We start from the raw sequence: 1153433 nt of genomic DNA, 5'->3' as shown, positions 1-1153433 counted from the left end.
TTTATCAAAAATAAGGTGACCATATGTGCATGGGTTTATCTCTGGGCTTTCTATCCTGTTCCATTGATTCATATTTCTGTTTTTGTGCCAGTACCATACTGTCTTGATTACTGTAGCTTTGTAGTATAGTCTGAAGTCAGGGAGCCTGTTTCCTCCAGCTCTATTATTCTTTCTCAAAACTGCTTTGGCTTTTCAGGTGTTTTGTATTTCCATACAAATTGTGAGATTTTTTGTTCTAGTTCTGTGAAAAATGTCATTGGTAGTTTGATAGGGATTGCATTGAATCTGTAGATTGCTTTGGGCAGTATAGTCATTTTCACAACATAGATTCTTCCAATCGAAGAACATGGTATATCTCTCCAGTTGTTTGTATCATCTTTAGTTTCTTTCATCAGTGTCGTATACTTTTCTGCATACAGGTCTTTTGTCTCCTTAGGAAGGTTTATTCCTGGATATCTTATTCTTTTTGTTGCAGTGCTAAATGGGAGTGTTTCCTTAATTTCTCTTTCAGATTTCTCATAATTAGTGTATAGGAATTCAGGAAATTTCTGTGCATTAATTTTGTATCCTGCTACTTTACCAAATTCATTGATTAGCTCTAGTAGTTTTCTGGTAGCATCTTTAGAATTCTCTATGTATAGTATCATGTCATCTGAAAACGGTGACAGCTTTACTTTTCTTTTTCCGATTTGGATTCCTTTTATTTCTTTTTCTTCTGATTGCTGTGGCTAAAACTTCCAAAACTATGTTGAATAATAACGGTGAGAATGGACAACCTTGTCTTGTTCCTGATCTTAGAGGAAACGGTTTCAGTTTTTCACCATTGAGAACAATGTTGCCTGTGGAATTGTCATATATGACCTTTATTATGTTGAGGTAAATTCCCTCTATGCCTACTTTCTCTAGGGTTCTTATCATAAATGGGTGTTGAATTTTGTCGAAAGCTTTTTCTGCATCTACTGAGATGATCACGTTTTTTCTTCTTCAATTTGTTAATATAGTGCATCACATTGATTGATTTGTGTATATTGAAGAATTCTTGCATCTTTGGGATAAACCCCACTTGATCATGGTGTATGATCCTTGTAGTGTGTTGTTGGATTCTCTTTGCTAGTATTTTGTTGAGGATTTTTGCATCTATGTTCATCGGTGATATTGGCCTGTAGTTTTCTTTCTTTTTGACATCTTGGTCTGGTTTTGATATCAGGTTGATGGTGGCCTTGTAGAATGAGTTTGGGAGTATTGCTCCTTCTGCTACATTTTAGAAGATTTTGAGAAGGATAGGTGTTAGCTCTTCACTAAATGTTTGATAGAATTCAACTGTGAAGCCATCTGGTGCTGGGCTTTTGTTTGTTGGAAGATTTTTCATCACAGTCTCAATTTCAGGACTTCTGATTGGTCTGTTTATATTTCCTATTTTGTCCTGGTTCAGTGATGGAACGTTGTACTTTTCTAAGAATTTGTTCATTTCTTCCAGGTTAACCATTTTATTGGCATATAGTTGCTTGTAGTAATCTCTCATGATCCTTAGCTTTCCTGTAGTGTCAGTAGTTCCTTCTACTTTTTCATTTCTAATTTAATTGATTTGAGTCTTCTCCCTTTTTCTCTTGATGAGTCTGGCTAATGGTTTATCAATTTTATTTATCTTCTCAAAGAACCAGCTTTTAGTTTTATTATCTTTGCTATTATTTCCTTCATTTGTTTTTCATTTATTTCTGATCTGATCTTTATTATTTCCTTCTGCTAACTTTGGGGGGTTTTTTGTTCATTTTTCTCTCATTGCTTAAGCTGTATGGTTAGATTGTTTATTTTAGATGTTTCTTGTTTCTTGAGGTGGGACTGTATTGCTATAAACTTCCCTCTTAGAACTGCTTTTGCTGCATCCCATAGGTTTCAGGTCATCGTGTTTTCATTGTCATTTGTTTCTAGGTTTTTTTTGATTTCCTCTTTTATTTCTTCACTGATCTCTTGGATATTTAGTAGTGTATTGTTTAGCCTCCAGTGTTTGTATTCTTAACATATTTTTTCCTGTAACTGATATCTAGTCTCATAGCATTGTGGTCAGAAAAGATACTTGATACAATTTCAATTTTCTTAAATTTACCCAGGCTTGATTTGTGACCCAAGATATGATGTATCCTGGAGTATGTTCCATGAGCACTTGAGAAGAAAGTGTATTCTGTTGTTTTTGGAAGGAATATCTTATAAATATCAATTAATTCCATCTTGTTTAATGGATCATTTAAAGCTTGTGTTTCCTTATTTATTTTCATTTTGGATGATCTGTCCATCGGTCAAAGTGGGGTGTTAAAGTACCCTACTGTGATTGCATTACTGTCGATTTCCCCTTTTACAGCTGTTAGCATTTGCCTTATGTATTGAGGTGCTCCTATGTTGTTTGCATAAATATTTACAATTGTTATATCTTTTTCTAGGATTGATCCCTTGATCATTATGTAGTGTCCTTCTTTGTCTCTTGTAGTAGTCTTTATTTTAAAGTCTATTTTGTCTGATATGAGTATTGCTACTCCAGGTGTCTTTTGATTTCCATTGGCATGTAATATCTTTTTCCATCCTCTCACTTTCAGTCTGTATGTGTCCCTAGGTCTGAAGTGTGTCTCTTGTAGACAGCATATATATGGGTTTTGTTTTTGTATCCATTCAGCCAGTCTATGTGTTTTGGTGGGAGCATTTAATCCATTTACATTTAAGGTAGTTATCGATATGTATGTTCCTATTACCATTTTCTTAATTGTTTTGGGTTTGTTATTGTAGGTCTTTTCCTTCCCTTGTGTTACTTGCCTAGAGAAGTTCCTTTAGCATTTGTTGTAAAGCTGGTTTGGTGGTGCTGAATTCTCTTAGCTTTTGCTTGTCTGTAAATGTTTTAATTTCTCCATCAAATCTGAATGAGATCCTTGCTGGGTATCGTAATCTTGGTTGTAGGGTTTTCCCTTTCATCTATTTAAATATGTTGTGCCACTCCATTCTGGCTTGCAGAGTTTCTGCTGAAAGATCAGCTGTTAACCTTATGGGGATTCCCTTGTATGTTATTTGTTGTTTTTCCCTTGCTGCTTTTAATATTTTTTTCTTTGTATTTAATTTTTGATAGTTCGATTAATATGTATCTTTGTGGTTTTCTCCTTGGATTTATGCTGTATGGGACTCTCTGAGCTTCCTGGACTTGATTCACTATTTCCTTTCCCATATTAGCCAAGTTTTCAACTATAATCTCTTCAAATATTTTCTCAGTCTGTTTCTTTTTCTCTTCTTCTGGGACCCCTATAATTCGAATGTTGGTGTGTTTAATGTTGTCCCAGAGGTCTCTGAGACTGTCCTCATTCTTTTCATTCATTTTCTTTATTCTGCTCTGTGGTAGTTATTTCCACTATTTTATCTTCCAGGTCACTTATCTGTTCTTTTGCCTCAGTTATTCTGCTATTGATTCCTTCTAGAGAATTTTTAATTTCATTTATTGTGTTGTTCATCATTGTTTGTTCACTCTTTAGTTCTTCTAGGTCCTTGTTAAATGTTTCTTGTATTTTCTCCATTCTATTTCCAAGATTTTGGATCATCTTTACTATCATTATTCTGAATTCTTTTTCAGATAAACTGCCTATTTCCTCTTCATTTGTTTGGTCTGGTGGGTTTTCACCTTTCTCCTTCATCTGCTGTGTGTTTCTCTGTCTTCTCATTTTGCTTAACTTACTGAGTTTGGGGTCTCCTTTTCACAGGCTGCAGGTTCATAGTTCCTGTTGTTTTGGGTGTCTGCCCCCAGTGGCTAAGGTTTGTTTAGTGGGTTGTACATGCTTCCTGGTGGAGGGGACTGGTGCCTGTGTTCTGGTGCATGAGGCTGGATCTTGTCTTTCTGGTGGGCAGGACTGCATCTGGTGGTGTGTTTTGGGGTATCAGTGATCTTACTATGATTTTGCACAGCCTCTCTGCTAATGGGTGGGGCTGTGTTCCTGTCTTGCTAGTTGTTTGGCATAGGGTGTCCAGTACTGTAGCTTGCTGGTTGTTGAGTGGAGTTGGGACTTAGCATTGAGGTGGAGAGCTTTTGCCATTTAATATTACGTGGAGCCAGGAGGTCTCTGGTGGACCAATGTCCTGAACTTGGCTTTCTCACCTCAGAGGCACAGGACTGACACCTGGCCAGATCACCAAGATCCTGTCAGCCACATGGCTCAAACGAAAAGGGAGAAAAAAAGAAAGAAAGAAAAAAATAAAGTAAAACAATATTAAGTTATTAAAATAAATCTTAAAAAAAATAAAAAGTAATAAAAGAAAGAAAGAAGAGAGCAACCAAACCACGAAACAAGTCCCTGAAGGGACTTCCTAGTGTGTGGAAATTTTTCCTCCTTCACAGCTCCCTCCCACTGGTGCAGGTCCCGTTCCTATTCTTTTGTCTCTGTTTTTTCTTTTGCCCTACCTAGGTACGTGGGGAGTTTCTTGCCTTTTGGGAAGTCTGAGGTCTTCTGCCAGTGTTCAGTAGGTGTTCTGTAGGAGTTGTTCCACTTTTAGATGTATTTCTGATGTATTTGTGGGGAGGAAGGTGATCTCCACGTCTTACTCCTCTGCCATCTTGAAGGTCTCTCTACAGGACTGGTTTTTCCACCACTTTATCCCGGAGGTAGAGAAATATTTCTTGTAGAAGGCCATCCCATTCAACATTCTTTTGCTGTTCGACAGTGCTCCAGGCCACCCCCCATTCATGCACAACTTTCATCCCAATGTCAAAGTAGTGTATCTGCCATCAAATACTACATCGCTCATCCAACCTATGGACCAGGGAATTATAGCAACTTTCAAGAAATATTATTTATGTCACACTTTTTGTCAAGCAGTAAAGGCATGTAACAAATCAGGAATAACCTTGTGACAATTTTGGAAGGGCTATAACATCTACAAGTCCATAAAAAACACAGACTTTGCTTGGCATGAGGTTACAGCTGTCACCATGAATGGGGTTTGCAAGAACCTTTGCCCGCAGTTTGTTCACAATTTTTGTGGATTTGAGAAGGTGAATGAGGAGTCCAAAGAAGTCTTCAGCAATTTAGTGACCCTCAGCGAGAAGCTGGAGCTAGATATGCAAGAGGACAACTTAACTGAACTCCTTGCTGTGAAACATGAGGAGCTTACTAATGAAGGCCTGATGGAATTGGAGGCCCAGAGAAAGGACGAAAAGAGACAAGAGGAAGAAGTAACCGAACTGAAGAGGTTCACGACACAGTAAATGGCAAGGGGATTTCTTTATTTGAGGAGGCACTATTAGTTTTCTGAGGCACAGGACCTGAACGAAGAACAGTACATGAAGGTTGCAACAGCCGTTCAGAATGCAATCTAGTGCTACTGTGTCATCTATGACGAGAAAAAAAGAACTCCTACCCAGATATCACTGGATCATTTTTTTCAAGAGGGTAGATAGAATTGAATCCAGCAAGGAACCAGAACCTGTGCCATCAATGTCAGGCGTGAGTGAGATTGCAGCTTGCCCTCTGCCTCCTATTGCTGACGATCCTTCAGCTCTACCATCTCCCACCTCCTCTACCTCCTCTAGTAGGTAACAGGCAAGTAACTCTTCTTGCCTGTTCACTTGATGCCAGCCCCTGTACACCAGCTGTTGTACTATACTATTGTACTTTTCAAGGTACTGCGCTGTAAGATTAAAAATGCTTTCTTTATTTTTTATGTATTATTTGTGTGAAAAGTATTATAAACCTATTACAGTACAGTACTATATAGCCGATTGTGATAGGTGGGTACCTAGGCTAACTTTGCTGGACTTACGAACAAATTGGACTTACAAACGCGCCCTTGGAATGGAACTCATTCGTATGTAGGGGACTTACTGTATGTGCACTGAATATCCAAGTTCATAAGATATATATTTCTGATTTGCTCACAAATATACAGAGTAGACTTGTATGTGCATTTGTATATGCATAGATATTTGATAACAATAGCTAATACTACCTCTCAATATCTTGTGAAATTAAAGCAAACCATCATTTGTATTTATAAAGGAGGCCCTCTCTCTTTTTCACAAAAACAAGGCTTTTAAAATAAAGGTGCAAAATTCTGTGAGGCAGGCGCCTGTTAATCACCTACTACATTGGTCATTTTAAGTGTACTTTCAACTGAGGAAGCTGACTGAGTGTTAGTGGGCTATTCTACAGGCTTAATCATCTATTTGCCCAAATCAAAAGGACTGTAGCTCTGGGGACTGTTGACCATATCTGGTCTCTTCCTCATTACCTAGCATTAATGAAGAGATATAAATTCAGAACATCTAATTTGGTCTAAAAGCCAAAAATGAAAGTTTACAAAAGTTAACTGGGGAAAAGGCTTTTGGGGCTGGGCCACAGGCATCCAGGAAGCTACTATGGCTAGTGTGGCCTGCCTTGTGTACCCCTGGCCCCATGCTCTGTGCTGGGTGGATTCAAAGCCGAACACTCCCTGCCATGTGGGCTGGCCCATGGATTTAACAACAGGTTGCCGAGGATGCTGAGCCTCTTCCCTGGCACCATGACTCTTCCTGGCTTAGCGTGGGGTGTCAACCAGGCAAAGTACATGAGTGTGAGGAAGTTCATAGTGCTGAGGTTCTTCTATGTGTGTCTCTGCAAGAAACCTTGTTCAAGGAGTTCAAGTTTGGGTAGCTTTAAGATGAAATACAAGAATCATAAACTGGCTTTGTTAAGCTGTCAAAAATAGCTATCACGTAGGTGGGCAGGAAGAAAGTAAATGAGACCATATTGAATGGTCCTTTCATGTCTCTTATCAATGAGATATCAACTGCCTGTGTTTAAACATATCTATGTTCTGAGTTTAAACAGTGGCTATTTCTCAAAGGTTTGGAGCTTTGGCAATGAGTCTCCTTTGGGGTCAGAGACTGTATTTAATTCACTATTATATCCCTAGAAGTTAGCAGAGTACCTAGCAAAGGTGTCCTGTAAATATTAAGGGAATAAAGCACTATAGGCTCAGTTTAGTGTATAAACATGCTTTAAGCACATTCTAACATTCTAGAGCCTGTTCCTTAAATTTATGTATATGATTCACTAAAGTTCTTTTACATGCTAACTGTTCAGCCAATGTTTTTATTATCATCTGCAGGAAAAAATTACAGTGTGTCAGCACTCCCCTCCCTACTCGTCAATAATCTCTTCTGCTTAGCTTGTACTTAGTACAATAATAAACACGTAGAAAAAAGCTTTTCTCCTGGGATAGCAGGATTAAAATATAAGTTACAGCTCTTGCCTAGCAGCTGTGCAGATTTCGGAAAGATGCTGTTAAAGAGGAAATAGCACAAACACAATGCTAGGTAGATCTGCTGTTCCTAGAGAAAAGTCTTTTTAGAAGCATTTTACAACAGTCCTTCCTCTCTCAAATCACAGTGACAAATAAATGTCAGTTCCCAGAGGGATCACGAAGACCTTAGAGTCAAGAAAACAGTCCGTGAGGTAACATGCAATACAGTATTTCTTCCGCCTTCGATCTCTGCGCCTTCTCATGGTAAAAATACACACAAGAAATGGTCAAGGACACAGCCATTTCACAGGTTTTCCATTTACACTGCCTTGGAAATTGCATAGTACTGATTTTTGCTCAAGACTCAGGTGCCTTGCTTTGGCCTAAATTCCTCTCAGGCCCATTTATCCACATCTATTAGGTTTTGAGCACAACTGGAAGGTATATCAGGGAATGGCAAAAAAACACTTTCAGTATATTCAAATCAAGTATATTTTATTTAATTAGATCCCTCTATCCATTCCATAAGAATGTTAGGAATACTCTCTTTCTAGTCTCAAACACACCTCTTAATCCGCTTATTCTCTGAAGGAACTAAGTTTACTACCAAAGAATAACTTGAGTCAATGATTCCCAGGGTTTTAAATTTCACAATACTGTAAAAATTAGAAAAAATAATCAGGGAAGCTACATAAATTATTGATTTATTTTTCTAGGTAAGCACATTAAAAATTTTCCAACAATTATCCCCATTTTACTATTTTTCAAAATGATATTTTAAACCCCCAAAAGTAAGAATAATATAATTTGAACATTCAAACAAGGAAAAAGTTAATTTAGAATTATCAAAACTTCCTACATTTTAATTTACTTAATTTGTTATGTTAGTAAATTTAACTCATGTTGAGACTCACTGGTGTAAACTGAAGTGAGAAGGCTTCCCTCACCAGTAGAGGACAAAAGCACATATCTAGGAAGACACTGGTGTGGGTAAACTATACTATTTCCCTGAAAATTTTGATGAAAAACATATTAGAATGAGAAACAAACATCAACCGGCCTGGACAATTGAGAATCGTTACAGAGCTGTGCCTTGTCTTTTCTGCTATTTTGTTTACCAGCATTTACACTGGTCTTTAAAACAAGCACAAACAGAGTGCCTATCTTACCCTGCATGTACTAATTGGACCCAGAAATACTCTCATGAAAGTATGTACACAAGATACTAATATTGGAAAACTAAACACCTCCCAGATCTGTTTCCAAGTTTAAAATGAGACTCTTATTTAGTAAATAAGCTTTTCAGCTCGTTAGTAGTTGCCCCAATTTCACATACCCTGTTGCATGTTAGAACACCGCATTCTTCACAAGATAGTTTCAGTGAAGCACACACTGAGATTGAGTAATCATGCTGATTTGATTTACTTCTGCAACTCCTGCATCAATCACGCCAAAAGGGTATAATTAGAAGGTAGATGTTCTTAAATGTTAAAAGCATAATCACTGCAAACCAGGTTGAGGAGCAGTGACTATCAAGGTTGAACAGCTTCTATCAAGCAGGCATTAGGGTAAATTCCCAAGATGCCAAACCATGAAGCAGACTTTTAGAAAGACCACAACCATTTACTTTCTATACTTCCTGAGAAAAGTTCAAAAGGCATAGGTCCCTAAAATGATATCACATTGTCTTCTGAGGTAAGTTACTCCTGGTCATAATAAATTTGTTTTCTCTATTGATACATTTGCTTACTTCAAATAAGCTAATCTGTGTTTGTTTCCAGTTTGTATTAGCCTTGATTTTTGAATAAAAAAAAAGCAAAAACCTTTTTGTGACACGGTTAGCTAGAGTTTTTCCTTTTCTTGAGGTCACTGGTTTTCCCCATTTTTATTCAAGAAGAAAATTTACTGGCTACGTTCTGTCAGCCACACTTTACAAATCAATCTCCAAGAATCTTCAGGAAAGTCCTGGCTCTACCTATAGAGCCCTCTACTAACCCAGTGCCATGAAGATGTAGGGTAAACTCTGTTTAACCATATCACGAGACTGTACAGTGGCCTAGGCTCACAGGGATCAGTAAAATGGAATACCATCACCCTGACCTTTACTTTCAGCTCCTATCTAAAGCCCATGAGAGGACTTCCAGCCAAGATGGGCAGAAAGTCAGCCCCCTGATGCAAACTTTCTGCTCCTAACATATAGCAACAATAGGAGAAATATACGAAGAAAAACCCCCAAGAAAGATACAGGCAGATTAAAATGCCTCTAAATTCTGCTTATAAAAGGCATTCAGAAATGCTGAAAGAAAAGGTATAGAAAAGTTCCATTGGGCAAACAGCTGCTATGGAAAAATAATAGGAGATAAAGTAGAATTTAAGGCAAAACTGATATTCTACCAAAGAGTTCTAACAAGTATGAATGTATTTGCTACAAGTAACAGAATCTCAATATAAATTGAATAAAAACTGATAGAATGATAAGGAGGAATTACTCAATCTACAATATCAGAATAGGATATTTTAACAGTCCTCTATCAGAAAAAAAAAATCCAAAACCTTGAACTACATAAAAATAAGAAGACATATACATATTTATCTTTAGAACAATACACCCAATAAACACAATATTTTTTTCCAGTTCATGTGTAAACTTTATAAAAAATGATCACATACTAGGCCACAAAGCAAGTCTCCAAAATGTCAAATAATTTATATAATAAAGACTACACTTCACAATGCAATTTAAATGAAAATCAATAATTAAAAGATAATTTATAAGCATATTTGAAAACCCAAAATACACTCCTAAATAACTCGTTGGTTAAAAAGGAAACTAAAATGAAAGAGAATGACAATAAACATCTCACTAAACATGGCAGCTGAAGTAGTATACAGAAAGAAATTACAGACTTCTTTCTAAGGACAAGGCTTTCATGAGATAGAATCAATGAAAAAAGAATTACAAAAATCCACAGATTCTAGGCGATTCTAGTTTTTGTTTTGTTTTAACCATTTTTTAAAAATTGAAGTATAGGTAATTTACAATGTTGTGTTAGTTTCAGGTGTGCAGCAAAGTGATTCAGTTATACATATGTATATATATATCTATATTGTTTTTCAGATTCTTTTCCATTATAGGTCATTACAATATATTGAATATAGTTCCCTGTGCTATACAGTAGGTCCTTGTTGGTTATCTATTTTATATATAGCAGCTTGTATATGTTAATACCAAACTCCTAATTTATGCCCCCCTCATTATCCCCTTTGGTAACCATAAGTTTGTTTTCTATATCCGTGAGTCTATTTCTGTTTTGTAAATAAGTTCATTTGTATCATTTTTTTTAGATTCTACATATAAGTGATATCATATGATATTCATCCTTCTCTATCTGACTTACTTCACTTAATATGATATCTCTAAGTCCATCCATGTTGCTGCAAATGGCCTTATTTCATTCTTTTTATGGCTGAGTAATATTCTTTATCCGTTCATCAGTTGATGAACATTTAGGTTGCTTCCATGTCTTGGCTAGGGTAAATAGTGCTGCTATGCTGCCCATCAATAAAAAGTCTACTAATAATAAATGCTAGAGAGGGTGTGAAGAAAAAGGAACCCTCCTAAACTGTTGGTAGGAATGTAAATTGGTGTAGACATATGGAGAACAGTATGGAAGTTCCTTAAAAAAAACTAAAAAATAGAGTTACCATATGATCCTGCAATCCCACTCCTGAGCATATATCCATCCAGAGAAAACTCTAATTCAAAATGATACATGCACCCCAATGTTTTAGCAACACTATTTACAAAAGAAGACTGTTAATGACAACTTTTGAACTCCTACACCATGTCCTATCAGACATTATTACATCCACTTTGTGGTGTTTCATTAAGCATTTATGTGTTGTACTTTTAGACCATAGCAGGTTTGATGGTTCCAAGGTTTATGCTTAAGGAGTCATTCATGAACACAGAAGTCAGATGGCATGAGGCTAAATTTCTGCTCTTCTAGTTTACTGACTAATGGCAAGATTTTAGCATATTAAGCCTCAGATTCTTCATCAAACAAAAATGTACATAGTAATAATATCTACCATGTAAATTCCTTATGATGTTAAATGATTTAAAACAGCTGAAGCATATTATTGGGTTGGCCAAAAGATTTGTTTGGGTTTTTCCATAATATGTTATGGAAAAACCCGAACAAATCTTTTGGCCAACACAATATAACACTGAACAAGTAGTAGGAGTTCAATAACTGTGAACTAGTATTTTGACATGTACAATACACACTTGGTTACTTGTTCCATCACTCCTACATGATTATATGCTCCTTGAAGAGAGAAATAATGCTTTGTTCATCTTTGACCAATGAAGAGCACATACTAGTGTCAACTACACAGTTGGTTCTAAGTATATTTGTTGTATTAATGAATGAAGTTTAGCTAAACTTATCCAGGCTACTTTGGTGTTAGATATCAAAATTATCTAGCAAAATAAAGCAATAAATATGAAGATATTGCTAGTGATTTGTAATTATGTTTGTTCTATATTTAATTACCACTCCTCATTGAGTATTGACACTCGAAATAGTTAAATCAGTTTTGCTCCATCAAGTCTGACATTTTCAAATATTCATTAAGAATCAAAACTCTTCAATAGGAAGATATTCTTATTGAGTGAGGGTGGAGTTGGAGCCTGGTTTGTTTTTCTAATTTTAGATATATGGTGGTGATGGAAAACATCCACTCACAGATGAGACACACAAAGACAAGGGTATAACTGTAAAGGGCACAGAATGCATAAAATGTGTTATTATATAGGAAAAAATACATTTATGTAAAGCAAGGTAAGATCTTTTGTATTTCAGAAGAAAAATTTAAATTCTATAATTTCCAGAATCTACTGTTTCTACAAAATTTGTTAAAATGCTAATTTCATCCCAATTGCAGCACATTTATTTTCTTTTAATCCATTAATTATATCTAGTAATGTTCTGCAGGGCTTTTTTTTTTCTTGTAGTCACTTACCTTTTATAAAATTTCATAATAACTTAATGTGAGATATGGTTGGCTGAGTCCAATAAAAGGCCACAATAGATAACTGGGGGTTAATTTACTTTGCTGCTAGTGAAAACACCTCTGGCATACTTTTCATAATGCTATTGTTTGGGCAGAATGAACATCTCTTTTCTTCTTTTACTAAGCAGATCTTCAAAGACTAGAATGCATCACTCAGGAATGAAAGTTTCTTCTGGAGATTGTTAAAAGGAAAGGAAAGGAAAGGAAAAGGAAAAGGAGAGGGGAGGGAAGGAGAAGAGGAGGAAGGCAGGAGGGCAATTTCAGTGTAAAAATCAGGTGTACTGACGTACTGGGAGTTGGGGTAAGAAACTAAATGGAATGACAATGTCTTTCCAACCCTTGGATTTAATATTTTTCAAATTGTTATGGCTTGAATTAAAAGTAAAAATCACACAAACACTCACACACACACACACACACACACACACACACACACACACACACACACAGAGAGATGACCTGAAATGAAAAACTAAATATAGCATTAGTTTCCATGACAGCACATCCCAAGAATGGGGATTCATCACTCACCATGCAATACAAATGTATCCAGGAATCTCATATGCATCAGTTTCAACCCTACCAAGCCTTCTTTCTATCTTCCTGAATCCTGACTTTTTAAATGCAGTAGTGTCAGTATCAGTTCTCAGTATGTTTAATTTAGTTCTCAGCGACTGCCTGTTGTGGACCCATTTTCCCCCTTGTAAGCAGTATACGCTTCTTCTTTATTGTTTACTCTTTATGCTACATGAGGTGAAAATAACTCATTATTTCTTGTTAGAAGTATAGAATGTACTCAGTGTTCTATGGAAACACCTCTTCAACAAGTGAATTAACTAATGAATATTTTGGAAAGGGGGAGGGGCTAGGATACATCTTTAGCTTAGGAGCTACACATGACAACTGGATTTTCAACTCTTCTTAACAATTATGACATCTCTCAGAAAAGCATTTATTTCACTTATAAAATTGCCCCAAGATTTTAATAGTGTGAGCATGTGTGGAAGGGAAAGATCTATATCCACCTCTTCTGAGGAAAATTTTCAAAGACATAAATTCCTCTATTCTGAAATATCACTACATCCAGATTTATCTATTCAACCCGTCTTTATCAAACCTTTGTGTCTCCCAAATGAAAAACATATACTTACATGCTACATATAAAGAGTCTCAGTCACCTGAGTGATCCAACCTGCCTCAATTATCTGCTTTTTGCCCCCCTAAGATCATTTTTTGGTTCCTTATAAATTATTTTCTCATACAAATTAATGCTGTACTATAAGATAGTAAAATAGGTGTAATATTATTAAATTAAATCCTTTTATGGAAAAAAAGAGAGAATAGAACAGTTAACATATTATAAAGACCTGAGAAAAGAAGCTATGGCGATCTGGAGGGTAAGGTGGGACCACTTGGACTCTTCTTGAGCTAAACTCCCTTTATTAATGGAATGGCAAATTTACTGTAAGAATCAAGTTCAAGCCCATACTTTTGGACAAAGGAAAAGGAAAAACAATTTTACACAAGTCCAATGTTTGCATGTAGAAATGGCTATTTTGATAACTAAATGCCATTTAATAGGGAAAAAAAGGAAGGAAAGACATGAAAATTGGGGAAAGAGCATTCACTGCTTAGAAAACCCTCCTATCAGATTTCCAATCTTTGGTTTCTAAAGAACACTCAGTGAGATTTCTTCACTGAGGGCTTGAACTCTTCTGAACAAATTCCCTTTTTGCTTCTTTTCTGAGAACATCTTTCTAGGCTGATTCATGAAATCCCTTTAAAAATCTCTCATGTAGACTAAAAGTAAGTTTACAAGGTTGCTGAATGTGAGGTCAACACACAAAAATCAACTGCATTTCCATATAGAAGTGGTAAAAAATTGGAAACCAAAATTTATATACATTATCATTTGCAATAAAAACAAATATGAAACACAAGTATAAATCTTAAAAACATGCACAGGGTCTATATTTAAAACCACAAAATGTTGAGGAAAGAAATCATCAAAGAAGACCTAAGTAAATGGAAAGGCATACCATGTTTAAGGACTAGAAATCTTAACACAGTAAAACATTAATTGTTTCCAGAATGATCTATAGATTTAATGCAATTCCTACCAAAATCTCAGCAGGATTTTATGTAGATATAGACAAGCTGATTCTAAAATGTGTATGGAAAAGCTAAGAAACAAGAATAATTAAAACAGTTTTTAAAAATAAGAACAAAGATGTAGAAATTGCACTATTCAATAGTAAGGCTTATTTTAAAGCAACAATAATCAAGGGAATGTAGTTTTGGTGAAGGAATAGACACATATCAATAGAATAGAATAATAGAGAGTCTAGGATTAGATCCACATAAATATGGCCATTTGATTTTGACAAAGGTATAAAACAATTCAATGGAGAAATAATCAGTTTTTCAACAAATGTTAGAACAACTGGTTATCTGTATGCAAAAATTGGACCTAGACCTAAACTTTATACATTATAGACAGACTAACTCAAAATGCACATAAATCTAAATGTGAAACCATAACACTCATAGACAAAAAATAGGAAAAAAATCTTCCTGACCTGTGATTAGGCAAAGAGTTCTTAAAAGTGACACCCAAAGCACAATCCATAAAAATGGAAGTTGATAAATTGGTCTTCATCACATTTAAAAACTGTTACTCTGCCAAAGATACTGCTGAGAGAATGAAGAGACAAGCTACAGACTGGGATAAAATACTTGCAAATTACGTAATTGACAAAGGACTTTTATCCAGAATATAAAGAATTTTCAAAATCCAACATTAAGAAAGCAAACAACCCAATTTAAAAATGGCAAATGACCAAAGAAGACATAAAGATGGCAATTAAGCACACAGAAAAGGATGCAACATCATTGGACATAAGGAGATGCAAATTAAAATTACAAGGTGTCTACACACTACATATTTATTAGAATGGCTAAAATAAAAGGTACACTGATAATACCAAGTGCTAGCAAGGATTCAGGACAACTGGAACTCTCATACATTGCTCATATATATTGGTATACCCACTCTAAAAAAGAGTTTGTCACTGAAAACATACACTTAGTGTATTACATAGCATTCCCACTCCTGGATGTTTACCTAGAAAAATAAAAACTACGTTCACACAAAAACCTGCACGTGATTGTTCATAGCAGCCTTATATGTAAAAGCCCAAACTAAATAACTCAAATGTCCTTGTATAAGAGAATGGATACAAAATGTAGTACATCTGTACAAGAGAATACTACTCACAATTAAAAGGAATGAACTACTGATACATGCAATAAAATGGATGAATCTCCAACACATTATTCTGAGTGAAGAAATCAGTTTCAAAAGATTATATACTGTTTGATTTTATTTATATAACATTCTAAAATAACAAAACTATACTGATGGAAATTAGTGGCTGCCAGAGATCATGGGTGGAGGTAGGTGTGATGACAAAGAAATAGGATTGGGGGCATTCTGGGGCGGTTGATGGAACTATTCTGTATCCTCCTTGTAGTGGTGACAGTGCAAATATATACATGTGTTAAAATTCACAACAATGTACACCAAAAAGGTCAATTTTACTGTACGATAAGTTGAAAAATAAAATTGAAAAGCCCTGCTTTTGACATTGCGAACTCAGAAAATGTTTCAGCAATGCCTGGATTTAACAATGTGCCCTATTATCCAAAATCTAAGTTTTAATCTGTAACTCAGGAGGGAGTCAGTTCCACTATACACCCTCAGAGAATGGGGGGAGTTCTCCAGCACCATGCCCCTGGCAGTTAGCAGTCACTCTAGCTACAGCTACTGTGCAAGATATTTTCTGGTATTACTTCATTCTCTTCTTGGGCAGCCCCTGCACCAGCAGTCACACTGGCTACACCAGTGATAACAGAAGAGAGGACTGCTACTATTGCCATTATCAAGACTGGAAGAAGAGAGAAGATGCCATTGTATAGACCATGATAACATTGCTTAAGGCAAGAGTTAGGGGAGGGTGTCCATGGTTGTAAGGTATTGGATTGGCCAAAAAGTTTGTTCAGGTTTTCCATGCTATTAGGCCAACTTAATGGTGTAAGTTAAGACAGAAGGAGGAAACAGGACCTTCCCTAGTTCTCACGTCTTCATAAAACCTTATATACACACAATCCTAACTGAGTTCTTCTAGTTTTTGCATCTTATGTTCTTTTCTTTCCTTTTGTATATATTCTGCATTCTACTGCTATAAAAAAAGAGACAAGTGAATAGCTAATATCAGAGATTAATTTTTTTTACATCTTTATTGGAGTATAATTGCTTTACAATAGTTTCTGCTTTATAACAAAGTGAATCAGTTATACATAGAGATTAATTTTTAAATAATTCCTAGGGATGTATCCTAGGCTTAGTATAGGCTCAGCACCACTTCTCAGAGCTTCCACATATGTAGTCCTGCATAATAATTTCTGGGTTGATCCTAGCAGCTTTTGTTTCTGTGTTTTAGTTTGGAAATTCCTAAACTATCTACAGATACAAATCAGATTAAATCATTTCAGGGATAGTGTTACTGCTAAGCGTACTGTATTAAATTCAAATTCATATATCAAAATGCTCAGTTAATCAGAATATTCATCTAACTGAAAGTAAGACCCACTAAAAATAAACAATCTTTTGCAAAATGAGCAAAGTCCACTAGTTCTAGACCATAAAGAATAGGCTATGAAGTCATCATTACCTTTTCAGCACATGATTGAAAAATATTTAATTGGTATTTATGAACCACAAAGAAGTAAGGCTGATAGTTGCAACTCTGAAAGTCCTACACTTAGTTTCATTCCTCAAAGGATATTTTTAAACCTTCTAGGAAAAAAGACTCAAATAGCTAGTGCTCCCAATGACCTAAATACAATTTATCATTCACATTTCCTAGAAGGTCCTACATAATGAATATTCTTTATATTTTATCTTCCCAAATATAATTGTCTTGACCCTTTGGACAGTGACTATGACTTTTTTAAAATATGATTTATTTTCCAGCATTTTGTGTGTAGAAAGTAATTATTAAATAATTGTTGAGTGAATTAATTAATGAAGGAATGAATGCAAGAACAAAGGACTGTGGGGGAAAAAAAGGAGTAAAACAATTCTATCCAGTTATGCCAATGAAGATGCTAATCACAGGTAGCATGCCACAGCACTAAGGGTGTGTACCCTGCACCTTTCTTCTGGGATGAATAGATGGGTCTGTGGTCACTAAGCCCTCTCACAGACCCATTATCTTGCACTGTACCCCGTTTCTCTGCCTAATTAAAGTATTGTTTCCAGAAGACATGACTAAGTCAAAGATGCTTCAAACCAGATGTGCGTGGCATGCGGAAACATTCTGGCCGGAGCAAACTGCCGTCTTCTCATCTGGGTGACATAAGCACTGGCCTGGGCTGTACCCAATTTTGACATCAGAAACTTGTCCATTTGTTCTATGCTGTTTACCCATTATACTCATTCAATTTTCCCACATACCTTTCCCAATTATCTACCAATTTAATCCATTTAGTCTATCTCTACCACAGTAAACATGTTCCCCTTTAGCATTTACTAGCACTTGGGGCTGGACTTTCAAGGGCCTCTAACAGGCCTTGTGATTCATTTATTTTTCCTCTTTCTGTTCAATTTTATACTTCTGACTCATCACTAAAGTGGATGCTGCTGCTACAGACAAATGCACCGGCAAGAACCTAACTACACAGTGGACCATTTAGTCCTGAAACTAAATGAAACAGAATAATGGCTGCAAAATTGATCTGGGCCATGGGGCAGAAGCTATGCTTAAACTTCATTCAGCATAGCACCTGCCACACAGCTGAGGCAGTGAAAATTCTATCATGATGAGATGCCCTAGGTCTGGGTGCCATTTGCTGTCTTTTCCATTATTGTTGATAATGACAGTGCTTGCAAATGGAACAACATTCCTCCTGCTGCAGATCAAAAGGATTTAGAAAAATATCCTATCATCTTATTTGAGAGACCAATAAAGTAATAATTCAATTTTCTCGGTTTTGCTGGGAACTTGGGCCGCTAATATTAATTATTATCTCTAGCCATTGGGCACCAGTGAAACTAGTACTTATAAATTAAAATAAAGTGCATTTGTCTATTTTTGTTTTGTAGGAGAATTAGCCCATTCTGACTTTCTGAAAGAAAAAAGTTTAGCTCACCTGACACCTGGGTACTTCAAAGCACCCCTAAGTTTCTCCTTCAACACTGACCATTTGGCATAAAGATCTGGAAGGCTAATTTGTCATCAGTTTACCTTTGCATCACCCATAATATCCCACATGCCATCTCTTTATTAGGAAGGCTTCTCTGTCTTCATATGTTTCTTTGCTCTTCATGAAAGCTACGTGCCAAGAAAAATACCTCAACATTACGAAAGAAAAGTACACGCACAACCCCAAGAACCATGAGGATGAATCAACAATTTCCCCCACTGGAATTAGAAAAACAGAAAAATATAACCACCTAGTTGGCAGTAGCCACATTAGCCTTCACAAGCTTGAGATTACTGAAAAATAGATCATGGCAAGGACGGCTGGTTTGCATTTTCCCCTTCTTCCTTACCTACAGAATCTGATCTTATTCAAGGAGGTGATATGCCCAGCTGAAAGTTTATATTTCCTAGTCTTTCTATAACTGGTCATGAATAGTGAAACGTAAGTGGAAGTAATTGGGTGGGGTTTCTGGGAAAGCTCTTTAAAGGGAGCTGATGCCCCAGGGGGTGTGCATATGTAGCCCTCTCCACCTCTACGAACCATTTCTTTCTGACTGGAACACAAACATGATGGACAGCAGCACTCTAGCAGTCATTTTGGACCATTTTAAAGATGAATATGAAGCACAAAGGATGATGAAGCAGAAAGAAGAGGAACCTGGGTTCCTGATAACTGTGGCCCTGATCTGCCAGCCCCAGACCTCCTACCTCTTATAGAAGAGAGAAAAGAAAACCTGTGTCTTTTTAATGTCACAGATTCCTGGGTTTTCCATTTAGGGGATTCTGCAAAGCCTAATACTAACTAACTGATCAAGTAATCATCTAAGTTGATGGAGTTCCATGTTCTTAACATTGGGTTAGTGCTTCCATTAATATAGCAGACATTCAAGAGGTTATACTTGGCCTCTTACTAAAATTTTAAGGAGATTAGACCGACAGCGAGCACAGTGAAGTGTCAACACTTCTGTCAGTAATACACATGAATTCACGTAGCACCCTATACTTCTGTTAGGATGCCACTTCCCATATGATTTTTCCTTCTTAGTAAGACTGGATTACTCTTGAAAGAGAAGCTGAGTCTAACTCATAAACTGAATAATCAGTAAGAATAATACAACTATGACACAACAATAATGATGGTAAATGAGTTCTCCTGGCCTTCTTCTTACCTCTTACAGGTAGAGATAATGCCAGCTTGGTCTACCCTGTGTCTTGCCCACTCCTTGCATGTAAGAAGCTTCTGCTTAACCATGGAAGTGCTTGGACTTATTTAATTAAACAAGGAGGCCATTAGACTGAGGGGGCTCTACTGCCATGGCTGCCTGCATAAGCAAATCAAAATCTAAGCCAGTAAATGTCTCAAGATTAAGAGACTGAAACCTAAGGACAACCAATCACAAAGAGCCAACTAGGCTTTAAGCTATAGCCAATCAATAATTTCCTTATTTTTCTTCCACCTTTTCTCTATAAAAGTCTTTCCCGGGCTTCCCTGGTGGTGCAGTGGTTGAGAGCCCGCCTGCCGATGCAGGGGACACGGGTTTGTGCCCTGGTCCGGGAAGATCCCACATGCCGCGGAGCGGCTGGGCCCGTGATCCATGGCCGCTGAGCCTGCGCGTCTGGAGCCTGTGCTCCGCAGCGGGAGAGGCCACAACAGTGAGAGGCCCGCGTACCGGGGGGAAAAAATAAAATAAAATAAAGTATTTCCCCAGCTCCTGTCCCCACAAGTACTTCTAACCACATTCAGTTTGGCGCTGTTCAATTTGAATCAATTTTCGCTCAAATAAACTCTTAAAATTTTAAATATGCCTTACTTTATATTTTAACAGACTTTTGCAACTTAGATTCAGGAAGAAATGGGAGAATAGGGGCTCCTTTAAGCAAGGGACACACAGTAGCAAAGGCTGAAGGAATATTTTCTTCTTAATATTCAATACCTTTTTTTAAAAGTTTAAGATCTACTTCTCTCAGTCATCTGGTAAGTGTATTTTAATCTTTTCAGAAACTGCCAGACTATTTGCCAAAGTGGCTATTCCATTTTATAGAACGAGCAGCGACGAATAAGAACTCCAGTTATTCCACATTCTCAGACACACCTGTTACTGTCAGCTTGTTTATTTTAGCCATTCTGATGATATAGAGTGGTATCTCACTGTGGTTTTAATTTACATTTTTCCGATGACTAACCATAGTATCTTGTCATGTCTAATTGGCCATTTGTAGATCTTCCTTTGTGAAATGTCTGTTCAAATTTTTGCTCATTTTTAATTGGTTCGCTTAACTATTAGGGAATTATGAGTTATTTTTATATTCTGGGTGCAAGTGCTTCATTCAAAAGTTCCACACGGTTCTTTATATATCTTCCATTCCTCTCTGCGTTATGTTTATGTTTTATTTTAAACTGTGGACTATTTAAAGTTTCTTTTAAAGTCTTTGTCTTCTAATGCCATCACCTCTCTCATTGCTGGGTCTATTTATCATGCCTGAATTTTCTCTTGGTTATTGGTTACATGTTTTTGCTTCTTTTGATCTCTGGCACTTTTTGATTAATGCTGCATTATGAATGCTATGTTGTTGTTTATCTAAATTGCATTGTCTTCCTTTAAAAAATGTTGCCTTTAATTTGTTAGGCAGTTAAATTGAAAGGATCAATTTGATACTTTTAAGGTTTGTTTCTAGGCTTTGTTAGGCCAGGTTTAATTTGGCCATATTTATGAAGTTTGACCTTTCAGGAGTCTCTATTGAATGCCTTAGGTGTCCACTGAGTCTCTTCATTCTGGCTGATTAAAACTAGAATGTCGCTCTTCCCAATATGACCTTGTCTGGCTTACAGCTCCTTGGTCATTCTTTGTCCTCCTAGAGTTTCACCCTGTATACACAGTTTGGTTTTATTTCAAAAACTCAAGAGCCACCCACCCATGAAAAGCCCTGAAGCTCTTTCTCTGAGAAGCTTCCCCTCTTCTGGTACTTTGCCCCACCACTTCTAGCTGCTTCTGTTTCCATGAACTCTGGTATCTGTCACCTCAATTTGGTGAAGCCACCAATACTTTCCTTGAGTTTCCTCTCTCCGGGCCAGGGTCCAGTGAACATCTACAGGCAGAAATTTGGGTCAGTCTAGGGCTCACCTTGTTTGCTTCTCTTCTCTCATGGGACACAATCTTGTCTGTCTATATTCTGATGCCTGAAACCTGTTGCTGTGTATTTCTTCCAAGTTCCTAGTTGTTTACAGTGGAAGGGAAAGTTCATTGCTAGCTGCTCTGCCATGACTGGAAGCACACTTATCCTAGACGAATATTTCTCTGTGTGGATGTGTAATGGAGGGTTATTGAGAAAAGGGATTGGAGTAACTGTGGTGTGTGAGGGCAGTAGATGCAAGAAAACAAAGAATTTGAAGGAGCTGATGAGTATATGCCCCTTTCAAGTAAAGGACTTTTATGGACTACACATTTGCCTGTGACATCCCTCTGGAACTGGCCATGTGAATCATGACTTTATAAGCATTATATATATTGGCAATATAAATGTAAGTGTAAAAGTAATGAGATACTGACTACAAATGCTTTAGAAGACCAAAAATGAGAGAAATGAATGGACTGGAAAAAACAGGGGTATTTGTTTAGAGATGGTTAGGCTTGAACTGAACCCTGAAAGAGTAATAGGATTGAGAATAAAAGTGAAAACAGGCTTCTGAAGAAAACTTCTCAAGTCTTCCAGCTGCCTCCAATAAAGAAAAGAATTACATATCCACCCAGTTTATGAGATTTCTGTTAAAGTCCTTTGAAACCAACAGTACAAATAGTTATCAATATCATTATTAATCCGTGTATGTGGGATGGAGGTCCGGCAGTGTTCCTCCCCAAATACTCAACAGCTGTTATCAGAATAACTCTGCTATGGAATCGAGGAGAATCCAACCTTCAAAGGCAGTGAGTGTCACATGTTTCCAACATAACCTTTACCCAATTATACTTTCCTGACCAGCCCAAGGGTGATGTTCAATGATACCACTTTATACTTAGATCTGCTATTTTAATAATAAGACACCAACAGGCTTAGCAGATGTTGCAATGAAGAAGTAAATACGTTCCAGGCAATAAATCTGCAAATAGACTTTCAGGATAGCACTAAAAAATGTGCTTCATTCTTTCCAATGTAATCACAACAAGTAATATTTTATGACTAATTACAGATATTATACAAATATTCATGATCTATTGAAAGCAGAATCTCCATGTGGTATGATTTGCAAAGACCCTACACATTTCATGCATTATTATATAATTGAGAGAACATTTCAGCATTGTGAATACTCTGTATTTCACATATCAGATGGTTATGTGACTTGGTGAAAAAAATCACTACCTATTCTGGTCACATCTGGGTTACGAATTGAATATCCTAGCTTGAGAATATCATTTTATACCTCTCTATGCCTGAGTTTCTCCATTTCTAAATTGAATAATTAGCTAAACTGCCAAACTACTTGGTGGAATGAAGAAAGTACAGAAAGTTCTTCTGACAAAGAAAATATTCTATTTACATTTAAAAAAATTATAATATAATATGGAATTATTGCTGCACAAATTTCCCCCTTGGATGCTAGAACAAAAAATTAAGGCTGAAGACAGAAGTAAATATGGCATTAAATTATTTCAATGCTTAAGATAAATCATCAATCATTCTCACTTTTATCCTTTCCTCTAACAAAATAAAATCTTATGGCTTATAAGATAGAAATAAAATTATGTAGAGAAACTGTATTTAGTGAGATAATTGAGTCTAATATTAAAGATCAGGATTATAAAAACACACAGCTAAAGAAAGATATTTATTGCAAAATTTTAAAAAAGATTCATTCTTTGGACCCAGAAAAATTTTGGACAAATGTTTTTCACATTTTTAGTTCACCAAATAACTACTATTTGGCTTTATTTCTTCATAGCGGTTAAGCCAATACATCTAATGAGACTATTTGCCTAATAGTTATAAGGTAAAGCTGTTATTAATTGGATATCAAAGAAAAGTTAACATGTTACATAATACTTTTAGTTTTTATTTTGAGCAATATCATCATTGTTTCCGTAGACCTCCTATGCAGTGGTGGCATATAATAGGTGCTCAAGAAATAGTGGATGAATAAATAAATGCATAGTAGTGGGAAATTCTTGTAAGATTAGTTATAGAAAAATAAGAAAATCCAAGAAATTTGTAACCCACATTGGCAAAACATATAACTTAGTAAAAATGTTATTTTCAGGTACTCCAACATAATCACGGTTTTAGCCCTAATATATAGTAATGTTCTTTGTCCCCAGCCACCAAAAACCAAAACAGGAAAGTAAGGCTTTCCTTTGTAGGGTTCAATTTAATTCACAAAATGAGGAAACAATTTATATAATGAGACCAAGGGTTCCAAGATTATTTTCTTTGTGGTCCTATAGGTAGTTACTGTATATACCATCCCGTATATCACACACCAACAATTTTCGGCAGAGCTAGTATGTGAAGTAACCTGCTTCTTCTTCTCCATACATTTTCATTATTCCCAGCCCTGAGCACTACTATTCTAAGGTATAGACAATCTGCTTGAGTATTCAGTTTCACATCTGTCCTTGAAACAATGCCTGAAAACAATCTAGATTAATCTTAAAACGTCTAAATAATCTTTAGCCTATATTGGCAAGGTGTATTCTCAGATCATACTGGAAATGTTTTCTCTGATGCCAAGTGGAACCATGAAGCAGCACTGGGCTCATCTACTTATGGGTTGGCATCCATTTAAAGAGAGGTTGGGGCAGTTACTCAGCTGCTTAGCTGTGTGCACTATCCTCTTTCATCACCACAAATCAGCCACTTCTCTTTGTGTTGTAGTCTCCATGGCGGCAAGATAGAATCAATAATAAGGAGTTCAGCATAAGAATTATTCACAATAAAGAAAAAAAATAGTCTACCAAGTGCTTTGAGCTCCTGGGAAACTGTGTAAACACAGTTCATCATTTGTATTCTTAGACCTTGTCCTTGTTGGAATCATGTGACTCCCAGCGCCATGTTCTTGTGCATTCTTTCCACATGGGTTGCTTTTTCTGTTTGATGTTTGGACATGCCAGTGCAAGGTTTCACAATTTCCACCCACACCTTTTTTTTGGTTTAAGAGAAAACTTTCCTATGCCCATAATCATGCATTTATTTTCCTTTTTAAAAAAGTGAGGTTCTTTCCTCTTCCGGGGACGGTATCTAGAGGCATTCAGGATGGTTCAGCGTTTGACATACCGTCGTAGGCTGTCCTACAATACAGCCTCTAACAAAACCAGGCTGTCCCGAACCCCTGGTAATAGAATTGTTTACCTTTATACCAAGAAAGTTGGGAAAGCACCAAAATCCGCATGTGGCGTGTGCCCAGGCCGACTTCGAGGAGTTCGTGCTGTGAGACCTAAAGTTCTTATGAGGTTGTCTAAAACGAAAAAACATGTTAGCCGGCCCTACGGTGGTTCCATGTGTGCTAAATGTGTCCGTGACAGGATCAAGCGCGCTTTCCTCATTGAGGAGCAGAAAATCGTTGTGAAAGTGTTGAAAGCACAAGCACAGAGTCAGAAAGCTAAATAGAAAAATAAAGCTTCTTTGAGTAATAAAAAAAAAAAAAAAAAAAAAAAGTGAGGTTCTTGGTTGTCGTTTCAATACTGTTAATTTGAAAGTCAGGAGACAACTTCCAGACACCGTGTGATTTTTAGATGGCATTTAATCACTGGTCTGGGTTCAGTGTCCATTACCATCAAAATGAAGATGGCAGACTATGCAATCTTGGGGCACGTTTCTCCAAATGTGGCCTATGGGTAAGACCATCTGCAACAGAAAACTTAGAGGGCTCAGTGAGAATGAAGTAGATACCATCGCAGGCCTCACTAAATAGAAATATTTAGTTTGAGACATTTTTAATATACACCTTTGCCACAGTTATCCATGATAAAGTTTGAGAGCCACAGCTCTAAGATCAGCAATTGATGACTTCCAGGATTCAGGGACTTCAAAGAAGAGATTCAAGCTTTGTCACTTTTCTTAACTAATAACTCTGAGGGAGACGTCCTTAGTGGGGCCAGCTCTGCCTTATACAACACTTTCCCTCTGAATATATTAGGTAGAGCCAGGGCAAGCATCCCTCTGCAGTGCAGTGTGGCACAGTGTAGGGAGGCATCCACGATGGCAAGTAGGGTCCCATCTACCAAACTCTAATCCTGAAGAAACAAGGCTTGGCTGTCTTCCTAGTCTATCCCTGTAATGGCTTTCCCCAGGTGCAGACTACAAGAAGCATAACAAGAATGTGTGGTCTCAGATAGACCCAAACCCCACCAACTGGAAGCTAATATACTTAATTATTAGGATACAGTGATTTGTTCTTACATCTTGGGAGTTTATAGAAGCATTTCTAATGGCAACTCAACACAAAGGTTTTTATTAAATCCCTGCTCTAAAGACCATCTGCTTTTTAACTTTTAAGCTTCAGGTAAAAAACTTCCAAAAATGTCTTTTTCTTCTGTCTTGAAAGAAGAATGCACCTTTAAGACACTTTTCAGTCTATCCAAGATATCAATACATAGTAAGAAGGGTAGAGTGTTAGAACATCAATTCCAATTCTATAGACAGGAAAAAGATTGCATGACTTGGTCAAAATCCTCATTCAGTAAGGCCAGAGAGAGCAGTTTCCACTAAATTTGACAAGGTATCTTTTCATTCCATTACAAACATATCATTCACATCTGTAAACAGTGGGGCTTTATACCTGTCAAAGAGTTTCTTTGACATTGTTCAAGAACTATATTAGGGATTTGAACCATATTTTATATATACACACACATATATATGTATATCACCTATGTCATATAATTTTATAGAATATTTCATCTCAATTTTTTACAACATTCATTAAAGACAAAAGAATTCTTATAATTTTCCCCAGAAGAAAAATGTTTCCCATCTAATGAAGAACAATTAAGAAAAAGGGCTGCATGACACATTCAGTCATATATAAAGTTAATGGAAAGTAACTACAGAGGAGCAGTATGAAGGAGTTCCACTGTAGTGATAGAACAGTTCTGTATCTTGGTTGTGGTAGTGGTTACACGAATCTATACATAGGATAAAATTTCTTAGAAGTACACACATACAAAATGCGTACTTGTTAAATACTGGTGAAATTTTGAATAAGACTTGAGGTCTACTTAACTGTATTATGCCAATATCAATGTCCTGATTTTGATAATGGACTAGAGTTATGTAAGATGTTACTGTAAGGCGGGTGGCAGGTGGAGGGTAGCTGAGTGAAGAGCACATGAGACCTCTCTGCATTATTTTTTGCAACTTCTTATGCATCTATAACTAGTTTAAAATAAAAAGTTAATGGAAAGGTTGAGAGCTCATCCCATTGTTTATTCCTCTTCAAATATACTGATGGCTGACGCTTTACCCACACACACATTATCTGTGCAAAATACAATTCATTTTATTTGAAAAATTCAATAGGGATTAGGGTCAGCTTCACTAATCACTCATCACCCGTTAAAATTCAAGCTAAATTCTACAGAACATAAGCAACCCAAAAGTGAAATTCAAGCAGGTGTGTTAGCTGACTTCTAAACACAGATTTCTCAGACTCTGAAAAACTGTCGAGAGATTTATTGCCCCGACCTCAGCCATTTGGTCACTTGAGGGAGTTGCCTCTCTTTTAACCCTTCTCTGTACACACTTGCTCTTTCTTCTCTACCATCTTCCTATCTCCTCTCACCTCTTTACTTGCTAAAAACAATCTAATTCTTCTTGGAAGTTCCTGGATTTTTCCCCAGAATTTGGATCTTGGACAGCCTTCACTGAGCACCATGGATGGTCTCAGGGATTTGAGACATAATTTCTTGTAAATTTGTCCTCCTATGCTCGCGGGAACTTGAGGAACACATGCCTGCTCTGTTCCCCCTCTTCTGAAATAACTGCAGAGAAACCGATTTGAGTTTTAATTGCTTAATCACTACTTAAGGATACTCCAGGAACCCCAGCTTTACACTCAGCCTACTACTGCCAGTGAACCCTGAACAAAACCAGAGCTGGTAACATGGAAGTGTTTGGGGGACAGGGAGTAGGCAAGGGATGTGAATGAGTGTTAAAAAGAATAAGGCATCAGTGGGAAAGAAGAAAGCCTGTATATTAAGAAAAGAAGATCTATTTCTCTTGGCCTCAGTGTCTTCATCTATAAAATGGGAGTTTTGACTAGAAAGCCCAATACTATAATATTCTGTTATTTGGACCACTCTAATAAATTAAGCAAATAATCCAAAAAGCAGAGAACATCACTTCTCCACATGTAGCTCATTTTGTAGATCAAAAATAAACATTTTCTTGTATTTTATCTTAGAGAATTCAAGTACAGGGAGCAAGGAGGGATTTCAGAAATAACTTTCTCCCTGGTTCTGTTCATAATTAAACTGTACTCATCAGATCATGTGTGATTCTATTCCTGTCCACAGTCTCCAATCTGTTTCCTAGAGCTTGTTCTGAGTGAGAATTGGAATAAAGAGAAATGGTCTGCTGCTCTCGGTCCTTCCTTGTGAACAATCCACACAGGGAATTGAAAGAAACATAAAAACCATACTGCAGGCTCCAGAACTGCCTTGTCCATTGAGCTGGGGAAAAAATGTTTTCCTATCTCAGTCTGCCTTTGCCCTGCAGGATTTATTGCCTGTGGAGGCCTCTGGATCACCCCAGCTTATATAAACAGGAAACACAATTCCAAGCAGAGAAGAAAAGGAAGAGAAAGCTGGAGCAAAGTAAGCACTGTAAGTACAATGCACAATGAAAAATTAGCATATTGCTAAATTTCCTTCCCTCAAGATTACACGCTTCTGGACTTCCAAAGAGCTTGAGATTGTATATAGTTGATGCAAATCAGGTGCCTCAGAGTCTCAGATAGGAAGTTCATAAGTCCAAAGTTAAACATGGTGGAGGTGCCCTGTTGCAGACACTAGAAACAAACTTTCAATCTGCCTGGGTCACATCCTCCCATGATAGGTAGGCCCTGTAAATACTGAAGTGTTGGGGAAATGGAAGTATCATCTGACACCAGCCAAAATGCATTTAGGAAGTGAGAAATGGAACAGAATTTAATGATATGGTAAATTGTGATACTGCTAGAGTTTGTACAGTAATTGTGCAGAAAGTCAAGCTAAGCTTCCATAGGGAAAAATTTCCAAAATAATAAAAACTTGTGGTTAAGTACGATATTATATCTCTCTATATGTACTGATACATTTTATATTTCTATATATAATGTATAACTAAAATTTTAATTTACATACTTTTAGTATTCTCAAACTTCAATCTATCTGCTGTTGTGAATAGATACATCAAAGGGTCATAAATCATACAGGTATTCTAATAGTGCGTTGGTGGCAAAAGCTACACAGATGTGGCCCTTTCACACTCTGGGGCTTCCTGTATACATTTATGAATAGTAGCAGTGACACACTATTGTCTTAAAATTGTGGGGTGGGTTTATTTTTCCTTTTTGGGATACAATTTAGGCTGGTCTCTGGAATTGATTTACTGAGTAGAAAATGTTATTTGTGAAAACTCTGATAAGTGGGGACAGGAGGTAGGGATGGCAGAGCGATAACAAATAAAAGAGAAGTAATTCCTACTTGAGGCGCCACAGTTTCGTAGTGGACAGAGAAATAAGCAGAATCTAAAGATATGTGCTTAAGGTGCTATGGGGCCTGACATGTTAGGCAAAGCTTAGGAAAAGCTGCCTGGAAAGAGTGATCTGAGTCACAGTGTAGGTTGGGCAGAGGAGCAGTTTATACCAGATCATAAAGTAAAGAGCATGGGACACCCTGAGGGAAACAGCCAGTGCATAATATTGCTATTTGAGTGATGATGCTACAAAGTGGGTAGTGTTCACATCATCATGGGCCTTGTGTGCCCAATTAAGAATTATGAATTTGATCCTGAAAGTTATAGGAGACATGAAAGGATTTTAAGCAAGGGAATAATGCGTTCAGCTATTCCTTTTAGAAAAATCATTCTTCCAATTATATGATGGATGAATTTAAGTGCCAGTGAGACCAGTTAAGAACTTGTTGCAGGGAAGTGATGAGAGCCTGAACTAAGACAATGACAAAAGAAATGGAAGAAAGAGCATGAAATTGTCAGATAATGAGGAAGCAGAGTCAACAGAACTTGGAGATGGACTAGATGCAGTGAGCAGAGAGAAAAGAGGGACTTGGGTGTTCCCAGGCTTAATGAGAAGATGGACAGTGGCATCAAACACAAATAATAAATACGAGAAGGATTTAGAGGGTGATGAGTTAGCTTAAGACATGTTTGATTGGGAGGTATCCATGGATCGTGCAAAAATGAATAATTTGTAGCAATCAGGGACTCCAATGAAGAAGTCTTAATTAGAGATGCAGCCTTGGAATCATCACAATGTCCATGATCAAAGCTATGAGTGAAGCTGAGATCACCAAAGGACAGGGTATAGTGTGAGGAAGCAGAGGAAAGACAATTTAACTCTGCAAAACACATTCATTAGAAGAGTGGATAAATGGGGGGAGGTATCCATAAAGGCATCTGAGAAGAAGCAGCAAGACACAGGATCAAAGTGTCATACAACCCAAGGCAGGATAGCATTAACAAGGAGGGAATAATCAACAGAGAAGATGGAGGCAACACTATGGAAGAGTTCCCATTAAATTCAACAACTTTGGTATATTGGCAAGAGTAATTTCAAAAGATAACAAAGAGAGGCAGTTTAGGTTGAAACTATGGAAGCCATGGAGAAACTTGTATACTGAGAGTGAAGATCATTAGAAATGAAATAACTGAAGATCTAAAAGAGAGAAGGGACCACTTATAGAGTTCACAGAATGAGTGTGCATTGGAGGGAGCTGGGGAGGATAGTCAGCAAAGGGGTTGAGAACACAGTTGAAGAGGTAGGTCCTGAACAAAGGAATGAATACCTCTTTCACTGAGTTAGTGATGAAGGAGAGGAGAGTTACAGAAGGTTGAGACATATATCCTTAGGATGGCTTCTATTTTCTCCCATGAAAAAAAAGGCAAGGTTATCAGTTGCCAGTGAGTAGGAAGGAGGTGAGATGAGGAAAAGGAGGCTAGGCTAGTATGAAGGTTTCATTCATTCAATGAACATTTACTCAATACTAATGTGCCAGTCAGGACCAGATACTGAATTCAAGTTGCTCGCAAGTGAATGGCAGGAGAAAAATCTAGAACAGTCACCAGAAGCAACCTAAGAAAGAGCTGGCTGGTTACAGACGGAAGGATCACCCCAACCAGACTGGAGACTGTGCAGTGCTAACAGCATCAATGTGAACACTTAAATGGGATGAGACTTTCTCTAGCAGTGCCAAGAAGTCTAAGTATAGGAGTAAAATGCAGATGCTCACATGGATCCAGAGCTGGAGACTGTGAGGAGAGTGTAGCAGAGAGAAAAAGGGAGAGTGTTGGTAGGAGAATTAGAGAGTGAGGTATTGGTAAGATGGGGAGATATTTAAATAGAGGAGGAAACAGCCCCTAAAATGCTAATAGACCTGGATACAACAGAGAAGTCAAAGCACTGAAGGTCTCAGTGAGCTTAAAGGGAAGGTTTGGGGAGGCAAAGAGATAAGATTGATGCATAAATAGGAGGTTTTTTCCAAAGCATGATATGGCAGCTATGAATTCAAAAGATATATTCTTCTGAAATGTGGCCATGGGAGTGAGTTGCTTCAGTTCCTTAGCCTCCAAATTTCTTAACCTCCTAATCGTCTCTGCCTCCACTTGAGCAACTCACTCCCATACATTTGGAGTAATAACTATATCCCAGGTTTCATCCTACTTTTACTAACCTTATTACTTTTCCTCACTTAATGTTTTTCTTGTGAGGCCTATTTTTATAAGATATCTCTACTCTGTTAAAAATGAGAAGGGGTATAAATACTAGGCATTTTAGTCTGTGATTAATTCAAGCTTTGCACATAGGACATAATTAAATACTCAGCTATTAGACACCTGAGAGAGAACACTTATTACCACAGAACTTTTAAGAACATTATTGATTCTGCAAGTCACATTTGTTGCCAGGTTTACATCTTGTATATATACTCTAATATTGATATTAAGATTTCATAGGCAGAGCTCAGGCTCCTAATTCCCATGAGCCTCACTATTAGAGTGACTGAAAAATTACTGTCCAAACCCAGGCACTTTTGAGAGTCATAAAAAGCACTACTAACAATTCTGCCATTACAATAAGTATATACCGAGACATGAAGATGTGGTACGTATGTGTGTATGTGTGTGTATACACACACACACACACACACACACACACACACACACACAATGGCATACTACTTAGCCATAGAAAAAACAAAATTTTGCCATTTACAGCAACATGGATGGACTTGGAGGGCATTATGCTAAGTGAAATAAGTCAGACAGAGAAAGATAAATACTGTATGTTATTGCTTATACGTGGAATCTAAAAAATACAATAAACTAGTGAATATAACATAAAAGAAGCTGACTCACAGATATAGAGAAAAAATTAGTCGTTACCAGTGGGGGGGCACTATAGGAGTGGGGAGTAGAAGGTCCAAACGACTGGGTGTAAGATAGCTCAAGGATGTATTGTACAAACAAGGAATAGAACCAATATTTTGTAATAGCTGTAAACGGAAAGGAAACTTTATAAATTATATAAGGATAAAAAATTTAAAAATAAATAAAATATGGAGTTAAGTTCAAAATTACCCTCATTCTTTAAGGAAAATCCTTAATTTTGTTATATTACTCTAGTCATTTTCTACATGAAAACAGCTTTGTATATGAGTTTGTTCAGTTCCAGAGATATTTGGAGTGGCCACCGGGCTCTGCTGACTTTTGACAAAGGATTATAGAGCTATCAGTCATGATGGGTAGGAACTTCCCAGTCAGTCAAACAACTGGTTAGCCCATTATGCTCATGGTGAAAACACCCAGGAGGATGGAAATGGGGGAGAGTGATGGAATTTAGACAGCAGTTCTGTTACCTTCGCTGTACCACTGAAATTTGTTTCATTTGATTACACTTATTCAATGTGAAAACAAGTCCCATGCATTTGAAATGCACAATGAAAAATATCACATGTACCCTGTGGACCAAATATGAATTGAAATCATTTGTGTTGGATCACGGTTCCATGTGAGCTGTCAGAGAATGATAATCATGGCCATTTTGGTAGATAAGCTTTTAAAAAGTTCTTAAAAGGAGATTTATCTTTTTTTTTTTTAGACAGTAAACGTTAGTAAACCCATGTCCACATCTCAGATGGCCCTTTGGTCTCAGGCCTGTCTTCTCACTGAAATGTCAGAGAGAAAAATGCAGGGCACAGTTCCAAGCAGATGAGAGTAAGGAAACAGAAGGAAATTTCTGATGGAAATATGGACTGACAATTTCCCAGCCTAGAGTGGAACCTCCAAGACCACCCACAAGGCAGGGTTTTTCCAACGAAAGAAGGGCCCACCCTGAATCTGAACATTTATGTTAAGTATCTAAAAATAACATCTAGGGGCTGAGTTATTTAAGCTTCCTACTCTGATAGATTCTTTTTCCAGATCATTATTAAGCAATGCATCCTTTAAGAGGAGATGGTTCCAGAGACTCTGAATGCTTTAGCTGTTTCTGACCATAACTGTGATCTCCCGTCACCTGGCAAGGCAGGTACCTCAAGGTTACAGTGGTCCAGGGGGGAGAAAACCTCTTACTCCAGCTGCAAGTTTTTAAAACTGAAGGGCATTCAGTCCCAGAGAGGTTCTGAGGGTGAGTCCAGTGCTAGGCCTCCAAGAGTGAAATAAAACCCCAGCTAAAGTCTGGAGCTGAAGCAGAGAGAAGGGCATTGAGAAGTACCACAGCAAAGCAAAGCACACAGGAGCCAGCCTGGAGAGATTCCGAAGAGGCTGGCCCTACTCACAGGTTCTTTTTATCTACTCCCAGCCCTCCTCCCCCTTGGACATCAGTTCACTTTGGCATCCCATCATAACCTGACAACCTTTTGGATGAGACATTATACCATACCCTACACAGTTCAGATTCCATCAGTTTGGTGTTGCTTCCCTTCATAAAGAATGGTCTAATTCTCTGTACACAGCTGAAAGTATAACATATCTTAGGCCAATATTTATATAATAAAAATTAAACTTCCAACAGAATGTATCAATGCTGATAAAAGAAGATGTGCTATCTTTATTTTATTTATTTATTTTTTATATTTTCTTGGCCGCACCGTGCAGCACGTGGGATCCTAGTTCCCCGATCTGCGCCCCTGGCATTGGAAGCGCAGAGTCTTAACCACTGGACCACCACGGAAGTTGCGCTATCTTTTTTTTAAAAGTACCGGTTCCTACATATGCAACTTGTGTGCATTAGTTTGTAACCTCCACAGCTAGCCTGTGAGGGAAATTCTGCTATTCAGTCCATTACACAGATAAGAAAAACTGAAAACAGATGAGTGAAAAAGTAAGTTAAGCAATTTGCTTAAAGACGTATGACTTATGACAAAGGTACAATTTAAACCAGGTACTTTTGACTTCAAAATCTTAAACCTTCTAAATTTACTAATGAAATTTCCAAAGGGGATCAATACAAAAACTTCTAATTGTACAGCACATGTAGGATAGATTAGTGATACAGAGGCGTCCACTGAACATCCTTCCACCTTATTTACACATTTCCAAAAATGGTCTAATCAACATGTGGTTAGTTTTAAGCACCCAAACCTTTTGCCATGACGTTTACCAGCAAGAAATTTTCAACCCTTTGTGCTTATGGTTTGTGGGTACGTTAATGCCCTCTATTCTAGGAGTATTCAGAGAAACAAAATAGATTTCAAATGTTTCTACATGGGAAAAGGATGGCATGGTACATTAAAAGAATGCAAAGTAATACAATGTTTTTTACATATGGTAGATAATGTGACAAAGCACTGGCTTATTCTCCCATGGTTTTACAAGTCATTTACTGAGCCTGTTCAGAATACGTGTAAATTACCAGAATTTTTGCAAAGAAAAACTCTTTTCTTTGTTAGTGTGTAAATAATCTCAGTAGGTATTTACTAAGGATAGAATGAAATGACATTAGGCAATTAATCAGAAAAACTCTCCTAATGTGGAACTTTTTTGCTATAATCAATCAAGTGGATAACTTGCCTTGAACTGAATCAATCTGAAATCATTAGTCGATGTGGCCTCAATAATTCTCTCACCTTCTTTCCCACTTAAAGATCCCATTGTTCTCCTCCAGGGCCACCAGACTCTATCCTAGTAGTCCCGTAAAACTCCGTATGAGAATTAAACATGATTTTCAAAATTTTATAGCACAAAAATCTGGCTTTTTAGAGTTATTACATTATAGACTGCAGCTACCCCACTGACAACATAAGCAGAGTGATCAACCAAAATCTTGGCTTTCCTTAAGCCCCAAGTGTTGAAATAAACAGAATGTTGAAACAGCACTGCTGTTTCACCACTCTACATTTATATCATCACATTTGGTACTCTCAGCTATCTCACACTAACTGCTATCCCAAACTGGAGATTTCTCCCTGTCTTCTACTTTCACCTTAGTGAGCGGGGGGGAATTTGATTGGGTCTCACTGGGATATAAAGTAAAAACAGTTTAATCATTTAAGAATCTATAATAAAAGAGAGTGGTAAATTCCAGCTTGTTCAAGAAAAAGAAATGTATTTAAGACAGGTTTACAAAGAACATTTCATCCTTCCTGAAAGAGCCGGGCTTAGTTAATGGCTTTGCCAGGAAAAGAAGCAAGGAAGAGAAACCTATGTCCCACAGGTTAAGACGGCACCCACTGTGGGAAGCTCTCAGCTTATTCAAAGGTGAGTTTTCCTCCAGGTGAGCAATATGCTTGAGGGCAGGATCTATAGTCTGAAAGAAATGTACTCAAATTCTGGCTTTACCTAGAGCATAACTTAAGCAAGTTACCTTATTTCCCTAATCAGAGCCCCAAATATGTAAATGAGGATGATAATAGTAATATCTATTGCACTAAGTTGTCCGCAGAATAAAGTGAGGTAACACATGTAGGTGTTTAATATGGTACCAGGCATGCAGTAAGCATTATTTATAAAGCATTATTACTTTATTATTATTTTCCACACAAAGCCCTAAGGCTAAGAAATGTTTCTAAAGCCTAGTAAATTTGGAATGCTTACAGGTAGAACTAATGGTAAGGCCATCCCAAGGTACTCAGACAAATGTATTTACATGTTATGTAAATACGGGGTTTTACTACTCTCTACCTGTCACATCTTCTCCAGTTCTTCCTATTACATCTTAATGAATTATGATGTTCTGTGAAACATATTTGCCAAAGTCTTTGCTTAAATGAGAAATTTCAAATCCTACCGTTTAACTTACATATCATGAGTAAAAAACGTATCTTCCACTTGTTGAAAAGTGAGCAGAGAAGAAATTCATGAATTTGAATAAAAATTTGAATACCTCATTACTGTCATGAATACTACAGAAGTTCTACAGAGCATGTGATAGAAAACAACATGGGACCATATCAAACATTTAGGGGATTTTTGATAGTTCAGACTGTAGCACTGGTGGGTCAAGAATCACTTAAATTTACCAGAACAGTCATGTCAAAAACACAGTTTCATTCATCACAGCCATATGCCGTATTGACTCTCCATTAATGGTTTGTGCTTACAAAGTTCAAATACTTGGCCATTTTCCATTTATGATGTGCAAGATGTTGAAGGTTATAAACACTCGAGCGGGAGATATTATTCTAGATGGTCTTGGTAAGGGGGAAGAGGACATAATTAGGAATAACATAATTAAGGGGAAGAAAGCCTTTAATCTGAGCAGAGCAAACAACTTTTCTAACTACACCAAAAACTAAGATGATATTATCCAAAGAAAAGTAAAGGAAACCAATGACACAAAATGATTTGATGAGGCCAAATGAAGAATTTCAATTCCTCAAACATCATTAATGCAATTTTCAGCAGAAAGCAAGAGCACTGTGAAATAAATAATAGCGTGTTTACTTTACCGTGAATGTGAAAGGAACAGAATAACCAAAAGGGAGCGTGTATATTTGAGATCATGTCTTTCATTGCAGGCTTGGAAACCTCAGTTAACATGACAGCCCACGAGGGAACCAGGGCAAGGGCCTGCAAGAATCTCAAATTTTCTCCTGCCCATTCTCTGGCTTGGGATAGTGAATACCTCAGCCAAATGAGACCGGGAAACCAGGAAGATCTTCTTCTAGAACTAATATTTTGGACGCAGAAATCATGAATCATTCCCAAACTGGCAGCAGAAGTGTGAAGAATTTGGAAAGGCACAAGGAGAGCCGAGAAGTCAGCACAGACACCTCGAAGAGAAGGGAACAGAGAAAGCTGAAGGACGGCCAGAGGACAGCCAGAAACCTATGGGGGAAGGGGAAGCCAGAATTGCTCTGAGAGAAAAGTGCAAGGCAAGGCATGATGAGAAGGAGTTCTTCCAAAGAGGTCAAGAGCAGACAGCCTGCCCTTATTTAAAAGAGAAAACTGTTTATTCTATCAAAATGGTAGAACTCTGATATTAGGTTCATCCCTCCCTCCCCATGTCCCCCAACCTCTATCTTCCCCAGATAAAGCTTGCTTGGTGCTGGAAGAAAAGAAGGTAGAATTAGAGTTGCTGACCTTCATTCTCAATGCTTTTGGACGTGCATAATTAAAACTCAGCAAATGAGGAAGAGGAGGGAGGACTTGGGATATGGGGACAGGGAGAATGTGAGGAAGAATACTGAATAAGAGAAAGAGATGGTCGGGAGCCTGGAGGAACTGTAAAGAGAAGGGGCAGATGAGAGTGAACTTCAAGAGTATAATGGGAAGGGGTCAGGTTGACCCGCTGAGCTTGAGGATCTTGGGACATTTCCAGACACAAAACATATGGATGAGGAAATAAACAATACCAATTCCTATGGCTAAAATGAAAAAGAGTTCTCCATTTCCTGTGAAAAACTGGAGTCTGCTCAAAACACTGGGGGTGATTGTATCTGGTTTTCTTGGCAAATGCTCTACTATAAAATGCTAGTACTAAATAATCTTGAAGTTTTAATTTGTAGGCTCAGTTAAGCTCCAGAAGAACTTGCCCTGTTTTAATTTTCGAATTCTAAATTCTTAAAGTTGGGGCTACGGAAGTCAACTAGGCCAGCTCTTATCGGCTTCATAGAAACCATGTCTCTCAATGAGCCAACACCTCCCATAGGAATCAGTTAAGCAATGTGGTCTAAGCTCCATGTATTTCCAATGGGGTGGTATCTCAAATGCTTGGCCAAGGTCTGGGATTGAGAAATGTGGATTTCATATCCCAGCTCTCTTGGCACGTTAATGAGCAATCACATGAAATCCTGAAACTCTCTTGACACTAATGATGACCTTTGCATTTATATAGCATTTGCAGGTTTGCCAAAAACCATTTTCATCAATGTTCTCATCTGATTCTCACTGTAGACACAAGAGGGATTATATTTCCTACTTTTCAGGTTCAAACACCAGCAGGACTCAAAGAATTTATGTGATCTGCCTAAAATCACACAATTAATAAGGTCTTCTAACACCAATTTACTTCTGCAAATGTACAAAAGCATTTACTAATTTTATTTCAAATCATTAAATTATATAGTACTTAAGAAACTTCTAATAAAATGGATAATTAAGAGTATGCTAATTCAAGCACAGTATGGGAAATTAATCTGATCAAATACATTTTGCTTCTCTCAGTTTGTGTATGTAAGTATTTGAAAATCTGTGAACCTACTGCATCTTATTACTTCACAAAAATTATGTTATTAATAAGCCATTATTTTAGGAAAAACAAGTTTCTGCAAGAAGTTTCTGCAGAAATCAAGGTATCCTGCATGTTAGAAAGGAATATATGTTCCATAAATCCAAATTAAAGCCTTATATTCCTTAATAGAAAAGACCCTTCCTGTTGAGAGATAGGTTGGTGTGATAGCTAAGCACATAGAATTTGGTATCAGTCTGCCCTAAATTTAAAACTTGGTTCCAACACGGAGTAGATGTCTGATGCTGAGCAAGTTACTTGATCTCCTGTGCCTCTGTTTTCTCATCTGTAAAATGGGAATAACATATTACTGACCCATTGAGATATTGTGAGAATGCAGTGGGTTAACATCTTTAAGGTGTTTAGAACCATGCCTGATACATAGTTAAGTCCTGTGTGTATGAGTTATTCCTACTTCTATCTGTCAAGGACTAATATGCTAGGCGCTCTGGGGTCTTATCCAATCTACAAAATAACTGTGAGATGGGTATTATTACACTGTCTAGAAGAGGGGGGAAAGAGCCTCAGAGAAGTCCAGGAACTAGCACCATGTCACAGAGAACATTTGGCTTTGAAGCCCCACGGGGCTTGATCTCAGCAACTCCGTAGGACTGGGGAAAACAGAAACTCTCCTCTTGGAGAGTGCACACAAGGTCTCGTGGGCACCAGGACCCAGGGAAAAAGTAGTGACTTCATAGAAGCCTGGACTAGACCTACCTGCTAGTCTTGCAGGGTCTCGGGGGAGGCAGGGAGCAGCTGTGGCTCACTATGGGGATAAGGACGCTGGAGGTAGAGGTATCGGAGAATATTCATGAAGAGACTTTTTTAAAATAAGCTTTCTTCTGTGTGACTAAAAATTGCACTTCTCCACCTATAGCCACTAAAAATGTGGTCACGTTCCACCCTGCCTCCAACTGAAAAAGGTGGTAGGAAATGTATGCATATAAAGTGTTCTTCAAGGTCCTCATATAAAAACTTTCAGGAACATCAATGTGGAATTAGGGTGTTTTGATATTTATCTGGCAAAGGGATTGTGCAACCAGCCATGTTTTTCCCTTCTGATCACCCTATTCCAGGAAAAAGATCTAAAGGAGCTTCTCTGAAATTTTACTTTGACAAAATTTCAAAAGTACCCTCTCTAAAATTGCTACTCAGCAGAAAGAAATCCCTAGTTTCAGTCCACTTGGGAGCTATAAACTCAGAAATCAGGAGAAAAAGCTTTGCTTACACTGTTTTGAGTTGGTTGGTGCAATTAAACAATTTCATTGGAATATTTCAGAGCTGCAGTTCTATAAATAAGAGCTGCAGAAAAATAAATAAGATGCCATGGTATTTATCCGTTCTCCAAGAATTTTAGACCCTCTGTCAGATTTTATACCCTCTGGGGAACAAATGTCCATTTTGGAGCTCCTTCCAATATCTTCTAAGAACAAAGTGTTTCCGGGACTAACTTCAAAGGGAATCATGTAATCAGGGCTTTTAATGCTTTATACCCAAAACATTTCAAATCAGTAGGTATCTTAAATCAGTTATTCCAACCAATATCATTAGCTAGGCAATGAAAGTGAAAATAATCCAGTTTTTTCGGGTCCGTTATTCTTCCTTTCACAAACTGGAAAAAATTATATTACTAACTGTGATTCTAACTATTGAGATTGGAGCCCTCAGAAGTATTCAATAAGATTTAAATTGTGTGTATTTTACATGGGCCAAAATGGGAGCAGTGCGGGGGAAGGGTTCTCTTGAGCTGAGTCCATTCAAGTTACTCACTTTAGCGTTTAATTAATGACCTGGTGACATGTTTTGAAAACAGCAATGTTTCTAAGTCCCTTAGCAATGTTAAGTCCAGGACTTCCTTCTCACTGCAGCCAAGGTTGAGCTTAACCTCCAGCTCCATGGATAATAAGGAAACAAGCTTTCTGTTATGGTAGCTAAAAAATGTATGTCCACCCCAGTGACTATGTCATGAAACAAAGAAACAAAATATAGGAAAGGTGGCATAGGAAGAGGGCTGAGACTGAATAACTAGGCAAGCTTATCTCAGCCACAATAAGCAGATTATTTGAAACCATTCTTGCAAGGCTTCTTACATCCCTCATAAGAGGGAATAAGTAGACATAAAAGAAGAGGCCCTGCAGAGGTACATTAACAGTGCCATGAAAACTAGAGAATATATATACATATATACACAGTACATTCACTTTTGTGTTCTAAGAACACAAGATGTCTAAAGTCATTTTCTTGAAAGCATGCCTAATCCATTTTTAACCTAAAAGAATACACTTTACATCAGAGAAATACAAAGTATGTGTTAAATTACAAATGTTCTTTGGTAACATGAGCTCCTAGCTGGTTGCAGTTTCCTCCTCCTTCCATCTATTATGTTGGTTTGAGTCAATGATGCTACTGTTGATTGACAGAAGGAAATACATCACTCAAAATCTTTTCCTCACAATCATTTTCCCACTTGGAAGGCATGTACATACACTGCCTACTGTACGTCTATTCTTTAAACTAACTGCAGCTCAAATGATCTCTATTTACAAAACTAGTATGTATATTCTCTACAACTCTTTTCCCTCCTCTTTTCTAACTCTTGCCTAATTACTTCAGCAAAATCTCTCATCTTCTCTTGGTTATATATGCAAACAACAAGTTCTTGTTGTTCTGGAGTTTGAAAAGTATAAAAACACAACTACTAGACAACTATATCAAATAAAAAGAAAGCCTTCAGATATTAAATGAAATTAGATATAATAAATATTTATCTCCAAAACCCTTAAAAGTACTCACAAATCTAAAATCATCCCCAAAGTTTCTATCTACTTCCTCATCCTCCTTTCCCTTAAGCACAACTATCTAAGAGTAAAATATAACAACTTTGACCTTCTCTTTTTACTAATATTGTAACAGCATTGCTCTTTTTATCTTATTTTATTGCAAATGAGCATATTTAGCTATTTCATGGCTTAACTAGATTACAGATTTGTCTGGAAATTTAACTACTCCTTATAAAAGTGTTCCTATGGAGAAATATGTTAGTATTCCGGATTCTTCAATTTCAAAATAATTGCCAAACAGAACCCATTCAAAAGATGCAAAATACAGACTTTTGAAGAATCTGACAGACTACACTATGTATTAAGGACTAGCAAAACTAGAAGCCCCCAAATGGGCTTGCTCTTTCATTCATTGTCATCAAGAGCTACAGTGAAAGGCAGGGTGGCATAGTGGTAAATAACGTGGGCTTTGGAGCCAGGTGGCCCAGGTCCAAACCTTACCTCTGCCACATACTAGTTGGGAAAACTTAAGCAAGTCACTTAGTCTTAGTGCCTAAGCTTCTTCATCCTTAAAGTAGGGATAATTATAATATCTATGTCATAGAGAAGCTACGAGACTTTAATAAATTAATTCATATAAAGTTCATAGAACAATTCTTGGCAGAGAGTGAAACTTCAATAAATGTTTGGGATGATTATCACGATTATTATTATATCAGACACCAGAATCTCCTCCTCTCTTGTATCTTCTTACCAAAACTCACATGGAAACGGACACACATCAGAAGAGACGTGATGACATCCTGCCATCGAAACGTGCGTTGTGCATGGTAATAGCTAAGTTGTGAGAAGGGGAGGCCTATAGAGTGGCTACTGCTATCACCCAGAGCTAATGAGGGCTTGAATTAGCCCAGCTGCAGTGGGAATAAAGATGGGTAAATAGGATCTAAAAATCAAAATGGGAATGTTACTATCTTTCTCACACTCATGCAAATACTTCAATCAATAATAAAAAAAAAAAAATATTTTTGGGTGACTAACTCTGCCGTGTTCCCAGAACTCTGCCTGCTTTCTAGAACCTTTAGGACTCAGCTTCAAAGGAATTTGGAGTATAGGATCCCTGAGGTCCCATGCAGTTCTTATGTAACACTACTTTTGACATGGCAAATATCAATATTACTGAAATATTTTCCTTAGCAAACATCAAGATGCCAGGGGCGAGATGGGGGTAGGCACTGACAGTCCCTGTAACATTTTATTTCTTCACAAATGAGAACGATCTGGAGCTAATAGGGTAAAATATTAACATTTATTAAAGATGGAAGATGGAAATACGGGTGTCAATTCATTTCCTGAATTGTCTGTATGTTTCAAATATTTGATAATTAAATTAATAACTTAAAAATGTAAACACAATCCAGAATGGGCAGACTCAACATGCAGTGAAGATGAATAAAAATACACCAATGTGTCTGATAAAATTTCTGTTTTAGTTTCTAGTTATTGACTTTCACTTGAAGGGACTGGATCTAGACAGACAGAAGCAGAAGTAAGGAGGCAGGTCAGGATGAGGTGGAGTGAGGTGAGGGAGTCTGTTGCTGTCACTGTCCATGGCATGGAATCCTGGTCAGACGGGGGCTGATGAGCTGTTCACTGAATGGTTGTAATGTCTTCCAAAATAAACCTCTTTATGTTCAGGCTCTATAATGCACCACTTAGATTTGGGTCCAAATAAGGACCTTACCTGTAATGCCTTCTGTCTAAAGGTCACCTGGTCTGAGAAATCTTCCTTCACTCCCCAGGCCTAGCTAGCTGCCTCCCCTCTGGGCTCATCATGCTACAACAGCATGACTAACACATGGAAGGTGTTGAGAAGGCTCCAATCATGCAACACTGGGGAGCTATTCAATATACTTTGCTTAAAGCATAGGGGTTTAAGAGTAAACCTGCCCTAGATCCTGATTCTTCCCTTTTGCCCTCCAGGATTAAGCTGTTAAAGAACCCCATCGCCTTATCTAATGAACATAAACATTCAGTGATGATTCACTGTCCTTTTTCCCTAGAATATTTTACTTTCCCCATGTTCTAGTTTAGGGATTATCAAACCTGGGAAGAGTGTCAGAATTCCTTGGGGAAAATTTTTAAATATATAGTTACAAGGCTCCATACCTGACCCACTGGATCAGAATCTCCTCCCTTGTGGCCTGGTATCTGTAGCTGAACTGCAAATCAAACCAAGGTTTCCCTGCTCCTACATGGGCATTCTTTTACAAATTGTTGCTCTACTGGTCATCCCCAAAGTTCGGAGCCATTACACCTGCCTAAAGTTAGACTTGTTTCTAAATCTCTACCCACAGTCCCAGCAAATATTTGATTAGGAAGAAGATGAGTCTATGTGGCAGGAAAGCATGGAGATAGCAGGCTGAGACCTCTGGTATGGGGAACAGAAAGTGAGGAACATACATTATCCAGAAGGCCTGGCTGTCTCTTGACTCATGTCTAGATTCTGCACAGATGGCTGAACATTGACGAGCAGAGAGGCAATAGTCAGCTGGTTATGAACCAGGGCTTTAGAGTCAGACTTTTCTGAGTTCAAATTCTAACTCTGCCACTTAGCAGGCACGTGACCTTGGGCAAGTTACTCATCCTCTGTTTCCTCCTCAAATGGAGACAACAATGGCACCTTGGCTCATAAGGTTGTTATGGGGATTAAATAAGTTAAAACCTTTAAAATTTTTAGAAAAATGTCTAGAATATAGGAAGTGCTCACTAAGAATCAGCCACTATTATCATCATCATTAACATTATTATTTGTCCTGCTATCTACTCCCTGGACTGGAGTAAAAACTGCAGGGAACTATCTTTCTTACAGATACACAAACCAAGTCATTCTGAATTCCATTCATCCTTTTGCTTCATGGTTTGTAATAACTTCTGTACTTTTAATAGGTGAAAATCCATCTATATCAGCAGTGATGAAACTGACTGAACAAATAAAACAAAGAGAGTACGCCTCAAAAGTCTAAAAGGATTTCATCAAGGTTGTACCAGGCTGTTCTTTCAACCACGTTAGGAAAAGTCACTATTTGCTTGGATTATGAGTTAAGAACACATCCTCCGGCACCAAGACTCTTCCTGTGTAATCCCAGCCAATGTTACCCTGGAAGCAGCAGTACCACTGTTTCCATTCATGGCCAATCATTTTGTAGGTGGACTAAAAACGGATTTATTTTAAAACACATTGCTGAACTTTAAAATATCTTTGGTTCTCAGAGTTGGACAAATAGAAGTAGAGTGGTGTTATATGCAGGGGAAAAAAATACAGTTACACTACAGAGTCACAAATGTCACAAAATCTCACTCTCACGTGTAATGTTGCTTATGTTAAAACTTTTTTTTCACATGTGCTGCTAAACTCCCTGAGGATACAGTGTCTAAAACCATTGCCACTACATCCTTTTACAGAGGAGAGAAGCAGAGAGACACCAGGGAAGGTACACAGCCAGAAAAGATACTGCAAGAGTATTTTAGAGGCATAAAGGGCCAGACTGCATCGGCTGGCCCAAACTTTTCAGTATCATGGGTGGGCAAACTGAAGCAGAGGGAGGAACCTGTGTCACTCAAGGTCACCTAGATGGCTGGGGGCAAGTATGGAACTGAGCTTTCAGTTGCCTGACTCTAGTCTAATCCTGTGCTCCATGGTGCTGGTTTATACAAAAGAAAGAGTGGTGAAATTACATTTTATATCTAGCATTTTAATTAAATATATATATTTTTTTCAAATTAAAGTAACTAAAAAGCAAGGAATGTTGCTTATAAACTCCCTTTTTGATTTATATTAGCTTTTTTTTTTGCAACCCAAGTCCTTAATAAAAAGGAAAAGAAGGAACACCATTTTAGTGAAGTATGTTGTATATATTCTATTCTAAAAGTGAAACACATGCATTTGAGCAAAATTAGACGATACCAGCCTAGAAACAACAACAATATCAAAATTAGCCTTAGACCCACCATCCAAATGCAATCACTCTTAATTGGTTGGTATATTTCCTTCCAGTTTTATTTCTCTGCCATGAGTTTTATATATTTGTAGCTAGATTGTATACATAATACTGAATTTTCATTTTCACTTAGTATAACATAAGCATTTTTTTCTGTTTTAAAAATGCATGCTCTGAGGAAAACTGGAAAATAGAAAAATAAAATTTATTTTCACTAAATTTAACAATTAAAATTAATATTAGTTTAAATTATTAAATACTATTTAATTCACCTATATCACACCACTGGAACATGATCTTTCCTATCATTGTTCAGTATAGTTTCCTGTCCCCTCCATTTTCCCTGCAGGAGCACCTACTCTGCTCTGCATAAATTCCAGGGAATTCTGAGGCTTTGGAGCCTCAGAATACATCATGTAAACAGAGGAGAGAAGAGGAATTAGCAAGAGAGGCTGACCTCATGAGCTCTTCATTGTGTCCTGCTCAAGGTCCACCCAGGTCTAAACTCTTCATTTAGGACTGTATCATTCTCATGTTCTGCTAAAGGAGATTCTGAGAGGATGATCCAAGGAGGGGCAGACAGTTAAAGGTGAGGCTCTGACCACCAGTGAGTAGTAAGTCTCAAAGAGAAAGCCTCCAAGGACTCTGGGACCAAGCTGGTGAAATCCAAAGTGGGAGATGGAAGAAAGAATAATGGGAAAAAAGAGAGAAAAACTAAGAAATAGAAAAGAAAAAAAAGCGATTGACAGAGAGAAACTGCTATTCCCTTCTTTTCTACCAGCTTTTCTGTAACCTAGACTCATAATAACATGACTGTCCAAAACACATGGTGAATCTGGTGATAAATTTTCTTCCCCGGATGTTCAGCTTAGCTCTCCATGTTATTTTCCTTTTGATTTATGACTTGACCTCTGCCCAGCACCCCTCAAATGGTGGAGAACTGTGATAACTTACTTCTCTTACTCATTCTCCTGCAGTTGGAACAAAAACCTGAGAGAGCCCATGGTTGAAACAACGGCATATTTATAGATATATTTGAGAGAAGCTTCTGAGGTTTCATATCCCTCAGTTTTTACAACGATGTTTTTACCTTCTTCCATAAAACAGGTTTTGAATTAAGGAAAGAACTGATTGGCCATAGTAGAATTTATTCAGTTAGGATTTGCACTATTGTCCTTGATATCTTTCCTACGGTGGAGTATACAATTTGTTTACTTTTCCAATGGGTGTTTGTGGACATAACTATTGAGTTTAGAGTTCTATATTTAAAATATTTCTCTATGCAAGAAAAGATACCAAAAAACAGGGGATTAGTAATTTACAACTATTAAAACAACAGTTCCTCAGTTATGTTTTCTAGTGTGACTTTAACAGATTTATAAGAACTTTTATAATTAGATCATTTATATAAAATAATTGCCCATGTGTTTAGTCTATATATTTCTAATATGATTGCCTTTATTTGTAAATGAGCTACCCAAGATACCATGAGAAGCAAAGGTAAGCTCATTCGGCTCCCTCATTCCACCTGGCAGCAGGCTACTCCACAGCTTCAAAGAGTAACCCCACCATCCTGAACTAGTATGAAAAGTATAAATTATTCTAAACTGGACAAGTGTCCAGTAACTTCCGCAGAATTCCTAATCTAGGTTTGGGCCAGGTCTCTCACCTTTTCTGAACACTTACAGGTTCATTCATGGCGCAGTCTGATGCTTGAAGAACAAGTAAACCTCTTCCCTCTAGCCTATCTTTAACCATTTCCTATCCCTCATACAAGCACCTATGCCAGTATTATACTGATAGAGCACATACACAGTTAAGTATCGATGTTCTGTCTTTGCAATACAACCCTGTGTGTGGACGCACATGTAAATAGATACATACTTCCAGTCAGGAAATAACTGCAACTGTACTGTCACATATCACTGGAAGGCTTCTTTGAAAATGAACAAAGAGAACAGAATCTAGTTGAGGGATCAATCACGGCCAAATATGTCAGGGTACAGACTTCATGACTTGGGTGCTTGTGAAGCACCAGACTGTACTGATGTATTTCCACCCACATAAAATGGGAAAAGAGCATAAAAAATCAGCCAAAAAAAGAGTAGGAATATAGTGGTTTTTGAAAATAAGTAAACCTATGTGGGAAAGAATATACACACATTTTCTTATATACAAGTAAACAAACATTAAAAAGTCAAAATGTCCCTTCAGCTTTGCTTGCCTCTTGTTCTACTTTGGATCTGTAGTGTTTTCTTATTTCTAAGGAATTATGCCTTTATTGACTCTAGCCTTCAATTCTTACATTTCCGATAGAAACATTAAACAACCCACCATACCCCCATTTTCCTATGTGGAAATGGCTTAAGTAGCAGATCAGACCGAGCAAAGAGGGTATCTACTAAATTTTCACACCAAATCTTCTTTCCAAGGTTGAATGAAAGAAAGAGAAGGCTCATTGAGCCAGGGCCAGAATGCCACAGAAGCATATTTTCTATTAAAGCGAGCTTGGCCAAGAGTCTATTCTTTCAGAGTTTCCAGGCAGATGCCAGCACACGGCCTAATCATTGGACTAGCAGCATAGCTGGTGCCTGGGCCCAAGACACCACCAGAGGAACCTGCCAATGTGCCTGAGATTCCATTAAAAACACATTCCCTCAGGTTAAGACACTGCCTATTCCTAGATAAACTCTTTACAAATTAATCCTCTTTTAAATTAAATTCCTAATGTTAGGAAGGATAATATACTAATATATTATTTATCCACAAGGGCTTTTTGTAAATACTGTCCTGGCTCTTTTCTATCCTGACTAGAAAAGCTTCCTGGGGTCTGTATTTGTTTCCACCTCTTAGCAGCTGTGTGAGTGTTCACAAATTACTTTATCTTTCTGAGCACTGTTGACTTCATCCATAAAATAAAATATTTACCTTCCCAGATTATTGTACAGTTTCATTCATTCATTTCAAAACATTTATTGAGAGTACCTCTGTGTCAGGTACTCTTCCAGGAACTGGGGACACAGCAGTGCACAAAACAGGTAATATCCACGCCCTCTTGTACCAGACAATGGTGTGTGTGTGTGTGATGCGGGGGCAGAGTTCAAGTAAATAGACAGATAGACAAACAGACAGACAGTTGCCTGGTGGTAAGTGCTATAGATAGTTCCATTTTTATATAAGGAGATTAGCAATTGCCCCCAGCTGGTAATGCAGATATTCGATGGAACAGTCGTTCTGGCAGAGGTCATAGCAGGTGCAAAGGCTCTGATGCAGGAATGTGATGCAGGAACTGTGAAGACACCAGGGTGGCTGGAGCAGAGCCAGTGAGGTAATGAGTGTCAGGGGATGAGGTCAGAGAGCCAGGAGGACTGAGGATCATGTAGGGCTTTCTGTTATGGATCTTCATCACAAAGGCTGTGTGTGGTGGATGATACACAATGATTCCACTAACTAGAAACTGGCAATGGTCTGTGACATAGGCTGGAAGGTTCTGTCAGTTTTACTAAAAACAAAACAAACAAAATGAGAAAGCATACTAGAGAGATTCAGAGGAGGAGTTTTTCTTAACAGTCAGTGAAACTGTACCAGAGAAGAACAAACCTGACTCCATATTGGATCTACATTTGTGCTCCTTTACCTGTGCCTTGTCTCCTCAATCGGTAAAATAATGTTGTCTATAGCCTGAAATATACATAAAAGCCCTTTCTTAAGGCTCTGGCTCCCAGGTTTGACCTTTAAAAGTATAATACTTTTCATTCATATAAAGATAAAAAGTTGCAGAACAGAAAATTTTGTCTTGTTGGAGGTTTACAGGAACTTGATGACCAGCCTGACAAGGATTATCACATACCCCCTGGGGTCTGGCTGGCACCAAGAAGTTTGTAACAACCAACTACTCTCCCTTCCCTTTTAGTACAAAAGAAGTCTGAATTCTAACACAGGTAAGATGGTTCTTTGGGACACTAGTCCACCGTCTTCCTGGTCTGCTGGCTTTCTGAATCAAGTCACTACACCATGTTCCACCACCTCATCTCTCCACTTACTGGGCTGTCATGAGGCAAGCAATACAAGCTTGGATTCAGTAACAACATGAGCAAACACTTACATGACATCTTCTTAGCCCTAAAAAAACAGATGCATCCTGAATTGCTCCTCAAGTAACCTTGTCATTACACCCTGGATATTGTGGGTTAGTCAGAAATGAAAAGTCCTAGTGGGGTGGTAGTTTTCAAAGCAAGGTGAGAAGGACTCCTCCCTGGGACAGCTTCTTGTCTGTCAGCGAGGATTTCTAGGTGGTCTACTGCACGCAGGGGGCTGGACCAAAGGACTCAAGTTATTTTCTGCTCTATCCCTATAGACAGGAAAAATAGCAAAATCCCCTGTAACCTAAATGACACATTTTGTCAGTTGGGCTTCACAGGTAGTTTCAAGTACAGTGACCTGGAAGAGAGATTCTCACCCATGATATTTTGGAAGTTCAAAGTTCTCAAGTGTTTTCAATACATGTCATATAACTCTCAAACCAAAATCATTTTTAACTCACTTTGTTTTTAATGTCAAAAAATATATGCACCATGCGGTTTTTTTAGGAGGTTGTGCGTTTGCATATGTGTGAATAGACTATGTGTCAATTCACACCCAGGTGTATGAGCATGTGTGCACACACACACATACACAGGAGTTGCTGAACATAGTAGTGGGCATTTCATCACCATCTGAGGCAGATTCTATATGGACCTACTAACATTTAAGCTTCAAGAAGCTTCCCTTGTGTAGATCCCTTCTAAGACCTTGAGTTGTCCTAGTAATCTGACCAACTGACCATATGTTTTAATAAAATCTGTAAAAGAAGATGTTGTTTCATTTTTCTACACAAAGAGGTGGTCCAATGTTGTGCAAGTTTTTGGCCTCACAAACCTGGATGTATCACTGAGTAGCATTAATAAGGTCAGTATATGGCTGGAAGGAGAGGAGCCAGGAAGAGGGAATGATATATATAGCATTTATTGAGTGCTTAATATGTCCTAGGCCCAGTGAAAGGTATTTTGTATAAAGTAAAGCTTCAACAGGATTCCAGAGCTTTGATTTCCTGCTTTGGAGACTGCCCTTCACTTCCTGGCTCAGTGTGAAGTCAGTTCAGCTGAATTGTGAGGGCCTACAAAGGCAGTTGGTCCACAGCTACCCCCATAGGGATGAATGTAATGGGAAAGAGAAGGGGCATGTTTATCCCTGCCTCAATTCTTCACTGTCTGTCACTTCTTTCCTTGTTTGATAATACTGCATTTTATTTATAATCACTCTGGTTTTAAAGTACTTTTTATCATATTTCATCTGACCCTTCAACCACCCTAGAAGTTAGGCAGGTGTTATTAAAGTCATTTTAAAGACCCAAAAACCTAAAATTTAGAGATGTTGGATAGTTTGGTGAAGGTCATAGGCAAATAACAGAATGATCACCAGTGAGCTTCCAATATTCCATCCCTTGAAGAAGTGTAAGAAGCAAATGGTAAACAGGCCAACCTTCCTCAACAAAATAACATTAGTTTCTAAATACAAAAAATGCCCCTGGGCCCATCCCAGGCTAAATGAGAGTCACACACAGCCACAGGAACTCAGAAGGAGCAAAACCACTAACACAATAATCTTCTCTCATGACTTTCATTGTGAGAGCATCCACAAACGAGCCCATCCATCTAACCCAAGGCCAACACCAAACACTGAACCCTTGAATCTCTGCCTCTAAAATAAATGCTTTGCCCTCAGGCTCCAGCACCGCATCCCCCAAATATTAGTCTTCTTAACTGTCTTCCACTAGCTTCCTCCTCTCCACCCCTCCCCACTGTCACTTTGATATTTCAACAAATTTGCCCTTTTAGGAACTCAGATCTCATTTTATTGCATGTGGAAACCATGAAAGTAGTTCTAACGTCAAAACAGAACGACTCATCGTTATCCAATGTTATTAAACTAGAGAAAGAAGTTGAATGTGAAGATGGCCAAAGAGGTGACCTTGCCCAAATTCCCCAGCTACAGGAAATTCTTCTCCCTTCCTGACTCAAATGAAAAGATTTTATAACTCAAAATGAGCCAATAGAATGGAAAAGTAAAGGTAACAGACATGGAAAATGATGTCCAGAGAACATGGCCACATTTCTCGAATAAGCAGGTTATAGTCATTGCTTCCATTTTTTCACCACTTGTATCTTGTTACCTCTTTGCAATCAGCTTCCCTCCTTACCATTCTACTGAAATGGCACACTTTAGAGTCTCCAACAGCCCCTTCGTGACAAGTCAAATTCCTTCTTTATTCATTCCTTGTTTTCTGCATTCTCTAGGTGGCCCTTTACTCTGTTAATGAAACCAAGCAGGGCCCTATGGGGCCTTCCCTGTGGGGCACACCCTTCCCCCATATCCTCTGCTTTAGCTCCTCTATGAAGTACCTATATAATAGTGTCTGATGCACATTCCCTGAGTTGTTTTACAGTTGCCAAAACCCCCACCGATGGAAGAGGTTAACTACTTGATGATCATATGCACATAGCCCTCAGTCCTTCTGGAGCCTGAGGATTGATAATGTTAACCCCTGTGACATTGCCCTGTTACCTCACCATCAACCAATCAAAGAACTGTGCATGAGCTGATAACATACCCTGAGACTCCCCTCCCTCACCTGGCCTTTAAAAATGCTTTCTGGGAGTTTGGGCTTTTTGAGCACTAGGTGTCCGGAACTCCTTACAGGGTGCCTTACAATAAACGCTGCACTTTCCTTCACTGCAACGAGGTGTCAGTAGATTGGCTTTACTGTGCATGGGCAAACAACCCGAGCTTGGTTCGGTAACATTAACTTCCCCTTCTTGAAACTCTCCATGCCTTTGGCCATTGGGGCATACCAGGGTTCAGGTTCTTCCCTGTTTCTCCACTTGCTACTTTTCTCTTGTGTTCTCTGGGTCTACCTACAGAACATCCTGCTAATCTCTGTCCCCAGGTCTGCTTTGCTATTTTTCCCATTCCCATTCCCACAATAAAAAGGATTCAAAACCTATGTGTTACCCTCTCAGTCTATCTGATAGCACTGGTTCCTACTTGCAAATATAAAGTGTTTTCAGAGTTTAGCTTAGAAAAGACTATGGAGGAAGGCAAGGGACACTGCATTTTCCTTGGGTTGAGACATTCATAATCTCATGCTGAATGAAGTTATCTAAGGAGTCAGAGACCTCTCTGCCAAAGTCTTGCCCAAGCTGGTAGCAAACAGTGAACCTTTTTACCTCCATCATTATAGGCCAGCTGCCAAGGATTCAAAGTTCATAGCACAAGGGCTACACACTTAATTTGATTCTCTAATAACGAGAATTTTGCTGATCAGTCGCAAGCTAAAATGATATATAATTAAAAGGATCTTTTGCCTGTAAGCACTCCGTGAGAATCAGCACGTTTGTCTAATAAAAGGGCAATGTAATTAAAGAAGTTCTGCATAATGGAATTAGGAACTCACAGAGGGATGCATTTGCCCACAGTGTCTCCTACTTAAACAAGGAATCCTCCAGAGCCTCTACCAGTCACATGCCCAGGGAAAAAAGCACTGGTCATTGACTAAAAGCTTGATTGATCTGATACAAATAGAGGTAAAATTCCTTGCTGTCCCAATAAAATAGTCATTGAATGTTAATATCACTTTAAGTTTTACAGGGCTCCTTGTAACTCAGTAATTCGACAAGTCACCTAATTGACTGCTGGCCATGTGTAGGCACTGTAGGAAATAGTTCCTCTGGACAAGAAATTGACAATCTAGTAGTATGACTAAATATGCATTTAAATAACTACAATATAAGTGGAAAATAAGTGATGTAAGAACTGTCCAGATAAAATACTACATGTTTAGCTTTTTTAATATCAGGATAGAGGGATTACCTTTTAAGTAGTATTTGATCCGTATTGCATATTCCAATTCATTCATTCAACAACTACTTATCACTTGCCCACAAGGTGTAAGGGTGTGGAGGGATACAGAGTGACAAGATACAGTGACCCAACCACTATGTAGCTCGGAGTCGCATAAGGAAAGCACACATTTTATATACATGTGTGTGTATATATATAATATATATGTATATGTAATTGCAATAACATATATATAATAATAATATATACATATGTAATTGCATATATAATATATATGTATATATAATATATATATAATATATATATGTGTATAATTGCAATAACACTGAGAATCACCAAAGTAATGTGCTGGGTCTTATAACTTGGCAATATCCAGGCAGTCTTGCCTCCTCCTCCCCACCCTCCATAAGATATATCCTTGTGCTTTCCATTTCCCAGTCAGGAAGCCCTAAAATGTGGTCATGGGATTGAAAATGTCCACCTATGGTACAAAAGATCCATTTATGAGTAACAGACAGTATTGCTGTTTTATCTCCCAAGAACCCCATTTCTGCTGAGAAATAAAATTAGGGCAGTCAAACATATGTTGGCTATTGAGCTGACCATGAATGTAGCCTGACTAAATACTAGGTAATGTTCCTCAATTAGACATGATAATCTTCACAAAAGCCAGATAAGCATATTATGTGTTTATACCAAATCCCTCAGCTTGTTGGTGAAAATGACCTTATGTTAGGCAGCTAAGACAACTCAGCTGGGACACAGATGCAAGACAGCAAGTGAAAAAAGAAGGTGACTCCTTTTATGCCACATAAGCAAAAGTACTCATATCCATCCTTGGTAATTCACTCACTACAGATGTAAAAAACTCATTAATGGATAGTTCTAAATATACTATGGCTCTGTGTAAAATGGAGGGTCCTTTATAAAATGCTCATGGTGTATTTTCTTAAAAAACAAAATAAAACAATTCTTATCTTTTTCTGAAAGCTAAATGAATTTTAAGAAGTTACAAGCTTATTTCATTTACTGATTTATTATTTTACTTGCTCGTGTACTCAGCACACACTTAGCATGGTGTACTAGACACTACACTTGGAATTAAAGACAAATTAAGTACAGCCCCTGCCCTCAAAGTGCCCACAGTCCAGTTATCAAAGTGCAGAAGAGGGAGCGATCAACACTCAAAGCTTAACCAGGGCTTTAACGGAGGTGGGTCTTAAAAGAATAACACAGCCATTATTCACAAAATGTGGCCATGGGCATCCCAGGCCAAGACAACAGTTGATGGGGAAAAGCCCAGAGGCTTAAGAGAGAGCAGTGAAGAAACTTTTATATTTAGAGCTTGGTTTAATTAAATATTAAGTTAATATTTAAATATTAATTTTTATCCCAAGAGAGTCCTGGAAGTATTTAAAATTCTTAGAAAACACATTGACTATGGACTTTAAGTGTTTCTCTCTAAATAAAACCCTCCTAGAAGTCCCATCTTCAATCTGAGCTTCAAGTTTTATGAAAGTGCTGTTTATTAAAAGCATGTCTTCTCCAGAAGGGAAGATAAACTAAGTCCTAAGAACAAATGTGGAGCAAAAGTCAGAGTATATTGAGTGCTTTAACAGTTACATAGTTACTTGAGCAAATGCACCAGGAATTGCCAACAAAACAGATATTTACATGAGGGCAAACAATATGAATCAGTTACTTTAACAGCCCAGCTTCACTGAGAGAGAGAGAGAACACTTTCACAGCCATGAAATAAAGACTAGTATTTTCCTCACCAGTTTTTCATTCCTACTTCCCAACGTTCCTGACAAGTATCATCTGATGGAATTTATATCATTCCACAGCTGAAGTCTACAGGGGTTAAGAATTTGACACAAATACATTAACTGAGGATAGCAGAGATGATGCTCGATTTCAGGCCCAGAGCTCAATCTACCATTCTACTTCCAAAATAATTCTGGACAACACTTTCAAAAATGAGCTATAAATCAGAAAGGAAATGAACTCTGAGTCACCTCATAACTGATCCAAAACACCTCAATTCAGAGTCACCACACCCTCCAACTTAGAGTGACCAAGGGCCAAGAAATCTCATAGATCTTTCATCTTTCATGCTGAAACAGTGAATTTCTGCTTGGAACTGAAGAGAATTTCCCCTCCCCTCTCTTTTCATCCCTCAAAATATAGGAAGTGCCCTTTCCTTCTGCTATACTCTCTGGGGAGAGAGTAAACTCTTCTTTTGTGCCCATTACTTTCTCATATTAATTTATTTTTTATTTTAATTGTACAGCTTGATAAATTTTGACAAATGTATAATTTGGTATGATCATTACCCCTGTCAAGATATAGAACATTTTCATCACCTAAGAACTTTTCCTAATGCCTTTCCCAGTCAATTCCTGTCTATCCCCAATAGAGGCAAGAACAGCACTGATTTCTATCTCCATAGAATAGTTTTGCCTGCACTAAAATTTCATAAAAATGTTATGTTATCCAATATGAACTTTTTTGTGTCTGGCTCCTTTCACGCAGCACGTTTTTGAGATTCATACATGTTATTGGGTGTATCGGTACTTTGTTCCTTTTCACTGCTGAGTAGTATTACATCACATGAACATACCACAATTATTTGTCCATTATCCTATTGATGGACATTTGGGTTATTTTCATTAATAGGTTGTTAATAATAAATCTGCCATATACATACCTTAAGAAATCTTTTTGGGAACAGCTGCTTTCATTCTTCTTGGATAAATACTAAAAAGGATCATAGATCAGGTATATGTTTAACTTTGTAAAAAAACAATTTTTGTTAACCTGCAAAACCTTTTTTCTTTGGAGTTTGTAATATTTCACCCTCCCACCAGTAATGAACTGTTGTTCCACAACCTCAGTAAAAGTTGTTGTAATCAGTCTTTTTCATTTTAGCCAATTTAGTAGGTATGTAGTGGTATCTCATTGTGATTTTACTCTGCATTCCTCTAATTGCATTGATCACTTTTTCATATTTATGTAGGCTATTAATAAATTTTCCTTTGTGAAGTGTCTGTTCAAGTCTTTTGCCCAATTTTCAATTGGGATATTTGTCTTTTTTATTAAGTCATAGGAATCCTTTATAGATTCTTAATACAAGAACTTGTCATATTTATGTTGTGCCTATGTTCTGCCAGCCTATTTATTTTTTATTGATATCTTCTGTTTATGATGTGAGATAGGAGTTTGGTTTCTCTATTTTTTTCCATAGAGGTATCTAATTGTTCTAGCACCATTTGTTGAGACCTTTCCTTTCTTCACTGAATTGCTTTGGAATATTTGTCAAAAATCAATTGTATACCTCTGAGTCTATCTCTGGACTCTGTTTTGTACCATTCGTCCATTTGCCTAACCCTGCTTCAGCCCACACTGTCTTATTTACTGTAGCTTTATGGTCCATTTTGAAATCCGGTAATGTAAGTTCTTCAACTTTGTTCTTTGTTCTATTCTAGATACTCTACTTCCCCTATAAACATTAGAATTAGCTTGTCAATTTCAACAACAACAACAACAAAAACCTGCTGGGATTTTTATTGGGATTGCATTGAATCTACACACCAATTTGAGGAAAGTTGACATTTTTAACAATATGGATGTTTTTATCCTATATTTTTGCTTTCTGTATCAAAGGTTATTTACCTCATTGTGATTATTGGGAATACCAAGCAGTCAAAGAAGAAAAGGAAGGAAAGATCATGCAGGGACTAAAATAAATAGTCTGTTAAAGGGATCAGCTTTATCATGGTCTGTGAAAATATATTCTATCCATATCCTTTTTTAAAAGCTTTGCAGTATAAAGCATTCTCAGCCCTCTTCTGTTTAGTCCCTTGATTCTACTTACCAGTTGTTCCGAACATTTTACAGCTTGGTTTCCATTGATTTCTTTAACTGTGCTCAGAAAATATGACCATAGAATGTTCTCATGCCATTGGGGTATTAAGAAGAAAGTATAAAAATGTTCCTACAAAAATAAAAACTGTGTCCTATAGTCGTGGCCAGATAGAAAGCATTTTTAAAAGAGAAATGAACAAACATCTTCTCTATTGTTTCTTCTTGATTAAACGGATGTGAAATAGGTAATATTCTTGGGATGGGTAATCTAAGTGAATGACGATGTATAACTGGCAGATTTCTCACAGTGGCTTGATTGGTCTGATGTCATCCATGCATAAGTGAGCAGGAGATACTTAAATTGGAAAAAAAAAAAAACTGCTGATGCAGGGAAGCATTTAATAGAGCAACATTGATGCACTGCGATGATAAGAAGAGGCAGGCCTCTAAAATTTCCAGAGTTCTGCAGCAGACATTTGTTGGCAGTGCAGATATTAGACAGCTGCATTTCCTTAAATTCTGTACTATATGGATGCATGAATACTAATCAAAACATAAATCGTCATAGCTTTATTAAGACAGATTATGAAGATTCTGAACGTAAAATCTGAACTTTCAGCAATTAAAAAGTGATAAAAAAAATTCTCTTCAGTAAGTCTAATAATCATGATATGAGAAGCTTATTCATTTGATCTAAAGCAGATACAAACTGCTTTAGAAGAAGCTTGAGGACTGCTCAGAACCAGGAGATGAAAGAGGAAAGACAATCAAGACTAGGATCAGTACCTGCCTTATCCCCTTCTAGATAAATTTTCAACTGTACCTTGTTGTGGAGAATTGGTATGAAATACCAATTATCATCACAGGTCATGGCAACGTCATCCTTCTAATTGACTGAGCCAAAAACCATGGAATCATCACTGACTCTTTTATCTTATATCCAATCCACCAGGAAATCCTGTTTGCTCTACCTTCAAATATACGAAGAATCTGAACAATTCTTACTACCACCACTGTTCCTATCCTACCCAAGCTACCACCATTTCTCAACTATATTACTGCAATAGTCTCCTAAGTGATCTTTCTGTTTCCAATCCTCACTTTCCTATAGTCTAGTTTCAACCCAATAGCCAGAGCAATCATTTTACAACGAAGATACACCTTGTCAGTAATTTGCTCAGAACTCTGACATGGCTCCTCATTTCACTGAAAAACAAACAAACATCAACAACCACAAAACACTAAAGGTCTTTATGTGGTCTACACATACTGGTGCAGAACCATCAGCAATAATCAGTCAATAATGCTACCATATGGTCCAGTAACCAGGTCCATATTTATGTACAAGGCAGAATAGACCACTTCCAACATCTAATGATATGACTTTATGGAGCCAGAAAGTCTCCCTCACTTAAAAACCCTCCTCTTGCTGATGAAAATTAGACATTCAAGCAAGGGGATCTTTATGTCTGACCTTATGACTTTGATCTTTGTTGAATAACAAATATATATTCAAGGGCAAAAATGTATGCTCTTAGAAATTATTTATATTTAAGAGTATATGCATTTCTCATACTCTTCTGGGCAGTAAATTTTGATAGAAAAATAACATGGGTGCTGCAATAGGAGAGAAAGAAATGGAATCAAATCTTACAGAATAAGGAGGCAGAAGTTACAGACGACAAACTTTAACTGCATAGTAATTTTACCAAGGGTCAAAACTGAAAGTAATTTACTAAAAATGTAATTTCCTTTTAAAAATTCACTATCAAAAATAATAGTACATGCTTGTTGCAGCGGTTCAAGTAATATAAAAATACATATAGAAAAGTCTCTACTGCTGTCTCTAATGCTATACCCAACACCATCAAGATACATTATTTTAACAGTTTAGTATATATTTATATTTAAAGTATACCTCTAATGCTGAGCTTAAATTTTTACAATCAGTTCCATTATAGTTTCCTTGGATTAAGCTTATTTTTCAAAAAATTATCTTAGGTTTCTCTAGAATATTTGAAGGTAATTATTTTATTAAAAAGAAAGAAAAGATAATCCAAATGTAAAAGAACTTTTATTACATCTCTCACTAAGTCTGGCAAACTAGCACATTAAGCAATTTTTTGCTTAAGTTTGAGATCTTTGTCAAAGGTCATGCATTCTTTCAGAAGAAGGAAATGAGATGCTATTTTCCCAGTGGAAAATTTACAGAATTACTTTCCTTGTTTTTTACACTGAAAATACATTTGGATAAATTAATAATTTCTCTGATTGAATCCCTATTCAGTGACAGTCTCTGTTCAGTGAACAGTGAGCACTCTCCATTAATTATCTTAAGTCCTCATAATAAGCAGAGAGGTTTATTCTGGTTTTACAGATCACACAGTTAAGGACTAGAAATTACTCAACGATTTTCCAAAATCCAGAAACAGAATATGTTCAAACTAGGGTTTCTCTGATTTATAGAGAGGTGTCTGCCTAATATTACATTCAATTCTGATTTTTTTTCAGTCTGGTCTTCAAACTTTCAAAAAATATGTTCTAGACTAAAATCTTTCATATTTTTTGCTAAAATAAATGGGAAATACATTTTTCTTTTGATAAAATATAATAATAACCAAAGTAACAAAGTATTACAATCAACTCAGGATAGTATAACTTTGTATATCCAAGCCCTAGTAAACCATACCTTTGGCTTCTCGGAACCATTTTAGAATACAGGAAAAGAAACAGAAATCAAGGGAGAACGTGCGTAGAGCCTGTTCTAAAACAAAGTCAGAAGGCAAAGTGCTAGACTGAGATGGAGTGGGAACTAAGCAGACAGATGTAGCTGAACCATATACAGAAATGGGAAAAAAAATCATCTCTCATTTATCCACCACAAGATGACAAATAACTCTTATCTCATGTGTGAATTCTATCTGATTGATAATAGCAGCCTGGAGTGAGGGCTGAAAGGGATTCTAAGGCTCTCCTGGAGCTCAGCCAGAACGTATTAGGAAGATTTTGACATGTCTAATTTGGGCATAAAATAGGGAATGGCAACATATATTCTATGTATCTGCTATCTCTAGGATAGGGGACAAAGAAGAGATGGGGACTCATAGTAACTAAGTACTTGGTTTGCATCAGGTGCTTCACACACATTCTGTAAATTTTCCTGGATCCAATGAGGTTAACATTATAATCTACATTTCACAGATGAGGAAAATCATCCTCTGAGTGAAATTTGAAGAAAGAGGGAAAAAAACAATCACTTTGTAATAGAGGGAAGGAAAGGCAATGTGCAAATGACCAGTCCTACAAAAAAGTTTATGAGCCAGCTATTGTCATCAGGAAGAACCTATGTACACTAATGTCTTCCTATTCCATTCCTTCTAGTGTTTCCAATGCTTCTTATATTTAAGTATCACAAATATTCAGCAGTCTGAATTGTCTCATTCTTCAAGATGTGCCATTATGCTAATTATAACCTCTTCATAAATGATGAATAATTTTTCCATTTGGAAATTATTTTAGAGTCTGAAAGAAACTTTATTTGAACTCTCTGATTACTACTCCTAGACCACAAAGAGATTATTTTAGAATGATCAAAAAGAAAACATGCTAGTCCAAGAGTACAGAAATTAACAGCAGTCTCAGCTACAGAGATACTTAGCTACTTACAACTTGGTCTGCATCTTGGATTAGTCATTGTCTTCCTCTGGGCCTTAGTTTTCCCATAGGGGGTTGGACCCCTCCCTCTAAGCTTAATGTTGACTCCCACATGCTGTGGTTTCTATAAGTTCAAATGCAACTCTTACTAGAAAGAGTCAGAGAGCCTTTACCATGAATAATAAATAATGTTGACTGGGAATAAAAAAATAAATCTTTTCTTTCTTTCTTTTTTCAAGTCACATAAGATATTTTTAAAATATATTGAGCATCTACTAGCCCACAGGCCCAGAGACTGGGTACTAACCAGTGGCTATAAGCAAAGCACTGTGTAGATGTGAGAGGAATTTAAAGTTGTTTCAAGTATAAATTTGCTCTGAACTTATGAATAATAAAGGTAAGTAACTAAAATATATAGCAGAAAGTTAAAAAGAATTATCAGAGTTACACGGATAAGTTTCTATGGAAGGTAAAAGGGGGGCATATTACCTCCTGTGGGACCATGGACGTGGTAAAAGAAGTCTTATGGATAGAGTCTTGTAAGCAGGCCTTCAAAGATAAGGAAGACTTGGCCACATACGGAAGAGTGTGAAGAGGAAGGTGATCCAGCAGATGGCCCACCATGAGCAAAGGCAAGGTGGTGGGCAAGTGCAAAACATAAACAGAGAAAAGTAAAACTTTCATCATGGCTGGGCTGAAAGGCCCCTACAAGAGAGTAGTGGTAACTAACAGTGGAAAATAGTAGGGAATCTGCAATGCCAAGCAAAGGAGTTAAAGACTTTATTTTCTAAATTAAATCTTTTTGAGCAGGAGAATAAAAATGTTTGCCATCTCTCAGATTAATCTGGTGAATAGAAGCAGAATGTAAGGTGAATTGGACTGAGAAGATCCTGGGGATGAGGTCAATTAAGAACTACTTCAGTACCCAACCAAGAACCAAAAGTGCCTGGATTAGCATTGTTACAGGAAGAGGAGAGGGAGAGGGTGAGACACATGCAAAAACTAGTAACAATTATAATAGCTCATATCTATTGGGTATTTACTGTGTACCCTGCACTGTTCTGAGAATAAGTAAATAACTCATTTAATCCTCATAGCAGGGCTATGAGGTAAGTTCTATTCTTTCACCTTTATAGATGCAGAAACTGAAGCACAGAAAGGTTCAAATTTGCCTATGGTCACTTATTAAGGGATTCAGCCTCTGGTTCCAGAACCCTGTTTCATAACCAATCTGGTATACTGCTTCCCTGAAGAATAAGAATGAAATAACATGGTCATTGATTGATGATGAGAGGCAAGGAAGAAGGAAAACTCAGAGCTGATGGAGAGATTCCAAGCCTGGTTGCCAGAAAGATGGAGAAGCAACTGTCAAAAGATGGAGGAAGAAAGAGGCAGGGCAGTTCTGGAAGAAAGAGTATGAGTTTAGGGCTTGTTACTTTCAAATGGAAGCCATGAATTAGGTATTGTTTGTAATAACAAACAAACAGAGGCAAGGAATTTGAGGGAGAGTTGAGGTCACTGACACTGCCTCACAGAGGTGAAAGTCGGTGCCATGACATTACCCAAGTGGGGAGTGCGATAGGTCAGGTCCTGATGGAACATTTAAATGGAAAAGAAGAGGAACTGAACATGAGAATGGGTTAGAAACCAACATTGCCCATAGACAAAGGGAAAAAGCCTGGAGACCACATGCTATGAAATCTAAAGAAAAAGTGGCTCCAGGAAAGAAAAAAGGAAGATGTCAATGCAATTAGGGAGAACAGATCAATGTGTGAAGCCACCTAGGAAAGCCCTTTCCAGTGAGTTTGATATTTCATAGTGATCTCAAAAAGGCAACCTCATTTCTACAGGGACTTAACCTACGATCAAGGACACGGAGAGAGTCTGATTCGTCATTGAATGTAACTCATTCTAAAAAGCAGAAATGCACAAATCATTACCTAGATTCTGATTCTTTCAGGGAGACACTGCTTGTACATAAAAAAGAAGTAGATAAATAAAATATGTAATAAGTAAAATAAACATTCCCAACTTACCTATAGCATTTGCTCAACTCTTCAAAAATACGTACATTACTGAATGATCAACTCTACCATCAAATGGTAATCCCATGACCTCACTAACTGAAACAGGCTGTGGACCTCTCAGCCCTGCCTGTCACTGCATGCACTCTTGGCTCCCCAGATGAAATATGTGTGAAATTCATTTTTGAATTTAGTAAGGGAAAAGAGTTCCCAACCCCAGCCCCATTGTGTGACAGCTAATTTTGCCACGGGAAGGTGTGTGGCTTTATGCCAGGTGAGCCAAGGGTGTGGACTCAATAACGGTCTCCTCCCCAGTTTCCCTGACCAGTTAAGCTGACTCAGCCCTAGTCCTCTCAGCTTTCGGCCGCAAGACCTGACTCAAGCTGAACCAGTGATTAGGAATGATGTATCCTCAGAGAAGGACGCAGGACTGGAGTCTATTTTAAAGGAATGTAGAACAATATTTACAACTCCAATTTTCCCTAATTCTCAGTGGTAATCCTAATATTTGCTAGAACAGGCAGTGACACCCCATAACAACCTATCCGCAGTCTGTATTTATGCGGCTACCACACCATTTTCTTTTCTGCTTATTTTATTGCTTTTTGTTTGGGTGTCAATAACAATGCTTAGGAAGACAATGACATAAGTGACATAAAATCCTGGAAGGAAGGAGAAATGCCAGTGATTAAAAGTCAAAGAGATTCATATTTAGAAGCCGAAACAACTGCCAGTCACATAATTCCAAAGAATGGGCCCTTGCTTTGGAGGCAGCCCACTTCACGTTCAGTGCTTCTATTCCCCTGCAGACCTCTTGTGATGGTCTTCTAGCTGGCAGAATTCAGTGCGGGGAAGAGCATAGTTACCATTTGACAAAACATATTTAATTTCCAGTGGGGAAAATTAACGGTCTTTACAACACTGCTCTTGATGTAAATATGTTGTATATTTAATACCAAACCATATACGAATTTGCTTTAAATTGGCCTAATAATAATTATTGCTTAAAGTTACTGGCAGTGAAACAGCTTCTGCTTTTTGAAAAGCTAATTTTGACAGCAGGTGCTTTTCATGCCACTGTAATTTTTCCTATAAAGATCATTATCACTTAATTGTAAATGGCGGCTGCTTTGAGGGTATTTCATGATGATGGTTTGATTGATTGATGGATCTCCAATTTCACTATGATACCTTCTCTAGTCTGTTGGATTTCCGAAAGGCATCATCAAAATTCGAAATACCAGTTTACACTGGTTCACTCTGTCACGAACTGTCAGCCATGAGGTAATGTGTTTTCTTTGTAAAACACAAAGACAATTATCTTTTCCTGGTCAAGAAATTTAAAAAATAAATAAAACACTTGTGTGTGGCTTAAAATAATGTTTCTTTAGCTTCTAACTCAACTAGATATGCTTTGAAGAAAACTAATTTAGATAAAGTGTTTTGTTTGAAGGACATTATTATATTTAGAGAGGAACAGGAGTTCTCTAGATTTTAAGAAACACATATGATGAAGGCAACGCATCTAAGACTTTTCATGTTTTAAAAAGTAATACCCATCTTCTTAGAAACCCAATTTTGTTATTTTCTCCAAACTGTATGATAAATGTAAAAGTGAGCCAATGTGGTTACTTATCCTTGAAACTCATGCAAACCTTAGGCCAAGATTCTGTAAATATGTATCAATCTACATTTGTTTTCCATCAGAGAGAGGGATGTTGAATACGTCAATCTCAGGGACACTCTGTCTTCTTTTGGAGCCTAATCCAACAGAGGAAGAACATATACAATTGCCTCTGTCCCAGTCCTACTTCTTTTCTAACTTCTTAAAGACATGCAGCTGCATGATCTAACAACACAATCTGGTTTTGTGCAAACCAAATGATAGAACCTACGTTAAATTCTTAGGAGAGTTACTGTCACGTACAAAGCATTAAAATATTATAGGATATTTTATGTTCATTATTAAAGAGCTGCACATTTTGACTGAGCTCCTTCTCAGGGTCAGGCACTCTACTGATTGACAGAATGAAATACAATCTCCCTCCTCTAAGGCTGACGTCAGCAGCCTGCAGCCTGCAGCAGCATGTTTTTGCTTGGCCTGCAACCCAAGAATCAATTTTATATTTTCAAAGGATTAAAAAGAAAAACAAATAATAATATGCAACAAAGACTTGTAAGATCCTTGAATTCTAAATTATTCAGTACCTGGCCCTTTAGAGAATAAATTTGCCAAGTGCTGCTCTGGAAGGTTCTCAGTCTAATGAGGGTGAATATTATTCTAGTGAATACTATGGTAAGAGTCCCACAAGGAACAGAAAGGTTCTGGTGAGGAAACACCAGGCTATTAATCGTGCCAGGGATAGTGGAGAGAACAACACAGAAGGCTTTACAGAAGAGATCATATATGAACCAGGATGTATGGACTTGCAGAGTAGGTAAGATCTCATCAGCCTGAAAAGGGAAAGAATTATGCACAAAAACATGATCAAAACACTAGGATGGTGTATTCAGAAATTGTGGCTAATTGAGTGTGGTTAATTATAGGGTGTCTATATGTGTAGAAGGTGGGGTGGGGAAAGGAAGAATTAACAGCAAAAAATGATTGCGGAAAGAGTTATAACGTGAAGGGCCTTAGATGCTCTACTAAAGGTTAGAACTTTGACTTGAAGGTAAAAAGTTATCACCAAAGGTTTTTAAGCAGGAGAATGACAAAAATTAGACCAGAGATTCAGAACAATAATTCATGCAATAGTTTACAAAATTAATTGTAAAGAAACTCTGGCTTTGGGCCCAGATGGAATAACAGGAACCAGATTTAACCTTCTGCCTGAAACAACTGAAAAAACTAGACAAGATATATGAAACAAGGTTTTCAGACATTGGCAACAAGTAGTGCCAAACACTGACTCTTGAGAAGGGGGAGAAATTAACTGAGCCCTATGATTTCCCAGATTCCTGTGTGGAGAGAGGTTTTTGGCTTCAGCATCGGAGGGGGAAAATATAGTCCATAATGAGTACAAAAAACAATCAACAGAAACAAAGTTAGAAGTGACAAAGATTAAAGAATTGGCACACAAGTACATTAAAATTTATAACTATATTCCAAATGTACAAATGTCAAAGTAATGTTTGAGCATGTTAAGTAGAGATTTAAAAGATATTTTTAAAACATCGAAATTGAACTCTAGAGACAAAACAAGATTAAGATGAAAAATAAACTGGATAGGATTAACAGAAGATTAGATACTACAGAAAAAGTATCAATGAACCTGAAACATAGTAATAGAAACTATCCAAAATAACAGAGAGAAAAAAAGCACCCCCATGCCCAAACTTAAGTGAGTATTAGTGAGCTGTGGAGAACTCCAAGCTTCCTAATATGCGTGCATTGAGTCCCTGAAGGAAAGAAAAAGAAGTTGTACAGAAAAAAATTTTTGAAGAAATAATGGACCAAATTCCCCAAAATGGATATAAACTATAAACTCACAGATTCAAGGAGATAAATGAACCCCAAGCATAAGAAACATGCATGTAATAACACCAAGGTTCACCACAGTCCGGTTGGTTAAACAACAGTGATAAACAGAAAATCACAAATGAAGTTGGGGTTGAGGGGAGACATTAAATACAGAGAAATAAAGATAACGACAACAGCAGGGTTTTTATTGGAGGTAATGTAAGGCAGAAGTCATTGAGAAACAACTTTAAAACACTAAAAGAGAGTGTTCTAATTTCATACTTTCACATGTACCTGTCCAGTTTTGCCACAAACACTTATTGAAGAGGCTGTCTTTTCACCACTGTATATTCTTGCCACCTTTATCAAAGATAAGGTGACCATATGTGTGTGGGTTTATCTCTGGGCTTTCTATCCTGTTCCATTGAGCTACCTTTCTGTTTTTGTGCCAGTACCATACTGTCTGGATTACTGTAGCTTTGTAGTATAGTCTGAAGTCAGGGAGCCTGATTCCTCCAGCTCCATTTTTCATTCTCAAGATTGCTTTGGCTATTTGGGATCTTTTGTGTTTCCATACAAATTGTGAAATGTTTCGTTCTAGTTCTGTGAAAAATGCCAGTGGTAGTTTGATAGGGATTGCATTGAATCTGTAGGTTGCTTTGGGTAGTAGAGTCATTTTCACAATGTTGATTCTTCCAATCCAAGAACATGGTATATCTCTCCATCTATTTGTATCATCTTTAATTTCTTTCATCAGTGTCTTATAATTTTCTGCATACAGGTCTTTTGTCTCCTTGGGTAGCTTTATTCCTAGATATTTTATTCTTTTTGTTGCAGTGGTAAATGGGAGTGTTTTGTTAATTTCACTTTCAGATTTTTCATCATTAGTGTAAAGGAATGCAAGAGATTTCTGTGCATTAATTTTGTATCCTGCTACTTTACCAAATTCATTGATTAGCTCTCGTAGTTTTCTGGTAGCATCTTTAGGATTCTTTATGTATAGTATCATGTCATCTGCAAACAGTGACAGCTTTACTTCTTTTCCAATTTGGATTCCTTTTATTTCTTTTTCTTCTCTGATTGCTGTGGCTAAAACTTCCAAAACTATGTTGAATAACAGAAAAGACAAACTGTCAACTTAGAATTTTATACCCAGATAAAATTTCTTTTCAAAACCAGATTAAATACAGACTTATTCATAACATAGAAAAGCTGAAGGATTCATAGACCTGTACTACAAAAAAAAAAAAAATTAAAAGGAGGTCCTTTGGGCAGAAGAAAAGTAATACCAGATGTAACTCTGGATCTACCAAAAGAATGAAGAGCACTAGAAATAATTTTTTTCAATTTTTAAAATGTATTTAGGGACTTCCCTGGTGGTGCAGTGGGTAAGAATTCTCCTGCCAATGCAGGGGACAAGGGTTCGAGCCCTGGTCTGGGAAGATTCCACATGCCACGGAGCAACTAAGCCCATGCACCACAACTACTGAGCCTACACTCTAGAGCCCATGAGCCACAACTACTGAGCCTGCATGCTGCAACTATGGAAGCCCACGAGCCTAGAGCCCATGCTCCACAACAAGAGAAGCCACCACAGAGAGAAGCCAGCACACTGCAATGAAGAGTAGTCCCAGCTAGCCACAACCAGAGAAAGCCTGCATGCACCAACAGAGACCCAATGCAGCCAAAAATAAAATAAATAAATTTACAAAAAAACCACCGTGTTTAAAAGAAAATTGACTAAGGCAAAAGCAATGACAATGTATTGTAGGCTTTATAACATACACAGAAATAAAATGTATAAAAACAATAGCAAATTAGAAATAGAGAATTCTTTGACCTGAATAAAGACAGCTATGCAAAACCTACAGCTAACATTGTATTTTTTTTTTTTAAAACATCTTTATTGGAGCATAATTGCTTTACAATGGTATGTTAGTTTCAGCTTCACAACAAAATGAATCAGTTATATATATACATATGTTCCCATATCTCTTCCCGCTTGCGTCACCCTCCCTCCCACCCTCCCTATCCCACCCCTCCAGGCGGTCACACAGCACCGAGCTGATCTCCCTGTGATATGCGGCTGCTTCCCACTAGCTATCTACCTTACGTTTGGTAGTGTATACATGTCCATGCCTCTTTATTGCTTTGTCACCGTTTACCCTTCCCCCTCCCCATAGCCTCAAGTCCATTCTCTAGTAAGTCTGTGTCTTTATTCCTGTTTCACCCCTAGGTTTTTCATGACATTTTTTTTTCTTAAATTCCATATATATGTGTTAGCATATGGTATTTGTCTCTCTCTTTCTGACTTACTTCACTCTGTATGACAGACTCTAGGTCTATCCACCTCATTACAAATAGCTCAATTTCATCTCTTTTTATGGCTGAGTAATACTCCATTGTATATATGTGCCACATCTTCTTTATCCATTCATCCGATGATGGACACTTAGGTTGTTTCCATCTCTGGGCTATTGTAAATAGAGCTGCAATGAACATTTTGGTACATGACTCTTTTTGAATTATGGTTTTCTCAGGGTATATGCCCAGTAGTGGGATTGCTGGGTCATATGGTAGTTCTATTTGTAGCTTTTTAAGGAACCTCCATACTGTTCTCCACAGTGGCTGTATCAATTTACATTCCCACCAACAGTGTAAGAGGGTTCCCTTTTCTCCACACCCTCTCCAGCATTTATTGTTTCTAGATTTTTTGATGATGGCCATTCTGACTGGTGTGAGATGGTATCTCATTGTAGTTTTGATTTGCATTTCTCTAATGATTAGTGATGTTGAGCATTCTTTCATGTGTTTGTTGGCACTCTGTATATCTTCTTTGGAGAAATGTCTATTTAGGTCTTCTGCCCATTTTTGGATTGGGTTGTTTGTTCTTTTGTTATTAAGCTGCATGAGCTGCTTATAAATTTTGGAGATTAAACCTTTGTCAGTTGCTTCATTTGCAAATATTTTCTCCCATTCTGAGGGTTGTCTTTTGGTCTTCTTTATGGTTTCCTTTGCTGCGCAAAAGCTTTTAAGTTTCATTAGGTCCCATTTGTTTACTTTTGTTTTTATTTCCATTTCTCTAGGAGGTGGGTCAAAAAGGATCTTGCTGTGATTTATGTCATAGAGTGTTCTGCCTGTGTTTTCCTCTAAGAGTTTGATAGTTTCTGGCCTTACCTTTAGGTCTTTAATCCATTTTGAGCTTATTTTTGTGTATGGTGTCAGGGAGTGTTCTGATCTCATACTTTTACATGTAGCTGTCCAGTTTTCCCAGCACCACTTATTGAATAGGCTGTCCTTTCTCCACTGTACATTTCTGCCTCCTTTGTCAAAGATAAGGTGACCATATGTGCGTGGGTTTATCTCTGGGGTTTCTATCCTGTTCCATTGATCTATATTTCTGTTTTTGTGCCAGTACCATACTGTCTTGATTACTGTAGCTTTGTAGTATAGTCTGAAGTCAGGAAGCCTGATTCCTCCAGCTCCATGTTTCGTTCTAAAAATTGCTTTGGCTATTCGGGGTCTTTTGTGTTTCCATACAAATTGTGAGATTTTTTGTTCTAGTTCTGTGAAAAATGCCAGTGGTAGTTTGATAGGGATTGCATTGAATCTGTAGATTGCTTTGGGTAGTAGAGTCATTTTCACAATGTTGATTCTTCCAATCCAAGAACATGGTATATCTCTCCATCTATTTGTATCATTTTTAATTTCTTTCATCAGTGTCTTATAATTTTCTGCATACAGGTCTTTTGTCTCCTTAGGTAGGTTTACTCCTAGGTATTTTATTCTTTTTGTTGCAATGGTAAATGGGAGTGTTTTCTTGATTTCACTTTCAGATTTTTCATCCTTAGTGTATAGGAATGCCAGAGATTTCTGTGCATTAATTTTGTATCCTGCTACTTTACCAAATTCATTGATTAGCTCTAGTAGTTTTCTGGTAGCATCTTTAGGGTTCTGTATGTATAGTATCATGTCATCTGCAAACAGTGACAGCTTTACTTCTTCTTTTCCGATTTGGATTCCTTTTATTTCCTTTTCTTCTCTGATTGCTGTGGCTAAAACTTCCAAAACTATGTTGAATAAGAGTGGTGAGAGTGGGCAACCTTGTCTTGTTCCTGATCTTAGTGGAAATGCTTTCAGTTTTTCACCATTGAGGACGATGTTGGCTGTGGGTTTGTCATATATGGCCTTTATTATGTTGAGGAAAGTTCCCTCTATGCCTACTTTCTGCAGGGTTTTTATCATAAATGGGTGTTGAATTTTGTCAAAAGCTTTCTCTGCATCTATTGAGATGATCATATGGTTTTTCTCCTTCAATTTGTTAATATGCTGTATCACGTTGATTGATTTGCGTATATTGAAGAATCCTTGCATTCCTGGAATAAACCCCACTTGATCATGGTGTATGATCCGTTTAATGTGCTGTTGGATTCTGTTTGCTAGTATTTTGTTGAGGATTTTTGCATCTATGTTCATCAGTGATACTGGCCTGTAGTTTTCTTTCTTTGTGACATCCTTGTCTGGTTTTGGTATCAGGGTGATGGTGGCCTCGTAGAATGAGTTGGGGAGTGTTCCTCCCTCTGCTATATTTTGGAAGAGTCTGAGAAGGATAGGTGATAGCTCTTCTCTAAATGTTTGATAGAATTCGCCTGTGAAGCCATCTGGTCCTGGGCTTTTGCTTGTTGGAAGATTTTTAATCACAGTTTCAATTTCAGTGCTTGTGATTGGTCTGTTCATATTTTCTATTTCTTCCTGATTCAGTCTTGGCAGGTTGTGCCTTTCTAAGAATTTGTCCATTTCTTCCAGGTTGTCCATTTTATTGGCATAGAGTTGCTTGTAGTAATCTCTCATGATCTTTTGTATTTCTGCAGTGTCAGTTGTTACTTCTCCTTTTTCATTTCTAATTCTATTGATTTGAGTCTTCTCCCTTTTTTTCTTGATGAGTCTGGCTAATGGTTTATCAATTTTGTTTATCCTTTCAAAGAACCAGCTTTTAGTTTTATTGATCTTTGCTATCATTTCCTTCATTTCTTTTTCATTTCTTTCTGATCTGATTTTTATGATTTCTTTCCTCCTGCTAACTTTGGGGTTTTTTTGTTCTTCTTTCTCTAATTGCTTTAGGTGCAAGGTTAGGTTGTTTATTCAAGATGTTTCCTGTTTCTTAAGGTAAGATTGTATTGCTATAAACTTCCCTCTTAGAGCTGTTTTTGCTGCATCCCATAGATTTTGAGTCGTCGTGTCTCCATTGTCATTTGTTTCTAGGTATTTTTTGATTTCCCCTTTGATTTCTTCAGTGATCACTTCGTTATTAAGTAGTGTATTGTTTAGCCTCCATGTGTTTGTATTTTTTACAGATCTTCTCCTGTGATTGACATCGAGTCTCATAGCGTTGTGGTCGGAAAAGATACTTGATACAATTTCAATTTTCTTAAATTTACCAAGGCTTGATTTGTGACCCAAGATATGATCTATCCTGGAGAATGTTCCATGAGCACTTGAGAAAAATGTGTATTCTGTTGTTTTTGGACGGAATGTCCTATAAATATCAATTAACTCCATTTCATTTAATGTATCATTTAAAGCTTGTGTTTCCTTATTTATTTTCATTTTGGATGATCTGTCCATTGGTGAAAGTGGGGTGTTAAAGTCCCCTACTATGAATGTGTTACTGTCGATTTCCTCTTTTATGGTTGTCAGTATTTGCCTTATGTATTGAGGTGCACCTATGTTGGCTGCATAAATATTTACAATTGTTATATCTTCCTCTTGGATCGATCCCTTGATCATTATGTAGTGTCCTTCTTTGTCTCTTCTAATAGTCTTTGTTTTAAAGTCTATTTTGTCTGATATGAGAATTGCTACTCCAGCTTTCTTTTGGTTTCCATTTGCATGAAATACCTTTTTCCATCCCCTTACTTTCAGTCTGTATGTGTCTCTAGGTCTGAAGTGGGTCTCTTGTAGACAGAAAATATATGGGTCTTGTTTTTGTATCCATTCAGCCAATCTGTGTCTTTTGGTGGGAGCATTTAGTCCATTTACATTTAAGGTAATTATCGATATGTGTGTTCCCATTCCCATTTTCTTAATTGTTTTGGGTTTGTTATTGTAGGTCTTTTCCTTCTTTTGTGTTTCTTGCCTAGAGAAGTTCCTTTAGCAGTTGTTGTAGAGCTGGTTTGGTGGTGCTGAACTCTCTCAGCTTTTGCTTGTCTCTAAAGGTTTTAATTTCTCCATAAAATCTGAATGAGATCCTTGCTGGGTAGAGTAATCTTGGTTGCAGGTTTTTCTCCTTCAACACTTTCAATATGTCCTGCCACTCCCTTCTGGCTTGCAGAGTTTCTGCTGAAAGATCAGATGTTAACCTTATGGGGTTTCCCTTGTGTCTTATTTGTTGTTTTTCCCTTGCTGCTTTTAATATGTTTTCTTTGTATTTAATTTTTGACAGTTTGATTAATATGTGTCTTGGCGTGTTTCTCCTTGGATTTATCCTGTATGGGACTCTCTGTGCTTCCTGGACTTGATTAACTATTTCCTTTCCCATATTAGGGAAGTTTTCAACTATAATCTCTTCAAATATTTTCTCAGTCCCTTTCTTTTTCTCTTCTTCTTCTGGAACCCCTATAATTCGAATGTTGGTACATTTAATGTTGTCCCAGAGGTCTTTGAGACTGTCCTCAGTTCTTTTCATTCTTTTTTCTTTATTCTGCTCTGCAGTAGTTATTTCCACTATTTTATCTTCCAGGTCACTTATCCGTTCTTCTGCCTCAGTTATTCTGCTATTGATCCCATCTAGAGTACTTTTAATTTCATTTATTGTGTTGTTCATCGTTGCTTGTTTCATCTCTAGTTCTTCTAGGTCCTTGTTAACTGATTCTTGCATTTTGTCCATTCTATTGTCCATTCTATCTCCAAGATTTCGGATCAACCTTACTATCATTATTCTGAATTCTTTTTCAGGTAGACTGCCTATTTCCTCTTCATTTGTTAGGTCTGATGGGTTTTTATCTTGCTCCTTCATCTGCGGTGTGTTTTTCTGTCTTTTCATTTTGCTTATCTTACTGTGTTTGGAGTCTCCTTTTTTGCAGGCTGAAGGTTCGTAGTTCCTGTTGTTTTTTGTGTCTGTCCCCAGTGGCGAAGGTTGGTTCAGTGGTTTGTGTAGGCTTCCTGGTGGAGGGTACTAGTGCCTGTGTTCTGGTGGATGAGGCTAGATCTTGTCTTTCTGGTGGGCAGGTCCACGTCTGGTGGTGTGTTTAGGGGTGTCTGTAGACTTATTATGATTTTGGGCCGCTTCTCTGCTAATGGGTGGGGTTGTGTTCCTGTCTTGCTAGTTGTTTGGCATAGGATGTCCAGCACTGTAGCTTGCTGGTCGTTGAGTGAAGCTGGGTGCTGGCGTTGAGATGGAGATCTCTCGGAAATTTTTGCTGTTTGATATTATGTGCAGCTGGGAGGTCTCTTGTGGATCAGTGTCCTGAAGTTGGCTCTCCCACCTCAGAGGCACAGCACTGACTCCTGGCTGCAGCACCAAGAGCCTTTCATCCACAGGGCTCCTTAATTTGGGATGATTCGTTGTCTATTCAGGTATTCCACAGATGCAGGGTATATCAAGTTGATTGTGGAGCTTTAATCCGCTGCTTCTGAGGCTGCTGGGAGAGATTTCCCTTTCTCTTCTTTGTTCTCACAGCTCCCAGGGGCTCAGCTTTGGATTTAGCCCCGCCTGTGCGTGTAGGTCTCCGGAGGGCGTCTGTTCTTTGCTCAGACAGGACGGGGTTAAAGGAGCCGCTGATTCGGAGGCTCTGGCTCACTCAGGCCCGGGGGTAGGGAGGGGCACGGAGTGTGGGGCGGGCCTGCTGCGGCAGAGGCCGGCGAGACGTTGCAGCCTGAGGCGCGCCTGTGCGTTCTCCCGGGGGAGTTGTCCCTGGATCCCGGGACCCTGGCAGTGGCGGGCTGCACAGGCTCCCCGGAAGGGCGTGTGGCTAGTGACCTGTGTTCGCACACAGGCCTCCCGGTGGCGGCAGCAGCGGCCCTAGCGTCTCATGTCTGTCTCTGGGCTCCGCACTTTTAGCCGCGGCTCGCGCCCGTCCCTGGAGCTCTCTCAAGCAGCGTTCTTAATCCCCTCTCCTCGTGCACCAGGAAACAAAGAGGGACGTAAAAGTCTCTTGCCTCTCCGGCAGTTCCAGACTTCTCCCCGGACTCTCTCCCGGCCAGCCGCGGTGCACTAACGCCCTGCAGGCTGTGTTCACGCCGCCAACCTCAGTCCTCTCCCGGCGCTCTGACAAAAGCCGGAGCCTCAGCTCCCAGTCCCGCCTGCCCCGGCGGGCGAGCAGACAAGCCTCTCGGCTGGCGAGTTCCGGTCGGCCCGATCCTCTGCGCTGGAATCTGTCCGCTTTGCCCTCCACACCCCTGTTGCTGTGCTCTCCTCCGCGGCTCCCAAGCTCCCCCACTCCGCCTCCCGAAGCCTCCACCCGCGAAGGGGCTTCCTAGTGTGTGGACACTTTTCCTCCTTCACAGCTCTCTCCCGCTGGTGCAGGACCCGTCCCTATCCTTTTGTCTCTGTTTAGTTTTTTCTTTTGCCCTACCCAGGTACGTGGGGGGTTTCTTGCCTTTTGGGAGGTCTGAGGTCTTCTGCCAGCGTTCAGTAGATGCTCTGTAGGAGTTGTTCCACGCGTAGATGTATTTCTGGTGTATCTGTGGGGAGGAACGTGATCTCCGCGTCTTACTCTTCCGCCATCTTCCCGGAAGTGCCTGTATTTTTTTTTTAACATCTTTATTGGAGTATAATTGCTTTACAATGGTGTGCTAACATTGAATTTAATAATCAAAGACTGGCATCAAGAACAAGGCAAAGATGTCCTTTCTCACCCCTTGTATTCAACACTGTGCTGGAACTTCTAGCAAAGGCAATAAAGCAAGATAAACAAAAGGCCCACTACTGGGCATATACCCAGAGAAAACTATAATCCAAAAAGACACATGCACCCCAATGTTCATTGCAGCACTATTTACAATAGCCAGGTCATGGAAGCAACCTAAATGTCCATCAACAGAAGAATCGATAAAGAAGATGTGGCACATATATACAATGGAATATTACTCAGCCATAAAAAGGAACGAAATTGGGTCATTTGTTGAGACGTGAATGAATCTAGAGACTGTCATACAGAGTGAAGTAAGTCAGAAAGAGAAAAAAAATATCGTATATTAACGCATATATGTGGAACCTAGAAAAATGGTACAGGTGAACCGGTTTGCAGGGCAGAAATAGAGACACATATGCAGAGATCAAACGTATGGACACCAAGGGGGGAAAGTGGTAGGGGGGTGGTGGGATGAGAGATTGGGATTGACATGTATACACTGATGTGTATAAAATGGATGACTAATAAGAACCTGCTGTATAAAAAAATAAATAAAATTCAAAAAAAAATCTGTGGTGGGGGAAAAGAAGGAACAAAAGGAATCCTAATTAAAAAGGAAGAAATAATTATGCAGAGTGAAAGAAGTTAGAAAAAGAGAGGACATTCCACTTATATCAAACTCTAGGAAATGTAAACATCTATAATAACAGAAAGGAGATCAATGACTGACTGGAAATATATTTACGTGGGGAGGGGAATGATGGGTAGATTACAGGGAAACACATGGAATGTTTTGAGGATGAATGTATGTTCATTATCTTTAAGCAGTGGTGGTTTCAAGAGTCCTCAAATTGTACTTTTTTTTTTTTTTTTTTTTTTTGTGGTACGCAGGCCTCTCACTACTGTGGCTTCTCCTGTTGCGGAGCACAGGCTCCGGACACGCAGGCTCAGTGGCCATGGCTCACGGGCCCAGCCGCTCCGCGGCATGTGGGATCTTCCCTGACCGGGGCACGAACCCATGTCCCCTGCATCAGCTGGTGGACTCTCAACCACTGCACCACCAGGGAAGCCCTGTGTATTTTAAATATGTGCATATATTGTCTGTCAATAATATCTCAGTAAATCTGATTAAAAAAATAATGACATTCATAATAATGAGATACAGAGGCAAGGATTTAACTAGGAGATAATGATAAAGACAAGTGGAGAAATGACTAAGATCAGAGCTAGAGAGGTGACTTTGGGAGGGAAGAGAATAAATGAATATGAGGTATCCTTCTGAGGTTGAATGGACAATTGAGTAACTTGGTGTATGGTGTAACTATCAACAGCATTAAGGAAGACAGAAGGAGCATCTGGTTTAAAGGCAAAGGTAATGATTTGAGTCCTAAACATGTCCTATGGGGGATCGAATTACAAACCGAAGAAACAGTTGCATATATAGTAGTACTTGGTTTCAGGAAAGAGGTCTTGGTTAGAGATATAGATTTGGGAATCATAAGCATATAGAGTAGAAAATTGAAGCCATGGGAGTGGGTGAGAATGCCCAAGGAGAGTCCTTAGGTTAAGAAAGAAGTGACAAAGTGGAGCCTTGGGGAGTACCAATATTAAGGGAAGAACAACAGGCTTTGTTCTCTGAGAGTCTCAGTCCTCTTTGTATTATCTTATACTCTAGTGTGAATTTATTAATCAGGTCAGATGAAAATAAACAGCATCTTCAGCAATGAGAGCTGCATGTCTCTCCAGGAACTAAGATGTTTGCTTACGATTTCAACTCAATCTTAGGTCAAATCAAAAACTGTTTCTTCAGGTTTTCAACTGCCATACAAAATACATCCCTAACTCTTCTCAGGGTACACATTGTACCTATATTTTTCTATGCTTGGTAAGAGACAGTAGAGAACTGGGATATGCAGGAATGAAAGAAAGACGAGAGTCTTAGAAGACAAGCTTCCTTATCCTGGCAAGTATATTTCTAATTCCCATCTCAGGTACTGAAATAAGATTTCAACAAATATGGAAAAAAATATTACGCTTCATTCTCCTTAAGATAAAGAAAAAGAAATTTCCACTCTAAACTCCTCCGTGATTACCAGGAAAAAACTAAAATGGGTTGAACTGAAAGGTGCTCTTTATTGACCAAGCAGATAGAGATTATTTCCCTTCACATAAAATACAAGCCTTGGACTACCACCACATCTTTCCCCTTCCCATCCCAACCTCAGCTGTTGTATGTGCTTAGGAAAGACAACACTGTTCACATACCCACCACCTCTAATGACAAAAGTTCATATTTTGATTTCCAAGAAAAACTTTCGAAGAGCCAAAGCCTCTTTATTCTTTGCTCAGTTCAATTAATACAAACCACTCAGCCCTTTACACATCAAAAATGAAATGTCCATAGCAGCACTATTTACAACTGCCAAGATATGGAAGCAACCTAAGTGCCCACCAACAGATGAATGGATAAAGATGTGGCACGCACACACACACACACACACACACAAAGGAATACTACTCAGTCATAAAAACGAACAAAATTTTGCCATTTGCCACAATGTAGATGGACTTGTAGATGGAGGGCATTATGCTAAGTGAAATAAGTCAGAGAAAGACAAATACTGTATGATATCACTTATATGTAGAATCTAAAAAATACAGCTAGTGGGGGACGAGGGGAAGATGGCAGAAGAGCAAGATGCGGAGACCACCTTCTTCCCCACGGATACACCAGAAATACATCTACACGTGGAACAATTACAGAACACCTACTGAACGCTGGCAGAAGACCTCAGACCTCCCAAAAGACAAGAACCCCCCCACGTACCTGGGTAGGGCAAAAGAATAAACAGAGACAAAAGAATAGGGACGGGACCTGCACCAGTGGGAGGGAGCCGTGAAGGAGGAAAGGTTTCCACACACTAGGAAGCCCCTTCATGGGCAGAGACTGCAGATGGCAGAGGGGGAAGTTTTGGAATCACGGAGGAGAGCACAACAACAGGGGTGCGGAGGGCAAAGCGGAGAGATTCCCGCAGAGAGGATCGGTGCCGACCAGCACTCACCAGCCTGAGAGGCTTGTGTGCTCACCTGCCGGGGTGAGCGGGGATGGGAGCTGAGCCTCGGGCTTTGGTCGGAGCTCCGGGAGAGGACGGGGGTAGGCAGCGTTAACAGAGCCTGCAGGGAGTTAGTGTGCCATGGCTAGCCGGGAGGGAGTCCGGGGAAAAGTCTGGACCTGCCGAAGAGGCAAGAGACTTTTTCTTCCCTCTTTGTTTCCTGGTGTTCGAGGAGAGGGTACTAAGAGCGCTGCTTAAAGGAGCTCCACAGATGGGTGCGAGCCGCGGCTAAAAGCGCAGAGACGGGCATGAGACGCTAAGGCTGCTGCTGCCGCCACCAAGAAGCCTGTGTGCAAGCACAGGTCACTATCCACACCCCCCTTCCGGGGAGCCTGTGCAGCCCGCCACTGCCCAGGTCCCGGGATCCAGGGACAACTTCCCCAGGAGAACGCACGGGCAGAGGCGGGGCCAAATCCAAAGCTGAGCCCCAGGAGCTGTGCGAACAAAGAAGACAGAGGGAAATCTCTCCCAGCAGCCTCAGAAGCAGCATATTAAAGCTCCACAATCAACGTGATGTACCCTGCCTGCATCTGTGGAATACATGAATAGACAATGAATCATCCCAAATTGAGGAGGTGGACTTTGAGAACAAGATTTATTGTTTTTTCCCCTTTTCCTCTTTTTGTGAGTGTGTATGTGTATGCTTCTGTGTGAGATTTTGTCTGTATAGCTTTGCTTCCACCATTTGTCCTAGGATTCTGTCTGCTTCTTTTTCTTTAAAAAATTTTTTTTTCTTCATAATTGTTTTTTATTTTAATAACTTTATTTTATTTTATCTTACTTTATTTTATCTACTTTCTTTTCTTTCTGTCTCTTTCTTTCTTCCATTCTTCCTCTCTCTCTCTCTCTCTTTCTCTCTTTCTTCTTTCCTTCCTTCTTCTTTTTCTCCCTTTTATTCTGAGCCATGTGGATGAAAGGCTCTTGTTGCTTCAGTCAGGAGTGACTGCTGTGCCTCTGAGGTGGGAGACCCAACTTCAGCACACGGGTTCACAAGACACCTCCCAGCACCACATAATATCAAACGGCAAAAATCTCCCAGAGATCTCGATCTCAGCACCAGCACCCAGCTTCACTCAACTATCAGCAAGCTATAGTGCTGGACATACTATGACAAGCAAGTAGCAAGACAGGAACATAACCCCACCAATTAGCACAGAGGCTGCCTGAAATCATAATAAGTCCACAGACACCCCAAAACACACCAACAGACGTGGACCTGCCCACCAGAAAGACAAGATCCAGCCTCATCCACCAGAACACAGGCACTAGTCCCCTCCACCAGGAAGCCTACACAAACCACTGAACCAACCTTAGCCACTGGGGACAGACACAAAAAACAACAGGAACTACGAACCTGCAGCGTGCAAAAAGAAGACCCCAAACACAGTAAGAAAAACAAAATGAGAAGAAAGAAAAACACACAGCAGATGAAGGAGCAAGATAAAAACCCACCAGACTTAACAAATGAAGAGGAAATAGGGAGTCTACCTGAAAAAGAATTCAGAATAATGATAGTAAAGATGATCCAAAATCTTGGAAATAGAATAGACAAAATGCAAGAAACATTTAACAAGGACCTAGAACAACTAGAGATGAAACAAGCAAAGATGAACAACATAATAAATGAAATTAAAAATACTCTAGAAGGGATCAATAGCAGAATAACTGAGGCAGAAGAACGGATAAGTGACCTGCAAGATAAAATAGTGGAAATAACTACCACAGAGCAGAATAAAGAAAAAAGAATGAAAAGAACTGAAGACAGTCTCAGAGACCTCTGGGACAACATTAAACACCAACATTCGAATTACAGGGGTTCCAGAAGAAGAAAAGAAAAAGAAAGGGACTGAGAAAATATTTGAAGAGATTATAGTTGAAAACTTCCCTAATATGGGAAAGGAAATAGTTAATCAAGTCCAGGAAGCACAGAGAGTCCCATACAGGATAAATCCAAGGAGAAACACGCCAAGACACATTAATCAAACTGTCAAATATTAAATACAAAGAAAACATATTAAAAGCAGCAAGGGAAAAACAACAAATAACACACAAGGAAATCCCCATAAGGTTAACAGCTGATCTTTCAGCAGAATCTCTGCAAGCCAGAAGGGACTGGTAGGACATATTTAAAGTGATGAAGGAGAAAAACCTACAACCAAGATTACTCTACCCAGCAAGGATCTCATTCAGATTTGATGGAGAAATTAAAACATTTACAGCAAGCAAAAGCTGAGAGACTTCAGCACCACCAAACCAGCTTTACAACAACTGCTAAAGGAACTTCTCTAGGCAAGAAACACAAGAGAAGGAAAAGACCTACAATAACGAACCCAAAACAATTAGGAAAATGGGAATAGGAACATACATATCGATAATTACCTTAAATGTAAATGGACTAAATGCTCCCACCAAAAGACACAGATTGGCTGAATGGATACAAAAACAAGACCCATATATATGCTGTCTACAAGAGACCCACTTCAGACCTAGAAACACATACAGACTGAGAGTAAGGGGATGGAAAAAGATATTTCATGCAAATGGAAACCAAAAGAAAGCTGGAGTAGCAATTCTCATATCAGACAAAATAGACTTTAAAATAAAGACTATTAGAAGAGACAAAGAAGAACACTACATAGTGATCAAGGGATCGATCCAAGAAGAAGATATAACAATTGTGAATATTTATGCACCCAACATAGGAACACCTCAATACATAAGGCGAATACTAACAGCCATAAAAGGGGAAATCAATAGTAACACATTCATAGTAGGGGACTTTAACACCTCACTTTCAACAATGGACAGATCATCCAAAATGAAAATAAATAAGGAAACTCAAGCTTTAAATGATACATTAAACAAGATGGACTTAATTGATATTTATAGGACATTCCATCCAAAAACAACAGAATACACATTGTTCTCAAGTGCTCATGGAACATTCTCCAGGATAGATCATATCTTGGGTCACAAATCAAGCCTTGGTAAATTTAAGAAAATTGAAATTATATCAAGTATCTTTTCCAACCACAACGATAAGAGACTAGATATCAATTACAGGACAAGATCTGTAAAAAATACAAACACATGGAGACTAAACAATACACTACTTAGTAACGAACTGATCACTGAAGAAATCAAAGAGGAAATTAAAAAATACCTAGAAACAAATGACAATGGAGACACAACGACCCAAAACCTATGGGATGCAGCAAAAACAGCTCTAAGAGGGAAGTTTATAGCAATACAATCGTACCTTAAAAAACAGGAAACATCTCGAATAAACAACCTAACCTTGCACCTAAAGCAATAAGAGAAAGAGGAACCAAAAAAACCCCAAAGTTAGCAGAAGGAAAGAAATCATAAAAATCAGATCAGAAAGAAATGAAAAAGAAATGAAGGAAACGATAGCAAAGATCAATAAAACTAAAAGCTGGTTCTTTGAGAAGGTAAACAAAATTGATAAACCATTAGCCTGACTCATCAAGAAAAAAAGGGAGAAGACTCACATCAATAGAATTAGAAATGAGAAAGGAGAAGTAACAACTGACACTGAAGAAATACAAAAGATCATGAGAGATTACTACAAGCAACTCTATGCCAATAAAATGGACAACCTGGAAGAAATGGACAAATTCTTAGAAATGCACAACCTGCCAAGACTGAATCAGGAAGAAATAGAAAATATGAACAGACCAATCACAAGCACTGAAATTGAAACTGTGATTAAAAATCTTCCAACAAACAAAAGCCCAGGACCAGATGGCTTCACAGGCGAATTCTATCAAACATTTAGAGAAGAGCTAACACCTATCCTTCTCAAAATCTTCCAAAATATAGCAGAGGGAGGAACACTCCCAAACTCATTCTACGAGGCCACCATCACCCTGATACCAAAACCAGACAAGGATGTCAAAAAGAAAGAAAACTACAGGCCAATATCCCTGATGAACATAGATGCAAAAATCCTCAACAAAATACTAGCAAACAGAATCCAACAGCACATTAAACGGATCATACACCATGATCAAGTGGGGTTTATTCCAGGAATGCAAGGATTCTTCAACATACGCAAATCAATCAACGTGATACACCATATTAACAAATTGAAGGAGAAAAACCATATGATCATCTCAATAGATGCAGAGAAAGCTTTCGACAAAATTCAACACCCATTTATGATAAAAACCCTGCAGAAAGTAGGCATAGAGGGAACTTTCCTCAACATAATAAAGGCCATATATGACAAACCCACAGCCAACATCATCCTCAATGGTGAAAAACTGAAAGCATTTCCACTAAGATCAGGAGCAAGACAAGGTTGCCCACTCTCACCACTCTTATTCAACATAGTTTTGGAAGTTTTAGCCACAGCAATCAGAGAAGAAAAAAAAATAAAAGGAATCCAAATCAGAAAAGAAGAAGTAAAGCTGTCACTGTTTGCAGATGACATGATACTATACATAGAGAATCCTAAAGATGCTACCAGAAAACTACTAGAGCTAATCAATGGATTTGGTAAAGTAGCAGGATACAAAATTAATGCACAGAAATCTCTACATTCCTATACACTAATGATGAAAAATCTGAAAGTGAAATCAAGAAAACACTCCCATTTACCACTGCAACAAAAAGAATAAAATATCTAGGAATAAACCTTCCTAAGGAGACAAAAGACCTGTATGAAGAAAATTATAAGACACTGATGAAAGAAATGAAAGATGATACAAATAGATGGAGAGATATACCATGTTCTTGGATTGGAAGAATCAACATTGTGAAAATGACTCTACTACCCAAAGCAACCTACAGATTCAATGCAATCCCTATCAAACTACCACTGGCATTTTTCACAGAACTAGAACAAAAAATTTCACAATTTGTATGGAAACACAAAAGACCCTGAATAGCCAAAGCAATCTTGAGAACGAAAAATGGAGCTGGAGGAATCACGCTCCCTGACTTCAGACTATAGTACAAAGCTACAGTAATCAAGACAGGATGGCACTGGCTCAAAAACAGAAATATAGATCAATGGAACAGGATAGAAAGCCCAGAGATAAACCCACACACATATGGTCACCTTATCTTTGATAAAGGAGGCAGGAATGTACAGTGGAGAAAGGACAGCCTCTTCAATAAGTGGTGCTGGGAAAACTGGACAGGTACATGTAAAAGTATGGGATTAGATCACTCCCTAACACCATACACAAAAATAAGCTCAAAATGGATTAAAGAGCTAAATGTAAGGCCAGAAACTATCAAACTCTTAGAGGAAAACATAGGCAGAACACTCTATGACATAAATCACAGCAAGATTCTTTTTGACCCACCTCCTAGAGAAATGGAAATAAAAACAAAAATAAACAAATGGGACCTAATGAAACTTCAAAGCTTTTGCACAGCAAAGGAAACCATAAACAAGACCAAAAGACAACCCTCAGAATGGGAGAAAATATTTGCAAATGAAGCAACTGACAGAGGATTAACCTCCAAAATTTAAAAGCAGCTCATGCAGCTCAATAACAAAAAAAGAAACAACCCAATCCAAAAATGGGCAGAAGATCTAAATAGACATTTCTCCAAAGAAGATATACAGACTGCCAACAAACACATGAAAGAATGCTCAACATCATTAATCATTAGAGAAATGTAAATCAAAACTACAATGGGATATCATCTCATACTGGTCAGAATGGCCATCATCAAAAAATCTAGAAACAATAAATGCTGGAGAGGGTGTGGAGAAAAGGGAACATTCTTGCACTTCTGGTGGGAATGTGAACTGGTACAGCCACTATGGAGAACAGTATGGAGGTTCCTTAAAAAACTACAAATAGAACTACCATATGACCCAGCAATCCCACTACTGGGCATATACCCTGAGAAAACCATAATTCAAAAAGAGTCATGTACCAAAATGTTCATTGCAGCTCTATTTACAATAGCCCGGAGATGGAAGCAACCTAAGTGTCCGTCAACGGATGAATGGATAAAGATGTGGCACATATATACAATGGAATATTACTCAACCATAAAAAGAAATGAAATTGAGCTATTTGTAACGAGGTGGATAGACCTAGAGTCTGTCATACAGAGTGAAGTAAGTCAGAAAGAGAAAGACAAATACCATATGCTAACACATATATATGGAATTTAAGGAAAAAAATGTCATGAAGAACCTAGGGGTAAGACAGGAATAAAGACACAGACCTACTAGAGAATGGACTTGAGGATATGGGGAGGGGGAAGGGTAAGCTGTGACAAAGCGAGAGAGTGGCATGGACATATATACACTACCAAACGTAAAATAGATAGCTAGTGGGAAGCAGCCACATAGCACAGGGAGATCAGCTCGGTGCTTCGTGACCACCTAGAGGGATGGGATAGGGAGGGTGGGAGGGAGGGAGATGCAAGAGGGAAGAGATATGGTAATATATGTATATGTATAACTGATTCACTTTGCTATAAAGCAGAAACTAAGACACCATTGTAAAGCAATTATAGTCCAATAAAGATGTAAAAATAAATAAATAAATAATACAACTAGTGAATATAACAAAAAAAAGAGGTAGACTTACAGATATAGAGAACAACCTCGTGGTTACCAATGGCGGGAGTGGGAGCAAATAAGTATGAGGGAGTAGAAGGTATAAACTGCTAGGCATAAGAGAGGCTACAAGGATGTATTGTATGACATGTGGAATATAGCCAATATTTTGTAATAACCGTAAATGGAGTATAACCTTTAAAAATTGTAAAAAAAAATATTTATTTTAAGAGTAAATTTGGACACAGAGCCACACGCACAAGAAGAATGAGATATGAAGATGAAGGCAGAGATCAGGGAACACCAAGGATTGCCAGCCTACTACCAGAAGCTAGGAGAGAGCCCTGGAACAGATCCCTCTCACAGCCCTCAGAGGAAACCAACACTGCTGACACCTTGATCTCAGACTCCCAGTCTCCAGGACTGTGAGACAACAAATTTCTGTTATTTAAGCCAACAAAGAAACAAACAAAAACAATTGGGGGCTTCCCTGGTGGCACAGTGGTTGAGAGTCCGCCTGCTGATGCAGGGGACGCGGGTTCGTGCCCCGGTCCGGGAAGATCCCACATGCCACGGAGCGACTGGGCCCGTGAGCCATGGCTGCTGAGCCTGTGCGTCCGGAGGCTGTGCTCCACGACGGGAGAGGCCACACCAGTGAGAGGCCCACGTACCGCAAAAAACAAACAAACAAATAAAAACAATTGGAACACAACATAAGGAGCTACAGCAGAAGCATCCTTTCTTGAATATCCTTACAAGCAAGGGAACATTTAGCCAGTAATTTTACTTTGAAAGAGAAAAAAGATTGTAAGCAGAGAAGGCTGTCTCTTGCTCTCTGACATTTAACTTGGTCCTCTTTCTTTTTTTCTACCTTCCATATGCAGGCCAAATTCGAACTCATTAAACTCTCAATTCATCAGGCTCCTGTGTAGATTTAAATATGGAGTCAGGTATTGGATAACACTTGAAGTTTTGTTTTTGTGTTTGTATTCTTGATTCACACCCTGGACTGCAAATTATACTCTCTATCAGGTCAACTTAGAAATCTGTTTCTACAGTGGATATAAGCAGAGTTGACAAGAAGAAAGCTTTAGATAAATAAAATAGAAAAAGAAATCCAAATTTCACTGCATGGATACAGACAGGACTCCCACTAGGACTTCCTTCCATCGGAAGATAAGCTAATGGTTCTTAAGGAATTCCTCCTGTGTTTGCTGTGGCTGGTCTTACAGTAACTGTTGACCGTCACAGTGTTCAGGTCACAGACAGAAGACATGGCATGGTAAAATCATCATCCTCAGAAAAGGATATGTTACTTGCTAACACAAGCAGATACCAATAGCATTTACTTTGTTTTTAATCATCTGAGATACACTGTGTCTGAGAAAAACAACTTAACTGATTATCTTGGTAACAAAGGTAGATGAAAAGAGCAGAACAAGGACAATTAAAGCCCTGGGTCCAGCCCTGAGTGCAGAAGGAATAAGTGAGTTAACCTCAAGTCTCTTAAAGATTTGTTGGTCAAGCTCTTAACTTAATATGTCCATCAGACCTTTCATTCAAGCAGGCTTTTTTGAATTTTGAAAGTTTCAATAGCTTTTCTTTCATTGTCTCTAGCATCAAGTTTTCTTTCTTATGTGTCGTCTTTCCTTACTTCTAGCCTTTTATCTACTTCAAAAGATCTAAAAGTACTTGGTTCTCCTACACAATAATCCTCAAAGAGATTCTGCACACAGTTTAGTTAAAAATACAATATGAAGGAGGAGAAATGTAATTGCTGAATAACTACTATTTTATATATGTTTATAAAATATTATTTGTATATTTACATGTATATATATTTCAACATGTAATCCAAAAGACTGGAAATACTCTAAAGACACAGCCCCTTGAGGAAATAAATGCTAATAACCCATAAAAAGTAAATAGAACATTCCTGGTGTACTCCAAAGTGGCCAGAAGAACTTAATTACAAACCTCATAGTTACATTATGAAGATATACACCAAGGGTAGAAACAAGAGCATCTTAGTCATGTTTCTCTCAGATTACCAATGGTCTCCTCTCTCATAGAAACATTTTTTCACTATTTCTGAATAGCATTTACATAAACTTTTTCAAATGCCCTGTGAAGCTCACAAGTCATACGACGGGGAATGGTAAAGATGTCATATTTAAATCTTTCCTGAGAAAAGGTAATAGGAGCAGCCACATCCAGAATGGTCAGCAGTCATCACAATACCATTCAAAGTGTACATCCAGCAAAACACACTCTACCTGGTTCCATGAGCAAGGCAGGTAACTTTTAACATAATAACATATACGATTCTCCATAAGACCTCATTTGCCCTAGAATAACTAACCTCCTACCAACTTAGAGTTCTGCTTACCTCTGATCAAGCCTAAGGTTTGAGTCATTAGAAACAAGAATAGATTAAACAACAAAGACAATGATACTGTTTCCAGAAGGCTTCTTTTGCAGTACAGATACTACTTAGGAACAGAGATGGGCCTTATCCTATAATCTAAGGTCAAGATTCTGAGGCTGCTTTTGGCCACAAGTGACAAAAAACCACAGATACAACTGCCTTAATCAATTGGAAAATTTATGGTCTCACATATAAAGAAGTACAAACATAGGGGAGATCTAGACACATATTGTGATATAATAAGAAATATATTTGGTCTTTGTCCCTAGTTCCTGACACAGAGCCCCTAAAACTCTGAGAATTTCCTGATTGATAGGAGTATCTGTTGCTGTTCATAAGAAGCCCCTTCCTATCACACTTGAGTTAATGAGGTGACTGATAGTGGGGCCCCTAGATAAGCTCATGATGGGGCTGGTCACCAGAAAGACCAAGTGGCTAGAGGGTTGGAAGTTTCAGCCCTAGCCACCAACCTCCAGAACAGGATGTGGGGCTGGACACCAAGCTCTATAAGAACTCTTGAATGATGAGATTTGATGAACTTTTGAGTTGGTGAATACAGCAACGGCCTGGAAGGGTGGTATGCCCAGAAGCGGAAGGAAGCTCTGTGAACCTCTCCTCCCATACCTTGACCTATGTTTCTCTACTACTTGTCTGTTCCTGAATTGTACCCTTTATAACCAACCCATAAAAGTAAGTAAATCACTTTCCAGAGTTCTGTTAGCCATTTTAGCAGATTATTGAACCTGAGGAGAGGGTTGTGGGAACCCCGATTTATAGCCATTTGGTCAAAGGCTTGCCCTTGCCACCTAAAGTAGAGGCAGTCCTGTGGTACTGAGCCTTTAACCTGTGGGGGGCGTCTGTGCTAAATCCCAGTAGTTTGTGTCAGAATTGCGCTGAATTGTAAGACGCCCAGCTGGCATCTGGGGCTTTGGAGAATTCCTTGGTTTCAGGAAAGACCCCCCACACATTTGGTATCAGCGGTGTTATGAGTAGAAACATATCATGATGCACACCAAGCTAGATTCTCCGTCAGGGCTTGGCAACTACAGCCCAAAGGCCAAATCTGCTCTGTGGCATTTTTTTTGTTGTTGCTTTTAAATAAAGCCATATTGGAATATAGCTTTGGGCATTCACGTATGTATTGTCAATAGCTGTTTCTGTTCTGCAACAGTAGAGGTGAGTACTTGTGGCAAAGATCATATGGCCATAAATCCTAAAATATTTATCATCTGGCCCTTTACATAAAGTGTTTCTGACCCTGCTCTACCTTTGTCTTCCTATAACTCTCTAGGCTCTGCTCTCTTCCATGTATTGACTCCATGCTCAAACCCTGACTCTTTGACCTGGGGGTCAAAAGGTAGATATTCCAGGTATCATATCCAAGTCTGACAATATTCTCAGACAGAAGGAAAGCCACAGTTTTCTTATATCTTTATTATGAACAAGAAAGCTTTTCCTGGAAGTCCACAGAATACTATTATTCATATGGTATTGCCCTAAAACATATCACAAGCCAATATCTGAATCAATCACTGGCAAGCAGACTAGAACTGCCACCATTGGATTAGACCAATGAGAATCCACTCTCTGGGACAGGGGATGGGTCAGCGTATGACTATAGAGAAGAGGGTGAATGTCTAAACTAAATCAGGACTCATTTAGGACAGAGGATGGCAAGGAGAATGAATGTTGGTTACTACCAAGGGGATGAGTAATAGGCAAAGTAAAGGAACTGAGCTTGATCTGGGTATCCACAGGGGAAAATACTAACACGAAAGATACAGGAGCACATGAAGAAGATTCCAGAGAGGAACTAGTGAGGGAACACATGCCACCCGTTTTGAGTTTTCTACAACTAGCCCTGCCAATATCCAAAGCAATAAATGCCTTATTGTTCGATGGCTCTACTATTAAAAAAAAAAAGTAAGTTATATATTTTGTTGAAGAAGGAAAGAAGAAAAAAACCAAGAATGCAGTTCTTCTGAGGAAAACTGTCTGGAGTAAGTCTGACACTTTGTGCTTAACAACTACGTGACACATATTTAATGCAGTCATCAATGCAGAGCCAAATGACTTCTGAAGACTATTGTTAGAAAAAGATTCATAAGGTATATGCTTCCCAACCACCACTGATCAACAAATAATTGTTACATACATTAAAACATGAAATTATAACAGCACAAACAATTAAGATATGTAGCTCATGCTTTCACTTCCACAGGAAGACTTTTCATCATTTTAGTATGGGAAAATAGTTTTTAAACATTTCCTATGTATAGCTCCTCTCTGATACGTGAGAGTACAAGACAAGTGGTTTAAGTCAGCGGTCCCCAACCTTTTTGGCACCAGGGACTGGTATCATGCAAGATAATTTTTCCACGGACCAGGAGTGGGGTGGGGGGTTGGTTACCGGATGAGTCAAACGCATTACATTTATTGTGCATTTCTTTCTATTATTATTACATTGTAATAGATAATGAAATAATTATACAACTCGCCATAATGCTGACAGGAAGCGGAGCTCAGGCGGTAATGCAAGCGATAGGGAGCAGCTATAAATACAGATGAAGCTTCACTCGCTCGCCTACCACTTACCTCGGGCTGTGCGGCCCGGCTCCTAACAGATCATGGACCGGTACCGGTCCCTGGCCCAGGGATTGGGGACTCCTGGTTTAAGTAAAGGCAAGTAGGAACAGACTGCAGTATATTCTTTCAGCTGAACAATTTTATGGGTTCTGACTTTCAATAACATGTACATTTCATACGCCCCACTGAGCACTCAAACATACATTGCTATATCTTATAAATGGTTTCACTAAATTACAAGTTTCATTACAAAATGTATCGCCTCACCGCCCCTTGCCCAGGATAGCTATTTTATTTCCTCCTGATAAACCTTGCCAATAATAGGTGCTCAGCATAAAGCACTCTACTTTTTTAGTAATCCACAGTTTTTAAAATATTTGCATTCAAAAATTTCATTTGTAAACTTGAACTTGAAAGTCGAGTCAACTTTTTCCCCTTAAAAGAAATGTGAAAAATAGTAGTTAGGTATCTAGAGTAGTCCATGAAAGATTATTTAACAAATAATGCAGCTAATACTGTTTACCTTTATAATGAAAAGCAGTAGAAAACCACACTAACAGAAGGCTGCAATGATTGCTTTAGGAGATCATGATTTCCAATCATAAAGCGTGCCTTGAAAAGTAAAAGTATTCAGTAGTCATCATGGCAGGGAGTATCTCCACAATTAAAAGCATTACAACTAGAAAACATTGACCCCAGCCCAAAATGCCACCCCATTTCACAGTCACTAGCGTCCAAAAACTTCTTTACCTGGTTTTTTGTGTGTCAGCACATGCTAAAAAATTACACCAACACACCAGCAGTTTTCTAAAAAACAGTGATACAGTGATACCAGTTTAGATAAACAATATTTTCATTTTGTTTGATTCATTTGCCACCAAAAAAAAAAAAAAAAAACTTCACATGCTGGCTGCATTGGAGAAAGGGAAAGATGGCATGGTGGGGAATGGAGCAAGATTCAGAACATCATACAATCCACCAATCAGTGAGGACAATATTTTTCAAAGTATTGGTACACCACTTAAAATATTCAAGTATAAATACTCGAGTTTACACTGGTCTTATTTCTAAAATCTTTTGTTAAAAGGAATTTCTCTAAAACTTAGGATCCAGCCCTATAACCATCCAAATAATTTTTCTCTTCTCTTTGCATAGATACCTATTACAGTTACAGAAATGGTTTTAATAGTCCATCCTGTGCCTCTGTTTAGCAACTCAAACCTAATTCTTAGAGTAAAATTCAAGTCATCATGCTTGCTGGCTCCCTACAGCTTGTTTTATAATTAGCATAATTAGTCAAAGGTAGCTAAGTGGGGAAATCATATCATTTGTTTCCCAGGAACATAACCTGGGATGCCTCACCAATGTTTTTCATTAATGGAGAGAGCAGAGATTGTGCAAATGATAAGCAATGTTTCTTCTGCAGGCCTATCTTTACCAAGTTATTCTTTCAACTGTATAAAAATATTTAATATTTATTAAGTGCCAAACGTGCTGCATATACACTGCATGTGATGAGAATCTGGCAATTCCAAAGTTATTTGGACAATCACTAAAATGAGGATAAAATAATATCTACAAAGTAATTATTATATTAAGTGAGAAAAATCTTAAAAGAGGAAGGTGACTAACACAAGTGGTCAGTAAAAATTACATGTATGTATACATGCATGCAGTAGGTTGGTGATAAACGTTTAACAACTAGCTGGGGAGAGGGCCGCCTGATTTGTAACATGTACTCATTTCCATGGTGTACATACTCTCTCATCACAGCTGATTTCAAGCTACCAACATGATTTCACTAACCAGGGAGCTTGGAAGAGATGGGCACAAACAGAGCACCATTGTGTTTATGTGGACATTAGGAAAAGAGAAAACAAAAACTAGAGTGAGTGAAAGAAAAAATGTCAGGGCTTCAAGTTTCCTAAGAAGTGTGGTATGAGAGAGATAACCTCTCAAATAAATGTAGGATAAGTCCTACGAGTGAAAAATAAAGGGATTAACGAGAGACTGTAACAGGGAGACCTGGTTAAAGAAAATTTTTTAAGTGGTGACTTTTAGGCTGATTACTAAAGAATTAGTAGGTATTGCCAGGCAAAGTTGGGGGATGGTGCTCCAGGAAATGGAATTCAAGGTCAATGAGATGGGGAAAGCCTGTTTCAAGAACTAGGAAGGGATTTTCCTGTGATATTCACTGTGGGAATCCGGTCGAGATCCCGGAACCACATAGGTGAATGCTGACAGCCAGAGCCTTTTCAGCTGTTTATGGGCCCTGGATCTGGCCTTGACTCCTGTCACTGGCCTGCCCTGCTGGGCTTAACTGCAGCTAGCTCCTCCAGCTGTGCACCTGCACCTGGCTGGCCTAACTCTCCTCACCAGCCTTCATTGTTGTGCAAACAACAGTGGTGAGACCTACAGCCACAGAAGTGCACACTGACAACTAGGGCTCCTGCAGCTGCAAGTCCACCTGGAGTTGGCCCCAGCCCTTGCTGCTGGCCCTGGCCCTCGCCACCATATGTATATCTGCAGCTGGCCCCTGCCACTACTCAGGCATCTGCTTTCCCTCTAAGATCAGGAACAGGAGAAGACAGCCCAATCTCAACACTCCTTTTCAATATAGTACTGGAAGTCCTAGCCAGAGCAATCAAAAACAGAATAAAAGGCTTCCAAATTGGAAAGGAAGATGTAAAATTGTGTCTGTTTGCTGATGATGTTGCATATAGAAAATTATAAAGATCCCCCAAAAATGTTAGAAATAATAAATTCAGTGACGTTTCAGGATACAAAATTAACATACAAAAATCAGTTGTTTCTATACACTAACAATGAACTATCTGAAAAAGAAATTTAAAAACCAATACTATTTACAACAGCATCAAAAACAATAAAATAATTAGGAATAAATTTAACCAAGAAAATGAATGATATATACAACAAATCTATAAGATATTGATGAAAGAAACTAAAGAAGACACAAATAAATGGAAAGTTATTCAGCGTTAACGGACAGGAGTTAGTATTGTTAAAATTGCCACACTACCCAAAGCCATCAATGCAGTCTCTATTAAAATTCCATTGACATTTTTTGCAGAAATACAAAAAACAATCGTAAAATTTGTATGGACCACAAAAGACCCCAAATAGTCAAAGCAATCTTGAAAAAGAAGAACAAAACTGGAGGCATCACATTTCCTGGTCTCAAACTGTATTATGAAGATATAGTATGGCACTGGCATAAAAACAGACACATAGATCAATGGAACAGAACTGAGAGCCCAGAAATAAACCCATGCATATATGATCAACTAATATTTGACAAGGGAGCCAAGAATACTCAATGGGGAAAAGATAGTCTCTTCAATAAATGGTGATGAGAAAATGGATATTCAACATGCAAAAGAATGAAATTGAACCACTATCTTACACCATTCACAAAAATAATCTCAAAACGGATTATGGACCTACACATAAGACCTGAAACCATAAAGCTCCTAGAAGAAAACATACAGGGAAAGCTCCTAGACGTTGGTATTGACAATGATTTTTTGGTTATGATACCAAAAGCACAAGCAGCAAAACCAAAAATCAACAAAAATCAATTTGCTCTGCTCAGCAAAAGAAACAATCAACAAAATGAAAAAGCAACTTAGGGAATGGTAGTAAATATCTGAAAACCATACAGCTGATAAGGTGTTAATATCCAAAATATATAAAGAACTCATACAACTCAATAGGAAAAAAAAATAATCTGATTAAAAATGGACAAAGGACATTTTTCCAGAGAAGACATACAGATGGTCAACAAGTACATGGAAAGGTACTCAACATCACTAATGATCAGGGAAATGCACAAAACCACAATGATGTATCACCTCACAGCTGTAAGAATGGCCATCCTCAAAAATACAAGACAAATGACTATTGTCATTATTTGCCATTAAATAAAATTATCTTTTAAATATTCACAAATGCTGGTGAGAATGTGGAGAAAAGGGAAACCTAATGCACTGCTGGTGGGAATGTAAATTTGTACAGCCACTATGGAAAACAGTATGTAGGTTTCTCAGTTAAAAATAGGACTATCATAAAACAGCAAACCCATTTCTGGGTATATAACCAATGGAAATTAAATCATTATCTCAAAAAGATATCTGCTCTCCAGTGTTCATTGCAGCATTATTTACAACAGCCAAGGCAAACTTAAGTATCCATAGACAGAAGAATGGATAAAGAAAATGTGAAAGATATATATCTCACTTTTATGTTTGTATATATACAATACATATTATTCAGCCATAAAAAAAGGAAATCCTACCATTTGTATCAACATGAATGGACCTTGAAGGCATTATGCTAAGTAAAGTAAGTCAAACAGAGGAAAACAAATACTGCACGATCTCATTTAAATGTGGAATCTTAAATCATTAAACTCATGGAAACAGAAAGTAGATTGAGAGTTACCCTGGGGCGGGGGGCGGGGTATATGGGGAGATGTTAGTCATAGGGTACAGACTTTCAGTTATAAGATGAATAAATCCCAGGGATTTATTTAATGTATAGCATGGTGACTATAGTTAACAATACTGTATCGTATACTTCAAAGCTGTTGTGAGGGAAGATCTTAAGTGTTCTAACTATAACAACCACCAAAAAAAATAATAATAATTACGTGATGTGAAGGATGTGTTAACTAACCTTATTGTGGTAAACATTTCACAATATATATAATTACCAAATCATCACACTGTACACCTTAAATGTACACATTATATGTCAATTATATCTCAAGTAAGCTGGGGGGAAACTTTAACAACAAAAGAAAAAGAACTTATTCTGAACAAAGAAGCAGCACAACATGAGGCCAGAGAAGTGGGCAGGGGTCAGATCACACACTTCCCTGTGCACCAGTCATGTTGAAGAGTTGGTGTTTTATTCTAAGTTTAACAAAAAGTCATTGCAAGCTTCAAATAAGGGAGTAAAATGCAATTTAAAGTGTAAAACATCAATCTGAATGCAGTACAGAAAAAGAACTGTAAGAGGACAAAAGTATGAAAGTTGAAGAGCTATTAGGAAGATGAAGAAAAATTAGGAAGCTCAACACAGGAACCTGTGAAAGTACTTGCAGGAGAAATGTGACTTTTAGTTGATACAGGATAGGGAAGGCAAAGATGGAGAGTTAGAGATTCAAAACACGCTGGAAGAAGGAGTCATAAAGATGTGCGAGTAGTGAAACAGATGCAGAAGTCAAAGATGACTTCTAGTTTCTAGCTCATACTAGTGGGTTGATAGAAGCACCATACACTGAGAGGAGAAAAACTGAGGAAGAGCATGTTTGGGAAAAAGACTGTTTGAGACCTCAATGGTACATCAGAGTGAATTGTAGAATATCCTTTCGAATATGTGATTCTGGTCTTCATGTGAGTTTGAGATTGAAATTTTGGCTTTGTCTGTATATAGCTGGAATTTAAACCCACAGATGAAGATGCCTAGAAGAAGAGGGTAGAGTAAGACCAGGAAAGAGCCCAGGACAATTACTGGCTGGTGAGGGAAAGAGACATCTTCAAAGGAACCTGAGAAAGAGCCACCAGAGGAGAAGGAAAAATTCAAAAGAACATCAGGTGTCATGAAAACCAAGAGAGAAAATTTTTCAAAGAGAGGGAGCAGTTAACCACTAAGAGGTCATATAAGATGAGTAAAATATGAGTCCACTGGATTTAGCAATTTGGGAAGTCATTGGTAATGTTAATGAAAATTATTTCTGGGGAGGGACTAAGGTAAAATCCAGGCATCAGTGGCTCAGGCAGAAAATGATTCTACCACATGATTCCTCTGATTTTGAATGTAAATTCATGCCACTACGTTGGTCTGGATTGCTTAAGGATTTACTCAGTTACATGATTCAAAGGCCCAAGTATGATATGCATTATGAAGACATAGGAATTCACCTTCTTGAAGCAAGCTGAAAATTTCACAAATTCTGCAGAGAAGAAGCAACTAAAAATTTCCACAGAGTGCAAAAGTAAATAATGAATGATTTTTGAAAACATGTCCTGTAGCCTTCTCAGGGCTCCTTTCACAATGGGAGATATGTGCATGTAAGAGTTCGATGGAGGAAAGAAGTCAGCTAAAAAATAAGATGGCATTGACTTCCCTGTCAAGTGCAGCAGTGCTAGAAAACACTGGATCTAAATTAGTGTAAGAAAGATACAGGGTTTCTTGTTTGCTAGTTTGGGGGTGGTGATGATGGGTTTTGATGTTTTGTTATTATTCTCATTATTTGCTATTAAATAAAATGATGTTTGAAACTAAGTCCATCTATAACTGTGGCATAGAAAAATGTACTGTTTTCATTTCGAAGCATAAGTGTCAAATTTCTAGGCAAACATTTTAAAAGAGACATGTGCTATATTCCCAAATTCTTCACATTGAAAAGAGAAAAGTTAAATAAATTGTGATTCTTTCCTCAGAGTAAATGATTTGAATTCTACCATGACTAAGAACCACGATTGGTCAACTTCAGGCATTCCTGCTCTGGTTTCTTTAAAAGACCATTTGGCAGACTGAACTATTTCTTCTTGAGTTTAAATATTTGCTTAAAATAGATATTTCATAAGTCTATTCTCTTTACAGCTGAATGTACAACTGTAAATTAAAAATCTTTAAGCAACTAGGAAGACAAAAGATTCTCTTACTAGATTTAAATGAATCTTTTTCAAATAAAAATTTGTATTAGCAGCCCAAAGGATACATTTTTTCACATTGTGAAGTACATGTAGAACCTACTTATACTACCATTATCAGGGAAATTTAGAGTTGAAATTTAGAAGTTGAGAAAAAACTTAGAGTCCCTCTTAGTCAACTAATAATCACAGAAGATGAACATATCTGCATAACATTTTTTAATGAAATCTACACAATGTTGAATTTCATATTTCTAACCAGTCACATATGACAAATATGAGAAATGACCTTTCGTCATTTTGGAAAAAAAACAGAATTTGAATGTTGCATTGTGGAAATTTCTCTTCTGGGAATATAACAGTTCTAAGGTATAGTCCCATCTTTAATGTACATATTAACCAGATGTGAAAAGAGAATAGATAAGTGAGTGGTGGCAAAAGGGAAGATAAGTCAAGCAATCTTTGCTACAATCCAGGCATGAGGGGAGTAGGGTTAAGTTCTGGGGTACTGGTGGTGGGAAATAACAAATGAGAAGCGGGGAAGGATGTAGAGTGAAAGAGCCAATGGGATAGTCCCAGGTGACTGCTACATATGTTAGGGATGGGAGGGAAAGGAAGACATAAAGGCACACTGAAGTTTTCAGCTGCAGTGAGAATAGGGGTGCATTGAAAGAAATATGGAAACCTAGAGTGGGACTTAAGAGAAAGTAGAGCATTCTCTTAAGCAGAGCTCAGTTTTAGAGGTACTGACTGAAGTAACGGTAGGACCACCACACTATCAGGAAGAGAGAGAAATGGGACTGGACCTCAGGAGAGAAGTCACGCTCACAGAAGCAGATTTGTAAGTCATCTACGTAAACGAGATGGTCGCATCAGAAATAGGTGAGCAGTGTGAGGGCAGGAATAAAGAGGAAGGAGAGCAAAGGTGTCCCCCTGATGCTCCTGAGGAAACCCTAATTTAATGGGCAGCAAGCGGAAGTCAGTTGGACATATGTACCCCTTGTCAAAGGAGTATAGTTTCACTTACTCTTTTCAATACAGATTAAAATATTTAAATCTCGAGACTCCTGGGAAGATGGCAGAAGAGTAAGACGCGGAGATCACCTTCCTCCCCACAGATACACCAGACATATATCTACACATGGAACAACTCCTACAGAACACCTACTGAACGCTGGCAGAAGACCTCAGACCTCCCAAAAGGCAAGAAACCCCCCACGTACCTGGGTAGGGCAAAAGAAAAAAGAATAAACAGAGACAAAAGGATAGGGACGGGGCCTGCACCAGTGGGAGGGAGCTGTGAAGGAGGAAAGGTTTCCACACACTAGAAGCCCCTTCACGGGCGGAGACTGTGGGTGGCGTAGCGGGGAGCTTCGGGGCCGCGGAGGAGAGCACAGCAACAGGGGTGCGGAGGGCAAAGCGGAGAGATTCCTGCACAGAGGATCGGTGCCGACTGGCACTCACCAGCCCGCGAGGCTTGTCTGCTCACCCACCGGGGCGGGCGGGGCTGGGAGCTGAGCCTCGGGCTTCGGTCGGAGCACCGGGAGAGGACTGGGGTTGGCGGCATGAACACAGCCTGAAGAGGTTAGTGCACCACGGCTAGCTAGGAGGGAGACTGGGGAAAAGTCTGGACCAGCCCAAGAGGCAAGAGACTTTTTCTTCCCTCTTTGTTTCCTGGTGCACGAGAAGAGGGGATTAAGAGCGCTGCCTAAAGGAGCTCCAGAGATGGGTGCAAGCCACGGCTAACAGCGCGGACCCCACAGACTGGCATGAGATGCTAAGGCTACTGCTGCCGCCACCAAGAAGCCTGTGTGCGAGCACAGGTCACTATCCACACCCCCCTTCCGGGGAGCCTGTGCAGCCCGCCACTGCCAGGGTCCCGGGATCCAGGGACAAATTCCCCGGGAGAACGCACGGCGTGCCTCAGGCTGGTGCAACGTCATGCTGGCCTCTGCCGCCGCAGGCTCGCCCCGCACCCACACCCCTCCCTCCCCCCGGCCTGAGTGAGCCAGACCCCTGAGTCAGCTGCTCCTTTAACCCCGTCCTGTCGGAGTGAAGAAGACACCCTCCAGCGACCTACACACGGAGGCAGGGCCAAATCCAAAGCTGAACCCCGAGAGCTGTGCGAACAAAGAAGAGAAAGGGAAATCTCTCCCAGCAGCCTCAGGAGCACTGGATTAAATCTCCACAATCAACTTGATGTACCCCGCATCGGTGGAATACATGAATAGACAACGAATCATCCCAAATTGAAGAGGTGCACTTTGAGAGCAAGATTTATTATTTATTCCCCTTTTCCTCTTTTTGTCAGTGTATATGTGTATGCTTCTGTGTGAGATTTTGTCTGTATAGCTTTCCTTTCACCATTTGTCCTAGAGTTCTAACCGTCCGTTTTTTCTTTTTTGTTTATTTTTTTAATATTAAAAAAATTTTTTTCTTAATAATTATTTTTCATTTTAATGACTTTATTTTATTTTATCTTACTTTATTTTATTTTATTTTACCATCTTTCTTTTTTTCTATCTTTCTACTTTTTCTCCCTTTTATTCTGAGCTGTGTGGATGAAAGGCTGTTGGTGCTGCAGCCTGGAGTCAGTGCTGTGCCTCTGAGGTAGGAGAGCCAACTTCAGGACACTGGTCCACAAGAGACCTCCCAACCCCACATAATATCAAACGGCAAAAATCTCCCAGAGATCTCCATCTCAACACCAGCACCCAGCTTCACTCAACGACCAGCAAGCTACAGTGCTGGACACCCTATGCCGAACAACTAGCAAGACAGGAACACAACCCCACCCATTACCAGAGAGGCTGCCTAAAATCATAACAAGTCCACAGACACCCCAAAACACACCACCAGATGTGGACCTACCCACCAGAAAGACAAGATCCAGCCTCATCCACCAGAACACAGGCACTAGTCCCCTCCACCAGGAAGCCTACACAACCCACTGAACCAACCTTAGCCACTGGGGACAGACATCAAAAACAATGGGAACTACGGACCTGCAGCCTGCAAAAAGGAGACCACAAACACAGTAAGATACGCAAAATGAGAAGAAAGAAAAACACTCAGCAGATGAAGGAGCAAGATAAAAACCCACCGGACCTAACAAATGAAGAGGAAATAGGCAGTCTACCTGAAAAAGAATTCAGAACAATGATAGTAAAGATGATCCAAAATCTTGAAAATAGAAGAGACAAAATGCAAGAAACATTTAACAAGGACCTAGAACAACTAGAGATGAAACAAGCAATGATGAACAACACAATAAATGAAATTAAAAATACTCTAGAAGGAATCAATAGCAGAATAACTGAGGCAGAAGAACGGATAAGTGACCTGGAAGATAAAATAGTGGAAATAACTACTGCAGAGCAGAATAAAGAAAAAAAGAATGAAAAGAACTGAGGACAGTCACAGAGACCTCTGGGACAACATTAAATGCACCAACATTTGAATTATAGGGGCTCCAAGAGAAGAGAAAAAGAAAGGGACTGAGAAGATATTTGAAGAGATTATAGTTGAAAACTTCCCTAATATGAGAAAGGAATAGTTAATCAAGTCCAGGAAAAACAGAGAGCCCCATACAGGATAAATCCAAGGAGAAACACGCCAAGACACATATTAATCAAACTGTCAAAAATTAAATACAAAGAAAACATATTAAAAGCAGCAAGGGAAAAACAACAAATAACACACAAGGAAATCCCCATAAGGTTAACAGCTGATCTTTCAGCAGACACTCTGCAAGCCAGAAGGGACTGGTAGGACATATTTAAAGTGATGAAGGAGAAAAACCTGCAACCAAGATTACTCTACACAGCAAGGATCTCATTCAGATTTCATGGAGAAATTAAAACCTTTATAGACAAGCAAAAGCTGAGAGTTCAGCACCACCAAACCAGCTTTACAACAACTGCTAAAAGAACTTCTCTAGGCAAGAAACACAAGAGAAGGAAAAGACCTACAATAACGAACCCAAAACAATTAAGAAAATGGGAATAGGAATATATATATCGATAATTACCTTAAATGTAAAAGGATTAAATGCTCCCACCAAAAGACACAGACTGGCTTAATGGATACTAAAACAAGACCCATATATATGTTGTCTACAAGGGACCCACTTCTCACCTAGAGACACATAGAGACTGAAAGTAAGGGGATGGAAAAAGATATTCCATACAAATGGAAAGCAAAAGAAAGCTGGAGTAGCAATTCTCATATCAGACAAAATCGACTTTAAAATAAAGATTATTAGAAGAGACAAAGAGGGACACAACATAATGATCAAGGGATCGATCCAGGAAGAAGATATAACAATTGTAAATATTTATGCACCCAACATAGGAGCACCTCAATACATAAGGCAAATACTAACAGCCATAAAAGGGGAAATCGACAGTAACACATTCATAGTAGGGGACTTTAACACCTCACTTTCAACAATGGACAGATCATCCAAAACGAAAACAAATAAGGAAACACGAGCTTTAAATGATACATTAAACAAGAGGGACTTAATTGATATTTAGAGGACATTCCATCCAAAAACAACAGAATACACATCGCTCTCAAGTGCTCATGGAACATTCTCCAGGATAGATCATATCTTGGGTCACAAATCAAGCCTTGGTAAATTTAAGAAAATTGAAATTGTATCAAGTATCTTTTCCGACCACAACACTATGAGACTAGATATCAATTACAGGAAAAGATCTGTAAAAAATACAAACACATGGAGGCTAAACAATACACTACTTAATAACGAAGTGATCACTGAAGAAATCAAAGAGGAAATTTAAAAATACCCAGAAACAAATGGAGACACAACGACCCAAAATCTATGGGATGCAGCAAAAGCAGTACTAAAAGGGAAGTTTATAGCAATACAATCCTACCTTAAGAAACAGGAAACATCTCGAATAAATAACCTAACCTTGCACCTAAAGCAATTAGAGAAAGAAGAACAAAAATCACCAAAGTTAGCAGAGGGAAAGAAATCATAAAGATCAATCTGAAATAAATGAAAAAGAAATGAAGGAAATGATAGCAAAGACAAATAAAATTAAAAGCTGGTTCTTTGAGAAGATAAACAAAAATGATAAACCATTAGCTAGACTCATCAAGTAAAAAAGGGAGAAGACTCACATTAATAGAATTAGAAATGAAAAAGGAGAAGTAACAACTGACACTGCAGAAATACAAAAGATCATGAGAGATTACTACAAGCAACTGTATGCCAATAAAATGGACACCCTGGAAGAAATGGACAAATTCTTAGAAACGCACAACCTGCCAAGACTGAATCAGGAAGAAACAGAAAATATGAACAGACCAATCACAAGCACTGAAATTGAAACTGTGATTAAAAATCTTCCAACAAACAAAAGCCCAGGACCAGGTGGCTTCACAGGCGAATTCTATCAAACATTTAGAGAAGAGCTAACACCTATCCTTCTCAAACTCTTCCAAAATATAGCAGAGGGAGGAACACTCCCAAACTCATTCTACGAGGCCACCATCACCTTGATACAAAAACCAGACAAGGATTTCACAAAGAAAGAAAACTACAGGCCAGTATCACTGATGAACATAGATGCAAAAATCCTCAACAAAATACTAGCAAACAGAATCCAACAGCACATTAAACGGATCATACACCATGATCAAGTGGGGTTTATCCCAGGAATGCAAGGATTCTTCAATATACGCAAATCAATCAACATGATACACCATATTAACAAATTGAAGGAGAAAAACCATATGATCATCTCAATAGATGCAGAGAAAGCTTTCGACAAAATTCAACACTCATTTATGATAAAAACCCTACGGAAAGTAGGCATAGAGGGAACTTTCCTCAACGTAATAAAGGCCATATATGACAAACCCACAGCCAACATCATACTCAATGGTGAAAAACTGAAAGCATTTCCACTAAGATCAGGAACAGACAAGGTTGCCCACTCTCACCACTCTTATTCAACATAGTTTTGGAAGTTTTAGCCACAGCAATCAGAGAAGAAAAGGAAATAAAAGGAATCCAAATTGGAAAAGAAGAAGTAAAGCTGTCACTGTTTGCAGATGACATGATACTATACATAGAGAATCCTAAAGATGTTACCAGAAAACTACTAGAGCTAATCAATGAATTTGGTAAAGTAGCAGGATACAAAATTAATGTACAGAAATCTCTGACAACCTTATACACTAGTGATGAAAAATCTGAAAGTGAAATTAAGAAAACACTCCCATTACCATTGCAACAAAAAGAATAAAATATCTAGGAATAAACCTACGTAAGGAGACAAAAGACCTGTATGAAGAAAATTATAAGACACTGATGAAAGAAATTAAAGATGATACAAATAGATGGAGAGATATACCATGTTCTTAGATTGTGAAAATGACTCTACTACCCAAAGCAATCTACAGATTCAATGCAATCCCTATCAAACTACCACTGGCATTTTCTTGGAACTAGAACAAAAAATTTCACAACTTGTATGGAAACACAAAAGACCCCGAATAGCCAAAGCAATCTTGAGAACGAAAAATGGAGCTGGAGGAATCACGCTCCCTGACTTCAGACTATACTACAAAGCTACAGTAATCAAGACAGTATGGTACTGGCACAAAAACAGAAAGATAGATCAGTGGAACAGGATAGAAAGCCCAGAGATAAACCCAGGCACATATGGTCACCTTATCTTTGATAAAGGAGGCAGGAATGTACAGTGGAGAAAGGACAGCCTCTTCAATAAGTGGTGCTGGGAAAACTGGACAGGTACATGTAAAAGTATGAGATTAGAACACTCCCTGACACCATACACAAAAATAAGCTCAAAATGGATTAAAGAGCTAAATGTAAGGCCAGAAACTATCAAACTCTTAGAGGAAAACATAGGCAGAACACTCTATGACATAAATCACAGCAAGATCCTTTTTGACCCACCTCCTAGAGAAATGGAAATAAAAACAAAAATAAACAAATGGGACCTAATGAAACTTCAAAGCTTTTGTACAGCAAAGGAAACCATAAACAAGACCAAAAGACAACCCTCAGAATGGGAGAGAATATTTGCAAATGAAGCAACTGACAAAGGATTAATATCTAAAATTTACAAGCAGCTCATGCAGCTCAATAACAAAAAAACAAACAACCCAATCCCAAAATGGGCAGAAGAACTAAATAGACATTTCTTCAAAGAAGATATACAGACTGCCAACAAACACATGAAAGAATGCTCAACATCATTAATCATTAGAGAAATGCAAATCAAAACTACAATGAGATATCATCTCACACCAGTCAGAATGGCCATCATCAGAAAATCTAGAAACAATAAATGCTGGAGAGAGTATGGAGAAAAGGGAACACTCTTGCACTGCTGGTGGGAATGTGAACTGGTACAGCCACTATGGAGAACAGTATGGAGGTTCCTTAAAAAACTACAAATAGAACTACCATATGACCCAGCAATCCCACTACTGGGCATATACCCTGAGAAAACCATAATTCAAAAGAGTCATGTACCAAAATGTTCATTGCAGCTCTATTTACAATAGCCAGGAGATGGAAACAACCTAAGTGTCCATCATCGGATGAATGGATAAAGAAGATGTGGCACATATATACAATGGAATATTACTCAGCCATAAAAAGAAATGAAATTGAGCTATTTGTAATGAGGTGGATGGACCTAGAGTCTGTCATACAGAGTGAAGTAAGTCAGAAAGAGAAAAACAAATACCTTATGTTAACACATATATGTGGAATTTAAGGAAAAAAATGTCATGAAGTACCTAGGGATAAGACAGGAATAAAGACACAGACTTACTAGAGAATGGACTTGAGAATATGGGGAGAGGGGAGGGTAAGCTGTGACAAAGTGAGAGAGTGGCATGGACATATATACACTACCAAACGTAAAATAGATAGCTAGTGGGAAGCAGCCACATAGCACAGGGAGATCCGCTCGGTGCTTTGTGACCACCTGGAGGGGTGGGATAGGGAGGGTGGGAGGGAGGGAGACGCAGGAGGGAGGAGATATGGGAACATATGTATAACTGATTCACTTTGTTATAAAGCAGAAACTACGACACCATTGTAAAGCAATTATACTCAAATAAAGATGTAAAAAAAAATTTAAATCTTATAACACTATATTACAAAGCAGCTACAAGCAGATTCTACTAGAACTTTAAAAATAAAGTAGAAAAAATGAAAATAACTGAGACAAATTTTATTTAATTGCAAAATAAAATTTGAAAGTAATATCAGTAAATAAAAAATTAATTTTTATAAAAACTTAAAGTTTTGAAATAAGTGGGGAAAACAGGGATCTTTTTTAAAGAGTTCTCACTGTCTTTTGCTTTCTATTATCCAGAATACAATTTGTTGAATCTGAATATGACACTCTCTATGCTGACCATTTTCTCTTTCTAGAAATATTAGTTTTCCCACTTAAGGAAACATTTAAGAGATTCTAAAATTAATTCCGTATTTTAAAAGGCTTACTAAGCAGTATGGCCTGGATGTGTGTGTGTGTGTGGGGTGTGTGTGTGTGTGTGTGTGTGTGTGTGTGTAAAGTACTTTAACCCCTTGAGACTGTTAGGTCAGCCACAGGAAAGACTGAGAATCATTCATGGGGTAATTTCCCATGTAGCTCACAGTGGGAGAAGCAGTAAGGGTAAAAGCCGCAGCCCTCCTCCCACCACTTTCCCTAACCTAAACTAGGTTTACTTTATCCTCAAGACTATCTATAATTAAAAGAACTAAAATTGAATAAATATATTGTTTTCCTTTTGCAAAGTGAAGACAGAAAATTCACCAGTTGTTAGCATTTCTTCTTCTGATTTCAAAAATAAAAAAAAATGTGATGCAGCAAAACAAAGGTAGAATGTTTACTAAAATGAGGTATAAAAAAAGTAGAATGAGTAAACTTAAATACAGCTGGCAACCTTGGATTACTTCTTCAAGGAGGTAGGATATATGCTCACAATGCCAGATAAGAGTTTATAGGCTATTTCTCTCCCATCATCTATCTAAATGCAAAATGTTCAAGTGCCCCATCCAAACAGATGTGCCAGGGCCTTCTGGGGCAGGCAAGTCCAGCGAGCTGGGAGAAAGGAAACTCAAACTGTTTGGAAGGAAGAAATGCAGATTAAAAAAAAAGAAAAAGAATTCTTTCTAGGTGGTTGAAATTTTCAGCATTTGCTGGCTGAGCCGTGGCACACTCAATCCCACTCTCTAGCGCTGTCCAGTTCCGGCTGCCTGCCACTGCTGGGAGTTATAGATATGTAACCTCAGGAGGTATTCTGTCATCTCCCCCTTGTTGGTCATTCATCCCAGCTAACTCACATTCACATGGTATAAATATAGGGGAAACAGAGCTGACGGTGAGTATTTCAGAGCACCCAAAATATACTGTGGGTGTCGTTTATCTTAACACAGAGCAAAAGCTGTATCTCTTAACAACTCATGTGGTGAGCTTATCAGTGTGCAAATGTCATCCCTCAAAGTAGCCCTCTCTGGGACCCCATTTAAAATTTCAGTCCTGATTGCTCTACTCTAGCTGTGCTCTCCCCTTCTCCCCTTCTTTCTCTCTCTCCCTCTATCTATCTACCTATCTACACAACACACATATGTATGTATTTACTAGCTTCTGTGTGGGTGTGCCTAGTGCCTCAACTAGAATGTGAGTTCTTTCTGTGAGTACAGGTATTTTGTCCATGTTGTTTACTGCTACACCCCCAAAACCTACAACCGTGTCTGTCATATAGAGGCACTAGTAGATATTTGTTAAATGAATGTATTATTTTAGATAACTAGATGTGTATATTTAGTTGATGGCCATAAATGAATATTCTATGAGCTGAAAGAAACCACGGTCTTCTTTTTTCTTACCAACTAACTGCTTGTTAGTTTGAAGATCCATGCTTTCTTGCTAAATAAAAAATTGCCAAACACGTATACAATTATGTCAAGATTCAAAATGTATAATAAAACTGTAGGTATTTTGGGGAGGGTTTTGGACAAAGTGATTATAGAAATAAGCTCAGGAGGCATCTGATTCTAAGTTCCCTGCAGAAGAATAAAAGGCATAACTTACATCTTCCAAATATACCCAATGTAGACATAAAACCTCTCAATCAGTGCTTTATAAATTGCCAACTTTAATAAACACAGCCAGTGACAGGCTCTGCTCAGTAAGAAGCAGAGAGTCACCCACCTTTAGATGTAGACCTCAGCTGAGATAGTGGTGATGACAGTGCTAGGAACTACAAAAATCACACCCATAATTGGCAGCTACTAGCATTTCCCCCCCTTCCCAACAATCTATTCCTATGAAGTTGCTCCTATTGGTAATAATTTAATGAAGCAATCTGTGAAAGGGACTTACAGCCATATCTCACACCTAGTAATTGCTCTAAAACTGTTAGATGTTACTTAGATTATCATTTTAAAGATGAGGAAATTCAGTTAAACAGCCATCCCCCAAATCACAGAGATGGTAAGTGGTAGAACTGGGATCTGAATCTAGAAATAAATTCTATCCTCAGAACTGAGCCCTTAGTCTGGACAATTCTGTCTCCCCCTGGCTCTGTGCCTCCATCCCTAATCTCATTCCTTTATGTTCCAAAACCTGCACCTGTATATAACTTAAAAGGCTAAGTCTGAATAATATAATCAGTAAATACTGTTAATCAAAATTACTTACTCAAAGAAAATTCAAATACTTCTGAATTCACTGATTTTGTAAGGTGAACATTAATTTCAAATGCTCATATATTGACACTTTTCATACTCACTGTCGCTGGTCACAGACCTGACTGGATCATTGAATGGAACTGTCATCAGTTCAACTGGAAGTGAGAAAAATCCATTTCTTCCATATCAGACAACCAGCTATGTTTTAATTGCATATGGTAAAGCGAGTAGTCTCAACCTAATACCATGAACACAACTCTGAAAAACTTTAAACCCAATTTCCATCACAAAAGTTCTTTCTTCTTATTGGATTTTATACAAATTACATTTTGTCTTCTACTGGGGAAAAAAAATGGGTTTCTAAATGAAATAATGTCATGTGCAAACAAAATACATGTTGTAAAATCACATGAGAATGATAATATTTATAAAAAGCTACCTATTTCAATTAGACAAGGGACCATTGGACAAGTCCATCCTCCAAATAAGTCGTAACATGAGTAAACCATGCTGGCAGTGCAGCATCTTAAGATGCAGGCTGTCTGGCCCACTGTCTGCCTAATCTGCTTTGCGAACAGCAGGAATTTGAGTTAAGCAGTGTTTCTGTCCTTTTCTATTTCCCTTATGGAATCTTCATATAATAGTAAAAAGATATAATAAATAATTCATTTATTTATACATTTCCTACCAAGTATTTTTCTCCCTAATCTACTTTAATGAACAGCTCTTCTAGAGAAAAGAAAGCTGACCATCTGGCAGACACAACCCAAATACTTATTTTAGTCAGAGTAATTGAATAGGAGGATGTGATGAGGAGAATGAGATTTTGCTGAACAGAGCTGATCCCAGTCAGCAATTCCTAGCTAATCAGTAGCTAATCCCACTTCGGCTGCATGAAACCTGAAGCTAGGAAAAACTCTAAGCTTCTTTCAAGCACCCAAGAGTCACCTTCTAGAAATAACGACTTCAGCTAAGAGGCAATCTAGGCTCTTTCGCACCTTCCACCCCTTCTGGGTATGTAAGTTTAGCCCAAGTTTGGCTTCCCATCCTGTGATCCCAGCCCTCTTTGCAATTCCCCAGTACTTACCCTGTATTTACCTTCAAGCAGCCTATCTCCCACATTCCTACAAACAACACTACTTTCTAACAGGCACCAATGATTTTTAAGTCTTATTTCTACAACAAGAGCATACATTCTTTGAGAACATTGGCTGCATTTAATTCTTGTAAATTTTAGAGCAAATGCGTCCTTGATTGACTTACATATACAGTTGACCCTTGAACAACGTGGGAGTTAAGGATGCTGACCCTTTGCACATTTGAACATCTACAGATAACTCACAGTCAGCCCTCCGAATACGCAATTCTTCCGTATCCATGGTTCTAACCATGTGGATCATGCAGTACTGTAGTATTTACTACTGAAAAAAAACTGTATAAGTGGACCCACGCAGTTCAAACCCACGTCGCTCAAAGGTCAACTGTAATTGTTTATATGGGGTATTTACTCTGAGCTAGCACCGTGCTGCAGAAATCAACTACCTGTTAAGGCATTTCTCTAGTCTGGTTTGAAAAAGTGTGTTAAATTTAATCTAGAATTGAGAAATTACTAAAATCTTCTCTCTCTCTTTTTTTAATAGGAAGAACTGATACAGAACTAAAAAACAACACTATTTCCTTCTTGTTTTTCATGATGAGGACCAAGTCCTGTTATCTATTTCCAGGCTTAAATCCTTGCTATTGAAAGTGTGTTCCGTGGATTGGTCCATGGCACTGACATCACCTTGGACCTTCTAAAAACTGCAGCAACAGAAGCTCCACTCCAGACCTAGTGAATCAAAACGTGTGGTTTAACAAGATCCACACGTGAATTATAAGCACATTAAATCTTAAGCACTGATTTAGTTTATAACTTTTTCTTTATAACACTATATTTTGTCTTTTGTTTCATCTGATTGAATTTTTAAAACTATTATGTACCTGATGTAACAAGTTAAACATAAAATTGTATGTGTAAAAAGTTAATAAATACTCCCATCCTAGCTACCTGTGATAATCAATGTTAAATGTTGATTGTGTATCCTACATCTTAGTCTACGTTCATATATACTCAAACAAAAAATACATGTGCACATAAGAGATAAGGTTTTTTTAAATTTTTGGGCTGCATCGCACAGCACGCAGGATCTTAGTTACCTGACAAGGGATCAAACCCGTGCCCCTTGCATTGGAAGAGTGGAGTCTTAACCACTGGACCACCAAGAAGTCCCAAGAGTTAAGTTCTGAGTGATGGAACAATCTTATTTCCAATTAGCTCCAGAATGTAGACATTAACACAAAGAGGCTGTTAACCCAAATCAACATCAGCTGACTACATCTGCCGAAGCCATCTCTCAGATTCCCTAGGTGCTAATGGGCATTTTCACAGTAATCTATGCACAATTGCCAATCTCCAAGCAGTAAAACAAAGATGAATAAAGTGAACAAACAGAATAAATCCTCAGGTTATGAAGGCCTAAGTCTTTGTATATGATATACTTCATATGATGGCATGTACATCATGTCGACAGAAAAAAATGTTTATGTTATCAAGTCAGCACAGTGTGGTATTTTCTTTCTCCATTTACAGTTGGGCAGCAGTGACAGTGGTGAAAATTATATGGCTTGATTCAGAGGACAAAAGACATTGGTAAGCACAAAAAAAATTTGCCCCTAAAGTCAAATGGCAATGTTACAAAGCCAGAAAATGGCTCTGTTATATATTCACAAGTTTTTTCTATGAAAACAGCACAGATTACTTAGGCATTTATCAGGTAGACTATATAAGTAAAAAGGAATAACTACTGCCAGATATTGTGCATGAAATAAAGTTATAGATTATCCTAGGACAACCGGTAGCTGAAATCATCAAAATAAGATAAAGCTGAAGAAAAATGAAGAATAATGTTAACATTAATGAAAGGCAGGGTATGAATCAAATTATGAACTCACCAACTCTACTGATAGATTTCTTCCTTAGTATGGGACAAGTCTAACTCTAGAGCCACTAACATACAGTTGTTACACTAGACACCCAAATTAGCTCATATAGCGTTTGTCCGTGGCCTGAAAATTGGTTGTACCTTTTTCTACAGATGGAAGTTTGAAGGGTCCATCTAGGGCCCCACCAAGGGGTGGGTCAATGAAGGGTCAAAAGCCCTTCCTGATGGAGCAGCTCTCTCTGATGACACAACCCCTGCCATAGGGCAAGAGTCTATCATCAGCAGGGGAGTCAGTCTTTTTAAGTTACCCTTGAGATCTCATTCCATAGCTTAGTTCTCCAAATATCCAAATCCTAATACTACAGAGTTTTCACCTTTGACCCAAGCCTTCTGGTCGTGTCTGCAAAAAAAAAGTGGAACAAAAAAAATCCTTAAGTTAATGAACAATGATTAGGTAAGCTCAAATGGTAATATAATACAAGACCATTAACCAAGTCCCAAAGCCCTGCAGTTAGTGGATACTCATCAGGGTCCAACCAGCCTGGATATCAAGAATCAAGAATCAAGAATCAGCTTTATTTCTCTTGTGAAACCTTCCTTGTGTATAATAGAACTCTATTACAGGAGAAGATGCAGTAAAACATAAGGAGGTTTGAAACATATTTCAAAAAGGGTAGTATTTAAAAAAATTTTTCCCCATGAGTTACGCTCCCAAGAACATCCAAAGGCCTGACTTCAAACAGGAAACACACACACACAGCTAGAAATCAGTACTACTGAACAAGAGCCAGCTATGTATCAGGCAACATGCTGAATGTTTTACCTCATGGAATCACTAAAACAACTCAGTATGTTGAAAATTATCACCATGTTACAGATAAGGAAATAGAGACTTAGAGAGATTAAATAGCTTCCAAGGGTCACACAACTATAGTAGCCACAGAGATGCCTTTCGATTGCTGGTTTTTCCGCTGCCAGAGCCCATGGTCTTTTACACTTATCAATAGATAAATACATTAACATATGGGGGGAATAAAGCACTGGATTTGGAGTTACAATATGTAAGTCTAAAAGCTGGCTCTGCCACCTGCTGCAGGCAAGTTACTTAATATCACTGAGTGGCAGGATCCTCATTTTAACATAGGCTGTTTTAAGAATTAAATAGGTTTACAAAGAAAATAGAGTGCCTGGTGTATAGTAAAACTTGACAAATAGTAAGTCCCTCAAAGTGATCTTCATCCTTGGCTATTCAGAAGCACTGTAGCTACTTATCCTTGACATATATTTTAAAGCTCTTGCTGCATGTTAGACAATGAACAAACAAGGGCCATCAAGGTCTAAATGATCTTGTTGAAAGAAAGATGACATCATCCATACTTATATTGAAAAACAGAGTTGGAGAAAATGCCTGTGGTGCTTTACCTTTCCCATTAATGTATGGCTTGAATCATAAATTGACAAAGCTTATTACCCTCCTAATATCAATCCAATTAATTCAAACAGAATTTGAAATTAACATACAGATTTCAATTCAGGGGCATTGTTACTTTTTAACTGGTGGTATACATCTAGGCTAATATTTATGAAACAGTACAAATCTTATTTAGCAAAAAGACTGCTTCTAAGCTGGGCGAGTGCAGGGCTCACTAAATCGCATCAACACAAAAGCCAAAAAAGGTTAATCCTGATTTAGCCGCCTAGACATTAAAAGCTGATCATCTGTTTCTGTCCTTTTATTCTACCCCACCTGCACAAATCCTCAAGGCTTTATCTAACTCTGCTCCAACGTGCTGGGTGTCAGGAGGGCCCCAAGCTGGTGACATAAAGGGAATTTACTGAGAACGTTCCACCACCATCTCCACCCTGCACACACGTGCCACTGCCAAGGGACTCATACATGGTGTTCAGAAACTCAGATGAGAAAATCACGTCTGTCCCAGCTTTGTATCATGTAGGGTCTTACAAGAGTCTATATATTCCTTATTTTTGTTTAAAAACAAGAGCAAGAAAGAGAAAACAATCAGATTTTTGCAGTATCAGGGGTTATAGGTTGGGGCTGGTACATCTGCAAACTGAGAATGTCCAGGAGCTGTGGTGCTCTAGGTGCCAACCCAAAAAGGTCCGAGAGTAGACAAGATGAGAAAAACTAAGAGTCAAGAGAATTCTGCAACTCAGTAGGTCTTTTGCTATCATCACACAAACAATCAAGAAAATAATAAGCAAGAAATAAACAGGAAATCACTGGGTCCAACACATGCTTTTTGCTGATTTAAAAAAAAAAAGTCCAAAAATGGGAAGGGAGGAACTCAAGTCTGTTTGATTAAATAAAAAACAAAAATCAAAGCAGGCCTTCCTCTGACCCAATCTCCTCCTCTAATTATTATTTCCCTGCTCTCTGCCTCATATTGGCTTTGTTCAAATCTTGCTTCTGGCTGCAGGTTCATGACCAGGTTATTTAAATGACCTGCACCTTATTTCCTCATCTGTAAAAAGAGGATACTAAGGCTCCATACCTCGTTGAACTGTTGTAAGGATTGACTGAATACCTGGAAAGAGTCCTAAACTTATGACAATGCTACGAGACCACGGCAAGTCTGGGTTTGCACGCATCTGCAAGACAAGAGTGACCGCTACACTTGTGAGGATGTCCCTGAGTGACGTGGAGTCACTGAGAAGCAGAGTTCTACAGTGGACACTTCACGTAAGGAGACGAGGTAGCATGTAGTCTTCTGAGGAGCATTTATAGACTTAAACTCAAGGTTTGGGACATAAAAATCTGAGCAAATGGAGCAGGTGGTGGTAGAAAATAAGGAGAAACAAAAGGGCCTTTGTGATGTGTCCACTCCCTGGGGAAGAAACTTAAGGTTGGGAGAACTGACAAAAGTTGTTGGGAGGGAAGGAGGAAGATGAAGGCCAGAAGGTAGCCCTCACCCAGCGTAAGTGACCAGGAACTCGGAGAGAAGGTAAGGATCACCACTGTGTTAAGTCAGGGCTTCTGAGAAGCAGAAACCAAGACATGATTAGATGAGTAGGGATTTACTGGAGGAAATGCCTGGGAAGGGAACAGGGAAGGGAGCCAGAGAAGGGCAGGGAGAACCTGGAGACTGTGATGCAGGTCTGAGTTCTGTGAAGGAGAGGGGCAAGGAAGGAGGTTGGGCAGGAAGAGTCCCAAACTGCAGTGCAGTTCCACCAAAGTCTTGGCCAGCCCAGTGGGATGTCCTCAAGCCGAAGTCGTCCATCAGAGACAAGGAAGGACCTGCTTTAGTCTCCCTCTGTGCCCAGTCATTGGCCAAGAGAAGCCTGTGGGAAGTGAGGCTCCAGTGGGAAATGGTGGTGGATCCAGGACAGTAGCTGGGGCCATAGGCCAATTATGCTCCTGCAGGAGAAGATCTGAGCGTGCACTTCATGGCCACCACACACTACTTGTGCTGCGCACGTTTTTTCTGTAAGCAGAGTTCGGAGCAGTTCCTCCATGGCTCCTGGTTGGCCTCTCTTACTGAAGGTGGTTAGTGGGTCTTAGGACCACTGCTTCTTATCCTTTCCCTACTCCACTGTCCATTCCAAATTCCCTCACGCCCTGCTATCACCTCAGCAGATCTTGGTGGCTTATCTGGTAGTAGGACCCACACTTCCATTCCTTTTGGGAAATCACACCTTTCTGCACCTGAGGTTGCTACACATATTCATTCTCAGCTCCATAGGGGTAGGGAGTGCCGGCAGATGGCAAAGTGGATCAGAAAGTTTCCACACACATTCCTCCACACCCCATTGTGCAAACGCAGCCCTATTGCCCCTGCTAGTCGGGATGAGTTACCCCTGACAGGATGGTAACTTTTCTTCTTGCCTGCTGGGCTCTGGACATGAGTTGTCCAAAGTGCTTTGGCAGTAGGGGTAACTTGGACTTCAACAGGACCTAACTGTGTCCTCTTCAACCCTGTGAGCACAGAATTTCAGGGAGAGGAAAATCTCGAGTAGGTCACTGGGAGTGAAGGTAAATGGAGCCACTCCTGATTCCATCTCTTATTTCCCAGACTTGTAGATTTTTCCTATTGGGAACACTGTGTCACAGAGACGTCTCTGATGTAATGCATATACTGCATCTTGAAGGATGGCACTCCATTCTTTCATAAACTTGCCTCTAAGCTAGTGTTTCAGGCTTGCCTTCAGATGGTCATTCCAGGGCTTTCCGAGGTCAGTTCCTTCTGGACGGTGGGCAGTGCAGTATGTGCTAAGATCGGTGGATCCATGGTCATGTCCCACTCCTGTGCTGCAAAGCCGGATCCCTGGTTGGATGCATGTCTGTGGATCAGGCATTCTGTGAGTCCCTGGATAGTGGTAGTGCTGAGATTCTGCAGACAGAAAAGGCAAGCACATATCCAGAGGAGGTATCTATCTCTGTGAGGATGAACCACTCGACCTTCTGGGACAGGCCCAGTGTAGCCACTATAGCACCAAGTGGGCAGTTGGACTCCTCAAGGAATACGCTATATCAGGGGCTCAGATCTGGCTCTCTTGCAGACAGGTAGGGCATTGTGAGGCAGCAGGGAATACATCTGAGTGGGGCACAGTTCATGGCCACCACTGTATCTACACTGCCCGAGGTACTGGGCAACCTTGAGCAAATCACATGGCCTCTCTGCACCTTAGTTTCCTTTTATGAATAGTAAGGGAGGTTGGGCTAAATGTTCTTTGAAATTTCTTCCATGACCAACACCATGAAATACTATGATATGAAGATAAGATATTAATGAACTGGGATGGGGATGTCCCTCTGATCCCTAAATCCATACACAGTAAGCCCTTCCTTGAATTGCCTGAATTACTATTTTTTTTAAACATCTTTATTGGAGTATAATTGCTTTACAATGGTGTATTAGTTTCTGCTTTATAACAAAGTGAATCAGTTATACATATACATATGTTCCCATATCTCTTCCCTCTTGCATCTCCTTCCCTCCCACCCTCCCTATCCAACCACTCTAGGCGGTCACAAAGCACTGAGCTGATCTCCCTGTGCTATGCGGCTGCTTCCCACTAGCTATCTATTTTACATTTGGTGGTGTATATATATGTCCGTGCCACTCTCTCACTTTGTCACAGCTTACCCCTCCCCCTCCCCATATCCTCAAGTCCATTCTCTAGTAGGTCTGTGTCTTTATTCCTGTCTTGCCCCTAGGTTCTTCATGACCATTTTTTATTCTTAGATTCCATATATATGTGTTAGCATACAGTATTTGTTTTTCTCTTTCTGACTTACTTCACTCTGTATGACAGACTCTAGGTCCATCCACCTCACTACAAATAACTCAATTTCGTTTCTTTTTATGGCTGAGTAATATTCCATTGTATACATGTGCCACATCTTCTTTATCCATTCATCTGTTTGTGGACACTTAGCATTTTTCACAGAACTAGAACAAAAAATTTCACAATTTGTATGGAAACACAAAAGACCCCAAATAGCCAAAGCAATCGTGAGAAAGAAAAATGGAGCTGGAGGAATCAGGCTCCCTGACTTCAGACTATACGACAAAGCTACAGTAATCAAGACAGTATGGTACTGGCACAAAAACAGAAAGATAGATCAATGGAACAGGATAGAAAGCCCAGAGGTAAACCCACGCACATATGGTCACCTTATCTTTGATAAAGGAGGCAAGAATATACAGTGGAGAAAAGACAGCCTCTTCAATAAGTGGTTGTGGGAAAACTGGACAGCTACATGTAAAAGTATGAAATAAGAACACTCCCTAACACCATACACAAAAATAAACTCAAAAAGGATTAAAGAACTAAATGTAAGGCCAGACACTATCAAACTCTTAGAGGAAAACATAGGCAGAACACTCTATGACATATATCACAGCAAGGTCCTTTTTGACACACCTCCTAGAGAAATGGAAATAAAAACAAAAATAAACAAATGGGACCTAATGAAACTTCAAAGCTTTTGCACAGCAAAGGAAACCATAAACAAGACCAAAAGACAACCCTCAGAATGGGAGAAAATATTTGCAAATGAAGCAACTGACAAAGGATTAATCTCCAAAATTTATAAGCAGCTCATGCAGCTCAATAACAAAAAAACAAACAACCCAGTCCAAAAATGGGCAGAAGACCTAAACAGACATTTCTCCAAAGAAGATATACAGATTGCCAACAAACACATGAAAGGATGCTCAACATCATTAATCATTAGAGAAATGCAAATCAAAACTACAATGAGATATCATCTCACACCGGTCAGAATGGCCATCATCAAAAAATCTAGAAACAGTAAATGGTGGAGCGGGTGTGGAGAAAAGGGAACCCTCTTGCACTGTTGGTGGGAATGTAAATTGATACAGCCACTATGGAGAACGGTATGGAGGTGCCTTAAAAAACTACAAATAGAACTACCATATGACCCAGCAATCCCACTACTGGGCATATACCCTGAGAAAACCAAAATTCAAAAAGAGTCATGTACCAAAATGTTCACTGCAGCTCTATTTACAATAGCCAGGACATGGAAGCAACCTAAGTGTCCATCAACAGTTGAATTACTATTTTCTGTAGAGAAATATATTGGCAGAAATTCACAACAATCTCAATTGTAAAATATTTGAGGTTTTGTTACTTTCAAGTACACTAGGCTAATGCTTAGTAAAGACCTTACTTTAATGAAAAGAAAACACCACGTGGTTTTTATTTTCATTTCACTAATTCGCACGTGAGTGGATTGTTAAAAACAAAAAAAAAGCAAAATAAAAACCCAACCCTGTCTCCTCCTCATTCCTCAAATTCACTACTCCATCAGGTCTGTAATCACCACCAGCAGGGCCCGTCATTTAAACCACTTAGGATTAGGGTATCACCAGGGTGACAGCTGTAACCACAGCAGTAAAAATCCAGATGTATTATCAAGACTGAGGTTTCAGGGCTTCAGCCAGTTATCTGTTTTCCTGCCTATTTTGTCCCTGCTTCTTCTCTTCCTGAGAAGTTCCTGGTTACTCTCATCCAGGCTGACCTTATACAAGTTACTTAACTTCTCTGTGAGCTTACTCAGTTTCTTCACCCATAAAATGGAGATCATTCCATCTACCTCACAATGCAGTTGTGAAGATTCAATGAGATAATGTACATAAAGTGGTTAGCCAAGATCTGGACTGTGGTTGCATACATGATCATTTTCATTATGACTTGATAATGTACTTGCCCCAGTCTGCTCTCACCCCGCACTCCCCTTGCCAATTGATAACCTCTGCACTATCTGGTAGGGTTTGGGTCTCCCCTCATCTTTCTCAGTTCTCAGAAGGAAGTTAATTTAAATTTCCCCTGTTCCCCTGTCCCAGACACTGTCGTTTCACATGTGTCTCAGCCTTAATAATTTTACAACACTCAGGACCCTGTGTCACCTTGAAACTTTCAAAATGTGGGAGCTTAAAAGGAGTCTGATTTCAAATATTTTAAATAGTTTCCCCTTCCTACACTCAGAAACACAGTCATCTTTTTGTTCATAATAACTGGCACAATCTGGGAAGGAAGATTTCATGTGCTCAACAAAGATATGCTAGAGCTCAGACTTGGTCCAAAGTACCAAGGTCTGATTTGGGAGCAATGTGCAACATGTGCTCAAAGCAAATAATTTGATGAAATGTATTGTCCCCCAAACAAGGTCACCACAAAATAAGTCCATCATTTTCCCTCTCCCAATTTAAAAGCACTCATTTTTCAATGGAAAGAGGCCACAAGTTTTGGATAATTCTGTTTACTAGTGTCTAGTTGCAGGCGATGGTTTTCAAACTTTCCCCCCATTCTCTTTTATTTGTGAGGCTGTCAGGTTTAATCATCCCAAAGACACAGACAAGGGAGCAGGCTCAGAGAAGACATGCCATTTGCCAGGGATCACAGAGGTGATGGAATAGCTCTAAATCCTTTCTTACTTGGACTATATTGGAGTCAGCAAACTCTTACTGAAAAGAGAAAGTAAATTTTTCAGGCTTTGTGGGCCACATTTGGCTTATGTTGCATATTCTTCTTTGTTATATTTTTACAACCCTTTAAGAATGTAAAAATCTTAGTTCACATGCTATATTAAAACAGGTGGTGAACTGATTTGGCCTACAGGCCATAGTTTGTCAACCTCTGTACTAGAACAATTTTATTGACGTATTATTTGCTTTTTATTTTACACCCTGTCCCATGAACCAGATAAAATTTTAAATGCTTTCAAGTTTTACACCAGTTTTTGTTTTTGTTTGGGGGAGACAGTAGTGTGCATTTGTTTGTTCAACAGCAATTGTAGGACTTTTGATTCTTTTTTCATGGTTAATTCTCCTCCCAAAGGTTTTAAAATTAAATTTAGAATTTATAGGTCTCTAAACTAAGTGATTTTTCTGCCAAAAAGAGCTAGATAATTTGACTATATTTCTATGAAGAGTAAAAAAATGTCAGTCTAAACCCTTTGATTTAAAAATATCTTATGTAGTCTAAACTTGCAAGGATTTTGCATGGTGTCTTTTATTTCTAAAAATTCCTGGATATAAAAGGAGGAGAAAATGGGACTTCTGAGCTTATTGGGCTAAACTTTACTACTTGTCAGCACTTTGAACTTAACCAGTGCATTTCAGAGTCTCTGAAAAATCCATCAACCCATATGAATAGCACACAAAGAAGTCAAAATGAATATAAGGAATTAAGTTCTTTCATCAACATTCACTTGTCTATTTAGTCCTCATAACTTTTTAAGGGGTTAAAGATCATTTGCCATGTTGACTCAGAAAAAGCAACCAGGAAATCAATACCATGTTAATAAATATAAGGGTCACCCCGGGTGAAAATAAATCATTCTTCAAATGTTATTGGCCTTAATCTGTTATGGGAATTGCTCTTCTTATGACCTAGAGTTATAGGAAATGTGGAGTTTCAGTAAGCCAGATGCTAAGGTGACCCTCTTCATAATCTATTCCATATGCTAATTGTTTCCCAAGCCCACTCATCTCTACAACCAGGTGGGTCAAAATCTTTTTGGCATAATGTTGACAAAAAACATATCCCATATGTTATGCATTACGAGATTGGCATCTACACGATAGAGACAGGGTCCATCCTTCTCCAACTTTCCCCAACCTTCCTTCGGGGAATTAGGGACTAGCTACAGCCAGAAGCTGGACACTGCATGTGCTCTATCAATTCCTGTGGGAGCATTTCTAAACCAAGCCCCAGTCGGTCTCTGCCTGCTCTATATAACCACGTTTCTTCTTCATGGGCCTCAGTGTCACCTTCCATCCTCTTTTGCATCTACGTACATCTCCTTAGTATTTTCCTCATTTCCCTTTAAATAAAATAATTACACTATGCGGCTTTTTCTGTGATGTTTTAAACTTGAATCTATCATATAATTCCATCCAATGACAATAACTAGATCCTATTTAAAAGAAATATATAACCCATCCATAATTCATATTTAAAAGAAAATGTATAATCCATATAGCATTTATCATCTATCATTTTCCCCACTGGTGAATCCTTCTTCAGTTGCTAGTTTTGGTCTCAGTTATAATAGTCTCCTCTTCAGCAATTTCACTGTCCAGGCAAAATCAAAAATGAATACCATAGAAATCAGTGGTTCTCAAACTTTTATGTGCAAGAGAATCAGAAGAACTAGTTAAAAATACAGATCACCAAGTCTCACCCACAGAGATTCTGATTCAATATGTCTGAGGTGGAGCCTGGAAAGCAAGCTTCCCAAGTGACTCTGATATAAATGGTTCATTGGACAGGTACCTAGTTTAACAGGTTAGGACTCTTTGGGAAATGTTCTGAAAATCATTGGGTAAAAGTTGGTCTCAGTTTGCTTAATGATGCCACAAGAGAAAAGTAATATACTAATAATTCATAAAATTACAGGTCTTACAGGTCAGTATATCCATCAGGGTTCTCCAGAGAAACAGACCATTCATATTTCATATGTGTGTGTGTGTGTGTGTGTGTGTGTGTGTAGTCTTGCCTATTTATATATATAAAGAGATTTAATTTAAGGAATTGCCTCAAGAGGTTGTGGAAGCTTGTCGTTTCCAAAATCTGTTGGGGGATTCTAGCAGGACGGAGACTCAAGAAAGAGTTGCAGTTCAAGTCCACAATAGTCTGCTCTAGAACCAGGAAGAGCTGATGTTACAGATGAAGGCTAAAGGCAGCCTGCTAGAGAACTCACTCTTGCTCAGGAAAGGTCATCCTTTTGTTCTATTCAACCCTTCAGCTGATCTGATGAGGCCCATCCACATTAGGGAGGGCAACCTGGTTGACTCAAAGTCCACCAATTTAAATGCCAAATCTCATCCATAAACATTCTCAGAGAAACATCCAGAATAATGTTTGGCCAAATATCTGGGCACTGAGGTCCAGCCAAGTTAATACAAAATTAAACATCACAGGGAATCCAGTACAAGGGGTTGAGATTTGGGAGTCATGGGTTATAATCCTATAACCCTCTGATTATAAGATTCATCCATTTTCCAGCTTTAGTGCCATCTCTAGGACATAACTTCTAACATAGAAGTCCCACCTTTAATAGGCAAACATACCTATTGACTGTAATGGTTTTGGGGCTGATCATACTCCTCCTCCTTCCCTCACCTGCTCTCTCTCACCAGGAGAGTGATAGCAAAGATTTCTAAATAATTCTTTGTGTCTAAGAATACTGTCAGTGACTTTGGGAACTTCTCCATTTAGGAATCAAAGGCCTCAACTTCTTTAGTATCAGGCTCTAACCAATTGCATAACCTGATTATAAAAAAAAAGACAGGGTTTAGAAACGGGTGTGAGGTTTTCTCATTACTTTAAATGTGTAGGCTGTAAGCTGAGGATTCAGGAGGCAGTTTTACTTTCTCTGATATTTCACCATTTATTCATTCAATCACTTAACCTTTGTTAAGCTACTACCCTGATCTAGGGTTTTGATGTGCTGGGCATGTTAATGTAGGTAAGACAGTCTCTAACCTCAAGTAGGTCAAAATACAATGAGAAACAAACATACATACAGCAAAAATAGTCATAACCATTTACTAAGGGTCTACTATATGATAGGAACCATGCTGTATATATTTTTTTAGACCTCACAAACTTGCTGAAGTGTAGTTAATCCCACTTTGAGAAAACTGAGTCTGAGTGGTTAAATAACTTGTCTAATCTCATAGCCAGTTTCTAAGAGACTGAGCTATAAGTCCATTACTGCATATTTCTGACTCCATAATCCACAACCTCACTCTGCTATAGAATTATCTCACAACAGACGCCCAATAATTGTCGTGCCATAGTCACCATGGCATGAAGAAAGAAACACAAGAATGACTGATTTGGAGAACATGACACTCAAACTGGCCCAAGTGAGCAAAATTTTGCCACACTGAAATGATAAGAAAGGGTAGTCTAAATAAACGCATCACCACACACACACAAAAATAGCATGGTAAAATAAAAGTGCCTATATTTAAGTATCAAGGGGTAGCCTGTTATAGCAGAATGTAGGGATATAAAAAATAAAAATTCAGGGCTTCCCTGGTGGCGCAGTGGTTGAGAGTCCGCCTGCCGATGCAGGGGACGCGGGTTTGTGCCCCGGTCCGGGAAGATCCCACATGCCGCGGGGCGGCTGGGCCCGTGAGCTATGGCCGCTGAGCCTGCGCGTCCGGGGCCTGTGCTCCGCAACGGGAGAGGCCACAGCAGTGAGAGGCCCGCGTACCGCAAAAAAATTAAAATAAAATTTCAGAGATGAGGCTCAGGATGTATAAAGTCTTAAATACTAACTTTTCCTTGTAGGTATGGGGTGTTTTAAATTCAGAGTTTGCTATCACCATGTGGATGGCTATCCTGTCATAACATCATAATACAAACAGCAGGAATTCAACTGTAGTTAATATTCAACTGAGCTATTAACCTTTTTTTCCATTCAAACAGTATTTACAAGGGAATAGAAAGCTCTTAATCTTAAAAAATATAATAACATTAAAATCAACCTTTTTTCATTAGTAACATGGTACTTCTAATTTTAAAAACATCAGGCTATCATAAAATGTTTAAAATAATACCTGTTTCAATGTAGGAAAATCTATCAAAAACAAGAGAAATTTACATTCACAAATTAAAGTGGTTTTTTTTCTTTTAGGGTTCTAATAATGAAAGCAGTTTTATTGTGTAGGTATTTTTTTATTGTAAGCTAAAAATAAGTTGGTTGAACAAAGGCAAATCCTTTCTTATTAGCCCTTCAGTCCTCACGCTCAGAGGACTCCTCATCTCCTCTGTCATCTTTGCCCTAAACAATATTGCTGACAATTCCATCACAAACACCAATAAGAAGTAGAAAGGCCAAAGGCCAGCTATTCAAACAAAGCCCTTCAACTTATTCTGTAGAGCTTTGATTTACTTTTGGGGTGCTAATTACAAATTCCAAACACATTCCAAATAATGGTTCACATCATTCACTTTGTGTTCTGTAATTATTTGACATTATATTTGATTTCAGTTTAATAACTGGCATTATAGAAACTCAGGCTTTAAGAGAAATGCCTGTATAACACATCATAAAATATTTCTAAAGCAAGGTTTAAAATAACTATCTCTATTCAATTCAAAAGCTTACTTGCTTCTCTTTAATCTTTAAGTCTTTAAGGTGAGAAACCATTAGTTCTTTTCCATCATTTGCTTAATTGAGATTCGAAACACCTAGACTTCTGGAGGTTAGAGTTCTACAGAACTCATTTATAGGTACACCCTTTGTCTCAACTTCCTTCATAACTATGATTTTAAAATTCTACCAGATGATTGATATATGTTTCCTTAATTGATTATCAGAGGAAGCATAGGTCATTGATATTTCCTTTCAAAAGATATATTCATAAACTAAAACTCTACTTTCTCAAGTCAATGCCAATCAAACTGGGTTCCAAGGACCTCCAAGGGAATATTGAGGAATTTTCTTTTGCTTTTAAAACGAACCTATATGGCCTAAACAGAAACACTGTTTTTTAAAGGTGATATCTAGCAAAATAAATGTCCTTGGTGTGCTGGGGGGCAATAAAGTGGAAAATGCATGCTCTGTGCAGATATTCCAAATTTTCCTGGTATTTACATGTACATTCTAATAATGAAACTTTTGCAAGGATAGAAGGAGGAGGATATCCAAATGCCAACACAAACAACTCTTTTCAAAGCCTACACAGTTTTAAGAAGCATTGCCTACAAAAGAAGTTACTCCACACCAGGGCATTAACAGTCTAAAAACTCTTACAAGTCAATTATATTACAAGTCAAAAACCAGAAGGACAAGCTCCAAGATATGGTCCACGTTCTTCATTTGCCCAGGAATTTTGCTGTATCAAACACTGATACACATAATTTAGCCATTACCTAGGGTTGAGAGGTGCATTTATTTTGTTTAGCATGGCATCAGACATCATCAGGTATTAGTGAGTAAACTGTATGCATGTGTCGCCACAGATATATACATGGATCTACAGGTTTAGAAACCAGGTGTGACATAAAACAAGTATATAGAGCTCTATTTGGATATGCAAATTGAATCAATAAAGGTTATTCACTCAACTGGAATTTTTTTTTCATAGAATGTTACAGGAGCTTGCCACTCTATGAGGTTCTTTCCTGAAAGAATTCAGCTCTGTCCAAATCTTGGTTCTGTGTGTTTCCTCTTCTCTCCAGCATAGAGCAAACTTACCACAGAATCATCACAAACTTTTCTGGGCCTCTCAAATTTTTGTGTGCGTGTGATTTTGTTCATGTGTACATTTTCTTTCTTCCAAAATGCTAAGAGATTCAGTTTGCTCTCTTGAAAGCCTGAATAAGTTCTTGGATTAAGTCACATCAAATTGCCAGGTCCAAGTGCTGGCTACAGCACGAGAACAAACACATCTGTGCTTGTGGAAAGTGTCCTGGGGGTTACTGGTCAGACCTGCTTTGGGTGTTGGCTTGGTTCCTCCCATAGCACCTTGAGAAAGGTCCATACTTCTTAGGGAAAAAAATCCTCTTCAAAACCATCTATTCTTGTAAGAGTTAGGCGTTTTACTTATATTCTGAAAATGACTGATTGGTTTACCTGTACTAAGGGTACTAAGGGTACAAAGCATAAAGCTAAAGCATTTGTCCATCCAAATCTTCCTTGAGCATCTGTGCTAAGTGATGAGAATAAACAGATGAAATGGATATCTTTTCTCTCCTCTAACTGCTAAGATCTACTGGAAGAGACAGATACATAAACAGATAATTAGACTAAGTGCTATAAGGATATGTGAATACAGTAATGTGAAACCCAAAGGAGGGGAGGATTTGTGTGTGTGTGTGTGGTTATTTTTCCCCATCACTGGCATCTCTTTCACGAAGCCTCACGAGTCGGCAGCCAAACAAAGAAGTTCTGAATATGCATCTGGAAGCATCACACAGGGCTGAGGGCTTCACTGTACTGGGATTGAATAAGGTGCCGATTATATAAGTACCATTACCCGCCTGTGTTGAGCTCTGACTATTTCTAGCACATTGCTAAGAACGAAGCCTTCTCAGTGGCAGTGTCAAGGAAACTGTTGGAGGTTGCCAGTCATTTTAGAGAAATGCCACAGAACACTCCGTGCCAGATGGCTACTGATGAAAGTGATGAAGGTTCATGCTTGGAAATGAAGTCCAACTCCATATTTGGTCCTTCTTTCCTTCTTCCTTTTTTGAATACATAAGAGAGCACAAACTCAGTCTTATTCTGCTCTTGCCACACAAAATCCCCATTATCCTTTCTTCTTTTAATAAGGTCCTGGAGAGATGGAGTCAAGTTAAATCCGCTTTATTCCCAAAGCCTCAGAGGCCCCAGAATCCTGTCTCTCCCTCAGCCAGGCCTTTTCTCTTTTACCTCTTCTTATTCACGACTGCCAGAAACGACTGTCAATGGAACCCACTCAGGGTCGGCCTGCCAGGGACTAAAGTTTCTGTGAGGTAGGTTTCTTCCATCTCAACACCTCATGGAAGGGGAAAAAAAGAAATGCCCCACTGGAAATGTTTTCTAATGGTTCTGCTTTGGGGAAGAAGTTCACCTTGTCTCTACTGAGGACATTCCCCACAACCAGAGCCCTGGCCACCTTGTCTTTCTCTGATCAGTGCATAACATTAGGAATAACCGTTTCTTCCTAACTTCTAATGTCTCACATGGAAGGGGCTCCACCAGAATAACAATCCTAGTCTATGTCCCCAACTTTTTTCATTCTACCCCAGGAAAGTGAAGTGGTAAAGGGAAAAATAAACTGAGCCTGCTTCTCCCCAAATCTTCCAAGTTGGGGGTCAAGTCACCACTGTTCCTCCATGCTGGGGCTTAGGTGGGTGACTCTGCTTGGTTGGGGCTCAGTATCAGTAGGCTGTCTTGCCTCGAGTCATACAACCACTGTCCAAACTAAAGTTTTATCATAGTAAAGGTGACATTTTGGTTCTTTATCTGTTTTTAGGTCCTCTAGAGAACTTCTGCAGGTGAGAGACAGTGATATGAATTCTAAGAAGACAGACTTCACTCTGAGTAGATTTTTAATGGACAAAAGCATTACGTTGCTTTCTGTTCCTCGGCTTGGAGGTAGAGGAGGGCTCACTAGGAGAAAGGGAAATGGCAACAGATTTCTCAGTCCATCTTGAGGGCTATATGAAAGCCCTGAGATAGGGCAGAACAAGTTAGGAAAACTACTTTTTGATGGCTTTAACTTGATTCTTGTCCTTTAGGGTAGGTAAAAAAAACATTCTGACATTCACATATTCTGGGCACATAACTGCCTTAGGTCTCTCCCTTCCTCCTACCTACCATGTTCTCACAGCTACATCTACAAAAATCCCTCCTAAAACTTTCTAAGAAGTGTTCTCTAGTCTCTCTCTTCTAATTTTCCACTGTGCTTGCTCTAATCACATTTGAATGAATGAAGGGTAATGGTTTTTTAAAAATGGAATATCCCTTGCTTGTCCATCTGTATTAAGAGAGATGGAACCTTCCCTGATCTCCTTTAGGGTTACTTTTTCTCTGCCACATTGAAATGTCTTGGGGACAACAGAAGCTCAAAAGCTCTTCATCCAATAGCTTAATAAATAGCGTGAAGATCAAAGCAGCTCAGAGATCAGCAACTTGATTTGCATCGCACTGGACTTCACTTTGCATTGCCTTAGACTTTGGGGTCAGCATAACACTTTGGGGTCTGTAACACTTAGGCTGGAAGTCTTTTCATTTGGGCCAGAGAGCCGGACCGCCCAGCCTGAGACCAGGTCTCCACCAACACGGGATGGTGAGGCAGAGGGCAGTGTTCCAGGCAATTTGGAAGAACAGAGACTGAGCTTGGCTAGAAAAGACCTGAGAAAAGCAATTTTGATGCCTGGATAATCGCCCCCGTTGCTTGCAAAGCATGCCAGTGGAAGCCTGTCCCAGGGGTTCCAAGCTTAGAAAGTAAAGTGATTGAAGCTCAATCCAGAATGGGGGTTAGTGAGGCAATTAAGCAGGAGAGCAAGTGGGGCCTTTGCCTGGAGCAACTTCTGTTCCATCAATTGAGAGAATTTACTTGCCCTGAAAGGAAGGTTATTTCAGCACCTGGCACCAGAATTCTCAACATATGAGCTATGCAGTCTCCTTTGATCTGCACTTACTAGTTCCTGGATTATCAGGCAGTAACCAAGGGAATAAACATGTTCTCCAGCTGCACTTGGCCTATGGGCTGTGATCAGCTCTGAAGGCTGCAGCTCCCACATGGTTAGCCTACTTTGTATATAGATTTACTCATCAGGTTTCTTTTCCAAACACCCAGTTGAACAGAATTCAGTCACCTCTAAGGTCAGCTTACATCTATACCTATGCTGTAGGTTACTTTCAGCTTATCACCTTTTCATTTCCTAGCCCTACAATGATGACTCCAGTGATACAATGCCATCCACAGAGATTCAGGTACTATTTTTTTTATTTCTTGAGAGAGAGGAACTTGTGTTCACTCAATCCTGCATTCAAATCTCAGTTCTGTGACTCAGAAAAGGAAACACTCACTTCTCAATTTCCTTACCTTCAAAAAAATAGCAAGATATAATCTCATAGATTTGTTATGAGGACCAAATGAAACATTTTATGCCAAGGATCAAAACAGTGACTGGCACACAGTAATTATAAAATAAGTGATCACTCCCTTCCTTAATCCTCTTCCCCAAGCAGGCCCTGGAGAGCTGTTCTAGACCAGCAGTTCCATTCCCATGGTGTGCTCGTGAGAGCTGATTGTTAAATTTTTAGGAGTTTGGTGAGCCAGTTGATATCATGCCAAGAGCTTGAAATTGGCCATGGTGGGAGTAGTCACATCAGAAAGATCAGCAGACACTTTAATCAGGCCTTCCACCCACCGACCCAGAGATCTGATTTATCAGCACACCACCAGTGGTTCTCCAGGTGCCAGTCCTGCAACACCAGCAGGAGGTCACCTGGAACCTCTTAAAAATGCAAATTAACCAATCACATCCCAGCCCTGATGAATCACAAATTCTGGGGGCGGGGCTCAGAAATCCATATTTAATTTTCTTAGTGAGAGTTGTGCCTGGCATGTTCAGTGACTAGCAGGGAAATAAATCAGTGTGGCTGGAGGAAGTGAGCCGGAGGGAGAGTAACAAGAGGGTATGGGGGGTGGTGGGAAGCAACTTGCAGGGAGCATTACAGACCACCATAAGCATTTTGACGTGTGTTGAAAGGGATAAGGAAACCACTGGAGGGGTTTGAGCAGAAGAACATAATGTCCTTAAATCTCATTTAGGAGGATTCCTCTGACTGCTGTGTTAGGAATAAATGGTGGGGAAAAGGGTGGTAAGAGAAGACAGTGGCTTGAACCAGGGGAACAGAGATACATGAGGTAAGAAGTGGCTGGCTTCCAGATATATTTTGGAGATAGAGCCAAGGGCATTTGTTGTTGATGGTTTAGATGTAGAGAGTGAGAGAGAGGAGTCAAGGATGACTCAAAAGTTCTTTAGCCTGATCAACTGGGAAGATGGATTTTCACTAAGATACAGAAAAGCTGGGCTGATGGAAGATAGAAGGCTGAGTTTAGGAAGTCTATTAGACATCAAGAGTAAGTGTCAAGGAGATCATTAGCCATAAATCTGGAGTTTGGGGAAGAGGTTGGGCTGAGGATTTAACTTTGGAAGTCATCACCTTCCAGGTGCTATTTGATGAGTTGGGATAATATAGTGAACGCACTTAAGAGAAAAGTAGGACCTGGCCGTGGAAGCTGTAGAGGTCTGGAAGAGGCAAAGGACACAGGGAAGGGGCCATCAATGAATATTAGTGCTACACAAGTTATGGAAGCACTCAGAGAGTTGAAAGAATACATTGCAAGTAGCTATACAACTTTAGCTGGTATAACATAGTCTTCATCCATGGCCTCCTAACTTAAGACACTGGACTCTGAAGGCAGTGTGAGCTACACGTGAAGGGTGACCCTACTAAGCCAGTCTGCTCTTTCTTCACCCCCTACCATTGATTGGGCTGGCTTCTCCCTAGGGAGGAGAAGAGTCGTTATCACAAGCTAATCACAGCTGGCAATAGGATCAGCAAGACCAGTCTGAAACTACATCTGTGTTTGTGAACGTTTTTGCTTTATCAAAAGGAACATGTAATTATCTTAAAAATATAATTTTCCATCTTTAACATAAGCTGGAACAGTCAAACCTCCTTAAGCCCAGAGCGCTTTTACAAGGACAGTTTATTCAATTACCTTTTCAAGCTTTTAAAAGTCTCTGACTCATTTGAGCAAGTGGGGGAAAAAGACAAAACATCAGTATCTTGCTGGAAAAATATTGTGGTTATTGGCACTGAAACAAAAATAACGCTATGATAAGGCCATTGTGTTCCCCAAATCAAGTGTACACCTCATCTTTTTCTTAAGAAATCTTCCTGCACTGGGGATTTCAGGAACCGTGAATGTTTACAACCTACATGATGTACCCTTGGACAAGTTCATCTCTCTGAACATTATTAGTTCCCTCCTGGGTAAAATGGGGATAGTAGTACCTATACAATAATATATGCGTGGGAAGCAACCAACACAATGCCTGATACTCAGTAACTCCCTTTCCACTGGCCTTAAAACAAACATGACACATGTAGCTGGAACAATCATTCCATATTGAAAAAACTGCTGCTGCTGTCTGTCTATCCCATACCTACCTCAGAGTCCCTCTCCAATCTCTACAGCAATACAAGATGTACTTGGGATCGTTTTGCCAAAGATGGGCACTCTGACTTTGTTCAGTTTATTTGTACAGAATATCAGGACACAGCCTCATCAAAGCAACTGTGAACAAAATGTGAAATGGCTTTTTAAAAAATTACAGTGATGTGCAAAACAGATATCACTGATCTACTCTGACCATGGCCTTCGACTTAACTGAAGCCCGTCTTCAAGAGAGAGGTTAGGGATGTCTATTTCCCACATTGAGTCTTTCTGAACTAAAAATTTAGTGCTTATTTTTGTAACCTACTCAAAACATATGGGTCAAAAGGCATCTTGCTATGGACACATGCTAATATCATTACACATTTATCCAAACCTATAAGATGTATAACACCAAGAGTGAACACTAATGTAAACCATGAATTTGGGTGATAAATGATGTGCCGGTGTTCATCAACTGTAACAAATGTACCACTCTGGTGGGGGAGGTTGATGATGGGCGAGACTATGCATGTATGGGGTATATGGGGGACCTCTGTAGCTTCCTCTTAATTTTGTTGAGAACCCAAAACTGCTTGAAAAAATAAAATCTATTTTAAAAATTTTAAAGCAAAACTAAATTATATTTAATAAACAAATTTTTAAAAAGTCATCCTGAAGTAGCACATACCCACCTTTGTGGTCAGTAGGGAGGCTCAGTGATATCCAAGGAAATAGTTCTCAAATACTGAGTCGAGTTTATGTAAACAGCCTTGCTCAAGGTAGAAAGCCATGGGATGGCCTCCTCAGGGCTGAGGGTCTGAGTAAGGGCTGGCTGAGCCTCCCCACCACAGGTAGGACTTGGTATGTGAATCACTTTAAATGCAGTTTCTCAAAGTAGTTATTTCTCCCATATATTAGACTTCCCCAAGGGAAACCTTTCATCTTACTTCATTCTGGATCCTTCTAGAAACTTTGTTAAAAATGAAAAAATATCATAGCAAGCAACAAGAAATAAGGCAATTACAGTCACTATCTTCTGGGAGAATGTATCCAAGGCAACCTGGATTCTACCAGCACTAAAGAAAATTCAGACAAGTTGTTTCTCAACTCCTCTCTTTCTTGAACCTCTCCTGACTTAATTTCTGTGACTAGTGTTCTCCTGCAGTCCCTCCCGCTTTTCTGACAGGCAAGTGAGTCCCCAGTGAGGTCCTCTGTCTCCACCTACCTCTGAAATGTGGAGATGCCTCCACTTTTCCCATGCTTCACATTCTTACTCTCAGGTTCCCCCTCCCAGACAGAGTCACCTGGGTTTCTCTCGGGTTGCTGGGGTTTCAGGAAATGGTGCTGGACCCAAAAAAGGGGAAGACCTGTTGTGGAAATTTGTATTGATAGTAAAGGGTAGAAGACTTGAATGGGGGAACCTTGCCTGAACTATAAGTGCAGAGAAAATTAAGAGCTAATTCTTTTTGTTGCACTGATTTCAGTTACTATTTATATGCTGAGGAATTCTCCAAATCTATATCTCTAGCATAATACCTCTCACAAGCTTCATAGCCTTATATCTCTACCTGGATATCTCACAGGGAACTCAAACTAAAAATGTCTAAAATCACAATATTCATCTTCTACCTTCAAACCTATTTCTCATTCCGTTTTCTAGACTTTTTGTGGGACCACCATCCATCTAGTTATCCAAGGCAGAAACCTATTTCCAATCTCTCTCACTCCCATTCCCCAAATCCAATCAGAAACCTTATAAATTCTCATTCCAAATGTTTTGTGGCTCCATCACACATCTCCACTGTTAAGTCAAGGCCTCAAGGAGTTCTAGAAGCTGCCCTGATCTGGCCCCAGGCTAGCCCTAGTGATTAAATCCAGAATACCTAGGTGTCTTGTAAGGAGCGCTCAAGAGACTCATCATCCTTCTAGCCACATACATTTCCTCCTTCCAGTAATTAGTTTTTACTCTTATAGTAAAGTCCTGGGCATTTTTAATTTTCTTTGGCATTTTATATTCTTCTAACCCTCCCAGTTTATCTTTTGTCATGTATTCAACTCTTAAGAATTCCAGAATTCAGGTCTTTGCTAGGCCAATAACATCATCATCTGTTAGCTGCAGCCTCATGACTATCATAAGTTGCAATGTAGAGGTTCCCAATGCCAAGAGCAGACACAGCCTTGGGCTCTCTGAGCCCTGGGAGGACGCCATCACAGACGACATATGCATAAAACTAGGGCAAATGCTGGAAAAAGTTATTAGACATTTTCTAATTCTACGAAGACTCTAGGAGTACAGTTCCTACTTGAGAAATAAGAAGGTAAACAATTTGGAGATAAGCAGAGGTTGGGAGAAAGGAAGGACACAGCACAGGGACATCTTCATCCCAATCAACAGAAAGAAAATCAGGAAAGGACTGTCAATTGTCATGAAGTTAAGGCATCATTTCATGGTATTGTCCCTCTGGCTAGGCAGCAGGGACAGACAGAGCTGCAAATAAGAAGACCATGACTGTTGTTTCAGCAAGTCTACAGTATAGAGGGAGATGAAAACAAGGAAACAAGCACTTATAAAGCAGTGTTATTAGAACTGTAATGAGTGTGATGGGGATAGTCTCTTACTAGCTACATGAAGAAATTTAGACTTTGTCATGTTTTGTGTCTTAGAAATATCACTGTTTGGTGGAGAGAATAGATTACAGTGGGAGAAAACTACAGGAAAGGTTATTTATTAAGAAGCTTATTGTAATAATTCAGATGAGAAATTATGGTGGTTTATACAAGAAGACTAGCAATGGGATGTAAATAAGTGATTGTGTTAAAAAAATATTTAGGAGTTAGAATCAATAAGACTTGATGGTTACATGTGAAGGTAGAGGATACAGAAATGAAGAACGACTCCAGGTGTCTGACACCGGCAATTTGTTGGGTGGGAACAGCATTCACTATGACCAGAAACTAGAGAGAAGAAGCAGGTTTGGGGAATGGGAACAGAGAAGAAGCATAAGCTGGGTTCCTGATACATTCCACATTTTTGCAGTGTATTCAGGAGGAAGTATGCAGTAGGCAATTAAGTATGGAGGTTAGAAAAGTGATCTGGACAGGAGGTAAAACTTAGAGTCAAGAGCATATAATAGTGAATGGAAGTAGATGGTATCTGCCACGGAGAGGGTGGGAGCTAAGACTCTGAGACTCCTGAACAGGACACAGGAACTGGTCCTTGTAGAGGAGACTAGAAGATGCCTACAGAGGGAAGGAGGAGCACTGTTGTGGCCTGGCAAGCAGGATCTTCTCAGAAGAACAATGCGCTGCTAAGTGAAGATGTTCAAAACACATTACATGAAAAGAGCACGTTGAAGAACAATATGTGTGGCATGACCTCCTTGTATTTTTTTCATATTGAATCTGAATTAAATATTTCTGGAAGGACATACAAGAGACTGTCAAAAAAGGTCCTTAAGAAAGTAAGGCTGGAGAGTCATAGAAAAGAAAAGGCGACTGTAAATTAACATTTAGTACCTCCAGTATTGAGGGAATATTTTACCTTGAGTGTGTATTATATTTTATATTTTTTCAGTTAATTTAAAAAGATGAGAGTGATCAACAGTATCAATGGTGCAGAGAAATAAAGTAAAATCAAAATGAAAAATATTCATTAGCTTTGCAACAAGGAGGTCATTAGTGAGTTGATGGAAGGCTTTTCAGGGGAGTGATGGGGCTGCATTTGTGGATGGTTGTTTTGAAATGGGAGATAAACAGGAGAAAATCTGTATAGATAACCCACTCTGGAAGATTGGTTATAAAGAGAAAGGAAAAGATAGGGCAATTACAGGAGGGGGCATAGAGTTCAGGAAGGGGATTTGTTTAATATGTTGAGTTTAGAATACTTTGACATCTTGATAGGACTCACCTCATTATTAAGGGGGGCGGGGACTTGAGATAGTCATCTCAGAGGGCTAGGAAGGGACGGGACTTGGAGAAAAGGGTTAGGAATTAACCTTGGACAGGAAGAGAGATACCGCTCTCACTGCTACAAAAAGAAAAAGTGAGAAGGAAAGAGTAAAGGCAATGCAGATAAGTCTGTAGGGTTGCTAGCAGTAACACTCACCAGTATCTCAGGCTTTTGAAATTTCCCTCAGTGCAATAAGAATGTAATCAAATTCCATGCTGCAGGCCTATAGCAGGGTAATTTAGAGTTTGAATATTGATATGTATGATAAAAACATATTATCTCTTTAATATCTTCACCATGCAAAGCAAGCACATGTTAATAAAAGATCTTATGTACAATTAGTGGTTTTGAAGGATTATCATTATTTATATCTGAATAAGTTGTATGAATTATAAGTTGTCTAATCATTCTTTATTTACACCCAAGAAGTCACGCAATGAACATGGGAACATTAATTTATTTTATGAGTGATGTTGTGAGTTTCTTGAGGGCAGAGTTTATGTCTTGTCTTTATGCCCTTGTGTTTAGCCAGGGCCCAGCACAGAGTCACTGCTCAATTAATGTTTAATGAATAAATAAGTGTAATTCTGGGAAAAAAGTTGCTGCTTTATTCTGACTGATATCACCAACAAAAAATTTTAATGTATATATGTACCTATATAAAAGGGCCATATAGATTTTATTCTTTACAGCCTAAAAAGGTGCTTTTTTTTTTTTTTTTTTTAGCAATTGCAAGGGTGCTCTCAGGAACGGAGAGGAGAGAAAGTGTTACAAAAGCTCTTAACAGTGCAGGCTCGCCTGTGTATATTTATTCCATATTGCTCACTCCAGCTTTGGTCATGACTTCAAAATGATAGCACGAGTTAATGCATTTTTCACACCTCAAAGAAAGGTTACACTCTTCATGCCAGCCTGCTGTGCACAATTATAAGAGAGAAACCACAGGGAGTAACCGGCTGCTAACGAGCGTCCTCCAGAACATCCGAGGATTTTCACCAACACATCCACTCACCCAAACTGCCCAGCACAAATTCAATCAGACCTTTCATTTAGAAATTACGATTCCAATGGCAGACTCTTCTGAAGGACCAGATCGTTCCAAGGGATTGCAGGGAGTGGAGCTTTGCATTATTTTTTTCTCCTCCTTGGCTACCATTAGAATTCATTACCATCTGAGGGCTATTTACCAGGCTATATAAAAGGAGTTAAATGTTGAGCTAACAGATTGGAAATACGTCCTCGTAACACGATTTGCTCTTCCCACTGGCACTCATAATGGAAGCCTAGAAAAAGGGCCAAGAATGTAAAACACATCACATCTACTTAGCCACATCCCTAGGTGAGTCTGCTCCAACAGGGTTAAGGCAGACTGACCAGAAAGCCATTAGCAATCTGCACTCTGATTTTACTCAATAGGAAGCCCTTTCAGAAGTACTAAATTTATTTTTTAAAGTAAATTGAAAGGCTGGCCTTCTACACAGAGCACTCCCCGTACAAACTGTAGAGACTGCTCATCACACACTAAGATGAGCGATGTTTGACTGAGGCCTCCCTTCTGATATACCTTGCTTCTTTCTGCTCTCATTCTCACTACATAAGCTAGAACTTTGACAAGCTAACCTCCAGCAAGTTTCTTTCTTCTGCCAGGCTCAAAAGATTTGAGAGGCAAAAAAAAGAGAGAGAGAGAGAAGGAAGAGAGTGGGACAACGCTGCAAGATTAAAGGACAAGCAGAAGATGGAGGTCTCCATGTGGGTGTATGTGACAGCCTTCTTCTGAGCAGTTTAAGGCGAAATCACACAAACTCAAGGGAAGACTCCAGAGTATATTCACGGCATAAGCATTCATCACCTTATAAAAGCAAAGAAGTAACCATCTGATAATCTGTCCCAACCTTTACGCTTCAACCTCTTCAGCTGCTAAATGGGAATAATGCATATATCTCAGGGAAGTCGTGAGGATTAAAGAGATTACATAGCAATGTGCCTAGAACAGATTGAGTACTTTGAAAGCACTCAATCCATTATGACCATAATTATGATTAAGCAGAGCAAGAATCTTACCTTTGGATGACAAGATAAACTGCCAAATGATCCCTGTTTCCTTGTTTCTTTCTGAGGTTGTATCTTGTTCTTTTGTTTGGAACATATTCCTGTTTCCTCATTTTGCTTGACTCTCTGTGTTGGTTTCTATATATTAGATGAAACAATCCACTCTCCCAGTCTTGAAGGAGAGCTTGTATAGGAAGTGAAACTTATCGTTCAGTCCTGCCCTAGCTGTTGGTTGTCTCTCAAACCTTTGTGAGTGTCCAAGCAGCCTATTTCATTTTTAATCTCTCCCAGTGGTTGACGGTGTGCCAAGACCTGTTGCTGGCCCAAGGCAGGGAGGGGGATCTCAGACAGCACCTAGATTCAGGCTGATTGGAAGCCAGACCCTCAGGAAGCAGGGTTTAAAATATGCGAATCTATACCATCCTGTGGGAATGCATGCGTAAGTCCCTCTGGCCAGGTGATCTGGAGGTGTCCCCAGGGTGAAAGGCACAAAACTCAGGGCTCCAGACAAGTGTATGAGCTCCTTTCTGGGTGATACCAGTGAGCTGGAGCCAGGCAGAGGGAGGGCGCAAAGATGGCATCCCCCTGCCTCCACTTCCGAGAGCCCCTCTGTGGGCCCCTAGGGGTGTGCCAGCCCAGAAGCCTGCCTTCCAGCCGAAGCTCCAGAACAAGCAATAGACCTCTTTCTTGGAAAGACTGTGGGCGACTCAGTCTGCCATCTGTGCAGTGCCCTGGGGGTGGTATGTTACCATCCCGGGGAACCCAGGAACGTAAGTCCCCTGCCTCCAGAGTCAGATCATCAAGGGGCATCCCCTGGGCAGCAGCTGCAGAAACCAGGCGCGAATGCTCCCCCGTGGGAGCTGCGGCTTTGTGGAGCGTGGCAGTGAGAGAATGTGAAGATGGTGCCCACCAAGTGTCTTTAAAAAAAAAAAAGTCTAGAATTTTTTTAAAAAATGGAGCCTACCGGGCTTCCCTGGTGGCGCAGTGGTTGAGAGTCCGCCTGCCGTTGCAGGGGGCACGGCTTCGTGCCCCGGTCCTGGAGGATCCCACATGCTGCCGCGGAGCAGCTGGGCCCGTGAGCCATGGCCGCTGGGCCTGCGCGTCCGGAGCCTGTGCTCCGCAACGCGAGAGGCCGCGGCAGTGAGAGGCCCGCGTACCGCAAAAAAAAAAAAAAAAAATGGAACCTACCGCTTTAGCGAGCATGAAAATGGCGTCCACCTGAGGCTTTAGGATCAGCAGGTGAAGCTCTTTGACAGAAAGTCCCGGTGATTTTCAAACAGCTGCTTCTGAACATGCCCTTGGCCGGTGAGTCTGAGCACCAGCCCTTCCGCAGTTCATTACAACACTTTGGGTCCGGAGGACACAAGCCCCGTTGGTTTTCAAAGCCAGGTGTTTTGGGGGCTTTCTCCCAGGTGAGGTCTTAAAAGCTGGGGCACCTGATGTGGGGTACGAGCCCTTAACTCCTTAGGGAGGAGTTCCAGGTTGTGAGTTCCCTGCCAGTGTGTTGCCATGCCAGGTGTGGGGTATATGGAAAGATTGTGTCTCAGCCTCTCCTTCCTTTTTCTTCCCGGTGGATGTGAAGGGGTTGCTCAGCTAGTTTTCAGATCTTTTTCAGAGGAAATGGTTCCATATGTAGCTGTAGATCCGAGGTGTCCACGGGAGAAGGTGACTAAAGGATCCTCCTATGTCACCATCTGGAAGCACCTTCTGCCAGATTATACTGACCCGTGAAGTACGAGGCCACTCACCACATCAACCTTCATTTTAGGAAAGATAAAATCCTTGGGCATTGATTCACAGCAGTTACCAAAGGGATCTTGCTGTTATTAAACATGGCAAATGACTGAATTACCCTCAAATGCACAGAGTGGAAGCACAGCTATAAAATGAGAGCGGGCATCCTCTGCCCCCTTTACAGGCTTCACCCCCAGAGCACAGGGGGAAGGTCTGTGCCCTGGGTGAGGCCACCCAGTGTAGCAGAAGCCATCCCGTGAGTGCCTCACCTCTATCCCCTCAGCACTAGCCAACCCAATGGCTTCCACCTGCATGCACCTATGGCTCTTTGCTGGTGGTTTTCTTTGGCCCACTGAGCTGGAAGGGGCAGTGGGCAGAGTACCAGGGAGTTAATATCTCCTGGAGCCAACCTCTACCAATAACTGGTGGAAGCTGGCAGATCACTGGCTCCTCGGGTGGGATAACCTGAGACATTTCTACACTGTCTCCAGAACTCCCCAGCAGATTGAGTCCCGGTTGCACACAGCGGTAACCTGTTCAATGAGGTCGGTTTCCTTCCCTTCTCTCACTTCTCCACTTTCCTACCAGTGTTTCCTGGACCACCTCCCATTTCCTTTTCTTCAAGGTCTCCTTCTAGAAACATCCAACCTAACACACCCAAAAGAGTCCTTCCTTTAGGCTCCCTGCAGTTCCTCATCACAGAGTTCCCATCCCCACCCCCATTCTATCACGGGCATTATAGCAATTGCCATTTCTGTTTGTGGATTTCTAATTTAGGGACATCCAATACAGCTCCCAAAACAGCTTTCACCCTGTGGGAAACTACACCAGCCAGCGTTTCTTGAGAGCTCAACTTGTACCAACCATCATAAGAATCAATTCTCATTTACTATCTCTAACCATCACAATAAAGACGGTATTATTATCCCCACTTAATAGATGTGGAAATCCAAGTTCAGGGAAGTTAACTCACTTGCCAAAGTCTAACAGCAAGTGAGCTGGAGAGCTGGGTTGGAACGCATGTCGGTTTAGCATCAATGACCATGAAGTTTAACTCCTTTTGCTCCCTGGAAGACCTGCTGAGGGGCAGTTCTGGAGTCTGTATATTTATAGGGTATGATTGGGTGACTAACATATTTGGACTTACTGGTACAGTTTAACACTTTTTCCTTCTTCTTTCCCATGAGCAACTTACAGTCTAGTCTGCTTTACCATAATCCTCAATCATTTTTCAACATGTAATTTAACAGCATGAGTGATATTGGTCCCCTCGCATCATTCTCCACTTTCTCCATTTGATAATAGAACCCTTTAGTTTTAACTGAACACTTGGCTACCATCTAGAGACTTCCTCCTCCAGTGTGTCTTGCAGCTATGATGCCAAAAGAGGTAGCCAAAAGGATGTGAGTGAAAGTGCTGAGGACAAGTTCCAGGACCTACCAGGTGGTGCTGTACTGCCACATCTTCCTTCTCCCTCCATTTGGGAGTGAATGCAGATGTCAGGGTAACGGAGGGTCGACACCGACCAGGGCACCACGCCTACAAGGTGGCAGGACAAGCTAGAAGGAGCCTGGGTCCCTCTGATCACTGACCAGCACATACCGCCATGGGAGAGACAAACTCTTACTAGTTTGAGCCACTGTTATTTGTTCTGCTCTGAAGCAGCCAAACCCAAATCCTAACTAATACAAAGAGAGAAAAGAGAAGGAAAAACGGAGAAGAAAGTCAGCAGGAAAATGGTGTAGGACTGTGGGGATAGGTGCTGAGGGAGGGAAGACCAGGAAGGAGAGCAAGGCTCAGAGGGGGCTGAGCTATATTTTATTTGTTTGCTTGTTTTACCATTTTCCAAAACATAAAGGAGGAAGAGAAAATCAAAGCCAGAGAAGAAAGGAAAAGCAACGACATTCTCTTTCATCCTGCCTCTCGGAGACTGCGGGTGGCAGGAAAACAGAGGGGGAGAGGAGTCCCCAGCTGTTAGCAGGGCCCATCTGAAGTTCAAACTCAACCCTCTGCTGAGGAGCAGAAGATGTCATCCACTCCGAAGCACAGGGGGTTCTCGAGATTAACTAGGTGTCCACAGGGGCCTTTGCACGGGCAGAGACCTCAAGACACTCTGGGTCTCCCACCCTGTAACAGAGCAAACCTTCTCACGTGAAGGGGTAGGGGGTACAGGTCAGTCACCAGGTTTTTACTTAACTCACAAGTATGCTAATCATGCAGTGCAAATGTGTGCAAATGTCCAGTCATCTTCTAAGAGGACACATGCTTTGAAACACTTATTTCCAGAGTCCACCCAATAGGACACCGTCAGTTACTGACACAAAAGCAAACGCAGCTACTCTGAATTAAGGGACACTTTAAAAATCACATGCTAATTATTCTCCCACGCAAGCCTTGTCGCAGCCGGCAGTTTTGTGAGTGAACCTCACTGCCTGCCTTTCGGGACTCGGCCAAGCCCCCATCCCACATGGGCCCCACACACAGCGTTGCTCAGAGTGGCTGCCAGGCCTCAGCAGCTCAACCACACTTCGCCAGGGCAGTGGTTGTGATGTGGCACTTTATAAGCAACACGCAGATCAACTGGGGAAGCAAACTTGCCACGGTCACTAAACAACAGTAAGTGAGAAAAAATGCAACAACAGCAGACAGTTTGAATCAGGCTATATCAAAAGTCAAAAGCCAGCAACCCTGGACGAATATGAATTAGGATGTGCAATCCAGGTTTCCCATCTCTTTAACTGTCACGAGTCAGTCTTGCGTTTAACACCCAGTAGCCTGAGAACCCATTCTGCAGAACTTCAAGAAGCCCAGTTTGGGGGAAATTTTCCTTCCTCAACTATTTCTGAACCTTTCTGGAGATACCTGCACATCACACAAGTTCGTCCTTTTCGTCACCCACCACCTCAATCTGCCTCCTGGCTCTCAGTGATTCAACTTATCACTTGCATGGATCATTACTCACCAGCTCACAACCAGCTGTCCGGGCTGTTGTCTTTTTCTCTGAACAACTACTCTCTGAGCTGAGTGTTAATGCCCTCAGGAATGGCTGAGACCAGGATATAATATCTAACAATAGACAGGCTTGGGGATACTCAAGGGAATAACCACACAGAAAGAAAATCTTAAACAGGCTAGTGGACATCACCCACACAAGGATCCACAGACCAGGGCAGTGCTTACGTGGTGGCCAGCTTGCGCCTCAGTGCTCCCAAGCCTGCCAAGGTGTTATGGGAGAAGGGAAGGAGATTATACTCTACTCTGACTAGACTTCAAGTAGTTCAGCACCACTGGCATCTCCACTGGAACATATCTTCCTCTTTGCCCTTGGTCACTGGTTGACCTAGAAAGGTCAACATCCCTCAGAGATGCGATTCTGGCTCAAGAAAGGTGGCTTCCGTATCATCAGGCAGGGCCTCTTGATTCCTCAGTGTCCTGAACCTGATTTGGGCTTTAGCTTGCATGAACCAAGTTACGGACGTGAGGAATCTACTTACGCCTCTAACTCAACAGGAACTGCCAACAGCTTAGAAAGAGCAGCTATCACTCCTGCCCCTCACTTTATTCTGATTGAGGTTTCAGAAATATTGGGGTTCCAGAAGGGTTGGATGAAACCATTGGAGAGCACTGAGAACATTCTAGTGCCCCCCGCCAGTATGAAATACAAATTGAAACCTACACCATCATATAAGTATAACGAAATCCCACCACATTCTCATTTTTCTCATCATGATGATTCTGGTACTTTTTCAAAACATTTTTTTAAATTCAAATACTTCCTCGAGATGCTCTCATTTTCTTTGGAATATTTCCCTGCTGGTGCCCCAAGGCCATTCAGCCTCCTGGGAAGCGCAGCACTGGGTCCAATGTCAGAACCCCCAATTACACGTGTAGAGCTTAGTCTCAGAGCCCCGCTAATGTCACAAGAGCCCCTGCCGAGATATCCACCAACCTTCTATAGTAAAAAAAAACGGTGTTTCCTCTCCATTGTCTTTCTACTGGAGTGTTCCTGAGAACAATGGGCTTTTGTACTCAGCACATAAGGTTGAGCTGTCCTCTAGATTATTTAGAATCAAAGGTATCCCCTCCCTTTCTTTTTCTCCTCTCTTTCCACTGGGGCTGAAACCTGAAGGTCAAAGGAAACCTCCAATGACTCATTTATTCACCAATGTTTGTTGAGCACCTGTAGAGGGCTGAATAGTGTCCCTCAAAAATTCATGTCTACACAGAACCTCAGAATGTATTTGGAAAGAGGGTCTTTGCGAATGTAATTAGTGAGGATGCAGTCATATTGGAGTATGAGAGACCCTAAAGCCAATGACTGATGCCCTTATAAGAAGGGGAGAGGACCCAGAGAGATCCAGCTGGGGAGGGAGGCCACGTGATAATGGAGGTAGGCTTTGGAGTGATGCAGCTACGAGCCAAGGAGCTAACTCCAAGGACTGCCAGCAACCACCAGAGGCCAGAAGACAGGCAGGGAACAAGCTGTGCCTTACTTAGAGCCTCCAGAAGGAACCAACACTGCTAACGCCTTGATTTCCAGCTTCTGGCCTCCTGAACTGGGAGAGAGTATGTTTCTGCTATTTGAAACCACCCAGGCTGTGGTAACTTAGAGCAGCCACAGGAAACATATAGCTCGTAATAGTTTCTCCTCACAGTGCCAAGCACTAAGGGTTTAGCAATGAGCATGACAACTAAGATCCCTGTTCTCACGTGGCGAAAATCCTAGTGGAGAAGACAAATAGGAAGCAACCAAATAAATAAATAGGGTTCTTTCAGAATGGATCAATTTCATGAAAAAACAAACCCGAGTTATGTGATAGAGCAGGACCAGGGTGGAAGGCAGGGCAATATTGCCTTTTAGAGCGGGCTATCTCTGGGACATCCACCCAGGGCGGACTCACTCTCCAGTCCAGCCAGGACACTCCGGGGAGTGTGCTCCCTTCCACTTCTGCATGCTCCTCTCAGCCCGACCACAGAGATCTGGCCTCTCCTCTCCTTTCTTCTGAACCCAACGCCTCGGAGTTCCATCAGCAGTTCTGCTTCTGACATAGCCTTCTGTTTTCATTCCACAGAAATTTTTCTTCCTTCACATGCTCCCGAGCTTGAACATGTACATAACTGACAAGAATTGTTTCTGTTCCCTGCATCCAGCCTGTACATAATGGATGTCAGTATATTTCCTCACCATACTAAGAGAGCAGATCCAATTTGACTTAATTACTGCTGGAGCTCTGTAAACAGCCACGAGTTACTGCCGAGCCCTGTGGTTTATGAAGAGAACACCACAAATGACAGGAAGCTGCAGGGAGAAAAATAGTCTGAGCTGACTTTGGCGTGTTCATTTCCGAGTACAGATACTTCCATTCATCAGTGGGGACATTTATGAAATCTGGGCTAAGATGATATTCTAGAAAGGAGCAACAGAGATCCAAAGTGTTGTAATTATGAGGCCATCTCTGAGCAGAAGCCCTGTGACTAGAATGCAAGCTGCTCCACGGGAACCAGAATCAGTCAGACACGGAGAACCTACCCACCTGAGGGTAGTTTCAGTGCTACCCGCCCCATCCCCCCCCATCCCCACCAAAGCGAGCCTGGCATTTGGGAATCAGCGAAGACCCAAAAGGAAACTCATTTAACCAGAACTTGACTTCTTAAGATTTCCACCCCACGAGAAGCTGCACCACCATCTGAAAGACTGAAAAATACACAATGGGCACAGAGGGGAAGAGCCAGAGAAAGGAAAGCAGACGCCTCCATTCTCCCCAGTGACACATGGGAGCCCTGAGCTGAAGCCTCGCGGCTCACAGAGAGGAGCAGACAAAGGCGGTACTAAGAGAGGGCCGTGCTCAAGTGTGCAAGTAGGGATCCTGTTAAAATGCAGGTTCTGGTTCCGTAGGTCTGGAACAAGGGCCTAGAATTCTGCAACCAGAACAAGCTCCCAGTGATTCCAACAGGCTGTCTAGAACCTAGGGAAGCAGCTGCAGCGTGAGGATGGACTGGGGAGGGAGTCCTCTTAGGAGGCTGTTGTGAGGCCCCAGGAGTCCAGGTAACAAGCAATGCTGCTCTGCTTCTCATCCAAATTTAGGCAAAGACAAACTCTGTTACATAATAGATGCAGTTTATCATCAACAAAAATCATTGATTAATTTAATTGCATACAGTAATTCCATGTGTTGAATTAAGACAATTTCAATAAGTAGTTTTTAAAAGATGATAAATCAGCGTCTTTCAAATCCATCTGCATGTTATAGTCATCTGGGGAGCCAACCCTCTGGTTAAAAATACCAGTACCCAGGCTCCAATCCAAGGCAACTGAATCAGGATCTCTTGCCCTAGTGTGTATACAGGCAGATGAGGGGAGGGAAGGAAGAGGTAAAGAGCCCTGAAGGGAGAAAAGAGAAGAATCCAAGACAAGAGGGACTGGAGAGAAAGATTAAATCCACACATTTCTTACTTCTATTCCCACTTCTTTCAATTTCACTTCTCTCTCCTCAGCAGTCTTCTAATCAAAGAATGTTGCACAGATCAGCAGTATCAGCATCAGCTGGGAGCTTATTAGAAACAGAATCCTAAGCCCCTCCCCAAACCTACTGAATCAGAATCTGTATTTTAAGAAGATCCCCAGGATGAATCAGAACTACAGCTTCAGGGTGCTAACTCTGGGGATGCAGACTAGGGTTACTAAAAGGCCTCACATATCCTGAGTTGTCTGCCCATATGGTTAGAATGTGCCCCAGACATGGGACACCACAATGATTTCGATAAGAAACGCTCAGCAGGGAGGCTTCCGGGAAGATGGCGGAAGAGTAAGATGCGGAGATCCCCTTCCTCCCCACAGATACACCAGAAATACATCTACACATGGAACAACTCCTACAGAACACCTACTGAATGCTGGCAGAAGACCTCAGACCTCCCAAAAGGCAAGAAACTCCCTATGTACCTGGGTAGGGCAAAAGAAAAAAGAAACAACAGAGACAAAAGAATAGGGACGGGACCCGCACCAGTGGGAGGGAGCTGTGAAGGAGGAAAGGTTACCACACACTAGGAAGCCCCTTCACGGGCGGAGACTGCGGGTGGCGGAGGGGGAAGCTTTGGAGCCGCGAAGGAGAGCACAGCCACAGGGGTGCGGAGGGCAAAGCGGGGAGATTCCGGCACAGAGGATCAGGGCTGACCGGCACTCACCAGTCCGAGAGGCTTGTCTGCTCACCCACCGGGGCGGGCAGGGGCTGAAGTTGAGGCTCGGGTTTCGGGCGGAGGCAGGGAGAGGACTGGGGTTGGCGGCGTGAACACAGCCTGAAGGGGCTAGTGCACCACAGTTAGCCGGGAGGGAGTCCGGGAAAAGTCTGGACCTGCCAAAGAGGCAAGACACGATTTCTTCCCTCTTTGTTTCCTGGTGCGCGAGGAGAGGGGATTAAGAGCGCTGCTTAAAGTAGTTCCAGAGACGGGCGCGAGCCGTGGCTAAAAGCACAGACCCCAGAGACGGGCATGAGACGCTAAGGCTGCTGCTGCCGCCACCAAGAAGCACGTGTGCGAGCACAGGTCACTATCCACACCCCGCTTCCGGGGAGCCTGTGCAGCCCGCCACTGCCAGGGTCCTGGGATCCAGGGACAACTTCCCCGGGAGAACGCACGGCGAGCCTCAGGCTGGTGCAACGTCACGGAGGCCTCTGCCGCCGCAGGCCCGCCCCGCACTCCATGCCCCTCCCTCCCCACAGCCTGAGTGAGCCAGAGCCCCTGAATCAGCGGCTCCTTTAACCCCGTCCTATCTGAGCGAAGAACAGACGCCCTCCTGTGACCTACATGCAGAGGCGGGGCCAAATCCAAAGTTAAGCCCCTGGGAGCTGTGAGAACAAAGAAGAGAAAGGGAAACCTCTCCCAGCAGGCTCAGAAGCAGCGGATTAAAGCTCCACAATCAACTTGATGTACTCTGCATCTTTGGAATACATGAATAGACAACAAATCATCCCAAATTAAGGAGGTGGACTTTCAGAGCAAGATTTATGATTTTTTCCCCTCTTCCTCTTTTTGTGAGTGTGTATGTGTATGCTTCTTGTGAGATTTTGTCTGTATAGCTTTGCTTCTACCATTTGTCCTAGGGTTCTATCAGTCCGTTTTGTTTTTTGTTAATTTTTTTTCTTAATAATTATTTTTATTTTAATAACTTTATTTTATTTTACTTTATCTTCTTTCTGTCTTTTTTTCTTCCTTCCCTCCTTCCTTCCTTCCTCCCTCCCTCCCTCCTTTCTTTCTTTCTTTTTCTTTCTTTCTTTCTTTTCTCTCTCCCTCTCTCTTTCTCTGTCTCTCTCTCTCTTTCTTTCTTCTACTAATTCTTTCTTTCTACTTTTTCTCCCTTTCATTCTGAGCCATGTGGATGAAAAGCTATTGGTGCTGCAGCCAGGAGTCAGGACTGTGCCTCTGAGGTGGGAGAGCCAACTTCAGGACACTGGTCCACAAGAGACCTCCCAACTCCACATAATATCAAATGGCAAAAATCTCCCAGAGATCTCCGTCTCAACACCAGGACCCAGCTTCACTCAACAACCAGTAAGCTACAGTGCTGGACACCCTATGCCAAACAACTAGCAAGACAGGAACACAACCCCACCCATTAGCAGAGAGGTTGCCTAAAATCATAACAAGTACATAGACACCCCAAAACACACCACCAGACGTGGACCTGCCCACCAGAAAGACAAGATCCAGCCTCATCCACCAGAACACAGGCACTAGTCCCCTCCACCAGGAAGCCTACACAACCCACTGAACCAACCTTAGCCACTGGGGACAGACACCAAAAACAACAGGAACTAAGAACCTGCAGCCTGCAAAAAGGAGACCCCAAACACAGTAAGATATGCAAAATGAGAAGACAGAAAAACACACAGCAGATGAAGGAGCAAGATAAAAACCCACCAGACCTAACAAACGAAGAGGAAATAGGGAGTCTACCTGAAAAAGAATTCAGAATAATGATAGTAAAGATGATCCAAAATCTTGGAAACAGAATAGACAAAATGCAAGAAACATTTAACAAGGGCCTAGAAGAACTAAACATGAAACAAACAACGAAGAACAACACAATAAATGAAATTAAAAATACTCTAGATGGGATCAATAGCAAAATAACTGAGGCAGAAGAATGGATAAGTGACCTGGAAGATAAAATAGTGGAAATAACTACTGCAGAGCAGAATAAAGAAAAAAAGAATGAAAAGAACTGAGGACAGTCTCAGAGACCTCTGGGACAACATTAAACACACCAACATTCGAATTATAGGCGTTTCAGAAGAAGAAGAGAAAAAGAAAGGGACTGAGAAAATATTTGAAGAGCTTATAGTTGAAAACTTCCCTAATATGGGAAAGGAAATAGTTAAGTCCAGGAAGCACAGAGAGTCCCATACAGGATAAATCCAAGGAGAAACACGCCAAGACACATATTAATCAAACTGTCAAAAATTAAATACAAAGAAAACATATTAAAAGCAGCAAGGGAAAAACAACAAATAACACACAAGGAAATCCCCATAAGGTTAACAGCTGATCTTTCAGCAGACACTCTGCAAGCCAGAAGGGACTGGTAGGACATATTTAAAGTGATGAAGGAGAAAAACCTACAACCAAGATTACTCTACCCAGCAAGGATCTCATTCAGATTTCATGGAGAAATTAAAACCTTTACAGACAAGCAAAAGCTGAGAGAGTTCAGCACCACCAAACCAGCTTTACAACAAATGCTAAAGGAACTTCTCTAGGCAAGAAACACAAGAGAAGGAAAAGACCTACAATAACGAACCCAAAACAATTAGGAAAATGGGAATAGGAACATACATATCGATAATTACCTTAAATGTAAATGGACTAAATGCTCCCACCAAAAGACACAGATTGGCTGAATGGATACTAAAACAAGACCCATATATATGCTGTCTACAAGAGACCCACTTCAGACCTAGAGACACATACAGACTGAGAGTAAGGGGATGGAAAAAGATATTTCATGCAAATGGAAAGCAAAAGAAAGCTGGAGTAGCAATTATCATTATCAGACAAAATAGACTTCAAAATAAAGACTATTAGAAGAGACAAAGAAGGACACTATATAATGATCAAGGGATTGACCCAAGAAGAAGATATAACAATTGTAAATATTTATGCACCCAACATAGGAGCACCTCAATACATAAGGCAAATACTAACAGCCATAAAAGGGGAAATCGACAGTAACACATTCATAGTAGGGGACTTTAACACCCCACTTTCACCAATGGATAGATCATCCAAAATGAAAATAAATAAGGAAACTCAAGCTTTAAATGATACATTAAACAAGATGGACTTAATTGATATTTATAGGACATTCCATCCAAAAACAACAGAATACACATTGTTCTCAAGTGCTCATGGAACATTCTCCAGGATAGATCATATCTTGGGTCACAAATCAAGCCTTGGTAAATTTAAGAAAATTGAAATTATATCAAGTATCTTTTCCAACCACAACGATAAGAGACTAGATATCAATTACAGGACAAGATCTGTAAAAAATACAAACACATGGAGGCTAAACAATACACTACTTAATAACGAAGTGATCACTGAAGAAATCAAAGAGGAAATCAATAAATACCTAGAAACAAATGACAATGGAGACACGACGACCCAAAATCTATGGGAAGCAGCAAAAGCAGTTCTAAGAGGAAAGTTTATAGCAATACAATCCTACCTTAAGAAATAGGAAACATCTCGAATAAACAACCTAACCTTGCACCTAAAGCAATTAGAGAAAGAAGAACAACAATACCCCAAAGTTAGCAGAAGGAAAGAAATCATAAAAATTAGATCAGAAATAAATGAAAAAGTAATGAAGGAAATGACAGCAAAGATCAATAAAACTAAAAGCTGGTTCTTTGAGAAGATAAAAAAAATTGATAAACCATTAGCCTGACTCATCAAGAAAAAAAGGGAGAAGACTCAAATCAATAGAATTAGAAATGAAAAAGGAGAAGTAAGAACTGACACTGCAGAAATACAGAAGATCATGAGAGATTACTACAAGCAACTCTATGCCAATAAAATGGACACCCTGGAAGAAATGGACAAATTCTTAGAAATGCACAACCTGCCAAGACTGAATCAGGAAGAAACAGAAAATATGAACAGACCAATCACAAGCACTGAAATTGAAACTGTGATTAAAAATCTTCCAACAAACAAAAGTCCAGGACCCGATGGCTTCACAGGCGAATTCTATCAAACATTTAGAGAAGAGCTAACACCTATCCTTCTCAAACTCTTCCAAAATATAGCAGAGGGAGGAACACTCCCAAACTCATTCTACGAGGCCACCATCACCCTGATACCAAAACCAGACAAGGATGTCACAAAGAAGGAAAACTACAGGCCAGTATCACTGATGAACATAGATGCAAAAATCCTCAACAAAATACTAGCAAACAGAATCCAACAGCACATTAAACGGATCATACACCATGATCAAGTGGGGTTTATTCCAGGAATGCAAGGATTCTTCAATACAGGCAAATCAATCAATGTGATACACCATATTAACAAACTGAAGGAGAAAAACCATATGATCATCTCAATAGATGCAGAGAAAGCTTTTGACAAAATTCAACACCCATTTATGATAAAAACCTTGCAGAAAGTAGGCATACAGGGAACTTACCTCAACATAATAAAGGTCATATATGACAAACCCACAGCCAACATCGTCCTCAATGGTGAAAAACTGAAAGCATTTCCACTAAGATCAGGAACAAGACAAGGTTGCCCACTCTCACCACTCTTATTCAACATAGTTTTGGAAGTTTTAGCCACAGCAATCAGAGAAGAAAAGGAAATAAAAGGAATCCAAATCAGAAAAGAAGAACCAAAGCTGTCACTGTTTGCAGAGGACATGATACTATACATAGAGAATCCTGAGATGCTACCAGAAAACTGCTAGAGCTAATCAATGAATTTGGTAAAGTAGCAGGATACAAAATTAATGCACAGAAATCTCTACATTCCTATACACTAATGATGAAAACTCTGAAAGTGAAATCAAGAAAACACTCCCATTTACCACTGCAACAAAAAGAATAAAATATCTAGGAATAAACCTAGCTAAGGAGACAAAAGACCTGTATGTAGAAAATTATAAGACACTGATGAAAGAAATTAAAGATGATACCAATAGATGGAGAGATATACCATGTTCTTGGATTGGAAGAATCAACATTGTGAAAATGACTCTACTACCCAAAGCAATCTACAGATTCAATGCAATCCCTATCAAACTCCCACTGGCATTTTCTTGGAACTAGAACAAAAAATTTCACAACTTGTATGGAAACACAAAAGACCCCGAATAGCCAAAGCAATCTTGAGAATGAAAAACGGAGCTGGATGAATCAGGCTCCCTGAGTTCAGACTATACGACAAAGCTACAGTAATCAAGACAGTATGGTACTGGCACAAAAACAGAAAGATAGATCAATGGAACAGGATAGAAAGCCCAGAGGTAAATCCATGCACATATGGTCACCTTATCTTTGATAAAGGAGGCAGGAATGTACAGTAGAGAAAGGACAGCCTCTTCAATAAGTGGTGCTGGGAAAACTGGACAGGTACATGTAAAAGTATGAGACTAGATCACTCCCTAACACTATACACAAAAATAAACTCAAAATGGATTAAAGACCTAAATATAAGGCCAGAAACTATCAAACTCTTAGAGGAAAACATAGGCAGAACACTCTATGACATAAATCACAGCAAGATCCTTTTTGACCCACCTCCTAGGGAAATGGAAATAAAAACAAAAATAAACAAATGGGACCTAATGAAACTTCAAAGCTTTTGCACAGCAAAGGAAACCATAAACAAGACCAAAGGCAACCCTCAGAATGGGAGAGAATATTTGCAAATGAAGCAACTGACAAAGGATTAATCTCCAAAATATACAAGCAGCTCATGCAGCTCAATAACAAAAAAGCAAACAACCCAAACCAAAAATGGGCAGAAGATCTAAATAGACATTTCTCCAAAGAAGATATACAGACTGCCAACAAACACATGAAAGAATGCTCAACATCACCAATCATTAGAGAAATGCAAATCAAAACTACAATGAGATATCATCTCACGCCAGTCAGAATGGCCATCATCAAAAAACCTACAAACAATAAATGCTGGAGACGGTGTGGAGAAAAGGGAACCCTCTTGCACTGTTGGTGGGAATGTAAATTGATACAGCCATTATGGAGAACAGTATGGCGGTTCCTTAAAAAACTAAAAATAGAACTACTATATGACCCAGCAATCCCACTACTGGGCATATACCATGAGAAAACCATAATTCAAAAAGAGTCATGTACCATAATGTTCATTGCAGCTCTATTTACAATAGCCAGGAGATGGAAACAACCTAAGTGTCCGTCATCGGATGAATGGATAAAGAAGATGTGGCACATATATACAATGGAATATTACTCAGCCATAAAAAGAAACAAAATTGAGCTATTTGTAATGAGGTGGATGGACCTAGAGTCTGTCATACAGAGTGAAGTAAGTGAGAAAGAGAGAGACAAATACCGTATGCTAACACATATATATGGAATTTAAGAAAAAAAATGTCATGAAGAACCTAGGGGTAAGACAGGAATAAAGACACAGACTTACTAGAGAATGGACTTGAGGATATGGGGAGGGGGAAGGGTAAGCTGTGACAAAGCAAGAGAGAGACATGGACATGTATATACTACCAAACGTGAGGTGATAGCTAGTGGGAAGCAGCTACATAGCACAGGGAGATCAGCTCAGTGCTTTGTGACCGCTTGGAGCGGTGGGATAGGGAGGGTGGGAGGGAGGGAGACACAAGAGGGAAGAGATATGGGAACATATGTATATGTATAACTGATTCACTCTGTTATAAAGCAGAAACTAACTCACCATTGTAAAGCAATTATACTCCAATAAAGATGTAAAAAAAAAAAAAGAAACGCTCAGCAGGATTTAAAAATGATTAATTTATTATGTAACTGATAGCCTCAAACTAAAATAATTAAATATATGCATTGCTGAGGGAAAAAAAAAAAAGAAGAAGATCCCCAGGTAATCAGTGGGCATGGTAAGTCTGAAAGCACCGCTCTACATAGACTTGAGCCCAAGCTTCCTGCGCCGACGTATGCTACGTACAAAGGCAGTCAGTAAGCTGCTCGGGCATTGCAAATGGGGTCAGTTGCTGCTTGTACCCTGTCAGGTGACTGTAGGAGAGGGTGCCTGCGAACGTGTAATTGATTTACAACATCATCTGGCTGTAACCCAGCAAAAGCCAAGTTGTCTCTTTCTCTGTATTGATATAATTACTGACATGAGGGGAAGCAGGTTCTTTCTTCAGATCAAGTAATCTTGTTATTTATCAGCCTGTGCTAGCTTCGCTTCTGATTAGCAATTTATTCTGGGTGGTTATTGACTGGCCCCACTTGGGTCTCCTTATTCATTCTGTTCCCACCAGCAACAATGATTTAGCTCTCAGGGTGATGGCAACATAGGTGCAGTTATATATATCTGCATTTTCTGTACATTTTCCTATTTTCTTGCTTGCAATAGATAGAATATTACTTAAGGACCACGATTGCTTTTTTAACTCCTCACAATACCTAGCAAAGCAGTACTTACTGAAAAATGTAATGGATGCGGCTGGGTGGTGCCAGGAACCATTCTTAACACTGTTGTTCTCAATTCTCCATCTCATGAGCCAGAAAAGAAACTGTTTTAAAGCCACCTTGGAACACCTGCACTTCGACAAAACTCACCACCTGCCTCTGTTCACTGACTCTGTGCTGTCAGTCATAAAAAGCAGATGCTGTCACCAGCTTAGAGGCTGCTTCCCGAGAGTTCATTTCAAAGTCATTTATTGGAACTTCGAGTGTATTATTCCCAAACAATTCCTTCAGTTCCCACTGTTGCCAGGCTGGACTTCAAGGGTGGGAAGACTTACTCTTACAATACTACTAATCAACAGCAACAATGTTAAATTAAGTCCAAATGGGTTTTTATTCAACTTGATGTTTGGTGCTTAAGGAATAGTTTGCATCAGAAGACAATTAGGAGGTAGGAACAGATAATATTACAGATTCTGACTTCTGTATATTTCTAAGACCTTTAAAGATGGATAGCATTAATTCTTCATAATAGTTTATTAAAACTTCTGATTCTCCTTTTTATTACAAAACATGTAGGTGTGCCTTCATTTTTACATTTATTTTCCACATGTATCACCATTCTGTGGCTCACAGGTGAACTCAGAAAAGAGAGAAAAAAGAAAGGAAAAAATAAAAGAGAGAAAGAAAAATGAAAGTGATCACAAGTTTAGCGAGCTTGCATACTAGAAGGAATTTAAATGGCTCAGTATACGAATGACTGTGTAAAGTAGATATAACTGAATAATTGAATCACTGAATTTTAGAACTGGAAGGGGCCACAGTCAGAATTACCACATTTTCCCTTAGGGCAGTGTTTTATAAAATGGGGGATTTGGGGGTGATTTTCCCCGTGGGGGGACATTGGGCAATGTCTGGAGACATTTTTGGTTTTCATACCTGGGGGAGAAGTACTACTGGCATCTAGTGGGTAAGGACCAGGGATGGTGTTTAACATCCTACAATGCACAAGGCAGCCCCTCACGACAGAAACTCAAAATGCGGCCCCAAATGTTGAGAGTACTGAGATTGAGAAACTGCCTAGGAGGAAAGGAGCAACAGGTAAGACGGCCGCGGGCTGGTTGACTAGCGAGAAGCATTTCAGGTTGTTCTATAGCAAGGTAGTGAGGTGGAGAACTGGAATGGCTGATCTGACAACCCAAGGCTTAATGCAGTTGAGAAGATGATACTGTCCATCAAATACTAAGAGTAAGACAAAGCAGAAAAAGAGCCAGTCGTTGGGAGAGTTATGAGTAGGGAAAAGCAAGGGGCAAAGAACAGATCAAGGAGGACAGTTCCAGATTAAGCACCCCTGATATTGTGGAAGTAGACAGGATAGCTTAAAAGAGTTGCCTTGGGCAAGTCAAAAAAGTCCCTCCTGTGGAATCTGACACCTGGGCTGAGCCTCAGGGTTGGTAGAAGCAGAGACTGGCCCAGCTTCTGTACAACAGTTCACTACTATGAACATGAGATGTCTGTAAGGAAGATCCCTGAAACTTGGAGGGCATCAGTATATAAAATGGTCTCTGACCTCCAGGAGCTAACAATCTCATTAAGATAAAATTTACATATATATGCTGATGGCTCCCCAATTTTTATCTCTAGCCAGACCTCCTCCCCTGGACTCCTAAATCATGTATCAAATGCCAATTCACCTTCTCGCCTTAAATATCCAATAGACATCTCAAATTAGCATGTCTAAAAATAAACTGTTAATAATCCCCCAAACCTGTACCTCTTACAGTTTTCCCCATCTCAGTTGCTCAAATAAAAACATTGGCATCATTCTTTATTCCCTCTTTCTCACACCAAATATACAATTAGTCAGCAAATTCTCTCAATGCTACCTTTAAAATATATCCAGATTGAAAACATTTTGTTAAGTGAAAGAAGCCATAACAAAGGACTACATATTGTTTGATTCCATTTATATGAAATGTGCAGAACAGGCAAATCTATAGAGACAGAACATGATTGGGGTTGCTTAGGGCTGAGGGGAGATTGAGGAATGATGGCTAAGGGGTGCAGGATTTCTTGTGGGAATGATGAAAATGTTCGAAAATGGATTGTGGTGATGGTTGCATCAATCTGTGACTGTACTAAAAGCCACTGAGTTGTACACTTTAAATGGGTGAACTGCATGGTATATCTCAATACACTGGTTATTAAGAAGTATACATATACACACAGATATAATTATATCTCTCTAGAATCCGCCCTCTTCTCACCATCTGCATCATGAACTCACTGTCCCGAGTCCCCATTGCCCCTCACCTGATTACTGCAGCATCTTCCTGACCTGACTGGCCGTTGGCTTCTCTTCCTGCTCTACCTGGACCCTTCTGCATAAGCACCATAGTGACCCTTCGAAAGCATAAGTCAGATCTTATCGTTCTTCTCAAACCCTTCTGGTAGCTCCCATCTCACTAGAGAGAAAGCCAAAGCACGCCCCACATGAACTGGCCCCCCTGGCACCCCAGCCTCCTCTTCCCTGACTCCCTCTCACTCAATGCTGTAACCACTAGCTTCCTCCCTGCTTCTCAAACACACCAGGTCTGCTCCCTCAGGGACTTTGAACTTGCTGTTTCCTATGCCTGTTCTCTCAGATCCAAGTGCCTTGTTCCCTCACCTCTAGCAATCTTTGCTCAAATATCACCTTTGCTGTAAGGGCTTTTTGATCATCCTATTTAAACCACAAACCCCCATCCCCTGCTCCAACACTCTGTAACCCTGTGTCCCGTTTTATTTTTCTCTGTAACACTTTTCACTATCTAACAGAGCGTGTATTTCACTTATTTCTTTTTATAGTCTGAGTTCCCCAAAATAGAAGCTTTGTGAGAGCAATAATTTTTGTCTGTGTGTTCACTGCTTTACCCTTAGCACCTAGAACACAGCCTAACATAGTAGATGCTTAATATAGTTTTGTTGAATGAATGAATGAAACAAAGAATAGTGTAAGACAGAATATAGCTAAGTGTTAAACTATATAAAATTGAAAATATATGCTATAGAAGTTTATGATGAAATCATTTCATGTCTCTGTTTTAAAACCTTGATGCCTTTTATGCTCTTTTAGGTATGTTCTATTATTTTCCAAAGCAATGATTAGTAAACACAGAAGAGGACTATATGGTCTTTAGAGAAGCACAACTGTAAAAAAAAATTCAGTAAGAATAATATACCTTTAATAATTTACAGTGTTAGGAGGGGCCAAAAAGGAGGACAAGTTCCTTCCAAACTAGACATCATTCTCTGGTTAACCTGTCTTCTGTGGATTTTGGCTTCACCCCAACAATGAAAAGGCAGTCCTTTTATAGGTACTTAAAAAAAAAAAAAAACAGAGATTATAAGAAAGAGGAGAGCTGAGGTGCCACGCATGGTTGGAAAAGAAAAGTGACCATTGAGAGCCAATAAGTCTCTTTGATTAGACTCTAACTACAGGGTCTGGCACCTGCTAGGGTTACTGGAAATCCTAGAGCTTCTCATCTTTCCCTCAAAGGGCTTTTGAATCAGATAAGTGATTGCAGATGAATTACAGAAAATATTCTAATAAACCTAGGAGAAAATCATGATTTGATTAAAGAATCAATAATGATTAGTGAATAACCATCTATTTGTACTTACTCATAAGCATTTCTCTCAGCCCTTCTCTAATATATATCTTATTTAAATAGACTTTAAAATAGAATGTACTTAGCACATTGAGTGTAAAACCATGCTGAGTTCTGTTGACTGTGCGCTGGGTTGATCCTAGAGCTGGGGGCATGCAGACCCCTAGTCCAGGAGCCACTATTTATACCTGGTGGCCTCATGTTACAACTGCATTCAAAGTACCCAGAGGAAAAGGGCAGTGACCTGTGGAAACCCACAGCTACAAAGGAGTAACAATATCATATTTCTGAAGAAGGGATTTGTGGAATCAAGGAAAACTTCATGGAAAGAGTAGAATTTCAGATAATAGAGTGTTGGATAGGTGAAGAAGAGTGAGAGTGAGATTTTGGTTGATAAAGGGGATTCTAGGTAGATGAAAGTAAAGACAAGCCCTCTATGATGACAGCAGAGAAGCCCCTCCACTCATGCCTCCCAAGGAATTTAAACTGTGTGTCCCAGGACTTCCCTGGTGGTGCAGTGGTTAAGAATCCACCTGCCAATGCAGGGGTCACGGGTTCAAGCCCTGGTCTGGGAAGATCTCACATGCTGTGCTGTGCATCACAACTACTGAGCCTGCACTCTAGAGACCGCAAGCCACAACTACTGAGCCCACGCACCACAACTACTGAAGCCCACACACCTAGAGCCTGTGCTCCGCAACAAGAGAAGCCACCGCAATGAGAAGCCTGTGCACCACAGTGAGGAGTAGTCCCCGCTCGCTGCAACTAGAGGAAGCCCACACGCAGCAATGAAGACCCAACACAGCCAAAAATAAAATAAATAAATAATAAAATAAATAAATTAAAAAAAAACTGTGTCCCAAGGGAAGTCCCCAGAGGCATAGGGCTAGACGTCATCTGGAGGGCATGGTATTCCAGAGTGCTGGAGTTGGGGAGCAGATTACGGCCAAGAGCCCCGAAATTTTCTCATATGCAACTTCGTGCATAAACAGGTCTGCTTCAAATATTTTCAGAGCCTAGGGCAAGAGTATAAATGGAGGTCCACATGCCATATATCTGAATTATCACTCACAGAGGTAAACTATTAAATATGTTCTAGTCTCCTACTTAACAGATACTCCTTTTCAACAACCTGGATGGCCAGATTCCAAAGCAGAATACTCAGAATTTGTACCAGAACATGACATCAGAGGATGGCATCTAGGGGAGAACCAACCCCAGCCTCTGACTTGAGGACTGCCCCCTTGTCTTCCCAAACCCAGCTCTATCCTGCACCTCTATCCACACATATGTAGACACCCAGGTTACATATCCAGACTCCATCCACAGCAGTCATTTGACCATCCTTCAGACCTAGAAGTTTCCACATCAGTGGCCCAGGATGCCTTCTGGAGACAGACCTGGAGAAGAGAACTATGGAGGGCCATTTGAGCAGAAAAGTCCAGGGTCCTGGGTACCAGGGGCATGGTCTTAAAGGAGTAGTGCAGGTTCTGGGGGTGGGGGGGGGGAGGTGGATATGGGGAAAACCTGCTTGGGAAAATGCCAGAGAGGATCTAAAGCATGTGGTCCTATTGTCTGTGTGATGCAGAAGTAACTGCCTCAGAAAAACTCTCACGTCTCCAAATGTGCCCAAGGAAACAGGTGGGAAAATCAAAATTTATACTTCTCCCAAACAAACAGCACTAGATATTTTACTGCTTCCGAAGATTTCCATGACACTGACATCTCAAAAAATCATTCAGGAGAGAGGAGACAGATCTTTATTACAGAAGAATTCCAACAACTATAAGTAGATATCCTCCCTCCAGAAACTGGAGCTTCAACCCCTCCTGCCTTGAGCATGGGCTGGACTTAGTGATTTGCATCTGAAGAATAGAGTTTAGGGTATAGAAAAGGAAAAATAAAAACTTTACAGTGGAGCAACCTGGCTAATGCTACCTTAGCCAAACGATCAGGGTTAACCTCATCAGTGAAAGGTCATGTTGATAACGTTACCCCCAATAACATGCATGTTAATAACGCATGTTCTCTGTGGTTTTCTTTCCAAAATCCCATAACCCCAGTCTAACCAATGAGAAAAACATCAGGGCTTCCCTGGTGGCACAGTGGTTGAGAGTCCGCCTGCCGATGCAGGGGACACGGGTTCGTGCCCCAGTCCGGGAAGATCCCACATGCCGCGGGGCGGCTGGGCCCGTGAGCCATGGCCGCTGAGCCTGCGCGTCTGGAGCCTGTGCTCCACAACGGGAGAGGCCACAACAGTGAGAGGCCCGCATACAGCAAAAAAAAAAAAAAAGAAGAAGAAAGAAAAAAAGAATCACAGAAGATCCAACATTCTGTCTCATTGTGGCCCACATTCACTCGATGGGGGCAACGGGATGGCATTTCCCAGGTCTGGAATGTTGATGTGGAGCCCTTTCTCATGAGATCTCAAAGATGCCAATTCTCACGGTCAAAGTCAGTCTGATCCCAGAGGAGCACGTAAGTGACAGCTCCTCGGAACATCAAGATGTGTCTGTAAGCATTCCAAAGAAAATAAATAAGGTTTGGAAGAAGAAGAAAAAGGGAAATTACTTGTGGCATGTTTACAATTTGGAACAGCATAAAATAGGAAATGAATGACATATATAAAACTCTGGTAATAAACTTAAGGAGGAATCCTAAAACCAACCACAGAGACAATAATGCTCTGGGATAGAACTTCAAGCTGTAAAACCTCCCTCTATCAAGCACACAGTAGGCGGTCCACAAATTTAACTCAAACGGAAATGAACTGTAAACATATGCCGTCACTTGCACCTACCGGTTATGGAGGGGACATTGGGAATTTGCATTAAACTTGACAGATGAAGTATCAAGAAAATGCTTAAGAAAAGCATTTGGTTTTCCATGGGCAAACAGCACAGGACCTAGATCTTGCCAGGTCCCATTCACTCAAACGTCCAGAAGAAAACGTGTTGTTTCATATACATAAATGTGTAGGATTTTATAGTGGAAAAAACAGAACTTCAAGTATTTTCTGTATTTTCTCATCAAAAATAATAATTTCTTTCCTAATTAATTTAGTTATCCTTCAATCAGCCCCACTAGGTTTTAGGGGAGCAAAATCATGTAACTGTACCATAACTGTTCCAATTAAAAAGAGGATGTCAGGAAATTCATCAGTACCTCTTTCAAAAGACACATTTCGCTCTCTCATTGGGATTCTTATTGTTGAGAAGTTGTTTTCAAAGTGATTAATTAATTATACAAAACTCTAGGCCTTACAAAATTTAGTAGCAACATCATTTACATTAGAAACATCATTTGCATTTACATAGATTTAGTTACTTTTGAATAGATGTTTCAACATCCATCTATGACTTAATTGTTAAGCCTTCCTTTGTCAGATCACCACAGCAAGAGAAAGAGATTTATGTGTATTGAGCATAGACTGTGTGCTATGAATTACATGTGCTATTTCATTCATTCCTCCCCCATCTCTGTGAAGCAGGTATTATACTTCTTTTACACACAAGGTAATCAGGTGTGTGAGGGCTTAAGTCCTAGGTAAGGCCACACTCCTGGAAGTGCTAGAAAATGGATGTGAAGCTAGCATTGTTTCCTATCAAAGTGAAAGATGTTGTCATACGCTCACACTGACCCTAGAAATACTTTGGAAGACAGAAGAGATAGAGTTGGGATCAATATCTGCTGTAAGCAAATTCTGAAGTAAAGCAAGGTTCTCTTCGTCTGGCCATGCTCTGATTGCTTGTTTTCCCTTCTTCCTTTCCTCCGCTCATCCGAACTTTCCTGTCTTGGAAATCATCCTTGCAGGTTTACAATCACTTCCGTTGCAATCAACAGAAATTCCAACTCAAAAAGGCTTGAAGAGCAGAGGAAAAATTTTAGATCAATTACTAGAAAATCCAGAAACAGGGCAGGTTTCAAACCGTCTCTATCCTAGGTTCTCACAGTGGGGCTGGGACCTATTTGGTCTCTCACTTCCTTTTTCCACACCTCAGAATTACCTCCATTCATACAGTGGCCTTCCCCAATATAGCTCCCAAGGAGAACCGCTTTCTCATTTGCATCCAAAGAGAGACATGTTAGAAATTGAGGTAAGAGAGTGACATGGCAACACAGAATAATACAGGAAGGCCCGAATTCCGCCTTGGCTTTAGTAAGCACTGCCCCCCATCCTCCTTACCACCGCCCCCGTCCCTCACCTCCAGCTTTGTGGTTTCCTGTGGGATGTGTATACATAGGACAAAGGGAACTGGGAAATAAAACCCCACCTTATCACTTGCCAGGTACACATTACCCAAAGCAGAGTTCCCTGGTAAATTTGACAAGAGTCCTTGATGAAGGCTTTTTAAGACTTCAGGATGGTCTTTCTTTTCCAAGTCACCAAGTTCAATGTAAGGAGAACGCCCCAATACTTAAATGTTTCTTTGCGAAGAAGAGAGAGATCCTACCTAGCTGAGAGCACGGTGACGGAAGAGGAAGAGAAAACAAATCCAGGGCCAATTTCTTGTTCGAAACATTATTCAGATGGAGGAAGCAGCACACAGCCATGCCCATGTGTGGGGCTTCTCCCACTAGAAAATGTGGCTCCATCAGTGTGTCCTGAAATCTGACCAAGTCATTTCGGTATTACTTCCTCTTAGAAAGGGAAATACATTGTCATTAGGGGTTGCCTCCAAGGCTCAGAAGATATTTCTTCCTATAAGGAACTTTCTAGCTTCTTAGGTGGGATGAGTGATGTTTTCCATGATACAGCTAGGACGGGAAAAGCAATCCAGGGACTAGCTGGGCACACTGCTTTGCATCACCATCCTGGGAAAATGCGACCTTAAGCAGCAGTCAACTCTACTTGACTTTTCCAAAGTGAAGTGACAAACTCCATATGGATTTGTGGTACAGAAATGTGTTGAAAAATGTCTGCAAGATAAGACATTGGTCTTATCTTGGTCCTCACACCCAAGTTTTTCAGCACTTAGAGACTATCACCTATTGGATAACTCTAGGCAAATCACTTTCCTTCCCTCTGCTTTAGTTTCCTCATTTGCACATTGGGAGAAGGCAGGGGTTGGCTAAACCTTCAGAGTTCTTCCAGAAGTCTCAAATATTGAAAAAAAAAAGGTATTTATATATAAATGTGGATTCTAGTGTTGTTTGCTCAGAAGTAACACTTATTTGTATACTATCTTGTTTTACAATAGATGTAAGGCTGTTATCATTTTTTAAGCTCAACAGAGAAGACACTGTGCCTTAAAAATGTATACAGCGCCTCGTGTTCAGAAGATCCCGGGTACTTTCAGTAACTGTACCAATGAGGGTGAAGTCACTCTCACTCAAGGGTCCAGTAAAGAAATAAGATCTCAGTCACCAACTCAGGTATGTAAACTATTCCTATACTGGTGTGAAATAATAGGCCCAAACAATAAAAGTAGGTTACAAAAATTCATGTATTTCAGTCTACAGAAATATTCTAATAATGTTATGCCCAGCTTAGCTTTCAGCTTACTATGTAGGTGAAAACGTTCCTTCTTACTAATTTTCTCTATCCTCAAAGAGGATATTGTTCTACTACTCCTCAGCAAAAGCTAAGTATTGAACATGTCCTTGATTCCAGTGCTTTTTTCTCCATTATTAGTACTTTTTAAAATAAGCCATGTGCTATAAGTGAAACAAGCATGAGATCAAAAGAACCAAGTTCAGGGTTCAATTCTTCTTCTTCATAGGTGTGTGACCTAAGCAAGTGACTTCTCTAATATAAAATAAAGAGAATGATTACATTTACCTTACAGGATTATTGTGAAAATCATTTCTACTTACTTATACTTTATGCTCTTTCAGAAAAGAGTTAAGACAGTCTCCATGAATATATTGATATAAGAATATAAGATGGCCCCCAAAATGGGACTAAGACAAGTAAAAACAAGACGGGATATAAAATGGAACTGGGGGGCTTCCCTGGTGGCGCAGTGGTTGAGAGTCCACCTGCCGATGCAGGGGACGCGGGTTCCTGCCCCGGTCCGGGAAGATCCCACATGCCGCGGAGCGGCTGGGCCCGTGAGCCATGGCCGCTGAGCCTGCGCGTCCGGAGCCTGTGCTCCGCAACGGGAGAGGCCACAACAGTGAGAGGCCCGCGTACCACAAAAAAAAAAAAAAAAAAAAAAAAAATGGAACGGGAATAAAATTTAAATAGTTCGTTACGTAAAGACCTAAATATTTGCTACAAGTAAGCCGTAAATTGGACAGCTGTGGACAGTGAGTGACATCATGGACAGAAGAGGGCCGAGGAAGGTCTCAAGTGCTACGTGATTGTTACTTGTTTTTGTGGGAAAAGTCCAGGCTTTGATATCATGCCAGTCTCAGTGTGACCACTGGCTCTGTGTGCTTCTTTTACAGCCTTTTAGGACCTCAAATTTTCTCATCTATACAATGAGGAGAATAAATCATACTTTGCAGGGTTGTGGAGCTATGAAGTGCCTTGTGTGTGGTGGCAGCCAGCATATGTCAGCTCCCTGCACCTTCTCCCCGCACCCCACTTCAACCTCTCCTTTCCACTTACTCCAGGTAGTAAACAGTCCTGTGAGAAATTTTTTGTAGTTCACTAACCCTCTGTTTACCATCATTTTATTTATAATAATTATTAACAGCAATACAATATCAGTATCTGCCTCAGAGGGTTGCATACATCCATATTTGATAGAAAACCGTTTCCTCTCAAGGTGTCGACAACAATAACAAAACAGCAAAGTACCTTTAAGAACTTGCCCTGCAACACACAGAGCCATTAATGTCACATGCAATATAGCAGATGATTTCTTGACAGAAGGTTAATTAGTTCTCTCCCATAGGATGGCATCACCATAATTAAACCAATAACAACAAGGAAAAAATACACCCCTGGGCAACCGAAGACATTCTGACAGTAATGAGAAATGGCAACAGGCACTGAGTACCAAGGCTATTTTCTAGTTGCTGTTGTTTAATCATCATTCTCACAAAAAGCCAGTCGTCCCATGCAAGATAACGTCTGTTCCTGAGAGAGTCTTGTTTAAAAAAGAAGGCAAGTATTTCAGCTTTATATTAGCTTTATACAATCTCTTGGTAAATGTAAGCAGGAAGCTCCAAATGGGGGTAAAAGCCTGTACCTGTGGTTACGTGGTACCATATATCATTTCCCCTGGTAATGACATGATTTATAGCATCTGCTCTGTGACCTAATTATAGCCAAATTCATGCATATTCTTGCTGGGGAGGGGAGGAGTAGAGGCTACCTGCATAGGCAGGTTTCCCTAAAGGAGGGTCCTAAATAAGACCCCTGCAGAGACTGCTGTTCTGAGGGCTCACTGACACCCACTGGCAGGGCTAGAGGGCGCATTTTTCTCTCCTCCATTCAGCCTTGCTGGACGTCCACAGTTTCCCTGTGACACCCTTCTCAAACCCCGGAGAGAGTCCAAGGAAGTGGTATTCAGCAGCTTGGACGCACTGGGATGCCCTTCACAAAGGTTTGAGGGGTTCCAAATTCAAAAGAAGAAAAGCAGTACCTTGTGTTCACACGTATCCCTACACCCCACCGCCTAAAGGTTGGGTATGTTGGGGATAATGCAGCCTCCCACCCCTGTACGTTCAAGACTTCAGTGGGCTGAGAGGTGACCATCAGTGTCCAGTCTGACCTTGGTTCAAACACACACCACCTTCAAGGCTCAGCTGAGCACCTGGGGGGCTCATGACTCAAAGCAACCAGGAAAAAGAGAACCAAACAAAGATGACTGCTAAGAATACGTAAAAACTGCTCCGAAAGCCTTCAGTCTGAATCCCAGAGCACTGTCTGTCTTCTAAGCCTTGTCTCTTGGCATGATATTGGAAGATCATGGGCATTAACAGTTCCTGGGACCTTTACTGTGATCCGCCAAGAGAAACTCCAGTGCAGAATATGCAGGATCAAATGAACAGTAGTACTTCTCAATCTAAAATTTGGCTCCATGGGAATTTGGATACCCTGGTTTTCTATCCAGGAGCACTTCTGCATCCTCTCTGTCCGTTTTCTGGGCTCAGCCTTCTTTTCAGGGTAGCCCATAAACCAATGTTTGCCAAGCAAATAAAGGAGTCTGCTCCAAGGAAGCAGGTATGCAGGTGTTTATTATTTCCTCAAAGATCTAGGACATTAGCAGACATAATCAATGTGCACTGTAATCAGGTATCCTCGGAATATATTTTCAGTGTCACTGAGAAGTCATAAGTTGATGCTACTTACTCCCAGATGGTTCCTAGCACGTGACAATCAAAAAAGTTCGCCTGCTTGGAAATAATTTATAAGAATCTTTATTGAGATGTGATTCAAGGCAAGGTGTCACAATACTTCTAAAAAGCTGCAGAGTTCTGCAGAAATTGAAACAACTTTAGCTAATTTTGGATAATTTATGAGAAATTTCGGTCCATATATCAAGACACATGAATTATTAAATTAAAACCTGATGAGGGACCAGAGACCTTCAAGACTGCGGAGGGGTAAGATATGGAGATCACCTTCCTCTCCACAAATACGTCAGAAATACATCTGCATGTGGAACAATGCCTATAGAACACCTACTAAACAGTGGCAGAAGACCTCAGACCTCCCAAAAGGCAAGAAACTCCCCATGCACCTGGGTAGGGCAAAAGAAAAAAAGAAAAAACAGAGACAAAAGAATAGGGACGGGACCTGCACCAGTGGGAGGGAGCCGTGAAGGAGGAAAAGTTTCTACACACTAGGAAGCCCCTTCACTGGTGCAGACCTGTGGGGGGGGGGGAAGCATCGGAGCCACAGAGGTGAGCACAGCAACAGGGGTGCAGAGGGCAAAGCAGAGAGATTCCCAAGCAGAGGATCAGTGCTGACCAGCCCTCACCAGCCCGAGAGGCTTGTCTGCTCACCCGCCAGGACGGGTGGGGGCTGGGAGCTGAGGCTCCGGATTCGGAGGTTGGATCCCAGGGAGAGGGCTGGGCTTGGCTGCGTGAACACAGCCTGAAGCAGGCTAGTGCGCCACAGCTGGCCGGGAGAGAGCCTGGGAAAAAGTCTGGACCTGCCTAAGAGGCAAGAGACCATTGTTTCAGGGTGCGCGAGGAGAGGGGATTCAGAGCACCGCCTAAACGAGCTCCAGAGACGGGCACGAGCCGCAGCTATCAGCGTGGACCCCAGAGACGGGCATGAAACACTAAGGCTGCTGCTGCAGCCACCAAGAAGCCTGTGTGCAAGCACAGGTCACTATCCCCACCTCCCCTCCTGGGAGCCTGTGCAGCCCGCCACTGCCAGGGTCCCGTGATCCAGGGACAACCTCCGTGGGAGAACGCAAGGCGCGCCTCAGGCTGTTGCAACATCACACTGGCCTCTGCCGCCGCAGGCTCACCCTGCATTCCGTACCCCTCCCTCCCCACGGCCTGCGTGAGCAAGAGTCCCCTAATCAGCTTCTCCTTTAACCCCGTCCTGTCTGAGAGAAGAACATACGCCCTCAGGCGACCTACACGCAGAGGCGGGGCCAAATCCAAAGCTGAACCCCAAGAGCTGTGTGAACAAAGAAGAGAAAGGGAAATCTCTCCCAGCAGCCTCAGGAGCAGTGGATTAAATCTCCACAATCAACTTGATGTATCTGTGGAATACCTGAATAGACAATGAATCATCCCAAAACTGAGGCAGTGGACTTTGGGAGCAACTGTAGACTTGAGGTTTGCTCTTTGCAACTGACTGGTTTCTGGTTTTATGTTAATCTTACTTTAGGATTTAGAGTTTATTATCAATGGTACATTTGTTTACTGATGTGGTTGCTCTCTTCCTTTCTTTTTTTATATATAGATATTTTTTTTTCCTTTTTCTCTTTTTGTGAGTGTGTATGTGTATGCTTCCTTGTGTGATTTTGTCTATGTAGCTTTGCTTTTACCATTTGTTCTAGGGTTCTGTCTGTCCATTTTTTGGGTTTTTTTTTTTTTTTTTTTAGTATAGTTTTTAGCACTTGTTATCATTGGTGGATTCGTTTTTTGGTTTGGTTGTTCTTTCTTTCTTCTTTCTTTTTTTTAATTAGTTTAAAATTTTTTATTTTAATAACTATTTCATTTTATTTTATTTTTGTCTTTCTTTCCTTCTTTCTTTCTCCCTTTTACTCTGAGCCGTGTCACTGACAGGGTCTAGGTGCTCCACCTGGGTGTCAGGCCGGTCCCTCTGAAGTGGGAGAGCCAAGTTCAGCACATGGGTCCACCAGAGACCTCCTGGCTCCACGTAATATCAAATGGCAAAAGCTCTCCCAGAGATCTCATCTCAATACTAAGACCCAGCTCCACTCAACGACCAGCAAGCTACAGTGCTGGACACCCTATGCCAAACAACTAGCAAGACAGGAACACAACCCCACCCATTAGCAGAGAGGCTGCCGAAAATCATAACAAGTCCACAGACACCCCAAAACACACCACCAGACATGGACCTGCCCACCAGAAAGACAAGATCCAACCTCATCCACCAGAACACAGGGACTAGTCCCCTCCACCAGGAAGCCTACACAACCCACTGAACCAACCTTAGCCACTGGGGATAGACACCAAAAACAATGGGAAAAATTAACCTGCAGCCTGCAAAAAGGAGATCCCCAAAACAGTAAGTTACGCAAAATGAGAAGACAGAGAAACACACAGCAGATGAAGGAGCAAGGCAAAAACCCAACAGACCAAACAAATGAAGAGGAAATAGGCAGTCTACCTGAAAAAGAATTCAGAGTAATGATAGTAAAGCTGATCCAAAATCTTGGAAAGAGAATGGAGAAAATACAAGAAACGTTTTACAAGGACCTAAAACTAAAGAGCAAACAAACAATGATGAACAACACAATAAATGAAATTAAAAATTCTCTAGAAGGAATCAGTAGCAGAATAACTGAGGCAGAAGAACATATAAGTGACCTGGAAGATAAAATAGTAGAAATAAGTACTGCAGAGCAGAATAAAGAAAAAAGAATGAAAAGAACTGAGGACAGTCTCAGAGACCTCTGGGACAACATTAAACGCACCAACATTCGAATTATAGGGGTCCCAGAAGAAGAAGAGAAAAAGAAAGGGACTAAGAAAATATTTGAAGACATTATAGTTGAAAACTTCCCTAATATGGAAAAGGAAATAGTCAATCAGGTCCAGGAAGCACAGAGAGTCCCATATAGCATAAATCCAAGGAGAAACAATGGCAAGGCACATAATAAACTATCAAAAATTAAACACAAAGAAAAAATATCAAAAGCAGCAAGGGAAAAACAACAAATAACACACAAGGGAACCCCCATAAGGTTAACAGCTGATCCTTAGCAGAATCTCTGCAAGCCAGAAGGGAGTGGCAGTACATATTTAAAGTGATGAAAGGGAAAAATCTACAACCAAGATTATTCTACCCAGCAAGGATCTCATTCAGATTTCATGGAGAAATTAAAACCTTTACAGACAAGCAAAAGCTAAGAGAATTCAGTACCACCAAACCAGCTTTACAACAAATGCTAAAGGAACTTCTCTAGGCAGGAAACACAAGAGAAGGAAAAGACCTACAATAACAAACCCAAAACAATTAAGAAAATGGTAACAGGAACATACATATCGATAATTACCTTAAATGTAAATGGATTAAATGCTCCCACCAAAAGACATAGACTGGCTGAATGGATACAAAAACAAGATGCATATATATGCTGTCTACAAGAGACCCACTTCAGACCTAGGGACACATACAGACTGAAAGTGAGGGGATGGAAAAAAATATTCCATGTAAATGGAAATCAAAAGAAAGCTGGAGTAGCAATTCTCATATCAGATAAAATAGACTTTAAAATAAAGACTATTACAAGAGACAAAGAAGGACACTACATAATGATCAAGGGATCAATGCAAGAAGAAGACAGAACAGTTGTAAATATTTATGAAAACAACATAGGAGCACCTCAATACATAATGCAAATGGTAAGAGCCATAAAAGGGGAAACCAACAGTAACACATTCATAGTAGGGGACTTTAACACCCCACTTTCACCAATGGACAGATCATCCAAAATGAAAATAAATAAGGAGACACAAGCTTTAAATGATACATTAAATAAGACGGATTTAATTGATATTTATAGGACATTCCATCCAAAAACGACAGAGTACACTTTCGTCTCAAGTGCTCATGGAACATTACCCAGGATAGATCATATCTGGGTCACAAATCAAGCCTTGGTAATTTAAGAAAACTGAAATTGTATCAAGTATCTTTTCCGACCACAATGCTATGAGACTAGAGAGCAATTACAGGAAAAAATCTGTAAAAAATACAAACACGTGGAGGCTAAACAATACACTACTAAATAACCAAGAGATCACTGAAGAAATCAAAGAGGAAATCAAAAAATACCTAGAAACTAATGACAATGAAAATACTACGACACAAAACCTATTGGATGCAGCAAAAGCAGTTCTTTTTTTTAATATAATTTTTAATTGACATATAAATCACATAACGTTATGTTAGTTTCAGGTGTACAACATAATGCTTATATATTTGTACATATTGGGATATGATCTTGATAATAAGTCTAGTAGTATATCCATCACCACATATAGTTACAATTTTTTTCTTATGAGGACTTTAAGATGTATTTTCTTATCAACATTCAAATATATAATCCAGTATTAACTGTAGTCACCATGCTGTACATTACATCCTCATGACACTCACTTTAGAACTGGAAGTCTGTAACTTTTGACTACCTTCACCCATTTTGCACACACCAACCCACCTCTGGCAACCACAAAACTGTTCTCTGCATCTCTGAACTTGTTTTTTGTATTTAAGATTCCACATATAAATGAAATCGTATGGTATTTTTTTTTTGTCTGATTTACTTCACTTAGCCTAATGCCCTCAAGGTCCATTCATGGTGCTGCAAATGGCAAGATTTTCTTCTTTTTTTGTGGCTGGATATATGTACATATCACATTTTCTTTATCCATTCATCCATCAATGAAGACTTACGTTGTTTGGCTATTGTAAATAATTCTGCAATGAACATTGGCTCACACAAATGTTTTCAAGTTAGTGTTTTCATTTCCTTCAGATAAATACCCAAAAGTGAAAGTGCTAAATCATACAGCATTTCTATTTTTAATTTTTGAGGAACCTCAATACTGTTTTCCATAGAAGCTGCACCAACTTACCTTCCCCCTAACTGCACACAATCTTTCACTTCTCTCCACATTCTCACCAACTCCTGTTACTTGTTGTCTTTTTTTTTTTTTTTAAGATTTTTTGATGTGGACCATTTTTTAGGGTCTTTGGAATTTGTTACAATATTGCTTCTGTTTTATGTTTTGGTTTTTTGGCCATGAGGCATGTGGGACCGTAGCTCCCTGATAGGGACTGAATAGCAATACAATCTAACCTGAAGAAAGAAGAAAAATCTCAAATAAACAACTACCCTTACACATAAAGCAATTAGAGAAAGAACAAAAAACCCCAAAGTTAGCAGAAGGAAAGAAATCATAAAGATCACAGCAGAAATAAATGAAAAACAAAAGAAGGAAACAATAGCAAAAATCAATAAAACTAAAAGTTGGTTGTTTGAGAAGATAAACAAAATTGATAAATCATTAGCCAGACTCAACAAGAAAAAAAGGGAGAAGACTCAAATCAATAGAAATAGAAATGAAAAAGGAGAAGTAACAACTGACACTGCAGAAATACAAAGGATCATGAGAGATTACTACAAGCAACTGTATGCCAAAACAATGGACAACCTGGAAGAAATGGACAAATTCTTAGAAAAGTACAACTTTCTGAAACTGAACCAGAAAGAAATAGAAAATATAAACAGACCAATCACAAGCACTAAAATTGAGACTGTGATTAAAAATCTTCCAACAAACAAAAGCCCAGGACAAGATGGCTTCACAGGTGAATTCTACCAAACATTTAGAGAAGAGCTACCACCTATCCTTCTCAAACTTCTCCAAAATATAGCAGAGGGAGGAAAACTCCCAAACTAATTCTATGAGGCCATCATCACCCTGATATCGAAATCAGACAAAGATGTCACAAGAAAAGAAAACTACAGGCCAATATTACTGATGAACATAGATGCAAAAATCCTCAACAAAATACTAGCAAACAGAATCCAGCAGCACATTAAAAGGATCATACACCATCATCAAGTGGGGTTTATCCCAGGAATGCAAGGATTCTTCAATATATGCAAATCAATCAATGTGATAAACCATATCAACAAACTGAAGGAGAAAAACCACATGATCATCTCAATAGATGCAGAGAAAGCTTTTGACAAAATTCAACACCCATTTATGATAAAAACCCTGCAGAAAGTAGGCATAGAGGGAACTAACCTCAACATAGTAAAAGCCATATATGACAAATCCACAACCAACATCATTCTCAATGGTCAAAAACTGAAACCATTCCCTCTAAGATCAGGAGCAAGACAAGGTTGTCCACTCCCACCACTATTATACAACATAGTTTTGGAAGTTTTAGCCACAGCAATCAGAGAAGAAAAAGAAATAAAAGGAATCCAAATCGGAAAAGAAGAATTAAAGCTGTCACTGTTTGCAGATGACATGACACTATACATAGAGAATCCTAAAGATGCTACCAGAAAACTACTAGAGCTAATCAATGAATTTGGTAAAGTAGCAGGATACAAAATTAATGCACAGAAATCTCTTGCATTCCTATACACTAATGATGAAAAATCTGAAAGAGAAATTAAGGACACACTCTCATTTACCACTGCAACAAAAAGAATAAAACACCTAGGAATAAACCTACATAGGGAGACAAACGATGTGTATGCAGAAAACTATAAGACACTGATGAAAGAAATGAAAGATGATACAAACAGATGGAGAGATATACCATGTTCTTGGATTGGAAGAATCAACATTGTGAAAATGACTCTACTACCCAAAGCAATCTACAGATTCAATGCAATCCCTATCAAACTACCAATGGCATTTTTCACAGAATTAGAACAAAGAATCTTAAAATTTGTTTGGAGACACAAAAGACCCCGAATAGCCAAAGCAATCTTGAGAAAGAAAAACGGAGCTGGAGGAATCAGGCTCCCTGACTTCAGACTATACTACAAAGCTACAGTAATCCAGACAATATGGTACTGGCACAAAAACAGAAATATAGATCAATGGAACAGGATAGAAAGCCCAGAGATAAACCCACGCACATATGGTCACTTTATTTTTGACAAAGGAGGCAAGAATATACAATGGAGAAAAGACAGCCACTTCAATAAGTGGTGTTGGGAAAACTGGACAGGTACATGTAAAAGAATGAAATTAGAACACTCCCTAATACCATACACAAAAATAAGCTCAAAATGGACTAAAAACCTAAATGTAAAGCCAGAACAGTATAAAACTCTTAGAGGAAAACACAGGCAGAACACTCTATGACATAAATCACAGCAAGATCCTTTTTGACCCACCTCCTAGAGAAATGGAAATAAAAACAAAATAAACAAATGGGACCTAATGAAACTTCAAAGCTTTTGCACAGCAAAGGAAACCATAAACAAGATGAAAAGACAACCCTCAGAATGGAAGAAAATACTAGTAAATGAAGCAACTGACAAAGGATTAATCTCCAAAATTTACAAGCAGCTCATACAGCTAAATATCAAAAAAAAAATAAAAAAATCCAAAAATGGGCAGAAGACCTAAATAGACATTTCTCCACAGAATATATACAGATTGTTCTTCCCTGGTGGTGCAGTGGTTGAGAGTCCGCCTGCCAATGCAGGGGACACGGGTTCGTGCCTCGGTCCGGGAAGATCCCACATGCCGCGGAGTGGCTAGGCCTGTGAGCTATGGCCACTGAGCCTGCACGTCCAGAGCCTGTGCTCCACAACGGGAGAAGCCACAACAGTGAGAGGTCCGTGTACCACAAAAAAAACAAAAACAAAACAAAACAAACGAAAAAAATATATATATATACAGACTGCCAACAAACACATGAAAGGATGCTCAACATCACTAATCATTAGAGAAATGCAAATCAAAACTACAATGAGGTATCACCTCACACCAATCAGAATGGCCATCATCAAAAAATCTGGAAACAATAAATGCTGGAGAGGGTGTGGAGAAAAGGGAACCCTCTTGCACTGTTGGTGGGAAATTAAACTGATACTGCCACTATGGAGAACAGTATGGAGGTTCCTTAAAAAACTAAAAATAGAACTACCATACGACCCAGCAATTCCACTACTGGGCATATACCCTGAGAAAACCATAATTCAAAAAGAGTCATGTACCAAAATGTTCATTGCAGCTCTATTTACAATAGCCAGGACATGGAAGCAACCTAAGTGTCCATCAACAGATGAATGGATAAAGAAGATGTGGCACATATATACAGTGGAATATTACTCAGCCATAAAAAGAAATGAAATTGAGTTATTTGTAGTGAGGTGGATAGACCTAGAGTCTGTCATACACAGTGAAGTAAGTCAGAAAGAGAAAAACAAATACCATATGTTAATACATATATATGGAATCTAAGGAAAAAAAGAAAATGTTATGAAGAACCTTGGGGTAAGACAGGAATAAAGACACAGACCTACTACAGCATGGACTTGAGGATACGGGGAGGGGGAAGCGTAAGCTGGGACCAAGTGAGAGAGTGACATGGACATATATACACTACCAAATGTAAAATAGATAGCTAGTGGGAAGCAGCCACATAGCACAGGGAGATCAGCTAGGTGTTTTGTGACCACCTAGAGGGGTGGGATATGGAGGTTGGGAGGGAGACGCAAGAGGGAGGAGATATGGGGATATATGTATATATATAGCTGATTCACTTTGTTATAAAGCAGAAACTAACACACCAGTGTAAAGCACTTATACTCCAATAGAGATGTTAAAAAATAAATAAGTAAATACCGTATAAGTTATGTGATAGAAATTCAGATATATCCAGTGAGCACCAGGAGCTTATAACCTAGGTGAAAAAGTGAATGATGTAAAAGAATAGCTTTAAGATGAAGGAGGATATGAAAAATGTCATTGGATACCAACGAAAAATAGATGGTAATCTTGTCCAGGCATAGAGAAACAGGAAATCAAACCAAACCTGGGGACTATTATTTCAACTCCAAATAATGTGAAACTCCTTCTACATACACAAAAACATAATTTTTTTATCCTTCATTGATTAGGTCCTAATCGATACGCATGTCAAATCAATTATTCATTTTGTGGCCTAATGTTATTATCTTCTCAAGTAGCCACAGCTCTAAATTCACCAAGATGATGAGGCCAGTTAAACAGATTATGAATGAGATGTTCTGGTGGCATCATAAACCCAGAAGGCAAACCAAGTCCTCAAGATGGAAAGCGTTTGATGTATTAGAATTTAATCTTGCTATCTTAAACAGATGGTGCTTCTGGGAGAAACGCCAAACACTCAAAATGGAAAGTTCATTGATTGAATCTAACCTCAAAGTTTAAAAATACATAACATCAAGACAAAACCCCTAGTTTGGGCCTAAACCAAAGAGCATTTAAAACTCAATTTAGTACTCAGTAAATATTTATTGGTGATTGACTGAAAGAATACAGTTGCCATTCATATCGTATGGTATTTTATCATTCAGCTTTTCCACAGCCATTTATTATTTACTCCCCAGAATAGTGGGGCACATATGAACTAAGACATTAAGATGGAAGGGTATGGATCCCAGTGCTCTTGACACAGGTGTATTTCACGTGCTGCTAAAAGCTGAATAATTGGACTGAATGTGTTTCAGTACACATGCTGAGCCCTCCCAACTTAAAACATCCATTTGTACTGACTTAAGCAAAATACTATCAAGGAAGTGTTAAATAATAAGTCTCCTTTCCTTTATTCTTCTACCTTCAGCATTCTCTCTTTTTACCTTGACAAAGGAATTCATTCATAACTAAGAATTTGATCAAGTGGTGTGGATGATTATAGACCTTGCACAGATCCCTTTTCACTAAGTTGGGATATAAAAATTAGATCACTTATCTTTAAATGTTCTAATTAAATGACTTCTAGCTCACTTACGTCTTCCCTTCCTGTGATAAGTCTGAGACCCCAAGAATGCTGGTTCAGCAGGGAATCACTGCGGAACTGACTGTTCCGGCTGTTTCCCAGAATGACCAGCTGCTCAACCCAGAAGTGCGGGGTTGGGGGGAGGGTTCTGAGATGCCTCTTCAGAAGGCCTCTTTGAAGGCATCCCACATGACTGAGCAGGAAGCTGCGGTCTGCTCTGTAACACACCCCCTTGTATTTCCTCTCCCTCTCTCCCTGCCTCGCATCTTTCCCCTCCACCCCACCCCCTGCCTTTTGCTTCCCTGGAATGATACCCTCTCCATAAAGCACAGCGAAGCATATAAGCTTTTCCCTCAAGCTATTTTCTAGTAAATCTGGGATAAGACTCTACCTCTGCTGATTAAACTGAAACATCTCAGGTTCCCAGCAAACGGAGAAAATCTGTGTCCATATATGTTATGTGCGGCTCTATTTACTCGACATCATTGTAGCCTGGGCTCCTAATGCTGCTGTAGTTAGAAGCAGTGTACTTTTACTACACACACATACACACACACACTCTCTCACTTTATCTCCAAGAAAACATCACACCTCCACCCCAGGGCCAGGGTAGCTAGGACAGAAGGGGCTTCAATCCTTAACTATACTGTGTCCAGGTACCCATTCCCCTCCATCCCCAACCCCATGACGTTGGTGCCTCCTTTGAGAGTAGACGAGAAAATATCTCCCTCTTCTCGTCTTGAAAGCCACCTTATTTCTTGCTTTAAAAGAATGGATTTTTTTTTTCAGAGAAAATTTCAGCTTACTATAAGAGGTTATGAGAACATCATGATCATTCAGAAGGCTGTTTCAGTGAGACCGCTTGTGTGGCTCTCTATTCCCCTGTGGGTCGCAAAAGGACATCACAAGGCTGACCATGACAAGAAGAATCCATTCTCCCCTCGTTATTGTTTAGCTAGGACAAGGCCTACAGGCAGATGTTTATTCAGCTACCTTCATTCACTGTATAGTTTGAATGGCAAATAAAGGACTTTCTCACAAAACCAGTTAGTCCCTTCTTCCCTTCCTGACATGTTGTTTTTAATTCCTGGCATTGAATTTCTTTCTTAATAACCCTCTGGATACATGTGAATCTCACCTGGATAAAACCGTTAAGGGGCAAGGCAGAGAGGAGAATGGTTTGATATTAGCTAGTCAATATACTTGCATAGATTAAGTGGCAGAAGGTCTGGTCCTAGTGCAATTGGAATTCATTCAACAACTTGTAGCCAGTGTACAGAGAGCCCTTACTACACGCCAGGCGTTGTGTCAGGTGCTAAGGGAAAAGAGAAGCAAAACTCCCTATCTCCATCCCGAAGAGACACACTGGAAAATGGTTGGGACTTGTTTTGTTTCCTTTGTTATCATCAATTTTATTATAAAACTTCACGGTTTACAATAAACAAATACTGAAAAAAATCCACATCTTCGTCCATCACTCCGAGTGCATTTTGGAGAGTCATATAGACATATAAATGCTTTTTTACACAAAATCATTATTCACAGAATATTTTTCAATAAATATTATGTCACACATATCATATCCCTGCATAAACCTAAATGTTAACATTTCAACAACTGTATATATGACAGTAATTTTTATTCTTCTTCCTGTTCCAATATACCTTATAAAGGTGATAACCTCCTACCAGTGACAATGACGTGTTAGAATAGTGGCCAAGGAGACCCCTCACTCCTATCCCCTATTCTGATCCTCACCAATATGTATATAACATTTCATGGTGCTGAGGAACTACAGTTTACTTAAACATTACTCTACTGATCATCATCTGAGTGACTGTTCTCTTTCGTATATATTAATTGGTACATTTCACTGCTGTGGACACTTTTTAATAAATCATTCTTTCTTTCCTTTGGGGGTATAGTCTTCAAAGTAAGTGTGTAACTTTTATTATACCATGCCAGGTCACTGCTCAGAAAGGCTAGAACAATAGAGAGCCACTAACAAACAATTAATGTGCCTGTGTGCCCTTAGCCCACTAGGCTGGATCAGTTACAGTTATTTCTTCTAACTCAAGTTGTTGTCATTTTCATTTTCTCAGTTATTTTCAAAGCTATGTATTTTATTCTACGTGATGTTTCACTTACTCTATTTTCTTCTATGTAAACCATCTGTTCAAATTCTTTGACACTTAGAAGTGAATTTTTATGTGAAACAGGAGGAGTTTCTAGAGAATTGGGGCAAAGACGGGCTTATGAGCTTTGACTGCCAGGGGTAGAGTCCTAATCATGGGGCCCAGATCCTGAGAGTTAGGAGATGGCATCAGGGGAATTCTATGCCAGGCCAGCCCTCCCTTCTACACAGAAAGCCAAAGACCTCCACCCAAGAAAGGGACGTTCCCCCAGTGTCTGTGCCAGTTCCCAAACCATAGATATAGCCAATCATTCTACAGGAGCTGAGATTTTCAAAGGCCTTTCCAACATGCCTCACAGCTCTCGAATTAATCTGACCACCCCCAGTTTACGAAGAAAGGAGCTGAGTCACAGAGGATTTGGCTGACTCACTTGGAGGGCCAGGAGGACCAGGCCCCATTAGTGGGAGAGCTGGAGGCAAGAGGCAAAGCTCCTGAATTCTTGTCCTGGGCTAGGGGAAAGAGGCCACTCTGCCTCTTTATTGTGTCCATCAAGGAACAGACAACCAATTGTGATTATCCCAATGCCCACAAAAGAGCAATTTGCTGCTTTGCCAATAGTGGGACCTGAATAAACTGGCTTTGTGCTGAGAGTCTGCTGAGCCCAGCTCTCTGCCCCAAGCCAAGAACAGCCCCAGCTTGCTCCCCAGCTGTATCATCTGCAGGCCAAATCCCTGGGGTGATGGGAAGACCTCTTGTACAGATACAGTTCGTTTGGGTATGAAAGAGGGAATCATTCCTTCCATTTTCTGCAAGAAGAAAATGAAAAGTGCATAATGCATAAAAGTCAAATTTTTTCTAAAAAGGTAAATTAATCCTAACTTCTGAGTTAGACATTCACATTCATTGACTCTCCAGAGGTTTAAAGACAGTATCAACACACTGGGTCAATTTAATTGATTCTCCCCTGACCCTCCACCGCTGCGCCAAGTTGCTTAACCAGCTTTTTGCCCAACATCCATGTAGGTTGTAGAACCACATTGCTGGTACCCAATGGACCAGATGTTTGGCAATGAATAAACATTTTCTGAAAAAGTCTGGGACTCCAAATACCAGTTTTTCAACGTTCTGACTTTTATATTTTGTATCACTTGGAAGTGACAGAAGAAGCAGACTTGTCTACTTCTAAATTAGCCCTTTCAGACTTCCCTAGCGGCGCAGTGGTTAAGAACCCGCCTGCCAATGTAGGGGACATGGGCTCGAGCCCTGATCCATGAAGATCCCAAATGTCGTGGAGCAACTAAGCCCGTGCACCACAACTACTGAGCCTGCACACCACAACTTCTGAGCCCACGTGCCACAACTACTGAAGCCCGTGTGCCCTAGAGCCTGTGCTCTGCAACAAGAGAAGCCACCACAACGAGAAGCCCATGCACCATAACTAGAGAAAGCCTGCACGCAGCAACGAAGACCAATGCAGCCAAAAGCTAATAAATAAATAAATAAATAAATAAGCTCTTTCCACCTCATTGCAAGGCAATTCAGATGCTCCTTAAAGAGCTAGTCTCTTCTCCCATATAAAACCACATGAGATTCTGTTGTCAGGGCTTTATTTCACTTTCTGGCTATTACTGAATAGGTATATCTATTTATTTTTTTTATTGTGGTAAAAGTCACATAAAATAAAACATACTATTTTAACCATGTTTAACTGTAAAGTTCAGTGGCACTAAGTACATTCACATTGTTGTGCAACTCTCACCATTGTCCATCTCCTGAATTTTTCACCTTCCTAAACTGAAACTCTGTCCCCTTTAAACATCCCCCCAACCTCTGGCCCCTGGCATCTACCAATGTACTTTCTGACTCTATGAATTTGACTATTCTAGGTACCTCGTATAAGCTGAATAGATATTTATTTTTTAAGGGATGATGGATCATGAAAAAGAAAACCAAGGTTTTATAAAACCAATGTTCATGCACCCCTTTGGAAATTCACTACCAAGTGTATAGAGTGGGAGTCTCAAGAATGGAGACATCTCTTTAAAAAGCCTTTCCTTCAAAGTGTTGTAATCATTCCAAGCAAATAAATAAAGCAGCACTCACTCCTGGATTCATCTGCAGCCAGAGACAGAGAACTATCAATACGAAGGCTGCCAGTGCTCCTTCGGTCCTAGGCCAGCTCTTCCTGTCTCCTATTTGCTGCCCTGTTCCTCAGAGGCAGACAGACTGCATTTGTTGCGGGCAAATCCCCAGACTTTACCTTGACAGTAATGCATTCCATGAGTTTCACTCTCCAGTCGTAGGGGAAATGCCTCTGTTTTGATTAGGCTCCCAACAAACCAGCTCTTGCCTGCAAACCCTGCCCAGAAGGGCAGGTACATGGGGGCAGCTTGCTTACTGTGAAACCAGGGGCTGCTCACATATGGCTTGGTCCTCTATTCCCTTTTGCTTCCACAGTCCCTAGCATACAAGGTCATGATTCAACCAGTAGTAACTTAGGACCTCGTGTACGAGGTTGTTTTAGGCTCAGGGGGATACAGGAATGAACGAAAAAGACAAGGTCCTTGCCTCAGAGCAGTTTCCTTTCTAGAAAGGGAAACAGAGAATAAACAATAATTTGTTTGAATATTAATAATAAATAGATGTGACCATTGCAAGCACTGTTAGCATCTTGGTGAAAATGAAATTGGGTGACATGACAGTGACTTGTGTTACTCTGGGTTTCAAGGGAGTCCTCTCTGGGGAGATGACAACTGAGCTCCTTGTGGCTGAGTGACAAAGGCAGAAGGAATAGAACATGCAAAGATCTTGGAGATAGAATGGGAAGAAGCATTTGTGGCCTAAGAAAAAGATCCATGGACTCCAAGCTCATCTCAGGCTGTTAGCCTAACCGGAATAGGGGCCGAGGAGACCAATTTACCACTGAGATACACAGCAGAGAGCCAACTGTGGCCCTGGAGGTCATCTCATCCAACCCCTTACTTTAAAGCTAGAGAACAAAGGCTCAGAAAGACAGAGTGATTTGCCCTAAGTCACATGGCTTCAGGTGTTGCAAGCTCAGGGTCAGGGTAGGGGGTATGAGGAGGTGGTGATATTCTAAGGTAGAATAGCCTTTCTAGAACCTCTAAATCACAGCAGACTACTCCACAACAGGGAAAGAAGACCCTGAATTCTCATCGGACCTGCTTAAAAATCGATCAGGATAGGCCAGGTGATGTTGCCATAACACGTAACTCCAAAATCTTAGTGACTTAAAAGCAACACAAGTTGTTATCATGGGTCAGCAGAAAGGGTCTCTTCATCATAGTCAAGTCAACATCCTGAGCATTCCCCAGAGGGAAGGGAGAGTTCTGGAGGGTGTTGCATAGGCAAAGAGATATTCCAACTCAGAGGTGATGACTGTCACTCTGCTCACAACTCATTTGCCAGGTCTACTCAAATGGTCCCTCCCAACCAACAGGCGGCTAGGATATGCAGCCTACACATGTACCCAGGAGAGAGAAGAGCTAGATATATTTGGCAAATTGTACTTTTATGACTCTACACCTTGTTCCTCTAAACTCTACAGGCTGCACCAGCAAATAGAAAAATCCTCCACAGGACCAAACAATAGGCCTTTCATTTTGCGTCCTAGAAAAGCTGAGGCACTACCAGGAATAAAGTAACCAGAGAATGTGATGAAGAGAGAAATACCCAACAAGTAATCACTGATTCTTACCATCAACAGTAGGAGAGAGGGGAGAGGAAGGTTAGCTGAGGAGGAAGAATGGCATGCTGAAAGCTGACAGTTGGGCTTCCCTGGTGGCACAGTGGTTAAAGAATTCGCCTGCCAATGCAGGGGACACGGGTTCAATCCTTGGCCCAGGAAGATCCCACATGCTGCAGAACAACTAAGCCCGTGCGCCACAACTACTGAGCCTGTGCTCTAGAGCCCATGAGCCAACTATTGAAGCCCGTGCACCTAGAGCACGTGCTCCACAAGAGAAGTCACCGCACCGCAATGAAGAGTAGCCCCTGTTCGCCCCAACTAGAGAAAGCCCACGCGCAGCAACGAAGACCCAACGCAGCCAAAAATAAATAAAATAAATAAATTTATTATTAAAAAAAAAAAAAGAAAGAAAGATGACGGTCAGCTCCCTGGGCAATCTGGGCTTTGGACGCTGGATCTAAGAGGTCCTATCCTATCAGGAATAGGAACCCTAAAGTATATCTTAATACCTAGTTAGTCGGAAGTCTTAATGTTATTTCAGAAGACAGCTTCAATGGTGAACTGGCTCCAGAAAGAGTCTTGGCTCTGACACAGAATCTGCTCATTTCAAACCTTGTAGAGCTGTTCTCTAAGGCCGTCTAAACAGGTAAACTCAGTCCTACATATCCCCTAGGACAGTGAATACCAAAATAAGACCCACCCACATGCTCAGACCAACTAGATCTTGCCTTCGAACCATGTGTATACAGATTTACTGCCTGCCTGGACTTCAGGCATCTGCAGCCCACCCAAAGTTTTCATCTGCTGCCTCGCCGGGCCTTAGTGAGCTCGTGCATCCTGGTGACTCTTGTACTATTGCTGCACCTGGCGTAAGACACAGAAAACCACCACCAACATACACACCCCCCCACACGCTCTCAAGTGAGAGCTCACCCTATCTAATCGAAACACAGTGTGAACACGGAGGAACAGAATTATCTTCTGTTCTCTTTTGCCCCAGCATAAACCATGGCAGGGGTTTAGTGCTCTGTTCCCAAAGGCCACAGTGAGAGATGAGTCTGAAAATTCAGTCAAAGGACTCCGCACTTCAAAGAAACCACACAATAGAGCTCTAGTCACATGAAGCCCAAGAATGCATTTGTTATTTTTAAATCTTCAAAATCTGCCTGCTTTTTCCACATACATCACTCTTTTAGAATTCTCTTTACCAAAGCCCCCGTGCCAAAAGGAGAAGCATTCCAAAATCACATAGACTTAATGGCTACAGAATTCTTCACCACTTTTCCATGGAAATTGTGCAAAAAGCTGGCTTTACAGCAGGATGTCAAAATGGCCTCAGCCTGCCGACCTCTCTGTATGAAACACTGGAATCCTTCTTAAGGAAATTCCATCCAATGACCTTTTTCAGCACATAATTAGAGTGTGAGGTTTCCTTAAGCCCTGTGCTAAGATGTTTCTGATATAAATCCAATGGCGATCTGAAATCTCCTGTGATTACTGGAGATTGCTGTGCCACTTCTCAGAGTTCAAAAGCCAAGCAGACAAATACCACTGGGCTTTGGGGACACACAGCACCGATGTGTTTGCCAAACTAAAATGCTTTCTCATTAGAACTACATGAAATCTGCAATTACTGGTCTGCTGAGGCTTTTGAGAGAATTCCTATACATATTCTTCACCTCACAATGAATCTTCAGGAGTTCACAGACACCCACCCCCCACCCCCCAGCCCCATCTGGCTCAACTTTGTCAAGGCTTGTTTTAAACATATTAAAATGTCACATCTGGGGGATAAACTTTTTCATGGGGCCGCACATATGGCCTTTACGAGGGACTTTTAATGCTGATTCATGAGCTGTCTCCTGTTTGAGTTGAGGTTCTGGTTCGGTTCGTAGCCAGTGGTTATCTCTCCCACCACCCCTCTCCTTTTCCCTCCCTCCACCTCGCCTCTTCATCATCACCTTCACCATTGGTACTTGGTCTGAACTTTCACCAGTTCCACAGCTGGGGAGGAAATTCTCCCTTATCATCTACTGTGCAGCTCACCTCCTCCACTGAGTCATCCAAGAGCATTGGTTTCACCAGCTGAGAAGTAATTTTTCAGGGGTGGTACGCCCTTCCTCCTGCAGGCAGCCAACCAACACTCTCTCTTTATAAGGTCAACCGCCCCCAAAATATCCCTATTCAGCGTCACCTTCCCAGGTTAGGCTGAGAAATGTGGAAGTGGGCAGGAATGGGTTACTGGTAATGACTATGAGGACATTATCACCATTGTGGTCGCGGCTAACATTTTTGAGGGCTTACTCTATGTCAGGCACTAACCTATTCCTCTTCCTATATCATCTCATTCAATCCTAAAATCAAATGCCTGAGGGGGCAACTCATTAGCTCATTTTAGAGTCTCAAGGAAAGTAAATAACTCGCTCAAGGCCTTGTGTCCACTTAGTGATAGAGCCAGGATAAATCTTGGACACTCTGACTCTGGAACTCATTCTCTTATCAGGAGTCTTTCTAAGTGATACACAGAAAAACACAAAAGGTTCCCCAGAAAAGGATGCTCTCATCACCTGTGACCTACCAATTTTCTGCTCTCTCCTTCTTTCCTGCTGAGGAACAAAAGAACCCATCCACCCTGCAGAAACGTACAGATCTTGGTGACGGAGAAGGCAGCCCAGCCTCATGCCCAGCACAGGCCTCACTTCCACTCACAGCCTGGTCATCTGCCAGGCTATGTGAAAAGGAGGCAGACACAGCCACAGCTTTCAAAGTCTTGGGCTCCTCTGGGACCTGCAGGGTCTCCATTTACATCTATATAATGGATGTAACTGAAGGAAAGACCAGCCAACGGTTCCGGTTAGACCAGGATGAAAACCAAAGTTTCCTCTCCGAGGCCAGCTCCACCTCAATTCCCACATGGCCACTAAATGGATCCAAGACCAAGTCCTCGCTCCAACACTGGCAGAGTGAAGATGTGTGATCTGGTGTTAGTAACCCGACCCCTCTGAGACAGTTCCATTGCAATGGGGCTGCTGTAGGCCTGCAATGAGCCTAGGGGTGGAGCCCGCTTCACAGGCCCAGCACGTTGCTTCTCTCTCTGGAGATCGGTGGTCTGCCCTCCCGTCCGGGCTTTAGTGAGTTACACTTAAGGATCTCCAAATCCCACAAGCTCCTCCACTCCTGACTGATCCTGATTCTGTGACCTCTGACTTTCTCTCTGCTCCCAGTTTTGTTTATAACCTCACCCCTGCCTGACCTCTACTTTGCCTCTCTCATTCCTGGCACTGTGTCCTCATTCCCTGATTGCCTCCTGCCCTTGGCTCAGCCTTGCCAGCCCCCCGTGTCGGTATGGGGCTCCTCTGGAGACAAGGGTAAGGACCACCAAGTATTTGAGGGGCCCACACATGGAAGGTCCAAGGCAAAATTACTAAGTAGGTGATCTGTTTCAACACGCCCACCAAATGTGCCTGGTCTGTTCCACTCCTGGTTTATCTCCTGGACAAATCCTGGTGCTGGTTCCTTCACTCTCAGACTCAGATTTTGAGTACTATTTTATGGCCCACATACCTGAGCACAAATTCTTGCTGAGCTACTCCAAACTCACTGCCATCCTGTCCTTTGGCCAGTTTTTGGCTTTATTCTCATTAGACCTCCACAGGACCTGCTCCCGCCAAGCAGAAGCACTGTCAGCCCCTGTACGGCCACTGACCTTCAGCAAGTTCCTTCATCTCTCAGGACGTCAGGTTCAACTACAAATTTCAGAGGCTCTCTAAATCCCTTTCCCTAAAATACTCAGCTTTCAGACATGAGAAAATGAAGGCTCATTTGACAGCAGCAGGGCCAGGCAGCCACAACATTTTTTTTAACTTTGGCGGGAGTTATTTTTGAGTCCACAGTACCTTTAAAAAAAACCTGCCACTTCATTTCATATAGCATCACCTTGACCTGTGCTTCGGGATGACTGTCTATCTCTGGTCCCTGGAGCAGCCCCTGCAGTGTGGAATAACAAGTGTCCTCACATCCCTCCAGACCATGCCAAAGGCTCATCAGGATCCGGAATGACGCAGCGATAAAAACTTATGAAAGCTAAAGTTGCTACAAGTGAGAGAACATTTATGAATGAGATTTTTCTCACTGTACTAACATCAGGAAGTGAATCATTCAACCTCCTACTCACCAGAAATTCCTCTCTTTAGATCTGCAGGATTCACCATCCAACAGCTTTTACATCCAGTTGGGGAACAGGAAAGCGGGTCCCCCTATGGTGGGTGTTAAAATATACAGGCTCTGGCAGCGTGAAGAACCTCCTGTTTCTTAAGAAGGATCTGAGACAGAGGAGAAAGTGCAGGGACACGACATGCAGGTTTTTATACACTGCCCTAGTGTATAAGTCAAACTCAATTTACAAATGATGACACAAATGCTAATATCCATTTCCATATAAAGCCACAAACCCCTTTTTTGTTTTTTAAGAGTTTATGCTGCTAACCACTACAGGCAAGAGGACAGGAACTGAGAAAAATAAAACATCATGAGGGGCTTCCCTGGTGGTGCAGTGGTTAAGAATCCACCTGCCAACGCAGGGGACACAAGTTCAAGCCCTGATCCGGGAAAAGCCCACATGCCACAGAGCAACTAAGCCTGTGGGCCACAATTACTGAGCCCATGTGCCACAACTACTGAAGCCCACACACCTAGAGCCCATACTCCACAAGAGAAGCCACTGCAATGAGAAGCCCGCGCACCACAACGAAGAGTAGCCCCCACTCGCTGCAACTAGAGAAAGCCTGCGTGCAGCAATGAAGACCCAACACAGCCAAAAGTAAATAAATAAAATAAATTTTTTAAAAAATCATGAAAGTTACAGATGCTTTAGGAACCTCCCAAGTCCTCTTTGTAAGAGTTACATGTATTCTTTGCTCAAAGGCAAATAGGTCTTGGCCCCCACCTAGCCACTTCCAGGAATTGCTTTCCTTCATGTTTTACTCTTCATTCCTGGCAGTGGACCTCAAAGGACACATGAACCCCCTAAAACAGTATCCACATCCTTGCATTTATGTTTGTATGTGCACTCCTTTAGGAAGGAAACTCGTAAATTTCATTAAACACCAAAGGATTTTGAAACTCAACCAAGGTCAAGGACACAATTTGAATAAGAGGTCCTCAACCATTTTTCAGGGCAAAGAAGTAGATCAAATGGAGCCCACATGGATGTCTCTAGATTCTATGGACTATTTACACCAGGAAGAACTTGAAACAGATGTCTGCAATTTGCATCCTCGATGCTCAATCAGGACCCTAACTATGTTATATTCAAATTATCTGGTTACAACTCAAAAAAAGTATTTATTGGACAACTACTGTGCCATGATTGTTCTAAGCATTAGTGATAGAATTGGCTTGCACCACTACAACTGTGTGGGCAGTTAAACTATTGAAGTTCTTCTGTACTGCCCCAGCCAATGTCCCCTCCATCTGGAAACCGTGGAGTTCTCCCAAATCCCTCAGCTAAAGGGTGAACACCTGGAAGTGCAGAGGGCCTCCAGGACCCTACTCAGCACTACAGTCAGTGTCCTTATAGATTGGTTGGTCCCAGGGTCATGGCATCTATTAACGTTTTGAGTACCACCCCTGGATATAATCCTGAGCAAAAATTAGACTGGTCCTTACCCACTTTTTGCTTACGGTCTGTATTAATCAGAGTAGTTAATAGAAGCTGCTCTGAGAAACAACCTCCAAATCTCAATTACTTAATACAACAAAATCTAGTTCTCACAGTCACATACAGGCTGGCAGTATACCTGTCAGGACCGAAGCTTTGACATGGATTACGTCACTTCCATGATATTCCACTGGCCAAAACCCAATCACATAGCCAATCTAACTGCAAGGAAAGCTAGGCCCTTCGCCACCTGTTAGAAGGGAAATTTAGTTACCATCTTGTTTCTCCTGAGGGCATTCTGCAAATAAATAGGAAAGAGGATTAAATTCTTTGAGGTCCTTGAAAAGGAGTATTCTATAAATTCAAACCTATGATTATATAAACCTACAATATCAGTAAGTGAACTAAATAGGCTATTTGATGCAAACTTGTTTTGCTAGATGAAAGATTTGTCTCCCAAGAAGGGATCATCTACAAATAATACCCACTGAGAATTGAAGTTGGAGGTTGGGTTTTGTTTTTTGGGTTGCTTGTTTTGTTTTTACTGATTTATGACCACATGAGCCTGAACATGAAAGTTTTAACCTGAGATCCAATACCTAAATATTTAGAAAGGTTTTATAGCAAATTGAGGATTAAACATCAATACATCATTTAAGAGAAAGCAGACGTCACTATTTTAAACCCAGGGCTGAGTTAGCGTAATCTCCTCTCTTTCTCCATACAGCATATCGAGCACCTGGACCACTTAGCACGTGTTCCAACAGCCTCCAGAATCTGGAAATATCCAAAAGCAATGCTGCTGCAGAAAGGAAATTAGGAGAGCTGATGCCATCCACCAGGAAATTGAGTATTTAGGATAATGTGCTTCTCCAGCTTAAAGAACTCTGTGAACTACGTCTTTCTCACTCTGTTAATGACAGGAAATGAATCATTCCCTGCTTCAGTAAGCCAGCGAGGTTCCATTTTCCAATGTTAGGGAGTTAGCCTGCAGCAGGCTTTCTCTCTCCTCAGGGCAGCACTGGAAAGGCCCCCTAACACTCAGAATTTCATAACAGGCCTGGACCAGATAGGGAAGGTTGGTACAACTCAGCACATGAGGAACACATGTCCACTGTGCTGGGAATTCAAAAATGTAGTGTCCCTTCCTTGTCATGCTCCACAGAACAGTAAACCATCAGAGATTTGTGCACGTGTGGTTTCTGTTTGCCCCTGTCCCTCTCCGCCCTGCACAGACAGAATGAGCTTAAATATACCAACATCAATAAAGATGCCTAGTAAAATGATAGCTTGCCAGCCTAAAATCCAGCACACAACATTACAATATTAAAAGTGGATTCTAATGAGTATGAGTCAACACATTTTGTAATCTGTCTCTTTCCCTGCAGCACCCCAAAGCACCCCTTTCACCAGGGAAGCCTGAGCACGTCTTAAATGTTTGGGAAGAAAAACATTAGGGAGCAATTAAAAGAAGGGAAAGATCATTGGTTAGCACCTAAATATGCTGAAGTCTCTTCTAAGTGCTCCATGGGGTTCATCTCATGTCATCTGAACAAATCAGGCCCAGGGTTGGTCCAGCCCTACACATTCATGATTTCTTTCCTCCCAGTGCCTTCTGCTTCTCAGAAGCAGCCCTCACCTGGTGTCACTGATTTTAAGCAGGGATACTTAATTACAGGCAAAAATGCAAACCCACAAAACAGGAAAGGGCATGGTCACCCCTGTATAGAGAAAGAACCTTGGCGGGATGACCTGGGAAAACAGGACTTCCTCATCCACAGCGAAAGCCTGTCCCCAAGCCAGTGCTCAGCACACATTTCGGATGGAACACTGCATCCTAAATGGGCAGTGTGGAGAGAAAAACAAGGAGGACAAGATGAAGGGCAGGTCTTCTAGGTGAGGAGAAACTGCACAAAAGCACACAATCATCCAGAACAAATGCAAAGGAACAGCAAACTGATTCTTCAATAGCACTGACTAGGAAAGAACAGTGGGCCAATTACATATAAACAGAGGGAAGGAGGGAGGGAGGGAGGAGAGAGGAGAGAAAGGGAACAGAGAGAAAGTGGAAGGGTAAGAAAGACCCCTAGGGCAGCTTATGCTTTACTTCGAGTGACAGGATCCTTATTCTTCTCTCCAAGGTATAAGCACTTTGATGGCTAAGCCTGAAGTTGAAAGTGGATTTTATTCTTTTCCTTTACACTAACTACCTGCCCCCACCCTCACCTGCATACACACACACAGAACAGAAAGTTTGGTAATTTTCAGCCTGAGGGTTTGAAATGCTCAGACTCCCTCGAACCACAGGTTCAAATTTTAGCAGAATACTTAGAGCCCTCCTCCTTCAATGGCTGATGATTTGGAGGTGGGGAGGGGGCTATTCACTTTCCTCTTCAAGGTCCAAGTCAATAAATTTCCAGTATGTACCAAGATTCTCTATTATTTATCAGGGTTGGTAGGACAAAGATGGGTGTGATATCACAAGGGTAAAAGAGGAAAGGATCTAAAGTGCACAATGGGGGAAACATTTTAGCAAATTAATAACTCAGATCTCTTATTACCCATCTTTGTGAGGAATAATCATCTGTTAACTTAGGCAGTATTAGATGAACATCTTGATTCCAAGGACCAGGAGAAGAATATGTTGATTAGAAATCAGTTCCAACTTAGAGACACCAGAAGCAAGAAAATCAAACATATTCATATTTGCTCCTGACCATTCATGATTTTAATCGAAGTGTTATATCTTTGGTAAAACAAATGATTAACTGTGACTGTAAGATGGAAACGGGTCATTGTTAGTGGTTCCAGAGCCCATTAGTGCTCCAGACCATTGGCTCCGGAACAAGACAGCCTGGGTTCTCTTCCTGCTTGATCACTGATTAAATGGTGTGATCTTTGGCAAGTTACTTAACCTCTCTGTGCTTCAGCATTCTTGTCTGTAAATTGGGGAAACAACAGTACCAAGATCATTGAGTTGTTGAAATAATTCAAAGAAATTACTTAATACATGTACAGCAATGAGGAACAAGGCCTGGCACAAAGTATAAACTTGAAACTTATAACTTTCATGATGTCGAACATACCTATAATGGGATAGAGCAGTGGTTTTTAAGGAAGAGAGAGGACAAAGGGGCACCATCATCTACCCCGTTGCTTAAGAGTGAGGGTCACTACCCAAAGTAAGAGTCAGGACAAGGGGTATGTGTTGCCTATGGAAATGGTATGAAGGTTTTAAAAAAAAGTTAACTGAAACATAGGCATTGGTTAGTTTAGTATTTAACCACAAATGTTCACCATATGTAGACATATAGCTGAAAGATGTTATTTCATTTTCAACAAAACTTACCTTGCAGGCCCTACTAGCTAAATGAGAGCTGCAAATATAAAGAAAACCATGATCCTCACAGTTTAGGGGCACACAGCCTAAAAAGAAAAGCTGTATTACAATGTAATGCTACAGCACTGTGTCAAGGCATGTACAAAGTGCTAAAGGGGCACAGAAGACGAAATTACTGATTCTCTCTGGGGAACTCAGGAGGAATATGTGTGCTGAGTTTCGAAAGATATACGTTAGTTCTTTACGGGGTAGAAAGTCCTCTAGGGACAAATTGGTTCAAGACTATGAAGAGCCTTATATGATATTCTGAAGAGAATGGATTTTATGCCGTACTAAACTCATCAAGAGATTACTCAGTGAAGTGGTGTGACGTGTGTCTGTGTTTCAGAAAGATACCTCCAGTGGCAGTGTGGAGGATGGGTCTGAGGCAGGAGAGAGACAGAAGAAGAAAAGGCAGACTACTGAAACAGCCGAAGCATGAAAGGATGAAAGCCTGAACCAGGACAGAGTCATTAAGGATGGAGAGCTGGAGACAGCTGGACAGGAGAAGTAGAAATAGCAGGACGTGTTATCCTGAGATGTTAGGAGTCAAAAGTCAAAATAATCCCAGGGACTCCATCTTGCACTATTGGCTGGATGGTGGTGTCCGATTCAAAAGACTGTAGAATAGAAACAAATGTCCTTATTTTGGCTTTGGTGGGCATGGGGCACATACAAAGGTATTGGGACATACTGAGTTTGAGAAGCCTCTAGGTGATTAAATGAAGGTGTCCATAGGTAGTTGAGATCAAGTCCTGGAGTTCAGGCAAAAGACAAAACACAGACCTAAACATCAGTGACATTCAGACTATCTTTAAAGACAGAGTCAAGGAGAGCATGTAAATTGAGGGGAAGGTCAAGGACGGAGTCCATGGGCACACAGAGGGAAGAGCAGCTGACTGAGCAGTCAGAGAGATAGGAATGTGGTTGGAGCCCCTGGTCGTGGAAGAACTCAGGTTTTAACTTTGGGACCTCCGGTGAAATTTCGACTCCCCAAGATTCTCTTTCTCACCACATACATCGATTAGGAGGGTGTTTGCCTCTGATCTCACGATGAACAGCTAAGTAAACATCTGTGAAGAATACAGAGCCTGGGAGCTGGCACTGGAAACATCACGGATGTATGATGGGGATACCACTTTCTGTCTCACTACCCTTTTGACAGCGTGGACTCTGGCACAAGACTACTCACGTTCTTTGTACGACCTGTCACTGCTGAAGGATTAGCCTTTTCACCTCTACTGTTTCTCGAGAGGCGCCACCCCACTTCTGGCTCTGTGCCAGATCACGCTGGCTCCACAGAGCATTCTCAGCATTCCACCATTGCTAAGTATGAGGCTTCAGTTGCTCCAGGAGCTCTTACAATCTCCTAAAAGAATCTTACTTCAAATGCACCCTCATGGTCTGAGTACTTGCAAGAGATGCAGGACAGCTATATATTTACCTGCTTTAGAGATGTGTGATCACTGGAGTCAAATGAACACGGATTATCATTTTATCTCTGCCCCTTGCTAGCCACAGGACATCACACACTTTACTTAAGCATTATGGTTGCCAGTTTCCTCATCTGAAAAATAGGGATGATCTTTTAATTGGATGCTATTGGGTACCAACCCTATATCCATTCTTCCTTCTTAACAAGACCCCAATTTTGCCAGGTGTCCACCTCTTCTCTTGCAGGCATGAGCTTTGGGGCAGCTAATCCCACCCTTAACTCCAGGAGTGGACTTGATTGATCCAAGAATAATTATATTCGCTTTTCCAATGACTGATTCAGAAACAGGCAAAATTCTGAACACTAAAGTGTAATAGGAAATCTGCAGCAGACATTTGGGGAAATTGTTCTCACTTTTAAGAGACAGCCAAGTGAAGAGATTATCTCACTCTGGACTTTGCTGTGTTTGGCTGGGATGTCTGAAACTACTGCCACCATCTTGCTTCTAGCTTGAGAATGAGGCCAATGTAGGGATGGCAGATGAGAGAGAAAGAATAAGCTTGCACTTGACATTTTCGATCACTGAATCAACCAACTCTGCAGACGGCTCTAATTCTGGACTTCCTGTCATGAGAGAGAATGAATTTTCTCATCGTTTAAGCTGGCTTGCTTTGGGATTTCAAATATTGTAATGGACAACGTAGTGGTATCCACTTCCTAGGACTATAGTGAAAATTAAATGAAACCTGTGAAGTGCTTGGAATGTAGGAAGTACTCAAGTAGCTATTGCTACTACTGTATTGCTCCATTACTTCCATTTCAACACACCTTCCACATCAGTTACTCTTTGCAGGAAAGTTTCACCTTGTATGGTTCACCTTGGGAAAATGTCACTTGGATTCTACATATTACTTTGTTCTATAGTCTTGCAGTTGGTGAACCATTATACCCATAAATTGAGTACTCCCCATATCATGAGTAATTGGGCTGAGTGCATTTCCTGAGTTATCTCATTGAATCCTTAGAATAATCCTGGGTCAAGTGCTCATTTTTAATACCCCATTTTGCAGATGATAAAACTATGTCTAGAGAAATGGACCTGAATCTAGGCTTATACCTCCAAGCCTAATATTACACTGCTTTGCTCTTGAATGCTGAAAAGATCTATTTCATAGACACCTGTGAAGGAACAGATGTCTCCTGCAGCTCAGCCATGTCTAAAATCTTTTGCAAACGGGTACTTCTGTCTGTGATGCTCCAGGTGGGGCCAGCCGAGGTACAGAGAATTGAAGCTACTTAGATTTAACAAAAGGGTCAAGAAAGCATTCTGCAAAAGGGTGAGGAGAAATGCAAATGTTGAGATGTATGTGACTGAGCTGTGCAGATTAAACTGAATGGTTAGCTCACTGGAAAGGAGCGCAAGCTCTGAGAACACTGTGAAGATCAGAGAAGGCCAGGGAGTAAGTTCCCTGTGTCAGACAAAAAACATACTTATTCTAATTTAGCCTAAATAGAGTTATCAATAATGAGCAGACATGTGGTCATTTCTAATCTAAAATATATGTTATACATGCAGTATGTGTGTAGTCATACAAAGACAACTGGAAAGAAACACAGCAATGTTTTGCAGAGATTTCTCTGGAAGGTGAAATGATGGATAATTTTATTTGTCTTCTTTGGGTTTGCTCCATATTTTCCAAATTCCCTAACCAAAATTATTATATATGTATTAATTATATAATTAGAAAAATAATTTCATATTTATGTGTGTATGTATGCACACTCACACATGTACACTTTATATTAACCATACTTAACCATACTTCTACTGGGTCAGCCCACAGAGCCAGGACGGGAGATGGCACCCTGGGAGCAGCAGAGGAGACAATGTGCTCTCAGACAACAGCTCCCCGGGGGCTCTTCACTCGGTCTGTGAGAGAGCTAGGAAGTGAGCGTGACCAACGAACTACTGCTCAGAGGGAGAAAAAGGAAGGATTCTCTGAAAATTCAATAGCGTTGGAAAGGGACAAAATAACGTTCAAGACACACATTGTTCTTGATGTTAGAAAATACCTAACCAGTGAATTCAGTCCTTTTCTTATGTTTAGGAACAGGGAAGTAAGGCAGGCGTGGAGGAAGGAAGGCAGGCAGGGAGGGAAGGAGAAAAAAAGACCACCACCAACAACAACAAAAAAGGCTTCTCTTCCTTAAAATCAGTGTCAGAGTGAAAAAAGAAATTACCTTAACAGCCAGCTCCAGAATTCTCTTTAGGAAACTGTTTCGTAATGAAAACATCTTAATAAGGTAGAGCACAAGGCTGTGAGAACAGGAATTAGCAGGAGACAAGGCTATAACAGCTATGACATGAACAATGTGGACTTTTAAGAAAAAGCGCATCCAATGTTGAACTGAGAATATATGTTTTTCTGAGAAGTGAAGACACAAATTCCCCTCTGAATCCCTCAGAGCCCTTGGTAAAACTTACTAAACATACACACAGGGGCCCAGAGAAACAGGGGTAGTTTTATGGAAATCAGATGGACTACATTCTACATTGGGGCTGACATGGGAGTAGAACCCAGGCAGCCAAGGATGAGACCCTCCATGGACTGAATTTATTTAGCATAAGTAGGAGCCCAAGTCCAGAAGTAACATCCACGGTAATCATTAGGCCCCAAGTCTTACTGTGTCTGGCACAGGTGAACTAATTTAATCATCACAACCACCCTGCGAAGCAGGAACCATTCTTATTTCTATGTTCGGCTGAGGAAGGTGAGGCACAAATGTTATGTCCTCCACAGCCCATGCTCCTAATCAAGACGCTGAACTGCCCCTCCCAAAAAAGGATACATCGTCCCCAAGAACTCACAAGATGCTGTTGGACTTTCCTCACATTTTTGGATGGTGGTGAGTTTCTTGTTTATTCATATCTGAAGTGGCAGGAGGGGCCCAACAGACGTTTGGGTCAAAGGGATATAACGCAATAATGCTTTGTAATCAGACACCCCAGTTTTGCTTTCTAACTTCTATCTCTGTGACCTTGGAAAAGTTATTTATCTTCTCTGACCTTCGATTTTCTCTTCAATAAAGTAGTGGGCTACTAAGAAGACCCACCTCATAAGATCATCTAAGTAATAAATCAACTGATTGAACCTGCAGCATGGAGCACAGGGCCCAGCACATAAGTGCCCAATAAATGGAGCCTTTTATTTGTTCTCTGCAGTTAAAATATATACTGATGCTGAGAATACAAGCTAACAGCTGGCAGCCAGCAAACCTGCTAAGGCTCTATCAGGTGCACCTTCTGTAAATGGAAAACATCTGGTTCACTTCATATAGGCCACTAGGGTTTCAGTCAAATAAAATAAATACAGGCCTGAAGAAAATTTAGGGAAAATATGCATTTAAAAGGTCATTTTAATGCATGATTGTGTGAACTAAATATTAAAATGGGAAATAAAATGTTCCTGCCACTGTCTGAATATACTGTGATTAGTTGTAATCTGCAATTGACACAATACTGTTTTTCCAAGGATTAAAGTTTCTCATTCCAAGTTCAACACATGTTGAAGTTTTGCTTTCTTTCTCCCACCAGGATTTTTATAGAGGAGCCTGAATTAAGATTAAATAAACATATAACAAACCCATATCACATTTTTAGTTGGAAAAAAAAAAATGAGAGCCTGAATCAGTCAACCCACCTCTCTCCTTCCAGCTGGGCCATAAATGTCAGTTGTTCTACTTAAACAGAAACAGAGGGCCTGTCTCATGTCTCTATGGGAGCCAAGTAAGATGAGAAACCAGAGAAAAGAGACGATTGTTTCAAAAACTGCAATGCTGGGTGTACTTGGAGTTCTCAAAAAGCAGTAATTGCTGAACATCAAATTTTGTGCTATCAAAGGGCTCCTGTTGAAAAGTTAAACCTCATCCCATCCCACAACAGGGCTTTGATGACGTGTGATGTGAACAGAAAAGTTTCTATACAATTTCTTTCTTAAAATGGTCTAGGGAAAATACCAAAGCTGGTAAAAGAGAATCACTTAGCGAAAGGGGGAATGATGAACTGTTCCAGCTTTCAAAAATCATTGAAATGCATCCCGCATAGTGAGCTGAGCTGTGGAGTCACGTGCATTCGTGCTGATATGCACCTGAAACACTAAGGATAACAAGTGTAAAACTGAATCCATAAATTTATATCCAGAAAATAATGTTCCTTTAAAAAATTGCGTATTTAATACGTCTTAAATGAAGAAGAGCTTTTGTTTTAAAAAGGAAGAAAGAAAGAAAAGAAATTCCATGATTTTCAGAATACTAAATGGCTTAGATTGAACTTTTTATCCTCTGGAAACAAAATCAGAGCGCTCATATGAGACATAAGAAGGTCTCACTCATGCTTTCCCAACTTGTCCAGAACAGATACAAGCTAACCTTTAACAGCAGTGCCCTAGCAACTTCTTTGTCAGCTTACTTCAGCCTGTGCCTTAGAATTGGACAATCTCAGGTGCCATTTCAAGGGAAGAGTTTTCCCACAATTGAAGGAAAATAAAGCTGCTAATGATGTCTGATAAACTCCTCACCCCAACACCCCCATGCCCCCTACTCCTATTAAGAAGCCAACGCTCTGTCTGTGACCGTCCCTTTGTCAGGCATCACACTGAGAAGGTCACACTCAGGACGGGAGACACAGTTCTCAGAATATTCCGTAATCCCCTGCTGGGGGAGGCAAAATCCTTGGAACAAGAAATCTAAAGGAACAAAAATCACGTTGAAAGTGTTTTGAAACAGTGAATTTTGTGTATGTCAAACAGAGGATCATTTGATTTCATTTTGTTTTATAAAATGCTTGTGGGCAGAATGGTCTGATGTGCCACTTCTGTGGGTGTTCCCAGCAAGTTCACCCAGTATGAAATTCTACCCCAGGAACTCTTCCCCTTCAAAAAGAACACATTGTCCATCTCTACCTCCTTTTGCGTGTGCAGAGGTTAATAATTCAGCAGCAGATGTTCCTTCACCAGAGGGAGAGGGTATCCTGAGGGTATGAAAAGATTCACCTGCCAAAGATCACTTCCCATCAAGCTTTTCAATTAGAATCAATTGTTTGAAGACAGGGATGGAATGTCAAATGGGTATATCTGGGTGGACGGCTGGGGCCAGGGTGAAAGGGACCCAGCTGCAAAGATGTAGAGTAGAAACCTGCTTGGGCTTCACAATGGGGCTGGCCAAGACCCTCAGGGGTGGGATGAATAGGCACGCTCAGGAACTGGGATGATTAGAGAACCTAAAGACTCATATTTCTTACTTCTGAATTATTTTTCTCCACAAAGCCCAACCAACACCTGGACACAAGAGTGGACCGGAGCATGTACCTGCAACTGTTCTCACGTTACAATGAAAACCTAATAGATTTAGGGAATCACAGCCCCGTCACAGAATACACCAGAACAACCTTAGAATCACAGATGTGTAACAGCATATTCAAAGACTGTTAGGATATTTAAGGATCCAGTTCAGGAGGTCTTAACATTTGGGAAGCCATGGACCACTTTAGGGAATATGACCAAAGTAATGAGCCTTCCCCAGAAAAATGCCCATTTGCACAAAGATATAACACACTGCCAACTATTTTGGAGGGTTCACAAGATCTCTAAGGCCCTCCGGATCATGAGTAAAAAACATCTAACCCAGCCACTTCTCGCTTTTCCTACCCCATTATAAAATGAGAAAGCAGGGGGCCCAATGGGTAAAATAACATCTCTAGTTTTGAAGAGCCGAAGTTGCAGCCGAGCCAAAGCTAGTTCCATTTCCCTCGACTCTTAAAGCAAAATTTTTTCCACTGCTTTGTAAATCATTTTAAGAATTTTTTATCCTTTTTGTTTATTTATATCTCAGTTCCAAGATACATAAAAATCAGTGTCTTCTGCTGCCACTCAACTCTAAAGGGGCCACGGGAAATGTAAAAGGTCTAGACAATTAAACAAGAGCATCCTTGTTTTATATGCAGATTGATTTTTTTTAAATTTTTCTGATTCTGGGAAAAGAACGTTCTGATTAGAGCTACCTAGATACTCTTAAAGTGAGTGTCCCATTTATCCCTGTCCGGCCCCTCTTGGGTGTGACCTTCCATACTCAAACCATCCACCACATGCCCTACTGGCTGGACATCTTTTTGAAGCAGTTTCATCTTATTCTCATAAGTGTTCAGCTGAGAACTCTGTCCCCTTTTCCCTCTCTCTATTCAGAACATGGGCTGTCGTTCTTTCCAAATCAATGGCAAATGTTCCAAGTTGTCATGGGGCCAAACTCCCCGCTTGCCCCGACTAATAAATCTTCTTGAAATCCAGGCCCGAAGTGTAAGCTATTTTATAGTGAAGGGCCTCTTTACACAATGAAGCAGGGATTTGGGTGGGCTCTCATAGAACTTCAGAGCACGTAATAATATATCTTATCACTTGGCTAGGGGTGCTAATTGAAAATTACTCTGGACCAATATTTTTTGGATCCCTTTCTTCCTTCACTCTGCAAGAGCAAGGACTAGTCCTTAGAGAGGCAAAGATTCTAGGAAAAAGTAGAACACCGGTTGCATAAAAAAATTTTTAACCAAGTATGTAGAATGCTAATCTTTCCAAGATTGGTCATTATCTGGGGCTGATATAGTCATTGCTTAATGGGAGAGGCAACATGGAACAAAAATGCAGGTCCTTGGGGCACTGGCTGGGCCCGTCCCAAGGAGGGGAGGCCCTGATGCCAGGTCAGATCATTCCAGGCCATCAAAGGTGACCATCCTAAGCCTTTGCTGTGACTTCCAAGCTATGTGTTTATTTCATCTGTCCTCTCCCCCCAAAGGCTTTTCACAGCCCAGAGGGTACACACAGCAAAGCCACCTTTGGGGGGCTCCTTAAGAACCATGTGTTAAACCACGAAGTCTGATTTGGCTTCCAAGGGTCATCTGAATGCAGGAAGCTGCAGGAAATGCACCTATCCTTACTACCCCAGAGCAGCCTGAAGCCCAGAACACTGGCTTCATCCCATTTCTCACATAGAAGAGCCGGCAGACATCTTGGTGCTGAACCATCACTGGGCATGGGGCAGAGCTGCCCCATGGCAGGGCCTCACGAGCGGAGAAGAGCTGGCCTGGTTCCCCTGCATGCACTCCCAATGGTGTATACTGGAATGGCTCCTAGAGGTGCTGGCCCTGACTTCGCTTTACAGAGCTCCCTCTAAGCTGGCTGCAACCTCACCAGGGAGAATCTCAAGATCTAATCCTCAATTTGCCAATAGCTCAACCTTCTTTAAGACCAAGCCCACCCCTCTCGGTTTCTCCAGCCTGCCTGGGTGACTGTATCCATCAATCCCACTAGACTCAAAGTCCTGGATCATCTATGCCCCTTCTCTTCCAGTGTGTTGATAGTATAAATTGTATGACCTACTCCCCTCAGGATCTTTCCTTTCCATTTTTAAGAGTCCATTTCTGGCAATTCCACTTCTGGATATATACCCAAAAGAACTGAAAGCAGGGACTAGAACACCCATGTTCATAGCAGCATTATTCACAAGAGCCAAAAGCTAGAGGCAGTCCCAGTTTGTCAACAGATGAATGGATAAACAAAATGTGATATATACCTACAATGGAGTATTATTTAGTTATAAAAATGAACGAGATCCTGACACATGCTACGGATGTGGATGGATATGGACGACCCCTGAAGACATTATGCTAAGTGAAATAAGCCAGTCGGAAAAGGACAAATATTGTATGCTTCCACTTATGTGAGTTACCTAGAGTATAAAAAGTCATAGAGATAAAAAGTAGAATGGTGGTCGTCAGGGGCTGGGAGGATGGGGAAGGGGGAGTTATTGTACAATATAATGGGTACGAAGTTTCAGTTTGGAAAGATGAAAAAGTTCTGGAGATGGATGGTGGTGTTGGTTGCAGAACATTGTAAATGTACTTAATGTCTTTGAATTATACACTTAAAAATGATTAAAAGGATAAACTTTATGTTATGTATATTTCACTACAATTATTTTTTTAATATTAAGAGTCTATATTTGGAAGCAAAATAAAACTAACAAAAATAAATCAAAGTGTCACCTCTTTGGAGCATACGTGCTGAATGCTCTGCTATTGAAATTGAAGAGAGAAGTCACTTCCTGGGCTTCCCTTCACGTTTTCACTCTTCTGTTGTGCCTCAGCAGCTGCCCTCAAGTTGCCAGTGGCTCTTGGAGGCCTGGGAGGCGTGACATGGCTCTGGGAGAGAGAGCATCCCTGCAGGCCCTGGAAGATGCCATCGTCCCCATGTGTTTCTGCTGAGATGATAAGTATTCACAGCGTGACATTCTGAGAAAGAATTACATAAATGCAGTTTTCCTCAGTACTATTTCTGGACCGTGTATGAGTCACTCTCTGCCTTCTGAAGTGCTTGCATTGCTAATGAAGCCTTTTGATGCACAATACAGCAAGAATCCTTCAAAATTCTATTGAGATGGAGAACAAAAAATCTGCTGTTTCATTCTTATGTTCATCCTGAAGGGTTAGAGACAACTTGATGGAAGAATCAAACACTTACTCACTAGGTGCTTTACCTACAAAGCCAACCACCTGGGAAGTACTAGCTCAATGTATCTAAAACCTCGCAGTAATATTTAATGCTTCCAAGAGCTTGTTGTGCCAGTAATGAGAAACAGAATGACACGCTCCTCAGAGGTAGGTGCAGCTCACGTTTTTGTGTAGAATTGAAAACTTGCATTGAGTATGACTAATGACATTTATAATGACCACCTTCATAACTGTTGTAAGTTTGAAGGACCTCAAGGTTGAAGGTCTCCTAAAACATCAATTCAAAAGACACCTTAGATAGACTAGGGCCCTAGGCGAAAAGCTTCTCATAGATGGACTGTTCACAGGACAGTCCATTACCGAAGGATTTGTGCAAATTAATACCTGCCTTCCTTTCTCTCTACCTCCCTGGCGGAATGAAATAAGCATGCATGTGCTTATTTGAAAAGTATTATATTGAAAAGTATAACTCATTACCCAAACACGAAGAATTCTATCAGCCCCCTTTGTAAAAATGAGGAAACAGAGACACACCAAGACATCAAAGAGTATGACACAAGGCAGCTTTTAGTGACTTAAAGACCTTCGCTTTTCCTCCACAACTCCTCTCACAATGTAAATCCCCAAAACTCAAGGGGCATCCACTTACTGACAGGGACTTAGACCCCTCAGTCTATTCAATGAAGGGACACAAGACCAAGGCAACCAGCCAAACAGAACTTCTTCCTCCTCCCCCTTCTACAAACGACCCATGTGGCAGGAGAGCTCCTTATTTGGAAGGGAGCAATGATCCCTTTTTGAAGGGGACTTTGACGTCTAGTGAACTCCCCTGACAATGGGCTGCTTCCACCTCGTATCCAGGTGGAGTTTTCTTATTCTTCCCTGTGGACAGTACTGTCACCAAACAGAACATCCTTTCAGAAGTCCTTTCTGCCACTGACACCTAACCTAGCCATCCCTCTCCCTCCCCCATTTCTGTTGACTTCTTAGACTATCAGAGAGAGCAAGTAATAGAGATGCAGTCCAGTCCCAGAGAAGTTTAGTGACTTGCCGAAGGTCACACAGCTAGTTAGTGACATACCTAGTTAGGAGCATAGTGTTTTTCTTCTCATCACTCTCTCATTTATCTCTAGCTCAGTGCCTGGCATACAGTTACCATTCAACCTATATCTGATACAATAAGTGAATGCTTTTCATATCTTCTATGGAACCAATCATTCTGTTTCTTGATGGGAGGTGGGACAGGGAACAGAAATACAAACCACCTTTATTATTATTCCTATGGCCAGCAGATAAGAGGACCAGGAACCTGGAGCTGAAGGATCTGACGGTGTAGTCAATCTTCTGAGTATTGAAGGTCACCTTTCCTGTCACCTGCACATCTAGATGTGGTCATGCTTTTGTGTAGCTTGTGAATGAGTCCCATGCCTTGCCCTTGGTCTTGTGTGGGAAATTATGAAATTGTGTGTGTGTGCATGTGTTGGGGAGAGATAGGGCAGAGGCCAAAACATAACGACTGCCTCTCACAGGTAGGGACAGCAGGTGGTGAGAAAGACCAGGGGTGCAGGCCTAGGGCTGCAGTTCCTGTGCCACCAGGTCCCTCTGCGGCAGTCCATGTTGCCGGAGGCATCCTGCCACATTTGCAGGTGAAAATGAAATTGAAGAAGAGCAAATTCTTACTTACTGCTATGAAAGCCCAAACCCCATCAATACTCCCTCCCTCCGGGCCCAGGAAAATTGTGTTGCCCTCCAGCACAGTGTTTCCCAGCCCTGAGGGAGGGCTCCACCTATGAGTGGAGCACAGAAAAGCTGCTTCCCTTGTGTTGAGAACGATCTTTACAACCATTAACAGTAAGGATAGCTCAGGGCAGGAATCTCTTTGGGGCCGCTGACTGCTCCCTGGCCGTCGGGCAGCTCTGCTCCACCTTGGGCTCTGCTTCGTGTCTGAACTTGACAGGCTGAGGGATAAGGACTTGGTTGCTTGCTGAAGTTTTGTATGTGGCTGGCAAAGCTTTTGAGCATTTTAGAGGCCATGTGCCATTTGAATGAAGAATGACACTGTGATTTTCAATCTAATTTACTATAAACTGTACTCCAAAATCCTTTCCAAACCTTAGTGCATTAAAAAGGATAAAAGTATTGCCTTCTGTCTTCCTTTGCCAAGGAAAATCAGGGAGGGGCCAGTGCTGGTGCAGTCCTATTCTTTGCCAAAAGGATGACAAAGTGTTGCAAGCTCATCTCCCAGCTCTTTTATAAGAACAGAATCAATGCAGACAAAGGGAAAAGGGGACCCTTTGTGACCCACTGTCACTTTTGTTATCCCTATATATTGACCTTTTATTTGAGGTCGGGGGTCTGAAATCCTCTGAGAAGAGGTAGTAAAATTAAAAGTACGGTAAAGTTTGTTCAGACCTAAAGAAAACAAAAAGTACGAGTTGTGGTTAAATTCTTACAAGGAATGTTATCCAAAGAGCTCATTATATTTTCAAGGTGGAGTCAAGCCTGACACAGAGATGTTCAAAAGTATTTCTTTCATTTAAAGCTTAACAAAAGCAATATATCACAGTAAAAATGAAAAGACATCTGAGGAAAGGTTTTCTCCTACTCAGAGAAATGGACAAGACAAAGCTTTTAAGTGGGCTCCACTGGGCACTCAGCCTGGCTGAAATAGCACCAGCAGAGCCTCCAATGGCCCCATCAGCATGTTGACATTCAGTGACTTTTCACACTTCAAAATCTAAGTGACAAGCTTATCTCATCGAAACTACTACCATCCTCAAAACCAAAAGATTCTCAGCACAGGTGGCTAAGAAGGAAGAAAATGTTTAAAAACCACAATGAACATGAGAAAAATGGAAGTCAAAATAAAAAGGATGTTTGAACTTGAATTCAGGTTGCACTGAGGGCTTTTCTATCATTCATTCATTCCTACATCAGGCTGCTAGGGGATTAAGGGCAGTGCCAGAGAGCGGATGAGAAAACCAAGGCTGAGGTACTGCAGGCCAGGTCTAGGGCTCCTGACCAAATGCCAGACCTTAAGGCTGGAAGGAGCACGAAAGCTGCCTCTTTTTCCAAATTCCAAGTAGCATCTGGAGATGCTCTAAGACAAGATTCAACAGCTACAGCCCTGGGCCAAATCCAGCCTGCTGCCTGTTTTAGTATGGCCTATAAGCTAAGAATGGTTTTTACATATTTAAATCAAAAGAAGAATATTTTACCACACGTAAAAATTACACGAAAATCAAAATGTTTCTGTGTCCATAAATAAAGTTTTACTGGAACATGGCCCCACTTTTTCCTTTACATGTTGTCTGTGGCTGAGTTTTAACTACAACAGCAGAGTTGAGTAGTTGCAACAGAGACCTTACGGCCCACAGAGTCTAAGATGTTTACTATCTGGCCCCTTACAGAAAAGTTGCCCATCTCTCTCTAAGATCACAGAGGGAAAGAGTAAACAACAGGGAACATTCTGTGTGCTTCTGCATTGGACCAGGAGGAAAGAGAGTTGTTTTCCCCATTAAAGATTCCTTCACCATGGAGGAGAACCTGGAGGCCAAGTTGCTCTTGGATGCTGAGGCCTGAGATAAGCAACCCTATCATGGGATTCTGACCCCTCTGGCTGTGCAGCCATTAAAGTAAATGATCTATGCATTTTCAGCTCCTGCACTCAAGTTGCTTGGGGCCCCCTGTTATCTTATGGTAAATAATAGACTGTAATCACACAAATGTGTAATTACATCAGCTAAACACTGAGGAGGGAAAAAGAGGCAAATGGGCCCCCAGTTTGTGGCACTGGGCTGTGTAACCTGTCAGACATTCCAAACTCATACCCAGGGGCAGAACTCTGGACTTGCCTTGTTGATAAAAGGATGTTCTCAAGATGAAAATTACTTGGATTGAAGGTTTTAATGCTGTCCTGTTCTTACAATGCTCAGACTGAGTGTCAAGCAATTCTGGATCTTGGGGTAGTTGGCATTTATCTATTGAGTGTCCCACAGAGCTTTGCACCCAAGCATGCAGTGCTTCCCAGAGCTCGGAGAATGTTGCCCTACTTGTGGGAGAGAAAGGGAAGACAATGTAGGACTGTTCGCCAACAACAAGTTTGATTCATCCCTTTGTGAAAATGAATCTAAAAAGCGGCTGCATCTGTGTGTGCTGTGGAGTCAGCACAGTTGGCACTGTTTACAGCCCCATTTGTTGTGGCTGCTTCATGTGCACAGATTTGGCGAGGGGAGAGATTTCCATATTAAAGTCATTCTCCTGAGCACTTGGTGGTTGGTTCTCCAGTTACACAGTTCTTTGCCTACCATGCTCCTGGACTTGACAGACCAGCCTGGAATAATTTGGGGATGCGGTAGCATATAGGGCAGCCAGTGCCTTGAGTCTGAGGATGAACAGGCATCTTGAGATGGAGGGAAAAGGCCAAAGAAGGATTCTGACACAGAGGACACATGCTGACATAGTTCGAACTTATAGCATGAATTTTTCCAACAAAAAGCATTCTAAAAATCCAATCTGCACCTTGGAAATCTGCTTGAATTCCAAATCCTAAAGAAAAAGAGTTCTGGAACTCTTTAGGAAGGAAGCAAGAGACAGAGGGAAGGAGGCAGGGAGGGAGGGAAGGGTGTGATGGGTTTTGATATGGCAAATTGGCTAGGGTAAACTATAAGGACAGAAGGGAGGGCAGCAGCCATCTTGCAGCAAACGCGTACCTTCTCCCAGTTATTCAATCGAACACTAATCTAGGCACCGCTATAAAGGGATTTTGCAGATCAAATTAAAGTCCTTAATCAATCGACTTAAAATAAAATTATGTTGGTAGGCCTAACTTAACCAGTGGATGCCCTTTAAAGAGGGTGTGGGCATTCCCTGCACCACACACCAATAGCATCTTGGTGTTCGGCTCCGCTCTCCCCTCACAGGCACTTCCATTCCTCCCTGCCTGCAACAGCTTCAGCCTATGCCTATGGGGTTCAGATTGCTCTTGATCTTCCCTCTTAGATCTGTCTGCCCATGGATTCCAGCTTCTACAATCATGTAAGCCAATTCCTTGTAATATCTACTGGTTCTGCTTCTCTGGTCGAACCTGACTCATACAGAGGACAAGTTAGTCTAGCCTTGCAAATCAGGACATGACACAGGCCCATGATGTTATAAGGTCCACCAGCAAAGTTGTTCTCGATTCTCTTCCACCCCCACCTAAGGGATGTGACAGTTTTATATCTAAACCATGGCTCAGTTGGGCCACGATTTGCGATAAGGGGGTTAGTAGGGGACTACAGCAGATACTCCAGTGTGTCATTCACAAAGCCTCCAGAAGGTTCTGCTACTCTCCTCCCATACCCAGGCTGAGAATCTCTGCAGCCAAGAACCTTTGTGAGGTGGGCAAGGGAATTTTGGGTTCTTTTCTTCCATTGATAATATGTTCACCCAAAGGTATATCCGGGTGGGAGAATGCTAGAACCTGGCAATGATTGAGCAGTCACACCACCAGATCTACATTCAACACAAGCTTTTCTCTGTTCTCCCCACTTCCAGCACCAGAGCAGGAATGATTCGGCCCAATCAGCACATTTTTTGTTAGTTTGCATACTCCTTTTCTACTCAGTAAATCATCAAGTAAGAAAACTTTTTTCCTGTATTTAGCCACCACTCCCACCTGGCCTTAGGGCAGAGTCAGAAGAGAGTACAGGTTTGCATGGCGGGAAAGGGGGCTTTGTGGCCTTCAACACTGGCCCATTCTGGGATGCTCAGGTTCCCTAGGGAAGGGTGCAGAGGGCCCCTCAGTGCTGGAAGAGGATAAAGGAAGGGGAGGGTGGGCAGGGACGGGAAAGAGCCCGATTTCTTTCAGCTTCCCCATCCAATTTCCAGACTCTTCACCCAGGAGACCTCAAAATCCAGGTGGGAGTCCTTGAGGCTAGAAACTCCTGTGTTTGATTTTATGTTTATGTCAGGCACAGACAGATCAACAGGCCCTTGGAAACACAACTAAGGAGGTTTCTGCTTGTTGTTTACCTCACAAATGACCAAGAAGAAGTTGACACACAAGCAGTATGTTTTTAATGATGCACTAATGTAAAATCTTATGTATGAGAAGACATGGTACACACGGTTCCTATCAAAATCAATTTACCCTGTGGTTTTGCATCAGAGCCAGCCGAGGCCCTCAGCTGAAGCGGGCATCATTGAGAAGAGCGTCTGTTCCTCCCTCAGTATCCCTGCTCGTGTGGACCTCGATGGGCTGCACTTGCTGCCCAACTCAGTAATATTGGAGAAGCAATATTTCCATGTTTTCCTTATGAAGACGCTTTCTTTTCTAAAGAAAAAGAAGATAATAGTTCTTGCTGAAGATAAAGGTTCTTTATCTTCAGCAAGAACTATTTCTGTTGGAATTAGACTATAGGATAATATCAATTCGGGAACAAACTTTTGGCTAAGACTGAAGATTCTCACTTGGCTGGATCAAGTTTTTGGAAAGTGAAAAAAACTTTAAAAAGAAAAAAGAAAGAAAACAATTCAGACAAGGCATTCCTTTGTGTTTAGCTGATTCAAAATCAACTTTATATCGAATGAGGAAAAAATAAAACTGATCATGTGAATACTATTTCTAAAAGGAGAGAGAATCTTTTTACCAATTAAAAATGCATTGGTAAACATATATTTAAACACACACACACACACACACACACACACACACACACCCCATGTTTCAGGCCTACCAAAAGCAAAAGAAGTAATACATTCACACAACTAGCCTTTTGCCTCTTTCAAAACTAATTAAAGTTATTAATTAAAGTTATTAAAGAATACTGTTAGCCTCAATGAGGTTTGTGAACTTTCCTGTAAAACAGGCTTTATGTCTGTGATTAATATATTTCTGAACCAAAAATTGAGACACAATGTCCGACACAGAATTTGCAGGGGGAGAGAGGATAGTTCCAGGAAATCCTAGACACATGGTTGCTATAATGACACCACATGTAGAATAGCACCAATTTTTAAAGTTCTTCAGTTATAAGAATTATATTCTATACATTCCTTACATCCCTCCTCCCCCAAGGGCCTAGAAGATTACTGGTCATGCAGCAGGGCTCAATATGCTTAGACTCTACTTTATGGTTTATAAAATACTTTTACCTTTTTTATTTCATTTAATCATCAAAAATACCTTGACATGAAACAAAGAAGCAATTATGACTGTACCCATTTTATTGAAAGTACTATTATAAGGACCTACTATATAAGCACAGGGAACTCTTCTCAATACTCTGTAATGACCTATATGGGAAAAGAATCTAAAAAGAGTGGATATATGTATATGTATAACTAATACATTTTGCTGTACAGCAGAAACTAATGCAACGTTGTAAATCAACTATAATAAAAAAATTTTTTAAAAAGGAAAGTACTATTAAATTCCCCATTCTGCTTTTATAGACAAAGGGGGAAAATGCCAAAGGTCATATAAACAGTAAATGGCAGAGCTGAGACTCATAAACACTCATTGATTAATGAACTGATTGATTCAAGGAACTGCTCTTTATTACCTGTGTAATTGGCAAAGACAAGAATAGAACTGAAGGCTTAGCTGATGTGGTTAGCTGTGCATTCCCACGTAGCTCTGCAATGAACATAATAAGCTCGAATATATCAAAATTAAAAGTTTCTGCAGCATAAAAGACAGTTGTAAAAATGAAAAGAAAAGCTGCATACTGTGAGAAAATATGCACAAAATGCATATGTGATAATGGACTGGTACCCAGAATACATAAAAAACTCTCAAACGTTAATAATGAGAAAACAAACAACCTTAATTAAAAATGGGCAAAAGATTTGAAGAAACACTTCCTCAAAGAAATATGGATGGCAAATAGGCACATAAAAAGACTCTCAAAACCATTAGTCATTAGGGAAATGTACATTAAAATCACACTGAGATACCACAATACACCAATTAGAATGTAAACAAACAAAAGAAACTGGCATTACCTAGGGTTGGTGAGAATGCAGAGCACCTGGAACTCTCATACACCGCCAGGGGGCATAAAAAGTGGTATACCCACTTAGGAAAACTCTTCAGCAATTTCTTAGAAAGTTAAACATACATTTCCCACACAACCCAGCAATACTCATTCCTAGGTATCTATCCAAGGAAATTAAAATTTATGTTCACGTAAAAAACTGTAAAAAATGTTTATAGCATCTTCAGTCATAATTGTCAAAAACTGGAAACAACCCAAGTAGGAGATAGATAAATTGCAGTACATCTATACATTGGAATACTACTCAGCAGTAAAAAGGAACAAACTACTGATACATGCAACAACATGGATGAATCTCAAAAATAGTATTTTAAGTGAAAGAAGTGAGATACAAAAGGATAAATACTGTATGATTCCACTTTTATGACACTGTTGAGAAGAAAAAGATCTGTAGGAGCGAAATCTGATCAGTGGTTTCCAGGGAGTATGGTGGAGGGACAGAATTAATTATAAAGGGGCATGAGGGAACTTTTTCTGGGGGTGGTGGAAATATTCTATAACTTTAGTTTGGTGCAGTTACATGACTGTATATGTTTTTCAAAACTTATAGAACTATACACTTAAAATGGGTGAATTTTATTGTATGTAGATGATACCTCAATAAACCTTACTTTTTAAAACAGTGAGAAAGAAAATAGACTTGCACCAAAAAAACAAACGAATATAAAGAAACCCAAGGGCTTCCCTGGTGGCGCAGTGGTTGAGAGTCTGCCTGCTGATGCAGGGGACACAGGTTCGTGCCCCGGTCCAGGAAGATCCCACATGCCACGGAGCGGCTGGGCCCGTGAGCCATGGCCGCTGAGCCTGTGTGTCTGGAGCCTGTGCTCCGCAATGGGAGAGGCCAAAACAGTGAGAGGTCCGCGTACAGCAAAAAAAAAAAAAAAAAGAAACCCAAAATACAAAGTCATATGAGATGACAAGTCAGCTTAATACTAGTTGATGTCTATAAGATACAAGGAAGGTATGTATGATTTGTATGATTTTAATCATATTTATATAATAAATTTTCATATATTTGGAAGAAAACCAACTGTGCTTAACTGGGTTGTCAACAAGAAAAATACTTATATAGATGCCAGAGAAGGCAATTTAGGATATAAACTATTCCCCATATATAGTGGGCTGAATGGAGGCCCCAAAAGATAAGTGCACATCCTAATCCTCGGAACCTATGAATGTTACCTTATATGGCAAAAGTATGAATATTACCTTACATGGCAGAAGGGGTCATTAAGTTAAGGATCTTGAGAGGAGGATTATTTGGGTCTGCCTTAAACACAATCCCATGTACCTTTATAAGGAGGGAACTGTGAGACACACAGAGGAGAAGGCCATGTGAAGATAGAGGCAGAGGTTAGAGTGATGCAGCCGCAAGCCCAAAACTGCTGGCAACCACCATAAGCTGGAAGAGGCAAGGAAGGGGTTCTCCCCTAGAGCCCCTAGAAGGAGCACAGCCCTGTCACCTTGATTTCACTCAGTGAAACTGATCTTCGACTCTGGCCTCCAGAATTACAAGAGAATAAATTTCTGTTGCTTCAAGTCACCAAGTTTACTGGTAAATTTGTTACAGCAGCTATAGGAAATGAATGTTTGTACATTATATGTATATGTTTGTATATATGTATACATATACATATATATGTATATACATATACATATAGGTATAATGTTTGTACATTATAATGATATGGCAATATAAGGACATGAGTATACATGCCTAATTCGACCACAGGAAGTAGGCCCTGTGTGAATTTTTCTTGGATTGTACTGACCAAGGTATCACGTTGCTTGGATTGTTTCCCCACCTCTCAACATCACACCTGGTGGTGGGCCTGCCCAGAGGAAGAAGCAGAACCACAGCCACTGCAGTAGAGGCTGCTCCTTACCGACCCAGTGGCCACTCTCCCTTCTCCCTTAGTAACAGGCACCTACACAGTTAGACTCTGCAATGCACTCAGCAGACAAGCTACATTTCCAAACATCCCTTTTAGATACAGGCGGCCAATGAGATTTAAGTAGAAGTTACTGGAGAAAGCTGCAGAGAAAGGTCTCCAAAAGAAGTTGATTCAAATGGGATGCAACTGACTTTACTCACCTCCTTTCCTTCTTCCTGCTGTCTACAAGGCAAAAGTGATGGGTAGAGCTCCAGCAGCCATCTCTTGACAGTGAGGTAACCTTGAACAGAGAAGGCATGCACTAAGAATAGAGTAGCAAGAAAGACAGAAGGAGCCTGGGTTCCTGAGGACCATGGAGCTGCTGTACTAGTTCTGAGCCGCTTGCTTCTGTTTCACATGAAAGGAAACACAAGAGGGCTTTATTTGGTTAAAGCCATTGTTATTTTGAGTCTCTATTAATAGAAGTCAAAAGCAATTCCTAACTGATTTCAGGATCTAATTAACTTTATTAAATAATACTGAAAAACTAGAAAGTTAAAAATGAAAAGTTGTGAATATCTGGATTTCTCCTCTGCTTTAGTTTTCTTGAGAACAAATGTGCTGATCTCATAGAAGATTCCTATTATTTTAATGCTAATCTTTGATTTTTTTCTTTTTCAGTTAAACTGAAAATGAATAGAAATGTACAAGTTAGTTATAAGTCACATCACTCTATGTCCTCAAAACTGCATGAAAAGAGTACCCAGCCCTGTTACTTATTCCAAATCAGGAAAAAGATACCTTAGCAGCCAAATTACCAATTCCCCCCATCTTCTTATATTAGTATCCAGTGTACCCAAAGAGCATCAAAACACTTCCTTACTAAAGTATGTAATTTTGCATTTTGTAGGGGCTGGCTAACTTATTTGGATTCTAAAGAATTCAGACAATTTTCTCCTGATCACTAAAAACACAATTAAATCTACAAAACAGGTATAAAGATGCAAATTCTAAAATCTTAAAAAAAAAAGTGAACTCTCAGATGAGGGGAATGAATAGGGACAACTGCTGAGTGAAGTGCTTAAAAGCAGATTTATAAAAGAATACCTAGAATAAATGATAAAAATGAGAATAAGAATAAAAGAACCTCCTGAGGTTATAAAATATAAGAGGACCAGCAGCCGGTGGGACTGACTGCCTGTGGCCCTGAACCTTCTCAGCCTCACTTCTGTTTACAAGAGCCCCATTCACACCACCTTACAAATCCTCCATTCACACCACCTCACAGGCTGTCCTGGGGGAGCAGTTTGGGGAAAGCAAGGAATATAAACAGAATGCATAATAAACAAGATCACAAGTCCTGCCAGGAACAGGACATAAGGCAAAACAGTTCGTCTACACTGGGCTCCTAATCTAATTTTACCCTCATTTGCGTTTCCTTCACCCCCATGTTTCCTAAAAGGGAGGTTTAAACCAGTTCAGGGGAAATCAAAACTGAGACGTTCTTGTTGGGTGCACTTCCTGTTGAAAGGAAGCCACTGTACACACACAGGGTGACACTCCAGGAAGCACTCTCCAGGGAGCCACCCTAAGGACACTTCCCAAACAACTGTAACCATAAATGTGTCTGTTCAGCTTATGCCACTGGGTAACAGAATTGAGAGGAATGGGGAGTCACTTCACCTACACTTTAATTTCTGCTGGGGAACATTATTATAGACATCTGAATGTGCCAAATCTGCTAGCAATCACACAGGGGTCCACTCAAACCACCATCTTTTCTTCCGTCTACCACAGCACACGTTCCAATACTGAAGTTAAACATGCCATTTTGGCTAATTCTACCATGATGGAGCAAGAGACTGAAAGTGAAATTGAAAGTTTAGTCAACAATTTACATGAAAGCAAGTTATGGGGGAGGGAGGTTGAGAAGACACATACAGACACATACAAACAGACAAACAGACACACACACACACACACACACACACACACACACACACGGGTTGAGTAACCAATGATTGATTGACTATATTCATTTGTTCCCCTTTGTGAATTCAGTGAAACGAGTTTATGGCAATAAACAAAGTATAAATCATGCATTTTAATTCTACAAATTTTAATTAATGTTTAAATGTATAACTTTATTCTAATTTGAGTCAGCTTACACTTACACATGTAATCAAATATTAAATTAACTTAATTATCAAAAAAAGATAATTAGAACAAACTGTTAAGAGACCATGGAGGAAGAGGCACTCTCATATTGCAGATGAGAGTATGAAATGTTACAATCCCTACAAAGGGGAATTTGGAATTCTAGATGAATTTACCATTTAGACCTGAAAAAATCCACTTCTAGGAATATATCTTGAAAATACACCTGCATCCATGAGAAACAGCATATGCATAAATGTATTAATTATCTATTGCTGCATCACAAATACACTTACCAATTGTCTCGGTTTGTCTAGGATTGTGGATTTTACTGAAGCTCATAACTTTCAGTGCTCAAACTAGAACAGCCCCAGGCAAACACAGACTGTTGGTCATTCTAATAACAAATTGTCCTAAAATTTAGAAAATATATTCAGTAAGCTTGACAGAGGTCTTGGAAATGATTTTTTTTTTCTGACACCAAAAGCAAAAACAAACAAGTGGAAGTACATCAAACTAAAAAGCTTCTGCACAGCAAAGGAAATCAACAAAATGAAAAGACAATATACTGAATAGGAGAAAATATTTGCAAATTATATCTCTGATAAGGGGTTAAAATTCAGAACATATAAGGAATTCATACAATGCAACAGCAAAAAAAAAAGCAAGCAATCTAATTTTTAAAATAGGCAGAAGATCCAAATAGATACTCTTCTGAAGAAGACATACAGATGACCAAGAGGTACATGAAAAGATGCTCAACCTCACTAATCATCAGGGAAATGCAAATCAAAACCACAATGAGATATCTTTCACCGCATACCTGTTAAAATGGCTATTATCAAAAGGACAAGAAATAACAAGTAGAAAAAAGGGAGGATGTAGAAAAAAGGGAAACCTTTTGTACTGTTCGTGGGATTATAAATTGGTACAGTCACTATGGAGATTCCTCAAAAAATTAACCTAGCAATTCCACTTCTGGGTATTTATCCTAAGAAACCAAAAGCACTAACTTGAAAAGATATATGCACCCCCATGTTCACTGCAGCATTATTTAAAATAGCCAAGATACAGGAAACAACCTAAATGTCCATCAGTGGATGAATGGGTAAAGAAAATGTGATACACACACACACACACACAGGAATATTATTCAGCATAAAAAAGAATAAATTTTTGATATTTGCAACAATATGGATGGACCTCAAGGGCATTATGCTATTTCTATCTGAAATAAGTCAGACAGAGAAAGACAAATACTATATGATCTCACTTACACATAGAATCTAAAAAACAAACAAAAACCAAGCTCATAGTTACAGAAAACAGTTTGGTGGTTGCCAGAGGTGGAAGACTGGGGGGAGGGGAGAAATGGGTGAAGGGGGCTAAAATATACAAACTTCCAGTTATAAAAATATGTGATGGGGCTTCCCTGGTGGCGCAGTGGTTGAGAGTCTAACTGCCAATGCAGGGGACACGGGTTTGTGCCCCGGTCCAGGAGGATCCCACATGTCTTGGAGCAGCTAGGCCCGTGAGCCACGGCCACTGAGCCTGCGCGCCCGGAGCCTGTGCTCCGCAACGGGAGAGGCCGCAGCAGTGAGAGGTCCGCGTACCGCAAAAAAAAAAAAAAAATTGTGATGGGGATGTAATGTTCAGCATGGTAACTATAGTCAATAATACTGTATTGCATATTTGAAAGTTGCCAAGAGAATAGTTCTCGTTACAAGAACAAAAATTGTAACTATGTGTGGTGATGGATATTAACTAGACTTATTGTGGTTATTATTTGGCAATGTATACAAATACCAAATCATTATGTTGTACACCGGAAACTAATATAACGTTATATGTGAATTATATTTCAATTCTGAAAAAGTTTAGGGCTTCCCTGGTGGCGCAGTGGTTGGGAGTCCATCTGCCGAAGCGGGGGACGAAGGTTCGTGCCCCAGTCTGGGAGGATCCCACGTGCCGCGGAGCGGCTGCGCCCTTGGGCCATGGCCGCTGAGCCTGCGCGTCTGGAGCCTGTGCTCCGCAACGGGAGAGGCCACAGCAGTGAGAGGCCCGCATACCAGGAAAAAAAAAATTGTTTAAAAAAATAGAACTTAAAATGCTAAAACTAGAACAGTCCCAGGCAAACCGGAACTGACTGTCATCCTAGTAACAAAATGCACTAAAATTTAGCAGCTTAAAACAATACACTTTATTTATCTCACAACTTCTGTGAGTCAGGAATCCAGGCAAGGCTCAGCTGAACTTGTGTTCACAGCCTCTGACAGGGCTGCGTTCAAGCGTCAAAGAGGGCTAGGGCCTCATCTGAAGGCTCAACCATGGGAGGATGTGTCCAAGCTTACTTACATGATTGTTGGCAGCACTCAGTTCCGTTGGGCTGTTGGAATGCAGGCTTCGGTTATTTGGTGGCTGCGGACGGGAGGTCACCCTTAGTTCCTTGCCATGTGGGCCTCTCCAACATAGCAACTTGCTTCATTAAAGCCAAAAGAGAGAATTTTCTAGCAAGGCAGAAGTCACATTTCTGGTAACCTAGTCACAGAAGTGATGGCCGTTCAATATTGCTGTCTTCTTTGGTTAGAGGTAAGTTATGCAAGGGGAGTGGCTTACACAATGCCAGGAGATAGGACTCACCTGGGGCCAGCAAAGACTGACCCTCGGCCTAGACACATCAGAACACATCTGTGTTCTATTTCAAATCCTCTCAACTCCCACGTGTTACTCGAGCTACCAGTGCAACAAAGCCCCAAGTCTTGATTAGCTTTACACAGGTGCAACCTGACAGTGCTTTGCTTCGAGCCTGTGCTGATGTCTGATACAGATCATAGTATTCTGAGGGGTAACAAAGATGGACAGAAGTACAGTGTTTCTTGAATTTTATTTAAAAGAAGGAAAAAAAAACTTAAGCGCTACAGAGCAGAAAGCTTAAGTTGGATGCTACAATGGAAAAATCATGGCCCTCCACCTGGGTTCCCAGGTAAGTTTGTTCATAGACTCAGAGCCCACTGATTGAAGGGGAGACTGGGTCTTCTCGAAGAAGAGCCCTGCAAGTCCATTACAAGTATAAACAATAAGCATTCCCTCAATCTTTCCCCAAAGTGACCTAGGGACACTTACCAGAATAACTGTGTACTGGAGAAAGGGAAATACAGAGTTGTTTCGACCTTACACTGCTACCAAGAAATCATAAATGCCATTTGCTACTATTTTTCTGGTTAGAGGAGAAAGTACAGAGGACAGGTAATAAATGAAATTCTCACCCTGCTCCATGTCATAGTGAAACCACTAGTTATTTCTCCAGTAATTGAGTTTATAATTGGGATAGGTAAACTTAGAAAATGGAAACCCGTGTTCACATTAGTTCCCTGAATTTTGAAGTTAGAGCCTTTATAGTAAGAACTGTCATGTAGAAGGCCAGTGTGATTTTTTTTTTTTTTTTTTTCCGGTACGCGGGCCTCTCACCGCTGCGGCCTCTCCCGTTGCAGAGCACAGGATCCGGACGCGCAGGCTCAGCGGCCATGGCTCACGGGCCCAGCCGCTCCACGGCATGTGGGATCTTCCCAGACCGGGGCACGAACCCATGTCCCCTGCATCGGCAGGCGGACTCTCAACCACTGTGCCACCAGGGAAGCCCCCCCAGTGTGATTTTTATAGTTCTAACAGCTTTGGGTGATAGGTATATGCAAAGCAAAATTAGATACCACCCATATTCTTCTCGGGCATCATTTGAGGGGGATTTAAAAGTCCTGAAGCCAGAATGTGCCCTATGGGTGTAATGTGAGGCACACTGGGCACCCTAAGTATGCCCTCCACCCACCAGTCTACTTTTGTAAAAGGTAATTACCCCTGAGGGGAGTAACAGATTAAAGGAAGTCAGCTATACCTTCTATATCACCCATCAGAGGATCTTCTTAGCCCCAACTAGACACTCACACGATAATCATAGGCCACAACTGATCTACTCAGAACAATGTAGGGCAGGACCACAGGTCACCAGCAGGTCAGCACCAGGGATCTGCATCAGGGAAAGTCTGTATATCAACCTGCACAGCCATTCAGCACTAGCTTCTGCTCAGATACAAGGGATTAGAGCCACACTGGGCAGGTGTGAGAGCTAACCTGGCTTAATATCCTCACTCCCCAAAGGAGCCAGTAACTCCTATAACAACTTCCTAGACAGGCTTTCATGCCTCCCAGGGGACACCCCATTATAAAAGTCACCACACCCAGGGAGGCCTAAAGAATGGTGTCCTGGGCTTCCCTGGTGGCGCAGTGGTTGAGAGTCCGCCTGCCGATGCAGGGGACACGGGTTCATGCCCCGGTTCGGGAAGATCCCACATGCCGCAGAGCAGCTAGGCCCGTAAGCCATGGCCGCTAAGCCTGCGCATCCAGAGCCTGTGCTCCACAACAGGAGAGGCTGCAGCAGTGAGAGGCCCGCGTACGGGGGAAAAAAAAAAAAAAAAGAATAGCGTCCTTAGCAGGAATGTATGGTCCTTGATAGCTCCTCCCAGCCCGAATACAACTGACCAGACAGGGGTTATTTTATTGCCAGCAATGTTGCTTGGAAATACAGTTTGCATTTTACCCTTAAGAGGTTGCCAGAATAACAGAGCTTTACAGTTACCCAAAGGTCAAGTCCTCATGCAGAAGAGAAAGGCTTATTTACCCTCAGCCACCCTGGGTAAAGAGCAGAGCCTACAGATCCTGCTCTTCTTTGGGAAGGAGCTACTAGAGCTGCAGGAGTGTTCTGGCATCTCTGGGGAGCTGCACGGAAAGACACAGGTGGAAGAAGGGGAATTCCTGAACCAGCTTTATCTCCTCCCTTTGTTTTTCTGAAACAAGCCCTACTTGAAGTATGAGGCTGACGTGTTTGTTTCAAATAGGGACGCTATGGTGGCAAAAACCCAGACAAATCTTAGGGCTTCATCTGACAACAGAGACTGAGGTGCTTGGAATTATTAAAGCAAAATGTTAACTTAATAGATGTCCTACAAACAGAAAATTCAGGAGATGGATGATGGTGAGAGTTGCACAACAATGTGAATGTACTTAGTGCCACCGAACTGTACAGTTAAATATGGTTAAAGTTTTTAAAAAATAAAAATAATACAAGCAGAACGTAAATGCCGCCCACTCTCCTCCACTGCACCCTTCAGATCAGGCAGGACAGTCTTACCCAGGGTCCAGAAAGTCCCCTGTTAGCTACCTATGAGGCTCGCCCTAGGGGGTTACTCAGAAGCAGCTCTCCTGAGCCCCGGAAAGCTATACTGCCTCCCAGGTAAGCCTGCAGGCCTTCAACACAGGTCCTGGGTTGGCAGGGACCCCTCACCTAAAAGCTTTCCTCTCCCAGGGCCCTGAGCCCTTAGGCCCCTTCAACTCTCTGCTCCCTTCCATAGGGCACACTCTTTCCCTCTCCTAGATTTTGTCATTTGGCTCCATTCCACGTCCCCTGGGATGGAGCTGAAGAGAGTTTAGGGTCCACATGGATGAAGGGGAGAATGAAGGTCAAGTGTTCATTTCCACAGTGATCAAACTGTTTTCCTAGCGAGTGGATGCCTCAGTAGCAATCTTCTGTTCTATTTTGCTGAAGGGATCTCTGATTCTTTTCTCCCCCTCTGAGTTATGTTAAGAACAGGTCTTCTTCTCTCCTCTTAGTTTGATGGGTACCATCCCCCAGGAGATGAAACGCAAGGAACTCATTCTGCATATAAATACTTCCAATTTTACAGAAGCCTGCCTTGTTTATTCCAGGAAACTGAATGTCCGTGGAAAATGGTTTGCCCTGAAAGACCTCACCTCTTCCCAAGGATGTGCGGCGGGCAAACTCTTAAGGGTCTGCCCTGTCCTCCTTATGGCCAAACTCTCCCCTTGCAGTTTGTGGACTGGCACCAGCCCAATGGAGAAAACTCGGTTCTTTTCTCCCTCAGCAAGTCCAATATGCTCCTTTAATGAGTCTAGTGGTGCTATGGTCAACTGTCCAGAGAGCCAAGAACAGGCTTGGTGGGGGCAGGGAGGGTGGGTGAGGACTGATGAGCCGGCATCTGTGAGTCAAGGTGAGCTATGCAATGATTCCTTAATGAATGTGTTTAAGGGGAGGAGATGAAATATTGGGCAGTCTGAGAGGACAGAGGGGGAGAACTAGGGAAAGAGAGCAGATGTTGTAAAAGATACTCTTTCATGTTTCCTGTGCACTAGAAATCTGCAGATGTATGTTGGCAGGGCTACACTCAGAGAACAGAGGGAGGCTGGAGTTTACACATCTGGAAATCATTTGGCAGGGGGCAGAGTTCAAACATTTTCTGCTTCAGCCGCTCGCAGACCTTCCTTGCTGCGCAGGCTGTGGCTGAGTGAGGGGCTGCCATTCAAAGACTCCCTCCGGCCTCACTCCAGGGGAAGCCCTACCTAAGCCGTGGGTTTGCCTCTGTATCGGTTCAGTCACGTAGAAAAGTTGAAAGGCTGACAAAGAGAGAGAACGGGATGGGGGAAGGACAGGAGCGAAGCAGAGAATTCACCACAACTGAGAGAAGGCTGGCTGGAAATCAAGAAACAAAATGTACTTGGACCAAATCCAGTGCATGAGTTAACTTGAGAGCAAAGAACACCATTCAGTGGAGGGGGGAAAAAAAAAGGCCTCCTCTGCTGCATAGTAACACCCAGGGATCATGCTCACACCACAGTTACTTTTCTCAGAAATCCCTGTACATTTTGCCTTCATTGATTTCAGGAATGCGGAGGGCCCTCTTGATCCTGAGGGAATTACTCCCTTTGGAAGGATTTATGGGGTTCTGCAAAGAGAGAGAGCAAGGTCTCTGAGGGCCCGGTCATCACCCCACTGACCCGCAGCCTCTGCTGCCACTGTGAGATGGGGTCCCTCCCAGAAGGGGGCAAGGTCAGCTCGGGTGTTTAGCTTCCCTCTGAGGGGAAGCATATCTTGGGTGAACTTGTGTCCTGGCTCAAAGTTCCTGCCATGCTCAACCGTGTAGACATATTGGCTGCAGCTGCTGGCAGGCTAGGCTTCGGGCTCCATGTGGCCTGTGCAGGAGGTGAACTCACAGGGAGTGTCTGGGGCTCACCCAGGCGGGTTAATATGGCCCAGGACCCCAGAAGGATCAGAGTCCACTTGGGGAGAGAACAGAGCACATGAAAAGATGAGTAACAAAATACAGCCAAATGGAATAAATGTCAAGTGTGAGAGAAAACATGCTCAGATGGATCTCCTCATAATCCCCATCCCCAAAACCTGTTTAACTTCCTGTCCCCTCTACCTTAATGGGTGTCTCTGCCATTCTGTGGTTGCCCAAGGAGAAATATTCATTTCTCCCCCTCAACTTATGTCCAATTTGGCCACAGGTCCCGTTGATCTCATACCTTCACATCTATTGAATGTCTGTCACCCTCAGCATCTCTAGCCTGAATCGCTGTAGCAGCCTCTGAATCAGTCTCCCTGCTGGACTCTCTTGAGTCCATTCTCTGAGTTATCTTCCTGAAAAGTAAATCTGAGGGTGTCATTGCTCTAAATGGTTCAATGGTTCTCCACAGCTTTCAGGATAAGCTCAACCTCCTAAGCATGACACACAAAATCTTCACCATCTGACTTTTGTCCACTTTCCGAACCTCATCTTCAGTGGTGCGCTGGTAAATGTTAACAACCAGGCCTCCAGACACACAGTGTGTCATCTTCTACAACACACTCCCCGTGAACAATGAACTTCTTCCAGCTTCCTGGCCACGCCCGAATCTCTCCCTCACCCGGGCCTCTGCACATCTTTCTCTCTCTGCCCAGAAAGACCTTCTTTCTGCCTCCCCCGCAACCAAGTTACCCTTCCAGACCCAGCTCCACCAGACAGTCAGCCCTTAGCAAGCACAGTGGCCACCAAATGCCGCCTTGTAATCGTGTGACGGCAGGGCTGCTGCTGTCGCCAGGCACCTTTGAGAAAAGGCATCATTTTTATCTTTGTATCCACACTGCCTGCCGTACTTCCTAGCACATGTGTAGGTTTTCAGTAATCACTGAATTAAAGAACAAACAGTGTTGGTTTTTGATTTACTACTTACATCCTACCCTCTTGTAAAAAGATTCAAGGTTGTGAGTGAGTGTTATAAGCCCTTCCACAGACACAGAGCTCTGGGAAGCACTGAAGTCAGAGTAGCCAGAGAAGACTTCTTGGAGTAGATTTGCCAAAATTAGCAAATTAAAATACAGGATGCCCAGTAAAATCTGAATTTTAGCTAAGCAATGATTTTTTTATTATAAGTATGTCCCATGCAATATGTGAGAAATACTTATAGTAAACAAGTATTCGTTTATCTGAAGAGCACATTGAACTGGGCACCCTGCATTTTATCTGGCAAGCCTATCTCTGAGGAGGCTGCACTTGAGCAAAAGCCTGATGGATGAGTCAGATTCAGAGAGGGCAAGAGAAGGGGGACTGGTTTCTCTCACTGGAGACTGGTGGGAGGGGCAATAAGCAAAGTGCACGGAGAATGGGACCTGCGAGGAATTTTCAGATTGGTCTTGTTAGAGCCCGAGGTTTGTGCTCACCGAGGATGAGAGGCCGAAAAGGAGGAGAACGTGGAAATGGAAATGGAAGTGATCAGAGAGAAGAGTACGGCCATCATTCAGACATTTGTTCGGTTTACAAGTCCTGAACTGGCCCAGAGGCGACTGGAAGAAAGGACAAGAAGAAAAGGCAGATTTCTAAATGTGTTGGAGGATGGGAAGGTGATCTAAGAAATCCACAAAGATTTAAGACTCAAGAGGAGAGGCCAGATTAGAAGGGGCAGGCAGAGGAGGACGAGCTTCATTTAGACCAAAAGACATTGATACGAAAGTAGGACCCTCCAAGGAGAAACGTACAGCCAAGTAGCAGGTGGGGTGCTAGGGCCCAGGCGTGACAGTGATCGTGGAGTGTCACTACATACGTGACAGGAATGGTTTGCAAGGGCCCTCAGTCACTTACATGGTCTACATACATGACAGAGGAATGGGACTATCCTCACACATATCCGAGGCAGTGTGACAGATCACTAACATGCTCATGTGTTCAATGACTCATCCTCATTCCAGGGATTCTCAAGAGTCCACCAGGCCACTGGGGAGATGTCTCACTCTTCCGTTTCTTGAAGGAACAATTGATGCAGTTCACTATAAGACATCCATAAGATGGAAAAGGGCATTTTCCCAGTAAGTTACCTATATGTATTGTAAAGTCCAAATTTAATATACTTCAAATATGTGCCTAATCGGAGCAAATTTGCTTATCTACGTGAAATTGGCAGAGGTACAGTCTGTGGATAGGAAAATACTTTGAAAATTATACTGCACTATACAAATTTAAGAATATTATTTATACAAACTGCATATCTAAGAGATGACTGAAAATAATCACCCAGATATCCAAAATTATGTTTGTGTATTGCCAGATGTCTGGCTATTTCAAGAAAATCGAAATCAGCCTTATGCCCCTTCACTCCCTATGCTCCTCTTGTCTTCCCTTTTTCATAGCACTTATCACTATCTATCATACCCTATAAGGAATACCTTATTTTGTGTTTTCCCTGACTACCCACAAGACTGTATGAGCCTTGAGGGCAAGAATTTAGATCTGTTTTGTTCGTGGTTATACCTCGTGCTCCAAGCAAAGCTTATTTCTGATTGAGTGAATTCACTTTAGTTTTCAAAGGGATGACTGAGCTTGCATAAATATATCTTGGTAGCTAGGAAATATCCTGAAAGACAAATATGAAGAAATCTCCAAATCACAATATCCATTGTCCTATAACTGGGCATCAAACGGTCATGCAGGCCCATTAGGAGACACTGACCATGTAAACTTGATTGTCCTAAAAATAAGACATGTGTAGGCCAAGGCCTGAGTTATTCCTGGTAGAGGACACTATAGGCATCTCAGGTGACCCGTGAGAGTTAATTTCCCTCCCTGAGTATGGACCTTGCTAAGCTCAACTGTTTGATAGCTCTTATGTCCCTAGAGGCCTCAGGTCCTCATCCCACCCCTGCTGAGGACTGACTCAACAGAGGCACCATGCAGACTGTGCTTTTCCCATCTTCCTAGGATATTGTGTTTGTCTCAAGCATGAGAGGCACATTTGAATTCCAATTCCAGAGCTCAGCATGTCTATTTGAGCCTATGGTTCTTTTTGCACAGTTCATTCCCCTGTTGTCTGTAGCAATCCTAATGGTCTTGGAGTGATGACTGGACACCGCCTTGCACATGGTGTTCCGCAGAGCAAATGCAAGAAAAAGGATCCCTGCTCAGCTTCCCAGCATGAACTGGCATCCCTGATGTAGGCAAACAAAAAAAATACACTGCAGCTAAGGCTCAGATGAGCCTTGAAAGGCATCCAGCTGCACTCCTAAACCCAGCCGGTATGTGTTCTGGTTAAATAATGGAACAGACTGGCAAGTCTCAGAGAACCCAGTGCTGAAGTCCAGAAGGTTGTCATATCTGTGTGTGCCTGGCCTTCCTGGGAGGCAGGAGGACAAGGGGGAGAAAGACTCAGCAGCAAGATGCTAAGGGAGATGGAGCTGTCCCAACTAAGAAAGACCCTACTAAATAGCTCAACCCTTCTTGGAGTCTAGTTTCAAGGAGATGGATAGAAATTAGCAGTGAGAGGTGGGCCACAAGGCCCAGAGGGCAAACTGGAGAAACCGAAAAAGTCACGGACGGTGGTGCCTGAATCCCAACAGGTCATTGTGAGGAAACCTCATGTACCTCTCACCACTCCCTCCATCTACTCCTCTGTCTCCTCTCATTGTGTCAATCACCTGGCCCCCCACAAAGAGCCAGAGAGGAGGCTCCCCTGCTGTCTCTTTCTACCTTGGGGGACTGTCTCCTGCAAGCCCTCCTCTTCCTCTGTAAAGCCACCCAGCTCCACAGAGCCTATCAACCCGCTCTCTTTTCCACTCCTGTCCTCAGTCGATTCATCACAGTGTTCCTCTGGCCTCCTAATTGCTGCCAGACATGAAGCTGATGGGTCGGCCTTTATAGACACTATTACTGCCAGATCCTCTTCCCTTCACTGTCTGCAAGCCTGTCTCTATTTAAGCCCTAATCCTTTTTGCCATTTTTGACCTAGTTCCCATTATTTTATATTTTTCCATATTAAGCTAAATAAGCCACTTGTCAGCCTGCATATATCTTATCGGATCCAGCTCTTCTTTTGTGACTTAAATGAATGCCTAATGGGAAAAAAATTGCACCGGCCAGTTCCAGGGATTTATTCACTTTCTTAACTTCCAGCTTAAAGGACTAGATGGAAAGTCCCTTTTAAAATGCTGGCTACCACCTAGAGGGGTGGAATAGGGAGGGTGGGAGGGAGACACAAGAGGAAGGAGATATGAGGATATATGTATGTGTGTAGCTGATTCACTTTGCTATAAAGCAGAAACTAGCACACCATTGTAAAGCAATTATACTCCAATAAAGATGTTAAATAAATAAATAAATAAATAAAAATGCTGGTGATATTCCTTAACTAGGCCAAGAGGGGCTGTAACTCATTACCATCCTACTTTCTGCAATCTTCAGATGGACGAATATGTTTAAATGTATCAAAAATATATAACAAGTGTGGACAAAGCACTCAAAACTGGGAGATCTACCCATTCCTGGATGAAAAACTGACAGCAGTTGATGAATGTGTTTCACAGATAAGGAGAAAGAAGAAGAAACTGAGCCAGAGGGAAAAAGGAGAGTGAGGAATCAGGAGTTCAACAACAGACACTCAGCTGAGGCATAATTAATCCTCCCTCCTCATCTTAAGCCCCAGATAACTGTATGTGTAACCGAACAAAAGCCAAAGAGGCACCACTTTCGAAAATATTGTTTCTTGAAACATGCATGACGTTACCAGGGGTCTGAACAAAGACACCGTTCGTGATAAAGAACCCACAGACTGGCACCCTCACCCTCTTCCTGACAAATTTTAGAAGGAATTACATGCACTGTGTTTGTACCACAAACTCTTCGCACCAAACCAAACTTTTCAAGGCTCTCCTTATTGCTTGAATATGCTCTATCTTGCTTGTCCATCACTTAGGGAAACATAAAGACTACTCAATGGTGTTTTCATGTGCTATTCTTAGTCTGTTTTTCTCCTCCAAAATCAAGTAGTTTCACAGCTAACCAGCTGAAACCGTAGAGCACGTGGAATTCTCAGGGATTATACCCAGAAATAGTCATGTCCAGGTGGTTTTATAATCTTGGCAAGGAGTGGTGACTGCCTTGCCCTGGCTGGTGGCAACCTGCATTGCAAAATACAGAGACGATGACAGGGACAGGTGAAAAATAAGAAATAAAATTTATTGGTTTTGACCCTCCAAGAAGAGGAGCTGATGCTTATTTTTTCAATTCTCATTGAATTGTAGAATCAATCTTTTCTATTTTGAAAGAGTAGTTTTCATTACTGATAAAATATCAACAGTAAAAAATAAAGAAATAACATTAACTCTGACAAATCACGTGCTCAACAAGGTCCTCCCTGTCCATTCAGTTTAAAGTAGACTCCGTCACTCTCCTATCATACCCTCCTGTTTTATTTTTCTAAAAACATTATCATGAAATGTTAACTTATCTGTGTAGTGTGTATCTTCGCCCCTCAATTTGTCTCCCCACATCCCCACCTTGAAGGCAACGTTTCAGAAGAGTCATAATTTCTGTCTTGAACATTACTGAATCTCTAAGGACTAGATGAGTACCTGACACAGAGCAGGTGCTCAATAAAAATCTGTGAAATGAATGAATAAATGAACAAACTCAGGCTTTGTGAGTCGTGGTGAACAGTTTGGTGCAAACAGCAGGCATTTTAGAACCAGGCAGACGTATGTTTGATTCTCAGTCTCAGTCCTTATTTAATTTGAGCCCTTGGGGAAAATACTCAAAGTCTTAGAATATTGCTTTCTTTAGTCATAAAAATGGGGTGATTAGTTACCACCTCGTAGGACTGGTTTGAGAATTAAATGAGAAAACATGCATAAAGCACTAGCATAATTTCTGGTACACAAAACTCAAGATATGTTAGCTCTTTGCCTACTCCTGAGCTTTTTTCACTCACCGACTAGTACCTTTACCTATGCTACAACTGGGGAGCTATGGAATTTAGTGCTCAGAGAGCCTCAATGTTAAACAAAATTTTCAAATTCGGTAAAACAAACAAACACACAAAACAAAGAAAGAAAGAAAGTGCTACCATCTGGCATGGGTCTTTGTTTCAATTAGTTTTCTGAAATTCAGAAGGAATACAGAGTTCAGCAAATTATTCCCTGCCCTAAATTGGAACATGGAGTCAAAGACAAGCACACTTGAACAAGTCAACAAAAAACTTAATTTTGCTACAAATCAACATGATTTGGGACTCTAATCTTAATGACACATTAGGGGAAAATACTCACTACTCAGATGTCACATAGCCCATTGGAATTATAAAAGGAGGCATTAAACATAATCCCCAATGGAGGATGCAAAATTCAAATAAATCGATGATCACGGTTTCCTAGAGCAAGTTCACTGAGTTTCCAAGAGCCTCCCAACATCAAGGGAGTACATAAATTATACAAGGCTATAAAGTCTGACACAGTAAAAGTGGTTCATTCTGAAAAAGGAAATGAATTCTTTAACCTTGACTAACAAAACACCACCACTGATTTTTCTATACTTTCCTTTGGAGTTTACAACGGAGAAGCCACTTCATTTTGTTTCTCTTTTATTTATATTTTGGGGGTTTAAGCACTTGGATACAAGTTTCCTAAATCTCAGGAAGGGTCACCAGAAGGGAAAACAATCCCAGTTTGTGGCACCCTCCGAATCGCGAGCAGCCCTACTTAGGATCAGGGTTCACTCTACTTGAAATACTACCTGGAAAGTAGTAGACACAAAATTACAGGTTATCTGCTATTACAAAGAGATTTGTATGAGCCTGTTGTTTTGTAGTTTTTATTTTGTTTTCAAACAAACATGCAGCATATGTTTTCCCAAGAGAAGAGCCAGCCAGCACCAGACAAGAGTACAAGCAAAGCTCAGGGACTCAGAACATGGACTTCGGAGCATACTACTGGGTTTGAATCCCTGTTCCACATCTTACTAGCTGTGAGACCTCAGGCAAGCTACTTTACCTTTCTGTGCTTCAGTGTTCTTGTCTGTAAAATGGAATGATAATGATAATAACAGTATCTACATTGTAGGGTTGTAATGAGGAAACAATGAGAATTTGTAAGGAACTCAATAAAGCTTGTTAAAGCCTTTATGTAAGTCAATCCTAACTCAAAGGAGATTTTCAGTGTTTTTGTTCTGTGAATGTGTGTCCTCAGTGGGAAGGGTAGGGATAACCACCCCACCTTTAGTGGGGTGATGAACAGGGACTCTCTTCACCTTTTCCCCCCTTGTCCCAGAAGGTGGAAGAGGTAAACATGAGTTGCCACACTTTTATTAAGTGAAAAACTGACAGAAGTGAAATGAATAACAAAGCCAATCCCATTCACCTTAAAAATCAAAGGAGGATGCAGCAATTGAACCCTAGTTCTTGGATTTCCAGGCCTCCCTGTCACCTTCTACAGGCATCATTATAAATCGTGATCTCTTCCCAGGGCACAGATCCTGAAGATAAGTATTGGCAAAGTAAGAATGTCAAAATCTCCACCTTCTGAGGGCCACCATGGAGTCAAAAGAAGTAAAATAAGACAACATCATTCTAATACTCCTGAGAATATAATGCTTCAGCATGAAAAGAACCCTTCAGATTCTTCAGTGTCAATCTGACTGTGCCCTGTTCCTTATCGCTCACTGCCTTGCTATGTCTTACCTTTGCCCACTAAGTACTGGGTGGTCTCTTTGAAATCTGAAAATAATTTTCAGTACACTCCATGAAAGCAGCCCATCTGCTAAGAGAAAATTTAAATGAAACTTCTGAATAGCTTTCTTTACCATGAGATGGGGATGGTTTTAAAACTAAAGTTTCTGAGGGGGAAGAGGAAGTGTAATTTGTGAACCCAACCTGGGTACCCACCAGAGAGGGCTGTTCACGGATTTTGGGCCAGTCCAGATGAGCTATGGATCTCCAGAACCCAGGGCAGACTCTCCTAACCAGAGGATAATTCTAGAAAGTGAGAACAGAGACAACATCACCCTACTCATCATTACTGTAATAATGAAGAACCATAATGACAATGGCAGGAGAAAGCAGAGAAAATAAAATGTTACAAGACAGAGAGGCAGTTAGGAAAACTGCATACCGATCATTTTTCTTCAGGACACACCACTGAGAAAAATTAAGTCTTTAACCTCTGATGGCTTCCTGTGGCGAAGCCATAGAAATCTAATTGAGAGACTCAGGTCCACAGAAATCTGCTGTCTGCTCCGGCTGCAGAATCATATTATGATAAGCCTTTGACTTGATTACTGTAAGAAACAACGAATTGTTGCTAAGACATCATTATGTAGACTGCACACCCAAACGATGCTTTTCTAATCTTTGTTCACTGGTCTCTCCCCCCATTATCTCTAGCAAACAGATGAAGGAGAAACCTCAGGGGGCACTGTATTCTGGGGGGGTTCCAAATGCATGTATTTCCACTGAAAAGACACAATTGAGTGGTGCATAAAAGACAGAAGGGCAATTACTTCTGGGATAGCACTGTAATATTACTGATATTACAATACACTTTCTATTTGTGGAGTTAGTAAAGATGTTGGAACCACAAAGCCTTCTCACAATTATGTGCTCGCTGCTCATTATATCTGCCCATTGCACATTCTGAGACAGTAGAAGTATATCTTCCCGTTTGCCCACAAAATTTAACTCCAATAGTATCTGCACAGAATAAACCCTAGCCAAGGGGTGGGGTCTCAGCACACTTTTATACTTTTTCTTTATCTGGCTACTAGCAGGTGTAAACAACTTGACAAGGCCTGTGGGCTTTCAGAGGAACAAGAGGTGCCTGAAATTTTGTCTCAAGTCTCCCTCCCTGTTCTCCATTAGAGTAACTTCATTCACTGTTGCCGTAAACCTCCACCTCTTCTTCATCCAGAAATCCCCATATGAAAAATGAGCTGCTCTGGCCTTCCCCAACTCTCCGAGAACACAAAGCACAGCCCTTGCCCTCCTGACCAAACAGAGCTTTTCTCAGAAGCATCACTTCCTGTTACAGTGATCTCTCTACAAGTCTGTCTCCCTGACTTGGCATTTGAAACCCTAGAGCCAAGCTTAGTTCCCAGCTCTTGGGAAATGTTCTCTGAATAAATGAATGGATGAAAAAATTAATCAACTAAAGATTGCAACTAAACAGTTAGGATGCCTAGGAACACAAGATGTTCACGCCTCCTAGGAGTACAATTCTCTCATTAAGTATGAAGTTGAGGTTGCAACTGCAAATAGAGTACCCCCAAAGTAGCACGATAATTTTTGATCAACCAAAAGTATCCAGTATTGGTTGTATTACCTTAATCTTCTATGACATGAAACCAATAAAGGGCAATACAGGTTAATTTACCATAAAGAGTAACAGTATGAGTAGATGTTATTTTCAGTGATGTTCTTGTTCTGCAAATGGGCAGTGGGTTCCTAGGTATTCATTATCCTATTAAAAATATTGAACCACACAGGTCTTAAACCCAAGATTGTGATCAATGATCAATTAAATTCTACACAGCTAGGGATTTAAAAAAAATAAAAAGAGCAAACCTTCCTGTAATGTATAATCCTCAATCTTTTATTATAACTATTTGTCTTTGTATAGCTCTTCAACTTAACTAGTACTCAGTGCTCTATCTTACTTAATGATTTAGATTTTTTGTCTAGAGCTTAAAAAAATCCTTTGTTAATACTGAAAATGGTAGATAGACAGTACTCAATATCCATAAGTGAGCTGAACAGTGATATGATTTTAAGCAGATGTTCTGTTTAGGGGACATTATGGACTCATGACCTATTTGAATCTACACAATAAACTATGTTAATATAAAAAGAAAGAAAACAAAGACAATAGGTTCTGCTACATTCAGGCACAAAGCTTAAAAGAAAGACTTGTGAAAAACCAATTCAGTCCTTATTTTCCCTCATTCATGAGCAGTGTCCTCTGCTGTCATAAAAGCTAATCCTGGTTAAAGTTCAATTCAGAGGACAGAACTGAATTAATTAATGTTCCAACAACAATAACAACAATAAAAAGAATAACAACTGAGCAATGACTTTCCACTTGTATAAGGCTTTGCTGTTTCCATGACATTAGAACCCATATTTGTTACCAACGCTAGGATTCACCCAGCACGCAGCCAGCGGAGCAGAGAGCCCAGTCTGAGCTGAATAAATAATCATTTGTGACGGTGACTGCGTTGACGAGACTATCCACAGCATTCTGCATCAATCGTTCAGGAGTTAGTATGAAATCTGATTATAAACACTTCATTTTATGGCTTGCTTAGTACTCACCTAGAGAGAGCAACATGATTAACAGGAATGATATTAGAATTTAAGCAGAGGGAGCATTTTACTATGTAAGGCTATAACGGTGCCTAAAACGAGTCAATTAGCTGCAGGTTGAGAACTCACCCTAAACACAAGAGGATATCCAATCATGAAGAAAATGCCATTTTGCTTTATGTTATCGGAAGGATCTCTGAGCTACCATTTAAACCGGGGCTATAAGAGACTATCACTCCTGAGGCCTTCATAACAATTGTTCTAAATTTGGATCTCATGGATGGCAACCTATCTGCAAGGACCTTAGAGGGAAATGCAATGTCACAGAATATGGGTTAAGGAAAGGGTTTTGCTGAGGAAAGTGGAGATCTGCACAGCTAGGCTCGGCAACAGTAGAGGAGGTGAGGCCACCCACTGTATCCATAGAGAGGGGGGCCAGGGCACCCTTCTGGACAAGCAGTGTGGCTTATGTCCCAGTAGAGGAACCCGAGCCCCTTTCTCTATGCCTTTGTTAAGGACATACAGGAGAAGGTGGCTTTGTTATAGGAAGGGCAGATAGACTCCTGCTGCTAAATGGGCTGGCTTTAGATGCTAGCTGTTTATCAGAATCGTCCAGGAAAGCCAGGCACCCAGCAACCAGAGATCTTGAGGCCCGTGAGGGATTGCAGGCCATCCTGCTAGGGAGAAAAGCCACCCATCATGTGAGAAGCTGAGCTTGGACACAACACCTCTCCCTGTCAGGGGGAAACCCCCAGGGCCAGCTGAATCACTGTCAAGGCAACACAGGGAGGGTACCTAAGATCATCCGCAGATATCTATTCCTTACATCACAATATGACCCATGAAAGTTTGCAAAAGACTATGACATGAAATCATGCTAACCTAAATTCTTTGCTTCCCTGTGTCTTGATGTGGCTTTATTAGAATGATCCTGTTCTAACTAATGCTCAACAAAGTATTCTGTGAAAAGAGGGCATCCCTTGCCAGGTTTCTTTCTTTTCTTAGAACTAACTGTACATATTTCTCTACCAAGCAATTATAAATCCTTTGCCTCCTTTTATTTTATAATTTATTACACTAGGACCAACGCTAGGAAAAAAAAAACAAACTGTGATGTAGATCACATTTGTCATCAGAGCTCCCCACCTGCACACTGCTGTCTCCCTCCCCAGGTACAAGGTCCTTGCATTGCCTACTTGGGCCTCAGCCTCAGGGCACTAACCTCCCAACCTGACCTGCTTTCACCAACAAGACTGCCCGCTTCGTGCCTGATTCTGTAACGATAAATGGTGACTTCATATACAGGTAAATTAACTCTATGAAATTGTTTCACTTTCTAGTGTGCAGTGAACTGAGTGGTGACGAATATTCTAAGCACTCAGGGAGGATATTTTCATGAGGGAAGGCTTCTTAGTTCCTTACTTTGTGTCTGTGGTCCTTCTGCACTTGGATTCAGCTTGGCTTGCTGCCACAGAGGAGGCTGGACTGTCACAGCTGATGAGTCCTCACATAACACACTTGAAGTCCTTTGGTTAAGTTCACATCAGCCTCTTGTCCCGATCTGGATCTTCCAGCTCCTCCAATTTACTTTTTACCATCATTTATTGTATGTGTCATTGCTGCAGACCACTTCATTCCTTTTATGGAATGAGGTTGTGTATAAATCAACTAGTGATAACTGTGCCCTTGGGCATTGCTCCCTAACAGTTAGTTTCTGGTGTATGTGAATCCAAAAATGAGGCCAGAGTCTCAAGTTCTTGTTGATGAGCTATTAAATACTTGGTTGACTAGGAATAATGTCAAAACAGTGTACTGAACTTGGAACCCAAAAATCTCAGTTTGATTCCTGACCCTGAGTTTCCTTATTTACCCTAAATTTCCCTTTCTCCTTTGTTGTTTTTCCATACTGAGGATGGGTGGGGCATAATAAAAAAAGAAAAGCAAAGGCATATTCCACAGGAAATCACCAAAGACTACATTCTTGGCAACCCTTTACTGCCAGGGACAAACTTTTTTTTAAGAAAAAAGGAAATATCATATTGAAAATAATTTATTAACTGATTAACTAGCATGACAAGATATGATTCTTAAGTCTCATTAACAAACCAACTGCTAGCCAACACTCCAAACCTCCTTTATGAAACCTTTTAATATTCCTTAAGCTAAGTTTCCGAAGGTCTAAAACAGATTGCTTGACCTTGAGCCCATATAAACAAAGTTCTCCCAAGTATCCCCCAAGCCCTCCGGTGAGGGCCTGATGGCTGGATATGCGACGGCACAGGAAGTTCAGCATGTGCTGCACGATGCATGCTGAGGAATGTCTGCAGCCTTGGAGAATCAAGCAGGTACCTGTCTGTGTTTCTTGTGATCTCAGGACCTGGGAACCAGACCAAGTCAAACCATGTTTCAACTGCAGCAAATCATTAGCAAAACAGGCAAATGGCAACGGTGCAATTGCAACAACAAGCAGGTGGCACTTTTACCAAAGATGTTATCCTAAAAACACAACTAATAGGCTAGAATGTAAACAGCACACCTTTCTCAGAAACAAAGAAGTCTTACAGCTGTCAGTGGATCCAAGTCTCCTGATTCACTTCTATACAGTGGGCATTCTATACAGTGGGCATTCTATACAGTGGGCATTTGAGGTCCCTTCATAATATGTAGAAGTGAACAACCGAGCAAAGAAACAAAGAAATAAATGGCACTCCTGTCAATGTTTCAGAACCACCAGAGGACACACCAAAAACTTCAACATAAACCCCAGGTCTTCTGCTTCCGTCAAAATGTTTCTTAGTTGCTCTTACTTCTATATTAATCAGCCTCCAGCTGGTTCAAGATTTGTCATCATAGAGTGAGATTCTTTCCTTTTTTTATGTAAAATTAGGAATTCAATTCCTTTGTGGTGCATCTTTTTAAAATCTATAATGATTTTTTCTTCTCAAATATTATGTCACATTCAATTTTGATAGCCATAGGACAAAGCAGATATTCTCTCATTTTTTTAAAAACATCAAAATATCTGAATATTTTAAGTATGACTGAGTGATGAACTGCCCTAAATAAATCTCTTAGATCCTTGATGTATTATGGGATTTAACAACAAAATCGAATATTCCACAAGTACAAAAGCACTATATGTGTCAGAAATAGCCCAGCTGCTCCAGAATAAGCTGGAGTGGATGACCAAAGCCCACCTGTCCCATTACACTCCCTCCACACACACCGTCACCACCCTCACACACAGTATTTCCCTACACACAACTTCCCAGATGGACACAGAGGCACCTCTGAAAAAGATAGGCTAAACACTACTACCCTAAATACAGTTCAATCATAAAGTCTAGTAAGATATATAGTTCTTTCAGATACTTCAAAACAATAAAAAGCATTTTTTAAATATTTCTATAGGCTTAAGATTCTAACAGCACATTGAGTATCTACTATATATCACCCTGTCCTTGGAGTTATATATTCTCATTAACATATTTTTCCCAAAGCAGGAACCAGTTGATTTCTATACGATGAACTGAACTTCCAGCTGGGTCAATGCCTCTGTAGTACGAATTATCTGGGAGATATCACAGCTACAATTTTCATGATCAACTTGCACTGTTTTCCCCAGCTATGGCAAAAATCCAGCAGTTTTTCCAGGCCTCCTGCTTTGTGGATGGTAGAAAATGTTATAGTTACACTGAGATAGAAGCTGATGAAAATTTATATAAAAGAAGCAAGAAAAAAAATGTGTGTGCCTGTGTGTGTGTATTACGATATCTACATACCTCACCTGGTTGTAGAGGAAACAGGCATTAGTACAGAGCAGGTCTCTTTCTTTCAAAGAGACCCATGTCATTTTCCCAGGTTTTATCCAAATACAAATTTCAAGACAACCTAGACCTTTTTCCCTTTCCCATGCTTGCACTGTTCTCCCATGAATAATTTCTGGGCTTACCTCCTGAGTCTGCCACACAGTGGCTTTGTGACAGTTGACAGGTTACTTAACTTCTTAGAGCCTCTCCTTGAAAATGAAGATATTAACATCATCTGTCAGAGAGTTGCTATGGTGATGAAATAAAGGAGCATCAATGTAAACTTCTGGGCGCTTCTACTCACTTACATTAGATAATTTGCCACTCCTGCCTTTCTTCAGGAGTAAGATTATCTGCACCGTTATATCAATACCCCACCTTCAGGGTACAAACTTGCAAAATATCAGCTTTTCATCTCTCTGTCCATCAGTAAATGGATGCCCTATGCACACACAGAACGCACAAACATGAAAACGTTCATTTTTAATGACAATGGTACCAGTACCAAGGGAGTTGCATAACAGACAACATGTTTTAAAGTAAGGAATTATTTTCCGAGTATTAATTTACCAATTTTCCACACACCAAGTTCCCAAAGCAGTCAAGAACATTTGAGACCCTGCAGGCTTCATGTTTCCCCTAATGGGGCACTAATTGTTTTCAAATAAATGCCCTTAGTGTGCAAGTTCTCCGTGTAGAATGAAAATGGATTAAGGAATGGTAAGCATAACCCATCATTCTGGTGTCTACAATGTCACACTTCAGAAGATTCCCAGAAATATCTGGTTGGGATTAAATATACTTAATATCCAATTAAATTATTTAATATTTGAACTATAAGAGTATCAACTATAAAACACCTCCCTCAAAAACAAACACAATTCTATCACTGCTTCCTATAACATTTACTCTTCCTAAAATGATTTTATCTTTAATACACACACACACACACACCCCACTCCTTTGATACAAAGTATTTTCTATGTGAAAGGCTCTTTAATTTTGTTTTCCTTCTTTATTTGCAACCTTTTTTAGGACTTTAAAATGAGGTGTTTTAACAGCGCCACCTTGTGGTGATGAGCCATTTCAAATTCATCCACCCACCATCACTTCTCTTCCCCCACCTTTTCTCGCTTGTGTTTTGTGAGCTGTTTTTTCATTTGTACTCATTTCATTCCTCAGCGTTAGTGTTACTGAGGATGATAAAGATTTCATCAAAACAAAGTAGGTCATTAAAGAAACTAACAAAAAAGCAATGGTGTGAGCAGAACAGTAGAACCCGTACACTTAAGAATATGCCTCTCTTCAGGGGAAAGAAGTGTAACTAAAAATCAACCAGAGATTTATTAAGAAGAATTTGCAAGCAGGTTTTAAAGGAAAAGCTAATCTGATTTAAAGCACTTGGGCTGGAGTTTTCCTTTCATCTCCACCACATTTTCTTCCCTGTTGCCAGTCTGAGAGCCAGGCAGTTCAGAACAGTAAGCAAATGTTTCCCAGAAACAAACAATGGAATATCAAAGCCATTTATATTCTTCTCACAGCAGCAGGAACCATAGCCAGGTGCTCAAGGAATTGGTTCTTTATGAAGAAATAATCAAATATTCCTTCCTTTCTTCCTTCCTCCTCATTTCTGCTTCCTCTCACATTAACTACCAGCATCCCTTTCCCCAGGGGCCAGAGTGCTACTTGGGGAACTAATAATAATGTACATTTTTTCCTAAATCGCTTCAGCTCCAAGGATTTAGACATTCATTAGGAGCTTATGCCCAGTAGCAGGTCTGACCAGTTGGTCATCAAAACAGGTAATGCATGTACTCTTTTGAGGATTAGATCATTAAATCCATTGGAAACATCATCCAGCCTTTAAAAGTCCTTGACTCTTTCAACTTTGAAAAAGACCATTACGTGGATTTGCATGGTGAAAAATGAGAGGGAAGGAGTGAAGACTTGAGAATGGTGACTGGAGAACAACTACTCATGAGTCTAAGAGCAAGAGCATCCAGGCTACTAAAAGACCTTCCCAAAAAAAAAAAAAAAAAAAAAAAGACCTTCCCTGTGCAGAGAGGCCCAAAGGGAAGGTGACCTCCTGATTTAAAGGTCAAACTCAGATACACACAGATATGTACACAAAGGCACACACATGAACACACACACACACACGTGCACACATATTAATACACACATACTGAAATAGTCATCCAGTTCATTGGCATAAGCATAGGGTTGAACCCAAGCTTTTTGCACTGACCTTCTTATTTTCTGTACATTTGTCTTAGAGGGCCTCAGACCTGGGACTCAAAAGTCAAGTTGTCAAGTTTTGTGGAAGATGAAATTGAGAGAAGACAATATTTGCCTATAGAAGATTTTGATTAACAGGAACAAAAGCTTAGCATAGGCAGATGATAAATGGGGTGAGGGATGAAACAGTGGGGGGAATGATATACCTGGCTGTGAGGAGAAAAGGATGACTGGAGCAGCCAAAGGAAGCTCTAAGGCCACAGAAATCACCAAAGCCCAGTGTATCATCCTGTGAGTATACAGTCCTGCAGGCCTGCCAAAACCAGACATGCATCCTCGCTGACCTTTCCAGGTCTGAGTGACTCCCAACCAGACTGAAGACTGTGACCAAGGAGTGAATTCCTTTTCCTTCCTGATGACCCTGCATTACTTTCCAGTAATTCTCCTGTGGTACAATTGTTTCTGTATCTGCACAGGAAGGGAATTTGTGATTCCTTCTGGAAACTGGAGTGCTGTGGGTGCCAGGCTCTCTCTTGGCTGCTGGCTCAGAGTCCGATTATACACAGACCTGGAAGGAAGCCCAATCATGTGTGGGTTGTGATGCAACAGCCTGGCTCACCAGCAGACTGGGTGGCGGCTTTAACTCTCTAGGACTCAGTAGCCTTTTGGTGACCATCAAGCAGAAATTGCCATGACTCCAATGGTGTAAAACAGGGGATAAATCACGCCTACCACTGGTGTCTGTAAATAAAGCTTCACTGGAACCCAGCCGTGCTCATTTATGGAACTATCCTCTATGGCTGCTTTCACCTAAAAGTGGCAGAGTGGAGCAGCTGTGACAGCAACCATTGGCCTGCAAAGCCTAAATTATTTACTATCTGGCCCTTTACAGAAAAAAATTGCCAACCTCTGATTTAAAAGAAGGATCATCAAGAGAAGGCAGTGTGGTATAACAGAAGGGCCATGAGAAGGGGGCTCCCAAGGCTTGGGTTCTAGCCCTGGTTCTGTTACTAACCATCTGAGTCTCCAGCTCTGAGTGACCGTGAATGTTTCTTCTAGCTGCAAAAGATAAAAAAAAATCTGTGATTTAAGTATTTGGTAATGCACAGGTTTCAAATGCCAATTTTACTGCCCAATACTTTCCATTTTCAAAAAATGTCATTTTTCTATTTGTAATCCAAGGATTATGATATTTAAAATCAACAGATTGGATTCCATACATTGTGTTTTAAAAAGAAACATACAAATATACATACATGCACACATGCGCACACACACACACACATAATCAGAGCAAGCCATCCAGCCCACTGGTATACATATAGGGTTTCACACCCAAGACCCTTGCACTGACCCTCTATGGGAAAGACATGTGTCTTCTAGGGCCTCAACACTTGCTCAGTGAAAGCTGCTGTGTCTAGGGCCTCGCCATCTGTAAAGCTATGATCAAAACATCACTATTCAGTTTCACCTAAGACACAGCTGTAGAATTATGGAGAACTATTCTTACAAAACTGAGCAATTGTCTGAGTCTGTCTCCTGACTGAAGGAATAAAAATGCCTGATTCACAAAACATTTCATATTCTGTAGTACATTTATATAGTGGATGTTATCCTATTTACTTGTATTCTGTACCATCTTTGTTTAGTGGTTACTTTTGAGACTTGCAAACAGTTTCCAAACATCTCTCAATCCGCGAAAAATACAGCATAGTGAAGCTGGTTTTAAATGAGGGCTTCTGGGCTTCCCTGGTGGCGCTGGGGCTGAGAGTCCACCTGCCGATGGAGGGGACACGGGTTCATGCCCCCGTCCGGGAGGATCCCACATGCCGCAGAGGGGCTGGGCCCATGAGCCATGGCCGCTGAGCCTGCGCGTCCGGAGCCTGTGCTCCGCAATGGGAGAGGCCACAACAGTGAGAGGCCTGCGTACCACAAAAAAATAAAAAATAAAAAAAATAATGAGGGCTTCTGTCTTAGTCTAGGTTCTCCCCAAAAGCAGAGCCTGAGACAAGACCATTTATTTTGGGAAGTGATTCTAAGGAACAGGAGTAGAGGACTGGGCAGATTTAAAGAGGGAAGGAGGGGAAGCTGAGCCAAGGACACTCCATTGAACTAGTAACTAGGATGGGCAATTGCAGCTCCACACCTCTGAGATGCTTTGAATTGCCTTGTAGAATGAGGCCCTGATGTCTTCCTGAATATTATGGGGTGGGGGGGAATATTTATCCCCCAACTCCCATCATTGCCCCAAGGGGTTTTAGTTCACTCCCACTTCCAGTGTGTGCGTCGGGCAGAATGGCTAACCTGGTCTCTGCAAGCAATAGCCTCAGGGAAGCCCCAGGTCAGAAAGCGAGAGTTATGTGGTACGATTGAGGCAAGGACCCGATGGGTCACAACTGCATAGAGTTGTCATAGCAATGGCTGGAGTCAAAAGGCAGGCAAAGAGGATATAAGGAAGGGCACAAGAAGTGTCCCAGACAGTGTGTAATGCTTAAGTTTTACTACCCCATTCTCCCAACACACCATCAATTAGGTTATTAGCATGATGACAGCACTCCTTCACCCAACATCAGATGAGCATCTGCCTCATGCTAGAACCATGGAAGAAAGAGATGAAGACTCTTGTCCTTGTGTTCAAGGAGAACTCCACTTTTAAAAAGGACACAATTCTGTAAATAAACCATGTTAATGCATTCTGATCAACACTATCAGTTAATATGTGAACACAGACAGATTATCCTACTCTGTTGGAAGGATAGCAATGAATGGAGGTCAATGTAAAAGAAGTCTTCAGAAAGAGGGTGATGCCTGAGACGTTTCAAAGAACCAATAGCAGTTTTCCAGGAAGTAAAGCAGGATAGAAGAATAAATCACCTATGAAAGTCATGGAAGTTGGACAAGTCAGAATGTGTGCAGGAAAATACAAGGATTTCAGAAAGGTTAAAATAGAGATAATGTGTGGGGAAATGGTCAACCACAAAGAGGGAGCAGAGTCCAAACCATGAAACACTGGATCCCATCCTAAGTACCTTGAGCTCCTTCTATTGACAATAAAGGAACATGGAAAGACTGTTAAAAAAAATAAAGGGCTTCCCTGGTGGCACAGTGGTTAAGAATCTGCCTGCCAATGCAGGGTACACAGGTTCGAGCCCTGGTGCGGGAAGATCCCACATGCCGTGGAGCAACTAAGCTAGTGCGCCACAACTACTGAGCCTGCGCTCTAGAGCCTGCAAGCCACAACTACTGAGCCTGCGTGCCACAAATACTGAGGCCCGCGCTCCTAGAGCCCGTGCTCTGCAACAAGAGAAGCCACCACAATGAGAAGCCTGCACACTGGAACGAAGAGTAGCCCTGCTCGCAATGAGAAAGCCCGCACACAGCAACGAAGACCAAACACAGCCAAAAATAAATAAATAAATAAATTTTTTCAATAAATAAATAAAATAAAGAAGGAAGTTATTCAATTTACTTTGAAGAACAACAACTCCGATAACATCATGGAAGGGAATTTATATCATCTCAAAGGAATTTCAGAAGTAAATTAAAGTGTGTATATCTAATGATCCCAAGATTAAAATAATTCAAGTCTGTCAAACATTTCAATTCACAGAATACACAATAACCTATTTTTCTGTAAATATACAGAACATTATAACTAAATTTAACACAAGACTAAATGAAAACCATTGCAAGGTTTCATCAGAGACTTTTATGAGATCGCAGGTCTGTTATTTATTATTTAGTGTTCACAGCACTTTACAATGCAGGCTTACAAATAACTGAAACCACTGGTCACTTCCCTAGCCCTTTACCTCTGTGAAGCAATGTGATAATTCAGAAAGACTATTGCCAGGACTCAGTCCAGAAGTGTAGATTATTCCCACCACATTGAGAAGAAAATCAGTCATTTAGGTTTTTTATTGAGACAATGAACAACGGGCATCCAATAAACAAAGTTGCTATTCTCAACTTAAATTTGCCAAAACAGTAATTCTAAGGCTCCTTACATGAATTTTTGTGCCAAATACCAGAGGCAGGGTCACGTCAATGGAGGAAGAAGGCAAAGATGTGACACTAAACATGGAAGGACAGACACAGTGACAAAAGAAAGACTTAAAGGAGCAACAAACTTGCTATGCCTGTTTCCACATTACCTAGAATGAGAGAGTACCCAATTTCTCCCTTTGCTAGACCATCCACAATAATTGATGTTGATTCTGGGTGGCTAGACATATGACCCATTTCTAGAGAGGCAATCCAGAGCCCCTCAGCTTGTGTTCAAGTCCCTCCCGGTCACGGAGCCAAGGCTGCCATCTATTTTGGAGTCATCGTCCACTTTGGCAGTCTGGTGAGACCTGGAGACCCCTTTCCTATTTCTATTTTCTAAATAATAATGAATTTAAATGTATAAAATAAAATTATATTGAAATATAATTACCAAACTATTACAGAACAAATTTTGTGATATACTAATGCATGTGCTCCTTTATCAGTACACTACACATCAAGATCTAATGGTGACTCTGATAACTAGCATAATTTCAATGACATTATGAGCATGAATGATATTTTGAAATATCTGCAACACTGTGAGATGATATGAAAATATCAGTAATTTCTATTGGTGACAAATGCATATGCTGCTAATACTGCTATGGTTTATTGCCTACTAATAATTGAAACATATGCTAAAGTTCAATTAGAGGTCAGTGAAACTAAAGATTTAATTCACGAATCCCTGGTTAAGCCTGCTAGCCACACTTCTGAAGGTGTGGCCTCCAAGTTTCAATCCACTTCCTGGGAAAAAGCAACTCCAATTTCAAGGAATTCCTCAGATCTCCATAAAATGGAAGGGGTAATTTTCAAATCAATTGATTAAAAACATAAATAATAACTAAAAGCTACCATGAATTTAGAGTTACTTAGAAATATTTGAATTTCATAAATCACAATCCCATCCACATGGATTAGACCTAGAACAGTGCCCATACAGCCATACGTGTAAGACCTTGTATTTATTCAGGCCACAAACAATGCACTAAGCATATAAGAATTTGAAAAGCTGCTTTTAACAGAAATGGTATCTGTTTAAAAACAGAATATAGGAAGGGGACTTTCATGATGGCAGAGGAGTAAGACGTGGCGATCACCTTCCTCCCCACAAATACGTCAGAAGTACATCTACATGTGGAACAACTCCTACAGAACACCTACTGAACACTGGCAAAAGACCTCACACTTCCCAAAAGGCAAGAAATTCCCTACATACCAGGGTAGGGCAAAAGAAAAAACAGAGACAAAAGAATAGGGATGGGACCTGCACCTCTGGGAGGGAGCCATAAAGGAGGAAAAGTTTCCACACACTAGGAAGCCCCTTCACTAGCAGAGACAGGGGTTGGGGGGGGGAAGCTTTGGAGCCATGGAAGAGATCACAGTAACAGGGGTGCAGAGGGCAAAAAGGAGAGATTCCCGCACAGAAGATTGGTGCCAACCAACACTCACCAGCCTGAGAGGTTTGTCTGCTCACCCACTGGGGCAGGCGGGGCTGGGAGCCGAAGCTCGGGCTACGGTGGTTAGATGCCAGGGAGAGGACTGGGGTTGACTGCGTGAACACAGCCTGAAGGGGACTAGAGCACTATAGCTAGCCGGGAGGGAGTCTGGGAAAAAGTCTGGAACTGCTTAAGAGTCAAGAGACCATTGTTTCCGGGTGCATGAGGAGAGGGGATTCAGGGCACCGCTTAAATGAGCTCCAGAGATGGGCGTGAGCCATGGTTATCAGCACAGACACCAGAGATGGGCATGAAATGCTAAGGCTGCTGCTATAGCCACCAACAATCTTATGTGCAAGCACAGGTCACTATCCACACCTCGACTCCCAGAAGCCTGTGCAGCCCACCACTGCAAGGGTCCCGTGATCAAGGGACAACTTCCCCAGAAAAACACACGATGCACCTCAGGCTGTTCCAAAGTCACGCCGACCTCTGCCACCTCAGCCTCGCCCCGCATTCTGTACCCTCCCTCTCCCTGGCCTGACTGAGCCAGAGCCCCCAAATGAGCCATTCCTTTAACGCTCTCCTGTCTGGGCAAAGAACAGATGCCAGAGGGCGACTGACATGCAGAGGCGGGGCCAAACCCAAAGCTGAACCCCAGGTGCTGTGTGAACAAAGAAGAGAAAGGGAAATTTCTCCCAACAGCCTCAGGAGCAGCAGATTAAATCTCCACAAACAACATGATGGACCCTGAATCTGTGGAATACCTGAATAGACAACGAATCATCCCAAAACTGAGGTGGTGGACTTTGGGAGCAATTGTAGAGCTGGGGTTTGCTTTCTGCATCTAATTTGTTTCCAGTTTTATATTTACCTTAGATTAGTATTTAGAGCTTATTACCACTGGTGGATTTGTTTATTGATTTGGTTGCTCTCTTCCTTTTATATATTTTTTTTCCTTTTTCCTTTTTGTGAGTGTGTATGTGTATGCTTCTTTGTGTGAATTTGTCTTTAAAGGTTTGCTTTTACCATTTGTCCTAGGGTACTGTCTGTCCATGTTTTTTTTAGTACAGTTTTTAGTGCTTCTTATGATAGGTGGATATGTTTATTGGTTTCGTTGCTTTTTTAAATTACTTTTTAAATTTTAATAATTTTTTTTAATAACTCATTATTTTTTTTCTTTCTTTCATTTATTTTCTTTTCTCCCTTTTCTTCTGAGCCATGTGGCTGACAGCGTCTTGGTGCTCCAGCCATGTGTCAGGCCTGAGCCTCTGAGGTGGGAGAGCCAAGTTCAGGACATTAGTCCACCAGAGACCTCCAAGCCCCTTCTAATATCAATCAGTGAGAGCTCTCCCAGAGATCTCCACCTCAACACTAAGACCCAGCTCCACTCAATGCCCAGGAAGCTACAGTGCTGGACACCCTATGCCAAAAAACTAGCAGGACAGGAACACAACCCCACCCATTAGCAGAGAGGTTGCCTAAAAGCATAATAGGGCTACAGACACCCCAAAACACACCACCGGACATGGTCCTGCCCACCAGAAAGACAAGATCCAGCCTCATTCACCAGAACACAGGCACCAGTCCCCTCCACCAGGAAACCTACACAACCCACTGAACCAACCTTACCCACTGGGGGAAGTCACCAAAAATAATGGGAACTATGAACCTGCAGCCTGTGAAAAGGAGACTCCAACACAGTAAGTTAAGCAAAATGAGAAGACAGAAAAATACACAGCAGATGAAGAAGCAAGGTAAAAACCTTCAGACCAAACTAATGAAGAGGAAATAGGCAGTCTACCTGAAAAAGAATTCAGAGTAATGATAGCAAAGATGATCCAAAATCATGGAAATAGAATGGAGAAAATACAAGAAATGTTTAACAAGGATGAGAAGAACTAAAGAGCAAACAAACAATGATCAGTAATGAACAACACAATAAATGAAATTGAAAATTCTCTAGAAGGAATCAATAACAGAATAACTGAGGCAGAAAACGGGTAAGTGACCTGGAAGATAAAATCGTGGAAATAACTGCTGCAGAGCAGAATAAAGAAAAAAGAATGAAAAGAATTGAAGACAGTCGCAGAGACCTCTGGGACAACATTAAACACACCAACATTCGAACTATAGAGGTCCCAGAAGAAGAAGAGAAAAAGAAAGGAACTGAGAAAATATTTGAAGAGATTACAGTTGAAAACTTCCCTAATATGAAAAAGGAAATAGTCAATCAAGTCCAGGAAGCACAGAGAGTCTCATACACGATACATCTAAAGAGAAACACACCAAGACACATATTAATCAAACTAACAAAAATTAAATAAAAAGAAAAATATTAAAAGCAGCAAGGGAAAAGCAACAAATAACATACAAGGGAATCCCCATAAGGTTAACAGCTGATCTTTCAGCTGAAACTCTGCAAGCCAGAGGGAGTGGGGGACAACCAACATTACTCTACCCAGCAAGAATCTCATTCAGACTCGACAGAGAAATTAAAGCTGTTACAGACAAGCAAAAGCTAAGAGAAGTCAGCACCACCAAACCAGCTTTACAACAGATGCTGAAGGAACTTCTCTAGGCAGCAAACACAAGAGAAGGAAAAGACCTACAAAACCAAACCCAAAACAAGAAAATGGTAATAGGAACATACATATCGATAATTACCTTAGGTAAATGGATTAAATGCTCCAACCAAAAGACAAGGACTAGCTGAATGGACACCAAAAAAAGACTTGTATATATGCTGTCTACAAGAGACCCACTTCAGACCTAGGGACACATACAGACTGAAAGTGAGGGGATGGAAAAAAATATTCCATGCAAATGGAAATCAAAAGAAACCTGGAGTAGCCAATTCTCATATCAGACAAAATAGACTTTAAAATAAAGACTATTACAAAAGTCAAAGAAGGACACTACATAATGATCAAGGGATCAATCCAAGAAGAAGATGTTAACAATTGCAAATATTTATGCACCCAACACAGGAGCACCTCAATACATAAGGCAAAGGCTAACAGCCATAAAAGGGGAAACCGACAGTACCACAATAGTAGTAGGGGACTTTAACACCCCACTTTCACCAATGGACAGAGCATCCAAAATGAAAATAAATAAGGAGACACAGGCTTTAAATGACACATTAAATAAGATGGACTTATTGATATTTATAGGACATTGCATCCAAAAACAACAGAACACACTTTCTTCTCAAGTGCTCATGGAACATTCTCCAGGATAGACCGTATCTTGGGTCACAAATCAAGCCTTGGTAAATTTAAGAAAACTGAAATCAAATCAAGTATCATTTCCAACCACAATGCTATAAGACTAGATGTCAATTACAGGAAAAAAAACTGTAAAACCTACAAACACATGGAGGCTAAACAATACATTACTAAATAACCACAATATCAGTGAAGAAATCAAAGACGAAATCAAAAAATAACTAGAAACAAATGACAATGAAAACACGACAACTCAAAACCTCTGGGATGCAGCAAACCAGTACTAAGAGGGAAGTTTATAGTAATACAATCCTACCTCAAGAAACAAGAAACATCTCAAATAAACAAGCTAACCTTACACCTAAGGCAATTAGAGAAGGAAAACAAAAAATCCCCAAAGTTAGCAGAAGGAAAGAAATCATAAAGATCAAATCAGAAATAAATGAAAAAGAAAGGAAGAAAACAATAGCAAAGATCAATAAAACTAAAAGCTGGTTTTCTGAGATGATAAACAGAATTGATAAACCATTAGCCAGACTCGTCAAGAAAAAAAGGGAGAAGACTCAAAACAACAAAATTAGAAATGAAAAAGGGGAAGTGACAACTGACACTGCAGAAATACAAAGGATCATGAGAGATTACTACAAGCAACTGTATGACAATAAAATGGACAACCTGGAAGAAATGGACAAATTCTTAGAAAAGCACAACCTTCCGAGACTGAACCAGGAAGAAATAGAAAATATAAACAGACCAATCACAAGCACTAAAATTGAGACTGTGATTAAAAATCTTCCACAAACAAAAGCCCAGGGCCAGGTGTCTTCACAGTCGAATTCGATCAAACATTTGAGAAGAGCTAACACCTATCCTTCTCAAACTCTTCCAAAATATAGCAGAGGGAGGAATACTCCCAAATTCATTCTACCAGGCCACCATCACCATCATACTGAAACCAGACAAAGATGTCACAAAGAAAGAAAACTACAGGCCAATATCACTGATGAACACAGATGCAAAAATCCTCAACAAAATACTAGCAAAGAGAATCCAACAGCACATTAAAAGGATCATACACCATGATCAAGTGGGGTTTATCCCAGACATGCAAAGATTCTTCAGTATACGCAAATCAATCGATGTGATACACCATATTAACAAACTGAAGAATAAAAAGCATATGATCATCTCAATAGATGCGGAAAAAGCTTTTAACAAAATTCAACATGCATCAATGATAAAAACTCTCCAGAAAGTAGGCACAGAGGGATCTTACTTCAACATAATAAAGGCCATATATGACAAACCCACAGGCAACATCATTCTCAATGGTGAAAAACTGAAACCATTTCCACTAAGATCAGGAACAAGACAAGGTTGCCCACTCTCACCACTATTATTCCACATAGTTTTGGAAGTTCTAGCCATAGCAATCAGAGAAGAAAAACAAATAAAAAGAATCCAAATTGAAAGAGAAGTAAAACTGTCACTGTTTGTAGATGACATGATACTATACATACAGAATCCTAAAGATGCTACCAGAATACTACTAGAGCTAACCAAGGAATCTGGTGAAGTAGCAGGATAAAAAGTTCATGCACAGAAATCTCTTACAATCCTATACACTAATGATGAAAACCTGAAAGAGAATTTAAGGAAACAATCCCATTTACCATTGCAACAAACAGAATAAAATACATAGGAATAAATCTACATAGGGAGACAAAAGACCTGTATGAAGAAAACTATGACACTAAGGAAAGAAATTAAAGATGATACAAACAGATGGAGAGGTATATACCATGTTCTTGGATTGGAAGAATCAACATTGTGAAAATGACTCTACTACCCAAAGCAATCTACAGATTCAGTGCAATCCCTATCAAACTACCAATGGCATTTTTCACAGAACTAGAATAAAAAATTTCAAAATTTGTATGGAAACACAAAAGACCCCAAATAGCCAAAACAATCTTGAGAAAGAATGGAGCTGGAGGAATCAGGCTCCAGGACTTCAGACTGTACTACAAAGCTACAGTAATCAAGACACTATGGTACCAGCACAAAAACAGAAATAGAGATCGAGGGAACAAAATAGAAAGCCCAGAGATAAATCCATGCACATATGGTCACCTTATCTTTGATAAAGGAGGAAAGAATATACAACGGAGAAAAGACAGCCTCTTTAATAAGTGGTGCAGGGAAAACTGGACAGCTACATGTAAAAGAATGAAATTAGAACACTCCCTAACACCATACACAAAAATAAGCTCAAAATGGATTAAAGACCTAAATGTAAGGGCAGACACTATAAAAGTCTTAGAGGAAAACATCAGCAGAACACTCTATGACATATACCAGAGCAAGATCTTTTTTGACCCAACTCCTACAGAAATGGAAGTAAAAACAAAAATAAATGGGACCTACTAAAACTTAAAAGCTTTGGCACAGCAAAGGAAACCATAAACAAGACAAAAAGACAACCCTCAGAATGGGAGACAATATTTGCAAATGAAGCAACGGACAAAGGATTAATCTCCAAAATATACAAGTAGCTCATGCAGCTCTATATCAAAAAACAAACAACCCAAACGAAAAAATGGGCAGAAGACCAAAATAGACATTTCTCCAAAGAAGATATACAGACTGCCAACAAACACATGAAAGGATGCTCAACATCACAAATCATTAGAGAAATGCAAATCATAACTACAATGAGGTATCACCTCACACCAGTCAGAATGGCCATCATCAAAACATCTACAAACTATAAATGCTGGAGAGTGTATGGAGAAAAGGGAACACTATTTCACTGTTGGTGGGAATGTAAATTGATACAGCTACTATGGAGAACAGTATGGAGGTTCCTTAAAAAAAAACAAAAATAGAACTACCATATGACCCAGCAACCCCACTACTGGGCATATACCCTGAGAAACAATTCAAAAACAGTCATGTACCACAATGTTCACTGCAACACTATTTTCAATAGCCAAGAAGCAACATAAGTGTCCATCGACAGATAAATGGATAAAGAAGATGTGGCACATATATACAATGAAATATTACTCAGCCATAAAGAGAAATAAAATTGAGTTATTTGTAGTGAGGTGGATGGACCTAGAGACTGTCATACAGAGTGAAGTAAGTCAGAAAGAGAAAAACAAATACTGTATGCTAACACATATATATGAAATCTAAAAAAAAAAAAATGGTTCTGAAGAACCTAGAGGCAGGACAGGAATAAAGATGCAGACATAGAAAATGGACTTGAGGACATGCGGAGGGGGAAGGAGGGTAAGCTGGGACAAAGTGAGAGAGTGGCATGGACATGTATACACTACCAAATGTAAAATAAGATAGCTAGTGGGAAGCAGTCACATAGCACAGGGAGATCAGCTCAGTGCTTTGTGACCACCTACAGGGGTGAGATAGGGAGGGTGGGAGGGAGACACAACAGGGAGGGGATATGGGGATATATGTATATATATAGCTGACTCACTTTGTTATATAGCAGAAACACACCATTGTAAAGCAATTTTACTCCAATAAAGATGTTAAACAAAATATAAATAAAAACGGAATATAATCCCAAGTGCAAGCCATAGACCTTGGTTTGTGTGACCTTGACCTTGAACAAATGAACTCAGTTTTCTCATCTGTAAAATGGGTATTAAAATTATGTTGATTTCAGGACTTTCCTGGTGGTCCAGTGGCTAAGACTCTGCACTCCCAATGCAGGGGGCCTGGTTTCAATCCCTAGTCATGGATATAGATCCCACATGCCACAACTAAAGATCCCACCTGCTGCAACTAAAGATCCCGTGTGCCACAACTAAGACCTGGAGCAGCCAAATAAATATTTTTTTAAAAAATTATATTACTCATAAAATTACTGTGAAAACTGAAATGAGCTAGTGTTTTTCTTTTTTTTTCATTTTTGAATTTTATTTTTTTACACAGCAGATTCATATTAATTATCCATCTTATACATATTACTGTATATATGTCAATCCCAATCTCCCAATTCATCACACCACCACCACCACCACCACCCGTCACTTTTGCCCTTGGTGTCCATATGTTTGTTATCTACATCTGTGTCTCTATTTCTCCCTTGCAAACTGGGTCATCTGTACCATTATTCTAGGTTCCACATATATGCGTTAATATACAATATTTGCTTGTATCTTTCTGACTTACTCTGTATGACAGTCTCTAGATCCATCCATGTCTCTACAAAGGACCCAATTTCGTTCCTTTTTATGGCTGAGTAATATTCAATTGTATGTCTTTCTGAATTATGGTTTTCTCTGGGTATATACCAGTAGTGAGATAGTGGGGTCATATGGTAATTCTATTTTTAGTTTTTTAAGGAACCTCCATACTGTTGTATCAATAGTGGCTGTATCAATTTATATTCCCACCAACAGTGCAAGAGGGTTCCCTTTTCTCCACACCTGCTCCAGCATTTGTTCTTTGTAGATTTTCAGATGATGCTCATTCTAAATGGTGTGAGGTGATACCTCACTGTAGTTTTGATATGCATTTCTCTAATAGTTAGTGATGCTGAGCAGCTTTTCATGTGCTTCTTGGCCTTCTGTATGTCTTCTTTGGAGAAATGTCTACTTAGGTCTTCTGCCCATTCTTTGATTGGGTTTTTTGCTCTTTTAATATTGAGCAGCATGAGCTGTTTATATATTTTGGAGATTAATCCTTTGTCCGTTGATTCGTTTGCAAATATCTTCTCCCATTCTGAGGGTTACCTTTTCATCTTGTTTATGGCTTCCTTTGCTGTGAAAAAGCTTTTAAGTTTCATTAGGTCCCATTTGTTTAGTTTTGTTTTTATTTCCATTACCCTAGGAGGTGGATCAAAAAAGATCTTGCTGTGATTTATGTCAGAGTGTTCTTTCTATGTTTTCCTGTAAGAGTTTTATAGTGTCCAGTCTTACATTTCGGTCACTAATCCATTTTGAGTTTATTTTTGTGTATGGTGTTAGGGAGTGTTCTAATTTCATTCCTTTATATGTAGCTGTCCAGTTTCCCCAGCACCACATATTGAAGAGACTTTCTTTTCTCCATTGTATATCCCTGCCTCCTTTGTCATAGATTAGTTGACCATAGGTGCGTGGGTTTATCTCTGGGCTTTCTATCCTGTTCCATTGATTTATATTTCTGTTTTTGTGCCAGTACCATATTATCTTGATTACTGTAGCTTTGTAATACAGTCTGAAGTCAGGGAGTCTGATTCCTCCAGCTCCGTTTTTTTCCCTCAAGACCGCTTTGGCTATTCGGGGTCTTTGGTGTCTCCAAACAAATTTTAAAATTTTTTGTTCTAGTTCTGTAAAAAATGCCATTGGTAATTTGGTAGGGATTGCATGAATCTGTAGATTGCTTTGGGTATTATAGTCATTTTCACAATGTGGATTCTTCCAATCCAAGAACATGGTATATCTCTCCATCCGTTTGTATCATTTTTAATTTCTTTCATCAGTGTCTTATAGTTTTCTGCATACAGGTCTTTTGTCTCCCTAGGTAGGTTTATTCCTAGGTATTTTATTCTTTTTGCTGCAATGGTAAATAGGAGTGTGTCCTTAATTTCTCTTTCAGATTTTTCATCATTAGCATATAGTAATGCGAGAGATTTCTGTGCATTAATTTTGTATCCTGCTACTTTACCAAATTCATTGATTAGCTCTAGTACCTTTCTGGTGGCACCTTTAGGATTCTCTATGTATAGTATCATGTCATCTGCAAACAGTGACAGTTTTACTTCTTTTCCAATTTGTATTCCTTTTATTTCTTTTTCTTCTGATTGCTGTGGCTAGGACTTCCAAAACTATGTTGCATCATAGTGGCAAGAGTGGACATCCTTGTCTTGTTCCTGGTCTTAGAGGAAATGCTTTCGGTTTTTCACCATTAAAGATGATGTTTGCTGTGGGTTTGTCGTATATGGCCTTTATTATGTTGAGGTAGGTTCCCTCTATGCCCACTTTCTGGAGAGCTTTTATCATAAATGGGTGTTGAATTTTGTCAAAAGCTTTTTCTGCATCTATTGAGATGATCATATGCTTTTTATTCTTCAATTCGTTAATATGGTGTATCACATTGATTGATTTGCGTATATTGAAAAATCCTTGCATCCCTGGGAAACATCCCACTTGATCATGGTGTATGATCCTTTTAATATGTTGGATTCTGTTTGCTAGTATTCTGTTGAGGATTTTTGCATCTATATTCATCAGTGATATCAGTCTGTAATTTTCCTTTTTGTACTATGTCTGGTTTTGCTGTGAGGGTGATGGTGGCCTCATAGAATGAGTTTGGGAGTGTTCCTTCCTCTGCAATTTTTTGGAAGTGTTCGAGGAGGATGGGGGTTAGCTCTTCCCTAAATGTTTGATAGAATTTACCTGTGAAACCATCTGGTCCTAGACTTTTGTTTGTTGAAAGATTTTTAATCACAGTTTCAATTTCATTATTTGTGGTTGGTCTGTTCATATTTTCTATTTCTTCTTGGTTCAGTCTTGAAAGGTTATACCTTTCTAAGAATTTGTGCATTTCTTCCAGGTTGACCATTTTATTGGCATAGAGTTGCCTGTAGTAGTCTCAGAGGATGTTGTGTATTTCTGCGGTGTCTGTTGTAACTTCTCCTTTTTCATTTCTAATTTTATTGATTTGAGTCCTCTCCCTCTTTTTCTTGATGAGTCTGGCTAATGGTTTATCAATTTTGTTTATCTTCTCAAAGAACCAGCTTTTAGTTTTATTGACCTTTGCTATTGTTTTCTTTGTTTCTATTTCATTTATTTCTGCTCTGACCTTTATGATTCCTTTCCTTCTACTAACTTTGGGTTTTGTTTGTTCTACTTTCTCTACTTCCTTTAGGTATAAGGTTAGATTGTTTATTTGAGATTTTTCTTGTTTCTTGAGGTAGGATTGTATTGCTATAACCTTCCTTCTTAGAACTGCTTTTGCTGCATCCCATATATTCTGGATAGTCGTGTTTTCATTGTCATTTGTCTCTAGGTATTTTTTGATTTCCCTTTGATTTCTTCAGTGGTCTCGTGGTTATTTAGTAACGTATTGTTTAGCCTCCATGTGTTTGTGTTTTTTACATTTTTTTCCCTGTAACTGATTTCTAATCTCATAGTGTTGTGGTCCGAAAAGATGCTTGATATGATTTCAATTTTCTTAAATTTACTGAGGCTTGCTTTGTGACCCAAGATGTGATCCTGGAAAATGTTCCGTGTGCACTTGAGAAGAAAGTGTAATCTGCTGTTTTCGGATGGAATGTCCTATAAATATCAATTAAATCTATCTGCTCTATTGTGTCATTTAAAGCTTGTGTTTCCTTATTAATTTTCTGTTTGGACGATCTGTCCATTGGTGTAAGTGAGGTGTTAAAAATCCCCCACTATTATTGTGTTACTGTTGATTTCCTCTTTTATAGCTGTTAGCAGTTGCCTTATGTATTGAGGTGCTCCTATGCTGGGTGCATATATAATTGTTACATCTTCTTCTTGGATTGATCCCTTGATCATTATGTAGTGTCCTTCCTTGTCTCTTTTAACATTCTTTATTTTAAAGTCTATTTTATCTGATATAAGTATTGCTACTCCAGCTTTCTTTTGATTTCCATTTGCATGGAATATCTTTTTCCATCCCCTCACTTTCAGTCTGTATGTGTCCCTAGGTCTGAAGTGGGTCTCTTGTAAACAGCATATATATGGGTCTTATTTCTGTATCCATTCAGCCAGCCTATGTCTTTTGGTTGGAGCATTTAATCCATTCACATTTAAGGTAATTATTGATATGTATGTTCCTATTACCATTTTCTTAATTGTTATGGGTTTGTTTTTGTAGGTCCTTTTCTTCTCTTGTGTTTCCCACTTAGAGAAGTTCCTTTAGCATTTGTTGTAGAGCTGGTTTGGTGGTGCTGAATTCTCTTAGCTTTTGCTTGTCTATAAAGCTTTTGATTTCTCCATTGAATCTGAATGAGATCTTTGCTGGGTAGAGTAATCTTGGTTGTAGGTTCTTCCCTTTCACAACTTTAAATATATCATGCCACTCCCTTCTGGCTTGTATGTTAACCTTATGGGAGTTCCCTTGTATGTTATTTGTTGTTTTTCCCTTGTTGCTTTCAATAATTTTTCTTTGGCTTTAATTTTTGTCAGTTTGATTACTTTGTGTCTCGGTGTGTTTCTCCTTGCGCTTATCGTGCCTGGGACTCTCTGCACTTCCTGGACTTGGGTGGCTATTTCCTTTCCCATGTTAGGGAAGTTTTCGACTATAATCTCTTCAAGTATTTTCTCGGGTCCTTTCTCTCTCTCTTCTCCTTCTGGCATCCCTATAAAGCGGACGTTGCTATGTTTAATGTTGTCCCAGAGGTCTCTTGGGCTGTCTTCATTTCTTTTCATTCTTTTTTCTTTATTCTGTTCCATGACAGTGAATTCCACCATTCTGTCTTCCAGGTCACTTATCCGTTCTTCTGCCTCAGTTATTCTGCTATTGATTCCTTCTAGTGTATTTTTCATTTCAGTTATTGTATTGTTCATCTCTGTTTATTTGTTCTTTAATTCTTCTAGGTCTTTGTTAAACATTTCTTGGATCTTCTCGATCTTTGCTTCCATTCTTTTTCTGAGGTCCTGGATTATCTTCACTATCATTATTCTGAATTCCTTTTCTGAAAGGTTGCCTATCTCCACTTCGTTTAGTTGTTTTTGTGGGGTTTTATCTTGTTCCTTCATCTGGTACATAGCCCTCTGCCTTTTCATCTTGTCTATCTTCCTGTGAATGTGGTTTTTGTTCCACAGGCTGCAGGACTGTAGTTCTTCTTGTTTCTGCTGTCTGCCCTCTGGTGGATGAGGCTACCTAAGAGGCTTCGGCAATTTTCCTAATGGGAGGGACTGGTGGTGGGTAGACCTGGCTGTTGCTCTGGTGGGCAGAGCTCAGTAAAACTTTAATCCTCTTGTCTGCTGATGGGTGAGGCTGGGTTCCCTCCCTGTTGGTTGTTTGGCCTGAGGCGACCCAACACTGGAGCCTACCTGGCTCTTCAGTGGGGCTAATGGCAGACTCTGGGAGGGCTCACGCCAAGAACTTCTGCTGCCAGTGTCCTTGTCCTCATGGTGAGCCACAGCTACCCTCCACCTCTGCAGAAGACCCGCTAACGCTAGCAGGTAGGTCTTGTTCAGCCTCCTATGGGGTCACTGCTCCTTCCCCTGGGTCCTGATGCACACCCTACTTTGTGTGTGCCCTCCAAGAGTGGAGTTTCTGTTTCCCCCAGTCCTGTTGAAGTCCTGCAATCAAATCCCGCTAGCCTTCAAAGCCTGATTCTCTAGGAATTCCTCCTCCCGTTGCCAGACCCCCAGGTTGGGAAGCCTGACGTGGGGCTCAGAACCTTCACTCCAGTGGGTGGACTTCTGTGGTATAAGTGTTCTCCAGTTTGTGAGTCACCCACCAGGCAGTTATGGGATTTGATTTTTTTGTGATTGCGCCCCTCCTACTGTCTCATTGTGGCTTCTCCTTTGTCTTAGGATGTGGGTTATCTTTTTTGGTGAGTTCCAGTATCTTTCTGTTGATGACTGTTCAGCAGTTAGTTGTGATTCCGGTGCTCTTGCAAGAAGGAGTGAGCACACATCCTTCTACGCCGCCATCTTGAACCAATCTCTCCAGTTCTTGTACTCTGGGATATAGTAGTATTTGTTCCCCAACTGGTCTGTGCCTATTTTCTCCTTCACTTCCTTTGACAGCACTCTCCACAAGACATGGAACAAATTCTGAGACCAACCCATGCCTTCCCACCAGCTCCAGCCGAGCTAGTGTTTTACTAAACAATGGGTTATAAGCCATTTAGCAGGATATAAAATGAGACACGAGACAACCAGCATTCTTTAAAGGAAACAGAATAAAATGGAAAGTAACAAAGTGTATCACAAATAGTAAATATAAGTGTTGTTTCGTGAAACTTTTTTTCTGAATATATATACGTATAACTTAGTCCTGCTTTACAACACTATTGTTTTTAACTATGAGTCAAATTTTTTAAAAATACTGAAATAAAACATGTGAAGTATATAGCAGAAGGCATGCCCCATAGCAAGCTATTGTTAGTGACAACAGGAAATCACTGGTACCCCAAGGTCTACAGTCACAAATTGGGGACCACTCCTGCAAAGACCTGGCTGGCTAGGAATGTAGTGGGCCATCATTTTCAATATATCCTCCAGAGAGACCAGAACAAGGCTTACCATAGAGAAAGGAGAAAATAAAAATATGCCTCTAGAAAATAGGATAGAGTTTTATTTAGCTCGCCTCAAGAGACAGCTTGAATACCATCTATGTTAATTGCTGGTCATTTGACTTCATACAAGTTATTTAATTTCTCTGGGCCTCAGCTCCCTAAAATAAAGATAATAATAGTAGCTGCCACATAGGTTTGTCACAAGAATTAAATTAGTTGAATTTTAAAAGTGCTCACTATGCCTGGCACATAGTAAGCGCTCAAAAATCATCAACTGTTGCTATAGTTGCTATTATTATTATTACTATACTGAGAATAGACCAAGCTACAAATAGTGACCATTTTTCTACTTCCTCCCTTAGTTTCAAATGATTTTTATCTCTTATTGTTATTCCTGCAGCAAAACAAAAGACTTTTTTTAAAACCAAATAAAAGACTGTGAACAACTTTTTCTTTAGGAAGTCCTTTATATATTACCACCTACATTCAACTTTTCTCTGAGCTCTAAGTTATTTTTAATAATAATAAAGGGTTATTTATTTTTTGTCTTGGGTGCCTGGCAGAGGTTGTATGTATATAAATGCTCACATCCTATCTGTATGCTGAAATTTCACCAGGAGATCCAAAGGTGCTAAGCCCAGCTTTCTGGATATGCTATTTCTTGCTTCCACGTGGAAAATACCATATGGAATTGATGTGATCCGTGAAAAGGGGAGTTGAACTTTCTAATATTCGCAGACATATTGGCCCCTGGATTAAATTTGAGATTTAATACACCGAAACCCAATCCCCTGACAGAGCCTGGCAACCACCAGACTGGAAATAGACTTTCTGGATGACCACTGAGTTTCTAAATCACATTAGCCTTTTGTCAAGTCACACAGCAGGTAAATAGTGGAATAATTTAGGTTCTCGACATCAGGGAAAAAGCACACACTCCAGCGAGGAATTAACCTCTCCAAGGTTAATTAACCTCTCCATTTCTTCTTTGCCTTCCTCTTGTCCTACAAGTGTCTCTTAAAATCATAAGGCATCTACCTACCATGCTTTGACTCATGGTCCTGTTCTATTGGGGCCTGCCAGCCCAACGGGGTTCGGATGCCACCCATCTGACATCCCACCTGAATCCCTATGCTCTGTGTCTCTTTTAAGTCTCCAGAGACAAACATTTCTGACCCAAAGTAAATAAACTGCCTAGGGCGCCAGGCAGAATCTCATGAGCATAAATAACAGCAACCAAAGGCAGAGCCAAAAGAAATGGACCGTAACGAGGGAATTTTTCCCAACATTTTAACATGAAATTTTCTAAGATGAAAGTTGATAGGCTAGTACAGCCAGTATCTACATACCCACCACCAAGATGGAACAGCTGTTCATATTCTGGCATTATGTATGTATGTACGTATGTATCCATTTGATCCTGCCTATGTGTGTGTAGGCAGAACCATGTGAAAGTAAGCTGCTGGTATCAGGACACTGCACCCCTAAGTAGTTCAGCATTCGTCTTCTCAGAATGAAGACATTCTCCTTTGTAACCTTAGTAGAATAACCACACCTAAGCAAATTAAGGGGAACTAATATCATCTAATGTTAGCCCACATTCCAATCACCCTCCTTATCCTAAGAATTAAAACATGGTGTTTGATTACTATAGCTCTTCAGGCCCTTTAAAATAGAGCAGTCCTCCTACCTCTTATTTCAATGGCACTGACTCCTGCATGTGTCTGGGCCAGTTGTCTATAAAATGTGCACTGGTAGGTTGTAATCGTGATCGGAAGAAGCAGGAGAGGAGAACGGGGCACAGCTCAGGGTAGCAGGGAGAATAAACTGGACTTTGCATCTCATTCAGAGTAGAGGACAATGGCTCCCCAGCCCGACACACCCCTGCCCTCACTCCACTTCTCCACCTCACAGACCTCACTGCAGCCACGCTGGCTTCCTTGCTGCTCCCCAACAAGCTAACAACACACCCAGCTCAACACGTTGGCTCTCTTTCCCTTCCTTGGAAGGCTCTTCTCCCCCATAGCCAAATGGGTGCCCCCATCCCACCCCGCCTCCCCCACCGCCTCCAGGTCTTCACTCACCCTATTTAAAATTGCAAACCACGCTCCCCACCTTACTGTGTCCTCACAGCATATTTCACCATCTAGCTTTTTATGCATTTTGTTTCTTTTGCTGACTGCTTCTCTCACCACCTGGAATATACGCTCCTCCAGAACAGGGTTTTCGTGTGATAGTGCTCATGGCTGTATTCCCAGCTCCTATATTAGTACCAGGCCCTGTTCAATCAACATATATTTATCAAGACCCTCTGCTATGCTCCAGACACTGGCAGAGCAGCAGGACATCAGATGTGCCCCTCAGAGTTGACACATGCCCTAGGTCAGCAGTGAGGCTACTGCTCAGCATTAAGAATGGCTCTCGGAAGCCAGGTGAGACCCTGGACCTGCCCAGGGCCATTCCCAAGCCTTGGCATTTGCTTGGAGCTAGAGCTGACCGTACAGCTCACTCCTGCTGTCCCACTGTCCCCCTCATGAATCCCACAGTTGCCTGTGCAGGTCTCTGACAATTCACCTGGGCCTGACAACTCCTCAGTGTGTCCACTACAAAGCTGCCCTTCCCTTCCCTCAGGACCACATCATCCCTCCAGTCACCCCCTCCCACCTGTCCTCCTCAAGGCCAACGCACTGACCTTTCTAAGAAGCAACTGTGGCCAAGCCACTACCGCAGCTCAAAATGTCACTGGCATCCTCCCCCACGTAGGAAAAACATCAGCACCTACTCTCACATACGCATAAGACCCTTCTTGACCAGACAGCCACCTTCCCCACCCCCTCTCCTGCCACTCCTCACTTCACACTTGACAACACTGAATTATTTTTAGAAGTTTCTGGAATAATCCAGGCTCCTCACGCCTTGCACTTATTTAACCTTCTTTCCAGCATGCACCTCGGCTCCTGCCCCATCACCTCCAGTTTGTGGTCCTGGGAAACTTCTATTCTTCCTGCCAGTTTCAACTCAAATGCTATCTCTCTGGGCACCTTTTCTGACTAGTAGGTGAACTTGGCCTCTCCCTTCTGTTATTCTTACACAGGGAATTTTGTCTAAAATGAAACTCACTTTAACAGTGCCACCTCACCATTATTTGTTTCTCTGTCTACCAGCTAGACATCAGCATGGTCCTGGGAGGCATGCCCTATGAAGGGGCAAGGGTCTTTCATCTTCCTATCCAAAGAGTCTTTGGCAAAATACTAGGTGTTTAATAAATTTGGACGACTTGGTCTAAGGAGCTATTTTGCCCTGGGCAGAGCTGTTTGTTGAGGGCCTTGAGGATCAGAATTAGTGACCCTCATCTTCCCCCATTCTGATTTTATGGCTCAGGCCTTGAGTTAATGGTAAACGTCCCCATTGTTTCGGTTTGCTGAAACATTATGTAAACCCAACGTCAGGCGGCTGTTTGACTGGCGACAAACAATTCTACATTCCAGAGCATGCTGACCTCGTGGCCAGTTTGTTTTGTTTGCTTTTCACTAACAAAGAGCCTCTCATTTAAACTTCTGAAAGTTAAACCACATTCTATGTTCCATCTTGTGCCCCCTCATACAAATGTCAGTGTGTGTGTGTGTGTGTATGTGTGTCTGTGTCTGTGTGTGTGTGTGTGTGTAAGACAGGGACAGAAATAGAGGGATACAGAGACAGAGAGAGATAAAGAAGCCATGGAGTTGGCTGGCTGCTATGCTTCAAACTAACTCTAATGCCCTGACCCAAAAGAGGACTGCATAATGCACAAGGGACTGGACACCAGGTCCAAAGGGTCATGGTGAGGTGCCACTAGCCTTAGCAGACCACCTGCTTCCAAAGTATTTTTTTTTAATTGGAGTATAATTGTTTTACAATGTTGTGCTAGTTTCTGCTGTACAACGAAGTGAATCAGCTATATATATACATATGTCCCCTCCCTTTTGGACCTCCCTCCCACCAGCCCCATCCCACCCATCTAGGTCATCACAGAGCACTGAGCTGAGCTCCCTGTGCTATACAGAAGGTTCCCACTAGCTGTCTGTTTTACACACGGTAGTGTATATATGTCAATCCTAATCTCCCAGTTCGTCCCACCCTCCCCTTCCTCCGCTCCCCCATGTCCACATGTCCACTCTCTACTTCTGTGTCTCTATTCCTGCCCTGCAAATAGGTTCATCTGTACAATTTTTCTAGATTCCACATATATGCGTTAACATGGACAACATCCTTGCCAATTCTCCACTCCATTTTATTTCCCTCTTAGAGACAGTATCTTTTTCACCCAACTGAGTTCAGACAATTATATGGGTCTAATGTTCTGGTCATGGTCAACACTCAGTAAACAGCAGCATTAAGAGTTCTACAAGGAGTTTAGGCTAATTTTCTACAACTAAGAATCTTCTATTTTGTGAATAAGCTTCTGTTGTTTCTACCCATGATATGTTGACATGGCTGCAATATCACTTAGTGTTATTACTGAAAATTTTTCAACCGTTATCTTTTCCCACTGAAGACCTTCATCCATGGTTCTGCGCAGGGTGGCAGTGCAGAAGGACACTTAGACTGCTAGAAGGCTCATGCTAAGAGTCTACAGTCTTCAGGCTGAAGGTGAAGACGCATCTCTTGCAGGGTCTAGAATCCTTCCCCCGACTGTTGACATTGTTTTAGTCTGTCTGGTTTGAACCGAAGCCAGCTGAATCTCCTCCAAGTTCCAGTCTTGGTCAGATCTCAGGAGACAGCCTGCCTGGTTGTTCAAAAAAGAATATCTGCCTGAATAGCCACCCCAACCTGGAGTCACAGCAGATCACTGATGCCCTGTGACCCCAGCAAGTGTCCCTATTCATGGTAGAGGGGAGGGCAACAACATTAAATCCTGCAATCTCCACATCTTAGGTTACTGAAGCCTGAATAAGAAGCCCTATGAGCAGACAGTGAGGCTTCAGGGCCAGTTTCCATCTTGCACAATCAGCCTCTCCTGCCAGGCATCTATGTCGTCTTCATTTTTTCCCCTCTTTGCTCACGGGCATCTCCTCTCAGGGCCTCAAAGCACTTTTGATTGTCCGCCACTATTTAGTAAGCATATAAAGCGCCTGACCATGATCAGTTCCCTGAAAAGATAGGAGAGAACTAGAAAAGAGGTCTCCACTCACAAGGAGCTTATAATCCAGAGATGGAGATAAAGATGAAAACATTAAAAATGGATATGGGAGTTCCCTCCCTGTTGGTTGTTTGGCCTGAGATGACCCAGCTGGAGCCTGCAGGCCCTTTGGTGGGGTTAATGATGGACTCCAGGAGTCACAACAAGGAGTACTAACCAGAACTTCTGTTGCAGGTGCCCTTGTCCCTGTGGTGAGCCACAGCCATCCCCTCCCTCTGCAGGAGACCCTCCAACACTAGCAGCCGTGTGGGTGACAGGGTCTTGGTGCTCTGGCTGGATGTCAGGGCTGAGTCTCGGAGGTGGGAGAGCCAAGTTCAGGACATTGGACCACCAGAGACCTCCCGGACCCACGTAATATCAATCAGCCAGAGCTTTCCCAGAGATCTCCAACTCAACGCTAAGACCTAGCTCCACTCAATGACCAGAAAGCTCCAGTGCTGGACATCCCATGCTAAACAACTAGCAAGACAGGAACACAACCCCACCCATTAGCAGAGAGGTTGCCTAAAATCATAGTAAGTTCACAGACACCCCAAAACACACCACTGGACATGGTCCTTCCCACGAGAAAGATAACATCCAACCTCATCCACCATAACACAGGCACCAGTCCCCTCCACCAGGAAGCCGACGCAACCCACTGAACCAACCTCACCCACTGGAGGCAGACACCAAAAATAACGGGAACTATGAACCTGCAGCCTGCGAAAAGAAGACTCCAAACACAGTAAGATAAGCAAAATGAGAAGATAGAGAAACACACAGCAGATGAAGGAGCAAGGCAAAAACCCAACAGACCAAACAAATGAACAGGAAATAGGCAGCCTACCTGAAAAAGAATTCAGAGTAATGATAGTAAAGATGACCCCAAATCTTGGAAATAGAATGGAGAAAATACAAGAAACGTTTAACAAGGACCTAGAAGAACTAAACAGCAAACAAACAATGATGAACAACACAATAAATGAAACTGAAAATTCTCTAGAAGGAATCAATAGCAGAATAACTGAGGCAGAAGAACGTATAAGTGACCTGGAATATAAAATAGTGGAAATAACTACTGCAGAGCAGAATAAAGAAAAAAGAATGAAAAGAAGAGAGGACAGTCTCAGAGACCTCTGGGACAACATTAAACACACCAACATTCAAATTATAGGGGTCCCAGAAGAAGAAGAGAAAAAGAAAGGGACTGAGAAAATATTTGAAGAGATTATAGTTGAAAACTTCCCTAATATGGGAAAGGAAATAGTCAATCAAGTCCAGGAAGCGCAGAGAGTCCCATTCAGGATAAATCCAAGGAGAAACATGCCAAGACACATATTAACCAAACTATCAAAAATTAAACACAAAGAAAACATATTAAAGGCAGCAAGGGAAAAGCAGCAAATAACATACAAGGGAATCCCCATAAGGTTAAAAGCTGATCTTTCACCAGAAACTCTACAGGTCAGAAGGGAGTGGTAAGATATACTTAAGAGTGATGAAAAGGAAAAACCTACAACCAAGATTACTGTACCCAGCAAGGGTCTCATTCAGATTAGATGGAGAAACTAAAAGCTTTACAGATAAGTGAAAGCTACCAGAATTCAGCACCACCATACCAGCTTTACAACAAATGCTAAAGGAACTTCTCTAGGCAGTAAACACAAGAGAAAGAAAAGACCTACAAAAACAAACCCAAAACAATTAAGAAAATGGTAATAGGAACATACATATCGATAATTACCTTAAATGTAAATGGATTAAATGCCCCGACCAAAAGACACAGACTGCTGAATGCATACAAAAATAAGACCCGTATATAAGCTGTCTACAAGAGACCCACTTCAGACCTAGGGACACATATAGACTGAAAGTAAGGGGATAGAAAATGATATTCCATGACAATGGAAATCAAAAGAAAGCTGGAGTAGCAGTACTCATATCAGATAAGATAGATAAGATAAGGTTGCCCACTCTCACCACTATTATTCAACATAGTTTTGGAAGTTTTAGTCACAGCAATCACAGAAGAAAAAGAAATAAAAGGAATCCAAATCAGAAAAGAAGAAGTAAAACTGTCACTGTTTGCAGATGACATGATACTATACAAAGAGAATCCTAAAGACACTACCAGAAAACTACTAGAGCTAATCAATGAATTTGGTAAAGTAGCAGGATACAAAAGTAATGCACAGAAATCTCTTGCATTCCTATACACTAATGACGAAAAATCTGGAAGAGAAATTAATGAAAAGCTGCTCAGCATCACTAATTATTAAAGCAATGCAAATCAAAACCACAATGAGGTATCACCTCACACCAGTTAGAATAGGCATCATCAGAAAATCTACAAACAACAAATGCTGGAGAGGGTGTAGAGAAAAAGGAACGCTCTTGCACTGTTGGTGGGAATGTAAATTGATACAGCCACCATGGAGAACAGTATGGAGGTTCCTTAAAGAACTAAAAATAGAACTACCATATGACCCAGCAATCCCACTACTGGGCATATACCCAGAGAAAACCATAATTCAAAAAGACACATGCACCCCAATGTTCATTGCAGCACTATTTAAATAGCCAGGACATGGAAGCAACCTATATGCCCATCGACAGACGAATGGATAAAGAAGATGTGGTACATACATACAATAGAATATTACTTAGCCATAAAAAGGAACGAAATTCGGTCATTTGTAGAAACGTGGATGGATCTAGAGATTGTCATACAGAGTGAAGTAAGTCAGAAAGAGAAAAACAAATATCATATATAAACACATATATGTGGAACCTAGAAAAATGGTACAGATGAACCAGTTTGCAGGGCTGAAATAGAGACACAGATGTAGATAACAAACGTATGGACACCAAGGGGGGAAAGTGGCAGGGCGGATTGTGGTGGTGTGATGAATTGGGAGATTGGGATTGACATGTATACAATGATGTGTATAAAAAGGATGACTAATAAGAACCTGCTGTATAAAAAATTAAATTAAATTAAATTTTAAAAAAAGAATATACAATGGAGAAAAGACAGCCTCTTTAATAAGTTGTGCTGGGAAAACTGGACAGCTACATGTAAAAGAATGAAATCAGAACAATTCCTAAGACCATACACAAAAATAAATTCAAAATGGATTAAAGACCTAAATGTAAGGCCAGACACTATCAAACTCTTAGAGGAAAACATAGGCAGAACACTCTATAACATAAATCACAGCAAGATCACTTTTGACCCACCTCCTAGAGAAATGGAAATAAAAACAAAAATAAACAAATGGGACCTAATGAAACATAAAAGCTTTTGCACAGCAAAGGAAACCATAAACAAGACGAAAAGACAACCCTCAGATTGGGAGAAAATATTTGCAAATGAAGCAATGACAAAGGATTAATCTCCAAAATTTACAAGCAGCTCATGCAGCTCAATATCAAAAAAACAAACAACCCAATCCAAAAATGGACCTAAATAGACATTTCTCCAAAGAAGACATACAGATGGCCAAGAGGCACATGAAAAGATGCTCAACATCACTAATCATTAGAGAAATGCAAATCGAAACCACAAATGAGGTATCACCTCACACCGGTCAGAATGGCCATCATAAAAAAATCTACAAACAATAAATGCTGGAGAGGATGTGGAGAAAAGGGAACCCTCTTGCACTGTTGGTGGGAATGTAAATTGATACAGCCACCATGGAGAACAATATGGAGGTTCCTTAAAAAACTAAAAATAGAGCTACCACATGACCCAGCAATCCCACTACTGGGCATATACCCTGAGTAAACCATAATTCAAGAACAGTCATGTACCACAATGTTCACTGCAGCACTATTAACAATAGTCAGGACATGGAAACAACCTAAGTGTCCATCGACAGATGAATGGTTAAAGAAGATGTGGCACATATATACAATGGGATATTACTCAGCCATAAAAAGGAACAAAACTGAGTTATTTGTAATGAAGTGTATGGACCTAGAGTCTGTCATACAGAGTGAAGTAAGTCAGAAAGAGAAAAACAAATACCGTATGCTAACGTTCATATATGGAATCTAAAAAAACGGCACTGATGAACCTAGGAAAAGGGCAGCAATAAAGACACAGATGTAGACAAAGGACGTGAGGACACAGGTGGGGAAGGGGAAGCTGGGACAAAGTGAGAGAGTAGTATTGACATATATACGCTACCAAATGTAAAATAGATAGCTAGTGGGAAGCAGCCGCATAGCACAGGGAGATCAGCTCGGTGCTTTGTGACCACCTAGAGGGGTGGGATAGGGAGGGTGGGAGAAAGATGCAAGAGGGAGGGGATATGGGGATATATGTATACATATCACTGACTCACTTTGTTGTACAGCAGAAACTAAGACAACATTGTAAAGCAGTTATACTCCAATAAAGATATTTTTTAAATTATTATAGTGTATACACATATTTGGAGCCTTTTGATCAATAAGTTTTTCTACAAATGCCTGAGATCATCTTCAGATTGTCATTTAAGACCTGTCCATGAAGGGGGCAGAGGTGGGGTGGGATATGATTCAGTACTTTAAATAATCTACTTTTAAGACATCTTAAAACACTACGGAATTGAATTATAGTGACTTCAAATATTTTTCATTTAATTACAGTCTTTTAAATTTACTGAAAAAATCCTCATCAAATTTACCATTTCAAATTTATGTTTAAATGTGCAAAAATATACACATTTTATTAACACAGGCTTTTCTCTTCTCTTTCTCTCCCTATTGCTATCTATTATCTATCTATATACATGCATGTGTGTGTGGGTGGGGGTGTGTGTGTGTGTGTGTGTGTGTGTGTGTGTGTTTCTCGTTTCTACCAGGAAAATGTAGAGAAAATTTTAATGCTGATCTCCAAACACTAATATAACTGAGATATCTGGTAATTAATATTACGAACAACTTAGTAAAGAGATAAGTGTGGTAGAAAGAGCTTAGGCACTGGAGAAAAGCATGAATTTAACCTGCTCCTTTCTCATTATACGGACTTGGAAAAGAATAATAATCCTTATCTCATAAGGTTTTTTATGGGAGAAAAGGATTAATGTACATAAAGTATCTAGCACAGTATTAAATATGCTGTTTTAAGCTGCCTTGTATACCTCTGGGAATTAGGTATAAATCATTAAAGTCCATGATAACTTAACTCTCTCTTTTTATAAGTTAATAAGCATTTATTAATTAACTGTATTATCTTCAATAATGAAATCACGCTTTCAAGCCTTATCTGGAAATGTGTGATAACCAGGACCCCTGCAAGTGGACAGTTTAATCAAAGTCAGGTAAGGTTTACTTAGCAATAGGCGGAGTTGTGTGTTTAATGGAGGCTCAGTTAGAAGGTATACATTCTGACAAAGGAACGGAGGGGAGATTGTGCATGAGGAGCACATGAGTGAGAAAGGAAGAACAGAAAAAAGCTGGAGACAAGAGAAATCAAATCCATCAACTGAAACAGAAACTCTGGAGTCCCACGCTGGAGTGACAGCGTGATCTAGTGGAATGCTCACAGGCTTGGCAATCAGCGGGTTCCAAATTCCTGGTCAGCCACTGGTAGCTGGGTGACCCTGGGCAAGGCATGTGACCTTTCGGAACCTCCACCTCATCGTGGCAAAATAGGTAAGATATTCCCTACCTGGCATGGAAGATTAGAGGTGATCTACATAGAACGCACGACACGATGCCTGTCCACAGAGACATCTAATTAATAACTCATTATTACCTCCTAGTTATCATCTGCTATTGTCATCGCCTAATGCCAGTGCTAAGCAGATCCGTAATATAACAAACTAAAACTAGTCAACTATCCAGCTAAAATAAGAGCAGATACTGATGAGCTAGAAAACAAACGACAGACAACAAACAAAAAATCTTTTTGTAGCACTAGCAAGATCAACCAAGAAAAAAAATAGAAGGAATAATAATGTATGAAAAAAATATATTTTGATGTGCCTACAAGGAATGAGGTTTTAGAAGACCTGGTAGCTAAATATCAAGAAACCAGAGTTCACCAGCTATACCTTAACACCTTCAGTAAATGCAGCCATGTTCCAGTGCAGAGTTGCCCAGGTAGAACCAGAAAGAAAGAAAGCTTGGCTAACGAACTAGAATTGCAGACGTCAGATCAAGAAATTCAGTATGTACCTGATGCAATATCACTGGATGATACCCCTTCTGTGGAGAAGATTAACATGCTGATTTGGGAAGTGGGATTCTGGCCCTTGGAAGGAGGAGGTGGAGTCAGGGAGGTTTTCTTTCTCCCAGAGTTCCCCGACGATGGCTCACAGTACAACAGTGATCAACAGTAGAAGGACAGTGCTTAGAGGCTGACCGCTCCAAAAAGACAAGGGAAATAGGTAAAATCACAACAACGGGGACCCACAACATTCCTTAAGAATTTCCTGCAAAATTTCAGTTCCTGCAGGGGCCAAAGAGTGGGATCATTTTAGGAAAGACACATCCTGCTTGTGGGTCCTGGATGCTAGATCCTGAACAGCAGCAGCAGCATCCCAAAACACATAGGAAAACAAAGAAGCAAAAACCATAAGCTCCAGAATCATTTAAAGTAGTAACACCATATCCTAAATCCTATAAAATAAGAATAAATATATTGTATGCACTGATTATACAAGGCCTCCCTGTGTTCTCTAAACAGCTCTACTGTGTAGCCTAAAAACGTATATTTTAGTTACAAGGAGCTTTAAACATGTAACTGACAATAATTGTCTTCCTGGAATTCAGAAGAGTCTTTGAGGCAATGCTACAAATGGCCTAGCTCTCCTAACAAAACTAAACAAGTACAAACTCCAACCCAAGAAGTCTGTGCTGCTGCCTTCTTATTCTCATCACATGCGTTAAATTAATTAAACAAGGAGGGCATTAGACCAAGGTGACTCAAATGCTCTAATGCAGCGCTAATGCTTGGCACCTACGTAAGCAAACCAAAATCTAAGCCTGTAAAGGCCTCAGGGTTAAGAAATCGAAACCTAAGTAGAACCAATCACAGACAGCCGACTAGGCTTTCCTGAATGTGGCAACGGCTTAAGCTACAGCCAATCGTATAATCTCCTTGCTTTGCTTCTAAGTCTTCTCTATGAAAGTCCTAACTACCTCTGGTTTGTCTCTGCCTGATTAGAATCCATATTTGCTCAGGGAAATGCTTAAACATTTTAATATGCGTCAGTTTATCTTTCAGCACATTGAAACTCAGTCCTAACTACCATCCTGGCTTATTGTCATGTTCTCTGACATTTAAGAGATCACCCACCTCACCCCCACTCTCACCCCGCCACAGTTTAAAATAAGGGAAGTAAGACTCAGGGAGGTTGAGGGACGGTCACAATCATAATGACGCTAGTGTTTATCCCTCCATGAATGCTAACCAAATTATTTTAATGACACCTAACTATTATATCCACGTAGGTTGCCAGCCCTCAGCACATATGAGTGACTAGTGTAACTCAGTTATGACTGATAGAAAAACTAAAATGAAAATTAAGGTGAGGTATCATGTTCAGTCACATGAGAAATCTATTATTTTGAAGGTTGCCACAAATGCACTGCAATTCGGATGTTCATATCAGACCAAAGACAATTTGGAGTGTTCTTAGTCACGTGAAGCTTATAGTGGCAGTCAGTCCTCCAAGCAATTCACACATCACAGAAATGCATTTTTAATCGTAATTTTATAGGGCTGTATTTTTAAAAGCAACTTTAAAGATATTTCATTGAAAGGAATATGTCACTAAAATGACTAAAATTCTGAAATCCAATCACAGCTTCCTTCACTTCCTCTCCTTCCCCACTCCCTCCAAGCCACCATCAGTCCACCCTCGATTCTGACCCCACTTGCCTGACATAAGCCTGCAAGAACCATCACTGCAACACCCTGCTGGCCTCCTAAGAAAAGCATTCTGGTCTCTCCCTTTGTCTCTCTGCCACAAATCTGCAAGTCCCTCCCTAAGTCTTGGTGGTCCTTTTGTTTGCCTTGAATAGACCTACTTTCACATCCACTATAATACCAGCAGCAAACTGATTCCATATTGCAGCCTAAATCCTACCCACATCCACAAGAAGGATTGGGCCATCCAAGCACCCATTACAGGTACCAATTTATCAGGAAGGTGCACTAAGCCAACACAGGAATGTCGGCAACTTGTTGCCGGTGAACTCAGCTGTCCACATGAAACTTTTCACATAACTGGCCAGACATAAGCCCACTCCTGGCTCCCACCAACATATATATTAAAGCATCCTGCAAGGCACAGCCTTTTCTCTCCGGTGCGCTTTAGCAAGTTAGATGGTTTGCCCACAGAGTCACAGATCTTGAGATCAGCTGATAGAACAGCTGAGGCCGGCACCAAGGGACCAATGACATGCTAAAACTGCAGGATGAAGATTGTAGTATTTATCAGTAACAAGTGGTTCACATTATTATTTCAGTTTGAAGCACTGACCCAAGACTTCCATGAAGTTGTCTGGTTCAGAAATAAAAAAAGAAACTCAAAAAAAAAGAGAGAGAGAGAGAGAACTAAAGAAAAATGAGATCTGTTTTGCTATCATGTAAGTCAGGAAAAGAAACTTTTAAATACATATTGAACTACACTTTGCTACTATTCAACAATTCATGTATTCAATATATGAATAGCACACTTCCCCTATACTTAGTAAATAGGAGTACTCATCACTACAGAAAATGTGATGTGTGAGACAATTTCAACTAAGTGTAAATGTTATGCTACATCTGGGTCTGTAACAAACCCCAATTTCTAAATATAAACATAGGCATGCAATTTTTTAAAGAGAAAATCAGCTTCTCTTTGTTATAAGAAAATGACTACTAGATAAATATTTAAGGAATACCACTTCAAGACTGCCAAACTATTGCCCTGCCCCGAGAATTACCCCACTGCCCCATAACATGCTGGTCTGGCCCTGACCTCAGCCCCATTTTATTAGCCCACCCACACATAACATGAATCCCAGCTCTTCTCCTGCAATCCCTCCTCTCCCCCGCAAATTATCCCCCTTGTTATTTCTGTCTGTGGCTTCTATTTCAAAGGCAGAGAGGTTCCTGTTCTTTCCAATCTTGCTTCTTACTCAGTTCCCACATATAATTTTGGTTTTATCAATCCCTTCCTCCCCCACCTCTTTAGCCTCCTCCTCTTTACTTCAATCCTTCCTCTTGGGTAACACCAAAGGGAGCACGAGGCTCCGTTACCCTAACACACTCATTCTTCTCCTCCCTGCTGCCCTGACTAACCATCCGTTCTCTTCTGCACGTCATCTCCAAACTTTCAAAGGAGCATTCTACTTCAAAGAGTAAGTGACCTCTATTTCCTCACCAGTTCCACATGCCTTAACCAAGTGCAAACACACTGACAGCAGAACTGCAACAAGGAGGCTGGGGGCAGCTGCGGCAACCTGGAGGGGTCAATCCCCCCCAACCTCTCACACTCCCTCCACTACACCGCCGACACAGGGCCTCCAGCCAACATCCAACCCAAGAGGAATGAGGGCTAGGGGTGGTTTGAAATTTGGGATTTTTATGTGAAATCTAACAATTTCTAAATATTAGCTATTAATCTGACTTTTTTAAACACTGAGGATGAAGTGAATTACCTTCTTATGGTTGGATTCAGCCTACAGCCCTGAAATTTGCAAACTATGCTTTAAATCTAAAAAGAGTTTTAAAAGTCATCAGTGACCACTTAGCTGCCATAACCAATAGCCTTTCTCACCTCATTTTTCTCACCTTTCCGTGTGTGGTGGCGCGTTTTATCACCAACTCCTGTGTTAAACTGCCGTAGCCAAGATTCTGTGACTCCATTCCTTCCTTACCGTTCTGTCGTCACCTCTTTCCTTAGCTTGTCTTGCTTGATCATTTTCTTTTTTCTCTTTCAAAACCCCTAATTGCAAAATCATCTAATATCTGGGATTCAACTATTCCCACTACAGAGCTCGCTCTCCCCGAAAAACTCCAGCTTCTCCCCTAAGCTCCAGTCTCAAACTTCTGTGTATAGGGTACAAGAACCCCCAAAATACCCCCTAATTCTCTTCCTTAGCACTGTTGCCACCAAATCCACTTATTCTATCCCTTTCCTTTTAGCCAACCAGCCTCAAAACTCCACCAACTGCTCCGTCACTCCTGACACCCAATCAGTCATCACTTCTCTTCTGTGCCCTTTGCAAAATCTGTCATGACTGTCTCCACCTTTTCTTTCTTCCTCCTTGACTCTCATTAGCTCTCAGCTGGAGGACTAATCCCAGAGCCTATAAATCCACCTCCCCGGCCCAGGTCCTTCATCTCTTCACCTCCACCCTGCTGCAAAATTCATCTTCCTGAAGGACTCAAGTCCTGGCATTCCTGTGCTCAGAACAATTAAACTGGTCCCTGTTGCTTACCCAGAATGGAACTCATCACCCTACCTGATATTTTCAGACTGCTCCTCCTGCATTTCTTTCAAACCCCGTGCATTTCAACCAAACTCACTCACCTGTTCTGCAAACACACCTCACCTTCTTTACTTAAGCCACTCTCCTGCATGAAATATCGTCCCTTCCTTCTACCAAAATCCTAAGTGGCAAGCAAAGTCCTTTTTATAAATGTTCGGACTGCCTCCTGACTAATGTAATCCTATTCTCTGAAACCCCATAACTCTGGATCTATTCCTCTGGTGGACTTAACACAGTGAAGCCTCCATTAAGAGCTCATGATTCGTGTGTTATCTCTGTAAGATGATGGGTTCCTTGGAGTGGCAAGTTTGGGGCCCCATTTGTCTTGGACCACTCACAATGCTAGCAGTGACTTCCATCTCCATATTTGAGGACCAGATGACTGGGCCAGTTTCCTGACTGCCTGCAACAGTAATAATAATCACAGTATAGGTTTTCACAGGCTGGGGTGGAGCCTAGCAGTATGAGAGAGTTGAGGACTGCCTGTCTTTCTGGCTGAGGCAAGTTTGGGATTAGAATGATATATAGTGGCATAGTGGGCCAGTTACAGGTGCAATCTCATATTTCTTACTTTAGCTTGACATTGGTTCCTGTCAAGTGAACTTTAACTGCTATTTCCAATTTTCCTTCCAGTTTGAGATTAGAACTGGTATTTAGTCACCAAGATAGCAAGCTCCTCTGTTGCAAACTAGATCTCCTCAAAGATCCCCCCTCCATCCTGTCCCCTGGTTCTCTATCCACTGTATTACCTTGGACTTGTCCTTCTCCAGGATTCAGCCCACAGCGCCTGATCCACAAAGTTGCCTTGGACTACAGGGTTTTCATTTCATTCTCCTAAAAAAATAAATGTAACATATTTTTATTGAAACATCCCACATGGCTAAAAGAATTCAAACAGAACAAAAGTGTACTATATGAAAAATCTCCCTCCCACATCATAGTTCCCCAGTTAAGGAGTCTCTCAGTCTCCTAAGGACAACCGCTAAACCATTTCTTTGGCTACTCTTCCAGAAGTTTTCCCTCACCTGCAAATATATATAACATATAATCACTTTTGTATAGGAACAAAAGAACACAACGCACACTAGTGTGCTACTTGGTTTTTGTTCTTAACAATATTCAGCAATTGTAAATATTCAGTAACTTGTAAATCTAAGTTAATACACAGAAAGCCCTTGGAAGAATACCTGGCCCACAGTCAATGCTCAATGACCCTTCACATGGAACCTAGCAGAGGACATTCCAAGATTCTAAAGTTCATACCTATTAGACCCTAGGAGCACACAAAAAAACACTGCAGTTCTCCTGCACGAGAGCTCAGAGGTGCTTCTTTCCACTCACATTCCAGAGACAGGCTCCTGCAGACTTGGCTGTCACCTCTCACACTGCCACCAGAGTTCGTCCTCTCAACCAAGACACACCCCCCTTCCTCTGATCCCACCAAGCTAAACAATCCATGCAACAATAAAGGCCTCATAATGGGTGTTGCTGCAACCCCTTTCAGAACACTGAGGAAAAGCCGCTTGTTGCCCTTTAATTTGATTACATGGCAACGAAAGATAAATTCACCCGTATACTATGCGCTGTGTGAAATCAGCACCCCCGGTTTTGCCCAAGCTGGCTCAGCCCCGCACCCCGTCACGGTGACATGGAGAGTCTCCGGCCTTCGGCTCCTGTCCCAAACCTCTCCTACCAAGCCCTCTGATTAGAGGAGAGCTCCCAGGAGGTGTAAATTAAGAAGTTAACCAGACCAGGGCACAGCTGCGGGTTGGAGCACCCTTGGGAGACCACCAGAGAAGTCTTTGCTCCCCTCGAAAGCAGTTTTCAGTTTAAAGCTCTGAAAAACTTCTCCCCACCCTCCCATCCCTGCCATTTTCGCCATTTTCAGTCCCCCCCCCCCCGCCCCGCGGAGGCCTGCAGGACTTCCCGTTGTTCGGTTCACACACCTGAGGAGCCTCTCACTTCCGCTGCTGCTTACAGCCAGCCTAGCCAGCATGCACCGCGGCAGACCGGGCACCACTCCCCCTGGGGGTGGGGGCTGGGGGAAGGGCAGGGCCGGAGCGTTTGGCTCTTGAGGTTTTTGGGGGTGTCTGTAGAATTTGGGAGAGCTTGCATTTAGTGAGAAGCTGGTGACCACTGCTCCTGAACAACGAGTTGAAAGTCCTTTTTTTTTTTTTTTTTGCGGTACGCCAGCCTCTCACCGCCGTGGCCTCTCCCGTTGCTGAGCACAGGCTCCGGACGCGCAGGCTCAGCGGCCATGGCTTAGGGGCCCAGCCGCTCCGCGGCATGTGGGATCTTCCCGGACCGGGGCACGAACCGGTATACCCTGCATCAGCAGGCGGACTCCCAACCACTGTGCCACCAGGGAAGCCCGAAAATCCTTTTAAATTCCATTCCCCCTAGAGACTTTTCTTTCCAAGTACACGCGGGTTTATGGGCTGGAGGACACAATGTGCACGCACAAACGGGGTCCCCCAGCAACTGAAAGTGGGGAGAAATGCCATCACAGTGGCACCCTGATTCTCATTAGGGGAAGAAACATGAGATGCTTGACCCTTTCATGTTACTTGCTGGAGGCTTATGTAGGGTGAGAGACGGGGTCAAAACAGGCCAGCTGTAGACAACTGTTTTGCCACTGACTTTGCAGACATTTCCCAAAGCCCTGTAGCACCCGATACCCGTACCGGCATAACTGCACACACACAGGGAGAGTGAGCCTTCTTTCATAACAGCTGCAGCTTCTTAACGGAATGGCCTTTCCACTGAACCTGTCATAGAGACTAGCCCAAAGCCCCTGTCAACAAGAATATTAAAAATTCAGGAAGAAGTTAACAGGGCACTGTTACTTAAAGTGGTACTTGGTCAGGCCACCCCGGCCAACAGAGATCCAGGGACTACTGAATGACCTCAAGTGTTTTGGAGCAGAACGAATAAGGAGAAACTTCTGTGAGCAAGAAAAATAACCAGGTCAACCTCCTAGAGCCCTGGGTGTGAACAAAAGGCTAGGGTCAGAAGGGTACCCCAAGCAGTGTGTCAAGGCTCAGACCAACCTCGAGAGGAACATCCAGGGATGCAGTGGGATTGTGTCACGGATGGAATGTGGGCTGCAGGCTGAGCACTGTGCTGAAGGCAAAGTGACAGAGTCCCTGCGCACGGGTGTGAGAGAAGAGCGGGGCGCACGTTTAGGGGAGGGATCAGACACTCTCCAGGGGAGGACGGATGACAACTCTGAGCAGCTGTCTGCAAAGTTCAGGACTGCAGAGCCGTTCCAGTGACTTTAGGGAATTAAGATGTTTGGGGCAGGAGTTCCAGACAAAACTATGAATTTAGTCTAGCTTCCAGTTGCTTCCAGACAAAAACCTGGGCGTCATTCTTGGCATCTCTCTCTCTCTCTCTCTCTCCCTCTCTCGCCCCCACCCCACGTCCAGTCTATCAAGGAATCCTATTGGCCCTATTTTCAAAATATATCTCAATTCCGCCCAGTTCTCAACACCTCTGCTGCTATTACCCTGGTCCAATCTATACCATCTCTCACCTCAATTACTGAAATAACTTCTCCAGGGTTCTTATTTCCACCTTTGCTCCCCTGCAGTCCACACAGCAGCCAGAGGGATACAATGAAAATGTGAGTCAGATGGTGTCCCTTCTCTGCTGGAAACCCTCCAATGGCTCCCCATCTTACTCAGAGGAAAAGCCAAATCCTTCCACTGTCTTACAAGGTCCTGCACAGACTGGCCCCATGGTCCCTTGGTCCTCATCTCCTCCTGCTCTCAGCCTCACTCTCTCACTCCGGCCGTACTGGCGTCCTCATCCTCCTTCAACTGACCATGTCCACTCCTGCCTCAGGGACTTCCTCAACTATACTTCCCTCGGCCTGGGAAGCTCCTTCCCAGGATATATTCATGACTCACCCCTCAGCTCATTCATTCTTTTCTCAAATATGAAATTCTCAGGAAGATCTACCCCATCCAAAATTACAAGTGCATCCCCTTTGAACTGCTCTATTATTTTCATATCATTTATCACTTTCTAATGTGATATATAAGCACTATATATAGAATGCACTTATTATACATTGTCCTTCCTCACACTAAAATGCAAAGTTCCATGAGAGCAAGGAGTTTTATGTAGTTTGTCAGTTGGTGGATTTTTTGAGGCTACTAGAACGTCTGGCTTACAGATGGCTCTCAATACACATAGTTTAAATGAATAAGTAAAGTAATTTAGGGTTGAAGCCATCGAATGGCCCCTTCACCAGACTAGTAGCTCCTCTATGGCAGGAAAGGTACCATCCATCCATTCATACGTGTGATACCTATTTATTGAGCACCTAACCTATACAAAGCACTTTGCTGGGGTCTAAAATATAATGGCGAAAAAAACATAGACGGTCCTACCTTCAAGGAGCTTACAACTTAGTGACTGGAGACAGATAACCCTGCAAATAAGGGTTATTCAACAATAACCCTGCAAATAAGGAGATAATTACAATTGACATAAGTGTACTATTAAAATAATCCAGGAAAGACATTCTGTTTTGAGTTAGGTTGGTAGCAGAGGAAATGGAAAGAGCTGAACTGATTCGAGATTACTTAGAAGATGGAAAATACAGGCGTTGTCAATGGATCAGATGGGGTTGGGGAGAATTTTATGACAAAGGTGAGTCCTGAATTTCTGGTTTAAGAAACTGGGTGGATTAAAGTGCCCTTTGCATGGGTTAGCGTAGGAGGCTTGATAACGGACCCTCAAAAGATATCCATGTCCTCAACTCTGGAACCTGTGAATGCTACCTTATCTGGAAAAAGAGTATTTACAGATATGATTAATTTAAGGGTCTTGAGAATGAGACATTATTCTGGATTAACTGGATGGGCCCTAAATACAATCTTCCTTATAAGAGGGAAGCAAAGGGAGATTTAAACACACACATACAAGAAGGCAATGTGAAAATGGAACAAAAAGAGATTTAAAGATGCTGCCCTTGAAAATTGGAGTGATGTGGCCACAAGCCAAGTCTGATAATTAATTTTCTGTGTCACCTTGACTTGGCCACGGGATGTCCAGACATTTGGTCGAACATCATTCTGGGTGTGTTTGTCAGGGTGTTTCCTGATGAGATTTTGTTTGACTCAGTAGACTGAGTAAAGCAGGTTGTCCTCCCTAATGTGGGTGGGCCTCATCCAATAAATTGGAGACCTGAATAGAACAAAAAGTCTGAGAAAGAGGAAACTTCTCCTGCCTAATTGCTTGAATCAAGACAGTCCTCTTCTCCTGCCCTCAGACTGGAATTTACAGCACGGACCCTCCTGAGTCTCTAGCTTGACGACTGCAGATCTTCTCACCCTCCATAGTTACATGAGCCAGTTCCTTATAATAAAACTATACATACACACACACAAACACACACACACTACTGGTTCTGTTTTTCTGGGAAACCCTCACTAATACACCAAGAAATGTTGGCAACCACCGGAAACTGGAAGAATCAAGGAACAGATTTATCCCTGAAGCCCCCAGAGAAAGTGTAGTCCTGCTGACATCCTGATTCAGCCCAGAGGAACTAATTTTAGATTTCTGGCCTCCAGACTGGGAGTATAAGTGTGTGCTGTTTTAAGCCAATCCATTTGTAGTAATTCATTACAGAAGTCGCAGGAAACTAATGCAACGGGAAGCAGTGTAAGTGGATCATCTAAGGGTAGGGAGACATCAAGATTCAGTTTGGAATATGGGATCTGAGATGCCTGTCACACACCTAATGGAGAAGCAGACCAAAAAGGGATTTGGATATGCAGGTAGGAGACTGATGGAATGGTCTGAGCAAGCATTATCAGCCCCACGGTCCCAGAGCCTGGAAAGCACGAGAAGCAGAGTGAAAAGGAAAGATGGCCGAGCACCATGTCCTGAGGAACTCTCAACATTGAGAGGACAGGTAGAAAGGTAGCCTGAAAGAGAAACAGGAGAACATGGGGTCTTTGAGGCCAAGAGATATGAATGTTTTTGAATGACAAGAGTGATCAATTCTGGAACAGAACCCAGTCTGGAGTAGATTGAAGATTGAATGGTTGATGGGAAAGCAGAGAGAGCCTGTGTGGGCAACTTATTCTTGAATTTTGTTTGACTTGGAACGTACATAAAGAGAGCGGATAGTTGCTATGGACAATGGATCCAGGGAGGATTTTTCATTCTTATGTTCAGATAAAAGAGTTTCAGGCATTGCGTATGACTTGGATATGACCCAACAGAATGGAAACAAATAGAAATTCAAGTGAGGGTGAGGTTGCCTGCTGAAGCCTAAGAAGGGGAGCATACAGAGATCAGGTCTCAATCCTGGCTGTAGTTTAGGTGTCCCTGAAGGCATTTTAAAAATTCCGATTCCCAGCCTGCACTCAAGACCAAAGACATCAGATTTTCTGAGTTGGGAGCCAGACATCAGTCACTGTTAAAGCTTCCCAGGTGATTCCAATGAGTGGTCCGTGGGATTCAGAGCACATCTGGAAGGAGTGGCATAGGGTCCAAGGAGAATCAGGTGCAGGTGCAAGTAAGTTTGGAGGTTTGGTGGGTGTAAGTTAGAGACTTCCCAACTTCACCTTCATACTTCCAAAATTCAAGACAAGGTCAAGTGCTAAGCATGTGCTGAGTGTATAAATGAATAAGGAGAAGACTGAGAGCTGAAGAGAAAACGACATTGTTCATACTGAGAGTGGAAAGGGGAAGATGCCTCAACTGGAAAAATGTGGGAAGAGTGTGGAAAGAGCTGTGAATTTATAGCTATACCTTCCATCCATTCATTCAACTGGCATTCATCAGACAGACACCAAACCAAGCTGTGGGGATAAAACATAAGCAAGACATTGTCCCCAACCTCACAGCTTTCACAATTCAATGGAGGAAAGGGACATACAAGGAAACAGAACATTCAAGAGCTGTAATAGAATCAAGCACAAGGGATAGTGGGAACTTAGACCTTTGTAGGGACAGAAGTCACCTCCTCCCATAAGTACTTGGCACGTGCTCTTGAGACATATTCATTGTGCTCCAAGCACCTTATCGTCCTGAGGAAACAGAGGAGGAAATGACAGCTCAGCTCTTATTCTGCAGGTATGACTAAAGCAGCCCTAAAACTGTAATGACATGTCAGCTGGTCAGTGCCACATGGGGTCTCTAAGCAGGAGAAAGTCTCAGCCGTCAGGCAGGGTGGTGGCAATGCTGAGGTCAACATGGGATGTTCTACATCAGGGGTCCCCAACCCCCGGGGACGAAGACCACTACCGGCCCTCAGCCTGTTAGGAACGGGGGCCGCACAGCAGGAGGTGAGCGGTAGACGAGCGAGGGAAGCTTCATCTGCCGCTCCCCATGGCTCTCATTACCTCCTGAACCATCCCTCCTCCCCCGCTATTCCCCCTCCCCCGTCCATGGAAAAATGGTCTTCCACGAAACTGGTCCCTGGTCCCAAAAAGGATGGGGACCACTGTTCTACATGGTAATCTTCCAGGTGACATTCAGAAAGTGGTCACTAGGTGGCAGGGTTAACATTTGCAAGATAGCTGCCAGTAGCAGTCACTACTAGCTGGATACTCGCTGGAAACGTTGTTTGTTTCCATCCCGAAGGGAAAGTGGAGCCAAGTCCTAGGGACATAGGATGATTGGGTAGAGTTTCTCGAATTTCACGCAGAGCTCCCTCCATATGCAATCCCTCGCTTCTAAAGCTGGACCCCTCTCTGCCTTAGGGACACGGGCCTCAGTACACACCCGGCCCTAAGAAGCAGTTGCAGAGTGGGGTTTGCAGTGGGGAGGAGGACAGGCTGCAAAGTTTTCTTCAAAACACTGGGGGAAACAAGTGGCTCTGATGGGTTTTTTCCCTTCTTCAGATTTCCCTGTCACCGTCTTTCTCCTGTTTTATCTGGTGCCAGGCTCCCTAGGTTCAAGCCCTACCTCAGCCACAGAGCCAAATGACCTTGAGCAATTTACTTAGCTTCCTTGTGTTTCTTTACCCAGAAATGACAGAGTGTAGTCATAAAGATAGTGAGTTAAAATCTCTAACTTACTTAGAACAGTACCTGACAATAAACAGTAGGCACTATGTACTAAATATTATTATTATTTTCTCAATGAAAAAAGAAAGAACTTTTTTCTAAATGCCTTATGAAGACGGTAAATAGTTGGCACTCTAAGTTGTAATTTAAAAACAGAAACAACTTCGAATCCCAATTTTTCAGATGAAAGTATAAAGAAAAAAGTGACAACACAACAAAAGGTACATCTATTCTGGAATGGTGAACCACGGTCAGGTTCTTTTCCTGGTAGAATTCTAGACTGGAAATGGGCCACCTCCTGCCAGGGAAGCATCTAACCCTCCAGGTATCCAGCTTCCCACTCCCTTCCCTACAGAAAAAACAAAGCCTGAGACCCCAGTGTCAGCAGGTGCTTTACAACCTGTCCTAGGTCTTGATTGTGGTGGTGGTTCTCTCATTCCCCATATGAGCACGAAATTCTGGCCTCACAGCCAGCAGCCTCTCCAGATACTCCAAAACTGCATTGCCCCACCAAGGCTATACACTTTTTTTCCCTGAAAAAACAAACAAACAAACACAGCTTGGGATAGCTCAATTTCAACCTTGGTTATGACCTTATCAACTCATACAAAGCAAAGATTTTTGTCATTTGTTTAGTTTCTATTTGTGACTTGAATAGTGACTGTGCGTGTGTTTAAAAGCTACAAGTCAGCCTCATTTTTCACAGCAGATAGACATGTAGTTAAATTTTGAAAAATCTGGTCATAAAAACTGCACGAGATTTGGTTACAGGAATTCTACGATACAGTGTAGTCACAAACTGAGTTCTTTGATAAAATAAATGCTTGTATTTTATCAATCCTGCAATTTAAAATTTTTTAAATAAATTTATTTATTTTATTTTTGGCTGCGTTGGGTCTTCGTTGCTGCGTGCGGGCTCCCCCCCAGTTGCGGCGAGCAGGGGCCGCTCTTCGCCACAGTGCGCGGGCCTTCCATTGCAGTGGCCTCTCCCGCTGCGGAGCATGGGCTCCAGGGGTGCAGGCTTCAGCAGCTGCGGCCCGCGGGCTCCAGAGCGCAGGCCCAGCAGTTGTGGCGCACGGGCCCAGCCGCTCCGTGGCATGTGGGATCCCCCCGGACCAGGACTTGAACCCGTGTCCCCCACACTGGCAGGCGGACTCCCAACCACTGTGCCACCAGGGAAGCCCCTTAAATTTTTATGCTTGATTTGTTTAAAGCAAATTCAACTCTATTTAGAAAGTAGAAAGTTTTAGAATTTCTTCTTTCTTCTTTTTTTTTGTTTGTTTATTAATAACAGACTACAACAGGAATAGACTGTGTTCCAAAGAGGAAGACTATGCTAGAATTGAAGCTACAATCTTATAATTTTCCCATACTTCGCCACTGCTGATTGCCACTGTCTCTCCATGTAGAGACTTTTTCTCTTAACTTGATGTTAATTTATGGAGAGTCTTATCACAATATATGTTTATTCACAATACAATGGATTTTTCTCTCTCTTGTTGAAAATCCCAAGATGCCCCAGTGCTTGGCTTCCTGTTGTCTTCCCCCAAAGACTCCACATATTTGCATCTCACATGAAAAAAAAAAAAAAAAGGCCAAAACTGGATTGGTACCATCTCAGAGGTGAACTGCCTACTGGGTTGGTCAATGTCAGGGCTGTGGGCTATGACACACCCCAGGTGTTTAGGACTTCCCACTCCATGACTTACCTTCAACCAGGCACATCCCATCGACCAGGCTCCACTGACCACTGGGTCCCAGTCCCAGAAGTGAAGGTAGCTCAGAGCTAAGATCTCCAACCATCCCGGCTGCTGACCCAATAGGCACCTGGGCAACCCCACAAGGACTTGGAATAACTGGCACCCACAAAACAAAGTTCTAAGAGGAAAGAACAAATGCATGCTGCCTGGGCCCTCCAGAGACCAAGAAACACGATGATCCTACAGAAAACAAGTTTTGACAAGTAAGGGACAAAGGGGGGTGGGTAGGATGATGAACGGCCATTGCTAAAGATGAGGTTCAAAAATAAAATATGAAAATCAGAAGGAAGAAATGTTAGAGAGAGACACACAATTGAAGCAAGAACCAAATGCTAACCAAACAGTGCGCCCTGACAAGAAAAAGATTTTCAGAAAGGAAATGCAATAGAAGTGAAATGGGAGATAGACAAGGAAAGAAACGCAGCCTATAACAAAGACAAGGAAAAGAAAGAAGAGGCCTCTTCCTGAGCACAGAGGCCAGGGAGATTATAAGGTATGGACCAGCTCTCCAGCTACCTCCATCTGAACAGATATATTCCTACCACTGGGGTTGGTTTGGTTTGGTTTTTAAGTCAGAAACAATAGTAACTTGGTAAACACTTATAGACACAATTTTTTCATGATTATTAAATTAAAAACTCTCAAATGTCAATTGCTCCGGACTAGCAAATCTTCCCTCCAAACCCCCAAACCTTCAATATGTTCCAACTACGCAGGAGCTAAAAGAGAAGTATTAGGAGTAGGTTTTATTACTGCCATTTACGGGCATTGGGACTTCAGGAGTTTACCTGGGGCAAATAGCACCTCTGTCAGGGGGAGGTAGAGGGAGAAGAGTTTGGTTCCAGCTGTACAAAATTCTGTGGCTTATTGGAGGACCTTCTCTGCTTTAAAACAGACAGAAGCTGGTGTGTGAAATTCAAGCCATCTCTAGAAATGTGTTTAGAAAACGTGTTCTGATGTTGCCACATTATAAAGGCCCTGTGTGCAGAATCTTAACCTTTTTCTTCTAATTCCTCAGCTCTTCCCCAAACCCCTTCGTCCTCCACCCAGGGATGGTTCAAGAACCCCTGTGACTTGAGACACCCTCCGTCACAGGAGGAAGCAGCAACACTAAGCACAGATTGGGTATGCAAACCCAGTGAACCACCTTAATTATCTTCTTTGTATGCACAAATATTTCCTCTCATCCCTACTTAACAATCAGCGGTCGTGATGGACTCTAATTACAACGATAAATTGGGCCTCGGACAGCCACCTCCTGCTCCATCATTAAAGGGGATATTTACCGGGGCCTTTGCAGTCAATCCATCTCCTCAGTACTGGAAAGACACCACGGCTCACAGTGGTCACCGGTTCCGAGCAGGGAAGCACTCAGTGGCCCCAGCAGCAGCTCATAGCCATGGATTCTGCACAATTAAGAAAACACATCTGCATGAAATGAGGAGTGGACCAGGGGCCTGGGGACCAAGTCAGCATGTCCTTGGCATTTACTAAGTCCAGATGTCTTTATCTTCTGGGCAGGAAGTCAGAGTCTGTCCAGATGGCATCTTGATTGCTTTCGGCTCAGCTGATTAAATTTCTAAGGCTGACATCTCTTCCAAATACCCTCTCCATTCTATGAAAATGTGGTTGTCAAATAGTGCCAGGAAGAGTCATCTGAAGGTGGCAGACTGAGGGGGCCCAATTGAGAACCTGAGTGCCTGGGACATAGAGCCAGGCAAATTTCCTGCCACATGTCTGGGACTTTGGGATTCTTTCTGCTACAAGCAAGGGAATTTCTGGAGAGGCAGTGCTGAGGGGCGAGATCGTGGCTGGATCAGAGATCCAGTTAGGAGTCCTGGCTCCTCCACTTTCTGACCTGTGACCTTGTGCATATTCCTAAGCCACTCTGGCCTCAGTTTACTCACCTATAAATCTGGGGTAACAAAAGGAATCACTTCAACAAGCTGTTCTGAAGATTTATGAGATCATGCACATCAAGTGCTTATAAGAGAACCAGGCACATGGTAAGGGTTCCCTGCATACATTTTATTAGTACATGTGGCCCTCTGTATCCACAGGTTCTGCATCGACAGATTCAACCAACCATGGATAGAAAATATTTGAGGAAAAAATTCTAGAAAGTTCCAAAAAGCAAAACTTGAATTTGTCACAAACTAGCAGTTATTTACACAGTATTGTATTAGGTATTATAAGTAATTTAGAGATGATTTAAAGTATACGGGAGGATGTGTGTAGATTCTCTGCAAACACTATGCCATTTTATATGAGACTTGAGCATCTGTGGATGTTGGTATCCATTGGGGTCCTGGAATCAATGCCCCACAGACACTTGGGATGACTGAAGTCTTGTTAATTTTTGTTCCTGGCTTTACTTTGCCTTCTGAAGAGGTGCTCCTTAAAAACACAAACCTGCATGAGGGCAAGGGACCAGCCTGGTCACTTGTACATGCTTTATACCAGAAATAATAAATAATTCTTTATAGTCCTTTATGGGTTACCTTTCTTTCACAAGCACTCTTGAGAGGTAAGCAAGGCAGACGGTATTTCTCTTTTACTGAAGTTGAGGCTCTAAGAGGGTAATGACTTGTCCAAAGTCACATCGGTAGCTGTGTCTGAAGATAGAAACCCATAAAGGCTGTTGAACTCCTATCTGCTACAGATCCTACTCATACAAGGAAGTCAGTGTTGCAAATGGAGCAGAGGAATGAACATGCTCCCCTCCGACCACCACCATCCCACCCCCAACAAACACTTCTGGTCATGCCAACGGGACACGCGGAGCATCACCAGGATGAAGAAAGGAGGCCATGGTGATATTTACAGAAATTGCTGCCTACCTCTGCTACTTTAGAAACTCCTTTCCTCCTATGCTTCACTCTAAAGGGCTGTGGGAACTTAAACTAATACTATGCTCACAGGAAGAAGCCTGACAAGAGACAGGATGTGGAAAATGTTTCAGAAGGCCTAAAAGTCAATGGCTTAATAATAATGTGAATAATCTCAGCTCTTAGGACGTTAGACTCACGTTAATCGTTTACATTCTTAAAGGAAAAAAGATGGCAGGGTTGGATTAGGTTATTTTAAAGCTTATTTTTAGCTTTAAAATTTTTGATGTTAATGGACCACTATTAGGACCCCTTTATTTCAGAGTGGAGAGTTTACCTGAGAATCCCAATTCCCAGTCCTGTGCCCCCATATCTCACTGCCTGTTAATATCATTAACTTAAAGCTTGAGAGAAAAGCCCTAAGGATGCTTTTAAAATTTCTGCCTTTATAAAATACACCAGGTGAAAGAGAAGTTAGTAGATGGCACTTACCGTATGGTTAATTAGAAGTTAAAGCTGGGGCTTCCCTGGTGGCGCAGTGGTTGAGAGCCCGCCTGCCGATGCAGGGGACATGGGTTCGTGCCCCGCTCCGGGAAGATCCCACATGCCGCGGAGCGGCTGGGCCCGTGAGCCATGGCCGCTGAGCCTGCGCGTGCGGAGCCGCGGAGCCTGTGCTCCGCAACGGGAGAGGCCATAGCAGTGAGAGGCCCACGTACCACAAAAAAAAAAAAAAAAAAAAAAAAGGAAATTAAAGCTGGACAAATATTCCATTTTTTAAAATAAATTTATTTATTTATTTTTGACTATGTTGGGTCTTCGTTGCTGTGCGCGGGCTTTCTCTAGTTGAGGCGAGCGGGGGCTACTCTTCGTTGCGGTGCACGGGCTTCTCATTACGGTGGCTTCTCTTGTTGCGGAGCACGGGCTCTAGGCGCACGGGCTTCAGTAGTTGTGGCACTCGGGCTCAGCAGTTGTGGCTCGCGAGCTCTAGAGCACAGGCTCAGTAGTTGTGGTGCGCAGGCTTAGTTGCTCCATGGCATGTGGGATCTTCCCAGATCAGGGCTCAAACCAGTGTCTCCTGCATTGGCAGGCGGATTCTTAACCACTGTGCCACCAGGGAAGCCCCAAATATTCTATTATGTTATGCATATTTCCAGAACCATTTATGTGTAACTGGATGACCACGGAATAGTGAAACCTAGTTTTGGGGAAATGTCCCAAATCAGAGAGATTTTAAATTGTTATAACATGGGCCCCAGGGAATGGATATTTCCAGTATCGATCATCTCGGGAAGAGGGTAAATCCTGGGGCAGGAAATTCAAGGAAGAACCCCCCCGTTTCCCTGGGTACAAAGCCAAGAAGGCTTGGACTCTGAGATGTGAAAAGGGCCGTAGTATTTTTGTGATGGAGAGGAGCTGGTGATGCCATGGGAAGACACTCTATCTGCTTTGATGGTGGTGGTGGCAGCAGTGCCATCAATCACAGGGCAGAGAAAGAGCCGGTTCTGGAGCAGCAGGATAAAGGCTGGCATCTTGAAGCCGTCAACACAACTCAGTTTGAACTCAAGCATGACATGAGAAGAACCATGTCCCCTCTCCAGGTGGCAGAGGCCCGTTAGCATCGCTTGCTCTGTCTAGCCTGGGGACCTCACAAGAGACATCAGCTGCAAGGCAGCAGTTACACAGCACAGTAAGCAGGCTTGAGGGCTCTGTTTACGTGTGCCCACAAGGTAGCACACCCTCAGATAGAAGTGGGGACAACTTCTGGCCTTTATGGCTCTGAACCTTGTGTCATAATAATTTGGTAAAGTAAATAAACAAATATGGAGAAATATAACGATAAAGAGTAAAACTGACCGTAAAATGCATTTGAATATTCAAGTTAAAGTAGCATTTTAGATGCAAGTAGATTTAATCGTCTGGAGTCAGTGGGGAAAGCAGGCGTGACCCAAAAAGCAGAACAAAAACTAAATGTACAAGAAGAAAAAAAAAAAAAGGACAGTTTAATACCAACTCGTGCCCATAAGCTACAACAGATATTAAACATCTAGTTCTTTGCTAAAGTTGGATCACAAAAGCATATTTTGGTTTGCACACCCTTGGAAGAAAACAAACTAGCTGTTGGGTCATTGCTAAGCAAAGGCATAAAGAGCCAGACAAGGTATCCAAGGACCTCACATCGCTCCCCAGGCTATAATCGCCTTGAAACACAGGAAAGTGAGTTCACAGGTCTCCCAGACATGAACTTGGGGTTTCTATGGAGTCACCCATGGGTGACAGCTGACACTAGGGATGAACTGCATGGAAACCTGGTGCAAAACAAGACAGAATACAGCAACAACAAAGAATGGTTTGGGGTTTGTATGTAAATATGTAATATAAGGGTACCTGAACTTAATAAAAACTTCTGGGGTCCACAGATCTGTTGTTTCCCCACTGACATGGGTACCAGTCTGTAGAAATAAATGAGTCACCGGTGCCTTTTCTCATCTTCTCCTTTCCCTCTCTGTATCTCTGCAAGACCTAGTCCTTGTAACAGGTAACAGCAGTCCATCCCTAAATGGCACTGTGAATGAATTAAGATTGCAGCAGTCATGATATGATGCCCATAGCTCCAGCCAAACCTCTCTATTTTTTATATTTGTGGAAGGGGTAAGACCACCTCCATTAGTAAAGAAAGAGCGATTGTCAACAAAGAGCCAATGTAACTCTATTTTATTGGCTCAAGCCAATGACTGTTAGATAAGTAAAATGGAAATCATTGTTTTGAAATAGAATAATGGGATTTTTAATCTTTTTTTTATTTTTTATTTTTTTGCGGTACACGGGCCTCTCACTGTTGTGGCCTCTCCCGTTGCGGAGCACAGGCTCTGGACGCGCAGGCTCAGCGGCCATGGCTCACGGGCCCAGCCGCTCCGCGGCACGTGGGATCTTCCCGGACCGGGGCACGAACCCGTGTCCCCTGCATCGGCAGACGGACTCTCAACCACTGCGCCACCAGGGAAGCCCCAATAATGGGATTTTTAGATGAAGTGCCTTATAAATAGTTCAATTACATCATTTTGCAGATGAGGAAATTTCACAGCCACACACAACTAGTTAATGGCAAAGCTAGGAACAGAATTCAACTCAGTCAGTGCCTTTCTTGGGAGATTTGGAAAATATTCAGATAAAGAGACTGTCTGGGACTACAATGCATGAACTTGTGACACAGCTGAAGGAACTAGAGATTTTTAACCTAGAAAGGGGATAGTTCAGGTACATAATAACCATTTTCAAATACCTTAAGGACTGTCAAGTAGTAAAAGGTCTTGAACTTGTCCTGCTGGCCTGAGGAAACAAGGACAATTGTGGGGAAGTTAGAGAAGACTTTAGCAGTTCACCATAATATAAAACCTTTTAAATGGTCAAAATTTGCCAAAATAATTCATTGGGAGATAGTAAGCTTTCTGTCACCTGAGGCAGTTCAGGAAAGACTGGAAGATAATGTAGTGTGTATGTTTTGTCCATGGAAATGGGTGGGGTAAGAGGTGTGGAGGAGAAAATTCAGGCATGAAAATCATTGGGATGGGGTGACCTTTAAGAGTATGTGATTCTTAACAACCTGGAATCAAATAAGGGTTTCATTCTTGCCTCCAAACTCAACAACGTATCTTCGCATCTGTTTGCAATAGTTTAAATTTTAATCTATTTCATATTTCAGGGTACTATGCCCTGAATATTTGATTTGAATGCTGTGGCAGAAGGTCACTCATATTCATTTATTTTCGTTTACTCTTATACACTTGCAGTGAGTCTTTTGAATCCATTATGCAAACATATGCAAATAATATGCAGATAGTGTATCGTCAGAAAAATGACAAAATCTTATGGCCTTAACTGAGCCATCAAACCTGTGTTTAAGAGGGAAAGTAATATGCCTTTTGAATGTCTCTGGGGCAGGAGACAATTTCCTGAGAGTGATATTTACATGACGTTGGAATTGGTTACTCAGAGGAGTCTTTGCCTCACATTCTTCACATTTATGTAGGACTTTGAGGTTAAGAAAGTATTTTCACGTAAATGATCCCATTGGATCCTCATAATTACCCTGCAATGTTGGCAAAACAGGAATTGGAATTCTTGTTTTATTATTCAGGTGGGAAATAGACTCAGAAAAGTCAAATGACTTGCCCAGGTTTGCTCTGTTGGTAAATGATGGGTCTGAGGCTTCAAAGTAGATCTCTTTTCAGTTCAAGAACTCTTCCATGACACTGTGATGCGTGTCTTCTTCAAAGCAAGGTGGTTGCCATCAGTCTGGGTTTGCTTGGACGGCGTTTCGCCAAAAGCATCTTTGAAGGTGTTTTGTTGATGAGGATGGCGTTTTAAGGGTGACCAGAAAAGTCTAATTATTTGTAGTAGCCCTAGCACAGTGCCAACTACGTAGTTTCTCTAACCACCCCCTGCTTTTTCGCATCTGCTTTGAAATCCCCAGATGAAGAACTTTCTTCACACCGTACACTCTTCAGCTTTTTCAGGAGGCAAAATCCTTTCTTAAACTATCAGGAGTAATAGCACAGTCTCTGCAGTGAGACTGTCTGGATCTGAAGCCCTAGTCTACCACCTTCTACTTGTGTGGTCTCGGAGAGGTCATTTATTCCTCTAAGCATCAGTTTCTACATCTATAAAATGGGGGAAATAATAGCACCTCTTTGATAGAGTATATGATAAGGAGATATCTATAAAACAAAAGAAAACCTACTTAGACACGTAATATGTGCTCAATAAATGGTAGCTACTCTAATTATCATATGATAATTGTAACACAGTAGTTGTAACACAGTAGTGGTAGTAGTATTATTCTCTCAAGGTATTGTGACCTCTGATGCTACGAATTGGCTCTTGGAAATGGAATGGGAGGACAGTAACACCAAATATCTCCTATATGTCAAAGGACTGGAGAACAGACAGTGTCTGAGGTAGCCAAATTCAGCCCAGTGAGGAATACATGAACTTTAACTTTCTTTAGTCACTACCATATCTTGCATCATAATGAGGGTAGTTGCAATCCTGTTTTGAAGGTATTTCTAAGAAAAAATAGAGCCAAGGCTGGCACCCTTAACTCTTCTCTCTCTTAGTCAGACTGCTCTGTATATGGAAGTGGCCTCTACTTCCCTGGGTCACCTTGGGAGGGAATAAGAGGGGATTCCACTCCAGCCGCTTTAGCAGGCCTGAATCACGGGGTCAAGGGATGGATTTGTCCTCCTCCTGTACCAAGACTAGAAGTGGGTACTGTGAAGGTGGCCAAGGCAGCAGCTCCACTCCCTTTCTGGGATGACCCTGCTCCCTCTTGCCCTAGTTCCCAGCTCCAGCAGGTGCCACTGCAGGGTACTTTCCCTCTGCCCCCCACAGAGTGCTCTGCCCTTCCAGCGTGCCCCAGCACCTCTCCTGGTCACTCACCTAGGCCAGCTAACAAGGTGGCCTCCTCCGTGAGGACAGACTTCTGCTCCCACAACCTCTCCGATGGAAAGGGACCAGAAGCTGTTGGAGCTGGCCAAACCGTTGAAGCTCGCCTAGGGTCACTAGGAACCATGACCCCGAGAGTCCATGTGACCAGCGAAAAGGAACTGCGCAACTGATTCATGTTGGCCAGGAAATGCACTGGGCCATTCTGAGGCTGGGTGCTCAGCTATTTTGGGCAAGAATGGGTACTATGCAGAAAGGACTTCCCCTTTTTTGCAGCAAAAATCCACCAGCTGCTGAGCCGTCAACAGCATTTCTTGTTCTCAGATTACCCTTCTGAGCACTCTCTGGCTGCCAGATTATCGAGGCCATCATAGCTTGATTCGATTTCACAGCTCCAGGCATTAGCTAACCCTACCAAGCTGGGTTGCCTCGGTCCTGTGATGGCTCCCCGTGTCGGCTGCTTCCTGTTGGCGGTGCTGATTTCTGCCAGCTGTAAAGTCGCCACCTCCTCAGATCCAATGTGCACTGAGGTGAGTCCAAACTATTTGTCTTTGTCCAGATTAAACCACCTGGAAATGTTGAGATTCAGCGTGCAGTCCTATCTGAGCCTTAAAAGGGCAACGAGGTGTGCAGGAGTTTTTCTTTACAGTGAAAAAGGAACCAAAAAGCTCAGGCGGGGAGATGATCTCAAAGGTTCATAGTAGGAAGAAGTGAGGGTTGTTTTCCTCTGCAAACAATTTCCCCCAAATAATCCCAGTTGGGACATAAGATGTCAACAGGGTCCCAGTGCAAAGAGCAGACCTCCAAACCTGCTCCCTAGCATGAAGGAGCGTTTGTCCAACCTCCCAGCACATGGCCACTTCCCCAAAGAGTCCTGCTTCAGAAAAGTGAGATAAAGTAGAAGTGGTAGGAGAGGAAGCTTTTGATTTAACAGTTTGGACCTTTTTCAGGTGAAATTCACTCCAGCTTGCCCACTCCTTCCTCTTGTCTTCCTTTCCTCATTCATTCTTCCTCTTCAGTTTCAGCAAAATTAACACATACTGTATATATGTTCATGTGACCACCATGAATTTATCAGGCCCTATCCTGAAAACAAGGGTTTGGTTTTGTTTTGAGTTCAGTACATTTTTATTGAAGTAAAATATACATACAGAAAAGCTCACCAGTCCTAAGTGTAGAGCTCAATGAGTTCTCACCAAGTGAACACATCCATGTGAGCAGCACACAGATCAAGAAACAGAACTTTCTCAGCACCTCAGAAGCCCTCTCCTGTCTCCTCCCGGTCACTAGCCCCCAAGACCATCCAGTACTCTCACTTATATCACCAAAAATTGACTTTGCCTCTTCTTGAATTTTGTGTACGTGAGACCATACAGTGTGTACCCTTCTGTGTCTGGCTGCTTCCACGCAATATCAAACACGTGATAGTTATATATGATGTTGTGTGCGGCCATCATGTGCTCCATTAATCACTGAATGGTATTCTGTTTTATTAGTGAAACTATTTATGTATACATTCTACTGTTAGTGGACATTTGCATTGTTTTCCATTTTTTGCCTATTATGAATGTTGCTGCTTTGGATATTCTTACCTAGGTCTTTAGTCAACAAAGATTTATTAGGTGTATAATAGGGAGTAGATGTATTTGGTCGTAGGGCACACATATGTTTAACTTCAGTAAATATTGCCAAACAGTTTTTCGATGGGTTGGTACCCATTTATTCTCACCAGCAATGGCTATGAGTTCTGACTGCCCTACAGCCTCACTGACATTTGCTATTGTTTGTTTAAGAACATTAGCTCTTCTGATGGATAGCGGTATTTCACTGGGATTTTTAATTTTCCTGATAAATAATTAAATTGAGTATATTTATGTATCCGTGTGTGTGTGTGTGTGTGTGTAAGTGCCTATTTCAAGTCTTTGGCCCATTTTCTCTTACGTTGTCTGTATTTTGTTTTTGTAGTGGTTCTTCATGTATCCTGGATACAGGTTCTTTATCACATTACAAATATATTCTCCCACTCTGTGGCTTGCCTTTTCACTCTCTTGACATTTTTTGATGAACAGAAACCTTTTATTGTAATATTGCTTGATTTATCATTGTTCCTTTGTTTATTTTCAGTGCATATCTGTTCTGTTTAAGAAATTTTTGCCGGGACTTCCCTGGTGGCGCAGTGGTTGGGGGTCCGCCTGCCAATGCAGGGGATGCGGGTTCGATCCCTGGTCCGGGAGGGTCCCACATGCCGGGGAGCAGCTGGGCCCTCGTGCCGCAGCTACTGAGCCTGTGCTCTAGAGCCCGCGAGCCACAACTACTGAGCCCACGCGCGGCAACTGATGGGGCCCACCCGCCTGGAGCCCATGCTCCGCAACGGGAGAGACCACAGCAGTGAGAGGCCCACACACAGCAGCGGAGACTCAGCGCAGCCTAAATAAATAGATAGATAGACAGATGACAGATAGATAGATAAATAACTTAAAAATAAAAAGAAGTTTTTGCCAGCGCAAGGCCATGGAGATATTATCTTATGCTTTCTTCTGGAAGTTTTATCATTTGGTATTTATTTCTAAGTTTCACATGTACATTTACAGGCCATCTGGAATTGCTTTTTGCCTATGATGTGAGGTAAGAGTCAGGATGAATTTTTTAATAAAACTTTTTGTTTGAAAAAAATGTCAAACCTTGACAAATTCTAAAATCTTCTAAAAATATTATAACGAACACTTGTAAATACTCCACACAGAACCTTCCATGATTAAATGCTGTGTGTGTATTCATGTAGGTGTGTTATCATAAGTAACAAAATGAGATCTATGACCAGGTTTTTGGAGGCTGACCAATATGCAGAGAGTAGCTGGAATTCAGTGTTCTGTGATTCGGACTCAGGTAACATTTTAGATGTGCTCTTGAATAATTGCTTGGGAGTGTAGGCATGCCTCCTCATTTCAAATGGGCTCACCTTGACTATTCTGTCCCCTTAAAACCACGGTAGGAGACAGTCTTTTGGGTCTAGGTATGGGGAGAGTGTTTAAGTAGAGCTCTATTTTAAGAGAACTCCAAGTTCATGGATACAAGGGCTTCCCAATAGCTCTAGACGATGACAATGATGTTTTGATGATCCAGGGAAATGCTAACTTTTCTTGTGAGAGTGACGTACATTATTACCTCATTAATCCTCAGAGTTGGTCTGCCAACAGGGGTTATTAACCTCGATCTACAGCTGGGCAAAAAAGGAGGCTCAGAGAACACAGCTTGGTAGTTGAGAGCTGGAATTTGAACCTGGGCAGTCTGCCACAAGACACACAGAAAAAGAACCACTTATAATTGGAGTGCCCCTTGCCTGGAGGAGTTAGACTGACAACAAAGTTTTAGGGCTGTGACCTCTGGGGAGTGTTTTGTTTTATTTTCAGAGTCATTATTACTCTGTGATTTGGCTCAGTCAAATTGCTATCTCTGGAGAGAGGAGTGGTCACCGAGGGAGGGCTGGGGTTCAGTGTCCCAGACTCCTCGTGCCCGGCGGAGCTGGCTTCTGTGGGTACCAAGTGCAGAGGAGACATCCCAACAAGTGGGATTAGCACTTGCGTGAAACTCAGAGAATTTGAAATCAGAAAATGATCTCAGCCCTTGTGAGGAGAGAAAATATTGTGGAATGGCAGGGGGTTAGAGATGCAGCAGAAAGAAGCAAAATAAGATCCTGATTGAAAAAATGCAAATGAATACCTGGAGGGAAAAGGGATTGCAGACAAAGATGTAGCACTTGGGAGTCCTGCTCTGTGTAAAGGCACAGCTCTGAGGCGGAGCTGGAGATGAAGTGACCGGCACAGGTCCCAGTGCAAATGCCCATGACATGGATTAGGGACGGGCATGGGGCAGTCGTCCTGAATACCAGCTGGCTTTGTCTCAGCCCTGCTGGCTGCCTAAGTTCACATCCAGAAGGGTCCTCTCTGCGATGGAATGGCCAAAGCAGAAGAATGAGAAAGTGACTTTGGAAACTGACCCTAGACTGAGGTCTAGTGATGAAGTCTGGGTCTATAAGAAGTGGTCATGTGGGGCTCAGAGAAACCACAGGAGCTGCAAAAGCGGTGGTGGGTGTCTGCCTAGAAAAGCAACTGAACCCGTGGTCCTCACAGCTGGCCCAGCCCTGGGCAAAATGGCAGTGGCCACACAGTCAGGACCCAGCAATCCTCCTTTACACCCTGTCCTTTCCTGCTCCGTTGTATTATCATTCTGCTGCCCGGGAATCCTGTGCTATGCTATCAGAACTCACCCCTAGAAAGTTTTGCTGTGAAAACTGACAGTGAATAAGATACAATCTCACCGATGTAGTTCTATGAACAATGTATAACCTGAATCAAATCACGAGGAAACATACAAACCCCAAAGGAGTAACATTCTGCAAACTATGAGCCTGGATTCTTAAAAAAAATTAATCAATGCCAGGAGAGACCAGGAAAGGCTGAAGAATCATTTCAGATTACAGGAGACAAAAGAGACACGGAAATGAGATGCAGTGATTGTACGGGAGTGTGGCTGTGAAAGCCGTGGCACAAGAGCCCAGAACAGTCTCTGAAATGTGTTTGGTTTTCAAATTTTCTTACGAGCTGCAGTTCTTGTCATTTGCGTCTTTTTTTAGGAATCAAGGGCAGATAGTTCATTGCAGTTTATGTAACTAGAGATTATTGAGTGTTACGACCCTGGCTCGTGGTGGTGGACTTCTCAGTACTCCCGGGAAGTGTCATGCACTGGTTCTTGGGTTTTCACTGGGTTGAAACTGAGCTATTCCTTTCCATTTGCTAGGCGCTCCCTCAGGCCACTGGCTCAGGAGAGCTAGTACTCCATTCCAACTTTGGGAATCACATTAATGCAGTGAAGTGCTTAGTAAAGCATACAATTTCGTTTTCACGGGCACATTATATTCTGGAAAAGGAGGGAATTGCCAATGTCGAGTCTTTTGCTAACGGACCAGAATAGAGTGAGATGAATTGAGAAAATGCCCCCTTTGTCCACGTATATATGACATCAGCTATGCCAGTGGACACCAGAAAAGAAAAATGTCTCCTCAAAGCTAATCCAGACCTTAGCAGCTGCACATACATCTTCTCTCTAGGTCTTCCATGTTCAGGGGGACCAAAGAGGGGTCTAGCAGCATGTGTTTTCCCCCACCAGTCAATCAAATATGTTTTAAATGCAAAGTGTGCATTTCAAGGGCATTATGTAGATTTGTGGCAGTGCCTGAAGGGCTTTGGTTCCACGAAACAATTATGGATTACAAGAAAATATAAATGTGGCAATTTCATCAGTGACTTTCTTAATACTGTCACAATAGAGAAGGAAACCAGTGATCTCCTGTAAATGAGCATGCTCACTGTACCTACAAAAAAGTGCCCAACTAATCAGAAGTTGGAGTGAATAAAGGAAAAAGCAGTTAAATTAGCAACACCTCTAAAATGTCACACTTCAGAACAAAGGCGGATGTGTGCCATCTTCTGTTTCTAACTAAGCAGACCTGTTTGCAACTCAGGATGAGGACAGCTGCTGATTTAGACTTTCATGGGGCAGGTCTTTCCCAGTCCAGGGCAGTCTCAGTGGGGCATCTAGTGAGACCCCTGTGTGGCACAGAGAAAGCAGGGCCTGAAAGGTTGGATGAAATCACATGGAGCCTGAGATGAGCTGAGAGATGGCCTATGGTTCTGGGATGTCTTTCTTCTTTGTATCCCCAAGTGTACTTTTCTTGGAGATCATTTCTTTCCTTCCCTGGAGCCTCCCCATGCAAAATATACCCCAACAGACCTTCATACCTGCCCCACGATCCTTTACCCTAAGGCATCATCCAGATAAATTATGAGCCCACAATTCTATAGGCTTCTAACTAACCCCTTCCCACTGTTACCTAGTTAGTCCAAGATCTATAACTTGAGTTTGCACTTCTAGCAAGCAGTAAACAACAGACGTCAGAACACTTGACTCTCCTGGGGACCCAGAATGAGGAAGTCCTGTGAATTTATGTGCAGGACTGTGCCCAAATGTTAGGTCTGGTATCAGCAGCCTACAGTTCCAGAGATTTAAAACTCAGTCATTCTTCAAGATTACAAGACCTATGACCTAAGATCTGTGCCATGCTGCTAGTTCTTTTTAAAAGAGGTTGTAGGGCTTCCCTGGTGGCGCAGTGGTTGAGAGTCCACCTGCCAATGCAGGGGACACGGGTTCGTGCCCCGGTCCGGGAAGATCCCACATGTCGTGGAGTGGCTGGGCCTGTGAACCATGGCCGCTGAGCCTGCACGTCCAGAGCCTGTGCTCCGCAACGGGAGAGGCCACAACAGTGAGAGGCCCTCGTACAGCAAAAAAAAAAAAAAAAAAAAAAAAAAAAAAGAGGTAAAAGCGGTTGTATTAAGAAAATGTCTAAATATGTACAAAAGCACTTAGTTACAGGGAACCTTGCGTGTATCACTCCACATTCAACAACCATCAACGTTTTGCCTACTGATTTCCGCTACCCACTCCTTCCTTTCTTGCCAAAGTATTTTAAAGCAAATCCCAAGCATCATGTCATTTTGCCTCTAAATCCTTCAAAATGCAACTCAAAATAAGAACATTTCTCCTACACAACGGCAAGGTCATTATTATTAACAAAATTCACAGTTCCTTAGTATTCTCTAATATCCTGTCCTCATTCAAAGTTCCCTGATAAAATGTCTTTTCCCAAATGCTTTATTTGAATCAGCATCTAAAGAAGGGCTACTCTATGTCATATGATCCAGAAATCCCACTCCTGGGCATATATACAGACAAAACTATAATTTGAAAAGACACCTGCACTCCAATATTCATTGCAGCACTATTTACAATAGCCAAGACATGGAAGCAACATAAATGTCCATCAACAGATGAATAGATAAAGAAGATGTAGTACATATATATATATAATGGAATACTACTCAGCCATAAAAAAGAATGAAATAATTCCATTTGCAGTAACATGGATGGACCCTAGAGATTATCATACTAAGTAGGTCTTAAAGAAGAAGATGAATACCATTGATTTCACTTATACATGGAATCTAGAATACAGCACAAATGAACTTATTTACAAAACAGAAACAGACTCACAGACATAGAGAACAGACTTGTGGTTGCCAAGCGAGTAGCGGTGAGGGAGGATTAGAGTGGGAGTTTGAGATTAGCTGATGCAAACTATTTTATATAAAACAGATAAACAACAAGGTCCTACTGTATAGCACAGGGAACTATATTCAATACCCTGTGATAAAACATAATGGAAAAGAATATGAAAAAGAATTTATATATATACACACATACATATATGTATAACTGAATCACTTTGATGTACACCAGAAACTAACATGACATTGTAAGTCAAGTATACTTCAATAAAATATTTAGAAAAGAAGGGCTATTCTATTATCTTTTGGTCATGTCTCTGAAGTAGCTTTTGTATCTGTCTCTTTTTATAAGAGCAGCCTCCTCTCTCATCTCACTCCCTTGCTCTCCACTTCCGCCAAACATCATTCACATGTTGATAAAACGAAGTCAGTCATGCTCTGGAATGCTCCACCTTCTGCCTTTGGCTGACTGCTACCTTGTGGTGCTGTTTACCTGAAATCCCCCAAATCACGTATAGACTGAAAGTTAGGCCTAAAGCCTTGATTGGATTTAAGGTTAAATTTTTTTGGCAATACTTCATAGGTGGTGCTGTGTACTTCATACTGCATCACATCACAAAGAATGTAATATCTGATCGTATTCTTTTGTCGAAGCTAATCTAGAGTTGATTTGTTTGTTTCAAAGTGAAAGGAAACACTGCCATGCATCCAAAATCAAAACTATAAAATTGCGCTCAGGGAAGCCTTGTTTTCATCCCCGCTCCTCCATCTGGTTCCTTCCTTTCCCTTAAATATAACCAGTTTGCGGTTTTTCCCCATGGTTTCTTCTTGTAAATGTAGGAAAATACACACATACCTTCCTTACACAAAAGGTAGCATACTGTATGCTATATACAATATACAATATATACTAATAGACGTTCTGCACCTTGCTTTTTTCACCTTACAATAAACCTGTATATCACTCCATTATCAGTTTATGGAGATCATGCTTATCGTTTTTTCAGCTACATTTTTTCAGCTACGTTTTTTCAGTTCCATTCAGTGAATATACCATATTTTGTTCAAGCGGTCCTATGTGGATGGATAATCTGATTATTGCCAATATTTTGCTATTGTAAAAAAATACTAAAATGAATAATGTTATGCATAAGTCGTTTTGTGTTTTTCCAAGTATTATATTTGGTGAAGATTCCTAGAAGTAAGACTGCTGCTCAAAGGATAAAACATGTAATTCTGCTAGATAGTCAACCATATACCATATACTGTCTGAGATTAATTTACATTGTTTCTCTCATCAGAAAGAAGCCAACAAGACATATAACTGTGAAAATTTAGGTCTCAGAGAGATTCCTGACACTCTACCAAATACAACAGAATTTTTGGAATTCGGCTTTAACTTCTTGCCTGCAATTCAAAATATAACCTTCAGCAGACTCATAAATCTTATCTTCTTGGATTTGACCAGGTACGTATCTGAGTTCTTTGCATGTGCTTGATGTTCTACTTAGGTCAAAACACAACTTGCATTCAAATTGTTTCCACGACCTTCTTTTGGGGCACAGGGACAACATGCTTATTCTGCATGTTTACCCTTTCCCATGAAATATTTTTATACAGGTTAAATATAATTTAAATAAGCACCAATCAATGGAGAGGAAAGTGGCTTGTTCTCAAACTAGATTGTGTCAGCAGTGCTGTTTATGAAGTTCTAAGGAATATCAATAACAAAACTGAAAATAAATCTTCTACTAAATCAGATGCCACATCATAGTATATTTTAACATAGTTGACTATTAATGGGTGTGACATTTTAAGAAAAAAATTAGAGGAGAAATACATGCCATCTACTAATTTTTTCCTGAAAGTTGGTAAAAAAGAGTTCCATTATTTGGTTTCAGAGGCAGAATTAGGATTCTAAATGCTGAACCAGTGCTTGTGAACCAGCAGGCAGAAGTATCATAAGAAAATAAGGGAAGAGAGTGAAAGGGAAATGCAGCTGGGGTGTGTGTGTGTGTGTGTGTGTGTGTGTGTGTGTGTGTGTGTGTGTGTGTGTGTGTGTGTGTGTGTGTAATGGGGGAAAGGGCTCCATATGTGGATGAGGTCTGCACCCCTTGCAGCAGCTCTACTTATTCTACTTTGGTCCTTCAACTTAAGCTTCTACGGAGCAGGAGAGTATTCACATACATAGAACTGTACGTTCACATCTGCATAACAACCACTGGGAGGTAGGTATGGTACATACTGCCATCCCACTTGTGTTAGATGGGAAAACAGAGGTTCAAGGAGATTTTATGAGCTTGCTTAAGGTCACACGGGAAGGAAACTGGGACTCTGCTCTCCTGACTCCCAGTCCAGAGTCCCCCAAATAACCCTAGGCTACCTCCCAGCTAAGACTCCGTTAGATACAATTGAGAGAAAGCCTTGCCCTTTCAGATCTTTCTGTTACCTACCTAGTGTTGCCACAAAGAAATTTACTTTCCCTCTCCTTTATCATTTCTCATTTTCAGATGAGATGAGTTTGACCACATTTTTAAGAAGTGTTGGGCCAGGATAGCTTTTGTAGCTGAAGGACTTTTAGTTTCCTCTACTGCTATTTTGAAAAAGTGATAAAAATAGGACCTCATACTTTCTAAAACCTCCTCCTCTGCTCCCCTCCCCACCTGTTATCTGGCTACACATGAGGCACTGTTTTTATTACTTAACACAGTCGTGGTGTCCTTAGCTTTACCAACTTGCTTTCTATCCCCTTTTCTCATTCTTCTGTCTTGCTTTTCAGATCTTCCTCTCTGGAATCATTTTCCTTTCTCCTAAAGCACCTCCTTAGACATTTCTTTAGTGAGTGTCTGTTAGCAATCAACTCCCTCAGTTTTTGTTTTTCTGAAGATATCTTTATTTCACTCGGATTCTTGAAAGATAGCATTTTCTGGCGTATGATTCTAGGTGGACAGTTGTTTTTTTCTTGGCCCTTTGAGGCTATCATTCCAGTCTCCCACTGTTGCTGTTGGGAGGTCATCTATCTATCTAGTTATTTTTCGCATGTTGGCAATCTGTCTTTTCTTCTCTGGACATTTCCAATAGCTTCGCTTTGTCCTTGGAATTCTGTAATATCACAGTGATGTACTGTGCAGATCGTCAGGCTCCTTGAATCTGAGATTGGTGTCTTTCATCAATTCTAAAATATTCTAGCCACTATCAATTTGAACTCCGGTTTGCCCCCATTCACTCCTGTATCTCCTTTGGATCTCTGGTGAGACTTATACTGCATCCTCTTATCTGTCCTTTATATATCTTAATCTCTCTCTCTCTTGTTTTCCAACTCTTTGTTTTTTGGACTACATTCTAGGTAATTTTCTCATATTTACTCCTAGTCCATTAATATCCTCTTCAACTGTGTTTAATCTCCTGTATAAACTATCCATTGGCTTATAATTTCAATTATTAACTTCTCCCATTTCAATAAGTTTCACTGATTTTTCATTTTACAAATATATGAGATCAGTTTTAATATTTTTTCCTTCATCATACTTTTGGTTCTTGGTGTTACCTTTAAACATATCAAACGTATGTTTGACGAAAGCATATTTATTATATGTTCTGATAATATTCAGTACATATCAGCTATGTAATATATTCTTTATATATCATATATATATACATATATATGATATATATATACATACACATTATCCGATATATCTGATAACTCTGGCATCTGCTACCTTTTAAAATCTGATTCTGTAGAACTTTTTTTTTTGGCTGACTTAAGCTAATGTGTTTTCCTTATGTGTTTATTGAATTTTATTTTGAGCTCACTTATCATGTGGAACTTTGTGTAAATCTTTGTTTAAAATGTTTTCCTGGAACTAGATAATACCAATGAATTACTAATATTTTCATGTGTGACAATGGCATCATGGCTATGGAAAATAAGCCTTTTTTTTGGAGATGCATACTGAAATATGTATGGACACCTAGGATTTGACATAAAATAATTTAGGAGAGAGAAGTAGGTATAGATGAAGCAAAGAAGCAGATGTGGCAAAAATGTGAGAATTGTTGCATTTGTGTGAAAGATATATGGAAGTTCATCGTACTATTCTCTTTACTTTTATGTAAATTTGAAAGTTCTTCTTATAAAAAATTCAGTAAGTACATGACTCCAGAAAAGGTTTCTCTTTACTTCTGCTAGTTACCTAAAGTCACTACCATCCTGCAACTGCTTTAAGCTAAATTTTCCACTTGGGTTTCTTTGGGGAAGTCCACAGAGGTAGCATAAATTCAGGCTACAGTTCTCATAGGTGGAAGCTGCTGGTTAAAGGATCTCAGAGGAGACTTTTCTTGTTGTTCTTGTTGTTGTTGTTCTACCCAGAGCCAAGGCCAAGACAAAAGCATATCCTTAAAGTCTCCCTCTGTGAGTTTTCTTTTTTAAGTTCACCCACTGAAAGGATCCTTTGAGGGTCTTGGTAGTTTGCAGGTTTTGATAAGACCTCCTATCCTGTCCCCAAGTTTGTCTCCTGACACTGGTCCATGTGGCTCATTCACACCCAGGCTCTAGGCCACTAGGGATTGGCAAATATTGACAGATATGACAAAACTTGCTCCAGAACTCCCTTGGTTCTATGGATTCAAGCTTCCCTTTGACAATGCATTTCTAAGTAATTCCCTTACTGACCTTCAGGGGAGCTGTGTGTGTGTGTGTGTGTGTATAATCCAGTATTTTTAGGTGTACTATCAGGATGGGTCTCTGAACCTCTAGTGTTCCATATTTCTATGGGGCATTTTCATATATACCATTTGAATCACAACCATTCTACAAAGTAATCATCGTTGCTATAATTTAGAGAAGAAAAAACTGAGGTTGAAAAAAGTTGTGACTTGCCCAGGATGACACAGATTCATACTTTACATAGCATATGTTATATATTATGTAGTATGTAAGATATATTTTATATCACTTATAATAGTAAATAATAGTTTGATTTTGCCTACAATCAAACCACTGAACTGTTCCAAACACAAACCTCTGAGAGTTCAATCTAAAATATCTGGAAAAAAATTCTAAATCAGAGTGTTCAGACCTGAGGCTAGTCATTAACTCAACAGGCCATCTGCGGGTGCTGAAGAAAGTTTATTATGTTTTACTTTGAATAATAATGTACACTGTTTTTACTATACACAAAAGATGGCTTTGTTACTATAGGTCACTGTGACAGAATTTTTTTCTTTTCCCTAATTAATTCTTATTAAATACTGTTATCTTTTTAAGGTGCCAGATTAACTGGGTACATGAAGATACTTTTCAAAACCATCACCAACTGAACACCATTGTGTTAACTGGAAATCCCCTGATATTCATGGCAGAAACATCACTTACCGGGCCCAAGTTGCTGAAGCATCTTTTCTTAACCCAAACAGGAATATCCAGTCTTGAGTTTATCCCAGTGCACAACCTGGAAAACCTGGAAAGTTTGCATCTTGGAAGCAACTGTATTTCCTCCATTAATCTCCCACAAAACTTCCCAACACGGAATCTGAAAGTCCTGGATTTTCAGAATAATGCTATACACTACATCTCTAGTAAAGACATAAACGCTCTGGAACAGGCCACGAACCTAAGCCTTAACTTCAATGGCAATGACATTAAAGGCATTGAGCCTGGGGCTTTCAATTCAAAAATCTTTCAAAGTTTGAAATTTGGAGGGTCTCTCAACTTGTCTGTTATATTGAAAGGTCTACAGAACTCTACTATTCAGTCTCTTTGGCTGGGGACATTTGAGGACACTGATGACCAAGACCTCACTTCAGCCACATTTGAGGGACTTTGTGACATGGCTGTTGAGAGCATCAACCTACAAAAGCACCATTTCGGTGGCTTCTCACCTTCTACATTTCGGTGCTTCACTCGACTCCAGGAGTTGGATCTGACGGCAACTCACTTGAAAGGACTACCCTCTGGAATTGAGGGTATGAACTCTCTCAGGAAATTAGTTCTCAATGCAAATAGTTTTGACCAATTGTGTCAAATCAATGCTGCCAGTTTCCCATCCCTTACAGACCTCTCTGTCAAAGGCAACAGGAAGAAACTTGACCTCGGTGTCAGGTGTTTGGAAAACCTAGAAAATCTTCAGAAACTTGATTTAAGTCACAGTGATATTGAGGCTTCTGACTGTTGCAATCTGCAACTCAAAAACCTGCCCCACTTGCAGTACTTAAACCTGAGCTACAATGAGCCCCTTGGTCTCGAGGATCAGGCGTTCAAAGAATGTCCTTGGCTAGAACTACTGGATTTGGCCTTTACCCACCTGCATGTTAAGCCTTCACAAAGTCCTTTCCAAAACCTCCATCTCCTGCGGGTTCTGAATCTCTCTCACTGCCTCCTTGATACCAGCAATCGGCACCTTCTAGAAGGCCTGCTGGATCTCCGGCATCTGAATGTACAGGGGAATCACTTTCAAGATGGGAGCCTCTCAAAGACCAACCTACTTCAGACAGTGAGTAGCTTGGAGATTCTGATTTTATCCTCTTGTGAGCTCCTCTCCATAGACCAGCAAGCATTCCACGGCCTTGGGAAAATGAGCCACTTAGACTTAAGCCACAACAGCCTGACAGGCGATAGCATGGATGCTCTTAGCCCTCTTAAGGGGATCTACCTCAATCTGGCCGCCAATAACATTCGCATCATCCCATCCCATCTCCTCCCCACCTTGTCTCAGCAGAGCACCATTAATTTAAGTCACAATCCCCTGGACTGCACTTGCTCAAATATCCATTTCATAACATGGTACAAAGAAAACCTGCATAAACTCGAGGGCTCGGAGGAGACCGTGTGTGCAGATCCCCCACCTTTAAGGGGAGTTAAGCTGTCTGATGTCAAACTGTCCTGTGGGATGACGGGTATGGGCATTTTCTTTCTTGTCGTATTTGTATTCCTGCTCATCGTTCTGCTCATATTTTCAGTTAAATTTCTTCTTAGGTGGAAATACCAGCACATTTAGTGCTGAAGATTTCTAGAGATAGAAAATAAAGATGTTTAGCAAAATTGCCCTCAGGAAAGGAAATGTTGTTTGTTAGTGACCAGACTTTTCAGATGGGTTCCTGGAGCTGGGTAGCGATTCCCTGTGCTTTGCTGAATCCCAGAACTAGTAAGTCTCCTGGGAAGGTAAACTGACTAGGGCCAGAGGGCCAGATGCAGCTGTGAGAGACACAGAGCCTTTTCCTCACATGGAAGGTGGCTAGAAGTTGAGGAGGACCCATGGCAGGGAAGGGCCAGGAGAGTAACCTACTAGGACGCCATCACTTCCATTCATGAGCATCCTTTGAAGCACCTCCCACCTTGACCCTAAAAGGAGGTCATCAACTCCCACAGCTTGGCAGTGCCAAGGACCCCAGCTCCCCAGCTCTCTCCCCCACAGCTTGGGCATTGTGCTTGGGTCTGAGTTCTCAGTAATGTAGCCATTTGGGAAACAAGTTGGAGATAAAGTCTCAAAGCTTATTTTAAATGACAAAGAGAAAACAAAGAATTTAAAAGAAGAGGTTGAAAAATGAATCTTGCCATCAAATTGACTGCATTAACCTCCTTAATCCTTACTTCTCCAAGGATTCTACAATGCCTCTGCAGTGCAAATAGCTCCAAGAAAAAAAAAAAAAAAGACACCCGTGCCAGGATGCCCCGCCCCCAGGGTTTAGGAGTTTTGCACATTGGCCACCCTCACTTCAGAACCAAGGAGACTTTTTCTACGTACCTGGTGTTTTCGCTCTTATTATGTTACAGATCCTAACTTACAGGTGGGCTGCGGTCCAAACGCTCTTCTCATTTGAATGTGTGGTCCTTAGAAGCTTCTTTCTCACAGGAACCGTGAGATAAATGGTGGTTTGGTTCCCAGGCCAGCTCTCTAAAGCCTATTCACCGGGGATAGCAACTGAGATAGCACATTTACAATGAAAAACTAGTGGAGGAAAGAAAGCATCCCGGCACACTCACCACTGGGAACACAGTAAGCTGCCTTAGTGAGCAGTAGTTTCTGTTGAGGCTGGGGGTATTGCAAAGATTATACCAGCAACAGAGAGGGGACAAAATCCTTAAATGCAGATAGAGAACAGGGAAGCTGGCAGTGTAATGACTTAAGCCTTCTTCTCAAGGTCCAAAGGGTGACACCCATGCAGGGCTTGATCTTCTGAAATCTGCATTGGCAGACAAGAGAGTTGAGCTCTTGTACTCAGGTGTTGCATTTATAAGGCCTGGATTAAGCTGAATAACCCATTTTAGGCTAGCTTATAGTTATAAAATTCTGATTGGATACCAAAGTAAAAATTGATTAACAACCAATGAGAATTGATTAGCCCTTAGGTTGAGGGCATATTAGTGGAACAGAGTAGAAACTTGGGGACCAGCTCTTTACCTCTGTACCTCCAGGAAAAGCAGGAAAGACAAAGGAATAGTGAAGGAAAGCCATAAACCTTCACTGCAAATGCTTTGCCAGCCTTAGGGGGTTTTTTCATGTAATACTACACAGGAGCCTAAGTTTTCCCAGATGTTCTTGGTTAAGGACACAAGACGGGGGGCGGGGGGGGGGGGCTAGGGTAAGGGGAGTGAGGCAGTTGATTTGGGTGCAAAATTTAAGGGGGAACCAAAAAACTCAGTAATCAGGCAAAAAAGTTCCTTTTAAAACTTTAAATTAATGCAAAAAAATGTCCATGATAAACATCAAAAGTTTTTAAACATAGCCAGGATCCACAACAGCACCACGCGGAACCATATTAGAACCTGAGGCAAAAGGAAAATCACGAGTAGCCGTCCTGCCTTTGTTTAAAATTTTGGTATTTTTGTTCCTTGTGGATACTTTACATTAGTTTTGATATCTTGATGTTGCATCAAAATACTATTCTTCTTTGTTACTGAGTTTTTGGCGCCCAGGGTGGGTGCCTCACTCACCTCACCCTGTCCCTGCCTTGAGGACCGTTAAGAAGTGGGGCTTCCCAGCTAACCCAGGCAGCAGTTTACTGAAGGCCAATTAGCAGGCACATTACCTCAGTTTTACTCCAAAATGTCCCATCTCCTTCCCCTTTAGTTTCTGGAAACAGAAAGAAGTATTCAAGATTTTACACCTTGTTCCCTCATCCTCATCTAACTCCCAACTCCTGGGCTCAAAGGCATCCTTCCCTCAAAGCCAGGAGGGGTGGCAGAGATGAATGGGTACCAAAGCCCTCTGAGCGCTAGGCGGCCTGGGCCTGGTGAGAGAGGGCAAGCAGAACACACTCTACTAATGAAATGAAACATCACACAATCAGCTGCTTTAATTATCTTGAATACCAGCATCTGGGAAAACAGGTGGCTGGGAAGGGAGTTTTCTTCGGCTTTCCTGAGGGAGACTTGGTAAGACAGTCATTTCCTGAGGGAGACTTGGTAAGACAGTCATTTAAGGCTGTGTGTTAAAGGGAGAAAGAAAGTGCCTGGAAATATGAGGACATCATGACACACCCCTTCAGCCACCTTCGTTCCTTCCCTAGGCCTAGGATGGCAGGGCATCACTCTGAGGAGGCCAGTCTGAGCCACTGCTGGGTTGTTATTGGCTCTGAGTCTAGCAGTGAACAAGGCCTTTTCCCCTGAGTTTTGGGCTCAGAAGGGACCTAATGCAGAAGTGGGCACAGCTGCCGTGGCCTGTGCCGAGCAGGTGCTCTTCTAGGAAGCTTCCTAACTGTTGCTACAGGAAAGGCCCCTCATTCTAGGGACCCTTCATGCCCACTATTACCCTTTAGATCCTACAAAGGTAAGTGGAAGACAGCGGGTCACCTGAGCATTCATCTGTCTTCCCCGTCTCCATTTATGTCGGTTCATGGGCTTTCTAAACAGCTTGGGAGACCCTTTTTCTCTTTCTCCTGTCTTTGGAAACAACCTAAACGTCCAAAAAGAGATAAATGATTAAAGACATTCTACGTTCTTGGGTGGGATAACAACATAAACATGCTGATACTACTAGGAATTAAAGAAAAACAAGTTAAAATGAGATAAAGTTTTATATCAGTCTGGCAAAAAGAGGAAGCTGGATAATAGTGTAGGTGGGATGTAGGATTATAGGAACTGCAATGCACTGCTTATGGGTGGAGACTGGTGCAGCTATTCTAGGACCATGAGGCAAACATTCATCAAATTAAATATGTGACCCACCAATCCCGAGCTGGGTGTGTATCACAAAATTTCACAATTCCACAACAATATGCAGTACAGCGTTATTTATGGAGGGGGAAGTTCAAAGCAATTTGAGAGCTCATCACTAGGAAAATGGGCAGGTAAAACGTGTAAGACGCACACCATGGGGTATCATACAGTAGCCAGAAGCGGTGGATTAGACACAGCTACAGCAAGGTAGTTGAATCTTAAGCATATAGTGTTGGAGGAGGTCATGGAGAGGACATGATCGCCAGTTGAACCGAAAGCTGGACCCGGGCAATTGGAGTCTCCTCATCTCCTCCCCTGGCCTTGTAAAGCCTGTGTGGTGTTCCCACAGTGGGAGTCATTTTCCAGGACGCAGCCTTGAGAGAGCCAGGTGTTGCTGAGATCATCTGCACCGTATACACAACTGAACCCCGGTAAGGTTTCTATATCAACCTTTAAGATCCTGGCAGGTGGGTGCGGAGATCTCCTCGTCTTGTGGCAGCCCAAGATAAGCCTCATAGGTAAGTTCCCTTGCTTATTAAACCTGCCACCTACCACTCTGGAGTGACTGTCTCTTTCTTTGGTCTCTCCTTGTCCTCTATGTATGAGAGTCATTTTGTGAACCAACAGGTAGAGCTTGATGGAAAAAAAACAAACAAACAACCCAAATGACATATTAACATGATTTTTATCAATTAAAAATACATGTATACAGAACAATGATACCTATGTTTTTTAAGAACACAAAACCAAACCATTAACAAAGTTGCCTGTGGGGTAGGAGAGGAGGCTGGATGGGAGTGTAGGGATAAGTTTCATGAACCTTGGCGCCAAGGTTGATGAGCCAAAAACTGAAGAGTAGGATGACCTCAAACATCTGCATCTGAGCTTCTCTACTGGTGCACGTGCGCGTGAAAGAAAATAATGCGGCATGTCCTTAACGTGAAATGCCATGCGGCCATTATAAATAATATTGCAGAAGTATATTGATAGACATTGAAATATATTTCTGATTTCATACTAAGCAAAAGAGGTTACCAAACATCATGCCCACTATTATTTCTTTTTTTTTTTTTTGGTAACATAAAAATCCATATAGATTGAAGAATGAAAGTGGCTGGGGAATTGCAGTGAATCAAACATTTTGCGTTGCTTTTCTGTATTTTTAATTTGCCTTCAATTGATCACGTATTGTGCAATAAAGAAAAAAATCAGAATTTTTCTTTTTAAAGAGTTTTTTGTTTTCACAAAGGCACAAGAATAAAGAGGTAGTGAGAATTTACAGATAGTACTGAGAAAGGAGCAGCCTTTTCCTAAGGCTTTGTGATTTCAAATGCGAATGCTCAAGCCCAAGCTTCCTGGGTTGCTCTTTCCTTTTCCTTGAGGACAGAGGGGGCCATAGTTGTTCTAAGGATCTGTACTTGAAAGGGGCAATAGGCTGAGGAGCTAGGACTCGCATTCCTGGGTAGCACTGAACTGATGCGCGCGCGGGAGGCCCTCCACAGGAACTACCCTCTGTCCCTACAAAGGACTGCCTCCAGCCGAGGAAAGTCACTTCAGCCCAGTACTGTTTCACACAGCATATGTATGCCAAAGGGACAGAACTTTCAGGCAAAAGATTTTTTATTTAGACAGGTTAGGGCTGGAGGATATGGCGACGCCAGCTGACATACGAAGGCTCAGTAGCTGCAGCATGCTTGCTTTAGGCCTTGTAAATGCTTCATCCTTCACCTGCAGGTTCTGACAGCCCTCTCCGGGCAGCGCTTCAGTGAAACATCAGATGACTCTGTTAGAGTCTGTCAGCTTTACACTATTAAGAGACTTTCTGTAAAGCTGCATGGCGCAATTCCTAGTAACCATATGCAACAGATCTTCCTTTTCCCCACATCTGAACAGACTCGATGTTCAGTCCGTCTCGGTAGAAGATTCTTTCATTGCCTGCATCCAAGTACTGGGCTTGACAGTCCCACCGGCAGCCTGTGATAAGAGACGGTGACCTTGTCTTTTGGATTCCCAGGAATCCAGGCGATGCTGCTGCATGTTTTTTTATGACGCATGGTGCTAATGCTTCCAGTACAGGGTCTGAGGTGTCTGAACTGCCACACACCTCAGGCCCTGAACCTGGGCCAAGTGACTGACGTTTAGTATACAGAAAGTAATAAAACCAAGGTTCAACAAAGCTGTGGTCATTTCCAGCTTTCTTAGATATGTGAGACACATACGATACTAACTGGGGTAGGAGGTAGGAAGAAAGAGGAAGAACACAAAATGACTTTGTGGAAAGTGTTAAAAACATACTGGCAGGAAGGAAATTAAATTGAGTGAACTGCCCTACCACTGAATTCCTCAATGTCTGGCCTATACTGAAGTAAGCAAATTTCCGCAGTTAACAGAGCTACACTTTTTCACGTAATATTTGTGTTGTGAACCAAAAAATCTAGAAGGGAAATTGCCTACTGACTAATTAGTAATTAATTAGGACTAATAAAGGAGTCCTATTACAGAGAACGATTAGCTTGCTTGGCTCATGGCTTCCCGCCAATCACCAGGTTTGTAATTTTGCACCATATGATTTTTTTTGCATGTAAACTTAGAAAATGAGATGGCTTAGATCGTTCACAGAGGGCCCTGGGTCTTGAATTCAATTGCATGATACCTGGTAATGTTTAGAAAGGTCAAGAGCTTTAGAACCAGAAAAATCCACGCTCTAATCCGAGCTCTCTTTACAGGGTATATGTTAAGTAAGTCACATAGCCTGTCTGGGCCTATTTGCTCACCAGTAAAATGGGGATGCCACCACCACCTGGTTTGAGGCTTATGTTGGGGCTCAAATAAGATGGCAGATAAAAAGCATCTTGCCCAGTACTAAGGGTACACATATAGTAGGCAGACAATAAATGTCAGGTTGCTTCCTTCCTTCCTGATGGTCTTAATGCTTTTTAATTATGAGGGAGGAGACAGGATGGGAGGAAAAGAAAGATGAGAGAACACAATGGTAATTGATGGAGCAAGGTTTTGGGAGAATTGAAGTAGGTGGAGTCATGGAGAAAGGACACTTCTTCCTGAGACTGTAGAGAAAATGGTGAGAATGATGTGAAAGTTGGCAAGTTCTGCAGCAAAGGAAGAAGGTTGGTAGAAAACAGAGGAAGGACTTAAAGGAAGACTTAATCTCAAAGAATGGAACATGTTCGTGTGGGTTAAAAAAAATTAGCAAACCATTCCACTCACCAAAAGGAATCTGCAGAAAACCATCCTTTCCATAAGAGAGTTACATTCAGTAATGTTTTAGAGACGCTATGTATGTGTGTATATGGGAAAAAACTTAATAGTCATTATCTTTTCATGCTAAATTTTTATTTCAATGTTATGCAACTGCATAAGTATAAATATTTGTTCAATATACAACAATTATGACATCCATAGGGAATTTCTTAGAGAAAATAAGACTGCAAACACTTTATTGCACAGATCCTAACAAACTTTGAAGCTGGTAAATCTACAGCTGGGAATACTACCGAGGAGCACATCTTACAATCACAGGAGACCGACCAAAATAGAACACAGGAGAATTTCTACCAGCTGACTGGAGAGGTTTACAACAACGAACAGGTATTACATGAATGCAACCTTAGGTACTCCGTAGCCATCCAAAATGCAAAAACATATTTGGCAAAAATGATAATACACTATACAAAATATACATTAAAAAATATCATTTGTAAACAAGCAGCTAGTTGTGCTTTAAAGGAAAGTGGACAGTTAAAAAGCAAAGGCTGTAAACCATAAACTACCTCCCCGACAGGCCTGTCTAGATGTCTGGGTGCAGAAGGATCGGGTTATGACAACCGCCAAATGCACGTATGAATTATAAATGTTGAGACCGTTTTTGAAACCCATTCAAGATCTTTCAACATATTTGTTTCTTCTACAATTCAAAACATAGTGATGGGGAATGGCTAAAACCTCATGGGAAAAAAATTCGGAGCAAGGAGGAGACTTTTTTTCTTTTTTTTTTGGCCATTGCCAACTCATTTTACAATGAAGGACAAGCAAGCAGTTTAACTTACGCCTTTGTTTTTGGAGCGGAGCTTACAGCCTCACTGAATGATTTATAATCCACAGGGCTGTAAGATGAAGCTGTGCTTAGGTGAACAATGTTATAGCCTGAAGATACTAAGACACTCCCGAGGGGGGTTGGGTGCTGGATTAGTATTTCTTCTTGGTAATTTTTTTTTTTCTCTTACAAAACAAAAAATCCTGCTACGGATCCCAAGCATCTTATAAATACTTATCTGTGTGTATTTTCTCTTAGTGCCTTAGTACTTATGTCAGCAAGTGCTGTCTTACAATATAAAACAATCCACCAGGAAGGAAAACTGCAACAAAAAACAAACAAAAAGATCCCCTCAGCACTAAAATGATTGGACAAATTCTACATATTCCATGGTATACAAAATTTAAATAAGGCTTAGCAAAAGTAAAAAGGACAGTCACATTCAAGCACCAAATAGCTCCAACAAGTCTTTTTGTTACAAAAATGCTGCTCTTTATTAATACAGTATTTTTTTTGCATACAAATAAAGAGATCATGTTATGAAATGTACGGAGCTACTTGATGCATCAGAAATGAATGTGAAACCCAGGAACTTGCTAAAAACAGCAAGCTTCGTCTACAACATAAGGCCCCAGCTATGTATTAAAATGTATCTGATGTCCTGATTATTCCTTAAAATATATGCTATGATGCCCAAATCCACAACCCCACCCCGTCCCCTGACTTTTCCTCAAAAAAGCAAATTTAAAACCTCTTCCAATGCCCGATGCTTATGACTCAACCTAAGTACTAGCAGATTGGTGTGCGGCCAGCAACTTTCCTTTATGTTCAACAGCAGGGCTGGTGCAGAACTACTATAAAATGTGTGCTTCTTAGACTAGTGACTCATAGCATAAAGGCCTGAGTTTAAGAGCATGAAAAGGAAAAGCGAGAGAACAGAAAGGGAAAGCAAAAGAACAGAAATAAGTCGACGTGTGTTTATAGCCCCTGCTCTACCTATGGTGAGGAGTTGACATACACACCCACAGACAAGGACAACTGGCCTTTCAGACAGCTGGGCCCAGGATCAAAATGGCTATTAGGATGACCATGAAATGAAATGAAAATGGCTAGCTCCATCTGTTGTGGCCATTTCTGATGGAGGAGGATTCCAAAGGCAGTGATTCGAGTAGTTCTTTAGATCTGGAAGTATAGGTAGCCAGATACAGTACTATCAAAATCACTCGTTAAAAATACACATGAAGGCTTACAATCTAGTGTATTTGGGGCTCTCTTTCACCTTCAACTCGACTTAGAATGTTTTAACGTAGAAAAATGTAGCCTTGAAATATTCTTTTCTACCACAGACCAGAACACGTGGGTGGATGTGTATATACACGAATATGGGTGCATCTATACTTTTACATATACCCAGGTTTAACCCTTTTGCTTCATTACTGCATTATGATCAACGGTAGAGCGAAAATCTTATTAAAAAAAAGTTGTAGTAAATGATGCCATCAGCAGCAAAGTATCGACTCTATATCCCCCAAACCAAACACATTGCTAGGTATTTACAGAGAAAATCGTTTTCCTCAACAATCCGCAACCTCAACCTCAACCAAAAAGACTTTTTGTTTTTTTATTTTTATTTTTATTTTTTTTGTACAAACACTATCTGGTAACAGTTTACCGGTTCCAATTGGGAAGGCATTTGGAAGAAGGTCCCTTCTTTTCCTGTTTCTTCTCTCCCCCTTCTTCGGTGAGGCTCCAGGCTCTGCCTGGGGGTGTTCCCACAGTGCTGGTTTCCAAGGTAGTCAAGATGCAGTTACACACGCAGGCTGGGTCCCCCAGTCCCGCCGGGGGCCTGCCCCATCACAAGGCCTTTTTGTGTGGGCTGCCGCGCAAACTCTCTTTCCCCCGCCTCTGTCGCACCCCGGAGTCCTTCTCAGAAGGAAGGGTGATGGGGCGTTCCGCGCTTGGAGCGGGGAACGGCTTGGTCACCTCTCTGCCCACATTCTGCTTCCTAGTCTGAGCTGGCTGGGCGGGGGCCGGCTCTTTCCCTTTGGTTTCTCCCTCGGTGGTTGCTCCTGAGAGGACCCTGTCCCGGTGGCTGGCGCCCTCCCCCACGCCTGGGTTGGGGTGATAGGATTCCAGAGTGATGGCTGAGCTGTGGAAGGATGGCAAGGAGTCGCTCTTTGTCATTTGGGTTCTGCCATCCCCCCCAGGCAGGGGCTTTTGATGGTCCCTGCTGCTGGAGGCTGGGGGCTCAGCTGTGGCCCTGCCGGCCTTGGCAGAGAAGGTGTCGCTGCAGGTTGTAGAAGTCTCTAGAACTACTGATCTAGCCTCGGGAAAGCCAGAGGAGTAGCTCAGAGACTTCTCGGGGAGGGCAGTGCAGCGGAAAGAGCTCTGCGCCGTGGCCGAGGGCGACCGTTTCATGCCACTGGGCTTGCCCGCCTCCGTCAGTGGCTTCTGGGAACCGGGCCCTTTCCCCTTGGCCTCCGGCCAGCCCTTCCCGGCGGCTGCTGCCGGCCTCTCCGTGCCCTTGGGCCCAGCCTCACCTTGCACCGGGGAAAGGCTGGCCCCCGGCTTCCCGCTGTCCACAGGGGAGTAAAGTGCTTCGGTGCATTTCTTGCCTTCAGACTTCCCGGCGTCAGCGCTGGCAGCCGGCGGACTCAGGCTCCTGTCTGTCTGTTTGCACAGAGGGGGATAATCTTTCACAGTGGATGGTTTGGGGGCCTTTGGAGATGGGTTCTGCCTTTCCCCTACAGTGGGAAGTTTCTGGTCCACCGACTCACTGGCCCCTAGGGGTCCTTGCCGTGGTGGATGTGCGGGCTTCTCCAGTGCCTCTGGGGGATGCCCACTGCTGGTGGGTCTCAGCTTGGTGTCTGGAGGACCCCATTCCATGTGTAGGGGGACTGAGGGCCCACTTGCTCCCTGGCCAATCACATCGCGGGCTGTGTTCTGGGGACCTGGGAGGGCAGGGAACTCCTCTGACACACCCTTACTGCTGCCCTTCCCCTCTCTGCCGGGGGGCTGAGCACCAGGCTCTTTGCCCACTGCAGCCTCAATGCTCAGCTTCTGGGAGAAGAGGGGCCGGTCTGGGTGCTTAGACTTTGGAGGGTCTGTGTCGGGGCCAGACCTGGGCTTGTGGCTGCTGCTTTCACAGGGCACAGCAGTGGGCTTGGGAGGGTCCTGGAGGCCCAGGATTGAGTGTGTAGCGCAGGGCCTGCTCCCAGGCAGAGAGCCAGCAGGGTAGCTTTGTTGAGTGTAATGCTGCTGAGCGGCCAGGCGAGGGAGCTCTTTGGTGGTAGGTAGGGGCTGAGAGTTACTGGTGAGGTGATGCTTCTGCAGGGGCTGTTCTTTCCTTTCTGGTTCCTTGGGACCATCTTTCTGCACAGATCGGAAACCGGAGAGCTTTTCACTCTTCTCACTCTCTGTCCCGGGTGGCTCCAGAGACCACCTGGCAGAAGCGGATGCCAGCTTCGATTCCGGGCCACTCCTTCCCTTGACCAGCTCCCTCTCACAAGGAGCCGCTGCAGAGTGCAAAGAGGGGTCTTCTCTGGCCAGTGGCCTCACCTCATCTCGGCTGTCTTTGGGGTTTGTTTTCCCACAAGGCCCGCATGCTTTCTCCAAGGCCTGGGTCTGGGTGGAGACATCTGGGCGGGTCCTCCCCACAGCGGGGAGGGTTTTGGAGTTGTCACTGGTTTTAGCAGCTTCTAGTGGATATAGCTCCTTGGAGGGGTCTCTGCGGATGTCGGCCCTCAAAGCCAACCGCTCACTTCTGGCTGTGGAAGGGCCCCTTTCGGACGACTCCCTCCCGCTAGGCTTCTCCCTCAAGGGGGCACCTTCAGGTGGGAGTGGGCTGCGCAATCTAGACGGGTCAGCACCTTGGAGGTTCTGCCCCAGGAGGGGAAGGAGCTTCACGTCGGGCCTGTGGTCTTGGTGTTGGCTGGGGCTGCCCTCCCCCCGCTGGGGATGGCTTTCCACGATGGTCACCGGGGTCCTGGCTGCGTGGGAAACCTTCCTGTCCAGCTTCAGCTCTGGGTCAGGCAGGGGTGACGCCGGTGAGCCCTGCAGACCCCGGCTGGGTGGTGGGAACCGAGGCTCGAGCAGGTAGGATTTGTTCACCTTGAAGCTGGCAGGGGAGGACTCCCTCTGACCCGCAGTTTCACCCTTCCTCCCCATGCTGCCGGCGAGAGCCTGTGGCACAGGGGGCCCTACGTCACTGCCTGGGCTGGGGCTCTGGGCAGGCTCTGGTGAAGGCAGCTCCGTCTTGGAGGCCTGCGGTCCAGACAGAAGAGCAATGTCCAAAGTGCCCTCGATGGGCTTCAGGCATGACACAGACCGCCCTTCCAGCTTATACTCGGAGGGGCTTTTCCGGACAGGCGACTCTGGAGCAGCTAAGCCCGGCTTCTCCGCTCCGCTGTCCACCCGGCCAGAAAGGGCCTTGAGAGGGACAAAGGAGACGGTGCTGAGCTGAGCCACGTGGCCGCTGATGAATGGCGCGCGGCTCTCGGAGGCCGGCTGGGCCTCCTGCTGCCCCCCGGCCGGTCGGCCCGCGCTCCCCGGCAGGCCCTCCTGGGCACCAGGTGTCATCTTGGGCTTAAGCACAGGGCAGGGGCCATCATCTTTGTCTTCAAGGGACATCTTCTTTCTGAGGTAATCGATGTTGGCCAGCTTGCTGTCTAACTTCTCACACCGGGGACCCTCCTTGGCCTGCGGGGACTTCTCCGTGTACTCACCCTTCCCGGCGGTGGGCCTGTGGGTGGCGTGACAGAGACCGTCTTGGAGGGTGCTGTGAGCCGAGGCTCGTTTGAGGTCACCGGTGCCCTGGCTGTGGTCCCCGGGAGCTGCGGCCCCCTCCGAGGTGACAGCCTCGCTGGCCCGCACACTGGCCTGCTTGTGGAGAGCATCTTTCAGCAGGCTGCCCGGGGCCTGGGCCTCCTGCGCGGCTGCTTTGTTTTCAAAATGATTTGACCTTTCCGAAGCCTTTGGATAGATTTTCTTCTCTCTGTCTTCTAGCCTAAAAGCAGAGAGGTTTTCCACATCATTGCCAAGTGCATGGGGTTTCTGGCGGGATTCCTGTTTCTCTGGGAGCCCGTCGGGTTTCTTCACCACCACCTTGGCCTTCAACTTCTCTCGGTCCAGCTCGTCCACAGACTCCTGTCGGCCCAGCTTCCGGGACACAGGGCGTTTCAGGCAGCCTTGCTCCACAGGCCTGGCCCGGCTGAGGGCAGGCGCGTCGCACACGTTCTCCTCCAGGCTCTGCAAGGTCACCTCCCGCTGGGACTGCTCCCGCGGCGGCACCTCCTCCTGGGTGACCTCCAGGCTGTGCTTGCGGGAGCACAGGTGCTTCTTGTCACTGCCGTAGGAGGGAGAGAGCTTCTCCTCCGACTGCACGCGCTTGAGCAGCGGGGACCGCGGGGGCTCTGCGCTCTTGGGCCTCACGATGTGTCTGACGATGGTCGGGGGGGAGTGCATTTTGCTGGGAAAGGCTTGAGAGATCTTGGAGTTGCCAAGTGAATGTCCCAACAGAGGGGACGGTGACCGCTGAGGGGAGGTGGGCTGTGGAGTTGGAGAGGGCGTCCGGGCCAGCGGGGAGAGCGGGATGCTGCCCGCTGACTTACGTCTTCCTGACCGGTATCGCTGCCCGCTGAGTTTGGGGGCCAGGCCGTGGAGAGTGCTGGGCCGGATGTGTCCTGACCCTGCTGGGGAGTTGGGGGCACTAGAGCTTGGGGAGCTGCTCTGGGAGGAGTTAGTACCTGTGGGTGGAAAACAGGATGCTGTGAGCAACGGCCACTTTCCCTTTGCTTTCCATGCTTCCAGACCTAGCTGTTTCAGATAAGGTCAGGTAAAGGTCAGCAAATTGTCTTAGCATCTAAGTCTAGTGAATAAATGCTTTTTAGATAAACCTCCCCACACCAAGGGTTAACCCAGTACTTCCTGTCTTTTTTAATGGACCGAACAGCTGTATCTTCTGACCTTCCTATAAATCCTGTTCTCTGTCAGTTACAACCTCAACCTTCTTTCCTTAAGCAGGAATAAGCCTCTCTTCCAGGATCTCAGATGGTGACCCCTCAACTCTTGAGAGGCAAGGAGACTCACTCACCGGATGGGAAGTCGGGGGTGGAGCGGTAGCTGGGAGTAGGGGATCGGGGAGACAAGCTGTGAGTGGGGGACCCCGGGAGGCTCTCCCCTGATGACAGGGATCTGTTCAAGCAGGAGAAACTTCGGCTGGTGTGGAGTAAAGGAGAAGGCTGCTTGGCTAGTTTTTTGAAAAGGGATCTTCTCCTAGAGTGAAAACAGAAGAAAACTGATCAGATTCTACATTCAAAACCACTCCTCCTGCCCACAGCACCAGTGCACTCAGTACACGCCCCTGTGCCAGAGACGGTGATAGGATGACGGCAGATCCTTTTAAAGAGAAGGATCCCACTTTTATATTCAAAACTTTTTTATGACTTAGAAAGGAAGAGGTTTTGATAATACGCAATGGAAGCTCTCTTCTCTTAATTTCAAGCACTTTAAGAAGAGCTGTGAAAATAGGAAAAATATATAATAAATATACATTCATTTATTTATAGGTCAGGTTTTTGAGGACACGGTTTTTTGCCTGAAAGCTTCTGAGTACATAGCCCCAAACACACTGACACAATTTAATTAATTAAGAGATAATACAAAGTCAATCCCTGGAAGAAAAACCATCATCTTGGATATAGAATTCTTGGATGGTGATACACTGGGTAGAGGCTTTATCTCTGAGGGGCTGTTTGCTGTGCTTATTCCATTGTGAGCTCTTGAATATTCCTCATGACTGTGCACGCTGTACATTTACATAGAAAAACCGAGCAAGGTGAAATGAAGCTTATCACATCAGCAGGGCAGGAGACGCCATGCTGCAGCACAAGCAAATGTGCAGTTAGTGTCCCACGAGCACATCTGAAAGCTAAGAGCACAGCTTCAGGTGGCTTCGAAGCGCAGGTGGCTGTACAGAGTTCCTTCATCCCCAGGTAGTTTACGCTCTGCTACCCCTTGAAGCAAGTGTGTTCTATATGACCTAAACCACCATTAAAATATAAAGCTCACATTAAAAAAAAAAGGAGGATCTCAAAATGTGTATGTGTGTGTGTGTGTGTGTGTGTGTGTGTGTAAGTTTAATCCCAGTAATACACGTACTTGGGTTAAAAAGTCAAATAGTTTGTAATGAAAAATAGCAACTCCCTGCTCTGCCTTTTTCCCAATCCCCAGAGAAACCACTTTCTAGTCTTTTAGCTGTTTCTTTTCCTATTTGTCTGCATATTGCTATGAAATGTACTTATGCTGTTTTTTTAGTTTTTCGATTTTAGAAATTATCTGTTGATTTCCTACCACAAAAAAATGAGAATTAAGCTCTTATACAACTGCTTCCACCTTCTAACCGAAAACACTTCCCTGTTTCTATTCCTCCTAGTAGCGCTAAACCAAAATTTTTGGTTAGAAAAAAAAGGCTGGTGTTTTCTTTATTTACGTGATAAATACTGTTCACAGCTCGGCCATAATTCTATTTTCCTTCCTTGTATAACTCTGTCTTTCCTGGAGTCAATAATCATTCCTTTCTCATTTGCTTATTTTTCTTTTCTATCATCAAAAATCCTCATAATGTGATCCAACACACCAAATCCAAGTGGGCAAAGTAGGGCTGCTGTGGCATGGTGCAGGGAGCACATCTAGACAACTGCCTGGCAAGAAACATCCTCACCAGAAACACACACACACACACCTTGCTAGTGCCTGCATGGGGCACAAAATGGTACCCACGGTGCCTCTCACAGTGCAAACGTGTAGCCAAGTTAGGCTTTCAGTCAGTAAAACAAAGCCTTTCTATTTCTAGGCTTATTTGGATGCTTTAAAGATCTAGTTATCTTCAAACATCTGGCATTAAAAAATAGCACCTGGGGCTTCCCTGGTGGTGCAGTGGTTGAGAGTCTGCCTGCTGATGCAGGGGACACGGGTTCGTGCCCCGGTCCGGGAAGGTCCCACATGCCGCAGAGCGGCTGTGCCCGTAAGCCATGGCCGCTGGGCCTGCGCGTTCGGAGTCTGTGCTCCGCAACGGGAGAGGCCACAACAGTGAGAGGCCCACGTACCACAAAAAAAAAAAAAAAAAAAAGCAACTGTTTGTTTTTAGATAATGTAAAGGACGTTATTAAATACAGATATCATGCTAAAAACTGCCTGAAGTTTCAGTTCCTCAAATCCAACTCAACTGAAATGAAGTCTAGAGGCTTAAGAAAAGGCAAAGGGCTTTTCATGGTTCTCACACATGAGAAGCAGCAATATAAATTCTTCTACAGTGTAACTACGTAAGTCTTTTCACTATGGAAAAGAATGCTGTTACGAAGGAATATAAACGCTAACGTATAAATACATGTGAACCACGGGGCAACATTTCTCACAGAGAAATGGACCCTTCTCATATGCAAGCATTTACATTAAGCAAGCAGTAAATGTCGCTCAGTGCGGGAGTGCACCAAACCCATGAAGAGGACGGCTCTAACTCACCTTTCCAGACTTTCCTTCTTCTTGGATTTCTTGCTCCGCCTCACCATCCGGCTCTTATAGCTGTTTCTCCTGGCTGGCCCCGTCTTGATTGATGTGTTCTCAAATGGGGTGGTCGTGATCGACACCTTATTTCCACTCTATAAAAATATGACGTGGTATTAAAGCGAAATGCTGTGATGGAACAAGACCAGAACAGAGATAGGAGAGCCAAAGACAAAGAAAAGATCCACAAGGACGGACATACAAAAGGCTTCCATGGGTCAATGACCCTTCAAGCAGTGAAGTCCTGACAAACTCGGTGGAAAAAAAATGTGAGGTTTCCTTAAGAGGGTGGGATCTGGAACTCCACAGAGCTGAGCTCAAATCTGAGCCTGTGACCTGAGCACTGGCTTTCCATCTAACAGGAGAGTCACACCTATCTCATAGGGCTCGTCTGAAGATCAAGGAGATAGAGTCTGTAAAGCCTTTAGCACTGAGGGTGACACATGGAAAGGACTCTATAAATCACAGTTATCCTCATCCATATGTATTAAGTATAAAGATGCCCAGGGGCTCTCTAGAAATCATAAAAAACCATCATAAAGCAGCAAAACGGAATGAGACTTCTATTTTAAATTATTTTTAAAGGTTCCTTTTCTACCACCAGAAAACCTGTCAGCAGGCAGAGCTGGAAAGTTCACGCCAGCAAGTATGAAACAGCCTCTGTTTGGCCAGGTCAGGCATGGTGAGGTCATTCCTGGTGGGTTTCTGTGCCCTACCACTTGAACCTGGGACAGGGGCCGGCTGGGCAGGCCCTGGGGACGGATTTGAGAGCAGAGTTAGAGGGCAAGCTGAGGTGTGCCCTGGGCAAGTGGGCAGGACCCACTCCCTTCACTCCCGTATCAATGACCTCTTCTTGAATTTCTTAATAACCAGGAGAGAAACATGTCCTTTCGGAGTCACAGATGGCCCCGATTACCTTAAGAAGACAAGAAGCATACGGAGAAGGGCCTTTTTTTTTTTTTCCGTACGTGGGCCTCTCACTGCTGTGGCCTCTCCCGCTGGGGAGCACAGGCTCCGGATGCACAGGCTCAGCGGCCATGGCTCACGGGCCCAGCCGCTCCGCGGCATGTGGGATCTTCCCAGACTGGGGCACGAACCCGCGTCCCCTGCATCGGCAGGCGGACTCTCAACCACTGCTCCACCAGGGAAGCCCGAGAAGGGCCTTTTAAAAGGCCTGTGCCTGGAAGATGCCTAGCAACTCAGCTCTAAGCGGTATTAAGAGATGGGGAGTTGAGTATGATGGGGGCTGGGGACTGGAAAAACAGAGATTGTTTTAATATCAACATCCACCTTCTCTCCCAACTTGGCAAGTAATACGTGCCATTATAAGAAGAAAAGAGTAAAGCATATATATATTAAAAAAATCACTGAGGAGCTTACCACCCAGCTAACGTTGGTAACATTTCTGTATATTTCCTGCTGGTCTCTTATCAGGCATGTAGAAAGTATGTATATATATATATAGACACACTTTATAAATAATTTAAATCTTAATTAAATTAATCTCATATTTAGTTTTATGTTTTTTGTTCACTTCACATTTCCTAACTTTGAAAAACTTGCCCTTCGTCATTGAATATTCCTTAAGAACATGATTTTTACTGGCTATTCAAAAATATTCCATGAGATGGGTGAATCACAATTTAACTATTTTCCTACAGCTATTGTTTTCTATCTCGCAATTCTTGTAAGAGTTGGAATAAATAGCTTTATCTCTAAATCGCTGTCCGAGCCTCTGACATTTCCCTTAGATTACATGATTAGACCCAATACACGCAGCAAAGGGTCTAGGTGGACTTTTTAGAGACTCTTGGGGCCCGGTGATACACTAATTTCCAGAAGGGTTATGTCACCTCATGCTCTTGCCAGCAGCGCACGAGCAGCAGCCATAGAACGGGCTTGTCAGAGCTGAATATTAACATTAAACAGATTACTGATTTTACAGGAAAAAGTTACATCAAGTTTTAATCTTTGTTCTTTGGCTATTAACAAAGCTGGACTTTGACTCATTTATTTTCGATGATTTCTATTTCTTTAGAGAACGATTTGTTCATGTCTTATATCCAATTTTGTATCAGAAAGTCCTGGTATTATTGATTTTAGAGTTCTTTATATATTTAAGAACGTATAATCCCATACTTAATGTCATAATTGTAAAAATATTTTAGGGAAATGAGATTTGAACTTGAACAAGAGAAACAATTTTTCTTCATCCTGAAAGAATAAAGTACATGTTTTATATGCAAATGCCAAAACTTTAAAAATAAACCTTAACCTGATAGTAGAGACTGACATTCAATTTATTCTTTAAACTGAAAACTCAGCTTTGAAGTATGAAAGGCCTACCATTGAAGGTTGTTTGGTATGGGATTTTCTCTTTACAAATTGAGTGAGGCCAGGCTAACTGAGCGAGGCCAGGCTAAAGTTTTAGTTTTTCCTGCATGCCTTAGGGGAAGGAAAGGGGCAACAAACATGATGGGAGTTCATCTTTCACTGAAGTTCCTTCCGTCCTTTTCTACATCATATACAGAGTGGACACAGAGCCACAACGATCACCGGGGCTGCTAGAGCCCATGAGCCATCTAAGCTTGAATCCACTTCCATCCCTTCTAACACAATTCAGCACTGACTTTTATATCTTTACCTATAAGAGGCTCACAATGCCACTGAGCATCTTAAAAGCACATTGTGAATCTTAAAGCATTTTTCACATATATTCTCTTACTTTATTTTCACAACCAAGTCATGAGGGTTTTTTTTTTTTTTAAACCCTATGAGGTAGGAAGGGATTATTATTTTTCGACGAGAGGTAAGGAAAAGAGATTCAGAGACACTGAGATTCTTTTTTCCCAAGGTCACAGAGCCCAGTGGGAGAGCCCAAAGCTGGCTCTCCTGCCCCTCACCCCACACTGCCCACTCCTCATGGGCAGGGGCATGCCCTGATCCCTTCCATCTCTTCCTCCCAGCAGAGTGCACAGCTTGTACTTAAAGAGTGGTGGTGAGGGAACAAGGCACTGGATCCATATAAGGAATGATCAACGTATCAGACTGTCAAGAAGAAATTTTTAAAATATCGTCAACATTATATGAAAAAAATATAATATAAATGCTGAACATTCCTCACCGGAAAAGTTATGACCAGGGTTTGCTGAATCAGAGCACGTCATTAAGTTCTGGACAAAAGTCCCTTTCCACTATAAAACCAAACCCAGTTTTCTTTTTTTTGTTTCTACATATGGCTGTTCCAGATGACAGTTCACTTGACTTATGGAAATACACAAAGAGATAACTTCCCTAAGGGGAAATACAGACACAAAATAAATGCAGAGTGCAAACATTTGGTTGGAAACGTTAATGATTACAAAAATGGTAAGTAAATGACTGAAAAATATTATAATTTTATGGAGAACAGGTGAGAATTGTGGAGACTGCCATCTGGTGGATCCATCGGCTATAGCAAGTGCTGTCAGAACTCGGCACACTGTGTTTTACTGGGTCTACTGACCTCAACAAATTCTTTTGAAGAAGCAGCAGTCTCTTATTAGGGAAATTCTGCAGCACTGTTTTAAAAAATAACAACGAAATGGGGCCAGAAGACTGTTAAATGTTCCATTAGTTAAGTTTTACTTTAAACCACTGGTGTGATTAGTGCACGGTGGGAGGGAAATTATTTTAAGCTGGCTGAACTGAACACAAAAGCAGAAGTCAGGCTATTCAGTCTCTTCTCTCAGTCTGACTCCACATTAGTTTATCAGTTGGCCTTGGGTGCTTCACTGAGCTAGACTGTTTTTACATTTCTTTCTCTGCAAGACGCACATGGCGAACAGCACTCTTCCTGCATACGTGTGTCCTTGCCCTGACTCAACCCTCCATGATCCAGCCCCAGCCATCCTGCACACTTCATCCCAGATGCTATGAACTCAGGCTCCAGCCACACTGGTTTACTCATGCACCTCAAGCACTCTGAGCTTCCTGTCCTTGTGTCTTTAAGCATCTTCTTTATTTTGCCCAGACCGTCCTACACCCTCTTCCCATACACTAAATGTCCACCCATCCTTCACAGCCCTGCACAGAAAACCCCTAACTCTTCACCCCTCCCACCCTGGTGGAAAGCCCTCTCTCCTTTAGAACCTGGGCCATATTTACAATTTGTTCCTTTTGTCTGACACTCTGATTATAGTCTAGTATTGCCACTGTTTCCCCTGTGAACGTTGGACTGTATTAAGTTACTGGCAGTCAGAAGACTTCATGTACAGAGCACAGTGGCGTGCTGGTTGAAAGCACAGGCTCTGGAGCTGCATTGCCGTGATGAAAATCCTCTTCTGCTCTTTCCTAGCAGATAACCTTGGCTGCTTTGTTAACTTCTCCCTGCTTTAATTTCTTTATCTGTAAAATGGGGACATTTATATTTATAGCACCTATGCACAAGGTATGAGGATTACCTGAGTTTATTCATGTAAAGGCTCTCGATTACCTATTATTCATATGTGTCATTTGTTGTGTGACTCTTCGGTACCTCGCACACTTTTTCACATTTTGGGGGCCCAGCTAATATGTGAAGATGGTAATAACGATGCTATTTGATGGTCCCCATTTTAGTTTCCAGAGGTTCTCCAGAGTTCAGGGAAAGGAAATTTTGAGGCAGGGGCTGGTGATATTTTAGGGCTTCTCTTACGATTGGGGATTTAAACTAACGCTGTCCTAAGAAAGCAACCTGGTTGAATAGAGAGTTTTCTGTATTAGGGAGGCTACACTGGGCAGGTAATTATGTGAGCAGGGGATATGACTGGGTCCATGTGGCCTCCACCCCTCACGGCAGCGGCTGGAGAGAGATTTCGGTGCCTTGACAAAGTTCTTTTTTAACAAGCTACTTGCAAGCTGGATGGAGGTGATTAACTCCTTGTGGCAGGAGAGGTTTAAGGCGACACTGAAGGGGCACATTTACAGGGATTCACAGAGCTGTGGGGAACTGAACCGGATGACCGTGACTTTCTACTTCCTTGTGCATGTAAGTTAGTGCTTCCATAGCAGGCTCATTTTGAAGTTGTGAGGGTAAGTGTGACCAAAGCTGCAGCCATGAAACACGCGATACGCTTATTAGGTTCACATCCCGAAAGATAAATAAGTATTGCACGTGCATCTCTAAATATACATACAGCCCTACGTAATGGCCCTTCCGCCTTTTCCTAAGGATGCCGTGAGATTTTGTGAAGTAGTTTGCAAGTATAAAACATCGTGTAAAAAGCATCTGAGAATACCAAAATACAGCTACTACCCTGATGGTCCGCCAGTGACGAAGCCATCAGGGAGCCCAATAGTATAGGATGCATTTGTGAGAAAGTTGACTAGAGTTAGGGGAACCACCTGTAGGTATGGAGGATAGCAAAGCCCGGCCTCAACTCCAATGGGGACTGAGGCCAAGACCAAAGTTTCATTAATGCTGTGAACTGATCAACAGCAATAACTTTCCTACAATCGGCCACTTCACAATGGACCTTTGAATATGCATGCTATTCCTCTTCCTGAAACCTAGGCCAGACACTGAATCATTTGAAGAATACACTTGTGTTGGCTGGGGGATGAGAGAAGGAAGAAGAAAAGTCATTGAACTGTACTTACTTTTCAAAGGCTTTGTACACCCACCTACCTGCCCTACCTTCCAAATCCTAATTTTCTTTCAAGTTCCAGTTCAGTGTCACTTCTCTGTGATGACTCTCCTCATTCACAGAATCTTCTCTCCAAAAGTACGGGATTCCTCCCCCTGCTGTGGCCCCTGGCTGATCAAGCTGAACGTTATCTGCTTGCATAACTCTTCTATATCTCCCATAGTCCTCGAGGGCAAGGACCATACCTGAATTCCTATGTTGCCAACATCTACCGTGGTACCTGCCTCAGAGCGAGTGCTCTGGAAACAGTCTGAAGGTACCTTGTTTCAATGACACGTATGTGTTTCGGTTGTGCCTCTCGATAGGCTGCAGGTTCTCTGAGGTCATGGCTCACGCCTCTCTGATAGCCCCTTATAGCCCAGCCCTCCCAGTGCTTACAAAAGCCAGAGGTCATCCGTAAACATCTGTTGACTTGTAAAATAATCCTACAATTAAAGATTGTATTTTTGATCACAGATAGTCTTCTTTCCTTGAAAAAACTTAAAATCGAACTCAAATTTATCTTTGTTTATCTTTGTTTATCTTTGTTTATCTTTGTTTTAACCAGATCCATATTTGGAGCCATAACTTTATATTCTGTAGTCAGCAGGTGGCAGAGCAAATAACCCCAAAGAAAGGAGAGGATCAGTATAGACTGTCTCTCTCTATCGTACTCAGGCTTCTTGGGATCTTTGTACTCCATTGGCTTGAATCAGCTTACATTCCAAGTAGAAACTGATCTACATTCAAATTCATTTGTACGTATGAATGGGAAAAGGCCTAATGATCGCTAGAATCCCTTCTTCCATTACCACCTATTTCTATCATTTATAGTGTATGTTATATATTCACAGGTCTACCTTTCAAAAGGAAACCTAACTCTCAGACTCAACCTTCAGATCTGACCTCACAGTTTAATACTACCTTGTCTTCTGCTATATAGAACAAAATTTACTGAAGAAAATCGCCTTTAGGATGGACGATTTCCAAACAGATTTTACTATGTGCGGTACATAAACAAAGAGAACTTTATTTGTAATTCAGGATAAGAAGCAAAATTAAATTAGGAAGTGACTGTGCAGATATACGAGCGTGCATTTCATGATATAAAACCAAAAAATTCATGTTATTTTTGCCTTTACATTAAACAGACTACCGAATATTCTCTCAGCAACGAGACTGAGTGTGTATGGATGTGTCATATAGAACTCTAGACCCCGAGCAAAGAACTCTTGGTACTAGTTCTTTCTGGCTACCTCCTTCATCTGGATGGCCATGACATCAAAAAGATAGTACCTTTAGCAGGAGCTCTATAACTTCTGTGTGGACGAGTCCATGCACTGGTTCTCCATTGACGTGTGTGATCAGATCCCCAGCCTTCAGTCCTGCCTGGCAAGCTGGACTTCCTTCTTCTACATTCTAAAGTCCAAGAGGAGAGTATATATATTAGTAAGCAAACAAATGACAACCCTGACACCTACTGTTTCTTGTGGCTCAGTGTTCTGAGTTAATCAGCAAATGATCCTGAGCTCCTAAGAGGAAACCAGTAAGACAAGGTTTGCTATTCTTTTTCTGTCATCATCCTAAAATAGGGTAATTTCTATAGTTCCTTAAACAATTTCAGGTGATCTGAGAAAGTACTTTAAAAAAAAAAAAAAAAGGAAGGCTAGGGAAAAAAAAATCTAAGAAAAGAAGAATGAAAGAAGGATAAAAACAGGACTATCTTTGACTATTTCTACCAGCTTGGTATGCAGAGTGGTTAATCAGATATGAAGACTAACAGAATTATGAGAAAGAATTAACTCTTGCTAAATTCAATCCCACCACACAGATAAAGGGCAGGAGTATGAAACAGGTCCCAAATGTCAGCTTCAGAGAAAAATCATTTGCTGTTAACTACGCCTCAGCTGACATATTTATTCTCCAGTTTGGCTGGGAACAAAAACTAACCAGAAAGAGAGACTGTCGGTCTTACCCAAACGATATGATGCACTGTGTAAATGTCGCTGTCTCCCACATACACCCGGATGGCTCGGATGGTGAAACCATAGTTCTTCCCTGAACTGTGGATCACAACGGGCTGGTATGGACTGGCAGAAGCTCCTGAGGAATCTCGGCTGGGAGAGGAATCCCTTGAGGAAGAAGGGTCCGAGGACAGAGAATGGGGAGACATTGGACTTCCCAGTGGAGAAACAGCAAACATATCTGCAACAGAGAAGCCAGTCATCACAGCTCATCCTGGTCCCACAAACTGCTCTCAGGTAGCCCTCACTAGGTAGCCCTGCTGAGATTGGGAGGACAGTCACAATACAAATCCATTCCTTTCTAATAAAGAAGAAATAATATAAAAATATTTATACTGGTAACTAGCATGGTAACTGGTAACTTGACAGAAGCCTGTCAACGAAATCTCAGAAATGCCTCTTTTTAAACTAACTTTTAAACTCACATTCTGAAGTTACAACTTCTTAGTTCTCTACACAAATTAAAAAACAAACGAAACTTCACTGCTATCTGACTGTGATCTTTTAATACACTTTCTTTTAATTAAAGAAACAGGAACTTCCCTGGTGGGGCAATGGTTAAGAATCCGCCTGCCAATGCAGGGGACAAGGGTTTGATCCCTGGTTCGGGAAGATCCCACATGCCGCGGAGCAACTAAGCCCATGTGCCACAACTACTGAGCCCGCATGCTGCAACTACTGAAGCCCACACGCCTAGAAGCCCGTGCTCTGCAACGACAAAAGCCACCGCAATGAGAAGCCCATGCACCACAATTAAGAGTAGCCCCTGCTCGCTGCAACTAGAGAAAGCTCGCACGCAGCAGCGAAGACCCAATGCAGCCCCCAAAATAAATAAATAAATAAGTAAATAAACAAATCATCGGTGCACAAATTTCAGGTATACCCTCACCCAGGGAAGGCTGTATGGACGATAGTAAAAGATACTCAGCCTCCAAATCTTGCCCTAAATAACGTTAACATGGTTCTTTTCGAAAAAACCTGGCCTGGAAAGCAATTCATCAATTTACCTCTGCTTTTTTATCATATTACTGAACTAGTACTGATTAAACAATTTTGATCAAGAAAACATTGTCATGTTAACTTCTCTATAAAAGAATCATTCCTTATTACTATGATTAGAACTGATTCTCTTCATATATTACCTGTAATTCTAGCAAGGTTTCTGAGAGGATAATGCAGGTGGATAGAGAAATTTTAAGAAAAACTCCCTTCATATTCTTCAACACCAATACTATTCTGTTTTTCTTGTTTTATGAACAAACACACTTTAACTTATAGCTCTTATCACTGTTTCATCTATGTGAATCTAAACAGATCCTAACTGGTCATGTGAAATTGCGTGTGCGTGTGTGTGTGTGTGCGTGTGTGTGTGTGTGTGTGTGTGTGTGTGTGTGTAAAAGAATAACCTACAAAAAGATGCTGAGGTTTAAATGTGAGCTCAGTCAGGGTCAGGCTACAAAGGGCCAGCGCATCTGAAGCCTCCTGGGGTTCGGTAACATCGTGGCCACAGCAAACTGAAAGTATCCCGACTATCTTTTGCTCTAATGCTTATGTCTGTCCAAAGGGAAACAATTAGCTAAATGTATCACTATCCAAGCTCCTTCACTTTCTGACTTCATGCGGCATCCTGACCCTTTTTTCCTGGCTACCTCTGTCTCATCCAAAGGCCAGGTGAACAGAGGCACACCGGTGGGTAGGGAACATCAACACATGCAAAGGCAGGAAGAAGATAGAGTGGATACACAGATCCAAACTGCTAAAAGAGCCAGGCCCCCGACCCTTTACCTCGGTACATTTTACCTTATCTCCTCCGATTGAAGAACTGACCTACGTTCACCAAGATGTGGGCTTTCTCATCAGCTCTCAAAGTGGACTGGACCACACCCCACTTACCTTCCTGACTGCAGCTGCACTGGGGCCATTGCCTTCTGGTTATGAATAGTCACTCAAACTAGGGAGACAGGTGTTTGTTTTATGGTGCTACACAGACATTTCCCAGAAATGAGCATATGCTACAGTGAGCATTACCCCCCAGGGAGCTTTTGTTTTTACCCAATTTCTTTCTGCAGGAATTTGAAATTTCAACAATGTAAACAATCTCTTTTATACATGGTCTGTATTCTTCCAACTGCAAGCCATCTGCAATGTAATTCGACTGCCACTTCCACTCTCTTACTGTCATTTGAGTGATAAATCGTAACCACCAGGGTATATATTTTCATCTCAGCCAGTGAAATTACTGTAGACTTTGTGATTAGCAGAGGCAAAACTAGGTTGTGGAAACATACTGCAACTGAACAAAACCATTAATTAAGCCCAGTTTTTTAATACAGGGTAGAAAATAATACCAGTAGGAGGAAGCATAACCCAACAGACAGGGCTGGTAAACCTTGTAATTTCAGTGCTGTCTGGGACTCTGCATCCCCAGAAATGAAAAACTTATGTTCTCTGTGTCGATTTCCTTGTTAATTAGATGAGAAAAACTATACTTAGCTTTCCAACACAGATGCTGTTAACAGCTCCATAAAGAGTACAAATGATGCAGAGTCTAGGGAAGAAAAATTATTCAGAAGAGGGAAATTTATCACTTAACTTGGGGAGCGTGGGAGAAAAGGAAAGAAAACAAATAAAAGAAATAAGCCTTTGTGGGAAGAGAGCCTGCCTCATCTCCTGCTGCAGAAAGAAGCGAAAAGGAGTAAACCACATATGCCCCTGGGAGCTCTGGAGGTCTTGCAGGGAGACACTCTGGAGGGCTGCGCCAGGACAGCACCCACTATTGTTTCAAGCCATCTTGTATGTCAATCAGCATTGCAAACTGGGGGCGGGGGGTGAGCATGCACAAATCACACAATGTCATGCAAGTAGATGTCTCTCTACCTCCTGGGATCATGAGGGACAGAGCACTGGCAGAAAGGGACTTTGTGACTTTCCCCGAGATTTTCTTTTTCTCTGTGCTTTCTAATCGCTGCCGAGCCATGTGAGAAGTGGGTTCACTGGAGGGCTTTGAGGAATTATCTGTACTGTCCACACACTCGCTTCGTCCATTTATCTGATCCAAGTGCTCTGAAAAACTGCCAACTGTACAAAGAAGAAGGGATAAACATGTTCAGGAAAATCTGGGATAGGAGAGGTGGGGAGAGGGGGAGGGAGGGAGGGAGGGAGGGAGGGAGGGAGGGAGAGGGAGGGAGAGAGGGAGAGAGAGAGAGAGAGAGAGAGAGAGAGAGAAGGAAGGACAAACGCTGGGAAACGGAAGCCCATGTGGTTCATGAGTCCATGTGGTGTCAGGCAAACATGAAACTCATGTGACCGGTTTGAGAAAAGTGGCGCGGAGGAGGAAGAATGAAAGAGGTTTCCGTTCAGATTTCGTTCTACTTGTACACAAGTCCACTAACTCTCAATTGACTCCATTTAACTAGGAGATTACTTTTTAGAATCTGTCTTTTACAACCCTAGTAGAGACAACTCTTCCCCCCCGACCCCACCACGGAAGGCCATGAACCAAACATCAGCTCGTGAACCACACAACGCCCACCGTATGGTATGATCACCCTGTGACACAAATGACCATCATTAGCAGTGCTGTTAATATTGGGTTTTGCTATGTGGACATCATTTAGTCACTTCGTGGACATTTATGCCCATTGTCACCTCCTACCATCTTTCTAGGCCACACCTCACACTTAGGCTCAGGTTTGTAACTTATGGAAAAGTGCCTAAAGTGTCACCTTTGACTTCCCACACCTGCTTTCACTCTGACCTCCTTGTAAATCTCACAGGACAAGACAAAGGGTATGCTTCACTATGGTACCCAATGGTTCCCTACATCTTCTTGCCTTTAGACTAGACAGTGCCAAATGCTGATCTGTCCTGAAGTTACTGGAAGTGAAAAGATTTGTCCCCCTCTAAGCCAGCCATCACACCTTCCTTATTTTTAATTTTATTAATCCTCAGTATACACTGGAGAGTTGTTTTTTTTTTTTAAAGTTAAAAAACTAGGACTTCCCTCAGCAGAGGAACATAAGAGAACATGTAACCACGTAGAAGGATGCAGAAATGGAAAATCACTGATACCAGTCTGGTAATTGCACACGCCCAGAGTAAAGAAAGTTCTTTACTCTTGTCAGAAGTGACATGTTGAAAAAAGTCAAGTGACCATCCCTTTTGGTTTCTCCTATTCTTTCTTTCACAGGCTATCAGTTTTCTGGGTTTTTTTTTCTTTCTTTTTTTAATCACTGATAATACATCTTTGTCCAGAAAAAAGCAATGCTTACCTTCTTTTTCCTTCTAAATGCTATGTTATAAGGCCCCTGTGCTTTAAAAATCATCACTATCACCACATTAAGATATACAATCCACACAGAGAATTTAATACCATTATAAATGATCCTTTGAAAGGCCAAGCAGCACATTTTAAAGTGCTGACCATGACATTCTTTGCCTAGAGAAGAGGCTTAATCAGACTTAACTAACATTTCGGTTACAGTGCTATATACACATCATTTGACTGCACGGCAGGTTTGGTCCTAGTTCACAGAGGTGGCACAGACCCACAGGAGGGGTCCAAGCTAAGGGAAGGCTTGGACTTGGGACGGTGGGCTTGGGCACGGCACAGCTCATGGCCACCTACTGTGCCGTAGGTACAGGGTAAGATTCACAAACTTCCATGTGACACCCATCTGACCTACTAAGGAAGACGATCTTAAGGCAAATATCAACCACCTTTCTACTTCTATATGCCAAATTCAGTCCCACATAACAGCATATCTATTCTATTCACTCTAAATGAAGAAATCAACTGCTGAGGGACTTGACAAAAACGGCTTCACAAATCAAAAAAATCGTATCTCAAAAAACGTTTAATTTACTTTTGGGTAAGTTACACACTCCCTTCTCCTTTCTAATTTGGCTCGGATGGGATCAGGGACAAGCATAAACTGAAAAGCTGAATCTCTTCACGATGAATAATTTGTTGGATGCATTCAAGACTTACTTTTCACTGATTCAAATACATTGTAGTCATGAAAAAAGAGACAGGTATAAAGCTGCACTGCCCTAAATGCCAGAGTGTGAATATTCAATGTTCTCTTTTATCATCCCTCCCTCTTGCCTCCGCCATTTCATCCCGCCATCTCATCTCATAGCACTGTATATACACGTGTGTTTCTTTTCTGCCAGTGGTAGATAACGTCACCTTAATGTTCTGTAAATGTCAAGGATTCTTTCTTTTTGATGGTGGAGCAATATAAAAATCAACAAACTTAATTTTACTACAGTCACGGTTTTCAGATTCCCTAATTCCCCTTGGCTGTGAGCAAATCGGCTCATCTCTCTCTTCTGTATGGCCCCCAAGGTCTTTGATTAGTTTTAGTGTGTGTATGGGGGAGACAGAGAGAAAGGTGGTTTGAATCTATTCATCATAATGCATAGCAGGATATAGACAGATTGTGTTTTTAATTGTGAAAGTACTCAATCAAATGCTTAGACACCATTCCCCTCCCTTTACCTCCTACCTTTCTGATAGTGAGTAGGCAGAAGAGACCAAGAGATCATAAACAATTCATCATATTAAGAATAAATGTGAAGTAGAGGTAACTCTATTCAGAGTAAATAATAACTAAGAAACAGATGAGAATTTAGTCACCAGAAATATAAAACACTTGACACATCTACATTTGATCTGATTACCAAGATGAACTAAAAATGGTCAGGCATCTTAGACTACCAGCTTGTTTCTACGCTACTTCTTCACTGCTATTCTCTTGGCTCTCTGATTTAGGACAAGTGGAACTGTCCTACATGGAAACAGAACTGAGGTGAAGAGAGAGAAGGAAAAAACCCAATAGCATTCTTCCCCATGATCAACTGTAAGCTCATGTGAAGCTACACAGGACCAGACTTTTTAGGGAGGCGGAAATAAACCCAGCCTGTAAAATTTGTAATTTTGAAATGATTCAAAACAAGATGAAAACATTACACCACGAATATTCAGTAAGTTAAAAAACTGTTCATGAAAATTCTTGGAATCACTCACGGTTATCAATATAGCATACTGGATATGGCTTAACGAAAACATTTATCATAGCAACCTTAATCCATATCCACGTTTTTATTTTCTAAGCATAAATACACATTGCTCTGTAGAAGGACATGCTGTGCATAAAATTTTTATACACCGAATAATATTTGAAATGCACTTCAAGGACTTGCTCTGAGGGAGGCGCAAGGCCGATCATCTAATGAGGACACCTCCGTGATTAAAGGCCCCAAGTAACCATGATACAGTAAGCATTTTAAAAACCTGTGGAGATACTGCTCCTGGTGTCAGGAAGGTTTACTTCACATAAAAGTGACACCATAAAGCGCCCCCTATAGGAAAGGCCCAAGCCCCACTCTGTCTCACACACCCAAAGATGTCTTAGGGTTATTTGCGTCAGTTATCCAGAGGCTGGGAAGGCAGCTTGTGTGCAGTGGAGTTGTGTCATAGGCGCACGAGACACCGATCTGAACTGTGTCAGTATTCCTGACTCCCCTCTCCCCGCTCCATCCGTGAACCTCACAGAATAAGCACCTTTTTTCTTTTCCCCCCCTTAAAGAAACTTTATATCCAAGTTACTTTTGAAGTAAAACACTTCAAAAGTATAGATCGAGGTATGAGGTTTTTTTTTTTTTTACCATCATATATACAAGATGTTTGCCCACCTAATTTCTTGCTTGTCTTCTTTTTTTATACGTCCCTGAGATTCTCATCAGCCTCTGTTTCTAGCCAGCTATGCAAACAGAATAAGCATCTTGCTGCACTGAGGGTCTCACGTGCAGACTGCTTGGTTATTGGGTATAAGTGGTCCCATGACAAAAACCAGCTCCTCCAAAGAAACAACCACCCGTCTCAACAGCAGAAGGAAAACTGGCTTACACGGTACCTTATGGGTGGTGATTTACGACATTGTTGAGGGTAAGTTTGACCATTTGACTATTTAATAGAGTCGCTTACTTGTAACTTTGAGTTAGATGCAACTCCACAAGGCACGCCTTTGTACCCACAACAGAGAACATGCTCCCTTACTGTGTTCTGACAGCCATCAAAGGACGCCACTGAAACCCAGCAGAGGACGTGAAGGCTCCAGGTGAAGCAAGAAGGACGTGCTGTACAGCCATGCACTAAGGAGGGGTCTGAGACATCTGATCTCAGTTCTGAGGAGCCCATCGCCCAAGCTCAAGGAGTGGGGCCATGGACAGAGTCTAGTGGCACAAAATGCCCATCATCGCTGCCTGGCTGGGCCAGGCCTGGGATTCCGAGCACCAGCAGTCACTTCTCAATGTGGTGGGTGATGCCTGGACGGCAGGGCCGCGCCCAGGGCCTTACCTGACAAGGTGGAGCTGCTGATGGTGCTGGCCGGAGTGCTGACCTCGGGCTCCTCCTGTGCATTCTCTGCAGGGGTGGGGGCTGGCTTTTCCCGCTGCTCATGCAGCTCTCTGGGGTGGGGGGCAGCCTCATCTTGTTCTGCCTCTGCTGAAATAGCCAGTTTGGGAAGCAGGCCAGAACCGACTTTATGTCTGTTGCTTTCAGTATCCGAAGAGTTGGATGTGGATAACTGTTGCCTTCATTAAAAACAAATACAAAGTCATGCATCTATACATGCTATGAAACTGTGTTCAAGGTGAATTTTGGAAGAAACCAGGTAAAAATGGAACTGAGGGAGCCTAACCAAGACATGTCGAGGGCAGTGATTCTTACAGTGTGGTGTCCAGACCAACAGAATCAGCATCCCAGGGAACTTGGTAGAAATGCACATTCTCAGCCCCTATCCCAGATCTCCTGGGTCAGCAATCTGCCTGTACAGGCCCCTCCAGAAGGTTCGGAGGCACACTCACGTTTAAGAGCCACTGTCCTAGTAGCTGCTGTTCATGATATTTGTTAACAAGAATTTCACATACAATAAAGATGTTAAAAAAATAAAGAAATAAAAAAAATAAAAAGAATTTCACATACATTTCAGAATACTCTGAACTCCAGCTTAATGTTTCCGTGGACGGCAAAGTTGTGCTTTTGGTTTTGTCCCCAGGGTCTTCCTTTTCTTCTCCTGGATTCTGAGTACCTCGATCCATACTGCTGAAAACCTGCAAGGCAAATAGCCAGTGCTTATTAACACCTTCTTGAAAGGGATTGTCAGAATAAAAAAAACCAAACAAATCCTGGCAGAACAACCTGAGACTATGACTGAAGTTTGAACTGGGACTGTGTATTCAAAAGGTACTTTCCAATACTGTTTACTTGAGTCCTGAGGTGAGTGGTCAATGCACAATTTTTTTCCTTTTGGAGTGGAGAGCTATGAATTCATCACCCTCTCACCGTCTCTCACTATGGACTTTGTATCTGCAAACAAAATCCATAGATGCATTGCGGTTTCTAGGCCCAGGATCGATGCACACGTTAGATTACTTTTTAACCGTGAAGTCAATCAGAAAAAGAAAACCACAGAGAAAAAGATTGAATGGCCCCCAGTCAGGGGCGGGAAGGAGAAAAATGAATTGGAATTGAGGGCGAAGAGAAGACTAAATGACCTGTTTCAAAACATGTTGGGGGGAGATGCAGTGCGTTAGGAGTCAGAGGTACTTACTTGTTTGGCTTATAAATCTCACATACAGACAGGCAGTTTCATATGTTGGTACCAGGATTTCTGAAGGAGATCATAGCTTAGGCAAACTGAGATCTCTGCTGTACCACAGGGAAGATGGAAGCTAAAATAGGGAGCTGCGAGCCCAGCCCAGGAAGCGTTCACTACTGCCCAACCCAGTCACTTGCTGCTCTCATGGGAATGGACCTTAGACCTCCTATAATCTCCTGGGATTTGGAGGAAGGTGGCTAAAGAACAGGAGACCGTGGGCAGGGAACAGTTTAGGAGCTGGCTTTGATGGGCCAGAGAACAAGTACTGGGAAACCCCACACTCTGTGTTATCAAAGCTTCTGTCCCGGCTCTGGGCCAGACCTGCACCTTCCCTCCCGGGAAATCCCTACCTCTCCATGTCCTTCCTATAAATGGGGAGGGCAGTGCCAGCCAATTTGCAGATGCACCCTGGGCAGTCACTCAGAAAAAGATACGGAACACTTTAAAATCACTCAGTGCTATAGAAAAGCTTCACAATAATCATGCAAAATGCCATGGCAACAGAAAATACATCGCTACTGAAAATAGCAAAAGGAAGGCAGGATGCCCTCTAGGTTCATTTCTATCTTCCTTGGGCCCTGCCCCCCCCATCTCAGGACTATCAGGTGTGTCTTCGTTTTGTTTGTCTTTTAAACCTTACCACTACCAGTGAAAAAGCATCTTTCTCCAATGTGGATTTTATCTTCTACCATTTCCAAAATTCTAGCTTGGCTTCCTACTGCCCCTTTAATATAATAACTTACACTTTCTTATCATCGGTTAAGAGACTTTCTCATTCCGCAATCAACTGTCCCCAAGTGTCTGGGCTTATGTCAAGGACCGAGCTTTCTCCTTTGTGTTGTATTCCATGGGATACTAGAAGAGGGCTCTGCACACAGTGAGCTCAACGTTCTTCACTATAAGATGAAAGAAATGGAAGGACGCCTCCAAGGCCCGGCAGCACTGAGCTAGACCACAGCATGTAAATGGTATCAGGTACTCCAATAATGACTATGAAGGCAAGTCTCTGCCTCAAAGAAAAAAGATACTAACCTTTGGATCATGAAACAGAGGAATATACTCCAGCAGGGCGGTAGGGACTCTGGATTATCAAGATGGTGGGGTCATTACCCACCCCCCGAAAAAAATCTCAAGCCCCAAAACACTGCATGGGGTTGTTACAATTCTGTGCAGCTGTTTAAGGCACCAACTATCCGACCAGTAGGAGATTCTCCCAGAGACCTTCTATGTTTATGCCATATTTTACTTACTTTAGAAAACCTATGTGAACATGAGGAAAACTGCCTTATTTCCACAGTAAAGTCTTCGTCATTGGTGTCATCTTCTTCCTCAGTCTCCATATGATGGTACTTCTCTGACCGCGCTGCAGGGAAATGTTTGGAAACAGTTCCAATTATTCAGATTTTCAGCTTTTAATTTAGATATTTTAATTATGAGTCTTTATATCAAAGCAGCATTAGATTTCAGAACCCATGCGTTCAAGACTGGAAGGTACTACCAAGAGTAGAGCTGATTTTCTACAAAGTAAAGGCCAAATCATGTTTTACGTCAGATAATGCACGTACTATCAAAATAACTCGTGTCATCTTCGGATTCCAGTTGGGGAATGAATTCTGCCTTCTGTCTCAGCAAACTGTTCCAGTCTAAGGAACGGAAGAATCGATGCTGTTTGACTTCATACGCACCACCTTGGGGTAGGGAGTGGAGGGGAAGGACAGAGGGAAACGTGTTAAATGATCCTCCCAGCAAAGGTAAGAATCGGTTTCAAAGAACAACCAAAAAAAAAGAAAAACAAAAAAAAGTTCTATCAAGAGAGAATTAAAGAAGTCAGAGAAATCTTTTTCATTCTACAACAAAAACCTCCAAAAATTCTTCCATAATTTATCAGCAGGAGATTTGATTTTGCTAACAGCAGTTGCTACGGCACAGTTTTTCTTTGTTAATTCTTCCATGACTTCCTCTATTTTTCAAAGGTTAATGTGGCCACTTAAAATCCCATTGTGATGAACCTGGGGACGTGGACACACACTGGCCCAAAGCAGACTTGCTCATTACAAACCCCCAAAAAACCTAAGAAGGTGCAAAATGTGTTCACGCAATATTCCCTCTGGAGGTAAGGTTTTAATAAAGATGAATTTTCCCTAAATAGTATATAACGGTTAACATTTGATTTTATTGGATTGCTCATTAACATTGGTAGGAATTATATTCTGTGGACTACAGATTCTTAAGTAAGAATATTACTCAGCCATAATAAGAAATGAAATTGAGTTATTTGTAGTGAGGTGGATGGACCTAGAGACTGTCATACAGAGTGAAGTAAGTCAGAAAGAGAAAAACAAATACCGTATGCTAACACATATATATGGAATCTAAAAAAAAAAAAAAAGGTTCTGAAGAACCTAGGGTCAGGACAGGAATAAAAACGCAGACATAGAGAATGGACTGGAGGACACGGGGAGGGGGAAGGGTAAACTGGGATGAAGTGAGAGAGTGGCACGGACATATCTACACTACCAAATGTAAAATAGCTAGCTAGTGGGAAGCAGCCGCATAGCACAGGGAGATCAGCTCGGTGCTTTGTGACCACCTAGAGGGGTGGGATAGGGAGGATGGGAGGGAGACGCAAGAGGGAGGAGATATGGGGATATAGGTATATGTATAGCTGATTCACTTTGTTATAAAGCAGAAACTAACACACCATTGTAAAGCAATTATACTCCAATAAAGGTGTTAAAAATAAATAAAATAAATTAAAGAAAGGAGAAAAAGAAACTGGCAAACCTGTTTGATAGATTTATAACACATGTGATGAACATCAATCACAATCCCTACGTTTTAGGATTCTTTTTGCCAAGTTAGCATTACAGCACAGTTCAGTGAAACGATATTTTTAATTCACTTCATGATTTTAAAGAGAGATTTTGCAAGGGCAGGCCCCATCAAAATATTACACTATCCCTCACGTAAAGAGAAGAAGGTACACATTTTATTAAATCCCAGCATGAAAATCAGACCCCCGCCCTGCCACCAACATGCACACTATTGATGGGGGAGATAAGGAAGAATCAATCTTCAAACAATTCCAGAAGGAGAGATTTCTTGCAAGACTAGTGCCAGGGTCTAATCAGTCTCCCTACCAGGAGATGCCCCTCGATGTGTGTTGCAAATGCCTCTTTAATACAGCTGTCACTCATGCTTCTCGCCCTGTCCTCAGTGGGGTACAAAAGGAATAGGATGAGAAATTGAATCTGAATGAAAAATGGGCTTGGATCTTGGGGCTGGGGAGCTGTCTGTAAAAAGACGTGGCTCTGTCCCCACTGGGCCCCATGAGCACCAGGGGCAGGCTGGCCAGAGCTCTAAACCCAGCCAGGGGAAACCGGTGTTCTGAAGGCAATGGAACAGAGAGAAAAAAACTAAGTGGAAAAATCACCCCCCAAAAGGGAGAATGGGTTCTTTACAAAGCATTTGATTAGCATCTTCATATAGAATTCCAGCCAGGCTTTTTCCGTGTTTATAGCATAATACTCAAGTCTGATGTTGATCCCAACAGCAATAGCATTAGCAGCTGTGATTTGAGGGACAACTTTGACTAGATGCTAGAGGAAATTGCTTCTTTTAATTAAACCACTGAAAGTAACCCCACGAAGTAGGTATTGTCAACTCCGTTTTTGGATGGGGAAAGTAAATAAGCAGTAAAGCATACTGGACCAAGATTACTAGGTGAGTAAGGGTTAGAGGGGCTGAGCTGAGGTCTGTCTAAAAACACCCAGGTCCATCCTCAGTGCCACAGCGCCACAGGCCATGTAAGGGGGAGGCATGTTTCAGTTTGGAATCTACCCTGCCATCTTTCTCACGTCAGTTTACAAATGGATTCTCGACTGCCGATCCTGGGGAACACAGCCAAACAGCCAGTTCCCCAGCACCTCTGCCCAGTCCAACCCCAGTCTCCATGTATCCTGGTTCTCTTCTATCCCAATCAACATCCTCAAACACAGCTGCCAGGGACATTTTCTTCCAGTGATCTTTTCCTGGAGAAGTTAAAAGGGCTTAAATATTTATCTATCCAACTCCCTCACTGTGCCAGTGACACTGAGGTCCAAAGAGTCAAGCCCTACCTAGTGGCCCACCATACACTATCCAGCGATGACTATGACTTCAGCTGCCACAGCGAAGGACAGCTCTGACACACCCAGGTCATTCAACTTTACCCAGAAAAGCATAGTTCTCTAGACCCAAAGGCTCGAAAGACACTTCCAGACAATATCCGGAGTTTTTGCTCCCCGACCTGCTAACCTTTGGGACCCACCCACGTCGGTGAGAGCATTCGCTTCCTCTTTGTGAGGAGTGCCAAATGGGTCCTCCCCAAGGAGCCCCAGCCCACTGGCGACCCCGTGCACAGCTCTCACCCTTTGGCCTTTGTGCCCCACTGAGAAGCAGTTGCTTCTCACTGGGTCATGTTTCTCATGCACTTTTGGAGAGATGGGGAGCAAAAGAATGAAATGGACACGCTGGGGAAAAATTAACTTTGGGCTAAACCGTTGGTATGATATAGATGATGGCTTTATGAGCCAAATACAAATCATCGGACACAGGAACTCATGCACATGTCAGCTCTCACTGTAAGAATGCACCAGGAAGGGAAGGGAAAGTGACTATTTCTTGAGCTCCTATTATGCACTAGGTTAATGTACCGGATACCTTCATAAACATGCCTGCACTCAATCCTCACAATAATCCCTCGAGGTGTGTAACATGCCCATTTCCATAGATTAGGAAACTGAGACTCTGGGCAATAAAGAAATGACTCACAACCTCCCAGCTGGCTCACGGGTGGGAGTCAGTCACATCTGAGCAGCTCTCAAGTCCAGTGAACCTGGCTGCCACTCAACACTCCGCAAGTTCAACAGTCGAGTTCAAGTACGACAAGGTCCCAAATCGCAAGTTATGCTTTGGCACTAATGTTCTCCTTTGAGTTTTCCTCTCCCTTCATAGACGCTTCTTAAACATCCATTATGTTCTTCACACTCCTTTTCTCAGTCTCTCTAGTCTCTCGGGCAAATGCGCACTTGCACATTTTCACGGTGCATTATTTTGCCCGCTAAATATGCATTAAATCCAAAATGCTGTCATTGGAAGCAGCATGGCAAGCCTGCGAGATTCTCAGCCTCGTTCTCCGGGCCCTACTGGGACCTGTCACGTTGGACCTGCCTGTTTGACAAGCTCTCCTTGACAATGCTAAGGGCTTGGGCAGGGTCTTTTAAATGTCTCTTTTGAGCTTCTGCTAGAAGATTTGTTTCTCAATCTGTCAAACCCTGAAAAGACCAAAAGCAGCGGTCAAGCAGAAAATGTGCAGAGATAACTTGCAGCGTATAATCTATAAGCATGGATGTACTGACCACCCTCATAGCCCTGTCTTGTTAAGTAAAGCCGAATCAAGTGTCCACATATTCTTAAAGAGGACGGAAATGGGCAGAATACTAAGGAGGAAAACTCTCCAAAGTGACACACGAACACTGAAGGGAACTCTTTAGGGGGTGTGCTGATTCCAGTATATTTTTAGCCCTACCTTAGGACAACACTCCCCCGGGACAGCTGATTAGGATATACAAATAGATACTTGTATTGTTGTAGGACAATCCTAAAATGCCACTGTTTCTCATATTTGGCTCAAGTGAGTAAAATCACCCCTCAAAACGCTGCCCCACACAGAGCCTTGACACCCATTCTTGGACAGCTACTCTTATCTCTTGAACTATAAAGCAAATCTAACTGCAGGTCACAGACGGTGGGAAATAACCAGTTCGCTAGTCACTTCAGACAAGAGGAAAACCAAACAGGGCGACAAGAAATATAAAGGATTCTGTTCACAGAGTTCAGTCAGCCCAGAAGCAGGGGCACCACCGCAATTTCTAAATCTCATATGTCCAAAGGGGAAAGCAAGAGATTATATACACAGAAAAATAAAAATGATAATACCGCAGCAGTGTCACATCTGGTCCTAAGAGCCAGAGTCGATGATCTTTTATCCTCACAAAAATCCTGGGACATAGTGCTGCTATCAGCTCCATTTTATAGATGAGGAAGTAAGGCACACAAGGGAAAACAACCTGCTCTTGGTCACACAGCTGAGATTTAAACTCAGGCAATCTGACTCTGGAGTTTATCCCTTTAAGTCCCATTATATTGCCTTTCCTAGTTAAAGGCCCACTCGTCCACTGAAAAAGGCAAAAAACACATGGTATTCCAGTATGAAACTCAAAGGAGTTTTGCCAACTGAGTCCCGATTTTAAAACTTCTTGGGAATTCCCTAGCGGTCCAGTGGTTAGGATATGAGCTTTCACCGTTGTGGACCCGGGTCCGATCCCTCATTGGGGAACTGACAGACCACAAGCTGCATGGCACGGCCGAAAAAAAAAACAAACCCAAAACTTCTTGGATTCTCTAATGCAGGGTCTTCAAGAGTTTTCTGTCGAGCCAGAAAGTTTAGGCCTTGTAGGTCATGCAGTTGTTCATGACTATTCGACTCTGCCAGAGTAGCATGAAGGCAGCCATAGACAGTATGTGACTGAACAGCATCGCTGCGTTTCAATAAAACTTTATTTACAAAATAAAGGTTGGGCCCAGGGGTTTTAGTGCATCATCATAACCTCTAGGTAGCACAGCATTCCATACTTAAGCAAGAACTGAGCTCTCCAACTGGGGAAGCTGTGAGCAAAAGTGGAGAACAATATAAGATATATATTTGGAGCTACTGCAAATGATTTTGGCCTTGGAAAAGCTGGGTGAGAGAATGATCTCGTCAGTATTTTCCGATCTTTCTAGCAAAACCAGGTAGAATGAAACAGCTCAGAGTAAACAACCCATCAAGTCAACAATTTTCACTGATGAAAATTTTTATCGATACAGTGTACGTGTGTGGTGTGTGCCGTATGTGTGTGTGCGTGCGTGTATGTTATATGTGTTTATTATTTAGTCTCATCTAGATAAATTCACATACTGGGGTTGGCTAGAACTCTGGACTGGGATCTCTAAGTCTCTCTATTCAGAATATAAGGAAGAAAAGGAAAAAGAGCTGGCAAAAACAAAAAACTGGAGGCAGAACAGTCAGGAAAAATAATCAGCAAGAAATAAATCTACTCTCTCCTTAATCTTGAAAGTCAATGTTTTCTAATCCTCTTTCTTGGGCCATGGTGCGGATCAACCCCAGGCACTCATTTCCAATAATCAGTTCAGGTACCGATAACCTGTTTCAAAGCCAGCAGACAGTAACTGCTGGGTCAGATCCTTCTAGGAATCTATATATTTTACAACCCCAAACAAACAAACAAACAAACAAAAAAACCTCCACATCCCTAATCCTCTGTTTCAAACTGTTAAGATCCACACTTTTCAGGACAGAAGAGTTACATGTGCCCCTGAGGTTTTCTTCCAGAGACATTTTATTTGCTGAAACAAATTAAGAATAATTTCTGCTTTGCCAAAAAGAAGAAAAACAACAACAAAAGAAGACAAACAACGGCCACCAACCCTCTTAGCGTACCTACTACTCTGAATCAGGAAAAAAAAATCCAAAATGTTATTGTTATAACATATTGTAGTCAGAGTCTACATCAAGCAACAGATGTTTCCTATGGAAACAACAAACAAAACAAAAACACAAACCTCTGAGTGCTCCACATTGACATTATTTCCTGCATATTAGCAAAATGAAAACGTATGTGCTCTAACCTGTTCCCAGTCTCTCCAGGGGATTCTGCCTGAGAAGCAAGGTAATCAGATCCTGGGCATCAGGTGGTGGCGCCTCATCCTTTTCAGGCCAGTTGATCTCATCTAAGAGGAAGAAAAGTAGTTTACGACTTCACTGCTGAAAGGCTGGTCCACGTCCCAACAGCGTGGACATCACCCGGGAGTTTGTTAGAAATGCAGAATGTCAGGCCCCACTCCAGACCTGCTGACTCAGAATCTGCATTTTTAACAAGACCTTCAGTTGATTCCTAGGCCCAGTCAAGTCCGAGAAGCACTGTTGCACAAGATATGAATAGCACAGCTGTCAACAAGGCAGGGAGAGAACACTTCAATGAGCAGTACCTCTCATCTGCCTTTTTGATTCACTTTTCTTTGGTAGAACTGGGTCACTGCTAATTGGTCCTCTAGTTATTAAGAGGGCTCAATATAGCGTAAACTCTGAACTTCTGTGTTTTAGGCGATAGCCCATCCAGGGATCATGGGGAGTCAGGGTTTCTCTTCTACCATCATCCTCAACTGAGAACCTGGCCACAGCCCCAGGGTTCTTCAGGTCCAAGAAGCAAAAAATAATTTTGTAAAAATAACCATTTCCAGAGAAAGGAAAGGTCAAAATGCTAAGACTGAAGAAGAAGAAAAAGAAGAAAAAAAAAAAACGCCAAGGAATTGTAGTAATGGAAGTACTTAAAATCTGTCATAAATATTAGAATATGTTCTACATTCTAAAGGAGTTTGCCTGAAGATAGGTGTGCATGCTTGTGTGCATGGGAATGCAATAAAAACATGAGTTATTTCTGCATGTGCTTGCCTCTAGCTTCCTCTGCTGCAGTTTAAATCTGATTTGGAAAATAGAACATGAATATGCATCTGAGCCATAAGGCATCGGGAGAACAAAGCCAGCATTTGCTGCTTGTGTTAATTAAACAGTTGATTCCTTTTGCCATTCATCCTTGATATATCAGAAAACAGCCTAGTTATAAATCCATAAAGAGCTCAGATATTGTATAAAAGGGTTATACACTGTGGGCGACTCACAAATCTACTTTGTTAAAATTTACAAATATGCCTGGCTCGCAAAATCAATGATGGAAAATAATGCTGTGATTAAGAGGCTCCTCATACCAAAAGGAATTGTCCCCCTATTTCCACCGTTGGACACTCTAAGTGCAGTCCAGAATGGACCAGAGGTAGGTGATGAAGATGTGAGTGATGACTGACAAACTTTGAGGAAGAGAGGCCTTTTTGATCTCTGCTCCAGGGAAATTTATAAAAACAGCAGGTAGGGTAGTAATAAAGCCTATTTAATTATCATTTAGTTTTGCCACAAGCCACACAACAATAGTTAGGGTCAGCTTGCAGGTTAAGATCTAAAGGTTACTGAATTTAAATGAAAGATGAACAGCTGTTAAGAAATAACATTACACCATAACAACTACCAATGAAATCATTAACAATCTGTGGATTAAATTTGCTTCCTCCCCATTCTCATTATTTATTATTTGGTAGACATTTGTTTTAGGGTTTATTACATTTTTGTTAATTTCTTCACTGTGCCAATAGCCATTTTTCCCATTTGTGTAAATGTTACCCATGTTAACCTTTTCTTCCCTGGTGCAACTTTCCTACTATGGAAAGGAAGACTGGACAGCAGTGAAATCATTTGCAAATCCCACACCAATTTCTTTTGCAGAAAAAGTACACCATAAAAATTGGTCACATTGCTAGTACATTTCCAAATTCCATGTTAACAAAACTTCCCCAGATCAATTCCCGACACAAATTGCTCTCTTGAGATTGTGAAAGTCAGTTATGTGCTATGATGAGTGAGTTCTTTTAATTTGTTGGCTAAACCCTTTGATAAAGGTTAACTTTTTAGTAAAAACAGTGATACTCCCCAGAATTACATTAAATAGCTGCTTCCCAACAGCGGCTTAGAGATAACTGCTGACAATATTTACCACTGATGACTTGTCCAAATAGCTCTTCTGGAGTGTCCCCAAAGAATGGCACGCATCCAACCAGAAATTCATAGAGGATAATCCCCATGGCCCACCAGTCTACCGGCTTCCCATAGCCCTGCCTCAGAATCACTTCTGGTGCAATGTATTCAGGTGTGCCACAGACCTAAAAGATGATTGCAATATCAGAATAATTAGAATATTAGACATGAATTAAAATGAGCAAGATGGCTAAATATCAATTATTTTGCCTAGAGTGCACCTGCTCAACCGCATGGAACCGCATGGACAAAGAATTTAAGAACAGTGATTCGAAGTCGGTATCTATCATACCAAAAGCAATGAATTACTTAAAATACCAAAAAAAGCAAAGTTTAAAATGCTGCTCTAATGTGAAACTGTGTGTAATGTCTAATTTCAAATTTGAGTAGTTTTACTTACTTTACAAAAACATTTGTAATCCCTGGATTTAAAATAATACTGCATTTTTTCGTCTGTCACTATCAGAGAGAGTTTTAGTATTTGTATGACTGAAATATATTCACATCCTGGTTACTTCATAAAAGCCTGACAGTTGAGATGTGTTCACCTTAAGTAACTGTACAATGAACAGATTGTGGGCACATGGTAATGAGGCATGCTTAAAGGGAAATGGGCCATGGCTCGGAGTTTGGCACCTGTGATTGTACAACGCATCATGAGTTTCATGAGGACTCTACTGAGACTCCCGAATTCCTTACGAAAACAGTTTTTCCATTTGTCTCTCTCACACTCTCACCTGTGTACAGTTAGATCGTTTGTCTTACTAATAGACCATAATGTCGAGGGAGGAATGTGGAGGGACCGACATTTCAAAGAGGCCCAGGGAGAAAAATGGAAGCAATTTGCGCTTTATTAAACGTAAGGCTTATATAGACATCTAAAGCCCCAGCACTAATGTCAAGATGGCCTAGGCGAGCTGATTCTGAATTGCACTGTCAACACTGCACTTTGTATTTCTCTCTGGAGCCAAACAGCACGCAAGCTTACCTGTTTGTCCAGGAACTCTCGAGCGTCCTTCTCAATATGACCCTCATAAAGATTGGTAGTCATGCTCATTAGCCCCACCTTGGATAATCCAAAATCTGTCAGCTTTATGTGCCCCATGGAGGTGACCAGCAAACTGTGAAGCAGAAGGACATATATCACAACACTCACTTTGAAGCTCATTTTTTGTTTTTACTTTTCTCCCTCCCACTGTGAATTGATAAGACTATGTAATATATAGGTATCAATCTTATCACAAAACCCAGCCTGCAAAGAGGTGAAGTCATACAAAGATGTTAAATATGTGTATCTGGAGGCTGAAAGTAATCCACAAGGGAAGGCCAGAGACCGGGCTCAGCCCATCTTCCTTGGAGATGTCACATACAGCATCATTTACAACTTGAAGCTCTCAGAAAAATTCAAGTATGGAACTCTGACACCTTTCCATTTCCAGAATAAGAAAAGAGCTGAGAAAGGGCTACTGATAATCCCACGTCACACATCAGTAACTAACATAAGCAACCAATCCGTGATTCAAATGAGACAAAAGATAAAGAACCTGGAAGAAAAATGTAGCATTGTTTCAGATTTCAACTTCTGGCTCGAACTTAAGTGTCTACGCACGAAGCACAAGACCTACGTGTCTTATACACGCAAAGAATTCACATTTGAAAGCTTTATGAATTTACAGTTAATTTTTTTTTCATTTTAAGTGGCAAAGAAAATTTTCATTATTTAAAAAATTAAAGGAGGAATTAAAAAAAATAAAGCTATTGGAAGGATGCATGCCAAAATTCTAATAGCTGTCTTCGTTTGGGAATGTTGTGAATGAAGTTTTTTCTTTTTGTACTTCCCAAATTTTCTGTAATGAGCGTAAGTTAATTTTATAAAATTTTGGCACACTTAAAAGCTCTACATATTAATAAGAAATACTTCTAGAGGTGTCTCAGATTAGTGGAGAAAGCATGGAACATTTAATAAATGGTGTCAAGATGAATACCTAGTCATTTGGGGAAAAACAGTCTATCTGTATCTCAAATCAGACACCAAAATGAACTCCACATAGACTAAAAATTAAATAAAAAACTAAGTAGAATATAAAGGATATCATCTTGGGGGAGAAAAAATTATCTAAGTATCATTCTAAACGCAGAAACTATCCAGAAAACAACTCATAGCATTCTATGTACCTATTATTTACATAATAAGAAAAACTAAAAATAAATTAACTAACCCTGGCTTAATACTCTTTTTTTGTTTGTTTGTTTCTTATAAGCTGCTATTGTAAACACCATAGCCTTTAAAAAGATTATACAAAAATCATCATGTATACTGCTAAAAATAACTCATTTGGGAACATTATGGGAGAATTTAAAAATGTACAAAGCAGCATTAAAAGAAAACATTTTTATAGACATAAACACTTTTGTATTGTGTGAAAAAAAAGACATATTTCATCAGTGTACATACTTGTCTGGTTTCAAATCCCTATGTACAATTCCATAATTATGTAGATATTCCAAGGCCAGGACTGTCTCAGCAAAGTACATCCTGGCCATATCAACAGGGAGAGGACCCATGTTCTTCATTAAGGTAGCACAGTCACCTCCTATAAAACACAAGAAAAAGACTTAGCAGGTATAGTATCAGCTGGGATTAAAGACCGCCAGTTTAGACTGCAGAATTTCCAAGTAGAATGGTCTCTATCCATAGACATAGTCGATCGTGTTCGTAAGTGGAGACTGTGTTAAGTAATCATGTTTCTACTTATGATGTGGTGTGGAGAAAATACAGACTTTTATTTAAGAAGCGCTGCTCATGAGAGAGCAGATTTGGCCTGAAGTAAAACTAAATGTTGAAGAACTGATGATGTGTTTTAGGAACAGCGTGATGATTTAAAATAAACCATTTAAAAACATGGATTCTGGAATCAGGCTGCCTGAGTTCAAATTCCGGCTCTGACTCTTACAGGTGGGGACATCTTAGGCAAGCTGGTCTTGGTTCTTTCAGCTGTAATATCAGGATATGAATAGTGTCATCCCTTTTATTGTGAGGATTAAATGAGGTAATCTGTGTAAAGAATTCAGGATGCTGTCAACACATATTAAACATGTGATAAACGTTAATTATTGTTGTTAAAATAACTAACAAAAGTTAATAAAGCAAAGTACTGGTGTGGTGAAAAGAACAATGGGTGGAAATCAGGCAAGTTATGTTTTTGTCCTGTATCTACCACTAAAAATCTAGTGAAACCCCTTCTTGGGTTTCAGTTCATTCATCTGCAAAATGAAAACAATATTTAACGGTTCGTTAAGTTATAAGTTTTGGGATTCTGTTCAAACAATCACAAGGGCTTAAATTAGATGCTTTGAAAATTGTTTTGGAGACTAGGATTGACATATATACACTAATATGTATAAAAGAGATAACTAATAAGAACCTGCTGTATAAACAAATAAATAAACTAAAATTTTTTTAAAAAAGAAAACTGTTTTGGCCCTTGCTTATCTATTCATTTTATTAGCTTTATTTATGTCAGTAAGTCATGGCTATGGAAACACTCAAAAATTTCATGTAAAATTGACAGAAATAAGATTACTTGGAACATTTAAAAGGTAGACCACAAACTTCCAAAAGAAAAAAAAGCTAGTTTTTAAAAATTAAACTATAGTTGATTTATAATATTGTGTTAGTTTCAGGTATACAGTTTCAGACTCTTTCCCATTATAGGTTATTACAAGATACTGAATATAGTTCCATGTGCTGTACACTAAATCCTTGTTGTTTATCTATTTTATACATAGTGGTGTCTATCTGTTAATCCCATAGTCCTAATTTATACCCCCCCTTTCCCCTTTATAACCATGTTTGGTTTCTATGTCTGTGAATCTATTTCTCTTTTGTAAATAAGTTGATTTATATTATTTTTTTAGATTAGAAGTCAGATTTTCTTGAATGTATCTTTCTCCTAACTCATCTTTAATTTCATACCATACACCAAAAAGGACATATTTTTAATACTTTCCTTACGAAGATCCATTGTAATGAATGTTTTTATGATATGTGATAAAAATAAGTAGGAAAAATCCCATCACCTATATTCTAACTTTAATGACCAATTGAGAGGAGGTGCTTAGGATGAAAAGCTATTAAAAAGGGAAAACAACCTTTTTCCAAATAGCACTAATTTTCCCTTTGTTATAGTAGAGTTGGCCCTTTACAAGCAATTATGGGAAGATAATGACTGGGAAGACAGCCATCTAATTGCCTGGCCTTGGTTCCTACGTGGATACAACCATTGTATGGCACAAGTACAGAAAGCGTCAGCTGCACAAACGAGCCAGTGGTTTCTGGGTACAGGTGTCATGTTCTCTGTGTCAGAGTGACTCACCTTCGACATATTCCATGACCATGCACAAGTGGCGCCTGGTCTCAAAGGAGCAATACATGCTGACAACAAAAGGGTTTTCTGCAAAAGTCAGGATATCCCGTTCCACAAAGGCCTGCTGGATCTGGTTTCGGAGGATGAGGTTCTGTTTATTAATCTTCTTCATGGCAAACCTCTGCCGCGATTCCTTATGCCGAACAAAATAGACTGCCCTGAAAAGGAGCACAAGAGTTGGGGTTCAAAGGAAGAGGGGATGTTTCTGGGTACAGTATACCACTGTTTTTTTGTTTTTACATTCACGTGATAGCCGGGATTCAGCCCACATAAGCTATGCTGGCAACTACAAACATTCCGTTCCAGGCCAAAGCCCTTTGGCTAATTGATTTTTTTAAAAAATTCTTTCAGTAAAGTTACAGGTCACACGTAAGGCAAATTCATTTCACTGAAGAAAATGGACAGTCTCCAGAGTGAGCTACTTTCCAATAGCTAGCTGTTGTTTTCAGTTTTTCTAGAACAGAACAAAATCCGATATATAAATTAAAACAGGAAAACAATGAACAAAAGTACATACATATTCTGAGCTAGATCCTTTCTAGCATTAGATATCTATTAGGCATTTTTTCACAACTGACTAAAGCAATAATTTTCTATATGATACTCATGGGATCTACAAAAAGGGACCATAGACTATAGCTTCTTAAAGTAGCTGACTTCCAACTTGAGAGTAATTTACTTCCCATGAACTTTCTAGATAAATAAGACGTATGTAACAGGTCATACGAGGCTGCCCTCCCTGCTACCGAGAGCAGCATATTTCTTCACTACAGACCTCGGCATGAGTTACACCTATGCCTGTTTCAACAGGAAATGCATTTCCCAACCTAAAAGGGGGTCCAGAGTACACTGCATTTCTGGTCCATGTGACCCACAGCTGAGGTGTCTGGCAACTTTACTGTAAAGTGAGCAGGCTGCATGGAATTTCTGCCAAAAGTCTCCTCCAAATACTCTACAGAACCAATTCTGTCTGGGTAAAGACAATGGACTCCCTGAAGCTTCAAATGATGTAGAGAAAAGGAGTAATTCGGAGGAGGATCCTTCAAACCCCACCTGGAAATGATGAGCAACAAAGAAAATGTCTTGGATGGGCTCCTTTTCTCATAAGTTACTCCTCACGTATCTCATCATTAAGGGACAACAGGTTTGAACTCTCAGGTTAGGCAATTCTCAAATAATTAATAATTTACCTAAAGAGCTATCATCATTAGAAGTGTGTGATAGGTTGTACGAGGCTGTCCTGAAACAAACGCGATGATCAACTAAGTAAAAATTTACCTGAAAAGCTATCAAACATAGTAAAGTACACCCAGTAGTCTGTTTCCTAAACAAGGGGTTATCTGAGATGCATTTTTCACTAGTGATTTTCATTGCCTCCAAAAAATGAACTCGAAGGGGACTAGGACACCCTATACTCCTGCTGGACCAATATGTCAGAGTGATCCCCTTACATAAATCTTAAGTATATTCAATCTCAGTTTAACCAATATTCACATTTTCCTCTTAAGCGTTCAACTAGGAATTCATCTTTCTTTGAAGTGTGTACGTCTTTGTCTTCTCATTGTATCCATCTTTTCCCTGCACTCACAAAATCACACATTTGTGGGGTCTCTGTTTAAACATTCTTTTTTTTTTTAATCTTTACACCTTTTCCTCTCTCCTCTTTTCCCTAGCCTTCTAGTTCTTCCTTCCCTGTATAGTAAAAAGCTGTCTTAGCCACACTCCACATAATGAACTCGAGGAATAACCTGGTACTCTTATTCCCACTGTACAACAAACTGACAAGGGAGCTGGCTGGCTGGGTGCCTACTGCTTTCCACAGAGGCTAGGCATCCTCTTCAGGATTCCCAAACACTTGGGCTCCCACCAGCCGGGTTAATTTCCACACCTGTTCTGGCTAGGCTTGATATCATGACTGACTAATTTAAACAAATATTTAAACTGATGAAACACGAGTGTGAAAAGAGAAAGCACTGTTGTTTATAAGAAAACTGAGTGGAATGCTTGGGAAAGCACTGATAAATGTGAGTTACTAAATAAAATTCCTATTGATTTAGTATGAGTGAGAAGATTCCAAACGTCGAGAAAATAATAAAAATCTAGGCGGATTGCTTCCAGTTCTTGCTTCACCTGTAAAAAAGCTAAAAGTGTGAAACAAACAACATAGTACAGTCAGCCCTACATAGCCACAGCTTCTGCACCCTCAGATTCAATCAGCTGAGGATTGAAAAATATTAAAAACAAACAAACAAACAAATCCAGAAAACTGCATGAAGCAAAACTCGAATTCGCCACACTGGCAACTATTGATATTTATGCAGCATTTCCATTGTATTAGATATTATAAGTAATCTAGAGATGATTTAAAATATATGAGAGGATACCATTTTATATAAGGCAAAGGAGTATCTGTGGATTTTGGTATCTGAGGGGGGTCTTGGAACCAATACCCCTTGGATACCAAGGAATGACTGTATAAGTATTGTTTATACTGGCTGTCTTATAAAGGGCTTACATCGAAAGGCTAGTCAGTTTACATATATTTAGGTTAAATTAAAATGTTTAAAGTACATATCATTTTTTGGTGATTTCCTACTTGAACTTTTTCATTTACCAACTACTCATTCTTTCTGAATCAGATTAAAGGCTACGACAATTTTTTTCTTTTTCCAATTACTGATTGGATAAAATCAAGATCCAAAGACACTTGAGCTTCTCCTAATCAGAAGCTGATAGCAGGACAGAGAGATTCAAAGGGAGCACAGAAAAGAACTTGGCCTCCCCTTACACATATGAGACATGCATTGGCAGATACTGTCATGAAGAGGGATTCCTGAGATACAGAATCTGTTTTTTAAAATGAACTTTAGAATTGAAAATGTTAAAAGGAAAAAGCCAGTATCTTTATATAAGCACTTGCCTATTCTTGAGAGTCAACTGGAATACAGCTCACTTTCTATCACTTCTTTCAATATTTAATATTGAGTAAGTTTAGGGCTGAGGACCTCCAGACATATGATACTGTTAACTTCACTTTTAGACTGTCAGTAGGCTGCCATTTTGATTTTCAACCAAGCTCCACCATTTCTTACATAAATAACTGCTCCTCAATATGTTTGAGAACAACAGGAGGTGAAGGAAAAAGAATAGGGTTGTACATGATTTTATGAAAGAACAAAAGAGAAAGATACCTCAGACCCAATTTGACCAGTACCTACACTAGGTACTGTGTAAAAAGACCTTCAATCTTTATTCTTAGATTTTCAATTCATAAAATTTGATTTGACTTTCTGTCTTCCCTTGCTATTGTACTGAAAATAATCAGGTAATCCTTAGGGAAATTTACCTAAACCAGTTGAAATTAATCCTATAGGTAGCTTGAGATACCATTTCCTCAGGAGAAACGTATCTCGATCAAGTTGCAAAAGTCAACCAGACTTAATTAGAATTCCCTGTAGCTGCATTTTTGTTTGTTTTGTTTATGTTATGTTTTTACATTTCTGTACTGCTTTGGAAATATTATTTCTAATGCTGAAATGTGTTTATTTAGTAATATGTGTTGTCTCTCACATACTCCTTTCCTCCATCCTTATAAATTGCTGTTCTTAAACTACTCAAGTCAGCAGAGAGTGAAGCAGAGGGAGAGAGAGAGGGGGAGGGAGAGGCTGAAAAAGAGAGAGAGACAGAGAAACAGAGTGGGACAGACAGACATCTAACACTGCTAAGCAGAGCTGCAAACTGCCCAAGGTTATAAAACTAGACTGAACTAATTTGGCCCCCATTTCTCTGTTTTCTGGCCTCAAGGGTTGCTTCCCTTGAAAAGGCTTCTGTGTCTCTTTTCCTACGCTGACCCGCCCTGTGAAATAGGAAGACCCAAGGGTGGGAGGTGATGCATGGGGAGGGGCAGCCAGCGGAGCCAAGCATCACTCCACTCATGCAGAACTGAGGCGGGGGAAGGGAGAAATGGAATCAGAAGCAGGCAGGATCTAGAGCAGAATGAATCAGTCCTATTGGGAGTGTGAACATCTCATGCATATAAAATTATGCATGAATCTGAGAGCCTGATACACGAATTCCAGTGAGCAGATCCGCATGTGGGAAGGAGAGTGCAAGTGTTAGGGGGAAGCTGAGGGGAAAGGCTATCGAGAGGGAGCATCCGTCAGTCTGTCTCTCAGGTAAATGACCCTGTCCTTTGAGGGCTAAAAAAAGCAGAAAGGGCAGCAAGGCTAGAGAGCAATGTGAAGTGGGGAAGAAGCATTGTGCCTCTCAAATTTAGCCTTCTTACTTTAGAAAATTTTAGGTCAATCTTATTCTTCTACTTCGAAAACATTCGAAATTGTTATTTAAAAATCTAGGTGGAAGCGCTCAATGGAAGAAGGATTTCTATACCCTAATTAAGATGGCTAAGAGTTATAAACGATATTCAGAGGGAGAAAAGAGCTCTGCTTGCAGTCAGAGTACGTGTGACCAGGCTTGGGGGCCTCTTTCTCCACGTCTAAGTGGAAGTAACATCAACCCCTCACAAGGGTTTGTGAGAAGAGAACAAATAAAGAGAATAAAGAGACTAGTCCAGTGCCTGGCACACAGTAGGTGTTCGCTTTCTACAAAGTGCTAAGTTGGCATGAAGGGAGGTGCAACTTCCAGTCAGGATCTGAAACCTGTTAAACAGAGAAGGAAATTGGGTGCTTCTCCAATTGGCCAATTGGCTTTATAATCATGAATTGTCACTAAGTAGGATGTTGAAAAAACCATGACGTGTTATACAGCTCTATCGAATGAAAGGGTTAGTTTCTAGCATAACCGGTATTTGAAAAGTCACAGAACGGGTGTCGCTCTAAGTCACTGATGTGAGCGAGGGACTCGGCTACAGGGATGCCCAAAAAGCCTCGCACGGCTCCAATTCATGGACCTACGTGATCCATCTGTTCAGAAGCCCGCTATCAGCATCCTGATCAGGTGGGCCAATGGGCGTAGCTCCATTCAAATTTTAAGTGAAAAATAATTAAATTGTAGAGGAAATCTGTCAGAAACGTAGTGAGAGATTAACTTGGAGAAGGAGCAAAAGAGAAAAAAGAAGGTTTTGGCCGATCGGCAGAGGCTCCCACAGGCAGCTTGTAAGCCCACTAATGACTTGGCCTCCGTCCTGGGTGTTTACTGATTCACAGCTTGTTTAACTTCTTGTATATTCCCAACCGTTCCCCGAAGTGTGATATACCTCATCTACTATACAGTGGTTTAATTTGCACTACAAATGAGTTTACTCAACCAATTAGAACTCCAAATACTGCTAAGATATATGCCCACATTTTATAAAAGTGGTGCTTCATAGACAATCCCATGCCAGAATTCCACAGGCAATAAAATCCAGCAGTGCTCAAACCCACAGATCCCTTAAATCAAATTTCAGTCTTTTCCCTGATCAGACAAGAAATCCTCAGATGATCTCCAGAACTAAAAAGGACTAAAAGCCAATAATATATAAACAAAACCCACAAACAACTGCATGCTGAAACAATCTTCTTAGGTAGAAGAGTTTCAGTGAGGTCCTCAACAGAAATAAAATATTGTAAAAATAAAACATCAGAAAGCATTTATAAGCCACATCAGGAAATATGCCATTTGACATAATCCTGAAAACAAATCAGTGGAGCATAGAAAGCACTCACAAATATTTAAGTTCTTCACTAAGTTAATGGTGTGGAAAATATTAGAGGTGAAAAAAACACCATAAGGAGAAACATCCCTTGTGGCGTAACAAAAATCGATTCTATCTCATCTGCTGTGTGTGTTATAAATGGCAATAACTGTCTACGGGATTGTTTATTGCTGCCCACCTACGGATGGAATTGGGATTAATACTTAATTAAACTAGAGTTCTGGGCTGTCTAAAATGGATCAGGACATAGTTTGTGTATTAATTACTCTTCCAAACTATTAGTAACTCAGAGGGATCTTGTCAGTATTGACCTTATGCCCTGAGAGGGAAACCATGTATCTATAAAAATGAATCAAGGAAGGTGCTCCACTAATGTGGTCGGACTATAGCATAGAGTTTAATTGAAAAAAAAAAAAAATCCTGGTGTTATATAAAGACTAAAAGAAGTGTGTTGCTTTAAATTTTCAATCAGCCTTCTTATTCAAGTGCTACTCTCCCAAGGTTGACTGCTGGTCAGACAGGAAGTACTGGCTAATTCTCAAGTAGAAATGCTATAAATGAATATATATATATTCATATATATATATATATCCAGATGTGTATGTGTATCTACATAAGAACAGGCATATACAAAAATTTTCCCTTACTTTAGAAATTTTTACTTTCTAAAGTCTTCCTCTCCCATGCTCTAAAATAACCCCCAGGTCACTTGAAATGTTTTCTGATTGGGTATCCAATGAAAAATGATTTGGGCTTCACCTGATACCCATCAATGAAGGAGCAGTGATCTGAAAACTCAAGTCCCCAACAACATCTATTTGGCATAAGATCAATGTGAAGAATATATTTCTCAGGTGTGTTAAAATATAATAGAGAGTTTTCCTGAATTACTCACCCATAGGCTCCATTGCTAATCAATTTAATCGTCTCAAAATCACTTTCCCGAGGTTTCCTTCGAAGTTTCAGGGAAGCATTAGAGCTCTTGGAGACAAAATATGGATGTTACAAAATAGCTCAGAATTTAAGAAAATGATTTTAGCAGTAAAATAACTAATATTTGAATTGCATCCTCTATTGTTTAATATGTTAAAGTGCAGTATTCTAGCCAAAGGAACCTGGGGGACGGCTTTAAAGCTCAATTTTCCACAGCAGTGCCGATAAACTACTCCTCATGACTGGCTCAGTTTCATTTAAGTGAACACCATTTCCAGGAGATAGAGGCACCATGTTTTTGAAAATTCCTGATTTTTAATTTACCTCTGTAAACCATTCAGGTGAGCCTCACCCTAGTCTTTTAAAGTTTTAAGATTTAAGTCCAAAATGCCAAACCTTAATTCTAGTTTCAGTCAATCGGAAAAGAATGGGCTGGAGTGGCCCTCTACAGGTTGGTGGATCACGTGGCCTCTCTGCCACTGACCAGGGCATGTCCATTTCATTCCTGTGGCAACCTTTCCTGTTTGGAAAAGGTAGTTGGCAACAGATGAGACAGGCAGGCAGAGCATGCCTGTCTTTCTTTACATCCATCCACCGTAAGTCTTACTTACCATGGTTTAGACACCAATTTTCAAAAAGATAGCTCTTTAAAAAGTTTAGTTCAAAGGACACGAATAAACAAAGTTTTGTTTTGTTTTGTTTTACAAAATTTTCTCACGCCCCATGTATCTTAGCACTGACAGGGGGTTAAGAGTCGTTCTGCTCCCTCCGCAGAGACCAGAATCCCCTTCCCATAATTCTGGAAGAAACCCCATGACTCTGAGGTATGTGCCATCCTCCCCCACTCAGGGCTGGCACCCGCCCACTCGGCTGCCCCACCACCTCTGGAAGATTTAGACCGAGCTTCCCACTGTCCTCAGTGCCTGCATTCTCTCACCATCCTGAGTGACTTCCGTATCTACACAGATAACTCAGCCAACAACCTGGCCTCTGGGCTACCTGACCTCCTCCATTCAACCAGCTCCTTTCTCTGCTTCTCCTTGGCCTCTGGCCATAGGACCTGGGTCTACTCATCACCTGCCAACACCCCACCTCAGAAAACATAATCCAAGACTGGGACGCCTTACTTGTTCAGCCACCCCACTCCAACTGCTCTCCACAGCTCCAGCTACAAGGCCCTGAACCAGCCCTCTTGTCTCATTAACTCCTCCTCACCTGAGTGACCTCACCTATGCCTATGGATGACTCCTAAGTCACCTAGACCCTCCACCAAAAACTCTCCCTCTGAGGGCCGGAAGATCCCACACCTTATATACAACTGACTGCTCGATGGCTCTCCTCGGATGTCTCAAAGGAACTTCAGCTTAAGCTCATTCAAAATTATGGCAGTTATGATGAAACTAACAAAAACAGCTATCATTTATTTAGCATATGTGAAGCTGTCCTAACCATTTTACACAGACTACCTTATTTAAGCTTTTTTTTTTTTTTTTTTTGGGTTCGCGGGCCTCTCCCTGTTGTGGCCTCTCCCGTTGCGGAGCACAGGCTCCGGACGCGCAGGCTCAGCGGCCATGGCTCACGGGCCCAGCCGCTCCGCGGCATGTGGGATCTTCCCGGACCGGAGCACGAACCCGCGTCCCCTGCATCGGCAGGCGGACTCTCAACCACCGCGCCACCAGGGAAGCCCCCCACCGTTCTTTGAAAGAAACAATTTGACAAAGATGAACAGCAAGCACGTCTGTGTCCACTTTTTACCCGAGCTCTCTAGGCTGCACGGTCTCCCTCACTCTTAAGCCTTCAGATATACTCTCTCCCTTGTATCACATGATGGTCCTTTGGCCTGGAATGTTCCCTCTGCCCCTTCTCATCCTAGTAAGTTCTCACATCTCGAGTATCCTTTCCTTAGGAGATCTTTCTGGACTGGTAAATCTCTTTATGTTATGTTCCAGGAGCACATGGCCCTTTTTCTTTATAGATCTTATTCAAGTTTCTCATTTTGATTTTTTGTGCGTGATTTCTCTTTATTAATTTGTTTCTCTTTGAAGAGAGGGGTTAAAACTGTATGCCTGGCGCCGTGCATATAGAAGCACAATAAATACGTGTGGAACAAATAAAGTAATTAGCACAGCCAAAATCTCCACATGCTAATAAACAGAAAAACCAACATCATATTTCATCGAGAAAGATACTTACTTTCACCGATTCATCTGTTTCTGGTGTTTCTGCTGTCCCACTATCATAGTTTCCCAGCTGAGCCATTTCTAAATTAAAAAAAAAAAAAAAGCTAAGTTTAAGAGAAATAGGACCACTGTAACTAGACAAGAGTACTATGCTAAAACAAAAGAAGCACAATGTCTCCCATATTAAAAAAAGAATTTACTCTATACTCCAAAGTACACATGAGAAAATCTTAATGCCAACATGGCAAGAACCAACGACTGATATTGATATTTTGAAATTGTTCATTTCATGCCCTTTTTCCTAGAACTCCATTTCTTATGAACACACAGACACAGCTACTTAGAGCTGGGTCTCTGCTCATGGTAGCAGGATTCACTGGCTGACACAATCACCACAGTTTGGAAAGGGTTTGGGGGCTCAATGATTATGCTTGTAATCAGATACTCAAGAGAGGCAAGTTTCCCAGGCTCTGACAGGCATCAGAGATGCACTGACTACAGCTCAGAGATGAGTCCCAAGTTGTCATGAGCATCCCTTGCTCCATTCCTTCACGTCCACTGAGAGCTAGCCCTCCTAGTACATAAGAATCCACAACTTGTCAGAAAGGAAGCAATGGTAGTTGTTAAGAGGAGTTTGGAGTTGAAAAGCCTCGAGTTGCCACCACTAAGAGCACTTACTAGTGGCTTTTTAACCTTGGGTTCTTCCTCTGTAAGATGGGAACAATATTGTTCATCTCTTGGAGTTTTTTATGAGTATCACATGTGATAACGCATGTAAAGCTCTTAGCATGTTGACTAACGAAAATTAAGTGCTCGCTGAATGTTGATTGTTATTTATTACCATTAATTGTATCATGTAAAGTAGTCAGTACTAGGCTGGATGCCACATGCTTGACACCAGCCTAAATTCTACCCTAGTGGTCTAGTTAAGAGACAAAGCATTTCATTGCTCAACCTACATTGGAATGCGTCCTTAAGTCTATATAAGTAAATGAGAAAACCTAATTTATTTTACCATTCATTTTGATTTTTATCAAACAATGCACACTTAAGAAAAACCAAAACATGTTTTACTAAAAAAAAGAACATGAAAAGATTTTCTCCAAAACTTTAAAAGGGGGTTATTGCTAAGTGGTAGTAGGATCACAGGTAATTTGAATTTTCAAATTTTTGAAAATCGAACGTGTATAATAAAAAGTTATAGTTTTCAGTTACATATTTTTGTGTGCATTAATATTATTTCTTAGGCTCTCAGAATTTTATGTATTCATGTTCTTATAAATATAATCATCCTTTTTTGGGAGAGATTACACATAAAACACATGAAGCAAAGCAACAAAGGAGTGTTGTCTTTAGAGAAAAATTAACTCCAGAAACTAAAATAACTGGAGATTGACACTATCCCAGTTTACTTACAGAGGAAGTTCGGGAATTAAAAATGAGCTCAGTACAAACTGTGTGCTTTCTTGGTGTCATTCAAATGACCTCAACGTCCTATGTGACTAGCACTTTAGATTTATAGACTAGGAGGTAGACTATAATGTATTCAGTTGGAGGGGCTCAAAGGGGCAATTTTACTATTATTTATTTATGAAGCATTATTACATCTTAGGTGCAGAGGTGAACTCATATAATCCTAAAAACAACCCTATGACTAGGTACCATTATCCAGTTTTTATGGAAAACACTGAGGCACAAAGAAGGTCATCACAGTGTGATCAAGGTCACACAGTCTGCACTGACGCTCTGGGTAGTCCCATTCCAGAGTCCCACTCTTAACCTTCAAATGTCAGGCTTTAGGTCTGCTGGTGTCCATGACGACAAGAAGGGAAACAAGTGTAGATCAGCGTTTGCAATAATCACATTTTAAGTGATTAGAGCAAACAGATTAAAAATTACCCTCAGATCTGAATCAAGAAAATTAAGTGTTAAAAACAACTCCCAGTGATAGATTGGTATAATTAAACATGAAACTTGTCAAAAATCACTATTAAAGTGTTTTAAAGACAATAAAGGCATATAAATGGGCCTCAGATTATTCACCTACCAAAGGTTCAGCCTACAGTGATATTTACTACCAGGTAAGAAAACTGTGAAGAGCTCACTCAGTCTACAATTCAAAGGTTGACACAACTAACTCTGCCGGCGTGAAGAGTCACCGTAATATACTTTGACAGTCTCCCCCACTCCAATTACTTTCATAAAAAAACAAATTAAAAGATGGTTCTGTTTTAAATAGAGTTTCTGCTAAATAACTATTATCTGGGAAATACATATTATTTGTAAGCAGTGGGTAGTAATGGAATGGAACCAAGAGTCAGCTTTTGAAGCAGGAAGCTAAGGCATCATTTTGTAATGCCTGAAGAGATTTTTAAAACCCATCTAAATACCATTAAACATCTGCCCTTTTTATTTCAGTGATTTAAACCATTTCTGAAGACTCATGATTCAAAAAGGTAAAGATGGTAATTTAAAAGCTATGGGGGAAAAATCTCTCCCCAGGGAACTTTTCAGAAAAGCAGCCACCAGACTCTGATAAGTGATGAATCTGTTGTGGTACTGCTTTCAGTACAGTATAAATTTATCTGGCATTATCTCCCGGTAACGCATGCATCATTTCACTGGAAGCAAAGATTCGATGGCCATAAGAGCAAATAAAGCAGGGGAAATAGGAGAGCAGGCAGAGAGCAGCAGGTTCCCTGACTGTAGATGGGAAACTCTCTGCCAACAGTTAGCATCATCACAAACAACTTAGCATATAACACTTTGCAAATTCAACTTAATGACCCAGGAAGACAATTTTGAATAAAGGAGTCTATGATTGCTTTTGAGTCTTTTCAGGCAGTATATAACCTAAGTGTTTTAAATGACAATCCCAAACAATAATGAACAGGAAAAGGTGGTGGAAGGAGTGGTTTCCCAATATCAGATTTGACAAAAAATCACGAACAGGGTGCTTCCTCTTCTCTGCATTTAATAGCATTAGACCTATTTTTTTTTTATTTGAATCAACCAGGAATCCTTGTATAAGTTCTAAAAAACATTTCCCCCCAACTGGCTCTCCAGTATATTACTATTTTTCATACCTTTTTGAGACAAGTAAGTAAAAACAGATTTACGAACACTGAACCTGATTTAAAGTTAATCTTCAGTTATCAGTTACCTGACTCCCAAATTACATTTAAATGTCACTTTTAAATTAAATGTAATTAATTCATTTACCAACATTTTCAAAACGTGCACCCTTGAGAAGAATCCAAAGGAGCTCTGCAAGAGAAAAAATACCCCCGGAGAAGATGGAAATCTAAACCCTTCTTGGATGCTCTGGAATTGTTAGGCTGATAAGACTCTAGGGTTCCAAGGTCTCTTCCCTACTCTAGTTAAACACAAAATTCAACATATAGTTCCTTCCTTTAAATCACAATTGGTCCCCAAATTTGGCCTTTTCAATAGACAGAGCCAAACCATGAGGAAAAAATAAAGACTTGCCACTAAGTTTTTCCATGAGGCCACGGTGCCTGAGCAAGTAAAAGTTTAGCCCCATCAGGGTACTCACCTTCCAGAGGATCTTTATTGAGACCCAGCTGGCTAATGATGTACCTGGGAATGTCAGTTTTGATACCCTGTCCTTCTTTTGCATGGCCTTCTGCTGCTTCCAATAGGTAGTAAAATTCTTCAGGATCAAATTCCTAGCAGAAGACAAACAGAGATGGATACTTCTTCGAGCCAAAATTGCAGTTTTATTACATAAACCACATTCACAGTTAACTTGCTGGATATACATGATATAAGTTATTTATACAGATAGAAGGCAGATGGATTACTTCATTTAAAAAGCATGTAATTTTCAGTTCATATTCAAAGCCTAATCATATTCTAAGACAATACATTTCAGTACTTGGTAACCCAAAGATAATTTCCATTTCCAACTTCCTTGTAATGTGACTTTGAAGGTACTAGGCTCCACTTAAGATATGTATCTTATTGAAAATGAACAGGTCGGAATTTGTAATTGCGCCTTTTTAGTAAAGTTTTAAAAATCTGTGAATCTCATCCAGAAGATTCAGTTTCTCTCTCTATACAAATAGCCACAAGAGAAATAATGTTAGGATGCATTTTTCTCAAAGGTTTTGTAGGAAACTCCCTTGGTACAGAGGTGTCCAAAAATATGAGAAAGAAAAATCCCCAAATTTTATCACCGAGCTCGGAAATTAAGTTATTAATATTCACATAATGTGAACATTAAGAAAGAAAACTATGAAATTAGTAACTCCAGTTACCTCTGTCTTCAGTAAAAATTTGGGAACACGTTTTTCCTAAGTATTTTACTTTATTTTGCTGTCTGTTGCTTCTAGTATGTAATAAAGATCTTAGGATCACATCACTCTAGATGGATGCCGCGGATTTATGTGTTGTAAACAATTATAGATTTAAAGCACAGTCACTGTTTTCAGTTAGATTTCCTAGATCCTCCCACTCCCAGAATTTTTCTCATTTTGATTAGTGCCCCATATAGGCAACTGTAGAATCTCAGTATTTCACCTGAGAATTACTCAAGTATTTCTAAAGGCCATATGAAAAAGCATGCTACAGAGTAAAGCCAAACCATTGTCCACGCTCAGTACCCTTTACATAAAACTACAACCAGAGACAAGGCAAGCCTGGGACTACAGGCCTAAGATGACTGGTCGGGGGAAACATTCCCTAAAACTCTCAAACTCCAGCTTCATTTGAGCTTTAAACATCATGGAAAGCAGCAACATCTTCAGATCTACTTCTAAGCTCACTTGTTTCTATCTTTGATAGGCTACATGTACTTTTCCTGTTTCTCTTCTGATTAAGAGTGATTACTGTAAAAAAAAAAAAAGTCATTTCCCCTTTTAGGGCAACATCTCTCTTAGCATGTCTGCTGCCGTCCAGAGAAGCAAGTTTTGATGCTAAATGGTATTTTCCCCCAAATTGAACAACTGCAGGGGAGTACAAGCCTGTGATGCATAATTCAAAAGGTACAACAGCAAGAGCAGGAAAAACTCAGTCTTCTGCCTGTATCTGCCAGTCACACAGTTCTCCTCCCCAGAGGCATCCTAAGTATTCTTTCCCTTTATCCTCCCAGAGACACTCACTGCTGAATGATGCTTTTGATTCTGTGATTCCAAGGGTCCCGGCCATTGATGGAAAGCCTTCCTCCACCACACACCTACCTTTCTCCTCCAGACTCACCATCCACCACATCTCACTATGCACAGGTATATGTTTACGGGGCTATAAACATTTCACTGTTATAGAAAACTATGAATCTTAATTAAAATAAGAGCAAAACCAAAGCAATATCACCATGTCTGTACATATGTGTACGTAAAATTCTGAAAAGCTGTATTGTACTCAGTGTTATAAATAACTATTGGCGAAACTTAAACGTGAGTTTTGACACTACGTTAAGCCCCATAAAACTATTCTTATGTTCGAAGCTTCGTCTTTGTTCAGTGTTGACTGAAATCTCAATCAAAATTACATAAAATAAAGCAAAGATTTTAAAACAGGAAAATGGTCACTGACTAAAGAAAGTTAATTGATAAAACAAACTAATCTTGGAAAGTCTCATTCCTTTAGGTCTGGATAAGGCCATACTGTATTCTCCGAATGGACTGCTGACTAGCACTTATTTCGAACATGCCACATTTTAAAAGTAACAATTATAACCACAGGTCACCGTATATCGTATCTCTCATTTCCCTCTCTCTTCATCTTGGCACTTCCAAAAAAGTGGGGTACAGAGAGTGTTCTAAGTGAGCTACAACATAGAAATTATGCTGAGATAAAGTCAAGCACATTATTTCATGATCACTTTTTAGGTTTGACCAGACTGTGATACAACTATCTCTTAACACAAGTCCTAGAACTTTTACTGAAAACCAGACAAGAAAAAGCACACACGGCTGTTGTCATCAACATTCACGTGTCGCTGTTTCTCTCGACTCTTTCTATTTAGCTCTTTGAAGCCAAATGCAATTGGAGCTTTCTGGTGGTCCCTGCTCTCCCACAGTTAACAATAAATAACAAAATCACCTCGAGGGGCAACTCACCAGGCACTCTAATAACCGAGCAGGACGGGCAATAACAATTAGGATCTTTCGAACTAGCTGTTTAATAAATGCCAATTCTCCACTTTCTGAACGATCATGAGCCTATGAGGAAGCAATGAAAAGAATGATGAGACAGAGCTGCTCCACTAAATGGGAAAGAAAATCAACAAAGCATGCTAATTAGATAGCTGCAAATATCCAAAAATTAAGCGACTTAGAAAATACTTTTAAAAGATGGAGAAGCAGACATTATCTCTACATAAATGGACACTATTAAACGTCTACATCTACAAAATGGCTCTATCAGCTAAATTTTAATTGTAAAACTTTGATTTATTCTCTGTGTTAAAAATCAAATATTAGGGCTCTCAATGTGAACCATGAGTGAAGTACACATTAAAAGTTTATGACACACTGAGTACATGGTACAAGTAGAGTGGGCAGCTGACGAGGAACCTTGATTTTCCAGATGTAACTTCTTAAATGTATGAAATGGCTAACACAGTGAAGGACTGATTTTGTTAACCTGGGCATTTAACACATTAATGAAATATGTTTTATATATACAACACTATTAGCCTGTAAGTTAGTTATTTCATAATATGTAAGAAGTTGTACACTGCTTATTTCAAATGTTAGGTGAATACTGTTTATACTTGGATACATACATATGAATTTGATTTCACATAATGAATAAATAATACCTAGATACTCAACTCAGTAAAACTTAACTGACTCAAAATCTTCTAAAATTTTATTTTACATGTTGCCTGACATGTGAAATCTAAGCACAAAAGATATCTTGAGGACAGAACTTAGTTTATTAACAGTCATTTTAATTTTCAATATTTTTTGAAGAAATGAGGTAAATCTGTATCAAGGCAGATATAAAACCAAAGTTTTAAAAGTTTAAATATAAACTCCTACACATGCTCACTTTCACGCTTTCTTAGTTTTTATGATTTGCTTTCCTTCAAGGATTAAAAAAAAGTATCAAGGTGATGTTGGTGCAATAGAATATAATTTCATAGATATGGTAATAAACATTTAAAATCATTCTTGAAGGTGCTTTATTCTGACAAGAAGTATCAGACCAAATCTATGAAAAATGATTATACTTAGGAGTAGTATGTTTACTAAATTTAAGTCATTAAATCAAAGGCAACTTTCCAAAATGTAGGTAGAGAAACCATATACAGGAAAAGCCAAAAAGCTAACATTTAAAAGAAAAAACACAGAGAAAATGACCACTGGTGAATAACTGTAGAATAGAATGTGTTTAAAGACAGCCAGGTGTTAACTATAACTATAGGTTCTAGTAACCAGTAAGGATGTCAGGACACATACGAGGAGACATACATAATATTTAAACTGTCTTTAAGTTTTCTTTTCATTTTTTGTTTTGTAACAAAAACGGGTTTAGGAAGATTCAGTGAATGCCAAGAAATAAGGTTATATGTCTTCTTTATAGTTTATCCTTAATCAAAACTAAACAGAAACCCTTAAAGATGAAGCCAAAAAAACCCACCTAACTTCTGGATTGATCATCCTCTTACTATAATAATTACTGCTTTATAAATTAAGGAATATAAAGAAAATCTAAAAAGCCTAAACATGTTTGGGTGGTCTCTTCAAGGAGAAACAAGAACTTTATATCTTAAAAAATTAAAAATAGCTCAGATTATACAAATTCCATTTCAAAAATGGTAAAAATAATCAGTTCATTCCAACTTCTTACTTCTGAGAATTATCAGCCGCAACCGAGGCCAAAACATACAATGAATTACACTGACACAAATACTATCTTGTCTACTATCAATAGGGGAGATGGGAACTCTGTTAAAACAACACCAAACAAAACCACACGCTCAGCATGAGAAGAGAAATAGTTTAGTGGCTGCCGGCAGCAGGCTCCAGCATTTCTGGATTCCCTGTGTTTGTACTTTAAGTGTTGGTCAGTATCAAAAATACGGAGACTAAGATTTGAGAGCAGGTTATAGCTTCCTGCGCATTTTATTTTCTTTGGCTAAATACACCTAAGTGAAAAAAAGAATGGAGACATAAAAGCTTTCCTCTGGAATTGACCTAGACCTCAGGGCTTTAAAAAGGCATCAGTTAAATCAAGCTACTCAACCTCAGGGGGACTTGGCCTGAGTGTGCAAAGGATTGACCATGGGAACAGTGGCGGGGAGACAGGCTAGGCGGGCACACAATGTCATGGCTGGGAACTGACAATAATTGCATCGACGGGAAGGCAAAGCCAGGCCTCACAATGTGATTCTATCCAAAGGAGCAAGTTCCCCTGCGACCTGTTAGCTCCAAACTCTGGAAGGACACTGTGAGTATGATTCTGAAGACAGTTTTAATTTTCACAAAAGCACTGAAGGAAAATGTTTATCTGTGAAAATAAATAAGAAAACATCCTTATTCAAACCTGACAACGCTCTTTATGTTACACACGTATACATGCTTCTCTGCCCAAGAGAGAAATTTCTCTAAAAGTCAACAATGTTAATCTATTACATGGTGCATTCAGATGATTTTTGAAACCCTAAGATTTTTTTAGTTGCCATGAAACAACCTGCCAAGTCTATCATACAGAAACAAAATTAAGTGGGGGATTTCAATGTAAATAGCTTCAGCTTTGGGTTCTACCCTTTTCAGGGAATGCCTATGAAGGAATGAACCACAGAACTTAACCAGTAATTATGGTAATAGCCTGGGACTGAACTATGGAATTAAGGAAGAAGTATCTCACAGAGGTAAATTAATTTTCCTCATAATTTATAGTAGAATTGGTCCATGACAAATTGGAAATTGACAACAAAACCTGAAGACAATGTGTTCATCCAAAAACAGTCTGAGAAACATTCCCTTAGTGAGCTGCAAGAGGTTGAAATGTGAGAAATGGGAACGGAGCATAGAAAACTCTGTTGGGAGGTTTAGAATGGAAAAGGGAGGAAAACTGGTGGCTGCTAGTTAGAGAGGGATCATCTCATCTTGCCACAACTAAATTCAATATGAGCAAGGACAGATGGATTTCTAGAAAATTAGGATGCCAATATTTTCTTTCAGTTCCATGCAATGATTTACACAATCATGCTTAGAGAAAACCACCTACGGTTTTATTTACATGGGCATAATGTATGCCGATGGGATACAGAAATACAATATATCCAAACATATCGGCTAAACAGGTTTTACTTGTAGGCTGTGGCTGATCGATTTCAGTCAGGACAGCAATATTATGCATTAATTTGCATTCCACTATACACACTCCCTTCCTGTCCTGGGTGTTATCAGGAGCTAGGACTGCAAGTGTTAGGCCTGGAAGGGGCCTGTGTTTATCTGTCATTTTAGAAATTGGATATTTTGTTAGAAGAAAAACTGACACTAATGAAAATATAAGTTGCCATTTACTACCCAACACCACCTGCAGGTTGATTAATAGGACACATGGCCTGGAAGAAGCCAGCAATTTTCCATTTAGCTTTTCCAGATATTAGAACTAGATTGCATCATCAAATAATGTACATACGCTCAGGCAATTTCTAACTTTATGGTTAAGGAGGGGAAAAAAAAAACCACTGCTTCAAAATCCTTCACAATCCACTTATCCTAGAGCCATAGATTGTTGGGACCCAAGGTTCCTGTAAAGGTTATTAACATTAACTTTCTATTACTCTAAATGTTGACCAGAATCCATTCACAGCAAGTAGCAATCAATTTTTTTTTTCTTCTTCCTCTTCGCTTCCCTGGAATATGAACTCTGTCTCATGGCTAAAACTTTCTGAGCAAATGCTCTCATAAAAATTTTTCTTATTTCAGGGGAAAAGCAAAACAAAGCAGAAAACTTTATAAGGTGTAGGGTCTATACCTCATGTAGCAACTTATCTAATTTGTGCTGCAATTCAAGGAAGTATCGTGAGGTGATGAGACCCTGGTGGGATTTATCCAAGCAATCACGAGCCAGTTCAATAATCTGATGGTGAGTGAAACTAAGCACTCCATCTGCGAGGGGGAGGACGTGGTCCGGGGAGTAGCTGGTGATTATTTCCTTTAGGCGCTCTTCCATCTGAGCTGTAGCCTGTTTAGAGATGACAGGCACACACGGATGTAATACAAGGAAACATATATGTAAACAACTCAATAGTCACATTTATCTAGCATTTACATAGACCTCTACAAGTTATTAAATAGAATTCTAGAAATTAAATTTAAAAGAAGCCTCCCTTCTGTAAGATACTATAATGGTACATATATATCATTATACACTTGTCAAAACCCACGGAATATACCACACAACAGAGAACCCTAATGCAAACGATGGACTTTGGGTGATTATGACGTGTCAGTATAGGTTCATCGATTATAACAAACAGACCACTCTTCGGCTGGGGGGGGCGGGATGTTGATGGGAGGGGGCTGTGCATGTGTAGGGTCAGGGAGCATTTGGGAACTCTCTGTACTTTCTGTTCAATTTTGCCATGAACCTAAAAACTAAAGTCTATTTGGAAAAAAAAAGAAAGAAGCAGCAGCAGCAGCAGCAGCCTCACCATGTGGGAAAAAGATCTGAGGTATATAGGAGAAACTGAATCTCCCAGGGTGATAATTACTTTTTTCCTCTGCCCTATCAAATGTAAAGTGGTACATGTAAGCTTCTCCAAATAACTCAGTATCTGTGAATCGCTGTGCTCCTTTCAGATCTTGGGCTCTTTCAGATAGATTGCCAAAAATATCAAATATTGTAGCTCTGTTTTTACCTATTCAAAAATCAGGATCGTTGCTGGAGTTCCACAGCGTGGACCAAGAGTTTGTTCCTTTGGTTGTGTTTTAATGTGCTAGGAACAAGCATCCTATACCATCCTTACTCATACCTCAAAAAGCTACATCATGGGCAAATGGCCAAGGGGATTCCCTTGGTAACATAAATCTAAAATTTCCTTCCCAACTTTTATTTCATTCTCTGGGATCCCCGACTGCCTAATCAATGTTCCTTGCCTGCATTAATTGTATATGCTGGGAGACTCCCTCTGCCTCCTGTTCCCTTCTAAAATCCTAACCAGTATTAACTAGTAGAGTCAGGATCTATTTCCCTGGTGAACAAGTGACATGTGATAAATGGCTAAAATGGCTGTAATCAATGAGATCAATGTTGGGTTCATTCCAAATAATAAGTACTCTACTCCTGATTTATGAAGCCAAAGATTTCCTTTTGCTCTATTGCCTAGGGTTACAAAGGTGATGGGGGAGGGACAGGAATAGAATGGAGAAATTGCTTCTCCCGAATGTGTAGGAACACGCTGGTGGAAAAGCTGTGGAGACGAGGTGACGGGAGCTCCCTGCAGCCAGGGCATCCGGCAACAACCCTTCGCCAAGGCCTCTCTGGCTCAGTCCAAATTGCTGGTCTAACAGGGAACACTGCAACTGGACCTTTCCTTCTAAGAGGGTTAGACGCATGATTGCTAAAGAGATTGGAAGCCACAGAAAAGAAAAATTGGGTGAAAAAAGTAAAAGACTTTCGTGACACGTACCAACTTACAGGCTTCTGAGGAAGGAAAACAATTTCTGCTTGACCATACAGCAGCAGGCCCAGAACACGGGCAGAAGGAGCACCAGGGTCCAGAGGCCTTTCAAAGCTGACGCTCTCTGGAGTACCTCACCAGGCTCACCCAGTGGGTAGGACAACCAGTGGCACTCACGTTACAGCCAGTTCAGCCCACGGAATGTGTGGCTAGTTCTCGGCAGCTTTTAAAAATGTTTAGTGGTTTTATCTTTCTAAAGAAGGCTATGGTGCTATTTTATAAAGAGAGTCATCAATGGACTGGACCATGACTTCCCACGACAAACACCTTACAGATGCTAAACCTAGGTTGCCCATTTGTTTAGATGCTAGGCATCTTCAATTCAACTCATTACCTTTGGGAATCTTTCCTTGTAGACATGGTTCATCATAATTATTTCATGGTCACAGCAGGCAGGAGAGCGTCCAGGGCTGCAAGCAAAGCAAATTACCCTTTTAAACTTGCCACAGCATGAAATGAAAATAAGCTTTTCACTTATAAACAATTGGTTGCATCAAAAGTACTATGCAGTCTTTGTAAGAAAAGTATATTAGGTAATAAACTACAAAATCAGTCATTAGCACGCATACATACTCACAAACGCACAGAAACCCTGAATAGTGTTCATAAAGAAAGCTCCAGAAGTGGAATGCTGCAAATTAATTATAGCTACAATATAAAGGTTCAGAAAACGCTCTTAAATTGTGATTATATTTTGTATGTGGCATGCGTTTGCGTGGTTCTAGAAACCAATTAATGAACTGCAATATAAAAGAAGACAGGGTAGCTACAAACAGCAACATCTAGGGCACGCTGTACTGTATAATTTCACACTTTCATCAGACACCTGCGCTCTGCCACGTACCACTGAAGAGGTTTAAGAGTTTTCCATGGCACAGGTGTCACCACTGAAATCCATTTTCTGGCCTGGCAAATATTTATTTGGGATGCTGAGGAAGGCATTGTGTACAGTAGTAAACACAGGCATACAACTCTGTGTTTTCTCTATTTCAACAGTAGGTGCCTGTTCTTTCCTAGTGGTATACAGTCGGGCAATTTCAGTGTGAGTTTATATATTCCACAGAGGACATAGCTGCTTGTAGTAGATATCCTAGGAACTCCTTTCATAAAACCAAAAATGGCACCCATGTGGTAAAATACGATGAATGAATATGTATTGAATGAACACAGTTCTAAATGGATTCGTAAAATTGGTCTTTTATTCCATATCTCAAAATAATCTAACACAATTATGCCATGTAGCTGCTTTTACTATATGACACTAAATAAGAAGGGTACAAAGGGAAAACCCTTCTCAGAAAACTCTGATGCTCAACTGAACACCTGACAAACTATGTTTTACAATAAACCTTAATATATCAAAGCGGACCAGTTCTACAGCATGAAGATCTCATACTGTGGAGGACCTGAAGAAGGACTACCCTGCTCCCCTTGCAGAGAAGGACCTGTTGTCCAGCTGCTGGGATTGCAGAAGGCTTCAGCTGCCAGTCCCTTCAAGGATGGCCTCAGCTACAGAGCCCCCTCACCCAAGGCCATGTCCTTCCCAGGGTACCACATCCCAGGTCTGAGGCAGGGATATAAAGGAAGGGCCATCTGGCCCAGAGGGACAGCTCTGATGGGTCGTGTCATCCCTAGAGCTCCCTGTGGGGTGGGCTGCAGCTGTCAGGTCTGCACTGCAGCTAGATTTCTCCCTCTGCCCAATCCTGCTTCCTCCCTAGCTCCCACAGACGTACTTCCCAAGCAATCCCTAATAAACATCCTGGTCTGTGTTATAGAGTCTGTTTCCTGAAGAGCCAAACTGTGATATACGTAATTTTTTGAGACAAGGCCAAAACAAAACTGGCTCTACTCAATGTCAAATGGACTACATATGGTACCCACAAAATACAAGGGATACAAACTCCTAACAATTTGCTCCTAATCCTGGAGAAAGTAAGACTTGTGATGGGAAGAAAGAATGGAAGATCTGGGTGGCTTTTCGTTAAGTGGAATCTGAATTCCACATGAGAACCCAAACGTGCTGTCCTTCCTTTTCAGCCAAGCCTCTTCCTCGTAAAATATTAATTGATGTCGCACCATAATTAGATGGTCTTGAAATTTCCAATGGCTCGAAGTTTCTCTAGGTGGTCCCTGTAGCCCATCACGGTTACTGCTACCACAGCAATTAGCAAATTGTAAGGATTTAAAAGAAAAGTACTAAGATGCCTTTCAAGGGTAATTCACAATATCACGTGTAGATGGAAAACTATATATAGTAGTTCATAAATTAATTAGCACATATATGAATTACAGGACCAAAAGTCTTCCCTTGAAATGGTTGAAAAGAGATTATCCAACTCCTTGAAATTTTTCAATCAGGGCTACAAACCTCAGACTTCGGGAACGGGGGCGCATGGGTGTATTCCTGCATCTGTTCTCTGTGGCGATGCTTTCGGTGGTACAAAAATGTTTTGATAAGAAGTGTAATTCGTCTGGTGTTGGTTGATATGGTAACTGGTGCAACTTCTCCTGGGAGGAGCAGGATGACTAAAACAAACCAAAGTGAGGTTTTAGGACTAAAATTAAAGAAATTCTTTGAATGAATATGAGATCACAGCATTAAATTTTGTTATATCACCGTTTTATACTACATCCTTTCCATGTAATAATTACAATAGCCAGTGCCTCAATGTATACCTTGATGTTGTCTCTGGGAGGTCAAAATGGCTTCCATATTTCATCTCATTTGTCTATAAGATAATTTCCCCAAACAAAGCTTACTCTCTGGAGAAAACCCAGGCTCTGAAAATGGATAGGACCCAGTCAAAGCCACAGCAAGAAAGTGACAATTGGAGTAAGAATTTAGGTTCATTAAATGACAGATTAGTTCACATTGGTATCCTTGCTTCTACCACTCGCCACAAACACTGTGACTTTTAGGTAAGTAACATAAAATGAATTCTGTGATGTATGGTCATAAATAGGTAATGGGATCTCTCTTTACAAATCAGGCTATCCTTTGATGCAATTTCCATCAATATGTGTCCTGGGTAAAAAGGAGAGGGGATAAAGAAGATACTTGTCTTACTAATGCCATTGTTTTAAAAATTGGAATTTTCTATTTCTGTCTTCTTTGGCTTAGGTTTCTTTAAAAAAAAAAAAAAAACCTTCAATGGTGGTGAGTTTTTTGTCCCTTGAATATAGATTTGCTCTTTGAAAATTGTCACTCACCACTTGGAGCAAAGTAAGGTAGAAAAGGTGAATGGCTAAATAATGCTGCTTTTAATCAATCTGAGAAATATAACTATAAAGCAAAGTGATTGCTTTTTTTCTTTGTTTTTATTGAGAGGTGAACTCTTTAAGCATTCTAACAAAAGAGATGAGGAATGTCTGAGTAATGGAAACACAGGTAGAATAAGCATATTTTGAAAGATACCCCTCATTTGAATATTCCATTCTAGCAGGGTTTTTTTATTTTAAAAAAAAACAAACATGCCACACTAAGAGCACACTTCATAAACACTGCAGCATCACAATGCAGTAACTAGAAATTAATGACTAAAGCTTAAAAGTATCTTTATACCTTGAAACCTTGAAATTATAAAACACCTTCTAAGTAGATACTGAGATAAACAGGACTTTTTATAGTGTAATGAGATTATTTTATAAACTATAAAAATGAGAACACTACTAGAAAGACTTATGAGGTAAACCAAAGCTCTATTCACAAAGTACAGGTATAGTCTTAAATACTGTCACTACAGAGAAAGAAATAAAACACACATAAACTAAGTCAACTCAAGACATCAAGTAAAAGAATAAGAAAATCAATGTCAGCAGGAGAGAAGCAGCAGCGATAAAAGCAAAGATGATGAAATGAGCAAACAGAAAAACAGAATTAAGGATTTGTACCTATGTCTCAAAGGTAAAGCAATGTCCACAATTCTGAATCCAAGAATTCAAAACCCCCAAACCCAGAAGTTTGTTCATAAGTATACAGTAATCCTTTTTGGTGGCAAAGCATTAATTGAAGTGATGGAAAGCTATTTAAAATATGTATTTAATCCACTTAGCATGAATGTTGATTCAGGTTGCTGTAGAAATATTAATGTAGTTGATTCTGAGCTGCTGACCCAGTTGCTGCTGAGCTGTTATGTACAGTACAGGGAAGATCATGTTACCTTTCTAAAATGTGAAAGTTAATTCCAAAAACACACCAGGCTCAAGAGTTTCACATAAGGTACTATGGACCCGTGCTTGCATGGCAAGGACACAAGCTACTTCAGGAGGGTGGTTCCCTCTGTGGAGTGAGGGAAGAGAAAGGGAATGGGTGCGAGGGACTTTAGCTGTATTTTAATGTTTAATTTATTTTAAAAGTTTATTTAACAAAAAGCTGTAGCAAATATCACAAAATATTAACACGTGCTAACTCTAAGATGAAAATTTTGTGGTTATACCATATACATAACCATATAACTGAACTCCATAGGGAATATGCTCTGGGCTTACTGATGGGGATATGTTAAAATGAATGAGGAGGTGGGATAAGTAAGTATTAGAGAAGTGAGAGGCAAGGGGCTTCTCTGGGGAGAGAGCTTCTCTCTTCTCAGTTGGAACAAACAAGGTGTAAATGGGAAAAGGGTGACACCGAACCCAAGCGACGCCGAGATGAGTTTATGGAACTGGGAACAACTGTAGGCTCTCCAAATGGCCCAGGGATTCAAAAGGTACCAAACAGGGCCCCAAAAGTGAGTCAATAATGGACAGCAGAGAAGTCCAGGGCTCAGTTTCAGCAGAGGTCAGGAACGCAAAGGAGAACTTGTGAGTCCAACAGAGGCTGCAGGTGTCATCCTCAGGACCTCATATACTTACTGAAAAGATACTTCCTCTGGTCAACGCATCCTTGGAACAGCACTTTTACTAGAGTTTCAAGAATTAGTTTGGGAATTTCCCAATAAACTGAGTCCCATGACTTTATATTTCTAGTATGTTCTCTAAGTGTGGCGCCAGTGAGTCTCATCACCCAACTAGTTTGCATGACTTCTGACTACATGAAAAATCAAATCCAAATTCAAAGAGTGAAGATTTACAGAAAAAAACTGTGCTTCTAGTCCTCAAGGCAATAAGAAGAGCCTCCCCCAAAACGTTCTGAGTAATGGTATCATTCAAATAAACATTTGGTCTCTCAAGATAACCATTTTGCAAGGGACGGTATCCATATGCATGTGTAATTTTCCACTTGTTATTTATTAAAAGTAATATTATTTTATAGTTATACCTCATATTTATAGGTATTTATTTTCGTATTTCCATTCTTTCCCTCAGCAGAAAATAATTCATCTGGTAAGAAATACATGGGAGATGTCCTCCTACTGCTTCAATTCCATATTACTTATATTCAAATTAAAAATTATGTTCTGAATATTATCTTGGAAAAGCTCTGCAAATTAATTTTAACTACAAAATTTGAAGTTAAGAGAAGCTGCAATAGTAAATATTCTGTGGAAGGACTGATTAACTCCACATGGCCAAATCTTTCCAATTTCAGAATAGAGCATTTTAACACTTGTGAATTTTGCAGTTTACATAATATCCAAAGGATCAAGACATGGCGTTTACCTTTCAGGGTTAGTGATTCTGGAATTCAGCTAACAACAATTATCTGTAAAACTTAAGCTGCATTTTCAAAGTGTCTGTAACTTATTTGTACATATTCTGTGTTTTCATCTTAAGAAACAACTAAAATGCATTTCTAATTAGCTACAACACAACCAGTTAGCCCAGAAAATGAGACTCTAAGAGTGATTCAGGTTAGATTTAGAAAAGAAGAAAATGCAACTCCTAAGCAGTTTTGCACAATGTTCGCCCTAATATATGAAGGGCGAGAACATAAAGAAACTGGGGGACATGAGAAGCAGCATTTTAGATTTTCAATTAGCATTTTTTTTTTTTTTTTTTGCAGTACGCGGGCCTCTCACTGTTGTGGCCTCTCCTGTTGCGGCGGAGCACAGGCTCCGGACGCGCAGGCTCAGAGGCCATGGCTCACGGGCCCAGCCACTCCGCGGCATGTGGGACCTTCCCGGACCGGGGCACGAACCCGCGTCCCCTGCATCGGCAGGTAGACTCTCAACCACTGCGCCACCAGGGAAGCCCTCAATTAGCGTTTTTATCAATAACCAATAAGGAGAAAAAATAGCCAAACTTCTGGGCAACAGAACCTACACTCCACAGATTTAACAGTTCCTTTGGTCTTTTGGTAAAAAGGTTAATTTTGAAAGTTAAAATTTGATTTTGAAGGGAAAAATAGGAATAAGAGATCAAAAATTATACGATACTACCTTCTTCAATAAAATAAACACTTAAGAGAAAAGCTGCCCTACCTCTGGGCAGAAGCTGTTAGAAACACAGAATACATGTGTGTGACTAAAAATTGTCTCAGGAAGCTTTCTCTTTAGGCATATATGCAAGTCAGGGACAGCAGTGATTCCATTATGACAGATGGCCAGGTCAGATTTATTCATTATCAGGTTTGTTTTAAGAAATACCTTGTAAATTCCTTAAAAAAAAAGCCAAGCGCCTAGAACCCTTACTTGTATTCTTATTGCTACGACAAGGGGGTTAGTAGACAGCCCTTTGGTTCATTCTCTGTGCCTCAGAGTTTTGATCCATAAAATGATGACAATAATGACAACCACATTATGAGGTATGTTTCTACAATTAAGCCAATCAATGTGTTGTAAGTAGTGAGACTAGTACCTAACACATAATAAGTATTTATAAAAATATAATTTCCAAAGTAATCTGTACCAAATGGGGTCCAATTCTACGTAGCTCACCTTTGCTTTTTGGATTCACTTTTTAAAATAACGTATGATTTACTAGAGATGGAAAGAAGAAAGATCCTGTGTTCTCCCCTATTTTTCTTGCAAAAGAGAAATTTCTGTATCCAAACTATAATAAAACTTGACTGAAGGGCAAAGCAAGGCGATATAGTAAAAATAAAAAGGATTTAGAGTCAAGGAACATGATACACATTTGGGGCATGGGGAGGATTCAGTGAGAGTATGTACGAGTAAGCCACAGGGGACAAGTACTCTGTTTACTGGTGGTTGGGTTCTAATCGGAGACACTTAGGAGTCTAGGGAAGAACACCACTTAAAATTTGAAAATTATTCTTTTTGCTTTTTGGTCAATCAATTTCAGCGTTCATGTTCACACTGTGGCGGCCCATACTTTCAACATCTGAAATATGTGTATAACTGAGTCACTTTGTTGTACAGCAGAAATTAACACAACATTGTAAATCAACTATACTTCAATTTTTAAAAAGTAAAATAAATAAAGCTCACAACATCACTAATTTAAACTGAGAAAGCATGTATCTGATCCACTGAATCACTTCTAGTAATTGCTAGGGCTCCTGTTGAAATGTAGTTTGTGGCAAGAGTATCCCTTCTTCCTCTACCCTATTTTCATTGTTTCATCTTGTCTCTTTATTGATCTTAATCTACTACTAAGTTCTTTTAGTCTCTCCTTAAAAGAAAGTTCTTATCCAGAAGGCACAGATTTAAGGCTTGACATTTTTTTCCTTTGAATGAGAAAAACTAAAAAAAAAACCTCTGCATATAAGCCACACAAGAAAAAAAACGACCCAGGCCATCAAAGTTTAATGGCATTTTCAGTACTAATATCACTGGCATGGAGCCAAAGCAATGAAACCAGATTGTGTTTCCTCTTCCCACCCAAAACACCAAATAGTATGAAAAAGAAAGCTCCCAGTCTCCTCCCAACTGATGATCCGGGGACTCACTCAACTTGTGCATCACAGTTTAAAAGCGTGCAGCAAAAAGTATGTCCTTTTAATGTTTGTCAGCTCATCATCTGATGTGTTGCCTACTCTGAGGGGCAGATATGTAGAATTTATCCTTTCCTTCCTATCAGGAAGCACCCAGAGAAAGCACTGCCTGTGTAAGAGCTCTGGGGTGTGAGAGAGGAAAAGTCGGGCACTTACAGAGACCGTGGAGCTGGGCGTGTTTGTCCCATAGCCAGAGGAGGGGAGAGAAGCCAAGGACCAGCGGCGTCCATCAGTCCTGGTGAGAAAGTGAGATTAGCTTAGGCCAACACTGGATTACGGTTACATAGGAAGCCCAGGGAAACCGAGTATTTTTAGTTGAACAAATGACACAAACACAGTCAGTGAGGATGTGGAAATGTTCAGCAAGGGCCAGAGTAAACAAACGTTATACAGCAGGTTGACTTTTATTTAAAGTGAATCAATACACCCAAACAAGCAGAAAGTGAATGGGGTGGTCCATATTATTGATCTCTCACTAATACACTTTGACAAAATGAATACCAGGGATAATTACATCAGTCAGACTCAGGAGATTCCGATGAATAAAAACAGAAAGGGAGGAGGAAAAAACACTCTTATCTGGAAACTGATAACCGGGGCCATGATCTTCGGAAGGGCCTGCATTCCAGCATGGTACAAGAGCCTGTGGGGACTTCCACTGCATCCTCAGGACTTGCTGCTTATTATTTTCAAGGGAGCAGTCCTACTCATCACACCGAGGGGAGAAGGGATCAGGGGGCTCAAGACCGGCTCAAGCCTTAAGTGGCAAATCATTTGAGCACTAAGAAAGTGACTGACCTTGTGCACAGACTCTCTTAAGAGTTATTATACCTTCTGACATGACCTGGCTTTATAAAGTGTTCCAGCAAAAGCCTCTTGCAGGGTTTATGAGTATGCAGCCCAGCTCTAGCCAGTGAGAGGGAGTGAAGAATGAAAATTCTCCACTAGCGATAGAACCTAATGCAAAGAGTAGGGTTACCTGCCCTAATCGTAGAGGCAAAGCTGTCAGGAGTCTTAACAGAGTACGGTTTTTATCTCCAAGTCGTAACAGGATGGAGAGCTTCTGGGTTGAACTCTGGCTATGAATTATAGTCATTACAAGGGTCTCAGATGAGTTGCTGAAGGAGCAAAGACAACACTGTCGCTAAGGCAAGGGGACACCGGAAAGTCAATTTTCTGAAATCTCTGGCATTCCAGAACCATTCATTTACTAGCAATTTTGAGTGGACTATGCCTTCAAAATCACATAACAGCGTGAAAACAAATATACACACATTTGCCACGAGGAATACAGGAAACGCATACTTTTCTAAAGAGCGACACTGCTTTCTTAGATGCCGGATCATGTGTAGACCTTCTGTAACTCATGATTAGATTAATTTACCAAATGAGAGACAAGAGTAGACCAAATTTACCACAGACACATTCACAATAAGTTGAAGTCAGGGAATTCACCAGCATTCGACTTGAATTTGAGAAATGTCACAATCAGATGTTTATGTAAAAAACTGACATTTTAGCCTAAATTACAGTCAAGGGAGGATACAATCATAGGCCACCAGGGATGTTGCCTCCGATAAATGCAAATGGTCCACAAAGACAAAATGGGGAAATTCAGGTGGACAAATCACAGAAGTAGTACAATGTTAAGATTTTAGTAAAATTTACCTGTCGTTTCTGTGACCACGATTGGAGTACAATTGAATCAAGTATGTTTTTTTTTTAAAAAAAGAAGCAAAATAAGATGTTTGTAAATATACCAGATAAAAGGAATGAAAAGAAATAAACCACATGTTCTCTAGAAATAATTTTATACTACTGAAAATGTTAAAAGAAAAGAATTCTAAAAACATGCTTATAAAGACATCTGACCATCAATTAAATGGACACAGGTTGGATCTAGTTTATTTACCTAATTATTAAAGACTTAACCCATTCCTGGACTTTCTATTTTAAACACCTCCAATTTTTAAATGGACTTGTTCAGTCCATTTAATAGCAATTATCAGAAACTAGTCTCTGGAAAGAGTGAGGGACACAATTTCCCCCACCATGATTTTGCTTTGTGATTCCTTAACTCTCCTTTCCCTCAGGTATCAATGAACATATTTCAGATGAATGAACAACTCCAAGAGGAGACATGTTCTTATTAGTTCTGAAGCATAAATTACATTTGCTTACTCTGGAAAACACATAACTAGAAAGATGTTTAAACAAGAATATGCTCAGTACTCTGTGCAGCCACGGACCAGAAATAAGTTATGTCTCATAAAGTTCCCTAAGTTGTCCGTGTCTATTTACTCAAATGGAGCACAAAGGACCATTGCATTTTCATTACCATGACAACTGCACGTCAGAAATTCCTATATATGCTATATACAGTGCTTAAGAGAGAGCATGCCCTTTTTTGAAGAAAGCTATCACACAAGTATAATTTGGATCCTACTAACAATGTTCTCTTTTCTTTGCAGCAGCTACCAGTAAAATGTTACCTGAAAACAAGAGTACATTCTTGCCAAAGCAACAAGGCTTTTTTGAAAAGAGTGCTTTCTTTGTGGGTGGAAATCTTAATGTTACACAAAATGAAAAAGTAAGAAGGGAAAAACACCTGATGGGAACACAGGATACAAAGAGATTGGCAAACAAAACACAAAAACAACCCCCCCCAAAACCAAAAAACCCACATCATTTCAACACTAACCACAAAAAGTTAGATTAATATGGTATACAACAAAGGAAGAAAGAAAAGTCCCTATTACAACTGTATGAAGAGGAAGATTTCTTTGTTTGTTACAGTCATCTGGTGTGAAACATTTTATGGTCTAGCTGATACTGGAACAAGATGAATTATGCCAATATAATGCAACCAGAGTAACTCTGCCCACCAGTGCTCAACAAGTGTCTCATGACCTGACCTCTCAGCAGGCAGGTCTGTTCCAGTAATTTGCTTACGGAAATATATTCTGAGATTTAATCTGATAAATAACAGCTAGACAGCTAGGAGACATCCACAACGATTATCCAGGGCTCTATTTCCTTTTTTAAATTTTTTTAAAATTTTTTAAAATTTATTTATTTATTTGTGGCTGCATTGGGTCTTTGTTACTGTGTGCAGGCTTCTCATTGCGGTGGCTTCTCTTGTTGCAGAGCATGGGCTCTAGGCGCATGGGCTTCAGTAATTGTGGCACGTGGGCTCAGTAGCTGTGGCTCACGGGCTCTAGAGTGCAGGCTCAGTAGTTGTGGCGCACGTGCTTAGCTGCTATGCAGCGTATGGGATCTTCCCGGACCAGAGCTCGAACCTGTGTCCCCTGAATTGGCAGGCAGATTCTTAACTACTGTACCACCAGGGAAGTGCCTCTCTCTATATTTCTAATGAAAATGAAAGCAATTTATGTTACCTAAACCTCTACAACTTCTGGGGAAGGCAGAACAATGTCATTACCTCCAGTTTACCACCACCAAGGAATAAAACATTAAGTAACTCCACAATCAGATGGATTGTAAACCAGCTTCATCACAGTGATTAGCAAATTACAAAATATGTTTCCTTGCTCCAGACAAAATCTACTACACTATGATGCTCATTTTCATCCTTTTAACTCGATATTAAAAAATTAACTCGATAATTTTGCTCTCAAACACCTATTAGATAATATGGAAAGCAAGTGTGTGTCATCCTATTTCCCAGTCTGAAATTCAACATTACAGGGGATGTCTACTGGGGGGTAAATTATCACGTTATAAGTAAGATCAGAAAAGATTAATAAGTCTGACCTTTATCCCGTCACCCAAGAATAATTTTTAAAATAGGACAATCTCTCCCCTCTGTTGGACTGAATATACAAAATGATAAAACGTGGGACTCCCTAAATGGCATTACTTCCTAAAGGCTCAGAAATGCACGCCAAATGGTGGGGAATGGAGACCCATGGAATTTCCATGTTTCTTGAATGAAAAATCAACTTGAAAATGGAAGAGAAAGATGACTGATGTCAAATAAAAATAGGCCAATTTGAGTTCGCAGAGCAAACACAGGGTTCTATTTACTTGAATAAAAGTTCAGAAAGATGATCACTCATGTCCTAATCTAAATTAATGCTTTTTGAAGAGTGTGGAGGGAGTTCCATCTGGAAATTCCTGCAAAATGAACCAGAGGTCTCCTGTGATAATCTTCTGTTACGGTTTATGGTTTATTTGTCGAAAATTAACATGCCTAGGGGTTTGTGTATTTTTTTTTTTTATAGCATAGAAACCAGATTCATCTGTCCTCCAGTCAGCCACTTAATTATTAGATTCTCTTCATTTTTATAAATCTGGCAGGATTAAAAGACTGATTTCAGTCACGTTTAAATGTGGGCTATAATGACATTTGCATTTTCTTTCTACTAAAAGTAATTAAAGGCATTCCCTTTTTAAGAGAAATGTATTTTAAAGACTATGGTATGTTCTCTTTTTTTAAAATCAGTTTTTATAAGAGTTCCCTTTTCACTTAGAATGGTACCACCACAGTGAATTAATACTCATTGGGCAAACAAACACAGGCTTTGTGAGACCAGCTAATTGTCACATTTTCTTTATGGTGCTTAAAATGAGCACTGAAAGTATCAAAGTTGGAATTGGGGAAAAGTGGGGTGTCGGTCTCAGGAAGTTCGTTGGAGATCACGTCTTAATTACTCTTATGTCCTCCCTATGGTGGAGGCCTGGTACACACAGGCATTTACCATATGGTGGGGAATGTGTGATTTTACAAGAGAATCTTAATTATCAGGAATTCTGAAAACGCTGCAAGCACATCCTTTTCTCTGGATTTAGTTATATAAAATGCATTGAACGCTGACAAAAGACAGTGAAGACGTTGCAGGTTTTGCTCGTGAGTAACATGTGTTAAATCTATTTTTTTAACCTACCTATGTGTCTTAATTAAATGCTACTTTAATTCATTTCAAGGTATGATTAGGTCTCTGAAGAAAATTTAACAAATATCTAGGACAGGGACTTCCCTGGTGGCGCAGTGGTTAAGAATCCACCTGCCAGTGCAGGAGACACGGGTTCGATCCCTGGCCAGGAAGATCCCACATGCCGCGGAGCAACTAAGCCTGTGCGCCACAACTACTGAGCCTGCGCTCTAGAGCCCAAGAGCCACAACTACTGAGCCCACGTGCCACAACTACTGAAGCCTGCGCGCCTAAAGCCCGTGCTCCACAACAAGAGAAGCCACCACAATGAGAAGCCCGCGCACCGCAATGAAGAGTAGCCCCCGCTCGCCACAACTAGAGAAAAGCCCGCGCGCAGCAATGAAGACCCAACGCAGGCAAAAAAAAAAAAAATATATATATATATATGTGTATATATATATATATATATACACACACACACACACATATATATATATATAAACAGACCATAAAATGAATTCATTCTGAATATGCAGAAACCTAGCTAAAGGGACAATTTTGTTTTCCGTGTGTTTTTCCTGGGTGGAAGAAGGCAGGGTATATACATGTTGAGAGGGATGACGGAACCCAGGAAGGTGAAGATTTGAATGTGACAGGGTGAAGTACACTAATTCCACACACACAACACAGAAGAGGTGGCTGTGTAGACTCCTCTGACTGGGAGAAATCACAGTAGAAGATCCAGAACTGAAAAGGTTTGATAATAGATCATATGCCCACTGTCCTCTGAGCAACAATACTTTCTCATGACTCACTGACCCAGATATGAGACATATAACTTTGATATCTGGTGTCCAATTCTAACTCAGATAGGAAGAGCAAACATAAAACATCCTCATGGCTTTACCTCAGGGAGATCACTAAATTGCTGGCTTGGTGCCCTCAAGGAAAGGCATCTTAGAGTTTATACCTTGTGATCCCAAGTAAGGTCATTTTTATTAAGGGGGGAAAAAAAAGGTATTTCAACAACAACAAAAGCAATTGCACCAAGACATATAGGTGAATCAAGTTCTTATAATATAAGCTCAGATAATTCAGTAAAAATCTGTTGATCATCAAAAGCATGTATGAGACACTGCACTGGGGATGGGAGAAAAGGTGGAAATGGTTTTCTCCTGCCCTCAGTGAGAGCCCACCATCTAGGAAGGACCAAGAGAGGTACATATAGCCTTAAAGGGTAGTGGAGGGAGTGGGGTGGGGGGATGGGATCCTCCACATAACACTTCATTATTCTACTCACAAGAAATCCTTACCTCCGTGCAAATGAAAAATGGGCAGAGGCACTGGGGGAGAAGTTTCTTGGACTATCTTGAGGGCTATTTCCTGTAGAGAGAAAGAAGAAAAAAACTTGACATCATGACTTTGTTTTTGTATCTTTATCTACATCCCAAACATTCTTCTCTTTAGTAGTAAGTTTCTGCATACTTTTGTAAAATGTCCATCTCCTCAAAAAATGTTTTACTTTTACTTGGAGCAGAGACAGGCGGTCAGCTTGAGCTCCAGCACAGCTTTCCAAATGTGTAATATATGAATAAACAAACCTACATCACCAACCAGCAGTTTTCCATATATTTAACAACCTAATTATTTCAGTCCTACAGAATAATGAATATACAAATGTCCTGGTTCCTACTCTTCCAGATGTTAACGTTTCCAACAGCAGGATGGATGGAGAAGTATATGCTTCAATTGGGAGGGTGAGGATTTCTATTTTAAGGAGGCAGTCTTGATATTTTTATTTACAGAAACCGAAATAAAATTCTGAGTTCTCAAAAATGAATCCTCATATTTCAAAGTACATATTTTAAAGGGAGAAATGTCAGAACAAGTCATAAAATACTGGGGAGAACCCAACAGTTCAGACCTATTCCTCAAATGATCCAGCTCTATCTCAGCATGGCCTAGTGGCCCAGCAGGACTAACCCTTATCCGTATTTCCTTCAATAGTCTCTCTGCTCCTAAGCAGCTGGGTGGTGACTGGCCAGGCAGCCTTTAAAAGCCACACACAGAGGCTGGCAGAGGGTGTCTTCCCCAAGTCCTCTGGAGGCAGGTGGAGCACGGGTTGCTTACTGTAAGGCGGCAGCTCCTGGGGGACTTGCTACTTTCCCCATCAGAACATGTAACCTGCTACTGATCACTGAGAAAGCTTGGCAGGCAGCAGGTGAGGGGAGGTTCAGGGCACTCCAGACCACCCTGCTTCCCTCTGCATGTTTAATTAGGTTGAGAATTTCCTGAGGACCGGATGGGACTGTAGCTGGTGTAAATAAGGAGGTTAGGAAAGGTGGCAAACTAATCCTGCATGTTCTTGAAACACAGAAAATAAATCAAGAAGACATGTTTAATCCTTAACAACAAGCCAGTTGCCACATTACTGATTTTTTACCGGAAGTGACAATTGTAATTAGGGGTAAGGAATACAAGGCGGCACCTTCAAGTCAGTACCTGGCTATAAAGGTAAACAATTTATTACCTGTGTGCAAAAAGAATAGATTAATGCATTAAAGAGGATAATTTCAGTGTTACCTTGAGGACTTCTGGACTAGCTACACCTCTACTGAAATTTTTCAATTAAAGTTGCAGATTTTATAGTGATGGCATCAACAGATGCCATTAAGTTTCTGACAGACAGTACAATTAAAGCCATTTAACTGGGAAGCACTGAAAAGCCCATTTCTTTAGGGATAGAGAATCAAGAAGCATTTTCCCCCTGCAGCAATGAAATTTATCATGCCTTTGCATCTGTTGTTCCTTGGGCCCCTGGAGAAATGGATTCTGCATTTGCCATCCAGCAATCCAGGACTCTTTTTGTCCATTTATCTACACAGCTAAATTAAGTTCTTTGAACTTTTCCCAACAGCCTTCATTCCCCCTGCCCCCCCTCCCCAATTTAGTTTGTGCATCACTCTTCATATTCCTTAAAAGGTCTTGATTTCAAGATGGCTAGAAATCTTGTTTCTAAAGGGAAACAAATCAAATGCCAGAAATCTCCATGTCGATTTTGTTTTTATTTGGGGAAAAAACGTTGGCTTTGCTCACACCCCACACAGAGCAAACTACCAGTAAATTATGAGGAGAAACAAAACAATTGATTGAAGCCAAGGCATTCTGAGAACAATCCCTGCTACCCTATTCACTGAGAATAAATAATAAGGCCAGTGAAACTTGGCAGCAAATTCTTAGCCCTGTGTTCTTTGTAAAGAGAACACTATATCTGGAGATTATATGAGATCAACCAGAACAACTAGAGAGAGCTTATTAAATGTTTTTAAGACTCTGAAGGAGGGAGAGACAAGGAATTATCTTAAAAACCTTTTCACTTTTAGAGATTTTAAGGAGTGGTCCCCCAGGAAGCTATGTAACATCTTATAATACATGGCGGACCATCACTTTGAGGATGAATGGGCAGAGATGGAGATACAGAGGTAGGTTAATTTAACTCTGCTCTTTAAACAAACAAACAAACAAAAAACCCAGGGCTACCATTAACCATTTCTCATCTTCGGGTTTTGTCTTCCTATTCCATGCTGCCTTTTCAGGCACTTCCACTGACAATGTTCCTCAACTCCAAGCTATAGAGCCATTCTTATTATCTTACTAACTACAGATCTTTCTTCTTGTTTCATGTCTGACTGAAGAGCTAGTTGAAATGCAAATACACGCCCCTGCATTATCACAAAGGCCCTTAAGTGCAACGGGATATTGGAGAAAATGAAGGTGGCATGAACTAGACGATAATTCCTTAAGGACGAGACACTATAGCTTAATTTGAGGTCAGTTCAGCAAGCTGGAGATAAACAGAAGGAATGGAAGGACTTCAGAAAGGGGACAGAATCAACCCAAACACAGCGGGGCAATGCAGTGGAGACAGGCTCTCTACAAGCAGGGAATTCAGACTGGTAAAGCCAATGAGTTGTGAACTACATGTATTGGTACTACCTAGAGGAAGGCCTTAAGAGATGTTTGGATGCAAGAGAGATGCTAAGAGATTTTAAGCTGGCATTGAGTACGCCGAGTGGACAGATGTGCTGCCGAGGAGAAGGAGCTAGATTAGGACATGGAAAGCCAATGGAAAGGATATTCTGGTGAGCAAACCAAGGGTAATTGGTGATGGATTAGAAATAAGTCATGAAAAAGATTACAGACTAAAAGTGACTGAGGCTTCCAGTGTGAGTAGACTGTCCCATTAACAGGGAACTTTTAGAGAGAAGTGGGGCGGTAGTAATAGTAGAGGAAAAGGGTAGATGAGTATTCTAGACATTTTTGTCATTTGTTACAGAAAATTCCTCTATTTTCCTGAGGGAGAGATTAGAAGATTAGCAGATTAAATAGGCAGAAGTCAATCTTCGAGATCTTTGTTCTTATTTGAAATAAAAATTGATTTCTATGTTGTCTCTTAAGTCTTAGGGGTACTATTTTATTTTATTTTTTTTGCGGTACGCGGGCCTCTCACTGTTGTGGCCTCTCCCGTTGCGGAGCACAGGCTCCGGACGCGCAGGCTCAGCGGCCATGGCTCACGCGCCCAGCCGCTCCGCGGCATGTGGGATCCTCCCGGACCGGGGCACGAACCCGTGTCCCCTGCATTGGCAGGCGGACCCTCAACCACTGCGCCACCAGGGAAGCCCAGGGGTACTATTTTGTTATACAAAACAACACTAATTTAGAACAGATTGAATTATAAAACACACCTTATATAGTCTTAACTTAGAGATGAGGACGAGACTGTTGTGGACACGCACAGCACTTCCCCAGGACAAGAAAGTAAGCTGGATTGAAACCAGAGTCCTATACTTGACCTTCGCTGCTCACAGCACTGCTCTCTGAATTCATCCACCCATCTGCAAAGCAATACCTGAGAGACTCTCAAACGAAAACTGGTGCCAGTTAATTCTCTGCCCATATGTGCGACACTTGCTTATAACACAAATCCAGCTGTTCCCAGGGACGTGCTGCCTCTTGGATGTTTGAGTGCCATGACACTTTATAGACTACTGTTTCTGACCTGGTAAAGGAAACCTTAGTAGTGGTCAGGCGTTGAATAGGTAATTAACTCCAGGATCCCCAGGGGCAACTAGCATTGCTAATACACAGGCAGTACATCAAAACAGTACTTTACCTAAGGGAGCTACACAGGGTGCCTCATTTTAGAGGCAGTTATTGTTAAGAAAGTGATTTCCAGATTAATTAAATTGTTTGATTGCTTTGTAATTAGGTTGGAGAAGTCCTGTGTCTTTACCACAGAGAAACAAGCTGCAAATCTTTTTAGAAGGCATATGCTATACCCACTATAGATTATTAATGTGCTTTTAATAGCTGTCTGTTCACGAAATGATAGTTTCTGGTTGCCCTGATTTTCTATCAGGACTTGAGGGATCCAAGAATTAATGATAATTGCCATTTGAAGCTCCTGGTAGATCAAAAGAGTAAGCCCTCACTTGAATCCTCGTTGTTATTACTTGGTGATCGGCTCAAATTCGTTGTGACTTTTTTACACCATAACAACCAGCGCTGTGTTTCTTAATCGTTCTGCAGGAGATTCTCAGCCACGAATTGACACTGCTGAAAAACCTTAAGTCGAAACTTCACAGGACCAAACCTAGGACCCCCTCATAAGATGTTATGGCAGCAGACAAAGGGGGCAATGGAACAAGTTATGCAGGGACCTCAAGCTGAGTGGACTTTGAAAAATAACAGTTCAGTTTCACGTGAGAACTTTAAGTCTATGCTACCAGATCCAGCGGACGCCAGAGAAGAGTTAGAAATCCTCCTTTCACTTAGCTGTCTCAGAAACTGGCTCCTCTCCAGATATAACTGCAGAATATTAATTAAACCTGGACAGCTGTTTAGACTCTAAGTGGACAGAGAGAAACCTTGATTAGCCTTCGGTGGCATTCTCTCAGGGTAAGCTGTGAAGTGTTCACAGCAGGCCAATAAATAGATTTTTATGCCTGGGTTTTCAAGTAAAGAGAATTATGCACAATAAATCAAGCCTTTCTTAAAATCTGGCCTCTCTGAACCTCTTTTGGTTTTCCCATCCCTGCCATATTGATCCTTCTTACCCAATACCACTACTCACTGTCATCTGATTAATTCATTCAACAAATATTTATCAATATATAAATGGTGTGATTTGATTTGCATTTTAGAAAGAGCCCTCTAGCTCTTCTGTGGCCCATGGGCTCTAAGCAGGCACAAATGCAGGAAGCAGGGGGAATCAGTAAGGAGGCTACCAGCATAGACAAGGTATGAGATGATGGTGGTTTGGACAGGATGGGAGTAGATCTCAGGTATGTTCTGGTTGTAGAGACAACAGGATTTACTGAAAAACTGGACTGAGTGGAAGTATGGAGGAAAGAACAAAGTATTGCCATTGGCAACAACATGGACAGACCTGGAGGGTATTATGCCGAGTGAAATAATAAGTCAGACAAATACTATATGATACTTTTTAGAATCCACATAGAAGTGGTAATACAAATGAATCTATATACGAAACAAAACAGACTCACAGATATACAAGACAAACTTATGGTTACCAAAGGGGAGAGGTAGGGGAGGAGGGACAAATTTGGTGTATGCGATGAACAGATACAAACTACTATATGTAAAATAGATAAGTAACAAAGGATTTACTGTATAACAGAGAATTATACCCAGTATCTTGTAATAACCTATAATGGAATATAATCTGTAAAAACAAACAAGCAAACAAACAAAAAAACCAAAGCACTATGCCGTATGCCTGAAACACAATCTTGTAAATCAACTATACTTAATTAAAAAAATGCAAAAAGCCCCTGAAAACCTGGGTGGGATTTATGCTCTTTTATTTACGAAGGCACCACCTCAAATAATTTTAAATATATTAAAATGTACTTATGTTCCATATTATATGCAATCACATGTAACAATGTTACACTTCTTAGATGTAGCATTTATATTACTCAATTAAACACTGAAAGTTCTATTATAGTTTTTTATTGTACTTGAGAGCAAATAACATTTTTCCAGCTCACATTATTCAGTACCTAACAGATTTAATAGCCCTGATCTGTTTGATATAGCCAAACTAGAAAACAGTGCTAGTTAGAAGTTTGCAGAGGAGGAAAATTCTATAGGCTGACTAGTGAAGTTTGAGGAATGATAACTTCAATCATTCTATATCATGTCACCATAGGTAAAACAGAATGAAGTGTAATGACAGGTATACTGTATTTCATTTCTCTCTTCTTCTCACTAACATAATTCTAAATGCTGGCGAGGGATACATTTTGGTTATACGTGTAGACACACAAAAAGCGTATTTTGAATTCTCAGTGCCTAAGCTAGTCCCTGTAACACAGTAAACTAGAAATGTATTTTTTTCTAATTCATCAATTATGTATTAAGTTCTTTTTATATACAGAGCTTTGAGTTACCTGCTAGAATAGATTAAATAGGTAAACAAGACCCAAAGAGCTAAAAATCTACTGATAGAAGATCTGTACATTACCAACTCTAGACTTATCTTGTGAAACCAATTCTGGATCCTTATTCATGTGAAAAAGAAATTTTCTTAGATCAAAGCCCTTAAATGTGTCAAAATTACTCACTAAAAACAAACTCTCAATGATGATACCACACAGAGAATGTACTATGTCACAACAGACACTTACAAAATGGACACACCGTGCTTTCTAAGGAATGACTGATGAGCTTATAGGGTGGAAAACATGTAGGGAGTGAGAGAGATACCCAATAACAGGTCAGTTTCTATGTCCTAAGACTCTCACAGATACCTATTGCCTCCATTTCATGAAGCCATTCCTCTGAAATTTGTGCAGTGTATTTGAAATGCTGTGTCATTGACACGAATCTCTTGGAGATGTGTTATAATAGGTTCTCGGGGATGTTTTAGCTTTTCATTGACCCCTCCTTATTACTCGGAATTGATGTCATATCTCAAGGTGATCCCAAGTAAAGACTGGTGAATGTCAAGAGTGATGAAGAAAGTTGAGTTTTAGTTGTATGTTTTCCTCCCATCTACAGTCATTCATCTTCCCGGCAGTAGAAGCCTTTAAACAAAGCCTTTTAGCCTTTGTTTAAAGTTACTGAGAAGCGTCTGTAAGGTCAAGGTAGGGGAGGTAAGAACATAGCTACTGTAACAGATATTCCTAAGTTTCATGCAGTTTTATGAAATATGATGCATTCTATTCATCTTAGATAATTAGTCTCTGAATGTGGATAAAAGACTGAGTTAAAGAATGTAATCTAAGGTGTGCATATTTTTTTTTTTCTATCTTACATGAAGGGATTTCAATTCTTTAACATAATTAGATACAAAGAATTTCCATCTTTACCTGGAAGAGGGGTGGACAATATCAGGAAATTGGTTGCTCTCAGACTGTTTGCTTCAGTTGCTGAGTAATTTCTAGTCAAAGAGGCAATATTTAAATGAAATGCTGCACATCCGTATAACTTGCTAAAAGTAATCTGAATGTATTCTCTATTATAAATCTCCTCCTTTCAGCTCCCCTTAAAAATATAAATACTAAATTTAAGGTGGTCCTACTTAACAAAATGGTAAATGTTCCTTTGGCTTTTGATACAAAGGCATTCATTCCATCGGAAAGAAGCAAAATACGTGTTATGTATTTTTTTTAACAGTTAATTATGTTCGGTTTCTAACTCCAGAAATATCTTGAGAGTTAAAAGAATTGAAGACATTCAGTTCTATTGTTTCATAATAAAATAATATGTAATGTGCCAAGTATCTAATAAATCAGAATGCTGACTTTCAGTTCCCATAAACCATTCTATACAAGATCTTAGAAATTCCCTGGCCCCGACTCTCCTCTAATATTTTTCTCCCACTCTCCTCTTCCATACCCTTACATCAATAAACAGTTCTCAATATGAGGTGCACAGGTGGATTACCTGGGAAGCTTTAAAAATGCTGATGCCAGGCCCTAGTCTACCCCTTTTAAATGAAGTGACTCTAGTCAGCTGCCAGGGCTGAGAACTACGGCCTTAGAACTTCCTTGTACTCCGTAAATCATGCCCAAGACTTCATTAGCCATTTAGAGTTCGCAATCAGGAAGTCTTGGATTTTTTACACTCCCCCCCTTTCCTTCTATAACTCAACTTCCCCGCCTTCTTGTCTCAGCTATACTAATTCAATGTCCCTTTTATACATTTACTTCACTCTGACCTCCAAGTAGTCTCAAAACAAGACTAAGACTGGAAATTTCTTCTCCATCAACCCGAACAAATACTATCCCACTATGTCAACACTCCAGAAATCCCACCTGCCTGCAGGTGTCCTCTTAGGTTAATCAAGTAAGTTAATTACACTTCTTCTACCCGAGTCCTATTGCTATTCTCCTCTAAACTCAATTATTTCCACAATTTCTCCTTTCCTCTAAAATAGGAAAATCCCCCAAGCTAAGCTGTGTATCATTCCTATGTTCCTGGGTTAAGATTAAATGTCTCTGTATAAGGAAATCATAGGGAAGAAAACACTCATAAACTATAACCCTGTTTATACTTTTACTGTCAACTTTAATCATTTGATTGCCCCAAGCTGAAACACCAGCTATCGTTATAATCAGTATTTAACAGTATATGAATGAGATATTTGCCTTAAAACTGTACATCTCACTCTTTCATTTTTTAAATAAGCAGACGCCTAATATTTGGCCCAGGTAATATCAGAACATGTAAAATTATTAGAAACGTTAAAATCAAGGCATGGGGGGCTCAATTCAACCAGTGATTATCAGAAGCAAAACTAAAATCATTCTAATTATCCTAATCATTCCTCCTTGCAGAAGGCATGATCTGCCCTTATCCATGATAGGGATGTGTCCATTCAGGGCCTTATTCTATTTACGGTCTATACATGTATCCATATTTTTAGCACACAATCCTAAGTAACTGATGGGTGGGGTGAGGGGAGCTTGTTTCAAACCACATGCAACCCTGAGATTCTGGATACACAAATATCAACCTTCAGAGAATCACTACCCTAAGGAGCCACAGATATTAATTATAACATGTTGAACCCTTCCGGTATGTTGGGGTGTATTGAGGCAAGGAAACAAGTTGTAATTACTCTCTTAAAAAGCACAACAGGGTCCTCAAGGTCCTCTGAATGAAAAATTAGCAGGTACATAATTTGGCATATTAAATCATTTAATAAATATTTATTTATCTTACTAAATATAAGACCTGATACTATAAAACTACTAGAAGGAAACAGAGAAAAGACTTCTTGGGCTTCCCTGATGGTACAGTGGTTAAGAATCCACCTGCCAATGCAGGGGACACGCATTCAAGCCCTAGTTGGGGAAGATCCCACATGCCACAGAGCAACTAAGCTCATGCGTCACAACTACTGAAGCCTGTGCACCTAGAGCCCCTGCTCCGTAACAAGAGAAGCCACTGCAAGGAGGAGCCCAGGCACCGCAACGAAGAGATGCTCACGCACCCCGACGAAGAGCAGCCTCCGCTTGCCGCAACTAGAGAAAGTCCGCGCTCAGCAAAGAAGACCCAATGCAGCCAAAAATAAATAAATAAAATAAATAAATTTATATATAAAAAAAAACTTTAAAAAAACCTACTTGACATTGGTTTTGGAAACAATTTTTTGGATATGACAGCAAAAGGGCAAACAACAAAAGCAAAAATAAACAAATGGGACTACATCAAACTAAAAAGCTTCTATGCAGCAAAAGAAACAATCAGGGCTTCCCTGGTGGTGCAGTGGTTAAGAATCCGCCTGCCAATGCAGGAGACACAGGTTCGATCCCTGGTCCGGGAAGATCCCACATGTCGTGGAGCAACTAAGCCCGTGCGCCACAACTACTCATCTGCGCTCTAGAACCCGTGAGCCACAACTAACTGAGCCCATGTGCCACAACTACTGAAGCCTGTGCCCTTAGAGCTTGTGTTCCGCAACAAGAGAAGCCACTGCAATGAGAAGCCCACACACCGCAAAGAAGCGTAGCCCCCGCTCGCCACAACTAGACAAAGTCCCCGCACAGCAACGAAGACCCAACACAGCCAAAAATAAATAAAAACAAATTTTTTTAAAAAAGAAACAATCAGTGAAATGAAAACGCAACCTACTGAACAAGAGAAAATATACGCAAACCATGTCTCTGACAAGGGACTGATATCCAAAAAAATAATACAATTCAACAGCAAAAAAACAAACAATCTGATTAAAAATGGGCAAATAACTCGAATAGACACTTTCTCAGAGAAGATATACAAATGGCCAACGGGTACATGAAAAGGTGCTCACCATCACTAGGCATCAGGGAAATGCAAATCAAAACCACAATAAGATTTCACATCACAACTGTCAGAATGGCTATTATCAAAAAAACAAGAGATAACGAACAGTGAAGATATGGAGAAAAGAGAACCCCGGTTCACTGTTGTTGGCAATGTAAACTGGTGCAGACACTATAGAGTCTCCTCAAAAAATTAACAATGGAACTACCATATTGTCCAGCAATTCCACTTCTGCACGTTTATCTAAAGAAAATGGCATCACTATCTCAAAAAGACATCTGCACTCACACGTTCACTGCAACATTATTTACAACAGCCAAGACATGGTAATCACCTAAGTAAGTGTCCCTTGACAGATGAAAGGCTACACACAAACACACACACACACACACACACACACACACAGTGGATTGTTATTTGTTCGTTAAAAAAAGGAGATCTTGCCTATTGTGACAACATGGATGGACCTTAATGGCATTATGCTAAGTGAAATAAGACAGAGAAAGACAAATACTGTATGTTCTCACTTATATGTGGAGTCTAAAAAACTCAAACTCAGAAACAGAGAGTAGAAATCTGGTTGCCACTTACTTGGGGTGGGAGAAATGGGGAGATTGTTAAAGGGTACAAATTTCTAGTTATAAGATGAATAAGTTCTGGGGATTTAACGTATAGCATGGCGACTATAATTAACAGTACTGTATTATATATTAAAAGTTGTTAAGAGAGTCAATGTTTAATGTTAACACCATACACACAAAAATCGTAATTATGTGAGGGGATGTAGAAGTTAACTAACCTTATTGTGGTAATGATTTCATAACACATACATGTATCAAGTCAACACGTCATATTCCTTAAACATATGTTATATGTCATTAATATCTCAGTAAAGCTTGGGGGAGAGTCGATATATGCTGGGTACCTTGCTAGGCCTATTAAGTCAAAGCTAATTGATATGGGGGGGCTTCCTTCAAGTGATGTTGGCAGTGATGCTGGATGAAATGGAATACTGTCATTCTGGAGACTGTTTAAGCTAGAGCTCTGTATCCTGAGAACATTCAAAGGGTCAAAAATAAACAATCACTTTGGGTGTCAGGTCAGTGTGAATGTAACGCAGACCAGTGCTTAGCAGTTGGACAGGAAAACCCTGCCATATTTCCCTCCTTTTTGGCTACAATATGGCAGACCCTTGGTAGCCTCTGGAGGAAGTTAGATGAATCACACCATCTCTGACAATGCTCTCACCCACCAGGCAGGAAAGAAAGATCCAACAGAACATAATGGGATACTGCACTCATGGTGATATGTGTACATAAAGTGAGGAAGCCACAAATTCAGAAGACAGAAGAATGGATGGCTGCAGAGAGGCAACCTTTCATCTGAACCCTGAAGGAAAGTGGTAACTGAAAGGAAAGGAGCCTTCTGAAGCAGAGGAAACTGAACAAACAAAGGGACAGAGTCTCAAACGTGAACAACACAATTTTACATGTCTTAATTTTATTACAAAAGCAATTATATACATTGTAAAAAAAATTCAAATAGTTCAAGGAGGTATAAAATAAAGACTGAAAATCTCTCCTAGCCTCTGACTCTCATTCATTGATTCATTCAAACACTTAATATGAACTCATTATGGGCCAGGCACCACAACAAGCTATGGGCCACATGCTGCCTCCCCAGCCCCAGCTCTACTCTTCAGATGTATGAATTAATCTAGAAATACACATAGATATATAAGTATATATTAGGTATATTTAAAAATTCCCCAAATAATACCATGAGATATATATATATATATACTTATACATACACACACACTTATATATACAGTTGACCCTTGAGCAACACAGATTTGAAGTGTGTGGGTCCACATATATGCAGATTTTTTCAATAGTAAATCCTACAGTACCACATGTGTTCAGTAGTTGACTGAATGTGCGGATATGGACTGCGAATACAGAGGAACTGTGAATCAGAGGAACCTCAGGTAGAGAGGGACGACTCTTATACTGAGATTTTCAACTGCGCAGAGGGCGGGTACCTGTAACCCCTGTCAACTATTTATATCCTGTCAACTATTTATATATATATTCTATAATTGCTGTTTTTTGTTAATAATCTAGCTACAACTTTCTATATCAGTTCATCTAAATAAATCTCTGTCATCTTTAGAATCAAATAAAATTCCAATATGTCTTGTACCATAATTTACTCAGTCTTCTATTAATAGATAGACTGATTTCAGTGCTTTGATTATCCAATGAATATCTTCTGAATATTTAAGTGATTATATCCAAGAGCTAAATTCCTGGAAGCAGAACTACCGGCCCCAAAAGCGAGTTCAGAAATCGCTTGCATTCCTATACACTAAGGATGAAAAATCTGAAAGAGAAATTAAGGAAACACTCCTATTTACCACTGCCACAAAAAGAATAAAATACCTAGGAATAAAACTACCTAAGGAAACAAAACACCTGTATGTAGAAAACTATAAGACACTGATGAAGGAAGGAAATTAAAGAAGATACAAACAGATGGAGAGATATACCAAGTTCTTGGATTGGAAGAATCAACACTGTGAAAATGACTATACTACCCAAAGCAATCTACAGATTCAATGCAATCCCCATCAAACTACCAACAGCATTTTCACAGAACTAGAACAAAAAATTTCACAATTTGTATGGAAACACAAAAGACCCCGAATAGCCAAAGCAATCTTTTTTTTTTTTTAACATCTTTATTGGAGTATAATTGCTTTACAATGGTATGTTAGTTTCAGCTTCACAACAAAATGAATCAGTTATATATATACATATATTCCCATATCTCTTCCCGCTTGCATCTCCCTCCCTCCCACCCTCCCTATCCCACCCCTCCAGGCGGTCACAAAGCACCGAGCTGATCTCCCTGTGCTATGCGGCTGCTTCCCACTAGCTAACTACCTTACTTTTGGTAGTGTATATATGTCCATGCCTCTTTATCGCTTTGTCACCGTTTACCCTTCCCCCTCCCCATAGGCTCAAGTCCATTCTCTAGTAAGTCTGTGTCTTTATTCCTGTTTCACCCCTAGGTTTTTCATGACATTTTTTTTTTAATTCCATATATATGTGTTAGCATACGGTATTTGTCTCTCTCTTTCTGACTTACTTCACTCTGTATGACAGACTCTAGGTCTATCCACCTCATTACAAATAGCTCAATTTCGTCTCTTTTTATGGCTGAGTAATATTCCATTGTATATATGTGCCACATCTTCTTTATCCATTCATCCGATGATGGACACTTAGGTTGTTTCCATCTCTGGGCTATTGTAAATAGAGCTGCAATGAACATTTTGGTACATGACTCTTTTTGAATTATGGTTTTCTCAGGGTATATGCCCAGTAGTGGGATTGAGAAAGAAAAACAGAGCTGGAGGAATCAGGCTCCCAGACTTCAGACTATACTACAAAGCTACAGTAATCAAGACAGTATGGTACTGGCACAAAAACAGAAAGATAGATCAATGGAACAGGATAGAAAGCCCAGAGGTAAGCCCACGCAAATATGGTCACCTTATCTTTGATAAAAGAGGCCGGAATGTACAGTGGAGAAAGGACTGCCTCTTCAATAAGTGGCGCAGGGAAAACTGGACAGGTACATGTAAAAGAATGAAATTAGAACACTCCCTAACACCATACACAAAAATAAACTCAAAATGGATTAAAGATCTAAATGTAAGGGCAGACACTATAAAACTCTTAGAGGAAAACATAGGCAGAACACTCTATGACATAAATCACAGCAAGATTCTTTTTGACCCACCTCCTAAAGAGATGGAAATAAAAACAAAAATAAACAAATGGGACCTAATGAAACTTCAAAGCTTTGGCACAGCAAAGGTAACCATAAACAAGACAAGAAGACAACCCTCAGAATGGGAGAAAATATTTGCAAATGAAGCCACTGACAAAGGATTAATTTCCAAAATATACAAGCCGCTCATGTAGCTCAATATCAAAAAAACAAACAACCCAATCCAAAAATGGGCAGAAGAACTAAACAGACATTTCTCCAAAGAAGATAGACAGATAGCCAACAAACACATGGAAGAATGCTCAACATCACTAATCATTAGAGAAATGCAAATCAAAACTACAATGAGGTATCACCTCACACCGGTCAGAATGGCCATCATCAAAAAATCTACAAAAAAAAAAAAAAAATCTACAAACAATAAATGCTGGAGAGGGTGTGGAGAAAAGGGAATCCTCTTGCACTGTTGGTGGGAATGTAAACTGATACAGCCACTATGGAGAACAGTATGGAGGTTCCTTAAAAAACTAAAAATAGAACTACCATATGACCCAGCAATCCCACTACTGGGCATATACCCTGAGAAAACCATAATTCAAAAAGAGTCATGTACCATAATGTTCATTGCAGCCCTATTTACAATAGCCAGGACATGGAAGCAACCTAAGTGTCCATCAACAGATGAATGGATAAAGATGATGTGGCACATATATAGAATGGAATATTACTCAGCCATAAAAAGAAATGAAATTGAGTTGTTTGTAGTGAGGTGGATGGACCTAGAGTCTGTCATACAGAGTGAAGTAAGTCAGAAAGAGAAAAACAAATACCATATGCTAACACACATATATGGAATCTAAAAATAAATAAAAATAAATAAAAATGGTTATGAAGAAGCTAGGGGCAGGACAGGAATAAAGACGCAGATGTAGAGAATGGACTTGAGGACATAGGGAGGGGGAAGGGTAAGCTAGGACGAAGTGAGAGAGTGGCATGGACTAATAATATATACTACCAAATGTAAAATAGATAGCTAGTGGGAAGCAGCCACATAGCACAGGGAGATCAGCTCGGTGCTTTGTGATCACCTAGAGGGGTGGGATAGGGAGGGTGGGAGGGAGACGCAAAAGGGAGAAGATATGGAGATATATGTATGTGTATAGCTGATTCACTTTGTTATAAAGCAGAAACTAACATACCATTGTAAAGCAATTATACTCCAATAAAGATGTTTAAGAAAAAAAAAGGGGAGTTCACTTTTCACTTTGGTGCATATAACTAAATTGCTCTCCAAAGACACTGCCCTAATTTACACTGTTACTAGTGGCATATGGAACACCATCTCCCCTCAGTCTTGCCAACACAGAATTTTTTCATATTTGGTGGTATCATATTGTTTTTTTAAATCATATTGTTTTGATATACATTTCTTTAGGATGAGTGAAATTGAGCCTCTTTTAAAATATTAACTGACCATTTGTTCTTTTTTGTACTAACCACCTGCTTCATACTTTACTCCTCTGAATTATGTTAGTCTTTTTTTGAAATTAATTTGTTTTTTGTTTTTTTGTACCATGAGGCAATTCTGTCAATACATTGAAGATGTTTCTACCATTAGTGCTTATCTTTTTTTTTTTTTTGCGGTACGTGGGCCTCTCACTGCTCTGGCCTCTCCCATTGCGGAGCACAGGCTCCGGACGCGCAGGCTCAGCGGCCATGGCTCACGGGCCCAGCCGCTCTGCGGCATGTGGGGTCTTCCTGGACCGAGGCACGAACCCGTGTCCCCTGCATCGGCAGGCGGACTCTCAACCACGGCACCACCAGGGAAGCCTTATGCTTATCTTTTAATGTTGCTTATGGTAACTCATCTGCAGAGAACATTCTATGTAATCAAATTTATCAACTATTTTCCTTTATGGCTTACAAGGTTTTGTACCTTGTTTGGAAAGACCTTCCTGACTCCCAAATTATTTTCTAAATGCAACCATATTTTATTCTAGTAGCTTTATGGGTTTTTTTGAATTCAAATATTTTTCTGTATCTACATGGGATTTATATGGTTTAAGGAGTAAGATATAGCAGTCCAGTTTACTTCTTTTCCAAATGGCTAATCAACTGATTCAAGACCATTTATTGGCTTAATAATCTACATTTTCCCCGATGATTTAAGTAAGGCATATATATATATTTTTTTTTAGATGTTGGAGGTAGGAGTTTATTAATTAATTTATTTATTTTTGCTGTGTTGGGTCTTCGTTTCTGTGTGAGGGCTTTCTCTAGTTGTGGCAAGCGGGGGCCACTCTTCATCGTGGTATGTGGGCCTCTCACCATCGCGGCCTCTCTGTTGTGGAGCACAGGCTCCAGACGCACAGGCTCAGTAGTTGTGGCTCACGGGCCTAGTTGCTCCGCAGCATGTGGGATTCTCCCAGACCAGGGCTCGAACCCATGTCCCCTGCATTAGCAGGCAGACTCTCAACCACTTCACCACCAGGGAAGCCCAGTAAGGCATATTTAAGGAATGCCAAGTAACATGATGCCATAGAGGGGGAGCTGTAGGAAGTTAGGACGGAGCAGTAAATGATGGGGAGCAAAGAGAATGGATGAGAATCAAACTAGAGAAATCTGAAGACCAGTTGGAAATATCCTTTAGGGCAGTATTCCAGGTGATTTTTGACCTGGATGGGACCGTGGAATCCCTATTTGTATCAAGTATTCCAGGTGATTCTTAGGCACACTAGAGTTTCAGGATGGCTTTAGAACAGTCATTCTTAACGTTGGTTTCACATACAAACAGCCTAGGGAACTTTAAAAAATCCAATGACCAAGTCACACTTCAGTCCAATTAAATCAGAATGGGGATTGGGGTGAGGGAAGTATCAGTCATTTTTAAAGCTTCCCAGGTGATTCCAATGTGCAGTCAAGTTGGAGAAACACTGCTTTAGATTCTGCTAAAGAAAGTGAATTTTATAGATTAAGTTGTTCTCTAACCTAACTATGTATCAAAATCCCCTGGGGAGTTTTTAAAAAGATATACACTGATGCCAGGCCAGACAGATGAAGTTTCTGATTTAATTGGTCTGGGACCTGGGTATTTTTTTAAGCTCCACAGGTGATTGTAATGTGCAGCAAGGCTTTAGGACCTACAGTACAATCATTCTCAAACTGCAGAGTGTGTCAGAATCACCTTGAGGATTTACTGGGCACCACCCCCATAGTTGCTTAATTAGTGAGTATGGGTTGGAGTCTGATAGTTTGTATTTTTAACTAGTCTCCTGCTGCTGCTCCTCAGTGGATCACACTTTGGGAACCACTACACTCATGCATGTCATAACAAACCATGGGATGTTTTTCTTTAGTTAAAAGACATAATTAAGTTCCTGTCTTAAAAAATAATAGCTTCAATGTAGAAGAAAGATTTGAGAGGCAGTGAGAGTATGCAGGAAGATGGAGCCCAGTTCTCATTCCACTGCAAAAGCCCTGAGCAACTGACTGGGGAAAGGAGCCAGGTGTAAAACACATTTCAGGGGAGACTTAGCAGCGAGGGTTTAACAACAGATGATGCTGAAGTTGCTAGCTTGGGTGACCATGTGGATGATGTTGCCAATAACTGAGAATAAGCAGCATTGGTGACAAGATACTTGGTATTGAATAACAGTTGGATTTAAGGTGCTGGTGGGATGCATTCAGATGGAGAAAGTGCCAGTAAGTACAAACAGGCATCTGCATTCAGAAGAAAGGCCGAAGATAAAACTGCAGGAAAAATCAGCACATGCATCAATCAGAGGACCTTGGTCAAGATGTGACTGTCACAAGTAAAAGGGTGACAAAGGATTTAGCCCAAGGGATCCCAAGCGTTAAAATGGATGAGAAAACAAAAAGGAATCATAGTAAGCAAGGGAAGAGATATAGTCAAGACGTAGAAAACGGTTCCTGACATCAAATCCTGCAAGGGTGCTCACAATGAGTAATATTATTTTACAAAGAAGTCATTGCATTCGACCACTGGAGGACCATGGCTTTCGTGGAGCAGTAGGACAGGAGTGGTGTTGTGCCTGGGTACGTCATCGGTGAATCCTGGCCAATGTTGGACCTGAATGAGTTTCCCAAGGGAACTAGAGTAGGAATATTGGGCTTTGTTTTACTGAGACATTAAATGAAGATAACAACATCTACATTTGGTTATTAATTTAATCAAGTTATAAGTTTTAAAAGACATTTCAAATGTTATAATAGCTCATAATTTCATAGAATGATTTAAAACCTAATATTAAAAATGTGCTATGAGGTGGAAAATCAAGGAGGTAATGCCTAATGAGGGGTTGGCTTTCACATTTTCTGATAGGAAGCTACAGCAAACCAAAATGCTTCCTCTATAGTCTAGAATATCTAATTGTCGAACCTTAGTACAGAACAATTTTACTCAGGATATTTTTAATTAACAACATCTCTTTTACTAGAAAATATAGGAAAACGTTCTGCTAAATAGTTTTGTAATGTTTTCCAACAGCAATTAACTCAGATCAAAAAAAAAGAAAGAAAGAAAGTAAAAAGACATTTTTATTCAGCAATGTATGTCATAAAAAAACAATCTTCACCCAGATCCTACACTACCCTTCAGCAGACACATGCTTTTCTAAGTGACGTTAGGGTAGAATATAGTAGCATATGCCCATCACCCCCATGGGGCTGACTAAGGATAAAATAGACTGAGGGGATAACTTTAGTAGTACTACTAATACTGGAAAATGCTAAACATAAAACTGTTTAAACTGGAGGCAGATGGTGAGGGTGGAAGCAATATGCACATAGGATCTTGCTGGAGAAACGTTTAAAATCCGTAGAAAAGGAACTGCTCACTTTTAAAATAACCTTAAAAAGCCTGAGTCTAAAGCTAACACACACTCACGGTTGAGGACTTGAACATACCTAAAGTTATAGAAATGAAATTGGTAATTCTACTAATGTAATGTGGGGTTTTTCTTTGGTCTGTTTTTATAGTGTGTACATATATACACAAACATACTTTTAAATAGGATCAAAAGCCACATTCAGTTTTGCATCCTGGTCTTTATAATTAGGTTGTGATTATAATTTTCCTATCCATTAAATATTTTAAAAAATGTGATGATTTTTTAATGGCTACCCATTATTTATTATACAGATGGCCTATCATTTAAGCATCACTCTTCTTACTATTTAATGTTTGGGCTGTTTCTATTTTTGTGCTATATAATGCTGCAATTAACATCCTGAAATATGTATTTCTGAATACTTTTCTGATTATTTCCTTAAATTATATTTCATGAAGAGCAAATAATAGTTCAAGTGATATGAACTATTTTTAGGGCTCTTGGCATAAAATATCACTCTGCTTTCTATAAAGACCGTAAATTTACATCGATGTACTGAGAATACCCACCTCACTGTACCATTACCAGAAAATGATTATTACCATGTATGCTTTTAATATTTGCAAATCAGGTGAAAACTGGTATTTCATTATTTTGATTTGCATTTATTTGATTAGTGAGAGATTGAACTTTTCATTTGTTTACTTGTCATTTCCATTTCTTCCTTTGTGAGCTGTCTGTTCATGTATTTTGCCTATTTATTTAGTGGGATATTAGAATTTTTTCTTACATTATTTAAAAGAGCTCTTTATGACTTATAATACTAAATTTCTGCCCATTATATTTGTTGCAGATATTTTCGGTTATCTGTTAGTGTTTTCATTTTGTTTATGATATTTAGCTTACAGAATTTCAAACTCTTAATATACTCATATTATCAATCTTTTTCCTTAGTGAATTCTTCCACTTTTTTATGCTCAGAAATTATTTCCCCATCCTAAACATATAAATATTCAACTGTATATTAATTTTACTTTTTAGGGCTTAATTTTTTGCAGGTAAATTAAAATACATACAAAAACCATTTTAGTATATAGTATGGAGGAAGCTCACCTCACGTATTTTCATACAGAGAGCGAATTTTTTCAATATCATTTGCTGATTAAACTTTTTCTTTCTCAGTGGTGTGTGATGTTTCCCTCATCATATTGTCTTCAAACTCTGCCAATTTTTATTTCATGTGTAAATGGCTGCTTGCATTTGTATCATTTTATGATATGTGTTAATCTCAGGTAGTCAGGTCTGGCTCACTGAATTCACTTGGCCAACTGTATCGACCCAGTCTTCCATGTGCTCTAGAGTCATCATGCCATGTTACCACCGTGAGCACTTGTCATCTTTATGGTCACCCAGTATCTTCTGAACAGCCTCCCGACAGGAGAGAAATTTCCCATATCATGAGAACTGCCTCCCCAAGCTTGGTACTCCCATCCACTTTTCCAGCTTTCCTTGTATCTAGAGCAGGGGTCCCCAGCCCCTGGTCTGCGGCCTGTTAGGAATCAGGTCGCACAGCAGGACGTGAGCTTCATCTGCTGCTCTCCATCACTCTTATTACTGCCTGAACCACACACGCCCCCGCCCCCGCCCCCGCCCTGGGTCTGTGGAAGAACTGTCTTCCACAAAACCGGTCCCTGGTGCCACAAAGGTTGGGGACCGCTAATCTAGAGCACAGGTGAGGCTTTGCTAATTAAGTCTAACTCAACTTTAGCTTGAAAGAAGGCAGTATGAGGAAGGAGGTGCCAGAGGAATCAATTTTGGTGGCAAAGGTGGTGGTGGAGGCATCCCTCTTGGGTGGCAACAGTGTCAGAGTTTCTGGAATCCAGATATCAGGGGGAGCAGCAGCCATGACTTGCACTGGCACAATGCTGAATTGTGGCCTTCAGGCTATGTGGCCTTCAGTGCTCACTCTCTGGCCCTTCTGACAATTCTGTGAGCTATGTAATACACCTTAATAAATTCCTCTGCTTAAACTAGATAGAGTGAGTGTGGCGCTTGTAATGAAGAAAACAGAGTTACACCACACACACACACACACACACACACGTAAGGATTCTGATGGGAACTACCTAAGTGCTGTAATATAATTTGGGGAAATTATAATATTTAGGCTTTTTTAACCTTTTCTTCAACGAATATGGCATGTCTTTTCATCATGCAAAAACAGTTTAGATTTCAAATAAAGTTTTGTTGTTTCTTTATAGCAATCTCTTTCAATTCTCTTTCTAGTTACTTCAGAGGCATGATATTTTATGACCTTTTTTGCAGGGGAAAGGGAGTGTGGGAAAAGAGAGTAGAATGCTATCATAAATTGATGCCTTTCTTTCATTATCGTTTATAACTGGCTAAAATTGATCATATACAGTAAGATTAATTTCTATATATTCATCTTATATACAACGTACTTAATGAATGCTTTTGTTAATTTCAACGCACACTTTATTCTGTTGGATATTCTAGGTTATTTATATCATCTAAATTTAAAAAATTTTTACCACCTTTGAGTTACAGATTTTGTTTCAGTTTTAAGTGTTGCCTGACTGCAAAGAACCTCTAGAATAAAGTTAAATATTAATGGGGAGAGATTTTCACAGAATTCCTCTAGTATTTTACTTTAGTAAAGTAAGACATTGACCATTAGTCTAAACTAGATATGTCTCTTACTACATTATGGAATTCTTTGTTCATTCTCAGTCTCTAAAGAGTTTTTAGCAGAAATGGATGTTTAATTTTATAGTGTTCTTTCAACATCTGTTCCGCGGAACATTTGACCCACTGCTATGATGTATTAGTAGTGTTCATACTATTAAACCAATCGGCATTCTTGGGACAAACCTCAGGAGTTTATTGTAAATAATTCTTACAGTATTCTATTAAATTTTAACATTTATATTTCAAAAGTGAAGTGGGTTGGTGGTTTTCTTATTTTGTGCTATATGAGTATTTTCTTTTTATTTTCTTCTGTGAGGTACCAGGAAATCACTGTTTTTCATGCTAGTATGTTATTACCTTTAAGTCTTTAAAACACACACCTGAATGCATATTTTACTAATTAATAAATTCAAAAGGAATGCAGTATAACTTTTGTTTCCTGCCCCACTCCCCAAAATCAGTCAAGGAACTTAGTGTATGTGTACTCTGCCACATCTCCATCTCTCAGTTTAGTTGATATGAGTTCCAAATCTATATTGCTAATGGTGAGTCATTATTTATACTACTACATTTTTAAAAAACTTTTTCAAGCTTTCATTTTTCTATTAATGCTCACCACTGTACTTTTATACTTCATTTTCCCAATTCTTTAATTATTCATTTAAATTTAACTCTCAGTCATGTGCTATTTATCTTTAAGTGAGTTTCTCAGGAAAGATATGGAAAGTACATTTTATGTGACCTCGAACACACACATATATATGTATAATATCTTAGCAAATAGAGTTATTTGACTACAACGTCATTACACAGCAATTTTTAGAAGGAAAGTCTGAGGCCAGTATGAATTTTATTCCTTTGTAAGCAGTTAGTTTTTCTTTTTTTCCTGTTCAGATATTTTTCCTTCATTACTCAAAAATTTAAAAGTCATGGTACTACATTTAGGGCAGAGTTTCATTTCTCTGTTTCTTTCTTTTCTTTTCTTTTCTTTTCTTTACTTTCCTTCCTTCCTTCCTTCTTTCTTTCTTTCTTTTTTGTTACTCAATTTTTCTTCCAACTTGGGAAAGTCTTCATTCATAGTATCTTTCACTATTGCTTTCATTCCATTTATCTGGTTCCGCACCAAAAGGATATATTGCTATAAATTAATTAATGAATTCCCAATTTATCTGGTATGGATGTTTAATACCAGAAAGTATAGTTTCTTAAATCTAACACAGAAAGATGAGGCTGTTGCGGGGAGGCGGGCAGCTGATGTCTCTGGTCAGCTCAAAACGCAGCTTTCCTATTTCCGGAAGTGACTGCCAGGCGTTTTGGTATAGGAACTAAGTCTCCTCTGTTGGGGTAAGTAGTGTTGGAGGGTGAAATTCACCTTTGACTTCTGCCTATTGAGTTGTCATACTGTTTCCGAAATCTAGCCATGAGTTGACTGTTTTGGAATCATGAGATTTAGTGTTGTACACGGGGTAGTTCTTCCTAAAGACGTAACCAATCATTGGTGTATTCTTAATCTCCAGTATTACTGCAGTTTTGCAAACTGGGGATGGTGGGATATTACAAATATTTCAATGAAAAGCATGATTAACTACCAAACACTCAAGGGGTTGACCCATAAGTTAACCATTCACTCTGAGGTATGTTAATGTCAGTGACTAAAATTAGATTTTGTAACTTCTATCTTGCTAGTTCAGATAACAACTTCTATCTTGGCATTTCAGGAAACAAAATGATAAGTAGGAGCGGGTTAGATAGAACATATTCATGACAGAAATGGTCAAGGCCTCACATCACCAGAAGAAATAAATATCCATCATTTATGTCAACAATAAGAACAGGAGGGATGAAATAGAACAGCTTCACAGAACGACTGACAAAGCAGACCACTACTGGTTATGTGAAATTTGTTGCAGGGGAGATATCTACATCACTTGTGTTAAAAGTCTGCCTGGGTCTCCGGAGGAGGGAGAAGAATTTGCATTTGGCCTTTCTCTTTTGAAAATCAAAACTGTCAAATGAAATGACTAGTGATAAGCTTAAAACCCACATTTCCTGAATTCCAATGAAATAATGGCACAAAAGAAATAAATGTGAACTAACTCAACGTATTTTTTTTTCTTTCAATTTCAAGGATGCTAGAATGTGTCCATTCCCCAGCCAAATTACTGATCCCACAAGGAAGCAGGTTTTTTTTTTTTTTACCAATTAAGGAACTTGCTTCATTTCCAGCATTTGGCCTATTTAAAATGATTTGCATCTCTTAACATTGAAGTGGGGCATGTTCTTTGCCTGAGGATCTCACATACACTCTCTCTCTCTCTCTCTCTCTCTCACTCCCTCTTTCAAAACCTTCAAAACTAAATTCATTCCTTTAATGACTGGTTGGTCACTCGGGTAACTATTGTAGAGTTCTGGAATATTTCCACATGTGCAAAAGGAGGCTTTCAGGCCTAAAAGTTCCAGTTTATAGATATACCTACCACTAACTGAGATGTAATGTTACACCAAATAATCAAAGGGGATAGCCTTCAAAGTGTGCCTGGGAGGCCCAGGCAACAGGACAACCAATTTTCCCATGGAAAGTCCAAATGGAACATCCATCCTCACATGATGATAAAATGAAAAAAGTGACCATATCTAGAACATGCTTGTGTGTCATTCAGGCATGTCCTCCTCCCCCTCCATTTAGGTCTGTAGAGTCCAATCTGCTGTCCCACCCAACTCTTTTCCTTAATATTTTAGATGCTGACAGACCATTTTCCTTCAGACCCTAAAGCATGATCCCAATGAAGGACACAAGGCCAATCTGAATTAATACTGAAAACACAGGGTGAAAACAACTCCTTTAAAACAAACCAAAAAAATAAAAAATAAAAATCTGGGAATATGGAGTTATAGCCTTAGAAAAAATACTTCAAAAGATTATTGGAAAAAATACATGTAATTCAATCTCCTCCTTTAACAGAAAAGGAAATGAAAGCCAAATAAAGAGACTTGACTGACAGCAGACCACCATAAAACTTTAAGAATATTAACCTGAAATATCACTTCTTTCTATCTAAGGAAAAAAGATGAACATAGTGCATGTAATCAAAGGCTGGGTTTTAGTTCACACCTGATACCCTAAGTGACGGACCACTTTGCAACAGTTTTCATAAAAATGGGTTGGGATTTCCTCTCTCAGCCCACTTGTTTACTAGGTAAGTGCCATTTCCTGCTGACCATCCTTGATCTGATTTAGTCACATTGAGGGTTGTTAATACACTATTATCCTGCTCATCTCCTGACCACCAGTTACCCTTTTCATGTATCAGAGCAATAGTTCATTCCTAAAATAATCTGGGATTTTTCTCTATCCTCAAAACACACCATGAATGATAACTGTGACAACAAAATGCCTGTAAACCTTTTTGTAAAAAGTGAGCTCCCCACTCCACTTTGGGGGAGGGGGAGGCCAAGTTCTTTGACAGAGTAGAAGAGAAGAAACAGAAATGAAGAAAAACATTGATCTAGACACTGTGTCTCGCCCAGGAGAAAAGAGTGAATCAAAGCTCACTCTGGAAGGCAGCTATGCTCACCACGACTTGGGATTAACATATACACACTACTATATATAAAACAGATAATCAATAAGGACCTACTGTATAGCACAGGGAACTCTATACTCTGTAATAACCTATATTGGAAAAGCATCTGAAAAAGAATAGATCGTATATGTATAACTAAATCACTTTGCTGTACACCTGAAACTAACACAACATTATAAATCAAATAAACTCCAATACAAAAAAAAATAAAACATAAGATGTGAGGTTAAATAAAATAAATTAAATAAATAAATAAATAAATAATACTGAAACCAGGGGAGGGAAAAAAAAAAAAAGCTCCCACTGAGGATGTCCCAGGTCTTCCCTGATCCCTCCAGAAGGCATTTTTGGGGCCAGATTCCAGAGCCTCTTCTGGGAGGGCTGCAAGAGGCAGTGACTGGGAAGCAGCGTTCCAGACCTGGCTCTGACACCAACAAGCCATGCGATCCTCAACACTTGGCTGCACTGGATCTCAGTGTCCTTAAAACAGTTTTTTTGGGGTTTTTTTCTGTTATTTTTTTTTGTGGTATGCGGGTCTCTCACTGCTGTGGCCTCTCCCGTTGCGGAGCACAGGCTCCAGACGCGCAGGCTCAGCAGCCATGGCTCACAGGCCCAGCCGCTCCGCGGCATGTGGGATCCTCCCGGACCGGGGCACGAACCCGTGTCCCCTGCATCGGCAGGCGGACTCTCAACCACTGCACCACCAGGGAAGCCCCTTAAAACAGTTTTCAAACCTGAATGTGTATGTGTGCACATGTACATACTAAATCTTTAACTCAAGCAAAAGACTACTTCTATCCCCAAATGTGACAAAGTTTGAGCTTCTCTGGCTGAAGCAAAGGTGGAGTGGGGGCTGCAAACCCCACTTCCGCATCACCCTAAACCTGAGGCAGCTCCTCTATAACTGCTGTGGTTCTGACCCACTGGAGTTGGCTTTGTTGAAAAAATGCTGTTCATTTCCCAAGTCAGCTCTAAACCAGAGGAAGTACACAGCAGAGGGACCTCCAAAGGCTGGTGTGCCAAAATGAAAATATCACAGACCACTACAAATGGACCCCAGCAGACACTGCTACAAGGAGGCCACATTCCATTGCCAGCATCCCACCTGCAGACTGCGACAAGCCTGTGCTCTACTTTGTTTTGTATTTACACACTGTATTATCTTATCATTTTAACCACATTATGAATTCAAATTGGTCATAATAATACTTTGATAGTTTCTTCAAACCTCACACTGTGTGGCACTTTATAATACTGCAAATACTATCACATTCAGGCAATCATATGAGACTACAAGAGGAAAGTTCTATTATTTCCATTTTATAGATAAGGAAGTTGAGATCTAAAAAGTGATTTGCCCAAATTAACGCTGCTGATACATAGAGAGCTGAGGTCCAGTGTTTATTACATATACCATTTAGTACTTTTATCAATTGTTCGAGATCTCAAAATTAAAAGGATTCGGGGAGCATGATTACTGAGTGACATAGTAGCTGGAGGTTTCTACACTAGAATCTAGTCCTCAATGCCTGGGAAAGCAGGAACACAGTGTGAAGTGGTAACAACTCCACAGCTTTGTGTAATAGTTCCTTCTCCATTTACCTCACTAACTTCACCAGGTCACCATGATGTTAGTGGGTGCAAAGTTCCTGGAAGTTTATAGAGCTAGCCATTGTTTCACCCAGAGAGAACACGCTTGAGATGTACATGGAAACGCGTAAAGTTATTCCGGTGCCTACATAACACATTCTTGATCCTTATTAAATGTCATCTGCAGCAAGCATTAAAGAGCATTTCCTGTGGACCCAATCTTTGACTCTTAAGGACTCAAAAACCTCAGCCAGACAACAATGGATGGCCCAACGACACAAATACCAGACAATAGAAGGCCAGCACTTTAAAGAATACCTTCCCAGATTAGGCTGAGAAACTAATCAAAGTTGATCACAAAGATTTATGTACAATGCTATTCACCACAATATTACTTATAAGAACAAAAAACTGGAGAGAGTCAAAATACTCATTAGGGGGAGGTAACTATGGCACATTCATGAAATGGAATATATCTACTCATTAAAACCAAGTATTTGAAACAACAACACAAAGGTATTTAATGGTATGTAAAAATCTCAAAATCATACCAGAAGAAAATGATCTAGATACAAACTTATATCTGATCCCATACTTACATATATATATACAAAGCTATGTGTGCATATGTAATTTTATGTTTGTATGTACAAATTTACAGATACATAAATGTTATAAACATTATAATAGGTGTAGATGTGTAAAATCTACATATTTAGACAAATACCCAATTGTTAAGTAGTTAATTCTGAGTGGTGAATAAGAATATAAATGGTGTTTATATTCTTCTTTATACTTTCCTGTATTTTCCAAACTTTCTATAACAAACATGTACAGCTTTTGTAAACAGGAAAAAAAAAGGTTTTTAAAGACATTTTTTAAAAACCTAAAATTTCATTTTCTAAACAAAAATGATCTCTTCTTCCTAAAACTATATGACTTTTCTTGTATGTATGCTCTCCTAAATTTTCTCCACCTCTCTCTTCCCTAGTCTACAGAAACCAGATCTGCTATCAACTCTAATGTAGGAGTGTGGGTGGGCTCCTCTTCCCACAGCTGAACCCTCTAAATTGGTGATAGTTAACAGATTGTATGTACACCTTAACATCCCATGACAAGCTCTGCAATTACCCACTGTTACTCCTAACATCAAAGCTTAGAACTTGAAAAGCCTGCAATTTGCATGGCTTTGTGGAGAAGTACTCACACATTACCACAGTAAACACAACGATCTGCATTAAAGCATCATCAAAGCTGAAATTGTAATTATGCCAGGGTGAGTAAGTTCAAAGATAGAAATGGCATTGCTAGACATGATATTTAAGAAAATACTCTTTAGTGCAGGTACTTGAATTTAAAACACAGACTTTTAATCCTCCCTTACAGGTTGCCCAAGAGGGAGCATCTAGCCTTCTACCAAGGGCGTGGGGCTCTTAACGAAGACAGCTGGCTGATCCCCAGGCTAACAGGACCCTTACCTCAAGTTCTTTTATCTCTATGGAACAGTTAGTTTTCCTGTGATACAAATCCACACACTCTCACCAGCCTAATGGGCTGAAGAAGACAGTCTGTATTTACATATAGCTGAGAATTTTTCACTCTAGTTCAGAGATAACTTGGGAGTAAGCTAGTGAAGAGGCTGCCAGAGCATCACAGTGCCAGAAAAACCGAAGTCACTCTGACAGTCACCAAAGCAGACGGTCCAGTCTGAGACCATCAAGTAGTGAAAACCTCAAGGGTGAGGAGAGAAGAGATTCAGCAAGGATTTTAAATGTACCTTTTTACTTTCTAGGTCATCATTTACTTATCATATATCTTAGAATAAAAGCAACCCTAAACGTAAGGCAATCCCTTATTTTTCAACTAGCATGTAAAAAAGGAATTTGGGGCAGCCAATTTGAATATATAAACTTCCCAGAGATTTAGAAGACATAATAATATGTGTCATTTATATATTTTAAATCAATGAAATACATAATTATCATACTTAAGAGATTTAAATCTGAAAATGTCTAATCTCAAAGACAAAGTTGATAAACCAATTATTTTAATATTCATTTGTAATATTTTATAGAATCTGAAATGAAAAAGATTCTACATCTCACTAACTTTAGAGAAAACTGGCTATTTGAGACCTGAGTTTCTTAAGTATTCTTATCCATCTAAAATTTATAAGAATCTCTTTTCTCATAGAAAAAAATAACTTCAAGAATTCCCGATGTCTTGTCTCTATCAGAAAGAGAACATTTCAGATTTACTGAATTTCAGTGAAACACGGCCTTATTTGATTGCTCTGTGGACTTGGGAGGGTGTAAAGCACCTTAGCAACCAAGCTAATAAAAAGTATAAAAGGCAACAGCTCCCTCTCAGCTCTTAGCAATGGTTGAAACAGATTATATTATGGACAAGGCAAATGAAAGATGTGCTAAAATGACTTTCAAAATAAAGTTATTAAGATAATGCACTATAATGTGTGGGGCTTTGTAAGTACCCAGACAGATATTTCAGAGGACTTTCTCTTTGTGGGGAAAACAAACCTTGCCTTCGATCAGAAGTTCGGTGCATTTCTGGTCAACAGAGTAAAAATGACCTCTGTGCATTTCTTTATAAACAGTTATTTACTCTTTCAACAAATATTTGTTATGTGCCCCATAGAGATTACTGACTTGATGCTAAAATTCACCAGTCCCTCTCTGGGAGTCCTGTCTTCTTTTGGTATCTGTGACACTACCTTCTCCTCTTTCCCTCCTGCCTCTCAGCTTGCTGCTTCTCAGTTTCTTGTCGGCTACTTGTCTTCTCAGAATGTCTAAATGTTGGCCTTGTAGACTTAGTTCAAAGTTCTGTCTTCGGAACCTCCAAAACTCTTTCCCTCAATGATTTTATCGCCTCCCCACGTTTTAAATACTGTCTATAAATGCACGGTCCAGACTGTTATCACCAGCACAGACTCTTGAGTTTCAGGCCCATGGAACAACTGTTTATTTACATCACTTACAAGTCTCTTGGGCATCTTAAATCCAATCAGCAGCAAAGCGAACTCTTCAGTGTTACCTCAGATCTGTTCTTGTCTCCTGTATCTTGGGAAGCACCCCTTCCACTGACCCATGTTCTCAGCAAGGTCTCTGGAAGCCACCCTTGATCAACTCTCTCTCACCCCACAAATCCATCAGTAAATATTGTCAATTCTAACTTGAAAAATGTGTAATGAAGATCCAATTGGTACTTAAGAAACCAAACCAAGCCAAAGAAAATCCACAGTTGATGCATAAACACAAAAAAAGTTGCCAAATTTTGATTTAAAAAAATAAATAAATGAAAAGGAAGAGCACTTCCCAAAGGATGGAAGAGCAAAATCTTCCTGAGTGGCTGCCCAGGGGACCCATGTTCACAAACAAAAACAAAAACAATACCAGTTTTGTTACCACAGGGGTGCATTAAGATTAAATTTAGCAGTAAGCTTCCAAAAGCTTCAATTTATAATAAAGGAGAAACCAAAAAGCTGAATCAAAGACCATTCAGGTTAAATTCTACATTTAGATTTAGGGGACTATCTAGAGATTAGGGGAAAGATGCCAGTCATTAAATTATCATTAGGAATATACGACATGTAAACATTACACTCTTCTCAAAGAACCAAAATGATAAATGCAGGTCACAGGACAGATGGAGCTGCATGAAGGAATTAACAAATATTAATGATGTTGGTATATACCCCTGATTAGTGACTCAACACAAAGCCATACCCAAAACTAAAAAAACACAATGACTGACGTCAGTTCATCTGATTTTATCATCCTTTTCCTTAAGCAGGAAGGGCAAGATGTGTCATTACTCAAGCCAACAATTGGCAATTACACAAAGGCTAAGGATTAAAAAAAAACAAAAAAACAAAATACTGTGGGTACAACGTGAAGTAAGAAAGATGTATTCTCCGTAATTCAGAGAAACTGATTTATGAAATACTTGAAATCACAGAACAGATGCATTGCAAAATCATACACCATGGACACACACACTAGATTAAGAACTCTGGTCTTGAGCCCATTTAAGGTTTTAATAAAAGCAGATGATTCCAAGGTAATGTTCCACCCAAGGGTGACTATATTCAGACATATGATTTGCCAATTTTACCTACATAAAATGAAACTCTATGAGGAGGACATCAAGGTGCTCTTACCTGAACACAATGTTTTACAAGTTTAAGTTGATTTTGTTGAGATCTGCTTATAAGTAGAAAAAAATAACGAGTGACTATATCAGAGACTGCTCTTGAGTAAAACAAGAAAGTTTCTATCACTTTAAAGAAAGAGTGGTTATATGGGACAACTGCAAACTTAATTTGCATTCAGGCTAGCCACCAATTTGCTATGACTCTGGAAGCGCACAATCTTGCTTTGTCCTCTACCTTAAATATAAAGAAGCAAAGCAACCATCTGTCTTGTACCATCATGTCTCTGTAGCCAAAGGAGGTCACTGCCCTGCTGACTGAACATTTTTATTAAAGATCTACAGATCATATTTAAACAGTCCGGCAAACAATATTTCAAGCACAGAAAATCTGCTGAAAGCTTGAATGAAAGTCACAAAACAAAATAGGTGAAACAAAGGCGCTCTTAAGCTCAGGGCTATGTCCCTAGTCTCACCTTATCTAAGGAGAAATCTTTCACTTATACCTAAAGATCATTCATCTCTATTGACTAGGTTGTTCCCACCAGCAAACTAAAATTCACAGTAATGGCCTTCCCTCTGTGTGCTGCATGCAAACCTGATGGGGCCACAAATACCTGAGCAGAAATATGTAAGTGTACCTCTCCCCCTAGTCATCTAGGGGGTTGAGAGAAACTGTCTTAATGCTTTTTTTTTTTTTTTAATACTGCTATCTTCCTCCCTTTGTAGGCTAGCCTATAAGGTTTAGGAAGAATTCAAAAAAACCCTTGTTCCTCAAAAATTCACTCACTGCTTGGGAAAACCATCACCCTAAATGGCAGACTAAGAACACGAGGAGGTAAAGAAACACTTCACTGATATTAAGCTTGTCAAACATTAAGAGGCAGGGGAAACAGTGAGGTCAGAGCAGCAATTCTTAGAGGAAGCCCAGCCTTGTTTTTTTTTAAAAAAAGAAACTCTACAACAACTAGGTAAGACAAAAACAAAAATGAAAGAAATCAGAAAGAAAAAGACAAACTGGACAACAAAATTAAAAATAAAAACTTGCATTCATCAAAAAACAGCATTAAAAAAATAGCAAATCAGAAAGGAGTATCAGTGAGATGACAAAAGGTAACTAAAACATGCACAAGTTATTCAGCTCACACCTGCTAGAATAGCTATTATCAAAATGACAAGAGATAACAGGCCTTGGTGAAGATGTGGAGAAAAGGGAATCCTTGTACACTATCGGTGGGAATGTAAATTGGAGTAGCCACTGTGGAAAATACTATGGAGGTTCCTTAAAAAATTAAAAAGAGAACTACCATATGATCCAGCAATCCCACTTCAGGGTACATATTGGAAGCAAATGCAATCAGTATCTTAAAAAGATACCTGTACTCCCATGTTCACTGCAGCATTATTTACAGTAGCCAAGACGTGGAAACAACCTAAGTGTCCTTCAACAGATGAATGGATAAAGAAGATGTGGTGTGTATGTACAACAGAATACTCTCCAGCTATAAAAAAGAAAGAAATCCTGCCGTTTGCAAGAACACAATGAATCTTGAGGGCATTAGGTTAATGAAATAAGCCAAAGAAAAATACTGTATGATCTCAGTAATATGTAAAATCTAAAAACAAAACAACAAAAAAACCCACAAACTCATAGATACAACAACAAAATGGAAGAAATTAAAAACCACAAGACTTGTGGTTGCCAGAGCTGGGCGGTGGGTGAAATGGGTGAAGGTGATCAAAAGGCACAAACTTCCAGTTACAAGATAAATAAGTTCTGGGGATGTAACATACAGCATGGGGACTATAGTTAGCAAAACTGTATTGTATATTTGAAAGCTGCTGAAAGAGTAAATCTTAGAAGTTCTCCTCCTAACACATATATATGGAATCTAAAAAGAAAAAAAAGTTCTGATTAACCTAGGGGCAGGACGGGAATAAAGACACAGACGTAGAGAATGGACTTGAGGACACAGAGAGGGGGAAGGGTAAGCTGGGATGAAGTGAGAGAGTAGCATTGACATATATACACTACCAAATGTCAAATAGATAGCTAGTGAAAGCAGCTGCATGGCTGGCACAGGGAGATCAGCTCAGTGCTTTGTGACCACCTAGAGGGGTGGGAGGGAGACGCAAGAGGGAGGGGATATGGGGATATACGTATGCATATAGCTGATTCACTTTGTTATACAGCAGAAACTAACACAAAACTGTAAAGCAATTATACTCTAATAAAGATGTTAAAAAAAAAAGTTCTCCTCACAAAGAAAAAAAAAAGTGTAACTATGTGAGGTGATGGACATTAACTAGACTTACTGTGGCAGTCAAAAAAAAAAAGATATTTAATCATTGTGTTGTACATCTTAAATACAATGTTACATGTCAATTATATCCCAATAAAACTGGAAAAGGTACTATGATATTATGTTTGGCCTCTGTCAACAGAACCTGAAAAACTTTAACATTACTGTTGGCAAGCGTGGAGTAAAGAAAAAGTTGCAGCATATGCATTTCAGTCACATGTACAGACACATACACACACAATATGTACAGGAAAAAAGACAAGAGATATAATAAAATGTCAGCAGGGTTATCCTTGGATAGTGAGTTTAAAGGGGATTTATATTTCCATATAATTTCTCATGTTTTCTACAAACTCTCAGCTTACTGTTACAATCAGAATATCACATTTTATTTTTTAACCGTATCAGCATTGAAGATCAGAGTCATGGGAATAGAGGATGCAAAATATCTTGTGAGATTTTATCATACCTTAAAAATGGCTCAGGGTCATGTGGATATTGGTAAGTGGATTAAGGACTTGGTTGGCACAAAGTGCCAACATTTCAGGTTTTACTAAATCTCTTACCACCCAGCTACATATCTTCCAAGCTTATGGTCACATTCCTGGGGCAGTGAGTTATAATGAAGTTCCTCGCCAACATCAGGGATGCTCTCACGTACGTCTCTGGCACCCTGGAATGTTGACTAATCCTGTTCTATCCCAGACTCTCTTCGTTGAAATTATGATTCCACCTTGTGTATTTCTTCTCTATCTCCACTTCACTGCTAGACTGCTGACTTTCAATTCTCTGTATCAGTGTGCCTGTCTGCAAAACCACTGCCTTTTACCCCCATCCTATTCAGTGTCACATCTAAATAACTACAACTGATATAGCAGAAATACAAGGAGAGCAAGTTGTGAAGTGGTGAGACCAATGAGTGGCTCCAAAAGAGATGCCAACACAAGTTCAAAAGAGGAAGGGCCGCACAGTTTGCTGAAACAATAAAAATGTTATTGGAAAAGTGTACCTGATGTATCATAGCTTCTATTTGGTAACCACCTTAATTTATACTCTCAGTTGTGTTTGTTAAGCCAAGGCCGCAAGGGTAGAGGTGGGGAGAAGGGAAACTAATGACGAAATGCACATAGAAATGTTCTCAGTGTGTTTTGAAGAGTAGGATTCGGGGTGTGTCATTGCCTAACCCCATGTGCTACCCCAATACTTTTCTGAGTTTTGCAAGTTTCCACTTGGAGTTGTATTGTTCATACAATCACTCCAGTTCTCTGCTTATTTTCACCTGGATGGGCCTCCTTTAGCTCAGTTGTATCTTTGAAGAGAGACTTGGTGAGTAGAGCAGCAAACACAGTGGTAACTAATCCTTCAGAAATGAGGTCCCTATATATGACAGATAGATAGATAGATAGATAGATAGATAGATAGATAGATAGACAGGTAGCTAGATAGATAGATACATAGATAGACAGTAATTTATACAAGTTTTCCCAAGTAGATACTAACCTAATAGGTTATGTATACTTAGTGGTTTAAGAATACTTCCTGCCTTTAATAATTCCTAGAGTTGTCCAATAGGAAAGTGAGACTTTTTTCCACCTTTCCTTTCAGAAACCCTTGTATAAATGAATCTAAGTAGCCAGCTGCAAATTCCCAGTAAAACCATTTTTGAAGACACCAAAGGTTAGGTATTTTGACCAATGGGACAACATTTGATTCTAGGACTCTAGAAGTTTGGAGTCAGTGGGTCTCAGTTATTTGACTACATCTAGTCTGTGGCTCATCCTCTGTAAGTATCACTCTTAGAGCTCAGACTTTAACCATTTGAATCAAAATACAACACTGAAGTGATATCGTAGTAGGCAGAATTCTAAAAATGGTCTCCTCACGATTCCCGTCTCCTAGTTATCCTAACCCTCATCTAGGTACTACTATGAAGGGATTTTGCAGACGTAATTAAAGTTCCACAGCACCTGACTTTAATATACAGAGACTGAGTAACCCTGACCCAATCAGATAAGCCCCTTAAAATAAAAAATTTTCTTTGACTGATAGCAGGATAGTTAGAGATATGAAGCATGAGGATCACTGGATGTGCCAGTGCAGGCTTGAAGATGGAGGAGGGCAGCTTCCGGCTCATAGCCAGGATAAAATGTGGATCTCAGTCCTACAGCCGAAGGGATCTGAATCTGTCCACAACCTGCATAAGCTTGGAAGCAGATTCTTTCCCAGTCTCTAGATAAGAGTCCAGCCCATTGTGAAAATAAAGAAAGCCTCAATTTACATGGAATGGGGAAGCCCTGAAAGGGGAGCTCTCACACACTACCACTCAGACCCCAGCGGGGGGGAAGGAAGAATTTCTCCCAGTCCAGCAACAGCTCAGCCACTGAGAAGCCACTACCACCCTGGACTCTCCTCCCAACTTCCTCTTTTCTTCTGTAAAAACAAAAGCCTCTCTTCTGTTTTTTGGACTTACCTATGGTTTGCTGTAATTCTCTGCTATTCCCAAATAAACTCATTTTGCTGGTAAAATACCTAGCTCTTTTTCTTTTTTTTTTTTAAGGTCAATAACTGACACTGACTCTGGCCTTATGATACCGTGAGCAGAAAAAGCAGGTGAGGGTTCCTACAGAAATAGGAGCTTATCCTTTCTACCTTTCTTTGATTTTGGCCTTGAGATACCTTGAGAGCTCCCCTGAAGTCAAACAAGTCAAGCCTACTTAGACCTGTATAGACCTGTAAGATCAATAAATAGATATTGTTTTAAGCCACTAAATTTTTGGTAATTTATTGCATAGTAAGCAGGTATTATTTTGTTTCCTTTACCGGTTTTATTTTTAGAGCCTTATTTTATTATAAAACCACTACACACTAATTTCCCTACTTTCCTATTCTCCAAAGATAAACACTGCTCACTTTCTCTTTCCAAAAACTCCTTATGAATATGCATGAATATACAAGTATTTATGCATGTCTATATGCACTCAAACACACACACACATATATAAAATTACACAATGTATTTTTTTGCTGAACAGTCTATCTTGGGCAGCTTTCTAAATCAGAACATAAAAGCCTACCTCATTCTTTGTAACAAACATGCAGTCTTGGATTACATACCTGAATTATTTTCTACTAAACCAGCTGCTTAATGAAGGGCATGTTAAATAATAAAGTGGTAACAACTTAAGTGTCCATTTGCTAGTTACAGCAATGTTAGATTTATTATTTTCTGTTATTCTGTGAGATATCAGTAAGATAAATTCCTAGAGATGGATTTGCTGGGTGAAAGGGTAAATGCAGTTGAAATTTTAACTGATACTGCCAACTAACCAAAAGCGTTGTACCAATTCACATCAACACTTACGTGATGTGAGAGGGACTGTTTCTCCACAACCTTGCTATCATTGGATTCTATCACTTTTACAAAATTTTTGACAATATGCTAGGTGAACAATAGTGTCTCATTATTCTGGTTCATATTTCTTTTATGATTGCAATGAATCATCATTTCAAACATTTTTGTTGGCCAATTTAATTTTTTTCTATGATATGCCTTTTACATCCTTTCCCCATTTTTCTCCTGGTGCAGTCACCATTTTCATATCAATTTACACAAGCTTTTTGTATATTAAGGCAATCAGATGTTTGTCAGTTATGGGCATAAAAATATTTTTCACACTTTGTTTTCTTTTGATTTTGTTTATTACACAGAATTTTTCATTTTAGGAGAGAGATGATAGTCTTTCCTTTGGGGCTTCTGGATTAAATTTCATGCTTAGAACTAGGAGCCTGTGATTTTTACCTTTCTTTTTTTTTTTCTAATGGGACTGACCTGTTCATGGTTCGTTTAGGAATGCCTGGCTGTCAACAAACACTATTTTGTCCGTGGAGATAAGCTCCAGAACATGATGCCAGTATCTCTTCTTCCTCAGGGTACCACTGACATATCTACACAAATAAATTAATGTTCTCATTTCTACCGATTCATTCAATGGGTATAAATTCATGTCAGTAATGCATGTCCTGACTCACATAATCCCTACCTAAGAAAAATAGAAAGTGTATCTCCTGGGTGACTAAGCACTGAGAGACGGCACTTATTCTTTCTCTTGTTTTTCATGGGGACATCAAGGAACTGTCCCCCTGGCCTCTGTGTACCATAAGCAGTAGAGAATGTAGCAATAGAGGTACAAAGAGGTAAGAGCAAAGAGGTAAGAGACGCAGTGAGTGAGAAAGCGTTTCGCATTATCAAGATGTGAGGACAGGTCCTTTATTTAATTTACATTTTATTCTTCTTGTATATAGAAATAGGAACCTACCAGACTGTGATAAATGCCATTTCTCACAAAAAGTCGACAGACTTTTCTACAGCTTATGAGTGAATAACAACCTGTTATGTTCCTCCATAACATAAGGGAAAATGCTCTCGGAACCTGAAAGACAGGCTTCTCTTTGCCCATTCCTCCGATTAAATACAAAATTGTGTTTTGAGGGAAAAAGAATTCTCCATAGAGAAACAAATAATAATCAAAAGGATCATTAAAGTCTTAACTACACTTTCTTTAATCTCAATATTAGAACTGAAGAAAATAATGGCAGTAAAAGACTAATCGACAGGCACATCAAGTATGATGCAATTACCACAGAACACTACAAAGAGGAGTAGGATTAACTTTTTTAAATCACAACTGAATTATATGTAAGAAATAAAATTTATCATATACTTAGCACCTTGTATATACTGCTGGGCACTCTGACAGAGGAATGAAAAGATAAGACAAAGATATAATTCCAGCCGCTGAGTAAAGTATTTGGCCTTGCTTGACCCTACGGTCAGCTTTCACTATTATGACGATGATATAATAAATATCTCCAAAGTATAAAAGTAATAATATAAACAGTTGTGTATTCACCATTCAGCTTTGGAAATATAACATTGCCAACTGCTTACCCCTCTCCACAATTATACCCCCTGACACCTTCTCAGACGTAACTACTAACACAAAATGGGTCTTTAAAATGACCACATTTTCCTTCATACTCTTACTATAAATGTACAGATACATATTTATATGTGTGTGTGTGTGTATTCCTAAACAAAACATTGCATGTAGCATCACATTAACCTTATATGTATGGTTTAAGTAAGATTCTTTTGCAACTTGCTTTTGTTGCCCAACACTATCTTTGAACGCTAGTTCATTTGTTTTCTAGGCACACGGTGTTCCGTAGATAACTATGCCACAATTCATTTATCTACTTTCCAACTGATAGACATTTGGGCCACACTGCTTCAAACGTTTAGCTATTACAAATGATGCCACTATGAGCAGTCTAGAGCACACCTTCTTGCATATATGTGTAGGCGTTTCTCTAAAGTTTTCCCTCAGAGTGGCATTTCTGGACTTTAGTGGTCTTACTACATACAGTATCATAATTTTATGAATTTGTCCTTTGCTTTTTTAACTTTACCATCTTTTATTTATTACTATGAGGAAAATAAAATTTATTCCAAAGGGGCAACTACGTCTCTCTCTCTCTGTGTCCCGGCTTGTCCCCAAACATGTTTAGATAACTTCCACTCTCAGCTGGAGAGCCCCCCCTAAGCAAAAGGACTGCTTTCCGGGGGCCAGTCATAGCCTAGTTTATAAGTCAACACCACCTGAAAGTCTATCGTGTGACAGTTTCTGCAAGAGTGTAACAGAGGTAGGGCTTAAACACTCATCCTTTCACCCCATCATCTTCCATATCTCGAACACATCTTCCTACAGATCCTCCTCAAAATCTGTGAAAGGCACTCAAAGTCAAAATTCATTTTACTTTCTGACTTTCATCTCTCTTTTCACCTTTACATTCTTGTACAATCAAGCATGTACATCCCACACTCTAGCCACACACTAGAAATTCCCCCATCTCTCACCCCTGCCAAAGTCTTGTTCATCTTTCAACATCATGAGCAAGTGGCTCCTTCAACATCTCCCAAACTTTCCTGATTGGAACTAACCCTTCTCTTCTTTGCACCATCTTAGATAGAATTCAAACAAACAAAAACCACACAAAGCAGTCTTCATTGCACAGTTTTTGTAATATGGTTCTACCATCCTTCTAAGTAGTTCTTGAGGCCAAGGGTCTCACCTCTTGAATCTTCTTTGTCCCTACAATGGTTCTGGATGTAAAGATAAGTTATACATACACCGCTGTCAGGTAAAACTTTAGATAAACTCTTGCCCACATTACAAGAGGAGACGTGTTCTAGACTGCTCAGAGCAGCATTGTTCGTGCTAGCTAATATATACAATAGATAAGTTCAACTTTAGGGAGAAAAATGCTGAATAGTTTTGATGCACTTTAGGACATGAGACCCCAAAATATGGCGCACTGGCACATTGACTATTTTAAGGTGAAGGGATTTGAGAAACAGCATGTGCAGGAAGGGCTTTCTGACCTGCCACGTACGCAGGTCATAAAACCTTCTTGTGAGAGCCACCCTCCCTACACCTGGAGGAAAGGAGCCTTCTTATCTCTGAAGAAAAGGGACACAGAAGAATCTGAACAAACAGTCCTTGCTAACTTTCCCCCAGTTTACTACAATTAGCTCACCTTTGTCCTATACGTCTTTGCACAACTCCCTTCCCTTCACCAAACTACTGTAAAAACAATCCCAATTTAACCGTTCCTTTGGGTTTTCATTCCCTCATGAATGCTCCCATGTCCCGTAAAACGTATGTTAAATAAATGTGTATGCTCTTCCTTTGTTAATCTGTCTCTGGTTACTGGGTCCCCAGTGGAGAAGTTAGAAGGGGAGAGGGAAAAGATATTTTTCCTCCCTTATAGCTCTTGACACTAATCCTCTTCACGTGAACTGTCATGGCCACGTTTCCCAAAGGAAATCCTAACATGGGAGCGTGACTTGCATCATCCACAAATTCAGATGTGGAGAAAAAAAAAACAACTGGGATAGGACCCCATATAAAAAGGATTTCTCCCTTTCAGATCCAAGAGCTCAAAGAGAGGCTAAGGTTTGGGCTGACTGATGAGAAAGAACAACTTAGTGACAAAGCTACAGGGAAACCAAGATAACAAGGTGGGGAGACGCATCTAAATTTCCAAATGCCTGTATTTTAAAAACTAGCAAGACGAAGTAAAACAGAACTCAAGAAAAGGTATTTCATTACCTGCATGAGCAGAGAGAGGTGAGTGAGGCCGAGGCAGTGCTGGGGGCTGCCCATTACCTATCAAGCTTTTCCGGTTGCTGGTTCGGCAACTGTCCAAAGGAAAGGAAAACCAGTTTTAAAAGCAATAATAATGATAACGTTCAAGTATGTTCAAAGTAGACATAGCTTAGGTTGAACAATCTATCCGCACATGTTATTTCTAAAATTTTTGCAAGTCAATATGCACCCACTAATATTTGAAGAAAATATAATGTATTCATATCATATATAACACCATCAATATTCCTCACCACAAAGTTATCATCCAATGCCTTTCTTTTGGCTCCTCACTGCAAATATGTGATATATACACACAAGTGATAAACTAAGGATTCAAATCAGCAAACCACAGGTAGCATCTCTGCTGACATGAAATTTCTAATACAAAATTACATGCAATGAAGAACAATGACATTAATCTTACAGTGATGCACTAATTAAAAATCTAATTATTTAGACAAATTTCATAGTTGTGCCTTTTGTCAATAGAACAGCCAATGCCTAAGATAAATGCATTTCACTACTCATTCATTTTTCATCTTCATACGGCATTCAGTATTAAGGTAAATATTTTGGAATCATAGAAACAGATTCCAGTTTGTATTAAAATAACAATGAAGGCCTTTTCTCACAGGCACACTACCTACTGTTTTTTATCCTGGTACCCAGTGAGTAGAAATAAATCGCTACATATGAGCACAGGGTAACTATTTTTTCCTGTTTCTGCTACTAGAAAGTTAAAAAATAGCTAATTTGATTCCAAAGTAACTTTCACAAGCCTCAAAGAATAACACAAATGCAAAACTGGTTGATGATGAAGTGGATGTTATCTTACTTTCGTTTGCTTTTCTTCAGTACAGACTAGTACTTCACAATCAGTATAGTGGTTAGAAAAGGATAATACAAACCAGCAGGTTACCTCATTGAATTCACCTATAATAAGGTTCAGGGCACTATGATTCCATCCTCCTACACTTGGTGCCCTTATCCACCATTGAAGATTTATTGTAATGTCTTCTTAATTCAGAATATACCTGTTACAGCATTCTTGAAACAGGAATTTTCACCTAACTTCTAAATAACATATAGTGGACATAATTGAGAATTTGTATAAAATATTTGAAAGGGGGCTTCCCTGGTGGTGCAGTGGTTGGGAGTCCGCCTGCCGATGCAGGGGACGCGGGTTCGTGCCCCGGTCCGGGAAGATCCCACATGCTGTGGAGCGGCTGGGCCCGTGGGCCATGGCCACTGAGCCTGCGTGTCCGAAGCCTGTGCTCCGCAACAGGAGAGGCCACAACAGTGAGAGACCCACGTACCGCAAAAAAAAAAAAAAAAAAAAAAAAAATTGAAAGGAACATTTCTAAATACTATTTAAACAACACATTTCAAAACCAAACCAAATTTCTTTTTCCAATATTGACTTGGGAACCAATCCTCTCTCTTAGATGTTTGCTGCTTATTATCATTTGTCAACATTCCCATATTTATAATTTCTTAAGGTCAGGCTGCATCATTTTATTTTCCTTACTGGAGCAATCAACACCCCCTAGCATTATCTGTGAGTTTAATTAAGATCATGTTTACTCAGCCTTAAAGAAGTTGTTGAATAAGAATAGACCCTTGATAATTATGAAGGTGGAATGTGGTATTATCAACTCATCTATCAAGAACCATAATTTGGCCTATTAAATTCATAACCATTCATAACCATTAAGTCAGATCGTGTGATTGTTTTTTTAAAAAATATTGTACAATGTATTTAGTGTTAATTCAAATTAATGTCTCCTTTAATTTTAACATAGGAATATTAAATATATCAACTTGCTGATGTTAGTAAGAGAAATTATAAATGACAGATTTATATCCTGGAACTCTCAGCAAAGTTATTTGCTAATTTGAGCAAGTTAATTGTAATACAGGTTAACTTATACAAAAATGGCTATTTGTATTAGTTTTTACATTTAGTATTTGATCTAAATCATTTATGAAAATTTATGTAAATCAAATAAATAAGAAATATATATCAATAGAAACAGTAACCTAATGAATATCTTACATAAGAATATCAGTGAAATACGCTGACAAAGCTAAAATTTAGAAAATATTTTTAAAAAACATTTTAATTGGGGCTTCCCTGGTGGTGCAGTGGTTGGGAGTCTGCCTGCCGATGCAGGGGACACGGGTTCATGCCCCGGTCCGGGAGGATCCCACATGCTGCGGAGCGACTGGGCCCGTGAGCCATGGCCGCTGGGCCTGCGCCTCCGGAGCCTGTGCTCCGCAATGGGAGAGGCCGCAGCAGTGAGAGGCCAGTGTACCGCAAAAAAAAAAACAAACAAACAAAAAAAACATTTTAATTGAATTTTCCTAAGAAACATATAGAATGACTAGTACATTACCACAACAAGCTAAGTAGCCAATAATTTGTATTTAAAACAAAGAGAAACACAAACAAAAAATTCTCACAACTGTATCAGTTATTTAAAGCCTACCAAAAACAAAAAAGGGTGGAAAAGTACTGATGTGATTTAAAAAAAAAAAACTCAAAAAGAAACGTCAAGGGCTTCCCTGGTGGCGCACTGGTTGAGAGTCCGCCTGCCGATGCAGGGGACACGGGTTTGCGCCCCGGTCCGGGGAGGATCCCACATGCTGCGGATCAGCTGGGCCCATGAGCCATGGCCGCTGAGCCTGCGCGTCCGGAGCCTGTGCTCCGCAACGAGAGAGGCCACAACAGTGAGAGGCCCGCGTAAAAAAAAGTGAAACTAAAGAACAGTTATGAATTCAAGTTCCAGCTATCCATCCCCAAAATGCAATCTTTCTGTTTCACTCTTTAAGAAGAAATGGAAGCCATCCACCCTGCCCGTGCTTGATTCTGAAAGCTGAACCCAGGAACCACCACTGCCCACAAAGAACCTGCTCCTCTTCATGCCACCCAGCTGAAAAAACACATGGGACACAGCCTACGATGACATGCTCAGTTTGTTCTCTCAGTTGACAAGGTGACACAATGGCACAGATTCTTTACTTGCAAAATCTGAATTTAGCCCAAGAAGATAGCCACATATAACTTGAGACAAAGGCAAAGGTAAACGATGGATTAGAACAGGGGCTGATGGTGCTAAGTGAGCTTTCCTTGTTACCTCATTCCTTTGGTTCCTGCCTAGAAAGATCCACCTGCCAACAGAACACACACACACACACACACACACACACACACACACACACAGAGTACAATAAGCACTGCTGACTATGGACCTGGGATCTGAGAAGAATGGGAGGGTGAAAGGCAATGACAGTACTTCTGAGTCAGAAGGACTGTCTGGCCCCTGCGGGCTGGGAGGCGAGGCAGGTGGGGACAGAACCCTCTGGGAGAAGAACGTCACAGTTGGATGGGCACTCTGTTGGAGACGCTTTAGCATGACAGGAAGCCACCACCGGGAAGTGGTTTATTTGTTGGCGTGGTGTTTTGGCTTAGGCAGGTGACCTGGGATCACACAGGGTGCCACTCTGCTCCCTGAGTTCACTGTTCCCAAACTGCTCACCAAAGCAGTTTCACAAGGAGATTCCCCATCTCCTAACGATTGCCAATAGCACCTTCCATTTGTCAGGAGGATAGAGAGACAGATCACGCATTTCATCGTGCAAGTCAGGCCTGATCAGAGCGAGGGACAAAGGAACGTGGGCTACTAGCTGAGGGAAGGGAGGGGAAGGAGGTGTATGGATTTTTGGCCCAAACCACCCATATTCTATTCCTGCCTAGATTGTCCTTATGCTCAGAGCTCCGTATGAAGGGCGTGGTGGGACCTTTAAGAGCCTCACACCTGGATCTGTCACATCTCTCCTGGCAGAAGAACCTGTTAATTATCCTCTACCAGGTCTGTAAAAGCTGTGAGGGCCACCAGGCTGTGGCTTTTTGCAACTGTTCTGAGTAGCTGAAATGCAGCTTAATTTTAAATTACAATCATTTGGGGACATGAATACTGATCATGTCTGATCGTGGTAGGACAAGCTGAGAAAGAGAAACCCAAACAGGCAGTAATTTCTAACAGTCACAGCCGACTTGGAAGGTCAACATTTAGTACGACATATGACTGACCACAATTGAGGGGCAATGAGTTGCCTAAGAAGAGCTCCAGGAGTTCTGAAAAGCTAGCCTATAATTTATTAATTCATCTTGATGAAAAATTTGATAAATTTGCACAGGAGGCCAATTATAGACCATAGATTTACCGAATGTGAACATCTGCTATTTCCTGATACCTTAATAGAATCTGAACACTGAATACTCCTTGAACAAAGAGGAAGACAGAAGTGGAAGAAACCGGGCATGAACAGGAGGCAGAAATTGTCTAGCTAATGTGGTATTGCTGAAAACATGTTATAAAACAGGCAGGCTTCTGTTTCCTTATCTTTACAATGAAGGGGTTAGACCAGATTAGAGGAGTCATTAATTATTTTTGTTTGGTTTATGAAATTTTAAAAATATAGAAAAATAATCAAACAATTCTCACCACCTGAAATGAACAATGGTATCATTTTCTGATGTTTACTCCCAATCTTTAGTATATGTATGTCCTTTCAGTGGCTGGGAAGGCTTTGTGCAGTGAACCTCCCGGGGATTATCTGGTTCTATAAGGGTGTACACCTTTCACTGTCTTTCTAGTGACTAGGCTACTTTAAATGCTGTAGGAGTTGCAGTTAAGTTGGAGAAAACTAGTAGTGATACAAGTGATTCTTGTCCATAATAATGTAAATGAATTTTGTCTTGTGCAAATACAGTTAATAACCACCCACAAAGAGATGACCCCAAACATTTAATATCATTGTCCTACGAGATATTAACTGGTTTTGTATCTATTAGCAAATTTTATTTCATCATTTCTGATTATATGTATATAATATATACATTTATATATATTTTAAGTATATGGTTTTCAAAATCTCTTACTGTTGTCCTCATTAATAAGTTAAATAAAATCTCTCACACGTTTATTTTATATTTGTATGACAGTCATGTTTTTGACTTTTTGGATAAATTGCACTTTGGCACACACTATATATTATAGATATTCTGTAACTTACTTTTTTTTTCACTCAACATTATATTTTTGAGATTTAACCATGGCAACATAAATATGGGTTTAATTCATGCCTTTTTTAGATTATTCATTTGAAGCAAATTTTAGGATTATTAAATGCACTAAAATTATGTATATCATGGACATTTCTTTTCTTTGTGCAACATTAAATATCTAGGCCTCTGTGTATTTGCAAATCTGATTGTAAAAGCCTTGAAAAGTATCTTCGAGACTGAATTTGAAAGAAAAATTATATCATGCAACATAAAGCAAGTCTTCCTTACAATTTTCTTTGGATACTTCTCCCCCAAATCCTTAATTCCTTCAGATGCTGCCTTGCCCTTCTCTCCATGTCTGTCTTCATACTATTGTCTTCTCCAGAAATAACTTTTTTGTCTTTCATATGTAAATCAATCTACGCTTCCTCTGGGCCTCTTGTCTACAGCTCTACCCCTTTTCCTGTAGAGCACAACGAGGCCACAGCTGGTAGCTGGCTGGATAAGCTTTAGTGCCCCTTAGAAGGCAACAGGAAGCAAAGCATTAATATTTGTGTCCGTGACATACTCTTATTTAGGTGAAGTTATGACACTGCCGATGTCTTCCCTATGGCCCATGAAATCAGGGCTCCCCCCAAGGTTCCACTGATTCATTCAACAAATTACTTTTCGAGTTCCTAATACATGCTAGGTACTACTCTAAACAAACAAATACCCCTGCTGTCCTCTAGAGACCTGTATTCTAGAGAAGGAAGCAGATAATAAACATAGTAAACTAGTAAGATAGTATGGGAGATGGTGATGACGTTTGTAGTACGAGGGATGGTGATGGAGAACAATGATGCAGAGGGTAGGATATGGAGCACGGATGTAGGAAATCACAATCTTAAACAGATGGTTAGGGAAAGCCTCGTGGTGTGGGGGGAAGGGGAGTGCGGTGTCTGAGTAAGACAGGAGGATGAGGGAGTGAACATTCAGGAAGAGCAAAGGCCCTGGTCAGGTGTGCTCCAGGACCAGCAGGCAGGCCAGCGTGCGGGAGGGGAGCTGGCCAGAGGCGAACAGCCAAGACGACGGCGGACAGAGCCCGGGGCCACCTCTGGGGCAGGTGCAGGCCACAGCACGGAGACTGGTTTTACTCTGGGTGAAAAGGGAAGCTGTTGGAAGGTTTTAAACACCATCTGAGTTCTGTTTTAAGAGAATCATTCTGGCTGCTAGATTGCAATAATCAAAGGAGGAGGGAGAAAGGCCAGTTAGGGAGCTAAGCGGACGGACATGCCTAGTATACCCCATCTCCTGGGACTCAACTTCAAAATACAGCATTTTATTTTAAAAACTCAGGCCAAAATCACTCCCAAGATTCAATGCAGGTATGAGAGCAGTCCATGCTCTTCTGTACAGCCTCTGAAACACTGGAGAAAGAGCAGGTAGCTAGAACTGTGGTGACTGCCAAGCAGAGAGCTTCAGCCCTCTGCATATGGGCATCAACGCAATGACCTAGTTTATCGTCATCCGGGGTATATTACTGTGAACGCTGAGTATTGATACTATCGGCTTGATACTTGAACTTAACTTTTCCGTTAGTAGAAAAACTCCTTTTGAAAGGCATTAATTATAATGGAAATGAATGACTGCTCATACTGCTTTCACCTAGGAGCAAAAAAAGTTGGCTAGTTACATGCCTAGAGGAAGGTATAGGTCTCCACGCTTTCAAAAATTCTGAGGAAAATATATATATTACTGTATACAGTACTTCTTGTAAATATATCTAATCCATTAAGATAAGCCCTTGGTGAGGTCTAGCCCAATTTTCTGTCTTTGTAGAGGAAGAGAGAGATGGCTGAACATACAGATATTGGCAAGATGCTATTCAATGTAAAAAACATCTATGGGCAAGTACGATGGGCAATAAGAAAATGAAGAAAACACTCTCAAAGTATAAAAGAAGAGCTAAGAATGATTCGCAGATAACTGTATTCTAAGGCAGAATCTGGCAGAGTTGTACAAACAAAAATGTGTTGCTATCTGAAGTGTGAGATAAAATCCCAATCAGCTTTGAAACGTATTTTCATAACTGATAAGCACTGGAATTTTATAGTATACACTAAGTATGACACATTGTCCCTCCATTTCATAGGTCTTCCCTAAATAACCCCTTAATCTTGGTGATCTGCCTGACACAGAAACTGATGTCAGTGAGCCCTGATGTCATATGTGAGCATGTGACTGATGGGGGGCTGACGTGCACCATGTTGCACCAGAGTGACCCTGGCAAGCAGAGCATCTACTCTGTGGTCACTCATTCATTCAGTAAACATAACCAGGGATTCTACCTGGAGCTTACCATCTAGGATAGGGGATAAGATCCTTGAGGTCAAAGATTATATCTTCTATCATAGTGAATCTCTTTGGATACCCAGAAAAATACAGAAAATAAAAATGACTTGAATAGAGATTCAGTAAATATTTTTGAATAACTAACTAAATATGGTTCCTACCATTAAGGAGTTTCTAATTTAACTTGGAGGACAAACATAGTCTAATCTATAAGACTAAACTGATCTAAGACGATATTATAGTCTCATTCTACTAGCTTGATCAAGGCAGTGTATAACAGAAAACACAAAGAGCTGACAGGTTTATATGATGTGAAGCATCTTACTGAGAAAACCTACATACACGTCATTCTGAATAAAAATTACAATGGGAAATCAGAGGAATGAAAAGAGGGGCATATCACAATGGTCAAAGTCAAGCAGGAGCTGGTAATAATATGGGATTTATAGCAGCAAAGTTAAGTCCAACTGCTGAAAATGTTAGAGGTAAAAAGCAATTAAAGTGAGAAGGCTCTCAATACCTGTTAATTTTTTTTTAGTGCAATTTATCTGCAACATGCATAATGGGACATACCTAGCCTGAACGTCCCCCAAGATTCCTAAGACATCAGGGCAGGTCACCTATTTGAATGAAGACACTTAAGGGCTGGAACAGTCAACGATGAGATGAATTCTGGACTTCTGACTAGTCACGCAGAGCATAATAGCTCAAACCTCACACCAAAGACACGTAATAAAGATTGTTTGTACTTGAGATGAGGGTGTGCAGTGCTGCAAAGGTAAGGTCATTAACTCTGATCCAAGAGTTGAAGGGCATGTACTGTATCTTGGCAAACTGCTTCAAAGGCTGATTTGGCCAAACATTGCGTGGAGTAAAAATATGGTCTAATCTGTCCCGCAAGGCTAAAGAGCTGCTATCACCTGGCTGGGCTGACCTCTGGCTGGGCTATCAAAGTGGCAATGAGTCAGCTGAGGGAGGGACCAAGGTGGTGGCCCCAATTTTATAACTGGCTAAAGGGTTTTTAAAACAAACACCTATGAGACTGACACACAAGCCTTTGGTTGTTCTCAGGGCAGCTGTGGACGGTGACCAAAGATAAGTCTACAGACGTGTTTGCGAGTTAAGGAAAAATAAAAAAAATACAAACTAATGTTCTTCTAAACCTCTACTTTACAAGTGTGTTTGTGTTTTGGGGGTTGGGGGCTGTGTGTGACATTTATTTTTAAAACTTCCATGTTTCATACTCAATATGGAGAAAAGTCACAACTTGATACATTTTTTTTTCTTGAGTAGTAGAAAACCAAGTCAAAGTCCAACTACAAAAATTACCTTTAATGAATTTAATTTAATAGCGTGGATTTTTCTCAGTTGGCCAGTGCAAAGAAATCTTTCCAAAAAAACTAAGATAGTGGGGGCAGCACCAAACCAGAGCAAACATAACAGCTTAAATCTAACGTTCCACTCCGCCTTTCTAGAAATACTATAATAAAATTGTACGATTGACTTCTTTCCCCTGTACCTAGTACCTCCTGCTTTACTGCTGTAAAGAAATGGTCATCAGCTTTATAAAGCTGGATTGGAAGATTTTCTTATATTCAAATCTTATTTGAACATATATATGTAACAGCTGAACTGATATAATATTGTTTTACCCACTCTGGGCTTCTCCATACAGAAATTAAATCTCAGTTTAACTTGCGACACCTAGAAACATTTAATTTGGGGGATATGTTTTACTCTAGTAGGGTGATTTATCTATAAAGCTAAACACGACCCATACGGATCAAAAGCTCTGCTCCCTCTTTCTGGTTCGGAGGATTCTGGGGCCGCTCCAGTCTGACCCACAAAAAGGGAAGGGGAGTTGACTTCCGTAATCACCGGATCTCCTTTTATGACACGCAACAGAAAGTTATGTCAAGCCCGGAATGAACAGCATGACTATTTAACGGCCTCCCAACTCGAAAGCATTTTGCATTCACAGCAATTTGGCATAATGCTTTGCCCACAAGTGAACTGTCTCTGATTCCCGGGCCTCCACAGTCAGAAGACAAACAGACACACGTGGAAAACCCACATCCGAACTCCACTTCATGCTTTTCTGTGAGGAAAAGTCATGTGGCAAAAAGCCATCCTCTTTCTGGTATGTTTTGCTGCTAGCTGCGCCCACCTCAGAATCTTGCAAAATGACATTCTGCTAATGACAGGAATGTCAAAGCCGGGATAATGGGCACAAGTAGAAGAAAATGTTTCCTAAATGGAGAAATAACAGGAAAACTGCCAAATGGATATTAAAATGAGCTGTGTGTTCCTCCCATACTTAAGCACTTAGTCCCCTACTATTTGTGTCCAACGTGAAAGGGAAGCAGACCTCTAAGGAGGGAAGAATAGCCCACCTGGGTGAAAAGCACAGAAGCAACAAGACGTCGAAGGACTGTTTTCCCTTAATTAACTGACAGATGTCTTTTCTCTTCCTCATTTGCATCCACTGATGTTTTCTTAGTCAGTCTCTCATTTTGCAACGATGAAATTGGCCACAAGGAACCAATTCTGTTTCTGAAGACAGGAGGACTGGGGTGATACCAGAAGATGCTGGTCTTTAAATTGCTCAGTATTCAGTCTGGGCAATGAATGCTCCTTGCTCTCGCCATTTGTGGGCTGAGCCACAGAATTTTAGCTCGGGAAGATGAAGTAATGACTGCCAAGGCAGCACCACCAGCTAGTGGCAAATAGGGCTTAGGAAGGGAGGTCATGTGGGCTCCCACAACAAGGGCACATTCGAAGTTAGAAATATCTGCATTAGACACAGAAATACATTTAACTACATCTTATGTGAATGTATTATACATTCCACGAGGGAAAAGCTAGTTCTGTTCTAGATTTCACTGACTGGTTATTTCTTAGGAGAGTACAGTTACAAAATACAAGGACTTGCCATTGGTACACCTGGCTTCAAATTCCAACCCCCCTTAAGCCTCAATTTACTGATCTGTAGAATAGGAATAAGAATATGAACTACCTTGGAGGGCGAAGTACAGATGAAATGAGATAATGCATGGGAAGAAATTATCACAGTGCTTGGCACGGTAAGTGCTTCATAAATATTAGCTGTCAGAAGAAAACATTTTGGTCTTTCTTTCTTGCATACATTCTTTCATGCACATATGTTTTCCTATTTAGAATGTTACACTAAGGCTTTCCCTCAAGGATCCTGGAACAAGAAGCACGAGATTGCCCATAGAATTAACTTCAAAAATCAATACAATGAATTATGCAAGAGCTAAAGAGGCTGGTTCTAAGGCAGCAGACTTGACAGTAAATGTAAATATTAACACAGTTATAGAAGGAATGTAACAATAAGAAGGGCAACTGGTTGGCTTCAGAAACACAGAAAAACAAATGCTGCAGAACCACAAGTTCAAGTGTTCATCCAAGGGCTTCAAATTGGCATCCTCAAGGAGAAGGACATGCAAGGGATTGCACCCAACACAGACATCAAAGTTTCAGATCAACTGTCAAAACCACGTGCACCTGTCCACCTTTGCCCAATGCTGTGGATCATTTAAGCCATCTAACAAGTCTTGCTCTGCTACCATATTCCCTAAGCCACCTTCTGACTACTTCATGGAGAGGTCTGCCCAAATGTGAATAACAAGAACAACAATAATGACAACTGCCAACGTTGACTGTTTTCTAGTACACGCCAAGCAAGGGTTTAATTTGCATGAGAATCCCAAGGTAAGACTTATTTCTATCCACGTCTTAGAGATGTGAAAACTGAAGACCTGAGAAATTCAGAAACCTAAGATCGCACAGCTAGTAAGTGGTAGAACTGGAATTCAAACCCAGGCAGCATGCCTTCAGAGCTCGTGCTTCTAACCATTCTGTTAACATGTCTATAAGGCAGAGAATAAGAACTTTGAAGAGCCTAAGCCCCATACTGATTATTTTTCCTCCCTGTAAATTAATGTCTCAGCATTCTGGCCCTGTACGTAAATCAGTGAGCTTGCTAACTACAGACCCATGCCTAAGAGAAGGGGCTGCTCTTCGGATACCACCCGAATTGGATTTCTGAGTCTGTAGCCTGGCAGTCAGATACAGGAGGGAGGTCAAGTTAACAAGCTTCACACTCAGATTGTGAGGTTTTTCTAGAAGCAGCAAGCCTGACCCAGGTAGACAGACACCACAGTGTCACCAACTGGGGCATGCATTCCATCCTGTGATATACTTGTACACACAGTTATCAGGCTTACAGACAGACAGGTGAGATGTCACGATCTGGACATTCCTTCCTCCACAGTGTATTCTTGAGGACCCAAAGGCAGATGACCCAGCACTTGGATCATCCATTTCAAGCAGGCACTTCCTCCTTATCCAGCTGCCCCAACCAGCTGGTCTAGTCAGACACAAGTAGGAAAGAGACTTGTGTTTAAGCATGTGTCAGATTCTTTTAGTCCACTGTTTCTTAATAAGATTTTAAAATAAATCCAAATCTCTGGATCATATCCCCCTTAACATGGCTTTTTTTTTTTTTTTTTTTTGCTTTTTGATATCTAGATATCTGACTTAGAGAACACAGAAATCAGATATGTGGTGTGAAGCCTCTTTGTATGTTCTACTGGTTTCAGAGAAAAGGAGGACACTGTAATATGCATTAGGAAGTGAATTTGGCCAGCAGAAAATCTAAAACCTATATATTGACCGTATTGAGACAAGCTTTTTTATAAAAGAAGTATTTACAAATGATATATCTCAAAATACAACACACTCGACATTATAAAACCTATGTATTTACAACTTCTATAAACTTGTGACCCCAAGATTCTTCTCTTGTACTTATTCTTTCAGGATGTCAATCTTTTAGTCTGGTATCTTCCCCCATTTTTTTTTTTAAATTGAAGTATAGTTGATTTACAATGCTCTGTTAGTTTCAGGTGTACAGCAAAGTGATTCATATATATATATATATATATATATATATATATATTCTTTTTCAGATTCTTTTCCCTTATAGGTTATTAAGATATTGACCATAGTTCCCTGTGCTATACAATAGGTCCTCGTTGTGCATCTATTTTATATATAGTACTGTGTATCTGTTAATCCCAAACTCCTAACTGCATCTTCCCGCATTCTTGCCTCCCAAAGACCTCCCAGACTCTAAGAGAGCATGTATGGGAATGTGTCTGTGGAAAGAGGTTTCACTGAATTGTGTGAATTACATTAGAACTATGGCAGGAGTTCAGGCAAGGCAGAGTGCCAGGAAAGCGTCAGTTCCTAAGGAAAAGTTTACTGCTGGCTTCACTCACCTTCAAATCACCAGCCTGCCTCTTATGGGCATGGCCACCTATTTCTCACAGGGCCAGCCCTGTGTTCAAAGAGGTGACCTCATTCGTCCCAGCCTGGAATCCGGCCCTTAATGAGTAAGTACCCTGAGCCCCAGAACAACACAGGCACTCGGCCCCTTCACCATTTTCATCAGGCATCCCACCTCAACTCATACTGCATTCCCCGCAGCTACTCAGACAGCTCCTCTTCATTGTGGTCCTGGATTCCTGTTTCTTAAAGTTATGGAATCCCTGACCTTCACACGAAAACATTTCTAAGTAGAAATTCAAAGGTATAGAACGATGGCACCCTACCGTGTAAAACTTCTATATCGAAAAGGATCCAGAGTAACTCGCCCCATGAAATTAAACTGCACATCATGACTAGAATTAAGACACTTAACTTGCTGAAAACAAATCAAACGACACTATGAGAGAAATGAGTGTGAACTCGTCCACTGGCAACTTTTGCTTTTCTTTTTTCTAAACAGACCCTAAATCCTACGGAAAGAGCAAAATACATATGAAAACAACAATGCAGCTAAACCATCATGAAAATAAAATCCGTCAGTAGCTTCCAAGTGAGTCATTCCTTTGGCTTGGCGCTCACATCACATTTTCATTCACAGTATAATCATAAAATTGTAGGGTTTGCTTATATAACGAAGAGTGCTTTCTGCCTGGGTCTTCGGATATTAGCTACACTGACTATTCAGTACAGGAGGCCGCAAAGTTTCTGAACTCACACAGTTATATGGTAAAAAGCAAAAACACTTTGTGCTATTAGCCAATCTGCCTCAAGGACAGTACATCAAAACTGTGATGCTGTGTTCTTCAAATGACGAAAATTGTTTTTCATTTTACTTAAAAAAAAAATCACACAAACATTTTAGTTACGCATTTTGCATCTGAAAGCATAAATATTCTAAAATAATGTATAAGACAGCCGATGAGTGGTAAGCAATAGGTCGCATCATCTTTCTACAAACTGGGGACTAGTACCTGGTGATCAACCATTTCACGAGACAGAGTCACCTCCTTCCCCTCCTCCAACAATACCATCATGAACTTGGTTTTCTTGTTTTAACTCAACTTGTTTTTCTGTTGTGCAGCTTGACTACCCCACCAAAACCCCCCAGCAGTTTTTAAAGAGTGTCTCTGCCCCAGGCAGAGGGAGGACAGTTACCAGGACCCCAAAGAAGATGTGCTTATGAGTTTGCAATCAGGAAATCTGGGGAGGGAGACATTTCCCTAAGTTTTTAAATAGCTCCATTGTTTAGTTAGGTGACACTGTATATTTGAGAGAGGAAAAAAAGGCCTACCCGAGGTTTGACAGAAACTAGGCAGTCATGGTTAAAAAAATAAAAAAGAGTGAAGACCAAAATGAAATAAACATATAATCCCCTAAATTAGAAATGCAACTGTCAAAGCTTTCAATATCCAGGTAGGCAAATTGCTCCTATCTTAGGCAGGTGAAGGCATTTTTCTCAAGTAAGTACTATAGAGAGTAAAGATTATTAATGTGGGAATATTTTTATCCTTGAGAAATAGGAAATAGGAAATAACTGGGTAGGGGAGGTCCCAGGAAGATTATGTAATGTGTCCATAATACATTGTTAAACTAAAACATATAATTCATTTATTAAAAAAATTTAGATTATTTTATTACAGTAAATACCAGCAGAACCAATAATTAATATTTGTGTCCTAGATGGAAAAAAAAAAATACTGGTAATGAGTCTGGCCCCAAAGTTAGGAAGAATTAATGGCATATTACTTATAAATAACTCTATCTCCCAAATCTTCCTGGCCCTCATCATCACAGCCTTGCTTCAGAGATTAGTCATTTTTCAACTGTTAAAACTTCCTTTCAGAAGGAAGGAAGAATCAGAACTTTGATTCGTTTTTTCCCCTCTTCCTGTAACATGATTTTTACCTCAACAAGATTAACCTCTAACTCAACTACGTGAAAGAGTTAATCAATTTGTATGGAGATGAAGAGAACTACTTCCCTACTCTTTTAAAAATGTTTTTTAAAAATTGATAAGACTCAGGAATAGAAATAGGGTTGGCCGCTTTTCTTAGGACAGTTCATTTTTGGGTCATTCTGTCCTCCAAATGCTTTTTATGTACTCAATGAAATATGTATTTTAAAAGATCTATCCCACAATAAGGACCTACTTCTGCCTGGGTCACACTAGCCTGACATCGAACGACAAAAAGTCCAGAACTGAGGGAAGAAAAGGTGGCCCAAAGAGGCCCAAGGACTGAGGCTGACAGAAAACTGTCTTTTTGCCTGAGAACCGCAGAGCTTGAACCTGCAACAAAGGCTCTCTGCTCGCCCACCCACTTCTGTCTTGTCTTAAGATCACTAACCACCACCTAAAATTAACTGCCGCCTCTCTGTGGAAGCTTTTTTGTTTCTAATCAAGCCAATGGACCACCACCCCTCCCCCACCCCGTACACACATCCCTTTTTTTTTTTTTACCTTTATCTGAGACGGCAGAGAACAAAGGATGATGTTGAACAAATAAATGATCAGTCTTGCTCTCCTAAAAACCCTGAATGAAGTAGTTACATAAGCTACGCTACAATCACAAGATGGGATATTTTTCCCAAAATGCTTACTTACAATGGTGAAAAGCGTAGAGTCCAAAGCTTGATATCAAACATGCCTGAAAATACATAGAATGCAAAGAAACTGGACTGGAAGGAAATGTACATAAACAATAACAACGATTACTTCTCAGTGGCAGGAATATGGGAAAATGTGTGCATGCTTGTGCTTTAGTTTACAAAAAAAATTAACTATGAATCCTGCAACCTCTTAATCTGGAATAAGGTGTGTGTGTTATAAAGAAAAACAGAAGCCTTCTAAAAATACTGCTGCGGGGCTTCCCTGGTGGCACAGTGGTTAAGAATCCGCCTGCCAATGCAGGGGACACGGGTTCGAGCCCTGGTCCGGAAAGATCCCACATGCTGCAGAGCAACTAAGCCCGTGCACCACAACTACTGAGCCCACGCTCGAGCCCGTGAGCCACAACTACTGAGCCCGCGTGCTGCAACTAATGAAGCCCACGCGTCTAGAGTCCGTGCTCCACAACAAGAGAAGCCACCACAATGAGAAGCCTGAGCACCGCAACAAAGAGTAGCCCCTGCTCGCAGCAACTAGAGAAAGCCTGCGTGCAGCAACGAAGACCCATTGGCAGCCAAAAATAAATAAATAAATAAAATAAAATAAATTAATTAATTCAATTAAATAAAAATAAAAATACTGCTGGGAATTTCCTGACGGTCCAGTGGTTAGGATGCCGCACTTCCACTGCAGGGGTCCCGGCCCAGGTTTGATCCCTGGTCAGGGAACTAAGATCCCACAAGCTGCGCAGCATGGTAAGTGAGTAAAATTAAATAAAGTAAAATAAAATAAAATAAAATATAAAAACACTGCTCACCACGACTCCCAGGAGGAATGGAGAGAGGTAGAGGGTGATGACAAAGTACCACATGACAGGATAATTTACTGAGATATTAATTTGCAGTATTCTTTCTACTAGAGGAGAATGAAAGGTATGTTTCCTTCCCTCATTCCAAGAAGTCTTTGTGTTCAGAGTCTGGGCTCCTGGGCCTTAGAAGGTCTTTAACAGGTTTTGGTTTCAGGAATGGAAGCAGAAATTAGGAAGAGCCAGAAGGTAAGTCTCACCCAGGCCCTTCCCGCTAAGAACACAGAGGCTGCGAGTGATGCTCCTACAGGAAATGGGCAGAAAGGAGCTGCCTGAACCTAGGAGACAGGGGTGAGTTTCCCGGAGACCAGGTGGGGAATGGGTGAAGGCACATTCACAGGTGTGAACGGCTAGGACCTGTGTCCATTCCTTTCCAAGGCAGGGCTCCAAGAGGTACATGGTGATAGAGTTAAGAACAGGAGCCATGCTTGCTTTGCCAGTGCCAGTTAGAGATGTTCTCACCCACTACCAGTATAGGCATCCCGAGTACCCACATCCCAGCTCAGAACAGGCCTCCTCATTTCACGTGGGCTTCTACTAGAAGTAACGCAGATGAGTAGGAAGCCATTGCTGGTTTCCACGTCACTTGACCATATCAGAAAGGCCACATCAAGCAATGTGGTGGCATTGACTGTGGTGATGGTTTCATCCGTGTATACTTAGCTCCAAACTCACCAAGTTGTATACATCGAATATGTACAGCCTATTGTATGTCAACTCTACCTCAATAAAGTGATTAAAAACAAAAAACAGTTATAATAGAAAAAACAATGCACCAGACCCCCTTTGGCTGGGATGTAGCAGCCAGTCCTAAGCCACAGCAACCCAAAGTATCAGCTAACCGTCTCTCTCAGGAAACCATCCATAAATGCCATTTTATTATTTTAGCAAAAGCTCAGCCCTCTTCAGAACCTGATTTAAAACATGAAAACAGAAACAAAGCATGGAATGTTGACCATACAGTTTGCTGATGACAGGAATTGTTTGCGCCCCTTTAATTACAATCCAGTGGCTGCTGGCTGTAGAGTCACAGAGGTGCTAATCAAAGCCGGGCCAGGCCCAATTCTAATAGTTATTAATGATGTGGGGAAGACACAGCTAGACTCTGGCAGCCTTGGTCAGCTCGACAAATAGCAAAGCCCACAGGAGTAAGGTCTCCTTAACTTAAAATGCCAATAAAAGCCCTACGTAGAACCCTAGAGTTGCAGAGGTTTGAAAGTGAATGCAGGTCATCTCAATGGTTCCCTCTAAACTAGCAGTCCTTCAGAGGAACCTTTCTTTTGTTTATAAATTCAACCCCTGGAGTTAGAGGAACACACTCATAAACGAAGATTATCCTTTTAGAATATCCACACAGAGCACACAATTTCTGTAGTGGCAGACATAATCAGCTACTCTAAAACAACAAAGAACTCTATAGACATCGTCTTTTCCCAGCATTTATCATTAAACATAGTCACTCCTCTTAGAGCTTTAATTACTGAATTTGTATTCCGATGGTGGTTACCACATTGCATTGGAATATTAAGTGTCCCATATTCAATTTGCAGAAAATCTGCAAAGTTGAAGGTGCAACGCAAAACTAACTAGAATCATACTGTCACATGTTAAGAAGGCATAAAGCTCCCAGTATTGGGGTTAGTGATATGGAATGAATCATCTGTTATTACATAGCCTGAGATTTTAGGAAGGTCACCTAGTTCTCACTACAGAACTTGTGGCCACAGAACCGATGAGGGAAAAAATGTAAATTCGGAATCCAGCACCATGGGGAGAACAGAGGGACCTGTGGTTTTGCCATCACTGTTACGTAACCCTCCAGCTCCACCCAAATGCCCACACGTATCACTGGGCATGGACTCCATCCATTTCCCTCCTGAGCCTTCTCCAAAGGTTGCAGAAATGCCATACTTCTGCGGTGACAGGGAGCATTTCAGTCAGGTTAGGAGTTCAGGGCCCAGAAAGGATATGTTGCCTTTCAACATCTTACATAAAGCAGCTTAGCAGAAAACATCTGAATAAGCTCAAAGGAACAATTCTAAATTCTCAGGTGTGGCTTCCGATGACACCACAACAAAAGATATGCGCCTTTTAGGTAAGTGGTTTTAAATGAAGAGATTACAGGAAGCCAGATAAGGCACTGTATACTTAAGTCACTGGCCAACTGAGGCTTATGCTCTCATCTCTGGTTGGAAATGCGGTCTGGTGTGAAGAGTAAACTACCGTGAAGGGCCTCTTCGATTGAGAACCAAATAAACAGGGTACACCTATAATGAATGGCAATATAGTGTAAAAACCTCTTCTTAGACTTCATTGTTTATATGCATCTCCAGATGAATATATATGTAGATGAGGATTCACAATGTCATATTATTGGACAATAAACTGATACTTTCCTTTGAAACAAACTTATTTTGCTTATCACAGAAAATGGCTGCAAACGCAAAGATAAAGGTGACAACTGTAAGGAAAAACAAAAGCAGGCAGACTGTCTTCCCACAGTAGAGTCAAAGTTAATCAGTTCATCACATAGTAAAATCTAGATCATTCTAACATGACAAAATTCACAGGGCACCACGCATCTTTGCTGTGGCATTACAACTTGGCTTAAACAACGCTCATTTATTTTAGAATTGGTTGCTTCACTTATGACTTTGACCAGAAGCTTCTGTTTCTTGGTGGAAAAGCACAGAGTATTTTCTAGAATATAACACCACATCTAAGTTGCAATGTATCACAGCAAACTAGCTCAGTCTGATCCTGAGTTTTTTCTCTATGTGTTCTCCCCAAAAAGGAGAGGTATCTGCAACAATCTGAAAAAAGCACAAAGAAATTAAGACCCAAATAAAGTAATGCTCACAACTCCAACAGTTAGCAGAGAGAAAGTTCCACTTTGTTATTTTAATGTTAATAGCTGCCACTTTTTAAAAAGTGCTATCAAGTCAGCATGAGTTTCTTTTTTTAAGGGTGAGTTCACAGTAAAAACTAATTAACTGCCAAGAATGAGATAGGTTTCAAAAATGCAATTCTACTCATCAAATGCTGGTTTCCGTTTACTTCCTCTATACATTAACTTTAAGACTGTTCATTCCTAATCTGAGAATCTGTAAATATGGTTAGACCAGGGCAAAGAATATTTAGGTATTATTTTAAGACATACAATGATAATCTTAAATAATGCTGAATTGAAATTTATCTTGTTTAAATTGTAAATATGGTCTATCACTGCTAATACTTTGAGGTCTGTGCAATACTAGACATAAAAATACAGCAATAGGGGCTTCCCTCGTGGTGCAGTGGTTGAGAGTCTGCCTGCCGATGCAGGGGACACGGGTTCGTGCCCTGGTCCAGGAGGATCCCACATGCCGCAGAGCGGCTGGGCCCGTGAGCCATGGCCGCTGAGCCTGCGCGTCCGGAGCCTGTGCTCCGCAAAGGGAGAGGTCACAGCAGTGAGAGGCCCACACACCTCAAAAACAAAACAAAACAAAACAAAACAAAACAAAAAAACAGCAATAAATCTGAGCTACTATATGGTGTTTGTCGTTGCTACACATATGTGTGTTTCTGTATCTGTGCTTAATAAAATATATACTACATTGCTTTCTTTTTCTGCAGTTTGGAATTGTATTATTCGCAATAAATTCTCTCACCATCTGCATGATGTTCTATCGTAAATACCCATTTCACATACTGACATATACGAGTGTGGAGTGAGTAAACCCTCTGGACGGGAACGACAAGACTAAAGCTGAAAGAAACAAAGTCAGGTAAGAAGCAATCCTAATTTTGGTGTTGGTGTGGAATGTTCTACACTACCCCACAGTTAAAATGATGTTTAAACTGGGTTACTCTAAAATGACTCCATGTAGCTCTTCTACTAGGGATTGTAAGCTCCCTGGAGCAAGAATCCTATTCTTTTTGTGACCCTAGTACAACACCTGGCAGAAGGGCACACTTGATTTTAAACCTTGTTGGATAAATGAATAATCTCTAAGAATAAGCTAATAAAAATGAGAACAGGAAAGTTTTGCTGAAAATGGAAGAGTGAGGAGTTTGATCACAGTAAACCCTGGCGTAACAAACCTTCCTTTCTAAAATTAGTAAAAGTTACCATTTTACAGTTTCTCCTCAAAAGCCAAGAATCTTCATTAGAAAGCAGAGATCGTGGGTCAGGATGTACTGAGAGCTATACAAAGTCAGATTCTATCCCTGGCCTCCAGGGCTGAATCGAAAATGAACCGCATGTACAACAGAATAATTGACAGATTTAGGTAACTGTAAATATTATAAAAGAACCTATAGGCTAAGGGGTTAAAGTGGCAATGGAGCAAGAGTTTCTGGAAGGGGGACAGATCGCTTTTGACAAATAAGCACACTTTCAATGAAAGCGACAGAAGTAGGTCACAATGAGTAAGTGAATTTTCCACTGACTCATTTCCACATGTATCATGGGGCAGCAAAGGATACCAGTGATCTAATTCTCCAACTGGAAGAGCTGCACAAATCAGTACTCTAACAAAAGAAGTTGGAATTAATACTGCCTCGGCAGGGAGAACCGCCGTCCTGACCTAGGAACAGGTTGGTAGGCAGGAAGGTCAATAGGCCTGACAAATAATATGCAATTAATAAAAATCCTCATGTATTCAGAAAATTTAACAACTTAGACTGTAAGCACAGGAGAGTAAGGTGATTCCTGTGCTTTCTCCAGCTACAGATCGGTTCAATCAGGTTTAATGGGATTCCACCAGTTAACATATTCAGTAAATCTTCACTAAGTCTGCATGCAGTTTTTCAGTTTTTAACTTTGAATGCAAAAAGCCTCTATTTTAGGTTTGATAGGAACCCACACTGGCCAATTATTTTTAAATACAAATTCATTTATTTTAGTGCAAATGGAGCATACCATTATAAATGTCAAATAGTCACCATCCATTATGATAATAGGGCCCAGCCAATCTTACCAACTTATTCAAAGTTCACTGCATGAATGATCAGAGCTCTCGGTCCCCAGACAGACCTTAAAATATGTCCTTATTAAAAAATTCAAAAGCAATAAATCAGGTTAAAGAGGTGACAAGAGATGACCCTCGTCTGCCATCTCTTCCAGGAAATGCCCAGTGCTTTCTGCTGGGCCAGCCAGAAAGCTGACAGCTTCTCTGCCCATGCAGAGGACACCAGGATGGGATACAAGTACCATGGAGACTGATGGTCTCCATCTACCAGGAACTTACATTGAAAAAAGAACAAACATACTTTTCTTACTCCTACCCTTTTCTCCATATGAGGAAACATGCTTTTCTTCTAAAACTTCCACCATTCTGTCCACCTCATTCTTCCTCTATGTGGACCTAGAAATCATACTGCCAACAGAGCACTTTTAAATGGAAAATGCTTTTTGTTTCTGTCAAGAAAAATAGAACAAAAAAGCAAAGCAAAACCGAACAATCAAAAAACACTATCATTATGCCACAGAATTTTGCAACTTCAATTTTCTACTCAACTACTATTGTCTCTTTCCATCCTTATTTCTTTTGTCTTAGAGACACAATACACAGGATGGTGAGGTTCCTCAAAATACTTTTTTTCTTCCGGTTTTATTGAGATATAACTGACACACAGCACTGTGTAAGCTTAATGTGTACAGCATAAAGATTTGACTTACACACATCATGAAGTGATTATCATAATAAGCTAAGTGAACATGTGAACATCCATCATCTCACATAGATACAAAATTAAAGAAATAAAAAGAAATTTTTTCTTGTGAAGAGAACTCTTAGGCTTTACTCTCTTAACATCTTTCATATATAACATACAGCAGTGTTCATTACATGTATCATGTTGTACATTATGTCCTTAGTACTTATTTACCTTATAACAGGAATTACGTACAGTACACTTTGACTACCTTCATCCAATTCACCCTCCCCTTACTCCCCACCTCTGGTAACCACAAATCTCATCTCTTTTTCTGAGTTTGTCTGTTTGTTTTTGAAGTATAATTGACCTATGTTAGTTCCTGTTACACAACATAGTGATTAGATATTTCTATACATTTCAAACTGATCACCATGATAAGTCTACTTAAGATGTGTCAACATACAAAGAGCTCACATTGTTACTGATATTTCCCACACTGGGTATTTTATACCCGTGACTCATTTATTTTGCAACTGGAAGTCTGTACCTCTTAATCTCCCTCACCTATTTCTTTCCTCATCCCAGTCCCCTCCCCTCTGGCAACCACTTGTTTGTTCTCTGCTATCTATAACTGTTTCTTTTTTGTTCATTTCTTTTGTTTTTTAGATTCAACACATAAGTGAAATCATACAGTATTTGTCTTTCTTAGCATAGGAAACTATCAATAAAACAAAAAGGCCACCTACTGAATGGGAGAAGATATTTGCAAATGATATATCCGATAAGGAGTTTATACCCAAAATACAGAAAGAATTGAACATCAAGAAAACAAACAGCTTGATTGAAAAATGGACAGAGGACCTGAATAGATATTTTTCCAAGGAAGACATACAGATGGTCAACAGGCAAATGAAAAGATGCTCACCGTCACTAACCATGAGGGAAATGCAAATCAAAACCACAGTGAGATACCCCCTTACACCTGTCAGAATGGCCATCATCAAAAAGACAACAAATAAGAGTTGGAGAGGATGTGGAGAAAAGGGAACCCTTGTGCACTGTTGGTAGGATGTAAATTGGTGCAACCACTATGGAAAACAGTATGGAGATTCTTCAAAAATTTTTAAAAGAACTATCATATGATCCAGCAATTCCACTCCTGGCTATTTATCCAAAGAAAACAAAAACACTAATTCGAAAAAATATAGCATTTCTATGCTCATTGTAGCATTATTTACAATAGTCAAGATATGGACTGTATACAGCACAGGGAACTATACCTTTAAGAAAACAATCTAAAAAAGGATATATATATATATATATATATATATATATATCTGAATCAGTGTGCTGCACACCTGAAACTAACATTGTAAATCAACTATACTTCGATGAAAATAAAAAATATGGAAGCGACCCAACCTCAGTGCCCATCAATAGATAATAAAGAAGATGTGATTACATATATATATATGCACCATAAAAAAGAATGAAATCTTGCCATCTGTGACAACATAGATGGTCCCCAATATACTTTTTTAAAAATAAATTTATTTATTTATTTATTTTTGGCTGCGTTGGGTCTTCGTTGCTGCATGCGGGCTTCCTCTGGTTGCGGCGGGTGGGGGCTACTCTTTGTTGAGGTGCACGGGCTTCTCATTACAGTGGCACGTGGGCTCAGTAGTTGTGGCTCACGGTCTTAGTTGCTCTGCAGCATATGGGATCTTCCTGGACCAGGGCTTGAACCCATGTCCCCTGCATTGGCAGGTGGATTCTTAACCACTGTGCCACCAGAGAAGTCCCCTATACTTTTAACTATAAGGAAAATTCCAGAATTACCATGAAACTTCAGTAGTTATGGCTTCTCCTATGACCAAAGAAACTTAGATCTCAAACACTATTCCAAAGTAAAGGAAAACACACATGTCTATGGAAAAGATAAATACATGGTTCTGTGGCTTGTCCTGCATAGAAAACACTACCTAAACCATCTACGAATCATCTCCATTTTGCTTGGGAAAAGACAGGGCCCAAAAGATTAGATTCAGTCCCTGGGTCTAGGCAGCTCTAAATACTTGAGACTCCCGGAAGAGAAATACTCAACACTAAGTAACTTTGGCGCTTGCCATTAATCTTTCTGTGGATGACTCTCAATCCCCAACCTGGAACTCCTTCCTAGCTCCAGACTCTTGTATCCAACAGTCAGCTGCACATCTCCACGTGGCTGTCTACAGAAGCTCCAATTCAGTGAGTCCCCAACTGAAATGATCATCATTACCCAACCTGCCCTGCTTCCTGTGTCTCCAATTTCAGGGATTGGTACCATTACCCAACAGCCTAAAGCAGAAATACGGGCACAAACCCTTTGGCCTTCCTCACTCTAATCACTCAACTGGTTATCTGGTCCTGTGGGTTTCATCTCCCTTCACCCTCACAGCCCCCAACCTGGTCATGGTATCATCACCATCTCTGACCTGGAAGTTTGCTGAAGCATGCTCTAACTGAACTCCCAGCCACCTCCTTGTCCAATTCCAACTCATCCTCCACTGCCAGAAATCTTCCCAATGGGCAAAGGTGATCTTATCACTGCTCTGTGTAAAACCCTTCAGTGGTTGGTTCCTCTTGCTCACAGGGTAAATTCCAGGCTTCTAATTATCACTCTCATCAAATTTTTCAACTCTCGCTCCAAGGTCTCTTTGTACAGGTATGTGTCTCTTTGCATGGAATATTCTCTTCCATCTTTCACTAACTAACCAAACTGCTTAACTTTCCTGAAAGCCCCACTCTCTGTTACCTGTCCCTGAGATGCTCTCAAAACTCTTTGTAGTCCCACCACCACAACATGGCTAAGAGTGGGTAAGCACAGATATATAATCACACACAGGGTTGTAAATTCTTCTTCATCCTTTGTGTCTTCCTCTCCCTCTACCCACCCCACTGCATTCCCCATGAAACTGCAAGCTTTCAAGAGGGCTGGAAACACCTGCCTCCTTCACCATTGCCTCCCCAGCACAATGCCTGACATAAAGAAGGTGCTCAGCTATTATTTACTGAATTCATGAACAAAGAGATGCAGACGATGGAGAGCAGACTGCATCCAGCTCCACAGTCCAAGCCTCATCTCCCAAGTGAAACCTCCCCTGCTTTCATCACATCTTAAACTCAGAAGTCACCACGACAATAGATCTGACACTAAGGGGTGGCTTCCATGAAGTAAGGATGTTTCATACCTGAAGTGCTTAAAACAAACTGGGAGTCAAACAACTCCTTCATCCAACTCTCTATTCACTGACAATCCATAAACCTTCTTTGGCCCAAAAACTCCCATACAGAAAAGGCTTATCATTCTTAGGGAGTGTAGAGCTTCTACTTCCCACGCTGATAGGTCAAGTTTTTATTTGGAATGATCTAAAGAAAAATAGAAAGAGGTTCCCTCATCTTTCATGCAGGTCTATGGGTAGAGGCAACTATGCATTCAGGCACCATATCTAAGAGCCCATTATTAAATAGGGTTTCCTTTTGGAGTTATACCATTAGCCCATACAGACCCCGTGATGTACACAACACATATGCATTCATCTGTGGGTGTGTACAGGGATATGCATACAGCTAGAGTTAACTTTGCTTCCATGGCACAGTTGGGACTCTGATGAGAATAAAGCATACATGTATGAGCTACTGGTCAAGAAAGATATATTTTACTTTGTTTTTGTTAATAACTATACATTTCAATGAGTTCTGTACTACAAAGAAATGTGAACAGTAGTCAAACCATCTATCTTAGTACAACATTAAAGTAAAAAACTACTATATTCTATACTAATTATCTGAATTATATCATTAAATATGTAGATAAATATCCTTACACTTCTTCGGGCAATAACTCTGATAATTTACAATAATTACGTAAACATGCCTTCCTGATGAAGATAACTTTTAATAATCTTATGTACCAACATTAAAATAGGATATATTATAGTTATTCTACTTTTCATATTTAACATGATCTATTTGCATTTTCACAAATAAAGGTAACTGGCTAATTTAAACCCAATTTCTTTTCACAGGGAGTTCATTTGCATTCGCATTCAGAATTAAAATATAAGGTGAAGTCCAAAGATAAGGAGGGAAAGAGTCCTTACCATCCACATCTGTGTCAACTCTGCGAGTCACTGAAAAATGATGGATTGTTTTTCTCATCTCTTTTGAACATAATTCTGTGGTCTCAAGTATTACAGGAGGGAAAAATGTGCCTAAGGGGCTATGATTTACAATTATTCTCTTTCATGCTGATTAGCATAAACGACCATGATAGAAAATTGCATGCAAACCCTAGAAGTCAATAAAAGATATTGATCCACAGCAACACCTGAAGGAGGAAAATTTCTTACTGCCTATGCCTCAAGCTTCCTGTCTAATTTGGTAGAGGATCTTTTAACCTGAAAATGAGTCCACATTTAAAAAGCATTTTTATGGTCACATGAATTACCTTTCACACAAGTAAATGGACAAATCAAATCACAACACTTTGCTCCACTCCTAGGTCTATTAGCCTAAGAGTTTGAACCCAGATTAATGCAGAGGCATTTATAATGCAACTGCAAAGCCAAAAAGAATCTCCCTTTCCATTTGCAACCAATATTGTGAAATGATGCTGAATTAGGCAAGTGGTGTGACATGTAAAAGCATTTATAGTTCTCTTCCCCCCCCCAAAAAATAATTTTCTCTCCAAAATGCAAAGTTGAAGGGGGTAGGTAGGTAATGAGAAGAAATGACTTCCATTTTCTGAAAGAATCAGGATGAATTTTGCTTGCCACTCCTCTTATGTAGAACATACTTAGACCTTCATGATTAAAACACTTAGAAAGTCTAGGAAAGAAAACAACTTCAAGACAAGTAAATGAGAAGTGTTTTATCACTACTATTCCTTAACTTCTTTTTATTTAAAGATCTTACTTTCCAGCTGGGCAATACAATTCCAGTCTGGTAAGTAGGTAGGCGCAGCACACGATTTCTGTGTGTTCATGCCCTACTTAATTAGGGGAAGACGTGTGGTTATGACAAAGAGATGGCGATGCTCTGACGGCAAGATGCTGGAAGATACAGGTTCCTCTAATGTAAGTAAAGGACACAGCTTAATACACATAGAACAGGGATACAGTCGCATTCCCACAAGCCCTGGTTTTTGGGTCCCTCCAAAGGGAAACGACCAGGGTGACAACTGTTTCTACCACTCCCATGTTATTGTTTCCTGAGCTTCCTAGCTACGTGCTAAATAAAAGCAACATATGAAACACAGGGAATTTCTCACTGTTTACTTATCAGGTAATTACTAGGTGAATCAAAGGTTACTTTTCTGGCATAACATCCCCTTAATTATGCCAGCGCCCCAAATCAGTGTTCTGATAAACTCAAGAGGCCACCTGGGTCAGCCTTTCTCTGTACTACTAGAGTCTAAGCTGCCAGGGATGGCAGTGAGCTTCTGGATCTAGCTATTCCTGACCTCCACAGAATCCATGGACATCTAAGAGATCTATGAATAGAATTTAATGGGTCTACAAACTTGGACTGTTTTGTGGTTTTTCACTAACCACAAACTGAAATGTATCATTTCCTTCGTGTACATTCACAGCATTAGCGTTCCTTTTGATTTTGTTGTCAATAGAAATCACATATGTTTTCATATCATGGTACAGTTGCTGCAGATACATTAAAAAATCATTTATACTCATTACCACTTCAAAATTATGGTAGTTCGTAGACCCACCTCTAGATCTTGATATCTGATGTGCTAGTAAAGAATGACAAAAATCCCCAATTTCTAATGTTTTCATGATGACTTCAATATAACTGGCTTCCTTTATAATTCTATACATTTTATTTTATGCACTTAAAAACATTATTCAGAAAAGTGGTTCAAAGGCTTCACCATACTGCCAACGGAATCCAGGATTTTAAAAACAGGTAAGCAGTAGAGGGCCCAGGAAATCTTGCTAACATCACACAGCTTGTTGGTGGCAGAAATGTGACTAGAAACAAGATCCCGTAACTTCATTGCTCGTAGAGTCCTTTACAGCTGCGGCTTGAAATGACCCAAGTGTGGTCACGTGCCACCATGTAATTGTTGGCTTCTCAAAGATCCTCCTACAAATGTCTAACTAGATCAAGGCCCAGAGACTGTAGTTTGCTGGGAAAGATGAGGGATATTTGCTGAAAGCCAGATCTATCATACAGAAGTTTTTCTAAGACTTTTATCTCACTCTTTTTCCAGAGACTGAAGTCACAGCTCTGAGCATGGATTGAAGCTGAGCTGTAAGAAAATATATACGCAATGGAATATGGAACACAGAACACTCATAAATCCTTTAGAATATCTGTTGAACCTTCGTATTCACGAGAAGCCCTAATCTCCACACAGGACATTTCTGATTGAATGATGCCCTTGCTCTATTCAGCCTAGTCCCCACAAACTTTGTATGCCATCTATGAGGTGGCATTTAGGTGATTCCAGGTGTTCGTCAATAGCATACTTTGTACCAAAGGGTAGATATGGCTGTTTATCGGTGGTCATTGATGAGCCCGCCAAGTACTAGCTGAGGGAGGGGAAATTACCAAACTCAAAAAAAGCTAGTGCTGCCCAAGGTCACAGTATGGAGACTCAATCTTATTTCACACACAAATCAGATCAATTGAAGATGGAAATGCATAATACATTAGACAGTTTCAAACCTTGATAAAAGTAGACCTTGGAATGTGCATTAACAGCAGTTTGCAATAAATAATGTTTCACATTTGAACATTAAATGTGTTGAGGAGAGAAAACAAATAAAAAAAATTATCCAATTGCTTTCCTGAAATATTGATGACAGCACCGTAAAAGTTCAGAGCAGTAATAAAACTCCAGGAGTTATTTGCTCCTATAACAGTGTCTTTTACCCTATACCTCGCCTCTGCTCCCTCTAATTCCCAAGTTCCACAGAAGGAATTTTGATTCTTTTAGAAGCTTTTCATCCTAAAGCATATGCAATGTTCATTCCAGACCTGAATCTGGCGATATCTACCCTCCTGTCATTTTTTTTTTTTTTTGCTAGAGAAAATATGGAACTGCAGACCGCCAACCTAGCAATAATGTACCATGTGATATGAGAGTCACAAACTTGGAAGGAACCTCAAGTAGACATAAAAGTTACTTGGCACTATGTATCAAAATTCATAAACATGTTCACGTCTCTTTGGCCTAGAAATCTCTATTGTGGGAATTTATCCTAAGGAAATAGCTCCAAAAGACAGAAAAAGCTGTATGCTCGGATATGCTCACTGTGGAGTGCTTTCATTCAATAACCCTTTATTAAGTGCCTATTATGTACCGGGCACTAGCCTGGAACAAAGTCTGTTCTTCACGGCATTCACAATCAGCTGGGAATTCAGAGAAGTATACACAGAATTATGACATGTTGGGAAAAATGCTAACGGGCCTGTACAGAAGCACTAGAAACACTAAAATGTGCTGGAATAGGAAGGCAAAGAGTCAAGGAGGACTTTACAAAATCTTAGATAATGCTTTTAAAATTTATTCCCAATGTTATTTTTAAAGACACAGGGAATGTTAAAATGTTTTAAAAATCCCTTTACTATTCTGAAAAAATTTCCTCAATACTTTTTTTTTTTTTTTGATACGCAGGCCTCTCACTGTTGTGGCCTCTCCCGTTGTGGAGCACAGGCTCCGGACATGCAGGCTCAGCGGCCATGGCTCACGGGCCCAGCCGCTCCGCGGCATGTGGGATCTTTCCGGACCGGGGCACGAACCCGCGTCCCCTGCATCGGCAGGCGGACTCTCAACCACTGCGCCACCAGGGAAGCCCCTCAATACATTTTTTAAAATAAAAAATAACAAGAAAGCCTAACAGCCCTTAAGAGCTTTTAGAGGCCCTCAATCTTTCTCTCAACCACATGTGGGAGGTGGGGTGTAGCCATCAACTGCTAAGTCCTCACTGGGCACATGCCACCAGTCTATTCCCCGTCTTGGCCTTCTATCACACACCAGGGTGTACCTCATCAAAACTGCGGAAGAACCCTGAGTTCATTTGGCTTAAAACACAAAACAAAATAAGCCCCCAATTTTATCACTCCTGTGAGAACTTTCTCTTTCAAACAGCCCAGGGTCGCTGCAGAAAACTCCTGCTGTAGGAATCAAGAAGGTCCTTTGCTAAAGACAGCATTTATAATGTGTTATGATTTTTAGTGTATTTAGAAATGAAAACCATTCCACGGTTTGAGGGGCTGTGTTGGGAAACTCTTGAAGAAGTAGAGGTTGGACACACCTACTAATTCATTGGGAGAAATAATTCAAACGAAATTGGACATGCTGCAGTCTAAAGAGCAATGACTGTATTTACACTTGGATTAGAGAAAACTCTCTTCCTGTAACATGCACGACACCCAGTGCAAGTCCAGGCACGCTATATCCACATCAGGGCGTGGGAGCCATGGAGGTGCCTCTCTCAGCATGTTCTGGCCTGAGTCACGGCTCAAGGTTTGGCCATACTCCAGAGGTGGGCAGGGGCTTTAGAAGAATCCCTAGAGAAGGCCACCCCAGAACCGCCTTTCTTTAAAGAGTACCTACAGGAAAAGACTGCACTTGAAATAATCCATGGGAACAAGGTGAAACGAACATTTATTGAGTGCCTATAGTTGCGAGGCATTGCCCTAGGCCCCGGTTTGGCAAAGATTTTCTGTAGAGGGCCAGATAGTACAGTACATGTTTTTGGCTTTGCAGGCCAGAGTCTCATGTTACAACTACTGGATTATACTGTTGTAGTACCAGCAGCCATAGATAATATCTAACTGAACTGGGGTGGCTGAGTTCTAATAAAGCTTTATGTATAAAAACAAGTGATAGGCTGGATTTGGCCTATAGAATGTATCTTGTCTATCCCTGATCTAAATGTTTTACAATTTATCTTATTTAAGGCACAAAAAAAGATCTGTTGGCTATTCTTCCTACTTAAAGATGAGGAAACCAAGTATCAGAGGTAAGTTTACCTGCCGAAATCACACGTCTAGTTTGTCACAGAGTCAGAATTCCAACCAAGGTCTCCCTGCCCCAAAGTCTGAACTCTTTCTACTATAGGAACAGGGTCTGTTAGGATAAATACAGATAAGGAAGAACAGCCAATGTGAAGGAAAGAGAAAAAAAAGTCAAGTCTAAATCCTTTCTTTCATTTAACATTAACCAATCTATGTCCGACTATGACAGCAAAAATGCTGGTAAACAGAGTTACAGGTAAAACATTCCTCCCAAGAGAAGCTTCTGGAATATTCAGTACTGAACTCCTTCATAACCATAAGGGAAAAGGAAGCAAATTCTGTATTATAATGTGTCAGATTATGGCAAAGCTATAAGGCAGTCACACTCCTAGAATTCCAAACCGTCCTGAGAGGATTTTGTAAAATAACCTCACTGATATTCACATATTCAGTAATTCATTCATTCCATGCCCAGACAGCACACTTTATAAGTGCTTAAAGAAAGGACATGGTACTTGGTACTTCAGGAACTTTGAGTTGGAGGCAACACACAGCTCTAAATAGTTAATTACCTGTTGATATCAATTGCCACTGAGTATAGGGGTGATGCACACAGCTCAAATCAAGAGAAAACAGGCAATAAATATGAGTGTGCTTCTCCTCCTGGTTGAACCTTACTCAAGGTTCTCCCTCCTTTTATTCCCCTTGAGAAATGAAAGATTCTGTTTCTAACACCGTTGTCCTAATTTGGAACCTGGAGACCAGGTTCCAAGTTGCTTACTAGCTTGAAACTTTGGTACCTAAGCATCAACTTCCTCATCTTACAATGAGGGGGGTTGACTAGATGTTTCTGAAGCCTCTTCCAAGTTAAGGCTTCTATGAGTCAGTTTCTTAAAATATGATTCTGTAATGTCCAACTTAAAACAAAGGACCCTGGATGAAACTTAGATGTCCAGATATTTTAATCCATGACATAGGGTTTTTACATCCTTTGAGTAAGAAAAAGTTTCCATTTCTAAAACCACCTCCCTTAAAAAGCAGAAAGTGTCACTTAGAGAGTTGCACAATTTAGTTCTGAAAATTAAATGATGATTTTCCCCAAAGGACAGAGGGGAAAGGAAAATGTGGAGCAGATGGATTCATTGTTCCCCTATGGAGAAAAAATATTTCTACACCTTGCAAAAATATATTAATTGGCCTGCCATCTGGCAAGCCTGCTCACACACATAAGGGATAAAGTTTAGATCTTGAGGTTTAACATTTAAGCCTGTGGGGAGATGTTAATTGGAATCTGAGTTAGCAGGAATATTTTTAAAGGGAACATTTCAAAAGAGATCTGAATATAGGGGGAAAAAAACAGAACCTAAAATGTGAGACCATCCAAGGTGACATCACAGGTGTCCATGGCCTCACTCCCACTCTGCACACCAGTGAGCCGGTGTGGACACTCCCACAGTTAGGTGAAGCTGTGCATTAGCAGGGCAGCTTTCACAGCATGATTCTGAATGCTTCCCCACAACTTTACAAACAACCCCCCACCCATACCTTCTTGTACATTACAAATATTTTTCAAAATTTCTGGAAATCTTACCATTGTAAAGGTGGGTGTTTAAAAGAACCTCTTTAAGGGAAAAAGAAAACTCATCAAACAGGAGGTTCAATAAAATATGAGTTTTGTGGTGTGTACATGCACATGTGTGTGCACACATATGCCCAGAAAAAAACACGTGGAAGGATAACCCCATATTTTTCATAGTGGTTATATCTGAGCACTAGAATTTGGGGTGCTTTTTTTTAACGGCTGTTCATATTTTCTCCATTCTTTGTCTTAGGCATAAGTTTAAAATTTTCTTCTCAAAGCTATATACATTCGACTGAAATTAAAATATAATGAAAATCATGAAAAGACATGATAACTTATTTTACAAAGCAAATGAAGTATCTTGACTTTATCTTTTGTAAAATGCATGTGTTGGTCTGTCTTCACTTGCGCTGAAAAACTCCATGCTTCCTTCTGGATCTCTATATTTTCCAACAACCATAAGCAATGTCTTAAATTACACGGCTTCCAAGTCTTCCACCTCATGGCTCTGTTTCCTTCCCCAATAAACAACCCCAAATTATTTATAACCATTTCCTGCTAGTAGAATTTGTTTATCTGGTTTCTTAAAACTTCTTCACCTATGTAGCATCAAAGGGGCTATTATACAGTAAGACTGGACCACGCAATTTAGGTAGTTTAAGCTTCTCTTTCGAGTATCTCATTCTGATGCCTTTTCCTGGTACCTACTTGACATTACCAACCATGGAATCAAACTATGTGTTAACCATCTTCCTCATCAAAATGATTTTTTAAAAGGATGACACAATGTAACACCGTATCCTGGCTGGCATCCTGGAATAGGAAAAGGACACTGGGGCACAGCTAGGCAAAACATAATAAAATATGGAGCTAATTTTTAAAAGGCAGGGGGTGGACAAGGGAGAGCAAAACAAAACATCTTATTCTAATCCTTTATTAGCATTATCAAACAACCAAAAAGTACCTAAAACTTTCTAAGGTTTCTAAGTTTCTTAAGTTTCTAAAACTTTCTATAACCTAATTGTGGTGATAATTTGTCAAAATTCACAGAACTGCTCACTTATAAAGGATATGTAATATCCTTTACATACAAGGATACATACATATGTATGTAAACTGTATCTTCATAAACCATGTCAAAAACAAAACAAAACAAAGCACATCTAGCTGCCTGGACTTTTTCTAGAGTGAGTAAATTAAAGTGGTAAACCCTGTGTCAGTACGAATCTGGATTAGTGGCCGTGAAAAACACCTTCTTCAATATTTAAAAAAGAGCACCTGAAGGAAAGACTTTTTTTACTCCATCCTTAGTAAGGAGCAGCCATTTCTCAAAAGCAGCTCACATACTGCACCACTGAGAGCTAAGACATGGCCAGTGAAGGATTTTTGTGGTTTAGAGAATTCTGGATGCAATGTTTACGCCTTTTGCATGTTGTAGATTGTTCATATTTTATTCTCATACAATTGTTTTAAGCATAGCAAAGCAGTCTTAGTTCTCTGAATACCATGATCTTCACAGAGTCTTAAATACTTAAATATGTATTTAAGTCTCATCAAACATCTCTCTGAAAATGTAGTTAGCATTAGCACATTCAAGAGAAATTATTGTCGTTTTAAAACGTGAAGAAGAAGCCTGTAAGCAATTCAGCTCTAAAATCCCAACAGCTCTTTCCTGACATTCACACTGTACTGCCATGTAAGATGCAAGAACTTTTGTCCCTTCTATGAAATGAACTATATGCTCTACTACAAGATCAGCAAGGATTTTGAGATGAGTGCATAATAAATACACTCACGTGAATGCGCAGGATTTCATAATACGTAGAGAGAAATCTCAGCAAAATAAGCACGGGTGCAGTGTAGTGTTATTTATTCAAAAGGCCTGTAAGATAGCAGCTATTCAGAGCTACACCATAAGTGAAACCTCAATTTCAAAAGCACAAGCCCACTCAAACACCATTATAAACTGTGATACTTTACTGATGGGGAAATTCCGGGAGAATACATATACAATTTCCACTAACGGGAAAGAGAATCAGCAGGTGGCATTTTAAAACAAAGTAAAACCTACGTCTGTTTTTCACTCTCTTCCCTCAGACAGCAGGTGGCATTTCTATAGCAGAGATCAAGATTATCAGCGCTCAATGTTCCACAAATACCTTTGAATTGCCAGGAGGCTGCTGTGTGATAAAAATTAAGTGACTAAAATCTTACTTTACAAATATTATTTTTAATAATTAGAATGTTGTTGGAGCTGTATTTCCTTTGGAGGTAGGGCAGTGCAGTTACATCTTTATCTGGATTTACCATGTACTACTGGTAATTTGGGGACAATTAATTAACTTCTCTAAGCCTCAATTTTTTCATCTGTATAACAGGTATTACATATACCATTAAATGAGACAACATACACCAAACGACCTCAACAGATATTCTTCCTCTCCCTCCTCCTGTGCTGATGTTGGTAGATCTCCTACTGGTTATTACACGTTACCGTAATTATCTGTCAGCATCACTGTCTAACCCCACTAGATTGAGCTACTTGAACAAAAGGACCATGTCATATATATCTTTGTTTCCCAGGTGATAATCATAGACCTGGTCACATAAAAGGTACTCAATAAATATGTGGTACACAACTGAATAAATAAGGCAATGCGATAAATCCACAGGCTTTGCCCACAGAAGTCAGACAGAGTCAAACTAGGTTATTAGGTTATCAGGTTTCAGAAGGCGATTCAGCCTCATCCACGAGCCACAAAGCAGGAAGCAGGATCACACAAAGATACATAACTCATAAACAAGCCCCTCCAAGTATCTTTTAATGTAATCAACTTCCCATGTTTCAGAGGTTAATCCCTCTTGGCTTCTGGTTTCTCTATTTTTTGGCCCAGTTTATAAACATTTGCCTTCTCTTTAGTGCTTTTAAGGCAGCCAAAGACAAGGAATTGAAAGAGAAGCTGCATGGCCTTCAGGACTGGGGGCTGCCCCCTCTCAATCCAATCCCTAATACATCTCATGACTAGAAGGCAAAAACAAAACAAAGCAAAGCAAACCAAAATCATTCCAGTCTAGCATGCCTTAACATAGAGTTTAAGATATATATACACACCTGGAACTTCCCAACAAAATCCATAAATGTTGGGCCATGAATCCCCTCCAAACATGTTAGTTTCTTATTAAATAGATTTGAAATCAAACCTGTTAAGTGGCTGAAGGAGCAGCTACAAGCCACTGCTTGTGGGACACACCTAAAAGAATGGAAGGTTTGAAAAGCGAAGCTTGTTTCCTCGGCTCCAGGCTGGGCATTTCACTTACATGGGAACTAGAAAACTGGCTTAAAATGAGAACTATAATCTTTCTGGAACAATAGGTCATGACGAGCTTCCTTAATGCCAAAATAAGTGTTCAGAAGTGACTTCTGCTAACTGAAAGAAAGTGTAAAGGGCATATATATTTACTCTGGCTTGAATACAACATTTCTGAATATGTCTATCAGTGCCAAGAGTCAGAACACTTTTCTTTATGGATTTCAAACCTGGGACCCATTAAATGGAGTGTTTGTGTTCCTCCTGAGGAATGCCATCAGAAAGTTGCATCATATTAATATCTAACCAGTGCAAGTATTTGTACCTTTTGATCCCAAGATCACCCTAGGTCTTACATAAAAAGGTAGAATAATTTTAAGGTTAAGTCTCAGAAGGTAAAATAAACCACAATTTCTCTTGTTTAAAGAGTTGTTTTGTTTTTTTAAAGAAGCCATCAAATGATAAGTAATCAATAACAATTTCAGAGAAAACTGAAGTCTGCCTGCCAAGAGGGCATCTTGGCAGTAGCGATGCTGGTAAAAATGACATCAAAATCACTAAGATCCAAGAACTGCACTGAAGGAAGCAGAGCTCTGATCTTGAGCCTGGATTCCTATGTTAAGGAGGCTTATAGAAACCACTATTGATTTTTCACCTTAAAAATCCTAGCTTTCGGGCTTCCCTGGTGGTGCAGTGGTTGAGAGTCCGTCTGCCGATGCAGGGGACATGGGTTCATGCAGCGGTCCGGGAAGATCCCACATGCCGCGGAGCGGTTGGGCCCGTGAGCCATGGCCACTGAGCCTGCGCGTCCGGAGCCTGTGCTCCGCAATGGGAGAGGCCACAACAGTGAGAGGCCCGCGTACCGCAAAAAAAAAAAAAAAAAAAAATCCTAGTTTTCCATGGCTAACTTATCTAAAATTGACAGGAGTCATCTATTGAGAAAGAACGGTACATACAAAGTTCACAGGTCATATAGTAAAAATGAGGTAACTTTTATTCCTTATTAATTCTGTGGTCCAAACATCTAACCCCAGATATCAAATCCTAAAACATACAGGAAATTATAACTCGTAAACATACTGGCTCATTTTGCAGAATCCTCATCAACAACTATGACCTAAAGCACCCCTGAACTATCCCATACTCTACCTGTCCCACCATGGCCATTTGAATCAAAAATTAAAAATTCCTTTGCTTGGGGACCTATCGTTTATGGAAAATGCAAATTCACAGTCATCCATTCAACCTGCCAAGTCAGGTGAGTGTGCCTATCAGCTGTCTTGCCACCTGTCTGCCCTTTGGAGCAGTTAAGCAAGGGTAGGCTAATTTTACAGTGAACTATTTTTTGGATTCGCAAGTAATCTGTGTTTATATACGTGGGTCTAGAATGCAGAATACCAAGAGGATAAAATTAACCTTTACCTAGAAAAATAAACTATCTGACGTGGCTTCTATATCTCCAATGCTCAGTGTCTGACGTAGGTAATCTACTGGGAAAAGTCTTCAATTTTTGTATCAGAAATCTTGACATTAGCCAAGTGAAAGTAATATTTGTACAGGAGTTATATCTCAAGTTCCAAGATCAACAAGCCACTCCAGATCAGACTTAAGAAATAACATTACATAATAGTCACTTAATGGCAATTGTTTTACAGTGACAAAGGTTTCATTTACCGTATTTCCTAGAGTGCTTTATTCAGCTAGCAGCTTTTCCCATGACAAACATACTTTTTCCCCTTAACCCCTTCATCTACCTGTAAAACATTTAATAACTATAATTTCTAATTAAAAGATACCCATCATATAGCACTTTAAAAGATAGGAATGTTAAAGGGACATCGGTGATTTTTACGCAAGCCACAGGTTCAGTGATATTCTTCAGATCTAGTGGTTAAGAAATCTGGCAGTGGCTAGATGATGTAATAGTGACTCTCAAGAGAGATGTCGTAAGGTCCAAGTCAGGGTCCTGAGACATCACATGCAGTGTAATGTTTAAAATTAGACAGAATAAAGCACGGCAAGAACAGCTTCAGCAAACACTCACAGGGCAAAATGGGCCTGGTGGATCCATCAGTTTTCCTCCCTTTCTGATCCTACTACGCTAGGAGACTTCACCAAGTTTCACCCGTTCCTCATTCCCTCCACCCAGATGATTCACTCAGAACCTAAAACATTATCTCCAAAAGCTATCTCCTATATGAATTTCCATGTCAGGTTAGAAAGTTTCCAAAGACATGGAGCTCCATATATATATAGATAGATAGATAGATAGAGATATATAGAGAGAGATATATATATGGATTTTGCCTGCAATTAGTTTCCCAAGAAACCCCAAACTGTAACAAAATCAGAATCACTGATAAATGTAAATTCCAAAGTCAGCAGATTGTAGAAAGTCCCCAGGTTCTATAATAAAGCAAGTGATGGAGGAGCTTAAGATAAGATAAACATTAATGACTGTCTATTCTTCTTACCAATCTACTTTACCTTCAAATGCTGATCAAAGCCTAAATCCTCTGCTTGGGCCTTTTTTCTTTAAAACAAAACAACATGATGTTTCAGTTTGATATTGCTATAATTACCTCTCTAACAAACATATCCAATAACGATTAGTGTAGCTAAAACTCCCACTGGTCTTCTCATGCTATTAATAAGATTTAAGGTCAATATTTTCAGAATTTAAAGCCAAGTTCACAAGGGAACTTTCCTAACTACCAAGATAGAGGACAGAAAATAAAGTATCAGAACAAGTATTAATAACCACATGAACTTTTTATTTAGAGATATTCCTCTAGTTACAAAATGTGCCACAGGTCACAAAAACCAAGTGTGCTGCTCAATCGATATCCAAGGCTTCTACCAACAGAGGTTGACTTTGCTTTTAATAAATAGTTTTACACACACCCTGTGCCTACTTTCATCCAGGTAGCCCCAGGACCATTTTATTATCTTGGATCTCCTATTAACTTTCAAAGGGATTACTCAGTTACCGTGATGTCACTCCCAAATGACTAGGTTACACGTAGTGAAGACAGCTCAGATTAAAAATAGCTTTGTGCGGGCTTACTCACACTGAGAGCTGGGTGGGCTGGAGAGTGAGACAGGGGTTCAGAGCCTCTAGTCCTGAGCTCCCTGGGAAACCAGCCTATTTCCATCTCAACCTACACAAGGAGGACTCTCCCAAAGTCTTCCGAATAAAGCCCTACCCCAAGCCTTCTCCTCCATGAGCTGTCTCCACACAGGGGAGATTTCTCAACCCCAGCGACTGTCAGTTTTTAGCCCAGAAGGCAGATGGATGGTCTCTATCTTGAGGCTTACGATTCCCCTATTTTAAAAGTATCACTTGGGCTTCTGATAACAGGATACATGCGTAAAGAGAAGCAAACAGAGCCATAAAAACATATAACGTTCACCCCCCTCACTGTGAACTTACTGACACACATATACCCCTTCCAGTGTCGACCAGGTAGAGCAACGAATAGCCCATGCGTCCCCAGGGAGCATATGCTCCCCATTCTAAAGCTTGGTTTTTAATGGACTTCTTTTGAAATCTACTTTTTAAGGTCTCACACATTTTTCTCTCTCATTCCTTTCCTCCTCCCTCTTTCTGCTTCTCTCTCCCCTCACAAAAGACCTACAAATTCAGGGGCAAAACAAATGATCTGTCAGCTCCTGTTGTAAACCTCCCACTAGAAGCTTGAAGCAATATTTCTGAGATGTACTTATTCCGGCTCACATCCTTTGTGTCTGGCCAGCCTGAAGACCCGGAGAACACGCTGCTCCGGTGTGGGGCAGCCAGGCTCTGCACACAAGTCACTCAGAGAGCTGCTGGGAGCTCCTAACCTGGGGTCTCCACGTTCTCCTCTCCCTCAGGGGTCTCCCTTATTAGGCTGGGGGAGGGGTGCAGGAGTGAGAGCCTTAGGCACCAGTGCCGATGTCAGAGCTAACTAGAGACAAGATGGGAGGATGACAAGAGGAGAGGACGGAAGGGCGAGCCCCGCAGTGATGGGCAGGCCTGTCCCACCTGCGGAAAATGCAGTCCAGAGCATGAAGACAGAAAGATGAAAGGAAGCAGTTACGAAACAGGCCTGGGCAAAGCAAGGAGTGGGAGGAAAACGGGTGCAAAGACTCGGGGAGGGGCAGAGCCTGCAGGTCAGGTGTAGAGAGGATGAGAGCATGGATGTGAGCGCCAGGTTTCAGCCACTTGTGGAATAGGCTTGAGGGGCGGGGCGGACAGCGTACCCTCCCTCCATCTGTACTTGGCTCAGATTCAGGCTCAGGCAGAGTCAACGAGGGGGCAGGTAGGGGCTAGAGACCCTCAGCAGAGCAGCTCCAACTGTAAACATGTCAGAAAGCAGATACTCAGGAGGCTGGGGAAAGAACTTGAGCTTCCAGAGGGGAGGGGAAAGGAAGCTGTCATTGCCTGTCTGGGTGATGAAGCGGACAATAAAGTGAGCAACACTGAGTAAGGGGATATGATTCAGGGAGGAGGGCTGACGGGCCAGCTGCAAATGTGCAGAGGCTGGTACACAAGGATGTGTGGCTGCTGTGCTTAGCTACCCACAGAGGGAGGGGTGCCACCCATGGTCTCCAATGCCTCGCTTACTTCACTCCTGCTTTCCTGGCTCCTCCCGCCGCCCTGAGCCCACCGCTCTGCTGCCGGGGTTCACGCTGAAGTCACCAGGACTCCCCAGTCGTCAGACACAACGCACACCACGGTTCATCTCCGTGGAGCGGTAGTTGATCATTCTGTCGGGATCTCTGTGAGAACACTCTGCCAGCTTCCTTCCCTCTTACGGGACTCTCCTCCACGTCTCCCTTCCAGTTCCTATCTGCATCTCTGCCCACTCCTTAAATGGGGCATCTTTAGCTCTCCCACAGATTAATCTAACATATTTCTCATGGTCCTAATGAGGACTCCCAAGCCTCTTATCTCTGGTCCAGCCTCCTTGAGTGCCCTGGACCTACCATCCAACTGCCTGCCTTGAGGCTCGCTCTTTCTTGCCGCAGAGCCTTGGCTGTTCCCGGATGCCTGCTCCCAAGGTCTTCCCGCCGACGGCTCTTTCTCATCCTTTAGATCTCTTGAATATTACCTCTTCAAAGACCTTCCCCGACCACACGATCTAAAGTAGTCCCCGCACTGTCACTCTCTCTTCTCAGCTCTTGCTTACAGCCTTCAGAACACAGTGACCACCACTTGACTTATTTAGATGTTGGTTTATTTGTGAGGCCCAAGCATTCTGTCTGGTTTACCTCTATATCCCTGGCCCAGCACAGGACACTGGTGCTGTACCAGCTGAATGAAGGAATGGAAGCTCCACGGTACTCAGCACACAACAGGTGCTCAATAAATGTGGATGAAGGAGCCTCTGGGGACACAAGGGGCGAGTACAAGTACCTGTGTCTTATATGTACAGGTGATTCTCCATTTCCCTGGTTCCCCAAGTAAAAACCCCCAGGGCCATTGTGGTATCTTTCTTCATCCCTCAGAGCCAATACCTCATCACCTTCTCCCAATTTTATATCCTTAATATCTCTCAAGGCGTAATCTCACCACATTCTTTGCTCAGGCCTGCAAAACCCTTTAGAAAGGCTACCGCAATAACTTATTCATTGGTTTCGAGGTCCCACCCTCTCTTCTCAGACCTAAACTCCCCAAGTGCTGCTAGACATGTCTCTCTCCCACTGGATAAAGGCCAAGCTCCCACAAATACCAAGTGTCTCAACGCTCCTCCTCAGTCATTATCCACTACTCATCCCCTTGCTGTAATGACAGTAACCGTATTAATAGTTGGAGTTCATTAAGGCTTTTCGATGTGAGTCATTGCATTAAGCATTTTATACAAATGAACATATTTTAATCTTTATACCAATTCTATGAGACAAGTAATTTACTTGTCCCTACTTTATAGACAGAGCAACTGAAGTCCAAAGAAGGTAACTTACTCAGTATACAATATCACAGAGTTAAGATTTGAACTCAGGTAAACTGGCTTCAGATCAACCCTCTTAATCATTGTGCTCTGTTATGTAGCCTCTTTAAACTTTATGCTTCAGCAGTGCCGAGTTATGCTTCTGGTTCTTTATGCTCCAGCAATACTGAGCTATGTATAATCCCTTGAACTCTGCTGTTGCCAAGGCCTCCATGCCTTCGTACACACCATTTCTTTCACTTCCTGGGAAGGCCTTGTCTTCCTGTCTGATAAATACCAATGTACCCTTCAAAACCTCCCCAAGGTTTTCTATCTGGTGCATCTCCCGGCTCCTTTGTACCTGGTAAATACTTCCTGATTGCCCTGGTTTGCAATGATTCATCTGCATGTCTTCACTGAAGGCATGCCTATGGCTTTCAGCTTTGGGTAACAGTGCCCAGGCAAACAACAGATGCTCAATAAACGTGGATTTAACTGGGCTTTCTGTAAAAGGGGTAAGCACGGGTTAACCAATATCTAACATGCCAAGGCAGGAGAGAAGCATATTCCATGCTTTTTAAAGACATATATTCATGCTCAAAACAAAAGAAAAACTCACCAAACACTACAGATGTTTCTGAAGAGAAGATGCAGTGTGCATAAAAATTCAACGCCTTCTGACAACTACAGCAGTTAAAGATCCCTGAATGTACCTGCTGTTCATTGTAACTGCTGAGTAATGTGAATTTAGCAAAAAACAAAGCAAAACCAAAATAACCTTTTATCCCAAGGTTCTCAGAAAAATACATCTGGAACCTTTCTCAAAGTGATGAACTGAGTCACAGACTACCCAATGGCTTGGGTAGGATTGTACTGACTTAGGTGTCACTGAGGTTTGGACATTATCACTTAAGCCCAAAGAAAACATGACAGATTTCTGACCACTGAGGTTAAAAATCAAGCATCTTCTAGAGTCTCTAGACTTCAACGAAACTAAAAGCGCACTTCAGAGCTAAGCAGCAACATTTCTAAATCAATGGTAGGCCTTTCTTCACAGTGAGACATAGAGGAGACATAAGTCAAAGAGAAGTCGGATCCCTTCTGCCTCGAAATTTTTAATCCAACGGGAAAGGAAAAGATGTTACAAACAAATAGTAACAAAAAGCAGGCAAACTAATTCCCATCCTGCCTTGCAAGGGGATCCTGAAGTGAACGGAGAATCCGCAGGTCTATGAAACTCACAGCCTCTAAAACATGCGATTCTTACTTCAGTTTAAAACAACACATTTTCGTTTAAATACCCTGTTCATTCAGCCTAGATTTTTGTCCCTCAGAGCAGCAGGTGAATGGCTGTATTGAGACTACCTTGAGGAAATGAAGGAGGGGGAGAGGTAGGCCAAGCCCATCATAAAAAAGGAACCATTACCAATGGAAATGTGAGCTTTACAGCAAAACATCGGACAAAGTCAGTGTGCCTCCAGACAACCCAGTGTCTGCCGCAGTCCAAGCAAAAAGGAATGAAGGCAACAACATGATCATCGTTGGGACGCAGCACAAGTCAGCCAGGCTTTCGGTGCATCAGGACCTGTTCAAGAGTCTAGGCCTGAGAGTCAGTCTGTAGGTGCCTTTCCCCAAGAACTCAGGGAGTTATGGGCCCATGCAGGGCTTTGAGTTGGAAGAGAAACCTTAAAAGTGTTCCCATGAGAGGGCAAACCAAAAAACCAGAGCCATGCTAAACTGGCAAGGCAGATGCGATGCAGCAAAAACCCAAAGTCCTCTGTGTTGGCAATTTCTACCATGATACAGATTTAAGGGAAGAGTCTGAAACCATTCAGCCTCTCTTTTGTCTAAGTGGTACCAAACATCCTATCCCTAGGTGCTCCAAGATGCTCACTCACAGGCTCAAAGCTGGATTTTACTCTTTGACAGACGCAAGAAGCTGATATAAAGAAAAGGTTATGATGAAGTCCTCTGGATTACAATGTAATCAGAACAAGTAGCTGGGATAAAATATGCAAAATGAATGATCTGTCGAACAAAGTCAGCAAATGTGCAGAGAAGCAGCCAGGCTTGGGCAGGAGAGCTGTTCCAAGGGCCCAGGCACGTCCAGCTGAGGATGAGGGCAGGGCACCCTCACCTGGACAGTGGGCACACCCTCACCTGGACAGTGGGCACAGCCTCAGGGAAGCTGGCAAAAGGATCGGGCTACTTGGGAAAGGAGAGGTCCTTTTAAAAGGGCAGATTTAGGGAAACTGATCAGTGCTGTAAGAAACAGGGTTAATGTGGCACTTAGAGGAGGAAAAGGATGTAGAGCAGTTAAGGGAGGTCACAGAAGGGGAAGAGTCCTACTATAAGCATACACTTCATGTCCTTACGAAAGGACGCAGAGCCAGAACTGATCACCGTATAATAAGAGAAAGCAATGGCCACGTACACTGACCCGGAGAGAGGGACACCTGCCCGTCACCTTCCTGAAGCTACCTAATACATAGAAGGCAGTTCCAGCCCTGTGAGACCTGTAAGTAGATGTATCTAGAGATGATCTTCAGGATACATATTTCCAAACTCCATGAATCTAGGAAATCCCAAATAACAAACAGGCTGTGACAACCTCTACTCTGAGATGGGAGGGAAGAAATTCCACCTCCCTCTCTGTATCACTAAACTGAAGATACGGGCCCATGACTTGGGGAATGGACACAGCCCTCCCACACCCTCATTTGGTTGGGAGGAATCCAAGTTCCTTCAGAACCTAGGTTCTCTGCCAGTGTGAGCTGTCTAAAATGGAGTGCTCTGGGCTGGATAGATACTGTCCAAAGGCCATGGTCAGACCAGCCTGAGAATTTTTTATGGATTTGATTCAATAATAGTATCAAACAGGTAGGTGCGGGGAAGAAAGATTCCAGATGCTTTTCGGTTTCAGACACACGGGTGTGATGCCAGAGCAGACTTATCTTCCCAAGAAGTGGTTCTAGGTGAGAGTAGCAGCTGCATCACCGCCAGGGCTACGTCACTCAGACATATTTAAGGGCTCCTGACAAAGAAGTTATAGGATTTACTGCCATGAGGAGTAGGGACCTGGTTCAGGAACAGTAAGTATCTCTTCAACTGATTCGTTGTTTGGGGGGTTTGGTGCACGGATGACACAGCCTGTTAAAAAATGACCAATACCAAAAGAGTGTCTCTGAACATTATAGCAGAAAAGCACAGCCACCTTATTTAAAAGACACAACTTTAGAATCATATGGTTTAGTGGGACTAATATTGTTCAAGTTGCATTAAAAGGTAAGTATAACTTAAAAATCGACGCAATCATGCTCTCTCTCTCTCTCTCTGAGACACATACACACAAACACACACACACGTTTGTTTGTGTATGTATAAACAGCATGTGTCAGGGTATTCCAGGACGCTTCTGAAAATTAAGAAATACCATGAGAAATGTCAAATGCAAACACTACTAAGTTTTCCAAAATATTATGTATTTGCACTTATGCTACAAAAAGTTACTGGTATAACCAAACAGAATGAACCATCTTCCTGTGTTCTTTAAACACTGGAGCACAGAGATGACTCTACCAATCTGATAGCCAAGCATCCTGTTTATTTGACTGCATGCACCTTTGCCCTCGTGCATGTTCACGTGTATGTTCAGGGCGAGTTTTGAAGAAAAACAAAGAATCTATATTTACACAACTCAAAGGGTGTGCCCCTCTAAAACCAAAATCATGCCACCTGTCTGTGCTGGACACAAATGTGGAGAGAGAAGAAACACCTGCTTTAAAATCATTTTCTCTCACCCAAGTGTCAGCAACTAACTCTCAACTGTCTTTCACTTGTGGCATGAGCTTCACCTTGATTTTAAAATCTTTCTTGTTTTCACCTGTTCTAACAAATACATGTTACAAAATGAAAAGGCCAGTCTACTTTTAGAAATAAATGTCAGCAAATCAATTTTTAAAAATGCAAAGTTATGCAGACGTTTCTCTTTAAGCAGACAATATGAAACAGACAAGCTTGAGCTATCTTTGAATCGTACATTTGCATCGTATAAAGGTTAAATATTTCATAGAGGGAAGCATCTGAAAGGCTCTACACAGAGTAACAGAAGCTCCACCGCCTGAGTGAAAGAAACGGATAAATGATCAGATCAAAGAGAGGGAAAAAGTATCTCCTCCCCCTTCCCTTCTCTCCCCACCACTCACAACTCGAGGTCTGACTCTCCACATTTCTGAAGAACTCCGAAAAGCACATTCATCAGCGTGACCCAGGAAAACCACAGAGGAGGCAACACCTGAACCAGGGCCCCCCAGCAGAGTATAAACTTTTCAAACTGTAACCCAATCAACAAAACCCCAGTTGCTAAGGGGGCCCAGGCAGCCGGGCAGCCTCCTAAGCCAAAGCATTCATTCCCTCTCCAGGCTAAAAGGACCCCCAAGTTTTTTACCTTTGTGTTCGCCGAAGCCTGTTCCCACTCCTCAAATGAGGCATAGTAAAGTTTGAGAGCACAGTCCAAAAATTTGGGTCAGACATATCCATTTCTTTCTCGCTTCAATTCACTGTAGGTTCAAGGCCATAAGACCAAAACGGAGGGAGGAGGGGGAAAAAAAAAGACAAAAAAGATCCCAATTATCTACTCACTGCCTCCAGAGGAAACGTGCTGCGAACTGTGATCTCAAGAACAACTTGGAGCGTGAGTGAGAAGTACCCGTCCTAGCCTTTAATCAACACACAGCTATTTCTCCAAGGTTCAGGAAACTTGTTTCCTCCTGGGTTTGCCCTCTCCTGGTCAGCCTTGGCCAGCTATAAACAGTAATTACAAGAGTTGGGCCGTGCGTTCGGCTCAAAATGTTGTCTGTGTGATTCAGTCCAAGGTACTTTGTCATCTGTTTGGCAGATACCATTTGCAGCTCCTGCGGGGGGGTGGGGATGGGCAGGGGAGAGGACTAGTTTAAGTCTTTGGTTCCGGGAGGCTGGCGCTTATCAGCAAAACCATTCAACATCCGAACATGCCCAGTGCTGAGCTTCCTCTCGGTATCTACATACAAGGAAAGGAATGTAAATGGAAAAAGCTCCTCTTCTTCGCCCCTCCTCGAAAAACGGAAACTTAAAAGCACTTATAGAAAGCTGGCCTGTTGGCGGACTCCAGCCGGACACCTTTGTGCAGCCTCAGCGGGAAGGGGCCAGGCGGCGGGACCGGTCCCCACCGCAGACACTCCCCATAGGAGCGGGGCCTCATGGGAAAGGGAGCAGACGGGACCGGTGCGTGAGCCCAGGAGGACTGGGACACCCTAGCATCTCCCGCCGCCGCGCCCCCAGCGCGGAGCCCCTGGTGGATCGGTCCCTCCAAAGAAATTAAACCCAGCGCGATCCGGAACCCGGTGGAGTGCACAGCGCACACCTGGAGGCTGATGCGTGATTCACTGAAGACTGGATCACCAGGAAAACACTCCAAGAAAGTCAGTAATGGCTCTGCCGAGGGACGCTGTTTGTCGTGTAGGAAAAGCACGCCGAGGGAATGCCACACTCACCTAAAACCTCAGTAAACTTTATTTTTGAGTTTACATCCATTTGATGAATTGCTACAGCGCACACCTGTCTGGCTTCACCCTATCTAGGGACTGGTCAACCACTACCTGTGAAGATACGACCTGGCACTTAGTTAACCAATGCTAGAATCATTTTCCTGCCATGAGTGTTAAGACTTTGAAAGGAAGGAATGAAGGGGAGGTTGAACCAATGTTACAGTTATTCATTTTGAAGAAAACCACAGGATTCCAATAACTCCCCAAACCCACCAATGCTTATGATTAAGTATATAAAGAAAACACTAGAATTTAAATTAGCTACTTTAATCTGGTGTAATATGTCAAGAGATAATAAATTTTAAAAAAATGTTTAATCAAAAATAACGTTTTAAAAATGGTTTAGTTCAATCAGTAAATACTGGGAACAAACTTGCTTATAGAAAGATAAGGGTGAGGAAAAAGGGGATGGGGGGTCAGCTGAGAAGGGATGGGGCTAAACAAAGAACAGGAGTCTACTTTGAGATGCTCTTTAATCCTGGGGACCCCCAGAAATATTTTCACCCCAAGCACTCTAAGAATTTCTGATGGGCCTCCTCAGATCCTTGAAATCTACAAAGGCAGACAAAGAAGACAATATTTTCTCAATTTTACATGGCAAAATACACTTCACCAGATACTTAGGGACTTGGTCCAATATTTTTTGCCCCATACTAAGCCATGTCTTCTCTTAAAAAAATGCTTTTAAATATCCAAAAAAGTATTTTTTAAAGGCTGACACAAAGATAGTACCATACTCCAGAGCAGAGCTTCCCAACCCCTGCACTGTTGACATTTTAGGCTGGATGATTTTTTGTTTGGAGGACTGTCTTGTGCATTGCAGGACGTTTAGCAGCCTCCATGATCACTCCCCAATAGATGCCAGTTGTGATCGTCAATAATGTCTACAGACATTGCCAAATGTTCCTTGGGGGTGCAGAATTGCTCCTGGTTGAGAACCACCACTCTAGATAAAGGCCTTCTCTGAGATAGGTAGTATAGAGCATTGCTTAAGAGCAAGAATCTTGGGTTTGAATTCTGCATCCAACACTTACTGTGACCTTAATCAAGTCACCTAATGTCTGCCCATTTTCCCTCTTTTTATGGGGTCCATGATAGGACCAACCTCTAAGAGGTTCACACACATAAATGAGATGACATACATAAAGCCCTTCATGCAGCGTCTAGAGCACAACGCACATAAATGTTGGCAATATGCAGAAGCTAAGAGAATACCATGCAGAGAGATGCAAGACTGGAGCAGAGGGCATCCTACACCATACTCTCTACTTTCATGGCACTCTGAAGATGCCTCTACAGGGGTGCTGGTCACACTGTATTACAATTGACTGTTTACTGCTGCCTTTCCTGTTAGTCTATGAGCTTCCTCAAGGCTAAAGTCATGTTTTATTGATCTCTGTACTTCTACAAGCTGACAGTTCCTGATTTATGTAAGCATTCAAGACATGTTTTTTCAATGGAGATACTTCAGATGCTCAGGTATCTATTCTTTCTTTCAAGATGCCCTGAAATTTATCTGTTTTAGCAGGTCAATTGAGTTTCTCAAAGAATCCTGAATTTTTAAGAATCCCAGGAGGATATTTTTAAACTCTAAAGACTTTCTCTTATTGATTCATTTTTATCTATATTCTGTAACTGGAAACAGAAGTGTTAGGCTAACATTCTTCGGGTCTTAACATGGCTTTAAGAAATGTCACAACCAAATCCAGGGGAAACTCTCTTTGAATCCTACCCCCTACCCCATCCCCAAAGATAAGCCCAGGGAAAAATTTTTGTGCTCACTCTTTAGGTATCCAGATAATTACATATCAGAGGCTGCTCAGAGCAGAACAATGAAGCTGGTGAAAGGGGACTTGAAAGTGTGCTATATAAACTGTGGGTTCAAGGAACTCTGGTGAATGTGGAAAAGAAAAGATTTAGGGAACAAGCAACAGCTGTCCTTGAATACTGAAATAACTACCATGCGGAAGGACCTTCAAATGCAAAGATGAAAAAGGCTGAAACAACAAGGAAGGACTTTCTGTGTGGGTGTTTGAGGAGAGTTAAACTGTAGTGATACAGTGGGTGAGAGTCAAGTTCTGGATGATTGAACTCTGGGGCAACTCTGTACCACCAACTCTCATATCCTCCATGGTCCTTCCAGAAAAGCCTACATATGTGGGCAACACCCATAAAAATGATAGCAATAAAATGGATAAATCAATAAAACATTAATTTCTTCTCTTGACTGAATAATACATATTTTGGCCTGTGGGCAGCAGATGTCATAACTCTCTCCACCCTGTGCATTTTGGGGAATCCACCGTGCAGATTCTCAAGGTGCTGGGTAAAGACCTGAGTATTTTAAACTACTTTAATGTTTACTTTAAACATTTAATGTTTCCTTTAATGTTTTTTGCACTTCAAAGGCTTCAAGAATTGGGGTTGTATCCAAAATGAAAAATAAAAATTGGTAAAGTGAGTGAAGAACCGGAAATGAATTAGTTAATATAGTGAAAGTGGCTGATATATTCCCACACTTCTTTAAGAGTAGGAGTAGGTGTGACACTGAAGTGTAACTTGTCTTCTAACCTGTTTGACTTGATTTGGGAACTTATGATTCAGAAGGTAATGCAGTCAGCAAATACAAGAATTAAAATTGTCAGAACTGCTGACATTTTTCTACAGACAAAATAATTATATGAGCAGAAACTAAAGCATATTTTAGTTGCAAATGCAGTAAAACTCTGGCTACGGAACTACGAAGGAATTGAGATTATTGGAAATTCTTAAGACTACAGCCGATCTAGGTCATTATACAAATATCCAGTCAGATTTTCTACTTATTGCACAACTAAGCCTATACAGCAGTGGACAAGTTTTGTGATCCAGAATGCTCATTCATTTAATCAGGTTGATATTATCAGTCATTGTTTTTATGAGAAAGGTGAATGAGATTGAAAAATAAGCTTGTCAAGCTCCTGAAATGCCAGCTTAAGATGAGGTAAGTATTTAATGAAGGGTCAAATTCTTCACTGTTAACCCCTCTCCTACATATACAAGATTCCAGGTTCTTTTCACTGACTTGAATTCTCCTGTCTATGTTCCATCCGCTGACCCATGCTTATTCAGTAGGGTTTCCTTCACCCTACACAGAACAGCATTAAGGTTAATATCCCTGGAGCCTCGCCTTGAACTTAGACACTATAGGAGATTAAGTCTTCTAGTGTAAGCATGAGGCCTGGGAAGCTGTCAGCTCCCTGCACTGACACGCTTGCCATGAGGCCGTGTCCAATGAAAAGATACGAGGGCAAGTGGAGTTAATACTGAGTTTCAAAATGTATTCTGATCATGGCCTGGTCTGGGGATTCTGCTATAAATTTACTTTGATCTCTGTCCACTCTTGTCATCAGAGTACCCAGAAGTGACTACATCCCCAAGGCTGTCCATACCTACAAGTGTACTTTGGTCATCTTCTAAATGCTGTCTTGAGAGTTTTGCGTATAGGAGTGTGAAGAGCACGTTGCCCATTCTGAATGAGCAATGCTTGTAATCGCTGTATACCTTAAGAAATAAAGCTTAAAAGCTGGGCTAGAAATGTAAAGAAAGTTGCATCAATGGGAACGGGTTGTAAGAAAGCTCTTCTAGAATTACTAAGCAAATTTTTTTGCTTACATTGCTAAAATGTGAAGGAAGATAAAAAAAGATCAATGAAAATTAACTTGTAGGGATAGATCTGAATGCTGAAAAGCTAAGAGATGGATAATAGGTAGGGTTACATCGTGCTGGGCATATTAAAAAAACATTTTTAAACAATATCATAGGGCAAGAGAGATTCAGATTTCTAAAGGGAATAGATAAAACAAAGGAAACCAAATAAAACTGATTTCTCTTTCCTGATAGGTTAGGTAGAGAAGTACATAATCCACAAGGGCAGGTTGAAGGACAAGGTCTGAGAGGGGAAAGGACAGACTAAATACGAGCCAGAATGGGAAGAGAATGTGATATTTTCCTCAGGTGTTCCCTGGATCCCAGGAGAATCGGAGGCTCAGAAAATGTAGCAAATAACCAACAACTTCACAAAATTAAAGAGGAGAGAACAGATAGTCATGGGAAATGAAGCACTTTTCTCCCAAATTAGCGACTCCTTGATTTGTACAAAAGATAAGTAGATTAGAACATATGATGGTGCCATTTGCAGCGAAACGGATGCACCTAGAGATTGTCATACTGAGTGAAGTCAAACAGAGAAAGACAAACATATGATTATTGCTATATGTGGAATCTAAAAACATGGTACAAATGAACCTATTTACAAAACAGAAATAGAGTCCCAGATGTAGAAAATAAACTTACGGTTACCAAGGGGGAAAAGGGAGGGAGGGATAAACTGAGCGATTGGGACTGACATATACACACTGCTATATATAAAACAGATAACTGTATAGCACAGGGAACTCTACTCAATACTCTGTAATGACCTATATGGGAATAGAATCTAAAAAAGAGTAGATATATGTATATGTATAACCGATTCACTTTGCTGTACAGCAGAAACTAACACAACATTGTAAATCAACTGTACTCCAATAAAAATTAATTTAAAAGAAAAAGATATGCATGGTGGCAGCCCAGCTCACAGGACCAGGGAGGGTTTCAGAATCACTGATTGTAAGCATATTACCCTAGCACTCTGTCTACCCTATCACTGACTCTCAAGCAGGGTCCTGGGAGAAGCCCCATAGCCTAATCTCCCCTGGGAGAGGAGTTAGGCTGCTAGAAAATGTGTCATACTTACAGGGCTGGAGGGGGTCATCCTGCAGGAAGGAGACTCCTGGGTGAGAAACAGAGAAGAGTGTGTCTCTCCGTTCAAAATCAGCCGTCTGCAAGAGCCATCAATAAACCAAGCAGAGCACTGGCCTCCAACAGAGCTCAGCAATCCAATTACGGAGCAGAGAGCAATGCTGCGAGACCAACGCCAACATCTGACAAATAGGAAGGCTAACTTCGAGACTGCTTTAAGACCACACTTCCTTGCCACTTACTGTAGACAGCCTTCCTATGAGCCTCCTTCCCCCTACTGGGTTAGGTATCCCTCTATTGAGCTCTGCAACTGAGAGCTCCTGCATGAAAAGTGTTCCCCCACCATATCAGAATCTGTGTGTTTGCAGATCACTCCCCCTTAGAGTAAGAGCTCCGTGAGGGCAGGGGCTGTATCTCCATCTTTTAATCCTCAATACACCATTAGGATGAACGTGAAGACAAGGGATAAAGGGAGGAAGAATTTGCTCAGGGTTAGAAAGATACTTGAAAGCAAGTATTTTTAAGACGGACCCCTTACCTGTTTTAAAAAGCCCTTTCTGTCTATTCCTCTTGGAATTTCATGAGCCCATACCATTATTCATATACACTGTACCTGTTAGACAGGTCTACTGCCTCAGATTTCAAAATCTCAGAAAAGAGACCACACACATGTAGCTGTGTATCCGTAGACACATGTAAATATGTGTCTAACTAGTTTGTATGAAATGCAAAATGCTTTTTGAGTAACAGTGAACCTCAGACACTAATCATTACATTAGACTCTCAATCTGGAATTAACTTCAAGGACATGGTGTTTCTTGATCCAGAAGCTTGGTCTAAGGTACATCATTTCTCATCCAGCTCCTGAGCATGAATTACAGTGCAATTATAAGAAGTGTCAATTAAGTGGGTCAGTGTGGTTATATTTAGCCCTTTAGTAGCTGACACTAAGACCTTTCTGTAATATAAGATTAAGGTTAATTTATCAGTTCTTCTTTTCTTGAATATTTTTCCAGGTCAGGCATCTACAGTTATTGAAAATTATCCCATTAAAATAAGAGGTAAAAATTTCCATTGAAGTACCACATAGGGAACATATACAGACAGAGGTAGAAACCATGTGCTTCTGCAGAAATCAGAATTTTATTCCATTCTTAAAGTTGACTCAGATTATTCCACAAATCAGAGGATAATGTGTCAGCGAAGACACGAAATTTTTTAGCCAAGGACTTCTCAAGCAAGCTTCAATCATTGGATTTATTAATTTATATCATTTTTATAACAACAAAAATTTTTTTCTGAATGTTAACCTTTCATTTTGTTTCAATTTAGGTGTGTTTAAACTTTTTTTATTTTTTTACCTCTTTATTGGAGGATAATTGCTTTATTATGTTGCGTTAGTTTCTGCTGTACAACAAAGTGAACCAGCTATATGTATACATACATCCCCATATCCCCTCCTTCTTGCGTCTCCCTCCCACCCTTCCTATCCCACCCCTCTAGGTGGACACAAAGCACCGAGCTGATCTCCCTGTGCTATGCGACTGCTTCCCACTAGCTATCTATTTTACATTTGGTAGTGTATATATGTCCATGCCACTCTATCACTTCGTCCCGGCTTCCTCTTCCCCCCCAGTGTCCTCAAGTTCGTTCTCAGTACCCTTTTTTTAGATTCCTTATATATGCATTAGCATACGTTATTTGAACAACAAAATTTTTAAAGAAATATTAACTCATAGGAGAATAAATATGATGTTAATCATAAAAAGTGATAATATTTTCACTTTTCATAAATCATAGAAATGCAATTAAAACATCAATCAGATATTTTTTACCTGTTTAACTGGCAAAGACTAAATAAAAGGTAATACTCAATGCTGGTGAGAGCACAAGGAGATAAATACGCTTTACCAACTTTCTGGAAAGTAATCTGGAGAATGAAAACACACACACTACACATATGCACATGCATATAGACGTATGTGTACATATACACAGATATTTACATATAAATGTCTATGTGTGCATATATACATATAAATAATATACACACACATATATATTTGAACTAAGTCCGCATTCTAGAAATTATACAAATCTAATTGAGTAAATGCACAAAAATCTATGCATATGAAAATTAATTAGAATTCCTTGTAATAGTATAACATTGGGAAAAACCAAAAGGTACAAGACAAGGGCAACTGTTAATAAATATTGAACAGCCATAAAATGAAATATTATAAAACCAATAAAGACCATTGTGGTAGAAAGAGTAATGCATTCCAAACATACGAGGTTCTAATTCCTTGAACCTGTAAATATGTTACCTTAATAGGAATTTTGCGGATGTGATTAAATTAAGGATATCGCAACAAGGAGATTATCCTATATTATCCAGGTGGGCCCTAAATGTAATCATAAGTGTCTTATAAGAGGGAGGCAGAAGGAGATTTGATTATAGAAGAATGTAATATGACACTGAAGCAAGAGGCCTTGCTGATGGTTTTGAAGATGGAGGAAAGATCCAGAGTGAAAGAATACAAGGAATGCAGCTCTAGTAACTGGAAAAGGCAAGGAAACACATTCTACCTAGTGTTTCTAGAGGGACCTCAGCCCTGCTGACACCATGATTTCAGCCTAGTGAAAAGGACTTTAGACCCTACAGAACTATTAGAGAATAAATATATGTTGTTCTAAGCCACTTCGTTTGTTGGTATTTGTTACAGTAGCCATAGGAAACTAAAACAATGCTTTTTAAAAATATGTAATAAGTGGTAAATGCTCCTGAAATATTTTTTTTAAAAAAAGGAAAAAATGGAGTTCTATGATCTAAATTATTTACAATGTCATAAGTATGAATGTACATGAATAAAAGAGATGGAAGTAAAGAAAGCATTTTTAGTGGACATTTATGAGTATGGGATTCTGGTGATTTTATTCCTCTTTATACTTTTTAATAATAACTCTATATTATTTTTAATTAGGAAGAATCCCTTAGTTTCCATTTGACAGTCTTATCAGGACCTGCAAGTTCAAGTGCCTGAGAACTTACGAATACTTAGAAGCGTTTACAAACTTAAGACACACACCTTAACCCCAAAATTTGATAAAATTTGATTGCTGTCTTTTGACAACCAAAATTAATGCATTATGTAAAAGCTCTACAAGCCTTAGAAATATATACTAAAATTGCTTTAAAAAAGAAGTCTTCTCTACTCTCGGGAATTTTATAAATAAAAATGAAAAATATCTCTTTTCCAGACATAAAACCTTACCTGTCTATGGCAACTGGGCAAATGGGTATTTGCAAAGCTGGCTGGGCTATGAATCCATACTGAGCTTTGTTTTCGGTTGAATATATATGTTATTAGTTGCAGATTGGTCAGGCTGTGCATTTTATGTGATCAGTTTTGAATTCCAGACCTGCTTCCCTCCACTGAGCCACAGATGAAAGCTGTCTTCTTTCATTGCTCAGAAAAATTATATACTCTTTAAAGCAAGCTCAGTTTTAATATTAGTCAAATATGGGTGCAGTAAAAAGTGATGCTCTTAATTTCCAAGAAATATATTAGCTATAATTTGGGATCCCCTCCCCCCAGCACATAGAAACATGACTCTATATGAGGCTAGATAATTCAGATTTTACTGCCTTTACTTAGCTAGACTCTGAGGACTGAAAGGCTGCGACCAAGTTTCTGGTACCAACCATGGAAATATTCTTTGAACCAATGTATTGTCATACATGTCATAGAAGACAACCATATTAATCTTCAAAGGGATCAACAAACTTTCAAACATAAGTTATTCCAGTCAATAAGAGCTACAACAATAGCCAATCATGTCATCCATTATAGTGATAGATGGGAGACAGATGAACATCTATCAACATGAAACAAGAATTATCTCTACTAGTGGCTCTTAGGACACAGAATTCTAAAGAGTGCTAATATATCAAGGTTAAAGAAGAACAAGGGCAGATGACATGTACATGGCAGAAATAGAAAAGTGAAGAGGAAAGAGAAAATCCCACTCAAAAGTGGCAGAAAAATACACTAGTTTAGAAAATTAGAAAATGGGAGAAAAGTAAATTGGGAGAGCTTTTACTGTATATAAAGTGATAAAAGAACAACGGTATTTCCGGTTTTCTCCCTACTGGCCTCACCCTGGTCGTGGCCTCCATTACCTCCTGCCTGGTTTAATTCCATTCTCTCCCTGCTCCCCACTCCAAATTATTCTTCCAGAGCTGCCCAGCTCCATCGTATGTATATAATCATTTCACTCTCCTGTGAAACAAGATTCAGTAGCTCCCCACTGCTGCAAGCAACATTTCTTCAAGGATGGTTTCTGTCCTACTATGCTTGAATTACCTGGATTGCTTGTTAGAAATGCAGATTTGGGGAGGCTTCTCCAAACCCCCTGATCTAGGATTTCAGAACGTGAAGCCCAGGAATGTGCATTCTACCAAAGTGCCCAGGGGATTCTTATCTACATTAAGGTTTTAGAGCTTCTCCAGGAAAATCAAAATCTCTTTAAATGGAATACTTGATAGTGCAGTCCCTTGTTATCTCTCCTGCCTCATCCTTTGACATGTGCCCCTTCGTGCTTTATGCTCCAATAAGAGTAAAATATGTACTTTTCAGAAATATTGAATCACCTGAAGCTCCCCAGACACAGCAGCTCTGCAATACCTCATTGCCTTTGTACATCCTGTTCCCTGTTTCTAGAATTTCTACCTCCTCTGCCTGGAAAACTTCTGCTCATCTTTCAAGTGTGAACTGAAAGGTCACCTCTCAAGCACAGTCTGCCTAACTTTCTCTCGCATGCCTGAGTGTTTTTTCTCCTGGATCGCCAAAGCATTTTATGCATATACATTCCTCTTTCACAGCATTCATTCTACTGCGCACGATGACGTGTTTATAGGTCCAACTCTCCACTAGGCTTTAAGCTCTCCACGTACAAGGTCAGTTTTTATTCATCTGTGTATGCCTCAGAGTACACAGTATATACTCAGCAGAATGCATGGATGCACATATATTATTTTCTAAAGTTAGTTAAAAAAAAAAAAACTAAACCGATTATTTTTCTATTTCCCTAATAGAAGGCTTGTGGGTTTCTACCCACAAGCCCTAGGGGGATGCTTCCAAAACCATGTTGGCTTTTGTCAACTGGTTGGGTGATTTTTCTTTTAAAGCACTGCCATTATTGATAGCCTTCATGATGATTAATAAAAAGAACAATAGAAATTTAAGTCTATGATTTTTAGGCAGATTTTAATGACTCACTAAGAAATGAACCAAAAAACACTATCAGCTTTTGACTTTTCCTTCACAACAAGTATGCCTGAAGTAAAGTTACTTTGTCTTCCTTGAAAAAAGTGACTAAAAACTGGAACTCAGGCAGGGTGACCTTTATCTGAGGCTGGAAACTCAGTCCTACTGGGGACATGATCAGCACAAACAACTCGCTGCTGTGATCAGAGAAGCGAGAGCACCACAGCGGTAGCGCTTAAGGTGTGCAACCTGCTGAAGACCTCCTCGCAGCCCGGGACCCCCGGCTCAGCTATGTCAGCTTCCACAGCAAAACCTTCCATCCTATTTAAGAGGAGCTGCAAAGGTGAACAGACACAGCCGATCTGAGCAACCCTGGACAATCAGCCTCCTCTGTCCATCTCCTGTCCTAGCACCTCTATTCCTCTTTGGCAAATGCCCATTCCTACATCTCAGTCCTGCTCTTATTTCACAGTCAACCAATCCCATCTGAGAGTTTAACTAAGGATTAATGTTTCAGTTGATAATATTGAAGATGCGACTATTTAGCTGGGTTTATATTTTCCATTTTTTTAAATTGAAGTACAGTTGATTTATAATGTTTCAGGTGTACAATAAAGTGATTCAGTTCTACATACATACATATATACACACACACACACACACACACACACACACACACACATATATATATACTTTTTCAGATTCTTTTCCATTATAGGTTATCACAAGATATTGAGTATAGTTCCCTGTGTGATGCAGTAGGTCCTTGCTGTTTATCTAGTTTACATATAGTAGTGTGCATATGTTAACCCCAGATTCTTAATTTATCCCTCCCTCCCCTTCCCCTTTGGTAACCATAAGTTGGTTTTCTGTGTCTGTGAGTCTATTTCTGTTTTTAATTTGTATCATTATTTTAGATTTCACATTTAATTGATATCATATGATATTTGTCTTTCTCTGACTTACTTCACTTAGCATGATAATCTCTAGGTCCATCCATGTTGCTGCAAATAGCATTATTTCATTCTTTTTTTATGACTAGTTAATATTCCATTATGTGTATATACATACATATATATGTCACATCTTCGTTATCCATTCATCTGCTGATGGACATTCCAGTTGCTTCCATGTCTTGGCTATTGTAAATAGTGCCTCTATGAACACTGGAGTGCATATATCTTTTCGAATTAGAGTTTTCACCTTTTCTGGGTATATGCCCAGGAGTGAGATGACTGGATCATATGGAAACTCTATTTTTAGTTTTTTTAAGGAAACTCCATACTGTTTTGCATAGTGGCTGCACCAATTTACATTCCCATCAACAGTGTAGGAGGGTTCCCTTTTCTCCACATAGCTGGGTTTACATTTTCAAGAGGATTGAAAGTTTTAGAGAAAGGTACAAGGAGTAGGTGTGGGGCAGAGTCCACCCCTGACTGCAGGAGTCTGAGTTCAGCGGATGAGGGTACCAATCAGAATCTGGAGACGAGTTTCCCAATGAGAGGTGGCCGTCATGCCATCTCCCCACTGCTTTTCATTAGAGAAAACCAGAAGTGAAGACGCAAAACCTTGCCCTGATACAGATTCTACCGTCTCTTAGTTTCCACACAAGCATCAAGGGTAGAAGACTTATTAAATAATTATGCAGCCACCCAAAGTGATCATTATAGATTATATAAAAGCATGGTTATTTGTAACTTGAAAAAGACAAGAGAAAAAGTTTAACTACAGTATGATTATAATCATATGAAATCACGTATGCATACAGAAAAGGATTTGTAGGCATCATAGAAAACTGAACACAGTTCCTCCTAAGTGACTTATTTCAGTCTTTTATTTCTGCTATTGTTGTTTTAATATATATGAAAGAACACTGTAAATTTTAACAGTTATTTCCTGGTCTTCAGCAACTTGCTCCACGATTATATCAATTCGCCTTGCTGCCAACTCATCTTCCCCGAAACAACTCTAACTACCTTCAAAATAACACCGCCTGACGCAAAACACACAGAAAAAGCAGGAAGGCTTGGGCTACCTCTGGTGGAGGCTCGGGGAGGGATAACCTTCAGTTGTTCACAAACACTAAACTATAAATTGCCAGGGGCTAAAACTGAACATCTGGACATCTGGAGTGGCATTTGATACTATCAAGTCCTTTCTCTCCCCTTCAAAATAACCTTTTCCTTCTATTTATCCTTTATTAGAGTCTAGTACCACAGCTTTAAAAACGTAACTGCAGAATTCATGGCTCACATAGATCCATCTACTGACTCTGTCCCAGAAATGGGATCAGATACAGCCAGCTCTCCGTAACCGCTGTTTCCCCATCCATGGATACAGAGGGCCCACCATCCTACACCATTTTATAAAAGGGACATGAGCGTCCACAGATTGTGGTGCCCATGGTGGGTCCTAGAACTAATCCCCTGTGGGTACTGAGGGGTGACTATATGTAATTCAGTGGGTTGCCAGGTATCCATAGAGTACATAAAACATGAGGTATTGTTTGTTACTTTCAGCCTTTCTGGGGAGCAAAGCCGGCTGCATATAATTTTCATAAATGGAAAGCTCTGGCCCAGTCCCACAAATCACAAAGGACTTTTTAGTATGTGTTTTAAAAATATTGATATAAGTCAAGGCATGGAAGTTCTGAGTGGATCTAATACCCACCTGTCAACAGGTGGTCAATGGGTTGAGCCCACTGGTTAGCATAAGTAGGCAAACAAGGACAATTTTGGAAAGGAAGGAGGAAAGAAGTCTTTGTGACGTCTCATAAGTAAGTACCACGCCATAAATTATTGAATTTTTCAATGTGCTACTTCCAAGGGAAGCAAATGAAAGAACAAGTGGGAAACAATGAACAGACCAGAGTATGTAAACCAGACAGCCAGGTTTTATAAATGCATACTAAGTACCACAAAAATGTGTCCTTCTCCTATGCCATTGGCCACCCCAGAGGAGATTAAGGCATAACTGCTTCTTTGAATGATACAGGAATTTAAGGTCCTACATTTCAGAGTCATCATGTCTTGAGAAGCTTCCACTGCAACAATTCTGAACCTTGTTTATTTTTACTTTTCATCCAAAGACTCGGCATTTCCAGAGGGAATAACTAAAATCTGTGCTATTTTCCTACAAATAGCCCAGTAAATAAAACAATAAGAACATCTCCTTTGCCAGTGAAATCATATCTAATCTACCTGTCAGATTCCTGGAAACTCTAGAATAGATTCATATCTCAAAGTTTCCAAGAGTAGTTAAGTAACTTTAAAAAAAAAATCTCATAGAGAAATATGACCACATAAATGTATCATCACCTGAGAGATGAAGGAATACAGAATAGTTGTGGTCACATGGCTCTTTAAATTTGGGTGTGAAAACTGACTTCATAAATAGAATATACTTCTAATTAAAATTTATTATTGATTTCAAAACAAAACTCATAGTATTTCCAAGGCCATATAAAAATTTATTTTTCTTTCTTTGGTTAAAGAGAATAAGCAAAGCATGAGTAACAGAAATTCACTGACGATCCATAAATTTCATCTTATGAAATTATTTTAACTTCTTGTCACCATGAACCTTCCATAGAGTTGTCAGCAACTGGCAGACTCTTAAGTCTGAATTTCACTTCTTGGGCTTCTCCCTACGAAACCTGTGTGGACTTGCCAGATAGCAGAGAAATGCCCTGAGGTAGAGATCTAGAGAAAAGTGACAAAAGCAAAATTCTCAGCTGGTGTGTGTGTGTGAGTGTGTGTGTGTGTGTGTGTGCGCGCGCGTGTGCGTGTGTGTGTGTGTGTGTGTGTGTGAGAGAGAGAGAGAGAGAGAGAGAGAGAGAGAAGAGAGAGAGTCAGCCTGACTTTTCTGGCAATGACTACAGATTAAAAAAAAAATTAATGAAAATGAGACATGGAATACAAATATCATTTAAAACATATTTAAGATAAACAGTATAAAAATTCTTTTATTTTAAGTAAAAATATTGATCATATTTTTACTTATTCTAGAAAAACATTTCCTTCTTTCTTGGTTGAAAATGCTTTTACTTAGTGTGAATGTGTTTAATTGCAGACTCTTGGGAACTCTCTTAAAAAGTTCCTCTGAAACTGTATTCCTTTCCTTAAAGGAGCTGGTTTCAACATGTCAGTGGGGGAAAACAAATAACACTTCACCATATAAAACAGCATTTTCACAGGGCTATGCTTGTGTGCCAATATGAGTTTTAACCAAACCCACACACCTGCGTTGCTGTTGTGTATCTATTTCCAAATATTAAAGACTCTGCCCAGTTTGCTTGAGTAATTCTGGGCTGACACATACTTTAGTGACGCAGTGAGAACCTCAACTGATCAATGACTGGGCAAAATCACTGTGAAGACAAACAGCTTTCCCCAGATGTTCCACACTGTTGCTATTTTTAAAGACTCGATGAGCTTATCTGGTTTCCTAAAGGGAAAATAAGTAGCCTTAACCAGATAATGTATAAATAGGGGTGCAGGAGAGAGACATGGTTGAAAGGTGTTTCTGAGAATCCAAGAAGAGAATTCAGGGCCATTTAAAAAACATCAAGGTCCTAAGAACTCTTACCTTTGGAAGTCACAACTGACATACTATCAAATGTGTTAAAATACACCCAAATCACATATTAAATCTTTTTTTCTCCCCTGTGAGATATGTTTTAAGTATTTCACATTTTTGCTTTATAGCTGAACTAGTCATCACACACACTTGAGAATTCTCATGAAGTGTGAAGATCTAAAATAGAAATTGTTTGCAAAGATTACAATTTTATGAATGTTAAATTTAACAATTAATAAAGTGGATATGTTATGTTGACAGACAAATATTCCTCTAATAAAGCTCTAAGCACAACCTGACTTCAGACATGGAGTCAGGTTAAAATGTGGAAAAAAATGTATGTTTTCATGGATAAAATATGGTATAAATTTTGATTCTGCAGTTTTCTTTTTGTGTTTTTTGAACAAAAACACCTTTCACCTTGGCATCAAACTTGGCATAATTCTACGAATGTCTCTTTGTGCTCGGGAAGCTGGGTATGTACGGAGAAGTGATCTCCCATAGGGATGAGAACACGGATTCTGGAGCCACTGCCTGGGTTTGTCATTACAGCATTGATCCTTATTAGTTCTGTGATCTTGGATAAGTGCCTTAGTTTTCTATTCTATAAAATGAGAATACGAGGACTTACATCCCAGGACTGTTGCTAGGATTATGTTAGCATTTTTCCAGTGTTGAGAACAGTGCCTGATATTCTAGAAATATTAGTCATGTTACTGTTATTTCAGACCTAATGCATGAAATGGTTCTGGAGGAATCACTCACTTTCCCCAACAAAGCTGCTTATCTACTGGGAGCTATGTTGAAGGAAGTAGATGGACCCCAATTTCCAGGCAGATATATCCAGATGCCAAGTCCTGGACCAGTGTCCTTATCTTCCTTTTCCTTCCCAGAGATTGCTCTCTATGCTGGGAGCAGGAGTGATCCCAATGCTAAGGATAGGTCCTTCCAGGTTAAGGGTCAAGGAATAGGCACAGGATCAGAGAAATTAAACACCTGCTCTCCCCAGAGTAAATACTAGAGTCACCTCCCTCTAGTGGCTGAGATAGTCAATTACAACTCCCCCAGCCAACTAACTTTTTTTTTTTTTTAACATCTTTATTGGAGTATAATTGCTTTACAATGGTGTGTTAGTTTCTGCTTTATAACAAAGTGAATCAGGTATCTGTTGTAAAGATAATAGAGACCATGGTAAACTTAAGTGAAAAGTCCATTCTAAGCCAGTGGAGAGCAAGGCACAAAATAATAAACCAATTAAGTTTTTTCATAAAGAATTAAACATTTGCACAGTGTCATAATTATTAACCGTAGCATCACAAAATGCGCAACTTTAATTAAATGTAACCCCATTGTAGGTATTTAATACCTACTTCATTGTCCTCTAAGTGCAGCCAGTGTAATCCACATGATAGATAGCTTTTTCTTTCCCTAAGTTTTTCTAATGGATTGGGCTCATTAGTTTACATAATCATCCCTAAAACTAGGACAGTGCTCCCACTGTCTCTGTGTAGTAAAATATTAATCCTACCAAACCAAATATTTGACATGATCTGTTAGGCTTGGACTGTTTTCCTTAAACCATTAACTTCTCAGGGGTATGAGGAGACAGGGAAAAAAAGAAAAATACCACATCTTTCACCATAGTTGTGTTACATAAGGAATATATAACAAAGAGAAATGGATTTTGTTTAAAAGTATTGAAATTATTTTTTAGCAGTTTATGTCCTAAACCATTGCAGCCACTCAGACATCCAGCTCTTCTGAAAGGTTCTGATTTTAAAAACACAAGGCATATGGTTCATCAGTATACACTATGTGCTGTATACTGATGAAAGAAGGTTACAGCAAATAAAATGTAAAAGTGTGACTACTTTTTCATTTATAAATTCACTTAAGAAGGCTAAAAAATGTCAACCTACCAGATAAAGAAGATCTTCCTGAAACCAAGCGCTCCTGTTTTTTTTCACATAAACTTTATACACATATACACACACTTGACTTTAAAAAACTTTATAAAATACACCCAATTAAAAAGTGTATTTCATTTTTATTTGTTTCCTCCCACCCCTAAAGCGTATTTTTTCTCTCATGCTGTTAAATACACCAACATCAAGAAATATTTTTTAGCACATAAAGTACCATGAAGAATCTAGTAAATCTACATAATTTCATATTCACTTAAGATAATTGAGAGGTGTGTAAGAATACATACATGTGCATGCATATTTGCATGAAGCAAAATATTGCATTGGAGAAGGAAGAATATGAGTTTTAGAAATTTTTATTTGATGTGGTGTCAATTCATCTAAGGAGCGATATTCTCTCAGCACTTGCACCCACAGCGCTAGAAATAAGCCGTGGAAAAGAAAAACTGATATGCACGTTTACAGATTCTCTTTCTATACTAAAGATCAATTATTTCTCTGTTTAAAAACCGATGATCCAGACAAAGCTAAACATACTCTTACCATAAAATCCCCAGCAATTGCACTCCCTGGAATTTATTCAAAGGAGTTGAAAACGTGTGTGTCCACAAAACCCTGCACATAGATGTTTACAGCAGTTTTATTCATAATTATCACAACTTGAAAGTGATCAACATGTCCTTTAGTAGGTGAATGGATAAACTGTGGTATATACAGCAATGGGATATCATTCAATGCTAAAAAGAAATGAGCTATCAAGTCATGGAGAGACATAGAGCAATCTTAAATGCATATTACTCCGTGAAAGAGCCAATCTGAAAAGGCTACGTACTGTATGATTCCAACTAAATGACATTCTGGAAAAGACAAGACTATGGAGACAGTAGTGGTTGCCAAGGGTTGGAGGCTGGAGGAAGGGGTGAAGAGAGGCAGCACACAGGATGTTTAGGGCAGTAAAAATACTCTGTATGATACCAGAATGATGGATACACATCATTACACATTTGTTCAAATCCAGAGAATGCACAACACCAAGAATCAACCGTGATGTAAACTATTATGGACTGAGGCGATAATGATGTGTCAGTGTGGGTTCATCGATCGTAAAAAATGCACCACTTTGGTGAGGAAGTCAGTAACAGGGGAGGCTGTGCATGGTGGAGGAGGGTGTATATGCTGTATGGGAAATCTCTGTACTTTCTCCTCAATTTTGCTGTGAACCTAAAACTGTTCTGCTTTAAAAAAATAAAGTCAATTAAAATTGTTTTGAAAAAATTTGGCCTATACTTTTGGCCAAAGGATATCTATGACGATCGATAAATTATTCTTTTTAAAAAGACAAAAAAAAAAAAACACCCTATAATCCCTACAGTTCACAAAAATAAAGCCCAGCTTGGTCCGGTCTCCCGCTCCTGTCTCAGCACTTCACACGTTCTCCCTTCCGTTCAGTTCCCCACGCTGTGCTCACCAGGAACCATGCTCCCTGTGCTGTAACCACAACACAGGCTCTCAGCCCACCCCATCTGCCCTTGCTGTGCCCTCTGCCCAGGAGGGGCTCCCCTGCAAGCTCTTCTTCTTTTCCCGACTGACATCTTTTCATTCTTCTACAGCCAAAGAGCATCTCCTCTGGGAGCTTCCCGCTGAAACCGAATCAGACAGAATTAATCCTCTCTCGCCTTGTCTGTTAGCTGTTTTCAGTTAACTGCTGAATATGACAGTTAACTGTTTGCGTGTTGGTCTTCCCTGAGGGAAGGTCATGGATCTTCCATCTTGGTAGCCCAGCCTCTGTTGTGAGGTCATTACCGGCAATCAATACGTGTTTGTAGGATGAATGACAGGTTCTACAATGTGTGTCTACACGAAGGTGGCTTCAAATCTCTTGGAGCAGTAGGAGGTATGTGAGTAAAAAGTGAGGCCCAGGCTCCCCTTGTTGCTGTACTACTTACTGGAGTTTTCACTACCATGTTAATACAGTGCTGATTTTTTTCCTAACTGGATTGTTTCTACTCCCCTCCCCATACACCACACCCTTATTCCATCTACCCAAACCTTATCCTTCCTCCAAGCCTGGCCTCCTACCTCACCTACCCTGAAGGCCTTTTTCAGTTACACAGACATGCCCAGGCAGGCTCCAGGTTGAAGGAAAAGAAATAGGTTCAGTCGTAAAATCACTCCAGGCCTACTGCTCACGTTAAGGCTGGCACTAAAGAGAAGCCTGATTGGTAACAGGGAAGCGAAAGGCCTCAAAACCGATAGTTCTCAGGGATCTAGCCTTGACCAAGAGCTTGATCCTTCCAGGAGAATCTAGTGCCCTTCAAGCTGTTGGAATCCTAAAGACCTTTGTCTTTTTTTTTTTTTTTTGCGATGCGCGGGCCTCTCACTGTTGTGGCCTCTCCCGTTGTGGAGCACAGGCTCCGGACGCGCAGGCTCAGCGGCCATGGTTCACGGGCCCAGCTGCTCTGCGGCATGTGGGATCTTCCCGGACCGGGGCACGAACCCGTGTCCCCTGCATCTGCAGGCTTACTCTCAACCATTGCGCCACCAGGGAAGCCCTGACTTCTCTATTATGTAGATGAAGAAACTGGGGCTCAGAGATACTATATAACTAGACTCAAGTCCCTTAAAGCAAGTGAAAAAGCCGCATGAGCCTTGAAAATGGTAGGTTAAAACATCTCAGAGGGAGGTCTAAATATACTAAACGAAATAACTATCTATTCACCTTTATATCAGCGTCCCAAACTCCAGCTTCTGTCAAAATCATGAAAAAGATCAGATCCAGAGTCACACGTTCAGATTTCTGGAACAAAGCTAAGTGGCACTACCACAACAAGTGACATTAACATTAGTGTCTCCAGAACTGAACCTATACATTGGCTCAACTTAGGGTCTCACTCACAAATGTTGCCATTTGTGACAGCACTAGTGACATTTCACATCCTCCTAATGAAGAAGCAGCATAGAGGTTTCGAGAGCACAGGAAAGGCTCACTGAAGGCTAGAACTTTAAACTGTGTCTCTACTGCTCCTATAAAATGAAGTTGGCTACACAGCCACAGCAATGCTCGCCACCAAACTCCCTAAATAAAAATGCTAGATTAAAGCTATAACTTTTTGATGAATGGGGGAGCATGCCCCCATACATATTTTAGTGTACTGCAAATTGATAGTAAAACTAAATCTAACTAGGCAATGAACCCTGTGTAGTTGGGGAAATTAATCACCAGCCAAAGGGCACCACAGCACAACAGCGGTTGCAGGCTGGCAACCTCCTTCGAGCAAACTGAAGATAGGCACTTTAATGAGGGAGAAAATACGAGCTAACAGAACTGTAGTCAAATCAGTTCCTACAGGAGGGAGAGCACATTAACTGATGTGCTGATACGGGCCGCCAAAAGATCAGCTGGAGAGAACAAAAGGCTGTCAAAGCAAGATGCCATCATGAAGCCAAGATAGCCCAGGGTGTGGGCTTAAGCTGCAATATGACATTCTCAAGGGGAACATGAGTTTTGTTCCTCGTGTCAGCTCTTTAAGTGATTTTTATTGATGTCGTTTTTTTAGGACCTGCTAGTTCTCCCTGACTACCAACAGGAGATTCCAATAGATTGTCACGATGTCTTCAGATTTACACACTTTGACAAATAATAAAAATTTCCTGTCATCCTTAAATACTCCTTTTTGGACATAATTTTCCTACCTGTGCAGGTAATGGTGTCCAGACACATTCACATCACTCGACTGCATCTCTGAGTAACCCTCGCACCAAGAGAGATGCTTTACCAAACCCTGATGAGAATCCACTTCAGCCCCCTTAAGACAAATGGAGCTTCTTAAGGTGGGTGTGCACACATACACAGTGACGTCCTGGTACAGGATGGGATGAAGACGATGCTGCTAAGGGAAAAAGAACGTTTCACCTGCAGAAAGGTGAGATGTACTAGATGATCATACAAAGAGAAACTAGGTCCTGGCCTTGCCATTTTCTAGTCTGAGACACTCTGAATGGTAACTTAACCCCTGTAAATCCTGATTTCCTCACCTATAGAATGGGAATAACACTGCTGAATAACCCCACCTGTTCTACCTACTCCCACAAAGTGGCGGCCTGAAATTATGTGAGGCTGCCTCAAACATTACAAAGAAATAAAGGATGGGATAAAGTTCAAACAAGTAAACAGTAAGAATGACCTCACTGGGCTTTTATGAGGAACCAAGTCGAGTTTGTATGTGAGAAGTGTCCTTAAATTGGAGAGCTCTGCACAATTACTGAGCCAAATTGATCTTGGCAGAGACGCGGAGTTTTTAATGCTTCTCCAGAAGCAATATCACTGCACAGCCCTCAGAACCAAAGTGGGTCAGAGAGTCTCTTGAAAAATGAAATCCCCAAATTAGCTGGGGCAAAAATGAGGCTGGCCCTAGACTGCCTTATCTTTCAAAAACCCAAATCAATTTATAGGGTGACAGAATGCATGCTCTCCAAATACAAGTCAGGAATTTTTTTTTTTTTTTTTTTGGTACGTGGGACTCTCACTGCTGTGGCCTCTCCCGTTGCTGAGCACGGGCTCCGGATGCGCAGGCTCAGCGGCCATGGCTCACGGGCCCAGCCGCTCCGCGGCATGTGGGATCTTCCCGGACCGGGGCACGAATCCGTATCCTCTGCATCGGCAGGCGGACTCTCAACCACTGCGCCACCAGGGAAGCCCCGGAATTTTTTTTTTTTTTTTTAAGAAGCGTCTAAAGCTTCTGGCCAATTTCTATCAAAATGAACCCAATGCTACTATGCCAATTGCACAACGCAATTTCCATCGGCAAATCTATGGCATAGGTGCTGTTGCCACCCCTATCCTATCCTCATTCCTATCACTACCACAGTAAGTACTGCTGACTGATTACATCGTTTTTAGCCACTAAGCCCCCAGTTGAGCCTCAGAATCCTTCTTAACACGGAGTTCTGAGTGCCTCTTACACAAGAGTAGTTGAAAAGAAGCATTCATTATTAGCCACCTCTAGAATACAGAAATGAGCAAATGACATAGTCAAATGGCTTTCCAAAATGAAAATTTCTACGTTGGGTTGATAACTGCCAACAAATAAAAGAATCAATATTAAATAATTTCCTGCATCAAATCAATATATTCAGCTATTCTAGGTAACATGTTGCAAGCCCCTCACACTAGAAGGCTTAAAAATAAGCCATGCTCCTCAAAGTTGCACGTTCTGTTAGATTATGTAGAAAAGGCAGCAGGTTACAAAATTTTCCCTTTAAAGTTTCTCTGCCCCAATGATCTCTTCCTTACCCAACTGCACAGAGCTTGGGGTCTCCGTCCAGGGCTATTTTTTCTTTAGTATAATTGCTCTTTCTTGAGAAAAGAAGAGTAGCCTGGCCAACAGCTGCCCCTGCAGTCTAACTCCACAGGTGAGAGGGAGAGACACTTCTGTCACTGTTAGAACTCAGGTCCTCACTGGCATCATAAAAGAAGGAACTTCTCCACGGGCTTCTGGGGGCACCTCTAGGGGGTCTAGAGGCTGGGGATCCAAACTGGAACTTCAGGCTCTTCAGGTGTTTCTCCATGTGGAACATTAGGCTCACTGTCGGTTAGCTGGACTCAAGAAATCTCGGTTGCAGGTTTCAGCCGGAACATGTCTCCTCAAGGTCAGTCCTTGTTTTCCTAACTGCGAACTGCTCGCTGTTTTTCCTTCGATGAGACCCAAACCACAGGGACACGAAGCAAGGCAGATTCTGCAGAGCATCCACCTCCCACCAGCAGCCCGACAGAGGCCTTGGTGACTCAGCCGATGTATCCCACAGCGCCGTGCCCATCACACGCCGAGTCCTGGAAACAAATCCCAGCTCCAGGATGCTGCTCCTCCAGTAGCACGCAGGCTGTTTCCACTCAGCCGTGACGTCCTCATTTTCAGATTCGACGTAACTACACACACCTAAAAGTGAAACTGTTAACTCCCCAACTGAGTTTTCTCCTAATTCCCTATTTCTCTCTGAGTTACCACAATTCCTTCGGTCCACAACCCAGCTGGTCCTGTTGACTCTTCTTCCATAACGTCTGTCACATTCTTCCTTCCCTTTCTCAATGCTGTCTTTCTAGATCTGTTTTTTTTTTAAATTTATTTATTAATCTATTTTTTGGCTGCGTTGAGCCTTCGTTGCTGCGAGGGGGTTTTCTCTAGCTACGGTGAGCGGGGGCTACTCTTCGTTGCGGTGCGCGGGCTTCTCATTGCGGTGGCTTCTTGTTGCGCAGCACGGGCTCTAGGTGCGTGGGCTTCAGTAGTTGTGGCTCGTGGGCTCTAGAGCGCAGGCTCAATAGTTGTGGCGCACGGGCTTAGTTACTCCACGACATGTGGGATCTTCCTGGACCAGGGCTTAAACCGTGTCCCCTGCATTGGCAGGTGGATTCTTAACCACTGCACCAGCAGGGAAGTCCCTCTAGATCTGTTCTTGATTTTTCCTTTTTCTGTGCTTTGCTTTCTCTCCTATATTCATACTATGCTTCTCCAGTGCAGAAATCTTACTAAAGTTCCATTTTCCCAGTTAAAAACCTCAGACATGCCCCACATTGAGAAAAATAAAACCTAGGTCTCGTAGACTGCCATGTGAGACACTCTACAGTCTGTGCCCAACCTTTCTTTTCCATGAAATTCCTTCTATCCACACTCTAGGTAACTCAAGCTCAAAGACAAGCTGGCTTATTCCCCATTCCTGATCACATCTCCATCATCCCTTTCCCTCCTATTCCTGGCTCATCCCTGATGACCTTCTCTCCTTTCACTTACTTTGCTCCTCATTGACTTTCTTGGTGCGGTTCAAACCCTGCTCCTGAATTCCTAAATCCTCTGGCTGTACCACTTATGTGACCTTCGTAACATAACCCTTTACATTTACAGGTGTCTAGGCTGAACTAAGTTGTTACTCAAAACCAAAATAAGTTCCGAGAAAATCAGAACACCTCTTCTTGATATCTCCCATGGCCTTAGCAGAGCAAACCAACCAGAGTTGGTTCCATTTGCTGACTGACTGATATGCTGCAACTTACAAATAATTTTAAGATGACTTCCTAAGGACTGATTTTAGAATACAGAATAAACTAGAAATGGGTGCACTTTAGGTCTCGCCTTCCTTTAATAAACCCTATTCTCATTACCATAACTCACCCAAGGGCTACCCAACCTCAGACGAAACTCTTAAGAAACTACCATTTTTGAAGGGAAGAGGAGAACAGCTAAGTTCATTTTATGTAAAATAAATGGAAAAACTATTTGATTTTAATACTGTGTTACACTGATCACAGTAACTGCAAAGTATATCTTCTCTCATGTTCATTCATAACCACACTTACAAACGTGTACGTATCATATAATAACATAGTGTCTCAGAATAAGCAAGCAATAAAAATGTGTGTGCGTTTACAGGAACCTACACAATGGATTCTATAGTGAAAAATAAGATCCACTTAGAAGCTCCAAAGAAGCAGAGAATAGAAGTGAAAATGCCTTTGGAGACAGGACAACCATAGAGTTCAAGTGCTGAGTTCAAATCCTCTGCAGTCACTGTCATTTCACTGGAACGCACAAAATTAAGCGAACACCGACAAAACAATAAAATACATTTTCTGTCTAACTCTTTCAGTTCTGTTTTCACAAAAGAATGTAACACCAAATGGAATCTCACTTATTTCAATAGCTGTCGTAATTTATAATCTTTTTTCCTTCTGGAAAGAGACAATGCCCATTGTAAGCTGGGAGTATAACCCGATGGATCATTAAGGTGGGGGACAGTGACTCATACCCGTGAAGCTATAATGGGGGGTCTGGGAGTCCAAACACTGCCAACAGCCTGAATAAACAAAGCCACACACAGAGGCACTAGTATTTTTTTTTTCCTCAAATGTCTGTAGCTGTTGTCGTGATCAATAAATTAGAAAATATTAAATGTCCTGAAATTCACAGTCGCTTTCTGCTTCCTATCTTTTCTTAATCAAGAGATACGTTCAATCAAGGGATTGTATGGGATGTTCTACAAAAAGCCTGACATTAAAAAGGATCCCCAGAGCAATAAAGGTGAGACCATCTATACCAGATCCCTGATGCTGATCCCGTAAGTCATCCAATGCCACACAGATCTAGGGCTTTTCAAGCTCTCTGGCTGCTGCTGGGCTCTGTGCAAAGTCTACAGAAGTCAGCTCCTTTTATAACTCCCATCATGATAGGAGACTATAGCTGCAAATGAGTTGAGGATGGTGGTCAGTGGCTACTGAAAGAATAAAGAGGATGCTCATGTATCCATACTCTATTTTTCTCACACTGAGCTAAACAGAAAGCCCATACAATCGAGGTTCCTAGGTAGCGCTCTAAGGTAACAGGTAAAGGATGGATAAACCGAAACACATTATAATCATCACACAAAATATCTGGATCTACGCTGTGGGGATGCTAACCGTTCAGATCCCCCCCCTGGATGCCACGGTCTAGGGACTCCCCGCCTGGTTCCTGAGCGAGCCCGCAGGATCCTCTTCATTAAACATGTGGCTTTGTTCTCCTACTGTCTCTGTGCAGGGAGTAGCATGGGATTATCATCGCCCTATTATTGTTATCACACTTCAGTCAAGCTGTTTCCTTGTTTGCTTCCCATACACAGCTGAAAGCTCCCTGAGGGGAGGGATGGAATCCCATTTATTGTCCTCTTCTCCCCGACCGCACCTGGCTCTCAGAAGCAAAATGACTGCTGAATGAATGAAGGCGCATAAGGCCCCATCATCGGGGTTAAGTAGCAGAAGCAGCAGTGCAGGCCAAGATTCCTAGGGCACAGATCCGTAGCAGGGCGTCCAACAGGAGAACTTCAATGCACGCCAGGGAGAAAAAGCGAGCCAAAGCAAGCACTTTGCAGTGGGCTGGAACTGCAGATCCTTCTGTGGCTTTTATCTGGAGCCTTGTGCAGGCTTACCCAGATCCCATCGCCTGTAACATGTCAGGAAGCCACCACATACATGAAAACGGAAGAGGGAAAGATCCATGAGATGGGACTAAAATGCGCCATCAACCAGACAGCAGGGGATTCTCTCCTCCACGCAAATACAAACACGCAGACACACATGCTCAAAGGCATCCACAGCCTGGAGGGCTAAAACAGCACTGGAAAGAGGGAATAAGTCCCCTGGGCTGTGGGACATAGGCTGCTCATCTTCCGACTCTTTAAGAATCTTTACCCTTTAAGGATGCCCTTGGGGTTGCACCTCTCTCACATCTGTCCCCGATCTCTCTGGCCACGGTGGTCTGTCTCTTTTATGAACTCTCTTTCCGAGCAGTCTGTGTTGTTCGCTGGTCATTAAGTGAGGGGGGTGCCAGAGTGAAAGGAGCCCTGGACCAAGAATCAGAAAAGCCGGTTCGAGTTACATGACTCCCTCAGCCCCTGGTCCTTCTTCAGTGAAACGGAGATAGAGGGCTCCGATACATGGCTCTCACAGGGTCATTTGAGGGTGAGAGAATATACAGTTTACCATGATATTTGGTTTCTATGGCTGCAGTAACATTACCACAGACTTGGTAGTTTTAAACAATGGAAATGTATTCTCTCATAGTTTGGAGGACAAAAGTCCAAACTCAGTACCAATAGGCCCAAGTCAAGGTATTAGCAGGCCATGCTCCCTTGGGAGGCACCAGGGGAGAGTGTGTTCCTTGCCTCTTCCAGCTTCTCGGGGAGTCAAATCTCCCTCTGCCTCTGTCTTAGGACACTTGGGTTTGGAGTTATGACCCACAGGACAATCCAGCATAACCTCTTCATCTCAAAATCCTTAAATGAATCACAACTGCAAGGGCTCTTTTTCCAGATAAGATAATATTTACTGGTTCCAGGGATTAGGATATCTGTGGGGGTCACCATTCAGGTCACTCCACCTGTCAACTACATTAAATGTTAAAGTACAATTCTTGCCCCGTATTCTTTTCTTAATTCTCATCATCAAAGCTAGGACAGAAGTTCTGTGAGGATAAGAACAACTCATACTTTGCAAGTCCCATGAAGGTTTTTAAGGTATTATTTGTTCATATAGAAAATAAAGCCCTTATTCTACTTAATGTTTAGTTCCCAGCATTAGATCCCATGTAAAAATTCTAACACAGTGTCAAGTGTCTCATTTTTTTTTCTAAAATAGCCAGACCTTCTGTTCAGAGAAGCTGGGAAAAAAGGAATTGCATTGTAGATGCTTCCACTGTTACTGCCAAGTGCCTTGCATTGAGTGTCATTTGTGATGCGCTGTTAGTGAAAATCGTTCTGAATTATCACCAGAATCCAAAGGCAGGAGAGCTACTAGAAGTAAAGTTGCCATAAACCCCAGACGAATGAGTGTGAACTCCACGCAGCCCGACCCATCTCAGTGTCAAGAGGAGAAAAGCAGCAGCTTCCAAACTGGAAGAGCTTGATGCAGGCTCAAGATGGGGGTAGATCCACTCACTCGTTTTTTTCAACAAATATTTGTTGAGGACGCACTACATACCAACACTAGGGACCCAGTGGTGAGCAAAATAGGCAAATTGTTGTCAATTTAAAAGTTTCGTTCTAGCTGGGTAAATTAAACAACACACAAACAAACAAATGTTATATATTGAGTGGGGATACACACCAAAGGAAACATCATGAAGCAGGATTGGGGGAGCAGGCTGGGGCTCTCCACAAGGGGGTGGGGAAGGCTGTCTGCTGCACTGACATTTAGTTCAGACATTACGTGAAGGAGAGATCAGGTGATTGGGGACCAGGAGGGACAGTGTTCCTCTAGCTGTTCCGATCAGCTAGAATAGCTTGTTGTACCAGAAAATGCACTGCTCAAAGACCAAGAGGATAATGTCAAAAGGACCCAGGAGTCAGCTTGAAAGGCTTCCCTCTGATTGATTTGGGGACAACCTGACCAACAAAAGGAGGAATGGTGGTCACGGATCATTATACACCAAATATATGTTATCTATTTTATTCTTTAAAAAAATGCATGAATTAATAATAACATTCCTAAAAACGGGGGGAGAGAAAGGAGGAAAATTTCTTCTGTAACAGAAAAACACCAGCTAATAACAGAATTAGAAAACTGTCATTTGACAAACAGCAATATAATAACTGAGTCAAGCAAGGTCACTGATGAATGTAAAAACCATTGGGTAAAATTCTGTTGAGAAAAGCATAGTCATGTGAACTCAAAATGCTGCTCCAGAGATTACTTAATAAAGCAAAAGGCGTAAAACCACAAGGGAAAGGTCTGGCAGGCACCAGATTTTGGGCTTCGTAATATGATGCTATGGGTAAGACATCTTCACCTGATCTTTTCAAGTATGTTTAACCTGAATCTAATGATGAAGAAACCATCAGATAAACTGAGACTGTGGGACAGTCAACAAAATAGTTGTCCTGTATTCTTGAAAAATGTCAATATTATGAAAAGGTTAAAAAAAAAACCCTAAAAGTGTTCTAAATTAAAGAGATATGACAACTAAATGGAATATATAATCTTTTTTTTTTTTTTTTTTTTTGCTTGTGGTACGCGGGCCTCTCACCGTTGTGGCCTCTCCCGTTGCGGAGCACAGGCTCCGGACGCACAGGCTCAGCAGCCATGGCTCACGGGCCTAGCTGCTCTGCAGCATGTGGGATCTTCCCAGACCAGGGCACGAACCCGTGTCCCCTGCATCGGCAGGCGGACTCTCAACCACTGCGCCACCAGGGAAGCCCCTAAAGAAATACAACTCTAAAGAACTTTTAAGGGGATAATTGGAGAAATTTGATATGGACTGCATATCAGATAATATTGTAATCATTTTCAATTTGAGAGTATAACAATGATATAATGTTTTGATTTGCATTTCTCTAATGATTAGTGATGGTGCTTTGTAACCACCTAGAGGGATGGGATAGGGAGGGTGGGAGGGAGACGCAAGAAGGAGGAGATATGGGGATATATGTATATGTATAGCTGATTCACTTTGTTATAAAGCAGAAACTAACACACCAGTGTAAAGCAATTATACTCCAATAAAGATGTTAAAAAATAATGATATAATGATATTATGGTTATTAAGGCGAATGTAATTGCTCTCAGGAGATAAATATTGGAGTATTTAGGGGTGAAATGTCTGAATGTCTGCAAATTACTCTCAAATGGTTCAGCAAAAACAAACAAACCAACAAACAAAACCCCATTTCTTTTAATATATATATGGGCTAAAAGGGAAGGAGGCAGGAAGATAAAGCAAATGTGGCAAGTGTTAACTGATGAATCAAGGTGAACATGGGTGTTGACTGTACCATTCTTCCAACTTTTCTCATAGGTTTGGAATTTTTTCAAAAGGGTAGGGGAGAAAACTCTAGGAACAGGAGACAAAAAGGCCGTGACACAAACATGCTTTGGTCAAGAAAAAGCACAGTCCAATGCAGCCAGCAGGAAATGAGTGAGAGGCAGCAGGAAGTGGGTCATGGAAGATGGGAGGGCAGCCACTGGAAGGCTCTGAGCAGAGAAGTGACTGACACGACAAAGACCAATCTGACAGCTTGATGGAGAATGAACCTAGGAGGACAAAAGTTGAACTGAAGCCGGGGGGACAAGATAGGAGGCTGCTACAGAAATCCAGGGATATGACTTTTTGACTCAGAACTTAAGATTGAGCCAAGTTCCTATTTTACACAAAGAGGAAAAGAAAAACAATTCCAATACCATTTTAGGAAAATAAATGTGCTCTCACTTTGGAGTATCCCCATATTGTTTTACTAACTGGACCCAGTAATAGTTCACATTGAATAGTAACAGTTCATATTGTCATGGAAAAAGTAGTAGAACAGCTTAAGAATCCATGAAATTGAGCTCATCTCCTTTTCACCTGGGATCATGAGTACAGCTGTCCCATTTTCATAATATCACATCATTGTCATGTTCCATTAGCATATGCAACATCCTCGATACAAAGGTCAGGTTTTGCAGTTCATTTTGAATGCTGGGTTTCTAAGAACAATATGAAGATAATAATAATAAAACAGAATGCTCAGGTTGGAACTTTTCACAAACATTATCTAATTAATTCTTATAACACCTTCAAGAGGTATTATTATCCCCATTTACTGCTGGAGAAACTTGAGAAATTTTTTTTTAATTCTGCATTTGTATCACTCCTCTTACTGAGACACCTCTGAGCTTCACATTGTCATCACCATCTTTTGCTTTCAGAGAAGATCACAACTTAATTCTCTTATCAACAGGGTGGGTGTTAATGGTTGTAGCCACATTTTAAGAGTAGGAAATAAGTTTTGAAAAATGACGTGAAATGTCTTTTTCCTAGTCTCAAAGCAATGCAGTAACAAAATGGAACATACAGCAGCACACCCCCATACAAACACACACACACACACACAGCAAAGTACTTTTTTCATTTGTCCCAAGATGATCTAGTAATTGAAAGATAACTGCTATAATTTCAATGTATTCTAAAACCAAAATTCAAAATTTAGTTAAGTAAAGAAGTCACAGTATTTGGTCCAGGAAAACTATGTAAGAACGAATACTCCTGAGTGATGAAGGGCCAAATGAGTCTCTAATGGTGGGTGGTACAAAGGAAGTTTCCAGGCTCCTCGTACTTGGGGTGGGGCTAAAGAGGTACATCTCCTAATAGGGCTCAAAGGGTCTGAGACCATCACAGCAATGGTGAGAGACCGTCTCCCCAGGACAGAAGCAGGCCAGCCCTGGCTGAGGGAACTGGGCAGAGACTGCTCAGGATAGAGCAGCAGTAGATATCAGTGCCTTGGGGGCCCATGGCCTGATTTCCAAATGAAATCAATTTAACCTTCATTGCATCACTTAAGCTCTGTCTAAAATAAAACTTTTTAAAAAAGAGAGATATAGGGCGCCACAATTCAAAACACGCTCCCCAGCCCCATAACCACACTCTCAACAGAGGACTGAAAAATTTACTTGTACGGTGAACCAAGCAGATGAACTCCAGTCAGAGTAACAAAATCACCTTCCCTGTAAATAGCATATTCTACTTGGAATGCAAATTTAAAATGACTGCAAACTGGAATGCGTTCAAGTAAAGTGTAGACAGCGCAACCTTATGCTGTAGAATACAAGTGAGGGCTCTTCCCCCAGAGGCCTGAGTTTGAACCAGATCAAGCCTCTTTCTAGACATTGGCAAGTGGGTACATTTTATTGTTCAAACACGGAGGGCTTGAAGGTGAAAGGGGACACTTTTGATAATCACACTGGGCTAGGAGGCATCAACTGAACTGAACCTGAGCAAACAGAGATGTGTGGTCACTACAGATAAGTCTGTTTCTCTGGGCCTCAGTTTTCACATCTGTCATATGTGAAATCGTCTTCCTGGACTCACGGGCCCGGTGTGAGGACTATAGGAGTTAATGTATGGGAAACACTAAGAACAGCACCGGGCAGGTAGCAGAAACCAAGGCCCCTGAAAGGCTCTCAGGGCCTGGCCATGGAGGCACCTACACCTGCAGAAGCGAAGGCTTTGAAAGGACTAACGTGTGCCAGGGACCCGGTGGGATGTGAAAGCTCTGTTTGCCATCTGACCTCACAAAACCTCATCCCCTAGGCTTGATAACTTTATAACAGGCAAGTTTGTATTATCAGTTCAGAAAATAATAAATTCCAGAAAAAAAAATCAAAGGAAAGCACCTAAACGTCTTCTGCAATAAGTTTATTATATTCACCCTTCCCCGCTCCTGCACATCAGTCTACTCCCTGCCCCCTCACCTATTTCCCCACTTGGAGTACCACAGATGCATCATCTCATCCTCCCTTCTTTGGATTCTTCCAAGAAACAGAAGCCCCCAGCTGGTGGCACCTGCAGCAACCATGGTAGCCGAGAGGAACACTAACTGGCCTGTCCATGCCTCCCCTGTCACCCCTCCAGTGACACCCGAGGCCCCAGTTTTCCCACCTGTGCCCAGCCCACGCCCACAGGACCAGCAAAGTGTTCACAGTTGTGCTCATCTCTGCTTTGCAGAGCCATTCCATGGAGTGCCTACACGAAACAGACCCGGTCCTACACAACAATTCAAAAATAAAACTCACGGATGCACAAGGCAGTTCATTAAACCATCACATTCACAAAAGCACCGGAACTGGTGTCTGTAGACTATGAAAAAATTGCCATCTGGTACCAGCTTCTTCAGATTTTTTTCAATACTCTTCACAAAGTGAAGTGGAGAAAACAGAGAATAAAAAAGACAAATGGTCCTGCTCATCCTACAAAGTCAATGAAACTAAAAGGGTTTAGCAGTCAGTTGGCTTTCCCGCACTTACAGGAGTCCCATGAAAAGGAGACGCAAATAAGTTCATTTGTATCCTTTTTTATATTTCACAAATAAGTTATATACGATATTTGTCTTTCTCTGTCTGGCTTACTTCACTTAGCGTGATAGTCTCTAGGTCCATCCATGTTGCTGCAAATAGCATTATTTCATTAATTTTTATGGCTGAGTAATATTCCATTGCATATATGTACCACATCTTCTTTATCCATTCCTCTGTAGATGGACACTTAGGTTGCTTCCATGTCCTGGCTATTGTAAATAGTGCTGCTATCACATTGGGGTGCATGCGTCTTTTCGAATTATGTTTTTCTCCAGATATATGCCCAGGAGTGGGATTGCTGGGTCATATGGTAGCTCTATTTTTAGTTTTTTAAGGAACCTCCATACTGTTCTTCATAGTGGCTGCACCAATTTACGTTCCCACCAACAGTGCAGGAGGGTTCCCTTTTCTCCACAGACATAGAAAACAAACTTATGGTTACCAAAGGGGAGCAGTGGAGAGGGATAAATTAGGAATCTGGGATTAAAGTATGCATCCTACTATATATAAAATAGATAATCAACAAGGACCTACTGTATAGCACAGTATATACTCAATATCTTGTAATAATATCTTGTAATATCTTGTAATAATCTATAACAGAGGAGACAGTAAAAAAAGAATATATATATATATAAAAAACTGAATCATTTAACTGTACACCTGAAACTAACACAACATTGTAAACCAACTATATTTCAACAAAAATTTAAAAGAAGACATTAAAAAAAAGGAGGTACAAAATCACAGCATATTGCCATGTATTTGGTAAATGCTTATTACATCTGCCCCTCACCATGGCAACAAGTGGAGTGAGGGGGATTCAGACAGCTGTGGACACCCAGTAACCTTTCTAGCAGCAGCAGGACAAATGGACAAGCTCTTGGCAAAAATTGGACTAGGTGACCATCATCCCCAATGCCCTCCCCTCTGCTAAAGTATCCTCTACCTGTCCTTCCTACCGACTTTAGGACCACCACAGGTCCCATTCTTGCTAATAGAAATTTATCCCACTAAATGCCTATAAGCTATTATTCTTATTCTTGGGCAAGGTAGGTGAAGACAGTGAAAGTCCATGAAGTTCATGACTTGCCCAAGGTCTCAAAGCTTGTATGTGCTGGGGGCAGGGATCAAGATTCAGGCACCATACTGCTAGGACTTTGAGGTCCCATAACTCAACTCCTCCAGGGCCGGTCAGGTAACAGGAATGAAAGGAGCCAGCCAGGTGGGGTCTGCAGTACACTGGGGAACAGGAGCCCCATAGAAAAAGGGCAGCAGTGGCCCAGCTCTAGGCAAGACTAGAATCACACCATGAGAGAATACAGACTCACGGAAGGGCTTCTGTTTTTACAAAGCAGCCCCCGAAGTCCCCAATTAAAACTCTCTTGCTGCTTCAAAGCACCTTCAACGACAATAGTTAATTGATTTTATGAAGTATCTGCTATATACCAAGTGCTGTTATAGGTGTCATGGAGATGGAAGTAGCAAAATAGACAGGCCTCCATTCCGTGGGGCTTACATTGAACTCTCTTTCATTAGAGACTTAGCCTCTTCGGCATGTCATCTGCCGTGACTTTGAGATTACTTTCTCTGCCCCTCACCATAGCCAGGTACAGTTGCTAATATACTCTGAGGTTTACCTTTCTATAATAATGCCTTTCTACTTTCTCCTTGAACTTTTATTTATAATTAATACCTGGTCAGTTTTCACATTTTGAAGGTTATAATTTAATATTTATGGCAGCATCAAAATGCATGCCCTACCTCTCAAGGTGTCAGCACCAATCCCAAAGCATACGTCCTCTGTAAGAGTGTGCCATGCTGTGAGCACAGGTAAAACCATCAGACCAGGCTGGAGTCCCAGGGAGTCCCATTCATTCCATCCACACACACTTATGAAGCCTCTACTATGTGTGTCAGGCACTATTTTAGGCTTTGTGGATACATCTGTGAAAAAAAAAAAAATCCTTGTCCTCGTGAAGTTTATGGCACAATGGTAATAGTCTTCTCTGAAACTAGTACTGAATCCTACCAGCTGTGTGGTGTGTGTGATTTCAGTCCCAGCTGAAACAGGGAGATGGGGATTTGGGAGGGGAAAGGAGAAGAAATGGAATAGCCACTCCACTGCTACCTCTGGCCTAGCTGTGTGTCCACCATCTCGAGACTCCAGAAACCAAATGGGGAACAATAGGATGGATTAAGTAAAAGAGAAGGAGTGCAGGAAGTGCAGCAGATGCTCTCATGGTTGCCAGCCACTCAGAAGTTGGGGCATGTGATGAAAATGCAAAAGAACATTGCTGTATCAACAGCAATGTGGTCCCTGAGGAACGGTAGCCAGCCTCCAGCTACTTACTGGTCCCTACTGAGGGCGAGGCCTGCCAGGTGCCAAGAAAGATCCTGAGAATGTAAAATGAGAGAGTTTCCTTTGGAATTTTGCTACCTAATAATCACAGTCCAGACTATGAGCTGGCCTGGATCACATCCACATTACTCATGAAGCACTGATGTCATCATTGTATGAAACAGCCACTAAATGGAAGTAAATGTATTAAGTACTGGGGATTGTGGAAATTCTGAGTGGCTATCGTTGCCTCAGAAGAGAGAAAGGGAAGGCATATATAAATTCCACTCAAGGTTTTTAGGATGTTTTCTATCACATTGATATGGATAAATGGATATTCGGGCCATGTTTGTTTTTTTTTTAAGCTTGTGGACAAACTGTGTTTTGCCTTTCTTTCTCCAGCCCTGCTGCAAGACAAGAATGTCACAATTTCAGGATGAAAGGGCATTTGGGAATAATGTGGTTGAATTCTCTGTTCTACAACTTTCCAGGTAAATGGGAACTTGGCCTTCCTGGGAGATTTCCAGTGGTGTGAAACTGATGGTCTGATGATCCGGCCCATTCTACACTCTGAAAGCTTTCTTAGAAAATTCTTCCCCTCATACGCAGCCAAAATGTGCCTTGCTGTAGCCCCTGTAGCCCCCCTGTAGCAGTGTAAGGTTACACTCCTGAGACATACTCAACTAAATTTACATTTCATTTAGCAGCTGAGCTGCCCCAGAAGCTACAGATCTCTCATTTCAGGGCAACTCTCAGGAAGCCCATGGAGACAGAGGGTAGGAGGGTGACTCCCATCCCAGCACAGCCTGCCTCCAGGGCTTCACCATGAAAGGAACAGAATATTCCACTGCCGCATTTAGAAACTCTGTGTGTCAGCACCTCAAAAGGGCACAGACACTGTCAATGCTCACCACCATCACTCTCCCCGGACCTTCAACCCCCATTCATAAAAAAGGAGCAAGAAGAAATCTGATCCATCACAATCAATGGAAGAAAAAAAATTCTATGCAGGGATGCAATAAATGCTTTTCTGTGGTAATAGCATGAACCTATTTGGAATCTCTACCATGCACTTTAGACCATCATCTGGGGGCACACTGTTGGAGACACCCAACTCCAGGCGGCCAACCAGCCATCTCTCTACCTAGAGATGTCTCAGTGTGGTCAAGACCAAACTCATCATTTCTATAATTTTCCTCCCTCTCCAATTCTCTCTCTTGGGTTCTGCTCAGTTAATGCTAGAAATCGGAGTGTCAATCATTCATTCAAAACTATCCACTGAACACCTACCGTGTGCACCTTTCTTTCAACCTCTGTAACAAAGATTGTTATCTATTTACCAAACTCATTTCATCTGTTTTCTGGACACAGGGAAGCTGCATTTTCCAGCCTTCCTTGTCCTTAGGTGTAGTAGAATACGAAATTCTAGGCAGTGGAATGGGAGTGAAAGTAATGCATGCCACTCTCAGGTCTGGCAATGCACCATCTCTCGTGCTCTTTCCCTTTTCCACCAGCTGCAGTGATGGCCAGGGCAACCTTAAAGGCCATGTGTTGAAGACCCCCCTACCCCAGATCCCTGAATGACTGTGTGGAGTGGATCCTCTTCTCCACACTCTTGTGCTGTGAGTGAGAAATACAATTCCATTGTATCTGAGCCAACTGTACGGGGGCTGATTTGTAAGCAGCGCTGTCATCAATACATCTTCTATTTCCAATTCACTCATTCATTCATTCTTTAATAAACATTTTGCAAACACTTAACTACATTCCAGGCATTGAGAAAGGCACTGGGGAAATAAAAATGACTAAAGGAGGTCACAGAGTCTACATAAACTGGATAATTTAAACCCCATATAAATGATCCCATGGTAATGTGTCTGTCTTAAGTTAGTCACAGGGGAAAGATCTGAGACTTCATTTTGAATCCTAGGCTAGTTACGCCTCTTAAATATCTAAATGTGTTAGCATCTTCATCTATAAACAGGAGCAATATTCCGTCCTGCCTAGTGTCAGGTGGATTAAATTGAAAGAGATAGAAAGCTTTCTGTCAGCTATCAATTGCAATTTCTCTGCAATTTTTAATTTAATTCACTGCAATTGTCCTAATCCAGGACCTGTTATTCATGAAATATCGTACCAGCATCCTCATTGGAGTTTCTACCTAAAATCCTATCTATACCTAAAGAATAGATTGGTAAAGGTAAATTTTCCCAGTCTGAGCTTGGATCGGTCATTTCCTTTTTCAAAAAAAATCTTCCAATACTCTGGAATGCTTACAAAATGCAAGTCAAACATTTTAGCTCAGTATTCAAGGCCCTACATAGCATGGTCTCAAATTAATGTATAAGTCCTTATCAAACTCTGTACAAGTTCATGCTTTTCTTCTACCTCACCCACCCTATCTTCTAGCCACACACACCATTTCTACAATGTGCCACACTCTCTCACCTCCTTGCCTTTGTTTTATTCTTTGTCCGGTTTTGTTCTTTACAACCATCTCTCCCCATTGAAACCCCCATTTTTCATGGTTCAGCTCCAATATCACCAGTTCTAAAAACATCTCTCTCCAAAAACAGTTTTCAGAACCTCATCCTCCTCTACACTACCACATCATTTACTCTGAGTCTCTCTTCTCCATTACTGATAACACCTTTATTTCGAATAGCCTATTGTCTTTGGGAAGGAAACAGAAGAGGAAACGTGAGCATTTAATAAAGTCATGTTACACTGAAGAAAAAAGTTCAGAAGACAGTCCAATTACTTGTGGCTGGATTACCAAAAACAGACTAGCTACGAGAGTGATGGAATTCTCTGGATTGTCAGAAAACTCTTCCTATGCTTTAGGATCTATTATATTCAGGGGATGCTTTATAAAAGCTATTAGTGGAACCTTCATGTTGAAAGTCACTTTTAAAATAATAAACATAATCCCATCGGCAGAAGAGTAGAACCAAAGTTCAAAGTCGTTCGTTCATTTCCCTAGTCAATTCTTCAGATTTTGGTTCAGTCTTATTTTAGAAAAACGAGAGAAACAAATTCGTTAAATTGTCCACTGATACATAAGCCTAAAGCTTGTAAGTGAGTAATTTTAAGGAACTGGTCATGCATGGCAAGTTTTTCATTCATTTGCATATATGAAATAAAAAGTATTCATTAATTAAAAAGTCATTTAAATCACTCTTTCCATCAACTGAGAGTTTGCTTCTACTTTCTCATTTAGGATTAAAAACGGGTGAGGGGAAGCTGGATACTCTGTATTTTTTCTGATTAGATACAGGGAGACCAACTCTAAATTCACAAAAATCCTAACAGAGCGTATGTACTATACATACAATACTAACAGCATTTTCTCTTATGTACTCTTGTAACAAACTAGGCTAAAATGCAAGTATAGTTCCTTGAAGATATTTCTCTAGAGAACAGAGAAGAATGAATTTATATCAGCCTAGGAGTGAGAGGGTGGGGTATGTAACTGGGAATTCTAAAAAAGATTTTAAAATACTGATGGTTTTAGACAATTCAAGTACTTTGTCCTGTAAATAACAGGATATAAAATAATTTGTGGCAACAGATATGATACTCTAACGTGAATCAGAAAATGTTTCTTAGAAATTGTCATAAACGGTATCATTATAAAAGATGGATCAAAATTCATGAAATTCAATGCAGACCATTTCCTAAGGAAAGCCACATGTAATACACACACAGGAATCAAACAAACAACTAATCAATCACTGGACCTTAAGTGAAACATTAAGATATGCTCAATGGCGCAAGCATAGTACATTTTCTCAGTGTTCCTGTAAGTCATCAAGTAAACAGCTCAACAAGTTTCCTTACTTTATGTTAACACTAAGAAAACAGTTAAGAAAAAACTGTTTATTGCGTATTGTGATCCAAAGTGTTCAAATACTCGCGGTGTGATCCTGGGGGAAGGGAAGGGAAGACAAAGCAGCCCCGGGCAGGCACTGGAGCGCGCTTACCTCCAGAAGTGAAAAGCGAAGAGAGGACTACAGGGACTGCCTGGGCTGGATGGGGTTGGACTCAGGCTCCTTGGAGTGAGACTGAAAGTTAAAATAATGTCATTCCAAGTGGGAGAAATGATGGCAGTAAAAATAGCACAGCTCATTGAAGGGACTGTGTTCCCTTTAGGCGAGAATGATCACGGCTTGCCTATCAGTACCACTAGGTAATCATCTGATCACGTGCCCCTTTTTAGCTCTAAAACAGAGAACAAGCACAATGCTTCCTGCTGAAATTTACATTCTCAAAACTACTGCTGCCATTTTTCTTTGTGCCTTTTCTTTGTCACAGAGCAACTTGGCAGATATGTTCGGCATGTGATTGTTTGCAAAGTCAAGTCAGTGCTGTTTTTTATACTGAGTATATTCGATTTCTGATTAAGAACCCATGGTGAATCTGTAGCAGAACTCTAAGGAAGTAGTTATCAGAACAGAAATGAAAATTCAGGTTAAATACTGTAGTTTTTAAAAAGCAAAGCAACAAACCTTTCCATACTTTTAAGCGCTTTGCACTGAAAAATATCCAGCAACATTTTGTCCAACTCTCATGGTAAAAAGTGTTCTTATGCTTATATTCATAATAAGTAACTTCAAACTTTCTCACATATGGTTGTAAAGTGTTTTACTCTCCAAAGAGGTTTTTGCAAGTTCATCTATCGAGGGACCATTATAATTTCTACTCCCAACAGCCCATCCAAACCACCAAGCATATTCGCCAGCCAACTCTCAAATATTCAGCATGGGGTGGGGAGCTTACATTCCCTTTATCTTTTTTCCTTTTGGCCTCAAGGCTCTTCTCTTTTAGGGACGAAAGGAAACAAATTTGTCAGATATCTTACTTGCAACAATTCTGCCAACAGGTCTATCAAAATATGAAGTTAATACTAGTCAATTTTAATTATTTTCACATGGCAAAGTCAAAATAAGAATTAGCTAAGGGTTCTAGTACCAACTCTTAGGCTGAAGTGAGCCCCGGAAACTCCTGCTATATTGCAATGAGTTTCTTAACATTCTTCTGCCTCTCCTTTGGTCCATGACTCTACATCGTAACCACATTTTCTCACCTTAAGCAAAGGTAATTGGTTACCTTTGCAAAGGTATATTGGGCTAATTCAAGCTGGTTGTGCCCTTCACTGAACAGAGAAGTGGCAACAGTGGCTAGAATCAGATTTAGGCTTCCCAAATTCTTAATGCCATCCTTGTTTCCCATTACGTGGATAATTGAGACTTGGCTGTATTTGTTTTAAACCAAAATGTAAATCATTGCTCACAATGCTCCAATTTGTTTAATAAAATGTTTTAATAGAGTAACATTTTATATCTGTTTCACATCTTCTAAAACCATTCTCTGGTTTGGTACCAGTACTCGGCAAACTAAGGAATTGGTTTCCTTATACATTCAGAGCACGTTCGAAAAGCTGCTGCTCTTAAGCATACTGTACTCTAACTTAGCAGCTCATTGGAAAGCCCTCCTGAATGCCCACTGATACAGCCATCATTTAGTCTAAGTACAGTCTTATCTGTTCCTTCTGGTCCTAAAATAGGCACGCAAAGGCACTGAAGCCACTCCATGCCTCCAAGCTGAGATACATTATCACGTGTGCTATGAAGTATCTGTGAACCTAATTCTATACTAAAATTGAAAAAAGGAAGAAAAAAAAAAAAGACCCAGTTTCTCAGAAATCAGAAATCCATGCATAGGCTATCTACTTGTCAGAAATTTCGGAATAAGTTAATAATCCATTAATTTCTGAAATACTTATATATTTGCTGTCTCACATCCAGGATTCCACTTTCTGAAACAGGAATCAGAAACTGCCTCATGTTATTGATAAATCAGATGGAAAATTCTGAATTGCCTCTACAGAGTATAAAATATGCTAGTGTAAGAGTCTGTGCTGCAGTACCTATGGAATACACTCTCCTGAAGAAAAACAGAAACATCTCATGACAGAACATACAGAAGCTGTTCTGCAGAGTTAGTCTGTTAAAAGGTCCCCAAATAAATACAATTATATACACTAAATGTGCTCTTAATAAAATCAGTGATAAGACTTTCCATTATAACCATTCTCTGCAGTGTCAAGAAACTGAATTTACTCAAAGACTGCAGAATTAGCTTTCTCCATGAATGAATGTAAAATCAGCTATGTCTACCTAAGAGTAGTTTTACATTTCAAGGTAAACAAAACGTTCAAAGTGAATTTCACGCTAACACGACAATGACACTGAAGAGTGATACTCTAATTCTATCTACTGTCTCAAGCTCCTCAGGTAAAGGATAAACTATTTCAGATGCACAGTAACATGTACCAGGGTAGAGCCTAGACGGAGGGGGTGTGGCCTGGGATGAAAACAAAATGCACGGAACCCCCTGTGTTGAGCTGACCTGTATGTCTTGCATCATCATAAAATTCGTGGCATACCTCAGTCTTTCAAATTATAGATGGAACAATGAATACAACTGAGTTTGTATTTTACAGAGTAACTTTGAAGCATCTCCTGTTAACGTGGACGAGATACCAAAAACGAAAGAAAGAAAAGTGTAATGTGAAATGGTATATACCAAGGCCACAGAAGACAGCAAGGAAGCAGCACGATCAGAAATAGAGGTCAAAGTGAAGCTGGGGGTTAAAGCTAAGTTCCTGGGCCTGGCACACAGAGCCATGGGCATCTGAGCTGTGCATTTCCAGAATGCTAGAGAGATGAGGGTTAAGTAGAAAAATACACGCACGCCACTAAGATATTCCACATAGGTGAGGAGGGCTGAATGCCAGGGTGGAGATGGGGACAAAACAGTAGGCAATGGGTAAATACTCTTTGTATCTCTATTATATAAAAAGCCACATCTAGCGAGAGGGTTGTAGGAGCCCTCTAACTTTCATAAGTGATCGCTTGTCAGTAAAAATCAGTGTGTAATTTTAGAGCAAGAACTGATTAAGAAAGTGCTCACATCACTTCAGAAATGTCATGTTTTTATTCACTTATTAACCAAGGCAACAGTTTCCCTTGTATGAGGCACCTACAGGGTGCAAGAGGAAAAGTTACCCCTCAGAACTGGGTACAGGTCTCCCCTGCAGTCTCCTCCTGGAAGGAGTCCAGTACGAGATGATTTGGGTTGCACAGATTTCAATGAAAGTGTAATTTTATATCTGTGATGCAAGTTAGAAGACATATTTATATTTTTCTACCAGATTTCTGTTGTACTGCTAATTATTTTAAGTGTGCCAGCACAGACTAACTCATAGCTGCTGCATCTTTGACAAACAGATTTAAAATAAAAATTTGCTGACACTTCCTTCATCACAGATGTTTAACTTCTCCACAAATTAGATGTGGGCATTATACGTGGCTGCATCAAATCAGAAGGCAGTCAGATGCGTTTATGGGTTAAAAAAAAAAAAACAAAAAAAACCCAGCTAAGCAAACACAGAGCTCAACTAGGTAAACACACTGCATGCGGTGGATGGAGACTCTGCAGAGAGGATGCAAAATGTACTACAGTTCATTACTATTCTGTTGCACAGATAAAACATGGATCACATCTAATGAGTGTCACAAATAACCCTTCTTTTGCACTCTGATCCATTGTAATGTCTTCTGTTATTCAAGACAGACAGAGGCCCTTCTTTAGAACAAGGCAGCATTGGGGATAAACAAACAGTAAGAGAGAAGAAAAAAAAAGACAGACACACCACAGGCCTGCTGATACATTCTTTCACAATGAGCTGTTAAGATGTTTCCAGCACTGAGGTTTAGTAACTTTAAATATGCAGCAGCTCTTTTCCTCTGGCTGCAACGCAAAATGCTAGGTCTGGGCTTCCACATCAGCTGAAATCAAATGCTATACATTTAAGACATGTTCCTTCCCGCTCACACTGCAGTGCTCTGAGGCTGTCAGTACAAACAAATGCTAAATAGCTACTGGTCGCAGGAAAGCGAGTGCCATGCAGAAAGCATTAAAATATTAAAGAGAGACAATACTTACTCCAAGGTCAGCCCCGGAATCTGTAGCCTTTCCCGCTGGGCTTTCATGGTTGTTATATGTTACCACACTCTATTGTAACCATGACACATATTCCCTGCTAGCGTCCCGGTGATGACAGAGAGCCGAAACGAACCTCTAGAAAGGGCTGGACTAACAATCTCTCGAGGGGGAGGGGAATCCTGCAAGTTTGGGTCTTTCCACCTCCAGTCGTAATCAAGGGATGTCAGCCGCTTTCCTCAGGTTAACGGCAGTGCACACTGCACTGATTTCGTTAAGGGAATGAGGCTTTCGGCTCTGCATATCAAGTAATTGGTTTCTGGGTTTGCTTTTTTTTTTTTTTTTAAGAAAGTCGCTCCTCTCACAGACCCAGTTTTCACCTCAGTGAAATGAAAAGTCCTTTTCACCATGCAGAGTGGAAAAAATAATAACAAAGCAATGGTATCATACTTGTAAGAGAGTTTATCTCAGCAGAACTCAACTATTCCCCACCTCCCGGGGATGTTCCTGAATAGAATGTGGCCACCCTGAGCAAGTTCTGCTTATTCTTTCCTTGGTGGAGTTAACAAAATCAGTCATGTTCCACAAGAAAGACACGGGGATCGGTGCCCAATGAAAATAAATAGATTTTTTTTTCTATATATGGCAATCATCAGAAAGAGGAATAAACTAACTGTTTTAATTTGGGGGAAGTTGAACTCTGCTGTGAGGCAAAGACTTGTGTGAACAGGCAAAACCCAACAATGGGAAAATACCAACTGGATACACAAGAGATTGGAGCTTGTCTTTTTATTTTGGAAAGCTGATTTTTAAGAATGTCACAGTGATACATACATACGTTAACGAGCGATCAAATACAAATAAGGAAAGGGAGAACATATATTCTGGAAGACTGAAAGTTTCATCCTGTATTTATACAACGAACACAATTTTTCACAGTATTCATAACTTGGAACTCAGTGTACTTCCACTGTTGTGTATGAAGAACGTATCTGACTCACTTCCTCTAATGCGTCTTAAAATGTTTTAAAATTTGGCAACCACTGGTTTGTTGAGAAGAAATACTAGAACAAATTAGGATTTTATTTTAGCAAGATTTCTCATTTTCAAGCACTGCAAGTCTACCCACACATAGCCAAGCTGTGGTGAAACAACTGTGTTCAAGTGGTTACATTTAAAAGGCCGTGAAGTCAAACTCCATCTTTTCACAGATGACGAAGCTGAGGGCGCACAGTTGGTGGCAGTGCCGGAATTAGATTCGGGCGTGTTTACTCCTGTCCCAGGGGCTCTCATATGCAGGGATGCCGTGTGCAGTAGTTCAGGTTGTGCCCTGCACAAGGGTGCTGGGCAGGGAGGGAAGTCAGGGCTGAAATCCAGCCTGCTTCCCACTTTGCCAAGCTTGAAGTAATGCTCTGTGCTGCTTCCACCCTATTATTTCTCATTTTCACAAAGTCACCCTCAGCTCTGCACCATCTAGAGGGTCACCTGTTTCTAAACCTACAAAGGTGCATGTGGGCCAGAGGAGGTTCACGTGATCTTCCCATACCCTTTCTCTATATCCTGACCTGCCAGTATGCTCTGGGGCATTTGTTAATGTTACTTCTCCTTCTGTGTGAGCTCACAAAACTAACCAACCTTCCTCCCTGTTAGAGGCAACAAACCCACACAGGGAACACAGTCATTGGTTAGTGACCACAGGGAGGCAGACAGAATGTAAACAAATATCTGTGATTAGCATAAAAGCATAACAATAAGAAATAATAAAGATACAATGGAATACAAAAGAGGAGGGATCATCTTTGTTCCCCATTCTACCCTCCCCCCCCAAATAAGCTTCTTTGCTAAAATACCCAGAATCTCACCATTCTTTCCACCAAATCACTGTGATCCAAGATGTACCACGTCCTGACTAGATTACTGTAACTTCCTTCTAACTGGACTCTCTACTTCTTCCCTGCTACCCTCCGACCCTTTGTTGGCCACACAAACTCCAAAATGATCATTTCCACAATATATCACTCCTCCGTTCAAAACCTTCCACTAGCTTCCCTCTTATTCCAAATAAAAGCCAAAAATCTAGCAAACTTGGCCAAAAAAATGGGACAACTGAGCATCAATAGGATGGACAATAGCAATATATTAAAATGTATCCAAAGTTTGAAATCATGAGTTCAAGAAGGTGAGAAAGGGAGGACAAAAGGAAGGAAGCCAGCCAGCCAGCCAGGGTCACCTTTGGAAGATGCTGGAAAACTACCCAATTCATTTTGAAAACTGGTAAAGGAAAAAAAGCAAGCACTTATCCTGCTTTCCCTATAAATTCCACCTCATAGATGGGAAATGATTCTCTTCATAGACATATTCCAAGTGGTAAATAAAGAAGGGGTGACAAAATGAGATTAGCACCATTTTTCAAACCCTAAGCCGTCAACAGATCTCGGCCATAACCAACAACGACTGCTGACATCACAAAGAGACAGCTGGGTATTATATGCTGCTTGATGCAACACCTATGAAGTAGTGTCACCAAAAAAAGCCACATCACCCCGGACACAACCAAGCCTCTACATCAAAATATCATTTTATAGGAAAGAGAGTGACAAAGGAACATGTTAATACCACAGAAACACGATCAGCAAAAGCTAGACTGTGAAAGCCAGAACAAAGGATCTGATTTCTTAAACATTTTCAAAGCAGGAGGGAAAAAAAAAAAAAAGAGATGGAAAGAGAACCTCAACATTAAAAAAGACTTAAGAGATACATTGACTAATTACAACATAAAAACTTTTTTTGGAGTCCTGATATCAAACACATAATCAAACATTTAGAAAATAATCAGTATAATAGACTGAACACACAGACACAAACACACAAATACATACACACACACTGGGTATTTGTTAATAGGAATCAATTATTTTTAAGAATAACACTGGGATCAGGATCATTTTTAATTCCTTACCTTCCAGATATACACCCCAAAATATTCACAGATAAAATAATACGCCTAGGTTTTGCTTCAAGTCAATCTGGAGAAGGATTATAAGATATACTGCGTTGGCCAAAAAGTTCAGGTTTTTCCACAGGTTTTTTTTCCTAACGTTTTGGCCAACCCAATACTATATATAAAAGAAAACTAGCCCTGAGTTACTATTTAGTAAGTCTGGGTGATAGGTAGATAGGGGGTTCATTATACTCTTCTGTCTAGTGCATGTTTGAAATTTTCTGTAATAAAAAGTTGAAGAAGAGTTCTTACCAGGCCTGAAAAGCTCCATGTGACATGTACAGGCCCACCTTCCTGGCCTCTTCCCCTACAACTCCCACTCTCACTCCTGGCTGTTCTTCACATACACCAAGCACACTCCTACCCCAGGGCTTTTGCATTTACTGCTTCCTCTGCCTGAAACTCTTTTCCCCTGAGGCATCCAAACGTCCTCCCTATGTGAAATTGCAAGGCTTCCCCACACCTAGTGCTTCCTTATCATCCTAATGTCTTTCTCTCCTCCGCACTTATCATCAACTGGACATATTTTATATTCATTTTTTGATCGTCTGTCTTTCCCTATGAGAGGAGGCTCCAAGAAGGTAACTGGGTCGTTTGTACCTCCAGTGCCAAGAACGGCTCACACAGGTATCCCATACCTATCTGCTGAAATATGAATAAATGCCCCTCCCTATACTGCAGCAACCACCAACCAAAGAGACTTACCCTCCTTTTTCTTATAATTATAGATCTCCACAGCGTTAGATAACTTAAGTGCCAGAGCCATGACCTCAGAGAGTGGCCTCCAAGAAACTGGAAGATCAGGACATGTTCAGATACCACATGAAGACCCAGGAAGGCCCCCACTCGCTGGAAGGCACACACCAAGGCCCAGCTGCTCACATGTGTGTGCAGAGAAAACCAAGGTCACACTAGACTAGGGGGCTGCATTTTGATGGGAGATGAGTATTTGGGGAAGACACTGGTTTAACCTACTCTGGCATCACTAAGAAGACATGCACACTGGCTGGAGTTCAGCAGCCTTCTCTTCTTATGTACGGGAAAGGAAACCACGCAGCCACATTAATGGTGGCAACACATATGGGTTTTGAACAAATCCAGTGGCATGGCTTAAGGCAGGGTTCTTCTATGTATTCCCTAGAGCAGTAGTTCTCAACTAGGGTTGGCAATGTTTGGAGACAGTTTTGGTTGTCACACCTGGGCAGAGGCCAGGGACGTTGCTGAGCACCCTGCCATGCACGAGACAGCCCCACAATGAAGAATTCCCCAACCCCAAATCAACAGTGCTGCTCTATGGACTTCCCTGGTGGCTCAGTGGTTATGAATCCAGCTGCCAATGCAGGGGACACAGGTTCGATCCCTGGTCCGGGAAGATCCCACATGCCGCGGAGCAACTAAGCCCGTGCACCACAGCTACTGAAGCCCGTGCGCCTAGAGCCCGTGCTCCGCAACAAGAGAAGCCACCGCAATGAGAAGCCACAGCAATGAAGAGTAGCCCCCGTTTGCCACAACTAGGGAAAGCCCATGTGCAGCAACAAAGACCCAACACAGCCAAAAATCAATAAATAAACTTATAAAAAACTAATTCGCAAAACGTCTATTAAAAAAAACCGTGCTGCTCTAGGAATCCTGCTGTAAAGGCAAGCGTCAATTTCCCTCAGCATCATTAACCAGTTTCAAACATTTTGGTTCTCATTTCACTGCACTCAGCTTAGGCGAAAAAAAAAAAGCAGTCTTATTGTTTCACTTCTCAGTCGATATTTCCTCTCTCAGCAATATTACTAACCTAAGCGTAGGCAATGTTCTGTTTTCAGGGAGAAGGGCTCTGTCCTGTTTTCAGGGGGAAGGGTTTTTTTTTACAACCAGAGCCCCAGAAGTACCTGTAATCACAGAAACCTAATTACCAGGGTCTCCATGCCACACCCAAGCAGTAACCTAGATACGGAAATCTGCAAAGCAAGACATCCCACACTACAGCCAAATGAGCTCCACCGTGATTCCGAGGCCGTGGATAAAAGGGTGTCTCACACGTCTGGCCGGGTACATTGACCTGAGGCACATAGGCAGATAGGATTTACACATAAGGGTTTGACTTCTTAGACGAAATTCAAGGGGCAGATCTCCCCAATCCAATATTTTCTGATATTTTGTCTCTCTAGATTCAAGAAAGATACAAAACCTTAAGGTAAGAGTGAAAATGAGTATCACCCTGCCTGAATGTTCAATTATTTATATATTCTTAAAAGGTGAGCATGGTTGAGGAAAACGTTCAAAAAAGGTGTGTATGTGTGTGTGTGTCTGCCCTCTTCTTTTACAACTCACATAACCCAGTAATAGTTAGACCATGTTATTAACATTTTCACTCTCTCAATAGCTGATATAATTCATAATCATTTTACTGTATACCTGAAACACTGCAAATCAACTACACTTCAAAAAAAATTTTTTTTTAATAAAAACAAAATTTTATTTAGCAGTCCCTGTTCTAGGTATGAGAGATACAGCAGTGAATGAGATGGAAAGATACATCTCTGGAGTCCATTTGAGTTGGGGAAACTAAATAAAGACATAACTAAGATCATTTCTGATAAGGATGGGTATTGTGTAGGGGCCACCACAGGTGATACGACAATCAGTGACTCAGGGAGTAGACAGTGCTTTTAGATCGGGACCAGAAGGACTCAGTGATGTGCAAGCTTCATTTGCAGAATGAAAAGGAACCAGCTCATGAAGAGTCGGGAAAAAAGTACCACAGACAGAGGGAACAGCAATTGCAAAGTCTCTGAAGCTGGGACAGGCTGGCTCATTTAATGGCCTTAAAGAAAGTCATGTGTCTGATTGTAGTAACGCAACAAACATTTGTTAAGCATTTATGTGATGCGTGGCATCGTGTGGGATGTAAGGATGAATCGTATAAAAGTTTGATTCTTAAGGATTTTATCATTTGGCAAAACAGGAAGAAGGACAGAATAAAAGTTAAAGGAGGAATCTGTTCTATCTGCCATGGAGATAAAGAACCAGGTTTCGATTTTAGTGATATGTTTAATAATGGGTATTGGTTGTTCAAGCAGGCCTCTTTGAGAAGCCAGTTAATGACCTCTAAGGACTGTCCATCACTTCATAAAGCAGGTATCATGAGGCTGTCCATGTGTGTTCATTCATTGAAGGACATACCTCAACTGCTTCCTATGGGCAAGACATTAGAGAAGCAAGATGACTAAGCTAGGACCCCTCCTAGTGCGGCATGACGAGGAAAGGTCAGGGCAGAAGCATCTTCTTCTCTTTCTCCCCTCCCTGTCTCCTGCTCTCTCCTGTTCCTCTTCCTTCACCAAACAAAATGAGATCCTTTCTCGACAGAGGCTTATCACCATCATCTACATAGTTTGCTAAAGATAGCCTAAGACATATAAGGTACCAAATTAACCCCCGGTACACCTTTTCTCAAGAAAGTACTGGGGGATATGCTAAACAATGAAGTAAACCATTTAAGAGAAATGCATAAGATCAAGGAAAGGACAGTGCATGGAGAGAAGTGAAGGGAATTACCAGGATGAGCGTAGTGATGGTAAAAGGAAATCCCAAGAAAACAGCCATGCAGCAGACCTACAGAGCACACAGACCGATCTGCAACAGAAAGATGGAGGTGTCCATCGGTGGCTGAACAGATAAACCGAATATGATATACACATGAAATGGAATGCTATTCAGCCTGAAAAGGGAAGGACATTTGGACATATGCTGTAACACGGGTGAACCTTGAAGGTATGTTAAGTGACATAAGCCAGCCTCAAAAGGATAAATATTATATAATTCCACTTATATGGGGTACCTTGAATAGTCAGATTCCTAGAGACAGAAAGTAGAATGGTGGTTGCCAGGGCTTGGGAGAGGGGAGAATGGGGAGTTAGTGTTTAGTGGGTATGGAATTTCAGTCTGGAAAGATGAAAAGGTTCTGTGGAGGTAAGGTGGTGATAGTTGCACATCAGTGTGAAGGCACGCAATGCCACAGAACAGTACACTTAAAAACATGGTAAATTTTGTTATGTATATTTTACAATTAAAAAAACAAAAGAAAAGAAAAAAAATGTATACCTATCCTATGACTCTACTTATAGGAAGTTCAAAATCAGGCCAAACCAATCTATACTTTTAGAAGTCAAGATAGCGGTTATGGAGGTAGTGACAGGAAGTACGAAGAGGGCTCCTGAGGGACAAATAATGTTCTGTTTCTTGACCTAAGTGCTGGTTATATCGATACACACAGTTTGTGAAAATTCCTCAAACCTGTGAATCTGGGGATTCCTCTAAGTCTCAAGCTGCATTTCTCATAAAATCAAAGAATCTATTTTAGAGGTTTTACAGCTTTCTCACACGCTTCTCAAATATACTCCCTCTTGTTAAAAACTTATTTATCCTCTACATCATTCCATGCAGGATTTGGGGCAACATGTAAGAGTACACACATACACTACTCACTATCTGCTAAATTAATAAATGAAGCAAAGTAAGAAAGCAAAAGTGCACACACATACACAAAGGTACAAGTACATTAGGTCAGAACCAAAGAGAACAGAAAACTAGAAAACGGAATAAAGGGACAAATCCACAGGAAAATACAAACCCAAATATTCAGAAAATACAGAATGCTAAAGTAAAGGGGCAAATTTTATGGGGCTATCTGGGACCAAAATAATTAATTATTCACTCAGCATTATATAGTTAGTAAGTCAGATTTTTCTGACCCCACCTACTTTGTTCTTTTTATTAAAGCACCCTACATTCTTCCAGATCATAAAGTATAAGCATTGACATTTACTTGACAAAATGATTCCAGGAGCATTTTTCTAGGTAAGATATTCAGCATACTTAATTCACCAAAAATTGATTTTCAGTAGCATTTTGGAAAACATATTGCATAAAATCAGATATATTCTGGATACGTAACCCAAAAGGTAAGCTAGTAAACTCTATTTTTGGACAGGTAAACTGTCGAAAATGGCCAACGAACAAAAATTAAATTAAATGACACAGGGCTTGGGAAAAAGCTTCACAAACTACAAAGCACTTTCTAGAGGTGATAACTGATAACAGACCTCTTCTATCTCCACACTCAGCAACACCATAGTTATCTCCTGTTTGGACAGATCATCAGGGGCAAAGACTATATAGCACCATCCTTACTATTTTCTATTTTTGTTAACTGCTGACCCATTAACAGTCACACCATCATCTTTCAAGAGCTCAACCCACATTACCAGAGTTCCTCATTAGAGAAAGTCCCTCTTCAAGAGGTTATCCTAATGATGTCTAATTTTTTAATATATTTAAATTTTTTTTCGCACTGTGAATTACACAATTAAGGCATTTTCCACAGTTGAAGCTATGTGAAAATTTTTATAAATAATAGATGCAACATCTATAGAGACCTAAAATGGTAACGTGAAGATTGACAAATGAAAGAAAAACCTTATCTTTTAAAGAAGAGGGGGAGGATGGTAAATTCAAACCAGTTAAAAGAAAGAAGGAAAAATTCAGAAGATCATCAGTGAATTTTAAACATAAAGGGCCATATGCAGTAGTTAAGCTCTTTTAGGGAAATGTCATCATCAACACCTATGGACACACCAGGTTTTGAAACCTGGGGGAGACAATGTGTAACGAAGAGGCACAAACGTTTGTATCATCATTGAAGATCTATAGCCTTCTTTTAAAAATGCTCATCTTTCTGAAATTTCTGGCCCCAACATATCTTGCATAATTCCAAGTCAAGCATATCATTTAGTTATTATGAAATGCTATGACGATCTGACAACCCGTAACAGATGACCCATATGTGTGTGTTGCCCTGCTGTTTGAAGTCATAGTAACAAAAACACCAAAATTACATGACTAGGTGCAATGCACTCGATGGAGACCATCAGAGCAATGAAAAAACAAATGCCATTTCTTTATATTCCATGTTTGATAGCTGCCATTCCTTCAGCGAACATTTACTGTATAAGTATTATGTGCACCTTCCTGGAAATAATAAAGAAAATCAGTATTTCCTAGTTTTAATATAAAATGTTTACTTGGCTTAAAAATACGATTTTATGGAAAAGGTTTTATTGGCTATATTCTGGGGGAGGAAGCGGGGGAAGGAAGGACAAGTTCGCCCAAACTTGTTTGCCTTAACAACAGACTTTATATTGATTTCAACCCTGATATTCCAAGTTCTACAAAACAATACAAAAGGTGAAATTAAAGTCTGGAAAGACTAATGTTGGCTTTGTGGTCATAATATCTGCTCAGACTTCAAGCATCTTGTTTGAGCAAAAGAGAAAATGAGGACCCACGTCTGTCTATTTCAATTAGCCAAGCAACACAAAGAGAACTACATGTTGTTAGTGTTGTATTTTCCATCTTCATCAATGAGTATTTTTAAAAGTTTTTTAAAAAGAGTGTATCCTATCTCATCTCCCTCACAGTCAACTTTTATTTTTTTTATTTATTTTTATTTTTTAGCTTGTAAGAGCTGTCCCCCAAGTACAAATAAGCTGGGCCTAGGTGGCATCATGAATCCAAAGTAGAAAACCAAAAAGAGAAGGCAGTCTGAAATACAAATATCACTTTTTTGTAATCTGAAAATCCTTCTCTAATTCCCATTTCTTCCGTTGAAAATTAAAGTCTTTTGATGCAAATATAGGACCTTTTCAGGACACCAGGAATTGCTGAAATAAGCATCTTATAAAATCAAAGATCAGTGAATTTTGCAACATGGAGATGGGTCACCTGAAAACACAAAATGCTTTCTATATGCTGAAAAACACATTTTAAACTATTTTCTCCTGAGTAGAACTTGAATTTTTAAATGTGTAATATTTTGGTTGATCATTATTATCCTTTAAAGAATTTCTAATTATAATTTTTATGTTTTCCTTTTAGTCAAATTTCATTGAGGAGAACATTCCCAAAATTTTTGAAAAATCTTGTTAATTTCTAGTATTATATTATGAAGATATCTAACTTGTAGCATTTGTGTCAATTTCATATACTTGAACCTATAGGCATTCTTACCCCATTTTACAAATGAGGAAAGGAGGCAGAGAAGTGGTAATTAACTTGTCCAAGGTCACCCAGCTAGGAAGAGAAGAGAACCTGTAATAGTCTGCTTTGGACAATTTATTGAGATTGCTTTCTGTAGCCTAATGAAGGATCGATTTGATGAATGTTCCTTAAGTATTGCAAAGTGCAGTGGGAAGATACAGTCTACATTTATAGCATATAACATTCAACAGAGATCCATTTAAATCCTAATTAACTTTACTTTTATTTTCTTGACCTAATATTGACAACATTATGTTAAAACATCCGCTCCCTCCCCAAAAGCAAGTACCTCTTAGACCAGTGTACTGAACATTTTTGGTTTTTAGGATTACTGAAGGACATCATCTGTTTCTGAACTAAATGGCACACTTGTGGTGGTTGACACGGCATCTTATCTCCTAGTACACACTCTGACACATCGCAGTTACTCAAATTTGTTGTCTGAACTCAGACCTTTCCTGTTGCCAAAATAAGTAATTATCTTCATTCGCAACCCTCATTATTTCCATATTCAACCATTTTACGACAATATTTATTCTTTGTCCCCAATATTCTTCCCCTTAATAGGGATTATTATTTATAAACATTTTATACATTTTGAATTTTTTTACTTTTTCGGGTTTTTTTTGGTAACATCTAAAGTTTAACACTTAGCACTGTAAGATTAAATATATATGAAGGATCTATGACTTCAACTGCTTTAAGAACCCTATGATAAAACAATTCAAATTTATCTTACAAAAAATGCCTTTCTTCTACTTTACTAAATTAAAATATTTACCTCGACTTAAACATCACTTGCTCAAAGGGGTCTCCCCTGACCTCCTGATCTAAATTAGACCTATAATTGTCTTCACCTAGAACATTCTGCCCTTTTCCTTTGGAGCACTTATCACAAACAGGGTAAATTTTAATTAATATATATTAATATAAACCCCATAAGGGCAGGGGTCGTGCCTTTTCTGTTCACCATTTTACACTAAATATTTATTTAGCACAGTGCTCACACATAGAAGGAACTCAATAAGTACTTGACAAAGAACAGTTAACAAAGAAAACTAGAAGTAGAGTCACAGGGGTGAAGGCATCAAATTCAACTTCTAGAGATTATTTCTAGAAGGCTTAGCTACCATTCTTGACTAGAGAAATCAGAATCACTCTGGGCTATCTTGAGAAGTCCAGCATGCCATGTTTTATTCAAGTCCATGCAAGCCAGTGATACAGACGGCATCATCTGTGAACAGCAGTAATAGCCATATAGCTTGCAAAGTGCACTGGAGAGCTACCTGGAGAGAGACGGGCTGAGGTGGCTGGCCCTGGACCAGCAGCAGAGATGGGCAGAGCCAACAAAAAGGCTTTGAGTATCAGAGGGTGAGAAAGGAGAAGTGTAAGGCCACAAATTTTGATAATTCTGTCATGCCAAACAGCAGAGAACTGCTCAAGAGGAATCTCTGATGACATGACACAGTTTTTATGTGAATATCAGCAATGCCTTACCCACTCCCAGATAACCTAAAACTTGGAATCAGATTATACATCTCTCTTATCATGCCCACATTCTAACAGAACTCAGTCTTTGGTTCCAAGACAAAGAATCCAAATCAGAAAATGACATGGGTTTTCATCTTCACCTTTCCTTTTCTATCTGCTCAGCCAATTTGGGAGCTCAGTCTTTGAGCAGGTTTAAGTCCTATAAGCCACCAGTCCTCTTCATCACCCCACCCCCTTCTTTACGAATGTGGGATTCAGAATGGATGGGACCTGTGACACCTGCCTTGTGGATAAGAAGGACAGTCACTTCATATGAGAAGCCTGTCATCTAGATACTCTTTTATTTTCCTTCATATTTTGCATGGGAGAGGAATTTTTTTAAAAAAAGTCTCCAGATAGCACAAGATAATTAAATAAATGTTAATGTAAGTTAATGTTAATGTTAAGTTCAGTCCCAAGCTTCCTCCTCACATCGTAGGCTGTTGCCTCTAAAAGAATCAAATTCTTGAGAACCAACATTAAGACACAAAATGTCTTGTGATCTCAAATCCAAATTAAAATTCAACTTTCCTTTCCTGTGGGGCCTGAGCCTGGTTGGTACAAGCTTTAAGGGTTATTCTGTCTCCTGCCAGAGAAAATGCTTTGAAGGATGGATAAGCATTACAGCAGGGAAGAGACCGTCCTATGGAAATTTCACTATAATAACTCTTTTAGAAAGAAAAGACCGCAGTGAAATTGGTATTGAGAATAAAGTGAGCGGGAGGTTAGCTTCCAATATCTAGATGGCAAAGTGGAAAACTTAAAATACTTGAAATCCCTAAGTAATCAGAAAACAATGTTAACCCATTCCCTCATGATTTCCATAAAAGTATAGACTGAAATTTGATGTGCTTTATGAGAAAATGCAGAAGAGAGAAATGTTCATACATTTTTCTCCTCGTGTGGAGATGGATACAGTATAGGAATTAAAAAAAAAGCTGTGTTCCTTTATTTTAACGTTCCTTTGACAGGTCAGGATCAGGCTGAAACTCACGTCTGGTCCAAACCCTACAGGGACCATAAAAGTCATCCAGAAAAAAAAATATGTCCGTTTTCCAGGGTCCTACTTCTTCTAAGGCAGAAACAACAATAAAGAATTCAGAGGTGAAAAGAATTAGTACATCATAAAAAATAGGAAAGAAAAATAAAATACTCTCACGTTGACTGTCCCTAAGAGAATTTACTCACATACTTAAATTTATGCAGCAAGTTACCAGGAGCCTCATAAATACTGGACTGTAATCATTCATTTTATTTACATTTCATTAGGGAGCACTAAGGTAATGATCTTAGAAAGATTTCACTGCAGCCAATGCAAAAGTAAGTAGACATCTTAAAGGGAGAGGGTATAAAAAGGGAATGGCATTTGTCCCAATGGCACAGAACTGTTAAAAACAATCTGTTTGGGCTTCCCTGGTGGCACAGTGGTTGAAAGTCCACCTGCCGATGCAGGGGACGCGGGTTCGTGCCCCGGTCTGGGAAGATCCCACATGCCGCGGGGCGGCTGGGCCCGTGAGCCATGGCCGCTGAGCCTGCGCGTCCGGAGCCTGTGCTCCGCAACGGGAGAGGCCACAACAGTGAGAGGCCTGCGTACCGCAAAAAAAAAACCCCCAAACAAACAAAAAAACCCAATCTGTTTAAAAAGTTACTATGCGCTTTTAAAAAGTTACTGCTTTCCCACTTGTGATTGCATTCTAAATTATTTTTACTCCACACATTGCATGTGAGATAAGACCCAAATCTATCTGACAAAGAATTTAGACTGAACTTTGAGTATTACATGGGAAACAAACAAACTCCATGAATTAGGGGCTGCGACGGTAATTTCCAACACACCTAGAACATCCTCCATATATACTACGACTTGTCATTTACTGCTGGCAAAATCCATGACAACCTTTCAGGCGCTTCTGTAGCAATTTGAATAGCTGCAGCAAAGGGCAGAGCAGCAATGCACTGAATAAAACATCCAAGGCCTGCATTATTCCTTTGAAGGCTGTCAGCCATACATTTTGAATAACCTGAAATGAAGATCAAAAGGGAGTAGGATTCATTTATTTATTTATTTTACCTGAGGCAGTGAATGAAAAGAAAGTAAAATTTAGGATTTAAAAAAAAAAAGTTTAAATGTAGGTCAACATCAGTACTTTGTTCCTAAGATCCATAAAGTTCAATAATTTCCTCAAAGTCACAAATCATGACACTGAGCTATAAAACTGAAGGCAAAGTAACAAAAGGAGTTAAAGAAAAATAAAGCCAGATATTCCTTCCTCTCACTTCTCTTCTCAGTCACCTTCCATCTGACCTTCACCGACACAGTTTCCCCCTGTATTACGGGTCATGGGCACTACCTCGGTTCTCTTCAATAATTTCAGCCTGAGAGTGGTTCCTTCTGTCTGTGGGGATTCCCTGGGAATCATTCACATTTCTCTCTCTTTCCTCAAGCACGTTTTAAAGACAGGAAGAACATGATAGAACTCAAGATGGGAAGGAGAGAGAAAGAGAGGCTGTGCTATTTTGAAACGATTCTAGCTAACAGGTAGATATTAGCTTGATATAAGCTTTCTAAGCCATTTTTTAAATATATATCCAAAAGAATATGGTTACAGAAAAGTGAAGAGTAGAAATGATTGTCGAATAGTTTCACACATAAGCTATGGCACAAATTTAATGGCCCCATTTAAAAACCTGACATCACTTGCCAAATGATTCTGTACACAAGATAATTCAACTAACAAGATTCTGTATATAGAGTATAACATAATTACCTAATTGATAAACTAAATATGATCCTAATACTCAATGCCGGAAGCTTCTCCCATGACAACAGAAGCAGATATTACTGTTGTCCCCATCTACCTGCCAGCAGGCACAAAGACAGCTGAGGGCAGCATCTCCTCCTGCCCTCCCTGGGTGGCCCGGGCCTCAGGGACTTCTATCGCACAAGGCAGCCACACCAGCTGCACAGTGCCAGGACCTCTGATGGTCTCCATGGGGCTCAGGGATTAGGACCTGAGGGGTTCTGGACTACGCAGACAATTTGCCCGAGAGTATGTGTTCAGTCGGATTCTGTGGGGCAGCCTGGGAACTCACCCATCATTTCTGGCATAGCTTCCCTGGGGAAATGAGTTCAGAGGTCTCTGAACATGAACTGTTCAAAGAGAGCTCATTTGAAAACCTGTGTCTGTTTAAGAAAAAGCAACTAAAAATGAGGCTCTCCCTCAACTGGAGATTCTGCCTCTAAGGATTTTTGTTTGGCCCTTTAAGTCAGTGAGACCTTGAGCCAGTGATTTTGTTTCTGTGAGTCTAAGTTTCACTCGTTTGTAAAATGGAGGTCATAACACTACCTCGCCACCAGGAAGTAGTCATGTTCATGTATTTCTTTCCTCAGAGAAAAAATTTAAAAGCCCAGGATATGACAGGCAGAATTCTAAGAAGACCCCAATAACTTACACTCATGTATACTCCCCCCAGCTCCGTCCACTATGGCCAGACCTGTCAAGATGATGGAATATCACACCAATGACTTGATTACTCATCAGCTGGCGCTGAGTTAATCAAAAGGAAATTATCTTGTGTGGGCCTGACCTAATCAGGCAAATACTTCAAGAAGGTGAAGCACCAGAGAATGGCTTCACTGGACCAAAGAAGGTGGAAGATACTGTGAACTCAGCAATTGTAAGGAGCTGAATTCTGCTGACCATGTGAGCTGGGAAGAGAACAGAGCTGAGCCCTGCCCAGACTTCTGATGTCCAGAACTAGGAGATGATAAACGGGTGTTGTTTTAAGCCATTAAGCTTATGGTAATTAGTTACACAGCAATAGAAAACTGGTACAGAACACAGCTATAAATTCATGTGTCTATAACTACTGGGAAAAGAGGCATCAGAAGTAACATCTGAATATACATACCACAAAGAAAAAGGTAGAGGGAGGGGAGAGATTTGAGATGTATTGGGCCAGACACTCTCACAGGTGCTTTACAAATGTTGTCTCTTGTAAAGAAACAGTTTTATTTAGAAAGAAGTTTCAGTGTCTACTATTACTCTAAAATAAAGTTTCAAATTAAAGCCAAATTACCACCAACTTAAAAGTTTATAATGATAGAAATCTTTTAACTAGTAAAAGGATATAATCCAAAGATGGCTTTGAAGATTTTTATTTTAAAAACTCTCAGAGTAACCAATGGATAGGTGATTGTAACCTTTAAAACAACTATACAAAATAAGGTTACTGCTTATCATATAGGTCATTCAGAACCAATATTCTCTATTAATGGGAAAACTAACCCATTATTTTAGAAATAGATGCAACAAAACATACATGGCAATGCAAAAAGCAATTAACTGCACCAAAACCATTCAGAATAAAATATAAATTGCAAACTTTTTTTTAAAATAGCAAAATCAGAAAATACCCCATAATGCTTTAAAAATAGGAATCATACTCAACCACAGAGCAGAAAGTGAGAAGAGGGTTACCTGTACCTTAAAAAAAACTCAACATTTATGTAAGATATGTAATGTTAATGTCACCAGAACCCTTGAGGTTCCTTGAAAACTGAAACTGACTTATCAGAGAAGACCAGCGAGTGCAAAGCATATCTTTGCTACTTCAGAATCATTTTGAAATTTCTACCATTCTTCATGCTCTAACTTTGATTCTTTAAAAAAAGAAGAAAAGCATATGCGTTCAACATAGCCTCCAAATATTTCAGAATGCTACTATAGGGAAAAGACAGCACTGTTCTGTAAGCACACAGCTCTCCTTATTGTAATTGACAGCTTGGCATTCCAGGAGAAAGAATGGAAATATTCAAATAAATACTAAAAAGTCTTAAGTACTATTAGCAGTCATTTTGGCTTAAAGACAGAATTTGACAAAGTGATTTCACCATGCAACGCTATTAAACAAATATGCCTCTTGGAATTTGTTACTATCTTAATTTTATGTAAATATATTTCAGCTGCAGTGCCACAGCTTCCATGAGATAATGACATCAAGATCTATTTGGACACGTGAAACTTCTCTGCAGTCACTGCTCACTTTTTGAAAGCAGTAACAACTTTAGAACACAGGGAAGAATCTTTAAATACTCTTTAATCTCAGAGTCTGACCTCTGTATTTCCACCAAAATGTGAACAGGCAGGTTTTACCAGAAATGCTAACTACAGTTTCTATTCATAAATGCTTGCTCTGGGTGAACACTTGACATGCGTTATCACATTTAATTCTATGAGGTGATACTATCATCAACCTTATTTCACTGGTAATGAAATTAAGACCTGGAAAGGTTATTTAACTTGTCTAAGGTTAAGTGGGGTGGTAAGTGGTAGAACTGGGATGGCCAGTCTTCAAAGCCAAAATAAGCAAGCAATCCTCAGATGAACTATCTTTCATGACAGAATTACCCTTAATGAAACATTTGAGGTATGACATCTATCATGGCTACTTTACCATGACAGGGAGAAATCAATGGAAAATTTTTGTACGTATGTAAGCCAATAATCCAACAATTCTGGATCTACAAGGGAACAGCATACGTGCACCCTCCCACTTTCACAAAGAGACACACTTTCATGCCGGTATCAGTAACACAGTGTTACCTTGAACTGCATGTAAGCTACTAGCTATTTAATTATACCTAAATAAATGTGTAATGTGAAAATTAGACAATAGTTATATTAATTTCTAAACATAAAGTAAAATGACATAATTAATCCAAGACCAAAAAGAAAATCATTAAGAAAGTTAACTGAGAACATAAAGTTATCTCCAACAGCTTTTGTCATACAAGCTAAATTACAAGCGTAATTATGAAATACGTGCACACACAAACTTGTATATGTGACAGTCTGGGATATAGAAAACAATTACTCTATTCTTATCAATGTAATTTAGAATCAATTGTGAAAGCTAATTTTATTTTTTATTAAAGTACAGTTGATTTACAATGTCGTGTTAGTTTCCAGTGTATAGCAAAGTGATTCAGATATGTACATATACATATATATATATATATATTCTTTTTCAGATTCTTTTCCATTATAGGTTATTACAAGATACTCCTGGAAATCCCCACCCCTTCTCCAAAATAGTGGGAATAATCCTCCCACTGTTAGCCTATGGAATTACCCAGCCCATACAAACTAACCACCCTATATTTCAGGGCCTCTTGCCTTCCTAGACAGTCTGCCCTCTGTCTGTGGAGTGTGTGTCTCCCTAAAAAAACCTGCTTTCCCACTTAGTTCTGGGGGTAGGGCCCCTCGCCTGCTGCTCGTATCCCTCGCAAGCGTCCTATATTAATAAATCTACTTCTTGCCTAAAAAAAAAAAAAAAAGATATTGAGTATAGTTCCCTGTGCTATACAGTAGGTCCTTGTTGTTTACCTACTTTATATATAGTAGTGTGTATAAATTAATCCCAAACTCCTAATTTATCCCTCCCCCACCCTCCACTATCCCCTTTGGTAACCATAAGAGTGTTTCCTATGTCTGTGAGTCTATTTCTGTTTTGTAAATAAGTTCATTTGCATCACACTTTTAGATTCCACATATATGTGATATCATATGATATTTGTCTTTCTCTGTCTGACTTACTTCACTGAAAGCTAATTTGTATCATTTTATATTCACTTCCAGTATAATTGTCACTATAGAAATCCAGATTTTTTTGCTGAAAATTAAAATAGCATATTAATCAACTATTTTACATATAGATCTAGAAAATATGTTTGTAATGGAGACAACAAAAGGTTATATCTCATATACAAGAAAATGTACAAATTGATAAGTATACACTCCCAGAGACATAATGGTAAATATATGAATAAATATTTCTCAGAAAAGAACACCTAAACAGGAAAATAAAACATAAAATGTTTTGTTAGTGAAATGCAAATTAAAGTAACAATGAAATATCACTTTATACATAAAGTGGAAAAATATAAACAGTATTAAAATACCTATTCCTTGTAGGGATATGGAAAAATATGGTTCTTTTCAAATCATTAGCTAGTGGAAATACATGCATATATTATTTCTTCTCTCTGGTTCAGTTTGGATATTTTCTATTAACCTGTCTTCTAATTTACGAATACTGTCTTCTGCTGTGTCTAATCTGCTGTTAAACCTATTCAGAGAGTTCTTAATTTCAGACACTGTATTTTTCAGTCATAAAATTTTCTGTTTGCCTCTTTTTCCACAAATTTCAATTCCTTGGTGAAACTTTCCAATTTTTTCTTTCTTTTTAACATATTACTCATGTTATTTTTAAGTCCCTACGTTCTATTCAATCTTTGGGGCAAAATTTCAACTATAAATTATGTTCCCTTTCTTTTCTCATGTATTTTGGTCATATGGGCTTGTCTCTTAGGATACTTATAACTTTTTTTTTTTTGCGGTACGCGGGCCTCTCACTGTTGTGGCCTCTCCCGTTGCGGAGCACAGGCTCCGGACGCGCAGACTCAGTGGCCATGGCTCATGGGCCTAGACGCTCCACGGCATGTGGGATCCTCCCGGACCAGGGCACAAACCTGTGACGCCTGCATCGGCAGGCAGACTCTCAACCACTGCGCCACCAGGGAAGCCCAGGATACTTACAACTTTCGATTATCAGGTGTTGTGTAAAAAAACCCTGAAGAATCTAAGTCAGTGTTTCCCCCACCCCACCCACGGCATCTTAATAACACAGATATACTGTATATCTCTTTATGTGTTGTGACCTTTAAAAAACACAAACCACTGTAATAGTCAATATTTTTTCACCACTTAATAACCAAGGTTTACCCTCTCGGGAGAGATATTACCCACCTTGAGAACACATGCTCTAAATAATGTCATCTTCTACCAAAAAGGGTTACTCTTCCTCTTCTAGACAGAGAATGAATCACATTTAATCCAATCATAGCCTGAGCTGATTCAAGGTTATTGCACTTTTGGAATGATTTAGCCTACTTCTGACTGGCCTCTGTTCCTACACTGCAGGCCCTCTAGGGCATTCAACTGATGGTTTGGTGGGTTTTGACCCAATTCCTCTCTAAACTCATGACTAGAGCATAGAAATTAGCATCCTCACTGTAGAACCAATCAAGAAAGAGTTCTTCTGATTAAAAGGGATCAGTCCACTAAATTCAGGCAATTTACTCATTTCTTGAAGATATTTCTCTTTCTGGATGGCAAGCAATTCTTCATTAAATATGCACAGAACACTATGTGACAAAATTACTATGTAATGTAAGAAAAATGTTCAGTTTTATGTCCCTTTTAATTGTAGTATTTCTTACACTAGAGAGTGTATTTTGCACTAACAGTCTTTCACTTCACAAGGCACTAGAAGCATTCCAGGAGCAAACCATCTACCATGATTGTTATGTAATGCTTACTTGGGTTCAATGTGATATGACAGTGAAAAAAGAGATAAAGATACTGAAGATTAAAATTGTTATTTGTACATGATGTAATTTTATGTCAAGAAAGCCAAACAGAATCAATTGAAAACCTAACAGAGTTAATGAAAGAGTTACGTAGCCTGGACAAATTCCATATAAATATATAAAATGTAACCCTTTTGCTACCAATAACGAAAACAAAATGTGATTTTAAAAATTCTATTTATATATAAAAAAAGTTAAAAATACTTCAAGATATCTTAATGAGAAAACTGTGATCTGTAAGAAAAAGGAAAAAAAAAACACTTTACAGAAAGAAGCTATTAACAGTATGGTTAAGCTGAGTATAATAAACATTTCTAGAATGAAAAAAAAGATACCATAAGATGACACTTCCCTCTAAATGAAATGTATATTTTTAATATTCCATTTAGGGAAATGTGGCATGGTGAGTGAACCTCAAATACAATTCTAACATTTACCTAGAACAAAATGAATAGGTGAAAAAAAAAAAGAAGAGATGAGTCTATCACATAAAAACCTGAAGAAGAAGAATGAAAATATATGTCTACAGTTGCTAAAAAGAGTGTGGTACTGGTTAAAGAAAACACAGAGCACAGAAAGAAACAAGATATTACGGGACATATATTAAATATGATGAGGTATAATGAATCAGCAGGGAGAGAATTATTTAGTAATGGGAGAAGGGAGTAACTGGAGAGCAAAATGGGAAGAAAATGTTATCCTACTATGTACAGAATAGATTACAAATCCATTTAGACAAGAAACATTTTATGCCTGTTGGTGCAAGACACTTAGGTATTAGAGATTCAAAAGTGAAAAGACAGTCTAGTAGTATAATAAATGAGGTAGCACATGTGAAAGTGCACTGAGGTCCCCTGATCCCTTCTAGTGGGAAATATTTTGCTATGCTAATTTGAGTAAGCACTGGTGAAACTTACAAGATGCTACATGTGTCCTATTACTGCATGTCCCAATGCCTTCACACGCAAACACACAGTGCCTGACACACAGTAGATGCTCAAGTATTTACAGAATAACAAATTACAGTAAGTATTTTAAAATAATATGAGTACTCTCCTGTGTGTGTTTCTCTTAGAAAAGCCTGGGCTCTCATCCTTCCACTTCCAATGAGGGAAAGTCTACTGCGATTTGTCACTGGTAGAATGATTAGAGGGAAAGAAAGCAAGGGAGGAGATTTCATTAAAGAAAGACATTTTTCATGTTTTTCACTTTATGCCAAGCACTGTACTCAGAAGGAGAGAGAGGGTCCAAGCAAAAGGGACAGAGTAAGTAAGAAATGGAAGAAAGGATTTCTGAGTAGCAAAGAAGATATTGCTAAAGATTGCGAGCATAAGACCAAATACCCAAACACTTCAGTTTTGTGACTAAAAGGAAAGACAGGCAGCATAAGAGCTCAGAGATGAAGATTACCTACGAAAAAGACATTTCTGGGAAAAGAAAAAACACTTTTTCATTTGCTTATATTATGAAGTCATTTTATTTTATTTGTTTAACACACCTACATCATGTTTCATAGACACAAGGAACTCTTCCAGGTGTTTTTACAAATATTATTTCATTTCATATTTCTCTATAAGGCACCGATGAAAGACACTGAAGACACTAACAAATGGAAAGATATACTGTGCTCACAGATTGGAAGAATCAATATTGTTAAAATGACCATTCCACCCAAGGCAATCTATAGAGTCACTGAAATACCTATCAAAATACCAACGGAATTTTTCACAGAACTAGAAAAAATAATTCTAAATTTTTTTATGGAAACATGAATGACCCTGAATAGCCAAAAACAATCTGAAGAAAGAACAAAGCTAGAGGTATCATGCTCCTTGATTTCAAACGATACTACAAAGCTACAGTAATCAAAACAGTATGGTATTGGCACCAAAAAAAGACACATAGATCAACAGAACATAAAGAAGAGACAGCCCAGGATGAACCTACTTATGTGGTCAATTAATCTACAAAGGAGGCAAGAATATACAGTGGAGAAAAGACAGCCTCTTTAATAAACTGTGTTGGGAAAACTGGACAGTTGCATGCAAAAGAATCAAACTGGACTACTTTCTCACACCATATAAAAAAATAAACTCAAAATGGAGTAAATAATTAAATGCAAGACCTGAAACCATAAAACTGTTAAAAGAAAACATAGGCAGTATGCTTTTTGACATGGGTCTTAGCAATATATTTTTGAACATGTCTCCTCAGGCAAGGGAAACAAAAGCAAAAGTAAACAAATGGGACTACTCAAACTAAAAAGCTTTTGCACAGCAAAGGAAACCATCAGCAAAACAAAAAGGCTGCCTACTGAATGGGAGACAACATTTGCAAACAATATATGAATAAGGGGTTAATATCCAAAAATATATAAAGAATTCATAAAACTCAACATCAAAAAAGCCCCAAACAATCAGATTAAAAACTGGACAGAAGACTTTAATCAACATTTTCCAAATAAGACATACAGATGGCTAACAGGCACTTAAAAATATGCTCGCCATCACTAATCATCAGGGCAATGCAAAGCAAACTACAATGAGATATCACCTCACACCTGTCAGAACAGCTATTATCATGGGACTTCCCTGGTGGTCCAGTGGTTACAACTTCGCCTTCCAATGCAGGGAGTGCGGGTTCCATCCCTGGTCAGGGAGTTAAGATCCCACATGCCTTGCAGCCAAAAAACCAAAACATAAAACAGAAACAACATTGTAACAAAATTCAATAAAGACTTTAAAAATGGTCCACATCAAAAAAATCTTAAAAAAAAATGACAACAAATAATGTGTTGGCAAGGAAGTGGAGAAAAGGGAACCCTCATGCATGGTTGGTGGGAACGTAAATTGGCACAGCTGCTATGGAAAACAGTATGAAGATTCCTCGAAAAAATCAAAAACAGAACTACCACGTGATCCAGCAAATCCACTCCTGGGTATTTATCCAGAAAAAATGAAAACACTAATTTGAAAAAATATATGCACCAATATGTTCATTGCAGCATTATTTACAATAGCCAAGATATGAAAGTAACCTAAGTTTCTAACGATAGATGAATGGATATAGAAGATGTGGTATATATACACAATGGAATACTATTTAGCAATAGAAAGGAATGAAATCTTGCCATTGGCGAAAACATGGATGGACCTAGAGAGTATTATGCTAAGTAAAATAAGTCAGAGAAAGAGAAATACTCTATGAGTTCACTTTATGTGGAATCTAAAAACCAGATGAACAGACATAACTAAACAGAAACAGAGTCACAGATACAGAGAATAAACAGGTGGTTGCTGCAGTGGGGGTGAGGAGAAATAGGTGAGGGAGATTAAAAGGTACAAACTTCTAGTTATAAAATAAATGAACCACAGGTATGAAATGTACAGTGTGGAGAATATAGTTAATAATAATATCATATCTTCATAGGGTGACAGATGTTGACTAGACTTATTGTGGTGATCACTTTGAAATATATTGAAATGTATAGAAATACCGACTCACTATGTTGAACACCAGGAATTAACATACTGTTGTAGGTCAATTATACTTCAGAGACAAGCAAACAAAGTCATAGAAAAAAAGATTAGATATGTGGTTACCAGAGGTGGGAGGTGGGAGAGGGGGAATTGGAGGAAAGTAGCCAAAAGGTACAAACTTCCAGTTATAAAATAACGAATGTTCACTAAACGTATCGTGGTAATCATTTCCTGATGTATATCATGCAAATCATTACGCTGTATACCTTAAATTTATACAGTGCTGTTTGTCAATTATTTCAATGAAATTGGAAGGGAAAAATATAACATCTCTCATAAAGAAAAAAAAAGACTTCTAGAGGAGCAAAATAATAAAAAGGTTCACAAAAATGTAAGCTCATTAAGATGAATTTAATGAAAGGACATGACAATGTAATGATATAAAAATAAATTTCATTTATGCAGCACAAAAAATCACTAAATATTATTTAATTTAATCTTTACAGTAACCCATGATTTGGATGCCATTATGACCACGTCCACTTGACCAAGACCATGGACCTATTCATTGGTAAAGACAGGATTTGAATTCAGGCTGTTATAAATAAGTTCCCACTGATAAAATTTATCCCAAGTGCACGACCCCCAAATGAACACTTTCTCCTTTTAAGATGAGAATAACAGAACAACAAGAAATAAAGGGAATAGTCAAAGGAGAGATGAAGACCAGAGTTTTAATCCTCTTTTTATCAATTACCAGCTATGAGACACTGGGCAACTTAAATAAACTTTCTGGGCCTTGGTGTTCACATCAGTTAAATGGAGATAATACAATTTAGCCTCAGAATTAAGGACTGAGAAAAAAATGTCTATGGAGAAGCACCTGGGAACTAAGGAGCACAAAGCTGGAACAAGGGCAACAAATGTAGCTACAGCTGCATTAGTACTGAGCATCACACTAAGCACTGAGCAGGCAAGGCATGCTGCAGGGTCCCCCAGGACAGAGAGGAAAGAAAGGACAGAACTGGAAAGATGACTCAGAGAATTTAGAGGAGTTGAGGGATAACTAGGTTGGAAAAGGGTAAAAGGGCAGATTCAGGGGGCAGCAAGGTTACAAGGTTACAATATAATTGACTCCACAGGCACCTTGGAAGATGGTACTTCCCCTCATAAAAGAAATAATAAGAGTACACCAACTTCGGGACTTCCCTGGTGGAGAAGTGGTTAAGAATCTGCCTGCCAATGCAGGGGACACAGGTTCGAGCCCTGGCCTGGTAAGATCCCACATGCCTCAGAGCAGCTAAGCCCGTGCGCCACAACTACTGAGGCTGTGCTCTAGAGCCCACGAGCCACAACTACTAAACCCACGTGCGCCACAACCACTGAAGCCCGTGCGTCTAGAGCCTGTGCTCCGCAACGGGAAGCCACCACAATGAGAAGCCCGCGTACCGCAACGAAGAGTAGCCCCCAATCGCCACAACTAGAGAAAGCCCGCACGCAGCCAACAATAAATAAATAAATTTATTAAAAAAAAAAAAAAAGAGGGGCTTCCCTGGTGGCGCAGTGGTTGAGAGTCTGCCTACCGATGCAGGGGACACGGGTTCGTGCCCCGATCCGGGAAGATCCCACATTCCGCAGAGCGGCTGGGCCCGTGAGCCATGGCCACTGAGTCTGCGCGTCCGGAGCCTGTGCTCCGCAACGGGAGAGGCCACAACAGTGAGAGGCCCACGTACCGAAAAAAAAAAAAAAAGAGTACACCAACTTCTACACCAAAAACACTGCAGAGTATCAAAATCTAAGGACTAAGTTGAAAACTGGGGAAGCCTCTTCTCAGACCTTTACCTGTGTACTCTGTATATAAATTGAGTAAACAATTAGATAGTTTGAACACTTTTCTTCTCACGCTAGTATTCTATTAGATGTCAGCAAACATTCACTGGTGCCTAGCACATGCCACACTCCATGCAGAGCATTTTTGATGCACCATCTCATTGAATCCTCATAACAGTCCTATTTCCATCATTCCCATTTTAACAGAGGCAAAGTCACATAGCTGTGGGGTGGCAGAACTAGACTGGAAGATACACTTACTTCCTGAAAAAAAGCATATGATCTTAACTAAGTATTATAGTTACTGTTTTCAAATACAGACGTTTGGGGGAAAATCTTTAGAGAAAACCGGGAATCACCAAGTCAAGCATGCCATGTTTCCACTCACTACAGAAGTCCACCACATGTTAACTCATTAACTCCTGGTCTGCAGACATTTTTCCCTATCCCGCCCTTGGGACCCCTCCTGGGCTGCCGGGTTAGTGTACCTGCAGTAGGTGAGACAGATCAAAGCAAGGCTGGGTTTTGAATAAGAGATGACCAAAGCCAAATACAAAACAACAACAGCAACAGCAGCAACAAAACCCCACAAAGCTTAGGTCCAAATAATTATTTCGGTGAAGTCATTATGAAGACAAGGATTAATTAAACCCAGGCTCACTCATTTTAAGTATAAATATTAAATTAGACTAGTTATAAATCAAGTTATATCCATTAATGCACTAAAAATACTTTGCACCAACTCTGGCCCATCATATATTCTATGCCAGTGTTCCTCAAAGCGGAATCTAAAAATGATTCTTAGGGAAATATGAATATTTAATACATTAAACATTTTTTATTGACATTTCATTGATGCTATGTAATGACTATCCTTTAATTTCAGGCTGCTCGATGGTTTCAGTGCCATATTTCCATTTGTGTTAATGATCAAGTTGGCCAAGTAGTACTATTTCAACCGCCCTGAGCTAATGAGAAAAGATCAGAGGCCCAAGTACACGTGTAAAGTGAGGCTAAATGGTATCACGGAGCAACATGGAACCATCACTAACGGCTTTTTATCAGAAAAATCATAGACCTGAGCTTCACACTGCATATGCTTAACATGCTAACTCAAAGCACAAGCAAATAAAGGAATCAGGTACCAGAGAAGTATGTAATCCTGATATTGTCATTTTAAATGTTACTCTGCAGTTTTGTAATATTTGTTTTAATTTGTTTTAGTTGTAGTGATAAAACTGTTAAATCCAAGTTTGTACCTGACTTTTCCTTTCATACATAATTATCATTAAAATAAACATATTTAAGTCAACATTGTGGGTGTGAAAACTTTTCTCTTTGAAAAGAAGTTTACACATCATTCAATTTAGAGGAACACTTCTAAATGCATGGTCACAAACTACATTACTTCGGGAAGCAGTGAATCAGTCAGCATTCTCCATAAGCTGCCACTGTGTTATCTGTACTCCTTATAGAACAAGCGTGAGGCCAAGTGCCTTACCACAGGGAGCTCAAATTTTAGGTAGAGAGAAAAGGTCCCTCTGAGAAAAACAAACTAATCCATCTTTTTTTTGGCCATGCTGCGCAGCACGCAGGATCTTAGTTCCCCGACCAGGGATCGGACCTGTGCCCCCTACAGTGGAAGCTCGGAGTCCTAACCACTGGATCACCACGGAATTCCCAAAATAAGCCTTCTTAATGAGGCTTTTGAGAATCAGATGAAAGCTGTTAGAAAACACACACACGCACACACGTTTACATATAACTCCAGGGAGTTCATAGATTCCAGAAAGCTGTTCACAGCCCCTAGGATGAGAACACTTAAATAATCAGAGAACAAGAATAATTTACAAAAGGCAAATTATTCTATTTAATTAGTAAGTGGAAATGAGGCGATGACATGCAACCAGGAAAGAAATAAGTGGGGACCAAAAAAATTGAAAATAACTTGCTAGATCAGTAAAAGAATTAGGAACAACTATTATTAATAGATTTGGCTGGGGACATTTTGCTCAAATACAAGTCTATACAATTCCAAATCTCATGATCTCACCTTCAAGGAGTCAAAATACAAAAATCTCATCATTACTGAAATATTTTTATTCATCAGAAATTTAACTACATAAGAGCGGCATATAAGTACAATATAGGCATAAGAAGTTACCAGAAATATAAGTACTTGGTTTACTCCAACTAAAGAGATATAGACAGAATCTACAGATGGTTAAATGTAGTAATAAATGATAATAAACTTGAGATATGCAAAGGATTGGTCATATAAAGCTCAAAGAAATCTCTGGCTTCCCAATGTATTTGATTCATTTTTATATGAGAATTGAAGGATGAAACTACCAGATTAGAAATAATTATGAAGAGATATGTTTACTGGCTGCAAAAGAACCACTAAGTAATCCCAAATTGAGGAGGTGAACTTTGAGAGCAAGATTTATGATTTTTTCCCCTTTTCCTCTTTTTGTGAGTGTGTATGTATATGCTTCTGTGTGAGATTTTGTCTGTATAGCTTTGCTTCTACCATTTGTCATAGAGTTCTATCCGTCTGTTTTTGGTTGTTTTTTTTTAATTTTTTAATAATTATTTTTTATTTTAATAACTTTATTATATTTTATCTTTATTTTACTTTATCTTCTTTCCTTTTTTTCTTCTTTCCCTCCTTCCTTCCTTCCTTCCTCCCTCCTTTCTTGCTCTCTTTCTCTCTTTCTTTCTTTCTCTTTCTTTCTTTCTCTTTCTTTCTTTCTTTCTCTCTCTCTCTCTCTCTCTCTCTTTCTTCTTCTACTAATTCTTTCTTTCTACTTTTTCTCCCTTTTATTCTGAGCTGTGTGGACGAAAGGCTCTTGGTGCTACAGCCAGGAGTTAGTGCTGTGCCTCTGAGGTGGGAGAGCCAACTTCAGGACACTGATCCACAAGAGACCTCCCAGCTCCACATAATATCAAACGGTGAAAATCTCCGAGATCTCCATCTCAACACCAGCACCCAGCTTCACTCAACGACCAGCAAGCTACAGTGCTGGACACCCTATGCCAAACAACTAGCAAGACAGGAACACAACCCCACCCATTAGTAGAAGGGCTACCTACAATAATAATAAGTCCACAGACACGCCAAAACACACCACCAAACGTGGACCTGCCCACCAGAAAGACAAGATCCAGCCTCATCCACCAGAACACAGGCACTAGTCCCCTCCACCAGGAAGCCTACACAACCCACTGAACTAATCTTAGCCACTGGGGACAAACACCAGAAACAACGGGAACTACGAACCTGCAGCCTGCAAAAAGGAGACCCCAAACACGGTAAGATAAGCAAAATGAGAAGACAGAAAAACACACAGCAGATGAAGGAGCAAGATAAAAACCCACCAGACCTAACAAATGAAGAGGAAATAGGCAGTCTACCTGAAAAACAATTCAGAATAATGATAAAGATGATCCAAAATCTTGGAAATAGAATGGAGAAAATGCAAGAAACATTTAACAAGGACCTAGAAGAACTAAAGATAAAACAAGCAACGATGAACAACACAAAAAATGAAATTAAAAGTACTCTAGATGGGATCAATAGCAGAATAACTGAGGCAGAAGAATGGATAAGTGACCTGGAAGATAAAATAGTGGAAATGACTACTGCAGAGCAGAATAAAGAAAAAAGAATGAAAAGAACTGAGGACAGTCTCAGAGACGTCTGGGACAACATTAAACACACCAACATTCGAATTATAGTGGTTCCAGAAGAAGAAGACAAAAAGAAAGGGACTGAGAAAATACTTGAAGAGATTAGAGTTGAAAACTTTCCTAATATGGGAAAGGAAATAGTTAATCAAGTCCAGGAAGCACAGAGAGTCCCATACAGGATAAATCCAAGGAGAAATACGCCAAGACACATATTAATCAAACTGCCAAAAATTAAATACAAAGAAAACATATTAAAAGCAGCAAGGGAAAAACAACAAATAACACACAAGGGAATCCCCATAAGGTTAACAGCTGATCTTTCAGCAGAAACTCTGCAAGCCAGAAGGGACTGGCAGGACATATTTAAAGTGATGAAGGAGAAAAACCTGCAACCAAGATTACTCTACCCAGCAAGGATCTCATTCAGATTTGATGGAGAAATTAAAACCTTTACAGACAAGCAAAAGCTGAGAGAGTTCAGCACCACCAAACCAACTTTACAACAAATGCTAAAGGAACTTCTCTAGGCAAGAAACACAAGAGAAGGAAAAGACCTACAATAATGAACCCAAAACAATTAAGGAAATGGGAATAGGAACATACATATTGATAATTACCTTAAATGAAAATGGACTAAATGCTCCCACCAAAAGACACAGATTGGCTGAATGGATACAAAAACAAGACCCATATATATGCTGTCTACGAGAGACCCACTTCAGACCTAGACACACATACAGACTGAAAGTAAAGGGATGGAAAAAAATATTCCATGCAAATGGAAACCAAAAGAAAGCTGGAGTAGCAATTCTCATATCAGACAAAATAGACTTTAAAATAAAGGCTATTAGAAGAGACAAAGAAGGACATTACATAATGATCAAGGGATTGATCCAAGAAGAAGATGTAACAATTGTAAATATTTATGCACCCAACACAGAAGTACCTCAATACATAAGGCAAATACTAACAGCCATAAAAGGGGAAATCGAAAGTAACACATTCATAGTAGGGGACTTTAATACCCCACTTTCACCAATGGACAGATCATCCAAAATGAAAATAAATAAGGAAACACAAGCTTTAAATGATACATTAAACAAGATGGACTTAACTGGTATTTATAGGACATTCCATCCAAAAACAACAGAATACACATTTTTCTCAAGTGCTCATGGAACATTCTCCAGGATAGATCATATCTTGGGTCACAAATCAAGCCTTGGTAAATTTAAGAAAATTGAAATTGTATCAAGTATATTTTCCGACCACAATGCTATGAGGCTAGATATCAATTACAGGGAAAGATCTGTAAAAAATACAAACACATGGAGGCTAAACAATACACTACTTAATAATGAAGTGATCACTGAAGAAATCAAAGAGGAAATTAAAAAATACCTAGAAACAAATGACAATGGAGACACGACGACCCAAAACCTATGGGATGCAGCAAAAGCACTTCTAAGAGGGAAGTTTATAGTAATACAATCCTACCTTAAGAAACAGGAAACATCTCGAATAAACAACCTAACCTTGCACCTAAAGAAGTTAGAGAAAGAAGAACAAAAACCACCCAAAGTTAGCAGAAGGAAAGAAATCATAAAAATCCGATGAGAAATAAATGAAAAAGAAACGAAGCAAACGATAGCAAAGATTAATAAAACTAAAAGCTCGTTCTTTGAGAAGATAAACAAAATTGATAAACCATTAGCTAGACTCATCAAGAAAAAAAGGGAGAAGACTCAAATCAATAGAATTAGAAATTAAAAAGGAGAAGTAACAACTGACACTGAAAATAAAAAGATCATGAGAGATTACTACGAGCAACTCTATGCCAATACAATGGACAACCTGGAAGAAATGGACAAATTCTTAGAAATGCACAACCTGCCAAGACTGAATCAGGAAGAAATAGAAAATATGAACAGACCAATCACAAGCACTGAAATTGAAACTGTGATTAAAAATCTTCAAACAAACAAAAGCCCAGGAACAGATGGCTTCACAGGCGAATTCTATCAAACATTTAGAGAAGAGCTAACACCTATCCTTCTCAAACTCTTCCAAAATATAGCAGAGGGAGGAACACTCCCAAACTCATTCTACGAGGCCACCATCACCTTGATACCAAAACCAGACAAGGATGTCACAAAGAAAGAAAACTACAGGCCAATATCACTGATGAACATAGATGCAAAAATCCTCAACAAAATACTAGCAAACAGAATCCAACAGCACATTAAAAGGATCATACACCATGATCAAGTGGCGTTTATTCCAGGAATGCAAGGATTCTTCAATATACGCAAATCAATCGATGTGATAAACCATATTAACAAATTGAAGGAGAAAAACCATATGATCATCTCAATAGATGCAGAGAAAGCTTTCGACAAAATTCAACACACATTTTTGATAAAAACCCTGCAAAAAGTAGGCATAGAGGGAACTTTCCTCAAAATAATAAAGGTCATGTATGACAAACCCACAGCCAACATCATCCTCAATGGTGAAAAACTGAAAGCATTTCCACTAAGATCAGGAACAAGACAAGGTTGCCCACTCTCACCACTCTTATTCAACACAGTTTTGCAAGTTTTAGCCGCAGCAATCAGAGAAGAAAAGGAAATAAAACAAATCCAAATTGGAAAAGAAGAAGTAAAGCTATCACTGTTTGCAGATGACATGATACTCTACATAGATAATCCTAAAGATGCTACCAGAAAACTGCTAGGGCTAATCAATGAATGTGGTAAAGTAGCAGGATACAAAATTAATGCACAGAAATCTCTGGCATTCCTATACACTAATGATGAAAAATCTGAAAGTGAAATCAAGAAAACACTCCCATTTACCACTGCAACAAAAAGAATAAAATATCTAGGAATAAATCTACCTAAGGAGACAAAAGACCTGTATGCAGAAAATAATATGACACTGATGAAAGAAATTAAAGATGATACAAATAGATGGAGAGATATACCATGTTCTTGGATTGGAAGAATCAACATTGTGAAAATGACTCTACTACCCAAAGCAATCTACAGATTCAATGCAATCCCTATCAAACTACCAATGGCATTTTTCACAGAACTAGAACAAAAAATTTCACAATTTGTATGGAAACACAAAAGACCCCGAATAGCCAAAGCAATCTTGAGAAAGAAAAACTGAGCTGGAGGAATCAGGCTCCCTGACTTCAGACTATACTACAAAGCTACAGTCATCAAGACAGTATGGTACTGGCACAAAAACAGAAACATAGATCAATGGAACAGGATAGAAAGCCCAGAGATAAACCCACGCACATATGGTCACCTTATCTTTGATAAAGGAGGCCGGAATGTACAGTGGAGAAAGGACTGCCTCTTCAATAAGTGGTGCTGGGGAAATTGGACAGGTACATGCAAAAGTATGAGATTAGATCACTCCCTAACATCATACACAAAAATAAGCTCAAAATGGATTAAAGACCTAAATGTAAGGCCAGAAACTATCAAACTCTTAGAGGAAAACATAGGCAGAACACTCTATAACATAAATCACAGCAAGATCCTTTTTGACCCACCTCCTAGAGAAATGAAAATAGAAACAAAAATAAACAAATGGGACCAAATGAAACTTCAAAGCTTTTGCACAGAAAAGAAAACCGTAAACAAGAACAAAAGACAACCTCAGAATGGGAGAAAATATCTGCAAATGAAGCAACTGACAAGGGATTAATCTCCAAAATTTATAAGCAGCTCATGCAGCTCAATAACAAAAAAACAGACAACCCAATCCAAAAATGGGCAGAAGACCTAAATAGACATTTCTCCAAAGAAGATATACAGCCTGCCAACAAACACATGAAAGGATGCTCAACATCATTAATCATTAGAGAAATGAAAATCAAAACTACAATGAGATATCATCTCACACCAGTCAGAATGGCCATCATCAAAAAATCTAGAAACAATAAATGCTGGAGAGGGTGTGGAGAAAAGGAAACACTCTTGCACTGCTGGTGGGAATGTGAATTGGTACAGCCACTATGGAGAACAGTATGGAGGTTCCTTAAAAAAGTAAGAATAGTACTACCATATGACCCAGCAATCCCACTACTGGGCATATACCCTGAGAAAACCATAATTCAAAAAGAGTCATGTACCAAAATGTTCATTGCAGCTCTATTTACAATAGCCCAGAGATGGAAACAACCTAAGTGTCCATCATCAGATGAATGGATAAAGAAGATATACATATACAATGTATATATATATATACAATATACAATGGAATATTACTCAGCCATAAAAAGAAACGAAATTGAGCTATTTGTAATGAGGTGGATAGACCTAGAGTCTGTCATACAGAGTGAAGTAAGTCCGAAGGAGAAAGACAAATACCGTATGCTAACACATATATATGGAATTTAAGAAAAAAAAATGTCATGAAGAACCTAGGGGTAAGACAGGAATAAAGACACAGACCTACTAGCGAATGGACTTTTGGATATGTGGAGGGGGAAGGGTAAGCTGTGACAAAGCGAGAGAGAGGCATGGACATATACACACTAACAAACGTAAGGTAGATAGCTAGTGGGAAGCAGCTGCATGGCACAGGGATATCGGCTCGGTGCTTTGTGACCACCTGGAGGGGTGGGATAGGGAGGGTGGGAGGGAGGGAGATGCAAGAAGGAAGAGATATGGGAACATATGTGTATGTATAGCTGATTCACTCTGTTATAAAGCAGAAACTGACACACCACTGTAAAGCAATTATACTCCAATAAAGATGTAAAAAAAAAAATTCAGAATAAAAATTTCAGTATGAAAAAAAGAAAAAAAAAAAAAAAAGAACCACTAAGTAATACTTTGAAAACCCAACACAATGTTTTGGTGAAATTTATTTTAACCAAGTGCAGACTTTGAATAAATAAAAGGATTTAATTACTTAATTTCATGGTTTGTCATAGAGAAAATATCAAATTTCACTCTATCAAAGATTAACAGAAAAATCATAATAAAAACTGTGCAAATTACTTACATAGCTTAAGTAGATATCAAAGATTGCAGACATGCTCTGAGGAACAGAACTAACTGTCAGTCCATGACCCGTGGATAGCTAATTATCAACCCCCAAATGGAAAAATCCTTCATTGCCTATTCAGTTTGTACTGCAGCTTTCAGATCAAGGTTTCATCATTTCTGGTCCTAAATAAGAACCAGCCATGCAGGGAACTTAATTCAAAGTTCACGCACAATTTCAACACAAGTTTATTTCATCTCTTTTTTTCTCCACATTTTCCTTTTTATTTTCACGAGAAAACAAACTACATTATTTCTTGAAATGCACAACCTGCAGGGTGGCCTAGAGTTCTCAGTCACCTCTAGTTCTGAAATCACACTATCCAGCTACGAGAATAAAGGCTTCTATGGAAAATGTATCCTATGAAACTACTATCTGAGTGAGCAAACTAGAGGTTAAAACGAGACATTCATTTCTAGGCTTGAACCCCTCTTTCCAGTCCCAAGAATTCCCAGCGAAAAGGCCAATCTCTTATAAAACTGATGAGGTTCTGTCATCTTTCCCAGTAAATGTGACAGAGCTTTACCTGATGAAGACTTCTTACCTACTCATCTCCAGAAACCTCTCAGGTAATTGAAGTGCGACAAACAGACCCATCTATAAAAAGCTCTCATTGATTAAGATTTTATGTACAGCAATTCAGAAGGGATAGTTAATGGAAGGCAGTCAGTGTGTTCTATTTCTCACCAGCTAGGTTATTATTTGAAGATAGTCTCTGTACCATCACCACCCCTGAAAAAAAAAAAAGAATGCTGGATACTAACCTCATTTTATAGTGTTTCCATAAGTTTATGAAGATAACATGGACTCAGGGCTGCTTCCAAGATGTCTTTTAAACACCTGTGATACCATCTGACAGGATCACCATGTGTCAGTATTCCCATAATGGCTGGAATTTCAGTGGGAAGTCACTAGAGTCCTGCATTTGAGAAACTGGATGCTGTCCCTTTTTTACAGTATCTTAATATACACACGCCTTCCTGGCAGCAACATTGCCTTCAATATAATCTGAATATTTTTGGTGATGGAGGCCAGGGACAATATGGATAAATAAAACACAAATAATTTTCAAACTTTCTAGATTGCTTCAGATTAACAGCTAGAAGTTAATAAATGAAATCCAATGTAATGTCATGCCCAATCCTATTTTATCTACAAGTGACAACTATCACTTCATCAGGAATGTGGTAAGAAAACTGTTTGAATCAGAGTTAGCGGGGCTCCTTTCACGAACTTCACCACTCCCCCAACCTTGCTAGCTAACTAAAGAAATAATACTTATCCAAAAACAATGCAGAAATTCCTCTCCCACCTCAAGAATTAGGATCCTGATAAACACCAAGAAAACTGATGAAATCAACAGTTTGCGGGCAAAAATACAGTAAGGGGAACTGAGGATAGGAGTGAACCTTTAAAAGGTTCAAATATTGGTAAATATTTGAAATATTTGAACCTTAAAAGGTTCAAATATTGGTAAATATTTGAAACCCCTTTAAAATAAAATAAGGAAAAGCATACTCCATGAGAAAATACATTTCATACACTTTTAAGTAAGTATAAAAAATGGATGGCAGTAATTGCCTTCCAAGTTCCTCAAGCAATAGATACCTTTGAGGATCTCAACACCATTGTGACGTTAAATGAGACACTTAGAAAATGACGTCTGCTTGTCATAGATAAAATAAATCCTAAGAAGCTATATTTCCCTTAAATCTGGACCTCCATGAAAATGTTCATCTCTAGGGGCTAGCTGTGAATCTGGAAATGCAGAGAAACAAAAGTAGCTCAAGATGGATAAAGAAAGCTTTGGGACAACTTTTCTTGATCCCACACAGCTGTGTGGAGTGGGTCCCCAGCTCAACACCAAGTACATAACCTCAGTCCTGCCCCAGCAGTTTTATAAACCTTAGCTTCTCCTTCCTTCAGGTCCACAAGTGCAGTCCTAAAGCAGCCTCACTCGTCCTCCTTTCCTCCCAGTTCCCTACATTACATCAAAGAATCAGTTGCTAGATAGATAGCAAATCCCCATATAAAGGCACTTTTCTACTTTCCTGCTTCACACACCCCTGAAAACATGTTAAAGTCAAATATATAATCAGGACTTTTTTAATCCAAAGTTCCTAATTATTCTTCTTTGCTGTATGTCAAATCTATGTCAATCTGTGACACATTGCTATGTGTCAAATCCACATCCTTTAATTCTGTTCTTTTCACTCACAGTCAAATACATACACCACTGGCCTAAGAACAATGAATGTCTGATTGAAGCTAAGTATTAGTCCTTTTTTGGAAAGACAAATAATTTCCCTCTGGTGTCAGCTGCATTAAGCTCATGGGCGCTACACATCTTATCACCGATATCAGCACGTTCCTTGCTCTGTTTTCTAGTCAACTTTCTGAAACAATGGTAAAAAGCAATGAAGTACTCAAAACAGTGTTTTGCTACCAAGATGGTGTTGCTGCTGAAACTACATGTTAGCGGGCAGAAAATGGTAACGACTAACACCACCTATGGTATCAGGAAAGAGAGTTGTGAATAAATAAGGGAGCGATTAAAGGGGGCACAGTTTCAGAGTCTTCAGCTCACATAAAAGATGCTTTGGGGAAAAGATGTCAGGGGCACAGCAGACTAGTTCTTCTTTAGGTCTTAGAAGGAAATTCTCTTTTACTCATTATCCTTGGACCAACCTTTCCTTTCTGATACACTTTAAAGAGCAGTGATGGGGGGTTTCTGTGGAGAGGGTCTCTGCGTCACTTAGGATACTGTGTCGCTATAGCTGCACCCAAATGTGTGGCTTGAGCAAAACAGTGTATTGCTTGCTCACGTAAAAACAGGTTCAGAAGCGGGAAATCACAGCTGACGTGACGACTACCAAATCATCACATTAAACTACTTCTACCTTTCAGTTTCATCATCCTTAATAGGTGGTCTACCTTCACATTCTACCTCATGGACCAATCTGGCTGTTGGAACTCTGACCAACACAAACCCATTCCACACAGAAAGAAGGAAGTAGAAGAAAAGAAAAAGGATCCTCACCAGCCGTCTATCTCCCAAGTAACGTCTGCTTAGATCTCACTGGCCAAAGCGTAATAGCATATGAGGGAAGGTGTGAGGGAAGGTGGCTTGTAAGTATATTCTTTTAATTGAGCGCTTTACCACCCTGACAAAAATTACTTTTATCAGTAAAGCAGAAGGGGGATCAAGGATACTGGGGATACAACTGGATGTCTCTGCTGGTGCCCCAGCTGGTGTTAGTTCTGGGCAGGAGCCCAGTTCCCAGGAGAATCCTTGAGGCACATGAAGGTCCAGCCTTGTTTACCAAAGAGACACCACTGCCAAGTGGGGCGACAGCCTTCCAGCAGGGAAGAGCACCCTTGCTCAGAGTGCCCCTCTGCATCGCCCCCCAAGCACCCTGACATGGGAGGGAGAAAGCTGCCATGACCTCTAGTCATGGGCAGCTCCGTTTCCCCAGCTCATCTCAACAACACTCTAGGCTGTGCTCTGAAGGGGCATCTGTAAGGTTGAGACACCAGACCGCATTCTCAAAGAAACAACGTTATAAACAGTGCGGGAGGTTTCCAGGCTTCACCACAAAGGCCTATTTCACAGGTAATGTAGTAGAAACAGTATTCATTGGCCATCAACCAAAGCGGAATTGATTGGATTTCGACCGATTAGTCTTTGCTCTAATGAGGTGTGCAGAAGAGCCTGAATAGAAGGAAAAAGAAAACAGTAGCAAGGAGCAACTCCTACTTCTTCCTGGCTTTGTTCTCTGGCAAATGCTCCTTTCAATTGCTCTCTCTCTCACAAGTAACTTGTCTTATCCCTGTGTTTTTCCACAGTCCCTTCTCTTTAGCAGCAGGGCTATGGAGCCCATTCAGAGGAATTAGTGAGAAAACGAGGAGACATTGCACAGACCACAACAAGCTTAAGATGACAGGTAGAATCCACCTTCCGGATGTGAGCAGTGAGGATGAGAATGGAGGGGCACTATGCATTAAACTGTGTCCCCCCAAAGATGCTGAAGTCCCAACCACCAGCCCCTCTGAATGTGACCTGATTTGGAAATAGAATCTTGGCCGACGATCCAGTTAAGATGAGGTCATTAGGGAGGGTTCTAATTCAATGTGACTGTGTCCTTATAGAATGGGGACACAGGAAGTCATGCGCACAGGGGGGAAGTGCCAATGTGAGGGTTCAGGCAGAGATGGGAGCCACGCATGTACAAGCCAAGGAGCGCTAAAGCATCAGAAACCACTAGAAGCTAGGACAAAGGCCTGGGACGGAGTCTCCCTCACAGCTCTCATGAGAAACCAACCCTGTCAACGCCTTGATCTGGGACTCCTAGCTTCCGCAACTAAAAGTTTCTGTTGTTTAAGCCACCCAGTCTGTGGCACTTTGTTAGGGCAGCCTTAGCAGACGCATTATGTGGCGTGGCTGAAGCATCTTCACCCACCTTGCTGGCCCAGGCACAATGCTTCCTTTCTCTCAAGCATCCACCTCCTGTGTGGGCCTCAAGTGGCCTCTCAAGGCCCTTAGTTTTCAGCCACCATCATTTACATACTTGGGGCTCCAGCCCTGTGGGTTCCAGGAATACTCACTGACGGCTGGGGTAAGAGTGAGTATTCCCCCCCTAACAGGGCCTCCCCACTCCCAACAAGGATCATTCACCACTATGCAAGATAACGTGAAGTCAGGCGCTGCTACACAGAGGACCTGGGTTTCAAAGTCTGTGCCCACGACAGAACTGCCTGGAGACGCAACTGCCTCTGGCTTAACGTGGAAACAACTGAGCCAAAGCAGAGGGAGGGTACAGGATCAAGCAGCAAGAGGCACTGCAGTCACTCACTTCTGAGGATTCAACCATCTCAGCCTACTCTGCTTGTCAAGATCTCTCAAACACGTTTCTCTGCTTCCGTAACACCTGTCTTTTCTTTCCCTCTCCTGGCCTTTTCACCACAGGATCTGTCTGGAAGACGCTGGGAATGGCAGGGGCTGAAAAAGCTGTGAAGAAAGCTAAATCTTTCAATGATACAAGTGACCTGGGGGAAATCTCCCTTCTATGCATAGCCACTCTCTATCTTTTACTGTTTTTAATAAAAAAATCTATGACGGGAATAACAGAATAAACATCTATGTCACCTGAATATCACCTAATCAACTTGATAAATCAAACACCACTGAAACCCCCAGCACCCCTTCCTGATCTCAGTTCCCCTCTCTCTTCCCAGAGGTAACCACCAACATGAATTTGGTGTTTCTTATTCTCATGCAAGCCTTTATACTTTTACTACAAAAACAACCGTCCAAAAATCAGAGGGCTCCTTGGTCACAGTCCCACTGGTTACTTTTTTTTTTTTAAACTGTCTCTTTCCTTTCTTTCCCTCATCTAGAAAAAGACTAATTATCAGATAAATGTACTCAAACCATGGGGATCACAACTGTCAATAGCTTAATCTGATTCCTGCCAACAATATCTATTTTATTTACTGCATTACCTCCCCTCTCCCCTCAATAAAGCTGTGATATAGGGAATTCAAGCCAGACCAAGAGGAAGTACACTTTGAATAGTTATCTATTTCTGGCACTCCTCAATTCGAATTGGTAAATGGAAGCCTGTTTCACCTACACTCAAAATTCTCTAACAAACCAAAACAAACAAATTAGAATTTAGGAGAAGAACAACTGCACTCCTTTATACAGAGAACTGGAAAAACATGAAAACATTTGTCAGTAATGAATCCATCACTCTTACCTGTTTTCATAAAAGACAAACGCAAACAATAAAATAAAATTGCACTAGACTCAAATACATTAAGTGGAGGACCCAACATCTACCACCATATTTGGAGCCTAGCATATTCTTATTGGAAGTTGGAACAACTTAATGTAGGAATACAATAATTGCTTAGTCAACTAACTAATGGGTTAGTCCATGAGTATTAAACAGTAAGGGAGGTACATGATTTTAAAACACACATAAAAATATTTATGAAACAACTGTTACACGCCAGGCATCGTTCTAGGCATGGAGGACCTAGGGAACCTCTACCCCAGCAGGACAGCATGTGCAAAGTTACATTAATGCCATATTCTGAGGAACTCTGGGAAACCCTCCCTGATCAATAAATCACTCTACAAATCACAACTTGGATAAGAATGGCCACAGTGCTGGTTTCTGAGGAAATCTTATAAAACCCCAAGTGTTAAAGCCAAGCAAAGAAAATCTGTTCTATTCCCTAAATGAATATAGCATCTCTTTGTTGACTAGTGGAACCTATGAAAATGTGTTGTTCAGAGTGATTTCCCACACATAGAAAGTAAGAACTTTTCTGAACCTAAACAAATATCGCCAACAGCTGTAGAAAAAACGTTAATATTTGGAATTTTATAAAACGAATTACTGAAAGTAAGGAAGTGGGTCAGGAACCTAAACAATGATACATGACCATTAGAAACAGCCCAGCACTTAGTTCTCCTGGCTGTTTCTGTTGGAAGACACAGCAAATTTTGTGGGCAAGCAGGGCACTCAGCTCACATATGACTGGTCTGCTCCAGAAGTACTTCCTAGTTGGAAAGAAAATGGACTCCAAGAATCAGTAAGTATCAAAGAATGAGGATTTAGAAGAAAGCCTAAAATACATTAAAATGCTGATGGGACTCTCTCTACAAGGTGAGATTCTGGATGAAAACTTTTCTTCTTCATACTTCTCTATTTTTCTACAATGGAAATAATCAGGAAAAATGATCAATGCTTTATGATCTAAGAATTCTCACAGTAAAATAAAATGCTACCCCATTTCTCAAATGCTACAAGACTACAATACTGAAAATACCCGAAGGAAAAATTATTTAATGCATCAAAAGACACAAGTGAAAGCTAAATGCTCTGCTTTTTTAAAGTGTCTTTTCTCTAAGTGATAAGATACAGGGAAATTTTGAATGCATTTTTTCCTGTGTTTACTAGTTCTTCCACAATGATTCCCTGTGTGATTGACAGAAGTATTGCTTAAATTATTATCTTCTACAAAGGTCAATTAGCCCTAACTTAATAAGATACTATAAATCCTACATTATTACTCAAAAAATAGACCACAATAATAGACCACATATCAGTTCATTCTCCAACAACAAGTCTCGGAAATGCCTCCTAGACTGAATTATTTCCCTCTTTGAAAGGATCCATATAAGTTCAGAGAGGTCAGAATGTACAAACTCTTCTGAAATTAGCAATTTCAGCGGAACACAGGTCCCTGGTTCTCCACTGCTGCTACTCTGTGAGCAGATCAGCACCAAGTCAGATGAGTAAATGAAAGGACATGGTAACAGGCAGAAAATGGAGAGCAAGGTGGTTTGGTTTTTAAATCTCTTTCATATGACTTACACTGCAGGAGTAAAGTATTTCCTGATGATAGAAACACAACTGAACTCAGGGCCAGCTACCTCTTTTACGACAGGCTTTTAAGGCTTATCTTAAGATGAGCTTTTCCTTCCTTCTGCTCTGAACCCCGTTTCCCAATAATCAAGTGGTAGGTTATGAAGCCAGAGAACAATTTGTTACGTCTGTGAATCCCTCTGCCTGCAAGGCCAAGTTTCATCAGCACCCCCCTCCCCCTGCTGCAAGCAACTTGAAATATATGACTGTGTTCTTAGGTTAAGGTCAGTGGTCTGGGTTACAAACACGGGCAGAATGATTTCTATATGGGCAACAAAAAAAGCAAGAGCTTGGGCATCCTCAACAGAGTCATTTACACTCTACAGAGAAGACAGATGAGTGGGAGTCGCCCCCAGGTGTGAGGCGATGGAAGCTTCGGGGCTCTCAGGAGGATGCAGTTCTAGGACCACAAGCAAAAGAAGCCAAGAATGAGAGGATAAGTTGAAATATGTGAGTCACAACCTTTGAAAGTACCTACAACCCTCAAGCACCTACTTCCCTCACTGGCCAGCGTCATTTCTTTTGGAGGCAGTCCTCCCAGTGGCTGGCTCGAGAGATTATTTTCAGCCTTCATTTTGAAGGCTCCTGCTGCCAACACCTGTTTCGATTGTCACTGGCTGACCCCTAAAGACGGAGAGTGCGATTCCCCAATATTAATGGACCCCAAGAGGACAATTCTTTCTGCCAGGCTCACAATGGGTAGGAAAGCCTTCAACTACCTGGCATTTCTTTTAATCAGTTATACTGCTTTGGGGCTCATTTTACAAAGCCATCTGGCTTTGCAGACATCAATGCAAGGACTATGAAAAACCCTCACTTTTTACTGCGGCCCCAGAAAGGGGAGAAATCCACTTCAAAGTGTGTTAAGCTCCCAGGGTTCTGGTGTAGAAATTTCTTGCTCCGATTCTTCATTGTTCAGACATCCAAGGAGCCTAGCCATCTAGGACATAAAAGAATTCTTCTGAAAGCACCATGTAAAATAAAGTGTTTGTTCAGTCACAGTGTCCCTACAAATGTGATCTTATGCTCCATGGCGGGGTGTCTAAGAAGATGAAAATGAAGGGGTCTCAACAGAGCTAGTGGAAGCCTGGTCAGATAAATGGGAGGTTGGGAGACATGAGCCGTCCTAAATTGGAGAACGCTGAGGTGTCCACCTTCCTATGAATATTCTACTCATTCTCACAAAATGTTCCACACCTCAGTTTGGCATTAAGGAGAAATGCTTTGACTTTTTTTTCCACGACTGAATACAACTGCAATTGTATTTAAAATATCTTTACTTTCTATTGCTTTGACAGGTTCACTTTTGAAGTTTTCTATTCATACATTTCAATAGTCCTATCCCTTTTTAAGAGACAGTGAGCTGGCTTTTAACAAATTCAATACTAGGAGAAGGGACCAATGGTATTTTATTTTTTTCTTTCTTTTTTTCTTTTTTTTTACAAAGAGTTATTTCATTCATCAGAATTTAAATGCTAGCAGAAACTACAAAACTCTAGGAGACTGACACATCAACATTTAGATGTATAAAAATACTATGGGGATTAATACCTAGCACCCAGATTTAATGTACCATTTTAAAAAGTTATCCTCTGACATAACTAACCTGGAAGCTAAATGCAGCTGGAGGTTCACGTCACCAGCTCACAATAGGTTTCTCAAAAGAGGCAGTTATTTCTCTTTTGAGGAATGAGGGTCACTGACTACTGACCCAACGCTTCATGCAAATAAATGGAGCAGTCTCAACACATTTCTTAATGGCCAGAAGACCTGACAGCAGAAAGGACAAGTGCTTAGGTCACAATTACCGTTGATTTATAATTTCTGCAACGAGCCCAGGGACAGGGTGGGTCTTCATTCCGAAGGAACCTTATCTTCTCTGGTGATAATACACCTGACTTGCAACAGACCTGTTCAAGGCGAAGCAATATAGAAGAAGTCTCATCCTTGCATCTGATCTGCTGCAGCAATATTTTGTTCTACCTCTTACATGTTGGAGGCTTAACATATTCTAACAGTGAATTAAGGCAAAATAAAGATAGGAAACTGGTGATATTATATTTTGAGACAATTTAAGATAGTATCACTCATAGGAAGGTGGTATTTAACAGGGGTAACATTTTAACAAGAACAAGAGAATCGTATTAAATAAGAACAGTATTAAGTGAAGTTACATTTTACTGTGGCTATTTGTAACATTTACAAATCTTAAATTGATAATGAATGTGTGCAAAATATTTACCTTGATTCAGTTTTAATTTTTAGTTGTAAGATTTTTTTCATCTTTTAAAAGTACAATGTCACATAAGGTTATTTTACTTCAGTTTGATCTAGATTAAGAACACCTATGAATTAAGGTGGGTTCTGGCCCTAAGGAATATTGCTTTGAACATAATACCTGAAATATTTTTGGAGGTACATCATTGTTCTTTGGCCATCACAGTAATACCAACACTTGCTTAGTATCTTCACGTAAGGTGGAGAGGCTGAACATAACTTTAGTTGATTCACTTAAATCCACACATATGATTATTTTTACCCAATGCTTCAGTTGTGGGGCATTTGCTTCCTCATTCCTTAAGTCCCGTGAACACTATTTTAATCATTCTAGCGCTTATATCTTCCCAGTTTATCACTTCAAGTCCTTGAAATCACAGTGACTTTTTGGCTATGATGGCGCACTTGCGGCAACTAGAATTCTTCTAGCTTCAAAAACAAAAAACTCTGTTTATTGCCTGTGGACTCTATTACAGCCACTCCAACCCCTGGTCACAAATGGTTATGTTTGTTTTACGAAAAAGGAGAAGTTCTCCATTCTAATTTAAACAATTCTATCTTCCAGAGTCTAAGCTTGGGCAGCCCTGGAGCAAATTAAAGGCTTAAATATTTGGTATATTATAAAAGAAACATTCCTTTATTATTAATCTTATGACATCCTTATTTATTGTTTACTTACTGTGATTTTAAGTTCCTGTGATAGCCTACATATACTTAAAAACAACTTTATAATTAACAATACAGAATTTACACACATGCAGAATTATATTTAAAATATACTCTTACCTTTTTTTTAAAATCATAGTTGATTTACAATATTGTGTTAGTTTCAGGTGTACAGCAAAGTGATTCCGTTTATATATATATATGCATATATATGTAAATATATACATAAATTCTTTTTCAGATTCCTTTCCATTACAGGTTATTGCAAGATATATTCAATAAGCTTAATGGTAATTATAAGCTTGTTCAAAGGCTCATAATTAGCATTTCCTCTGTCACTTAAATTTCCACTATTGGCCAGCAGAAGTTCCTTCAGTTCTGTTCATCTCTTTATAGCGCCACACACTACTGAAAGCATCCCTTCTCTTTAGCAAAACGAAACAAAACCAACCAAAAACCAAAAAAAACTGTTTTGAAACCAACAAAATGTTCCCTTATCCCAACTGTAGCAGCCAGTTATGTTCTCTGTGCTATACAGTAAATCTTTGTTAATTTATATATTGTAGTGTATATCTGTTAATCCCACACTCCTACTTTATCCCTCCCCGCTTCCCCTCTGGTAACCATAATTTTGTTTTCTATGTCTGTGAGTCTATTTCTGTTTTGTAAGTAAGTTCATTTGTGTTATTGTTTAGATTCCACATGTAAGTGATATCATATAATATTTGATAAACATAAAAAGATACTTATGTTACCATCTTTGCCTATGTTGATGATGATTAAAACTTAAGTACAGGAAACACAATTTGAGTTGGTCAAAATACAGCTTATTAGGAAACATGAGAAATGTGATATGCCTTTTATGTAGTACAGTTTATATCATGTGTCAACCTTTGATAAAACATGATTGACTCATTTTTAAAAACATAATTATATTTTTCAAGTATATCACTCAATAATAATCACAATATATTATTTCACCATTTCCTTTTTGGCTATAGAACAAATTAATGGCTTTTTTTCTAATTAACCAAGTAAACATGGGTAGAACCTACATGGGGATGTCCCTTTACTTTCATAAGCAAAATATAGACCTCACGTGTAAATGCATATGTGTTCATTTGTGAGACAATATTACCATTATTTTAAATCACAAACAGTTTTAGAGTTTAGCTCCAATATTTCAAATGCCTTTAGAGAAATGTAAAGGTATTTATTACCTTAATACTATAACTAAAGTTTCCAAAAAAGCTATTAAGAATGTCAGGGAAAACAATTAAGTTAATATCACATTAATATAAACTTAATGTTAAGAATTGTCAAAAACATAAAGTATTAGACAACTTTACCTCAAATTCCAAATGTGACAATTTCTTAAGTCAACATTTAATTTTAGAAAAACCAAATCATAAAAGATTGCAAAACACATAGTTTATTATGCACTTCAGTTACAGTTCTTTGTTCACATTATCATATTTACACACCCCTCAACCAATCCAGGTATGGGTGTACTTTATAGTTCGTTACATAAGCAGAAATACAAATTATTTATAAGCTCGCTTTAGCTTTATTACAATCTAATTTTTAGACAGATTAAAATATGTCATGCCAAAAAAAACAAAAATGTCATGCCTGCATCCCCATTTTCACACCTTAGGGTAACTGTACAATCATCACAAAGTAAAGTCACATTTAAAGAATTAAAATTCATAGAAAAACCTTTAGGTAATCAATAAATATTTTCCAATTAGTAACATCAAGTAAAGAGATCCTCAAACTGAGAAATAATTTTTTGGCTTTATTTACATGTATTATTATATATTATATTCAAAATATTTAAGATAAAACTCCGCATCTTTAACTTTTAAAATTTAAGTTAACCAGATCAATATGAAACAAAAAATAAATGGCTAAAAACACCTATGAAAAGTGTGAAAAGCAGACCAGTGAGGGAGAACTTACCAGACATTACAACTCACTAGAAAGCCACTGCATTCAAAACAAAATGGTGTTGGCACAGAAATAGACAGAGATCAGAACAGAGAGGCCAGAAATAGATACAAATGTATATGGCATCTTTATATGTGACAAGGGTAACATTTCAATCCCATGAAAAATAAAGTTTCTCATAGTAACTAGGACTTAAGTAACTGGTTATCTAGGGGGAGAAAAAAGAAAGAAAGATAGAATCCTACCTCATATCATGTACAAAACTTAAAACTGGAGTAAGATCTCAATGCTTTTAAAAATGGGGAAGAATATTTACAAGAATACTTGTACGACCACGGGATGGACAATACCATCATAAGCAAAACAGATAATAGAAGCAATAAAGAAAAAGACAGACATAAATAATTACAAAACATAATAATAAGTAAGGATTTTCTTTTGGTAAAAGACATCATACACAGAGACAAGAACTATAAAGAACAATAAAGCTATATTTGCACATATGTAACGATAAGACACAATAAATACCTCCCAGAAACTGTGATGGGAAAACACCACCAAGTAGAAAAATGGGCAGTGAAAATAAATAGGAAATGAAGAAAAGGGAAATTCAAATGAACAATAAACATATGAAAATATATTTAACATCAGAGGCAGTCAGTGAAGAAAATGTAAATTAATGATCAGCGATAATAAGATTGGCAAGAATTAAAATAAACAGTGGCATCCAATGCTGGTGAGAATGCAGGAAATGGGCATTCTTATGTGCAAACGTGATTTGCTATTCCTTTGGGGAAAAGAATCTAGAAATATACATTAAAATTAAAAATACACATACCGTTTGACCAAGCAATTCCACTTCTGGGAATCTATCCTATAGGGAAAAAAAAAGGACCAGTATGTAAGGACATAGGTACAAAGATGTTTACTGTAGCATTGTTTGTTGTGGGGCAGAGGAAGAGGGGGGACTGGGAATAACATGACTGCCCATTAATGAGGAAATGTTTAAATGAAATGTGGAACATCTATAATATAGAATATTATGTATTATTAAAAAGAATGAGATAAATCTGTACATAGTGACTTGGAAGGCTAATAAAGTGAGAAAAGCAAATTGAAGGGCTATACTTCCATTATGAGAACGGCAACAACCACCAGAAGAAAACAATGGACATGCAGACGCTCACATGTACATGGAGTAAGGAATGGAAGAACACAGACCAGGCTAACAATGGCCACCCAGGATTGGGAGTGGGAACAGGGAATGGAAGGGATGGGGATTATTTACTTCCTCCTAGTGTCTCTCTGTGCTGTTTCACTAGTTACTATGAACACTATATTAACTTTACAACTTCAGAATACATTTAAGAAAAAAATATTAGCTTTTATTAGTGGTAGTAGAGCAGAAGGACTTCCAGACATTCATCTGTAGTAAAATAGTAGCCATTAAATAAATATTCCCTTCTTTGCTTATGCCAGTCACTGCAGTGTTCTTTTTTTTTTTTTTTTTTTTTTTGCGGTACGTGGGCCTCTCACTGTTGTGGCCTCTCCCGTTGCGCAGCACAGGCTCCGGACGCGCAGGCTCAGCGGCCATGGCTCACGGGCCCAGCCGCTCCGCGGCATGTGGGAGCTTCCCAGACCAGAGCACGAACCCATGTCGCCTGCATCGGCAGGCGGACTCTCAACCACTGCACCACCAGGGGAGCCCCCCACTGCAGTATTCATTTTTGACGGCTTGCCCAATATCCATTCTGTCTCTCTCCCATATGTGTATCAGCCATGTGGTTTGGGTGGGGTTGACTCCACCCCATTCCCAGAAATTCCTGAATGGTCTAAGCCAGTTCTGTCCACCAGAAATACAATTTGGAGTCACACAATTTTAAATTTTCTAGTAGTCACAGTAACCATGAAAACTGCTGGCAGCCATCTATGAGCTAGGAAGGAAGCCTGCCCTGGGATGAGGGAGAGACTGGGTCCTTGTGTCAACACTGAACCTCTGAATCAACCCTTGCAAGAAGCATGGACTTCTTAGTTACATTAGCTGGTAAATTTCCTTTATTTTTTTCAGCCACTTTGAGTTAGGTTTTCTGTTACTTGCAATCAAATGTATTCCAGTTGATAAACTCATCTATGGACTAAACAAATACTTCCTTCTTAAGCGAAATAACTCAAATGTTCAATATTTCTTCATTTGCAGTCAAGGCATGCTTTTGTTAAACTAGCCTTCCTTGATAACACCTTTAGGCAGCTTCTGAAAACATGCCCAGAGAAGATTTCCAAAGACGAATTCCTGATCATGCAGGGTAACTTTGCATGGTTACAACTCAGAGTATTTCTCCTTAAGACAATACAGACATAAGGCGTCAGAGCAATCAATTAGCTCCACTCTCATTCCACCCTCTTTGCTGACCCTCCCTTTCTAGACCAGTGTGTTCTACCTTTGGCACTATTACCATATTGGACAGATAAGTCTTTGTTGGGGGGTGGTGGTGTGTGGTTTCCTGTACACTGTAGGATGGCTAGCAGCATCCCTGGCCTCTCTCTACCTACTAAATGATAGGAGAAATCCCACCCCCACCCCAAGTAGTTGTGACAATCAAAAATGTCTCTAGACACTGTCAAATGTCTCCTTAGGGGACAAAATCACCTCTGGTTGAGAACCACTGTTCTAGACCAATAATTAGTTCTAATGTAGAACTGACCTGCATTATTTTACCACATGATGGCCTCCCCCCGCTCCCCCCACCCCGCAAGTGTCCCCTGCATCACAATCTTTCCAGGCATTATGGCCTTCTCCTCGACTAGACATGAATACGTGACCCTTGTCTGGCCATGCTCTTCCTCCTCTAATCCCCGCTTATGCTGAGCCCGAGCTCTCCACTGCAGGTCTTCTTTCCGGAAGAAATGTAGCTAGTCCCCTCTGACTTCAGCTTGACATCATTACCTGACCTGCTCCCTGAATCACCCACGCAACCATTTCTTTGAGCTTCTCTGAGGGGATATTTTCTCATTTGTGGTCACTCATTCCTCAATTCAGCCTTCCCCGGCTGGGTCAGCCACCTCCTCCATCAGTATATCGTGGGGGACAATTCCACCCCACTCTATCCACATTGTATCAACTCACACATTATTCTCCCTAATTCATCCCTAAGACTAAAGATAGGTTATAACCACTGGAAAATTCTTCATAGCTTCTCAAATTGATTGACAGATTTAATGCAATTCCAATAAAAATCTCAACAGGCTTTTTTGGATGGAAATTGACAAACTGATTCCAAAATTAAAGAACCTAGAATAGTCCAAACAATTTTGAAAAAAAAAAGAACAAAGTTGGAAGATTAACGCTATCTGATATCTGAACTTATTATAAAGCTACAATAACCAAATCAGTGGGGTACTGATATAAAACAAACAGGCCATGATCCAGAATAGAAAGTCTGCAGATAGACACCCATATATGGACAAACAATTTTCATCAAAACTACAAAGAGATTCAGCAGAGAAAGGACAGTCTGTTCAACAAACGGTGCTGGAACAATTAGATACCTGTATGCAAGAACATAAACTTCGATCCATATTTTACCCATATACAAAATTAACTCAAAATAGATCATAGATGTAAAAATCTAAAATTATAAATCTTATGGAAAGAAAAAGGAGAAAACTTTTGTGACCCTGAGTCAGGCAAAGATGGCTTAGAGGCAACACCAAAACCATGAGCACTTAAAGAACAAATTGATTATTTATACTTCATCAAAACTAAAAACTTTTGCTCTTTAATAGATGCTGTAAAGAGATTGAAAACACAAGCCACAAGCCGGGAGAAAACTTACCAGTCATGTATAACAGCTTTATTTATAATGGCCCCAAACTATAAGCAACCAAAATGTTCATCACTAAGTGGACGGATAATCAAACTATGGTGTATCCACCAATAGGATATTACTTAGAAATAAAAGTAAGGAACTATTAACATACGCTACAATAGAGCTGAATCTCAAAATAATTATGCCAAGTGAAATAAACCAGACAAAAAAGGGTACGAACGGTACTGTTCCATTCATTTAAAATTTTAGGAAATGCAAACTAATCTTTAGGGTTGGAAAATATTAGTACCTGTCTGATTGGGCATGTGAGGGCTGGGAGGAGGTAGCAATTACAAATCGGTAAGAGGAAACTTCTGGAGGAGATGGATATTTCAATACCTTCGCTATGGAGTCTGTTTCACAGGTGTGAATATACATATATGTCAATTTATGATATTGTGTATTTTAAGTGCAATTTATGGTATGCCAATTATAGGTCAATCAAGCTTTTTCTTTTCTTTTTTTTTTTTTAAAGGGGAGAGAGGAGCACTGTTAGTTGTTGGGGAAAACATTAACTGCTAGACCATGTAGGGTTATGCTGCTGTTGGGACACCCTAAATTGGTTCATGCTATACATGGGATTTCATAAGAGGAAGTGGTTTTGTTGTTTTAATTTCTTTTGTGGTTTAATACAAATAGAATTCACAATTCCTGGGTACTTAACATAATACAGCCTAGGTGATGTTAAACAGTAGATAAAAGGTCCATGGGTGGGAAGAGACTACACAGAGCCTTGAGAAGTACCGATCTGAACTATGTTTGCTTTAATTCTCCTTTTAAGTATCTCCCCATATAACCACCACCATCACCACCCCCTGCTGTGGTCTTAAGGATATGTCCAACCAACATCTTCCAGCAAAAAAAAAAAAAATTAGAATAGAGCCAAGTGGCCTGAAATCTCAGAGATAATAATTAAGTAACATGCTTTTTAACAGATGTTTGATGACATTATTTTTCCCCATGATTCTACCAGAATCAACTGCATTTACATACAAATTGGTAATACCTTAGAATCCCAGCTAAAAAAAGCCACCGTTGTTCCCCTAAGACATGAAACCATGTACTGATCTATTAATTTCATTTCAGTGTATGATGTCAAGTGCATTTTAAAAATATACTCCACGGCTTCCAAGGGCTTCCTTAATCCACAAGGACCGGTTTTAGAGTTTAAACTAATTTATCATAGGCATTAAAAAACCTTCTGCTTACTCTCCAAGGTAATTGATTCTTGATTTGCTAAGATACTAAACACTATTCTTTACACCCTGAAATACCAAACCCCTGGTGAACTCACTCATACGCCCCATGCAGAGCAAATCCTCTCGGCCGAGAGGCCAAGGGAAGCCCGGGAAAGCAGCCCACTCCCTCCCTTGGACCCACTGCCAGCCCAGGGGGACGTCCCCCACTGCCCCTGCAGTAAACATCCTTTGTTCCACAGCAGTGACACGGGGATGTCAGAGGGTGCCAACTTCTCCAAGAAAATGCCCTCCTCGGTTTTTGAAAAATACAAATAAATCCAAAAGACAACCTCTGCCTCAAAGCCGACCTTCCCAAGTAAAAGCACACACCTCCACCACCAGTAACAGTAGAATCAGCATTGGAAAATCGGGGTTTAGTAGGAGCTCAGCAACCAGGGCTAATGTCACCACGAGGTTAATCTCACTGATCTCTAGGACACGACAGAAGTTAGAAATCATTTTTCCTGCACAGTGAAAAGCACAACGCCTAGACCAAATTAATATTTTCTAATAGGGAAGAACAATTTCACCTAAGCATCTACAAAACAGGCAAATACTTCTTGAAAGATTACTTTATAGTTCTAGAAAAGGGGCATTTAAAAATTCTTCCCCTCGATATATTATGCCTATTTAAATTTAGTATCATTAGAATTTTCATTCTTAAAAAAAAAATTTTAATTTACCCTTCCATGATAGGCACCCGTTTCCACATGCCGATAAAATTCATAGAATATACTCTTTTTTTTGGCGGTACGCGGGCCTCTCACCGTTGTAGCCTCTCCCGTTGCGGAGCACAGGCTCCGGACGCGCAGGCTCAGCGGCCATTGCTCACGGGCCCAGCCGCTCCGCGGCATGTGGGATCTTCCCGGATCGGGGCACGAACCCGTGTCCCCTGCATCGGCAGGCGGACTCTCAACCACTGCGCCACCAGGGAAGCCCTGCATACATACTTTTATGGATGAGGAAACAGAGACACATAGAGGTTAAGTAACCTTCTGAAGGTCACAGGCTGGTTAAACAGCAGAGGTAGGATTGAACCCAGGCCGTGTGACTCTGAAATGCCTACTGAATAACAGACCTGAGAAGGTGGCTTTTAGTGAGAAAGTGCAGGCACCCACCTGCTGCAGTGGGCCACCCTCCACAAGGCTTGCTGAAAAGATGTTCACTGAAAAAGTCTCCAAATTCCTGTCTGACTCAGGCTTGCTATAAAGTCATTCTGAGAAATATGAAATAGAGAATTTACCCTCATGCCTTTGGACATCCAGAAGCCCGCTTTGCCATTACACACACCCTGATGCTCTCCTGAGAACAGCAGTTCTCATCTAGGGGTGGCATTTTAGATTCACCCTGAGAATGGGCTGAAAGTCCACAAGCCTCGGTGCTCCCCCTGCCTCTGCCCCCAACGCACATACGCGCAGATTCTGATTTGTACTCCCAAGTGTATTTGGAAATGTGCGCACACACACACACACACACACACACACACACACGTATTTTGATAAACCTCCCTAGGCGACCCAACTCTCCCTCCCACGGAGCAAAACTAAGGTCTTCCTAATAATTTTCAAAGGTGAGAAGATCGATCCTACATTGTTTCTATCTCCCAGGTCTCCTCCCCCCAGCCCCCTCACAGAAGATGAATGCAGGCGTGATACAGGATGCTGCAAATACATACCAAATACCAAACTGGCTATTCGATGAATATATAAATGCAATTGACATTCTTTCACAGTCTGAAATCCTCTCTTTACTCTCAGGATATATTACACCATTCTGCTTTTATATAAACATGCCACTTTAAATGCTAATTCAGATGCAACACTCAATTTTTTCTTCATTTTGTTGCTGGGTTTCTAACATTCAAAATGACACTGGACTTCCATTTGGCTTCGACGATAGGCATTTTGAATTCTTGTTGTTTCAATATTTGTAGGGGTAGGAGGGAAGAATGTACTAAGAAGAAAACTAAATTTATTTTAAAACTTATCCAAATACAGTTTACATGCCCTTTATTTTGCTTGAATTAAGCCCTTTCCCTCTCTTTCAGAAAATGTTACCTTCACCTTACTGAAAATCTCGTAAATCTAATTTGACTCCGTTGTAAAACCAAGGTGATTGCCTCTCCTTGCATTCTAGAAATAACCTCATTTTACTCAAACTGCTTTTCTAAACAGCCCATCAAGGCAGCATGCTCTGGCTGAAATACAACTGGCCTGAACATACGTCTTCTTTCTGAAAAATATACACACCTACAGATGCCAATGACATCCACGTGAGCCTCTCCAATTACACAGAAGGTCACTTCCTATCTCGTCTCAAAATGAGGAATTTCAACCTAAGAAATATCCTAATCCAGTGCACCCAGTTCAATCTAATTACAGTGAGACAAACTGTCTTCTGAGTCCAGCAGGCCCCGCTCCACCCAGAAGCTTCCAGTAACCCTCGGGGTCCTCTGCCTCTGTCATCCTAAGCACTGTGACAACACTCTCTCCCTCTGTGGCTCACTCCATTCTTCCATCCCACCCAAACACCCTTTCCTGCTCCTGCCCAAGAGAGACATATGGGAAAGACGTGAGACAAGTTTATCACCTTTTTCATATACTTGTTAACTTATCCATGTGGCAAAATGGTTCTTGACAACAGCTCTCCTTGTCTGTCGCCAGACCACCAGAAGCATCCCATTAATGACTCCCGTTCTGCTGTGCTAAATGCAGCTCAGCAACACCCGTGCCCAAAGGTATGTACATTTCAATGAGACGCGGAGGAGAAAAGACCTTTAATATCCAACTGAATGAACTTCAGTTCTTACAGATCCAACTGAATGGATGTCTGGCACTGTGGTAAGTGTGTTTTAAGATGCCTGTTTTCTTTGTGGAGAGGAAGATGAACCTCCTAGCACACCTGAAACCATTATATGCCAGCAGCACCTCACCCTACGTAGTCCGTGGCCAGCCCTACTAGACCCCAACCATTTCAGAATAATGATAAAAGGAAAAGGGGAATGGAGAAGGGACAAAACTCTATGGAGAGAAATAGTTGCGAAACACTAGTATTGCTGCTAGGTTGAGAAATTGAAATTAAACCGAGAAGACTCCTAAATTACTTTTTTTTTTTTTTTGCGGTACGCGGGCCTCTCACTGTTGTGGCCTCTCCCGTTGCGGAGCACAGGCTCCGGACAGGCAGGCTCAGCGGCCATGGCTCACGGGCCCAGCCGCTCCGCGGCATGTGGGATCTTACCGGACCGGGGCACGAACCCATGTTCCCTGCATCGGCAGGCGGACTCTCAACCACTGCGCCACCAGGGAAGCCCCCTAAATTACTTTTAATACTTTCAATACTCCCAGAAATTCCTCAGCACGCAGAAACATACTTCTCCAGGCCTTCTGTGCTTTGGGTTTCTGCTGCTAGATGTGTGGCCAAACAACATAAAGCCAAGAAACTAACTGACCAGATGTCAGTCACTGTTCTACTGAAATAAAGTGATAACTGCAGATAGTCCTACGGATCCCTGAACTACAGGGCTCCATGAAACAATGTACTCATGCTCACAATTAAAAGACATAGAAGAAAGGCTATTTTAATTTTGGGTAGCAAGGAGAATTTACTTGCTAAGAAGAGATAGTGCAGTTACATTCTCTGTGCAGGGGGCTTGGGGGGGGGGGTTTAAAGATCATTAAAAATCAACATTGGAGGAGGCAAGGGAGCTGGCCCCAGCCAATTTCCTGCCCCTCTCTCCAGGGAATTCCGAGAAGAAAAGAAGCTCCCTCTGTACTAGAGAGCTGTTTATTTGAGCAATTAACAAAACATGAGGGGGTCCTTTAAAATTAAAGGGGACCTTGGTTTTGCTCTGAACCATCCATTAGCTCACACCTTGGGCTTTTACCCTTTTTCCACTTTCCCTGTCAGAAAACAACCACCACCCAGAGAGCTTTGCCACTTAGAAATGTCATTTTAGGACCCAAGTTCAAAAAACTAGTTAAGGGACCCACAACACTAGGAACTTTTTAATAAATATGGACAGTTTAGATTCGCTGTTAGAAATTTTACAAGATAAATGTCTTGTACTTGGAATTTGCTTTTAGCTTTTCCTCAGCATTGTTTGTTTTTTATAATTATACTTGTTGACACATCTTTAGTTCAATCATCCTACCCACCATACAGTATTTCATTGTATGACTATATCATAATTTACTCAAAGGATATACAGATTTTGACAGGTAGCTGAGAGGAAAGGGAGCAGAGAGAGAGTATGGCAACTTTTGTTCCAAGGAGAAAGACAAGAACATGCTAGAAGAATCTGGGAAAATGGCTACTCTTTGTAAGGAGAAGACAGCTAGCTAAAATCCACCCATACAGGGAGCCAGAGTAGAAACGGGATTTGGGACCTTGAAGTTGGTAAAGGGCTGGAAGAGCCTCTGGAAAACTGATCCGGGGTCACTTGGTTTTTTAGTAACATCAGGTCTAGAAAGAAGTTCCCTTGATCTCTCTTGTCTGCTGACCTTTGTACCATTAAAAAAAGAAAAGTCACATCATTGTCTTTGCAACCTTTTAAAACACATGTGAAACACAGACTTCAAATTATTCCTTGAGAAAATGATCGTAAATTACAAATTAGTGGGGATCTGGATTACTTTTTTTCTAGAAAGAATATAGGCTGCTTTTTTATCCTTTTCAATTAGTAATAAAAAGAAAAGCCTATTTTCTGTGTTCTTTTATTTGTAAAGGCTTTAACTGTTATATAATATATACATGCTTTATATAACAAATATGTTTTTATCACATGATTCCAGACAAACATTGTCTATAAGCTTACTTAAAATTTTTTATAGACAATACTAAAATTTTTTAAAAATATGATAAATCTATGTGTCTGAATGATGAAAGTGCATTTTTAAAATATTACCCTTCAAGGCATACACATTAAAAGTGGCAGATATAACAAAATCAGGTGCCTTCTTCCAAGAGCACAGCTTTTCTGAAGGTACACCCCCTCTGACAAGTTCAGTCGCATTGCCGGGTACCATAGACAATGAGGAATACATCACATTGCACAGTTGCTTGCTGTTGACATGGAAATACAACTCAACAGAAGAGCAGGATCAAATCCTCAATCTTTCTGGGAGAAGGTAATAAAAGACTTGAAAGCATTTATGCAGTAAATAAACAGAGGAAGTGTTAACAGGTTTAATGATCAGGTACCATGATGCGGGCTAGCACCCGTACCTAATAAAAACACACCTGTGCTCTTCTTCATCAGATTTGTATTAAAATCACTTGAGCATTTATCTTATAAGTATTTTCTTTTTCTCAAAGTCATAAAAGAACCTTGCATGAGGAGAGTAATGACTGGCATCCTGTGTGGTGGTCACTGAAAACTCAGAGTGGCATTACATCCCAGAACATCTATGTCATAAGTCATTAATTCTTTGGGGAATACTTGTATTTAATAGAAAATTTAAAAATAGCATGTTTATTTCTTGTTTGCTTTACTTGCAATTATTAAGTTTTCCAAAATTCACTTTAAAAGGTAGATTTATGTTGACATATATATATATATATGATTTTTATTCCCATCATCTGATTGATAGAGCAACTGATTTTTATTAGGAGGGGATTTTAATTGGCTTAAATGTAATTCTATCTTACTAAGTATTCAAAGCATGTACTCCAAACAAACTGATGCCATCATCACTTTTTTTTATTAAAGAGTCCGTGCTCTCAAACAGAGAAATTTAAACATTTTCCTTACCACGTAGTTCCCCTATCAACTCATGGCCATCAGCTAACATGAACAGAATTGAGACTTACACAAGCGCAAAAGGAGATATGGCCCTTCAGTAGGTATACGGAATCTACTTTGCTGACTAACATTATTGTAATAATAATTTATAGGAAACATACTAACTTAAACAGGAAAAAGAAAAAGCACCATTTATCATAAAGGCTAAAAGGAAGCTCTGACTAAAGTTCTAAAGTTCTTAAATAAAGTATACAAGACAAGCCTAAGATGCTTTAAGCATACAAAATTATGAAGGAAAAGAGATTTTTGTCTACAAAGATATTTTATGTAGATATTTCTGTTTTTCTTGTTTCTGATTTCTCATCATGTTGGGAAATATCAAAAAGTTTAAACTTTTACAAGTCTAGGCAAAAGAGTCCTAATCTTAATGCAGGAGATTGGAAGTTTTTCATTCTAAGGACATTTCCGATGCTAAACTATTAGGCCATTAACCTGTAGTGTCCAGAGATGTAAGCTGGGAGCGAGTGAAAATTTATTTAGGCACGTTCTCCAAGAATAATGATCCAGTGTTCTCCTGGCAACTAAAAAAGTACAGACCAAAATGGAGAGCAATAAAATGTTCATGGTTCACGAAGTTTTGGTTCCTAGACGCAAAGACTGAAATTTCCCAAAATTGAGTCAAAAGAATGAATTCTTACAACAGTCACCACATACGTTTCTAATCCTCCAAGTTGAGATTTGCATGAATTTATCTTAAATATTAGACTTATTGTTTTAAAAGGACATTGCCCCATCCACTAAACTCAGCATAAATCAGACACCAAATCCAAATATTTCCAGATCAGCCCTTACACAGTACTAATTGATAGTAACTGTACCTTAGTAGAATATTAAAGGCAATTAACTTCATTCTGCAACTTGCTGATGCAAAAAACTATGATTTATGCAAATATATTATCAGCCTTAAAAATAAAAGGTGGAAACATACTATAAAGAAATCAAGTCAATGTTCACAAATTTGCTATTTTAATATAAGAGCATTACATGAATCAGTGCAGTAAGGTCTAGATCTAATAGAAAGTTTAGCTGATGCAAAGTCTTCATCAATTCAGAGGCAAAAGTATATCATTTACTCTGCATAAAATTCATAGTATAAAGATCATAGAATTCCAGGTCATGTAGATAAGCACTAATTCTTTAGTCAGATCATTTTAAACTATCTGCAGACCAAATAATGTTTTTGCTTGATTACATAATAGAAATTTTAAATTTAAGATTCTCCCAGGAATAACCTGCTGTATAAAAATAAATAAACAAATAAAGTAAAATTAAAAAAAAAAAAAGATTATCCCAGGAATAAATATGCATTTTGGCTTATAATGCCCATAAGGAACCCTAGAAACTTTCTTCAACTTATCTTGAAATCATTAATATTTAACATTTATAAATAAATGCAAAGCTTTGTGTTTTCTTAATTCAGTTGATTATCATTAATCTTCTGATTGCCATTGAAAATCTAACAAGTCAGAGAATAATGACATTACAAACTGTATCCCAGAATACAAATGAATCAATAAAGAAATTATTCTACTTACAGACTTCCTCTTCTGGGGAGACTCAGCTCCTTCTGCAAAAGAAAAAACGAAACATGTATATGAGATGCTACATTAACCTTAGACTACTAGGACACCAAACAGGTAACATAAAATGTATCATCCTTACTATGCTTGATTTGGCATTTTCTATACTGAAAAGATTTTAGTGTAATTATTTTATGCTGGATCCCTTCTGACATTGTTCCCTTTATACACTGTATTTGACGTACAAACCCTGTTTACCTAAATTCCAGAGCAGAAAAGACATCAATCCTCCCAAAGCAGTGACAGTCAAATACTGAGTTGAGCTACGTGACCCTATAATTGAGGGTAAGGGAAATCTGAGCAACCAAAGAACTTATCCAAAAAGGAAACAGAAGGAGGAGGAGAAATTTTGCAGAATTATAATTAAGTGAAAGGTGAAATGAAAAGGGTAGTGAAATCAGACTATTTGCCTCCAACAGAAATAAACTCATGCAAAACATTATGTCTACCAAAGATTATAATTTAAAAAAGAAATAGAGCAAAAGTTTTCCTTCTGGTATTATTTCTCAAAACAAATGTGACTTATGATTAAGGATATTTAAAAGTAGGTTAACGAACTTCTAAAAAGGTAACCAGACAGCAACAACAATTAATATAGTGCTTTATAGTTTCAAAGGATGCTCTCACACTTATCTCAAATTAAGATCATTATCTGCCTTTCTAGAGAGAGTCTATGGGAAAATAAAACAAAATAACCCAGCAAACAAACAAACAAAAAGGGATACAGAAATACCTCCACCCACTAATGGAGCTTTCAGAAGCCCGGGCACTCGAGAATGATTACTTGATGACAATAATTAAAGAATAGGAAGTAATGAGTCGCCTGGCTATTTTAACTCAAAATTTGAAAGCCTTGACTAAATTTGGGCTTTCCTTCCCATAATTATCTTTTTTTTTTTGCCTGCCAGGAGCTCAAGCATCATTTTTTGAAAGGTGCTTCCCCTTCAGCTTCAAACTCACCTTTCCTGTTCCCTATTTTTATTGGATCCTGAAATGTTTGTCATGGCCTGTGGCCTCACATCTTACTTCTAAACCATGCAATTTGCTCCATCACAGCTTACAAAAAATGGACTTAAGAGCAGCAGCCCAGAGGAGGATCCTGCCTTAAATAGAACTTATCCAAAGTTATTACTTTACTCACTTATTAACTGGAAAATATATTTTGATACAGATTTATAATAATCAGATCACTGTTTAATTGCAAGAAAAAAAAAACAATTTTAGGGACAGAGTATTTTCTTCCTTCTCCCAATAGCTAACCATTTTCTTTTCACGGACTGCAGGGTTCAGTGGTGAAATGCTTTTGTTTTGTTTCGTTTCGAGTTTTTCTTTAATCCTTCATTAGCCCCAAGAAATTACAGCGTTTGCTGAAGTTGGTTCCCTGATTCTGAAACATAAATATACCTTTATTTACTAAAGTCTCTAATGAGAAGAGTAAAGTCTTTGACCAAGGCAGTTTTCCTTGGGAACTGAAATGTAAATAGAACACCGATGAGTAATTGTCTCTACGTGTGTCTTGGGTTATGACAAGCACTGAGAAATCTGTTTGTATTCAGGTTAAAAAAAGAAAAAAAGAAAAAAAGAGAAAAGGAGAACTGCCTAGAAGTAATCATTCACCAGAGGGTTTCTTTTAAAAAGAAATTACTGATCTGAAAAGGAATACATATATATAGCTGAATCACTGTGCTGTACACCTAAAACTAACACACCATTATAAATCAAATAAACGTCAATAAAAAAAAAAATTACTGAGACCCACTACATAGCAAAAGGCCTAGAGCTTAATTAAATAAGTAAATACTGCTGTTTAGTAAGTTCATCTGACAGCAGTATTAAAAGAAAAGGAGGCGTACCTGAGGTGCTATCATTAAAAACAGAAAAAAATAAGTCAGATGTTGTTTCAGTTCTGTACGCAAACAGATCACTCAGAAGATATAACAGGATAAGGGCCAAATAAATGATCCCCAAATAGTTCAATCAATCATATTCCACCAAATGACCCGACTGTAAGCTGGATGCTTTGCTATGAGAAGAAACTGCTGAAACGGCAAGATAAGGGATGAAAACCGACTCTGTTTTTAATCAGAAAGCCCTTCCAACAGGTCTAGAATTATGAGTTCTAAACAAGAAAAAAGGTCACAGTGGGTAACCCCGCACTGCTGCTCCCCGGGACGGCGGCCGAGGTTCCAGGACATTTAATAGGCCACTGTCAATGACCTGCAGGGTCTGTGCTAACCAGGCTGAGGAGCTAATCCACCTGACGGCTTGAATGTCAGGCTTGGAACTGGAAACTCAATTTGCTAGCAAATTGGAATCAGATGCGATGGTAATAAAGTGAGAGAAATGAATGTGCTGTGGCCAAGACCTTGTGAACAGTGGCTGCAAAAGCCTGCAAATCCCAAGAGGGCTAAGCGATTGCAGACAGAGCCAGGAGGGGCTGCTGTCCTGCTGCGTGGGGAGGGACCATGCACTGATCAAACTGCACGGGCTGGATGCAAATGAGCAATATCAAGGCACTTACTGCCCCAATCCTAGTGGTACTGTGCGTGTGTGTCCTTATTCTCTTAATGTCAGGATAAGGTCACTAAACCATACTTACATAATTAGATACGACATGTGGTATTGGTTCCGGTCATAAACCAAAGCTTGAGCTTAGTATATTTGGAACATGTGTAAAAAATTAGCATCAGATTAAGAATAGAGAAGGGAAGGGGGCAGAGAGAAAAAAGGGCAAGAAGTGTCCATCTGAACTAAAATCTATGTGATTATTAATCATCACAGGTTAAAGAAATGCATGAGTGTATTTAAGAATATTAAAATTTTAAAATTATTTTCATTGATATTGATTTTTCAGTGACATCTAATATTTTTTAGAATTGCTGTGTATCATTACTTGCTTGAAAAAATGATCTCCTTTGCCCCCTTTCTAAAAATGTTGACTAGCAAATACGTGCATTTGAAAATAAAGACAAAGTTAATCGAAGAACTCTGTTTACCTTCTTGTGATCTCTTGATAAGACTGAGAACACACAGATTCCTCAAATACTGAAAGAGAATTTCTGTGAGTCTGGGAAGAAAAGAAAGCATAACAAATGATCCTGCCCCTTTCCTCGGCCAGCCTTGGCCTCAAAAGGAGAAGAAAACTTGTCTCGTTCATAAAGGCAGTTGAGAAACAGCTGCAACGTTTAATATGTACAAGCAATTTCCACAATGGCAATTTAAAAAATATATACTATTTAATACGTATTTAATAGTTATACATACACAAATAAAACAACATGGCAACACATGCCACATGTATTTAAGAAATCTTTGAACTATTCTTTTTAACTGATGGGCCACGTTATGATTTAAAAGAGAAAGGAGATCTTATATCATATTACAAATATTATATTACAAATAAAATATCCCCTCCTTCAAGAGGTGGGGCTTAATTCTCTTCCTCTGGAGAGTGGGCTGGACTTAGTGACTCCCTTCCAAAGACAGAGGAGGGAAAAGGCAAAGTAGCAACTTTTAAGTGGAGAAACCTGACAGACACCGTCTGAACCAACCAACATTAATGTTAGCAACAATAATCATAGATACCATGTGCCCCTGATACGATGTCATGAGAAGAGACTTCACCACTGTGGCATTCTCCCTAAAAATCCTTAACTCCAGTCTCATCCTGGAAGAAGTACCGGGGAAAACCAAACTGAGGATCATTCTACAGAACATTCTACAGAACAACTGTCAGGGTTGTGAAAAACAAGGAACAACTGAGAAACTGTTACAGGTCGGAGAAGACTCAGGAGAACGATGACAAAATGCAATGTAGGATCCTAGACTGGATTCTGAACCATAAACAGGACAGTAGTGGAAGACCTGGTGATATCCAAATAAAGTGTTTCGTTAACAGTAATGTACTAATGTCAATTTCATAATTTTGACAAATGTATTAAGGTTACATTAAGATGTTAACATTAGGGGAAACTGGTGGAAGGATATGCAGAGATTCAACTGTCTTCAACTTTTCTATAAATCTAAAATGATTTCAATTTTTTTTTTAAAGTTCTCTAAAAAGAAAGAGAGAGCTAAGGAGAAAGAAAGACGTGTGTGTGTGTGTGTGTGTGTGTGTGTGTGTGTGTGTGTGTGTGTGTGTGTAGGCTAGGGCATGGAATGTATGAATAAATATCGAAATAGTCTATGCTTATTTTAAGGCCACATTTAACCCAGTATTTTAGAAGTTTATAGAAATAATCTAAGTGAGAGAAGCTTGTGACTAGGACCATCAGTGAAGATGTTGAGAAGCAGTCAGGTCTGAGATATGTTTTTACAGAATATACAAAAGAACTGGATGTGGAAGATGGAAGAGAAAGCCAGAAAGAGTAAAAGTTCTTGGCCTGTGCAGGGGGAGTTTGAGGGAAGAACGGTCCTATCTGGATACATCACATCCAAGATGTCTGTAAGAAATCCAAAGAAAAATTTCCAAGCAGGTGGTTGGACAAACGAACCTGGGTTCAGGAGAGAGGTCGGGGCTGAAAATAGACTTTGAACTCATTATTGTGTAAGATGGTACATAAAACCGTGTGCTGGAAGTGACAGGAGAAGAGAGAACAGAAAAAGAAGTGGCACATATACCTATATGTATATATACAGGACCACTTAAAATCTACAAAAGGGGAGAATTCTGCTACACACTACGCCCTGTTAAATGATGTGCTGAACTATGCAGACCCTGCGTTCTTCAAACAACACAAACTGAATGAGGCTAGCAAGTAAAAATACTACTGGGTAGACACCAGCTCTCACACAGGTGACGGGATTGTTGCACAGACAAGGTCAGAAAATGGGTGGGAACTAGGAAATTAACCCCCAGAGAACATGACCACAGCTGGGGAATGGCCCGTTAGGACACCTCTGCTGCTCAAGGCTCAACTGGGGCTCAGCCTCCAGGAAGGACCTCTCCACTGTCCCAGCACCTTCCCCTCAGCACTCTGGCAGGTCCCCACTCCCCGCGAGTGTCCCATTACTGCCAGGTGTCAGCCAGCATGATCACGCCTGAGTTTCTGCAAAGAGCTGAGATGCGGGAAGCAGTGTATCAGGCACCGTTAGGGACACGTAAGGAGGAAATAAAATAAGACAGATTTAAAAGCTACTTGGGGAAACACACACAGCAAAAGAGATATCACCAGGTGCAGGATTATGCAGTATAATTTGAATGAATAAATGTTAACAGGGGAGAGAAAATAAAAGGGGATGAGATAATTCAGCTCAAGCAGTGGTTCTGAATGCAGTCCGGCTACACATCAGTGTCACCCAGGGAGCTTTTACAAATACCGATGTCTGAACACCACCCTGGAGATGGAGAGGGAGTTGTGTGTATGCGTTGTTTCGTGGCGGCTGGTACTTTTAAGTACCCTTAAGGCCTATTAGTTTGCCTTTGGATTTTTTTCTTTATGGACTACTACTTTTCTAGCTGTCATCAGAGTAGTGAAGTTTTAGGGTTTTTTGTTATTTCCTTTCCAAGTGGGAAGCACTGTAGGGCAAGGAAGGGTACCCCAAATGGAACTCTCCCTACCTGATGGGGTGTAAATTTAGCTAGGGGTATAGGCTCAGCAAGGGATTGGCTCTTTTAAAGGGATGTTTTTGGCCCCATTTTTCTGGCCTCCATTTCTGAGTTACTTGTGAAGGCAGAAGCAGAGGACAGGAAAGTTCACACCACAGAACCAGATCTTACAGAACCAGGCTTGGTTCTGAAACACAGCTGCACACAAAAGGGGCTTATGTTCAAACCTCTTGAAAAATCCAGTGAATTGCCCATACAGTACGTAGCTCTGTGCATAAAAATCTGTAGAATGAAGCTGGAGAAGCAGTAGGTAGACCTCTACAGAGATGCTTGGACATTCAAACTGTTCATCCTGTAAAATACCACTCAGTGGGAATGTGAGATGGGTGGAGAACCCTAAAGGACCCCTCCTTTCTTGCAGGTTTTATTTCATGCTGTTTCTGTGTCTATAACCACAGTGCACTTTAACATATTTACCTGTGGTAGTAAAGTTCAACAAAATAAACCGTGAAAGGTACACACACAAGATCCCTGCTGCGTTTTCATGTAAACTTTACTCTATCGCAACCGCATACTCACTTTCTCCGAAAAAACAGAAGTAGTTACCGCCTTCCTTACTTTCTGGGTTGGCTTTTTCTGCCGTGAATTCAAATCAACGGCCATCGTCCCCAAGACTAGGCATTCGTCTCATGGGCCCTTTCCATACACAGAGTTTCTCAGTCACAATATGGGTGTCTGGCTCTTTGAGTTTTATAAAATCCTATCCGAAATGGAGTCTATGAATTTCTTAACAAACTCACCTGGCTGTCTGGCAGGACACGCCAGCCTTCCCATGGAAAGCCCAGAGATGAGCAGTTGCCCAGGATCGCAAAGCCAGGAGGCGGTGGAAGCAAAATGTGAACCTACGACACCCAGCCCCAATTTTCCCCCTACACTCCAGTGTGAAAGTGCTGGAGAGCAGGCCAGAGTGGTGTCGTGCACGACAGGGAGGGGAGTCTGAATGAGGACATGAGCACAGAGGGTTGGCGTTAATTTAAGAAAAAAAAAAAGGAGGGCAGCTTTTCCTCTAAAGAGGGAGAAAAGTACAAGTAAAAACAGGTACCTTTTAAAGAAGAACAAAGGAAAACTGAAGCAATTTACTTGGAGTTCCGTAATTTCAGAAACCGAGAAGACAAAATCTTCTGCCAAAGGTGAAAACAAGGGGCACACGTGGGGATTAAAGCAAGCAAAATGGGGTTCTTTTATCCAATTGCACACTTTTTAGTAAAGGCTGCTGAGGCAAGTGCTATGCCAGGCACTGGGCATAAAGGACTTGGCTTGCTTTTTCTATAGTGTGGAAAGGCCTGGAATAGCGGTTTTTTTCAATAGTACCAAGGGAGGGGGCGATCAGTTTTCTTTAAGGAGAGTCAGGATTGTTTCTTGCCCAGTGATATTCCCCATTATTCATGATAACAAAATCTGGTGGAACTGAGCTATTCTCAACCTCCAGGCTTAGCGCAGGTTAAATTAAGCTAATGACAAAGTTCATTGTCTGAGCCAAAGTAATTGGTTCAGAGATGGCATCTGATTCAATCTGGGAAAACAAGATGCAAAACAATGTTTGCTCTAGGCTCCTGGGAAAGAATGCCTTCCTTTTTCCAAGACAGTTAACAGGAAAGGAGGATCATTAAACCCAAGAAGCTAATGACAGCCGCAGGGTAGAAGGTGACAGAAAAGAAAGACAGGTAGAAACTGGGTCTTGGGTGATGTCTTTGAAACAATGGATCTAGTCTTGCTTATACCTGGATTTCTCAGTTACGTGAGTCAATCGAGTCCCTTTATTGTTTAAACCAGTTTAACCTGTGGTTTCTGTTCCTTACAATTCAAATATTCCCAAGTGATGCAATACTTAAGCCTGGTCTTTCTTCCACGGCCACTGGGAGTTGGCTAGGCAGCCTCAGGAGTGGGTGAGGAAAGGGGCATTCCAGAAGAGGGAACGGATGCTGCAAAGTACTGCGGAGTGAAACAGTACACAGCTCTTAGTAAACTTGGAATGGCCGGAAATGAGGGTAGAAAGAAAAAACCAACAGGACATGAGAACAGAGGCAGGGACAAGGCAAATCACAGAAGGGTTTTGGAAGAGTCTGTCTTTATCCTATAGGCAATGGGGAGCTCACGGAACATTTTAAGTAGGAGAATAAGATGGTCAAACTTAACACGTCAAAAAGGATCACTCTGGTATCAGGGTGTCAAATGGCTTACGGAAGACACACGGGAAATTAACTCAGAGGCTTATTCAATTGCCCAGGAAGCATAGCCCAGTGCCAGGACTAAGAAAGAGGTAGTGGGGAAAGAGGGGAGGGGCAAATTCAAGAGAGAAGCCTGTGTGTATAGGATCTACCGGAGTTGAAAAGAAATGCTTAGCTCTTGGGAAGGTTTAGAACATTAGGAGCTAAGGGCAGGGCTCCATCCAGAGATTAGGGAAGAGGGCCATCCAAAAGTTAAATAATGGAAATCTGAATGTGGATAAGGGGATGGCAAAACCATTTAATTTAGACCAGAGAGTCCCAGATGGCAGGGAATGTGGGATAGATTTGCAAAGTAAGATAAGAGCAAAGGTGGGCATCGCAGGTCTTTCTTGCATGAAAGTTAACTATCATTCATCACAAACCCCTCCTCCACTTTAAAATTTTTACACAATTGGTGGGAATTGTTTTTCTTTACTAAGCCCATCGGCCTTCACCCATCTAGTAACAGTCCCTAATGTTTACTGCATGGTGAGGTACATTATCTTAATTTTCAGTATTCTTTCCGTTTGACAGAACTGAGGCACAGACCAGTTAAGTAGCAACACAAGGTCACAGAGCTGGCAAATGGCTGAGCTTGTCTTTGAATCTGCAGCAGCCTGAGTGCAGAGCAGTTTAATTATTTTTCATCACCAAGTAAGATTTGGTGTATCTGTACCACAGACTCCCCTCATGCAGGCTATCAAGTTGCATTCACAGCTGATAACACACTGGCAATTACTCTCAGAAAGGAATGTTACAACACAGCTTTGCAGCTCTTTCTAAGCAAATTTCCCACTTAAATTATTTTTATAGACTCTGGTTTTATTTGAAGCAAAGCCTTGCAAACACATTACTTTTAACACAGACCTTTTTAAGTAGAAAAAGCATAACAAGTCAAATCATCAGTTAACCCCAAGTCAATGAGCAAATGAAACAAGCTTCCTTTCCAGCCAATTACTAGGGGTTTTGATGCTTCCTAACTACACCCTTGACATCAAAAAATCCAGCTTGGGAATCTCACACATTCACACACACAGACACACAGACACACACAGACACATACACACACACATATATCCTGCCTTCCAATTCAGTATTATATAAGGGAAGTCTGCCTCCTAAGTCTCCATGTTTCTCTGCAGGGTTTGCTGAGTAAAACTAGTATTTAATGTTAATAACATCTCCAGTTTACTGAGTGCTTACTATATACTAAATGAGGTGCATTTATTTCCTCAAGATTAGGAGCTTCCAGCCCATAGTCATACGGTATTTTATGTCTTCATTTTCTTCTTAAAGAACAAAATACTGTCTCTTTCAAGCAAAAGTGTGTCACTTTTGATCAAATGAGAGGAGCCACAGTCCTTTGCAACAAAGGAAGCAAAACAAGAAAATGTATATTAGATCAGCCAAACTTTATGCTAAACAAAAATACTTATTTAAGCCTATTGTATACTTCATAGTGATGAAATGAATAGGATCTAGAGTCAGATATACCTATAATCTAACGTAAGTCAACGCTGGAAAATGTCCTTGAAAAATCTCTTTAACTTCTCTAAGACTTAGTCTTCTAAGTTATAAAATGAGGATATTACAATCGATGCCATAAGGTGTTGAGAAGACGACTGAGGACGCACATCCTGCATGCAGCACAGTTCCTGAACACACCAGCACCCTAGATGTCAGCCATTACTATTGAAGTGTGATACTCGCATCAGATGTGCCACCTGGGGCACAAGTGAAGAGCTCTAATCAAGAGAGGAATGGGTAAAATCAAAGAGCAAGTGCTCAGGATGCCTACCTTGTCCTCTCTGAATGCAGAACCTGGGCACAGTTCTGTCGAGCAATTGGAAGATTCCAAGCAAATCAGGCTTCAGTGAAATCACACACCCTGTTACTAATCAGCAGAAAAAATTCCTTTAGCAGAAGGAGATCAAACACAAATGCTGGATATTTAAAATTTTAATTGCCCTAAAGACTGTACGTTTAGAGGTCCTTCAGGACTATAAAATTAAGGTCACCGTGGACAAGTTTTGTGATTCTCTTTTTTCCCTTAGAAGAGACTTATGAAGGCTCTTGATAAATACGCGTATCAGCCCTGCCACTTAACTATGTTTCTTTTTACTTGGGAAAGCCTGTGACCTATGGTGAGCTTAGATAAAAAGGCAACGCCGCACAGCTGTGCCCTGCAAGGCTTCACAATTTTTTCAGGTCTTCCATCCATTACCAGCAAATTACAGTAAATTCAAAATATTGATCTGCACACTCCTATATGGGAAGAAAGTTACTATGGACTTTTATTGCTTACTGTTGGGTACAATTCCCTGGAATCAATAAAAGCTACAATGTTCATAAGCTTCTAAAAGGATAGTTAATATAGTGGATATGAGACACCTCTTAGGATCACTATAAATCTATAGGATTCTTCAACAGAACAGTGGCAAACATCTTCACTGTTCAAAAGCCTTATTTGATTTTAGAATCTTCTCATTACCCAGGAAAACGCCCTGGGAAAGAAATGAATATCAATGACTGGCAAAACTAGAAAAGGCCCTGCTTAACAGATTTTCTGTTTGACCTGTTGGTTCCCCTGCATTTCCACACCAACGTTACTGTCCAATCCAGAGTCAGTCATTAAGAGTTGTGATTGTTTGTTTTTTTTAAGAGTATCGTAGCACAGATTTAAGACGAGTTTTCTTGACCGAGGTTTCCAGGGTCCATCAAAGGAGACTGCTGGCCCATAAACAATATTTCAACCACCCCTAATTTAAAGAATCAATATCCTTTTATAAACCAATTTTTAAAAATCAGATAATAATTCAAAGGTTCTATTAAAGTTACAGACAACCTTAATACAAAAAGAAAAAGGCTTTTTATAGAACCAGGAAACAGAACTGGGTGAGACTATTTGACCAGTGATAGTGAATTCATTCAGCTGATGAATCCTTTTTATTTACTAAATACACTCTATAGTTTATCTAGCAGTCACTATTCTGAAAGCCCATTTTAGTGTAGAAATTTACAGGCAAATCAGCTCAAGGGAGCTCTTGAAGTGCAATATGAAGCTGATACCCACAAGTCTGCTTTCTTCTGAAACCACTCTTCTCCATCTAAATGCAAAAGACGATGTTTAAAATGTACATATAAAATGTATGAGGGTGATGGAAGATTAATGACACACATATTCAAATAATCAATAATGTGTCTTAAGCCTTTAATGGTACTGAAATTTATTGTAAAGAGGTCACAGAATAAAATAAACAATTGCCTTACAAAGGATATATTTTACTTAGTAAGTAATAGGTCCTGTCTGTTAAAGGGTACGAATTGGACTTTTTTGCAAGTTATTTTCTCCAATGTGCTATTTCAAATAGCACCAGCTGAAAGTACACTGGAATTGGGAACCCTGAGATTGAAGAACACAGAGTAAGGTAGGATCCCCTATTTCTTGCTTCACACCTTCCCCCCATCACCCACGAAAACTGGTGCTGCTGGGCTGCTCCTGTGATGCAATAAATCTAGTGGGTGCCAGGCCCTGTGCTACTCATTTTCTCCTACAGGGTTTCATTTAAGCCTTACCCCTACCCTGCAAGTATAGGAAGGGTGACCGCCATTTTTTTCTGATGGGGAAATTGAACCTTGGAAAAGTTACATTGTGATTTGCCCAAGGTCAGTGGTCTCACATTAAGGATAGTATAGCAAAGACAAAGTAGCCTTGATGACCCTTTCCCATACTGCACCAGTCCTGGACACTCAACCGAAAAACATTTTTATGTGAGACATAGTAAGTCCTTATTTACTTAAGCTGCTGTTAGTTGCGTTTGCAGTTATTTGCAGCTAAATACATTCCTGATACTCTCCAAAAATAGTAGTGAACTTTGCAAGCTCCAAAGTCAGCTTTGGAGCAGTGTATCCAAAGGTACACCTGGCATTAAGACAACTCTGACACCATCAACTCTGAGCATTAGGAGGGCTGGTGCTTGTTACCCAGAGAAAAAGATCAAATGTTCCTTAAATTAAGATTAGATTGTATGAGAAACAAAATCCTTGGAAACACTGATTACAGATCTGTCAATGTGGTTCCTTTTTCCAAAATCAATTGGGAGGGCCGCGCAGTGTGTGTTAATGACTTTGAAGTTAACCAAAGAGACTCCAAACTTAATGGTATCACATTTGTGACAGTTAATTAGCAGAAAATATTAAAGTACAGTGGAGTTTTTGCCTTTTTTTTTTTTAAGCACCAAAAGCAATAAAAGTCTTTGGGGTTTTAATTGCTTCTTCCCTAAGACTGAATTCTATTCTCATTGCAAAGACAAAATCCTCTCTCTCAAAGTCAAAATGACCCCTTGTGTGATGTTTTTGGACCAGAAGGACTACAACAAGAGTGGACATTTAAACTGAAGACCCAGGAAAGTTTTTCATAAGGTGGCCTCTTATTTTTACTAACTGAAAAATTAAGTATTTTCCGAGCAGGAAGCTCTCCCCCTTATCATATGTGAACGCTGCCATTTTAATTCAGAGGTCAGTTTAGGTGATTTCCACTATGGTTTCTATTATACTAATTAGGTTCTTCCTTTTAAAAATAAAAAAAAATAAAAATAAATAAAAAAAATAAAAGGCATACTAGACCTTATTGTACTGACATGATTGCTGTATTATAGAGAAGCTATGTGTTACTGGGTTACACTATCACCTTGGAAACCTGAAATTCATAGTCAAGTCTGGATGTACAGTCTATAGAAGCAAAAAAAAAACCCAACAGTCTAAACTGACTATACTATAACATAGTATGAACAAAGGGGGAAAATCAACTCTCAAACACTGAAGAATACAAAATTACAGGCAGCCTAAACTATCTTTCAAAGTCACACAATTTAGACAAGCTGATGAATTGGCACTAATGCTTTTAAATGGTCCTATCACTTTAAATGCTAGTTAAAAAAAAGAAAAGAGAAAGTAAACTAAATTACACTGAATAGAATTATGTACCAATTAGGAAAAAAGTAGCTAAGTAAAATAGACTGTTAAAGAACTACATGTCTCTTTTTTTTATTGAGATATAATTGACATAGCATTGTATGAGTTTAAGGTGTACAACATACTGATTTGATACATTTGTATTGCAATATAATTGCCATTGTAGTGTCAGCTAACACCTCTATCATGTCACATAATTATCATTTCTTCTAGTGATGAGAAAAAATTAAGGTCTAATCTCTTGGCAAGCTTAATGTTTATAATACAGTTTGTGGTCTATAATCACTGTACTGTGTGTTAGCTCTCCAGGACTTATTTATGTGTTAGTTGCAAGTATGTCTCCTTAAACAACATCTCTCCCATTCCCCCAGCCCCAGCCCCTGGTAACCACCATTACTCTCATTTTTCTAGTTCAGTTATTTTAGATTCCACATATAAGAGATTATATGTGTCTTTTAAAGATAGAACCTAAATATAAAAACCCTAAGTGCTAAATGCTATACGCTAATTGAATTAAGTTGCTAACCCACGTGTCCTTAGGCTCACCAGGAGGAAAGTGCTGAGACGGCAGAGCCGTAAGAAGGCAGCCAGGCAGGGAGGCTCAGGAACCTGGCTTAGGACGATGGCCTTGGGCAAATGACTTACCCTCTCTGTGGCTTCCTTCCCTCACTGGAGACGATCAATCATAAGAGTTCATAGTGTCATTGTGAGGATTAAATGAAAGGATACGTATAAAGTACCTAGAAAAGTGACTGGCACACATCGAGCATGCTGATATTACGTTATTATTCTATCTTAAATATTCATTCACTAATCTGACTTTGCAACCCTAAGGTTTTGCAATTCAAAAGTGTAAAGTGTTCATCTACACAATAGGTAGTTATGCTGATATATCGTCTGTGCACCAAAGCACAGATGAAAACTAGTAATACATTTAAATATTCTACTTGAATGAAAGCTTAGAGAATCTATCCTTGAATTTCTTATTGATACTCTCAGGTGCTTTCCAAACGAATTCTGCTGCGTTGAAACTAAGCCAAAATAGATTACCTGGGCCATTGTAACTGCCCTTTGTCAAGCACAAAGTCCATCTCAATGAAAAACAAACTTCTTGGGCTTCCCTGGTGGCGCAGTGGTTAAAAATCTGCCTGCCAATGCAGGGGACACGGGTTCAAGCCCTGGTCCGGGAAGATCCCACATGCCGTGGAGCAACTAGGCCCGTGAGCCACAACTACTGAGCCTGCGCGTCTGGAGCCTGTGCTCCGCAACAAGAGAGGCCGCAATAGTGAGAGGCCCGCGCACTGCGATGAAGAGTGGCCCCCGCTTGCCGCAACTAGAGAAAGCCCCCCCCACAGAAACGAAGACCCAACACAGCCAAAAATAAATAAATAAATAAATTTAAAAAAAGGAAAAACTTCTTAAAAAGCCAGATTCCATTTTTACCCCCACATATGCTAAACAAGTTGGCATATGTTCCAAGCATTCCATAGTGTATCTTGTAAGCAGACCCTTTTTATCTTGTGTAGCTTTCATTAAATTATAAGAGAAAAAGTATTTCTCACTAGGACAGGAATAATGCTAGATCTGTCATCTACTCTGTTTTCATTCTATATTTCTCTCACTCTACCTTTCATCAATAAATAACAGTGTTGCTTTAACTAAAAAGTGTGGAAAATTCTGATTGAATTTTCCACTTCAGAGTAGACAAAATCATTCCATCTAACATGCTGTGTTAGAAAATCTATGCCCTATTCCGACCTCCTGTTGCAGCCTATTTCAAGTATTGGTGATGCACCATATCACACTGCATGGCTGGTGAAGGAGAGTAAACATATTGACTGAGAAACGTTTTGAAAAAAACCTCTATTCCACCTAGATCCTGGCTACTGTCAAAAACCACAAACATGTTTGCATTCTGTCTGTGCAAGAGCATGACAGAGTTCTCACAGAAATTCCCACAATAAGCGACACCAGCTACTTGCCTAATTCTCCATCTAAGCAGGACCATGCAAGGCGGGGGCTGGGGTAGGGGGAGCAAGAGTCAGCCCAAATAATATACTCAAGAGGTGTAGGAGAGAAGATGTTATTAACGGTGCCCTTCCTTTCACCTATTTGCAAGGTTAAAACAAAATTTAGTGGAAGAGATTACCATCGCAGTGAGAAGGCACAACTCGGCCAGCAGGCAAGGAACACATGGAAGGAACGGTAATATATTGATTGACCTTTCCTTCCAATTGCAGTCTAGGCAGCTTGCTGTCTTTTTTCATTGGGGGGGATGTGACAGCTGACCTAGCCTATTTTCCTGGACTAGCAAACTGGGACAGTCCTTGGAGAAGAGAGGCTGAGACCAGTACACACCTACAATGGCAGAGCACAACATTAGCTCTGTCCTGAGTAGCAGGCCCTAAGTATAATGCTGTAATCTTCTGGATTAGAGCTCTTCCTCCCTCCAAAAATGCTAGTTTCCTTACCAGAAAACAGTGGGGAAGACGTTTCCCAGGTGTAGAGAGTGGCAGCTGATATGAATTATTCATATTCCTTGAAATAAAGAGCAACAGGTCCATTTAGCTCAACATTTCCCAAAGAACTTTGCTAATGGGTATTGACAAGAAAAACTTAAAAGTTCCTTTGTAAAAGTTCTGTATTCAAATAAGTTTGAGAAACACCTAATACAGCTCAGAGAATTTACTTACTGCAAGATTTCCCCAAGAATTTTTAAATTATTGGCATTTTATTTAACAAGATCAAGGGCCATGGTCTGCAGTGTTCCCCAAATTAATGGAACCATGGAACACTTTGGGAAAACATCACTGAGGCACATACACAGAACAAGCTTTGAGAAATGTAAGTTTAACTGAGCCTTTACTTTAGTACAATGATAGGATGACCATAAGAAAAGCAGAGACCAAATCACTGCCATGGGATACACCAGTGACTGCATTTAGTAACTGAATTTCACAGTCTGGTATTGCACTCTGATGAAAAGAGGTAGGTGCTCTACACTGTAATTCAATCAAGTGTCCCCTAGTACACCTTGAAAGACTGTACAACAATTCCAAGAGAAGACTGAAAACAACAGCTACATAACAAATCCCTCGTGCACAACAGTGATCAAATTGCTAAAGAAATAAACCCAAGGCATAAAATCACATGACTACCATGCCACAGGTCTACAGTTCATGTGAAAGATACATCCAGGAAATAAGGACTATTATCACAGTCATGTGTGTCTAACAGTGACGGAATAACACAACTAAGCCCCTATTTATGAATGGTTAGGATTTTCTTTGTTCCCTTTTCCCTATTGGCAAATTCCCTGATCTCCTTGGACAAATCTCCTATTTCTGAGACTTCTACTTCCATTCAGGAAGTAGACAATCACAAGAGACCATTACTCTCAATTACATGTGTGAAGATGTGAAGAAAAGCTAGAAATGAAAAGTATGTTATCACTTTGTCTGGTTCCTCTCTTACCCATCCATGGCAGATTCCTCCTCCTCCTGACATTCCACCATGACAGCCATGGGCCTTTTCCTTCAAGAGTTTATCACTCTGGAGTTCCCTTTTTAGGTTTACTTATGCCCTTAGCTTTTTAAATTATTTTTTAAAGTATGATTTTGTAGCTTACACACCTTGTTTTGATTGTGAAGATAACAACAATGGTCTCTTGTCATTGTCCACATTCTAAGTGGAAGAGGAACCCTGAGAAATAGGAGATGTTGCTTTTTCATGTGTTTATAATTCTGAGTAGGTGCCAAACATTTTGAATGAAAGAACAGTAGAAATTGAGGTAAATAATATTTAGCCCCAGGAAAAGGTGTGTCTCTTCTATGCCACACCACTTGAGTCAGGGTGATGAGTCATTCTGCTCACTACCTGAACTGTGCAGGTACTGTTGAAATCCATGGTCAAGAAAAGAAACCGGCAATACAAACAGATGTGGAGATAGCCAAGATCTTGATGTTATCAGACAAAGACTCAAAAATAACTATGCAAAAGGATACAGTGGCAAAGATGTGCGACAGCATGAATGAAGACATGGCAAATTTCACTAGAGAGACAGAAACTATAATAATAATAAAGAACAAGAGGCAAAGCTGAACTGAAAGATACCAGAGTGAAATGGATTTACCAGCTGACTGAGCAAAGCTAAACAAGGGATAAATAAAGTTTAAGTCAAAATGATAGAAATTATCCAAAATGAATCACCAAGAGAATAAAGCATAAAGCAAAAACAAAAGAGTGTCTAAGATCTGTGGGACAATATCCAACTGCCTAACATAGGTACAAATGGAGCCCCAGAAGGAGAGGAGAGAAAATGAAGTAGAAGATAAATGATGGCCAAAGACTTTCCAAAAAAGTTGATGAAAGGCATCAATCCACATATCCGAGAGGCTCAGTGAATTCCAAGTAGAATAAATACAAAGAAAATCATACTTGGGCACATCTTAGTCAAATCTCTTTTTCAGGCAAGAAGCAGATAAATATGTGTGAGATAGTGGAAAGGGAGAACTTATCAAAAAAAATTAACCTGAAAAAATGTTAAAACAGGCAATGGTGTTATCAAGATAATCAAGCCAGTTACAAAAAGATACCATGGTCTCCAAGCATTGGCCAGCAAGTGTGTTTGAGGTGCTCAGGCTGCTCTTCTCAGTACTGTCAGCAAAGAAACTCCTTCCAAAACCCTGTCAGAATCCATAGAACACCCCCAGGCAAAATAAGCATTGCCTAGCTAAATGTTTAAATTGCTTTTTTAGAGTAGCTGGTTATGTTTTGATATGTTTTTCTTTTTGCCTAGGGGTAGAGGGGTATAAGGGGCAAACAGGATACAGAAGTCCTCAAAGGCGAAGAAACAATTTCAGTAATTCTTCATAAAGCTAGAGCTAAATTGGATAACCTGTACTTAACCCAACTGATGATCTTTTCACCTCTAAATTAAAAAGATTTCCTACACCCTTCCTCGAATAAATCGCTAATCTCATCTTGGCCACTTGCCTGTTACACAAGTCTTTGGTAAGCACTACTCTGATGACTCTGAGAAAAGTCAACAAATGTAATTCACCAGTTTTTTAAAGCCCTTGAAAAAAAGAATCCACCTAAGGACAAGAGAGGTTGGGCTGTAACAATTCACCTATGCCTACTTAACCTTTGCCAGCTGAAACAAAAAAAAAAAGAGAGAGAAAGAAAACTGCTACAAAAATCTGTGTTAGGAGAGAGAAACGGGCCAAATTAAATAGTTCTTTCCCCTCAATATTTTCAGTCACAACATTTAAATGGCCTTAAAATAGAAATTCCAGCAGCTAAAATATTAAAAGCCAATGATTATGGTTTTTACACTTGTTCTTTACCTCTATTTTGAAGCCCAATCCCATTCTTTTCTTAAAAACAAAAATTTACTGGATAATGAATTAGGATGTTGGCAAATAGTATCAGGAAAGAAATGCAACTGTGAAAACAAAAATAGAAATTTAAAACATTCTGAAAACTGCTACAAGGGTAACACAGGGGTCTGCTGGGGTGGTGGTAATGCTCTGTGTTTTAAATCTTGGTGTTGTTACCTGGGTATAGTCAGTGTGTGAAAGTTCACTGATATCTGCATTTTTTGGATATGTGTTACTCTTACAGAAAAAAAAAATCACTCAGATCTTTGGGATAATATCAAACTTAAAATATCTGTACTTTTCTGTATATATGTTATACCTCAATAACAAGATTTTTTTCAAAAGGCAGCAGGCTATACTCACCTTCAAGCTTAAGCACTAAATCCCGTAAATGCCTGGCCACAAAATGGCCAAATCGTTCAGTATGAGTTACCGGAACTGAATTCCAAAGGCATGTTTTAGCCCTGTAATTTTGACTGCTTCAATACTGTGTTTACATGACACATTATACACAGAATCATGGAAAATAAATAAGTGGAATCCACTTTCTGTAAAATTACTTGTATGTATCTGAGTAGAGAGATGTTAGGCTGAAAAAATTGGGGTGCCCTTTGCCCACTTTTCAACTGCATTGTTAGGGCTCTAGAATTCTGTTAAAGTCAACAGAGAAATACATCCTTGTAAACTGGGAGGGACACACAAAGGAACGGTAAGGAGAATGAATGCTTTTCAGATAGTTTTGCAGCATTACGTAGGACCCTAGTGCTGTGGAGTCAGGTGGCAGGAGAGTGGGATATAGGTCAAAGGAGGTCTCTAGCACAGGAGGCAGAAGAACATCGTCATGGGTACTGTGGTTGCCTTCCTTTTGAACCCTGAGAAATGCCGCTCAGTACAGCGTGTCGCCCGGGAAAGGGCGGAGCCCCTCCTAGATGGTGGTGCAAAGGGCATGGTGTGGTGGCTAAGCGCAGGGACTAACTGGGCTTCACCGTGTACTAGCTCTGGACCTCCTGCAAGTGATTTAACTTCTCTGTGCTGTCTGCCAAAGGCAGTGAACTGTGCACAGATGTGCCAGGTAGACAGATCATGTTGTTAACGTAGCCCCAAAATGCAACCTCAGACTCAGCCTGAACCTGAAGGGAACGGATCGTTTGGAATATGGGAAAACATTACCCTTCGAGTGTGATGTACAATGTCATAGCTTTGCCCTGTAAGCTGACAAGTGCAGTCCATAGGAGTTTAGATTGAACATCAAAGACATGGAGTTAAACAATGACCAGAGGAGAGGTGAAAATTCATTTCCCTGTCCATTCAAGGTCTTCCTGATGATCCACACTATGTAGGTGTTCATCTATTTATGTCTAAGGCCTGCAGCTCTATCTGTTTTATCCTTTGATAAGGTGAGTTTGCCTTGAACTCATTGAGAGACTTTCTGCTTTCCTTCACGAGTGGTCTGTGCCCTCCACTACTGGTAACGGAAGGAACTAACTGTGGTAAAAATCGAGAAAAGGTAGAGCGTTTTTTCCCACACCTCAGAAACACCCAAAACCTGTAGCAATGTTTAGAATCTTTGACTTCTCTATTGTTTTCACTTTTAAAGGCTTATGTTTTTCATGATGTCGCTTCCCAGCAATCCTAACATCATGCCCAGTAAAAGTGACAGAAGTTCTGGTTTTTCAGGTTTACCCACTGTGTTCTGTTCCTGAATCTGGGTGCTGGTCACACAGGATTGTCCAGTTTGTGGAAATTCATCAAGCTGTACGCTTGTGAATGTATGTTGTATTTTAATAAAAAGTTTTATACACATGTGTACACACACAAGTACACGCAATTTTTTTAAAAATTGGCAGCCTCCACAAAAAGGAAGTAGTTGCAACTGCCAGGCATGGTCCAAGGGCACCATGGGTGGAAAGGCTCTGGTCCTCCTTCACCACTTCAGCTATGTCCATCCCAGGCAGCCAGGCAGGATAGTCAAGAACAGGGATCCCAAGAGCCAGACTGACTGGGCTCGAATCCCAGCTCTCTTTTTACTCTATCCGTGCGATCCCGTGCACGCTTCAGTGTCCTCACCTGCCAAACGGCCATCAACAGTACCGCCCTCCTGAGGATGCTGTGAGGAGTAAAGTTGTTAGTCCTGTGTGTCCAGAACCTAGAACCAGGCGGACATGTGTCAGAGCTGCATGAGTGTCAGCTGCTCCATGATTTGTAGGAGCACTGCTTCCATTCCTAGAGACTTCTTGAAGTCTCCCGTATACCATATTTCTTGGTCTATCTACCTACTTTCATGTGGGGAGATTCAAGTGTACAGGAGAGGGTAGGGTTAATCATACTCCTCAGACAGAGAATATTATTCCCACCCATCAGTTTATTTACTTGCATACCTAACTTTCGATACCCCTTCCCTGTCTCCAGCCCACCTTTCTAATGTGCCTGATGGAAATTCATCTACTTGTACGAGCGCCCGGAAAATGCAAGTTGTATGATGTACATGTATTTTTAATCAACATTACAAGCATGGTAGTAAAGAACTGAATTTGTTTAAGCTTTGTTTTTCCACACAGTAATATGTTTTAGGCTCCAGCCACATTGCTGCTTGTCCCTTCAAGGCTGCTGCTTCTAACTGCTAGATGTTATGTGACGTACCCTGTTTTTCCAATCACTCTCTAAACTGTCTACACCCACAACATCCCCAAACTTTCTGGGGTAACAAGAATGCTGCAAGAAGCATCTGTGTCCTCCAACAGAGGCCAGTTCTTTTGGATCGGGATTGCTGGTTCGTAGGACAGACTGTGTCTAGTTTAACTAAGAACTGTCATTTTACTACCCAAAACAGCCCGATCACTCTACGGAATGTCTGCACCAGACCATTTCATTATAAGAACAATCTTAATGAGGTTATTCCCCCACTGTATGGATGAGGAAACAAGAGACTTTCCCTCGGCCACACAACTAATACACAGAACTTGAGAACAGTCTGCGTGATGGCAAAGCCCGCCTGCATCCCACCAGGGACAGCCATACAGGAGCATCCCCTTCCATGTCACCTATTCCCTCCATTCAGGTCTGGCCCATCACATTACCTTGTGCATTCTCCTAATGTTCACGCCCATATTCAAGGTTTAAAAAGCCCTTTCTGGGCTTCCCTGGTGGCGCAGTGGTTGGAAGTCCACCTGCCGACGCAGGGGACACGGGTTCGTGCCCTGGTCCGGGAGGATCCCACATGCCGCGGAGCTGCTGGGCCCGTGAGCCATGGCCCCTGAGCCTGCGCGTCCGGGGCCTGCGCTCCGCAGCGGGAGGGGCCGCAGCAGTGGGAGGCCCGCGTATCACAAAGGAAAAAAAAAAGCTCTTTCTGGGACTTGCCTGGTGGCCCAGTGGGTGCCACTCTGAGCTCCCGATACAGGGGGTCCGGGTTCAATCCCTGGTCGGAGAACTAGATCCCGCATGCATGCCACAACTAAGAGTTTGCATGCTGCAACTAAGAAGTCCGCATGCCACAACTAAGACCCGGCGCGGCCAAAATGAATAAATAATAAATAATTTTTTTTTTAAGCTTTTTCCTTCCTTCAGGGCCCTGATGAAAACCCACCGGCTCCAGGAAGCCTTTTCTGACTGTGGCTCACAGATGTCTTTTGGTTCAAAATCAACGCCCCTCTGACATTGTTTACCAAACAATTGATGACTGTCTCTGCATCATTTCTTTGCCAATTACATTACATTCTGAAGGTAAGAACTAAATCCTACAAGTTATATTCCTCCATGCCTACCACACAGCTGAGTATATGACAAACATTCGAAAATAAGTATAACTGTACAGACTTTTAACAATGCAGACATTCTACCTCAAGGATCATCTGGTCCTAAGCCCTTATCTTACAAGACGGAAAAAAAAAATCCTCAAAAAGTTAGATAATGATTACCTGATAATCATAATAAGAGTAATCATAATTTAAAGGATAGCTACAGTTTTTCTGGCACTCATTAAGTGCCTATCTATGTGGTAAAAACTTTTCATACATTCTCTCATTTACTCCTCAAAACAATCTCATGAGGTGGATATTATTTTGTTCTCAGATGAAGAAACTGAGGCTTTCTCAGGGTGATTAAGTAACTGCCCCAAAGTCACAGCTATTAAGTTGCAGATATAAGATTCACACCTACTTTAGCTGGGACCAAAGGCAATTTATAGATGGCTGATGTACAAACAAAGAAACAAAAGCTATAAGCGGCCTCAAAAATTTCTGTCCCTAAAAGCCTTTGTAAAAAAAAGTTTACGTAGTACAATATTTTATATGACTAAAATATTCCCAGAATAATTATGGCAACCAATCTTCCCAGCCCCTTCCCCGTCTTTCTACCTCCTTAAATATAGTAACAAGTATTACATCCTCCAAAAGAGAAGAAATTATTCTTTAACACTTGAAATTCCTGGGACTAGGAGGGTGTTAATTACCATCCAGAAACGCAAAGCATAATAAGGCTCAGAAATGTAGATATTTTAAAGCCTGTCCCCTTAGAACTTGAAAAGTCAACCTATTTTCTTTTGCTATTATAGAGAGAAACACAATTCCATGATTTCCATGGCTTTTATTCTACATCATCTTTGCAACTCTGAACTCTGGTCAAGGCAGCCTCTTGCCCCCTCTGAACAGTGGGTTTCTAAGGTCTCAGAGACATTTACTCTTCAGAGAGATAAAAATGAAAAAAGGATCAATCCTAAAAGGTTTATAGTAGTGAGAAAAGAAGACCATCTGCTCTGAGATAGCTCTGGGCTGATTTTCCCAGCAGGGGAGCCCAGGTTTTACAAACCTTATTCTCATTAGAAAAAGGTAGAGAAATCGCTGAGAATTAGTATAAACGATTTTCAAGCCCTATGGCATACTGAAACAATGTATCTTAGAATTATATGCAGGGTTTTGGTTAGCTGGAATACCTGTCCATTGGGAGAGTTTGGTTTGTTTTTTAAGAGGATAGAATGTTACAGCACTTTCTGGTTCTGAAAGGTATTAGATGCTATGCCCACCGCTACTTACTGTCACATGCTCAAAATTTCAATACAGTCTCTATGAACCTATTTATTCTGGATCAGCAAAGCTTCCAAGGAAAAATGACAGTTCATCTAGAATAAATCTTCATTATTCTTTTGTGCTGAAATGCCAGGAGGTTTGAAAACTAATCCTCTGTACACTCTCGTGTTATCTTCTGTCCACCTCCTGTCTCCCCAGATCCTGTCCCCGACGCTCCCATATCAAATTGATTTTTATTTAACAGAAGCCTTTACCAGCTCCACAAATAACTGCTCTGTGGTCTTTGAACTATTATTCCTATTGCCCGTTTTCTTCATTCTTTGTTCATTTAATGTGTTACAGCATTCATACTGGGGGATAGACAGGTGAGCATATTCTCCAAACAAAAGACATTTTAGAAATTCCCAGTGGACAAGTTTAGCCAATCAGAGGTACATTACTTACCTTTGATTTCTCTCTAACTCTTTAACTCTTATTCAAATAAAACAGATTTAAAAGCTTGTTTTCCTATGCTCAAAGCACTTTCGAAGGCTTTCGAAGACTAAGATTAAAAAAATTCAGGCTAAAAAAAAAAAGCCAACTCCTTGAGCAGAAAATGAGCACCGTATTTCTGGTCCATATTTTCCCCCATAGCTTTAAAGTAAGTAATTCTGTTTTAAAAATTAACATCCGTTGAAGACACTGATAGAAGACCACCCAAAAATAATGCCTTGCAAGTCAAGAGAAAGGATGCCGTTTGTAGAGGGATTTTAGGATTGAGAAATGCTATTCAAAAATCTCAGACTAAACGGTGAAGTATCTAGTTATAAATAGCCTTGATGGGAAAGAAACATAATTCCATAATTTGACTAAGGGAACATTTAATAAACTCTCATTTAATAGAAGAGAAAACCTTGAGCAATGGGGGCTCAGTGATAAGTGGCTGCCCACGGCCATAGAGCTGGTTTATGACAAAGCCCAATGTACAACCCAGTCAAGGATATTCTTCCCGCCCCTCTGTATTGCTAATGGGAAACTGAGTATCTCTATTTGATCACACTTCTTTCCAGATTACAATGCCGACTCAACAAAATCAGTGTTCTCAAAAGATGTGGCAGCCGGTTTACTGTAAATTGTTACTGACCCAGGGTTTTTTTTTTTTACTACAACTCAGATTATTGAGTTGAAGAAAATACAGTGCAGATTCTAAGCACCAATGTACTTACAACAAAAGGTCACTGGCTACACTGATGCATATTTCCATTTGCTATTTGTTGTCCAAGTAACCTATCCACACAAGAAATGTAGTTTCCCCCATCAGTTCCTAATATTAGGGAAAAAATTTAGGCCTTTCTCGAATTCCTAGTCCTGCAGTATTTGGGGGAGGAAAGGATTTGACCTTTAAAGCCTATTTGTTAACACTGGCTGAACCTATTCACACAGCACATTAAGGCACCAGACGTTTTCTTTAGAGCAGTTTAATGAGTTCCTCTAAGAGTGTGTCTAGAAAAAGAAGCCATGATTCTCACTCAAGACAAAATGGAACCACAAAAAGACTCAACAGAAGAAACGCAGCTCATTTACAGTGTAATATACAACTCTTTGCATGCGTGAGGCACAGGACTTCTGAAAATGCCAAGCAGAATGAAATGAACACTGGAAAAAAGAAAGAGGAGGAACAAAAGCACACGCTGAGTTGAGTCCTTAAACCAGAGGTACATGCTGGGTATAACAGTGGATTAACCACTCTATAAGCGGTTAAGCACATTAACAGTGTGCTTAACCACAGGATGTTTTAGTGCCTCGTTAATGAAAACTCTTCGGCGGGGTCTGAGAAGGACCTGCTGTACTCTGAGCTGTGCTCTCCTTTAGCAAGATTCACATAATGAATCCATTCACCTTATTCAGAGCTAGTTGATTTTTTTCCCTCACATCCTAACAGAACTTTCATAACTTCATCACAAGGGTCCTCACCCAAAGTGAGCTGTCTGGAGCTTGCGGGCGGGGGGCACCCCAGGTACTTAATAAACGTAACAAAAGGCTATGACATTTGGAGTCCACTTTCAAATACTACCACACATGCAGTGTGATATTATGTATTGGTTAAAATTATACCCTATACCCAGTCCGTAGCCCTGATCAGGATGGACTCCCCCTCCCCCCAGGGTGGTCAACTAGCATTACATCAGAGGTATCTGTATCTCAGTCACACCCGAGATTTTGCTAATTGGCATACTGAAATGGGTTTTCATTGCCGAAGTCAAAATCAGTGTTCTCAGGATGTTAGAAACGGGATTTCATTGTTGAAACTAGCGGTCTTTAAGGTAAGTGAATCGGCAAAGTCAATTTAGAGATATTCTCTGCCCTTGCATGAGCAGCGCGTAAGAATCTATGAAGGTCTGTAACTTGGACCCTTAGGACTGGCACCCGAGGCCCAACTGTTCAATGGCCTTATGTCCAGCAGCTGGGGCACAGAAGCCCCATTGCATGATGCCCACCATAAAAATGAGAGAATCCTGCCTCCGGAAAGTTGTCAGGTCATCAACCTTAAGTGGAACCTTCCAACGAGATTTGGCTGGAGCACTTTATTAAAAGGCCTGAGAGCAGGGACTTCACTGAGTTTATAGGACAGGCACAATGCTTTGTGCCTGTTTGCCAGGAAATGTCTGTTTAATAAAAGTCCGTGTGCAGCAGAACTGGCCTGCGACTTACTTGCGCTGTGTGGGAACAGCAAATCCTTGCTCAAAACCTCAGCCACTTTTCTGTAGATCGTAAGAGTTGGGCATGACCAAAATGACTGAAGACTATTCTCAACGAATATATCACACCTGGAACTGCTGTGCTGGAGCCCACCCACACCAGCTCGGTAAATTTCCAGGAATTTTACAAGCCAGTTGTTAAATACAGTCATTAATTGATTAAAAATATCTAAACTTCCAATGAAATACATTATATTGAAAACAAAGGTAAGAGATACTCAAAATTGGTTCACTTCCTAATTTTCTGCTATATTTTAACTAGGATTTGTGTCAATTGGATCTGTATATGTTAGAGCTCCACTGGGCATCTCTTCTCGGCTCTGAAGTTGCTTTTGTCAAACTGCTGTTTGAAATTGGCCGCGGTGGGAGTATTTACACCACAGAAACCAGCAGGTGCTACTTATCAGGGTTTTGCTTGTTTTCAGGTCTGGTGATTCAACGCCAGAACTCCCTTGGTGTGAATGGCCTTTGATTAATAGAGAAGACTTTGCCTCCTCTAAAGCCTTCAAATACACCAGCATAAATAAAAACTCACAACACCCTTTTCCTCACAAGGACCACACCGCCATGCACCATGCGACAGGACACACTCACTTTTGAAGCAGCTGGGTCCACTAGTCTCTGGTGATGTCGGGCTGAGTTGAAATGGCTCTTCGGAGGCTGCCCTTCCTGACAGGGAATGGAAGATGGGGATGAACGAGGTGGGAGAGGACAAGGTGGGGCGTGGGATGATGGGAAAATGGTCGGAAAAGGGAGAGGGACAGCATTTAACGGCACTGTACTTGTCTGTTTCAGCTAAAATCCAACAATAAAAAGACATGACATGATTTCCCCCACAAGACCACATGCCACGTGCAAGTCATTTTATTAAAAATAGCCTTGTATATGCATGTGTGTGATAAAGTCATGGCCCGGTACAGTTCCCATCAAATCTGCACTTTCCTGTTACCTGATATTGCCCCTAATTGTATTTCAAGAATACTAAGGAAAACTGGAGCATGATTTCCCTGAACATGAGGTCAATCTTCCTAGAACAGCAGAAGGCAGTAAGGGGCATTCTTAGACTTGCCGCCCATTTGGATATCACCAAAAAGACACGGAAATCACCGTCTTCCCCAAAACCAAGAAAACTCTCTTGCCTCAGAAGCTCCTCTCTTCTTCATCCTGGCAGAATTCCTGGTGTCTGGCAGCCACCAAAAACTCTGCCCCTGAATGCAGTTAAGTTTTATTGGATGGAACAGAGATTGAACATTAAGTTTATAACCTAACCTGTATAGAAGGGTGGTCGTTTCCTTAGACAAACCCTTGTATATATATTGGACAAATGGATCAGGTAGAAAGACTTAACACCTCCCATCACTCATTCCATGTCAAACACACACACACACACACACACAAACCCAAGCAACTGTATTTTAAAGGAAAAGTTTGGAATAGGGGCCCCCATGAATGGTAGAGTTTCACTTCTCCATCTTTCAAAGCTGGATAACAGTAAACAGGAATCTAAGAAGCAAGCACAATCCACTGTGAGCACTGACTTCAGGGATGGGGAGATGAAAGCAACAGAGAGACGGTCTCAGAAAACCCCTGGGCATAAAGCCCCGGGTCCAAGTGAGCATCTACCTAGGGAGTGAAATATCTGTCAGATGAGTATTAGCATCTGCTCACAGAGGAGAGTGAAAAGACCTCTACTTAGGTAAAAATGCAATGTCTGTATTATAATACTTGAGAATTCTTTTCTTTTTTTCTTCTAAGAATAACAGCTCTGTTACTTTTAAGACATGGATCAATCACACCCACTTGAATTGCCAACAATCACTGCTTCGGTATCCAAAGTATAACGCTTACCTTTCAAACAGGAAATGTTATAAGTAGCAGATTGCACATCAGGATTATGTTTTTCCTACTAACTGCCCTGCCAGCATGCATTCTTTCCCTACCCTCTTCTGAAAAAAATGCAAGGCAATAGTTTTAAATCTCGGTTGACCTAGAAAATGTACCAAAGCTTTGACAGCAGAAATTGTTCTCATTAATTCACTGAATGTTTGGCAAAACAAAACAAACAAAATTGAGTATGATTTCCCATTCAATAGAATCAATAGATTTTACATGAGAAATGGTTTTTTAAAATCAGATTATTTATTTAGCTTGATTTGAAGCCTCCTTTAAATTTAATAGTTTATCAGAAAGTTGTTTAACGCTTTTTCTCCTAAAAAAAAGTTATCAGATGTAAATAAATACTTATCCTCATTAACATGTCTGGAGAACTACCTGCCCTTATCAACCTCCCTATGGAATGATTACAACCAATTTAAGAGTTCCAGTGCACAGTGCCAGGCTCCCACTCATCAGGAAAAAAATTAATCTTGGCGTTAAATACACAATTACAGTCAATGTGCAAATTAACTAAATCCGGAGCCTGTGGTTTATTGCTTTTCTTCTGACTTCAAGGTGAAAAATGTTATATATTTTTTAATTAGCTAATTGCACCATGAACTCAGCAGGGGGCAGCTGTTGATATTAAACTGTGACTCTCAATCTTAAACTCCTGTTTTGTGAAAGGCTGGTTTAAAGAGGGCAAGCACATCCTTCAAGGGGAATGGAGGGGGCGGGTGGGTTTTCAAAACCTGGTCTCCACTTAGTCTCATTTATTATGAAGTACACTGACGCTGTAACAATAGTCTGCTTGTGATGAACAAAGAGGCCTATGAGATGATCAATATATTTACACAGATTCCAGTAATACATCTTAATAGAAACCAAAGAACAGCCTGGAGGATTAATGTCATTTTAATGAATTGCTTATGGAATAGAAATAAAGGGATTCTGAATGGCTCAGAGCAAGTTTTTCTCCATATGACTCATGTCTGAAATTCATCTTAATTTTCAAAAATAGTCACACTGTATTCTGTTGTTGACAAAAAAAGTTGGTGGTGGTCGGCGGCCTGTGTGTTCTACAGTTACTCAGGCTTTGTAGAAATGTGGACATAGCTATGTCCTTGATAGGAACCTTGGAGAAGAATTTAATTCATTAGAAACTGGACATGTCACCTTCTTCACTTTAGGGAGAACTTCATTTAAAAGTTTTCCTTTCTTATTACAGGCCAGATTCCCTCATACAGCCAGGGAAGGTACCTGACCATAGCCAGCTCTATGAGTTCAATTGTGAAATATTTTACGTTCTTTAAAAAGCAAACAGGGCCCTCAAAAATGGTATGGTAGGAAAGCAACATCCTTATATAACAAATTTGTATGTATAGCTTTCCATGTTCAAGAAAAACATTCAATTATATCTCTCAGGCCAACATTAAAGACAAAATTTGTGCCTTCATTTTCTTCCAAAATTCTTAGTCCCAAGAATCCATTTCTCCTCCTAAATGACAGCCTTCAGCCTCTGGTATCTGTCATTCCAGTCTAAGACATCAGTCTCCTGGTACCATTTACCTCCTGGCTAATGCCATCAACATCAGCAAAATAACAGATCGGACCTGGGTGGGCCCCAGGGGCTCTCAACTGAATGACTTATTTACATATGTAAATAGGGGCTCTTTACTACCAGGGGAGGGGGCAGAAGGAGGAGGGTTGGATTCCTCACCATTAGTTTGGTGGAAACAGAAGCACATTATGTTGCTTAGGTTAACTTATCAAAATCATTTGCTGTGATCACCACTAATAAAAGTAGCAGCCCTCAGTTATGTAAATAAACTACTGAAAGATGACAAAAGAAGTGTTGACATGTACATAACCTGGAAACTTAATGAGGCATATTTCACCTCCATGCTAAATGCTTTCATCAAGACTTCTCCTGTTAAGTAAGTCATTTTGGAAATTATAAACTTCCCTTAACACTGCAGATCATACTTTTTAAAGAAATTATTGTTCCTTAAACATTACAGATCTGATAGCGTAGTACTTTAGCCTCATTTGCATCACATAAACATATTTACAAGAATGTTCTGTGGAAAACAATATATCAGGCGTGAAATAATGGGTGCCCAGTGAATTCAGTGGCTGACATCAGATTATTTAAATGCTTAACTCTTTAAATCAGGTATAAGTGACTCCATGTCAAAATTAGAGCCACAAGGAAAATTTAAAACTAAGTGTATCTATAATTTTGGCATTAGTTCCATTATTTTTTTAAGAAATATATCATTAGACATTTCCAGCTAGATATTTTAATATAAGAAAAAAAATAGAAAAATCACATAATTGTTTCAAGGGCTCCTAGAGGACTTCTTAAAAATCCATTCAAAGGCGTTTTAATTCTGAAAAGAATCACATGCATTGTTGGATAAGAATAAGCATTTTTACCCAACTCTGAGACACCCTTTTGTCTGCATAAATATATTTCACTCCCAGTCGAAGCTCTTACTTAACACTATACTTAAGTACGTACAACAAAGCTACTGCAAACAGGTCCTGGTAACGGCACCCCTGCACATCAATAAAGCAATTTAGGATCACGCAAAGGCAAAATACTCCATGAAAATAAATCAACTGGAAGAATTCACAAGCTGCGGAGATCTAGCAATTACCAGGTGTATCAAAATAGGGATCAGACACCCAAATGAACATGGAAGAAATGTGTTAGAATACATTTTCGATGATGATATTATAGACTTCTAAAACAATGGAACAAATCCCACAGTAATTTATGAAAACCTTCATAATTAATAACCTTGTAAAGATGAAAGTACATCATGTTTTTCTTGTCTCTTTTCAGACCCAGGTTTTTCAACTTGGCTCAAGAGGAGAGTCATCAAAATAGGATAGGGGAAGGGATACTCCCACCTATGAAAGCAAACCCAGTGACTTTCTAACTTCTCACTGTGATGCTCATTGAGAAATACATTTTGCGTCATGAAACAATGCCTCCCAATACTACAAGCAATGCACTCTATTTTCTGATCTAGTTTAGTTCCTTTCTAAACAAACGCTGGTCTCTACTACTGAATTGATGATTTGACCTGCAGTTAAAAAACAGACCAAGGAAGAAGTGTTCTTCAAGGGTCATGAGGGGACTTCCCTGGAGGTCCAGTAGTTAAGACTCTGTGCTTCCACTGTAGGGGGTGTGGGTTCTACTAAGACCCTGAAAGCCGAGGGGCATGGCCCCCCAAACAAGAGAAACTTTCATGAGATAGGACTCACCTAGTAACTCCTTACGAATGTTTTAGGCTGTGTCCTAAACTTCGGTCATTTATTTTTTCCCCATATCCATGTACTATGTGTGCTATTACATCCACTGCATATACTATTGATTTCTTAATTGCTTTCTTTAAAAAGATGACTCTGGATTTTAAAAACTTCTGTACTTCGATTTTTAATGATGGTTTAAGTAACAACACCTTGAAATCATGACTTGGTTGTGCTAGTTACATTTTGTTCTACTATATATTAAGAAAAATGCATTAAACGTTATATAAAAACATCTATGTACTGACTAGAATCATCTGTGTGCAACCTGTAGTGTCCACGGCACCTCGGGTGGCAGCTGATAGGCGTGAACAGCCCAGGTTCTGCAGTGTTTGTGGTGGGAAGGGGGGTGGTCACCGTTTATGACTCTGCCGTAACATCTCCCCCCTCAACGCCAACTGCCTACTCTGAGATGACAAACAGGGACTGTCAACTCACACGTCCCTGACCCAATTCTGGACGTTTGTCCCCCAGGTCTGCCCTCCTCTGTGTTCCTCATCTCCAGCAAAGGGCACCACCACTCACCCAATGACCTAGGAGTCACTGACCATCTTGTCCTTAAATTCAGTTCCCATGGGCCAAATATCAACCCCACGACCCCTATCCAACCAATCAGCAAGTCTTCCTGGTGTTAACTTCAAAATGTATTTCAAAATTCAACCTTTCTTACTTTTACCATTGTCAGTCTCATCCAAGCTACCTGTATTTGGTTCCTAGGGCTGCTGGGACAAAATACCACAAATGGAGGGGCTGAGAAAACAGAAGTGTACTGTCTCCCAGTTCTGGAGGCTAGAAATCTAAAGTCAAAGTGTCAGCAAGGCTGGTTTCTCCTGAGGGCTGTGAGGGAAGGCTCTGCTCCAGGCCTCTCTCCTTGGCCTCTAGACGGCCACCCTCTTCCCACGTCTCTTAATATCACCTTTCTTCTCTGCGTGTCTGTCTCTGCGTCCAATCAGTTATATTGGATTAGGGACCACCTGAAAAACTTCCTTGTAACTTGATCACCAACTGTAAAGACCCAATGTCCAAATAAGGACACATTCTCAAGTAGAGGGGTTAGGACTTCAATATATTTGAGGGGAGACACAATTCAACCGATAACACCATCCCAGCCATCCAGACACCAGCAATAGGCTCCCATCCCCGTTCGCTACTTTTGTCCTCCATAGAGGCTGTCTTTCCAACAGCAGACAAAGCCACCCTAATAAAATATATATGATATCACTTTTCTCCAAACTCTCCATACCTTTTCCTTCCACTCACACCAAGTCCTTCCAGGTCATGTAAAGCAGGGGTCCCCAACCCCCGGGCTGCGGACCGATACTGGCCCGAGGCCTGTTAGGAGCTGGGCTGCAGAGCAGGAGGTGAGTGAGCGAAGCTTCATCTGCCGCGCCCCACCGCTCCCCACTGCTCCCCATTGCTTGCATTACTGCCTGAACCCTAACCCCCACCCCGACCATGGAAAAACTGTCTTCCATGAAAGTGGTCCCTGCTGCCAAAAAGTTGGGGACTGCTGCTGTAAAGCCTCAGGCAACCTAGCCCTGTGCCTTTTCTGGACGCCAACGGCTCCCCCCAACCCCTCACTCACCCTGGCCACACTGGTCTTTGTGCTGTTCCTAGAGCCCTCCAAGCACCTTCCCAGGGTCCCCGAGAGTCCCTTCACTGGAAAACACTCCTTTTTTTTTTTTTGTATTTTTGCAAAGTATGCCTATTTGCTCCACTCAGGAAACCTCACCTGTCCCCTCTTCAAAGAGGACTCCCCCCCCCATCACTCCATTTCCCCCTTGTCCTCCTTTACTTCCTAACAGTTATTACTGCCTGACGGTACATTGTATGTGTTTATCTTTTTTTCTATAAGCTCTATGAAGCCAGGAGCTTTGTCTCAATGGTTCTGGCATTTGGTGGATGCTGGAAAAATAATTTTAAATAATTATGAAACCAATAAATGAAGCATATGTATTTATATGATGCACCAGCTCATCCACAGGGTTCCTGCACGAAACAGAGGGCACCCTCAGACCAGGCAGTTTGAGAAAATTCTCATAAGGGAATCACTTAGGAGTAGGGCTCCTTCACCTCCTTTAGGCCAGAAGAGGCAAAAGGGAGGGAGCTGCTTCTAGAACCTGAATCAGAGAGCTGGGTACAGAGGGTCACCTTCAGAAGAGCATTCAGCCAGCCTGGACTGATGCTGGGGAAGGGAGACAGAGAAAAATGACTTCCATCACTTGCTTTATTTCTCCCTCCTTTCCTCCAATCGCCTGCTCCCCCACTGGCCCAAACCCGATCGGACACCCAGAGGACAGAAGGGGGATGCAGGTCCCCAGAGGAGGGGAGTAGAGGGAGAGAGAAAGGAGGTGGGAGGGTGGAGAGGAAGGAAGAGAAAGGATGAAGAGTGGGGAAAGGGAGAGGGGGAGAGAGTGGGGAGAAGGGAGGGGACAGAGTTAGGGGAAGGGGAGAGTAGAGAGAAGAGGAGAGTAGGGGGAGGAGGAAAGTGGAGGGGAGCGGGAGGGAGAAAGGTGCGAAGTGATTTGGACATCAAAGAAAAGATAAGAGGTACCCACTCCATCACTGAGCACAAGTTAACAGCAGCAGCCACAGTGGCTACTCCCCTTCTATCTCCTCTTCCAAGTCCCAGTTTCTTCCACAGCATGTGCTGTTCCACCTTCAAAATGGCCCTTGCTGTACTGAATCTGGGGTGTGCATTAGCACTGAGCCCTGCGGACACACCTCTGGGAAGCCACACGGTACTTTTCTTATCTGGCTCTCTCTTCCCAGAAATGCTGAAAGGGTGAACCAGATATTATCTGTGAAGCACCACATATTTAATGACGGGGATTTTTCTCTCGTCAGGGTTTCACATTAATGTAATTTTGGTAGGTCTGCAGTCTCAAGTCAAAAGAAAACCCTGGGATTGGATTCCTGATGAAATTCTTGCTTTGAATTGAAATTTATTTCCCAACCCTGGCACATTTCAATTTGCCTTTTAAAGTTATTCAACATTAGGAAAGTAAAAAAGCTAGGCTGCATCTAATCCGCTAAGATTCCATGGAGAAGGGAGCTCTAGCAGTCTCTGAGGGGCGTCAGGAAAAGATCACCTGGGGGCCAGTCTCCTCCCCACCAGTCACTCAGCCTCTCTGGACCTCAGCATCCACATCGGTAATGAGGCACGATGCATTTGAGGGTTTGAAATTCCAAGACCCTCTCTGAAAGTTAGCTGCATGTTGTAAAGATCAAAAATATCCAGCATACCCTGGTGGGTTTTTTTTAACATCTTTATTGGAGTATAATTGCTTTACAATGGTGTGTTAGTTTCTGCTTTATAACAAAGTGAGTCAGCTATACATATACATATATCCCCATATCTCCTCCCTCTTGCGTCTCCCTCCCACCCTCCCTATCCCACCTCTCTAGGCGGTCACAAAGCACCGAGCTGATCTCCCTGTGCTATGCGGCTGCTTCCCACTAGCTATCTATTTTACATTTGGTAGTGTATATATGTCCATGCCACTCTCTCGCTTTGTCACAGCTTACCCTTCCCCCTCCCCGTGTCCTCCAGTCCATTCTCTATGTCTGCGTCTTTATTCCTGTCCTGCCCCTAGGTTCTTCAGAACCATTTTTTTTAGATTCCATATATATGTGTTAGCATATGGTATTTGTTTTTCTCTTTCTGACTTACTTCACTCTGTATGACAGTCTCTAGGTCCATCCACATCACTACAAATAACTCAATTTCGTTTCTTTTTATGGCTGAGGAATATTCCTTTGTGTATATGTGTCACATCTTCTTTACAGGATACCCTGTTTTAAAAACATTCAACTACTGGAATCATGTCATAGTTCAAATTTCTTGCAGGCTTCGTAATGTGTGCGTTTTGGGAATCACAGTATTGACTTGCTATTTAGAAAATGTTTACGTTTACTGCCGTTCATAGAGAAATGTTTGGGTCTTCGACTGCATTATACCCGTCAGTCAATGATCCTTTGTTAGAGCATTTTAGAACATTACATATTGATTCAAATTAATGAATTTTATGTCGATGACTGGTTAACATATTTTACCATAGACAGTAAGTTTATGGATGTAATTACTGACTTGAGCTCCAAAAACACAGCACAATTATACTGCAGCACATATGTCAACCCACTTAAGTCACTTCAATTTAGAAAAAAAATTTAATGATATCACATGCCACACTTTTTTTAATGAGAAAAATTACAAGATACCGAAATTAAGAGGACCAATTTTCCACAGGGAAATCTGGGAGAAAAATTTAAAGGTAAACCAATTTTCTGAAGGCAAAATAAAATTTTCAACATAGCTCTGAGTTGTACCCAAAGCAAATTATTGCTGGCAAGTAATATGGCTCTGATAATTAGACTTGATTGGGGTTTAAATTAAGCAGAGGGATGAACTAGACTCCTCAAAGCCATTCTGATTTGTTTCATCTGTTCTAGCAGCCATGGGGAGAATGGTCAGGGACCCAGGAAAGGGAAAGCAGCCTGGCTTTGCAGATGAGGGTAGTATACTGTTTAACTGATCTCTCTCCCTCATCTTGTAGCTGCTTATCAGAGATTCCTACGTGAAAGAGCTGAAGTGCCTACACACGTAGCCAGTCATAATTACAACACTGAATACCTGATACAACACTGCTAAACCATAACACAATGACAACCATGTGTTTTTTATTTTTAACCACAAGGCAGATCACTATAAATTCTTGGGTGGGGGGGTATATGGGTGAAAGGTCATCTTGTCACTCCTTCTCTTTAATAAGGCCCTGGATGCTTAGAAGACATAAACTTTTTAAACAGGTACAAAAAAAAGAAAGATCCTCATGTTCAGGTCACATTGCTATAATTCCATTTGCCACTCTTGAAACAAAGCCCACTTTTATCTGGAGAATGTAAAACATCGAATTTTGACTTCTCCACTAGGGTTTCCACTTGCTCGGCTTTGCCCTGTGGGGTGCATAGCATGTGTGGAAGGCACCTGCTCATAGTGGAAAAGGTCCCGAAGACCCACAGATGTTTGCATCTGTAAAATGGGCAAAACAGCTGCCTCCACTGGAGTCCTTAGGCTATGCAACAATTTTCCAAGGAGTATCTTTATCTTACCATCTATTTTTGATCAGATTCAAAGATAATTAGAAAGTAGTGATACTAAAGAGTGAATTAAATGCAGCCACTGGTTTTGGGGAAGCCGGGTGAAAGCTTGTCACTGAGTGCAATATCACATGAAATGAATGATTTAAGTACAAGTGGAAAAATATCTAATGGGGACAGCATGGTCCTTGAACATCTCACACTCTTCAAAGTGAACGACAGCAGTGGTGGAAGGGAGAAGGCTGTGCTACGTAAGGGCTCTTTCTTCTGGAAACCAGGACATGAGTGAGACTGTAAGTCACATGTTTATGGCTCCCTTAGAATTGTACTTTTAATACAGCAGTCAGGTTTTGGGTTTAGCAGGTATTTGCTCGTCCTTTACCAAATATCTCAGCATACTTGAGGTCACTGAATTTAAAAAGCCAAACTGATAAATCAGTGCTACCCTCAATACGTAGTTCAATATATCTTATTGTTGACGGATTATGACCAGTGAGAGACCCTTTGGGGTAGTGATTAAAAGCACAGACAGTGTGGCCACTCTTCCTGGATTTGAATTCCAGCTTCACTTCTTACCATCTCTGTGATATCAGCTACATTTCAAATCTCTTTATACCTTTATTTTCTCATTTGTAAAATGGGGACAGTAAAAATGCCCATTTCATAAAGCTGTAAGGAGGATTTAAGTGGTTAATACATGTAATATACAATAGAGTTGGGTCACAGGAAGTGCTATGTATAACTGTTAACTATTTAAAAACGTATATTCACAAAAATATTTATTCTCCTCTGAGGACCTTGCAATTTGATTTAGACAGTAAAGTATGCTACCCTAGTTTTTTGTTGTTGTTGCACGAGAAGAAAGGTTCACACTTAGAGAAGTGTTGCTCCTTACTGGAAATCACGGAATACCTCTTATTCCTCTAGGAGTGCTTTAGGGTTAAGTATTTTTTCAAGAGTAAGTATTGTATTAAGGAGTTAAAGACAAAAGTCTTACAATGTTTCTTTAAATATCTGTTTCAGCTGCATAAGATTAGCACGTTTTTCTTGGCAAGGAACGCCTTTTCCTTTTTCTGCTGGAGTATTTTTTTTGTCAGCAGCCTTTCTTGTTTTTCTTCCCAAACGCTTCCTCTGCTTCTGTCTTTCTGTCGTCTGCCCTCATTCTATTCCCCATGCTTCAGCACTTCCCTCCCACCACTTCCCATCCTCTCACTTTAAAAAAAACAACTTTGTTCATTGATTGTTTAGCATGTTTCCTTCCTATTTTGCATTCCCCCAGGGGGCTGGGACAATCAGAGTGGAAGTGCACTGACAGCATGGGAAAGTCACTGTGTCACCATGGGTGGACGGCGCTTTTATAACGCAGTCAGGATACACGACAGAAGGGGTAACAAAAAGCAGGGCCAGGTCTGTTCTGAGGCCGGCGATGAGGCCATCTGCTTCTAGTCTGTAGTCACTGCTCAGTTACTTTCACAGAGGTTAGCCCAAGATTTGCCTTGTAATGGGGTAACTGGAAGTACCTATTGTATGCTTCTGCTACGTGTGATTTCTTTCTGTGCGTCAGGGGATCTGAGTCATCAGTGATCCCACAAAGCCTGGAACTCCCGGGTCTAGGCTCCATTGCTGTGTTCATTCACAAATGTAGAAAATGCTCAAAATTCTCACACAATCAATTATATAGAGTTTATAACTAGAAGTGAAGTGGGTCAATGTTAGAGGTGCAAGAAATAAGCAGTTCCTGAGAGCCACCTGGATACCATTAATAACTAACCTTTATTAACTGTTTCCCCATTCCAGTCATATGCTGGATTTGGGGAAGGATTTCTGCACCTGCATGTTCATTGCAGCATTATTTACAACAGCTAAGACATGGAAACAACCTCAGTGTCCACTGATGGATAAATGGATAAAGAAGATATATCTGCAAGGGAATACTATTCAGCCATAAAAAAAGAAAGAAACCTTACCATCTGCAATAGCATGGATGGACTTGGAAGGCATTATGCTCACTGAAATAAGTCAGACAGAGAAAGACGAATACTGTATAACCTCACTTATACGTGGAATCTAAAAAATTGAACCCAAAGAAACAGAACAGAGTGGTGGTTGCCAGGGGCAGAGCGTGAGTGGTGGGCAAAATGGGTGCAGGTGGTCAGACGTACAAACTTCCAGTTGTAAGTCAGTCCTGGGGATGTGATGCACAGCATGGTGACTACAGTTAATAACACTATGTTGTATATTTGAAAGTGGCTAAGAGATTACATCTTAAAAGTTCTCATCACAGAAAAAAATCTATGACTGTGTGAGGAGATGAATGTTAACTGAACTTTTCGTGGTAATCATTTCACAACATATACATATATCAAACCAGTATGTTGTGCAACTTAAACTAATGCAATGTATATGCTAATTAAAAAGAGAATAAATGTACAGAAAACACAGTTTAAAAAAAAAAGGATGAACAAGGTCTATATGGTGAAAATTGTAAAATACTTCCATGGACACAAATGCATACCAGAATTATAGGAGACATCTACTGTACATAGATGGGAAGACTCAAATACTTCCCCAATTAATCTGAAGAGCCATTAGAATTCTAATCGAAATTCTAAGTATATTTGTTTTGGTGCACTTAGACAAATGATTTCTAAAATTCATTGAGAAGTCTAAATAGCCAAAAATATACAAATCAAGTCTGAATAAAAGAACAGGAAGAGGGGACTGGCCCTACAGAAGTTAAGATTTATTATAAAACTGCAGTAATTAAATCATGTGATATTCACAAGAGAATAAAGAGACTGGGGCAATTAGAGAACCCCAAAACAGATCCTTACACAGATGGGAAGGTAGCAAAAAATAGAGATAGAATAACAAACAGGAAGAAAAGATACACTAATTCAGTATGGTGAAAAATCACTTTCCACCTGGAAAAATAAACTTAATCCACACCACACACCACACTAAGAAAAAAAATAAGAAGAATGAGAAACTAAATGTCAAAACACAACTTTAAAAATTTTAGAAGAAAAACTGAAATCTAAGATATTTTTATGACCTATGAATAGGAACATATTTTCTAAACAGGTATGAAAAGCAAAACTCTTGTAAAAAGATTGATAAACTGGACTGTATCAAAACTTAAGCCTTCTGAATGATGTCATAAATTTTAAAGGAAGGGAGAGACTGAAATAAGATATTCCTAATACATAAAATATATAAATTAATAAAAAAAGGAAATAAAATAAAAACGATGGGCAAAGGATGTGACCCAACAAATTAGGTAAGATGAAACCAAATGGCCACTAGCCATAAAATGATACACGACCTCTTTAGTATAATGCAAAATAAAAGAGCAAAATAATCACTTTACACCCATCAGAATAGCAAAAATTTAAAAAGTCTTAAAATACCAGGTCCTGGAGAGTATGAGGGAAAGCAGCAGTCTGCTGTAGACATGTTCAAGTGTAGAAGTTCAAAAGCTTTAGCAAAATGTTAGCAATATCTAATACACTGAAAATGTATTTCAATGTATTACATTGAAAATGTATTGTTGTCTACAATATAACCCAGGAATTCTGCTTCTTGGCACTTACCCTAAAATCCTTACACACAGGCAGCAAGAAATCCGTACATGAATTTCCACTGAAGCATTCTTATAATAGAAAAACAAAAAAACCAAAAAAACCCCTCAAAACAGCTAACATAGCTAACATGTCTGTTATTAAGGGAAAAGATAAAAGAAATTGTGGCATATCCATAAGATGAAATACTAGCCAGGATTTGAAATGAATGAATTAAATCTATTTGAATAAACATAAATATATTAAAAAAAAAAATTCTGAGTGGGGGAGGGGAGTTGTAAAATATTTATGAGAGAATAAAAACACAGACTGGAAATATTCATACTAAAATTATGATGGGGTTGCTTCTGGGAGGGAGTGTGGGATAAGGGAACAAAGGCCTGGAGAGAAGTTTTCAGTCATACTTCTTTTATGTTTTAAGTTCTTTGTGGTTTTTTTTGCTTATTAAAATGTTCAATTGCTTTCATTAAAAACACTATTGGAAGGAAAATGACAAAATGTAAACATTTCTTAATTCTAGATGTCAGCTACAGAGGTGTGTGTTACGTCAATCTCTATATTTTTGGTATTTTATGAATTTTTCAAATTTTTTAAAAGACCACATTTAACAGCTGGCCATGTAACCATGTAACCACAACTCTTGTCTAGGTCAGTACTTCAAACAAGGACATTCCAATTTCATAAAAAGCACAATCAAAAGATCTTCCTCCAATAATATGGGCATAAGGGCTCTCCTTGTGCAAACGCACAGTACTAGATTCAAAATTAGATAAAAAGTAAATGAGATTTAACACCAGGAAGGCAATCAGTCAATATGTGTCTTCCTGATAAAGACAACGCACAGGAACTTCTAATCTCTTGCTCCAGACAGCACTGACATTGACTGGCACATGTGAGGGCAATTAAAAACTCTTCAAAACTGAGGTCAGCAGCTCACTTTTCCTTTTGTTCAAGTGGAAATAGTAAAGTAAAATAGTAAAGTAAAATAAATCTTCCAGAAACTACTGTACAAAAGGATTTATCCATCTACATCCCAGAGAGGGACCAAATAGGTCTTTGATCTCCCTCATTTTCCCACTTTGACCATCAAGGTCTAAGGTTCCACATGTGATCAGGCCGCCGTCCCCCTCTGCCAGTGTAGCAGACACCACGGGTGGTCTGCATCTCCTTCCTGAGGGCCCACCCCATTCTCCCTCCAACATCAGCCTCAGCTGCAGTGGGGACGCAGAGCAAGCTCAGACCAACCTGTTACTAATGGTGTGGCATCTTAAACACACCCATTCGGCATTTTTCTACTTCTGCCCCAGGCGTTCCTCAAGACTAAGGGAGCCTGCCAAGCCCAGAGTGAGGAGGGGTTAATTCCTCTGGGACAACCTTCAACCTAAGAGACTGAAGCCAGTGGTGGAGACGCTCCAGCTTCCTGTAGGAGTCCTTCCAATGGATGACTCTGGGGTGGTGCTCTTTCCATGCGTGTCTCAGGAGATCCCAGTGGAGTGACACCCCAGTACCCACTGCAGGGATCTCATATAGACTTTCCTTTCACATCCCACCTTTGCCCTCATTCCTGCTTCCTGAGATCACCTCTCAAACGACTTGCCTTCCAACCCATATTTCCAGCTCTGCTTTCAGGAAAACCCAAATTAAGAGAACAAATACCACCTAGTCCAGCTCTGAACGCAACTTTTCTAATTCATGGGTCCCATTATTTTCAAAATATTTACGTGCCAAACAGCTCACGTACTGCAATCACAAAATTAAACAGGACGAGGTCCCTGTCATTAAGGAACTCCATCTCATAAGGGAGAATTCACACAAACACACTTGGAATAAATGTGACATGAGCCAACGCCTATGTAAGAGGGAACCATGTTGTGAAGTAGGGGTGCCCACTTCTGCCTGTGGAGGTGCTCCCAGGACACCATCTGTTCCCACTTCTGACTCTGTGGGCAGCATCTAAAATGACTTCCAACCATTCTCAGCTCCTGGTATTCATTCCTTTTGCCATCTCCTCCCCTCCAGTGTGGGGCTCAGTGATTCAATTTGCAAGACTAGAATACGACCAAAGTGATGAGGTGTCGCTTCCAAGATTAGGTCTCAGAAGACTACGACTTCTGTCTTGCTCTCACTTGCTCCCTCTGATGGAAGTGAGTTGCCATGTTGTGAGCTTCCTTACAGTGAGGCCAACGTAACAAGGAACAGAAGAGGGTCTCCGGACCATACCCAGTGAGGAACAGAGGCCCTGGCTCCAATGACTTGCAAGGAGCTAAATCTTACCAACAACCACTTGAGTGACCTTGGAAGCAGCTGCTCCCCCAATCCAGCCTTGAGATGATGGCAGCTCCAGCCAATACCCTAGCAGCCTGATTTCAGCCTTGTCAGAGATCAAGAGCCAGATCACCCTGCCAAGCTGCTCCTGGACTCCTGACCCACAAAAACTGATACAATAAATGTTTGTTTGAAACAGCTACATGTGGAACTATTTGTTCTGCAGCCATGACCTACAAATGCATACACTAACCATGATTAAAAATCACCACCAGGGGCTTCCCTAGTGGCGCAGTGGTTGAGAGTCCGCCTGCCGATGCAGGGGACACGGGTTCGTGCCCCGGTCCGGGAAGATCCCACATGCCGCGGAGCGGCTGGGCCCGTGAGCCATGGCCGCTGAGCCTGCGCGTCCGGAGCCTGTGCTCCGCAGCGGGAGAGGCCACGGCAGTGAGAGGACCGCGTACCGCAAAAAAAAAAAAAAAAAAAAAATCACCACCAGTATGGATATAGTCTTGACAGACCATATCTGATGCCTAATTCTTGTTCTTTTATATATTCATTCAATAAGCAAATCCTATGTGCTGGGCAGTGTGGACACAAAAGTTAACTTAAAAAAGACACTGTCAATGCATTCTTGGAAAAGGCAAGCTTGCAAAATTTGTAGCAAACCTCTTTATGCAACTTCACTAACCTAAACTATGACTTTTTATAAATGTTTAATTTCTGCTGACTGCTGGTGTAAATCTATAATTAAGTGTCTTTGCTATGTTAATACACTTCGTGTTCAACGCAAGATACCTAAAGGTATGTTCCATCTGCTCAAAACACGTTATATATTTAGAAAAGAATTCTGATTTTCTTCTGCACAAAAATCCTTAACAGGAATTATGCCTTTTCCTTCCATTCATTCAAAAAAAAAAAAAAAAAACTACTCCCACAGGCAGAAAACTCACTAAGCAGTGAGCGGGAAACATTTATATCCAAACGTTCTGTTATATTTTCCAAATCAACTACTCAGAAGGCTACATTCTCCTCTTACTCTCTGATGAGACTCAGTAACCACTGTGCAAACCCAGGAGAAACACGTAAACATTACTGAACAATATTACTTATGTGAGACTTCCATCTTTTGTGACAGAACTTTTCCTTTTCACGTGATACTAACTAGAAAAAAACAAACTGATAAAAAAAATAAGAGCATTCTCTCGCTCATTCATAAAATATTTCTTTAGTCCTATTTGTTTTAAAAAATACCATCGGCTTTCCCACAACATCACAAACAGCTCTGGGAATAAGCAGAAAAATATAAGAGGAAATGATTTTTCAGTGAAGAATTTAAACATACACAGACACACTTGGATCTATCAAACACACACAACTAAAATAACTACAAATTCCAGGTAGGTCTTTTAGTGTGTTAACTAAATCATCACACTGGTTGTGCCCCCTTTTTCAACATGCTCTCTTCTCTTCCCATTCGTACAATCCTCTTCAGCCAGCCATGGCCTGAGCAAAGGTTAACTTTCATCAGAAGCAATTCCTTGACTCTCCACCAGTGGCATAGGGCCATGAACCAAAGAATTTAAAAACCAGAAAAGAGTGGGGGGAAAAGTCATAAAAGAACTTGAGATTTATTAAGCATCCTCTCTTAGACTAGCTTTGGGCTTCAACAGGGTCTGCCCCCACTATGACATTCTTAAGAAGAGTATGTCATCCAAGTTCGTTTTCCAGTTTCAAATGAGGTGATGCTGTAATCTTCATCTCATCATGTTTTCCACACACCCCTTTCTTTACTGATCAAAAGGAATGCAAGTGGGAAGTCTATTTAGGCAGGGAAAATAGTTCACATTTTGTTAGGGTATCCTTTGAAAAGGATAGTTAACCTGTATCTCTGAGACTTGTAAGCGTGCTGCACATGATTGAGCGTTGCAGATTTGCACTGAGATATTTTCCATACAAAAGATTTTCCTGTGTTTCTAATTTTGGGGAAAAAAGGTAGCAAAATTTATGAATTTCAACTATGCAAAATGTCTTTCGACCAACCCCTCCCCCCAAATCACTTTGAAGTAAAAAAGGACCAGACCATGGTATAGGGGAAAAGTATAAATTATGAAGCAAAGAAACACAGGTTTGTATCCACATAAACAAGCCCTATGATGTCACCGCAATTTGTTGAACATCTGAGCCTCAATTTCCTCTTCTGTAAGATAGGGTTAATAATGCCTTGACAGGTCATTTCGAGAATCACAGCTAATACACATCAAATGTCTAGCACAGCATCTAATACTTAGTAGGCATCCACTATACTGTGAAAGGTTATTATTATGTATTTTCAAAATATTTTACCACATTGAGGCTATTACTGGAACTGCTAATGGAAATTATTATTGGTTAAAAATAAGAGAAGTTTAGCTAGTGTCAGATAACCTCACCTGGCTACACAATAAGGGGATAAGAATAGGTGGTCCTCCAGAACCTCTACAGCCCTAAAATAAATAATGCAATGAAATGAAGTACCACTTAGCAAGTTTGAAAACAGTCAAAAGGAAGGGTATAGATAGAAACTATTCTTAAAAAGAATTATTCCACAATTAATTAATGCCCACCTTCAGAAGGAAATCTATACCAAAGTAATGTTGATACAAATAGACACTCAACAGAGAGAGAGAGCAGACACACTATAATAATCCAGTGATATGTGGAGCTAATAAAAACAAAAAGGGTTTTAGAGATGTAGCACAGGTTTTTTTTTTTTTTTTTTTTTTTTTTTTTTTTTTTGCGGTACGCGGGCCTCTCACCGCTGTGGCCTCTCCAGTTGCGGAGCACAGGCTCCGGACACACAGGCTCAGCGGCCATGGCTCACGGGCCCAGCCGCTCAGCGGCATGTGGGATCTTCCCGGACCGGGGCACGAACCCGTGTCCCCTGCATCGGCAGGTGGACTCTCAACCACTGCGCCACCAGGGAAGCCATAGCACAGGTTTTTAAAACATTAAGAAAATGGTGACTCTAAAGAGTCATTTCCCAAGGAATGAAAGAGACAGCAAATTGGAACAGTATCTCACACAAATTAAACTGTCCTTTAAGAGCAGCGGCCAGCACAAAAAGAATGCATCTGACTGAGTCTACTTGCAGCCTCCGTGTGGCTCTGGCCACCGCCGTTAAATTTTGCATAACAAAAATTTGTAACTAACGGGTTGGCTCAAATTTCCTGGCAGCCTAATCAATTAGACTGCTGCCCCTGCCCCCTCTCCTATTAAACCCTAGTTAGGGAGGTGTTTTACTGGAGTCTTTTTCTCTTCTCCAAGCCTTTCTGCCAAGTCTTTACATAGATACATATAAATAGATAAATAAGTAGATAAGATTATGGTTCTTACACACAAAAAAGCAGGGCCAAGATGGAATACTGTGCTAAAATTCCATTTGTTTTTAGAATGATTTTTACATCGTTCTAAATTATAAAAGACTGAGGTTACCATCTACGGGGAAATGTTCAGCATGCTCTGAGTATAAATACTGCCTAAGCAGCCTCTACTGGCAAGAGAAGATTCTTCTCACTTGGATGCAATTTTGTGATGTGTTTTCAAAAAAAAAAAAAAAAAAAGGCTTAAATTGGGTTCTTTGTAATTTTTTTTTTTTTGAGGGCCTAGATTTGATAGAAATCACAAACAAAAGATTCTAAGGTTTGTTCTGGCCTATGGATAGGCTCTGTTTAGGGTTTTTAAATAAAAATAGAATCTGAATGCCTTTCAGCAAGGGATAAGCCCTGCAGTTTGATCACAGGCCCCCATCACTCCCTATTTTTCCCCTAGTGTCCTTTACACATGTATCTTATGTGTCTAGTCCCTGCGGGCATTTTAGTTTGCCTTCACTCTCCTAAAATATAAAGTTAAATGGTTAAGAAATCATATATATTCAAAGTCTGGAAAAAGAGGTGTGGCAACAACTTGGGACAGACTTTCGCTATTAAGTTAAATCAGAAGCCCCACTCAAAGGGTATTAATAAGCTTTCTGAAATGGCATCATTTCTGTTAGGCAAGGACTAGTTATTTAAAAAGTTATTATTCAGTCCATCGACAGAAGAATGGATAAAGAAGATGTGGTATATACATACAATGGAATATTCCTCAGCCATATAAAAGAGTGAAATAATGCCATTTGCAGCAAAATGGATGGACCTAGAGATTATCACACTAAGTGAAGTAAGTCAGATAAAGACAAATATCACGATATCACTTATATGTGGAGTCTACAAAGATGATACAAATGAACTTATTTACAAAATAGAAATAGACCCACAGACATAGAAAGCAAACATGGTTACCAAAGGGGAAGTGGGGGGGATAAATAAGGAGTTTGGGATTAACATATACACGTTACTATATATAAAATAGGTGACCAACAAGGACCCACTGTAGAGCACAGGGAACTATAGTCAATATTTTGTAATAATCTATAAGGGAAAAGAATCTGAAAAAGAGTATATCACTTTGCTGTGTACCTAAAACTAACATGACATTTTAAATCAACTATACTTCAAAAAAAAATTATTATTTAAAAGTCCAAAAAGGACACAAAAGAACTCAACCATCTGCTATGAATAGGATGCCAGAGTGAACAGACTATGCATGAAAACACCTTGATTCTGATATTTACTATTTTGGTAAGGTTGGTTCAGTCACTTTACTTCTTTGAAACTCAGTATTCTTAGCCAGAAGATGAAGAAATCAAGCTAGACTAAATCTAAGGTTTCACTCTTGGACTTGAAATTCTATGATCCTCTAATTCTAAGCACCTCAGGCATTAGCCGTTGAAGAAAAAGGAATTCTTTTTTTTTTTTTTTTTAAACAGAAAAGCTCTAACACTGGACCTTGGTGAAGTGTGAAAGGCAGTGAAAGGCGAATCAGGCAAATTCTTTACTTGGAACCCTGCGGTGAGTGCAGGGACAGGAATCTAGAATTTATCATTTTTCTTCTGGCTGATGTAACCACTATAAATAATTGCCTCATGCCGGTGAGGTAATATGCTTTCTGCCAAGGACCCAATTAACATCCGAACGGACCTTGAAAGAGTCTCCTTTATTTCACACATAGTTTTTATCAAATTATATTGATATTTCTTTTTTTAAACTTTCCATTCTGATTGTAAAAATAATAGATAAAATAGATTCACAAAAGGGTGACTCAAAAACACAAAGAATTAAAATCATGTGTAACCTTGCCCCTGGAGATAACAAACTTGATTGATCATTTACCACGTCTGACCATGTATTGGGGATCTAAGGGGGACAGGACAATTTTCTTAATCTCAAGAAGTTTACAGACACTGGGGGTGGAGAGAGACAAGGAGAATGGGGAATTATGATGAGGTCCGACAAGAGCTTAGGTAGGTGATGGGGACCTGCAGAGGCACACGTACCCCGGGCTTGGGGGTTTAGAAAGAAGAGTTACTGCTCTGGAAAAAAAAAAAATAAAAAAGTCCAAATAAACTAGAAAAAGGGAGAGGTGGATTGAATGAAAAAATGGGAAGAGTGGGCTTCCCTGGTGGCGCAGTGGTTGAGAGTCCGCCTGCCGATGCAGGGGATGCGGGTTTGTGCCCCGGTCCGGGAAGATCCCACATGCCGCGAAGCGGCTGGGCCCGTGAGCCATGGCTGCTGAGCCTGCGCGTCCGGAGCCTGTGCTCTGCAACTGGAGAGGCTACAGCGGTGAGAAGCCCGCGTACCGCAAAAAAAATAATAAAAATGGTAAGAGTAAAGGGAGATGGGGCAGGGAAGAGGAGAACAGGGAAGGGAAGCGGGGGAGGGAAGCAGGGTGGAGGAGGAGAGCGAGGCAGCCAAGGGAAGGGCAGGGAGAGACAGTCTGCTCCAGGCAGAGTGCAGAGGTGCTTCCCTGCTGAAAATGTGATAAGAGATTTGGGTTTCTGCTGCTTCCTCAGCCTCCCACTGGGGCAGGAAGCAGAATGGAGTAAATTGGGCAAAGTTAGACAGAACCCTCAAGAGCTCCATCAACTCTGCTTTATGGTCAACCTCTAGACCACAGAGGCCCAGTTTGGCTACATCACAATTCAAGGCTGCCCAAAAGAACCAAAAGGGAACCCAGAACAAGGACACTCCTATTTATCCCAATTACTTTCACTGAGTCACAGAGGTTTCCTATTTTGCAGAGGCTACCCACCCTCACCAAGATCTCACCACATCAACTCAGGATGTGAAAAGAACACGAAGCTGGGGTGGGCAGCATGAACTTCAACTGCCTCTACTCTAGGTGTCTGATGCAGCTTTCTGGTATGAGCACGCCAGCCACCCCAGCTGCCTGCACCATGTGCATAAATGCTGCAGCCACAGACATACGTGTGGCTTGGCAAGAGCACCTGCGGAATTGGATGTTCCATCGTAAGCACAAATCTGAGACTATTTCATAAAGTCTATGCCCCAAAGAGGAAAACTGGGAAGAAAAGATGGAAAAGAAATGGAGAATAAAAAATAATCATTAGCCAGGATTTCCTGATCCACACATCCTAATCCTCCCATAACTGCCTCTAATAGCCGACAGATGTGAACAATTATTTAGAGCAGAAATGAGAAAAGGCAATAAAGATATAAAGCTTTATGCTGACTTGCCACATCAGCTATCTATCACTGTCAAATCATTTAGTATAAAAATTATAATAGGGGTTCCCTGGTGGCACAGTGGTTGAGAATCTGCCTGCCAATGCAGGGGACAAGGGTTTGAGCCCTGGTCTGGGAAGATCCCACATGCCACGGAGCGGCTGGGCCCATGAGCCACAACTACTGAGCCTGCGCGTCTGGAGCCTGTGCTCCGCAACAAGAGATGCCGTGACAGTGAGAGGCCCGCGCACCGCGATGTAGAGTGGGCCCCGCTCACCGCAACTAGAGAAAGTCCTCGCACAGAAACGAAGACCCAACACACCCAAAAATAAATTTTAAAAAATAAAAAAATTATAATAACTTAGGCTAACTGATCATTGGTGAAGTCATGCCTAATAATTCTTTACTTGTTAAACAAACAAATACCTGTCTGCTTTTAAGAGGTTATCACAGTAAGAACACAAACATACTAATCCTTCAAAGACGAAAATATTTCATTTTTATTGTAAACGTCACTGAAATAAATTTTCATTTCTTAAGTATCATCTTCCTTGTGCATCTTCAAATCTCTTCATAAGCAAATTATATATTAAATCACATTTACATTGTAAAATGTCGAAAGTAAGACATCTTTGTAGAAGGAAAAAAAGCAAGATATTTCAGGGGAGAAACATACTAAATTTACTTTGTCATCAAAATAAAAATTTCTAAATACTGACAAGGAAAAATTGCTAACTTAAGCAAATGATAACTAAATAAAACCCACCAAATAATGAGGATGCTTTTCGTTCCAAGTAACAAACTACTCAATTCAAAGCAGCTTAAATAATATAAAAGAGTTACCCACTGGTGTGACTGAAGAGTCCAGTGAGAGGTTTTGTTTCAGACAATGTTTAATTCAGCAGCCTGAATCGAACGGTTAAGGACGTGGTTTCTTTGCATATTTTGGTCCTACTTTTCATGGTGCAGCCAATTTCCTAAAGCACACTTTCTTCATACACCCCAAGTAGTTTTAAGCTACCCCTGTGGCTATGTATTTCCTAATTAATGCCCAGCAAGAAAGAGCATCTTTGCCTCACCATTCCCAGTAAAGGGACAGAAGTTCACTCTGCTGTTCTCAGTTTAGGTCTCATGCCACACCTGCAATCACTATGGTCCGTGAGATGGAATATGCTGATTGGCCCAATCTACATCACATTCTCCAACATAGGGGCCTGAGTCAGCTTTTCCAAAACCCAATGCAAATCAGGGGCTGCTGAGAAGGAGCAAGGGAGGAATGGATGTCAGGGAGGTATTCAGCATGAGGGTACCTCGTCTTCTAACTCAGTAAGACCTCAATTTGGTTAAGTCATGCAGAACTATAGGATTCAATTCAAAATTATTTTCCCTAATAATATGAATAACTGTTCCTAGACACCCCTTTATCTCCATGAGCTCACTGGATGTCTTTCACCCTATGTTCCAAACAACTAAAATTACCTAACAACTAAAATTTAAAATCTTCCATCTTTTTTGCCTTATTCACTTCTCCCTGTTTATAAACAGGGTCTCCATACGTCAACTAGTTTATGAAATCCTTCCAGGATTCAAAAGAATGTTCCAGGGATTTTAAACCAGAATATACCTTTCTGATACAATGATGTACGTAATTTACAACTTACAATTATGGATTAGCTCTATTTTCTTTAGGAAGCAATTCATTAATCCCTAGCAACAAACCAGCAACACTTCCACAGACCAGGAGAGCCTACCTCTTAGAACACTGTACGTTATTTCACCCAGCCTGCCATGAATAAAATGCCCAGAACTGCTATCTAAGCCTACAGTTGCAAAAATACTATACAATATAGCGTTAGTTCCTCACAGCCACTGGAGAAGTATGGATGAATGGAACTCATTACTATTTCTATCCAGGTAAACACCTTAATATGGACACCCTACCACATGCATCTCTCGCCTTCCATGTTATCCTGGATACAACGTCTACTGAAGTTATCAGAGTAGATGAAAACTATACTTAGGCTGTCTTGCCCACCTCAGAGAAGCAAAAAAAAAAAAAAATCATAAGACGATTAAGAGTGTGGTCAAACCACCTAGGTTCAGTCTAGGCATCTTAGATTTGAAGCCAAGTTCTGCCACTTACTAACTTTAAGACCCAGAAACATTAGTTAACTGCCCAGTTTCCCCCTCTGAGAATTGAGGATAACAGTACCTTTTTCAAGGGGGTGATGTAGAAGTGAAATGAACTAATACATGTAAAGCACTTAGAATGGTACCTGGTAATGTGTATGACAATTACCATACCTCTTCTAAGAGCACCCTTGAAGTCCCAGCACAGAGTAGGACCCAACAAATACTGTGGACTGAATAAATCTTTTTTATTTATTAATTTGGTCCTTACAGTGTTCCTAAAGATGAACGACCATAATGGATCAAGGTTATTTTCTAGACTCTCCTTTTTTCTCATGCCCCATACTCTCACTGGGTGATTTCATCCATGGCTTCAGTAAACACCCATATGATAATGCCACATAGATCTCTATCTCCAGGCCATTTCTGTCCTTATCTCTCCAAGCTCTTACATAACCTTCTTGTCTACTAGACATCTCCCCTTGAGTTTCCTGAAACTTAACATGAGCAGAACAGAAATCACTGGCCAACTGCCATCACTGATGTCACGCCTCTGATAACCACATCGCTGGGTGTCTTGTTATGTGCTCCCATGGCATCCTACAGACTCACCCTCTTCGTCCAGCCAGCCAGCCAGCCAGCACCGACTATGTCACGGGTTAACTATCATAACACTTATCCCTCTGCATTTAATTGTCTAGTTATTAGCCTGCCTTCTCTACTTCTGGGTCATAAACTCCCAGAAGATAACAGGAATTAGATCTTGTTTGTCCTTGTAGCCCCAGCTTTACACAAATTAAAAACACATGGTAAATATCTGTTGGGTAAGTGACTGAATGTTCCCATGACACTGGTGCAATTATGAAGAGTTAAAACACTCCCTAAAGACTGTAAGTTAACTGCAGGAAGAGAAAAAGGTGCTAGAAGGATGTAGCCAATCACTGTTTACAGTGAAGAAATATAAAATTCAAAGATACGTTCTCAAATCAAATCAATATTCTTATACTATGTCCAAAGCAAGGCTGTTTTTAATTTAAAAAAAGGAAAGAAGATTAAATGTGTGTCTGAAGGTTTAAAAGGTCATAGTCCCTGAGAAAACCTGGGGAGGAAACTGAGGAAAGCAGAAACCAACAGCCCATAACCAACACACACACACACACACACACACACCCCTGACTGGGAGGCAGCTGCTAAAGATGAATGCCAGACTTCACACCAGTTTTCAGTCTAGAACAACTTAAGGAAAGCATCTGACAATGACGGGAAGGACTATTATAATGAAAGACACTCTACTGGTGCAGAGGCAGGAAATGATGCAGCCACTGTTCACCACCACCACTGCCCACCCCAGCATATCCACTGAAATGACTCTGAGGGCCTGGGGGGAAAAGGCTGAAAACTGAGATAACTCATCAAAGGAGGAAAGAGTTTCCAATCACAATAATGTGTGCAACTCTTTTCTGCACTAAGCATGGACACTGATATATACCCAAGCTCAATTTTGTGCCAAAATTCCCTTGAACGTTTGTTATTTTCCCAGAACAACTGACCCTCCTTGGAAATTACAGAACCTTCGAGAGCGCTAAGAGAACTAATAAAGTCCATTTTCCTATGGCTCCCAGAAGGCGACAGAAAGCTAAATTCTAACTATCACCAAAATTCCTCTATGAGGACACAGGCTTAACAAGGGACGGCGCATAAGCCTGGGTTCCTTCTCCCAGATGCAGTGCTGGACGGTCAGCCTCTCAGGCTTTGAAGGCTTTATCAGAAAAAGCTGGTGCTAGCACCCAGAGGCACTAGGCAGGAAGTTGGGTGGGAGGGCTCTGGATCTGGCTAGGAGAATCATTCTCTCCTGTGTCATCGGTAAAGTGACCACAACTTAGGAAAAAAGGGATTCTTGAAGTTATTAACTGTTCCAGGAAGGCTAAGATGTACAGCAGATCAAATGACAGAGTAACTGCCTTGCTGACACATAATATTCTTTTAAAGTACTTGAAAAATGAAAAGTAGTAGATGACTGCTTTGAAAATACAGGTGAATGGACAGCACAGAAAAGAGTTTCCCGTTTCAGGACCACCAGTGTGACAACTATCAAACAAAGAAAAAATGCTTTGACATCAGTGCTGTATCTCATGGAAGCCTTATAAGCAGCAGATACTACAGATTCAGGTTTTTCTGGGGAAAACACCATAAAGAGGTTTTGAGTTCTTACCCATTTATACAGAGTAGAGTTGAATAAAAACAGCTGGAGATAAGGCAATGACATAGGGGTATACATAAATGCATATACACAGACACACACAAGAACTCATTTTAAGTGTTGCATTTCAAATTATTTTGATTGGGTCAAGTGGTCTAGGCTAGTGTGGCACTAGAGGTACAAAGTCTCATTCATGAAATTTTAAATAATGGTGATAAGATTTATCTTGGGATACAAGCAGAACTTAAATGTATAGCACATGAATAATAGAATGTGCATGAATTTTGAATGTTTATTTTTCAGAAGAAAACAAAGAATTGCATGTGTGAATTCTTAGAGACTCGAAGTGTAGCCTGTATTTGCATTTCAATAGGTTGCAAGGAAAGCTCTGTGAAATTGGTCAGATGTATAGACTCTCATCTCTCCTCCACCCCAAATCAGTCAATTAGCTTCTGGAGAGAGGAGCAAACAGAAGCTAATATCCAGCAGCTCAAAACTTATTCCAGCTGATACAGATCAAAATAGATTCAAAGCAAGTGTGTTGAGGACACAGGTTTTCTATGGAACAAATTCTGGGTAAGAAGCATACGACGCCAGGAGCTAATGCTGTTGTGGTCAGAGAACACACACACGGAAATGAAATAGACACGGCCGTGCACAGCAAGAGAAGAAAACAGGCAAGTATCAGAAAACTGAGAGCCAACACATCAGAACGGTTTCCAGCAGGCAAAAAGTTAAGTTTAGCAAATTTCATCCATTTAAAACAAAGGCATTTTGGATGGCAGTTCTGCTACACTGATTAATATAAACGTGCTATAAACAAACCCCCCTGTCATTCACATTCCACCCCAATCCATGCACTCTAATGCTGTCTCTTCTAATTAGCATTTTTCAGTCCGCCCATCAAAAGCCTTTACTGACTCCACATTAGCTACTCCTTGCCCTTTATAAATCTCCTTATTTCAAAGGAGTTATTATTTTAATGCCCACAAGAGTAAAAGTATAATACACAGGTATTACATACGTGAACGATGTTATCAATATGTCTTTCGAATTGCAGCACTTTGGTTCCTTTCTTTTCTGAAAAGCTACTTTTACTAAGTACTGACTCGCCTAGCCATGGTTCCTGCTATGGGCTGATTGTGTCCTTCGACCCACACCCCACACAAATTCATATGTTGAATGCTGAAGCCCTAATATGATTGTATTTGGAGGTGGATATTTGGGAAATAATTAGGGTGAGACTAGGTCATGATGGGGGGGCCCTCATGATGGGATTAATGCCTTTATAAAAACAGGAAGAGACATGGGATCTCTCCACCAGGACGAGGGTTCTCATCAGATATGGAATCCATGACAGCCTGACCTTGGACTCCCAGCTTCCAGAGCTGTGAGAAACACATGTCCACTGTTTAAGCCTCCCACCATCTGTTGCTTTGTTAGAGCAGCCTCAACTGACTAAGATATTTGCCTACCTTTGCTGTAGTCCTCATAATAATCCTGCCAGGTAAGTGTTAGTACGTGCATGTGATAGAAAAGGAAACTAAGCCTCAGAAAGACTTTAACCTGCCCCAGAGTCACACAGCTAGGATGTGGCAAAGCCACACGGAGCAAAAGGCAAACAGAGGAGAAGGAAGGCTCAATTGTCTAGAAACACAGACACACACTATCTGCTTGACACTGTTCAAAGTAATTGACATGCATACATCTTATTTCTAGAATATTCCTGGGAGGTAAGTGATTTTCTCATTTTACTGATGACAAACCTAAAATGCAGAAGAGAGCCCAGGAGAGTAAAGCCAGCAGGTGATGGCTCAACATTCAAACAGAACTAAAAGCTTCAATGCCTCTGCTCTTAACCACACAACACAGGCTTGCCCTCTGTAAGAGGCATCTTTGTCACTGCAGTGCTCGGTAACAACCCACCACACAACTAGTGACTAACAACAATAACCATCTGCAGGTCTGCACGTAGAGACTATGGGTCTGTTGGGCTTGGCTTCTGGCTGCAGGATTATATAGGTCAGCTCCACCAGAGTTTATTCTGGGACCCAGGCTAAATGGGCAGGGACTACCCAGGGCGTGCTCCTCTCACAGTAGATCACCAAAGGGCAGGATGGCAAGGCCAACCACACAAGCATATTTCAAAAGCCTCTGCTTGTGACACATTCACTAACAGCTCAGCAAGACACGTAGCGGAGCCCAAAGTCAAGTGGGGGAAAGTATCCCTGCCGGCCATGAGGCCACTCCCTGGGCAAGGGAGTAAATGTCTCCTTCTATTCCAGAGAAGTGAAAACTTAAGAGCATAACTGAATCTATCACACGATCCAAATTCAATTTGTATTTATCATAATGCCTTTTGGTTTGGATTGCTAAACAGTTAATGGAAAATGAATCTATGAGCCTAACAATTTATATGTGGAATAAAGTTTTAATGGAAAAGTGTAAACAGTCAAATCAATGTATTATTCCATCTTCACCTTCATGACAATGCTAAAACTGAGACAAGAGGCAACTAGAAAATATAAAACGGTCAGTATCTCATAATGAAAAATATCACTATGATGAAGATCTTATAAAATGAAATATTTCTAGACCTAGCTGTTATCTCACTAACTTTGAGCACTAAGCTAAAAAAAAAAAAAAAAATCCATTAAAAAATACTTAACGTTTTCTACAATCATTTCTAGCTCACTGTAATACATTCTATTCTACCTCTAACTCCCCACGACTTTCCTGAGAGTTTCCATGTCCTCAACATACTAAATTACTAGACAGGAACTCATAAAATGCTGCAGCTAATAAAGTTAAGCTTGGATCTTCATTTGTTGCCAAAATGAAAAAAAAAAAAAAAAAGAAGTTCAGTAATCAATGTGATTTAATGCCTTTGTGTATACATACACAAATTGAAACCACTGTATCAGAAAATTGATAAAATTGTACATATGCCACGTGTCTTTCTTGGTCGAACCCTCCATCTTCAATTACGGATATTCCACTCAAATGGAACAAAAATCTTGCCTGGATTTGATGTAATCTCACTCAGGTTTTAAATTCACTCACTGTTTCAAGCAATATGGCACCAACCTCATCATCTTCATTTAAGAATGAGTTCCTTTTTCCATTACAGCCTCCAGTTTGAGATATTGCATTTTGCCTTCTCAAAACTGTATCGGAATGAAACTTGTAGGCAAGTTGTCAAAGTTGGAAGCAATTTGCAGAAATACACACACACACCCCTTCAAAATTGGATACATTATTTTCAAGGCCTGACACTAAACCATAAAACTACTTTGCTCTCTATGTAATTTTAACCAGTCCTGCAAAATAAGTGTTAAAATACACATTATGGTAATTCTTTTTTTTTGTTATTTTTTAACATCTTTATGGGAGTATAATTGCTTTTACAACGTTGTGTTAGTTTCTGCTGTATAACAAAGTGAATCAGCTACATGTATACATATATCCCCATATCTCCTCCCTCTTGCATCTCCCTCCCTCCCACCCTCCCTATCCCGCCCCTCTAGGTGGTCACAAAGCACCGAACTGATCTCCCTGTGCTATGTGGCTGCTTCCAACTAGCTATTTTACACTTGGTAGTGTATATATGTCAATGCTACTCTCCCACTTTGTCCCAGCTTACCCTTCCCCCTCCCCGTGTCCTCAAGTCCATTCTCTACATCTGCGTCTTTATTCCTGTCCTGCCCCTAGCTTCTTCAGAACCTTTTTTTTGTTTTTAGATTCCATATGTATGTGTTAGCATATGGTATTGTTTTTCTCTTTCTGACTGACTTCACTCTGTATGACAGACTCAAGGTCCATCGGTAATTCTTGAAAACTATTCTAATGGAAATCTATTACTTTGAGAGAAATTGTGTTCTCTCTTTATTCACAGTCTAGTTCAATAAATTATTTAAAGGGAATGAATTCAGAATCTATATCCAGACTTGACCTCTCTTGGGAAGTTTCAGCCCATACATCCAGCTGCTTACTGAGCATCTCCATCTGAAAGCTTCCACAGGTGCTGCAAACTCAAGATGCATAGAACCAAGTAATCACCTCGCCATCCACGTTATTGTTATTTCTTGCTCTCATTTGTTTCTTGTTATGCCTGAAACCTGGGAGTCACCTCCAGCTCCTTCCATTTCCTTTCTCAACCATCCCAACAGGTCATCAAGTCCTATTAATGGTACCTACAGTTGCCTTTTCTCTACTTCCACTGCCAACATCTCAGTCCAGCAGCAGCATCTCTTACCTCCCCATTTCTAACCTCCTAGCTGTTCTTGTCTTCTTCCCAGGCATTATTCATTAGCGGTTGACAGTCGGTAAAGTATTTCTGTGCCCTAAGTGAAATCTTTCAGTGGCTTCCTACTGTTTAAAGTCCAAACCCTTCAATATGGTGGTATCCTTGGGACTCTGCTCATCACTTCCTGCTTCCCACATGCACTGTTTGCAGCACCTTGAAAAGGACACACCCTGTGTGGCCACCACACCTTTGCACATGCAGCTGTGTCCCCACCCTTCTCGCCTAGTCAGTACTTGTTCATCCAGCATCATCTGGCAGAAATAGCCCCATCTCCACAAAGCCTTCCCAGCCTCCTACAGCACAGCGGGGCACCAGCCACCTCCAGTGCCCATGCATTGTGACCGACAGGGGTTACGGTACTTGCTGTTGCAGAAACTGCTGTCTCCCCGACCACACTATAAACCCCTCACAGGTCAGTACCAGACTCCACTCATTTCTGGACTGCTAGAGCCTGGGATAAAAGTGCAAGAGTGTAGATTTAAGACACAACACTCAGTCCTCTGACACAAACCTGTTCAATATATACTGCTGCTGCTATTATTTATTATTATTACACATTAATTGAAAGAAAGGCAGAGAATGGAGGTTTTTTTCGTGACTGCCTGAATCAAAACACAATCTAAGTAAAATTGCAAGTGTTTTGAGAACTCAAGCATGTACCTTACTGAAGAGTATCTATGATAAGGGTTCCAAATCACAGGTGTTTGTTGTCTTTAACATTAGAACATTTCAAGGTGCAAAGCAACTGTCTTACCACGCCCTGGAGGTAGTTTCGTAAGGCAAACCATGGGTGCCAGCGATTTAAAAAATGTAAAACGGCACCTGGACACTGCCAGTGCCCTGGGTCCTTTCGGGGTAAAGGTCTAGGGCTCCCTCCAGCCACACCACTGTAAGAACAGTTCCCCAAGGTGGGTTAGTTAATGGTTTGAGCTCTCGCATTACTACCTTTGCCATTATTTGGGAAGTCAAGAAACAAATGCAATGGGTATACATCCCCTTCATGCACCTCTCCATAAAAATAAAACCCAGTCTCACTGGAAGAAAGAAGGCAAAGCTGTTTAACACACCTGTTAAAGGTTGTCAAACCTTACATTTGGGGATACAGAAGTGGTATGTGCCGTGACTTAGGTGTTCCTTGGACACGTGATCCCCCTAGGAGCAGTGGGTCTCAAGCCTGGCTACACACCACCAAGAGACTGACGTGGATTGCTTCGAGGCCCTAGGCTTTAGAGAGCTCTCCAGGTGATTCAAAAGGGCAGCCTCATTGAACTGCTGGCCTAAGGTTTGGAGTGAGGCATCCCATGGAACTGATTTACCTTCCTCAATGCCAAAAGGATGCACAAGATAAAAAACAGCTTTAAGAGCCTTTCATTGATGGTACTGAGTGGTATAAAGTTTTCTTTTCTTAGACAATGAAACAAAAAAATTAAAAATTGGCCACCGGGGCTTCCCTGGTGGCGCAGTGGTTGAGAGTCCCCCTGCCGATGCAGGGGACACGGGTTTGTGCCCCGGTCCGGGAGGATCCCACATGCCGTGGAGCGGCTGGGCCCGTGAGCCATGGCCGCTGAGCCTGCGCGTCCGGAGCCTGTGCTCCGCAACGGGAGAGGCCACAACAGTGAGAGGCCCGCGTATCGCAAAAAAAAAAAAAAAAAAAAGTAATACATGCTCACTATAGAAGAGTTCAAGCAAAAAATTCTTATGGTGCCACAATCAAGATATACTAAATTAACATTTTAGTGCAGTTTCTTGCTATTAGTTTAGATGATGACAATGAAGAAAAAGAAAATAGGTCCTTAATAAATGTTAGATATGATGGATATTTTTTAGCCTTTTCATACCGCACTTTGATTCATTCTCAGTAATTCTGCAAATAAGTGTATTTTACCAGTGAGGAATTAACCAGCCTGGGCAACCCCATACAGCTTAGTGGCAAAGATGGTCTTAACTACTCCAAAACCCACACAGGCTCTTTCCTTCCATCCCACAGGGCTATCCTACACACGCGCACAGGCGCACACACACACACTTTTATAGAATTGTACATGCATTATGTACACAGATTAGTAACCTGTTCTTTTCCTTGCCATTACTGTCAAGCTTTTGCCCATATCATCAAATATTTGTCAGAAGCATGATTTTAATGGCAATAGTGTCTTCTAACACGTGTGTTTCACAAGTTGGATGCCAATCTCCATGCTTTGGGTTACTTCCAAGACAAATGTATGATTTCTAGGACACTTTAAAAATCTATCATGGGACTTCCCCGGTGGTCCAGTGGTTAAGACTCCACATTTCCACTCCAGGGGGTGAGGGTTTGATCTCTGGTCAGGAAACTAAGATCCCACATGCCACACCATGCAGCCAACATTTTTTTTTAAATTTTAAAAAATACACGATTTTATAAAAAAAAATAATAAAAATCTATTGTTACTCATAATTTATTTAAAATGTAAGTTTCAAATAAATTCCAACACCCTATTTGATTTCATTAGACTCTGGTGCCAACAATAAAATTATTGATCCCTGCTTGCATATTGATCTTTGTAAGTTCATGTAATTCTTGATTTTTGTATTTTATCTAGTTTATTGATTATTTGGTCTTTCAGTCTTTTTTTCTTGTTTTCTGACATTATTCATTATTCACTGTGTTTCAAATGCAACGTTATTAAATTTTTAGGTCTTACCTACTTTGAGAAATCTATTCAGGCAACGTAAAACTTTCAAAAGCTATGATAAATGAAACCACATAATTCTTAAAAAGAAGGAACTAAGAGCTAAACAGTGAAGAAGTGGTGGCTCATTTTATCTACAAACTATTGCAACTGAGTATGAAACCCTGTCCTGATCGGCTAAGACAAAAATGAAGACCAAGCCAGCTCTCATTATCTGATTAAAAGAAGCAAACTTGTTCACCTAGAGAGGAAGAAACTTTCTGAGTACTGAACTCGAAGCAAATTTATCATGTGGGCGTAATACAGAATAAGAGACAATGCACAACATAATGGATAAGGCTTCAAGGGGAGTTTTACAGAAAGTGCAAAGATGTTCACTCAGAGCCATTTCTTTTAGAACCCCCAATAAAAGCCAAGGACATAATGTCAAGTTGTAATTCGGATGGACAGTCTACGTGTGATAGGACCTGCCGGAGGGCGGAGCTCAGGGAATCCTGGAGATGAATGGTAAGAGGTCTCTTGGGCTATTGCTCTCAGCCGTCACTTCTCAGCCAGGGTCTGCAGAGCAGAGCGATTCAAAATTGAGATTGTTTGCAGGACCGGAAGTGCAGGCATGCTGCATGACTGATTCAAAGGAGACCCACGTGCTTCAGTGGAAGGGGAAGGACTAATATTTTCCCAGGAGGATTAAGAGCCTGGTTGGAAAGACATCATTACACAAAAGTCGGAAACGGTTGGGGGCCATGACTTTTCAAAAAAAGCAGCTCTGAATCTGTTCAAATGCTTGAATTCGGTTCAGGCCCCAGAGATCTGTGCCTATGAAAGTTGAACACTGTCTTTGGCTGGCAACTGCTAAGAGCAAGGGGCAGTAAAACACATGCTTGCTATAAGCATGCTGCATGTACTTCCACTGCCCATCCAGATGTACTCTCCACCCTATACTGGGCCTTGGTGTTTGGATGCATGGACCACGCACGGCTGGGGCTCCTGTGCCCCTCTGGTTTCTGTTGGGTTTCGCTAACAGGGAGCACCAGAAAGAGTGCAGAAGGAACGAGAAAAATAAGGCTGAGATGTCCCCGTCCACCTCCGTGCAGAGTCACTTCGGCCTGCGTCCCTCACCTACGGTACCTGTCACCTGCCTTCTCCATCTCCAGGTTCTATAACCGTTCCCTCCCTCGCTCCTTCAGGCCTAGTGAAGGTAATGGCTCCCTGTGGCTTCCAGCCCCTTAAACTATCCCTATACCCTGCCCACACCTTTTAAAGCATCCCTTTTATAAACTCCCCTCAAATTATCCAATTCATGCTCACCATCCTTTTACTGCCTAAGCCCCACCTGATACCCACGTTTTTGTTTTTTTTTTGTTTTTTTTTTTTTGCGGTACGCGGGCCTCTCACTGTTGTGGCCTCTCCCGTTGCGGAGCACAGGCTCCGGACGCGCAGGCTCAGCGGCCATGGCTCACGGGCCCAGCCGCTCCGCGGCATGTGGGATCTTCCCGGACTGGGGCACGAACCCGCGTCCCCTGCATCAGCAGGCGGACTCTCAACCACTGCGCCACCAGGGAAGCCCCCCACATTTAATTATTTAAAATCACACTATGCAAGGCTCTGTGCCGATCCAGAGGGCAGTGAACTAAGGTTAACTGAGTAAGTACTACATGCTAGAGGCTGTGCTAAAGGTTTACAACTGCTTTCAATCTTTAAGCATGTACTATCTCCATTTTACAGCTGTGGACACAGAGATCAGAGTGGTTAAGAAACTCATCTGAAGTTACAGAGCTACTCATTGTCACTGGACACTGATCCTCAATGCGTCTGCAGTTTCATTATAAGACACTCAAATCAAATAATTTTAAAATAATGTATCACGCAATAGGATTAGGTGTGCAAGTAAGTAAAATAGACAATGACTATTATAAAATTCAGAATGGAACATAGTAATTATGGAAAATTTCAGGAAAGAATTATAGTTTACTTTGGTCCCTAATGAGCAGGGAGAATTGGAGAAAATAAGGAAAGGATATTGTAGGTAAAGGGGATACATCAAGTCTGGAGAGGGGTGATGGAACGGGGTTTTGGAAGGCAAAGAGTTGGAAATGAGACCAGAAAAGTAGACTGAGCTAAATCAGAGAGAGTCAGGTGCGTTTTTACTCTATCCTTGAGCAGATGATGCAAAGTCATGTGGGGATTTTAAACCAGGGATTGATGTGGGGACCTACAGCGACAAGCGGGATGGAATGGAGAAGGACCTGGACCCAGGGGTACCAGACAATACAGAAATTTAGGTGTGAAAGAGGCTGCCTAGACTCTAGAAGTATTTTTAATGTAGAACTGACAGGGGTTGGTGACTGCAGGCATGAGACGGAGAAGTCAAAGGTGGGAAAAGGGATGACCTGGAGAATAGGTATTGCCTTGACCGAAATACAGAGACGACAATTTTCTGGTTTATTAACAGCTGTACCAGAGAATGAGAAGGTGCAAAAGAAGAGCTAGTATGCAAACTTGTTTATTTGACGTTGTTTTTAAAAAAAAGTTTGTTATGAAAACAATTCTTAGAGTAGAAAATAGAAATTTGAGTGAACATAAGATTTTAAGGGCACCCCATCCTTACCCCTTTGTGGATCAGGAAACTAAAACTACAGTATTCTATCTCTATTTCAGAGGCAGAAATTCAACTCCTTCAATGGATAAGAAACACCACTTGGATATGACCACGACTGGTCTCATTGGTTAGGTACTCATCACTACCAAAAGTTCATGTACCATTTTGATTCTTTCTGTCCCAAAGTCATCTCTGTGCCTTTCTGGAACCTCTGGAGATCAAAAGTACCTTATCCCAAAGTGTAATTATCATAAGTATTTCTATTATAATCCTCTAACTAGACTTCTTTCCTGTAACCACCCAGAGTCCTCAAATGATAGGAACCAGGGTAACACTCCCACGTAACGATCCTGCTATTAAGCTCAGCTGAGTGTAAACACATCCGCAAGCACATTAAAGTTAACACAGAAGAAACACTGAGACATTGTGACTGGAATAACCTACATCCAAGCACTGCTGACACCCAGTCAGAATGTAAGAGTCCACCTGCTTCTCTGTTTTCTAAAACTGAATTCCAGACCAAGGGCAGGGGAAAATCAGAGCCTAGGCCGAGGTAAGAATGTTAGGTTTTTGTTGTTGTTTCAAATAAGGTTGGGGGATGAGATCAGGTATAGGGGAAAGAGAAGCAAACAAAACAAAAACCTAAACACCAATCTAGAAATCTAAATTATAAATATTTAGTTGGTAACCTCATCATATCTGAAAAAAAATTTTTTTTAACATTCCAGCTGCATGTTACAGTGGACTAAAATGGTAATATTTAATTGGAGAGGGGAGAAATCAACAGAAGATGCTACCAAGCAAAGGAAAGCACAAGAGAATGGCAGGAAAGGAATCATAGGAGGCCTCTCTGAGATGCCCCTCCCTCTTTTAGTGCCTTCTTCCTGCTTTAATGATGCCCGTTGTTCATTTTCCTCCAGCCTTGGGATGTATCACATTAGGGATAGGGACACTTTCATTAAAACAAATAAAAGGGAAACACATAACGGAAATCACTGAAACAATTTCCCTGACAGTTAAAAAATATGACCCCTGTTTAAGGGATATTAGGCCCGAAAGGAGCCAGTTATCCTTTGACGAATTAGACCTGTCTAGAAATTCAAATTGCCCCAAGTCCAAAGTCTGCCCAAGCCCATCCATCCGTCAGAATTTCCCAAGTTTGGAGATGCAATCTGAAAAGTTTTCCAGATTCTAACAGGGGAAGCCATTGGGACCTCTTTCTCTCATTCTCATTTCAAAGGCAGTGATTGAAGTGCTATCAGTAGTACTGGAAATATTAATACAGTCCACAGAAAAGATGGAAACGTGCAGTCACTTAAGATGAACAACTAACTTGTGTTGCAATTTTATGAGGTAGTCATGCCTTGAGAATATGTTCTGACTAAAAATCATTTTTCAAAGTCCAAATTTTAAAACCACCACTAGTAGCCTGTGTTTTAAGAGCTAGAGGTACTGAAATTCTAAAAATAAGTTCTAAACACACACTGCATTATTCTATACTAAACACGTTCTGAATTATTGCAAAATTAAATTTTAGAGAATTATAATATGCGTATGCTCCATATTTTTGACACAAGGCTTTAAGTTATTTAAAAAACGGATCTGGGCTTCCCTGGTGGCGCAGTGGTTGAGAGTCCGCCTGCCGATGCAGGGGACACAGGTTCGTGTCCCGGTCCAGGAAGATCCCACGTGCCGTGGAGCGGCTGGGCCTGTGAGCCATGGCCGCTGAGCCTGTGCGTCCGGAGCCTGTGCTCCGCAACGGGAGAGGCCACAACAGTGAGAGGCCCGTGTAACGCCAAAAAAAAAACCAACAACAACAACAAAAAAACAGATCTGTTCCTGTTCTAAGCATCTAACACTAAGCATCTATTCAGTGTAACAGGCCAATAGACTCTTATTATTAGATAATATATTCTGTCATAATGACCCCTGTAAATAATGCTAACTGTCTTTATTGGTGATTCTTCTAACTTAAAATTAAATTCAAACAACAAATATGGAATAAAAACATAACTATTTCATCTGACTAGTAATGATATGGCATGCTATAAAGAACAGAAATCATCTTTGCTCTCAACAACGTAATACTTATTGAGGACCTTCTATATTCTAGTGTATTTATTACATGGCCTTTAACTTTAAAAAATTCAGTTATGTCTATCTCCCATGTAGTATACTCAAAAGTCACATTACAGCATGCATTTTACAGAAGAATAAACAGACACCAAGAGGGTATGTGAGTTGCTCAAGATTACCTAGCAACACAGTCAGAATCTGTCATACAAAAGTGTAAGTTTCAGCCTAGGTTCACTACAGGATGCCTCATTTACATGTTGAAATGTTTCATATACAGTAGTATGTATTTGTAAACTAACTTAAGTTCTAAATTCACTAGGTGGCGTTGCTCTTAAGAACTCTACAGTGACATCATTTGTAATACAAATGTATACTTACACCTTGTATTTTGTAAGTAGTTTCCTAATATTGGAATTTCTGAAAACAGCTACTCTGTATGTGCAATGCCTTTTAAAAAAAATACTGGATATAATGGGAGTAAAAGAATAATAGGCTTTGTTTAAGCCAAAATAAAGTAACTGAGGTGGCAGAACTTTTATGCACTGTTATGTGCTATTTCTCACAATGTGGAGAGTTTTATTTCATTTACAGTAGAAAGCAGACATTCTTTATTATATAGTAGAATATGGCAGGTGTAGTAAAAGTAGGTTAAGTACAACGAAGATCTAACAGTCTAAGTACTATATTAACTAGCAATGTTTCCTTTGTTTTGTTGCAAATCTTAGAAAATAGCTTCATTATTTTAAATAGGCACAATAATGATTTCTTTATTTCTAAAATTAAAAGTTCTATGAAATCTATACCCCTCAAAAGCACCATATATCTCAATCATATCCTCTGAAGTTGTGATGATATGTATTACAGAAATAAACCACAAAAAAGAGTTTCTTAACAAAAACACATTTTAAATTATCTAAAATGAATTAAAGGAAAGAGAAAACTCTCAGCATCAACATAGTAATAATCTGAACCATTAGGAGTTTAATAGAGTTTATCATCTTTTTAACAAAGAGCCTTTCCATATTTAACCAGCGACCCCAGAGAGGACGTGGACCCACACAAACAGCTGTGCATTACCAGAACTTCATAGATGTGATGCAAACAAAGAAAAGGAAATCCACAGCAGTGACTAACCACACTGTACATTCAAAACAATGACCACACTGAAAATCATTAGAGTCAGTCTGTTTACTTAGGTTTGGAACAATAGATGACATTTAACCCCAACTTTTTTAATCCCTCTTTTGTTTACCTACAAATAATCCTTTAGTTTATCTATAATATTACTATAATATTAGAATAATATGAATAGTATTAGTAATTGACATTTAAAACAAAAAGCAGACAGCTAGCCCAGCTGTGAGTCAAAGACAATTAAGGAGTATCTGAAACATTTCTACATGTGCCGTATATTCGGTCTTCCCAAGCACTTTTTTTTTAATCTCAAAAATAATGAATGAGAGTTTAACAATGGCTAATGATTAGAGTCTTTCACAGAGAAAACTACCACTTACACACAGGAAAAAAGAGTTATCAAGGAGTTAAAGGTACTAATTTTGAACATACTCACATTTTGGCTTCCTGAAACTTACAAACGGCCAAGCAGATGTTTTTTCCAAGTTTTCTGATCTGCCAAGTTTTAACTTGGAATACATTTGTATACTGAAGTCACAGTAATTAAATTAGAGAAATTTGGGCACAAAAAGCAAGGCAGTAAGACACATATCTTTCCTCATCTCAACATAAACAAATTACAGGGAACTTTGATTGAGCTGCCAGCAGAAACTTTCATCTCACTGACAGGAGGAAACCTCCCAGCAGCTGCACACATCTGCAAGGCGATCAGATAGATGCTGCGGAGCCCGACACAAAACTGAGTCCCGTGTTCCCAGAACTGAACAGAGTTGCTACCCTTGACAGACTTCCCAGACTTCTGACAGAATGCCCAACCGGCTCATCAGATGTCACTGCCAGCCACGATTTAACTATTCTTGAACAACCAGCAGAAAAAAATAAACAACCAACAAAGTCTCAAACTAAAAGTCATATCTATTGTCTCTGACAAAAGAGCCTTTCTCGTTGAACCCTGTGACGGGTCACTTAGCTCTGTAACTAGAGACTTAGCGTATTCACGTTGCTAAGAACTGTGCACGTATTTGTGCCCAGTAAAGGAATGAAAAGGGAACTTTGAAATCCTCCACGGCTGGCCACTGGCAACCCTACATTTCAAGAATGGAAGGATCTCCTACCTGGAGCCCTCTTCGTCTTAGAATGCTGGACTCATCCATCTCCCCCTTCGCTTTCTCTGAGCCTCTCACAACAGTCTAGCCATGCTGTACTACCTCTACTTCAGCACGCTAATTCAGAGCCCAGCAGCTGCTAAACACTTACATCACGCTCTAGCTGATTGGAGCCCGGGGTCAGCTGGTCCCGCTTAGTTATTCACTCCAGCAACTTCAGGGATCACGGATGCTTGCAGTTCGGTGGGAGAGCGCAGCAAGTGGGCTCAGACGCCTAATGCATCCATCCAGGCGGAGGAGCCTCTTGCTAGCAGATAGGAAATTGTGGGAGCCCTGTTTTTTCTTCTCCTTCAAAATACTGGCCCTGGCATTCCAGGTGACCAGAAGATGGCTTTCGGCAGTGGCCTCGGGTCAAGCCCCTTCGGAAGCAACTATAAGGTCAAAGTGGCTAAGTAAATCAGCGGTGACAGAAACCTCTGTAAAAGGCAGCTGCTGATTGGGATGGTGAGAAACTAGGGCACAGCTGGCCAGCCAAGCAGCACCACCATGCCCGGCGCTCATCTCTTCTGATGGCATCAAAGAAAAGGAAATGTTGCAGAACACACACGCTGCCGGAAAACCTGAAAACGGAGGGCTCAGGGCGGCTGCTCTCCAGCCACAGCGGGTGGAACACCTTACCCCTCCCAGTGTGAAAGCCAGTTCATTTACATAAATACCTTGCCGGTGGATTCCTAGCCCAAAGATACAGTTTAGATTTTAATTTCCCTTGTGATAACAACTTCGTTCTGTTGATACTGGACCAAAATGTAAAAAGGAAGAAGAAATTCTAAGAGCCATCATTAGGTGGAATAGTAACCTATTTCTAGTCCAGAAGCAACTAAAAAAAAAAAAAAAAAAGATTCCCATCATGTGCAATTTCACAGTCTGTTTCAGCTTGTTTACTCCGCTCATCCTCATCTTATTTCAATTCAAAGCAACCAAGAGATGAATATTAAGTTTTCATTACAGGCCTAGCACAGGAGTAACAATATACGATGCTACCAATTTATAATAAATTATTCCCCCTTGATTTCTCTTCTAAAGATACTGAAATTAAGAGCATAGTATGGTCCTGAGAAGCAGACACTAGGGCTACCTGTAGTTTGTCTCGGAACTACCTCCTTCTTCACTTTATCCCTTAGAAAGTCTTTTTTTCTTGAAAGAAAGGTAGTTAGGAAGGCAGGCATAATTTTTTTTTTTAAGTCGGTCATTTCTGCTTTTTACCTAATCCAGATAACCAGCGATTTCTAAACACGGGGGGTGAGGAAGGAAGAGAAAAATGGTTCCTTACCCAGCCACCTGCTATTACACTAGCTTTCTGTCTCTTTCTGCCTGTCAACACACTATTAGGCTTGCCATCAATTGATTAGATTATGTCATTAAAAATAGCTCAGGGATTTATGAATCTAACCACGGAGGAAAATTGATTGCATTTTATGTTCCCAAACCATCTTTGCCTACATCTCCAGACATACAAAGAGAGAAACGCTGTCAAGAAATGTCACCCCTCCCTCACAGAAGCAACCTCGGAGAAGGGTATCTGGGTATTTTTTCCACTTAGGCGTGCTCATTTGATACCACTTAAAGGAAGAAAACCCCAGAGAGTTTTTGTTCTTGTTCTCAGGTGGAGGAGTAATGCCATCTCTAAAAGCAAAGAAAAAGCACAAACCTGTTTGTTGCTCAAGCCAAAATGTACCCCCAAATTCTAGCACAAATGATTTTTAAGATTTTTTAAAACTACATATTTTTGTTTAAATTCAAGGACAAAAAAAGGAAAAAAAAAGAAAATCTAGGGGTGGAAGGGAAGAATCAGTGTGCTATCTGTGGGAGAATCTGCAAAGCTGGTGGAAACAGATCCCATCCTTGACAGGCCCACCTGTACTTTAACCTTTTCCTGCAAAAGGAAGGCCAGTCTCTTCATTGAAAAGAAAAGGAATGACAGTTGTTGCCCTTCCTCCCTCAATTCACCCTCCTGAGAGAAGAGCTTAAACAGCTCCTTGAATGTGAAGTACTGTCTTCAACGAAGTGCCTTGGCAGGGGTTCAGAATATATTTACCAACTTAGATGTCACTGTTATCTGCCCATAGAGGCATAAGAAAGTCCTAACTGAATTTAGGAAAAACAAATCACGACCCAAGAAACTGAACTTTTAAAAAGCAAACGCCGAGCATGGTGTCCTTAGACATGCTTGTGATCTGAGGGCTGTGATCTTCATTGCGCTTGTCCTTCTAGAAAAAGTGGGGTCTGATGGAGGCCATCAAGTTCCCACTAGAGAAAAGGGAAAAGACTTTTCCCCTTCAAATAAAGATCACAGGATACCAGGAGGAAAAAACAAGTAGAGCCCAGAAGTATCTTTTCTGTGGCCAACCAAGTAAGCTGGTTGGAAGTGCTATCAGGAGACATTTCGAGGATAGAGTGACAAAAAGTCAGGTGATGTGTATCCCAGATAAGTGGGTTCTGTGCATCTTAGGCACTTGGCACCTAGACCTGTTTGGTGGCTGGGAGTGATAAAAAGGAACTTGGCTAAGGGTGAAAAGTATGTTCCTTAACAAAGGAATATTCTGAGACAAAAATCTAGCTTAGTATTCAACCATTAACTAAGTCTAAGATGAGGATTATGACCATTGCACCATCAAATCTGGTATGAAAAAATATCGATTACCTGTCAAAATGTATCACTTTGAGAAGTGATACACATACATTTTAAAGAAATAAAACCAGCCAGAGGCAAAAACATTTGGGACAAAAATGAAAGGCTGCTGAAAAATAGCATCACGCAATAACGGCTTAGCAGAGAGAATAGTAAAACGAAAATTGCTAAATTGACCCTTCGCTATATATTTTCTCGTCAAGATAAGCCATGTGTTAAAATGCAATAAAAACTTCAAATGATGGCACTATTCACAGGTAATAATTAGGAGTTAGTCTAATTTCCATGAATAAACTCAGTTTTCCTGCAATTTTATACCTTCATGTAATATTTTCACAATACTGTGAGTCAGTTCACAAAGTACCAACCTCAACACGTATAGCTTTTACGTGTGTATTCAAATTAAATCTGGTAGGCTTTGTCATTCATTGTAATCTAAATCCAGGGGCTTCACAGTACTTGATTTAAAAAAAAATTATTTGTACGGATACACTTCATGCACGCTCTACCGTAGGCATAATTTACTTCACAGAATACTCAGCATCTGTGGACACTCTACTAAAGGCCAAATTTAAATTTTATTAATTGTAAAAATTAATTAATAAATGGCTCACAGAAACAAAAACAAGACCAAATCCAGAGTGAGAAAAATCAGGGGAGGGATGGGAAGCGTTTGGTTGTTAAGTATTTTCACAAAGGGAAAGGATAAGATTTTGTGATCACTGACGTCCACGTAATGTCATTTGGTGGCAGGATACAGGTTTGTCACCTGATTTACACAGTCACATATTTCTCACCAATTTAAGAACCAGTTACCGCTCCACTCTAGATCCACATTGGTTACACTACAGTAACTGCACCTTCTGATGTCACCTACTCTTCAGCAACTGAATGTGCACTGGGAAACGGCGGTGAGGAACACCGCGAGGAATTTTTTAAGCACCGCAGATGGGGGACGTTTCCAAACGTAACCTTACCTACTACACTCCACAGGCTAAATCCACTCCCTGCCAGCAGCTCTCAGCCTGTGGCTCCTGGACCACTTATCCAAAAGCCACGGAGGTGACGCGTGAGGGATGTGAGAGGGTAAGTTCCTGGTGGAGGCAGGGGCTTCCCTCTCCAGATCTGCCATGACCACAGTCTGTGGTGGGATTTCCCCTTAAGGTCGCTTTGTGTATTTGTGGCAGTGATTACTACTTAGCAAGATAGACAAGTACCCACAAAATGCACTAACTACCATATCTTGTCTGTTACTTTTAGACAACGGACCAAGGATTTGTACATCTCTGTTCATTCATGAGGGAAACCAATGTGGCCAAGTGGATAAATCCCTTCATTCATTCATTGATTATGTTTTCCACTCACAGATAAATGCCAGTGGCCAATGAGTATGTTGTATTTTTAAAAAGGTAATATAAAGGTCATAAAAAGTTACAAATAAGAAACAGGTCATTCATGAAAATGTATGTAAAGCATCCGTTATCGTGAATATTATTATTCTTGTGTCAATTTAAGTGGTAAAGAGAACACTGAATGCCAGTGACCAATGTAACTGTGAGATTTGCTCAAAATACATATAAATATTTCAGTGCTTATATTTAAAATCCTTCTTAATTTTAGCACTTTATTTTCCTCCATGCTTTATTTCTAAATAACAATAGCCAACATGTATTGAGCGCACAGTATATGCCAATCGCTGCTCTAAGTACTTTGTACAAGTCATCTCATCGAATTCTTGCAACAGCTCCATGAATTAGCTATATTATCATCCCCATTATACAGATAAGGAAGCTGACATCAGAGAGGTTAAGTATCTTCCTAAGATTACACAGCTAAGGAAAGGCAGAACTGGGATAAGAACCCTGACCGGCTGACTCTTCAGTTGGGGTTCCTAACAGCCCTATTGCCTCTTCGTGTTTAAACAAAGAAGGAAAATGTGCTTTCAAGGTGAATGAAAGGTGTCAGATTTTTTAGCTTCAAAAGGCAAATTACCACATTCTAAGCTGTCAATGGTCAGAACACACCAGAAAAGAGCATTTGGAATCTCAGATTCCATGGCCATGTGTCTCTAAAAGACAAAAGGAGGAGGGTCTCAGCTGCTTTGGGGCCCGAAGGGAGAAAGGTGCCCCTGGACAGGAGTGGGTAGAGGAAGAGGGCGGCCAGAGAAGAGCTCTGGGGTGTGGCTCTACTTCTTAAATGCATCTGGGCCTCCAAGAGGCTCCACTCTTGGAACAACTCTTCACCCTTCTGGGTCCAAAATTATACAGTTCTAAATATAACATGTACTTACTTACAATCAAGTGAATTCCACAGAACTAAGGCCCCCCCTTTCAGTTGTTGAGCCAGCGTACTACACATCCCCATTAATTTGTGGGCTTTTAGCAGCTCTTCACTCTCTAGTCTGATACTCTTCCGTTTTCTGGAATTTACCACTGGAGGCACTCCGTAAATCACTCTTTCCTTCCAGGTGAAATGACTCTGGGCAAAGCTGTCTTGGGCAGTGCTGAGAAGCTGAAAGGGAGGGGAAACCCCAACCCTGACTTTTCCTTCCGTTTTCCGGAAGTCATGACTCCCCAGAATCCTTAGAAGAAAGTACCCTGCCCTGAGAGCCAGTGCCCGGGGCAGGCTCTACCAGCCAGACACTCAGGTAGCTGGGGGAAAGCCCCTTCACTTTCTTGAGCTTCAGTTTCTTGTTTGTGAAATTAAGATATTACTATGGGCTTCGCAGTGGGAAGCTGGGAAGAGCAGAAGGCCACCTGCTGGGAAATTGCAAAACTGGTCCCAGTGTCCTCAAGGTAGGAGCAGCCCATGCCCCTCACTCTGGACACCTGGTCCCTCCCCTACTGACTGCACAATCAGGACTCCAAACTCCCCTCCCTCCTCCAGGCTATTAGCATCTCATTGAGCATCTGCTTCACATGCCACTCAGCTACCTGCCTGGTTTCAAGCCTCCTTCACCCTGCCGGGAACGCGCGAGAGGCTGAGGGCGAAGCTCAGCTTCCCCAGCAGTCGCTTCCTCATCACTGTGCTCCCAAGTGAGAAAGCAGCGCTCTGACACCAGGGATGTGCTGAAGCATGGGGGCTGAAGAGCACGCTGCAGACTTGTGTTAACTCTGAGAGCAGGTTTAATGTCTGGCTACAGTTGACACTTATACTCATCCCTGCCTAACACCGTGATATTACAGCATTAGTCTAATCTTCAGAAACATTATTTATTAAAGTAACATACAGGGGCTTCCCTGGTGGTGCAGTGGTTGAGAGTCCACCTGCCGATGCGGGGGACATGGGTTCGTGCCCCGGTCCGGGAAGATCCCACATGCCGCAGAGCGGCTGGGCCCGTGAGCCATGGCCGCTGAGCCTGCGCGTCCGGAGCCTGTGCTCCACAACGGGAGAGGCCACAACAGTGAGAGGCCTGCGTACCGCAAAAAAAAAAAAAAAGTAACATACAAGTGAACCAGAGATGGATCACTAGTGTCATCAGTGCCCAAAGTATAAAGACACCCAGAAATAGGTTCCATTCCATTTAAAGTCCCAGGAGATATTATGCTCAGGAACAAATACTGAAACTACAAATTACCTTGTCCTATATTTTAAAATGGTCATTTAAAATTGTACAATAATGTTCAATCTTTATTGAACATTATTGTAAGGTAAAAAAAAAAAATGCAGTTCATATTGCATGTGTCTTTTTCTCCCCAAAGAAAAAAATTTAAACCTGTCAAGGAGACTAAAACAAAGGGCTTGATGCCTTCTAGAGAGAGGAGGAATTTTCCCACTCAAAAGAAAAGAGGGGATCTAACATCTTCCCACTGATAATACACCGAAGTCTGAATTTATCCAAAGAGTAGCATTTTCTAAAACACGTTTCATTTAGCAAAAATTGCAGGTGGTGTCAGTAGCAAGGATATGCCTCTGAAATATGCTGCATCCCAGGCTTCCTGCATGGAGCTGCATTTTCCATCCTGCCTGTAATCCTGAAAACTGTTACAATGTATGCAGTTGGGGACTTGCACAATGTAACATGCATGATCTCGCTTAAGCCTTTTCACAAGAAAGCTATATTGTCTTGACATCTGCATCACCTTTTTAAATCTAATTATTTCTGGCATATTAGCCATCAAATCACCACTGACAATATGACAGGAATCATGGTACTGAAAAAATTACATCCTAGGAGGAAATAATAAAATATAAATCACATACGTAATTTTCTTTTGAACATTTTAACAATGACACCCTCATATACATATGAAATATAGCAGACTATCCTCATAAATGCCCCAACATCAATCACAGTAGGAAAATATTCTCTACTTTGTGAACACACAGATCCAACAAAATATAGCATTTCTAATAAAACTGGGTAATACAACTTCATTTTTTTCATCGAGGGCATTTATGAAGATCTGACAATGGAAAATAGCTCCAATATTTTTTTTTTCAATTATGTTCCTTCATCTCCAAATGACACGGCCAACACTGGGACCGTAAACTAATATTTAGGAAACTCCTGTATTTCATATTAATATAGATGGAGATGGGAGTAGATGAGTGAAGTGACATTGGCCGTACTGCCAGCACAGGGTGCCTGCCCATTGTATGAGCTTCAGACATGAGTATGTCAATCTGTTTATATGCTTGATAATACTCCTGGCATCAAATAAGCATTGATATTTTATGAGCTTCTGAAACAGGAGATATTCCTAAAATTATTCCTAAAGTGATGAGATCTACCTAGAGATAAAAGATGAAGATTATTTTCAAATTTTGAACTCTATTGTCTATATTCTGAGTTTAACTACAGAATCAGAGATTATAAAAGCACTTTCAGACTATGCATGTATTAAACTTTTCTTTTTTAATCCTACAGTGACAAGAAACTAAGTTCTAGGTTAAATGTACTGTTACCTATCTAAACTTCTCAAAAAAAAAGTAAACACAAGGGGAGAAAAGATAAGGAAAATCTTCTAAGAAGAAAAATCAAGCTAGTCACCTTGGAACTTAAAAGCTGATTGACCAAAGACAGCATGCTACATAAAATTAGCAAGGGATTTCATACATGAAGTAACCAAGCATTCTTTCTATGTCTCTGTGTTTGCATCGACATGAATTATGATATAGATTTGAAGAGACTTGAGCAAGCTGTTTTAAACCTGATGATCACGTCTAGAACCTTATTCCACCTTGAGGCTCCAGGTTAGATTAATTCTGAAGTTTTGCTGGGAACCTCATTCTGATCTTGTTTGGATTACGTACAGAGAGCCAAGCACTTTTGGAGAGGTACATATAAAAATGATTTTAAAAATAAGTGGTTTTCTTTGAGGCAAGCAGGTGGCAGTCAGATGTCCCCCCTGAATCCTGTCATTCTACTGCTCTTCACGTTTGGTTTGCCTTTCTTTCCATCATCCTGAACTAACACGTCATCTGACTTAGAAGTGAGTAGAAATGGGGCTGTGCCCGCAATTCATTTTCAGTTGACCAACAGTTAAGTACTCCTTGGAACTCTATCATCTAACATGGTAAGCAATGTGAGTTCCACTTCTCTACGATGATATTAACTGTCTTCTACCTTCCCTGAAATGTACTCTTCAGAGAAGTACAAAATGTACTCCAGATTCTACCTCATTAATCCCCATCAGCTTCTTTCAAAGGAGAAAAGGAAGAGACTGGTTCAATTTACCAACAAGGAAAGTGAGGTGATGAGGTTAAAAGAAGAGCCCAAGGTCAAGGGAACAGTAAAAAGGTAGAGCAGACAAAGGAATTCAGGCTTCTCAGGCTGGGTCCCAGTGCCCAAATAGTAGCCACGTTCCAAAAATACCTCCCCTCCCTCCTTCACTTTTGTGGTTCTTCCCACCACTACTTCAACAGCAATTCATGGGCAAGGGCTGCCCTGCAAAACTTTCAAACAGACAAATAAGAAAACCAAACCTGTGCGTTCCCACACATGCGCATGCATAGGGGAGAAACAGAAGCATTAACTGAAGGTCAGACCAAGGAGACAAACTTACGAAGTCATATTAAGCACTACCTGATGACACAGTGCCTCTCTCTCTCTAGTTCAATAAGAGGATGCTGCAAACACAGCGCTTAAATTGGAAGTACACACGGGGCTTCCCTGGTGGCGCAGTGGTTGAGAGTCCGCCTGCCGATGCAGGGGATGCGGGTTCGTGCCCCGGTCCGGGAAGATCCCACATGCCGCGGAGCGGCTGGGCCCGTGAGCCATGGCCGCTGAGCCTGCGCGTCCGGAGCCTGTGCTCCGCAACGGGAGAGGCCACAGCAGTGAGAGGCCCGTGTACCGCAAAAAAAAAAAAAAAATTACAAGTACACGCACCACAGATAAATTGGGTGTTTTGTTTCTGTTTTGTCGTGGCAGAGTTTCTCTCTACACTACAAGAACATATAGTCATGCATCATTACTCAAAACACCATGATTCTTGGGGTCACATTATACATTTAGTCCATGACTCTCATCTAAGACCTTGATGAGCAGCCTCTCCCAGTTTTTCCTTTCTCCATCTCTTAGCCCAAGAAGAATACTCACTTGCCTAGCTTTCTTAATAATATTTTAAGTTATAAATGTAATAGATGTTTATTGTGGAACATCTGGAATAGACACCACCATGTCATCTCTAATTTACTGAACAATGATTTAGTACCCTGATTTTTTTTAAAACACCAAAATACACATGCACTCTCATATATACAGGACATGGAAATTTCTAAAAAGTGGTCTTGAAAAATAATTCTTAAAGTAAAACTAATAAGTGGCTTTCACAGACTGAAATCAGTATACAACAGTCTTCCTAAGGTAGCTGATTTAATTTCTCTCTAGTCTATATGAAAATACAGCAGGGCTCTGGTGCATTCTCCTTAAAAAATCAAGGAAATCTATCTCAAGTTTTACAGACTGATATAAAGTCACTATGTGCTATTTGAAATCCCCAGCTCATTCATTTATATTCATTAATCTTAATGATATCATTAAGGCACAATGTGTTTCACAGAAACGAATTGTATTTTTCCAGAATCAAACATTAACAATTATGCCTCCCATTATCACCTAATAAAATCATATAAAATTTTAAAAGTCTTAGGCATGTCACTGAATATTTGGCATGGTAACTGATTTGCATTTTTAATGCTACAATAAATTTACCAGATTATCATCAGTTAGATAAATTAATATTCTTTAAGTAAGGCAGGCAATAGGGAATTCTTCCACTAGAAATCAACAACACTCTACACTTCCTTCCTTGAGATTTACTGAATACAGGCTTAGTCCTCCTTTGTCCCCTTATCTAAAGCTGGCTTTTGTGACACAAGCTAATACCACACAGGAGAACATATTCCTCTTTAATTTTATATAATTATCATCGCTTTAAGAAAAGATAGGAAACTAGGAAGTCTAGGCTCTTCAAGTAAAGGAGAAATATCTACCTGGGCAGTAAAAATGCCCTGAGTCAGAAGTGCATGAATCAACTTGTTTAAATCATTGTATTACTATATATATATATAAAAAATATATATTTTATGCCCTTGATTCAGAAACCAATCACTAAGCAGCTGCTATGGGTTAGGTATTAAGATGGATATTGAGAATAGAAAGAGGAAAAAAACTCAGTTCCATCGGAACATAGTCACGGGATCCTAAGACACATGAAAAAAACAGACAAAGTCCAAGGGGATCAGTGGAGTCACATGCACAAACATACACTCAAGGTGCTGGTGCTGCAAAAGTACCAAGGAAGGATGGACTCAGACGGGTGGGTGGGGAATAAGGGAGGTTTGGGGAGAGGAAGTAAATGGGGGTTCCCAAATTTATCTGCACATTAGAATCACTGGAAGACCTTTTATAATTTCCCAAACCTAAAGCCACGCCCAGACCAATTAAATCACAATCTTGGGGGTGGGGGGAGGCATCAGTAGTTTCTGAATCTCCCGAGGTGCTTCCACTGTGCAGACAAGCTTGGGAACCACTGGTCTAAAGGGAGTGGGACTACTAAGTGGGGGAGATAGGGAAGATGACAGGAGCTCAGTGGTAAGAAGGTCTCCACTACTTACCACTAAGCTCCTATCATCTTCCCTATAAGTGATTATTCAACTTGAGAAAGGGCAAGAGGAGAGAGGTGATGGGAAAGAGCAAGGAAAAGGGAGGATTCATTCTTGTAGCCATGAAAGAACACCACTTTAATCTCTTTTCACCAAAGACTAGTATTTCCACGGAAAGACAAGGCACTTTTTGTACAACCTTCCTCTAAAATTGAAGTTCAGTGAACTGGATAAGTCCTGTCTTGGTCTCACTAAACACATCACTATGACTCAATTATTAAAAGCAAACAGGATCCTTCATCTTTTCCTTCTTGAGGTTTCCCCAATGCCACCAGAACTCCGGTGATGATTTTATACCTCACCTGACAACCTTGGATGCCTGTCACCACTCTCCTCCGAGACAGATAGGAAAGGACATTTGTGAGGAGCCTGTTAATTGTGTTCTTTAACTGTCCTCTAAAGAAAACTGAACACAATAGGACATGTGTATCCTGTTTTATCTATAGAAAATATTAATAGATTAACTCTGATTCCATTTTGTCAAACAATACACAGAGATTCCTTACCTTAAGCCATCAGGAAAGATATAGACTTCTTTAGGGAAAAATGTGTAATGCAATTCTAGTACTTTGCTGGAAAGCAGGAATTTTAAAAAAGTCCTTACTTGCCTTCTGAAGTGCATGATTTAGAAATACGTTACCAATTCCACTACTCAGTTTTCAGAGGGGACACTTGTATTTAAGGAGTGAAAATGCTGCTTCCTTTGCATGCTTCTGAAGAATTATCTTTAACTATCTTTGAGTATAAAAACCGTAACATATTCTTAGCATGGAGGTGCTGTTTTGGCGCGTGTTTAATCACACGTACATTAAGTTTCTAACAATGCATTCCAGGAACATGCAGTCTATTCCTTCAAGAAGTTACACCTAACATAGTGCACTAAAATGGTGTTTTTTAAGTTACTGGAAGGAATTTCTCCAGCTCAAGTATTCTGCATTTTCTGAACATAATTCAAACATACAAATCTGATACCAAAACATCTATCATACATTATTCTCTAAAGCTCAAAATGCTATCAAGATTAACAGTATTCTCTTACTTGTAGCAGTAATCTGCAGCCCAAATGTTGTGGAAAAAATCTCCATGTGACGTGATAAAGGATTTTAATTTCAACCAGACATTAGCTTTTTATAAGTTCTTCCCAACAATTTTCTTACAATGAGAGAGTTAGTTTTACATAGTCCAACTGTTTTTTTTTTTTTCCAGTTGACTTCATGAACCACCCTGCACACAGGGCGTACCTTTTGCTCACATGTATTATGAACGCATCTTTTAAAAAAATCCTCCACGTGTTTACTTCTATCAGCTACAAATGAGATTTGCTGAGGCGCCACCTACTGGACAAAACACCATTAGCAACAGTGCACTTCACCTTGATTCTTTCTTCCAGCTTTTAAAACTCTTGATTTTCTCTGAGTTAATGCAGATGAAGATAGGTGAAAATATGTTTCAGAGGAGGGTGATTTAACAAAAAACACAGCGTATGACCCGTCAAGGGTGCTCTAGGTGACGATGTTTTGAATGCTCCTGGTGGGAGTGCTGGCCTCTTATTACCTATCTACAGCTAGCTGCTCATCACGCTTAATGAGGCACAAGGGAAGCAACTAAAGGTCACGAGAGACCCACAAGAGGACGATGCTTGCTTCAGACCAGGATGAAAGTGAACACCTCCCTCCCAAGCTGATGATACACCCAGAGCTCACCCAAGTAACGATTCTAGCTTTTTATAAATGCCATCATGTCAGCGAGGTGCGCACCCATCATACACAGATATTTTGATTTCACAGTTTGTTACTAGGTCAGGTAACAACATAAACCTCTGAAAACGATCCAGAGACCCTCCTTCCCCAAAGTTCCAGAAGGAGAGAGTTATAAGATGGGGAAAGGTGCCAGGCAAATACCACTGTCTGTTCATGTAAAGCTGCCCCTGGAGACCCACCTCTCCTTCCTCTAAACCCCATATGGGCCTGGGCTAGACAAAGAGGACGAGGACCTTTTCAGAGTCTACTGGTCACAATGCCCGTCCAAGGACAACAATGGAAGAATACACCATGCAATTCTGACTTTGTCTCCCCTTCTATCAGGTTTGCACCTAACATGCCTTCCTTCACTACCAAACACTGCTGACCACGGAATCCTTTTCTGTTTCAAGCCGTCAGACATGAAAATCCTAGGTTTGGAATTAGAACCACCCATTTCTTCTCAATGGGTGAACTATGTACCTAATGCCATTCATTGAGCACCTTTATAAAGCTGACAGGTCCCTATCTCCTGCTTTGCCCATTCGGATAATTTGTAAGTGGAAATACACAGCAATGTTGCCAGGCTCAGAAACATTTTCTTCAGAAGCAGTAGGCTAGAGGAAACTCCTTTTTTTTTTTTTTTGCGGTACGCAGGCCTCTCACTGTTGTGGCCTCTCCCGTTGCGGAGCACAGGCTCTGGACGCGCAGGCTCAGCGGCCATGGCTCACGGGCCCAGCCGCTCCGCGGCATGTGGGATCTTCCCGGACCGGGGCACGAACCTGTGTCCCCTGCATCGGCAGGCGGACTCTCAACCACTGCGCCACCAGGGAAGCCCAAGGAAACTCCTTCTTACATCTGTCTTTCCTTTAGGGAGGAGATACGGCCTGAGAAGCACTAGAATGGCAACTGAGCCACTGAAATCTACTGCAGGTCCTCTCACTTAACTCTTGATTGCCCTTGAGAAAGTCATTTAATAAACTGCTTCATCTGATTTGTCTCAGTGTCCCTAAGGGAAGAGAAAATACACTTGCCCATTTTTGCCCTCCAATATTTTATTTTGAAATTTTTCAAGCCTACAGAAAAGTTAAAAGAATACAACATTCCTTATAGTCTTCACCAATTGATTCAGCAATCGTGCACATTTCCCCAATGTTTTTTTTATTTTTGCTATCAATATTTGTGGAAATACAATGCAGACAAAAACTGTTTTTTTCAACTTAATAGGACAATCTTGAGATGAAAAGCTCCACAAGCAGGTGATCAGTGATCATTAGCTATATAGTGAGCAAGGCTTCCCAAGTATAATTTTTATCAGGAATTAGACTTCTTTAAAAAATTAGAACTGCAAAAGAGTTCTCATTAATGTTTTCCAGGAAATGCTTCAGTAAGGACGGTCAGTCAGAGGCGAACCCCAGAATCATTCCACTGCAGAGATGGAAGTCATCCATTCCAAAGCCTTCCTTTTAGAGACAGGAAAACTGAGACCTAGTGAGGCTGCTTCTTACCACTATCCACCTTTTATCCACTATAAATAATACACTCACAAGGGTGGTGGGAACGTGAGAAGGAAGACAAGAGAGCCAGGAAGGTGGGACGAAGGGAGTATGAGGGGGAAGCCAGGCGTGGTCAAGGGCAGCAGCTCCCCAAACCCACTGACATTCACCCACGGCAGCACTGTCCTCCCAGGGCGATGCAGGACAGCCTTCTCTCCCAAAGGTTCAGAATTCCCCTCCCGGCACCACAGCCTTACATCCCCCTCCTTCAAACGTCTGACCCTGCGTCACACGCTCCAAGCATTTCTATTTTTCCCCTTTGTCCTTATGCTGTTAATGTCTCTTCTAACTCATCATTAAACACAGGTTCTATGGGAGCAAAGATTCAACCACGGCCAGTGAAGCTTTACCACGGGCAGCTTCGCAAGACAACCACCTCTCTAAGCCAACCTAGGCAGGGGCCTCTGGAGGACACACAATGCAAGTTTTACGTTCACTGAGTCAGGTTTCTGGGTTTTATGTCCAAGATGGGATTTCCTCTGTTACTCGGGTCTTCTGCTCAAGAAATACAAATGGCTTTGCTTCTTAAAATTATCTATGGCCACTTTCAGAATCCCTGAATCAATAAGATTAATTCGGCAGCAGAATATGAATTTTCAGGAATACATCTATCAACTGTTTCTTGGCATCCTTCTTGGTCCAGCATGGCCCTGTGGTCAGCTCGGCACCCACCGGCTGTGCCGCAATGCTGCTTCTCGACAGCACGCTAATGCAAAAGATCACACCATTGTCCAGCAGGCCGTATCCAGCCTTTTATTCTGTTATTTGCTGTTCTCTGCCTCCAGACTCAAACACAGACCTAGGCTGTGGATAGGTTTATGGTCAGCCGTCAATGACTTCATTTGTAAAATTAGAGCACTCCTGAACCCTTCCATAAAATACTTCTAGGAGCTTTGATAAATTATAGCTCATGTACACAATTACAGCATCAATCCCTAAAGTCACCAGGTTTTCTGTCAGTCCCTGTTGCATTCACACCTATCTTTTTAATATCGTTTCTCCTTTCTTAGAAAAAGTGCCCAAAAACCTGACAGGCACCATTATTTATGGAGTGTGCAATGCCTTCATCTTCTGAGAGAAAAAGGTCTTTCTATTCCTTATAACATATCCATTTGGCTTCTTTACAAGCTACTGCACCGGGACCAAACACGTAACTAAATCAAGATGCTGACCAGATTATACTTTCTTGACACGACGGACTAGTAAGACGCTAGCATTCTCACAGCAAATGTCATATAGGTCAGAGCTGCAGGGCTTTTCAACTTGTTCGAGAGTTGACCTAGGGACTGCTTGGGTAATTTATATGATGATGTCTCCCAGCCTCTTGTGCACTTGAGTGTGTTCCAGACAATGAACGATGGGACAAGACTTCCCAAGTATAATTTTTTTTTTTTTTTGCGGTACGCGGGCCTCTCACTGCTGTGGCCCCTCCTGTTGTGGAGCACAGGCTCCGGACGCGCAGGCTCAGCGGCCATGGCTCACGGGCCTAGCCACTCCGCGGCACGTGGGATCTTCCCGGACCGGGGCAGGAACCCGTGTCCCCTGCATCGGCAGGCGGACTCTCAACCACTGCACCACCAGGGAAGCCCCCAAGTATAATTTTTATACTTGGAGTTCCAGACAATGGACGATGAGGTAGATGTGTGCCACTCTTTAAGATCTGTCCATGAACACTTCCCATGCAATTCCTGCCCATATACTATTACTATCTGGGTGTTAACACCCAGGGTGACCTTGGAAAGGATATAAAGATCTCAGAACGTCTGTCAGCCTGAGCCCCTGAATGACTGCATGGAACAGCACATCTCTGCCAAAATGGCCTGCAGGTGAGGAAGAAAAACTGTTGTTTATAGAAACAAACAATAACAATAGTAAATAAACTTCTAAGCCATTTCTTCTATACAACGCAATGCACTCCATGTCACTCTGATTAAACACTGGGAGAAAACTTACCTCACCAACAACTACAAATCATTCTAAAATAATGTGTGCAAGCATTCTCACAGCAGACGTCATACAGGTCAGAGCTGCAGCACTTTTCAACTTGTTTGAGAGTTGACCTAGGGACTGCTTGGGTAATTTATATGATGATGTAGCCATGTGATGAAATACTGTAGCACAATTAAAATGGACTCAGTAAAGCTGTATGTGCTAATAGGAGAGATCTTCATATTAAATCAAAAAGCTAGGTCCCAACAGTGTATGAAGTGTTTCAATTGTTTCATTTATGGAGATATACACATAATTTTTTTTCTGCAACAAGTAACAAGAAACAACTACCAATGAGTTACCTTTGGGGAAAGGGACAAGGAAGAGAAGTGAATCGTTTGTTTTAAAGGTCCAGAGCCTTTTCTAATATTGTATATGTATTACTTTTTATAAAAATGTCAACAGGGGTAGCAACACAGTGGGTTATTTTTTTTCTTTTTCATACATTTTTGTACAATATTAACAAAAGGTTACTGCTAAAATGTCAATCAGAGCACTGAAGGAAGAATTCTATCAATGGAATTGAATGAGCTTTTTTCCCTCCTCCAAGGCAGATTATCCCCCAAATGAGGACATTGTGAGGTGACTGCCCATCGTAACCATACAGTATTGAATTTGTATCGTTGTCATGGATGACTGTAAGGCTTTCCTATCTGTTTATTTGGAACTCAGGGGTCCCTATTTGTTTCTTAGAAAAGTGACATACGGCAAGAGCATTTCCAATTAGTGATCACCAAGGAAATGCCTCAAGAGCCAGCCCCTTATAAATTCTCTCCCAGATGCATTAATACACCTTTCCCTCAGAGCCCAATGCTATTTGTCTAAATGCCACATTCTGTGGGAAGAAAAAGCAGTTCAGTTTCAAACTCTGGAGAAAGGCACCAGGAAAGCAAAATGCAGGGTGAAAGCAGCAGCGGCCGGCACACACGCCGTCTCTGGTGGGTCTGGAGTTAGGAATGCTCTCTCCTAACCCTAGGGGAAATTCTGGGTCTCATTTTAAAAATACCCTCAGAAGAAGAGGATGTCATCAACCTGCTCATCTCCCAATAAAGTACAAAAATGCAGCTTTATGACTCTGGGCTCGTCTCTTTTGCCTGGGTTCAATTTCCACAGCAGCGGAGAAAACGCTCACCCGGGACACAGGCTCCACATCCAATATAATGCAGGCTCTCGCTGAGCTGTTTGAGATTTCGTCTATAACAGCCAAATGCAATTCCACCGGAACACAGAAGTTAAGGCAGAGAGAATGTGTGTTTAAATATTCTGAGATACAAGGGTTAGGCTACAGCCTCAGGCACCACGACCCAATGGAGGGCAGAGAGGATGCTGTTAGTGTAAGCGAGGATTCCGGAGCGCCTTGCATGTGCTGGCCCTGACTTAGGACAACAGGGGACACAAAGACACAGGCTCCTGAGAATCTGAAATTCACAGCGGGGACAGGCGGGTTAAAAAAATTACAACCAGCCAAACATTCCAACATAATACATATTTTTAAATATAGCTGAACACTCTCCTGAATTTGATTTCAACTCTGCATGGTCTTCATCTTTAAAGTATTCTGAACCAGGGAACATGACTTATTCGATTTGGGGCTGTGTATTCGACGTTATGTCAAACCGAGTTGCTCAAACACAAACTGAGCTTCGCGAGCCAGAGGGCCTGCCGAGAAATAGGAGAACAGGGCCCAGCATCTAGCATTTTAGTTCCTGCGCCATGCTTGCAGCACTACCCACCAGCCCCTCCGAGTGTTCCTTTGAAAAATTACTAACAGAAAATCTCCGGCAACATTTTGAAGCAGGGCTCCTCAAAACAAAATTACAGGCAAAATATGACTGAGTAATTCGATTCCTGTCTCTGGCTTCGTGAGGTGGAGACCGTTGATGAGCCCAGGATAAGGATGTATCGGATGTTCCCACTTCATGATTGTCTGCAGAGTTGAAAAAGCACTTGACGCAGGAGGAAGGGCAAGGGGAGGCAGGGGTCCTAAAGACCCAGGGTGACACGCTAAACATCATCCTTGGGGCTACAGTCAACTGTTCTTTTCTAGTCTAGCCTCAAGGCAGAGGGAGGTAGACACTGCCATCTAGAGGCATCTAGGGATATTGGCTTAGCAGCGCAGTCAACACGAAAGGGCAGTGGAAGTCTTAAGAAAGCAGCTGCCTGAGGGACACACTCGTTCAGGGACAGGTCCCCTGCTTGTGTGAGGAGAGGGCGTGCAAGGAGGAAATGCCCAACCAGACAGAGCCGCTTCAGCTCCACAATTCCCACGAGAGTAAGAATGGAAATTCCTCTGTGAGGGGGAAAGTGGGCACGAGGAATGAGGAGAATTGGAAGGGATCACCTGAATAAAAGATGGGTCAGACGTGGCACCCAGGACAGAGGTCTAGCACCTTCTGAGACACAGAAACCTCTAGAGTTCCACTGCCAGAGTTATGAACCACAGACAAGGAAAATGAGCAGAAAGAAAGCCAGAGGGAGAACTTAAAATCCGACAGGTAACAGCCCAAGACTGGCATCTTGGAAAGAAACAAGAGATGTGAGCAATGAAAAGTACATATGTGTTGTCATAAGATACTGAGATGCATATAAAGAAAATCTACGTTTAGAGAAATGATGTTAAGATTGGTTGTATATTATAGATGATTTCTGTCCCAACCTCTTGAGAACATTTTCTAAATTTCCTATGGGAATTTACCATCCTATGACAGAAAAATAAACCTTACTTTTTTTTTTTTTTTTTTTTTTTTTTGCGGTACGCGGGCCTCTCACTGTTGTGGCCTCTCCTGCTACGGAGCACAGGCTCCGGACGCGCAGGCTCAGCGGCCATGGCTCACGGGCCCAGCCGCTCCGCGGCATGTGGGATCTTCCCGGACTGGGGCACGAACCCGTGTCCCCTGCATCGGCAGGCAGACTCTCAACCACTGCACCACCAGGGAAGCCCTAAACCTTACTTTTTTAAATTAAAGAACACAGAAGTCATCAAATCCTGAATTTCCCAATTGATTGACTGGATCTAAGATTCCTGGGATAGAAAGCTAAATAAAGTTCTACCTGATCAAAGCTGTGGTTTCATTTGCCCTGGTATCAGATTCCCAATCTTTCCCTCTTAATGAAGACCTTTCTGCACTGACAGGCTCAGATGATGGTCATTATTCAGATGTGAGTTTGTCACATCCTTTAGCCTCGTGGGACAGGTTATGAGCTTCAAACTTTAGTGAGAACTGTTGCCACCAGCAACTTCAGCTGCATCTAATTTCATATCAAATTGAGATTTGTTTAAAAGGCCAGACGAGTGGGGACCATTCAATCCTGTTCAAGCCTCTCCCTGCTTCAACAGGACGAGGAATCCAAGGGTTGTCAGGCTGCATGGATGAAAGGAATTATTCCTGTGCGCTGTCAGTGCCCATCCCCTTTCGAGCACATCCTTCTCATCAGCACAAAAGGCAGAGGATGTTCTGAATAACTCAGAATAAAGGCAGTATGGGAAAAGAACTCATGCCAGCAAACTGGTGGGGTAGTTAACTTTTCACTTCTTTTGTGGGCTCTAGTGACACTGCCACCAAAAAAAGCAGAGGACATCTCTAGAGCTAGCGTGGCAGTTGGTGGCATTTATGATTTCACAGCTGCAAGTTATAAGGAAGCTTGGTCACTCTCTTCAGGAAATCAAAGAAGCAGCCTCTGAGATTGGCAATGGAGTCTAATGTCTACATGGAGAGGGGGTGCTGAATCGCATACTCCCGACTCCTGTCTCTGAAAGCATCCCCACAGAACTTGGAGACCCGCTATCAGCAAGCTCCGGTTTCTTAGGCTGGTGGCGGCAATAATCCATGAGTCCAGCTCCAGGGAGCAGCCAGGTCCGGGGTTGTGTTGCACAACTCCGCAAAAACAATCCACATTAAAGCCGGGGTGAGTGGTGCCCTGACACCGTGCAGTGCACAGGCCAGGAGGCTGAACACGGAACCCCGACAAAAGATGAAACGGTTCTCCCCCCATGACAACCCAAACCAACTATGATTTTATAAAAGTAGCAGATGTTTAATGTTTTCACATCAGGGGGACTTCCTGGGTGGTGCAGTGGTTAAGAATCCACCTGCCATTGCAGGGGACATGGGTTTGAGCCCTGGTCCGGGAAGATCTCACATGCCATGGAGCAACTAAGCCCGTGAGCCACAGCTACTGAAGCCCACGTGCCTAGAGCCCGTGCGCCTAGAGCCTGTGCTCTGCAACAAGAGAGGCCACCGCAAAGAGAAGCCCATGCACCGCAACGAAGAGTAGCCCCCGTTCGCCACAACTAGAGAAAGCCCATGTGCTGCAACGAAGACCCAACGCAGGCAAAAATTAAAAACAAATAAATAAATAAAAATAATGTTTTCACATGGGATGATTTTCCCCCCTCACTGGTTTTCAAAGAAATAAGGAAGTTATTTCCAGAAATAATAAAAATATTAAAGCGAGGGGCAGTCTTTTAAATGTAACTGAAAATAAATTTAACTGCAAGAGTTATGAGGTTCCCCTACCAGCCCACTAGATGTTAGAAATAGCATGAAACTATAGGAGTTAGATTATATGATATAAATACAGGAAGACAAATCAAAGGAGTAGGACAGAGTCAAGGAATAGACCCACAATATACTCAGGAATTTCATATATCCTAAAAGTGGTATTAGAGATTGAAGGAAAGAGAAGTTGTTTGGTAACAGTACTGGAATAATTGGCTAGCCACTTGGAAAAAAGAATAAGCTGGACTTCTCTTTTACTCCTTAATAAAAATAAGTTCCAAGTAGATTAGAGATTTAAATATTAAAAACTAATGTATAAAGATATAAGAAAATATGAAATACTAGTGTTCGAAGCTGAGAAGAAAAAATACTTTTCTAAGCATGACATGAAATCCAGAAGCCACTCAAAATTAATAAAATAGACAAGCCTCTGGCAAAATTAATCAAGAAAAAAAAAAAAAAGAACGAGGGGGAGAAAACACAGCTAAACAACGTTAAGAACAGGAAAGGAGTCAAAACTGGAGATGCCACACAGAATGAACATAATTTTCAAACTTAGTTTAGTTAAACAAATTCACACAAAATACCAAACTGATTCAAGAAGAAATAATCTGAATATTCATGTAAATATTAAAAAATTAGGTCAAAAATGTCCCCACAAAGAAATGATCAGGTGCAGATGACTTTACAGGCCATATTCAGAAAAGCCAAGAAAGAGATCCATCCATTCTTACACAGACACTTCCAGAAATTAGAAAAGGAAGGAACTTTTCCTGTGGTAGTAAAATTATTGTTTAGCAGATACTCCTTCCCTCGCACTCCCCACCTCACTGATGCTGGATTTAACTACCCAGCTTTCGCCAATGGGCAGAAGTGATACTGGGTCAGTTCCAAGCTCGATCCTTAAGAAACAGTCAGTGTTTCAGCTCCCCCTTACAGGACCTTCCAACCTCCACCATGGGACAACCACACCCCAGGTAAGTGCTGCTCTTCACCCTGGGCCCCAGAGTAAGACACATAGAGTACATGACTCAGACCTGCAGACTGGATGGAAGCCAAGGCAACTCACAGATATGTGGCCCCCAAAGCAGCCACGCCAAGCCAACCCACAGACCCACAGGAAGAAATAAATATTCCTGATGACTGCAACTGAGGAATTGTGCTTTATCATGCAGCATTATTGTAGTACTGTAGGAGTGACTGATACATTCCTATTCATTTTGTTGAGCTACCATAACCTAACAAATGCAATACAGGAAAGGAAAACTAAAAGCTAATACCATTTATAAACACAGATGGCAAAACCCTAACAAAAATACTAGTAAGCTGGATGCAGAATAATATGAAATATTCAAAATAGTCTCTTTACTTTTAAGAACAACATAATATATGGTATCACCACTTTATTCAACATAATCCTAGAAGTTATGGTAAATGAAGTAAGATTTTTAAAAAAGAAAGAAAAGCTATAAAGATTGGAAAAGGAAGAAAGCTATAATTATTTGCAGGTCATCACTGTCTACACTGGCTACAAAAAACTCCCATTCCCCCAAATCTAAGGATGAGGAAGAGTCTGTAAGAATTAGCAAGGTGGATGAATTTAAAAATTAATATACAAGAGCCAATTCAATTTCCATACATTAGCAAATAGGTATACGTGTTTATTTTTAAAAGATGTTATTTAAAATTCCTAAGAATAAATCTAACAAAGGATATATAAATTCTTTCAATAGAAAACAATAAAACCTTATTTAAAAACATTAAGGAAGTCCTAAGTAAATGGAGCAATATACTATATGCTCTAGAATAGTAAAACTCAACATCATAAAAATGTCAATTTCCGAAACTGGGCTCTAGATTTAACATACTTCTAATCAAAATCTTAATAAGCTTGCAGAACTTCACAAGTGATTTTATACAAAAGATAAACATGCCCAAAATAGCCAATACTCAAAGAACAATGAAATAAGGGAGCTTTCTTGAGCAGTTATTAATAAGACTTGTTACAGTAATTAAGAAAATGTGATATTGGCACAGGAATAGACAAATTGACCAATTACAGGGTAGAGAGTCCAGAAAGAGAGAAACACACAAAGAATGACTAATATTTAGCAGTTACCTATGATATGTATTATGTTCTTTACCTAAACAACAATGGTGTCAGCATTAACCATTCCCGTTTTACTAATGCAGATACCAGGGCTCAACAAGGGTAAGTGACCACTGTCCAAAATTACTGAGCCAAGAAATGTCAGTCCTAGAATTCAATCCTAAGTTTCCCAAGCCCAAACATGCCGGTCACTTTCATCATCTGTTGTGTTTCGAAAAACAGTTAGCAAATAAAGCAAGCCAAAGGGCCTGTGTGCTAAGGATGCTGGGAGTCCCACAAATGCAGAACAAAAATCTTAGCAGAAAAATAGGCAGCACACAACACCTGCCAGCAGAATTATGCAGTGATTGCGGTAAGAGGGGTTAAGAAGAAATGCTCTGCCCTTCTGAGCACATCACTCTGGAGTCAGACCATGAGTCCACTTAATTGAGAAAGGTATATTGCGAGTCCTAGAGAATTAAGGTCATGGCACTGAAAGAGCTGGGCTGATTTCTGTGTGTCACAATTGGGGAAAAAAAAAAAAACCCTAAACGCACTCAAATTAAAAGATGGGCACTCACCCTCAATAGAAAAAAATATACTCAAAACTCTAAAAGAAACTACAGAGAACAAAACTCTGTCTTCACACAATATGGCCCCCAAATCATCAGGCAGAGGCATGTTTAACACTCTACATACCTAAGAAGTGGTGAGGATTTAAAATCAATAAATAGAAACACTATTTTTAAAGAACTATAACAGAGGGTAAATTAGGAACACCATGTCCCATAAAGTTTGTTTGCAAAGAGCCATAATTCTTTGGTTGGGCTCTCAAATACTTATTTAGTTACTCCTATTGAAATTCCTATTAAAATGTTTTAGGGCTTCCCTGGTGACGCAGTGGTTGAGAGTCTGCCTGCTGATGCAGGGGACACGGCTTCGTGCCCCGGTCCGGGAAGATCCCACATGCTGCGGAGGGGCTGGGCCCGTGAGCCATGGCCACTGAGCCTGCGCGTCCGGAGCCTGTGCTCCGCAACGGGAGAGGCCACAACAGTGAGAGGCCAGCGTACCGGGAAAAAAAAAAAAAAAAGTCTTATGTTCTCAGTTCACTTAAAAGCTTGATTTTTCTAGGAGTTTGTTTATGCCTAACTTCCATGAATACAGACAGAATCATGCTTTAAATAAAAATGAAATACAAGAAAAATGGCATTTTAAAGAATGAAAATCAAATTAAAATCTAAATTGCAAATCATCTAACATGTATAAGAAAGCTAAATTAGAAGAACTCCAAGAAATGACGAAAGGGAATATATTTTTAAGAGTCATAAACAAAGCTATAATATTAATTGCAATAAGAAGGCTTATTTAAATGAAAAGCCCAAAACTAAGGATTTCATAAGCAATGTTTCTAATTTATATGCTTAACATGTTAACATTTGTTTCTGTCTTTAAGTAGCTAACCAATTAAAGCATATTTCTAAAGAACGAACTTTATTTGCTGACAATTATTTGCTATCTTAGCTGTAATTCTGTAGCTTTTCAAACAACAAATAAATGAATATCTTACATCTGGAGGAGAAAACACAAAAAGTGATGGTATAATGTTTGAATACATGCAATTACTGGTATGTTACATTCTAATTAACATAATCAGCTTTGAAACAGTTCTCACAATAACTGTTAACATTTGTGTCAATTTAGTGGCAGTTAAAGACATGTGTAGCAAAGAACTGCTATTCCTTCCATTTATAAGTAAAATATAAAAAATCTTTCCAAAAAAGAAAAGGCAACCTCACTGAATATTCAAAACTCTTTTTAATCAATAAAACTCTACTCTGGCAGGCTTAGAGGAGAGACCTCATAGTTTATTCCAAGGATCTACAAACTGGAATATGGGCACCTCAGGGGGTACACAATATAACTAAATGGGGTTTAGGAAAAAATTAGAATACCAGTTTCCATTTTCTACGTCTCCTCTTTTTTTGCTGGTTTTAGTACATAAGTTAGTATTCAGGCTGACAGTCAGCTGATATGCACCAGTTCTGGTGGCTAAAATACTTCCTTACAGGTTATAAGATAGCCATTGCCTCAAGCACTCCAAGTACATTCCACCTCTCCCATCACCTACCCCAGGACACCCTGGACCTCTTCACGAGGAGGTAGCTAAATGGTTAACACCTGGCAAAGCCCTACAGTAGATGTTCTCTTTAATGGTTCCTAGTGGAGATGCACAGGTCTATTAAAATATTTTTGAATACCCCCTCTAACTACATGTAAATCATTTTAAAATATATTCACACATTAGGGGATGCATACTCAAAATGTTTCACTGATGGTGTGAGCCAGCAAAAGTATTAGAGACCCAAGAGGCATCCTCTAACTTTGTTACATCTGGACAAACAATAGTTAACTTTGGCAATGACAAATAAATGATGGCAAGATTAGTAACATTTTCAGTAAAATTGATGTTAGTATCCTAAAGGTCCAACTATACAGGCACTGTGATACATGGTACACAAAATGCCAATCCGAAAGGAAGCAAATTATATTTGATACGAAAAGAAGACTCATGAAGCCTCTGTGTAATCCGATGAGAGGAATGAAAGGAAAGGAGTTGGGGTTTCTTTTTTTCTGGTTTTGCTTTTTTATTGTGTAGTGACTTCATCCCTAAAAGTGTACTTCAGGTTGAAGACGCCACATTATCCTTTCCCCATAACTTTTAATTTCAGACAAGCTTCATGCCTTACAAATTACCCTGCAGAAAACATAATAGACCTGCAGTTATCTGAAAACAATCAGAGAAACCTACCTTTACGAGGCCAGCTTCATCAATTCCTTAAACCATAAACTTCAGATATGCGTTTAATGAAACTCAAATTCCCTGGTTTAATAAACACATCAGCGTTCTGCTCTTGGACAAGATGATAACAACAGTTAACGTTATTGTGCTCTTCCTATGTGTTCCATGGGCCTTAACATGTACCATCTCACTTGATTCCAGCAACAACCACGTAAGATAGGTACCACTAATATTCCCATTTTTCAGAGGCACAGAAAGGTTGCATTCCTTGGCCAAGGTCACACATCTACTAAGTGGTAAAGCCCAGATGGCAATCCAGGCAGCCTGGCTCTGGAGCCCACACTCTTAAACATAACTCTAAACTGCCTATAGTAATTAAATTCTAAGCCAAGTGCTTGTAAAACATGATCACAATTTAGAAAAGGCCACTGAAGCGCACTGTCTCTCCAGGCAAGGGGAAAGGGCTGACCCAAGGTCTGTTCAATCCATAAAATTCTCCAGTTTCAGGATTCATTTTCAGAAGCAAGGCTCTCAAAGGTCAATTAAAATGTAGAGAGGTCCTATGGACGCGACCTAATATAAACCCATGATATTTCACCTAGTGTCATTTCTAAAAGCCCATCCAATGAAATATTTAGGCTCATACCTTCACCAGCTACAGACCATTTCCCTGTGCTCTTTAGGCAACCAGACCATTTGGGAATGAGGAGGGGAGTGGGAGAAGGCAAGCAGAGAAACCCTTACAGTTTTATGTGATAAGTGCTTTGGTTCAGATACGCACAATTCGAAGGAGAATTAGCTTGAGGATGGGGAGAGACATCAGGGAAGGCTTCCTGGAGAGGAAGTGCACATGCTAAAATACAGACAGGGACTGGCCAGGAGGAAAGAAGGGAGGTGCATAGAGAGGTGTTTTCTTTCCAGAACAAGGTAGGACATGAGACTAGGAATCTAGTGTCCTTTGGGGAATGGTAGGTAGTTCACTACTGCCCAAGTTATTTTGCCGAACTTTAGAAGCACTTTGAGAAACCCCTCGACTCTCCATCAAGTGAATCTGTCAAGGGGACAGATGTTCCAGCAAATGGGGAAAACGCAGACACTTCTTAACAACATTTTGATCAGAGCTATGTAAAAAGGGGGACAAAATGATATGACTGGTTCATATTATTTATCAGGCTAAAACTTATCACTGCTTGTGTCTAGGAACCAAAATAGAAAAAAAAAAAAAAAAGAGCAAATGACACTTATACAAACAAGGAAAGAAACATACTTAAATAAGCACCTATATAAGCTAAGCGGCGGGGGGGGGGGGCATCTATAATGAAAGAAAAACAAATAGGTCTCATGCAATGAAGAGATTTCACAGGAATTCTAGAAGAAGCATCCATTCTTGCCAAAAAAATGATAAATGTATACCCCTGTTTTCTTGAGGATATATATATCTATGGCATACTGAAGCCCAGTTACTACTTAGTGAATGCAGAATGCTACAGTGCAAACAGTAATTTAGTATCCAGGATTCTTAGGTGGTTAGGATATACACCATCAGGAGAACAGTTCACGTCTTAGTGGTGGATCATCTTGGATAGGAAGGTAGAGAGACAAAGAAAAACAAGTAAAAGAAAGAAGAAACGGAAATTAGGGCTCTAAGGAAGCCAACCTGAAGAAGAAATAGGGCTTAGAATGACTATCAGTCCCACTGTTAGGTGAGGATTACCAAAACTTAAGCGAGAGCTTTATGCCTTTTCATACATTTGTAAAAATGCTCTCTGCTACTCAGCACCCGTTCTTTAAGTGTTTTCTTTAAATGGAGGTGGACGTGCCATGAACAATAAAACAAAGTAGTTAGTATATCACAAATAGCTACGGTGGACCTGCCACATGGTTCTACTCTTAAAAGAGAGAAAATAAGGCCCGCGTACTGCAAAAATAAATAAATAAAAATAAAAGAGAGAAAATAGCAGTGTCAAATCACAAAGAAAAGATCTCATAATCCCTTGAGCCATTATTAACATCTAGTCAATGAATCTAACAAATATAAAGACTTATTTCCTTATGGCTAAAATACCTGAAGGTTAGAGGCTTGCTACCTGAGAGACTTCCTAAGTAAAAAGGCATCACTTGATGGGGTCTTTGAAGGCTCCCCATCTACCTCATGCAGACATTCTTCTCACTAAAAGATAGATGGTGGCAATCCTGCTGATCTTCTAGGGTTCAAATTAAGTCAGAAATCATTCTATCACTTATACCCATGAGCTTCCAGGTCTTCATGTGGTCCTTTGCCTCCGACTATTCTAGAAACATCATGTTAAGAAGAAACATCACTGTCCAAGTCACATTGTTCACTTTATCTACCACGCCCCACCCCATTCCACGATGGACATAATTCCACTACGCGTTGAAGCTTGCGCAACCAAAACCTTCCAGAACCTGCAGCCCATATCATTGCTCTAAGTCTAGGAACACACTGCAAACTATCCAGTCTGTAATCATCTTCCACTTTGCTCTCTAATTTCTCAGAAGCCTTATTTCAACTATCTTGGAAGTTCCTTAAAAAGCAAGAGCATGTGTGACATCTTTTCTATATAGGTTTTAACACCAGCTGTATAATAGGAACTCCATTAATAATCAATTAACTGCTTAATGAGAATAATGAAGAATACACTGATTCAGAATCCAGTACCACAGATTGATACTGTGTGTACCAATGAACAAGGAATAAGTATAATTACCAATACTGCTCATTGATACTGTGGGTACCAATGAACAAGTATAATTATCAATACTGCTCATTGATACTGTGGGTACCAATGAACAAGGAATAAGTATAATTACCAATACTGCTCATTCTTAACTAAACACCCAGGTATTCTAGAAAAATAAGGTAAGAAAGACACTGAAGTATGTTAGCTTTCCCAGAGCCACAATAACCAGGAATTTCCTGGTTAAATAATAATTGGTGGTTAAATAATAATTTTTCTTTTCTCCCAAGAAAGGAAATATTACATCCCAATACCTTCCCTCCCACAAACCACTGTCTAATTACTACGGGTTTCTTGGTTTCGGAACTGCAGAATTCTTTTGACACATTAAGATAGCAAATAGGCAAGTGCTGTAATTTTACCACGGGGGCAAAAGGACACCAGAAAGGACAAGCTGTGTCACACCAGGAGTCCACCAGAGCGGCACACCAAGGGACAATTCCATGATGACAGCTGTGACTGCTTCACCACCTTTATCTCCGCCATGTCCCCAGACACACAACCCGATCAGATCCTTGACAGCCCAACCTTTCAACTAGCCTGGGCTCCAGGAAGCAGAACAGGAGCTTCAGAAACTATCAAAAGTTGGAATTAAGACCGCCTCGAGAGAGTTCCCTGATGGCCTAGTGCCTAGGATTCCGGGCTTTCACTGCCGTGGCCCGAGTTCAATCCCTGGTCGGGGAACTGAGATCCTGCAAGCCGCTCAGCGTGGCCAAAAAAAACCCTCCACAACATTTCTTAATAAACCACCATTACCTAAGTACAAAACAGTACATACCAGGCACTGCCCTTGGTGCTAAAGATACGGGGAGGATAAGACAGCTGAAGTGCCAGCACTCTCCACTCTCTGGATCATTTCATAACGCTTGGTAAACAGGTTGGCCAGGTCCGAAATATTAATAGGTGTACCAGTTGGGTAAGTGGGTAGTAAGAGAAACCTAATTTCTCTCTCTCTCCCTCTTTCACACACACACACACACACGCACGCACACACACAGTACTGCTATTATAAATCTGTTTTGCTCCCCTCTATGATGGTAAGCAATTAAAAGTGAGCCTGCATGTCCTCTCTGTAAACCCATAGGATATTTATGGATGCCATTCATCTCACTGACTCTCAAATGCCTTTGGTAACAAGAAGTGCACACTTGACCAGTCTGTCCAGGCACACCCACACAGACAGCCGCAGGCACCCCGTCCTTCCCAGGAAGGACAACCCGTACATATGGTAATGAATTTTTTTTTAACCTCTGCAAAATGTAAAGAAGAGCAAACCGGGACTGAAAGTTTCAAGCAACTACTTCTGGGTGGAATTCCATCTTAGAAAAAAACTCTCCCCCGCTCCCCAAATAAGTGGTAATTCTTCATTCCTTCATAGTCGGAATCACAGTGCGCTTCCCCTGCTTTCTGCTGACTATTCTCGTGGCGCCCAGGCACACGCATAGTAGGGACGCACATTTAGCGCTCCTTTTCACAGAAGCAGTGGTTGGATTATAGCAAGGATTTTACAGAACTTTTTTTTTTTTTTTTTTTTTGCTGTACGTGGGCCTCTCACTGTTGTGGCCTCTCCCATTGTGGAGCACAGGCTCCAGACGCGCAGGCTCAGCAGCCATGGCTCACGGGCCCAGCCGCTCCGCGGCATGTGGGATCTTCCCGGACCGGGGCACGAACCCACGTCCCCTGCATCGGCAGGCGGACTCTCAACCACTGCGCCACCAGGGAAGCCCTAGAGAACATTTTTAAGCTGAGTTTTGATTAACAGACTCCCACTACACCAGCTACCCTGTGGATGGGCCCAGGTGAGCCTATAATGAGATTTATCTTCATGGATTAGGCCTGACCTATAATAATCTGCTCAGGGGTCCCTACTGCTATTTCAGCCCTGAGTTATGAAAAGTCATCCCTTTACTATCAGTAGAACCTAGCTCAGAGGGTAATAACTAGACGTATTATTCCTGGAATACAAGCACTCCTGAGACTTTGATTATAATGTCCACAGCTGAAGGCACTATTTCACTATTGAGATTACTACTTTCCAGATGAAAAAAGTCCTGATCTGTGGAATAACGCCTTCAGCTACATACACTGTAATCACACTCAGCAGTTCTTGCATCCCAAGAGCAATACAGGTTACCAATAGTTGGTATGGTAAGCTGATTTAGGGAATGGAAGGAAGAAGTTATAGGAGAAAGCACAGATAACCCTAATTTCATATTTGCTTTACCTGGGGGCTTTGCTGTAAGAGTTTGACATGTCTAAAAGCCATATCAACTTCACTAAAAATAAAAACTACATTAAAAAAGAGTAATTATTTTTCACCTGACAAACCAGCAAACTTGGTTTTGGGGTCGGGGGGGCGGCGGTTTGGAATACTGACTGCTGGCCAGAGTGTAGTGAGATGTGATTTCTCAGTATATGAGAGCACAAATTTGTACAGTATTCCTAGAAACAATTCAGCAAGAGTATGGAAAACCTATATAATGCTCATATCCTTTGTCACAGTAATCCCCTCTGAGAATCTACCGTCAAAAACCAGTCAGAGGTGAAAACAGACTTATTAAAAGCCTGCTCATTACCATTATTTTCAATAGGAAAAACTTGGAAATAACCTAGAAGGGGAAATAGTGTAATAAATTGTGAGAAATCCATACATTGGAGTATTATGCAGCCTTTAAATTGAGCTACGATGGCTAAGGAAAAAAGCTAATTCACAGTTGTATCCTACAACTTTTGTTATGCAATTTATCCAAGGACATTCAAATTGTTCCTACATCAATATTTAACACTCACTCACTCAGAGTTAACTAATTGGACTTCGGCACAGGTTTTTGTTTTTGAGCTATAAGGCTAATGAAGTATTGATATAATATTAAATGACTGCAAATAAAGTCTGCACCCTAAATAAATGCTGACATTATGTCGGTACATTCTGCATGAATTAAAAAGGGAAAATGCACTTTTGCATACATTTAGTGAATTTTCCCTTACTCTTCATCATGCACTTTCGCAAATGGAAAAGATGAATATTCATCAAGGCTCTCTGAATATATTAGTTTAAATAGTTTGGTTTTAATATTTATAGTACATCATGAAACATAATTTTTCCATTACAAGAAATGGATACAATGTCAAAAAAGGGCCACTGACGAAACATAAAATTATACCACTTAATTTAATATTAAAAATTGAAAAACAGTATCTGAAAGCACTTCCCCCCTTCAAAATAGTTAACTGCTCTAGAAAAATAACTTTCAGTTCATTGGGTTGGTGAATTTAGACTGAAAGTGAGAAAGAAACTACAAGGTGGTCCACCATCATGCAAAAAACTAAGGACAAAAAGGTTAAACTTCTACTCAAATCAAAGATCTGATTTCCTCACTTCTGAGAATACCACTCCAGCTAAGCCTAGCTGACAACCCCCAAGAAACAATTTTCCTACCAACCCCAGGAACACCGATGTCAGCACTTCTTGAGTCACAGGCACTGTGCAAAGTAGTGCACAAGAGTTTTCTCATTTATTCCTCACAATAAACTTATGAGGTGGCTACAACCATTAGCCCCACTTCACAGATGAACAAACTGAGGCTCACACAGCTAATAAGTGGTAGAAACTGGAGGTGATCTTTTAAACACTCTGCTTTTCCCCCCTCATTCTTATTGTCCAACTGAATAATTACAGTTTAACTCCTGAACACAGTTTCCAAAGTTAACTATGCTTTGGCTTGAAAAACATCTTCTTGATTAGGCTAAATGATAAAAACCTAAAAGGTGAAATACAGATTAAAAACAAAAAGATAAACAAGAGTCTGCTCTAGGGCACTTAAAAGGTACGGAAAGGAAATATATTCATTACACATTCAACAAGCCTTTACTGAGCACCTACTACCTGCCAAGCACTGTTCTAGCTCCCAGAGAAATAGCTGGAAAAACAGAAAAAAATATCTCTGCTCTCAAGAATTTTTCATCAGAATAATAGGAGATATATAACAAGCAAATTATGTGGTGTATTGGAGGGAGACAAAGTTATTGAGAAAAGTGGGTGGAATGGGGTGTGTGGCATGCAGTGCGGGAAAGACTTTCAAACAGGATGGTCAAAGAAGCCCTCAATAAGAAAGAATGTGACAGGGATGCTGACAAAAATCAAAACAAATGAGGCTCATGATTCAAATCAAACAGAAAACTGGAGAAAAATACTGGAAACGAATTTTCACTGTGCTTCTGCCATCCATCTATTACTCCAACGTACAAAAGAAGTGAATATTTCTTATGATGGCCACATATACCATTTCTAAACTTTAATCATCAAGGCTTACAACCTTATTTTCCTGTGGAAAAATAAGTTACCCCTGGTCCTGTTTTGCCTCCTGAAATTTCCATCTTTCTTGCCAGAAAGCAGCATCTATATAAATCCCCTGCTTTTGACGACTATGACTTCTTTGATAAACTACCCATGTGTGCGGGGAGGGACAGAAAGATGGAGGAAGCAAATGGGGAAATGAGTTTTCCCCTCTTCAGATGAATGTATACACAGTATACATCTGACACTTCATCAGCACCCCCCACTGGTGCCCCAGCAGGCGGACACTGGCTGAGCATGTATTCTGCCAGCTACCAGGCTACTTAGGATGAATTGGCAATGTGCCATTTATCAGAAATGCCCAGTGTGTCTGGGAGACAGAATACAACTACATTTGCCATTGCCAAGGAAAACAAGATACTTCCTCCTAGGAATTAATCTCCTCCTTGAGAAGGTAGTTAGCATTACTTTGAAGCTTGCCTATGGCATTCAAATCACAATAGGTCACGCATTTTCTGAAATTCATACCTCCCCAACCACAGGCCTTCATTTATATCTTCCTAACACATGACTACCACTCAGGTGGACGGTCTATACTTTTCTGACATGTTCTGTTGCTGTGCTGAATGTAAAACTGTGGTATGAAGTGTAATCTTGTCCTTTGGACATAAACCACCTTGATTCTGATTTTACCAATTTTTCCACACTTGAACACATACTTCCCTCTTCAAATAATCAACAAAATACTTAAACCAGTGTGGCTGCATGACTGCTTACAAGCAGGTTAAGGAAATTTCCTTGAAGATGGACACTGATAATCTCTTTTTTTTTTTTGTGGTACGCGGGCCTCTCACTGTTGTGGCCTCCCCCGTGGCGGAGCACAGGTTCCGGACGCGCAGGCTCAGCGGCCATGGCTCACGGGCCCAGCCGTTCTGCCGCATGTGGGATCTTCCCGGACCGGGGCACGAACCCGTGTCCCCTGCATCTGCAAGCAGACTCTCAACCACTGGGCCACCAGGGAAGCCCGACACTGATAATTTCTTCAGAATTTTGTCACTGTATTTTTTGAGCAGCTGATATGGAACTAAACGGGATTCCGCCCACTACATGGACTTTGAGGCTAATCATGATTGTAAGATGCACACTGGAGAGCAAAACCAAAAAGGCTTTAGATGGATGGTCTTATTAGACGGTCCATTACAGCATACAGAATCACATCATCACTCTCGCCTTGCAAGTAAAGCAATCTGTCACTCTTCACTAATGATTATCCATTCCGTCAACATTATTTACTGAATGCCTCCTACATATAAGGTGTGGTGTTAGGAACAGCGAGGAGTAGAAAGTCAGATCAGACAGGAATTCTGCCCTCAAGGAGCTTGCAGTCTAGCAGGGGGATATTAGGCATAAACACAAAGAACTAAAACAAAGGCGGACCTTTGATAAATGCTAAGAAGAGTCAGGAGGAAGGTCAACTTACAGCTCTAAGATGGGGGCAACAAGGATGAGGATAGTGACCAGGAGAGAAGATTAGAGTGAAGCATGTTCTACCATACAATGCACCTCCAGAAACATCACACTTATTTAGAAGACAAGAAAAAGGCGGGGGGGGGGGGGTGGGAAGAAAAAGAAAAAGTTCTACTAGATGTACATTAACACCCCTTCAGCACCATTCTCCGTCAAATCTGTTAGTTGTAATCGGCAGGGATAATTTAGATGTAATCCAATCCAAGAAACAGATTAACTCGAATGGTTCTGCAAAGGATACCCAAAGCAGGGAGTCATGAAAGTGTACTGAGTGACATATTGAAATAAGTGATATGGCAGAGAAACCTGAGCAGATTGCTGCCGAACAATGAGGAAATGAAGACTGTGCTCTGTCTGGCAGCTCTCCTACGGCTTCTGCTGCGCATATTACGACAGAAGGTTGGGGACAGAAGACATGGTCAGACAGCCCGCAAATAAGTTTTCTTTAGACTGCAATTAGGAAGTAAGGAAACCTCTGAAGAAAAGATATGATGAGGGTTACACTTTAAACCTTCACTGTCTAGTAGTAAATGGTTAGTCACAGTCTGGTTTCTGTGCCCAAGCTTACCCATAACATGTTAATAACAGAAGTACTAATATTGCTAACATTTGAGACTGGTTAGGTGCCAGGTACTATTTTAAGTTTGCTCTCTACGGTATTTTAGCATTTTCTCTAGTTTTTCTCCTAAACGCTATAAAAACTCACACGGCAAATAAGCTGGTAAGTTAAGTGACTCTTTGATGTCACTGGACCGATTTTAGGGGGTACTCTCATGTTTTCTATTAGTAGTTCTCCTTATTTTTGTATCGCATTCCCAAATATCTTAGGTCACCTGACATGTGTTTTATCAATGAATCAATCAGTTTCTACATCTGAGCACATAACTACCAGTATTAGGTACATTACTTTGTAACAATGTTGTTTTAATTAGAATGATTTACCTGGCAATAAACATACAGGATTACTATTTATGTGTTAAGAATAACATTGCAGTGGCCCCCAGCCCCCAAAGCACTTCTGTTAAAAAAAAAAAAATCACTGATTGTGAGGAATTTTCCTCTTTCCTTAAAAAGTAGATGCTTACAGTAAAATAAGCTTTTAATAAAATTTCCCAAGAAGAAAAAGTAACTTTGAACTTGAGGATGGGATGGAGGAAAATGCTAAAATGCGTCACTTTAACTGTACCTTTAAAAATAAGTCCCAAAATTTTCATGGGAAAGAAAAGATAAATTTTAGTTTAAAGATCAGTCAATTTTGAAGGCATAAAATATCCTCAAAGAAACTTTTTTAGGGATAATTACTCAGTATCAGAATCTTTATAATTCTGAAACTAGAAACAGGGAATGCCAAGGTTGAATTCCAGAGACTGGAATAGGTCTTTTCATCTTGCAGTTTGCAGATGAGCTGATAAAATCTGAGAAACTAAGCAACTGCTCAAGTTTATACAGCACTTAATGAAAAAAGCAGGATTAGAGGTTAGACCTAAATCAAATCTCTCTATATTATTGAATGATTCCCAAATATCCCACATAATTTACTACCAATGCATAAAATTATAAGGCACCATAATGCACTGACATATATTATTTGTATCATCATCAGTAAAAGACATTTAAAAATCTATTCCATTACCATACAACCCTACCACCGATGCAAAAGTAACCTCTATAGGGGCTTCCCTGGTGGCGCAGTGCTTAAGAATCCGCCTGCCAATGCAGGGGACACAGGTTTGATCCCTGGTCTGGGAAAATCAAAATCCCACATGCTGCAGAGCAACTAAGCCTGTGCACCACAACTACTGAGCCCGCGCTCTAGAGCCCGTGAGCCACAACTACTGAGCCCGCGTTCCACAACTACTGAAGGCTGCATGCCTAGAGCCTGTGCTCTGCAACGAGAGAAGCCACTGCAATGAGAAGCCCGCGCACTGCAACAAAGAGTAGCCCCGGCTCACCACAACTAGAGAAAGTCTACATGCAGCAACGAAGACCCAACGCGCCAAAAATAAATTAAATAAATAAATTTATTTAAAAAAAACAAAAAAGTAACCTGTATAGACTTCTAGGCTCTGCCAAAGGTTAAAGCTGAAAAGTAACGGGCCCACTGGAAAACAAAATTCTAGTAAGCATCATGGTTAAAAATAAAAGTCTACGTTACTTCTTTTAAAAAAAGGAATGTAAGAGTCCATGCTGCTAATAAATGCACAAATATTTATGCCATGTGCCAACCTGTAGATGTGGAGAGAGTGCTAGAGATGGAATAATGACCATTTTCAATGATTCTAGAAAAGAAGGACCCAGGCAATAATCACCAATGAATATGAAATCTAAAGGAGATTTCTGATGAGGAGAAACATGTTTGCATGGCCTCAAAGTATCTCCCCCACCCCCAAAGGCTTATCGATTTAAGAGAAAAGTTCTAACTACAGTGGAGAAACCGGCCAACCCCTTGACTGGGTGAAAAAAATTCGCATCATAATGACGGGCAGATGGACATACATCATGCACCTGCCCATGGCATGACCTGAAGGGACACGACATCACCAATGTCACATTCTGGCCTGGAATGCAAAACCCGCAGCCCACCATGAGAAAACATTAGACATACCAGACACTGTAATATGAGAAATATTCCATTAAAAAATGAGGTGGCAGTGTTGCATAGTCTTCAAAAATGACGATGTCATAAAAGGCAAAGAAACACTGTGGAGTGGTTCCAGAGTAGAGGATAATTAAATGGCATCCATGACCCTAGACTAGATCCTCTACTGGAGGAGGAAAAATACTATAAGGGACATTATTGGGCCAAATGATAAAAATAAAATACAGATGGCAGAGTAGATAAAAGACTTCTTTCATGCATAAATTTAATGAAGTTGATAACTGTGATAACAAAAGGCCATGATATAGATAACCTACTCTCAAAGAGTTCAAAAAAATTACATGTGTGTATACGTGTGTGTATATACATATACATACATATATATACACACACACACACACACACACACACACACACACACACACACAGAAAGCAAACAGTACAGCAAATAGGGCAGGAGGTTAATACTTGAACCCAGGCAAAGGATCAACTGGAGTTGTATGTATTTGTCTTATTCTTGCAAATTCCTATAAGTTTGAAATTATTTTGAAATAAGAAGTTAAAAAAAAAAAGCTTAGATCGCTTCTCGGCCTTTTGGCTAAGATCAAGTGTAAAAAAAAAAGCTTAGAAACATTTTCATTTCTTTTGAGGGAAAAGTTGAGACAGCATTAAGTTTACAGAAATATTCCAACTTAGGTTGGGGGGACTTGGAAAAAATTACCAAGCTGAAAGCAAGGAATTTCACGTTGCCAAATCTGTGCTTAACGTTAATGGTAGCTTTAACTTCCTATCTAGAACAATAAACTCAGAACAGTCCCTAGGTTGGTGGTGAGATGGAGCAAACCCAACCCACCGCAGACAGAGTCCGAGGACACTCACCAGGCTGGCCGTGAGCAAGGGCGCCGACTGGCCCAGGACCTGGCTGCGCATGCGCACGAGGTTGGACGTCTCTGCAGAGGTTGCCCAGGCCTGCCCCGCCGCCGGGTTTGGAAGGAGGTACCTCCCTGTTGGAGTTGAAGAGAAGACAGTATGAGTAGCAGGCAGAATGGCAGTGCTTCCCTAGAAATGGCATCCTTCTTCTATACCACTTCTGCCATACGTTGCAATTACACTGATATATAGCAACCGGAAGCAAATTGTTTTAATTAAGTTGGGAGATCTAGTTGCAAGTTCTGACCCCTATTTTCCACATAAACCCAGGTAAACCTCTTCACCTCCAGCATCTGTAGCTTCTTGTTACTGTGCTGAGGATATATATAAGTATGCAAAGCATTCTTACCATCGTAGATATAAACATGTGCATTTACAAATGTACTTTTAAAATATCTAATACGGAAAGTGATCTAGCAATCAACTAGAAAAGTGTCTACAAAGATCATGACCAACAGAAGGAAGAGCTGTAAGTCTTTCAAGTTGAAATGGGGCTGGTGCCCCTTTCTCCCAGCTTCTCTCTCTGAAGAACTGGTGTATATCCAACCATGTCCACAGGACATGTGATGGTACCCATTTGCATAAATCAGGACATTAATGTTAGTGTAGGTTCACTGAGCAATTTCCATCAACCTTGAACTCTCATATATACGTGTATATCTTTAAAAGTCAAACAGCTGAACCAACTCACACTGTATTACTTCTTTAGTACATGGATTAGACTAGTTATCCACACATAAGTCCTTAAGTTAGGAGGGACATGAATATTCACACAGTAATGAAGCTCAGTAAAAGCAGAGACCATGTTTGATTTTTATCTGTAGCACAATGACTGGTCATAGTAGGTGCTCATTAAATATTTGTTGAATGATGAAAGAACAAATGGGTACGTCTCTCCCCAAAAACACGTGAAGACAATGAAAAGACGGCAGGCCACCCATAGAATCGGAATCTCATCTACGGGCTGCACGTGTGGGGACTCCGGCTTTGTACCTCCCGGAATCGTGAGGGACTGCAGCACGTGTGGCTGGTGGCCCTGGAGCAGAAGTAACATTCGTGCCCTGGATTCTCCCCAGTTCCTTGTAAAAGAACCCCCCTCTCTTTCCTCAGGCATGCACTTAACAAGCACCCACTGGTTAACAACTGCTGAAATACATTAACTAGTGTGAAAATTCATATTTTATGGCAAGACAAGAAAAACATAAACATAAAAAGTTTTCTCTGCCCTTTGGCCTCCTCTGCCCCCTCTACTGTGCACTGTATATCTGCATTACGCATCAACCAAACCTCTCCATCAGCAGGAATACCTGCTCAACCATAAACAGCAACATTCTCCTAGCACCAACAAGACAACTCCTTAAAAGATAACATTCCTTCTGAATCTTGTAAGGGGCTGCAATGACCCATGACCCACTACTCACCTTGTCCTTGCTGATCTGGATTATGCAAACTATCTATATCATTTAATGTACAGACCTCTGTCTCTAGAAATCTACATAACTGTGCTTTGACCTCTAATGGGTAGAACAGTTCTCAGAGCTTTCTGAGAGGCTGTTCCTGGGTTATAGTCCTTAATTTGGCTTGAATAAAGTTTTCCATTTCTTTCTTAGATCAACTGATTAATTTTTTCATTGACACTAGTTTGCTATTAGTCCACAGGCTAACCGGCAGTACAGGAGCTAGGGTCAGCTCCCATCAACTGTCCACGTTAAGAGGTCTAATGCTGGGACTTCCCTGGTGGCACAGTGGTTAAGACTCCATGCTCCCAGTGCAGGGGGCCCAGGTTCCATCCCTGGTCAGGGAACTAGATCTCACGTGCAACTAAGAGTTCGCATGCCACAACTAAGGAGCCTGAGTACCGCAACTAAGGAGCCCACAAGCTGCAACTAAGACCTGGCACAACCAAATAAATACTTTTTTTAAAAAAAAGAGGTCTAACACTCTAAGTGCTTTCAAAAATTTGTATTTTATTTTGCCAAAATTGTCCTTTTACTCTCTTATTATATAGTAAAAGCACAGACTCTAGAGAAAACTAGATATACTTTTGAGATCTTGACCTATAGCTCAGTGCTATGGGGAACGAAGTGAGTCAACCTCTCTTGGCCTTGGTTTTTCCATCTCTAAAATGGAGACCATACGATTGACTATGTCAAGTTGTTGAGGAGATTAGCGGGTTTTTTAAGTGAAGCACTCAGTACATGTTAGCTATTTAGCCATAACAGCAGTAAAAATGACAAGTATCTTTTTTTTTTGCTTGGTTTTGGTTTCTCTTCACTCTCAAGTAGTAAATGTAAATATATATATATTTAAAGATCACCTATAATCATACCAGGGAAAACTACTATCAACATTTCAGTAATTTTTCTGCCAGACTTTCTTTCTGTAACCTGTATTTTCTTGCAAAAATGGGATCATACTTACTTTTGTCACCTGCCCACCACAACCCCACATAATAGATTGTGATATTTTCCTAGCAAATAAATACAGCAAATACCAATTAATTGAAGCATAAATGCTATCACTGAAAATTCAAATATAATGACCCTCTGTGGTTCCAGTCACCATCTTGAACCACTCATATATATTTTTATGTGCAGGATGTATTACATTTAAAGTCTAGAATTTTAAAAATTCTTTTCTTTGCCTTATTTTGAAACATTAATTAAAAGCTGGACTAACAGGTGTTTTGGTAAATCGGCCCCCTTTAGACCCCAAAGCAGGACATTAATAAAGAAGGACAGGAAAACCACAGACTGCATTTAGGAATGCCAACATCAGTAGTACATGAATAAATGATTTCTTTAACATAGAAATAACTCCCACTATTTGAAAAACATTACTTGTTAAAAATATACCAAACTCCAGTCATCAGAATCAATAGGGTTTTCCCCACCTCCACCCCGGTCCCTCCTGTGTCTTTCTCTATATTTTATATTTTATATAATTTTTGGTTCATGTTTCAGAAAAGGCCTGATAGGAGGTATAGAAGCTACATGATGTCAAGATTTACATGATGGAATGAATCTACTCTGGCCTGACCAATGTTCTGCCCCAGATGCTTTGTTTTAAAGAAAACTTGGTGTAGAAACAAAAACACTAGAATTTAATATAATCATGGAAAAATTTGAAGGGCTAACATTTTAATTCATTAAAGAATTCTGTAAGTCACTTTTTTTATTCTTTTAGTAGAAAATAATCATTAGACTATAACCCTATAATCCCCCAGAGCTGAAAAAATAGGTATTTATTTCTGTATCCCTAGGATGTGGCATAGTGCCTGTAACTTAGTAAGTGCTCAAAAAATGTTTGTTGACTGACATGCAGTTAAAGTACACTATTTGATTAATACCTGATCAAGTCTAAACAGGAACAATAAAACTGAACAGATGATTTTCTTAAATTTCATTTGTAGTATACTATAATAGCTAAAATACATCGAGGACTTACTATATGCCAGGCACTGCAACATCTTAACCACGCTTTTGGGTGCTAAGTAATATTACCTCCACGTTAAAGTCCAGAGAGGTTACATAATTAGACAAGGGCACACAGCTAATAAGTGGGTAAAACCAGGATTCTTACTCTGAAACCCAGATCCCACCACAGGAAAATATTCATCACATATGCTTAGGTGAAAAAACAAGTTATAAGACAGGATAATTCTATATTTTAAAGTAAATAATATGTATTTTGCATACTATTTGAAAAATAATTTTTCAAATAAAAATTATTTTCAGAAAATTGTCTGAAAAGATAGGAAATGGTAGCAGATAGGATTAAATGATATAATGCACTTAAGGCACTCAACCTGGGACATGGAAAGCAGTCAATACACTATGACTCTTCACGTTATCCTGAGAACTTTACAGTTCCATCGATGCATCCCGACCACCACCACCACCACAGCAATGATATAAGACATGGTAATGGGTTCTTAGACCAGATCACAAAAGAAAGAAAGAAAAAAATAATGACTAGGAATTAAATAAAGACTAGTATTTCTCTGTGGGAAGGAAATAGCAAATTCAGAATTGTCGTTATCTCTAGCAGGGAAAATGGGGAATAGGTCCAGGGAGGAGTATTGCTGTAATATTTTATTGTTTAAAAAGTTATCTACAGGAAATAATGGGATCTATTAGTTGAACATAAAAGTTTATAGTATTACGTTTTCACTTGTAGTTTTTTTAAATTTTTATTTATTTATTTATTTATTTTTGGCTGCGTTGGGTCTTTGTTGCTTTCTCTAGTTGCGGCGAGTGGGGGCTACTCTTCATTGCGGTGGGCGGGCTTCTTATTGCGGTGGCTTCCCTTGTTGCAGAGCACGGGCTCTAGGCGTGCGGGCTTCAGTAGTTGTGGCACACGGGCTTCAGTAGTTGTGGCTCGCGGGCTCTAGAGCGCGGGCTCAGTAGTTGTGGTGCACAGGCTTAGTTGCTCCACAGCATGTGGGATCTTCCCGAACCAGGGATTGAACCTGTGTCCCCTGCACTGGCAGGTGGATTCTTAACTACTGTGCCACCAGGGAAGTCCCTTCACTTATAGTTTTAATAAATTCAGTATTAATTTTTTTAATATATCTGAAGTATGTGGCAAATATTAAGCTTTGATAAAGCTGGCTGGCAGGTATTTGAGGTTGGGACTAAATTATTCTGCATTAATTTCTGTATGTGATATTATATAATATTGCTTTTAATGATTCCTATCAAAAAAATGTGCTGCATAATCTAACATGGCAAACTAGCCAGGAGCACGTTCCCTCCACTCCTCAAAATGGTCGCTCCGGGCTTCCCTGGTGGCGCAGTGGTTGAGAGTCCGCCTGCCGATGCAGGGGACACGGGTTCGTGCCCCGGTCCGGGAAGATCCCACATGCCGCGGAGCAGCTGGGCCCGTGAGCCATGGCTGCTGAGCCTGCGTGTCTGGAGCCTGTGCTTCGCAACGGGAGAGGCCACAACAGTGAGAGGCCCACGTACCGCAAAAAAAAAAAAAAAAAAAAAAAGGTAGCTCCTCAGGCCACATCAGGGAGGGGTCTGGGCTGGAGAAGCACGGAACCAGGGAAGAGGTTCCACGGAGAATGGGAGCAAAAGGGAACCACGAGAATCCTCATCCTGGTCCCAAGATAAAAGTCACAACAGCTGTGACTGGTAGATGCCCCCTTTCTGAAGCCAGTGGGAGGGCAGAACAAAAGCAGGGACAGCCCTGAATAAATCCTCAGTGCAGGCGATCCCTGTGTATGCTAGCATCGTTGCTCGATAAGCCAGGGCATGCTTCAAGTAGGAAGCCAGACACTGGACAGATCCAGAACAAGCACTGGGGGAGGGGACTCAAGGAACCAGAGCCACGTCCCTTCTCTTCTCTCCATAAGCGCCAAACCACACTTTGAACCTTTCAGTTTTGTTAGATCTCACAGAGCACTTTCAAGCAAGCCGAGACCATGGCCAATGGGAAAAGTATGCTGTCTTCTCTGAAATCACTCAGTCTAACTCGGCCACATACATTTTTGGTTTTTTTTAAACATCTTTACTGGAGTATAATTGCTTTACAATGTTGTGTTAGTTTCTGTTGTATAACAAAGTGAATCAGCATATATCCCCATATCCCCTCCCTCTTGCGTCTCTCTCCCACCCTCCCTATCCCACCCCTCTAGGCGGTCACAGAGCACCGAGCTGATCTCCCTGGGCTATGCGGATGCTTCCCACTAGCTATCTATTTTACATTCGGTAGTGTATATATGTCAATGCTACTCTCTCAAGGCCACATACGTTTTATTTGTTGCTATCTCATGTGTAAGTCTAATCTCGGTAACAAGACCATAGGTGTGCCTGGTCGAAGATAAACAAAGTCAGACACTACTTAAAGCGGTAAGGACGGATTTTAATCAGTAATAACCACTGCAATAGGGAGAAAGAGTCCAGCATGGACTCTGTTCATCTTCGATTGGTACAGAAGTAACTGGGTGTTTTAACAGGAGAATGAGGGAGTAGGGCAGGCAGCAAGCGAGGGCTGGGTCGAGCCAGGGAAGTGAAAAACAGGAAGGGTTAGTCAGTGTAACTGCGATCAGGCCAGCTCTGTCTGCTAGCTGGCAAGGACCGACGTTTGGATTCTACCTTTCCACAGAGACTGGGAGACAGAGGCCCTATCTGTTGGCATGAACAAATAGTAAAATTTTTTGGTAGCCTGGAGTTTTCTGAGGCAGGCACTTTAAGGCATTAGGGTCATCCTAAGGATGTGGCCTTGAGCTGTTAGAGACTGTTAGTGTTCTTCGAGTCTCTGTAGGCCAAGGTTGGGGGGCCTAATTGAGAGAGAGGGCTCTGAGGAGCCTGGCGAGGGTTTGGTCAAGGTGAGACTTGGTCAGCCTTCCATTTTTTTGTTACTTCAATAGACCCTAACTCATGTTCATTAACAGATCAGTTTTTGAACTAAGTCTGAACTAACTTTTGAACTTAGCCCATATACTTATATGTCTTCAAACCTTCATACAAGACATAAAGCTCCTTGCCAATAATGGTAAAAGTAATTGCTCTAGTTAGGGGTGACACAGAGTCATATTGCTGAGTGCCTATTCTGACCCCCCAAACTGATTCCATCACTTATTCATGAACTTCAAGCCTCGTGTTCCTCAGCTGTAGAGTAGGGGTAAACTTACGGAGAGGTTCTAAGATTAAAAAAGAAAATACATCATACAATGGGCATTCAATACATATGAACTTAAACAAATAAGAAACACAAAGAAATATGCAACACGTGAGAGATGACAAGGTGAGCAAGAAATAAAATTCTGTTATTTGGAACAAATAATAAAATTAGGAAGCGTTTATATACATATGTAACGAAATGTTTATCGTCCTGTCCTGGGTTAGATTTTAGATGTCGTTATTCTTGCACAAGTCTCGTCTGTAGGAATCATGAATGTTACAAATTAGAGGGTCTGTTAGCACAACACATGGGATGTTTTATTCCTGCCTGGACCCCCATTAGTGTTAACAGGGAAAAGAGGACAACAGATGGATTTAAGGCAGTCATTAGAAGGCATTAGCATTGTGCCATAGTTGGTAGTGATTACATCAAACTTTACACAAATTCACTTTCTGATGACTACCAAGAGCCTCTAAAAAGTGTGTTGCTGCTATATTCATGCATCATTTGCTGCCTACAATTTGAGAAAATTAGCATCTGTCAACTGCATTATTCAGCTGCACAGGGTGGAAATTAATGGACAATACCATTCCCTCTTTGTTGTAGGAGAGGTGAGCTTGCCTAGCAATCTGGCTGCTCTATTTTAATACCACATCGAGCTTTTTGTTACAACTGGAACTTTGATCAGCTCTGTGTTCTTCGGAAACACATTGCTAAAATTCCAATATGCCTATTAAAACATTTATTAGATACTGTCTACTGACATAACTAGAAATTTAAAGGCAATAAATAGAGGTTCATATGAAAGCTGAAATCTGTTGGCCAGAGTGAAACAAGAATTTGTCAAGCTTCAACCACAGAGCTATGGGTTATTGGAATGGGCTTTTTATACTGGTTATTGTTTCTCCTCTGGTCACAGGGCCTCTACTTAACAGAATAAGTAGAAATATCTCCAGCCATTTTTATATGACAATAAGTAGATTACTAAGACTCAGACTGTGACTAGGTCTACCTAGGGTACATATGGTCTTTTTCCTGGAATGGGTTTTCCTTTGTTTTCATCCTGAATTTCAAAATAACAAGAAGCAAGACCTCCATAAAGAGGTCTTCAAATGTGAGATACATGCTTTCAAAGCCCCCGGAAGCTTAAAGTATCCCTCTGAAGTACGAAAATATCAGGTCAGAAATAGTTTCAGCAGAAATTAAATATAGCCTCTGGAGACCTACTTTGTCATTGGAGAGTAATGGTTCCTGCCTAGATTTAAAAGCTTCTAGTAAAAAAGTTCCATATCACCTGAAATGCAATATAGATTGAGCAGTCAGTCCATGGTCTCACATTTTGGGCTACCTCACTTTTTTTTTTTTTTTTTTTACTGTTTTTCCACTTAACATTTTTATTTCTTTATTTATTTTATTATTTATGGCTGTGTTGGGTCTTCAGTTTCTGTGCGAGGGCTTTCTCTAGTTGTGGCAAGCAGGGGCCACTCTTCATCACGGTGCATGGGCCTTTCACTAGCGCGGCCCCTCTTGTTGCGGAGCACAGGCTCCAGACGTGCAGGCTCATTCGTTGTGGCTCACGGGCCCAGTTGCTCCACGGCATGTGGGATCCTCCCAGACCAGGGCTCGAACCCATGTCCCCTGCATCGGCAGGCAGATTCTCAACCACTGGGCCACCAGGGAAGCCCTGGGTTACCTCTCTTGACTACAAACAGGACATCAAAGACAACAGAAGACTCAGGAACTACATAACAAAGCAGTCTTGAGAAAGGGTTTCTGGTGCTCAGTTATACATAAGAACTCTGGGAAAGCTTGTTTATCCCTCTAAGGTCGCCACCAGGAAGAAAGGGTAGCTGAGGTGGTCCACGTGTTGCTCTCAAGGGTTTTGGTGAGCGAGGGGGGCCCACAGGAGGGAGGCAAATAGAAGGTGCCGGCATCACAGAGGCAAGGGGCTAGGGACAGAAAGAACAATGGGCAGCTGGCACTGTGCTGGTGGCACGAGCAAGCAGACGGGGCCGCATGCTCACATCTCTCATCTGTTAGCTTTACCTTTGGGCTACCAGGCTGCTGCTGACCTGAGCATCTACTGAAGCTCTCACAGCAGCCCCCAGAAAGTTCACATCCACCACTAAAGTGGGAGGAGGGCCATTCCCACCACTTTACCTTCCCCACTGCCTACTAAAACCTCCCTTAAGTGCTTAAGGGAGTGCTTAATTCCACTTCGGGGTATATACACAAAAAAAGTGGAAGCAGGGACTCGAACAGGTATTTGTACACCCGTGTTCATAGCAGCATTATTCACAATAGTCCAAAGGTGAAAACAACCCTACTGTCCACTGATGAATACATAAACAAAATGCGGCGTATACAAACCAATGGAATATGATTCAGCCTTTGAAAGGAAGGAAATTGACACACAGACGAACCCTGAAGAAGTACTAAGTGAAATAAGCCAGACACAAAAGAACACATGTCATATGATTCCACTTATATGAGGTTCCTGGAATAGTCAAATTCATTGAGATAGAAAGTTTAACAGTGGTTACTGGAGGGCTGGGGAGAGGGGGGAATGAGGCGTTATTGTTTAATGGGTACAGAGCTTCAGTTTGAGATGATGAAAAAGTTCTGGAGGTGGATAATGGTGATGGTTGCACAACAATACGAACGTACTTAATGCCACTGAATTGTATACTTAAAATACAATAAAGTACAAATGGTTAAAATAGTCAATTTTGTCATGTATATTTTCATACACACACACACACATATCCTCCCTTGCTTAGCCCAAACCACCATACCTTCTATAGGAAAAAATGAGGGAGTCCTTTTTGTTGTCCAAAGGAGGTATCCACAGTGAACTACACCAGCACCTGCTTTCACAAATTATACTCAAATCATACTCAAGCCCTCCAAATCATTCACAAGTCAGAGAAACTGAGTTTTTCAAGACCCCTCCAAACTTTCAAAATGGAGAAAGCTTAAAGACCGTGATAAGTCACTGGCAGAATCCAGGCAGAATCCATGAGTCAGCAGCCTTCACCCTACAGTGTACTCCATCATCATGAAGATATTCCTCTTTCATGCCCCATCGCTCAACTCTAAACATCGGTTCCCTCATCATAGGGACTGTCGTGCTCACAGGCAATTACAGCCTCCCTTTATTCATCTTCAACTGTGCTACTGCAACACAGAGACACGGTCCCTTTCATCTTCCCTCTCACATGGGTGACTGACTTCCAATTTCTTGTCCCCACTGCAAAAGAATAACTATACCTAGACAGCATCGACAATGCTGCTAGATCATTCTTCTTAATGGCATAAGTAAATATAATTTGAGAAACCAACAGATTTGTGACCAGGGAGAGCTGAAGTTCACTGACTCTTATATTGAGCTGCTATTCTAGCCTTAAAAGAAAACGTGGTGTGTGTTGACTCACACAAAAAAAGTCCAAAGCGTAGGCTTGACCCCATGTCCTTGAAGGCATCACTGCCTACTAGCCAGGGATCTCCAACTGACAAGGAAACTGAAAGATGAATGGAGAGAGGACACATGCCTTTAGGGAGGCTGGCTGTCAGAGCACAGTGACACCAATGGGGTATCAAGGTCTGAATCAAATTAATCGCCCAGTGCAGCAGTCTCTAAACTGTTTTGCTGCTAGACTCAACTCCACCAGAGATACCCAATTTCACTTCTTAGAATATTAGCAGCAGCATTCTATATTTAACATAGAATGGCAAGGCAATATTACTAACCACAAGGGCCTGAGGACAAAGTTAGGAAGATGCTTGAAAGGGTGGGACAAAGTTAGGGGGATGCTTCAAAAGGAAGCTTGTAGCAAGCAGAGCAAACAGCAGATGCTAACAGTTTAGGGCAATCCCAGACTGACTGGGTCCATGACAATTATTTCACGAAGTCTCTAAAGCCCAATTCCATACCGTGAGAGAGCTAGGGACTGCGGAAAAATACCAGAACAAACATGTCTACCACGCAGAAATCAAAGCCGCTGGACAGACCGCAAGGCCATGGAGTGGCATCTCAAGCTGCCGCTGCCACTGCCAACTGCAGCTTTAAATCAAAAGTAACATTCAGGGCTTCCCTGGTGGCGCAGTGGTTGAGAGTTCGCCTGCCGATGCAGGGGACGCGGGTTCGTGCCCCGGTCCGGGAAGATCCCACATGCCGTGGAGCGGCTACGCCCGTGAGCCATGGCCGCTGAGCCTGCGCGTCCAGAGCCTGTGCTCCTCAACTGGAGCGGCTGCAACAGTGAGACGACCGCGTACCGCAAAAAAAAAAAAAAAAAAAAAAAAGTAACATTCAGAGTGAAATGCGCCAAGATGATTCAACGGGATAGTGGTCTCTTTACCCTCAATTACAGAGAACCACCCTGTTGCCCTTGCCATAGAATGACAAAAGGGTAAGAAATGCCAACACGCTGTCTATTTTTAAATGGAAACAATTCAAATCTACACTTACAGAGAAATATATTTGGCCTCTCTTTTCTTTTCCCTTAACTTGTTCTTAAAGAAGAAGTATTTCTTCTCACCTACCAAGATTACCAAATTCTAATAAGGGAAGATAATAGGATCATATGAGTTAATACACGAAACAGAGCTTAGTAAGCTTCAGTGTTCCTATTATTTTCGGTACATGCACTGCTGCCTTTCGGTACACCTACACCCAGCAACTTCTCCCATTCAGCTATGAGACCCAGCCCTCGCCAGCAAGTCCCTCTTGCACCTAGACCACCAAGGTAGTCTCCCTTCAAGGGGTGACTGTATGGATTTAAAATTCTCATCAAAACGTACAGAATGGTTTGGCTCTAAGCTCTAGCTGTACAGACCAAAGGCTAATGTGACAACTTAAAATTGATTTTTAAGGAAGTATTAAGTAGAGCTACTCTAATGAGAACACGGTAACAAGAATCTGACACCAAGCAGGATGTGTGAGTGAGGGTACCAGGGAGCTGGGTGGGGACGGTGTCTACGCGACGCCAGGCACAGGTCAGAGCGAACATGTGCAATCTCGCCTCCCTCCATCCTTGTATTGAAATATAATTCAGCAGAAAGAATTGCTAGACATGTCTAAAGCCCCCGGGAAATGACAGATATTGATGAATGCTGTTGGGAAGATATATGGAAGGAAACGGCAGATAAATAGAACCATTTTTTCTCAGTCATTTTGCGGATATGTGGAGCAGCTGTTAAACTACCTGTCAGTGCCCTGTGCTCTCTTCCTCTGTCTCCTTCCTCACCCCCATCTGCATTCTCTACCCCTTTCTAAACCCTCCCGGAGGACCAGTATCTTGCTCTCTTCAAAATAATCATCAAGCGAGGAGTCATCTCCTCCTCCCCTGTCATAATCTGGCTGCTCAACCCAGTTAGTCCAACCCTTTCCAAAATGTCATTCTTTTTTGTTTGTTTGTTTTGTTTTTATTTATTTATTCCCCAAACGTCATTCTATCCTAACATGTTGGCTGCCCCCTGTGGATCCTGGAAACACAGCTGACCCTTGAACAACACAGGCTTGAACTGCGCAGGTCCACTTATTTGTGGATTTTTTTCAATGATCAACACGCCAGTACTACACGATGTGGAAGGGTTGAATCCACAGATATGGAACCACGGATGTGGAGGAACCATGGGTAGGGAGGGTAGGCTTTAAGTTGTTTGCAGATTTTTGACTTCACAGAGGGTTGGCCTCCCCAACCACCTTGTTCAAGGGTTGTTCAAGGGTCAACCGTACGTTCAGTTTTTAAACTCCTGAAGTGAAACTGCTGAATTCAAATCCATTACTATTTGGCCCTGGTCACGAGACTCTAATCTAAAATTCAAAGCCTGACAACTACCATGTAGTGGCTCTGTGACCTCGTTAACCTCTTAAGTCTCAGTTTCCCATAAATGTTCTGTAAAAATGGACATGATTGGGCTTCCCTGGTGGCGCAGTGGTTGAGAGTCCGCCTGCTGATGCAGGGGACACGGGTTCGTGCCCCGGTCTGGGAAGATCCCACATGCCGCGGAGCGGCTGGGCCCGTGAGCCGTGGCCGCTGAGCCTGCGCGTCCGGAGCCTGTGCTCCGCAACGGGAGAGGCCACAACAGTGAGAGGCCCGCGTACCGCAAAAAAAAAAAAAAAAAAAAAGAGAAAAAAAATGGACATGATTGATCAACCTCCTGGGGCGACGGTGAGGACAATTTAGGATGTACACAGAGAGCTTGTCATACCATCTGGCAAATAGAAGGCCCACAATAAACAATGACTTATTATCCCCTCTACTTTCCATTGCTAAACAACTCTTCCTGGCAACAGCACTCCTCCTCGATATCATTCTCAGGCTGGATCAAACACTCTCCAGCTCAGGGCCCTTCGGAGTAAGAGGCTCTCATTCCATTCACCAAGTGGACTCAAGAGCACAGACTGGGAAACCAGTCAGACAGGGATCTGCACCCTGGTTTCACCATCTATTAGCTGCGAAACCCTTGATAAATTACTTTCCCTCCCTGAGCTTCTATGTCTAGACCTCCAGTGATGATGATCATAGGTAACACATACCAAGTGCCCAGCACCGCGTTGAACACACAGTGTGTGTTCCATGGTGGCTCAGGTCCCTTCCGGGATGCTTTACCCATTTTGGCATCATTGGCATTGAATCTACAACCAGGGGCGTTACTAGCCTTACCTTCCCCCCCATTAATCACCTGCTTCTATGGGGCTGCCTGCGTCTAGGGTGCCATCTGTTTCTGTACATAACATGCTTTTCTACATTGCAAACTCAGTGTCAGCTGGGACCGTATCTCATCTGTCTTTGTAGCCCCACATCACAGCCCGTAAACAGAAGCTACTGACAGTTTACAGGATCATATACTTATGCCTGTGCCTATTAACTCTCCACTCTGTCTCTCATTTATATTTCTCCCAGGGTTCGGATGTTTTCATTTTTGTTTAGTTCCCCATTGCCTAGAATGTTCAAATGTGGTTCAGTTGTTTGTTTTGTAACCATAGCAATACTGAAAAAAGGCTCAGCGGCCTTAAACTTGATACAAGAACATCGTATCACTTCTCCTGGCTTTGATTTCTCTTCTAAAACCCATCTCCAAAAGAGTCTGACACTGCCACAAAACACTGTGTACATCCAAGGCCAACTGTTTAACCTGAGTACATGTGAGGACAATTTGCACTTAGTATCTTACTTTTTGAAGAAATTATGAATCCTACTCAGTAACATTCTTTTGCCCACTAAGATGCTTTGATTGACACACCCAAATGTCACTGGCATCCTGAGATGCTAAACATTTCTGACAACTGCCCTACATCTAAACAGTTAGGACAGAGGCCAAGGAAGAACTGGGGATCAGGAGCTTTCCAAGAGAAACAAAAAGAACAAAGGCAGCCACAGGGGCATAAAATAGACTCCATATGACAGTCGAAGCAGAAATTTCCAGACAAGTCCAAATTTCCTAACAAGTTCTCTAGCTTTATTACAAGGAAACGTCTATGTACAATCTAATTCACTTAACGGTGTATTTCCATATATATCTCTTTGGAATAGTTCCTAGTTTCATGTAAGCTTTTGTTCCAAACAGATTCCAAATTCTTCTTCCGTAATGTCTATGTTTGCCCCCTAAAGAACGTATTATTTTTGTCTTAAGAAATCTTTGTTGATACTGATTAATGAATAAACAGGAAATCTAGAACAAACCTATACAATTTTTTTCCCCAAAATACTGCACAGTAGATCTCCTCCAGCACCTCCAAATGGCAATCTATTAAAATGCCCTATTTCTGGGGTGGGAGATCTCAATCAAGGACTGTATAACCCTTACTAGGAAAGTTAATGTCCACTCTACCTGGTTTAAAAGCAATAGGATCTAGGAACCACTGTTATCCAAACTATAACCCTGTGCCTTGAATTAAGTTCTAACAAATCACTAAGTGCCTTGCAAAACATAACATTGCCCTTGTTTTTAAGAAGAGAAAATTTTAAGCCAAGATTAGCATCATGATTGCCTCAAGCACTGCTTGGAAATTAATGACCAGTGTAGGGTTGGAATTCAACCTTGCCATTTCTGGTCTCTTATGTAGCCCCTGACTTCTGAAAGTTCAGACGACATTAAGTAGCCTTGAACTCCAGGATCAGTGCCTCATGTCTTAAAGTAACAGTATCACTAGGCTACTTAACATTCCTTTTTAGGGACTTCAGTCATGCTTATGAGGAAATCAGTGTGCTCTGGACCTCAGCTAGGGGGCAGGTAGCTATTGGGTTGTTCCAATCATCTTCCAAATAGTCATCTCTCAAGATCGAGAGCCTGATCATTTTCTTCTAGCCATTCATTAAATGCATTTAATCTCCTACTATTTAAATCCACCGAGAGCACTATAACCGTTGAAAGAATGGCAGTGGGCATATACACACAGACTTAACACACACCAAAGAGTATCATATGTCAGATCTGCTTATGGTTGTCCACAAAGCTGGTCCTGTCTCCAAGGTGACTGCAGGTAAAGGGGCGGAGGGCGGGGAGCATGAGAAAGGATAGTGTACTAATGTCTGTGTGTAACACCCCTAGCATCTTGCCCCTCGTGCCATGCATGTACTTATGAGACAACATGTCTGATAAAGCCTCAGTTCAGAACCCTTCCTGTAGCTACTGATAGAGTTGCCAGATTTCATAGAACTACAGGATGCCTAAATAAACTGGAATGCAAATAAACTGGATTATGTATACCACAAATACTACATTCTACACATCAATGCTACAAATATTATTACCAGTCTCTCTGGAATTAACATTGAACTTAGTGCCATGTATTTTATCTGGCGACCCAATTCACTGAGCACTTAGGATTGGCAATGCAGGAGGCTTTGCTTTGAGGGTTCAAGGAAAAGGTCCTCAAGGAATTGATAAAGTAGTAAAAGGGATTATAAGTCCACAAATAATAGGAAGTTAAAAGTGATCCATCCTGGAAGAAGAGGACAATGTAAGATGGTAGCAGGAAGGAGAGAGTGAACGTATAGCTGTGGAAGTGATGTGAAGGGGTTTGAGATGGAATGTGAATGTAGCAAAGAACCACGAGCTTCATCTCGTTGTTCCGTACACCGAACATGGGGGCCTCATTGCTCTGGGTTTGCGCATGTATCATCTACCATCATTTTTATATTATTTATATATACCAGTGCAGCCAAAAAAGCTAGTAAAATGGAGTAAAAACAAAACAACAACAAAAATGCTTTGCACTGAGACTCCTAGCAAACAAAGCAAAGACAGAAACACAGTGGGATACCCAGCTCTCATTACTTAATAAAAGAAAGAATTCAAATTTGTCAGACCACACAACCTCTTTTTCCTCATTTTGAGCTCAGAGAAATTTCTTTTGGAGGTTTTAATAAAAGGGCAATGACATATCTAATTCTCACTGTCGTCTAGAGTCATTTAGGGCAAAAATGCGGGCACCTCCTACATTACGGAACACTAAATAAAAACTGAGGGTGCAAGGCTGTGTGTGCATGCATACATGTGAACACATAATCAAAGTCCATGTATACACTTTACATACATACATGCCTCTCCTTTACAGGGACTTGGAAACTGGGAACTAAGGTACCTTAAGCAAAATTCTTACTCAAGTCTAACTTGGTGCAGTGTTAATAATTTACACAGTAGTCATGACTCCACCTGTATTCTTATTCAGAAAAAGGGAAACAGATGTTTAAATGGTACCATTCTCTCTTTTCAAAGGTTTTACCCACCAGGGATCAAGTCAACAAGGAGTTAAAAAGCAAGGAGTGGGGGGCTTCCCTGGTGGCGCAGTGGTTGAGGGTCCGCCTGCCAATGCAGGGGACACAGGTTCGTGCCCCGGTCCGGGAAGATCCCACATGCCACGGAGCGGCTCGGTCCGTGAGCCATGGCCACTGAGTCTGCGTGTCTGGAGCCTGTGCTCCGCAACGAAGGAAAAAAAAAAAAAAAAAAAGCAAGGAGGGGACTTACTTTCAGCTCTCCCTTCAGGCCCTGTTGGGATGCAGGGGACTGAGACAGTACTGTCAAAAAACAGAGAAATGATCTGGCTAGGCAGACACAAGAAAATAAATTTAGCCCTGACAATATGCATTGATTAAGTACTTGAATGACAATGGAACATGACAATGACAAATGCAGGCTACCACCACCAGAGTCATTAATACATCAGAAACACTAATTTTTACCAATCTTTAAACATCCTGGTTGGTGGCATTTGCATTTCTTTGCCTACTCCTTTTTCCTGCGGAGATGACAAAAAGTCAGCTTCATTTTCAGTTTCCATCCAGGAAGCTAAAAAAAAAAAAAGTCTACATTCCTGATCTTTGATTAGCCCCTGAAAATGAGTTTTATTTTTTTTTAATGTATGCTTTTTCTTTTAAATTTTATTTATTTTTGGCTGCGTTGGGTCCTCGTTGCTGCTTGTGGACTTTTCTCTAGTTGCTGTTGTCTTCGTTGTGATGCTCGGGCTTCTCACTGCGGTGGCCTCTCTTGTAGTGGAGCACAGGCTCCAGGCACGCGGGCCTCAGCAGTTGTGCACACGGGCTCAGCTGCTCCACGGCATGTGGGATCCTCCCAGACCAGGGCTCGAACCCATGTACCCTGCACTGGCAGATGGACTCTCAACCACCACGCCACCAGGGAAGCCCTGAAAATGAGTTTTAAACAAGAGATGGATGGCCTGGTGTGCTCAGTTTCAGAGGACAGGACGTCACTACCAGGCTCCTCCAAGGGAGAAGGTGGGCTTCCTTGCTCAACAGTGGAGAAAGGATATAAGTGTAAAGGGAGAAAAGGAAGGAAAACCAGCCTCTGCAAAGACTCCCCCATCCCTCATCTTGGTAGTTAGAAGTATTCACTATGCAAGGTCAAAGGGACCTTGAGAGTATCCGGTCCAACTCACTCATTTTACAAATGAGGAAACTGAGAACCAGAAATGAAGGCATAGCTACTTAGCGGTTGACTTGGGACAAGAATCTGGGCCTCAGATCCCCACTTCAGGCCCTTCTCATTACACCTCGAAAACTCAGTACAGGAGTTGTCGCGACGCTATGCCCACCCAGACAAGTTACTTGTTTTCCCATCTTTAAACCCCATTCAGTGTAACTCAGGTATTCCATTCTCCTTCGGATCTGCATCCCCCCCAATCACTGTTTTCCAGAGGACTTATGTGTGGTCCAATGTACTGATTCCAGTACATGCGCAGTTAGCACCCACGTGCACCTCTGTGCAGCTGCACTGCAGCTGGATTGTATATAAGAAAATGTCACCACGAGAGCCGGCTACCTATGTCCAACTTCCTACATGGGTTCCAGTGTGGCAGGAAATGGCAGCCACCATCTTCCTTGCCTTCCCCGATCTTACCTCCCCTTCCCCAATAACTCAAAGAGCACTATAGGTGGGATTTAATAAATAGTTGATACTAATTTCCAATTATTTAAACTCATGTTTAAACTCATGTTTCATATTCTTAACTGTAATACAATCAATTCAACTTTCGTGGCTTTCTCGTTTATGCTGAAGGGTCACAGGGATCTAAAACCACGTCTCTCTTAGAGACGATACATATACAAAACTGAGAAGACAAGCTTGGAATCAGCTTTTCAGAACCTACAAGTACACAACGCATGAAGGAGAGGAAAACCACACCCTGCCATACCCAGGCCTCGGTCTATCCTATCAGCATTAAACAGATCTTCAGGGAAGTACTAGGAAAAAACTGGGGAGAAAAGAAGGAAAATGATTATGTTCCTTAAAAAAATTTAACCCCTTGATAAAATGTTTAAAAAAAAAACCTGCCATCAGTTTTCTACTCTAAATAAAATTTTAAGAACAAATTTTTGAGATATGGATTCAATAAACTCATTTTTTTCAATCAGGAATAACAGAAGTCCATTATTTATAGAATCACCCTAGAACACAAGAAGTAAGGGGGAGAGACAGAGAGAAAGAGGAACGGAGAGAGAAAACTGGGAGAGAGAAAAACTGTTTGTTTTTCTGTCGGTACAAAGGCATCTCACTGCCGTGGCCTCTCCCGCCGTGGAGCACAGGCTCCGGACGCGCAGGCTCAGCGCCCACGGCTCACGGGCCCAGCCGCTCCGCGGCACACGGGATCCTCCCGGACCGGGGCACGAACCCATGTACCCCGCACCAGCAGGCGGACCCTGAACCACTGCGCCACCAGGGAAGCCCCGACAAAAACTGTTTTGGGGATCCTAATATTCATACATCTTTGGTTTGTTTCTATTAAGTTTCTTCTTTAGCCTAATCGGTATAGAGAACTTCCTTATATATTTGGACACATACAACCTTTAAAATAATGCCAGCAAAAACTTTAAATGACCACTAGACACTCTCTTCTTTGGGGTACTTGGAAGAATTTCAGTCACTGGGTTTGATCACATCCAACATAACCCAGCCTAAGGTCAAGAAGCCAACTTATCTTGTAGGTGATAATGGTTTAGCTGTATCTCAGTATGCAACTGATGTTCCTACCCTAGCAATCTTGATATTCTGTATCACAATGATTTAAGGCCCAAGTTACCTTTTACCTCGCAGAAGGTGCTTCAAGAAACTTAAATCAGGTCTTCCAGCAACAACATCTTCTTAATGAACACTCAGGACTAATTTTAAATCCTTCAAATTCTATCTGGTACAGAACTGAAAAACGGATTTCTGAAGAGCCGTTCTCGCTGATGTAGCACGGCTCCCAGCACTCTCTGGAGCTCATGCACACATCAAAGCAAACAGCCCAGTCTCTCATCTGACTCACAGTATAAGGGCAGCACATTCCAGTCCTCATGTTTTCATTTAGACTCTTTCCTTGATTCTCCTCTCATGCCTGACATCACCTCCTGGGATGATTTCATTGGTGCCAAATGTCTGAAGGAGAGATTTGAGCTTCAAAGAGGACTCTGCAGCCCGGCTCTGAACAAGGTGGCCACTTGACAATTCCCAAGCAGCAGGTGACCAGGGGCCTGGGAACCACCAAGTGATGCTCCCCCGTCAGTGGGAGCAATGACTCATGGGTAAGCCATCTGCATGGGCCATGAGCTACAGCAGAGGGCCCCCGGACAGACAGCCACTGGGAGGCAGCATCTGCCAAAGAAGCTGGCTAGCAGCTGCATGCCCCATTAAGGCGGAGTCTCAGGAGATCTTCCCACCCTGACAAGGAGATACTACAAAGGCCAACAAAATACATCTACATTGCCATCTTCTAATTAGAACACCTAGAGAGCAAACAAAATATCCAGACTTAAGCTGACATAGGAACAGTGAAGACAGCAAGTGGGTTTAAAGGCTACTTAAAATCATGCACCTTCACCAGAAAGAAGATGCTCGTGGATTTATTTGCCTCTTGATCGCTTGGTGACTCAGAAAAAATAGGTAGAGACACTCTCCAGACTCATAAACCACTGTGGAGGAAGTACACGATGTTACAAGTTCTAAAACAACACTAAAGCCACGTAAAAGAATTCCTGCCCCCAGTTATATGCCCTCAGCATAGAAAATCTGTAAGTATTGAGAAACAGTAAAACAAATAGAAGCCGGATGTTTTTAAGCCAGTAAAACCCTAAGTTCGAATTATCTAGGTTCTTTTTCCTGTTGGCCAAAAGCCAAGAATCCAAGCTGACAGCATCACTGTCTTTACGACAACTGTAAAGACCTTTACCTTTTAAGAGTTTTAAAACTTGCCAGATTTCAAAATATGAACTTATCGGTCATCCTTCATGGGCTGGTTAAGTCGAACAGCCCACCCACTGCTCGGTCCACAGTCCCACCACACTTCCAAGCTCTCATGGGCTTTGGCTCTACCCCTGGAGAATCCCACGCTGGGCACCAAAACCCCCTGACTCTTACACAGCTCAGCTCCACCCTCCCCACGGCTCTCCTGAGTGACCCTGGACCAGGTCCCTCTGCTATATTCTGTGGAACTGATGTTCCCAGTTCACAAATTTCCCTGGTGTCTTAACATTTCCCTCAAACATGTACACTGACTTCACTTTCAATTCATGATCACAGACCTTGAATGGGCTGTCAGTGCTTCCAAGAAACCCTACTACATTTATAGTCTGCCTTCCTGTTCTCTAAGAACATTTCAGACTTCCTTCTCTAGTCAATTCCCATAGAACCCTCCCGAAGCCCACACAGATATCTCATAACGCAGAGAAGTGAAGCCACTAAATCAATTAAACCACCTGCTTTTTTATGAAAAGAAAATTTATTAAAATCACTGATCTGGAAAGGGAATATTTTAAAATTAAACTTATTTTGAAGTAACTGTGGGTTCGCATGCAGTTGTAAGAAATAATGCAGAGAGATCCAGGTATCCTTTACCCAGTGTCCCTCAATGCCAACATCTTACAAAACTATGGTGTACAATCACAACCCCGATAATGACACTGCTACAGTCAAGATATAGAACATTTCCACCATTGCAGAATCCCTCATGTTGCCCGCTCATAGCCACACCTACTTCCTTCCCAGGTCCTCCTCCTGAAGTCCTGACAACCACTCATCAGTTCTCTACTTCTATAATTTTGTCATTTCAAGAATATGATATAGAAATGGAATTACACAGCATGTAACCTCTTGGGGTTTTTTTTTTGTTTTGTTTTTGTTTTCTAACTCAGCCTAATTCTTTGGAGATTCACCCAGGTTGTCACGTGCATCACCTGCCGTATCAGTAAACAAAGGATGGTGCAGCCACCAAGCCAGCAGCCACTGCAGCTGCCTCCCAACTGTGTACCCTGAGGGCATTCAGGGTGGAGAAAAGCAGGATTCTGGCCCAAGATAGTGAAGGTGCATATCAAAGGAATGATTTCAGAGTCCAGACTCTTGCATCTTCCCATACACCGAAAAGAAAAGCGCTAAATTCATTAACTTGAGATGTGTGCTTTTCTTTAACTAACAGTAATCTTTGAATGTCCCTACTACCTGTTTTTGTTGCCGTTGTTTCCGAAAACTCTTAAATATCCTGGCTTCTTCCTTACCTCCTCCCAGCAGTTCCTCAGAGCCATCTGACAGGCTGCCTCCCAGGTTTAAGTCCTCAGCAAGTCCACCGAATAAAACATAGTTCTCAACTTCTAGGTTGTGCTTTTTTTTTTTTTTTCAGTAGACAATTGGTAGTTTGTTCCTTTTTATTGCTGAGTAGTATTTCATGGTATAGATGTACCTAAACTACCTGCTTTTGCATCCATTTTCTCCTCCTTCCTGTTACAATGAAGGAAGTACCTCTCTCCCTACAAAGGCCAACCATTTGACATGTGCTCCGGATACCCTGCCAGGTGCTTCCACAGCACTTGACTTCTCTGGTTATCATCTCTTTCTTCTGAACCATCCTCAACACCTTACAAACATGCTTGCCTGGTTCCCACATTACAGTGGTCCCCTCTGACCCCTTCCAGCTCACACTTGTTTTCTCGAGTCTCTTCTAACTGAACAACTTCTCAGAAGAGCTATCTACGCTCTCATCAACACATCAGCTACCTCAAAGTCCTTCATTACTGTTTGCTCCTAAGCCAGTTCACTCTAGCTGCCATCCACACTTCAGCACCTTCCTCCTCAAGGTTTCCAGTGACTTACACTGTTGAATCCAATGGCAACTTCTTAAGATGTCCTCATCTTATTCTCTTAGATGAAGCCAATCCTTTCCTTCTCAAAATATGCCTCTTGCTTCTGTTACTGCACAGTTCCTCCCTGGACATTCTGATTTAACATGCCCCACAGGCATTTCAGACCTAACATACTGAAAACTAATCACACCCAATTTCTTTATTAAAACCTATTTCTCAGTCTTCCCTGATTTTGTAAATGCCATATTTCCCTTGCCTCTTGTGTAGCTGGACTCAGAGGCCACAGTCCAGCAGGAACCATACTTCCTAGCACTCCCCCAACAGTAGCACCAGCCTTGAATTTGGCTTTGACCATGTGAGAGGATCTTGCCAAACAAATGCGAATGGAAATAAAGTGTGTCTCTTCCAGGATGGGACTTTTAGGAAGTTTTTCTTCTCTGTCCACTTCTACCAGCTGGAAGCAGAGTGTGGAGGCCGTAAATAAGAGCCAGAGCAGAAGGTGGAAGGAATGCGGGTCCCTAACTCACCAGGAGGGAGAGAGCTGCCTCATAACCCAAAACACTTACATGAGCTAGAAATATGTGACAACTGTGTTAAGCCCCAGAAATTTTTTGGTTTGCTCGCTCTAGCACGTGGTATTATCCTAATACACACCATTTTTACATAGGCATTCTTTTGATGGTATTACAAACATGAAGAAATCCAGAGCATATACGAGAGTATTCAGGTGCAATATTTACTGAATACCAAGGCTACCTATAACATAGTTATGTTTCACGTAAATTTGCTTTAATCTAAATTCTGTCAGACTTGCCTACTAAGCTAAGGAGGCCTTTAGGATGAGAAACCCATTAAACTCTACACAGCACTTAAACAGAATAGCCTTCAAGTTAATTTTAAAGAAAAGAATGTTTTCTGGCATTGTGTGGTTTGTTTTTCCTTTCCCTCTTGAAGTAAAATTCATTCTGAAATGTGTTTTTTTGAATTTTCAGATGTTATCCCCAACAAGTAGGAAAAATCTCTCTTTTTCCCCCAGATAGGATACAGCGATGCTAACAGTTTTAGAAGTTCTAATTTATACTGTCTACAAAGTTGACTTCCTATTATTGTGTGCAAGTGACACACATACAAAGATTCCTCTTTGTTTTACATTCCAAACAACCCAAATATGTTTTGAAAAACACAATTCTCTGCATAAGAAAAAGAAGTCTTCCTTCATTTTCTGCGTGTTAGGACTACAACACACAAACATCACAGCTGTGGAATGCAGGAGTAGGATTCAGCGCAATCATTTTTTTTTTTAACATCTTTATTGGAGTATAATTGCTTTACAATGGTGTGTTAGTTTCTGCTTTATAGCAAAGTGAATCAGCTATACATATACATATATCCCCATATCTCCTAGGGCAATCATTTGCATATCAAGAAGCCAGGAGTCAAGATCCTGAGGTTCTGCCCTTCATTCTGCAGCTTCCTTGCTGTGAACTGTCAGGCACATTACCACTTAGGCCCAGATTTAAGAATCCGTATGATTTGAATAATGCTTCTATTTCTCATCAGGGAGCTCCAAACCTCAGTCAATGTTTACACGATGCTTCTGGGAGCCTATTTAGCAAACTGCAGGCCATGAAGATATAAAACATCATCAGCTTCAAAAAAAGAAAAAAAAAAAATTCAGGCAGGGATGGGCATGGTGAACACTAGGTCTGTTGTTTAAATGCCAGCCCTGCGTAAAAGGTACTGGTTGTGTTTTCCTCTGATCTAATCCTCTTAGTCATTCACAATTTTAGTTGAGGAAGAAAATGTCAAAAGTTCCATCAAGGGTTTCTGCATGGTAGAATTATGGGCTTACAGCTTTTTCCTTTATGGTGCTCTGTATTTTCTGAACTGTCCACATTGAACACATATTATTTTCTTTTCTTTTTTTTTTTTTTTTGCGGTACGCGGGCCTCTCACTGTTGTGGCCTCTCCTGCTGCGGAGCACAGGCTCCGGACGCGCAGGCCCAGCGGCCATGGCTCACGGGCCCAGCCGCTCCGCGGCATGTGGGATCTTCCCGGGCCGGGGCACGAACCCGTGTCCCCTGCATCGGCAGGCGGACTCTCAACCACTGCGTCACCAGGGAAGCTCCATATTACTTTCTTAATTGAAAAATTGGTAAATGTAAATATTTTCACTCTGTAAGACTGTTTGTAAAGAGAGATGAAAGCTAACTATGTCAGACTGAATTATTGGTGCCAATTCTTTGCTTCCCCCCGGGAGTGTTATAGATCTGCATCTTTGCCAAGGTATTATGGTGGGTGGAGCATGCCTCTGCCCGTTGATGCTGGGCTTGGCCATGTGACTTGCTTTGGCCAATGGAAAATTAGCAGACATGGTGCCGGCAGAGGCTTGAAACCTGCCTGTGCAGGTGGACGTGCACACGCTTGCTCCTGTCTCTTACCAGGAGAACATAATACCTTGGGTAGCTTCTGGCTCAAGGAAGAGGAGAGACACATGGAGCAGATCTAGACCCAGACTGCATCCTAGAACCAATCACAGCAGAGCCCAGGCTAAATAACCCAAAACCCAGGTGACCTGCAGCCACAGGAGAAAAAAGGGAATATGTATTGTTGTCTGAAAGTGAAACTTTGTGGTTATGTAGTATTATTGTTGTCAACTGGTACACCACCTAATACCACAAAAAAACTCAGGGGCAAAAGTAACTCATGGATTGAATTGCAGGGTATAAAAAGGGCCATGTAGCAACCTTCACTTGCCCAATTATAAAGGGGACCAAGTCAACCATAATCCCAGTTTGAGAAAACTCTTTAGTAGACAGGAATTGTTTTCCTTCCTCTCATTAAATATATAATTATTTAATTACAATTATATTAAGTCCTATGAAAAGATGAGTCCATTCAACAATGAGATTTCACATTAAAAATATATTGTGAGTTTTCAATGTTAAAATGTATTTTTTCACAACATGATTTAATGTTTATAATTGTTTTCCACTTTATGTGTATAACATATTATGTTTCACCAGTATTCTTTTGCCAGATATCTAGATTTTAGATAATATGCGATTTTAATTATTATAAATGGTGCTGCTCTAAACATAACTAAAGTTAATTCTCTACACATACTCACGACTATTTCCTTGTGATGAAATCTGAGGAACAGAATGGCTGGATTAAGGAATATGTAAATTTTAAAGTTTTTACTATGTCTTAATTGTCTAGTTTTAATTTACTTTTGTAATTAATGGACCAGGATCCATACAGATTGAGTCAGCCCCAGATATTAACTGAGCACAAATTTTCCAATTAATTGGAAAAAAAAAAATTACTCGAACTAATCCTGCTGGAATATATTGAAAACCTACTGGGTACCAGCTGTGCTAGGCACAGTGTAGTGGCCACAAGTACAGACTGTGGAGCCACAACACCTGGGTTCAAATCTTGGCTCTGCTGTTTCTGAGCATCGTGATCTTGTGCAATTTACTCAACCTGTCTGTGCCTCAGTGTTCTCATCTGTAAAATGGGTATAAGAATGCCTCCCTCCTAAGTGCACAGAGATGTTGTAAGGATTAAATAAGTCAATAAATGTAATTCCCTAAAAGCTGTGCCTGCCACATAGTAAAGTCTTCGTGTCAGCTGCCATTAGGGATGAATAGATGAAAAGGTCACAGACCTTCCTCTCAAAGACCTAAGAGTTTAGTGAAACTTATAAAGGCTAATTGGGTGGCAAAATTTTCAAAATATAAATTAAGCCTTCACATAGTCTTTGTTTCAAAGAAAACAGTAGAAAACTGCTAAAGGAAAACAAATCTTGCAATAAAACAAAGTTAAACAATAGGAAGGCGGCTGGCCTTTAAGTTACAGAAACTATCAGGCACAAACTTATGATGTCAAAACCAGTTTGACATAACTTTAGCAACAAGGTCTATTCCAAGGGAAGATCATATGTGATTATTTACAGTTGCCTAAAACTAGCGGAAACCATGTTTCTTAATGATCAGAAATGATGCTTTCTTCTCTCTGCTCTAATACCTGATACTAGCACAGTGCCTGACACAAAGCAGAAACTCAATTGATAAGGGTTTCAAATTGATGTTCACAAGACCAAGTTACCCAAAAACTGCAAATATCCTAAATTCAATTTGTTATGCACCAATACTAATAGCCACCATTACTGGGCTAACTGCTTTGTATGTGTTACTTCATTAAATCCTCAGCTAAGCTATGTAGAAGACCAACTAAGATTGTTTTCTTCATATTCCAAAATCACTTTCAAGCTACTGTTTTTTAAAACAGGCTGATGTTCAAGAGATTTTTTTAAAAAGCTCTCCTAAGGACTATTAAACATTTTTGAAAATTATCTGACCAAAAATTAATTAACTAAAATAATTTTATATCAAGCTAAATTGCAAAAGGTTAGCTAGAATTGCTAGAGCTGTTGAGATTTTGAAATGGGAATCAAGTTCAGCTTTTTTTTTTTTTTTTTTTAAAGGTAAAGGCCAAATTTCATGTTTCTGGTCATATATCTGCATCAAGAGCTATACCTTTGCATTATTTTAAGGTTTTAAGTAAACTGATTTAGCAAAAATTGGAGCAACCATTACTCCCCCCCACCTATTGGTCAAAAATAGTTTAACCAAAGTAAGTAAATTCCCTAAGTGAAATTAGTAAGTAAGGGGTGAGCCTTTTAACCGTTAAGATTTAATCTCCCCTGCTAAAAAACTAAGGGTTAGACTAAATCTTTAGGATCTCCTACTTAAAAATGCAAATATTCTGCATTTATAGAAATGAAAGCAAAGAAAGATGTCCTAACAAGCATTAAAAGAACATCAGTAAAACTCAAGTGTGAACATTTGCCCTAATTTTAATGAAGTGCAGCAATTTTTTGATGAATTTTTTCCCCTTGGCCTAAAGTCAGCTTCACCCTACACCTCAGCAGTGTGCCACAGTGGGTCACATGTTCTAGACTCTGTGCTGATCATGGTACAGAAGCATTTCTGCTCCCAGAAATTTCATCTCCAAAAAGTCAAAATCCATAATTCTCCAAAAAAATGAAGAACTCAACTTGTTTTCCAGGTCATTTATGAACTGGCAGACAAGAGAAAACTTTACTGTTAAAAAACAATAAAGTTTCTTTAAAATATTTAGAGGAAAAAGCTCTTAGAATGAAAAAATAGAAATCTAACCTTTAGTGATTTACAATTAAGTTTAATAACATGAAAATTTATATGGGAAATTATTTTTTAAAAAAACATGCTTTAAGTTATTTTAATTTGGCCATCTTTCAAGCCAATAAAAGTTATCTGTAGATTTTCTAGATTTTAATTTTTTAATTAATTAAATTTTAACAACACAATTTAAAAATGGGTGAAAAATTTAAACAAGCACTTCACAAAAGGAGAAATATGAATGTCCAATGAGCACATGAAAAGATGTTTGACATCACTGAGTCATCAAGAAAATACAAATTAAAAACAGAAAGTGATACGACTACTAACCCATTTAAATGGCTAGAATTTTAAAAAACTGGCAATACCACAGATGGCCAAGGATGCAGAGCAATTAGTTCATTCACCTGTTGCTGGTGGGAATGTAAAATGGTACCATTTTGGAAACAGTTTGGCGGTTTCTTACGAGGTTCAACATACACTACGGATACACCTAACAACATAGATGCATCTTAAAAACAAACTGAGCGAAAGAAGCCAGACACAAAAAAAGCATGCAATGTATGATTCCATTAGTATAAAATTCTTAAGATAAATCTAATCTATAGTGACGAACAGCAGCTCTGGGGTTGCCTGGGCCCAAAGAAGGGGCAAGGGAACATGTTATATCTTGACTTTGGTGGTAATTACACTGGGGTGTAAATTTGCTAAAACCCATCCACAGGTACACTTAGAATGGATACGTTTTATTTTATGTAAATTATACTTCAGTAAAGTTTACTAATATAATCCTCAATTTAATGGCTCTCTGAATTGGATTAGATTGTACCAAATGGTCTGTGGAGGGGCAGGTACATTCTAAGGGGCTGGTTTTCACACAGGGAACTCCACTGTCATTGGGGACACCCTACAGTTGTCCCCACCTATCCACGGGGATTGGTTTCAGGACTCTCACAGATGTTCAAGTCCCTTATATAAAATGGCACCGTATTTGTTTATCAACTATGCATGTACTCCCGGATACTTTAAGTCATCTTTAGATTACTCATAATACCTAATACAACGTAAATGCTGTGCAGCTAGTTGCCAGCAGAGGGCAAATTCAAGTTTTGCTTTAGGGAACTTTCCGGAATTTTTTTTTTTTTTTAATATTTTCCATCTGTAGCCGGTTGAATCTGTGGATGTGGAACCCATGGATACAGAGGGCCAACTGTACTGTATAAATGTAACCCCCTCTCTTAAACAAGTCACCCATGCGACTCACCAGTCAGAGCACCCCCCAGGCTTCCCCGCCGCAGCTGTCTTCCATCCTCACTCAGCTGTCTTTTAAACTTCAGCGACTTTCCAGGGCCGGAAGCCACGTCTGGGTTGCTGCATTTCCGAAATGGCATGGGCGGAGGGGATAGTATGTGGTCAAGCTGCAGAGAGAAGGACAGCGACATCACTTCCTGGGGATGCTCTCAACCAGAATGAAAGACACCACACCCCTCCCCACCAGGCATACTTTCTTCCCTCTTTTCCTTCTCTAAATCCCTCTCTCCTAACACTGTTTTGAATTTGGCTGGTATAGAGACTTCAGGGTTCCACTGTTGGGCCTTCCATCTGAAAGAGTATCTGGCTTGCTGCAAAACCTCCACTGCTGTGTTTTTCAAGCGAATTAGTGGGTCGTGGCGTATCAGTGGATCATGAAATCAAGTTTAGTAGATGGTGACCAGCAGAACAGAAATTATCAGAGTCCAATGAAGGAAGGAAAAGAATCATTTCATGAAATGGTTAAGTTACACATGTATGTGTGTGTATCCAGAGTCATTATGTAAAATATGTCTTTCTGTGGGCCATGATCCTCCTAAAAAAAATGAAGAATATCGCTCTACAGATTCTACAGGGAATCCATAGATCACTTTAGTTGTTCACAAAAGAAAATTCACAAGCTTTCGGTGCTCACAAATATACGTAGGGAAGGGAACTTTCTAGGCACCACAGCCCTTAATGGAAATTAATATGTCCTGATACCAGTTCATAGCTTTTTAAAAGAAAACCTGTCACAAGAGTCATAGAAACCAAAGTCACTTCAAAAGACAGCTTTCTACAAAAGAATCCCTTGTGTCACAACACTTACTTCAAGATCTGTCCTGCTTTCAGAAGAAAACCTCTCATACCTGAATAGGGCCCTATGTTTTAAAATGTTCTCCTTCAGGTAGGTGTATATGCATGTATATGTGTCTAGATAGTTATTAAAGACAAAAATATTAATGTGCACATGCATATACCCAGATAGTTATTAAGAATAAAAATGAAGTACAAAAAATATTCATGGATATTCCAACTGCCACAGAAGAGAGCCAGCTTCATAGAAATTTAAAAACAAACAAGAGTTGGGTAACACTGCTCAAAGCCAGGCATTTTTAGGGATGCTTCACTGAGATTTGTTTTGTCTTCCTGGGTAGGAAGAAGGTCATCTGCTTATACCTGTCAGAATTTTTTCAGATTAAGACTCTCATGGGTGTATTTACAGGAAAAGGAAATTCATGGATGAAGTCATCTATGTGTCTGTCTATGCCATGCAGCATATTCAAAACCATGGCACAAAAAGAAATCTGACCTTGCCTATGAGTAACTCCTCTCAAGCCAGTTGAAATGAAATAGACTACGCTCACTCAGCTGTTACATGATGTCAACTCTCCCCCAAGCTCAGCTGTATTCATTAGTAACACAGAACAGCTGGATTTCAAGCACTTGTCAATCAGTACCATCTGAAATTCATTGCCAGTCAGTATTTTACTGTATTTCATTGCCACTTAGTAGTTTAGTGAGAGGTCCTCAACAAACTAGAGGCGCATCCACTCCAGGATCTGCCCTGATCAGCAGGGAAAAGGAATTGCAGATTGTACTTTTGGAAGTATTTGTTAGGGCTGCTGTTCATTACATCAGTGTCCTACTTAGAACGGCCTCCAAGAGCGAATTTCTGTCTAATGTTAGACACTTTGCCCTTAAACCTTACAGACAATGAAATGTAGCAAGGGCACCTTGGACAGTAACACATCAGCTACTACAAAACGCAGAACCCAGCCAGGGGTCCAAATGCAGTCAGTCCATTACACAACGCAGAGGTTAATTTTGCCTCCTTCTTAGCTCTATTTTATGCCCTTACCCCCATTTTTTTTTTCTTTTTTTTCTGTCAATATTTTGGGGAAATTTTAAGGAAATCTGAAACAACAGAAAAGTTGTAAGATTAGTATAATAAAAACCACGTTCCCTTGACCAGTGGCGATCTCCCTCCCTCCCTCCCTCTCTCTCTCTCTCTCTCTCTCCCCGCCCCCCCCTTTCTCTTTGCCCTACCACCCCTATAGTGAGAGTTAGTTGCAGACATTGTGGATTTTTACCCCTCAATACTTTGGCCTGCCTCTTCAAATAACAAGGGCACTGTCTTAAATTCTCCTGCCCTGTATTAAATGTATTCTTCTAAGATGTCTCAAATCTTCTGTTATCAAGGGAAGTATAAATACTAGGGAAAAAATAAAATATGTGGACTTAATATTAAAAATTTGCTTTTACAGCGAAAGAAAAACATGCAGCCACAAGGTGGCAATGTGTCACAGACATTCAACAAAATGCCCCATAATCGCTACTACTCGCATAAGTGCACCAAGAACCCCTCAGAATAACCAAGTGAGTTAGGGTCCATTTCAGTTAGTCATTTTCTCTTAATTACTAGTGGCAGCTGCATTAAATACAAATATTTATTGTTTAAGGTTCACCAACTTCTGCTACTTATTTTTCACCCGAAGTTACATTTTTCAGCTTGTGGAATTATAATTAATTTCTCTGGGGAAGTTTGTTGTATTGCTAATTAACAGAGGGTGAAAAAAGTAAGCAGAGGAAAGAAGATAATTCCTAAGGAGGAATTATGTGATTTCCTTACATATTTCCAACAAAGCCATAAAAGACCTGAAACAAGTGTAGAAGAAAGAGAAGGAAGTCAAGGAGAAAGTGTAGGCAAATAAAAAAGAAAATCCATGTCATCACATATAGAGTCATCAGCTATTAGTCCATAAGCCAGAGTTTTTTAATCAGAATCACAACCCCAAGAGAGGAGTATTATTTTAAATCTGGCAAAATCGAGGCAGTGAACTGTGAGGGCTGCAAATGTTCCCAACACAATATAAGCAGAAAAACCCATAAGCACTGCGCCATGTTCCAGGATCCCATTTTCTTCCTCACATCAAAATCACACTCTCAACAGCGCTCTCTCTAAATATATCATTTTTCCAAATTTGCTGTGTTGTCAGTCGCTCTACTTTCCTTTCTACAGTTAGTCAGAGCTCCTCAAAATGGTCCACTACAGCCTTGTAATTTATTTTTCATTTTTTGTCCTGATTCAAACACTCATGATCCCTTTAAAACATTTCATCAGACCCTGGAGCTTAAGGCAGACAGTCAACATATCACTTTGGACACTGCCCTCTGAATGATTTCAGTTTAATGTTTTCCAAGCTTTCCAAACTTCCAAAGTCTCCACACTACAAGGAATTCAACTAAAGACAGAGGTTGTCTTTACAACTTTCACTCATGTTCAAGGACATCTAAGCCTGCATTTGTCCTACTTGCTCTGAATACTTCTAATTTCCCTCACCAAGCAGTCAGTGGACTCCTGGAGAGCCAGACCCTACTCCCTTGTCACATACTCACCTAGCACACCGCTAGCCACAAAGTATCCTGGACTGAAACACATTCTCTGTACTTCATTCGCTGATGGCAAGCATTGATTTGTGGTAGACTAGCTTTCCTCAAAACTACCTACCTTTAGTTTTCTTAACCGCTTTTAGTTCCAATAGCCACAAAACAGTTAAGGTGCATTTGCATATTACTGAATTTGGAAGTCAGACAGACAGGGACCAAACTTAACTCTTACAGGTAAGCAACCTCTCTTGCTAGCAGTTTTTTTTTTTTTTTAATTGAAGTATAGTTGATTTACAATGTTTCAGGTATAACAAAGTGATTCAGTTAAACACACACACATACATATACACACACACACACGTATATGTATATATACACACAATCTTTATCAGATTCTGTCCCATTACATTATTACAAGATATTGAATATAGTTCCCTGTGCTATACAGTATGTCCTTGTTGTTTACCTATTTTATATATAGTAGGATGTATTTGTTAATCCCAAATTCCTAATTTATCCCTCCTACCTCCTTTCCCCTTTGGTAAGTTTGTTTTCTATGTCAGTGAGTCTGTTTCTGTTTTGTAAGTAACTTCATTTGTATCATTTTTTAGATTCCATATATAATTGATATCATATGATAACTGCCTTTATCTGACTTACTTCACTTAGTATGATAATCTCTAGGTCCATCCATGTTGCAGCAAATGGCATTATTTCATTCTTTTTTATGGCGGAGTAACACTATTCCATTGTATATATGTACCACGTCTTCTTTATCCATTCATCCGTCAATGGACACTTAGGTTGCTTCCACGTCTCGGCTATTGTAAACAGTGCTGCTGTGGACACTGGGGTGCGTGTATCTTTTCAAATTAGAGTTTTTGTCTTTTCCGTATATATGCCCAGGAGTGGGACTGCTGGATCATGATAACTCTATTTCTGTTTTTTAAGGAACCTCCATACTGTTCTCTATAGTGGCTACACTGACTTACATTACCACCAACAGTGTAGGAGGGTTCCCTTTCCTCCACTCCCCCTACAGCATTTATTATTTATAGACATTTTGATGATGGCCATTCTGACTGGTATGAGATGATACCTCATTGTAGTTTTGATTTGCATTTCAGTAATAATTTTGCTAGCAGTTTATCACAGGAAACATGTAAGCGTCCTAGAGAACAAACGGTGTACACAACTACTGTAAGTCTGATCCAGACTTGGGGAAAAGCTTCCAAAATTACCAGTCCTACAGAAATGCTCATCACCAGAAATCTATATCTATCTTCTATATTGATCATCGCCAACCATTTTTTGCTGTTTTACAACTATCAGGATGAGTAAAACAGAAGAGTCCACCACAATTACACTGTGGCTTCTGCCATCAGTGAATATGAATTAAAGCCAAATCATTTACAAGACTGGGTCTTATTCTGTTTAGTGTCTCTGCCATCACCACCACAACCACTACCACTATCTCCAAACATGGACCATGTGTTTCTTCTATGGCTATATCCCACAGTTTCATCCATCTCTTTCTAAAAAGGCATATTATACCTTTCGATGAACACTGAACTTGCAGCCTTCTTAACTGACAGCTTTCTCCAGCCTCATCTCCAGACAATTTCCTGCCCAAGCACACAAGTTCTCTCATTTACATGATCACATAACCATTGTTATTTGGAAACTAAAGAGATTTTTCCAACTTCAGTAAATGGCAACTCCTTCTGTCTAGCTTCTCAAGTCACAAACCTTACACTTATTCTAAACTTCTCTTTCTTATTCTATAGCTGATCAGCAAATCCCCTAACTCAACCTCTAAAATATATCCAGAACCCAATCACTTCACCACTTTTACTGCTACCACTCCTGTCTCTGCCTTCCAGATCTCTCTTGAAATAGCCTCCCAAGAGATCTCTTTGCTTCCATCCTACTTCTCAGCACAGCAGTCAGTGACCCTTCTAAAACATAAGCCAGAGGCTTATTTATGATCCTCTGCTTGGAGTCCTCCCATGACTTCCTCTGCTTGGAGTCCTCCCATGACCTCCCCTTCATCCAGAACAAAATCCAAAGTCTTGACAATGCCCTACAAGGTCCTACCACCTCTACCCCCATCCCTCTGAACCCAGCTCCTACTACTCCACTCACTCCACTTCTGTCTGTTGCCTGACCTCAAAAGCCCCAGGCATCTCCCCACCACCCAGAACCTTAACACTGATTACTTCCTCTACCTGGGATACACTCCAGATATTAGCCACCATCTTTCCCCCATCCTAAAGGTCTCTATTAAAAGGTTACTCTTTCAAGGGGGGGGGGGCTTTCTCTAATGGCCCTATGTAAAAGTGTTACTGAACACAAGTTTGTGTGCCCCATGTACAGTGAAGTCAAATAAACGGAAACATTGGCATTTGGAGCAGAGAAAGGTTTATTGCACGGCCAAACAAGGAAAATGGGTGGCTCATGCTCAAAAAACCCAAACTCCCTGAAGGGTTTCAGCAAAGCATTTTTAAAGGCCAGGTGAGGGAGGGGTATCCCAGGGTTTGTCATCAGCCCATGCACAATTCTCTGACTGGTTGATGGTAATCAATCCTTAGGTGCCAGAAGGTCTGGGGGCTAGGAGCTCATGATCATCAAGCAGTTAATTTCTTCCATGTGGTGGTGGTTTTAGCATCTGAAAAACTCAGGAAATATACATCAGATACTACCATCTAGGTACTTCAGAGAGGAGCTAAAGCAGAGGATATGGGCGAGAATTCTGTCTTGGGAAGGTCCCATAGGGTCCTGCTTGGTTACAAAGGGTAGGCCCATCACTTTTTTCCCTTTTCAATTTTTCTCCTTAGCATCTATCACTACAAACACGTTACACCTTTTATATTTGTTTATTGTTCTTCTTCTCCCACTAGAATGTAAGTTACATGAAATTACATACTACTCTGTTTTGTCCACCATTTGTCCACTGCTCTACTTAAAAGGCACCTTATAAATATTTGTTGAGAGAACAAATTGCAAATCTCTGGTATTTAGATTAAACAAAAAATTAAAAAACATATGCAACAAAGGATTCTGATTACTGGAAAAAAACAGGATCAACTTATAATATTAAATGTTACTCAAGGTAAAAATGCTAAAGGGAGTCTAGCATTTTGACAAAGTTGAACACTTCATATATGAAAAAGGCCCTTAGGTTAGAGCAAATGGCATCTTTTCAAAGAATCTTTTCTATATACAAACTAATATGCTAATTTTCGAACACTGCTACCTCTGAAGGTGATTCCTAAATAATGAATTTTTCGACCTTTTAAATCTATCCTAAGTAGCATAATCACTGTGTCTATCAGCTCCTCCTTTCAGTAATTCCTTATTCATTCCCAAGATGTGGCACCTGCATTTTAAAGACCCATCCAGAATGCATGTGCCCTAAGGCCAAAGTTCATTAGTTCAGAGGGATCACCTCATACATAATAGGGTCTGACAGTAAAGTCTCTTTTATGCTAAAAAAGAGAGAGAAAGAGATTGACTAGTAACTTAGGGTTATGAAGACACTGTTCACTTATTCTGTTTCTTGATTTTAAATATTCTAAGAAACCAAAGATATGAAAATAAATGAAGAATTGTAACACTGCATAGACTATGCTTGTAATCTTAATGAATTGCTCTATTGCCTCCATCCAGAAAGGAATCAAATTGGCAACCTGAAATGAGTTTATTGCAAAATTGGATTTCATTTACATTTAAACCAAGTCCTATAAACAACATTTTGAAATTTGATAGGGTTCTATAGTTAAGACAGTCATTATTGTTTTCATACTAATTCCTCAGTGGCCAGGAATGCCAACACTTCCTATCTAATTAGGACACTTAACTCTTTCTATGCCTGTTTCCTCATCTGCAAAATGTCAGTAAGAATACTACCTATCTCTTGAGGTGGCTGTGAAGTTTAAAAGAATTCATAGATGCACTTAAAACAATACATAGAATACAGTATGTGTGCAATAAATATTAGCTGTGGTGGCTATTAACATCCCCATGTAGAAGTTACTTCATTCGGAAACGTCTCTGTATGTGTACTTCATCATAAATGGTTTGCAAGGAAATTAAACTGATGATAGTTTTACTGAGTTGTCTTTTTTTTTTCTTTCTTTATGGCTCAAATGAGAACTTGGTTTGAATGAACTGCTTTAAAATTATTTCAGGCCAAGACAAGAAATAACTAAAACATAAAAATAAATAAATAAATAAAATTATTTCAGGTTGTAATTCTTGTGCTGTGCTCTAGAGCACAGACTCCTGGGTCGTGATCATGAGGTTCTCAGCATGCATGAGGTGAGGGGCCTACTCCCAATGTGAATTCTCAGGCACAGAATCCCATTGTCATGCTACTTAACTCCTCTCTCGGAAGTACGGGCCTCAGAGGTGGTGAGGACGCAGAGGGAGGATGGATGAAAAGGGCCTGACACAGGGCTTGGCACATACAAGCACTAAGTAATAATGTTGATGGTAACTGTCATCACAGCTCAAGTCTCCCCTTGCCTTAGCCTGTTGACTCAAAGAATAGAGAGAAAATATTTAACATTCTCACCACTGCCTGAAGAATATACAACCTCCCTTCCCCCAGCATCCTAAGATCTTACTATAGATCGAATCAGACACCGAGAGAGCTACAATCTTGGACCATATTTTACTGGGGCCCATTTAACTGAATTTGCTGACATTCATATTGGACTATGCCACCCAGAATGCATGTTTCCATTTAATGATATTGTAAGAAGTAGCCCTCTATAAGTCCTGCCACTCTTCCATAAACATAAGGGCCTATATTGAACAGTATCCTCCTTGTCAAGACTCATCTCTATACAAATATTAAGCAGCTGGGAACCAGGTATTCTGGGCACAACAGTGGACAGAACAGACAAAAATCCTTGTCCACTAGGAGGTTCATTCCAGCTGGAGAGACAGAAACCTGGAGAAAATGCTGTCAGTTCTCTGCACTAGAAACAGCTCTGCTTCTGCTGGGTTCTGGTCTTCTTTTATCCTGGGAAGCCCATGAACCATATAACTAATCATGTTCCTCTAATTCAGCCACTTGAAATCATAGGACAAAGCTTGCAGTCCATCACCAGCAAGTGTGGCCTGTCCAGTCTCCATCAAGACTTCATGGATCTGGTTGTAACCTGCAGTAACCTCACTGGATTTCACCTTACCCTCTGCTAGACTGAATGTTTGTGTCCCCACCACAAATTTATATGTTGACCCTTAGCCCCCCAAAATGATGGTATTTGGAGGTAAGACCTCTGGGAGGTGATTAGGTCATGACAGCAGAGTCGTCATGAATGGGAAATCCCATAGAGCTCCTTTGCCCCTTCCACCACGTGAGAACATAGCTAGAAAAAAATCTGGCTATGAACCAGGAAACAGGCTCTCACCAGACACTGTATCTGCCAACGGCTTGATCTTGGACTTCCCAGCCTCCAGAACTATGAGAGATAAACTGTGCTTATAAGGCACCCACTCTACGGTATATTGTTACAGTGGTCTCAAGTAGTGGTAATCTTGTTGCCTGGGGGACGTTTGGCAATGTCTGGAACCATTTTTGGTTTGTCCAACATAAAGGGGGCAGGGCATGTGCTGGGATCTAGTGGCTAGAGACCAAGAGTGCTACTAAATATTCTGCAAAGCCCAGGACAGCCCCCAGCAGCAAAGAATTATCCAGCATACAACATCCATAATGTCACTGTTACGAAACTCTGCTCTATACTTGCTTTTCTTTTGTCTAACTGCACCTATTTTTAAGTTACTCATCTTGCTGAGTTATGTGTTACTGTAGGTCATCTTAAAACCTTTTGAGAACAAGAAGTGGGGGGCAAACGGAGAGCATAGATAGAATCTAAGCAAGAATTGTTCATGTCAACAAGATTTGTTAAGCAAACCATTTCCTGAGCCACATTAATTTACCCAACCTATTTAGCTGTTTATTGCATTTCACTGTCTCAATGAACATCCATGTTTTGAAAACTACATCAATAGAACATATTTAAACCAAAAGATGTACTAGATACCAATATCATTTTCCATCTTCAGTTTTGTAATTAATTCTTTGAATCACAAACTTCAATTAGCAATACACAAAGTGTTTCAGAAACATCCTAACATACATTAGTAGATCAAACTACAGTGGCATTCACCTAAACAGACCTGCACCACTAGTTTCATCTCTTAAGAGAATTGATTTTCTTTCTTCCTTCCTGAGAGAAATATGTAAATTAGCACTTTGATACCACAATCTCGCTTTTGTCTGTCAACTCAGCTTCAAGAAAGTTAATTCCTTTGCTTATGAACATGCCCCCGCCAACACACACACCGCCAGCTGTATCATCACAGTCCCAACGACAAAGCGCCGCACAGCAGGCGTTTAATTGTGATGTGTACATTAAGCATTAAATTCAATTGTCTGCAGATGAAAAAACAGAGCTAATGTTATATTACAGTATTTCGAAACATAGCACTTCTTAATTTAGAAACAATGACACTGGGGAAGCACAGGGAATATACTGATCTGACTTTGCATACATATCACCTATTTTCCTGTCACTTTAATATTCTAGATGTGTCTCTGACCTTTAGTTAGGGATCTGATCTCTGCCTGAAGTCGTTTACTTATCCGAAGACATTAAATTCCCCCGGCACCATCATGTCCCCATCAGCAACATAACTGAAGTTTCTGACCGCGGTTAACAAAGGAGGCAGAGAATATACTCCTTACCAGTCACTGTCCCTGCACTTAAAGTCAGAGGGGAAAATCTCCACGATGCCACAAAACTTGACATTCTGTGCCAGCTTCCCCCTCTGGTGGGGAGAGTGGACCCCCAGGCAGGTAGCAGTAGTAGTCCCATTTTACCAATGGGCAAACACATTGGGAAACATTAACCCCTCCAAAGTTATCAGCTCCACAGGAGGTACAAAAGGAATCAAGCCCAAGGTTCCTAACTCCAAAGCCCATGGTCCTTCCACTGTTCCAAACCGTGAGAGGGGCTCACAGCAGCAAAGCACATGAAGCCCTGGAAAGTTGATTTTAATTCCCTCTTTCATCCTCGGTCCTAGAAGGCTCCCCAGAGAAGGCTGGGTCTTACACTCTGGTGTCAACCAATCTGAATGATCTAGTTCAATCCTAACTGGCAGTCTACAGAAGCGGTTTCTAGGACTTCTTAGCTGAAATCCTCAAGTCAGAATTACAGAATCACAAAATCCAATCACCTGTAGTCTAATTTCCTGCTTTTCAGAAGACAGAGGCCCAGCCAAGTCAATCGCCCAGGTTTGCAAAGATAACCGCCTAGGTTTCTGGTGCGAGAATCCTGACCAGAACCCAGATTTCCAGACCTACAATCTGTTACCTTGCTCCCCTTACCTACTCCTGCAGTCCTGCTGGTGTCCACCACTCTATTATAATTGACTTGTAGGATTTTCTATGGGTTTTGTTTATAAATGCTTTATCAACCAAGACTTGTTTTAACAACTAGACATCGTGCTAAGGGCTGAAGACAAAAAACAGAATGCACATAGTCATCTTCCTTAGGACACTTCTACCAGAGTGCAGGAGACAGACACAAAAGCACAACCATGAAACAACATGGCAAATGTAACAAAGGAGTTAGGTATGAGGGACTGTAGCGGCTTTGAGCAGAGTTGTGGTCCAGCACCTAGTTAATTTCCGGTCCTTACTGTATTGGCTAAGCCATGCGTGTCACTTAATGCCTGAAACGCAGAAAGGAGTTAACTATCATTCACTCACACAGACTATGGTCTTCTCGGGGACCCTGAAGCCAGTGCCTGAAGGAACAGAGTGGTGTGTAAACACTTGGTAATTTTCCTTCTAGCTTGGGCTTTTCAAGCTTTTCTTTAATGGGGTACAGAAAAAAATTATTTTCTAAACAAGTTGGTCTAAGTAGAACGTATGAAGAGAATCCTCTTTGTTGAGAAGCTGCTGTGCTAAGTACCGTAGAGGGGAAATACCTGAGTCCACAGGGTCTGAGGCTGAGAAGAACTATTTTGTGTTACGGCAGGAGGAACAATTTGCTGTTGCTCCAGAGAAGGAAAGAGAAGGAACATGAAAAATGCGAAATAAGCACCGAAAGACAAGTGTTTTTTTCAACTAAATGAAAACCAACCATGGAGAATAACTGGCAGCTAAACCTTCTCTGAGAGGAGGTGTAGGAGGAAGAGCAGAGTTTCTCCCACCATCGGTGCCACGCAGTCTGACCCTAAACATCCGTCCTTCTTCAGGCATCAACCGCCCCACCATGGCGGGTGTCTAAGAGCAGTGGGAGCATCACATCCCATTTCCTGAGGGGACCAGAAAACAGGGGAGATGGGGAGGCAGGGCTGTGAGGCAAGCCTACAGCTGGGACAGCACTCAGCCACTTACAGGGGGCGAATGATAACTTCACCTATAAAATAAGGAAAATTACTTCCTCCTCACAGGACTCTTGTGGATTAAGTTAAGTGATCAGTAGCAAGTTCCTAGGAAGAGAAAACGCTCAAACGTTTCTTCTCTTCCCCTTTCCATTTCCTCTCTTCGCCCGCTTCATTTTGCCAGAACCATAAAAGAAAAATAATCAAGCACTAGAACTTCTGATCAGTAACATCTATTGACCTTAAAAATAAACTCTCGGGCTTCCCTGGTGGCGCAGTGGTTGAGAGTCCACCTGTGGATGCAGGGGACACGGGTTCGTGCCCCGGTCCGGGAAGGTCCCACATGACGCGCAGCGGCTGGGCCCGTGAGCCATGGCCGCTGAGCCTGCGCATCCGGAGCCTGTGCTCCGCAATGGGAGAGGCCACAACAGGGAGAGGCCCACGTACCGCAAAAAAAAAAAAAAAAAAAAACTCTCCACAAGTGTCTGGGAGAAACTTCAAAATATGCTCTTCTTGTAAAATAACGTGTAAGCTCTTTAACTGGACAAACATATAAATTAATATTCATTTCATGATTTTACATTAAGAGGAAGAAAGGTTTGTTTGAAGAAGTCTGCCATGGGTAGCGGTAGCAAACCGAACCCTGACCCAAGAGACAAAATAAACTCTCTTCAGAAAAACATTCCTAAGAAGCATGAGTCACATGCTCTCAGCAGCTCAGGGGCCTCACCTGGTTAAAATGGAAACATTTTAGAAGGACAGGAAAAACAGTCACTGAGAAATTGGCAAACAGAGAACTCAAAGGAGGGCTCTGGGGATGGGGGGTGGTGCAGGCCCATGCAAACTATTTTTATCAGCTTCATTTCTTCTTCAAGAGGGAAAAGATAACCACAGAGTGTGCAGAGAATGGAGAAGAAAGAGAAAGAAAGGGCTGAGGGAGATGGGGAGAGGAGAAAGTGACCCAACAAGGCCTGTTCAAGGACGCTAATGCCCTGTCGGCTCCCATGCTCCGTGTCACCTCATGCTTCCATTCCGGATGTGTCCCGCTCTCACCACAGAGCCTAACAATCTTCTCTCTTAGCAAACATAACCCATAATAAATAAATAATTATATAACATTAAATGTATTAAATACTTAGAAATGAATATAGTCCACAATTCTAAATAAAGAAATCCCAAGACCTTCAGTCAGCAGCTCCCCTGGCTCAGCACCAAATCGCACTTACTCCTGGATCTCTACCTGAACAGGGTCCGCCCAGCTGTCTACCCTGTATCCCTGGGCTGAGTCTCTGCTTCTCAGCTACTACTCTCCCTGGCCTGGGCCCCCAGAACTCAAGGTCTGGGAGCTGCCTTGTGCCCAGGGTCTGGCACTGACTGACTCTTGCCTCTGAAACGCAGCCTGCTGGGGACCAGATCCCAACACAGTGCCTGACCTCAATGCCTCCTGCCTGTCGGCCCAGTGAACAGCCGCACGTCTGCCCCACCTCTGCTGGGAGCCACAGCCAGGCTTCAGGGCTTGCTTTAGAGCTTTAGGTCATGGTGCTAACAGCCCAGCTCTCCTCTGTCTGGTCACACCATCCCAGGGCTGAATCCCAAGTCGTCATCCACCACGTGGACTCCCAGCCCCCAAGAGTAGGCCAGGTCTAACCTACCAGGCCCCCAGGGGAACATGAACTAGAGAAACATAGGAAGGAGAAAATGACTCAGAAAGACATGTAAGAGGAGGAAGGGAGAGGGTAGGAAATCTAATGAGGGAGACAGAAGAAAAAGGAGAAAGAAGGAGCAATGAATAGCTTGACAGACTCTCAGAAAGGAATCCGTCAACTTCATAGTCTACTATTCACTTGGGTCATGAGTGCATGAGTAACTTGATCACTTTGATCTTCTGATTACTGATGTCCTTGAAAAGTCTGATTGGCTGACCAACCATTACTGGGAACTCACATATTTTTATCTATTCTCTACAAAAGGGTCTGGCTCCAAACAGGAGCTCTCTGTTCAGACCCCCACAACCCCACACTTGCTGGGAAGAAAACTCTTCTCCAGGTTCCAGGAGTGAAGGACAAATCAAGACATTCCCAACAACCAGCTGAAATCAGGCGAGGAAAAGATCTTGCCTTTGGGAACAGGTTCATAGCTCTGCTAAAAGAAGTATTCAACAGAAGCCACAGTGTAGTAAAAACAGACAGAAGATAATTCATGGTCAAGAATCCCTTGAGTTCTCAAATCAGCCCCCAAGGATTGGGTAGAGTTGAGTAAATAAGACCAACACAGCAACAAGAAGAGTTGAAGAGGACTGAGAGTTCTTTCATCTTTTTTTAATCATGTCTATAAACAAGAATTCTAAAACTACTATTAAAGATATACTTACTTTAGGGCTTTCCTGGTGGCGCAGTGGTTAAGAATCCACCTGCCAATGCAGGGGACACGGGTTCGAGCCCTGGTCCAGGAAGATCCCACATGCCATGGAGCAACTAAGCCCATGCGCCACAACTACTGAGCCTGCACTCTAGAGCCCGTGAGCCACAACTACTGAAGCCGCTCACCTACAGCCCGTGCTCCGCAACAAGAGAAGCCACCGCAATGAGACGCCTATGCACCGCAACAAAGAGTGGCCCCCGCTCACCGCAACTAGAGGAAGCCCGTGTGCAGCAACGAAGACCCAACACAGCCAAAAATAAGTAAACACAAATCTTAAAAAATGAATAAAATCTATCTTTAAAGAAAATATATACTTACTTTAGCCAATAAGAAGAAACAATTCTGTTTCCCTGCCACTAAAGATCAAAAACAAAACCAACCCAATAAACAAGGTAGAGAGCCCATCAGTCCCTACCTTCGGAAAGCACGAACACACTGACATCTGACCATGTCTGAAACAGACTTGAGCAGGTGGACCCAGAGAGCAATTCAGCAGTCAGCATCTGACCCAGCTCTGGCTCCCATGCCCCAGGTCTTTATTTTTCCACTCTTGCCTGAGACTTGCCTGTGGATCTAAAGGCTGGAATCAAGAGACGTGCTAAATTAGGGAAAGTTTCAAGTTCGAGCTTGAAATCAACCAAGAACAGAACACAGCACTCTGTGCATATAGTCTTCCTTTTAATAAATCTAGAGTTCTCGTATATAAAACTTAAAGGTAGATAGATTACTTTCCTTCTCCTTATATGGGGATTTTAAACAATGAATTCCTCGGCCATTTAAATGTTTATTCAAAGATTAACAAACACCAGTTCACAAAATGTGAAAGCATAGCTCTCTTCTACAAGGCCATGACCATTAGACTGGTCTGGCTGGTGAAGTACACCATCTCCATCCATTTGTATCATCACAGCTACCAGAAGCCAGACTGCCTCACCATCAGGGCTATGGGTTTTCTTTGTCCTCCAGTTCCTGTCACGGTCATGGTCATCCCCTACTGCTGAGAGGCCCCATTGCCACCAAGCCCAAGCCCACCACAGCCACTGAATGTTCATTCCTGATGTTCACCACTCCTTGATGTTGCAGGGATCAGCTAACTGCAGCCCACACGACAAATACAAATTTACTGGACCACAGCCATACCCATTCGTTTACATACCATCCACGCTCTGCCCACATCAGCAGGGCTGATCAGTTGTCCCAGAGACCATATGGCTCATGAAGCCCAAAATACTTACTATCTGGCCCCCTTAACTGAACCAGTTTGCCAGTGCCCGATTTCTCCTATGAGCATCTACTATGAGCATCTACTATGTGCCAAGTGCTGTCTGGGCAGTGTGGAGAGAGCAGTGAGCAAAGCCAAGCCCCTTTCTTCAGGTAGAATTAAGGGCTGTGAAGCAGCAGCAGGATATGCCACTCTATTATATGGGTGGTTAGAGATCATCTCTCTGGCAGGTAGCCATTTGAGCAGAGACCTGGAGGGAGGGGTGCAGGGGGAAGAAGCTTCCAAGCCACCAAGAAGTGACAGTGAGTTCAGCATGTGAGAAACAGCAAGTAAGGTGGCTGGCCAACACCCACTTTCCCTGGTCTCAATCCACCAGTCCCTCTCTTCCTTGCTAGGCACAGCCCTCACTGCACACCAGGCACCATACTAAGTGCTTTAGGCAGGTTATCTCATTTAATCTTTAAAAGCACCCTCTGACATGGTATTATCATCATCCCATTTTACAGATAAGGAAACTGAGGTTTATTTAGGGAGTGTAAGTGACTTGCCCCAGGTATCAAAGCTGGTGACCGATAAAGACTGAGCCCCACGGCTAGCAATCAGACCCATCCTCTTCCTCTATGCCATCTTTGTGCAGGCAGCACCAGCCCCGTCACCCAGCTACAGACCAACAGCTTTATGTTACTGTTGTACCTGGTGCAAGGTGTGGGCCACCTGGACTGGTGAAAGAGGCTTCCCTGAGCCTGCTTCCTTTCCTACTCTCTGTTTTTGGACCAGATGCTCCCTGAACTCCTCTCCTTCCTCCTTCCTCCTTCCCTAACGTTACATAAGCCTCCTAAGACTACTTCCAAAACAAACTCACCAGGCTACGGAAGCCTCACTGATGCAGGGAAATGACTTGCAAAAGAAGAAAGGAGGAAGGGAACTAATATTTACAGAAGGCCTTCTGTGGGCCAGGCACCGATATAAACACTGTGGACTTTATTTCTGGGAGATTATGCTTAGTGAGAAGATCGAAGTAGAAAAACACAACATCTTCCATTTAGATTTCTGCATTCCACAGTGCAGGAGCTGCTAGAGAAGGCTCCAGCACAGACATGCTGTGACTTTTGTACTTTGTACTGTATGTACTACTGTACCGTGTGCCTCAAGATCACTCATCGTCCAGTGTCCTGAGACAAGATGTGCAGCAACTTCCTATTCTTTCCTACCTCAGCCCATGTTCTCCGATGCCCTCACTCTGCCCCCCTCTCTCCTTTAAGAGCTTACATCAGCCTTTATGCTTTGCTCACAAGTGTTACAATGGTGTTCTGGGCACAACTGATTGGTTCTAAAGCAACCATCTACCCATACACACACCTACCTCTTCCTAGAGGTGCAGGAGCCCACAGGCAGTTAGGACCCTTGGTGATTTACGATTTCCCAAGCCTTCCCAAGACAGGTATGTGGACCAATGCCCCAGTGTAGCCTTTAATTTAGAACAAGACTAAGAAACCTAAGAGTCATTCACAGCACAGTTCCAAAGCCACATGGACTAGGAGAGCGAGGAACACACCTCAATAAATGCTACCCATAAGAAATGGAATGGAAAAGTGTTCAGAATGGTGAAAAATAACCTACCCTGCTCAGTGGAAAAAAAATTAGAACCACGCTTTGACAATTCCTCTATTTTAGCATAATACACAGGAAAACACAATCTTCTTGGTTAGTATGTCTGCTGCCCCCCATGAATCCTAATCGCTTATCTGTGCTTCCTACAACTTAGCAAAAGGCCTGACAGAGTCAACACTTTGCATATGCATCACATGAATAAATGTCTACTTTGGACTTGGGGGCATTATTATATGACAAATACCCCGAGGAGTTAAGAGATGCACCACTGAGAAGGAGTGAAAAGAAGACTGAAATAAAGGCTACAATGCCTCCATACGTATAAAAGGAGAGGAGGAGTCACTATGCAAAAAAATTCCCTGCAGCTGGGTTAGGAATGGGCCCAGTTATTCCTTACACCTGACTACTATTCCCTTCTGATTGAGGCAAACCAGTTTTACCCATCTCTTCTTTTTTCTCCCCAGAATTCCTGCCATGGTTGGGGTGGGGGAAAAGGGCAAGGAAAATAAATAAGAATGACCTCTCCTGCAACAACTAGAGAAAGATGTGGCTGAACAGGTGGGTGTCCTCTGTCTGGGGAGGGAGTCAGTAACAGCAGGATTATCTGCAAGTGTAAAATTATTTTACTTTTTATGTTCCACAAGTAAATACTAAAACATGGGGCACTACGCACCATTTCTCTATTTCCCAAATGAACACAAATAAAGGAAAAAGCTGGAAAGTCCACTCTGAGAAATATTTTTGAAAACACCGAAATGACTTTACACAAACATAATTAAGTAAGGGCATTTTTCTTACTTAACAAATCACGCTTCATCACCGTAGCTAATTAAACCAAGAAAAAAGAAAATCTACAGGAAAATGACAAGGAAGGTATCAATAACTCAAGACTTTAATAACTGCTCTAAAAGAGGGAAACAATCTACCTAAAATCTTTAAAGAGTTCTGACACTTCAGAATCTTATACAGTCACAATATTTCATAACAAAAATGTATTCATCAACAATGGACATAATCAAGTTGCAGTAAAAGGTCAGAGAAGTTAGATGAAATCTATCTGTAAGCAGCCTAAGAATATGGTATGCTCACAACGCCACAGGCCTGGCAGTAGCTATAAGTTCACCACAATCGAAAAAAGTAAGAAGGCAGACCTGTCACAGCATCTTCAAACTGAAGGAGAATGTCGTGACCATCTACTCTGGCCTCCCCAAAATACCTTCAGAATCTAGAGCTGCCCCCTGCACCCGCCCGGCCACGGACACACATACACTCTTCACCCTTCTCCCTGTTTTATTCTCCTCCACAGCACCTATCGACACTTCCTCGTTTGCTTATTGTTGCCCATTAGAACAGAGGCTGCAGGAAGGGAGAGATTAGGATCTGTTTCCTTCCCTGGTGAAAGCCCAGAGGCTAGAAGAGTGCCTGGCATGTAGGTGCAGTGACCATTAGTGCTGCGTGGACCATCCTGAGCTCTCCACCTTCTCGGCACACAACAATATTGTACTTCCTGCCCCTTGGGGTTGGATAGAGTCACGTGACAAGATATGACCAGCGAGAGTAAGGAAAAGCGGTATGTGTCACGTGCAAGCTTAAGCGCTTAACTGGGGGTGTGAGACCCTCCAGAGCACTCGTCTAACCCTGCTTCAGCGACCACCTGCTCCAGACGAGGCTGCTCTGTCAGCCTATCCCAGACAATACAAGTAGAGCCCCAGCAAACCCCCAATGGTTGTGAAGCATGAGCAAGAAATAAACCTTTGTGCTATAAGCCACTGAGGCTTAACGGATAGGCTAGGTGCTCAGTAAAAATGTGTGGGTGAATGTGTCAGCTTCCCTCACAGAGCATAATGAGCTCTGAGAGGACCTGTGGACTCACAACGCAGCCCATTCTAAGTTGGAACAAGTCACAGGTGCTTCCTGGTACTAAGTCCAAAACTGTTCCTAAAGAAAAGGATGCTGTGATGCTCATTTTATATGTCAATTTGACTGGGCCCTGTTTCTTTGGAGAACCCTAATTCAAATGCATACAGCAGGACAGGGTAAAGGGCAGGAAAAGGTTGTTATCCACTCACTCCCTGCTTTCCACATCTGCTTCAAGCTTTCCTGAAGGGTCCTTCGATTGAACAAGGTCAAGAGAGAGTGACTCAGAAGCTATGTTGTGAGAAATGATCAGTATTAGTAAGAGAAAGGTTTGTCTTACAGATGTTTCACTCAGAAGCCTCTGAAGAAATTAAGCCTCCTCCTAGCAAAGCAGACCTCCAGGATGAAACAGCCCCTCCAGGATGGATCTTAGACTTGAGAGGAGCTTAGAAGTAGAAGCAGGTCTAAGGAATCAAAGTATAGGGATGAACACTAGGCCAAGAAGGGACTCTCAGCTGCTCAGATGTGGTAGCTTTATTACATGCCCAGGAAGGAATTCTTTGGTACTTCTCCCTCTAAGAGGTAGACCTTGATAACACTCCCTGCTTCAGTGTAGGCTATACTTAATGACTTGCTTCTAAGAATCATAACAGGGCAGAAATGATGGTGTGTAAACTTCTAAAACTTGGCCATAAAAGGTATTGTGAGTTTCTCCTTGTTCTCTCCTTCTCCTCTCATCTTCTCCACTGGTCCATCCATCCGTTCCTCCCCTCCCATACATTGAATACTTCGTCTGGGAGAAGCCAGCTGCCATGTCATGAGGACATTCAAGCATCCCTATGGAGAAGCCCCTGTGGTAAGGAACTGAGGCCTCCAGACTACAGCCAGCACCAATGGGCCAGCAGGTTGAGAGAGACACCCTGGAAGTGGGTCTTCCTTTATTTTTATTATTTTTTTTGGCAGCGTTGGGTCTTAGTTGCAGCACGTGGGGCCTTCAGGTGAGGCGTGCGGGATCTTTCATGTGGCATGGGCTCTTTGTTGTGGCGCACAGGCTTCTCTCTAGTTGCAGCATGCGGGTTCTCTCTCTAGTTGTGGTGCATGGGCTCCAGAGCGTGTGGGCTCTGCAGTATGTGGCACGTGGGCTCTCTCATTGATGTGTGCAGGGTCAGTAGTTGTGGCACACAGGCTTAGTTGCCCCGTGGCATGTAGGATCTTAGTTCCCCGAGCAGGGATCGAACCCTTGTCGCCTGCATTGGAAGGCGGATTCTTTACAACTGGACCACCAGGGAAGTCCCAGAAGTGGGTCTTCCTGCCACAGTCAAGCCTTCAGATGACTGTAGCCCTGGCTGCAATGAATGTGCCCAAGCCGGAATCACCCAGCTAAGCTGCTCCTGAATTACTAACTCAAAAAACTTTGGGTGTAATAACTCACCGGGTTTGGTCTTGTGTTTTGTTTTTTAGGCAGCTAAGTTTGGGAGTTAAAAAAAAATTAGGTACAATTGATTTACAATGCTGTGTTTCTGGTGTAAGGCAAAGTGATTCAGTTGTATATATATATACTTTTTCAGATGCTTTTCTATTAGAGATTTTTTTTCTTTTTTTCTTCTTTTTTTTTTTTTTGCGGTATGCGGGCCTCTCACTGTTGTGGCCTCTCCCGTTGCGGAGCACAGGCTCCGGACGTGCAGGCTCAGTGGCCATGGCTCACGGGCCTAGCCACTCCATGGCATGTGGGATCTTCCCAAACCGGAGCACAAACCCGTATCCCCTGCATCAGCAGGCGGACTCTCAACCTCTGCGCCGCCAGGGAAGCCCTATTAGAGATTATTATGAGATATTGACTATAGTTCCCTGTGCTATACAGTAGGATCTTGTTGTTTATCTATTTTATATATAGTAGTGTGTATCTATTAATCCCAAGCTTCTAATTTATCCCTCCTCCCTTTTCCCATTGGGAGGAAAACCAACCATAAGTTTGTTTTCTATGTTGTGAGTCTGTTTCTGTTTTGTAAATAATTTCCTTTGTATCATTTCTTTTTAGATTCCACATACAAGTGATATCATATGATATTTGTCTTTCTCTGACTTACTTAACTTAGTATGATAATCTCTAGGTCCATCCATGTTGCCACAAATGGCATTATTTCATTCTTTTTATGGCTGAGTAATATTCCAACCACAACTTCTTTATCCAGTCATCTGTCAATGGACACTTAGGTTGCTTCCATATCTTGGCTATCGTAAATAGTGCTGCTGTGAACATTGGGATGCATGTATCTTTTTGAATTAGAGTTTTCTCCGGATATATGCCCAGGAGTGGGACTGCAGGATCATACGGAAACTTCTATTTTTAGTTTTTTGAGGAACCTCCATACTGTTTTTCCATGGTGGCTGAACAAATTTACATTCCCTTTTGTAAGGGAAGGTTCATTTTTCTCCACAGCTTCTCCAGCATTTGTTATTTGTTGGCTTTTTAATGATGGCCATTCTGACCAGTGAATTCTGACCAGTGACCAGTGAGGTGGTACCTCATTGTAGTTTTGATTTGCATTTCTCTAATAATTAGCAATATTGAGCATCTTTTCATGTGCCTGTTGGCTATCTGTATGTCTTCTTTGGAGAAATGTCTATTTTCCAGGTATGTCTGGAAATGTCTATTTTCCAAGAAGAAAGATCTTCTGCCCATTTTTTGATTGGGTTGTTTATTTATGTATTTATTTTGATATGGAGCTGTATGAGCTGTTTGTATATTTTGGAAATTAATCTCTTGTCTGTTGCATCGTTGGCAAATATTTTCTCCCATTCTGTAGGTTGTCTTTTTGTTTTGTTTATGGTTTCCTTTGCTGTGCCTAAGATTCTAAGTTTGATTAGGTCACATTGGTTTATTTTTGCTTTTATTTCTTTTGCCTTGGGAGACTGACCTAAGAAAACATTGCTACGATTTACGTCAGACAATGTTTTGCCTATATTCTCTTCTAGGAGTTTTATGGTGTCATGTCTTATATTTCAGTCTTTAAGCCACTTTGAGTTTATTTTTGTGTATGGTGTGAGAGAGTGTTCTAACTTCATTGATTAACATGCACTGTCCAACTTCCCAAACACCACTTGCTGAAGAAACTGTCTTTTCTCCTTTATGTATTCTTGCCTCCTTTGTTGAAAATTAATTTATCGTAGGTGTGTGGGTTTATTTCTGGGCTCTCTACTCTGTTCCATTGATCCCTATGTCTGTTTTTGGGCCAGTACTGCACCGTTTTCATTACTGTAGCTTCATAGTATTGTCTGAAGTCTGGGAGGGTTATGCCTCCAGCTTTGTTCTTTTTCCTTAGGATTGCTTTGACAATTCTGAGTCTTTTGTGGTTCCACATAAATTTTAGGATTATTTGTTCTAGTTCTGTGAAAAGTATCACAGGTAATTTGATAGGGACTGCATTAAATCTGTAGATTGATTTGGACAGTATGGCCATTTTAACAATATTAATTCTTCCAATCCAAGAGCATAGGATATCTTTCCATTTCTTTGAATCATCTTCCATTTCTTTTATCAATGTTATATAGTTCTCAGCATATAAGTCTTTCACCTCCTTGGTCAGATTTATTCCTAAGTATTTTTTTAAGCAATTTTTAAAGGATTTTTTTTCACTTTCTCTGGTATTTCATTGTTAGTGTAAAGAAATGCAACAGATTTCTGTATGTTAATCTTGTATTCTGCTGCCTTGCTGCATTCGTTTATCAGTTCTAATTGTTTTTGTATGGAGTCTTTAGGGCTTTCCATATACAGTACTATGCCATCTGCATATAATGACAATTTTACCTCTTTCCTTCCAATTTGGGTACCTTTTATTTCTTTCTCTTGTCTGACTGCTGTGGCTAGGCCCTTCAATACTATGTTGAATAGGCTGTACAGTAGAAATTAACATAATATTGTAAATCAACTATAGGTCAATAAAAAAAATACTATATTGAATAGAAGTGGTGAGAGTGGGCATCCTTGTCTTGTTCCAGATTTTAACAGGAAGGCTTTCAGCTTTTCGCCATTGAGTACTATGTTGGCTGTGGGTTTGACGTAAGTAGCTTTTATTATGCTGATATATGTTCCCTCTATACCCACTTTGGTAAGAGTTTGTTTTTTTTTATCATTAATAGACGTTGAATTTATTCAAATGCCTTTTCTGAATCTATTGGGATGGTCGTGTGGTTTTGTCTTTTCTTCTGTTGATGTGGTGTATCACACTGATTGATTTGCATATGATGAACCATCCTTGTGACCCTGGGATGAATCCAGCTTGATCATGGTATGAGCCTTCTTATGCTTTGTTGGATTCAGTCTGCAGGGGATAATTTCTTACACAGCAAAAGATAAGTAATATATCAAGTGTCCTCTGGCTTGGATGTGTGCCTGTGTATGTATTTTGTAACAATGACATGTTCACAGTGACTTTATGGAATGGACTACACATTGACCCTGATAGCCCAGATATACCTGAGGGGATGAAAACGTGTTCAACCAAGGATAGTACTCCCTGGGGTCCCTAAGCCTAGGTTTCTTGTTTGTCATATTTAATCATAGGATAGTACTTTCCTTCATTGCTATCAAGATCTTTTGAAAATATATATATCACACCATCTATCATCATGATGGGCCTTTCACTTCAGCATGACTCAGAAAACTATTGAAGAACACAGAGAAAAAAAAAAGGAATGGACCACTGCTGATATTACCTGAATGTAAGACTATGAAACAACTACTCATATCTTTCTTTTTTCATATTCTAACTTTTTCCAAAAAAGGCTTAAAGAATTTGGTAGAATAACTCCAGGAGGAATCCCTTCCTTTGACACTAACCCATTGCCATCTTCAGTAGCTAAATAGTTGTTATTGCCTTCCTACCTCTCCTGAGAAACTGCATTTGATTCTCCAAGTCATTTACTATCTTATTAACCAGTAATTCAGTGAGTGATGCAGAGTAATAATATGGCTCAAATCATGGGCGTGTCAGCAGGCTGGGAAGTACGCACAGACCAAGGCACACACTCACTAAAGGACAGAAAGAAACAAACCACATGTTTACCAAAGTATTCTTCATCTCCTGGCATTTTGCATCTTCTGCCTCTGTCCTACTTGCAGGTGTCAGTGATAGCAGGGACATGCTCATTAAACAGTCTAAGGTTTAACTTCTGAAAAAAAAAGTTAACTGAGTCACTAACCCTCTCTGGATGAAGACAGGAAGGAAAGGGACAATGGTATGAGGGTAAGGAAGGTTAAAACAGGATGGTGCTAAGGTTTGCAGTGGAAACAGTCAGCTTCAACAGAAAGCAAGCAGTGGAAATGGGAAAATTAACTTCTCCAGATCCTCCAAATCCCAGAGCTATTTCCTCTAGGATTAAGTGTTCCACATCACCATATCAGGTAGAACAGTGGAAACCTTATACCAGAAGCACTGAAAAAATAAAAGTTATCATAGATCATTTTACTTGGATAAAAAGAAAGGCAGTGCATCAACTTCAAAAGAAATGATTTCCAATTACATCCAAAAAATATTGATTGGATGTTTGCTCTCTGTTAAGGCACTATAACAGGAATGGTAGGATAAAGGGGTAAGTCAACATAGCCCCTGCAATCAGGAATCTCTTAATCGAATAAGTGACTCTTGACCTTTGAAGTTCTCAGATTCTATAAAAATAATAGCTCTTTTCCCCAAATAAACACAGAGGCAGGATAAATACAACATTTTGCTAACAATTTCAGGCTATCTGTAAATCCTCAAAGTCTATGGATCCTGTAGTAAGTACTTCTTCATCTACTGGGAGGAAAAACAATTTAATAAATGTATGACATAATATATAACATTAGATATTAACCTAGCCTCTCTTCCAAGCAGCTGACAACACCACCTTCATTCTTGTCAAACACCAGATATTGTAGAGGACAACACACATATATTCACGTAAAAGTAACATTTATTAATATGTCTGGCATCACTTTTTACAGGTAATAGTAATTAAACTGAAATGAAATTTGTGTAAAACCTAAATTTGTAACATCTGCATTTTTGAACTGCATCCTTACACTGGGTGTAGTTATTTTGTATGATTAATTCTGAATATAAAGTATTTTCTGTAGTTCCAAGATGGCAAGCTGAGCACTTCAATTGTTTCAATGGTTTAAATAATTTTTTGCTGTATTATTGGTACAAAAAAATTCACTTGAATATTTCAGTTTTTAGAAAAGCTCAGTTTCTCTACATCAGTTGTATTTACACTGTCAAAAAAAAAAAAAAAAAAAAAGAATGACAGACAAGTGATTTAGGCACCAGAGATCTTTTTTTTTAAATTTTTCTCATCATTTCTGCAGTGTCTTCCAAGAAACATGTTCTCAGATACAAAGCAGATGATGTTCTTTAGGATAGAGCAGGGAATGCTAACAGGTTGCACAGATGGAAGGAAAGAGGAGTAACTAGCACTGAGAGAAACAAAGAACAACTAGAAAACAGGAAAGAAACATAAATTGTTTTCAAGCTTCAGTAACCCTCAACCACATATGGCTATTTAAATTCAGTCTACATGAAAAATTCAGTTCCTCAGTTGCACTGGCCTCATTTCAAGAGCTTAAAAGCCACATGCGGCTAACGGCTACCATATTGGACACTGCAGAGTATAGAACATTTCCGTCATCTCAGAAAGGTCTATTGGACATCACAATTCTGGAAAGTGAAACCTCAGAAAACACTAAGAACCTAATTAGTCTTGAACATAAAGTACATAGATTCAGAGACGAACTATTTTCAGCTAAGTTCTATTTCTATAGGAACAAGGAAGTAGAAAACAGTTAAGAATTTTGAGAGCAATGGAAAAATGGTCCCACATTACATAGTAAGCACAGAGTACCCTGGACTCCATCTGAGATTCAAGTGGCTCTGGGGCTACCAGCCAGTGGAAGATCTGTGGATTATTCCTCCTTACCAGCCAACAACAACATTTACTGAGTTCCTCATATCTATATATGCTCTGCAGAGAAACAGAGTGCTAAAATAACAAGACATGTTTTAACTCAGGAATGTAGTGGAGAGGGACAGAAAAAATATATATATATACATAAAACTTATTTATTTCTATGTATATTTTAGAAATGAGCAGATATAACTGAACTCAACAGTAACAGACGTGAAAGCTGTTAAAGGAAGAGAAATTGATAGGATGCCATCTCACCGGAGGCTCTTGAACCAGGAATCAAGCAAACTCCCAAGAAAGGCGATGTAATTAAACTCTCATGACACATTAACTGAAACACCTTGTTCTATATGCAAATGTCTGACAGATACACTCCAGTGGCTCTGCAGTAACAGCTGTCCTGATCTTTGGATATTGCTAAGCTGCACCCAACGCTGCTTTATTATTAAGCAGGTCAGGATGAAACTGAAGTGTTATTATGTACTGTGCATCTCTTTGGGAGCTCCAAAACGCCTCTAAACAACCATTTCTCACCTGGGGCACATCCATGATGTTTTTCCGTAAATGAAAACATAACCACTCCAATAATTTTCAGAGGTGGACTAATGTCTATTTTAAGGAGTATGTGTAACAGGTCACACTGCTCGAGACATACTTGATTAACATTCCAAACCTATTTAGATTAGAATTTGATGTGTTTCTACTGCCAATATCTTGAAAATCTTGAAAGTCAATATTCCATTCTAGTCCCAGCTTTCATTTTCTAAAATGTGTTCAAAAGTACTTTTTTTCCTTTTTGAGAATGTAGATGGCTACATAAAGTAAAACGGCAAGTTGTTAACCCATGTCTTCTTTCATGAGAATTTAATTAAGTTGGGGAGAAACACAGTAGATAAGCATAAGATGTACGTACATGCACCTGATAACCAGCTTCCAAAGCCTACATTTTACTTAGAGACTTTGACAGATATTTGTAATTTAGGCTATCCTGATCGTAACTGATTAATGCAAGAAAAATGTTCTGCTTTAACTACTGCTCAGAATCCCTTTAAATTACCACTGATTGGCAATCCGTCATCAGCAAATATGCTTATGTCAAATGCCCTTATAATGAGCCATCACATTTTCAAATATTTTCCTCCATTACCTAGCCAGGAGATTAACACAATGCGTACCACCTACAAAGAGGAGAGGAAATGAAATATTGGCTCTCAGTTTAAATGCGCAAACCCCATCCTGAACAGCAGGGGGGAAAGGAATGTATAAATTGAGAAAAGAATTACCTATTCATCTTCATCAATAGTTGACACCATCATCATGTGGCCTCTAGAAAAAAAGGATGTTTTAATTTGCTGGGAAGAATACATCTCTTCAGGGAGGAGATTTGGGGATCTGACCATGAATAATAATGAAGTGAGCAGAGTTTTCTTCCTGTGTAAAATCTAGCTCTAGTCTTTCAATCCAAATGAGATTCTAAAAGTTACAGGTGGAGGGCAAGGGATTCGATTTATTTATTCAAGTCCACGCAGGCGTTCTTCATCCACACCAACCAGATCTCTATCTCTTCTCGCTCAAATTAACATTAAGACAAAAAAAAATAAAATAAAATATTCTCATTTGTACTGGGCAGCTTGTAGCAACAACCCGAGGTTCAAAGAACCACTGCTGTTCACGGGGCTGCTCACAGCCCTGCCTAGAATGGTCCCCTGGCAGGGAATCCAGGCACCACTGACAGTCCTCTTGTCATTACCCCACCCCTTCAGTAAATGCAAAACATCCTCTTGGCAACAGCATTTTGCAATAAATCACTCAGGCTCATGCCAAAGCTGGAAACTCAGCATTTATTAATTTTAAGTAAGTTCTGATACCCATTATCAGTTATGGACAATGACAACATTTCTCTGAGCCCATTATTTGTCCTCTGCACTTCAGAAAGCTGAGAAAAAGCAACAGTACGGCTGACCTTTTGGGGCTTCCTTATCATGACTGCTTCCCACGGGAAAAAAAAAATGTAACAGGGTCCCAAAGCATTATGCAAGTCAGGTAGAGAGAATGAGAATCTGAGTAAAGCAGAACAAGAGACCCTCAATATGCAGCACTGAAGCGATGTATAAATCAATAGAGAATGATTAGAACACTGCTCTATGAAGGGTCTGCATAGTTAATGTACATTTCATTATGAAAAAGAATGCTGTCTTCAGACCAAATGCTTGGGCATGCAGTAGACAGACAAAGTGTGTACCATACTGCTTAAATACATAGAATTCCAAGGAATAGAGCTAATCAACACCATCATTTCTTTAATTTCACTTAAACAAAGCCCCTTCAAATATTTCATTTGTAATTTAAATGTCCCCATTAACACACACAAACCCCAAAAGACCTGATTTCTAATGTACTCTATCATTCACCAGACACTCCCCCTTCAAAGCCCAGCATCAATGAAAACCACTCTTCTTACTCAGATTACAGCCCAAAATCCATAGCTATATATCCCTAACTGCATGATCACTGTATTTACTTACGTAAAACACACATTTACCTCATCCTTCCTATTAAATGGGTCAATTAAGTGCTGCTCCAGTATTTTTCCCTTTTCAAAAAAGCAAATTGAACAGCTAAATATATTTTTGCTTCAACTAACTTCGCTGAAAATGTAGTATCGTGTTTACAAAGCAGAGCAAAAACTATCAAAAAGCAAATGGTACTCAAAGAGAGCCAGGAACCACAGAGTCCTCAGCAGGCCTCTCTTGCTACTCCCCTCTTAGCTTACACCACCAGTACCTCCACTGGACCCAAATACTGGGGACTGACCTCTGGGTGATAAGTACATTTAGTACCTACTGGTGTAAAAATAGCCATCATGACTACTGTTAAAGAGCATTTTGCCAACCCCTTCCAAAAGAAAATGAGGCCCCGTCATCCTGTTTTCCACATTTTACTTAAAGGGAAAGTGAAAATTGGTCCCAGTAAAATTCATCTGATGGAGGTGTTCTCTGTTGCCTATTTCCATAGACTTCTACCAATGACCTCTTTGAGCTAAGCTTGTTCACTATACAACAGAAATTAAATCTCTTAGTCACAACTTTTCCATCATTCAAAGAAATCTCATATTCAAAAATTTAAACTTAGTTATCTGAAATGCACTGGAAACCTACCATACAAAAGACTAGAGTGAAGATATTAAAATATTCAAGATCATATACATTTATATGTAATTTAGGGGGCATAAGGCCAGTATTGTTTAAAAGCTTTGTTCACTCCAGGAATATTCAGGGTGTGCTATTCCAAAGAACCAAGGTCCTTCAGAAGCCACCTATAGAACTAACTCAACTTGGATGTATCTTTCCTTCCTGAATTTGAATGCATATTTTTCATGGAAATTTATACTCTGTTAAAAATGTCAGCACACACCAACAGAAGAATTTTGATTTTAGCTTATTCTATACATGAAACTCAGAAAGGTTCCAGATCTTTCCTAGTGCTAATTAAAATGGTCAAAGTAGTCTAAAGCCAAAAATACTTTAGTTACATGAAGAAAATAACAGTGGTCTTTTATTTTAAATGCTTCCTATACTTCACTGTAGTTTCTACATGTTAGTTATCTCACTTAATATTCATGAAACAAACCAGCCAGGTAGGTGGTATTATCCCCCATTTTATAGGTGAAAAACCTGAGTTATTTGGTCAAAGAAAACCAACAATGGTGTCCAACTTGGGCCCAACCCAGACTCCCACATAGAAACACAAGTGCAGCACCCAAAATTCTGCCATTCTGTATCTAATGAAGACAGGCATGTTAGCAGCAAAGAGAATAAAAAAGGAAAGATGACATCTTTCTCCCTTTCCAGTCCCCCCATGAAATAAAAACCCACATAAAAAATGTTTCCAGCACAACTAACCACCTTCTCAGCAGATACATTACTTAGGTAATTGGCAGTGACATACTAGGTGTGGCTCTTTAACTGTCCTACTGAGAGGTCATCAGCTGCCTCAGCACCTTACTTCCTCAATGGAAATGTTTCTATAGTGCACGGCACTTGGAAATAATACCTTTTAATGCCTTCTCCCTCTCCCACCCTGCCCTGAGCGGAAGCTGTCTGGAGACAAGCGACCACAAAGAACTCAGAGAGGGGGACGTCCTGTCTATTAGAAGATAACCTAAAGAAACCTGTGCAGGTGTTTTCCACTCTGCAGGTCATGACCCCTCAGCAGAATCCATTTAACAAGTCAAGGTCAGCATTTTAAAGAAATCAAAATCGAATGGAATAGAAAATATCAGAGTATTGCTACAGACAATAGGGTAAACTGTTCTATGTTAACTCTGCTTCAGCAACATATTCCATAATCAGTTAGCTGTGTACTTACAGCATGTGTACTGGGTTAAGATATAAAATGTATTTCTTACTGCAGGTTAGAAAGGTTACTGGACTCCTCTCACCTACACCCCTCATGTGGAACTACCAAATTCTGCTGATATTACTTCCTAAGTATATCCTGACCTCCACACCCCTCCGAAGTCCCTACTTCCTGCACACCACTTCCTAGGTTAAGTCAATATCTCTCACCAGAACCATTAGAATAGTTTCCAAAGCCATCTCTGTTATACTGTCATGTCCCCTTAAATCAACCTCCACCTCTTTTGCCAGAATGACCTGTTCCAAATGAAGACCTGACCCTGCCAGTCTCCTACTTAAAGCCCTTCAGTGCCTACAGAATAAAACCAAGGCTCCCTAGAGAACCACCCAAGCAGCGATCGTGTCCAGTATAACGTAGCCGTCTCTCACCCCATGCCTCTGCTTACGCTCTCCCTCTGAGACCCGCTCAAAGAGTCTTCCTGGAACCTTGGAATATGGGTAGTGGAATCTTCTCTGGGCTCCCAGCATAACCTGAATGTACATCTGTCTGATTATTACCTCATAAAAATTAGATTTCCTATGTGCCTATCTCTTCCACTAGGCAAGAAGGTTTTTTATCTACTTCCTTCAGGTCTTTACTCAAATGTCACCTTCTTAGTAAGACCTTCCCTGCCTTTCCTGACCACATTAAATAAAATTCTAACTTATGATTGCCTTCCCATCCCTATCCTAGCTCCCTTCACTGGCTTCTTTTCTCTTTATCACTTGCACTAACCTGTGTGCACATGTGTGTGTTAGGTATGTGTATACATGTTACATATATGCATACACATACAATATTAGTACATGTATACATATTTTTAACTTAATAGCTTGTTTAATGTCTGTTTCCCTAATTAGGAATGCCAACTTCAATTTTATCTGTTTTATTACTGCTACATTCCAGTGCCTGACACATAATATGTTCTCAATAAATTCTTATTTAAGGAATAAATAAGCAAATACCATCAAGATCAGATATCACAACGAGGTCAATTTTGAATCTCCAGCATATATCATGATGCCTACTGCAGAGTCGGTACATAATAAATGCTTGCATTTTAAAAAGTGAAAATCGAAAGTCACATATGGTGCTTTCTCTTTTTTTGCTTCATACTCTTCTCCTTTTAGGAGACACAAGGACACAAAAAAACATATGGCTAGACAGGCCAGCTAGCAGACCAAAAGGGAAGAAGAAATTTTGGAATATCATCATACCTGGATAATGGGCAAGCCATCTAAGAAATGTTTAGGGATCTTGCAAGTCAACACTATAAAAAGAGACATTCCCTAATGTGGCATGAAGATATAAGAGCTTTTAAGATCCATATTTTCAGCATTCTTATTTGTTGATATTAAAACCATTAAAGCTCTGAAGGCATTTGAAGCAAATGAATCATCAGGCATCTTATTCTTTTGGGGGAAGGAGGATCTTACTTGGCAATAAGTCACAGGCACATCCAATATTTATAATCATTTTGAAAATCAGATTAAGAATGTAAGGAGAATAAAATATGCATATGTTCTTGCAGCTTAAAACTAAATCTCACACGTACTATAACAATTTCTGTTAAAGCACAAATTCGTGAACAATACTTGAAACTAAAAAAGAAATATGAAGCCATTTTTAAAACATTCCTTCAGAACAAATAAAAGATTAATACACTTTTCTTACTAGGACATCTGTATCACTTCATCCCTAAGACATAAATTAAACACAACTGGCAGAAGTTTAAAATGAAAAAAAGTGAAATCATAACAACCAGAAAAATAGTGGCATTTCTTAAAAATGACATAATATTTCATTAAGAGCAAGGCAGACGTAGGTAGAAAATAAGGAACGAACCACTTTTGAGTGTTTTCAAAAAGAAAAAAAAAATGGGACATTTAAAGAGAAAAAAAAAAAGGATGGTTACAGCCTATAGAAGGACCATTTAAGATAATACTGCTTGAAAGGGTTCGACATTTCAACCCTTTATAATATATAAATATACTCTCCAGTTACTCAGGGCAAGAATGACCCAAAACCCAATCTCTAACTCATCACTAGCAGTCAAAATTCCACCTGGCTGAGGAGTTTATGGTATTTGAGTTTAAAACTTTCTCTGACTGTGAAATCTTGGTTAACCAGGGAGACAGATCAATACACGAAACCCTGCCACACCTTTTAAGTGTATTTTAAAATCAACAACTTACAACCAAAATCTCAAGAATAATGATATAATTCTTGTTAAAGGAAAGAAAAGGGAATGAACAAGAACTCTTTCCTCTGCCAAGAGGAAAATTAATACCTTGCTTAGTAAGGTGGGCCAATGGGCAATCATCGTATTTGCTTGGAAATGAGAGTAATCCTACTAAAAGTGACAATTTCACAATTTATATCCTTGAGTCAAACTTTCAAAATATCTCCCTTGTTTCCCTTCAGCTCACAATCCCCAGAAACATCCTGGCCACGTATTGGCAAAGGGAGAGGTGGGGAGGTGTTCTAGAGACTGCTGAGGGCAAAATGTGCCTGGTGTCAATTTCATTGACATTACCAACTATTCTGCCTAACGTATTTTGTATAAAACAGGAGACAAACTAAGAGAAGTCAGTTTCATAAACCATCATGTTTTAATAAAAATGTGATTTAGTTTTAAGTAATTTGGTCTCTCCTCGTAAATGACCTAGTTAAATGAGAAAAATATTATCTAATAATATGATTAAAAAGGAAAAAAGAATCAATTTGAGATCATTCCTGGGAAAAGCACTCAAGTACCATCTTTTCCTAGACAGCCACAAAGAAAGCTCAATTTTTCACAAGGGAATAAACAATTTCTCTTAATGTAACAAATTATTTACACCTCTATGAGATATCAAAAATGAAAAATAATTAGCAATTTTCTTATCACTAAGGGTCTATGTGATTTTCAAGAATTCTAGAAGGAAGTCCTCTGAAAGGACAGTCAGCAATGCCATAGTTAAAGCTCTTTTTAGGGCTGCCCTAGTGGCGCAGTGGTTGGGAGTCCGCCTGCCGATGCAGGGGGCGCGGGTTCGTGCCCCGGTCCGCGAAGATCCCACGTGCCCGAGCGGCTGGGCCCGTGAGCCATGGCCGCTGAGCCTGCGCGTCCGGAGCCTGTGCTCCGCAACGGGAGAGGCCACAGCAGTGAGAGGCCCGCGTACCGCAAAAAAAAAAAAAAGCTCTTTTTAGCAGTGCTACTCCACAGCACTGCCATTTGTATAGCAGGGAAACAAACTTGCTTCTGGGCTATTTCTCAGGCCACTTAATAAACTAGTCTTAATAGGAGAGCTAAAGTCAAGAATTCTAAAATAGATTTCATTGTGTTTAAAAAGGATCATTTCAATAACCAAAAGAAAGAACCATCTTTCAGGAACTGGAAATGGTCAGCCAATATTCTGGACAAAGGCTTCTATAAACACATCTTAAAAGAAAAGATTTCTTATTAAAAACAGTGTCCATCTAAGTTCCTGGTGCTGCCTCTCCCAACTTCTCACCAAAATGTCACTGAAGATTTAGAAAGGAGTGAATATTCATAGTACCTCCAAAAACCAAGCTTGCTGAAAAGACAAACAGAATCTGGCAAGTACCCACTGTAATGATACAACAGAAATACCCCAATGCTTCTGCTCACAGCACATCCTCATTTCACTTCATTAATAGATTTTCTTTCAAAGGTGGGAAGTTGCTTTGTAACTTTTCTACCACTTCCCTGACTCAAGCACATACCTTTCAATGAAAGATGGAGCTATAATACGCTGCTTCATTCTCCCCTTCAGACAATGACACGGGAAGTAAGGAGGGCACTGCTTCCCACATGCCTCTCCCTTGCTACTGCAACTATGACTGCCTCCCTCCTTCAGTGGTTACCTCTCTCCACCCAGAGAGAGGCTGCAAGTCCCAGAAAACTACTGAGAAACTAAGGACAATGAGTATACTGAACATCAAAATTTATGAGCTGCAGCCAGGATTTCTCACAGCCAAATCACAGCCTTCACTCACCATTCATCTGACATAGACTCACTGAGTTCCCTCTATGTGCCCAGCACTGTTCTACGTGCTTTGGACACACTCGTGGAAAAAGAAAGGACAAAGGTCCCTGCCCTCCTAGAATTTACCTTCTAATGGGGAGGCAGATAATAAACATATACAATAAGTTATATAATTTGGTAGATAATTAAAAGCACTATGTAAACCAAAAAATTAGAACATGGTCAACGGAGTTGGGAGTGGATGTGAGGGGCTACAGTTTTTTTTGGTTTTTTTGGGTTTTTTTGTGGTACGTGGGCCTCTCACTGTTGTGGCCTCTCCGTTGCGGAGCACAGGCCCCGGACGCGCAGGCCCAGCGGCCATGGCTCACGGGCCCAGCCGCTCCGCAGCATGTGGGATCTTCCCGGACCGGGATACGAACCCGCGTCCCCTGCATCGGCAGGCGGACTCTCAACCACTGTGCCACCAGGAAAGCCCTGGGGCTACAGTTTTAAATAGAGTGGCCAGTGTGAATCTCAAGGAGATGATGACATTTGGTAAAGACTCAAAGGGGTTGAGGGAATTCACCTCCTGGATATCTAGGGGAAGAATTTCTAGACAGAGGCTTGAAACAGCCATAGCAGAGGCCCTGAGGCAACAGCAGATCTGGCACATCCAAACAACAGCAAGGAAGCCACATGGTTGGAGAGCAGCAAGGGAGGGGAAAAGTAGGAGTTGGGAAAGTCTGAGAAGTAATGGGCCAAGTCACATTGCAAGGACTTTGGCTTTTATCCTAAGTACAATGTGGAGTAAGGGCAGAGTTTTGAGCAGAAAAGTGGGCTGATCTGCCTAGCATTTTGAAAGGATCATTCTGGCTGCTCTTTTGGGCATAGACCATAGGGGGGCAGTGATGGAAACAGGGAGACCATTTAGGAGACTACAGAAGTACTTACAATGAGAGAAAGCGGTAGTAGCAAGAGAGAAGGTGAGAAGTGACCAGATCCTGGCTATGTTTGAAGGTAAAGCCAGGAGAATTGTTCTGGATATGGCATGAGAGAGAATCAAAAGTTAAGAATAATTTCAACATAGCCTGGGCAACTGGAAAGATGAAGACGTCATTTAGAGATGGGGAAGATTTGTCAAACAGGATTGGGAAGCAGGTGAAAAAGCTCAGATTAAGACATGTTAAGTTTGAGATGCCTACACATTCAAGTAGAGCTACATATCAAGTAGGAAGTTGGATATGCTCATCTGGAGTTTGGGAGAAAGATTAGGGCTACAGATACAAAGTTGGAGGCCATAAGTATATGGATGGTAGCCATCGTACCAGGTAAGATCACGAAGGATAGAGTAAAAAGAGATAAGAGAGAGACTAAGAATACACTCTGGGCCAGGGGAAAAAAGAGGAACCAGCAAAGGAGAGTGAGAAGGAGCAACCAGTGACATAGAAAGGTAACCAAGAGTCTGAGGTGCCCGGGAGGCCAAGTGAGAACCATATGTGACAAAAGAGGAAGGACTAACCATATGACATGAGGTCTGAGACCTGACCACTGTAGTTCAGTGACCATTGGAGGCCACCAATAACCCTGATAAGAGAAATCTCTATGGAGTGAGGGGATGAAAGTCTAATAGACTGAGTTCAAGAGAGACTAAGGAAAGATCAATTTGAGACAGTGCATAGAAATAACTCTTTGCAGAAGTTTGTCCAGTAGAGCAATGAAACTGTAGGCACCTGGTGGGAAAGCAAGGGCAAGAGAATGTTTATGAAAGATGGAGCTATAACATGCATGATCCAGGAGAGGGAATATCTGAGGTGTAAGAGAGAAGGAAGAATTGCTGGGGTGGTTTCTTCCTTTTCTTCTTGAGATATAATTGACACGTAACTCTGTGTACATTTAAGGTATACACTGCATTGATTTAATACACTTACATATTGTAGTATGATTACCACAGTAGCATTAGCGAACGCCTCTCTCATGACACATAATTATCATCTCTTTTTTTGCAAGGACAATTAAGGTGCAGTTTGTTAGCAACTTTGAAGTTTATAATACGGTACTGTTGACTATATTCACTACGCTGTGCATTACATCTCCAGACTCATTTATCCACGAGTTAAAAGTCTGTATCCTCAAACAACATCTCCCCACCCTCCATGGGGTGGTTTCTTTTGACTAGGCAAGAGGAGATAGGATGGGGGCACTTGCGGAGAGATTGCCTTTACACAGGAGCTTGAACAGTTAATTATGACTCCTCTAGGACTTGTACGGATTGCTACCTATGCAACAAGCAGAAAGAGAACTTGGCAGTGGAGATGCTGGGTGGGGGGATGGGTAGGGAAGTCTCTGGAACCTCTCTTCGGACTGTTTCAATTTTCTCACCAATGAAGGAATCAAGTTCATCAGCCTTAAGTGAAGATGGAAGGAGAGTTGTTTAAAGTTTGAGGAGAGATGAGGTCAGAAAATAACAGCTTAAAAAAAAGGCATTGTCATTATTAAACAAGAAAAAAAATTTTAATTAAATTATTCAACTCAAGCTTTTAAAAAAAATCAAATAAACCTAAGGAAACCAAAAGAATCATTAAAAAGATAAAAGCAGAAATTAAGGGATTAGAATATAAACAGTAGAACAGCTGGTTCTTTGAAAAGATTAATAAAATATACAAAACTCTTGCAAAGCTTATCTAGGAAGAGAAAAAATACAATTACACAACCTTGGAAATAAGAAAATGGATATAGCCAAAGAGACAAAGGAGATTCAATACAAGTAGAAGGGAATATATACAATTTTATGCTAAAAATTGGAAACACTAGGTGAAAAAGATGATTCCTAAGAAAATATAAATTATCAAAATTAACTCAAGAAGTACACTCCAAGCAATTCAATAACTATACAGAAATAAACAATGTTGACAATGATTTTACAGGAGAGCAATATCAAACCTTTAAGAGAATTTTTACACTATTTAAAACATTACATGGTACAGAAAAAAAATCAAGTTTCACATTTCATTTTCTAAAACCCAGCATAATCTTGACATCAAAACTTCAAAAAATTGTATAAGAAATATAAATCCATCTAATTTATAAATATGTCAAAAATTCTAAAATAATTACAAGTCACATACAGCTATAATGTGGTCATACTGTTAGATGCCAAAACTGCATTTGAAAAAAATTCCGGATAAAAAATTTCATTAAACTCATAATATCACTAACCAACATCTGAGATCCCATTTCATGATGAACTACCAAAGGCCTTTCCATTAACCTCAGAAACACATAATAAGGGCCCAGTAAATGTTAGCTGCTACAGTAGTAGCAGAGGTAGTAGATTAAAACAAGAATATCTGTTCCTACCACTGATATTTAACATCTCTATATAAGGTAACTCTTCCCAGCCCTCAGTGGAGGTAACGGTCCAATGATGATGGCCAAGGCTTAAAAACACTTGAGCATAAAATCATGTGACCAACAAGGGCTTAATTTCCAAAATATACAAAGAGCTCATACAACTCAATAACAAAAATAAATAAATAAAAAACCCAATAAAAAAATGGGCAGAAGACCTAAACAGACATTTCTCCAAAGAAGACATACAGATGGTCAACAGGCACATGAAAAGATGCTCAATATCACTAATTATTAGAGAAATGCAAATCAAAACTACAATGAGGTACCACCTGACACTGGTCAGAATGGCCATCATTAAAAAGCCAACAAATAACAAATGCTGGAGAAGGTATAGAGAAAAAGGAACCCTTCTACACTGTTGGTGGGAATGTAAATTGGTGCAGCCACTATGGAAAATAGTACAGAGGTTCCTCAAAAAACTAAACATAGAGTTGCCATATGATCCTGCAGTCCCACTCCTGGACATGTATCTAGATAAAACTCTAATTCGAAAAATACATGCACCCCAATGTTCACAGCAGCACTATTTACAACAGGCAAAACATGGAAACAACCTAAATGTCCACTGACAGATTAATGGATAAAGAATATATGTTATTCAATACATATATACAATGGAATACTACTCAGCCATAAAAAAGAATGAAAAATGCTATTTGCAGCAACATGGATGAACCTAGAGATTATCATACTAATTGAAGTAAGTCAGAAACACAAATACCATATGATATCACTTACATGTGGAATCTAAAATATGACACAAATGAACTTATCTACGAAACAGACTCACACACAGTGAGCAGACTTGTGGTTGCCAAGGGGGAGGGTGGGGGGAGAGATGGATTGGGAGTCTGGGATTAGCAGATGCAAACCAGTATATATAGAATGGATAAACAACAAGGTCCTACTGTATAGCACAGGGAGCTATATTCAGTATCCTGTGATAAACCATAATGGAAAAGAATGTGAACAAGAATGTATGTATACACAGAACTGAGTCACTCTGCTGTACAGTAGGAATTAATGCAACATTGTAAATCAACTATACTTCAATCAAATAAATTTTTAAAAAGCACTTGAGCATAAATCAGGCAGGCCGACCACAAACCTTTCTGAAATATAACACAAAACACAAATACTTTAAGAAAAAAAAAAGTGTTTTAATTGCATTTTTTTCTTAATAACGTAGTAGATATTGGTGTTTGCCCAAATTTCAATGAATTAAGAAAAGCAAATCTGTGAAACACTGAACAGTGAAGCAAGACTATTTTATTTCATCTCACTTTATAAATAATTCAGGATAAAGCATAACCCACTAAACATCTGGTCGTAATGTTTACTCAGCTGATAGCTTACAAATAGGACATTCTCAGCTTAAGGAGGAAAAGAAAACTTTAAAAACTCTTGTTTCTCTTTTCCAGCTTTAATTCACTGTGATTTCCGGTTGGAAAGAAGGCTCATTAGGAATCAAATTAGTTTATATTTCCTCCAGAAAGGATTAGTTACATACTCACTTGCAACTCTTGAGGTTTGAGAAAACTTTTTAAATCATCATGCCAAAGGAAGTAAGCAAGGTAGTAGCTTACTTCTTGGTAGTAGCTGGCCGGGCTGCAAAGCAACTTCATGCTATCCACTGTAGCTGGATACTCAGCTTCCTAAAAGAAGATAATTTCCAAACACATGCACTTGACTTCTGTTGTCTCACTTCAACCCTTTAGTACTTGAAAGATCTACTGCTTCTCCTCCAGAGAATTCAGGAAATTTGATGTTTCTTGGCAAATGCCAGGATATAACCGCACTTGGTGTTAAAGACCAAAAGAAGAGGGACTTCAGAGCCAGACAGTTACACGCGTGAATATACAAAGGTATAACTAAGAATAACGCAAGGTTACTCTTGCAAAATGCAAAGTTTTTATTGAGGGACTCAACTGGAAGCCAAGTAAGAGGCAAAGAAGAGAAACTGAATAGTGAATAGTGTAGAAAGAAACCAAGAGGGAACAAGACCTCAAATGTAGGATACGCATGAGAAGGAAGATGAAAGGAGGAAAACGAAGCATTGTTGTAACAGGACACAATCCTGGTAAACTTGGGGAGATTGGGAATTAGTGAAAACCTCAAACACTGTATTTCTTGAAGCAATTAAACCGCATCACTTTCAAACACACACAACCCTGTAATAGAGATCTTCAAGGTTGACCAGCAAGCCCGTAGCTCCCTTCTCTGATAACAGCCAGCTGGGAAACATGGCAGCTATGTTTGTACCATGTGACCTTGCCAGAGCCTGTGGCCCTGAGGCAGGTGCCTGCGCACACTGAGACCATCAGGCTCACTATGGCCAGCCTCTGCCTGACACTTGAACTGGATCGAGACCCTCATGGTGCCCTCAGGTTCAGTAGATACCAAAAGAACCTTCACTAAGTAAAGCCCCTATAAACTAACAAAAACCAGCAGGAAGAAGAGGCCAGATGTCTGATTTCACAAACAAGAAGATGTTATATTTTAATAACCTGTACTTAAAGGCAAGCTTTAAGGGTGCTTTTTAAAAAATACCTTCCAATATGGCCCCTTTCATTTTGCTTACGCTTTATTTCCTTAGCAAAGCTAACAAAATACTGGTTTCAAATTATATATGTGTGTGTGTCTCACACCATATAAACCCCATAGATACTGAAAAGAGTCTTTGAAAAAAAGGACATTTTTTTAAAGCACACAGGATGTAAGCTGCTGTGTGATGGCCAAGAGCAACGAAACACTGTCACAGCTGAAATGAAGTCCCTCATGTCCCAGGGAGAGTCGGGGTGGAGGAAGGCTGACATCTGTGCAGAGGTGGTGGGAACCAGGCCCCGACTCAGCCCTCACATGGCCTCCTCCTTTTCTTCAGTCAGTTAATTGGGCTTTGCCTAACTGGAAATGACTAAGACAGCTAATACCTGAGGACTCTCCCAATGACAACAGATAGAGATAACCTAGAGACATTTAATACATATGAAAATAAAGGCAGTTAGATGCAGCCTCCACCACATAAAACTGAGGCCAAGGGGGAAAAAAAACACCTAAGACTGAGATGCTAGGAAGAATTTTCCAAACATGGAGATCTATTAAATGCCTAGCAACCTCCCCAGGGAAACTGTAGCGAAGTCACTCAGAGTGGAGCGAGAAATTCATTTCTGAAAGCCTCTTTTCCAACTTGGGATGTTTAACTCTATGCCTTTGTAATCCCCAGAGACGGCTTGACTGAGGCCGTGCTGGGTGTAACCATATGTCAGAACTAATACATTGGATATGGCATTTACTCACGATTTGCAAGGAAACAGTCAAAACTAAAAGTGCCAAAGGAATCTTTTCTTTACAGATAGGAGCATAAGCTATGACTTTGTATTATTAAAAATATTTTGTCCTTTGCCTAGATCATTATTTAAAGAGAAAATGTTTAAAAGACATTGGGGGGAGGAGGAGAAGAGCAGGAATGCTGGCCATCTTTCTGTCTTAATAGCAGCATTTTTACTAGAAGTACATCCTTCCTTCCCATCCTTCCTCACCTGACTAAACAGTCTTGGTCCACTCCTGGGTCCTCATTCTCCAGGACTCAACTTAGGACGAAGACCTAGCTCTGCTAAAAAACCCTCCTCTTAACAACCAAAGCACCATGGAAACCTCTGCTTTGCTCTAGCTTAGTGCTCCTCACCTTAGATGAGATGGCCAGTCTCCCTCTACATACCTGAGCCCCTTGAGGGAGAACTCTTGTCCTCCCCAGCTGTGAGACACACTGGAGGCATGTGACTATTGAGTGAACGTTGACTTACCAGGGATTGAGTCAAAACAGAAGAAAAGGTATAATCGATAAAGGCAACATTAGTTCTGGCCATGGGACTCCACTAGAGTGATTAAATGTGATCAAGGTGATGGGTCAGAAAAACAGAACAGGGAAGTCATGAGTCCTACTTGCCCAGGTCAAGTTCCTTGGAGAAGTGATCTGCAAATGTTTTGGTCTTCCAAGCTCATCCAGAGAAATGTGAAAAACTATATAAGTCTTAACACAATTTAAAGTTGACATCTAAGCTTGTTCAACCTAGGTTTAAATAGTGGCACAGAATCTAATTTCTAGCGTTTTGTAAATATTGACATTTTTAAATGAAGCTGCTTTTATTCAAGCTTTTCAATGTGTCCATTGTTATCTAAATACCATAGGGATTTGATACCAAAGATCTATATTAAAAATACATGAACAACCTTTTCTTTTGCTTTGTTCTATTTTTATAGTTTTTTTTCCCTTGAACTTGTACTTCCATTCCATTTCTCCCACATTACATTTTGTTCTAATGTAATACTTCTTTGCTTTAATGTTTTTTATTGATCACATTATCATACGTCTCTGCAACAAAAATAAAAATTAAATTTTTTTATTTCCTGTGACCAAATGGTTCTAATTTTTTAAAACTTCATCTGAATTCACTTATTATTACAACTATTAACTGATGCAATTTAACAAAACAAATGTCTAATTGTAATAGTTAAAAATTAAAGCAAGCATAAGTCACTTTTTATTGGAAATGCATTTGTTAATGAGATGAATGGTGATGGTTTATTTTTTTCAAAGTAGCTCACTTGTCCATGAATAAATATTCTTTATTGCCAGAATAAAAACTATTTCAACAGCAATTCTATTCCTTTTCTTTGTATTAGAAATACAAAGTAAAAAACCTTGTTCATGTAAATAATTTTAGAGAATGAAACTTTATTATACAAGTGGTACTTACTTCTTTGATCTCCTTCTGAGATTTATGTCCCCCAAATCATGGATAATACAACATAATTTTATATGATAATTGGTATTCCTTGACAAACCACTTTGGGTCATCTTCAATTTTGTTTCCCCCAAAAAATTAGAAGCCACTAGATTTGCAAAAGGATTGATTTCCAAATCATTAGATTCATTTCCCTTTCTCAACAACACACCAATACTGACTGTCTCTTTGACTGGCACCCCAAAGTAGAGGAGGTTATTTCCTGTGACAATACACCATGATGAGATTTGGGAGAGGTAAAGTCAGGCAACCCATTTGTACAGGTATGTTCCTGTACTATCCACTTTAGGAAAGAGTACATAGGGAAGGTAAAGGTCTGAAGAGTTTCCTCACAACTTTGCAGGGGCCTGGTTCCTCCTGCAGAGTCTTTATGCACCCCCAGAGGTGACACACCCAAGGTTGTTGACTTCAAGGGCCAGAGTACCAGAGGCATGTCCCTCGGTAGAGAAAACAGATCCAAATACCAGCAGAAGGTGAGAATGAAGAACAGAGAAGCCAACTCTCCAGTGAAGCAGAAGACAAAACAAGCCCAGCAGAGACACAGGCAGGACACCCCCCCCAAGAAAGTACAGCAAGCAAACCCCAGTGCTTCTCCACTGGCCACACTTGAGCAGGGGCTCCCACTCAATGTGTGGCAAAGCAAGCATATGCCACCTGAAGAGTTAAATTTAAAGAAGGGAGGAGTGGGGGAAAAGAGCAGCATAAACATAAACACAGGGAGAAATGGCAAAAAGCTTAGGGCATGATATTTAGACTCTGGATCTAAGACAACACAGAGGGAAAGGGAGACATCACCTTCAGTGGAGAAATAGGATTTGACGGCAAAAGGCAATGGCCTGAGTGCCAAGGACAAGCAAGGACCAAGACGACACAGAGGAGAAGACACACGAGATAGTGACTCTAATCGCTGTGCCACAGGATTAACCCAGGCCTGAGCTAGGCTCTAACACATCAAGAGAGAGGTCCTCAGTGTTCTCTGCTTAAGTGAGAGGTCTGTTCTTCTCAGTTCCTGGGTTCTGTTTTGTTTTGTTCTGTTTTTGAAGTAGAGTTGATTTACTATATTGTGTTAGTTTCAGGTGTACAGCATAGTGATTCAGTATTTTTGCAGATTAGATTCCATTAGAGGTTATTACAAGATATTGGGCAAAATTCACTGTGCTATAGAGTCTATCCTTGTTGCTTATTTATTTTATATAGAGTAGTGTGTATCTGTTTACCCCATAGCCCTTATTTGTCCCTCCCCACCTCCCTTTCCCCTTTTTGATAACCACAAGTTTGTTTTATCTATGAGTCTATTTCTATTCTATAAATAAGTTCACTTGTATTATTGTTTTAGATTCCACATGTAAGTCATATCATACACTAATTTGTCCTTCTCTGTCTGACTTAACTTCACTAAGCATAATATCCTCTAGGTCCACCCACATTGCTGAAAATGTCAGAATTTCATTCTTTTTTACAGCTGAGTAATATTCCATTGTGTGTGTGTGTGTGTGTGTGTGTGTGTATATATATATATATATATATACACACACACACACACACCACCAACTTCTTTATCCATTCATCTGCTGATGGGTACTTGGCTTGTTTCCATGTCTTGGCTATTGTAAATAGTGCTGTTATGAACACTGGGGTGCATGTATCTTTTCGAACTGTAGTTTTCTCCAGATATATGCCGAGGAGTGGAATGGCTGGATCATATGGTAACTATTTTTAGTTTTTTAAAGAACCTCCATACTAATCAAAAGAAAGCTGGAGTAGCTATACTCATATCGGATAAAATAGACTTTAAAAAAAAGAATGTTACAAGAGACAAGGAAGGACACGACATAATGATCAAGGGATCAATACAAGAGGAAGATATAACAAATATAAATATAGATGCACCCAACATAGGAGCACCTCAATACATAAGGCAACTGCTAACAGCTATAAAAGAGGAAATTGACAGTAACACAATGATAGTGGAGGACTTTAACACCTCACTTACACCAATGGACATATCATCCAAAATGAAAATAAGGAGACAGAAGCTTTAAATAACACAATACACCAGATAGATTTAATTGATATTTATAGGACATTCCATCCAAAAACAGCAGATTACACTTTCTTCTCAAATGCGCACAGAACATTCTCCAGGATAGATCACATCTTGGGTCACAAATCAAGCCTCAGTAAATTTAAGAAAATTGAAATAATATCAAGCATCTTTTCTGACCACAACACTATGAGATTAGAAATGAATTACAGGGAAAAAAAAGTAAAAAACACAAACACATGGAGGCTAAACAATACATTACTAAATGACCAAGAGATCACTGAAGAAATCAAAGAGGAAATCAAAAAATACCTGGAGACAAATGACAATGAAAACATGACGATCCAAAAGCTATGGGATGCAGCAAAAGCAGTTTGAAGAGGGAAGATTATAGCTATACAAGCCTACCTCAAGAAACAAGATAAATCTCAAATAAGCAATCCAAATTTACACCTAAAGGAACTAGAGAAAGAAGAACAAACAAAACCCAAAGTTAGCAGAAGGAAAGAAATCATAAAGATCAGAGCAGAAATAAATGAAATAGAAACAAAGAAAACAATAGCAAAGATCAATAAAACTAAAAGCCGGTTCTTTGAGAAGATAAACAAAATTGATAAACCATTATCCAGACTCATGAAGAAAAAGAGGGAGAGGACTCAACTCAATAAAAATAGAAATGAAAAAGGAGAAGTTGCAACAGAAACCACAGAAATACAAAGCATCCTAAGAGACTACTCCAAGCAACTCTATGCCAATAAAATTGACAACCTGGAAGAAATGGACAAATTCTTAGAAAGGTATAACCTTCCAAGACTGAACCAGGAAGAAACAGAAAATATGAACAGACCAATCACAAATAATGAAATTGAAACTGTGATTTAAAATCTTCCAACAAACAAAAGTCCAGGATCACATGGCTTCACAGGTGAATTCTATCAAACATTTAGAGAAGAGCTAACACCCATCCTTCTCAAGCTCTTCCAAAAAATTGCAGAGGAAGTAACACTCCCAAACTCATTCTATGAGGCCACCATCATCCTGATACCAAAACCAGACAAAGATATTACAAAAAAAGAAAATTACAGACCAATATCACTGATGAATAGACATGCAAAAATCCTCAACAAAATACTAGCAAACAGAATTCAACAACACATTAAAAGGATCATACACCATGATCAAGTGGGATTTATCTCAGGAATGCAAGGATTCTTCAACATATGCAAATCAATCAACGTGATACACCATATTAAGAAACTGAAGAATAAAAACCATATGACCGTCTCAATAGATGCAGAAAAAGCTTCTGACAAAATTCAACACCCATTTATGAAAAAAACTCTCCAGAAAGTGGACATAGAGGGAACTTACCTCAACATAATAAAGGCCATATATGACAAACCCACGGCAAACATCATTCTCAATGGTAAAAAGCTGAAAGCATTTCCTCTAAGATCAGGAATGATACAAGGATGTCCACTCTCACCATTATTATTCAACATAGCTTTGGAAGTCCTAGCCATGGCAATCAGAGAAGAAAAAGAAATAAAGGGAATACAAATTAGAAAAGAAGAAGTAAAACTGTCACTGTTTGCACATGACATGGTACTATACATAGAGAATCCTAAAAATGCCACCAGAAAACTACTAGAGCTGATCAATAATTTGGTAAAGTTGCAGGATACAAAATTAATGCACAGAAATCTCTTGCATTCCTATACACTAAGGATGAAAAATCTGAAAGAGAAATTATGGAAACACTCCCATTTACTATTGCAACAAAAAGAATAAAATACCTAGGAGTAAACGTACCTAGGGAAACAAAAGACCTGTATGCAGAAAACTATAAGACACTGATGAAAGCAATTAAAGATGATACCAACAGGTAGAGAGATATACCATGTTCTTGGATTGGAAGAATCAATATTGTGAAAATGACTATACTACCCAAAGCAATCTACAGACTCAATGCAATCCCTATCAAATTACCAATGGCATTTCTTACGGAACTAGAACAAATCATCTCAGAATTTGTATGGAGACACAAAAGACCCCGAATACCCAAAGCAGTCTTGAGGGAAAAAAATGGAGCTGGAGGAATCAGACTGCCTGACTTCAGACTATACTACAAAGCTACAGTAATCAAGACAATATGATACTGGCACAAAAACAGAAACATAAATCAATGGAACTAGATAAAAAGCCCAGAGATAAACCCATGGACCTATGGTCAACTAATCTATGACAAAGGAGGCAAAGATATACAATGGAGAAAAGACAGTCTCTTCAATATGTGGTGCTGGGAGAACTGGACAGCTACATATAAAAGAATGAAATTAGAACACTCCCTAACACCATACACAAAAATAAACTCAAAATAGATTCGAGACCTAAATGTAAGACCAGACACTATAAAACTCTTAGAGGAAAACATAGGAAGAACACTCTTTAACACAAATCACAGCAAGATCTTTTTTGATCCACCTCTTAGAATAATGGAAATAAAAACAAAAATAAACAAGTAGGACCTAATGAAACTTAAAAGCTTTTGCACAGCAAGGGAAACCATAAGCAAGACAAAAAGACAACCCTCAGAATGGGAGAAAATATTCACAAACGAATCAACGGACAAAGGATTAATCTCCAAAATATATAAACAGCTCATGCAGCTCAATATTAAAGAAACAGACAACCCAATCCAAAAATGGGCAGATGACCTAAATAGACATTTCTCCAAAGAAGACATACAGATAGCCAAGAAGCACATGAAAATCTGCTCAACATAACTAATTATTAGAGAAATGGAAATCAAAACTACAATGAGGTATCACCTCACACCAGTTAGAATGGGCATCATCAGAAAATCTACAAACAACAAATGCTGGAGATGGTGTAGAGAAAAGAGAAGCCTCTTGCACTGTTGGTGGGAATGTAAATTGATACAGCTGCTATGGAGAACAGTATGGAGGTCCCTTAAAAAACTAAAAACAGAATTACCATATGATCCAGCAATCCCACTGCTGGGCATATACCCTGAGAAAACCATAATTCAAAAAGACACATGCACCCCAATGTTCATTGCAGCACTATTTACAGTAGCCAGGTCATGGAAGCAACCTAAATGCCCATCGACAGATGAATTGATAAAGAAGATGTGGTATATATATACAATGGAATTTTACTCAGCCATAAAAAGGAACGAAATTGAGTCATTTGTTGAGACGTGGATGGATCTAGAGACTGTCATACAGAGTGAAATAAGTCAGATAGAGAAAAACAAATATTGTATATTAACGCATGTATGTGGAATCTAGAAAAATGGTACAGATGAACTGGTTCGCAGGGCAGAAGCTGAGACACAGATGTAGAGAATAAACATATGGACACCAAGGGGGGAAAACCGCGGTGGGGTGGGGATGGTGGTATGCTGAATTGGGCTTTTGGGACTGACATGTATACACTGATGTGTATAAAATTGATGACTAATAAGAACCTGCAGTATAAAAAATCAAACAGGGGCTTCCCTGGTGGTGCAGTGGTTGAGAGTCCGCCTGCCGATGCAGGGGACATGGGTTCGTGCCCCAGTCCAGGAAGATCCCACATGCCGCGAAGTGGCTGGGCCCGTGAGCCATGGCCGCTGAGCCTGCGCATCCGGAGCCTGTGCTCCGCAACGGGAGAGGCCACAACAGTGAGAGGCCCGCGTACCGCAAAATCAAAAACAAAACGAACAAACAAACAAAAAAAACAACTAATACTAAACTTTCTTTGGGTTATTTGTATGGAAATATGGTAATATAAATGTTTCAGACATGACTTGAAATTTCTAAAAATCTTATATGTTCTGGTATAATGTTATAAGTCATAATTCTAGTTATTACTTTAAAATGTATATCTCGGAAATAACTAAATTTCCTTGTCAATTGCATTATTATGAACTTTCACAAATCTTTAACCGTGGTCATTTTTAAGTCCTTTGTCATTTGCAGACAGTTCTGGGTGAATTTTGATGCTTTCGCAAAAATGTTCCTATAAAAGGGTTTCATCTTCAAGGAATTCATGGAAAAGACTCTGACAAGTACAGGTTTCTGGTAACCGACTATACTGCTGAACTGAATGAATAAGCATCTTCAGAACTCTAATGGAAAACTGATGAATTCATAAAAGTGCTAACAAAAGATCAAGATGAAAAAAAAATAATTACATGGGACTGAGGGAACTGATGAGGATGATTATAATTTTTGTGACTTTCTGTTTGAATTAAATAAAAAATCCCACAAGGACTCAGAGGCAAAAAATATACAAATCAATTTTCACTGCAAAGTAAAGGAGCCGTTACAATGGAGGATTACTGGACTGAATGTCAATATTATGACATAGTACGAGTGTGTTTCGTGTTTGGTAATTGCAATCATTGTTGCTTTTGTTGTGGTCATCCATTTACAATGCTTGGTGTCAGTTTATTTAACTGTTGTAAAAATAAAATACAGTGTGTGGGAAAAAAAAAAAGAACCTCCATACTGTTTTCTATAGTGGCTTCACCTATTTGCTTTCTCACCAACAGTGTACGAGGGTTCCCTTCTCTCCACATCCTCTCCAGCATTTATTATTTGTAGACTTTTTGATGATGGCCGTTCTGACTGGTGTGAGGTGATAAGTTCCTGGATTTTTAAAGTCAGAGAACTCCATTCTTGTGTTCTATAAGGAAAAAACATTAAAACCTGGCTGACAGTCCCAATCATTTTGTCCACATGGTGTACAGTCACAAACTGGCTGGTCATGGAATCACCTAGGCCACTGGGGACAAACCAGCCTGCAACAAGCCCTGGGCCCAATTTTTGAATCCACTGTTGATGCAAGCCTCCCCCCTTGTAGATGATCTGAGTAGTTGAGAAAGACTGGAGACTACAATGAAGGACAACTTGGACTGCTTAGTTGTGCAGTCAGAGAGAGGTCATCTACCAGAGGATTAAGAACATGGACTCTGGGGCTAGACTGCCTGAGTGTGAATCCTGGCTCCTCTATTTACCAGCTTGCTGAGTAATCTTAGGGCCCTGTGCCTCAATTTTCCTATCTGTAAAATGGGAGTATCAAAAGTATCTACCCCATGGGATTATCATGAGGATCAATGAATATACATATATTTTTTATAATATATGGCATTTATAAGAGTAACAGGCACATAGAAATAAGTTTTAGCTATCATGATTACCATCATCTCCAAGAGAGAACTAGGCCACATCAAAAAGTGACTTAAATCATTAAACTGTAACCCTGAACTTATACAGTGTTGTATGTCAATTATATCTCAATAAAACTGGGGGGAAAATGAAAAGATCTGCAAAAAAGAAAAAAATAACAAGAGGCCATGTGGTCCAGGCCCCATTTCTAAGTATTCAAATCTAAAATGAGATGACCAACCTCAGATTAAAACCTCAGTTCTAATTTTCCACTGGCCTCACCAGCCTCTGTGGGGAGAGGTAACTATTCACAACTGATCCACTAATAAAAGCATCACAACATTCCCTCGAAAGAGTCATTTCTCCCATAATTGTGAAAAAGTTGCAATAAGAAATACAAAACTAAAACATAAAATATTCTACTGAAGATCTTTATCCAAGTGAATAAGAAATGCAAAAGAAATTAAAGAGGATAAGCAATTAACGCCAAACTTAATAGCCTAAAATATTATTTAATCATTGCATTCTGTATCATGTCTAGCTTGGTACTCAGCATTTCCCAAGGCAGGAGGATGAAGTAATTATGGAGAGAATGCTCAACGTACACTGGTTATTTTCAATTCCAAACTAACTTTTACCCACTGTGAGTGGCTTCTCCTACTCACATTCCATGGCCCTTTTAGTCCCTGCCCCTCCTTCTCCACCAGACCAACACCAGCAAGACATTAATATGTAATCAAGAAAGGAAAAGGGCTGTTTGAAGCAGGAGAGCTGAGTGGCTTCTAGGTAGGCTGTGTCCCAAGAGCAGGAAGGAGTCTTATCTTTTGTGATGATACAAGTAGGATGCTCAGGCGATGCAAACAAGGGAAAAAACCTAGAGCCAGACCAGGAGAAAGAACAAACAAGAAGCAAGGAGCTCCCTCTATTGTAGACTGGTTCAGAGAAGTAAAAAAGGTAGAAGTGGGACAATGTGTGGAAAGATCCAGATGGAGAAAAAGTACACCAGGGGCAAATACTTTTGGATGAATCCCACCAATTCTGGGATTTCCAAATTCTGTTTCCAGTCAGAAATTACTTTTTATACTGGGCTCCTTGGTTCAAAATTTAGCATCACAGTAATGCAAAACAATTTTCCTAAAAGTACTGTACAGGCCTCAGTAAAGGAAAACAAAATAGAAGCAAATTCAACCCATTTTCTGATGGGTTTTACTTCTCTATAGATACATTATGTAGAAAATACTCAAAGACATAGCTAGTCTATGTTTCTAAAACATAACTGTAACAACGTCTCATTACTTTTTCAGCAAAAATCATCCTGACAATATTACCAAGATGTTAGTTCTTCTGAGCTCAATCTATAGATTCAGTTTGATCCCAATCAAAATCCCAACAAGTTATTTTGTGTAATTGATAAATTGATTCTAAAGTTTATGTGGAGAAGCAAAAGACCTAGAATAGCCAACACAATTGAAAGAGAAGAACAAAGTCAGATGACTGACATTAACCCGACTTCAAGACTTACTACAAATTAGTGTGGTATTGACAATAAAATAGACAAATAGATCAATGGAACAGAACAGAGAACCCAGAAATAGACCCACATAAATAAAGTCAATTTATCTTCAACAATGGCACAAAGGCAATATCATGGAACAAAGATAGTCTTTTCAACAAATGGCACTGGAACAACTGGATATCAACATGCAAGAAAATGAATCTGACTCAGATCTTATACACATTACAAAAACTAACTCACACTGGACCACAGAACTAAATGTAAAACACAAAAATCTAAAACTACAACATAGGAGAAAACCTAGATGAGCTTGGGTATGGTGATCACTTTTTAAAAACAGTACAGAAAGTACAGTCCATAAAAAGAAATAATTGATAAGCTGGATTTCATTAAAATTAAAAACTTGTCTGCAAAAGACAATGTCAAGAGAATGAGAAGATAAGCAACAGACTGGGAGTAAATACTTGCAAAATGTAACAAATATTGTTCTGATGAAGAAATGTTATCCAAAACATACAAAGAATTCTTAAGACTCAACAATAACAAAATAACCCAATTAAAAAAAACTGGGGCCAAAGATGTGAACCGGGCAAGATATACAAGTGGTAAATCAGCATATGCAAAGATGCTCCACCTCATATGTCATCAGGGAAATGCAACTTAAAACAAGAATAAGATGCCACTACACACCTATTAGAATGGCCAAAATGCAAAACACTGACAATACCAAACGTTGACAAAGGATATGGAGCAACAGGAACTCTCATTCACCACGAGTAGAAATGCAAAAATGGTACAGCCACTGTAGAAGACAGTTTGGAAATTTCTTAGAAAACTAAGCACACTCTTACTATATGATCCACCAATCATGCTACTTGGTATTATAAATAAATATAACAAAGGAGTTGAAAATCTACATCCACACAAAGACCCATACACAGATGTTTATAGCAGCCTTATTCATAATTGCCAAACTTGGAAGCACTAAGCTGTCCTTCAGTAGGTGAATGGATAAGTAAACTATGGTACATCCAGATAATGGAATATTTTTCAGTGCTAAAGGAAATGCATTACTAAGTCATGAAAACACATGGAGGAACCTGAAATGCCTATTACCAAGTAAAAGAAGTCAATCTGAAGATATTACGTACTGTACAATTCCAACTATCTGATATTTGAGAAAAGGCAAAACTATGGAGACAGTGAAAAGATCCATGGTCACCACAGGTTAAGGGAGAGGAGTGAATAGGCAGAGGACAGAGGAATTTTAGGGCAATGAAAATGCTCTGTATGATACTATAATGATGAATACATGTCATTACAGGCATACCTTAAAGATACTGCCAGTTTGGTTTCAGACCACTGCAATAAAGCAAATATTGCAATAAAATGAGCCACATTTATTTTTTGGTTTCCCAGTACATATAAAAGTTATGTCCACTCTATACTGTAGCCTATGAAGTGTGCAACAGAATTATGTCTAAAAAACAATGTACATACCTTAATTTACAAAATACTTTACCGCTAAAAATGCTAACCATCATCTGAGCCTTTAGTGAGATGTAATCTTTTTGCTGGCAGAGGGTGTTGCCCCAGTGTTGATGGCTGCTGGCTGATCAGGGTGGTAGGTGATGAAAGCTGGGGTGACTGTGACCATTTCTTAACACAGACAGCAGTGAAGTTTGCCGCATCAATGGACTCTTCGTTTTAAGAAGGATTTCTCTGCAGCATGCAACGCTGTTTGACAGCATTCTGCCCACATTAGAGGTTCTTTTGAAATTGCAGTCAATCCTGTCAAACCCTTCCACTGCTTTATCAACTAAGTTTATGTAATATTCTAAAGAAATTGCCTTTTTTAGCAACAAAGTATGTTTTACTACTACAAATCTTCAATTTGTAAAAAACGCAGTACCTGTGAAGCACAAGAAAACAAGGTATCCCTGTATACATTTGTCTAAACCCATAGACTATATAGCGCTAAGAGTAAACCCTGAGGTAAACTATGGATTTTGAGTGATTATGATGTATCAGTGCAGGTTCATCAGCTGTGACAAAGGCACCACTCCGGTGGGAGATGTTGACAGAGGGGAGGCTGTGCATGTGTAGGGGCAGGGGGCATATGGGAAACCTCTGTATCTTCCTCTCAATTTTTCTGTGAACCTAAAACTATCCTTAAAAAAAATAAAGTCTTTAAAAAGAAACCATCCTAAGTTTGGTTTATTCCCAAATTTTCAAAGGGTATTCCTTGGAACTCTTTTTCTTTGAGATGTCAATAGAGGGAAACTGAGTCAAAGTTAAATCCATTTGGAAGACTTAAGTCAAACAAAGGTAAAACTAAACAGGTTTAAAACATTTCACGTGTTCATCCGCAAAGTAAATCTCCTAGAAGGATTCACTATTTCACCAATTCATTTGATAAAAGAAACCTTTTCTCCTACAGGGGTATCTCTCAGGACTCTGTTCCCATAAACACACTTTGGAAAATCCTCGATTACAAATAAAGGTCTAAAATGGGGATCTAGCAATGAGTTAACTTCTGAATCAAAGCTGCCAGGTTCAAACTATGCTCTATTCTTTATGAAAGATATATGGCATTCTATTACACTTCTAGGAGGGGTCTAATTGGTGCAGCAACTTTGGAAAACTGTTTGGCATTAACTCTAAGGGTTGAACTTACACTTACCAAATGACTGACTCCTAGAATACACAAGGGAAATGTATTTGTGATGCGTGTGTGTGCGCACGCACGCATGCGTGCGTGCGTATGAGGCAGTGGGAGATATGATGACACAAGAGGTGATGTGAAGAGTAAGCAGATATTGGAGTGATGTACTTTGAAGGTTGAAGAAGTGGCCCAAAGCCAAAGGATACAGACGGCCACTGGAGCTGGGAAAGACAGGGAAATGGATTCTCCCTCAGAGCCCGCAAAAGGAAGGAGCCCTACCAACACCTTGACATAAGCCCAGAGAAAATGATTTCATGTTCTCACCAGCAGATCTGTGAAAGAACAAAGGCATGTCATTTTAAGGCACTAGCTTTGTGATACTTTGTCTCAAGAATAACAGGAAACTAATGCAATGGGATACCATACAGAAATGAGAAAGAATAAACTATGTTACATACAACAATAAACACCATTCTCACAGAAACAGCATTTGGTAAGTGAAGCAAGATACAACGGCACATACTGCATGATAACATTTACAAAAAGTTCAAAAACAGCCCTAACTAATGCACAGGGTTAGAGGTCAGGACAGCAGTGATTGATGGGAAGTGGCACTGACTTGAAGGGAGCTGAGTGGGCTTCTGAAGTAAGAGTCTCAATATGGGTGCTGGTTACACAGGCATATGTACTCTAAGAAAATTCAAAGTGTGCACATATAATATGTATACTCTTGTCTACAAATATTATACATAAACAAAAGGGTTGTTGTTGGTTTTTAATCATCAGACCCAAATGACTCATAAAATAAGCGCCTCTTGGGGAAGCACTGTCTGGGAGCAACCCCAGAGCTTGGCTGTTCTCACACAGTGAGGGAAAGGAACCAAGATAAAGAGGCCACCGACTAGACCCAAACAGTCAGTACGGAAACAGGAAGAATGAGGTCTCTGGCAAACAAAAATAAACCAGTGCTTCTAGCAGAAGGAAAATGATATGCTTCTGCAAATAGAAAGACTCCATACCTAGAATTCTTTTTTTCCAAAAACTCAATCTATTACTTTATATTAACCAAAATAAAGTAAGAATTTAGTAGAGAAGTTCCAGTGGACCCACTGGGCTCAGGAAGACGCACAAGGGACTGTAGATTCATGTCTAGGGAAGAAAAATAAAGGGAAACGAAAATGATCAGTGAGAACAGCCCTGCCCAACTAACAAGGTCAAGACGCTGCTACAGGGTCCTTCTCCTTTGTTATTAGCAAGTGAAAGAAGAATAAAAGTATTACTACATTGACCTTGACATGGTATATATTATAAAACATAACAACACCCTACACCACAGTAGAGTTTAAAACAAACATACAGTATTCCCGTCTGAAAAAAAAAAAACAACCGCCATTGCTTCCTCTAGAAAATCAGATGAGAATTAATCTGAATGGAAAGCCACATCGTTCCTATAATTAAAATTAACAGATCCAGAGAGAGGTAGAAGAAACTAAACTAGAAGCACTATCAGCAGGGCGAAAGCAGAGATGAATCACACCAACTCCACGAGGCCTAACTTCAGAAAAGGAGAGAGGCTGCAGAAACCAGCACGTTTCCTTTCTGTTACATTTCTGGAGCCAAGGGTATCAAGCTACATGGTGGGCAACTAGAAAAAGCCAGCTCAAAAAGGTAAGTCACTAGATTGAAATAGTCCACAGTCCACATGCCTGCATGGCACCAACTTTGGTGGAACACTTCATTTTCTAAAGCTTAAAACTGCTTTACTGCAACACCCAGAGAGTGGAAGGAGTCTCAAAGAGGTCAGGAATCACTAAGCTAGTAAGTCACCAAGTGGGGATTTTCAAACACTCTGCTGATTCTTCTTTTCCACATTCAGCCTCTGGTGAAGGAGTGCCAGCATTCATATATTGATATGAGACTGGTTTTAATATCACACTCAAACATCAAATTCAGATGTAAGGGCTTCCCTGGTGGCGCCGTGGTTGAGAGTCCGCCTGCCGATGCAGGGGACACGGGTTCGTGCCCTGGTCCAGGAAGATCCCACATGCCGCGGAGCGGCTGGGCCCGTGAGCCATGGCCACTGAGCCTGCGTGTCCGGAGCCTGTGCTCCACAACGGGAGAGGCCACAACAGTGAGAGGCCAGCGTATCGCAAAAAAAAAAAAAAAAAAAAAAAATTCAGATGTAAAATGAACATTGCACACCTGGATCTCACTGAACTCATTTGAACTTCACTGAGTTTTCATTGAATTCATATAACTGAATATAAGTTTAATAATTAAACCTAAAAGAGAAATAGAGAGATAAATAGCCAAAATGTCATCCTTTTTGGCTTTAAAAATGCATTTTGAAGCTTCAATATCCCTGAAGGTAACACAGTCAAGCCCAAAACATACATTCTCTGAAACTTATAAGGTGGCACAGTTAAAGATTTTTAAATTTCAGAAAACTAAGATTTTTTTTTTAATCTAAGAAAAATCAAGATGTCAAAAACAGCTAAATCTGGGTAGTATCTGTGACATTCTTGGTGCTTTTCTGGAAGTGTGGAATGTTTCATAATTTTAACAGAAAGAGGAAAAAAAGAATCTTACAGAAAATTTCTATTAAAACAGCCACCTGCAAAAAAATGTTTTGGGTGCCTCTGGAGAAAAGTAACAGATATAAAAGAAGGGGAACCCTAAGTTTGAAAGTCAAAGTCCTAATTAAGAAAATGATATGCTTTCCATCTGCACAACCTATAATTATCTCTCAATGTACATTCTTATCAATATCTACCCATTTTCTCATTATTTTTAAAGGTCAGCATTTTTTAATGTTGTGTTTCCCTTCTGATCATTTATATTTTTTGAAATACTACCACACCAGGAAATAAATTCGCCTGTGGTCAAAGGAAATGCATGGAAACTGAAACTCAGCTTTTGGGGATGCTATTGTTGTTTTAAATGATTAATTGCTAATAAGTGGGGTTGCAACAGACGGCCCATCTAAAACCTTAATGATGGCAAAGTGTGCAGCTCACTATCACCAGGGGAAAATGAATAGTTTCCACTCATCAACAGAAGGCCAAGTTTACACAAAGCAGAAAGCCAAGAGCAAGCAGGATCCTGATAAGAAATTTGGAACACTCTACAATGGCTATCACTTGCCAGCCACTACTTTTTTTCTTTTATAGAAAAGGAACTAAAGCTCAGAGTTCAAGTAGCTTGCTAGAGTCAGTTAGTTAAATGGGTTCCAATACCAGATTCTTTGTGTAATTATGCAATTCTGCCTTTACCAACAAATTTCAACATGCCTGAGAGCTTACTGAGATTGTGAGAGGCCTATTCACACTCTCATTTCATCCTTAAGCCATCTGGTGCTGGAGATATTAACCCCCATACCACTTCACCAATCAGGAAACTGAAGGTCAAACAGAGCTGTTCGACCCAAGCTGGTCAGACTTTGGTGGTTGAGCCAATGTCTTCCATCTTTCACACTCTTTCGACAAATAATAAGAGCAAGCATGCTGCAGAGACCACACGGTGCAATAAAACTAAGACAGGCTTTGCAGAACTGGGTTTGAATCCCACTTAGTAGCTGTATGACCAGAAAAGTCTTTCAATTTCTTTGCATTTCAGTCTTCTCATCTGTAAAATGGGTCTATCAGCACCATCCTCTTCTTCCCTGGGAGACCTAGAATCAATGTGTTAAGGATCTGGTACATATGGGCACTCAAGTGGTAGCTGTTGCTATTGTCAATAACCCAGGTTCTGTCCTCATAGTAACTCTTCCATAAAGCACACTACAAAAAGGAATCAACCTTAGGAAATCAACACAAAAGAGTTCCACTGACTAAAAGAGTTTGAAAGGCACTATTCTTTATCACACTGTATGCCCTTGGTCTCCATAATTCCAGGGTCTAACAGTTTTTCCACTGATAGGGACTGAATTATGTCTCCCACAAATTCATGTGTTGAAGTCCTAACCCCCAGTACCACAGTACCGAATGTGACCATATTGGGAGACAGGGTCTTTAAAGAGGAAATTAAAGGTTAAATCCAATATGACTGGTGTGCTTAAAAGCAGAGGAGATTAAGACACAGGCACAGAAGAAAGACCATGTGAAGACAAAGGAAGAAGATGGCCGTCGACAAGCCAAGGTGAGAGGCCTCAGAAGAGACCAAACCTGCTAACACCTTGATCTTGGACTTGCAGCCACCATAAGTGTGATAAAATAAACGTCTGCTGTTTAAGCCACCCACTCCCTGATACTTTGTTAAGGCAGCCCTAGCAGGCCAGTACACCCACCCACAGCCATCCTCTTCCCACTTGCAGCTCGGCTCAGGAGGAGGAATACCCAGCTGTGCCTCCACCATCACCACATAAGGTGCCAGGAGATTCGCTGGGCTCACAAATGAGTGGCAAGATGGAACCTGTTATGTACTAGCCATTCCAACATTTACAGCCCACGAAAGGACAAACTTTTTCTAGCACTTTCAACATTAGTGGCTACTTCCAGCACTCCATGAGGAGGGACTGGTATTCAGGAACAGAAGAGCCCTGGTCTCTTACTGGTAGCTTAAGAGAGATGGGTCTCCTTAGGTTTCCCTGGAGGGAAACAAGTTAAGGCACAAAAAATGGAGCCTCACTGTCTGAATGACCAGGAATACCACAATGCTTTCAGAGCTATGGTTGGTGTAATTACAAGGAAAATTCACAGTGGCATTGAAAGGCTAACAGTGCATTTGTCGTTTCTTGACTTTTACCAGATTATGATGAAATTGTATTGTTATTACTACGATTATTAGACATTCAAATGAGGCCTTAGAGCAAAGTTCCTTGTGGCCAAAACATTCATTAGACAAGGAGTAATTCAGCTGCGGTTCTTCATAAATCTAAGTCAAACTGCTGGATCATCCCCAGAGAACGAAATCCCTTTTTCACATAATGGCAATTATTCAAGATGCCTGGTTTGAAGACTGCAACGGACTACCCGAAGATGAAAAATGTTTATGAATCATTAGTTTGAGGGTTTTATCTGATCATTTTAAAGAACAAAAAAATTACTATTTCTTTCTTCCATCATTACTCGGATAGAACACACATTTCCCTAGAAAATTCTACACTTTTGCAGAGTATCATTCAGTGAAAGAAGTTATGAACAACGTTCATTATGACAAGTCATAAACATTCCTTAAAAGAACACATAGGATAACATGTCTTATTAAGCTCAAATGCTGCCCCCCTTTTACAACGAATTTAAGTTAAATTTCGAGTTACAAATTGCACTGCCATTTCACACGGCATTATAAATAATTATGAATAAGGTTTGGGCTTGGCCCTGTCCTTCAATTCACCTTGTGATTTTGCGTTCTCTCTGCCCTGGGCATGGATTACAGTCATCATCACAGACAGAGATTAGATCATGAAGGTCTCTGTGTTCCCCTAACATCCTCTGTACTGGTGAAGATGGAAAGAACCCTGGGGAACAGTAGAACAGTATTTCTCGGAGAAGTGCCCTAAAAGACTCCACCAGAGTCACAGCGGGAGGCTCGTTGAAAATGCAGATTCCTGGGCTACACCTAGATTTATTAATTTTAGGGCCTCACCCAGGAATTTTCACATTCATCATGCTCCCCAGTTGATTCTTATAAGGAGTACAGTGTAAGACTCAAAGCAGCATAGAGTATCTACCAAGGCCAAGGGGCCGTGGAATTGGACACAGCCATTTATAGCACGTGTGACCACGGGTAAGTTACTTCACCTTACTCAGCCTTGATCCCCCCTTCCTGTATTGTAGAGACAACAACAGTACCTACCTTGGAGAGGGGTTGGAGGATGACACAAAATAATCTATAGAAAGCTTTCCACACACTGCCCAACCCACTGCAAATATTCAAAAATGTTACCAATTATGATGAAGATATGCAAAAGGCCTTTGAATTTTATTAATTTTGATTGAGTGACCAATCAACCCTTCATTACAGCAAAGTGAATATTCTAAGGGAACCATGGAAACATGTCTTGTGATTAAAACTCTGAGAGCTTTGAGCACTCAGAGTTTAAATAATATTTAATGGTAAATGCCAGGCATATGGCTGTAAGAACACATTCTGAAAATGCAGCTCTGTAGTCAGCTAGGTTTTCATTTCACAGCATCACAAATGGGGGTGTCACAGCAGACTCGGGGGAACCTGAAACTGTTTCTGTGAAACATTATTTGTCTTTGCTGCCCAATATCACACCACAGCATTCGATGTATAATCATGTATTTGGCTCAGATATTTTTTTTATCATTTATATCTTTTGTTTCTATCTTTTAAAAAAAAATCCCTATATACTAGTAAAGCAGAGATTAGAAACCCACCTGGGACTTCTGTAGAACTGAAGCAGCACATGTATTTAATTACCGAGAGGCTTCTGGCATTATCATTCTAAACATGCTCATGCTATTCCCCACTAAGAACCGAAAAAAGGAAGCTACAGGGAAATGCAGACAGCACACTGTAAGTTTAATCTTCAGATGATCTCAAATGAATTTGTGCAAACGGAATTACAAATTACCGCACGTAAATAAAAAGCAGGAAATCTGCCCTTCCCACATCCACTCTCCAGAGTTGGCTTCAGAAGCATTTCTGAAATGGGTCCTCATCCAAAAACTAGGTCCCTAGAAGAACCACGGTGACGGTGGCAGGGCAGTTTCTATGCCATGGTGGGCACCAAACAGTCAGGGCTTGATCCTATACCAGAAAGATCCAGAACCCCCATGCTGGGCTGAGTGACCCCTCCTCCAGGGCACCCAGCACACTGAAATACATGAAATTTCCATTTCCCTGGAAGATGGGAGATTCTTACATATTGGAAGAGAAGACGAGACACAAAAGAAGAAAACAGAGGGGGAGTAGGTATACACAATCCAGGCCTGTAGGCCAAAACTGGGGCATAATACTATAGACGGGAGTGATGGTTATTAATAGCTACCTATGGGTGAAAAGTTCTTTCTTTAGTGCCATGACTAAGTGCTTTGCATACACTACTTAACAGTCTTTGTAACAACCCTTGAGGTAGCTGTTAAGAGCCCTGTTTCACAGATGAGGAAACAGAGGCTATACACCTGACACTTAGTAAGCACTCAATATACTGTCAAATGAGTTGGGCCAACAAAGTAGACTTTTAGAAGGATGACTTTGGCACTCTAAACAGACATGGCATAACAAAATGAGATATAAATGGTTATACGAAAAAAAATCAGGTATTCAAGAAGTCTGTGTCTTAATCATAAACTCTGGAACACACTAGCCCAGGAACAAACCATAATGTTGATGAAAATTAGTCCATTTGAGCCTTTTGGCCTCTTCCACCACAATTAATCACTAAAAACACAACAACCAACCTCATCCACCCACAGCATTCCTGCACTTCATATAAAATATGGACAAGCTGATGGTGTTTGCATGTGTTCATGCTTCAGGTTCCTATAAAAGTTTGTGACTAGAAATATTACAGTCTTTGTGTTTCAAGAAAGCTTGTATTTTCTGATTGCCTAAGGAGTTCAAACTAGAGCATAGATAAACACAATTTTTCCCTGATTTGATCTTTTCTATACAAAATGATGGCTATTTCTGAACTTTGGACATTTCTAAGAGTAACAAAACCACTCCCTTGGATGCATGAAACGGAATGATTGCAAATAGGCATGAAGAATCTTTGAGAAACGATCTAAAATTAGATTATGGTGATGGCTGCACAACTCTATATTTATTAAAAACCACTGAATTGTACACTAAAAATGGGTGAATTTTATGGTATATGAATTACACCCCAATATAGCTGGTAAAACAACAACTCTCCCTTGCTACATGACTGCAGAATTCACCCTGAGAGAGCAGAATTACTGACTGGAAAAAAAGAAGTTCTGATTCCCTACCCCTCTTCCCCACTCCCACCGGGGATCCAACTTATTAAACCTTCACATTACTCAAAATGTAAAGGGATTTTTTATGAGAATGATTGTACTTCTTTCAGAGACTATATAATACTTTCAAGATGAGAATGATTATACTTCCTTTAGGTACCATGTAATACCTTCAAGATTATCCTGACTTTCTTTTTAATAACTTTTTTTTAAGGTGTCATTTCTAAGGTTGCTTATGCCATAAATGCTGTGCAAAATGAGCTTAAGATTAAGAACATTTGTCATGTCAGTCTTCGTTCTGAAGATGTTTGCTGGAAATCGAGCCTTCCTCAAGACACCAAAGGAATCCTTGATGGCTAGGAACTTACCCACCTTTCCTTCACCTCACATGACCACCTATGAGAAGATACTCATGAAGGGTGGGAGAAATGAGGTGATGAGCACTATGCCAGCCACCTTGGGGAAACCACAAGGCTGTGCATCTAATCCATAGTGCTTTCTGGTAGATCTACCCTCTACATGTGTCCAGATTCTGGTCACATGTCACGTGTCTTGGTTGAAGCCATAGCTCTCTCCCTTCTCGACTCTTGGAACAGCCTCTTCACTGATCTCCCTGCTTCCATCCATCTTCCCTGTTGTCTACTCTCAACACACCAGCCAGCGAGATCCTCCAAAACTTCAAGTTGTGTCCTGGGTCACTCCTCTCTGATCAAAACCCTCCAGTTGCTTCCCATCTATTCAGTGTAAAAGTCCAGATCCCGACAACAGCCTCAAAGCTATGCCTCATTCAGTCCCTGATACCTCTGATTTCCTTTCCTAACGTTCTGTCCCTCACTCCACTTGATCCACGCTAGCCTCTTTCTTCACACACACAGTCCTACCTCAGGGCCTTTGCACTTGCAGTTCCTCTGCCTGGAGGACTCCTGCCACAGATGCCCTACAAGTTGGACTGTTCACTTCATTCTGCCCTCCTACAAGCGTCACCCTACATGAAAGGCCCTCCCTGAGCAACTTACCTAAAATACAACCTCCTCACCACACACACCCTCCTACCCTGCTTTATCTTAGCACTTAACACCATCTGACCATATGGAATTATTTGTGTGTTGCCCATCTCTACATTATCGATACCTGAAGGTGAGTCCATGAGAGGAAAGGGACTTGTAGACCCATAGAAGGTTCAGGGGCTTCAGGAGCTTGTAGACCCATAGAAGGTTCTTTATAAATTCTTGGTCGTAGTGAGTGAATTTTTTTTTTAAAGTTAACTCTATGTCAGAAAGGTGAGAGTCCACTTGGGATTAAGATGCTCTGCTTTGTACAAGGGTAGTTACATATTCCCAGAAGCCAGATGCTCCCATCTCCTTATGGAAGAAGAGAGGAAAGGGCCAAGAAGAAAATCAACATTAGGGTCTTTTTCAATCATGAAAATTTCTAATTCTGCTCCTGGAGGTGGCACTCACTGAGGACCCACAATTATCTGGGCAAAACCCACCATCCTTCAAAAAAACTTCCACATAAGAAATATATTTCAGTGATAGAAGAAACAGATAAAATTAAATTGCATATAAAAGTGAATGAAAATAAAAATACGTCAATACAACAGTCTGGTATATTCTCAACTGTATGTGAATTTAATTTTTTAATTGTTTTCAACTTGAAAAGTCAATTTTTTGGTACAGCAGAGTCCTCTTAGAGCTGAAAACTATTATTTTAAGGCATATTTGCCTCTTTTTTTTTTTTCCAACAACCACCCTATGAGGTAGGTATGATCGCCATTTCCATTTGGTAAAAGAGCAAACAGAAAGTTTAGGAAAGGTTAAGTGACTTGCTCAAGGCCGTGAAATTCTAGCATCAGGACTTGTCCTTAGTCCTTCCATTTCAAATCCACTATTTTCCCCATTTATTTATATGTTGTTTTTACTGAAAACCAAGTTCTAAAAAAAAAAGAAAAACGGTCTTTGAAGTGAAGCCCTAACTGAAGAAATACCTAAATTCAAATAGCGGTGGTCTTAAGCCCTTGAGAAGCTCAGTGGTGTCAGATCATAAAATCAAGGTCTAATGGACCACAAGAAACTAGAGAGGCAAAGACACAGTGACTTGTCTATCATAAGATACAGGTGCAGGAAAATCATTAAATGAAACAGAAAATTAGATCTAAGAGGTACACGCCACCGTAAGGAGATACATAGTGAGGCACCTTGCTAATTATAAAATGGAACAGAGGCAAAACAACACAAAAGAAAACACAGCCAGTACCACAAGATATCGGGCATCAATGCCATCATCTCTCAAAATACATTTAAGATAAATTTAGAGAAAAGCAAGTTGTATAATTAATCTCAAAGGTCATGCGAATTATTGCATACATAACAAACCTAGGCAGAAATAACCAAGTTTTAGTCACTGAAATTCAAACTTAAATTAACCATCATTTGTTGAAATACATTTAAAATATGCACTAGTAGTGATTTCAATAGAATAATCATTAGTAGTGATAATAATTCTTTTAATAATTATACTAATGATTATATCTATGATTAATAATAAATGTACATTATAGTATAAATAGTACTGTAAATAGCATTTACAATGCAACACCAAAAATTAAAAATATATTTGCTAATCAGTCTTAAATCATTCCTAAGTTCTACTTGTGAATATTGAAAGACCTAAAAGGCCATAAATTAACCAATCTGCTTTGGAAAATAAAAATATTTGAACTTATTATCCAGAAATTCTATGCAGTGTGTGTGTGTATGTGTGTTTGTATATGTATATGTATGTGTGTATGTATGTATGTGTGCATGCATGTGTATAAATGTGTGTATGTATGTGTGTATATGCGTATTGTGTGTATGCATATGTGTATTGTGTGTATATGTGTATTGTGTGTATGTGTGTATATATGTATGTATGCATGTGTGTATGTGTATGTGTGTATGCATGTGCATGTGTGTATGTGTGTATGTATGTGTGTGTATGTTTACATCTATGTGTGTACATATGTATGGGTGTGTGTATGTGTATATTATGTGTGTATGTGCGTATGCATGTGTATGTATGAGTGCATGTATGTGTATGTATGTTCTGTGTATATGCGTGTGTGCATCTGTATGTATGTCCGTGCATGTGTGTGCATGTATGTATGTGTTGTGTGTATGCATGTGTGTGCGTGTATATATGTATGTGTTGTGCATGTGTGTGTGTATGCGTGTATGTATGTGTGTATATATCTATGTGTGTGCGTATGTGCGCGTGTATATGTGTATGTGTATATATACGTATGTGTGTTTGTGTGTGTATGCGTGTGTGTATGTATATGCATGTATATGCATGTGTGTATGTGTGCATGTTTGTGTGTGTGCGTGTGTGTGTATTTGTATATGTATGTGTGTGCATGTATGTATGCGTGCATGTGTGCGCGTGTGTGTGTGTGTGTGTGTGTGTAGTGTGTGTGTGTGTGTGTGTGTGCGTGAACGTGTGTGTATCTGTAATTTTTTCCCCCCACAGCCTCATTTCCATACAGGGAAAGCACTTGCTCACAGTTTTGCTTCACATCACAACAAATGAATATTCAAAGGCAAAAGGCCAATGAAGACGACTGACTTTCACGCAGGAGAATCTTTAATCCAGGACAAATCGACTAGAAACCACACTTCTCAATGTCCTAAATTGCTAAATGGTCTACATAAGAATTGCACTGAGAAGTTTAAGAAGACAAGAAATATCTTAACTATTGACAAGCTTTCCAATAAGCAATTTTTTTCAGCTTCTGTGTGACTTTTTGGCTTATAAAATTCCGATAGGCTATCCGATTTTAACAAGTTCTAGCAAGATTAACACAAGACATTTATGTACATCATATCACAATCTAAGGCTTAGAGGATTTTACCAAGATTACAGACAACTTGAACACTAAAGGAGAAACAGAACAAAAATTTGTATGGAGTTAGGATGGAGACAGAAACTATTAGAATTTCCCATTATAAAACAACAACAGACAAATTTCTATTAAATATCTTGGTGTTAAGAAACACAAAGGTAATATAATTCTGCTTTTCAAAGTACAATTTATATTCTCTCTGCTCCCAATAGAGCAAACACGGAAAAATCAGTTTCCATTTGAGTCCCAACACCCTAATGCTACATGGAAAGAAGGGAGGGAAATAGCTATAAGGCCAACAAGTTTGAAAAGAAACCAGGCTACAGGTAAGACCAAAAATAACTGCAACAGCATCTATGCAGCATCTATCATATTCCAGTTTCACAATCACAGCTGCATCACTAATTGATTCTTCATACAAAAATATGTGTTGAGCTCCTACCATGAAACAAGTACTGTTGATGGAGTGGTGGCCAAGACAAAGTGCCTTCAGAACTTCTGCTCAAATAGAGATGGATGACCATCCGCAAAAACATCTGTATCTCAGAGGACATGGGTTCTCTGAAGACAATACAGTAGGATAATACACTTGGGAATGCCGGGGCCTGAGGGTAGGGGTGGGGAGATGTCCTGCTTCAGCTAGAGCCGTCAGGACATTTCCATGAGGAAGTCAATATTTGACTGAGAATTAAAGGAGGAGAAGACGCAACCACAACATCTATGGCAGACAGCATTTAAGGAAGAAATAACAGCAAATTCAGAGACTGAGGTGAGAGCTTGGTATTAATGAGGGAAGAATAATGGCAAATGTGGCTGAAGAGACCTTTCTGGGTTTGGGGGGGGGGGAAGAGTGAGAGAAGGGGGCTGGATCACACAGGGCTGCCTGGAGGTGGCAAAAAGAAGTTAGGTTTTATCCTGACTGCACTGAGAGCCATCGTAGCAGATTTTAAGCAGAGAAGTGATGTGACTGAAGCTTGAAACAAGCATATGTTTTAAACAAGACGCAAGCTAATGAATGAATGGAAGATGGACTACAGGAAGGAAGAAGCCAAAGCAGAAACATCAGTAATGTGCAAGAACTCAAGTGAGACAGGTGGTCTCACTTGGTCACGGTCATGGTCAAGGGTTGTGACAGTGGAGATGGTGACAAGGCGGCAGCTTAAAGGTAGGGACCACAGAATGTGCAGAGCTTGGGTTGCAGATTTAAAAAGCACAGGTGAATGAAGAAACCATGCACAATTTGGGGGGCTAAATGTACACGGTGATGCTACTTTTGAGATGAGAAACCAGGAACTCTGTCTTGTGCTTATTAGTTTACCTATTAGATATCCAAGTGGAGATGCCAGGCAGATGGTTGGACCATGAATCTGGAGCTCATGGGACAGGAAACACCACCTCACAGGTATGTTCACAGTCAAGGGACTAAATAGATCACTTCAAGCAAATGTCTATACGGAGGAGAGAGCCAGGGACAAAGTCCTGAACTATTTCGACTCTTGTTGATGGAGCAAAGGAGGAGGTCCCTGTAAAATGGAGAATAAAAAACAGGAGTACGTGGGGTTCCAGTAGCAGAAAAAAGAGAGGTGAGTGGGTAGGGATGGACAATGCAGTGGAGAACAGAAGGTCTGAGGAGAGAAGGGCAGGTGATGTGACATCACCGTCTCAGGAAATGGGAACAGCAGAGGGAGGACTAGCAGAGCTGAGATTAGCCAGTAAGCTTGGTTGTGTGGTTGTCTCCAGAATACTCAGCTGCAGGTACTGAGGGGGAAGATGCTTGGATTTTGCAAAGTCAGAGCTGTGTTAAGGCCAGTTCACTGGGGAAGGAAGAGAGATGGGCAAGGGATTAATTGAGAGTCCAGATTACATACTCTTGAGTTAGGAGGGGAGCCAGGCCATAAGAGGGCTGATAGATTGCAAAACAGAGGCAGAGCCAGTGGACTGGAGGCTGCCAAGCAAAAGTGAGGGTGTACGTACGTTGAAGGATAGGAAGTGGTGGTGGTCAGATGATGGAATGTTGGAAGTTCAGATTTTGGAGGTGGCGCATTATTGGGGTTGACTTGGCCTAGGATGCAGTTCTTAAACACTTTTGTCTCTGGATCCTTTTGTACTCTTGAAAGCTACTGAGTGTCATATCTATTATACATTATTATGGTTATATCTGTTAACAGTTACCATGTTAGAAATTAAAGCAGACATTTAAAAACACTAATTCATGGGACTTCCCTGGCAGTGGAAGCATCCACTGCTGGGGGATCTGGCCTCAATCCCTGGTCCGGGAACTAAGATCCCGCAAGCTGCGAGAGACAGCCAAAAACTAAAGTAAAATAAAATAAAAATACTAATACATTTTAAAATAAATCCAATACATGTAAACATAAATAATATTCTTATGAGCAAATAACTGTTTTCAAAAAACAATGGAAGAGTACCATTCTTTTACCTATTTGCAGATCTCTTTGATAAAAGAAGAAAGCTGTATTCCCATATCTGATTCTTCATTCAATCTACTGCAGTATATTGTCTTGGTCAAAGTATATAAAGAAAATTTGGCCTTGTACAGATATATGCAGTTGAAAAAGGGAGGAGTATTATAATAGCCTTTCAGATAATTGGAGATATTATTCCTCAATATTACACTAAACCTCAACAAGTGCTAGTTTCTTAAAGGTTAGTTGCAATAGGAATATGAAACCATATCTATGAACAGTTCAGACTCTGTAATACTATATCCATTGGTTTTTCTTGCACGTCGAATGGATGGATCTTTTATCCATGAAGAACTTTGTTAAATCATGTGTCAGTCATTTGGAAAATACTGCTTCTTTACATTATACAGATTTTCCAAAAATTTACACATCAGAAACGTCTTTAAGTTTCCAGGAAGTTTTCAGGCTCAGGGTAGTAGATGTAAGTTTTCCAAAATTCTAATTTTCACTTAAAGGCTTAAATTTATCACTGGGAACAAATACAATCAATTATTTTCCTGAAGAGGCAAGTTGACTTCTTTCAAGAAAATGTCTGCCAACTAACCAAGTCTGATAACCACAGTTCTTCTGCTAGTCATGCTTTCAAGCAAAAATGGTGTTCCATAGAGGAAAAAAATGGCTAGTTCAGCTCCCAATTCAAACAATCACACAGGTACTTTTTCCTTGAGACAACCACCATATTTCACTCTGCAGAGATGCTTTGTGCATACTTCCCATTTTAGCACACAGAATAATAAAGTGTTCTAAAGGGTTGAGATATAATAAAATCAATACTATTTTACTGTTCCATCAGTAACATTCTTAAGTGCAACTGGCATGATTTACTGCAAGTGAGAGTGAAGAAAACAGTAACAGCTCGTACCATTTGGTGCTAAAGGTGCTAGAAGTTTCACTCACCACTGCTTTTGCCCATCAGTGCAAACACCAACACAGTAAAAATAATGTCTTAGTATTATTATGAAAACAACCGTGGCCTTGCAGACCTTTGAAAGGGTCCAGTGGATACCAAGATGTCCACAGACCACACTTCAAGAACTATTAGCCCAAGTCATGTCCATGAACGTGTGTGTGTGTGGCCAAACTCAGAGGGAGAAGAGTTTGTTGGATTGAGGAAGCCTAAGACCTGAGAGGCCCAAATGTTGACATGACCATCACGCGGGTGCTAATGTTACTGAGAATGACAGGAGTATGAAGGGAAAGGGAAAAAAAATAAATGAGGAGATGACATTAATGAATGACTGGTTGAGACTAGGAAGACTCTAAAACCTGTAAGGGGTACTAAAGCCTGATGCCGTGCTTCAAAGAACTGCAGATTTTCTAAGGAGAAAGAAGGAACAATAGCTTGGAAGTGGCAATAACAGCAGTGAGAATACCTTCCCTGCTTCCAAGCTCTGACAAATGTGAGGTAAGGGAGAGGGACCACTGGCTGGCAAAAACCAGTGCGGGGTGGGCTTCTGGCACAGCTTCACTGGCTTCTCTTACCTACGGCATTATGGTACTCAGATCCACACCTTACAGTCACCTGGGGAGCTCTTTAAAAACAACCAAGCTTGAGGCTCCACACCAAGAAATTCAAATTCAAAGAAGTCTGGGGTGGGCCCTGGGCAACTTATTCTTTCCATAGATCTCCCTGATGATTCTGATGCTTAGTCCATGCTAAAAACCACTGGCAGGTGGTAGAAATGCCATTTGAAACTTATTTCCACCTCTAAAAAGCCTCCACTCCAGCCAACTTAAAGAGTGTGAGCTTTCCCCCAAGTATGCGCACATACCATCTACCTCACCTAAAATATTCTATCCCTACCTATGTAAGCCTTATCCATGCCTTCAAGGTTGGAGCAAATCCTTCCCTTGTTTAAAGCCTTTTTGTAATCATCACAACCTTGGTGAAGGCCTCCTGACCTCCACTGTACTTGCCAGCTTCTCTTTCCACAGTTACACATCCTTGTGTTATTGTGCTATCTCTAAATGTACTATGGCCCTACCTGGATTGAAAGCTCCTGGTGAGTCAGGGCTGTATCTTAGGGGATTTCATAGCATCTAGCACTGTGTTTTCAACAGTGGGCATTTAAAATATGTGATCTAAAAATCACATTTTGCTCATATTGTTAGTGACATTTCTTTCATATTCTTGTGATGGAGTGAAAATAAAACACACATTTGGTAGTTCAGATATTTCACTCCCAAATCAGGGTCTTCCTCAAAGGGCTTCACTTATTAAAAGAATATGAAAATGAATAATAAAGTATTTTATAGCTTTCATTTCCCTGTAAAACACATTTACACATTTTAAAATATTTTAATCTTGTATTGTTTTAAAATGTATTACAATTGTAAAATTATATTACAGGCATCAACATTTGTAAAACTTTTATACTTCATATGATTGCAGTACTGATCTTTAAAGACTGTTGAGAGCGAGGCAAAGCACAGGACACGAAATATTAGTAAGGAAGTCCCAAGGGAGGCTAGCTGCTAACTCCACAGCAGAGGACCTTCAAACTTTCAGTCCCAAGAACATGTTCAACAGAGCAAGAGACCCACTAGTCCCTAGAAAAAATATCTTGTGAAATCTTGTAACCTTTGCACTATTGTGGCTAGTTCATTTGGGAGCTTCTTAATTCAGTGAAAAACAATACAGACTTTACAGTCAAAAATATACATTTCTGCATTCATGCGAGCTATTTTCATTATTCAGTTTTTAAACAAGACTCTCTAACCCCATCCCTTTCCCTTTTCTTCTTACCTGCCTGACAGCTACCATTGGCCTATTTCAAAGCGCATTGGGAAACTTACTGCAGAATAGTTGGGGAATCAAAAAATAAGGAATGAAATGCAAACGAGTTGACTAATTATCAGAATCTCTAGCAAAATGGTTTAATGAGTCCACTGCGTAGAAGCAGTCAGTAAAAGACCTGCTTGAGTGTTCTGGTGGTGGACAGCTATTGCCTCTAATATATTTTTAAAAACACCTACCAGGGATGGAAGATGAACATGAATTGTTCTACAAGCTGGGTCTAGCCTATGTGATTCAGGACAGCCCTAAAGTAAGGCCAAGCAAGACCCATCCAAAGAGAAGTGGGCTTGAATAAAGAATGAATATAAGATAAGCATAAGCACAGAAGTGTTTATACAGGGAAAAAGAGGATGTGGAAAAGTAATGAGAGGAAGAAGTGTGCCCGAATCTCTGATCCAATCAGAGTTAAGTTAGAACTAAGGTTGAATTTTCTTTCAACTCCTTGCAAAGCTTTTCTTAGGTGGAACTGAGTTCTCAAAATGAGAGAGGGAAAATCACCTTTTATATAACTTAGCTGAGGGAGCAGTCTAACATTCAGTATCTTTCAAGGCTACACAGAAGAAGACTCTTGTTAGGGATATCCTGTGTATGTCCTTGGACTCCTACAATTATTTACACACACACACACACACACACACACACACACAATTCCTCCCTTGATGTAAGTCAAAATAAAATTAGGTACCACTAATTGTACATTACTAATGAAGCCTCAATCTTGGACATGAACAACCATTACCGTAAACAACTAAGAGATGGCTGTTATCAAGATCATTTTCTATGTAGCCTTTTGTTATTGTAACCCACCTACTCTGAAAAATGTCTTACTCAATTTGATCTTTGCACATTAAAAATGGACTTAATATTATATGAGATATTTCTTTGGCTTTGGCAAGAAGCCTACGAGAATTAAGACACTTGGAAAAAGCAGTAATTAATTTAGAATTAAACCATCATAACCAATAGTACAAAAAGGTAATGATTTCTCAAAAGAGAATTCTCCAGCAAAGGGATCCGAAATTCCCTACTTTTGTGCCAAGAATATTTCTTACATATTCAAAATTTCTTAGTATATACAATTTGTGGGAAAGGAAATCAATCCAATTTTAATGCTTGACAACAATAACAATTGCAGTTCCACCATTTACCAGGTTTTGGAAACTTAGTAATTTAGGTTAGCAACTTGCCTAAGTTACTGTCACTCTAAATGAGTTATTTGGAGAATGAGTAAAATCCAACGAGGCAATATTATATAAGTCACTTAGTAAAGTGCACTCAGTAACAGTCACACATTAAGTATGTTGAAATGAAAATGTCCGATTCTTATTTACCAACCTAAATTGAAAGCAGCTATCAATATTCTACTTCAAGATGCCCTACAGGCTTCATAATGCTGAAGAGAGTAGCCATCCTACAATAAGGTATCGTCAGCAGGATGGACACATTCACACTTCCAGAACTACAGGAATAAGGTTATTAAAGTAGAGACAACAACTTCACCAGAAGTTCCATGGTTCTGGTGCTCTTAAAATTCACCTCTTCAAATTGTCAACAGTACTAGATAAAAAGTTCTTTGTTTTCTTCTCTCAGAACTCACACAAGTACACAAAGAAGGCTCACAAAGGGTCAACTGCTTGAATGAAGTGATCATAATCGGGGTAAGAAAAGGGAATAACCAGGTATCTTTCAGAACATTCTAGTATTTCAAGAAAAGGGAGTTTGAAAATTTTCTGACAATTGACAGCTAATGACCCATGAAGTTTTAACTCAAGGCTAGGAAGCAATAACTAGAAGAAAACTATAGCAAATATTTTCAACCATAGACAATGAAAACAAACACACAATTCCTCAATAAAGGTTACGTGGTTACCACAATACAAAAAACATAAAAACTAATCTCCTTCCCAGATTTCAGTCCTATACATTCTTATGAAATAGCAGCCCTAAATATATTACACTGACAGAATATTCCAAAGGTTTTCAAATGCTCCTTTATTCATTACTTAACCCTCAGATTAGCAATCCTGGGAGGTAGACAAGGAGGGTATCATGGTTCTCATTTTTAAAATGAAGAAATTGAGACATTAAAAGTTAAATGATTTGTCCAAGGTCACAAGCCCAGTAAGTAGGGGAACAGGAACACGGTTTCCCTAAATCAGAGCTATTCCATCACCCCAGGCAGATTAATTATTCCTTAGGATGATTAATGTGACTGCAAGGACTAAAAAGTTTCACGGCACGCGCCTGCAATACACTTAAAGCTTTCCAACAGAGGAGGCCAATACCAGGTGTACCCAAGTCACGTGAAAAAACTAAAACCCAAATGATTTATGTTACTACTCAGTAGGATGTACAGAATATAATTTGAGATTCTATTACCCTCTTGTAATACTTATGCCTTCCAGGCAGACAGTGCTCTACAATGTACTACACTACCAGGTACTGTCCATTTTAATGAGTGTTAGGATAAAAAGTAAACTATTTAATCAGAAACACAGAGCTCAGGTTACCTAGTCACTGGAGGTGTTATCCATCAACTTCAAGGACACACAAACCCCCAAAGGTAACCAGCACACATTGGACAAGGCTTAGAATTCCCAATGATTTGGAAGCCATTAGATTTTAAGATCAAGGTAGGTCAAATACATAATAAGGTACTGGGCTAAACCTTCTCAAGGAAGATGGGACAGTGGTAGATTTAGGAAGGAAAGCAAAGAGAAAGAGAAGCCTCTGACAAGGGAAGTCAACTAAAAAGGAGAAGAGTCAGTATCCAGAAAGTGGAAGAGTAGACAGTCTAAAAGCCCAGAGTCATCACTGGGGGTTCACAGTAGACGTGAGTACTCCAAGGAGACCCATCTCCCCATCTCCCCCTCTCCTTGGGATTGAAGAAACCCTGATTAGGGTACAGTACAGATCAAATCTGACCCTGGTCTCTCTTCTAGGAGCTCACAAGATGTTTCAGGGGAGACCTAAGGTAAAATGATAAAACAACATGGGATCAGATAGCCTGAAGAAAAGAATACTAAGTAGCAATGAATGGTCTCTATGAACATGAAGAATTTTTATAAAGATCAAAGTAACCAACTGTTTTCATTTTCGCTAAAGCTTAAATTGCAAAAAGAGAAACTGTTTAAGCAGAGCAGTTACTGACTCTTAAGACACTGTTACTAGGAGACCCTCAGATCCTCCTTTAACTTTTTTTTTTCCAAGGATAGAATAAAATGCCTGAAATAAAGTGCCTGAAATGCCTGGGAGAAGTCTTTTGTGGTTCTGTTGTGATGAGCAGAGCATCATTTTAGGGCCATAAATTTACACGTAAGCCTTTTAAACCAAATTTTTACCAAACGCTCCTCTTCAGTTAAGTATATCCCTGGTCCCCACTCACTAGAAGGGCTGCCTGGCCTTAGTGGCCAGTCTTGGTCCAAGAAAGGTCCTTCCCCATCTCTTCCCACCTCTCCCCTAGCCTAGCCAAGAGTTCAGAACATCACCCTAGTTCTCAGTCCCTGAAATCACAGAACACTGAATGGGAATCATTTTCCTATAAGTTAATCTTGTATAATACAGCAATCATGCTTTCCTCTTTGTCTCATTCCAGAAGTACTAGAAAAGATACCACTCTACTCAATACCCATCTAAGAGAGTCTGTGGAAAGATTGGTTCTTTTCTTGCCCAAGGAAATAGAGTAAGGTGTTAAGAGCCAGCCCCTTTTTGTCTTACCCTCACCAGAGCACAGCGCCCCGGTCACCCCTGTAGGTTCGACCTCTGCAGAATTCAGCTTTACAAAAGGGCAATCGTAGGAATTAGCCTGCCTAGGAAGGCTTGGCACATCCAAATCTGCTCTGAAACCATGAACAGAACTGGTTCCAGATAGTGCTTCAGGAGTTATGATTGCCAGAACATTCCTAAGGTTACTTCATGCCTATTTGAGTGGGCATGTCAAAGCTGCAGGCACCCTTACCAATGTGCCCAGGGACACCGGTGTTGTAGGACGGTCTTGGCATGGATATGCTCTGAGGCAGAAGCACCTGAGCCTAGTGGGAACTGTGCTAAAAAAAAAACCAATCTGAAGGTACCATGACCTTACATGGATAGTGAATCATACTGTATGATGTCCAAACCAAGCCAAAGGTTGACCCGACAGTGGAAAAGTTTGACAATTCTCATGGGTATAAGATTTGGACATAAGACCAGTTCAGCTACTTATGCAGCGTCATCACAAGTGCATGTCTTGAGCCACATGCATGCACCTGGAGAACTGCAGTATGACCTTCAGATGTGACAGAAAACACCCATTGAATTTAGGATCATTGTCTTTTTTAAAATCAACTTTGTCCTTTAAAAAAAAAAAAAAGCTGCTGGAAAACAAAAAATGAAACCGAACAATTGTAGGTAGGCAATTGAAGTTAGGATTTCCACCCAGCCACTAATAAAAAAAAAAGTTTTTTTTAAAGGAAAAAGCACACTGACTTTCAGTCTTCCAAATGACAACCAATTCAAAATCCCTTGAAATAAAAGGAAAAGTTTACCTAAATAAGGCTTAAATATGATGGCTATGCTTATACAGTGTAAATTTTGTATAAATACTTTCCATGTATAAGGAACCAAATTAGGTATTTGACAATACCAAAAATATACATGCTGTAATCCCTGCCCAGAGCTCACACACTCTTACAGGGGGGGAAGGGGGAAGGGGGAGAAGGGGGTGGAGGGGAAGGGGGAAGGTTTGAAAAAGAGTGAGGAAAAACTGGAACCTAGAAAGCAAATTTTTTTTTTCAAGAGCATAAAATGTAAGGGTTAGAGTAGGGAAGAAGCACAGGGAAAGAGCTGATTATGGGCTAATGAGGAAGCAATCCAACTTGAAGCATACAATGGGACTTTTGATACCGTGAAATGTGCTGCTTTTAGGTTCCATTCGGGCAGTGGAGCTAATGCAGGGAAAGCTCCTCCTAGTAGGGGACAGCTGAGAAAGACAAACAGGAGCCCTTCCTTTAAATCTTATGAAAATAACTTTACTCCCATGACAGATTTTTATCTAATTTTTAAATCTCCAAATTAGGAAATTCAAATCTTCGGTTTGCTTACTCAGAAAAAGACTTTTCTATAAAACTGTCATATACTTTTGAAAGTGTATACAGCTATAATAAAAACATAATAATAACAATAAGAAGAGTAGCAATAATTACTAATGGCTATCATTTGTTGAATGCAGATTATTGTGCCAGGTCCTGTTTAAATACTTAAAGATATTAACTCAGTTAATCCTATAACCACCCTCTGAGGTTAAGGAATCTTATTATTCCCATTTTACTGGTAAAGAAACTAAGGCACAGAGAGGTTACTACTACCCTCAAGTCACAAAACTATTGGCAGGGCCTAAAGACTTTAACCGAGGTGGTCTGACTCTAGTGCCCACATTTTTAACCCCCATGCTCTTTCCTCTAAAGCAAACTTCAACAGGAAATACATCCTCTTTCTGCAGTAATGGACACAGTGAGAAGATCTCTCTCCTACACATGGCTCCTGAAACAAAGGACAAAATTATGGTGAATCTACTTATTTCTATGAAACACATAATTAACTCAACCACTACCATCCTGGAGGAACGTTTTCTTCCATACCTACTCTCTTATTTTATCAATGATTTCTTTTAGAAAAAAAAATTCTCTAGAGAGTAAGAAAAGCAAAATGGCTAACTATGTTTGCCTCTATTGAAACAACTATGCAAATACTTTACTTCCTGATTTCTAATTCCTAGGAAATATTTTGCTTCCTAATTTCCTAATACCTAAAATAATTATTTCCTAATTCCTAATAACGTTCCTAATTTCTATTTCTCTGATCCTTTAGAATTTACCAGATTACCTTTGTAGAGCTCATTTGTGTAGCTCTTATTTTGCTAAGTATACAAGCCCTTTGCCCATCTGTTCCTGTTCTTACACTCTAAGAACCACTAGAATCCTAGAGGCCAACAGCAGGCCCTCCTTCTCCCACGAGAGCACAGAGGTGCTGACTTAGCACCAGCAAATGCTGGTTCCCTGCAGCATTTCCAATCTGTCAAGGTGACCCCTCTTCATAACCCTTCCTCTTGCCTACTATAGGCTCTCAAAACTGACTAATCCTTACTCTTCCCAGGAACGGTGGGATGAAAATGAAAACCTCTCTGCTTGTAACTGACAAAGCAATTGTTACACTGTCTAGGCCTGACTAATTAGACATGTGACTGGCAACTAGTCCTTCAGGCAATTTTTCATCCCTGACTTTTAGCCAAGTATACGTATAAGACAGGCACATGTACCTACACCCATGTTCATAGATATACATATGAATATATATGAATGAATATATTTATGTATTTATGTATATTTATGTGCATACACACACACACACACACACACACACACACATACACACACACATATAAAACAAATTCCTTCCAGAGCAATTTATGCACCTGGTTTCCAAACACATTTAACTGAACCTACTGTTGCTTCAAATGAAGTTTCTACTTAATTGTTAACTGTGTGTGAGTTATTAACTAGTGCTCTTGCATAACAGAACATAAAAAAGAAAAGGGAAAAAGAGCTCCTAGTATAGCTAGAAGATTCAAGAAACGACTACACGTTCCCTCAATGGTTATACGATAGACTTCTTCCCTTTCCTTGGGGTTTGCAGTCAGCTTTCACGTGCTGGAGGCAGGCTGGCCTGAACGGCCATACAGGAAGAGGGCCATTCGTATCTGTGCCCTATTTGGAAGAAAAGATGTTGAAACAGGCTCTGCAGAGCAAGCACTATCTCAGCTTTCATCTTAAGTGTGGAACTGAACACACTGATCTCCCTTAAATATCCACTCACCCTGCTGTGCCTTTTAAAATAAGCTGCCATATTAGTGCTTAAAGCAGTGAAGCCTCTCTCCAAAATCTAAGAGATTAGGGTGAAAAACACAGAAGGTCTGTGTGCTGATACTGTCATTCCTAAGGTATACTACTATCTTCCCAGCACAAGCCCCTGCGCTCCACTCTCTCATCATGAACAGCATGCTTGGATTCCAGGCCCACGTGAATACCAGTTTCTACATCATATATCAGCCCACCTCACATTGCCAAGGGGAACACTGATGTTTAACCTTGATCCACTTGTTATCTAAAAGCTAAAAAAAGGGAGCTGGATGATGTGCCCAGGGGTCTAGCTTACCTGGGGCAAACCAAATCCCACTCTTAGGTCATCTTCTGGGGACACACAACATTTATTGACCCCAAGGCATGCCTTGGAACGTGGTTGTTAGGTATGCACAGCTGACCAGGGAAATCTGCTCCAGAGGTGCTGGGGTGCCAGCTAAGCTTTGGGACATTCTTCTTTCATTACTTTAGGTGGCCCATCAGCCCTGATCCTAGCTGGAAGACTTGAAGGCTGGTCAACTAAGAGAACAGGATAGTACAGGTAAGAACAGCAGTTTGGGGCTTCCCTGGTGGCGCAGTGGTTGAGAGTCCGCCTGCCGATGCAGGGGACGCGGGTTCGTGCCCCGGTCCGGGAGGATCCCACATGCCGCGGAGCGGCTGCGCCCGTGAGCCACGGCCACTGGGCCTGCGCGTCCGGAGCCTGTGCTCCGCAGCGGGAGAGGCCGCAGCAGTGAGAGGCCCGCGTACCGCAAAAAAAAAAAAAAAAAAAAAAGGAACAGCAGTTTGAAGACAGATGTCTACTCCATCAGGTCAGGCACTAGCTCTGGGTTACTTTGGAAAACACTACTACATGTACCTTTTAAATACAGGTGGTCAACAGCCAGCAGAAAGCATCTGATGGTCCAAAGTATCAGAATAACTGCAGTAAAAGGGCATCCCGATGTTAGCTCTTAATGGTACTCTTGCTTCAATCTACATGATGCCAAAGGCTTAATGTCCAAAACTAGAGCTGGGGGCGAACTAAGGTATTTAATCTTTTAAATGGCAGCCAAAATAATGCTGACAGGCCCTGGAAAAAAATGAGCTTGTGTTGTAGGGCAGTGAGGTAGCTGCTCATCAATCAGAAGGAAGTGAATACCCATTTCGAAAACTCAGGGTCTTATTTTCTAGCCAAGGTGAGTCCTGGGGGGTCCTTTCCTCCAAAGGCCCCACCATTCCTTCCCCATCTTGCATTCCATCCACAGCTCCCTATTACCACCAGCCAAGGGAACAGCCAAAGAACAATGTAGAATACAACTAACAACCTCTTCAAAGGTCAGCCTTTGTGGAAGAAAAAACCAGACGCTTTTCTAGCTTACTTATACAATTATTTGTCCCCCACCCCCTTCACCTCTTCAGATAAGTAGCTTATTACCAATGGCACTCTCCCTCTCACGCAGTAGGAACAATACATAACATTTCTTCCCTCCTTACACTGCGCCAGGCACTATACTAAATGCTTTTATATATTATCTAATTTAACAATTCCAGAAGATAGGCCCCACTATTGTCCTCTTTTCCCAGTTACAATGTTGTCAAACAGTAGGTCTAGAATTCAAACCAGGCATGACTCTAGAGCCCTAACTAAACTGAACCCACCTTTACTTTTAGCTTATCTCTTGACAATTCACTGCTCTCAGCATCAGTACTGACATAGCATCTTTCATGTGTGAAAACTTTTAGTGTCTAGGTGATTCCTCAAGTGGTCCTTTCGGTACTCACAAGCTTATGAAGGCAGTTAAGGAACTATAACTTGGATTAATGACAATGCTAATGAGATTAACCTCAATGGCCCCATATTTTAAGCACCAAGCATGTACGGCCAGGTGTGCCTGACACACCCTCATCCATTTCTGGGGTGTGAGTCCATCATGACTGTTCTTGGCTCTGATTTAAGGGGCAGCCTTGTAACTTCGGTCCACATAGACATTTCACCCAGGAAGTGGCAGCAGACCTATCCAACCCAGATGGTTTCCTATAGGTCAGGAAGCAAGTATGTTTATGATCTGAAATAAAGCGTGGACACCTGTTTACACATTAAAGCAGTTAAAATACACACAGACATACACACTAGACTGTCCAGCGTCCCATACTCCTGCCTACTCCTGAGTTACCCGTCACCTTAACTGATGCTCCAGCTGTCTTTACCCAGCCCCCCAAATGATCCTATACTGAGGAGTTAATGACGGTAAAGCTATTTGGGGGTACGGGGGCTGGAGGAGAATGTCCGTGAGAGAAGAGGTGTGCAAGAAAGCAGTGACAACTGACGGCAAGTTTGCTGTTGTGGCTTCATGAAGAGGCGGTTGGGGAGAAAACAGAAAGTGACATACGTACAGGGTGGGTCAGGGTTCAGCAGCTGCACTGTCACCACCACACGCCATTCCTGAAACACCCAGACCTTCCCTGCAATTTCCTCTTGTCAGCCAGGCTGTGCCCTTTAGCATGAGAAGCACAAATATAAAGCAATTAGGGCTCAGGAAGCATGTTCAGAATTAAGTTTGTGGTTGAACAGAGAAGGGCAGAGCCAAAGTTAAATCCAGAGGATCTCTGCCACCTGTTTTCACGTATCTGTGTGGTGAGTCACCCAGGAAGTCTGTTCCAAATGCAGGTTGCTGAGACCTATCCCTCCTGGATGCTGAGTCAGTCCTTCTGGAGTGGGGCCCTGGAATCTGCCTTCTCGACGGGCCCCAGGTGATGTGATGCAAGTGCTTCCGGCCACAATGGACCAAATGCTGACTCAGCCGTCCCCGCCCGGCAGCTGGGCAAGAACTTCTGGATGAAGAGCTGGAGGCCTGGGCTTAAGTCCTGACTCTTGCTGCTCAGAAGTGTCAGGACCTGCGCCAAGTCATCCGATGTCTCTGGATGTCCTTTTTCTGTTAAATGAGGAGACTGGAAATGATCTCTCAGGGTCCCTTCTAGCTCTGAAATACTGTGACTGTGAAAAGTGCTTATGATAGTAAGCCTGGTAGCCCAATACATTTCTGCTTCATGAACTCTCGAAGTTAGCACCTTTGGTATGCACATGGATGTGCCTGGGCGTGAGGGGTGACGTCAGACTGGATTTGGGAGCATCACGTTGTTAAAACCTCATGGAACTAGACACATCCTCTGCCACGGTCCCCCTTGTGGCCAAAGGCACATGCCCCATGACAGGGAGTTCAGAGGTGCAGGTGACACAGAAGGGGCTCAACAACCGACACAGATGCCAGGAAGGCCCGTCCTTGCCCTTGGGCTGCTCAGACTGAGCACCTTGCTCCTCCCATGTGCACGTGTGCTCCAAGTCAAGGGGACTCCTGCTCTAAAGAAAGCTCCTCCAATAACTGCCCAGGGAAAGACCATCAACACAGTCTTGATTCTTTTCTACCTCAGATTTGCCTTTTGAGAGGATTGGGGGGGAGAGTGGCACCCCAAGGAATGGAGAGAGACCTCCCTTCCGCTTCAGCACGAGCATAACTGCACCAAGAGCTTCCCCCCTGCCCAGAAGTATAGCACTTGTTCACTCTTCTCTGTGAAATCACAGCTTGTTTGTTCAGTAAGTAAAGCATCTGAACTGACAGGGGATTTAAAGAAGGTGGAGGGAAAAGGCCTTGCCCTAAAATACGATCTGTGGGCACCACGGACGCTGAGCTGCAAGAAGCTGAGCTGACATTCTCATTCCCTCTTTAATTACTAAGGGAGGGGATGCCAGCAGCACACACAGAGGGGACTGTCAATGAGGTCAGGAGGTAACCTGAAGGGCGATGAATGACAGCACAGATCCAGGCTTAGCAACTGCTGCCTGGCTCTTCCCTTATTTCCTTCTAAGACAACCAAATAAATTAGATTACCAACCAGTGAATCCTATAAGAGAAAAAAGTCCACAGGACTCTGCCTCAATCTAATGTCTCTTTCCAGAATGAAAGGAGCCAGAAACTAGTAAGTTGAAAGGGACCCCAGGTTCACAAAGCATATTCCCCAGCCTTTCCCCGGCTCAACCTTCCATCTGGGTGCAGCATTTCAGATGGAGGCCATAGGCCTGTTCCAAACAATGAAACTGGGCTCTCTGATATGGATGTAAGGTTCTCCTTCCTTCCTCAAGGTGTGCAAGGTCAGCCTTTACCCACAGGGGAAGGGAGGACCTAATTGATACTCAAGGAGTTGGTAAATTTATGCATAAAAGAACAATAACATTTGAGTAATAGCAACTGTAACAGGAAGAAAAAAGTCTACACTGAGCTTAGTGATTCAGAATATGGGCTTTGCAGGATGACAATTCCACCATCAGCCCAAGGGCATTGGTCAAGGGGAGAGCCACCTGAGAGTCCTGCACAGAGCACAGCAGAGAGCGTACATGCTCGAAAGTAGAGTTTATGCCTCCCCGACACTAGAAAAAGCCCGCAACCTACCGAGAAGCCCACAGCTTCCATCCCGTTAGGACTGCTGTGAGGGTGTAGCTCTGTGTGTTTTTCACACAGCATGTTTGCTCTAGGACTGCCACGTTTATCAAGTTTAAACTGTGGGCAAGGAAGACGGCCAAGAGGTTATGGCAACTGGGAGGAAAACACCTCACCAGGCTCCCTCTTCCGTGAGGTCTACACACAGGGTTTCTAACTGGCCTCTCTCCTCTGTTAGGAAACCAGAGACGGCAAACATCACACACGGAGGCCGCTCGGGGGCCCACGTCTGCCACCAGCGCGGGTGCCACCCTGGTGCTGCTGAAGCAGCCTTCTGAACATAAAGCACCCTTGAGTTCTGCCAGAAATGGAGGACTTGGCCGTATCCAATCATCACTACATCTGTTCAATTCTATCTCCTAATACGATTTGGATTGGCCCCCTCCTCGCTGACCACCACTGCAGCTTTAATCCCCGCCCTCATCTCTCCCTCCCCCGAACTATCACCCATTGTCCTCTGTCTCCACTGCCAAGAGGAATCCTTCTAAAATCTAATATGATAAAGCACTCACTAGCTCTCTATTTTTCAAATGCCCCCAATCCTCACAAAAGAAGGTTCTCAAACTTGTCAGACGCCACAGTCGCGTAAACCTGACCCCACCCCCAGACAGTCCTACCTGACGGCGGGGCAGAAGGGTCGGGCCCAGAACCCGCATTCAACACGTTAATCAGGTGATGGAGCGCTGGCGGTGTTCACCTTCGGAGGGTCTTTCATTATCCCAGAATAAGACACTAAGAGAGAGGTTAGAGAGTGGGAAGGAGAAATGCCCAAGGAGTAAAACGAGTCCAGGGATCAGCACCGACTTTCACAACGCAGTTTCTGGTGATTGCACATTTCCAACCTGGGGATCCTTTTACAAGGCTGTAACTTTCAAATCGCGCCTCGAGCTAACTGCTTTTATGCTAATCTCTCTCCATAAATACCATTGCTGGAGAAGACGCATGCACTGGTTGGCATCGTAAAGGCCAAAAACCTGGAAAACACCGCTTTTTCAACTTTTAACTTCCATGCTGGGTCCAGGCCCCAGAACTTTCCTCACTTGCGATAACGGATGCAAGACCCACTCAATAAATGTCCACCGAGGAGCGTGGCCAATGCAGCCTATACGAAGCCCGAAAAGCTGCTCCTCCACTAAATGACCTTCCGAAAGATGAGATTCTATGAACGAACTCTTTAGCCCAATTCCCAATACTGGATGATGAATCAATATGTAATTTTCTTGACAGAACCATTATTTTGCAACTTGTTTGTATTTTTTTTAAAGTATGAAAGAGACTGCTCGACGTCTCTGGCAAGTTAAACTCCCATAACAATTACCTTTAGAATTTACTTCGTCAGCCAGGCAATTCTAACATACTGACATCTGAAGGATGAAAATCAGTTTAAAGGAAAACACCTTTAATGTGAAAACCATGAGCCTCCTAAACAGTGGCCACTTGGGTAATGGCAGCCTGGTGCCAATTAAGAAAAACCTCCTTCTCAGCAAGTGCGCTGCTGATTGGTTTATGAGCCCGTCTTTTCAAATCAAATATTGATTGTCTCATGTAGCTCCTTTTTATAAGACCTTCCCTTCCAGCTTTATGATAAATTAATATTTCCAGGCCTGAAAGCTATTCTGAGTCTTTCACTGGCCTTGTACAGATTATTTAAAAATTTCAATAGCCTTGTGAGGGGAGCTCTGGGGGAACTTCAACCTTCAGGTAACCTTAAGGCCTATGAGAGCAGTGTGGGCAAATAGGCTGGTGAAATGTTTGAAACTGCCCCATGGCCTAGCTGGTCACAATTAGTGGTCACAAGCAATGTGTGACTTACTAGGCTTCCCTTCCAGGTGGGCTCAGCTTTTGGGGTTAGAAACCCCGATCTTCACAACTGACATCCACTGGCTTCAGCTCTGCCTCTGTGGTCACACCACCCACCCTTGCTTCCAGACACCTGCCTAGATTTGTGGACAGAAGCCACCTCTCTCAGGTCTCCAGGGGAACAACTCACCCCTTTAACTGCCCCTCACATGCCATGATTTTATAGCCCCTTGCCTTTTGGTCACTCTCTGCCCCCCAAAAAAGCATTCTTGAGTGTAGCCAGAATCGATGACTACTTCATATGTCATGTGACCCCAGAAAAATAGAGGGGAAATCCCTCCCTTGTGATGGACACTTTATTTCCAGCAACACACTATAAGATCACCTTAGGAGTTTTGTATTTTTAAAAAAAGACGTCAAACTACTGACTCATATACTGCTTCCATTCAACTGAAATTGAAATGTTCAAGGAATTTCCACTTGTGATGCTGTAAAGTGGTAACTTCTTTATTCATCACACATATGCAGCTGGTTTTCTGAACATCAGAACAAGACGTAGTATTTATTCCCTATGAAATTTCATCCTGTTAGATTCAGCTCTTTGTTCCAGTGCACTCACTGTATCCCTTCCCGCTTAACTTCAAAAGCAGATTTGATGAGCATCCCCTGATGTTCTCGGACAAATCATTAAGGAGCGCAGGCTCTCCCCCCTTGAGATGCCTCAAGGCATCACTCGCATTACCCAACAGTCTTTGAGATCAGATGTTCCATCAGTTATGACTTGTACATGAGACTTTGGGCTGGTGGGGGAGTTTAGCAAAGATTCTTCTAAAATTCAGAATAACCATCGTTGTGCCACTGTAACCGAAGAATCCCAACAAAAAGGATGAGTTTCATCTGTTATGAATGGCCCACAGTTAACTACACTGGTTCTCAATGGCAACCTCTTTCCTATGACTACTTTAAGTGAGCATTCACCGTGCCTGATGGCTCTCCAATTTCTGGACACTTTTCTTATGTTTGAGGGTTCAGCCAGTGACGGAGACGTGGTGCGGATGAGGGAGCCTCACTTTCTTCTAAAGAAGGTAAAAAAGGAAGCTAAATATATGCATAGTCCCCCAGAACACAGGCAGCTCGAGTATGGACAACTTACCTAAGCTCAGCAAACACCCGTGCCTACCTAGGACTCTGAGTTTGCACTGAATAGCGCAGAAAAGCCAGGGCAATTCACGATGCATACTGGTGTCAGAGTCTAGAGCCCAGCAGGCAGCAGTGAATGTCTAAGAGCAGGGGCCCCAGTGGCAGCTTTCTAACAATTCCTTTACCTCAGCATAGGCTGGCTGTGTTCATTCTCTGGCCTCGCCTGGTGTCTGCCATTCCCTGAGACTGGCTCTCTCGTGTTCCCATCAAGATATCCAATATCTTTCTAATAAGACCCATTTCTATCAAGTTAATCAGAGTTGGATTCTCTTGTTCACACCCAAGGACTGATAACAGCCTCACAATCCATTAACCAGTCTAGAATTCTGCCCAGAGTCCGTATCAACACGGACCCACCTCTTCTCCCTTTTAAAAAGTAGACCACACTATCTCCACTTCTGGCCCCATTCTCACTCCCCAAGAGTTCTGAAAGGTGGATTAGCTGTAAGGTCAGCAATTCCATCTACACATTTTCTCAGTACACTGGGATGCAATTCATCCAGAACAGAGAATCTGAGCTCATTTAAGCCAAAAGGTGCTTTGTTCAATCTCTTCATTCATCTTAGGTTTCCAATCCCTCTTACCAAGGTTTGTCCTCACCCTTTCCGACCAGCTTATCATCTTCTTTAATAAGGAAGCAAAATAGAAATGTAGTATTTTTTTTTGAAACTCAGTATTTTTTAATTCTCTGTCATCTGTCCAGAACTCCAAGAAATAGTCTCATTTCTCATTTTCTCTGTGTTTTTTTCTTTGAATAGCTAAGTGGGCTTTGCCCACAAGGTCCAGAAACTCTCTCACAGCAAAGCAAGCAGGGGGTTGGGCTCTGGATGTAGTATTCAAAAGGAAACCATTTACTCTCCCAAGACCTATTACCTTTCCCCTCCCCTCAAAAAATTAGTCATTACACTTTGTCCCAGAACAAGTTAATAAAACATTTTATTCCCAAGTCACACTTCCCAGGTTTAGACTCTAAAAATTCCCACGTAACATATTCATTCTTATTTTTAAGGGAACATCAGATGCTATGAATCAATGACTAGGCACATTCTTGTGAAGCTTTGACTTTCACATTATGTATCTAAAGTTCTTCTCTGGGAAAACAAAGCTGAAATAAATAGATTTTCCATAACATGACTTTCCAGATTTTGTGTAATCTAGAAAGCCTTATACTACATAATGCTGATTTTTACCTAAACATAAAACTGCAAGGTACAATCTCATGTGGATGACCAGTTTGCTATGTTAATGAAAGATGATGGCTCAAAAGCCATGACAGAAGCTAAACCTCTCAACTTCTATTTCAATTAAGTTGAAACTGGTCTGTCTACAGGGTAGTTTAAAAATCTAGACTATTAAGAGTTCCAATAGGTAAAAATATAACAGTTTATAATATGTCTCAGAAAGGTACAGTGATTTCATAAGATGCTAAGTAAAAATGATGTTTCCTCAAAATTAAGATATAATAACTACTTTTAGAAAAATATAACACCAAAATAAGAAATGAGGTTAGTGGCCTAGGAATCTATAAAAACAAACAACAGAACACTGACTATGATATCATCAAAATTTAGAGTATCTGTCTAAAGGACACATGAACAAAGTCAATAAATAGCTGAGAAAATGTAGGCAGATACTATTTTAAATGTATACAACTATAGAAATAATTCATTTCATGGGCTTCCCTGGTGGCGCAGTGGTTGAGAGTCCACCTGCCGATGCAGGGGACAGGGGTTCGTGCCCTGGTCCGGGAGGATCCCACATGCCGCGGAGCGGCTGGGCCCGTGAGCCATGGCCGCTGAGCCTGCGCGTCCGGAGCCTGTGCTCCCCAACGGGAGAGGCCACAACAGTGAGAGGCCCGTGTACCGCAAAAAAATAATAATAATAATAATAATTCATTTCTACAATGGGGTATACAAAAAACTCTACAAATCAACAAAAGAAAGATAACTTCAGTAGAAAAACAAGGATGTGAGCAAGCAATTTGATGAGAAGAAAACCACACATTAAAAAATATGTAGTTGGGGCTTCCCTGGTGGCGCAGTGGTTGAGAGTCCGCCTGCCAATGCAGGGGACACGGGTTCGTGCCCCGGTCCAGGAAGATCCCACATGCCGCGGAGCGGCTGGGCCCGTGAGCCATGGCCGCTGAGACTGCGCGTCCGGAGCCTGCGCTCCGCAACGGCAGAGGCCACAACAGTGAGAGGCCCACGTACCACACACACACAAAATATATATATATATGTAGTTGATGGCATGCTCAAACACACTGGTAATCAGAGAAAATCTATGAGAACAAGGAGTTACTACTTTAGGCCACTCAGATTGGCAAATATCAGCAGGGTGGAGGATACCAAGTGCAGGCAGGTATATGGGAAAGGGAAAACCTCATGGAACTGTACATGGTGTGACCACTAGACAGAGGGCTCAGGCATTGTTGAAGTAAAACAATGTATCTGAGTATCCCATGACCCAACAGTTCTGCTCCTGCATGTATGTCCACTGAAGTGCTCTCACAAATCCAGAAGGCAACATCAACAGGAATGCTCACTGGAGTGTTGTTTGTGTCATCCCTCGCCTGGAGTCTGGGAGAGGCTGCACTCTGATAAAAGTGGCCCCTGACAGGGCTCGCCTTGCTAACCAATGCACCTCTCCCAAGGTGAGATGAGCAAGAACGTTACTAGGTGTGGAGGTATGTCTGTGGCCCATGAAGTGAGACCTGGGAAAAGACTGCCACGCCACTGTGGGGTTACAAGGGCTGGACGGTCAGGAGGCAACCTAAGTGCCAATCAATGACAAAGAGGAGAAGTAAATGTGGGAGATGTAGCCCAGGCGACAGTTGGATACATGGACTCCATGTCCGCATAGCAACACGGAACTGATCTGAGAAACACTGCGTGAAGCACAATAAAGCAGAAATACTTTATAATACTACTTGCATTTAAGATATTAGGTATCCTTTCTCTTTCTTCCATCATCCTTGGGAGTATACCATATTTTAAGATGCAAATAATATAAAGAGAAGCAACATAAAATATAGTATAATAAAACAAAATATAAATGCATCCAAATAATACTTACTTTGCAATAGCTCAAATAAAAAGATGCATTTTAATTGACTGCTTATAAGGGATGGAAAAAATGAGAATTGACTATGGGATAAAAGGAGGAGGAAGAAAAAAAGGAAGGACATGAAACTTTCAACTGCAACTTTCAACTTTTAAACTTTCTTTTGTAAAAAAGAAGATAATATTTCCAGGTGTCAATGGTTAGGGGCAATTTTTCTTTGGGACGGGGAAAAGGAGCTACGGAAGGCTAGGTGGGTATGCATACCTGGGTAAGCTGAGCTAAAGCCCAGGTATAAATGTGTAATTCAGTTACATTTTGTTACCTGTAACCAACATTGACATAACATGGTTTGTATTCATAGCAGCACCAGATATCATAAAATACACTGTATATTTAAATTAAACAAAATTAAGGCACTTGCAAGGATCTGAAAGAATTAGAATATTCATGCACATCTTTGGTGAGTTTCTAGCTCAGCCAAAAATGGGAAAAATCAAAGTTGGTTTGCCAATGTAATATATTTGACATTACAAGATGCTTTTAAAAATTAAACAGCATTTTTTTCCAAAGTTTTAATGACATTAAGTACCTTGTAGAGTTGGTCATGCTTAACACAATCTATGCTAATGAAACACACTCTTGACACAGCTGGTGAATCTGTTAGATTTTTCAGAATTAAATGAGGAAAAAAATTAAGTTGGACCTTGTGTAAGATCCACTGCACCTCGCTTGAAGGAGCTCAATTTAACCTCTCATAATTCTTGCTCAGGCATGGACGTTACAGGGGTTTGTAGTGGTGCGTGGCTAACACTTAAAAGGAATTATTCCAAAAATCATGCCTTCTGCATCTAACAAAAGAACATTTTACAGCTGTGGCAGATGCTGTGGACTGGTGACCATTCACAGACGGTTCTTCCTAGTCATCCTCTAACACAGAACTTGAAATTTCCCAGAAACACTTGCAGCTAAGGGTAAGCACGGGACCCACTTCCGACCAACATGACATTCACAGAAGTTGCTAGGTCAGTCAGGGAAAATTTCTACCAAGGGACAGATCTAGCTGGCAGGGCCTCTTTTGCTCTTAGCCCTTCCCTCCACCCTCACCCCCACTGAATAGAGAAACAATGCCTAAAGTGAGGCAGGGGTTAAAAGCCATACCCTCAAGATGACAGAATGCAAAGCCTGGGTCTCCATTCTTGATTACATCCTTGAACAGCCCTAGACCATCTATTTCCAGATTGCTTGCTAAGTTAAATAAACGAAATCCATATCAGGAAGCCACTATTAGTCGAGTTTCAGCTAAATGCATTCCTAACTGATACAGCAGCAAAGAAAAAACACGGAAACTGTGCAGCAATGCAGTACATGAGTAATGTTTTTAGTTTGTTCAAAAATATTCAAATAACATCTTTATCTCATCCTTTCAATTACAAAAGAGCAAAAAATTCATGCTCTCTAACTGACCTCCCAACCACAGCCCTTTATCTCCTTCGGAATGGATTCTGTGCTTGTCCTTATAAAGATGTCAGTGCAAAACAGTTGTGACACACTGCCCGCAATCCTCAGTGAAAAGAAAATCGCTTGCTTAATATTTTTCTATATACCTTCAATTAAAAGTCATTTTTCTGAGAATCTCTCCAGCCAAAACTTCCTTGTAAGTTAATATACTTTATACAAAATACAACTCATGTTCATCAGGTAACATAATTAAGTAGCTTCCAGAATCCTGATTTATAACAAATCTGGAAGAATTGATCAACCTAGAAGAAAAGTAAATCAAAGATGAGGGGTTGGTAAATTATTTCAAATGAGTATGACTTTTTTGAAAGTTAAAATATTTTAGTTATATGTTTCTTACTACTGAGACCCACACACAACCAAGCAGACACACTGGAGCAGAAGCTACAGAGCTATGACTAATTCAAAGTAACAGTAACTCCAAGAGGCCCTTATATTTGACCTTGGAACGTTTGTTCTTATACTTCCTTCTGAATAAGATCAGGACACACAGTACTGTCAACTCCTGTAATAGCCTCACAAAAATTATAACCACCTAGTGCAGAAGGTTAATTGCCACACCTTCACTGGGAATCACCCCAATTCTGCAGTAACCTGGCTTAAATCACCAAATCCTAGCAAGGCATTACAAAGCCCTGCACGTCCCAGCAGTAACCTGGCTTCTCAGGCTCATCTCCTGTCACTTTCCCCTACTCACTGGGCAGATGTTCAACTTCATGCTTAGGAGATAAGCTTTGTCCTCCGGCTCTGCCTTTGTCCCCTTTTCTGCTGGCAAACGTCTATTCATTCAAGATGCAACACAAATGTCACCCTCTTTCAAATGCTGAGGCCAAGCGACCCAGGCCAAAAGTATAATTCCTTCCTCCACGCTCCCCACTGAACTCGCTCAGTCATTCCAGAAACAATTCTCCTAGGTGCTGGCAGAGCTCTCCAGGCCCTCCACAATCTGCTTTTCTCCAGTCTGGGTGCTGTGGAGAATCACTTCAAACACCCTCTGCAACCAGTACGGTCAAGTCCCCATTCCCCTCGCCTGTCTGTCTCCTAGGCCCAGTGCACTGCCAGCCCTGGCTCTGTCCTGCTTTCCTGGTCTTTGCTCCCACCCCCCAGCCTCACTGCTGCTGAGTCCAGGGAAGAAAATCTCCAAAGGGTGGCAACACTCCACAATCCTTTGTTTGAATCTTCAACAACTCCTTCCCACAGCCATCATTCCCAACTCCAATCTCACCCCAAAAAGCTCCAGATGGCTTTAGCCCTGCAAGTCTCACAAAGAAACAAAGAGTTATCTGAAAATGGAGACTCATCACTATACCAATCCATCTCTGCTCATTTTAACTAAAAAAGAACTGGTACCCCCGCCTCTCCCCCGCCCCAGCAGCACCTTTTCTATAGAGACGTAGCACATTTCTAGATTGTCAGGATGCAGGCAGTATCCCAGCCCCAGAGTACCCTGAGAAGACCACGCTTGTATCTCTTTACAGCTAGCCTCTCTGAGACCTAAGCCTGGGATGTAACAGATGCTGGAAGAGAGGAAAATTCTCTCATGCTGGTTCTACAGTTTTCCTTGAATTGAACTCTTACACAGGCACTAGACTGAGATGTAAGGAAAGGAACTTGTAACCATGGATGGCTCGTTCTCATTATAGCCACTAAGCTCTTATTCTTAGAGCTTTGGACACTTCCCGACTTTTTTTTTACCCTTCAGCAAGAACAGGGTAGCTTTCAGATTTCTCGCCCACTGGATTCCTCCTCTCCCTGCAACAACAGCTCTGCTAACTTCCACTGTGTCTGGTCTCCGAGCAACCAGCAGCTAGAGACCAAATTCAGCCAAGGCCATGTTTCCTCCTACCCCCTAGCTTCTCTCTTCTACTACCTCCGATCATTAAGCAAATCATATCTTACAAGCATGGACTTGTAAGATGAGACTTTAAGTCTGATGTCCCGAAGATTCTCTGAAACAAAATTATACTAAACCAGTAACAGTGAACATTCCTACACTTCCCATGTGCCAGGCACTCTTCTAACCACTTTACATGAATTCACATTTAGACCTCACAATCACCAGTGAGTACTATTACTGTCCCATTTTATAGAGGAGACTGGTCCTCTTGGGGGACCTCACTAGGACAGGTAGTAAAGCTGCATAGCTCCCCTTAAGATTACCCCTCACCCTCAGCATCTCCCACAACTGGCTCTAGTCCTTTCTTAAATAGGTACAAATTACCAACCTAAGCAGAAAAGCCATCTTTCAAACCCTTTCTATAAAGGTGGGAACAAAGCTTGGAGACTGGATTTCAAACATCTCACGCATTTGCTACAAGCAAAAAAACTAAGATGTCAAAGTAAGTAATTAAGTAGAGGTGATGCTAATACCCAAAAGGGCTATAAAGGAGACTTTGTGAGGATAAAAACTACATATAAAATTGACTTAAAAATCAGAGTTAACTACTTAAGCTTCCTGACCATGGGTATTGATATCTAATTACAGAATACCAAAAAAAAAAGATATAAATTATAACTCTAGTTCTTCCTTTGCATCTCAAATTGTGACTATTACAAAATCAAATTGTTCCAAATTAGTCCAACTTTGATTGCACTCTTAGTGGTCTAGCATTTGGTGCAAAGCCATGGGCCAACTCACTAATCCCATAGAATTACTTCCTCCTTACTGTAATTCAAGTGGAAGATTTTCCTTAATATAGAGTGAATAGGAAGTGATTCAGTAAATTAGTCAATCTAAAGTTCAATGCATGAGGAAAAAGTTAAGTCATCAACTGTTAAAGCAAACTCTAAAATGCAATCCTTTTAAAAGCCAGTCTCACCGTTGATAGATAGTGAAGCTGGTCCTTAACGTTTTTTTCTTTCCTTCTTTTTTTTTTTTAAGATTTTTTTGATGAGGACCATTTTTAAAGTCTTTGTTGAATTTGTTACAATATTGCTTCTGTTTTATGTTTTGGTTTTTTGGCCACAAGGCATATGGGATCTTAGCTCCCCAACCAGGGATCAAACCCATACCCCCTGCATTGGAGGGTGAAGTCTTAACCACTGGACCGCCAGGGAAGTCCCCCTTAACATTTTCAAATTGCAATGAATAGGTGAAAACGAATTGCTATTTGACAATGTGAATACCAAATTCAATCACTATTTACTGGAGAACAAAAACTCAATCATTTCTTGGAGATGCCATTAGCAGCAGCAGACCCATTCCACAGACCAGAAGTATCAAGCAAACAGGTAGTGTTTCCAAGATTTCTGTCTGTGGGCAGTAAAACGAGGAACAGGACAAAATTCATTTACAATGATGAGTGGCGGAGTGGGAACTCAGCATCAACAAGGACTGAGAATAACTAGGTGACAATCTGAGATAAACCATGAATTGGGGGCTGCTAACTGGGGTGAGGGTGGGGGGCGTGGTCATTGGATAATGCTGCCAGCAGCATTTGGGGGTCTAGTCCAGGCCACAGATGATAAAAGAAAATAAGTACAAGGGCCAACAAAAACATGGTAAGATTATTATATATCCTAAAATGGGACTGGATTTCATGAACAAGAACAAAAGGAAAACAAAATAAAACAAGAAATGTCCCCCCCTACCCCAAGGAACAAGACATTGGTAGTAATTTTACAGTAGTATATTTAGAACAATCCACTATTTCTACAAGGACTAATTATCTAGGTGTGAATGATAAGCCATTTGAAAGGAGAGCATCTAATGAGTTAAACTCCTCTACCTTTACTTGTATCATTCCTTTGTGTAAATCTTAACCATGGGTAGGGGAACTATATATGTAACTTGTTGTCCAAATCAGTTCTTTTTTGTGAGTACAAGGGATGCTATTAATTATTATACACCATAGGCATAAATATCCCAGGAGCCACACCATTTCATAACCCACCCCCCCTTCTCATCTGGCCTCCTACTCATCCTGCAGCTCTCAGCGTAGACTCTGCCCTTTTCCCTGGGTTGCTGCCCTCCACCCCAAAAGACGCTGGTGAATTGCCCAGCTAAGTGCCTGCTTGCACCCCAGCATCTATTCTTACCCCAGCATTTGCTGCACTGCACTATAAATATCTGTTTACTCATCTGACCCCTCTACTAGCTATGCCCAAAACTTATTCCTAAATTTCATGTGCATGCTGTGATTTTAAAATGGCCTCGCATTGCTCAATCCTACTAAGTTATGGGGAAATAAAATTTAAAATTATAAAGTTACAGCCACAAGAGTTGTAGGGGCTTTAGTATCAATCTGCGGGCTTGTAAATTTTATGGAAAAACAGCAGTCCTTGAAAAGAAGAGACACTGAAGTGGTTTCATGTTTATCTCTATTAGGGAAGACACTCCAGCCAATTTCTCCACTAAATTAGCTTTCTTTGCCATAATGGAGTCGATGTGATAACAACTGTCCCAAAGGCTGTACATTCTAAGGCACATAAAAAGCAAATGTGCAGGAATGAATATTCCATTTTATTTTTGGCATGCCACACAATCCATTTGGTGTGATCTGTGCAATGTCTCCCAGACTACAAAGTTCCAAACAAGGGAAGCATACAGCAGAATACAGATTACCAGACACGACATGGGGAACAAGAAGGATACATGCTTTTTCTAGCTGGTTAGGGGTCTGCAGAGGCAAATATCACGACCCTCAGAGACATTTCCAAGTCATCCAGAATAAAAATAGGAGTCAGCTTTTGAGGGCTCAACCCAGAGCACGTTTGTAAACATGGTCTTGGCAAAGTTAAGCCTAGTACAAAGCTTCCTGAGTGCAGGGGATGCTGGATGACTGAATCAATCACATAGGGCAAGTGCAACCCTGGCTACAAATTAGAAGAATTGAAATGTTTTTGTTTTTATCAAAGTACTAATGGTCTACAAAGAACTAATGGTCTAGGGACCTGACACTAGATCAATTAAATTAGAACTTCAAGGGATAAAACCCAGGCATTGTTTTTTTTTTTTTTTTTTTGAGTCCCCATAAGCCTCTTATAGCCAATGAGAACCATTCTTCCACTTCCAATAAGTTTTCCCAGAGCCAGAGATAGTAGCAGGCAACGTCTACTATTTCCTATGTGCTAGGCACTATTCTAGGAAGGTGTATGTACTAACTCATTCGAAACTCATAATAACCATCCCACTACATTTTACCAACAAGGAAACTGAGGCTCCAACAGGTTAAATAACTTGCCCAATTCTCCCCATCTAATAAGTGAAGAAAATAGAACTCAGACCTGTCGTCTGCCACCCAAGTCAGCTCTCTTAAAGACTCTGTAGTTCAAATATTACCACTAAAGAACACTTCCAGAGGTCCCAAGTAGATGCCTCCATATCTAATAGGACCTGGGGAGTGGGAGTTTAGGTGGACTGCAGAGTGAGACATGAGAAGGATTTTGCTTAAAGATGCTATTAACACCAAACAAGCCAATGACAGTGAGAATTATACAATGTAAAATACTTCTCTGCTTTCTAAAAAATAATATTCTTATAGCAGATCTACTTTCCTATCTATATCATTTAAAGCCAAAGAGAGACTTGGGGGCAGTTATGCAGAAATGTTGGTAATACCCTTGGCCACTGGATCCTAGTCAATGTTACCTACTGAAGGACACAGTACAAGCAGTGGTCCCCACTCTCCTGCACCCACAGTCTCTCTCCTGGATCATTCCTAGCAGCATATAAACATATTCCAAAATCTAAAATGAAACAGAAAACCTTGCTTGTCCCCATGCCCCATTAGCTATCACCTCATTTCTCTGTTCCCCTTGACACAAAACTCTTCAAAAGAATTCATCAAATGCTTATTTATTCCATCAAATAATGGAATTATTTATTCCATCAAATGTTTTCCCCTTTCTGCTTTTATCAGTTTTGAAAAATTATCAGCCACAATCTCTTCAAATATTGCTGTGTTCTATTTTCCCATTTCTTTTTTTGGAATCCAGTGACATGTATGTTAAACCTTTCTACCGTATCTCGTGTAGCTCTTCAGGTCTTTTCTCTCCTTCAGTCTGAAGATTTTCACATGATTTACCTTCCAGTTAACTTCTTAAAAATTCTGCATAGGGCTCGTCCTACCTTTGCTTTTTACAGCAGTTTTAGGTTCACAGGAAAATTGAGAGGAAGGTACAGGGATTTCCCATGTACCCCTGCCCCTGCATTATCAACATCCACAACTGGAATGGTACATTTGTTACAATCAATGAACCTACACTGATGCGTCATAATCACCCAAAGTCCATAGTTTACACTACGGTTAGGTCTTGGTGTTATGCCTTCTATGGGTTTAGACAAATGTATATTTAATGACATGTATCCATTGTATCATACAGAGTATTTTCACTGCCCTAAAAATCCTGTGCTTTGCCTATTCATCCCTCTCTCCACTGATCTTTTTACTGTCTCCAAAGTTTTGTCTTTTCCAGAATGTCATATAGTTGGAATCATACAGTATGCAACATTTTAAGACTGGCTTCTTTCAGTTAGTAATATGCATTTAAGTCTCCTCCATGTCATTTCATGGATTGATAGCTCATTTCTTTTTAGCACTGAATAATATTCCACAGTCTGAATGTACTATAGCTTATTTATCCATCATGCACTAAAGTACATTTTGGTTGCTTCCAAGTTTGGGAAATTATGAATAAGACTGCTATAAACATCTATATACAGGTTTTTGTGTGGATGTAAGTTTTCAGCTCCTTTCTATAAATACCAAGGGGTGTAACTGCTTGATCGTATGAGAATAAAACATAAGAATATGTTTTAAAAGTTAGTTAACCAATGGAGTTTAATCTCCCATTAAACCCTTAACATCCATTAAGTTCTTTATTTTGATTATTTTCTGGTTACACCCTTTCCACTTGTTTTTCTAATTTCTAGTTCTGACAAGATTCTCAATCTCATCTTTTAATTCCTTGGACATACTGACAGTTATTTTAAAGTTTGTATTCATTTTCTCAATTTCCCATGCACCAGTTTCTATTTTTTTTCTTGGTTTTTGGACAAGTCTTATCTTTTCCTTCTTCTTCTTCTCTCCCCTATGTACACTGACTGTCTTTATGACCTCACCAGCCCCCTGTGTTTAAACGCTTCCTATATGGTGATTACTCGAAATTGGTATTTTTAGCCCTGTCTCTCCTGGTAAGTTCAAATTCTTATCTCCTACTGCCTGCTGGATATCTATACTTGACTGTCTCATAAGCGTATCATCGAAGATAATACGTCCAAAACCAAACTCTTAATTTTTATCTCCTCCACCTCTTGGTAAACGGCAATTTTATTTTCACTCCCTGGACCAGAAACTTTGGAGGTATCATTACCTCCTTTCTTCCTTACACCCCACATACAAGTCCATCAGCCAATCTTTGGATCTACCTGCAAAACGTACCCAGGATACAACCACCTCTCACCACCTTTGCTTCTGCCACCAGCCTGGCCTGAGCACCAGCCCCTCTCACCTGTGTTACTGCCTTAACTTCCCAGCTGGGTGCTTCCTGCTCTTACCTTGGTTTCGCACAGTCTATCAACATAGTAGCCAGCGTGATCTTGGCTTGAAGACTTAGGAGGTATCATTCACTCCTTTGTTCAAAACCTTCGATTGGCCTTTCTTCTCAATTAGGATAAAAAGCAGAGCTCTCCAAATGGTGCTTAAGGCCCTCTGTGGTATTCCCCGTTAATTCTCTGAGCACCTCTGCTTCCTGACACTCGCTCACTCCTCTCCGGCCACAGTGGCTTCCTTACTGTGCCTTGAACAGGTCAGAAGGCAGACATCCTCTCCTTCAGGACTTGGTGCTTTCTGTTCCCTCCATCTTCAACATCCTAGCCCCTGACAGCCATGGGACCATTCCCTCTCTTCCCTTAGGTCTTTATTCAAATAAATAAGTCACCTTCTCAAGGAGACTTCACACAACTGACCAATAGAAAAAAATATATAACAACCCCTCCCATCACTTCTTATTCCCCCTTACCCTAATTTTATTTTTCTCCATAGAAGTTTTCACCATTTGGCATTAACTGTGTGTTTTATTCATTTTAACTGTCTCCCTCTTCTAGATTTCAAGCTCTGTGAAAGCGGGAATTTCATCTGTTTTGTTCACTGCTGTGAAATCAGGGCCTGACATGTGGTAGGTACTCAAATCACCAGTGAAAAGAGGAATGAATGATGAAAAACCAAGTTAACGGATCACTTTGTACCTGCCTGACTTACATGAACAGATGAAGACCATTCCTAAAAAGGTGTATCTTTCTAAGGATTTATGACTTACTACGTTCAGTACTAAAAAATGCCTAACATCCAAAGAGGCATACAACAGAAGTACACAATACCAAGGTCAGCAACGAAATATCCAAATTATCAAAGAATCCGTAACTGCATAAATATCTTGAAGAGACCAAATATTTCCTTCTAAAAAGCACATTCTACAGCTAACGATCTAGAGTCTCCTAGAAGAATTGTTTCCAGTTTCTTCTTTTCATCATCTTTAAACAGATGGAAGCAAGAAAAGGCACCCAGCATGCTCAGCGTGCTAACTACGTGACGACAGCTCTTTTAAAATGCCACTGTCCCTTTAATTTTAAAATAAATTGTTTACACGCCCAAAGTTCGGAATAGTAAGTGTTCTTGAACACACTAAGAAGTGCCTAAACAACTAAAAGTCCTTGACTGTATTACAATATTTAATTAGGAAAAGGAAAGAATTCTGTAATTAAGGTACTTTACACGATGGAAATGTGAAATGAAGAGCTTAAAATGAAATGATTTGACAGACTCCAAAGAAGTCTTTCTGCTCACAGCTTCTGACTGCCTGTGTTTTGTCTCTCTGAAATTGAAAACTGTAACTTAATTAATCAACCATTACATCTCAGTCAACAAAAGTTTCAAAGATAGAAAAGCAAACTCGAAGGGCAATAATAGTCCAAAGAGTGTTTTTTTAATAACCCCCATTATTAAATTATAAGAGCTCACTCAACACACTAGACTGTAAGTTCTACGAGGGTCGAGATTTTTTTCTCTGTTCTTCACGGCTATATCCCAGGAGCCTAGACTAGGTCTTGATACATGTCAGACACTCATTAAAAAGATTTGAAGGGTTAAGTAGTACCCTGAATACTGGACGCAGTATAGGGCAAAGCTACTTGTTTTGATCACTGCCACCAGTGACAAAACATCACCTATGACGCATGGCTCCCTTTTGGTTTGGTTAGCATCTGGAAAGTGTATTGTAGAGGGGAAAAAAGCAAGCTTATAACAGATCACTATTACATCCTGCTGCTTCTTTCAAAATAAAGACTTAGGTGGACCTAAAATTGACTACAGCTCTTGGAACTCCATCTTGTATTTGAGAATACACCGTTCAGTTAAAAATATTAAGAAATTCTTTGTGTAGTCTATGTTATTTCTCAATTTATTAGGGGCCAATACAGGTGTCTACTTTGGTTTTTTTTGAATTTTCTTTTTCAGTCCACCCTCTAGCTGGAGTGAATATCAATTCCATCTCCAAGGTGATGGGGCAAATGCATGAAAAATCCAGGCTCTAACCAGGCATATCTGAAGATATCCTTTTCTCCTTCTTTCTCACTAGCAGAGTCCAGATTTGTTTCCAAACAGCAATATGCCCACCCAAAGGAAAAAAAAAAAAAAAAACACCTACGTTCTCTGGACTCCTTTGTGACTAGAAATGGCCACACAACAATTCTGGCCAGTGACATGAATTAAAAAAGTGGTTAGGTGGGATACTAGTCAGGCAGACAGCAGGAGCATGTGTTTTACCTATTCCCTTCATCCTGCTGGAATGTAGATGCAATACTAGAAGCACAGCAGCCATCTTAAGACCATAAGGGGACACGCACACATCAAGGACAGCTGACAATAAGGAGAGAAAGGTCTAGATCCCTGAAGGAACACAGAGGCCACCACACCAGCTATGCACCGCCTACCTTGTTTTTTTCCTTCAGTGAGAACAGAACCTCTCACTAGGTCAAAGCCACAGTCTTCAGGTTGTTATTTCGTGATACAGATTTGAATCCTAACTGATCCAGATATTAGTGGGGACTAGAAAATCAGAGGAAACAATAGCTTTTGGTACTGCTTTCCTAAACTTAACTTGGCACATTTATAAAAGTGAAAACAAACTACATGCTAATATCCGACTTTTCACATTTTAGGCAAGGCAACAACTGAGAGAGAGGCAATTCAATTGAGAGACTAACTGTTGTCTGTTGCTAAGAGAAATTAACTTTAAGAAGGCACATTCTTTTATTAAATAAAATTAACTTAAATTCATACGGAGGTTGGGAAATTCAAGCACCACTAATGAACGTCTGAATTACAGAATTTAATTTTATCCCTTTTATCATGGTAATTAAGATAATTATTTGTATATAAATAATGTTTCCAAAATATTTGCTACCATCAAAAAACAGCTGAATCTCAAAAATTAAAATCCCTCCCAAAGCATACCAAAAACCATTGACTTGCAACATAAAGACAGTGTTTCCTACACCATGGTCAGCAAGTCAGACCAGCCTTACTGAATTTATCACAAATTGAGTTACTGCAGACAACACAATGCAGTTTTGCTAAACACTCACAGATGTTCCTTAAATAAGTCCTGGTCATTGTCAGGCTGGAGATGATGTGAGGCTTGACTTCTACAATCCCACAGCCTCTGGTTTTGGAGAAAAGAGAGGCTACTGCTCACATATATCACATTCCACAGGGACTCCCAAACCCCGGGCAATGCACAGTGGTGAACTGCATCCCTCTCCTCACCAGCACTCTGCCACATGCCAAGAACTCCTTCCACCGCCTTCCCACCCAGCAAACTCCTACTGACCCTCGAAGACCCAGAACCAACGCCTCATTCTCTCTGTAATGGTTATACCCTCAGCACCTTACATTCACACCTTTACTACAGCATGCTCTACACAGCACTATAACAGTCTCTCTGTGTAACTGGTACTTCTTATTTGGCTATAAACTCCTCACCAAGACTATGCTTTCTTCATCTTTGCATCCCTAGAGTCCACAAAATTCATGTAAAAACAATCAAAGTTTGCTGAATGACTGAATGAATGATTCAATGAATACATGATGGCATTTGTTATTGCCGGTATCATCGGAAAATGCATCAAAATTTAAGTTATGACTTTAGATGGAATCTTTAAAGGAGAACAAAGGGTTGTTTTGTTCACCATTTGGCCTAGAAATCTTCTAAACCTGGATATCAAAGACCACCTTACATTTGAAGAGCACTTGAGTATTTGTTCGTACAGACACTGTCTGACAAAGCTACAGCATCCAGATGAGGTAGAGACTGTGTGGCAATGGGGCGTATCAGAGATAACACTGGAAATCAGACGACTCGAGCTCAAGTCCCAGCCTGGCTACTTCCAGCTACCAGACGGTAATTGCTTTCCCTCCTACCTTGCAAGCTGCTGTGAGGATAAAATTTTTTTATTTGCTGCTGCCCCCCTGCCCTAAGCCAGAGCACACTGTCTGGCACCTAAGGGGCATGCACATGTCACTGAAGCAATGACCCGGAGAAGACACAGTGTCTGGCCTCAAAGACCAGGCTTTTGCCCACCATGCCCTGCAGACTCACAATGCTTCTTTACAAAATCCCACTTCACTTTTTCTACAAGTTCAAAATATCGGTTACTGGTCCTCAGTGTTTTCCTGAAAGACTATATGCCAGTTGTTGCCTTGACAATTCTGTTTGCCTAGGTTTAATTTGATATTGATTTAAAAGGAAAGAGGGGGAGAAAACCATAACCGTTCTACAATTAACGGTTAAGCTTACATAAAACTTGGTTGGAAACTGGTTGGTCTCTGCGACACTTTGTTTTCTCTAGAATGAAACTGCATTCCTTTTCAGGCTAAACAGGCCAAACTAAATGTTCAGCTGGAGAATCAAGGGCATGTTCACAATTATGCCTGAAAACCAACTACTTAATCTGTGTATTTTTATGATGCAAATTTAAAAAGTGGAATAATGTAGCCTGTGTTCATCTATTCCTAGGCTCTCTTTCCACAGTGTGCACATTCCATTTAAGGCTTCTCTTCAGAGGTGGTCAGCTGGCTCTGAGGCAGAAGCAGCTTGCAGTGGAAAAGGCAAACTGATAACACAAAGCTTACTAGTATCCATAAAATAAATGTTTACACACAGACACTAAATTTGTATACAGTCGTTCTTTGGTCGGTTCAACACACACATATTTCCCCATATAGGAACACTAGAGAGAATTTTAAGAAAGCATGTGTCACTTTTTACCTTCCTCCTTTATTTTCAGTTGTGCCATCTCCTGCATGGGTGGGTTCCATTTTTAACTGTTTCCATGGTTTATAACACTGGCCTACAGCTAAATACTCCCACATACCCATCAGTAACCAAAGCACACTTTCAGTCATCTTCATGGTTAACAAGGAAGATGACAGGCAGCAAAGGAGGAAGAGAGGGCTTCCCTGGTGGCGCACTGGTTGAGAGTCCGCCTGCCGATGCAGGGGACACGGGTTCGTGCCCCGGTCCGGGAAGATCCCAGATGCCGCGGAGCGGCTGGGCCCGTGAGCCATGGCCGCTGAGCCTGCGCATCCGGAGCCTGTGCTCCGCCACGGGAGAGGCCACAACAGTGAGAGGCCCGCGTACCACAAAAAAAAAAAAAAAAAAAAAAAAAAAGTAGGAAGAGAGAGCATATAGAAATAAGCAGAACTCAAACTGAATGGAAATTAAACTTCCCTTGCTGATGGCACACACGCATCTTTCATTCAGGATGGTACATTTACAAAAGCAAAATTCTATTAACTGGAAATGTATATGGGGAATTATATTACAGATACCGATTTCACTTTTATAAAATGCTGAAGAAAACTATTGCTACAGAATTGGGGGGATGGAATATCAGCACATTAATACAGAATATGCAATTTCTTCTCCACGCAATATTAGGGTAGCATTATTTCATGAGGATACAATTGGAATTTTAAAGGGTCTCTGGGTGTTGCCCAATTGTCATGAGATTGCAGATTGCTCATCTATTAGAAACTCTGAAGATATTCTCCTTGGTGATAAGACAGTGTCCTCTGTTAAAACAATGATAATTTTTATCTGTGCTTGTCACCCAGTAAATTAGATAGGCTATTGATTTAGACTGGACACCCAAATACCCAAACAACAATGAACGGTGAATAAATTCAGTCATTAATAGAAGACAAAGATCTGTTTCATGTAGCTTGTCAGCAGTCAGTTTATAAAGCAGAAATAATTTATAAAACCTCTGGAATGAACATTTTTCTTGTAAGTTTCTTACCTCTACGGAATCTTCCCAGAAATACGGTGAACAACATTTACTCTACAATTGCAAAAATAAATAAGTATATGAAAGAAAGAGATATTGGATACTACTGGGCAAAGTAAGATACATGGGCTCTCGAAACTCAATTTTGCTTGGGAAAAATGAAATCGATATACCCACGATTTGAACTTACCTGCATTACATACCCAAGAATTATGCCTCACAGGTATAAAAAGGCATTTTGCCTTTCCAAGGCACTACAGAAGGAGAACATTTCATTTAGCAATTTATAAAACGTATGGGAGCCTAACACTTCAGAGTACTTTAAAACTGGGGGGTATTCTTTTTTCATAAAGTCAAGTTACATAAGCAAAAAGATACGCTTGCAATGCAAAAAGCATTCTTTTAGCCAATAAAGCAAGCTATCTTAGATTTGTCTCTCCATTACATGGAAAACCCAGTGAACCTAATCAACTGAGGTTATCAGAGTTTCTTTAATCAATCGAGAGTCCCACCCACACTGTCTTCTCGTCAATATTCCTCACCGCTTCCTCTTCCCCAATTACAAAAGACCAGATAACTCTGTGACTGATGGGAGATACGCACAAGCTTATTTTCCACTGTTAAACAGAGTTAACATACCCAGGGAAGCTATTTCAATTACTGAATAAATGGAAAAGGGTTAAATTGGAATTTAATGGAACAGGATTTAACAATGTTCCCAACCTCATCAAGCAGGCCAACAGGCAATTTCTGAGGAAAATACGCTAGAGAAGATAAATCTCATGAAAGGTCATGTAGAGACAGCATTCACGTTTCAAGGTTATTTCAAAACAACAACAAAAACCTGAGCAGTATTTGATATGCAGTGGCCCATTAAGACAAACCAGAAAGTTCTCTGCCCTCATAGAGCCCCACTGCAGAGTTCCCACCTCCGTGCGTTTGTCCCATATGTGGCCACCTCCACCAAGCCTGCCTTTCCTGCCTCCTCTGCTATGTCACATGTGCCACTTTCCTCATTACCAGGTTCTTGGTTCACCTCCTTCAAGATGCCATTCCCAACTTTCATACACCTCTCTTGAGCTTGTAAAGCCATCAAATTTCTAAGCGCTTTAATTTTCAACAAATATTCTCCAGGTTCAAAAAAGGACTGACGGATAATGGTTTGTGGTTCTTTTTAAAAATACACAGTGAAAGTTTTGAATCATGCCACTCATTTGCACTCAGAACAGGTACTACCACGCTTCATCTGGGTTGTCTGTTTGTTAATGAGCCCATTTCCACCTTGCGAACGATAAAAAAAAAAAAAGGCACTTTACACTGCATTTTGACACATGAGTAAGTGTAGCATCATCGCGAAGTGATGCATCATGTTTCCCAAACTGGGGTGTAAACTCCTTGAGAGAGAAACTTCTCAGGGTGCGTTCTTTACATTCTCTCAGAGCTCCTAGGTTTGAGCATTTGCTGCAGAACAGGCTGGACCCACCTAGACTTCTGTCCTGAAGAAGAAACTTGGGACAAAATGCTGCCCCACACCATTGAGATTACTAGTCTTCGGCCAATTCAGCCTTAGAACTGAAATCTCTTAACATCCAGATTACTGTTCTTTCCATTAAAGTCCAGTTTCTAAAGTGGGCTCTTTGCCTTCTTTTATTACTGACTGGGAGCCAAATACTTGGGTTGTGGCTCCAGCTCTGCTGCCACACTTCTACTTCTCTCCCTCAGCTACAAAATGCTGAAGCCCATTCCTCCATGAAAGTTCCATGATTCTAAATTTAAAACAGTTCTTTAAAGTGTAGCAATCTTCTAACAAAAGCAGTAATACCCTGACACTCAAGTCAGTCTGGAAGCATTTAACACCAAAATTCTAGGCTCCAACCCCTGCGCCACATGTCTGAGCTGATTCAACGGGCTAAGAGCAGTGTTGGCCTCCCAGTGCTGCTGTCTGTGGTGAAAGTTCAACCAAGTAATGAATGCAAGGCATTCAGCTCAATGCCTGGCATTCCGTAAAACACTCAGTAATTATCAGCTGTTACTAATATTAAAACAAATACAATTGGAACTAGTTCTACAGATTTCATCAAAACTCAATTTCAATGTAAGTTGACAGAACTGAATCTGTTTAGAAACTTCTTTAAAAAAAAAAAGGAATAATGATGTATTCACTTGAACGCTACATATCATATAATCAAGAGAAAGCACATCCCAGTAATGCAGAATTTCCGTATTGAATTTTGTGTTTCTTTCTCTCAGCTGAATCTTGTTTCCTGCTAAAACATAACCTGAACATAATTCTAAATAAAGCCATCTATCAATAAAGTGAAATTTTCTTTACTTGTTCTATTAAAAAGGTACACCGATACCTTTTTAATATATCCAGAAAAGACAAAAACTCTAATTAGAAAAGATACATGCACCCCAATATTCATAGCAACACTAGTCACAATAGCCAGGACAGGGAAGCAACACTAGTCACAATAGCCAGGACAGGGAAGCAACCTAAGTGTCCACTGACAGATGAATGGATAAAGAAGATGTGGCATACACACACACACACACACACACACACACACACACACACACACACACACACACACACACACACACACACACACACACACACAATGGAATACTACTCAGGCATAAAAAAGAATGAAATAATGCCATTTGCAGCAACATGGACGGACCTAGAAATTATTATACTGACTGAAGTCAGACAGAGGAAGACAAATATCATGATATCACTTATATGTGCAATCTAAAAAATGATACAAACAAACTTATTTGCAAAACAGAAACGGATTCACAGACATAGAAAGCAAACAAAGGGGAAGGGGAAAGGAGGGATAAATTAGGAGTTTGGGATTAACAGATACACATACTACTATCTATAAAACAGATAAGAAACAAGGACCTACTGTATAGCACAGGAAACTATATTCAATACACTGTAATAACCTATAATGGAAAAGAATCTGAAGAATGTATGTGTGTATATATATATATATATATGTATGTATGTATAACTGAATCACTCTGCTGTACACCTGAAACTAACATAACGAAACATAGCAAATCAACCACACTTCAATGAAAAGAAAAAAAAGGTATATTGACAGTGATTATTGTTCCCTCTAAACCTCCTTTCCACCTTTGTTAATTTCCAAAAAGAAAGGCTTCAACAACAGTTAAATGTTCCGTTTTTTCCTATCTACCCTGTTCATCTGAACTCCTCCCTCAACACTTCATCTCTTCTCCGAATCAGTAATTGCAAGGCCCCAACTGCTGCAGCACTGTCATTGTCCTCAAGCTCCCTCTAGCCTCTTCTCTGACCACTCATCAGCATCTCTGGGTCCCCAGTTCTTTCATGAAGCTCCTGGAGAGCTTTCGCTACTCCACAGCAACCACAGTCTTTCAGAACCTAACCACCTCTGCTTGCCTTATGAAAAGATCAAGAGTGTAGGACGCTTGGTGGACACCACTCTCCTTCTGGTTGCTCAGTGGACATTATCCTGTACTCCCTTCTATCTGTGAGACACAAAGCTTCAACATCAGTACTTTATCAAACATTATCTCCCAGTGAGGTTTCCGTGACTGACCCACCTGAAGCCCCCTATTCCTCTTTATCACAACAGTTTCCCTCACAACAGCTAGCACAGCATTACTAGTTGATGTCTGCCTCCTTCACCAGTCTGCAAGCCTATGAGGATGGGACTTTATTTATTCATTTGTCAATGGATGCCAGATGTCTAGTACAGTGTCTCATAAAACAAAGTATTTAATGTATGTGTTGAATAAATCAATGAAATTGGGGATACTTATGTGGTTCAGCACTGTGTCAGGCGCTATGGGGAAAAAGGGTAATAGAGGTGGTCTTCCATCACGGAACTGACAATTTAACAGCAACAAATTTTATTCGAGAAACTTAGAATTTTACGGGACTTACCATTTATTTGGGAAACAAGACACACCAACTAAAGAGAAATATACAGAAGGCATGGTACAGATTACAAGTACCCAACAGTAAAGAAGTCAGTGTTGAAAGAGATGAACGAATGACCATAGTCATCAGAGAAAGTTACGTGGATGAAGTAGGACTCATGTTGGTCCTTTAGCAGATGGAGTAAATTAGGGCTGGAGAAGAGTCCAGATGGCACTCCTCAATGAGAGGACGTTGGCAGAGCACATGCCAAGGAAGGAGATGTGTATAAGCCTGACCCACACGGAAATGAAACATTTAAGACTCACACTGAAGAGAGAGCCAGCTGGGCAGCCTGGAAACAGATTAGGAAGAGCCAGATTAGGAAGAAGCTTGAAGAAGCAAGAAGAAGCCTGAAGAAGAAGCCTTTGCAGAGGAGGCAAGAAAACCTCCCCAAGTTCAGTGGGGAACATCATGCTGGCACTGGGAGAGGATTGGCCTGGTGGTTACAATCAACCAGCTAACATAAGACTGGAGGCAAGGAGACCAACAAAGATGTGGTGGTCACTAGGGTAACGACAGTGAGAACAGAGAAGTAACAAGCACCCAAGATTATTCAAGTTCCTACAACTGCTACCTCTATGTTAGAAAAGGAGAAGAAAAGCAAAAAGGGAGAAATGATGTGGTTTCAGTGGGAATAAGAATTAACATGCATTCTTTGCCTCAGATGAATGTACACTACATGCCTGGGAGATGAGAACAATATAGTTACCATCAGTGACAAAGGCTAAGTCCTTATGCCCCCTGGTTACACAGAAGATGAGCTAAGTGAAGTTGATCCCAAGAATGAACCGTTGAAAATCTATCAGGGACCCAGCACACCTATGCACCTGTGAACCACGGAAGACCACTATATGAACTGCTCCCTGAAGATGTGCAAAACGACACCGCCACGTGGCCGGCATTTCGTGGCACCAGCATCCACATGAACAAGGCAAAGCTCAAAGCCACACTAATTCAAATGTTCAAGGCTGTTACCTACAGAAGTGAGCAATGCAGTACGTGCCTCAAATAAAACAGATAATTTGTTTTCCTTAAGTAAAAACAAAGAAGTTAAAAGTAATGTGATTTTATGCCCAAATCCCCAAAGCCACATACGTTTCTAAGGCTCTTAAGACCTACCATGACCAAAGAACTGTTAAAAAAATATATAGGAAAACTCTATTATTATCCCTCAGCTTGCATTCAAGATTGAATTCTATTTCTTAGGCAACATGGGTATTTGGGCAGATAAACGGCTATTGGTAGACAGTTATATTGCTCTTTATACCTCATTCTGAAATAAAGGTAAAATTATAATGGTAACTGCTGTGCTGATAAATTAGTTACATTATTTTAGTGGAGAGCAATGATTTTTAAACAGGTTGGAGCAATATGAATAGTCCGAGCTGAAGGATTATTTTTTTCAAGCTTGAAAAGTATTTAAAGTTTGTTATATGGTACTATATCTTTGTAGTTAAGGAAATAAACACAAAGAAAACCAGAGCAACAGGAACAGCTAAGAAAGTCACACTATCATGATCATTTCATCATTCACCCCTACGAGTGTTTATGGAATCCTGACTACATTTCCGGCACATCAAGGGCAATACCGTACAAAGAACACCTCCTTCACAAAGTTCACGTCCTAGCATTTGCTTTGACTTCAATGTTCCAAATGGTCTTCTGGGTTGGAGAAGATTCCAATCTGAAGAACCAGTTACACTGTGCGCTGGCATCTGAGCCTTGAAACAAATAATTTAACCTCTCCAACCCCTCATTTCCTAATCTGAAAGATAGGAACTTGAGAGAGCACCGGATACAACAATGTAACTGTGGCAGGCAACCACTAGAATAGCCCCAACAATTGCCGCCTCCTCAAACTCATGCCCTTGTGTAATCCCTCCCCTTAAACGTGGGCTGAACCTAGTGACTTGCTTCTAATGCACAGAACATGGCAAAAGTTATAGGTATCACTTCCAGTATCAGGTGATACTGTCACTTTGTTTTGCTCACCCTATGGAGAAGTCCCATGTAGCAAGGAGTTCTCTGGCCAATAGCCAGCACAGAACTGAGGCCCTCAGTCCAACAGCCGCCAGGAAATGAATCCTGCCAAGTCCATGGGTGAGCTAGGAAGTGGCTCCTCTCCTAGCTGAGGACTCAGATGAGACTGCAGGCCTGGCGGACACTTTGATTGTAGTTTATGACAAACCTTGAGGCCAAGGCACCTAGCTAAGCCACACCCAGATTCCTGACCACGAGAAGCTGGGGGACAATAAATATTTGTGGTTTTAAACTGCTAATTTTGGAGGAATTTGTTACATAGCAATAGATAATATAAATGCAATTTATAAACTAAAGTACATTATATAAGGTTTTAAAAAGTTACATCTGGGATAATAGTAAAGAGGGTTTTTAAAAGTCCTCTTACGGCCTTCCTTGTCTTGAATAAAAGTAATCTATTTCTTAACCATTATCATCTAATACACGTGAAATCTAATTAATTCATCAATGGTACTATCCCAAATTAGAGGTGAATCAACTATCAAAAGAAGAATTTTGACAAATTTTATAAAGATACCAGTGCTACTTGGGGACACACAGGGCCAAAACATAAACGGAGAGTAAGAATGAACATTACTATCAGACAAAAGTCTTTAGAGGGGAAAAAAATCAGCATCAAAGAATATACTGAATGGGCTTCCTTGGTGGCGCAGTGGTTGAGAGTCCGCCTGCCAATGCAGGGGACACGGGTTCGTGCCCCGGTCCGGGAAGATCCCTCATGCCGCGGAGCGGCTGGGCCCGTGAGCCATGGCCGCTGAGCCTGCGCGTCCGGAGCCTGTGCTCCACAACGGGAGAGGCCACAGCAGTGAGAGGCCCGTGTACCGCAAAAACAAAAAGGAATATACTGAATGATAAAGGAGCAGCCTGCTAGGAAATAACCCCGCATCTGTGGTTGCCTGACACTGCCTCACAACATACACAGCAGAAATTCAGACTTCATTTTTTTACCCCTAAATCTTCGCTGAGTAACAGCTATTACACTGTATGAGACATACTTTAAAAAAGAAAAGGATTACTACTTTAACCAAATCTGCTAACAGAATTTATATCCAAGGCTACTTCCATAAGAAATACGATTTAAGCATTTCAAAGACAGGATTAAATGAAATTAACATAATACAGATATATTGTTTCAGTGATCACGGGCATGTAATTTGTTTCAATGGCATGGATAGTAGACATCACGGGTGAGACAGTGAATCACTGGCCCCAATCCTTCACCCTCCACTTAGCCATACCCTTTGCCATCTGACCCCACAACTCCTCCCACTAGAGGCAAAGTGTACTTCCCCATCCATTTACTTCAAACTCTGCCTCAAGACTTGCTTTGACCAATAGGATATGAATAGAAGTGACAGCATGGTGGTTCTGAGTCTAGGCATTCCTGCACTTCATGTATTCGGGTTCGCCCAGTGAAGCACTGCAGCCAGCTGGTACCAGCTCAGAAAAACCAGCTGTTAACATTTTCAGCAATTTACAGGCCAGTAAACACAACATACCCATTAGTAAAAATTAAATTACATACATTTAAAAATATTTTTAAAGGTACTCAAAATTCACAACTGCCTAATTATTTTACTACATTTTACTATCGCATGTGCTTTTGAGGTTGCCTACTGCATCCGTATGATGAAAAATACTGTATAATCATGTTACCGTGCAGTTCTTTCCAGTGATGTCACATTGGTGGCTTGAAATCAGCCATTATAAGAGTATATACACCACAGAAATGGGCAAATGCTACAAATCAGGGCTCGTCTTTTCCAGAGAGCTGGTTAGGCTTTTATCACCATGAAAAATGCTTCCTGGTTGTGTCTACCCTTTCAGCCTGTTCCAGAAGGAACACATATGCAGCAGACCTGAGCCCAACCAGACCACAGCTGGAAGCAGAGCCACTGGCCAAGCCCAGCCTAGGTCAGCCACTCCACAGTCAACCAGGAGGACCCTGAGTCTGCAAACAAACGCTGACTGAATAAGCTGATTTAGGAGAGAGTTAGTTACTGAACATTATTGTGGGAATGGCCAAACAAAACACATGGTAAAGTGCAGTTTGGTCCATTAATCTAACTGAAGAGGTAAGACTGGCATTAAAGAAAAAAAGTGAACAGGTATAGGCCCGGAAAGTGAGAAGTTGAGGGCAACCACTGAGAGATGGACAAAAATGCCATGCTCCAAAGAGCAAAGTGGGAACAGCTGTGCTGAGGACTCATGGTATGTTAAAGGAGGATGGCCTGAAGAGGGAATTTAGCAAGAATTTACTTAGCCCTCCCACACACCAGGCACAATACCAGACACCATGGACTCAACAATGAAAATGAGAGGCGGCCAACCTGCTTCCAGACTAGTGGGAGAAACAGGTAAGCACAGAGGCCATTATAATCTGAGTGCTGAGGGGCAGGTGACAGGACCAGGGTGGGGTGTTCTGGAAGCACAGAGGAGAGGCACCTGGGCCAGTTCATGGCATCCCGGCAGGTTTCCCAGGGGAAGTGACCTGGGAGCTGAGAATACTCCAACAGTTCAATTAGAGATAACTAAAGCTAAGTAATGAAGAAGCCTGCTGGAATGAAAAGGGAAAGATTCTGCAGGGAAAATGGGCTGGATTTGACAAGTGATTAGATCAAATATGCATCATAGCTGGCCCTGGAACACCTCTGAACACTGCTCAGAGGAAGAGGCCCTATTCATCTACACAACCCCAGGGATAAGCACAGCACCTAGCCCAACCCTTGTGCTCAGACACTGATTACTGCAACTGTTCTCACTTCTCAGTTGATGCTTTATCCATTCACCTGGCAGACAATCCTGAACATGTCCAGAAACAAAACTCAACAGCACAAATTCGGTCAGCATTTCATAGGAGCATATATGCACAAGTACTCTATATAAATGGTACAACATCCAAGTGGATCAATTCAGTGTTTGGGCCAGGGCTTCCAGGAAACATGGCATCACAAAAGCGGGAATGCCCTGTGCTCCCAACAATGGGGAGAACACACACATGTAGAGCCCACCACATTCTTGATACACTTATTCTAAACCCAAATTATACACACCTATTACTTACACTTATGAATATATTTCCAAACTACCCAGCTAAAACAGGCCATTTTCAGTAGAAAAGTAAAATGTAAAGGTATCCTGAAACTTAATCTTTATTTTTAACATCTTTATTGGAGTATAATTACTTTACAATGGTGTGTTAGCTTCTGCTTTATTTGAACAGCCCCAATTCATACTCGATGGTCATGATGACAAACCATCAAGTCTTACTTTAAGGTTTTTGCTTTAAGAATTAATTCTGCAAGTATGACTACCCTGCAAATAATGTAAAAACCAACTTCATTTTAGCCAGGCTGGTAAATCAAGCGTACTAAAGCCATTCCACTAGATGACAATTCAAATATTGAAAGGAAAATAAAATATTTGACAAGGCTTTCATTTAGAAATATCTCAGGGTACAGTTCAATCGACCTTCAATCTCTTCTTCTGAGATTGTTAGCCTGCAATCAAGTATTAAAATTAATAATGCCATTTTCCTCAGAGAGTTGGATAAAAAAACTCAGTAGGAATGCCACAGAAAGGATAGAATCATTTAATTTAAGAAAAAAATAAGTTAAATCATCAATCCATTACTGTCCTTCTCTGCTACCATTTAAATATACACCCAAGGCATTTCCGGTATAAAAACCAAAATATAAACTGTGGAAGAGACAGTCACCCTGTTTTATTTTCCTGCTTCTGCTGGACTTTACTCTTAAGCATCCTGTACATTCTTTTTTCACCAAGTATTTTTTCTGCTCAGCTTGAATCTCTGCCACGCCAAGTTAAACTTTCCCAAATCTTCTTGTTCTAATCATAGCACAGCAAACTCTGGTAAAAATAACTAAGTAAAGCTTCCTTAAAACAACTAGGATCTATAACAAAAAGCAGCTTCAGAATTAAGATTTTTTAAATATATTATGGCCAAAGTCACCATGTTACCACAAAGTCTGAAACGTCATGTAAATACTAAGTGCAATTCACACACACACACACACACACACACACACACGGGCTACACTAACTACTCAAACTTAATTTCCTCAGACTGTATTTCCCTCAGACTGTATATGCACTGTATGTAAGTGACTTATCAGATATAAAGTACAGGTTATTAGAATTAGGTCTCATTCCTGTCTTGACCCCTATATTTCTAAAGTTCAACTCAAAAACTCAGTATTTTCCCCCTTATATTTAAGGCAGCAGAGATCAAGGCATGAAAACTGAATGGTCCAGTCAGTTCAAGAAGCAATGATGGTCCATCAGTGGCAAAAGACACAGGCGTTCACCCTGTGTGAGTATATAATGGGCTTTACTTCTTGTACCACATTGCGGGAGCCCAAAACCCATCACCCCCATGCCATGGGAATTTTGTTTGGTTATGCAGACACTAAGTCTTCAATCAAACTACAAACCACCTAAACCTGAGTTAGATTAGACTGAGGACACTGTAACTTCTCAATGTGTCCCCTTAATGAAACACTGCACATAATTCTAGGTAATGTTTTTAAGAACTGGTTGATCTATGCAAAACATTAGATAACTTCCCACCTTGAGGATACAGTAAACACGTAGCTTTTGCTCCTATTTATTTTTTTACTCAGTATCTAAGTCATTTGGTGGAAAAAGTCTATTAGATATTTTGAAGCTAATTATTTAGCTGTTGGACTCAAGGGTAACACGGCAGCCACTTGGGAGTGGGAGGAGAGAGCGTAGAGGTCTGAAAAACTAGTTTTGAAGAGGGATCTTCCAACTCACCCTTTCTTTAAAGATTAAAAAATTGGTTATGGAGATACGAAATACTTAAATGATGTCCCAGTCAGTGATTCTGGAGACAAAGTTTTGAAAACTCAAGTTTTTCAGTAGGGAATGAGGAAACAGGTTATAAGCCACAGCTTACTTGGCCACGGATTCAGTATATGAAGGCCATTTAGAAGTTTGTTTACGAAGCACTGACATTCATAATCCCAAATCTTAGTACTACAACAGCAGTGACGTGCCCTGGGGGAAAAAAAATCGATGTTCTATTACATTTGGAGGCAGAAGGCAAATCTCCAAGTTTGAAATTAACAGGAATGACTTAGACAAATAGCAAAGTAGGACTACCTTATTTAAAGGCTGTAGGGAGGTTCCTTAAAAAACTACAAATAGAACTACCATCTGACCCAGCAATCCCACTACTGGGCATATACCCTGAGAAAACCATAATTCAGAGAGTCAGGTACCAAAATGTTCATTGCAGCTCTATTTACAATAGCCCGGAGATGGAAACAACCTAAGTGTCCATCATCGGATGAATGGATAAAGAAGATGTGGCACATATATACAATGGAATATTACTCAGCCATAAAAGGAAACGAAATTGAACTATTTGTAATGAGGTGGATAGACCTAGAGTCTGTCATACAGAGTGAAGTAAGTCAGAAAGAGAGAGACAAATACCGTATGCTAACACATATATATGGAATTTAAGAAAAAAAAATATGTCATGAGGAGCCTAGGGGTAAGACAGGAATAAAGACACAGACCTACTAGAGAACGGACTTGAGGATATGGGGAGGGGGAAGGGTAAGCTGTGACAAAGCGAGAGAGAGGCATGGACATCTATACACTACCAAACATAAGGTAGATAGCTAGTGGGAAGCAGCCGCATAGCACAGGGAGATCAGCTCGGTGCTTTGTGACCACCTAGAGGGGTGGGATAGGGAGGGTGGGAGGGAGGGAGACGCAAGAGGGAAGAGATATGGGAACATATGTATATATATAACTGATTCATTTTGTTGTAAAGCAGAAACTAACACACCATTGTAAAGCAATTATACTCCAATAAAGATGTTAAAAAAAAGTTATTTAAATGTTCAATCACATTGATAACGATAAGCTTTTAGAAGTTACAGCTTTAAGCCTAGACATTGCAAAGAGACATGAGTCAGTCTCGAGTCTGACACTGGCTTCTGTCAGCTAGGGTAGCTGCTTGGGGCTAGAGCATTCTTGAGTTATTTGGCCTGTTGTTTGGTTGTGATAAATGGTTTCATAAAGCCCTCATGGCACATCTGACATCATCCACTGAAGCTTAGGAATACGTGAAACCTGTCTTGGAATTAAATGGAAAATAAAGCGTACATGATTTTCTAATACTTGGTGTTAAAACAGATTAATAAAGAAATGAATAATATCTCTATGAACGTGGATAATGAACATTGTATTCTTCCCAAAAATAATACTAGCTTTCTGGAAAAATTGTGTTATCACCATATTTTTGTTATTCCTACATAAGCTAAAGTGACAAGTTAAGCATCAAGAGAATGTTACTTTTTTAAAGGTAGCAACTGAAGAGAATTTTTAGCACTTAGAGAAGATCAAGTTTTCAGCAAGAAGGATTAAAATAAGAGTCTATAATTGAGATTTAAAATATATGTTGCTGTCACAGTTCAATTTCTGATGTCTGCCTATAACTAGTGGCATACCTTATAAATCTGGGGCTCTAAAAACAGTCAAGATGATTTATCAGAGAACATTTTCTATAAGTATACCCTTTATCAATGATTAATGACTAAAAGTTCTCTCATCCAGATATCTGATTGAATGGCAAAAGGGCGGGTTTATAGCATTTACCCACTGCGTGTTGTCCAGGGCATAAATACGAAGCAATGGGGGGGGGCGGGGGAGTGAAATGTACAAGGTACATTGTCTCAGTCCTTAGCAAATGCCTTATAATTTCTCACGCTGTCAGTCTCAATTCCAGGACATTTTAATCTGTTACCGTAAAATCAGAGCATTAGCATTATATGCAACAAAAGATACAACTATCTTACACCTTACAGAATAAAGAAAATATTTCTCTGCAAAATGTTTTAAAACTAAAAGGTGGGGAAAAAATTCAAATCTGGGAAGAATGTACCACTAGGAGAAGGAGGAAAGGGGAGGAAAGATGTAATGCACTGCAATTTGAAGGACAAAATAAGAAGGTTAACATAGGAAAAATTAAAATTCAAAGTAAAATGGCAAACACCGCCAGAGAATTCCAAGCAGTTCAAAATGGTTTATTATGGGCTTCCCTGGTGGCTCAGTGGTTGAGAGTCCGCCTGCTGGTGCAGGGGACACGAGTTCATGCTCCCAACCGGGAGGATCCCACGTGCTGCAGAGTGGCTGGGCCCGTGAGCCATGGCCGCTGAGCCTGCGCTTCTGGAGCCCGTGCTCCGCGGCGGGAGAGGCCACAGCAGTGAGAGGCCCGCGTACCGCAAAGAAACAAAACAAAAAAAAAGGTTTATTATTATAAAAGCACATAACTTTAGACCCAATTTACCTTTTTTTTAAAAAAATAATAAAGGGGCAGCTAAGTAAATATTCTAAGAGTGCTTTGAAGACATTTAACTACTTGGGAGAAAAAAACTTTGTCCAAGTCTCTCTTTACACGTAGACAGTAAGTTAGTTAAGGCATAAAATCACCTTCCCTAACCGTGTTCCACTGGCTGGGAATGATGTACATATGCAGTTGAAAATCATAAAGCTGAGATAAATATTCTTTAACTCCAGACCACCCAACACCACTACCAGCTCCCGGAAGCCCCAGCTCAGTTGTTACATTATTAAAATAGCATTGACCTGGACATGGTCTTTGCCTGTCATTTTGAGAAACTAACTGGAATAATTTTTTCGCTTCCACTTCATAGTCTGAAAGACTTAAATTTAGGATGTCACACTTTAGGCAATGCTCTATGAAGTCAGTGCACCTATAAAAGCAATAGATAATGAGTAACAGAAACTTAGGTGTTAATCCAGATTTTTCTGACTCAGAAGAGTGATTTAAAGTACCGCTCTTCATCTCTCTGGGCCTTAGTTTCCTCATCAGTAACATGAAAGACCTGGGTTTATAGTGGTTCTAAGCTTTCCCGGTCACAGGGCCTCCTGTGATATTTGTAGTAAAATCCCCAGGATATCCCCCTGCAAAAACATGGACACATGCTCACTACTTGATAAGTGACTATGGGGAGGTAGACCACCACCACCTCCCTGAAGCCCACCCATCAACCCCACCTCTAATCACTATACTGCAGGACTTCTCTGGCCCCACCTAGCTCTCACACTGACCCTGTTATCAGGGTATACAACCCCTTGATAAATTACCTCCCCAAATGAAAATATTGGGCCATGCCCACCTAATGATAAAAGGTTAGAGCCTGGCTATGACACGGTCATGTACATTTCAGAGAGCTAAGAAAAGTCCTGTATGTGAAAGCTTCTTCAATTTCAATTAAAAAGAAAAACAACTACTTCAAATGTAGCTCTCCAAAACAAAGAACCCTAACTCATTAGAACTGGGTCTTTGTGGTCATCTCTTCTAGATCCCTATTTGGGAAATTATGTAGTGTCAGTTTGGATCCCAGCTTCTGTAGGCTTGACCATCCCCACCTGTAGCCCTTGGAAGCCAACCCTACCGGATGGAATGCCCCCATTCTGGAATAGTAATAATTCCAAAGCCATGCATACCTCTTTCAGGGAGATTCAATCCATAAACTGAGCTGAGCCTATGAGCTCTCTCTCTCAATAATGTGAATTAAGAAACAAAGCATCTAGAGTAAGATGGTAGGAAACTATGAACAAAGATTACCCAGAATACAGATTTTGATTGACACAATAAATGTGTTAATAACCATTTTCATGCTTTCCTCTGCCTAAATGAAAACTGGCAGAAATGCCAATAATCTCCTTAATCCCTGGAGAAATGAAGGTCTGATCAGTAGATCCTTATTACATAAAGAATTTAAGAGCTATTGATATTGTTCACACATATATCTAATGGAATCTTAATATTTCCTTTTTTAAAATATTGCCTTTTAAATCTGAAAAAAAAGGAAAAACTAAGTCAAACTGAAGTTTTCCCCAACATTTTATTAACTACCAAAATCAAAGGATATAGTTAAAAAAAGGATTGTAAATGAACCCATTTATATAAAGGACTCTATAATACAGAGCACAGTAACTCATATTGGAAATACTATTACAACTCTTCATCAAAATCCATTTTCTACTTCTGAAAGCTATTTGGATTACTTGAATATGATAAAAAAAAAATCAAGCCATGCTCTTCTTTCCCTCCCAACAAATCCTTTAGAAACATCAGCAACAATTTAGGAATGTAAATGGATTTTCCATTTGCAATTATACTTAATGATGACTTAAACAGAAGGAATACAGCTTACTTTTTTGGAAGGAGATTGAACCCAGAGGAATATATTGTTTGGGGGGAAAAAAAAAAAGGAAAAACTCATCTGGACCAGCAAAATAAAAAGAAAAAGCCTGGTATTAAAAAAGCAGCTGAAGCCAAAGAGAAATTTTAAAATACAGCACTCTGATGCCTAGTCTAACGGTGATGGAATAGGGGATGCCCATCCTCTTCACAACAGTAAATACTGAAGAACACCTCACATTAAAAGCCTACAAATACCCATTTGAATTCATTTCAGTTTTACATTCTCACTTCTTTTCATTCCTTTTGCTACCTTGGACTTCACATGCAACTGTAACTAATGTTGAAAAACAAACTTTGATTTTAGAAGATATGTGTGGCTATCATAATATGAGACACCATCCCATTCAGGGTACATCAATAGCTTCAAAAGATATTACCTCAATAAGGGAATTTCCATGCAGATTTCCTTAAGTCAGCACTCCTGGGAAGTCCCTTCCAAATGGTTCCTTCTTCTGAAAAAATATGCTTCCCATGACACTTCACAGGAAGCAGAAACTTAAAGTGGATTTTGCTGAAGTCTACCCTACAAGTACTTTTCATATTTAATTCTATAACGTCAGACAAATGACCCAACCAAAACCCATTTCTCTCCTAAAATACACATCTGAGCATAAGCCTATGTCAACTTATTAATATATATATTAACAGTCATTCAGGGGCTTCCCTGGCAGTCCATTGGTTAAGACTTCGCACTTCCACTGCAAGGGGCACGGGTTCAATCCCTGGTCGGGAACTAAGATGCCACATGCCACACCGCACACCCAAAAAAATTACAAAAATTAAATTAAAATTTAAAAAAAAAGCCTCAGAGCAATGATCCGCTGCCCGTTAACTCAAAAAAAAATTTAAAAATTCAGTCCATTGACAGACAATGCATTCAGAAATTCATATTTACAGGATGGTTTATGTCCAAAAGCTACAGGTTCAATTTTAGATTAGAACATGAGCAATAACATAAAAACTACAGCAAATCATGATCCATGGTATTAATGTCATGTCCACCCCAGAAAAAACAACACTAGACAGCGTAAGAGACAGTGCAATACAGTTCAGAACCAGTATTTGACGAAGTGCTCGGCTACTGACTTTGAGTACTCTCAGAACTGAGTAGTCTCAGCATGTATAATTATGGGTAATTGTGATTCTTGATGGGGATAAGATTAAGAGTCATTTTAAAAAGAAAAATTTCAAACGTAGACAAAAGGAGAGCATAACGATCCAGCTCCTACTATCAAGTCATGGTCATTCTTGTTTCCTCTGTCCCTGCCCACTTCCCCACCCTCGTAGGCATCATTTCATTGCATCCGTAAAAACTTCTGTCTATATCTTTAAAAGATAACTCATTTTAAACATAACCATGAAATCATACCTAAAAAACTGAACAGTTAATTCCTTACTACCAAATATCTAGTCATTGCTCAATTTCCCCAGTTGTCTCAAAATGTTTTTGGTTTGTTTGAACTGAGGTGTGAATAGCATTCATACACTGTGATTGATTGATACCTTTTTAAAGTATTTTTTAATCTTTAGGTTCCTACTCCATGTTCTTACCCATTTCAATTTATTTGTTGGCAAAACCATATGGTTTGTCCTATATAGTGTTTTCCATGGTTCAGATTTTGCTGATTGCAACCCCATTTAACAGGTCTCTCTTTTCCCAGTATTTCTTGTAAACTGGCAGATCCAGAGACTTGAACAAAATCAGTTGGGGTTTTATTTGGTTTTGTTTTTTTGGCTAGAATACATCCTAGGTGGTGTTGCCTACTTCTATGTTAGTTGCTACTAATGATCATTACCTGAATCCATTACAGTTGACCCTCGAACAACACAGGGGTTCAAGTGCCAACCACCATGCAGTTGAAAATCTGCAGATAACTTTGCAGTCGGCCCTCCATATCCGCAGTTCCATATCCACAGATTCAATCAACCATGGATTTTTATAGTACCATAGTATTTATTGAAAACTATCCACATATAAGTAGACCCGCACAGTTCAACCCTGGCTTGTTTAAGGGTTAACTGTATTTTATTAGTGTTTGCAAAATGGTAACATTCTACATCAATTCTTCTTCGTATATTAGCAAGAAAAAAGAAAACACTTCTGTAAGGAGAAAGATCAATTATTTCATTATCCTGAGGAACAATTCCCACTGGAGAAGCAGGATAAATGATTTTTTTTCTCTTTTGATTTTTAAGGATTTTAGCTGTAGTTTATGGTGGTAAGGACATTAAAGATGAGATTTACTCTCTTAACAAAGCTTTAAGTGCACAATACATAATTATTAACTATAGGCACAATTTTTTAATTTTAATTTTTAATTATGTAAAACCACTGCCATAAGATAGAGACCGTTTAGTCAGAAGAAGCACTACAGATTTCTGATGCTAATCCCAGACAGGAATTCTTTCTAGGGGTAACAGATTCTCTCCTCACTTACGGTAGACACGATGATTAATTTCATAGGCATGTTTATTACAACACTCTACGATACAGGCTGATGGAATTCCACGGATGCTAACTCAGTAGAAACAAGTCTACTGAGTTAGACTTGTTAACTTGATACCGGTTAAGCATCATGTATATGCTAATGATGACAAATCTATATCCCTAGCCTGAAGCTCTCCTCTGAGCTGCAGATTCAGGTACCCAACTACCTATAAAACTTTGATATTCGGTTGTCTAATAAGCACCTCAAGCACATGCAAAGCAGAACCCTAAACCACTACTGTTCCCACACACGTGCCCCCATCTCAGTAAATGGCAGCTGATTACTCAAACTGAAAACCCAAACATCATCCTTGATTTCTGCCTCTGCCTCATACTTCTTAGCCAATCCTTTGTAAGTTTTGTTTTTTTCTACTTCCTGTCCCCTCTTCTCCATCTCCTGTGCCACCGCCTTCCTCCCCTCAGGAACCTCTATGTCCTCCTCTCAGTCCTCCAAGCTTCAGGCCTTTCTCCGCACGAGGCATCACCCAACATCCAGAGTGGTCCTTTTCAAGACTAATTTGAACATACCACCCTGAAGTGTAAAATGGACCGATGCCTTTCTTTTTTTTTTTTTTTTTTTTTGCGGTACGCGGGCCTCTCACTGTTGTGGCCTCTCCCGTTGCCGAGCAGAGGCTCCGGACGCGCAGGCTCAGCGGCCATGGCTCACGGGCCCAGCCACTCCGCGGCATGTGGGATCTTCCCGGACCGGGGCACGAACCCGCGTCCCCTACATCGGGAGGCGGACTCTCAACCACTGCGCCACCAGGGAAGCCCGCCTTTCTTTCATACTTTATTTCTATAGTCCCTCTCAAGGCCTACAAGGTCTTGCATGATCAGCCCGGCCTTCCTCTCCAACCCTCTTTGGTTAAATTCCCCTGCTCTCTTGCTCCCATGCTGAACCACAGTGGCTCCTTTCAATCCTCAAACGTGCCAAACTCTTCCCTCTGCCTCGCAACCTCAGCACGGGTGGTTCCTTTGGCCTGCGAGCTCTGCACTGCACTCTTCTTCCATTTTTACATGGCTGGCTCCTCCTCAACCTTTTAGCTGCTTAAATGTCTCCTCTTCTAAGAAGCCCTCCCTGACAATCCCTACACCCATCACTTCGACTTACATATAATTATGTATCACCCAGCATATTAACTTCTCATGGAGAGAGGGTCTGCACCCTGCCCCCTGCACTGGCTCACAGAATGCACTACATATACATTGTGCACTACTGACTGGGTATTGGCAGATTTCATCCCAGCCTCCCCAAGTATTCCTTGTCTATTTCTGACTCACTTGGTAACTGAGTCCTTCTACTTCTCTACTCAAGAACTTCAGAACATCTAGCCCATCTCTTAGTTTTATCTCACGGGACCATGCAGTAGATTCACAGACCTTAAAATGAAGGCTCCAGTGACCATTCCACCTAGAAAAGAGTACTTGGATAGACTTCAATCCAAAGCAAATCCAAGCAATCCAAAAAGCAATCCAAAAAGATAGACTTCAGAGGGCCATGAACTTGGATGAGAAAACAATTCCATGTTTTGTTCAAACTATTAAATTCAGCATTTCTACTCATTATGAAGGTTGGCTACAAACTACAGTATGAGCTGCAACACCTGTGACTTTGGCACCAATGGAAATCTTCAGATGTTTTCATATCTCATAAATTAGACATCTTGAAATATCATTTATCCTCATTACTACTTTGAAATCACAATTATTAAACCTACTACTAGATCTTGTCAGTCAATGCTTTAATAAAGGAGCAAATATTTTTCTGTATTATACATTTTAATATTTTGATAACTATATTTCAATAAAATGGGTTTCCTTTGTAACCCTTCTGTTTTATTTTATATAGTTAAAGTTTTGCCTGTGTCCACATACTAGTGATATAATGAAGGGGTAAGAGGTAAAAGAAATCCACCCTAGTGGGGACAAGCATTCACTTATCAACTTGCCCAGAATTGCTGGCACATGGTGACAATGAAAAGGAGACTGGCTTTTTGTCAGTTTTAGTATTGTTTTTAAGTTCTCTCCAGGCCATGCATCCCCATTTTGCCTGCACCCAGAGTGTATCACTCCCATCATCCTTTCCTTGGAACACCGCTGCCTGGACCACCACAGACCTCCCCAGTCTTCCAACAGGGCTCATGACACACAGATGATTAAAGAATTCCTGAGTGGGAACTTCCATATAGTGTAAGAATAAGGAACCCTTGAAGATTCATAAAAGTGACTAGGTAGCTAATTTTAAAATCCTTGATACAGAAATGAAAATCAACAAAAATTTAATCAAGAAAACAGAAAACATGTCAACTGATACAGAAGAAAGTTTTAAAATAAGAGAAATTGGAAAACTTTTAAGCTACAATAAAATGGATAATTTCACCCATTCATATACCACTAAAATTGACAGGAAGCAATCAGTACTCTAAGAACATACAGAACTCTTACAAATCAGAAAGAAAAAGACCCAATAAAAAATGTTAAAGGACACAAATTAGCGGAAAAAAATAAAACTGTCCACAAACATATGACAATTTTCTACTTCACTAGTGATCAAAGAACTGCAAATTGATTTAGGATATTTCATCTATGATAGATGAAAATATTACCTAGATGATAATATTTTCATCTATCAGATTAACAAATTTTAACAATAAATAATACCACTTAATACAAACAAAAGGATAAGAGAAATACTCATATACATTACATTGTTTTTCTAAAGTACAACATGGCATACACATTCAACATCTTAAAAACTTATCAACTCTCTGTCCCAGCAATTCAACTTCCAGGAATTTATCCTAAGAGGAAGATCACACAACTGTGTAAAGATTCATGTGAAAGTGTGTGATCAAAGCATGATTTACAACTACAGTTTTTTTTAAACAAATGAGAATAGTACACATATCCAAAAAGAAATTAAATTATGGTAAATCCATATAATGTGAAATCATTTAAAACAAAAGTCTAGTTTTTCTGATATGGAAAAATACTTAAGCTATATTAAGTGGAAAAGCTAGATTACGAATTTATATGTCTCTTACGAGCCACATCTTGGTTTTATTTTTAAGTACATACATGTACATAAAACCCTAAAGGCTATCAATATTTCCAGAGTAGTGCCACCTATAGGTCATATACAAATGACTTTTTATAATTTAATTTTCTGATATTTTTAACAAAATAACATATTACTTTTGTGATTAAAAAGTATTTACCTTTTAAAAATGAAATTACCATGTTTAAAATATTCTGGGTCATAGAGTAAGATGAAAAGTAAGCACCCTCTTAAACAAGATGACTTCTAAAGACAATCTTGGTACGTCTCCCAAACATACTTTCAGGTATCTTCAAGTCAAGGTGGCCATGCCCTTCTCTTTAGTATATATCCTGGCCACATATGCCATACTAAATACTCAACACAGGAAAGGTATACTCCAGGTACTATTAGTAATTACCATCTCAATGTCAGTACCACCAAATACTTAACAAAAGCTGGGTGAAGGGAAACAAGGTTGAAGGATCATGACTTGAAGGATATGGAATCCACCTTTCTTCTCTACTCAACCTCTAGAGCAAGCCAGAATCAGCCGAGAAGCAGTTCTGGCCTCATGATTTGTTCCAAACACCACCTCTGAGTATTAAACCTACCACTCCCCATCCCTTATAGACTTGTTTCTACTGAGTTAGCATCCATGGAATTCCATCGGCCTATGTTGTGGAGTGTCGTAATAAACATGCCTATGAAATTCATCATCGTGTCTACCGTAAGTGAGGGGAAAATCTGGTACCCCTGGGAAGAATTCCTGTCTGGGATTCACCTCAGAAATCTGTAGTGCTTCTTCGGACTAAACGGTCTCTATCTTATGGCAGTCAGGTGGGGATATGGTCATACATGCCCCTGAGAATCTGATGAAAGTTGTGACTCCTCTCTCCATATGCACACACCATACTTTGCAAACAATTTCAGGGAGTGCAGAGACATCGCCCCCGTCTCCAGGTTAAGAATCCATATCTTACGGACCAAGCTTCCTTCTCACAAGTTCTTTTCTCACATGGACTGCTAGAAAGCCTCATTTCCAATTTAATTCCCACCTTCAGCAAATACACAGTTCATCTTGGAATACATTTGCAATAGTTGCATACCAGTCCACATCCCTGTACTAACCAACCTTTAACTTACTGTTTTGCTGAAGTTCACATATCCTAGCAAACTGATTTGGGGGGAACAAAGGTAGCAAGAGGAGTATCAACAGCAAAACATCACGCTAATTCCAAAACCTAGTCTGAGTCATCGGTGTGATCAAACTTGTATTTCGAGTCCTCTCCTTTTCCAGGCACATAACAGCATTGCCCTTCCTGGTTGCAGACCACGTAACAAGTTCCAGCAAATGAGCTGCAAGCAGAAGTAACACGTGTTATTTCCAGACCAGCACACTTAACTGCTGATGGAAAACCCTCAGAGCTCTTTTCCTCTGGCACCATTCCCAGCAAGGTTAGAAACAGAGGCTGCTCAGGGAGTCTGAGTCCCCAGGTGACCACATGCCCCTGTGGACCTGTGATGGGCTTGATGCTGCTCTAGGCTAGAGAGATTTGGTGGTGTTTCTATCTGCTTAAGTGGACTGATGGGACTGATGTGCAAAAACAAGAAGCCATACACTCTCTCTCAGGAACCTAGACCCTAAGATTTTCAAAGGAAACACAGGATGGCAGGGGTCACATCCTGGAGGCAGGCTCAGGTTTTCAGCAGGGCTGGTCACATTTGGAGCACTGATGTCACCAGGTTCCTGCTGACAGGGAGCGCTGAAGAGGACTATCCTAGGACAGGAAGCAGAGGGGTCCGTGTTGGGTTTCAGCAGAGTGGGCCGGTCTGGCTTGATTGGGGTAACTAGGCAGAGGCTTGTTCCATCACTCAGGCCACCCCCTGGACCCATGCCAGGGCACTCACACCCAGGATGCGAGAGCTACAACAAAGGGGCAACACCTTCCATCGAACTCTGCTGACCTTTGCTGAGAAGATTTTAGTGAATGTGCTTCCACAGTCACTGAGGGCCTCTTAGGGTTATTTTGTCCCAGGTTGTGTCCCCAAAAGCACTTAAAGTGGTTCACCAAGTGTGTGCATTTTTCTACAAGGGAAGAAATAAGAGCTCAACGGGAAAAGAGAAGAATTTCTTTTATTTTAAAAAGATGAGTTTAATTTTTTTAAAAATCAAATCAAAGCAGAAAAGACACATGATTTGCAGCTCTGAGCACTATAAATAGCTAGGCCACAAATTAGAATTATCATGGTCGTAGGCAGCATGAGAAAAAACCAGAATCAGTTACATGAAAAACAAGGTCCCTAAGAACAAACAAACTGGTTGCTCTAGAGCAGCCCAACTCTCAGGACCGAGGCCAGAGAGGAACTTGTCCCCTGCGGCTTCATAAATGAGGTAACTGTGTAACACGATCCTTAAGGGAAATGAGGGTTTCAAGGGATTCTTCTCAGGAGCTGTCTCAGCATAAGATGACAGCCTCCAACCAAGAGCCATTCAGAAGAACCAGTTCCGAGGGTCTAACGCTAGGCTTTCAGGAACTCAGCTGTCTGGTGAGCTGAACTGATCCAGCAACAAATTTTAGAATATCTAGAAGAATTAGATGATATGCATGTATTAAAAAATTAATTGAAGAACAAAGGCAGAAACCGTGGTTAGAAAAAAAAAACCAATAAACACTTTTCAACACTTTTGAATTCTCTGAAACTATAAAGATCCTAATTACTAAAATAATAACCTTTTCAGCTTCAGAATCCAATAGGATGCCAGAGTGATCTTTGGAAATATCTGAGACCGAGGTGCCACTGGTTATATCATAAACTGGACCAGATGAAGGGCAAATAAGGCATGGTGATAATAAAATATTTTAATTAAAAGAATACTGGATTCACAGCATATCCTTCAGGCAATTCTCCATAATTATTATGCCCCCAATCTAGCATTAGATAACTGAATGGCAGTGGGTTCTTGCTTGTACTCCCCGCAAACTACCTGGCGGAGAACGGACACTTCAGCTGCCTCCGGTGCAAATCTAAATATGTTACACGTTAACGAAGCTGGAGATGGCAGCTCGGAGGAACCTATCCCTGAACAGAAGGCATTCGCACATTTCTTTGCAGAGAAGTCAGTTGAGGAAATAGCAACAGGCATGGCCAGATTTCCCTCAAAAAATAACTTTGGGGCCTTTTTCCACACAAGGACAAATGGGTAAGCCAGGCTCCAGAACCAGGCTTCTCAGACTGAGGTACCTGTACCCCGAAGAGTACGTGATAGGTGAGGTGTACACGTAAGCCACAAAATGGACACGGAACATCTGTCTAATGCATCCCTTTTACAGTGGTAAGTAGTCACTTTAAAGAACTTAACATGTTATATATATGGTAGAATGCAAAATGTACATGATTCTTAAAGTAAAAATAGAAGACTTAAAAAGTCTGCTGCTATGAGGTATGTTGCCAAACACCCAGGAACTAGCACTTATTACTAATTCAGGAAGTCTGAAGAGGCACAAAGAAAATTAAGTCAATAGAAAGAAAAAAAATTCAAACTCATTTATACTAAGACATATATTTAGTTATTTATACAAAATGTTTTTATATAGAAAATATATAACATTCATGTACACATATTTAATACAATTGATTGTTCCACTTACCAGCAATACCTGAGTTGTGTAAGATACTTTTCTACACCTCAAGGCCAGAATAATTTTTAGCCGGGAAAATATTTTATACTGAGTATGATCAAGTACCTATCTCAGCCATTAACACACACACCCCACTTCACCAAGGTAAGTTAGGCAATACAACTTTTTAACCAACTCCCTGGAAAGACTGTTTGGAAAAGAGTGCTAGGTTGCAGACACTGTGCACAGGGATGCTAGGTAGACATGAGACAGATGCAGGGGAGGGTAATGGCTAATAACCTCTGTCTACCAAACACACACCATGCAAGACAGACATTCCCATCCCTGCCTCACAGTTAGGGATTTCAGCCCAGGTCTGCTGCTCCCAAGCCCCCGCTCAGCCACCATGCTGCCCCCTAATAATATTACCATGATTGTATTCACAACATTAATGGCATCATTAGGATTGGTATCTAAAAATACTCCTCAGATCTCTACCACCCCAGCAGAGCTCCTTTACAGAAGAATAAATTAAAAACACTAAGGAAATAAATCTACATTCCTTCTAACAGCCTTCTTCAGAAGGCAATCGACAGCAGCAGAATTATCAACAGCAGCGTAGCTGTGCCTCAAACCTGCCCGCAGCTTACTATGAGTCCAGGAAGCCCAAGTGTTTTAAGCCCGGCTTAAAAATATGGCAACTGTCACACTTTCCAGTGGTAAAGTAAGAAAACTCTAAACCATGAGAGAACAGGGCAGTAAATCTCCCCAAGGCAGAGGGCGGCAAACCGACTGCTGTCACATTTAGATCTGTCTATGTGGGTTCTGTGTGAGGAATGCAGGATAAAAATCAAAAATCAAACTAAGAAACATATCCAATCAAAGCATGACACCTTTCTAGAAGGCATTTAACTGTTTCAGAAGTCACATCCACCCCCAGAGTCAGATTTTAAAGACTAAGGGTAGGGATGTTTATTTTGAAGGTGCTCTCCAGGTGTGTTCCACCTCTGCAAAAACAGTGTGTCCACTGGAGATTCAAAACCAGCCAGTTGCTCCCAAGGCCAAGTTTCGGGGGACAGTCCCAAGCCAGAACTGCTTTCCTACCCCTTTCCTGATTTGCATAATGCCACCGGCCTGGTAGACTCCCAGCCCTACGATGATGGGAATAGAGACCACAGGTCCTTAAATATGCAATTCCTCATATAAAACAACCAGAAGTTATGTGTGCCCTCTGGATAGAAATTATAATTATTGCCTTGGGAGAAGGAATTCTGTTGATCTTCCAAGTCAAATCCACAATTTTGCAAGATAAGGACAAAGCTATTAAAATATAAATGGTTACTAGGCTGCCAAGAAAGTTGATGTAAATTATTGGTTAGCAAATACAAAGAAAAAAAATCAAATCGTACTAAACAGAAATATTATACTGAAAAAATCACTTCATTTTACACAAGATTACCAACAATTTTTTAAAATTACATTACTCGTTGCTGGTAAGTGACAGTAAAATAGTTATGCTCAAAGTTTGTAGGATGGATTGATGCATCCCTTTTAGAAAATCAGTTTGGCAATACCCGTCAGAGCCCTAAGAATGCTGAGGGCATCACAACTAAAGACAAGTCTGTCAATATAATTCTAAGAGGACCAGTACGGTGGGTCCAGACACAAAGCTCTCCAGAGACTAGGTTCAATTGAGGGATAGGTTCTGGAGGTTACAAAGGGACATATATACCATCAGTCCTTCCAGCAGCCTTCTACACACCACTCCCCTATTTCAGTCAGGGTTCATTTGGTTATTAGAATTGAAACGCACAAGGAACTTAATAAAAGTGAATAGAGGTAACTCCCCAAGTCCAACTGCAATAAAAACAACGGGGCATCAAGACAATCAACCCCCAAATTGTACAACATTGAGAATCAAGACATCAGCTCTAAACTTCTCTTGTACTCTGGAGCCATTGGTCTCTGTATTTGTCCCACTTCTGCTTCCTTCTGCTCTGTTGCTGAGTCCAGCTTCTCTGTCCATACACCTGCTTACAACCCTTCCAAGGCTTCCCCCAAATGTTCTCATGACCTTTATTTATTTATTTATTTATTTTATTGAAGTACAGGTGATTTACAATGTTGTGTTAGTTGCTGTACAGCAAAGTGACTCAGTTATACATATATATACCCCCATGACCTTTAAACTCAGCTCCCTAACAACTCTCCGTATCTCAATTCCAGATAATCTGAAGAGCCAATCTGATTGTTCTTCCTGGGGTTAGGTGCCCAGCTTGGACCCATCAGCGGTGTAGCAAGATCACAGTGACGAAAGCAACACTTGGCAGATGGATAGGGACAGTTATCTAGAAAAGACAGAGGCCAGGAAGAAACGATAGGCATGTTTGCTATGTTTTTTCAGAGTTTCTGAGAGTTACTGAATAGTAGTGAGTTTAAGATTACCCTTTGACCTAGGAGAATCTTTTTCCAGGAACCTATTAGTTAGTTTCCTACGGCTGATGTAACAAAGTACCACAAAATAGCCGCTCAAACAATAGACATTTATCATCTCACAGCTCTGGAGGCTAGAAGTCTGAGGTTAAGGTGTCAGCAGAGCCAGGCTCCCTCTGAAGAAGGCACCAGGGAAGGATCTGTTCCAGGCCCCTCTCCTAGCTTCTAACAGTAATTCCTTCCCTTGTGGCAGCATAACTCCTATCTTCACATGCCATACTCTGTGCGTGCATGTCTGCGTCCAAATTTCCCCTTTTAAGAAGGATGCCAGTCATACTGGATTAAGGGCCCACCCTACCTCAGTATGACCTCATCTTAACTAGTTGCATCAGCAGTGATTATTTCCAAATAAGGTCACATTCTGAGGCATGGGGGTTGAGGGGGTAGGACTTCAACATATGAATTTTTTTTAACACCTTTATTGGAGTATAATTGCTTTACAATGGTGTGTTAGTTTCTGCTGTATATCAAAGTGAATCAGCTCTACATGTTCATATATCCCCATATCTTCTCCCTCTCACGTCTCCCTCCCAACCTCCCTATCCCACCCCTCTAGGTGGTCACAAAGCACTGAGCTGATCTCCCTGTGCTATGCAGCTGCTTCCCACTAGCTATCTATTCTACATGTGGTAGGGTATATATGTCGATGCCACTCTCTCACTTCATCCCAGCTTACCCTTCCCCCTCCCCGTGTCCTGAAGTCCATTCTCTACGTCTGTGTCTTTATTCCTGTCCTGACCCTAGATTCTTCAGAACCATTTTTTTTTAATATTTTTAGATTCCACATATATGTGTTAGTATACGGTATTTGTTTTTCTCTTTCTCTTTCTCTTACTTTCTCTTTCTCTTACTTTCTCTTTCTCTTACTTTCTCTTACTTTTTCTCTTTCTCTTACTTCACTCCGTATGACAGTCCCTAGGTCCATCCACCTCACTACAAATAACTCAATTTCATTTCTTTTTATGACTGAGAAATATTCCATTGCATATATGTGCCACATCTTCTTTATTCATTCGTCTGTCGATGGACACTTAGGTTGCTTCCATGTCCTGGCTATTGTAAATACAGCTGCAGTGAACATTGTGGTACATGACTCGTTTTGAACTATGGTTTTCTCAGGGTATATGCCCAGTCGTGGGATTGCTGGATCGTACTGTAGTTCTATTTTAGTTTTTTAAGGAACCTCCAAACTGTTCTCCATAGTGGCTGTATCAATTTATATTCCCACCAACAGTGCAAGAGGGTTCCCTTTTCTCCCCACCCTCTCCAGCATTTATTGTTCGTAGACTTCTTGATGATGGCCATTCTGACCAGTGTGAGGTGATACCTCATTGTAGTTTTGATGTGCATTTCTCTAACAACATATGAATTTTCAGCAGATATAATTCAACCCATAACACCCAGGATTCTGCTTATAGGATTTTTCTCCCAGGCAACTAATTCAAAGAAGAGAATTTTATGTATGGAAATGTTCAGTACTAGTTGTTTGTACTGAAAAAATCAGAACTGGGTTCCTAATAGATAGGACACACTCAAGCATCTCTCAAGGCGGTAGAGCACAGCTTGTGAGGACATGGGGTCACGAGTCAGACTGCCAAGGTTCAGCTCAAATCCAGACTCCGGCAGTTATTAGCTGAGCAACTCTGGGAGAGTTACTTAAATTCTCTTTGCTTCAGTTTCCCCATCTATAAAATGGAGATGGTGGTTATACCTCACAGAAGAATTACTACAACAAAACCTCAACACCATTAGAAGGATCCAAAATATTAAATCATGCAAAATACAAAATCTTGCTATTGCAAAGTTATGCATAAGGCAGGCTTCTGTCATCAGCCTGACTCCATAAATGTCCAACAGTCACCAATAGCTTTATATCCAAAGTTATATTATTTTAGAGCACATTATTGAGGGGTTTGTTACACATGTAACTCACTTACAGCACTGCCTACCACACAAAAGGCATTAAATAAATCCTCATATACACTCTCCTAACTCTGGTCTCCCACGGCTCACTGTGACATGCGGTCCTACTGTGGCTTCTCTCCTTCACCTGTACATGTGTGTCTCATCTCCTCAACAAGATCACATACTGAAATACCGGATTCAGATTTAGAGGTGAATGTGTACATGAAACATAGGATTCCAGAATGTTTTACATTTAAGGCCCCACTTCACTGCTTCTTTTCATATAGTAACTCCTTATCCCCCATTTAGAAACTACCCATTAAGCTCACCTTTCTAGAGCATACCTAAAGGACCAGAAGTAAACCAAAAACAAGTTTATTCACTGCAATTTACAGATTTTGTTCTTTAAAAAGGTCCTTAGGTCTTTACTGACAGCTTATTTATTCTTTATTTGACCCACAATTCTAACTAATTTGATCATGTGGTTTCCAGGTCTATGGCAGAGTAGAAGCAACAAATTAAAAGGGAAAAAATGGGAACTACTATAGAAAAACTATAGAAATAAGATGGAATACAAAGTACAGCAGTCTGAGGTCATTTAATAAAAGGACAAACAGCCTTACATACCACCTTCCTGTTTGCTCCTGAATGCAGCACCTCTATGACCCAGCATGGTTACTATGTGTGTAAGGCTAGATCTGAGTCGGTATGAAATAGTTTAATTATCCTTAGAAATCTGTAAGGCAGCAGAGATTCAGAGAGACTACTCTCTGGAGTTACTTTTTCCTTTTTTTTTTTTTTTTTAAGTTTTGATGCTCTCTACTAGAGTAAACTCTGAACTATATGAGAAAACTGAAATACTAGAATAATCTTAAACAGTTCCAGTCATCCAAGTTTAACTATACATACACTGTGATTAAAAAAACAGTGATTAGGTTTGTCAGGTACAGTCTTAAAGAACCTTTCGAGAAATGACATATAATTTATATACAAATAGTTTCAATTTCAGTATGTGCTCTAAAGTACTCATTAATTTGCTTTATCAACTAAATTAAACTTCCTTAAAACCTAGTTTATTCTGTTTATAACAAAGTCTTTTTCAAAGTAGAACAGAGATAAACTTCAGTCCAGATACCACCCAAACCAACTCTCAAAATAAAATCTAAATTATTACTATTACCCTCAACACTTGTAGAGTTGTTTTACTTTCCTTAAGTACACTCATGCAAACAGCATGCAGATTTAGCATAATAATGCTGGACCAAAAAAAGCATCATTTCAGAGGCTCTACCAACTCTGTACAGTTGTGGTTTAATATCACTGCAACCTGGAGGAGGCAAAGTTTGCAATCTCTTTGAACTGAAGTTCTCAGTCCTGGCTGCACCTCAGAATCATCTAGGAACTTAAGTAATAGCGAGGCTTCATCCCAGAGAGTCACACTTAATTGGTCTGGGGTGGGAGTCAGGGATTGTTTTTCCCCCAAAACTCAAGTGACAACCAGGATGAGAACCACTGCCCTAGAATGGTCCTTTCTCATCAATAAAGATCAAAACTTATGAGCTAAAAATGGTGTTCAACCCTGCACTCCGTTCTGAAAAAAACACCTCATTCCATCTTTATTTACAAGTCAATAGTTTTAACTCAAATATTTCAAAGTTTCAAAACAAAAATTCCTACCCAAATGTGCATATTAACAACTCACAGGCACTCTTTACCACTGATTAAAGTTAGTAAGCACTAGCTTTTTAATAAGTTGTTTTAATGTTAGTCCACACATTTTCAGTCATTCCTGCACCAGCATCCAAGGGCAAGTGAGCAATCAGTGGGTCTGACAATATCTCAGAGTGTTCCATTAAATATTGAGCTACAACAAAGAAAACCAACTAGAGACAGGGAAACAGCAGCTGCTATATATGCTGTAAAACACTCTGAAGCTTTACTTGAAATTCTTTCACTGAGACAAATGGAGACATATATGGGCCCAGGTGGAAATTGTTCATAATGTTTAATATGAAATGCTCTAAAGTAATTTGCTAAAACTTGAACAGAGTAAGACAGCTGGGATTGTAAAGAAAAAGACTTCCAAAGGGAAAGGCCAGTCCACAAGTGGATCAGAGCTTGGCCAGGCTCATCATACAGCTGAGCTCGTGGGTATGAGATGCAGGACCTCCCTGGAAATGTGCTTCTTCCAAACCTCCTCACCTTTTCTAGCTTTCACTAAAGCCATCGGCATCAAAACCAGAATTTATACTGGGCCTTCTAAAGGAGTCTGAGGACAGGAAGAATGTTTTTAACTGCTAAGTATGTTTTCCTTGACCTAAAGAGACTTCAGTAAGACAGAACCACAGCCCTCTCTTGCCTCCCCCTCCCCAGGGCTGGTCATCCATGCAGTCACACAGCCCCATGAGGCTTAATATCCAAAGTCAGTCCGCAGCTTGCAGTCCACTCTCTCAACTGTTAAAAAACATAGAGAAGACTTAAATTGACAGCATCAATTATCAGTAGAGCAAGTTTTCCCTAAGAAACGATAGCATTCTGTAAAAAATGCCGTTGGTAATTTGATAGGGATTGCATTGAATCTGTAGATTGCCTTGGGTAGTATAGTCATTTTGACAATATTGATTCTTCCAATCTAAGAACATGATATATCTTTCCATCTGTTTGTGTCATCTTCGATTTCTTTCATCAGCAACTTATAGTTTTCAGAGTACAGGTCTTTTGCCTCCTTAGAATAAAATACCTAGGGATAGACCTACTTTTTTGATGCAATGGTAAATGGGATTGTTTCTTTAATTTCTGTTTCTGATCTTCTGTTGTTAGTGTATAGAAATGCAAGAGATTTCTGTGTATTAATTCTGTATCCTGCAACTTTATCGAATGCATTGATGGAGACACAAAAGGCACCGAATAGCCAAAGTAATCTTGAGAACGAAAAACAGAGCTGGAGGAATCAGGCTCCCTCACTTCAGACTATAATACAAAGCTACAGTAATCAAAACAGTACTGGTACAAAAACAGACACAGAGATCAACAGAACAGAATAGAAAGCCCAGAAATAAACCCACACTCCTATGGTAAATTAATCTACAACAAAGGAGGCAAGACTATACAATGGAGAAAAGACAGTCTCTTCAACAAATGGTGCTGGGAAAACTGGACAGCTACATGTAAAAAAATGAAATTAGAAAATTCCCTAACAACATGCACAAAAATAAAGTCACAATGCATTAAAGACCTAAATGTAAGACCGGATACTATAAAACTCTTAGAGGAAAACATAGGCAGAACACTCTTTGACATAAATCACAGCAATATCTTTTTCAATCCATCTCCTAGAGTAATGGAAATCAAAACAAAAATAAACAAATGGGATCTAATTAAACTCAAAAGCTTTTGCACAGCAAAGGAAACCATAAACAAAACGAAAAGACAAGCCACAGAATGGGAGAAAATATTTGCAAATGATGCAACTGACAAGGAATTAACCTCCAAAATTTTCAAACAGCTTATGCAGCTCAATATCAACAAAACAAACAACCCAATCAAAAAATGGGCAGAAGACCTAAAGAGACATTTCTCCAAAGAAGACGTACAGATGGCCAACAGGCACATGAAAAGATGCTCAACATCGCTAATTATTAGAGAAATACAAATCAAAACTACAATGAGATATCACCTCACAGCAGTCAGAATGGCCATCATCAAAAATTCTGCAAACGATAAATGCTGGAGAGGGTGTGGAGAAAAGGAAATCCTTCTACACTGTTAGTGGGAATGTAAATTGATACAACTACTATGGAAAACAGTATGGAGGTTCCTTAAAAAACTAAAAATAGAGCTACCATATGATCTAGCAATCCCACTCCTGGGCATATATCCAGAGAAAAATATGGTTCAAAAGGATACATGCACCCCAATGTTCACTGCAGCACTGTTTACAATAGCCAAGACATGGAAGCAACCTAAATGTCCATTGACAGATGAATGGATAAAGAAGATGTGGTATATATATACGATGGAATACTACTCAGCCATTAAAAAGAATGAAAATGCCATTTGCAGCAACATGGACAGATCTGGAGATTATCATACTAGGTGAAGACAGAGAAAGACAAATATCATATGATATCACTTATATGGGGAATCTTTAAAAAAATGATACAAATGAGCTTATTTACAAAACAGAAACATACTCACAGACTTAGAGAATGAATTTATGATTACCAAAGGGGAAAGGTGGGGAGATGGATAAATTGGGAGTTTGGGATTGACATGTACACACTACTATCTTTAAAATAGATAACCAACAAGGACCTACTGTATAGCACAGGGAACTCTGATCAAAATTCTGTAACAACCTAAATGGGAAAACAATTTGAAAAAGAATAGATATATGTATATATATAACTGAATCACTTTGCTGTACACCTGAAACTAACACAACACTGTAAATCAACTGTAATCCAATATAAAATAAAGATTAAAAAAAAGAAAATAGCATTGTTTGGATCCTTAATATAATCATGCTTCTAGCATTATCCCTCAATGTAACATGCAATTCTAGGTAACTCTGGAATATCTATTGTGGGGATGTTGTTGAGGACATTGTACACTCATCGTTCACCACTCCCCGTGTTGTGGGAAAATTTCTCAGACCTCAAGACCAAGAAAAGCTCTCCTTCGCCTGAGTAACCAGTTTGTTTTTGCCTTCCTAACACTGCATCATGTAACAACCATGTTTCTTTTTTGGTCTAGACTGCTATAATTCTATCAAATTCAGACTCAAGTTTTGGCCCTTTCCCAGCAACTATATAGGATCTGCTCTCGTACATTCTTGTACACTACCCTCTTTTTTTCCCCTCTACCTTTAATTTTCCCTTTGCTCCAATTTTCTGATTAATTTTATCCTCTAAGCACAAGAAAAAAAATTTCCTCTAAGATCTACAGGAAGAAATTCAACCTGACCATGTTAGATGAAGTAATTATACATAATCAACATGTGATTTTGGCTAAATAGACAGGCTATAATTTTCCTTATACCTTTGATCTGACAAGAACCCTCTTTGTCCCTTGTTTCACAGTTCTGCGATCTAAAAAAAAAAAAGGAAGCACTGATAGCACTGTGCCCAAGAGGAGTTAAAGGGTATTTAATAAATCTGTACATATTTTTAGCAAATCTGAAAGAACACGATGTGAAACTGTAGTGACAACAAGCAAGACCCCAAAATCACGTAGCTTAACTGAGAAAGACCAGTGAGTGTTTTGTAAAAGAATTTTACTATAGAGTTGTTTTTTCTTTACCTAGTACTATTTTTTTTAACATCTTTATTGGGGTATAATTGCTTTACAATGGTGTGTTAGTTTCTGCTCTATAACAAAGTGAATCAGTTATACATAAACATATGTTCCCATATCTCTTCCCTCTTGCGTCTCCCTCCCTCCCACCCTCCCTACCTAGTACTATTAAAATATTAATGATGATGAATGTTAAATGGTTAGAAGAAAAATGGCAATGATTAATACAGGCCGCAGCTGCCCAAATTGTACACTGCGCTTAATTATTTGCAGCCACGGATCTAAAAAGTTCCCTCATAAACACACCACTCTATCCACACTGCTCTAAGGTCACCGATGTCTTGTACCCTGGTAGACTCACTTCTCAGTCCAGCCCTCCTTGTTCTTTCAACAGCATTCGACATGGTTAATCACATTCTCCTCAAAACATCATCTTTACTCGGCTTCCAGGACACCACTGGTCTTCCTCTCACATCTCCCCTTTGGCCATTCCTCCTAGTCTCCTTGCTTACTGCCACTCATCTCCCTGACCTCTAAGCTCCAAGTACCCTAGGATTTGGTTCTCTTCTATCTATGCCAACTCCCCCAGTTATCCCACTGGTCCCACAGCTTTATCTACTACCAATGACTCCCCAGATCTCTCTCTCTAGCCTGGATGTCTTTCCTCACCCCCAGATTCATTTATACTACCTTCTTCACATCTCCACTTGGATGTCCAATAGAAATCTCAACCCCTGCCACTTCAAAGGATTTAATACCTTCTTTGCATTGCATCTTAAGCACTGACATACAACTCCCTAATAAGATCAAGGTAAGACAAAAGCATCTGTCTTCTTAGAAACAAGAACCACCACTTGGAGTCTTCAAATCATTATTGAACTTTAACTGTCATAAATTTGGCAGTGCATTTGAGAAAGAGTCTAGAGATGTTTTAGCAGACAAATTACAGAACCCTCTAAACAGACATGACTGTCCTGAATTGCTTTTTGGCACTGAATTATACGTGTTATTTATATGCACATTAACAATGGAGCAGGAGAGTACTGCACCTTCTCCAAGAGGCACAGAGAACCATCAATAGTATGTAGAATTGATGATTCATTTAAGACCCTGGCTCTTGTAGCCACCAGATATCAGCCTACATATCTCCCTGTGTTTGAGGGCCTATGTGGTGATCTACTGGGTAATGGGATTTCTTTCAATAACTTCATGAATTAAAATGGATTCACTCAAAGAATGTGTGTGTGGAACCTCCACCTGCCCCTTAAGAGTTCAGCAATCTCAGGAACCTGTACTAGCACAAGACATGAACCACAGCAAGAGGCTGAAGTCTGCGACAAACCCCAGCCAGCATGGACACAACAGACCTCAGCCTGGATACTCACGGCCACCAAGGCACACACGATTCCAAGAGGTGGCAGATTTGCCTTGAACCTCAGGCTGTAGGCTCTATCAGCCCAGGGGCTCTGGGTAGTTGAGACCTGCTGGCTGTCCTCCTACTATCTTCCCCACTCAGTAAATGGCACTGCACTCTCCCGGTTTACTTTTAAGTCATCTTTGACTCCTCCCGTCCTCGTACCCCACTTCTATGGTGAACAATTCCTGTCGAGTCTATGGCCAATGCACATCCTGAACGCGGTTGCTTCTCACCACCTCCACCACGGTGAGTCTGTCCAAGCACCACCATCTCTGACCCGATTACCTCAATCACCTCTTAGTTGGTTCTCTGGGTTTCCACCCCAGCTCCCCTACAGTCTACAATCCATACAGAAGCCAGGGATCCTGTCAAAAGTTAGATCCTCTCACTCTTCTACTCAAACTCCTCCAGTGACTATCCAACTGACTTGCAAATTAAAAAAAAAAAAAAAAAAAAGCCTTACAAGGTGACACGATGTGACCTCATCCTTCATCCCCAGCCTTTGCCTCTGATCTCAACTTCTACCAATCTCCCCGTCACTCACTCTGCACAAAACACCCTGATCTTCATCCCATTCCTTGAATTGTCCACCTATGTCCAGCCTCAGGACCTTTGCACATCCTGTTCCCTCTGTATGGATCATTCTTTCCCCCACATATACCCAGGGCTGAACCCATTTTATTCAAATTTTTACATAAGTCACCTTCTCAGTGAGGTCTTCCCTGACCACCCGTCAAAAATTACGGCATCCCTTGCCCCTACAGCTCAATACTCCACATTTCCTTTCATTCTATTTTCTCCTTCGGACATACTGCCACCTAACATAGGGGTCTGCAAACTACGGGCTGCAGGCCAAATCAAGCCCACCACCTGATTCTGTAAGTAACATTTTGTTGAAACGAAGCCATACCCACTTTGTTGAAATGAAGCCATACCCACTCATGTACATACTATCCATGGCTGCTTTCACACACCAAGGGCAGAGTTGAGTAGGTGGGACAGAAGCTCCGTGGCCCACAAAGCCTAAAATGTTTACTATCTGGCCCCTTACAGAAAAAGGTTGCTCACACCCCACTCTAACACATTGCTTTACGTATTGTCTGTCCCTCTCTAAATAATGAGATCAGGCACTTATACTTGTTTTGTTCATTACTGTATTCCCAGAGCCACTAACAGGCCCTGGTGCATAGTAGGGGCTCAATAAATGGGTGTTAAGGAGAGGGAGGAATGAATAATGCAGTCACATGGTTGAGCTGGAAAATAGAAAAGATACACTGATGACTTTTCATAAACTATTTTTAAATGTACAGAAGAATACCTAAAAGTACAGTGTAATAAATTATAAACACTCATGTAACCACCATCCAAGGAGGGAAATATGGCTAATGCCTTTTCAGTGAAAACATTGTGTTTCCCTAAAATCCACAGTTCACAAAAATGCAAAGCAGGATTATACCTGACATGAAAATGTTCATGGCACAGAAGAGCCCTGGTTCACTCCACACCCCCTGGTTCTTAGACACTTCTGAAGTTTTTTCTCACTCCTTCTTAGACAATAGCACACTTCAAGGCAAGTAAAGTTCTGGACCCTCACTATGAAACCACCCTGTTATGGCTCATGTTAAGTTTCCTCCCAGTAGGGCTTAGGGCATTTTAATACAACCATCCCCTCTTGTCTGGGGTCCCCAAATCCAATTCTACCCTCAAATGAGCATGTACCACTGAGGGTCCCACATATGTATGTGGTCCTCCAACTTCATTTTCCTTAAGCATTTGTGATCCCTCAGAGCAAAAAATTAAGACAGTCACCCTCAACTTCTCTGCCTCTATATTTCTCTGCCATTTATTAACAAGACACTGTTGCTGGTGCCCAGAGAATTCAGGAAAAAAAAATAAAAACAATCTATCTAGAAACAATTCCGGCTTAACCACTGTGTCAATTCCTATCCACATCTTCCTTCCTCTGAATTAGGGGGGACATTTGCATTAAAACAGTATCTCTCTTACTTAGAATGCACCTGCTCAGGCTGATGAAGCCCCAACTGGAGTCATAATCCTCCACTTTTGAGATCAATACCATTCTAACAAAATGAATTAACACTTCTGGTGAGACATAAGGAAAAAAAAAATCGGGACCTATAAAACCAGAATTGTCCTCATGTGAAGTGGGAGAAAAGGATGGAGAGAGAGAGAGGTCAAAAATTAAATATTAGCAAATATTCTATTATAAAACTCAAAAATGTTCAGTCATAATTATAATTAACATTCCATAAATGAGACTACTGCTCACAGAGCTCAATGCTTCTCTACTACCAGAAATGCTACATATTGTTTTGTTTTACAAAAGGCCACGTTTTATTATTTCTAAAGTCCATCAAGGTTGACTGCTGTAACAATATCACAGATGATCTGCCCATTCTAATTTCACACGGTAACTTCTTTATTTATAATAAACAGTAAGTCCCACATAACTTTATACAAAATTCAAAATTGTATTGAGCATTTAAAACATAGTTACAGGCATAATTCCATATGGTTTTTTGTTTGTTTGTGGTACGTGGGCCTCTCACTGTTGTGGCCTCTCCCGTTGCGGAGCACAGGCTCCAGACGCACAGGCTCAGTGGCCATGGCTCACGGGCCTAGCCGCTCCGCGGCACGTGGGATCTTCCCGGACCGGGGCACGAACCCGTGTCCCCTGCATCGGCAGGCAGACTCTCAACCACTGCGCCACCAGGGAAGCCCCCCCGCATATGGTTTTAAGGTGGAAAAGGGCAGTCCTGTAGTTCCATGTACCTTCCCACTCACAGATACACATACACACCATACAGTATCATCACTTGCTAATAAAAGTGCTGGAGAAAAGGACAAGCTATCCCTTTTATCCTGTATCAAGGTTTCATCTTACATAGTCAAGCATAATGAAATATGATTTTCCCTAGAGAATATTTTGGAAACGATGCACTATCATTACTGGGTAACAGCTGTTTTTAAATATTGCCCCTTTCCTCACCTTATCAAAAGGAAAAGTGACCTTAAACTCAATTTAAAGACCTATATTTAAAATATCATAATTCTGGTATAATGTATCAGGCTAACATTATACTTTCTTTTTAAGGGCACGAGAATATACACCGTGTCGGTAAGGATTTACAAATCTGTTGTTTCCAACACAAAAGGTGACCTCACTGAAAACGTTTATCGTAAAAAGCAATTAAATCCACTAATTCTCTTTCCAGGTACACAAGAAAGCAAAGCATCATCATGGTAATCAAATAAACAGATATGCTGAAAACGTATCTGGTAAAATATATGCGAGGTTAATGAAATTTAAAATAGTCGTCAGAATGGAGTCTTTTAAGAATATGCATAAAAATATCTTAGTCACATTGAACCAGTGTGGGAAAAATTAGTTTATTTCCCTCAGCAAACCTACTTTGGCATATACACGGGCCTCCTATACAGATTCAGAAGCACACATCTGTATCTGTGTGTATGAGGAGAATGATGTATCTATTAGGAGGAAGGGGCACAAGCAGCTCAACAAAATTGTACAGGATCTTGCAGGCATTGATATTGCAACGTGAATTTTTATGAGTTTTCAGGGAGAAAAAAATATTCTTACGAAAGGTTGATAAGAACTGACAGCTCTGAGTGAGTGAAATACATACACCCTCAGGCTCTCGCTCGCCAAGTTGCTGGTTTGCAGGTGTCGCGGCCATAACTCGGCATCCAGCAGGCCCTCACTGTGTTCAGGGATCCAAGGTTCAGGACAGAAACCCCACCAAGTCCCAAGTGTAAACCATCTTCTCTAGCTACTCCAGTAGAAGTAATTCTCGCATAATGGCCACACTTCTATTTGAGGATCAAAAGCCTAACAAATGATGACCAAAATCTATGAGACAAGGGTTAGTCTCCTCTCTGCCACTGTTTTCACCATCCACATCATACTCCACATGGGTTATAGGCCTGACCTGGGGTGAAAGGCTGGCACGTACAATGTTGCCATGAAAAGAATACTGTATTCATAAATGGTACTTCGGTTGGACAACCTCCTTTTGCTGGCTTAACGACTACAGACAGACACTGGCACCCTAGAAAGGGAGAGAGGTAGGCTTCCTTCTGCATTTCCTCTCTCCTCACATCCCCAAATATCCATTAGTTCAGCAAAATGAAGTCAGAAAAAAAAAACTTTCTCTTTTTGTAAAAATGTGTACTAGCAATCCTCAGACTACTAAAGGAAATGGAAAGCACGATACTCGTAACAGGAACGACACTTTTTAATAGCTGCCTTGCTATTTGAGGATCCACTCAAAGATGATCAGGGAAAACATCCAAAGTTGCATCCAGTTAACATGAGGCCTTTTAAACTAGCGTGTTTGTTGTTCCTCAATATAGAAAAAAGTGTTTAGTTATGTAATGAGACATTAACTTTGTCCAAAAGTTAGGTTGTGGTGAGGATATAAATTTGCAAGGAGTTATGCCTTCAAACACACACACACACACACACACACACACAAAAACCTTCAAGTCCTCTGCAGGTTACAAAATACTCATCAACAATGCAGGAAGTACAGCCAAGTATGCAAAATCCTTTGCTACTCTGAGGACACAGGTCCATGTCCTTCACATAAAGCCCTCAGGTCAACACTGAAGGTCAGGAAAAATCTGAGTGTAAAAACTTAGACAGTTGAAAGGTAAAGAGATGAGCTCCAATCCTATCCCTGTCACTAACTAGAAGACCAGGTACCAATGACTTGAGTTCTCTGACACACCTGTTTCCTCACCTGTAAAATGGGGATTCTCCCCTCTACCTAGTGGGCCTGCAGTGAGGACTGAAAGGATGTGTGGAGAGTAACCAGTACGGCTCCTGTTCATAAAGGGGCTGGGTGAATGGCACCCACAGTAAACGTGAACTTTCTCCACAAGCCAGCGGGAGCCAGGCCCATGCTTCTACACCCCTGGCCACTCACAGAACCCACCTGGCAGCCTTTACTAGACGGGCAGGCAGAGTCACGATCTCCCAGTTGGAACCTGGCATGTCAAAGCTCCAAAGGGACTTTGAATACAGTCAAAGCTGAAACCAAAAACACTGCTGTACCACCCTGTTCAACCCTGGCTGCCGGAAAGACAGGCTAAATATTGCTCTTATTGTGCTCCTAGCTTTCTCAGGCATTGTCCCCTTTTATTAGTTTGCTTTGGTGCTTTATTTTCTTAATCGTCATCGGCCCTTCCATATTTGTGCTTCTACAATAAGCTCTCCTCAAGGTGGTACTGTGGGGGGAGAGGGCCTATTATGGGAAGAGTAGACAGCTTCAGCAAGAGAAACAAAGAATCCGGCCATGGGCGCCGGTTATCTATCATGTGTTACATTCTACCCCAAAACTTAGTGGCTTAAAACAATCACTGCTTCATCTTCCTTCACAAATGTGTGAGCCAGGAATTCAGACCAGGTTCAGTAATTCTGCTCCACATACTTTTTACTATGTTTTTTATTTTAAAGCAACTGTTACAAAAAATTGATCAATCTGTTCATGAACAACTTTAAAAAATCAGCTCCTCTCTGCTTCTACTGACCCACTCTGGGAAAAGCACTGGTTTTTACACCAAATCCGTGAGCAAGTTATTTAAGTTCTGTGAGCTTCACTTTCCTTAACTGAGAAATGGAGATATTCCCACCTTCCCTGTAAGATCACAAGTAGGATTAAAAAATATAATGTATGTAAGCACGAGTAAAGTGCCTAGCACACAGTAGGCCTTCAATAAGGCCTATGCAGAAATGCTTTGTGTTAACACTTTCAAAAGCTAGGGAGCCACAGTCAATTCTAATAAGCAGCGTCAGAAAACCCAAATATATTAATGAGATACCGCTTCTGCTTGTACTTGAAGGTAACTTAAGTGCCTCATGCTCAACTTTAGTGTTTTCTTTTACATTTTAGAAAGAAATTCAGTCCATTAAATCATTAATGACAGATCCAATGGTCTCCTTTCAATCCAGATGTGAATGCACAGCTGTCTGTTTTCAAGGTTCAGCCACTCTGGTTGCAATCATTTTTTCCCTGGCTTTATATGTTTTTATAGCATGTTATTACACAGAAAACTGAGCTTTGCAATTCAGCAACCAATTGTGGCGAAGAGCCGCCAGCAAGGCTGTCAGGGAAATTAATTAGTAAAAGGAAAGAAAGGAGCAGGACTTACCAACGATTTACACGGGGAAGTCTTGTACCTCTTTCTAGAATCTGCTTTTCCAAACACTTCTAAATGTTTGCCCTTTCAGAGGATGGAGCCCCCACGCCCACTCACACAGAGGCCCCGCAAGCTGCTCATCCTGGGAGCTTGGGAAAGCAGAACTCTGGCTTCCCCGGGGCTTCACGGAACTTTTCAATCCAGAGCAGAAGCCCCTCGCCTCCAAGGAGGCCGGCCTTGGGCTTCACCCACTCCCGGCCCAGCACTCTCAGCAGTTACCGGAAGAGGACCAGGAACCCTGAGCTATCCACTCGGATGTCCAGCCAGGCTGAACTGGTCTCATTCCAGGTCTAGTTCTGCCTAACTGGTGACACGTGGCCAGCCAGCAGTGCCAGCCTTCTAGAAACTGATTCGTACTTATAACTTGAACATATACTACTAAAAATGCTTTTAAAACTTAAAATCTTCTTTGAACCCCACTCTGAATTGCTCCCTTAGACGAGGGGACAAGGAACCAATGTGAAAAATGGATGCCCCGCACCCGCCCACAATCCTGGAGGTGAAGCGAGGGGACTCTATCCTGGAGTTCTCGGATCGGTCTTTCAGGGCCAGCGCTTGTTTCAGTCAGGGCTTCCCTTAAGCTGCAGAGCCAAGTTTCTGCCGTGCATTTATTTACTCAAAGATTTATTGAACACGGGGAGGCAGCCGCTGCGGCTACGAAGATGAGTAAGACGGCGTCTCTGCTCTCGTGGAGCTTGCAGTGTGGCGAGGGGAGAAGACATCCAAACGCGACGAGGACGGTGCAGGCCCATGGCTGACACCCAGTGCCAGAAGCCACTGGTGCTGGGCGGGCAGAGGGGAGGGATGAAGGGAGCTCTCGGTGCCTTCTTCGGATCTGTCCAGATCACCACACTTTTTTTTTTTAGTAAAAATCACACCGAACGGCAGGACCAAGCTTTTAAGTATATGGGGTTGTAGCATTTCATCCAAGCATTTTCAGGAACCCATGTTTGGATCGTGGGTACAGCAGGTGTGAAACCTCAATTCACCAAGTTAGATGTACCAAACAAAAAAACCCACCCTTCTCGTGAAGTCCAATTAATTCTAATTCCAAGGCCCGTGGTAAGAGACTGATCCCTCAGGGCTATTCCTGTGGTGTGACACCAAGGGAAGCCTACCATGCTTGCTGCCCACGGTCAGCCAGCACCCAAGGGCCCCAGAAACCCAGCACGTGTGTGTTACCATGCCCACCTGTGCCCCAGAATCTTTGCCAAGGCAGGAGGCTCAGGTGTCTAAGTTCTAGCCTTCCCGGGCCCACCCAGGGGCCAGGGGCCCCCTCCCTTACTTCATGCTGCCACGAGAGGACCATGAATCCCAACCCCTGTATCCCAGGGCCAACCAACCCTGACCCCCTCCCCAGTCCAGGCAATGTGCTTTCTCTCTCCCTGCCCTCACAGGGACACCACACCTCCAGCCCGGAACACACAGTGTTCTCTATTTCTTAGCTGTAGACTGAGAAGAACCTGTTCTTCAAACTGCTTCCATTTTCTGCCAGTCAAGTATCCCCGAGGCAATGAATTACGCCGTTCCAGTTTCTACTTAAAATGTCAGAGAAGAGAAAAAGCAAAGAGCAAGACACAGATTTAAAAGCTTAAAAAAAAAAGATTTCTCTGCCATGTGTGTTCCCCTCAAACAGAGCATCACAAAGGACACCGTGTCTTTAGCTGCAGATATGCACATCCCCAGTAGAAGCACCACCACCACCTCCCACCAGGACGGGTCCCCGGTGCTCTCCCTATCTGTGGACCATGAGGTTCCTCTCTCCCCAAACCACTGTCCCAGCAGCCCCTTCATGTTGGGAGATGCACAAGGTACCATGTCTTTTCGGCACAAAAGACAGCTCAAAGAACAGGAGGAACTCACTCTCCAAAGAATGGGAAAGTTGGGGTCCCTAGAATGGTCTTCCATTCTGCAACACGGAAAACCTCCATGAGATGTTTTCTCATGGGATGTTTGAAACATGAGATGTTTCAAAGCTTAATTTAAGATTGGGATCTCACTGCCCTCCTCGAGAGGGAAAGAAATCTAGAGACCCCAAATGCCTTTCAATAAGGGTAAACCAACTCCCTGACTTCACAGGCCAGACGACTCAAGGCTTACAGGAATAGCTGCTACCCTCTCAATCATTTCATGCATTAACCAGTTCTGCAAGCTCTGGGTGAAAAGTGAATATTTAGTTTTCAGGGTTAAGATTAATAGCACAGTTGTAAGTGTAAATTTCAAAAAAAAAAAAAATCCAGAGTACAAACTGTGGTTAGAATAAAAATAACTGGGACAGAGAATCTTTGAACAAGTCATAGAACTAGCCGGACACACACATGGGGCTCACAGACGGCTTTCTTCGTTATTTTTCCCAAGGGAAGAGTGAAGGTAAGATGTGTTGGGCCAGGGAAGAGGGGGTAGGGCTAAAAGTCAGTTCACTTGGGAGCTTAATGTTAATTCTAAGAGCAGAACTGCCCTAACTGCCCACCTTGGCTTGGTCACTGTAAGTAACATCATCTCCTCTGAGTTTTCCCCATTCCCGCTATAAACTCATTCTCTCCAGACCCCCAGCTGCCTTGCTTTGTAGTTTTGTGCCGCTTTTGCCAGCAGTCCCATATCACACATGCCCCTCACCAGGGGCCCATGACTGGTAATCACTAACTCTTAGGTGAAGGAACTCTCCCCAGGCCTGCAGATCCTGAAGGAGACAGACACAGTCCCAAGGGTTTTTCAGAAAGTCGGTTTTATCCTCAGTAGGCTCACTTCCCTCCCCACCTGCAAGCACTGAGAACCAGCTACCCTGACAGGTTTGAGGCCTGGAGAGAGTACCTTTCATAAAAATCACAGGCACTGCCTCGTAAGACCCGTTGGTCTGCGGATGCTGAGGATATCAAGCAAGTCCACATGGCTCAGAGGTCTCGGAAAGCTGCCGGGACAGGGGATGTCATGGCCACAGGGCAAGTCCTCCGCTGTGTAGGCAGCTCTGCTCTGAGAGAGCCATGGTTCCTGCCAAAGACCCAGAGGGTGAGAGCTTCTCCTTCGATTTTTTCAAGCACACTTGAGGAGAAGGGGAAGAAAGAAAGATTGAAAGAGTGTTTGAAATTCCAGCTGGGCCAAAAAAATCATTGCTCAAACCTTGACAGATTTCATCTAACGAGTAACCAAAAGATATCCCAAAGCAAGAAAAGCAAGTGCTATCTTCAAGAGATAGCACCAATAACGGCTTACCTGGTAAATTCTCACCAAACATGCTTTCTCCCTCAACTCTGCCCACACAACAAACAAGTTTGTTAAAACAGTTATTTAAAAAAGTATTAGGTGAAAATATTGCTTAGTTATGTAGGGAAATATTAAGCTTAAAAAAAGTACTCTTGATTACAAAGTTATGAAGCCATAAATAAGCTGGTATTAGAGAAAAATACTACAATCCAAGTCACATATTTTTACTAGTAATTTTAAATTACACAAAGAGTAAACCATAAACAAATGAAAAAAAGTCAACTGCCAATTACTATTCCTTCTAAATATTACTACTTTTAAAGAGAAAAAAAGACTTTCCTACAACTACAACTGTATCTAATGAACATACCTGATGGGGCAAAACATTTAATCTAGTACCAGCGCTTTTGCTTTCCAATGCTTACATCTTCAAGGAACTAGGAAAACCCGCTCCCAGATAAATCCCATCAGGTTGAGGATTCTGTAGTGCGTTCCCTCCTCACTCCCACCTTCAGCCTGAATCACATTTTCACTTGTTGAAATGTGCACTGTGCATATTCAAGTCAACTCACTCTGTGTGCACTGCGTCTCCTAACCCGACTGTCTTGTTGCTTTAGGCGCTGACCAGATTTCTTAGTGCATCTCCCATCCCTCCTACCGCCAACTCCTACAGATCTTCATGAGCAGCAAGGCTCAATAAATACCTCTTGATTCGACCAAGGAAAACGTGCACTTTCACACCAGCTCTACCCCACAGCAGGAAGGGTTAGTGGCAGCCTGTGTACCAGGGAGGAGTCTCGCGCCTCACTTCCAACAAGGGCGTCTTCACCAGCACCTACTGTTGCAACAGCATGCTAACGTAACATCCTTACTTTCTAGGACCTACGTCTGCCCATCCAGCCCTCTAACGTGTCCTCCTTCTCTGCCCTTGACAAGTGCAGGCCAACAGGCAAAGGGAAGAAAGAGAGACACTGAAAAAAAAAAAAAAAGGAGAGAGACCCAAGAAGAAGTGGACTTGGCTCAGCTCCCTTGCCACCCTGGACTTTAGTAATACCAGATATATAGCTCCACTGCAAGTTTAGATTTAAAGGAGCCCCACACACACAAAACCCACTGTATTCAAAACCTAGTTTTCTAGAATATCCCAAGTGAGCAGCAGTTTTAACCACACCAAACTGAAAGCTACCCGCCTCCAAAAGTCAAATGAGTGTGATTGCCCAAGACTTTTTGATAATGTTGTAAAAGTCATCCATCCATACTGCAAGTTTAGAAACAAAATGTTGAACAACCATGAAACTTAACTTTAAAAAAACCTCTACCTTAATGGCAATTTCGTTATATAATCTGCCACCTTTCATTCAAGCCCACAGAGACGGCAGCAGCAGTAATTAAATTTACATCCTTAGATGTCCTTAAGTGTCAAAATAAATTTCTAAAATCTGCAGATAATGGGATCTGAACAATTTCACAACCATGCCCATCCGAATACAGGTTTCTCAGGAGCACAGAATACCCGTGAGGCTTCTCAGCAGGGCTTCCACCTAGCATCATGAAATCACTCGGTAAACCTATATTTATCATTTTTCAACAATCTGTGTTTTACTTGCCTTTTAATTACCACAAATGATCTCTAAAGGGACATTTAGAGAGGCTCTGAGGAAATCATCCTTGTTGCTGGAACATAGCTATAAACTCTTTGGATGGGGCCTTCACCATCTCTTTTAAAAAAAAATGCACTAATTCCACAACTCAGCCTTAACCCTCCCATGAGGGGAGGGGAGAGAGAGAGGGGATAGAGAACAAAGAAAAACAGCAGCTCACAGCACAGTGAAGAAAAACCATCCTCCAGTTGCAGTGATCCAGCCGCCCTTCCTCAACTCTGGATTCAGGTTCGGGGAAAAACGGCCTTAAAAATACACATTTAAGTGTAAAGCCCCAATGGAACAAGGATATGTGGCAATATTTACAGCCTCATCTACAGGATCTATCACTCCTCTCGTCTGAGTTAAACTAAAAGAACAAGCATGGGAGAATTTAACGTCTGCTAGTGGGAAACAGACAGACTATGCAAATTAAAACAGCATTTGTTCTTCAAAGACATGTTATTATACAAAGAAACACTGTTTTGGAGAATTAACCCCTAGTTACTTCTCTTAATAGTACTTGGTTTATTTAAAAGGCACTCTGGGGCTTCCCTGGTGGCGCAGTGGTTGGGAGTCCGCCTGCCGATGCAGGGGACGCGGGTTCGTGCCCCGGTCCGGGGGGATCCCGCGTGCCGCGGAGCGGCTGGGCCCGTGGGCCGCGGCCGCTGGGTCTGCGCGTCCGGAGCCTGTGCTCCGCAACGGGAGAGGCCACAACAGTGAGAGGCCCGCATACCGCAAAAAAAATAAAATAAAATAAAAGGCACTCTGATGGGTTTTCAAAGGTAACCACCTTCCACCATTTTTTTAAATTGAGATATAATTAATAAAATTATATTAGTCTCAGTTGTACATGATTAATATTTGTACATATTAGAAAATAATCACCACAGTTAGTCTAGTTAACTAGTTATCCGTCATCATAGTCACTAATTTTTTTCTTGTGATGAAAACTTGAGACCTACTCTTAGCAACTTTCAAATATGCAATAGAGTATTATTAACTATAGTCACCAGGCTGTACATTACATCCCCAGAACTTATTTTATAACTGGAAGTTTGTACCTTTTAACCCCCTTCACCCATTTTGCCCATAGCCCCGCACCCCTGCCACCACTGGCAACCACCAATCTATTCTGTCTACGAGTTTGGTTTTTTTTTAAGATTACACATATAAGTGAGATCATAAAGTATTTGTCCTTCTCTGACTTATTTAACCTAGCATAATGCCTTGGGATCCATCCATGTTGTCACAAATGGCAGTATTTCACTTCTTATGGCTGAGTAACATTCCATTATGTATATACAGAACACACACACTCCACATCTTCATCCATTCATCCACCGATGGACATTTGTTTCCATATCTTGGCTATAAAATGCTGCAATGAACATGGGTGTGCATATATGAGTTAGTGTTTTCGTTTTCTTTGGATAAATACCCAGAAGTGGAATTGCTGGATCATATAGTAGTTCTATTTTTTGAAGACCCTCCATACTGTTCTCCATAGTGGCTGCACCAATTTACATTCCCATCAACAGCGCACAAGGGTTCATTTTTCTCCACACCTTTGCCCATACTTGTTGTGTTTCTGATAACAGCCGTTCTAACAGGTGTAAGGTGGTATTTCCTACCTTCTACCTTAAATTCTGAGTCTTTGCAGGTTTCCTCCATTAGAACTGAACTGAAAAGTGGCAGGAGACAATGTTTTGGGTTAAAATAATTTGCCCCAATATGTGAAGGCGTCTTGGGCACCCATGTAGGTGCCCTAAAGACAAAGAAAGGTCATTGCCACACCTCCAGGAGGATACCCAGAGCTACCATGTGGATGGAGTGGAGGCTCCCCAAGCTCACCTGTTCACTAACTCAGAACACCTGGGAGGGCAGGGCCCTGCTCATTCAGGTGTTCAGATGTTGAGAACAGCCAAGGTTTACTTGTGCCACAGTCATCCACCTCAAGAAGATGTTATACTAACCCTCAGTACCCCAAAAAGAACTTCATGTTAGAGACAGAAAGCTAGAGGTGACACTTTCCAGCTGGCAGGAACAGATACAGCTCAGAAGGTCTGGGCTCGGGTACCTGCTCTGGCCAAGGTATACTTATCTCTCTAGAGAAAACAGGATGCTAAGCAGCCTTTGACCTTTCAAATCCAAAATTCTACTTCCTTCACCATTTCTAGCATTATTATCCCATTTCTCGGACTTTACATTCCATTCTAGGGGTCAATCAGTCTTTTGTAGGCTGATCTGGAAACCAAATCACCATTCAAAACGTCTCTATGGGACTTCACACTCTGCAAGCAACTGACTTTCAGACGAACTTATAAAAAATCCCAAAAGCTTAGGCGAACAGCTTAGGCTGGAGCTGCCAGCCTCTGGTTTAAAAAAAAAAAAAAAAAAAATCACCACACTGGTAAAAAGTAATTTCTCCCTATAGATTCTGACTTAACTTTGCAAACAAACTTTAGTCCACTACAAGGGCTGGGTAGCGAAGACCCAGAACAGTACAAGAGGGCCCTGGCTGCCCAGGGTAGCAGAGCTCATACACATCTTTTAAAGGAAAGGATGATTTTTAAAAATCAAAAGGTTTCTGGTCTAGAACATGGGATTGACAGACTTGTGACAGGACATGTGCCCCAGAGTAATTCCAGGCAGCAAGCAAATTCCAAACCCAAGTTGCTCTTTGGAAGCTATTGTGAATAAGCAAATTCTGCTACTCATCTAAGGATCTGCAGATGCTCTCAGGGAAAAAGTCCCACTCTGCAGTCAGTCTCTGAGAGCTAGCACCAAAAAATCACCTTTTATCATTTCACCTCCAACAGTCATGTCTGATACACACAACAGTGTGCTACTGCATCCAGAAAAATGCAAAAGTGACCTTGTTATCCAGAGTTTGCAGGTTTGGGAGGTAAGAGCACACTCAACATGTATTCATGATGACTGACAGAAACATACCAAATAATTTTAGAAGATGAACATATACGTAAACTCTATTTCTTCTGTACGTTTAAGCATGTGCCTATTCACAAATTCAAATTCATCAAAAGACAAATGTGAATGACGGTTCTGTAACAAATTATATACTGATGACAACTTTAAATTTTTAAATCAATGTTTCTATAGTAAGACGAAACAAAAAACTGGAGCTGGAAAGGACCGACTTTCATCACACAAGGAAGACCGTGGAGGCTAATTCCTTGCCCAGCAAGGAGCCAAGGCACAGTTCAACTCCCAACTCCTACATCACCACTTATCCAGCCCTGACAAAGTTGCCAGAATTCCTGACATTTCCACTGACAGCAGTTTATCCTGAGCACTAATGAATACAGCCCAGGATCACTGTTAAAATTTTAAGGATAGTTGTCAATATTTCATCAGCAATTAAAATAATTCCTTTAAACATGTGGCCAAAAATGGCTTAGAGCTACAAGTGTGATGGTAGTGAACAACTTAACAGAATACGGTTTCCCAATGCTCACAGAAAAATAAGAATTGGTTTATAGTCAAAACTTCATTTGTAGAAACCCACTCAGACCATTAAACCTATGATCCTGGGTTTTAGGCCACCAGTTAAATCTTCCCCCTGACCTTAAAAGTTCTGCAGATACTTAACTCAAAACTCTTAATGCCAAATGGACAGGACATATAGTGGATAACAATAAGTATTGCCCCAAATTGCCATCGAGGCATATTTGCGTCAAGACACCATTCTGAGTGCTTTACGTGCATTTACTCAACTTTTACAAAAGTCTTTTTAAGCTTAATTGGTAATTCAATTGGCCCACACTACCATACTGTGGCTAAGTGACCCTCTCAACGTTATACAGTCTAGTAGGGTGGAGGAGAGAGAAACTATTAACTATACTACAAAAAGAAGTGTGTGCAAAACGAGAAGGAGAGAACAGTTGAAATAGTATCAGGAAATCCTGTGCAAACTGGTTAAGTACTGTACAAATTTTAACAATATATACGAGATCTGCCATAACCCAGGAACAAAGATAACACAGCACAACCCTCAGAAAAAAAGTACTTTGCTAACTTCAACTTTAAAGTTAAAGAAATAAAGACTATTTGTTAATAGCACATGCAATTTTATACTTCTTATGCACTTTTCCATCTTCAATAGTTTTCAAAGGTGACTGATACCCAAAGTGAGAGCCCTAAAGCATTACAATATGTCCAATAATTTTTTTAAAAAAAAAAGCTAACTTGTTCAGCACAAAATAAGGCAGGAAAACCACACCTCGAAATTATAAGAAAAAAAGTTAAACAACAAAGTGAGAACAAAAGAGCTTTCAAGTTAATTTTCAGTGAATCATAAAACTGAGTAACCAAAAAAGTCTCTCCCCCAAACATTCTGTTTAACAAAGGTTTTACTACACTCTTCCAAAGTGATTTGTGATGTTCTTTTTAAAATTCTGATGACCAAGCTATATATAAAAAAGGGAATGAAAGAAACAGGAATGATTCAGAACACAGAATGACAGGCAACCTAACACACAGAAAGTGATGACTCAGAAATAATTTTTAAAAAATTTAAAACAGTATGATTGTAGCAGGTTACACAACTGTCACATTGCTACTCTGTCAGTCTAACTCTTCCCAACAGGTCTTATTCTATAATTTTAAAACCGTTGCCCTCAGCTTTTTCCAAGTAGAAATGTTTTAATTTCAAAAGCAGAAGTCTTGAAAAATCAGTGATATTGACATTACAATAAAGGAAACCAAGAGACTTCACAGAGAGAGAATGCCCATGTTATCTCTTGTCCTCCTAAGAGACTCCGCATCAGGGCTAGGACCCGCCATCACCACAGATTAAAGCGAGTCCTGAAAGGTCTCAGAGGCACATTTTGGACCATCCTCCTCTCTTCCCAAACAACAGTGAACTGCGGTAGCTTATTAGGGAAACAGTGCCTATAGAACAAAAAAAAAACAAGAAATCCCAAAGAAATAAAGTGGTACATGAAGTAAAATTTACAAAGGTAAGATTTCAACAACACATAAAGTACCAAAACGTAGGGGAAAGAGAAGATAGTCTTTCCTTACTTGACAAGCAGTTTTCCTCTCATTCTCCTTCGCTCTCTCGTGCTCACACGTGCTCACTCAGTGTTTAAACTAAGGCTACACTGGCTTAACCTGGCAATTCAACTTAACTAGTCTCATAAGAGCCACAAGAACAGGAAGGTCAGCATTTTCTTGGGTCTTTCTGATTTGTACTCTACTCATTTGAGATGAGTCTGAAGTTCTCCTTAAGTAAAACTTCCTGAGGGTCGTTTCTCTCCAAACAAACATTTGGGACTGCCCTTTTCTCTGGAGCAACTCTCCCCATCTCTTCCTGGCTGCATCTAAGTGAGTAGCCTCAGAGCTGCCCTGGGCTGATGATGATTTCAATTAAGCCTCAGGTGCTTTCAATTAAGCACTCCAGCTAAAACTAAGGGAGTGACAAAGCAAATTCTGTGAGTTTGAGTGTATAGGAGCTAGACACATTCCTATGGAATCAATTTATTCATAAAGAACCTCTTTGTGAAAATAATCACTTAACCTTTATACACAAAATGGATTTCATCACAACTGCATTCTATATCAATACCTTAATGCAGTTTACCTAGCAATGATTGCCCTAAGAAGCAATTTTAAATGTGTAATTTCTGAGAATATAAGTCTCAAGGACAGTGTACAGGGACATAACATTTTAACCACCAATTTTAACCCAATTTTACTTTATTTCCCTACCACTGGTGAGGCACTGGGACCCTTCCTGCATTGCAGAAGGTACATGCATCTCTGTATAAAGAAATGCCAGTTATGACACACATTAACACCAGAACCCCAAGATATGATGGTATTATTTTTAAAACAAACTTGGAAAGGCACAAAATCATCAACCAGGAGGGAACTACATACCTAACTTCTCAGCTTATTAAAAAAGTAGCTGACCAAGTACTAAGGCAGAGGCCAAAAGACACACACCTGATGTGAGTTTGTGAATGTATATTCAGCTACCCGCACTAAACTGGGTGCACCTGTGAGCTTGTTGGCCACTGAACACACCTCAAAAATACAAAATCAAGAAAGTTAAAATTAAATTTTCGTTTTCCACACCATAGCCTATGAAATTAGTTAAGAAAAGAAAGCCAATTTGTCAGTATTTCCATCCTCCCCTCCACCTCCCCCTGCCCCCAATATCAATACAGAGCATTTGGGCTGAAAGGTTCAGTGGAAGTAAGTACCATAATCAAAAATATATGGACTGTGTCTAAGAGGAGAATTGATGGGCTAGCAAAGAGTACAGGCCTAGGGTACAAATTTATAAGCTGTCTCACAGACACATGTGCCTAGTTATGAATTCAAATTACTAAATAAGCAGTGAATGCTTTTCATTAAGAGAAGTTGGAGAAACAACCAGAAATTTCACACAAGTTCTATACATTTAAATGTGACTCGAATGTTTGTGTACCGCTGACCACGGTCCTGAACTGACATTTCACATTTAAGGGTTTTCTCTCCTAAGCCTGGAAACACACATGACTACTGTCCAATCCTTTCCAGGAATTCTGAACCAGGTGAGAGAGAAGGACAAAGACAGGGAAAGAAACAAGGGCACACAAGCTGCTGGAGAAAGAGACTTCTGCTTAATCATATTTGATGTTATGCTCTACCCCCAAAATAAGAGGACCAGATAAGAAACCGGACTAAATATCAGAGACATAAAAGGACACAATCATCCTTGAACTAAATGACGCAAAGCTGTGTAAATGTCAACCTAAACAGGTACACAGGGCAGAGCACCAGGCTGCTGGAAGGGAAAACGACCTGCGGTCACTGCACCAGCATTTATCTGAGTTATATCAAAAGCACTCCTAGGTTTTTGCAATTTTGCCTTAAAAAATTGAAATGTTTACATTGCCCCAAAGGGACATAACAGACTTTTGGTCAGACAATTCACATACATGAGTTCTTGCATTTTTAATAGTTCTATCACATGTCTAATGGATTTCCCCTCTGTGAAGTTGGGGTGGCCCCTGGACCACCTGCCTCCCCACCCGATGCTTACAGGAACCAAAGTTGGCTTCCAGAAAATCATCTGATTTCCTTGTTACTCCCTTCTCAGCCCCCAGATCATCATGAATTACCTGGTCATGTCACTAGCCTCACCACAGGGGTGACATGCTGTCTTGTTACTAAATCCCTGGGCATAGCTAGTAATTTGCACGTTCACAGTCTTTTAGGATATCATTTAATACATGATCACTAACAGCAGGTTCCATGAGCAAAAGAGAGATCGTGTCTACAGAAGAGTTAATGAACCATGAGGCTTTGCTATTAGTACATCGTAAGGAATGCTGTGTCCATGAATTTAAAAGTGATCGCTATGTTACATATCTACCTACTTATGAATGAAAGGGCCTCCCAGAACCACCAGCAAACCATGCCGGTAGCATAATCCGTCAGGGAAGGGACGTCTAGGCTTCCGATTATTCTTGGCTATGGAGCTGATATTCTGCATCAACCAGCTTTTCCATCATATTAGCAACACCATCATATTAGCAAACACCATCATGGAACGCATACTACCTGCCAGGAATCATGCTGGGTCCTCAATATAAAACACCTCATTAATTCTCATAATGACCCTCTGCAATAAATACTGCCATGTCCATTTTACAGATAAGGAAACAGTCTCAGTATTAATAACCTTTCCAAAGGCTGAACTTGGATCACTGGTCTGTACCCTTAGGCAATACAGACACTGACCCCAGAGTAGGGAACACTGGCTGCTGGTCTGAAGGGATGGAGGAGGGGGGCACAAGTCCTTTCCAGGCAACACTACAGAATGTGCGACCATGCTTTAACATGGCCTGGGGTGTCTTCCATCTAAAAAGGACAATTATCTCTTCTTAGATATACAGGCGCATGCGTACCTGTACGTACACACACACACACACACACACACACACACACACCCCGCGCTCAGTTTTCTCTAACACCAGGTTACGGACCCTTCTCATCGTGAGAACTTTTCTATCAGGACTCTTCCTGCAGTTTACCATCTTCACAGCCCACACTCTAATGTGCTTCCACACCCTTCCTTGCAGGGGCAAAATGAAAAACAGCTGGACTCATACACTGTATCCACTAAGTCTGAGGGAACAGAGAGGCAGCCTTTGTCACTGGCTCCGAAACTCTGGTGAAATATAAACATTTGACATTTCCTAGCATACCTCAGACCCGGGGTGGAAAGGGTAAAAGCCTCAGCCCTTCCCTGACTCTGACCCTACGTTCTTCGGGAACATCCAAGCAAATAAGCCAGCCTCTCATAACGCGTGTTAGCTCACAAACACCACACTTCCCACCACCAGAGGATGTCACACCGCCTCCAGGCAATCTCTCCTCCTTTCACCCCAGGTCAACGTCCCCTGCAACTGACTGTGGGCGTGAGCATTCGCAAGGCCCTCTTCTCTGTCTCCATTCATCGTTAAAGGTTTTCCTTCAAGAAAATACTAGGCTTAAGGCAACATAGCAGTGAAGAGCAGCATTAATAGCCACACGAAGCTGTTCTCTCGACCCTGTTCCATTTCCTGGACGCCTGAGCCGCCAAGAATGAGCCCCCAGTTCCCCGGACACACCGCTTATTAAGATGGCTTCTTCTCAGGTCATCAGCTCCCTGATAACCTGGAACATTTCAACGAGCTACACCTGCGGCTCCCCACAGGTGGGCTCCAGGCTGCCTGGCTTCCCGAAACGCCAATCCGATGGAGTCACTTCCTTGCTTCAAATCTTCGGTGGCTCCCGGTGGCATAGAATAAAGTCCAAAAGGTGTGCATGACCCAGCCGCTGCTTCTCTCTCCAGCGTCCCCCGAGGCCATGCCCTCCTCGGCTCCACACACGTGACCCAGAGTCCTCAGCCCCCAGACCCGCACCACTCTCTCTGCTACCTGCATTACTCTTGTCCCTCCCCTTCCCCAATAACTCCTCAGTGAGGCAGTCCCCACCTCCCAGGGGAGATGAGGTGCACACTCCCTCAGAGGCTGTTCCCCATCTACCACGTTGGAAGCCAATTAATGAAAACTCATGTGGCTAGCCACTATGACTAGGGACTATCTCCCCCACTACACTAGAAGCTTTGTGAGGTCAAAACTATCTCTGTCTTGTCCACCCTTGTGTTTTCAGTGCCAAAGGTGATGCTTCACGAGAGTCAATACACATTGGCTGACTGACGTTCCAAACCTGTGGCTCTTATTGAAGCAGGGAGTCAAAAGCAGACTCAATAATAAACATGCCAAGAATTACACACTACTCTTCTTTGCAAATTATGTAGCTGCTATGATTCATAAAATACCAATTCAGTGAAAAGTTTTACTGAATATATGGTTGCTCTTTGCTATTTATTCTCTTCACCAGTAAAGACTAGACATTCATCTACACATCTATGCATAACATTAAGAGCAGTCTTCAAACTCACATCATTAATAGAACAGTTAAAAAACATCCCCACAAAAAAAAAACTACAATCCTGCAGCACGTGCAATGAAAACCACATTCACAGAAACAAACACAAGATAAAAAGGGAGAGGGTTATGCACCAGATGAAGCAACAAGATAACACCCCCCAAAAAAACTAACTGAAGTGGAGATAGGCAACCTTCCAGAAAAAGAATTCAGAATAATGATAGTGAAGATGATCCAGGACCCTGGAAAAAGAATGGAGGCAAAGATCGAGAAGGTGCAAGAAATGTTTAACAAAGACCTAGAAGAATTAAAGAACAAACAAACAGAGATGAACAATACAATAACTGAAATGAAAACTACACTAGAAGAAATCAATATCAGAATAACTGAGGCAGAAGAACGGATAAGTGACCTGGAAGACAGAATGGTGGAATTCACTGGTGCAGAACAAAATAAAGAAAAAAGAATGAAAACAAATGAAGACAGCCTAAGAGACCTCTGGGATAACGTGAAACACAACAACATTCGCATTACAGGGGTCCCAGAAGGAGAAGAGAGAGAGGAAGGACCCGAGAAAATATTTGAAGAGATTATAGTCGAAAACTTCCCTAACATGGGAAAGGAAATAGCCACCCAAGTCCAGGAAGTGCAGAGAGCCCCATACAGGATAAACCCAAGGAGAAACACGCCGAGACACATAGTAATCAAAATGGCAAAAATTAAAGACAAAGAAAAATTACTGAAAGCAGCAAGGGAAAAACGAAAAATAACACACAAGGGAACTCCCATAAGGTTAACAGCTAATTTCTTGGAAGAAACTCTACAAGCCAGAAGAGAGTGGCATGATATACTTAAACTGATGAAAGGGAAGAAACTACAACCAAGATTACTCTACCCAGCAAGGATCTCATTCAGATTCGATGGAGAAATCAAAAGCTTTACAGACAAACAAAAGCTAAGAGAATTCAGCACCACCAAACCAGCTCTACAACAAATGCTAAAGGAACTTCTCTAAGTGGGAGACACAAGAGAAGAAAAGAACCTACAAAAACAAAGCGAAAACAGTTAAGAAAGTAGTCATAGGAACACACATATCAATAATTACATTAAACGTAAATGGATTAAACGCTCCAACCAAAAGACACAAGCTTGCTGAATGGATACAAAAGCAAGACCCATATATATGCTGTCTACAAGAGACCCACGTCAGGCCTAGAGACACATACAGACTGAAAGTGAGGGGGTGGAAAAAGATATTCCATGCAAATGGAAATCAAAAGAAAACTGGAGTAGCAATACTCATATCAGATAAAATAGACTTTAAAATAAAGAATATTACAGGAGACAAGGAAGGATACTACATAATGATCAAGGGATCAATCCAAGAAGAAGATATAACAATTATAAATATATACGCACCCAACACAGGAGCACCTCAACATAAGGCAACTGCTAACAGCCATAAAAGAGGAAATCAACAGTAACACAATATAGTGGGGGGGGAAAGATCTGTAAAAAATACAAACACATGGAGGCAAAGCAATACACTACTTAATAACGAAGTGATCACTGAAGAAATCAAAGAGGAAATCAAAAAATACCTAGAAACAAATGACAATGGAGACATGACAACCCAAAACCTATGGGATGCAGCAAAAGCAGTTCTAAGAGAGAAGTTTATAGCAATACAATCCTACCTTAAGAAACAGGAGAAATCTCGAATAAACAACCTAACCTTGCACCTAAAGCAATTAGAGAAAGAAGAACAAAAAAACCCAAAGTTAGCAGAAGGAAAGAAATCATAAAGATCAGATCAGAAATAAATGAAAAAGAAATGAAGGAAACCATAGCAAAGATCAATAAAACTAAAAGCTGGTTCTCTGAGAAGATAAACAAAATTGATAAACCACTAGCAGACTCATCAAGATAAAAAGAGAGAAGACTCAGATCAATAGAATTAGAAATGAATAAGGAGAAGTAACAACTGACACTGCAGAAATACAAAACATCATGAGAGATTACTACAAGCAACTCTATGCCAATAAAATGGACAACCTGGAAGAGATGGACAAATTCTTAAAAATGCACAACCTGCCAAGACTGAATCAGGAAGAAATAGAAATAATGAGCAGACCAATCACAAGCACTGAAACTGAAATTGTGATTAAACCTCTTCCAACAAACAAAAGTCCAGGACCAGACGGCTTCACAGGTGAATTCTATCAAACATTTAGAGAAGAGCTAACACCTATCTTTCTCAAACTCTTCCAAAATATAACAGAGGGGGCTTCCCTGGTGGCACAGTGGTTGAGAGTCCGCCCGCTGATGCAGGGGACACGGGTTCGTGCCTCGGTCTGGGAAGATCCCACATGCCATGGAGCGGCTGGGCCCGTGAGCCATGGCCACTGGGCCTGCACATCCGGAGCCTGTGCTCTGCAGCGGGAGAGGCCACAACAGTGAGAGGCCCGTGTACAGCAAAAAAATAAAATAAAAAATGAAAAAAATATATAGCAGAGGGAGGAACACTCCCAAACTCACTCTACAAGGCCACCATCACCCTGACACCAAAACCAGACAAGGATGTCACAAAGAAATAAAACTACAGACCAATATCACTGATAAACGTAGATGCAAAAATCCTCAACAAAATGCTAGCAAACAGAATCCAACAGCACATTACAAGGATCATATACCATGATCAAGTGGGGTTTATTCCAGGAATGCAAGAATTCTTCAAAATACACAAATCAATCAACATGATACACCACATTAACAAATTGAAGGAGAAAAACCATATGATCATCTCAATAGATGCAGAGAAAGCTTTCGACAAAATTCAACACCCATTTTTGATAAAAGCCCTGCAGAAAGTAGGCATAGAGGGAACTTTCCTCAACATAAGAAAGGCCACATATGACAAATCTACAGCCAACATCGTCCTCAATGGTGAAAAACTGAAAGCATTTCCACTAAGATCAGGAAAAAGACAAGGATGTCCACTCTCACCACTCTTATTCAACATAGTTTTGGAAGTTTTAGCCACAGCAATCAGAGAACAAAAGGAAATGAAAGGAATCCAAATCGGAAAAGAAGAAGTATAGCTGTCACTGTTTGCAGATGACATGATACTCTACATAGAGAATCCTAAAGATGCTACCAGAAAACTACTAGAGCTAATCAATGGATTTGGTAAAGTAGCAGGATACAAAATTAATGCACAGAAATCTCTGGCATTCCTATACACTAATGATGAAAAATCTGAAAGTGAAATCAAGAAAACACTCCCATTTACCACTGCAACAAAAAGAATAAAATATCTAGGAATAAATCTACCTAAGGAGGCAAAAGACCTGTATGCAGAAAATTATAAGACACTGATGAAAGAAATTAAAAATGATACAAATAGATGAAGAGATACACCATGTTCTTGGACTGGAAGAATCAACATTGTAAAAATGACTCTACTACCCAAAGTAATCTACAGATTCAATGCAATCCCTATCAAACTACCACTGGCATTTTTCACAGAACTACAACAAAAAATTTCACAATGTGTATGGAAACACAAAAGACCCCGAATAGCCAAAGCAATCTTGAGAAAGAAAAACATATCTGGAGGAATCAGGCTCCCTGACTTCAGACTATACTACAAAGCTACAGTAATCAAGACAGTATGGTACTGGCACAAAAACAGAAAGATAGATCAGCGGAACAGGATAGAAAGCTCAGAGATAAACCCACGCACATATGGTCACCATATCTTTGATAAAGGAGGCAGGAATGTACAGTGGAGAAAGGACAGTCTCTTCAATAAGTGGTGCTGGTAAAACTGGACAGGTACATGTAAAAGTATGAGATTAGATCACTCCCTAACATCATACACAAAAATAAGCTCAAAATGGATTAAAGACCTACATGTAAGGCCAGAAACTATCAAACTCTTAGAGGAAAACATAGGCAGAACACTCTATGACATAAATCACAGCAAGATCCTTTTTGACCCACCTCCTAGAGAAATGGAAATTAAAACAAAAATAAACAAATGGGACCTAATGAAACTTAAAACCTTTTGCACAGCAAAGGAAACCATAAACAAGACCAAAAGTCAACCCTCAGAATGGGACAAAATATTTGCAAATGAAGCAACTGACAAAGGATTAATCTCCAAAATTTACAAGCAGCTCATGCAGCTCAATAACAAAAAAACAAACAACCCAATCCAAAAATGCACAGAAGACCTAAATAGGCATTTCTCCAAAGAAGATATACAGATTGCTAACAAACACATGAAAGGACGCTCAACATCACTAATCATTAGAGAAATGCAAATCAAAACTACAATGAGGTATCACCTCACACCAGTCAGAATGGCCATCATCAAAAAGTCTACAAACAATAAATGCTGGAGAGGGTATGGAGCAAAGGCAACCCTCTTTCACTGTTGGTGGGAATGTAAATTGATACAGCCACTCTGGAGAACAGTATGGAGGTTCCTTTAAAAACTAACGATGGAACTACCATATGACCCAGCAATCCCACTACTGGGCATATACCTTGAGAAAACCATAATTCATAAAGAGTCATGTACCAAAATGTTCATTGCAGCTCTATTTACAATAGCCAGGAGATGGAAACAACCTAAGTGTCCATCATTGGATGAATGGATAAAGAAGAGGTGGCACATATATACAATGGAATATTACTCAGCCATAAAAAGAAATGAAATTGAGCTATTTGTAATGAGGAGGATGGACATAGAGTCTGTCATACAGAGTGAAGTGAGTCAGAAAGAGAAAGACAAATACCGTATGCTAATACATATATATGGAATTTAAGGGGAAAAAAATGTCCTGAAGAACCTAGGGGTAAGACAGGAATAAAGAAACAGACCTACTAGAGAATGGACTTGAGGATATGGGGAAGGTGAAGCTGTGACAAAGTGAGAGAGTGGCATGGACATACATACACTACCAAATGTAAAATAGATAGCTAGTGGGAAGCAGCCGCATAGCACAGGGAAATCAGCTCGGTGCTTTGTGACCACCTAGAGGGGTGGGATAGGGAGGGTGAGAGGGAGGGAGATGCAAGAGGGAAGAGATATGGGAACATATGTATATGTATAACTGCTTCACTCTGTTATAAAGCAGAAAATAACACACCATTGTAAAGCAATTATACTCCAATAAAGATGTAAATAAATAAATAAATAAATAAAAATAAAATGATTAGATTGATAGTCAAAAAATAATAATAATAATAGTGGGGACTTACACCTCACTTACACCAATGGGCAGATCATCCAAACGGAAAATTAATAAGGAAACACAAGCTTTAAATGATACAAGAGACCAGATAGATTTAATTGATATTTATAGGACATTCCATCCAAAAACAGCAGATTACACGTTCTTCTCAAGTGCGCACGGAACATTCTCCAGGATAGATCACATCTTGGGTCATAAATCAAGCCTCAGAAAATTTAAGAAAACTGAAATCATATCAAGCATCTTTTCTGACCACAATGCTAAGAGATTAGAAATGAATTACAAGGGAAAAAAAGTAAAAAACACAAACACATGGAGGCTAAACAATACACTACTAAATAACCAAGAGATCACTGAAGAAATCAATGAGAAAATCAAAAAAAACCTAGAGACAAATGACAATAAAAACACGATGATCCAAAACCTATGGGATGCAGCAAAAGCAGTTCTAAGAGGGAAGTTTATAGCTATACAAGCCTACCTCAAGAAACAAGAAAAGTCTCAAATAAACAATCTAACTGTACACCTAAAGGAACTAGAGGAAGAAGGACAAACAAAACGCAAAGTCAGCAGAAGGAAAGAAATCATAAAGATCAGAGCAGAAATAAATGAAAAAGAAAACAATAGCAAAGATCAATAAAACTAGAAGCTGGTTCTTTGAGAAGACAAACAAAATTGATAAACCATTAGCCAGACTCATCAAGAAAAAGAGGGAGAGGACTCAAATCAATAAAATTAGAAATTAAAAAGGAGAAGTTACAACAGACACTGCAGAAATACAGTGCATCCTTAGAGACTACTACAAGCAACTCTATGCCAATAAAATGGACAACCTGGAAGAAATGGACAAATTCTTAGAAAGGTATAACCATCCAAGACTGAACCAGGAAGAAATAGAAAATATGAACAGACCAATCACAAGTAATGAAATTGAAACTGTGATGAAAAATCTTCCAACAAATAAAGTCTAGGACCAGATGGCTTCAGAGGTGAATTCTATCAAACATTTAGAGAAGAGCTAACACCCATCCTTCTAAAACTCTTCCAAGAAATTGTGGAGGAAGGGACACTCCCAAACTCATTTTATGAGGCCACCACCACACTGATACCAAAACCAGACAAAGATACTACAAAAAAAGAAAATTACAGACCAATATCACTGATGAATATAGATGCAAAAATCCTCAACAAAATATTAGCAAACAGAATCCAACAACACTTTAAGAGGATCACACACCATGATCAAGTGGGATTTATCCCAGGGATGCAAGGATTCTTCAATATACACAAATCAATCAATGTGATACAACATATTAACAAATTAGAAAAATAAAAACCGTATGATCATCTCAATAGATGCAGAAAAAGCTTTTGACAAAATTCAACACCGATTTATGATAAAAACTCTCCACAAAGTGGGCATAGAGGGAACCTACCTCAACATAATAAAGGCCATATATGACAAACCCACAGCAAACATCATTCTCAATGGTGAAAAACTGAAAGCATTTCCTTTAAGATCAGGAACAAGAAAAGGATGTCCATTCTCACCACTATTATTCAACATAGTTTTGGAAGTCCTAGCCACGGCAATCAGAGAAGGAAAAGAAATAAAAGGAATACAAATTGGAAAAGAAGAAGTAAAACTGTCACTGTTTGCACATGACATGATACTATACATAGAGAATCCTAAAGACGTCACCAGAAAACTACTAGAGTTAATCAATGAATTCGGTAAAGTTGCAGGATACAAAATTAATGCACAGAAATCTCTTGCATTCCTATATACTAATGATGAAAAATCTGAAAGAGAAATTAAGGAAACACTCCCATTTATCATTGCAACAAAAAGACTAAAATACCTAGGAATAAACCTAGCTAGGGAGACAAAAGACCTGTATGCATAAAACTATAAGACACTGATGAAAGCAATTAAAGATGATACCAACAGATGGAGAGATATACCATGTTCTTGAATTGGAAGAATCAATATTGTGAAAATGACTATACTACTCAAAGCAATCTACAGATTCAATGCAATCCCTATCGAATTACCAATGGCATTTTTTACAGAACTAGAACAAAAAATCTTAAAATTTGTATGGAGACACAAAAGACCCGAACAGCCAAAGCAGTCTTGAGGGAAAAAAGCGGAGCTGGAGGAGTCAGGCTCCCTGACTTCAGACTATACTACAAAGCTACAGTAATCAAGACAATATGGTACTGGCACAAAAACAGAAATATAGATCAATGGAACAAGATAGAAAGGCCAGAGATAAACCCACACACCTATGGTCAACTAATCTATGACAAAGGAGGCAAAGATATACAATGGAGAAAAGACAGTCTCTTCAATAAGTGTGCTGGGAAAACTGGACGGCTACATGTAAATGAATGAAATTAGAACACTCCCTAACACCATACTCAAAAACAAACTCAAAATGGATTAGAGTCCTAAATGTAAGACCAGACAGTATAAAACTCCTAGGGGAAAACATAGGAAGAACACTCTTTGACATAAATCACAGCAAGATCTTTTTTGATCCAGCCCCTAGAGTAACGGAAATAAAAACAAAAATAAACAAATGGGACCTAATGACACTTAAAAGCTTTTGTACAGCAAAGGAAACCATAAACAGGATTAAAAGACAACCCTCAGAATGGCAGAAAATATTTGCAAACGAATCAACAGACAAAGGATTAATCTCCAAAATATATAAACAGCTCATGCAGCTCAATATTAAAAAAAGAAACAACCCAATCCAAAAATGGGCAGAAGACCTAAATAAACATTTCTCCAAAGAAGACATACAGATGGCCAAGAAGCACATGAAAAGCTGCTCAACAGCACTAATTATTAGAGAAATGCAAATCAAAACTACAATGAGGTATCACCTCACAGCAGTTAGAATAGGCATCATCAGAAAATCTACAAACAACAAATGCTGGCGAGGGTGTGGAGAAAAGGGAACCCTCTTGCACTGTTGGTGGGAATGTAAATTGATACAGCCACTATGGAGAACAGTATGGAGTTTCCTTAAAAAACTAATCATAGATTACCATATGATCCAGCAATCCCACTACTGGGCATATACCCAGAGAAAACCATAATTCAAAAAGACACATGCACCCCAATGTTCATTGCAGCACTATTTACAATAGCCAGGTCATGGAAGCAACCTAAATGCCCATCAATAGACGAATGGATAAAGAAGATGTGGTATATATATACAATGGAATTTTACTCAGCCATAAAAAGGAACGAAATTGGGTCATTTGTTGAGACGTGGATGGATCTAGAAACTGTCATACAGAGTGAAGTAAGTCAGAAAGAGAAAAACAAATATCATATATTAACACATGTACGTGGAACCTAGAAAAATGGTACAGATGAACCGGTTTGCAGGGCAGAAATTGAGACACAGATGTAGAGAACAAACATATGGTCACCAAGGGGGGAAACCCGCGGTGTGGTGGTGTGATGAATTGGGCGATTGCTATTGACATGTATACACTTATGTAGATAAAATGGATGACTAGGGCTTCCCTGGTGGCTCAGTAGTTGAGAGTCCGCCTGCCGATGCAGGGGACACGGGTTCGTGCCCCGGTCTCTGAAGATCCCACATGCCGCAGAGCGGCTAGACACGTGAGCCATGGCCGCTGAGCCTGCGTGTCCGGAGCCTGTGCTCCGCAACGGGAGAGGCCACAACAGTGAGAGGCCCGCGCACCACAAAAAAAAAAAAAAAAAAATTAGACGCTTTATATTGAGTTGAAAATCCTTTTAGCTAATAAGCCTTTTTTCTGCCATTCTAAGAATCTCTGAAAGTTTCAAGTTCTAACACACACAGTAAAAAGCAGAGTAAATACACAAGTCTTGCACAGGCATTGTGAGTGGATCCTCACTGATTTGACTTTCTTCAAAATTTACCTGGAAAAACTGCTCATAATATTTTCACTGTGATTTAGGAGGCTTTTTTGATAAGAGATCTAGAGGTTTAAGCATAATTCACAACAGACAAAACAATACACACATGGTCACCCTTCAGTCAAATGTGCAACCATTTTCAAAGATGTATTTTTCCTCTTTCATTCAACATATATGTACTGAGCCCCTACTAATATATTAGAAGCACTGTGCTAAACACACAAAGACAAAATTCCTGCCCTTATAAGTTCATCGACACACAGCAAACGGCACTGAGTACTTTATGAGAGTTATCAGAAGGTGATTTGAAAAGGGACAGGGCAGAGCGCCTAAGAGCAAATCTCAGAAATGTTAGAGGGACACTCCTCCAATCCAGATCATTATGACTATCCGAAACACAGTCCATTACCCTCAACTTGCAGAGACCCCCAAATCCACAGGCTTGAGTTATCAGGGGTTAAGTGAGATGCACTTTATTTAAACAAAAAACCATGCACTATCTCTCTCGTGTGTTTGATTATTAAGTACATAAAAACTACAATCACTGCCATGGTAAAGTATTGTTTTTAAGACACCAAAAGCTTAAAGGGCTGATTTAAGTCTATGAGACTTTGTAAGTTTACACAAATATTGACAGTAAGATAAAATATGAAATAGGTCAAACACTGTTGACATTAGTAGTATATGCAAGCAGCTTCAACAAGGGTGCCCAAAAAATTAGCACTGCAATAATACACTAGGAAATTGAATTTTGCTGCTTTTTAAAAATTGATGCAGTAACTTACTGAAAAAAAAACTGGAAGACAATGAGTCTCCCAAGCCAGACCTAACAATTTTTAAATCTAAATGAACCTCCTTCCATTGTATGGGTTTCCCTCAAGGCTTTCTACTCGGTGCCTTGCTACCGTATAACTAACACTATGCTAACAGTGCCTTCCCATAATGCAACCTGATCCAGATAAAAACTGTTTCCCAGCTAATACTAAAAAAGTGGTAATAAACAGTATAGACAAGGCCTCAGGTTCTCTGAAAGTAGGGAGCAGATTAATTATGCATAAATAAAATAAGCCAGCCCAAACTTGTACCTCCTTTCACAACATTTTTAATCACAAATGAACTTGAAAAATTAATATTTACTTAGCACTCCATGCTAAATGTTAGATACTATACTAGGATTAAACTAGGTGGCATGTATAAAATGCCTAATGACCCTATTGCTATTATTCCCATTTAAGAGGGGAAAAATCAGGCCTTACATCAGCTGAGTGGTCCACATCTCACATCTAGTTAAGGTGGCAGAGGCGGGAATCAAACCCAGGTCTTTCCACCAAACTGAGAGTGTGTAACCAGTGTTCCTCACTGAATCTGCTAGAATGGTGTTTATAGTGGTGCCCATTTTCTGAGGAGAGGAGGGAGAGCATTCATTAGGTTCTCAAAGAGACCCAAAACACTCTCTCAAAGGCTAAGAACCCCTGCACCATACTGGCACCAGTGTAAGAGCCAGAAAATGTACACTGGACTTCAACCCCTCTCACCAAGGCTATAACTTCTCTACTCCACAGTTTTAGTTTCTCTTTAAAATTCTCAGAGAAGGTCAAGATTTCCACTCCTGGACAATTTCCAGCATCCCCTGCCACAGGTTAAGTTACACAATAAATTGCAATACTGTATCACTTTACATCCAATTCTGAGATTTCACAAATACTGACCCATGTTATTTAGTCATTCCACTTTCCAATATGTGTTTCAATCAACCATTCCTCACTGCAGTGCCTGTGTAATAAGCTATCTTTACATCCACTTCCAAGAAAATAAAACACTGTCACCCTGAGGCCAGGCAATAAATCAGCTACAGGATTGGGATCAAAAGTGAGAAGTTCCTGACTTCCCCCACCTGGGATCTGCAAGACCATGTTATGTATCATGAAGTACCCTCCTAGCTACGCAGAAAACATAGGGCAACTAACTCTACCATCTTCTCTACCGATGGCAACACTATATTAGAATCTAGTGGTAAATCATTACGTTGGGTCATATCCCCTACTGCCCAGTGACCAGTGTGCTCATCTCGGTAAGTACGCCAGCACATGCATGGCATCTTTCAAAGGGAGATGCAACCACTGAGAACACTGGTTTAGTCTGGGGGTTTGGTCAGGTAACTCTGTGGTGGGTGTGATGCTCAGCTTAACTCCTGGCACCCTGTCCCTAGGATCAACCTGCACTTTGGATCCATCCTAAATTCCTGATCAGGGGAGGGTTCGTGTGGAAATAAACTTTACCTTGAAGTTCACTGGTCATACCCCTCATTTTACAGATTATTAAACTGACCTCAGAGCAATCAGCTCATCCAAGATCTCACAATTCAGAAGCAGAGACAGTTCTAGAAAGCAAATCTCCAGGCACCTGTCCAAGATCTTCGCGTTCCTCCGGGCACTGGGGAATGGGTTCTGGTTACTGCCAGAGGCTTGGGCCACCACTAGGGCTTGCTCCATCTCTGCCAGGCTAGGACTTGACTCCCCTCACTTTGCGCCAGATCCAGTCTATGCCTCCAGGCTGGGGTCCCAGGGGGCTACTGTCAGAGCACTGGCCTCAGCTTGCATCTTCTGACGGACAGAGACAATTACTAAAACTAACCCCATCAGAGAGGAAGAAAACACCACACTGGCACTGAGGAATTAACTTCACAAGGAGGCTCTGTTAGGGTGATGTTTTATTTATGGCCTTTCCCTGATCAAGATGACTTCCCCTCAAGAAACGTCCAAAGCAACCAATCAAAGACACCAAGAACCTTATGCTTCCTTAACTGTCCTCCAAAAGCAGAAAAAAGCCAGAGAAAACAGGCGAGAGGACACCAAGTCATAGTTTCAATGTGTCAGGACGCGACCCACAAGTTTTGCACGAATATTCTTCCAAGAAACCAGGATGGACGCAGTCCCCCGAAGAAGGGGGCACGTTCCCCATTCAGTCTGGCGACCAGCACGCATCTGGACACCCCGGAACAAGTCCAAATCGGAGATGTAGAAGCGCAAGTCAGCGCCGCCGGCCGAGGGCCGGAGGACCGACGCCGCGGGACCAGCCAAAACCACCCGCGGGGGACGCCGGGGCCAATGCAACCGAAACTCCGCCGCGCAACTTCGCGGGTACCGCTGCCAGCCGTCCCCCACCTCCAACACACCCACTCTCCTCTCACAACCGTCCCTTCACCACACTCCCCCCTCTGCCCAAGCGCTACGGTTGGAAGCAACGCCCACTTCGGAAAACGAGGTCTCAGTTGTGGGGACAAGCCAGGCGTCCAGCTCACGTCCATTCACAGACCCAAAGGAGCAGATCCTGATCGACGGAGTTTGCTGCTTTGACACTGGAGAAGCACACTATCAGGCAGCACATGTACACGCACGCACACGCGCGCACACACACGCGCGCGCACACACACACACACAGGTAACAGCCATGGGGAAACCGGTGACCCACAGGGAAGCTCCTGTCATTACCCAGGGCTCGGGGCACAGCATCTGGGGTCCCTCTCCCTCTCCAGGCCCCAGCACGCGCTGCCCACCACCCGCGTGCGGGATGGAGAGCTGCGGTCGCCTGGCAGCCTGGACCAGAGGGGCGGTGGCGGGGGGAGGGAAGGCGGGCCCACCTCCTCATCCTGCTCTTCCTGGGACGCGCTGCTGCCCCGGGGCGCGGGGGACGCGGTTCCTCCGGGCAGCGGCGGCTGCGGCGGCGGCGCGGGGACTCCACGCTCTGGCACCAAGCGCGCGGGAGCCCACGCGGCGGGCGGCCGAGCGCCGCCCGGCGGCGGCGGCGGCGGCGGCGGCGGCGGGTGCTCGCGAGAGAAGCTGGGCTCCCCTTCCTCCGACAGAGTTTCTGAGCCCGATGAGGACTCGGCAGAGGAAGCTCCCGGCGAGGACGCGGCAGCCGCCGCAGGGGCGAGAGTCCGGGCACTGTGGCCGCTGCAGCCGCGGAGCACTGGCTCCAGCACCTCCGAAACTTTCTCCCCCATTTCCCTCTCGGGCCCAAAGTGCGGCCCAAGGGCCGGCGAGGGCGCGGCACGCACTCAGCGCCTCCGGGGAAAGCCTCGAACTGCTGGGCTCTTGCTCGCTCTCGCTGCCGCTCCCGGGCTGCAGAGAGCTCCGCCGGCAACTACATGGCCGCGGCCGGGCCGCCGGAGCCTGCAGCCAAGTTAGCAGCCGCCCGCACCCGGCGGTCGACTGGGGCTCCCGCGCGCGGGGACATGCCAGCGCGGGTCCGCACTCTGCGCACCGCCCGAGCCGCCGGGACTGCGGCTTCTCCAGTAAAACCTACCCCTCCGGGACCGAGCGGGGCCAGCGAAAGAGACGGGCAGCCGGGAGAACCAATGGCAGAGCAGGCACGCCGGTGGGCGGAGGCTACGGCGCCCCAGGCGCACCTGCGTCAGGTAGGGGAGGCGGGGCCGAGGCTCCGGCTGCAGAGTCGGGGTCCTGGGGGCCGGGACGAGGCACCTGCCCTGGGAGGGTGGGAATGGAGCCCGGAATCGGAGCCTAAGCCTGGTACTCTGAATTTAGCCAAGGAGCGGCTGGCGGTCCTGGGAACGCCAGGGGAAGATGGCCGAGAGGGCAGTGAGACCTTGGACAAGAGCTGGACTTCGTTTCCAAAAAGTGGAATCCAGGAAACTGACCAGAAGGAGAAGTAGCTGGGCTTTAAGGGTAAAAGGAAACACACACACACAGTCACACACATGCACGCACCCACCAGCGTGCTGGAGGAGAAAGGGGAAAACTTCATGGTACAGTGAGTGCATCCAAACCGAGCTGATCTCCGATCCCGGATTCTCCACTTAAGCTCCCTGGGCGTCAGTGTTCTCAACTGGAAATGGAGACAGTCATATCTGTCTTGTCTCCCTATGAGCAGAATTAGAACAAATATATTTAAAGCTTCAGCAGACTGCCTGGCTTCGACACATGGAGAGTTTTCAAAAGACGATTTTCTGTCTTTATTTCTGTTGGTAAATTAAAAAGTTAAGTCAAAGACGTGTACCTTTTGAAAGGAAGGAAAATGACAAATTATGCCCCTGTATTTAATTAGGACCAAGAATATGCCCAGCACTGTGCCAGATACTAGACAAAACTGAATTCGAGAGGGCTGCTGGCCCACCATTGCCTGTCTTTCCACATCAGCTAAGCATAGGATGAAAAGAGATCACATTTCCACTTTACTTTCTCCTAGCCCTGGCTTGTAAACCAACAAGATGCAGGACTGGTTGCTTCATTTTCCTTACCTCTAAGAACTAGGAGAAAGAACTTTCACTAAGGGCACCAATAGAATCACCTTAAGGCCCTCTCTGGGTGGCCTTCAGCGTGATGGGGTGACTTGAATATCTCAGAAGCCAGCAGTCAACTCAGCAGTGGGAAATAAATGATTCCTTGCCTTCAGCTCCAGTCCTACTGTGAGCTCTGGCACTGTGACCTGGGATCTAAATTCAACCAGATTCAATTCCACAGACGTTGATTGAGATGTGTGCCTGGTGCTTGCAGGGGATACAAAGACGTATAAGTCAGGTCCCCTGCCCTGGAGGAGCCTATGGTCAAGCAAGAGATTGATGCTGCATAATATAGTTCCATTATTAATTTTCAAAAGCTATGGTAGTGCTACACTAACAATGTGCCACAGGAGAAGAGGAAAGAGTCATAGGAAAACAATTAGGTCCTCAAGCTCAGGAGTCCTCAAGAATCTTAGATTTCTCCTTGTCAGAACAGCCTTGCCAAACATCCTTAAGAAGTGGAGGACTCGAGTTGAAAGCCCCTTCAGCTAATGAGTCCTTTTATGCTATCACCATATCTACATATAAGTGATACATCATACAAAGTGCTTCATCATATTGGACAGAAAGCTTTGTCCTGATCATTTTCCCTCCCCAAGATGAGGGGGAAGGAAATATAATGTGACCCCATTGCCACAGACAGCCATACTGCAAAACAGCTCTGGCTGTCAGGCTTCCATTGTGACACTTCAGAATTATCTGAGGGGCTGTGAAGACCTGCTGAGGCAAAAGAACAGTTCTAGTAAACTGACTAGTTATGAGAGCAAGGCTATAGAGAGAGCACAGTGGGGCAGTCTGAATCCGATCTTGGGCTGCACAATTGCTTTGCTAGTCAGGAGTATTGGTCTTTATCTGAGCCCCTATGTGGTTGATTCACCACAGCTGAAGTAAAATGATGACTTAAGCAAGCCATTCACATTAAAGAGGAGGAGTGGTACTTTTCAGTACATCAGAAAAGAAGCAAGACATGATCTGAATTGCTAACAGGAAGAATGATAATAGCTATTGTTGCTTCCTCCGAAAGCATCTATGGGTATTTTCATTTAATCCTGGCAACAGCCTTATGAGATAGAGTCTATTAGCCCCACTTTATAGATTAAGAAACTGAGGATCTGCAAGGTCAAATAACTTGCCAAAGGTCACACAGCAAATGAGTGGTAGAATTGTGATATGAACACAGCAGTCTGGTCCGAGGCACTTTCTTAAACATTCCAATATATTGCCACTCAGAACAGACAACTTTTTCAAGTACATATATATATTAAACTACAAATATCCATAGGGCAGGGACTTCGTTGTCTTGATTAATGTGTAAAAGGATATAAAAGGATACTTGCAGAACTGATATTTTTCCCCACAAACATTTATAAGGCACTTAGTGTATGCCAGGCAAGGTTTTAAACACTTGACAAATATTAGTTTTCTTAATCCCATATCAACCCTATAAGGTAGCCACCATTATTATTCTCATATTACATATGCGAAATGTGTGAAATGGCACAGAGAAGTCAGGTAATTTTCCTAAAGTCACACAGCTAGCAAGTGATAGTTGAGCAATTTGGCCCCAGCATTCATGCTCTTAACCCCTACAGATCAAAGTCAAGTAATAGATCAGTATTTCCTGAACTTTTTAAACCTCAACCTCAAATAAGAGATATATTTTAGGGGCTTCCCTGGTGGGGCAGTGGTTGAGAGTCCGCCTGCCGATGGAAGGGACACGGGTTCGTGCCCCAGTCCGGGAAGATCCCACATGCCGCAGAGCGGCTAGGCCTGTGAGCCATGGCCGCTGAGCCTGCGCATCCGGAGCCTGTGCTCCGCAACGGGAGAGGCCACAACAGTGAGAGGCCCACGTACTACAAAAAAAGAAAGATATATTCTACATTGCAACTCATGACACATGTACATACATACAAATATAAATAAAATTCCATGAAATAGTACTTACCTTTCTATAAGACTGGAATTTTTATGATATTTTATTGAAAATAAAAATACTAGTTGTGATCAGCTAAATGAATTTCACACTCCACTTTGACACATGCAGTTGAAAGCAATGTACTTAATCATCTCCTTTGCTGACCCATGAGGAAAATATGACTATGTTTCAGGCAGAGAGCTTCCAGACCAGAACTGTGCAAACTCAAAGGATGACTCTATAAATAGGAGATGATCAGAAGGTCAGGATAGTTCCCCAAAGGTATTCCAATTAGACCTATGGACAAATGTTGGGGTATGGCCAAACCACTAGACCAGTTTTGATTGAAACCCTACAGTGCATGTTTCTTATCTTATTAATTAAATTATAAATACCATCGTCAGTGGCCAGAAAAGCACCCCTCCAAGGGAACTTCTCATAAATATCCCTAATGTTGGAGACTTTGGGACCAGAGATAAGCATAAAAGCATGGCTTTTTTCCTGCTGTGTCACTGTAGGCAAGAGCCAGAAAAATAAAAACAACTTAGTCTGTTACTCCTGGGAAGCCAATACTGTAGCTTCACATGAGAGAACCAGATCAGCCTATAGACTGGGAAGGATAAGGTCAGCCTATTCCAGGGTAATCAGGGTCCACACGTTCTACTAGATGTGCTCTCAAGCGTTTGGCTCAGGGACAAGCAACCCAGGCACTGCATGTTCATTTTGTCTTGTGATTGGACACTGGCGTCAGTTCTCTGTGCTCTCTCAAGTGATGGGAGACATTGCCTCTGGGAGTGCCTGTTGTCTCTGCCAGTCTCTGCTGTGTGGGTGAGGCCAAGTGTGAATGTCAGTGTCAAGCCCTGTCTCTACGAGATGGAGGATTTTCGAGGACACGTCATCACACATTTAGTCTATTCCCAGTGTCATGACCTTTCTCCCAAGTTAGCACTTGATAAACTTGAAGTCAATTGTCCTTCTTTCTTACATATGTAAAATTAGAACATTATAAATTCAGAATGAAGATTTTTGTAAAATTACAAGTGAATATGTTCATATTCAATATCCCCCAAAATCCTAAATATCATATGCTCTTTGGATTATAAAGATATTATTCACCTTTGGTAGGTTTTAAAAATTTCATTATTAATAATAGGTTTGCCTGATGCCCCGTGACCAATAAAGTACAATTTTGTGACAAAGTAAACATCAATAAAAATGTGGCCATTGAGGTGGCCTCGACTGGTGTTTTTTATTTATACCAGAGGGTGTAGCATGGTATAGACCATGAGAGTTTCTGACTATCTAGCTGGAAGGAAAAGCTCTCGTAGCATCTCAACCTCCTTTTTGTGTTTGAGGGTCTAGGAAAGGAAAGGTTACAGTACAAGGTTTCAGAAGGAAGTAGAAGAATTTCTTCAGTGATAGTTGAAAAGGACAGGGGAGGAAGAATAATATCCTGATTTGCTTCTGTTGGAGTCTCTAACCTACATGTTGAGAAGGATGGGAAACTAAGTTATATTAACAAGTTAAAATAAGCCTGTAATGGACCAAACAAGAGGATGCTTCTCATCTGATCTCTCAGGTGAATATTTCTCCACGTGCCGTATGTGGAGCCCTTGCTTCATATGGCCAGGATACAGGCAGGGGAACAAGGTGTTTGTTCCCTGGCCTCAGCCAAAGGTTTGGGGACCTGCATTTTTAAGGAATACCCCAATCGTGTATCAAGTGTATGAAAGCTTGAGGATTACTGAAGATGATCCTAATTTGAAGATCAGAGAGCTGTTTTGTGAGGCAAATATGCGTGCGTGGCTCTGCAGAAAGTGACTAGAAAGAGCTTCATGGATCGCAGTCTGTGTCTCTCTGGACCTCTTTGTTCTTAAACAACTACCTTGGGGAGACCAAAGCAGCTTAGCAGATGGACAGGAATATGCATGTTCTGAAAACAGCTGGAAAAACTGAGCTAATACACAAAAAGAACTCAGGATAACGTTCCCTGGAGGATTCTGTTTCAACAACATTCAAAATGGTGACCCATTTCCCACAGAAGACTCCAATCTTTTGCATTTGCCTTTCCAAGATGGATAAGATGGATACTCACATCTGGGATTTTTTTGTTATGCTTTCAGCATGAAATGTTCTTTTATTATCATTCTTCATTTTTCAAAAAGATTTATTCAGGTCTCTTTGCCTATTTAGGAAATAGAAGACATGCAAACCCATTTACTCATTTTTATTCATTATAGCGGTTTACTTTCAGAATCAATCGGTTCCACTTTCCATTTTCAATTCACAGAGCAACCTCCTTGACTCTGTCTACACTGCATGGCAAGTAGTTCCTTCTACCGCTCACTCCAACTAATTAGAAAATAAAATGATGCGGAATCGTAACCTAGCAAGTAGCAACTCTTTCCACAATCATAAGCCAGCTTGCAGCCCCAGAGGTAATGTTTAAGGATTTTTGTACTTGAGGAGATAGTCTTCCAGTCCCTTTCCCCTCAAAGTGTGTTTTGCCACTAAGCTGACCTAGGAACTTGTTAGAAATGCAGAGTCTCAGTCCCCGCCCCAGACCCACTCTATCAGAATTTTAACAAGATTCCCAGGGACTTCATATCCACATTACAGTTAGAAAAGCACTGCTTTAGTTTGGTTCTCACACGTGGCTGTATATTAGAATCACCTGTGGAACTTTAAAAATTATTGACCCTTTGGTCCCACCCTCAAGATTTTCTGATTTAACTGGTTTGGGTTGGGGTTCTGAACACCAGGATTTAACAAGTTCTCTAGGTGGGAAGTGGTCGATCTTTGGGCCAAGGTGGGGAAATACAAGATAAGCCTGGAACAATTCATGGTGCCACAAACTAAGGAATTGCTCAAAAAAAGATAGGACCTTGTCGGCAGAACACAGGTTCCAGGCTAAAGCAACAAAATAAATCATGATAATGTTGGTCTTAAACCATAGAATAAAATCAATAATCGTGAATCCAAACTCATATAAGTATTGAAATAAGAAAGTAAATGGAGGAGCAGAGATAACTCTTCTTCACAATAGAATTCTAGTTAACAGATATAGAAAGAAAGAGGGAAATAAGAATCACCACTAGGCAAACACCACAAAAATAAATGTAGCAGACAAGATCCAAAACTGTGTGCTCACATTAGCCAGCAAGAGTTTGAGGAAAAGGATTTTCGTAGACTCGAAGTACTTCTACCACGATACTTAGCAATACGAAACCAACCAGTATAAAGTGAAAGATAGTCACTTTACCGTACAGAAACCCAACAGACACCAACCTAACCATATAAATAACACTGGTAATAAGACATATCAACATCCTGAGCCCCATGCTATGAAGTACATCATTATTTTTATGACATTCTTTCTTTTTTTTTTTTTTTTTGCGGTACGCGGGCCTCTCACTGTTGTGGCCTCTCCCGTTGCGGAGCACAGGCTCCGGAAGCGCAGGCTCAGCGGCCATGGCTCACAGACCCAGCCGCTCCGCGGCATGCGGGATCTTCCCGGACCCGGGCACGAACCCGTGTCCCCTGCATCAGCAGGCGGACTCTCAACCACTGTGCCACCAGGGAAGCCCATGACATTCTTTTTTAAAAAATTTTATTGGAGTATAGTTGATTTACAATGTTGTATTTTGTGATGTTCTTGACCCCCCCCAAAAATGCATAACCTAACACCAATCACAAGAAAACATGACAAATCCAAATTGAGGGATATTGTTCAGAATTACTGATCAGGACTCTTCAAACGTATCAAGGTGATGAAAGATAAGGAAAGTGTGATGAACTGTTACAGAAACTAAGAAGTGACAACTAAATAAAATGTGGGATCTTGGGTAGGATCCTGGAACAACAAAAAGGACATTAGTGGGGGGAAAATGGTGAAATTTGAATCAAGTCTGCAGTTCGGTTAATAATATTGGACCAATGTTAACACCTACACTTGACAACTATACTACGGTTATATAAAATCTTATCATTAGAGGAAGCAGGGTAAGGGATAGTAAGGAAATCTTTGTACTACTGTTGCAACTTTTCCATAAATTTAAAATTAGTTCAAAATAAAATGTTGAAAAGCAAAAGTCCCTAGCTGAATTGTAGCCAAAGTTGAGAAAAATAATTGGGCCACCCTCAATGGCCCAATTCCTCCCTGCCTCCTTTCTCCTCACTCAAGGAAAATAATTTTTTCCTGTCTTGCCCTCATCAAGTGGACTAGTTTGGGGTGGTTGGGACAGGGTACAACACTAAGTAACAACATCGATGCTACAACCAGAGAAATGTCCACAGTGCGTGCCATGGGACCATATACTTGGAGCGTAAACATAGTGGTAGACACATATGGTACTTGGCTGCCCTGATTCCATTCTGCCTCCTTTTGATACGAGCATCCCAATTTATTTTTAAGGAATTGCCTATCTCCTTTTGATAGTCTTGTCATTCCAGGAGTGGGCTATCCTTGGATTTTGAATCTTGAGAAGAGTAATACAAGGACAGCAATGTCTGGACAAAGCTATCTATTAGCTCCCGTTAACTAGACCTAGAGTTGCTGTGGTTCCAGTACTTTTCCAAGTCTTAATCTCTGGCTTTTACTTTGATTCTCTGAGTTACCAATAACACTTCCTTCTTATTGAATTAGCTAAAATCAGCGATTCCTTGACACCAAGAAACTCTAAGAAATACAGGTGTGCTGACCTAAATCCACTGATCACCCAATCCGGGTGGGAAGCAGACATCTGAATGCCATCCAAAAGCTATTAGTGATACTAAAAGATGTATTCCTGACCTCAATAAGGGTCAAACTTAAGGAAATTGTTAATGTTTCAGGCAGAAGAAGGGCTCTCCCTTACTGGAGGGTCAAATACTTGAGAAAAAAGAGTACACTTACAGAAAAAAAGACATTTCAAGTTATGGCAGAAAGAAATCTCAGCACAGACTATGTTGGAATTGTCTGTCTTCCTACTAGGTTACGAGAGGCTTGAGGGCAAAAGCAAACCAAACATTTATCTAGCGCCTTATTTGTGCTAACACCTAGCACAATGTCTGACATAGAGTAGCTCATGATAAATAATTATTGAATGAATGGATAAAACAATTGCCACAATGACTTTAAACCAGCTTTATTAAAACTCTATGTTAATCTAAAGTTTGCTCAGTCCAAGACTTGTGTAGGTTGATGAACCCAAAAAAAGTCTAGGAGGAAAACAATCTGTTTATGTAATAATGTGGCCTCATTCCTGAAGAGACCTTCATTTTAATAAAAATAATAATTGCATAAAAATCTTTAGCTCAAACTACCACTATTACTGTCCTGCTCACCGAAGTTCCTTACCAACTATTTGGCTTCCTAAAACAGCCAAACTAATAAGAACGGCCTGCATGTGATGTGAATAAGGTAGAAGGAACACTTGAGGAACATTTATGACTACTTGCTGGTCCAGGCTGCTGGCAAGGCAGGAAAGGCTACAAGAACCTCCCTGCTGGCAACCCAAGGACACCACTCAGGACCCTACACAGGGTGGGAAGAGTCTGTACCCTTATTTATAGAAAGCCTCATTCTTACAGAAACTGCATTCTTATATAAGAATGTTAGGACCCTTTATTACACTTAACCATGTTGCATAATTAATGCAAGGGAATCGTGGTGTCAGGGAGGAAGGTGACATGAGATAATGGGATGTTTCAGCATCGTACAACTCAGGGTTTTTGTTTTTGTTTTTGTTTTGCGGTACGCGGGCCTCTCACTGTTGTGGCCTCTCGCTTTGTGGAGCACAGGCTCCGGACGCGCAGGCTCAGCGGCCATAGCGCACGGGCCCAGCCGCTCTGTGGCATGTGGGATCTTCCTGGACCGGGGCACGAACCCGTGTCCCCTGCATCGGCAGGCGGACTCTCAACCACTGTGCCACCAGGGAAGCCCCCAACTCAGGGTTCTTCATTGCCAACCACAGAATCAATTCTATGTGGTTAAAGTAGGAAATGATTTATTAAAAGATATTAGAATCCTCACAGAGTCTTTGGAAGAACTAAAGAAACAGGCTGTGGAGTGAGCTTCCAGAAACAATCCCCAGAACCCCAATGTAGAACTGGCTGGGGAGGGAATTGCTGCTCCTGGTGATTCCAGAACTACAGCGCCACTCCCACCATCTGTGCATGCAAAATAGATGCCCTGCACCCCACCTGCTTCCTCACATAAATCACTCCTGTATCCATATCTCTGTATGTGCATCTGATTAGCAGAACCTAAGTCACATGCTCCCTGGAGGCAAAGGAAACTGAGAAACGTTGGGGCTTTGCATTCTATCCTGGGAAGATGGGATTCACACCATGGGGAACCAACATAATGTAGAAGGAGTGTCAAAAGATTTGGCTAACAGGGTAAACTAGAATGATTTAGGCTTTGAAAGGCTCCAGCCCTTGATTAATTACGCTAACCTGCCCCCTGGCGTAATGTTCTCAGCCATCAGGTTGAAGTGGGCCTGAGTATCAGCTTCAGGATGCTTGCTCCCAACATCAGTCATTTCCCTGCTAAATATCTCATAAGGGGAAAGAATTATCACATACTGAACACACTCTATGTGCCAGACACTGTGCCAAATGCTTTATATGCATTATGTATTTAATTTCCTCCATAACCCAATTCAATGGTACTGTCTCCATTTATAGATAAAAATTTGGTGTTGAGAAATTAAATAGTTTTCCTCAAAGTCACTCAGTAAGGTGGGGCTAGGATTTAATCCAAAGTCTCTCTCTTGAGTTATGACAGATGGTCCTCAACTTATGATGGTTCGACTTACAATTTTTCAGCTTCACGATGGTGCAAAAGCGATACGCTTTCAGTAGAAACCATATGTCAAATTTTGAATTTTGATCTTTTCCCAGGCTATACTCTCTGGTGATCCTGGGCACCTCCCTCCCAATCAGCCATGCAATCACAAGGGGAAACAACCGATGCACTCACGGCCATTCTGTACCCATATAAACTTTCTGTTTTTCACTTTCTGTACAATATTCAAGAAATTACATGAGATATTCAATACTTTATTATAAGATAGGGTTAGTGTTAGATGATTTTGCCCAACTGTAGGCTAACGTAAGTGCTCTGAGCATGTTTAAAGGAGGCTAGGCTAAGCTCTGATGTTTGTAGTTTAGGTGTATTAAATGCATTTCCAACTTAGAATATTTTCAATTTATGATGGGTTTATCAGGACATAACCCCATCGTAGGTAAAGGAAGATCTGTATATTGGATTCTTATGTAGACCATTCATGAACCCACTGAAGAAGGTACTGGTTTCAGGAGACCTTGTAATTGTGGCTGTGCATCTTTCTCGGGGGTCATCTATAGCTTTTATCAGATTTCCAAAGGGGCATGTGATCCTCAAACAGTAATGAACTACTATACTACCCAAACATATAGTCCATTTGTTTATGGTCATAAAGCTGTTGTTGGGAAGGGGGGGTACCCTCCAACTAATTTTTTTTTTGATCTTAGCACTTATTGACTATGATATCATTTTGTAGTATGAGATTCAAATTTAAAATCTGAGTCAAGAGCCCTATCTTTTGGGGGCGAGGGGAATACATGTCTGTGTAGGAATGAGGAAGGGTTAAAACTGACAAGAAAGGTTCTCTCTGCAAGATGAGAAAGGACTGAGCAAAACAGAAACATATTTTTCATTTAACTACTGAAGTCCTAGCTGTACATCAGAAAGCCTAGCGTCTATTTGTGACTTTGTCACCAACTCCATTTATCAGGGCTTCCATCACCTGTATGATGGGGGTAATATAAAACCTGCCATCGTTTCCTCCATCGCAATGTTATGAGATTGTTTTGAAAGTACTTTCATTTCCCCAACAGAAAGGCATTATAGATCTATCTATCTATCTATCTATATATATATATATATATATATACTTGTTATGACTTCTTTGGGGGAAAGAAAAGCACCTCGGAGAAGACTTGGCTTACGACTTCTAGGACTGAACGATTTCTGAGCCTCACAGGCATACGTTGCAGGAAGTTCTTTGTGAAGAACAACTTGTTTACTACTTAGTTTTTCATTTCTAGTAGGTTGCCTCTTCTCCTCTTTCCATTTGTTGTGTTTAAAAAAAAAATCCAATATAAATAATCCTCTCAAATTGCGTTAGCTAGATGGAATGTCGCTTTAGATGGTTCATTATTTATGTCTTGCTGTCAACATGCATATTATTTTCGCAGAACACAAAAGCTTTACTCTAGAAACAAGATAACAATTGTTTTAAATCAGAAAGGTGCAAAGGAGCCCAGGAGAGTTAGCCCGGCCCACTTGTAGACGTAGCAGTAAACCCATAAATACAGGAGCCTGTCTAAATGTAGCATTTTATGAACAGGGTCAACCATCTGAGTGTGAAATGTCCCCTTCTTTGCCATCTAGTCCCCAAGCAATCAGTTTTTTAAATGGCATTTTAGAAAGGTAATGAATATCTACTAACACCAGATGTAAACTTAATTTCAAAGCTGTGGAATAGGCCATAAATAAAAACACTGAGTGATTTCCATAGCTCAGCCTGTTCATGCCCATGGAAATATGGGTGATCAACAAGGGAAGTTAAGAGGTCTTCTCAAATAGAGTAAAATGGCAGAGAGTATGAAGCACAATTGGTGTTTCTTGCTGTTCTTACTGTTACTGTTGTACTGTTTTTTTCCTTGAGTGGTTTTCATAAAGAAAAAAACATAAATAGATTAACAATTATGCTGGTATCTAATATAAGGATTCAGCATATGATGTTCATGAAGCAGGTGGCAGGGAAGAGAGACAAAGGAGAAATTTTTAAAACAGTGTCCCCTTGATGTTTTCTTCCAACTATTGTAGTTCATAATTTCAAAGCACAATATTACATATGATATCACTTGGATGAAGATTAATTGTACTAATTCCATTAGATGCCTAATGCAGGAGCAGGCGGTAAGGAACTCTTCAGTTCACCACTGGCAAAGGAAGCCTGAGCCATGTTGTTTTGCGTACGTAGGAAGCAGACAATGCTCCAGCTCTCAGAATTCCCTCCATAGCCAGTCAGTCATCGTCTTGTTGATTTTTCCTTCGTGTAACTTTCCCATTCACTGCTTCTTTTCCATGTTAATTTCTGCTCCCCTGCCTCTGGTCCCCATCACCAATAAGATTATGGCAATAGCTCACTAAATGATTTCCTAGCTTAAAGTCCAGCCCTTCCAATTTATCCTGTATCCCCATACCAGATTAATCTTCCAGAAATACTGCTTTGATCATGCTACTCTCTAACAAATCAGTAAGATAAAGGGCAACATTCTTAGCCTGGCATGCAAGGCTCCATATCTTTCCAGGTTCACCTTCCAAGTCTCACTCCACAGATCTCACACTCATGCCAAACTGGATTATTCATCGTTTGTGACTCAGACGCTAGGTCAGTCTTCTCCCCCATAAGTTTCAATGCACCTAGGAGCCTATTTAGCCCTTCTTGCCACCCATTCAAGTTTTACAACTACTCAAATTCTATGTACTTGCCTAAACTCAACTAAAATCCAGACCCCTTGGTGGCAATTGTAAAACATGTCCTCCAATTCTTTGATACTTCTCCCACTGAGAGGTGGGGTCTAGGTCCCCTTCTTTAAATGTAGGTTGACCTTTAGGGATTCTCTTTTAACCAATGGAATGCAGCAGAGGGGATGCTGCATAATTTCCAAGACTCTGCCAGAAATGGTCATGTACCTTCCACCTGCTTGTCTTGGAATGCTTGCTCTGGGGGCAACCAGGAACCAAGTAAAAAGTTCACATACTCTGAGACTACCACAATGGAGAGACCACATCTAGATACTCCGGTCTACAGCCCAGCTGAGCTCTAGCATAACTGCCCATCAAGGAAGGAGACATCTTGGATATCCAGCCCATAGAACCTTCAGATGACTGCCTCAGTCAACGCCCTAGGAAAGAATTGTTCCACCAAAGCCTGCTCGAATTCCCGACCCCAAATCAGGAGCAAAATAAACAATTATTTTAAGCTACTAATTTTGGGGGGTAATTTGTTAAGCAACAGTAGTAATTAGAACATTCCCACAAATTCCCCCCCTGACCTCCCTAGAATCAACTCTCTTTTAAATTCCAAAGCAATTATTCTCTATTCTCATCATTCCAGCAGTATTAATTGAAGCATCTGCTAAGTCATATAGACCCTGTGTTGGATGCTGGGGAAGCAGCAGATTTTGAGGAAGACACGAATTCCTGCTCATAGATATTTATAGTCTGATGGAGAAAGATGAAAAAACAGGCAATTATATTGTGTCTACAATAAATATCTGAGCATCTATTTTGTGCAGGGCAGTGTGACACAAAGAGATACATTTGAAAATGCTGAGTTTTATAGGCTGTGGGATATCGATGCAGAATTATCCTAGAGATAACTGAGTATGTAAATCTGAGGTTCTGTAAAGAGAAGTGGGCTGCAGCGTTAGATCTGGGAGTCATCAGCACTTGCTGATAGTGAAAGCCATGAGCAGGGATGAGATTCCCCAGAAACTGGGGTGGGAGGGGCAGGGAGCCTAGGCAAGAAGCCTAAGGCAAAGGAAGAGTGTCCTCCAAAGGAAAAGAAGGATCAGAGAAAAGGCAAGGGAACTGCCTTGGTCAGTTCAAGGTCAGTGGCTGTTTCAAGGATGGGGGGAATCAACTGTGCCTAATGATGTGGGGGCCAGATAAATCAGGCCCAAAAAGCATAATGTTGATGTAGACAATCAGAATATCTCTGACATCCATTTAATTGTGGTCTAGGGCAATTATTTGAAAACTAAGGTCTCTCTAAAGCTTGCAGTTCTTTGTGGATAGTGATTGCTTATGTTGCAAATTTCACATAGTTACAAGACTCAGATATGTAAAATGAAAACTATTTTTTGTTAACTGAAAGGAACTATCTGGTTCCCATTCCTGCTGATGGCAGATTTAATCTTGCCATCGTTCATGTAATGTAGTTCTTTCTATTTTAAAACACATTCCTTTTTTTTTTTTTTTTTTTAAGTACATGCTCAAATCCAATATTACATGGCTTCCCAGGGGTGCTGTTGTATGGTTCTGGCAGGGAATGTGTTTCCCATTAGCGTCCACTGCATGTGCTGAATTCTGCTTGGGTGGAGCTCATTCCTCCAGATCTTGAGCATCAACCTGTGTCTTCATTGTATCCACTGCTAACATCTGAGGCCCCATCGTGGCCTGCAGTTGTTGATCTACACAACCTGAATCATCTCTGTTCTCTCTCAGGTCTGCTAGTCACTCCCTCCTTGCTACTTGCCTTATCCTCCACTATGGTGGCCAGAATCCTGGGAACCCTAGACATCTCCCTCAGTCATTCTTCCTCTACCACCCAAGAACCACAGTGGACATGGAGCTTCCCAAGAGTTCATGGTAGAAATTCTCTAATTTTACACTAAAAAGAAAAAACACTGTTATATATTTCTTATTATGTCTTGTTATATATTTCTTATTATACCAGAAAGAAAAAATACTGTTGTATATTTCTTACTCAATACCAATTCAGATCAAAGAATTTCATACATGAAGCCAAGTTTTCAACATCTCTCCCCAAACCTATTCTCTCTTAAGAGCCTTAAGATCTCTTGAAAATCAAAAATGTTTTAGGCTTTCAGACTACTGTCTCTGCTCTGTACTTTAATAACCTTCTTGAAAGTGAACATTGCTTTATTCTAGACTGTATCATTCACCATTTCTTGACCAATAAATGCCATTGATACAATAGGGAGAAAACAGGACAACTAAGATTTTTCCAGGAAAAAAAATTACATCAGATTATTTATTTATTTATTTATTTATTTTGCGGTACGCGGGCCTCCCACTGCTGCGGCCCCTCCCGCCCCTCCCGTTGTGGAGCACAGGCTCCGGACGCGCAGGCCCAGCGGCCACGGCTCACGGGCCCAGCCGCTCCGCGGCATGCGGGATCCTCCTGGACCGGGGCACGAACCTGCGACCCCCGCATCTGCAGGCGGACTCCCAACCACTGCGCCACCAGGGATGCCCCATCAGATAATATTTTTAAAGTATTATCCAATTCTATTGGTTATATACATAGCAAATAATCAAGTTATATAATTTTAAATATTTGCTGATGGTTATGTGTTATGAGACAGGCAACTGAGTTGGCCTAACGTTTGCTATCTTTTTGTAAATTTGGGTTTCCAAGGTCAATCTTTAAAGGACCCTATTCCATTACTAGGACTTAAACTATAAACATTTAAACTATAAATAGTATCAACCATCATAGTGTTGTTGGTGGTTATGGCTTTGCTGTCGCCAAAAATGATGTCCCATAGGCATTATTAAATGAGAAATGACGATTAGTGTGTTTTCCCCTGTAATTATCATTCTTTACATGAAAGTAAAATTCTTTATTAAATCAGAAAAGCACAAATACTTATTAATATTACTACATAATTGCTGTTTAAATGGGACACATAATTAGGATGTAAATTAAAGAAGTATAAGATTAAATAAATATAAAACTACATCCTCCTTTCTCATAATCTTTATTGTTAATCATTGCTTAATTTAACCCTGGGTTAATTCTGAGTTTAAATTGAATTAACCCACCCTTTACCTTCCCAAAATTCAAACCTCAAATTTCTGGACCACTTTCCCCAACTGACACACCTTGACTATTTCTGATTAAGGAATATTCCTGTATCTGCTGATTTTTCCAGGGTACTGTGAAAGCAATTTCCAACAAATTCTAACTCTCTTCTTCTTAGAGCATATCCTTGTTCTTTTTCTCTTCTTTGTCCAGAAATCTTAGCAGAAATTGAGAGAGAAATAGAGAGAGACGTGTAGTATATCAGCAATTACGGCATAAATGCCCTAAAAAAACCTCTTCTCTAGACTAAGAGAAAGTTCTCCATATTACCACCTTGCCAACCCTCTCTACTGAGGAAACATCTTTCATCTAGTAATCAATCCTGAATCATGACTTCATATGTAAAACTGCTTTCAAAATGGGCTAGGTTTACAAAGCAAAGCTTATCAAAGTTACCTTTTCTAGTTAGAGCCTTGGATTTTTAAAAAAGAGATATAAAATAATGTCACCCTAGTTGGGCTAACTTTCCTCTAGCAGAAAAGCAAGGCAATAATTTTAAGGGTGAATACATGCCCTTGACAGTGTTTTTGTTTTGTTTTTTCACAAGGAAGAGAAGATAGAGAGGAGGTAAGAGCCAATCAAATCTTAGGTAGCGAACTACAAATATGGCAAAGTTGGGCAAATAAAGTTATTGAAAATAAAAGAATGGTGGGAGAAAATAATAAGAAAACAAAACGCTACTAAAGAAAACAAGGGAAGAAAAAAGCTGAATCAGACTGCTTCAAAGAGAGATCAAAGTGTTTAAAGTCAGTGAGGGAAAAGGAGGAAGCATATAGATGATTTCAAAACTGGAACTAAGGAAATGTTGGTCCTACGGTTGGAAAAAATATTTTTGTTGTAATATTTATGGTGAGTGAAGCAATTTACAAGCAGTGCCTACTACCTCCCCTGTGAATTATTAATACGTATTTGTTGACTAACAAAAGCTAAGGATGGGGCTTCTTGGAGGACACTGGAGTGTGTGCATGAGGAAGTGGCTGACAATGTTCTGTGCAGGGAAGATTCAGCTGGCTTACCAAAAGGGGGAACGTCTGCGGCTGACACCTGATCTATGACATACTTAAATATTTTAGGGATGTGTTTATCGCCGTGGTATCCCTCCCATGGCTCACAGTGGGTGGGTATGTGGCACACCACACTCTAAAAGGCCTCTTTACTGACTTTAGAGGATCACCCTGAAAAATCCGTCTCCTCATATGAACCATTCCTTCACTCTTTTCCTTTCTAGCTTCAGTGCTAAAAGCACAAAATGAAGTTACAGAAAATGGTATATCATTTATAAAGTAAATACGTCTTCTAGTTACTTTCAACATTTTCTGTCTTTACAATTTGTGGAGATTAGAGGTGATGTTTGTTTATCTAGAAAGCACACTTACTTCCTCTGTTTCAGACAGTCTTTGGCTGGAAAGTACCAGTGATGACTCCTTGTCCTCAGACAATCAGGCATAACCTAAATTTTACTTAATTTTAATTAATTTACTTAAAATTAAGAATGGTGTGTTTATTTGAGAACCACATTTTCAACAATGTTCTTTTCTACTTCTGGTGAGTCTTCTAACACTTTCTCTAGTAAATTACTGAATTAAAAATGTCAGATATGTTCAACAAAAAGACCATGAAATGTTATCTGCCTCATACGATCATTTTCCTATTGCGCCTTATAAGACAAAAATGTTCTGGGCTATTTGCTTTAAAATAATCCTCTGGGGAATGGGGATTTGGAGGTTATAAGCAAAACAAGATTGGGATCTGTTGATAGTTGTTGATGCTGGATAATAGGATGAGAACGTTCATTATTCTATTCTGTTTTTGTAATTAAATAAAATGTATATACAAAGATGTTCACAGTAATAATATTTATAACACGACAAAAGTAGAAATAACTGGATTATTTAATAATAGAGAATGGCTAAAAAGTGATAAATGATGATACATTTTTTAAAAATTAAATTATCATAAAACGGAATTATCATATGGCCACTAAAGAAAAATCATGTTTTCAATGAATATTTAATGATATGGAATAATGCTCACAATCTGCTAAGTGAAAAATCTGGGTGGAAATCAATATGTACAGTGTGATATCCATTTTAAAATATAAATGTTTGGGATAAAATTCCCCAGGCTGGCCCAATTCTAATTTTCACCCTAAGAAGATAATAAGAAATGCATAAAAAAGAGTTATGTATACAGGTGTTCATTACAGAGTTAATTAGTTTTTAAAATAGTAGATAATTTAGAAATTGGTCAATTTAATGTGATATGCCTATTTAGTGGAAAACTACACAATCATTAAAAGACATAGTTTTGAAGATATTTAATGAAATTGGAAAATGATGTCAAGTTAAATAGCACAATACCAAATTCTATATAGATAGTGTTGTTCCTATTTATTGAAAAAGGAATCAAATCAATTTATAGCTTGGTAATAAGGAATTTTAAAATTTCAAGTATAGGGCCAACAATTGAAGCAGAAGGTGATTTTCTGGGTTAGAGTTATTCTTACGTTAGGGCTAAGTCACAGATAAAAACTTAACAGCACTCCTACAGATTTCTAGTTCTTTTCTAAAACTCACAAGGCCAATCAAATTAGGCTCTCTGATCCAGGCTTTAAAGCAAAATCTCTCTTGGACAATATGGTAGATGAAGAATTCCCCATATATGTTCCTTGGTCCCTAGGCTGAAGCTTCTAGGCTTGTGATATTTTGATGACTGACTAAACATCCACTTCTTTCTTAAGCCCCACAATGGCTTCTCCCAGGTGAGATACTTTCCCAAACTTCATCTCCAGGATTGATAAGAGAGACCTACAGACTTGGCCCTGGGGCTTAACACCCACGACCTGTCCTCCACTGGAGATGGGTGCTACTCTCAGGTGGGCATTTTCTTTTCCTGACTTTGTGTAGTTAGGAAATGGACCTAAGTGAATCAGTAAATAAAGGGTCACTTCATCTTAAATCCCTACCTGCCTTCATATTTGTCCAGCATGAGACTTCTGACATTCTTTTCAGAGGGCTTCCCACGCTGATTCATTTGGAACAGGAGAATCTGAAGCAAGATTATGGCCTGACTGCTTACCCTTTTACCAACATTGCTCAGCACCCATGCTCGTTCAATAACCTTCCATTCTTGTTCGTAGCGGGGTATGATGACAGGAAACCATACCTCCAAATGATCCAAGTAACGTGATACTTTTGGAGGGCAAATCATTCCTAAAACCACACAGACACACACACACAACATACACACACGCATCAAATAATCCCTAATATAAAAATAGCTCTCAAAAATCAACCCACAAAAAAAAACTCCTTAACCTCCAATAGAAAATTAGGTAAAAGGCATAAAGAGATAATTACACTAAAGAAGAACCCAAAAGACCAATACATGTGAAAAAGTATATTTAGTCTCTCTGATAATTAAAGAAAGATCAATTAAACCACAGTTAAATATATTGTTTGCCTATAGATTTGGTGTTTTTTATTATATGATAATATTCAGTAGCAGCAAGAGAATAGCTTCATGGGTACCATCCTGTCTTCAGGTGTGGGTGTAGAGAAGTGTAACCTTTCTTGAAAGCAATTCAGCTGTATGTATTAAGACATATCAAGAGGTTTGTTTTCTTTCACCTAGTAGTTTAATTTCTAGGAATCTGATACAAGTATCAGCAATGTTAACAAAGATTTAAATATAAGCTTTTTCATTACAGTAGTATTTATAATGGCAAGGAATCAGATACACCCTACCTGCCCAATAATAAGAGACTAGTTAAATTGGGGCATGTTTATACTGTGAAATATTACGAAGCCATTAAAGCAATCATATTTATAGGCTAGCCACTACTAATCCTTTAGCTATCTGCTCACTTCTAGGAAGTCTTACCAGATAGATGCTACTCTCATATTTTCTATTCCATGTTATGCTACTACCTCATTCCATTATAGTTGCTTTTTAATTGCATGTCTTCTCATTCGACTACAAACTCCAAGAGGGCAAGGGCCATGTCTATTTTTTAATTAGATATATCCCAAGTGCCTGGAAAAATACCTGACACATTGTAAGCACTTAAAAAATAGTTGCTAAGTAAATATTAAATAATTTGAGGAAATTGTCATGATAAAATTTTCCATAAAGAAAACAAGATTCAAAAATATGTATAAAATCTGATCCAAACTCAGAAGATAAAGAGGAGATATTATGTGTGTATACAGTCATATATATATGTATATATACTGAAGAAAAAACAAAACTGCTTGTATTTGAGTGGTATCTAGATGATAGGAATGTAAGTTATTGTTATTCTCCTTTTCAAACTTTTATACATACATTTTCTGCAATAGGCATACATGTATTACTTTTGTAAACAAAGAAAAAAAGTTTATGAATTCCCAATGCAAAACTGAGTGAAAAATCTCCAGAATTAAATTTCAGTACATTTCTAACTTCTCCATCATTTGGAGTTTTTTTCCTACCCTTGAAGTCTTTTTCTTTTTGTAAGAAAAGAAAACAAATTCTACTATTAACATCATTTTAAAAAACAAATGGCATATGAAAATTGTACTTTTTTCTAGTCTCATGGGAGATTGTGTGTGTGTGTGTGTGTGTGTGTGTGTGTGTGTGTGTGTGTGTTTGCCACTAGGATTTTCTAGGTCTGAAACTAAACTCAGTTATCACTGATAATGACTGCTCATGCCACCTACTCAGACTGGGTGTGTTTGGAAACTCGCCCTGCGAATTGGATGAGCTAACAGTCTCCCATCATGCCTTCTGGCTTACTGTGCATTCCAATGTGCAGAGGTAGTTGTCCTAGTTGCTCTGGTTACCAATTTTTAAAATGCAACAACACAACAAAAATTATAGGAAGAATGAAACCTTTGAAGCTGGAATCATTATATTCATGCTATTACTTGAAAATTAAACAAAGACAACTCTTCCCCCTAAAATGTGTAGGTATAGATTACTTGAAGTTTAGTTTCCTACTTTTTATAGATACTATTGACTACAATTTATGACAATATTAACTGTGATTTATTTATTCCAGTATTTATACACACAACACCGAACACTTGTCCAAGTGCCACAAATGACAAAGGGAACATTTTGCAGGTCAAAAAGTACTTCAAGGACAAAGAAAACGATGGTAAAGGATGAGAGAGAAGAGTCTCATGGTGAATAGAGAAAGGGCATTTAGGTAAAAGAGCACTGCCCTGAGCCATTAAAGGTTGAGTCTTCCCTGAAGGAGGTCACTAACTCAAAACTCATCACGTTCACTGAGGAGAGGCACTCTGCCTTGCCCCTCATCTGGGGAACTGCAGCCTCGTCCTCCTCCAGACTTCACCAGCCCTCTATTTCCCAGCCTCCCAAACTCTGCAGGCCTGCAGGTAACCGCAGAGATGAATAAGCACAATGCAACTGAGGGCCTGCATAATCGGTCCACACGAGCCCAGCATGTACTAGGAAGTACAGGAAAGAATGCTTGGGGCTTCCCTGGTGGCGCAGTGGTTGGGAGTCCGCCTGCCGATGCAGGGGACACGGGTTCGTGCCCCGGTCCAGGAAGATCCCACATGCCACAGAGCGGCTGGGCCCGTGCGCTATGGCCGCTGAGCCTGCGCGTCCGGAGCCTGTGCTCCGCAACGGGAGAGGCCACAACAGTGAGAGGCCCGTGTACTGCAAAAAAAAAAAAAAAAAAAAAAAAAAAAAGCTTGGTCCCTCCCAAGAGCTCAGCAGTGTCGGGACAGCTGGAGCCATGGAGCATTTGGTCTGTAGAATAAAGCAACCCCCTGTGATCATATCTGCCTCCACTCCATAGGCCCCAAGTGCCTACTTCTAAATTGGATGCTGCAGTTTTGAATTATAATGGTCTCTACAATCAAGATACATAATATTATCAGTTTGGAAAAGAGACTGTGTGAGTGGGTGGGTACGGAGTACATCAGGCTCTTCACTCAGAGCAGTGATCCTAACAATTTATTGTGCTTTCCATGTCACTCTCTTTAAGATTTATGAAGTATATTGTTAACACCTTTTGGAAGACATTATCAAAACTCTTAAAATGAAAATAAAAATTTATAAATTTGTCCCAGCAAATATTCTTCTAAAAAATTACTCTAAGGAAATAATCAGTAAACAAATCCTTATGCACAAGGTTATTTATCAAGGTGTTGCTGTAATACCAAACTATGAGAAACAATCTATGAAGTACGATGAAATAAATGATGGTACATACACACCATAAAATATTATTGACCCATTAGATACTAAAATGCAGTCATCTTTATTGTTAACTTAGAAAGAGGTCTAGACTTCATCAAATGAAAAATTTAGGCTAAGAATAGTATGCATGGTATGATCCCATTAAACTTAAACATATACATAGAAAAGAGCCTAGAAGCTTCTCAACCAAATTATTAGCAATATTTATCTCTGGAAATATTGTGGGTAAATATCACTCTCTTCTTTATATATTTCTATGCTGACTGAACAAAGCATTAAATAAAGCAAGTGAAAAAGAATCCAACCCTGCCTTCTGGGACACAGAAAGTTTATTATTAGAATGATCATTTGAATAGCCTAATACCCCATTTTTCTGTGTAACATGCTGTTTGTGTCTGCACTGGGAAGCATTATGATCCTGGCTTGAGTTTGAACCAAGCAGTAGGCATACAGATATGACATATTTTATTCTCCAACTTACTAGCTCTGGAGTGTCAGGAAATCATACTGACTACAAGTTGAATAAAATCAGTCCAAATAGCATTAGCATCTTATCTCCATGCTGTCAGAATATGCCCATAATCTTCCAACTGCAATCTGGCAACCTCATGGATGAATAGTTCTATTCATCAGAAGATTCTTATTCAGGGATTAAAAATACATGGCATGGCTACCACCACCACCTCCTCTCACAACCTTGGCAGACATCATTAATCACACTTTGTCCTGTGAACCCAGATGTGGCCTCAAAATCTTTTCCAACACAGCTGTGCTCCAGGCAGCCCCTATCAATCATTTATTTCAACTCAAGTTGAAACCTATTAGCCATATCTGCTCTGATTACTCTGGCTGCAACATTATTATTCCTTTGACTGGTTCCCAGACTACAGAGTTGAGAAGCATGACCACTTTCCTTCTCTAATGATCTCTCTTCCCTTAAAATGTCTAGAACTTATGAAGGTGTTACTGACATAAGGTTAATTCTCCAAGCAGCTTGTTTTAGAAAGCCCTCTACCTCCAGCCCTGAACCACATAAAAGAACTATCTCCTTCCAAGAATTACAGGACAAAAATTTGAACGCTATTTTCCCTATGATGGCTGCATTTATATTCCACATAGAATAATAGAATATTAAGAAACGTCACAGGGCTTCCCTGGTGGCACAGTGGTTGAGAGTTCGCCTGCCGATGCAGGGGACACGGGTTCGTGCCCCGGTCTGGGAAGATCCCACGTGCTGCGGAGTGGCTGGGCCCGTGGGCCATGGCCACTGGGCCTGCGCGTCCGGAGCCTGTGCTCCACAACGGGAGAGGCCACAACAGTGAGAGGCCCGCGTACCACACACACAAAAAATCAATATGACATCAGACTTCTCAGCAGAAACACTGGTTGCTAACTGACACTAAGAAACCTCCTCAAATTTTTAAGGGAAAGGTATTTTGAACAGAGTATTTTGTTCCTAGAAAAACTAACACTCAAGCTAAAGAGCAACAAAAAAAGACAACTTTAAGAGTGAAGAACTTCTTGCATTAAAGAATTTATAAGGGGATTAAAGTTCTAAAATGATAAGACAGTTGGGAAATTGTATTTTAGTTTGAGAGGAAGCAGCATTTTGATAGCTTTTAAAATAGTTCTCAAGAATATTCAGCAAATTTGCTAAAGATGTACATTAAAAAAAGAAAAAGAATGGAGCAAAGATAGTCTTCTCAGCAAATGGTGCTAGAACAACTGGACATCCACATGCAAGAAAATGAATCTTAAAGAAAAAGAAAATGAGTCTAGACACAGACCTTATACCCTTCACAAAAATTAACTCAAGTTAACTCTTAATGGCGTTAACTTAATTAACGCCATTAAGAATGGATCACAGACCTAAATGTAAAATTTAAAACTATAAAACTAGAACATAGGAGAAAATCTATATGACCTTGGGTATGGTGATGACTTTTTAGATATGACATCGAAGACATAATCCATGAAAGAAAATTGATAGGCTAGACTTCATTAAAATTAAATTTTTCTGCTCTGCAAAACACAGTATCAAGAAAATTAGAACACAAGCCACAGACTGGGGGAAAAAGACACTTCTAATAAGGGACTATTATCCAAAACATACACATAACTCTTAACACTCAACAATACGAAAACAACCAGATAAAAAACTGGACCAAAAACTTGAACAGACACTTCACTAGAGAAGATGTGCAGATGACAAATAAGCATTTGAAAAGATGCTCCATCTCATATGTCATCAGGAAAGTACACATTAAAACGAGATACGGGGCTTCCCTGGTGGCGCAGTGGTTGAGAGTCCGCCTGCCGATGTAGGGGACACGGGTTCGTGCCCCGGTCTGGGAAGATCCCACATGCCGCGGAGCGGCTGGGCCCGTGAGCCATGGCCGCTGAGCCTGCGCGTCCGGAGCCTGTGCTCCGCAACGGGAGAGACCACAGCAGTGAGAGGCCCGCGTACCGCAAAAAAAAACAAAACGAGATACCACTAGGCACCTATTAGAAGGGCCCAAATCTGGAGCACTGACAACACTGGAGCACTGGTGGGGATGTGGAGTTATGGGAACTCTCATTCATTGCTGGTGGGAGTGCACCTTGGAAGACAGTTTGGAAGTTTCTTACAGAACTAAACATACTCCTACCAGATGATCCAGTTATCATGCTCCTTGATATTTATCCAAAGGAGCTGAAAACTTATGTCCAGATAAAGACCTACACATGGATGTTTAGAACAGCTTTATTCATAGTTGCCAAAACCTGGAAACAACCAACATGTCCTTCCGTATCCAAGCGAATGGATAAGTAAACTTTGGTACACTCAGGCAATGGAATATTATTCAGTGCTAAAAAGAAATGAGCTATCAACCCATGGAGAGAGATGGAAGAAACTTAAATACACATGACTAAGTGAAAGAAGCCAATCTAAAAAGGCTACATATATTATGGTTCCAACTATACGACATTCTGGAAAAGGCAAAACTATGGAGACAGTAAAAAGATCAGAGGGAATGAATACGCAGAGCACAGAAGATTTTTAGGGAATTGAAAATGCTGTGTAGGGTAACATAAAAATGATACATGTCAGTATACATTTGTCCAAACCTATAGAATGTGCAACACCAAGCGTAATGTCAGCTGTGGACTTTGGGTAATAATGGTGTGCCAACATAGGCTCATAAGTTGTCCAAAATACCACTCTGGGGGAGGTGGTGTTGATAATGGGGGAGGCTATGCATGAGTGGGGACAGGGGGTATGTGGGAACTCTCTGAACCTTCCTTTTAATCTTGCTGTGAACCTAAAACTGCTCTTAAAAAATTAAGCCTTAAAAAAAAGATTATTGCAAATGAAAGGAAGAAAGGGGGAGAGGGGAGAAAGAAAGAAAGAGGAAGGAAGGGAGGGAGGAAGGGAGGGGGAAAACAACTTCCTTCAGAAGCTTAGTTAAGGAGCAGTGAAAAGTCCTTACCTTCCAACAACCATTTAGTGACTTACGTGAAATGAGCCTGTTCTGAAGTCCAGTTTCCTATATTTGGAATTTTGAGTTTTATATTCTCAGCAGATATGGCAAGTGCTCTGTCCATGTCCCCTTTTCCATGGCAAGGGCAAAGGGCACACAAAAAGATCTACTTCCCTACAGATTCCTCATCGTCACCAAAAGAATAGCTGGTTTCCTATGAAGCTGTATGAGACCCTCTTTCACCTATGGAATTAGGTGACAGGAAAGGGCATTGTTTGTCCTACACAGCAGTAGAGCATTGGCTTCCTCAAATAACCACATAGATAAAATGGTTGTTTGTATGCTGTCTCCCTTACCATGGTGTATATAAAGTGTCATTCATTTACAGTATTTTCCTGATCCCACAATATGTAAACAGGAAGATGGTCCAAGGGAATCATGAGGTAACCTTCTTGTAAAATAGTAACAGCTAGCTTTGTGTCCAAAGTGCTTTCACATAATTCTGATTCAACCCTCACAAACAGCCCCGTGAGTTGGGAAGGACAGATATAATTATTATCTATTACTTTACAGAAGGATAATTTTCATCCCAGAGCATTTAATGAACGTCAAGGAACATTCAGCAAGTCAGTCAGGCTGGCTTCATAAGCACCTCCTGTGTGTCAGTAATTACCGTTCTGAACACGGTCCAAAAGCTGGGAAGTCCCTCAACAGGGGGAGTAGCAGGGAGAGACAGGTGACAAACACACGTCTTAGTCCTTTCGGGCTTCTGTAACAAAATACCACAGACCGGGTGGCTTATAACCAACAGAAATGTATTTCTCACAGTTCTGGAGGCGGGAAGTCTGAGATCAGGGTGCCAGCATGGATGGGTGAGGGAACCTGTTCCAGGCTGCTGACTTCTCCCTGCGTCCTCATGTGGCGGAAGGGGTGAGAGATCTCTCTGGAACCTCTTTTGTAAAGGCACTAATACCACCCACCTCCCAAAGTCACCACTTCTTAATACCATCAGCTTTGCGGTTAAGATTTTAATATATAAATTTGGGATGGGGGCACACATTCAGACCATAGCAGCACATACAGATAATTTCAGGCACTGGTAATTGCCACGGGGAGAATAAATAAGTCGCAGATGACGACCTGAACTGTGGTAGGTGGGGGGGTCTCTGCTTTGGCTCTGGTGCAGTTGGGGGAGTTTTTTGAATTGAGTCCTGGATGTTGAGAAGGAGGCAGGTGTGTGAAGATCTGAGAGAACAGCATCCCTAGCAGAGGAACAAATAGCTTAACTTGGCACGTTAGACAGGTAGAATCAGGACCCATGGAGCTGGGATACAGTGAGCAGAGCAGGTCAGGAAGAACTGAGGTCTGAGAGTTAGGTAGGGGTGTAAAGCTTTGCGAACGATGGTAAGGAGTTTGGGTCTTATTCTAACTGTAATGGGCAGTTATTTTTAAAAACATTGTTATTAAGGTATATTTTACATATCTAAGAATTCACCTATTTCAGGTGTGCAATTCAATGATTTTTTTAAATAACTCAACTAAGGGGTGCAACCATCACCATAAATCAGTTTTAGGACACTTTTATCCTCCCAATAAGATCCCTCATGCCCACTTACAGTTATTCCCTGTTCCCACCTATCTCCCTGCAACTGCTAATCTAACTTCTGCCTTTTAGAATTTGCCTTTTGTAGCATTTCACGTAGATGAAATCATAGCGTATATGGTCTCTTGTGTCTGGCTTCTTTCACTTGGCATAACGTTTTTAAGTTTCCATAGCATGTGTCAATCGTTTGTGCCGTTTTATTGCTGAACGTGTTCCACTATATGGATATACCAGGATTTGTTTATCCATTTACCTGTTGAGGAACATGCAGGTTGTTCCAGTTTACAGCTGCAATGAATGATGTTGCTATGAACAGTTGCATGCAAGTCTTTGTGTGGACAGATGTTTTCATTCCTCTTGGGTAGCTACCTAGAAGTGGAATTGCTGGTTGGTATGGTGGTTTCATGTTTAACATTTTGAGAAACCGTCAAACTGTTTTCCAAAGTGGCTGCACTATTTTACATTCCCACCAGCAATGTATGAGGTTCCCATTTCTCAGCACACACACCAACATTTGCTGCTGTATGTCTTATTTATGATAGTCCTTTCTAAGTGAGTATGAAATGGTATCTCATTGTGGACTTAATTTGCATTTCCTTAATGACTAATGAAGCTGATAATTTTTTCTGTCCTTATTACCAGTGGACAAGTTGCAAGCAAGAGAGAGATATATTTTATGCTTTAAAGCTCAAGCTTGTTGCTAAATGGCGGCTCGACTATAGACAGGAGACTAGTTAGGAGACAGCTGCAGTAATCCAGAGGGAGGTGATGGTGTCTTGGACTCAGGTTATAATAGTAGAAGTGGAGAGGAATTGGAATATAGATACATTATGGGGGCAGAGCCAACAGAGTTGGCTGATGAATTGGATGTGGGGTGTGAGTGTGTGGGAAAGAGAAGTATTTAGCTGAACCACTGTGTAGGTAGTGGTACCATTTATAGCCTTGAGAAAGGTTTATAGGGCGTAAATATGGTGATTATACTGGGGGCTGGTAATCAGTACTTATTTTAGTCACATTACATTTTTGGTTTTTATTACACATTCAAGAGGAAATGTTGAGTATGTAGTTGAATATGAGGGCCTGGAGCTCAGAGGAGAGGTATGGGCTGGAGAGATAAATTTGAGAGGCATCAGCGTATGGCTAGTCTTTAAAGCCTCAGGACCTAAGGAGAAAATGTAGAGAAAAGGAGAATAGGGTGGAAAATGAAACCTCAGGGGCATTTCAAAAGAGTTGCTTATAGAGATAAGAGGGTAAGCTACAATTTGAAAGCTGGGATTGGGGTGAGGGCAGGCTAAGGGAAGCATCTAGAAATATGTTCAGTGGATTAGTGAGTCTATACCTGTCCTGTCCTGTAGTCACTAGCCACCTGTGGCTGGTTGAGCACTTGAAATACGGCTCATCGAATTGAGATGTGGGTAAATATAAAATGCACAGTGGATTTCAAAGATTTAATACAAGGAAGAATGTAAATTCCCCTTCATAATTTTTTGTTTTTATTTTTACTTTTTGGCCGTGCTGCACGGCACGTGGGATCTTTGTTCCCCGACCAGGGATGGGAACCTGCGCCTCCTGCAGTGGAAGGGCGGGGTCTTCACCATGGGACCGCCAGGGAAGTCCTCTTTCATAATTTTTACATTGATGACATGTTGAAATAATACTTGGCTATACTGGGTTAAATAAAACTATCATTAAAATTAATTTCCTCTGTTTGTGTGTTTGTTAATGTGGCTTCTAGAAATTTTTAAATTGTATATGTGGCTCACATTCCATTCCAATTTCTATTGGGCTGGTCTATAATGTTCTGCACACAGTCTCATCCTGGTTTTCCTGAAATGTCATTGCAGCATATTTGTGTACCTTTGAGTTTGTATGAGAATTCCATAGGTATTTGCTACAAGTCTTTCTAAAGACATAGACCACGTCCACAACTTAAAAGTGCCAGTGCCTTGGGTATTTTGGATATGTGCTTACATTGTACAGGTAGACCTATATTTTAGTAAGGACAATGCCACATGGGTCATTTGATCCTTGCTGAACTGAGAAAGTGTTAAAATTCAGGTATCATATCCTTGATAATTGTAAGACTTAAGATGTTCCTGCTGACTATGAAAAAAGTTCAATTAAATAAATCCCTTCTTCCATCTGGTGAAATGCAACTTGATTAAATGAAGAGAAACTTAATTATTTAATAAGGTCACAATATGAGTTAGAAATTACTTGAGTTTTTTCTTTACCATCTCTGAGATTCTTAACATACCACAAAAATCAGTTATATCAAATTCTGTTCCCATTGGTATTATGATAAGAGTTTGCCTTTAGAAATAGGAAAAGTTCCCTTTGATTTGAGATCATAGAGATAAACTGTGTGGATGCAATGTGGTAAAACTCCCCCACTCTTTTCCCTGCCCCCCAGTGAGGAACGTCATTTGAACAGGGTAATACCCCCAAAGGAGTAGAGCTACATAGTTTTTTATGTTTTATAAGACAGATAACTGGGCAGATTTTATAGAGACCTCTGTGAGAACTTTTGTGATCTCAATATAGCGTTTTCCCTAATGCTTACGATTAAAATAACCAATCCAGAGGTATAGTAATAGCTTATTCCTCTAGGTCATTGAAGGGTTGGCTGGCTGTTCCACAGAGATGAATTTTATTTGTACATGTTACTAAGTGGCTAAGCCTTGTACATGTTACTTCTTACAACACTAAATTTTCCTTTCTAAGTACACTACCCATTGCTGGCATGGCTGCCCTGGCAGAAAGTGCTAAACACTTTCATCCCCACTGAATACCTCAGAGAAGCTACTTGTTGTATAAAGACAGTTGAAATTGTCTAGAGACTAGGGAGGCTGATCCTGCTCTGCCATTAGCTTCTCATGATTTAGGGAATGAAACCCAACCTCTCTGGGCTTCAGCATCCTCACCTGCAGAAAAAAGACATCACCCTAGATCAGTAGCTCTGAAATAAACTTCAGCATGCATCAGAGGGCTTGTTAAAACACAAATTGCCCAGCCCTACCCGAGTTTCGGATTGAATAGGGTCCGAGATGGGCCCTAAGAATCTGCATTTCTGATCATTTCCAAAGGGATGTTGATACTGTTGTTTTGAGGACCACTCTAAGAACCGCTGATAATCTCTGCTGTGTCCCTTGTAGCTCAGCCTTCTATGATTTTGTACATGTTAACTGGAAGTTGGTTGGTTGGTTCTTACTTAATGCAGAAATTCCCTAAAGATCTCAGACAGTCTGATAATTCTAAAATAGGATTTCATAAAGCAAACCAGTCATCAGAAATTTTGACATCTCTAATTTTGATAAATGGAAACTAGATTATTAGCATTCTAAGACTGTATATAAAAACACACTTTGCAGATTGGAGAAGAGATAATTCAGTATTAATTTCTTGTCTCAATGTACCAATTACTGCTTCTCCACCAAAGCATTACATTTTAGCTGAAATATAAATCTGGGAAAACATGCAGCACAGACTGCCTAATCACTCCCTACACAACATCCTCTGGTGTAAGGGCTTTTCTCCTTGGGTCATTTCCATTAGACAATCGTGTTTTATTTTTCATTTCTATTACAGTAAAGCTGAGAATCAAAAAGTTTATTTAAAATAGTGTGTCATAAAACTATCTTTATTAATTCAAATCTTTGCAATGGGAATTAACCAGTGTTTTAGTGTTTTAGCACTGAATCAAACATCATTCCTTTCCTATGTCTGGTGCAGAATCTAGTTTTTGGTGCAATAACTACAATACTTTGAAATGTCTTAAATCATGAGAACTTTAGGAAAGTAAATACTAACTGTGACTCTGCTAGAGACTTGCCAGCTATAGTTGAAGTCATTTGCTCTCATTTTATTTCTGCCTCTTTATTTGTGAAACAAGAATGGCGGTTTCCCTTGTACACAGTGTTTACTGAGGACATATTTCATTTTAAGCAATATATTCCCCCAAGTTACTGACTGAGAAATGCTGGATTCCCTATCAGAGCAGGTTGTCCCCTTTCCCATGAGTGCAGCTTCTGAAGGTACAAACTCCACGGAGGGAAGGGAAGAAGGTGCCTCTAACCCAATCAGCCAGCTGGACGTGAGTGGTGCAGCCCACTAACCTCACATCCAAATCTCAAGCAATAATGATCATCAGAATCAGAAAAGGCCAAGAAATGCCTCATTGAAAGGACTGAAAATATAGTATTCAATGTGGGCCAGGGCTCAGTGTCAGTAGGAATGAAAGCGGATACATCACTTCTGGAAAGCAGTTTGTCAGGAATCATCACGATCTGTAGAAATCTACTTCCTTTAACTCACTAATCCTCTTGCTAGGAATCCATTCCCAAGAAACGTCAGAGATACCGACAAAGATTTATATGCACAGAGAGTGACTGCAGTGCCATTTGTAATACAGAGAAACCGAAAATATTCTAAGTTACCAGTAATAGAGGGGTGGTGAAATAAATAATGGTTTATCAGAATTTCTTCCAAATTAGTTTAGAGGAATATTCAACGATATAGGAAAATGCTCTTGCTATGTTACGTGGGGGGCAGGAGAGGGGGGAAGCCAGATGAAAACCTATAAAACTGTACGATCATGGGTTGGAATAGGCTGTGTAGACTTAGTGAAATTGGGAATCATGGGTCCCAGAACTCTGAATTCAGTTCCCTACATGGGTTAGAGCTGGCCCAAAGAGAAACTTGTGTGAGATTTAGAAGGCCAAAGTGACAAAGCCACCATGGCTTTCTGAAGGCATCTGTGGCCAGATATAGTGAAGGACAGGTCGAGAGGTGACTAAGAGGCTTCCAGCTCTTCTCTGCTCTGTGTCCAGCATTTCTTGCTTCTGGCCTTGCTGATCACCCAACAGCGGTCCTCAGGCCCAGCACCAGATGCATCTGCAGGTCCATAGAGGACACAGCTACACAGAGGCGATAGCTTTCAATAGCTTTCTTCAGACACATTCCCTTAGTGATCTGACCTTCTCACTGAATGTGTGCAGTTGTTTCCTCTTGCTCCTGTAATGAACTCCAAACTTAGTGGCTTAAGATGACACAAATTTACTCTTTCCCAATTCTGGAGGCCAGATGTCCAAAATCCGTTTCGGTAAGCCAAAGGCAATGTGTCAGCAGGGCTGGTTCCTTCTGGAAGCTCTAGGAGAGAATCTGTTTCCTTGCCTTTTTTAGCTTCTGGAGGCCACCTGCATTCCTTGGCTCAGGACCCATTCCTCCCATGGCTCCAGCTGTCATCACATTTCCTACTGCTACGGTCAAATCTCCTGCTTCCTTTTTATAAGGACACATTATACTGGGCCCACCGGCATAGTCACGATAACGTGCTTGGCTTCTTAGTTTTCTGGTTAACGACTCCTCTGCTCCACCAACATCCCCATCGCGCACCTTTACTTTCCTCCTTACAACTGTGGAAGGTCCAATTCATATAATAAATCCCATAGCATGGTGACTCTGCTCCCCTTGTTTGAACCCTAACAGATAGAAATCCCAATGATGTATAAAATGTATGCTTATGTATGTATAAAAAAGACTAAAAGGAAATATAGCAATATGTTAACAGTGCAATCTCTGGGTGGTAGGAATATAACTGCAGAGAGGAAGAGGTTGAGAGGAGATGGGAGAAGCGCTGCGGAACGAGATCCAGAGCATCTGAGATGACACTGGCTTAGCAAGGAGGACAGACAACGTAACAGAAGGAAATGGGCATGAAAACAGGTGCATTTGTAGGTTTCTTGTGGCTCCTATTTTATCTGTGAAGTGGAAAGTGAGTTCACGTGTTAAGATGTGGGGGAAGAGGCTGGGTCTGAAGTTTGAGGAGAACATCTGGGATGGTCCTTGCACAGAATGAGAGAGTGAGCTGGCTGGAAGGGCACCGTGGTTTCTGTCGTGTTGAGAGCTTGGTTGAGTACCATCAGCCTGCGTCTGTGATGTTCTCTAGTCACCCTCAGTAGCCGGGGTACAGGGAAGAGAAGGCAGACAGTAGGGCCATCCAGAGCTGGGGTTTTCCAGGCAGCTGAGAAGGAAAGACAATGGGGCAGAGAGTTTAAGCACTCTAGTGCAATTTCTCTCTGTTCCCATGTCCTTTAGGAGAGGAAAGAGAAGCACAGGGTGTTAGATTGACTTATCTGAAGCCCTGGACTTCTAGAAGGTGGAGCTGAAACTAACGCTGCCTCCCCTTCCTCCTTCCCCCAACCCCCACAAACAGCACAGGGTTGTTCAAAATGTTGTCTCCTCACCGAGTCAGAATCACCCGGGATGGGAGATGGGGCCTGCTGGTCAAAACGCAGATTCCCAGGCCCAGATCGCCTGAGTCAGAAACACAGGACAAGTGGCCCAGGAATTTAACAAGCACCTCCAGGGATTCTGAAGCACAGCAGGGTTTAAGAACTGTTGGGAAAGGGAAGAGTCCCTGTCTTGCAGAATTATGGCGGGGAGAGCAAGGGAGGGAGGAAGCAGTCACAGTTCAATGTTGAGAAGCAAGTTACATATCTTGTGAACATCTGGGGCAGGCAGTTTGGGCATAACGGAGGTCGATGGATACCAGATGCCAGGTGGGTCTGCAGGGGTGGGTGCGGCTATGTTACAAATGCAGGAAAACCCAAGACACCGCACCCTGTTACCACACTGTTCTCTTTTTTCTCCTGCTGAAGGCTCAAGGGTATCCATAGTCCAAGCAGTATCTCTGTTTCTAAGTAAGACTTAGAGAAATTTAATCTCCTCTCAACTCTCCTACTGACTAAATCTCAAATGCAAATGGAACTACCACAGACTCAGCAGGCTTTCCCTGCAGACCTGCAGCTAGGATAGGCAGGGCTCCCTGACTCCAAGAGTGCCAGAAAGGAAATATTGTGTGCCCCAGCTGGCAGGGGTGCTGTAAGCGTTTCACAAGATGCCAACGTCCAACACCCATTCCAATGGATAGAAAGAATAGATGTACTTCCATGGGTAGTAAGCCTCCTGGGATTTGCATTGTCATTTCTAAACTAGAAATAGGTTTCATGCAGCAGAGATTTAAAGGGAGAAGCTGTCTTGTTTCTACTTCAAATTTATCTAAAATGTGTAATCGGACACATTTATCTTAAACTTATTTTACCTATAAAACATCCCAGGTCCAGGAAAAACTTTTTTTAGTTTGATTCTGTTTTAATCAATACCTGGTTTTAACAATACTAGCATAGGCAGTCTTGAGATATTGAACATGTAATAAATGTATCTCCTCCTGCCTGCCCATGACCTGCTAGCATCAGGGACCTGTCATCTCTTAGAAAGATGAGTGTTTTAAGAAATAGGAGGAGAAAAATCATAAAATGATTACTTAAATTTCCTGTTTATTGTTACTAAAATTTGGAATCTCAGTGGCTCCAAGCCCTGTCTTTGTGGTGCTCTGGATATCCTAAGTTACCTTCCCAGGTATCACAAAAATATCAACTTAATATAGCACACATGTCATTTTAAGGGTTAACAAAATTGAAAATAATAAGATGCTACCATGCCAAACTAGTTCATATATGTATATAAAAATACAAAGTATCTAGAAGAAACTTTCCTCAGTAAATTAGAGTGATCAACTTTAAAAACATACTGCTATATCTCAAATTTATAAATGCTTTTCCCATTGACATGTCAAATCCATTTTGACAGATACACATGCCCATATACAAAATGATGAAGATAAAAGGTGTCTATCCGAAGCATTTTTTTATAATAGCAACAGACTGGAAACAATCTAAGTGTCCACAGTGAGGAACTAGTTTAACAAACTCTGATACATCCACACCATGGAATACTATGCAGCTGTAAACAGAAAAGAAGGAAGCCAATCTCTGTATTGATATGGAAAGTTAGGAGGATATACTATTAGGTTTAAAATAAACAAATCAAAATAAAGCAAAGCAAAACAAACGATCAAGGTAAAGGTCACAGTATAAAGTAGGCTGCTGCCTTTTGTGGAAGAAAGGGGTAATAGGTATTTGTATTTGCTGGTATCTGCACAAAGACCCTGGAAAGACACACAAGAAACAAGTAGATGAGAGGGAGGGAGACTGCTTGGTGTTTACCTTGCTACGGTCTTTCGAATTTTGAACCATATGAATGTATCATTTGTTCAAAACAAATAATAAAATTTTAAAAGACAGAGAATGATGTAAAAAATATTTGAAATGTCATATTGATGTTAAAGGAAGGGAACATATCTGTTTATTTGGTTTGTTATAGTTTCTTTCCTTCCATTGAGCACTTACGATTGGCCGAGACAGATTCAGTATCCACCGGCTGATGCCAAGGCTGAGTAGGATTTTCCCCCTCCCTTATCCCTTCCTTGGCCGGTCACCAAATCTAGTCCAAGTAATTACCTGTGTAGTCCATCATTTCTTTTTATCCTCCACTCTCATTGCCTAAGTTCAGGCCACCAGCTTCCCTTCCCTAGTTTATTGCCTCAGCCTTCCCTGGGTCTTCCGGTCTCCAGTCTTATCCCTCCAATTCATCCTCCAGGTATAGCCAGAGTGCTGTATTTAAAATAAAATCTGATCTTGTCCCATTCCTGTTCAAAGGCTTTGGTTATCTCCCCTTCGTCTACTGCCTTCAAGATAAACTCTAACTCATTATTCAGCACAGAAGGTTCTCCATGATCACACCCCTGCTGACCTTTCCAGCCTCATTCCTTCCTGGTCCTACACTCCCCTCCCCACTGCCATATGGAAGGCATAGACGCAGTTTTCCCAACCCACCACCTCTTGTCTCCAGACCTTTCTGAGTGCTATTTCCTCTGCAAGGAACACTCCTTCTCCCCTTCTTGGTTTTCTCTGGCATACTGTCATTTTTTCTTAAACCCTAGCTTTGGTAGGATCTTTGTGGGAAATCTCCCCTGACCACATCATTATATCTCACATTTTAAGAGTTAATGAAATTGAATGATAACAGGATGCTACCTGGATAAACATAGTACAGGATTTACCAGTTTATATTTTCATATAGAACTACAGAATCTTGGAGAAAGTCCCCAGGTTATTTTGGAGTGATCAGCTTTAAAAATTGTGTTATTTAGCAAAGTTGTAAATGCTTTTAGCCTTTCTGGGTTAAGCCACCTTTCTCTATGATCCTATAGCACGTTCCCCGTCCCTGCCCCCGCCCCACACACCTGCACTCCTCATATATCATAGCACTAATCACACCATTTTATAATTGTCTGAGTCCCTCACCAGACTATAAGCTCCTTGGGGACAGGGACACTGCTCTTTAATTGTTGCATCTCCAGTGCCAAGCAGTGTAACCTACATGATGTTAAGCAAGAAGTGATTAAAGGGCAACACCTCTGAGCTACTCCCTGCCTACTTCTACCAGGGAGGGTGTCAAATAGTGTTGCACAGCAATTGTCATGGACTCCCTAATTCTGAGCTATGACAAAGGTCTTTACAGACCTCCAAACAGGAAATGACTCTTTTGCTTCAAAGGGCTTTAAATGCCCCAAAGAGCTTTAAAAGCTTTGGAGTAACCCAAAGCCATAGGGCTGAGAAACAGAATTCCACAGAGAGAACACTTGGAGAGCTTTCATAAACAAGACCTAGAGTAGTCCTTCCCAATGTTAAGAAACAAAGTCTAATCCCTCTCTGGAGCTAGTAATAAGAGACCTGCGGCAAGGAAGTCATCTCCAAACCCATCACAGGAGGACGTCACATAGATACACAACTACACTGGAAGAAAACAACCCAGTCTGGACCCAGAACTTTTCTCTTTGTTATAATAGTTAAAGAAGGATTACCAATTTCTCTGGTGAGGAGAAATTAGAGGCTTATATCAGACTCACTGTTGGAGTCTTTATTATTTGTATACTACAAGATGAATGAGTAAATATACAGTTTTCATTTATAGATTCAGTTATTCTTAACAAAACTTTGTCTTAAACAACCTCTAGTTATCAATTTTATAAACACCTAGACCCAGGGGCTCCCACCAGATAATTAGAATCAAAATTCTAGTCTTCAGAATGGGCAAAACTGGGTAAGTAGCTCCCCCATTCCCCTATCCCCTGTGCATTCTTCCTGCCCCACATCCCTTTCAGATTAGATCTTATTAGGGTTTATTTTTATCTCAGTGCATGACATGCATACATAATTGATGCTTAAGGTTTGTTGAATGAATAAGCAAATGAATGAATGAAATATACATGCCACCTGCCAACATTTCATTTTCTACAGCTTAACATTTTATACCTGTACCACCTTCTCCATTATAAGCATAAAACTAATAAATGGATATCATGTAATTCTGCTATGTTATATTAACAGCTAGTTGTAGCTCTCATGCCAAAGACTGTATTTTCTTCTACCATTAATCTTTCTCCAGCTCATGAGCTGGAAAAGTCATAATGATGGGAGTTGTCATAATGAACCCAAACAGTAATTGTAATAAGAAAACGGAGGAAGAAAATTGAAAAAGAAAATGTCTCTCCCACAGCACCATAGATAAATGACCTTATTCTCTCCGATTCCAAATCCACAAGGTTATATTTGTTCTTGTCAAGATCATTAGGTACCAAAAGACCATATGACATTAGTGGGAATGATATTTTTAATAGGAGTAATATATTGATGAAAAAAAGAACATACCTCTTATTTCTGCAGGTTCTTGTCTAATTTGCAAAACTTTAAAAGTTAAAATGCATTTAAGATACTTAATATAAAGTTTGTATGAATGAGACATTAAAGTGAGTAACCTGCCTTAGCCAATTTTCTTAAATCGAGATAAGTAATTACTTCTAATAAAGCAATCAAGGACTTGAATGAGAACAGGTTTAATGCTAACTTAGTTCAATATTAACTTGGGGATTTAGAAGATTCTTTCCATAGCTCTTTTCTCCTCTTTTCTTTTTTTTAAAAAAAAGTTGTTTTCAAAGTCATTTTGATAAGTTACATCTTCCTGTCATTCCAAAGCATTTAGCATACAATGAGAATTACTAGAGAATATAGAGAAATTTATAAGACTGCTAAATCATTCTGACACCTTCTGGGTCCTGATGGATTTAGTAATGAGTTCCACAATGAGATCCCAGACAAATTAAGTAATGAAGCGCTTGATCCAGAGGAAGAAGTGTGGCCTTATTCCGAAGTGCCAAGAACTTACTTTGGAAAGATGGCTCTAACCACTCTAGCCATTTAGCAGTGACGCCCTAAGAAGGCATTACTTACATTAAACTGATATTAATTTCATATTGTCTCCTTCCACAACTTCCTTGCTCTTGCCTTGATGCTTACCTCCCTCCAGGTAAGTTAATGACAGAGAACGATGATCTTGTCCCAACATTTATGCTTTAATTTAGGAGAGTGGAACACACATTCTTAAAATAGAGAAATTATTGCTTCTCCAATCTCTTTATATTTCCCTAGCTTCCTGAAAGTGACTACTTCACATTCAGCCCAACTCTTAGACAAAAATAAGAAATCAGAGAAGTAGCGGGTTAAGTCCAGATTCTCAATCCTGGCTGCACACTGGAATCACCAGGGAGCTCTTAAAATAGTCTCATGCTCAGACACCATCCCAGGCCAATGATGTCAGAAGATCTGGGGCTGTGGAGGCTGGATCCAGAGATCTGCTTCTAAAGTTCTCTGAGAGATTCCAGTGTGTCACCAGTGTTGAGAATCCTTAGGAGAGCTAAATCAAGTTGATGGGGTGTGCTCCGAATGACCAAAAACTCAGTTCATTCAGCACTCCGCCCACAGGTAGCATTGGGCCTGCAGATGCTCTAGCAACCTATGAGATACAAGAACCTGAAGGATGATTTATATCTAGGAAAATATCCATGAAAAGACTTTTACTTGGTTTAATTTAAAAGACTTCAAATTCATGCACCATGCTAGTGTAGGGACTCTCAGCCACCTACCATAACAGGAGGAATCGGATAAAAAAGTAAAGCGTTGCTATGAACCCAAGGTTCCCAACACCAACTTTTTCATCAAGTTAGTTTCTCTCTGCAGAGAGATCTGCCAAGACCTCACGGACCTCTAAAGGGTCAACGCAAAGGACATAAAAACCTACTGGGAAAATTAAGCCAATCTCTTTTTTAAGAGGAGATAAGGGAAGAAAAGTTCTATCCAACTTGAAGGAGATGCTGCTGCACTGCTATATCACCCAAGGCTGTAGCCCGCACCCAGGGTAACTTTCTGACACCTTAAAATTTCAGGGTTAGAGGACTGGTCATGTGGCAGATGACCAGGAGCAAGACGGCACTTTCAGGGAGCTGGAACTGATTTCACGGACGGATTCCTAGATGGCTTTTTCAAGGACTCTCCCTCACACTGAAGTGAGACCATTAAACTCATAAGCCCAGTGCCCAGTGGGCCAGATGTATGATCATCATGGCGGGTAAAGCTACACTGTATGGTTGGGTTGTATCTGCTCCTACAGCAATGCCTGCAGAAGTGTCTCCATTATTAAGGCCAGTTTGACTCTTTTGGATTCCTACTTCAAGAATGTTTGCTGTGTAGACCTGTCCTAAGCCCAATGCACAGGGATGAGCAAGATTTTCTCCACATTTATTTATCTTTCTTTTTAACTGTAAAATATAAGCTTTTTGAGGATAGGGCCTTTGAAGTCCTCTGCAAGCATTAAAGAACAAAATTGTTTTGGGGTCTCTGTTTCTCTATTAATTTAACAATATCTGGTATAGGTTCTAAATTTTATAGCTTTGCTATTAACCAACACATTTCGCCAGGATTTTATTTATTTTTTAAATTTTTTTAGCGTCTTTATTGGAGTATAATTGCTTTACAATGGTGTGTTAGTTGCTGCTGTATAACAAAATGAATCAGCTATACATATACATACATCCCCATATCTCCTCCCTCTTGCTTCTCCCTCCCACTCTCCATATCCCACCCCCCCTCTCCCACCCCTCTAGGTGGACATAAAGCACCGAGCTGATCTCCCTTGTGCTGTGTGGCTGCTTCCCACTAGCTATCTATTTTGCATTTGGTAGTGTATATATGTCCATGACCAGGATTTTATTTTTAATGAAAATACCCAGGGTTAGCAGGTTAATCTGTACAGACTTTCTGAAAGACAACTTTTGCGATATTGATTTAAAAAAAAAAATGAAAACCTCTTAAAATATGCATACCCATTCACTCAGAATTTCTGCTTCTAAAAAAAGTGTCCAAAGGAAATAAATAAATAAATAAATAAATAAATATATATATATATATAAGCATATGTGCCAAGATTAACTATAAAGAAGTTCACTGCAGTGTTGTTTATAATAGGAAGTGTTTGGAAATAACCTAAATGAAGACAGATTGGTTAAAAATATTATGGCACATCTGTGATGACCCTTGGGTCCACAGGTTTCCTTGGTGGTACCTTAGGGGACACAGGTAGGTAGGGAAGGAAGAAAGTCAGTGGGAGCCTAAGTGAGTGGGACCCTGGATCTCCCATTCCTGCTTCAACTTCAAAAGCTTGAATTTTATGTTTCATGTAGGGTGGCTCCTTTTGCAAAATTAGTTCTGCTGCCAAAAATAGCTGGAAACTGTCTGAACATGATTGAAATAGATGTCTACAATACCTTGTAAAGTGGAATAAAGCAGACTGTAAAACTACCTCAGTTTCACCTCATTTTTTTTCTATGCATGTATATGTATATAGACATAAAAGATACACACACACCAGGGATTTATACAGCAATGATCATGTTATTCTTTTGAGTAATAGGAAAAATGTTATTTTTAACTTTAAAAATATGTTTTCTACATGATTCTCAACATTTCAAGCTTTTCAACCATTATGATCCCTAAATCAAGTCAATAGTTAACTATCAACTCTTCAACTTAAGACTATAACTTTAAAAAGAATCTTGAAACTAATTGTTGTCTATCGCTTTCAGAGGTAGAGAAACTGAGGAATGAAATGATACTGTGAATTACTGCAAAATTGAAAAACCGCCACAGATCCCACAGATAGTTTCCTTTTCAAGTTATGTTTCAAGTGTTACCACAGAACCGTTCAGTTGGATAAATTAGTTGGTAGGCAGAGGAAAACCATATGTTTCCACAGTAAAAAAACATAAAATTCTAACATGTTTTGTACTCACTGAAATTATAAGAGCAAAGAGATGTTAATGAAAAGTTCATATAACCAGAGGCAGATGGCAAGGTAAGAGGAAACCAGTGGGCAGGATGATGTGTGGCCATTATGAACAGCTGAGGATGGCAGAGAGCAGCAGGGCAGTAGCTTCATCTGGGCATCACAGGCACTGGAGGCATGTAATTCAACTCTAAATGATGGCAGTGGTGATGACGATGATGATGGTGATAGTGATGGTAACACTAACATTTACTGAGAGAGTACAATGTGCCAGGGACTGTACTAAGTACTTTACATGTACTAGCTCTCAATTCTCACCACACCCTTATGGGGTAGGAAATATTATTAGTACCAGTTTCCTAAAGTAGAGACTGAGGAACCGAAATACTACACAGTGAGCATTGATGCCAGGATTTGAAATGTTTCTTTCGTTTTTTTTTGTAAGATCTTTATTGGAGTAAAACTGCTTAACAATGGTGTGTTACTTGCTGCTGTAACAAAGTGAATCAGCTACACATATACATATATCCCCATATCCCCTCCCTCTGGCATCTCCCTTCCTCCCATCCTCCCTATCCCACCCCTCTAGGTGGTCACAAAGCACCGAGCTGATTTCCCTGTGCTATGCGGCTGCTTCCCACTAGCTATCTATTTTACATTTGGTAGTGTATATATGTCCATGCCACTCTCTCACTTCGTCTCAGCTTACCCTTCCCCCTCCCCATGTCCTCAAGTCCATTCTCTACATCTGTGTCTTTATTCCTGTCCTGACCCTAGGTTCTTCAGAACCACTTTTTTCTTTTTTTTTAGATTCCCTATATATGTGTTAGCATACGGTATTTGTTTTTCTCTTTCTGACTTACTTCACTCCACATGACAGACTCTAGGTTCATCCACCTCACTACAAATAACTCAATTTCATTTCTTTTTATGGCTGAGTAATATTCCATTGTATATATGTGCCACATCTTTATCCATTCATCTGTCGATGGACACTTAGGTTGCTTCCATGTCCTGGCTATTGTAAATAGGAAATGCTTCTTTCATTTTATTATCAGCACTCTAAATCTAAAAATACAAATGAGATTATTGTCATTGGTTTTATTTTGGAACACACGGAGGCATAATGACAAAAGACCTCTGATGCCAACACACTTAGGTTCAAGTTCTGGATCTGATTTTCCTCTCTGAGGCTCAGTATCCTCATCTGTAATGGGGGCTAATACTACTCATCCTGTAAAGGTGCTGTGAATAAGATTTCATGTATAAAACCTTGGCCCAGAGTGTGCTGCAAGTGGGTATAGAATAAATGGAAGCTAATAAGGTTATTAAAGCAAGAAAATGAAGCAAGTGAAGAGACTTAACTGGATAATATTTTAAGTTATTTTACTACTTTAAAAAGTAAATGAATAAATGAACCCAGGAAAAAGTATGCTTTTATGGTGACTATATAATTTATTATATAAACCAGGAGACTTTAGAGAAGAAAGGGGTTCTATTAATAATTATTCTGAGATAACAGGTATAAGCAGACCCTGTCCTGGGCAAACCAGGATGTGCAGTCATCTACTGGTGAGCAGTCGTTCTGAGCCCACAGCTGTAGGACCTTTCCTGGATCTTCACCTGGCCCACCAGCCCCTACTTCAGGATGGTCATGAGGCCAGGGAGGGAGGAGCACCAAAGAGGAAACTTTCTAGCCTGTACATTAGCAAATGCAGGAGACTGTGAGTTTATATTGCCTTCTGATTAGATGAACTCTGTTCTTAAGAATTATCTTTATTAATTATTGAAAAAAACCAATTCTCATCCGGAATGCATGTTCCAGTATGACATCTTGTCATACGATCACCCACCCCTCTATGGTCTTTGAAAAGAAAGACTATACAAGCTCATAGGTAGAAATTTAAAATCAAACCTCACATACACATCCTCCTTCAGGAGGCTCTGTTGCCCCAACAGCTGTGATTTCGCTGCATGTGCAATATGCTTTCTGAATTTACGTAGCTCTTGCAATGACACGGTACTTGGCTTGCAAATAGCACTTCCCATTCCCATTTCATAGTATAGCAGAGCTTGCAGGCATTCTTTAGTCCAATCCCCTCATTTCAGGCTAAGAGATCTCAAGTGACTTAACTTAGCCAAAGCCACACACCTAGCTAACTTCAGAAGAACCAGAACCCGAATCCAGGATGGAGCTCAGAACACACTATTTTTTTCATTGCTTTACACCTGCTTCCCTGAAAAATAGCCCTACCAGCTCAAAGAGCAATATAGTAATTCCGAAAATAACACATGATTTCAGACATTTCAAGGTTATTAGTAGGAACTGAATATTTCTCCCATTGTAGTCTGTAGCATTCTTATAATTAGACATATTTTTCAGTTTTTCCTGGGAGAAAATTAATATTAGATTTATGTTTAAATTCTCTGCATTCGCCAGGTAATAAGGAGGCTAAATAAAACATGTGCAGCAAGGGCCAGATGATAAACATAACCTCTAAGTTGAGACATTTATTTCCAACATTGACAGAGATGGGAATATTTTTTTAAAAATCAGATATCCCAAGCCAGAGTAAGGAAGCCAGGAAAGAAAAACTGATAGTCATTAATCTGGTGGCGTGGGGATGCCAGTCCAGGTATAAAAATGAAAAGTAACCTAAGTCGGTCATTTGTTTGGTTTCTATTGTTTAAAATTTTCATTTTCCCAACCTTTGTATTCAGTATGGTGGTTTAAGGTAAGACAGGAGACTGGGGTGAAAGAGAACTGGATGAATGCTGCTTGCTGGGACACTGGGTAATGTCAACGAACACAGTTTTTTAAAGAAAAAAACAAGTACTCTGCCTCAAATACATAATCCTTTCTAAATAGGGGAATCAGAGAAGAGAGATGGCTTAATTGGGAATGAAAAAAAAAGAACACCAACAAATGGATTTATTTGCAAGATACTGGATTCCTAGACATACTTGGCCTCACCCTACTGAACTTTTTCTCTTCCGACAAAACAAATTCCAAATTCTCCTGACTCTTCTTAAATTGGATTTAAAATATTCAATGAGCCAGGGAAATCAGGCAATAAAAAGAAATAAAAGGCATCCAGAATGGACAGGAATAAATAGATCTATTTCTATTTGCAGATGACACGACCTTATATACAGAAAATCCTTAAAAATCCACCAAAAACACTATTAGAACTAGTAAACAAGTTCAGCAAGGTTTCAGTGTTAAACATTGATATTCAAAAATCAATTGTATTTCTATACATTAGCAGTGAACAATCCAAAAATGAAATTAAAGTCACAATTACAGTTATATAGCATCAAAATGAATAAAATACTTAGAAATAAACTTAACAATAGAAGTACAACATTTGTACACTAAAAAGTATAAAACAATATTGAAAGAGTTAAAGAAGACCTAAAAAAATGGAAAGTTATCCCATTTCATGAAACTAAAGACTTAATATTATTAAGAGGGCAATACTACCTAAACTGATCTACAAATTGAGTGCAATCCTTGTCAAAAATCTCAGTTGGCTTTTTTGCAGAAATTGACATGCTGATGATAAAATTCATGTGTAAATGCAAGGCCCTAGAAAAACCAAACCGATCTTGAAAAAGAAGGACAAAGTAGGAAGACTCATGCTTCCCAATTTGAAAACTTACTAGAGCTGCAATAATTAAGATACTGTGGTACTGACATAAGGACAGACATATAGATAAATGGAATAGATGTAAAAGTCCAATTTATTTTTTGTAATGTGCCAGACAATTCAATGGGGGAAAAGAGTCTTTTCAACAAATGGTGCTGGGACAACTGGACATTCACGTGGAAGAATAAATCCCTATTTCACACCATATACAAAAATTAATGGAAAATCAGAGACTAGATGACCTAAAACCTATAGGATGCAGCAAAAGCAGTTCTAAAAAGGAAGTTTATAGCAATAAAATCTCACCTCAAGAAACAAGAAAAAACTCAAATAAACAACCTAACCTTACAACTAAAGCAACTAGAGAAAGAAGAACAAACAAAACCCAAAGTTAGTAGAAGGAAGGAAATCATAAGGATCAGAACAGACATAAATGAAATAGAAACAAAGAAAACAACAGCAAAGATCAATGAAACTAAAAGCAGGTTCTTTGAGAAGATAAACAAAATTGATAAACCTTTAGCCAGACTCATCAAGAAAAAAGGGAGAGGACTCAAAACAACAGAATTAGAAATGAAAAAGGAGAAGTTACAACTGACTCTGCAGAAATACAAAGGATCATAAGAGAATACTACATGCAACTATATGCCAATAAAATGGACAACCTCAAAGAAATGGACAAATTCTTAGAAATGCACAACCTTCTGAGACTGAACAAGGAAGAAATAGAAAATATGAACAGACCAATCACAAGTAATGAAATTGAAACTGTGATTAAAAATCTTCTGACAAACAAAAGCCCAGGACCAGACGGTTTCACAGGTAAATTCTATCAAACATTTAGAGAAGAGCTAACAACAATCCTTCTCAAACTCTTCCAAAAATACTCCCAAGCTCATGCTATGAGGCCACCATCACCCTGATACCAAAACCAGACAAAGATATCACAAAAAGAAAATTACAGGCCAATATCACTGATGAACATAGATGCAAAAATCCTCAACAAAATACTAGCAAACAGAATCCAGCAGCACATTAAAAGGATCATACACCATGATCAAGTAGGATTTATCCCAAGAATGCAAGGATTCTTCAATATACGAAAATCAATAAATGTGATACACCATATTAAAAAATTGAAGGAGAAAAACCATATGATCAGCTCAATAAATGCAGAAAAAGCTTTCGACAAAATTCAACACCCATTTATGATAAAAAACCCTCCAGAAAGTAGGCATAGAGGGAACTTACCTCAACATAATAAAAGCCATATATGACAAACCCACAGCCAACATCGTTCTCAGTGGTGCAAAACTGAAACCATTTCCACTAAGATCAAGATTTCCCACTCTCACCACTACTATTCAACATAGTTTTGGAAGTTTTAGCCACAGCAGTCAGAGAAGAAAAAGAAATAAAAGGGGGCTTCCCTGGTGGCGCAGTGGTTGAGAGTCCGCCTGCCGATGCAGGGGACACAGGTTCGTGCTCAAGTCCGGGAAGATCCCATATGCCACAGAGCGGCTAGGCCCATGAGCCATGGCCGCTGAGCCTGCGTGTCCGGAGCCTGTGCTCCGCAATGGGAGAGGCCACAATGATGAGAGGCCCACATACTGCAAAAAAAAAAAAAGAAAAAAGGAATCCAAATCAGAAAAGCAGTAAAGCTGTCACTGTTTGCAGATGACATGATACTATACATAGAGAATCCTAAAGACACTACCAGAAAACTACTAGAGCTCATCAATGAATTGGGTAAAGTTGCAGGATACAAACTTAATGCACAAAAATCTCTTGCACTCCTATACACTAACAATGAAAGATCAGAAAGAAAAATTAAGGAAACAATCCCATTTACTATCGCCACAAAAAAGAATAAAATACCTAGGAATGAACCTACCTAAGGAGGCAAAAGACCTGTATGCAGAAAACTATAAGATGTTGATGAAAGAAATCAAAGATGACACAAAAAGATGGAGAGATATACCATGTTCTTGGATCGGAAGAATCAACATTGTGAAAATAACTATACGACCCAAAGCAATCTACAGATTCAATGCAATCCGTATAAAATTACGAATGGCATTTTTCACAGAATTAGAACAAAAAATTTTACAATTTATATGGAAATACAAAAGACCTTGAATAGCAAAAACAATCTTGAGAAAGAAAACTGAAGCTGGAGGAATAAGGCTTCCTGATTTCCAACTATACTAAAACCTACAGTAATCAAGACAGTATGGTACTGGCACAAAAACAGAAACATAGACCTATGGAACAGGATGGAAGGCCCAGAGATAAACCCATGCACCTATGGTAACCCAATCAATGACAAAGGAGGCAAGGATAAACAATGGAGAAAAGACAATCTCTTCAATAAAAGGCTCTGGGAAAACTGGACAGCTACATGTAAAAGAATGAAATTAGAATACTCCCTAACACTATACACAAAAATAAACTCAAAATGGATTAAAGACCTAAATGTAAGGCTGGACACTATAAAACTCTTAGAGGAAAACATAGGCAGAACACACTTTGACAGAAATCATAGCAAGATCTTTTTTGATCCACCTCCTAGAGTAATGAAAATAAAAACAAAAATAAACAAATGGGATCTAATTAAACCTAAAAGCTTTTGCACAGCAAAAGGAAACCATAAACAAAACAAAAAGACAATCCTTAGAATGGGAGAAAATATTTGCAAGCGAAGCACCTGACAAGGGATTAATCTCCAAAATATACAAATAGCTCATACAGCTCAATATAAAAAAAAAACAAATAACCCAATCAAAAAAAGGGCAGTACGGGACTTCTCTGGTGGCACAGTGGATAAGAATCTGCCTGCCAATGCAGGGGACAAGGGTTCGAGCCCTGGACCGGGAAAATCTCCCATGCTGCAGAGCAACTAAGCCAGTGCGTCACAACTATTGAGCCAGCACTATAGAGCCTGTGAGCCACAACTAATGAGCCCGTGTGCCACAACTACTGAAGCCTGCCTGCCTAGAGACCGTGCTCTGCAACAAGAGAAGCCACCTCAATGAGAAGCCCGCATACTGCAAGGAAGAGTAGTCCCTGCTCACCGCAACTAGAGAAAGCACACGTGCAGCAGCAAAGACCTAACGCAGCCAAAACTAAATAAAATAAAATTTAAAAATGGGTAGAAGATCTAAATAGACATTTCTCCAAAAAAGACATATAGATGGCCAAAAAGCACATGAAAAGATGCTCATCATCACTAATTATTAGAGAAATGCAAATCAAAACTACAATGAGGTATCACCTCACACGGGTCGGAATGGCCATCATCAAAAAATCTACAAACGGGCTTCCCTGGTGGCACAGCGGTTGACAGTCCGCTTGCTGATGCAGCGGACACGGGTTCGTGCCCCGGTCCAGGAAGATCCCACATGCCGCACAGCGGCTGGGCCAGTGAGCCATGGCCGCTGAGCCTGCGCGTCCGGAGCCTATGCTCCACAACGGGAGAGGCCACAACAGTGAGAGGCCCACGTACCGCAAAAAAAATATTTAAAAAAAAAATCTACAAACAATAAATGATGGAGAGGCTGTGGAGAAAAGGGAACCCTCCTACACTGTTGGTGGGAATATAAATTGGTACAGCCACTATGGAGAATAGTATGGAGGTTTCTTAAAATAGTAAAAATAGAGCTACCATGTGACCCAACAATTCCACTACTGGCCATACACCCTGAGAAAACCATAATTCAAAAAGAGTCATGTACCACAATGTTCATTGCAGCTCTATTTACAATAGCCAGGACATGGAAGCAACCTAAGTGTCCATTAACAGATGAATGGAAGATGTGGCACATATATACAATGGAATATTACTCTGCCATAAAAAGAAATGAAATTGAGTTATTTGTAGTGATGTGGATGGACCCAGAGTCTGTCATACAGAGTGAAGTAAGTCAGAAAGAGAAGAACAAATACCGTGTGCTAACACATATATACGGAATCTAAAAAAAAAAAAAAAAGGTTCTGAAGAACCTAGGGGGCAGGACAGGAATAAAGATTCAGATGTAGATAATGGACTTGAGGACACAGGGAGGGGGAAGGGTAAGCTACAAAGAAGTGAGAGAGTGGCATTGATATATATACACTACCAAATGTAAAATAGGTAGCTAGTGGGAGGCAGCCACATAGCACAGGGAGATCAGCTCAGTGCTTTGTGACCACCTAGATGGGTGGGATAGAGAGGGTGGGAGGGAGATGCAAGAGGGAGGGGACATGGGGATATATGTAAACGTATAGTTGATTCACTTTGTTATTCAGCAGAAACTAACACAACAGTGTAAAGCAATTATACTCCAATTAAGATGTTAACAAAAAAAACTAAAGATAGAGCTAATGTATGACCCACCAATCCCACTCTGAGGCATATATCTTGAGAAAACCATAATTCAAAAGCATGCATGCACCCCAGTGTTCTTTGCAGCACTATTTGCAATAGCCAGGACGTGGAAGCAACCCAAATGTCCATCAACAGAGGAACGGATAAAGAAGATGTGGTACATAAATACAATGCAATATTACTCAGCCATAACAGGGAATGAAATAGTGCCATTTGCAGAGATGTGGATGGACCTAGAGACTGTCATACAGAGTGAAGTAGGTCAGAACGAGAAAAACAAATATCATATAATATTGCTTCTATGTGGAATCTAGAAAAATCATACAGATGAACTTACTGGCTATGCAGAAATAGAGTCACAGATGTAGAAAATATTCTTAATGGTTACTAAGCGGGGAAGGGGGGCAAGAATTGGGAGATTGATATATATATATACTAATATGTATAAAATTAATAACTAATGAGAACCTACTGTTTAGCACAGGGAACTCTACTCAATGATCTGTTGTGAGCTACACTGGAAGGAAATCTAAAAAAGGGTGGATATATGTGTACATATCTGATTCACTTTGCTGTACAGCAGACACTAACAACAGTGTAAAGCAACTATAATCAAAAAATTTTTTTAAATGAAGAAAAACAAAAGAAAAATTAAATCAGAGACTAAATGTAAGAGCTAAAACTATAGAATAATAAGAAGAAAATATAGGGACAAGTCTTTGTGACCTTGGATTAAGCAATGGTTTATTAGATATGACACCAAAAGCACAAGCAACAAAAGAAAAAATAGGTAAATGAGACTTCATCAAAATTTAAAACTTTTGTGCATTCTTCACCAAGAAAGCAAAAGACAACACACAGAATCAGAGAAAATATTTGCAAATCATCTATCTGATAGTGGACTTGTATCCAGGAAACACAAAGAGCTCTTATAACTCAAAAATACAAAGACAACCCAATTTGAAAAAGGGCAAAGGGGCTTCCCTGGTGGCGCAGTGGTTGAGAGTCCGCCTGCCGATGCAGGGGACACGGGTTCATGCCCCGGTTCGGGAAGATCCCACATGCCGCGAAGCGGCTGGGCCCGTGAGCCATGGCCGCGGAGCCTGTGCGTCCGGAGCCTGTGCTCCACAACGGGAGAGGCCACAACAGTGAGAGGCCCGTGCAATGAAAAAAAAAAAAAAAATGGGCAAAGGACTTAAGCAGACATATTTTCAAAGAAGACATACAAATGGCCAATAAGCATATGAAAAGATGCTCAACCATTAGTAAAAACATTAGCCATGGGGAAACCTTCAAGATGGTGGAGGAATAAGATGTGGAGATCACCTTCCTCCCCACAAATGCATCAGAAATACATCTACATGTGGAACAACTCCTACAGAACACCTACTGAATGCTGGCAGAAGACCTCACACTTCCCAAAAGGCAAGAAACTCCCCACATACCTGGGTAGGGCAAAAGAAAAAAGAAAAGACAAAAGAATAGGGACAGGACCTGCACCACGGGGAGGGAGCTGTGAAGGAGGAAAAGTTTCCACACTAGGAAGCCCCTTCACTGGGGGAGACGGCAGGTGGCAGAGTGGGGACGCTTAGGAGCCATGGAGGGGAGCACAGCAACAGGGGTGCAGAGGGCAAAGTGGAGAGATTCCCGCACAGAGGATTAGTTCCAACCAGCATTCACCAGCCTGAGAGGCTTGTCTGCTCACCCGCCAGGGCGGGTTGGGGCTGGGAGCCGAGGCTCGGGCTTCGGAGGTCGGATCCCAGGGAGAGGACTGGGATTGGCTGCATGAACACAGCCTGAAGGGGGCTAGTGCGCCACGGCCGGCCAGGAGGGAGCCTGGGAAAAAGTCTGGACCTGCCTAAGAGGCAAGAGAACATGTTTCAGGGTGCGCAAGGAGAGGGGATTCAGAGCACCGCCTAAACGAGCTCCAGAGATGGGCGCAAGCCACGGCTATCAGCGAGGACACCAGAGACGGGAATGAGATGCTAAGGCTGCTGCTGCAGCCACCAAGAAGCTTGTGTGCGAGCACAGGTCACTATCCACACTTCCTCTCCCAGGAGGCTGTGCAGCCCGCCACTGCCAGGGTCCTGTGATCCAGGGACAGCTTCCCCGGGAGAACACATGGCACGCCTCATGCTGTTGCAATTTCATGCTGGCCTCTGCCGCCGCAGGCTCGCCCCTCATTCTGTACCCCTCTCTCCCCGCGGCCTGAGTGAGCCAGAGCCCCCAAATCAGCGGCTCCTTTAACCCCATACTGTCTGGGTGGGAACAGATGCCCTCAGGTGACCTACATGCAGAGGCGGGGCCAAATCCAAAGCTGAAACCCAGGAGCTGTGCGAACAAAGAAGAGAAAGGGAAATCTCTCCCAGCAGCCTCAGGAGCAGCGGATTAAACCTCCACAATCAACTTGATGTATCCTGCATCTTTGGTATACATGAAAAGACAACGAATCATCCCAAAACTGAGGTGGTGGACGTTGGGAGCAACTGTAGACTTGGGGTTTGCTTTCTGCATGTAACTGGTTTCTGATTTTATGTTTATCTTAGTTTAGTATTTAGAGTTTATTATCATTGGTAGATTTGTTTATTGATTTGGTTACTCTGTTCCTTTTTCTCTTAGATATAGATATATATATTTTTTTCCTTTTTCTTTTTTTGTGAGTGTGTATGTGTATGCTTCTTTGTGTGATTTTGTCTGTATAGGTTTGCTTTTACTATCTGTCCTAGGGTTCTGGCTGGTTTGTTTTGTTTGTTTTTGTTTTTTTTTTAGTATACTTTTTACCGCTCGTTATCAGTGGTGGATTTGTTTTTTGGTTTGGCTGCTCTTTCTTTCTTTCTTTTCTTTTTTTTAATGATTTTTAAAGTTTTAATAATTTTTTTTATTTCAATAACCTTATTTTATTCTTTCTTTCTTTCTTTTTTTCTTCCATTTATTTTGAGCCATGTGGCTGACAGGGTCTTGGTGCTCCAGCTGGGTGTCAGGCCTGTGCCTCTGAGGTGGGAGAGCTGAGTTCAGGACATTGGTCTACCAGAGTCCTCCCAGCTCCACTTAATATGAAACGGTGAAAGCCCTCCCAGAGATCTCCATCTCAACGCTAAGACCCAGCTCCATTCAACGACCAGCAAGCTACAGTGCTGGACACCCTATGCCAAACAACTAGCAACACAGGAACACAACACCACCCATTAGCAGAGAGGCTGCCTAAAATCATAATAAAGTCACACACCCCAAAACACACCACCAGACACAACCCTGCCCATCAGAAAGACAAGATCTAGCCTCATCCATCAGAACATGGGCACTAGTCCCCTCCATCAGGAAGTCTACACAACCCACTGAACCAACCTTACCCACTGGAGGCAGACAGCAAAAACAACAGGAACTACGAACCTGCAGCCTGCAAAAAGGAGACCCCAAACACAGTAAGTTAAGCAAAATGAGGAGACAGACAAACACACAGCAGATAAAGGAGAAGGTAAAAACCCATCAGACCTAACAAGTGAAGAGTAAATAGGCAGTCTACCTGAAAAAGAATTCAGAGTAATGGCAGAAAAGATGATCCAAAATCTTGGAAATAGAATGGAGAAAATACAAGAAACGTTTAACAAGGACCTAGAAGACATAAAAAAGAAACAAACAATGATGAACAGCACAATAAATGAAATTAATACTTCTCTAGAAGGAATTGATAGGAGAATAACTGAGGCAGAAGAATGGAAAAGTGACCTGGAGGGTAAAATAGTAGAAATAGCTGCCACACAGCAGAATAAAGAAAAAAGAATGAAAAGAACTGAGGACAGTCTCAGAGACCTCTGGGACAACACTAAACACACCAACATTCAAATTATAGGGGTCCCAGAAGAAGAAGAGAAAAAGAAAGGGACTGAGAAAATATTTGAAGAGATTAGAGTTGAAAACTTCCCTGATATGGGAAACTAAATAGTCAATCAAGTCCAGGAAGCGCAGAGAGTCCCATACAGGATAAATCCAAGCGGAAACACGCCAAGACACATAATAATCAAACTATCAAAAGTTAAATACCAAGAAAAAATATTAAAAGCAGCAAGGGAAAAACAACAAATAACAGACAAGGGAATCCCCATAAGTTAATCCCCATAAGGTTAACAGCTGATCCTTCAGCAGAAACTCTGCAAGCTAGAAGGGAGTGGCAAGACATATTTAAAGTGATGAAAGGGAAAAACCTACAACCAAGATTACTCTACCCAGCAAGGATCTCACTTAGATTTGACCGAGAAATTAAAATCTTTAAGGCAAGCAAATGCTAAGAGAATTCAGCACCACCAAACCAGCTTTACAACAAATGCTAAAGAAACTTCTCTAGGCAGGAAACACAAGAGAAGGAAAAGACCTACAATAACAAACCCAAAACAATTAATAAAATGGTAATAGGACCATACATGTCAATAATTCCCTTAAATGTAAATGGATTAAATGCTCCCACCAAAAGACATAGACTGGCTGAATGGATACAAAAACAAGACCCGTATATATGTGGTCTAAAGGAGACCCACGTCAGACGTAGGGACACATATAGACTGAAAGTGAGGGGATGGAAAAAGATATTCCATGTGAATGGAAATCAAAAGAAAGCTGGAGTAGCAATTCTTATATCAGACAAGATAGACTTTAAAATGAAGACTACTACAAGAGACAAAGAAGGACACTACATAATGATCAAGGGATCAATCCAAGAATATATAACAATTGTGAATTTATGCACCCAACATAGAAGAACCTCAATACATAAGGCAAATGCTAACAGCCATAAAAAGGGATATCGACAGTAACACAATCATAGTAGGGGACTTTAACACCTCACTTTCACCAATGGAAATATCGTCTAATGAAAATAAATAAGGACACACAAGCTTTAAGTAATAAATTAAACAAGATGGACTTAATTGATATTTATAGGACATTCTATCCAAAAAAAACCAGTAAACACTTTCTTCTCAAGTGCTCATGGAATATTCTCTAGGAGAGATCATACCTTGGGTCACAAATCAAGCCTTGGAAAATTTAAGAAAATTGAAATCATATCAAGTATCTTTTCTGACCACAATGATATGAGACTAGATATCAATTACAGGAAAAAATCTGTAAAAAAAACCCAAATACATGGAGGCTAAACAATACACTACTTAATAACCAAGAGATCACTGAAAAAATCAAAGAGGAAATCAAAAAATACCTGGAAACAAATGACAATGAAAACACAATGACCCAAAACCTATGGGATACAGCAAAAGCAGTTCTAAGAGGGAAGTTTATAGCAATACAATCCTACCTTAAGAAACAAGAAACATCTCAAATAAACAACCTAACCTTACACCTAAAGCAATTAGAGAAAGAAGAACAGAAAAAAACCCAAAGTTAGCAGAAGGAAAGAAATCATAAAGATCAGATCAGAAATAAATGAAAAAAGTGAAGGAAATGATAGCAAATATCAATAAAACTAAAAGCTGGTTCTTTGAGAAGATAAACAATATTGATAAACCATTAGCCAGACTTATTAAAAAAAAAAGGGAGAAGACTCAAGTCAATAGAGTTAGAAATGAAAGAAGAGAGTTAACAACTGACACTGCAGAAATACAAAGGATCATGAGAGTTTACTACAAGCAACTATATGCCAATAAAGTGGACAACCTCGAAGAAATGGACAAATTCTTAGAAAAACACAACCTTCTGAGACTGAACAAGGAAGAAATAGAAAACATAAACAGACCAATCACAAGCACTAAAATTGAGACTGCGATTAAAAATCTTCCATGAAACAAAAGCCCTGGACCAGATGGCTTCACAGGAAAATTCTATCAAACATTTACAGAAGAGCTGACAGCTATACTTCTCAAACTCTTTCAAAATATAGCAGAGAGAGGAACACTCTCAAACACATTCTACGAGGCCATCATCACTCTGATACCAAAACCAGACAAAGATGTCACAAAGAAAGAAAACTACAGGCCAATATCACTGATGAACATAGATGCAAAAATCCTCAACAAAATACTAGTAAACAGAATCCAACAGCACATTAAAAGGATCATACACCATGATCAAGTGGGATTTATCCCAGGGATGCAAGGATTCTTCAATACACACAAATCAATCAATGTGATAAACCATATTAACAAATTGAAGGAGAAAAATCATATAATCATCTCCATAGATGCAGAAAAAGCTTTTGACAAAATTCAACACCCATTTATGATAAAAACTCTCCAGAAAGTAGGCATAGAGGAACTTACTTCAACATAATAAAGGCCATGTAGGACAAACCCACAGCAAACATCGTCCTCAATGGTGAAAAACTGAAACCATTTCCTCTAAGATCCGGAACAGGACAAGGTTGTCCACTCTCACCATTACTATTCAACATAGTTTTGGAAGTTTTAGCCACAGCAATCAGAGAAGAAACGAAATAAAAGGAATACAAATTGGCAAAGAAGAAGTAAAGGTGTCACTCTTTGCACATGGCATAATACTATACATACGGAATCCTAAAGAAGTCATCAGAAAACTACTGGAGCTAATCAATGAATTTGGTAAAGTGGCAGGATACAAAATTAATGCACAGAAATCTCTTGCATTCCTATATACTAACAATGCAATATCAGAAAGAGAAATTAAGGAAACACTCCCATTTACCACTGAAACAAAAAGAATAAAATACCTAGGTATAAACCTACCTAAGGAGACAAAAGACCTGTATGCAGAAAACTATAAGACACTGATGAAAGGAATTAAAGATGATACAAACAGTTGGAGAGATATGCCATTGTGTTGGATTGGAAGCATCAACATTGTGAAAATGACTCTACTACCCAAAGCAATCTACAGATTCAGTGCAATCCCTAACAAAATACCAATGGCATTTTTCATGGAACTAGAACAAAAACATCTCACAATTTGTATGGAGACAAAAAAGACCCCGAATAGCCAAAGCAATCTTGAGAAAGAAAAACGGAGCTGGAGGAATCAGGCTCCAGTACTTCAGACTATACCACAAAGCTACAGTAATCAAGACAGTATGGTACTGGCACAAAAACAGAAATATAGATCAATGGAACAGGATACAAAGCCCAGAGATAAACCCACGCATGTAGGGTCACCTTATTTTTGATAAAGGAGGCAAGAATATACAATGGAGAAAAGACAGCCTCTTCAATAACTGGTGCTGGGAAAACTGGACAGCTACATGTAAAAGAATGAAATTAGAACACTCCCTAACACCATACACAAAAATAAACTCAAAATGGATTAAAGACCTAAACGTAAGGCCAGACACTATCAAACTCTTAGAGGAAAACACAGGCAGAACACTCTATGACATAAATCACAGCAAGATCCTTTTAGACCCACCTCCTAGAGAAATGGAAATAAAAACAAAAATAAAGAAATGGGACCTAATGAAACTTAAAAGCTTTTGCACATCAAATGAAACCGTAAAACAAGATGAAAAGAAAACCCTGAAAATGGGAGAAAATATTTGCAAATGAAGCAACTGACAAAGGATTAACCTCCAAAATTTACAAGCAGCTCAGTATCAAAAAAACAAACAATCCAATCCAAAAATGGGCAGAAGACCTAAATAGACATTTCTCCAAAGAAAATATACAGATTGCCAACAAACACATTACAGGGTGCTCAACATCACTAATCATTAGAGAAATACAAATCAAAACTACAATGAGGTATCACTTCACATTGGTCAGAATGGCCACCATCAAAAAATCTGCAAACAGTAAATGCTGGAGAGGGTGTGGAGAAAAGGCAACCCTCTTGCACTGTTGGTGGGAATGTAAATTGATAGAGCCACTGTGGAGAACAGTATGGAGGTTCCTTTAAAAAACTACAAATAGAACTACCATATGACCCAGCAATTCCACTACTGGGCATATACCCTGAGAAAACCATAATTCAAAAAGAGTCATGTACCACAATGTTCATTGCAGCTCTATTTACAATAGCCAGAACATGGAAGCAACCTAAGTGTCCATCAACAGAAGAATGGATAAAGAAGATGTGGCACATATATACAATGGAATATTACTCAGCCATAAAAAGAAACGAAATTGAGTTATTTGTAGTGAGGTGGATGGACCTAGAGTCTGTCATACAGAGTGAAGTAAGTCATAAAGTGAAAAACAAATACTGTATGCTAACACATATTTATGGAATATAAAAAAGAAAAAAGAATGGTTCTGAAACACCTAGGTGCAGGACAGGAATAAAGATGCAGACGTAGAGAATGGACTTGAGGACACAGGGAGGGGGAAGGGTAAGCTGGGACGAAGTGAGAAAGTGGCATGGACTTATATACACTACCAAATGTAAAATATATAGCTAGTGGGAAGCACCTGCATAGCACAGGGAAATCAGCTTGGTGCTTTGTGACCACCTAGAGGGGTGCGATAGGGAGGGTGGGAGGGAGACGCAAGAGGGAAGAGATATGGAGATATATGTATATGTATAGCTGTTTCACTTTGTTATACAGCAGAAACTAACACACCATTGTAAAGCAATTATACTCAGATAAAGACGTTAAAAATAAAAAAAGCAAACATTAGCCATTAGAAAAACGCAAATTCAACCCCCAAAGGGAGGGGAGTGGCGAGTTATTGTTTAATAGGTAGTTTCTGTTTGGGATGATAAAAAACTTCCAGAAGTGGATGGTGATGATGGTTGCCAACATGCATCTGTACTTAATGTCACCAAATTGTACACTTAAAGTGGTTAAACTGCTAAGTTTTGTTATGCGTGTTTTACAATGATAAAATTAAAAACCATAATGTGGTGCTACTTCATACCCACTGGATAGCTATAATCAAAATGACAATAAGTGTTGGTGAGGATGTGGAGAAGTCAGAACGCTCATATACTGTTGGTGGGAGTGTAAAACAGTGCAGCCACTTTGAAAAACAGGTAGTAATTTTTCAAACAGCTAAACATAGTGTTACCATATGATCCAAAAATACCACTCCAGGGTATATACCTAATAGAGTTTAAAACCCATTTCCACACAAAATCTGTAGATGAACATTCAATGGCTATTATTCCAAAAAGTGGAAACAATTCAGGTGTTCATCAACTGACGAATGGATAAACAAAATGTGGTAAACTCAGGTAATGGAATATTATTCAGCCATGAAAAGTAATGCAGTACTGATACATGCTACATGGACAAACCTTGAAAACATTATGCTAAGTATAATAAGCCAGACACAGAAGGCCACATATTGTATGATTCCATTTGTATGGAATGTCCAGATTAGGCAAATCCATAGAGACAAAAAGTAGATTAATGTTTGCCAGGGGCTGGAGGAGGGAGGAATAAAAAAACAACAGCTAATGGGTACACAGTCTCTTACTGGGTATGAAAATGTTCTGAAATTAGATATTGGTGATGGTGGTAGCATGCTTTGTGAATGTGTAAATTATATTTCAGTAAAGCTGTTATTTTTTTTAAATGATCAAGTGGAGTGCTGAGTAGGCATGGCACTTTAAAGAGTTTAACACCCTATAATTATAACACTGCTAAGTGCACTGAAAGCAAATATTTTAGGGTTGGAAAAACCACACACCTGACATACCCCTTTCTCTGCCTGAGGCCATTGTTCATCATTTCCAGGTGATTCACATCCCTTTGCTATGATCTCTTGCTCTACATAAGAAGGATCAGCTGAAAGAATGGAAACCTACAGGTGTCTGTGTGTTCCCTTGTGAAATATCGAGAAAAACAGTGACGATCGTGCATGGGACTCACTGCTTCCCTTGTCCCTGGCTTTGGTGAGGGCAGAGAGCCACATTCTTGGGGAAATGAAACCAAGCAAGACATAGTTATAGGTAAGCCCATGTTGGTCAGAGAGTAGCAGTACACACGCATACTTGAGACAGAGTTTGTGCTCTCAGCATCCCCAGAGCCAACTACAGAGAACCCCATGAAATGGATCCTCGCAAAAGAAATGTAAACAGTTCTAGAGAGACTTTAGGCGTAAGTAACATGGTGCTCGGGAAAAGCCTCCACCACACACCAAGACGTAACTATGGTCTGCTATGTGCCCAAAAGACTAAAACCTTAGCTTATTACACTAAACAAAATTTGGTGCAAAATGAAGTAAAAAGAGTAAATGGAGATTCTCTGCCACTTTGGTATAAATTGTGATATCTTTAAGCATTAAATAGCATTTTAGGCATCTTTTCTTAGTAATATCTTGAAATAAATAGAACCTAAAAGTGGTTTTAGGTTATTGGAGAGAGATAATATAATGTACTGGTCAAGTTCAAGAGTTTAAACAACTCTAGCACCTCTTCTTCCTAGCTATAACTTTGGGGAAATTACTTAAACCCTCTGAGCCTCTGTTTCCTTATTTGCAACATAAGGATTACAGTAGCATTGACATCATAGGGTTGTTGAGAAAACTAAAGAAGGTACAGTGCAGGTAAAGTGCTTCAAATGGAGCCTGACATACGATAAGCCCTTAACTGATAAATCAACTCTTTTGAGCAACAATTCTCTTTCACCGGAGGAGGGAACATAAAGGTCTGGGAAGTACCTCCTCCTAATATTACTTGTGTACCAGGAACTCCAGTCTCCTCCCATCCTGGCCTCCATCTCCTAGGGGGTACATTGTGCTCAACGGGAACTTCCTTCTATTCTTCCTACAAATCGCCTTCTCCTTCAAATCTCACCGTTTCTCTCAATGGCAACCTTATTTGAAATCCTGAAGATATCTTTGACTCTCACTCCATTCCCTATACCCCCAAAAACATTTTAATTCTTGTCAACTCTTCCCTTCAATCTATCTTGGCTCTCTGACTTTCACTGTATGTATTGCTGTTGTCATCCCTGTAATTTATGCCCATTCTTGTCCCGGATGGATCACCTTACCTGCAGGTCTTTGTAAGGCAAAATACTCTGTTACATATTGGATCAAAGCTAAATATCAATTCTGACTAAAGACCCAATCATTTTGCCTGTTCAGTTTCACCTACCACCATTTCCCGATATGAAATGTCTGCTTTATTTTATTTTTAAAATTATATTATGCAAGTAAAAAGTTTAACCCCTTATTTTCATCAAATTAATCTCCTTATCATCTGTTAAAAATACCAAACAGTTTTTCTGGTCCTAGTTGTTTTTTTACATAAATTTTACTTTTAAAATTATCATACAGTAAAATTTACTTTTTTCTTCTGATGTGCAGATGTATACTACATGTTAATACATGTGTGGATTCATGTAACCACAACCATAATCAAGATACAGAACAATCAAAAATAAAGTATGGATGAAAAAGACAGGTCAAACTGGGGAGTCACAAGACTGAGACTCAAGAGTTATGGTCCCATTGCTGTCGATAAAAAAAAAGATATAGAACAGTTCCATTATCCCCCAAAACTCCCTTTATAGTGCTATCCCTTGAGAGTCACCCCCTTCTTTCCACCATAACCCCTGACAGCCTGACATACCTTTTGCTTATGCTAATCTCACTACCTAGAATGTCTCCACCCTTCTGCTCTTCCAAGTCTATAGAACTCATCTGTCAAGATATCACACAAGGGCTTCCCTGGCTTCCCTGGTGGTGCAGTGGTTAAGAATCCACCTGCCAATGCAGGGGACACGGGTACGATCCCTGGCCCAGGAAGATTCCACATGCCACGGAGCAAACAAACCTGTGTGCCACAACTACTGAGCCTTCACTCTAGAGCCCACATGTCACAACTACTGAAGCCTGTGTGCCTAGAGCCTGTGCTCCACAACAAGACAAGCCACGGCAATAAGAAGCCCGCACGCCACAACGAAGAGTAGCCCTTGCTCGCTGCAACTAGAGAAAGCCCGCGCACAGCAACGAAGACCAAACACAGCCAAAAATAAAAATTAATTAATTAATTAATAAAAAAAAGATATCACACAAACTCCATGTCTCTGTGAATCTCTGATTATAAACCATGTGCTGGTCTATCCAGATATTCGCCCACTTATTTATTTATTCTTGATTCAAGAAGCATTTATGAAACACTATATGACAGACACAATGTGAGGCACAGGGAATACAAAGATGGATCAGAGCAGCCTCCTGCCCTGAGGAAGCCCACACAGGGAGGTAACAGTGGGTATTGATCACCGTACTGCGTGCAGCAGGAAGGATACCTGCACGATATACAGTGACAGTCCAGGAAAGGGGAGGTCAGTTCTGTCAGAGGGGACAACATGTACACCATGTCTTCAGAGGAAATGAACATCCCATGAACGTCTTCATGTGCTGCAGGGACAGATTCAGTTTATGAGGCCTGAAGAAAATGCCATTTGGGGCTTTTGATTAAAAAAGAATGCAATCTTACAAATATGAAGATAGGTAAAATTACAAATTTTCTAAATCTGATAAATATCATGAGCATCAAGAATTCCACAAAAACAACACATTATTGTTTTGGGTTTTTTTGTTTTGTTTTGTTTTAGTGAATTAACTCTCCGAAACTCTTGTATGATATTTTCCCTCAGCACTTTGGCCTCCTCCTCTGATTGATTTTTTTTTTTTTTTTTTTTTTTTTTTTGCAGTACGCGGGTCTCTCACTGCTGTGGCCTCTCCCGCTGCGGAGCACAGGCTCCGGACGCGCAGGCTCAGCGGCCATGGCTCACGGGCCCAGCCGCTCCGCGGCAAGTGGGAATCTGCCCGGACCGGAGCACGAACCCGTGTCCCCTGCATCAGCAGGCGGACTCTCAACCACTACGCCACGAGGGAAGCCCCTCTGATTGATTTTATATTATCCTTTTCAATAGAGAGGCTGGGAAGACAATTCAGTCTTTCCTCTGTCATGGGTGTGAGAAATCCGATTTTTGTGACTGATGATTTTAGAAGTTCCTTTTGGTTTTACAACTTTGTTATCAGCCATACCTTGTCTGTAACTTGCTCTGCAGCATCTTTCTGGGGCAGAGGAAAGCCTGAGAGGCTCCCCATCCTCTGATGACACCCCAGGGATGGAGGTGGGAGTGTGAGGTGGCCGTGGAGCCTGAGGCATAGTGGCCCCCAAGCAGGGGCACAGGCAGCTTCTAGTTCAGATCTTCCCGAGGAGGTCAAAGACAGGCAGATGCTCAATGAGGCGGTCAGGGGCAGGCTATCACTGAGGTCTGGGCAGGTGGGGAGGCAGCATGGGCAGCCCACTGGCGCTGCCTGTAGTCCCAGGACTACCACCCCAAGGTGTGACAGTGCTCCTTGGCTCAGGTCCCTAGCTGGGCTGTTGCTTCCTCCCTGAGTCCCAAGAATATGCCAAGCCTTGGAAGGTGCACCTGCCAATGATGGGCCCTAAAGCATGAGGTTCATAGCATCACCATAAATCCGCTTCTGTGCAAAGCAAGAGTGTTTAAAACAGCAGGGCATATTCAGAGAACTGCCCATTGTCTAGTATTGCTGGGGGACTGCTGGGAAGTTTGGACTTGATTCTTCAGGCAAAGGGAAGCCAAAGAAGGTTTCAAAGCACGTAAAAGAAGTGGTCAACTTTGTCCTGTGGGAAAGGCAATGAGGTGAAAGCTGCAGGATGGATTAGGGGAAGAAGTCTTGAGAAGGTGATTGCAGTGGTCCAGGAAAGGAATGACAATAGCTGGAATGAAAGCAGGAGGAGCAGAGTTGGAAATGTAATGACAAGAATGAAATTAGGAACCTCAGTAGAAACTATTGAGCATGGTGCCAAGTTCTTGTAAGTGTCTTAACTCATTTAATCTTCAGAGATCCTCAGAAAACAGATGAAGAAACTGAGACTTTCAGAGGTTAAGTAACTTGTACAAGATCAGTATGGAACAGGGATTAGGACTCAGTGCATCTGTTTCCAGCGCCATGGAAAATGATGCCGGATTAGATTTGGGGGTAGAGGGAGACAAAAAGAAATGTTGGAAAGGGAAGAATTTAAGGTGAATAAGATACTGTAAACTGAATCAGGAAATACTTTTCCCTCCTCTTAATTCTTATAGCAAAAAATTTATATTATTGTCTAGGTGTTTCACAGGTGAGTGTGCTATTTCTTCAACCAGACCATAAACTACCTGAGTACAGCGTTACTTATGCTTTGTATCATATACTCAATCAACAATGAGTGGGTGTCCACTTAGAGCCAGAGCCTGGGCTAGTCACCAGGGATACAAAGATGAAGATGACAAAATGCCTTCCCTGAACTTCAAGAGTTATAGCCCAGTGTGAGTGACAAAGGATTTTGATGTGATATTACAGGACAACCCTAGAGTTATAAACACTGTAGTCTTAAGAGCACAGGGGTGAGAGCTCATCTAGACCCACCTGAGCAGGTCATGAAAGTATTCAACGGCAATAACACTTAACTAGGGATCGGCATATATAGAGGAGTTCATTAGATAAATATATTGTATTGAATAGAAGGGCCTTCCAGCCTGATGAAACTAGATGCATAGCAGCTAGAGATGCTAGGTGTATTTGGTAAGAGACAAGAGTGACTTAGATGGAACAGAAACCTAGAGGTGACTGGTTGGAGACTGACAGTAAGTAATTCTGAAAATTACCATTAACGACCAGTCTGTACTTACTAGACTGCCTGGAATAACTGATGCATGGGATGATTTAACCAGGGTGTTGAGAGCAGGTGAAGCAGGATGTGGCTGCTCACGGTAGATTGCCGTTCCTTATATGCACACCCTTTTCAGTGTGACTTCGCTACTCTTCCCATCAAAAGATGGGTCTATTTCTTCATTCCTTGAATTTGGGCTTGGCCATGTAACTAGCTTGGACAAATGGGTCACTAACAACTGTGACGTAAGCAAAAGCTTGAGAAGTGCTTACACATTGGGGTTTACCATCTCTTGCTGTTCTCTGGGAATTCTTCTACCACTGTGTGAACAAGCCCAGGCTTGCCTCCTGGAGGATAAGAGGCCTAATGGATAGAAGCTCTATCCCAGCCATTCCTAAATCATCTAGACATCTGAGTGACACCAACCTAAATGATCCAGCCTCAGCTAAGCTGGCCTAGATAAGAAATGGCCATTAAACCCACAGAATAGCAAGAAAGTAAAAATATTTATCGCTTTAAGCCACTAGATTATGGAGTGGTATGTTATATAGCAAAAGTAACAGACACACTGCCCTACTGACTCTCTTCATTTTGACCACAATCAGGATTATGAACATCAAAAGCAGTTATTCACTTGGGTTCTTTCCTTAGACTTTGGGAGGGTAAACCAGTGAGTCCTTATGATTAGAAAAAAAAAAAAAATCTTCCAAACCTGGATGCCATTACTATTTGATTCTAGGATTCCAATGCCATTATAATCTGTGAGTTAGTACAAGGACTTTGCTGGACTACTTACCAGCTCTCTCGTCTCTCTAACCACATCTTTTCTGGAGATGTTAAGTTGGGTTTAGGCTCAGGGGTAATAACAGCAAAGCGGACTCTTGTTCTATGAGGAGGATGGAATCTTTCTCCCCTTTGAGCTTTATTGAAAAATTGTGGAGAGATATTACGAGGCTGATTTTTCCACTTCAAGGGGAAAAACTCTGGGTTATTGTCTTTTCATAAGCCTATATTTTACCGGCTGTTCTACAAAAGAAACAGTCTCTTACTTATGATCCCGATGGAGTAAAGCTTAAGATTTTCTTTGTTTTCTACATAGTTAAGTTCGTCAGTTACTTTCATTAGTTAATCTGAAATATCTTGGAAGAGGGTTGAAAGGGGTTTCACAACAACAAATAATTCTCCTAGAGGGAAATGTCAGGAACTCAGCTACAGATGAAATAAATGTGAAACATGCCGTGTCTATCTGATCCACTCCCCATTCCATCCTCTGAGAAATGAGTAAAGATAAAGATGAAAGATAGTAATTTTTGATACTTGAAACTTTTCTGTAGTAAAACTGACTTGAGGCTAAAAATCAAAAGATATTTCTTAAGTGCATTTGTTTAAACACAGAAGTTGAAGACAGTGAGAGCTACAGAAGAAGGAACTAAATCTGTATACCTATCTCAGGGTTCTGAGACTTCAGGGCAAACCACCAGGAGTCCAATTTGCATGAGAGCAAGAGACACCAAGATTAAGACTTTTAGGCAATGAGAGGAAGCAGAGGTAATATTTCAGTATTCACTCTCTCAGAAAGTCGCTCTCCAATTTACACAGTGGAGAGGCCATTCATATCTCCAAACTCAACTCGAACATCACCTCTTCTAGAAGCATTCCTGACTACTGTACCCTAAAAGGGAGTTCATAATTAATTTGTGTTTCTATCTTTGCACTTACCAGCCTGCTTTATAATGTACTTTCTCACATATCTGCTTCTTCCACTAAACTGATAATGGCTTCAGATAGCACGGGATGGAGGGGCTGTGTCTCATTCATCTAGCAAAGGAGTTATCATACAAGAAATAGAAAATAAGTAATTGTTGAATTAATAAATTAGACACCAGTTAATGGAGAGTGAATAAGATAGAGGGCAGAGCTACTCAAATATTCTTTGGTACAGACACTAAGGAACTTATTCCAGGTTCCTCAATAAATGTAACAGACAGAAGGCATGCAGTAATCCAGATCCTTGCTATTCAAAGGGTAGTCCACAAACCAGCAGCATCAGCATGATCTGAGAGCTTGTTGCAAATGCAGAATCCCAGGTCCCACTCTAGACCTACTGAATCAGAATCTTGATTTTAACGAGATCCTTAGGTGATTCACATGCACATTAATGGCTGAGAATCACTGATCTAAGACAGTGGCTTTCATAGTTGCCTGTATATTGGAATCACCAGGGAAGTTTTACAAAATATTGATCTCTCGGTCCTACCTACATAGATTCTACTTTGAATGGTCTGTGACTTCTTTCTAGCCAAGACTGGGTTGCAGAGACCTAATTTACCCTTTCTGCCTTAAATGACAGAACAAAAATAGCATATACGACACAGTGATTTTCAGACTGCATTAGTTACCTATTGCCGAGTAACAAGTTACCCCCAAATTCAGCAGCTTAAAACAACACGCATTTATTACTTCGCAGTTTTTGTGGTTCGGGAAACCAGGCATGGTTTAACTATTATGAAATTGCCACAAATTATCAATATCAAGAATGACCCAGGGTCTCTCCCAAAGCTGCAGTTGAAGTGTTGGTCAGTGCCATGGTCTCATCTGAATGACTGAATGAAAAAGAATCCACTTCTAAGCTCACTCATGTAGTCACTGGCAGGACTCAGTTCCTCGTGGGCAGTTGGACTGAGGGCCTCCAATACTCTCTGGCTGTTGGCCAGAGACTGCTCTCAGTTCCCTGTGCTTCATCAAGCAAGTGAGAGAGAGAGCGCGCTCTAGCAGGATGGAGGTTAGAGTATCTGTAACCTTCTGCAATCATAGAAGTGACATCCTACCACACATGCCATATATTTGTTAGTTACTGGATCTAGCATCCACTCAAAGCATGAATACCAGAAGGTGGGGATCATTGGGGGCCACCTTAGAAGCTGCCCACCACACAGATATTAAACAACAGATATCAAGGCACTGTGATTTCTAACAAAAGGGTAACAAGCAAAGCCAGTTGAACAACTGTACCAGCTTATTGTCAGAAGGCAGTTCTGGGTTGCAGTGCATGAAAGGGGAAATCAACAGAGTTCTCTATGAAGTGGTCCCTATGAAGTGAAGATACAGAGAGGCCAAGCTGTAAGAATTTATGAGTCAGAGTACTATTGGCAGAGAGAAAGCTCAGGAAATCTACTGAGGGGTCCCCTTGAGTCTCTGGCTGTGCTAATATGTGCATGTCTGAAAAGAAACTACCTGAATACAGGGAAATGACCATGAGAAAGGAGTAAACAAAACAATTTCCAGAGTTCACACACAGGGCAAGAATGGAAGTGATCATAATCCGCAAGACATAGAGTAGAATCCTCAGATATTCTTTAGCCTATACTAAAGGCTACACTGGACGTGTCCTAACAACATTTAAAAGGAAGTCTCTAAAGTTTCAACTAATTCCAAGTAAATTAATTGAGTGCCAGAGCAAAATCCACCACTATTTGAAAAAACACCACAAAATCCAACAGTCAATAATGTAAAAGTCACAAAGTCTAACATCCAATAAGAAATTAGCAGGTATGCAAAGAAGTAGGAAATAGGCCTAAAACCAGGAGAGAACTCAATCAATAGACACAGATCCAGAAGACAGAGAGAATGGAACTAGCAGATAAGAATCTAAAAAAAAAATGTTAGAACAGCTATTGTAAATACGCTCCAAATGTTTAAGAAGGTATGGAAAAATAAGACCATGATGTCGAGAAAAATGGAAGATATAAAAAAGACCCAAATGAATGACAGAAAAAACAAAACAAAACAATCCAACATGTGAAATGAAAAGTACACTGTTTGGGATTAAGAGAAGACTAGACACTGAAAATTTCAATGTTTTTGAAGACACAATCATAAAAATACCCAAAATGAAGCAGAAAAACACTGAAAAAATGTGAAGAGAGCAGCCGTGATCTGTGGGACACCATCAGGCTAATATACTTGCAGTTGAAATTAGGATCTATGAAGGAAGATTTTAAAAGGGTTGGAGGGGCTTCCCTGGTGGCTCAGTGGTTAAGAGTCCGCCTGCCAATGCAGGGGACACGGGTTCAAGCTCTGGTCTGGGAAGATCCCACATGCCACAGAGCAGCTAAGCCTGTGTGCCACAACTACTGAGCCTGTGCTCTAGAGCCTGCGAGCCACAGCTACTGAGCCCAAGTGCCAGAACTACTGAAGCCCACGTGCCTAGTGCTCCGCAACAAGAGAAGCCACTGCAATGAGAAGCCCACGCACCGCAAAGAAGAGTAGCCTCTGCTGGCTGAAACTAGAGAGACCCCCCGGGGCACAGCAACGAAGACCCAACGCAGCCAAAAATAAATTAATTTATTAATTTTTAAAAATAAATAAATAAAAAGTGTTGGAGGTAATTTTGCATGAAAAAGAAAAAGATAAAGAGCGACTAGCTGTTTTCAAACAAATTAAATAAGAGTAATTACCAATAGATAACTAACAGTATTGCTCATTCCTACTATACAAGATAGAAACAAGAAGAAATGATTTTAAATTTCAACAGTGAAATTTGGTCACTGAAAGTAGAATTTATTGACCAGAGGGTGATTAAGCACAGAGAAAGCTCTAGGTTTGCAAAACATTTCAAGTGAAGCTATGCTCTCCTGACAGCAAAGCATCTGGTGATACTGAAAATTTCATCCAGCTGACCTTTTAAAGTCACGTGGATAAAACATCTGTAAGATAACTGGATTTTTTAATGGATTAATTGAACCGAGAAAATGTTTTGTGGCTTTGGGGAAATTTCACCTAAATAATGAAAAGCAAAGGAGTCATATTCTGTTTGACCTTTTGGGGGGAATAATTTATATTACATAATTAGAATAACAATGTCCATCTGGCAGTGGACCCATTCCTATGGGCTCATACATACAGCAGACACAGCTCCACCTAATTAGTCAAGTGTTTTCAGTGAGATTACAGTAAGATTTACTTAAATTACTCAATGTCCTGACTCCCAGTGATTCACTGCTCTCTGCCACATAAAAACCAAAAGCTTATAAAAACCCTAAACAAACTGATCATTTTTTTTTAGAACAGAGAATGAAGGTATTGAGAATTCTCATCATGTTCCAAACTCGTTATCTTCTTGGATTCAGGCAAGAAAGGTCTTTTTTGACTAATGTTTTAGAGCAAGTAAAAACTAAGATGAAGTGAAGTTGGAGGACTGTCATGCATCCATAAGCTCTTTTTCCAGAAAACTAATCACCAAATGATCAAGGCAGTGGTTCTCCAAGTGTGTTCTCAGCATCAGCATCACCTGGGAACTTGTCAGAAATGCAAATTCTTGGGTCCCACCCAAGACCTACTAAATCAGAAACTTTGTAGGTGGAGCCCAGCAGTCGGTGTTTAATAAGCCTTCCAGGTGATTCTGATACACACTGCGGTCTGACAACCTGTGGGTTAAAAGAATGATCATGGGCTTCCCTGGTGGTGCAGTGGTTGGGAGTCCGCCTGCCAATGCAGGGGACACGGGTTCGTGCCTCGGTCCGGGAAGATCCCACATGCCGCGGAGTGGCTGGGCCCGTGAGCCATGGCCGCTGAGCCTGCGCGTCCGGAGCCTGTGCTCCGCAGCGGGAGAGGCCACAGCAGTGAGAGGCCCGCGTACCGCAAAAAAAAAAAAAAAAAAAAGAATGATCATTCCCAGCTGAGCTGAAGCTGGGTTTCAGCGTCTGGCTCCTTGTGTAATCGGTGATCCTTATGGGTCTCTCTCCATGAACTGGGATGCACAGGAGTTTCAGGTTTTCTAGATGAAGGAAAGGGACATGGAAGATGGGAGTACAGCAAGATGTCTGGACATTAAACATTATAGTGTATATTAAGTCTACTTAATTTTAAAATTGTTTACTGATTTAAAATCTACTCATTTTAAAAAACAGAATTTTACACATAACAGAATCCATAATTATTTGTTGATTATCTAATTCAGCTTAGTCCTTCTGCCTAATGAAGTGGTTTTGATCCCCAAAGGAGTGGGGAGGGCCAGAAACTGAAAGATTGATGCTCATTGAAACAAATAAAAGAACAAAAGCAAAACCCATTAATGGGACTCAGAGCATAAGCGACTTGCTTCGGGGCCCAGGAAGAAAAGACGAGGTCAGCCCTGGACCACTTTGGAGCCTGGGCCCTTTGGGGGCTTGGAGCAGCTCCAAGGAAAAGCCAGCTGTTCCTAGTTCTAGAGTGTTCTCTTACAAGACAGCAGCAGTAGAAACAACGGTAAGAACACCAGAGAAACCTAGAGAGGGGCTGAAGTACTACAGCTGCTGTGATCTGAATATCAATATGACCATATCTCTTTATCCACAGGTTGGTAAGGCCTGGCACAGTCAAATTACAAATATAATATAAAACAACACTAAACTCAACTGGGAGAAGTGAAAAAGCATGTTACCCAAGTTCCCTTCTGGGTGTTACAGAGATGGTAATTTGAAGCTCTGGCAAACATGGTCTAGGTGCTTTCAGATTCAAAGCAGTACAGTCATGTCAGGCTCAATAGCTAGCTATCTGCTGATGTCAATAGTTTGGGAATTATGCACCCCTCAAAACATCAATCCTTATAAAGTTTTTTATATGGAGTAAGCTGTAGTAGCTTCTATATATATGGTCAGTAGAACAGAGAATATTGAAGCCATGAGGCTTCAGGTCTATCTTGAACCAGGGGTCAACACACACTTATCGCTTTTATAATGTGTGTCATTCATTCATTCTAGAAATATTTGTTGAGTGCCTCTTATGTGTCAGGAATGGTGCTGGACTCTGTGAGCCATTGGAATCAGATAGACTGTGGTCAGGTGCTCTAGAGCTGCTCTCTTCAATACAGTAGCCACTAGTCACATCACATGTGACTACTGCGATTCAATTCCTTTGTCACCTTTGCCACATTTCAAGTATCAATACTTAACAGCCACGTGTGCCTAGTGGCTGACATCTGGGAGAGCACATATGCAAGACAGAAGGTAACAGAGAGGAGTTTCCCATTGTCTGTCTTCCCAATTCCTAGTGCTGGGCTTTTCCTTGCCCACTTCCATCTCCTCCAGGGTCTCAAAGCCCTCCTCCATTTTTCCAGGCTGATGTTGTCATGAGCATCCTGGACCAGGGCATTGGCAGAAGGTGTCTATGGGAAATATTTTGACTAAGTCTCAGAAAAATCTCGAGGCAGATGCAGGCCTCCATTGGCTAAGCGGACCATAGGCAGTATGCCACATTCTCTTTCCAATTCCATCGTTATGGCATAAACCCTGGGTATGGTATAAAGCCCTCAGACTTCCCCATTTGATTCTCAAAAACTCTGTTTTGAAAGGTAAGGAAAAAAAGAAATCTGAAACATTAACAGTTTCCTGCTTTTCTCTTACTCCCGTTTTTTTTTTCCCAAGGCAGTGTAGATGCCTCTGCTTGAGAGGCAGAAAGTCACTTGCAAGGACAAGAGGAAAACAACAGCATGAAGATTAATATTTCAAGATACCTTGCAACATCAAAATAGTAGAAAACATGATTCTTGCCTCCAAGCTGCCTATATGACTGAGGAAACATGAAAAATGGGGAAATTCATGAAAAGTTAATAACTGTAAAGAGTAAAGGAACAATATTAAACAGAAAGGAAAGAGATGTCACCCAGATCTACATGATTCATAGCTCAGGGCTGGTACAGACCCTAAGTGTGGATTTTCACCAAAAGGTGAGGTCTGAGCTGCACAGATTTAGATGAAGAGAGGGGAGAAGAGGCAGAATTTCAGGTGGGGCCACACTATAAGCAGATGTGTGAATGTGCGGTGCAAGTGTTGTTTAAGGTACAAGGAAGGTAGGAGTTTGTCATGCGGGGCGAGGGGAACTAAGACTCCAAGAGTAGGCTGAGGAAATACCATGGAAGACCTTGACTGTCAGGCTGAAGGATTTGGTCCTTATCCCATAGCGGGATGGGGATGTCATTGACGATTTGAATAGGGAAGTGATGTAGTTAAAGCAGCATTGTGTTGATGAATCCAACATTGAACCCTAGCAATGATATTTTGATCTACTGAAGCCGAGGCAGTCTGGAGAGCAGAGGGTGGTCAGGAGGCTACTGCAGAGGTGTAGGCATGAAATGCCACGGGCGTGGAACAGGTGGGTAGCAGTGGAATGACAAGGGTGCAAGGAGTGAGCAGCATGTTGAAGGAAAATCAACAGGGCTTTGATTTTTGGAGCTGAGGGAGAGAAAGAAATCAAATATACTATTAACTTGGGCAAATTACTTAGCATCTATAAATAGCGATAATGGCTATGTTTTACAGGTTTGCCATGTGAATTAATAAAAAGACCTTTGTAAAATATAAGAAGTCTCTGGCATACAAATGCAATTGAGATCCACTGTTTGGAACTCAGATGGCCCAGAGCTGTCCTCCCCATTCCAGCAGTCAGGGCCCCAGGCAAGCACATCTTGCTTCAAGGGCAAGACCAATGTGCCCTCTTTTCTTATGGCCCTGGAGTCATTGAGCCTGCGTGCAGGCCCACATTCTGAACACTCCTGCTCACACAGGGTTTACATCCTCTTAGTCCAACACTCAGTGATGGTCTCAGGCCAGAACTCACCGGCATATGATAGAAGTTGTCAGAATATACTGGGTCCCTCTGCTCTATTTCCAAGCACATGCCAGGTTCCAGGTCCCTCTTAAAGATTTCTTTTTTTTTTTTTTTTTTTTTGGGCGGTACGCGGGCCTCTCACTGCTGTGGCCTCTCTCTCCCGTTGCGGAGCACAGGCTCCGGACGCGCAGGCTCAGCAGCCATGGCTCACGGGCCCAGCCGCTCCGCGGCATGTGGGATCTTCCCGGACCGGGGCACGAACCCGTGTCCCCTGCATCGGCAGGCGGACTCTCAACCACTGCGCCACCAGGGAAGCCCTCTCTTAAAGATTTCTGAGGCCCCTCCCCTAACAAATAAAAGATACAGCTCAAAACCTGATGTGCTTTTGTCTTTTATTGTCTCAGACATTTAGTTCCCTCCTGTAAGCCACCTCACCACCTGCTTTCCCTTGGTTTCTAATCATTCCTAAGAAAATGGTGCTTATATTTCCACATAGTCCAGAGAACCTTGGTCAACACACAATATTGCTGCATATGCCTTAGATTTACGATGAAAACTAGAAAAGGGTGCTGTTATGTTAGCTATCATTTTTAAAAAGTAAAGAAAATAAGAAAAAAATGAGTAGGAAATTATTTTCTTCTATTTATGTTGAATATTAGTACTTGAGGAAAGCTGGTTAAATTAGTGAACAATAAAGGGGCAGATAGATATTTTTGTAAGAAGTTTTTAACATCTTTATTGGAGTCTAATTGCTTTACAGTGGTGTGTTAGTTTCTGCTTTATAACAAAGTGAATCAGCTATACATATACATATATCCCCATATCTCTTCCCTCTTGCATCTCCCTCCCACCCTCCCTATCCCACCCCTCTAGGTGGTCACAAAGCACAGAGCTGATCTCCCTGTGCTATGTGGCTGCTTCCCACTAGCCATCTGTTTTACATTTGGTAGTGTATATATGTCCATGCCACTCTCTCACTTCGTCCCAGCTTACCCTTCCCCCTCCCCGTGTCCTCAAGTCCATTCTCTGTCTGCATCTTTATTCCTGTCCTGTAAGAATTTTAAAGGAAATCTTCTGAGCACTTTCAAGTGGTCTAGAAATTGAAGGTCCCGAGTCTTTATTATGTTTAATGTAAAATCCCTGACCATCATTTTTACTTCAAACAGGTATATATCAGCAATCTGTGAGGATATAGATATATGTGTGTGTGTGTGTGTGTGTGTGTGTGTGCGCGCGCGCGCGCATGCACACAGGTGTACACACACACATATGAGTGTATATACCCATAAAAGGAACACGGGAAGGGAAAGAGAGGATAATATATCAGAAGAAAGATTTTCCTGCGGTACCTCTAAATAAGGGCAAAGGGGGAAAGAAGTTAAAAAAAGAGCATGTGTGTATAGAAAAAGGAATGAATTGATCTGTGAAAAAGCAAGAGCGGGAAAAAGAGAAGAAGATAAAGACATAAGTCCGGCACCAGGAGGTCTTTGGTGGTGGTCTAGTGAATGAGACCCAGATGCAGAGGCAGTGCAGCTGTACGGTGCCAAGAGGAAAATCAGTGTCTGCCTAATCATAGGAACGTTCAAGGTCTGAGGTGGTAACTTGGAGAGTGTCTCCTTTCTGGAAACTGAATAGAAGTAGCACAAATCGAAAGTTGGATTATAAATAATTGGCCCTCTCTTCCGAAGGACACCGTGCCTCTTCCTGCTTTGGTTAGACAGGAAGTACCACTGAGGCACTAACTAGAGCACCACTGCCAGATTTCCTTATTGCCCTGCCCCCAAAATATTCCAATCTGCTGTCCTCTAATTTCAGAACACTGTTCTAAGTGATGGTTTGCTAAACTTACCCATACACATCTGAATGGGAATATTAATGAGTTAATCTGCAGTAGCGCTTATGATTTGCTAGATGATTCTAGATTTTCTAGATGATTTTAGATGGTTTTCTAGAAATATCTATTTAGGCTCCAAAGATGTTGGAGTTGACAAGTTGACAGGTCTGTAGGAAAGACAAGTTTGGATAGGGGAGTTTCTATTGGCACAACTTGTTAGGTCACAACATGTAGAACTTTGATTCAGCCCGAACAGGGGAGGCAGGGCTTTCTTCCATAGGTCATTGCCAAGGGGCAGGGCCAAAAAACAGAGAGAGGTCCCGTGAGCTGGGGCTATTCTGCCCTTTTACAATTAATTCTCAGAGGATCCAATCAAGACTGCTGGCAGCCCTTGGGCGACGGAGGGCAACTATCCCAGTGAGTCTGGAACTGAGCAGCTCCAGGGACATGGAACTCTCAGTATCAAAGCCAGGAGAATTCTAGGCAAACTCACTCTGTTGGTCACTCTAATATTCCTTCTCACCTAGGCCAGGGCTTGACTTGAGTGAGGAATACCAGAAAAGAAGAGCAATCTTCATCTGCACCTCAGCTAGCTCTTTAGTAAAGACGTGGCAGAGCTCAATATATATCCTATCAAGTCTTTACTATTTCCCAATGTCTTCCCCACCTCCATCCCCACTCCCCAGACATTTGCTGTTCTGTAGTAACAGCAAAAGCTGTTCTGTAGTAACAGCAAAAGCTGTTGTTTGGTAGCGTCAGTGCAAGTTAAAAGGGCAAGTCTGAAATTATAGAAGGTCACAAAGCATCCCATGCAATAGTCTGAGTTTATAAAGCCCAAGGCTGGCCCTGGAAAAAGTTACAATGTTCCGATTTTAGGTGTCTCAAGTCCATTACTATCTTCTCTCAAGCAGGACTGGAGAGCTTCATGCCCTTTCTTCCTCGTAGTAAAACCTGTGCCCAGGGAACTATCTAATACCAGCAATTTACTCATTAGTGTGAATGAAGTCGTATCTCTCCCAGGCTGAATTAAATTGTGAAGTCTTATCTTTAGTTATATTCTTTCATTCCTTCTCCTAAGAAATATTCACTGAGAGCCTTCCATGACTAAGCTGGAATACCGTAAGCGAAAGCAACGCAGAGTCTGCTCCCAGGGAACGTAGAAATTTAGCCTCCATTAATTGCAGGCATCAGCTTGCCAGCAAGAAAGGAGCAGTTTAGGGCAGGGATGGATTTCCTAAATGCCCCTGAAATGGGAGCTCTCAGGCTGGCACTGAGAGAGGTTGTTGTGTCAGGGTGAGAGGGTTACGAACCCATTGGAGGAATTAATATGGATATTAAAGCTTAAAATCTCAGAGTCTTGTCTTACTTCTCTCTGTATTATATTTGTTTTGAATTGAAAGATGATGTGAAGAGCAAAGGGGAGGGAGATTGGAGAAGTGGTCCCACCAAAGTCTAGACAAGGAAGAAAATTTTAAAAAGGAGAAAATTTTAAATAGAGAAACATAAACTCTTGATTGTGGTCCAAAAAGTCATTTGATTTCAGAATTATCGTAAAATCTCCCCCAAAGAAACCATTTGACATGCAATGATAGAACCACCTCAAGGTCTGAGACAAAGAGTGGGTGAGTAAATATGGTATATCTTACTGTGGAACTTAATGCAGCTATTTTAAAGTATAATTATAAAAAATAATACAGTAGCTTGGGAAAATGTTAATATGTTAGCCTTCAAAGTCAGGATATGAAAAATTGTCTAAGCTATGCTGAAAACTATATAAAATTTGTATAAGCCTATGAGCAAGGACTAGAGAGGAACTTAGACAATTAAAAATTGCTGATGTGGGCCTAGTAAGATTCTAAGTCACTTATTTCATTTTTAGCAGGCTTTTCATGATATTATCTGTACAACAAATATTATAATGAATCAATTGGGCAGGTAAGGATGGGGGAAAACAAAGGCTGGTTTGCAAAGCATCTGGTGATTGGACTGACTGCCAACTCAGAATAAACCAAATGACAGTATTATGAGATTACTTCTTTAAAAAACGGATGAAATCAGACTTCGTTAATGGAAATATAATGCAGATCCAACAGAAAATATAAGCTTCAGCATTCTGTGCACTAATACAACCACATCTGGAATATTCTGTTTAGCTCTGGTGACTTATTTTAGGGGAGACGCTGATAAATTAGAGTACCGTAAAAGAAGACAACTGGGCTTCCCTGGTGGCGCAGTGGTTGAGAGTCCGCCTGCTTAATGCAGGGGACACAGGTTCAAGCCCTGGTCCGGGAAGATCCCACATGCCGCGGAGCAACTGGGCCCGTGAGCCACAACTACTGAGCCTGCGCGTCTGGAGCCTGTGCTCTGCAACAAGAGAGGCCGCGATAGTGAGAGGCCCGCGCACCGCGATGAAGAGTGGCCCCCGCTTGCCACAACTAGAGAAAGCCCTCACACAGAAATGAAGACGCAACACAGCAAAAATTAATTAACTCCTACCCGCAACATCTTAAAAAAAAAAAGAAGACAACCAGAAGATCTGGAAAGACCCAAAAAGAATAGTAAGGGACAAATGGCTTCAGAAACTTTGGGATTCTAACTTGGAAAAGAAAAAACTCAGAGCAGGTACATCTGTTGGATTGTTATTGTGAAAATTGTATCAGGTTTTTGTAAGTGTAGAGGGTAGAATTAGAATCAAAAGATAGAACCTTTAGGGAAGCAGTTTCCTGGCTAAAAATAAAGAGGAACTTCCCAATAAGAAGTAGCCAACATTGCAATGAGCTGTTTCAAAAGTGACCTTCCCAGTGTGGAAAGTGTTTAAGTAAAGACAAAGTGCTGACATTTGTTGGGAGGTTGTTCTAGATGGTACCTGAAGACCCACTGAATCCTTATATGGTATGTGTCTGTCAAATTTGAGAATGAGAGAAATTCGATTATGTTTCTACAATTCTTTAGGTATAGACATGAGACAGGTCAAGTTTTCCCTTCCATATCCTCATTCAATTTAGAGACATAAAATGTAATTAGACTGAAGCCAGATGAGAAGAAACAGATTGTTGTCAGTTCCCACTGGATTGTGTGGGTGTCTCCTCTGATTTTATTTTAAAATTCCATTGCTCAATATCCATGTGATTACATCTCAGCCTAATTACTTTTGGCCACATTGTAATTACATTCTTGATATTTAGTCTAATCACTGAGGAAAGAGTTAAAAGAAATAACTTTTATGAAGCATCCTCTATGTGCCAGGCACCATATTATGTATATTACATATGTAATTTAACCTAGTCCTCCAACCACATGAGGGAAGAATTATCATCCCCATTTTATAGTTAAGCAAACGCACCTAAGTTCCCATAGCAAGTGCCAGAGCTGAACTTCAAACCTTGAGTCCAGTTTATTCCAAAGATCTGTTGCCTATGCTACTGCTTCAGCTTTCCCCAAGTCAAACCACTGTGAGGCTGAAATTCATCCAGAAACAACTACAGCCCTATCTCTGGGTAAGTCTCTGCCTATGTGTTTTTTTTTTTTAATTTGTTTATTTATATATATTTTTGGCCACTCCATGAGGCATGTGGGATCTTAGTTCCCCTACCAGAGGTTGAATTCATGCGCCCTGCAGTGGAAGCTTGGAGTCCTAGCCACTAGACAGCCAGGGAATTCCCTGCCTATGTGTTTTATTTGTTTTGTCTTTGGAAACTGAGCTCATTCCCACAAAAGGACCTAAAGCTGCTTGTTCTTTGAATGAGAATGTTCAAGCCAGTAACTTGCTTCTGGGGTTACTGGCTTCAGAGCTGTAGTAAAATAATAAAAATAATAATAATAATACCCCCAAAGAAGTCCATGTGGCATGTAAAAGGGACTTTTCAGATGTGATTAAAAGTTTTGAGATGGATTATCCTGGATTGTCCTAGTAGGTCCAATATAATCACAAAGGTCCTTATAAGAAGAAGGAAAGAGGGTCAGAGAAGGACAAGTGATGATGGAAGCAGAGGAGGGGGGAGGGAGGGAGACAGGGGGAGGTAAGGAGAGGGAGGGAGGGAGATTTGAAGATGTACTACTGGCCTTGAAGGGACCATGAGACAAGGAACGTTGGTGGCCTCTAGAAGCTGGAAAAGTCAAAGTTACAGATTCTCCAGAAGAACTCAGCCCTGCTGATACCTTGATTTTTAGGACTGATTTACTTCCAGAAATAAGATAATAAATTTGCGTTGTTTTAAGCCACTGGATTTGTGGTAATTTGTTACAGCAGCACAGGAAACCTCGGCCTTACATATTCTGTTTGAATAAAGAGAAATTACCATATTGAAGAACATCTTGACAACTGTGGAGAGGCTGGGAACCTCTGTCTCTTCTCTTTTCAGTTCTGTTTGCTGATGAGAGAACTAGGTTGGCTGTGAAGGTCCCTGGCAGGCCTAAGACCCAGGTGGGAGAAAAGGGAAAGGGGGAAAGAAAGGGAGAGAGGGAGAAGGCCAGGAGGAAGGTGGGATCAAGAGAAAAGGAAGGATAAAAGAGTAAGGGTAGAGGAGAAAGAAAGAACAACGTACAGGTGGTAAGGAGCAGTACCTCATCACTAACTTTTGTCCCACTAAGAATGATGTATTTCTAAGTAGTCTATTCCCGAGTGAACTTACAATGTCAAAGTTAATACTTCTGTAATATAGGTACTGTATTAATACAAAGAGCATCAACTTGCTTCAAACTGTTGGAAGGGTTTTAATTTGTTTCTAAACTGCTTGGATTCACTCCAGCATTACTCTGTCCACACACACACAACCAAGGAGGAGGGGCAGTCAGAAAGCCATGCTACAGGCAGGGATCACCGCGAGCTCTGAGTAGAGAAGGCATGCGTTACCCCTAGTTTCGAGCCCACGCGGGCAAAGTGCACTGCAGTCCAGCCCTGCTCCGAATCAAGAGGCAGCACTCAAGCTCTCAGCCCGGTAGCAAGTCCCTGATTCTAACCCTTCTCAGCTTTTCAAAAGACAGCCGCAAAGTGCAGTCCCTGAAGCACCCCCTCCCCTCCCTCCTCTGCCAGGGTGATGATTTGCATTCTCACAGGGCTGTAGGCAATCCTAATTCTACTGAAGCAGATGGATTTGTCCTTAGGTGCTCTGTAATATTAGGAACTTTTGTCTTCCTATAAGGTTTGCCTCATTTATCTCAACCAAGCCATAACCTGACTTGAGATGATATAACCAGAATCCGTACAAAATGCTGCACTTGATTCTACATGATCGCTGACTGTAAAAATAGCTAAGGAACTTCTGGGATTCCAAGGAACTTTGGAAGCTTACTAGCTGTGGGGTCCCGGTAGATTTATGTTTAAGTAAATACTGCTTCAAGAGTATTTAGCATACTGCATTGACAAAAATCAGCTCAGACATTATTTCACTGTGTGACTTTGAGTAAATTACTTCATCTCTTTGTACCCCTGTTTCCTCATCTAGGGTTCAGCTTGTGCTGGGATTCTGTGAGTCTAAGGAAATGCAAAGTGCTTTGTTCCTATTTGCATTTCAGTGACACTCTCCCTGGACCCTGTATTAGATGGTACATTTTTCTAAGTTGTTTGGTATGAAACGCTCTCTTCAATGCCAGGAAATACATCTTCTCTCAATATGAAATTCAGCTGTTCCTCTGCTCGCCATCTATTCTCCATTTAAAATGCTCTCATCATCTCTGTAAATCCAAAAGTCATCATTTGTGATCGTTTGCTTGGTCACTTTGAATGCAGGAAAAAAAAGATTCAGAGCAGAGTAACTGGAGAGCCAGCCCCCAACAATCAATAATAACAAAAATATATAACCATGCCTTTACTGAGCTCCTCCCATAAATATTAGTTCTTTCCTTCAATGAATACTTATTGAGGGCCTCCTATGTGCCAGGCACTTGGGATGCAGCAATGAACAACACAGAAAAAGTTCCTGCCTTTCAGGAAGCTACATTCTAGTGGGGGAAAACACACACTAAGCAATAAGCACAAATCAGAAAAATAATGCTGGGTGAAAGGATAGAGAGGGATGAGGTAGGCAGAGGTGGGCGGGCGTTGCACTGTGCTAGGCAGGTGTAATGGCAGGAATCATAAAATATCACCCACGCGATGAAAACTTTACAATTTGGATAAAGGGATCGAACACCACAGGTTGACATTTAGGGGACCAAACAAGATAGTTTACGTATTTTGAGCTAAATTCAAAAAGCTTTTGGGATACGCTGAGGAATTAAAGAAATTGGGAGGGAAGAGAAAGACATAGAACTCCCCCCAGAAGGTCCCTTGGATCCACTGCATGGATCAGAAACAGGGGGTGTGCTGAATTAGTAGAGCTACTCCCCTGCTGGTTCCCAGGTGCAGGAGCCCCGCCATGGACTCAGGAGCCCACGTCCCTTTCTCAACTGGGACCCACACCTCAGAGTCACGTTCCTAAAAGAAAAGGCTGATTTCTGCTGTCCCTTCCCTAGCACACCTGACCTCATCTCTCCCAAAGGACCACAAGGGAGGATTGATGAGGTAATGTCTCCAAATGTGTGAGTTAGTGCTCTGCTGACTCTCTCAGTAAAATGCAAATTATAACCAGGTGAAGTCACACAGTCTAAAATGGAAATCCTGAAGTTCAAATATTCTAAACATAACACCGAATAATCTCTCCCTAATCAGACAGTTGAGAGTACATAAGATGTGGCAGGTTTTCTTGTCTTTCCTTACCATTTAGAACCCTCTAACCTTTGGCAGTAGTGTGTGGGTTTTGGGATGCAATGTGGAAAAACTACAACTGACTTTTTGTGAGCCATGGAACGGCGTTCCAAAGTAAATCAGGACACACATATCAGGCATGTTCATTTCCTTGGCTCTGTGTTTGGCCAGATGATGTCAATACTTAGTTTGCCATAACTCTAGTTCCAGCTGGCAAGCTGTGTCTGCACAGGTTATAGGATTTTAAGGACTGAAAGTTGCAGCGTGACCCAGAAGATGAAGTACAGGACGGTGAGATAGAGAAGCTTTCACTTTCAACAGAAACTCCACAAATCAGCTTATCCTAAAACTTCAATTCATCATCTAAGTGAAAGCCTCTTGTAGAGCTGTGAGGCGTCTGATTAGTAGATGCTTTCAAAATACAACTCAGATATGAAATTCTATGGTAATACTGAAGGACAGTCAAATTACATCCTTTAACTCTCCCTTCTGAAGGTGCTGCCTTGTGAATTGGAGGTCTTAACGGGGCTGTTGAAAGTGGTAGGCTTAAACATGAAAAACTGACCAAAAATACGTATGTTATTCTTTTGTGATAATATATTTTTTAAAAATTTAGGATATGTAAAAATACATATAAAAGTAAATTTGTATCATCCATAATCCCACTGCTCTGAGATAATCATAGAAATAATTTGGAAAATAGCTTCCTGTATTTTTGAAGGCACATATGTTTTTAGTAAACTTAGGATCATATTTTCTATGTTTTGTAACTGGCTTTTTAAAATAATTTTGAATCAGAATAGAAATTATATGTGATGTGACTGGTTCCTTGAAAGGCAGCTCAAAGTTTGACCTTCTCAAATACGCTTTCCAGTGTTCACTTAACGAATGCCAAGGAGGAACAATAAAAGCCCCAGGCTAACCATAGAACAGACATCACACAGGGAGTGGCTATAATATAGGACTTTCTTCTGTATAACATAGGACTGTACCAATGAAGAGAACATATTGTTGGAGTGACGGACATCAGTCACTGTGATGGTTCAGTGAGGTTTTCCATAGCATCTGCTTCTTTCATATACTTACTAGACTTTCTAACTGGGTTGTGTAGGAATTGAATTGACCCTAAAAAAACATAGGTTTCCCACTGCAGCTAACAATAACCTACACATAGGCATTTCTTTCTTAATCAAAGTAGTTCACAGATATTTACTAACCTCTATTTCAACCTAATTTATTATCTCAGCGTGCTGTGGAACTTGTGAGGTGAGGTGGGTGAAAGCTATTTTAACTCTAATTTCACAAGTTACCAAAGTGTGGGAAAAATATACAGAATTTGTCTAGAGCCATTCAATAAGCTGATTAGTAGTCCCTTAATAGGAACTCAGCTCCCCAATTACTGCACTGATTCCTCTGTGCTCCTAGCTTACACTAAAGACTTACTAATTCTTTAATGAAAGTGTCCTTGTTCGAAATAATATATATTTTCTCTACTTTTTTCTTTCCCTGACTTTAATTTCCATGAATACTTAAAATGATATATTTGTTTTTAAGAGTTCATCAGCTTCTGCTACATACACTGCAGGCATAATATTCTTTTAATGTTGGCGTATATATGACTGGAGGGAGGAACATGTATAGAGGGGGAAATGAGCTTTATTTTTAAAGGCCTATTTCCTGTTTTCTCAGGTAACCTTTTCTTTTTCTCTGTCATACATTTTAGGTGGACTAGTTACTCTGCAATCCCTCTGTAAATGACTCCTATCCCAGCCAGAAACCATGTGGGAACTTGTTGCTCCCACCCTGGGTCACGCATAGGGATCTGCACAGCCTCCCTGCTGAACACTATGGTCAGAGTGGTGTGCTGGTAAACTGGCTCTTTGGGAAGAAAAGCCTTGAATTGTAGCATTTGCCAATTTCCATGGTGTAAATATTAGCACCAAAGGTAATTTCGATCTACCAACATTATGTCACTAAGCATGGAGTTGGGATGAGATGCACGCAGACGACTCAGACATAAGCCAGGGTTGGTACACCATTGCATGGAGCCCTGTGGAACATGTTTGCCTTTCTCCAGGGTGGCACTGGGGGAGCAAACCCTTGTACTAACACACAGTGAGTATCCCTAGATGCCCCTCCAGCAATCTTCTGCTTAATGTACATAAATCCAGGGGTTGTTTTGGACCCACAATGAGTTCTCAGAAGCCCTAAGAATAACCCCTTCCACAGGGTGTTCCTGGTGAGGCCTGTACCCAAAGTGTGGTCTTTGGACCCAAAGTGTTGGCCACACCTCAGAGCTTGTCAGAAATGCAGAATCTCACGTCCTCCCCAAGCCTACTGAATCTGAATCTGCATTTTAACAAGATTCCCAGTTGAAGAAGCCTTCATTTAGTAAATTTCATCCAATCTCAAAGCTATGATATGACCCAAGAACAACACTGCATATCCCATATGTAATTCTCCAAGGTAAGCATTAAACAGAATCTAAGACCAGAGACTGCAGATAAAATGAGCCCCCTGAAATGAAAATAAGTATACTAGTAAACTTATTAGGACAGGTGGATTTTAGGATCCCAAAATTGCTAAGGGGAGAAAGCCTTCATTAGAGTTTGGAGATCTTTCTCCTACCAAGAGCCACAGACTCATAGGAAATACATAATCAACAGAGAGCCACTGAATTTATCTGACTTGCCTATCTGCTTTTATGTTATAGTTAGATGTAAAATATTCTTTTACTTTATTTTAATGAGGAAAAGGGAATTAAAAGTGCTTTCCATGTTGCTTATGTAAATTTAGTGAATTACCTCTGACTGCTGCATAACATTCCATGCATATAACATACTGCAGTGCTTGAGTTCCCTGGTAAAGGACATGTAGAACGTTTCCTACTCTTTGCCACTACAAATAATGCTTCCATGAACATCTGCATACATTTCCCTTTTTGGATCAATGTGAGAGTTATTCTGGGTGTGCATCCAGGAATGGGATCACTGGAATTGCAGGATACGTACACACATAATTTCACTGAATGCTTTCAGACGGCTCTCCAGGATGGCTGCACCAATTTACACTCCCACCAGCAGTGCTTCAGGGGGGTCCTCTTCTCCACTTCCCTTTTATTTTCTGACTTTTGAGTTTTTGCCAATTTGATGGACATAGAACGTTATAACACTTCTTTTCATTTGTTTTTTCTGATATGAGATTAACCATCTTATCATATATTACTGGCCACTAAGATTCTACCTCCGAGTAATTGCCTACTCATCTCTTTTCAGTGGGATTCTGCTCCTTTTCATGTCTTTTCAGGAGTCTGTTCACTCAGTTACTTAAATTTTTATTGAACATCTACTGTATCAAGCTTTGTTCTAGGGGCTAAGACAGTAAAATGAACAGAGTAGACAAAAAGTCCTGACATCATTGAACTTAGAATATATTGGGGGAAAAGACAATGAAAAAATAACCATACAACATTGGATTTTGATAGGTGTTATGAAGAAAAATAAAGTAAGTTAAGGGGATTAAAAAGTAAGGAGGGAGTAGTGTTTTGGATAGAAATTCAGGGAAGTCCTCTCTGAGGTGGTAATGTTTGACTAGAGAACTGAATGAGGGATTTCTTTTTTTTTTTTTTTAACATCTTTATTGGAGCATAAGTGCTTTACAACGGTGTTATTTTTTGCTGTATAAAAAACTATACATATACATGTATCCCCATATCTCCTCGCTCTTGCGTCTCCCTCCCACCCTGCCTATCCACCTCTCTAGGTGGTCACAAAGTACCAAGCTGATCTCCCTGTGCTATGCAACTGCTTCCCACTAGCTATCTATTTTACATTTGGGAGTATATATAAGTCCATGCCACTCTCTCACTTCGTCCCAGCTTACCCTTCCCCAACCCGTGTGCTCAAGTCCATTCTCTACATCTGTGTCTTTATTCCTGTCCTGCCCCTAGGTTCTTCATAACCTTTTTTTTTTTTAGATTCCATATATATGTGTTAGCATACGGTATTTGTTTTTCTTTCTGACTTACTTCACTCTGTATGACAGACTCTAGGTCAAACCACCTCACTACAAATAACTCAATTTCGTTTCTTTTTATGGCTGAGTAATATTCCATTGTATATATGTGCCACATCTTCTTTATCCATTCATCTGTCGATGGACACTTAGGTTGCTTCCATGTTCTGGCTATTGTAAATAGAGCTGCAATGAACATTATGGTACATGACTGTTTTTGAATTATGGTTTTCTCATGGTATATGCCCAGTAGTGGGATTGCTGGGTCATATAGTAGTTCTATTTTTAGTTTTTTAAGGAACCGCCATACTGTTCTCCATAATGGCTGTATCAATTTACATTCCCACCAACAGTGCAAGAGGGTTGCCTTTTCTCCACATCCTCTCCAGCATTTACTGTTTGTAGATATTTTAATGATGGCCACTCTGACTGGTGTGAGGTGATACCTCATTATAATTTTGATTTGCATTTCTCTAATGATTAATGATGTTGAGCATTCTTTCATGTGTTTGTTGGCTATCTGTATATCTTCTTTGGAGAAATGTCTATTTAGGTCTTCTGCCCATTTTTGGATCGGGTTGTTTGTTTTTTTGATATTGAGCTGCATGAGTTGCTTGTAAATTTTGGAGATTAATCCTTTGTCAGTTGCTTCATTTGCAAATATTTTCTCCCATTCTGAGGGTTGTCTTTTCATCTTGTTTATGGTTTCCTTTGCTGTGCAAAAGCTTTGAAGTTTCATTAGGTCCCATTTGTTTATTTTTGGTTTTATTTCCATTTCTCTAGGAGGTGGGTCAAAAAGGGTCTTGCTGTGATTTATGTCATAGAGTGTTCTGCTTATGTTTTCCTCTAAGAGTTTTACAGTGTCTGGCCTTACATTTAGGTCTTTATCTGTTTTGAGTTTATTTTTGTGTATGGTGTTAGGGAGTGTTCTAATTTCATTCCCTTACCTGTAGCTGTCCAGTTTTCCCAGAACCAGTTATTGAAGAGGCTGTCTTTTCTCCACTGTATATTCTTGCCTCCTTTATCAAAAATAAGGTAACCGTATGTGCATGGGTTTATCTCTGGGCTTCCTATCCTGTTCCATTGATCTATATTTCTGTTTTTGTGCCAGTACCATACTGTCCTGATTACTGTAGCTTTGTAGTATAGTCTAAAGTCCGGGAGCCTGATTCATCCAGCTCCATTTTTCTATCTCAAGATTGCTTTGGCTATTCGGGGTCTTTTGTGTTTCCATACAAATTGTGGAATTTTTTGTTGTAGTTCTGTGAAAAATGCCATTAGTAGTTTGATAGGGATTGCACTGAATCTATAGATTGCTTTGGGTAGTATAGTCATTTTCACAATGTTGATTCTTCCAGTCCAAGAACATGGTATATCTCTCCAACTGTTTGTATCATCTTTAATTTCTTTCATCAGAGTCTTATAGTTTTCTGCATACAGGTTTTTTGTCTCCTTAGGTAGGTTTATTCCTAAGTATTTTATTCTTTTTGTTGCAATGGTAATTGGGAGTGTTTCCTTAATTTCTCTTTCAGATTTTTCATTAGTGTATAGGAATGCAAGAGATTTCTGTTCATTAATTTTGTATTGAATGAGGGATTTCTTGTGTATGATGTATACTATGTCCATTGGGATCCTTTGTCAATTTTAGATGCTGTGAATATCTTTTCCCAGAAGGTTACTCATCTGTTAACTTTATCCATGGTTCTCTTTGTTATTCAGAAATCTTTAATACTGATATAGTCAAACTCATCATTTTTTCCTTTATGGATTGTGCTTTGTTGAGTCTTGTTTATGAAATCGTTACTCAAAGTCACAAGGATATTCTCCTCCATTTTCTGCCAGTAACTTTATAATCTTACCTTTACACTTAGGTTTTTACTTCACTTGATATGGAAGATCAAATTTATTTTCTCAGACAGAAAGCCATTTGTCCCAGGATGATTTATTAACTAACCCCTTACTTCTACATTGATTTTGGATGTCACTTCATTATATACCAAGTTTTAAGATACTCATGAGTCTTTTAATGAGTTTTCTTTTTTGTTTCACAGGGGCATCTACCTGTTTCTCATGAGCACCACACTTTTGTCTTGTCTTGTTGAACTATGGCTTTGTAATATATATCTTCATATCAGCTGGGAATCTGCTCTTGATAATAGATAACTGTAAATTTCTGAAAAAAGAAAACTTTAACTTGTCGAAAGGAAAGCCTATGATTCATTCATTTTTGTGTTCTTGGTAGAACATAGCATATGGTCTTACAGGCAGGTGTTGCTCAATTATGATTTTAAAATTATATAGAGGTAACCTTGTTCTTCAGATGTTGCTACTCACTTGGGCTTTGAACATCATAAACAGCTACCTATTGTCCTGTCCATTTGTAGTGCTAAATTTACTTTATCTGGATTGGGAAACTGATTTTCTGCTTTTATCTTAGCATAAAAGCACATTTTGAAAAACAGGCTTATTTTATCATGTAAGTCAGAAGATTTTACATGGGTGAGTGACAATGGTATAGGAACTTAAAATGAGTCTATCCATTTATGATTGAAGTTTTTCATTACCTCGAATTTTGTGAAAAATTAAGATTCACACATTCTATCATATTTTAAAAGTATCATGAAACTGGCATGTATTTCATTATTCTTAGCATTTTTTCTGAATCAATTCCAGCTCTAGTGAGGAAAAGATAAAATTCAGTTTCTTTTATCAGTATTAAATTAAGTACTTTGAGAATAGGACTCCTGTTTCAGTTAATGTTGGACTGGGTAATGTAGAACAACCCTCTTTTTTAGAAACATTGAGACCATAGGGGAGCTAATAAGACAGTGAAGAATTGTGAAGCAAAGATACAGAAGAAGGAAACACCAGAAAGTTATGCCTAGCATTTAAATCTGATTTTCCCCTAGGAGCAGCTGGCAATTAAAAGAGCCATCCATGAGAAGTTAAACACAGATCTTTGTCAGTCTTACCAAGGGAATAAAAATGAGAGTCAAGGACCCACCAAGGAAGAGGAGCCCTCCTGTGCTTTTGGTTAGGACCCCTAAGGGTTACATCTTAGAAATAAAGGTGAAATAGAATAGTCTGGCCCTCACTTAGACTGAAGCCCAGCTTTTTTTTATATATATATATTTAAAATTTCTTTTTATACAGCAGTTTCTTATTAGTCATCTATTTTATACACATCAGTGTATACATGTCATTCTCAATTGCCCAATTCATCACACAACCACCACCACCCTTCAGCGGCTTTTCCCCCTTCGTGTCCATGTGTTTGTTTTCTATATCTGTGTCTCAATTTCTGCCCTGCAGACCAGTTAATCTGTACCATTTTTCTAGGTTCCACATATATGTGTTACTATATGATATTTGTTTTTCTCTTTCTGACTTACTTCAATCTGTATGACAGTCTCTAGATCCATCCACGTCTCAACAAATGACCCAGCTTTGTTCCTTATTATGGCTGAGTAATATTCCATTGCATATATGTACCACATCTTCTTTATCCATTCATCTGTTGATGGGCATTTAGGTTACTTCCATGATCTGGCTATTATAAATAGTGCTGCAATGAACATTGGGGTATATGTGTCTTTTAGAATTATGGTTTCCTCTGGGTACATGCCCAGTAGTGGAATTGCTGGGTCATATGGTAATTCTATTTTTAGTTTTTTAAGGAACCTCCATACTGTTCTCCATAGCAGCTGTAATAATTTACATTCACACAAGCAGTGCAAAGGGTTCCCTTTTCTCCACACCCTCTCCAGCATTTGTTGTTTGTAGATTTTCTGAAGATGCCCATTCTAACTGGTGTGAGGTGATAACCTCCTTGGAGCTTTGATTTGCATTTCTCTAATAATTAGTGATGTTGAGCAGTTTTTCTTGTGCTTCTTGGCCATCTGTATGTCTTCTTTGGAGAAATGTCTATTTAGGTCTTCTGCCCATTTTTGGATTGGGTTGTTTGTTTTTTTAATATTGAGCTGCATGAGCTGTTTATATGTTTTGGAGATTAATCCTTTGTCTGTTTATTCATTTGCCAATATTTTCTCCCATTCTGAGGGTTGTCTTTTCATCTTGTTTATGGTTTCCTTTGCTGTGCAAAAGCTTTAAAGTTTCATTAGGTGCCATTTGTTTATTTTTGTTTTTATTTCCATTACTCTAGGAGGTGGATCAAAAAAGATCTTGCTGTGATTTATGTCAAAGAGTGTTCTTCCTATGTTTTCCTCTAAGAGTTTTAGAGGAAAAGTTTTAGTTTTAGTGTCCAGTCTTACATTTAGGTCGCTAATCCATTTTGAGTTTATTTTTGTGTATGGTGTTAAGGAGTGTTCTAATTTCATTCTTTTACATGTAGCTGTCCAGTTTTCCCAGCACCACTTATGGAAGACACTGTCTTTTCTCCATTTTATATCCTTGCCTCCTTTGTCATAGATTAGTGGACCAGAGGTGCATGGGTTTATCTCTGGGCTTTAAATCTTGTTCCATTGATCTCTGTTTTTGTGCCAGTACCATACTGTCTTGATTACTGTAGCTTTGTAGCATAGTCTGAAATCAGAGAGTCTTATTCCTCCAGCTCCATTTCTTTCCCTCAAGACTGCTTTGGCTATACGGGGTCTTTTGTGTCTCCATACAAATTTTAAGATTTTTTTGTTCTAGTTCCATAAAAAATGCCATTGGTAATTTGATAGGGATTGCATTGAATCTGTAGATTGTTTTGGGTAGTATAGTCATTTTCACAATATTGATTCTTCCAATCCAAGAACATGGTATATCTCTCCATCTGTTGGTAGCATCTTTAACTTCTTTCATCAGTGTCTTATAGTTTTATGCATACAAGTCTTTTGTCTCCTTAGGTAGGTTTATTCCTAGATATTTTATTCTTTTTGTTGCAGTGGTAAATGGGAGTGTTTCCTTAATTTCTCTTTCATATTTTTCATCATTAGTGTATAGGAATGCAAGAGATTTCTGTGCATTAATTTTGTATCCTGGGGTTTCCCCGGTGGCGCACTGGTTGAGAGTCCACCTGCCAATGCAGGGGACACAGGTTCGTGCCCCAGTCTGGGAAGATCCCACATGCCGTGGAGTGGCTGGGCCCGTGAGCCATGGCCGCTGAGCCTGTGCGTCCGGAGCCTGTGCTCCGCAGCGGGAGCAGCCACAACAGTGAGAGGCCCGTGTACCGCAAAAAAAAAAAAAAATTTGTATCCTGCAACTTTACGAAATTCATTGATTAGCTCTAGTAGTTTTCTGGTGGTATCTTTAGGATTCTCTATGTATAGGATCATGTCATCTGAAAACAGTGACAGTTTTACTTCTTCTTTTCCAATTTGGATTCCTTTTATTTCTCTTTCTTCTCTGATTGCCATGGTTAGGAGTTCCAAAACTAGGTTGAATAGTAGTGGTGAGAGTAGATATCCTTGTCTTGTTCCTGATCTTAGAGGAAATACTTTCAGTTTTTCGCCACTGCAAATGATGTTTCCTGTGGGTTTGTCATATATGGCCTTTATTATGTTGAGGTAGGTTCCCTCTATGCCCACTTTCTGGAGAGTTTTTATCATAAATGGCTGTTGAATTTTGTCAAAAGCTTTTTCTGCATCTATTGAGATGATCATATGGTTTTTATTCTTCAATTTGTTAATATGGTGTATCACATTGATTGATTTGTGTATATTGAAGAATCCTTGCATCCCTGGGATAAATCCCACTTGATCATGGTGTGTGATCCTCTTAACGTGTTGTTGGATTCTGTTTGCTAATATTTTGTTGAGGATTTTTGCATCTATGTTCATCAGTGACATTGGTCTGTAATTTTCTTTTTTTATAGTATCTTGGTCTGCTTTTGGTATCAGGGTGGTGGTGGCCTCTTAGAATGAGTTTGGGAGCGTTCCTTCCTCTGTAATTTTTGGAACAGTTTGAGAAGGATGGGTGTTAGCTCTTCTCTAAATGTTTGATAGAATTCACCTGTGAAGCCATCTGGTCCTGGACTTTTGTTTGTTGGAAGATTTTTAATCACAGTTTCAATTTCATTGCTTGTGATTGGTCTGTTCATATTTTCTATTTCTTTCTGGTTCCGTCTTGGAAGGTTATACCTTTCTAAGAATTTGTCCATTTCTTCCAGGTTGCCCATTTTATTGGCATAGAGTTGCTTGTAGCAGTCTCTTAAAAATGCTTTGTATTTCGGTGGTGTCTGTTGTAACTTCTCCTTTTTAATTTCTAATTTTATTGATTTGAGTCCTCTCCCTCTTTTTCTTGATTAGTCTGGCTAATGGTTTATCTATTTTGTTTATCTTCTCAAAGAACCAGCTTTTAGTTTTATTGATCTTTGCTATCATTTCCTTCATGTCTTTTTCATTTATTTCTGATCTGATCTTTATGATTTCTTTCCTTCTGCTAACTGGGTTTTGTTTGTTCTTCTTTCTCTAGTTCCTTTAGGTGTAAGGTTAGATTGTTTATTTGAGATTTATCTTGTTTCTTGAGGTAGGCTTGTATAGCTATAAACTTCCATCTTAGAACTGCTTTTGCTGCATCCCATAGCTTTTGGATCATCGTATTTTCATTGTCATTTGTCTCTAGGTATTTTTTGATTTTCTCATTGATTTCTTCAGTGATCTCTTGGTTACTTAGTAACGTATTTTTTAGCCTCCATGTGTTTATGTTTTTTACGGTTTTTTCCCTGTAATTCATTTCTAATCTCATAGCGTTGTGGTCAGAAAAGATGCTTGATATGATTTCAATTTTCTTAAATTTACTGTGGCTTGATTTGTGACCTAAGATGTGATCTATCCTGGAGAATATTCCATGCACACTTGAGAAGAAAGTGTAATCTGCTCTTTTTGGATGGAATGTCCTATAAATATCAATTAAATCTATCTGGTCTTTTGTGTCATTTAAAGCTTCTGTTTCCTTATTTATTGTCATTTTGGATGATCTGTCCTTTGGTGTAAGTGAGGTGTTAAAGTCCCCCATTACTATGTGTTACTGTCGATTTCCTCTTTTATAGCTGTTAGCAGTTGCCTTATGTATTGAGGTGCTCCCATGTTGGGTGCATATATATTTATAATTGTTATATCTTCTTCTTGTATTGATCCCTTGATCATTATGTCGTGTCCTTCCTTGTCTCTTGTAACATTCTTTTTTTTAAAGTCTATTTTATCTGATATGAATATTGCTACTCCAGCTTTCTTTTGATTTTCATTTGCATGGACTATCTTTTTCCATCCCCTCACTTTCAGTCTGTTTGTGTCCCTCAGTCTGAAGTGGGTCTCTTGTAGACAGCATATATAAAGAATAAAAGTGAAATATAGATAATTTTATATGAAAAGATAAATTGGGGTTGGGAAATTTATTTCTGGCAGACACATTACAGGATATACTAGAGGATACACAATGAAAGTGATCCCAGTTTGAAGCTCAAAGATACAGAAAGGAATGACAAGCAACCAAACAGTAAGTGTGTGGCAAAATATAAATGAATACTGACTATATAAAACAGTGTTAATAATTTCTTACATGACTTAAACTAGATATAGAAGTAAAATACATGACAACAATAGCATATATGTAATAATGGAGGGATTTAAAGTATTCAGTGAGTTACCGCACACCTGTTAGAATGGCTATTATTAAAAAAAAAAGACAAGAAATAACAAGTGTTGGGGAGGATGTGGAGAAAGGGAACCCTTGTGTACGGTTGGTGGGAATGAAAATTGGTGCAACCACTGTGGAAAACAGTATGGAGTTTCCTTAAAAATTTAAAAACAGAGCTACCAAATGATCCAAAAATCTCACTTCTGGGTATTTATCCAAAGAAAATAAAAACACTAACTTGAAAAGATATGTGCAGCCCCACATTCACTGCAGCATTATTTACACTAGCCAAGATATGGAAACAATCTAAGTGTCAGTCAGGGGATGAATGGATAAAGAAATTGTGATATGTAGATATAGGTATAAAATGGAATATTATTCAGCCATAAAAAGGAATGAACTCTTGTCATTTGTGACAACATGGATAAACCTCGAGGGCATTACACTAAGTGAAATAAGTCAGACAGAGGAAGACAAATATCATATGATCTCTCTTATTTGTGAAATGTAAAAGAAAACCAAAGGAAGCTCATAGAAATAGAGAAGAGATTGGTGGTTGCCAGAGTTGGAGGGTGAGGGGTAGGAGAAATGGGTCAAGGGGGTCAAAGTGTGAAAAAAGATTAAAAATGAGATCTTTGCATGGGCCGAGATAAAAATGTTGGTTTCTAAACCATGATAAGTCAGCATACATGTTTTCATCTCCGGGTAAGCACTAGAGCAAACAAACAAAAACAGTGAAGCAATGTATAACTGTATATAGTGTATAATCTATGGTAGACTGTACTTTCCAAAGATGGCCACAGCAATATCTTCCACATGCTTTTTACAATGTGACCTTGTCTCTCCCCTGATAAGTTACAGACTCTATTTCTCCACTCCCTTGAATCTGGGTGGCCCCTGTGACTCCTCTGACTGGTAGAATATGACAGAAGTAATGCCGTGTCAAATTCAGGAAAGCTGTGACCTAGATTGACAGCATCTGCTTCTGCCTCATAGAAGCCTGTCTTCATGTGACAAGTGTGATTATCCTGAACAACTACGCAGTGAGAAGCACAAGCAAAAGTAAAGAGACTCTACAAAATGAGATGTCACGTGTGGAGAGAGAAAAAAAAAGAGAAAGAGAGTCCAAGGAGCACCATGGTATCAGATATAAGAGTAAAGACACCACCTTAGAAGTTGACCCTACAGCTATGCCATGTGCATCAGAAATGAGTTGCCCAGCTAAGTCCTTCCCGAGTCTCTGACTTACAAAATCATGACAAAAATGAAATTATTATTACAAGCTATTAAGTTTTGGGGTGGTTTGTTATGCAACCATAGATAACCAGAACAGCTACCAAGCTAGGAAGTAGGGTGAGGAATGAAATAATAACTACTCCAATCAACCTGAAAAGTGGCAAGAAAGATGGAAATAGAAAGAATATAGTAAGAGGGTAGATTTAAATCTTAATATACCAGCAGTTACATTAAATGAACCAAATATCTCAGTTAAAAGAGAAAAAAAAAAAATCACCAGCCAAGATTTACAAAAAACCAAAAATATGATCTTATAAGAGATAACATCAGAAATATAAGGATATATAAATATTGAAAGCAAAACAATGGAAAAATATATAGCATCCAAACACTAACCAAAAAAAAAATACTGTGACTATTTTAATATCAGAGAAAGTAAAACTTAAGGCAAAAAGCATTATTAGAGATAAAGAGGAACATTTTTATAATGATAAAGTGTTCATCAGAAAGAAAAATTACTTTAAATTTGTATGCATATAATAATATATTGTTTAAATATATAAAGCAAAAATTTAAAGCACTTCAAGGAGCAATGGATGAATCCACAATCCAATTAGTTTGAGAATAAATTAGCTAACTCATTTAATCCTCTTTTGGATCCTCATTCAACAAATAAGAACTGTGCTAGATGGTTGCTGTGGGTGTTATACACTCTGTATTGGAGGGTGTTAACACTGTATTATTCTAAGTGATGATTCACCACTCTGTTCAAGCCAAAGAAATTAAGGTAAGGCCCAAATTTCTTCTGAAATCTTAAGGTTTCTCACCCATCCTCTGCCTAGACTTTATTAACTGATAGATTTTTGAAGGGGTTGGGGAAAGACTAGCCGTCTAGAATCTCAAGGAGTTAATTTTCCGCATCATCTTATTTACGGACTTATGGGACTATCTCAGTACTTCCCCAGGGACCTCTCCTTTTCTTTTAATCAGATGTCAGATGAACTTACTAAACAGCAGTATTTACCTATTTAATTAAGCTCTAGGCCTTTTGCTATATAGTGGGTCTCACTAATTTCTTTCTTTTTTTTATTGAAGTATAGTTGATTTACAATGTTGTGTTAGTTTCAGGTGTACCGCAAAGCGATTCAGTTATACTCTAATATGTACTTAGCAGGGGTGAGGTACTATGTCACAATGAGCTAACCAACAGATCAGAAGGTGGATTATCATCCAAGACACATCTACGCATTCTGTAGAGCAGATGGGCTGATCTTACTCCTCTGTGGCTTAGTTTTCTCCATTACCCCATGGTGATAATAATTTACTTCCCAATAACGATCACTACAGAGCTTATACATATATTCAATTAACAGCCAAACTAACCCATTTTCCTCTATTTGCTTGTTGATAACCACTATATGACAGTTCTGTTGCATTTGAACCATCTGTTTAATCACACTTGCTCATAATGCTTTAGCTCTGTTTACACCATTCTGTTCCTTAGGAATCACAGATTATCTTACTATTGACTGTGGTCCATCAGGAATATGGTCCCTTGTCTTACCTTGATTAGAGAGCACTGTTTCTTACCTTAACCAAAAAGACAAACATTCAGAAGCCTTCAATTTAATAATCCTACTTGGTAACATTTTTGCTTATCTAGGTATGCACATCACTTGTACTGCATGAACAGTATGGTTCATTTTGAGCATTGTTTTAAATGTTCCAGTATTGAGAGGAATATAGGCTCCTGGCAGCTAGACAGAGTACTGGCAGTCTATCACCCTCTAGCTCATGCAGGTCTCCATTAAACAGAGTCTGGACAAATCTGTGCCGTTGCTCCTGCCAAGTCTTCCTAACATGACTGTTACCATCACTCCATGGTCCTGATTCTCAGCCAACAATACATTTATTTAAGTCTGCTAAATTAAAATGGAGGAACAGGTTTTTTGCTTATCTGCCAGATAAGCACTAGGGGTTACTCATGGAAGCAGTCAGAGGAAATCTTTCTACAAAATCCCTGTCAATGGGATATAGATCCTGTTTAGGTAGAATAGCTCCTCTAACAGGGATGATGAATTCTAGCCTCCAAAATCTCTGGTGCCTAAGCTCTCTAGAACATCTTTTACAAAGTTAATATACTTTTTCCTCAGTTTCTAACCCCAATCTATGGGTAAATCTATCCTTTTTGCTCAGTTTGGTTATCTTTACTCCAAAGCCACCTAATCACCGTAGAGAAGCAAAGTGTCTATCTCACTCTAGTAAGTAGGATGTGTCTCCCCTGCTGAGAGTTAATACTCTTCACTAGGTTAGGTCTTGTCTTTGATCTGCTGACACAATTGATCTTGAATTTCTATTGGTTCTGATGCATCTTGTTTTGCAATTTCTCTCACTAGGCTTTGTTTAATTCTCTCTTGCTTGTCGTTTTATGTCTGAACTTTGAACCCCCGAAGGGCTTGATTTCTACTCCCCATCCCTATTCCCTTTTCTCTTCTTACTTTTTAAGCTGATTTAGCAAGATCTTCATGTAGTGTTTTAGAAATAATGTGTGCGTTGGGGGCAGGGGTGGGGGGGGTGGCAGGAGAGTAGCATTGGGATCTTAGCAGGGGTGTATTCACAACTAGGTTGCATTTTTAAATGTCTGTCATGTCCTCAGGGAATCTTTGGAGGCTTTCTGCTTAGGGCAGTTGTACATTTTCCACAACTTAAGAGCAAGCTAACTAAACAGTCATTTAATGTTGTGGTTTAGTTCTGCTGCCTTTATTGTAGCTTCCTGCGATTCAAAGACACCTGCGGTCCATGGCTGGTGCTACCAAAATTTTAGTTATATAGAGTAAAATAATGCCTTAACTTTGTACTTTAAAATTGAAAATCTGCATTGACACTCAAATGACTTTCGGTGCGTCCTTGCATATTGGCAGAACAGGAATAGATGTGGAAACACCGATAAGCCAGAGGGGTCAACAGGAATCCCTCCAGGAGGCTAAGCCCTCTTCCTTTTCACTCCTCCTCAACAGAAATGGATATTAACCTGTGCCCTTAGCCTAAAAAGAATCTAAGGTCAACTGAAACACAGAAGCCAACATGAAAAAATGCTTGCCGGGGGCATTGTATGCTGTCTTTAGTTTACAAATTACACTTCCCTAATGGGGAGCAGAGAGGTGAGCTACCTCCTTTGCTTCAGTGAACAAATTATGGGGAGGAGGCTTTAGTTACATGCACATTTCCAGGGCCCTGATAGATAATTAGCCAAGTGACTATCATTAAGGTTAATGGACTTCCCTCTGTTAAATTCCCTTCCATCCTATGCCATTGGAAATAGATGCTTTGGGTCAGTGAAGCTATTTTAGGGTCTCTACTGTTATCCAAAAAAAGTACAATCCCAGAGCCCACCTCTGGTTTGGCTTCACTGATGAATTAACAACAGCTTCTAAATTACTCAGGGATAGAGTCCATTTCCTGGACCAGACTGTGGAAACCAAGCACTAAGGAGAGTTCAACACAAGCTAAGTAGATAGCCTGAAAGGAGCTACCACGCGGTGGTGCAAATAAGAGCACAGCTTCTGGGAATAGCAGGTAGGAAAATGGAGCCAGCTATGGGGGGGAAACAACTCATGAAGGTGCCATGAAAAATCACCTGTCTACTAAAATTACAGCAAAACAGCATGCTGGGAAACTTAAGAAGGATTTTTATGCAGATGGGGATTTACTCTTTTTTTTTTTTTTTGCATCTGCTGCCACTAAGCATTAGATCATAAACATCAGCAAACATTGATTAAGCATATTGCCTTGATGAAAGTCCAGGCGAAAGAAGAAAGTAGTTCAGCGACTCCAAAGCCCAGAAGACAAATTACTCTTGGTATAGCAATTAGAATGGGGAGAATTACTGCACCTTTTTGAAAAAGCACTCTGAGCTTGGTTCTGTAGACAATCTAATAATAGCCAATATGAATTCAGAGAAAGCACTAGCACTCCTAGTATGGACTGTAATTTTCTGAAAAGTATTTCAGCTTTGTAAAATTCCACGTCACCAAAACTATAAAGGTAAGCTATTTCTAAGCTATACCTCAGACTGGATGTTTTAAACTAGTTTGCTTCAAGAAATATGTGGTATATTAAGTGAAATAACAAAGACTTTAGGGACTCAGGATTCCTGTACTTCCTGGAGTTATGTCCATCCTGAGCTGAGTTTTCTGCCAATTTCCATCTAGCAAGTCAATAACATGAATGTTTCACAAGCAACTTTAAAATGCATTAGTCATTTTGGGATGCATTTCTTCAGTGTTCTCGCTACTTCTTTTGATCATGCAGTTGCAGTTGGGCTGTGAGCACAAAATAGTAACACTCTCAGTTGAGACGACCTATGTATGCAGTGAACACAATTCTAGTTTACTTCTAGCTTAAACACACCCACCCGAATACATGTGTGAATAAAAGTAAGGCTGTATAAGTTTGTGTTTGTGTGTGTGTTTGTGTGTATGTGTTGTGCACATAGCCAAAACTGGACACACTTATTCTTAAGTCTACACTGCTTCTCTCCTTGAAGTGGAAGGAAAATAAAATTCATGTTTATTGTGCATTTATTATGTGTCAGGCTTTGTGCTGGTCCTAATCAGAGCAGCCTAGTGCTTAGGTATGTGGTCTCTGAAGTCAGGCTGCCTTTGTTGAAATCCTGACTCTGCTATTACTGGCCATGAAACATCAGAGAGGTATCTAACCTCTCTAAGCCTCTGTTTTCTCACTTGAGAAACATGAATATTAACAGAGTATATGTCATAGGATTATTGGGGTGATTCAATGAGGTAAATTATGGAAAGTGCTTAGCACAGGGTCCGGCACATGATAATGCTCAATAAATGAGATACTATAATATCTCATTTAGTATGACAATAATCCTATGAAGTACATACCATTAGTCCCATTTTATAGATGTGACAAGTGAATCTAAGGAAAATAAATTGACATATCCACAATTTCAAAACTAGTAATGATCTCATCCATGAAAAAAATTAAATGAACAACTATATTCATTAGGGGAACGCTAGCTGCTGCAACAAATAAACCTCAAGATTTTGAAAGCTCAAACACAACAGAAATTTCTTCCATGTAACTTTTGACAGTGGTTGTTCCTAGTTGGCAAATGATCCTCCTCCTTGCCATGATTCAGACATGCACATTTCTTCCATCTGGGAGGTCTGCCATCCCCCAAGGCCTTGAAGCCATTTATATCCAGCAAGCACAAGGGGAGAGAGAGAGCATGGAAAAGGTATAATGACTTCTGAAAAGCCCTGGCTCATCAGACATCATTTCTGCTATTCTATTGGTAAGAATTAGTCACATGGCCACATCTAGACGTGGAAGGTGCTGGGAAACATAGCCCCTAGCCAGGCAGCTGATTCCCAGAGACAACTCTATTCTATGTAAGGGGGAATACAATGTCAAAATCATACAGCTTTCATTCCATGCTGTCAGTGGATCAAATGATAACATCTTTAAATATGATAGACATTATTTATTTTCCTCTTAGTTCATGAAATTTCTCCAAATTGAAATTTCATTCCTCTTCTGCCTATCATTTTCCTTACTTCTTGCCAAAGGAATTTCAGATCAATGTATTTCAGGGCTTGAACAATTTATCTTCATGGGTCAAGGTAAGTTTGCTACGCTAAGTCTGACAGAGAAAAGAGCAGGAAGAATCTGGCCAATTCAACTTATAGCCCGAAGCTTGTGGGTTCGTTATGTGTGTGCTTTTCTGGGCTTCAAGTATTGATAAGGGCCATCAAATGAGTCCATCTTAAAAAAAAAGTCAGAGCCCTGTGCTGATTGTGAGCTAGAGGGATTTGGCATTGAATAGCTAATAAAACCCACAGAAAAACATACTAAATGCCTGGAAGTGAAGTGCAGCTAAATGAATAATTAAACATGACCACACATATAATCGATGAGCCCTGTTTCAGTTAACTATTGCTGTGTAAGAAACCACTTCCAAACAGTGGCTTTAAACAAGAATCATTAATTACCCTTATGATTCAGCGGGTTGACTGAGCTCATCTGGGAAATTCTGTTCTACATGATGTTGGCTGTGGTCATCTGTGGACCTGATTGAACTGGAACATCCAAGGTGGCTGTCTCCTATGACTGGTGCCTGGGTGGAGACCACGGGAAGGTGGGTACAGCTGGGACACTGGGACAGCTGGGGGCTCCCTGTCTCCGCATGTAATCTCCAGGCCTCTCCCTCTCCATGCAGCCTCTCCAGGAAGTGTATCCATGTCATTTCTCCAGGAGGGTATCCACTTCTAATATGGCAGCTCAGGATGCCCAAAAGCACAGAAGTGGAAACTGCAGTCTTACCAAGACTCAGTCCCAGAACTAGCAAAAGGTCATTTCTGCCGAATGCTATTGGTTAAAGTGAGGCACAGGTGCAGCCCAGGTTCAACAATCTGGAAACATAAAAGGATATATACTAGGAGGTGTGATGCACCGGGCACCATCTAGGAAGCTATTACCACAACCTGAGCTCAACAATGAGAATAAGAACCATGTTATCGTGCTTATAACCATGTTATAGTCAAGGTCTAGAGCGGATAAGAAGCTTGATATACTTGGCCTCTAATTTTTCCTTTCAGTATACTCTTTCCTAAGAGTTGGTTTTACAGGGGAGCACTGTGACTCCATAGCATTCTTAATTTCAGAGTGAGAATAGGCAGACGGTGGTAATCTGAGTGGTGATGATACAACTTAATTCCATTTATTTAGAGATGCTTCCTTCACTGTTCTACTTTTTTTAAAATCTTTTGTTTAAAAACATTTTTATTGGAGTATAATTGCTTTACAATGGTGTGTTAGTTTCTGCTGTATAACAAAGTGAATCAGTTATACATATACATATGTTCCCATATCTCTTCCCTCTTGCATCTCCCTCCCTCCCACCCTCCCTATCCCACCCCTCTAGGTGGTCACAAAGCACCGAGCTGATCTCCCTGTGCTATGTGCACTGTTCTACTTTTAGACAGCTGAAGAGATGGGATTAACAAAGCTGAAGAAAGTAGAACTAGAAACATGAGGAGGGCAGACAGTCAAATAATCCCATAACAAATGGGATGGCAACTGTGACAAGGGCCATGGAGTGGCATTAGAGGCTGGGAGAATAGTTAGGGAGGCCCTGTGTAATCTAGACAAGAAACAATGAATTCTGGATCTGCTGTAAACCCCAGAGGGCTTTCAGAAAAGGAGATGCATTTAAGGAACATTTATAATGTATAATCCACAGGATTTGATGACCAGGGGCTTTCAAAAGGGAGGGAGAATAACTCTGAGTTTAAGGACTTGAGTGGCCAGATGAATGAGTTCCATCAGATACCAAAACAGGAGCGAGAATAGGAGGTGTAATTTGGTGTAAATAACGGAGATTTCATTTGGGACACTTTTGGTCAGAACTGGAGGCGGCTGTCAATGATCCAATGAAGTACAGTGGGCAAGTGGATAATTGGCTCTGTGGTGGCTCTTTGCTTGTTTTTCCTTTACTTTACCTTTCTTTGTTCCCTTTTCTCCCTCATTTCTATTGCCCACGTCCCTCACTTTGTGTAGGTGGGAAATTCTCCACTGAATGAGTCCCAGTGAGGGACAGCCCATGTCCCAATCTAAAACCTTAAAAGGCCAGATGTGTGTTTTCCCAGACCCCTTACAGCTAGGATACGTAACCATGATCTAGGTTCGACCGATCAAATGCACCCACCTAAGACTGTGAATTAGGATCGAGTGACTCAAAGAAACAACGACAGTGGAGAATTCATTCTGGAGATGGTAACACCACCATTTTCCAAAGAACACCACTGAGAGTGCAAACTGCAGTGTCCATTGCCTCGGGCGGCAGGGACCTCCCTGGACTAATGTGGCTTAGCTTTGGCCACCCTTTCTCCCCGTCCATTTTCTGAGTCTTGTTCTTCAGTTTTCCCACACTTCTGAGAGCTACACAGTATCTCTTTGATAATTCACGTTTCTGCTCCAGTCAGCCTCTGTGGCTTACAGCTGAGATCCCTGGCCGGCCCATGCTTGGAAACCTGGAGGAGGGACTGGGGGTTCATCAGAGAAAACACAGAAGTGGAAGCCACAGGGGTGAATGGAATTGCGCAGGGAGCGGATGTGAGGGTTAAAAAAGAAGTGGGCTGAGGACAGGGGCCTGAGAAGCAGCCACGCATAGAGGCTGAGCAGAGCAGAAAGACAACACTGGGCAGTGAGGGCAGTCACTTAAAGGGTTTGCTTCCTCTGCCGCTCTATCACAGTGACATAATCCAGGGTATAGTGGATTCAGGTGTCAGGGGCGTTTAGAACTCAGAGTCCCACCAACATAAAAGATCTGTTGGTACCTCAGGTCAGAGAAACCGTGAAGGCCATCAAGGGGAAGAGACAGAACTGGAAGCAGGAGGCCAACCTCAACAGTCAGACAAGTGGCATCTGGAGAAGGGGAGAGGCAGAAAGGACGGGTGCAGCACACATCTCGGTGCCCCCTCCCTGCCAGCGCTGTTCTCCCCAGCTCTGGACTCGGAGGTCCCCATGCCTACACCTTTCAGCTGTACCCAGGATTAGCTACCCTGTCCTTTCACACTTTATACCACCAGGAGGTGCCTGGTCAGGGCCTTATAGGTACATACGTAGAGCCAGAGAAAAAACAAGGGCCCGCACGGGCAAGGATTTATAACTGAAGCAGGAGAGGAGGGCTAGGCCTCCTTGGAAGTTCCTACTCCAGGCAACACAAATGACTGAGTGGTTGAAATAATAAAAAGATTTTATCCAAATATGTCTGGGTGTGAGTTCATCGCTGGTGTCAATAGCCAATATCAATAGTTAGCACTGCTTGGTTTAGCCCTGTAAAACACACTGTCTTGGGCTTCAGTTGTAGTATATCTAAGTCTTTTCAACTTGGCTGGAGCATCTCATAGCATTTAATACCTCTTTTGTCCTTCCCCAGAGTAGCTGGCAAAGCACTAATATGTGTAAGTATTCAGTAGGTACCTGACCTGGGTGGCTTATACCTCTAGAACAAGTTTTCATGCCAAAACTTCAGATCAATTCTTACCATAGATCATGGCATATTTTTCTTACCATAGCCTTTTCTTTTTTGCTTTAGTACTTGTCAGAAAAAAACTAGGACACTGAAATTTGAGGACTTACTGCAGTTTGGAGTCTTCAGTTATCTGATGTCTATGAAGCCTGACCTGTCTACTTCTCGTCAATAAGATCATATGAAAGCTTCAGTGACAAGCTTCTACTTTGCTAACGATTTTAAGATCCTGCTACCCATTGTAATTGCTTAAATGGCATTTTAATTACCTGCCTTAAATGACTTTGCTTTTTTCCTAAAAGCAGTGTGTGCTTCAGTTTAAAATATGGGCCACTGGTGTTTCCCTTTACAAGGTGGCTATGTTTAGTACAAGGGGAAATAAGCATATATTTGCAGTGGTTTTACTCAATCATTTCTGTATCTCAGGTTGATTTCTGGCATATAAATGCTTCAATACTTTTGTGGGTTCAGTGTTGTTATGTAAAGATTTATTACATTTTCCCTGATTTTTAAATACTGTTAATTCATTCATGAGCTTTCCACAGTTCCAGTTTATTTCTGGTACCTGCAACAAGTCAATCTGCTGAGTTGATGATTAGACACAGTTTTAGAAAGGAGAATTGACTTAGTACATGATGTGCCAGGAAAAAAAATAAAAAGAGAGACACTTACTATGGATACAGATTTGTCTTCCCTGCATTCATTGCTTCTGCCAAAACTACCATCCATGGCCTTATCTACTGTCATGGTATTAGTAAATCACTTCACAGCAAGTGAAGTGCAGCAATGGGGCCATACTCATGGAATTCACTGGTCTTAACATGGTCCCCACCATCCTGAAGCAGCTGGCTTGATAGAACAATGGAACAGACTTTTGTAGACTCAATTACAGCACCAGTTAGATGGCAGTATCTTGGGCTGGGACAAGGTTCTCTAGGAGGCTGTCTATGCTCTACATCAGTCTCTAATATATGGTGCTTTTCCTCCTCTATGGACAGGATTTATGGGTCCAGGAATCAAGGGATAGAAATGGGAATGACACTCCAATTACCCCTAGTGACTGACCAGCAAATTTTTTGCTTCCTGTGCCTGCAACCTTATTCTCTGATGGTCTAGAGTTCTTAGCTCCAAAATGAGGAAGGCTTCCACTGGGAGACACAACAGTGATTCCACTGAACTAGAAGTTAAGACTTCCACCCAGTCGCTCTGGGCTCCTTATGTCTCTAAATCAACAGGTAAAATAGGGAGTCACTGTGTTGGCTGGGGTGATTGATGCTGACTACCAAGGAGAAACTGGACTGCTGTGCCACAGTGGAAGTAAGGAAGAGTGTCTAGAATGTAGGAGATCGCTTGGGACATCTCTTAGTATTGCCACGTCCTGTGATTAAAGTCGATGGAAAACTACAACAACCCAGTCCAAAAAGGATGACTAATGACTGAGATCCTTCAGGAATGAAGGCTTGGGTCACCCCACCAGACTAAGAACCATGACCAGATGGGGTGCTTGCTGAGAGCAAAAGAAATACAGAATGGGTATTGGAAGACAATAGTTATAAACACCAGCTACACCCACATCACCAATTACAGAAACAAGGACTGTAATTGCCATGGGTATTTCTTCCTTATTTTGTTGTGACTATGTTTCTGTGTGTATAGCAAATATCTTTGTTTTCATCCCTCTCTTATTCCCTTATCATGTAACATAAACTGTATTGATTTTATATCATAGTATTTAAGTATTGTTAACTTCACATCATAGTATTTCAGTTAAAGGATATCAAGGAGAAGAGTAAAGATCACCAAGGACTTTGTATCCTTCTCTGGGGAGAGGGTTAGTGTATTTTCAATTGTATATAGGATAGCTGTATCATGCTAGGCATAAGTGTGACCTTATTATTATCTGTATTTGGAGAGTAGGCACGATTTAAGATGAATATGGGTGCCAAGTTGTCAAGGGGTAGATTTGTGATGGTTAAGTTTGTATCAACTTGGCTTGACCACGGTGCCCAGATACTTGGTCAAACATTATTCTGGATGATTCTGTGAGGGTGATTCTGGATGATATGAACATCTAAATTGGTGGACTTTGAATAAAGGAAACTGCCAACCATAATGTGGGTAGATCTCCTCCGATCAGTTAAAGGCCTGAATAGAACGAAAGATGCCTGCGCAAGGGGGAATTCTGCAGCAGACAGCCTTTGGACTTGAACTGCAACATGGGCTCTTCCCTAGGTCTCCAGCCTGCTGGCCCACCCTGCAGATTCTGGACTTGCCAACCTCCATAATTTTGTGAGTCAATTCCTTAAAATAAAAGGAATCTTCACTCTTTGTACGTATATATTCTCTTTCTCATTCTCTTTCCCTCTCTCTCTCTCTCTCTCTCTCTTCATCCCTTCCTCCCTCCCTCCTTCCCTCTGAACTGGTTCTGTTTCTCTGCAGAAACCAAATACACAAGATGATTAGATTACTTGTTGATGGCTGTCATGAGTATATTGATTAGGATGGTGTATGAAAGGCTAGGCAGACTTCTGGTTCTAAAAATATGGCAGACTGGCTAACCAACCCCTACCCCTGATACACATACATAGAAATGCTACACATAATATAACAGAAAAATGCCAAACTGAAAAAAATTACCCAGAATTCAGCAAAGAAAATAAAATTATAGAAAATTAGGACCCGAGATTAATAGATGCAAGAAGTTCACTTATGTCTAATAGAAGTTCCAGAATGAAAGTGTAGCACAGACACTGACATTTTTTTTCTGTAGAGAAACAAACAATAAATCATTTAGGCTTTGTGGGCCATATAATCCCTGTCCCAACTACCCTACTTTGAAGCTGTAATACAAAAGCAGCCATAGACAAATTTATAAACAAATGGGCATGGCTGTGTTCTAATAAAACTTTACAAAAACAGGCAATGACAAGATTTTGCCCGTGGGCCATAATTTACTGACCCCTGGTCAGAGATAATGGATGAAAGCCAATATTTGATAAAAGAGTAGACATTTTTCCTGAATTTTAAAATGCTTGATCTTTAGGGCGAGGAAGCATACTGAGTCTAAAGCAAAATAAATATAGATAAAGAAAAATAAATATAGATAAAGAAAAATAAATATAGATAAAGCACACTGTGTCACATAGTAATGAAGCTACAGAATGCAAGGATCAAGAAAAAAATTTTATACGCAACCAGAGAAAACAGAGTATCTCTAAAGAATGAGCTGCTATCACATTTCTCACCAGCAACAAAGAGAATCTGAAACAAAAGGATCAAGTCTTCACAGAACTGAAGGAAAATAGCAAGCAATCTGTAATTTTACACCCCGAAAAACTATCATTCAAGAATGAGGCCAAAAGAAAGATATTTTGAAACAAATACTGAAAAAGTTTACAACTCACATACCCTCGCTGAAAGGACTAGTGGAAGACACTTCAGAAAGAAGGAAATTGAACCTAAAAGGAAGGAATCGTGTGCAATGCTGAGCAGAGACCCATTTTCTGTGGGTAATTTAAATATGCTTTAATGATAATAACTGATGTTCAAGATCTTAAAAATAAGAGAGAACCACAATGCTAGGCAACAATAATTTAGATTTTTAAGTCAGGCGGTGCAAGTTAAGGAAAAAAACAAAAAATAGAACTAGAATGTTTAACTTCCAAAAAGAGTAAAAGGATTAAAAGTTAATTTTTCAAAAGATTAAATCCAATAGAAGTTGAAAAGGAAAAGAAAAAAGAATGATACATTGGAAAATACAAAATAATAGGCAGAAATCAATTCAAATACACCAGAAATTGCATCAAGTGGGTTAAACTTCCCTGTTTAAAAGATGGAAATTCCCAGGTTATTTTTTTTAATATGACAACTGAATCAAATTATGAGCTGTTTAAAAGAGTCACACCTAGAACTTAACAACACAAAAGGTTTAAAAAGATGGAAATGATAAACTAAGAAAATACTAATAAAAAAGATTTGTGGCAATATTGTTGTCAGACAAACTTCAAGACAGTGATATTAGAGCTAAAACAGGTCATTCTCTGATAAAAGGAAAAAATTAAAATTAAAAAAAATTTTTTTGAACTAATATGCATCTAACAATGTAGTCTTAATATATACAAAGCAAACTTAGGCAGAATTACCAGGAGATGGTACTATGAATGGAATGTTTGTGTTCCCCTCCTCCCCCAAATTCATATGTTGAACCTTAGCCCTCAAAGGTAATTAGGTCTAGATGTGGTCATGAGAGTGAAGTCTTCATGATGGGATTAGTGCCCTTATAGGAAGAGACCAGAGAGTGAACTCTCTCTCTGTCTTTCTCTACCATGTGACAATACAGCAAGAAGGCAGCCATTTGCAAACCAGGAAAAGGGCCCTCACCAGGCCCTGAATCTTATGGCATCTCAATCTTGGACTTCCAGCCTCCAGATCTGTGAGAAATAAGTATGTGTTGTTTAAGCCATCCCACCTATGGTATTTTGTAATAGCAGCCTGAACTAAGACAGATGGGAAGAGCTAATTATTTCAGAAATACTTTACCAGTTGTTAGTGTCTTTGTGGGATCACTGTTTGCCAAGAGTTTAATATTCTTCAGTTCAAGAAGGGTGCTAAGAAACTGCTTAACTAATAATGTACAAGCAAGGAAAAAAATGTACTAATATTCTGTGATTTGTGCAGGTGTATTTGCTTTCATACAATCACCATCTGCATTACCCTATATTTGGCTTGTATTTATATGCAAAGGGAAACCAGATAACAAAATGGAAAAGGCAAAGATTCATGAGTGAGGAATTAAAGGAGAAAATGCCATAAGGAGTCAGGGATGAGAAATATCTCAGGTAGCAAGGTCAGCCTTGAACAGGTAGAGGGACAGCTTCTCCACTGAGATGTGGAGAAAGATGTATGTGGATACAGAGATGTGTATTTATGGAATGGTTTGGGGCAAATAGTTGAGGTGTTTCCCCCCTGCCAACCTGTATTTGTTTGCAAGTGATCCAGAGGATGTAAACTCTAGAAAGGCAGATATTTTCCTATCTTGTCATCATTATATCCTCAATACCTAAAACAGGCTACATGTACATGTAAATGTATTTGTTAACAAATACAAATGTATTTGTTAATGTATTAATGAGTTGTTGAATGATGTGCTGTGACGGAGGGTGGGAGAAGTTAGAACAGAGAGCTTGGGGAAGTGAGCAAGTTAGCCCTCAGAGGGTAACGGGGCTTTGCAAATGAGTCCAGGACTGAATGCATCTCTCACATTAAACTTTGGTGGCAGGGTTTGGGGGAGGGAGTAAACTGTGTCCAATAGGAATCACAATCTTTGAAATAAGAAGTGCTAGAAGGCACTTTCAGACATATCATCTTAGAACCAGAGGGGAAGCAGTAGCTCTTTACCTGAGAGTAGAGCCACCTTAACTACCAGTTAATGCAATTATAAAGCCAATGAAACATGAAGTAGCAGCTCAGTGGAGCCTGAAGAGGTCTGGAGAGGTGTATTAAGCCAGTCATTGGGACCTGGGATTTCAGGCTTAGATAATATCTTCATTCCATGTACAGGTCTGGATTAATACTCAACTTGCCTTTTGGAATATTCTGTATTGCATCATTAAGACCTGTCCTTACTCCTCTCTATTCTGAAGATTATAGAGTATCTGTAGGCTACAGTAGTTGTACGTAAGTTGATGGTTTCCTTTTAAGATCATCACCTAAAACCCCTTTCTGAAATTTGGAAATGCCCAAGTCTTAGCTGTAGCCCTAACCAATCATTTCCTAGGTGGCCTACTGCTGTGATGGTTTTCCCAGATGTCTGCTGGTACCTATCTTCAATGAGCAGTTTCAGACAGTGACATTCTTGTAACTTATCAGAAAGAAGTATGCCATTTTGGAATGAGGTTTAGGATCTAAAACATCTTCATTTTCATTTCTTCTCAGACCCTGAGAAATCCAGTTCAGTGTTGCTACCCAATGGTCATATTTTAATTATTTTCCTTTAATGCTCAATTTTTTTTACAAAATTTAGATATTTTCCAGATAGAGTACCCTAACTCTATGTCAGAATAAGTATTATGGAATTTGATAGATCTAAGAGAAGTTGCAATTTTTGACTCACCTACAAGATAATAATTGGTTTCCTGTTAAGAAATCTTGAGTAAACAGTATTAGGCCATCCCTATTAGAAACAGATGTTTTTATTTTTCAAAATGTCACTTAGTTTTTGATTAGCAGCTGAACACTTTTCAGAGGCAGTATCAGCATTAGCACCAGGATAAATTTGGGCAACTGGTATATTACATTAGTCAAAATACACAGATAGTAAAATAGTAGAGACCCAAATCAGAATAGCTCAAGGAAACAAAAAAGGGTATGTTTCCCTTATGTTAAAATGTCCTCAAATTATATCATCACAATGGCTTCATCCTCAGACAAGCTCTCTCCAAATGGTGGGAAAGATGCCCCCATTAGTTCCAGGTTTACACCATCTTTTGGCTTCCAATCCTAGTAGAGAGAAAGAGAACCCTCTCTCCCCCAGCATCTATATCAATCTATGAAAATACTCTAGCCCCCTTGGTTCATATGCTCTCCCAGACAGTTCACTAAGCCCAGGGATATTGAGTAATCTGACTGGCCAGCCCAAGTCCTGCCACTCCCTCCCTCCCTCCCCTCAACCCCACAATGGGAAAGGCAGGACTACATGATTGACAGCCCATTTCCAAAGGCTAAAGATGCTGAGCAGACAAAAATAATTAATCTTCATCTCATTCTTTCCAGGGACATCTCAGTGCAATGGATCTATACTCAGACATACCTGCACCATTCACTAGTTCGAGCATGTTACCTAACCCCTGTGGATCTCATTTTTTCTCATTTGTATGCAACTTGCAGAGCTGGAGGTCATCTATGTAAAAAAGCACTATTCAGCTACTTCCATTCCTCCCTTATGTCTGTCTCTGTTCTTGGCTGATAACTGTGTCCTCAGGTGGATCCCCTCAAATGCCAGTCCTCAGCCTGTAGAAAGGAAGACAGTGTTCATCTGCTCCTGGAGCTGGCCTCCCCCCGAATCCCAGCTCCTGGAGCTGGCCCTGGCTCCCTGCAAGTCTCGCTTAATGTGTCCTCATAACCTTTCCTGGTCCTCATTAAATTAGGTAGAGTTCCCTGCGCCATTCTTGGTCTCTTTGTCCATTCCAGCTGCTATAACAAAATACCACAGACTGGGTAGCTTACCAACAGCAGCAATTTATTTCTCACAGTTCTGGAAGCTGAAAGTTCCAAGATCAGGGTGCCAGCATGGTTGGGTTCTGGTGAAGGCCCTCCTCTGGGTTCTCATCGTATTCTCACATCATAGAAGGGACAAGGGAGCTCTCTTGGGCCTCTTATAAGGGCATTACTTCTATTCATAAGAGTTTTGCCCTCCTGACCTAATCGCCTCCCAAAGTCCCCATCTCCTAATACTATCACATTCGGGGGTTAGGATTTCAACATATGCATTTTGGAGGGACACAAAGATTCAGACCATAGCACTTGGTCATTGTCTCAGTAATCTATGCTGTGCTAATTCCTCCTCTCCCCCTGCTGATGTGTGAACTCCCTCTTATGAGGAGGCAGACAGGTGCTGGGAAAGAGTTAGGAGTACAAAAATTTTATTGGGGAATCTGCCTGTGAAAGAAAAAGAAAGGAAACAGGGCTGGGCAAAGAGAACTCTCAGACTGTGATGCAGACAGGACAAGCTCTCTGCCGTCCCAATAGGAAGCTACTCTCTGAGAGGAGACTACAATATCAGGCAGAAATACCTAGGCCATGGATCCATCGTCTTCCTCAGTCATTGCCTGGGGGCCACCCAGAAAAAGTACGCCCTCAACTACCATCCACTTGCTCAGGCATTGGTGGAGGGATGCCCCAAGAAGATTATGATCTGGGCTCAAAAGCTGAGGCCAACCCCAAAGAAACACCTGGTGCCTGCAACTAATTACATTCTTCAAGCTGGGCAGTGAGACCTTCCTTGAAGGGGGATCTATGTGGTGTCTTGCCACGTCTGTCATATCCTCCAAGATCCTGCTTAAGAGGAAGTTTTAAAGGAATCATTGTTTGACCTCAAAGGAGGCATCCTGATTATGGCAGGTAGATGGAGAAGCCTTAGAGCAGGGGAACCTTCCTAACCACATCACCTAGAGGTCACCTGCTCAGCCCTCCGAGCCAGCCCTACCTACACCCTGATTTCCTCCAGGACCTCTTGAACCAGGGATCCTTCCAACTTCATCAAATATATCCTTCTATGCCTTCTGTGCCCCTTCCAGGTATTGTATTTTCCCAGATCATGTCCATCCAACATTTGGAAGATTCGGGTCAGGGTGGTGGCCTAAGAGAAGCCAATAGTGAGGAGTACTTACTACGGGGTAAAATTAACCAATACTTACTGAATACTTACCATATAGCTCAATTATGCCCATTTTACAGGTTAAGAAACAGGTTAAGAATACTTACCATATAGCTCAATTATGCCCATTTTACAGGTTAAGAAACTGAGGCTCAGTAAGTATAATTAACCAAGGATACTCAACTAGTAAATGGGGCTGGGGGTATTTGTTCTCGTGCCCTCCAAAGTCTATATTCCTTCTAGTGGCCATTCAGGAGAGTATGTAAAACATTTTCCAGAAAATTTCTTACCCAACATGGTTTTTGAATATTTTGTATGTTGTTAGACAAACTTCTGGCTATTCAGGGTGCATGGCTATCTAGAATGACCCATTCCAAAATGGTACTAGAAAGCTGAGATTTTACTCTCCCACAAATTCCATGCAAGAGGTCAGCATGAAAACTATTCAGAAGGGAGCTCTCTTTTAAAATATAGCTAACATTTGCTGGTTAACTCTTGATAGCTAATCCCCTTCAAACTGTGAAGGCTCTTTCTCAGTCTCTCCTCCCCCTGCCCAGGGGCGTTCCAGTTTCAGTTGACCTTGGCTATGACATTGAACGGTGTTCATTTGTGAAAACCCTGTTGACCTGAGCATCTGATCCTCTATTTGTTATTCAGACCATATCCTCTCTGCCTTTATGTGAGGAGTTAATATACATATGAGGACAGCAAGGTCCAAACCTTACTCGTTAAAATGAGTAGGCCAGAATTACTACAGGGACCAGTAACAAAAGCATCTCACGCACAAAAACAGTCCCTGGTTACTTTCACTTGTTTATGTCTAAGAGAGTCTGACAGCCTTTTTCATGGAAAAGTGCTCTTCAAGACCTGTGGCTTCCACCAGCTCCAGGGGAAGGGCAGACAGAGAAGCAAAGTGCTTGGCTAATAAGGACAGAGACATCTGCATTAGATGTTTGAAGAAGACAAAGGGAATTGGGAACATATTTGTTTAATCACATTACTTATTTCTTTATTATTATTCCCACTTAAAGTCTGGCTCTACTCATGTACACTCAACACTGGAATCCACAGTTTGAGATATTTAACTCCTTACTCCAAAACAAACATGCGCAACTGAGGAGCAGAGGATGTGATCTGAAACTCAACACCCGACCTGCACGACGCAGAGATTATTGGTAAAAGAGAAAGGCATGGGGTTTTCATGCATGTGTTTTTTTTCTGCCCTAGAACCACATTGATCCTCATCTTAAAATGCAGAGTTAATGAATATACTTCAAGCCAAGCGACCTAAAATTAAGTTACCTAACCAAAGTAGGATGCAAAGATCTGAGGCTTTCTGGTCAGGGGAACCTGGGGTCATATGTGTTATATTCCTTGGTTTTTTGATATAAGCTGCTGCTTTGGGAAAGGCGAATGGTAGAAGCTGGTGGTTCACAGCTCTGAGCAGCCAGCATGATGCCGAGCTGATCTCTGCCATCATCAGTGTGTTTAGGCTTCCCTGTCATCAACACTCCGGCTCAGTTAGGATGGTGCTAGGTTGGTGTCAGCAAGATTGCTTCCGCATGTGATACCCATCTCTGCATGAAAGTCAGTTCACTCTTGGAAAAGTGTTACTTGTTACTTTATTTTTAAAACTTCCTTACAGAAATGCAGAAAACCTCACAAAACAAATGTATAGCATAATGAATGATTAAGGCAAACACTTTTATAACTATGATTCAGGTCAATAAATGGAACTTTGGACTTTGTGTCCCAGTCATAAGCTCTTCCCTTCCTCCTAAAGTAATAAGCATTCTGATTTTTATAGCTGCCTTTTTTTTTTTTTTTTTTTTTTTGTGGTATGCAGGACTCTCACTGTTGTGGCCTCTCCCGTTGCGGAGCACAGGCTCCGGACGCACAGGCCCAGCGGCCATGGCTCACGGGCCCGGCCGCTCCGCGGCATGTGGGATCTTCCTGGACCGGGGCACGAGCCTGTGTCCCCTGCATCGGCAGGCGGACTCTCAACCACTGTGCCACCAGGGAAGCCCTACAGCTGCCTTTCTTGTGTTCCTGTACCGTTTTTCACTCAAGTGATAAAGATGTACTTTGTCTCCTTAAACCTACGATAAAAAAAGAGAATGCAATTCTTCTCTTTTCCTTATAATTTATCTGTTGAAGAACTCAGGAAGTTGGATGGGTAGAGTCTGCCATAGTCTGGATTTTGCTGATGGCATGCTGATCATACAGTCCCACAGTGTTCTTCTGCCCTAGGTGTTTCCTACAAACTAGAAGCTGGAGTCATTACACCGCTTGACTTTTACAAGTCTGGTGACCAAAATTTCCTCCTTTTCCCCATCCCCGCCGCCCCGCAAAGGAAGGGGCCTTTCCTCCAAGGTGCAGACACAGCCTCTTTGGACACATTGCCCTTTCATGCTTCTATATTTTCTGCCCAGCTTGTTCCACTATCTGAAGAGGGGGAAGCCCTCAAGAGGGGGATGGACCAGCAAAGAAGGAGGTATTCTCTCATACCACTCCATTAAACTCTCTCTCACCTTTCAAATCTGGCTTCAAAATCACTTCCTAAGAACTTTCCCTGATTAACTTGACCTAATTCTCTTAATTCCTGTACTCAGTGAGCCTTCATTAATTATGTACCTAGAGATTTTCCACTATTCATATGCTCTCACTATATATTAGTCTATACATACGCTTTTCATATGCAGTTTCTCATATGCAGAGAGGAAAGTCTGATCTTGCAGTTCTTTTGAATCTCTCCCGCCACATCAGTTCACATTTCTGCACAGAGGACAGACCCAATAAATGTCACTGACCGACAAACGTATGTTCCTATTCATGCACGAGGACTCTTGGAAATTTCTGTTACAAGAACTGAAAGAGCTAGGGAAGGAAAGATGATAACATTTCTAGCCCCTCTGAAGAAGATTTTATCCAAAATGTCTGTTTTTCTTTTCCTGAATGATTTTTTTTTTTTTCTCACTGGTCTGCTGAAATTTGCTAGTGCCAATCTTTTGAGCTCTTGAAAAAGACTTGTTGAGCAGATTTTTGACTTTTGAAAAAAGGGTTTCAGAACACAATTTAAAGCCCTAAATATATTAAAGTATATTACTTCAAGTATTGCTATAGCTATTTGTGTTCATTGTAAATAAACAGCATTGAGTCAGTGTTTTTTCATCAACCCGTAGAATTTTCACGAATTCTCCTCCCAGTTCCCTATGATATCGTTAACCGTTTCTCTGAGGCAATGAGCCCTGGTAATAATGTCGTGAGTCAAATCTGAATTATTTAAATTTTTTATTACTTTTTACTTTACAAAGAGTATTCTTCAGGTCCTGCAGCACCATGATAGTTTAGAGTAAATGTTGATACTTTTCTGAAGACAAAGGGCACTTGCCCAATCTGGACTGGAGAAACTCGGTATTTCTTCTCAGAGAAAGTAAGCCCCCAGAAGACTCAAGTTATCTATTCATTTACCCAACAGTTTATGAAAAAACTAAGGAGCACGCATGTGTGTGTGTGTACGTGTACGTGTGAGAAAGAGAAAATGTTCAAGTTCTACAGTGAAGGTTGGGGTCCCTCCTGCCAAGCTGAGGGAAAGACATCATGTATTCTAGAGCAATGACAGGAAGTTTCTTTGGATCTTTGCTCATGTTTTTCCAGTCAATAAATTAAGGAAGGACCTAGATAACGTACAGAAAATTGTAAGGTAAGATTAGCAGTGTGTGTGCACACATGTGCCATATGCACGTTTTGGCGTTCAAATCATTAGTTAGTAAATGCATACGTTAGACTTCACCTATTAATTTTAATAAGAATCACAGCCTTGATTATGCTAACCAAGGTGAAACACGTTTTGTTTACTTACGGTAATTTACATATTTAAATTGGAAGATATTACTTAAAAGAAAAGAGAAGTTAATTTTGATAAAATGAATGAAAGAACTGAGTTCACGCTATTTGCAGTGGGATCTCCCAGACTGGGTTCCCCTAGCAAAGGGCTGGCTGAGCACCCAGGCTCAGTCATTCATCCCTGACGGGCTTTCTAAGCTCTCTTCCTTTCTCCCACCCTCCATCTTCTTCCAAAACTAGTTAATACTTCTGCCTTTCTTATTTCTAGCTGCTCCGACAGCCTTCCCCCAGGGTTTATTCCCTAAACCTCTCTCTATGTTCCCTCTTTCCATTCTCCCTGAAATAATCGATCTGACCCTTATAGTTCCAGGTTATTAGTTGTCCCTAAAGGAGAGGAAATAACAGGTTCAGAAAATCCTAAGAAGTTATAAACGTAACTTCTTGAAACATTTTGTGGGACTCGAGGGACATTGTTCCAGCTAATGATTAAGAACTCTCCAGACAATAGGGGCTTCTTAGACAATGGGTGAATTTCCAGGATGTCCGGCCCCCTTCCGAGAAGGAGGGAGATAACAAAATGTAAAAAAGGTGTCTGTCAAAGACCAATCAGGCAGCTGGGGAGAAGGAGGGAGATAACAAAATGTAAAAAAGGTGTCTGTCAAAGACCAATCAGGCAGCTGGGGACAAGTTCCCTCTCTGGTCCGAGCCTAAGCCGGGACCAATCAGCAGGAGAACACAACCAAATCTATAATTTACATACGGGGAAATGGGAACCTATAAAACTGACATATTCGCGCCCAAAAGGGTTCCTTCTTCGACCTCCTACGTGAGGACCAAGGAACCCCGGTGCACCGGCCTTCAATAAACCTCTTGCGTTTTGCATCGGCTTCCGACTCTTGTTGTTTCCTGGGCGAGTCGAAACTCCTAGGAGACCGCGCAGGTCTAACATTTGGGGGCTCGTCCGGGATTCCACTCGCCCCGGACCACAAGAACATCGGGAGTTGGAGGTACCAGGTAAGCTCGAGCTTGATTGTCTGTTTGTCCCTTGTTCTTTGTGGGCCATTATCGGAGGAAAGCCGTAAGAATCGGCTTATTATGGAATCTGTATCGGACCTCTGGCTAGGCAGACGTGCTAATAGCCGGCGTCCATGAGCCCTAGGGGACGCCCTGGTGGCTCATCTGGAAGGAGAGGCAAACTCTGTCTCCCCTTCACTCGGTTTCGGCAGTTCCCTTGGTGATAACTGCCATCTGAAGAGGTTTCGGTTTTGAAGCCAGCTCGCGGTGGCCCATGTGTATATGTGTTTCGTGGAGTTTTTAACTGTTTCTGTATTGTGGTCTATTCTTCTTCTCTGACGGACGACAATGGGACAAACTATGACGACTCCTCTTTCCCTTACCCTAAGCCATTGGACCGAAGTTCGGGCCAGAGCCCATAATTTTTCGGTAGAGGTAAAGAAAGGAAAGTGGCAGACTTTGTGTGCCTCTGAATGGCCAACATTTCAGATAGGATGGCCCCCCGAAGGATCCTTTTTATTAGACAAGATTAAGCTGCTGAAGTCTAAGATATTTAATATAGATCCCCACGGACATCCAGACCAAGTACCATATGTCTTGGTCTGGGAAGATTTAATTCTCTCCCCACCTCCGTGGGTCCGGCCCTTTGTTTCCTCAACAGGTACGTCCGCGCACACATCAGCAGCGTCGGAGATATTAGCCTTAAAGAAAAACCCCAACACGGAGAAGCTACCCGACGCCCCGGATCCACCGAAGGCGATTTATCCTGACCCGCAGTCCGATTTGCTTCTTTTGGATTCCCCACCCCCTTATCCTCCGGCCCCAAATCCCCTACCACCTAGAGGACCCCCAGCTCCACTGCCCTCGGCACCAAAGGAACCATCCATGATGGAAGAAGAAAGGGGTCCCTCAGCGGGCACTAGGAGCCGGAGGGCTATCTCCCCGGACTCCACTGCCCTACCTCTTAGAGAATATGGCCCCCCCGACGGCCAAGGGAATAGACCTCTCCAATATTGGCCCTTTTCCTCTGCAGATCTTTATAATTGGAAAATGCATAACCCAACTTTTTCCGAAAATCCACAGGCCCTTACCGCTTTAATAGAATCTCTTGTTTTCTCCCACCAGCCCACATGGGATGATTGTCAGCAGCTGCTTCAGACTCTCCTAACGACTGAGGAGAGGCAACGGGTTCTTTTAGAAGCCAGAAAAAAAATGTATTAGGCGCCAATGGGCAACCTACCCAGCTGCCTAACGAGATTGATGCTGGTTTCCCACTCGTCAGGCCAAACTGGGATTTCAATGCCCCGGAAGGTAGGGAGCGCCTGAAAATGTATCGCCAGGCTCTGGTGGCGGGTCTCCATGGAGCGGCCAGACGGCCCACTAATTTGGCTAAGGTAAGGGAAGTAACTCAGGGGCCCCAGGAATCGCCAACTGTGTTCCTGGAACGTTTAATGGAAGCCTTTAGACGCTTTACCCCTTATGATCCAACTTCGGAGGGACATAGGGCTACTATAGCAATGGCTTTCATAGATCAAGCGGCCCCTGATATTAAGAAGAAATTACAGAGGCTAGATGGCTTGCAGGGATTTTCGCTTCAGGAGTTAGTAAAAGAGGCAGATAAAGTATATAACAAAAGAGAAACAGAGGAAGAGAAGGAAGAAAGAAAGCAGAAAGAGCAGGAAGCCCGTGAAATAAGACGGGATAAGAGACAGGAGAGGAATTTAAGTAAGATACTGGCCACTGTGGTTGGAGGAAGAAATATAGGGGATAGAAATAGGCAGGAAGGGCGAACGGCAGACAGAAGGCGGCCATTAGACAAGGACCAATGTGCCTACTGTAAAGAAAAAGGACATTGGGCGAGAGAATGCCCTAAGAAAAAGAATGGAGGAAGGCCAACCAGAAACAAAATCTTAACATTGGAAGAAGACTAGGAAAGTCAGGGCTCGAACCCTCTCCCCGAGCCCCGGGTAACTCTTAAAGTGGAGGGGGAACCTGTTCAATTTTTGGTAGATACCGGAGCCCAGCACTCCGTCCTTCTCCACTCAAAAGGTCCTATCTCAGCTAAAAGGTCATGGGTACAAGGAGCCACTGGGAATAAACAATATTCATGGACCACACGAAGGACAGTAGATCTTGGGATTGGACGAGTAACCCATTCATTTTTGATTATTCCGGAATGCCCCTATCCTTTGCTGGGAAGAGATTTACTCTCCAAAGTAGGGGCTCAAATCCACTTTCAGCCAGAAGGTCCCACCATAACTGATAATAAGGGAAGGTTACTTCAAATACTGACTATGAAATTAGAAGATGAATATAAATTATACGAGCAGCCTTCATCCTCACGAGTTAATGTTACTGATTGGGTAACTCGGTTCCCTCAAGCCTGGGCAGAAACTGCCGGAATGGGGATGGCCAAAAATCGGCCCCCGGTGCTAGTGGAACTCAAGGCAACTGCCACCCCAATAACGGTCCGTCAATACCACATGAGTAGAGAAGCCAAAGACGGTATCCGTCCCCATATACAGAGGTTACTAGACTTGGGCATCTTAATAAGATGTCAATCAGCATGGAACACCCCTCTCCTGCCGGTAAAGAAACCAGGAACAAATGATTATCGGCCGGCGCAGGATCTACGAGAGGTAAACAAACGGGTGGCAGACCTCCACCCCACAGTTCCAAACCCTTACAACCTCCTGAGCACTCTTCCACCTCAACATACGTGGTATACTGTTTTGGACCTTAAAGATGCTTTTTTCTGTTTAAGACTCTCTCCCCTGAGCCAACCCTACTTTGCCTTCGAATGGAAAGATCCAACATCGGGAATGTCTGGTCAGCTGACATGGACACGGCTACCTCAGGGATTTAAGAACTCCCCGACCATCTTTGATGAAGCCCTCCATCAGGATTTGGCATTATATAGAGAATCAAATCCCCAGGTAACATTACTCCAATACGTTGATGATATTTTATTAGCTGCTGAGACCCAAGAAGATTGTATCAAGGGTACTGAAAAACTGTTAACGGAACTTGGAACCCTGGGATATAGAGCCTCAGCCAAGAAAGCACAAATATGCCAACAACAGGTCAGTTACCTGGGGTATCTATTAAAAGGGGGGCAAAGATGGCTCACGGAGAGCAGAAAGGATACGATGGCCCAAATTCCGGCTCCCAAAAGCGCCAGGCAGGTTAGAGAATTTTTGGGGACGGCCGGATTCTGTAGACTATGGATTCCAGGGTTTGCTGAGCTGACGGCCCCATTGTACCCCCTAACCAAAAACAGCACTCCTTTCGTTTGGGGCGATAAGGAACAACGGGCTTTTGACCAAATCAAACGAGCTTTACTTTCAGCTCCAGCCCTAGGACTGCCAGATGTAACCAAACCTTTTCATTTATATGTGGCCGAAAATAAGGGCATTGCAAAAGGAGTATTGACTCAGAAATTGGGTCCCTGAAATCGCCCAGTTGCTTATTTGTCAAAAAAATTGGACCCTGTGGCATCAGGATGGCCCACCTGTTTAAAGATAATCGCTGCAGTGGCCGTTCTAGTCAAAGATGCTGACAAACTAACTTTAGGACAAAATCTAATGATAACAGCTCCTCATGCCCTGGAAAATGTAGTCCGTCAACCACCGGATAGGTGGCTAACTACTGCCAGGATGACCCATTACCGAACCCTGTTGCTAAACTCAGATCGCATCAAGTTTGCTCCAGCCACAGGACTCAATCCAGCCACCTTGCTACCTGATCCTGACTTGGAAGGCTCCACCATCATACATGATTGTCAGGAAGTACTAGCCGCAGCACACGGCAGTAGGCCAGATCTGATGGACCTGCCCCTCCCTGATGCTGATTTCACCTGGTTCACGGATGGGAGCAGTTTCCTGGAGGAAGGTAAGCGTCGAACTGGGGCAGCCGTGGTAGACGGAAAACAAGTCATATGGGCAGCGGCGCTACCACAAGGGACCTCAGCCCAACGAGCTGAATTAATTGCCCTGACGAGGGCATTAGAGATGGCAGAGAATAAAAAAGTAAACATCTACACAGACAGTAGATATGCGTTTGCTACCGCTCATATCCACGGTGCCATTTACCAACAGAGAGGGCTACTAACTTCAGGTGGCAAAGAAATTAAAAACAAAGACGAAATCGTGGCTTTGTTGACTGCACTCATGCTTCCTACTAAAGTCAGTATCATCCACTGCCCTGGACATCAAAAAGGAAATACCCCAATAATTAGGGGAAATAATATGGCTGACAAAGTGGCCCGAGAAATAGCATCGGGAGAAGTCATTTTAGGACTGTCAGATAAAGTTCCTGAAAAACCAGGCCGCGATGAAGAAATCATCCCGGCCACAACAAAAGGAACTTTGTCCCCTCAGCAAGCAGAATCCATGTTACAACAGATGCACAGATGGACACATTTGGGGACTAAAAAGATGGTAGCCTTGTTACAAAAAGCCGGGTACGAAACCCCTGGAATGACAAAATTAGCTGAACAAATTGTGCAGGAATGCGTCCCATGTCAACAGGTAAATGCTCACAAAGGGAAACTTGAAACTGGAAAGAGACTCAGGGGGGACCGCCCAGGAACTTACTGGGAAGTGGACTTTACCGAAGTGCGTCCTGGAAGGTACGGTAATAAATACCTTTTAGTTTTTGTAGACACTTTTTCAGGATGGATAGAGGCTTTCCCAACAAAGAAAGAAACAGCTGCTGTAGTAGCCAAGAAGGTTTTAGAAGAAATTTTTCCTCGATTTGGAACATCAAAGGTAATAGGGTCTGATAATGGTCCAGCCTTCGTCGCCCAGGTAAGTCAGGATGTGGCCAGATATTTGGGGACTGATTGGAAATTACATTGTGCCTATAGACCCCAAAGTTTAGGTCAGGTAGAAAGAATGAATAGGACTCTAAAAGAGACCCTAACTAAATTGTCCTTGGAGACTGCCGGTACCGATTGGACGGTGCTCCTTCCTTTGGCCCTATTCCGGGTTAGAAATACACCTTCCCGATACCATCTTACTCCTTTTGAAATATTATATGGTGCCCCGCCTCCCCTCCTCACTTTAGGAAAAGAAATAAAACCTGATTGTCAAAATAACACTGACTTATATGCTAGGCTACTGGGACTCCAATTGGTCCAGAAAGAAATATGGTCCCAACTCGCCAAGGCCTACCAACCGGGAACACCGGGAGAAACTCATCCTTTCCAAGTCAGAGACTCCGTATACGTCCGTCGGCATCGAACCCAGACGTTGGAACCTCGATGGAAAGGACCATACACCGTCCTCCTCACCACCCCAACGGCCATAAAAGTGGACGGCATCGCTGCCTGGATCCATGCTTCACATGTGAAGGCTGCACCAGCGACGGCATCATCAGGATGGCGGGCCCAAAGAACCGACAACCCGCTCAAACTCAAGCTTCTACGAACCTAAGACTTATAATTTTGGTTTTACTGCCTTTACTGACTGTAAGTGATTTTAGCCCTCACCTCCCCCAACGTTTAACTTGGCAGGTAATTTCTCAGACTGGAGATGTAACCTGGTCCATTAGTCATACTGCACCCCCCTGGACCTGGTGGCCAGATCTTTTTCCTGATGTTTGTAAATTGGCTATAGGAGCACCTTATTGGGATACAGAAGATTCTCATGATATGAACACTGCCCCTTCCAAAGTTTCGGAAACTGATTGGTTTGGGCCGGGTTGCAAAAATGCAGGCAAAAGAATGATGCTTGGTATCCTCACTTTCTACGTATGCCCCGGGTTCCCCCGCCCTTGATCTCTGAATTATAAATGTGGTGGAACTGAAAACTTTTATTGCAAAAGCTGGGGATGTGAAACTACCGGGGATACTAATTGGAAACCCACCTCAACTTGGGATTTTATTACTGTAACGGCTAATTATTCTCATAATGAGGATACCGGACACCGGAGTAAATGTTCAGGATGGTGTCATCCCCTTAAAATTTCCTTTAGTAATCCCGGAAAAAGAGATAAAAAATGGATAAATGGTCATTCTTGGGGCGTTAGATTTTACATGAGGGGATATGATTTAGGAATATTAATGACCCTTAAGCTAAAGATTGAGACTCCTGCTCCTATATCAATAGGCCCAAATCCCATACTTGGCCCCCCTTTGCTTCCCCCGGCCCCTTCAGCTACGTCAACAAAGAATGAGACTAATGAAACCTCTGGATCCAAAGAACCCACAGTTAAGCCTGGGACTCCTCAGGATAGGATGCTTTCTTTGGTGCAGGCAGCCTTTACGGTTCTCAATGCTACAAACCCAGAGGCTACAAAATCATGTTGGCTTTGCTATGCTGCCCCTCCCCCTTATTATGATGCTATAGGATATAGCTCCAACTATACTAATTCTACCTCCTCCGACCAATGTCAATGGAAGCAAGAAGGGACCAGTAAATTAACCCTGTCCTCGGTTTCTGGAAATGGTACTTGTGTAGGAACACCTCCCCAGTCCCATAGACACCTTTGTCATGATTTCAGCCTCCCTTCAGGCTCAGGATATCTTGTACCTCCTCAAGATGGATGGTAGGCATGTAACACGGGGCTCACCCCTTGTGTCTCTTTAGAGGTTCTTAATACTTCAGCTGACTTTTGTGTGTTAGTGCAATTAGTCCCTAGACTTATCTACCATTCAGACTCATCCTTTTTAGATGAATATGTAGAAAAAACAAAAGAGAACCTGTAACCCTCACATTGGCTGTCCTTCTAGGACTAGGAATATCTGCCGGGATAGGAACAGGAACCACAGCCCTCATACAACAACCCCAGTATTATGCAAGTTTAAGACAGGCTGTAGACATCGACCTTCGAGCATTAGAAAGTTCCATAACTCAACTAAAGGAATCACTCACCTCACTTTCAGAAATGGTGTTGCAGAATAGAAGAGGCCTAGATTTGCTGTTTCTTAAAGAAGGGGGATTATGCGCCGCTCTAAAAGAAGAATGTTGCTTTTATATTGATCATTCAGGAACCATTACCAAAACCATGGATAAACTAAGGGAACGCTTAGATAAAAGGCAAAGGGAGAGAGAAAACGAAAAAGGATGGTTTCAATCATGGTTTGATAAGTCCCCCTGGTTTACCACCTTAATCTCTACTCTGTTGGGACCTCTTATTGTTTTATTGTTGATTTTAACTTTTGGACCATGTGTTCTAAATCGCTTGATAGCATTTATTAGAGAACGTATCAGTACTGTACAAGTTCTAATGTTAAGACAACAGTACCAAAGTTTACGAACAGAAGGTTGAGATTCCATGATTGGAATCAATAGTCACAAGAAAAAGGGGGGAATGTGGGACTCGAGGGACATTGTTCCAGCTAATGATTAAGAACTCTCCAGACAATAGGGGCTTCTTAGACAATGGGTGAATTTCCAGGATGTCCGGCCCCCTTCCGAGAAGGAGGGAGATAACAAAATGTAAAAAAGGTGTCTGTCAAAGACCAATCAGGCAGCTGGGGAGAAGGAGGGAGATAACAAAATGTAAAAAAGGTGTCTGTCAAAGACCAATCAGGCAGCTGGGGACAAGTTCCCTCTCTGGTCCGAGCCTAAGCCGGGACCAATCAGCAGGAGAACACAACCAAATCTATAATTTACATACGGGGAAATGGGAACCTATAAAACTGACATATTCGCACCCAAAAGGGTTCCTTCTTCGACCTCCTACGTGAGGACCAAGGAACCCCGGTGCACCGGCCTTCAATAAACCTCTTGCGTTTTGCATCGGCTTCCGACTCTTGTTGTTTCCTGGGCGAGTCGAAACTCCTAGGAGACCGCGCAGGTCTAACAATTTACAGCTTCTTTCTAGACCTGCATTGGCCAATATGGTAGCAACTAGCCACACATGGCTGTTTAAATATAAATTTAAACGAATTAAAGCTAAATGGAACGAAAATTCCAGTTCCTTAGTCTCACTCACCACATTTCGAGTACTCAATAGCCACAGCTAAGGTATTAAATGACACAGAATATTTGCATCACTACAGAAAGTTCTATGGGACAGAGCACTATGCTAGATGTCCTTCTCTGAAGGACAGCCCTAATGTTTTTATTCTACCATTTCTTCCTTTCAGCAAATGTCCTTCACTCTTGTTGAGGTGGTCATTCCATTCACCTTCAGACGTAGCCAGACCTCCCAGCGGTGTGCTGAATCAGATCAGCCATCCTATTTCTGAATCAGGTGGACCATTTACCCCTCAGTGCAAGGCATATTATAAGGGCTCCATATGAAAGAATCTTAGAGGGACTCATACCTAGAGAGACCCAAGGAAACCAGCAAGAATTATGGAGCTTAGTTTTCTGCCAGAACATTAAGTATAGAGTAGGGGAGGGACAGTAAAGCACATTTAAGGTTCAAAGACAGAGTACTCTCTCTCGTTAGGAGAGGAAATTTAGAATTCCAGTGCTATCTCACTTTATGCAACACTTAATGGTGTGTAAACAAATAGGTAAAGAACGCGGAAGCTCACAATTGAAAGAACAGCTGCAGCGAAAACACCACAAATTTAAGAATCCCTTTTCAAGTGTAAATTGCCACCCATTTAAAGGATCAGGCTTTTACAAAGCCATGGGGCACATCTGTTACCAAGACCTCAGGGAGTCTGCTCCCAAGGCCCCAGGCCACTATGCCAATATTCCTGGGGCTTCTCTTTTCAAGGCTCTCTTGGGACCCATTTCCTGGACTTTTTGTCGTTGCCTGTCTAGATCTACTCTTATTTTGCTAGAGAACATCTTCTAGCTGTTTTTTGGGACACTGTTTGGAATGAATGTAAGTATCTGAAAATGTCATTATTCTTTTTTTGTTTTGGCTGCACTGGGTCTTCGTTGCTGCACTCGGGCTTTCTCTAGTTGCGGTGAGCAGGGGCTACTCTTCATTGTGGTGCGCGGGCTTCTCATTGCGGTGGCTTCTCTTGTAGCGGAGCATGGGCTCTAGGCGCGTGGGCTTCAGTAGTTGTGGCACGCAAGCTCAGTAGATGTGGCTCGCAGGCTCTAGAGTGCAGGCTCAGTAGTTGTGGCACGTGGGCTTAGTTGCTCTGTGGCATGTGGGATCTTCCCAGACCAGGGCTCAAACCTGTGTCCCCTGCATTGGTAGGCGGATTCTTAACCACTGCGCCACCAGGGAAGCCCCAAATGTCATTATTCTACCCTCACATTTGATGGATAATTTGTCTGGGTTAAGAAGTCACTTTTACTCAGATTTTGAAGGCCTTGTTCCATTGCCTTCAACCTTTCTGTGGTGCCAACAAGAAGGCTGATATCATTTTGATTCCTGATCTGCAGTGTTTGACCTGAGATAAAGTTAACTTGCATATCAGGACCCACAAAATGGAGGACTCCCCAGTGGTCTGGCTCAAGTCACAAATCTAAACCTAAGTCATCCTGCACTTACAGGAAACATCTGACAAGGAAACCAAATGCCAATCACGGTCCTTCACCTCAGCTTCAGCTAGCTCATCTTACACTAGAAAATAGGACCTGCTAGCCTTACAAGGAAATCCCTGACCTCCTAGCCAGTCATGCCCTGCTTCCCCATTGCCTCTTCCCTATAAAGCTCTCGTGCCCTAATTCCCCTGGGAAGCGTCCTCCACTGCTTGTGAGGCGCTGTAACCCACCTCCCACCACAGTCCACGGATTGTTTTCTCTTGAATAAAGGATCTCCCTGACTAAATTGTTTTAGCTTTGTCATTTGATGCTTGCTTTTTTTTTTTTACCTGTTTAATGTGCATTCATATGGATTTTTTAAAATTATTATTATTCTTTGAGCAGGAAATCTGATGTACTCTATGTCTGGAGGCGTTAATCCTTCACTCCTGGTAATTACTGTATGCTTTCAATAATAATTTTCTCTCAATTTTATCTGTTTTATCTTTCTAAAATTCTTCTTACCTAAGTGTGAGACCTCTTTAATTGAAATGTGTAAATATTTGACATGTACTGCCTTTTTTGCCTCTATTCAGAGTAATTTTCTTTACAACTCATTTTATAGGATAAAACTTGTCAAAGACTCTGTCTCTGTTTATCATTAAATGCTGTTTTCTGAACAAACTGCAACCAAGATATAAAGGACTCATTTACAAAATAATATAATACCATTGTAGGTCACACTTAGGTGGATTTATAGTTCTTCAAAGATTCAAAATTTTCTGAATTCCATTTGGTGACAAACAATGAGGAGGGAAAAACTTGTGGCCAGGCTGAAATAACTTTCTGAATTCAGCATCAGTTCTGTCACCAAAATTTTTATGGTTCAGTTACTCTATGCATATAAAAAAATATTTGTAAATCTTAACAACTACAACTTCTATTTTTATGGGAAGGATACTACAGCTTGTTTGAACACACAGTTATGAATTATGCATGCACACAACCAGTTCCAAATACATTTCTGCTCCATCGTTTTCTAATTTAGTAAAAACAATTGTTAATGCTATGATTCTGTGCCTTCCCAAAATTTGTGTTTGTATTATGACTACAAAAACAAATCATTTTATCTTCAATGTTAAACTTTTGAACTGTAGTCATAGTGATGTTCACTATAATGTCAAATATTTCAAATTCAACACAATGAACTTTCAAAAGCTTTACTCTGACTCTATTAATTTGATTAAAAAAATGACTCCTTATTGGTATTAATTCAACTGATTTCTGTCTGAAGCATCGGCTGTCACAGATATTATTCATTTGCAAATTATTTCTTTGCTAACGGAGACAACATATTGACAGTTATCACTTCAGTTTTTTGTACATGTGCAAGATAATTTAGGATTAAAAATGAGACAAATGAATTTAGAACAAGAGTCATCTTCATGCTCAACATCACTAACCATTAGAGAAATGCAAATCAAAACTACAATGAGGTATCATCTCACCAGTGAGAATGGCCATCAACAAAAAATCTACAAACAATAAATGCTGGAGAGGGTGTGGAGGAAAGGGAACCCTCTTGCACTGTTGGTGGGAATGTAAATTGATATAGCCACTGTGGAGAACAGTACGGAGGTGCCTTAAAAAACTAAAAATAGAATTACCATATGACCCAGCAATCCCATTAGTGGGCATATACCCTGAGAAAACCATAATTCAAAAAGGTCATGTACCACAGTGTTCATTGAAGCACTATTTACAATAGCCAGAACATGGAAGCAACCTAAGTGTCCATCGACAGATGAATGGATAAAGAAGATGTGGCACATATATACAATGGAATATTACTCAGCCATAAAAAGAAACGAAATTGAGTTATTTGTAGTGAGGTGGATGGACCTAGAGTCTGTCATACAGAGTGAAGTAAGTCAGAAAGAGAAAAACAAATACCATATGCTAACACATATATATAGAATCTAAAAAAAAAAACATTATGAAGAACCTAGTGGCAGGACAGAAATAAACACGCAGACATAGAGAATTGACTTGAGGACACAGGGAGGGGGAAGGGTAAGGTGGGACGAAGTGAGAGAGTGGCATGGACATATATACACTACCAAATGTAAAACAGATAGCTAGTGGGAAGCAGCCGCATAGCACAGGGAGATCAGCTCGGTGCTTTGTGACCACCTAGAGGGGTGGGATAGGGAGGGTGGGAGGGAGATGCAAGAGGGAGGGGATACGGAGACATATGTATATGTATAGCTGATTCACTTTGTTATAGAGCAGAAACTAACACACCATTGTAAAGCAATTATACTCCAATAAAGATGTTAAAAATAAAATAAAAAGGTAAAAAAAAAGTCATCTTCAAAACAATGTTACTTCAAAGGGTGATGTATAAACACACTTTGTGCAGCTATATGTGTTAAATTGTCTTTAAACATGGTATTCTTAGAATAACTACCAACTTTTCAAGTAAATGATAGTTCTTCAGCAAATTTCTGTCTCCTGTTTTCAGTGGTCAGAGCTGTCACTACTGACTCAATGGTAAATGTATAATGGAAGTGTTTTTGCTCAGATTTCATATTGACCATTGACTTTCTTGAGAAATGAAAATTCAGTTCTTAATTTTTCATTAAACATGTGTTTTAAAAAGTTCACTACTGAGACAAGATAGGGGTATAAGGAATGCTAAAATCTTACCTCTCCATAAAAGCAATGAAAAACTGACAAAAATGGTAAGAACTAAGAACTTTTTGTGCTTTGGAAACTTGCAGCAGTTATTGCAGCAACCAAAAGCTTGCAGCAACCCAGGCAACACTTATTCAAGAAAAATGACTGAATCTCAATAACAACAGTGAGCTTTGTGGCATCTTACTTTTACCCCATTCCCCATCCCCCAGCTCAACTGTAGTCTTGAAAGTAGCAGCTTGCATTCCTGGTACTGGTAGAGGAGAGAGAAGAACAGATAACCTTTGCAAATTGTTCTTAGTTGTTCTGCCTGGTGGCTTTCTGGAGGAGCTTCTCAAAAGGCTGTCTTTCATACAGATTGCAAACAGGCACATGAAAGGATGCTCAACATGGCTACTTATTAAAGAAATGCAAATCAAAACTACAATGAGGTACCATCTCATACTGGCCAGAATGGCCATCATTAAAAAGTTCACAAATAACAAATGCTGCACAGGGTGTGGAGAAAAGGGAGCCCTCCTACACTACTGGTGGGAATGTAAATTGGTGCATCCACTCTGGAAAACAGTACAGAGGTTCCTCAAAAAACTAAAACCAGAGTTGCCATATGATCCAGCAATCCCACTCCTGGGCATATATCTGAAGAAAATTGTAATTCAAAAAGATACATGCACCCCTGTGTTCATTGCAGCACTATTTATAATAGCCAAGACATGGAACCAACCTAAATGTCCATCAACAGATGAATGGATAAAGAAGATGTGGTACATATATAGAATGGAATATTACTCAGCCATAAAAAAGAATGAAACAATGCCATTTGCAGCAACATGGATGGACCTAGAGATTATCATACTAAGTGCAGTAAGTCAGAAATAGAAAGACAAATACCATATGATATCACTTATATGTGGAATCTAAAATATGACACAAATGAACTTATCTACAAAACAAAAAACAGACTCACAGAGATAGAGAACAGACTTGTGGTTGCCAAGGGGGAGGGAAGGGGAGAGATGGATTGGGAGTTTGGGATTAGCAGATGCAAACTACTATATACAGAATGGATAAACAACAAGGTCCTACTGTATAGCACAGGTATCTGTATTCAATATCCTGTGATAAACCATAATGGAAAAGAATATGAAAAAGAGGGTATATATATGTATGTACATGTATAACTGAATCACTTTGCTGTACAGCAGAAATTAACACAACATTGTATATCAACTATACTTCAATAAAATAAAATTTTTTAAAAAGGCTTGTCTTGGAGACCTTCAAGATGGCGGAGGAGTAAGACGTGGCGATCAGCTTCCTCTCCACAAATACATCAGAAATACATCTACGTGTGGAACAACTCCTACAGAACACCTACTGAACGCTGGCAGAAGACCTCAGACCTCCCAAAAGGCAAGAAACTCCCCATGTACCTGGGTAGGGCAAAAGAAAAAAGAAAAAACAGACACAAAAGAATAGGGATGGGACCTGCACCTTGGGGAGGGAGCTGTGAAGGAGGAAATGTTTCCACACACTGGGAAGCGCCTTCACTGGCAGAGACAGGGGGTGGCGGGGGGGTGGGGAAGCTTCGGAGCCACGGAGGAGAGCACAGCAACAGGGATGCAGAGGGCAAAGTGGAGAGATTCCCGCACAGAGGATCGGTGCCGACCGGCACTCACCAGCCTGACATGCCTGTCTGCTCACCCGCCAGGGCGGGCGGGGGCTGGGAGCTGAGGCTCAGGCTTCGGAGATCAGATCCCAGAGAAAGAACTGGGGTTGGCTGCGTGAACACAGCCTGAAGGGGACTAGTGCACCACAGCTAGCCGGGAGGGAGTCCGGAAAAAGTCTCGAGCTGCCGAAGAAGCAAGAGACCATTGTTTCAAGGTGCGCGAGGGAATTAAAAACGTCGCTTAAAGGAGCTCCACAGACGGGCACGAGCCGCGGCTATCAGCACGGACCCCAGAGACGGGCATGAGACGCTAAGGCTGCTGCTGCCGCCACCAAGAAGCCTGTGTGCGAGCACACGTCACTCTCCACACCCCTCTTCCGGGGAGCCTGTGCAGCCCGCCACTGCCAGGGTCCCAGGATCCAGGAACAACTCCCCCGGGAGAACGCACGGCGCGCTTCAGGCTGGTGCAACATCACGCCGGCCTCGGCCGCCACAGGCTCGCCCAGCACTCCATACCCCTCCCTCCCCCCGGCCTGAGTGAGCCAGAGCCCCGAATCAGCTGCTCCTTTAACCCCGTCCTGTCTGAACAAAGAACAGACGCCCTCCAACGACCTACACGCAGAGGCGGGTCCATATCCAAAGCTGAACCCCGGGAACTGTGCGAACAAAGAAGAGAAAGGGAAATCTCTCCCAGCAGCCTCAGGAGCAGCGGATTAAATCTCCATAATCAATGTGATGTACGTTGCATCTTTGGAATACCTGAATAGACAACGAATCATCCCAAAATTGAGGTGGTGGACTGGGAACAACTGTAGACTTGGGGTTTGCTGTATGCAACTGACTGGTCTCTGGTTTTATGTTTATTTTAGCTTTGTATTTAGAGTTTAACCATTTGTTTATTGATTTGGTTGCTCTGTTCCTTTTTTTTTATATATATATAGATTTTGTTTTGTTTTTCCTTTGTCTCTTTTTGTGAGTGTGTATATGTATGCTTCTTTGTGTGATTTTGTCTGTAGGTTTGCTTTTACCATTTGTCCTAGGGTCCTGTCTGTCCTTTTTCCTTTTTTTTAAAAAAATTATTTATTTATTTATTTATTTATGGCTGTGTTGGGTCTTCGTTTCTGTGCGAGGGCTTTCTCTAGTTGTGGCAAGTGGGGGCCGCTCTTCATTGCGGTGCGCGGGCCTCTCACTATCGCGGCCTCTCTTGTTGGGGAGCACAGGCTCCAGACGCGCAGGCTCAGCAATTATGGCTCACGGGCCTGCTTGCTCCACGGCATGTGGGATCTTCCCAGACCAGGGCTCGAACCCATGTCCCCTGCATTGGCAGGCAGATTCTCAACCACTGCGCCACCAGGGAAGCCCTCTTTTTTTTTTTTAATATAGTTTTTAGTGCTTGTTATCATTAGTGGATTTATTTTTTGGTTTCGTTGCTCTCTTCTTTCTTTCTTTCTTTTTTCTTTGTTTAATACTTTTTATTTTTAACAATTAAAAAATTTTTTTATTTTAATAACTTTATTCCTTTTTACTTGCTTTCTTTCTTTCTTTTATTCTCCCTTTTCTTCTGAGCCATGTAGCTGACAGGGTCCAGTTGATCCAGCTACGTGTCGGGCCTGTGCCTCTGAGGTGGGAGAGCCGAGTTCAGGACACTGGTCCACCAGAGACGTCCCAGCTCCACATAACATCAAATGGCGAAACCTCTCCCAGAGATCTCCATCTCAACACTAAGACCCATCTCCACTCACGACCAGCAAGCTACAGTGCTGGACACCCTATGCCAAACAACGAGCAAGACAGAAACACAACCCCATCCATTAGCAGAGAGGCTGCCTAAAATCATAATAAGGTCACAGACACCCCAAAACACACAACCGGACGTGGTCCTACCCACCAGAAAGACAAGATCCAGCCTCATCCACCAGAACACAGGTACCAGTCCCCTCCACCAGGAAGCCTACACAACCCATGGAACCAATCTTAGCCACTAGTGGCAGACACCAAAAACAATGGGAACTAGGAACCTACAGCCTGCAAAAAGGAGACCCCAAACACAGTAAGTTAAGCAAAATGAGAAGACAGAGAAATACACAGATGCTCCAGATGAAGGAGCAAGGTAAAAACCCACCAGACCAAACAAATGAAGAAGAAATAGGCAGTCTACCTGAAAAAGAATTCATAGTAATGATAGTAAAGATGATCCAAAATCTTGGAAATAGAATGGAGAAAATACAAGAAAGGTTTAATAAGGACCTAGAAGAACTAAACAGCAAACAAACAATGATGACCAACACAATAAATGAAATAAAGAATTCTCTAGAAGGAATCAATAGCAGAATAACTTATGCAGAAGAATGGATAAGTGACCTGGAAGATAAAACAGTGGAAATAACTACCACAGAGTAGAATAAAGAAAAAAGAATGAAAAGAATTGAGGACAGTCTTAGAGAGCTCAGGGACAACATTAAACGCATCAACATGTAAATTATAGTGGTCACAGAAGAAGAAGAGAAAAAGAAACAGACTGAGAAAATATTTGAAGAGATTATAGTTGAAAATTTCCCTAATATAGGAAAAGAAATAGTCAAGTCCAGGAAGCACAGAAAGTCCCATACAGGATAAGTCCAAGAAGAAACACGCCAAGACACATATTAATCAACTATCAAAAATTAAATACAAAAAACAAATATTAAAAGCAGCAAGGGAAAAACAACAAATAACATACAAGGGAATCCCCATAAGGTTAACAGCTGATCTTTCAGCAGAAACTCTGCAAGCCAGAAGGGAGTGGCAAGACATATTTAAAGTGATGAAACAGAAAAACCTACAACCAAGATTACTCTACCCAGCAAGGATCCCATTCAGATTTGATGGAGAAATTAAAACCTTTACAGACAAGCAAAATCTAAGAGAATTCAGCACCACCAAACCAGATTTACAACAAATGCTAAAAGAACTTCTCTAGGCAGGAAACACAAGAGAAGGAAAAGACCTACAATAACAAACCCAAAACAATGAATAAAATGGTAATAGGAACATACATATCAATAATTACCTTAAATGTAAATGGATTAAATGCTCCCACCAAAAGATATAGACTGGCTGAATGAGTACAAAAACAACACCCATATATAAGCTGTCTAAAAGAGACCCACTTCACACCTAAGGACACATACAGACTGAAAGTGAGGGGCTGGAAAGAGATATCCCATGCAAATGGAAATCAAAACAAAGCTGGAGTAGCAATTCTCATATCACACAAAAGAGACTTCAAGGAAAGACTATTATAAGAGACAAAGAAGGACACTACATAATGATCAAGGGATCAATCCAAGAAGATATGACAATTGTAAATATTTATGCACCCAACATAGGAGAACCTCAATACATAAGGCAAATGCTAACAGCCATAAGGGGGGAAATCGACAGTAACACAACCATAGTAGGGGACTTTAACACCCCACTTTCACCAATGGACAGATCATCCAAAATGAAAATAAATAAGGAAACACAAGCTTTAAGTGATACATTAAACAAGACGGACTCAATTGATATTTATAGGACATTCCATCCAAAAACAACAGAATACACTTTCTTCTCAAGTGCCCATGGAACATTCTCCAGGATAGATCATATCTTGGGTCACAAATCCAGCCTTGGTAAATTTCAGAAAATTGAAATCATTTCAAGTATCTTTTCTGACCACAATGATATGAGACTAGATATCAATTACATGAAAAAAAATCTGTAAAAAATACAAACACATGGAGGCTAAACAATACACTACTAAATAACCAAGAGATCACTGAAGAAATTGAAGAGTAAATCAAAAAATACCTAGAAACAAATGACAAATAAAACACGACACCCAAAACCCATAGGATGCAGGAAAAGCAGCTCTAAGAGGGAAGTTTATAGCAATACAATCCTACTTCAAGAAACAAGAAACATCGCAAATAAACAACCTAACCTTACACCTAAAGCAATTATGGAAATAAGAACAAAAGAAACCCCAAAGTTAGCAGAAGGAAAGGAAGCATAAAGATCAGATCAGAAATAAATGAAAAAGAAATGAAGGAAACAATAGCAGAGATCAATAAAACTAAAAGCTGGCTCTTTGAGAAGATAAACAATATTGATAAACCATTAGCCAGACTTATTAAAAAAAAAAGGGAGAAGACTCAAGTCAATAGAATTAGATATGAAAATGGAGAAGTAACAACTGACACTGCAGAAATACAAAGGATCATGAGAGATTACTACAAGCAACTCTGTGCCAATAAAATGGACAACCTGGAAGAAATAGACAAATTCTTAGAAAAGCACAACCTTCCAAGACTGAACCAGGAAGAAACAGAAAATATAAACAGATCAATCACAAACACTGAAATTGAGACTGTGATTAAAAATCTTAACACAAACAAAAGCCCAGGACCAGATGGCTTCACAGGCAAATTCTATCAAACATTTAGAAAAGAGCTAACACCTATCTTTCTCAACTCTTCCAAAATAAAGCAGAGGGAGGAATACTCCCAAACTCAGTCTAGGAGGCCATCATCACCCTGATACCAAAACCAAAGATGTCACAAAGAAAGAAAACTACAGGCCAATATCACTGATGAACATAGATGCAAATATCCTCAACAAAATGCTAGCAAACAGAATCCGACAGCACATTAAAAGGATCATACACCATGATCAAGTGGGGTTTATCCCAGGAATGCAAGGATTCTTCAATACACACAAATCAATCAATGTGATAAATCATATTAACAAATTGAAGGAGAAAAACCATATGATCATCTCAATAGATGCGGAGAAAGCTTTCAACAAAATTCAACACCATTTATGATAAAAACTCTCCAGAAAGTAGGCATAGAGGCAACTTACCTCAACATAATAAAGGCCATATATGACAAACCCACAGCCAATATTGTTCTGAATGGTGAAAAACTGAAACCATTTCCTCTAAGATCAGGAACAATACAAGGTTGTCCACGCTCACCACTATTATTCAACATAGTTTTGAAAGTTTTAGCCACAGCAATCAGAGAAGAGAAAGAAATAAAAGGAATCCAAATCAGAAAAGAAGGAGTAAAGCTGTCACTGTTTGCAGATGACATGATACTATACATAGAGAATCCTAAACATGCTTCCAGAAAACTACTAGAGCTAATCAATGAATTTGGTAAAGTAGCAGGATACAAAATTAATGCACAGCAATCTCTTGCATTCCTACACACTAAAGATGAAAAATCTGAAAGAGAAATTAAGGAAACACTCCTATTTACTACTGCAACAAAAAGAATAAAATACCTGGGAATAAACCTACTTAAGGAGACAAAAAATCTGTATGCAGAAAAGTATAAGACACTGATGAAAGAAAATAAAGATGATTCAAACAGATGGAGAGACATACCATGTTCTTGGATTGGAAGACTCAACATTGTGAATATGACTATACTACCCAAAGCAATCTACATATTCAATGCAATTCGTATCTAACTACCAATGGCATTTTTAACAGAACTAGAACAAAAAATTTCACATTTTGTATGGAAACTCAAAAGACCCCAAATAGCCAAAGCAATCTTGAGAAAGAAAATCGGAGCTGGAGGAATCAGGCTCTCGGACATCAGACTATACTACAAAGCTACAGTAATCAAGACAGTATGGTACTGGCACAATAACAGAAATATAGATCAATGGAACAGGATAGGAAGCCTAGAGATAAACCCACACACATATGGTCACCTTATCTTTGACAAAGGAGGCAAGACTATACAGTGGAGAAAACACAGCCTCTTCAATAAGTGGTGCTGGGAAAACTGGACAGCTACATGTAAAAGAATGAAGTTAGAACACTCCCTAACACCATACACAAAAATAAACTCAAAATAGATAAAGACCTAAATGTAAGGCCAGCTACTTTCAAACTCTTAGGGGAAAACATAGGCCGAACCCTCTATGACATAAATCACAGCAAGATCTTTTTTGACCCACCTCCTAGAGAAATGGAAATAAAAACATAAATAAACAAATGGGACCTAATGAAACTTAAAAGCTTTTGTACAGCAAAGGCAACCATAAACAAGACGAAAAGACAGCCCTCAAAATGGTTGAAAATATTTGCAAATGAAGCAACTGACAAAGGATTAATCTCCAAAATTTACAAGCAGCTCATGCAGCTCAATATCAAAAAAACAAACAACCCAATCGAAAAATGGGCAGAAGACCTAAACAGACTTTTCTCCAAAGATGATATACAGATTGCTAACAAACACATTAAAGGACGCTCAACATCACTAATCATTAGAGAAATGCAAATCAAAACTACAATGAGGTATCACCTCACACCAGTCAGAATGGCCATGATCAAAAAGTCTACAAACAATAAATGCTGGAGAGGATGTGGAGAAAAGGCAACCCTCTTGCACTGTTGGTGAGAATGTAAATTGATACAGCCACTCTGGAGAACAGTACAGAGGTTCCTTTAAAAACTAAGAATAGAACTACCATATGACCCAGCAATCCCACTATTGGGCATATACCCTGAGAAAACCATAATTCATAAAGAATCATGTACCACAATGTTCATTGCAGCTCTATTTACAATAGCCAGGACATGGAAGCAACCTAAGTGTCCATCGACCAATGAATGGATAAAGAAGATGTGGCATGTATATGCAATGGAATATTACTCAGCCATAAAAAGAAACGAAATTGAGTTATTTGTAGTGAGGTGGATGGACATACAGTGTGTCATACAGACTGAAGTAAGTCAGAAAGAGAAAAATAAATACCGTATGCTAACGCATACATATGGAGTCTAAAAAAAAAAACCAAAAGGTTCTGAAGAACAAAGGGCAGGACAGGAATAAAGATACAGACATAGAGAATGGACTTGAGGACACGGGGAGTAGGTAGGGTAAGCTGGGACAAAGTGAGAGAGTGGCATGTACTTATATATACTACCAAATGTAAAACAGATTGCTAGTGGGAAGCAGCCGTATAGCACAGGGAGATCAGCTCGATGCTTTGTGACCACCTGGAGTGGTGGGATAGGGAGGGTGGGAGGGAGATGCAAGAGGGAAGAGATATGGGGATATATGTATAGCTGATTCACTTTGTTATAAAGCAGAAACTAACACACTGTTGTACAGCAATTATACTCCAATAAAGATGTTAAAAAAATTTTTCCAAATATGAAAAAAAAAAAAAGGTTTGTCTTTATCTCACCTGACTAGCACTCTCATCTAAAGAGTGCTAAACCTGATAATGGGACACAGAATTTTTGTTGAAAATATTTATAGGCAAATGTTTTAGTGTTGCTACCCAGTGCAATGAACAATAGTTGGAGCAAACAGCAGATGAACCAAAAAGCTTGGGAGGAAAATCTCAGAGTGGGAAACTTAGACAGACACATGTACCCAGGTTCAAGGTCATATTTAGCTGTGTTCATCCTCAGGAAATACCTGAAAAAGCCCTACACTCTCACCTCTGGCTGACTTTGAGGCTCTGAAGAAGCAGGAAGTGAAGGTTAATGCAGGGTTGTCAGCCCCCTGGCCGAGTGTTGAAGGCATGTCAACACACACACAAGCCCCTCTGCAAAGCCTGGGAGTTTGTTTGGTTCTAGGCATTGAAGGAAATCCGTATCCAATCATTAGCTGATCACTAAGCTAGGGCTATTCAGGGAACTTGAACAGCCAAAACAATTATGACAAGAAAAACAAAGCTGGAAGACACACACTTCCTGAGTTTAAAGCTTATTACAAAGGTAGAGTAATCAAAATAGTGTGGTACTGGCATAAGGATAGACATATAGAACAATGGAATAGAACTGAGAGCCCAGCAATAAACTCATATAACTGTGGTCAACCGCTTTTCAAAACGGATGCCAAGACCATTCATTGGGGAAAGAATAGTCTTCAACAAACGGTGCTGTGACAACTGGATATCCACATGCAAAAGAATGAAGATGGATCCTTATCTCTCACCATATATAAAAATGAAGGCAAAATGGATAAAAGGTCTAAATGTAAAACTAAAAATGTTTAGAAGGAAATACAGGTTTAAGTCTTCACAACCTTAGGTTAGGCAACGGTTTCTTAAATAAGACTCCAAAGTCACAAGCAACAAAAGAAAAAATAGATAACATTAGACTTCATCAAAATTAAAAGCATTTGTACATCAAAGGACACTACCAAGAGAGTGCAAAGACAGTCCACACAATGGGAGAAAATATTTGTATATCATGTATCTGTTATTGGGCTAATATTCAGACATATAATGAACACTTACAACTCAATAATAAAAAGACAAACCACACAATTGAAAAATGTGCAAGGGATTTGAACACACATTTCTCCAAAGAAGATTTGTCAATGACCAATACGCATAAGAGAAGATGCTCAACATCATCGGTCATTAGGTAAATGCAAATCAAAGCCAAAATAAGATACCAACTCACACCTACTAGGATGGCGCTAATCAAATAACAGATAATAACAAGCGTCTGTTAGGATGTAGAGAAGTCGGAACTCTCATACTTTCCCGATGGGAGTGTACAATGGTGCAGCTATTTTGGAAAACAGTTTGGCAGTTTCTCAAAAAATTACCATACGATCCAACAGTTCCACTCTCAGGTATATATCTAAGAAAATGGAAAACTTACGTCCACATAAATACCTGTACACAGATGTTCACAGCTACATTATTCATAGTAGCCCCAAACTGGAAACACTACAAATGTTCATTAAATGAATGGAAAACAAAATGTGGTATATTTATCTACACAATAGAATATAATTCAAAAATAAAAGGAATGAAGTACTGATATATGCTACAACATGGATGAACCTGGAAAACATTGTGCTAAGTAAAAGAAGCCAGACACAAAGGCCTTCATATTCTGTGACTCCATTTGTTTAAAATATCAATAATAGGCAAATCCCTGGAGACGGAAAGTAGACTGATGGTTGCCAGAGAATAGAAAGAGAGGGAAGTTGGGAGTGACTGCTAAGAGGTACAGAGTTTCTTGGAGACATGATGGAAAAGTTCTGGAATTAGGTAGTGATTATAGTGCACAGCATTGTGAACATACCTAAAACCTCTGAATTGGACACTTCATACTGGTTGAAATGGTGAATTTTATGTTATGTGGATTTAATCTCATTCATAATAATAAAGCTCATGTTGACGACAGGCTTTCTTTTTGTAAAATAAAAAGTGCTGCCAAGCAACAAAATAAATCAATGTTGGTTTGCACCATATGATAAATGAGAGAACTGTTGCAACAAAAGCATTCCAACAATGTTCTCTGTATGCACTATGGCAGAATTGTTCAGCTTTTGTTTTCTGGACATATTCCATGGTACGACCTATAATTTCCCCAATTTCCCACTGACCCTCATGCCAAGCGGCCTGGAGACCTTGCTTCTTGCCCCTAGAGGTCCTGGCATATCTGGCTGGATGACGAGTGTCCAGCTGGAGCGACAGTGTCAATCATTTCCCCCACCACTGTAGGCTGCCCTGAGCACGCTGGCCTTCACTGCTTGTGTCTGCAAGCACTTGTTTTCATCACCGAGCGTCCTGCTTGCTGTCCTTGAAAGGGAAACGTTAGCTGACACTGTATCTTAAAAAGGTTAGGAAAAGAAGTTACTGCTGGTCATCTTTAATTTAACTACATGTTAAAGTGAGAACTCTGTACGTGTGCCTCACACACTCCTAGATGCAACCTTGGTGGAAGACAGAAGTGCATAGTGGAGGCCCACCGAAGCCATCCTGGTTATTGTAACGTCATTACTAATAATAAGGCTTTGTTTAAAACAAAACCCCAAAATCTGAGGCAAATGCTAAATAGGAAAGGATGCCAGGAAAAGAGGTGAATCTGGACTTCCCAGTCAAATCAGGACCTGTGTCGTGCTAACTTGAATGCAAGCCATTGAAGGATGAGTGTCAAATGCCTGGCACAGAAATTAAGTCTACAGAGGTAAGGGGTGGAGATCATGTCTGGTCCCTTAAAGGCTTGTGTTTTGTGCTGTAATAATATCATGTAATAATAACAGGTAAAGGGAGGGGAGAAAGGACAATCTGAGAAGAGTGGAAAAGGGGCAGAAAAGCAAAAGGTTCATTTAGAAAGGAACAAACAGAGAAGTTTCCCATGGGGTTCATCTGTTATTGAGTATTGACAGAAGCCATGTTTTAATTTGATTACCTATATTTTCCCCCTGTCTGTATACAAACTATGCCTAGGTACTATTCACATTATCAAACTTCTGGCTCGATGCCTCGTTTTCAAAATAATAAGGAGAAGAACAGGAAAAAGTATTAAACAGCTTGCAAAAGCAAGGGCATTTTCTCTATCTCCTAGTAAACATGTAAAGTCCTCAAAATACCACATGAATGAATAACCATCATTGGTATGGATAACCCTTAAAATTCCTGTTAAAACATTGAGATTTATTTTTAAAATACTTCCTTCCATTAGGTTTATTAAAGACTTAGTACCCACCAAGATGAAGCATAATAATGAAGGAGGCTCAAACTGAGGGTATGTCATGTACTTTTCACCCTGCCCAAGTTAACAGCTGCTTCTGGCTTTCGAAGCTCCTGTGCAGAGCCATGAAATCCTTCCCAGAAAGCACTAAGTGCCCAGAGCTTTTCACCTCTCCTCCCCACAGATTTCTCCAGAGCCTTTGCTGCCACAGAGACCACAAGTGGCTGGATGTTTACCAGGACATGTGATCCTGTTTTCAGTCTACAGTCTGAAAGTTCTTACTGATGTAATTTGGTATTTCCAAAGTTTTGCCAGAAATGTGTGCAAATAACTACTTTTGTAATTTAGGTAGATATAATTCAATTTCCAGAGTAAAACTAGTCACACAAGAGTTTCCAAGGAAGCTGCTGCATAGCACAGGGAGATCAGCTCAATGCTTTGTGACGACCTAGAGGGGTGGGATAGGGAAGGTGGGAGGGAGGCTCAAGAGGGAGGGGATATGGGGATATATGTATACATATAGCTGATACACTGCTGTACAGCAGAAACTAACCCAACATTGTAAAGCAGTTATACTCCAATAAAGATGGAAAAACAAAAAAGAAGAGTTTCCAACAGATACTCCTTAATTGATCTTCTGTCCTCTAAATTATCTCCCATCCTTCTCACCCTATTACGTGTAGCTTTCTGAAAATGGCACTTTCCTGTAGGAATTAAAGTGTTTCAGTGACCATCACACTTACAGGAAAAAGTTAATTGGGCACAAAGGTGTTGTTTGTTTGTATTTCAAATTGTTGTTTGTATTCCCTGAAGCAGGGAACTATTATGGATCCAAAACGTATTTTCATCTACTATTCAGTTGGATTTTCATAGAGATTATAAATCTTTGGACAATAAATTTAGAATATGGGATGAGCATCATAATTAGAAAGTCTGAGCTGAAATCTGTATTTTAAAATTTATGAGGCATCAAAATGAGGTTTTTCAAGTATGATAAAAGTGGAGGAACTATATGCTTTATCTACATAATCTTGAAACACCAACTTACTTAAGCCATTTCTGAGGGAGAAAAAGTCTATTAAAACAGCTGCTGAGCTGCCTTAGGTCAGAACATGAAGTAGAGGTTCTTGTCCCAACAGAGTGATGACTTGTAGTTTTATTGTCAGAAAAATTCAGATGTGTCAGTGATGAAACCAAAAATGAAAAAACAAATATTCATTTTAAAAGTTAGAAGTGACCTATATAAAATAGTTTAGACTTAGTAAAACTTCATGTTTAGCCCGAGACACTTGTGACATGGTGTCAGACTTCTGCTCCATGGAGAGGCAGGCGGCTGGCTAGAGAGTGGCAGGAAGCCAGTCAGGTCAGAGAGCAACTACTTTTTTATGGTTTTAAGAAAAATTCAATCTAAAAATTAGATTTATGAGAAAGGGTCATGAAAATTGAACAGTTTCTCCCAGGAGGAGACAGAATGGCTGTCACAAGAACAGGACTTTTTATTCTCAAGGATGGTAACCTGAAATTAAGTGCAAGGTCATGGCCAAAGCTGGCCGTGGGCTGAGTAACTGAGCTGCCTTGAGTCAGGGTCAAGCTAAGTGGGAAGCACTTGGGACGGTGCCAGGGGTTAGAGCCCTTTCCTCAGAAAACCAAGAGAAGGCAGATTGAAATGTGGCAATTCCTGGAAGAGAGAGGAGACATTTTTCTTAAGGGTTAAATCCAAAGGAAATGTTATCCTTTATTATCTCAGGTATACTGGATATCGATATTTTCTGCAAATGTTCTCCTCCTGGTTTCTTATTCTGTGAGCTCTTAAGAGCAGAGTGCAGAAGCCCAAGGCCTGGTGCTTGCAGGGCTGCCTTGGGTTAAGAATGCCTAGTGACCAGTGTACCACCAAAGTGTAAGGGAGAAGAGATGCTGCTGCCCTCTTCTTTACGAGTCACCAGTGAAAGGAAGGTTCATTTGATGTCACTAACTTTGAAGGAGCTGTTCAGTCTACTGTGCTTTCCTTAAAGCTAAACAGAGTCAAACTCCTTTTGGTATGGAGACACAGGCGTAAAAAAAATATCCCATCTTCTTACATACAGATGGCCAACAGGCACATCAAAAGGTACTCAACATTGCTAATTATTAGAGAAATGAAATCAAAACCACAATGAGGTATCACTTCACACTGTTCAGAATGGCCATCATCAAAACGTCTATAAATAATAAATGCTGGAGAGGGTGTGGAGAAAAGGAAATCCTCCTACGCTGTTGATGGGAATGTAAATTGGTGCAGCCACTATGGAGAATGCTGGAGGTATGGTATGGAGGTTCTTCAAACAACTAAAAATAGAGCTACCTTGATCCTGCAATCCCACTCCTGGACATATATCCAGAAAAGATGAAAACTCTAATTCGAAAGGATACATGCACCCCAATGTTCACAGCAGCTCTATTTACAATAGCCAAACGTGGAAGCAACCAAAATGTCCATCGACAAATGAATGGCTAAAGAAGATGTGGTATATATATATATATATATATATACACACACACACACATACACATACACACAATGGAATACTACTTGGCCATAAAAAAGAATGAAATTTGCAGCAAAATGGATGTACCTAGAGATTATCATGCTAAGTGAAGTAAGTCAGATAGAGAAAGACAAATATTATGATATCACTTATATGTGGAATCTAAAAAATAGTTCAAATGAACTTATTTACAAAACAGAAACAGACTCACAGGCCTAAAAAACAAACATATTTACCAAAGGGGAGGGTGTAAGGGATAAATTGGGAATATGGGGTTAACAGAAGCACACTACTATATATAAAATAGATAAACAACAAGGATTTACTGTATAGCACAGAGAACTATATTCAGTATATTGTAATAAACTATAATGGAAAAGGATTTTTAAAAGAATATAGACATATACATATATATGTATAACCAAATCACTTTGCTGTACAACTGAAATTAACACAATATTGTAAATCAACTATACTTCAATAAAAAATTTTTTTTGAAAATCCCATCTTCCTCTAATTTGTCAAAGCTAGATTTGGTTTTGCCTTAGAAATGAGGACGATAAGCCTCAGTTAAACCTTTGAAGTGCTCTGTGTTCAACACTTTGTGTCCAACTTCTAATCAAGGCCCCTAGACTTAATGCCACCCCATTCTTGGGTTTGCAGCTGTGATTATGGATGAATTGGAGCCAGAAACATACACCTGCCTCAAGTCCCTGTATTAATACTGAACACCTTTTCTAACAGAAACAGGCCAGGAGGATACTCCTTCTCTCCTGTGCTATCCTGCTCCACACTGATACACAGAACAGCCCATCTTGAGAAAGGCATAGCCGTTTGAAAGGTGAGATTACATAGGCATAAACGCAAATTAGTGCCATATGTTGAAAAGCCTTTGTTACTTATGCCTGAACCAGATGCTTCTATCCCCTACATTATATTTGCAATCAATCATTTTTAGCTCTTTTTCCTTATGCAATGTCAATTTAATAAAAGCATGGTGCTTACTTTTTTCTTCATGACTATGAAAGCTCTCATGACCAGATAACCTCACTATTTCATCTCAGAAAGGTTCCCCTTGGAATTAACTACTTTGAAATCAAAGTATCCACAGCTCCTTTTAAAAACATCATTGGCACTTCTTCCCAACAGATTATCCACCATAATTGAATCAAATTTTCACCATGATGTCACAGAGAAAAATTAGAGCCATAAAAATACATGGTGAACCATTACAGTTTAACCCAATTATTCTATGGCAGTTTTCAAATGATATTCTTATTATTACTTTACCTTGTAAAATGGATTTTTAAATGTCCTGCTGTGGAATTAAGCCTGAAACTTAAACACGGACATATGGGATCCATGAAATTCTGCCTTGAGTGTAACATACATCATCAACATTGTGTAAATGTATTACTACTCGTTTTTTAAAAAATATTAACTGAAGTATATACACATATTGCTCTTTTGAAAGTTTAGAGAAAGTTGACTTTCAAATAAGGTGACTCTCAGATAATAAAACCCATTCCCCAAGCTCCCCAAGAACATCCCTCCCATTATGTTGTTTTCTGTCTCTTAGTTCTTCCTTTCTCCGCGCGCTACCCCAGCATCTGCCTCTTTCACTACTTCCTAATGAAAACCTATATCAATTTTCTTGATCTTGAGCTGATTCAGGTTGAAGACACACTCATCTCAGGCTTGTTTCCTTGTAGACCCACTGAGCATTTCATCCTCATCTGTTACTGAAAAATTGGATATGGGGCTACAAGGTATGGGGGTATAGGGCTGGATTCAGGCACAATTAGATTCAGGGATAAAATAATTCATTGTATTGGATAATTATTTTTCGCCATCCCACGGCTGAGCCTCCTGCTACACTGGCTTAATGCTTAGACTCCATGATGAATCCCTGACAGCATGAGCTCTCTCTTCGTTGCAATTAAATTCATACAGTGGCTAAAACATCTCAGGTGGGCAAAAGAGCAAGAGTTTTCAGAAAATTCTCTTACAAGTCTGAGGTTCACTCTGACTGGACCAGGTTAAGTCATATGCATCTCTTGAATCAATCATTGTAGTCAGGGGAATACGATATAGTAATTGGCTTAAACCATGATCATATGTTGACCCTGAACCTTGGGGGGAAATCCCCCAAGACTACATAGATCCAGCATAGAGGGTGGATTCCTCACCCCCAAAGTCAGAGACCATAACCAGAAAAAGAATTGAGTTGGGGAGGTAAATGACTAATATGGTTGAGAATGATCTTTCTACCCAGTCTCTATAGCCTGAGCACCTAGTACAGTGCCTGGCACAGTGTAGACTGTTCACTGAAAGAGTAAATGTGTGGTACATATGCGTTACTGTACCCTCCGTGTTTCCTTCCCTTGTTCCAGCCCAACAACTCTTCCAGCGCAGTAAGGCATCTGTCTGGTGAATTCTTAGCTGACATCCACTGAGTATTCCTTTAACCACATCTTTCCTTTTTTTATACAGCTGAGCTCTGCCCTAGAAGGTGAGAGTCATTTGAGTTACTCTGGAGCAACCCAGTTGTTTCTGAAGAAATCGAGTGCAATTGAGCTGCTTGTTGATATCTTCAGGGGCAACTGAATAGTGTCTGATAGAGTTGGGAGCAATTCAGTTGCATCAGAAAACTTCTCACTGTTCAACTGGGCTTAAAAATTATTAGGCCCATACATAACTCTGCCTCCATGACATGTAATAATTGTTCTCTGCATGAAAGCCAGCCTAGGGGAAGACTTTTTAAACAATTTTTGACCCATAATATTAATCTATTTTTTAGTCATCAAAAATAAATCTGAATGTTCTTCTAATGGCTATAAAGAAAGCTAGAGAGTTTTTCTAAACAAATAGCTATTTAAATAGGTGGAACTGTGGCAGTAGTGGCCAAAAGCATAAATCTAGCGGAAGGTGCAGATTGCAATCCTAAAGTTAGAGAAAGAGGCCTTCTAGAAGAGAAAAGAGGACATTACAGAAGGCTTGCTCCAAGAGGTTTTTTCCTGTGGACCTAATTAGGGGTAAGGAATGTGCTGTTCAAGACCTCAGTTCAGAGAATTCTACTTTGATTTATTATGAGGCTGAGAGTGGATGTGATAATAACCAATTAGGTAAATTCACATAAGTGAATTTTCAATACTTTGGGCTCACCTACTCTGACTTTGAAGGTTTCATGAGTTTCATCCTGACTTTTGTTCTCATTATTATTTGCAACAAGTAACTGAATACAGGGAATGGAACACGGTGGTGTGGGGGGAGGCAAGAGGGTCACATTACTCTATTTAGTTACCATAGCAGCCTGTCCTTTGATTAACTATCAAACAGGCAGTTTGTCTTTGGCAGTCAAGGTCGGCTTCCTCAGCCATGTCTCTCAGAACTCTCCACCCCTTGGTGGAGACAATTTTTATCCCTCAACTGCCCAGTGGCCCGTGCCCTCCCTCCCCCCATTTACCAAACTGTGTTCTTCAATAGTTCACACACATTTAGCGATACGTGACAATGACTTAAAATGCTGCACCACTGTGGATATTTGAGTTTTGATACGTATCCGAGCCTTAAAGTCATTACATATCAGCAGTGGAATTGCAGACCCCGTCATGGAGGAGACAAGACTCCAAGGGATACTGAGTTGCTTGACCTGAGCACGGGCCATGTGGATGTAGTCAGTTGTACACTAAGGATGTACTTTTCTGTGTGCATCTTATACTTCAATTCAGCATTAAAGAAAAATATCCAGGAGAGAGATAAGGAAGTCTGCATTAAAGTCAGAGTGGAGAGAAGTAGTCTCATTTCAGAGATTTCAGCAATCAAATCAATAGGGCTTGACAATTAACTGAATGTCAGCAAGGGAGCCAGGAGTCATAGTGTTTGGGATGTCAGGTTGATAACATTAGCATTAACCAAGATGGGGTTTATGGAAGAAGAATATAGGAGAAGAATAGGTTTTAAGGGAAGATAACAGGTGTTACTTTTGGATATGTTGAGCTTGAGCCACTGAGGTAATAGACAGCTTTGAAATAAAGTTCAGTATCTTGGGAGAGAAGAGGAGCCCAGAAATAGATGTAGATCATTGATGTGTCAGTGGTAAATGAAGCGATTGTCAGTTGAAAGTTAGCCAGGAGAATGTATTTGAATGTATTCTTTGAGAAGAAAAGTAGATTGAGCTTGGACCCTGGGGAGCATCAATATATTACACATTCTCTCTCTCAGTAGATTGATAGGTAGGTAGAGATATAGATGTATGTGTGTATATATATATATATATATATATATATATATATATATATATATAATATGTATGTATGTCTAGACAGAGAAAGAGAGAGGAAATGAAGCCACACAGAAGACCAGAGAGGGCTGATCAGTAGGACCAGATAGAACAATTTCATGGAAATCAACCATTTTGGCAATCTCTCAAGATGCTTTGATTGGATACCATGTAGTAAAAATGTTCTCTCCTTCTTATATGGAGAATGAAGGAAATGGATTAAAGCCATCGTAGAATCAAAATTTTTAACCATCCATATAGCATGGGTACCCACCAATCAGAATGGACCTTCAACCAATCAGGAGGCATGCTGGCACATAAACCACCTGTGAGGTCACACTGGTGCATGTGGCTGAGCGCGCACCTCCCAAGACCCTCACTGATTGCTACTGAGGTGCAGTATAAGGTAGAGGTTAAGAGAGTGGGCGTCAGATCCAGTCTGTCTGAGGTTTATTTCTGGTTCAGCCATATTCTAGCTGAGTGATCTTAGAATAGTCAGCTAGACACAAACTTCTCTGTCTCTATTTCCTTATCTATGGAATGAGGATAATCACAGAGCTGTGAAAAATGAGTTTTAAAACGTTTTTAGAACAATGCCTGCCATGTGGAGAGCACTAAAAAATGTTAGTTGTTAATATTTTTTCTGGAAAATGACCTAGGCCTTGGGGGAAATCAGCCTCCCTAAACCCACAGAGTTGAGTCTTGCTCTTTCAGATGTGTTGAATCCATATGCACAGGCAATGATGCATTCATGCAACCATGATCTCCTCTTGGACGAACTCCTAAATTCAATTAGCATCTTTAGTTCAGCTAAACAAAATGTGGGAAAAAATCCCAACTGCTTCAGATACTTTAGTTAGATGAAATCAGTAAGGGAGAAAAAAATCTTTGAAATGAAACCAAAAACTCACATTAGACACATTTCATGGTTGGAACTACGAGAACTTCAAAGGCATTTGCTTTTTTGGAGCAAGGTTTGGGGGTTTTGACTAAAATGCTATTTGAGAAGTGGAATTCAGAAGGGAAGAGACACTTTGTGGTACAAGTGTTTCATCTCTGTATCCTGAGATGGACTTTTGCCAGAGTACTTGCTTAAGTTCTGTTTACAGTGGCCATTAATTTGTGGGAAAATAAAAAGAGCTCTTAAATCACAAATCAAAGAAAAAATCGGAGAAGATATGTTTGAATGAACAAGGAAGAGATCATAAAATGTTCTCTGTGGCTTGCAGAAAAATCTGCTTGTCTGTACTATCTTCTACAATTTGTAAAATCCTACAGAAGTGAAAGCTCTGAGAAACCACAGTCGTGGGCCAGCTTAGGAGTAGTTTCGCGGGGATTGTAGGGTAATTGATTAAAAATGAAAATTTCCAGGCTTCCTCCCAGAAGAGTGGGGATAGACCAAGAGAAGGAGAAGTGGGTTCTCATAGTGGGTTCACCATCGATAAAGGTGGTAGCTCAAATGTCACCTGTGCAGCCTGGCTCACACTTAACACTCAATATTAAATGATCCCCTTTGTTGTTCTTCAATCTCTTGCTTTCATTTTCTTTACAGCACTTCTGTTAAGTAGATTGCTTGCTTTCTTGCTTATGTCTATTTCTCCTCTAGACTATAACTCCCTGAGGGCAGGGACTATTCTGTTCCTCATTGTATCTCCAGTTCCCAGAACACTGAGAATACAGAAGGATGCTCAGGTATTTTTGTCGAATGAATGAGTAAATGAATGAGTGAATGCAGTTGCTGTAGTGACTATTTTGAATAAGCTGTTGTGTAAATTCTGTGCCATGTGTATGTATCTAATTGGCATCTGATCAATTTGATAGGGATTTTCACCAAATTAAACAGTACAATCAAAAAATGATCAACCCAGGAATTTCATTCGGAGCCATAGTTTAGACCTGTTCTAACTGTAACTTTTTTTTTTTTTTTTTTTTTTTTTGCGGTACGCGGGCCTCTCACCGTTGTGGCCTCTCCCGCTGCGGAGCACAGGCTCCGGACGCGCAGACTAAGCGGCCATGGCTCACGGGCCCAGCCGCTCCATGGCATGTGGGATCCTCCCGCACCGGGGCACGAACCCGCGTCCCCTTCATCGGCAAGTGGACTCTCAACCACTGCGCCACCAGGGAAGCCCTGTAACTTTAATTTAGACAGAGAAGTTGAAAATTGTCTTCCTGGTACACCTCTTTCATAATTTTCTTTTCTACTTGGTTGATTTCACAGTCATAATAATAACTAATAATAGAATAACTGATAATAATAACTAATAATAATAATAGAAAACAAATAATATGTTATATTGCAGAAAAATTAGGTTGTTGAGGCAAAATGGTCAATCTAGGTAAGTCAAATCAAATCAGGGGCTTAGTGATTATGGAGCAATTGACCTGCAAGTGGCCAGTATACTGAACATTGAATCACCTGATTTAGAGCTTGGACAGAACTCATAACACTAGACCACACTCTCTGCATCCTTATTTTAAATAACTAAGAAGAACTTTCTAGAGTTTAATAGGTGCTGAGTCTTACTATTTGAAAAGCATATAGGTATCATTCATTAGTTTGGGAAGAAAGTCTTAGAAAAAGATAGATAAAAAGGAAGAAAGAAGGGAGGGAGACTGGCAGGTAGTAAAACACACACACACACTCATACCTCTAAAACAAATTCAAACAAAACTCAATTCCCTAAAATCCGAAGCACTTAAAATGAAATGAAATGGTGTGTCTAAAGCGTATTACCAGAAGCAACATACAAATGAGGGACCAGCATAGTATCCTGGATGTTTTTATGAGGAAAAAATATAAACTATCTAGCAGCTGGCTCCACTGTTGGAAAAGTTCTCTAGAAAATATATTTTACCAAATGCACTGAATTAGGTAAGTGAGAAAAGGTCTCTTAATATGAAGAAAATGTGAACCATTTTGTTTGCTTGATGTCAACTCTTTGTGGTTCTAAGTGTAAAAACAGAGCATTCTAAAACCACATAGACGAAGCCCTCCGCAAAATCCATGAGGGAGTTTTTGTTCATATCATAATAATGATGACTATTATGGTTCTTCACTGGCAGAAAAAAATTCTGTTGAGGAAAAAGATATTTTCTTCTAGGGGTTAAGTTGTATAAAATCGAAATAGTTCAGTATAAAGTGATGAAGAACTGTGCGGGGGAGAGGATGAACAAAGGTAGTTTTACAGCATAAATGGAATTCCTTTCCATGCTTTGTAGGTATTTGATGACTAAAGGAATTAATTATCATTTTCATAATGTATGCCAGCCTCCATACTAAATATTTTACTTAAGTTTTTTGGTTTTAGCCTCATAATCATCCCATGTGGTACATATCATCACTCCTGTTTCTCAGATGGGGATATAAAACTCAAGGTCAAACAGCTATTGAGAAGTAGAGCCGTCTGGCGGTGAAACCCATACTCCCATGTGGCAGCCAGCAGCTTGAGAAGACTTCAACAAGAGAGTCTGATTCTGGCCTGCCGTGAAGATTGGGCTATCCTTCATTTGCTGCAACATGGATGGACCTAGAGATTATCATACTAAGTGAAGTAAGCCAGACAAATATTATATCATGTCACTTATATGTGGAATCTAAAAAAAAAAGATACAAATGAATGAACTTATTTACAAAACAGAAATAGGCCCACAGACATAGAAAACATATGGTTACCAAAGGGGAAAATGGGGGAGGGATAAATTAGGAGTTTGGGATTAACATATATATACCACTGTATATAAAATAGATAACCAACAAGGACCTACTATATAGCACAGGGAACTATACTCAATATCTTATAATAACCTCTAAGGGAAGAGAATGTAAGAAAAGAATATATATATTTTTATATACCTATATATATAACTGAATCACTTTGCTGTACACCTGAAACTAACACAACATTGTAAATCAACTATATTTCAAAAAAATTTTTTTAAAAATTAAATAAATGGAGACAACTAATCTAAATAAAAGGCACTCCTTATTGTTCCACTAAAAAAAAAAAAAAAAAACCTGGGCTATCCTGAACTTTGGGATAAGCCAGTTCCCCCCAGAACCTTAATTATCTCGCTCCCTGGAGAGAACAAGGAGGTTAACAGCGTAGAAGACAGCCCTGGTCAACTAGGCAGAACCAGAACACAGCCTGAGGACAGATGATACTTGGGCACCATGTGAGGGGTCGTGTTTTGTTCCCACAGCATCTGTAGGCAGATTTTCATACTTCTGACACTATGATGGATTCAAACCTACCAAGAAAGGTAACAGTCAATTCCAACATTTAAAGATCTAATGGGAAACTAAAGGGGAGAGGGAAATTGAGGTGGTCATGCTAGGATTACAGAATGAATTAGGTTTACTTGGTGAGATTTACCGGAGGAAAACGATTTGGAAACCAGAGTTTTAGGTAAGGTGGCAAGGCTAACGGGAAGCTGTCCCAGAGACAGAGTAAGGACTTGGAAGAACAAAATAAGAGGAAAGTGGGGAGAAGGGGAAGAAGAGGAGACCTAGAGGAGGGGGCATAATTCAAACTACCAATGAGAGAAGAGGACCAGAGCGACCAGCCTCAGGAGAGGGTCCATGTGAGGGGTGATGAATTAGATTGAGGGGCATTTGGAGAACTGTGGGCTCCATCCTCCTTTTCATCTCTTTACATGAAAATGAAAGATAATTTGTTTGGCAGGAAATAAATAAAAACAAACCCTCTGGGTCTCTGAGTGCACTTGGATTCGTGCAGCCCTGCCCCAGCTGCTTAGAAATAATTTCTGAGTCCTCAGCCTTGTCACCAGCAATGCAAACCCCTAGCTTCATAATGCGTGCAGCAGAACAAATGAAAATCAAATGGGCAAAGGCAGGAGAACTCCATGCTGCTTGCCAAGAGACGGGGGGGGAAGCAAAAACATAACCTTGTAATAAAGTGATCAAATGATTGTTAAAACATCCCAGGTACAAGATAAATCATCATCTCAACGATGTGATTGCTTGATTCCTTGGCAGATAATACGCCAGGTGAACTTATCCCTTTCCGAATAAAGCAATCTTGCCCTGAGACAACAACAACTTCCCTGCATATTGCAGAGGAAGTGAGAAGTGGCACTTTGGATAAGGGATTGAAAGCACCTGTCAGACGTGTTCTCAGAGCCTGACGTCCATCCCAGGCTCTGGACACCTGCCGAGAGAATTCTTACTGTTCCAACTAATCCAGCCCCACAAACTGGCGATGGGAATATGAACCTGCCTGGAACTCACCAACGGACTGGTTGTTCTCAAGGAAACAAAGAAACAGTTTGGGTTGCATTGCAGCCCATCTGCATGTCTGTATCCAGTGTGTCTGGCAGAGTTGTCTCATTTTTTACTGTTTCCACACAGAAATCCAGCCACATGCCACTCCAGCCTGGGTCGGGGCTGTGGAAATGCAGTGTCTTGGCACTTAAGTGGGGTTTAACTGATGGTGAAATTGAATGTGAATTTCAAGCAGGCCATTTCCTTTGAGTACTTCAGGGAAGTGCTGTCATGAAGAGAGGTTTTTAAAACCAAAGAGGAGAGCTGGTCATTAAGCCTCGTGAGTGGCTGAATGTCACTGAAGGTGTTTACAGACTTTGGCCATAATTATATTATTATTTATACATTTCCATAATGAGAACTTAGTTCCACGGGAGCTCAAATTGTTTTATAAATGTGAGTTTCTTAATCTTTGGAGTATTCCTAAACTGCAGATTGAGGATTAGTTTTATTAGCTCCATTTAGAGATAAAGAAAAGGAAGGCTTAGAAAGGGTAAGTTTCTAGCTTCTGGTCACTGAGCACAACAAGATGTAAGTTGTGGATGGAACTCATGTTCCTGCCTTCCAGGCCAGGGCTGTTTTCCATTCCACTGGTACAAATGAGAGATGTACGAAAAGGTCTTCTTGTGGCAATAACACAGGGTTCAGAATATAAGAACAGAGCCAAGAGTAGGGGTGGAGGATGTGAAGCCACAGCTCTGAACAGCACGGCTCCCAGGTTGTTGCTGCTGCACACCCTGCCCCTGGGGGCCCTGAGAACAGGAAGGAGGCAGGTGCGAGGGTGGGGATTCAAAGGCCTTCTCTGCAGCCTAGGAACGAGCATCACAGTGGAAATTCCAGAAATCCCTACCCCTGTCTTCTTCCTGGGTTAACAGGGAGAGGATGGCAGCCGGGGCAGATGGCGCTATGTGAAGCGTGCTTCTCAGAGGTGCGAGACCAAGCCCTGGGCTCTTAGGCAAATCCTTTGCCTCCTCCCCAGGGGCAGCCACAAGCCTGGAACAGCCCACCAGCGGCAGTAGCTCCTGGGAGCCTGTCAGAAATACAGACTCCCAGGCCCCACCTCAGACCAATGGGATCAGTTTCTGCTCTTCACGAGATCTCTAGGTGATTCGTATGTTCATTAGCATTTGAGACTCCTTCTTACAGCGGTTAAGTGCAAAGGCTGGATTTATAGCATCTGAATTAGCATCCCTGATTCTCCACTTAAACCATCCGTGTGACCCCAGGCACGTTCCTTAACCTGCCTTCACTCATCTGTGAAATTAGAGACAATAAGGCTGTCTGCATCAGAGGTTATTATGAGAATTAAATGAGAGAATCCCTTGTATGTAGGTCTACAAGAGAAAATTCACACCATATATTATGAACAATGCCCACTACACAGCAAGTGCTCAATACACATTGCCGTCAGGGTGCCTCTTCTAATTCATTCTAATGTGACTGTAGGTGGTAAAATATTTGGAGGGTAACACATGGATTTGCTCTGGGGCCCCCATTCTTTTAGGAATGTTCTATCTTATAATCCATATACTGTGTTGGATCTTTCCTCCAGCCAACTCCCTGCCTACCTCCCCACTCCCAGATTTTCATTTGGGGAGGGGGCATTTTCCATGTCAGGGATGCCTGTGGAGGCACAAGACCCTCCAAGAGCTTGAGTCAGTCCCTGCCCCACAACTGAGCTACAGCCTCACCCACACCGGCTTCCACCAGGAACCTGAACGCTGTTCAGAACAATGAGTGAAAATAGAACAACGGGACACAGAGCCACCTGCAAAGCCTTGTATTGTCAGGAATGTTTGGAGGCTAAACTGGCTTGTGATGAGGCAAGGACATAATGGAATGAAACAGGCTGCCTACTGTTCCCTTGACCTTTATTTAGCACACAGAGGTTTCGTATAAAAACACGCACGCTATCAGAATGAATTCTGCCAACCAGGCAAAGGCCAACCCAGGTTGGTCTATCCACGGAAGATTGCCCTTTCTTTAACTACTAGGAAGAGGTTTATAGGAAGAGGCCCACTTCCATCCGTAAACCCAGAATTACTTTACACAGGCTTTCATGAAGCAGTGGAACCAGGGCCAGTTCCTCACTTGGACCCCAGCATCCTCAACCAGGAGAAAAGGGGGTGGCACATAGGGGAGCCTCCCTCTTGCCAGCCAGAGGGAACCACATCTCACATTTTTAAAGTTAATTTTCCAATGAGAACATGGCTTCAGGACCCCATGATGAGAATTTCTGAACAAAATATCTAAAATTTTCCCCCTTCTTTCTCTCCTTCCTTCCTTCAGACCATAAGAAAGAGAGCAGAGATCTCAGGGTGAAGGGCTAACATCAGCTGTCATGAATGAAAAGAGGAACAGACTTCATTAAGCAGTTAACCATCTGCTCACCAGAGCACCACCTGGAAATCTGAGACTTCAGAGCTGACAGACTATGTTTTTTAAACCGGTAAGATCCAGAAGTGGTAGTGATGTCTCCCCAGACAACCGGCTCAATTAAGAGGTGTTGCTACCCAGGGCTGCTGATACAAGTTCAGATCTTTCTTTTCTCCCACCCTTTCCTCTGCCTCTCAGCAGTCTGTTTATTTACCCTCTTTATTAACCCCATAAATACACTACGAATATAAACAAGGAGTGGGTGGGATCAAGCCCTGTCATGGCAGGTCCACTGGGGTTTTTAATCCAGACCCCTTCATCCCTGGACTCTTCCTGGAAGGTGGGCAACCTCTTAGCTTCCAGGTGTGGACTCTTGCAAATGTTACTTGTCATTAGCGGGCACACATATTTACAGCAGGGATAGGATGTAACAGGAAGAAACAGGCTTCCTGCTGTTCTCCTGACATTGATTCAGTTGGAGTGGGGTGCATGTTTATATCAATGTAAAACAGCTGTCACATAAACAAGCCTGCCATAAAGAAGAAAAACAAGAACCGAGTGACTAAACAGGGAGGGAAATACCCGAGATTGAAATATTTACTGGGTGAACACCACACACATATGCAAGCGGATAATTTGTTACTTTAGTTATTAAACATTTAATTTGGTAAAGTTCTAGTCATAAAAGATGAATCCTATAAATGGTTGGGCTTCAGCTTTCTCAAGTAAAACTGGAGCTGGCAAAACTGCTGTGTTGACAGCCTTGCAGGTAGAAATATGCAAAAAGCTGCTGCTTTGGGGGTCTTGGGACGATTTCTGCAAGCAGAATCCCCGTTCATGGCATATCATGGGTGTGCTGACATCTCCATTTTTCGTTTATGAAAAATCTGGGTGCCACTTAAACCTTGGCAAGGCCTCAAGAAGCCAAACAGAAAGCATCTAACAGCATTTTCTACTTACTGCTCTGTCTTCCGGGAAATCCCAGCAAACCCTGTAGATTCTGGATGCAGAGAGAGATGGCGTGGACCAGCGCTGGCTTCCATAAGGTCTCTCCTCTCTGGGGGAGTAGGAGGCTGGGCAGTCAAAGCTGGACATCAAACCAACCATTAAACCCAAGCCATTCTTCCCACTCCTGAATGTCTTCTTGGGTCCTCAGCCTCAGTATTGCAGGCAGGGCTCGTTAAAACACTAATTGCTTAGACCCCTCCTACCCCCAGAGTTTACCATTCAATGCTTCTGGAGGGGGAGGGAGCGGGGAGAAATCTGCATTTCTAAGGAGTTCCAGTTGTAGTTCTAGCAAGTGCTAACAAGTGATGCAAATGCTGCTGGTCAAGAGATCGCACTTTGAGAATTCTATGTTAGGAAAACTAGGGGAGCTGGGGCATTCCCTGAAAGTCCTGCTCTGTCTTCAATATTTAAGCCTAAACTGCCTTTGGTATCCTGGGGAAAAGCGAGAGTGATTGCCTCTGAAACAATGTCCTCAGGACCAGAGCTGACAGGAATGAATACGGCTATTCCTCGAAGAGAAAGGCAGAGACACCTTGGACTTCGTAGACGTACTGTGGGACTTTATTTGGTATCACATCAAGCTGGAACGTCTAAGTCGCATGGATCCAGGTCCCCCCATGGCCTGCATGGACCTGCAGGGAAGCCATGCCAGAGACGATGTACAATTCCTTCCCCACACCTCTTACCTGAATGGGAAGATGAATTAGGGATCCTCTCTCCTTCCTCATAATCAGTGTTGCTCAGATGATTTAGAGCAAAAGATCAAGGGAGACTGTCAAATATAGTGGAATGAGTACAGAATACTCCTGTTCTTCTTGAATATTTCCCCAAACACCTCTGGGGTGGGTTGCTGAAACCATGGAACACTCCGTGAAACAATTTCTCATCCCTGATTCACGTCACCACCCAATTTCACAGGCCACTCGAATTTATCTGAAACTTCATATTTTGACAGGAAACTTCACTTTCTTGGTTATCTTTGTTTGCTCATGACTTTTTTACTTTTTTGCTCATTTGCGCATTAACTAATACTTTTCATAATGAAAAAGAAGTTGTAACACATCACCAGAATTCCTGTGTTCTCTGCAAGCGTAGAACTTCAAAGACTGTTTGAGATGTGGGTATTTGCTTGAGAGCTCAGGGACTCACTCCCACACGTTAGCCTTGGAGCATGTGTTTCATCAAAATTATAAATTACAACACACCATGAAGCTTTGAGGTTGAAAGAACAAAGTTAAATCTCTGCAGGCCAAGGGTTGACTGGCCTAGGCTGACTAGAATTCTGGGTACCAAGCCAGGACCCCTACACTAACTGGCTATGCACTCTTGTCTAGGTCATTTAATCTTTCTGGGCCCCATCTTCCTTATCTGTGCTTTGGCAGTTCCCCTGACTGGTTGGAAGATCACTGTTTTGCAAGGCAGTGCATTCCATTGTTGGGCAGCTCATTCCAAAGTCAAAAGGTTCTCCTGTAATTTATGCCCAGGTCTGACACCCTTTATCATCTACTCACTTTCCCTACTGGTGTCCTCTGGAAAAACACAGATAAGCCTCCTCCCTCTTCACATGCTTGAAAACAGCTGTCATGTCCCCTTTAAATCTTCCCTTTTGGTAGTACAGCTGAAGTTCCGTCAGCTGTTTCTTGTAGCAGATAACAACAAAACATACTATAGCTATTGGCAAATAGGAGCATTCAATAAATGTAAGTTAAATAAATGAATAAGTGAATAAAGGGATAAATGCAGGGGTGGACACAGATGTTAACCTTCCCATACTCTCAAGTTAGTGCACAATCCTCTTTAAGTAAGACCTGGCCTAGACCTGGCCTCAGTACAGCTGACTTTTCATAATCACCAAGACAACATTTGCAGTTTTAACTAGTCACAATGACTCTAAAGGCCTACACCTGTACAAATGTCATTGGGTTATGGCAAAAAAGAAATCTGAACTGATGCCACCAGGTTGGTGTGACAGTTAAGTCATTTAAACCATTTGGCTAGTGAGGGTACCTAGCTGATGCTCCAACATCCAAATCTCAATTTGATTTTTATTATGCACGTGTTTTATAGTGCAAATGATACTCTATCATGGTATCAGAAATTCTGGGAATTTGCAAGGATCTGTGGTCAGATTCCTCTTGAATTATAACGGTGAAAGATTTTCCAAATGTACTAACAAAGAATCTAGTGGGCTGATGATTTTCCATCATCTGGTCCCTCTGATGATTGTGGAAGCTGAGCTTTCATCAGCCTTCTTTCTTTAGCTGGTCACACCATCAGATCACACAGGGATTTTTCATAGGAACTGCTCTGCAGTAAGCTTTCCCTCATGCTTTGTTTATGCTTACCACAGATAAAAAGAGGACCCTCATCTATCCAAGAGAGATTGGCCGGCTACTCCACTGGCCTCAGACGGAGATGGGACCTAGGTAGACACTGCTCCTCAGCTTTGCGTGTCAAGAAACTCATCATATCACAGCAGTCATTGATTTCAGGCTCTTGGGCCTGAGTCACACAAATCTAACTCCTGAAAGCCTGATATATAAACTCAAGTGCCCTTTTAAAATTTCTAATGGGGGCTATAGTTTTACAGTGACTACAATACTTGTGTCTCATATGAAAGGGATTGCTTGTAAAAACCTAGGGAAGCCCAATGAGTAATTAAAAGTTTGCTCAACTGAGCCCAGAATCCAAACCAAGAAACTTAATGCCCTCGTGTTACATAAAATATTCCCTCCTAGCAGGGAAGTACTCACATCTGCTAAATACTGTCTTTCTTCTTTGGTTTGGGTAAATATTGGCAAATCCACACTATCTAATGTCTCTTTATCTAGACTCTAAGCAGACCACTCACCTCCTATAAACCTATTCTTTCTCTAAATAGGAGAAAAATACAATGGCTTAGGGTGTAACCTTCTTAGCGTATATTCCGGGCATGAAGACACGGTAGCTATCACGCTTGTAGCAGAAGGATCTCCAGGGACTCTCAACCACTGCGCCACCAGGGAAGCCCTATAGAATTATTTTTTAACAGCTTCATAGAAGTCCACTATATTGATGTATCCTATTTATTTAACTAGTCCCAATAACAATACACATTTAGATTGCTTCCAGTCTGCCATTACAAATAACACTGCAATAAAGAGAGTTGTTTAATTAACATTTCACACCTGTACCAGTATATCTTTGGATGTATTTATAGATGTGGAATTACATTTTTACTGTAATAGATATTGCCTAATATGTTTCCATGGCACTGATCCAATTTATATTCCTACCAGCAATTTATGAGGGTGCCTCTTCCCACACACTCACCACAGAGCGAGTTCATTAGTTATCCATTGCTGTGTAACAAATTACCACAACACTTAATAGCCAAAAACAACGTGTATTATCTCACAGTTTCTGTGAGACAGAAATTTAAGAGGATCATAGCTGGGCGGTTCTGCCTCACTGTCTCTGTTGGTTGACCAATGCAGCAGTCGTCCAAAGGCTTACCTGCGGCTGGGTGATCCACTTCCAAAATGTTGCACTCACAGGGCTAGTGGCAGAAGGTCTCAGCTCCTTGCTGACTGTTGGCAGGACGGCTCAGTTTCTCTCACCACATGCATTTCTCCTTGGGGCTCCTGGAGTGTCTTCATGACATAGCAATTGGCTTTCCCCAGAGCAAGTGATCCGACAGAGAGGAAGTAGGAAAGAGCACTGCCTGTGGTGACTGTTCATGACCTAGTCTCAGAAGTCACAAACCATCATGTCTACTATGTTTTAGTCATTAAAAGTTTGCCACTAAGTCCAGCCCACACTCAGAGGAAAATCGTTGCCTCTCTTAAAGAGGAAGAGTGTCAGAGAATTTGTGGATATATGTTTAAATCACCACAGTGATTTATCAAGCTTTTATTTTATTATTATTTTTTTTACCAATCTGGTACGTGAAAATGGTATCTACTGTGGATTTTTAATGAATGCATCACAAGTTATTTATGCATTCTATTTTTGAGGATATCTATACCTTTTAAAATTGAAGTATTGTTGAGTTACAATATTGTATCAGTTTCAGGTGTACAACAAAGTGATTCAGATAGATAGATAAATAGAGATTTTAATCTATTTAATCTATTTTAATCTATTTAATGTGCATTTCCTTATTACGAGTGAGACTGAGTATTTGTAAAAGCTTCATTGACGTATAATTGACATACATAGAACTATACATTTTAAATATATACAACTTGATGAGTTTGGACAAATTGTAAACACTCATGACACTATCACCACAATCAAGATAACAGACATATCCAACACATTCCAAGATAAACAAGACTGACAAAACTTTAGCTAGAATAACTAAGAAAAAAGAGAAAAAAATCAAATTAATAGAAGTAGAAATCAAAGAGAAGATATTACAACTAATACCAGAGAAATAAAAAGGATCATAGGAGACTACTATGAACAATTACATGCCAACAAATTGGATAACCTAACAAAAAGAAAGAAATTCCTAGATACATACAACTTATTGAAACTGAATCGTGAAGAAATAGAAAATCTCAACAGACCAATAACAAGTAAGGCTATTGATCAGTAATCAAAACCTCCCAGAAAAGAAAAGCCCATGATCAGATGGTTTCACCAGTGAATTCTGAGTGTATTTTTAAAGAATCACTCATATATTCTTTCTGTACACTTTCTATCTGTGATCTTTGTTGATTTTTCTATTGGGGTTTCGGTGTTGTCTAAGGACAGGCATTGTAAATATTTTTCCTGTTTTTTGATTTCCTATGTGCTGGGAATTTTTTTTTTTTGTCATGCCAACATTTTTTATGGAATTAAATTTTTCAAATGTTTTTTATCTGGAACATCTTAGAAAGACCTGCCTTCTGAGATTTTTTAAAATCCAACATGTTTTCTTCTGTGTTTTTATGGTTTCTTTCTTTTACATTCAAATCTTTGATTTATCTAAAATGTATTTTGTTATAAGGTGTGATGTAGGAAACCAAACTTTATTTCCCTTCCCCCACAGGCTGACTACCTAGTTTCACTAATATCATTTATTGAATAATTGTTATTTTCTCCTTGCATCAATTAGTGTCCGGTCAGGAAATCTGAAAGCACTCTAAATATTTCAAACAGAGGGGAATTCAATGCAATGAATTAGTGACAAGGACATTGGACTAAAGGAACAAAGGGAGAAAGTGATATTATTCAGTGATCACGAAGCCCCTAGTACCCCCAGCTGGAAACCACCAGTTGGTGCTCAACACTGAACTGCTGGCAGCATGGTCACTGCTTTTTTCTTTTTGGAATCTCACTGTGTACACTGAGCAGAAACTCAGAAACTTAAACTTTCATGATGGTGCTGAAACCACTACCATTCTCACTGATGCTGGTAGAGCCCTAATTGCCAGCCATTAATACTACTACTGCTGCAGGAAGAGGCACCGGAAGCATAAAAATGGCTCCTTCTTACTTCTCACTCCTCAATCCCAACCAATGCCTCCCATTCACAGAACCTGACCAAAGGAAGCTGATGAGGAAATCTAGAAAAATAGCATACTGGCTTTCAGCCAGCACCCTTGTAACACATGAGAGCATGGAAGGTTAAGAATGGAACTGAGTGCTAACCAACAAATCAGCCCACCCACTGATTTGAAAAGCCATGTTTATCACACAATAAACTTCTCCACGTGTGAGGGTCTATTTCTAGACTCTCTATTTTTTTCCATTAGTCTATTTACTGTTTACTGTTAACACTGTTTTGAATATTATGTGTTCACATCTAGTAAAGACAATTTCCTCTCATGCTTCCTTTTAAAATTTTTCTAGCTTTCCTGGGCTATTTATCTTTCCATATAAATTTAGCTTGCCTAGTTCCAAAAAACTTCAGTTTGCATTTTATTGAAAGTGTATTATAATTTTAGCATATCTTAGGGAGAATTAATTTCTTGATGATGATACAATTCCCTATTAATTCAGTATACTGTTCATTTGTCTAAGTCTCCTTTTGTGATCCTCACTAGTATTTAAAATGTTCTTTCTATAGATCTTGAACATTTCTTGTTAAGTTTACTCATAAGTATTTCATACATTTTTTATTTATTCTGGGGGTCTCTTGTTCAGACTGATTATAGTTCACATATATGAAAGCTATTGATTTCCGTATACGATCCCTGTTCAGTTATCCTACTGAATTCCCTGACTGTAACAGTACTTCAACTTATTCTCTCTTCGATTTTTGAGACAAATAGTTATATTGTCTGCTAATAATTAGAATTTTATGTCCTCTGTTTCAATTTTTAAACCATTCTTTTTTTTTTCTCTTCTCCAACTGTGCTGAAGAACACCACCAGACCATGATAAATAATAGCAGTGATACAGTGTCCATTCCTTCTTCCTGATTTTAACAGCAATGCTCTTATTCTTTCCCTGTTTTGTATAACGCTGGGTTTGGCACAATAGAATAATATCTGATTCCCATTCTATTAAAACTTTTTGAAAAATAGAGAATAGGCATTGAATTTTCACAAAAGCCTTTATAACACTCATAAAAATGATAATAATTTTTCTATTTATATCCATTAATGGGAACTACATTAATAAATATACAAATACTGAAACATCCTTGCATTTATGGAATAAATTCCTTTGGTCATGTAATATTAATCTTTTAATATGCTGTCTGCACAAATTTTATTTAGGATTTCTGCATTGATTGTCATGAGTGAAATTGGTCTGTAGGCGCGTGTGGATGTATGCATACATGTGTACTCTGTCCTCATCCATTTTAAATCAATTTTTACCAGCTTTACTCTCAGATAATGACCTTGCTACCAGTATCCTCAGGGTTCCTTACAATAGCTTCCTGTATGCTGATTACAATAAAAGTGATCTTTTAAACATAAATATTGGACTTGATGTTTATTCCTGATAATTTCATCTCATGGGTTTAATTGATTGCAGCAATCTATCAACATCTTTTTAGTTACTTATTTCCCTTCATATATTCTATTCTGTTATTTAAAGAAACAGTTGGCAGATGGGTCAAAATCCAGTAGTTAGACTGGCCTATACCTTCTCACTTACCTTGTGGGGAAATATATTTAGAAGGAATCAGAATCACGTAATGACTCTCCATGCAGTAAAGGAAGGAAACTCAAGAAACACCTCCTAGTGGCAGGTTAGATGAAGATCCACCCACCAAGGCTTCCTGCAGCCAGTAAGGAGCAGGCTATGGGGGCTGGGATCTCAGAGAATTTCTAAGGCCTTTGCTTTGGTTTCCAGAGGTGTGTTTTTCATTAAGTAGAAAGGCAGCATGCTGCAAACTGGGACTGAGGGCAGCAAGTGTGAGGTCATTTATGATTGCTCACTCCAGGCCTGAGTTATCAGAATCCAGCCTGTCAGAAGCCATTTGTCATATTTGCTCAAGATTCCTCCCCTGTATCATGGCAGAAGAATACACGCTTCCAAGGGATGTTTCATTGATTGAGAAACAACTAAGAATTCATTTTGGAAACTATTGCAGGAAACAATAAATGTGACTTTATATTTCTGATAAACACTAATTTTTTTAGGCTCTGGCTACAATGCCAAGGTTGTTTAAAAACAACCAAAAAACGAATTAGTTATTTTGTCAAACTGCAACAAAACCTGAATACACAATTAGAATTATTACATCTTCCCTGTGAATTGATACTTTTATCATTACCCCTTTACTGCTGGTAATGTTCCTTGTTCTCAAGTCTGCCTTGTCTGATATTAATATAGTCACTCCAGCTCTCCAGCTCTCTTTTGATTATTGTTTGCATATCTCTTTTTCTATACTTTTAATTTATCTATGTCTTTATATTTAAAGTGGGCTTCTCCATGTGTTTAGATAATTTACACTTTACCTAATTACTGACATGGTTGGATTTAGAGCTATCATTTTATTATTTGTTTTCTATCTTACCTGTTTTGTTCCTCCATTTCTTCTTTCCTGCCTTCTTTTGGATTATTTGAATATTTTTACTATTCCATTTTAATTTACCTATTGACTTTTTGGATACCTTGTTTTTTAAATGTTTTATAGTTTTACACATTATATTTACATCCATGATCCATTCTGAGTTAAGCTTTATATTAAGATGTGAGACTTGGGTCTTCCTTCTTGGGTCTCCCTTCCTTCCTTCCTTCCTTCCTTCCCTCCCTCCCTCCTTCTTCCTTTTCTTTCTGCCTTCCTTTTTCTTTCTCTTTCTTTCTTTCTTTCTTTCTTCTCTTTCTCTTTACTTTCTTTCCTTCTTTCTTTCTCTTTCTTTCTTCTTTCTCTTTCCTTCTTTCTTTCTTTTCTTTCTTCTTTCTCTCCTTCCTTCTTTCTTTCTTTTCTTTCTTTCTTTCTTCTTTCTTTCTTTTCTTTCTTTCTTTCTTCTTTCTCTCTTTCTCTTTCTTTCTTTCTCTCTCTCTTTCCTTCTTTTTTTCTTTCTTCCTTTCTTCCTTCCTTTCTTCCTTTCTCTCTCTCTCTCTCTCTCTCTCTCTTTCTTTCTGCCTATGAATGTCCAAGTTCCAGGGCCATTTGTTGGAAAGGCTATACGGTTCTCTGTTCTGTTCCACTGATCTATGGGTCCATCCTTCCACCAATACCACACAATCCTGATTACTATAATTGTATAAATATTGAAATCATGCAAACTGATTCCTCCCACTTTATTCTTTCCCAAAATTGTTTTAACTATTCTAGTCCCTTTTCCTTTCCACATAAATTGTAGAATAATATTACCTATATCTATAAAATATTTTTCTGGGATTTTGATAGGAATTGCATGACACCTTTCAATCATTTTAAGGAGAAATGACAACTTCATTATGTTGATTCTTTCAACCCACAAATATGGTATATCTCTCCATCTATTTAGAGTCACAGTGTTACGTATACGTTCAGCTTTGGTAGAAATTTCCCGTCTTCAATGGTGATTGTACCAATTTACACTCCCACCAGCAACGTATGAGAATCTCAGTTACTCCATAGCCTTATCAACACTTTTTCATTTTGGCCATTGTGGTGGGTGTGTAGTGGTGTTGCATTATGGTTTTGCATTTCCTTGATGATTAATTACACATTATTTTTAATGTATACTGTTACATTTTATGGTTATTTCATAACTTTCTTTTCCAGTTTTAATGAGATATAACTTAAACCTAACATTTTATCATTTTAAGGTGTACAGTGTAATGATTTGATATATGTATATACTGGGAGATGACCACAATAAGTTCAGTTAACACCAATCACCTCATCTTTTTTTTCTTGTGATGAGAACTTTTAAGATCTACTCTCTTAGCAACTTTCAAATAGACGATACAGTAACATTAACTGCAGTCATCATGCTGTACATTACATCCCCGGAAATTATTTATCTTATTACTGGAAGTTTGTACCTATTGATCACCTTCTAATTCCCCCAGCCCTCATCCCACAAATCTGATCTCTGTTTCTACAAATTTGGTTTTTTTAGATTCTACATATAAGTGAGATCATACAGTATTTGTCTTTCTCTGACTTATTTCACTTAGCATAACACCCTCAAGGTCCATCCATGTTGTTGCAAATGGCAGGATTTCCTTCTTTGTTATGGATGAATAGTGTTCCATTGTATACATAAATACTACATTTTCTTTATCCGTTCATCTTTTGATAGACACTTAGGTTGTTTCCATGTCTTGGCCATTGTGAATGATGCTGCAATGAACATGGAAGTGCAGATATCTCTTTGAGATAGTGATTTCATTTTCTTTGGATATATACCCAGAAGTGGAATTGCTGGATCATATGGTATTTCTATTTTTAATGTTTTGAGGAACCTCTATACTGTTATCCATAGAGGCCACACCAATTTACATTCCCAACAAAAATGCAAAAGGTTCCCTTTTCTCCACCTCCTTGCCAATACTTGTTATTTCTTGTTTGTTTGTTTTTATTTTGGGGGGGTGTTAAAGTCTGCTATTATTGTGTTATTGTTGATTTCTCCTTTTATGTCTGTTAATATTTGCCTTATGCATTGAGATGCTCCTATGTTGGGTGCATATGTATTTATAATTGTTATGTATTTTTGGATTGATCACTTGGACATTTTGCAGTGTCCTTCTTTGTCTCTTGTAACAGTCTGCTTTAAAGTCTATTTTGCCTGATAAGTATTGCTGTTCCAGCTTTCTTTTGATTTCCATTTGCATGGAGTAATTATTCTCAACCCCTCACTTTCAGTCTCTGTGTCTTTAGATCTGAAGTGAGTCTCTTATAGGCAGCATATATATAGGTCTTATTTTTGTATCCCTTCACCCGCTCTGTCTTCTGATTGGAGCATTCAGTCCATTTACATTTAAGGTAATTAGTTTTTTTGAATTTTATTTAATTTAGTTTTTTATATAGCAGGTTCTTATTAGTTATCCATTTTATACATATTAGTGTATATATGTCAATCCCAATTGATAACAGCCATTCTAATAGGTATGAGATAATACCTCATTGTGGTTTTGCTGAGTAATGTTTGTCCAAGGATTTTTGTTGTACTTAGGTGGGAGAAAAGGGAAAAGTATGTCTATTTCATCTTCTTCAAAGTGGAAGTCCTTGTTTTGGTATTTTTAGTTTGTTTTGGGCTTTGCACAATGATCTGTATGTTTTTGTCACTGGGCAGAGAAAGTGTTAATGAAACTTCCTGGTGATAATTTATATTAGCTGGCAATAGTTTGGGAAACATTAGAATCAATGGACCATGAGCCTTTTCCACATTTATCATATTCTTATCAGAGAATGAAATTGCATTCACACATTCCTCAATTGCTTATTCAATGTTTACTATGTACCAGACCCTGTGCTTCGCTCTGGGTGTAGAATAATGAACAAGGTATTGTTCCTGCCCTCAAGAAGTTTATCATCTAGTAGGAGAAACAGAGAAGTGATATTTTAATACATTGTACAGTAGTAACTACTATAATAAGAATATGTCCAGATGAGGGCTGAGGAGCCACTGAATAACTTTATAGATGAAAAAAGCACAGAAACGAACACTTTCTAACTTAAAAAATAAAGAAATTTAATGAAAGGATATGGGATACCAATAGAATCAATGGAATAGCTGAAAAAACAGGCTTATAAAGAGACAGAAATCAGGGCAGTTTTGAAGGGTCAGGAAATAGGAACCCAGGCAGAGTCTCTGAGCCAGAACAGTCCAGTCAGAACCCTGCTCCTGGCATGGAGGAATCCCAATTTCTTTCATCTTGGCACTATTTATTCGAGATTCACAGTCCTGGAAAAAAGCATCTGATTGATCAGCCTAGGTCACAGATCATCTACCTGATTGTACCAAGACCATGAGAGAAAGGAGCTAACACGCTTTAGGTTCTGTCATAAGTGACAGACATTTGGGTTTACCATCTAGCCAAGGATACACAGAAGAAAAAAGGGTTAATTCTCCAGAAGGCAATCAAGATACTAAAGGAAGGGTGAACACAGCCAAAACATGACCAACGTCCATGGCAACAGCTAAGCCAAGACTGAGGCATGGGGAAGACGTAGTCTCAGAGTGAGAAAAGAGTATGTTTAGGAAGAGAGACAGGCATGTGCAAAGTCTGGGACAAGAGGAGGTGTGGTGAATTTAGATGACTAAAGTAGTTCACGACGCCTGGGGCACAGAGTTGGGTGGGGATAAAGAGGCCAAGAATTGGAGGAGATGGTGTTAGACAGGAAAACAGGAATAAAGTGACACTGTGTCTTGAAGACAAGTGAAAAGCTTGGAGTTTATTCCTGAGGATGAGGGAGATGTTAAAATGTTTTATGTAGAGTTATGACATTTTTATTTTTGAGAAGTGGCTTTGGCCATCACAATAATTCAGGGAGAGATCAAAGTAGCCTGAACCAGGATGATACTGAATAGATAGAGAGACGTGATTAATTAGACTTAGGGGAGGAAGAGGTGAGGTAGTGAGAGAAGACAGGATGATTCCCAGGTTTCTGGCTTTACTTGCTGCATGGATAAGAATGCCACATACAGGGGCTTCCCTGGTGGCACAGTGGTTAAGAATCCACCTGCCAATGCAGGGGACATGGGTTCGAGTCCTGGTCCGGGAAGATCCCACATGCCACGGAGCAACTAAGCCCATGCACCACAACTACTGAGCCTGCGCTCTAGAGCCCGTGAGCCACAACTACTGAGGCCCGTGCGCTTAGAGCCCATGCTCCTCAACAAGAGAAGCCACCACAGTGAGAAGCCCGCGCACCGCAACGAAGAGTAGACCCGCTCGCCACAACTAGAGAAAGCCCGCACGCAGCAATGAAGACACAACACAGCCAAAAATAAAAATAAGTAAAATAAATAAATAAATAAAAAGAATGCCACATACAGAGGAAGGGAATTAAGGTGGGGGAAATGAGTTTGATGTTGGACATCCTGAGTTTGAAGTAGATTGTTGAATATATGGTTTTGAAAGTTAGGAAAGATAAATAGCCAAAAGATTTAGGTTAGGTATCCATCACCATATAGAGGCCAGAGTGACAGGTGAAACATCCCAGGAAGAGTATACAGGGCAAGAAGAGAGCAGACCCTAGGATGGAACCCTCACAGCATCGACACTTAAGGACTGAGATGAAGAAGAGCGGTAGCCAAGAGAATCACGAGGATGACCATGAGGTAAGAAAGAAAAATAGATGAGTGGTGTCTGAGGAAATGGCCAGTGCTGTCAAACACTGAGTAACATAAGGAGGCAGTATTGTCCACTTGATTGGTCAACAAGAGGTGGCTGGTGTGTGAGAAGAGTCCAGAGGATTGATGGGAATAGCGGCCAGATTGCAGTGGGCCAACGGTCAAGGAGGTGTGAGTGCATGGACACAGCACTGCCTGTGGGCACCCCATCCCACGGCGTGAGAACCACCTGCAGAGCCCTTCCATTTACCGATGCCTGGGGCTACCTCTCCAAGGGTAAATTTACATGATGTGTTAGTTTTCTCTTCCTGCTGGGACAAATGGCCATAAACTTAGTGGCTTAATACAACACAAATGTATCTCACAGTTCTGTAGGTCAGAAGTCCTCCGGGGTCTCACCGGACTAAACCCAAGGTGTCAGCAGAGTTCTGTTCCTTCTGGAGACTCCAGGGAAAATCTGTTTTCTTACCTTTTGCAGCTTCTAAAGGTCCCCTTCATCCATCTTTGAAGCCAGCAATGTTGTTTCTCTCTGCTTCTTCCACAGTTACTCTCTTCTTCTGCCTCCCTTTTGCCACCTTTAAAGACCCCCATGATTATATTCTGGGGCCCACCTGGAGAATCCAGGACAACTTCACACCTCAAGATCTTAACTTAATCACAGGGAAGGTAACAGGTCCTAGGGATTAGGACATCTCTGGGAGGCCGTTATTATGACTACACATATGGGCAAAATTTTAAACCCCAGGTGATTCTTCTGAGCAGCCAGGATTAAGCAACCCTAGAGGGAGAAAGAGGATGACAATGGAATTGATAAAGAATTTTTTGTCTTTGTTTTGCTTTTAAAAATGAGGTGTGCAGTAGTAGAAATAAAGAAGACAATCATTTCAATTCCTAGCTGTTTTTTTCCACTGGAGTCTTAATAGTGAAATCATGTTAAAGAAGAACAATTTTTACCTGATACTTTTTAAAGTCTGCCCAGAGATGACTCTTTCCTTCTTCTTCCCTTACTCAAAACATGACATATTTTATGAAGCTTCCAAACCCATAGTTATAATTAAAAAGACGAGCAAAAGATATGCAGTTGCGGGCTCAAGGTGAGCCTGAAGATACCCAAACCTAGATTTATAGAAAATTAGCTTTTCAGAGACAGAAACTGAAGAGGCTAATCTGAAATGAAACTCAATTTTCTCCAAGACAGCGGCCTGAGGTTACTTGAGACCAGTCTTTTGTCAGCACTGGGGACTCAGAAATGAAAGCGTGCAGAGATGATCGAATGCCAAGATTGCCATATTGCGCAGGGAAGGCGAGCATGTGTTTTGGTTGGAAGGGGGAAGAGTGTTCAATTAATCCTGAAATGTTTGCAAAAACAAATGATGGGCAAAAAGGAAACTCAACTTGAATGGGGTGTGATTCTTTATGAAAGAGCCATCTCTACCAGTCTGGCAGCCACAAAATAAACATGTCAGCCAACCAGGCCAGAGCAGATAATTAGGAATGAGCAGCAACACATGGACAGTTTTCATTAAAACCAAGGCAGGGTGGCAGATGGGCAGGCCTCAGTGGCTGGCCTCGGTGGCCCAGCACTGCGGGCTTGGGGGAGATTGGGCCACGCCTCTCCTGGTCTTCCAGGGGCCCAGGGACCAGCCGCTGCCCCTCCAAACTGGGGCCAGGATGGGAAGGCACACCTCCAGACAGTGTAAGCGTCTGCGCTCACCTCAGCTCCTGGCCAGGAGCAGAGGAGCACAGGGCCAGAGTAATTAAGGCCCTGGAGGGATCCCACAGGCCTGTCAAAGTGAGGGGAGTCCTTCCTGTTCTTCAGACCCTTCCCTGTACTGGGCACTCCCAAGACTGCAAAGTATTTGAGGGTTGCCTTGCTCGTGACCCCTTAAATACAGAAAAGAGCCACCAAAAAATATATATATATATATTCTATTCAAGCAATTGTCTCATTGTTATACAAAAACATGAATATTTGCATAATTCAATGAAGGCAGAGTGCTGATCTACACAGAACAAAGGCTGGAGTTCACAAGGGCACCTTCGCCACTGTCCTCGTGGTCGAGTCTGGGTCATGAAATAACCGAGCCTTTGTGGCCAGACTCGTGCCTACTTGACAGGGAAGCACCAATTTGACGACAGTGATGCATCCAATTCCCCGAGGAGGGCCCCTTCATAACGGCTCTGTATCGACCCAATAGAATATTTGATTTGGGTGGCTGTGAAAAGCACCGTCGACTGCCAGATTGAAGTGAACATGTTGGAACTGACACAGTCAAATATAAGGTGAGCCAAAATATTCTGAGGCTTCCGGACTCCTGCCCCGCCTCCCCGCCGCCTGTTTCCTCCTGAGGATTCGAGGCACTAACAGGGGTGGGTCTATGTTCAGCCTTCGCACCCCACACCCCTGCCAGCCCTCACTCTTCTCCCAGCCACTGCTACCGTGAAACCACTACTCACCATTCAGCAGAGCCGCCTTCCTTTTCTGCTTTGGGCTTTGCTGGCCTGCCCACCCTGCTCCTCCTGGGGCAGAGCTGGATCACAGAAGATAGTGTCATGACCCATTTGACTGCAGGAACCAGACCTTCTCCCCACTTGCTGTTGGCTGACTGCGTCTGTCTGCCCAGAGCTGCCTCTCCTCTTGGCGCTCAGGGGGGCCCTCTCCTCAAAGGCAGGAGTTGCTCCAGGGGAGGGGCTGTCTGGAAGTGCTTGTGTCCTCCTGAGAGATGCAGTCTACTTTGTTACTGGACTATATGCTTCCAGGCTTTCTCCTGTGCATTTATACATACCTGCAAAGAGGCTTGTGTGCAGATCAACTGCCCATTTGCTCTTCCCCTGCTCTGCCTCTGTACCTGTGGGAAGCTTTGCCAATGAAGGCTCTGGTGGAAGGCTGGAGGATGGGAAGCAGGAAGAAGCCTCCATCTGCTTCCTGTGGCATCTCCTCCATAGTCTCAGAACCCACGGGACAGGTCTCCCAGGTTCATCTCTGGAGTGTGACCCTGATTCTGAAGGCCTATCAGTACCGTCTTCTCTCCTTGTCCCTCTAGCAGAGGGATGGTGGCAGCTTCCTGCTGCTGCTAATCACTACATGATCTCAAGGTCTTCTGTTTGCTCCTCTGTTCTTCCGTCTCCTGAAACCAATTCTCTGTACTAGGTTCGCTCATAAAATCATCTTAACCGTTTCTAAGTGTACAGTTCAATAGCGTCAAGCATATTCACCTTATTGTAGATTCATTCTAAGTTCTAGAGAAGTTTCTTATTCTCCTGGTTGATATAGCTCTTGGAATAGTCTTAAAAAATAGGTTCTCAAAACAGAATTCTGGTTTTGGTTGCTGGCCTATTAGAGCATGGATATACTGATGATCTCCTTGCAAATGGAAGTCATATCTCGCATGCAGTGGCAACATCTTCACTTAAATTATCACCTGAAGATTGGCTGGGATCATGTGCCAGTTAAGTCAACGCTTTGGGAAATCAAATCACTCCTGCCCTCAACTGGTGTAAGCTGTTAGGTGGCCACCTGCTTCTAAAGGTTCTAAGAGCTTTCAGGAAGGAAACTATAAGCTCAGGCACAGAACCACTGAGCTGCTTTGATGTCTTTAAAAACATCTCTTATTTCTAGTAGCCACTGGTTAGACATGTCTGAAGATTTGGTCCCAAATCAAAGAGTACACATTACAGAATAACACTGTAAGCTGAGTACAAAACCTAGCTGTGCCTCATATATTAACGTCAGGGCATTAGCTGCAAAGGAGTGGGATCCCGAGCCTTGAGAGGGGGATATTTGAATGGTCTGACAACACTTAGGACCTTGGAGGCAGTCCATCTTCCCTTATCTCTGGAAACTAGCCTTCCCTTGCTTAAAGTCAGTGTAATGTACTGTAATGATCCTACCTTAGGCAACTTTTGCAATGGGATGCTATTCTCAAGCCCCATTCCTACTAGTTCTTATTGCCTCTGGACCAATAAATAGAATCCGACCCCACTGTAGGGGGAGAATTGCAAGGTGTGTTCTGGGAAAAGACATCCTATACACCAAAGGAAGTATATGCTCTTGCTAATTCTTACGAGCAGGGACCTGGAAAACAGCTGCACAAGCAGATTCTAAGTCTAAGAATAGAAAATAAAATTCGATGAGGTTGAATTTGTCAATAAGGACACACTTACTCAAGATTCCAGACAACGTTATAGCTCATGAGAAATAGCTTCAACAGTTTCCTTGACTGGTTGACTTAGCCTTGGATTCAACTGCTTACATTCAATTACATCAAGATGCCCAAACTTCCCTGCTATAATGAACTTTGCATATTTCTGTCAGTACCATTGTCCACGGATTTAGGGAATGCCTCATTTATCGTGATGGTATTTCACACGACACTCTGAGCAAGGAATACATCTTATAGTGAAGGGGGTACAGCAATGGCTTCACACCCATGGAATTCACTGGCCTTGACACATACCTCAATTGCCCTGAAGTAGCTGGCCTGATAAAATGGCTTGTTACAGACCCCGTCACAGTACCAGATGGGAGATCACACCCTGTGAGGCTGGGTACTGTCTTATAGGATGCAATACATGCTTTAAACTCAAATAAATGGTCAGTGCTCTTTCTTCTTCAGTCAGAACACACGGGTCTGGGGACCAAGAGATGAAGAATGGCCCCATTCACTATGATACCCATTCTCAAAGATTTGCTTACTGTCCCTGCAATCTTGGAGGTGTTCCCAAGGGATGATTGCTTCCACAGGGAAGAGGAAGGGGAGACTGCCAACTAGCTAGTGGAATTTCCACATGTTACTGGATCAACAGAGAAGGGGGTTGATTTTCATTATCAAGGGGAAGTTGGGTTGCTACTACACAGTGGAGGCAAAGAGGCCATCATTGGAGCCCAGGGATAATCTTAGGTGCCTCTTATTACTTCCAAATAAAAATCAATAGAAGAATAGAGCGAACCAAGAAAGGCATAGCCACTAAAGACTCAGAGCCTCCAGGAATTGATTTTAGTCACCCCAGTGGGTCAAGAACCCCAACCAAGTGGAACGCTGGCTAACAGCCAAGTGACAGGGAATGGGTGAAGGAAGGAGGAAGAGATAAACGTCCACTGTGTCTCATGACCAGTGATAGAAATGATAGCTTTAGCAGCTGTGAATATTTTGTATATTTCTATTGTTCAATTTTTTTCCCCTTTTTTCTGTTCTCTTTTCTTATTTTTTACACTAAGTGTCAGAGGTGTTTAAATTTACAACTACATCAGTAGACCACCAGACTATGAGACGCCACATCCAGACCTTTGGGAAGGATTATATCAACCAGAAGTTATGCACTTGAAGTGGATAATGACAATGAAGGGACTTTGGGTCTCCCCTTGTTGAGAGGGTGAGAACATTTTTGGCTTATATGACACATGCTTCATGTCAGGCAGATGAGAATGGACGCCAGGTTGCAAAAGGGATAGAGTGTGTAGGTCAACAGCCTGTTTCCTTTCATAGCCACTCTCTGAGCTCTTCTGCTCTATTCTGTACTTCAGGGAACTACATTTCTCAGGCTCTCTTTCCTCCTGGCTTCTGAGTAGATATGACCAATAGGTTATGATAAGGCAAGATTGGACGGTAGGAAGAGAAGAGAAGGCGAAGCTATTTCTCTGCCTCACCCTGCTTCTTGTGGCATCTCTGTAATGGCTACAACTTCTCCATGGCTTCAGCTCCCACGAGACAGACCCACCATGTACTTAAGTGACTCTGGTGATACTGTCTCCTTGGCCTGCCTCTCCAATGTAGGGGTGCTTTTCACCTTTGTAATCAATTCCCTGCATTAAATTCTCTTCCTTTTAAATATTTATAGGACTTTTTATTTTTCTGGTTGGACCATAATTGATAGAGTTTGTTTTGTTATGTGATAAAAATAATCTATATAAGATCCACAGACATAGAAAAAAACTTATGGTTACCAAAGGAGAAGGGGGGAGGGATAAACTTGGAGTTTGAGATTAACATATAGACACTACTGCATATAAAATAGACAACCAACAAGACCCACTGTATAGCACAGGGAGCTATACTCAATATTTTGTAGTAACATATAAGGGAAAAGAATCTAAAAAAGAATATATAATGGAATCTAAAAAAAAAAAAATGGTCAGGAAGAACCTAGGGGCAAGACGGGAATAAAGATGCAGACCTACTAGAGAATGGACTTGATGATACGGGGAGGGGGAAGGGTAAGCTGGGACAAAGTGAGAGAGTGGCATGGACATATATACACTACCAAATGTAAAATAGATAGCTAGCGGGAAGCAGCTGCATAGCGCAGGGAGATCAGCTCTGTGCTTTGTGACCACCTAGAGGGGTGGGATAGGGAGGGTGGGAGGGAGGGAGACGCAAGAGGGAAGAGATATGGGAACATGTGTATATGTATAGCTGATTCACTTTGTTATAAAGCAGAAACTAACACACCATTGTAAAGCAATTATACTCCAATAAAGATGTTAAAAATTTTTTTTTAATTTTTTAAAATTAAAAAGAATATATATAAATATAAATACACACACACAACTGAATCACTTTGCTGTACACCTGAAACTAACACAACACTGTAAATCAACTATGCTCCAATAAAAAAATGAACTATATATTGTTCAACAACTTGTTCTTGAATCCTACAATGTATCAGGGACACCCTCTATTTCAGACAAACAGATCTCTCCTTTTTGAGATATAGTTCACATACCATAAAATTAACACTTTTAAAGTTTACAACTCTGTTTTTTAGTAAATTGTTCACAAAGTTGTGTAACCATCACCACTATCTAATTCTAGAATATTTTCATCACTGCCCTAAGAAACTCTGTCTGTGTTCATTAGCGGTCACCTCCCATTGTTTCCCTCTCCCCAGTCCCTGGAAACTATCAATATATTTTTGTCTCTATGGATTTGCCTCTTCAGGACATTTCATGTGAATAGAATCATACAATCCATGGCCTTTTGTGTCCGGTTTTTTCACTTAGCATAATGTTTTCAGAGTTCATCCACACTATAGCATGGATCAGTGCATCATTTCTGTATATGCCTGAATAACATTCCATTGAATGGATATACCACCTTTTGCTTATCCATTCATTAGCTGATGGACATTTGGGTAGTTCCCACTTGTTGGCTATCATGAACAATGCTGCCACGAACATTTGTGTACAAGTTTTTGTGTGGACATAGGTTTTTAATACTCTTGGTTATCTCCTGCTAGATCTCAGGCAACTCTGTTTAACTTTCTGAGGAACTGCCAAGTATTTTCCAAAGTAGCTGTACCATTTTATATTTCTAATTCATTCTATTTAAAAGCTACACAAAATTCCACAATAAAACAACATAGATTTTCTATAATTCATTTAGCACTTCCTCTGTGGAAATACATTTAGGTGTTCTCCATTTTTTCATAATCACAATCATCATTCAAGAACACCTAATTTTATGCACCTCCATAGATATAGGCATTCTTGCACTTGAAATTGCTATGTCCATCTAATTTTTGCCTTTAAATATTTTGCTATTTAAATTCTTGCCTTTTAAATGGCTTTTTAATTTTTTATTATTTCAAGTTTTGCTTTGAAATGTGCCAGACTGCCCCCAAAAGGTTGTTACCAAGCGATACTCATCCAACAGTTAAGAGAGAGACAATTTTCCCACCTCCCTGCTAACACTGAATATGGTTTTGTTCTTGCCAGCCTGACAGAGGAAAACTTTATTTTCTTGTTTTGTTTTGTTGTTTTTTTGCGGTAGGCGGGCCTCTCACTGTCGTGGCCTCACCCATTGCAGAGCACAGGCTCCGGACGCGCAGGCTCAGTGGCCATGGCTCACGGGCCCAGCCGCTCCACGGAATGTGGGATCTTCCCGGACAGGGGCACGAACCCATGTCCCCTGTATCGGCAGGCGGACTATCAACCACTGCGCCACCAGGGAAGCCCTGTTTTCTTGTTTTAATTGCATTGCTCTGATCACTAGTGGGAGTGAGCATTTTTTCAAGTACTCATATATTTATTATCCACACATAAATAGCTAGATTGGGTGATTTCTAAAAGCCCTCACAGCTGTAAAATCTGATTTGTATGATTTATCCTCTGGCAAGAAGCGATGGTTATGGCGATGCTGGCTGAAGCTGGGACTGCTTTATGGAGCATGTGACTGTGTTTCACAGGTGCTGCAACAGGCCCTCGTGCTCACTGATTCCTCCCACGGGATGCCACTGATAGAGCCACATCTTTTTCTATTTAGCCTAGAAAAAGATGCCAGTGCCTCTAGGAAAGGTACCAGTTAGCACAACCAAGGAGATCAGAGCAAGTTTGGATTGAAATTAGGAAACTGAGAGGGCAAAAGTTCACAGAAAAAAGAACCTGGAAGACTGAAGGACAGAATTGACCTACTTCTTTCTCCTTTTAACCTAAAGCCAACTATTTACCCGAGGGGAGATTGCGATGCAATGAAATGGGCCTTGAATCTAGAGTCAGAAGATTAAGGGTCTAGTCCTGACTCAGACACTCATGTGGGAGCTTGGGGCATTTCCACGACACATTTTTCTAGCCTATTAAATGGTAATATTCTCTATTACACCAAATTATTATAAAGTTCAAATAAGAGAACAAGTGAAATAAAGAAGTGTTCTACCTAAAAGCCAGCCCTATGGGTTCTCCTCTCTGACATCCAGTAGTCGAGGAAACAGCATAAACTGGCCAGGAGTCCAGATGGAAGCGCCTGGCAACTTGACTCCTCCACCTGGCTGGTATTCCAAAGCAACTCTTAGAAGCACGCAGGTCAGGAGAGCCACCCTCCACCCATGCTTCCCCATTCCAGAATTCAGCATACCTAGGCTCTGGCACCTGTGCTAGCCTCTCTTCATCTCCTCAAAAGATGAAGACAATCGATTAGGGACCTACATGGGCTTTGCTTCTGTTTCACTATTTCTCGGGTTATCTTATTCCACTGTTTTCCTCGTTGTTCCCATTATTTCACAAACTCTTCCACATTTCCTTGTAAATCAAATGAAGTGGTGGCTAAACTTGGAAGGCAGCTGGTGCGCTCGCCTAGCTGTGTGCCAGAGATACGCATCCATCCACGCAGAGTTCATGCTCTCCAATCCATAATTTTAAATTGTGATCAGAAGCATCAAGGGATCACATTTCCTGGACCCTTGACATCTAGATGTGACCGTGTGACTAGTTTTCACCCATGGACTGTGAGGTGGAATCATATATCTCATTTACTAATCAGAGTCTTTTAAAAGTGGGAATACCCACTTCACATTCTCCTTTATCTTCCGCCAGTGGGATGCAAATGATGACACGGCTTAGAGAATGGCTGAGCCATACAATGAAAGGAGCCTTGGTTTCTGGATAACCATGTTGAGGAAAGCTGACTTGCTTTTATTATTATATAAGTGGGAAATCAAATTCTATTACTTAATTTTGAAGTCTGCTTGCTTCAGCAGATCATTACTTTAACATCCTGCCTGAAAACATTTCACCAACATGACCATTATAATAAACCAGGTAACAGCAAACCTCATGACACACCCAATAGATATCTTCCTTAGAGCCTAGACGTTTCTTCAAACAGAAAGCTCATTAAATTATCCTCATGTCATAGGACAGCTTGATTCTATTATACCTTGCAATTCTTGGCTTGTGCTTTGAAAAGCTTTGAAGCATGAGAAACAGATGCTTTACCACAAAAAGTTACAACAAACATGTTTATTGTGTGTTACTGAAAATTATCAGGAAGTATGAAAGATTCAAAGAAATATTGTAAGAACAGGATCAGTCTTGTCCAGGAGCTTATAATTTAAATGGGAAGGCAAGACGCTCATACAAATATCTCGACTTCAGGATTGTGTGTCCGGTTGGTACCAGGAGTAGGTGCTCTAAGGCTTTTCAAGAGGGTGAGATCATTTTTATTGGAGTGGGGGGGCAATAAGGTAAAGTTTCATGGAGGATGGGATTTGAGCTGTGGCTTACAAGTTGAGTGGAATTAAGCTGTACAGTGGCCAATAGAAATTAAACCGGCAAGTCAAGTTACTGTTAGATGCTAGACATCTAGAAGGTCTTGGATGCCGGGCTGAAGAAGCTGGACATCATTATAAAGGCAACAAGGAGCTGATCATTTTAGGTCCCCCTTAATTCCCAGGATTTTAGAGCTAATTATATGACTTTCCCATAGCAAAAGCCATGACAGCTATCTATTCTTTTCAGAGATATACTCCAAGCCTCCTTTATTTTCGTATGGCCTATTTTCATGGTCCCTAAATTTTAGTTATTTCCACCTTCACATTTTTATTCCATCCCTATGTACCACTTGTGTATTTGTTATTTAATGTTTTTCTAAGTCTACTTCTAATTGAATACTAAGCAAAAAATATCTATGAAATTACAGGGTAGACATACATGCCAGGTAAAATTTTTTTCTAATACATAGTCAAATAAATGCTTGCCTACTAAAATTTTTAGTGTTCTTCTGTTTATCGCTTACATGTGCTCAGTTCCCATTAGTGGTCTACAGATCACACTTGGAAAAACATGGCACAACTAAACCATCACACATCTCTCCTGGGTTCCAACTCACTTATCTTTCCACATTCACTCCCCTATCTTGCTTTCTCCATTTTGGATTTAGTAACGGATGAGTAAGTAATATTGCCATAGACAATCTTAGTGGTTCAACAAAACGAAAGTTTATTTCTTCCTCATGACACAGGTGGGACAGGCTCCGCTACCTTGTAGCTAAATCATTTGGAACACATGGCCTCCAGGGTCACCATGGGAGGGAAAAGAGAGAGGAGCTAAAGATAATGGTTTTACTGAAGGGCCAGGCCTGGAAATAGCCTATGTCACTTCTGTACGCATCTCATTGGCCATGTAGTCCCAACCCAACTACAAGGGAGACTGAGAAGTACAGCTGATCCCACAGATTACTGGCAGGCTCTGAGGGTCTCTGCCATGGTAAACTAGGTATACTGACCTAGAAAGCCCCTGGATCATTGCTCCAAAACTGCCTCCAGGACACAGCTGGATGTCTCAGAATTAAAAGATCAGATGCATCTGGTGCAGGAATTTTTATCAAAATGGACACTAAGGAATTCAAGCAGCCAAGCCTAGCATTCATTCTCTCCATCTATCTCTCACCATTAAAAAGAGCAAACAGGGAGTAGCTTCAAGATGGTGGAAGAGTAAGACGTGGAGATCACCTTCCTCCCCACAAATACATCAAAATTACATCTACACGTGGAACAACTCTGACAGAACACCTACTGAACGCTGGCAGAAGACCTCAGATCTCCCAAAAGGCAAAAAACTCCTCACGTACCTGGGTAGGGCAAAAGAAAAAAGAATAAACAGAGACAAAAGAATAGGGACGGGACCTGCACCAGTGGGAGGGAGCCATGAAGGAGGAAAGGTTTCCACACACTAGGAAGCCCCTTCGCAGGCAGAGACTGCGGGTGGTGGAGGGGAAGCTTCGGGGCCGCAGAGGAGAGCACAGCAACAGGGGTGCGGAGGGCAAAGCGAAGAGATTCCTGCACAGAGGATCAGTGCCGACCAGCACTCACCAGCCCGAGAGGCTTGTCTGCTCACCTGCCGGGGCAGGCGGGGCTGGGAGCTGAGGCTCTGGCTTCGGTCAGATCGCAGGGAGAGGACTGGGGTTGGCGGCGTGAACACAGCCTGCAGGGGGATAGTGCGCCACGACTAGCCGGGGGGGAGTCCGGGAAAAAGTCTGGACCTGCCGAAGAGACAAGAGACTTTTTCTTTCCTCTTTGTTTCCCGATGCGCGAGGAGAGGGGATTAATAGCTCTGCTTAAAGGAGCTCCAGAGATGGGCGCGAGCCACTGCTAAAATCGCGGAACCCAGAGACGGGCATGAGACGCTAAGGCTGCTGCTGCCGCCACCAAGAAGCCTGTGTGCAAGCACAGGTCACTATCCACACCTCCCCTCCCGGGAGCTTCTGCAGCCCGCCACTGCCAGGGTCCCGTGATCCAGGGACAACTCCCCCGGGAGAACGCATGGCGCGCCTCAGGCTGGTGCAACGTCACAAGGGCCTCTGCTGCCACAGGCTCGCCCTGCACTCCGTGCCCCTCCTTCCCCATGGCTTTAGTGAGCCAGAACCCCCAAATCAGCTGCTCCTTTAACCCCGTCCTGTCTGAGCAAAGAACAGACGCCCTCAGGAGACCTACACGCAGAGGCCGGGCCAAATCCAATGCTGAACCCCGGGAGCTGTGCGAACAAAGAAGAGAAACGGAAATCTCTCTCAGCAGCCTCAGGAGCAGTGGATTAAATCTCCACAATCAACTTGATGTACCCTGCATCTGTGGAATACCTGAAGAGACAACGAGTCATCCCAAATTGAGCGGGTGGACTTTGGGAGAAACGATATACATTTTTTTTTCTCTTTTTCTGAGTGTGTATGTGTATGCTTCTGCGTGTGATTCTGTCTGTATAGCTTTGCTTTTACCATTTGTCCTAGGGTTCTGCCTGTACGTTTTTGTTTCTTTTACTTTTAAAAAAATTTTTTTTAAAAAAATTTTATTTTAATAACTTTATTTTATTTTATCTTCTTCTTTCTTTCTTTTTTCTCCCTTTTATTCTGAGCTGTGGGGATGATAGGCTCTTGGTGCTCCAGCCAGGCATGAGGGCTGTGCCTCTGAGGTGGGAGAGCCAAGTTCAGGACATTGGTCCACAAGAGACCTCCCAGCTCCACGTAATATCAAACGGGGAAAATCTCCCAGAGATCTCCATCTCAAAGCCAAGACCCAGCTTCACTCAACGACTAGCAAGCTACAGTGCTGGATACCCTATGGCAAACAACTAGCAAGACAGGAACACAGCCCGATCCATTAGCACAGAGGCTGCCTAAAATCACAATAAGTCCACAGACACCCCATAATAAGTCCACCAGATGTGGACCTGCCCACCAGAAAGACAAGATCCAGCCTTATCCACCAGAACACAGGCACTAGTCCCCTCCACCAGGAAGCCTACACAACCCACTGAACCAACCTTAGCTACTGGGGACAAATACCAAAAACAACGGGAACTACGAACCTGCAGCCTGTGAAAAGGAGACCCCAAACACAGTAAGTTAAGCAAAATGAGAAGACAGAGTAACATACAGCAGATGAAGGAGCAAGATAAAAACCCACCAGACCTAACAAATGAGGAGGAAAGAGGCAGTCTACCTGAAAAAGAATTCCAAATAATGACAGTAAAGATGATCCAAAATCTTAGAAATAGAATGGAGAAAATACAAGAAACGTTTAACAAGGACCTAGAAAAACTAAAGAGCAAAGAAACAGTGATGAACAACACAATAAATGAAATTTAAAATTCTCTCGAAGAGATCAATAGCAGAATAACTGAGGTATAAGAACGGATAAGTGACCTGGAAGATAAAATAGTAGAAATAACTACTGCAGAGCAGAGTAAAGAAAAAAGGATGAAAGGAATTGCAGACAGACTCAGAGACCTCTGGCACAACATTAAATGCACCAACATTCAAATTATAGGGGTTGCAGAAAAAGAAGAGAGAAAGAAAGGGACTGAGAAAATATTTGGAGAGATTATAGTTGGAAACTTCCCTAATATGGGAAAGGAAATAGTTAATCAAGTCCAGGAAGCACAGAGAGTCCCATACAGGCTAATCCAAGGAGAAACATGCCAGTACACATATTAATCAAACTATCAAAAATTAAATATAAAGAAAAAATATTAAAAGCAGCAAGGGAAAAACAACAAATGACACACAAGGGAATCCCCATAAGGTTAACAGCTGATCTTTCAGCAGAAACTCTGCAAGCCAGAAGGGAGTGGCAGGACATATTTAAAGTGATGAAGGAGAAAAACCTGCAACAAAGATTACTCTACCAAGCAAGGATCTCATTCAGATTTGACCAAGAAATTAAAAGCTTTACAGACAAGCAAAAGCTAAGAGAATTCAGCACCACCAAACCAGCTTTACAACAAATGCTAAAGGAACTTCTCTAGGCAGGAAACACAAGAGAAAGAAAAGACCTACAATAGAAACCCAAAACAATTAAGAAAATGGGAATAGGAACATACATATCGATAATTACCTTAAAGGTAAATGGACTAAATGCTCCCACCAAAAGACACAGATTGGCTGAATGGATACAAAAACAAGACCCATATATATGCTGTCTACAAGAGACCCACTTCAGACCTAGGGACACATACAGACTGAAAGTGAGGGGATGGAAAAAGATATTGCATGCAAATGGAAATCAAAAGAAAGCTGGGGTAGCAATTCTCATATCAGACAAAATAGACTTTAAAACAAAGACTATTACAAGAGACAAGGACACTACATAATGATCAAGGAATCAATCCAAGAAGAAGATATAACAATTGTAAATATTTATGCACCCAACATAGGAGCACCTCAATACATAAGGCAAATACTAACAGCCATAAAAGGGGAAATCGACAGTAACACAATCAGAGTAGGAGAGTTTAACACCCCACTTTCAAAATGGACAGATCATCCAGAATGAAAATAAATAAGGAAACACAAGCTTTAAATGACACATTAAACACAATGGATTTAATTGATATTTATAGGACATTCCATCCAAAAACAACAGAATACACTTTCTTCTCAAGTGCTCATGGAACATCTCCAAGTATCTTTTCCGACCACAATGCTATGAGACTAGATATCAATTACAGGAAAAAAATCTGTAAAAAATACAAACACATGGAAGCTAAATAATACACTACTTAATAACCAAGAGATCACTGAAGAAAACAAGGAGGAAATCAAAAAATACCTAGAAACAAATGACAATGAAAACACGATGACCCAAAACCTATGGGATGCAGCAAAAGCAGTTCTAGGAGAGAATTTTATGGCTATACAATCCTACCTTAAGAAACATCTCAAATAACCTAACCTTACATCTAAAGCAATTAGAGAAAGCAGAACAAAAAACCCCCCAAATTTAGCAGAAGGAAAGAAATCGTGAAGATCAGATCAGAAATAAATGAAAAAGAAATGAAGGAAATGATAGAAAAATCAATAAAACTAAAAGCTGGTTCTTTGAGAAGATAAACAAAATTGATAAACCATTAGCCAGACTCATCAAAAAAAAAAAAAAAAACAAAGGGAGATGACTCAATAGAATTAGAAATGACAAGGAGCAGTAACAAATGACACTGCAGAAATACAAAGGATCATGAGAGATTACTACAAGCAACAACTATATGCCAATAAAATGGACAACCTGCAAGAAATGGACAAATTCTTAGAAATGCACAACATTCTGAGACGGAACCAGGAAGAAGTAGAAAATATGAACAGACCAATCACAAGCAATGAAATTGAAACTGTGAATAAAAATCTTCCAACAAACGAAAGCCCATTACCAGATGGCTTCACAGGTGAATTCTATCCAACATTTAGAGAAGAGCTAACACCTATCCTTCTCAAACTCTTCCAAAATATAGCTGAGGGAGGAACACTCCCAAACTCATTCTATGAGGCCACCATCACCCTGATACCAAAACCAGACAAAGATGTCACCAAGAAAGAAAACTACAGGCCAATATCACTGATGAACATAGATGCAAAAATCCTCAACAAAATACTAGCAAACAGAATCCAACAGCACATTAAAAGGATCATACACTATGATCAAATGGGGTTTATCCCAGGAATGCAAGGATTCTTCAATATACGCAAATCAATCAACGTGATACACCATATTAACAGATTGAAGGAGAAAAAACATATGATCATCTCAATAGAGGCAGAGAAAGCTTTCGACAAAATTCAACACAATTTATGATAAAAACTCTCCAGAAAGTAGGCATAGAGGGAACTTACCTCAACAAAATAAAGGCCATATATGACAAACCCACAGCCAACATCATCCTCAATGGTGAAAAACTGAAAGCATTTCCACTGAGATGAGGAAAAAGACAAATGTGCTGACACTCACCACTATTATTCAACATAGTTTTGAAGTTTTAGCCACAGCAATCAAAGAAGAAAAGAAGTAAAAGGAATCCAAATTGGAAAAGAAGAAGTAAAGCAGTCACTGTTTGCAGATGACATGATACGATACATAGAGAATCCTAAAGATGCTACCAGAAAACTACTAGAGCTAATCAATGAATTTGGTAAAGTAGCAGGATACAAAATTAATGCACAGAAATCTCTGGCATTCCTATACACTAATGATGAAAAATCTGAAAGTGAAATTAAGAAAACACTCCCATTTACCACTGCAACAAAAAGAATAAAATATCTAGGAATAAACTTACCTAAGGAGACAAAAGACCTGTATGCATAAAATTATAAGACACTGATGAAAGAAATTAAAGATGATACAAATAGATAGAGAGATATACCATGCTCTTGGATTGGAAGAATCAACATTGTGAAAATGACTATCCTACCCAAAGCAATCTACAGATTCAATGCAATCCCTATCAAACTACCACTGGCATTTTTCACAGAACTAGAACAAAAAATTTCACAATTTGTATGGAAACACAAAAGACCCCAAATAGCCAAAGCAATCTTGAGAAAGAAAAACGGAGCTGGAGGAATCAGGCTCCTTGACTTCAGACTATACTACAAAGCTACAGTAATCAAGACAATATGGTACTGGCACAAAGACAGAAATATAGATCAATGGAACAGTATAGAAAGCCCAGAGATAAACCCATGCACATATGGTCACCTTATCTTTGATAAAGGAGGGAAGAATGTACAGTGGAGGAAAGACAGCCTCTTCAATAAGTGGTGCTGGGAAAACTGGACAGCTACATGTAAAAGAATGAAATTAGAACAATCCCTAACACCATACCCAAAAATAAACTCAAAAGGGATTAAAGATCTAAATTTAAGGCCAGACACTATAAAACTCTAAGAGGATAACATAGGCAGAACACTCTATGACATAAATCACAGCAAGATCCTTTTTGACCCACCTCCTATAGAAATGGAAATAAAAACAAAAATAAACAAATGGGACCTAATGAAACTTCAAAGCTTTTGCACAGCAAAGGAAACCATAAATAAGGTGAAAAGACAACTCTCAGAATAGGAGAAAATATTTGCAAATGAAGCAACTGACAAAAGATTAATCTCCAAAATTTACAAGCAGCTCATGCAGCTCAATATCAAAGAAACAAACAACCCAATCCAAAAATGGGCAGAAGACCTAAATAGACATTTCTCCAAAGAAGATATACAGATTGCCAACAAACACATGAAAGAATGCTCAACATCACTAATCATTAGAGAAATGCAAATCAAAACTACAATGAGATATCATCTCACACCAGTCAGAATGGCCATCATCAAAAAATCTACAAACAATAAATACTGGAGAGGGTGTGGAGAAAAGGGGACACTCTTGCACTGCTGGTGGGAATGTAAATTGATAACAGCCACTGTGGAGAACAGTATGGAGGTTCCTTAAAAAACTAAGAATAGAACTACCATATGACCCAGCAATTTCACTACTGGGCATATACGCTGAGAAAACCATAATTCAAAAAGAGTCATGTACCAAAATGGTCATTGCAGCTCTATTTACAATAGCCAGGACATGGAAGCAACCTAAGTGTCCATCAACAGATGAATGGGTAAAGAAGATGTGGCACATATATACAATGGAATATTACTCAGCCATAAAAAGAAATGAAATTGAATTATTTGTAGTGAGGTGGATGGACCTAGAGTCTGTCATACAGAGTGAAGTAAGTCAGAAAGAGAAAAACAAATACCATATGCTAGCACATATATTTGGAATCTAACAAAAAAAATTGGTCATGAAGAACCTAGGGGCAAGACGGGAATAACGACATAGACCTACTAGAGAATGGACTTGAGGATTCGGGGAGGGGGAAGGGTAATCTGGGACAAAGTGAGAGAGTGGCATGGACATAGATACACTACCAAACGTAAAGTAGATAGCTAGTGGGAAGCAGCCTCATAGCACAGGGAGATCAGCTCAGTACTTTGTGACCACCTAGAGGGGTGGGATAGGGAGGGTGGGAGGGAGGGAGACGCAAGAGGGAAGAGATATGGGGACATATGTATATGTATAGCTGATTCACTTTGTTATATAGCAGAAACTAACACACCACTGTAAAGCAATTATACTCCAATAAAGATGTTAAAAATAAATAAATAAAAGAGCAAACAGAGGTCCACAGTGTTTCTCCACTTTCACTGTACTTACCTTTTCTCCCATTCAATCTCTAGATTGGAGTTTGAAAATAGAGGCTGTATTAGTTTTCTTTTGCTGCTGTAACAAATTTCCACAAATTTGGTGGCTTAGACAACATAAATTTCTCATCTTACAGTTCTGTAGTTGAGACATCTGAAATGGGTCTTATTGGGCTAAAATCAAGGGTCATCAGGACTGATTTCCTTTCTGGAGGCTCTAGGGGAGGATCTATTTTCTCGACCTTTCCACCTTCCAGAGGCCACCCACACTCTTTGCCTAGTGGCCCTGTTCCATCTTCAAAGCAGCAACACTGCACTGATTCATTCTCATATCTTATCACTCTGACACTGACTCTTCAGCCTTCTCTGTCCACTTTTAAGGGCAACTGTGATCACGTTGAGACCACCAGGATAATCCAAGCTAATCTCCCCATCTCACAGTCAGCTGATTAGCAACTTAATTCCATCTGCAACCTTAATTCTCCTTTGCCAGGTAACATAACACATTCACAGATCCTGGGAATTAGGACATAGATATCTTTGTGGGGGGATTATTCTACTTACTACAGAGACACACAGGCCATGGGTTTTATCAGCCTAGTGTTTTATTTTTCTTTCCTCTTTAAAAAAAAAAAAAATTAAAAAAATTCTTTTAGAAATTTAAGTTAAATGTTTTTAAATTGGGAGGTTCTGTAAAGTTTTAAAATATCCACATCTAGAAACCTCAGAGACCTAGAAACAAGGACCTGGATTTCCTCATCAAAACAAAGGCTGGTGCCCAGAGTGACTGCCTCCTTTAAATGGGGCATGGGGCTCCCAGGCTGCAGTGGTCTCCACCTCTTCCTATTGCCACATGCTCCTGGCCCACTTCAGCTTATGTGACCTGCCTTGCCCCTTTAAATTTGCAAACTCTGTATCAGGTATCTAACATCTAGGTCGCAGACTACCATTTTACTCTCTGTTCTGGACTTTAGGGACCTTCATCGCCTGTTGGCAGCATTTCCTCCTATTCAGAATTCTTCCATCTACATAGAGGTGTCCTGGCAGCCCTCCCTTCTGACTCTAGAAAGTAAATAAGGCCCACGTCTTGGGAGCGGTGTGGTATGTCTGGGTGATCACGGGCATTCACAAGCCCCTCTAGGGCCTCTACGTCATACAGCTCCTCGAGAATCAGGGACCTAAGTGCATGCTGGAGCAAGGGACAAAGTTTTAATTTGCTGTCGCTCCATCAACACCCACTCCCTCTTCCTTTTTCTCTTCAGTCCTTGGTACAAGCTCTCCTCTAATGAATTTCTTTACTCTGACAACAGGCCCGCTGCTGGCTCCCAGCCAAGCAGCACGCTGGCTTTCACTGTCCTCGTGGGCCTAAGTGAAGGTTATCTCACTCTGTTTCACTTGCAGATGCTCGCAGATGCTCACAGATGCGGCGCTGGCGTTAATAACATCGCCAGCCCGGCCATTCCATCTTCATCAGTGGCCACGCATCATGAGCAGATGATAAGCTGCCTGGACTGCCAGGGAGAGGAACTCTTCATTATCCAGGTCGGGCTGCGGGGCCTCCACACCAAATACCTGAAAATCACATTAGCCCGGCAAAATCTCTCCCAGTCACACTAACAGTGGTTGGAAGAAAGAGACCTTAAAGATCTAAATTGTGTTGAAACTCTTACAAAGGTCATGGCAGTGAGAGACAAGGGCGACAGCTCTGTCACTGAGTCAAGAGTTTTCCCCGCCATTGCTGCATAATACCTGTAATTTTATTTGTTTAACATTTTCCTTAGATCAACACTATATTGATTTGCTTTCCTTTAGCCCTAACCTAAGCAATAATAACCATAAGATTGAGCTTAGATGTGCTGGTTATACTTTTTTAAAATACACATTAAAATGGGCATGTTTGTTTAATTAATTAAAGTTAGGAGATTAATATTAAAATAAGAAATGCTGATTCACGTATTCTCTAAAGTTATCTTATATGCTCTTCATTGGATGCAAACCATATCACATTTTGGAAAACACGGATCTAATCTATCCTCCCAGCTCAGAACAGAATTTCACCTGAACTAAATGATCAGATTGCCCCGTTCCATTCTCTAGGCTCTCTGGGTAGAGTTCCCAAAATTCTGAGGGTACCAATGCCCATAGGTACCAGCAACATTGAGAAGTCCTTTCTGACATCTCACCTAAATATTTCCATTTATAGTTGATAGTGGCAGAACTAGGAATTCTAGACCACTCAGCAAATGGCTCTAGAAGCAGTCCATCTCTAATGCAGCAGTTCCTAGACGGCATGGCAGAAACCAGCTTGGAGCTAAAGGCTCCAAGTTTGGAGATGGACATGGCCCACATTTTAGAGGTGGACAATTAAGAAAAGATGCAAGTTAAGAAGAAGAAAAGAAGTGTGAGTAGGTTGAGGTAGACTGAACAACTATATCCTAGAGCAGAGGTTGGCAAACATTTTTCCGAAAAAGCCAGAAGGTAAATGTTTCAGGCTTTGCAGGACACATGGTCTCTGCCATAACTACTAACCTCTGTCAATGTAGTATGAAGGCAGCCACGGACAGTATGTAAACAAATGGGCATGGTTGTGCTCCAGTAAAACTTTATTTACAAATACAGGCGAGGGCCATAGTTTGCTGACTCTTGTTTTAGTGGGTTGACTGAAGAGATTCACTCAATGCAGATGGCAACCTCTCCTGGTGTATTAGTCAAGTTTCTCCAGAGTAACAGAACTAATAGTACATATATTTTTAATATTTATATTATCATAGATTTTATATATATAATTCATATATATATGCAAACATGATTTAAGTGTATAAAATGTGTAATTTATACATATAGAAAAACAAATAAAATTTATATATGTATAAATCATATACATATATAACTTATACATGTATAAATTAGAGAGAGATAGTTATTATAAGGAATTAAACCACATGATTATGGAAACAACAAGTCCCAAGATCTGCAGGGTGTGTCAGCAAGCCAGAGACATAGGAGAACTGACAATTTAGTTCCATCAGAGTCTGAAGGTCTCCCAGTCACACTAACAGTGGTTGGAAGAAAGAGACCTTAAAGATCTAAATTGTGTTGAAACTCTTACAAAGGTCATGGCAGTGAGAGACAAGGGCGACAGCTCTGTCACTGAGTCAAGAGTTTTCCCCGCCAATGGAGGGGAAAATGATGTGTGGAGGGCCAATGATGTGGTTCCAGCCTGAAGGCTGGAAGACTTGAGACCCAGGAAGAGCCAATGTTTCAACTGGAGTCCAAAGAATGGGGAAAAAGCTAATATCCCAGCCCAAAGACAATTAAGCAAGAAGAATTCTTTCTTACTCAGGGGAGGGCAGCCTTTTTGTTTTATTCAGGCCTTCAACTGACTGGATGAGGCCCACCCACATTGGGGCATGCAATCTGCTTTACTCTGCCTACAGATGGAAATGTTAATCTCTTCCAAAAACACCCTCACAGTCACACCCAGAATAACATTTGACCAAATATCTGGGTACCCCATGGCTCAATCAACACATAAAATTAACCATCACCCCTGGCAAGGTTCTGTCCTTGGCCCTAGGGCTGGAAGTTGTCAGACAAAGATGAAGTCCCAGATTTTCAAAGAAGGCAGAGCTGAGAGACAAGTTGGTTGTGAGAGATTTGTTAAATTTCTGAAAGATTCTAAGGATGGACACAACTTACGAAATAAAAGGCTGTCAGAGCAGGACAAAACCTTCAAGATCACGAAGCCCAAATCTTTCATTTTTCAGATAAGAAAGCTAAGCTTTAGAGAGGTCTAAAACAAAATGACAAAAGGGTTGAATAAGAAATTATACACCACAAGTTTTTAAATTAATTTCAGAAGTAGAGAACAGAAGAGATTTGACTAAACTGTATGTGGTTCACATACAAAACTAAATCTAACAGTTTACTTATAACAGCTCAGTGAGGGTTAATAGTATGATGCAAGTCCCAACAATGGTTTTGCAGCCTCAACGTGGTTCAGTGGAAGAAGGGTACTCCAATTAAGGGAAATAATATTTCTGTATCACTTTGCCCCAGCAAACTGCTTCTGAAGTACTGCTTTCCATTGCAGACCACACACTTTACCAGTGGCAGAATTATTACTAGGGAGGGTAATGACCCTCACTCATTGAGCATCCTCCGTGGCCAGGCCAGGCAGAGACAGGGCATTTCCAGTACTTTCATAATAGTAACGTGCTAAGGTGGGTGTTGCGGGTGGTGATGAAGGCTCAGACTATTTTAATATAGAAGCACAACAGTTTTGTTTTTCTTCCCTTCCTTTACTGCCCTAGGTAGGTTTGAAGTTTAAGCCCCACTTCACCCTACTCTTTCAGAGAAGGTGAGCTAGCTTTCCACCGATTTGAACTCTTGTACCCAGGAGTCGGGGAGCTGATCAAAGAGAAGTTGTCCAAGAAGACAAAGGGGTCTCTTCCCAGGAACAGTGTGGGGATGGAGCGCCAGGAAGGGCACCACTTGAGCATTGAGAGTGGGAGCCTCCACTCAAGGGTGCAGCACCCATCACTGTCCTCAGAGACTACGCTGGCCAGCCCCTGAGAGAGATTCCTTGGGAGCTTCACTTCACTGGAGACCACCCAGCACGGGGTCAAGATCTTTCCTGGTTTTCTTCTGATTCACAATGGACATGATACGAGTGGGGCAGGGCTCCCACGTGCCTGTACCAATGGGGAATAATCTGAACCAGTGGAGAACCCTGAGCTTGTACAATAATAACTCCCCCCATTAGAGCGCTTTCTCCCCATTTTCAGATGACGATGCTGAATTTCCAAAGTTAATGTACCAGCAGAACTGAACCCTTGTTTAACTCAAAGCCTATGCTTTGTCCACTATATTATACTCTCTTGATAAATGGAGTAAGTCTGAACAAGAGTGTCTAAGACACTAAAAATGCAGAGCCTAGAGCCGACTTCAGACTGAAGGCAGACAGGGAGAAAATGGGTGTCTTGCTTTGAATATTTAAAGTGTTATTATCTGAAAAATAAATGAAACTGTTCTGTGTTATTCCATGAGTAGACCTTGAATCAACTAGACGTCACAAGGAGATAAAGGTCAGCTGATAGCACTAAAGGGATCCAATATGGAATGGACTTCTTCCCTGGGTAGTGAGATACCTGTCACTGGATGTGTACAAGCAGGTGCTGAGTGAACAGGTCATGGTTGTGGAATACTGAGTAGGAGATTGGGTCTTGTTCTCTGCACTCTTTCCTTACACTAAGATTCTACGATGCTAAGAAGGCAGGAATTTGGCAGAAGCTCTGAACCGTGACCTTGTTCCTGGCTCATGGTCCATGGTCCTGCTCACCCAAAGCAGCCAAAGTTCCTTATCACCAATGTATCCCTGGGAGATGCCCCCTGCCCTGCCTGCCTGCCTTCAGTGTCTGAATTAGTGCATCAGCCCTGTCTCCCACTGCCCCGAGAGCTCCTCAGCAGAATGTCTCAACCCAAGCTTCCCCTTGAACCTTCTGCTGCCTGACTCACACGCTTCAGGGGAGCCCTTGAATACTGGAGCCCAAGGGAAAGCAGGTGTCATGGGGCAGGAAGTCAAGGCACTTGTCCAACAGTAACTTTCTGGCCCCAGGAGGCCCCTGCGCAATGTGGGAACAAGCACCCTGCAGAATCGAGAGAAATGGCTGCTAGTTTAGCTGTGGGGAGACCCAGCTGTTGCGACCTAGGAAGGCACTTTACAACTCTGGTACTCGGGGCCCAAATGTGCAAGGGGTAGGGCTGGGCCTCCATGGTCCATTGCAGTGTGACATGCAGGTTCCAGGATTCTGGGGGCATCCCTAGGCCCACAGTACCTAATGCATGTCAGCCTTCCTGAGGGCTGGTTATAATTTCTGCACAGGAAACACATATCAATATTTCCACTTTAGTACTTTATTTTTAAAAGAAAATTAGAAAGGAAAGAAGATTCAGGAATGGACCAGGCTAAGGCAGAAATGGCTAGGCATCATTCCATCTGTGTTAGAGCCATAACCCCCCAGTATCTGTCCTCCAAGAACTGAAAACCGCTCCCCACCAGTGAAGGACCACAGCAGTATGGGGTGAGTCCCTGATGATGCTGAGATGGGGAGAGGAAGAAACCACCAGTGTTCATGGTGGTTTCATCCCCAGGGGAGGGGAGACCCAGGGACCTGGTTGTGGGGGTGGAAAAGTCACTTGGAACTCTGGGGAGACATATGGAACCCGACACTGGATAGTGTGGGGTTTACAATTCCTTCCTGGAAAAGGACCACCAACATCCCAGGTGCGCTGCTTCAAAAGGCCCCATTTAATGACCATAAATGAGACTGCTCCAAACAGCCCATCTGTCACCCAGTTTTTACAAATACTTAATTCTGTTCACATTCTATTCCCAAGGAAAGTGGTGACACAGAGGTGTTTGCCCACCACCAATCTGTCCATTTGAATGATGAACGAATTCCTCATGTCAGGTACAGAGAGACGGCTGGGACCACGGAAACCCCAGCGGGACCCGCCCTCAGAGAAGCCGCCTAGTTAGCTCTGGTGCAGAGTCACAGCTTCCTTCCTCTCCCTCCTTCAGCAAGTCATCTCCAAACGTGGGTGATGGGGCAGCCCTTCTCCACAGGGAGTTCTCCCCACTGACAGAATATCAGGGAAAGAAACTATCAAGAAGTGAGAAAGAAAGGCTGCTCCCTACCTACCCTCGTGCAAGGCCTTCAACTCCTGGCTTTCCACTGCCCCTCCCTGTCCCCTTTCCCACTTTGGTTTCCAAATTTTAACTCCCTTCTGCTTTCCCCAACCTCTTCCTGCCTCATCCAAGGAAAAGCAAGGACAGTATATGGCAGTCACCCCAGGGTCTCGCTGACTCCTGATCTAAAGCCCTGCTTACCTCCGCCGTGTCAAGAGCGTTGAAACGTTCAGGTGAACATAAATATCTATATTATTGGGTTGGCCAAAAAGTTCGTAAGATGTTACGGTAAAACCCAAATGAACTTTTGGCAAACCCAGTATTATAAGGAGCCAGTTTTCTCTTAGACTCACACTCAGGGCATACTGCACAATTTCAGGGTTTCTCACTTAGCACATGCTTTTCAATAATTATGAGGAAGAAAAAAAATAATAATTATGAGGAAGAAATGTTTTCTTTCATTTTTGGTTTCCTCTATAATTTTTTCTACCCACTGGGCTATTACTGAAATAGTAGCACTGTATTCATACTTCTGTTCCTTGAATTTTTCTCATTTAACAATGTATGCTGGAATTGTTCCCTGTTAGAGCTACAGAAGTAGATCAACAGTTCTAGTTCAGTCTTGTTAATGGCTGCACAGTGTTCCACTTTATACTATAATTTATTCCATCAGTTCCATATTCCTGGGCATTTAGGTTGTTTCCAGACTTTTTTTATTTGACACAATGCTACTGTGAATATACATATATCCTTCAGCACACGTTCAAGTATATATTCCTGGAAGTGGAATTGCTGGGTCAAAGGTACGCTCATTTAACATTTTTATAGATAAATACAGCTAGATAGAGTACATCATAAATATAAATCTTATCAATAGCTTGCAGAACTAAACTTCGGGCATTAACAGGTGAAAGTATCAATCCTTTGGGAATAGCTGCATATACACTCTTCACATCTTTCTACTTACCCCACACATTCTAGTTTCAAGGTGTTTGTGCTTTAGATGGCCTCTAGTTAAATAGAATTTTCTGGAATAATTGAAATACTGAGGTAGGAAAGGTTGCAGACTAATAAAAGGACAACAGAGCAGTGAGAGATCAACCTTACCTAGCTATTCCCAGTGGGTTGGCCAAAATGTTCGTTCAAGTTTTTCCATAAGATGTTACAGAAAATCCCGAATGAACTTTTTGGCCAGCCCAATATTTTCTTCCCCCCTCAATCTGTGCCTGGCTTGTTAGAGACATTCAAACAATAGTTAATGAATGAATGAATGAGTGCATGCATGCATGAATGATATAACTCTGAAGACTTGCTCAAGGATCCAAGGTCAGTGGTTTAAGTTTGGCCATTTTCATCTCCTTTTAGCTGCACCCTGGTGAATCAGTGCCCTTTAGATCTATTAGACTCAGTTTTGCCACTTTATGTATAGATCTATAGGCTTTGGGCTTTCATTTCAAAAACTAACTATATGCAGACAGTCTCAGTAGCCAAGAATGATAGGTTAATATCCATATGCTGGTATATTTTGGAGTCAGATCAAGATCACTCAGCTCCTAATGCCTCATGATCTAGCAGAAAGGAGTTTGGAAATTGGAAAGGCTCTGAAAATGAGTTCTGGTTTGATCTACTCCCCAGCACTGAACACACAGAACAAGTAAACTGTGGCTGCAGCAGCTACCCAGTCTTTCCTGTCTTGGATTGAAGGAACTAGAGCCTACACCTAAAATTTGTTAGCTATAAACATAATTAAGAGCCATGTGACTTTAAGGTCATGGAATTTCTCCAAGCTTCAGTTTCCTCATCTGTAAAATGGGGATAAAAATAGTCATGTTCATGGTAAAGTCAATTCAGGCATCTGTAAAGCAAACAAAGCTAGTATCTTTTTTTCCCTATATCTGATCTAATCCTCCTCACAACCTCCACTGTCAACTGGGTAGTAAGTGAAAATAAATAAATAAGTAAATAAATAAATAAATCCATCGAATCCAGTGACAATCAGCCCAGTCCAACACTTAAAGGAGTTTCTTTCATTAATTCAGTCTCTTCCAGATTAATACCCAACTCACAGCATTTCACTCCCTCCTGTTCCTCCTCCCCATGGTGAGAGCTGTGGACTTTGGTGAACTTCCTGGGTAATTAAGATCCACCTGGGCACATCCTTGTACCAGCTACTGACTCCTCTGGTCTCCCTTTTCTACCTGGATGCAGGGTGGCCTGCTGCCATCCAACAATGCTATCTGTCCCTATCTGTCTCTCATGTTTTGGTCTATTCTCTTGGCTAAATCAGGGGCTAGTGGAACTTCTTGGCTGACGTGAAGTCAGTTGGGCCCTTGCTGGAACTGTGAACCCCTGAAATCTGACTGTGACTCCCATTCAATCCTCAGGCTAAGCCGCCAGCCTCATAGTCCTCAGCTGCAGTTTCACTTCATTCCAAACACTGTGAATCCATCTCCTTACTCCCATCTGCTCCTACAATCTCTTCAGTCTGACTCTAAGCAGGCTCTGAATCTCTCTTAAGATTACATTTCTCTCACTTAAAAAAAAATCTAATGGTAAATAGTCGAGGGTTTGTAGCTCCATGAAGTCATTAAGGATCCAGGCTTTCTTTGCTGGGCATGCTTCTTCCATGTTCAAGATCACCTCATGTTACAGAATGGCACCTGAAGCTCCAGCTATTTTGTCCAGCTTCCAAGCAATAGCAAGAAGGATGGGGAGTGTCTCTCTGATGGGTCAGCTTCCTTTAAGGAACCATGCCAGACGTTCTACTCAAATTTTTGCTTACATTTCATTGTCCATAATTTAGTTCTATGGCCATAGCTAGCTACAATGTAGTCTTTCAACTGGATGAATTTCTGCCCCCAAAGTAGGCTTCTGTTACTTTGGAAGACAAAGGAGTAAAAAGCTGGGAGATAGCCAGCCATCACCACTGACCTATAGGAACTTGTGCATTTATTCCATCCCATTCAGGCTCTAGAGTTCTCAGTCTTTCTCTCTGCCTCACAGCCTGGCAGCCCCAAGTTGTGGTTCATTCGTCAAGATAGTTTTCGCCATGAGTGCCAAGATATCTTCTGCTCCCAACTTGTAACTCCACCTAACAGTGCTCCCTCTCCCACAAACACACATTCACACATCCCCCTGGACGCCAGCCAGAGCAAGCAAGGTCAGGACCCGCATGCTGCCGCCACATCTTCCCCATATTTTATCCCCTTCTTCTTCCCACAACCCCAGGAACAGGATTTCCACTTCCTTTTCCTTTCTATACTTGACCTTCCCATATACCCACAACGCACATCCCACAGCCCTGCTTCCCTTTCCCAGATACGACAGGGGAGGAAATGGCTGCCAGCCACTGGGCGGGAGAAAAATTAAAATGCACCGGCTTAATACTTTGAAAATATTATCCCTATCACACCTATGTTCTTTTTTATTTATCAAGCACATGGTAAGCATATAGGCCTTTTGATGAATAATAGCAGTGTCACAGGAATCAAAATGAGATAAAATATGGAAATCTCATGCCACGATGCATGACATACTATATATGCTTAATAAATGTTAGCCATTATTGTTATTATTATTATCTAAATAATCGGACACAGTCTGCCTCAGTCTTCTCTCTCCCAGACAAACATGCTACATGCATGGCTCCGCATCACAGAGACATCATTATGCTCAATCACGGCCTTTTTTGTTTTGCTTGGTTTCAAACCCTATTTTCTGGAAACAGGAGGAATTTTTTCCTAAGGAAACCTAGGAGACCTAAGGAGACCTAACTCCTAATTAACTTTGTTACTGGATGCCCTGTAACTGCGAGCAAGTCACTTTCTTTAGGGAAGGGGGCTAATTGGAAGAAGGAAGATTGATGAAGGTTAGCATGGATGGCGATGTGGAATTATGGCTGGAGGCTGGGTCAGCTGAAGTCAGGCCGTTCCAAATTGCACCTCGTCGTGGACTCTAAATTATTTCTTATCTCCAGCACTTTGTGTGTTTGTGTAACAGCAGCTTGAGAGAGCGTATGAGTTAAATAAGGCAAGATGAGAATTGATCTATCGACAGTCAATCGGGGGGTTGGCTCAGGCAGACTGGGAGGGAGTTGCCAGAGGCTCTGGACTGGAATTGCATTTAAACAGATTTGAAAAAAGAGTTAGGAGGAAAACAGCGATGTACATTCAGCTTACTCAAGTGTGTTTGGGCCTCAGAGTCCACCAGGTGCATCGGATTTCCTAGGGTTGAGCAGGAAATTCCCAGAGATTGGTAGCTGTAAATAAGGAGGTCGTTTTAATCTAGCGAAAATATGAATGAGCAAATTTGTAAAGAGGTATAGTTCAGTTACGTTCAAGTACAGCACATAGACATCCAACAAAAATGTCAACAAATGCTTTAAATAGCCTCAGAAAATGACATCGCCAGGGCCCTGCCCTGACAGGGCAGGGATTTCTCAGACCCAGGGAATTTCTAGGTTGTAGCGGATGAGCAGGGCAGTTGAGGCAGGAGGTGATGGGCAGGGTTTGGGAGGACAGGAAAGTGGCATTAGGGGTTCAGCATAGGAATGGTGTTCTCTGAAGAGTCTTGAGGCAAGTTGGTCCCCATTTCATCTAGTCTCCCACACAAACAAGCTGAATTAGGTGCAGTCAGCCAAATGTGGAAGTACTTATGTTGATTTTACATTTCAGGGGAGGGCAGTGTTCCTGGTGGGAAAGGACTCTCATAGTAATATCTGAAATTCATCTACTATTGGGGAAAAGAGGAGGAAGGCATGAATGTAGGTGGAACTGAAACCAACCCTCAGGATGGGTAAGGGAATGGATTGGGGAAATGTCAGATGAAGGCCTGGGTTTCCTAGTTGACACTAATGTTTATTTATTAATAGCTGACATAGAATGACCCCTTTCACACATCATCTCATTTAAATCACACAGCAAACATAGGAAACAGGTAATATTATTATCTCCATTTTATAGATGATGAAACTGGGGCACACAGAGGTCAAGAAATTTATCTAAAATTACAGATTTTGCAAATGGTAAAGTTAAGATTTGAATCCAAGGAGTCTGACTCCAGAGACCCCTGTTATCACAGTAATATGTCATAAAACAATATTTGCTCTACCAAAAATCCCAACAGTAAAATTTATAAAGCAGGGAACTGATCCTTTTAACATTAGCTATAAAGTATTAGGTTAGCATAAATTTCCATAAGGTAATTTTCAGTTAATTACTTTGCAGAATTTTTACTTCCACTCAGAGCTGTCCTTCAGTAAGTTAATTTTTTTCTGGATTTTAGAATAATTGCCTCTGATTTGTGTCTTTAGCTCAGATCTACCTTTTCATTTAAAGAACCAGTGTCCAGGAAATAAGTTCAGACCAACCAAAGGGTGATGAGTTACCCTCAAGTTGCATTTTGAGCTCCAACTGTGTTTTGAGATTTCCCTCTGACAGCCTGGCCTGGAGATCCCTACAGGACCTAGCACAGAGCCTGGTTCCTTCCCAGTAACTGAGAACTAAAAGACTGAATAGAATCGAGGGAATTTCAGACTCATATTTTCATTCATTGACTCTGAGAACTACCTTCTAGTAGCTGTCACTTTCCCCAAGATGTTTTAGCTTTATTGTCAGAAATACAAATTGCCTAAGCTGTTTTGTGTTCATATTTTACAACTCATTTTGAGAATTAATATTTTATAAGAAAATTATTTTGATTCAAAATGTGACTTTTAAAAGGTTTATGGTATTCTTAAGTGTAACTTTTATTATGCCTTGGGGCCAGTAGCTTTTCTAGAGGAACGTAGTATAGTTATTGATGTATTGTACCCCTTGTGAATTTCCCTTCATGTTCTGAGACTGAAACAGGAGAAACTATTTTCTGTACATAATTTATTACCTTCGTTCCACCTCTAACCCTCCTTTTCCCTGGCTGCCTCTTTTTTTCCTTTCAGTGCAAAATAAATAAAATAACCACCATTACCAGTAAAAGAAAAAACAGAAGCTTAACAGGTCATGTTTTAGCCAAGCCTAAGTTAAATTAATAGAAGTGGAAGATACTCATCAAGACCTAGGAAGGCAGATGTGAAAAACTATACTCTCAGTTCTACCCCAGTCTAATGTCCTTCCCTCTTGATCATTATTTCCCTTCTCTCTTCCCTGGTCTATGTTGAAATGACTGATCTCCTTTTCCACCTTCCACATGACAGACAGGCAGGCATCAATCTTCAGCTGAAGTAGTTGCCTGATGCTCTTCTAGAGGATCTAGAATGCTAAAGTCCCCAAATTCAAACAGGAGATGCTCAAGTCCCTGTATCAGTTAGTTAATGATGTATAACAAACCACCCTCAAATATGGTGGCTTTAAAAAAAAAAAACCTACTGATTATTTCTCATGGTCTATGGATTGGGTTGGCAGACTGTCTGATCTGAGCCAGGTTTGGCCGATCTTAGCTGGGCTCTCTCATGCATCTGTGGTCAGCTAGTGGGCTAGCTGGTCTAAATGGCCTTGCATGAGACAGTTCTGCTCTCTTCCACATATCTTTCACAGCCCTCTTGTAGGCTATGTTCTCATGATGGTGGCAGGGGTCCAAGAGGAAAAGAGGAAATGCACATGTGCTTCTCAAGCTTCTGCTTGCACCAGGTTTGGTAACTTGGCCAAGCCAAGTCACATGTCTAAGCCTGGAATTAATGTAGGAGGGGACCAAGAGTTACAGGGCAGACAGCCTGATACTGGAAGACCAATATGGAGGCCATAAATGCAATCAATCTACCATAGTTCCCAAATTAAAACCTGAAAATGAGCAAAAAGTGACATTTGAAAGCAAAACATGGCTGTTCCACATTATTTGCAGATTCTATATTTGAGCATTTGCTTACTTGCTAAAATTTGTTTGTAACCTCAACCTCATTACTTGGGGGCACTTTCACAGTCATTCTTGTACATGCACAGAGCAGTAGAAACTTTGAGTTGCCAGATGCATATGTGCCCTGGGCTGAGATTGAACAAGGTGATGCTCTGAAATTGAACAAGGTGATGTTCTGCCCTCTTGTTTTGGCTCTCACACTGCAAGCAAGTGTCCTTTTCACGGTATGTTTAGTGCCGAGGTTTTGGCATTTTTTTATCCTTTTTATTGGTGATTTCACTGTTTAAAATGTTCCCCCAGTGTAGTGCTGAAGTGCTTTCTGGTGTTCCCAAGCACGGGAAGGCTGTGATGTGCCTTAAGGAGGAAAAACATAAGCTTTGTTCAGGAATGAGTTACACTGCTGTTGACCATGAATTCAATGTTAATGAGTCAACAATATATATTAAATAAGGTGTTTTAAGCAGACAGACACATAAAACAAGGTTATGTATTGATCAGATGAAAATGTGACCAGAGGCTCACAGGAACCTAACCCTGTATTTCCCCTAAGAGCAATGGTTCAATACTCACTAATTCAGTGTTTGCAGAGACTTCATAGAATATAATTGCCACAAATAATAAGAATCAACTGTGCTTCCATTTATTTTTGAGATTCTAAAAAAAGATTTCATCTTCTAAAAAAGATTTTAAAATAACAAAAGCTATATTCTTAATTCCATATATAATTCCACACTTCTGAAAAGCAGAACAAAAACAACTCTCTCATGTAGACACCAACCTGGACTTACACAAAACAATCTTTTGTTCTAAGCAGAACATTTCAGGAATGCACTCACTCATTGATGAAGGGACACATTAGTGAGCTTCTTAATGGCATTCAACAAATGGTTATTGAGCTCCTCCTATGAATAACTCTAGCTGGGGCTTAATTTTGTAGTAAATGGATGAAAACTCTGAAAGAATTATAAAGATTCCAGAGAGTAAACTGGGGTTCAAATGTGTTAATGAGTCTTTTTCTTGAATGAAAATATTGAGCAAGAAAGAAAGGCACAATCATAAAATTATTCCTGTAATGAAAGCCAAGGAAAAACAGGATTCAACACGAATACAGTTTTCAGGAATACACCTATTATATATGAAAGTTCAAAGGCATTTTGTCTGTTAGAACACCTGGTATCCCCAAAGAGCCCTGAGCCCCATATTTGCGCTTCAACATTGGGTGTGATGAAGAGGCCAGAGAGCTCCATGTTTAAAAGCTCAGTCTCTGCAGTCGGCCAGAGCCGGGTCTGGGTCCTGGCTCCACGTTATTGGTTGGATGACATGGCAAAAGACACTCCCTCTGTGGGCCCCAGTTTCTTCATTTGTAAAATGAGAATACTAAGAGTAATAGCATGAATATAGTCAGACAGTTTTTGAGTGCTGATCAGTTCCCTGGTACCCTGCTGGGAGCTTTCCTTACATTGCCTCATTTACACCACACAACTGTCCTATGAGGTGGGTGCTATCACTACTCCCCATTTTATGCATGAAAAAATAGAGGAAGAGAGAAGTTAAATGATCTTGCTAAGAATGAGAGTTGGCAGAGTCGGAATTTGATCCTAGGAATATGACTCCACCTTCCTCATGATGTGGTTTGTGAAAATTAAACGAGATAATGCACATAAAATGCTCAGCACAGTGCCAGGCATGTGATAAGCACATATAATAAATTTTTCAAGGATTTTTTAAACTAAGAGTGCCCTACCCTTTCCCCACTCCCACTGCAACCAACAGATCTGCAATATATAGGCCTGTGTAGAGGGTTTGTGTGGGGACTCTGTTTATGCTGAATTCTACTCCAGTTGAAAGCACCACAGGAAAGAGTCTTACCTCACCAGTGAAAGCATTCCAAATAACCCCCTGGAGAAATCTCTATTTGTCTTCATGAATGGAAGATAATAAATACAAGTTGGGAGGTCAGACCCAAGATTTGTGTTTTAACAATTTCTCTCATTGAGGTTAAAACTTCCAGTGATTTATCTCAACCCTTCTTGAATCTGTTTGTTTAACTACCTGATATTGTTACTTATTTTTTGTCCCGATCTCAGATATAAGTATATTGTTTTTAGGGAAAACATTTTAAGTAAAGTCAAGCCAGCTGTATAAGCCAAACTTCTGACAGGCCCAAATTAAACAACTTTGGTATCTTCTGGGTTTTCATTCCTTGTAGGAAGGAGAACTAGAGAGAAAATGAAGATTATCTCGAATACCATTTTCACCTACATAACTTTCTTTCTTATTTTAATGCCCGTATAATCAAATTGTCACCATCATGTTTCTCCTAGTCCTGTACTTGAAGGTTGGGTAGACATAGGTATGAGCAGAAATCACTGATTGTCCTTTCACCTCCAGCAAACAAGATCCCTTCTGGCTCTGTCTCCTGTCCTAACTAGGCCTTCAGGGGATCCTGACAACTCAGGCAACCCATGAGGGGACAGAACCCATGAAAGAAACAAAAAGGAAGGAAAACACTCCCTCGTCATTATCAGAAATTATGTGCTGGCTGAAAGAGCCTGAATTATTCAGTATGCCCTGAGTGTCAGTCTGAAAGAACACTCTGCAGCTATTAACAAGACTGAAGTGGAATGATATACGCTAGTATGAAACAACTGCCAGCATATATTGTTAAGTAAGAAAACTCAAGCATGTGTATATACTATTTTACAGAGTTGTATACGCATAGACTCTTGATCCAGAAGACATATACAAAACTAGTAATAGTGGTTACCTCAGGGGAAAGGGTTAAGTGTGAAGGTAGACTTGTTTTTCAACCTACATCCTATTGTAGTTTGAATTTTTTATAAAGAATTTATGGGAGATATGGGAACATATGTATATGTATAACTGATTCACTTTGTTGTAAAGCAGAAACTAACACACCACTGTAAAGCAATTATACTGCAATAAAGATGTAAAAAAAAAAAAAAAAAGAAAAAGAATTTTTGAACAATCAGTTGTGAGGTGGAGGCTCTAGTTGGAACCACAGCGACCTCCCATTTGGGTGATCTACTCTCCCCAAATGGGGAAGAGCAGAAAACTGAGGAGATACAAGCCCTCAGAGCAGAAGAAGAGAAATCTGGAAAGAGTTCTGAGAAGATGTTCCCCAGATTGACATTCATGACTTCCCCTATTACTAGCCGCCTGTATAGACTTGTCTCTTTCATGTATTAGCACAAAGAATGCAAAATGAGATCCATGTAAAGATAGTACCTAACAAGTAAGAAACGAACCTACCAAATGACAGCAGATTTTCAGAAAACCATTCAGAAAGAGAATCACTTCAGAAAAGAAGAAAAATTCATATACTTAGCTCTATTTTTTTTTTTTGCGGTACGCGGGCCTCTCACTGTTGTGGCCTCTCCCGTTGCAGAGCACAGGCTCCAGACGTGCGGGCTCATGGCCCGCGTCTGGCTCACGTGGCCATGGCTCACGGGTCTAGCTGCTCTGCGGCATGTGGGACCTTCCTGGACTGGGGCATGAACCTGTGTCCCCTGCATCAGCAGGCGGACTCTCAACCACTGCGCCACCAGGGAAGCCCTACTTAACTCTATTTTTAAAGAAAGAGAACTTAGGCTCTTTGGGGAGAGAGCGATAGAGAAAAGAAAAGAAACCAGACAATCAAAGATTAGAGTATGAAACAACAAAAGGAATTTAAATATAAACTGAAGTAGCACTGGAAAAAATTTAAGATAACAGTAAAAGCATAGGAATGAAAGTCACAACAGGGGCAGCAAGAAGAATAGCTAATACTGAAAACACAGCTAGGGTATGGAGGTAGAGATATAGCTTAAGACATTTGTATACAAAGAAATGAAAAAAAAAGAGATTATAGAAAAGATGACAGGCGGGTGAGGGGGTTCATCATGTGTATAGCTGATATTCCTAAAGTGGAGAACAAATATTCAAGACAACAAAAAAGAACAGTTTTCTGAAATAAAGGGAAATATGAATCCACTGATTAAAATCTGCAGAAAATAGAATTTTTGTTCAAGGAAAAATACAGTCTCAAATTTGAGCCATATCTTAGTGGAGACCATGAAGTTCAAGAATAATTAAAAAAAAAACTCCTATGGGCATTCAGAAATTAAAAGCATGTTTCCCAAAGAGAGAAAATGGCTGACCTCAGCCTTCTCCATACCAACATTCAATGCAAGAAGTAGGTGGAACCATATCTAAAGAATTCTGATGGGGAAAATGTGTGGCCCAAGAATTATATGCTTTACGTCTAAAGATAATTTTAATAATGCAAAGAATCTGATAACATAGCACTTATGAGCCCTTCTTTAAAAAAAGACACAATAACAAAATCCAGCCAACCCAAAGATAAGTAAAAAATATTTGAAGTCATGTTATGAACAGGAAAGTCATGGATGAAAGGACTGTTGGTGACCACTGAATGTGTCATTACATTCCCAGAGCTCAGTTCTATATAAGTTATAAATCTCAGTAATACAAAAAAAATAATAATAAAAAAGTGAAATGAGGGGAAGAAGCTGGGAGGAAGTGTGAAATATAAATTTTCCTTTTTTTCATGATGAGGTACAAATCTGTCCAACATTGATAAAGAAAAAGAGGTTTAACAATCAAAGTTTCAAATATTATCATTAGAAGTGGGAAGACAAAGCAAAGCAAAGAATACACAGAACAAATAGCCAAAATAAATTTTGCAGCCACAATATAAACAGAAAACATAGATATACTCTAACCAAATATATATTGTGATAAAATTAAGTGCAACAAATATATGTTATAAAATATAAACGTAAATGAGATCGATTTACATAATAAAAGAAAAAGACTATCAGTCTGGATTAGCAAAACTCATCTATTTAGCCTGCTACTAGTGAAAACAAAGGAGGCTTGGATAAAAAATTTATGATACGTTCATATCACAGAATATCTGACAGTCATTAAGAAAGAACTGGATATGTAAGAAATGATGCAGAAAGAAACCCAAAATAAATTAATAGAATAATATTATAAGAATAATGCATGTTACTCCATTTGTATCTTGCAAAGGATATATGTTGTACAAATACATACTTGTACATCTGTCTGCATATATATGTGTATACATATGCATTTGCTACATGTGTGTGTGTTCAGTGTTATAGCAATGGGGGAGGTGAGCTGGTGAGAGCAGTCCACCCCATAAGGAAGAGTATTTTATCCCTAACATTGTTTAGAATTGCTGGTGTATGGTGCTAATAAAAAGCAGACTGACTTTTAGGAGGCTTCATTAGTTTTTACACTTCTCTTCTAACAATGCACTTATTTATTCTCTGCACCTGAGGTGGACCATTCCAATTTCATTGCTCTTGGCATGTGTGCACATGCGCGTACAGGCGAACTTGCGCGTACAGGCGAACTTGCGCATACAGGCGAACTTGCGCGTACAGGCGAACTTGCGCTTAGTAGCTGGATGATACACAACACACAGTTAATAGTGGTCACACCTAGGAGTAGAGTTGGAGGATGTTTGAAGAGCAGACAACTTATAAACTTTTCTGTACTAATAGGAAAAATTTTAAATGAGAATGTATCTCTTTATAATACAGCTTTAATCAGTAATAAAAATGAGAAGAGTATTAAAGAGATCTACTTGGGACTAAATTGCCATGGAGCCCGAGGGGACGGCGGCCTCACTGAGGCTGCCGGCTCTGGAGGGGCCCCACCGGCCAAAGCCGCGACAGTCCTTGGGACCGCGGGCCAGTTTTGGTGATGATGGGATGCCGTCCGAGATATGACTTCATTGAACACAATAGAGTGCGTACAACTTGGAGGAGCTTCAAGATGGCGGAAGAGTAAGACGCGGAGATCACCTTCCTCCCCACAGATACATCAGAAATACATCTACGTGTGGAACAACTCCTACAGGACACCTACTGAAAACTGGCAGAAGACCTCAGACCTCCCAAAAGGCAAGAAACTCCATGTACCTAGGTAGGGCAAAAGAGAAAAGAATAAACAGAGACAAAAGAATAGGGACGGGACCTGCACCAGTGGGAGGGAGCTGTGAAGGAGGAACGGTTCCCACACACTAGGAAGCCCCTTCGCGGGCAGAGACTGCGGGTGGCGGAGGTGGGAAGCTTCAGGGCCGCGGAGAAGAGCACAGCCACAAGGGTGCGGAGGTCAAAACGGAGAGACTCCCGCACAGAGGATCGGTGCCGACCAGCACTCACCAGGCCCAGAGGCTTGTCTGCTCACCCGCCGGGGCGAGCGTGGCTGGGAGCTGAGGCTCGGGCTTCAGTCGGATCGCAGGGAAAGGACTGGGGTTAGCGGCATGAACACAGCCTGAAGGGGCTAGTGCACCATGGCTAGCCGGGAGGGAGTCTGGGAAACAGTCTGGACCTGCCAAAGAGACAAGAGACTTTTTCTTGCCTCTTTGTTTCCTGGTGCGCGAGGAGAGGGGATTAAGAGCGCCGCTTAAAGGAGCTCCAGAGACGGGCGCGAGCCGCGGCCATCAGCACAGACCCCAGAGACGGGCATGAGACGCTAAGGCTGCTGCTGCCGCCACCAAGAAGCCTGTGTGCAAGCACAGGTCACTATCCACACCTCCCCTCCCGGAAGCCTGTGCAGCTCGCCACTGCCAGGGTCCCGGGATCCAGGGACAACTTCCCCGGGAGAACACATGGCACCCCTCAGGCTGGTGCAACGTCACGCCGGCCTCTGCCGCCACAGGCTAGCCCCACATGCCATGCCCCTCCCTCCCCCCGGCTGGAGTGAGCCAGAGCCCCCGAATCAGCTGCTCCTTTAACCCCGTCCTGTCTGAGTGAAGAACAGACTCCCTCAGGACACCTACACAAAGAGGCCAGGCCAAGTCCAAAGCTGAACCCCGGGAGCTGTGTGAACAAAGAAGAGAAACGGAAATCTCTCCCAGAAGCCTCAGGAGCAGCGGATTAAATCTCCACACTCAACTTCATGTACCCTGCATCTGTGGAATACCTGAATAGACAACAAATCATCCCAAATTGAGGCGGTGAACTTTGGGAGAAATGATATATATATTTTTTTCCCTTTTTCTCTTTTTGTGAGTGTGTATGTGTATGCTTCTGTGTGTGATTTTGTCTGTACAGCTTTGCTTTTAACATTTGTCCTAGGGTTCTGTCTGGCTGTTTTCTTTTTTTTATTACTTGAAAAAAAATTTTTTTCTTAATATTTATTTTAATAACTTTATTTTACTTTATTATATTTTATTTTATCTACTTCTTTCTTTTTTTTCCTCCCTTTTATTCTCAGCCATGTGGAGGACAGGTTCTTGGTGCACCAGCCAGGCATCAGAGCTGTGCCACTGAGGTGGTAGAGCCAAGTTCAGGACACTGGTCCACAGGAGACCTCCCAGCCCCATGTAATATCAAACGGGGAAAATCACATAGAGATCTCCATCTCAACGCCAAGACCCAGCCCCACTCAACGCCCAGCAAGCTACAGTGCAGTACACCCTATGCCAAACAACTACCAAGACAGGAGCAGAACCCCATCCATTAGCAGAGAGGCTGTCTAAAATCATAATAAGGCCACAGACACCCCAAAACACACCACCAGATGTGGACCTGCCCACAAAAAGACAAGATCCAGCCTCATCCACCAGAACACAGGCACTAGTCCCCTCCACCAGGAAGCCTACACAACCCATGGAACCAACCTTAGCCACTGGGGACAAACACCAAAAACAATGGGAACTACGGAACAGCAGCCTGTGAAAAGGAGACCCCAAACACAGTAAGTTAAGCAAAATGAGAAGACAGAGAAACACACAGCAAGATAAAAACCCACCAGACCTAACAAATGAAGAGGAAATAGGCAGTCTACCTGATAAAGAATTCAGAATAATGATAGTAAAGATGATCCAAATTCTTGGAAATAGAATGAAGAAAATACAAGAAACGTTTAATAAGGACGTAGAAGACTAAAGAGGAAACAAACAGAGATGAACAACACAATAAATGAAATTAAAAATTCTCTCAAAAGGATCAATAGCAGAATAACTGAGGCAGAAGAATGGATAAGTGACCTGGAAGATAAAATAGTGGAAATAACTACTGCACAGCAGAGCGAAGAAAAAAGAATGAAAGGAATTGAAGACAGACTCAGAGCCCTCTGGCACAATATTAAACACACCAACATTCGAATTATAGGGGTCCCAGAAGAAGAGAAAAAGAAACAGACTGAGAAAATATTTGAAGAGATTATAGTTGAAAACTTCCCTAATATGGGAAAGGAAATAGTTAATCAAGTCCAGGAAGCACAGAGAGTCCCATACAGGATAAATCCAAGGAGAAACACACCAAGACACATATTAATCAAAGTATCAAAAATTAAATACAAAGAACAAATATAAAAAGCAGCAACAGAAAAACAACAAGTAACATATAAGGGAATCCCCATAAGGATAACAGCTGCTCTTTCTACAGAAACTCTGCAAGCCAGAAGGGAGTGGCAGGACATATTTAAAGTGATGAAACAGAAAAACCTACAACCAAGATTACTCTACCCAGCAAGGATCTCATTCAGATTTGACGGAGAAATTAAAAGTTTTACAGACAAGCAAAAGCTTAGAGAATTCAGCACCACCAAACCAGCTTTACAACAAATGCTGAAGGAACTTCTCTAGGCAGGAAACACAAGAGAAGGAAAATACCTACAATAATAAACCCAAAATAATTAAGAAAATGGTAATAGGAACATACATATCAATAATTACCTTAAATGTAAATGGATTAAATGCTCCAACCAAAAGACATAGATTGGCTGAATGAATGCAAAAACAAGACCCATATATATGCAGTCTACAAGAGACCCACTTCAGACCTAGGGACACATACAGACTGAAAGTGAGGGGATGGAAAAAGATATTGCATGCAAATGGAAATCAAAAGAAAGCTGGAGTAGCAATTCTCATATCAGACAAAATGGACTTTAAAACAAAGACTATTATGAGAGACAAAGAAGGACACTACATAATGATCAAGGGATCAATCCAAGAAGAAGATGTTACAATTGGAAATATTTATGCACCCAACATAGGAGCACCTCAATACATAAGGCAAATACTAACAGCCATAAAAGGGGAAATCGACAGTAACACAATCATAGTAGGGGACTTTAGCACCCCACTTTCACCAATGGACAGATCATCCAAAATGAAAATAAATAAGGAAACACAAGCTTTAAATGATATATTAAACAAGATGGACTTAATTGATATTTATAGGACAGTCCATCCAAAAACAACAGAATACACATTGTTCTCAAGTGCTCACAGAACATTCTCCAGGATCATATCTTGGGTCACAAATCAAGCCTTGGTAAATTTAAGAAAATTGAAATCATATCAAGTATCTTTTCTGACCACAATGCTATGAGACTAGATATCAATTACAGGAAAAAATCTGAAAGAAATACAAATACATGGAGGCTAAACAACACACGAGTTAATAACCAAGAGATCACTGAAGAAATCAAAGAAGTCAAAAAATACCTAGAAACAAATGACAATGAAAACAAAACGACCCAAAACCTATGGGATGCAGCAAAAGCAGTTCTAAGAGGGAAGTTTATACCTATACAAGCCTACCTTAAGAAACAAAAAAATCTCAAATAAACAACCTAAGCTTACACCTAAAGCAATTAGAGAAAGAAGAACAAAAACACCCCAAATTCAGCAGAAGGAAAGAAATCATAAAGATCAGATCGGAAATAAATGAAAAAGAAATGAAGAAAATGATACCAAAGATCAATAAAACTAAAAGCTGGTTCGTTAAGAACATAAACAAACTTGATACACCATTAGCCAGACTTATCAAGAAAAAATGGGAGAAGACTCAAACCAATAGAATTAGAAATGTAAAAGGAGAAGTAACAACTGACACTGCAGAAATACAAAGGATCATGAGAGATTACTACAACCAACTATATGCCAATAAAATGGACAACCTGGAAGAAATGGACAAATTCTTAGAAATGCACAACATTCTGAAACTGAATCATGAAGAAATAGAAAATATGAACAGACCAATCACAAGCACTGAAATTGAAACTGTGATTAAAAATCTTCCAACAAACAAAAGCCCACTACCAGATGGCTTCACAGGCGAATTCTATCAAACATTTAGAGAAGCGCTAACACCTATCCTTCTCAAACTCTTCCAAAATATAGCAGAGGGAGGAACACTCCCAAACTCATTCTATGAGGCCACCATCACCCTGATACCAAAACCAGGCAAGGATGTCACCAAGAAAGAAAACTACAGGCCAATATCACTGATGAACATAGATGCAAAAATCCTCAACAAAATACTAGCAAACAGAATCCAACAGCACATTAAAAGGATCATACATTATGATCAGATCAGGTTTATCCCAGGAATGCAAGGATTCTTCAATATACACAAATCAATCAATGTGATACACTATATTAACAAATTGAAGGAGAAAAACGATATGATCATCTCAATAGATGCAGAGAAAGCTTTCGACAAAATTCAACACCCATTTATGATAAAAACTCTCCAGAAAGTAGGCATAGAGGGAACTCTCCTCAACATAATAGAGGCCATATATGACAAACCCACAGCCAACATCGTCCTCAATGGTGAAAAACTGAAAGCATTTCCACTAAGATCAAGAAGAAGACAAGGTTGCCCACTCTCCCCACTATTATTCAACATAGTTTTGAAGTTTGAGCCACAGCAATCAGAGAATAAAAGGAAATAAAAGGAATCCAAATTGGAAAAGAAGTAAAGCTGTCACTGTTTGCAGATGACATGATACTATACATAGAGAATCCTAAAGATGCTATCAGAAAACTACTAGAGCTAATCAATGAATTTGGTAAAGTAGCAGGATACAAAATTAATGCACAGAAATCTCTGCATTCTTATACACTAATGATGAAAAATCTGAAAGTGAAATTAAGAAAACACTCCCATTTACCACTGCAACAAAAAGAATAAAATATCTAGGAATAAACTTACCTAAGGAGACAAAAGACCTGTATGCAGAAAATTATAAGACACTGATGAAAGAAATTAAAGGTGATACAAATAGATGGAGAGATATACCATGTTCTTGCATTGGAAGAATCAACATTGTGAAAATGACTATCCTACCCAAAGCAATCTACAGATTCAATGCAAACCCAGAACTAGAACAAAAAATTTCACAATTTGTATGGAAACACAAAAGACCCCGAATAGCCAAAGCAATCTTGAGAAAGAAAAACGGAGCTGGAGGAATCAGGTACCCTGACTTCAGACTATACTACAAAACTACAGTAATCAAGAGAGTATGGTACTGGCACAAAAACAGAAATATAGATAAATGGAACAGGATAGAAAGCCCAGAGATAAACCCATGCACATATGGTCACCTTATCTTTGATAAAGGAGGCAAGAATATACAATGGAGAAAAGACAGCCTCTTCAATAAGTGGTGCTGCGAAAACTGGACAGGTACATGTAAAAGAATGAAATTAGATCACTCCCTAACACCATACACAAAAATAAACTCAAAATGGATTAAAGACCTAAATGTAAGGCCAGACACCATCAAACTCTTAGAGGAAAACATAGAACAATCTATGACATAAATCACAGCAAGATCCTTTTTGATCCACCTCCTAGAGAAATGGAAATAAAAACAAAAATAAACAAATGGGACCAAATGAAACTTAAAAGCTTTTGCACAGCAAAGGCAACCATAAACAGGAAGAAAAGACAGCCCTCAGAATGGGAGAAAATATTTGCAAATGAAGCAACTGACAAAAGATTAATCTCCAAAATTTACAAGCAGCTCATGCAGCTCAATATCAAAGAAACAAACAATCCAATCCAAAACTGGGCATAAGACCTAAATAGACATTTCTCCAAAGGAGATATACAGATTGCCAACAAACACATGAAAAAATGCTCAACATCATTAATCATTAGAGAAATGCAAATCAAAACTACAATGAGATATCACCTCACACCGGTCAGAATGGCCATCATCAAAAAATCTACAAACAATAAATGCTGGAGAGGGTGTGGAGAAAAGGGAACCCTCTTGCACTGTTGGTGGGAATGTAAACTGATACTGCCACTATGGAGAACAGTATGGCGGTTCCTTAAAAGACTAAAAATAGAACTACCATATGACCCAGCAATCCCACTACTGGGCATATACCCTGAGAAAACCATAATTCAAAAAGAGTCATGTACCAGAATGTTCACTGCAGGTCTATTTACAGTATAGCCAGGACATGGAAGCAACCTAAGTGTCCATCTACAGATGAATGGGTAAAGAAGATGTGGCACATATATACAATGGAATATCACTCAGCCATAAAAAGGAACAAAACTGAGCTATTTGTAGTGAGGTGGATGGAGCTACAGACTATCATACAGAGTGAAGTAAGTCAGAGAGACAAAAACAAATACCATATGCTAACAGATATATATGGAATTTTTTTAAAAAAATGGTCAGAAGAACCTAGGGGCAAGATGGGAATAAAGAAACAGACCTGCTAGAGAATGGACTTGAGGACACGGGGAGGGGGAAGGGTAAGCTGGGACAAAGTGAGAGAGTGGCATGGACATATATACACTACCAAATGTAAAATAGATAGCTAGTGGGAAGCAGCCGCATGGCATAGGGAGATCAGCTCGGTGCTTTGTGACCATGTAGAGGGATGGGATAGGGAGGGTGGGAGGGAGGGAGATGCAAGAGGTAAGACATATGGGGACATATGTATATGTATAACTGATTCACTTTGTTATAAAGCAGAAACTGACACACCATTGTAAAGCAATTATACTCTAATAAAGATGGTTTAAAAAAAAAAAGTTCTACTTGGAAAGAAGCAGTCAAGGTACTTCAGCACTCAATTGAGTGTGATGCTCCTGCCAGATCTAGCTAAACTGAATATACCTTGGGTTACATAGTGCTTATAACAAATAAAAGAAAACATACTGGTTCACCTGTGTTCAAATACCTAGCCAAGTGCCTGGCACACAACAGACACTCAATAAAGGTTTGTTGGGAGAATTAATAAATTAATCTGGCCAAAGAAGCTTTTTCCTAGCAATGAATTTCAGCAAAAGTTACATGATTTGTATCATGAATGACACTTTCAGAAAGAGACATACTGGGCTTCCCTGGTTGCACAGTGGTTAAGAATCCACCTGCCAACACAGGGGACGTGGGTTCGAGCCCTGGTCCGGGAAGATCTCACATGCCGCAGAGCAACTAAGCCCACGTGCCACAAGTACTGACCCTGTGCTCTAGAGCCCGCGAGCCACAACTACTGAGCCCACGTGCCACAACTACTGAAGCCTGCGTGCCTAGAACCCATGCTCTGCAACAAGAGAAGCCACCACAGTGAGAAGCCACCACATGCTCTGCACACCCCAATGAAAGGGTAGCCCCAGCTCGCGGCAACTGGAGAAAGCCCGCGCACAGCAACGAAGACACAACGCAGCCATAAATAAATAAATTTATATTAAAAAAAAAAGAGAGAGACATACAAAAGGTACAAAAACACTTGCAAAAAGGACCCTTTGCTATATCAATTCTCAAGACGTACAAAGACATAACAATCAGTCTTCTCTCCTGCTAGACCTTTCTTTAAGGGGCTTGAAAGCATTCGTGTGCTGTTTCCTGGAAATCTGAATTAATATACAGATGGTGCTTAGAGGATGGAGTGAAAGTGACATGGAGCATGCTCCTTAGACTGTCTCTTTCAAGTGATAGATGTCTCAAGTGGTCTTTAGCAATTGCTAGGTTGCAGACGCCTTCAAGTGGTGTCTCTCTCAAGTGTATGAAGTGCCATGTGCTGTTGCTGTTGTGTAAAGAGTCATCCACTCTCTTTAGACACCTGGTGAGCTAGTGGCAGAGTCGATGTTGCATTCATCTGTTTAAAAACTAGGGCTTCCCTGGTGGCGCAGTGGTTGAGAGTCCGCCTGCCGATGCAGGGGACGCAGGTTCGTGCCCCGGTCCGGGAAGATCCCACATGCCGTGGAGCAGCTGGGCTCAGAGCCATGGCCGCTGAGCCTGCGCGTCCGGAGCCTGTGCTCCGCAGCGGGAGAGGCCACAACAGTGAGAGGCCCGCGTACCGCAAAAAAAAAAAAAAAAGCTAATTTACTCATTTCTGTGGTAGAAATAAAGTGGGTTCTTTTTCTTCTACACTAATGGGAGTTTGCACAGAGAGCCAGACTCACAGCATGGCTAAAACCCAAGACAGCTTTCCTTCTGCCTCCCATTGGCCCCAGATCCAGTGGGGAGGAAAGAGAAGGGTCCCTGGATGAAGTGGGGAGTTCAGGGTTACAATTTCTCACGACTCTAGGCAGAATTATGTTCATACTGATGGCAGAAAGCGGCACTGGTGCCATGTCAACATTTTATAGCATACCAGCAGGAAGAAGAGCTTGGGGCAGGGACCCAGTGCAGTTGCTGCTGCTTAGGCTGACCCCATGGGATAGGCGCTGGGCTTCTTATCAAATGGGACCAGCTGAGTTTGGTCCTGACTCTTGCTGAGGGCCGCTTTCAAATACAGGCTCACAAAACATATATACAGCTAAAAGACAACCACATAGCAATATGTCCATCATGGCACTGACACTTCAATTCAAACTGCAGTATCCAATCAATGTGCATCACCCAGGCTCATACCTAAGGCTATGTGCTTTTCCTACTCTCTAGGACAGACTGGTGACCACAGAGAGTTTCATCACGCAGGGGCATTTTCCTGGAGGGACCCCGGCCCTAGGGGAGGTTATTCCAGGGATCCCTACCATAATAATTTCCTATTGTGGATAGTTATGGATTTAATTTGTATTTGGATACAGAATGGAGGCTGGCCATAGAGAGGTGATGGCAGAAGAAACCAACATTTCTGTCCCCAAATGGAACTGTAAATCTACAAATGCATTTGGAGACAACCTTACTCTTTAGGGATCTGTCTTGATGCCACTGTCACTACACAGCCTCTCAGTTACCCCTTCTTGTTCCCCATGCAGGGATCACAGAGGGCCCTGGACTAGAGATTCCAGGATGTGACTAGACCTTGTTTACAAAGGATGAGGTTGCAGTGTGTTCAAAGTTCCTACCCGTGAATGTTTTTCTCTGCACATGGCAGGTGCAAATGGGTACGAGGAAGTCTGGCCATCCAGCTCTCTCTCCTTTCTTCTTCCCCAGGCTCTCTCATCTGCTTCATTTTCTGTCCCCTGATGTGACTGATGAGCGGTCAAATGGCTTGGGTTTCAGAGGAGGGAGAGGTGCCCTCTAGACCTCCAGCCCAAGCCACAGACTTCTTCACTGGGGTTTCTGGCATTACACCACATAACAGTCAATGGAACTTTGCATGTCTTTGCCATCATCCTCTGTAACTTCACAGGGAAAGGGAGCTGCTTAAAGGTAGGCCAGGAGTGCCCCACCCGCCGTGCCTCACATGGCACTGTGTGGACTGTAAGTAATCCAATATTTGTTGAATTGAGAGAGTTTGAAGTTTCAGTCATTTGTGAAGAATTAAAGCTCCTGGTGAAAGTGACCTTGGTTTCCACAATATAAAGCATCAGGAATGGCTCCAGCAAGGAGAATCCTAAGCCCTATCTTGAGTGAAGATGGGTCAGTTGGATAGAATGGATTCTTGTGGCATAAAGGAATTCTAGTCACTTAAATCTCCTCTACCTCTATGCTTTACCAAGTGTGGTATATGTGCTGCTGCAGGTAGGTAAGGGGATTTAATTTGCACACAAGCAAATATTTTATTATAATTATTCTAAATTTAATGTTAATTAGGAAAAATATAAGTCATAAAAATATGATTTCACAGATACTTGACCAGGACAAGATTAAGGTGTTTATGTTTACTTGTTTGGGTTGATTTACAGAAAAAGTTAAGTAAATAGTCGTCTACGTGACATAAAGTCAAAATGATGAAGATGAGCATATGAAAGACTGAAATTAGAGAAACTCTGTCTACATCCCTCTCAGTTCATAATATATGCTGCCTTGGCATATCTTGCAAGCGCAGAAGGTTGGATTATGGTCACTAGCATATACTCTGAGTGACCTCATAAAAATCACCAATGTCCAGTGATGTACAGTAGTTAAGATTTCACCTACATAGACATTTTTCCATTTCCATTCATATGCTCTATGATCTGAAAAAAATGCTTTTTGAATTGTATGAGATTTATGTCTACTGTACACACTGCTAACTTTTTTGCTCTTGATTTAAAAAAAAAGTTTTGTTGAAATTGCTATTGAATATTGCAATCTATTAATGTACAGTGTGACGGATTTCTTTTGTCAGCTTGATCTCCTGTGTACCAATGTGTATCGTCTCCTTCTCCCTAAAGTGTACTTAATCTTTGCTTTCTTTGCATTGTCTTCAGTTGCAAGTCATAAGCCTGAGGCAAATAAACTTCCAGTAATTTCCAGGAATGTAGTGTTGGTGTTTTCCTAATAAAGAGAGAACTTAGCTCATCAACAACAAAAAACCAAACAAAAAACCCTTAACCCAGTAGCTCTCCTGGGTTATTTTGAGGCCGAACGTAGAGTCCTCTAGAGGGAATCGTCCTCCTTCAGCTCTGCAGAGTGCCCAAAGGGAGGGTCATTTGGTGTGGCGGAATTGTAGACCTTCCCCAGAGGGCTGGCTTTGCGACCTCAAAGGCTTTCCAGGAATCAGTCAGGAGATGCTACAGGGGATCAGGGTGTTTGTGGAGCTGGTCTGCCTTGTTTGAACCTGGTCTGAACCCATAACCTGGGGCACCCTGTTTCCCATTTTTAAAAACAATAGCTAGTGATATGACACAAAAGAAACACTTTTAAAGGAATATAATCTAGACCTGTAACAAGTGGAGTGATGGGAATAAAATGAAGTCTGCTGAGGCAAAAGAAAGCACTAAGCAGCCCGTCAGTGCCCTGGGCATCCTAGAGGCAAAGCTGGGCTCGTGCACCTGCAGACTTTGAGCCCTTGCAGCCGGACTGGTCACTCCCCAAGCCCAGAAAAATAGCCCTCATGGTCCATCTTAAGGCATGACGACATTGTTCAAAGCAATAACAGTTTGAGAAGGTAAAACGCTAATGGCAATGAGCTGTGATGTCAGAGCGAGGGTAGGATCAAGACGGGGAGCATGAGGTAGATTCTTGCAGGAATCCTAGTGCCAGGCTAGACCCTAGGAGCTAAGATCAGAACGCTTGGAAGCTTGGGACTGAGGTCATGGTCAGGAATGGAAACTCACCCCCATACCAGCCATTCAGTGGAGACCTATGTTTCTGTCATGCCCAGGCCCTGCTCTAGGCAAAGCAGACACCGGTGGCTCCTGGCACATACACTGTCATATCTGTGTCAAGAAAAGGTGCTACCCAAGAAATGCCAACTAGACCCAGAACTGGGGAAGAAGTTCCTTGAAGATGCTTAAACGCAGGAGGCAGGGGGAAGAGGCAGCAGGGGAGAACAGCAGCAGGAGGGGCAGTAGATAACTCAGAGATGAGAGAGGTTGAATGTCCATCACAGGAGAGTCACTTGAGCTGGGAGCCAGACGCCTATGACAGAGGGAGACCACGCTGCCCACTCCAGACCATGGTCCAGATCTCCAGGAGTCCTGACTGCACACCTGCTGAGATATTTGCCTTGCCCTAGTTCCAATGACCTTCACAGTTCATCCCCACTCTGGAGCATGGCTTTCTTCCTCAAACCTGGGGAAGCCTGATTGATACACAGGGACCCAGGACAGCAAGACCGTGGGGCAAACCAGATAACCATGGTCAGCTGTCAACAGCTGGGATCATCATAGGTGAGGAAGTGGGTAGGAGACAAGGAGGTTGTAGATACTGATGAAGTTCCAGTGGACAAGGAAGGCAGGGGTCAAAAGCGAAAATCTAGGAGGGAGGCTCCCAAGGAGAGAGTGAAATAAAAAGAACAGATTTGAAGCATTAGCTCCAAGGATGACGTTAACAGCCACAACCAAGTAATTAACCGTGATAACTCCTCCCAAAAAGCTCATCTCAGACATTATGGCCTCTCTGAAAGTCTTGTGTGACCTTCTTCCAGGCTTGGATAGATGACCCTCCTGTGTGGTCCTCTGGCATCCTGTTCTTAATCGTCTCACAACACTTACCACACTGCACTGTGCTTGTTGACTTACACCTCTCTCTCTTACAAGGATAGAGGCTATGTCTTACTCATCTGAGTATTTCTATACCCAGTAGAGGGGAAAGAGAGAGAGAGAGGGAGGGAGGTAAGGAGGGAGGGAGAGGGAGGGAGGGGAGAAGGGGGGAGAGAGGGAGAAGGAAAGAGAGCAAGATAGAAAGATTAAGTGAACTTGAACCGAGGCAGCAAAACTCCACTACAGCCAAATCACTTGGAGCTCTCGGGGGGTGCATTGTCACAGGGTTTCGACTACATTTCAAAAGTTAGCTCATGCCTGCTGATGCTTTGGGAGTAACTCATGGTGCAAGCAGGGTGCCTTTGCTGCATCCAATTTCACCCCCTCACAGCGTCAACCTGACACTTCTTTCTCTTTCTGTGAAGGCCCACCCTCCCTCTTCTTTAGAGCCATTGTCTGCTTGACATGAAAAATGTCCTGTAGAAAATGTAATCACTAATTATTTCAATGAAAAAAATCCAACTCTCAGATGTGGAATGATTAACCACAGAAAAACAATTCTTCAATAATAATTTTCCAGTCCTTTATTTTCAGCTAGAGTTGGTTTTCTGCCTGTGCACTGGGTTTTCCTGGAGTCCCTGAATGCTTCTACCCGCCGTCAACTCACAGAAAAAACCCTCTTGCAAAGTTGGTGCTCTGTATTAGAAAAAGTGTGAACTGCCCCTCACCTAGCTGAACTGCTCGCCTTGGTTTCTCTTCCAAGGAAGTACATAACCTCAAACGCCGTTTGCTTTAAGCTCCTGAGTTTTCTTGCCTTCTAAACTCTCCCTAGATTCTCCTCACACCCCACCCTTGTATCCTCTTATCTCTGCCTTCCTACTTTCCCAGCCGTTGGCAGGCATCTGCAGTTCTGTCACGGGCCAGGGTTCATCATCTCTCCATCCCCCAGACAGGTACAGAGCCCCTGCTGGGAGCCCTGCCCTGTGCTAAGGCTGAGACAGGGTCAAAGGCCAATAAGATGTAGGCGGTGGAGCCCCTGGGTCTCCACCTGGCAAATGCCCTTCCCTTCAAGTCCCACCTCCTCTGTGAAGGCGTTACTGCTAGGACCTCCCTCTTTGGTCCCACTGATCCCTGTTCATATTTCTATTACAGTGCTGATCCTGTGTTCGGACTTAAGGAAAACAACAGATTACACCCCTGCCCTCCGATTTTGGAATCGACTGAGAAATATGCACGAGAGTCAGAGACGGAGCTCATGATATCAGCTTCTTTACATATGGGATGAAGCTAGTGGGAGAAAGCAAAGGGCCTACAGACAAATAGACCTATATACACCACACCCCCCACACACACACCCACTAAGAAGCCTGACGTATTTACTTGGCCACACTGAGCAGCTGGAGAACTTCAGGCCTTCCGCAACAGAGCAGGAATTTGAACCTCAGCTCTCCTGCTTATTAGCTATGTGATGCTGGGCAAGTTACTTAACTTCTCTACATCTTTGTCCCCTGAGCTATACAACAGGGTTACTGTGGCACCTGACTCCTGGTCTGTGGAAAGGACTGAATGAGCAAAGGCTTGAGAAGCTCCCAGCACAGTGCTCGGCACAGACTCGGGGATCAGTAAACACAAAGATGCCCGTTCCTGTCATATGGCCCTACATGGTCCACTGGGGCGTAACTCAGAACTCCTGGTCAGTAAGAGCAGCCCTGGAGCCAGAGCCTGAGTTCAAATCCAGGCTCAGCCCTAGCTCTGTGACCCAGGACCAGTCACTTAACCTCTCTGTGCGTCAGTTTTATTATCAGTAGAAAGGGTCATTCTCAGCATCTGTCTCTCTTATTGGTAGGAGGCTGACGTGCAATAATGGAGAGCGCTTGGGACAGCTTTGGCACATGATATGCAGGCTGGACTCAATATGTTAGGGTATAAACAGATATGCCATTTTTCTATACCCTGTTTAAGAGGAGAGGAAAAGAGAGATGTTTGTGGAAACACTTCATCAAATGACTAACGTTAGATTTAGACCCTTACAGAGTAAACTTCCCTTATCAAAACATGTACCTTTCTACCATCACTTCATTTTGCTCCTAGCAAAGGACCGCCTCACGCTGCTCACCAGCAGCCTGTGAAGGTCTTCGCGATCAAGGCCAGACGGGAGAACGGTTAGCACCAGGCAGACCTGGCGAGAACACCTGGGTCCCAGTCCTGGTTCTGCCCTTCCTGGCTGCACAAATTTGGGCAAGTTTTTGAACTTCCCTTTGCCTCGGTTTCCTCTACCTGTAAAATGAAACTAATTAGACCTATAGCGCCCAGCACATCATGCTAAAAAAAAATGCTATCGGGAGCTTAGTTAATTGCCGATGATTTCATTGTTATTGTTGTCCCCGTTTTACAAACAAGTGAACCAAGGCAGCTAGTTGTTGCTGGAGCTGCGTCTGGAACTCAACCTTCTGTTTTACTGCTTATTGCATTAAATTCCACTCTGAACATTAGAATGAGTTTTGCTGTGTAGCTACTACTCGTGTGTCATTTTATTTTCCCCTGGTGCATTTTGAAACAAGGAGGTCAGTATTCCTTGCCAACTCACCTACATTTCAGACTCGCTAGACTCCTTTCCGTTTCCTCCGTAAAAATAAAAGTGCAGGGCTCAAAACAGAATGGCACATTGGAAAATCTCCCCAACAAAGAGGGACCTAATTGTGGAAAACAGGAGCAAGCCTTCAAGTTGGCACCTAGAGACCTAGAGACAGAAACCAGTGATGTCCCCACTTCCCTGCCCCACAGTGGCCCTTCTGAACACAGCTGGAGAAGTAAAGAACAGAGAGAAGAGAAGGCGGCAAGATCCCACCGTTTTATTACTGTAATTAGAGCACATGAGCAATGTTCACGGAGTAGCTCCCACCCTAAATCCCAACAGGAACTCCTGCCAAGAAAATACATCGCTTTCTTCCCCGACAGTCTAGAATCTCACGATCTATCTCTGCTTCTGGAACTTGAAGTGCAGATCCATCGTCTGGTACCTTCCAAGGAAAAAGAAGTGTTTTTCATGTTTCAACCACAGTAGCTTTTCATCCCTCTATCTGAACACATAAACAGCTGCCACAGTCATGCAACCTTCCAGCTGACACTCAAGTGTCAAACCCAGGGCGATCATCCCTGTCAGGGAGCCAGGGGGGTGGAGGTGTCAGTCCTGGCTACTGTCACATTCTCCTTTCCAGAGCCTTCAGAAACTCAACCCACCATCAGCCAAGTACGGATTCGAGGCCAAGCAGGACCGATCCCTCCTTCAGAGCTCACAGAAAAGCATTTTAGCTGCAAGTTGTGAGGGGCTCACAGAAGCTAAAGAAAGCACAGTGATAATAAAAGCCATTTGTAGTGCACTTACTTAAGCAGCAGGAGGCATGCTAAGTGCTTTAACATACATTATCTAATTGTCACCCAATCTCAACCTGTGAGGTAGTTTCCCATCTATGTCTGAGAAAGCTCAGGCTTAGAGAGCAAAAGTCACTTGCCCAAGGTGGCCCAAGCAGCAAGTGGCAGGGCTGGGACCTGAATGAGGGTCCGCTCTGCCTTCAAAGCCCACGGTTCACCCACCACACTGTAACTCCTAAGGCATGTCATCCACCAGAGGTGTCACATATTCTCTCCAGAAGCCAGCTGGAGAATCAGTCATTCAGCAGACATTTTACTGAGCACCTACACTATGTCAGACACTGTGCTAAGTCCAGGGGATACAAAGGTGAACAGGAGGATTATAGCCTACTAAAGACAGACAAGGAAATAACACTCAATCGACAGTGCATCCTTTGAAAACAGACAATTGAACCCTCAAACAGGTTTCAGGAAATCCGGGAATAAAAGAGTCTGGTGCTGACTTTCTACCTGGAGCTCTGGAACACTGGAAAACCATGCAGATAAATCCACAGATGCCAATCACAGTCCAAGGTGTCCAGGCCACTGGTTCTGGTGTCAGCCTTCCAGGGTTTTGTAGATCCCAGCAGCTGCAGGGACAGCAAACAAATCCTCCCAGGTTCCAGGGAAGGAGCTAGATGAGTATATTGTGGTCAGGAGGAGGAGATGCAGCTAGAGATGGCAGCGTGGTCCTGAGATGTGGGCCCAGGCTGCTTCAGCAAATCCCAGCAGGGAGTCTTCACCAGAAGCCAACAGTCAAGACCAGACCGCACTATAGAATGCGGAGCAAGCCCCAAGTGACCACAAATCCTGCCCCCTTTGTGCCACTTCACCACTGTATCCCCCCAACAGGAACAGTCTTGCCTTGCCAAAAAGAGGTAGAGGGAGGGAGAAATATTGATACTTGAATCCGACTGAGCATAAACCCAAGAAAACTGAGAAATCACTGAATTTCCCTGAGGTGACCTGGGCGTGACTAGATTGAGCTTCCTGCATGGGTCACTATGGTGACCAGAGGTAGACATTCAGTAAAGCTAAAGGAAAACTTACATTCCTGCGCATGAGAAGTGTGAATCCAACTCAGTGGGCCACAGCAGGAGTTTGAGTGAGTGCTAATGGCAGCCTGGATTAAGGAGTAGAAGAGGAGCTGGAGAGAAGTGGGTGGCTTTAAGTCATACTTCAGAGGCAGTCGTCTGGGGACACCGTGATGGGTTGGATTTCAAAGAGGTGGGTGTTATGTGTTGAATTGTGGTCTCCAAAAGTTCATATGCTGAAGTCCTAACCCCTAGTACTTCAGAATGTGACGTGACTTGGAAATAGGGTCACAGCAGATGTAGTTGGTTAAGATGAGGTCATACTGGTGTAGGGTGGGCCCCTAATCCAACATGACTAGTGTCTCTATAAGAAGACAACCTTGTGAAGACAGACAGCAGGAAGAATGCCACTGAACGTGAAGGCAGAGATCTGGGTGATGCACCTACAAGCCAATGAACGCCAAACATTGCTCGCAAACCACCACAAGCTAGGAGAAGGGTACACAACAGATTCTCCCTGAGAGCCCTCATACAGAGCCAACCCAATGGACACCTTGATCTCGGACTTCTAGCTTCCAGAACTATGAGACAAACTGCTGTTATTTAAGCCACCCAGGACAGCCGTCCTAGCAATCGAATACAATGGGAAGGCACATTTTTATTCATTCATGACACATTTCCTAAGTACCTCGTAGGGGCTGGGTAACGCAGAAGGTGCTCTGAGGGATACAAAGCTTGACAATGCCTGTGACAGTTGTCTTCATCCCACAGGCCACAGTCTCACAAGTGTTCCTTTAGTCACAAGAGGCTGCTGGTGGGAATCCCTGGTTCTCTGGTCAGGGCTTAGTCTGGAGGCCCGAGTCCTTCCCAGCTACTGAAGGTGGAAGCCGCATGGCCACGCAAACCCACTAAGCCTCACAGTTCTGTAGCGTGGTCCCTACCCAAGACGTAAGACCTTCTGATTATCTATCTTATCTACCGGCTTTAGGCTTCATTTCTCCTGATCTCCTTTCACAAGGCTGACTCCCAAGCTTTCCTAGAACACGTACTCCGTGAAAAACAAATCCCCCAGGCCTCACCCTTTTCACTAAATAGTCACTCTGCGTCTTGATTGAACTAAAACCTCACTCTGACCTGAGGATACCTCTTTTGTTTTCCCCTGGATTTTGTCCTTTTCCCCACACCCTGGTACTTCAGGGTGTAAGAGTGCATGAAGAAAATACCATTTCCCCTGACAGAAAACTAGGCTTTATTCTTTAACTCCTTCTCTTGCTTTCTTCTGTAAGACAATGACACCATATTCTGTGAGCGGCCACTGGTCCACTCTTCGCCTCTGCTCTTGTAGCCTGGGAAACACCTCATCTCTGGCAGTACAGAGAGCTTGTTGATCCATCTTCTTTGCCCCTTGGTTAGTCCAGGATCTTAGCTCATAAATGTTGAAAACATCCTTTTCTCTCCAGACATCCACACTGTCTTGATAGTCAGGATCTTATTTTGGTACTCCACGACAGAACCTGGGCAACTCGTTTCTCTTTGCATCCCTGGTATAATGTCCTTATCGCCCTGATGCAACGGAAGCCTTTGAGGAACATTTTCATGAAAAGAACGGATCCACAAAAAGAACGTCTTCTCTAGTTTTCTGGCCCAGCTGCCTGCTGCGGACAATGAGGACAATGAGATCGGGGTGAGGTGACCGGGAAAGGGACATAAGTACCTATTCAACGCTTTACTAGAAGAAAATGGAGAGAGAGAAAATTTGGGACTATTAGCCTAAGAGAAACTATTAGTTTTCTCTTGTTGCATCTGCCCCATGCCTTTCTTCCTCTCCTGACCCCGGTGCCCAAAGAGGCAACAGCACTCACTCATGGCTCTGAGTGGCAGGCATTCGCACCTACCTCAGTGAGAGGAGAAGACAGACTTCAACTGAGTTTCTAAGTAGATATTTTTTATTTCATGGTAGAGTTGGTAGTCTCAACAGCCAAGGTATTTTTGATTGGCAAGAACCTGACAAGAGTGAGAAAAGATGATAAAAGTCCAAGAGGGACTATTCATCTCAAGAAAGCCACTCGGTACAGAGGCTGATGAGGCCCATGGGGCAGAATCCAGTTCCTTGGGGCCAGGAGGGTGTGAAAATAAACCCCAGAACTTGGTGCACCCCCAGGGGGAAGAGGAGGAGAAAGAGGAAGGGCAAAATCCTAAAATGACAAAGGAAACACTGAAGTAACTGTGTTTATCTTCAATTGTCTAGACAACCTAGACTCTAGGCAAAGTTTCCACTACCTAGAAGAATGGAGATTTGAAAGCTAAATTGTATCGGAAGAAAAAAAGATTTTACGTTACATTTCTGCAGTGTGTTTGAGGTTTGACCCGTACCTACTGCATCTAATAACAGGCATAATGTCTCCTCAGTTGCATCTTTTTTTTTTTTTTTTTTGCTGTACGCGGGCCTCTCACTGCTGTGGCCTCTCCCATTGCAGAGCACAGGCTCCGGACGCGCAGGCTCAGCAGCCATGGCTCACGGGCCCAGCCGCTCCGCGGCATGTGGGATCTTCCCGGACCAGGGCACGAACCTGTGTCCCCTGCATCGGCAGGCGGACTCTCAACCACTGCACCACCAGGGAAGCCCTCCCAGTTGCATCTTGCAACTCCTTATTCACAGTATATTCCCTGCATACTGCCTCCCCTTCCCTTCAATGACTTCTTTTTTTTTTTATTGAAGTATAGTTGATTTACAGTGTTGCATTAGTTTCAGGTGTACAGCCAAGTGACTTCTTATTGCAGTTAAACTAAAATCCCAGTTCCCTGCCATGACTTCAGAAGGTAAGCCAGGATGTGATCCCTACCTTCCTGCATTGTCCAGTTTCTACCTCCGTCTCCGTCTGTGCATCATGCCCCTCTCCCCTTAGCTCACATTCTCCAGCCACAATAGCTTTCTTTGAATTCTCACACCTGCCAACCCCTTTCCCACCTCGTGCTTTCCAAGACTCTGTCCCGTGGCTGCATACACACTCGTCCTAAGGCTTCTCGTCCTTCAAACAGGCTGACACAGCACTTCTTCGGAGAAACTTCCTTGACTCCCAGGAGGTTCGATGCCTACCCCTACCCCCCAGTTCTCTGTCTCAACACTGAGAGAACTTCCGGTCTGAACTCACCCTATCTGTGATTGTTCCATTTCTTTGCTGTTATTGTTGTCTTCCACCTCAGTTAGTGTGTTAACTCTGTGAAGGTAAAAACCACATCACTCTTATTTAATCTGTTTTTTCCCAAGGACTAGCCCAGTGCCCGGCACTCAATAAGTATTAGTTAAATGAAGGAATGAAAGAACCAGCCTACTGCCAAGGTAACTTCTTTGATGGAGCAAGAAGAAGAGTGAAGTTTTCTCTGTTGATGTGGGTAATGCCTCTACAACATCTGTTTAGAGTACCCTAGGGAACATTTTGCCTTAACAAGCCCAAGAATTTACATCGCCAAGAAACACACGTGGTTACTGGTGACAGTAAACTAGTGGTGAGCAACCCTCTCTGCTCGACAGCCAACTCAGGAAAAATACAAATGTTTATGATCGGCATTTAAAAATTTAATACGAAAGTAACTTTACTGAATCCTATGGGGAGGAAGAATTGGTGTGTATTTTTACCACTGCAATGATGTACTTTATTGACCAGACATATATCAGTGGGCAGTAGACATTACGTTTTAGCCACTAAAATGCTAATATGAACAGCAATTCATAGCTGTCTGTGACATAATAAGAAATACATATTTGGTCTTTGTCCCTGGTTCCTGACAGAGAGCTTCTAAAACCCTCAGGATGTCCTGAAGGGTAGAGGTAATAGGAGTGTCTTTTGTTATTCATAACAAGCCCCTTCCAACCTTACTGGGAGTTTATGGTAATGAGGTGACTCTTGATGGGTCCCTAGATATCAATAGCTTCAGGTTGCTGATCGCCAGAAGAACCAACCATGTGATCAGAGGGTTGGAACTTTCAGCTCCACTACCACCTCTGGGGAGGGGAAAGTGGCTGGAGATTGAATTTAATCACCAACGGCCAATGATTTAATAAATCATGCCTATGTAACGAAACCTCCATAAAAACCCCTATACAGTGGAGTTTGGAGGGTTTCCAGGGTGGTGAACACATCAAGGTGATGGGAAGTTGTCATGCCTGGAAGGGGCATGGGAGCCCTGTGCCCCTTCCCCCATTCCTCAAACTATGCATCTCCTCTATTTGGCTGTTCCTGACTTGTATCCTTTATAATAAACTAATAAGGGTAAGTAAAGCACTTTCGTGAGTTCTGTGAGTCATTCTAGCAAATCATCAAACCTAAGGAGGGGGCTGTGGGCACCCCCTGAATTTATAGCTGATCGGTCAGAAGTGACAGTCTGGAATTTGCAACTGGCATCTGAAGTGGGGCCAGTCTTGAGGGACTAAGCCCTTAACTTATGGGATCTAACACTAACTCCAGGTAGACAGTCTCAAAATGGAATGGAATTGTGGGACACCCAGCTGGTGTCAGAGGGTCAAAGTGGTGTTGGAAGAGATACCATGCATTTGGGGTCAGAAGTGTTGTGAGTAAGGGCAGTTCAAGATCTTATCTCTTCCCCTTTATGTATATATCAGACTTTAAAGTCATGATCTGCAAGGAAGATAAATATACACCAAGGGTACACAAGATTATTCCTTGTGTTACAGGAAGAATTTATTAGAATATCTATTTATTTTTGTCTCATCCATTAAAAATATATACTATGTAAATATATAGTAGAACATGTGTGTCATTTATGTGTACAGAATATATATATATGTACACATACATATATAATGGAATGCATATTTACTAACTTCCTGCTAATAGGAAGGCATGCTAAAAAAATATTGGAGGCTACTGATGTCACATCCCCAACTGCATCAAATTATTTTTTCCTTGAAACAATATGAGCGTCACTATGATCCACATTTAATAGATGGGAAAATTGAGGCTCAGAGGTGAAATAACTAGCTAAACGTCACACAGGGTGTTAGGGACACAGCTTGGGCTGGAATGTGCTCACGCCAGTCCATAACATCTACTGTGGCAGATGTTGGGGATGAGAAGACAAATAAGTTATGCTCCCCCTCCCAACACATGCACATACCCTCCTCAGCTGGGCCACCCACTCCCACTGTGATAGAATCTTCTCTCCGGTCAGCATGGGGGACCTAGAGCAACACTATTAGCTACTGCCTGCTTCCTAGGACTTTCCTCTCTGTTTCTCTCCTGCCTTCCTGTCCCTCCACCTTCATGGAACATAAGAATCTGCGCACCCGTGGTTCTGCCTGAGGTGACTCTAAAGACATCCTAGATGGTGGCCAGGCCCCTCTGGGGCTCAGCAGCACGTCTCAGAACGGGCACTTGCATGGGGAAGGGTGAGTGGACTCAGAGGCTGGACACGTGTGGGGTAGAGCGGCTCTCTGCAAGGCCCCAGCAGGAGACAAGAATAAGGATGAGGTCACCATGTCAGGGAGTCAGTGCTGGGGCTGCAGAGAGAAATCCGTGGGTTGAAGGTTGAAGCCAGGACTGCCACAAGGGCATGTGGTGAGGGCAGCAGGGACTCGGTCAAGAGGACCAAGGCTCATTGCAGGGCTTATGTCCCCTGGAGCTGCCAGAGGAACTGGGCAGGGATCTGTTTATTGGAACTGAGATCAAAGGCAGAAGCTTATTAGCTAGAAACGAAGCAAGAACCCAGTTACTAGAACTGAAAACATGGTCACAGTGTGCTTGTCAACAATGCTGGCTTATTAAATCATCAGCTACCCATCTAAATTAACTTTAAATTCCCTTACCTCAAAACAGGACTCTTCCAAGAGCCTGGGGGAAACAGAAACTAGAAATGGTGAATTATAAGTCTGTAAGTATATCAGCTTTCTTCAATCCTTAGACCAATATTGATTGAGGGTCTCCGCTGGTCAAGGGGCTAGACACTAGGTGCAACAGTGAATGAGGCAGCTGACCCTGCTCCTGCAGAGCTTTCTGTACAGAGGGCTACTAACAGCTGAGAACTATGACGGGATGTGCTGAGCGCTGAGAGGGGATGTAGAAGTGGTCAAAGGCATTTTTGTGCTTCTTCAATCAAGACGCAAAGACACGAGCATATCCAAGCAAACTCAAGGACTCAAGCCTATTCACTAATGGAAAGGAGCCTAGAAGAGAGAGAGGCAGAATATGCAGGGGAGAGCGGGGATAACTAGTGGTTTGAGGACCTCAGGGACCCAGGAAGGGAGCAAGACCTAGAGCCTTCTAACTTTGTATAGTATTCTGTTTACCGGTAGGAATAATAGCTGTATCTCAAGTGCCGAGATAATAGGAATAACAGATGATTAAGTGCTGATGTCTTAATAAGGAATGATATATTTCTAGAAAGGCTGTGAATTGACTGTACCACACTGTCTAATGATGGCATTTGGAGTTGGATGAACTGGTTTTGAGTTCCAGTTCTACCACTTTCCCAGCCAAGTGAGCTTGGGCAAATCATCTAACTTCTGTTTGTTTGTTTGTTTGTTTTCCCCTAGGACCTCAAATGGACAGAATTCAGTCCATCACAATCCTTGGTTCATGACACATGCTCATCATTAATCCATCATTTTGCAACGATTCATTCATTTTGCTGAATATAGGTAATGTATTTTAAACTCCGTATGATACTTCATTATGTGAATGCATATGTGGATCACTGATGTATGTCAGAGTTAGCAGGACATATCAGTGGGGAAGAGAGAAACTCAACTAAATAGAGCTAGAAAATAAAATAATTTTCCATATGGAGTAAGATAAAACGGAATCCCTAAATGATCCCATACATGAAAATCAACTTCAGATGAAGTCTTACATGTCAAAAACAAAACATTAACTTTTAGAAGAAAATTTAGATCAATGTATTTTAGACCTTATAATAGGGAAAGATTTCTTAAAGAAGACACATACAGCATTGTTTATAAATAAAAGATAAATTAATTTAAGTATATTAAAGTTAATAATATTTTCATCAGAATATAAGAATATTTTCAGCTTCAATTTTCTCACTTATAAAGTGAGGATGATAATACCTTATAGAATTCTAGCAAGATGAAATAACACATATAAAACACATAACACAGATTTAACACCTAGAAAACAATAAATGGTAACCATTAATATTCTTCTCAAACAATAATGTTATTATTTATCAAACAATACCAAGTAATATGACAAGACATATTTAGGCCATACGAGAGTAAGTACTTAATTTCATGGTAATGGTTTCAAGAGAGAAATGTAGATAATGTAAACTACATCATTTGTCAACAAATATATATTGAGCCTATAGTTAGACAGTCAACAAATATTTATTGAGCATTCATGCCAGGCAGCGTGCCAGGGGCTGGTTAATTTATATCAACCACCATGACGTTTTTTGCCACAACCTAACACACACGCACCACTTTCATACATTTGTCTGTGACCAGAGCAGAGAAAGGACCTCCACATATTTTGATAATCTGTACACAGCACTACAGAACTTCAGCACTGTCTAAATCAGAAATCCGGGAGACTGTCACACAGAGTGAAGTAAGTCAGAAAGAGAAAAATAAATACCGTATGCTAACACATATATATGGAATCTAAAAAAAAAAAAAAAGGTTCTGAAGAACCTAGGGGCAGGACAGGAATAAAGATGCAGACGTAGAGAATGGACTTGAGGACACGGGGAGGGGGAAGGGTAAGCTGGCATGAAGTGAGAGAGTGGCATGGACTTATATATACTACCAAATGTAAAATAGCTAGCTAGTGGGAAGCAGCCGTATAGCACATGGAGATCAGCTCGGTGCTTTGTGACCACCTAGAGGGGTGGGATAGGGAGGGTGGGAGGGAGACACAAGAGGGACGAGATATGGGGATATATGTATATGTATAGCTGATTCACTTTGTTGTAAAGCAGAAACTAACACACGCATGTGGGGCAATTATACTCCAATAAAGATGTTAAAAAATAAATCAGAAATCCTGGAACGTCCAACTCTCAATTATTTGTACACATGGGAGAGTACAGTAAAACAGACAATCCAAAATAGTAGATAAGTTTTCTCTCATTTGTTCTGTTTTGGGTTTTGTGCAAATAATCGAAAGCCTCAAATCAATCTGACCCAACAATAAGGAAGCAAGACCAGAAGTAGGGCAGTTTTCAGGAACTGTTTGATCAGCAGCTCAATAATGTAAAGTTTCTCTCCATTTCTTTGCTTTGTGGCTCTGGATACAGAAGTACAGACACATACACTTCCATATGGCTGATGGCTGTTCTGGCGTGTACAAAGCCTTGAATAAAGAAAATGAAGTTGTGCTATGGAAACCTGATTTGGGAAGGGCTGAAAAGCAATTCAGGGTCTGTTCTGCTGCCAATAGTTTCTAGGATTACACCATTTGAAGGCTTTGTATAGTCATGTGTCACATCTTCCTCACTGGATTTCTCCTACCAGGAAAAGTCATAAGCTTTTAAAAATAGTGAATTGTGTCTAAATAGATTTTATCATATAATTTGCACAATGTGATTTCAGTAAACATTTACTGAGCTTTAGGGGTGTCAAAAGTTATTCAGCTCTCACAAGTGTTGATAATATTTGCTTAAAAATCTACCCAAGAATAGGATAACAACCTTCACAAAATAAGAATTCACGTCTAGCTAATCTGAAAGAAACCTAACCGAAACATCTTTTGGAGAACAACCCTCCTGAAAATCATCCTGATACAATTTATGGGGCTGACAGAGATTTGGACACTGCCTTTTAAGAGAAAAGATAAAGAGGAAAGTTATTGCCAAACACAACATATTCTTTTTCCCAAGAGCTGATGGGTTTCCTCCATTCCTAGAACCAATCCAATCATTTTCAGAATACTTCCTCTTTCTGGGAATGTGATTAGATTGGGAATGATGTACCCAGTGTGGGTGTAGGAAGTGGGAAGGGGATTAGATCAGGAATCAAATCCCGGGTTCCAGTTCTGGTCTATCACTTATTAGCTGTGCGAGTCTGGACTTAATATCTCCAAGTTTATATTCTGTCATTCTCCATGTCAGATCATCATCTGCCTTCCCTACTTCACAGGTGTTGTAGGATAATATTTTCAGAAGCATGTTAAAGGTTATAGCATACTTTATACTTATTTTCTACTAGATCATGAGTTCCTTGAGGGCAGGAAGCATGTCTTAATTATATTTATATATTTCACCACTCAATAAATGTTGATCTTACAAGACAGCCATCATGAAATAAGAGGAAAACAAAAGTCAACAGTAAAAGTTCAAATAAATAAGTACTAGGGATGTAATATACAACATGGCAAATATAATTAACACTGCTGAATGTTACATATGAAAGTTATCAAGAGAGTAAATCCTAAGAGTTCTCATCACAAGGACTTTTTTTTCCATTTCCTTAATTTTATATCTATATGGGATGATGAATATTCACTAAACTTATTGTGATAATCATTTTATGATATAAGGCAAATCATTATGCTGTACACCTTAAACTTATACAGTGCTGTATATCAATTATATCTCAATAAAACTGGAAGAAAAAATAAATTTAAAAAACAGGAAAAAATAAAAAATAATTAAAAAAAAACAGTAAAGGTTCAAGATGTCTTCTGGTTGGTACGTGGTACATCACATCTAAAGAATTACGGTGGCAGTTAAACAGCAGAAAAAGTACACGCTGAAGCTATCTGAGCAGTGAAGCACTGAGAACCAACCACAGACTGTTTTTGGCCACCGTTTTACATTTAGATATGAAAGCTAGTCAGGCTAGGCTGAGAAGAGAGAAGGAGAAACTAACAAATTTCAACACGCTTAGGATCATTTCCAAGATGAGAATTTATCCTGGCCTCTCCCCACCCTGGTTTTCATCCCTCCTCCTGGGAGTTTCTCTTCCCAAATGTATCCCATGATTGGCAAATTTCAGGAGAATAATTGGGGCTGGCTCAGCTCAGTGTCTCTCCCCTTCTTTTTCCTGGGAGTCTGTTTCCAAAGGTGATCTGCAAGGGTAGGGTAAAGCGAATGGGGACAGGGAAAAGGGAGATGTCAGGAAGGAGAAAGAACATGCAAGACCAAAGAAGACCACAGTGGCGAACAGAGCCAGTGAAAATGAGGACATTCCAACAACGGGGTATCTAACATCCAAGTTTTCCTTTGGATTTTGTGAAAATCATCTAAGTGATATGGCAACGTAACCAGCTTCAGTACACATGGTCCTTCAATAAAGTCATGGCCCTGTGTGCATGGTTGCCCTGGTGAACTGAAGGAAAGGGGACCGTGCCCAAGTGGGGGACATGATGTGCATAAGGGACAGTGTGTACAGGAGGAAAGACAAGGAGAAGAGATCAAGAAAAAATTCACCGGAAGCAGGAACTTGGAGCTAGAGAAGAAACAGAGGGCTATCTACAATTCCTGGAGATATGGGGGAACACTGGGCTTCCCACGAAGGAGAGGGAGGCTCAAATCATTCTACTGGGCTGCCAACTAGAAGTGTGGCCCCAAAACACTGAAGAAATAGGACACACTCAGACAGCCGACAATCTGGGTTACAGGTCTCTAATGTCTTACCGTTCTAGCCTGAGAGGATGGATAGGGCTGGGGAAGAGGGAAGGCCGAAGAGGGGAGTAGAGAACCAGGTACAGAAAGGAGGTTCCTTCTTTTGTTCTCCTAGTTCAGGTGTCAGAAGGTGAAGCCAGAGAGCTGGCTATTTCTGCCCACTGGAAGGCAGGATGATGCAGCCCATATAAGACTGAAGAGCCAACAGTCAAAGCATTCTACCTCCAGATTAAGGCAGAGAATGAAGCAATTTCCCAGAAATCTGGATTGTTTAGAAATCACCTTGGCCCAGGGGCTTCCCTGGTGGCACAGTGGTTGAGAGTCCGCCTGCCAATGCAGGGGACACGGGTTCGTGCCCCGGTCCGGGAGGATCCCACATGCCATGGAGCGGCTTCGCCCGTGAGCCATGGCCACTGAGTCTGCACGTCCGGAGCCTGTGCTCCACAACGGGAGAGGCCACAACAGAGAGAGGCCCGCGTACCGCAAAAAAAAAAAAAAACACCTTGGCCTGGATTATAGGGTAGTTGCCCCACCTCTCTGATTCACCTGTGGATTCATGCTGCAGAAGAATTCCCCAAGTCCAGTTCCAAGATCCTTACCTAATGTGGGTCAGGGAATATTTGGTATATAATAGCATCTTTAATTTTGTGTGAAAAGTATCTCAGTGGCTTGGAAACATTGACATCTTAAGCAGGAATGGGGCAGTCCCTGCTTAGCACAGTCCCATGACGCCTATTGCTAACCTGGGCCTTTCAGGGCCACCACACCGCGGGCGGGAGGGAAAAGCTGAACTTTGCAGCTCTGCCCTCCAGTCCAGTGGAGGGGACGGTCAGGTGAATAATTCACCTGCTGTACAGACACCAGGTACAGAGGGGCTCGGGAGGGGGAGTGAAACTGCCCATCCTGGCCTGAGTCTCAGACTGACTGTCCCCTCTGATTGACGGGCTGTGTAGATTGCCGGCTAACGTGACACCTTTCCTCTCCCTCCACACGAAGACAAGCTCAGAATCACCAGCGACTTCTCTTACCCAGATTCCCTGAGCTGCTTTTTTTTAGCCCATCTCATCTTCTCCTGGTTTTGTTCAATTTTCCACAAGGTTTTCTATCTGGCTCACTTATCTCCCTTTATCCCTCGCAACCATTTCCCGTCATTCCACTGACTGGAGAGGACATTTTTCTCCATCAGAAAGCAGAGCTGAGCCGTCCCCGCCTCAGTCCCTCCTCTGCTCTTCAGCCACTCTGACCCCAGTGGACCCACTGCCTGGCTTTTTAGGTCAGTGGGGATTTCCCAGACGGTACCTCGTTCTCCTTTAGCTTTTTAATTTCTGGCTGTCGGGCTTTCTTTTCTTAATTATGTGTGGAATGTGTGGAACCACATTTCACACACTAAAGCCAACCCAGTTCTCAGGTGAGTTATGATTCTGCAGGGGAATCCCATCATTTCTATTCCCTCATCAAAGCAGAACTAAGCTGAACCCACTGTAAACACGAGCATGAAAAGGGCTGGTGAGTGTGGTGCTGGGGAAAGGCACTCAGTGAGGCACCCAGGGGTCCGGCACAGGGCCGGGTCCCGCTGCTTATTCCGCCACGTGATCAAGTCACCTAACCTCCCCGACTTCGAAGGATCGTGCCTCTCAGCCTTCCTCATGATGGAAGTGGCAAATGCGTGTAAAGCACTGTTCAGCCCACTGAAGACCGCTGTCAAGGGCAGTGTGCCTTTCTGCATGAACACCCAAGTGCCCCCAGAGTGAGGGCTGGGTAGCTCTAACTCACTGTCTACTCCCCTCGCTCAGCACAGAGAAGGAAGGAGGGAGGGAGGGAGGGAGGAAGGAGCCTATGTGTCCAGGAGGTATGAAACTTCAGGTCCTCCCCATGGCTATGATGCCTGTTACCTGCTGGTAGGAGGAAGAACACCTGAAACACCACCCATGTCTCTCCTGAATCTGCATCTGTGAATTAAGTCCCACTGGTGTGAAAAGTGAAAAAGTCTAGAACTGAACCAGAGATGTTTCTATTTAAAAGTCAACAGCCAGGTGGCCTCCCCACCCATGTTCTCCACACACTTTCTAAGACTGTTGTCAGATGTAATCTTCTCACCAACAAGGTCACAGCACCTTACACTTTATGCAGATAAATGAGAAGCCACAATACTGACTCAACATTACGGAATCAAGTGTTAAACTAAAACAGGCAAAGCCTCACTGACTATCTTGAAACGCCTGTTCCTGATCTAATATCCGGCTTCTCTTAGCTTCATTCTATGCATTATTTTCAGTCAGAGTTGCCTATGGTAACATTTCAATGTCCGAAAATAACGTTTTTAAAAGAGCTAACATTACTGAACATGTTACTCAAGAATTAGAAAATTTGGCAAGATTTGATCATTTAAAGTCACCTGGGCTCACGCATGAATTCCATTAAACTTTCAAAGAACCACTGACCTTGAGGCAGACTAATCCTGACTATGTCTCATGGCCAGAGCCTCACTGACTCTTTTTGTATGACCCATGATCTGATTTTTAAAAATTATTTTAATGGAGGAACAAGTGAAAAGAATAATAGTTTATGACAACATGAAAATTATATGAAATTTAAATTTCAGTGTCCATAAATAAAGTCTTATTGGCTCAAAAAAAAAAAAAAAGTCAACAGCCAAAGTTCCAATCCAGCATGACCTCATGGAAAGTATTCATTTAGGGAAGCCAGTGTTACAACAGTGATATCTTACATGTTTACAGTACTTGGTAGCTTATCAAGCATTTCCTAGGACCTGACCTCATTCTGAGCTTCAGAATACCATGTAGGTGGGTAGGACAGACTTGTCCTATTTTCCAGATGAGGAAACTGGGTCTCACAGAAATGCAGAAACTTACAGCAAATCACAAGGCCAGCAAGTGGCAGAGCTGGGATTTGGACACGGTTTCTCGACCCCTTGGACCTTTCAGCCACTGGTGAGGACAGTAATGAGGGTGTGCCCTGTGGTAAGCTGACAGCCTCTGTAGCAAACAAAATTACTATGATTTCCCCTTTATTTTGCTAGGATTATCTTTATCCTGAATCTCTGGACAGGAGAGGAGATCCTCTCCTGCTAAAATAAGAACAAAAACTCCTTTCAAGTAACAAATACAATTGGTAAATAAACACAATTTTAAATAGTTGACTTCATTAATAGTCAGTTAATTGCAGACAACAACAATGGTGTGTCATTTCCTCCATCAAGTTAGAAACTATAGAATTGAAGTGATAAGGATGCAGTAAAACTAGTGTTTATGCTCCACCCTGGTGGCCTCCTCTACTGCTACAACCATTTAGAAGCTGTTTAGCCATACCTATCTGGAGCCGTGAAATTGTTCACACTCTCTGAATCAGTAATCTTACATCTGGGAATCTATCCTAAGGAAATAATATGAAACAGAGAAAGAAAAAATATATACATATATCCTTCCTGACCCCTGGTTGTTGAATTCTCCCTTGTATAGCAATGAGATAGCATGATATCTTTTCAATAAATTTCCTTTGTTTAAACTAGTTCAAGTTAGGTCCTGTTACCTGGCTCCGGAAACATCATTATTATAAAAACATACACACACAAAGACGGCTAATACAAATATTAATATCCTCCCCCTTCTTTCCTTCATAATTGATCTCAATTAACTTTTCCAACTGCATTGCCTATTACCCCATCTCTCCACCCCACCCCCCATCAAACTCAAAGCTCTGGTAAGTCCAACTCCACATGGTGGACCAGAGGGACTATGAACATACACGTTCTTAACTTTCAGGAGCATCAGGATCACCTGGAAAGCTGGTTAAAACACAGGTTCCTGGGCTTCCCTGGTGACGCAGTGGTTAAGACCCCACCTGACAATGCAGGGGACATGGGTTCCAGCCCCAGTCCTGGAAGATCTCACATGCCACGGAGCAACTAAGCCCGTGCGCCACAATGTGCCCTAGAGCCCGCAAGCCACAACTACTGAGCCCTCGTGCCACAACTACTGAAGCCTGCACACCTAGAGCCCGTGGTCCACAACAAGAGAAGCCACCATGATGAGAAGCCCACGCGCCACAATGAAGAGTAGCCCCCGCTCGCCACAACTAGAGAAAGCCCGCGTGCAGCAACGAAGATCCAGCACAGCCAAAAATAAATAAATTTAAAAAAACACACACACAAACTCCTGATACACACTCTCCTGTCCATTCTCTGACTCAGCAGGTCCTGTGAGAGGCCTGGGAATGTGCATTTCTAACAAGTTCCGGGTGATGGCGATGCTGCTGGTGGGAGATTGCATTTCAGGAACCACTACGGTAAACAGTAGTCTGCCCCTCATGACTTCCCTTCTGGCAAAATCTTTCTAGTCCTTCAAGCCCCAGCTCCTCCCTACTTTTTGCAGCCATCTCCAATCCCACCAAGCTGAACTAATTACTTGTCCCCTGTGCTTCTTTGGAGAGAGAATACCGCCTATTCCACAGTATAATGAGAGTGAGCTGTATAATCAATGCCAGCTCCCTGCTAACTGTGAACGTCTGGAGGGCTGGCCCATGGCCTCGGCATCCCTGTAACCCCAGAGCGAGCGCAGTGCTTGGCACACGGTGGCCATGCACACATGTAAGACTGCGCTCTTGCTTGCTGTCTCTCTCTACAGGAAGGGATGGTCGACTCTTGTTCTCACAGGATCCATTCGCATATCGAATGGCTATTTTTTCAAAACCAGCGATTAGCCATGATAGCAAAAGAAGAAACATGAGCAGAGTTTATTAGTTTGCCAAGCTAATAAATATCATCTCGCTTTGCTCCCTAAACTCCCTAATGAAGATAGCAGCTCTCAGGCAAATAAATAAAACATTAGGTTGACAACACACAGCACATCACAAGCACAGTTGGCTAATTTGCTCATAGCCGAAGGACATCAGCCACCTTTGGGATAATCTCCATAAACACACTGCCCAGACTCCCTTTCTCCTAGATAAATAGTGCCAAGCTAAGGCTTTAACAGTTTTCAATGTCTTTATGTATTTTATTTCAATAACTGTCGTTTAATAGCAAGATACCCATCTTAATCAAATGAAAGCTATTTTTCAGTAATTGTCCTAAAAGCCAATTCCTTTTCTGGAAAAACATCCTTTTGAATCAAGTGGTTGGGCTAAACAGTGTTCTCGGAATATTAATGTGAGCTTAAGCTATTAAAATGTCATGGTTAACCTTTTTAAAACCTAATTAAATTAAAATAATAATATGTGGGACAGTTTTCCTGGAAGGAAAGGCTCTTTTTCAAAGAACACGTTCCAAGTCTCAGAGCTAGCACCTTGAAGCCATGGTGGGAAAGAGGTTTTGCAGACAAAGAGAGCCCAGCTTCGCACCTGCTGTGATTAACTTTTGGTTGTTAGAGTTAATTATTGCAGCATGCTGGAGGGTAGGGACAATTTACTTGCCTGATCACACCTAATAAGATGTATTTGCAGATGCCAGCATCTCCTGGACTTAACAAACTATCAAGACAATCAATGCTGTTAGGCCCCATGTCCTTGTGATATTTTTTCCAAACAAAAAGATAAAAATCCAAGGGCAAAGCGCTAAGGATGTAGGCAAGCAGCTCAGAGGGCCTCCTTTAATGAGCATCAGGCCTATCTCCCTCCCTGGATGGCTGCAGCCACTGTGCTGGAGGTTTGCTTCACCCTAAGGCCTGATTCTATCAAGAGCAAAGTTCAGACAGCCGACATAAGGAAATTAACACCTGAAAACTCCCTCACTTCTTGGTACCTGGCCCTCGAAATGGGCCCTGCCGACTTTATCTTGCGTGGGAAAAGGCTGTTACCCACCCCCCCAAGACATTGTGCTCACCTCTTGCTACACAAGAAATGAGTTTCTGTTCCTTTGTTTGATAATCCATGCCTGGGTCCAGGGATAAAGTTTTAAAAGAAAGAAACTGGCTATAATATACAGCAGGTTGGCAAATTCCACAAAATAGCATGCCTTGGTTTCAACCCTGTTCCTTGATGGGCGGCTCTAACATTACGAGGAGGTAGGATGGGCATGCAAAGTAAGGCGGGTGCTACCAAGACTGATTAGAGAGATCTCAGACAGGTGATGGAGGGGTGCAGGTGACAGCAGTAGTCGGGGGATGGGGCGGGGCACTGAAAGCTGAACTAAGACCATCTTTGGCTCATAAGTTGTCTACCCTGAATAATGAAGAATGACCACCTTTCAGCATGAACACTTAGATCTCTATGTAGTCCAGTCATTTCTTTATTTGTTCACTCACTCAATATGTATGTATTTGTTGAGTACCTACTTCTTCCCGTACACGGAGCTGAACATGTCCTTATTTCACTAAAAGTGAGCTGTGCAACTTTGAGCTCTTGGTAGTTTGCACAGGGCCCATCTCGAGCAAAAGTGTTTATATGAGAATGCTGGGAATCTTTGTTGACCTCCCGGCTTCCAAACAATATCATCACCCCAGCAGTGATGCACATCACTTCCATTCACCTTCCATTGGTGAGAACTAGTCATATGGCCACATCTGCAAGGGAGCTTGGGAAATGTAGTCTTCATTCTATTCCCAGTACAAATTCAGTGTTTCTATTACCAATTGAAAGAAGGGGAAAACCAATGTTAGTGTCTCTGCTATCATAAGATATTTGCTTCTATAACAAAGGCTTTGGTGTCCTAATCAAACTGATGAGGTAAGAATTTGGGGCATCTCCATAGACCAGAGAGATGGAGGGATGGCCAGGAGCCAAGATCCATGTAGGAAGATTTCTCAAGTGGGATTCGACCCCACTTCAAGGCCATGGCCTCGGAGTTAGTGCAGGTCTAGGGGCCCTAGAGGACTAACAGGTAAACCATGTAGGCATCACTATTCAGGCAAATTTCAGAAAAGACAGTGCTCTGTCCTTCTCAGGCATATGTGGACCTTTTTAAAGTTTGAAAATAAAGGCACACACTGCAGGATTACCCCTGCTTTACAACTTCCAAATAGAACATTTCTTAGTATCAAGAAGGAAAAACTTTTCCTCTACCTCTTAGGTTCAGTATTAGGGAGATTTCAAATTAAACTAACACAAGACTGATCACCAAGAGAAAAGACAAGTTTATTCACTTTCCTATATGGGTGCTTACAAAGAAAGTGGCTCAAAGAAGTGGTCAGAATTTGGAGTTTACATGCATCTTACTAAAAGCAGGGGCTCAGGATTCCAAGAGACAATAAATACTGAGAAATACATGTGGCAACTAATGGAACATAAGGTTTGTTTTACTAAGGTCTGTTTATGCATCCAGCACTGACTTCTCATCTCTAATAACAGGAGTTGCTCTTACACCTGGTATGGGAAGCCTCCCTTAAAGGGGGATTGATAACATTTGACTTTTTTTGGAAGTCTCTGCTTTTTGGCATATACGGAGAGTGCAGAGAAAGCCTCTTCCCACATCTGTTGATTTTCAAATGCCTTCAGCTCAAAATGATCCTTATGCCACAGTGGTATATTGTGGACCCCTTCATAAGTCATAAACAAATTTTATAAAATAAATTACTTAAAAAGAAAGAAGGAGGGAGGAGAAAAGGAAAGAAGCAAAGCAGGTAGGCACTGGCTCTGATCAAATACTTTTCATACAATGTATGAATTTTAGAAAAAAAATTATATTTACATCCCCAAAACTCAATGCATCATTTTCCACAAAACAATGTGTAGTGAAAGGCTTAAGTAACGTCCCAAATTCAATTGGTAAGTCTTCATACTCAGTGTGAGCCATTCTCTGCCTGCTGTGTCCTTGCCCTGAATGTATTTCCACAAGACCTGGGTGACCTGCCCTGATTTTTGCTTAGTGTTATACAAGTCCTCCCAAATTTGAGAAAGTGTTGAAGAAAAACTTGGAGAGGAGAGGACAGCCATGACATTGGAAAAGGAAATCTTACTGCACACAGAGAAGTTGCCTGTCAACAACCACGTTAATAGTCTGGGATTAGCAAGGAATGTTTTAAGCATTTTACAGCTTAATAGGAGAGTCTTTTAGTTCCATGTAGGTGTTTTACTATGTTTCAGTTATGTTTTAGGAAATTGCATGGGGATTTAGAATTGATATGTAATGCAGTGTAATTTTTCCCACTTCAAATAATAGGAAATAGGCTCTGGTTAGCATTTCTGTGCAGAGCATCTGACTTTTCGAAGCAGATTACTGGTGCTAAGTGGGAGGAGCCTGTATTTTAGAAACTGGATAGGAAGTGATGCCCTGTAGCTCTGTACTTACTGGACACCCACTCGGCAAACACTGAGTACCGTGAGCCCAGCATCGCGCTGAAGGCTATGGACACAACAGTGAGGAAGCCAGCATTCCTGTCCTGAAGAGCCTTGCAATAGGGTCAGAGGGCCAGCAGAGTGAGTGGGGACTGGGGGGAGGGGCAGGTCGTAGGACCCTAATCCAGCTCCCTGAGCCGGGGAGGCATGAGTAAAAGTCCCCATTGCAAAAAGAGGAGGGAGAATAAATAGCCCGTGCAAAAGCCTGGAGACAGAGCACAAGGCAGCTGAATCTGGATGCATCACTGAGCACAAGAGGGCAGGTCCTCCCACTGCAGCACCCCCATTGCTCCCCATGAAAGAACAAAAGTTCCAGCTCCTCTCAGCAGCTCTGCCCACATGCTCCTGCACCCATCTTCATCTTAAGCTACTGCAGGGACAAAACTGTGAATGGGCCCTAAGACTTTGTTTCCTCATCTATAAAATGGGATAATTAAGTTCCTCCTTATAGAGTTATTGTGAGCATTGAAAGAGTTAATATATGAAAAGTGCTCATACCGGTGCCTAGCAATATATTAGCTATTATTTTTCAGCACAATATATTAGCTATTATTATTAACTAGAGGCCCTGTAAACGTGTCACAGTGCAACAAGAGGGTAACTGAGCTCAACCTGGGGCTACTAAGACCCGTGTTCTCTCTCTCTCTCTCTCTCTCTCTTTCTTTTCACTTCTCTTTTCTTCCACACAGGCAAATGCATATTTTTGGGCCACTCATTGGTGCAATGAACCTGTGAGCATTGAAAGAGTTAGTATATGAAAAGTGCTCACACCAGTGCCTAGCAATGCTCACATGGATTCAATTTAAGAAGATTCAAGAATGCCCACCCGGCTGGATGAGGCTGGGGAGAACAATTTCAATACAAGTCCTCCCTTCCTTCTATCAGGGAGCACAGGCCCCAAAGTAAGCTCTAGAGGAGAGGGTGACACATGCCTGTCCCTCCAACAGGGCCACTTTCCCAGCCTTGCCTGGTCTGAACAACTTGAAGCATATTTGCAGGTCATTTAAGGGAACCTCAGGCATAAATTTGACTACGTGCAATTTTCACCCTCCACACTGTCTTTGGAAGCCAAGCCTCACTAAAAAGGAGACACCCCAGCACCCCTGTCTGTTTAGCACTGAGTAAATTCTAACTGAATTAGAAATTTCTAAGGCTTTCTAAGAGCTGGTCTTTGGACCAGCTTGGACGGTTTAAATCCCCCCTAAGCGTAGCCTGAGGAGTAGGACAACTACCTCCCAGATGTGGAAACAAAAAATAAGGGGCTGGGGGCTTCCTTGGTGGCACAGTGGTTAAGAATCCGCCCGCCAATGCAGGGGGCATGGGTTCAAGCCCTGGTCCGGGAAGATCCCACATGCCACGGAGCAATTAAGCCCGTGCACCACAACTACTGAGCCTGCACTCTAGAGCCCGCGAGCCACAACTACTGAGCCTGAGCCTTAGAGCCCGCAAGCCACAATTACTGAGCCCTCGTGCCTAGAGCCCATGCTCTGCAACAAGAGAAGCCACCGCAATGAGAAGCCCTCGCACCACAACGAAGAGTAACCCCCACTCTCTGCAACTAGAGAAAGCCCATGCACAGCAATGAAGACCCAACACAGCCAAAAAAAATAAATTAAATAAATTAATTAAAAAAAAAAAAAAGAAGGGGCTGGGATTTAGTACCTGAGCCACCACCCCTTTCTCTCCTCCACTCGCTCCCAAGGTAAAATCTGCTTTCTCTCTGCCTAAAGTAGAGCTAAAAAGGGATCACCAATACGGAGATCTGTCACATGGAAGCTACGTCAGGGCAGGCACAGAGCTCCAGAGCTTGAAAAATAGATGCTCTCAGCTCACAAGCCCACAAGCCCACAAGCCCAGCACTGCTCCCGACTTCAGGCAGGTATGTTCTCCCTGTTGGGTTTAATTGCAAACTCCAGTGCAATCACTGAGCAATGAGGGTGATTCGCTCTTTCAGGTATGCACAGTTTTCATCAGCAGTCTCTGGTGGCACAGCCTCAGGCAGTCTTTTACCACCTTCTCCTCATCCTCCCTGTTCTGGGGAAATGGCTTTTCTAATGGCCCGCAAATGCCAGCCTGTGTTTTGAGGCATTGTCCGCGGGAGTTAGAATCCTCTTTCCCTGGTCAGACATTTACAGAGAGCTGTGATCTCAGATTCCAGCTTCCTTCTCCCTCCTAAAATCTCATCATGCCTTGTGCCTATCAACCACAATTATATATCAAAAGGTAAACATGACGATGCAACAGTTTGCACGGACATGTGTAACTGATTCGCGGCAAGTGGTAAATAGAAGGTGTGATTACAGCTGAAAGGCGGCACCTTTGGGGGGAAAAGGGAAAAAAAAGGGAAATGTTCTTTACAAAATGTTCCTGTCTTTATTTTCAGTTTTGTGCTCACATCTAATTCTCTAACACACAGAAGCAAGTGTATATCCATGTCCACACAAAAACACTCATATTGGGCTTCCCTGGTGGCGCAGTGGTTGAGAATCTGCCTGCTAATGCAGGGGACACGGGTTCGAGCCCTGGTCTGGGAGGATCCCACATGCTGCGGAGCAACTAGGCCCGCGAGCCACAACTACTGAGCCTGCACGTCTGGAGCCTGTGCTCCTCAACAAAAGAGGCCGCGATAGTGAGAGGCCCGCGCACCGCGATGAAGAGTGGCCCCCACCTGCCACAACTAGAGAAAGCCCTCGCACAGAAACGAAGACCCAACACAGCCAAAAATAAATAAATAAATTACTAAACTCCTAGCCCCCCCCCAAAAAAACAACACTCATATTCACCCCGTGCACACCAAGCACTGTCTTAAAGACCCTTTCAGCAAATGAACAATTAGCCTCAATAGTCAAATAAACATCAGAGGAGGAGGTTTTTGTCTTCCTCTGCTGCTACTAAATCTGGGAACAGAGATGAGCAAAACAGCATGAAACCTGAACCAGCTCACGCAGAAGGACTCGAGAGAACAGGATCTTCCAAACGGAAACTCCAGTTAGCACAGTGTTCTCGGAATCTCATCGCTTAAACTGTGATTCCAAAGAGGAAATCCCCTATGGCCCAGCAGGCACATACAATCAATTGTCCACATTACTTATGTAAAAACCTGTCCTGCTGAATATTCCAGACAGAGAAGTGACTGTTTCCAAATGAGGTTTGCCAACACAACCCCCTTTTCCCCAAACAGTAAGAATCAGCAGAATATCCTTATGAGTCCTCTCAATTCATTCTTCGTTATAAGCCAGGGGGGAAAGAACTCAGCTAAGTGAGATCTCGAGCTGCACAAAGTCACTAACCTAATCCCATCCAGAGGAAAACAAGATGAGAGGGTGAACCGGGGACTTTTAAATTAGTGGGCAAACTCAGAGACTAGGGGGAACTCAGTTAGGCAGGGCAACAATCAGATGAAAGTCATGAAGAGCCAGATCTAATGAGGTATCCGGGCTGCAAGGCTGGGGCGAGTGGGCGATGGAGGTTGACAACAATGGCCCTAAGCAAAGGCTCTCAGGCCACACTACCTGTCCATGGTGGGGTATGAGTGTCAAGCACAGTGAAGGGTGCCGTGTGAGTCTCGCTTTAGAAAGCAGGAGGGCAACGAGGCTTTATTTTACATGAATTCTACAGTGTTGGCCAAACCCATCATTCCAATTTCCTGCAGGCTCCCCAACGGGAAATGCTCCGATTAAACATAAGATGAGGCCTCAACCATGTGCAAAATGGCCTCACCTAGAATACTTGCAAGGGTGGGGAGTGGAATCACAGTATCACCGAAAACCTCCTTGCTCATGTGTTCACTCACTCTTTCCTCTCTTTCCTGGAAAAATGATAGTGACTGGGCTTGCTTTCTGCTTGGGAAAGCTTCTGCTTGGACGGCTCTCTGGAAGGTTGAGAGCGGTCAGGGTGAAGCCCGGAGGAAGGGAGCAAAGAGTGGCTGTTCCAGACCCGCAGTGGCCGAGTCTTTGGGAAATGAGGGGAAGTTGCTTAACTTCTACGTTATCAGCCCACATCCCTGGCCAGAGAAGAGATAAGGTTTAGGCAGATGACACAGGAAAATGATGCACTTGGCTGGAATGAGCTCAGGGCCTATGAGAGGCAGGAAGATGTGCAAATCAGGCCTGAGTCAGGGAAGCCCTAACATCAACGGAGCCCGGAAGCCAGAAATCCCCAGCGTAAGGCAGCCACCTCTCTTCCACTGCCCTCAGACCTGAAGAGGATGGCACCGCGGTGTGGGAAGCAGAGCAATACCTGAAGTTGAGACCCCTACTTCTCCCTAGGTCCACATGTGACTGCTTCTCCTACCACACAGCCTGGCACTCAAGAAAAAGCATAATATTGAGGGCCTGCAATGTACAAGGCCCCGCAGATGACACAAAATCAATAAGACACAATCGTGCCCTCAAAGACCAGGTGCTAAGAGGAAAGAGCGTGGGTTTTTGAAGCTGTCCTGATCTTGGTTCTGTCATTTATAAATTCTGTGGCCTTGGCCAAGTCATTTTGTGTCCCTATTAAAGGGGGTGACAATACTTACCGCCAAGTGTTTCTGAACTGGTAGAGATAACGTATACAAAAGCACTTCTGCCAGGGGCATGGTGACCTTGATAAATGGCAACAGCATTAATAGCTGTGGAGCCCCTCAGACACACAGGCAGCTAACAACTGAGCAAGGGAATGAGATGGAACAAACACAGTGGATCCAGAACCAGAGTAAAGCGGTCTTCATGTGGATGGGCCAAGGAGAGAGAGAAAAGGGATGCATCACAGGGGAGCAGACGCAGCTGCTTCTGAAATAGGGACGGGCAATGACTCCTACTCTGGAGGCTTCACAGGTATGTGACGGAGTGGCCACACAGGGCCCTGCACTTAGAAGAGTTTGTGTTTCGTTTAGTACCCTGCTGTCATCATCTTGAAATTCTTAATAAGTTTTGAACAAGAGGACTTGCATTTTCATTCTTAACTAGGCCCTGCAAACTGTGTGGCCAGCCCTGCTCCTACCGACTGAGACTGATGGGATTTTAATTGACTGCGTCTCTGAGGCAGCCCACCCCCTTCTCAGGGCCTCCCAAACTGGGCAGACACCGCTGCCCCTCTGCTATCCCAGTTTGCAGGATAGGTTTTCCTTCTCAGCTCCAGACTTCCTAATCCACATGACCCACCCCAGCCTCTCTGTGGGTAACTGAGTGGGTAAAAGATCTGTACCAGGTCATCACCTTCAAAACACAAGAAGTGTTCCCCTCCATAAAAACCATGTCCAGAATTCAAGAATTCTACCTGGCAAAGACCACCATCCCTGTGTCTAGCCCCATCAGCCTTCCATTCAACCAAACTTTACTGAGTACCTACCATGTACCCATTTCTCAGCTGAGCCCAACTGAATCCTGTCTTCCTGGCCACATGCAAACCCCACCTGGAACTGACAGGTGCTTGGCTAAAGGAACAATGTTCCCAAGGACCTAGAGTAAGATAAATCTTTGGGCCATTTGACCTAGAAACTATTGCCGAGAAGAAAGAGCACATTCTGGAATAGGCATGAGAACACAGGCGTAGGGCTGTGCTCTCTCCAACTCCAGCAGCCAGGCAAGGCAGTTGGATGAGACGATGCAAACCCTGTCATGTTTCCCCGCCTGCTGTTAAGAAATGTCCTGTCCGAAGACCTAGACAGATATTTCTCCAAAGAAGATAGACAGACGGCCAACAAACACATGAAAGGATGCTCAACATCACTAATCGTTAGAGAAATGCAAATCAAAACTACAATGAGGTATCACCTCACACCGGTCAGAATGGCCATCATCAAAAAGTCTACAAACAATAAATGCTGGAGAGGGTGTGGAGAAAAGGGAACCCTCTTGCACTGTTGGTGGGAATGTAAATTGATACAGCCACTCTGGAGAACAGTACGGAGGTTCCTTACAAAACCAAAAATAGAACTACCATACGACACAGCAATCCCACTACTGGGCATATATCCTGAGAAAACCATAATTCAAAAGGAGTCATGTACCACAATGTTCATTGCAGCTCTATTTACAATAGCCAGGACATGGAAGCAACCTAAGTGTCCATCGACAGATGAACGGATAAAGAAGATGTGGCACATATATACAACGGAATATTACTCAGCCATAAAAAGAAATGAAATTGAGTTATTTGTAGTGAGGTGGATGGACCTAGAGTCTGTCATGTGGAGTGAAGTAAGTCAGAAAGAGAAAAACAAATACTGTATGCTAACACATATATATGGAATCTAAAACAAAACAAAACAAAAAAATGGTTCTGAAGAACCTAGGGGCAGGACAAGAATAAAGATGCAGACATAGAGAATAGACTGGAGGACACGGGGAGGGGGAAAGGTAAGGGACAAAGTGAGAGAGTGGCACGGACATATATACGCTACCAAATGTAAAACAGATAGCTAGTGGGAAGCAGCCGCATAGCACAGGGAGATCAGCTCGGTGCTTTGTGACCACCTAGAGGGGTGGGAGAGGGAGGGTGGGAGGGAGGGAGATGCAAGAGGGAAGAGATATGGGAACATATGTATATGTATAACTGATTCACTTTGTTATAAAGCAGAAACTAACACACCATTGTAAAGCAATTATACTCCAATAAAGATGTTTAGAAAAAAGAAAAAGAAATGTCCTGCGAATTCAATATTTTATAATAACCTATAACGGAAAAGAATCTGAAAAAGATATAAACTGAGTCACTTTGCTATACACCTGAAACTAACACAACATTGTAAATCAACTATTCTTCAATTTAAAAAAAAAAAGTGTCCTGCCCTCTATGAGTTGCATTACTGCCAGGCGTTCTGCGTCCCTAGGTGTGGTTCTCGGGGATCTCAGCTCGGTGGTTTGGGGTGCAGGGTGTAATCTGCTTGGACTCACTTCCCCTGTGGGAAAGGGATGGGGTGGCCAAAGAGCCCTGGGCGTTCCCAGGCACAGAAGCAGCAAGAATGTGAGGATATCCTGAAGAAAGTGGTCTGCAGAGTGGTCAGATAGTGGACAGAGGGCACGGGCCGGGGGAGGGAGATGCAGGCTCCTGCTGACTAACCTTCTTCTCTTCCACTGTAAGAGTCCCACCTCTGAGCAGCACAGAGACCCGAAGGAGAGAAGGTCCCAGAAGTTGATCTATAGGATGTGCCAAGAAAAGTTTCCCGATTCATCAGAATCAGTGAACTAAGCCACAAGCAGTGAGAGTAAAAACAGCTACATCCATCTCATGAGGAAGAGAGAAAAACATAGTAAGGGAAGAGGCCGCCCTTCCAAATCTGCTCTAAGCCAGGGGCTCTTGGCATTTTTTAAAATCCATGCCGCATTGTAATAAACATGAAAACCTCTCATCCTCTTTTAAAGAGTTGTATAAATGTCAAGTAAATTAAGTATATCAACTTCAATTACGTAGAAGGCGTAATGGTGATCTAAGCATATCCTTTTTGAACTCAGCTTGCTACTTCTCCCTGTCTCCAATTTTCCTACCCCCATTCCCACCCCACCGCCTGAGATTCTAATGTGCCCTTAATTGGGAAACTCTTTTTGTCCCCCAACTAGAAATATTCAGTTTAAACTTATTTTAGATTGTGACCTTCTTGAGGCACTGTCTTAATCTTCTTGGATATTCTTAAGTCTTCTTTGGGTCTCTGGCTACTCAGAGAAGTGGGGCTCAGGAAGAGAAGAGAGGTTAGCTGGCACAAACCAACATCCCACGAGTGCTATCACCATGCCTAGTAAATGGCCTGATATAGTCAGTGCTCAATACATGTTGATAAAAGATTACATGTGTGGGTGGGTGGATGGATGGATGGATGGATGGGTAGAGGTAAGGGATGTCAGATCATTATCCACACTTCTTTAGGACCAAAGTTAATTTTGTGCTATAACCTTGGGCTTTAGGGGACCATCATCTGGGAGAAAATGAGATCTGGGGAGTGGGCAGATCCTCAAAGAGAACCGGCAAGTCTTTACCAACCTCCTTTTTCCCATGTTTGTTGGGAACACCCAACTTCCCAGACCTCAGCATTCCCACGCGGGCAAAGCCCCTTGCCTTTGAGCAGTCACAGATTGTCGCTAGGCGCAGAGCAAGCCAGATCACACCAGAAGATCTTTCAGAGAGGCTCAGAAGACTCCCAGACTCCACACACAGGAAAGCTCAGTGTTATGACCCACCTGGATTGCAGAGAAAAGAAAGGAGACAGCCCACGGCTCACACTGACAAACCAGAGGACATCAAGCGAAACAGGAAGGGGTCTAGAGTTGTGTAATATATGATCGACCATCGAATGAACTGAAAACAGTCACCCACTTGGTGGGGGAAGAGTAAAGGTGGCCGCTGAGAGCTAACAGCCCTCTTCAGGAAGTTGAATGACAGTATGTTGAAAGTACATTTGAACATTTAGATCTAGAAAACAAAACTATGACCAAGGGGATACTTACTTAATTTCACACAAGGAAGCAGTTTTTAAAAATTAAGGCTGTCCCACAATGGAATATTCAAGTCTATCACTGTTAAGAGGTATGATGAGTAAGTTTCCTTTCAGTGGAAGAATTGAAACAGAAGCTGTCTGCTCGTCTGTCTGAGCTGTCGTGTGAGAGGTTTCTCTGGTGGAAGGGAGGCGGGGCTGGATGATTCAAGCTCTCTTCCACAACTCATTTTTTCAGGTGAGACGTTCAGGCCATTCTCACTCCTCACCCCATCCACCCTGACTCAGACTCAAGTTTCAGTTCAAGGGTTTGACTATGAATCACTTCCCCACTTAGAATTTAGGAATCTTCAAACTCCTAGGTTGATTGGTAGAAAATTCTATTTTTCCCCAGAGGTGTGCAGACCTCAACGGGGAGCTGGCCTCTTTCTCTCTTAAAGGGACACACTTAACCAAGGGATGATGGAAAGCTTCACTTAGGAAGGTCTCCTCAAACTCTGTCTCTGGGTTTCCATTTCTCTATTTTTCTCTCCTCTCTCCACATCCCCATACTCCAAAGGGTTGCTCAGCAAGTGCTTTGGAAAGGTCCTCCCTTGGGTCCCTGTGTTCTAACTCCATCCTGGTAAACCAATTAAGTATTCTTTCAGCTCATCTCTGAAAGGCAACTCACACTAGAGTCTCTGCCTAGAGGTCACCAAACTCTTTTAAGGAAGTGGTCTACAGCCCTTTAAAGAGAGCGTCGCTAGGAAGTATGCTGAGGAACACCGAACACCCTTCTTTCGGCAACCTGGTGTCACACTCCTCAGCCTTCTCCATCTCCATCACACTGTGATCTGAGCAGGGCACAGGCCCAGTGCCAAGCGTCCCAGGGTACCTGTTCACATCGCCACCCCAATCCAACTGAGTACTGCAGTATCGAACCCCTTACCCTTTACTCAGGTATACGAGGAATTTGGAACTCTAAAAATGTTTCGTTTCCCTTTACACCCCGACTCCACCCACACTGGACACAAGGAATGCATGCAAATCGGGTGCCAGGAACTGTCCAGAGAGCCCCAAAGTTGACCTTCAGACTAAATCCTGAAACTGACTCTGGGTTGCCAACATCGTCAAAGCCGAGGGTGGGTAGCCTGGCCAGGGACACCAAGCCTGGTAAGTGCTCAGTCAGTAGTGACGGGGATGTTGGCTGCACTGCCGAGTGACTCTCAGCACAGATTTGGGACTTGGGAGAAGTGACTGGGCTCTGTTTCTTCATTCATCAATACGGAAGTTGTTCTTGGGTTCCAGAGCTTGACCTTGTCTAAAATGACACAATTTTCTGATTCAAAGGGACATTTTCCCTCAACCTCTTCTGTTTCAGATGAGGAAATCTATGTCCTGGGAAGCACGCTGACTTGGGCAAGCTTACACTCGTCTTTAGAGCCTGGTCGTCTGCCTCCAGGGCCTAGCTCCAGTGAGCCCTTCCAGACCAACTGTCCTGGACCCTAGGAGACAGATGGTTCTGGATATTAGGAAAAGGAACTCAGTGGGCACATAGCAAAGGGTAAAAGGAGCCTGCAGTATACTCCTTGGCTCCCTCTGGCAAAAGGCAGTGCTATTAGCATAAAGCCCTTAAGGAAATACTTATTCTTCACAATCCTTCCTTTTCCACCATAGCCACCCATAAGAGCTCAAAGTACAGAGCAAAGCAAAACAATCTCCCGAGGAGGTCTCTGCCTCAGACTGTATTCAGATCTGGAGCAAGAAGCTCCAGAGAACCACTTACTTCTGAATTCAATGTTGCCATAATCCCAGCTAGGCGTGTGTGTTTCAGGGGACACTGTGAACTGGCTTGGAGCCCTACCGGAGGTGTGGCAAGCACCTTCTAAGTGTTCCCTAAGCAACTCTCATTGAACCTTTGGGGAATAATTATTAGCTCCCATTGATGACTCAGACTGTTCAGCCACATGAGTGTTGAGTGCCCTGTTATGCTAATAAGGTCAAGTCAGTAGACAAGAGAGCAGTCAGGTCTTTAGTTCCAGGCCAAAAAACATATGTCCAATAGATAAGTTTAATGAGGCTCCCTAAATGAAAGCAGCTCATGGCTACTTGACAATGTTTATGTGAAAGAGTTCTGGCAGATGTTAACTTCTTTCTTTTTTAATATTTATTTATTTATTTTGGCTGTGCTGGGTTTTGGTTGTGGCACGCGGGATCTTTTAGTTGCAGCATGAGGGCTTCTTCGCTGCGGCACACATGCAGGATCTAGTTCCCCGACCAGGGATCGAACCCAGGCCCCCTGCATTGGGAGCGTGGAGTCTTACCCCCTGGACCACCAGGGAAGTCTCCAGATGTTGTTAACTTTTAAAGACAAAAAAGGGAGACCCTGTATGGTTCGAACAGTCACGCTAGAGGAACAATGTTGTAAGAATTTTAATTTGGGGGACGATCCTTTCTTTTGCAGGGTTGTTTGTGTTAATGACTTGGATGATCTAATTCATCTTCAGTTCTTCCATGACCCAGGCCAAGACTGAAAATAGTGGATAATACAATCATGTGCAACTCACATTTTCTAGATACAAATAATTTGGAACACAGCCTGCCTATTGCTCTGAACGATTCACAGATTGCTCGTGTGAAGACTACGTGAGACTTTCAAATGTCTGCCTAGCTGTCGCCAGGCACCAGGTCAGGCGGATATCAGTGACTGCCTAAGTCCACATTCCAGGAACTTGTACCCTGAAATGTCTGCATGGCTCAGCAAGCCAAGAACTTCATGTGCACACAGTACCCATGCTGATGAAAACACTCCATGGTGGTCACCCCTGGAACTTCTCCAAATCCTATTGCCAGAGGCAACCAAAGTAAGTGCTGTAATCTAATTGGCTAAGACATCCCTTATCTTATGTCAATTATCTTGTAAGCTACACAGAAACACAGCCATTCCAGTTTTATCGCTAGTTTTCTTCTAAGCCTTGTCTGTTTGCAAAATAGAAGTGAGACAATGCACAGGAAAAGAACCAAGGGTTATCAGCGTGGGAAGGGACCTCAGCGCTCATTAACCCAGCTTCCTACTTCATAAAGAAGTAAACTGAGTTTCTGACTAAGTCATGTTCCCTAGAAGCAGAGCCTGAAACACAGATTCAGGCACACATGGTTTACTGAGGGAGTGCACTTCAAGAAAAACCTATGAGGGAGCAAGTGGAGCAGTACAGAAAAGAGGAAGGTGTTGAGAAAGGCTATGACCGCAAGAAAAGTCTAGCCTTGGCCTGGAGGGCTCTGGCTATGGGCCTCCCCTGGGATGGGAGGATCTGCTGTCCTAACGGCCTTGGATAATGCTCTAGAGAAAGGAGCAGCTGGGAGCTGTTAGTTAGCAGGCAATGCTCACGGCAGCTGGGGGATGGTTCCAGTACTGGGGATCTGTGCAAGGCCCAGGGGTAGTGCCAGAGCACCAGAGAAATGTCTCTATAGAACGTCTGTATAAGGACATATTTTTATTGATATAAATATATAAACAAATGTCTATACATGTCTCTCTCCAGAGATATATAGAGGCAGAGAGACAGACATACAGAGGCAGAGACAGAGACACAGAGAGAGACAGATAGACACAAAGACAGAAAGAGACACACAGAGAGGGACAGGGCAGACACACAGGCTCAATGGGCCCGGCAGAAGCGGAAGCTCTACGGGAGCATATACTGTGAGCAATGGAGATGCTGATCGAGAAAACACATTGAGCAAAGGGTGAGAAGTCTAGGCCACCAGAGCGCGGAGCAGATGCACAGAGAGCGTGTGTCTGTGCTGTGTTAATGGCAGAGCTCTAAAAGGATGAGCCATGACCTCCACGACTGAGGCAGAGTTTTATAAGTGAGACCAGGGGGTTGGTAACCTAGGGAACACATTTGTCCATGAGACCAGGACAGATACGGAGGCATGAGCACAGCTACAGACTATAGGAGGATACCCAGCAGTCAGCAGCGTGCAGAGAAGCTGGGGGCTGACGCAGTGATGACCACAGAATTACGGCCCGGGTCATGAGTGGGATCCTGTCCAGTGACAGAGCTGTTGTCGGGGAGATGGGAACAGGCTGCACTTGTGGGGAGGGGGGCCGGGCGGGGGGCATTTGGGAACAGCCTTAGGGAAGCCATAGGTAGGGGTCATGACACAGCACAAGTCCCAGGGAGACTTGGCAGATGCACAGCCCTGGGCTGGTGGAAGGGGGATCAAGGGCATGTGTGACGGCAGACGGAAGGCAGGGACCTAGCCCAAGCACCAGGTGTCAGCAGGACTAGTGGCCAATTGCATCTTCTTGGGAGGGTTTCTTTGATCCCTCCTCATTGGTCCCAGAATGAAGGACACCCTGAGCCTGCAGGCAGCTGGGTGGAATGGGGGGATTGGGAAGGTGACGGGAGGAATGGTGGGAGGTCAATGGACCCTCCAAAGGCAGAAGCAAGGTCTCAGCAGTGGTCTGGGGCAAGAAACCTATTTAGGAAACCAAGCTTTGCAGGCAGTGGAAGACTCTGCTTGGGAGTTTGTACCTGAATCTCTAGGGGATCAAGGCAGCCCCTCTCGTTATCCAAGCCTGTGTTTGCCGAATGTGCAAACATTCAGAAGTACGGATCTTAAAAAATGATTAAAAAGAACAAAGCTCCTATAGGGAAAACACACTATTAATCTTGAAAGTTCTCTTCCATTTCTTTACAGCTGCTCCTCTCCAATAAAACGACACACCGTGGTTTTGTTTATTTTAGCATATTACAGTTTTGATAAAGCCCCAGATCCTTACATCAAATATATTCTTCAATGTCAAAAGGACACGCGGAGCAATGTTTCCTAATGAAGGGTTTATCTTTTATCTGACATTGATGATTTAGCTGGTGCTGATCTCTTCATCCTCTTTTTCATTTAAAAAAAAAAAGTTGAACAAAATTACCTTTCTTGGAATAACAGCTCCTTTTAAAACCTGACTGCTTTGTCATTACCTCTGTAATCTCCCTTGGAGATCATGGGCTATTCATTTCCTCCCTAACTCCAATTTGCCTTTTGATATTTTTCTTTGGTCTGTTCAAACAGTCCTCCGGTTGCCCAGCTCATCAGAGTGAGGCCTTAGAATGAGCAACAGTCCACTGCCATGGCAAGTCACCTGCGGCGTGTCACCCACGGCGTGTCACCCAGAGGTCAGCCAGCTCTGGGGCCCCTCCGTGCACCACGGAGGTGCTTTGAAAATGGTCTAAGCTCTTCTCGTTAAAGCTTTCCCTAGCTCTTACCCCTGTGATATCTTTTATCTATATATCATGTCAGAGGCCGCAGCCTCATAGTCCTAAAAAAAAAGTATCTACTGAACCTCTAAAAAAATGAAAACCTGACAAAAGGAAAGGCTGGAAATATGACATGGTTACCTGTAGACCCTCAGGGCCCCGTGCACAGCTATGAGGGGGGTTCCCTGCACAAGGGGCCCTGGTTGAGAGGTAAGTGGACCTGAAATTCAGCCCACGTAGAGCTGCGTGTGCCTAGAGAGGGTGGCTTTTCCCACTTTGGACCAAGCGCCATCTGGATTGCCAGTATCTCTGGGTTCTTAGTGGGTAGTTTCTTCCACATGATGAATTGAGTCAGTGGGTTAGGTTAGGTTGTTGTTTTTTCTCATCGTGTGGAGTTGTTGCTCTTTTCTTCTTTGGTTATTTCTTTTCCAGTCCTTTCTTTTTTTAATTTAAAAAAAATTTTTATTTTATATTGGAGCATATTTGATTAACAATGTTGCATTAGTTTCCTGGAGTACAGCAAAGTGATTCAGTTATACATATACATGTATCTATTCTTTTTCAAATTCTTTTCCCACTTAGGTTATTATACAGTATTGAGCAGAGTTGCCTGCGCTATACAGTAGGTCCTTGTTGGTTATCTATTTTAAATACAGCAGTGTGTACATGTCAATCCCAAACTCCCAATCTATCCCTCGCCCTCACCCTTCCCCCCTGGTATTTGGTTATTTTTTTCTTTTATTTCATCTATGTGATTTGAATCTTGCTGTCCCCTGTGGAAAGTTGGACAGCCCCTGGCACAGCCATGGTTCAGAGGGAGCACTGCACACACAAGAAACCTCACCCACCTCTCTCTGCCTCTCTTCTTACACGTCCTCTCAAAAAGAAATTTCTTTTCAACTATGTTTAATCAGTGGTATGGATCCAAGTGCACTGGCTTAGTCCTTATTAGATTTTGCATGCACAATCACATCCCAACTCATTAGTGACAAGAAAGCTGAGCTGTCAAGCATGGCTTCTGAAACTCTAGGGAAGGGGTCTGTATTAGAGCAGGGTCCAGGATCCACACACAAGCTGAGCTGGCTTTTTCTTTTCTTTTAAGCTTTATTGATCTCAGGAAGAACTGAAGGCTGTTGAAAAAGGTGGGAATCAGCTCGACATACCAATTTATGTATTATTTATGGACTTAAATAAGCCTAGACTCACAGCAATAAAGAAAAATTAATTCATGTGATAGAACTACCACTGTATTCAATTCCAACGTTAGAAGCGTGTCACACAAAGACAGAGATCTTGCAGGGTGGAGAATGGGGTAGTGGAAGCAATGTGGAATTTTAGATCAGACAGAACCACCTCCCCTAAGACCTGGAGCAAGTTCCAAGACCTCTCTAGGCTTCAGTTTTCTCATCTGTAAAATGGACAGAAATATCGATTCTCAGAGTTGTTGCGATAATTACATGGGAGAAGTAATAGAAACTCAAAGTGGCTACAAGTTCCTGTTGTGGGTATCCTGTGTGAGGAGGGGTGCAGCTCCTAGACTCTTGTCACAGAACAGTCACGTTTCCTGACTTAAGGCCCATGGGAAGGGGCAACTCTGGCAGCAGTAAAGAACTCCCCCATTTTTAACTCCAAAGGACATAAGAAGAAAGACCTGCTCCACAAACAGGAAACAGCTCTCTCTTGCTCTCTCTCTCTCCCTCTCTCTGTCTATCTCTCTCACTCTCGCTCTCTCCCTCCCTCCCTCAATCTCTTTTCTGAAATAAATACAAAACTGGCTCAATCACCCACCTACCGTATAGCAATAAGTCCAGTATTTTTTCTAACTATACCCTCCAAGTAACGGCCAGTCTGCCTTCCACGCTGGGCAAGGAGAGCCCTGATCTCCAGGTGGTCCCCTCCTGCCCTGGCTTCTTGCTGCCACCAGAGCAGCTGTTAAAATCTGATTGTCCACAGTCTGAGATGCCCATCCACCACGTGCTGATCCAATACCCTTGGTCAGTGGACTTCAATGTCAAGTTCAGCAAAGGATGCCCACCCCAACGTGGGTTCCCAGGACAGCACTTCTTAGCTAATATTCTGCCTTCCCTTTCCACCCATTCCCCAGACATCAAAGTTTCAGGAGCTCTTTATCAGAATTAGTTCATGTGGCTAGAACCCTCTGACCCTTTCAGTTCCCTGTTATCTATGCCCTCCAAGGGCAAGGTGAGTTGCTGTTGTTGTTGTTGTTGTTTCAGCTTTGAAATCCAGTGGATCTCCTAACAATCAAGGAGGGCTGTCCTGACTGTCTTCAGGGAGCTGAGCCCTCACCTACTCCGCCAGCTCCCCTTCCATGTCCTTCCCTGTTCCCTCCCCCACCTCCCCCTTCCCTACCCCTTCCCAGTGCCAACTCCATCTTCTCTCCTCTCCTGCCCATCCCCACCCCAAAAAGGACAAAGCTACCTCCTGAGTTTCACCCCAGGGACTTCACCTCTCATGAAAACCCAACATATCTTCAGTGAGACATTTTACTACAAATATAACATTTATTGAAAGATTATTATGTATGACAAACACTGTGCTAAATATTTTAGGTCCCTTATCTCCTTTAATTCTCACAACTACCTGGTACAGGTATTATACGCTCCATTCTACATATGAGAAACTGAGATTTAAGAAGCTAAACAACTCATCCAAGGACACAGAGCCTATAGGTAGCAGAGTACAGCTTGAGCCCCTTCTATCGGATTCCTCTGCTGCTTAGAGCCCCCATGCCCCTGGCATTCGCTCAACACTACTATTCTATATATTTGACAAGCACATTCTGTGCCAGGAAACCTTAGCAGTTCTTAGCCCTCCTCATAAAATAACTCATTTTATTCTCACAGAAACCCTATGAAGTAAGCACCATTATTATGCCCATTTCACAGATGTGGAGACTGAGATAGCATGAGCTTAAGTTAACTTACCCAGAGTGCAACAGCTGGTGAGCAGCAGAACAGGGATGCAAACCCAAGCAGTCTGAGACCCTTTAGGCTGTATGGCTCCTACCCAGCCTAGCTCCTCCCAGAAGCCTCCTCCCCGCAGAAGAGGGGTGGCAGTGTTGATGGGACAGGGGAGGGGCCACTGGGACAGGGACTCTTGCACCTCCGTCGTCTGAGAACAGAGTTTCCTAAAGTGTCCTGCTCTGAGAAGATGGCGGCTATGGTCAGGAGGACCAGGGAGGGGCTCAAGCCAGGTCCACCTGCTTGTGTGTGATGTCCCTGAGGCCCCTGCCACAAACGCTTTCCCACCCCCTGGACTCAAGGTACCCAGATCTCGTCTTAAAGATACACTCTCCTGAATCCTGTAGACTTTTCTGGGACTGAGGGTCATCTGTTAAAATGCAAATGCCTGTGGGCACTGTACCTCCTCAAAGACCACTTCAGCAGAGGTGACAACCAGTCAGAGCACACAGCCTTCCTTTCGGTATCTCCTCTCAGCCATCTCGGTGTGCTGAACTCAGGTGCACAGCCGGAGGCCCTGACTCAGGAAAGGAGCGGCACAGGGAGCTGGCCTCTGAGCCAAGGTTGACTTGCTAAGGTTGGGAATTGTTAGACAGGGACAAACAAGTGTTCCAGGAGCGGTGGATGGTGGGCTAAGACCACAGGGGTCTCCCCCGCCTTCACACTAGCACTTCCTGGGGCAGCCTGACACGCACACCTGCAGGGGACCCTGTCGGAGCCTGCCCTGCCCCCTCAGCTGCACTCCTTGCAACATGACAAACACTGCTCCCTGGGAACCCGTGTCTGTCTGACTGAAGAGGGTCTTCCTTTGAGCTTGGGAGCATGCTGAGCTGGTGCCCAGGGAAGCTGGGAGAACCAGCAAGTTAATGCCCCTGAAGTAGGCTGAACCAGTGTGGATGGGCATTGGTGACTCAAGACCAACTCCCTCGCCCCCCTTGGGGATAACTCCAGGGAAGTCCTATGCTGTCTCCCACGTTCTCCTTCAAGACTGAGCTCCAGGTACCTTCAGTGGTGACTGGCTTTCACCCACCCCCTCCTTTCCTCCCTTGTCACCTCCCCAGTGTTCCACTTCACCTGGGGTGACCTCCCAGATAAACTATGTGTACTCAAATCCTTGTCTTAGGATCTGCCTTGGGGGGCATTACTTTGAATATTTAATTTTATTCTGATTTTTCCTTCTGTGTCGTGTCTGCCTTCTTGGTTGATTTAGGGCTGTTTTACCACAATTCATTCTTGAATATCATCCCATTTTGTACTTTGCATGGGCGCATGTATACAATTCTGTGATACAGGAGATGACAGAAGTGGACTGTGGAGATACAGGAGCGGAGAAGCCCTGTACTTGCTTTTAAACAAGTACATAAATTGCTTTGCTTTTGCATCCCATACCTTCCTTCTGGGTTTATTTGCATTCCTGCTTTAGGACATTCTTTATTAGTTCTTTCTATCAGTAAAGTGGTAAATTCTCAAGTCCTTTTATGCTTAAAAATGTCCTTATTGGGCTTCCCTGGTGGCGCAGTGGTTGAGAGTCCGCGTGCCGATGCAGGGGACACGGGTTCGTGCACCGGTCCGGGAAGATCCCACATGCCGCGGAGCGGCTGGGCCCGTGAGCCATGGCCGCTGAACCTGCGCGTCCGGAGCCTGTGCTCTGCAACGGGAGAGGCCACAACAGTGAGAGGCCGGCATACCGGAAAACAAAAACAAAAATGTCCTTATTTTGCCCTCATTCTTAAAAATATTATTTGGCTGATGCTATACAGTCTATAATTTACTTTTAAATGTTTCAGCAGAAATAGCATGACATGTATCTATGAATGTATGCTAGTTTTAATCTATGGTCACAGTTGGTTAAGACTGGAAACACCCTAATCAATAATAAACACTCCAAGAGTGGTTAGCGAGAATTTGAATTTAAAAGGTTGCATTCAAGACCCCCCAGAGGCAGCTTCTGCAAGCCTTGTAAAGACCGCTATCCAAAACCACAGAGAGAGCATGTTAACTATGATAATTTTATAGAAATATTTCTCATCGTTGAAATAATTGGTGGTCAAGCTACGTGGAATGGTTAGAAATATTGCATAGACACCTACTCTGTTCCTGTGTAAACAGGGTATAGAACTGGGCCAGCCCAGCACCTTCTCCGTTTTGACCTGTGTTCCACCATTTAATGGGGACTCTGTCATTTGATCCAACAAGAATATCCTTCTTCTAGAATAATGTCACATCTGCCTCCATGACATATTTTATGCAAGGCATTGGCAGAAATGCCTAAAGGATGCCAAACTAGAATTTCCTTGACCTTATAAGAACAGGTATGACTGTTATTTGTACCTGCTCACCAAAAATGTTTGGGAGCGGGACAGAATTCCATCTGAGACTTGCTTTCATTGTAACATCCTACTTGGTGGCAAGATTGTACAGAAGTGGACCTCACTCACCACTAATCTCTGGAAGCCACCAAACTCTATCAAAAGAATAAAGCAGTGACTGAATAGGCTTAGTTTAGTTCTTAACAGCTGGATATGAAATTCTGAGGTAGAGTGTTCCAGAGCAATAGCCATTGTCTTCCGGAAGAAGACATCTACTGATGAGAAGTCTTCTGTCAGTCTGATGGCCGCTGCCTTGTAGGTAATTGTGGTGGATATTACAATTTTATACTCCGCCATTCTACCACAGTTGAAATCTACTGAAGGATCTTTTTTCTTTTTTAATCCTTGGCATTCTGACTTTTTCTTTCTAAAATGTTATATCTTCATATTCAGAAAAGACTTGGCCATTGCTTCTTTGAATCTTGGTTTTCCATCATTGTCATATTCTTTGTTTACAGAGTTCCTATCCGATATAAGTTGAAGTGTCTCATCATATCCTCCATGTCTCCTAATTTCTGTCATATTTCTATCTATCTCTTGATCTCTCTGTACGCAGGGAAAACTATGTCAGTTCTATCCTCCAAATACTAATTCTCTCTCTTTATCTGTGTCTAAACTATCCCATAACCCATCTACTGAGCTTTTTAGGTCAATGACTGCTTCTCGTTTTCAAGGTTTCTGCTTGGCTCCTCTTAATTTGACTTTGAATAATTTATTTTTCTGGCATTTCTGTATGTTTGATATGGGAATAGGGTCTCTTAGCATGTGCTCAATTTGACTCTTTGATTCAGATATTATCACATTAATTCTTCAGTGTAACTGGGAATTGGATACAAGGCAGCTTGGTTTTAGAAAAGTATGAGGGTAGAAGTGTGAGTAAGGCACCCACCCAGAATCTGTTTGCTATTAGGAAGACCAGAACCAGGAGAAGGACAACAGCAAAGCAGGAATCTGCAAGATTTCATCTGCGTGGAGAAACCCTTTTACAGCTACTTCACAATTACACTGTATTCTCTAAAAGCTGTTTTCAACATCATGGGTAGAGCTTGGCTTTGTAACTCCGAACTCTTGAGAGAAAACTGTGCCCAAAAGCAGAAGTGTTTGATCCTGTGAGAGATAGTTATTACGGGACTATCCGATGCAAATAAATCAACAAACACTAAGCAGCTGGATACCTGATACCAGGGCAAGCTTGGAAAGACTGAGAGGCCTGCCGGCAGGGAAACTGCTAATTGAAAATAGACAATCATGGGATTTTTAAGCAGACCAGTGACGTCATGCTGCTACTTCATTTTTCTTTTTCTGCTTTGTGACAGAATTGGTGAAAGGTACAAGGGACCTTTTAGCTGGTCAGGAATGCCAGAAAGATTAAATCAGGCAATCCCTCTCATTAGCAAACAGCCTATACAGAAAAATAGTTTACGGTTCTGACAGAGAAGTGATGGAGGCCTATAGGGCTAGAAGCCTTGCAATTGGAAAAAAACAAAAACAAAACACTGTAAGTACTAAGATTCACTAATGCCCTCAGGACAAACAGTGTTAATATTAATTAAAACCAGTGAAGTAGGGGCTTCCCTGGTGGCGCAGTGGTTAAGAATCCGCCTGCCAATGCAGGGGACACGGGTTCGAGCCCTGGTCCGGGAAGATCCCACATGCCGCGGAGCAAATAAGCCCGTGCGCCACAACTACTGAGCCTGCGCTCTTGAGCCCGCGAGCCCGCGAGCCCGCGCGCCTAGAGCCCGTGCTCTGCAACAAGAGAAGCCACCGCAACGAGAAGCCCGTGCACCGCAACGAAGACCCAACGCAGCCAAAAGTAAATAAATTAAAAAAAAAAAAAAACAGTTAATTATTGCTGTTGACTCTCACAAAGAGTCCCTGGAACAACTGCCACAATGCAGCACAATGCAGATTCCTGGGCTTCCACCCAGAGTGCTCCACTCAGTAGGTCCGGAACTAGGCCCAGGAACCTGCATGTTAACAACCACCCCATATTCTGATATGAATGATCAAAAATAATACACTTTGAGAAACACCAGATTAAATTGTGGAACAAATTTTTTCTAGGAGATGGTATATATTTCAATTTAGCCCTTAAATGTGATTGAACTTTTAAATACATAAAATAATTACTGATTAGTGGATAAAGTTTCTGTCACTGAAACAAAGCAAAAAAGAAAAGGAGAATGGAAAGCTATGCTCACCAGGATTCTCAGTTACCCGTACCTGAGACGGGCTTCCTGTATAGGAGCCCCTCCAGTTGAGATGCTTTAACACAGTGGTTCTCATCCCTGGCTGCACATGACAATCATCTGGGGCACTTATTAAAAATACCAGTGCCTGGGCTCCACCTCAACCAATTAAATCTGAACATCTGGGGGTGGAGCCTGGGCATCGGCAATTTTTAAAAGCTCACCAAGCAATTTTCACGTGCAGCCAAGATCAAGAAGCACTGGCTCTAATGAGAACTGAGGGGCTAGTCTTGCAAAACCAACCTGGGAAAGCAAAGGCAAACATTGCTGCCTTCAAATGGCACTCAAGCTGGACCTTAGAAATAATTAGGTATCTGGTGGAAAGACCAGTGTTTCAGAATGTATCCTGAAAGCAAGCTGCTTTGGAATTCACAAATGGATTTTGCGGGTAGGAACTCTTTCTGAAATAATACCAGGCAGGTGTCTTTTGTTCCAACTATGGCTTATAAGTGGGACATTACAGCTCCACTCTCAGTAAATTATCAGCTGCAACTGAAAATTAGCCCAGTTGTCATCATTGATTAAGCAGTATATTTCGAAGTCTCTATTCATCAGGAAAGGGACTCCACCACTCAACAGATTAACAGATTATTTTAGTGATTAGCTAGTGTTTTCCATCAGGCTTAGCAAAATGCTTTATAGATATACTTTGGTCAGGCAGTAACCCCCTGATATTGACAAAAGAAGTCTCCCAGAGCCTCTCCCACACCCACTCCTGACCCTCTTGGTCTGGGAAAGCAGGAAATTCATCCCACAGGCCCCTGGTATCATTTCCATTACCTCCGTCTTCTTCATCCTTTCCACCCCCTCTTACACTCCAAGGAGAGGATAAGTTCTGGGTTTTGACTTGACAACAATATACAAAGTCTCTTTTCAGTTTTGCTTTTCTACATGAAATAAGCTCTAGATCGTGAACCCTTTTCTTCCCAAAGTACCCTACCATCGTGAAAGTATTTTTATAAGCTTCCTCTGTACTCTGCAGCTTTTTCACATCTCTTAAATAGCAGTTTCAGCAAGGAGCGCCGGTCAAGCACTCAGATGATGGTGTGCCTTGGGTAGGTGCCTTGGGAAGGGGGCAGTTGGCAGCAGAGGGACGAGGACTCCTCCACTCTTGCCCTGAAATCTCCAGCACCCGATCTTTGATTCTTCGCCAGCTTTGTGGAAGCAGCCTGGCTAGAATTGCATTTTCTTGTTGCCCCTAGCAATTCCACTGTAGAGAGCAGCTTGGTGGGATGGGGTGGGGGAGGGGTGTGTCAGGAGCCTGGAAATGCAAGTGAGTGTTACAACTCTGCCTTATATCTGGATGACCTTGGGCAAGCCATTTAACCTCTCTGAGCTTCTGTTTCCTCTTCTGTGAAACAGAAATAAAAACACCCATCCTGCCTTCCTTAACAGATGGTTGCGAAAATAAAGTGAGGTGATAGATGTGAAAGTGCTCTGGAAATTGTAAAGCCTGACATAACTCCCAAGTTTTATCATTAGACTGTATGATCCATGCACCCCTGATTCCATTCTTCATGACAAAGAAAACAGTCAACATCAAATGCACAACTGAAGCATCCCCCAGGACACATGACAAGTTCTCCTTCCTACTGTCTGAATTACTGATGGGGATAGATATTCCCAAGGCATAGAAAACTCTGCTGGCCTTGGTACCCTGAGAGCTGTCACAGAAAATATGACAAGGAATCCTAGAGAAAGATAAAGGGATTAAGGGGCATCAAAGAAACGGGTTTTGTTTTAGCAAAGACCTTTTCTGTAGAGTCTTTAAGCCAGAACAGGCTCTTCACTCTCCCCAGATGGTTTCCATGGTGGCCCTGTTGGAAGGCCCCAGATGGCCACGATGATCTCTAGGAGAGCCTCATGCTTTCTGAGGAGACTAAATTATAAGCAAGCAATCAAGCTTCCGGTTTTTTCACATTGCGCTTGATCAGCTAAAATGCATTGGAGAACAAGTATTCCACCAAAACAGAACCATGCACATTTTTACCACAATATTTTCATAGCAAATGAAATGTGAATCCACTTGCCACACAGAGGATGGGCCAGAGGAGTTATTCCTACCCAAAGAATAAGCTGGCTTACTGTCAAATAGGATGAAGCTGTGTTCCTAAGAATGAATTTCACATAAACGTAAAAGATTTAGAAAAAAAATAATGATGTGGAAAATGTATACAGTACAAAATAGAGTTTTAAAATACTAATAGAATGAAGGGAGAAACGGTTGGTAAATCCTCCAACTCAACTGTTCTAAGCAGCTAGATGTTTAGTGACATCTAGTGGCATGACATATGAAAGCCTTCACGGGTGTTATTTTTAGGATGGCAAAACAATGAATTTACCAAATTTGCCTACTGGCCGGAACATAATTTTGCCGGGGAGGGTTGCAACTTTCGTCTTCACTTGCCCATTCCCCATGGACCAGGACGTGAAGAATTACATCCGATGGCAGAATATGGTAACAACAGTCATGGAGAACAGACTGTCTTCAGGCCTGTTGTATTCTTCTTTTTTATTTAAATTGGTGCTAACATAAACCTGCTACCTTAAGATACAGTAGATGATTGCAGCAGCAAGAATACAGCAATTTCAGGCCAACAATCTAAGACATGTTGCCTGGTACAGGTCTGGTTTAGCACACCAAGATGTTAAAGAGACAGTGGCACCAAAGAATAACCTCGTTCAAAAAATGAACAGCATGTTCCCTTTTAAAATAATAAGACTTTTAAAAGATGCTTTTATCCCAAAATAGTAGCCTTTCTCCCTTTTTCCCATTGGACTTACTGTTCTTTTATATTTTATCATCCAAACCTTGCTAGCATAAACTCTGTCTTACAAGTCTTCCTGGACAGTGAAGTAGCAAGACAATACCTTTCCAATGTCTTCAAAAACTCAAAGTGTTCAAGTGGCCACATGCTTCAGTTTCTGAGACACTCTTTCTGAGGAGGCTTTTATTATTAAGAAGCCAGTAAAGGTCTGTGAGTAAATCATCACTGACAAGAGCAAGGGGACATTAAGTAGACAGAGAATAATGCTCAGATGGGACTTGCCTCAAGTATAGGAAAACAACAATTGCTTTACTTCCCATCCTCACCCCCTTTTGAAAGTTCTCCTGGAATTTTGCCTAAGTATTCATTCATCCATTCATTCACTCAACAAATAATTCAAGACCAAGATCAGTAAAGAAAAGTAGAGAAATGAGACCTTTATGAGATTTTCTTGTCTTGGTCATTGAATTTATTGGATGAGGTGTCTTTTGATCTCAGATTAAAAGTATAATTTGAGCTTGAATAAGCTGTTAATGCTTCAGTCCCTTTCATCACATCCTGTACGATGTGGACGCCTCAGACTATGCCTTGTCCTAGATGTCATCCAGGCCAATTCAGGTTCTCAGAGAGCCCCCTAGTGTTCAGAAGCAGCATCTGCACCAAGTGGAACTCCCTGTGGCTAGATCCCAAGTACAGCCAAGCCCTAAGGAAGACCTGGAGGGTTCTGTGTCAGAATCAGGGGTGGGAGGGAGGAGGAGGCATGGCTGGAGGCACACTCACCATCAGGGCCAGTCTCCAGCACACTCACCATCAGGGCCAGAAGCCTCACCAGAGTTCACAGATGGATAGATTTGCTACCCACAGACCGCAGGAAGAGAGGGGAGGTCATGCCTTTACCTGCCGGTTAGCATCTTCCTCCCAGCCCTGCCTCCATAGCTCTTACAGCTATTAGGCAAAGCAGCCAGAGAAATGGCCAGCTACTTGCATGAAATACCTGCATTCCTTGTTCAGTGATTCCATTCAGGTATCGGCTTGAATGTTTCCTCTTCAGAATGGCCTTTCCTGACCATCTGTCTCAAATACACCACCCTGTCCTGCTTACTGCTGGAGCCCTCTCCCACTCATATTCCTGGCTGCCACTGGAATTGCCACGCCCTCTCCCTCCCATCCCCTCCCCGTCCAAGCCATCACCAGGATCTCATGATTCTTCCTTCTGCATCTCCCTCTGATTTGTCCCCTCTGCTGCAGTCGCTCCATCCCTTCCTTGGTTCAGGCTCTCATTGTCTTTTACTTCTCACCTGGCTATTGAAAGAACATCTCAGCCTTCAGGCTCGCCCCGTCCAGTTTATTCTCCACACCAAGTCAGAACAGACTTTCTACTCCTATCCCCCATGGCCCTCCTACCTACCAAATTTCCTGAGTCCTGATATGTACAGGATGAAGTCCAAGTCTCTCCAAGACCTGAATTCTAGGCCCTCTCATCCCTCACCATCTCCCACATGCTCACCGTTTCATGCACACACAGGTAATCGGACTTTCTAGAACATTTCACCATCTTCCATGTCTTTGTACCATTTCACATGCTGCTCCTTCTGACTAGGATGCCCCATCTTCCCAGACGTCTACTCTCCTCCTCAGCCTCCTGCACCAGAGATGTAGCTGCTCCTTCCTCTGAGTTGTCCTAAAACTTTGCTTTACCTCTCTTCAACAACTGTCTCATATATTGTTCATAATAGTTTCATTCACCTATATGTCTCCTCCACTAGACTGTAAAATCCTCAAGGGATAAGACATTCCTTTTATTATTCTTTGTATCCCCAGCATTTAGCATAGTACCAAGCACGGATTTAATGGTCAATAAGTGTTGGTTGAATGAATAAAAAACTGTAAGGCATCAGCTAAATCAACAACATGGAAAGATTTTTTTTCAGCATCAGAACAGTCTAATAACTGTAAATACCACTTTGCCGTCCCATAGTCTTCATTATTCAAGTGTCTCTTCCCTAACCTTCTTCTTCCCTAAGAGGATCCTGATTTCCTTCAAGGAAACACCCTCTCCTCCATGCAGCCCATATAGGAAATCTGATCTCATTTCCAGTGTCAGAATGTTGCAAAGGTAATATCATTTCCATCCCTTTCCAGTGATTTGTTCCACATGGGCATATGACTGAATTCAGACCTATGAAACATGAGAAAAGACTTTTCTGGGGGCTTCTCAAGCTTCCAGAAGCAATCATTGCTCTCTTTCTCTAGACATAGCCCAGTGCTACACACCCAAGAAGAAGCCCACCCGCAGAGGCCAGCAAAGCCAAGAGCATCTCAGGAAAATGGGGCAAGAGCCCCTGTATTAAGCCAGCACTGAAGCCTGCCCTATCTCTGGACTTCCAGTCATATAGCCCAATAAACATCTTTCTTGTTTAAGTCTTCTTTAGTTCTTTATGCTGTTATTCTTATTCATAATAAAAATCATCTCACCTAGAACATATACTCACAATAATATATATACATGTACACTCAAAACATACCACTTAATCACTCATTCCCTGCTTGATTCTCCAAAAGTAAATGGTATTCATATCACCCGTCCTGTCTGACTTTGAAATAGAGTATAGATTAAGGAAAATCAGTAGAGCAACTGATGTCAGCTCATCAAGTTCACTACACAATAAAATCAGTGGACAGATCCAGTGTCACATTTTGACAAAACTTGCCTAGTGGCTAACCTCCTGATTATAAGGACAGAGCTATGTCATAACTGAGATCAGGTTCAGATCTTCATCACTGTTCACTGTCCTATGCTGTCTTCCCGGGCAGTTTATTGATATGTCCATCACTCTCTTGATTGTTTGCCTTAAAAATTTTTACCCTGAAATAATAATATGAATGGTCCTTAGTCATTAAAAGAAGAGTACACAGAGATGCCGAACAAAACTTGGAAGCTAAGAGAATAAAATCACATAGATCTCAGTCCCCTCGTTCAGAATGGTCTAAGACTGGTCAAAATAACTGCCTGGATCAGTGTTCACTCAGGAAAACGAGCCCCCCAGGGATATTTTGAGGAGAAAAAGATCTAATGCATAACTGACTGTAGAGGCGGTACATGGGCTGGAAGAAAAGATGAGAAAAGGTTTGGTGTGGGTGAAGGAGCCGAAGGAGAAGGCGGTGGTACCCAAAGATCAAAAAGGTGCTGCCGCCTCCCCACCAGGGGAGCCTGCAGGCTCGGCTTTGCTGCTGGAGGAGCCGTCACCGCTGCTGCTGGTGGCGATCAGGAGCCCCCATGCCTGCTGGTGTCACTGAAGCTACCACCACACAGCTGGAGCCACAGCTGCCTGCAGTCGCACTTCGCCACCTGCCGCTGGCAAAGGCGCCACTGATGTTGATGGGTCCCCTCCTCCTCCTGACTTTCAGTCCCCTTCTGTGGGGCACTGGCAGACCCAGAAGGGAGAGAGTGTGGTTTGCAGACTTCCAGCCCCTGTAGAAGCAAGAGAATGTGGAAGGGTGAGTGTGGCACCTTCCCACCCATGCCATTAAGAGTCACATTGGGAATGACAAAATAGCCTGGGAATGTTCAAGAGCATTTGATGTGCTTGTTGTACAAGGGAATCACATAATGCAAGGAGAGGAGCTCAAAACTATAAGGAGGCAGGGGGTCAGATTTCACAAATGACATATAACACATATATATGGAATCTAAAAAAAAAATGGTTCTGAAGAACCTAGGGGCAGGACAGGAATAAAGACACAGACATAGAGAATGGACTTGAGGACACGGGGAGGGGGAAGGGTAAGCTGGGATGAAGTGAGAGAGTGGCATGGACATATATACACTACCAAATGTAAAATAGATAGCTAGTTGGAAGCAGCCGCAGAGCACAGGGAGATCAGCTCGGTGCTTTGTGACCACCTAGAGGGGTGGGAGAGGGAGGGTGGGAGGGAGGGAGATGCCAGAGGGAGGGGATATGGGGATATATGTATATGTATAGCTGATTCACTTTGTTATACAGCAGAAACTAACACACCATTGTAAAGCAATTATACTCCAATAAAGATGTTTAAAAAAAAAACGTGTACCATCCATCAGCCTGACACACCTATACAACCATGAAACCAGCAACACAACCAAAACAAACATTTCCATATCCTCCAAAGGTTCCTTGCGTCGTTTTGCCATCCCTCCTTCCACCCCTTTTGGCAGGCAGCCACTCACCTGCTCTGTCGTCATGGATGACTTTCCATATCCTAGTCTTTATGTAAATGGAGTCTTGCAGTGTGTGCTCTTCTCAGTCTGCGATCTTTCACTCAGCATAATTAGTTTACGACTCTTCCATGTTGCTGTGTGTATAGTAGAGCATTTCACTCTATAGCTGACTGGTATTCTGTGATATGGCTGTACTACAGTATGTCTATCCATGCTCATATAGATGGACATGGTTATTTACCTGTCTGTACCTCAGTTTCCTTACCTGTAAAATGAGGTAATACCCATCTCATAGGTTTTTAAATTTTTTAATAATTGACTTTACTCTTTAGAGCTTTCAATTCAGAGCTGTTAGTTCAGAGCTACTACAAATAAAGCTGACATGAACAGCTTTATTCATGGAAGGAAGGAAGGGAGTGGAAGGGAGAGGAGGAGAGGGGAGGGGAGGGATAGAGGGAGGGAGGAAGGAAGCAAGGAAGAATAATAGAGGAAGAGAATCTCCTCCATTCTCCTGCCTGTTTCGGCCTATTTTCATGGCTCTCCACCATACCCTTTCCTGGTTTATGGATTAGAGAACAGAAGGAACTTGAGCCCTGATAGAACGTGCCCCACTTGCGCCCTCACTTGCGGGCCTCTGTGGAATACTCTCCACCCTCCTCCAGTCCTCCTGTTCAGACCCTTGCCCAGCATCTTTAGATCCTTCAGGTCTTGACCTGCATGTCACTGACCCCCTAGACTGTAACCACCTGCTTATTTATGTCTCTCCTACTCTCTGCTGGCCACGTTGGTCAGGGCCAACAGGGGGACAGGGCCTGTCTTGCCCTGCACTGCTCTGCATAGCACCCAGCACCAGTTAATGTTTGTTGAATGAATAAATGAGAAAAACCAAGGGAGGACGTAGCCCTGGGAAGGGAAGAAAAGGGGCATTGAGCTCAAGCTGGACAGTCCACCCCCTACATTCTGCAGGTGAGAATGCTTACAGAGGCAGCACTGTCACCCTCGTCCCTCCCCCGCCCATTCCAACTGCCTCCCAGGATAAAAGAATCTAGAAATCCTGACGACAGGCACCAGTCCTCTGGCAAATTATGCCAAACCCAGGCCTCTTTGCTTTTGCTGACTTGCGCCCACGCTGAAGGTAGGCAATATCCTGGGCTCGCCAGGCATGGACGCACTCAAGGGACCCCAAGTCACCAGGACCTGAAACAGACGGCTCTGTCCTCCGGGGAAGAGCGGCTGCCCTTGCCCCTCACCTACAGAGGCTGCTCACACACGTCTGTCTCCCATCCTGTAAACCCCTCCTCAGCCTGCGAACGCAGACCTCTTCATACACTATCCACATTATGACTTGTTTTGCACGTTTCTAGAGCAGAGAACAGGTTATATAACTCAAAAATCCTCCACACAATAAACTAACAAGCATTGACCCGGTAGGCACACACAGATTCCCCAGAAACGTGCTGACTCTAAAGCATAAGAAACGATCCAGGGACGCATCTCAGTGCTTGTGTTCACTCCGGCACGAGGCCGTTTCTTGCCTCAACTTCTGCATGATTCACCTGTCACCTAATTCTGATGCCCACCCAAGGCGTGAAATAGATTTTAGGCCTTTTAACTTAAAAACCTCTGCCACCTCATTCATTATACGCAGAAACCAGACGCAGAATGGGGCTTACTAACTATTTGTCACGACCGGTGCCGGTTTCCGTCTGAATACCTGCGGGGTTGCGGGGATGACGAGGTCCCGCTGGGTCCGTAGGAGGTGGTGCCCTTGGCCTTCCTCCTGGGTTTCCCCACCCCACGTGACTCCTGGCCTCTCCCGGGGTGAGAAAAGCTGAAGGCGGGGCTCACTCCGCAGCGTGGGCTCTTTAGCCATTACGGTCTGCTGCGCTTCACGCTGGTCAATGACATGTTTGAACTGACTGCCTGGGCATGTGTGGAAGAGAATAAAGAGAGGAAGGTGTAGCCTTCACCCTCTCCCTGCTGCGCAGAACTCTGACGGCTGCCCTGGGCGGGGCGACTGCCGACGTGGCGAGGCCTCCTGCGCTTCTTCCGAACCTAACAAAATCTCAGCCGTTTCAGCTCATCTGTTTATGAAATGGACCTCTTTCACTTAAAAGAAACAAACCTGGCCTGACTTAGAGGCATGAATCATTTTCTTTCCAAAGAGTTCAAAGGAGATGGGCATTAACCTTTACTGAGTGATCACGATGAGCGCCTGGGGTTGTGACGGACACTTTTGTGCCTTTTTACCTCCTTTGACCTTCACAATAACCCTACGAGGTGGACGACAAGTGTGAGGCGGAAGATGGCACTCAAGTTAGGTAACTAGCTCGTTCAAGGGCCCACAGGGAGGGAGGCCTGGGTACACCCCTGTCGAGTCCCTCAAGGCACCAGACTTTGGGACCTTGAAATAGGAACCTTCTAAAGATATGTGTGTGTGTGTGTGTATACATACAAATATGTACACACATATATAGGATGTGTACACATAAACAGATATACATACACACATATCTACATATATAAACACACGTAGATACATATCTACATATATATAGACATATGGACAGTTATCCCTCCATATCCTGTAGGCTCCACATCCACCAACCTCAATGGAAAATATTCAGGGGAGGAGGAGGAATTCCAGAAAATTCCAAAAATAGAACTTGAGGGAGACTATTTACACAGTTTTTCATTGTATTTACAACTATTTACATAGCATTTACATTATATTAGATATTATAAGTAATCCAGGGATGACTTAAAGTATATAGGAGGGGGCTTCCCTGGTGGTGCAGGGGTTAAGAATCCGCCTGCCAGTGCAGGGGACACGGGTTTGAGCCCTGGTCTGGGAAGATCCCACATGCTGCGGAGCAACTAAGCCCGTGCACCATAACTACTGAGCCTGCACTCTAGAGCCTGCGAGCCACAACTACTGAGGCTGCATGCCACAGCTACTGAAACCCACATGCCTAGAGCCCGTGCTCTGCAACAAGAGAAGCCACCGCAATGAGAAGCTCGTGCACCACAACGGAAGAGTAGCCCCTGCTCGCCACAACTAGAGAAAGCCTGCGCACAGCAGCAAAGACCCAACGCAGCCAAAACTAAATAAATAAATAAATACATTTATAAATAAATAAATAATAAAGTGTACAGGGGAATGTGCGTAGTTCATATGCAAATACTACACCATTTTATGTAAGGGACTTGAGCATCCTTGGCTTTTGGTATCTGTGGGGGTCCTTGAACCTATCCCCTGTGGACAGCAAGGAAGTACTATATACTTCTTTATCTATGGTCAAATTAAGGGATTTATTATGTGTTCTAAACATTGCAATTGATCTTATAATGGAATTGTCTATCATTTTGTAATATTTCCTTTGAAATTGTTTTGAGTTGGTCCTGTACAAGTACAAAGGATGGGGTCACCCCCATTCACTCTCCTCAATCATTTTTCACATTATCCACACATAGAAAATGATAATATTTATATGGCATGCTGAGGTAATCTGGGGAAGATTTGGGCATATCTCTTTGGAACTTGGGTAAAAACATTACATTTTCTTTGTTTTATATTTAATCATGATAAAAATAAAAGATATTAGGGAAGATATTGAATATTGAACTAGAATAAACCTTCCCCAAAAATCTTTTCACATTTTTTAATGAGAACCTTGAGCTTGCTTCCATGAAGATAACAAGAATAACTTTCTTATATCACATTTTAAGGCTGAAATGGCTACACACAATTCCTGATCAAGAGTTTTCAATGGTGACCCTTGAAATTTGTGAGAGTTACATCAATGAGAAATTTTGTTCACATACATATAATACAAATTTTAAAACCATTTTTATAACATTGAAAATTTCACGACAGTGAAAATTGTACTTTAAAAATCCAACCAGGGACTTCCCTGGTGGTGCAGTGGTTAAGAATCTGCCTGCCAATGCAGGGGACATAGGTTTTATCCCTGGTCCAGGAAGATCCCACATGCTGCAGAGCAACTTAGCCCGTGCACCGCAACTACTGAGCCTGCGCTCTAGAGCACGTGAGCCACAACTACTGAGCCCGTGCACCACAACCACTGAAGCTCGCACGCCTAGAGCCTGTGCTCTGCAACAAGAGAAGCCACTGCAATGAGAAGCCCATGCACCGCAATGAAGAGTAGCCCCTGCTCGCCACAACTAGAGAAATCCCATGTGCAGCAACGAAGACCTAACACAGCCAAAAATAAATAAATAAATTTATAAAAAAAAATCCAACCACTCTTCTTCCTTTTCACTGGCAATGTAATATTGAAATGTATTTAATGATGGGAACAGATTTTTGATCCAATGAACTTTTTTACATCAAGCATTTCAAAATAACAATAACACTCTAACTTGGAAGTCACGAATGTCATTCTTCAGGCCCAGTCACCTGCAAAACAGACAAGGGAGCCATCATCTGTATGGAAGGCTGAATAACAGTCCCCCAAAGATACCTATATTGTGATCCCTGGAACCGCTGAATGTGTTCCTTCACATGGCAAAGGGGACTTTGCAAGCGGTTAAATTAAGAGTCTCGAGATGGGAGGATGCTCCTGATTACCCACGTGGAATCAATGTAATGCGAAGCGTCCTTATAAGAAAAAGGAGGAAGCAGAAGAGTCGGAGTCAGAGAAGATGGAACAACAGAAACGAAAGACAGAGTCAGGGAGAGATTGGAAGACGCCATGCTGCTGGCTTTGAAGACGAAGGGAGGGGTCACAAGCTGAGGAATGCAAGTGGCTTCTAGAAGCTAGAAAAGGTTAGGGAACAGATTTTCCCCTAGAGCCTCCAGAAGGAATGCAACCCTACCAACTCTTGATTTTTGTTCCAGTGAATCCCATCTCAGACTTCTGGCTTCTAGAACTGTAACATAATAAACCTGTATTGTTTTAAGCCACTGAGTTTGTGGTCATGTGTTACAATATTAATGGAAAACTAACACACATACTTAGACTGAGGCAGAGCCAGGACCCGGAGCTAGGCCCACAAGGAGCCCTATCCAGCCTCTGCACCTCCCCCACTTCCAACCACCTACTTTTAGGGCACCAAACATACGGATTCTCCAACAGCTCCACGGGCAGGTACTTATCCACGGTGGGTAGCAGAGTGTACTCCGCAGCTGGCTGCGGAAGTAGGTCTCTGGGGAGTAGAGCTCCCTGACCTCACTCGGCACAGCCATCTAGAGCCATGAGTGCTGGGTGTTGCTCAGCAGGGCTGCCACCCAAGGGGACCACAAAGCAGCCCTGAGACCCTGCTCCTGAGGCCGCTCAGGAGCTCCTCCCACCACGGCCCCTGCACTGCCCCCTGAAGGCTGAGAGTAACTATGTCTTGTAGCAACACAAGTACCCATGTGTGATATCTCAGCATACCGACGACAAACTATTGGGAAGCTCTGAGTTCTGTGGCCATTGTTACCAAGTTTGGTACAGAGCAACACACCATCTGCATTTACACAATGAATCTTGCCCTGTACAGAAGGACTCAATAGATCAGTGCCTTACACTTCCACTTAAGGGCACTGTTTATTTCAATGACAGGAATGGATTTATACTTTAGTTATGTAAGGATCCCTGAGTTAACTGGGGTAATATTTCCCTTTAATTCCAGTGATGTTCTGGTGCCAATTATAGATTTTTGTCTTGGCATGCCTTAATCTGGTTTTAAGAAATCTCACTTCTTTCCTGCTAGTGTGTGTGTGTCTGTGTGTGTATGCACATGTGTGTTTTCTCTTGGGGTGGGATAACCAATGAAGACTTTCTGAAGTTTCCAAGGTTGGCCCATGCCCAGCGCTGACACTCAGCCAGCACACGCTGACACAGCTGTGCCAGTTGTGCACATATGTAATGACTCATTGGGGTTCCACTTTGACTGTTTGGTGCCTGTACTACCAGTAGTTAAATAGTATTAATATAACCCTTGTTGTTCCATTTACCTGAGTATTGGCCGTATGACAACATTGGGGAACCAATTTTTCAAGGGCTCTGACATGAGCATTAAGAAAGGAGAGATGACCAAAGAAACTTTGCTGTAGATTTGAATATATCTGCAAGAATAGATCAAGCCATATTCATAATTATCCCCTAAAGAGGTGTTTAAAACCGTTAGACCTGTTTCTCCTTCGAGAATTAGCCATTTCTATACCCCAAAGCCAGTCCTTTGTGGTCCTTTTCAAACTCTCAATCCTCTGCAAGGTATAGAATGGCTGCTTTTTATGCAGTTTTCTTTCTCAAAAGATAAGGAAGGAAATAGGAAAGCCTGTAGAATAAGAGACTGTGGCCCCGCCTATCTCTTTTCTCAGATGCATCATCCTTCTCACAGCATTTTTGCCTGAAGATTTCCAAAGCCCTTTTGAACAATCTGTACAGGGCTCAGAGGTCAAAACACCTCACAGCCACCACCCTCCCTTTTTTCCTTCAGTGCTGGAGTCAGTCTGGTACTATGAGTCTAAGTGTATCATAATGTCCATTCTACTTGTTGCTAAATATACATGGTAATTTTTTTAAGAAAAACATAATCTGGGATGATGTTTCCTATCATTTCTTAAATGTGGGCCTGAAACACTAGCACACACAAACAATTTTATTTTTTCTTGGTTCCTCTGCCTTAAACTGAGCAACTAGTACTAGACTGATGGTAATAACTGATCAATGGTCTGAAGAGAAAGGCAGCTTGCCCAGGCAATTTATCTAAGCAAGTCATAGGCTGAGTCCTATAGAAATCCAACCCATTATGTTATAGGCACAGCACATGTATTTTTCACTGAAATAAAATTTTATTACAAATGAAGCATTGACACTATTCCAATTTATAGGCTATGTTACACAATTCTGAAGGACCATTTAAAATAAATACAAACTAGTTCATGAGAAGAAAATCTACAAAAAAGAAGATATATGTATAGCTGATTCACTTTACAGTATAAACTAACACAATATTGTAAAGCAACTAACTCCAATTTTTTAAAAAATGAAAGATTAATTAATTAATCATTAATTAATTAAAATAAATACAAACTACTTTAAATAGATGCAAACACGGTTTGTATTAAAAATAAATGATGGAGGGACTTCCCTGATGGCGCAGTGGTTAAGAATCCACCTGCCAATGCAGGGGGCACAGGTTCCGACCCTGGTCCAGGAAGATCCCACATGCCGCAGAGCAACTAAGCCCATGCACCACAACTACTGAGCCTGTGCTCTACAGCCCTACAGCCCGTGAGCCACAACTACTGAGCCCATACACCACAACTATTGAAGCCCGTGCACCTAGAGCCTGTGCTCCGCAACAAGAGAAGCCACCGCAACGAAAAGCCCACATACAACAACGAAGAGCAGCCCCCACTTGCCGCATCCAGAGAAAGCCCGCATGCAGCAAAGAAGACACAACACAGCCAAAAACATAAATAAATAAATAAATAAATGATGGAGGGGTCCATCATGGCAAGAAGAAGCATTTTATCACTGATACTGTTTAGAATACTGGTATACGTGCTAATAAAAAGCAGACTGGCTTTTAGCCAGTTTTATTATTGGTCTTAAACTCCTCTTTTGCTTGTCTCTGGGGCAGACCACTTCCCACCCTTGGTATGTCACAGTCTTTGTAACTGACTCAAGTCCTTTTTAGGTTAAAGCAAGTACAAATGAGTGAATACTAATATACCTAGGAACTAAATATACCTAGAAAATATATTTAGAAATTTCAGAATACCATTGCCTACAGGAAATCTTGTGAAAACCATTTGAATAAATCTACAGCTGTTATCAGTCATGGCTTAATCATCCTTCCATTTCCCTGTTTTGCTTGAAGAAGATGTAGTTAACTCACCTCTCCATCAAGGTCCAACAGCCACCCTTTATTAGACTTTCAGCAGAGCCCACTGCAGCCTTTCCAATGCAGGCTTCAACTAAACTTATCTTACACTTT

General features: G+C 40.9%; 3 protein-coding genes across 12 annotated transcripts; 2 read left to right on the top strand and 1 right to left on the bottom strand.

Moving 5' to 3' along the window:
* Window positions 1–24806: 24806 nt before the first annotated feature.
* Window positions 24807–25223, top strand: LOC115845060 (large ribosomal subunit protein eL34-like). The gene has a single exon (XM_060295428.2). The coding sequence runs from the start codon at window positions 24837–24839 to the stop codon at window positions 25188–25190; it is 354 nt and encodes a 117-aa protein (XP_060151411.1). The 5' UTR covers window positions 24807–24836; the 3' UTR covers window positions 25191–25223.
* Window positions 25224–286768: 261545 nt separating this feature from the next.
* On the top strand, window positions 286769–301109 carry CD180 (CD180 molecule). Its single transcript, XM_030844639.3, has 3 exons — window positions 286769–287003; window positions 294896–295062; window positions 298864–301109. Exons 1-3 carry the CDS (start codon window positions 286914–286916, stop codon window positions 300590–300592), a joined length of 1986 nt encoding a protein of 661 aa, XP_030700499.1. The 5' UTR covers window positions 286769–286913; the 3' UTR covers window positions 300593–301109.
* A 6847-nt stretch (window positions 301110–307956) lies between these two features.
* On the bottom strand, window positions 307957–875905 carry MAST4 (microtubule associated serine/threonine kinase family member 4). 10 transcript variants are annotated; one of them, XM_060295831.1, is made up of 31 exons: window positions 875274–875905; window positions 703188–703341; window positions 674500–674624; window positions 596593–596667; window positions 570025–570056; window positions 558424–558459; window positions 421553–421641; window positions 381353–381422; window positions 375301–375379; window positions 369679–369836; window positions 367645–367720; window positions 365603–365812; window positions 361726–361827; window positions 359199–359331; window positions 355656–355723; window positions 353425–353510; window positions 346823–347031; window positions 344902–345040; window positions 343435–343567; window positions 342406–342571; window positions 340433–340534; window positions 334267–334389; window positions 333952–334064; window positions 332026–332153; window positions 331399–331634; window positions 326913–327113; window positions 323987–324216; window positions 323308–323430; window positions 316325–316461; window positions 313896–314077; window positions 307957–313548 (listed from the first exon to the last, which is right to left on the bottom strand). In XM_060295831.1, the coding sequence occupies exons 1-31, from the start codon at window positions 875634–875636 to the stop codon at window positions 309659–309661; spliced, it is 7968 nt and encodes a 2655-aa protein (XP_060151814.1). In that variant the 5' UTR covers window positions 875637–875905; the 3' UTR covers window positions 307957–309658. The 10 variants fall into 10 exon arrangements, with proteins under 10 accessions (XP_060151814.1, XP_060151818.1, XP_060151815.1 ...); XM_060295835.1 differs by lacking the exon at window positions 326913–327113; XM_060295832.1 differs by lacking the exon at window positions 558424–558459.
* Between the last annotated feature and the right edge of the window lie 277528 nt (window positions 875906–1153433).

The sequence above is a fragment of the Globicephala melas genome, chromosome 3 (assembly GCF_963455315.2).
Source record: "Globicephala melas chromosome 3, mGloMel1.2, whole genome shotgun sequence".
Taxonomy (NCBI): domain Eukaryota; kingdom Metazoa; phylum Chordata; class Mammalia; order Artiodactyla; family Delphinidae; genus Globicephala; species Globicephala melas.
The sequence above is the reverse complement of the archived record's forward strand: the minus strand, read 5'-3'. Positions and strand labels throughout refer to the sequence as shown.

Excerpts from the sequence above, each read along its gene's own strand:
- LOC115845060 (XM_060295428.2), top strand. The coding sequence starts at position 24,837 with ATGGTTCAGCGTTTGACATACCGTCGTAGGCTGTCCTACAATACAGCC.
- CD180 (XM_030844639.3), top strand. The coding sequence starts at position 286,914 with ATGGCTCCCCGTGTCGGCTGCTTCCTGTTGGCGGTGCTGATTTCTGCC. Across the intron at positions 287,004-294,895 it reads CAGATCCAATGTGCACTGAG|AAAGAAGCCAACAAGACATA; the intron begins GTGAGTCCAAAC and ends TTCTCTCATCAG. Across the intron at positions 295,063-298,863 it reads ATCTTCTTGGATTTGACCAG|GTGCCAGATTAACTGGGTAC; the intron begins GTACGTATCTGA and ends TATCTTTTTAAG.
- MAST4 (XM_060295831.1), bottom strand. The coding sequence starts at position 875,636 with ATGGGGGAGAAAGTTTCGGAGGTGCTGGAGCCAGTGCTCCGCGGCTGC. Across the intron at positions 340,535-342,405 it reads ATTTGGACAAGTCATCAGTG|ATGAGATCAACTGGCCTGAA; the intron begins GTAAATATTGTC and ends TCTTCCTCTTAG. Across the intron at positions 331,635-332,025 it reads AGTTCAGAGTATTCTGAAAT|GCAACAGTTATCCACATCCA; the intron begins GTATGTGAAATT and ends TTTTTAATGAAG.